Raw genomic sequence first — 1,153,433 nt, forward strand, 5'->3', positions numbered from 1 at the left:
TACAACGTAGAAGGTAAGTTAAACTATGATTTATTAATCACGATTAAATGGAAAGAAAGCTATTATTTATTACTAGGGTATCACTCGTACAACTAAGTATACCTAAATCACTATTAAAAACAATGTTTAATGAAAGACGTATGAATCACTTCCAAACAATCAAAAAGTCCGTCTGACGTTTTGAATTATTTTACATGTTTGACGGTTGGTTGGAGTGTGTCATACTAAGAAAAAAAGTACGGTTGCAGTAAAAAAATTTAATTATATTTTTAACACTACTGTTTCTCTCCCATTTTTATCTTAAACAAATTAATGTTTTTAATCAAGGGTTATAATGAATTTAATACGTTATAGAAAATTCCTCTTTATGATTTAATACCATTGTTGGGCAAACAATGGTAAATGGCTCTGGGATTTAGGAACGGTAAGTCATAGTTAAAAACAATGGAGTGTATTGAGTCATATTTTAAGATTATTAACATCTTACATTTGCACAAACATAAACCATTATGTAAACAAATAAACATTTGGAGATCAGCAATGATGACACACTACATACATTTTGGTAACAATAACGAAATGGTACATTATTGAATTAGAATTGCAGGCACATATAATATTTAGGAGATATGTTTAACAACAGACCTGCGGACATAGTAACTACATTATTAAATATTACTACTTTCATGCCAATAATTCTGTTAAGAACAATACAAAAATATGTTATGTCTCCTGTAAAGTATACATGAGAAAATATCGCATTTAAGAAATATATTCGAACACAATCCTGTGTACCTAGGCCTATTTATAAAATTTTGTCAATACCAATACATTACTGTTTGTGGAGCAAAAAAATGTATATTTCTTCTGTAGGGTAAAAATTAGGAAATATTTTATTTCGTGAATACGCACCCAAATAAATAAATAAATAAATAAATATATAATAACGTAGACCTGTATACCTGGTAAAAAATTCTACAGGACTACTATTTCAATGCTTATAACTCTTTGCGGAGTAATCAAACTCTGTATTTTTGTCGTTTTTAAGGTAGCCTATTTTAAGGTTTCCATCACCTTTAACCATTAATGAAATTATATAAATATATAACCCAACACATCATGTAAAAATTGCTCCACTCTATGGTCTCTAAGTTACATTGGACTTTTTTATTTTTCTCTTTTATGCATTGTATCGCTCACTATAGTTGGTCATGTTTTATTCTTTATGACATGACGTATGTATAAAAAACAGTTTATTAAGAAATTTTTACACTGATTGTGATAAACCGATTTGTATTATAAATGTATTATAAATTTTGTACAAATTTCGAGACAAAATCTTGTACAAAGTCCTCTAATCATAATTTAACCAACACTGTAGTAAGGGTGACTTAGAGGTTACCCGCATCTCTCGCCTCACAGCGTAAAGTGACTCTCTTGCTCTCTCGTATATGGAAACTTGAATATCCCTCTCCCCAAACCCCTGTACTCTTTTAAGAAAAAAGGGAGTAGAATAATTAATCAAATCTTAAAATTTTGAATATCCTAATATTTCAAATGTGTAAATAAATTATGTTACATTTTGTTATTTTACAATAACGTAGAACAGTTTATGGATATTTGTCAATATAAAAACTATTACTGTATACCTATACATTTGGATAAAATAATAACACTTGGTTAAAATCATTGTGCGTTTCATAATAATTTTAAGCACTATACAACGTTTTATTTGCTAAATACACGTTTTGGAAATTATAGGAGGTTTCCTTTCCGGTTTTTATATACCTGCCAATAAAACCTTCAATAGGTAAGCAAAATCCGATGTATAACTGTGCTTACGTTTGGGACACTTCATTGATTTTTTGTAATGTGAAATCTATAAACTATATATGGCGAGATATTGGGATAAAGAAGTTGGTCGATAGGTCTATTTTACTGCGGAGAAAACATACTCCATTATGGATCTCCGTAAGAGTTTTTCTACTCTTAAAAATAACTGAGTACTATCACATACTCACTCGCTTTTATTGTGGAGGAATAAAGTTAGTTTCCAATTTCATCCAAGTTGACATGACTGAGACATAGGGCCCGTTTATTGCGGATGTAATATTTGGCTACGATTTTAGGTGACTCCTAGTTCCAACCTTAAACATTTTAAAATAACCTGTAACTCCTAAAGCAGGGCAAAGATATTTATTGTACTAAGAGCAATTAAAGACGTTCTCGGCTTCGTTTTCACTATTGAATAAAAAGTAAAAAGCCCGTTTATGGTGAATGTAGCATTTGGTTAAGATTGGAGGCATCTAGTAGTGCTAACCTTAACCATTTCTAAATGTTTTGTCACTCTAAAATCAGAGCAAAGATACTTATAGTACTAAGAACAATGAAAGACGTCCTCAGCTTCGTTTCCACTATTGAATAAATTGTGTTTAAGAAAATAGTAAAAGTATGTTTTATGAATTTCGATATTGGCTCCAGATCAACTTACTATCATTGCAGGGTTTGAAATCTGTACGTTTAGGTAATGTTTAAGAATATTTTAATGTCTTATTTACAATATTTGTAACTTAGAAATGTAATATAAAACTCAAAATCCATTCAAAATCTTAAATAGTTTTGTTCACCTAAACTGTTTGGCATGTTTTTCTAACATTATGGGAATTTATTAAATTTATTTGGCAATTTTAAGAAACTAATTTACAGTAATACGAAAAATTCTCGTTTAAATAAAAGGAAACGAAACGTGTAATCATGTTCATAAACTGCACTAAAATACAATTAAATATAAAATAATTGTGAAAAATCATTTTGATGGTTTCATTGCGTTTGTAGAGTTTCGTATTAAAAGGTGAAAGGCTGGCCACATTCTATGCATGTCTAGGTATTTAAGAACCTTTATTCTGATACCCTGTGTAAGGCCTAACAAAGAAATCAAGGCATTTTTGACCTAAAGCTCTTAACTGTTCATTCCATTGATGGAAAATGCGCAGAATCCTGTTGCGTCATCAATTTCTGTTGAAATTGACAAAATGTTACATCTGTCTCGTTCGACCTACCAGTAAAATTACACTGCTACCCCATGTGTGATATAAGTATAAATAATTTTTAATATAATAAAAACTTTAGATTTTTGGTATCATAACTTTTTTGTACCATAACATGAATGCTTGGTAATTTTTTATCCATAACATATTTTTTATTGAGCTAGATACTTATAATCATTTAAATTCTTGGATTAGAAACAGCGACCCTTTAGAATTGTATAAATGAGCAACTTTACAAACTTTATGATTTCCCTGGTTTGGATTTTTAATCTGCGACGTTCAGAAATACAATAATATTAATACAATTAATATATTGGTAACTTGTGTCTTTATTAGGTAAAACTAAATAACTGAGCAAATCCACATTAGAAATACGTTAGAAAATGTATAGCTAAGATGAAACTTTGCCATCTCTAACCAACAAAACTACAGAATTTTTAAAGTCAAACAATCACCACAAACAATTTCCGAATTCTCTACATTTGAAAGAAATGAATGAAACCTATTTATACCCAAAAGTAATCATATTGTTTTAAACTAAAACCTTACAAATTAGGACAAGAAATAAATGACAAAGAAAGTAATTTAGTATTGATAAGAATGTATTAATGGAGACTTTGAAATCAATTATAAAAATATATTGCATTAAAATACATATTTTGTACATACAGGCTTAATTTTGTTTTTAAGTTTACTGTTTTGCCCTATATAATATGTTGATATAAACATTTTATGACTAAAGGATTCCTGTTATGATTCCGATATAGCAAAAAATAGTCTTTACTACTTATTGACAAGAGAGAGTGAACTGAAAGTGAATTCTTTGTGTTAATTATTGACAAAAGCGTGCCTAAAGGCACTTCATCAAAAGTAGAAAATGCCGGGTAATGTTTCTCACCTGAGATGGCACTCATCAACAAGTCTGGGATGTTGCCAGATCAACCCTACTGACTACTAAATTTCCCCAAGCATGTAGTGGAACATATTTGTTTCTTGTATAGGGAAAGGTTAATATTTCTCGACATTGTTAAGGCCATAATAAAACTGTATTAGTTACCTATCACCAATTGGGAACAATGTATTGTAACTAGTTAGGTTGAAACATTGTTGCAGTTGTTGCACATGGTCACGTTGAAGTAAAATGTGGTCACACAATGCATTCGTTCCAGTTTCAAACAAAGCGTAAACCAAGCAGTTAACAACGTTACGTCACTAATGGCCTGATTTCATTGTTATCCTTTCCACGGGATACCAATATCAATGTACATAATTAATTAGAATGCACATAGTAGAGACATTCGTTACTACATTTACCTCCATTAAAAGGAAATAAAACTGAAAAACTAATGTATATACTAAACTCTCATATCTATTAGATTTTCATATGAAGTTAAAAACAACGCACTTTACCTACATTATTGACTTTATATATTTAAGTTTCAAGACTTTATATATTTAAGATTATTAATTTAAATTGAACTATATTAAAAATGTGTATTAAAAAAAAGCTACGATGTTAATAAAAACATCAATATGAATTATATCATCCTGGAACGTAAGTTATTAGTAAAGAATTTGTAAATAAAAGATAAATTATAGTAAAAGCGGAAAACTGGGAATAGTTAATAGCGAAATATTGTTGTATATAAAACATAACTCAGAAATATTTCAGATCATAGGGAAGTAGACGCGTGTTACTATAATTAGTTCTTCGAGACCTACATATTATGTAAATATTTTCTGGTTGGGGCTATAACAAAAAATAGAATTTCGAATCATAAATAAATTATACACTAAGTTAGTTTAAAATGTCTCAACATTCATTCTTTAACCGCAGTAACTTTCAGTTGTACCTGAGTATGTATACTGTATTATCTTTATCGTTAAAAAACATAAAGTCAACTATAGCACTTGAAATTCCTTGCACCGGAAGTACATTACAAGAGCCTCAGCAATAAATTTGACAAAAGATGGTTTGGAAAATCAATGTGTGTACATATTTTCTTTGCCAGAGCGTGAAGGCACGTTAATATGGAGCACGGTAAATATAAGTGAAATTGAATTTAAACGGCTTGAATTTTACACGTTTGAGTTTTCCAAAACATTTTAATGCACATATTTTCTTGATCGAGGCATTAAGGTAACCAATCTTAATTGTGTCGTAAAGAATTTAAGTAATTTAAACCAGGAATGCATGCTCCTACACACACAACATCGGAAATAAGTATAAACAAAACTTAATATTACCTATGACGTTCTTGATCATAGACAATTGATATAATAAATTCCAAACATGTTCCTAATTCAGTCTGAAATTTTCATAGCGTCCCATTAAATATGATTTAATATTTTTAACTTCATATGCAAACTCACAGGTATCTGCTAGTTTCAAATAAATACATAGTAACCACTGTTATAAGTAATTAATTACTTAATACTGTGTATGCTAGTAAGGTCCAGTAACTCAGTTTTCTACTATTATAGGGGATATGTTTGTAGAGATGTATGTTAAGTTACACGTTTATAGTATCATAACAGCGTATATAAAATTATATTTTGGTACACACTTAGCTCACAAGTACCGGTCCATGGTCAAGTTTCCAAATATGAGAGAGTCACTTTACACAGTGAGGCGAGAGATGCGGGTAACCCCTCCACTGTGGTTTCTTATGCCGAGCTTACCACAGTGTGGCTTAAATAATGATTAGAATATGGCTTATTTTAGGATGTTACTGCATAGTTTTATCTGGAATTCGTATCAATAATTTGTGTCACATAATCCACACTTAACCAATTTCCAAACGCAAGTTTCACATGTATAAATTGAATACTCAACTTTGAAAAGAAAAAGTAAACCGTAATAAATGTTAAAAACTCCTTAAAGCAATCCCATGTATTTTAGATGTGTTTAGTACATTAATATCCTATAAAGTGTATACATTATTAATATTAAAATTATAAAATACCAAAAACTGACTTTTTCTCAATAACCAATAAAAATAATAAAAAACTAAAAACAACCTGTAGACACGTAATAAAATTAACTTTATAGTGTCTCGCTTAGTAAAACTAGTAAGCGTTTTCTAAATAATATTGTTGTTTAGTGTCTAATGTCCAGCTATCTGGTTTATATAAACAAATTTTTAAATATTTGCATTTGTAATTTATTTTAGGGTAAAGTACTTAACTCTATACGTCCAACAGAATGTCACAATTTATACGTCGTTATACTGTCCATTGAGTCGCCAAGAGTATGGTTGTGGATTTTCTTTAGTATCTCTTTTTGTATGAAACTTATACATTTTAGATTATGGAGAAATTTTAAAATATTTTTGCCTTTATGCCATCATATTTAATAAATCACAACACTTTTGTTATTCCAAGAGTTTTCCATGACACACATTATTAGTTATGTTAATGAATTCCACAGCGTTTTCATAATTTAATTGTAGTACGGAATTTCATGTATCATTTTTCATGTTAGGCCTTACAGCACACAATTTATCCAAACTGAATGCCTTTAGAATGGGAATTGAGTCAAACGAGGTTCATCTGTAACATATTTCTAACCTGTTTGCCAACCTTAATGCAAATAAATACTAATTATATTACACTTGTAATCCATAAAAGTAGATATTCTTACTTCAATTAGTAGTAACATGATACTTAATTACATTTATCTATTTAAATTAATAAATTCGATCCCATAATAGTAATGTTTGTGACATGAGTTTTGATAAAAACGCACCACATTCCCTACTAACAAAAGTTAGCTAAAAGAATGTTATTTATAAGCTGTTCAAAAGGAACTTCATAAAACTGGCGTAGCTTTCTTGGTAAAAGCATTTATAACGGAATTCGATAAAGTATGTTTATGTATTATAAACAGAAGTATAGATATAATATCAGGTACACATTATTTCAGTCTTCATGGTTAAGAGATTAACATTTTAATAAAATTTTATTGTTTATATTTAAGACTTTTTGCGTGTAGAAATCCATTTCTGTTTCGAATCATTACACGATTGGTTTCATGTCCTCTGACGCGTCAAGCGAAAACAAAATAAAAATTTTTAGAAGAGATCTCGAAGATCTACTTTGTCCAAAAAGCGTCTATTTGAATTTAGTTTATTTTTAGAGTACATTCAGTGCCATAATTAGAGTTATCCATTTTTGTTCATATAATTAGGTGCGAATGAAAGGCGACTGTAATTATGAAATTTCATTTCCCCGTGTTTAAATTAAATTCCAGTTTATTTTATTTAAACTTAAAAGATTAAGTTATTTAGAAGAAAATGAATAAATATATCCTAGTTAACAATTTAGGAAGCAAAATTAGGTTGAAAAGCGTTTAATTCTGGTCTACTAAATTGATTTTGTTTCTTCTCTAATCAAGAAAAAACATACACACGTAACTCTAAAATATCCAGGATACATTCGTAATTTTCTCTGGGTAAAAACCTCCCTTGGACGTAAAATATAGATTAAATTTCTTAGATAAACAAAATAGAATTAGCCAAATTGGTTCAGATGTTCTTGAGGTTAATGTTTAGTAACACATTTTGATATTCATTTTGATATTCGTTTATAAAATCAATGAATTATTGGTTGAAATCTTTCGACGCCTTTTACTTGAGTCTCTGAAAAATATCATTACTGTCTGTCTGTAGTTTCTCCCTGACTGTCTATCTGTCTGTCTATTTATATGTCTGTCTGTCTCCAAGATATCTCGAGAAATATTTCATCTTGAGAGTTTAATTCTTTCATCAAACTTTTAACTCCATTTAGAACAGAATGTTATCTAATAGGTGGATGTCTATCCATGGGATTTGGGTTTAGCCACATTTAAGCCTATCGAAATATGCACTTGCAAAAATAGAACATGGCCGAACGTAATTTATGTGAAGGGTATAGTATCTGTCAAATTACTTTCAATATTAGCTCAAATTTAATACCGTATGTAGAAATTTCCTAGCTTGTTTTCAAAATACATTTCTGTATAAATCTCAAATCCGTGTTTTAAACCTTTATCTCTGATCACTATAACAAAATGTTATCATTTAAAAGTTAGTTCTTATCTTATGTAATTGTTCCAACTTCTAGATTGAAACTGCTTTTTAATCTTTAAGTGTAGAAACGTTGTGATATTTTGGCAATGTGAAATAGGACAACTTTAGCTAGTATCATGCTAATTAAAATTCTATTAGCATGTCATCAAAGTATATTGTCATATCCATGTCATGTATTAGACCGGTTTAAGTAAAGAATTTAAAAATCTAATTATAAACTACATTCATCATAACAAATATTGATTAGGCTTACAGTGAAGACTGTTTATTACTATAAGGGATATGAATTATTATATTTAAATCGTGTATTGTAAATCCATTTCGTGTTATTTATTTTAAGATATTAAGAAATATTAAGATATTCATTAATTAGGAAATTTATCTAAATGTACAATCTACTGATGAAACTTCTCGAGATATGTTGAAATCACATCATTATTAAACTACATGTTTTTCTATTGCGTTCGTTTAGTGCCGTATAATTGTACTTAATTTAGGTACAACTTTATTTATTCTGTGATGTTCTAGTTGATATCATGGTTACACGTCACTGTAAAGGATTTCGTTAAGTGTCATCAAAATATCATTGATTGAAATGCAACACCATTGTTTAATATCAGTCCAATAAAACGGCTATTATTAAATACAATATACGAAGAACACTTTATACCAGTGATTTACAGTATTAAAATCAATATATTGGTTTTCGAGTAATTTATTTCGTTGATAATCAACACTATTCATACAGTATGTACAACCATACATATAGTGGTTCCTATATGTATATATGCCTAAAATATTTCTGTGATAAATGGGATTGTTTAAATGAATACTCGTTTACAGTTAGACACGTCCACTATACAAACCCCTGTTGGTAAAACCAATCTCACCCTAAATGAGGTCCTTTTTGGTAACTTCCGGTGCGTAAACTCTCTGCTACATCAAAAGAAACATGTATGAAAGATCCTCGATGTACGTTTTTATACTGTATGCTATGATTATTAAACGGATTATGTTTAAACACAAACGAGTTTTGTGTCAAAATTTAGTTCAACATGGAAATGTGTATCGTTGGATTTAACGTATGTCATTTTAAATAACACTTAAGATTTATTTATTTATTAATTTTAATTTTTAAAAAGGGAAAAGTACACTTTTACCGATTTCCTGCTTTGAAGATACTTTATCTTTTGATTTGTTAAACTTAATTTAAAACTTTTAATTTTCACTAACAATGATATTAGTATAAGAAATTGATATAAAGTTTGAATATGAGGCAAATACCAATCCAGCAATAAGGAAATCTCTCTTGGTTGAATGTTTGCTAGTAAAACAAATTAAAGCAATTTAAATCTCCAAGCTTATAATACCTGACAAGAACTTTAAACTTGACTTCACTATGGACTTTTAACTGTTTTTATTTAAAGTGAGATATAGTAGGCTTCTAATCCACATTAAAAATAAATGAATTAAGACTAGAATAATTTGCGAAAATATTCCTTTAGATTTGATTGACTAATATTTTAAAAGTTTCAGAAGTCCTCCAGTTTTTATTTTTTTTTTATTTTTTACGCTAAATATTTAATTTTACAATTCATTCAAGATTGAACTATAGGTGAATTAACTAAGGAACTGCAAGTCTCAGTCAAGTAATTCTAGGAATTTATAAAAGCGATCAGGCATTTGAACCTTTCAGGCTAAAAACTTAATTTATAATGTATTTTAATTACACCTTATAATGTAGCATGTCTTTGTTTGGATTTAAAGATAAGTTCTATGATAGCATATACATATGCATTATTTTGAAGGTAACTAGATTTTTCAGATATTTTCTATCGTTTAGTGATAAAATAAAATCAGTTATATTACGTTTCGAGATGTGCAATCTGATCTCTTCTTCAATTGAGTGACTAACCTAATACATGAATACAATCTAGGTTAAAGTAAACAAAACATACCTGAACGTTGAGACACGCATAAGTCAAGAACCACAACAGCTATATTGTGTGTCTATTCCTTGCACACTAACTGTAAAATATGCACTGAATAAAAAATAAATACTAATCATTAAAACTTAACTAGGGTTAAAATAGATACGCACTCAACAGCAAATCAAATAGAACTGACCAGATGCTAATAGTAACAATTAAAATATTACTAAACGCAAGTTTTAGAATTAGTGTGCATGGAGTAAACACGCAACATGACTGTCATAGTTCTTGAATTATGCGTGTTACAACTCTATGGAATGTTTTTTTAATTTAACGTAGGTTGAAGTCATTTATTAGTTTAGTGACTCGCTCCACAGAATATATCACATTGCGGATTTTGTAATTTAGTGTTACTAATTGTATTATATCACTGAAAAAATTTACAATGTCTGAAAAAGTCGTGTTTCGTTCACTATCTTTCCATCATCAAAAACAAAATTCTAACAAAAGGTTGCATTATTTTGTTTTATATGAATATACAATTTATATTATTGTAATATACAATATTACAGGGATTAGTCATTTCATAAATTTAAGTACTATCTTCTATACACAAAAATATTTTCCAAGTTCTAAAATAAAAAATGTATAAATCAATTTTTGTAATAGTATGAACTGTTATTAAACTACAGTATTTACGTTTAATAAGACCTATGAGATAATTGCACAATAAATATTAATCTCTGTTATGATTTTAATACAAACAAATGAATATAAATTATTTCTAGATTACAAATAGACTCTCATGAAACGATACAAATTGACAATTTGTGTCGAATGTAACACTCAGTTGGTATGAGTTGTCAACGTCACACCTGATGAGGCACTTGTATGTCGTCACTTTCCGACACTTCGCTACCATTATAGAAATTACCAAATTCAGTATTTCTATACATATTTATGTATTTTAAACGCCATGACTAATACAAATCATTGTATTAATTAAATTTATATTATATGCTTTACGTATGCATAAATGTTACAATTAATTTAAAATATAATTCTTAAAGAATTTCTTATTAATAGTAATATCGTTCTCACTTTTCACATTCAGTTCGTTGTGTTTATTTCATTGGGTTCCGTTTTATGAAATGAAATTACCTCAAGTATATAGAGTAACCTTGTCATGTATATTTATTTAAATAAGAAGTTTCATTGACAGGTTAGTATTAATATTAAACTTCAACTATGTAGCCATGTGGAATTTTTATTTACTGGCCTCAAAATATCTCTAATGCGATTGCTAGTTTAAACTTTAATAAGTCGATAAAAGAAAAAAAATCTAAACATTATTTATTTTCAATTAAAAATTATACACTTAATTTAACTGTTTCTGTTACTGTAATCTCTATTTTCAGTCTATAATGTAGTTAAAATGCAGTATATGATATAGATTGAACTTATTATATAAACAAAAATAAAGTAACACAACACATATGCTTACACATTAATTTTATAATAAATGGAAAAATTTTCAATATATCACTAACATTAGAAATACATTTAATCCATAATCATAATAATATGTTCACGGAATGCAAAGTGCAGAAATTTAAGTACAAAATTAGTACAAAATTTAATTTACAAAGAATTCGTTATGAATTACTGTGTTAGTTCATACGTTATAACTTTCCTATTTTTCACATCCAGTCCGTTGTCTTGATTCGATTGAGTTCCGTTGTATGAAATGGAATTACCTTAAGTATAAGAGTAACCTTGTCTTGTATATTTGACCTACAATATTCATAGACTGGTTAATATAACTATTTGAAATTTGTATTTACTGGCCTCAAAAAACCTCTCTACAATTACTAGTTTCAATGGTACGAAGTCAACAAAAGAAAAAGTTCAAACATTATTTGTGTTCAGTTAATAAACTATACACTTAAATTAAGTGCTTCTGATATTGTAATCTCCATTTTTTGTATATAATATAGCTCTAATGCAGTATATAATATAGACTGAACTTCTTGAATAAACAAAAGTAACGTAAACATTTACACATTTACTTACACGTCAATATTCTGAAGAATTATACAAATATAAGAGTAATTTCAAATTTTCATAACACCATACTTAACACATACGGGCGAGAAAACAAAACAGTACAAATTAATTTAGGTAAGGTATTTTGCTCTATATGGTCATTAAATGTGTAACTTAATATTACATATTCATTTAAGTAAGTAGCCTGCAATATATCAAAACAATATTTTGTTTTTTAAATGTGGTGCCTGCCTTTGCATATAAAAACAGCTAATATTTTATTGCATCTGACATACACATATGTCGTATAAACAGACACACTATTATACCGATACATATATAATAGGCCAACTCCAAACAGGTGACAGGTAGTGTCGAGTGTTGCAGTTTATTTGACAGTTGTGTGACACAGCGCACTAATGGTAAACAGCTATTTCTGGTACTGTTTTACTCAGCACATCAGTACTCAGTACACAGTATAAATAACTCATTTCGGCATTACCTACTAAATTAGAATACACTGGGATTTTCAGCTGATTTAATGTTACATTTGTTTTATTTGCCTGACGTAAGTGTTGTTATCGTACACTAAACGGAATGTATTTTCCTTTTAAATACAGGGTATGCTGGAAATAGCATAAGATTAAGCTTGATAATCCAATTTCATATCTACACAGTCCACGTTGAAAACACTAAAGTGTAGACAATCAAGAGACAATTCCGTAGTAAATCATTTCTCCTAGTACTTACTTCTGTATACAATAAAAAAAAACTTGTATAGTTATAATTAAAAAAACCTAAACAATTTTATCAGACAAATTTAATTTAAAAAAAGGAATCATTTTATTTCCTATTTATGATGTATGTGTGCTTCAGGCAACACGTAACTAAGTACAATAATGCGGAAAACTTGCAATACATCAAAACTGAAATTGAACAAAAAACTAAAACAACAGATTTAAATTATTCCAAAAATGTTCAAAACTTCAAAACCTTAAACATTGGATATATTTTGGAAACTTAATACATTTTTCATACTGGTCAGGTATTGATAAAAATAAAATTTCTAAGTTCTGCTTGCTGTGCATGCATTTTGGGGATCGTTTTTATTACTGTTTTTGTCATATGCCTTGTGAACATTTAACTTATGTACATAATTAAAGGATCAAGATTTTCAACTATACTTTTATTAATAAAAAATTTAAATTTATTTTCACTACCAATATGTCAAATTAAATCTAACACATAGCACTTTAAAGGAATCACAGGATTTTGTTTGGAGCGAAATAAATACAAAACTTTTTAAATGTGAATGAAAACTCTACATATATTTTTTACCCCGGTTGTAATAAAAGATCTATTTTATAACTAGATTTAAAATTTTTTTTTTAGATTTTTTTTTTTTTTTAGAGATTTTCAAAAATATCTCTGGTTGTTCTATTATCTATTATCTATCATTATTCAATGCATATAACAATCTATAACTTCCATGGTCTTTAACATAACTCAAGTTATAATATTGATATAAGTTTTGGTCCGAACACTCTGCCCTACTAAATAGTTAAAAAAAGAAACCACTCTAATTACAATATGTTATTAATAAAATTCATTACATAGTTTTTATATATATAAATATAATTTAATGTTATATGTTACAAACCAGTTACACTGAATTCTCTACACTTCCACATAAGCCCCTCTAAACACAGAAAATGGAAAATGGTAAAATAAATATATTTATGATTAAGTTTGAAATAAATTTAACTAAAATTTAAACGTAATTATAACCCTAAAATATTTATTTTTATTTTTTAGATGCAATTATTAACCAACAAATAAAAAAGGATATTCATTTAGATGTCTATTATTCATTTTGCAGTAAAGAAATGTATAAATTTGCTAATAACAAATTACCCAGTTATTGTGTCACATAATAGTTTGATATATTTACTTTCAAAACTTCCCATCAGGAAATAGGCTTAAACATAAAGAGTTATCTATTATTGTTTAGAAAAAATTGTATACTAATAATATTGTTTCATTATATTTTACAGTTGGTTCAAAAAGGCTAGTAAAAATGAAACATTTGTTGCAACCTGCTAAATTGATGATTAATTTTTAATCTAGTATTTGGATGTTATTAAATTTTTACTATTATAAAGTGAATTTGAGCTAAAAAGCCATATATCCAAATAAAAAATGCAGTATAAAAATAATAGGTTTACAACATATTGTTGTTACATTAAAAAATAAAAAAATATACACGAATTAAAAGTAGCCATTATAAGCGAAATTAAGGCTGACAATTGCCTGTACATGCAAATCTGTAAAATATTCAAAGGGAAAATGCCCAACATAACAATAAACGAGATCAACATTTGTAATAAATATACTCGTATAATGATTTTGTAACAGTAATGATGCCGTAAGGGCACCCAAAATACAGTGGCAACGTGGCTTAAAAGGTACAGTTATTAACTAAAACTTCTGTATTGCACCGTACTCGTTATTTGATCAAGAGGATTTATAATAATGGCACTCATCTATCAGCAAAAAGCACGGTTTGTTTCGGATATAATAAAAATTTAGCTAACTTTAGAATTTATATGTTATCTCTTAAATGTAGCCTTAATAATTTATATACTTTTTATAAGCACATAGAGCACTAAAACTCCATCTTATATTGTACACATTAATATATATATATATATATATATATATATATATATATATATATATATACAATATATGTCAACACCATCATAAGGAAAAAAAGCTTAAGTTGGTTAGTGGATAAGGAACAACTGTCTGATTAATACATTTATATCTTAGCAGTGACAAATAATAACATACAATTAACACTGAAACTCTGGAAGCTCAAGGGTATAGACTCATACGCTAAAGTATTTAAAATACACAAAAGGCATATACTCGTAGATAGATAGATTTACAAGTATACTAAATATTTTTATAGAAGATAACTGTATTTTACTATCTCTGCAAGGAGTAAACGATTGTTAAATGTTCAGAATCTCTGTAAACAGTAAACTATTGTTACATGTTTATCACCCAATGGAAGAAACTGTTAAATTATTAATTCGATGGAAACCAGATACGCCTCTAATTGCGCCATATGAAGCTAAGCGAAATATTTACGACCGCTCAAAGGAAGGGAGTCCTAAAAGGGTGAAATTATCTTTCATGTGACCTCACACAAACGTACTTTTAAAATAATTATCTTTTAAACAGAAGCTGTAATATAATATTATATTTTCTCATTATTTCAACATATTTCTCAATAGCAGTTGTAAATACAATGTCTATTTCACTAGAAAAGAAACTTTGTACCCATTTAATAATTAATAACTTGTTAAATGTGATTAACTGTTCTGTTTTAACATTCTATAATAGCACAACCACATGTTAAATGAATCTAACCATTATTTATAACTTGTTGACATTTAAATTGGTAAAGAATAGAGTGAGCTTGATAATGCCAACATGTATCATTTCAAAAGTTTTTGCAAACGGTGTTGAGCCTCTGGGTTATGAGAAAATTTTAAGGTAAAAAAATGTGAAGTTTTAGTAAAATATGCTTTTGAATGTAAATTTTAACAAATATTAAATACGCAGTGCTTGGTCAGTACTTTAATTCAGATATAAAAAATAAAGATACTATTTAACTTCTACTATAAATTTAAAGACTATTACAACTCTCATCTTAGTTCTTAACACAGTTAAATAACATAAGTAAATGTAGTACACATTGTGAGTTCTTCGAGGTTATTGACTCAGACATTTTATGTTTCAATAAAATAATTCACGAATAAATCACTGTTATGTTTATATTATGTAAGAAACATGTAAATAAGGTTATTATTGCAGTAAATATCTTCAGCAGGTCAGTTATGTTTTGAATTTCAATTCAATCACCTTCGTAAAGCATTAAACCGTCAGTATCATCTACATATGATAAAGTTTAAAATGACTCTTTCAGGTATATGAATTGCAAATGAAGAAAACCCATACATTGAATCTGAATTTATAGTTATGAAAATTTATTTAACGTAGTGTTTTAATAGAATGTAAAACATCGTACACATTTTACCTATTAATGGTCATAATTTAACAATTTTAAATTTTTAAAGGTACTATAAACACTATTGACAGTCATTAAAAATGAGCAATGCGGTTTCCACTATAGAAATTTTATTATGTTCAATATAGATTGTGAGTGCAATCTATACTATAATAATAATATCTTACTACGGTAGCAACAAATATTAATAAGAAAAACCATATCTTGTACATGTGAAGAGAAAAAGTAACTATTCAATTTATTGTAACTGGATAGCTAAAATTCCAGTTAAATGCCAAAGGGATCTTATCAAAAGGAATATTTCTGTAAACTATCTGAACGGATGGTCCCATTGACAAATATCTACGGCAGGTATATTGAAGGTGGCAATTCCGATAATGGAAGCGAAGTGTCGACAGTGACGTCATGCAAGTGCGACATCTGCTGTGACGCTGACACCTCCATATTATGCGAGTTGCGGAGTTTGATCTTGTGGAAATTCATCATCCCAAATACAAATATTGTCATTGTTGAAGAGTTGTATTGTATGTGCCTTTTATTATTAAGAGCACTTAAAGTCATTGTTACATCACTTCCGTTTGTTTTAAAACAGTCACACGATAACCTACTACATCTCTTAAATGATTAACAATAATTAACCTTCTGGGACTGAAAATAATGCGTTGTCAATTACGTGACACATAACCTATAAAACAGCACTCGTTATAATTTGATTAATTTATTTTGTCGTTTTAAACTGACATATTAAAATTACTAAATCAACGGTACTAATAATTAACACTAAAGGTTTGAGTTCATGTATAATTTAACCTATTTTTTTAAAAAACAATGATTGGTAATAAATAAATTAGAGCGATTCCGGAACTTTCCGTGCAAATATAAATTAATTTTTTGGTAAAGAAAACTAATACGTTATCTTTGCTGTATGTGAACATGTTAAGAATCCGGATATAATCAATGATTAATCATAAGAGCAATATTAAACCACATATACCTTTACGTAAAAATTGTTTACCAAAGCGTTATAAAAGATAAATCCTGATATTCTGTATATAAATATATATAGTATATTACATATACATTATGTATGTGTGTGTATATATATATATATATATATATATATATATATATATATAATACACATTCAAATGTTTTTTTACTTGTCAATATTTATTTTTTGAATGTTTAGAACTATAAATATTATATTAGTATTTTTAATACATTGAATAAAGAAAAATCTGCTTTGAGGCCTAGTTATATCTTTAATATGATACATCTATACAATTGTAATCGTTATATGTTACAAAGGGTATAGCACAACGTTTCTTGTATTGGAATCTATCCTATTCGTCATATGGAGGAGGTAGTAATAAAAAATAAAAAAACCGAAAGAAAAAAATAAGGGAAATGAAAGGGTTGAAATATACCAAAAGCTGCTTAGAGTCTATTCCAGGCATTATACTGCAAACGATGCAAGTCCCAAGCACAATTCACGAGTATCTTTCGAAACATTTACCGATGTTGTATATTGATATATCCAAAATCAATATCATACTTTAAAGAATAAATGAGCTATCTCCCTTACTCAACGACTAAAATTAAGGTCCTTATAGTGTATGACGTCATTAAATATGCACGTCTGTTAAATATCCATCTGTTATTGAATATGCATTCTTCATCAGACAAGCGTAATATTGTACATGTTACAAAAATTCAGTATTTATTATTTCATTTTAATTCCTTGAAAGACTGCATTGACTAATCTTCAGTTTGCATAACGAGTATCTGGGAAGATTTGAAATTTATTTATATGTCTGAAGATCAGTTTAAGCGTAACGACCAATGAAAAGTATTATATGAGAAACTAGTTATAATTGCATATCCTTAAACGTTTTCATCTTTTGTAAACCGTGTAATAAATGGAATAGTTAAATATAATGAAATTTAAACTTATATCAATTTTTCATATTTTTAGTTATTAATATCTCGTTTCCATTACAGTTTAATTATTTCAACATATGTTGTGTTGTCTTAAAATAGTAATAACTATTGGTAAATTACGCCTTATTATGATTGTTATAGATGTTTTCAGTGTTTATAATAAAGATAACCACAACTTTGCAGACTTAGTGTCAAGTGCATGTGTTCTAACCCAGAAAATTGTAATACCTTACTAAATACAAACATATATAGCTACGTGGGTATAACCAAAAGCAAAATATATAAATATGAAAAAGAAATAACTGGGCCTGACACAAAATATATATTACCTCTGAATTTATATGACTCCCATACGTTGATATGTGGACAAACTATGTGGCTACATACTACCCGTACTACATATTTTACATGTGGAGGATATGTCAATAACTCGGGTAACTAATTGTGACATACAAATATGTATACTTACGTATTTCATCCTATTACATGTAAAAATTATCAATTTGTGATTAAATAGATTTAACTGTGTATATTTTTAATATCATATCTACACTCATATTATTACCGAATAAAGCTTATTGTAGAATTAGTTATTCAAACATAAGTAGCATTATTAACATTATTAAATTTTTTTATTGCAGTTATACCCACAGATAACCAAATATATGAACAGATATAAAACATTTCCTGCTTCTCGAGATATAGTATTCACTAAGCTCATTAAGCTCATTAGGAATAACCACGGATATGTAGTACTCATTATTTATTATCTATTAGCCTACGTTTTTTTATTTTGTTTCTAAATGGAAGAAAAATAATTCTGGAATATCCAATATTTTATCAGGTCGTTATTTTATCATACATAACTAGAATCTCATTTTTAGAAAATACATAGTGTGCAAACTTTCAAGTAAATACAAATACCACCATTAACAGATAATAATCCACATTGAAATTATTCTGAATAAATTTTATGACTCCAGATTTTGTTTTAAATATCTTAGGGGTGAAATCACGTCACCTAAGGGTAAAGTATATATTTTGTTAATTGACCGGATTCCTAGTATAATTTATATTAAATTTTAGACATGCAATAGTGACTTTATTAGTTATTTATATAGTTATAAAATGTAAAGCAGTGTATGCGAGCGTAATTAAATGCAAAATGAACACAATGTATCACTAAAAATGGGTCCCATTTTAAATGTTAGTATTTTTTTCAAATATCTATGAAAATACTATTACTCATTCTTTTGTACAATCCGAATGTAGTTTTGCATCTGTCTCAATGGATGTAATATTTTAAAATTTTTCGTAAGCATTAAATAGTGTTAAAATAATAGTAAATAGCAAATTAATAATAGTAAATATAATTTTTTTCATATAAATTATGTTGCGTTCTTATTTTTATTGTTGCGTTATAAATGCTTACACTTGTCTAAAAATATACCAAGATAGTTATTTTAAAAAAAATTATTGAAACAAACTCATTAATTGAGTACATTATGAAAATTGTTATTTAATTTGTTATTAGGAAAATGTTAATATCCGAATAGGATTTTATATTTAAAACGTAGTGTACACAATTCATAAATGTATCTTAACACTTGATGTGAATGTTTTGCACACAACTAGACTTAAACTGGAATACGATATTCACTGGTGTCTGTGAAACAATGCAACTGAATAGAAACTAACCAGAGACATACATATCTTTCTTTTTACATAGCAGGTGGTATTACAACTGTTTTGAGTCATGTAAATCGTAGTGCTAGAGGTTATTACACAGCTACAGATATTGGCAACTTTATGGAGTTCATTTCTGATCTAGTAATGTAACTATAGGCATATATGAATTAATGGCGCAATCCTAGACATATACTGTACAAACACTCTTATTGTTACAAGCATGTGAGCGTAAGCTTGGGTGTGTATTTGTGTAAACCTTTGTATATTATTGAATTGGAATCTAGCACTAAGATATATTTATAACTAAATGTTCCCAAAGTTTGCTTCAAACTGATTTGAAAATATATACTTACCAATTATTACAAACTTTTAACAATTGTTTTCATTATCATTCACGCACTGTCGCAATATACGTATATTTGCACTGACTACTGCCAAATATAACTATAGATTGCCTAATTTTTGAAGAGAAATGCTATAAATTTTACTTTTTAATAATCGTTCCACAATAAAACAAAGACAAAATAATTACCCCTAAATACAAACACCAAGATACTAGAAATTACAAATCAAAACCATAAAATACTATACACATTTTAACTATGGGTTCATAAAAACCTATTTTATATTTTTTTATATTTCTTTTTATAATACACAGTTATGCCTTATTTAACAAAAAACTAATTTTCTTTGTAGAATTTAGGAACGAATTGTAAGAAAATGTAAATTTTTTTAGATACTTAAAATATATTAAGATAAACCGATTCATTGAGGACTTGATGAACAAGAAGCGGCGATGTTAATTACAATACGCCTCAGGACGTTCTGCTACAACGTCAGAATCGTTTCCTGCAAGTAAGAGAATGTGTGGAGGAGAAATATACTGCAGGCAGTTTGCCTACGATTATAATTATTAGTTCAGGACCCGTGCTCTACTTTTTACAGAATTTTTTTTATTGTAACATGAAAAGAGTTGGGAGTCAAAAGTTACCTTCACCAAATATAACGTGGCCGACGACCGAAGTATTATTTGATAACATTTTTACTATCCAGTTACAGTATAACAACCATAATACGTGCTTATTCAATGCAAGCGGGTTTTCTGCTTCTGTATCAAAATATAGAATGTCAAATATTTCGAACCATGCAGTTTTTTGCATAGTTTTATGATTTACAATTTTTTTATCAAAGTAGACAAAAATACCATAAATATGACCAGTATGTTTACTCTTTATGCCATAGTAATTGTAATTATGGTAATTTTTACTAGATACAATATCATAAACTATACATTTTTACGTAGATTAAATTGCTTAATCCCTAAAGACACCATGACGCTTCTCTCTCTAGTGACATTTCTGGATATGCAAGGCCCCCAGAGGCGCCTATAGTGGTGGCACATTTATTGTAGTTACCAACGTATGTTTCTCAGCTTAAAACAAAACCAAATAAAACAATTAAAAAGGACTTTACATATTGATACGGAGTTTATCAATAATATAGAACGTTAAACAATTATTTCCACTGCGTCTATTTATTATGTTTAGAATTGACCTGAAGGTTCATAAAAGAGAATTTATTGTAATGTTAATGACTATTACATGTATTTTATGCTTTTTAACTATAATCCTTGGTAAATTATTGGCTTCGACGCTAACTTCTCAGTGACTAATGAACCAAACTTCAGTGAAATTGAAATGTACAATGCCTAGATTTTTCAAAACGTCTTAAGATTTATCTCATAGCCTTAGAGCTACGCTCCACAGCCTTTCAAGGGGTGGGTCAATACATTCTTGTGGAATAATAAAATTCTGTCTTAATTATTGTTTAATTATTTTTCAATGGTCAGCTGGGCAAATAGTTTTATTAATGTTGTAAACGCATTCTCAGTATACGTTATTGTAATCTAAGAGTTTATGTTCATGTCTTACATAAGAAAAACTATGCAACTTGAAAAAAATACCAATATTAGGAGACTTTTTTCATCCAATGTACATATTAGGCATATGTGATAAGAACAACTTTAGTTTGTGTTACTGCTAAAACCATGATTGAATTCCTTTAATGATTATTTAAATATTTTATAATATTTTGGAGTAAAGTTTTCAAAACAGTATTGTAGTGAACTCGTCTAATAATCTTTAGTTGTTAACGTTCTTTATAAACAATGAGGGGGTAGAGGGAAATATATGTTTTTTCTAAGAGGTAAATACAGAGATAAGGTTAGATATTATTCAACAAGCGTACACAATCCAAGGTGAACTGTTGTTATTGAACAAAGTATCGATATTATCCTCTCAAATACTGCACCTCGTATAATATAGTTATATGGCAATACCTATAATAGCTGTGTGTGTGTTGTGTCTCACAACTGTCAAATCAGCTGCTATTCCTGACATTACACGTCTCCTCTATAGGCAGACTTGAATGTGAATAGGTGGATAATAAAGGTTGAAATTTCAAATAATCTTTTTAGGAAGACGATTCAAAAAAGATTGTTTATTGTTTTAAGAGGGTTATTTCCCGAAAAGAACATTATCCTGGGATGAAACCCCAGTCAATAAGATTTGGCAGTAAACCTACAAATTAAATTGTATTAGAAACTAAGCTCAGTTTATGCTCGTATAGTTTAGGCTTCTAATTTTGTTCTAAAATAAATAACTTCCTAATCATTATGTGTTAATTATTTTGAATGTTACTATGGTTACTATGGTTTAAACATAAAAATATGGAAACTGATGACATCATTAATAACACTAAAATAATACCGCCCATCAACTTTGCATAATCTTTATTTACAACCAGTCTCTTGGACAACGTTTAATCATAATATTACTATAGTTTATATTATGTTTAATCTATCCTAGAATGAAGTATAATGTTTTGAGTAAATGAATTTCCTAGAGACTAAAAATAAATTCATCAAAAAAATCTCTAGGTCCAAGCAGGAATATATAAGTGATTGTGGGGCAAAAAGTCAAAATTAATCATTAGAATAAAACTCCTTACATTTTTACATTGGTCTTAGGAGCAACCATTATGAAAACAAAAGAATATAAGCATATATATTTAATTTAGAGACCACCATATTATAATCATATTACATTTTATCGTGTATTTTAATTAACACGTGCAATAAAGTTCATTTGATACTTCATTATAAAAATGTATTTTCATTGTAAAAATAGTTTCATTGTAATGTCATTTTGACATTTGACAGTACGTACGCAATCTTTACAAATGGCACATTTCTTGGTACCCACTTCTTATATGTATGAGGTTATAAAAGGTGTGCTACAACTAATATAATTATTTTCTTTTACAAATTGATTTTTCTTGCTTGGTCTTTAGTTCAAATGTGTAGAATGTGACCGTCATAATTAATGTTATTTTGTCACAATCGTGTTCCAAGTTTAGTCACTCTTATATATAAATCTTATAAGATATTTTACAACATTAGCAGCTTTGCCATATTCGATTTTCTATAGAGATGTAAGTTCAAAATTGTTTTTGATACTAAACGTGTAGAATGTTTTTAATATATACGTATAACTTATAACAATTAAATATTTAGTTTCTAATTATTTAAATATCGGTAGTACTAGATTAATTTGTAATAAATATGAAGTGTAAGCCATAAAAGTTAATAGAGGAAGGACACATTCACACAAGAGCCATTCATGAGCGCGCCTTTGATGTATTTACAGAGGGCATGCAGTATTACTGGGCGATGGAGGACTTCATTTGTTAACTTTACAAGCGATTTTGCACCTTTATTTACAGTTGGATTTAGGGAAATTTCATTGCATGGTTCCTACTGAACTTACTGCTTTAAACTAAAAATTTAGTGAATGTTCATGAAACAGTACAAATAATAAAGTATTTCATGATTATACGTTTTGCTGTTTAATTTTTTTAACTAAGACTAGTAGTCCATTTTATACATTACATAACTTCATTTTGTTCAAGGGGATTGCAGTTTGTCATGAGCTGTCAAAATCTAATATAAGATTGAGTCACGGATTCAGAAGTAAAAACATAATTTCAACATTTTCCATTGTGTTGCAAACTTTTCGTTTGAGAGTCTTTAAATTTGATAATGGTTTCTTTTTTGTACTTTAGGAATATAGAGAGCCTAACATAATAATTTATATCCTCATAAAATAATAATATAGCAGTCCATCAATAAATAATTGTAGTTAAATTACTAGCTGAGTTACAGACTTATTTGACTATTGTAAGTATAAAATTTGTATTAGCATGAATTAAACTCTTACTCTTTCAGTGATATCCTTCCTTTGAAGGCATAAATATTTTAATATGTTTGCCATAGGCCAATTAGAAGGGTTTCTTGTTCCTTATAAAATTTGCAGTCAACCATTTCCTCCAAAGACTCGTGGAAAATAATCAGGTACTTATAAATCCAAGAAAGAATTGTTTATGAATATATGAGTTAAAAAACTATAATATGAGTCAGTTTACCTCTATAATTCAATCAACTCGTGTTTAATATTTGTTGTATAAGCATTTATAATTTAAAACCTCGATAAAAATACTGTTACAATAGAAAATAAGTTAAAATTTAGTTTTTACAGGAAAATAAGTTTTTTCACGTAAACTTACTTTTATTATATTAAAGTAAAATATTTTACCATCAAAGTATAAACACTTATTGTATACAGTTATGCATTATACAGATTCTTGGGCTTCGACACTTTACTTATTGTGGAGCTGTTCCTGTTTGGAGTGACATATAATAGGCAAAAACACATTATCACTCATAGCTACATAGCTACATCATGATCATACTGAGTGATTACATAGATACATGTTGGTTATGATTTTATTTTACTAAAAATATATCTCCTACTATAGACATTAACTATACGAAATTATTCTGTATTAATACTCTAATGCCTGAAATATTTTCTGGTTATGAAACATGTATACTTCACATATAAAGTACAAGTAAGGAAATACATTCTTTATGAAATTAATTCCAACTTATAGCTTTAGACCAGCTCACAAAATGTTTCAAAACTACTACTTCAATGCGTATAATTTTTCGGGTTTTGTCGTATTCCTCCTGTATTCTTTTCTGTATTCAAAGATTCGATAGCGATGGCTATGAAAATAAAATAAAAACAATAATCCAACTATAGACCATAACTATATATTTACGAAATTATTCTGTATTATACCCTAATGCCTGTAACATTTTCTGGTTATGAAACATGTATACTTCACATATAAAGTACAAATGAGGAAATACATTCTTTATGAAATTTATTCTAACTTAGAGCTGTAGACCAGCTCACGAAATGGTACAAAACTACTACTTCAATGCGTATAATTTTTCGTGTTTTATACTATTCCTCCTGTATTCTTATCTGCATAGCGATGTCTTTAAAATAAAATAAAAACAATAATCTAGCAGAACACAAAACGATTTACTCTGAGTTTATAATCCAAGTCTAATTATTTTTCATTTTACGAAACTTTATTGTATTGTTCACTATTGTTATAGTTGATTAAGTTTTATTTTTGAATGACACGTCTTAGCTTATGTATAATGCAGTTTTACTTCTGCTCATGATTAAACCTACTTATATAGGAACCGTTGTGCAAGATTCGTCACTAACCCTTATACAAAGCCTCTAATCATTATTTAAACCACGCTGTAGTAAGGGTAACTTAGAGGTTTCCCGCATCTCTCGCCTCACAGCGTAAAGTGACTCTTGCTCTCTCGTATTTGGAAGCTTGAATATCCCTCCCTCTCTCTCCCAATCTGGTACTCCTTCGAGACCAAAGGGGATTCGTTTAAATATGGGAAACCCCATAGATTTTCAGAAACGCTATATCCCAAACCACACATGACGATATATTGGGGTAAATATTTGATTGATGATACAGTACAGTGAATAACACTTATTCCATAGATATTTGCTAGCATGAACATGAGGGAACACCCTCCCATATTCGATTTCTCTGGAAGAGGCTACATTAGAGCTAGTTTCCCTTTCCTCCTAGATGATACGTCTGAGACATAAAACCCGCTGGTGATGGATGTAATATGGAATGACAACTGGAGGATAAACCTAACCCCATACTAAATATCCTGTTCCTACAAAAGCGGTTTAAAGGTCTTTTAAATACTATACGCAATGAAAGGTGCCCTCAGATTCATTGTTACTATTGAATATATAATGTTTGATAAGATAATATTAGTATATTGTGAAGACGTTATTCACGTTACCCTTAGGGTAGCGTGTGAAATATGCATGTTTTAATGATCTTTAACAGTACTTACATCATTTCCAAGTTCAAATTATAAAGTGCAAAAACTTTATCGTACTTTTTAAAAAATACCAACATCAGGTATATAAACACGAAGTAAAATTAAGTTATGAACACGTAAAAGCACATATTAAAACATAAAATTTAATAAATAAAACAAATAAACAATTGTGCTAAAGACAATTATGTAACTATTTAAATTTAAAAAAAAAATATTTACCTAGAACTATAGTTGAATGGCCATTATAAACATGGATTTACATTTAATGTAAACATCACGTTAAAATATTTAGATTCTATTATATAATATTTCAACTAAACCATTTGGCGTGTCTTTCACTATCAATTTAGGATACAAGACAAATTCTAAGTAAATAATTCAAACTAATATTGAAACGTTTTATGTGTAATCTGTAATAAACTAAATGTTAGTTCGTAATGAGTGAGCAGGTTTTAAACTCTACAAAAATAAAAATAAAACCGTAGTGACAATTTTCTTTTAGTTTTCTTCCTTTAAAAAAGTTGGAGCTAGCAATAAAAAGGAACGGCTGGCAGTATTATACGCACTTTTAAGTGAGTTATGAATCTTTATTATGACACACCGTATAAGAAAACAGGAGTTTTCCGGACATTTGCCATCGTTCAGTGAAACAATAAATCAGTAACACTACGTTTCGAGATCTGCAATCTGATCTCTTCTTTAGGTAATAACTAACCTAATACATAATTACAAACTAGGTTAAGATAAACAAATCATACCAAAGCGTTGAGGCACGCTTAAGTCAGGAATCCCAACCACCATGTTGTTTGTCAACTTCACTAACTCCAAAAACATGCATTTAATAAAAAACTATACACAACAATAATCATTAAAACTGAACTACAGAATACAGGTTACAGTACGTCTGCATTCGTCTAACAATAGCCTACGACTGACCGTATAAAAGTAAACAAGGATATTAAGTGATTGGTGGCATAAGGCTGTCAACTGTTTGTTCTGTGCATTGTTGGAAACTGCACTGAAATACTCTTGCATCGTCACGATTCTGTTCCATTTGACAATATGTCACAGTTTCCTCAGTGAAACTATCAGTAATATAACACTGATAGCTATGTGTACTATAAGTACATTTTATATTTCAATACGAATAAATTTTAAGGTATTCGGTATCATAATATTTCCTAAAAAACATTAATGCTGGATTATATTTTATCTCTAAAAATTGATTCATTGGATTAGTCACTTTTGAATTATGTTACTTCTAAAAAGAGCAACAGCAATCATTTTCCAATAGTACAATACTTGTTTTAAAACTACGCAATGACCACAAAATGAACGGCTCCCTTTTGGATTTTCATGTTGTTATTGTTCATAAAATGTAATAGTATTATTAAAAAGTATGTATTGGTTTATTGCATTTATGTGAAACTAAAAAATTGAGCATACCTAAACTGGAAACAAACTTGAAATGTTTGATGAATATTTTCTTTGAAAAAATTGAAAATATAAGCAAATATTACTTTGAAATACAGTTTTTTTCATAAACGTGTGTACAAACTTAAATTCTCGCATGGCAAAAATACCTTTGAAATACTTGAAATATAAACTTTTTTTACACAAAAAGCATTACAATTTATTTCAGATAATGTTGTTTTACTTTCTAGAAACTATTTGAAATAAAAGGAACATTACTTTATTTTTTACACAAAAGCTTAACTTTATTTTCAAATACTGGCTCGTTTAAGATAATGCTTTTATTCAAATGTTTTATGAGTATAGGATTATGATAAATTTTCAAATTTAGTAAACAGTTTTTCAGGACCACAAAGTGATACGGAAGAGTGTACATAAAGTGAATTATTAAAATCATAATAACCGACATAAGCTTGCGTAATAACATCAAATGGCTAAAATCGATGGTGATCATCCTGAACTAAGAAACATTTTATTAACAAAACTAGGATGGTAACACTGATGAGGATTAGAGTGAGGATAATGGGTTTATATATAGTAACCATCTTTAAATAAGGAATATTTGGAGAAATATCAATAACCGATTGTTTTACTACCTGCTAAAATCACGAGCCTCCATTCTAAAATTACTCATATTTTGGTTACATTCGAATATCCATATAGGGACTGCCTAATAATGCATTTGTGCAAGACAACAGGAATCAGAATTACGTTATATCCCAATGTCATTCACTAACCTCAAGAAAGTTGGGGGGTTTATCTAAATCTAGGTACGACCACGTACTTAAGGTTGCAGTCGTAGAGTTTTAAAGACGGAAATTCGAGTTATTTCTATGCTTAAAACACTTTTATAGTAGAGAAAATCATTCGAAGTTTCACCTTTGTCGCTTTTCTTACTTTTGAAAAAGAATTATATACACTATTTTATTACAATAGGGGATATAGCAGTAGATTTGAACACCACTAGGCTTTATTTAATGACAATATTTTTATGTAAAAAGTGTATTAAGAAAAACTTTAAAACTAAATCAAAAAACTTAAAAAACGAATCCGTTACAATTTAAAACCTTATTTGGGTTTCCTGTGGTGTAGAACTATGTGCATCTTAATAGCAGGGGTACTTATCCTTTAGTCTTAAGATATGTTCCAATTTATATAATTTATCGGCGTTTGATAAAGAATACAACATATTCTCGTCCTGGATTCACGAGAAACTAGATAATTTTGGGGCCCCAATAAGATACTTTGGGCACACTACTAAACAATAAATTTCCTCACAACGTATTGTTTCTAGTACATTGAACAAATTAAATTTTCAAACATTTTTAAGGCCATCTAAAAATAATTAGAAATTTTGCACATAAGGAAAACGATATAATGTAACTAGTTACGTTGAAGCATTGTTGAAGTGAAACGTGGTGACGCAAAGTATTTATTCCAGTTTCGGAACAAAGCTTAAACCAAGCAGTTAACATCGTTACGTCAGTAATGGCCTGATTTAATTGTTAACCTTTCTAAGGGATATCAAAATCAATGTCCATAACTCATTAGCAATGCACAGAGCAGAGCCAATCTGATCATTACTACATTCACTGCCAGCAAAAGCGAATGAAACTGAGAAAATACATTTACATTAACAATAAATATCTTAATAGATATAGATTAATAGATTTATAGACACAGATATAGATATAGATAGATATTAAAAACAGCTATCTAGATAAAACTTTTAAACAAGTATTAGACTTAAATAAACTCCTTACCCACTACTTGTATATTTGTACACATACATGGAAATTTTAAATAAAACAACTATATGAATGATTTATGAAAGCAAGAAAGTAGATAATTTTACTTTGAAAATAAAAATTATAATCAAAACCGGAAAATTATAATACTTAATGGTGAAATAATGCTTTATATGAATAAGAAAAACGGATTTTTAATAGTTTAAAACGCTTATAACTTATGTCGTTCCCGGATCTTCAAGATATTTATGGAAAATCTAGGTATTGCAGGTTCATTCAAGTGTTGCTACGCGCTGATCTCTAAATCAGCAGGACGAATACGATTCATTCATTTTGTAATGTTAGGAGAAGTCCAAGTTAGCTTTTTAAATAAATCGGAAACGTTTCCAAGAATATTTTATAATTTTGGAAAATAATGATAATATTTAGGAAACGTAATCAAAAGTCTAAATTATAAAGACACGGTTTCAATTTAATTTACAGTATATATTGCACATGTGATGGATTTAAACCATTAATGCATTGAAGATACAATTGTATCACTTTTATTAAATCAATTTAAAGAAATAGCTTTGAAGTATATTTTTCCAAAAAAAGGTACTTGATTTTGTGCCAGCTTGATATTGAGTATAGCATTTTTACTTTGCCTTAGGGAAAAACATAGGTGGTCAAATTAAAATGCCTCAAATAGATATTTTTATCAGACTATCTGAAAAAAGAACAAGATTTATATTCAAAAAAAGGTGTAATAAATAATTATTTTTTAATGTTGAAAGAATTTTGTGTTAATGATTTACCTATGATCTCTTTATACCAAAAGCAGTAAAAAAATGAAAGTCGAAGATTTTTGCAGAATTAGTCTTTTAAACTGTTACGTAGGCTAATGTGCATTTTTTATGAGAAAGAAAATCCAAATTAATAAACCACCAGAAACATTTCAGACCGGAAGTAGACGCTTTATCTTAATATAAGCGGTTTTCCCACACCTATATATATATATATATATATATATATATATATATATATATATATATATATATATATATTACGCTTAATGGAACAGCAACACGAACTCATAATTCGGCCTATAAATCAAATAGTCTAAAAGTGAATTTAAACGGCTGGAACATAAACAAATTGGTTGCACTATCTTTTCAGTAGTACACATATTTATATAAGTTTCATCGTTATAAAAGTAAACTCAACTCTGGTACATAAAAATTTATTAAATCAGGAGTATATTACATAAGCCGAAAGTCACTTTTTGACTGAAATAGTTTTTACAAATAGATATATGTACATATTTTATTTATCAGAACAACGAGAAAATTTCAAAAGTGCTACTATAATTTAATTAGACGGAAATTTAATTTACATTATTGAAGTAAACCCATCAAGACCGTGAGTTAAAAAAACGTAGACGTAGGAATCAGCACTGTTATGTATGTACACTGAAAACAAGGAAAACTTTATTTATGGCATTAAGAAATCTTTGAACGGAGATATATTACAATGGTCAAATTTAGACAAATTTTTATTGAAGCTGGTTTATGTTTTTAATCTTGTATCTCTATGATGGAGACTATCGCACTGGAAATACCTAATGAAAGTGAGTGTAAACGGTCTGAAGTTGACTATATAGACTATAAGTAGAAGAATATAGTTTTCTGAGACCTTAACATGAACAAATTTTTATCGGGGGGTTAGGGCAAACTTAAATGTAATGTCAAAAATGTAATTGCTTAAAACCAGTGATGCATGCTCCTACACACGAAAAACCTAAAATAAGTACAAAAAGTTAATATGAGTTTACCTATGCATTTCTTAACCATGAACACTGAAATAACATTCCTAATTCATTTGAAATTTTCATTGTATATCATCATATTATTATACTTTAATATTTTTACAATTGCATTCGTAGCCTCGATTTACTGCTGATTGAGTGATAAAAATAGCCGATAAAACTATGGGTGCTTGTATGTTTCACATTCAACCAGTTAATATTATAATAAATGAAATGGCTACGAAGAAATATCATTAATCAAATTTGTATTCTATGTAACCAATTAGCTCACAAGTACCGTTGGTACTCAAGTTTCCAAATATGAGATAGTCACTTTACGCTGTGAGGCGAGAGATGCGGGTAACCTCCACGTGGTTCCTTACGCATAGCTTACCACAGTGGGGCTTAAATAATGGTTACAGTAGGGCGCATTTTAGGTGGTTAGGAAATAGTATTATCTTTAGATATTTCATAAAATTTTGTTTTATAATTCACACACACACTAGTAAAATAAATAACATTTATCATTTAGTTAAGTTGTTCAAGTATTTTTATATGATTATTTTTATTTTATAATAAGTTTATAAATTGTGATCCATTTGAAACTAAGATGCTATCGTGCTAATCAGTCACAAAAATGCTAGTAACAGTATTTTTTTTTACTAAAAGTTTAATATAATTTCTGTATTTTACTAAAACATCCGATTCCAACCAATATTTGTAGTGAAATATCAGTCAGGTTTACTAACCATCTAGTTAGTAATATTAAAAATTCCATTCAGACAATATTAAAACTGGTTTTTGTGAATTATTTGATGAAAACAAGTGAAACAAAGGTTAACATTTATGGTATTTTTCAAGTTAGGAAAAATTTTACCTGCTTTTGATCGTTTGTAAAGTGGTTCTTGTCATTTAAATAATTGACCTGTTCGTTAAAATATAGAAAATATTATATGCAGAATTCATTCAAAAACAATTTCGTTTTTGTTTTCGTTGACCAACCATGCAATGAGGCACAGCGTCATTGAAGGTATGACTCAGTAGGCTGACACAGCTTCTCTTTGCTTGACAGAGGGGGGATGTAAAGATTTCTTTATTATTGCCATTTCACCAATATATCTGCAGTATATTTAGAAAATGAAATGAACTACAGATTTGAAATTTTGAATGTGAAACCTCAGTAAAACCTGTTAAACGACACATCGTTGGACGTACTTCTATCTTGTTATATAAAAAAAAACAGAAGACATACTTTAATTTAAGAAAACTACTCCGGGAAGAATACGGATCTACTTTTTAACTTTTTTTCTCCTTAACTTTGTATTCCCAGGACAAAGATAAAATTATGCAGTTATCAGTTATAAAGTTATCTGTTAGGCAAAACGTAGTATTACGTACTCCTACTTTGTAATAATAAAAAGAAAACAAACATTGATTTGAAATGACTACTTTGACAAAAACTATATAGTTCCTTCAGTTTAATCTAATCTATTTCCGGTATGCATAATGGTTGAAGAAAATTCAAATTAATAATGTGCCTTTATATTCAAAATATAAACTTTGATGCTAAATCTTTCCGCTGTTGTATGTTCTCGAGTTAAGAGTGGGTATTTCGTAAACTTACGCGTATATGCGTCCACAAAAAAAAAAAAAAACACGGACAAGCATTTTTCGTATTACGCCGATTTAATGACAGATCCTATTAGCCAAGATTACATGATATATAACACGTTAAAACTAGACAAAAGAGTATACAATACTTACAATGTTATTGCTTGAAGGGTTTATAAAATCCTAATCCTAATAATATTATGAATTCCAAAGCGTTTTGTTCATGGTTTTGCTTTCACGTGTAAACTATTCAACTGATTGTACTGAGGAATAACATGGAAATTTTTACTTAAGATACCTGGGATGAATATAAGCCTATTATTATTTCGAAAATCACTCCGGGTTACGCTCCGCTGGTCTCCAAAGCAGCCAAAAAGTTCCTGTTTATTTAGTTTGACCATTATTTCAATGATAATATGTATTTTTCATAATCCCAATTTAACTTAAATTACCTACATTTAACGGTTTGGAATTTTCTTCAATGTTTCAGATGGAGTACATCAAAGAGATTTAAATATTTGTTTTCATTTTAATTTTATAATATAAGTATTTCATTATATACTAAGTATGTATGTGTTCATTGATAGTGCCGGGGGTAAACATAAATGCAAGTTTCATTACTAAAGTCGATCCTGGGGAACTTGAATGTCCATACTTCAAGATAAAAGGTTTGAGGTTTCTTGACGGATTGATAAATTTAATAAATGTCAGAATGCATCGTCTATGTTATTAAATCTAGCCAAAATTCCAAGATTTCTAAGGCATAGGGAGTAAATTAATGTTAAACTAACATATTAATGTCTGCAAAAAGTTTTGATTAATTATTACTGCAATTATTCCTGTACTTCAGCAAAACGTTTAGTTAGTAATAATGATTCCTACATAATTTGTGACATAACATTAACAGAAACATTAACATTATCTATCGACAGCGGCGCGACCTTAGAATTCGTGTTAGAGTATTTGATACTAGTTTTATATAAACATTAATTAAGTAATAAAACTAGACAAAGAAAGCATCATTATTATACAGGAGAAGAGAGCCAAATTGCATTGTACAACTACACAATATCGCTTTTCTTTAACTTGATATGAATATATTTCTTAAGAAATACATGAAACATCAACCTCGCCAGTGAGATAAATCGTAATGAGAGGTTAATGAAAATATAAAAATTCAACAATCTTTTTTTAATATATACATCCCATCTTAAATAACCCAATATTTATAGTGTACTTATATGATTAACTAACGGTGATTTAACATTTATTTATTCGTCCGACAGTTGAATTTAAGTGTGCGAAATTAGGAAAGATATTACTAAACAAATAGAAGTATTTTTTTTAAATTTCTTGATACCTGTTGATTTCGACCTTAACAGTACTAAACAGCTAAGAACGATTTCTATTTTAGAAAAGATTCCTCTATCGAGCTGTAGAAAAAACCAGAATAACACCTTATATAATGTAATTTGACTCAAATGTTTTTAAGTCTGTATTAAGTAGAGAACTACTCCTGAACTAATAACTGTAATCCTAGACAAACTGCCTGCAGGACGTATTTCTACTCTGCACGTTCTCTTGCAGGAAATGAGTCTGACGTTGTAGCAGAACGTCCTGAGGCGTGGTGTAATTAACATCGCCACTTCTTGCTCATTAGGTCAAATGACTCGTTCATTAACTCGATGAATCCAGATTATCTAAATATAGTATATTGCATTAAGAAAATCACTTAACTGTTTTCGTTTACATTATGGTTCTAAATAAAAATTTTGAAACTAAAATCTATTGTTGCTGAGATTTGTCACAATTGCGTATCATAGGAATGCAATTTTTATATAAACCTAAGATGATATGTGTATAATATTTGATGTCAGTGATTGTGATTCGTAGGTGCTTAAAGCTGTGTTTATATTCAATTGATATTTAAACTTTATTTTATCTGACATTTTACTATAAAAGATTACGGTTAAAATAATGTTATTTACAGGTCAGTCTTTGTTTTCTTGCTAAACACAGAAAATATAAAGATATATTAGGTAATAGTCAATGTGTAGAGTGCATAATGACGGGACATGAATTATGAAATAAACGTATACCCCTACTTTTTAAAAGTTTTAAGTAATGTACATATTAGCTTTGAATGTGTGTTAGTGCTTGTTGTTAATGTATTAATATTCGATTATTTATACAGAAACACATGAACGCTCGCGCACCCCATCTTATGTAATGATAAGAGAATCGTATATGTTTCAGTTTGCGTTCTTAACTCATATGTGCCCATAGTTCCATTAAAGCGACAGCTGGAAATCCCAGAGAGATGCCGGCGTCTTGTAAAGTCCTGTAGTTCTTGAGTTAAAACAGTAAGAATACATACATACAAAAAGGACCTTGACTACTGTGGTTCGTAAAAGGATTGTAATTTCCTAAATATCTTCAGCCTAAACAGAATTGCACGAATATTCTGTATTTGCATTTCATTTACGAAGCAAAATAATTTTTAGAAGATCGAAAATATACGATCATACAGTTGTAACTCCTTCTAGACCTTCCACTAAACTCAAACCATAGGATTTGTTTGACTTTTACAAACCTTCTAGATTTTAAAATCTTCCAACGATGTGGAAATCAATGTTTTACGATGCATACTCAATTACATACAAAAATCAATACTCTTACGATGCATTGATATTTTCGAATGAAACATCTTTTTAAGAGCTCCAGATACTAACGATTTCCATAAGTCTTGTACTTCTATAAACACAAAGAATTTAGATGCTCCCAGTTATCACTGTCTCTGAGAGTGATCTACGAAAAATGTGACTTGAAAATGACATCTGAGATTCGTTATTCCGTCAAGCAGATTTTTACTCTATGAATCTTTTACCTTGAGGTTTCTCAAGGATAATTTTTATTCCATCTTCATTCTGATTTAAGGCTTGGGAGAGCTTTCATCCCTTAAAATTAATTATAGGATCTCAAAGCTACCGTATATGGATATTATTCTCATCTATTTTTATGACAAGATTTGCACTTCTGTCAAAAAGGGTGCTATAGTTGAGTTTGTCTTGTTGCCACGATAAACAAAATATACGCATATACTTAAAGTTTACAACATAATATATTATACGTTTTAAGTTATTATATTTTTTGAACTGTCGTCTGGAAAAGAATAGTTCGTTAAAGCACGTTGGAGTAAAAATGGCACATCAAAGTATCAAGGAAGCCAAGCTGTCTTGGGTACCTGGACATTCTTGCACATCGTTCATAGTTTTCCTCATTAAAGTGTGTTTTAAATAGTTTTTTAATATTACAAAAATATTAAATCAATTTTCATCAATTCATTAGATGTATTTAATTCATCACTGGCTACAGGGTATCTTAGTCTTTAGTATTTTCATTTCTACTACTAATAATTAAATACTTATATTATAAAATTAAAATGAAAACAAATATTTAAATCTCTTTGATGTACTCCATCTGAAACATTGAAGAAAATTCCAAACCGTTAAATGTAGGTAATTTAAGTTAAATTTTGGATTATGAAAAATACATATTATCATTGAAATAATGGTCAAACTAAATAAACAGGAACTTTTTAGCTGCTTTGGAGACCAGCGGAGCGTAACCCGGAGTGATTTTCGAAATAATAATAGGCTTATATTCATCCCAGGTATCTTAAGTAAATATTTCCATGTTATTTCTCAGTAACAGTAACAGTTCTCAGTAAGTTAAACACTGCATACTTAGTATGGACTTTATACGTGGATAAAGCTGATTTTTCCGTTAAGTAGTACTGCAATTTACTGTATGGAGATGTGAGTACCCTGGCAAATTGTAATATAATGCTGAAATAAACCTCATTTATTTATTTCTTTTGCATAAGGACGTTTAAGGAGAAACTGTGACTTGATGTTTGCTGCAGACAAAAATATACGATATACACATCTGTGATTATACTAACTATTGTTGTTTTACCGATCTAAATTGTCCTCGACTTTTTAAAGCAATCCAGGTTAAGTTAAGTACAAACAGAAAATTGAAAGGTGGTTAACATTACCTTTTGATACCGGCATAATCTTAGAATTCGTGATAGGGTATTTGATACGGGTTTTAATATTCAGTGATGGTTTGCGTGACAATGCACTGTATGTAGACCTCTACAGTTATTGCCTGAACAATAACGAAGGCTATCACTCGAGTGGCTAGAATATTCATATTTGCCTTGCCTCCTTGTCTATCTATCTATTTGTCTCTTCGAAAAGGTATCTCGAAAATTAACTGAGATGAAGCTCCATTTGTCTATAGAACACCGAGTACCATTATGGTACTTGTCACTCCAAGGGACGCGGCTAAATGTAAGCTTATATTTTATACTGGTCTTATGATTAAACATTATAGCAACGAGAAAATAGAGGAAAAATTAAATTACTAGACAAACTGGATACAAGCATATGAGTGTTTAACATATGATATATTAACATATATAGCCCATATAAACAAATGCATACAACGCCATCTTTTGTTAACTTCATATGTAGAAGTTTACTTTCGAAACATTGCTCCGAAACACCACTTAGTAAACTAAAATGTAAATGCATCATACGGGAAAAAATCATAGAAAATATTTCCTAACGAATAAATTATGCAAGAAACTTTATTTCTAAACAGACAAAAATTAGTTGAATATTGCTGCATGTCTCACCACCTAATTTGATTAAACGTATTCTAGACTATCACCCAGTAGGCTGAAACAGTGTCCTTTTATTGTCTGCCGAACGATGTAATTTGTTTTCTTTATGATTTTACATTTGTATTCTAGAGAAAATACCGTGTAATATATCGAGAAAGCTTTCATCTGAATTTTTTATATTGATTGAAACTTTATTTGTATGGAGACAGGGATGAGTTCTAAGATGTTGCATGAATAACCTAATGTTATTGAAGCTAAATTTGTTGATGCCAATCACCAACACAATATCTGTTTTTTCTTCTATGCGGATGTAAAAATTTCTTTTCTGCATGTGTGTCTGTATATCTATTTATCTGTTGGCAGGAAATCTCTGGATTGGCATGAGGTATAAATTTAAACACTTTAAACTTTATCCTGCTACACCACTGGTACTCCGCAACATGAACCATTTACAAAGTTATTGCTATTAAATTGCTAGTTTAATAAATATACATTATATTTATATTTTTTTTTATATTTATGATTTATATTTCTGTGTACGTATTTATTTTGCTAGTTCATTATTAAGACTAAATGCTAATTTAATATCTAATTAAATTGAATTCTTTGTAACTGAAATGTACAAATGACAAATAAATAATAATAAATTAGTCAAAGGTGGTTTATATTTCTGTATTAATGAATTTATAAGTTTTATACTGCTATTTTATAATTATTGTAAGAGATGAGTTTAAAACTTGTATTATAATTAAAGAATGTTGTGTATTCCAAATCGCTCTAATACTAATTTTTCGTAAAATAATCAAATTGTTCACGTTCTGTTCAAACGATACGGGTATAAAAAAATTGTTTAGCCTACTTAAGAGGAACGCATAGAGATATTGCAGTGTATTATTCAACGGGTGTATGAAATACTACTTGAACTTGAACTGTCTTTATTTAGCAATCGATATTACTCTCTCCCATACTACATCTATTATAATATAGTCACGTGGCAATACCTGTAATAGCTGTTTGTGTCTCACAACTGTCAAATCAGCTGCTACTCCTGACATTTCATGTCTCCTCTCTCACAACATCCTCTTGAATGTGAATATGGGTAGATATTGTATGATTTCAGTTTAAAACATTTTTTTGGGAGAAAGAAAAGTTCGAAAAGCAAAATCCCTTATCGTTTCAAAGAACCTATACAAATAATAATACTCTACTTTAAACTGAGCTGAGTCTATAGCTTTTAGTTTTTCAATAAAGATTTATATGTAATATTTTTATCTAAGATTTTTATTAAATATTACTTGAAAATTTCGAAAAATTATCTGTTTTTACTGAGGTTTAAAATTTAGAAATATGAAAAACTGGGGACAAAATTAATGTACATTACATAACACCCGTTTATTAACTTTGCGTCATCTTTTATATTGACACACTTATGTATAGTAAAAACGTGTGTTTAAATTAAAAATATAGTTCAAAATGAAGAAGGAGCTCTTCTTATTGGAGAAAGTATTTTATATTATTTTTATTATTAGGAAAACTCACAATTATCTAATAATTTTTAATATTTTCACACAAGGACTTTCGACACCAAAGTTTCCATCGTCAAGTGTTAATCAACCATGTAAATAATAAAATTATTGGATATTTGAGAGTTTCTTTTATAAAATAATGAAAAATATATATAGTTCACATGTTTAATATTTCTGGGAATTAGGCATAATAATTTATGTAAATTAATTCACTCATACTATATACGCTTAGTAATGTATGGACATAATTTTCCTGGATTATATTTACAAATTTAGGCGTGCTATTAAATTTCAAAGAGATCCATTCCTTAAACTTTGTCGTTGTCCGTCCATATCTGGTCACTTCCTAGAGAAGTATAATTGGCACGTCGAGTCCTTTGTCGGAACAAGGAAAATTACTATTGATTTTGAGATAAACATTTAGAAGTGCAGAAATATTACCATCAGTAGTGTAACACGTAGAGGATCAAGTTACTCGTTGTGAATGTCTATTTAATAAAAGTCAATAGAAAGGTCATAGAAATTTAAAACTTTAGATATATAATTATCTCTTGGTCCAAGAGATATTTTCATAATTTTGAGGAAAACAATTACAAAGTATACGTTAGACGAAATTCTCAATATTGTTACATTAATGTTAGAAATAACCATGTTGGCAATGCAAACATTTAGTTCAGATTAGATGTTTATATAACGGTTTGTTTATGTTTTGGGCAAAGCTGTCATTCTACTTTGAAATAAAAATGAACTATTAATCAATAAAAAAATCAGGTACAATCATATGACATTTTATCTTTGGCTATAATAAACCATCAAAGTTCCTTCGTTTCTCTATTATATAGGTTGATTACACATGAAAAATAGTCTCATTTTTTATCCTTGACAGTGTGTACGTAATATTTACAAAATACATGTTCATAGATTTTAACAGGTGTGCCAGAAATACTATGATCCTCTTTCTTCAGTAAGTGATTTTTCTAACTGCAATGTCTCGTCATCGGTTTTGATATTTGTAACATCACAGGCCTAAATAAAGTTATGTATTCCTAAGCATGTTTAAAGTTTCTTATATTGTATAAAATATTAACAGCCTTTTCTATCAAGAATATTTTGATAGACATCTAATTTTTTAAGAACACATGTTTATACTTAAATGTTAAATTTGTTTGAGATGACAGACGAGAGAATGAAATGTATCAAATGGACAGAGCCATCGTCGATTCTCGTTTGCATTTTTATAGGCCAAATTTTTTATGAGTTTTTATATTGAGAGTACGTTTTCGAAGACTTTTGAAACATTTCCTCGTATTTCATTAAAGGTGAACTCTTGAAGGAATAAAGTGGTACAGACAACAATATCGCTGCAAAAAGGTCTAGTGTTAAAGTTACATAACGTCAAGGCTTTGTATGAAACCACAAGCAATCCAAAAGGCAAATTAATTAGACAAGTTTATAAATTCCTGTAATATATCATACGATTTTTTTCACATTAGACTCTATGTTTTTCTCATTGCCAACATGGGTTATACATATGACTATGTTACAAGTGTCACATTTTGACAGGCAGAAAAGAAAACTACCAATGGACCAATGATTGCCGTATTCAACAGCGAAGTGAGGACAGTATAGACAAAATTTCACGCCTAATTTCAATTCTCCAGGTGAAAAATTTCAGTAATTATCGTACGTACAGGTAAATACGATATCGTATTGGATTTTAATCATCTGCATCTTGGCGGGAGAAGCTTCGCCAAATGTTAACCCATTAAGTGTTGAATAGAACGAGGCGAAAATAACACTTTTATAATATGTTTTAGGCAACGTTGATAGTCAAAAATGGAAATGTTTTACAGTACAAAATAAGAGGAATTATTTATATTTTGTATCTTGAGGTATTACTTAGTTTTCTGTACTTACACATGGAACATCAGTGCCGAACTTTGTCAAACATTTGAATTTACACGAGAAAAAGGGGCCACCAAAACTGTGTTCACAACAAAGCTTAATGCATCCATCTCTGAACAATGGGAAAAACTCATACAGAACTGCTGATAGAGTGTAAACAAAACGTAATTTAATTTAATTATATTTTGGGTCTATAAAAGACCAGGAAACAATTATATTTTTATACAAAATCCCATATTTTTATAAATTTTCCTACATACAAATAGGTATATATGTTTGTATTTTATACTTTATTAATTATATGATGAGTATAATCAGGAATAATCATGGTTGAATTACGTCAAAAAGAAGGAATCATATATAACTTTAGCAGTGGATTTGTTAACTACATGACATAATATGGGCAAGATATGAATTGCATGAAATGTTATTGCTATATACGTTATGAAAAGTCTATTTAGTGATCTCTTCTCTAATTATCCTAACTACATAAGAAGTAAAGATGGTTTCACCAACAGATTTTGATTATTTGTGTATTCAAATTTAAGTAGACGTGCACCAAATCATTCACAAGTATAATTGGTTTATTGTGCAGTGTTATATATTCGTAGTATATACGAATAATTTATAATTATATAAATTGGCTCAAGTGATTATTATTTAAATACGAGTGTAATTAGATGAAATTTGAACAAATAGGAAGAGGAGACCGTAAAAAGTAAATAGAGGAAGGACACATTCACACAAGAGCCATTCATGAGTGTTCCTTTGATGTATTCACAGAGAGCATGCAGTGAAACTGGCCGATGGAAGACTTCATTTGTTGAATTTACAACCGAATTTGTGCCTTTCTTTGCAATTGGACCTAGGGAAAGTTCATTACATGATTCCTATACAAAATACTGTTTTAAGACAAAAATATGCTAGTTTTAGAATAATTAAGTGGTTTTTCTTAAATGAAATATAGTACTAATATCAAAGTATTTTATAAATGGTGGTTTACTTAACTTAAATTATTTGAATTTGAAGTTTTTGATGCTTTATCTGTTCAACCAAGAGTAGCAATCCATGTACATATATAAAATTTATTATCAATTTATTTTTTAAGGGGAATAAAATATGTTTCATGAGTTTCATTTTCTGAAGCGAATTTTTATTTCATTTAGTAAGACTGTAGTGACTCAGTCAGCAGTGGTTATGTTACTATTCAGTTTTCTTCTTGATGTTAGGTAAAAACTTTATTTTTAAGTGCAATTTACAAATCTTATTAATGAGCTAGAGACTTGAAATTTTAAAAATAGCTCAGGACTGGATGACACGTATATGTCAACTGGAATGAATTTCCCAAAATTCTCAATATTTAACTTTATGATTTGTTTTCTTCCGGCTAGTTGATCTATTCTAGACCTGTTGAAATACACAACAACATTTACAGGTTTTAATTTAACGTTTAATTATAATTGAACTAGGAATCATTATATATATATATATATATATATATATATATATATATATATATATTTATATATATATTTTTTTTTTTAGCCCATTTAAAAAACATTACATTTATAAAATCTCTCGTATATATTACTGTAGGACACCAATAATTTAGTAATCTACTAAAATTGATTTATTTTAACTATTTCAATATTCTGTTATTCTTGGTCGAAAGGTCACTTTTAGAAATATTGTTTCTGCGTTAAATATAAAAACTAGCTGATATCTTCAGTATTAATTACAAATCACTTGTATTGATCTCACCTGAAATACATTATAACTTTTTCAATTATTTCCTTTTTTTTGAGGTCATAAATATTTTTCACTATGTTTTACTTTGATCAATTAGAGTGGTTTCTTGTCCTAAATTAAATTTTTATCCAACAGTTTCCTCCACAGACTCGTAGAGAATAATTAATCACTTGTTAAATTAAGAAGAAAATTGTTTTTGACAATTTAAGTTTTAAAATAACTAAATCTCAATTAATGTATCGGTACAAATAAATGAAATGATATCGCCTCTTCGTATTACAGGCATTATCAGCCAAAACATTCTGATAAATAATAAAAATTCTGTTAAACAAAAAATATTTGTAACAAAGTACAACCCTAATATATATTTTATATTCAATTTGAATCCTTTATCATCAAATTATAATCATAAATTGCTTATTTATGGAATATTTGTGTATTGTGGACCTGTAACACTTTTTACTGTTATATTTAGTGTATTAAATGTATAATATAGTTCTAATAAGTATGATATTTTTTTAGTTTTCAAAAATTCACTTTTTGAAGTGATTAAACTTCACATTTGTATTTAGTTTGTTTTTAGGACCCCATCAGGGTCTTCTTTAAATCGAGATTTTGTCCGTCTGTTTATTAAACTTTTTCTAAACCGTCCTCGCCCCAATCCATTGATGACTTATTATTTATTGTTTTATATTCAATAGAAAATTGATACCATCTTCGGCTAAAATCTAACAATCTAAGACCCCTCTAGAGTAATTTTTTTAATGCTAATGTAAAAAAAGTTTTAATCCTATCCTGCTCCATGCCTTTGTCTAAGAAAGTTACCTGAACCTCATCCTAGATAGAAAGTCCATTCCGTTTATTATGTAATCCTTCCAACCAAAATATGTCTATGCAGGAAAAGGTTTTGACCTAGGGGCTCCAACCTTTTGATCCAATTGGTCCCAAAAACGAACTGGACCTTAGCACTTCAATTGTATAACGTCCATTATAAGTATCATACAGATTTTGAAAGAATTGCGACCGTAATATTGAATTTAAATAGACACGTGGATAGATTTGTATAACTGATACATTACAATAGCTAGATTATAAATGTACCTAAAACTGAAGTTAAGAATTTTAAATAAAAGACACCAAACGGTACTTATTTTACTATACATGCTTTACATTACAAAACGTAATGAGAAAACATGATTAATATTCAAAATGATGACCTAATTTTGTTAAATTGATAGATAAATTTGTTCTAGTTAGCATTTCACTTTTGTATTCATTTATACAACTCGTTAAGTTTTTATATGTTTAGTCATGAAACAAGAACACTTCTAGAAACCATCACCTATCTTGCAATAGTATTCCATCACCTTCATTTCTAATATGTCTGATGGATTACCATCACAGCAAGCAATTCTACAGACGTATTTGCATGACACAATTGCTGTCACTATGAATACTTTGATTTTATATTGACTAATAAAATCTTCAAAACCTAGCAGTAAGTGAGTCATCAAATTTAAATATTTATTTTAGTTTAAAGATTAAATTAGTGTTGATTTTATATTGACTAATAAAATCTTGAAAACCTAGTAGTAAGTGAGTCATCAAATTTAAATATTTATTTCATTTTAATGATTAAATTAGATTTAATCTATTATAATTAGCTACAAATTTAATACGTTTAATCTTATCTCCTTCAATCTTCATCAATACTGTCATTTAATACAATACTATCAAGAACTGTGAACAATGTTTCACATCTTGGTGATTTATGGTTCATCGGTGTATTTAAAAAATATCGTTTTCGAAAAAAACATTTAAAATATTGCCTTTAGAACCGTTTCCAGAAATGTGATTTTCTGTCCTTATTGTAACGTTAGAAAGAAGGCTAACTTCATGAACAACTGGTTTATAGAAAATGGGCTGATGTAATTTACATTAGAAGACGACATACATACTTATAATACTTATTATTATGTTCAAATAGCGTAGGAGAATAACAAAGAGTACCATAATATATCAGTATAAAAATGTCTTATGGTATTGTTAATTTTTATTGTTCTTTCTACACGTCACAAATAAATAAAACATATATTACGTTAATAAGGTAGAAACAAAACTTCTAATACCTTCTAAAAGCTTACACTACAATGTAGACAAGCTGCAACAAAGAACTTTGCAGGACTGTAAGGGCAACTAAGTAAAAGGTTTACTTCCAGACTATAAATAGTGAGTGGGCAATTTCCTTTTCTAGACCGTGTGACTGTCTTTAACAGCTTAACTTTGATGTGAAGTTCAGACTCTAAGCAAACTATCACAATTATCTAAGTCTTTTTATGTAAATGTAAATATTCTACATTGATTAAATTAATTAATTCATGGTAGGATTGCAATATAGCACGCGTCTAGTAACATACTTGCATTCAAGTTTTCATGTGTGTATTACATTAATTTGTGATTGTTATGATAGATTTCTTATGATTTTATATGTTAAAATGCTACACGTTTGTACTCAGTTTCTTGTATCCTGTATTTATTCAGTGGTTTTCTCTTGGGCATAGTGGTTTCTCATAGGACCCATGTAATAATGTTCGTTGACAGTCTTTCAACTCCCATGGAGTGACATACGGGGTATGTAAATTAAGTCAACGTCACGTTTGGTCTGGCAACAATAAATTGGCTGTGGTTGGAGGGGTGGTATAGAAACATGTGATCCACCTTCAGGGCAAGTTTGACCTCGCTCATTTCATATAGTTGTGTGTAGCGATTTTATTTTTGAAACACTTTTCGTGTATTGTTGCACAAATGAGTGACTTTAATTTCGAGCAAGGGTTCTATTAGGATCTGTCCTAGCAGTACCCATACTGAATATCCTGTCGTATTCTACTTATTTATAGTGGTTAATGAACTTAAAATCTAATACTCTGTATAAGGAATAACAATGAAATCAAGTATAATGGTATGTTAAAGCTTTTAACTGTTTGGCCTATGAAACTGCACTGGATGCAGTTGCGTCAATACGTTTCTGTTCCATAAGGCAATGTATTACAGCTGCCAAGTTGAACTTACCAGTAATATTACATTGCTAACTATGTGTAGTGTAATGAATCTCTTAAGAAGAAATCAAATACTATGGGGGTATATCCTCACAGGTCTCACGCACTGCTAACGAACAGGTCGAATCAAAGATATAATTTCAAAAAAGTCTATAATTTCAAAAAATTTCAAAACTGGAATGGGGGGGAGAGTGATTATTAGAGAATACAAATCTGTCCAGGACAAAGGCGAAGTCCCCAAAATCTAACGGGTCCACAAAATTTAAGGAGGGGAAAAGGTTTTTTCCTTCACCTTGAGTTTTAAATTGTTTAATTACACATTAGAAATGAAAGAGTTCCACGAGACAAACGACAGCAAAAGCAACTAGAGAATAGTGAAAGACTGAAAATACAATATTATTAATAAAAATATTAAGTTGGTAGATTGCGTCCTAATTAGGTGGAACAATAATAAGATATTATCCAAACTACAAATAAATTTGAACATATATGACGAGGATGAAGTTTGCAAAAATAAGAAAAAATTTCAAAATTCTAAATTGTTTACATTCTTAAACAAAGTTTAGCTGAATTAATTTATGGTGAAACTTGATATTATATACGAATATTACGTTTATTTGTATATACATATATTGTATAAGCCATTTCAACTACTAAAATACTTTATAATGTTTTCGCTAAAACCATATCAAATCGAAAAGCATAATAATGAAAATCTTAAATCAATATTGGTAAAAAAGTCCTAAGGAAACTTTTAATTAAATTTAAAAAAATATTAGATTAAAATAAATATGTTTTACAGCTAGAGCTTAAGGTTTCTTTTATTTTACTGCTTTATTTAAGATAATGTGTTGATAAATGATTTATAAATAAGAAATTCCGATAAAGTTTCCTTTTAAATAAATTTTTTCAGGAATATTCAGTGACAGGAGAGAGTGTGCTGAAAGTGATTTCGTTAAGTGATAGTTACCAACATAAGCATAGTAAAGCATCAAAGGGATAAAATGGCTGGTGATGTTATATGCTACTTGTCAACAAGTCTGAATGGTATTATTGACGCAGATTCGAGTGAGAGGACTTAGATATTGTAACCATAAATAACACAGAAATGTTTATTAAAATATCGGTGGTGATTTTTTTCTTACAGTTGATAGGCTGCCATTAAAATGCTAACAGTTTCCAAAAATAATGACATCAAACTGGGGTGAGCGAGCAAAAAGTGCCACTTTGTTCATGGGTACACTTGGTTGCCAGTTTAGGGACCGCTTAATAACATATCTTTTCCAGGTCTCAAGATTTAAGACTTCATTTTCACCCAATGTCCATTACTGATCCCAGGATAGTTTAGGAATCTAAGTTGGATCTAAGCAAGGATAACCGATAATGTTTGAATTCAGCAGTAAATCTCAACACCATTAAGGTTTATTAAGTGACTACTTTATTAAACTGAATATTAAACATCTATTTTCATTTCTAATGGGCAGAACCTAGTGTTTTCTTGATGAAAGTAGACATACATTTTTCATAACTTTTACAGATCTTCTCAAATATCACTTAAGTATTTGGTAGGCATTGGCTAAACAAAGCACAACATACCTTGAGTTCACGAGAAACTAGGGAATGTTGTGGCTGTCAAAAGATTCTTTTAGCACACTACTGATGAGTACATTCCCTCCATAAACGTAGAGGAAGAATTTGGTTTCTTGTATAGGGAAATAGTAATATTTTCAGCAATATTTTAGACCTTAATATAAATATAATACTTATTTATTACAAACAGGAAACGATGTAGCTGTACATATTTAGTTAAGCATTACTAATGCTGTAACACATGGTCACGTTGAAGTGAAACGTGCTGACACAATGCATTTATTCCAGTTCCGAACAAAGCGTAAACCTAGCGGTTAACAACGTTACGTCACTAATGGCCTGATTTCATTGTTAAAACCTTTCTACAGGAAACCAAAACCAATTTTCATAACTCATTAGGAATGCATATAGCAGAGCCATTCGTTACCACATTTACTTCCAGCAAAAGCAAATGAAACAAAAAAGTCATATTCCATTTGGCTTACGATGAAGTTAGAAACGTATTAGTTTAATACAGCTCTTCAATCACAAATTTTTATATGCAAACTAAATGGATATTTAATAAAAAACACCAATACATATTTTAGGAAGCAAATCAATTAGTACAGAATTATTAAATTCAAGGTATAAATAATTTATAACAAAAAGAAAAGCATTAACGTTTCATCATGAAATATTGTTTTATATGAGTAAAATAACGTATTTTTGAAATTTTCTATACTGTTTTTAACTTGAAACATTTGCTGGCCTTTAAAATATTTTTAAATTCTCTCAGTATTCAGCGTGTTGCGTTTTTCTATCTTACAAATAAAAAACGAACCGCCTAAATTTGTTGCTAAGGTGTAATTTGAAGCACAGCAGGATACTTCCGCCTATTATTTCAACTGGGTTCGGTGATATTCATTGGTGTGAGGTACATTTTTGGAAAGCGTCATTTGGAATAGTTGGTAGGAGTGGTGTACCTTAACAAGCCTCATCGACACATTGTTAAGGAAACAGGATTTTTTCGGATATTTACCATCGTTCAGTGATACAAAAAAATAATAACACTACTTTTCAAGATCTGCGATCTGATCTATTTTTCTGGTAAATAACTAATCTAACACATAATTACAAACTGGAATAAAAAATACGATTCTTACCAGAGCTTTGTGACACGCGTAAGGTGTCAACTTCAATAACTCTAAAACATGAACTTAATAAAAAAACACTCTAATTTTTAAAACTGAACTACAGAATACAGATTACAATAGGTCTGCATTCGCCAACCAACCACCTACGACTATTTCTCAGACATAGTTTCTGTGAATCAGACAGTCCGACAAATTAAATAGACTCCAATCTCGCTAAACGTAATGTAAAAAGATTTAAAAACGTCGAAAGAACATAGTTTAACGATTTTCGAATATTCTACAAAGTATATATTGACCGAAGTAATCTATTCAAGCATTTGTATGCTTAACGTAAACAAAATATAACTCATTTATAGCACCAGAAATATTGTAGACCGGTACTAGATGCATATACTATAAATGTTTCGAGAACTCATATCAATATATTTCTCTGTTCAGTGTAATAGCACAAACGTAAATTTCAAACGTGTAGGAGCTCTTTGACTGCCAGTAAATTTTTAGTCTTACCTAAATATGCACACAATTTTCATTGTTAATAAGCCAAACTTACGTCCGAAAGAAGAGTACAAGAGCCGAACTAAATGTTCAAAACAAACATATCCATATGTTTTCTTTATTGGAGTACAAGACACACTTAAATATGTCACCGTACATACATTAACTCAGGAATAAATTTATATGGTTGGAAGAGAAATATTGTTCATTGATAAAAAGACCGTAACCCTACGTTTATTCCTCATTATTCCTATATATTTACGTAAATTATCCTAATTTGTAAAACAAGACAACTCAAATTATGGCACTGGAAATATCTTGCATCAGAATTATATTTCACGGGTCCAAAAGTATACTCTCTTTGATCGAAGTTGCTTTACATTTGTATATAATGTTTGTCTAAATGCCAAACTTAAATAAGAACCAAAAAACTTTCATTTTACCTTTTAATATCCAAACCACACACAGATAATGAAATAATAAATGTCAGATAATAAGTGCCTATATTTCAACGTCCTCTATAATATTACATAATAAATTCTTTCAATAAAACTGCTATGCTTTAATATTTTGAAAATTCATGTATTTTGAAACAGTTAGTTTTCTATAAATAAACAATTGGTACGATTTTGTATAAGTAATTTAAACAAATAAAACATGTCTATTATAAAAAAGTATTACTGTGGAAACAAATTTTTGCTTCATGTTCACAGCATTACAAAGCATATTTTATATCTAGAAAATTATTTTTCACCCAATTATCTCACAAGTACCAGTGCTACTCAAGATTCCAAATACAAGTGAGCTAGAGAGGCGAGATATGCGGGTAACCACAATTGTGGTTCCTTACCCCTAGCTTACCACAGTTTGGCTTAAATAATAATTACAGTGTGGTGTACGTTACGAGGTTACTGCATACTTTCTTTTTATAGTTTTATCATGAAATTTTAAGAGATAGGCTTCACTGTAAACAGTTCTAGGCATTCGTTTCATATTTGATGTATTACAGATGTGCTTAATACGCACCCAAATGCTATTATGTTTTCCTAAAAAGAGTATATTTCCAGTACAAATCCCGTGGATGCATTTTTTCATAACTTTAAAATTAGTCATATGCCATAAATCTACGACTACCAATAAAGCCGTAATAATATTTGGAATTAAAATTGTCATTATGGGGCTAAAATGCCAGGTGGCCGCCAGTCTAACCGGTTTTTATTTATACTCTATAATAGTAATTCAACCTGTATTCAATATTTACTTCGGTATTACTTAAATACTTACAAAATATGTGACAGTTTATACATCGATTGTATTGTCTTTCAAGTCGCCATGAGGAATGGCGAGGGTTAACCTAACCACTATCTGTTTCCTGGAGATTTAGTTTAATTTATTCAATATCTCTTTTTCAATTGCCTAATTCACCCTATATATCCGTAATTTAATATTTGTTTTTTCCTCAATTTGTACAATGTATATTCTTAGCAAAAAGTTTTGACGTACCCTCTATTTCAATAAATCAGATAAATTAATCTGATCCTGAAGTAATCTTTTTATTAGTGGTTTCGCCTCTTTTTTGCGACAACATTAACTTAAAATATTACATTTCATAAGGTAGCAAGGCATGTACATTAATTCTTAATTTGTTCTAGTAATTTTACACTGTTTCTCTGCAACGATTCATTTACTCCTAGTTAAAATGGATATCACAATAAATATACTATTTATGAAGATACTTTGGTATTATTCAGTACTACGGAAAATATTTCATTCGCTGTAATTAATATAATTATTATTACCAAGCTTTAGCGAAACTTATCACATGTGGAAAATGGTAGTTTGTATTTTTGTTTCACTGTTTATACGATAAATCGAAGAATAACAGACAAATAGACTTGAAGTTTTCTATGAAGATTCATTTACACGTAAAGTAAAGTAATTGTGGGAAGGGTTAATTCAATAAAAATATTAAGTTTAGCTCCAGTTCACCTTAATTTAGTGCAGCATCAGACATCTTACGCTGTAACAGATTTGACTCCTGGAATCTGGAATCGGTATCTAAAGAGATCCAAAACAGAAGGCGACGAAGAAGCTCAAAACGAACTCTCTACATCGTTCTGACATCATAGACACCTTTTCACAGTTTCTATTTGCCTGCTGGAGAGAATGTAAAACTTTTTACGATTTTCTGTTATCCTATATATACACAGAACATATATGCAAAGAGTTATAAAAAAACATAGTATGCCGTACTCATAACTAAAAAACTAAACATACATTGATTAGAGAACGCTAAATTAGGTGAAAATGAGCTAGTCGTACTTCTAATGCTTTACTATATTCTTAGTGGGCATGCAGGAGTTCAAAATCCAAATTCAAATATTGCCTTACTTTTCATAAGACCAATTTTCATTAAAAATATCTCCGCTGTAAGTTCTCGAGATAATAAGTGTTAAAACCCACGACATAAATTCACCTAGAATACAAAGAAAGAAGCACATAAGAAGTTTTTAGACGGGGAGGATTCACTAATGATAGATTCTACTACGCATGATTACATTACATATTTTTAATGTAATACAAATAAACAAAAGGTAGTATAACGCTTCCAATGATGTTGCTATGTTGTGACTTCAAAAATCTGCATTATGATAAAAGTTATATTACTCTACATTATTAATATTTATCTCTTCGGTTAGTTTTACTTGTCAGAACTGAAAGTCGAATATATATAAAATAATATTACTATAAATAAATGCTGTATAAATATATGTAGGCATCGAACATAAAATCTTACAATTTAACGTAAAGATTAGTAAAGATAGGTTCCTGAAGACAATCGAGAAAGTAGAATAAAATAGCGCACTCATTATTTATAGCCTGGAAGTAAACGTTTTAGTTTTCTGTCTTCAGAGTAAAGTTTTCTTTTATTTCTTTTATGCAACTTTTAACAGGTGCAGTTACAACTTTACAACGTTTTTTCATACTGCACATTTTCTTCTAAACGTTCTAAAAGATATTTTAAAATACCTTCTACAAAAAAACTGTAATCCACAAACGAGGTATTTTACAACACTATATTACTTTAACACTTAAATACTCACTAAAAACACACTTAAATAGACGGCTAACCCAAAGAGATAGTACAGATAGACTTGTATTGCTTTAAAAGCGTCTAGCGGTCAAAGATTCGAGATTTTTGTAATGTTTAAATGGATTTGCAGTTTATTATTATAGATTTGCCACCTTTTAAAGATTATCCTGTCTAACATGTAAAATTCAGATACCAAAGGTATCATGCAAGTTTATTCAAATCAAAGAGATTAAAAAAGTAAAATCCTCTTATGATCAGCTGTGGTCATCTGTACTTTTTAATTTTTGTTCCCTGTAAACCCAAATATTTTATAGTTTGCTTCTTCGTTGTGTAATCAGGGAGTTATTATTTTATCATAAGGCAGGATATAAAACAAGATTATTAATAAATAACAGTAATTTTGTATTGCAATCAATGAATGTAAACTTAAAAATCCGTTTACTAATTTTTTGTTTTTGTTTCAGGTTCTTCAAAAGTTAAAATATTAATTCAAGCATGCAGAGTATTACGTATGTAACGTTATATTACATCTCATGTGAATCTAGTTAAATATTATCCATATTTTACTAGATGTATTTTACAATAATATTAATTTGCATGTTTTTTATTTAGTGCATAAGGATGAAAATTTAAAGGAATACAACGTAAAAATACAATTAACAACATTCGTAATTATTTTGTGATACCTATAATTCCTGATCACGAATTTTTCACATAGTTTAAAATTAATAGGTGAAATACGTGCTTATATTATTTGCTGGAAGAAGTTAGTTTTAGAATTTTAACTGTAATTTTTATGTTACTTTAAAATATAATTTAGGTGTATACGAATTTGAAAAAATTTATTAAAAACAGTCAATTTTAAATACTACTTGGAAACAAATTAAACTTATTTTCAACATTGCCGCGATCACCTCTTTTTATATGAAAGTTACTTACAACTTGTACATATCAGTGTTATAGTTGTGCTCCTAATGAGAACCTCTATTCATCTAGAATTCACTGGATTTGTGCTAGGTAAACCGTACAGAGGGCGTTTGTAGCCTAGATGGCGAAACAATGCGACTAGAAAACAACTAAACACACATCGTGTTGACTTGAGTATATGTTGAATACTGAAAGCATGGCAAGTACTATGTAGTATATTGAAGAGTGTGACTTGAATACCTTCATGAAGAGACGTCGTATATATTCGCGTATAAGCTTCAATGCTGTTCATAATGTATGTATTAAAGAATTATATCATTGCTCCTTTCTCGAAGTATGTCATGCAGACAGTATGTGTGAACCAGGAGCTAAGGCTTGTATCTTTTAAGCAGTAATTTTGCACTTTTATTTCAATATATAAAACTACGAAATTCTTAATAAAAATTTATGGCGTCTGGATCATTCTTAAGTTTCAGGTATGAAAAATCACATAAAATAATATGTTTCGTGTTTAATGTTAAGCCATATATAATTGAAAGGTACTGCATAAACTGAATGGAATAATTACAAGAAACTCTCTGGTTCTCAGTGAGATTTTTATTTTCTATATTTTTTTATTAACTCATTTGCTTATTTGTAACGTGATGAAAGCGATTATTGGTAAAAGTTTGTTTTTTAAAAACATTTAGATCTATGGCAGATTTTGCTCTAATATCTGTTGATCTTAATGTCTATCATGCAAACTATTACTTGTATGTTTATATAAGGTATTTTAATATAAAGGTGTATATTTTATTTAACATAACGAAATACAGTAGAAAAATACAATGTTATGTTTCCTAATTTATGCATAATAAATAGCATTTATTAATATAGTTAGTGCAGTATGAATGAACAAACCCTAATAACTACTATGCTTAAAATAAGTAAAGGTGAGGAACATATATATTATATTACGTATATTTTACAATTAATTTGACCTCGTAATCAGATAAAAATTGTTAACATAATTTTATTATTAATTACATAACCATACACTTTTCAGAACTTTAATTATTTTTAGTTGTATTTAGTTTTCAAAACATAATGTGTGACCATGCTAATCATTTACCCAAAAAATTTAAAGTGAATTGGTATTAAAGTTAACAAACACAAAGTAGTTTCCGTCTCATATCCTCGTTATACATACAAATATGTATTACTATTGTGATTGAAACTCGTAATATCTAATCACTAATGTTCCGAACACATATATTGATATTTATATTAACGTTTCAAAAGACACAAATGACAAACCATTATTGTCCTATTTACTTGTTATACATACATATGTATGTATTACTATTGTGATTGAAAACTCGTAATATCTAATCACTAATGTTCCGAACATATATATCGATATTTATATTAACGTTTCAAAAGACACAAATGACAAACCATTATTGTCCTATTTACTTGTTATACATACAAATATGTATTACTATTGTGATTGAAACTCGTAGTATCTAATCACTAATGTTCCGAACACATATATCGACATTTATATTAACATTTCAAAAGACACAAATGACAAACCATTATTGTCCTATTTACTTGTTATACATTCAAATATGTATTACTATTGTGATTGAAACTCGTAGTATCTAATCACTAATGTTCCGAACACATATATCGACATTTATATTAACATTTCAAAAGACATAAATGACAAACCATTATTGTCCTATTTACTTGTTATACATACAAATATGTATTACTATTGTGATTGAAAACTCGTAGTATCTAATCACTAATGTTCGGAACACATATATTATATTAACGTTTCTCAAACGACATACTGAATTTACTTGTTATACAATTTATTGTATTACTATTGTGAATGAAACTCGTATCGTAGTATCTAATCACTAATGTTCCGAACACATATATCGACATTTATATTAACGTTTCAAAAGACACAAATGGCAAACTGTTATTGTCCTATTTACTTGTTATACATGCCTAAGGGTATTGATTGCGTGATATAACCTAGAGTACATAATTAATAATGTTCTAAACACGTATCTAAACATTCTCAAACAAGCAAATGGTAAACAATTCTTGTCATATTACCTCGTTATACATGGACACATGTACATCTGACGAGATAAAACCCAGAATATCTAAAAAGTAATGCTCCGAGCACATATGTTGAGATTTGTATTAATGTAAACCTGCACGCAAATGACAAACTGTTTTTGTCGTTTCTCCTAGTCTTAAATGCTCGTTTGTATTACTGGTGTTGTGTAGACCCGGAGAAACTAATTTATAAAAGTATGAACACAATTATAGACATTAGTATAAATGGTCCCAAATACACAAATTGCAAACCGTTTTCGTCGTTTCTCTTAGTCATACATTCGCATATGTGTTACTGGAGTTTTTTATACCCAGAGGAACTAATCTATAATATTTTTAGAAAAATATAGAAATTAGTATAAATTGTCCCAAGTACACAAATTGCAAACGGTTTTCGTCGTTTCTCTTAGTCATACATTCGCAAATGTGTTACTGGAGTTGTTTATACCGACAGGAACTAATCTATAATATTTTTATAAAAATATAGAAATTAGTATAAATTGTCCTAAGTACACAAATTGCAAACGGTTTTCGTCATTTCTCCTAGTCATACAAGCACATATGTATTTCTGGTGTTACTGAGATCCAAAGAAACTAACCTATAATGGTATAAACAGAAATATAGAAATTATCAATAATGTTCCCAACACACAAATGAAAACTGCTTTCCTGCCGTTGTTCTACAAAAATGGCATACAAAAAAATTGTGTTAGCCTAGTGATGTATAGGCCAGTCATCAATAACACCCAATCAAACTCTATGGTCGGGCATGTAACATAATATTATTCATTATTATACGTGGATACTAATTGTCATGTAAAATTCAAAGTGAATAAATGAAACTTTTCTCTAGATATATTGATATCTTTACACTTCTGATTTAGTTAGTACAGTAATTTAGTTTTGTATCAGCGTTCATAAAACGTTCCCGTAAGTTATCGAGGGACTGAAACGTAAGTGTGCACTAAAGTCAAATAATGACACCATATTGACTTCTGGAAATTGGTGAAAATTATGCTCAAAGATTCCGTTACATACATAGATACAACTGAAGCTTATAATAGCATGTTAAAAATATTTAAATATTCGTGCTATTTTCCGGGCAGATATACAGATAGACAAACACACAGAAATACTGTTTTACCCCACGAGTGGTAGATTTAGTTAAAGCTGGTGCAATAACATGACATTTTATCATGTAACGTAGTGACACATAAAGACTTCAGAACTTCATTAAAAATAATCTGCAAAACTTTACATTTAGCGTGCAAGCTCAATGAAGCGTGTTACGCGACAGTGATGAGGCGTAAATCTACACTGTATTTCTTAGAATTAAACTGTTAAAGTAATATTCATTGTTCTTTCATGTAGGATTTAAATGTATTTGCAATTTTGCTTTATAAAGTAAAAATTTTTTTCTCTTGTACTCTTGTAACTTAGATTGAAATAAAACTAATTATTTATTTTCGCTGTCGTAAACGTGAGACATTACAAAACTAAAAAGTACCCTATATCTTAACGAAATTTGTGTGGATTTTAAATCAATGTCTAGTAGTCTAGAAACTTTTATTTTATTTATAATGATTTTAGCGAATTAGTTAATATTAAATTCTATTTCTTCTATTATCACACTAAAGTACTTATTTAGGTTAACAGCTATTATATTATTTAATTGAGCCATACGACTTTGCTACGATCTTTTAGACAAAGAGTCTACAAAATCTAAAAAATTTAAAGATTGTAAATTATTTTAGTGAAGGTTTATTTAAATACATTTAATTTTAAATAGATAAGTAAGAACTCTTACCAGTCGAGTGTTTGTGTCGAATGCCACTCAGTTGGCATGAGTTGTCAACGTCATAGCTGATGAGGCACTTGTATGACGTCATTTTTGACACTTCGCTACCATTATCGGAATTACCTCATTCAATATGTTTGCTGAAAAGCTTACATTTTTAACGCCGGGAGTCATAAAGAGACTTTAATGCATTATGTAAATGTAAATACTGTTCGTATGCACCTGATTTACATTTAAATAAAAAGTTATAAACATTTAAGCATTTTTTACTGTTATTTTATGTATACTTTTTGCACTCATTCAATTGAGTTATGTAATGGAATTTCTTCAAATACATTAAATAACCGTGTCTTGTTTATGTTGTTTTTCTCTTAGAGCAAGAAGATTAGAAATTGCACCTAGCATTACCGTTTTCATGCTTCCAGAGTGACAAGATATTCTAGATGGGTAAGGTTGTGAGTAGGGCGCACCTCCTCTCGAGATACACTTGGGAGAATTTATGGTACTAATCTCAAGTCATGCCTCTGAGAAGGAGGGAAATCCAGCTCTAAACCAGTCTCTTCAATCAAAGCGTACAGCAGTGGCAGAACCTTATGTCTAGGCTACCAAATAAATTACACCTGGGAAACGATCTGTACGAACTCCATTTGTCATCTCCCACAGTATACTAGACGTATCGAATTAATTGAGCACCCCAGAATCTCAAAATTTATGGTTAATAATGCACCGCTTCTGGACACCCATAAGGTTGCCCAGATTTATGTGAAATCAGTTTTTGCTGCGCTCAGTGCGGGTTCAACTGAAAAGTATAAATTAGCCAGAAGTGAGCCCAGCTAAGATTCCTTAGCTAGCATTTTACATGTCTATTAACCTGAATTACTTCATTAACTAAATCTTTTCCTTTACTTGTTAATTGTTTTGAGATGAAGAAGAAGCTTTCTGGTATTGATCCAAACAAAAGCCTTATTCCAGATTCAGCACCCCTACGGATGCTACAATATTGTTCAAGCTTTATCACTTCTCATTTAATCATCTTCAAATATCTTGAGTGACGCGAAGACCGGATTTATGATTTCAACAAGTGGGTCTGGAAGCAAGAATGATGTATGCAACTACAGAACTATCCATCCTGGCAATTATCTCTCAAGCAATGGTTTTCCTTACTGAAATTTATCAAACAAATCTTATCATGGAGGAGCAACATGGTTTTACAACATACCGGTCGACCTCTACAAACCTTGTATTTTTTACAACTATATCACAGCATCATTTTCCAATCATCTACAGATCTATGCTATTTATCTAGACTTTTACAATGCATTCTACCGTATGAATCACGCACATCTGGTTACCAAGCTTCGCTCTTATGAGTTTTGCTCTGTTCTTTTGCAGTGGCTTAAGAGTTACCACTCTGGCCGATGTCTGGTGATCAGGTTTGGTAAGGGATTTTCAATGGAGTTTACAACAATTTCTCGAGGTTTTCAGGGTTCCGTTTTGAGGTCTGCGTTTTTAAATATTTTTATTAATGACATCGGCCAGCATGTGAATTCAGAATTCTGCATTTTGGTAATGACGCCAAGACTTGTACTACTATTTCTTCAAGAGATGATTATTTGAGCCTGCAGAGGAGACTATACAGCATTTATGATTAGTGCAACTTCAATGACATGATTTTGAATTTTGACAATTGAGTTCTGATATCTTAACATCGTTCTAAAATGCAGGAATCAATCAGTATGCGATTTGAGGCAATGTGTTGAAGAGAGTTTGTGAAACCAAAGATTTCTCTGTTATATTCCTTTCTGATCTCAACGCCAAAGATCACATTCTTTATGTACGATGAAGGCACGCTGAATTTTGGGATTCTTTATGAGATCTTCTTGTGACCGGTTTTCCAATGATTCTCTCAAGACTTTAGAATTCACTGTGAGATCTCATCTGGAGTATGCGTCTTTCGTGTGTTCTCCGTATCAGGGGAACCGTCATGTTGCTTAAGCTTTAGTTGGGTTAGTCTTGCGGTTATGTGAGTTAGGTGGAGGGTTTCTTGAAATTAACCACTTGAATCAAGAAGGAGACACATGCATATCATTTTCCTTTTCTAGATCATCAATGGACTTATCGAGTGTCCCGAGTTGCTTGCTGATATGAATCTGACTTTCCTCAGAATATCAGATCTTCTGAAATGTTAGTAGGGGAATCTGCTACAGCCTCTGTGGTTTGCATATCGCATCGATTCCAGCGCACTCGAAACCGTGTACCCAGCAGCGTTGACTTCTGCCGCCCTTCCCTCCACTCCTTCAAGAGACATCTGCATATTCTACTACCCACCCGAGTAATCGTTCCTGTGTACAGAAGATTAAATATTACATTCAAAAACACACAAAAACACACACACAATATCAGCAAGCTAATTTGTTTATTCTCTTGAAAAAAAAAACACACACTACATATTATTATATTTAGTTTAATAGCGTATAATATAACAAAATCAATATTTTTTTCTTTTAAATATGGTATCTTTCTTAGCTCTAACTTGGTATCTATAAACAGCTAATATTCTGCTGCATTTGAAATCTACATGTGTCGCATGAACAGACACACTATTATAATATATACCCATACATGTATAATAGGCCAACTCCAAGCAGGAGACAGGTACTGTAGTGTCAGGAGTTGCAGCTGATTTGACAGTTGTGTGACACAGCGCACTAACAGCTATTTCCTGTACTATTATTTATACAGCTGATCGATTTTCTAGTACAATCACCTTTTAAGTTAGAGTATAATTGGATTTACTCTTGACTTAATATTGCGTTGTTTCATGTTTTACCTGACTACAATAAAAAGCGTAAATTCTTCTATTATAGATTAAACGGAAGAAGTTATTCGTGTAAGAAAGGTTGAATATATGTTTACCACAGCTTCATAGTCTCATGCCGTACCTACACAGTCCAGACAAATATATATATATATATATATATATATATATATATATATATATATATATATATAAAGTGAGATGACGCAGTCCCAATTCAGTGATAAATTGCTTCTCCTAACGTTCCGCTTGGATTATGGTGGATTAATTTTAAATTAACTGATATAGGAATAATTAAAAAAACCTAAACAAATATAAGGAAGGACTGTAATTTAAACAGGAAATTTGTGTACCATGTGACCCAAAGCTAAGTTTATTAGGTAAATGGGGATAACTTTCAGTTCATGAAAAGAAAAGTTGAGCAAGAAAATAAAAGAACACATTCAATGTAATAAAAAAATTCCATTATGTCAAAATTTTAAACATCCAAAAAATGGTGAAACATTTTACAACGGCCCAAGAGTATTTTTAAGGTTCCGAGGTATAATACCTGCTTGCTTTACTGTACATTTATTTCGATGATCGTTATTATTATTGTTTTGATAATATACCCTGCGTTAATTTTACATATTTACATGACCGTTAGGTCTATCTATACCTGCGTTAGTCTAAAATTGGAATATATCGATTTTCAGTTAAAATCCAACATGTAGTATCTATTTTATTTATAAAAATTATAGTATTTAATTAAGTCCCTAATAAAAGCTATTTGTATATCGATATATATATTTTGAGCTATAATAAATACTAAAGTTTTTTAACATGATTAAAATTCATTCAGATGTTATCAACCAATTTTAGTTTACAATAATTTTAGATGTATATATAAAGTTGTCAATATCACATTACCTTGTTATTGAAACTAAAATTAAATATGTTTATTTATATTAATAAATACCAAGTAGCAAAAAAGGTTTGCTACATAGTTACATACTATTGCTTAAACATAATTTTGTATTGATAATAAGTTTCTTCTAATATCAAATGAGTTCCAAAAGACTAAGAAAATATACATGAATAATTTGTTATAAATTTAGAAAGTTTTGTACAATAATTTTATCTGTTACTAGCATTTTATTAAATTTGCCAGAATTATCAGCCGAGTTTGAGCTAAAGATCTCATATATCCGGATAAAATTACAGTAGAAAGGTAGTATATTTATAATATATTATTGTTTTATATCTAAAATAAAAGTATTGACGATTACATGTTTCCATTAGAAGAAACATGAAGGTTTGGTTAAGCAGACAAACTAACAATGACTGTTATATGCAAATCTGTAAAATACTCAAAGGGAAGATGACCAACATAACAATAAAAGAGAACAACCTTTGTAATGAATATATAATGGTTGTATGACAGTAAAGATGTCATAAGAGCACCCAATATACATGGTAACGTGGCTTAAAAGGGACAACCCTCAACCAAAATGATTTTACCTTGATGATGATTTCATCGTCGGACTTGCTTAATTTAACTTTCATGATATTATTGTCTTAGAAAAGCAAAATTAATTTCTTTAAAATAATAATATACCAAAAATTGAAATTTATATTTATAATACTTTAATAATCCTTAAAATTTTACATCATATGTATAATTCATAATATATATATATATATTATATATATATATATATATATATATATATGAATAAGAATATATAAGAGTATATTTATAAGAAATAAATATACATACATATATATATATATGTATGTATATTTATTTCTTTATATTATATATAATATATTTATATTTATAAAATTGCAATAAACATTGAATCACAAAAAGTACTTGTTCCGCCAAGACTCGTACCCGTATCTCTAAATATATAAACTAATTTTGATTTGTTTTTCATTTTATATTAATAATCTAACACTGAATCACACAAGTCAGTAATTATAAGAAAGTATAGTTTTATTATGTTGGTTTGTGGCATAAGAATTGATCAACACATTTGTCGTTTGCTAATTACAAAAATACTCTCATAAAATTACTTTGGAGTCTCTAGGGACAGAGAACTATTGAAATATGCATTTTAAATCCGCAAAAGACACATCTAGAGTGTAATAGCTAATGATAGATACAAAATATGTATACTGTATCAATTAATAGTTCTACATCCCTTGTAAACATTAAGAGGTCATGAACTTTTCATAACACTGGAATATACTGTTAAATTATGAATTTGGTGGAAATCAGACACCCCTTTATTGATATAAAATATGTATGACTGGTTGAAAAAGGGGAGTCCTAAATGGGTGAGACTGCCTTTCACGTGAGTCGTTCTTTTAACAGGATTATATTTTTTCTACAAATTTTAATATTTACCTATTTTCTTGATTTGTCAAATTACTTCACAATACTAGGTATAAATGGCATACATATCTTTCAATAGACAAGGAAGTTTTATGTTCGAATAAAATATTCTTAATAGAAACCACTTTTATGTTTCATACAAACATGTAAAAGAAGTTATAATAGTTATTAATCATTTATACCCAGTCAGTGTTGCATCGGTTTTTTTTCGAGTCAATCACCTCCGATAGGTATTAAAATCTCTGTTAAATCTGCATAAGATGAAGTTTATAAGACGAGCCTTTGAGGACTATGCACTGGAAACGAATAAAATATATACCTTTCTATTTGAACTTCTGATTTTAAAAATCCTTGACTTACTTATCTTGCATAAATTCAAAATTCATATACTTGCAATCTACAAGCATAGTGTGCATATTTTTTAACATATAATCATTATTGTTGAACAATGAATATAAATATTCAATTCGGTTACTACTAAAGAAAATGTCTACTAATATACTACTAATATATAATGTTAGTACCGAGACTATACTGAGGAAAATAATCGATACTAAGTTTAATAAGAATAATAAAACAACTTTATAACTTATATTTGTGAAAATAATGGATGCTTAGTTTAATAAGAATAATAATAGAAATGTGTAACTTATATTTCTGGAAAGATTATAAAAAAGAAACTAATGAAGTCGTTGTTGTAACTGTATTTCTAAGGCCTTAGTAAATATTTATTTTATGCACACAGATCTTTTAGTAAACTGTTTTAACGGACGGTCCCATTGACAAATATCTACGGCAGGTATATTGAAGGTGGCAATTTCGATAATGGAAGCGAAGTGTCGACAGTGACGTCATGCAAGTGCGACATCTGCTGTGACGCTGACACCTCCATATTATGCGAATTGCGGAGTTTGATCTTGTGGATCATTATCATCTGTAGTACAAAAGCATTCTCATAATGTATCAAATATTCGTACATATTCATGTTTTAAACAATTACAGTTGTCCTTAAATGTAAACTACTACACTCATAACTAACCAACGTCTTAATGTCGAATCATCTACCCGTTTTCTGAAATAAAAACCAATATCAACCTATATATTTCTGAAAAACTGATTGCTAGTTAATGTACTCCTTGAGAAAATAATAAGTTTTCAAATAATTGCCTAAAACTTGTCTTAACTTAAGATGTACAAGTGTTATAAATTTAGTTATTAATTTGGTCGTGTTAAGCTTACATTTTTCAGACTGTTACATAAAGTGTACAATAATAATAAAGACCGAAAGGTATAACATTTAAAGTACTTATTATATAAATTAATTGACAGTAAATGAATATGAGCTACACCAATATTTTGTGTAAAAATGTAATCTCTTACATTTTTACACTTAATGAAAACATGTTAAGAGCCATAAGTAGTGAGTTCTAGTCCTAAGAACAATTTCCCATATCATAGAGTTTTACGTCCTTATTGTTTAACGAAAATATGTAGGAAAAATCTCGTTATATATTTTTAATTCACACAAATCCGAGAAATTTTTGTATTTTTAACTGTATAATTTTTGAATATTCATACAATGAAAAAAATTAATTTAATATATTTTACCAAATAATAGACCTATATAAAGACATTTGAATTTTCTTAAATTCTTTTCGATGCATACTAGTTTCATCTTTAAAATAAGGCATATATCTAAAATCTGCTATGTTTTGAAAAGTGTATATCATTATTCATATAGAGTTAAAATTAGGGAGACTGCCACTACAGCCGAATCTTATCTCTCATAAATTATTATACGAGCTTAAAAGAAATCATTGAATAGTTTTTGTGGAACTCTTATTTACACAAATTTATTATTTATATGCTTCTGCAGAAAAAGAGTAATATTGCCCATATTGAAAAAACAAGTATTTGATATCCTTCTAAATAAGTGTAATGAAATATAATTCCTATTTGCATAATACTATGGCAAATTTATTATATTATTTGGTAATCAATCTGAATCAGTCGTATAAAGTAAAGACCAATATATTTCAATAAAATCTACCTCACGTTTTACACTAATTGCTCCTGCCATGATTGAACCTATAATAATAACATATGTATATATATATACGTGAAAAAATTAGTTTAAGAACAATAATTTGAATAAACTTAGATTTTTTTTCATTACTTATAGCATTAATTTAATTGTCCAATAAAAATACAGCATATCTTGAAACCCGGGTGCCAAAAAACATAAGTTATAATAATTAAATTGTGGTTTAAGTCATGATCAAGTTAATAGAATAGGAATTTTATACGGGCGTATTTGAGAAATTGAGCTCTTTGAGGAATTCTTAATAGATAAATTAAGGGCCCTATAAGATATTACTATTGCAATTAAAATAGAGTATTCCAGATAAAAAAAAAATCTTTTGGTGTTATGGAATTAGACGTTGGAGAGTTCTCCTTATACGTTAAATATTCTTTTCCATCAAGAATGTTTGAGTACATCACGTTGACAGTGTTCTGTAACAACCTATCACTAATGACATGCTGTCTATTAACGTGCTGTAAGAGTGATCACTAATTTTTACATTTGTAGAGAATGGTAAATTTGTTTGGGCTGGTTTTGAACCTAATTAAAATTTCACCACATAATTATACGCAATTTCAGCTAATAAAAGATACATTTGAAAGTTAAGGTGTTAGTGAATGTCTTTGTTCTACGATTAATCGTCATGCACTTTGCAGCTGAAACATACGGAGATTGAATTTTTATCAACAGAATAACAATTGCATCATATATCGTTGAGAAATTACTTTCATTAAATTAATATCATAGATGCCTACATAGAAAAGACTTAGTAGACTATACGGGATTAAAAACTTATAACTTGATGTAAAGGAGTCAATACAAACTACCACATTCATATTTGCTATTCAAATAAATGATAAAGCGTTTTGTTTATAAATTCAAAGTTATCCCAAAACGATGCTAATTAAAGCTATAAAATGAGTTCCAAGCATTAAATTACACCCTAATTAAAGAAACAAAAAATAGCTCCTTTAATGAATAGTGAATAGGTCAATTACCCCAGATTCATTACGTGTTATTTCTATTTTGTACACAATTTTGTATATGAAGTACCTACTACAATAAAAGTGCTTTCAAAAACGTCTCTAAACTAAAATGTTAACTGCTTTTAAGGAAACGATGCTGATATTGAAAACTTTTACTTCGACATTAGATTATATTTATTTATTTTAACTATGAATTCTCCATTTTAAATTTCAAAATTATAAAGTAATCTTTGCATAAGGTCCTTGGCATAGTTACCAAACTTTATATATAGTTTTATATATATATATATATATATATATATATATATATATATATATATATATATATATATATATATGAAACGTCTCAAAATTCCTTATTTATAAAACCAGATTTATTTTGTTAATAAACAACATTGATACGACATGCAAATTTGATTTGCCATGATTTATCCAGCAGACTTACTTATATGATTGTGTATTGTAAATAAATATTAAATAATTGGAAATATAAGTCTTTTAAGTATATATAAATATAACTACAATTATAAACATTACTGTGCATGCAACAAGTTCTAGTGAGCAACAATCTTGTCAGCTTTCTATACTGATACAAGTAGTAATATTTTCCTGTATACATTTTTTTATTATTGGTATCCAAATTTATCGTATGGTTTCATATTCCCATGTATATCTAAGAGACCTATACTAGACGTGATACAGGTTGTATCAAGAGTTGCCGCTGATTTGACAGTAGTAAGACACAGCATACTACATAGTTACTATCCGTATTGCTGCATTTGTATTTTAAAATACATTTCCTAGCATAAACAAAGCTTTATAAAATATTTAAATCACATAAAATGCCCTGCATTTGTTGATTGCTTGCTTGTGCTTATTTGAACTGCTTGACCAGGAAATGTCTTAATATTACTTAACAAAGTTATTTTTGGCTTAAAAACTAATAAAATAATTAGTTTATAACATTTATTGTGCTAATAAATAACGATTATTTGCCCTTAAAGTTCAAACTTCTGGAAATAAATATCTCTTATTCATCGTAACAAGAAATCATACATTATTTTTTGAAGTTTGTTTGCCATTTACTTTTGGCCTCTGGTCACTTCTGTTTCGTTGGCCGGTGAATACAAACCTATTGTAACCTGTATTCTGTATTTCAGGTTTAATAATTAGGCTTTAGTGTTTATTAAGTGCATGTTTTAGAGTTAGTGTGCATATAAGACACAACAAATTTATTTTGTTATTCTTGACTTATGCATATAAAAACGCTATGTTATTTTTTGTATGCTTTAAACTAGGTTGTAATAATGCATTAATGAAGTCAATTACCTGAGGAACGGATTACATTGCAGATCTCGAAACTTACTGTTGCTGATTGTTTTGTATCACTGAACAATGCCAAATGTCCGGATTAATACTATTTCCTTCAAAATAATTGATGTAGATACATGTTCGCTTTATAACACTTTACTCAATATTTTAACGCCAAATATTAAAATTAATTTTGTTATTAGATGAGTGAGTCAAACAATAAATCCTGTATATGTCAAGTATTTTACAATGTCCTAGTATGAAATCTGTATTTGAATAGATTCTTATCTCATTTGCTTTGCATTAGAAGGATGACGTTATTAGGAATATGATACGACAGATCAGCGGGCGGTAAAAGTAAAAATCCGTTACAAATACTTTTTTAACATTTTTTTTTTATAATAACAAAATTTCTTATTGGTATTACGTAAAATATTTTACTTCATAATAATAGCTAACACTGTAAATGTGTCACTTTCATTACCTTAAATGAGAAACAAAACTGCTTTAAAGGTAAAATTGTCCATTGATGAGTTTCATTTAATGTGTACGAAAATTAAACACTTACACCAAGATATTTTGTATTTTCCGCTCCATTTGATGTGATTAATAAAATAGAAGATATTTATTTAAGAAATACATTTACGAAACAACATATGTAACTGTCGGTTAATATAAATATCTTTGATATAGAAAATAAATTATTGTGGCATTTAATATGAACAAAGGACAAGAAATGCAACATTTTCAAGTAAAAGCGAACACTAAAGTCTGATTTTACTGCTTAACCTTCCGCAGAATGTTAAAGTGAATGTTTAAAACTCATTGGGAATGCATTGGACGGTGCTATTTACTTTTTATTGTTACCTGCAACAAAAGCAACTGTAACCTTAAAGTTTCTTTTTACATTACTTTTTCAGTTGTTTTTCTCTTTACAATGAATTAAGAAGTAATTACGTTTATAAGTTTTACCTTATATAGGTAACAATTGGAAACCATTAAACAAGGAACAGTATTGTCTATTTTATTTTAAATTCTGGCAGTACGGATGCGAATTATACAAACCTACATGAATAAACAAACATTTCGTTAGATTAGTGATTGATTCATTTAGATTGAGTACATTAGATTCGTATATTATTAAGTTTATCGTGTACGAATACCATTATAAAATGGAATAAGAGATTAAATGTGATGTGTTTATTGATAATATTATCTGAAAATATTTTAAATTTAAATACAAATATTAAACTATTCGTATCTTATGAACAGTTCATGATTTTTATGGAGGTAATACAAGAAACAGGCAATAACGATATTTCATTATTCTAAAATGGTCAAGCCTAGAGTATTCTGGTAATAGTTTGACAAAATTACTATACGAGTAAATATTTGCATTGTCTCTAATATTAGCGTGAACTAAAAATATATAGATGTAATTTACGGTAAAAGCATTTTGTTTCAATATATTTTTGCACCTTGTACTGATTTATTAAACTTAATTCGTCCATAGCCTGGCATATCCTTACGTAACTCTATTTTATTTGCGTTGCTTGTAATTATTTATGTGGGATAAATAGGGGAAATAAAGTTAGCCTGTATGCCTCCTATGAGCCGAGAGGAAAGGGATGCGGGTATCTTTAAGAATATATCTTATATTTTAATTATAGTAAAAATTTCAACAACAGAAATTCACTGATGACATTAGTTGGATTGCCAAAGAATAGTAGTAAAAAACGCATGTTTGCATGAGCTGTAGGGTGTTAGATAGTAATATATAAGAACCAATGTGTACTTACATGGTCTAGAAGTATGTTGGAGTACATTGTTTGCTATAAACATACTTATTCTTTTATTGATTTCAGACAATTGGAGAGAAAAGTGCATTTTATTTTGGCGTAGGCCTATCCCCTAATATACATGTTAACTTATGCCAATCGTTGATTTATTGTAATGTATAATTTTTATTAATACGTTTACATATGACACAAATAACTGCTTTTAATGCAGCACTACACAAAATGTTATTGACAAGGTACTTTTTATATAAATGTATTATTTATTTACATAGACAAAATACCATTAAGACGGGCAGGAATGCTCCTTAAAAAGGCAATAATATGCTTATCTCAAACTGTCTGTATCGAGAAACCACCATTATACCTATATTACCAGAATACGCAATTGAAACACCTCTAATGCCCGACTGTACGTAATCTTCAAGCTATGGCTAGCTTAGTTACTTCACTAACAAGGTATAAAAGCACCACACCACATCACGTCTATTATCGGTCAAAAGTTTGCATGCAAAATTTGAAGTTTACCATATTTTGTTCTCAAAATGTCCTAGTGACAAATGGACACAAAGGCAATTACAAAAAATGAAGATACCAAAATATCGCATCAGAGTCGCATGAGTAATCATTGTCGTAAAAGTTATTATACAGGGTGTCCAAAAAGTCCCGGGTCGGTTAAATATTTTCCAAAATATTTAAAATAGAGCTACAAAACCTTACACAAAGTTACTGGACATAAAAATCTATTTTATCACTTATTCAGTGATCTGCTACTTCCTTAGGGGGGCGGCCCGCTAGGATTCAGAAGAAAATCTTAAATGTAAGCATAGGTTGATATGTATATAAAATAAAAGGTCTTTATTAGTAGAGTACATAGCCGTAAACCTGACCTCAAACGGATAACCGAGTCAAAAATGACAGCAGTTCAAAGATGGCTAGAGATTGCAACTTGGGTTAATGTAAAAAAATACACATCTTTGAACGGCTGTAATTTTTGACTCGGTTATTCGTTTGAGGTCGGGTTTGCGGCTCTGTAATCTAATAATAAAGACCTTTTATTTGATATACATATCAACCTATGCTTACATTTAAGATTTTCTTCTGACTCCTAGCGGGCCGCTCCCCTGAGGAGGTAGCGGATCACTGAATATGTGATAAAATAGATTTTTATGTCCAGTAACTTTGTGTAAGGTTTTTTAGCTCTATTTTAAATATTTTGAAAAATATTTAACCGACCCGGGACTTTTTGGACACCCTGTATATATTTCCCTGCAAATTCTAAAGTCTACTCATGGATTTGCTAAAATTTAACCAAATAACGATATGCCGCACCATCATTGAACTAGTGTTCCTCATATAGATATAAGGACTAATAAATAATTTCAAGTAAAAATGTTAATTCAGTTTCCAGAATTATTGTGCGGACAAACAGACAGACAAAAATGCAATCTTTTAGCCCCAAGAGTGATAGCTCGTGCTAAAGCTCTTAAAGACAATTAAATTATAAAACTTGGATTTTCAGTATTAAATTCAACTAGAGCAATACCACTACATAGGATAATGCCTGTGGTATAAAGCCATCATCAAAATCCGAACAGGAATTTTTCAAAAAGGTATTCTAGTTGACTAAAAGAGCAGATTATCCTCCGGTTTAAGTTATACTACTATGGTTATGATGTTAAAATATTGGTTACATACCAAACCCGCAAAGGAACCAACTACAAAATTTAAACCCTGGAAAAGATATTAACACACTATCAGTGTAAAAACAAAATGTTATTGCTACAGATGTCTGCATTTACCTCATCCGAAACCATAGCCGTCATTTTCTATTTAGTTTTAAATCACGTTCCGAATTTCTGAAGGAAGTGCCCATATTGATTTGTCGTTGGTCTCTCACCATCGTTTTTCTTGTATTTTGTGTTTTTTTTTTTTTTTTTTTTTGACGTAGCTGGTTGTAAGTCTAACCACACTGAATCATAAAGTATATGCTTGAGCTTTTGATGAAAATTTTTTTCAGATGCTAAATTTGACTTTCTTGAGTTAATAATCATTTATTGATTAGTTTTTACTTTTTTAGTGTATGTTTATCATTAGGCTAGGGGATTTGTACTCCTGAATAAGAGGATAAACTCCAATTCCAAAAATCTCTAACGAAAGCAAGTATGCGATAACTTTTTATTCTCTGACATAATCAATCACTAATAACTCACTTTCAAGAAATAATTGTTTCATGTTTTAAGGAGACCAATTTAGACCAATATCATTAATACAGTCTAACATTTTAAGTTTATGAGTTACTTTACTTCGTTTATAAAGTATTTTTCTACTTTGTACTTGCAAAAAGCAGTGCCAATAATATTAATAAGACCTTGGAGATTTTATAGAGATAAGTTCTAATAAATTAACAAGTAGAATTATTTATGACACAGAAAGATATAAATATAGCCACAGTTTATAGAGTTTGCAAATTACACCAAATTGTAACTGTAATAAACTATAAAAAACTCGAAAAGATTTAATCAAAATATAAACATGTTAATGACCGTGGATCAATGAACGTATATAAAATAACTTATTTGAAATATCTTGCTAGTGTATATAATAACTTAATTTATCTAGTATTATTATTTCTAAAATGTTTTAAATACTTAATAAAAGCTGATATATTGTTAGAATTTTAAGTGATAATTTTGGGCGAATCAAATCAGCGTGTATTTTGAGACTAGAAATGAAGTAGAGTAGTTGTGAATCAATACATAATATTACTAGTTTACACTTTATAGTGTCATGTCCGATTTAATATGTCTCTATATAACCATGACAACGATATCGGTATTAAAATCAGATAGAACATCACAGAGAACTAGTGGATCAATTACATTAATTTACAACTGTTGGAGTTCATATATAAATTGTATAATTATTCTACTAAATTTAAAAACATGAGCCTTTTTTACAAAGCACCTTTGTCAGTAATTGAAAATTATTATTATTTTCTTAATAAGAATTGCACTTTTAAGCCATGCTCATGTCATAATTGTATTGCTTCTTTTCGTCCAAGAAATGTATATAATGATTTATATAACTATACAGTAATTTAATTATTAATAATTCCGTCATTTTTGTTTGATTTATCAACTATTTATTAAACACACAGCGCTGGATTAGTTGAGTAATGCATATTTCTAAGACGTAATACTATCCTATTTTTATTACAGTTCGCACAAATAACGAATTTAAACCACCTAATTGATTAGAAATGGTATTTAAACGCTGTGCTGTTATAATATATAAAGCTGTGAAGGTTAGCACATGAGGTAGCCAAAAATTATTGTTTCTGTTGGCATTGTGTATGGCATGTAACTGTGGCTTAAGGAACATCAGGGTGTAAACATTGCCTAAATGAGTCATACTTCCCCGAAGTACAGTCTCAGGAACAAAAAAGACTCCTAGAACGCATAACTTATTAAAAAAATTTAATTTAAATTTAGAATTAACTTAGTTTCAACAGTTTTACACTACTTTAGCTATACCGAGTAGAACACAAGCCATGGAATTAGATGATTTTTAACTGAATTAGTCTTTTTAAATACTTCTACATATATACTCATATTTATTCAAAATTTGAAAATTTCATGCGAGGCCGTGGGTAACTGCTAGTAAATTAATACATATTACAGCTTTGTGGATAGTATAGTATCATAGGTTATGCTAACTTTTCTAGTGAGAATACATATACATAAATACAAGATTTGAACGACGATTATGGAAATATGCAGAACGTAAATAATTTTATTAGCTTTATTCATTCTTCATATTTATTCAAGAACCGTGTAATATAGAAACCAGAATGTAAATGTTGGAAACATTTTCATGTGAGTATTCGATGGTACAAGTAATATATGCGCATACATAACAAAGCTAAATTGTTGTTACCTTTATTTTGATTCCCTGATATGAATATTTTGCTGATTTTGCCACATAAAAATGCAGATTATAAGAAGAAAATTAGGTGTTTTATATAGTAAATTGATCTAAATTGCTTTATCACCACAATTTAATTTGTACCAGTCTTGCACACAATATCTCGAGAGTAAACTGACTTATAATAGATGAAATTTCTTAATTTCGAGTTTGATGATAGTACATATCACTACATGGAATTTGGCGTCGCAGTTAACAGTTTTACGTTACAAAAGATGAAAATGAGAAATACGCATAATAATCACATTTCAAAACAATTTCAGTGTAATTAGACGTCATTTTAATATTTGTGTGTGACAAATCTAAAGCAATATATAATTTATGAATTTAACTTTTTAATGCAACATCAGTGAACAATTAGGCGACACGTGATGTAGTGTATTCCTAACTTGTTTAGTGAGGAGAAGAAAACAATTAACTTTTGCCAAGTATTTATTATAGGTAAAATTTTAAAGAGTCATAGCAAAGTAGGTATATAAATACTCAATCTTAAAAATATATTCCAAGGAGGGTTTTATAATTATAAATGGTTTAGGAGTAAAAGACTAGTTTTACGGTAACTACGTTTAAGAAGTGTAATTAAAAAAAGGTTTTTCTAAGTACCACTTTTAAGCTTTTTCTTGTAAAATTTCACTGGTTAACAAAATCATGGCATATATATACAAATTTCACTCATTTAAAATTTTTCCGTTATTCATCGTTACGAGATGAGCGTAGGCGTGTTTAGTTTCTTAGTTACATAAAAAAACATTATTTGATCATATTTTCCTGGTATACTATACAGGTATAATATATGCAAATAATTATAAAAACAATGGTTAGGTTTAGTATTATTTTATAAGTTTTACTCAATAATGCAACCAATTAACCTGTAAAAAGGTTCAAAATTCGTTCTTAGACTTCAAACGGATAAACTAATTACATTACTAATTTTCGACCGATTACATTTTAATTTCTCTAGTGACAACAAGAACTAACCCGATAATACATGACGCGTTTAATCCCAAGTGTACTGTGGACGTTTCGTTGAGCCTATGGCAATAAACAACGCTGCATTAGAGAGATAATTATTCTTGAAGCAGGATTTTCATTGTTAACCAACATTGATCATGGTTAATGATTGTAATGTTTTAAAACAAACCCAGCCTTTTTACCCAACTAAGTAATAGTGTTGTAAGCGATAACAATTTAATGTAGATATTCTATTAAACATTATTGTACTATATATAAAGGATCTAAAGCAATATAAACAAACTGAATATAAATCATTTTAGAATATAAAATGTTGGTATTACATTAATTCTTTAAACAACGTATTAAATTCACCACAACAATATATTGTTTTAATATATTGGATGGTTGGTAAAATATTAACTAATTCTGACCTTAGTGTTTTCCTGTAACGTGCTTTAAGCACTTTAATAAGAGTATATACACTTGTCCGAGAGTACATTGCCACGCGGTTTTTTCGTTGTATTTAAAACGCCCGTGTATCAGGCAATATTTTTGCCAGTTTCATAGAACAATAGGTTCTCTAAGATACTGCACACAATATTCAGGTCCGTATCACCAATAAAAAGTTGTATCACCATCCTACTTCTCGTCAATTCCAAATCACCACTCCTCCATATGAGCTTAAAACAAAAGTCTCCTAAGATGAGATCTTATCAGTAGTTATTTAAATTGTATTTCAACATTGTCAAAAATGCATTCTTATAATAATATTTTTCTCTCTTTCAGAACTAGATGATTTTATCGTATGAGTTTATCGATATCCACAACTTGAATTCGGAGACTGTAACTGCAACCCTCTTTGGAGATTAGAACATATACAGTAGCATCATATATAGTAGTGACAGAATTGTTAACATATAATATATATATAAAATTCTTTTTACTTATAAATTTTACACAAAATACACACACACACACACACACACACACACACACAAACACACAAAATAACGCACATATGCATATAGAAACAGAATTATTGTCTTCAAAAACCAATGTATTAGTGTTTAAAACATTTATAAATTTTCGGGTTTTAGGGTAATATAACTATAATAAGCATACATATTTACAATATCTATGAAAATAAAACAAAGTGAGGACTGAAACAAGAAACATAATTATAAATAACAAATTATTTTAACCCTGTTATAGATTTCCGGGATTAGGTAAGTACTTATGTACTCGTACTTTTAAAAATGCTTTAAAACACAAGTTAGTCCTAATTTTACACCGAATACTCCCTTTGGAACAGTTGGCAAGAACTATGCTAGATGAAAGTTCGCTGCACTGTGCTTTTGAACTAATGTACAAATTTGAATTGTAAAATATTAACAATTTTTGTCAGTATATAAAGAAGCAAACGCGTAGGTTAATGTAATTTTAGTTGTAAATTTTCATTACACATCTAGGTTCAACTAGGTAAGGAAAACACACATTTCATCACTCTTAGGTCACTTTGGACTGAAGTATGCTTATCTGATCGGTGAGATCAGATATATATATATGTATGTATGTATAATTCTGATCGGGACATAAGGCAATATCAAGGATGAAACGAAACATAGTAAAAACAAAGCAAATTACAATAATCAGAAATATAAACATTTTACGTATTTTTCTGATCGTAGCAACAAGGAAAACTGAACATTGCCGTTGGGAAATATAAGTCAATCCGACCAGAAGTTCTCAAACTGGTGCAAACCCTACGAAATGCCTGCGAACCTGCTAGTATAGTTAACATTTGCTATAATAGACACCGTTACACTGATCGTTTTTGAAGAGAAACAGTTGCTATTTCTTATTCCGTATCGTCTAACCAAAAAATTATTTAATTAACAGAGTAAGAAAGGAACAGAATGTGCGTTAAAAAGTTGACAAAAATGTAAAAGAGTACTTTCGATATTGTAAACGATTAAAGGAATATTTATTATATATTATTATTATATATCATTACATGTCCTCAAATAAGGATAAAATATTCACACAAGCAACAACTGCACTCATAATTGTAATATTAGATTATTAAAGTTCCTATTATGTGCAGGAAATATGCAAGACGTTGTAGCGCAATCTAAAATAGAGTATTTATTGAAAATAATCTACAAAACATGTCGATATTATACTTTTTCAATAATAATAACACTGAATTTAATATATATTATTTATAATTGAAGAATACTAAAAAGGCGAAAACGTCATCTACTTTGTTACTATTATGTATCACAAGTGTGGTGTAAATTAATGTAAATTTTCCTTTGAATGGGTATTATAATTTCACATATGCATATTTTGATACCATACTAATCAAAGATACAAATGGGGACAAACGTGTGTAGCTTTTTTTACATTTCAGATTGAACGGTAATGGAATCATCACAAATGTTGCCAAGTGCACAATGGAAAGCAATTTCCCATTACATCTATGCACAAATATGAAATGCGTAATTGAGAGGATTTCTAATAACAATTTTTCTTAGGTTATGTCTCTTAGTAAATAAAAATATTGTTGGCGCTTTATGTATGTGTATATTTTATTTATTCAGCGTTCATACATCAATGCTATGGCGTGGATGTAATTTGTTTTAAGATTTTCTCTTTTCATCATAGATTTTCGTTGGATTTAGGTTCAAGTGACCTGTCATAAAAGATAACTTCTCTTTCAATACTTATGACCTGGAATAGTTTTCTTAAATTATATGGGGTTACGTACCGTACTCCGAAGAAATATTTTTTTTGGAAGAACTATTCGTTCCTCGCAACAGTTTCCCCTATTATTTCTTCCTAATATCCATGACTATTATCTTAAAACCCGCTTAGGATAAGCTGACTTTATACCTGATAATTGGTGACTAATTAATCCCTGGTGACTTACTGAACCGTCTTGAGTTCAATACATAACGTGCCCTTCACATGTAAAAGGTTCATATGGGTCTAGGAATAAGTTTTCTGTCACTGTCATCAATTTATCCTCATATTTTTAACGTGATTATTTAAATTAGCGTTATCATTTGCATTACGATAATTCTATATTTATGACCCCACTATAATGGGTTAAACACTAAAAGTATTCATTCATGCATATACTTTTTGTAATTGTTTTTCTATAACTGTTATTAATTTAATGCTTAATATTTTTTAGATATAATGAAACTAATATATACTGATAAAACTAATAATACTGTGGTTTTTGAAATTACAGTTTCATTTTAAAGCTAAATCATAATTATGACAACATCAATTAAATGTCAGTATGGTCTCTCTAATCAGATGCGATAATTGTTTAATCTAAATTGAAACGTATTAGTTTTATTTACATGCGTAGGCCTTATTTAATATCCTGTACTAATAAAACTAATCACTACCAAAAGCAAACATATAAATAAATTGCAAAATCTCTATATTATACATTATTTTCATAAAACATACAAAACCTCTGACACAATGAAATATTGTTGCTTCTGAAAAGAATATTTAAAGTAATTGTGACAGTTAAAATACATTTAGAAAAATCTTATACGAAATAAAGAATGATTATGTACTTTTTAAGACATTCGAAGATTTAACTCTTATTAAGCCTGCTTGAAATGCATTGCTACCCGTATCCCTCGTTGAGAATTCATAAATATTTTGCAATGTTTGACTTTGGCCAATTAGAAGGGGTTCTGTTTCCAACTAATTTTTAATGTAAGAGTTTCTCAAATTGACTCGTTATAAATAAATGGTCTTTTGCTGTTTATTAGATTTTGGATAAAACAGAAAAAGACAATTTTGAAATGCTTATTTATGATAAATACTTGATGAAAACGTAAATAAAACCCATATTTGTTTGCCATTAAATTCATATTTATAAGTAAAATTAATACTTCACAAAAAATTTAAAAGAACAAAAAGCATGTATTAATTATTTATTATTAATTTTACTATATACAAGTTATAAAGTTTTAGTAACACTTTACCTTGTTATTTTGGCGTATAACTACCCACTACTAAATAAGTTTTAAATATAGTTATATATTATTGAATAAACATATTTTGTATTATTAATACGTTTTTAAAGTGGGTTCAAAATTAAGAGAATACCAAAAATCAGTTTTGCTTCAAAATTGAAATTGATAAAATTTGTAAATTTTTAGTAGAATAATAATTTTTTTATGATGCTATTATGAGTCGAATTTGAGCTCAAAATCACACATTTCCACACTAACTGTACAGTAGAAGAGTATTAGTTATAAAATATATTGTTGTTAATTTTCTAAAATGATTATATTAGGTAAAAACATAAACGAATTACAAGCTTCAATTATAATAAAACAAGGTTTAGTTTGGTAGGGAAGCCTAACAATATCTTTTAAATGCAAATTTTTAAAGTACTGAAAGGGAAAATGACCAACATAACATTAAAAGAGAACAACCTTAGTAATGAATATATAATGGTTGTGTAACAGTGAAGATGCCGTAAGAGCACCCAACGTACAGTGGCAACGTGACTTTAAAGGGTCAGTCCTTAACCTAACCTGTACATTTATTTCATTGAGGAACATGTTACATAGTATATTATGAAAACTAATATCTTAACAAACAGCTTTATTTGGTTTGGTAAAATACTAGTTAGGTTAAAATTTAAATTTAAATTGAATAATTTTTCTTTTAAAAAGACTAATTGTACACTTAAATGAATATCTTGGACACATATCGTGCACACACGTATAGGATTACTACATATATTTTGTACTCATATAATTTTGCAATGATGAACAAATACCTTTTGTGATTCAATATTCAATTTCACTAAATATTAAATAACCAAAAGTATTTAATAACTACATACATAAAACAAAATTCTTCATCTATTTGTCTTCTGTTATTACTATATATAATACAGAAACAAAAGTGTAAACGCACCATAAGGAAATGTAGTAATATTAATTACATAACATTGTTTTGTGGATTAAGAAGAACTGCCTGATCAACACATTCGTATTTTTGTTAACACTATAATACTCTCATTAAAAAAACACTGGATCTCTGGAAGCTCCAGTGGCAGAGAACTAAAGACAGATTTATTTTAAATCCACAAAAGGCCCTTCTGGAATGGATAGCTTAGGATAGATACCAAATATGTATATGAAATAATAATTGAAAATGCCTTTTAAACATCGTGAAATTTTTATCAATTACTGAATTAATTATTAACTAGTTGCAAACCAGATATGCCTGTAATTAGGCGAAATAAGCTAAGCAATATATTTTCTATAACTGTTATTAATTTAATAACAGAGGATTTTAATAAGACTACATGTGGAAGGGAAAACTAAAAGATTGAGATTAAATTTCATTAGAGCTTACTAAACCGTTATATTGTGATATATGTATCCACCTTTCTTGTGAAGTTAACTTAAATTACAATAGTTTTTGTTCATAATTTATCTTTTTTTTATTTATATATTTTTTAATAGACGAGGGAAGTGATATTATGCCCGTGTTGTTTATGCAATACGAAAAGAATTTTGGTAAAAAATAAATAAAATAAAGAGGTCTAGGTTTCCTAAAAGGCCACTTTAAAAACAGTTATAACTATTAACGTGTCTTATATTTGTACATACATACTTGAGTCAGACGATATATAATACATATCATTATAAAACACAACTGACATAAAACACACACACATATTATTATATAGTACATGTTTTTATAGCGTACTTCTTAATATATTGATTGGCGCTATTAAATATCATACATAACTGTACACCTCAGTTGTTTTAACTTCAGTCATTAGTAGCTTATACATGTTATGGCTAAATAAAGTAATTTAGAAATAATTTACTGTTATCTGTCAATAAATTTAAGAAAAATATCAGTCAAATAGTTATTATAGCCAAGTTAAATAATTAGCCATCGTGGCTTGAATCTCTAGACAATCACCTCCGTAAGGTATTAAACTGTCTGTAAAATATGCATAAATAACTTTAAGATAAGTTGAAGTTTATGATATGCAAACGAAGAAATGTTGTACCTATGTATGTTGACTTATAGTTGTAACAAACCTGTGACTTGTTTGACTCTTATAGTTTAATAATATATGCACACGTTACGTGTATATAATCACATTTTATATAGTATAGTATTTTTTAAACATATTCTTTTTGAACGGTAAATATGAATGAGCAATTCATTAACCACATTTATTATATACAACATACATTGAGAGTACCGAGACTATACTGAGGTAAACAATAGCTGTAAATAAAAGTTTAATAAGAATAATAAGAACACTCTATATGTTATATCTGTGGAGAGTTTATAAATAGGAAACTCATTGTAACTGAATAGCTAAGATTTTAGTCCAACTTCATCTTATTCAAATAGATAGTGTAGAAAACTGTTTTAATGGATTTACCCATTGCCAAATATCCACGGCAGGTATATTGTACGTAGCAATTCCGATAATGGAAGCGAAGTGTCGACAGTGCCGTCATGCAAGTGCGACATCTGCTGTGACGCTGACACCTCCATATTATGCGAGTTGCGGAGTTTGATCTTGTGGATAATCATCATCTGCAGTACAAAAACATTTTCATGATTTACAGACTTTTTTACATTTTTATACTTAGAACAGTTACAGTCGCCATTAAATCATCTATCTCGTCACCTATCTCTGTTAAAAGAATAAGAATAAGAAATATTTTATTCCAAACTTTGTACAAATTTACAATAAATGAAATGGTGGAAATACTAGCCATATGAACAAGTAGCGATGGCTAGTGCAAAGAAAACTTAACTAAGTGTTTTACAAAGACAGTCAGTCTACATAGGTATCTTCTTGTGTACCTGGTCGACACCACAGCACTCGCAATCTATGCTTGCTATTGCTAAAATAACTCTTTATACAAAAATAATATAATACTTTAAAAACATAATAAACGTAAAATTAATTAAAGTATTACACCACAGAATTGTTTCATCTAAGTGAAAAAAGATTTTTACATACAAATTAAAGTGTGAAAAATAACTCAATCTAATGATACCTGTTTCTATGTATTCTATATCTATATCAATTCTACCTGTTATTAATTGCAGCTTACGATAAAATCGTAAATAAATAAGTTATGTCATCTTTAGTCAGTAACCATTTTCAAACTTTAGCCAAAAATTGTTTGCAGTTTTTATTGTTTATTTTAACGAAATTTGGCAATTGATTGTAAAAAGATACTATTAACGTACTATTTCTCTGAGACACTCATCTCTAACTAACCTACTCTAAATAACCTACTAACTAATAAAGAAGTATAAAACTGTGATTTCTTTAAAAATATTATAAATAAAAAACAATAATTAATCAGGAATAAAATTCAAGCTGCTATGATGCTTTGTGTGAAGAAATATGTTTTTACTTTTGAATAAAACTAGTAACGTTTTTTATACTGTTTACAAGTAGGATAGAAACAGTGTTTAACATGAATCATTGTCCAATCTCATGAAAAATGCGTCCTTATTTTCTTTGTAATGACTGTGGGAGATGTCTCATTTGATATATCAAATTTTCAGTTTACATAATGTGCATACGCGACAACCTGTTTCGTTATTTGCTGAACAATAGGACACAGTTATGCTATTTACTAAGTTACAATATAAAGTGAAGATACATATAAGATACATCTACTTTAATAAGAACTTATCTCGCGTTTTACAGATATTGGACTTCTTATGGCCCTCATTGACAAAATAAGCACCTTGATGAACTTTTAGTTAACAAATAAATAGTTTTCCAGAATATTACTATTGCCTGTTATAAACTCCAGGAGAATATACAATGATAGTAAAGTGTATTTGGAGATTAAAAATAATTAAAACTGTAATAAATAAACTTCAGCTTAGATATGTCGCCATTTAAAGAAATATTCCTGATAAGGCATCGAATATACTCCTTGGTTATGTAAATGGTCTGCAAATGATAGTTATCCTTATGCATTTCTGTTTCTTCAAGACTGTTTGAGTATATCTACATTAAATGTCACACTCTCGGAAAATACCAAGCGGAAAACGATGCTTTTGAACCTAAATCAAATTTAATCTAACAAAACCATATTTAGTTTAATCACATACCAATATAGATTTGGAAAGTAAGGTGTTAGTGAAAGTCTCTTTTTTGACGCTTAAACATCTAGGCTCTTTGCAGTTAATATCTGCACATGGAATTTTTATTAACAAAATATCACTTTTATAATATATATTTGAGAAACTAGTTTAGTTAGAAACTAGCGAAATTTAGGTTAGTTTAGGTTTTAAAGCTAGCTATGTATATAGAAATGAGTATGAAGTTTGAAATTACAGATAAGGTATACCGATAATAATGAATTTACTAGAAGTAAATAATAAATAGCACGGTAAAACAATCATAATGAAAAGTTTAGTTATTTTTATGTACATGGCTCAGTTCATACCCCACTTCTGGTATAAGGGGTTTGAATTTTGTTTAACGTAAATGTCTGTCCTAACCACTAAAGCGAGATCCGTTGGTTAGTATTTAATTTCGTAACTTAATATATGTAATAAGGCGAAAGTTTTCTGTCAATATTGTAAAATTTTTAAATATTTTATTTCCATAAATAACCTACCTCGTCATTTTACATTGTAATTAGTTTTAATTTGAATTTTTAATACGGGGTGGATACTTAGCATTATTTGTACAATAAGGATGTAGTTTTTCAATTCATAATAAGCTATAAAATCATTGGCTATGTAAATTGAATGACGTTGTTAGCCCATGAACTCTTTTTAATAATTAAGACTAACTAATCTTTTTTAGTTAAAGTTTACCGCCTAGTATATTTGTAAATTGTAAATTTTCATTACAGGAGATTGTAGTTATTCGTCAAGGAGCACCAGCAAAAGGAACATTTTAAGGCTACTTTTGCCTGCCTAAATACTTAATTATACTAACTTAAAACTAAATTCAAATTCGTATTTTAATTTTATGTTTGTTGCTATAAATCATTAAGTATAGTTTTCTAATTTTGTTTCAATACTATGCAGGAACTTTTGAAATAATTAGTTCTCATCTTTCTATTTCTAATGGTTTAATTTGCGAATTTTCACGTTTTTAATCCTTCTGGTAACAAATTTTATATCTTAATACTTCCTGATTTGGCTTTAAACTAATTAGTTTTGGGATTTTTTTCGGAGGACTTTTGGTGGTAACATTTGTGGTGTTAAAATCAAAAACTTTCTGGGTCACCAGCATTTTTGAAGTCATTAAAATAGAGGACGTCCAGTTAAAGGGATGTCTTGTTATTTTGAAAGTTATTGTGGAGGTTTCCGATGTCAGATTGGATCTATGTTAGTCAGCTATATTCATATCAGGAAAGAATATCAGTATCATATATCATGGTTTTACATTAATATTAGGGCAAGTTATTATTATCATTCCTTAAATGTAAAACTAAATAAAAAACATATGTTCCTAAACTCATTATACAACACATTCGTAGGCTTTAGTTAATGAAACAAATTGGTTGCTCATTGAATAATGAACTGTTCAATTCGCTTCTATATTCTAATTCCTATTATAAATTACTTTTGATTTGCAAATTTTACTATCACCAATAAAAATTACATCAGAGTATTACGTTTCGTTTCCTCTTTATACGCCTAATTTGTTTATCTGAAGTAATTAAATACCTTTAATAAATGCACGTAAACTATCACTGAATAAATCAAGATAACGTTTTTAAATTTTCCTTTAAAATTAAAATTTATTTTAGCTGCAAATTCAATCTTTTAAATTGTTTAGCTTTAAGATAAAATATTTGCATAAGTTATATACTATTGGTTACCAAACCATACATTGGTTTTCGTTTTCTCTGATACTGTATAGACGAGTATATTATTATCTTATTGTGTTTCATGTATTTGAAATACAACTTCACAGTTAAACATTTCTAACGCACCATTCAGCAACAAAAAACTGTCAATTTTGTATTGTAAAAACCCAGAGTGATCTTTTTCATTAAATAATATCTTTTTAAATGTGAAAATTAGAACACGAATAATACGACATATATCGATGGTTTATGTTGCCACGTAGGTACATAATTGAATATTTTTCGAAAATAAATATGAAATAAATAGTCTGATTTGGAAATGTTACTAGAATTTTACTGTATTCAATGCAAACATTTTAGTTCTATTGACATAAGAAACATCCATTTGTACTGAAATAAGTAGTAATCTTTTCTTACTTCTTTTGTTAACTACTCTTTGTGTCAAATTTATCGTATGGAGTAATATTCACATACATATCTAACAGACCTACTTTACACGTGAGACAGGTAGTGTCAAGACTTGCAGCTGATTTGACAGTTGTAAGGCACAATATGCTCCGCAGTTATTATCTGTATTGCTATCTACGTATAGCAAAAAAATACTTTATATTCAAAGTTATTTTTAATCAGAATCTAAAATCATAATTTTTTTTAAGAATTAATTCGTTGCACTAATTCATAACGAGCATTCTTCTACAATACTCAAACTTCTTATAATAAATATCTATCATTCCTCGTAACAATAAATCATTGACGTGGCTTTAACTTGATAATGCTACTCAATTCACAAGTAAGCACCCTTTGCTGAATATGTACTGAGGCAATGTTTACTTAACTTTCATATGCAAATTTGAGTAAATATTAAATAGAATTCTGTAGGTTAAATATAAGTAAGAATACCGAGTGCTCTAGTGTGAGCTTCTATTTTTTTCCTAGCAAGAAAGCTTGATTTGAACGGATTCTTCTCTCATTTGGGTCGAAGCTTTCTAATGATATTATCAGCGTGGGTAGTAAGATTTTTAATCATTTATTGCTTGCTACACGGTAGATGAAGCGGTGGTAATAGATAAAGTGCGTTTCAAATACGGAAATCGTTATAAACTGGTAAAATAACGTTATTGGCCTTACGTGGCATTACAATATTTTAATTTATGGTAACCTAGCTCAAACTATAAAGCTCCTATGCATTTCAACCGATTAACTGTTTTAAAACAACAATTTCTCATTGACGATTCTAATTTATTATGTACATAGGTTACATATTTATAGTAAGAGTTATTTATTTTCTCTAAATTTAACCCGGCCAAGACAGTTAAATAAATCAAACATATTACTTTCACAATTTTGGAAATCATTATAAACTTCTTAAAAATAGTGATAAAGTGCATTTTATATGAATAAGGCCAAGTAATGCAAGCAAAAGAGACCATAAATTGGTTATGTCACTGATTAAATTTCCGCAGAATGTTAAAGTAAACGTTTAAAGCTACGTTTTCCTAGCTCCGCGACTGGACTTTTTGCGCTGCGTGCTCCGTGCTCCGTAACTTACGAAACCACCGGTTCTCTGTAAACCAGTGGAGGTGTCTTCCTAGCTACGCGTTGCGTGCTTAAGCCTTAACCGCGCTGCGTGGTCTTTGCTGCGCGACTGGGAGCACTGCCTCGAGAGCAGTCAATCACGCACCGCGCAGCAGGGCTGACGACTGTGTGTATATTATTATATACACTTTCAAGTTAACTTGAACAAATTTAGATGAATCAAATTAATACTTATAGTGAACAGATGAGATAATGTACAAGTTCTACTGATGGTAATACAAATCCTTAAATTTGGCCTTTTTAAACCTGAGGTAGTGAACATTAAAATAAATAAACTCTCTTCCCCTTAATTACTAAGCTACAAAGTTTGCTCACATTACAAAGTTTTTTTTTCTGATACAGAGTTTTTATTTTATTTGAGTAGTAAGCTCCATTAAAGTAATCAGTAAAACTGCTTCTTACTTTAAACCCTTCTGCTTTAGCATAGCCTCCAACATAAGCCAAAGGGATCATGTTTTGTGTAGGAAGTTCGTGCTGCGGATGAGTCACTAGTCCTTTGGGGTTGCGTGCAATAAAGTCATCCCTGATCCAGTTTATGAAGACAGCAACTTACGAATATGACTAAGTCGACTGTTTCTGATTTCAAGTTTATTGGTGTGAAAAGAATTCTGAAAATGTGACACAAAATACCAAATGCATTTTCAGTTATTCTTCCAGCACGACAAGTGGCGTAGTTAAAGTGTCGTTTATGAACATCTGCGATTGCTTGTTTGTGCGTGTAGGGTTTCATGACATGATTGCCCAGCTTAAATGCTTCATCTCCTACTGCAACAAATGGTAGCTTAATTTCAGAAGAAGGTAGGTTTTCAGGAGGTGGGAAAATAGTTCCTTCTTGAATCAATTTCCCCATTTAAGATTCCAGCATCTCCTTCTTTGCCGTATGCTCCGACATTGATCAGTACAAATTTGCAGTTTGTGTCAGCCATAGCATACAATACAATGGAGAAAAAGTTCTTAAAATTGTGAAAAAGGGATCCTGAATGAGCTGGTGCAACTATCCTCACGTGTTTTCCGTCCATTGCAGGTAATTTGGAAAATCTCAGTTGACTCAGAATTCTTCGTCTTTCTATTTCCAATCAATCTCCGATGGTGGTGGCAAATGCAAATGTTCTCTTTTGTCCTTTACAACTGTCAAAACATCTGGGATAAAATTTGATATTGTAGACGCAGAAATTCTGTATTGAAAAGCCAATGATCGGTATGATTCTCCCGTAGCCAGAAACCTGGAAAAATAGAATTGTATAAAATTTTATAAAAAAATAACAGCAATGTCGACATCCTCGTCCATTTCCTCGTCTGCGAAGAGCAATAACTTTGCCAAAACATTCCTTTTCCGGTCCATATCAATGAAAACTGTACATTTCTTCAAAAGATGAAACTGGACGAGGAGAGAGTTTAAGTCGCGCGTTACGCTGCGTAAAATGACAGATCGTAGGAAAACACTTTTGCGCTGCGCAGTATTTAAGTGCGCTTCAACTAAACACGCTGCGCACTTGGCCTTAATTACGTAGCACGGAGCAAGCCCAGTCGCGGAGCTAGGAAACGTAGCTTAAATCTCATTGGGAATGCATTGGACGGCGCTATTTACTTTTTATGCAACAAAAGCAACTGCAACTATAAATTAACTTTTTACATTACTTTTTCAAATGTTTTTCCCTTTGCAATAAATTATGAAGTGACTACTTTTCACAAAGGTCACATTTAACCATTGGAGAAGACACTCGCAAGTTATAATTTTATATCAAACAAGCAACTGCATTTCCTGTTTGATTTTTAATTCTGATACCATGCATACCAGTTTATAAACCTGTAAGAATAAGTTCAAAAATATTACATTATATTAGCGATTTCCCTACTAAATATTTAAAAAAATACAAAGAGATTATATGTGATAGTTATAAGTATTTAAATTTTCTACAATTAATGAGGTCATAGGTACAGATAATAAAATAAAAAAAAAAACACTTCAATTTTACAATCCAAATTAATATAAATTATTTAAAATGTATTGTTATCAATGAATTATTAATAATATATAGGTGTGGGATATCGTGATGCATTTCGTTTATATATTTATAACTATATTTAAAATATCAAAGACGAATTTTAACTGATGACAAGTGAACTAGTTTATCAAAGAATAGTAGTGTAAATAGATTAACAAACACATGCTTACATTGAGCTGTAAGGTGTTTGCTAGTGATACAAAAGAACCACTGATTAACTATACAACCTGGAACCACCTTAGTCTACATTACATGCAATAAAAACATTTATTCATTAATCGATGCCAGACAAAGGTATCATCTTGGCAATCTTGGTGGAGCCCTAGTTGACATACTAATTCTTTATATTATGTATGAAAATCAAATTTTGTACGTATAATACCATATATTTTATACCAACACATTCATAAAGGTAAAATGTTCATGCACAATCTGAAGACAATTTATATCGAAGTTGAAGGCTATCAAGTACGCGATATACAAGGAAATGGCCCACTTACTCTTTATAGCCTGGACGTAAACCTTTTACTTACCTATCGCTATAGTTTCACTGTTAAATATAATTAGTTATAGTTTAGCACTAAATAAAACGCTCATTGACAATGTATTAAAAGCAATTAACTGCAAAATGTGTTACTAAGCGCTAATCTGCAGAAAAGCCGAACCATTAGAATAATTCTTATTATTAGTATTCGTTGGAATTCAAGGAAGGTTACCTACCTTAAATATTTTGTCATACTGAAAAAAATTCATAAAAATTTGTGTAGTATTTATGTTTAAGAATTCAAATTTAAATTACACTAAACATCTTTTAACACTTTCTGATGAAGTTCAACAAACAGCCAGAACCATCAGTTCCTTTTATGAGGGTAAATATCTTTGTAAATACAGATTGCAACAAAAAACTATAATATTTATTCTTTACTCTAAATTTCACCAGTAGGTACTTAAAATTGTCTAATCTTTTTTTAATATTGTTTCAATACTGTTATAAAACTAAGCTTAATAATTAAAGCTGATTTGAACTAAACTGGCGTTTTCATATGGGACTTTAGGATAGGCGGAATATAAAAAAAGCGAACACTACCGTGCCTCAACGATCCAACCTTTGCCAGAATACACTCCAAAAGGCGATCTTGTACGCCATTATTTTGGAAATTTGTATAAATTTAATAAGAATTTCTCACTTTATACCGCAATTATATAGGGAATAGATGGGATTTCCTCCTACACCGTTATAGTTATTTCAGTCCACCGTACGTCCATATTTTATGTATCGGGATAACGAGGTTAACTCAACTATGACACTGGAAATACCTTATATCAAAAGTAGATTGCTACAGCCAGTAGTAGTCGCTTTTTGACCGAAGCACATTTTCAAGTGCTACGTATCTGTATATTTGTTATCGGCCCAATAAATCAAACTAAAATTTGGCTGCTTAATTGTTTTTGAAGGGTCATAAGTAAATATTTTAATCTAAGTAGGCTTCTCAGATCTACGTTTGTACGTATTGTTTCTTCGACAGATTAACAAGGCAAACTCTACACTGCCACTAGATATATCTTATACAAGATTACATTGGATTGAATTAAACCCTTTTTAAATAGGAAACCAAAGTAGATTTTCGAGATCTATATATTTGTATTTTCTTGATTGGGATAACATGGCAAACAAAGTTTGGCAATATTGATAACTCGAACTAGAACCTCCTGCAAAATATCATATAAGAGTCAGGAGGAAACTCAGCGGCTTAACTGTTAATACTGAAATAGTATCTGATGAATTCCTACTTACGTTTTGAAATTCCATATTACGTCATAGACGCTTTTAATGATTACTTTAAGGTATTCAAATTTGAATATAGCGTTAAAACTCATGGATACGAGCTAGTTTTAAGTAAAGATATTCGTTTATATATACATTATAAAATGTTCTATTAGAGAACTAACTTAATATCTGACTACTGAACAAGCTATTACGCTGCTTATAAGGTCAGTAGTCATGGTCATACATATTTGACTGTTACTTGCAACAACCCATTAATCATACCACTAGAAAATTGTAAAACCAATATTGAGGGGTGTACATAGCATCTCCACGCTATTGCCAGTTAAAAGATACATTAGAAAATATTACTATTTACGTTATAAACCTTAGATTTTCAGTAATATATTCGACTATAGCAAGACATATAAAATTAATACATAGGATAATTTTTGAGGGATAGAGCCAAAATGAAAACGCCGTGCAGGGACTTTTTTCAAAGGTAAATTTAAGTACAAGTTGGCACTTTTTACGTAACAGATCAGATAAAAAAGCTTGTAAGTTAAACCACTTAAGCTATTAATATGAAAATAGGATTAAAAATTAAACTTACCATAACAAAATAACTAAATAATCATAATAAACGCAGTCATTAAAAAATATGAATACGAACACTATGAATAAGAGATTAAGAACAAAAATGTATTTGCCACAAACTTCTGCTATTTACTCACTCTCAACCTTAGATATCCTATTATCCTTTGCTTTAAATAACGTAAGGAGTACATATTACACAAGAAGTACCCATATTGATTTGTCTATGGTCTCTCTCCTTTACTTGTCCGGATTACGCCTCTTATATGCTGTGACGTAGCTTTTTTATTCTTGTATACTTGTATTCTTGTAAAAAAGTATTTAAGTAATATCTCATATTAATAATCGTGGCTCAGTAAATTTTATGAACTAAAATACTTAAATGCATTGCTGTTTTATAAATTAACTTAATGTAGTTTTAAATTGTTATACTTCTAGTAAAATTTTACATTGCCATATATAAACTTAATAAATGTATAAAAACGTTTAGATTAATTTACAATTTTATGAAAGTGGTAGATCAAATCAGCGTGTATGAAGTTACTAGATAGAAGCAGGCTAAATGAATAAGTAGTATTATTGGTTTAAACCTTATAGTGCCGTGGCAGATTAATGCGTATGTATAAAATAATGAGAACAATAGACCTTTCAGTGTCAGACTGCAATTTACACGGATCTATAGTATAAGATCTAAACTATAATACTGAAAAATAAAATAATAATTGTACTACTACTAAATTGTTTTACTAAATACCAAAATATATTTAAATAGCCCAACATCTAAGTAGCTTTACGCATTACAAAATGTTAGATTTTCTTTCCTTACAAAATGTGTAAAAAATGTAATTAGTAGTTATTTTAACAGTTTGTTACACTGCATTTGCTTAAATATAATTTTTTTAAATTTATCATAGTATTAATACCTCGTTTGTACATCAGCGAGGTTAATAATAAAATATTATAAACAAGTACAAAATAAACTTCTTTGTACCAAATATTTATTACAGGGAAAATTGAATACATCTGGAAAAGACGCCTAAAAATAATAATATCAATTCTAAATCTCACACATATATTCTAAGGATTTTTAAATTGATTCTGAAATTAAAGTAACTAGATTTACACTAACTACTTATATGACACATAATTTTAAAACATTTTGTTTCCTAAATTATATTTTTAATTATTTGTGAAAAATAACCGTTACAAAAAGAAATCCCCTCTATAATCATGCATTTAACGCATTCACCATATTTACATACAGTTTTTTTCATAAAATATATCTGCATATCTAAATTCTCTATAGACTTAGATAATTCTCTATGCATATCTAAATTCTCTATAGACTTAGATAATTCTCTATGCATATCTAAGTCTCACCGATTCCCTATACTATAACTATATTCCCTATATATTCCCTATAACTATAGATCATGTAGATTTATTCCTGCATTTAATCAAAGAGACCGTGGAATAGTGCGTTATAAATAATTGATTTCAATTGCTTGGAGGACGTCTTCCTAGCATAATGGAGTATTTAAAAATTGGTGTTAAATTAAATTAAAACCTGTGGCCAATTTATATGATGACCTAGGAAGATTTACTGATTACTGAAATCGCCTAGATCTCCTCTGGAGTGTACAGTGCACGGAATGTACTAATTATTAACTATTATGATCAGTCAGATATCACTCCAGCAAACCTAGACCTAAATCTACTCATTCACATTTTAATATCACGCTATTTGTTATAGGATTTTAATATGGAAGCTTTGTCTAAAATAGCTATTTCATCTTATTTGTCTTACTTTTGTTCTCTTGTTACTGTTACATATTAGCCTTAGCTCTATTTCGAATTCAGGCTTTAGGAATATTCTCTAATTTAGCAGATTTGGGCTTAGGACGTTGTTTAACTATGGGGATTCCCCATCAATGTTAGCTTCAGGTTTCTGGAAACTATTTGTTCCCCAGAAAAATCCATTCATAGAATGTTTTATCTTGATAGAATGATCTCACAACCTCTCCTGTCACAATAAACCCTACTTAAATATCCATCTACTACTTTCCTCTCCGTAATCTCCGTATTTTTCTGTATCTATGCTTATTTCTTATATTGTTCTTTTTCTATAAACGCTTTTTATTACTCCCCATATCAAGTAAATCTCCTATTTTAATAAAATCCTCTTAAAAATAATACACCCTCTTTAAGTGTGCAAGCCACTTTAAAGCTGCAGCTTGTATATGCCCAAGGTCATAGATTGTAGGTGTTATTGTAACATTCCAGGACAATTTTCCGGTGGTCTTGCTTAGCACAATGAAACTGCCTGTTCCTGCCACGGGATATCTGTCATACTCCAGTACATTTGTGGTCCATTGAAATCAATTAGGCGTACAGGTCGTTCTTTGCAAATTTGAAGATTGATTATTGACCATCATTTTCATTATTGACCAAAATTGGTCATGGTTAATGATTGTAGTGTTTTAAACCAAAACCAGGCTTTTTCCAAATAAGTAAGTGTAACAATGTTTTTTTAAGTAACACAATTTTTGTTAATATATTCTAATATGTTCTATACTGTACACTATTTACAGAATATAAAGTAATGAATTTTAAAACTTTAATAAAAGTACAAGCCATTGCAGGATATGAAATGCTAGTACTTAGTTAATGTGTTGACAGCTTATAATATTCACCACAAAAATATATTATTTTAACATTGTAGACAGATAAAAAAGTTTATAATTTCACAGTATTTTTTTTTCTTTTAATATCCTTGAAATACTTTAAGAAGAATATATAAACTTTTATAAGAATTCACTTTCACGCAATCTTATATGATTTATTAGAAAAACTTCACTTAAAGGCAATTTAATTTCGTCAGTTTCATCAGGGAATAGGTTCTATAAGGTATTGTACACCAAATTAAGGTCCGTAATACCAAAAACAACAGTTTACTCAGCAGTTATATTTTGACAATCTCAAAGCTCTACCTCTCCATATGAGCTTAAACCTGAAAAACTTATATTGTCAAATCCTATTAGTAGTCGTACAGTATACTTTAGTACTGTTACAAATCCACCCTTACAATAAGATTCTTCTCTCATTCAGAACAGCATAATAAAACATGTCAAGTAAATGTTATCCATAACATACATTTGGAGACTGCAGCTTCAATCCTCTTTAGAGATTGGAAAATACTCATACAATATAAATAGTCATTTGTTTTTTTTGTGTGTATATTAATTAAGTAAGCAAATTAAGTCTTACATTACTAATAGCAATATAATACACCACTTGTTGTAAACTTAAAGGGATCACACCAACAAACGTACGGAATATTATTTACAAATAAATGTGTTAATTTTAAAAATAAATCCGCTTCGTTTAAAATAATAAACATTTCTACTGCCCGAAAACTTACATTGCTGTCCCTAAATTTTTGTTATACGTGAAATAAATAATCACATATATATTGATTAGATTTAGCTCTTACAATTTTATTAATCTGATAATTGTCAAATTTTACATTAACGTCCCGGGAGGGATGAAATATATAATAGTGGTGCATGATTATTTAAAACCTACAGAATTTAATGTTATATATTTAACAGTTAATTATAAATTGAATAGAAACTTTTAATTTATATGTAATAAATATATTGCATGGACATTCTTACGGTCCTTGGGATCAATATACGGCTATTCTTATTTTGAAACTCTCACCGGGCTACGACCCACGGGTCTTTAGAATGGCGGAAATCCCATTTTGGTCTCTAGTTTTGAAAGTTTTGAAATACTAATTAAAAGAGCATGTATAGCGTATTAACCGTTCTGTGCAAAACAATGTTTAAAAATTTCAATTGTATATATTTATAGTAAGTAAATTCTCTAAGGAATAACCATTATATTCCAGCGGTTTTAAATTTTAGCAATTATTTAAGTACTTATATACGTTAGAAAATATCTTCAAACATAAGATCGTAAGAATTTGACAACAATGAGTCCTTTTAATGCAGTCAGCAAGAAGAACTAGGCGAGATGGAAGTTCGCTGGAATGGGCTTTTGAACCAATATAACGATTCCAGCTATAAATGTTCTAAAATATTTACAATAATTCTCATTTTATAAAGAAATAAACGCATAGTGTCATTGTGAATGCAATTTTAACTGTACACTTTTATAGAATATTATTTCAAGTGTTGTATCTAAAAGACAACGTTGTTATCTAACTTTTACTATAAAATTAAAGACTGATATAAAACACATCTTAGTTTAATTTTGACGTAAATAAGTTTCTTTGATCTGTGATATATATTTTCTTGATCGTGGAGCAAAACAAAATCAATTATCAAACAAAATATTTCAAGATCAAAGTAAATTACAATGGCTATAAATATACACTTTGTTACGAATTTTTATGATCATGGCACTAAGGAAAACTAAACATTGGATTTAGAAATATAATTCAATGAAACCAGCAATGATCTTACATGTGCAGAACCTATTAAATTGCGTGCAAAGCACCTAGTAACTGCTGGCAGTCACGATATAATAGACAATATTGTATAACTTTTACTATACACTCAAAGACGGTTATGAAACCTAATTGTATTTCGCAAACTTTTCAGAGATTTGTGTATATATATTTCCTAGAGAGAAAATAAGCTAGGGAAGAAAACATACAAAGATTGGAGTAAATTGCAATAATCATAAATATACAACTTTTAACATATTTTCTCCGTCATGGGAAGAAGGAAAGTTTAACATTCCTGCTCATACAGGTGCAAACCTAATCAATTGTGTGCGAAGCCTCGGGTAACTTATAGTTGCTAATAATTATAAAATTATGGAAGATACTTTAATATTTCAGTTTAAATTAGGTATTTTCTTTCATTCAATACGAAGTTTATTATAGTACCATATAGTACTTAAGTACTATAGTACTTAAGAGACAGCTAATACTGTGGAACATGATGCTTCTTACCGTTCAAGTTGTTTGCAAGCATGACATGTATATATTTATATTTTTTTTTTATAAAACGTCACAGAAATATAGTATATATCTACTATAATTGACACCGTGACAGTGATTTTTTTGAGGTTATTATGGTTTTATTCCAATTCGTTATTGCTGGCCTTAATGAGAAATATAATATATGGAGTAAAAAATTAATACACTGCATTAAAAAATAGACAAATTTCAAAAGGGCTTTAAACAATTTAAGTAGTATTGGATAAGTTCTGTGCCTTTTGTAAGACTGGAATAGTTTTTAATTGACTTCTGTGTTCTCAAATAAGGATTCAATAGTTTAAAAGGAACAACTGCAGTGCTAATTAATTGTTTTCTTAGATTATTATAATTCGTGTTCTCTGCAGGAAATTTGCAAGAAGTTGTAGCATAACTCTAGCTCTAAGGCTAGGTGTAATTAAAATCATATTTTCTTACCTTATTGTAACAGTGGTCGGGTAAATTGTTTAATACGTCAATTGCCAATATTAATTATACGCCGAACTTTGTGTTACTTTTCAACTATTGAATTTGTAAAATGAGAGCTACTATGCTGTTACAGAGCAGTTGTCTTAAGTTTTTTTTTATACCAAACTACAAAAAATATCGATAGGACACCTTGTCATTTTCGGAAAAAAATTAACACATATATTAATAATTGAAGAAGAGTAAATAGGTGAGAACGTTATTATTTTATTATTACTATACATCAAAACTAAAGTGCAATTAATTTGCTTACTTGCCTTTGAACAGGAACTCAAAACTGAATATCAGTATTGGCGATCGCATTCGATCTTAGAAACAAATGGGGACAAACGTAATTCATAATATATGTTGAATACTACGGATTTAACGGTAAAAGAATCAGCAGTAGTGTTTCAAAGTCCACAATGGCAAGCAATTTTCCATCATATATCGTCATTACACTTATGCTTACAAATTAAATGTGTAAATAGATCTGAACTGAAAGTATTCTCTAAAAGCATCTGTTTACGTACGTGGAAAAATAAGTTTTTTTGGAAGAGAAATTTGTTTCTTGAAAATTATTTTCCTTATTAGTTCTTCCTAATATCCATGATGGACATCTCGAAATTCACGTATGACAAAATTATACTGTTCTTGTTGATCAGGGGCTTGTTACTGCAGTTCATTCACTGAGTCTATTTCACATACAATGAAGAACTTCAAATTTTAAAAACACTTTGTGTTAAACTTTATACTTTGTTATTAGCCAATTTTTACAATGAAGTCAGAATGTCATAAATATAATCACTAGAAACAAAAAGGAAGTCGAGTTATGACCTTGCGGTGTTACACTGGCAAAGTAAAATTCACAATGTGTTTTATATATAGATCCATACAGTCGGTTTCATGAAGGATTTTCTTATTTTTGATAACTATGTTTTCTTCGTGGGATTATTTAGGTTTATTCCTACAGCAGACATCTACCAGGGCCAGTGTTTTTCCTGTCTTAAAAAACCTGCTGTTAATGTCTTTATACTGAGTAATTATTATTTATTTCCGACGGCATACCGATTTTACCAATTATGTCTATAAGGGATAAAATACTCATGTAAAAGAGGAGAATTGCTAAATACTCTACTTTATTAAATCAGCATAATAGCAGCCAATAAATCATTTTAAAAGTTGCGTTATGTTAATAAACCAATAAAATGATCTAGATATAACAACTTTCACTTTCAATTTCAGTTTCAGCGTAACTGTCCTCAGAAGACATATAGATGGAACTAAGCGCCTGCAGTACCCAGCATAAAAGATAAGTTAATTGGTTCCTTCTCTACGAAATAACTTCTAAATATATGGAAAACAGTTATAGGAGAAACCTAACTTTGATTTCTTAGTATTTATAACAAAAATGGATATTATATCGCTTTATTATATTAATATTCAAGATACGTGGAGAACTTATAGTGATGATACTATCTAGCAATATGAAATGTACTTTTTCTCTCGATTTTCACAGTTTTTTATTTCAATAAAAAACCAAATAACTAACATGTACATTTTCCCATGAAGTCGATTCATTGTTAAAGCAATAACATTCTTTAAATATTGTGGCTTAGGAAAATATTTATTCACATTAATTGGGTTAAAATAAATAAACCTAGCATAACCATTTACGAAATAAAGAACTAAAAAGCATTTTCAAAGTTATACTATGACTAAAATGTTAATAAGCCTGCTTAAAGTGCATTCGTTCCCTTTTAGCAGTTTCCATCGTTGAGAGGTCGTAAATATTTTGCAATGTTTGACTTTGGCCAATTAGAAGGGGTTCTGGTTTTCAACTAATTTTTAATGTAACAGTTTCTTCAATTGGCTGATGAAATATAAATTGTCTTCTACTGTTTAGAAGATGGGAACTCTTTAGTCGAGATCATTGTGTATTTAGTCATAAATATAGTGTCATACTTGTATTCGCTTATTTCATATTATTAACGTAGCATAACGAAATAAAAATGTACGAGTACACGTACTTATACGTAAACTATAAATAGAAGCTTCAGTGACATAATGTGAAGCGAAATATATTAAATTAATGATTTTAGCTCATTATACCTTAGTCAAAGTCAGAGTAAGAATAATAATTAGATTATTGAAAATTTAAACATTAATTTTGGTGTTATTAAAAAAATAAAATGAGTAATTAAAGTAAACAATAGAATTTTTACATATATATTTGACCTATAATGCAGGATCAACAAAACCGCTCATTGTAGTAACTGTCAAGTTTCTCATTAATAATATATTAGCTTACATTATTCTATCCTTAAGCTGTAAATAGCCCTCTCGGATGGATATAAGCTTAATTTTTTTCTTAAAAATTGATATATTAAAGGCGTGTGTTATTGTAGGTGGAATACCATTTTAAAACTTAAGCTGTTTATAAAAAGATTAATTAATAGAAAGAGATAGGATAAAATGATTAAGAACAAACCCTTGTATCTCATGTAACATTTTTTTTTATCAGAGCTCTAAAATAATTAGGCTACTTTTGAATAAAAATTACTGCATGGTAATGGTGAAGGTAGCGTTTGGGCACCATCCATCCGAAAACGTTCTCTACAGCTGTCACGTCACAGTATCTCACACACATTTCTCAATACCTTTTTTACGTAGGCTTCTCAGACCTAAAGTATATACATTTTTCATCGGTTCAACATAGCAAATTCAACCATGGTTTCAGAAAAAAAAAATATATATATATATATATATATATATTCACCTAACATCAGAAGTCCTTAAACATAAAAACTTAAATAATTCATACCAGAAATATTCCTACTTCCATTTCAAAATTTGTATTACATTGTAAGTGTGTTTACAGAAAAGATCTAGTTAATAAACTGTTGGATCCATTCAATCAAATTTGTAGGATTATTGTGAAAGAATTCAAGATAATTCACAGGTAGTTATAAAAACTATTTCATTCTCTTGCTTCAGGTTTGCAAAGCACTGATTTATAATCATGAATGTATAATAGGTCATGAGATTAGAATATAATTTAGTGACGATCGCTTATTTTAGGAGTGCTTGGAATGATATTTAAATAAGGATGTTCACAGCATTCCTGTTTTACGGCACGTAATCACATAGAATATTACTAATATAAGTAAACGCTTGTATAGTATCCTAAATATAAAATTGCAAATAAAAGTAATTCTGTAAAAAACCAGCCACGTATAAGTGGGTAGCTAATAAATAAAACCTCTTAACGCACAATATTTTATACGGAACTAAAATCCTTTCACTTAGATCCTTAAAATTTTTATGAATTGAATGTTTATTAAATGAAATTTTAAAGGAATATTAATAATAGTAAGGATATTTCCACTACACAATAGAACAAACATTAAACGTATATTAATATTTACGCACGTACTATACTAATAATGTTTTATACTGCAGTAAAGGCACCAAAATTGTAAATACATATTTTATTATATTTAATGATTCATATACCCATTCTTACACTCTGTTGTTCTGAACTAAATCCTTAAAATGTTTAGTTACCCAATTTTTTTAGGTTTATTTCTTTCATTTCCTTAATATTAGTGTTTGAATATTGATTTGGTTGTTAGGTTTCATTAGATTAACAGACAATCATAAAGCGAACAGCCTACAATATATGCTCTAAGCAACAGTATGGAAAGTATAATGTACTGCAGCTGAGGATATTAACCTATAATTCCTTTAAATAAGGGCTGATTTATCCGGTTTAAATGGAAGAGCTATAAATAGCACAACTGAAAAAGTCATCCATTACTATTGTTGTAACCTTCTGTCTTCCTCGCGTTACAAAATATATTGTTATACTAAGCTGATCAGTAAATACAAGTATAAAAGAATTTCGCTCACTATAATCTTCAACAGAAGGCGGATACTCGTTTTTAAATCGCATAGCATAAGTATAATTTTCATAACATTCTTACTTTGAAAAAAGCGCAAAGAAGTGCATAAAGTAATGAAGAAGTATAGTATATTCATACAAAGTATATTCATACAAAAAATGCGAAATAAATTTTAAATACAAATGCTTACCAAAAAGATTTTATTTTTTTGTTTAATGAGAAAATACTTCGATCGTCAGCAACAAAAAAACAAATTTGGCTTGAAGCAAAAATTGATTGGTAGTTTTCGAATGAATAGTAGAGAGCAATGCAGATTAAATTTGCTATAATGCTAGTGTGCTTTAGTATAAGAAACAGCTAATCCTCAAAACCTAACAGAAAGGCAGTAAAAATGTTTATTTATCTTCAAAGATATATTTTGACGTTGGAAGGTTAAATGATGAATGTCGGCTTTAAAACAAAAATGTATTACAATAACTTTCATTACGCACTATAACATTTAATAATCAATCAATTATGTTCGATAATTAACGTAGAGAACCGAACGTGTTGAGAATTATGCATTTCCTTGGTCAAGCAGAATAAACAAGCCTGATTATTAAATTATCCATTCCACGTAAAGAATACCTCCAGTATCACCTGCGAAGTAGTCGTAATTTTTGATACTAGTTTGGCTCATGTGAAAATGTACGACAAATAAGCTTAAAGCACACCAAAAAGTTTCCAATTGAGAGGGCCAAGAGAATCATAATAATCTTGTAATTTTTATGCTATAAGATTGATAAAAGTTATATGAACAATAAAACAAGTTATTATTGGATAGTTGTGAGTTTTCTTTTATAAAATAATAGAACATTTTTTTCAATAAGATGAGCTCCTACTTCAATGAAAGTTATTGCTGTTTAAACATAACTTCTAGATATTTAGAACATTGTGTTAGAAGTAATGGGTTGGAAGGGTCAGTTAATATCTTTACCAATATCCTCGAAATATGTGTATACTTATTTAGAAAAAATCTTGTAAATAGGTTAATGTGAGGGTTTCAAATCTTAAGAATATTGTTTCCCTCACATATCCATGGAGTTGATAGGATGATGTAAATCAATCATAACATAAAGTAACAGTGTAATAATTTTATACTACGTAATACGAAAGGAGTAACGGCATGGGATAAAATTTTCATTTAGCTAATAAATTACAATAATTTAAATATTTACAAATCTTAATTAAACTTCACTTGCACTGTAGTAGAATAATTAATTTTCATTTTATTTCTAATAAATAAAAACCTTGGCTACAACTTGATAGCACGTATTTGAAGCCCAAATTAGTAACACTAATTATTACCTAATAGGCTTGAGTTAATTGCTCCAGGAAATTGCATCCATTATTTGCGGTTATGTTATTTGGCGGGTGATGGCAGTATCTGATCAAACATAATATTCAATTGATTAGTAGGATAACTATGTACCACAGTTTAATATATCTCGCTGTAATACACCTATTTATTGGCAAATGTATCATGTGGCATCTTCATAATAATACTCTAAGTATCTCTGATAATAGGTAAGAAATTTTATGGAATGTTCATGTTTGCAAACCACCAGATGTCATTTTGAAGGAGCTTGGGGACTAAAATAGGGCCGATGATATTGGGGGTCTTAAATCAACTTCTAACTTGTGCTCAACGTTCATTTAGAAAATCTTAACTCTTCATCAAATTTATTGCATTAAGCTCAGGAACAGAATTCGATTCGTTGCTATGAATTTATGTGATATATAAGGAGCACAATTGCAAAATGATATTTTTTATAAATCATAATTGTGAAGTGCAAACTAACACACAACACTAGGAGGCACCAGGGAAATTAATAATCTTTAGTAAGGTTATACAGTGTTTTGTAACTCTCTGGACATTGATACTTCTTTGAAAATCAGCCTAGGTACCATTAAAATTTTAGAAACATTAGGCAGCATTCATTTTATAAATTTTTTAAAGTTTTAAATTTTTTTAAATAAGTACATAAACATTTAAAACTAAGCACCTGTATTTTTTCTGCTCTTAGCAATATATCTTTTTTGTGAGAGTTACGTATACAACGGATACTTAAAATAAGACGTTTCGGTATATTTTTTATCTATCAAAGTTCTTTTAGCAATTGCTCTGAAATATATTGCTGTGATCTACGCTAACAGAACCACAGACAGGTTCTACTAAAAGATACCATTATTTTAATTAAGGCGGTACCTCTAGTTAATTAAACTCAGCAAGTTTGGATCATTCTGGCACTGGAAATCTATACAATGTTACGAGTTAGATGTTACGATTTTCAATATAAATTGAAGTATAGGTTTTAGGTTATTTTAATTACCTGAGGGGCCTAGCCCTAAAGAAATTCTTAATTTTAAAACTTATTCTATCCACCAATGGTTTGTGCAAGGATGTTATAAAACGTAATACGGTGGAAAACCGTTTAGTATCAGGTCGTCAGTTCTGTTAAAAAATTAAAATCAAGATTCAAGACAACATATCATTTTATATGATAACCCGTCCCGTGTCTTCTCATTTCTACACTTTCAAAACAAATTTTGTTAAGGGTAAATTTCTTTCCATAAGGCAATTTATATCTAGAAAATCTTGGTTGTGCTTATACAATGCAAATTGGCATCTGAATTCTATATTATACATGTATAATATTAAAGTATCAAACCTTAATTGCATGTTTGGGAGGACACAAATAAGACAGATATATTTTGCAGGTCGTATAAATTTGAAGATATTTTTACGCTCAACAAATTTATTTTGTTAAGACATTTTATATTTAATTTGTGCCATAAAATAGCATAATAGCAAGCTACAGTCGCAAAATATTTTATAAAGCCTTTTACCTATCATAAAATACATCCCACAAGCCTACAAAAGATTTATAAGAAACTGAAAGTTTCACGCAGAATCTGTACTCAATTCACATCAAAGTTAAGCCGTTAAAGGCAGTCAGGTACGCGGTGTACAAGAGGAAATGGCCCACTCACTCTTTATGGCCTGGAAGTAAACCTTTTACTTAGCTTTCCTTAGTGTTGTACACTCCTGTTGGTTGTAGATTACTTACAGGTCAGAGATATGTTGATAAAACTTTTTATATAGGTCTAATAGTTTTGTCTTAAAGTTTTCTAACCGTTGTTATTAAATATTGATTATATCGTGGCGAATATTTTAATTATCAATGCTAACAGTTCTTTTTTACATAAATCATAAAAATAAAGTCAAATATCTTTGAATAAATGCTTTAAGTAAGGTTTATTTACTGCATTTAATTCGTTGGATGTATATCCAGAATTATAAAAATGTTGTTATTGCTGTGTAAAAGAATTCAATATTAATATTCGACTAAGAAGGCTTTGCTAAACAGGCAAACGGGTCTGGTAGTCTTTGGGTTTTTAAAAGACTACTTATTAGGATTCCATGTCATAAGTTAATATTAAAATATGGTACTTTGATCAAATATACGGCATTCATCCATTAAAATTCTACGAATTCGAAAATTTTTTGTTTGTGCAAAAATTCAGGAAACCCTGCTCTTAATGTCCGACACACAATTTCATTCATGCCAGTACACATTGGGTCACTTCAAGGAAATGCAAGATTGAATCTAATTTTAACCGTTACAATATCGGAACCATTAACCATACACGAGCAGTGTTGACCAAATAAGTGATTACTTATTTTAGCGAGCTATGAATGTATGTTTTGTACGCATCACGCATGTTTGCTATGTAGCCACTAAGGGCCAATTTGATGTCAGTGCGCTTCTACACTAAGTGGCTATCCCTGCGCGTCATTTGAATCTTGGATTTGGAAGTAAATATTTGTTTATTTATTTTTCAGCTATTAATAATATTTTTCTAGACAAATAATTCTGAGCAGAAATTTTTCTTGGGATTTATTGAAAAGTTGCATATTTACTGAAGTTTTGAGACATTCTTCAGAAATGAAATATGTATATACTGTCAATAGCCTGTATGTATTAACCAAAAAATTGCAATTAATCTTATTTGATAATTAAAATTCACGAAACGATGCTGGCGAGTATGCCACTTCTCCCTTTCTACTTCATGTTATTACGATATAAGTAGGTTTAGATTCGGTTATCATAATTAGGTTATTATTAGTATCAAATTTAAAGATAAAGGTACTATCCAGAGGGGTTTTTCTCACCGAGCGCCTACAAAGCCTGCTCTAATGGCCAAGGGCATTTCCGATTGGTACTTTCCCAACCTCAGGTCACATTCCAAATTGCGTAAAATTTCTGCCGTCAGATCACGTTGGAAGATCTGGCACGTGATCTGAGGTTGAGAAAGTACCAATCGGAAATGCTTCTGTTCATCAGGGCGGGTTTCTGTTGATAAAAGAAAAACATCCCTTTTTTTACCTAAATTCAGATCACGTGAGCGCTCGTAAATGTCATGTTTAACTTTTTATACTCTTATTATGTACTTATGTACAGCTTAATAACAAATATTAAATAGCGACAGAGCGGCCTCTATCTCGTCTATCGCTTCTTTTCGGGAGGCAGAAAACAAGAACCGATTGTCATAATAACGCAATTTTCACAGCAGGGCAAATAAAGTCTTTTTAATTACGTAGGTTTTTAGCTCCCCGGTACGAGAAACTGTTAAAAATATAGTGGCCTTTGAATAACTCAAAAGTACCATATCATGATTATATGGAACCTGAACGTTTGATTTTAAAATGCTTGGCAAAATGCAATTATTTAACCACATTTACAGATAGATTTTTCGAAATTAATTCATATTTAGGTGTTACAGAAGATGACTCCTGATCTCTTTGAATACCGGCAAACTCAAGGTGTTAATCTTCACTCTTGAGACTCTCACTATAATCGTGTGCACTAATGTCGCAGACACAATTACTGTCTTAAGTGCCTGCAAAATAAGGTTATACCGGTACAATAAACACAACACACAGTTGCATCGTGTCCTGGGCCAGGGGTCGTCTCATGATTCGCTTACAATATAGAATATTGAGACTTTGATTTTTTTCTGAAAACATGGAGCATGGTGCTATTATTTTATGGAACATGTACAATGACTTACACCAGGCTTACATGTGTATGAACTTTTAGTTTTCTATAATATTTACAAACTATTAATAATTTAATTTTTAGTAGTTGTACTGCATATTTGTAAATTTTTATTTTATCTGTAACGGAATCTTATAAATGAATGTCAAACCAAATTTTTACAGATTTTATTATTTTGAAAGTTTCTATATCCCAAACATAAAATCGGAAAATACTATCCATCCCATTAACCAATACCCACCTATCGTTGAGCTTTTTTTCGGTCTTTGTAATAACGAAATTTAGTTTCTTGTAAGTAATTGAAAGTTCCCTATACGAAAGGGTTAATTGAAATTGTTAATTTATTTAAAGATTTATGACTATACTATGTGAGTCTGCTATAACGTAATTCAGTTAAAATGTTCGAATATGAAATATTATAAATTTATCTCTAAATTCAATATTGAATGCATTTAACCATATTATAGATTTTTAATTTTTATTATAGCTACCTTTGCCTGTACCACCTACATCTTTTACTTAAACAGCTAATATTTAAATAATAAAAGTATGATTGTTTATTGTTCCTTAACAATAAAGGAAATGCACACATATATGCAATATTTCTATATTTGAGATATTCTATATTTTCCGTACTTGTATCACAGACGTAAATTTAAAACTGTGAATGCAAGAATGAACTAATGTAACTTTATTAATAAGATTTAGCTTTCACGGTAAGCATCGTAAGCGTAAGACCAGGAAAGGAAAGTTTTATCAGTGAGCTGTCTCGCGCAATTTCCCAAGACTTTGATAAGGAAATTTATTGCCAGCTTCACGTAGAAGCACGCAATTTAGTGTTTTGCGATTGTTTTTTTTTTGTGAGTTTTCATTTATTTAAGAAGTTTTATATTTGTAATGTAATCATTTGTATTGGTACTGTGTTATTACATTGGTAAAAAAGTGAGATCATTCTATTTTAATATATACCGTTTCTTTGTTCGAGGTGAATGTTAACATTTTATGTGCTAGTCAATCCGATTCGTTTTGAAATTTAATTTAATCATCCGTTTTGGTCATTTAGAGTCAATAAATTTGCTTCATCAATTAAGCCACTGAAAACTCATACATTTATTCCAAAAACAATATACAGTCAGCGAATATTGCTACAGAAATACATAGGTCACACTCCGTATAAATTAAACACCAATAGTTATAAAGTGTTAGAGTAAAAAAATAAACTACATTGAATACAGCTTTTTACTGCCAGACTCTCTGTGAAATTCCACGTTGAATGATCTCTGACCTTGATCGTCTGGAAACCTTCGGTTCATTGATTCAGCCCGTTTAGTCTTTAACTAAATCTATTCATATTGATAAACTAATACATAGTGATAAGTTTACCAAAATAGAAGAAATACAAGGAAAACCAATTAACACACAATGAGAATGCACACATTAACCTACTTCAAAGCATAAATTAGATTAAATTGGTGTTAATAGCTTCGATTACCGACAAATACTTAATTTCCTTGCACAGGTCTCTGATGCTTACATGTTCTACATTTCTTAAACAAGTACTTACAAACACCGCGTTTGGTTTAATCAAGTGACTCAATTTCAGTTGTACGTCAACATCCAGATCCCCAAATACTGGCATCATCGGGAAAATCAAGCTTACCGAATTAAGCTTAAAGAATTAAGTGGGCTTAATTCTTCTAGACATAGTTATATGTTTTTAGTGGAGCTAGCAGTGTTGAATAATATTAAGTAACCACGTTTTTTCCAAGTAACTCTGAGCACAGGGGTGGTTAGTAGGAACAGCCCTACTCTTACCATGACATTATTTCAAGTAGTCCTAAGGACAAATACGTTTATGAAGTGAAAAATTAATATATTATATCAAAATAGGCTGTTAAAAAATTTCATATTTTTTACAGTAGCCTGAAGTTACATTAAAAATTTCTGCAACAAGTAGCTGTGACATTCTATACGGCAGATCATTTCTAAAGGAGTAAATAAAAATTCAGCACTCCAGCTGGTTAAACGTTTTATTGTAATACTGCAATATTCACAAATTATTGGAAATATTACAAATGGACTACGGTTATAAACACGTTAATCAGGAAAAAATATTTTAAATTTTCAAACTCTTATTAAAACAGAAATTTAGTAATACGCGTTAAATATTCCATAATGAACAAATAATACTTATTTAATTTGTTTAGGGATCGTCTTTTACATTCTATGAAGTCTCATAACTTAAATTTATCATGTCCAAAAATGAAATCACTAAGTATAAACTTAGTAATAATACGCATATGATAATATTAAAAAGTTTTCCTTACTACCAGATATAACTTATTTTTATTTTCACGTTACTAATAATTATTATTTCTTACTTGTATGTTACTAAATCCCAAATCTTATAAATCTTATATTTTCATCGCAGAGAAACATTAAAATCTTTCTTACATTTGATGCGAACACGTCCCATGACACGAAGTGTTCATTGCTCAGCCCAATCCGACCCCAAAAATGCTTTGCTGAGAGTAATATTATCAAATGTCAACATTGGTGTTACAAGTTGTTTACGATATAGAAGAACGTTTTAATCAAATATTACCACAATGAGAGAAGCCGTAGGATGTAAGCAGTGAATGCAACGACAGGTTTTGGCTTCGTATTATTAGAAGGACCTTACAAAACTCAGGATCGGTCGTGAACACGTTTGGTTTGATCCCTAGGATAAATCAAATTAATTAGTGGTCTTATTTTGTTAGTGGCTTAAAACATCATTTAGACTACTAGACACACTAATTCGATGGATTAGTTCTAAGGATAGAATATGATTTAATTCTATCTTACTACAAGAGTTAATTACAACCAATTAAGACCTAAAAATTACGTAGCTAAATAAAACCTTCACGAAATACTCAGCACATGTTTTAATCGGAGAATGATATGCAAGGAGTTGGCAAAAGATTGTTTCTAATTTTTCATTTATACGTGTTAAAAGAACATTAAAATTAACAGTTTACTGTAACCTCATGTCGCAATTAATATATACGAGTTGTTTTCTGCTATTTTATAATATGTGTTATGTTAATTTTTCTGATAAGAAACAGATAAAACGCAGATATTGAAACAAAATATTATTATATTTAATTGGACATAGGACGGCAAATGTCTTATAACTCATATTCCTTTCATAAAAAATGAATATCTTTATTTTACCTAACATTACTAAACATGATAATATGTTCAAATTTAGTATTGGCCATTGTTTCATTTCTAATACATCTCTCACAGTTTATAAAAATGTGTTGGTTTTTTCCAACGTACGTGTGCTAAATAATTCAAAGTTATTGGCTTTGCAATTCTCCAACAATCATTAGATAGCTCTCTAAAACTAGATAAGACACTGTTGCTGACTTATGGCCTGGAGTCTAGAGTCCACGTCCACGAAAAGATCACCAAATGAGTTCAGATCGAACTCTTCACATCGTTTCAACATTAGAGACACCTATACTACGAAATATAGTGTAATCTAGTTGAATAGGTATTCTCATAGTCTCGTCAGGTGCACAATTGAGTGCACTAACGATACGATATCACAACATGGTGTAACAACTGAAATTTCTACACATAATGTGACTAATAGAGCTAAACTGAACATTCGATTTTAAAACATTATTCCCATTATCACTACCTAGGTCAGAGTATCTTTTCTAAAGAGTAACATCGATCAACAGTCATGCAAGTTTGTGTGGAGGTTAAATATGATGTATATCGGACGGATTTAAAATATGAGAATGTATTCTCAAATTGTATTTTTCCTGGCTTGACAGATATGTGTCCTCAGATATAATAGATAATAATCCTCAGACATGTAAATAACATTCATCGTCATTCAACAAGATAACTGGCTAGAAGGTCGTTAGTTAAATAAAGGGCCTAAATATAGTTGGATGGCAATAACTCTTTATTTACGTGTCTGCCGATTGTTTAAATTTTAAACATGATATAAATTTACGCTTTGAAAGGTATTTAAACTCAGAATTTCTCAAAAGTTTTTAACTGTACTTTACGTACACGCATAAGTAAACTAGACAGCAAAGGTATCTAGTTTATTAAGAAAGTTATTAGGATGAAGCTAGAGAAGGGAATGTTCGTGCTTGTAAACACTTAGTTAGCCACAGCCAAAGAACGACCCTGCCTTGTTATTACACTGTAATGATCACCTTCTTCTCTCACGCCTAATCACTCTCGGTGAATTATGTCAGAACATCGAAAAAGTACAACACAACAAACAGTCACTGAAGTTTAATCGATAAACATTAAAAAACTACTTTAACGGAATATTGTGTCATGATTATTCAAATATTTGTGAATTTACAATCAAGACCACTAGTACAGACTTTAATTGTCTATAACTGTCAACCTTCCGTTGCTTTATAATAGCAAGAAGATTAATAATAACAGCATAAATTTAGATAGTATTAACTTCTTCTCCTTATTAGGAGTTGCCTATTCCCATGCAATAAAGCCTCGAGGGCATTTTCCGCACCGCACCAAAACAAACTATATCAAAGAGCCAAAGGTGGTATAACTATCCCTTGTCAAAGTAGGGCAGTGCAAGAGGAAATATTCAGTTGTTTCATTCTCCTAATTGCATCATCCTAAGATCTCCGACTCCTTGATGTAATTATTATATGCCCTTATGCAGTAATCAGACCCACATTCTGAGAAGACAACTATCTAATTAAGGAAAGAACATGAGACAGTAAACTGAGGGAAGAGACAGCAGAACCACCCTACTCTTCCTTAGGCCACGATGTAATGCACATTTGTTCAGGTGTTTGATGGTCACTCCGGACCAGCCCTTTCTGTCTTAAAGACCTCTTATACCTAGGAAGGCAATAAAAAGTCCGAATTTTGCAGGAAGGAAATACGTAATAACATTCCTATATAAGTTAAATACATAAGTGTGCAACTCCTACGACGCTTACAGACTATTTGTAAAAATAATGACCGTATGGTTACTTTACAGATGAATATTCTAACAAGCTCACTCCATTATGGATGTGAAACCTGTCTGTGGAATAACCCATAAGCACTATCACTCATTTTGAGACTAACGTTCAGAGTTAAATATTTGAAAATATACTGATTTCAACTTCTATCCTTGCAGAATAAATCTCCAATGGTGGTGTATTAAAACAAGAATACCCTTCATTGTCTACAAAAATTCCTATGTTCATTGAACAATGGTTGAACCTTAATGAAACTTTTTTTCAGAAATTTTGGGAATATTTGTTGTGGTTTGTACAAGTAACTAGTATTGCAGAATCTAATAATTTTGTGAGAACTTAGGTTAAAACATATTTAGACTCTAAGTATTAACTTAGTATTAACTCTAAGTATTTTTAAAGTAAATACGTTAAATACTGTTAATGACTCTAAATTATAACATGCAAATCAATGTTATTGAACAAGAGTCTAAAAATTAGAATGAAATGAAAGCGAGTAAAATGATAGACATCTCCAATAGAAGTGTTGCTAAAACATTTATACCTCTTATAAAAGCGGTGAGAGCCACACTCAAATTTTTGCCCAGAGCTTCTTAGCTACGTCTTTAAATATTTGAAACTGCCTCCTTATTTTCGCGATTTCATATATTTAGCCGACACATTTTCAACATTACTAACGTATATGGTCTTATTAAATCGCAGTTTGGATTCTATAGCTGTACCTCTAGTATGTTTATGAAGGTTTTGTCAGTATATGCAGATTAGTTATTTCTTTGATGGCGTCAAAAGTATCCGGAACGAAAATATACAATATCCCGCAAATAATTCCACAGCTAAGAATAGACGGTTGATGGCTAGTGACTAAACGAGACATTTATCGTCCTATATTTATGCGATATGTTTTGTTTTAAATGATGAATACTATCACCCACAGAAATCTGAGACACCCTTTTGAAAAAATTCTGTATGTATATGAGTTTTATGTTTTTTACTTGATTTGTTCATTAGCTTAATTTTTCAGTTGTTATGTAAACATAAAAATTTATTTAACAAAGTTTTTTATGTTAAATTTTTATGAAATTGCGTATTTCCATAATAATACCTAAACATGAACACGATAAATATTTTCCTGCATCTTTGTGGTAATAGATGGTTTTTGGCCATATAAACCATATCCATGATTCAATACACCTTGTTGCTCCACGTAATACTTCCAAAGATTCTCAATGCATGATTATTTTCTAACATTTTATAAACAAGAAAAAAGGTCAAACAATCCAGGAATAACGTAAATCATCATTCAACCTAGTAAAAATAAATAAATTAAGCTTTACTTAGCTACGAGGAGGTACGGTATTACCTCTAACAAAGAGCGTTCTAGTCCTTCTAGTATAAAGTGATTCGTAAAATGCTACGTTACACATTTTCTGCCGTAATTTTTAAACGAATAAATATAGTTAGATTCCTCCATAGTCTGGTACAGTTTCTCTTTTCCCGCCGGATAATTTATTTATTTATTTTCTGCATGGTTATCTGTGTTCAGGATATTTCAAGAATTAAGTTAAATATAGATTTGAAATTTTCAGTGAAACTACTGATTGAACACGTGGTGTTGTATACGCATATTTTTTTAGTTTTCGTTTATATAATCAATTATGTCGAAATAAATTGGATTGCTTTATTTCATACACACTTATAACTTCAGTCGTTCACTTGTATTTCCTTGGCACATAATCCCGATTGAGCATTTTCCTCGTGTTTTAGTGTTTTCATGTTAACTTCGTTTATAATAAAGTTTAATTCTTAGATATTACCGTTTTTTCCCCACATATTATCACCAGAACCTAATAAACTCTGGTATTTAATGCAACAAATATTCACAGGCACATGTTACTACGGCATATGTTACCATAAGTTATGTGGTTATATTCTGTTTTGATTTCAAACAAATTAAAGTAATACCCAGATTGTTTTGAAAGTGTTACAAATAATAAAATAAAATTAACTTAATTCTCTATGATCTACAGCTTTTTTATGTATGAAACCCCAAGATCTTCTAAATATGCCACCATGGTTATAAGAAGTTAATTTTTGTAAAAGTAATAAAAATAAGAATATAAAAACAATGTATTTTACACTATTTTTTAATATATTAATTGCATCTATCTTAAAAGGCTTAATTATATTAATTCTAATAATTATTGTTCAAATAGATTAGGAATGACAATCTCTATTATAGCAAACATTAGTACTGATTTCGCAATATATGTACATTACATTACCACAATGATTTTCTTCTAGCAAAGTGTTTTACACAACTAATTTCGCGTTTTATGTATTTTTAGCTGCTAATGAACATATTTTGTTGAGCAGATTATCACTCACCTGTTTGTAATTTTTATTAAGTGATGATAAGTAGGAAAAGGAAGGGACATTAGCGCGTAATAGTAGGCCAAGGCGGAGCTTTCTTTGTGTCGTGGTTAAGTGTAAGCTGCACGAAAACTGCCAACCTAAATGCTATCTCTTTGTAACACGCGTGTTATTTATGACGTGTACCTGTACAACTAACTTTATAACCTTAGGGTGTAATTGTACGATAATGGGTTTGAAATTTGTTACAGTTTAGTATTTTTTTAAATTGAAAGCAACTTATGACAATCGTCAGATTATTAAAAACTTTCTCTATAAAATTAAATCAATCTATTCAAAATATAATTAAATGCTGTGTTAAGTAACAATTATATCGATAGATTATATTAAACTGATAAACAATATTTCGATCAAGATTGTACCAGACATATTTTTATTTAAAAAATTATATCGGTTTTGTTTTTATCCTGCTAAGGGGGTTCAAAAAAGGATATTTTTAATACATCATTGCGGTAATTCATTGCTAATTCTAGAGACATTAATTAAATGCAGCGATCAGACCAATAATAAATAAGGGTTTTAGGAGACAGCATGAATTCTGTCCTCAATTTGTGATATTTAATACTAGCCATGCTGGATTTCCCTCATTTACACTGATGCCAACTGAAAGTCTCATCGTTAATTTAAGTGACTTCCAGGTACCGATTAATTTGCCAATATTTAAAATTTGAGGGTACACAATTATTTAGTGTCTGTTTTTCACTTAAATATATATGACAATTAAATCTTTATTCATGTCACAACTGAAAATGGCTAAGGTTTAGTAAGTGTTTTTAATGTATTAATGTTTATTTGTCTATGAATAATTTATTATTTTTTATTGTTCCACCCTTCTCCTATCATTGTATTTAACTCCTCTTTATCCTAAAAAATTAGTCTAATAAACTTTGCGATTTTTTTACCATTTTTAAACCTGCTATATTTTACACCAACCAGCCAATTAGTTTTTTTATTATGATGAAAAAAAAAATTGGCTGGTACACTTATTGGTAAACTTATTGTTGGCAAAACCTACGACTCGATGAAATAAATAAAATTTTACTTCTGTCTGTCCCTATGATACTTTGAAAACGAACTCACCCATATTTGAAGAATGAAGTTACATTAGTATATAGTTTACATCGAAATTTCATGATAGTGTATATCATTCCACAGGATTTTCCTAAGCGTCAGCAAATATTTTTACATTCATGTTATCATCAGTAGACGTGATAAAAATGAGAAAGTCATAGAATCAACAAATATGTAATAAATTGCGTAGTCATTCCTAATTTTAACGTGGTATATTGTACCACATATAGACTATCTGTAGGATATATCAAGAATTATTTCATTTTGAAACTTTAAATTATGCATGAAACTTCGTTTTTATATATTAAAAGTTTGATATCGGTTCATGTATAGTGGACCGATATAAGTTCCGTCTTCAGACGGACATTCACATTACAGGAGTCAAGTCTGTGATTCCACTAAGGAGTGACACTAATTATTCATAACACAACATTAAATCAAATTTTAAATAGTACCTATTTAAATTTGGTTGATTTATGATTTTTACGAGAAGGTGCCGTTTTATGAGGGAGACGTTCCTTTCATGTTTCTTCTGTCCTCTATACTTTAACTGCTAGGGAAATCGATGACGTTCACTGTAAAAATATTTATGATTCATATAAGAACTTATGATTCATTCTTCCTCAATTAGCTATACAAATAGCTGACCCAGGAATAAACTGAATTATTAAAATCAATAACTCATACACACTACGTATGCGTTATATATAAAGTGTGACATCTAAAGTGTGTTATAATTACTAGCGCGCTACAAAATTCAAATAATTATCCCAACCACCTCTAGTGTGAACGCTGAAATCTTATCAGAGTACTGTCTCGCGCAATTTGGCCCTGGCTGCGATAAGGGTATTTACTGCTTAAAGCACACCAAGAGACATGCAATCTGCCTCATAAGAGTTTACCCTTTACAGATATACACCTATTATGAGGCTCATGGTTTAACTATTAGTTATGTTACCTGTATGACATTTATTTTTTTCAATGATTGATATTATGTATATATAATATATATATATATATATATATATATATATATATATATATATATATATATATACATAATATGAAATAAGTTTGCTTATTTAAACGCATATGAGACAGATACGGCCAAATACAAAATAATTGATTCGGAGAAAGTAAGCGCTCTGAGGTGTAATGGTAGCATATATATATATAACCCCTAAATTCCATAAAACCCCAAAATTCTGACAAGGTATTTTTGATTTATTACGATACAGACTTTCTTCGCGAAAGTACTGTTTACCATTTATGGACTCAATAGGACCTTTAAAAATAGTTTTTAGAAAATATTATTATTTAATTTATTCAACGTCATTATAAATAAATTAGTACACAATTTTATAACAACCATATGTTCGCGTACATAAAAGCACGTTTATATGTGCAAAAGTGATAACACTAAGGAAAAAATGGGTTTGCATGGAATCTGACCCTTAAGTGTTGATTTTGGGCAAATGTGAGAAAATAATTTGCTAATATTGCTAAATTTCATAAGACATTCACTATGTTGTTTCTAAACATGTAGAAAACACTAAAATTTTAAATATTTTTTTTACGAAAATCGATGTCATCATTCTCGTTAAAATTGGAAATCGCTTATAATTTAATTTAAATAATATAACTCTTACATTAAGATATTAAATAATAATATTAAATAAATAACACATTTAGTCCTATAGTTAATTGAAAAGTATATAATTGTAGAAATATTTAAGTTTTTACTTCTTTAAGTTTTAAATATAAATTATGTTTAATTATTTCACAGCAACATACTTAATTGGAGACCTTGGCCGTAGATTCTTTTCCATGTAAATTATATCTGCTTTGATAGAAGCCCAATACACGTACACACTATAAATGTATTATTAAATGGTAGTACTTAAGATCTTACAGTAAATTCCTGTAAATAAATAAGTTTTGTAATAAAAAAGCTAATTTTCTATTAATTGCGTGCCATGGCATAACAATGAGTATTATTAACTCTCATAAACATTTTAATACGCTTTTAAAGGGTAGAATCATCTTGGTGACCTGGAATGGCATTATTGTGCCACTTTAATTATGACACTCATAAAATGCCATAACACTTTTATAAGTAGTGATCCAGTAAAAGATCCTAAGTCAGCGATAAAAGCCCGTTATGAGGGGTTTACTGTGTAGACGTGTGCTGAGACTGACACTAACGTGTATTTATAGCAGTGAAGTGACGTCACTGTATATATTTATAGCGTAACTGACACATCAAAGTTGCCTTTTTCTGTTTAAAAATATATTAACATATATCATTTTAAGAAAAAAATGTATTTTAGTGTAGCAATATTTTGTAATTTAGTTGGAAATGGAACATCATTGAACTATTTTATACAGTTGGCTTTGCAAATATTTAGATTAAGTAAAACTATTAGGATAATTTTCACGGCTTTTCCAATAGCAAGCATATACTCGAATAAGGAAAATATACAACAATGTCAGTTTAATCTACATCTTTAGAATTACTTCCAATTATTACTCCTGTCTTACACCGCTTTGACAGTACGACTAGACTTTAATAAAAAAATAATACTTTATTCGTAGGCCAAGTAACATTAATATATATAAAAAAACTTAATCAACTTTAGCCATTTTCAATGAACTTGATCCGTGACAGGAATCAACATTTATTGTCTTCAAGTGTTTAAGTGTAAAACAGACACAAAATAATTTTGAACCCCTAACTTTTTATAAATATTGCCAAATTAATCGTTACCTTGTACTCTCTCAAATTATCGGCGAGACTTCCGGTTGAAATCAATGTAAATTAAGGAAAACTAGCATAGCTCTAGCATCTCATATCACTAATCCAGGACAGAATTCATGCAGTCTCCTAAAAACCTTAATTATTTATTTATTATTAAACCAGCAGTCTAAATCGCTGCATTTATGTAATATCTCTAGAAATAGCAATAAATTAGCGCAATGATATACTAAGAATATTTTTTCAACCCCTTAGGACGATCTGAAAACAAAACTAATATAATTGTTTTAATATAAATATAAAAGACCAGGCTTCACTGGTGTTTAAACATTAGCTAATCGTTTAAGCAAGTTACGGATTGGCTCATGTTTTATGCAATCTTAACCGAAATATTGTTTATCAGTTTAATATAATTTTTCGATCTAACGGTTCTTAAACCTTAGTATTTACATTTATTTGAATAGTTTGAATTCAGTTTATAGAAACAGTTTTTAATAATCCGTTAAATGTCTATTCATAAGTGGCTTACAATTTTAATAAATACAAAAAGTAAAAAATTCAACCCTATTATCGTAAAATTACACCCTAAGGTTATAAAGTTAGTTGTACAGCTATACGTCATAAATAACACGCGTGTTACAAAGAGATAGCATTTAGGTTGGCAGTTTCCGTGCAGCTTACACTTAACCACGACACAAAGAAAGCTGCGCCTTGCCCTATTATTACGCGCTAATGTCCTTTCTTTCTTGTCTTACATCTCATCACTTACTGATAATTACAAGGAGGTGAATGATAATCTGATCAAAAAATACCGTTACCATTAGCTAAAAATACATAAAATCACGAAATTAGTTGGTAAATGCCCTTTGCTAGAAGAAATTCGTTGTGGTAATGGAAATTACATATATTGCGGGATCGATAGAGTGTTTGGCATAATATAAATTGTCATTCCTGAGCTATTTTAACTATATTTATCAGAATAAATGTAATTAATCCTTTAAGGATGCATTTAATTTTAATGTTTGGAAAAAAATATAAAATGAATGGTTTTATATAATATATTCAATATAGTACTTTCATACAAATATTGTGTTTTATACGTGAAGTATTAATAATGTACTACTGACTTTTTTCATACATGTAATAAATGTATTTCTACGACATTAAAAAGATTTCAATTTAAATTGAAATATTCTGATTTTTATTACTTTCACACAAATTTCATTAACTTCTTATAACCATGAAAAGCATATTTAGGATATTCAGGAGCTTTATAAATAAATATAAAGCTGTAGATCATAGAGAACCAATTTAATTTGATTTTATTATTAGTAACACTTTGAAAACGATCCGGGTATTACTTGAATCAAAACGGGAAATAAAAACAGAACTTATGTTAACATATGCCGTAGTTATGCTGTGAACATTTGATGCAATATTTCCAGAGTTTATTAGGCCCTGACGATGAAGATTTAGAGAAGAAACGGTAATGTCTAAGAATTAAACTTGATTGTAAGCAAAATGAACATGAAAACACTAAAAGAACTAAGAAAATGCCTAATCGGGATTATGTGCTAAGGAAATGCAAGTGTACGATCGACGTTATAAGCGTGTTTGAAATAAAGCAACCCTACTTTATTGCCAGATAACAGATTATCTAAAGAAACCTAAAAAAGTACGCGTACACTACACCACGTGTTCCCTCACAGGCTTCGCTGAAAATTTCAAATCAATAGTTTATTTAATTCTTTAGATATCCTGCAAACAGATAACCATGCAGAACATAAATATATAAATTATTGGGCAGGAACAGAGTGATTGTACCTGACTATTAGGTGATATAAATATATGTATTCGTTTAAAAATTACGGCAGAAAATGTGTATCATAAATTTTACGCATCACACTAAACTAGAAGGGCTAGGACGCTCTCAATTAGTGACAATATCATACCTCCTTGTAGCTAAGTAAAGCATCATTTATTTACTTTTCATTACACTGAAAGAGTTTTTAAGTTATTCCTAGATTGCTTGACCTTTTTTAGAAATTGGCTAGTAAGGTTTCCATTATCATAACGATATGTTACCACAAGATATTGTATATTATGAAGAAAATAGCGAGTTTACATATACGGCAGTTGATTAGCTTGCGTTATATGAAACTGTTAAGCCTTCTGGGATCATTTTTCACACCCTAAGTAAGGCAAACTTATTTAATATATGCAGAGAGAACAGTCCAAGCAATATATGACATGCCTTTCACCACCGCGTCACATTCCTTCCAGTCCCATCACATTGTAGTGATATCGACGCGACGTACTGATATTGTTGGCACCAACGGTCTATTCCTAGTTTTACGATTTTTCACAGTGTATTGTTTTATTTTCTGGAAACATTTGACGTTATAAATGGTTTATTCCATATTTGATAGTTCTTATTTAGAACGGTCTATTCCTTGCTGCGTGGTTTTTTGCAGTATAGTGTTTTTTTTAATTTTTGTTTTTTTATACAAATGGAGTTAATGATCCTGTCACACTGACAACATGAATATCACTTACTAGCAAGACAAAATTGTAAACTACGTGCATAATTAATTAGATATTTTAAATTGCCCAGTAATATTCCCATCTCTTAAACTAACGTCATTCTTTTGAAAATTAATATCTTAAATTTGCTTGAACAGTTATATTATTAAAATAAAATAAGGCACTCAGAAGTAAGATAAAAAGCTAAAGAATTCTGTGAGATCATTATAAGACTAGAAATACTTAACTGATTTTTACTAAACAGGGATCTTTTCGATTAAATGTGTTCATTTTTGGCTGAGCGTTAACGGAGTCCATAACTCGAAGGGATGAATTAGTTTTATATCGGTCTGTCTGTATGTTTGTAAGTTAATTTAAGAACAAACTGACCTACTACTTTAATAAATATGCAATGTTTTAATAGTTTATTTGCCATGACGTGATTTATTACACATTTCATAGTTCTCATTTAGAATATAGTGAGAGAAAAATGTATTACATAATAAACAAAAATTAATGCACATCAGCTTATATGTTTGATATGTAATAAAATTGCGGAATAAGTCGATGAAACTTAAATTGGGTATATAATGAATTTAATGTATCTAGTGAAGTATTTCGACATGGTTCAATATAAAGAATGTATAACCAAATGTGTACAGCGGAATTCTGGTTATAATATTTGTATGTATGGGAAAGAAACAACTAAGTCGGTGTGGTTCAGGAAAAAAACCTATTCAGATATATTCGGGCAGAGCTCTGGACTAGCAGCTGTTTTTCTCACAGTTAGTTCCACAGCATTTTGTGTGTTATATATAGTGTTTACTCTTATTTGTTGTGGTTAAAGTAGTTCATGATGATTGATAATGAAGTTTATGAACATAGTAATAGATGTGGTGATGAAAATGTGCCACTTAAATAATTGTTATTCTCCATTATGTCACTTATGTTGCACTCGTAATCTGTCGTATTACTATTTACTTTAGCTTTAGTAACCGTATGGAACTTAGGCGAAAAAATATATTGTTAAATATTATTTGTAAATCATAAAAAGTAATTAATATTATACTAGATCGGATAGTTATGAAAAACTTTAATATACATTTAGTGTTTAATTGGAATGTTCTTGAAACAATGGACGAAGCATGTGAAGTACGTAGAGTTTAATTAGGTTGTTATTGAGTACAAAATTATCAAGCGGAACTAAGGACTCACAGTTCATATGCTGAAGTAAAGTTTCAAATCTATTTCTTGAGTACATTTGCAATGTACAAAGTGCATTTATTGTATCACCATTGTTCGCTTCGTCTCTGCGAGTTGTAATTATATATAAGTATAATGTTGGTAAGAAAGAAACATTATTTTCCATAAGCCTTTGCGCAATAATAATGATTTAACTATACTGCTAAAAACTTCTCTTCGCCGATTGTTAAATTATACCATTATTATGTAACGGATACAACCACTATAGTATGAGTGAAGCTAAACAATAATAAACATCGATTACAAGTTTGTTGGGTACAAACAATTATTAACTGAAAAAGATGCAACATGATTAAATTATTTTATTATAAATATATAAGCAATATGAAATAGCAATTTAATACATTAAACATAACCCATGAATTGCTTTAGTCTAAAAACAAGCTATCATGTACAGCAAAATCTGGCCAATAGTATTAAGGTGATTAATTTCGATTATATTGAAATCAGACTTCAGTTAATTATGTGATATAGACTTCTGGACGGATCAAATGGCCATTTGAAACTCTCCTGTTTACTTTAGGTTTTTAGTAGAATTAAAATAAATATGTAAAACCTAATTACATTTCGAAAGAATTTTAAATACAATTCGCTAAATGTATTAGTAAATTCATATTTATTAGGAGATATGTGACAATATACAAAATTATACTATCATCCACAAATTGGTATTACCGTTGTTAATTTAAAAATTAGTGATTTTATGTCTAAATATATGGACATAGCCATCAATACCTATTAAAACATTAAACGAATGATCTACCTAACCGTTAGCCCTTGTTGATAAAGTACGGTTGTAAATCTGGCACACACCAGACGAATGGACCGCGTTATTTCAAATGAGCGCAAACGCTGATAAAGTCGTCACAGCAACACGCAAACATCCAATAGTCATTTGTTCTGTCCTCGGTTCACACTCTTATCTGCCCACTCTACAGTAATGCCCACTCTTGGTATTTTGCATCCGCGTTGTGCACCTCCAGGACATGAATGACGGGGAATATACAAGTCATAAGTCACAAAAATATTTATTCAGTAATAAACAGGATAATTTAAAATCCCCATGCACCACAAGGGTGCGTGCGGGGAAAAATTAATTACTATTTTTTTAAATATATAATTGCTCAATATCTGGCAGTCTTGTGATAGTTTTTATTTTTACACATTCCATTTGATACTACATTGAAACTCCATTACAACTATTAATAATGTTACATTTTAAGTCAGTAGCGAATCACTTTTTAACTTTTTTTATATTACATATATTTAACTACCCAAACTAAACAAGGAAGACAATATAAAGAGAGTAACATGCGATAAACTATATGAACAAACAAGCAATTAAATTTAAATTGAATAACAAGCAATAACAATCACATATCAATATAACAAGAATCAACAATAAATAGGCTAATGCATAATTTACCAGATACCACTTAACTACAAACAAATAAATATATATAATAAATACTGTACATAAATAAATAAAACACTGAGGTAATATGCACTTCTGCCATTTAAGGTTTGAATCTTCAAAGCCTGTATTGCACTGGGCCATGCATGTAAGGCGGCTCATGGCCCTTGGGTTCCCCCGAGGTTGCCTGATCAGGCACCGTCAAAGCACATGGTGACACACCTAGTCCCTATGGAGTACAGCTAGCACAATACAGTTTCATACGTATATATAATAAATCTTGTTATAAAGCTAACCAAATACAAACACATGGGCTTCGCTTTTATTACTGTATTTTGAATGAATATATAATAAGGAAAAATAATTTAAAAATGTAATAATAGTATATTATAAAAGAGGTGAAATCAGTGATATCTAATATATTTACTATACAATTTTAAAATAGAGAAAAACCAAAACCATAGACCATTTCATGGAAATTTTGAATGAACGTACATTTTTTACCATACAGCAATTTAAATATAATTATTAAATCTATTATTGTACTTATATAAAACAATATAAAAAATATTCTTTAATGTTTAAAATATATTTTCTGTTTTTAATGGTTATTTCACGATAATTTTTGATAGTTCAGAAGTCTGTAAATTTAATTTCAGCTCGGTACGGCTATTTACCGTGCCATAAAAAAGTCTGTAAATAGGAAGATAGAGGTAAATATTTCAACCTTTTAATAAAATCCCACTTATAAATCTTCAGGCTTTAATTCTATTTTTAATTTGTAGGATGTAAAATGAGAAAACATTCATAATAATGATTAAAAGTATAATGTGATGAATAACTGTAAATATTGGAACAAGTATTTTGTAATAAACTAATTATAGAGTTTTGTAACATGCATTTATTGCAGTGGGCATTACAAGTCCCAGGGTACTTGAAATGCTTCAGTCAAGTGTAAAATAAAACATTATGAAGGTATGTATAAATTAAGTATAAATTGCCTTTATGTCCTTTTCATTATTTATACTAGCATTAAACTCCCTGCCACTTTAAAAAGCCTGCTATGGATACGTTACTTAACACAATATAAAATTTAACATCTCAACGTAATTGTTCCAATTTGGTATAATTCGACATATAGAATTTTTATCATTTTCTTAAACGTTTATTATTATCTCATAACAAAAAACAAATATAAATTAAAAATAAAGATGAAACTTAACAGTGTTTTATTGTTTTGTTTTTTCTTTTTAATAAAAATTACACATTTAACTCTGTCTTCTTAGTTACAGGTCTTAGTATCTAACATTGAATAGCTAGGTCATGTTTTTATTCGTTACGAGAAGCCCTTTTCATATTGAAAGATCTTAAAATTGTATTAAATATGTTTTAAACTTGTCTAATATAAGAAAGTTATAGTTCTTAACAATTATATTAAAGTTTTGTATGGCTAATAATGTTTTAAGTTCTATCTCTATTAAATATTAAACCAAGGGGTATTTCATTTTTATTTTAAAACTTCATTATCTTATTTAAGAAGAGAGCTCTGAGTTTTAGTTTGATATTATTTGATTAATATTTTTATTTCTTGCAAAGGAACTTTTAAATATACTAATCCGGTTTGTCAATTCTTTGTGGAAAATAGAGTGATGAAAATTTTGAAACGTTGAACTTATTAATTTAGCCAGTTTAAATTAAATCCATTGTTTTTATTTAGAACTGTGATTTTTATTTTAGACAAACCAGATAATATTTAATAGTTAACAAATTTAGTAATACATTGTACTTAATATTCACTAGGAGCTTACCAATAAAAAAATATTTTATATCGTCTTGGATGTCTCATTGATAATTTAAATATTAATATTCTGGAATATCAATATCTACAATCCAAGTCGTTATAACTTTACATAGTTAAAAATTTAACACTTGTTTTACAGTAAAAAAGTGAGGTATAGTTTAATATCTAATACCTTTATCTCACAATTTTTACAAAATTTCATTTCCAGTATTATCCCTGGCTTTACAAATCTTGTAAAAGTACCTGTTTTCTCATGCTGGTGTAAACGACAATTATTTTGGTGGTTTTTTAGTTTAGGTGTTCTTGGTGCAGGATCAGGGGTCATCCATACAGATGCCAGAGAAAGATACATACATTCTTGAGATGGTTGCAAGAACAACGAGTCAAGTTCTCGCAGGCTTTCTTTTCTTTGCACACTTTTCGCAGGCCAGGTTATTTGCAGACAATACTGGACGTTACTTTTGCAACGGAGGTATTTGCACGTAATATTGTAGGCTGGAGGGTGAGGTTTATACTGGTAGCGATCACCAGTATATCACATTCAGCTTGAGGTTCGGCTGAAACAATGATCTTTTGAGGCCTTCTGTTAGCTCATCACCCGCTGGTTGCTACGTTAGAAAAATGAATGAAAAAGTGCTTTCGGAGGTACTCAAGGCAGGTAAGAATGAGGTACTGGATAGGGCAGGCATAACCAAGAACCTGCTGGAGGCAACCATGGCCATATTACAGAGGGCGGTGACGCCTCCATGCCCAAGAAGTGGGCCGATGCCACTAAGGGAAAAAATCCGCTTACTAGATCTTGACTAGATGAGATTGCTAGTTTAAGGAGACGATGTCTGTATCTGCATAGGGGTGAGAAGGAGAGCAGGTGATGTTGCAGATGATAAGAAATTAAAAAAGATACATTTTACTGTTATCGTTCTTACGCAAATAAAATTTTAAAATAAGGAAAATCCAAGCTTCTGTTTAACCCGACTGGATTTCTTAATTATATTATATCATGATTACCTACTGTGAGATTTCAACATTTTGAATTAATCACATTTATACTACTGCTTTCATGTAGCTCTAGCTTTTAGGTTGCAATACGTTATAGGCTATTTAACCTGTGTTAAATCGCTACTTCATAATACCTATATTCTCATAATATTATTGAAAACCTCATGTTACCTCATATTACATTATCAGTTGTCATAAAAAGTTAAACTACAATAGATTATCAGAATTAAATTAGGCATAAATTTTGTAGGTACTACAATCCTGATTACGTTTTACTGATATTATTTAAAAATCGGTGATAAATAGTTATTAAAAATACAATTCAATTAATATTATTGTGTTAAGTTTTATGCTGAATCGCATTCCGATTTTGTACAAGCTCTACATTATCACATCCCATGGATAATAAGCGAATAATGTCGTTATGTTTAATACATTTTGTACGTTGCAAAGTTGTTCCTCAAGAAGAAGTATATTTAAAACTTTACCTCAGCGCGTGAACTGCGAGCCCTTTGTTCTGCTTGATACTCTTGTACTCGATAAGAACTTAATTTAGCGCTGAGAACTTCACACGCTTACGTTCATTGTTTCAAGAACATTTCATTAGACGGTCTTGTATATTAAATTTTTTTGTCCTCATCCGATCATGTATGTTAATAATTTTTAGTTTAAAACAATTAGTTTTAATGATTAGTCATTACTTTTGCTGCATTTCTTGTAAACATTTTCTAATACTTGACACTTTGTTCAGCATAAAAATGCATGTATGTATTCTACTTTATGCATATGGTGCGTGGATTGCACCTCAATATAAATGTCTTCATTATAATTTGTGACCAATAAGAGATAACATAGCAAAAACAGCTATCAGTATTCCCAGTACTTCCCAATAGGCGTCAGTCCGACGTTTTCTTGGATCTCATAACGTAGATGTTTCTATTAATTAGCTTTTGACTTCCCCCAAAAACTTTTGGAGAGGATTTCAAGTTTTCATAGATAAAAAACTACTCAGTTGGTGACATAAATCATTCCATCTATTTATAACAAAATTTATGGGGGAAGGGGTGGGACTTTTAAGGCAAGTGCTGTATATAATATAATTAAAGGCCAATGAACACTATGTATTTTCAACACACGGATCTCTTGGTTGCTTTAACAATTAACAATTATTTTACATTTGCCTGTTTCTAGTATACACTTGGTCAATTCTTGTAAAGATTGAAACAGAACATATGGAAACATGTAAACAAAAAATGCTTCTTATTACATTTAAATCTTACGAAAATTTAAAATTTCCTATTGTATTCCTTTGTGTATTTTATATATCCTTGATTTCTGAAAATAATGTACTACCTTTCCTAAAATGGGTTATAGTAAGACAATTAGGAATTAAATGTCGGCTAGTCCTTAAAATATTTTCGTGATTTGATTTTTATAATTGATCACTCTCTGGACTGTCCCCTTTCCAATGTTTATATAACCTATAAAATTTAACAGCTTCCTTCAACAATGAAAACCTAGCCGACTTAAAATTAATGAATCATTTTATCTTAATAAACAGTTCCAATTTAGTTCTAACTTAAATTATCGATTTAGATTTACTTCGCAACGTTGAAAAAACTATTTACGATATAAAAAATTTAAGCGGACTAGTAATGTAATAAAACGGTAGTTATAAGGTATAAGGTAAATAAGTTTAGTGTACTGGGCAGTTAAAAAAATTAATTATATAAAGTTAGTTAGTTATTTAAGTTATAGTTAGTTAGTTACGTTTGTTATGTATTTTTTAAAGTGTTCTTATGTAGGTTTAATTTTGTATCTTTGATGTCACACATAATTATTTAAAAACCCTTAATAAATAAAGTGAATGAAGCGAAGTTTGGTTTCACGCTCCTTGATTGAAATGCTAATACTGTAGAAGATGGAGTTTTAAAATAACATATGTTAAATTAGCTTTCCTACTCTCCCAACAAATCAAGGGATGTATAATATATTTAAATAGAATCTTCATATTTATGATTCAATGGAAATCCAACTTACAATACTTTAAGTAATAAATTTTGCTGGGACAATATGAAATAATGCATACATTTTGCTATGATATCGCGCCAGGGGGTCAGCTATGAGTTGTATTTCATTACTAAAAAAACAATGCAAATAGTAAGGAAAATACAACTCGGATGTCGACTATGGGATTTCATTTATCAGCCACGATTCCAGACGATCAAAAGCAGCTATGTTCAACGGTAAGCCTTCAGCGAGTCAAATGGTACTCAGGAGACGAATGAATGGGCTCATCAACAACAGATTGCTTCCTTGTTAATGACCTATCCCTTCCACCCCTCTCCCTTAAATTGCTGTATTGCAAGAGTAGGATGAGCTTTACCTACATACTTACAAATTATATGTAATATAATCATTTTGCGTAATTGAAACCTATAACTTGAGGATCTTAGGAAATTAAAACACAGTTTGATTTTATAATTTTTGGGGAGACATGGCTAGGCGGAACAGGGTTGTGGATTCAGTTAGAGGGATATTATGTTTATTCAAGTTCTAAAGTAAAAAAAAGATGGCGTATTGATGTATGTGATTGAGAGAGTGAGCGTGTCTGTGAGAGAGGTGGAGCTTGGTGATGTGTACGGCATGAGTCTGGACTTTACTTATCAAAACAAACAATGCAATCTACTTGCAGTGTACAGGGCCACGATAGTGACCTTAACAATTTTACTACAGCACTAAACAACTACTATGGGGACATTATTAATAACAAGACATATATACTAGTGGGGGATGTTAATGCTAACTTTATACTTACTGACAACAAGACTGAACGCTACCTGGATGTGTTGTATGACGCTGGGCTTATGTGTGGGATTGACAAACCAACAAGAGTAGTGGGAGATAGTAAAACCTGCATCGACCACGTCTTCATACATCACGATAATTTCACAAATGTACAGACTGGAGTGATCGAAACAGACATAACAGACCATTATGCAGTGTTTTTAGAAGTAAAATTTAATAGAAGCAATGCTAGCAGGACACTTAACAGTAGTACTTATATAGATAAAAAAACAATTAACCGCAGAGATAATTAACAGCAATTGGGCAGGTGTTACGGAAGCTACCGATTTGAATACCGCTACGAATAGATTTTTTGGAATTATAAGTGTTTGTTTAGAAAAATAAAAAAAAAATCCATGAAAGTAAAACCTGCCTTTTTAAGACCTATAAAACCCTGGATTACTGAAGGAATAGTACGATCTATAAGAAGACGAGAAAAACTTAGTAAGTTAGTTAAATCGCAACCCTTTAACAATTAATATAGTAATAAAGTTATTTACTTACGATATAGAAATAGGTTGAATAGTATTATTAAAAATGTTAAATACAATACTATATGGAAAAACCCAACGAAGCAAAGTATGATCCAAACAGCTTTTGGAAAACTGTCAACGAACTTGCTGGTAGAAAAAAAACAAAAAAGACATATTTCCATTGGAACATTTTACAATTAATCAAACAGTAGGATCTGGAGGAAATTAAGTTAAAGGTAGCAGAAGAATTTAATCAGTATTTCTCTCAAGTCGGTTCTAATCTGGCGAATGCGATTGAATTCAAGCGGCCCACCTGTAGTAGACGACACTGACTATGCGACTTACGGGAGCGATGCACTTTTTTTAGCGCAATGCTATTTATATGGGAAATTCAGCATGTAGTTAGGTACCATTATCTTAAAAACTATTCAACATATTGTCCTGAGATTTTTTACCATCTATTATATAGTATATAACACACAAACTGTACTAGTTTTAGAAGAATGTAGTATAAATAAAATAATCGTATCACTTTTAAAAAACTGTAAAAATAAAAAATAATTTTTTAAGTAATTTTATTTTTATTACTCTTTTAATTTTAAGTATATTAAAACTAATGGTTTGTTCATACTTCAATCATGAATTTGCCAGGATTTTGGATCAGTATTTCAGGAGGAAAATGGTACCAAACGTGTTTAAAAACAAGGTTTCGGTAATCAGTGATTAAAGATAATGTTACCTTAAAACTCTCCTTGGTGAGTAGTTTTAATCAGTCTTATCTTCTGCTTGCTCATAAGCAGTCTTTCTTTTTACCCTGCTTTCTTTGGTTTGCTCCTCTGACTCAGTTTTATAATTCTAATTTTATCAATGGTTTGTAAGCCCAAATGAATTTGCAGTTTTAGTTGTATTTGGTACGTTTTAGCCACTGCACCTTCATTAAAACATAAGGCAGATCTGTCACACCAAGCTTTAAAGTTCTAGGCAAACTCAGTTTTAGGAATTCTTTTCAAATGCAATGCATTAAAGCTTTCATTTGGGTTTTGAGTTTGCGTGAAGGCACGATCCAAAAGTTCTGCCTGATCAAATGTTTTATATATGGGTTTTTATTGCTAAAAGAACAGGCTCAGGCAAAGAATTTTATGTCTATATGTGTGTAGAGTATTGCTTAGAACACACATTTATTGTAATAAGTATTAGGGTCTTTAGGGCAAAGGGTATGCTGTGGGTTTTTTCATCGGTAGATAAGCGGTGGAAGTAGGGTGGCCCATATAGGTTTTTTCATGTCTGCTGTACTACCCTAAATTATTCCTGAATAGCTAATCCATAGTACCTCTGAAGCTTATCTATATGTCCATCAGTTAATCTTCCCTTACAACAAGGGCCTTTCCATCGCTAAGCTTATTTCCTTTCATTTTTTATGCGTAGCTTCCGTAGCCTACAACCTAACCGCTTTTGTACATGGCCTACACATTCAAGTTTGGACATTTTACGTCAGGGCCATAAGTTTCACTTTCAAATGCAGCCATGAAAACCCTTGGAGTCCCCATCTCCAAGGTATTTAGTATACCTAACTCCTAACTTTGTCTCAGACCTTGAGTAACACTCAAAATCTAGAATTTTTCCCAGTATCAAAAGAAGTAACACTTAAAACGCCGTTTAGAGAGGTATGGCCGCGTTTTTGCCAGGACCCATCTAAGGCTGCTGCGATATCCTTGCTACCATCGTTTTCCTCAATAGCTTGTATTGCTGCATTTCTCAATGAACCTTCACATACTTCCGTGGCAGCTGACAAGAGCTTTATATTATATTTATAAAACCTTACATTAGGGGGAGCTAAGTTCATCACAGCGGAAAAACATTCTTGCTGCTGATTGGCCTTTACCGATAGATCTCAAAGCATAGGCATATCTTATATTTATGTCATAACAGTTTCTTATAATATCTGAGTTCATGCATGCTTTTTTTCATCACAATTGGAACATTGAATCAAGATTTTATGAGCTAACCATTAGAAAATGTACTGTCAAGATTTATCGAAACAGTTCCTTCTTTGTTACAATGTTTACATTTGGTTAAAAACTATTTAGAAGGTTAGATAGTAAGTCTAAGTTGAAAATTATATTTACATCACTATTTACAAAATTTAGATCCTTAGGAAGCTGATTACTGCTCAGTTTCTTCGAACTAGATGATTTCTTAGGCATAGGCCTACTCTCATTTGTAGTTGTGGAAGAATTATGCCTAGGCTTAGCAGACTCACCAATTGAAGAGTATCTGTTCCCTTTGAATTTATTGGCTGTATTAAACTTCCTAATTCTAGGCATTGTAAGTTGTAAGATCACCAAAGTTTCAAACAAAAACACACATAGTAAGTAAAACAGCAAACTATTTACAAAAATCTGTATCACTTTATGAAAATTGGAAAGAAAACAGCAATAATAACATAACCTAGCAACAGCTGCTAATGTATAAACAACACTACTGTCTGATAAATAACAAAGTGGCTAAAATAACAAGTGGTCAGTAAACTTGGAATTTACCATAGAGTAACCTAAGACTATATAAAAGTATAAAATTAAAAAACCTAACTGAGCAGTGTGCTCGTTTTGTGCATCAAAGTGATACCTTAACAGATGCAAGCATTTACAAAAACGTATTTTTTCTTATAGATAACATTAAGACATACATATAAAAGTATATATCTACTTAATCAGCAATAAAACGGAGATTCTTTTTGTGCAATAAAAAAAATTTGTTTTTTTTAGCTCAAAAAGTGCATCACTCCCCTTACTCGACCTTTACACTTCACACTGTCACGGAGGATGACTTACAACGGCACGTCAACAAACTACGAGGTGGATCAGCTCCGGGCTATGATGGAATGTCTGCTTCTTTTTCTAAAGACAATTTAAGTGTATGGGGGGAAACCGCTGCTACATATTATAAACGAAAGCATCCGCTCTGGAAAATTACCCAACGCGTTCAAAATTGCTAAAGTGATACCAATTTATAAATCAAATGGATTTTCAATCAAATCTAACTACAGGCCTATATCATTATTGAGCGTTTTCACTAAGGTAATTGAGAAGATGGTAAACGAAACAGTTAACTGAGTATTTAAATACCAACAATATTTTTACAGACTCGCAGTAGCAACAGTCATTGTCTGTTGGTGTTTCTGGATCTCGCAAAAGCGTTTTATTCGGTAGATAGGGTCAAACTGCTAAGTAAGTTAGAATTAATTGGCGTTAAAGGAAATTCATTAAATTGGTTTAAATCTGATCTAGAAAATAGGAAGCAGTTTGTTACAAATTAATGGCGTCAATAGCAGGGAAACCACCATAGATTACGGCGTCATTCAAGGGAGTACGCTCGGCCCCACATTATTCCTCATATACGCGAATAACCTTGCTAAAATAAATATAAGGGGTAAGCTTTATCTCTTTGCCGGTGATACAGCGATATTCTTTGATGGTAAGAGTTGGGAGGAAGGCAGGGGCAAGGCCACCAAAGATATTGAGTCTGTTTAGACCACAACCTACTCGCACTTAATGTTCCAAAAAAATTCCTGCCGATATCATTAAGAGACAGAGGAGACATCCCTATCCAAAACATTAAACTGCATAGTTGTGGACATTTCGACAACATAACGTGTAATTGTGAGGATATTGAAAGTGTGACGAGTTATAAATATCTAAGTGTTTTTTTTATCGCAAGCTAAGCTGGACAGAACATATAGATTATTTAAATAAAAAACTTAGAAAGTTTATTTATGCATTTAGACAAATTAGTCACTTTTTAAATTTAGAGGAAATTAGAATGGCTTATTGCGCGTATGCACAGTCTATTTTATAAAATGGACCGATACACAAAACAATCAGTCCATTTGTCAGTCAGTTTGTTTTGTATGGTGGAGCGTACAAAACAATTCTACAACCGTTATTAGTTACACAAAAGGCAATAGTTAAAGCAGCTCTAAGAGTAAATAGGCGATACCCTAAAAATGCCGTTTTTGACAACTTAAAAGTTTTTGACATACGGCAGTTATTTGTTAGGAAATTGTTGATGCATATACACAAGCGATTCGACGAAATAACTCACGACTACAACACTAGAAATGCGGACAATGTTAGAATACGTGTACCAAGACTTTTAAGGACTTACTCGACCACTAATCCGTTCATTATAGCCCACTATTTATACAGAAATATACCTGAAGACCTACAGCACAACAACTTTTATACAAGCACGACATATAAAAAGAAAGTTAATACATGGTTACTGGAAGTTGGAAGGGACAGAACTGAACAAATTATAACATCAATCTATAGATAAAAAAAACAATTATAAACTTAATTTTCGACCTAACGTAGTACAAATGTGTTGTCCTTGTGCGGTAGCGTGTATGAGTGTGTTCGGTGTGTGTGTGTGTGTGTGTGTGTGTGTGTGTGTGTGTGTGTGTGTGTGTGTGTGTGAGCGCGTGTGGGCGTGTGTGTGTGTGCGGTGTTCGAGTAGTGTGTATTGGGTTTATGTGAGTGTGAGTGATTGGGGACGTACGAGTCATTAGGTGGGGGGGGGGTGGGAGGGTTGCAACTGCCATAGTCTTCTCCCATGTAACCATACAAATCTGTAGTATATTCTTTTTAAATTATTAAAAACATAATCAATTAATAATTTTAGTTTTTTAATATTTTTATATTTATTTTTAGAGAAATTTTAATTATTTTGATAGATATTCTTTTTAGTTTGTTTTAATTAAGCTAAAATAAAATATAAGTAACAATGCGGTACATTACAAGACTCATTCTCAAAACACAAGTTCTTACGTAGTTTGGGAATTAATTTCTAAGTTTTACTTTATAGAGTTTTACAGCAACGTAACTAGTAATTATAGTATATTTTATTTCACCTAAGAAAATGTATGTAAACTAGATGTAAATGTTTTTTGATGAAGAAATAATTACTTTTTGACTTGACTTGATCTGTAAAAATTACACATTTATGTTTGTCTGTCTATTTGCACAACATTTTTAAACTAGCTGACACATATAAATCTACAAAACATTTAAATAATTAGTAAGTCAATTATTAAAATATACAATGAGATTCATTTTTAAATAAATACAATACAACTTTAATGGTGGTGTTTGTCACCCCACGGAATTTGGCTGAGGATTAGGGGAAATTTTACAATCTTCATTTTGGAAGCTACAAAGAAAATAAGAAAGTAGCATAACGAATAAATTTAAAAATAACATGAGTTTAAAGTAATATAGTTACAAAAAAATTTATAACTTGTGCTATAGTAACACATGTAGCATAAGCAATATTAAAAAGTCTGTAAAAATATTGCATTATACTTCATTATTCTAAAAAGACATGAAAAAGAACTATGGTTGGGTGTGCCCATCCATGGGATGTAGTTGAGCATTATTAAAGCTGTCACTAGCTACAGTCGAAACACTATACAAGTCTGATCCAGTAGGCTGAAACAAATTCTCTTTTTCCTATCGTAGGAAGGTAAACATTCCTTTCTGTTTGTCTGTCTATTTGTCTGCCAAGACACATATCAACAATAAACTGAGCAATAAATAAATAAAGTTTTAAATAAAATGAGTAACAGCCTATGATATTTTAACACATGACATATGCAGCAATTACGTAGAGTAAGAAAAAGTGTGGAAATTCAACGTTAAACGTCAGTGACAAGATTTTATATAAGTGCACTCTTGCGCTGTAACACCATATGAACCCTGCGTGACCTATTTATTTAAATAATGGTTCGTAAAATAACTGAGCACAAAAAATATTATACTATGTCAGTAGTCTTGAATATATATGAATGGGTTCTGTAATTGTGCAAACTAAACTATGAAATTTAGCTTAGCATTACTGATAACTATTACTAAAAAACATTTTTTACATTTGCTGAGGAGAATGCAAACATTTATTTTAAAATGACATCTATCTGTCCGCAGTGAATCTCGAGAATGAAATTAGCGATAGACTTGAAAGTGTAAATACAACCTTAGCATAGCCTGCTATATAACTATATATTAGTGAATACAGGTTTTGGAATGGTATAGGTTATGTACCTATATAGTACAAATTAAATAATATATATATATATATATATATATATATATATAAAAGTATTATACAAGTGTATGAATATCATGTTATAAGGTTAAAGAAATTTTCAACTACATTTTTATACAAATACAGACCAGGAAATATTCAAACGAATGAAAAGTCAGTACTTAAACATATAATAATTCCTCCTGTGATATTATTAAATAAACTTACTATTTTAGGTCCTCTATTTAATAAAATTGTCTCATAAAATAATCACTTTTACAGCTAAGGCAGGGCTGTTACTAAAATTATTTTGAAAGACCAGAAGTAGGAGATTTTACTGCAAGCGTAAACATTGACAGTAAACGACGGACGAGAAGAGGCGTGCGCTTTCTTGGGAGATAAAACGACACTTCTCGTTACCTAGTGTTAGTAAACATACAGGTGCTAGAATCTGGCGCTGCTAACATTGCTGTCACTAAGTATTCAAAGCTATCTAACACGATGCCGTGAAACAGTAAAGTTAAAATTAGGTTAAGCTGGTGTAATCCCAACACCGTTAAGCCGTTAATAACAAAGATACATAGGGACGTGGAACACAGGTGGTGTTGTTTATGGCCTGTGGTATTGCTTTGATTGCTTGGTTACAGATCCTTCGTTATTTATAAGTATATCTATATGCATATAAACCAATAATCACTAAATGGGTTTTTACTTAACGTATCTACAAAAAAGTGTACTTGGAGTGAGTATACGTTTTGTATACGCTCCTGTCTTAACTAGATAAGACACATAATCCGTACAATTTGTGTGATATTATGAGAAGATGATTCGCATTGGAGATTATAAATTTTAATAATGTTGCTGTTTGAAATTCAGATAATTATGCTTCTCCAAAAACTAACATGCTGAGAACTAGTTTTAAGACGTTTTTAAACGCGATTATGCAGTTCTTGTAATAACGGTAATCGTATAGAGGGTGTTTTCCTGGGTGTTTTTCCCGAAATTTCCTTACAAAGTACAAATTGTAGTTAAATGTAAATAAGGTTTAACAAGAAGAAATAAGCCAAGAATGATATAATATATTTAGTTATCTACCTGTATGTTTGTGTATGTTTTTATCTATATGTAAGTGCTTGGATTTGTCAAAGCAGTTTTTGTATATTTACACACATACATATTACCCAATTCGTAAGACAATAATAGGTTTTTGAAATAAATGTAATTTTCCCTAAATATGACGAAGAAAAATATGTTATACTCTATTTGAAAAGTAATAAAATCTGAATATTTATTGTAATATTTCACAAATACACTACAAATGAAAATTAATATGTGAGGGAACACGTGGTGAAGTATACGTGTACCTTTTTAGTTACCGTTTAGATAATCTGTTCACTGGTAATACATTGTGTAGCTTTATTTCAGGTACTCTTATAACTTATAACTAAGGTCGTTCACTTGCATTCCTTGGCACATAATCCCGATTGAGCATATTCCTAGATTTTTAGTGTATTCATGTTCACTTGACATTACCGTTTCTTCTCCACATCTCCACAACCTGGGCCTAATAGACTCTGGAATTTGTTGCATCAAATGTTCACAGCATAACTACGGCATATGTTGACATAAGTTCTATGTTTATTTTCTGTTTTTATTTAAAAAAACAATTCAAGTAATACCCAGTATCGTTAAAAATGTAACTAATAATAAAATCAAACTAAATTGGATCTCTATGATCTACAGCTTTATATTTATTTATAAAGCTCCAGGATCTTCTAGATATACTTTCATGGTTATAAGAAGTTAATGACACTTTTGAGAAAGTTATAAAAATAAGAATATAAAAACCATTTATTTAAACATTTTTCTAAAAATAATAATTAAATATATCTTAAAAGGTTCAATTACATTCATTCTGATATATACTGTTAAAAATAGATCAGGAATGGCCACTTCCATTATGCCAAACACTCGTATTGATCCTGCAATATAGTATGTACCTTCCATTACCATAACGATTTCCTTCTAGCAAAGGGCAATTAACAACTAATTTCGTGATTTTATGTATTTTTAGCTAATGGTAACGGTATTTTGTTCGGCAGATTATCACTCACCTCTTTGTAATTATCAGTAAGTGATGAGACGTAAGAAAAGGAAGGGACATTAGCGCGTAATAATAGGGCAAGGCGGAGCTTTCTTTGTGCCGTGGTTAAGTGTAAGCTGCACGGAAACTGCCAACCAAAATGCTATCTCTTTGTAACACGCGTGTTTTTACGACGTGTACCTGTACAACTAATTTTATAACCTTAGGGTGTAATTTTACGATAACGGGTTTCCATTTTTTACATTTTAGCATTGATTTAGTATTTATTGAAATTGTAAGTAACTTATGACAATCAACAGATTATTAAAAACATTCTCTATAAAGTGTATTAAATATATTCAAATTAAATTTGAATACTGCGGTTTAATAACCATTATATCGATAAATTATATTTAACTAATAAACAATATTTCGATCAAGATTGCATAAAACATGAGCCAATCCATAACTGTTTAAACGATTAGCTAATGTTTAAACACCAGTGAAATCTATATTTTATTATTACTCTATTAAAACAAATTTATATTATTTTTGTTTCAGATCGTCCTAAGGGATTGAAAAAAAATATTCTTAGTATATTATTACGCTAATTTATTGCTATTTCTAGAGATATTACATAATTGCGTCGATTCAGACCGCGCTGGTTTAATAATAAATTAATAATTAAGGTTTTTAGGAGACTGCATTAATTCTGTCCTGGATTAGTGATATAAAAAGATAGAGCTATGCTAGTTTTCCCTCATTTACACTGATTTCAACCGGAAGTCTCGCCGATAATTTGAGAGAGTACAAGGTAACGATTAATTTGGCAATATTTATAAAAAAAAATAGGGGTTCAAAATTATTTATTGTCTGTTTTACACTTAAACATAGAAGACAATAAATATTAATTCCTGTCGCAGATCAAGTTCATTGAAAATGGCTAAAGTTGATTAATTTTTTTTATATATATTAATGTTACTTGGCCTACGAATAATGTATAATTTTTTATTAAAGTCTAGTCGTACTCTCAAAGCGGTGTAAGACAGGAGTAATTGGAAGTAATTCTAAAGATGTAGATTAAACTGACATTGTTGTATATTTTGCTTATTCGAGTATATGCTTGCTATTGTAAAAGCCGTGAAAAATATCCTAATAATTTTACTTAACCTAAATATTAGCAAAGCCAACTGTATAAAATATTTCAATGATGTTCCACTTTTACTAAATGACAAAATATTGCTACACTAAAATAGATTTTTTTTCTTAAGAATGATATATGTTAAAATATTTTAAAAAGAACAAAGGCAACGTTGATGTGTAATTTACGCTATAAATATATACAGTGACGTCACTTCACTGCTATAAATACACGTTAGTGTCAGTCTCAGCACACGTCTGCGCAGTAAACCCCTCATAACGGGCTTTTATCGCTGACTTAGGATCTTTTACTGGATCACCACTTACAACAGAGTTATGACATTTTATGAGTGTCATAATTAAAGTGCCACAATAATGCCATTCCAGGTCACCAAGATCATTCTGTCCTTTAAAAGCGTAAAAAATTGTTTATGTGAGTTAATAATAGACTACTAATTATTATGCCATGGCATGAATTCATTACCTGGAAATTACCTTTTTTATTACAACAATTATTTATTTACAAGAATTTACTGTAAGAGATAATTATTACCATGTAATAATTCATTTATAATGTGTACATTTATCAAACCAGAAATAATTTACATGGAAAAGAAATGTATCCAACTAGAATATGTTACTATGAAATAATTTAACATAATTTATATTTTCAAACTTAAAGATAATAAATCCTTCTACAATTATATACTTTTTAATTAACTATAGGACTAAATGTACGATTTATTTATTATTATTATTTAATATTTTAATATAAGATGTATATTATTTTAATTGAAATATAAGCTATTTCTATTTTAACATGAGGTATGACATTGATTTTCGTTAGCAAAATAATAATACAAATTGTAGCATTAGTTTTTTCTACATGTTTAGAAATTTAGCAATATTTTGCGAATTATTTTCACACATTTGCCCAAAAATCAACACTTAAGAATCAGATTCCATGCAAACCCATTTTTTACATAATTTTATCGCTTTTGCACATACTATAAACGTGCTTTTATGTACGCGTTAATAACATATGGTTGTTCTAAAATTGTGAACAAATTCATTTATAATAAAGTTGAGTAAATTTAATAGTTATTTTTTGTCAACACTGTTTTAAAATGTCCTGTTGAGTCATAAATGTAAACAGTACTTTCGTAAAGAATGTCTGTATCGTAATAAATCAAAATACCTTGTCAGAATTTAGCGGTTTTAGGGAATTTAGGGGTTTTATAAATATATATATATATATATATATATATATATATCCCCTAAATATATATATATACACCCCCAAAAATATAAAAGGTATCCTTCCAATTTCACATGCTAAGTAATGAGACTTTATGAGCCTTATGAAGTATTGCGGCCCGGAAGCGAAACTTTTCTTCAACAGTTAACCTAATCACTAGAACGATGGTCTGCATTTAGTATAGCCTCCAAAGAGCATTTCCTATAGGCTAAATACGTAAAACACATTGTAAACTATAGTGATGTATTAGTAAGAATATACATAAATAATTTATATAGGTCTAAATAAAGAAATTGTTTTTTTATGACACCTGTCTTTTATTACAGCGGTTTAGGATGACTTGCCAGTTTCTGTTATGGGAAAAGATTACAAATTTTACTCTTCTGCGCAGACAAAATATAATTTAAATTTGCCCAAAAATAATATAACCAATAATTTCAAATAAGCAATAATTAAAACTGTTCTAATGTAGATTGCATGTCTCTCGGTGTGCTTTAAGCAATAAATACCCTTATCGCAGCCAGGGCCAAATTGCGCGAGACAGCTCCCTGATAAGATTTCAGCCTTCACACTAGAGGTGGTTGGGTGAATTATATGAATTTAATAGCACGCTAGGTAATTATAACACACTTTAGATGTCACAGATAATATATAACGCATACATAGTGTGTATGAGTTATTAATATTAATAATTCAATGTATTCCTAGGTCAGCTGTTTTTATAGGTAGTTGAGGAAGAATGAATTATAATCTGTTTCTAGTTGTATGAATCATAAATATTTTTACAGTGAACGTTATCGATTTTCCTAGTAGTTTAAGTATAGAGTACAGAAGAAACGTCTCTCCCTCATAAAACGGCACCTTCTCGTAAAAATCATAAATCAACCACATTTAAACAGGTACTATTGAAAATTTTATTTAATATCATATTGTGAATATTAAGTATCGCTCCTTAGTGGAATCAGAACGCTATCACAGACTTGACTCCTGTAATCTGAATGTCCGTCTGAAGACGGAACTGATATCGGTCCACTATACATAAACCGATATCAACTTTTAATATATATAAAAACGAAGTTTCATGCATAATTTAAAGTTTCAAAATGAAATACTTCTTGACATATCCTACAGATAGTCTACATGTGGTACAATATACATCATTAAAATTATAAAAGACTACGCAATTTATTACATATTTGTTTATTCTATGACTTTCTAATTTTCATAACGGCTACTGATAAGATTTTCTATCCATAACTTGCTTACAATTTCAATGAATACTAAAATGTTAAAAATGCAAACCCATTGTCGTAAAATTACAACCTAAGGTTATAAAGTTAGTTGAACAGGTACACGTCATAAATAACACGCGTGCTACAAAGATATAGCATTTAGGTTGGCAGTTTTCGTGCAGCTTACACTTAACCACGACACAAAGAAAGCTCCGCCTTGGCCTATTATTACGCGCTAATGTCCCTTCCTTTTCTTACATCTCATCACTTACTGATAATTACAAAGGGGTGAGTGATAATCTGCTGAACAAAATACCGTTACCATTAGGTAAAAATACATAAAATCATGAAATTAGTTGTTAATAATAATTGCCCTTTGCTAGAAGAAAATCGTTGCGGTAATCTAAGGTACATATATTGAGAAATCAGTACTAATGTTTGCTATAATAGAGATTGCCATTCCTAAGCTATTTGAACAATAATTATTAGAATTAATGTAATTAAGCCTTTTAAGTAAGATAGATGCAAGTAATATATTTTTTTTTTATTGTAAAATACATGGTTTTTGTATTCTTAATTTTATTACTTTCACAAAAATTTCATTAACTTTTTATAACCACGGAGGCATATTTAGAAGATCTTGGAGTTTCATAAATAAAAAAGCTGTAGATCATAGAGAATTAAGTTAATTTTATTATATTATTTGTAACACTTCCAAAACAATCTGGGTATTACTTTAATTTGTTTGAAATCAAAACAGAATATAACCACATAACTTATGATACCATGTGCCGTAGTATCATGTGCCTGTGAATATTTGTTGCATTAAATACCAAAGTTCATTAGGTCCTGGTGATAAGATGTGGGGAAGAAACGGTAATATCTAAGAATTAAACTTGATTATAAACGAAGATAACATGAAAACACTAAAACACCAGGAAAATGCTCAATCGGGATTATGTACCAAGGAAATACAAGTGAACGACCGAAGGTTATAATGTGTTTGAAATAAAGCAATCCAATTTATTTCCACAGAATAGATTATCTAAACGAAAACAAAAAGTTATGCGTATACAAAACAACGTGTTCCCTCACTGATAGTTTAAAACCTATATTTAATTTAATTCTTGAAATACCCTGAACACAGATAACCATGATAAATAAATAAATTATCCGGCAGGAAAATAGAAACTGTACCAGACTATGGAGGAATCTAACTATATTTATTCGTTTAAAAATTACGGCAGAAAATGTGTAACGTAGAATTTTACGAATCACATTTGTACTAGAAGGACTAGAACGCTCTCTGTTAGAGGTAATATCGTACCTCCTTGTAGCTAAGTAAAGCTTCATTTATTTATTTTTATTAGGTTGAATGATGATTTAAGTTATTCCTGGATTGTTTGACCTTTTTTTCTTGTTTATAAAATGTTAGAAAATGATCATGCATTGAGAATCTTTGGAAGTATTACGTGGAGCAACAAGGTGTATTGAATCATAGATATGGTTTATTTGGCCAAAAACCATCTATTACCACAAAGATGCAGGAAAATATTTATCGTGTTCATGTTTAGGTTAAGTATTATTATGGAAACACGCAAATTCCTAATAATTTTACATAAAATACTTTGTTAAATAAATCATTTTTCTGTTTACATAACAAATGAACAATGAAGCTAATGAACAAATCGAGTAAGAAAATAAAATTCATATATATATATATATACATATATATACAGAATTTTCACAAAACGGTGTTTCTCAGATTTCTGTGGGTGATAGTATTCATCATTTTAAAACCAAAAATATCGCATAAATATAGGTAGAGAAATGTCTCGTTTAGTCATTAGCCATCAACCGTCTATTCTTAGCTGTGGAATTATTTGCGGGATATTGTATATTTTTGTTCCGGATACTTTTGACGCCATCAAAGAAATTACTAATCAGCATATACTGACAAAACATTCATAAACATACTAGAGGTACAGCTATAGAATCCAAACTGCGATTTAATAAGACCATATACGTTAGTAATGTTGAAAATGTGTCGGCTAAATATATGAAATAGCGAAAATAAGGATGCAGTTACAAGTATTTAAAGACGTAACTAAAAAGCTCTGAGCTTAACAAAAATTTTAGTGTGGCTCTGACCGCTTTTATCAGAGGTATAACTGTTTTAGCAAAACTTATATTGGAGATGTCTATCATTTTACTCGCTTTCATTTCACTCTAATTTTTATACTCTTGTTCAATAACATTGATTTGCATGTTAGAATTTAGAGTCATTAACAGTTAAAATTTAACGTATTGACTGTAAAAATACTTAGAGTTAATACTAAGTTAATACTGAATATATTTTAACCTAAGTTCTCACAAAATTGTTAGATTCTGCAATACTAGTTACTTGTAGCAAACCACACCAATATTCCCCAAATCTCTGAAAAAAAAGTTTCATTAAGGTTCAACCAATGTTCAATGAACATAGGAATTCTTGTAGACAATGAAGGATATTCTTGTTTTAATACACCACCATTGGAGATTTATTCTGCAAGGATAGAAGTTGAAATCAGTATATTTTCAAATATTCAACTCTGACGTTAGTCTCAAAATGAGTGATAGTGCTTATGGGTTATTCCACAGACAGGGATCACATCCATAATGGAGTGAGCTTGTTAGAATATTCATCTGTAAAGTAAGAAGACGATCATTATTTTTGCATATAGTCAGTAAGGGTTGTAGGAGTTGCACACCTATGTATTTAACTTATCTTGGTATATTATTAAGTATTTCGCTTCGGCGGAATTCGGACTTTTTATTGCCTTCCTAGCCATAAGAGGTCTTTAAGAAAGAAAGGGCTGATCCAAAGTGACCATCAAACACATGAACAAATGTACATTACATCGTAGATTAAGGAAGAGTAGGGTGATTCTGCTGTCTCTTCCCTCAGTTTAGCGTCTCATGTTCTTTCCTTAAGTAGATAGTTGTCTTCTCAGGATATGGGTCTGATTACTGCATAAGGGCATATGAGATTCATCTTCAAGGAGTAGGAGATCTTAGGATGATGCAATTAGGAGAATGAAACAACTGAATATTTCCTCTTGCACTGCCCTACTTTGACAAGGGATAGTTATACCACCTTTGGCTCTCTGATATAGTTTGTTTTGGTGCGGTACGCAAAATGCCCTCGAGGCTTCATTGCATGGGAATAGGCAGCTCCTAATAAGGAGAAGTTAATACTATCTAAATTTATGCTCGAAGGTTGATACCCTTATTACCCTTATTATAGAGCAACGGAAGGTTGACAGTTATAGACAATTAAAGTCTGTTCTAGTGGTCTTGATTGTAAAGTCACAAATATTTGAATAATTATGACGCAATATTCCGTTAGAGTTGATTTTTTATCTTTATCGATTAAATTTCAGTGACTGTTTGTTGTGTTGTACTTTTTCGATGTTCTGACATAATTCACCCAGAGTGATTAGGCGTGAGAGAAGAAGGTGATCATTACAGTGTAATAACAAGGCAGGGTCGTTCTTTGGCTGTGGCTAAGTGTTTACAAGCACGAACATTCCCTTCTCTAGTTCAAGCCTAATAACTGTCTTAATAAACTAGATACCTTTGCAGTATAATTTAATTAAAGGAATAATTACAATGAGATATATCTATTATTGTATTCAACGCTGTAACCGAATAGGTCTAAAGTAATGACTAATTTGTTATGTAAACAAAAAGTGACTACGAGACTTAATACAAGTGCGTAAAAAATACAGTAAAATATTTGTGAGACATTCTGAGATATGTCTGAATATTATGACAGAATTCAAAAACATTTCAAAGACTGAATGTTTTATCGTGTTAAAATTTTAAACAACTTTCAGACACGTAAGTAAAGGTTACATTTATTGCCATCCAACTATATTTAGGCCCTTTAAGTAACGACTTTCAATCTAGTTATCTTGTTGACTGACGATGCTAAAATATTATTTATATGCCTGACAGGCTGTTTTAAGTGCATTAAGCTATACAAATCTAGTCTGAGAAAATATTGTCATATTTTGAACCCTTCCGATACCCTTACTTTTTATCCTCTACAAACTTTCACTGTTTTCCTGTTGATCCATTTCTTTCTTAAGAAAAAGTACTTTGAACTAGGTACTTATATTGGGAATAATTGATTATATGTTCAGTTTAGCTCTATAAGTTACGTTATGTGGATAAATTTTAGTTGGTCACCCATGCTTTGATATCAGATATACAACATCGTAGTGCACTCACCTGTGCACCTTATAATACCTCTTCATATAGACTACTCTATATTTTGTAGTATAGGTCTCTCTTATTTTAAAACGACGTAAAGAGTTCCATCTAAACCTCTTCGTTAATTGTTTCGGACGGACGTAGACTAAATTCCAAGAATTAAGTCTACAACACTGTCTAAACTAGTTATGAACCTGTTGGAAAATTAAAAAGTCACTCTATTTGAATAATTCATTAAAAATATTGGAACCAAACCAAGAACTGGTACATTTTTATAAACTGAGAGAGATGTATCAGAAACATAAATAATGGCCAATGTTAAATTGGAAAATAGAATGTTTCTTAAGGTTAGATTAAATAAGAATATTCAGTGTTTGTGAAGTGAATAGGATTTGTCAGACATTTTCCATCCTATGTCCAATTAAAAAAAATAAAACTTTCTTTCAATATCTTTGTTCTATCTGTTTATTATCCAAAAACTTAACCTAACACATTTTATAGTAGCAGAAAACAACTCGTATATATGCATTATCATATTAGGTTATAGTAAACAGCTCATACTAATGTTCGTTGACACATATAAATTAGAAAGTAGCACAAATTATGTTCCAGCTCCTTGCACATCCTTCTAGGATTACAACATTTGCTGAGTATTTGGTGAAGGTTTTTTATCCTCATAACATTTAATCCTTAAATGGTTGTAATTACCTCTTGCAGTCAGATAGAATTAAGTCATATTCTATCCTTAGAACTAATCCATTGAAATAGTGTGTCTAAATGTCTAAATGATGTTTTCAGCCACTAACAAAATAAGACCACTACTTGAATTTGATTTATACTTAGGGATCAAACCAAACGTGTTCACGATCCATCCTCAGTTTTGTAAGGTCCTTATAATAATAAGAAGCCCAAACCTGCCGCTGCGTTCACTGCTAAGGTTTCGCTCATTGTGGTAATATTTTATTAAACCGTGCTTCTACATTGGAAACAACCCGTAAGACCAATGTCGATATTAAATAGTATTACCCCCAGCAAAACAATTTTTGGGGTCAGATTGGGCTGAGCAATGAACATTTTGTATCGTGGGACAGTTGGGATTTAGTAACATGTAAGTAAGAACAAATAATAACTGGTAATGCTTAAAGAGCAACTAACAAGTTAGCTGGTAGTAAGGAAAATTTTAAATTATTAACATGTGTATTATTACTAGGTTTATATTTTAGTTATATCATTTTTTAGATATAATAAACTTAAAAATTTGAGACTTTATTGAATGTAAAGAAGCAACCCTTAAAAAATTTAATAAATAAAGAACTATTTTTTAATTATGAACTATTTAACACATATACATTTGTGTTTCAATAAAAGTTTCAAAATTGAAAACATATTTTTCTAGTTTAACGTTTTATAGCTGTAGTCCATTTGTAATATCTCCAATAATTTGTGAATATATCAGTATTAAAATTTCACAGGTGAGTTGGTAAATTTTTTATTTACTTCTTTACAAATGATCTTGGTATATGGAACGTTAGTACTAGCTGTTAAATAAATTTTAAATGTAATTCCATGCTCCTACTATATACATAAGAAAGTTGTTCAACAGTGTATTTAGGTATAATATATTAATTTTTCACTTTAAAAAGTTTTTGTCCTGAGTCTTACTTAAAAATTATATGGTCGTAAAATTAGGGCTTTTCCCTCTAAACTTCACTGAATTTAAAGTTACTTGGGAAAACATAGTTACCTAATATTAATACTATTCGACCCTGCTAGCTCAACCAAAAACGTATAATTATGTCGAGATGCGCGTAAGCTTGCTGTTTCTCCGAGTTTTTGGGGATTTGGGATTTGTATAAAGATCTATCATTGACAAGTGAATCACTTGATTATACCAAACGCGCTGTTTATGTGAATAAGTGTTTATGAAATATAGGATATGTAAGCTTCAGAGACCTGTGCAACGAAATGAAGTATTTGTCGGTAATAGAAGCTATTAACTCTGATTTAATATAATGTATGCTATGAAGTAGGATGAATGTGTGCATTCTCATTGTGTGTTAATTGGTTTTCCCGGTATTTTCTCTATTTTGGTAAACTTATCACTATGTATTAGTTTATCAATATGAAGGCCAAACGGGCTGATTCAATGAACCGAAGGTTTCCAGATGATCAAGGTCAGAGATAATTCAAAGTGGCATTCCACAGAGAGTCTGGCTGTAAAAAGCTATATTCAATGTAGTTTATTTTTTTACTCTAACACTCTATAACTGTTGTTGTTTAATTTATATGGAGTGTAACCTATTTATTTCTGTAGCAATCATCGCTGACTGTATATTGTTTTTTGAATAAATGGATGGGTTTTCAATGGCTTAATTAATGAAGCATGAAGCAAAATTCTTGACTGTAAATGACCAAAATGGATGATTAAAATAAATTTCAAAACGAATCAGATTGACTAGCAGATAAAATGTTAACATTCACCTCGAACAAAGAAACGATATATATTGAAATAGAATGATCTCACTTTTTTACCAATGTAATAACATAGTACCAAATTAAAAATGAGTACGTTACAAATATAAAACATCTTTAATAAAAAATAACAATCCCAAAACACTAAATTGCGTGTTTCTACGTGAAGCTGGCAATAAATTTCCTTATCAAAGTCTTGGGAAATTACGCGAGACAGCTCACTGATAAAACTTTCCTTTCCTGCTCTTACGCTTACGATGCTTACCGTGAAAGCTAAATCTTACTAATAAAGTTACATTAGTTCATTCTTGCATTCAAACTTTTATATTTACGTCTGTGATACAAGTAACGGAAGATATAGAATACTTCATATATAGAAATATTGCATATACCGGGTGAGTTTTTTAAAGTGATCCAATAGCTAACTTTTTAATTACACGACTTAGCACCACACTTTCAATTTGGAACTTGCTCAATTTTAAGTTTCACTCAGGGATACACTTTCAAATTTTTTTGAAAACTTCCAGTCCACGTAGCTCCTGAACCATTAGAGATATTGCAAAACTCTCAAAAGTAAAAATGTCTTATTTTGTAGATTAGAATCTAAAAACAACATAAAATACAGGGTGTTCCATAAACGATTTTAAAGTTGGCCGCCATATTGGAAAATGGCGGCCTTCTTCAAAAAAATTTGAAAGTGTATTCCTGAGTGAAACTTAAAATTGAGCAAGTTCCAAATTTAAAGTGTGGTGCTAAGTTGTGTAATTAAAAAGTTAGCTATTGTATCACTTTAAAAAACTCACCCGGTATATGTGCATTTCCTTCATTGCTAAGGTACAACAAACAATCATATTATTATTATTTAAATATTAGCTGCTTAAGTAAAATATATGGGTGGTACAGGCAAAGGTAGCTATAATAAAAATTAAAAATCTATAATATGGTTAAATACATTCAATATTGAATTTAGAGATAAATTTATAATATTTAATATTTGAACATTTTAACTGAATTATAGCAGACTCACATAGTATAGTAATAAATCTTTAAATAAATTAACAAGCTCAATTGACCCTTTTTGTATAGGGAACTTTCAAACGAAGCGTGTCTGTAACATACATACAAATAGAAGCAGGATATACTCTTGTATAGCAATCGTCTAAAAGAAAAGCTCAGCGTGCAAAGTTCCTAGCGATAAATTAACTTTCTCACTATGTGGAAGAGTATCAAGCGAAACCAAGTTCATTTCGTCTTTGTACTTTCCAGTTATGTAACGGAAATCCAATCATATAACTTTAGCTGCAGTATTTATAAATTAAATTGTACCAAGAAAAGATATTTATAAATAAGTGAAAGGTAAGGTAAAGAGATAGGTTTTGATACTAGTAATGTAAGATTTTTCTAGCAATTGATATTTTACGTAGTTAGGAAGATACGCCTACCAACCCATTTTTTTAAGCTGATTATTTTATTGTTTGAGTAAAATTCATCACTACTAAACTTTCTTTTGTTCATAGTGTAATCTTTAAATCAAAAACTTACTTATATCTACTATGTACAATAAACTGTCGGTAAATGAAAATATATTTTTTAAATATAGAATTGTTATTAAGGTAATATTTAATAATTAAGCACAGGTCTGTAAAAACATTATGGACTGCAACTGTGACAATAACACTGTGCAGTGTGAATTAATAATACAATAAGCTGTGAACTGTAATTGTTTCTAACTTGTGAAAGTAATTAGTTAGCATTACATTGCTGAAAAGTGTACAGCATATCAGTAAACTGATGATACTACAATTTTACTTAGTACAAAACCAAATTTTTCATATGCATCTTATCTTCATTTAATATGCTTTACTAAGGCCTCTACAGGTCCCTCCTTAAATCCTGTCTTTGTACGTCCTTCTATACGTCCGTCCATCTAAGCAACAACTACTGATAGAAAATTCCCAAAAACCTAAAACCTGAAACTTAATGCATACACACCTCCTCGTATAACAAGGTCTATCCGGGTCTCTGAGTGCTATGTAAAAGTTGCAGAAATTTAAAACTTGTATATATGGGTTCCCTCTGATCCAAATAACATCATAAACCTTTTGTTAAACTGAGCTTTACCAGGTTCAAACAATTATATATGTATTTTATAATTTAACCTAATTTTAAAGTTCATAAAACTTCATTATATCTTTACTAGATGAGAGTAATCAATACAATTTAGGACTTGCATTCTGTGCAGTGACAACGCCTGGACTAGACTCCAAGCACATTCGAGTATGTTTGAAACCTTTCACTTATATTCTTCTTTCTTTTCTATATTTTTGTATATATTAATATATTTAATATATTGTATATTCTTGACTGTATATTCACAAAATGTTATTTTGTTTTATTTTAAACTTCCTAATTCATTCCATAGTTTTATCTTGCAGTGATCATATTAGATTTATAATTCTCAAGAAATATTATTAAACAGAAATATTATTACTTTTGCTCTTTAGTAATATTAAATATTTAATTTAAAATGCTTTTTCATATTACCACAAGAAACAAATATTCACAAACATACAACACATTTATTTTTGTATAATAAACTTAACATCTGTTGTAGAACTTATAGATGTAGGTGAAGCATTGATATTCTACTCAAGGGAAAATCATGAGAGCAAAGTTGTGAGATAAGAAGTGCTTTATTATCAGTAGTCAAATAAGGACAAATTTAAGCTATTTCTCTTAAGAAAGTATTATATTTGAGTTATTGCTTTGTAAATACAATGGATAAATATGTATGAACATAAGTGCATTTAGTTATAAAAAACAATCTAGGATTAACATATATAACAATTTATTTTAATAGAAGATTGTCCATTGCGTACGTCGATGTATATCTTCGAGTCTAAGTGATTAGAAGAATGAAAGTTAGAAGGGCCGAGGAGTAATGACAGGGTAGGATAGTGCCTTTCCTACTGTTGTGGATAAGGTGTTATTGGCACGAAGGCTGGCACTAAAATATTCAATCCCATAAGGCGTTTGTTCTACGTTTACCTCGATGCTTTAGAGCTTATTTACACTTATTGGAACATGTAAAGGTTTACTACTGAACTTTATATTACATTTTTATCTGAACATGCTTACCAGAAACTTTAAGTCCAAACAAAGCAGTTTCAGTAAATTTATTTCCACATATTTAAAAAAGCTTACTTAAATGTTTCTACTAGCGATCTCTAATGTTCAGTTTCGTAAATATGAAATTTTATCGGTAGCCATCGCGCTCAATTTAACCAAGCTTAGATAAAAAAAAAATGTTTATTGCTTGTTGCACGCGAATAAACTTCATGGAATCTCACACCAACAGTTACATTGTACTTTAATTCTCTTAAAAATTCAGAAAAAACGAAAATTGTAATCAGTTGAAGCACTCACTATTTTTCATTGCCATAATTTAAAATACACTTGATTAAAACTTGACACAATACACAAATGTTTTAAAGAGATTCCCAACTTAATAGAAATCAACATCACACTATCTCACTGAAACAAACATAATATAGAATACCGTAGCAAACTAGATTATTCCAGCATTTAATTTAGCTTTTATAAAAATTACCTCTCATAGGTTCACTGTCTGATGCTAAAATACAAGCATAAAACACAAAAATCTGTCTTTATAGCATTAAGATCTAAAGGGTTTTCTTAAATGTTATAAAACAAATTAAAATTAAAATTTGGAATGGCCTCACTAAGTAATAATGTTCAACTGTCTATTTAGATCTTTTTAAATTGATTTTGAATGGAACTGAATATTCTAATATTGAAAAGAGAGTGGTTTCAAAAGAGGATTTTTCTTTGAAACTCTCAGAAAAGACAAGAGTTTTCCCAGGTTTTTGGTCTTACCTCAGAGGTAGTTAACATTTAAATTAATGTAGGTAAGTTACACAAATATATTACTTCAAATATGACCATTTACGGAATCAAAGCTTGGTCGAATACAGTTTAAAGCTAGATCAATATTACACAATCATTAGGCTGCTACATATCATAATAAGCCTACTTTTATGAGCCGATAATGTTTATCTCATAGTTGCTACTATCTAGTTATGTTTTACCTAACTCGATGTATGAATTAACTGTACAACATACACCAAACACTAAATTCACAAAAAAGGTTCAGAATAAACAAATAGTACTGTACATAAATATACTTTACAAAAGATAGATGAGTTGAAACATCGTATTATAGTAACATCCCAGTTCTATTTTACTGAGTGCCGCTTAAAAAAAGGATTTTTCTAACTTTCTGGTACCGCAAAGGTTACGGAGGTAAAACAATTAATAATAGATCGGTTTGTAAGAAAATCCGTTATCGGTTAATAAAACTATCCGGTGTATTTGCGTTAGATAGTACGAGGGAATGAAATAAAAAAAATCGAGGTTGGTTAATAAGACAATATAGTGTCAGTTAATGAAACAATCCTTTGTCTGTTATTACAAACCGAGGTTCCTTAATAATTAAATCCAAAGTCGGTTAGTAAAACAACCCCACATCGGTTCATAAAAAAGAGAGGCGGGTTAATAAATTATCTATCTAATATATGTATACACATAGGTATACATAGCTAATATCTTTTAGAAACAGGAACGATAATTATTTTCTACTATCAAATAATTCAATTATTCCTTACCGAATGAGATCCATCACAATCTTAACAATTATTAACACGATAAAGAATTTTATATTGTACTGAAAATACTCGTATAGTGATATACAGGCTGTTTGTGATTCAAAAGCTTATTTGAATGAGCACTTAAACTCACCATCACTCTTCGGACTGAGTAGAGATAAGGCAGGTGATGAATGGATTGATATCAGTTCAGAGTGTTAGGCTCAGGAGTAATGTTTTATCTGATAAGATTCACGACTCACCTACAATAAGTAAACACTCTTGGCAATAAAGGGAGTAATGTAATTAGCAAAAAGGAATGTGCATAACACTGAATAGATTCCTAAGCATCTAGAAACTGGTAAGGAATTAATAAAGGATAATTGTAAATTTAAATAATTGTGGTAAACAGATATAAACTAAAGAAACATTTTATTTGCGTAGGTATATGAACCTATAAAATTAAAAGAGTACTCCGATTTCAATAAGTTTCTAGTTTCTTTTGTTAAAAATAGAGGTTGTATGTAAAGAATGCAAATTTAATGTGGATTTTTCTTATTTATCAGTTTGAATATGTTAAACCAACCATTATAAAAGAATAATTTAAAACTTTGTACCCTTTATTTGAAAGCGTATTACGAATATTGTTATGAAAGTAGAAGGTAAAAGACAGGTACTTACATCTTTACTAATAGAATATGTAGTACTGTGTCCCATAATCCAGATTCGAAATATACTTATATAAAGTATGTTGTTATTCTGTTCCCTGGTTTTAATACCATTTACTTTCTTTTTGAGCTAAATAGTATGGCTCGTCGAAGTAGTAGGGAAATTTCATTTTTTGAAGATTACTGTATACTAATTCCATCATTTTATGTGCCCTCCAAAAAGTGATTCTTTAGTTTCCCATCTTACTAAGGAACCGTTTTTCTTCAAGGTTTTTTACCTGATGCCGGTTAAAGTTTGACATTCTTTAAGATTTATTAGAGGTACTTATATCAAAATGTTATACCTAACATATGACAAGTTTCAGAGTGCACTTTCTTGTTTAGTTGGCAAACGTCTTAAAACTAATTCTCAGCAAGCAATTTCATATTAAATGGTTGTTGAAAAACATAATTTCAGAATTTCAAACAGCACTAGTATAACAATTTATGATTTCTAATGGGGATACATGTCTTCACAATTTAGTGATAATTGGTTTATATGTAAGTAGATAGATTTATATCATCCGAAGGATCTGTAACCAAGCAATCAAAGCAATACCACACACCATAAACAACACCACCTGTGTTCCTCGTCCCTATGTATCTTTGTTATTAACGGCTTAACGGTGTTGGGATTACACCAGCTTAACCTAATTTTAACTTTACTGTTTCACGGCATCGTGTTAGGTAGCTTTGAATACATAGTGACAACAATGTTAGCAGCGCCAGATTCTAGCACCAGTATGTTTACTAACACTAGGTAACGAGAAGTGTCGTTTTATCTCTCAAGAAAGCGAATGCTTCTTCTCGTCCGTCGTTTACTGTCAATGTTTACGCTTGCAGTAAAATCTCCTACTTCTTGTCTTTCAAAATACTTTTATTAACAGCCCTGTCTTAGCTGTAAAAGTGACTATTTTATGAGTCAGTTTTTGTAAATTGAGGACCATAAATAATAAGTTTGTTTAATGGTATCACAGGAGCTATTATTATATTATTAAGTACTGATTTTTCATTCGTTTGAAAATTTCCTGGTCTGTATCTATATCAAAATGTTTTTAAAAAGTTCTTGACCTCTATAATATGTATGACTATACAAATGTTACAAACCATAGTCTTATACTTGTATTATACATTTTTATGTGGACTATATATTTGTACATAATCTATGTGATCCCAAACCTGTATTCCCTAATAAAAAGTTTCAAAACAGGCTATGTTGAGGTTAAATTTAAACTTTCAAATCTTTCGGTAATTTCATCCTCGAGATTCCCTGCGGTAAGACAGGCGTCACTCAAAAATAAATTTTTGCTTTCCCATTAGTAAATATAAAAAAAATGGGTTTGAATAACAGTGATCAGTAATGCTCAGCTAAATACATAGTTTAATTTGCATTATTATAGATTCATATATATTCTTAGGTTAAATATTATTGTTTAAATAATAAGTTCTATATCGCGGTAAGTATATATGATGCTACAGCGCAAGTGTGTAATTATATCTTACATATTGTTGCCCTTTCGCACTATATCACTGTAATTCACTGTTTCAATGTCCCGAATGTCCTTGCACATTCGTTGTTATTTGCACGTGTTCATTACGTTTGTTGCCCTCTCGCACTATATCACTGTAATTCACTGTTTCAATGTTTCGAATTTCCTTGTACATTCGTTCTTATTTGTACGTGTTCATTACGCTTGTTGCCCTCTCGCACTATATCACTGTAATTCACTGTTTCAATGTCCCGAATGCCCTTGCACATTCGTTGTTATTTGCACGTGTTCATTACGTTTGTTGCCCTCTCGCACTATATCACTGTAATTCACTGTTTCAATGTTTCGAATGTCCTTGTACATTCGTTCTTATTTGTACGTGTTCATTACGCTTGTTGCCCTCTCGCACTATATCACTGTAATTCACTGTTTCAATGTCCCGAATGCCCTTGCACATTCGTTGTTATTTGCACGTGTTCATTACGCTTGTTGCCCTCTCGCACTATATCACTGTAATTCACTGTTTCAATGTTTCGAATGTCCTTGTACATTCGTTCTTATTTGTACGTGTTCATTACGCTTGTTGCCCTCTCGCACTATATCAGTGTAATTCACTGTTTCAATGTCCCGAATGTCCTTGCACATTCGTTGTTATTTGCACGTGTTCATTACGCTTGTTGCCCTCTCGCACTATATCACTGTAATTCACTGTTTCAATGTTTCGAATGTCCTTGTACATTCGTTCTTATTTGTACGTGTTCATTACGCTTGTTGCCCTCTCGCACTATATCACTGTAATTCACTGTTTCAATGTCCCGAATGTCCTTGCACATTGGTTGTTATTTGCACGTGTTCATTACGCTTGTTGCCCTTTCACACTAAACATTATGTTCCACTGTTGCAATTAACTGCCATAACGCACTACGCTGTCCATTAGTTGACCGTTGAGTTACACACCCGATGCACGTGAAAATTTAGCGGTTGAAACGAAGATTACGGGAGAAATACGGATTAATGATATTGTTGCCGATTGTTTTCCTCGTCGCCACTATAAGACATGCGGGTCGTCACTGTACACTATATGGGTCGGGATAAATAATAAGACGTTACATTTTAGAGTACCATTGCTCTAAGACGGCTCATAAAGGAACGGACGGAACACGGAGGTTTACATGACGGTGTCTGGTGGTGGACTCCTGGCTAACTAGCTTGGACAGTTGATTGTAGGGCAGTGGCGTGATGTGACGTCACAGGACAGCAGCCTATGAGCATTCTTTATTCGTATCAGACAACATCGTATGATACATCGCCTGACAATACATACTGCCAACATAACTGGTGCAGACATTAAATATTGCTATGGGTACATTACCAACTTAGTATTTATCACACTAAATACACTACAGCTTTTCATCAATAAAAACATGATTTATTTCATGAAATCTTTTACGTTTCATAACATTAGAAAGGGGACAGTCCAGATAATAATCAAGTTTAAATATGAAAACTGCAGACTGTTCTTATGTATAACGTTGTTGACACTCCTAAGATGAGTACCATATGAATGTAAACAAAATATATACTCGTATATTTATTTGTATATTAAAAACAAAACCATCCAGTACTTAAAATTCTTCCAATCGATGTAATAATTAAGTAATAAGAAATCCTTATAGGTAATGTTTGAAAAGTAAACATTATTGGTCCAATAGATGGTACGAGGAAAAATCCTATATACAAGTACCGTCTAATGAAATGTTCTTGAAACAATGGACGTGAGCGTGTGAAGTTCTCAGCGCTAAATTAAGTTCTTATCGAGTACAAGAGTATCAAGCAGAACAAAGGGCTCGCAGTTCACGCGCTGAGGTAAAGTTACAAATATACTTCTTCTTGAGGAACAACTTTGCAACGCACTATATCTATTAAACGTAACGTCATTATTCGCTTATTTTCCATGGGATGTAATAATGTAAAATTTAAAAGCGATCCAGCATATACCTTAGCACAAAATATTAACTTAATTGCTTTTCTAATAACTATTTATTATCAATTGTAAATTATATAACTAAAACTTAATCAGGAATTTAGTAGCTAAATTAATATTTTTGCTCAATTTTAATTCTGATAAATATTGTACTTTCTTTATTTATGATAACGAAGAATGTAAAATTGAGGTTCCAAGAGATTCCAAGAGGTTCCAAAACTATTATGAGTAAATAGGTATTATGAAGTAGCGATTCAACTCAATCAAAACAGCCTATACAGTGTAGCAACCTAAAGGTAATTCGTTATGTAGAGCTGCATGCAAACAGTAGTATAAATGTGAAATTTGTAGTAAGTGTGTGTACGTGCGCGCGCGCGCGCGTGTGTGTGTGTCTGTGTAATTCAAAAATGATGAAATCTCACTTCAGGTAATATTGATATAATATAGTCAAGAAATCCAGTTGGATTAAAAGGAAGCTTCAATTTTCCTTATTTAAAATATATACAAGTTTTATTAGAGTAAGAACGCTACTTTAAAACATATCTTGCCTTATTGCTGTTCTCTCATTTTTATCTACTTGTGCTCTAAAGCATCTTTTGTATAACTTTGCATCAAATATGTTTTAAAAAGATAAATTTAGATATATATTTCAGATAGTCAACAAAATTGACTCAGGGGCGAATTTCTAGGACACCTATGAGCATTTTAATAATTTCGTTTGTTGCAATATATGAAAACTAAGTTTAGACATAAAAAAAAATAACTGACATAAAATAATTAAGGACATTTCAACATTGAAAATGTAAATATGGCCAAAGTAAAATTAATTAAATACTTAAGCCCTAAATTTAGAAACGATTTACATCAAAGCAAAATACTGTTAGATTTTAACTGACTTATTATATCTGATAAAAAATTGGCGATTTGGAAAAGGATTTATATATATTTGGTAGTACTTGTTAGCAAGTATAGTTGAAACTTTACTGTTAGTTACAGTAGTTAATAGTTTCTAATCGTTGTGTGAAAGAAAGACAGTTTAATGTTAATTGGAAAGAAATTGAGATAACATCTGCGAATTGAAATAATTACTTCAAGTTAGTTAAAAAAGTGAAAAAGTAGTTAAAGATAAATGATCAACCACATGAATGTTTATATGTCGCTTATTCAAAGAATAAACATTTTATGTCCAGGGAAATATCTGCCAACAATGAAATATTTACTACAACGTATAATACATTAAATTAATGATTTGTCTAACTGTTACCCCTTGGTGGTAAAATAAAATTGTAAATCTGACAGACAACAGACGAATTGACCACGTTGTTTTGAATGACCGCAAACGCTGATAAAGTTGTCAAAGGAACACGCAAACATCCAATAGTCATTTGTTCTGTCCTCGGGTCATACTCGTATCAAAACACTCCACAGTGTCGCCCTCTTGGTATTTTGCATGCGTTGTGCACTTCGAGGACATGAATTTCGGGATTATAGTTCCATAACGTATATATAATAAATCTAGAAAGCTAACCAGATACGCGTGGATTTCGCTTTTAATACTTTATTTCGAATGAATATAAAAAATTTGAAAATAATTAAAAAAATTTAGTAATAGTATATTATAAAAAAATTTGAAAGCAATGGTATCTGGTACCGTGCAGAAATTAAATTTACAAACTATCAACCGTTATAGTAAAATAACAATTAAAAACGAAAATATATTTTAAACATTAAAGAATACTTTTTTTCTTGTTCAATAAAAGTACAATAATAGATTTAATAATTATATTTAAATTGCAGTATTGTAAAAAATGTACGTTCATTCGAAATTTCCATGAAATGGCCTTTGGTTTTGGGTTTTCTCTATTTTAAAATTTTATAGTATACATATATAGATATCACTGATTTCACCTCTTTTATAATATACTATTATTACATGTTTAAATTATTTGTCACTATTATATATTAATTCACAATGCAGCAATAAAAGCGAAACCAATGTATTTGTATTTGGTTAGCTTTATAACGAGATTTATTATATATACGTATGAAACTGTATTGTGCCAGCTGTGCTCCACAGGGACTAGGTGTGTCACCATGAGCTTTGACAGTGCCTGATCAGGCAACCTCGGGGGAACGCAAGGGCCATGAGCCGTCTGGTGGCCTAGTGCAATGCGCGGTTTGAAGATAGAAACCTTAAATGGCAGAAGTGCATATTACCTCAGTGTTTAATTTATTTATGTACATTATTTAATATTATATTTATTTGTTTGTAGTTATGTGGTATCTGGTAAATTATGCATTATTTATTGTTGATTCCTGTTATATTTATATGTAATCGTTATTGCTTGTTATTTAATATAAATTTTATTGCTTGTTTGTTTATATAGTGTATCGCATGTTACTCTCTTTATATTGTCTTCCTTGTTTAATTTGGATATTGAAATATATGTAATTTAATAAAAGTTAAAAAGTGATTCTCCACTGACGTAAAATGTAACAATATCAATAGTTAAGAGGGAGTTTCAATGTAGTATCAAATGGAATGTGTAAAACTATAACCTATAACAATACTGCCAAATATTGAGGAATTACATATTTTTAATAAAAAATAATTAATTTTCCCCGCACGCACTCTTGTTGTGCATGGGGATTGGAAATTATTCTGTTTATTATTGAATAAAGATTTGTGTGACTTGCATATTCCCGTGTTTTATGTCCTGGAGGTGCACATTGGAGCAAAATACCAAGAGTGGCTATACTGTAGAGTGGGCAGATAAGAGTGTGACCCGAGGACAGAACAAATGACTATTGGATGTTTGCGTGTTGCTGTGACGACTTTATCAGCGTTTGCGCTCATTTGAAACAACGCGGTCCATTCGTCAGGTGTGTGCCAGATTTACAACCGTACTTTATCAACAAGGGCTAACGGTTAAATAGATAATTCATTTAATGTTTTAATAGGTATTGATGCCTATGCGAATATATTTAGACGTAAATTCACCAACCCTTAAGTTAACAACGGTAATACCAATTTGTGGATGATCGTATAATTTTGTATATTGTCACATCTCTCCTAATAAATATGAATTTACTAATACATTTAGCGAATTGTATTTAAATTTCTTTCAAAATGTAATTAGTTTTTAGTTATTTATTTTAAATTACTGATTCTACTAAAAACATAAAGTACTCAATGTACTCAAGAAATAGATTTGAAACTTTACTTCAGCATATGAATTGTGAGTCCTTTGTTCCGCTTGATAATCTTGTACTCAATAACAACCTAATTTAACTCTACAGACTTCACACGCTTACGTCTATTGTTTCAAGAACATTCCAATTAAACGCTACATGTATATTAAAGTTTTTCGTAACTATCTGATCTAGTATAATATTAACGACTTTTTACGATTTTAAAATAATATATAACAATAAATCTTTTTAAGTTCCATACGGTTATTAAAGCTAAATTGAATAGTAATACGACAATTTACGATTGAAACATAAGTGACAAAATGGAGAATAAAAACTATTTAAGTGGCACATTTTCATCACCACATCCATTACTATGTTTCTAAACTTCATTATCAATCATCATAAACTACATTAACTACAACAAATAAGAGTAAAATTAATATATGCATAAAAGACACAAAGCTTTGCAACTAACCGTGAGAAAAACAGCTGCTAGTCGAGCGCTCTGTCTGAATCTACCTGAATAGTTTTTTCCTGAACCACACCGATTTAGTTGTTTTTTTTTTCATATTCATACAAATATTATAGCCAGAATACCGCAGTACACATTTAGTATACTTTCTGTATATTGAACCATGTCGAAATACTTCACTACAGACATTTAATCCATTATATACCCAATTTAAGTTCCATTGACTTATTCCGCAATTTTATTACATATCATACATATAGGCTGATTGTGCATTATTTTTTTATTATGTAATAAATTTTTCTCTCACTATATTCTAAATGAGAACTATGAAATATACAATAAATCACGTCATGGCAAATAAAATATTAAAACATTGCATATTTATTAAGTAGTAGGTCAGTTTGTTTTTAAATTAACTTACAAACATACAGACAGACCGATATAAAACTAATTCATCCCTTCCAGGTATGGACTCCGTTAACGCTCAGCCAATAAATGAAACATTTAATCGAAAAGAATCCTGTTCAGTACAAATCAGTTAAAGATTTCTAGTCCTATATTGATCTCACAGAATTCTTTAGCTTTTTCTGTTACTTCTAAGTGTCTTAGTTTATATTAATAAAAGAACTTTTCAAGCAAATTTAAGATATTCATTTTAAAAATAATGAAGGTAGTTTAAGATATGGGAATATTACTGGGCAATTTTAAATGTCTAATTCATTATGAACGTAGATTACAAATTTGCCTTGTTAGTAAGTGAAATTCATGATGTCAGTGTGACAGGATTATTAACTCCATTAATAACGTATTTCTAATCTTATAATGATCTCACACAATTTTTAGCTATTTCTCTAACTTATGATTGAATTAGGTTTATCTTAATAATATACCTTGTTCAAGCCAATTTAAGATAATCATTTTCAAAAGAATGAAGGTAATTTAAAGGAGGGAAATATTACTACACAATTTGAAATTTCTAATTCATTAATAACGTAGATTACAAATTTGCCTTGCTAGTAAGTGATATTCATGATGTCAGTGTGACAGGATTATTAACTCCATTAATAAAGTAAAATATATCCAGAACAAAAATATGCAATATACTGTGAAAAGTTGCACAGTTAGGAATAGACCGTTGGTGACAACAATATCAGGACGTCGCGTCGATATCACTACAATGTGATGGGACTGGAAGGAATGTGACGCGGTGGTGAAAGGCATGTCATATATTGCTTGTACTGTTCTCTCTGCATATATTAAATAAGTTTCCTTTACTTAGGGTGTGAAAAATGATCCCAGAAGGCTTAATAGTTTCATATAAAGCAAGTTATTCAACTGCCGTATATGTAAACTTGTTATTCTCTTCATAATATACAATATCATGTGGTAACATTTCGTTATGATAATGGAAACCTTACTAGCCAATTTCTACAAAAATGTCATGCAATCCAGGAATAACTTAAATAATCTTTCAGTCTAATGAAAATTAAATAAATGAAGCTTTACTTAGCTACAAGGAGGTATGATATTGTCACTAATTGAGAGCGTCCTAGCCCTTCTAGTTTGGTGTGATGTGTAAAATTCTATCATACACATTTTCCGCCGTAATTTTTAAACAAATACGTATAGTTAGATCACCCAATAGTCAGGTACAATTACTCTGTTCCTGCCCAATAATTTATATATTTATATTCTGCTTGGTTATCTGTTTGCAGGTTATCTGAAGAACTAAATGAACTATAGATTTGAAATTTTCAGCAAAGCCTCTGAGGGAACACGTGTAGTGTACGCGTACTTTTTTAGGTATCGTTTAGATAGTATGTTCTCTGGCAATAAAGTAGGTTGCTTTATTTAAACACCCTTATAACGTCGATCGTACACTTGCATTTCCTTAGCACAGAATCCCGATTAAGCATTTTCTAGTTCTTTTAGTGTTTTCATGTGCATTTTGTTTATAATCAAGTTTAATTCTTAGACATTCCCGTTTTTTTCTCTACATCTCCATCACCAGAGCGTAATAAACTCTGGAAATATTGCACCAAATGTGTACAACATAACTACAGCATATGTTAACATAAGTTCGTTTTGATTTTCTGTTTTGATTTTTTTTATCAAGTAATACCCAGATCGTTTTCAAAGTGTTACTAATAATAAAATCAAAGTAAATTGGTTCTCTACTATCTACAACTTTATATTTATTTATAAAGCTCCAGAATATCATAATTATGCTTTCATGGTTATAAGAAGTTAATTAAATTTGTCTGAAAATAATAAAAACTAAGAATATAGAACCATTCATTTTATACATTTCCTAAACATAATAATTACATGTATCTTAAAAGGATTAATTACATTGATTCTGATAAATATAGTTAAAAATAGCTCAGTAATGACAATTTCCATCATGCCAAACACTTTATCGATCCCGCAATATATGTACTTTCCATTACCACAACGAATTTCTTGTAGGAAAGGGCAAATAACAACTAATTTCATGTTTTATGTATTTTTAGCTGCTGGTGACAGTTTTTTTGTTGAGCAGATTATCAGTCACCTCCTTGTAATTATCAGTAAGTGATGTAAGAAAAGGAAGGGCATTAGCGCGTAATAATAGGGCAAGGCGGAGCTTTCTTTGTGCCGTGGTTAAGTGTAAGGTGCACGGAAACTGCCAACCTAAATGCTATCTCTTTGTAACACGCGTGTTATGTACGACGTGTACATGTACAACTAATTTTATAACCTTAGGGTGTAATTTTACCATAATGGGTTTCCATTTTTTACATTTTATTATTCATGAAAATTGTAAGTAAGTTATGGATGGACAATCAACAGATTATTAAAAAATGTTTCTATAAACTGAATTCAATCTATTCAAAACAAATGTAAATAATACGTTTTAAGATCGATATGTATAGGATCGATAGTAGAGAGAAATTGTATGTTCTAGGACAACCGTTACACGGCCAAGGTCACACAACATCAACACAAAGGTCAATGACCCCTCGCCCCCCTCCACCCCCTCGCCCACAGAGGTCAATGACCCCTCGCCCCCCTCCACCCCCTCGCCCACAGAGGTCAATGACCCCTCGCCCCCCTCCACCCCCTCGCCCACAGAGGTCAATGACCCCTCGCCCCCTCCACCCCCTCGCCCACAGAGGTCAATGACCCCTCGCCCCCCTCCACCTCCAGAGGTCAATGACCTTCAAGGTCATTCGATGACCTTGACTTTGGATTTCAAGGTCACACTATGACCTTGACCTTGGACTTCAAGGCCACCCGATGACCTTGACCTTGGACTTCAAGGTCACCCGATGACCTTGACCTTGGACTTCAAGGTCACTTAATAGCCTTGACCTTCAGTTGTAAGAACGTTTCGTCATAACACTTGAGTCGTCATACAACTGTGACAACACCTGGCTATACGTAGTTTACTTATGATGTAATATTTATGACGTAAATATGAGATCATTGTAATAGTTTGTGGTATTACTGATATTGTATGTTGGCACAAGACATGCGCAGGAAGTAGTTTTCCTTCTGGAGTTTTTGATTCATTAATATTAATAAAGCGGATGACCAGAGTGATTAAGCCACGCGCAGTGCAATTTTGTTGCAACAGTATAATAATAAGTATTTATTCACTATGGTAATGGATTCAACGAAGTGCGTGTAAAGTAAACAAGTGTAGTTATGCAACGTGTGATACAGCCTTGAGGTTTCTTTATAAGCTGAGGAGGAAGTTTTACCCAACAGTGTTCTGTTCATGCTTTCCAAGACACTTCTAATATACAGGTATGTATTTCATACAATTACGTTCCATTATTTTCTACGTTTTTTGAAAAATATGTTGTTTTTCCAAAACTAACTATTGGTAAATTATTTACAAATTGTGTTAAACTAGTATTAATTTGGTTTTATTAAATAGATGAAAACAGTGCATTTTAAATTTTGTAATTTAAAAAATATTAAATTTCTTTTGTATTGATTATTAACGATTTTAATTTTGTGTTTTAGAAATGGATTCTGAAACAGTCGTTGACTTGACACAATCCGAAGAGCATTCTTCAATACTACGTAAGCTTCTAAGTACTCCTCCACCTCCACCACTTAAACAGCAACAGCAACAGCAACAGCAACAGAAACAGCAACAGAAACAGCAACAGCAACAGCAACAGCAGCTGACACAACAACCGTCTACTTCTTCATCTTTCGGTACGTCAGCAATGATGAGTTTCTTAACATTGACACAGATTATAGAAAATTTATGGATGATTGGGTTTCGAAGTTTGGATAGTTGGGAACAATTGGTTAGTCAACTGAAAAAATCAAAAGACATTTGCATGAACCCTATAGCAGTACAACTGCTATTTATTTTTCAAAACTTATGTGATTCTTTGACTAAATATTACCTAGTAGAAAATAATGACTTATCTGCAGATAAACAGGTTTATTATTTATTAGAAGAGCACACGTATGACATGTTATTAAGTATTTTTGATGATGTATTAAAAAATGTTACTAATGTTTCGTTTCCACTAAATATTGTACAAAAGATTCAGGATATCGGAAGAAGTAGATTAATAGAATTAGAAGGTAATACTGAACAAAAAGAGAGTAAAAAATTGAGAAAAGGAGTTAAAAGACCAAAAAGTGATTATTCGTCTGATTCAGATCAACTAAACTTTGATGATGACGATGATGAGGTTGACAAATTTGCTAAATTATTTAACCATAAAAATAATAAATCCTTATTCATATCACAACATTTACAGTACCAGTCTGGCGATCAAAAAAGAAAAATATCAACACCTGGCGAGACTGGTACTCATTTAATTAAAATTGAAATCACCGATGTTAAAGATTTGAAAAAATGTAAAAGTGAAAAACAATACTGGCAAAAAGTATCGAAAAAAGGCTATTTTTTATTAGACGTTAAAAAAAATCCAGAAGACAAAAGAAAGTTTGAAGTAATTAACAATGTGTTAACGTCTGTTGGTCAAAACATGTTAAAAATGGACAGTGTAAAACAAGAAACAGTTACATTTGATAAAAAAGACAAATCGTACTAAATGTTAAGTAGAGTTTGTTAAATATTTTTAGGCTTACTATGTCTTATTGATTTTACAATAATTTTCTATATTAATTAATTAGTTATTATTTTTTTCAGCTAGTAACACTCTAAAATTTATTCGACTGTCGGAAAATGGATTTCCACCCGAACGTTGTTCACCATTAGCTGCGGGCTTTGATTTAAGAAGTGGAGAAAATGTAGTTATAAAAAAATGGGATCGTAAATTAGTAAAAACAAATATTGCGATAGTATTACCAGACGAGTGTTATGGTCGAATAGCGCCGAGATCAGGTCTATCTTTAAAAAACGGTATACATATAGGTGCTGGAGTTATTGATCCAGATTATAGAGGAAACGTAGGAATAGTGCTGTTCAATTTATCAAACGATAATTTCAGTGTAGAAATTGGTGATAGAATAGCTCAATTAATTTGCGAGCGAATAGTTTGGCCTGATATTGAGGAGGTTACTAAAAACAGTGTGTTAGAAAAAACTAGTAGAGATGAAAATGGTTTTGGATCAACAGGATTAAAATAATTATTTTTATTTTTTTTTCAGATCATAAATAATGGAATCTTTTCTACCATTTAAAAAAAGAAAACATACTTTTGTTTCTGAACCAATGAACATTGATAATAATGAAGAAGAAGAGCTCATGGAATTAGAACAGGAAAATAATTATTCTCTATCACCATCTACATCATCATCATTATCTTCTGATGAAAATAAATTATTAGAAGTTCCCAATTTAAAACGAAAAAAACACAGATTAAAATTAGTATGTCCAAATTATAAATTTATAGAAATTGAAAATGCGTTTAAAGGTATTTTAAAAACGTACTATTTGAAAAACCAAGACAAAAATTTAAAAGATATTTGTTTAATTTTACAAGTTTCTAAAGAAGAAATAAAACAGTTGATATTAAATTTACTAAATGAATATGAAGCATTAAAATTTAACATTGTTGTTGAATGTACTTATATGAAACCTTTTACAAAGGAGACTCAAGAAGTGGCTTTTAAAACCTCTAATTTTACAGTGTTTCGTGAAAATTCTTTAAATAATATCTTGAGAAATATGTTTACAAAAATTTGTGGTGAAGAAAATGATTATTTAGGAAAAGGTAGCGGTTGGACATTACATTCTGTAGATGGAATTCTTGTACGATGTAGTAAGTATAGACCATTAGCCGCTCTTCATACATTACTCTTCCAAAGTGTATTCAAAATAAAAAAGCTATTATTAATCCGCAAAATCTAGATGATGATAAATGTTTTCAATGGTCAATTCTAGCTCGTTATGTAGAAGGCGAGCATAGAGAACGTGTAGATGAAAGATATACATCTATAATTAATAACTTCAATTTTAATGATTTAGTTTATCCATGCACTTTAAAACAAATTAAAAAATTCGAAAAAAATAATTTTGGAATAAGTGTAAATGTTTATGGTATAAATAAAACATTCGAAATTTATCCACTCAGAGTATGTGAAGAAGAAGCTGAAAATCATTTTGATTTATTGTTATTGTCCAACGATCAAGGTATTAACCACTATTGTTATATTAATGATTTTTCAAGATTAATTAGAACACAAATTTCACTCAATACGAAAAAAAATGATATTTTGTAAAAGATGTTTTGCTCATTATTCAGGAATTGATAAAAAAGTAAAATTAAATGCTCACAAATTAAACTGTAAAATCAATAAGCCGTTAAAAGCACAAATGCCGGATAATCCATCAATTTTAAAATTTACAAATTTTCATTTTAAGTTTAAGGTTCCAGTTGTTGCTTACTGCGATTTTGAATGTATTTTGAAAAACGTTGATGAACAACAATCAAAGTACACAACCATTAATGAAATACATGAACCAATGAGTTTTTGTGTGTATTTAGTTATTGATAAAGACTTTCCAGAACATATGACATCTCAATTGCCAAATGAACCGTATCTTTATAGAGGTCCTGATGCAGCTTCAAAATTTATGGATTATCTAATTTCAATTGCAAATTTGTTAGCAGAATTAATTGATATTAATAGACCTATGATACCATTGAGTGATTATGAAAGAAATAGAATTAAATCTATTAATAATTGTGAATTGTGTAATTTAGAATTTACCATGATTGAACAACCTGTAAAAGATCATTGTCACTTTACTGGACGTTTTAGAAATTTACTCTGTAACAAATGTAATTTGAAAAGAAAAAATCAAACATGTTTACCAATATTTTTGCATGGAAGTTCTAACTATGACACACATTTTATTGTTAAACAGTTAGGTTGTGACCAACAAAAAATTAATGTTATTCCGAATTCTTCAGAAAAATATGTTAGTTTTTCTAAAAAACACGACTGGTAAAATTAAATTACGTTTTCTTGATAGTTTTAGATTTTTAAATACCAGTCTAGCTCAGTTAGCAAATAATTTACCAAAAGAAAGCTTTTATCATACTAAATTATTTTTTAATAATGAAAATGATTTACCCTTTGTTACTAGAAAAGGTGTGTATCCTTATGAATATACAGATTCGTGGGAAAAATTGGAAGAAACTCAATTACCTGCAAAAGAATGTTTTTTTAACAAAATGTCAGAAGAACATATTTCAAATGAAGAATTTGATCATGCCAAAAAAGTTTGGTCACGATTTAACTGTCAAACATTAGGTGATTATTCTGATTTTTATCTAAAAACTGATGTATTATTATTAGCAGATATATTTGAAAATTTCCGCATTATATGTCTTAATAATTATGAATTAGATCCAGCTAATTACCTAACTCTTCCTAGTTTAACATTTGATGCGATGTTAAAATTTACAGAAGTAGAATTGGAATTATTAAACAATTATGACATGTATATGTTTATTGAAAAAGGAATACGTGGCGGTATTACTAGTTGTATAAAAAGACACGCTATAGCAAACAATAAAGATTTAAATGATACATTATTTGATTGTAATAAACCCTCTAATTATTTGACATATATAGATGCAAATAATTTATATGGCTGGGCCATGATCAAACCTATGCCAAAAGATGGATTTAGATGGTTAACAAATAAAGAAATAAAAAGATTCAATGTACAATCAATAACAAATGATAGTCCTATTGGATATATTATTGAATGTAATATTGGTTATCCATCATATTTACACGATTATCATAATGATTTACCATTTCTACCTGAAAAACAATGTCCGCCAAATTCAAAACAAGTTAAATTACTCAATACTCTTAATGATAAAGAATATTATGTGTGTCATTATGTCAACTTAAAACAGGCACTAGATAATGGATTAGTTTTAAAAAGAATACATCGAATCTTACAATTCAATCAGAGTCCTTGGCTTAAATCATATATTTTATTTAACACTGAAAAGAGGAAACAGTCGAATAATGAATTTGAAAAAGACTTTTATAAATTACTTAATAATGCAATGTTTGGCAAATCAATAGAAAATGTTCGAGACAGACTTAATTTAGAATTAGTAAATACTGAGAAAAGGTTGTCAAAATTGATTTCCAGACCTAATTTTAAAAACCGAATAGTTTATTCAGAAAATTTAAGCGCAGTAGAATGTAGTAAAGATGTTGTATTGTTTAATAAACCTATTTATATTGGATTTACAGTCTTAGAATTAAGCAAATTTCACATGTACGATTTTCATTATAACATAATGAAACCATTTTATCCAAATAAAATAAACTTACTTTATATTGATACTGATTCATTTTTTTATGAGATATTCACTAAAGATTTATATGAAGATTTCAATAATTTAAGTATAAAAAAATATTTTGATATGTCAGATTATCCAAAAAATCATAAATGTTATTTTGTAGAAAATAAAAAAAAATTAGGCTGTTTTAAAGACGAATGTATGGGTATTCCTATAGTAGAATTTATCGGATTAAGGAGCAAACTTTATACCTACAGAACTATGAACGATTTGTATTTAGAAGAAAAAAAGATGAAATTAAAAAAAGCTAAAGGTGTAACAAAATCTGTAATAAAAAATCATATTAATTTTTATGATTATAAAAATTGTTTATTTTCATCATGTAACATTAGAAAAGAAATGAGAATGTTTCAATCAAAAAAACATACTCTAAGAACAGTAACAATAAACAAGTTGGCTCTAAATGGAAATGATGATAAAAGATGTATTCAAAAAGACGGAGTACACACATTAGCGTATGGTCACACAAAATTGAAAATTTAATTTTTACATATCCATTTCTGTATATTATATTATATTTGTTATTATTTTTATTAATATTATACTAATTTTTTGTAAATATTGTACTAATATTATGTATTATTATCAAATATATTTACATACAATTGAATTACCATATACTATTGTACTTATTTTACCTCCTATTTCCTAATTTAAATATAAGGATAAAATAATAACACATCAATATTTACAAAAAAAATCATATTTATTTTTTTATATAATCTTTTTTACAATTCCTGATAATGGTGTGTACTGTACAATTGCATCATTTATAATTAAACAATAAACTGCAGTCCCAGCTGGAAAGTCTTTGTTTGCCTGCAATTCAACTCTTATATCCAATGCTCCGGTTTTTATTGTATCAACTTGCTTTGAACAATCAATAACGAAAAGTGGAAATTTTTGTAGAAACTCATTTTTACTCAGACAAGGTTGGTTATCACTTCCTGCATAATATGAAGACTGGAATCTTGAATACAATTCATACATCAGTGCTGTGCATCCATTGAAATTATCATAAGGATAATATTTACTATTTAAATAAAGTTTTACATTTTCCAAATCACAAAAATCAAAAATGTGATGAATTTTTATCATTTTTATCTTTTCTATTTGTTTGAAAGCCTATTATTACATATCGAGGCTTTTCCACCAAAGATGTAGTTTTAACAGTCCAAGTCTGAGCTTTAGAAACAGGAAGTGAGGGATATTCATGAATTTGCCACCTTCTAAACGCCATTGTTATGGGCTGATCAGAGTCAGTAATCTTTAGTAATGATAATCTTATATTATCATCAACACGAACATAAGGAACTTTCCAAACAATCTTATTTATTTGAAATGAACAATCGTGAAGACTTGGTGTAGCTTGAAAAATTGCATTTTTTTATCAGTTGATGCGCGTATCAGCACTAATTCTTGTTTTACATTCAAAAGTATTTTTTTATAATCTTCTGCAAACCCCAATAACAATTGGAGCGGTACACAAAAATGAAAAATTAGTTTTATCTGCAAGAACGTCCATCGATGGTGGATTCCAGCCTGCATTCTTAATCCAGTTTTCATCTCCCGGTTTCAGTGTAAGTATATTCTTCATAGTACTAGTTATACCAACATTTTTTACACGATCAATTTCCGTTCCACAAATTTCATATCTAATTTCATCAAATAAGAAAGCCATACAGTTATTAATTAGACTTGAAGTAGTATCATCTTTTGAATCAGCAGATTTAATAATTTTCCCTTCAATTAGTAAAAAACTTTTATTAGGACACGTATATGCGTCTTGTTGATGAACAGGAATACGAATTTCATCACTATTTTTAAAAGAATTAGATGTGTATGGATTGTGAGAATGCCATTCCCATTCTATAAGCGATTCATCAATTTCTATATTTTCATTAACATTTAATATATTACTCATTTTTAATTCGTTTAAATTCCGGAAGATTTTGTAGAAAAATTAAATTTTTCAATGTTAACGGTTTCAAAGTTCGACCATGACTAATATCTTTTTTAAATTTATTATTTCTTATACTAGAAACGCTAGTTGTAATACTGTTATTGTTATTTTCTCTAATCGGAAATACAATACCCATTATTATTTATTTCTGTTTTTTTCTTATATCAACTCTTAAATTGATTTCTTCGTTTCTAAAGTTCACTAAGTTCCCTTCTTGATCCTCTAATGTTATATAAAATTCACCTAATGTTGATTGTTTTGTAATTGGTAAGTATTTAACAATGTTTGGTTTTTCAACAATTTTATAACCAGGTGCTACAGCAGGATAAAACTCATGAAGCACATGGCCTTCTATCCCGTTTCTATAAGATCCTTTAACAATATTACAAGTGATTCGAATGATATCCACTTTATTAATGGCGACCTGATTAGTTGATATATGCCATTTATTTGCTTCTAATTTTTGACTATTTGTAAATCCTAATAGATTCGCTATAGAATTTGGAACTGTAAAGTCTACAATTTGATTACATAATATTTCACAATGAAGTGTGTTATTATTTGCAACAAGATTAAAAGTGGTAGAAGATTTTTTTTCTTCTAAATCTTTTATAATATAATTCTTAATATCTTCTATCTCGTATGCACCAGTTGGTAAACTCAGCACGTCTGTACCAATTTTGATTTTATTATTTATATCTTCTTCAACATTTGGAATTGAATTATATGTCATTAAATCTAAAAATCCCATTTCCCACTCATCAGACGAACTCAAATCCAGTGGTGGAAAAAGAGAACATTTTAAATTTGAATGTTTTCCAGTAACACAAATCATCTTCGCACGGCTAGAAAGTCTAAACACAAATGACCACAATTCACTGTGCCAGCTCGTTGTCTAGGAAAATAATTATATTTTATATTCACTTTGTTACCATCAACACTTTTTAAATATTTTTGAATTTCAATTGGTGGACGTAAATTCCCGAAACTGTCGAAATATTCAACATTTAAACCTATTTTGTAAAAACATACCCAGTGTGTACCTTGTCCTGCATAACTGTCTAAATTTATAATTGCAGATTCTTTATTACGTATTCTAATTGGTAGTAAATCACGCATAAAAACCCCTCTGAAATGTGGTAATTTAAGTTTTTTTGCACATTTTATTATATCTTTATTCGTTAATGGTCTATTAGCTAAACGATCGATTATTTTTGACGAGTACATTGTGATTTTTTTTTTGAATGACCAGAACCTTTATACGGTCTTAAATATAGACCTTTACCTTTTTTAACCGTTTTCTTTTTATTAACTTTCTTTTTTATTTTTTTCTTACATTTAAAGCAATTGTTTGACTTTTTCTTTTTTCCACCTCCTCCTCCTCCTCCTCCTCCTCCTCCAAGTTTGGTTTTTGCTTTCATGATATTAGTAACTGCCCATGCGGCTGCTTTTTCACCTAAACTTGAATCAGATGCTTTAACTCTTTCCCAAGCGCCTTCAGCTAATATACGATCCGCAATAGATCTCTGTTTATTATCACTATACTTTGCATACGCTATATCGTGTTGACGGCACAAAGAGTCAAGTTTATTAATTCCTTTTTGACCTAATGCAAGTCTCTTATTCAAATTAGTTCCTGGACCACAAAACTGGTAATTTGGTAAGTGTATTTCCGTTGGTAAAATATCGATTGCTTTATTTAAAACTGAACCTGCTGCATTGGCAAGTGATGTTATCAGTCCCGAGCCTTGATAACTACTAGCACAACTGTTTTTTCTCCTAGCCATAATATATAATTGTATTAAACGTTTTATTTATCGTCTTCCAATTCTTCTAATATTTCTTGAATCGTATCACGAACATGTGATTTTAAAATTTAAATAATCATTTTTTTAAAGTTGTAAAATCGTTTTTAGTAAAATTTTCGAATTCGTTTTTTAAATCTAAAGTGTTTATTTTTATTTCTCTATCGGTTTGCTCTAATTTTTCTCTAGTTGCGTTTAGTTCTTGTCTTATCACAACATCGTTATCATTAATACTGGCACTAACATTGACGATCCTTCTTTTTTTAACCAGCGCGATGTAATAATTTTGTATATTAAAAATCGATTGCTCTCTATTTTTTATTTCATTTTTCAATTTAGTTTCAAGATGATTAATTAAACCGCTAACTTTTCCCTGAAAATCAGTTTTTAATTCTTCAACTTTATCATTTATTACTGTAAGACAATTTTGAATAGCATCGCTGAAAATACTAAAATTTATTGCATCATTAGGTTTTGCCGCGTCACCTAGATTACAAATTCTCTTATTTAATACATCATAGTTTCCATCACCGTCGATATGGAATCCATCACCCTTAGGTCCTCTCAGATTACTACTAGAACTAATACCACTACCATTCGAAAAGTGACCAAACTTATCAACACTCATAGCTACTATCAGATACAAAGGTTGAAATAAAAATGAAAAATACAAGTATTGTAATCATTATTTATTAAAATAATTTATCCCTTAATTCATATAACTCTTCTAATATTGAATTTATTTCATTTGAATGTGCTGTATTGCCTGCCTTTTGAGAAGCCAATAGTATTCTCAACCTATCGACCAGTTCGTTAGGATCATCATAGTAAATTACATCTGGTTTTAAATTAGATAATATTATTCCACTGTCTGCTGCCGTTTCCTGGTGATTAATTTCATCTGTATAAGTGTTCATCATCATCATCGCAGAATTTGCTTTTCTTTTCTTAAATATTGGAAAATTATTATTATTATCTTTGTTTGACTGTGATTTTGTTTTTTTCTAAAGAAGAAAAATTAGACAATACTATTCCACTACCTGAGGCCGCTTGTTGTTGTTGTTGTTGTTGATTACCACTTTCATCGGTATTAGTGGTCTTCGTAGATTTCGGTTTTCTTCTCTTTAATAATCGAGAAATGATATTTTTATACTTGATGCCTCTATTTGATCTTATTTTTCCTGAAGACGAATAATTAGATTTATGTACATTGGTTTGCATTATAATTAAATAATAGTTTTCTAAATCATCTTCAGAATAAATATATGCATTAGGATTATTCATAAATATTAATTCATAAAGTCCTCGTGTTCCTTCATATCGTATTCCATCAATAATTAAATCATCACCGTCAATATCTACAAGTTTATCACCGATTTTCCAAGAATCACCTTCAACATGTAACCCGTAATTATGATCTATATGTTTAGTGCCTGTTATTAATTTAGAAAAATATTCTTTGGCTATTTTACCTGTAAAATTTTTATCAATATAATATTTAGCAAGTTGTTTTCCTTCGGGTGTTTTTAATAATTCCTCACCCGTAGGCCGGGTTTGATATATTTTTTCAAAAACGTCTGATCTTGCTGGAGTAACAGCAGTTGTTGTTGTTGTTGTTGTTTCCATTTCTTCTTCCTCTTCATCAGTTCCAACTGTTTCCATATCACTGTTATCATCATTCGGAATTTGAGTTGCTCCTCTTTTAGATTTTGGAATGTCTAAAGTACCATCATCGTATTCATAATCACTTTCAAAATCATGTTTTGTTGGTAGATTAATTTTCTGTTTTCTTTTTAAACCCTGAGGAGGATTTACAACTCGTAATTTTACAGGAACCGAATCAGATTCAATTTCGTTTTTAAATAATTTTCGTTTCCGTTCAATTCTTTTAGTATTATCTTGTTCTTGTTCTTGTTGTTCTTCTTTTATTAGTTGTTTTAACGGTTCTGATACAGGTTTCAATTGTTTTTCCCACAATTCTTCCGTGTCAAATTGTTCTCGTTCAATCGATCTATGTTTATTTTTTATATTTTTTCTTAATTTATGTATTTCTTTAACCACATCGTCTTTTGTTTTGTTTTGAAACCAAGAATCATCAAATTTCTCCATGATGTTAACTCAACAAAACGTGTGACTACAATAATGAAATTCTTGCTAGTTTGTAGCTTTTATTAAAATCCTGTTATAAAAATATCAAAACCCGAACGATAACGTCCATTATTTAAACTTCTATCTTTGTCAATCACTACAAATTTATTTTTCCCTCGATTCCATACTTTGATACACATTTCTTTGAACTGTTCAAATGACATGTCTATATTTACATGATCATTATATACATGGTGTAAATTTTTATCATCTTGTTTAAATAGTATTATCAAGTTTGCATTATCTCGTACTAATTGTTTTGGTATAAAACTGTATGTTTGACAAATATAAAAAGTGTCAATCTTACAATGACGTCCCATTGCAAAATAATTTTTTATGTTTTTTTTCTGTCCATCGCAAATAACATCGTCAAAAATCATAATTGAATACGGTTTAATTTCACTAGGAAATGGAACCTCATCTTTATCAGAGAAAGAAAAATATCCTACTCCACTTATATTGTCCAATACACATTGTAAAAATTTATACTTTTGTTGAAATAAAGATTTTGAAAAAATATAAACATTAGAAAAAAATAATCCTTTTGACGAAAATAATAAGTTTAAAACTAAATTAGTTTTACCGCAGTTGGAAGGACCGCATATTATACATCTTATTGTATCAGGTAGTAAATCACCGTGTCGTTTACTTTTTTGCATTTCACCAGAATTTCCTTCTACTAACTTATCCAAATTTAATATCGGTAACTGAACAGTTTGTTTAATAAATTTCATTTTACCAGCTCTTCTTTACTAATCCAACTGTCGTGTGATTCATCGAATCCTAGCCAGCGTACTAAAACTTTATCACCTTTACGTCTTATTATCTTTTCTATCAAATAAATATCGTTAAATTTAGTTTTACTTAATTCTTGTTGATAAAATCCACCTTGTACTATTTCTCCTCTATCGTCTTTCAAAATATAAGTAACAGGAAATGTGGATTGTACTTTCCATATTGTATAAATTTCATTGCTCCATTTTGGTAAATAACCTTTTGCAAAAATATTACGAACTCTGCTTATCCTGACTCGATCACCAACCTTAAATGATTGTTTCAGGTAAAATGTTTTTCTTGCATTTATAATTCTAGTTAATACTTTTCTTTCATTTTTACTATTAACTTCAATTGGTCTCATTCCTATTGTACGGTGTACGGTATTATTATATTGTTTTACCAAATTAGGTAAAATATTTAGCCAACAATAGTTACCTTGTACACTAAACGAAATCCACATTTTATTTTTCAATGTGCGATTCCAACGTTTCTACGATGCTTGCTTTTAAATCAGAGAAAGATTTATAATGATTGATATTATATTTATTGAATAAAGATTGAACTTTCACATTAAACCATTCTTTTCCCGCATCAGTTTGAATATGTTTCATTGGAAATTTGGATAAAATCGGGTCTAATGCTAGCGCAACATCAGTAGCGCTTTTTGATTTTAACGGAACAGCTATTGCAAATTTGGAAAAACAATTAATCATTGTCATTATATATTTATAACCTTTATTACATTTAGAATAAGGTATCATTTCAACTAAATCCGCTTGATATAAGTCTTTTAATCCCTTCAATTCTACATATCGTCGAGGAAAATTTTTACGCGCTTGTCTGTGCAGTTCTTTTGCTATTTCCTCTTTTACACTCATAGCTGATATGAAAAAGTAAATAACACTATTTTATATTTATAAAGAATAAGTGCAAGGTAAATAAAAAGAAAACATTTTTTTTTTTTTTTTCAAAAGCACACACACATTTATTTATTTACTATACACAATTTTCACCATAATTACAAAAGTAACAGTCCTTTATTTTCGGTTGTGGACCATCATTTTCACAAAGTCTGGGGAAAAAATGCTCTTGACAACGTAGTGATTTTAATATGTCCTTGTCGTTTTTCAAATAAACTGGTAACTTATCATAAATACAATCAATGTTAACAATGTGATTTAATATATATTCTTTTGGTAGATATTCTAATTGATCTTTTGACAAATTTGTGTAACCAATTGTGGAACAAAGTTTGATTGCTGTATTAATTTTTTCCAAATTTTCCTTAACATATTTTGTATTCTTCCACCAATTTAAAATTGCATGTACATTTATATATGCGCAATTTGATGAATTATGACTAAACACACATGGTTTCAATATATCTACATTCATTTGTTTTCTTAAATTACATAAACTAGGACAATTGAGATTTTCAAGATTAATTACTTCAACATTGAATTCGGATAGCAATTTTTTTGTAAACGTTTCTTTTTCAGTGCCTTTTACATAAATTTTACCTTGTATTTTTATATTTTTAAAAACGTCTTTCAATTCAGAATAGTGTTTAACACCAGAACTCCATTGTAAAACCGTGATGTTGTTTCTCTAACCAGTTGACTTGTTTTTGTAAATGTGTAGGGAGATTGTTAAAATTACACGGTGGTTGAAACAACTGCAGTTGGTACACTTGCTCGTCCGTTGATATTAGAGCAAGCTCTTTTATGACAAAATCGTTGATAATGTTTTTGAATCCTTGAAAGTCCAGTATAAACTCCATCCTATAAAACAAAAAATTAAAATAATATATTTTAAGTACTATATTGGTAATTTAATCTCTTCCAAAATTCACCATCAATAGTATTAATTTGTTTTTTAAATTCAGTCCATTTATCAAGATCCATATAAGCGAAATTATGTTTATTATCTTTATTTACAATACAAATTTGAACTTGGTTTTGCCAGCCGCTAACAACTACTTTCATATCTCCTGTAACAATAAAAGTTTTACTGTAAGAATACTCCATATTACCTGTTCAGTTCAACAAGTAGAATGAATATGAACTGAATATTATCACTCAAGCATATTTAACCAATAACAGTAGCAGTTCATTGAAACTAAAAAACCAACTACATTTTGATTTTCTTTAAGTAACCATATTAAATCGTTAAATTTTTGAAAAGTGATGTTATTTATTGGAAGATTTTTATATATTGATACATAACAATAATCATTGTGTTCTGAAAAATCTATAATTCTAAGATTATCATAAAAATTGACTCTCAAAAAATCTATTGTAACACTTCGTAATATATTAATATCTAATAATCTAGAAAGACTAAATTCAGTATCACCTACAAATATTGCATAATTTGTAATACACCCATCCTCAACATAACAATTTCCTTTTTTATAAAATATATGTAACCATTTATGTAAATGATTACCTACGTAAGCTACAAAATCTGAAGAAATTTGATGTGAATAAATTTGACCCAAATACAATCTAGATGCATAAAAAGAAACTACATGCACACAATCTTTATTTAAAGTTTTATTAAGAATAACATTACTTTTCCAAGAAAATATTGCATGTTTTTTTTCAATACAGTGTTCTTTACAAAATAGATACCAAAAATAATCGTTTTCTATAAAATAAACATCTTCATATGAAAGGTTAAGCAATATTTTAAATTTTAACTCAAGTGGAAGTGAAGAAATATAATGGTTTATTAAATCACTCATTACTGTTCACAAAGTTGGCGACCTTGAGACGGTATAAGTTTCACAACTCGTCTTTCATTAACACACACATGAAAGTTTTCCACTTACGTTGCACTTGGTTTTTTTTCAAAATTGATTTAAACACTTCTTCAAATTCAGCTATTCTTTTTCTAAAACGATCTCTGTCTCTTGCAATTTGTTCCCATTCGGATTTTCTATCTTCATACTCATCTAACATATAACATTTACTGACTACAGGATTGGAAAATGATACTGTTCTATAATCAAGTCAATCAGTTATATCTTCATCATCATCATTGAAATTATTATGTCTCAATCTAAATTCAGTATCAATAACAGAAAAATATTTTTTAAACTTTTTCCAATTATCAATATCTAATATAAAAGTTTGATTGTTTAATTCTAAAAACAACTTTTGTTTTATTTAAATGTTCTCGCACAAAAACTTTAAAAACATTGGTAAGTTGAAATAGCCTTTCTTTAGGAAGTTCCATATTTAATTACCTGTATTAACACACACACACACACAAACTAAATAATCACTTTATGAAATGTTGTTCGTTACTAATGATTTCGTTCACAAATAACTCGGTTTTATAGTAAAATTATGACGTCAATAAAAAAAATATTCTTATGAATCATGATTTATATTAATTTTAACCAATCAAATTAATCCTATCCTTATATAATAACATATTTTTAATCACCTGATATCTCTGGCGGATGTAAAGTACACATGTATTTCATATGGTGATGCAACAAACAAGTTTGCACTGCGCGTGGCTTAATCACACTGGTATTTCCTATGCTGATGCAACAAACAACCTGGCACTGCACGTGGCTGGTATTTCCTAGTCATGCGCGTTTACACTGCGCAATCACCTAAGTATTACATCATTACGCTAACACGTCACAGTTGTATGACGTACATAATAAGTAAACTACGTATAGCCAGGTGTTGTCACAGTTGTATGACGACTCAAGTGTTATGACGAAACGTTCTTACAACTGAAGGTCAAGGCTATTAAGTGACCTTGAAGTCCAAGGTCAAGGTCATCGTGTGACCTTGAAGTCCAAGGTCAAGGTCATCGGGTGACCTTGAAGTCCAAGGTCAAGGTCATCGGGTGACCTTGAAGTCCAAGGTCAAGGTCATAGTGTGACCTTGAAATCCAAAGTCAAGGTCATCGAATGACCTTGAAGGTCATTGACCTCTGGAGGTGGAGGGGGGCGAGGGGTCATTGACCTCTGTGGGCGAGGGGGTGGAGGGGGGGCGAGGGGTCATTGACCTCTGTGGGCGAGGGGGTGGAGGGGGGCGAGGGGTCATTGACCTTTGTGTTGATGTTGTGTGACCTTGGCCGTGTAACGGTTGTCCTAGAACATACAATTTCTCTCTACTATCGATAAATTTTGTATTAAGTATGTATTATGTAATAATGTATTAGATCGATAAATGATATGAACCTGATAAACAATATTTCAATTATGATTGACTTAAACATGAGCCAATCCGTAAATGCTTAAAGAATTAGCTTATATTGAATCACCAATGAAATCATCCTTTTATATTTATATTTAAATAATGTATATTGGTTTTGTTTTTTGATCCTCCTAAGATTTTAAAGAAACATAATTTTGGTATTGTATTGCGCTGATTTATTGCTATTTCTAGAGACATTACTTAAAAGTAACGATAAAGACTGCTAAAAACAAAGTTTTTTACGAGCCCTCATGAATTTTGTCCTGGATTAGTGATATGGAATACCATGTTGGTTATGCCTCATTTACACTGATGCCAACTGGAATTCCGATGTTAAATTGAGTGAGTTCCACATAAAGCTTAATTCGTAAATATTTTTAAAAATGTAGGGATTCAAAATTATTTAGTATCTGCTTTTAACTTAAACATATATGACAATAAAATCTGGATTTCTGTCACAGTCATTGAAAACGTTGAATACGTTTTTTAAATATAATAATGCTATTTTGCCTTTGAATAATGTATTTATTCTTATAATTATTATTTATTCTTCTATCCTTTTCCTATCATTGTCGTGTAACCATTTGTCTCATACAAGGTTAGTCTAATAGACTTATTACGCTATTTAGCATATTGTAACCTGCTAATTTTTTAAATCAACTTATTATTAGCAAAACTTACCGCTCGATGAAATAGAAATGTAATTCTGTCCGTCCGCGTGATGATTTTAAAATAAACTCACCTATATTCTAAGCATGAAGTAACATTAGTCTTTTGTCAATATCAAGTTTGATGATAGTGCACATCATTCCACAGGATTTTCCTAAGCGTCAGGAATTAGTTTTTATTCAACTTATCAGTAGCCGTGATAAAAATGAGAAGGTCATAGAATAACAAATATGTAATAAATTTCGTATATATTTGGGTTGAACATTGTTGAATTCCATCAATTATGTAATTCTACACGAAACAAAGTTACGGTGGAAAGTGTTGATTGAATAGCTATAGACAATGATAATACCTCTTCACATATATGACACAATATTTAGTCTTGGTGTCTCAGATGTCAAAACATGTAAAATAACAGTGTGAGTTCATGTTGAGCTTTTTCGTCACATACTTTTCTGGATCTCTTCAGATGGACATTCAGATTCCAGGAGTCAAGTCTCTGATAGCGTTCTGATTCCAGACGCAGCACTAAGGAGGGATACTTAATTCGTAATATGAAATTAAATCAAATTTTAAATAATTTTTAGTGTAGTTAATTTATGCTTTTTACGAGAAGGTGCCGTTTTATGAGAGAGACGTACCTGACATGTTTCCTCTGTACTCTATAGCTTAAACCACTAGAAAAATTGATAAAGTTTACTGTAAAAATATTTATGATTCATACATGTATATTCTAGAAACAGATTTGATGTATTCATTCTTCTTCAACTACCTACAAAAAGAGCCGACCTATGAATAAAATGAAGTATTAATTGTTCCTTATGAGCATCAGTAATTCATATGCACTATGTATGCGTTATATATATAATCTGTGACTTCTAATGTGTGTTATAATTACCTAGCGCGCTACTAAATTCAAATAATTCACCCAACCACCTCTAGTGTGAAGGCTGAAATCTTATCAGGGAGCTGTCTCGCGCAATTTGGCCCTGGCTGCGATAAGGATATTTATTGCTTAAAGCGCACCGAGGGACATGCAATCTGCTACATAAGAGTTTATTGCTTGCAGATATACACCTATTTGAAGTTGCATGGTTTAACAATAATTAGTTATGTTACCTGTACAACATTTATTTTTTTCAATGATTTATATAAATATGTATGTATGAATATATTATATATACTATGAGTTCGTATTAAACATTATTTTTCAACTCACGAATCTGAACCTTCAAATCTACCTGGGTGCTTGGAAAAATTTAAAGAGCAAAGCGACTGGGAGCCTCCACCTTTATCACCTGATCATCCCGTTGTACAATTTATCAATATTATCCTCTCAAATTTATCAAGCTCATCTTTCCAAAATTCGTTAAAATACAAGAAAAACTTAACAAAAAATGAAATCAAAGCTATTAAATCGCTCAAAAACAATAACGATATTATTATTCTACCAGCAGACAAGGGTAACAAAACTGTAATTCAAAACATTAATGATTACTGTAACGAAGTACAGAGACAACTGGCTGATGTTGAAACTTACCAACTACTGCAAACAGATCCAACCAAAGAATTTAACGAAACCATAAAAACGTTTTTGGAACAACGAGGAAAAGACGAAGATTTATCACAGAGAATTATAAGCATACTAACACCAAAATTCCCCAGAACTCCAACAGTTTATACACTTCCGAAAATTCATAAGAATGTCAGACCACCACCAGGACGTCCAATTTTTGCCAGTTATGGGAGCCCGACTGAAAGAATATCAGGTTACATTGACGACCAACTGCAGCCTTTTGTAAAACTACTTCCATCTTATGTTAAAAATACTAATGATTTTATTGTTAAACTCTCCCAAATTACCCAACCTTTACCAAAGAATTTAATCCTAGCCACAATTGATGTCACATCACTATACACCAACATCCCACATGATGAGGGTATAAACGCAACTAAACATTTCCTTGATACCAGATCCGCACATTCAAAGCCCTCTACTTCTTTCCTTTTAACACTAATAGAGTTTATCCTAACAATGAACTGTTTTAAATTCAAAGATGATTTCTATTTACAAATAAAAGGTACAGCCATGGGAACACGAATGGCACCCTCTTATGCAAATCTTTTTATGGGCATCTTTGAACAAAATTTCTTAAATACCCAAAATAAACTTCCTCTGATCTGGTATCGTTACATAGATGATATTTTCCTGACATGGCAACATGGTGAAGATCTCCTTAAAGATTTTCTATATTCCCTAAACAAATTTTCAACATTAAATTTCACTTGGAAATATTCCCACACAATCATTACCTTCCTAGATGTTGATGTGTTTTTAGAAGAAGGCTTTCTTAAAACAAAAATTCACGTTAAAGATACCATCACTATGAATTACTTAAATTATACTAGTTGCCATCCTACACATGTAAAAAAAAAGTATTCCAAAAAGTTTAGCCATTCGAGCAAAGAATTTATGTGGCAAAGAGTCTGATTTCACAAATTATATTAACAAATTAACAAACACATTCAAAAATTTAAATTATCCCGACAAACTTGTAAAAAATCAAATTAATATGACAAAAAAATTTTAATTACAACAAATCTTTTCCTGTAAATGAACCTAAATTTATTACCAAATTCTACCCCGGACTTAACAAAATAAACCCTATAATTAAAACTGCTTTCCATATTCTACAGTCAGTCATCATCGGAAACTAAAGATATATTTTCAAAACCACCTAGGGTCATCTTTAGAAGGCCGTAAAATCTTAAAAATATGCTAGTCCAAACCAATCTTAAACACAAAAATCGAGGGAAAATTTTTAACGGTTGTAAACCCTGTCAAAAACCACGTTGTGGTACGTGCAAAATTATGTCCTCTAGTCAAAGTTTTTCTAGTAACATAACCAATAAAACGTATCCAATTAAAGGAACAATTGATTGTAATGCAAGTAATATAATATATCAGCTACATTGTAATTTTTGTAATAAACAATATATTGGCCAAAACTCTAACCCTCTCCGTATCAGAATGACAGGTCACCGTTACAGTATTGTTCATGGAGATCACAAAACCATCCAGTACTTAAAATTCTTCCAATCAATGAATTAATTAAGTTATAAGAAATCTTTATAAGTAATGTTTGAAAAGTAAACATTATTGGTCTAATAGATGGCATGAGGAAAAATCCTATATACAAGTACCGTCTAATGAAATGTTCTTGAAACAATGAACGTGAGCGTGTGAAGTTCTCAGAGCTAAATTAAGTTCTTATCGAGTACAAGAGTATCAAGCAGAAACAAAGGGTTCGCAGTTCATGCGCTGGGGTAAAGTTTTCAAATATACTTCTTCTTGAGGAACAACTTTGCAACGTACTATATCTATTTTCCATGGGATGTAATAATGTAAAATTAAAAAGCGATCGAGCATAAACCTTAGCACAAAATATTAACTAATTTGCATTTCTAATGTTACAATGTAAAGTTAATTCGTTATGTAGAGCTACGTGCAAACAGTAGTATAAATGTGAAATTTGTAGTGTGTGTGTGTGTGTGTGTGTGTGTGTGTGTGTGTGGTGTGTGTGTGTGTGGTGTGTGTGTGTGTGTGTGTGTGTGTGTGTGTGTGTGTGTGTGTGTGTGTGTAAACAGAGTATTTGGTGGTTGGGAGAATTATTTGAATTTAGTAGTATTTGAAAATATATATATACATTAAAACTATCGTAATAATTATAACATAACTATTAATTGTAACAAAAGTTTCTTCCAACCAACCAGTTGCTCAAATTTCATTTTGGCTGTTGTTGTTTATTGTCTTGACCTTTTGCGAATTCATTCGTTTGAGGCTATACTACTTGCAGACCAACCCTTCAAGCGATTGGGTTAACTGTTAAAGAAAAGTTTCGCTTCCGGGCCACAGTACTTCATAAGGCTCATATTATCTTATTACTTAGCATGTAAAATTGGAAGGCACCTTTTACAAGGGGTTTAATATATATATATCCCTAAATTCTGACAAGGTATTTTTGATTCATTACGATAGAGACATTCTTCGCAAAATTACTGTTTACCATTTATGGCTCAATAGGACCTTTAAAACTAGTTTTAACTAATTACAACTAATAAATGCACTCAAATTTATTATAGATAAATCTGTTCACAATTTTGAAACAACCATATGTTATTAATACGTACATAAAAAACACGTTCATATGTGCAAACGTGATAATATTATGGACAAGAATATATAAAAATAATTAGCTAATATTGTTAAATTTCATAAGATTTTCACTATATTGTTTCTAAACATAAAGAAAAACTAATGCAAAATTTTAAATTATTTTTATACGAAAATCAATGTCAGATCTCTCGTTAAAAATATATATCGGTTATATTATAATTAAAATAAAAAACATCTTACATTCAAATAATAATAATAAATACATTATACATTTAGTCCTATAGTTTAATCGAACAGTATATCATTCTAGAAAGATTAAGTTTTATAACATAAATTATGTTGAATTATTTCGCAATAACATAGTTGGAGACCTTGGCCGTAATTTCTTTTCCATGTAAATTATTTCAGTTTTTGATAGAACCCAATACGTGTACACATTATAAATGTATCATTACATGGTAATAATTAATAGCTACTTAAACTATTAAAACTAAAAAAGAAGATTCATTTAAATGTACATTCTTGTAAATAAATAACTTTTTTAGTAAAAAAGCTCATTTTCAATTGATGAATTGCATGCCATGGCGTAATAATTAGTGTTATTAACTCTTATAAACAATTTATTTCGCTTTTAAAGGATAGAATGATCTAGTTGACCTGGAATGGCATTATTGTGGCACTTTAATTATGACACTCATAACATGTCATAACTCTGTTATAAGTAGTGATCCAGTAAAAGATCCTAAGTCAGCGATAAAATCCCGTTATGAGGGGTTTACTGTGTAGACGTGTGCTGCGACTGACACTAACGTGTATTTATAACTGTGGGAGTGACGTCACTCTATATATTTTTGACGTAACTGACACAGCAAACGCGTACAACGTTGCATTTGTTCTTTTCAAAATATATCTAACTATATCACTTTAATATTTGAAAAATGTAATTTAGTTAGCAACATTTGATAGTCCAGTTAAAATGGAACGATTCATGTAAGTATTGTGTTCAGTTGGGTTTGCAAACTGTTATGTTGGAACATTACTGTATATATTTTTGACGTAACTGACACAGCAACGTTGCCTTTGTTCTATTAAAAATATATTAACATATATCATTTTAATTAAAAAATGTATTTTAGTGTAGCAATATTTTGTCATATAGTTAAAATGGAACTCCAATGAAATAGTTTACAGTTGCCTTTGCAAATATTTAACTTAAGTACAATTATTAAAATACTTTTCACGGCTTTTAAAATATCAACTATATACTCGAATAAGGAAAATACACAAAAAGGTTAGTTTAATCTACATCTTTAGAATTACTTCCCATTACTCCTGTCTTATAAAGCTTTGGCAGTAAGACTAGACAAATATTTTACCACAGGTTGGATAAGACTTTTAACTTACATTATAAAAACTATAACTTAGTTATAAAAACCTTTATGTAACTAACGCAATCTAAGCTTTTACTGATTATACAAGTGTCGGCTGTAGCCATTTGAACTTTAAATGTGTTTCATATTCAAAATTTGTCTTATAAAGTAAGGCCCAATGTTTCTTACTGTAGTTGAATCTTAATACATTTAATTTTAATACACCTGATTCTTTTATTGTTCAAAGTAACTAATTTTAATTTCAGTCATTCACTGAGAAACATTTTTCATTTAATTATGGACTATATTGAATTGGACAGTAGTATAAATGACGGTTAAGGGATAGTTTCCAAAATTTTAGTCCAAAAATATTTATAACTAAATATAACAACCCTTTATCTTCGTTCAATTAACATTGCCTTCTGATATTAAGTTCAGTTGGGTATTTTTACTCAAAAAGAATACAGAAAAAGGTATTGATTTATGATTTAAATTTTATGAAGTAGTTTTAAACATATTTATGCAACTAAGATGATTGGTTAGCTAAATCGTTAAGTGGTTGAAAAAATTACATTTCAGTCTACAATTCCACAAAGAAATCTCGTGTAGTAACTGGCCTATAGTGTTAAAACTTTGCATAACGTCTTAAATTATATCTGGCTAACACCAAGTTCGATAATTGTGCATATCACTGTTTGGGCTTTGGTTGAAATTTAAAGAATATTTTACATTTTTCTTATTAGTACTCATCATAGCAAAGTGAAAATCTCACAATGAATGAATTTTCTAGGTAACCTGAGTATATACGCCATTTTAATACGTGTCACACAAAGCCTTGACATTGTGCATAAGAGCTCAGCTTTAATTTGGAAACGATGCAAAGAGTTAATTTGAACTTCTTCATCGGCGAATTATTCCGATGAATATGGTTCCCATTTGTAGGAGTCAAGTTTGGGACAATGTCAGATGCCAGACGCTAAAAAAAGAGTGATCTGGAGCTAAACTCAACATTTATCACTTATACTATTTAGCGTGAACAATGATTGCCTTACGTTTATCAGGATAACGACTAGTATCGAGTGCCACGTTTCTCCTAACTGATAAATAGTGATAAGGAACAATAATGGCTTTAGTCATATGACCTTTCTTTCCTTAGGATTTTTTTAAATTTTAATGTATTACTTTTTTTACCTATCTATAACACTAATACTTCCTTACCAAATTTAATGAAATAATCTAGGTAAATAATTACAATGTAATACTAATGAAATATACATTACTATATATATATATATATATATATATATATATATATATATATATATATATGTATATATATATATATGTATATATATATATGTATATATAATATATATATATGTATATATATGTATATATATATGTATATATATATGTATATATATATGTGTGTGTGTGTGTGTGTGTGTGTGTGTGTGTGTGTGTGTGTGTGTTTTGTCTCTTCTTGACTGTTGAGTACTAATATATACATTATATTCATTAAATGATAATTTATTTTACTTTTATTTCCGTAATAAATTAACATATTTTTACCAAACATTGTTAATATTTCATTTATAACTGTCAAGAAACGTTATTAAATCTACAGTTTTCGTTCTTTAAACAATAATTCTAATTTCATTTAAAACATTATTTTATATTACCGTAAGACACAGACATTCTCACACATGCAACATATTTGTATTTTTTTAAATGTAACTTTAAATCTTCTAACTAACTTATAGAAATAGGTTAGCATTGACAGGCTACTCGAGTGAAACTCATGAGAGCAAAGTTGTGAGATAGTTAATTGTACATATACCACTATCCTTCTAGTGCACAATTGTGTTCTGCAAGTAGTTTAGTGTTGATATATATTTCTTTGGTCTCCTAGGTCAATGGTTCATGCATAAGGTGCAAATTAGCATTTAATAAGGAGGTGCAAGAGAACTAATATTAAATAATAGTCTATTAAATGCTGTATAATATAAAAAACCATTCTTACGAGATATTATACGAGCCGACACAACTATAAGATCTTATGATGATATATCATTTGTAAGAATAGTAAGCCTAAAATAATTAGGGTGATATTTTGCAATGTACATTTTTTGCAACAGGTAATTGTGTGGTTCCAGAGCGATAACATCCCAGCGAGCATCACCTAGAAAATGAGCAAAATATTATTAGACTTTCACATGTGTAACACATGGACTATATACTAACTATTCCACGCATAGACATAGTTGATTCTTTTGTAAAAATTCTTTAGTGCTAGGGCAAACAACTCAATAAGGCAAAAAGTAAGTGTAAAAATATTTTTAAAAAATCATTAATCCGTATGTTTAAAACTCTACTTGAAACTGTTATTAGTAGGTGAAAATGAGTTATATACTTGTCCATAAACAAACATGGAATTTTGTTGAGCTCCATTGAGACCTGTTAGCATCATTCTGTAGGCTGACACAGATTCGCTTGCGACACATGGTATGACCTATCTTCTTATATTTTACCTAAACTTTATATTTCGGTATATCACATTGTTTCATTGCAATTTAGTCTAATATGTGCATCTGCAAAAACTGAAGTTCCACACATTGCATAGCAATGACAATTGTTAATTGCATAGTAAGTAATATAATACTAATACTTGCTTGTATCAGATTATAGTTAAAAATAAAAACATTTAAAATGAGACGTGAAGCAACTTGATGAAATAACCTAGAGAGTTATATTTTCCCAATAACTATTATTACTCAATGATGATAGGGTCTAGTTGAATTTTTAAGTTAAGTTTCAGATTGTCTTTTAGGAATCCTTTCAACAGATGATGCGAGTATAAACCGTCTTAAATCAACTGGAGAGGAAAGGGTTACAAAATTGGGATTTATACATCCCACTTAATATTGGAAACATTACGCAATTATTTTAGTTCCAGATGATTCCTACTCTTAGAAGTGACAACTATGTTTTATGGAACGCTACAGTTTGCTGAGATACAATTTTTTCAAATTAAATAAGACTTAAAAAGCTGATAATAATAAGTTTAATGATAAGTATTTATCAGCAGTAAACACAATACCTTACACTTTCGTATCAGTACTCAAGTATAACTTTGAGATTTTGCTTTTAAAGAAGTGTTACATTTGAATTATTTCGTTGTAATTAAAATGGGTAACTATGTATTGTTATAAAAAACAATCGAGTGTTATCATATATTAGGACTCTTTTCAATAGAATATTTTCCTTTGCGTACATCGAAGTATATCTTGGAGCCTAAGTGATTAGAAGTGAGGAAGTAAGAAGGGCCGTGGACTAATGACAGGGTAGGATAGCGCCTTTTACTGTATACTGTTGTGGATAAGGTGTTATTGGCACGAAGGCTGGTACTAAAATATTCAATCCCATAAGGCGTTTGTTCTACGTTTACCTCGTTGCTTTAGAGCTTATTTACACTTATTGGAAACACATAACGGTTAAATACTGAACTTTATATTACATTTTTTTTTGAACGTGCTTACCAGAAAATTCAACTGCAAACTTTTGTTCGTAAAATTTATTTTTATATATTTAAAAAAAGCCTATTTTTTCGACAAGTGATCTCTAATTCAGTTGCGTAAAGATGAAATTTTATCGGCAAGCCATCGCGCTCAATTTCACCAAGCTGAGATAAAGGTATTGCCCTTTGCACGCGAAACTTTATGCAAGCTCACAACCAACAGTTACATTGTACTTTCATTCTCTTAATTAGTAAAATATTTAAATTGTCATGACTTGAACTACTCACTATTTTTCATTGCCATAATTTAAAACTTCACACAATACACCAATGTTTTTTAAGTGAGTTCCAATTTAATATAAAACAACATAGCACTATCTTACAAAAACAAAAATAATATAGAATATACCTGTATTTTACTTAGCTTTTGTTAAGGTTCATCTTACTAGGTTAGCTCTCTAGTGTTAAACAGCACTGCTGTCATCAAACAGCACTGGTATTAAAATTTATGATCTCCAATTCAGAGGGTTTTCTACTATAGTTCAGGGGCGTATAAAAAAAATAAGCTCCCTTTTTTCAGTGAAACAACATTTAGTTAGTATTGGTTTATATGTATATAGATAAATTTATATCTACCGAAGGATCTGTAACCAAGCAATCAAAGCAACACCACACTCCATAAACAACACCACCTGCGTTCCACGTCCCTATGCATCTTTGTTATTAACGGCTTAACGGTGTTGGGATTACACCAGCTTAACCTAATTTTAACTTTACTGTTTCACGGCATCGTGTTAGGTAGCTTTGAATACTTAATGACAACAATGTTAGCAGCGCCAGATTCTAGTACCTGTATGTTTACTAACACTAGGTAACGAGAAGTGTCGTTTATATCTCCCAAGAAAGCGCACGCCTCTTCTCGTCCGTCGTTTACTGTCAATGCTTACGCTTGCAGTAAGATCTCCTACTTCTGGTCCTTCACAATACTTTTAGTAAACAGCCCTGCCTTAGCTGTAAAAGTGATTCTTTTATGAGTCTGTTTTTGTAAATTGAGGACCTTAAGTAGTAAGTTTGTATAATGGTATCAAAGGAGCAAATATTATATTATTAAGTACTGATCTTTCATTCGTTTGAATATTTCCAGGTTAGTATTTATATAAAAAATGTTGTTAAAAATGTCTTCAACTCTATAATATGTCTGATTACATAAATTTTATGACCCATAATCTTATACTTGTACTATACATTTTTATTTGGACTATATGTACATAACCTATGTGATTTCAAAACCTTTATTCACTGATAAAAAGTTACATAACAGGCTATGTTGAGGTTACATTTAAACTTTCAAATCTATCGGTAATTTCATTCTCGAAATTCCCTGCGGTAAGATATGCGTCATTAAAAAATAAATTTTTGCTTTCCCTTTAGCAAATATAAAAATATGTGTTTGAATAACAGTGATCAGTAATGCTCAGCTAAATTCATAGTTTAATTTGCATAATTATAGAACTCATATATATTCAAGACTACAGATGATCTTTATTGAATTATCTTACCACATGATTCGTTTAAATATTTTTTGTGTTCAGTTAGGTTACATACCAGTTTTTAAATAAAAAGGTCGGACACGATACATATGGTGCTACAGCACAAGAGTGCACTTATATCCAATCCTGTCACTGATTTTAACATTGAATTTCTACCCAAATTTTTTACTTTAAAAAATCGCTACATTTGTCGTGCTAAAATGTCATAGGCTGTTACTCAGCTTGTTTGCCAATTTGTTTGTATACAACTCATTTTATTTTTGATATGTGTCCTAGCAGACAGAGAAACAGAGGGAAATATTTATCTTCCTACGACAGGAAAAAGAGAATTTGTTTCAGCCTACTGAGATCAGGTTTATATAGTGCTTCGATTTTAGCTAGTGACAGCTTCAATAACGCTCAACGAAATGCCATGGATGGGCACACCTCATCATAGAACTTTTTCATGCCTTTTTGGAAAGAAGTACAATACAATATTTTTACAGATTTGTAAGTATATTTTATGCTACATGTGTTACTATATCACACGCTAAAAAACTTTACTTTGTTATTATATTACATTAAACTACTTTATAAATACATTCGTTACGCTATTTTCTTATTGTCATCGTGGGTACACAGAAGAAGATTAAAAGATTTACGCTAATTTTCACCTAAGTCCCTTGGGGTGGTAAACACCAACATTGAAGTGAATGGTGATCGTATACAAATGAATCTTAATGTTAAATTTTAATAATTTTTTTCCTTCTCATTTTAATGTATTATAGATTTACTTCTTCAGTGCATAAATGTGTCAGCACGGTTTTTGATATCTTCTGCAAACAGCCAGACCTACATATGTGAGTTATTTAGCAGATCCTCATGTGATAGGTTTCACTTTCGCTTAATGATCGTATTATATACAATTTGTAAGTTTATAAGTAAAGATTATCCTACTCCTGCGATACAGTAAGTTGATGTTGCTCATGCTAAATTTAAGTCTATATATCAGGTTTTCTGGATGTTTTGTGCGAATAGACTAACACATGTGTGAGAAATTTTTCCAGTCACACTCAAGTGATAGGCGTTACTAACGTTCAGCCAATCAAGGAAAGGTTAGATGACTGCATAAGTATAATTTGTAAATAAATATAAGTAAATTTCATCCTATTCCTACGATACAGCAATTTTAAGGAGAGAAGTGGAGGGGATAGGTCATTAACAAGGAAGCAATCTGTTGTTGATGAACCCCTTCATTCGTCTCCTAAGTACCATTTGACTCGCTGAAGACTTACCGTTGACCATCGCCGCTATTGATCGTACAGAATCGAGGTTGATAAATAGACTCCCTGGCTCGAAATCATAGCAAAAATATTGCAGTATTTCATATTGTCCCAGTAAATTTTAGTACTTAAAGTATAGTAAGTTGGTTTCTCATAGAATCATGAATATGAAAGTTCAATGAAATATATCATATTTTTTTAGAGAACTATACTAGCCTAAAATAAAATCAGTTGTTTTAAGGACTCTATAAAAAGGACAATTTTAACTTTATTTAGCATAAATGTAAAACTATTTGAAATTGCTTATTTTTTATGTTGTTTTGATTTAAATTAAACCTTTGCAATTAAAATATCCGTTAATAATTTGAAAATTTACATGCATAAGACATTTTATAATCTACCTAAAGCTAAATATATAAAAAAACATCTTCAAGAGTATTAGTATTTTAACCAAGTAGTGTGAGACCACACATCTATTAATTTATTTCATATATTAAAAAGTTTTAATTTTGTGTGAGATCAATAGTAAAAAATTTAAACCTCCGCAAAAACAGCATAACAACTTTATGATATAACGTTACTTATTCTTCAAACTGCCCAGTACACTAAAATTGTTTAAGTTATAACTTATAATTTCTGTTTGGCTACATTACTAGCTTGCTTGTATTTTCTATATCGTTAATTGCTTTTTAAACTTTCAGAAGTCGATAATTTATTAGTCTGAATTAAACTGCATCCACTTATTAGTATAAAATTATCAATTATTTTTAAGTTTTTAATGAAGGAAACAGGATTTTCCGGACATTTGCATTGTCCAGTGAAACAAAAAAATCAGTAACACCACGTTTCGAGATCTGCAATCTGATCTCTTCTTCAGGCAAATAACTAAAATAATACATAATTACAAACTAGGTTAATATAAACAAATCATACCAAAGCGTTGTAGGACGCCTAAGTCAGGAATCACAACCACTATGTTGTGTGTCAATTTCATTAACTCTAAAACACGCACTTAATAAAAAAACCTATACACAAGACTAATAATTAAGACTGAACTACAGAATACAGGTCACAATACATCTACTAACCACCTACGACTAACCAGAGGCCAATAGCAAATGATAACCGTCATGGCAGAAAGAAAGAAGATAGCAGAAATAAAAAGGAGGTGGGACAGGAATGGGCCTTTTTATTACTATTATTGGTTCATGCTAGATGAACTTCTTCAAACCATGTTGTGACACCGCAATGGCCTAATTTCGAGTTTTTTTATTCTTGAAGAAAACAATTGGCTAAAAGTCGTATCAAAATTACTTTGAAGTTTGTTTAAAAGCAAAATTTGTCGAGTACTAACAAATTCTCCCAATTAATTTTTTAAGTAATAAGAAATCCTTAAAAGTAATGTTTGAGAAACAATCATTTTTGATGTACTAGATGGGATGAGGGAAAAATCTCATATACAAGTACCGTCTAATGAATTGTTCATGAAACAATGAACGTGAACATATGAAGTTCTCAGAGCTAAATTAAGTTCTTATCGAGTACAAGAGTATCAAGCAGAACAAAGGGCTCGCAGTTCACATGCTGAGGTAAAGTTTCAAATATACTTCTTCTTGAGGAACAACTTTGCAACGTACAAAATATATTAAAACGTAACGTCATTATTTGCTTATTTTCCATGGGATGTAATAATGTCAAATCGAAATGTGATCCAGCATAAACCTCAGCACAAAATAATGACTAAATTGTATTTATAATTTCTAGTTAATATCGAATGTAAATGATAACACTAAAAATGTATCAGGAATTTAGTAGCTAAGTTAATATTTTTGCTCAATTTTAATTCTGATAATCTATTATATTTTCATTCTTTATGATAACTTTGAATATAAAATTGAGGTAACAAGATGATGCAAAATTATTATAAGTATATAGGTATTATGAAGTAGCGATTCAACTCAATCAAAACAGCCTATACAGTGTTGCAACTTAAAGGTAATTCAATTCATTATGTAGAGCTGCATGCAAACAGTATTATAAGTGTGTGTGTGTGTGTGTGTGGTGTGTGTGTGTGTGTGTGTGTGTGTGTGTGTGTGTGTGTGTGGTATAATTAAAAAATTATGAAATCTCACTGCAGGTAATATTGATATAATATCGTCAAGAAATCCAGTTGGATTAAAAGGAAGCTTCCATTTTCCTTATTTAAAATATTTAAAAGTTTTATTAGAATTTTTTAGTAAGTTAAATACGATAAGATATTTAATAATTAAATAAGATTTGGAAACGATTTACATCAAAGCAAAATACTGCTAGATTTTGACTGACTTATTATATCTGAAAAAACTATTGGCGATATGGGAAAGGATTTGCGAGCAAGATGTAACTAATCGAAAGTTATAAGGCAGAAGACGGACCATGTAATAAAATAATAAAGGCACTTTTCCAAAATGTAAACCAAGATATATTTCTTAGTACTTATTAGCAAGTATAGTTAAAACTTTACTGTTAGTTACAGTTTTTAATAGTTTCTAATCGTTGTGTGAAAGAAAGAAAGATTAATGTTAATGGGGAATAAATTGAGATCACATCTACGTATTTAACTAATTGCTTCAAGTTAATTAAAAAAGTGAAGAAGTATTTAAAAAATAGATCATCAACCACATGAATGTTTATATATATCGCTAATTAAAGAATAAAGATTAATGTCCAGGGAAATATCTGTCAACAATGAAATATTTACTGAAACGTATATAATTCATTAAATAATTATGTGAATGTTTGCCATTGTTGATAAAATAAATTGTAAATCTGGCAGACAACAGACGAATGGACCACGGTGTTACAAATGAGCGCACACGCTGACAAAGTAGTCACAACAACACGCAAACACGCAATAGTAATTTTTTCTGTCCTCGGGTCCTCTTATCTGGCCACTCTACAGTGTTGTCCCTATTTATATTTTGGCGTTGGTATTTTGTATGATATGTGCAACGCCAAGGATATATTGATTGATATATATTGATACATACAGTTTCATCACAAGCACAAACACACACACACACACACACACACACACACACACACACACACACACACACACACACCTACAATAAATCAAATTATAAAGCTAAACCCTAAAATAATATACATGTTTTACTTTCATCATTTTTAGAATTCAGGTTAAAAGCAATATGATTCAAATTGAGTAATAGTACATTACGAATAAAGCGAACTCTCTGGAATATATAAATTACTGTGTTATTTTAATAATAGAGATCATACAAAAAGTTACTTTTTATAAAGTTTTGAGTTTTGAAGTTCTTTTAGTATGAAAAGTGCTTCTCGTAACGTATAAAAACACTATGACCTAGCCTTACAATGTTAAATTCAATGATCTGTAACAATTAAGACGTAGTTAATTAATTTTTAACAAAGAACTCCTCTTATCAATTTCTTCTTTAATTTGTTTGCCATTTTGTTATTATATAAAAAATATAAACGTACAGTGATAATAATTAAAAACTTAATATGTCCAATTATATCAAAATGGAACAAGTAACTTATTAAATTTTATACAGTGTTTAACTAACATATACATAATATACCAAAAAGGGGAGTGGCTTTTACAAATGACAGAAAGTTTATCACTAGAATAAATAATGAAATATGCTGTTTAGGAAAACAATATACAAAATAATTATACACGTACATTAAATTTTCCATTCGTTTATGTCCTTTTAAAATATTTACTATGGAGATCTCTACCCTGAAACTTGTAATTACCACTGTAATAAATGCATTTTCAACTTTCTTTAATATGCTGAAATATTTACATTAATTCATCACATTATTATTTTAATCATTATTATGATTGTTTTCTGATTTTACATCCCAAAATACAGAATTAAAATAAAATTACAGCCTGAATATTTATAAGTGGTTTTTTATTCAATAGAGAAATATTTACCTCCATTATCCTATTTACAGATTTTTGAAAGGCATAGCAAATAGCCGTACCGTGGAGACATTATATTTACATACTTCTAAGCTATCAACTGTTATCGTGCAATAGCCATTTAAAACAAAAATATAAATAAACTTTAAAGAAATTTTTTATCGTGTTGAAAATAAGTACAATGTTAGTTGTAATAATTATATTATTTAATCGCTGTATGGTAAGAAAAATGTTATGTGCTTTCGACATTTCAATGAAATGTCCTTTTGTTTTTTGTCTGATTCCATTTTAAAATTGCATAGTAGACATATAGATATCATTGTTTTCACATTTAAAAAAATATAATATTACTGAATCTTTTTTCAATTATTTTTTCGTATTATATATTCATTCAAAATAAATTAATAATAGCGAAATGCACGTGTGTCTGTTTACCTTTCTAGTTTTACGTAATATACGTTATGGAACTATATTCCCGTGATTCATGTCCTCGAGGTGCACAACGCATGCAAAATACTAAGAGGGGCAATACTGTAGAGTGGGAAGATAAGAGTGTGACACGAGGACAGAACAAATGACTATTGGATGTTTGCGTGTTGTTGTGACGACTTTATCAGCGTTTGCGCTCATTTGAAACAACGCGGTCCATTCGTCTGGTGTGACGTGTACTTTTCTGTTTTACCTGAGCAATTGTTATGTAGAACTGATCACTCTACATAACGAAATTTTACATCCAAATGAAGAAGCGCGCATTCATTTGTTGCTGCAATAACAGAACGGTCACTGATTAGACGCCAATCAGCTGTTTAAATAAAGGAGTTAGGCTAAGGTGAGCCATTACCATGCCATTGATATTTTGTCGCTTGCGTATGTCAGTTAGTAAAATTTCAGTATAATAATTTTGTCTTTACAGAATTAAATATCTACGGTAAAACTAAGCCTTGGGCCTCGTAGTAAGATTGTCAAGTCCTGTCGATAAACGTAGGAAATTAATACGTTTATCTGTAATAAATTAATACTAATCTAGTCTATTAATAGTTCACGGAGATAAATAGTTGTAAATACGTGTTTATAGTGTCAAAATACTGTAACCACAAATTGTTTCTGTAAATTGTACATAATTAGGCCGAGATATTATCTCGTAACAATTGCATCGTCTCTCATAAATTTCCTTACTAAACTTGTTAATTGTTCTATAAATAAATTGAATCGGTAACTTTATGTCCTAATGTTTGTATATTATTTAGTTTTACTCAGAATAATGTAAAGGCAGTTGTCATGAAATTTATACCTACCATTGCCGTGAAAGTGCATACATTAATGCATTATGTTAATACTTCAATACACTTTACTATAATTATTGTAATTAATTAGTGTAAGTAAGAACAAACGTAATTAATTTTTTCTGTGTCAGAATAATTATGCTTTGTGTTTAAGACCAATATTGTATATCATTGTAATTGGCAGATTCTGCGCTTTTTAATGTACTTATGTGTTTATAACATTAAACGTTTCTTTACATTTTACTGGCCGCTGTAAGCTAAATACGAGTATGTTAGACACACCAACCAATAGTGACAGATGTTGCTGTTTTTAGTCAGCTGGTTTCTTTTAAGTTAAGTTTGACATTGTTTCCATGATTAAAGATGAGTAGTGTTTACTGATTTCAATGAGCCGCAGAAAAATGAATAAAACTGACTTTATGAAATTAAAGTTTCAATATTGGATTGCAACGGAACGATACAAATCGACGGCTCGTGTGTGTGGTTTTTGGGTTCCGCCCAGTTGGTGAGTAGACTAGACTACTTATTCCATCGTGCTCCCCTGGGAGGTCGGACTAACTCCGTCAATGTCATTGTGGAGCCTCTACCTATCGGACTAGGCTGTGAATAACTGCATCAGGGTGGATCCAGTTTCCGACTTTGACAAATGGGGATCAACTTTAATTTAATGTTCTAGCCATTATGTATTCAATGTGAATTATTGTTTTGTAATTTTGTAGTTCAGGAATATGGTCATTATGATTTTGGCCACTGTAATTTTTGTATTAGTAATCGGAGCGCTCCTACCGTAATAATTTTTCGTATTTTTATTTCAATTGGCCAACGAGATAAGTTTAAGTTAAGTTAAATATATATTTGTTTATTTAGTTTAAGACCTTAGCACTGTGAGAGAAATAGGCAATACAGAATGAAATATGTGAAATATTGGTTTTAATTTCTAATTGCCTGATATTTAATTAGAGACCTTGCAACTTACTATTAAGAAAATAATCAACCGAAATCTGTGGCTAATTTAAGTACCTAAGGCTTAGTGTCGTAAACCTAATAGTTCTTGCGTGCATGGTAGTGGTCTCGATTGAGCATACCTGAGGGCAGGAAACTGTTCCTTGTTGGAGACCTGCGACTATCACACCCCATCAACAAGGTTGGCGCCCTTATTACCGAGCAAACCGTAACCATCTGGGTATCCGTCAATCTTAGTAGTCCTCTGTCACTGCGCAAGAACTTGGTTGTCCTGGCGCTCTACCAATACTCACGCCCCTTCTCCACTGAGCGAGGCCTGACAATATTGCTAACCCGCGAGGAGGGGTGGCAAACTGGCGCCCAACGCGGGGCCCCTTGTGTTAGCACCTGACTTTCACAGAATATAAAATTGTATTGAACTTGTAGTGTAAATATTTTTGAAAGATGGTATTTAGTATTTTTGTTGTTTGTTAGTATTGCGAAACACTGGTAATGTCATAATGGTTATGTGTTAAATTTTGCTAGTGTTCATGATCTTAAATTAAATATTGGAAAAATACCTCTTTGCGAAACATAACATAAATTAATTTTGGTTTTGGATTTGAACTTTCCCCGGTATGACAAACTGAGGATGATGATGTGAAACTTTACAATAATCGTTGGTTTGCATTCTAGTGTTGTTATTTGGTTGGAAAGAACTGCATTTTTAGGATTGGCTAAAATTAGTGCGAGGTGATATTTCCTGTGGGCTGTATGAATTATTCTGGTTATCTGGTGAATTTTTAGTATCCTACCTCACGATGAATGCGTATCATCTTCGTAAGACTGAGGTTATCTACGAACTTAAAATTAGGAATGTTTGATACCGATGGCAACGCTAATGAACTGAGGAAGCGTCTGACTCAATGTTTTTCGGCTGATACCCGGTTGATTGAAACCGTTGTAAACTCCTTGGATGCCGATGCGGAATTGGAGGAATGCGAAGGGGAAGTCCAGGACTTATCTTCGCTAGTGAGTGATTACGAAGGCACGAATAATGACAAACGAGTTTCATCGTATTGTGGCTCGTCTTTGGCATTTGTATCTCCGGTGGAGAGAATTCCGATTGGGGCATCTTCCGATAATGAGCAATCGGAAAGTAAGGAAAAGTTGCTGAGTAGAAGTAAGGAGCTATTGGATTCTTTTAGAGGGACTTCTGATTCGAAGAACCAACCGGATCCCGGACATCGGCAGGTGGTTTTCAACAAGCTTCAACTACCAGAGGATGGTGGAGCGCAAGAAACTAATTTTGAAATGCCCAAAACTTTAGAGTTGGCATTTAAACCAAATAAAACCACTGAAGACGACGAGAACCTGGCGACAGAAAGGAAAAAATTAGAGGAATGGCGGAATAGGGAAGAAAGAAAAACTACAACAGGAAAAGGTGTCACCAAGAGGAATGGCTCCAAAAGGAAGAGAGAAAACTACAAGAAGAAAGAAGAAAACAGGAGGCAAGATGGAAACAAGAAGAAGGACGACTGCAAGAAGCCCGAAGACAGCAAGAAGAGAAATGGAAGTTAGAAGAACTGCGACTTCGATGACCTCAGCAGAGAACAGAAGAAAGAATCCCGCACGAGGAATTGAGAGGTCAAAAAGAAGAAGACCTTCAGAGGACGACTACCTTCCCAGAGATTTTCACTAACTCGAAACGACACAGGCGCTAGTTCCCGGCCCAGATATGTCCCAGTCTACAAGTGGGGGCTAAAGTTTGACAACTCCGGACCAAGTATCGCTGCATTTCTTGGAGAGAGTAAAGAACTTCGTCGGGCAAGAGGAGTCACACATCAAGAGCTATATGAGTCTGCGTTTGATTTATTTGCCGGATCAGCGCTTGTCTGGTACCGTGCTGCGTCTATTCGGATTCAGTCATGGCATCAGGTTGACGAGGAAGCTCAAAGAAGTCTTTCAGCCTGCGGATTATGACATAAAGACTTCATCAGGAAATCTTTAATCGGCTGCAGGGAGATAATGAGCCGATAGATCTGTATATAGCCGCTATGGAGGGTTTTATGGAAGATTAGCAGTAGCTGTTCCTGAACCTACTCGCTTAGCACAGATCTATAATAACCTGCACCCTCAGCTGCAAGATCGATTGGGCACTTTGCATCCATTCAAACTCTTGAACAGTTGCGATTCCATGGGACCGTAGAGCCGAAGCGGCCGACTAAGTATGGATAGAATAAGGCCCGCAACTACAAGGGAAAATACCCTTGAACCGGACCTTTGTTATCACGATCAGAACCACCCACGAAAACCTTTATCCGGACGTGTGGCCAGCGTACAGTCTCGCAAATTCAGACCGCCAGGACCCTGTCTGCTGGGAATAATTGTGGAGATAAGGGCCACCGCTTCAGGTTTTGTAGTAAACCAAAAACGAAGGTGTTTTGTTTTGGTTGTGGAAAGGAGGAGTTTAAACGAGACTGTGTAAAATGCAAGCTCAAAAAAACGGGCAAGGGCAAGGCGGGTCAGAAAGGAAGTAGGTGGTTCTGGCTCCTTGGATACTGAGACCATCCCGGCCATAAACTATGTCATTCATAGCCAACAAGAAGACCATAGGCCTTATTTGAAAGTGAGGGTGTTTTGGCCGTGAAGTTACCGCCCTCTTAGACTCGGGAGCTTCCCAAACGTTTTTAGGTGGACATGGAATTGTGGATTTTGAATCAGTTTCCCGCTCCCTTTTCAGAGTTGCCAGTGGACGTTTTGTAGAAACAGCCGACTCAACACGCCATGAGGTTCCAGGGCTTTGTCAATCTACCCATCACTTTACAGGGCCGTACTAAAAGTCTAAATGTTTGCATCTGTACCATCACTGCAGCATACCTTAATTCCTAGGGCATCGACATTCTGGGAAATAATGCACATTTGTGAGGATTATGCGCAATCGGAAGTGGGGACTTTTTTTTTTTGCAACGTAAGAGTGTGGATTTATTTTGTTAGTTATATTGGGAAAATCACATCGGAAGACTCAATCTAACCTTCTAGCAGAGAGAAACACGGCTACAAGATTCTTCTCGAGGAGCATTTGTCGAGGATTACGCCATCAAAATTGGGGTAGAACAGACCGTTTTTTTGTGAATGCACGTCATCGACACTGGGGAGTGTGCCAACCAATCAATAACAGCGGTTACTACAATGTATCCCCTTGCTCGTCAAAAAAACTCATTAATGAAGGAGCTAGACCGCAGTGTTGCAGTTACGGGTTTTGTAGAAGCTTCACAAAAGCGCACAGGTCCTCGCCCAAATAAGTTACTCTGGATAAACCTGAGGCATTAGTAAAAGGTTTGTTGTGGACTTCAGGGCGGTGGTGAATGGCAGGTGAGCCGAAAGGACGCCTTACCCTACTACCACAAAGGTGACCGCTATCCTGGGAGGTTAGACTGAGGAACGCTCAGATTCTTATCTAGCCTGGGACATTAAGAGCGCCTATTGGCAAATTGAAACTAGAGACGAGGCAAGTAAGGAAAAGACCCGCGTATTTGCAATACGGGTCCGTGTGCTTATTCCAGTTCGTCCATGCGAATGCCCCTTTGGTCTGTGCGGAGCTCCCCGCAACAAGGCCAGCGCTTCGTTGACACAGGTCTTGGGACAGAGCTGGACCGAATGTCTTTCGTCATATCTAGAACCGGTCAATTATAGTTTGTGACATCTACCATTTGTGTCCCCAAAATCTGAAAACTTGAAAGAGATATTTAGAAGAGTTCGTGAAAGCAAAGCTCACCCATCAATAGAGACAAAAGTGCAATGTTTTTGCAGGATGAGAAACTGAAGTACCTGGGCTACATTGTCCAGTGGGAGGGTTTGCGAGTCGACCCTGAAAAGGTTAAAGGCGGATTGTGGATATCCCAATCCCCCCGGAAACCAAAAGGAGGATTCGTCAATTTACTTGGAAATAATGGCCTCGTGGATACAGACGCTTCAATTCCCCAACTTGTCGCGTCACGTATATGACTCCTTTGACTTCCTTACTGAAACGGAGAAATCAGTTCGAATGGGACACTCCAGAAGCCAGAGATGTGCCTTCCAGGACGTAAAATCCTGCCTGATATTAAGCGCTCCAATAGTATCCCTGTCCAGACCTTTCCGAAGGCCTTTCACAATCTCCTGTGACGCCTCAGGCGTTGGGATCGGGCGCTGTGTCTTAGCCAACGACAGTGAGCAAGGAGAAAGTAGAAGTTGTTGATTGCCTATGCTGCCAGCCGCACATTAACTCGGCAAGAGCAGAAACTTCTCGGCCCACTAGAAAGGGAGTGCCATTGCGGTTGATCTTTGATGTGGAGAGAAATTCCCGGCCTTACGTGGAAAAGGAACCAGGTTCACGGTGCGTGACATGACCACTATAGTTTGCTTTGGCTAAGTAACATTGAAGGACCCGACAGGACGTCTGGCTCGTTGGGCTTTTGCGATTGCCAAGCCCTATGATTTTCACCTAGTACACCGTAATGGGGCAATAGAGACGTGACGTTGTGCCAGATCTTCGCTCCTCGGACCACTCCACCGATAATCGACTGATCCCTTCTCATCCAGACGTGGATTTCCATTGTGACTTGATTGAGATACCAGCTACAATACAGGACCAAGTGGTACAAAGGAATGTTGGAAAAGGTTAAAAATGGGCCCTCAAAAAATAATTGTCCAGTGGCGAAACTCAGGAGGAGGAGGAAAACTGTGGAAAGAATGAGTGAAACACACTGGAACCCTCGGCTTCACCAATAGCTTACTGGGAGATTAGTACTCCCAAAAAAGACTCTCAGATCCAGGCCTTGTTCGGAATGCTACGGATACTCCAACTTCTGGACATCTAAGGTGTGTCCAAAAGACACTATAAACGTATCCAACAGCTGTACTAATTGAGCCAAAATATGCGGAAAGGATTGTAGCCACTTATGTTTCAAAATGTGCCTGTGTAATGTCAACGAGGACTAAAGTACGGACCAACAAACTCCCTGCGTGGCGTTTATGGGCCAGTCAGATCGTGGCAGCTTTGATTCTCCATGGGCAGATGATCGCTGCAGACTGATTGGCCCTCTGGCGCCACGATCAGTAAGAGGCTTTAAAGTACCCTGTTGGTTATTACTGGGTCACGTTTACGTAAGTACCATAATCAGTTCCTACGACCTCTTTCTCCGAGCTTGCATACGGCAAAGGCTCGTGTACTCATAACAACCTGGAAGAGGGACATATTTTTATGGTTTACGGAGTTACCAACGGGTACTTCTATATGTGATAACGGGTCCTGAGTTCATCGGGAAAACCCAGTGAAGGACCTTGCCCAAACAGTAACAATGTCCAAGCATACTCCTTCTGAACGCAACGTCGACACCCACAGGCGAACCCGGCAGAGTGGGTTAATCGGGATATCGTTGCCTATGTTGCGAGCTTATGTAAACAGACAAAATACCCTCCGGGAAATGGGACAAATTCAATTACCAAAAATAGGATTTTGCACTCCCGCACCGCGCGCCATCATGAGGTGACACAGCATTCACCCCCGCGTTTTTTGAACTGTTTGGGCGGAGAACTCGCTAACGGTCGGGAGACGGATATGAAGTTTCTTAACGAGGTTGGTTCGGGTGTACCCTCTACTGAGGAATTTGTGGTCCCTTTAGTGAGAAGGAAACTAAGAGAGCTTAAGGACATATTCCAAGATGGAGTTCAGAGAGACCTGAAAACAGGCCCATGAAAAAAATGCTAAAACGCTATAACCTGCCGGCCAGACGACCCTGTGACCTTTATAGAGTGGGAGACGTCGTCCTTGAAAAGAAAAAAAACAAGAAACTTTAGTACAGTCTGATGCTACTCAACCTTACTTCTGCAGCCAAACTAGCACCACGCTAAATGTTGGAACCCTACGTAATTAGTTGAAACAGGTATTCTCCTCTGATTCTATAAAGCTGGCGGACCATGGACGGCAAGAAGATAGGCCCAGTGGCATGTGTCGGACTTTAAGGAAATTTCGGCAGGTTGAAAAAATAATTTGGGAAATTTTCTGCCGGATGGGGGGTGTTTGTGAGTGACGTGTACTTGTCTGTTTTTAACCTGAGCAATTGTTATGGTAGAACTGATCCACTCTACATTAACGAAACAACGTTACATCCAAAATGATAGAAGCGGCGCATTCATTGTGTGCCTGCAATAACAGAACGGTCACTGATTTAGACGCCCAAACAGCTGTTTTTAAATAAAGGGAGTTAGGTCTAAGGTGAAAGCCATTAACCATGCCCTTTGATATTTTGTTCGCTTGGCGTATGTCAGTTTAGTAAAAATTTCAGGGTTTATAATAATTTTGTCTTATACAGAATTAAATATCTACGGTAAACTAAGCCTTGGGGCCTCGTATAGTAAGATTGTCAAGTCCTGTCGAATAAACGTAGGAAATTAATACGTTTATCTGATAAATAAATTTAATACTAATCTAGTCTTTTAATAGTTTCACGGAGATAAATAGTTAGTAAATAACGTGTTCATAGTGTCAAATAACGAATGTAACCACAAATTGTTTCTGTAAATTGATACAAAATTAGGCCGAGATATTAATCTCGTAAACAATTGGCATCAGTCCTCTCATAAATTTCCTTATAGCTAAACTTTGTTAATTGTTCTACATAAATTAATTGAATCGGTAAACTTTTACTGTCCTAATGTTTGTATAATTATTTAGTTTTTTACTCAGAATAATGTTAAAGGCAGTTTGTCATGAAATTTAATACCTACCATTGCCGTGAAAGTAGCATTACGATTAAATGCATTATGTTAATAATTCAATACACTTTAACTATAATTTTTGTAATTGGTAAATTATTTAGTGTAAGTTAAGAACAAACGTAATTAATTTTTTCTGTGTCAGAGGAAATAAATTATGGCTTTTGTGTGTTTAAGAACCAATATCTGTATTTATCATTGTGTAATTGGGCAGATTCTGCGCTTTTTAATGTACTTATGTATTTATACATTAAAAACGTTTCTTTAACATTTTACTGGCCGCTGTCAAGCTAAATACGAGTATGTTAGTACCACCACCAAACAATAGATGACAGATGTTTGCTGTTTTAGATCAGCTGGTTTTCTTTTAAGTTAAGTATTGACATTGTTTCCATGATTAAAGTATGAGTAGAGTGTATACTGATTTCAATTCAAAGAGCCCGCAGAAAAAATGAATTAAAACTGACTTTATGAAAATATAAAGTTTCAATATTTGGATTGCAACGGACGATTACAATCGAACGGCTCGTGTCGTGTTTGTTTTGGGGACGCCCCAGTTGGGTGAGTAGACTAGACTACTTATTCCATTCGTGCTCCCCTGGGAGGGTAGGACTAACTTTCCGTCAAATGTCATTGTGGAGCCTCTACCTATCGGACTAGGCGTGAGATAACTGCATCAGGTGTGGATCCCAGTTCCGACCTTTGGCAAATGGGACTCAACTCTTAATGTAATGTCTATGCCATTATGTATTCATGTGAATTATTGTTATTTGTAATTTTGATTGTAGTTCAGGATTATGGTCATTATGATTTTGGCCACAGTAAATTTGTTATTAGTAATCGGAGCGCTCCTACCGTAATATATTTTTCGTATTTTTATTTCAATTGGACCAACGAGATAAGTTTACAGTTAGTTAACGTTAAATATATATTTGTTTATTTAAGTTTTAAGACCTTAGCACTGTGAGAGCAAATAGGCAATACAGAAATGAAAAAATATGTGAAATATTTGGTTTTAATTTCTAATTGGCATGATATTTAAAATTAGAGGACCTTGCAACTTACTATCTAGAAAATAATTCAACCGAAATCTGGTGGCTAATTTAAGTACCTAAGGCTTAGTGTCGTAAAAACCTAATAGTTCCTTGCGTGCATGGGTAGTGGTCTCGATTTGAGCATACCTGAGGGCTGGAAACTGTTCCTTGTTGGGAGACCTGCGACTATTCACACCCCATCAACAATGGGTGGCGCCCTTATTACCGCAAGCCAAACCGTAAACCATCTGGGTATCCCGTCAAATCTTAGTTGTCCTCTCTGTCACTGCGCAAGAGAACTAGAAACTTGGTTTGTTCCTGGGGCTCTACCAATACTCACGCCCCTTTCCACTGAGCGAGGCCGACAATATTGCTAAACCCCCGCGAGGTGGGGTGGCACTGGTGTCTGCCAGATTTACAACCGTACATTATCAGAAAAGGGGTTAACAGTTAGGTAGATCATTTATTTAATGTTTCTAATACGTATTCATAAACTATGCACATGTTTTTTAGACATAAAGTCATAAATCCCTAGAGTTAATGACGGTTAATACTACTTGTGTGGTTGATCGTATACTTTTGAACATTGTTACATAATCTCCTTAATAAATATTAATATTACTTATACATTTAGAAAAAATTATATGTTAATTTCTTCTGAAATGTAATTAGGTCATTAGGTATTTATTTTTAATTACTGATTCTACTAAAAACCTAAAATAACCAGGAGAGTTTCAAGACGACAATTTTTTAAGACGTATTTTGTACCGTGTTGGTAATAGTCTATATTACACAAAGTAAACTGAAAGTCTGATTTCACACATACTCGAAATCAATCAACATTAATACTTATAGTCCAGATTCAAGCTGTACATGATTGCTTATTTTTAGAATAAAAGCAAATTTATAGGTTTTGTTTTAATCATTTATATCGCTTTTTAGTAGTACTTTTAAAACCCATATTTAAATTAATTTAATCACGTTACATCTGTTTCATTCAACAATTTTTCGTAACCAAAAACCACGTTTAATTGGATTTTCAGGTTTTTAAGTTTAGCTTCACTGGTAAAACCATAGGAAAATAAACAATTATAGTCATAACTAAAACAATCGGTTGATTTAAAGTGTTTGAGGAGTATAGGTTTAAATCAATATTATTATTGCGCAAAGGCTTATGGAAGAATGAATGTTTCTTTCTTACTAACATTACACTTATATATAACTAACAACTCGTTAGAGACGAAGGCGAACAATGGTGATAAAATAAGGCCACTTTGTACTTTGCAAAATAGAATTTGAAACTTTTCTTCAGCATTTTGAACGGTGAGTCCTTTGTTCCGCTTGATAATCTTGTACTCCGTATACAGACTTATTTATAACTCTACGGACTTCACACGCTCACCGTCCCATTGTTTCAAGAACATTCCAATTAAACGCTTACATGTCTATTGAAGTTTTTTCGTTCCTATTCGATCTAGTATAATATTAATTACCCTTTTATGATTTTCCAATATAATATTTACACTATATATTTTTTAAGTTCCATACGGCAATTTATGCTAAAAGTGATTAGTAATACGTCATGTGTACGACGTCCAACCTAAGTGACCTTTATGGAGAATATCATGTAATTTAAGAGGCACACATTTTCTCCCTACATTTCCACTACCATGGTTCTTGAACTTCATTATCAATCAGCATGAACTAATTTAACAACAAAAAAAGTAAGTAGACAGTACATGTAACAGACACAATGCTGTGCAACTAACTGTGAGGAAGAACCAGCTGCTAGAATCTACATGAATTGTCTTTCCCCTGAACCACACCAGACTTAACTGTGTTAGATATATACATTAAAAAACAAATTTTTTTTATTTTTTTCCCAAAAATTTACCATAAACCCAATTTAAGTTTCCATTGACTTATTCCGCAATTTTATTTTACATAATCATTCATATACCATTAAAATTTTTTATTTGGTTATGTAATATAAATCTCTCCCCACTATATTCTTACATAAGAAACTATGAAAATATATATAATAAATCGCGTCATAATAAAAAAATATTAAATACATATAACATCACATATTTATTACTTACTAGGTCCAGTTTGTTTTTTAATTATCAAACATAGAAGCATACCGATATAAAATTAATTTATCCATTTCATAGTGATGTGGACACCGTTAAAGCTCAGCCAATAAATAAAGCATTTAATCGCCAAAGATTGGTTGTTTAGTACAAATCAGTTAAATATTTTTAATCTTATAATGATCTCAAAGAATTTCGTTAGCAATTTTCTTTAACGCTACGAGTGTCTTAGTTTTTATAAATAATATAACTGTTCAAGCCAATTTAAGATAAAATTTTTAAAAAGGTAAATGAAGGAAATTTAAGGGTCGGTAATATGACTAGACAATTTAACATTTAACCATACATGTCCGTGGTGTGTGTGTGTGTGTGTGTGTGTGTGGTGTGTGTGTGTGTGTCTGTGTGTGTGTGTGTGTGTGTGTTGTTCACAGTTCACAGTTCACAGTTCACAAAAATCTTTATTTACCAGAAATGTTTACACAAAAAAATACAATTCCATGTTTTGCTACACAAAGGCACGTGTGTGGAAAAGGAAAACAAGTTCTTTTTTAATATATTGGGAATTATATAAAATATACATTTTACTTACAGTTGGGCAAAGTACAATTTAAAGCCTATTTCAGTCTTCTTTTGGTTAGAAAGTGAACGTTAAATTTAAATAATTTGCAATGTTTCAACGTTTTTTTAGATATTATAAGTATATAAAACTATTACACAAATCAAACAAAACCAATAATAGTAAAAACTTAACAAACATAAAGGACTAATTAGGCAGAATTATATACACCATATTCACACATAATATACATATACAGTATATATATATATATTATATACATACCCATAGAACATTATCATACATATTATCACATATCAGTTGTACATGATTAAATACAATAATGAATCAACTCGTTCACAAAATATATTAAGTTATTTAACAATTAATTCCAACTATAACAGGATTTAAAATTTAAAACTATATATACATACAACATACATAACAATAACAAATGCTGCAATATAGATCTACAAACAAATTTTCAACAATAAACAGCTTTAACAACAGACAATTGATAACAAACTTAAAACATAACAATTTTTTTAAACTATGAGTTTAAACTATATTTAATGTGACACAAACAATAAAAATAAAAAATTATTAAGAATTTAGGTTTTTGGAAATATTCCTCTACTTTTCTATCGTTAAATTTTTTTGGTTTTTGGAGTCATACAATAGGAACTGTCACCATAGTTCATTATGAATGCATTGAAAATGTTTTAATGGCTGTATAAGTGAATAGCTTTCTTGGCCAACTCCTTGGTGTAAGTTTTTTGGCATTGAAATTTGCTTTACTTGCGATGATATTGTATTTCACTACATTTTTTGTTTAATGTCGCAACTGTTCTAAGTATTTATAGAATGTAATAATTTAACAATGATAAACATAAAGTTGATTAAAAGTTTAAATGTTGTCGTCCTTAACTAAATGTTGAAAATTCTATCATGATTCTCTTTTAAAAATTATTAAATATATTTCTCACAGCAAATCTTTCGTTTGGTGAATTTTTTATTGGTATTAAATTAGACCTCGTAGGTACCTCCATAGTGGATTATTCCATAGTGCAAAGTGGCTTCAAACCAAGATTGGGGGTTATTATTAGTTTGTCTTAGCAGGAATTGGGTTTCAAAAAACCTCTCATATGATATATAGCATAATTAATTTTTCTTTAAGCTGTAGAGCTTAATGTGTTTATAAAGGAGACATTCCATTTTAGATCTCTATCAATAGTTAGACCTAAGTGTCTTTACATTAATTCCAATATTGTCTATTACTTCACAGTTGCAAACCATAGGATTACATTGGTGGGGGGATTTTATGACAATAAAACTTATTTTCTTTTTGCAGAGATTCACAAGTATATATTTCTATCAAAAAAAGAGGTAGTACATTTTGATTTAACTAACTTTTATTAGGAGCTTATTGTTTATGACAACCATTGCGAAAGCTTTTCAAGATCAATTGATATTAGATGTTTCTTTAAAACCCTACTTTTAATTGTATGCAGAGCATACCACTGCATGTGTCATCTGCACATAAGCAAAAATCTTTGCAGTTTAAATTTAATTTTCAGCAGCCTCATTTATGAATATATTAAACAGTATTGGTCCTTGATCACCGCCCTGCAGCCACTACCGTGCCTCAACTTTAATGTATTGGCTAAACATATTTGTTCACTTTTAACAAGTTGCTTTCCCTTTTCCTGCAAAAAGGAATAGTTAACCAAGGCCAATGCATTTCCTAGCTTTACACATAGGTTTCAAATCTTTTCATGAGTATGTCTATCATCGACCAGGTCAAAAGCACTTCTGGAAAATCAAGGTAGACCAGCCTGCAGTGAATTTATTCCAGTCAACAGATTATTGCTATGCACATGAATGTGGATTATGTTATGGGCCAAGTCAGTCCCCCTATTTGGGAAAGAAATCCAAACTGATATGGGGAAAATATAGACCTAGGACACCAAGTAATCCAAAAGCTGATTCTTAATTAAGGTTTCAAAATATTTTAGCTAGAGTATTAATGAGGGATATAGGGCGATACGATGAAAATTTTTTTTTTTTCGGTTTTGCTTCCATGTTTGAAGATTGGCTATAACCACAAGCTATCTTAAAATGTATCAGGAAAAAACATTTTTGAGCGAGCGACTTAGAAAAAATGTGATGACACGAACTGGTAAAAAAAATATCAATATTGTTCTTTACTTTAACATATCAATGCCAATCAATTACCACAGCTGCTTTTATTTTTCATTTTTATTCTCATCCTCACGAATACTAAGTTTTGTTGTAACAAAAAAATTTTCAAATACAGCCGAACTATTGTGAAAGTTGTTTTCAACATAAAATCATAGCCAAATGCATTCTTGTTTTAGCTTTGATGTTTCATTTTAACAAAAATCATTAAAAACAATTAGCAACCCAAAAAACCTCATTGCTTGCCACCTCTCACATCTTTAACCAATTACACTTTATATCAGTAAATTTTATTGTATTCTTTTTTCACTATATTTTTCACAAAAATTTTCCAGTAATATTTCTAGTGTTTCCATAATTATTTTCTCATTAGCGATGGAGTTTTTAGTTTAGCTTACATTTTTTTTATTCTACTGTTTACTAGTTTGGACATCTCATGATACTGGGATTTTAAATTTTATATTTTCAAATTTTGTTTGGTAATATACAATTTTATACACACAAGTAGTTCTTCCTATTCACTAAGTTAACCTTTTCCTCAGTTAAACCAAGGGGTTTACCCCCCCCCCCCCCCACCCCCCCCCCCCCCCACCCCCCCCCCCCCCCACCCCCCCCCCCCCCCACCCCCCCCCCCCCCCACCCCCCCCCCCCCCCACCATTAATTCAATGTAATATAATATATATATATATATATATATATATATATATATATATATATATTATATATATATATATATATATTACATTGAATTAAAAAACTATATATATATATAAATAAATTTGTTCTTAAATTGAATCGGAAAAAGTAAGCTCTCTGTGGTGTAATGGTAGCACATTCACCCGGCAAGTGAGAGATCCGGGTTCGACTCCCGGCGGAGCAAGTACTTTTTGCGATTCAATGTTTATTGAAATTAAATAAGGCTATTGCCATTTATACAGCTTAATGTAAATAAAAGTCGTTTGACAGGTATTTGGTCTTCCGATCATATGTTAGTTTGCATATTTAAAAAGCATATGTGACAGATACGTCCAAATACAAAATAATTGAATCGGATTGCAATTCAATGTTTATTGAAATTAAATAAGGCTATTGCCATTTATACAGCTTAATTGAAATAAAAGTCGTTTGACAGGTATTTGGTCTTCCGATCATATGTTAGTTTGCTTATTTAAAACGCATATGTGACAGATACGGCCAAATACAAAATAATTGAATCAGAAAAAGTAAGCGCTCTGTGGTGTAATGGTAGCACATTCACCCGGCAAGTGAGAGATCCGGGTTCGACTCCCGGCGGAGCAAGTACTTTTTGCGATTCAATGTTTATTGAAATTAAATAAGGCTATTGCCATTTATACAGCTTAATGTAAATAAAAGTCGTTTGACAGGTATTTGGTCTTCCGATCATATGTTAGTTTGCATATTTAAAAAGCATATGTGACAGATACGGCCAAATACAAAATAATTGAATCTGATTGCAATTCAATGTTTATTGAAATTAAATAAGGCTATTGCCATTTATACAGCTTAATTGAAATAAAAGTCGTTTGACAGGTATTTGGTCTTCCGATCATATGTTAGTTTGCTTATTTAAACGCATATGTGACAGATACGGCCAAATGCAAAATAATTGAATCGGAAAAAGTAAGCGCTCTGTGGTGTAATGGTAGCACATTCACCCGGCAAGTGAGAGAATCGGGTTCGACTCCCGGCGGAGCAAGTACTTTTTGTGATTCAATGTTTATTGAAATTAAATAAGGCTATTGCCATTTATACAGTTTAATGTATATATATATATATATATATATATATATATATATATATATTAGAAATATATATATATATATGTATGTTGCTGTGTTTTACTGCATTAATTACCATTGCCTTAGTATGGTAAAACAATATTTTGCCACTGTTTGGTGTAACAATATGTAAATAAGATACAATATTTACATTATATATTTGTAAGATTTACTTAGTTATGTAGTTTATTTGTCGTATTATATGTTATACAAAAAAATATTTACAGTTTTATATAAAAAAGGAAACTTCATATAAGGTAAATATTTCAATTACAATATTAATTGTTATATCAATTGTTTTTGTTTAAACTTTTTACGTTATTATTTAATTAACGTATATTTTTATCAAATATTGAAACAAATTGGTTAAGAATTTCACCTGGTATAAGGAACTATTGACTAAATTCAATACTAAGGATTATCTCCTAAGTTTCAAAGACATTCAATATTTAATTTATGTTATACTGTTTATTTAGGTTTTTCTGTAAAAATTACGTGTTAGCATAATAAATCTATTCTATTTCGAACAAAAAACAATAATGTGAAGTATAACTAATTTGTTAGATTATAAAATCATTCTCCTATTTTAAATATGACTAAATGACCAACGGTTTCTTTATATATTCGTGCTCGTTACTAATTTAATAAACATACCGGTTAGGTTTAGATCTGTAAAACCATCTAGACAGAATAGATGCAGTAAACTTGTTCCCGGATATCTCAGGTACATTCCCATTACAAGGTGCACATCTAGTTGTGTGAATTTATTTGCAGACTCTAAATCCCACAGGGTCCTCTCAAAATACGACTTCAATTTCGGCTGTCTCAGTTTCTTTGTCTACAGAGAGTTTGTCCTGATAGTTCTAATCCACATGTGCACAATAGAACATTCGTGTATTAGCAACAATGCTATTTCATTGTGGGTTTATGGCTGTGCAATATTTTGATATTTTTGCAAATTAATGATTAATGTGCGTTGAAACTAATTTGACAGAAATCTAAAATAATATTTCTGATTGATGGTTTATTATTATATGCTGATGTTTAGTTTATTTAAAGAATAATCCACAGTAAAGCCATGGTAGAGTCGGTCGTGGGTTCATGGAGACACGTGAACAGGCTCTTGCTATTGTTTCTTGTTATCTGCAAAGTTTTTAATTGTGTCTACCACGATACAATACCATATGCACAGGTGGTGTCCGTGGGCTTTTATTTCAGTGATTGACATCGTATAGGTGGAAACAAATAGTGGAGGTTTAAGCTGCGCGCCCACTGCGTCGTCATGGTCGTCAACGGCGTTCCGCACCTTCGGCATGTTCGATAGAAAGTCTGGAGCTAAGATCTGTAGGACTGTCGGCACGGCATTTTCAGTGGTCTAGGCTGGATTATTTTAACAGTGTCAGAAGAGAAACGTCTAGAAAAAAATCGGAGTTGCGATGAAACCACCAGGTTTGTTTTCATTTTCTTAATACATTATGACGTCAATAAACCGTTCTAAGTTCCATTAGTCTCTTCTCTATATAATTCTGCTTCCAGCATCAGTAATAGTATTTCTTGTCGTGAGTAATCCTGAAATACTAAAAAAACTCAAGGTCATCTTACAATGGTCCGGGAACAAAGTGTGAAAATCACCACAAATTAATCTTTTTCTGTTAGTGTTATGAATCTAAAACCTCATTTTTCTTATTTTAACATTCTCCTCTTCTTGTATCAAAAACGCAGTCACTAACACAATTCCCTCCTCCACATCCATCTTTCAACATATTCTCTCCCAAATCTACTTCTTTTTTGGCGGAAGGCGGATGGAGGACAGTGCGGAATGCTCGATCCAGTACGCGCACCCTTTCTAAAAAATGTGACGGCCGTGACGACCGTACCGAACCAGTGGGCGCGTAGCTATAGGTGTAAAGCATGTGCGATCTCACCGAGTGATGGAATCCCCCAGGAATCCTGGTATCCAGGGACATTGGTCTTGTGTTCTGTTTAATACCCATCAATAACTTAGGCACCCAAAATGAAAATATAATTCAGTACATGAAGGATACGTCACATTAAATAATCTAAATGGAATCATACACGTGGATTCCTCTAAACTGTTCTAAATAAAAACACAAAAACTTCTGCTAAAATATAAGATAGACCTATAGTAATGTTACACGACAGATTACATAGTATACTACTGTATACATAGTACATTAATAATTAGTAATTATCAGATAGTATTGTTAATAGTATATTATTAATTATAGTATTTACTTTTTATATAGTATTTGTATATTATTATTTTTTTATGGTATTTATTATTTGTTATAATTATATTTATTTAGTGATATTTATCTTATTTATTTAGTATGTTAGGTTATTTATTTAATATACTTCATAAAGTTATCTGCAAAGTGATTATTTTCTTAAGTTTAAAAAGTCACTTACTACTATTAAAAATATTGTCTTCAGGCACAATGGACACAGATTGCAATATATGAATGTGATGTGGATATTGCCTCTCCCTTAAGGCAATATTGACGATATAAAATTATGACAATAGTATATACCATCTCACCAAAGATTGATATAACTGATGGGAAGTCATTGCCATTTTTTTTAAACATTTTTATTTATACTTATTTAAAATTATAATTTTTATTTGTTACATTGCTTTAGTCAAATTATTTTATTGTTAATTCTTCATAGTTTATTTATTGTTATAGATCTTTTCTACTCTATAGTTTATCTCTTGTTATAGGCCTTTTCTACTTCATAGCTTATAGAAGTAATGAAATTTGTATTATTATTCCAATGTTATTATTATTTTTATTGTTAATTATTTATAGTTCATTTTATTGTTATAGGCCTTTTCTGCTTAAAAATCTATAACACGATAAATCTGTCATTATAATTATGTTACTGTTATTTTTACTTTTATGAGTATTTTCTTAGTTAATTTACTGCTACAGATCATCCTAGTGCATAGTTTCAGAATTGTTATTAATTAGCATGGCAAACAAAGTTTTTATTTGTTAGTAGCTTATTATTTATTGTCGCTTTCTGCTCACAATTTTTGTGTATAATGATTAAGCTGAAAATAGTGTAATGTTTGATTTGTCTCTTTTTTCTATTGGATGAAAAGTTAATGGTGGTGGAAGATAAAAATGAACTACTGCAACATGTTTCAAAACTTGTAACATGTCAACTGTCAAATTCTTTTCCCGGACGCGAACTGTGAGGCGCATTGGGATCTGTGAGATTTATGTACTAAAAATGTAGACTCATAATTCTAGTACTAATTGCACCTCAGTACATCTTTAAATCCTTACTTATATTTTAACTAAACAATCAAAAATCAAATACACATATAGACAGATAGTCGGTAAAAGGAATGAGATAGACCAGTGATTGCATTTACTCTCTAGCTCTTCCTGATCCATTTAAAAATGTGCTAAAGTTTGTGTGGAGAGTTGTTTACACACTGTATAGTACAGTTGGAGATGTTGTATAGTTACTTACCAGAATAATGTTAAGAATTGTATACTCGACCGGCAAGATAAGTATTGTTCTTCTTACCCGACAGCTCCAGGAAGTTGGACCTCAAAAAAGGTACATTATTAAATAACACATATTGCGTATGTACTACATTAAAGCAAGTGAGGCAGGGTTTTCAATTTAGTAAGTTATATCCGAAGAACTTTTTTTTTATTCGATTGTTTCAGGGATATCTATCTATGGATAAGTGATGAACCTCAGGAGATTGATCTGCATTATATAAGATGGAAGTTTTAGAATGAGATAAAGAGTTTCGAAATTAGAGTAATATTGTATTGATAAGGTGGCCTCAACAAAGTCTCGAGAGGGTGTTTTCTTTAATGAATATATATTACTCATTAGGTAGTTTCTTTATCTCACCGAGTTAGATTGTCATTTCTATTTTGGGCTATTAAAGTCGATTTAAAGTTATCAACTATTGGAAGAAGAATAAAGAATAAACTATTAAACGACATATCGTGCTCGCCCACACTGAAAATAATCAATTATTTAAATGGTAGTAAATAATTAAAGTAAGATAATATTAAACCTTAATAGTAACAGTGAAAACAACCAGGTGAGTTTTTTTGGTACATGATAATAGCATTTCTGTATCATGATTTTAGATTGCATCACTGTCCTAAATAATAATTAAAATTTTAGGATAATATGATTTGTTTTAAGTAACACAGAAAGAACCATATGATGATTCTTGGTACATTATAAAAGCGATTTTTTATTATTTTTTTATTTATTTATTTGTAGATAGCTCTCCCTTCTGAAACATGTTGTTTCGAAAACATGAAGAAGTCTAGTAAATATATCATTTATATGAATGAAATTATAACATTAGATATTTTAGGTTGAGAGTTTAGCAAAGTCTCTTCCGCCAGTCATTGAGGTCAAAATCCGATTTTTTAACGTGACTGTGCGTACATTAATTTTCAAACGAAAGTTGTCATTATTGGATCCATTAGAAGAACATAATTCCGTCTGCCAAATATTTACCTAATTATCTGGTCTTATCGATAATCATGTTATGAACAGAAAAAAACTTTATTTCAAGTACTAATATTAGTAGTCACAATGAAAGACTCAACATTTTAAAATCTTGTTAGTGTTAATCTTGCAAAAAACTAAGATATGGAATTTGAAAACTCATGGAAGAATCTAAATCTTTCACTTGCAGTTCAGCTAACAAATTAAAGGCAATACTAATTGTAACTCAAGCCATGTTATTCACCAGTTGGGATGCAAACATTTCCAAAAAGGTATATTGATAAACAATTCATTGTTCTAGATTAAAGACCGTTAATAGCTTTTACATCTCGCACTATAATTTAAATGCTTTTTTATGTACTTACCATAAACATTCTTGAAATGTTTTCTCAAATTTAAAGTACTTAATAATACTTGGTCATTTTTACACATTTATTTTTTATATTGAACGTTTTATGTTTCAGAGATTAGATACCAAACAAAATTAACTTTAAAAAAATTAGTCAATTTTTCCAATACTTATTTTATTAATTAAAAATAAATGTATGTTTAATGCCCGTACTTTTTCCTCTTCTTCATTGTTTAAATAGTAAAATACATTAAAGTAGTAATATTCTTAGCTAAGATTTCCGATCCTAGTTGCTGTTCTCCACTGACTGTTCTTCGTTCATCATTAGTTAGGATGCAAACATTGCCTAAAGAATGTATTGGTAAATAATTCATTGCTCTAGAATAAAGACCATGCATAGCTTCGACATTTCGTACTATAATTTAAAACTATTTTGTATGTACTTACCATAAAAATTCTTGATATTCTTTCCAGTATTTAAAGGATATAATTAAACTTGGTCATTTTTAAACATTTACTTTTTGTATTCAGAGATTAGAAACCAAACAAAACAACTTCTTAAAAACATAATCAATTTTACTAAATACGTATTCTTCATTAATTAAAAATAAATTTATACTTAATGACCTTAATATTTTTCTCTTCTTCATTGATTAAATAGTAAAATAAATAAAAGTAATAATATTCTTAGCTAAGATTTCCGATCCTAATTGCAATCTAAAAATCCACTGACTGTTTTTCGATCATCCAGGCTTAATCTTCATTTTGTGACCATAAGTAACGTCGTTAGCTAGCGCCACTGGAGTGTTATGGTGTGATATTTTCCCCACCTCCAATTTACAGAACCGTTAACCAGATTGGAACCTGGGATGGAATCGGAATAATTGCCATATTGAACGGTAACGACTTCTGGGAACGTAATGGTATGGTCGTGGAAATGATTAGAGTAAAGCGGTGGGGGTGGAAACGCATTTTTAGACAAAATGTTTGCCAGTGGATCTATTAATAATTGAGGTACGAAACTTGATATTATTTTATCATGTTTAAAATTACTTAAAATTATAGGCAAGTACCATAGTACTTGACTTTTTAAGTACTATGTCAAAAGTTTAATTTATATACGAGCTGAAGAATAATTGAATATAATGCTTCATAAGCATTGTTATATCTCTTAAAATTATTCATTATAAATTACAAAATCTTTGTAAATAATTAATTGTGTCAAATCAGTTAATTTTCTTAATCAAGTCAAATTACTTTCTAGGCTCAGTAGAATATTATTACTTTAGGAGCCAAACAATCTATTACTCAGTTTGCAAATAATCTGAGTTTTTGTGAAATCCGTAAAGGAATTTCCCCTAAGAAATAAATCGAAAGTCAGTTATGCTAGTCTTGATGGAGGTAGAAAGGGTGGGTAATAAAAAGGTGAAAAAATAAAATAACCCTTTTTTGCTTTAATATTTTTATTACATTGACAGATTCATGACCAACCATAATACACGTAAATTAATGGTAAAACAGCGTCAGATAGCCACATACTGACCCTGAAAGTGGCGTTTTAGTCTATTTATCTAGTTGTCTAACGGTGTTATAACTCAACTTTTCTTTCTTAGAAATAAATCCCCGAACGATTTCAAGATAAACCAGGTCAAGAGCTTATACAAAGTAAATTGGCATTAAGCCATTGTACTATACGTCACTATTAGGTCCGATAATATTTTTGAAATCCAAAGAAATAAAGTAGATTTCCCAGGAGGCCTTTATCTTGAAATTTCAAACTGAAGATGCATTTGTACTTGTATTTGTATTACATATTTAATTTGCACAACACTTTTGGCATAATAAATCTCTATGTTGGCATAGTAATGTAATTTCAACACTTTGAAACACTTATAATATTCATAATCTTGAATCTTTATTAGGAAACAAATTTTATAAGCATAGACATATCTTTATGAAACCTTGGACTTGATTTAGTTACAATGAAGCCGAAATCATGTTTCTAAATATATTAACTTTGAAAGTTTCTTTTAAGTATTAATTACAATTATATATCTCTACTATATGGGAACTCCCGGTTTCTCGCTTACTCCTTCTTTCTCAACAATATGAAACTACTTTTTTGACTGTAACCTTCAAGAACCAGAACTAGCATTAGGACTCTAGAACCCTTAAGTGTCATACATTTTCTGGTTATAGACTCACCGGGCACATGTCATGCATTCATAAGTTTTAACGACCAATATTGATGCTCCAACCTCATTACCACTTGACAAATTGAAAATGCGCCAACGTTGGCTTTAAATTCCTGCTTAAAAAGCTCTTTATGTATTCTTACCTGTTCACAATATCAAAAATTATTTAACTTATTTTTTATAAAATCCACTAGTCCACAAGAATAGACTTTTCCTTACGTTTAACTTATTGACTCCTGAGATTTTCAAGGATTATGATTAGTTAAAAGTTCCATATAACGTACAAACCCATTTAGAAACCAAAATCTATGCTATTGTAAGATGTTAAAATCGGTTTAGTCTTGAAGCTTTAAGACTTGACTTACAATGCACAGTGCATTGTTATTGCGTGGAAAAAACATTTATCTTCATTATATGTTTCTAGGATATTCAGTAAAATGTTTTAGAATTAACGTGCTGGTTTGAATTGTGACAAGTTAGAAGTAAGCCACTCTACGTATGCTATATACAGGTTTCACTGAAGGAATCCAAAAGTCTATAGCCTATTTCACTAGACTATATGCATTAATAACACGTGTTTAAAGTCATTTGATTGCACTCAGTTTTTTTTAATTATTTGTTCTGCAATGTTTTGTGGTTATCATGGTTACTCATAAGGCAACGCTCAACAATATTTGTAGCATTGTTTTGTATAAAACAATTTATGCATTAGGTTTTAAGTTTTTAGACGTAATTTTGAAATTTTTTCATTAAAAACTCTATAATAAAAAATGGGAGATCATAAAAGTGTTTATTTGATTATCTATTGTTTCCAGGTTATTATAAATTGTAAGATCAAATTTTAGATACAGAGTTGTGTTTTTATAATGATAGAATGAGTCATACGATGTACAGAAAGGATGAATGATTGAAAAGTAAATCAGATCCATAGAATATGAAATGCTAATTGTAACAAAGTTAAAAAATAATACAACAGTAAAATAATTACTGTTTTCTCTGGTAAAAGATTCAAATTATTTTGTTTCTGGGATACAGATTTTATATTAATGGAAGTAAATTTATAATATTATTGGAAGTAATCAGTTATAATACGTAGGACAATTGCTGCTGTAAACATTTAGTTAATTGGATAACGTAATCAGAAGATCTCAAGTTATCTAAAGCCATTAAGATGGAATTGAACAAGAATACTCTCTGATTCTAAATCCAGTTGAATCGGACGGACTTTGACATAACGATCGATTGAAATATTTCATAGACATTCTGATTTTAATGTTTTATTATTCAACGTATTCTATAATTATTAAAGAGGGTTAGATATGTTTAAGTGCATATATATATATATATATATATATATATATATATATATATATATATATATATATATATATATATATACATTCATGACATTGGTGTACTTTAAGAAATTATTGTATTTAATTTGTACACAAATCAAATAAAACTAAAAATCTAGAACACAGAAAAATAAATCATATTCTTAAATCACTTTCGATAGAGTTTTACACTTCTCCAATGTTTTGACATTCAAAAGCTTGCAATATTTTATAACATAACAGTACTATTTAGTTCAATTCCTATACAGTAATTATAATTTAAATATATTTATCAATCTCTTTTCTTTAATATAAAGGGCATTAAGTCTTAAATTTTTTTATTGTATATTGATTAAATTATGTGTTTTCTATTTAAAAATCCCAAGAGGATTGACCGTTATTGCTTTCCCTTAATTTTCCTCAATAAACATGGATTTTGGTGATTGAGGCCTAGTGACCATTGAGCAAAGTTATAGAGAAAGTTAGGCCAACTGATGGGGAAGCATTAAACAGCAAATTGACTTAAAGAACCATAAACTTCAGAAATATGATTACAAGGATTGTAGAACTCTAGTCCCTTAACAGGTTCATTTATTGAATTATTTTAGATTGGGTCCTTATTCAACCTAATATTACATATCTTATGATTTTAACAACAAAATGTTGAGTAGTACAATTTATTGTAATTTTATAAAAAGTAAATCGATTCAAATAAAATATCTTGTTGTAATTAGATTTTTGTTATATTTGTTAAAAAATTATAAAGCAGAAGGCAGAAGAGGTCAAATTTCTCAATTTGAAAATGATCAATGGTCATTATACACTGATTGAAATTTGAAAATGTAATTGATGTAGCGTAAAGAAATACTGTGTTAAACTATACCAAATTTTGTGGAAGGAGCAGTATTAAATTTTATCGGTTTTACCCTCGTCTTAAACGTCTTCATAAAAGAAAACAAATTTTGGAAAAGTTTACTCTATCCAAAAAAGCGCCCAGTAGACGTCACTAATTTTCGAAAGGCACTCTTTTAGAATAATCAGGATGGGGGGAAACTTGTGAATTATATATATTACACCGTGCGTCATATTATATAAATGTTTGTAGTAAAACATTACAAAATCGACTTCTGGTGGTTTTCTTAAGTATCATTAAATGAAATATTATTCTCAACCACTCAAATTTTGAATAGGGCTTTCAATAAAGGAGACACAATATGATTGCTATACCTGGTACAAGTCAGATTTAAAGTTAAATACACGTTTAATGGTTGAGCGCTTATTGAACGCGGTTAATTAGCCTCTCTTGTCAGTCGCTGATGAATGAAATGTATCTTAATATGTATGCGCAATAAGTTTCGAATGAGCTAAACTATAATTATTTATTAAACACCAAATAACAAACGAACCAACATTACATAGTTAATTTTTATCGCATGACATATATGACGATATGTGATGAAGTTACTACGATGAACTAATAAGTTTCATAGAGCTTTACAATTTTAGCTTAACCTCTATTTTTACTTTCATAGCAAGCAAAAGTTAAAGACTTTGTTACTGTAATGTTCTTTATAACGATTACTAATTACCAATGGGATTAACGGAGCATGAGTTCCCCGTATCTTAGTTTAAAATTAAATACTCAATTTCTTGTTTCTTAAGTTCACGTTACTGTAAATTTGAAAAACACCTAGAATCTTGAAATTTAAGAAATAGTTTATAAATAGACAACGGGTCGATAATATGCAATGTATTGATTTACATTGCAAACATATACTTCTAAAATTGTTTACATATTCCTAGGACAACGCCCTTAAATCTGAGGGGATAATTGTGCCATCTGGAAATCAATACATGTACGAAATAAATAATGCCATTTTAATTTATTAGCATAGTACTGCATATGAAGCGAACTCAGTTTCTTTCTAACTGCATATAGACAATTGATATGAAAATATTACAGTATATTTATTCATTACAAATATAGGTTTGTGTCCTTAAAAACGTATTAAATTTATAAGTTTAAATTTGGCCAATAGAAAGTTTATTTAGCAGGGCATTTAGTGCAGTCCCCTTTTACCAATTAAATGTGAAATCAGATTTCTATGTTTGGGTTTTTTTACGAATTCAGAAACTAATATTTGTTAACTTTAATAGTTGAAATTTAGTTTAAAAACCCTCTCCCGAATATCAATAATATATAATAACCTCTATATTAAACTTCATAAGTATCAGTCTTGTGCTATAAGTACACTTAGTCTTGCAAATGAACGTTTTATATCATGCAGTAGACTTTCATGACTTTCTCAACTGAGATTTAAGGAGAAAGCAGTGAATGACTTACTACATTTTATGTAAAATCTACTACATATTTAGAATGTATTCATTTCCCAAAATATTATAATTATTATGTAACATAAAATCCCATCATGATAAATGTGATTCTAGTAGCTTTACTCTGTGTTGGTATTAAAAAAAAAACTTGTTTTTACTGTATATAGAGCTCAGTGAAAGTTCAATGAATTCATCGATGTTCACATCGATCTAGATTAACCCTGCTTTTCTTCACGGTAAATAAATATTAAAAAACTTGATTACATTTTTAGTGCTTTATAAAATAAGTATATAAAAATACTTATTTCTATAAAATAAGTATATAAAGGTCTAACTGATACTGTAAACTTGAAGTGGCATGATTATATGACGTTATTCAACAATGAGCTGAAGGATATGTTTTGTGAAGTGTTGAGTGCACCAAATATTTTGAAAAGTTGCCAACTCTAAAGTGAGTCAAGCTAAAGTAAGAAGGGAACCCGCTGTCATATAGCGCAGTATCGTTTCTTTTACTCAAAACAAATATTTTCTACAATCTCAAAGAAGATAAACTTTCAGCATTACAAATGTAATCTTGTACAGACAAATTTTAAATTTAAAAACGTTTAAACATTAGTTTTGTGAAGTTTCTAGGTAATATTGCGAGTCGCTGTTAGGAATTTTCAAATACAGATTTTAAAAGTTTCTGAATATTATTGAAACGAAGTGAAGTACATAGGACATGTACAATTAAGTTTATACTTAAACAATTAATCAGCTGTTAAATATCCAGTTAACAGTTGATATATCAAAAAATGAAGAGAATAGAAAAGCGGTGTTAAACACCGTTCTTTGTTTGAAGGTTATTTTTGACGATGGAAGGATTGTGAAGGAAACAGGATTTTTCCGGACATTTGCCATTGTTCAGTGAAACAAGAAATCAGTAACACTACGTTTCGAGATCTGCAATCTGATCTCTTCTTCAGGTAAAGAACTAACCTAATACATAATTACAAACTAGGTTAAAATAAACAAATCTTACCAAAGCGTTGTGGCACGCCTTAGTCAGGAATCACAACCTACATGTTGTTTGTCATATTCACTAACTCTATAAACATGCACTTAATAAAAAACTATACAAAACACTAATCATTAAAACTGAACTACGGAATACAGGTCACAATACGTCTTCACTTGTCTACTAACCACCTACGACTGACCAGAGGGTCTAGCCAATGCATGTTTATAGAGTTAGTGAATATGACAAACAACATGTAGGTTGTGATTCCTGACTAAGGCGTGCCACAACGCTTTGGTAAGATTTGTTTATTTTAACCTAGTTTGTAATTATATATTAGGTTAGTTCTTTACCTGAAGAAGAGATCAGATTGCAGATCTCGAAACGTAGTGTTACTGATTTCTTGCAAACACCGTTGACTTATTATTGGGGGTCTATCAGGAAACTTGTTACTAAAAATGAGCTGTTTCTTCAGAGGGGCGAACGAGATTTCAATACCCACCAATTATACGTAACTATTCTGTCAAACTGACTAAGAGATATTGGATTTCAAATAATAATAAAATCTAAACACTTAAATAAAAAGATATCTGTTACTATTGCAGTACCTGCACGGAAGACTCAACTTCAACTTACATGGACGAAATTAGTAGCTTACACTAAAAACCAAACTGATATCAAAACTACAGAAAGGAAAATAGAAATTCATAGCTAAACTATGCTCGGGTTACCTATTAACAGTTTGTAACTTGTCCGTGATATGAGCAGCAATGGATTCATTAAACATTCTCAGTTATTCGAATACAACCTTTGAATAGCCTTTTTTCCTTACCAAGCAAATTTCAATGTAAAAATTAATAATTAATAACGATAATATTGTGTTATAACCTTACATAATCGATTTTTTTAAATGCCACAAAGGTAAATTTACTTAAAAATTCAAAATTAGAAAACTGTTTCGTCATGTAATTAATGTCCGGTAATCTAAATATATTCAATCTTTTGAGGTCTGGTTTGGAGCAGTTATTTATTAAAGTAACCTTAAATACACCTATCATTTGATACCAAACTCGATCTATGCTTACATTGAAAATTTTCTTCCTACTTCTTGAACCGTCCCCTAGAAAAGATGAAATGTTGTTAATGGCTTCAAAAATTAGGTTTCTAGTACCAATGGCAATGTACAAAAGTTCCCTTGTACAAGTGAATCTATACAAAAGTTGTGAAAGCGGTTCCTCCCTGTATATATGTGGAATAGGTTTTATATTTATTCATGTATTTTAAAAATCTTCAATTAAATGTATCGTTTTGGATTAAAACTTACTATTTCAAATAAATATTAAAATATTAAAACAATACACGAAAGAAAAAAGTATTTTTAGGGAGGGCTTTATATAAAATTAATCAATACTAGGGTGAAAAGTCAGCCATTTGGACGAAAGTGAAGTATTGAGTGTAAACTTGGGCCATTGACAAGTTGAAGCCCTTTCCTGCCTCTCCTTTCTGCTTCCTCCGCAAACAGCAACATTCAAAAGATTCCATCAGGTTCGTGCTCAATCCATTTGTAGTCTCTGCCTTTTTAAACTTTGTAAAGAAATCCTTTTTTATTTATATACGCAAATTTAATTGTATATACTTTGAAATGTTTTCCTATTGCAATTGTGGCCATATAAATGATTACTATACTTACATTTAATAACTTACCAAATAACACGTAAGTTCCAATATATATGACACATTATTGTTAGGTTTGGAGTATCAAAATCAGTTAGTTAAATGTTGTTTGGAGGCCTAATATGGCCATGTTTTCCAAATAAAAATCGATCCGATAGAAGTCGGGAGGGAGATATTTGTGACGTTTCCTAAGAAAAATCTTATCGACCCTTAGATTTATATCATTATGAAATATGCGTCAGAGAGGTTAAATATTTTGAATGGTGAAGGAAACAGGATTTTTCCGGACATTTGCCATCGTTAAGTGAAACAAGAAAACAGTAACACTACGTTTCGAGATCTGCAATCTGATCTCTTCTTCAGGTAAAGAACTAACCTAATACATAATTACAAACTAGGTTAAAATAAAACAAATCTTACTAAAGCGTTGTGGCACGCCTGAGTCAGGAATCACAAACCTACATGTTGTATGTCAACTTCACTAACACTAAAGACATGCACTTAATAAAAAAACTATACAAAACACCAATCATTAAACTAAACTACGGAATACAGGTCACAATATGTCTTCACTCGTCTACTAAACCATTTACGACTGACCAGAGGGGGTAGCCAATGGTAATCGTGACGGCCGGCTAAAACAAGATGGCGGAAATACAAGGGAAGGGGAACAGGAATGGGCCCTTTCGTTATTATTGGTTCATGCGAGATGAACTTCTTAAAACCATATTGTGACTCCGCATTGGTTTATTGCAAATATCCGATCCGTTTGATACTTTTGGTATTCTCTTTAGTTCATTTTTTAGAATTGGCAACCAAAGCGGCCTAATCTCGACTGATGGTTGACTGATTGGTTGGTCTGCCAATTTAATGTATGTTGCCTCAATTAATTTTCCTTTTGAAGAAATGTGGTTCCCGATGTATTATGTGGGCTTCATCCCAATTCATATGATGGTCTTCGGAACCAACAATGGTGTGCAATTTTTGACTTTTCTGTGAAACCCTTTCTCGTGTTTTCTTTGTGTTCTTTTATCCTTATGTTTAGTGGTCTTTTTGTCTCGCCTATGTATTCCCTATTGCAGCTACATTTTATACTGTAAACACAGTTTTTGGAATCCTGTGTGCCATTTTTTGGTTTTGTTTTTACGAGACTTTGTCTAAGAGTGTTGTGTGTTTTAAACGCGGTTCTAATGTTGTACTTTCTACCTACTCTTCTAATTTTCTCCGATAATCCCGGCACATAAGGGGATTGACATAAACGCAAATTTATCACAATTCTGTTTTTCTGACTCAGGAATGATTCTTCTGGTTCGTTTGCACTTATTAATTACTAATTGAGGGTATCCATTGCTTCTGAGATCCGATTCAATTTTCTTAAATTCTTCTTTTAGTCCATCTTTATCTGAGCACACAAGCTCTTTGCTCTATCAAACAACGAGTAGGCTACTCCTTTCTTTGACAGATTTTTGATGGTTGGATTGATAATTTAAATATTTTCCTGTGTGTGTTATTGTGTGTTATCTTTCGAAAAACAGTTGTCTTAAGGACATCCCTATCTCTTAATACACACACATCCAAAAAGGGAAGCTTGTTTTGGACTTCCACTTCCATTGTGAGGCGGATGGAAGGAGAAATACTATTAATGTGATTCAAAAAAATTATTTAATTCAATGTCTCCATGAGAAAAAATAACAAAGGTATCATCCACATACCTCCACCAAATCTTCGGTTTGAACTGAGCTGAAGCCAAAGCTTTTCGCTCGAATTCCTCCATAAAGATATTGGCGAAAATAGGAGACAGTGGAGAACCCATTGCCATCCCCTCATCTTGACGTAAATTTTACCCTCTAACTCAAAATAAAGGCATTGAGTGCATAGTTCTAACAGTTCCATAATTACTGGCACGGGAAGTTTAGTTCTATCCTTTAATGTTTGGTCTTCTTTGAGACGTGATTTAATAATTCCGAGAGTTTCTGGAACTGGTACATTTGTAAATAGACTTTCGACATCAAAACTTACCAGTTTGTCAGTTTCAGTCAACTTTAGGGATTTTGACTTCTCTACGAAATCCCTGGAATTTTTGATGAAAGAGTCAGTTTTTCCTACCAATGGTGTTAAGATGTCCAAGAGGACTTTAGACAATTCCCTGCAAGGTGAATCACGAGAACTAATGATGATGGGCCGGAGAGGGATGGTAGGTTTGTGGATTTTGGGAAGGCCATACATATGGGGGATTTTTGGAGTGGTGAGGAGTTAATTTAGATCTAAATTTATCTGAAAAAAATTCTTTATGTTTTCTTAAGGTGTTTGCTACTTTGCGTTCAAATGAATCAGTCGGGTCTTTATTTAAAAACTGTATATTTGCCAGTATTTAAAGTTTCCGCAATCTTTTCTTTATACGCTACTGAGTCAAGTACCAACAGTAGCGTTGCCTTTGTCGGCAGGTAAGATTTTGACCGTGTCATCTTTCCCAAGGATCGAACCTGGCCTTTTTCTCCTCTATTGTTAAATTGGGTTTTGTGGGAGGAATTTTTCTGAGTAAAAGACTGGCCTCGCAGCGGAAGCGGTCACCCTGTTCCTCAGGTAACTGTGAAACAGCCGACTCAATTCCAGCTACGAAATCCAGTGCCTTTAACCGATTTTTGTGCCACAGAAAAGTTTAAACCCTTGGATAATACTGATATTTCCGCTTCATTCAGGATTTTCGAAGAGAGATTGATTACGTTTTTATTATTTGCATCCGTATTCACGTTGCCATCCTTAGGCAAATCACATTTTTTAGGCCTAATTTTTTCCAGTTTGGAGATTTTCTTTTTCTTATCTGTTTCAGAAACTTTTATACATCTATTTTGGATTTGCTTTCGAGAATGTTGTTGAATTCTGTACCGATCAGTGTTTTTAATTCAGTTTTTTTTACACTCAATACTATTTTGGAGGAGGTTATTTTTTCACGATGATGATATGCAATTCTTTCTTTAAGTAAAGATTTTAGAAGAAAAGATTGCGGAAACTTTTAAATACTGGCAAATATACAGTTTTAAAATAAAGACCCGACTGATTCATTTGAACGCAAAGTAGCAAACACCTTAAGAAAACATAAAGAATTTTTTTCAGATAAATTTAGATCTAAATTAACTCCTCACCACTCCAAAATCCCCCATATGTATGGCCTTCCCAAAATCCACAAACCTTACCATCCCTCTCCGGCCCATCATTAGTTCTCGTGATTCACCTTGCAGGGAATTGTCTAAAGTCCTCTTGGACATCTTAACACCATTGGTAGGAAAAACTGACTCTTTCATCAAAAATTCCAGGGATATCGTAGAGAAGTCAAAATCCCTAAAGTTGACTGAAACTGACAAACTGGTAAGTTTTGATGTCGAAAGTCTATTTACAAATGTACCAGTTCCAGAAACTCTCGGAATTAATTAAATCACGTCTCAAAGAAGACCAAAACATTAAAGGATAGAACTAAACTTCCCGTGCCAGTAATTATGGAACTGTTTAGAACTATGCACTCAATGCCATTATTTTGAGTTAGAGGGTAAAATTTACCGTCAAGATGAGGGGATGGCAATGGGTTCTCCACTGTCTCCTATTTTCGCCAATATCTTTATGGAGGAATTCGAGCGAAAAGCTTTGGCTTCAGCTCAGTTCAAACCGAAGATTTGGTGGAGGTATGTGGATGATACCTTTGTTATTTTTTCTCATGGAGACATTGAATTAAATAATTTTTTGAATCACATTAATAGTATTTCTCCTTCCATCCGCCTCACAATGGAAGTGGAAGTCCAAAACAAGCTTCCCTTTTTGGATGTGTGTGTATTAAGAGATAGGGATGTCCTTAAGACAACTGTTTTTCGAAAGATAACACACACAGGAAAATATTTAAATTATCAATCCAACCATCAAAAATCTGTCAAAGAAGGAGTAGCCTACTCGTTGTTTGATAGAGCAAAGAGCTTGTGCTCAGATAAAGATGGACTAAAAGAAAGAATTTAAGAAAATTGAATCGGATCTCAGAAGCAATGGATACCCCTCAATTAGTAATTAATAAGTGCAAACGAACCAGAAGAATCATTCCTGAGTCAGAAAAAACAGAATTGTGATAAATTTGCGTTTATGTCAATCCCTTATGTGCCGGGATTATCGGAGAAAATTAGAAGAGTAGGTAGAAAGTACAACATTAGAACCGCGTTTAAAACACACAACACTCTTAGACAAAGTCTCGTAAAAACAAAACCAAAAAATGGCACACAGGATTCCAAAAACTGTGTTTACAGTATAAAATATTAGCTGCAATAGGGAATACATAGGCGAGACAAAAAGACCACTAAACATAAGGATAAAAAAGAACACAAAGAAAACACGAGAAAGGGTTTCACAGAAAAAGTCAAAAAATTGCACACCATTGTTGGTCCGAAGACCATCATATGAATTGGGATGAAGCCCACATTAATACATCGGGAACCACATTTCTTCAAAAGGAAATTAATTGAGGCAACAATACATTAAATTGGCAGACCAACCAATCAGTCAACCATCAGTCGAGATTAGGCCGCTTTGGTTGCCAATTCTAAAAAAATGAACTAAGAGAATACCAAAAGTATCAAACGGATCGGATATTTGCAATAAACCAATGCGGAGTCACAATATGGTTTTAAGAAGTTCATCTCGCATGAACCAATAATAACGAAAGGGCCCATTCCTGTTCCCCTTCCCTTGTATTTCCGCCATCTTGTTTTAGCCGGCCGTCACGATTACCATTGGCTACCCCCTCTGGTCAGTCGTAAATGGTTAGTAGACGAGTGAAGACATATTGTGACCTGTATTCCGTAGTTTAGTTTAATGATTGGTGTTTTGTATAGTTTTTTTTTATTAAGTGCATGTCTTTAGTGTTAGTGAAGTTGACATACAACATGTAGGTTGTGATTCCTGACTCAGGCGTGGCCACAACGCTTTAGTAAGATTTGTTTATTTTAACCTAGTTTTGTAATTATGTATTAGGTTAGTTCTTTACCTGAAGAAGAGATCAGATTGCAGATCTCGAAACGTAGTGTTACTGTTTTCTTGTTTCACTTAACGATGGCAAATGTCCGGAAAAAAATCCTGTTTCCTTCACAATCCTTCCATCGTCAAAAATAACCTTCAAACAAAGAATTGATTCTCGGTACGGACCCGGAACCAGTAAACAAATCAAAGACCTTGAGAGCTTGCATCTTAAAATTAACTGAACACATTAATCATTTTAACTTTCTTGCATAAATGTAAGGTTGAAGACCTTATGCCTATAGGGTTAACTCTAAAAACTCCTTTTCATAGTAGGAAAGCCAGTAAAATTTTGTCTTCTGCTTCTAAATCTTTACTTAAAGAAAGAATTGCATATCATCATCGTGAAAAATACCTCCTCCAAAATAGTATTGAGTGTAAAAAAAACTGAATTAAAAACACTGATCGGTACAGAATTCAAACAACATTTCTCGAAAGCATCCAAAATAGATGTATAAAAGTTTCTGAAACAGATAAGAAAAAGAAAATCTCCAAACTGGAAAAATTAGGCCTAAAAAAAATGTGATTTGCCTAAGGATGGCAACGTGAATACGGATGCAAATAATAAAAACGTAATCAATCTCTCTTCGAAATCCTGAATGAAGCGGAAATATCAGTATTATCCAAGGGTTTTTTAAACTTTTCTGTGGCACAAAAATCGGTAAAGGCACTGGATTTCGTAGCTGGAATTGAGTCGGCTGTTTTCACAGTTACCTGAGGAACAGGGTGACCGCTTCCTCTGCGAGGCCAGTCTTTTACTCAGAAAAATTCCTCCCACAAAACCCAATTTAACAATAGAGGAGAAAAAGGCCAGGTCGATCCTTGGGAAAGATGACACGGTCAAAATCTTACCTGCCGACAAAGGCAACGCTACTGTGGTACTTGACTCAGTAGCGTATAAAGAAAAGATTGCGGAAACTTTTAAATACTGGCAAATATACAGTTTTAAATAAAGACCCGACTGATTCATTTGAACGCAAAGTAGCAAACACCTTAAGAAAACATAAAGAATTTTTTTCAGATAAATTTAGATCTAAATTAACTCCTCACCACTCCAAAATTCCCCATATGTATGGCCTTCCCAAAATCCACAAACCTACCATCCCTCTCCGGCCCATCATTAGTTCTCGTGATTCACCTTGCAGGGGAATTGTCTAAAGTCCTCTTGGACATCTTAACACCATTGGTAGGAAAAACTGACTCTTTCATCAAAAATTCCAGGGATTTCGTAGAGAAGGTCAAAATCCCTAAAGTTGACTGAAACTGACAAACTGGTAAGTTTTGATGTCGAAAGTCTATTTACAAATGTACCAGTTCCAGAAACTCTCGGAATTATTAAATCACGTCTCAAAGAAGACCAAAACATTAAAGGATTAGAACTAAACTTCCCGTGCCAGTAATTATGGAACTGTTAGAACTATGCACTCAATGCCCATTATTTTGAGTTAGAGGGTAAAATTTACCGTCAAGATGAGGGGATGGCAATGGGTTCTCCACTGTCTCCTATTTTCGCCAATATCTTTATGGAGGAATTCGAGCGAAAAAGCTTTGGCTTCAGCTCAGTTCAAACCGAAGATTTGGTGGAGGTATGTGGATGATACCTTTGTTATTTTTTTCTCATGGAGACATTGAATTAAATAATTTTTTGAATCACATTAATAGTATTTCTCCTTCCATCCGCCTCACAATGGAAGTGGAAGTCCAAAAAACAAGCTTCCCTTTTTGGATGTGTGTGTATTAAGAGATAGGGATGTCCTTAAGACAACTGTTTTTCGAAAGATAACACACACAGGAAAATATTTAAATTATCAATCCAACCAACCATCAAAAATCTGTCAAAGAAGGAGTAGCCTACTCGTTGTTTGATAGAGCAAAGAGCTTGTGCTCAGATAAAGATGGACTAAAAGAAGAATTTAAGAAAATTGAATCGGATCTCAGAAGCAATGGATACCCTCAATTAGTAATTAATAAGTGCAAACGAACCAGAAGAATCATTCCTGAGTCAGAAAAACAGAATTGTGATAAATTTGCGTTTATGTCAATCCCTTATGTGCCGGGATTATCGGAGAAAATTTAGAAGAGTAGGTAGAAAGTACAACATTAGAACCGCGTTTAAAACACACAACACACTCTTAGACAAAGTCTCGTAAAAACAAAACCAAAAAAATGGCACACAGGATTCCAAAAACTGTGTTTACAGTATAAAATGTAGCTGCAATAGGGAATACATAGGCGAGACAAAAAGACCACTAAACATAAGGATAAAAGAACAAAAAGAAAACACGAGAAAGGGTTTCACAGAAAAGTCAAAAATTGCACACCATTGTTGGTCCGAAGACCATCATATGAATTGGGATGAAGCCCACATAATACATCGGGAACCACATTTTCTTCAAAAGGAAATTAATTGAGGCAACATACATTAAATTGGCAGACCAACCAATCAGTCAACCATCAGTCGAGATTAGGCCGCTTGGTTGCCAATTCTAAAAATGAACTAAAGAGAATACCAAAAGTATCAAACGGATCGGATATTTGCAATAAACCAATGCGGAGTCACAATATGGTTTTAAGAAGTTCATCTCGCATGAACCAATAATAACGAAAGGGCCCATTCCTGTTCCCCTTCCCTTGTATTTCCGCCATCTTGTTTTAGCCGCCCGTCACGATTACCATTGGCTACCCCCTCTGGTCAGTCGTAAATGGTTAGTAGACGAGTGAAGACATATTTGTGACCTGTTTTCCGTAGTTTAGTTTAATGATTGGTGTTTTGTATAGTTTTTTTATTAAGTGCATGTCTTTAGTGTTAGTGAAGTTGACATACAACATGTAGGTTGTGATTCCTGACTCAGGGCGTGCCACAACGCTTTAGTAAGATTTGTTTATTTTAAACCTAGTTTGTAATTATGTATTAGGTTAGTTCTTTACCTGAAGAAGAGATCAGATTGCAGATCTCGAAACGTAGTGTTACTGTTTTCTTGTTTCACTTAACGATGGCAAATGTCCGGAAAAATCCTGTTTCCTTCACAATCCTTCCATCGTCAAAAAATAACCTTCAAACAAAGAATTGATTCTCGGTACGGACCCGGAACCAGTAAACAAATCAAAGACCTTGAGAGCTTGCATCTTAAATTAACTGAACACATTAATCATTTAACTTTCTTGCATAAATGTAAGGTTGAAGACCTTATGCCTATAGGGTTAACTCTAAAAACTCCTTTTCATAGTAGGAAAGCCAGTAAAATTTTGTCTTCTGCTTCTAAATCTTTACTTAAAGAAAGAATTGCATATCATCATCGTGAAAAATACCTCCTCCAAAATAGTATTGAGTGTAAAAAAACTGAATTAAAAACACTGATCGGTACAGAATTCAACAACATTCTCGAAAGCATCCAAAATAGATGTATAAAAGTTTCTGAAACCAGATAAGAAAAAGAAAATCTCCAAACTGGAAAAAATTAGGCCTAAAAAATGTGATTTGCCTAAGGATGGCAACGTGAATACGGATGCAAATAATAAAAACGTAATCAATCTCTCTTCGAAAATCCTGAATGAAGCGGAAATATCAGTATTATCCAAGGGTTTAAACTTTTCTGTGGCACAAAAATCGGTAAAGGCACTGGATTTCGTAGCTGGAATTGAGTCGGCTGTTTCACAGTTACCTGAGGAACAGGGTGACCGCTTCCGCTGCGAGGCCAGTCTTTTACTCAGAAAAATTCCTCCCACAAAACCCAATTTAACAATAGAGGAGAAAAAGGCCAGGTCGATCCTTGGGAAAGATGACACGGTCAAAATCTTACCTGCCGACAAAGGCAACGCTACTGTGGTACTTGACTCAGTAGCGTATAAAGAAAAGATTAAGGAAACTTTAAATACTGGCAAATATACAGTTTTAAATAAAGACCCGACTGATTCATTTGAACGCAAAGTAGCAAACACCTTAAGAAAACATAAAGAATTTTTTTCAGATAAATTTAGATCTAAATTAACTCCTCACCACTCCAAAATCCCCCATATGTATGGCCTTCCCAAAATCCACAAACCTACCATCCCTCTCCGGCCCATCATTAGTTCTCGTGATTCACCTTGCAGGGAATTGTCTAAAGTCCTCTTGGACATCTTAACACCATTGGTAGGAAAAACTGACTCTTTCATCAAAAATTCCAGGGATTTCGTAGAGAAGTCAAAATCCCTAAAGTTGACTGAAACTGACAAACTGGTAAGTTTTGATGTCGAAAGTCTATTTACAAATGTACCAGTTCCAGAAACTCTCGGAATTATTAAATCACGTCTCAAAGAAGACCAAACATTAAAGGATAGAACTAAACTTCCCGTGCCAGTAATTATGGAACTGTTAGAACTATGCACTCAATGCCATTATTTTGAGTTAGAGGGTAAAATTTACCGTCAAGATGAGGGGATGGCAATGGGTTCTCCACTGTCTCCTATTTTCGCCAATATCTTTATGGAGGAATTCGAGCGAAAAGCTTTGGCTTCAGCTCAGTTCAAACCGAAGATTTGGTGGAGGTATGTGGATGATACCTTTGTTATTTTTTCTCATGGAGACATTGAATTAAATAATTTTTTGAATCACATTAATAGTATTTCTCCTTCCATCCGCCTCACAATGGAAGTGGAAGTCCAAAACAAGCTTCCCTTTTTGGATGTGTGTGTATTAAGAGATAGGGATGTCCTTAAGACAACTGTTTTTCGAAAGATAACACACACAGGAAAATATTTAAATTATCAATCCAACCATCAAAAATCTGTCAAAGAAGGAGTAGCCTACTCGTTGTTTGATAGAGCAAAGAGCTTGTGCTCAGATAAAGATGGACTAAAAGAAGAATTTAAGAAAATTGAATCGGATCTCAGAAGCAATGGATACCCTCAATTAGTAATTAATAAGTGCAAACGAACCAGAAGAATCATTCCTGAGTCAGAAAAACAGAATTGTGATAAATTTGCGTTTATGTCAATCCCTTATGTGCCGGGATTATCGGAGAAAATTAGAAGAGTAGGTAGAAAGTACAACATTAGAACCGCGTTTAAAACACACAACACTCTTAGACAAAGTCTCGTAAAAACAAAACCAAAAAATGGCACACAGGATTCCAAAAACTGTGTTTACAGTATAAAATGTAGCTGCAATAGGGAATACATAGGCGAGACAAAAAGACCACTAAACATAAGGATAAAAGAACACAAAGAAAACACGAGAAAGGGTTTCACAGAAAAGTCAAAAATTGCACACCATTGTTGGTCCGAAGACCATCATATGAATTGGGATGAAGCCCACATAATACATCGGGAACCACATTTCTTCAAAAGGAAATTAATTGAGGCAACATACATTAAATTGGCAGACCAACCAATCAGTCAACCATCAGTCGAGATTAGGCCGCTTTGGTTGCCAATTCTAAAAAATGAACTAAAGAGAATACCAAAAGTATCAAACGGATCGGATATTTGCAATAAACCAATGCGGAGTCACAATATGGTTTTAAGAAGTTCATCTCGCATGAACCAATAATAACGAAAGGGCCCATTCCTGTTCCCCTTCCCTTGTATTTCCGCCATCTTGTTTTAGCCGGCCGTCACGATTACCATTGGCTACCCCCTCTGGTCAGTCGTAAATGGTTAGTAGACGAGTGAAGACATATTGTGACCTGTATTCCGTAGTTTAGTTTAATGATTGGTGTTTTGTATAGTTTTTTTATTAAGTGCATGTCTTTAGTGTTAGTGAAGTTGACATACAACATGTAGGTTGTGATTCCTGACTCAGGCGTGCCACAACGCTTTAGTAAGATTTGTTTATTTTAACCTAGTTTGTAATTATGTATTAGGTTAGTTCTTTACCTGAAGAAGAGATCAGATTGCAGATCTCGAAACGTAGTGTTACTGTTTTCTTGTTTCACTTAACGATGGCAAATGTCCGGAAAAATCCTGTTTCCTTCACAATCCTTCCATCGTCAAAAATAACCTTCAAACAAAGAATTGATTCTCGGTACGGACCCGGAACCAGTAAACAAATCAAAGACCTTGAGAGCTTGCATCTTAAATTAACTGAACACATTAATCATTTAACTTTCTTGCATAAATGTAAGGTTGAAGACCTTATGCCTATAGGGTTAACTCTAAAAACTCCTTTTCATAGTAGGAAAGCCAGTAAAATTTTGTCTTCTGCTTCTAAATCTTTACTTAAAGAAAGAATTGCATATCATCATCGTGAAAAATACCTCCTCCAAAATAGTATTGAGTGTAAAAAAACTGAATTAAAAACACTGATCGGTACAGAATTCAACAACATTCTCGAAAGCATCCAAAATAGATGTATAAAAGTTTCTGAAACAGATAAGAAAAAGAAAATCTCCAAACTGGAAAAAAAATTAGGCCTAAAAAATGTGATTTGCCTAAGGATGGCAACGTGAATACGGATGCAAATAATAAAAACGTAATCAATCTCTCTTCGAAAATCCTGAATGAAGCGGAAATATCAGTATTATCCAAGGGTTTAAACTTTGCTGTGGCACAAAAATCGGTAAAGGCACTGGATTTCGTAGCTGGAATTGAGTCGGCTGTTTCACAGTTACCTGAGGAACAGGGTGACCGCTTCCGCTGCGAGGCCAGTCTTTTACTCAGAAAAATTCCTCCCACAAAACCCAATTTAACAATAGAGGAGAAAAAGGCCAGGTCGATCCTTGGGAAAGATGACACGGTCAAAATCTTACCTGCCGACAAAGGCAACGCTACTGTGGTACTTGACTCAGTAGCGTATAAAGAAAAGATTGCGGAAACTTTAAATACTGGCAAATATACAGTTTTAAATAAAGACCCGACTGATTCATTTGAACGCAAAGTAGCAAACACCTTAAGAAAACATAAAGAATTTTTTTCAGATAAATTTAGATCTAAATTAACTCCTCACCACTCCAAAATCCCCCATATGTATGGCCTTCCCAAAATCCACAAACCTACCATCCCTCTCCGGCCCATCATTAGTTCTCGTGATTCACCTTGCAGGGAATTGTCTAAAGTCCTCTTGGACATCTTAACACCATTGGTAGGAAAAACTGACTCTTTCATCAAAAATTCCAGGGATTTCGTAGAGAAGTCAAAATCCCTAAAGTTGACTGAAACTGACAAACTGGTAAGTTTTGATGTCGAAAGTCTATTTACAAATGTACCAGTTCCAGAAACTCTCGGAATTATTAAATCACGTCTCAAAGAAGACCAAACATTAAAGGATAGAACTAAACTTCCCGTGCCAGTAATTATGGAACTGTTAGAACTATGCACTCAATGCCATTATTTTGAGTTAGAGGGTAAAATTTACCGTCAAGATGAGGGGATGGCAATGGGTTCTCCACTGTCTCCTATTTTCGCCAATATCTTTATGGAGGAATTCGAGCGAAAAGCTTTGGCTTCAGCTCAGTTCAAACCGAAGATTTGGTGGAGGTATGTGGATGATACCTTTGTTATTTTTTCTCATGGAGACATTGAATTAAATAATTTTTTGAATCACATTAATAGTATTTCTCCTTCCATCCGCCTCACAATGGAAGTGGAAGTCCAAAACAAGCTTCCCTTTTTGGATGTGTGTGTATTAAGAGATAGGGATGTCCTTAAGACAACTGTTTTTCGAAAGATAACACACACAGGAAAATATTTAAATTATCAATCCAACCATCAAAAATCTGTCAAAGAAGGAGTAGCCTACTCGTTGTTTGATAGAGCAAAGAGCTTGTGCTCAGATAAAGATGGACTAAAAGAAGAATTTAAGAAAATTGAATCGGATCTCAGAAGCAATGGATACCCTCAATTAGTAATTAATAAGTGCAAACGAACCAGAAGAATCATTCCTGAGTCAGAAAAACAGAATTGTGATAAATTTGCGTTTATGTCAATCCCTTATGTGCCGGGATTATCGGAGAAAATTAGAAGAGTAGGTAGAAAGTACAACATTAGAACCGCGTTTAAAACACACAACACTCTTAGACAAAGTCTCGTAAAAACAAAACCAAAAAATGGCACACAGGATTCCAAAAACTGTGTTTACAGTATAAAATGTAGCTGCAATAGGGAATACATAGGCGAGACAAAAAGACCACTAAACATAAGGATAAAAGAACACAAAGAAAACACGAGAAAGGGTTTCACAGAAAAGTCAAAAATTGCACACCATTGTTGGTCCGAAGACCATCATATGAATTGGGATGAAGCCCACATAATACATCGGGAACCACATTTCTTCAAAAGGAAATTAATTGAGGCAACATACATTAAATTGGCAGACCAACCAATCAGTCAACCATCAGTCGAGATTAGGCCGCTTTGGTTGCCAATTCTAAAAAATGAACTAAAGAGAATACCAAAAGTATCAAACGGATCGGATATTTGCAATAAACCAATGCGGAGTCACAATATGGTTTTAAGAAGTTCATCTCGCATGAACCAATAATAACGAAAGGGCCCATTCCTGTTCCCCTTCCCTTGTATTTCCGCCATCTTGTTTTAGCCGGCCGTCACGATTACCATTGGCTACCCCCTCTGGTCAGTCGTAAATGGTTAGTAGACGAGTGAAGACATATTGTGACCTGTATTCCGTAGTTTAGTTTAATGATTGGTGTTTTGTATAGTTTTTTTATTAAGTGCATGTCTTTAGTGTTAGTGAAGTTGACATACAACATGTAGGTTGTGATTCCTGACTCAGGCGTGCCACAACGCTTTAGTAAGATTTGTTTATTTTAACCTAGTTTGTAATTATGTATTAGGTTAGTTCTTTACCTGAAGAAGAGATCAGATTGCAGATCTCGAAACGTAGTGTTACTGTTTTCTTGTTTCACTTAACGATGGCAAATGTCCGGAAAAATCCTGTTTCCTTCACAATCCTTCCATCGTCAAAAATAACCTTCAAACAAAGAATTTTGAATGGAGTGTAAAAAACTTTTACCATCCATTTTGACAATTTTAAATGGGCGTGAAGTTGAAATAAAAACAAAATCTTAGATTGTGAGTGTTGAGTAGAAGTACCTACAATGGTTAATTAGTTTATGACAGGGCATCCCCTCGTATATCGGTACGTATTCAAAAAGTTTGGTGTTGGATCATCCCCTTACACATTGGTATGTATTCAAAACGTTTGGGGCTGGATAATGAATTCTTTAATTTATATTGACTTGTGTGAAATAATTGGTAAAACTTTGGTTCAAGGAATGAAAAAGTTTAAATAAAAAATCATGTGAAATGTGAAGGGAAATAATAGAGATTTAAATTTAAATTTCCATGATCATTGCATGTGGTTTAGTAGAAGAAGGTTTTAACGAAATTATAAACTTTCAAAATTAGTTATTGTCATTGCGTAAGCATTTCAAGATGACCGAGAAGGCCGATTTTCGTTAGTAATGAAAGTTTAGAACTAATGTACAGTATTAGCCATAATAAATCGTACTGAAACTGAATCAGCTGTAGTTGCCTTCTCGATCAGCTGATTCAATTGTCGATTGTAGCCACGGCTTCGTGTTCATTACTTCTTTCTTATTTGAGGTTAGTTTTTGCTAACATGGTGCTAACAACGGCAGTGAAAGTTTTTATCGTAGAGCGTTATTTTCGCTCATTCGGAATTGGATGTGTGGGTGGGCCAAGCTTGTCACACACTGCATTACGTTTTCAGAAACATTTCCACAAAACCCTGGATTTGAACGTCCTGACATTGTTGTAGAGAGGCCACCGCATAGTAAGCGTGTAACCATTTGGTGCGCTGTGTCTGGGAGGAGTATAGTGGAACCATCATTTTTTGAAGGCGACAATGGAGAGACTCTTACTGTAAATCAGTATCGAAATCAGTATCAGCCTTTCTTGATCGTTTTGTGAGACACCTCAGGAGGTTTAACATGCACGAAACCTGCCGTTAAATTTACAGTGGTTCCAGCAAGATGGTACAACCAGTCACACTGCCGTTAACAAAAGTGCTATCCTCCAGCAAACCTTTGGCATCCGTCTCATCTCCCTTACAACAAACTTTCCTTACCCAGCCCACTCCCCCGATCTTACAACACCGGACGCCTACGTCTGGGGAATGTTGAAAGAAAATATTTTTAGCTAGGACCTACCATCTACAATCGTTCCACTCAAAGAAAAAATAACTATGTGTATTAGGAGAATGGAACAACCCCTTTTCATAAAAATGATGCAAAACCTACAAGACCGGTACGAGTATTGTCTTAAACTGAATCGGCGTCGTATTGAACATGTTAATACCCGAGTTTAACCTATTTTGCTTTTTTGACTTGTATTTATTGGTTAAGTCTATATTTAATGTTAATGTGTTTACCATAATAAAATTTACCATTTAAGTACTGTGTATTTTGGCTAATACTGTATATAACAGACAGACTAGATAAAACAAATTCTGCAAAATGTATCTTGTAATCCCCGTGAACAATAGACATTAGGGTTTTTTTATAGGATAAATGAACTTTCTCCTTTATCATAGATTAGGCCTACTTGTAATATATTAATACTTTGCTATTATTTCGGTAATAGTTTTGAGAAAGAACAAAACAAGAAATAATTCTAGTGAATCATAAATAAGAAAGACTATAATGGGTTACCAACACATTCAAACGCGTGGGAAACAAATTTGGGTTTAGGTTCACAAATTAAACTTAACCTGTACAATGATATATTCATTATAAATTATGAAAAAGTGTGAATAAACATTATTATTGATAAAAAAGAGTGAACATTTAATAAAGAAAGTTTATATACATTTTGAGATACATATTTTATTAAGTTTACTTATTATTATAAACGAACGATTTACCTAACTTTTAGTTATTTTAGTTGTTTCCTCATATTCAATTGGTCTTTTTTTATAAAATCACATTGCATAATGTTTTATTTCAACCTTTAAACTCTATATTACATAAGTTTTCCTTTTTTAGTGGTATTTTTATGGAGGTTTATTTCACATTTAAATATTACATATACCTTCTTTTTTGCTAACTTTGTTTCTCATTTTCTGGTAAGTTACGGTTTAATGTTAAATTAACATTCCTCTTGTTTTGACTGAAATTTGTTTTAACTCATATCAAAAATTGAGAAATTAAAAATCTATAATTTATCGTATTTACATATGAATGTTGTTACTTATAATTAACAGGGTTGATTAACTATCTGGCAGCTCTGTGCAGATATACGTAGGGTATAATTAGTATAACTAAGACGGATATTGCTTATGTAATGGTTAGGTTCCGACAAGTGAGGTATGGGAAATGAATTGCTCATATTATATAAATTTGTAACCTAATCAATTTGCCAACAAAAAGCCTTTTCCAAATTAAACGAAAATATTTGCAAAGTCTTAAACATGTTCTGTTAAATAGTATAAAATTTTACCAAAATGTTGTAAATTACTATTTATAAAAATACCTTAGGCTAGAAGTCAACTCCAATAGAATAAGTCATTTTTTGACTTAAGTGGGCTTTTGCGGTAAACGTATTATATATTTGCTTAACCGGAACCACAATAGAAACATTTTTACGGCCCTTGAAGTCCCTATTTTGCCCAAAATAGACTTGCCAGACAAAAGCATAATTTGTTTACTTGACCGAGGAATGAACACCTGACATTATATTAGACCGCACTAAATGTCTGTGCAAAACATAATAATGAAGATTTATATCAGTAATTATTTATAACGTGGATAAACACTAAATGTGGTTACATTTTTTTATTTTAATTTTTCTTTATAATACTTGTTCAAAAAGTGTATAAATATTTACAAGTATAAAAAAATTACATTTAAAAAGAAACATAATTTTAATTGAAAAATAAAAATTTTAAACCATTTCAAATAGAGTAAAAAGTAATTTATTTACGTTTAAAAGAAAAAGAAAATTATGATATTAACGTATTAATATAAAAAAAGTAATTTATTTTTTGGGTAAAAATAAGTTACTAACTAATTTTATGGCACATGCAAATTTTTTTAGTAAAAGTAAACCGTTCAAAAGGGACTCTAGAACTATCCTTTTACAAAACTGTTTAACTCCAAATGCTTATTAAAAACATTAGCAGGAAATATTCCCTAGATTGGCATTTTGGTTTCAAATATTACTATTTGGTGGTAGAGCTTTTGTATTGAGATATGCAAATCTAAACGTTCCTCTTAAGCGAGAAGCAGGACATTTTCGGAAACCATTCTAGTAGAGTAGTAACTACTGTAAATGTCGCGTTTGTAAACCAAAACTTTGATTGAAAGCCGAGGATTACATCGCCCTAATCATCAAAATGCAACAGCTTCAATATCCCATCTGATGGTTTAAATAATCAAGTTGTCACCGATCCTGCCTGAATCCTTACATTCAATTGTACTTCTTCTTCTCCCTTTTCCTTTCACGGAGGTACGTGAACGATATCGACTGATGTAGACCTAAAAATAGCCGACTCAGTACTACCTTGTTAGGCTTTCACCTTATCAACTCACAGACTCGGTTTCGTTTGTCGTATTGAGCACACTGAGAAATCGTAATAGTGTAGAAAAACAATAAACAGTTCTGGGCTTGAGCTTCTAGATCACGAAAAATAAAGCTGGTCGTGTAAAAGCAGACGTGTTGCCAGGGATTTTTATTTTATTTTATACGTTTATTTTTAAGTGAATGACAAGGAATTACTCATTGCATGCACCAATTTCCTGTTACAAAATCTCAACTTTACCGTCTTTAATAACAGCCTACCAAAGTATTGTTGTAAGAAGATTATTAATTCTGTTATTAAATGCTGTTATTAATTCTAAATTAAAAATTGAGAAAGATTTATTAATTTACATGTAAATATTCGAGACGCACAAAACAGTCTAAGTAATAACAAAAAAAGGCCATTACGAGTTTTGTTTGTTAAGCTACTTACCAAACAACGTAATACTTACGTAGCTACTTACTTTTGTAAGCATATAAACGTAACAGTTAAATAAATGTATGAACCATATTTAATATTACTATTTCGTTACGAATTTTAATACGAAATATTGCAAAGTGTGTTCGGGTGTGTGAGATTATCTACATTGTCGGATATACTGACATGTGACAAAGTGACTGATATACTCGTTACTCCAGCTAAGACGAAGTATGTTTTGTATGATCACCTATAAAAATCGCTGATAAAAAAAAAATTGGTGCTCATCTTCACAATGAGTTTAACAATCCATAAATTGTAAAATCATTTGAGTAAAAAAAACATTTTTCTTTGTTAGGCTTACTCTCTTAGTGTCGTAACCGACATCTAATTAGTTTATATGATGTATACTGCATCGAAACTTGTTAAACTATAACATTTTTGAAACATTTCAAATTTTCTGCGAAATGGCATTTTAAATTAATGCATATCACGTAGATATAGTAGGAAGGATTAACTACATTTGAATGTTCAATTTAGCACCAACTCACTCTACTTTTATTGCATCATCTGTTATCTGACGCTCTCTCAGAATTGACTCCTGAAATGTAGAAACATGTTTGTCTGAAGATTTCCAATTAAAGTCGGCAACGAACAAGCTAAGAACGAATGTTTACGTCGTTCCCACATCAGAGGAAACTATTATTAGATAAAGTGGCAGTCATATTGTCTCATAAACAATTTGCATACTGTACAATATGGATATTGAGCACATTGCTTCCTCATACTAGTACGTTATCTAAATGTACTGCGACTAAAATGGGGCTGCGACTAATAAAAAGGCGCGCCCCCAAAAACTCATTCTTCCTACTCTACAGGCTGTCATTGAGTTCTTCAGAAACTTTGATGAAAACGTCCTTCGTGGCATCGATCCCGACTTTGCTGATGTAAGAGTGTCAAGAGATCGTACACCCCGTGAACGTGATCATCTCAACAGCATGAGGGACCAGCTCAAAAGTGCGCTCAGAGAAGGGAGAGAAGAATCTCACTATTAAATACGTGAATGGAACGCCGAATATAGTTGAAGCAGGCTTCAAAAAACTGAGCGGCGTAGTCACCAGTGTCTACTATCAGAATGTTAATGGGTTAAGAACTAAAATTCAAGATATCAAACAGTCCATCCCTGTTTCTGTATACGATATTGTAGTCTTGACTGAGACCAATCTGAGTGATGACATATCCTCAGCCGAGCTTGGCCTTTCTAATTTTCAAAGTATTTCGTTCTGATAGATCTTCTGACACAAGTTCCCAAATCTAGTGGTGGTGGAGTATTGGTGGCTGTGAAGAATTCAATAATGGTTACCGAAACTTAGTCCTTGCATTAGCACAAACTGAATCTGTATTTCTTCAAATTAACAAGACATCGTTGAGGTCTATCCATGTTTATTGCTGGACTTTACATACCACCAAATAAACCTGCTGAACCCTACTCGAACTTCTGCGACATTATTGAAGAGTTTTGAGTAATGGTCCTGATTATGATGTGGTACTGCTGATTGGTGATTTTAATCTCCCTGATGTTAATTGGTCTGACCATGTCTCCACCTGCCAGCAATAAGTCATCTCAGCTATTGCGCGACCTGACGTCCTTGGACCGGACTGTATCAGATTAATGGAGTCCATAATGCTCGAGGGGTTATGCTTGACCTTGTATTCAGCAGTGATGAGAAGTGTGTCGTCTCTCCTGCCTCTGATCCTGTCTTGCCTTCTGAAGCTGCTCATCCTCCTCTTCACATCGAGGTACCCGTACAAACCTGTGGGTCGGGTGTCCAATTTGCAATGAATTATAAACTTTTATGCGATGCAACACTCAAGAAGTTTACAATGAGCTTAGTCTTTGCTGTGGTGAGGTGTTTTTATCATATACCTGATAGTCATGATTTTTTCGATAAGTTTCAAAAGACCATTCATGATATTGTTCTGAAGCATACTCCGTTGAAGAGAGGCGGGGGGTGTGTGTAGATTTCCATCATGGTTTTCTCCTGAGTTGAGGAGTGCTGTCGTGTTGCAAAAAGATCTTGCACAGAAAATACAAGGCTACCGGTAACTATGGGCATTATTTAGAATTCCGGAGGGCCCGACACCATTGTAAGAAGCTGAGTGACCTTTGCCATGCAACATACATGGAGCGAGTTAACAACTCTATTCCCCTAAATATCAAGGCTTTCTGGAGTTTTGTCAGGAACTTGAAATCTGAGTCTACCAGAGCAAACGAATATTTCTCGGATGATCAACGTGAATCTAGTCCTGAGGGTATATGTAACCTATTTGCTGATTATTTTGCATCCGTATATAGACCTTCGGCTGACCTCATCCCTCAGTTTGACTTCTCTACCCAGATAAATATGTCGTCTTGTTCGTTTGGGGTTGAGGATGTGGAGAGAAAACTTTCTTCATTGGACACTTCCAAGGGAACTGGGCCTGACTTGATTCCTCCATCCGTCTTGGGCTTTCTGTGCTCCCATTGTTGCGCCTCCAACTTACAGTCATCTTCAATAGATTACTTGAGGATGGTATATTCCCCTGATGGACTTAAGAGCTGTTTTATTGTGCCAATTCATAAGTCGTCTGATCCTTCTGATGTCCACAATTACCGACCTATTGCTATTCAGCCAGTTCTGGGGAAGATTTTCGAAAGCTTAGTTCTTGACTATGTGAGCTTCCAATTCAAAAATATCATAGCGCCGCAGCAACATGGCTTTGTCCGGGGTAGGTCAACAGTTAGCAACTTGGTTGTTTATGTGGATTACATTTTGTCTGCCTTCTCGAGTGGCGTTCAGGTCGATAGTGTTTTATATTGATTTTAGCAAAGCTTTTGATGCTATCGGCCATGGGCACCTTCTGGCCAAACTTCACGGTTATGGTATATGTGGTAGCCTACTTTCTTGGTTTCACTCCTACTTAAATGATAGAACTTTTCCTAGTTAGTTTCGCTGGCGCCCTGTCAAGACCTTTCACCGCCACTTCTGGTGTCCCTCAGGGGTCACGCCTGGGCCCCTTTCTCTTCAATCTCTATATTAATGACTTGGTCAAGTCATTAAATGTTGACTGCCTAATGTTTGCGGATGATGTCAAGGCCTTCCGTGCTGTTAGGAACCCTTCTGACACTGAGAGACTGCAGATGAACCTATGCTTAATTGAGAACTGGTGCATCACTAACGCTATGAGCATAAATGCCGCCAAATGTTCATTGGTTTTCTTTCACTCGCTCTGCCCAACCTCTTGTCGTATCTGACTACGTGCTCAATGGAACTGTACTATCTCGCAGTACAATCGTCCGTAATCTGGGTGTCGTCTTCTCTGCAGATCTTAGCCCTGATAAGCATATTGACTTCATCTGCGGGAAAGCCCTACGAATGCTCAACTTCATACTAAGAGCTTCAAGGTGGTGGTCTTGGCATTGTGGCGTTGAATATCCTATATAAGTCCTTGGTAAGGAGTATACTTGAATACTGTACTGTTGTCTGGTCGCCATATCAGCACAATCACATTGAACGCTTAGACAGGATCCAGCGACGCTTCGTCCGAGCTGTCGGTGTTAGGCTGGGTCACATCTATTTTGATGTACCCATTGATCTAGTTGAGGCCTCTCTTGGACTTCTCCCTCTGTCTACTAGAAGGCAACAGGCTGATGCTCTTTTCCTATGGGGAGTTCTTCGTGGCACGGTTCGATTGTCCCTGACGTACTCTGTCGTATTGATCTGCGAGCTTCAAGACTAACCCGCTCATGTAACCTGTTTTTGGTCGGTCGCACCCCACCAACTACCATCATGCACGGCCCTCTTCCACGTTTGCATCGACTGGGCAACCAGCTGTGTCGCCAGTTCGACTTCTTTGATGACAGCCAATCTGTGATCAGAGGAGTCTTCCAGAGTCGGGTTCCCCGGTGAATGTTTGTTTTCCGGAATGGAGTTCTCCTATATAAATAAATATATTATATCTCGAGATTACTTATTGTTTTTATGTTTATGTATGTTATCGTTGTTTCTTGTCATTGTTATGTTAGCTATTGATATTATTGTTAAACTGTTATTGTTATTATTTATACTGCTTTCCTCGTGTTACCTCTATTTATTGAATTGTTATTTAGTTTGTTAGTTTGCCTATTGAACTAGCTTATTGTTGGTTGACCAAAACTAAACAACAAAAAAATGATTGGTTATTGAATTGTTGTTTTAGTTTATTAAGTTTGTTTATTGATTTAGCTTGTTGTTGGTTGACGTGCTTGCAATATTTTATTGTTGTGTTATTTATTGATACCTTTGTATTGTTTTTCTACAATTTGTATTGTCATCTTGATATCCCTATCTGTAAAATGGTGTATTACCGTTGATAAATAAATAAATAAATGAGACGGGGACAGCCCATTGGTTCATGTTACTTAGCTGTTCATAGTGTAGTAGTAGCTGTGTTAAGTGGATTCCATTATGAGTAAGTTCGTTAGCATTATACTACTGCTATTACTATTTATTGGCTAATATTAGTTTATTTTGTTGTTATAACAATAATTATTTGTTCTTCCATATCTGTCTTTTAAATTTGTAACTTTAAACTACTAATAATAAACCATTTTTAAATCTGGCCAATTGGTCTCATATATTCACTTTCATTACTTTCAATCTTTGGCGAATAGTGAAGCTGGTTCATACAGACAGTCGAGCAGAAAACAAAAGAAATAAATTTTTCCAGCAGATGGATATCTCTTGTCTATAAAGCAATTTCATGCAAAACTAAGTCTACAGATGCAGACTCATAAAACAATTTACTCTCTGTTCATTTTTTTTGTTTTTATGCGGTCTTTAAATAACAAAATTTCCAGTGATCTAGGAAGGGAAGTACAATTCAAGAGTGCGTTCAAATCGAATCTTGTCACCGATTTTTTACATGGACTTTCCTATATAGTTATCTCCTTTATACTCTACGGATCACAATGTCACGCAATTAAAATATTATATTATTGTTCTCGGTTTGTTTCCGAAGTTCATTTATTTTGTCACCATCATGGTTACCCATACGACCCATATAACAATTTTCACTAAAGCTTAGCCAAATTGCTTTCAAAGGGAATTTTAAATTTATTGTGTTATTTAGTTTTGTATATATTTTGCGGACGGACACACAGATACATGGACAAACAGAAAATAAATTTTCCAGCACCTCTTGTAATAGGCCTAACTATTGATTACTTGAACAGAAAACGTGTATGAATTACGTAATTTTCTTGGAAACAAATCAGTCCAATACTGCTGGTTAGTGATGTAATAGTGGTTTATTTAGTGTAGTGATGATACATTTTAGTACTTTCATGACATATAAACAACAAGATTTTAACTTTGAAATATGAGTAAAATTACAAGTATTTGAGGAATCCTAATTATGAAATAAGAAAATATGTGGCTATTGATTGAATGACGGAAACTATGGAAACCAAACAAAACCTATGTGCTAGTTTTATCAGGGGACTAATCAGCCAGATGGGGGAGATTGTGAGGGCTAGAGGTTATACTCTACAAGAATGTGGTGAGGGAGGATCTTGAATGAAACGTTGAACAGCTCGCCTTCCAACGCCAGGGGTGACAACACCTGCCGTGGAAGTGGTCGTTCACAAAAGGCTCCATTAAGGAGATATTCTTGAGTACGTCTCACCCCCACATTTACTGATTGGCACTCGGGGAGTTGGGTCGAGTGAATAACGTGAAAAGAAGGGAACCTGTATATGCAAATGCTGCTCGGGAAGTTAATGTCGTAATTAATTACAAAGTCCTCATCATTCAACATATAGATAGATATAAGGAATATCCTGTGTAAAGAGTTTTGCTGATGCTGCAAGCAAAAGTTAAAGTCTATAGTTTTATTTTTAACCATATCCTATGTTGAAACGACATATGATTATTAATATGGTTAATATGGTTTGTAAAACTTAGATAGCATACGAATTTATCTGTGATTCTCTGGTTAACATAATTGATTACTATATGACCTATATAAAAATGTTCAACTCAGTCAAATCCCATGCACTTACTGAAATTATACTTTCTGCTGAGTGTTACGATTCGCTATCACTTAGTCAATAAAAATAGGTTAAACAAAATATCCGTTTATTTGGTTTTAAAAATATGTACACGTACTGAAAATTAGAGGAGATGTTGTTTGTTGTTAACTTGTATTAAGTAAGAAACTTCGTTGAGGATTGAATATTGCGTTCTGATCCTTAGCTTCTCAAGATCCTTAGTGGTCTACAACGTCTACCCCTACTTGGTCGCCTTTTCGATCAGTTTTTTACTAATAATATAGAATTAATTACTCATATTATTCAGGATCTTTTTGAAGAGTCAAACCTCTTGAAAAATTACACAGAAAATTTAGTATTTTAGCTTCCAATTTAATGTTAATTATATTATTCTTTCAAATCTTCCATCTTAAATATTAACTTTCATTCAAAGAAATGTTTTTAATGCGAAAAGATTAATGGAATATTAGTTACTAAAATGAATAAATTACAGTTAGTTGCAGTTGTTCCCATGCATTATTTACCTTCTGAGACAACGTCCACAGGGATATTCAATTATCAAGTAGATGAGATGGTGAACGTGTAATGACTTAGATCTAACATGGCCCCAGGTGAATGTCGGGAAATGTAATGACGGAGGAGATTGCTTACATTATACGGTACTTTGTGAATACGATTGTTCCAGCGAACGATGTGTTTTGTATATATTTGCAATATATTTATTTATTTATTTATTTCCAACGGACACACTCCATTTTTACATTCAAGATCCATAATTCAAGATCAATAATTAACTTAACCTAAACAAAAAAGTTTCCTCAACTAAACATGTGAAAGACTGAAAGGAAATATTATACTCTATTGCAAGGCATGATATATGCTAGAATAAATACGTATATAAATGTTTTAAAACTATAACAATACCATAATGAAAGAACGCAACAATAAATAAACTATAACAATAGAGATAACATAATAACAGAAATAACTTAATAACAGTAATAACAGAAAAAACATAATAAACTATAAAATAATATAACAGGGATATTCATAACAGTGTTTCAAAACAGCAGACAGTAAAAATAACAATAGTAAATAGACAAACTATGACATACAATTAACAGAGAAAATGAACAAACATAGACATTAAGTGGAGGCATTTACGTTGGCAGCACTGCACCTTTCACTTTCCGCTTCAATGATCTCACGCCATCATGGAACAGGTCGACAGTTATAGGCAGGTTGTTGCCGGCCCTCTGCAGGCGAGCCACCGTGCTGTTTGCTGCATAGTTTGTGCCATAGTGTTGCCTGATGAAGAGGTCATTGGAACGAGTGCTGGATGGTGTCTTGAAATTGAGGAGTTGAAGGACGTCCGGGCAAACCATCTCACCGTTCACCAACTTATGGAGAACCACTAAGTCGGCTACAGTCCTGCGAGTATCAAGATGTTCCAGTTCAAGTCTGGCGTACATATCATCAATTGGAACTTGTTGGTATTGGTATCCATTTCTGACACCCACCAAACGGATGAAACGGCGCTGAACTCGTTCAAGATCATCACAAAGGTACTTTTGATATTATTTTTTTTGTATATTTAGTTGAGTAGGTTATAGTTTTTTTAATATTTAGCATAAGTCTACTTACTATCTTTGATGTAGTTCACAGTAAAACCAATGCTATTGAGCCCCGTGCCCATTGGACCCATCTTTCGATTTAACGGCTGCCTCTCATTGGTTGAGACATCGCGTGTTTCCGTCTGTATGCCCATCTGCTGTCCAGAATCGACAGTTGGACGCCGAACACTTGTACTGTAGGAGTTGTATTATGGAGATATGTTTCGATCGCGGTTATTCAGGAAGTCTCTTTGTTCCTTCTTGGGCAGGGCGGTGCTGTCTTGTGTCTCTTTGCTCTCTGTATTCGTACTCGTTAGTGAGTGTCTAGTTGGTATAGTCGGAGGTGTCATGGTACGGTCGCTGTCACTCCAAAGTCTTGTACTATGTTCTTGTTGTCTCGTCTTGAAGTTCACCGCGTCTGTCTCTCTTGGGTAAAGTCTTGGGTTTCGATGCCGTCTTTCTCGTACTCGTTAGTGTGAGTACCGTACCTCCCTGGTCCGGCCCCAGTCTCTTACTTCTTTGTTCTCGAGATTGTTCCGCAAATTCTTTCTAGACCGATGCCAGTGACGATTCTCAGTGAAAGTGATTCGTTCTTACGTGGATCCCACTCCAGCCCTGGAAGCCCTGGACGAGCTGGAATCCCCCCACTCCATGGATAAAGCAAGGCAAGTATCGAGATCAACATCGGTGATTTGTCATCTATCCTCAACTTCACACTTTATACCCTATGTCTTACGTGTCCTTCTATCTTCGGATGTAATTGTTTTAATTTTTATTTTATTTTTCTCTTCCTTTATTTAATAAATTGGACTTTCAACCGGATTTTATCTGTAACTTATTCGTTACGTAACATTTGGTCCCCGGAGTCATGACCTCTAGTTGTTTTGTTAAATTTCATATGCCGTTGTGTTGTGTTGTAATACATGGAGAGATCCATGTATTACAAGGCACTATTAATTTAAGACTAAATTATGTAGAAGTTTTCAAACAAATAATATTTTCTAAAATATTAAAAGAAATTTTATTCATTTTCAATTTAAATGCTGCATTGTGTGACAAATGTAAATTCTGATGACCTTTATAGATTATAAAGAATTTATACACAAGTAGTGTTAATTAAACAGGAAGTACAAAGGACATCTTAGCTCTTGTAGGCTTGTGGCCATTTTATGTGTTCTAACTAATTAACTAACTACAGGCTCATTCAGAGTTTTTGCAGGTCTCGTACTCAAGTTAAACTTAATTATTTTAAAAACTCCAATATATATTACAATGGTTTGCAACTACATCGTTAATGAAATATTAAAAACTTTCAGTACTATGTGACCACGAATGTTTCAACTACGAAAAACTAGATTTTTTAAATTTTTGAGCTCAAACAAAACAATATGGGACATTAAAACACGTCATATGTGACAGATACGGCCAAATACTAAATAATTGAATCGTAAAAAGTAAGAGCTCTATGGTGTAATGGTAGCACATTTAGCCGGCAAGTGAGAGATTCGGGTTTGAGTCCCGGCGTGTGTGAGTCTATGTTTCTTGAAAAAAAAAATATATATATATATATAACATTTTAATAGAATTCGACTGGTAAACTTTAAAATATACATTTTAGGTGTATAAATAAATACTTTCCCTAAGTATTATTTTGTATTTACTATGTATTGAGATACAGAGTTACATTATCATGTCGTATTCTCTATAATAAAACAAATAACTGTAAGCAAATTAAAAGTAATTTGATTAGTTTTATACGTAAGAAAGAGGTAATTTAAGCTTTATAAATGCAGTAACAGGTTTAATTTGGAGCAAACAAATATTAAACTCGTATTTATGTGTGTTTAAGATAGTAACAGTGTGTCTGCGCATTGGTATCTGGTATTTATATCCATATAATTTTTCTGTGGAATCCTCCGACCTGCAATACGGTCCGCGGCAACGTATTTTCATTACAACAAGGAATACCTGACACAAGTTTCTTATACGGTGATAAGTATACATGAGGACTGTCATTAAAGACAACTCTCTGTTCATCAATTAGTAGGGTTGTCAGGTTTTAATGTTTAATTTGTCCAACAGGGGTGTCGCATAAATGTCCGAACGATCGCTAAATTTCCTAGTGTGTGGAAGTTGTTCCCTTCTAGAGCTTTAAATATCATATGCCCCTTTAAATCTAGAGCAATCTACTGATCATTTCATGGTTACAAAAGCCATTTGGGCTCCACTACCAAACTTCTCCAGCCTATGGTTCTAAGTAGACTTCATGTAATCTTTTTTCTAAAAATATACTGATTACTGAAAGCCACCTTTGAAAATTTAGATCCTGGATAGCACAAATATTATGGAATTTTACCTATTGCTTAATGTCTCAAATAAGACTGTATGTTCCACATGTCAGTAAGATCTATTAGACAATTCGTGACAGTTGCTGGGTTTTTAGATGACCTGAACTATACTTTATTTTGCAAGTAATAATTTTATTGACATATTTATACTTTGAGTGCTTCGATTCTTGTTGAGATTCTCAACTAATAGAGGTTGGTAGTGGATATTTTTGCATCTAGAATTTTCTTGTCTATTAATAGATTTGGACCTTCGAGAGATACCTACAGATCATTGTAAGGTTTCCCGTGGTTCTCCTGCTAAAAGCTGAGAGTTCTTTCTCTGAGATATCCTGAAGTATGAAAATTTGTAGTCATCTTGTTATTTCAGGTGTTTGAAGTCTCTTTACTCTTTGAAGGCTTAAAACAATTTTGAGTTCAATTAAATGATTAAAAAATATATTGTAAATTTCCTTTTCTTAGAGAGGCAAAGCATATGTTACGATTACAACAAACTTACCTTATTCATTCTTTACTTATATTTATTGTGTTTTTGTTTCATAGTTGCGTTACATATATTTCCTGCAAAAAATTTGAACCGAAATAGAAATTGTTGTTTATGTACATTTCTATTTTGTTGCATAGAAATAGACTTTATAATATAATTTTTATAGCTGTATTCTTAACATCCTGTATATATATATATATATATATATATATATATATATATAATTTCAATAAACACTGAATCGCAAAAAGTACTTGCTCCGCCGGGAGTCGAACCCGGATCTCTCACTTGCCGGGTGAATGTGCTACCATTACACCACAGAGCGCTTACTTTTTCCGATTCAATTATTTTGTATTTGGCCGTATCTGTCACATATGAGTTTAAATAAGCAAACTAACATATGATCGGAAGACCAAATACCTGTCAAACGACTTTTATTTACATTAAATTGTATAAATGGCAATAGCCTTATTTAATTTCAATAAACACTGAATCGCAAAAAGTACTTGCTCCGCCGGGAGTCGAACCCGGATCTCTCACTTGCCGGGTGAATGTGCTACCATTACACCACAGAGCGCTTACTTTTTCCGATTCAATTATTTTGTATTTGGCCGTATCTGTCACATATGAGTTTAAATAAGCAAACTAACATATGATCGGAAGACCAAATACCTGTCAAACGACTTTTATTTACATTAAATTGTATAAATGGCAATAGCCTTATTTAATTTCAATAAACACTGAATCGCAAAAAGTACTTGCTCCGCCGGGAGTCGAACCCGGATCTCTCACTTGCCGGGTGAATGTGCTACCATTACACCACAGAGCGCTTACTTTTTCCGATTCAATTATTTTGTATTTGGCCGTATCTGTCACATATGAGTTTAAATAAGCAAACTAACATATGATCGGAAGACCAAATACCTGTCAAACGACTTTTATTTACATTAAATTGTATAAATGGCAATAGCCTTATTTAATTTCAATAAACACTGAATCGCAAAAAGTACTTGCTCCGCCGGGAGTCGAACCCGGATCTCTCACTTGCCGGGTGAATGTGCTACCATTACACCACAGAGCGCTTACTTTTTCCGATTCAATTATTTTGTATTTGGCCGTATCTGTCACATATGAGTTTAAATAAGCAAACTAACATATGATCGGAAGACCAAATACCTGTCAAACGACTTTTATTTACATTAAATTGTATAAATGGCAATAGCCTTATTTAATTTCAATAAACACTGAATCGCAAAAAGTACTTGCTCCGCCGGGAGTCGAACCCGGATCTCTCACTTGCCGGGTGAATGTGCTACCATTACACCACAGAGCGCTTACTTTTTCCGATTCAATTATTTTGTATTTGGCCGTATCTGTCACATATGAGTTTAAATAAGCAAACTAACATATGATCGGAAGACCAAATACCTGTCAAACGACTTTTATTTACATTAAATTGTATAAATGGCAATAGCCTTATTTAATTTCAATAAACACTGAATCGCAAAAAGTACTTGCTCCGCCGGGAGTCGAACCCGGATCTCTCACTTGCCGGGTGAATGTGCTACCATTACACCACAGAGCGCTTACTTTTTCCGATTCAATTATTTTGTATTTGGCCGTATCTGTCACATATGAGTTTAAATAAGCAAACTAACATATGATCGGAAGACCAAATACCTGTCAAACGACTTTTATTTACATTAAATTGTATAAATGGCAATAGCCTTATTTAATTTCAATAAACACTGAATCGCAAAAAGTACTTGCTCCGCCGGGAGTCGAACCCGGATCTCTCACTTGCCGGGTGAATGTGCTACCATTACACCACAGAGCGCTTACTTTTTCCGATTCAATTATTTTGTATTTGGCCGTATCTGTCACATATGAGTTTAAATAAGCAAACTAACATATGATCGGAAGACCAAATACCTGTCAAACGACTTTTATTTACATTAAATTGTATAAATGGCAATAGCCTTATTTATTTTCAATAAACACTGAATCGCAAAAAGTACTTGCTCCGCCGGGAGTCGAACCCGGATCTCTCACTTGCCGGGTGAATGTGCTACCATTACACCACAGAGCGCTTACTTTTTCCGATTCAATTATTTTGTATTTGGCCGTATCTGTCACATATGAGTTTAAATAAGCAAACTAACATATGATCGGAAGACCAAATACCTGTCAAACGACTTTTATTTACATTAAATTGTATAAATGGCAATAGCCTTATTTAATTTCAATAAACACTGAATCGCAAAAAGTACTTGCTCCGCCGGGAGTCGAACCCGGATCTCTCACTTGCCGGGTGAATGTGCTACCATTACACCACAGAGCGCTTACTTTTTCCGATTCAATTATTTTGTATTTGGCCGTATCTGTCACATATGAGTTTAAATAAGCAAACTAACATATGATCGGAAGACCAAATACCTGTCAAACGACTTTTATTTACATTAAATTGTATAAATGGCAATAGCCTTATTTAATTTCAATAAACACTGAATCGCAAAAAGTACTTGCTCCGCCGGGAGTCGAACCCGGATCTCTCACTTGCCGGGTGAATGTGCTACCATTACACCACAGAGCGCTTACTTTTTCCGATTCAATTATTTTGTATTTGGCCGTATCTGTCACATATGAGTTTAAATAAGCAAACTAACATATGATCGGAAGACCAAATACCTGTCAAACGACTTTTATTTACATTAAATTGTATAAATGGCAATAGCCTTATTTAATTTCAATAAACACTGAATCGCAAAAAGTACTTGCTCCGCCGGGAGTCGAACCCGGATCTCTCACTTGGTGGTGGATTACACAGATATAGATATTAATAAATATAACATATCTAACACAAGTAAGCGCTCTGTGGTGTAATGGTAGCACATTCACCCGGCAAGTGAGAGATCCGGGTTCGACTCCCGGCGGAGCAAGTACTTTTTGCGATTCAGTGTTTATTGAAATTAAATAAGGCTATTGCCATTTATACAATTTAATGTAAATAAAAGTCGTTTGACAGGTATTTGGTCTTCCGATCATATGTTAGTTTGCTTATTTAAACTCATATGTGACAGATACGGCCAAATACAAAATAATTGAATCGGAAAAAGTAAGCGCTCTGTGGTGTAATGGTAGCACATTCACCCGGCAAGTGAGAGATCCGGGTTCGACTCCCGGCGGAGCAAGTACTTTTTGCGATTCAGTGTTTATTGAAATTAAATAAGGCTATTGCCATTTATACAATTTAATGTAAATAAAAGTCGTTTGACAGGTATTTGGTCTTCCGATCATATGTTAGTTTGCTTATTTAAACTCATATGTGACAGATACGGCCAAATACAAAATAATTGAATCGGAAAAAGTAAGCGCTCTGTGGTGTAATGGTAGCACATTCACCCGGCAAGTGAGAGATCCGGGTTCGACTCCCGGCGGAGCAAGTACTTTTTGCGATTCAGTGTTTATTGAAATTAAATAAGGCTATTGCCATTTATACAATTTAATGTAAATAAAAGTCGTTTGACAGGTATTTGGTCTTCCGATCATATGTTAGTTTGCTTATTTAAACTCATATGTGACAGATACGGCCAAATACAAAATAATTGAATCGGAAAAAGTAAGCGCTCTGTGGTGTAATGGTAGCACATTCACCCGGCAAGTGAGAGATCCGGGTTCGACTCCCGGCGGAGCAAGTACTTTTTGCGATTCAGTGTTTATTGAAATTAAATAAGGCTATTGCCATTTATACAATTTAATGTAAATAAAAGTCGTTTGACAGGTATTTGGTCTTCCGATCATATGTTAGTTTGCTTATTTAAACTCATATGTGACAGATACGGCCAAATACAAAATAATTGAATCGGAAAAAGTAAGCGCTCTGTGGTGTAATGGTAGCACATTCACCCGGCAAGTGAGAGATCCGGGTTCGACTCCCGGCGGAGCAAGTACTTTTTGCGATTCAGTGTTTATTGAAATTAAATAAGGCTATTGCCATTTATACAATTTAATGTAAATAAAAGTCGTTTGACAGGTATTTGGTCTTCCGATCATATGTTAGTTTGCTTATTTAAACTCATATGTGACAGATACGGCCAAATACAAAATAATTGAATCGGAAAAAGTAAGCGCTCTGTGGTGTAATGGTAGCACATTCACCCGGCAAGTGAGAGATCCGGGTTCGACTCCCGGCGGAGCAAGTACTTTTTGCGATTCAGTGTTTATTGAAATTAAATAAGGCTATTGCCATTTATACAATTTAATGTAAATAAAAGTCGTTTGACAGGTATTTGGTCTTCCGATCATATGTTAGTTTGCTTATTTAAACTCATATGTGACAGATACGGCCAAATACAAAATAATTGAATCGGAAAAAAGTAAGCGCTCTGTGGTGTAATGGTAGCACATTCACCCGGCAAGTGAGAGATCCGGGTTCGACTCCCGGCGGAGCAAGTACTTTTTGCGATTCAGTGTTTATTGAAATTAAATAAGGCTATTGCCATTTATACAATTTAATGTAAATAAAAGTCGTTTGACAGGTATTTGGTCTTCCGATCATATGTTAGTTTGCTTATTTAAACTCATATGTGACAGATACGGCCAAATACAAAATAATTGAATCGGAAAAAGTAAGCGCTCTGTGGTGTAATGGTAGCACATTCACCCGGCAAGTGAGAGATCCGGGTTCGACTCCCGGCGGAGCAAGTACTTTTTGCGATTCAGTGTTTATTGAAATTATATATATATATATATATATATATATATATATATATATATATATACAGGATGTTAAGAATACAGCTATAAAAATTATATTATAAAGTCTATTTCTATGCAACAAAATAGAAATGTACATAAACAACAATTTCTATTTCGGTTCAAATTTTTTGCAGGAAATATATGTAACGCAACTATGAAACAAAAACACAATAAATATAAGTAAAGAATGAATAAGGTAAGTTTGTTGTAATCGTAACATATGCTTTGCCTCTCTAAGAAAAGGAAATTTACAATATATTTTTTAATCATTTAATTGAACTCAAAATTGTTTTAAGCCTTCAAAGAGTAAAGAGACTTCAAACACCTGAAATAACAAGATGACTACAAATTTTCATACTTCAGGATATCTCAGAGAAAGAACTCTCAGCTTTTAGCAGGAGAACCACGGGAAACCTTACAATGATCTGTAGGTATCTCTCGAAGGTCCAAATCTATTAATAGACAAGAAAATTCTAGATGCAAAAATATCCACTACCAACCTCTATTAGTTGAGAATCTCAACAAGAATCGAAGCACTCAAAGTATAAATATGTCAATAAAATTATTACTTGCAAAATAAAGTATAGTTCAGGTCATCTAAAAACCCAGCAACTGTCACGAATTGTCTAATAGATCTTACTGACATGTGGAACATACAGTCTTATTTGAGACATTAAGCAATAGGTAAAATTCCATAATATTTGTGCTATCCAGGATCTAAATTTTCAAAGGTGGCTTTCAGTAATCAGTATATTTTTAGAAAAAAGATTACATGAAGTCTACTTAGAACCATAGGCTGGAGAAGTTTGGTAGTGGAGCCCAAATGGCTTTTGTAACCATGAAATGATCAGTAGATTGCTCTAGATTTAAAGGGGCATATGATATTTAAAGCTCTAGAAGGGAACAACTTCCACACACTAGGAAATTTAGCGATCGTTCGGACATTTATGCGACACCCCTGTTGGACAAATTAAACATTAAAACCTGACAACCCTACTAATTGATGAACAGAGAGTTGTCTTTAATGACAGTCCTCATGTATACTTATCACCGTATAAGAAACTTGTGTCAGGTATTCCTTGTTGTAATGAAAATACGTTGCCGCGGACCGTATTGCAGGTCGGAGGATTCCACAGAAAAATTATATGGATATAAATACCAGATACCAATGCGCAGACACACTGTTACTATCTTAAACACACATAAATACGAGTTTAATATTTGTTTGCTCCAAATTAAACCTGTTTACTGCATTTATAAAGCTTAAATTACCTCTTTCTTACGTATTATAAAACTAATCAAATTACTTTTAATTTGCTTACAGTTATTTGTTTTATTATAGAGAATACGACATGATAATGTAACTCTGTATCTCAATACATAGTAAATACAAAATAATACTTAGGGAAAGTATTTATTTATACACCTAAAATGTATATTTTAAAGTTTACCAGTCGAATTCTATTAAAATGTTATATATATATATATATATTTTTTTTTTCAAGAAACATAGACTCACACACGCCGGGACTCAAACCCGAATCTCTCACTTGCCGGCTAAATGTGCTACCATTACACCATAGAGCTCTTACTTTTTACGATTCAATTATTTAGTATTTGGCCGTATCTGTCACATATGACGTGTTTTAATGTCCCATATTGTTTTGTTTGAGCTCAAAAATTTAAAAAATCTAGTTTTTCGTAGTTGAAAACATTCGTGGTCACATAGTACTGAAAGTTTTTAATATTTCATTAACGATGTAGTTGCAAACCATTGTAATATATATTGGAGTTTTTAAAATAATTAAGTTTAACTTGAGTACGAGACCTGCAAAAACTCTGAATGAGCCTGTAGTTAGTTAATTAGTTAGAACACATAAAATGGCCACAAGCCTACAAGAGCTAAGATGTCCTTTGTACTTCCTGTTTAATTAACACTACTTGTGTATAAATTCTTTATAATCTATAAAGGTCATCAGAATTTACATTTGTCACACAATGCAGCATTTAAATTGAAAATGAATAAAATTTCTTTTAATATTTTAGAAAATATTATTTGTTTGAAAACTTCTACATAATTTAGTCTTAAATTAATAGTGCCTTGTAATACATGGATCTCTCCATGTATTACAAACACAACACAACGGCATATGAAATTTAACAAAAACAACTAGAGGTCATGACTCCGGGGACCAAATGTTACGTAACGAATAAGTTACAGATAAAATCCGGTTGAAAGTCCAATTTATTAAATAAAGGAAGAGAAAAATAAAATAAAAATTAAAACAATTACATCCGAAGATAGAAGGACACGTAAGACATAGGGTATAAAGTGTGAAGTTGAGGATAGATGACAAATCACCGATGTTGATCTCGATACTTGCCTTGCTTTATCCATGGAGTGGGGGGATTCCAGCTCGTCCAGGGCTTCCAGGGCTGGAGTGGGATCCACGTAAGAACGAATCACTTTCACTGAGAATCGTCACTGGCATCGGTCTAGAAAGAATTTGCGGAACAATCTCGAGAACAAAGAAGTAAGAGACTGGGGCCGGACCAGGGAGGTACGGTACTCACACTAACGAGTACGAGAAAGACGGCATCGAAACCCAAGACTTTACCCAAGAGAGACAGACGCGGTGAACTTCAAGACGAGACAACAAGAACATAGTACAAGACTTTGGAGTGACAGCGACCGTACCATGACACCTCCGACTATACCAACTAGACACTCACTAACGAGTACGAATACAGAGAGCAAAGAGACACAAGACAGCACCGCCCTGCCCAAGAAGGAACAAAGAGACTTCCTGAATAACCGCGATCGAAACATATCTCCATAATACAACTCCTACAGTACAAGTGTTCGGCGTCCAACTGTCGATTCTGGACAGCAGATGGGCATACAGACGGAAACACGCGATGTCTCAACCAATGAGAGGCAGCCGTTAAATCGAAAGATGGGTCCAATGGGCACGGGGCTCAATAGCATTGGTTTTACTGTGAACTACATCAAAGATAGTAAGTAGACTTATGCTAAATATTAAAAAAACTATAACCTACTCAACTAAATATACAAAAAAAATAATATCAAAAGTACCTTTGTGATGATCTTGAACGAGTTCAGCGCCGTTTCATCCGTTTGGTGGGTGTCAGAAATGGATACCAATACCAACAAGTTCCAATTGATGATATGTACGCCAGACTTGAACTGGAACATCTTGATACTCGCAGGACTGTAGCCGACTTAGTGGTTCTCCATAAGTTGGTGAACGGTGAGATGGTTTGCCCGGACGTCCTTCAACTCCTCAATTTCAAGACACCATCCAGCACTCGTTCCAATGACCTCTTCATCAGGCAACACTATGGCACAAACTATGCAGCAAACAGCACGGTGGCTCGCCTGCAGAGGGCCGGCAACAACCTGCCTATAACTGTCGACCTGTTCCATGATGGCGTGAGATCATTGAAGCGGAAAGTGAAAGGTGCAGTGCTGCCAACGTAAATGCCTCCACTTAATGTCTATGTTTGTTCATTTTCTCTGTTAATTGTATGTCATAGTTTGTCTATTTACTATTGTTATTTTTACTGTCTGCTGTTTTGAAACACTGTTATGAATATCCCTGTTATATTATTTTATAGTTTATTATGTTTTTTCTGTTATTACTGTTATTAAGTTATTTCTGTTATTATGTTATCTTGGGAACAAGATCTTCCACATCTTCCCCCTCTCTCAGTCTGTAAGTATATCTGTTTATGTTCGTCCATTCCCCAAACGTAGAAACAAAAATAATAACTAAAACCCAATAATAGGTTATAAAATTATAAAACAATTATATAACAGTTATAAAAGTACATATGTATTTTTTCCAAAGGGATACATCACATATTTAAATGTTTATATTTTATTAGTGTTCATTTTCTAGACTAGCTCGAGGGATACCTGTATTCAATTTCATAATAAATAGGTATTTTATGTAAAACCGTTATTTTAAATAACGACAATAATTGTAACTGTAATTCTACACAATAAATATGTTACTCTCTAATAGGGCTAACACACTATTTAGGTTTTTAAATCTCTAAATTAGATCTACTATGAGTGCTAACTTTTATCATCATAGTTCAAAATACTGATAATTAGTATTACAGATTTATATATTCTGCTATTTCCTCCTTGCCGTCATACAGTTATTGAAATAAAGTATTTGCTAGTGATTTGTTAATGCAATTGAGTGCATGCACCATAATCGAACTCATCTTTCCTTATGAAAATATTAAGCTTTTATAGGTCAGTTTAAAAAAAATGTTTCTAGTACCACAAGTATAATATACGCTTTAAAGAGTATATTTTTTTCAAGCAGAAGTTTTCTCATTAGATCAACTCAAAAAATTTAAAAGGCAAATTAAAAGCTTATTGAAAACTTCTTTTGATTACGTATTTAATGACTTTTGAATGAAAAGGGATTTTTGTATCTTACAGCTTAATGTATAAACCCCTTAATGTTGTTACCACAGCGTTGTCTCAACCTTCAAACATAAAATGTTTCCGGTACGTTCTGATCCAATCAGTGGAAGAGGTTTACAACCTCTTGAAGACACTGTCATAAATCGTAATCCAATTGAGTTATTCAATTGTGTAAGAGGTAGATATCTTTCTTGATCTACTCGCTTCCAATCATATATTTAACTAAAATGAAGAACCTCGTATTTAATTAGACCTCAGCAGATTATAAAAATTTAGTAATTACTTTTTGTAGTGATAACTTTATATATATACAATCAAGAGTGATATATTTCTTCATATTCCTAAAAATAATACTATTTACTTGCATTTCATTACTTTTATATTAATTCAGAAATATGCCATCATATAATAGTGATTATTCTTATTTTCTTAAGTTAATTTACCAAATTTATATATATATATATATATATATATATATATATATATATATATAACATACACAAACAGAAAATCTTACACTAGTTCTTATTTAAGAATAATGCTAATAAATCTTCCTTTTTTTAAAATTAACAAAGCCAATATTTGGAGATTTTCAACAATTTTTTGGCATCACTGGTGTTTCAATATGAAAATTAATCGTGTGATTAATATATGGGTAGAAAACTCCTCCATTACAGTCTTTAAATAGGAGACAATAAAGGCAGAAAAGAGATGAATCAAATTAAATTGTTTTAATTTAAGCAGTTTTAATCATCTCAAAATATAAAAATTTCAAATACATAGCGTTCGTATATAGTAGATATAGATTTCTATAAAACTAAATTTAAAACATGTACGAACTTTAAGATAAAACACGTAAAAATCGAAATACCATACGACTAGCAAAAAAGTAATTCTCTACGATTGTACTGTTCTGTTTGATTCATAAATTTCCATTGAACGTACACTGGTTACAGCAATATTTTTTTTATTACACTTCCGCAGATCCGCTATGGGAAGAATATGAAGACTCAACTCTGACTTAAGTCTGGCGAGCATTTGACATTCAAAAGTTTACTCACCTATATACCTGCATATTGATACTTTGCTGTATTAACTTGTGTGATAATTGCTATTAAATAATCCGATAGAATCGGATATTTAGGCACCAGACAAAACAAAATGACTGTCTTTACAGAACTAGCTGAAAGATGTCCCAGCTAATTCAAGCGACTTCAATTTGGTTCCCGTAACATTCATTATAACTGTACTGCGTTTATTGCATACCGAATCTGCGCATATCTTTGAGTCAGAACTTTTCTGTCCTTAGAATTTTTTACCCTGAACTCAATGCAACTCCTCCTTGGACAATGTAACGGGTTCTAATATTATAAAACCTTTCTATCAAGTGTTGCAGCACTGGTGGTTAGACGGACGGACAGATAGACAAACAACCATATACCCTTTGTAAAAAATACTTTAAGTGAAATTTTAAGTAAGCTACAGGATCAATCGCGCAAGTATCCATTATATAACACAACGAAATGAACTTTATAAACACAATTTAATCTTATTCCATTTACGACTAGTGTATAATAACATGAAAGAAAACATGTATTATTATTATTATTAAAACTGTATGTAAAAGAAATAGTTTTTCTAACTTAAATTGGATAAATTGAGCACTCCAATTCATATTTTATATAACAAAGGCCCCCTAAATAGTGCTATTTCAATTGATTCGTGTAACAAAAAAGAAATGGTAATCGTTTCTGCGTTGAGTTAAACACATAAATTTATAGTCCAATGACGTCTCACTTATTTTAGGAAAGTAAATAACTAATATTCTAAAGTTACTCGATAAGTTTGATAAGTTTAAAAATTGATGAGTAGGCCTAATGTTCACATGTAAAACAATTTCGCTTATCACAATAACTTCTCATTCATATTTAAGATTGATTATCTTCCATCTTCATTTTAAATAAATGAAAAGAATACTTTTTGCATCAAATAAAGAATCGGTTTTCAGTTTTTATAAACAAAGATTTGCAAACATGACAACCCTACAATACGTTCACCAAATATATCCGTTCAACCGAATGACAAGAGTCAACGTTGGAGTTTGTACAGTCCAGTCGTTCCTCTGGTCATATAATTGGTCAACACAGGTTTCCTCCATTCGTAAATCCGGATAACACGATGACGGTACCCTTATGTTGTTAACAGTTCAATATATTATTTTTGTCCTAAAACTAAACAAACCGTGCGTAAAACCATGGCTAAAACTGACTAGCGAGTTTCTGTGGGTATCCAATAAGAAATATTCTACTAATGGAAGACACAATCAAAATTATCCTCTTGTATATCTTTGTCAAGACTTGTTTGAAGGATGCTGTTTTATTGCTATACTTTTTTTTATTTATAGCGGATTTCCAATAGGTTCATTTTAAGATCATGTCAGACATTCATTTTAAAGTTTTCTTAATTACTAATGATGCAGTATATAGTATTATAATATGCGCAATAGTTATGGTCAAATTGATTGTTATGGACTAATATCATTTTTTTAAGTTTATAGACCGCAGAAAAGTAAAATTTATGCGCTGGGAGAAACGTGTTTTTCCTAAATAATTTGTATTCGCCTATAGAGATAGATGGACAGAATCATTTTGATGCTTAAGCTTCAAAATAAATAAAAGTTTTTCTTGGTTAAGAGGAACCTATGTCCTAAATTTCATGTCTTCAGGATCTTTCTTTCAAGTTTTATCACTGACAGACGGATGAAAATGACAAAATCCCAATAAGGCTCTGTCGAGTCCTTAATTATATTTTGTTGTTTATTATTCATCCAAAAGCTAAAAAAACAAGTATATAAGAAACTAGAATGTTAGGATTTAAATAGTATCTATTGAATCAATTCAATATTACTGTATTTATGTATATAATAATACATATTGTATTTATTCAATATAAAAGTAAAGTCAACCTTCAAGCACTTTTTTCACTAAAGGGTTGGAAATTCGACTCTTATTTAGATTTAATTAGCTTACGGAAACAGCAATCTGAACGGAATGCAGCGTCCGATGTTCTATGACGTATTTACGACACATTCAGGACAACTAACTTTTTGGTTTATGTTTTGAAAACTCTTTGTTGAATTCAAAGCCTGTATTTTTTTATTACATTACATTTTCGACAGTTAATAGTAACTACATACATAATATCGTGTGTTTGGTGATGAATAAATGCTATTAGTTATATAATTCTAAAATAAGATTTTAATCAAATAAAACTCTTTCGATAGCTTCAATTAAATATGAACAAGCTGATTCATAAGCTATTTGATATTATAGACAAACGACTAATATAAAGATGTATTATCAAAATTGTGTTTCTCGTAATAATTATGACGTAACATAGCTTAATAAATAAAGTTTAGCAAATATTATTAGAATACGTCTGAAATTGCAGAGAAATTACATTTATTTTAAGTTGCCTAAATGGCTTGTTCAACCGGGAACCGCTTATGAAGTTTCCGATTTTCTGAAGAACAAAAATTAAATAAAAAAAACATGAAAAAATACAATAGAAATTTTCTTGTATTTTGTAAAGATATTTGCTCAATTTTAAGGCTTAACTGGCTGAAAGTCAGCACTTAACCAGTTAACAGTCTGAGAGACGCTTACAATCAGACTTAGCTTGTTATGATAAATGTATGAGTTGTGATAAATATTGCCCATGGATTCGCTAACGTTCGGACTGCCAATTAGCGAATGTTTTTTACATACATAGTATGAGATTATTTTGTGTAATTTTTAAGTTGTTTACAGGAGAATTATATTGTATATGGAGTCTATTAAACTTTTCTTAGCAGTTCTCTCGTACTCGTAGTTCTTTAATGTTCACAAATCTTTCACCAACATTAAAGAAACATAATAAAACTTTTAACGGCAGTGTAAAGAAATGATTATACCATACGAGACATTAGTTAACTATTGATTGAACAGATCGATCGATACCAGTTCTTGTTAATTGGTCCAATAAATAAACTATCACGTTAAAACACGACCACGAAATGTCCGACATCAATTCTTTTAAAGATTAGTTAAAAGTTTGAACTTGAGACACGTGGTGCCGCGTGTTTATACCTTGTATACGTTAGTTTACAAACGTTAGTCTTACAATTTTAAAATATAAATAAAAAGTTAAAATGGTTTACTATAGTCTTTGGTATTTTAGAAACGACCATTTTGATATTACAAATCTTGCTAGTTGAGAAGGAGGACCCTGTTACTCTATTTACTAACTGAAGCTAAAGAGAAATTATGAAAGTAAACATATTTTATAATTTGTCTCTTTCAAAGCTGTCATAAAAACAATGGGATAAAAAGGAATAGGAAAATTGACTGGAACTTCCATACATTTTACCAGCTTTTTCTTATTGTAAACTAAATGCTTCATGAACAGACATTCCAATAATCGAGAAATTTTTATTTTTGTGAGGCGTCTCGTGTTTAATGAACACATAGTCAGACCGACATAATGTATGGAACTTGCATGTTGCCTGTTCTTTACAAAGACCCGTAGTACTTGTCGTTCAATGTGCTTTTAATGTAAGCAACAATACCGAGTTCCCACTGTCCTCTATCCAGGGATTTTGACAATATCCAAGTGGGAGTACGTTAATTGTTTGTTTACAGTTATTGAGTGCGTTTTCTGAGTTTCCGAATAATGTACTGCAAGTGCACTCATCATTTTAACTAATGAACGTCTCTTGTTTATCCCTCTATAGCACAATAATAGTAATTATACTGTGTTTGTAGTACGGTAGACATTGATTTGTAGTTTAAATTAAGGGTAAAGAATATTCATAGAAGTTTGTTGTACTGTTTTAATAAATCAATAAAAGTAATCTTTTTAATTACACTATTTATTATATATTTATATATATATATATATATATATATATATATATATATATATTCAATAAATAAAATTCGAAATAAAGATATGAATAAAGATATATATCAAATTTATATATATATATATACAGGGTTTGTCCGGAAAGTAATAGGACTGAGTCGATAAAAAGAATGTTTTGAGCAAATCGTTACAATTCTTTAAAAACTTTCAAAATAGGATCCTTCTGCATCGATCTAGCGCTGCCAGCGTGATTTCCAAGCATTGAAGGCCTCACAGAAGACATTCCCCGGAATAGCCTTGAGAGCCGCGGTGCATGCTACTTGGATCCCCTGTGTCGTCTCAAAATGCTTGCCTTTCATCGGCCTTCTCAGGTGAGGAAACAAAAAAAAGTCCGAGGGGAGCCACATCTGGGCTGTAGGGCGGCTTTTGCGTATAAAGCATTAAATAAATTAGATAATTTAGAACATGTATTAATATTACACATATTATTTTATATATATATATATATATTTGTGTGTGTGTGTGTGTGTGTGTGTGTGTGTGTGTGTGTGTGTGTGTGTGTGTGTGTGTGTGTGTGTGTGTGTGTGTGTGTGTGTGTGTGTGTGTGTGTGTGTGTGTGTGTGTGTGTGTGTGTGTGTGTGTGTGTGTGTCTGTAACGACAATTTGATAATGTGTAAACATATGTCGATATCACGTAAATAGTTAGTTGTTCACGTCGTTAGAAATTCATTAAATTACATACTAATTTTACAAATCAATAAATACAAATACTATTACTGAAATATCAAGGAATATATTTATAACGCAAACTGCTGTCAAGTAACATAGACCAAACCAATCAGCTTCGCCCTTTTTATGAAGATAGCGTACTAGTGTGCGGAAGCAAATTCTTCAATTTATACGATCGGATTTATAATATTTTAGTAATAGCTTTACTTATTTTTTACTTATATATTTATTACCAGTGAAATAATACACCTATAGTAACTAAGTAAATTAAATATATCACGTTAAAAATGTATGTGAGGAGTAACGTGTGTGTTTTTCCCTGCTCCAGTTAACCGTGAAAGTCGAGAGAATGTAAAAACCTAGTGAAGTTTAGTTTGTTACTATTTGCTTAATTAGTTCAATTCCAGTCTACCAAGTACCAATAATACTTTAATTGCCTCAACACAAACAATAAAAACAAAATAATTATGGTAGAGTATATATCCAATTCTCCTTCCTCTTATTTTAGCGTCTTGCATCTGACGCTGTGACAGTCTTGACTCCAGGAATCTGAAATAATGTCCGTCTGAAGAGATAAAAAATGAACTCTTCACATCGTTTCGACATCAGAGAAATCTATGCCACTTTTTTACATCTTCTTTTAGAAGTACAGATTACCTTCTCTTCAGGTTTCATTGATGACCCACTACAGTTTGTCGTCAAACTATTTCTATCTTGTATAAAAAATACTGATGGCTTTATTATTAAACTCTTCTATATTAATCTACCTCAACTAATAAATTTAATCCTTGTCAAAACTAATCTCACAGCATTGTATACCAACATCCCATATGATGAAGGCATATACGCAACTAAACACTTCCGTGATACCAAAATTGCACATTCAAAGCCCTCTACTACCGATCTTATTACTTATATTCATCCTGTCAATATACTGTTTCAAATTCAAAGATCACCTATATTTACAAACTAAATTTACAACCCTAGTAACGCGAATGGCAATCTGTATGTAAATCTTTTTAAAGGTTTAAAATATAATAATTTGAACGAAATTTCTTCAACTCCAAAAACAAACATCCCCGATCACGTATCGTTATATTAATGATATTTTCTTTATATTACAACATTTTTGGAAATTTTACATGCTTGATAAAATACAATATTTTTAACGAAATATTATGTTTTAAGTAAATTCAATAATTTCGTTTAATTTGGTAAAGGCCTTTTGATGACAAAATCTTCAGGTTACAAAATGACATAATGTAATCAATTCATTTCCATACATCACGTGCCCAGGGCTACGACGGATCCTAGCTATTACATATGCAATATCCGGTCTTAGTTACACTAATTGCAGCCCACGTTTATCTCCAAAGTGTTCGCAGATACTTAATCAACGCTTACTTGTAAATGATCATAAAGGTCCATATATAAATACGCTAAACTACATTTTTTAGTTTATTCGCAGATTGTGATATCAGTTAATAGAGTTTAGTTAATTTAGTTTCACAAGAGAAAAACGTTATTTTTTATATTAAATGTATCCAAAAATGAATATAAAATGACCAAAAAACAGTAACGTTTAACTGCTTAAAAGCTTTCACTCAACTGGTCAAAATTGTGCAACTGAAAGTTATGAAATAAAATATTATCTTTTGGCTTGGCAATTTTATAAAGAAAAACCAATTTAATACGGAAAAAAATCAAAATTAGATGAATCATCCATTCATAATCACAAGTAAAATAATAAATAATGTTTCTAAAAATTAATAAAAAAATTATTTATTACATTAACACGATTTTTATCAATAATACAGTTTCTTTACATTTTGAGAATTTGTATAATGAAGATAACATCGCACAGGTTAAGCTCAATTTTTGAGCCTTTATGTCAAAATAACCTCTTACACATTAGCTTCATTATATGTGTTGGTAACCTTAAAATGTCCTATTATTAGTTATAATTCATACAAAAATTATATTATTTCTTATTTTCTTCGTACTCTATACGGTTACCGAAGTAATAAAAAGTTTTAAAATTTTATTTTAATTGAATCATATAAATAAAAGAATTTTTCTATGATAAAGGAAAACGTCCATTTATCCTGAGAAAAAATGCCTATTTGTTATAGTTCAAGCATATATTTCCGTAGGATTGCAAGATCTAATTTTCATATTTTGTACTTTATTGTTTATATAATCCGTCTGGAATAAATTATTTGTCTAAACATTATTTCTACCCCTTCTTAACTAACACACATCACCCTTCTCGGCCATCTTGAAATGTTTACGCTATTACAAATACATATTTTTAAACTGTCAATCTTTAATCTTTCAATCATTGAAAAGAGTGTTTTACAGTATTTTTATCCATGTCAATATAATGCGAATTAGAATCGGGAATTCGTTATTCAGACCCAATAGTTTTGAATACGTTCCAATACCTAAGGGGCTGTCCTAACAAAAGATTTTCATGGCAGGTACTCACTAATATCTTATAAAGAACACATACAATCAAAGATTGTGTTTTTATTTCAAGTCCACCCTTATTTACAATTGTTAAATGCGTTTTGCAAGTTCTTTATATTTCATTGAAAAAATTAATGTTACTGACGCATATTTTCTAATATCAATTTAAGGCTCGATCTTGGAATTTTTTATAAAACGTTACAAACACCGCCCTCCCATGGATCGATTTGCCTATTAAAAACCTGACCAAGATAATAGGACTAAAAAAAAATTTAATAAACTGGTTTCGATACTCTAAATCGGCGTTCTATATCGCGTTTACAATACAGTGAGTGTCATTTATATTTTAACTAAGGGTATATTTTTTGTTTATTGAGTTCTTAAATGTACAGATATTAAATAGGCAAAAAGTATCAAAGTATATACAATTAAATATGCATATAAAAATAAAAAATAATTATTAAAGTAAAGATTAGCTGATGGAATCTTTTGTATGTTGCTGTTTGTGGAGGAAGCAGAAAGGGGGGACAGGAAAGGGGTTCACTTTGTCAATGGGCCATGTTTACTTCGAGAGTAAACTCAACACTTCACTTTTATCCGAATGGCTGACTTTTCACGCTAATATCGATCAATGATGTATAAAAAATGTAACAGCATTATGCAAAATTAATTGTATTACAAAAGTAAATTATTTAATTTACATAATTTCTATTAATTTTATCCATTCACCCTCTTATTCATGTGCATATACACAGTATAATATGAAATAATAGAAATTTCAGAACAGCAAGTAGCGTTTTAACAGAATATTGTATGTGTTTTTGATCGTATAATGTTTTGATTACGTAGATTATTTTGATTTTGATTGACGTGAGATTAAGGGTGTTCAAATTTGCATATCCTATGCTTCTGGATAGTAAAATAATTTTCGCTTATCGAATTGTATCCATGGATCGATTTGTAAAAAAAATTGGGAGTTATAGTCTCAAGTATGTGCAAACAGACCAAGTACACTGAACCCAACTCCACCCATTTCTCTGACTTTTGGAAGTATTTGATTATCCCCTCCAATCAGAATGAATATGGGTATGTACTAGTTCATAATAGGTCATTTTAATCCACCCGACAAGCAGTACTGGGAAAAATTACACAACACAAAAAAACCAACGCTATCTCGACATGATCGATCCAGGATTCACTTTCAAGTTATACCACAAGAACCTGGTGAAATCAACTTCCTCTAGTACGGTTTCATCTACATTTTCTACATAACTAAATTCGGTATATAATTAAATTAGACATATTTTGTATTTAGATCACTGACAAACTTGTTAGATCTCGGTTTCCAAATCGTTCCTGGTTTTAATTTAACGTTTTAATATTCTATATATATATATATTAAATTATATTTCTATTTTGAATTGGCGTGGTTAAAATATTGATTTATTTTAAAACAATACAGGGCCAAGAATAGATCCTTGGGGGATTCCGTGACTAAGTGAGATGGCTTTTGATTGAATGTCTTCAACCTCTACTTTTTGATTCTACTTAGTTATAATGACGAACAGTGAAGTGGACGACTAAGTACCCCATAAGTGTTCTGTGCATGAAAAGAATCAGTGCATCGTGGTGAACACAATTCAAAGCTTTGGAAAAATCTAAAACATACGCCTGCCCCCATATAATTGCGTCGTTCCATGCCTCCACAACCAACACCACTAAGAATATTATGCTTATACACCACTATAGCATCGATTATGCTTAAGAAACGTTACAAAGCAAGAGCTAATACTCAAACCATGAATTATAAACATTGTTTTAAATTGTTTTGTAAAACTTGTTTCAAGTACATTAATAATTGCCAAATTAATTTTCAAAATATCCCACATGCGTAAAACCCCATTGAAATAGCCTTGTTTCAAAGACACGAATGTTCTATTCTACACGTGTGTGCATCAGGACAAACTCCCCGTGGACAACGAAATTGAGACAGCTGTAATTGAAGCCGTATATTGGGAGGACCCTATGGGGTTTAGAGTCTGTAAATAAATTCAAACAACTAGATATGCACCTTGTAATGGGACTGTACCTGAAGTATTCCGGTACGAATTTACTCCATTTATTCTGGCCACATGTATTTTTACAAATCCTAACTTAACTTGTGTACCCACTAAGTGAATAACTAGTGTAAATATATTGAGCAAAAATTGCTCGTTTAGTTGGCTTTAAAATGGAATAATTTTTTTTAGTCTGGGTGATAAGTCACAGGTTTAATTATTTTTAGAACGGATTTACTACCGTAACATAAAATTATTACGCAGGAGTACACCTAAGGAAATACAATTTCTTGAAACATTTGCATGTCTTATAAATTTAATAAATACTCCTCGGAATTGAATTTACTAAGCGTTTTCTTGTAGTAGGTGAAATTATACCTTCCGTTTAAGAGTGAACGTTTCTGAGGCTCCGCTTTAAAAATTGGACTTAATTTAAAACCTAATTATAAATATAAATAGTCAGTTCACTATGTAAACTTGTTAACTAATTGTAAACATTATGAAGGTTTGTTATTAATACTTTTTTATAACTTATGCTCCTATTAGTGTGGAAATTCGAATAAGAAAATTTATATTGGATATACATTTTATCTGAATTGTAAAGAACAAATATACGTTGTTTGGAGTACCTAGAAGTACTTTAAGTCTTTAAAGCTAGGAGTAAGGCAAGAAGGAGTTCAAAAGTCTCAGTTTTTCCTTCTCACCCTCCATTGAGCCATCATACTAACCTATCAGTGAAACGTCATTCGTTACTAGACCGCTATAATGTCTGAAAATGGAATAAACATGGTACTTAAAGAATTTGTTCCACAAAGTTTTCACCCCACAAGTAAAATAACTAATGCATTGTTTTAAAATAAAACCAATCAAATAAACTGCTAAATATTAATAGTGTAATGAGTTTTGTATAATTTTATACAAAGTTACTAAATACTACTGTTCAAATTAAAAATTTAGTAATTATTGATTATATTAATTTGTGAACTTTGAATGAAGAATTAGGTGGGTTAGTTAAACAATCAATGCTGTGAATTGATTTATATAAATGCTCATGCTATGAGGATACATATATTATATTAAACGTAATAATAAATGCTTCTAATATTAACAGTGCCATACGCAAATATAAACTTTTATGAATACAAAGTTTAGGTCGAAAACGTAAAACTTTGGTCGTGATATATTTCCTGCGAATGTATAAGTCAAGAAAGGGATAAGCAGATGGCGCCAGCACCCTACTTAGAACAATTTATGGTGGGTTTTTAAAGCAAGGGAGGATTCTTTGGAAGTAAATTATAAAGGCAAATAAGCAATGAAACTTCTGGAAGTTTAGAATTTAGGCGCTGTTATTTATGTCGATTTAAGCACATCGTGTAGCCTACTACACCTACGCCCTGTACAAATTACCTTACCTACCTTACTTACATTGACAAACATTATAGTGATTTACATGCCAAATTAAAAAGCCATGTATACTAATTTTATGTCAATAAAGTTGATATTTATATATTTTTACTTGGTATTTGAGATGGCCACTTACTTTAAAAATAACTAATGTTCTCTTTATGTATCAGAATATTACCAGTTATTTTGTTTTAAAAGCACATTAGGAAATGAATTTTTTACTTTTTAATCCTGTACAATTATGTTACAATTATTGTGTATACAGCTCGTATGTTTAAAACACCGAACATTTTCTATCTTGTTAATATCACTAGAAAATCAACTGGTTGGTTCTTCTAAACTTTATTACTGATTTGTTTATATCATTGTTGTATACGTATGCAAAAATATAAGAAGGTGCATGTGAATCATGCAGAGAGTAAAACACTTGTAGAACTCTAAAAACAAAATTGAAAAAAGAATGTGTGAACTATGGAACTAAATAGTTCTAGGATTTATGACATTAAAGCAAAGAAAAGGGTAAATTTAGTTTGGGTTTAATGCGTTTTACTTTTCTTTTGTTAAGTTTCTCTTTCTTTTGTATATTAAGTTATGTTAGTTTTGCGAAACTTGTTTTATTATTATTTCAAATTCTTCAGGTAACTCTTTTTATTCTATCATATATTCATATGTTGCATAATTATGCTTTTACATCATAAAAGAACTTTTGAATTAAAGATTAATAGAAAATAATTATTTCTGCGTTAACAAACTTGTTTATAATTTTTAGTATGTGTCAGATTCTTTAAAACAAATAAATTTCATGTTTCACTTTTCTTTTATATTTCCTCAAGAGGTACCAAGATATAATAGTTAACCAACTGATTACAAGGATTTGTAATAAGGAGGAGCTATGGTTAATGCGATTGCAAACAATATATTTTTGTTGTAAATCTCACAAATTTCGTCTGTAAATCCCGTTTAGCAATTCAAAACTACGCCTTGTAACGCAATAAGAAATACCGTTGGGGTTTAACTGATTTAAATAAAAAATTACAAATTTTACTTGTGTGTAAGAAATGTTGAACATATTATTACAAGGAAACTTTTACGTTTTGACATTCTCTTTGATAATTTCAAATTATGTATGACTATTAAAGAAAGTTGTAAGCACATGCACGGCAGTATCATAGAGATAATGTTACAGTTGTACTTCATGGGTACTATTGCGTGCAAAATCTTCGACGAAAAACTCGCTCTACAAAATTTAACCGCACATACTACGAGAGTACTGGGAACAGCCATTAAGTTTCTTATTCTCAGTATAACTTCTCCTTTTTATTGGTTAAATTACTTTTAAGTTAACGTCTAGCTTTATTCCACACAGTTATCACGTTCATAGCAACTCTGTAGAGTTATCTTAAACTACAAACACCGAGGTCAAACTATGTCATATGCTGCAGTTAACGTGTTAATCTATTTGAAATAAATGTAATAAACTTTATATGAAAGTAAAAATAGTTTACTTTGAATATTTATTTAATAATGGCCTCTTTCCTCAGTAAAAGAAGTTTACACAATTTCTGCATAACACATTTTTAGAATGAGGTTAGTGATAAGTTAATAATACTAATTGCATTTCCTTCATCTATAAAAATTGGAGGGAAATTATCAGAAACCTATCTTTCACATTAATTTTGTATGTGGCCTTGTAATAGTTATATTTACTTAACACTCGTATACTTTTAAAATTATTAATTTACATAAGATATTTTAGATCAGCAAGGAACTCAAATTGGTTATATTCAGTATTAAAGTTTTTTTTTAAATACAATATGTAATATAAGTCAAACTTATATGAACAAACAAATTTAGAGGAAATAAAAATTATTTTTCCGGGCATAATTATGAGTAAATAAGAATTTCTTACTTTTTTTCTAAAGTAAAAAACCATTATTAATAATCAAATGAATAGAAAATTAAATCAAATGAACAGCGCTTCAGGAATAATGAATACTAACTTTACATTTTTATATTTACAACAAAATACTTATATACTTATAACTAAAAATGTTTTCCTCCGTTCAATCAATGCTACATTTTAGAGATAAAATAATTCTTGATATATTATATATATTATATTCATTCAGGAAAATCTCGGCCAAGTGTTCATTAAGTGTAGTACAGACAATTCTGCGTTTCGGTGCAAGATTGTGCTATAAATAACCCAGTCGTGACATGTGGTGGTACCCTAGAGACGGTGACACCGATTCTACTTTAATCTACAGTTTTTCCCTGTCTTGCCGTATATTCAGGTAGCACAGGTAAGAGTCTCGCACTTACCATTATTTGTTTAATAATTTCAAAAATACAAGGCATTTATTATTGTTCATACAATGACTTCTATTAAACATTTTATCATTTAAGGTGTTAAATTCCTTGACATTTCAGATACAAACACAGTAACAATAATATACTATATATGTATATATAAAGGGTGACCATTAAGTCTTAGGACGACTTCATAACTTTTAAACGACAAGAGATATCGCAACCAAATTTGGTATACCGTTACTAGAAATTTTAAGCTACTTTTCTGTGTACATGGTGATCGGATTTCACCTTTTGGGACAGCCTGTCGGGGGTTATAAGAAAATCTTTAATGACAGCCTATGTTGAGTTGTACATCATTTTAAATGCCTACTTGAACTGAAAACAATGCCGTAAACCGGACATCAAAAGGTTGATCCAGTCGGAAGGAATCGCTGTTCAAAGTTTAAAAAATGTTTAATATCATTATTACATAAGAAATAACTAATACTGTAGCTGTTAGAAGTTAAGGGGAATACTTACTGAAAGTCTTTCAAAGTAGGTGTTCAAAATGTTCACCATCGGTCGTCTGGCAATGTGCTAACCGGTTATAAAAGCCGGCCACTGCATTTTGTATGTATTCTCGTGGAATAGCTTGAGCTTCAAGTGATATCCTATGTTTGAGTTCGTTCAGATCTGTAAGCGGAGTTCGATACACTCTGTCCTTGATGTAGCCCCATAGGAAGTAGTCAAGTAGAGTTAGGTCAGGGGAACGAGCCGGCCATTCAATCGCACCACGTCTTCCAATCCACCGGTGTGGGAATACTGCATCTAAGTATTGCCTGACCTGAACACCATAGTGTGCCCCGTCTTGTTGGAAAAAAACATGTTTGGAAGTTAGCGCCCAGAGTACCTTGTAAAGCAGGAACAATCTCATTTTGGAGCGAATCATGATACTTGTTGGCATTTAAATTTCCATCGATGAAAAATGGTCCTATAATTGAATTACGTACGATACCTGCCCATTCGTTTAATTTTTTGCGATGTTGTGTGTGACACTCACTCATCCAGTGTGGGTTAACATTATCCAAATACCGGCAGTTATGCCTGTTAACATGGCCATTCTACATAAAATTTGACTCATCTGAGAATACAATACCGTCTAAGAGTATTTCGTTTTGGTCAATTTTATTCATCATAATTTCACTGAATTCCATCCGGCGATCAAAATCATCTTCGCTTAGTTCCTGAAACAGGGTAACACGGTATGCTTTGAAACCAGACTTCTTTAATAATTTGCGAACTGATTCACGACATATTCCATGAGATTGTGCTGCTGATCTTACTGATTCGTTTGGATTTTCAATGAAAGATTGAAGAATGTATCGTATGAGCCGTCTTCGTCTGTCACAGTACTTGGTCGTCCAGATCTGGCTCGATCCTTAACACCACCAGTGTCTACAAAGCGAGCAACTGTGTACTGTGCTGAGGATTTAGAAATAGGAGCTCTATCAAGAAAAGTAGCATTGAATAAATGTGTTACTTCTGCAAACGGTCTTACCCCAGCCGCGCATCATTAAGAGTGTAATATTATTTCTCGCTCACTAAGCGACATCTCTTAAAACTTATAACTTACAGTAACAGGATATGGCTGGAAAGTACTGTAACTTGAGTTAAACTGATAAGTGAACTGATAGACAGATAACAGCCATTAAGGGGATGTCCAGTGGAATGGAAACGCTGACCTAAAGGCACTGCTTTCACTTTTCATTGTACTTCTTAATGCAGCAGGTTTTTCTGATTACACGTAGCACATTGTCAGACGGCCGAAAGGAAACATTTTGAACATCAACTTTTAAATGAGTTCACTAAGTATTTCCAAATTATTCACAAAGTATGAGTTCAAAGTATAAGTATATATATAGATGATATATACATATATATATATATATATATATATATATATGTATATATATATATACGTATTGTGTGTGTGTGTGTGTGTGTGTGTGTGTGTGTGTGTGTGTGTGTGTGTGTGTGTGTGTGTGTGTGTGTGTGTGTGTGTGTGTGTGTGTGTGTGTGTGTGTGTGTGTGTGTGCGCGCGCGCGCGCGCGCGCATTTATATGCATTTATATAATTTCGACATAATTAATTTATAATTGTTATCTGTAATCTATATTATCATTATTTTACTCTATAAACCAAATTGGACTAATTAGTAATAAATACACATACTTATAATAATAATACTAAATAATAAACAAATATTTTTTTTTCAATTTGTTGAATGTCTGACGACGACAATCCTTCTGTCGAAAGTCATCACAAAATGAATATTTTAAGTATATGTATTTTGTGATTTTTTATTTAGTAATTTTAATACAATGAACCAGATTCGCACCATCTTTAGCACACTTTTCAGTTGTAATGAAATTTATAATGAAATTGATATAACTACTTTATTACCTTAGCGTTCCTGTGAGTACCATCACCGAGCAATCTTAACCACCAATTTTATAATACTCGTGGAGGATTATTGAATTTGTGAATTAAGTGTATACATATTTCTGAAAGACTTACAAATTATAAAACTTTAATTAAAGAAATGAAGTTTAAATAATCTGTTAAAAATAGAAGGCAGTAAGTGATTGTAAAAAATGTGATAGTTATTGGCATTATCCGCTTTAAAAAATATTCAGATTATCTTGGAGATCATGCTTTAGAAGCTCCAATTATTTTTTTATGTTTAGTTTCATTATTATGTAAGATTTATGAAACCAACCATTCTTAAAAAAATGGTGATTTCTGTTTGTCTATCTGTACACACGCTAAAATAAAAAAGAACTGACGAATAGTCTTTAAATGGTGTATGAAGCTTCATATCTTTATGAGGAACAACAAGTTTAATGATAGTGCATGTCGCTCCATAGGGTTTGGTTACAAAAAGATGGAGATTTTTAATGTGAATTGTGAAAAACACAATGCCCTCATTAAAGAGTTACAATAAAAGTTTTATTACATTTAAATACTTCGACAGTTAGCATTCTGGTACTGGGATATAAATGGCCAACTAAACAAATTACACTGCTAAATTAAACAATCAACCATCATTCTGTTGGTTGTACAACAAAAGGCTGCTGCACATTCCTGTGTAATCACATTAACTTTATTGTCCGCTTTGAGAGCCACGTTAGCCAGACTCACTGACTCCATACAACGTGCGGTGTGTTTATTGCTTGTGTACAGCGCAGCGCAACGTTTAGTGCTTTTAAATGTTCTGCAATCGGAGAGCTTTCCAATGTTTGAGTTACTTTTTACTAATGTTATAACTTTAATGGACACGAAATAAATTAAAACAAGCTAGTACGAATATATTTGGACAAGTATATTATATTGTGAATATAATGTAAAACGACTTCTACTAATATTAACCGTAAACTGGCTATTGATACAATGTTTGGAATTATGAAATTCTGATAATATGGAACAAAAATTAATCGAATATTAATTAAACTGTAACATCTTGAAATGGTCAACAGAATTTTATTGTATCAATACTTGACACACCATACCTAAATAAAAGCAATAGTCCATATTTAAAGCAAAAATAAAGTATAGACACGAAACATTGGAAGTAAATTACCTGTAAAGTTTTAGTAGTGTGTGCTAAAGGTCATGATTATGGAAACCTATTATTTGTACTGTGAACACTGTACGTTGGTAATACTTTAGTGATCGTAATCCTCTTTACTTGGTATATGTAAAGCTTTAATAACGTATTATAGGGTCCGTTGAGTAGAATTCAATCATGTATGTGTTTGGCTATATAAATCTAATAATATAGGCCTAATATAATATATATATTATATATATATATATATATATAATATTAATTAGATATTGATTGATAAGGTACGTATCGTGGGAACATATTTTCCACTGAGAAATAAATAAATTAGGAAGTTAAATAAGTTATAATAAATAGTGGTAATAAAACATTGCTAAATACTTTCACTTTGGTAAATCCATTCTGCCTATACTAGTAAATAGCTAAGTGAACCCTGTGCATGCTGAACGCATTATGGTTAGAGATAATATTATTTTATATATATATTATAATTATTTTTTTATATTATAATAATAAAATTTCCCTCAAAAGGTTTCACATGGCAGGGCTTCTAATTAAAAAAATATATGTAAAGACGTCAACTATGTAAAAGATATCAATGTTTGTAGAAAGTAACATTTCAAGGCGAACTAAAACCTACAAGTGAAAGTAGTTATAATATGGTAGGGTACACGTAACAGGTTTCTATGAAATTGTATACGAAATGTGAAGTCTAACACAGTAGACTTCACATTATGTATATAAATGTTTTTATTTAACGATTTTCTCATCGCCATGATGGTTCCCAATAAGAGCAAACTAAAAATGTTTACTGCCACTTAGTTAAATCGTCATCGAAGTTACATTTTTATACAGAAATAATACTTATATCAAATTCTACGAGAATTGATTATTTTGTCCTCGAGATATCGTGCAGGGATACGGCCAAGAATGAAATTTTTCCAGTCCTTCGAGAGTTTCAATTTGTTATTTCCAGAACACATTTTTTAGAAAAAAATATCATGAAACATATATTTCATAACAGTTCTACTACAGTTTGAAACTACCTTCTTTCTGGCTTTTTACAATTAAATTAACAAATACGTTTTTTATAACATTTTCTGGAATATTTTCTTTTAACCAGTTTAGTCAAAACTGGTTTATTAATTTAAATAAGCCTCATTATCACCCGTTAAGCTGGGAAACCGTTTCATGTTTTAATAATATAATTATAACAAATATAGTAAATACTGCATTCTTGAAAAAAATTACTATACTATTGCTTTTAATTAAAACCTCGAATCTAGACTACACATTTTATTTTAGTACAACTTATTCTTTTATTTTTAAATTGAATATTTGATGCCCATGTACGTAAATCAACACACAAAATATCAATATACATAATTTCTAGTTTTTAGTAGCGGAAATTATTTTGCGAATTTAAAACTATTTACAGTAGTTACATAATTTAATAATGATAATCAAAAAATGAAAGTCATTTGCAGCCACCTAACACCTAGTTTCGTTTCTACTTATACTTTTAGAAATTATTCGTTTGAAGTTTATTGATAAAAGTACTTCGCAAAGGACTTAAGTTTCATGAAGTAACTTAAACTTTATGGGCCTATTGTGCTTTGAAACTTTTGTTTGTGCTAAAGGTCTCTGTCCATCCTAAGGTTTAGTGGTCTGACATTTATTGGCTCATTGTTTTTAAATGGAGAATGTCAGACCAATACTTAACCTCACACCGTTTACCCCTTCCTTCATGGATTGACGAATTGCCTCTTTGGAATTCAAATAAATATTTCAAAATAGTATAAATAAATATTTCAAATATCATGTAAATCTTTTACAAACGCTACTGGTTTTTTTTTAAATTTACTTTAAACATTTCTGCAGTCACTATTTTGTTGATATGCAAGCTAATCATACAACTGTTGTTTTCAGTAGTCCTCTTGTTTATCACATCCTATGTGCAAAGATTGGAATCTGTACTACTTAAAATAATTTTATTTTTGTGTAATTATATGAAAAATTGCAGATAGAGGCTAATCGAATAGAATATAGTATCATATTTCTATTGTCAAATGCTCACTGCTCTCGTATTTTTTCTCAAATTGTAGTCAATGAGGGAGTGGTTCGTTTAATATGTAAGTGTCCGATTGCTGCAGTCCCATCGTCAAAAACACGAATTCACAGTACCCTACTTGTACACATTTAAAATGTTCATGTACAATAGAAATGGTCAAAACAGTAAGGTAAAAAACCCGCAGTGGTGAAGAGTCAAAATATTCTATCGAGATATGAGGCTAGAAAGGGACAAAAGCGATAAAAATCTTGGACAGGTACAGGATGATACTTTTGAAATGTTTGTATCATTATCTTCCATCAGTACTATATTTCTTCTAGGAATTTGGAATACCCGCAAAACTCACTAGTCAGTCTTAGCGCGGTTTGTTTAATTTTAGGCGAAACTAATACAATCAATCTTTACATTGTACCTAGACAGCACTAATTTTATACAGTTTTATCATATTTAGACTCTCTTACGGAGTAGTCTTTAAACTTATAATAAAAGTTAGATATTATCTATCTAGGATTCTAGTAACTAAGAAATAAAAATAAGCCTGTATCCTAACCGCTATGAATGTCTATGTAATATTTCATTACAAAGACACTTTTACATTTGTAATATTATAGGGTAGTAATTGACCAGCTTGTTTTATTAAGTTTTATTGAATTGTGATATAAAATTAGAATAAGTAAAGTATACGATGTAAATCTAGTTTTAGAAAAGTAGTCTTGTTGATGATACTATTATTAACAACAGAATGGTCACTTCGTGCTATAAAATGTTATGAATGGATGGAACCTGTGTTGGCCAAAAATATATCACCAGAGGAACGACTGGACCGTACAACTCAAACGTTGACTCTTGTCATTCGGTTGAATTGCTCCATTTAGTGAGCTTATTGTAGGGCTCTCTTGTTTGCAGATTTTGTTTGTTATCATATGAAAACCAATTCTTTCTGTGATAGAAATATACGCTTTTCATTTATAATGAGTGAATATGAAACTAAATAAATCTTAAATATTAATAAGAAATGTATGAGGTACGCAATATAGACATAAGACGTGAATATTCTAACTTATCGAGGATTTCTAATAATTTTTATGTATTTACCCTCCTAAATAGTTTTTATGCAAAATAAATATTAAATAGATTACATCCACCATAGTTTTCATATTGAGTGAAACGTCATAAGCCTACAACTTTGTATGCATTTGAGTCCACACATAAATTATTGCCATTTCTTTTTGGTTACACGAATCCATTGGATGAGGGAACTGTTAATAAATAAAATATGAATTATAGTTGTAAAAACATATAAATTAAGTTGTTAAAACTTAGTTTTACAAGGCCAATTTTAATACCAATAATTGTAAACTAGGCGTGAAAGGAATAAGATTACAATGTGTTTATACATTAGAGATGTATTAATTTCGTTGTGTCACATAATAAATACTTGCGCAATTGAACTCTACTTAGAATAGTAGTTACACCATCTTTATTACTGACATATGATTGTCTATCCGTCAGTCCGCGTCCGTCTAGCCGCATGAAGACAACTCTTGTCATAAAGGTTATATAATCTTAGAACCTGGTATATTGTCCAGAGAACCTGTATTGAGTTTGGGGTCAAAAATCAAGAGAGCAAAAAAGTTTTGACTAATCAATCTCAAAGAGATGTGCCGAGTCGGTATGCAATATACGCAATACAGTTAACATATAATGTTGCAGGCACCAAATTAAAGGCGCTTAAATTAGCCGGAACATATTTCAGTTAAATCTGTAAAGACAGTCATTTTGTTCTGTCTGGTGTTAAAATATGCAATTGTCTAGGATTATCTAATAACAAGTATCACACAAAAAGAAAGAGCAAGGTACCAATATGCAGGTATATAGGTGAGTAAATTTGGTAACCCTCGCCAGACTTCAGTTAGCGTTGAGGCTTTACAAACTCCCCACAGCGGAGCTGCCCAAGTGTATAACAAATAATATTTTTTTGTAACTAGTGTACGTTCAATGGTAAGTTATAAACTATACACAACTGTACACTCCTGGTGCACTATTTCTTCCTACTTGTGTGGTATTTTGTTTTTTACGCGTTTTATTTTACAATTCATACACATTTTAAATTTAGTTTTAAAGAAATACATATCTGCTAGGTACTAATAATGTTAAGTATTTAAAAAATTTTAATATTTTGAGATGATGAAAACTAATTAAATTAAAACAATATAATAATTTGGTTCATTTGTTTTCTTCCCTTTTATTTTCTCATAATTTAATACTGTAGTGGAGGAGCTTTCTCAATATATAATAATCACTTGATTGAATTTTCATACTGAAACTCCAATGATGTCTATAAGATTGTTGAAAATAGTAGGTATATATCTTAAAATGCTAGCTTCTTTAATTTTGAAGAAATGTAAATTTGTTAGCGTTAATCTTAGATGTATATCACTAAAAGGGATAGTGTAAGCTTTTCTGTTTCAATGGTTTATAAAGACGGTTTGCTTTGTACTGCTGGTTCGGGTTAATTATATTTTCAACACTGATTTTCAGTTTGCCTTATTACCGCAATCAATAAAAAACATCAAAAAGTGTTTCATTATGACCATTGCAATTTACTTTTTTCTTAGGATGTATAGTTCAATAGTTGATTTTGTTTTGTTTCCCGATCAAGAAAATATATAATACAGAACAGCGATGCCAACTTCTGTCAAAAGAAATCTAAGAATGGTTTTATATCGGTCTTTAAATTTATGGTAAAAGTTTTTAAATATTTTACAACATTTAGAGTTGGAATTGTTACATTAGTTCAAAAGAACAGTCCAATTCAATTTACTGGAAAAAAATATCATCCAGCATAGTTCTTGTCGACTGCTTCAACGACGGGAGTCTTCGGAGTAAAATTCTGACCTTGTGTTTAGTACATGTTTAAGGTAGATTAGTATATACCTAATCACTGAAATCTGTGGTTAAATCTTTGGTTACTTATAGGAAAACTTACTCACTATATGTGTAAATAACCTAAAACTATTAAACAATGTTTACACATCAGAGTGTATGTATTTACATTTTACATGTGCATTCAATTAATATTAAACAACTTTTAAAGACAAAGATGAGATTTTTTATTATTTTAAAGACCAGTGGGGGGGGCGTAGCCCGGAGGGATTTTTTGAAAAAAATAATAGGCCTAAATTTATCCCAGGAACCGCAAGAATGTCCATGCCCAAACAAAAAAAAAGTACTTTTATGTTTTTAGTATTAGTAGAATATATGAAAGTTATCAATGCACACAAATAATTACTGTACTTTTATGATCTGCTGAGGTCTAATAAATACGATGTTTCTCGTTTTTGCTGATTATATGATTGAACCGCGTAGGTCCAAAAAGATATCAACCTCTCATATAAATTGAATAACTCAATCGGATTACGGTGTCTGACAGTGTCTTCAAGGGGTTGTAAACCTCTTCCACTGATTGGATCAGAACGTACCGGCAATATTTTATGTTTCCTGGTTTGTGATGACGTTGTCTTAACATCATTAAGGTTTTTTGTAGAATTAAGCTGTCAAATAAATAAATCCACTTTGATTCAAAATCCATTAAATATATTTAAAAATAGGTTTTTTATCAAGTTTTTAAATGTCTTTTTAATTTTTTTAGTTGCTCTATCGAGAAAACCTTTTCCTTCAAAATTTATATTTTAATGGCTCGTTACTGAAGCCTGTAAATATTACTTGTGGTACTAGAAAAATTTTAATTTCTTGTGAACTGATCTATAGGAGCTTCATTTATGTATAAGGAACATTGAATTTTTATTAAAATGCATGCACACCATGGGATTTGGCTAAGCACTAGCGAATATTTTTACATATTGTTTTATAGGTAACTATGATGGAAACTAAAAAGAAGCAGAATAAATAAACTGGTAAGCATACCTACAACACTCAAGTGCGCTCATAAATATTGTCGCATCCGACATATTCTCGCATGTGGCCTAATTATCCCAACACATCCAATATTACTTTATGGTGAATTTCTCTGTAGACGTTTTTATTATTTAAAGAACGCGATAAGAAATACAAATAAATGAAAGAAATTTGAATGTATCGTGTAGCAAGACATTTCGAGATTAACATACATTTATATAAATATTTAATCTGCAAACTTTGAAATATGAATTACGTTATCCCTCGAGGTTGTTTAAATAATGAACACTAATAACGATGAAATGTATCCCTTTTACAAATAATACATTCTATACCTATTATTGGGTTTTAGTTATTATTTTTGTTTTCCACTTTTGAGGAAAGGACGAAGAGAAACATACATAAATACAAATTGGAAGAAGAGAAAGATGTGGAAGCCATTGTTCCAAAGTCCGTTCTTCCATGGTACAAATTAGAGACTGCGCCATGTGTGAATTTGAATAAAAGAATTTTTCCTTTATAAATATTGCCTTATCATCGGTGCTTTTTCACGTATTATTTTACCTAACTTTTACACAGCTCTCTAGCCCCCTGACCATACCCGCCGCGCATTAGAAGTTCATAATTCCTCATATGCTTTATTTACTATCACTTATTTATTTAACTATATAGTACTTTTAGTCCGGAGTCAAAAACTATAACATTGTGTGTTTCTCAATTCTTTTCCAGACTGGGCATCCTTGTAATTTTTATATTGTGCCAGTCGCCTGTACGAGCTTCTGTTTTGAGGTTTACAGAAACGTACATCTCTTTCACAATCTTGTTCTTAGGACTCTTTGTATTCGCTCTTACATTCTTTCGCTCAATGAAAGCATTTCGGCTGCGCTCTGCAGAGTTTTTGCAACATGTCTAAAACTCTGCTATTTTGTAAATGTACATATTTTCTCCCATGCAATGTACGTCATCTTTTATCTACACATCTCTGATCTCAATTAAACATCCTTAGAACAAATAAACCATCGATTCGCTTAAATTTAAATTTTATTTACATTATGATTCTCATTATTGATCGATTTCACTTATTTTTAAATTAAAAATACCGTTTAAATAACAAATTTAATACTCAAATTCATTTAAGGTTTGTCCTTGTTTGGTTGTATATTGGATTTATCACTTAAACTTCTAAAAACAACAAATATAATACATATAAAGGATATATTTGCTTAACGTATGAGTTACTCTGCATATTTATATTACCATTAGGTTGTATCTAGATAGTAAATTGGCTCGAGGCAAACCTCTTCTGACATTACTCTCTTGATGGAATAGTATTAACATATAAAACTGAGTTTTTCCACAAGTAATATACAATGCAGTAATTCCATATGTATTAAGTTTATAACATTTATAAATGTATATAATTGAAACGCTGGATATTTCTTCATTGTATTATTATTCTAGGTTCACAATCATTTTTTGTTTTCCTAAAGTAGAGATTTGTGTTAACTGAATTTTAACTTTTTATGGTTTATAATATAAATCATGCCTAAAATATATATGTATGTGGTCCATTTACTATACTAACTTTAGTCACACTATCCCACTACTATTTGTAAGCATTCTTATTGTTAATTTTGCGGCATTCTATTATAAAATATGTGTAGAGTCATCCTTACAGAATATTATTAGTTTTACGTTATTAGGTTTTTAAAAAGCTTCAACCATTCGCCTTTTTGAAACGTGATATGATAATATAAATTTAAAATGTCTCTTGAATTGAGACTGCAAGAAATCAATTATACTACATATTAGTTTTTTTTTTATTTTTACTGTTTTCAGAACAAAGTAAAAAAATACAGTTACTGACAGACAAAAACTTTACTATGTTATAATTTGTTATTTTTATGAAACGTATGTTATTATGTAAAATAAAAATAAGTTAGAAAATTAAATCATTGTGTCATCTACTTTTATAAACATTAATTTAAGATAATTTCAGATCCATTTATTCAAATATCTTTTACAAAACTATTACGTTTTGGCAAAGATCCTTAGCAATTTCATGTATATCTATTGAGTTAAGCATTACGAATTAAGAATAACTCACTTTTATATTACATTCTGTACTTGAAATAATTAAGGTTAATGTTATGAAGTGCAAAATAATAAATTATTTGTTTTAAATTTTAACCCCTTAATCAATTTTAAATTTTTATGATTATATACGTCCCATGAATATCTGTACTTCATACTTTCAAATGTTTATACGTTCAGTCCAAGGTACTCGATTGCATGTGTTGTAAGGGTTAAAACTAAATAGCAACACTCTTATTTTAAGTTTGCTGTTCGAACCGTATGTATTTAACTATTAGTATATTAGGTGAAAGGAAAATATATTATTTTATTCTTCAAGAAGATAGTTTATTTAGAGCTGAAAATATTGGAGGATGTTGTTGACAAGACGGCAGAAGGACTGGAGCAAACAATAAAGTACCCGCGTCAGGACATGTAAGTTCAGCTACACGTCAGTCGCTAGTGAAGGCCGCCGCGTCGCTGCCCTTATCTCGTAGTGGAGGGGTGTGAGAAGGGTGAAGGAAGGGAGGACAGAGCCTGGCTCGCCGGGAGCTAGTGATTCGATAACCGACTAACCAGTCAGTTATTTCTCTCGTTAATCGGTTATTTTAGTCGAATAAATACACGATCATTTTTTTTAATTCAACTCAGATTAACTAGTTCACTTATTTGTGCAGACTTCAGATGAATTAGTTGAATTACCGTGCCCAAATTATTTAGTAATATTATAGGTTTTTATTTTTGATTCAGAGTTTTTTGTTTACATATTACCATTACACATAAATACGTAGGCTACTGTTCCATTTAATTTACTTATAATATAATAAAATTTCTTATTTTGTATTTTAACTAAACCTTATATTGACAATATCAAGTATATAATCTTTTTATTTATGTTGTAATAAATTCATACATTTGATGATTGATGTTGAAGAACTTCGATAATAGAACATAAATAAATTAATATTTTAACTGGTTATCACTTATTATTGTTTTTGACATTTATTTCCTCTAATTTTAACATTTTTTCAAATCAAGTCAAAACTAAGAGTACATTACAAGAAAACAAAATTGGTACGTTATAAATTAAATATAAAGAAAATCTTATTACGATATTACGAAGCTAATATTATACAACAGAAATAATGTAATATACATAAAATTGGTAAGGCTATGTTATAATTTATTAGAGTTGCGAATCAGCAAAGTTAACCGAAAGGTAATCGCTAAAGTACGATACTGGCTTAACTAAAATAGCTTATTAAAATAAACGCCTAATTCAAGTATAAACTAAGTATGTTTAACCAGTTAACTTATACACTTGGAAAGAAAAATAATTGGAAACGAAATACTACAGTTGGAAAGAGCACTTTCGAAAGAAATCAATCATAAATTCGATGCATTTTATGGACGGCGAATTGAGAGGGTATCCAAAAGGTTAAATGAGGCGCATATAAGCAAAGGGGTGTAAGTGAAAAAATATTGATTTTGAGTTATGGAGCTCTAAACTTAAGCTCAATTTGTAAATTCCTGGTTAAAATATTTTGACATGTGTTGATAAAACCTATTTTACGTGTAATTGTATTACTTGTATATATAATTTCATGAACTATAATAAATTGTCTTAGCCAAAGTGGTGTTTTTTGCAAACCCTTACACTCACTTACACCCCTTTTCCTCCAAACTTGTAACTTACACCCCTTTGTTTCTAAATGAATATATAGAAGTAACCATGGAAATAAAAACCAGTGACAAGATAATACACATTTTTGTTAAGTATAAAAGCTGTAACTTGCATAGTTTTGTTGAATAACTCAAATTACAGTAAATGTCAACAACATGAATGTTCTTATTCTGATTCCCACAAGTAGTCGTGTTCAATGTCTGACTCTAACATGGGGATTTCACTCTCTGGTGTCGTTGAGGTTGATGGCTTTGGTTGCTGCTTCTTCTTCTTTTCTTTCTTTCCATGTATTAGATTCTGGTAATAGTTGTGATGGATCGGTGGCACAAATTCCAGTAGTGATTGGAGATCCTTACACTTAGCGGTGTCAATTTCAACAGGTGAACTGTACAGAGGTTTCAGAGTGAAAACACTTGATGGACGTCCGACCTTAGGTTTCCTCATGTAATATGGTTTGAACAGCTCAGTTTCATCTGCAGAGTTCTAGTAGAGGACAACAAAAGGATCATTCTTCAAGTACCTGAGCTATTGAAATTTACTTATTCCTACTACAGAGTCTTTGAGATTCTCACACATCCCTTATACTGTCGGAAAGTCATCTGCTTTCATTTGTACAACTTGAAACTTACGGTGTGCAGACGCAACAGCAGTTACCCAGTCATCTGGCACAAAAACAAACTATTTTCTTTTTGGTTTTTTCGATGTGACCGAAATCTTCATCGTACTCCAAGTACGAGTGGCCAGCGACAAGAAACTTGTGGTCCACTATCTCGATGTGCCTGTTGTTCACTATGTACATCCAAAACCTAGTGATAAACTGTTTACTGAAGGCGATAATGTGCGTGACAGTCCGAGGAAGTTTCGAAACATACTTTAACAAACAGGATCCAATTTCTTGCGATCCCCTTGACGCGTCTGCTTCTGTCCACATAATCATCGTGGCGTGTTTGCTTCCGAGATCATGTATCGCTAAATTGTAGGTTCATAAATGTCTTGGATAGTAAACTCTGTTGCAAGTTAACATCGGCGTAGGCAGGCTTTTCTGGAGATCAAAACATATCGCTACAACAGCCGGATTTGTCTAGATTCTTCTTCAGCACTTCTTTTCGCTGCTCTAGCATTTTCAGCTTCTGTCAAGTAATTGTCTGTCATCCATTCCAATTGCCATGTAGCCTAATTTTATTTTTTTTTCATATATATATATAGTAAAAACATTTGTAGATCATGTATTCAGTTTTGCTAAAATTACTTCTAATAACTAGCCGAATACGACAAATGAACTCAAAGCCTATTAAATCGTCGAATTTCCGTTTTCAGCAATGTTCCAATAAATAAAGTCATTCAACCAAATGACAAGAGTTAACGTTGAGATTTTTCACTCCAGTTATTATTCCAGAACAAATAAACCATTTTAAACTGTTACAGAAACCTGATATATTGTCCTTCCAGTTTAAATACATAACTCTTTACTTTAATACACATTTTGAGAAAATATGTTTATGAATTAGTGTCTACAGCCAAGGCTGCAGAAAAGCAAATCATGTAAGAACTAGTCAAGTCTAATTTCAAGGTGTTTTCAGTCTGGATTGTGAAATTTAATGTATAGTATTGATACCACTCTCGATACCTGATCTGTTTGAGGCAAATAACTGGTAATTTTCAGAAATGTACTAATTCTTATGTTTCAAATTTATCAGATAAATGGATTTTGTTAAATTTAGATGTCAGATTCCGGTAACTTTCTTACAGTATCCGTCCACCTGACGTGTTGATAAAGTTAGAAGTATTGTTCTGGGAGCAATGCTTTAGCAGAAAGTGGTAGGCAATTAGAGACCTTGCCAAGCAGCGTCGAGCCCCTCTGTTTTAAGAAGATAATTTTCTTATAGGCTTTACACTTCGCTGCGACTTCGCTGTTATTCATATTGCAATTGATTTGGTGATATGAGGATGAAGTAAAAACTATAATATTAGCCTCTTATTAACTACTAAAAAATTCTAACTAGTAAAAGTGATTGTTTATTAATTAGACTTAGTGATATTAAGATGTGTTATTGTTATCTTCATTTATGGAATCTTAACTGTTTGGAAAAGGAATGGAAGGATAGGTTACTAAACTTGTACTAACTTAATTGAATTGATAATTTGTGTGGAAATAATACGTTGAGAGGAATAATTCTCTCGTTAGTTTTGTCTTGCAACTAGTCTATAAATAATTAAAATATATTATTTTTAATACATTTTGTGAATATTAAATATTAGATAAATTATATATAAGGTACACTCACTTAATTATGTTGTAAGAATTGTTATGCGCTTGGGATAAAATACATACTATAAATCCTAGTAGAATTAGGTAATATTTTACTAAAAGTCAGTATTCTGACTTCCGTTGCGAATATGCTGCTACTACATATAGAGGGTCGGTAGGGAAAGATTACCTTCATCGCGTCCTAGTCATATATTGTGACAGATATGAAACCAATGGATCCTTATTTATGATGATCCAATCATTTGGATTTGGTTATTTAATTATTGTACGTGTCTTTAAGCAAAAAACTACCTTGATGATCTGAGCAAAAGAAAAAAAACAAAATAGTATGATAGATTACCTGTCAAATTACTTAATACATTAAATATGTATGAACGGAAGTAACTAAATTCTATTTTATAAACTTATTTTGTCATAAAGAATTTTCTCCATAGCGACAAGAAGATGGGCTGAATATAAAGTAAGGAATACACGTAGAGGATTTCTTGTTTTACCATAAGATATTATTGCTGATTAACTCTGTGATAACCTGGGGACCAACCTACCGAACCACCGCCAATGATCGAGGAGGTAGGCTGCTTGAAAGGTCAGGTTCACTCAGCAGTCACCTATCCAAGGAGCAGCCAAGGTCAAAATAACAACTACACCGTTAGAATGTACTACTCGTAATAAAATATAAATAATGAGTTATAAAATACTACTGACACGAGAGAAACAGTTGTAAATAATAAAATAAAATATATATGATTCAAGAAATAATTTATTTCATTAACGATATATAGTGACAAAATAATATGTTACAATTTTGAAATTGACGTAATTTACAAAATAACGTAATGAAAATTCATAATTCCCTTTTTAGTTACTTTGCAAAAATCACGTATTCAGTCTATATTTTTCACTGACTCATAGAAATATATAATCTAAATGTGACACGTAGTTAAGGGTGGTAACATTTATAAAATTCCAATTTAACTACCTCACGGAAAACTTGGCGGTAAGTAGTAGGTCATAATAACTAATTCTAATGAAGAAGAGGGGAAGGAAGTTAACTTGACTATTTAATAAAACTCCATTCCTTCACATTATGACCAGGCTGTGAGATGTCCAATTAATGTTTCAATCATATTTTTATGATTTCCTGTATTAATTTAAGAATGGAAACTCGTGGATAAATGAAAGAGATAATAAGTGTACTGGTTTCAAAAATATAGTTTTCAAGTCTAATTTCAAGGTGTTTTCAGTCTGGATTGTGAAATTTAATGTATAGTATTGATACCACTCTCGATACCTGATCTGTTTAAGGCAAATAACTGGTAATTTTCAGAAATGTACTAATTCTTATGTTTCAAATTTATCAGATAAATGGATTTTGTTAAATTTAGATGTCAGATTCCGGTAACTTTCTTACAGTATCCGTCCACCTGACGTGTTGATATAAAGTTAGAAGTATTGTTCTGGGAGCAATGCTTTAGCAGAAAGTGGCAGGCAATTAGAGCCCTTGCCAAGCAGCGTCGAGCCCCTCTGTTTTACGAAGGTAATTTTCTTATAGGCTTTACACTTCGCTGCGACTTGGCTGTTATTCATTTTGCAATTGAGTTGGTGATATGAGGTTGAAGTAAAACCTATAATATTATTAGCCTCTTATTAACTACTAAAAAATTCTAACTAGTTAGTGATTGTTTATTAATTAGACTTAGTGATATTAAAATGTGTTCTTGTTATCATCATTTATGGAATCTCATCTGTAATGAAAAGGAAGGATAGGTTACTAAATATGTACTACCTTAATTGAATTGATAGTTTGCGTGGTTATAATACGTTGAGAGGAATAATTCTCTCGTTAGTTTTTCCTTGCAACTAGTCTATAAATAATTAATATGTATTATTTTCAATACAGTTCATTTTGTGGATATTAAATATGACATAAATTATAGATTAGGTACACTCACTAAACTATGCTGTAAGAATATTTATGCGCTTGGGATAAAATACATACTATAAATGAATTAGACAATATTTAACAACCAATTTATATTTCAGACCGTGCTGGTCTAATAACATATAATATATTATCACACCAATAGTCAGGTTACCACCAAAAAGGTCTATAAAATTAATATACTATATATGAACCATTAACGTTAAAATATAGAAGGATTATAACAGTTTACACAACGTATGGAAAAAGAATTTATAATTTAAATAAAATAAATCAAGCAGATTTTAATTAATAACTTTTCATCTAACAATGTTATTTCATAAATTCCCACCATGGTTTTTCAAGTAAATTGAATAAATAAATGTTTATGATCAAATGATAATTTAGTTATGCGACCAAATGAGTAACACAAACAGAAAAGTACAAAATGTTTGCTAGGAAAAAATGAAGGACATGTGTATAATTCACACGTATAAATCCCGTAAGCAACTTGTACGATAGCTAGCCGAAAAATCTACTCAAATCTTACTACAGTATTCGTGTATATCATCGGTATTCACCAGAAAATTTTGTTCCGCAATATACTGTTTCCTGCCATTCGTCTTTAAAATTCAAAACTGTATATTTATCAAATAATCAATTATTAATAATCTTTTTACAACTTGGCCACAGTGCACCTAAGTATTAGCCTTTAAATTAAAAAAATTTTAAGCCTGCTTTAAATCTGCTACAATAAAGTTTTTCTTGAGAAGCAACGTTGCTCATTAAATTCAGGTCTATATTTTATGAATGTTAAACTTGGCATTTTTCTTAAATAATTACAGTATTTCATTAACTGCTATAAACGATTTATATATTTGTGTATATCTTCGGTATTCACCAGGAACGTTTGTTTCTCAATATATTGTTTCCTGTCATTTGTAATTAAAATTCAAAACAATATAAATATCAAATATTCAACCCTTTTTACAGCGAGACCACAGTGCTCTCACGCAGTAGCCTTTAAATTAAAATTTTAAGCCTGCTTAACATCTGCTACGTTAAAGTTCTTCTTGAGAAACAACGATACTCATTAAATTCAGGTCTCTACTTTATGAATGTTTAAACTTGGCATGTTTTCTTAAATAATTACAGAATTTCAGTAACTGCTATAAATGATTTAGATAGTTTTCCGCACTTCTTAATGTAGACACTTAGAATCTCATTTTGAAAAGAGTTACCCTGAAAAATCTCAGAATACTTGGAAAATATTAAATAAAATCTTAGCATTGATGTTCTAAGCACTTCATTAATAAACTTAATAAAAAATAATACTTTGTTGTAATTACAACTCATATAAGAAAAAAATGTTGTAATGTATTATTATGTTTCTAAAACCCACGTTCTTAATCATGAAAATGCCTTCATTGTGTATATAGCGTGTAAATAATGGCTGGTTACTTTAAATCAATTTGGGTTCAACCCAACATTGCTATATTCATAGGAATCCTTCTATATATGTATTTTGATCCGAAACGCATTTATAAACGTTTTAATCCCTTTGGCTGGGGGTTACTGTTAAAAATAATGAATAGCACAGTTTAAATAGTTGGGTTTTTATTTATATATACGTTCCATAAATTAAAGTTTGAGGAAATACCTTACTTCAGTAATGAAGCAAGCTCCTTGAAAAGAGGATTCTAATTAGTGCAGCTGCCAGAGAGGGCGCTCCTCCGATGTTAAACGACGTAACAATTTTACTCAGTGACCTGGTTTATTATATTTCAAAACAATGTTGTATTTAAGTATTCCAATTAAAAAAACCTCGTATATTCTATAAGAATTGAAACTCTTGGATGAATGAAATAGTTAATAAGTATACCGGTTTCGTAACAATAATTTTCAATAATGTCATGTAATATATTTCTTATTATAATTATAAATTTTGAATAGTAAAAAAATCACAGGAGAATATTTATTTTTTTTTCTGCATGGGAATTTTTGTATATTGATGAAATTACGTTCTTAGTGTCTTTAATTCCGTTTCGCTAGAGTTGCTTTAACTGTTAGGGATTTTTTATATATATATATTTATACTAAAATATAATCTCCAAATGGAAATATTCCCTTATCACACATAGGGCTGTCACATATGCAGTTTAATTTTGCTTCATTTCAACGCTAATTTTTTGTTACATTTTTATTTATTTACAATAAATATTAATTATTATCTATTAAGAAAATTGAGAGTTACAATTATATTACCAAACTTTTTAAATTTAAGTAGTTCACGCCCTTACAAACTAACATAGTACACATCTGGGGTGAATGGGTGAGCCTGCCAGATAATAAGACAAATCCAAGGCGATAGATTATTTTATCAATAGTTATAATCACTGATGATTGAGAAACAAATAGAAAAATCCTTAAAACTTATTTTCTTTATCACTTGAGTAAAGAAACAAAAACATGGTCTGCTATCTTAGTTTTTATATATCAATATAAGTATCACTTAATCTTGAGATTGAATCTCCCGTTATAACAACTATAACATATTTTATTAAGTTTCCGTTATACATAAATTACTTTAATACTTTTCAATGTAGAATGTGTTCAATTGCACATTATAGAACATAGATAACGTAAGATTCAAAATTGAGAATCAAATCTGTTACCTTTTTATAAAAACATTTTTTACGTAAAACATATGCTCTTTGATTCATAAACAATACAAATAAATATACAAATTACTACTATAAAAATATAATCGTGCTTACAGCGTAAGACATCTTTCAACGGAAATTACTTTTGACATCTCTTAATGAATGTGTTTGTTTTGTGAGGTTTGCTAGTTGGTTGATAATTTGGAGGAAAACAGCCGCCCTGAGGGTTATAAGTAACGAATTGACTCAAGGAAACAGCAAACTTGATGAAAACATGATTAGAGGGAAGGAGTGAGAACTCAGTCCGCTAAATTCCCTCTTGCTAACAGAACTCACAGCAACTTGACTACCATAAATCATTCATTAACAACCATTAATTAATTAATAACATTCATATTTTACACAGAGGATCACTTTAACAATATTAAAACAATATTAAAAATTACAGTATCTTAGAAAACATTCTTAATTTGGGAAACGTATAAACGTTTTGTGGTGTCAGAGACCAGAAAAACTTTGTTGGAATTAGTTTAGAAATAAAAAACACATATATAAAATAAATAATTAGTCAAATACAAACGAAAATTTCATTTCATCAATACGTAAAATATAACAATATTATATATTATTTTTTCACAAAAGGTCTATAAAAAAGAAATCAACTACATACATATATATATATATATATATATATATATATATATATATATATATATAACTATATGTATTTAGTTGATTTCTTTTGTGAAAAAATAATATATAATATTTTTATATTTTACGTATTGATGAAATGAAATTTTCGTTTGTATTTGACTATTAATTTATTTTATATATGTGTTTTTTATTTCTAAACTAATTCCAACAAAGTTTTTCTGGTCTCTGAAACCATATATAATTACAAATATTTATTTTAGAAAATAGAAAGGTAATTATAAACAAAAATGTTTATATTCGGTTCAAACTGTTATCAGTAAATATAGGGAATATATGTAACATAGCTATAAAATGTCAACACAATTACTGTAAGTAAAGACTGAATAAGGTAAATTTGTTGTAATCGTAACATATGCTTTGTCTCTCCTTAAAAAGGATATTTAAAATATATTTTTTTATCATTTAATTGAACTCAAATATGTTGTAAGTCTTCAAGGAGCAAAGAGACTTCAAACGCCTGAAGCAAAAAGATGACTAAAGTTGTCATACTTCAGGATCTCCCAGAGGAAGAACTTAGCTTTTGTCAGGAGAACCAGGAGGCCAAAGTTTTTTACTTACAGAGATTACTCAAAGTTCGATGCTGATAGAGCTGTTAAACACTTTTCTGATTTTGATTAGGGAGTAGCAATTCAAGTCCAAGAGGTTGATAACATTGAGAATTTCATCGCGACCCATATTAGAGAAGTCTTTGATGAGCAAGCCCTAGTTGTTTGCAAACGAATCACAAAGAAGAAAGCCCCTTGGAGAAATGAAAGTATAGATAGATCGATAAAGACAAAAAATAAATTGCGAAGACAATACTAGAAACCAGGGCTAGTACTGATTGGGAGAAATACAAAAGAATACGAAATGAGCTGAACTGTATGGTGTGGAGGGTAAAGAAAGATTTTTTGAATCATAAACTGACTTCTAGTAAAAACCCTAAAGATTTCTGGAACTTTTTGAAGCAGTGTGATATGATTAAGAATAAAGCTAATGACTTCTTACCAAGCCATTTAAATGTAAATGAGATCAATAAATACTTTGTTGAAATGGGTAGTCATAACAAAGCTAGGCAAGCCGCTATATATTCTTTCAAAGAGATCGAAAGAAACCATTCAATAAGTAAGTTCGGTTTCTCAGCTGTAACAACAGAATATGTAAAATCAGCAATGAATGACATCAAGTCTAGAGCAGTAGGCAGTGATCAAATATCAATTCAAATGATAAAAGCCGTGAGTCCGTACGCCCCGGGAGGGTGCGCCTGAATTAGCACCCTCTGTGGACATAGCACCCCCTCGCTACTGACGTCATTTTTGACGTCACGAAAGGGGTGCTAAATCAGGACAGTGGCCGTGTCCAGGCCCTGAATAAGCACCCCCGTCGAATACGGGGGTCCTAATTTAGCGCCTTGACCGTGTTCATGTGCTGATTTAGCACCCCCCTTCGAATAGGGGGGTCCTAATTCAGTGCGTTGACCGTGCCCATGTGCTGATTTAAACACCCCCCTTGAATCTGGGGGGCTGCTAAATCAGCGCCGTATTGATGAGATGAATAATTACCCCAACAGAATGAATAATAAACGTTTAACCATATTGTGATTTATTTCTCAATAAAATAAAAATTATATATATATATATATATAATAATTTAAATATATTGTAATAAGTATATTTACTGCATTGCTGTGGTTTACTTAATATTTCAAAAACAAAACAGTTCATTACCAATTGTAAAAATAGTATGCATCAAATATACTTAAGTAAAAAACTAGGTTCTAGGCATTCAAATACAGTTTGTTTTTAAAGTAAATTTATTTTAAAATTATGGTACGAACAATGCAGAGGAACTGATACTGCGTAAATCCGGCATGTATAATAAATATACATGGTCATAGATTATATCAACTTATTAACCACTTTAAAAAACAATTATTTTATTTATTTTAATTTTTTGAATACCAATCAAAAGCGGGGAAAATTTAGAACGGTGAAATTGTGATTTTGCTACGGATAAGAGCCAATTATTTTTAAAGACGCATCATAAACTGAATTATACTATTTAAACTGAATAGTATAATTCAAACACACTTGACAAACAATTTAAATATTAGTTTATATCTACAAGAATCAATATCATTCAGTTATATCCATATCCAAGTCTTGGTCAAAATTTTATGGCGGCTAAAAATATATTATGATGTTATCTTTAATACTTTCAAAATAGTGGCTATTAAAATATTTTACCTTTTTAACTTCTTAAAATCTGCAGTTATTCTAAAATATTGACAAAGAAAATTAATTTGAGAGGGTTCTATCACAAATCTAATTGACCAAATATATAAAATATAATATGCACAGATTTCCCTGTAGCAAAAACACTGTCGACGACATTGAGGTTCTCAGCGAGTAGGTCACAATACTAAAAAATCGAGTAAACGGCAGCTCCAGAATATCTTATGCAATATTGTGCTCACATCTTAGTCCCTTCATTTCAAGTACAGGAAATACATTAATATTTGTTGCCAAGCAACTTTTTTGTCTAATAAATTAAAAAACTACTAGAGATATTGCAAATGTATCAACAATGAACGCCTTTATGAACAATGAAGGACAAAAACAAACGTCTTAATTAAACAATAATAAAACTGTTGTATTTGTCATAAAGCTTAATGTATTCACAATATATGTTTTAAAAAAATAAATAAAGTGACTTAGGTTATCTGTTATATATATAAGAATAATAAACAACAAGAAAAATCGTACAGTAATATTCAGACAATAATGCTTTTATAGATGACAAAATCAAAGATAAGCGGTTTTATTGGAAAATACATCTGATAGTCGCTTTGACTAAATTTTTCGTAAATAAATATGTCCTAAAACAACAGATATTTAAATAAATTGAGTACACATCTAATATATGATTCTATTCTGCCCTTAGATAGGCCTGAAACATGTATTTTAAATGTTTTGCATAATAAATGACAAAAATAAAAAAATAGGGATAAGATACTCTAAAGCTGATGTTAATTTATTTTCACGAACCATGTTTTTTTACAGTAATATTGCTCTTAATGAGTTATTTATTATTAGTTTGAAATATTATTTGAGTAATTAGATTTATGATACAATCCACGATCAGGATTTATTCTTGTATACCTGCTGGATTTTAAGACATTCAAAGTTAATTAGATTTTAATGGCCGCCATTTCGAAAGTATTAATGAATATTTGTTATAACTGGCCTTATTACCAAAATATTTTATCCAAATTAGGTAGGAATTGTTTATTTGTTTTAAGATATTAAAGCGAATTTGTCTATAAAAACACACAGACTGATGGATAGGAAACTAAGCACCAAAGATCTATTTCCATTTTCTGAAATGCGTTTGCCATGACCTGAGCAGTTCCGGTATATAGACTTGTCCTAAGAATTACAGGACACTCTGTATATAAAATTATTATTAATTACAGAGTGTTCCACAACCTCTACCAATATTTTCAGACATTATTCATGGACCAAAGGCAAAAACAATCATATTTCACATTTCTAAAACTCAATAATTACTCAAATAGCCACAATTTTGTTTTTTTTTTGTCTTTTTTACTTTACTATTTATATTTGATGGATTGTTTAGGTTAAAATTTTTGTATATACCTTTATAACCGGAATAATTACATCAAAAAAATTTAAATTTCTTACAAAGATTTATTTTCAAAATAGTGATTTCTAAAAATCTTTAAGCGTAAATATCTTTAAAAGCGATATATGGTTAAAAAAAGGTACCAATTATTACATAATTTAATTAAACATCCAAACGATACCAAGTTTTAAAAATTGTTTGCTGAACGTTGGTCATAATAACCTTAATTATTTCTGAATATAAGTTTCTTTTGATTAAGACGTCATAAAAAACACTCTAATACATGTTGATTACCTAGATCAAAAATTAAAAATGTCTTTATAGTTATTATATTTCTATTTAATATTTTGTTTTTTAAATGGAAGACCTCAGACCGACTTCTGGTTTGTAAATTTTATACGGAGTTTGTAGATATGCTATTGATGGTATGCGGTGGTAAACGTAGATGCTTAAATGTACCAGTAAAGATTGCTATTTGTTGCGTTGTTAAGTTTGTTCTATAACCGAGGTTTGAAGATTTTGTTCTACCCGGAAAATAAAACATTAAAAAACCATAAAAGTTTACTGTATACAAAATGAAATATTATGTATATTTGTATAGTATTTTTTTATTATTAATGAAGTAATATTTATGCTTCTATACATTCTGTTGACTACCAGTTTTTACAAATCAGTTATAAAAAAATTACAACGAATTGAAAGTTAGAGTGTAACGAACATTCATTACACTTTCCGATATAAATAGCCTTAAAAATAAAAGTACAGCTAAGCTGAAGTGTAATTTTTAAATTTTACCTTTTTATAGACGCTTTATTAAAGACTTCACTGAGATTTTCATTCTTCTTTTTACAATATTGTAAGAATGTCATCCTTACGTTTGACACTTCCAGATACATGGGGTTAGAAGTGCACGTGGACTAATGTAACAACACAATAGTTAAAGATCCTTTAACTGCATACAAAAAGGCGATGATTTTCAGTTTTTGTCCATACATCATTACCGTGTTCTAGTTTATCTTTACTCTTTCCTAGTGTTCATCAAACAAATTCACTATACATAATAAGTTATGTATTAATATAGGAATAACAACTGGGTATAACATCGATATTATTACTCGACCACTCGATACGGCCACATCAGTTCTGAACAGTAGGGTCGGTAGTGCACGGACGGGTTTTCGTCAGCTTCGTCAAAATTATGTGTGGACCTACAGTCCTACAATCGATATTTGCAGGTTGATTTCACTCTGTATATTTCATATTTGGTAGACGGCCGATATATAACGAGCAATGATGTTAAGGCAAAAATAAGGAGTTTCAAGTTTGTATATGTTTATTAGCTGATACCCGCCCCTTCGTACGGAATTTTTGTAGAATAACTGGTACGTCATAGACATCTCCTTGATGTCTTTAAAAAAAATTGCATACTACTGATGAAAAAATTATGTCATTGGAAAATATTCTAAATTTAATTTAAATGCGACATTCCATGATTTTTTTTGAACTGATGTTCTAAAGTAATTACAAATTACGATCCCTCCTTTCCTATAGTACTGTACGTAATTAAAGACTCACGATCCACGTTTGAAAATAGGTTTACTCATAAAAGGAGCAAAGAAACGTATATGTGAGAATATTTTACATGTAATAGTTGAATATCACTTAATATGAAAGTCCCAATATGAATTCTATTATTCATTCTCGTAATATGACACTAATTATCATCGATACCGTTAGAAAAAGTAATATAATCGAGGGTATAATCCTTTTACCAGAGGGATATATCTACTAGAGGTAAGATGGACAGAAGTCGACCAACCCATTTTTTTACATTAACTAGTTAGGAAGAAACCTTGCGGATTAATATTCTTCATCCTTAGCTACCAATGCCTCATCCATAAGTTTTTTATCACAGTGTTAAGTTCATAAACTAATAATGTATCTTCAAGTTGTAGCCTCATGTGAAATATACCTTTCTTCCGACTCAGCTGGAAGGGATATTATGTATTTTGATGTTTCTATATATTCCTTTAATTATGAAAAATAGTTAGGCATGATTCTATAGAGGATATTTTACACGTAAGCAATAGTAATACTTATGGGCGTAACCTTGAGATATTTTTGTAAATACCATTCTACGGATTTTTGTGTAGTGTTAAGTCTATGGAGCTGTTCCATTGTGCAGATGATTCAAGGTACGCCTAATAGTGCATAAGATAAAAAATTATAATCTAGTTTCTTACTGCAGATGGTTACGAGTAATTATTTAAGGGCAGGTACTGAAAAATTATTTCTGTAATAGATGACAAGTCAAAAACTGTAATTTTCATGCTTTATCTGTTTCATTCCATAAAACCTAATTTTGAAATGTAATTAAAATTAAAATATGAAATAAAAATGCCACAAAGAAAAATTCTATACTGTGTGACAGTGAACTATTTTGCCTAAAATACGAGCCTAAAATTGTTTACAAAATTATATTAATTTTTTAAAATTTGAGTAAATTAAAACTAAAAAAAGAACACTCCATTTCCGTTAAGCTATTAAATGAAATCAATAGTTTAATTATGGATTCATATACATTAGCCTTATTAGTCGGAGCATTATTATTGTAATATTAAGTCTATGGTAATTTTGGAAGAGAAAGTAGCCCATATTTGATTATTATATTATTCAATTGTTTATCGGAAATTGCTAAACAATCGTAGATGGTAGCTTATAAGTGGAGCAGCGTCACAAAAATCCAGATAACAACTATTATATTTATGATTAAATTGAATATGTAAAAGATAAATATCCTTTTTCCTGGTTGAATGCTAGGGGGTGATAATTCAGTGACTGAGCCATGTCCATGCGCTGAATAAGCACCCCCTTGGAAACAGGGGGGTGTTAATTCAGGGCCTAGACCATGTTTCATGCGCTGATTTTAGCACCCCTTGTAGTCGGGGGGTGCTAATTCAGTGCCTGGTCCATGTCCGTGCGCTGAATTAGCACCCCCCTGCCGTGACGTCAGAGCCCGAGGGGGTGCTTATTCCAGGGGGTGCTAAAGCAGCGTCCCCCCCGGGAGCTATCACACATCTCATTAGTGAATCTCTTGCCAGCGGAGTATTTCCCCAGGGCTGGAAAATAAGTATAGTTCGCCCTATCCCAAAGGTTGCTGCCCCGAAAAGTGTCCATCATCGTCACACGCCAAATAGAAAATATTCTGAAGGAAGAGAATATTTTGCCTAAAACGCAATTAGGTTTCCGAAAAGGCCATATCACTTGTACTGCCCTGGTAAATCTTTTCAGTAATCTATTAGACGCAAAAGATAAAGGGAACTTCAGCACGCTGGTAATGCTAGACTTCTCCCAAGCATTTGACTCCATTGATTATTCAATGCTGATGGCTAATATGCACTTCTACGGATTCGGCGAAGAGGCAATCAAATGGGTGAGATCGTATCTAGAAGACAGAGATCAGATCACAAGGCTAGCGAGTGAGACATCTACCCCTCTGATCAAAACGCGGGGTGTACCTCAGGGTAGTTGTCTTGGACCTTTGCTGTTCAACCTCTACACATCTGACTTCCCTAGTTGTGTGCAAAGCTGCACAGCTCATTTATACGCTGATGATTGTCAGTTGCATTTGTCATATGAACGTGGCTCTGCTGAAGAGTGCATAGCAAACACCAATTCTGACCTTTCAAACATCCGCATATGGTCAATAAACAATGGTCTCCAGTTGAACACAGGCAAGTGCTCTGTCATTCATGTAGCCCCACACAATGTGGTGCAGGCCCACAGTGACAGAGATGTGGTGGTGATCCACAGAGTTGATCGGTGGTGAGGGCTTGGCTGTGAGCGACAAGGTGAAAACCCTCGGCATCGTTCTTGATAGCGACCTCACATTCTCTGATCATGTCACTGACACTATCCAACGTGCTTTGGGCAGGTTGAGGGGCCTGTATAGATTTAGGAATTTACTGCCGGAGTCTTCGAAGCTACAGCTCATGCGGTCTGTGATTTTCTCTGTTTTTTACTACTGCTATCCTGGCTATGGAAACAGTATCTCGAGGGAGGACATTGGAAGGATTCAAAGATTTCAACATGTGTCCTCTCATCGAGATGCGGCCAATATTTTGTGTATGGAACAGGTATGCAGAATAATTACAGTCTGCATGATCCACAAGGCCCTAACATTCGGGGAACCTCTTTATCTCTGTGAAAAACTTGTGCAAAGACAGGAGGTCTCGTAACGCAGCAGTCGTCAGGACAACCAGCTTCACTTCCCCAGAGTGAGGCTGAAAGGTCGGTAGGAGAAGCTTTTCCTACTTTGGGCCAAAATTGTACAATGACCTACCTGGTAGCTTGAAGAGCACACAGTCACTGTCTAGTTTTAGATCTAAATTAAAGAATTTTATTTTAACTAGTTGTAAGTGACTGTTGCGCATTTTAACCTCACCAATTTATCTTTACATTATTTATAGATTGAATTAGAATAGCCAACCTTAGTATAGGTTCTTAGTGTTAAGTTTGACTTGAGTTGCTCTGTAAAGCAGTTTATGCTAACAGACGCACTAAATAAAAGGCATTTTTATTTATTTTATTTATTTATTTATTTAACCATGGAGAACCTTACAATGATCTGGATCTCTCGCAAGTAAACCTATTTATAGACGAGAAAACCTTAGATACCAAAACGTTTACACTACCAACCTCCATCGTTTGTAATTATCATCAAGAATCGAAACTCTCAAAGTTAAAGATTTTACAGAAAACAGTGAGTTGCAAGGCAAATTTTAATTCAGATTATCTGCGAACCCAGCAGCTGTCACGAATTCGATGGTCTATAAATCTTAACGGACATATGGAACATTTAGAATTTTATGAGGTATGATGCAATAGATAACGTCCCATAGTACTTGAGCCACCCAGGACTTAAAGTTTCAGTCTAAAAGGCTTTCAGTAATCAGGGTAATCAGGATAAATTCAGAAAAACAGGAAGACAGTGATGTCTTGTCATATATAGAATATATGTCATATAGTAGACATGTAGTCTACTTAGTAACATAAGCTAGAGATATTTTGTGGTGGAAGCAAAATGAGTTTGTAACATTGATCTAATTAGTAGATTGCTCTAGATTTAAAGGGGTAGAGATGACATTTAAAGCTCTAGAAGTGAATAACTTTCATACACTAGGAATTTTTAGCGATGGATCGGACATTCTTCCGACGCCCCTATCGGACAAATCCAACATTAAAACCTGACAACCCTACTAAATGATGAACAGAGAGTTGTCTTTAATGACAGTCCTCAGGTATGCTTATCGCCGTATAAGAAACTTGTGTCAGGTATTTCTTGTTGTAATGACACTACGTTGCCGCGGTAACGACCGTATTGGTTGTTGGAGGATATTCCAGAAAAATTAGACGGACATGAATACCAGATAAACATTGCTAAGACACACTGTTACCAACTCAAACACACATACGTAAATTCATTTCAATGCTTGTTTGCTCCAAATGAACAACAAACTTGTTTATGTATTTCTGAAGCTTACATGATCTCTTTCTTATGTATTTAGTATTAAGAAACTAATAAAATTACTTTTAATTTATTTAAGTTTATTTGTTAGATTTTAGAAAATATTACATAATAATCCAAGAAACCATGATAAATACAAAATAATGCTTAAGGAGTGTGTTTCTTCGTGCACCAAAAAATGTACATATTATAGTTTAAAATTTGTATTCTATTCAAATTTTACATATATGTATACATTTATCCTGAAGTTGATATTAGTTATTATAAGTTATTCAAGTGATTGCGTAAACAGGTTAAGTCTTTTAAAGATCTTGTCCCATATTGTTTTTTTGAAGTGAAAAGTTCTTTAGGCGCGTTGAGCGTTTTGGTAGAGGGTAAAATCCTCGGTTCGCGTCACCGACATGCAAGTGGTTTCCATGGAAACGTTAATAATCTTTGGAAAATTTGTTTATTCTATTTTAGTCACTTTGTGCTATTTATGATATATTAAACGCCTAATACTAAATCTACGCAATGTAATATGCTAATGATAATAGTATATCTATAGCTATGGAGAGCCAGACTAGCGCACGCGCAGTAGCCTGTGTACACGTATACACTAATACATCGACTATTTCTGACAGTATTATGTGCGCGTTGGACGCTTTTTGGATAAGTATAATTTTGTGAGTCACGTCAACAATACGTTATAGTAGCAGTACATCTGTAATTGTAAATGTGACGCGTTGTACATTAAGTATTAGAGTGTAGAATACATAAGTAAAGTTAAATTGACCACGTGGGAAGTTCAACTTGTGTGTACTGGATTTTGTTTATTTAAGTGAATTTTTAATTTGACTATTATTGTAATTATTTAATTGAAGGATTACTGTTTATTTATTGAATTTAAATTCATTGACTTCAGTATAAAAGTGAGTATGAAACATATTAATATTTTTATACAGATAAATGAATAATGAAAACAACGAATATATTTTTAAACATTGATATTAAGCGGAGACTTTAATATTAACTTCGCAGATGACAAAAATTTATCATTAATTGAATTTTTTAATGAAACATTAGGTTTGACTATGTCTAATGATCGAAAAGTCAGTACAACAAAGTATAAAACGACTATCGATGCTGTTTTTATACGATATTTAGATAATTTCAATCAAACATTTTTATTTCTTATTTCAGTTACCATAAACCTATTGTATCTTTTTTAGAATACAATGAAATGATTGAACGAACAGATAATCTAAGTATTGTCGAAATTAATGATGGCAATGTTGTAACTAATGAAAATAATGTTCAAACTTGAATTCATTGAAATTCGTGTAAATATAAATACTATGTAAAATTAAGATAATTGTATATTAATTATTTTTTTCAACCACTTTGTATTTATATTTTGTTCATGATTTGATTAACCCATCATATGTAACTAATAAATAAAACATAAAAAATTTTCATATAATTTTTTTTAACTAATAAATAAAACATAAAAAATTTCATATAATTTTTGCATATAGTTTTAATTACTCTCAACTTAATAGTTCCGTTTTCACTTCTATCGGCAGTCCCACGACTGCTATTTTTTTGTTTTTTTTTTTTGTTTTTTGTTTTTCTTTTACCCTAACCAATAAAAATTTTTATTTATTCGTAGTTGAAGCATTCCTGCTCACACAGAACGGCAACTTTATTATTTCTTTAATGATTTTGTTGCAAAACATTATATTATATTATGGAGTTTTTAAAATAATTACGTTTAACTTGAATACGAGACCTACATAAACTCTGAAGAAGCATGATATGAACGGGAGAATTCTGTGGTTAGTTAATTAGTTAGAACAAATGAAGTGGCCACAAGCCTACAAGAGCTAAGATGTCTGTCCTTTGTACTTCCTGTTTAATTAACACTACTTGTGTGTGAATTCTTTATATTTTATACATGTTAAGGTCATCAGAATTTACATTTGTCACACAATACAGCGTTTAAATTGAAAATTATTAAAATTTCTTTTAATATTTTAGAAAATATTAATTGTTTAAATTTTATGTAAATTTCTACATAATTTATTCTTCAAATAATATTGCCTTGTAATACATAGAGAGAAATACAAATGAAATAAAATACAAAATAGGGGTCCTGACTCCGAGCACCAAATTTTACGTGAAGAAAGAGCTACAGAGAGATTCCAGTTCAGAGGCCAATGAGTTAAATGGAAAAATAGACAAATAAAATTAAAACTGTTACATCCGAAGATGGAAGGACGTGAGAGGCGTGAGGTATAAAGTGTGAATTAGAGGGTAGCTGACAAATCCCTGATGTTGATCTAGACTTTTGCCTCGCTTCATCTGAAGGGGAGAGAATTCCAGCTCGTCCACGGCTTCCAGGGCTGCAGTGGGATCCACGGAAGAACGAGTCACTTTCACTGAGAATCGTCACAGTGCCTTCGGTGTAGGAAGTTAGGAAGTTGCGGAACCATCACGAGAACACAGGGTAAGTGACTGGGGCTGGACCAGGTCACATCCGGCGGGAGGTACGATACACACACTAACGAGTACGAGATAGAGAGCATCAAAATCCAAGGCGGCACTTCTTTGCCCAAGAGAGACAGACGCGACGAGCTCCAATACGAGACTACAACAAGAACAAAGTACGTGGCTTTGGAGTGACCGCGACCGTACCATATCTCCACAACGGCTCCTACGGTACAACTAACTATTCAGGCGTCCTAGGGACGCTCCTGGACAGACAGACAGACAGACGGAACCACGCGATGTCTCCACCAATGAGAGGCGGCCGTGAAATCGAACGATGGGTCCAATGGTCACAGGGCAAGCTCAATAGTATTGATTTTACTCTGAACTATTTCAAAGTTAGCAAGGACTCTTATGATAACTGTTAAAACCTAAAATCTACTCTACTAGATATATTGCAAATATACAAAATACACTGTGTACACTGGCACGATCGTATTCACAAAGTACCGTATAATGTAAGCAATCTCCTCCGTCATTACATTTCCCGACATTCACCTGGGGCCATGTTAGATCTAAGTCATTACACGTTCACCATCTCATCTACTTGATAATTGAATATCCCTGTGGACGTTATTGAATAGGTAAGTAAGACAGAGGAATATCTGCAACTAAATGTAATTCGTTACTTTTAGTAATTAATATTCCATTGTTCTTTTCCTATGTAAAATAAGACTTTGTCTAAAGTTTAATTTTGACGATGGAAGATTTGAAAGAATGATATGACTTCGGACATTTGCATCTTTATGTCTAAAAAGATTTATAGCACAACGTTTCAGGAATTTTAATTTATATTCTTTGTCACGCGAGTAGCCAATTACTACATAAAAATTAGAAAATTAGTAAACATGCAGCAACGACTGCCACTAAACATGAAAGAAAAGGAAGAAGAAAAAGAAAAACAGTATAAAGTATACTCAAATTAACTAACGTGTTTCTCCTGCACAGGATGCACAAGACTTCAACACGAGAAGTCAAAGTCACGAGCACACGCCTCAATAGAGCAGGCAATACCGGCCTATTTACTTTCCATTCTTTTCTTTTGGTGGGATTCCATTGCTGCACTTCTATGTACCAATTGTCCCATCGCCTGACGAAGAGGATATACTTCGACGCTTGAAACGTTGTTTCATACATTGTGGAATATATAACAATATAAAACAACTATCAAATGGAGAGCAATGTGATAATATATTGATCCAATGGAGTATCGAAGGGCCTGACGAAACCTAACAAGAGTTTAATTAATCGTAATATATTATTTTCATGGATCACTTCCTTTTGTCATGCTTTTTAATTGTCAAAGGTTTCAGATTGTGCCCATGAGTGGGATACAAAAAGTATTTGATAATAGTGGTTGCATGTCCTGACCAATTTAACCTGACTGTAAATTTGCAGCCCTATGACCTTACAACTCCAAAATTAATTAATTTCTTCCTTGGACTAAGAAAATAATATGTATATATTTCAATTTATTCTCTAGCGTATTTCTACCACAATGTATCATACAGGCCTTACGAAATAAGTATTTGATTGAGAAATAACATTGGGTCCTTAAAACCAGTAAGCTAAATACTAAATTATCTGTTTAATTTTGCAATATATTTGACTGTTTAAAAAACCCTCCTCTGTTATCATAGTATGTTTATTGTGTGAATAATTTATTCTGCATTATAAGTCAAATACTGATCGAAAATGAGACCAAGTTAGTGTTGGCGAATCCTAAGACTAAACTGAAAAATTTCATGTCTATCTGTATATATATATCTTTATGTGTAACTGTCTGCCTTTTCAAACGATATCTATAGAACGAACTGGTCTAGAAACTACAAAAATTTATTAAGTTTAATTTTTATTTATGCTGCATAGAATTTTGCAAATGGGATTTGACTGTACTTTAAAGTACATTTTGATGTAGGTCATGTACGTAACCATAATTTTAACGAGAGAATCACAGATAAATTCGAATACTATCTCACATGTGATCGGATACTATCAATCATATGTAATTTCAACATGATCCATGGGTTACACGTGAAGCTATAGACTTTAATTTTGCCTGCAGCATTAGCGACTTGTTACACAGGATATTCCGAATTTCTACTTTGTTTTAAATTTTAAATGATAGGGACTTTGTAATTATGACATTAAGTTCCCGAGCAGCATTTGCATTGTTACCTCCCCTTCTTTTCCCCATACCCTCTCGACCCAACTCCCAGAGTGCCAATCAGTAAATGTGGGGGCGATACGTACTCAAGACTATCTCCTTAATTGAGCCTTTTGTGAACGATCACTTCCACGGCAGGTGTTGTCACCCCTGGCGATGGAAGGCGAGCTGTTCGACGCTTCATTCAAGATCCTCCCGCACCACATTCTCGTAGAGTAACCTCTAGCCCTTACAATCTCCCCCATCTGGCTGATTAGTCCGCTGAGAAAACTAGCACATAGGGTTGGTTTGGTTCTAATAGTTTCCGTCATTCATTCAGTAGTCATCCATTTTCCTTTTTCATAATTAAGGTTACCCAAATACTTCTAATTTGACTCATATTTCGAAGATTAAATCTTATAGTTTATATTTCATGAAAGTGTTAAGGTGTAACGTCACTACACCAAATAAATCACCATTACACCACTAACTAGCAGTATTTTACTGAGTTGTTTCCAACAAAATTACGTAATTCTTACAACACATTTTCTTGTCAAGTAAAATATAGTTAAGCCTATCACAAGGGGTGCTGGAACATTTATTTTCTGTCTATCCATCTATCTGTCTGTCCGTCCGCACAATATATACAAAATGAACTAACCTATTAAATGTATCATTTCCTTTGAATTTTAATTTCTCAGTCTTTCCATGGAATTTGGCTGAGCTTTAGGAATGTATTTTTATATTTGTCTTATGGGTAACCATGATGGTAAAAAAGAAACGAACTTCTAAGCAAACCGAGAACAATAATATGATATTTTAATGCGTGAAATTGTGATCCGTAGAGTAGAAAGAAAATATCTATATAGGAAAATCAATGTAAAAATCGGTGACAAGATTTGATTTCAACGCACTCTTGAGTTGTACTTTCCTCCATAGATCACTGAAAATTTTGCTATTTGAAGCCTGCAAATAAATCCAACTTAATATGAATTGTTTTATGAGGCGGCATATCTGTAGACTTTAATTTTGCATGAAGTTTCATTATTTTATTCATAAGAGATCTTATATCCATTTTCTGGGGAAGTGTATTCATTTTGTTTTCTGCTTCATTGTGTGTATGTCTATCGTTCTGCAAGTTATCTTCGGAAAAAATGTGCTAAAGGCCTAAAGGTACAATTTTACATACAACAGTGAGGCATATTGTATATTGTACTCTTTCAATATGATCAATAGTATTAGATACTTTCAATAATTAGTTTTATGTTAACTTTTTTAACAATTCCAGGCGTACATGAACCAACATCCCTTATTCGCCAAAGATTGATAGTAATTAATGTAACTATACAAAACCATATTTAAAATGGTTTATTATTAGAATTTTAAAGTTACAAGTTTAAAAGACAGAAAGTAATGGACCAATAACTGTTATTATAACAACAAAATAAACTAATATTAGCTAATAAATAAAAATAGCAGTAGTATACTGCTAAGAAACTTATTCATAGTGCAATCCACTTAACATAGCTTCCACTGCAAATACGTTAACAAAGTAACATGAACCAATCGGCTGCCCCCGTTTTATGTATATAACGTACTAGCGTGCGGAAGCAATTTGTTCAATATCCATATTGTACAATATACAAATTGTCTATGAGACAATAGGACTGCCACTTTATATAATAATAGTTGCCTCCGATATCGGAATGATGTAACGATTAGTTTTGAGCTTGTTCGTTGCCGACTTTCATTGCAACTCGTCAGACAAACATGTCTCCAGATTTCAGGAGTCATGTCTGAGACAGCGTCAGATAGTACCTGTAGACGCTGCAATAAAAGTAGGGTGAGTTGGAGCTTAATTGGACATTCAAATGGATTTAATCCTTTTTACCATAGCTACGTTATATGTATTAATTTAATTCGCAGCAAATTTGAAATGTTTCAAAAATGTTATATTTTAACAATGCTCGATGCATTGTACATCAAATAAACTAATTATATGTCGGTTACGACATTGGGAGCGTAAGCCTAACAATAAAAATGTGTTTGTACTCACACGTTTTTAAAATTTATGGATTGTTGTACTCATCGTCAAGATGAGCACCAAATTCTTTGTATCAGCGATTTGTATACGTGAACATACAAAGCAAACTTTGTCACAGTTGGAGGTACGAGTATATTAGTCGCTTTGACACATGTCAGTATATCCGACAATATAGATAATCTCGCACACCCGAACACACTGCAATATTAAGTATTTCAATTAATAACGAAAAAGTAATATTTAATAAGGTTCATAAAGTTATTTAACTGTTACGTTTATACGCTTACAAAAGTAAGTAGCTACGTAAGTGTTACGTTGTTTGGTAAGTAGCTTAACAATAAAAACTCGTAATGGCCTTTTTTGTTATTACTTAGACTGTATATTTACTTTAATGTGAAATTAATGTTATGAAGTGTAATAAATCTTTCTCAGATTTCTTCTTTTTAACAGAGCATTTAATAACAAAATTAATAAGCTTCTCACAACAATAATTTAGTAGGCTTTTATTAAAGACGATAACGTTGACATATTGTAACGGGAAATTGGTCTACGCAGTGAATAATTACTTTAGTCATTGGGTAATTCACAGACAATCGAAACCGTATGTGTGTTGATAAGGCAAAACAAGGTAACTGGGACTGTTAATGTGTTGAAGGAAAAGAGGGAAGTGGAAATACAGCTGAGTGTAAAGAGGGGGAATATTAAAACTACTGCATTTTCAGGATAAGGACAATATAAACTTTCAATCAAAGTTTTGGTCTTAAACGGCCACATTTGTAGTAGAGTTACAGATCTACTAGAATGTTCCGCTTAAGAGGAACGTTTAGATTTGCATATCTCCATACAAAAGCTCTACTAACATCGTTAATGGTATTTTAAACCGAAATTCCAATCTCAGAGAGAAATTTCTTGCTATTTTTTATAGTACAAATCTAAAAATTTGAGATGAATAGTGTTGAAATAACGCAGATTTAGAATCCCTTTTGAGCGGTTTTCTTTCACTGACCAAAATATGGTATATGCCTATCATGAAATTACTTACTGTTACCCAACATATTACAACTGTTTTATTAATGCTTTAAAATCACAATTTCCTTTTGGTTTTAGACTAAAGTTAATGTTTTTTTCTATTAGAAATTTGTAATTTACTTTTTATTATTTAATGAAAACTATGTTTCTTTGTTACTTTATTATTTTTATATCTGTAAATATTTTTTACACTTTCTGATGAATTATTATTAAGAGAGAAATGAAAAGTTTTATCAGATCTGGTGTTTATTTTTGTTTGAAGAGAACTAATTACAGATAAACATTAGACGTATAATGTTTTGTCACAGATATTTTATCCGGTCTAACATAATTCTGGGTGTTCATCCTTCGGTCAAGATAACAAATTATGCGTTTGTCGTGTAAGTCTACTTTTGGTATGTCGTCCATAAATAAACTTCTAATAAGTCCATTGTTGCTCCGGTTAAGAAAATCTATAGTGCATTTACCGAAAAAAACCCCACTTAATTCTTAAAGTGCAATTAACTTCCAGTGTTATGTATTTTTGTAAATAATAATTTACAACATTTTGGTGACATTTCATACTATTTGACAGAACATAAAACATTATAACCAAAAATCGTGTTTTAAAACTATGAAATAATTTCTTTTAAATTGGTAAAGGCTTTTCTATAGCAAAATGATTAGGTTACAAAATTATATAATGTAAGCAATTCATTTCCATACCTCACCTGCCCAAGGCTATGTCGGATCCTAGCCATTACATATGCAATATCCGGTCTTAGTTATACTAATTGTACCCCAAGTATATCTGCACGGTGCTGCCAGATAGTTAATCAACCCTGTTAAGCGATCTTAACATTCATATGTAAATACGATAAATTATATATTTTTACTTCTCAGCTTGTTATATCAGTCAAAATATTGTTAGAAAAAACCAAAGGAACGTTAATTTAACATTAACTAAAACCACAATAACTAAAAGTTAGATACATCTTTCATTCATAAGCAGAAGTAAAACTAATAAATTATGTCTCGCAAAATGTATGAAATATTTCTTTATTCAGTTTACACGCTTTTTAGCATCTAATAAAGTTTGTTCACAATTTGTCATTTGTTTAAACGAAGATTACATTGTACAGGCTAAGCTCAATTAGTGAACCTAAACCCAAATTTGTGTCCCACGCGTTAGCATCATAACGTGTGGTGGTAACCTATTAAAGTCCTTCTATTATGAATAAATAATAAATTCGTACACTAGTATTATTTCTTGTTTATTATTTCTCAATACTGTTACCGAAATAATAACAAAGTAGTAACATTTAAAATTAACCATATCTTACAAATAAAACCTTTTCTATGATTAATGATGACGTTCATTTATCCTCAGAAAAATACCTAATTTTAATTGTTCTTGGAAATAATTATGCTGGATTGCAAAATACTTTTTGCAGAATTTGTTATTTATCTTTATATTATGTGTATGTTATATACATAATTTGTATATTTTTTAACTAACAAAAATCACCTGTCTCGGTATTCTTGAAATGCTTACGCAACGACGATAAGTAATTTTGAAAGTTTTGAATTTCGTTAAATACTTTTTCTACAAAACCTGGTGCAATGATTGTGGAAATGTCAGTTTCTATCTCTATTATATCCGTTCATCTTCCATTGGATTCTGTATTACAATTGTTTCTTTCTTTGAAGAAAACTTTTAAAAACATTTGCCACACAATTAAATATAAATTAAAGACTCACAAATTCATTATCTACCCCCATCCTTTTGAATACGTACTATTACGTAAGGGACTGCCTTGTCATAAACTAATTAATCATTGTAGGTACTCACTAAAATCTTCTCCTCAATACTCAAAATCTAAGATTTTGTTTTTATTTCAACTTCACGCTCATCTAAAATTGTCAAAATGGATGGTGCAAGTTTTTTACACTCCATGCATAATATTTAATGTCACTGACGCATATTTCCTAATGATATCAATTTAAGGGCCTATAAAACTTTTATTATAAAACGTTTCAAGTATCTTTCACCCGACTACTAATTCACTTCTCTTGAATCGATTTGAATTTGAAAAAACATGGCCAAGATATTAGCCTCCAAACAAAATTTATTAAACTGATTTTATACTCCAAATCTAATAATAAAGTATCAAACATATGAGAACTGAAGTGGTTTTCGGTTTAGTAAGTTACTAAATTTAAATAAATTAAACATTTCCATGGGCACAATTGCAATAGGTAACAGTTTTCATACTGTACACGTATGCATATATAAATAAAAAAGGATTACTAAAATAAACATGACAGAGTTTAAAAAGTCAGAGACTACAAATGTAATGGGTACAAACCTGATGGAATCTTTTGTGTGTTGCTGTTTGCGGAGGCTGCAGAAAGGAAGGGCAGGAAAGGGCTTCAGTTTGTCAATGGCCCAAGTTTACACTCAACACTTCACTTTCATCCAAATGGCTGACTTTTCACGCCAGTATTGATCAAAGATAGATAAAACTCACTTCAAGTCACGTTATGTTTCATTTAGAGTTAGTTTTTGATATTTTTAAATCTATTTGACATATAACTAAAAATTTAAAAAATAACTAACTATATATGAAAATGTTCAAAATTTCATGTATAAATATAAAACCTATTCAACATATATACAAGGTAGGAAAACTGTAGAAACGCTTTCAAAACTTTTGTATGGATTCACTTGTACAATTGAAATTCTCTATATCACCATTTGTAGTAAGAACCTACTTTTTGAGACCATAGCGACATTTCATCTTTTCAAGAGGACGGTCTGACGGTTCGAAGCATAGGACGAAAATCTTCAATGTAAGCAAAGATCGAGTTTGGTATAAAGTGAAAGGTTTATTTAAAATGTAAAACAACGCTCATGCGTTTCTTTCCTTCAGACCAATATTTAAAATTACTGCCGCAAACCGGACCTAGAAATGTTGAATCAAATTTTAGATTAGCAGCCGTTTAATTTCACGAGAAAAAATTTATAATTTTGTATTTTTAATAAATTTACCTTTTTGGCATTTTTAAAAATCAATTATGTAAGGTTGCAACACAATATTTGCGATAGAAAATGTTTTTTTTTTTAATTTTAACATTAGCTTGATCTAATAAAATAGGCTATTCCAAGCTTTCCTTCAAATAACTGAGAGTGTTCAATTATTCAATTTTTGCTACTATCAACAGGTCAAGTTTTTTTTTTTTGTCACAGACAAGTAAGAAACTGGTATCGGCAATCCAAACATACTTTCACTGAGAAATTTTATATTCAGCTCTGAATTTTTAATATCAGTTTGGTCCATGTAAGGTAAAAGGCTTCCGCAGAAGGTACTGCGATGGTTTTTGGTATTTTTTATATAAGTATTTAGATTTTATTATAGTTTAAAAAGCCTCATAGTCAACTTTATACAATAAAGCTATATATAATTCGTGGGTATGGAAATCTAGTTTGCCCCTACGAATAAGAAGCTCATTTAATTAGTGACATTAACATTTACGTATCTTTCCCTGATAGACCCCCAATTAGTAAGGCAACAGTGTATAAGCTCGTAAAAAGATTTGAGGAACCTAAAACAATTAATTATAAAAATTCTATCCGCACCAAAACTTATCTAGAAGCGCTATAGTCGTATCTACATTACAAAAGGTTACTGACTCCTAGATGGTAATTGGTAATTGTAATATTGCATTCAATATTCGTAAAATGGTTATGAACTTCTTTTCATTAACGACTTAGAGCAAAATAGGAAGTTGTGCCAGTCTAATAGTCATACTTATTAGCCGTAACAAAGTTTACTCGGCTATTACTTTTACTACCACATATTTTTTCTATGTGAATATCCTTGCTAAAATGACGCGTTGAAATGATCAAGAACATATTTTAACACCAATCCGCTCTATCAATAATACAGTTGTGGAAATTAGTGACTTCTACTTAACGTTTCGTTGGATAGAATCAACTTTTCAACCATTTGTTTTCTTTCATGAAGAATTTTAAAACAAGGAGACAAACCATGAGTTTTCATATTGCACCTTCTAATAAAATAAAATTTTTATACTTCAGCGCAGTTTTTCATTACGCTAAATCAATTAAATTAAACAAAAAATGTTAATCATTGTAAAACGACCATTGCTCATTTTCAGAGTGACCTCTTCTGCCTTCTGTTTTATAACTTTTTTCAACCAATTAATAAAAATATCAATTACAACAAGACATTTTAATGGATTTCATCAAATGTTTACACGATTCCAAAAAATTGTACATCTCAACATTTTGTAGTTAAAATCATGATGTACTTGTAAGTAATATTAGGTTGGATAAGGCCCAAATCTAGAATAATTCAATAAATGAAGTAATTAGGGGCCTATACACCACCAATCCTAGTAATCATATTTCTCAGGTTTATGGTTTTCTAAGTCAATTTTCTGTTTGATGCATCCCCATCAGAGGGCCTAACTCTCTCTGGAAACTTTGCTCGATGGACACTAGACCTCAATCAGCATAATCCATGTTTATTAAGGCAAAATCAAGTAAAAGTAATTTACAAGTTACAGCAATAACGGCCTATCCTCTTGGGATTTTAACATTGAAAAACACATGTTTTTACTTATTACACAATTAAAACTTTTAACCCTTAATATTCTCTATATTAAAAACATTAATTAAGTAGTATTGTCATAAAAGAGTGCAAACTTAAATTTAAAACCATTAGAAAAATGTAAAATTCTATCGAAAGGGTTTATATATATATGCACTTAAACATATCTAACCCTCTATAATAATTATTCAATACTTAGAATAATAAAACATTAGAAACAGAATGTCTGTCAAATGGTTCAAGCCATGCGATCATCATTTTAAAGTTAGTTCCATTCAACTGAAATTGGAAACAGATACTATTCTTGTTCAATTCCATCTGAATGCCTTTCGATAGCTTGAGATTTCTGATTACGTTGTCCTATCAAATAAATGTTCACAGCAGCAATGTTCCTACGTATATTTTAATAATATTAAAAGTTTACATCCATTAATACAAAACCAGTAACCCAGAAACATAATTACTTTACTGTTTTACCATAGGAAGCAGTAATGATCTTTCAGTTGTATTAATGTTTTACTTTGTTACAGGTTTGTATTTCATATTCCATGGATCTGGTGTACTATTCAATCATTCTTTCTTTCTATACATCGTGTGAATCATTCAATGAATCTAAAAAAGTTTAACTCTTTATGCACCCTGTGATTGTACAGTTTATCAAATCCTGAAAACAAAAGATAACTAAATAAACAATTTTTTTAATTCCTTTGCTTATAGAGTTTCGAAAGAACAAACTTTAGAACTATATCTAGACAGTTTAAGCTGTGGCAAAAATGCCAAAACTCCGTTTTACCATAAGAAGGCTCTTTTTACTTACGCGTTTTAACCATCGTTTGAATAATCAAATTTATTTTAATATTATAGATTTTTGATATTAGGGCTCAGTGTCTGATAGCTTCTTGATACAGGAGGCTCCCAGAGACTAAGAGCTCTGACACCGATAGCTTTTAGAGGATTTTTCCGGACATTTGCCATCGTTCAGTGAAACAAGAAATCAGTAACACTACGTTTCGAGATCTGAAATATGATCTCTTCTTCAGGTAAAGAACTAACCTAATACATAATTACAAACTAGGTTAAAATAAACAAATCTCGTAAAAACTAAACTAAAAAATGGCACACAGGATTCCAAAAACTGTGTTTACGGTATAAAATGTAGTTGCAATAGGGAATACATAGGCGAGGCAAAAAGACCAACTAAACGTAAGGATAAAAGAGCACAAAGAAAACACGAGAAAGGGTCTCACAGAAAAGTCAAAAATTGCACACCATTGTTGGTCCGAAGACCATCATATGAATTGGGATGAAGCCAACATAATACATCGGGAACCACATTTCTTCAAAAGGAAATTAATTGAGGCAACATACATTAAATTGGCAGACCAACCAATCAGTCAACCATCAGTCGAGATTAGGCCGCTTTGGTTGCCAATTCTAAAAAATGAACTAAAGAGAAAAACCAAAAGTATCAAACGGATCAGATATTTGCAATAAACCAATGCGGAGTCACACAATATGGTGGTTTTAAGAAGTTCATCTCGCATGAACCAATAATAACGAAAGGGCCCATTCCTGTCCACCTTCCCTTTTATTTCCGTCCGCCATCTTGTTTTAGCCAGCCGTTACGATCACCATTGGCTAGACCTTCTGGTCAGTCGTAGGTGGTTAGTAGACGAGTGAAGACGTATTGTGACCTGTATTCCGTAGTACAGTTTTAATGATTAGTGTTTTGTATAGTTTTTTATTAAGTGCATGTTTATGGAGTTAGTGAATATGACAAACAACATGTAGGTTGTGAGTCCTGACTAAGGCGTGCCACAACGCTTTGGTAAGATTTGTTTATTTTAACCTAGTTTGTAATTATGTATTAGGTTAGATCTTTACCTGAAGAAGAGATCAGATTGCAGATCTCGAAACGTAGTGTTACTGATTTCTTGTTTCACTGAACGATGGCAAATGTCCGGAAAAATCCTGTTTCCTTCACAATCCTTCCATCGTCAAAAAAAAAAAAAACTTCAAACAAAGAGCTTTTAGAGACTGAACATTTCTATGGACCTAATGTTGAGAGTAGACTAGAAACTATAGTCTGGGAGCTCCTAAGAACTAATATTCTAGGAAAGAAATTTAAGAAGAACTAATTTAAAAAAATAAAACTTTTGTGTTGGCTGCGTTAAAAATCTTGCATTAGTTGGTGAGACAAAATCTGATTTTACTGCAAGCAAGTTCAATGTAATTTATATGCAAGTTTGCTAATTATTTCTTTTCTATAAACGATAATCAGTATCATGATACATTTCATCATAACAATATTACCCTCGTGTACAAAATGATATAAAAAAATTGTAATACACTTTCTACGGGTATACAGCTATTTATATAAGTTCTATCAATCGAGAAACATCTAATGCAAAACTTTTCGTAGAGAAATAAATTATATAACCTGTAGATTACAAATTAGTCAAGTTATATTATTTATAAACAAAACTACGTCGATTTCGATGCGTTATTCCATGGAATTTGGCTGAGCATTAGCCATATATCACAAGTAGCTTTATGGGTAACCATGATAACTACAATAATTGAGGATAAATTAATTTGTAAAAAAAAAACTGAGTACAATCATAGTGCTCAGTTTTTTACAAATTAATTAACTGATTAATAACTAATTAATTTACAAATTATCTGAATTTAAACGTGTGACATAGTAATGTATGTAGTCTAATGAAATGGGTTATAGACTTAATGATTTCCATTTAACTTCAGCGAAACCTATTTATATTAGGTATACTTAGTGTGGCGTATTTTCAAATACAAGTCTAAAACATTTTACTGAATGTCTTATAAATATATAATGAAGAAAGACATTCTTTTTCACTCAGGTAAAAGAACAATGTGCTGTGTATTGTAAATCAAGTCTTGAAGCTGCAAGACTAAACTGTTTTGAATACCTTACAAAAACATATTTTTGGATCACAATGGCATGGCGGTTCTATAGAAATATTAACCAACGGTAGTCCTTGAAGAGAACGGTAGAATCTGAAGAGGCAAATAAGATAAAACGTAAGGAATTGTCCAGTCTTATGGATTAGTGGAATTTATCAAATTTTAACAGGTGAGAAAATATAATGAGCTGTTTTACCAGAGCTGGAAGGCCAGGATTGGTGCAGTTTTGTTTTAAAATGGGAATGAGGTTAGAGCGTAAATAATGTTTATTAAAACTTTAAAATGCTTGAATGACACGTGCCTAAATAGTTTATAACCAGCAAATCGTGGAATCTATGGATTCCTTGATTCCTAATGTACCTTAGCGGGGTATCTTACACTTAATGGGGGTTTAAGATACCTAATCCTGGTTCTATTTATTCAATATGTCAAGCAAGCAAGTGGTGTTTTATTCTATTTCCTTAAAAAATGAGAGAGCGAGAAGTAGGGAGGCCCCATATAGCAAGCATACAATATAATTGTAATTAGTATTTTAAACTCAAGCAACATTATTTCTTATTATTGATAACTCAAGGATTCAAGATAGTGGCCGTTTAAGATTCATGATAGAAACTTTAAATAAATATATTTATAAAAACTATTTCGGTTTAGTTGTAAATAAATCTAGTCCAAAGTTTTACAAAGAAATATGTATGGTTATAACAATTATTCAAAATTGTAAATATTCTAAAAGTTTGAATGTGTTGGAATTATATTGCTCATTCCAACATTGATATTTATTTTTCCATCAGTGTTCTGCAAATGAGACATGCAATCTATAAATCTCTTCAGTTTGACATTTCGAGATGACAGCCTCCATGGAAATCTACCTTTCTTCTTGAGATATTTAAAAACATTATCAAACTTAATAATAAAATACAGTACAGGATCCGAAAGCCAATTTCCTTTGTACAAGTACATGATCTGGTTCTTCTTTAATCGTTTAGGGATTTATTAAAAGAAAGAAAAGTTGAGTTATAACACCGTTAGACAACTAGATAAAGAGACTAAAACGCCACTTTCAGGGTCAGTATTTGGCTATCTGACGCTCGTTTTACATTAATTTACCTGTATTGTGGTTGGTCATGAATCTGTCAATGTAAAAAAAATATTCAAGCAAAAGTGGTTATTTTATTTTTTCACCCCCTTTTGACCTCCATCAAGACTAGTACAGCTGACGGGCGATTTATTTCTTATGGAAAATTCCTTTATGGATTTAAAGAAAACTCATATTTTTTGCAAATTGCTTCTCGGCTCCAGAGTTAATACTATTCTACTGAGCCTTGAAATTAATTAAGAAATCTGATTAGACGCAATGAATTATTTACAAAGATTTTGTTATTTACAATGAATAATTCTCACACAAAACAATGCTTATGATCAACAAGGTCATATTCGCTTATTTTTCAGTTCTTATATAAGTTCAGTTTAACTTTTGACTTAAAGAAAGGTATTATGTTACTTGCCTATAATTTCAAGTAATTTTAAAGACATAATAAAATAATATCGAGTTTTGTACCTCATATATTAACAGATCCACTGTCACAAATTTTGTCTAAAAATGCGTTTCCACCCCCATCGCTTTACTCTAATCATTCCCACGACCATACCATTACGTTAATAGAAGTCATTACCGTTCAATATGGCAATTATTCCGATTCCACCCCAGGTTCCAATCTGGTTAACTGTTCTGTAAATTGGAGATGGGGAAAATATCACACCAAAACACTCCAGTGGCGCTAGCTAATGACGTCACTTATGGTCACGAAATGAAGATTAAGCCTGGATGAACGAAAAACAGTCAGTGGTTTTTAGAATGCAAGTGGGATCGGAAATCTTAGCTAAGAATATTATTACTTTAATTTATTTTACTATGTAATCAATGATGAAGAGGAAAATATTAATGGCATTAAGTATAAATATATTTTTAGTTAATGAAGAATACGTATTTACTAAAATTGAGTAATTTTTTTAAGAAGTTGTTTTGTTTGGTTTTTAATCTCTGAATAAAAAAATTAAATGTGTAAAAATTACTAAGTTTAATTATTTCCTTTAAATACTAGAAAGAATTTCAAGAATGTTAATGGTAAGTATATACAAAAGCGTTTTAAATTATAGTGCGAAATGTCGAAGCTATGCATGGTCTTTATTCTAGAGCAATGAATTATTTACAATACACCATTTTGGCAATGTTTGCATCCCAACTAATGAATAACATTGCTTGAGTACAATTAGTATTGCCTTTAATTTGTTAGTTGAACTGCTAGTGAAAGATTTAGATTCTTCCATGAATTTTTTAAATTCCACATCTTGGTTTTTAGCAAGATTAGCACTAACAGGATTCACAAATGTTTAGACGTTGTTTAGGACTACTAATATTCGTACGTGAAATAAAGTTGTTTAAAGCTTATAAAATATATATCCATAAGACTAGATAATGAATTTTTACAGACGGAAATCTATTCTTCTAATGGATCCAATATAGATCAATTTCGTTTTAAAGTTATTGTGCGTATATTCACACAAAATCAGATTTTGACATAACTCAAAACTACAAATATCCAATATTAAAATTTCATCTAATACATGACATATTTACTAATTTTTGCATGATTTTAAAACAACACATTGTAGTGCAATATAGTACGCAGAACTACTTAACGTGTAGCCAAGAAACCTCACCTGGTTTTTTTCTGTGTTGCTTATAAAAAGTCAGATATTATTCTACTTTAAGTATTTGCTAACATTGAAATGACTCATTATTTTAGTGAGGGTAGGCACGAGATGTCGTTTGAAAATTTACAATAACTTTAGATTGACTTTAATAGCCTAAAAATAGGCATGAAAAACTAACTCAGTGATACAAAGAAACTAAATAATGAGTACTACATAGTGATTATAATAAAAATCCTCTTGAAGATTTTTTGAGCCCACCCTATCAATACAATATTACTCTAATTTGGATACTTTAAATCCCATTCTAAAGTTACTATCTACTACAATGAAGATCAACCACCTGAAATTCATCACAGAACCTAGACCGGTACTCTGAAAAATTTAATCAAAATTTTAATAAGTTCTGCTGACATAACTTACCTAATTGACATAACCCTGCCTCATTTGTTTTAATTTAGTACATATAAATGGCAACTCACTCAAATATGTATTATTTTAAACTTTTCCTCTGTTAAGTTAAAAGACATTTCTAAATTCCGGGACGTTTTAAGGTAAGAAAAACAATACTTATCTTGCCATTCAATTAAAAAACGCTTACAATTCTTCTGGTAAAAAACTATACTGTCTCAAACAGTACTATACAGTGTATAATAGTACTGTCCACACAAACTTTAGCATATTTTTCCATACACAAATAAGAGCTAGAAACAAAATGCAACCCCTGGTCTATCTCATTCCGTTTACCGTCAGTCTGTCTATAAGTGTTTTTTTTTAGTTTTAGTTTTTTACAAAAAATATACCAGTAAAAATGTAAAATGTATATTTGGCACAATTAGTACTAAAATTATAAAAAAAATTTATAATATAATATCATATTAAATTGCAAGATGGAGGACGGTTGAATGTTTTTAAGTTTAATACCGTAAAAACTAGAAATACTGTAACAATTTCAAAAGAATAATAAAAGTTTATAAATCTAATTAAAACCATTTTGAAACCTAGATCTTAAAACTCAGTAAGTAAATAACATGGATAAAAATTTTAGCATGTGTAAAGCATGGTAACCACAAATGACGAGATTCTGGGGTTCATGGGCAATTTTGAGCCTCAACAAGGCTGGTTTAGCTGGCCTCCCCTTCTTCCGGGGAGACATGACTTTGAGAAGTAATGCCCTAATTCTTCATCATTTTTTGTACGAGGCGGCTATATTCCCTAACCTTACCCATCCTGAATATCCTGTCACACCGGAAGGCAGCGCAAAGGTTCTTAACAGGCTAAAAACAATTTAAATATAGCTTCTTGCAATTCATTGTAAAAGCAATAAAATGTAAGTATACTTAATTGCAAACCTTATTGTAAATCTCTCGCTTATTTATCAGTTGAAAATGTATTACTAATTACAAATTCTTAAAGCAAACTTTGTGGATATGATCGTTACAGATTAAACCCCTGTTAAATTTAATTATATTCTGTAATAAAACTTCTTAATATTGTACTTTTATACTTCTTTTTTTTTAATATAATTCATTAAATTTTTTTATTTGATTAGAACAATTAATATATTGAATAAAAGTATATACGTGTTTGAGTTATATTTACGGTTCCATTTTAATCGTTTCCAGTTTTTAATTTCGGAGAGTCGTAATTTTGTTGTATTGAATTACATTTTAATTTTGAAAGCTTAAGTTATCGATGGGAGTTAAACACAATACAGAACCAAGATCCAACAATCCCTGGGGGATTCTATCACTCGGTGAGTTGGCACATGGTTGTACGCCTGTACCTCCACTCTTTGTTTCCACGTATTTAGGTAAGATATCAGTCACTGAAATGAAAGCACACCGAAACCACCTGTACATGTAGTAGTAGTGGCTCGTGGTAGACACAATTAAAAACTTTGGAGAAAACCAGAAACAATAGCGAGGGTCTGTTCACGTGTATCCGTAACACCATAATCGACTCCAACTATTGCGTCATCTATGCTACAAATAAACTACATAGCAGCAGATAATAAAAAACCATAAATTAGAAATATTATTTTAGAGATTGAGTAAAATTTGATTCCACGCACACTATTCATTAATTTGAAAAATATAAAAATATTGCACAGGCATAAACACACTGAAATAGGCTTGTTGCAAACACACCAATGTTTTATTCTGGACATGTGGATTAGAACTATCAGGACAAAATCCCTGTGGACAAAGAAACTGAGACAGCCGAAATTGAAGTCGTATATTGAGAGGACCGTGTGGGATTCAGAGTCTGTAAATAAATTCACACAAAAAGATGTGCACCTTGTAATGGGAATGTACCTTGAAGTAACCCAGAACAAATTTACTACATCTATTCTGATCAGATGAATTTTACAAATCCAAACTTAACTTGTATATCCATTCAAGGAGTAACTTATATTGAACAACCATTGATCGTTTAATTGGCTTTACAATAGGAGAACTTTTATAACCTAATAGATTCGTTTATCTTTGAAATGGAACTGATATATTAAGTAACACGAAATTATTACGGAACAGACCTAAGCGAATAACATAACATTGAGAAAATATGTTATGTCTTAAAAACTTAGGAGGTCATCCTTATTATTGTATTTTGTATATTTTTTCTTGTACCAGGTGAAATTATTAACCAATTTTCTCATTTTTGGTCTTTCGAGATTTTTTCAAGAGTCACTTCAATGATCACATTTAAAAATTTAAACTAAAACATGAAATATACATAAAAACTACTAGAAAATCCTGCACTGCCAACACAAGCGGGCCAAGGAACATTTCATAAAAGGATTCTGTTTTTATATTTACAGCACCTGAATTGAAATGAAGGAGAGTGGCAGTATGGTTATAGAAGGAAAGAATATTATAGGCATACAAGACAACAATTCTGTCCTCCGTTAGAGACCGAACGCATCTGAGGCTCCGTTTTTAACAAAGCGTTCAAGTTTAAATCTATCTTATAAATACTAATAGTTCAAATCCATTAATTTTTCACAATAAAAACTTATAATTAATTTTAAATACGAATATTTAATAATGATAGTAGCTTTTTATTTTTACTCAGTAGAGGGTTTCGCATAAGAAACACTATACTGAATATAAACTTTGTATGAAGCGTAAAAAACAACTATATGTTGTTTGAGGTACCTAGAGATATAACATATTTTCAGTCCTTATTGCTATGAGTGACGCGAGAAGGAGTCCAAAAGACTCGGTATTTTGTATACTTCACGTTATAAATATAGCAATTATTGAATATATTTGTTACATTTGAATGAAGAAGGAAGTATATTAGTTAAAAATCAATGCTGTGAATTCATTAAACTAAATTTACAAGAATATGTGTACATTTAGTCATATTAAATATAGTAATACGTCTTTATACTAATAACATCGATCTACATAAAAATAATTTTTTATGAACACAAAGTTTAGGTTGAAAACGTAAACTTTACCCGTGATATATTTCCTGTGAATGTATAACTCAAGGAAGGGATAAGCAGATGGCGCCAGCACCCTACTTAAAACAATTTATGGTGGGTTTTTAAAGCCAAGGGAGGATTCTTTGGAAGCAAATTATAAAGGCAAATAAGCAATGAAACTTCTGGAAGTTTAAAATTTAGGCGATGTTATTTATGTCGGGTTGTGCATCCTACTATACGGACGCACTTTACAAAATAGCCTATCTTACTTACAATATGAAATAGTACAGTGATATTTGTGGCAAATAAAAAGAAGTGTATTCTGTTTCAGTTTAAATTTACATGGATTGGAGTAGATGACTATATTAATGATTTAAAATGGCAATTTACCTTTAAAATGGCAAAAAGTATTTTGGGTGCAGTACGTATGTATAAAACATCGATGGTTCAATAAAAGTATATTTTTTATCTTCCTATTATAATAATTGTTTTGCAGGGATTATGTATATACCATACATAGATGGCTCAATAAAAGTGTATACTATTACACAGTTCGCAGCATTCATTTCCTAAAACAACAACAGATTATTTCTTCTTAATGTTATGTACAGTTTTCTTCTTTTGTTTATGTTCTTACTGTGTACAGAGAACTTACAGTTTCATTGTGTGTGTGTGTTTGTGTGTTTTATGTTTTAGATTTGTAAGCTTCAGTGAATTTTAATAGATAATAATTGTGGCAATCAAAAAAGAAACCTTGTATGTTAAAAGTTTAATTTAATTTGATTACATTCATACATGTTTATACATATAAAAATAACAAAATTTTATTGGGCATAGTTCTTAGTTTATAACTGAGATAATAAAAGTTAAAGATAGTAAATACTTAAATATAAGGGGTTCATTTTACCAAGCTTATTATTGTTCTAGTCAGTTTTAACAATGCGTAGAAAGTGTGAAACAAAATATACTCGTACTAAACTTACTTAATTTCTACATATCAAAGTGCGTTTATTTTACTCTCTTAGGGAGATTTCAATAACTGAAAAAAACATGTGTTTACTATGTGAAGAAATTTCATCTTAAACAACACGTATTAAAATAGGAAAGATAATATTTTAAAGTACTACAGATGGCTCAATAAGAAGCCAATATGGTGTTTATATTTCTGGACTAACAATGAAAAAGCAAGTTTTTATAGAAAAAAAATTACTTTATAATACAAAATGCACTCCTCCATCAAATCTATCTCGAATGCCGCAGTTTAAAGATAAAGTCCATATATATGGTACAAATTCATTTGTGAAATCTCTGTTGAAAGTTGACGGCCAAGTGTTGATTAAATGTAGTACAGGCTATTCTGTGTTGTGGTGCTAGATTGTGTTATAAATAACCCAGTCGCGACAAGGGGTGTTCCCTGGGAGAGGGTTACAGCGATTCTACTTAAATTTACAGTCTTTCCCTGTCTTGCTGTAGATTCAGGTGGCACATGTAACTAAATACTACTTACTTTTATTTGCCTAATCTCTTTAATTACTAATTTACAATATACATAAAATAGTGCGAATTAATATTGAAACCACATACATATAATACTTATTAAACGTAATAAAAACATTCCTTGTGTAATGTCTGACGAAGACAAACTTACAGTCGAAAGGCCTCGCATGATAAACCATTTATTTATTGGTTTGATGTGATTTTTAAATTTAATGATTTCAATCTAAGATATCAAGATACGCACCCGATTCAACATATTTAACAAAGTTCAATAAAATATTAAAGATGTCCGCTTAAGTCCTATTACATTAACATTTCTGTAAGAAGCTCTATCAAGAAATCTACACCACATATTTGACGACTTAGTGTAAAGTAAAACTTTTCATATCAATCGAGTGAGATCTGCTATATACCAATGTATGTATAAAGTATTTACAACAACAGAAGGTTATTACAGTTATCAGTGAAACTAATAAATATTTCTAAAACACTAAAGAACTATAAAAAAAGAATAGAGTAAATGTCGTTTTAATTAAATTTTAAGGCATGGAAGGCAGTATGTGACAATTAAAATTTAGAAATTTTTAACATAATTCGGTTTAAAACATTTTCATATTATCTTGGTGGTCAAACTTTAAAGCTTCCAATTAGTGTTATTTATGTTTTGATCAATTAGGCTATATTATTAAAAGGATCGTAAAAATCTGAAATTTTTAAATAGTTATTAGTAAAATAATGGAAGTAAATAGATCGTCTTTATTGCATTCGTTTAAATTAATATTGTTATTCAAGAGCCAAGTTAAGTTGCATGACCTTGAGTTTCATGTCGTTTTTGTCATTGTAGCGTTGTGGGGGATGTCATTTTCAAAATCTCATTAATATGCATCCAAACGCATTTTAGTCTTTCTTGTTATGTTCATATCTTTTAGCATTTAAATAACGAATTTACAAAATTATAGCCTAACCCTTCTTCTTAATAGCCAAGAAAAATGTGTTTGAATGAATATTAATTATACACCAATATTCTTCGATATAAGTATAAAATAAGACCTTAAATATGCATTAAATTTATCATTGTTTTTATGTGGAAAAACTCAATGTCATTATACAACGGCTGGTTCATAAAGGCAAGATTTAATATGAGTTAAACATCACAATCTTATTAGAAAGTTTGACACTATTAATTATTACTACACATAAATGCTCCAACAATTAGCATTCTGTTACTGGGATATAAATGGCCATACTAAACAAATTACAGTGCTAATTTGAACAATCGGCCATCATTCTGTTGGTTGTACAACAAAAGGCTGCTGCACATTCCTGTGTAATCACATAATGTCTTCCGCTCTAAATGTTAACAAAGGTCTAAATAGTAGTGTCCTAAAGTTTGATGATGATAGCTTTAAAGGTTTCTGAGAAAAAGGTACATAAAATTAACATGGGAAGGATAGGGCATACCGAACCCCCTAACTTTATTGTCCGCTTTGAGAGCCGCGTTAGCCAGACTCACTGACTCCATACAACGTGCGGTGTGTTTATTGCTTGTGTACAGCGCAGCGCAACGTTTGTGTGCTTTTTAAATGTTCTACAGTAGGAGAGCTTTGCAATGTTCGAGTTACTTTTAAAATTTTACAGTTTCAGTGGACACGAAATAAACTAAAACAAGTTAATACTAATATATCTGTACAAATACATTATATTAGGAATATAAACTGGTCTTTTGTGGTCAATTAAAAGAAATTCTATAAAATAGGTAGAGTTCTACCAATACCACAAATCGGCTATTCATACATATTATTTTTAACTATAAAATAAATAGAAAATTAGTTTCAACTGCAACGTTTAAAAAAAGACTAAAACATTTTTGTATAATTGTATATAAAGTGAAATAGTTATATAAAGTTATGCATTTTTTCACTACGTCAATACCCCAAGAAATCAATATACTAAAAGAAAAATTTAAATATTAAAACATGTTACGACATCAATATATTCAAACTAATTGGGGTTCATATTATGTAGCTAAAATAATCATCCTCATAGTAATCTTTTACCAACCATTTCAGTGCAAAAATTCATTCAGGAATGTTTGGTGACTGTTAGTAGTCCGAAATTACTACTATACAGGATTACCTTGAAACAAATTAAATGAAAGGGTTGCCAATTTTGAATCAAGTTCGATAACTCAAACGAATTTTAAGGAAAAATTGAAATGATGGAATATTGCTAGTTTTATATGTCTGGATCCCCTTATAATAGTATACAAATTTATTGTACTTGTTTTGTACCAAGTGCAATGCAGATTTATGTTGTAATTTGTAATATTTACACTATATGATATGGTTTACGCGATATTATCTAACTACTGTTAAAACCTACCCACTTTTCACTTAATCCTTAAAAAACTCAAAATTCAACTTAAATCACTTAATACCAAAAACAAGCAAAGAAAGACAATGCACATATAAAGAAATTTCTAAAGATATAACTGGCTTTGGATGTTACTAAGATTACATTCTAATATTAATAGCCTGCAACTGCTTCTAATCCTTGAACTATCTCAACTAAGTTATCCTAGGAGATATTAAGTCACTTCTAGGGTGTAATAGAAGGGGTTTCACTGCAAGCAAGATGCTTTCTACGTTTAAAAGATGGAAGAGAAATTCATGAACTTTAAAAATTGTAGACGCTTAATTTAATTAAATTCCACGCTATTTGGTAAATAAATGCTAATAGCAAATATGTAAACACAAGCTATGTTGATTATTTTCACAAACTACAATAAGAGTTTATTCTGCCTTTAGGCAAAACATTATTTGTTCTAACAGTATTTAGGTCAGAAATCTTTGGAGGTATTAAAACAATGAAGAATCATTATTAGTTAACTAGTTTTTTCGGTTTGCTATTTTCTCTAGACTAAGTTACAATGTTACTTTAAACATAAAATTAACGAAAACGTAACACTTTATTTTCATTGATTCTATAAAGGACTATAAAGGAGAAATAAATACGTTAAGCAATGTTCTTTAAACTATCCAAGTGAAGAGAGACTGTGTATATTACATCTCGACTCCATAAGAGTTCTGATTTACTTTGTAATGGGACACTTATTGCCCTAAACAGTGCGTTAAGGACGGGATATTAAATAATTCCATTCTCAACTTTAAAGTTGTGGGAAATATAAAATAGATGAAACGTATAAATTAATAAAATCTGTTCAGTAAGAAAGTAAAAGACTTTCAAGCTGTACGTACGTTTGCTCATTACAAAATAACAAATTTTGTTATTCTTAATGTGATTTCAGAACAGGATTTCTGAAAGTGCTTAACTGTGGGAAGCTGAATAACATAACTGCATGTGCATATTGTAATAGCTATTGTTTTGTAATTTCAAAAGTATTTCATCAATTAATTCATATAATAAAGTTTAAATAACACTTTTAAAATCATATTTATACACACTATGTACGATTCAGTATAATAAAGTAGCCATCGTCATGTACTGCTATAAATTACAGTAAACGTATGTAATTAACTTTATTGAATATACCTGTAATTAAATTTAGTGTTTCTCGCTTGATAAAACATTATTAGTTTGCGTGACCAGTGATTCAGTCGTTTGACTCAAACAAACAAAATACCGTTGTACTTTGTACTTTTGGAAATGGTGAAATCTAATTACACATGTATTTATCAAGGTATAGACAATTAATTAACTATTAATAGTGGAAGCAATCAACTATAACATTCCCAATACCAATAATGGTACCTCGTATTCGTCAACATTATCCACTGAATTCAATTGCCCGGTTACAACCTCCGTAAATGGCCGCAAGAGCCAATAATTGCTACATTCGAGGTCTTTCACATACACAAAGATAAATCATAAAACAAATATGCATGCAGCATTTCAAAGTCTATAACTCATTCATTACACTAAGATTTCTTGCGGACAGATAAATAATCATAAAAGTTTTACAACCTCAAGGCCGGCAGAAGAGCAAATATTTTAACCTACTGATAGATAGGCTTTAATAACGCACAGTCGAAAATCCATGCCTAGAAAAGCACCATTATATAACACACTTTAGATGAAGTAAAAGCTACGTTTCATGCACAATACAATCTAAGGTTACAGGTTAAATCTCGAGATATCTTGTCGTGTGATACATTCATATATTTCTTAATTGAGTTAGATCTTATAGCAGTGTTTAAATAATACAAGTTCCGGTGTGCTAGAAAGGGATCCTACATTACAAGAGTGCGCTGAAATCACGCCTTTCCACCGACTTTTAACATTGACCTGTCCCTCTAATATTTTAACTGCATAGATACAAGTGCACACACAAAGTCACTAAAAAATGCGTTGTATGGTTTTTGTATACACATGTTACATTTTCATATTATTGTAATCAGCTAGTATACAAATTTATTTATTTTAATATTTTCTCGCTGCCATGTTTATCCGTGGGACAAATACGGACTTTTCTGACGCTCAGGAACTCCCATTGAGTGAAATTCAACATTATTGTACTTAGTGTCTATAGATATGAAGTTTTCATGCAAAATGTCAACTCCACAGTCAGTTCGCTTTCAAGATATCGTGCGGACAAACAGACAGAAGGGAAATTTTTCCAGCCAATAGTACTAATATAAAAATATTCGCTAACGCTTAGGCAATTTCGCTAGTTTTTGCTATAACTGTAAGTAGTAAGAATATCATTTTAAAGTACTTTTTCCATAAATTTTGTTTAGTTTTCGTTCTTAAGGAAACCTGAAATATGTGTTTTTGTAATGGTATCACGTTACTAGAGCTATAGATGATAGTATTCACGAAGAAAGTGTGCAGTAACAGACTAGCAGTAACCGAGTAGCACTAACCGAGTAGCAGTAACCGACTCGCAGTAGCGAACTAGCAGTGACCGAATAGCAGTAACCGAATAGCTATAACCGACTAGCAGTAACCGAGTAGCATGAACCGACTATCAGTAATCGAGTAGCAGTAACCGACTAGCAGTAACCGAGTAGCAGGAACCGACTACCAGTAATCGAGTAGCAGTAACCGAGTTGCAGTAACCGACTAGCAGTAACAGAGTAGCAGAAACCCACTAGCTGGCATAATGATGAAGGCACAGGCACTGCGCCCTGAACTCACAGTTCGCCCACGGGGCTGCTTGTTGCAGTATGTTCTGGAGTTGCTGCGGACTAAATTTTGACCTCGTTGTGATTTACGGCATTTTAATTAAATACTGATAAACATTAGGCTCAACATGTTTTAAGAAGTCTTTTTCGGTTGCTGGTTGTACTAACCATTCAAACGACGAGGAAAATTCAAGTAGACCAAAGGTTTTTTCAAATATTTCTACAAATATACTTTTAAGTAAAATGGCAGCAGATTTTTGAGCGTAGGTTCACATTTAATATTGAAACACGTACGTCTTCTGACAGTGTTTGCCAAGTCATTTTGAACAGGAATTAAAAGCAGAGCTTTTGGATCTTCCATATAAAAACGTACGTTCAGTAAATAAAAGGTTCCGATCATCCTTAAAATGAAATATAAATGTTAATAGGTACTTATTCCTTGTTTTTCTTCGACTTATTTTCGTCAATTATTTCATATTGAAATAAACCGAATTAAGAAGTACAATTCTATCAACCGTGAAATAACAAAATTTTCAACAGGAACATCCGAAATAAATTTACCTGCTGAAAACTTGTCTGTAAAATGGTTGACATTTTTCAAACAAAATTTCACGCTGAAGAATTTACCTGACTAAAAAATTCACTTAGTAATATTTTTAATCTTTTATTATTTTTCACCTACTTTAAGGAGGGATATAGGTCAAAATTACTCGTAGGGCTACTTTGTTGCCGGATCTGAACAAATACACAGGAAAAAATAGATTAAAAATAATTCGATCGGAAGCTATTCGATCTCCTTTTAACAAAACTATTATTCGTAGACAGTGAATAAAACTGAAGTGAGTGAAACGTGTATGTAGCTTGTGAGTGGAAATCGCTTCCTACCGCGTCGTATAGGTAGCGGAATGTTGGGCCGACTCCTTTAAATGATAGCATGTTCTGTCACGGCTCTGATAAAACAGTAAAACCAATGTTAGTTATAAAAAATTATAAAACCCATGAGAAGTTATGCGCAAAAATGTATAAGCCATAATTTATATATTTCGTTTCATACAATTTAATTTCCTATCTCTAATGCAGACTTGTTTCATTATACAGTAAATTTTATTTATTTATGAAAACAAATTAGTATTTTTAATTGAATTAAAATTTGTTTTATTTAAGATCTGCTCCTCGGTAGTTCAGTTTGGAACCACTTCCTATCCTTACGTTATATTAGCTGAATTCTTTTCAGTGAAAATCTCACAAATCCTAAAGTTTAACTGATTAATATAATTTGGGTAACATTTATATCACCGGTTATGAAAGAACTAAAACTAATGTTACCATTCATACATTCAGCCTGGGGCTGAAAGTGTTATTACACCGTTTCAAAAGTATTTTAAGGCTAAGTTTGAGGACTTGACGCCTGCAATATCTGTGTAGCTGATTGACTGATATGCATTTAATTGCTTTGCAAAAATACTAAGCTAAGATTTATCATAGGCCTATAGCAATATCATTCAGCTTCATATTTCAATATATCTTACAAAAAATAAAATAAGTTAAATCTCTATGTATAAAAGGCAAAGCTCCAACTCACTTATCTAATCCAACAACTTTTTGATATTCTAAAAAGCTTAAATTTGGTATAGGTGTGTTTCATGCTCCTAATAGATGAATAACCGATTTTTTTTTGAAAATCAACCATTCATAGAGATTAAAATAGCGTTGTAATAATTATAAGAATTATTTATTTTTCATGCTTACCAACGTCTTAGAAACATGACATTTTATGCACACTTTCCTCATGACTTACATAGAAAAACTAAAGTATTTTTCCATGAAGATCTACTAGCAATAAGGGTTTCAGTAGGGTTGCAACCCTATAATACTATTCCACAATACCAGCTGGACTGTAAAAATAGAAAACAGTGATCTGATCCACTTCATTGACGCGGTACGGAGGAATCAAACACGGTGTAGCAGAAAAGGTATGATTGAATTTGAGTTACCTAGAAATCCTAATGACTAACTTGAATCCAGGCCAACAAGTATTCCATTAATTTCAGTTTCAATGGCAGGTTGTGTGACCAAAATCGATTATCTCCTGTTTACCGAAAACCATACTTAACTGCCACCTATTATACAGCGCAGTTGCTGGAAGATATACCCCTTTGCTCAATAAAAAATTGGACTTTTTCCAATAGTATAGGTCATGTGTGTCTAACAGAATTGTGATTAGCAGTGAGCTATTAGTAAAGAAAGAATCAATATATGCAGTCGATCAAATTGGTTTATTCTTTAATATTGAAGGGAACTTTCTTAAGATAAGAGACAATATTTTATCAGAAATTTTACCCGTATAGTTCAACCTGACTACCCGGGTCAGGTCAACCCCGTATAAAAAAAACGGGGGTGATTGTATCTGAAAGCTAATTTTCCCTATACAAGCGGATTTTGTGGAAATAAATAAAGACATTTTTCCTGAAAAAGAAATTTATTGTCAGCCACGGTAATTTTGGTGGAAGTTAAGTATTTTACGGTTGTCTTGAAAAGTAAGTAAAATATAATCTGGACAAATATGATATTTTTAATGGTTTTATATCCTAACATTTCGACCTCTACCAAAACTAGCTTGACTGACGATAAATTTCTTTTCATGCGAAATTTCCTCTCTGCTTATAAGGTAAACTTAGGTTGTGTGCTTATAGAATGCAAAATGGTTTCGGATCCTGGTCCTGTAGCCGTTTAGCGACCCACATATAATTAAAACCCAAACTATACCAATGCCACAAATATAAATAAAAGAAACTATTGACGCAACATTCTTTCCAAAATAGCCTCTGACACCCAACGTATATTTAGATATGTAAAAAAGCCAATCATGGGCTTATGAGCTAACTCAACAACGTTGCTTATATGTTTTCCTTTTATTACATTGCTGATTTAGCTGTAAAAGGGCAGGCGAGAGGCCAAATTCACAATGAGGTGGTTCCAAAACGGAAATGAAGGAAGTTAACGTGGGGAGCCCCGGGCTGTGTTTTGCATTTCTGTCACCCCCAAGTACAACTTCCCCGTCACAGAGAGGCTGTTTGATCTGTGTGTTGACGATTGACGAGAGGTTCATTGGCCTGACTTACGTGACTATTTCTAGGTCTGACTTATTTTTAAATGTGGCAGATATGGTCTCCAAATTATTTTTATAAATTTCCACCTTCTCTTTTTGTAATATAGTATTTTCTAATTATCAAAGGAATGTAAAGAAAAATATTACACCAGTTTTACAAATATTCTAACAATTAGTTGAGATAAATATTCTAGAAGCAATTAAATCAGCTTTGCCGTCAATTATGTTAAATGGGAAGAAACAATTACTATACAGTCGACGGTAATTAATTGATCTAAAATGTTCCCATATGAGAACAATGTTCAACCTCATACACTTTTACAACCTTTTTGTTAATCGTAGCTTTATGAGAGGTACCTAATTATATCTATATTTTTTCTAAATAGCATATAAAAATATCAATAAAAAATGAGAGTTTAGATGCCTATTATTTTTTTGAAATAAGATATCATAATTCCACGACTAAAATTAAGGTCGTGAATGTGCATGACATTTACCATTGTTCTCATGGAGCTAAAATTAAGATGGCCGCCACAATCTTATTTTTACTCTTATGATAATGTTTTAATTCTAAATTAATACAGCTTATGCCTTCGAAATACTATTGAAATAACAGATTGATGTATATTAGAATAATCAAACTTCAGTTTGAATTATTAACTAATTAGCTACATGTCTAAAAATCTTTTAAATTGTAAAATTAGATTGCGCTGTTGATTTTTTATGAGTCTGGACAATCGGAATGGTTTTCGTACTCATGGAAATCCCAACACACATTTCACATAAAGTGTTCACACTGCGATAAAAGGGGATGATATTCAGTTGGCGAGGGTGGAGATTTGTGGCGGGTGGCGTGGTGATTCTCCCGGAGATTATTGCGTCAATTCATCAGGTTAAGGCTACCCTTGGTCATCCCTCCCACGTGTTATCGCCTGCTTCTCCTGCTTAGAGCTTCGTCACTACCTAAGTTCCCTGTGGCGAAATATTTACACACGTTTTAAGTCTCATTTTGAAAGTTTTTGAAATAAGTCATACTTTTTTATCCTTAAAGTTTGTTTTTGTGTGTGTATTAATAATATATATATATATATATAATAAGCCCCCATTTCTTTCCCTTTCCATGTTATATTCTCCTCTTTCTTTATTGCAGACGTTAAATTTATTTAGAATAACATGAGAGTTCAAACAATTTTGCACTGTAAATGTTACATTGTATTTTTAGAGAGATCCATAAAACAAACAAAAACTCTTTACATATTTTTTTGATTAGTTTATCTGCGCTTTTGTTTCCAGGTTTAAAAATATCTTACGATGCTTAATTTTGTTTAAACACAAAATAATGACTTTCTCGAATTAGTTTTTAAAATTGTTTATTACATATCAGTTCATTACATATTCAAAATTGGCATTCAATTAAAAAAATCTATATAACGAAGATCACTCATATATAATCACCTATTGGTTATCAGGACCATTTGTCTTGTAAATGTTTTCTCAAGAAAAGATTTTTTAATAAAATAAATTAAATCAAAGTTAACTTCTTGACTCGAAATTAAATTCGAACTAAAAATTTTAATTTCTTACAAAATTCAAAATAAAATTTACTTTTTCTCTAATATAGCAGAACTAAATAAAATTGAAGTGAAACTTTGCTGAAAAAATCTTCGTACCACGTGTGTCACTTCCTGTTACTGTTGGCACAAATTCAAAGTGAAAACTATAATTCAACTATAATACTCCAAAATATTAATTACTACAGACTTTAATTCTTTAAGTATTCAATTTATTCTTACTGTTAAATATTAAATTAATATAGCAAGTAACCTTTAACTAATATAAAATTTGACTAATTTACTTGAACAAATCTTGCTACAATTTGTACTCTCTTGCAAAGTTGCGTTAAATATTAAGCCCTAATCTTCTTAATTCCCTTTGTATAAAAATAACACAATATTCCCAGCCAAAGAGAACTAACATTAGTTGATATCATATATCCCATATCATAATTCGACTATAATATTTCTACTTACGCAAATTCCTCAAAGAATTCGTAAGGAAAAGAACGACTGGGAGCACTACTATTATAATTCACACAACAATAAAAAATATGCTGAGATTCATGGCTTGGGGTTTTTATACAGGCCCTTTACCTAAACAAAACTATCTTATCACCGAAGCCATTGATTGGCCTCAGACTATCCAATCAAAAGGCTAGAGAAATTAAATGCCATCTGTTCAAACCCATTTATCAAAGTCGAATTCCAGATAAACCGCTGTCTTTCCTACCTCTGCGGACTCTTTCTTCACGAATAAAATTTTTAATTTGTACCAATTTTTTGATAAATTTAATCATATTCTAAGATATTTTTGTATATATTTCTTCCTAGAATTGATTGTTAATTAAATTTTAACTTGACCATGAAGCAAACTCTAATGTTTACCCTTTAAGATACAATCATTCTGCAAATTATGTTGATATTTATATGACAAAATATTAAAAGAGATAAGCTACCACAAATAAATCGTAAGATATAGTGGAAAATGCGATTATCAATGTTTGCAATACATTTTTTATATACGTATATATAAATTTAAATTAGTTTTACTATGCAGTCTCCACTGATGGAACTGATAAAAAAACCTATGACGGAGTTAAGATAATACTAGGTGTGCGCTCTTTCTTTGTGCGGCGTTAACTTATGGACACCTTATGGGTAGCCCATACCATGCCATCGCGCTGTTTGAGAGGTAGTGGATGGTTGACTCCAATAAGGATATAATACTAAATGTATTGATATAAACAAAAAAATGCATTTCTCAGGGTTTCGTGTTTTGTATTAAATATTCTCGAGAGCTTAGTGTTAGCATTAGTCTAAAGAGACTCTAACCTTGCACCAAATTCTGAACGAAATAATTCCCTGAGTAATTACTTAATGTTATTAATTTACGGCAATATTTTTCATACATTGTTACACCATGACCGCTCCAAAAGGGATTATATTCGTATAAGCCCACTCCACAGATTGAAAAACACATTTAAATGTTTTAAATTATCATATCTAAAATCTAAAATATGGAATTACGTAATTTATTAAGTAATTTCTTAAATTTTAAATAATTGTTCTTGATTTTACCTAGTTTTATGAACCAAAGTAAGTATTTGCTTATGGAATCACTGCTTACGTTTTTAGTAATTAGCAACTTAAAATTATCTATAATTTTATCTATTTTATGTATCCGTTTCCTATATAATTTTAAAAGCAATTCAAGTGTTTTTATTACTTTCTGACTGGTTATATCTCAAGTCATTTTCGTTCGATCAAAGTTCGTTTTTTGTTCCAATAAAATATTCAAATATAAGTAAATGCTTGAATCAAATAGTATTCAACTACACAAAACAAGCTCTGTATTTATTTGATAAGCCGTTCTTAAGCACAAAATAATAGTAAACGAACAAATTTTTATCTTGATTCTTGTGTGGACACATAAAAGTGAAATAAAACCGAGCAGGATCATGGAATTGGAACAATTATGTATAAATATTTATTACATCTACATTTATAATTTGTTTCTAAATATGGTATTATTATTATTATTATTATACGGAATATTCCGATATATTAAAAGACTTTATATAGAAAGAGGTTCATTTTACGTATATGGTTTTTAATCTGTAGCATAATGTGGTATAACAATAGGTATAAAAACGTAAGGTAATTAAAATTAAAAACACGAACTTAATGTTTAGTAAACACGTACTCCTTAACAGCTAACATGCACTGCACATGTTATTGTGGGTGTTTGTTCACATAATCAGCAACGAAACGAGAGTAATGAAGGAACACGAAGGGTGGTTGTGCCCCGGGCGCTGCACGCTCGGAAATGTAAAACATCCCCTCACGCCACCCCACAAGGTTTGGGCTTCCGCCGCTTGGGGCGCTCACACCTGTACCGTCAATTCTCAGTGTTAAGACTTGGAAGTTGTCTAGCGGACGTGTGTTCTCCCTAAAATATTTATCTACATCTCTGCTTCTTTAATATGATGTTTAGTTTATTTTTACGTGCCATAGATAAAGACAAGTATTGTTTCTGTATAAAGTCTCGTATTTTTATGAGTATTAAATAAAATCAACTGAATAAAATACGCTCCAATTAATTATTCTCAGTCTTCAAATACTAAGAATGTTGGATTTATTGTATGATTAAGTGAAAAGTATTAAACCTTCCTTCAAACACTACGAAGGAGTAGAGCATAAATACAAGAACAAGAGGTTCTCTTTTAAAGCTAATAAATTGTAAAACCTACCATAAGTATGGAAAATATACATTTTATTTTAAGGGAAAACTTTTCAATGAGAATAATTTGAGATTCTTAAAGTGTATTGATTCAAATTATTATGTATGTTATTTAAATTGACTTATTACAGTACACTTTTTAAGATACAAATACATGGAATACTTAAACACCTACATTAAACCTTTTGAGAGCGTATATTCATTAAAAACACTCTTTCATAAAATTTTAATATAAATTTAATAATACTTCCAAAATAAAAGTTTATCAACACTGGAAACCTAATACGCGAAAATTTTAGGTTTGTCTAAACAGACAATCATTATGCTATAAATATTTTACCCACAACCAGAATTAAGAGCATTTTACCAGAGATCGCATAGGTTTACTATTACAACGATATTTATTTTAACCCAGGGACGTAAGATAAAATATATTAACTTAAAACAATTATAATATTTACGAATTAGGTTAATATGCACTGCATTAGATTTTTTTAACATAAAAAGAAAATAATAATGGTAATACGTGCTTTATATAATTATGTTTAATATATTAAAATAGGACAGTTTAATAAAATATTTGAAAATAAATGTAATAATATATTAAAAAAGTACGTCAGTCAGCCTTTCTTATCAAGCAGTATGAAGATATGGCTTTTTTCGATTTTCTCTTAGCTACTGCGTAGTAAACACCAATCAATAGCTGACTGTTGTTAACTATACAAAATTAGGAAAAATAATATATCTACACACTCTGTATATATCTTAACATTTTATCTATTACATTTATATTTTATTGTCAAAAGAGTTCATCAAATAGTTTTCAGCATTGAGAAATAAATTGAAAAAGGGTTTAAGGGGGTTCGGTATGTCCTACCCTTCCCATGTTAATTTGGCCAATTTTATGTACCTTTTTCTCAGAAACCTTTAAAGCTATCATCATCAAACTTTAGGACACTACTATTTAGACCTTTGTTAACATTTAGAGCGGAAGACATTATAAAAATCTATTTTAAATTTTTATTAAAAAAATTATAATTATAAATTATTTTACAAAAAATTAATAAATTTTTTATTTACAACAAATTAAATAAAAACTTCTTTTTTTTAATTTGTTCCGCTCTAAATGTTAACAAAGGTCTAAATAGTAGTGTCCTAAAGTTTGATGATGATAACTTTAAAGGTTTCTGAGAAAAAGGTACATAAAATTGGCCAAATTAACATGGGAAGGATAGGGCATACCGAACCCCCACTCTATAGCAAAAACTGTTGTATATTTTAGATTTTTCGATACATTGGTGATACCAAACTGTGGATCAATATAGGTTGTAGTTTAGACGACTACTACTAATATAATTTCAAACCTGAAACTATTTTATTCAATTTGTTATGAACGAAATGATAATCAATTTACATTTCGTTCAATATGAGTAGATTATTCATTGTAATTACTAATTGTCTATTAGCAATTACCCGCGGCTTCACAACAATTTTCAAAATCTAAGGTTTTAGCTTACGTAGTGAAATCGCTTATGATGTATTATATGATGGAGCTCTACAATTGTTTTAAACATAAGTAGAAATATCAGATACATAGTATTTCAGTATCCATGGTTAAGCGATTCAAAACTTAAATAAAATGTTTACTGGTTCTATTTTAGGCTTTGCTGTATAATAAATATATACATATCACTCAAAAATCTAATTTGGTCAAAAATTTCAACTTCTGACTGTTTAGATCAATTTTATACCTAAGGTATTTTGCACCCCGGAAGCAGCGCAAAGGTTCTTAATGGACTAAGTGAACTTTATAAGCTTCTTGTCCTAAGAGAACGATAAAGTTGTTATAAGTGCCATAATTGAGTTTGACTTGTGCTTCTATCCAAAATTATATATACCAACAAAAACCAACTTTAATTACAAAGCGTTTACTCTCGGCTCTTTTTAATTTACTATTTAAGAACTTTTATGTTGCACGGAGATAGTTTGTTTTATCACCCGATAACTAAAGATATAACTTAAGTACGACTGAATAGTTGTTGCGGTCTAAAAGAGTGAAATACGACTGATCAAATTTACTTTCAATCTAATTTATATGCCATTTCACAGTTGGGTTTATGTTGTTACACTGCACAAGAAAATAAACACATGTGGTTTTTGGAATCTAACTTAGGTTTAAAAGCGTTTATTTGCGGTTTACGGTAAGTAATATTTATTTTACCCCAATCAAGAAAATATGTGCATTAGTTGGTTAAAAATACTACTTTAGTCACTGCATACGTTGCTTGTATTCTGTTTCTGTTTCTGACATAAGGGGAAGATTGTGCTATTCCCTTGCTTTTCCTGTAACTACAGTAAAATTGTTAAGGGAGATAAACAGTTTTGATAACCTTTTGTGCAAAGCATTCACAGATTTGTTCATCAAGTTGAGATTTGGAACAGAGTTTAAATTGTATTTTCTATGGATAATATAATTTATTTACTAGTGCAATCTAAAACAAACATAAAATAGTAAGTAGTGGCTTTGCAATCTGCATTACACTACTGATTTGAATTCAAATGTAAGCAAATGTTTCTGCCACTTTGGTGAGTCATTAAGCATTGTATTATGTGTCTTAAAAACCGCAATTATTCTTTAGAACTATTACATATTCTAAGAAACTTTTCATATGTTTGACACCTTTTAAACTTTACTTGAATTTCTACAAATATTTGAAAACCAAAATTATCCAAAACAGTCCAGCCGTTCATAAGTTTTAGTGAGACTGAAAACGTCATTTTATTTGTATATATAAACATAATGTGTGTTTACATATATACAACTGTAACCAATTAGGTACTTGTAATATTTGAAGATGGTTTGATTTCCAGTTTATAAAATTACAGTATTAAATTCTAACAAACTATTGTTTGACACTATTAATCTATGTTTAATTCAATATTTTATTATTAACTTATAACCAAACGTAAGATCAACCTTTCTTGTGATTGTCAGAAGAGACACTCAACAATGTTCTAATGAAAAAAATTGTAAAACAAGTATGTTTTTCTACATTTAAATAATCTTAAACCTAAGGATATATATACAGCTAGTGATTAAGTTATAATTTAAAATCTCTACTTATTATTCAACCTCCCTTAGAAAACATGAGAACAAAGAAAATTATGATGCGTATACCTGTTTCCTTCATATTTCAAATTTATCCAAACACTTGAACATTAAAAAATGGCAATAACATTACAAAATGTCAATAACATTTGTTTATGAACTGTCTTGATGCTAAAGTTTAAATATATTTCAAAACTAGAATTTTGAACTGTTATAAAAACATTTGATACCACGTTTGTGATAACAACATTAAAAGTCACAAATGTCTCAAAATTAACATGTTTTCATTTAAATAGTATAACGACTTGAATTGTAGATATTAATATTCCAGAATATTAATATTTAAATTATCAATGAGACATCCAAGACGATATAAAATATTTTTTGATTAGTAAGCTCCGAGTGAATATTCAGTACAATTTATTACTTAATTGTCAACTATTAAATATTATCTGTTTTGTCTAAAATAAAAATCACAGATCTAAATAAAAATAATGGACTTATTTTACACTGGCAAATTAATAAGTTCAATATTTCAGAATTTTAATCATTCTATTTTCATTCTATAATCACAAAGAATTGACAAACCGTTTAGTAATTTTAAAAGGTCCCTTGGCAAGATATAAAAATACTAATCAAATATATCAAACTAAAAATCAGAGCTCTCTTCTAAAATAAAATAATAAAGTTTTAAAATAAAAATCAAATCCCGCTTGGAAATAACTAAAATAAAATGTTCACTTCTTTGTTCACTCAAAATTCAAAAATGAAAATCTAAACTTCTCTTTCCACTAGTTGAACCTTAACTTTGAAGTCTCTGCAATTCAGATTATAACTCTCTCAAACAATTATTATTGTTCAATTAATTACCAATTAACAATTCACAATAAAACAGTTCCAATTAAATATTAAGAAATTACTAAATTTCCAAATATCAATTAAATTTATTGACAATTCAATAAGTTCAGTTCAATTTTAATTCACTTTTCTTGCAAGTTTGAACCAAATGTAATTTGTATGATTCTATTATGCTCTATTGTTCATCGAGAATTAATTATGCAGATTGCTCTGTAGTTTCTATGAATTTAATTTTTCCTATAAAAAAATCAAAATTAATTTAATATCAGATCTGGGACACTATTTCAATAAAACGTACAATAAATTTGGTGCTTACCTCAAAATCCATCGCGGAAAAAAATTTAGAAACACGGCGCATTGTAATCAACTTAATTCACGAAAATTACTCAAAGAAGGGCGAAAATTAGGAGATGGCGCTTATATACTTCCCCTTCCAAGCAAATATGATGGCCATCCGCGGTGTTCTCTCTTTGGTCCAGCTGTATCAAACAAGGAGAACAATAGCCGTAACAAGACAAGTTCTGATCAATTCAAGGCAGTGAACCGCCTTCCAAACAATTCAAAACTATCAGTAGTAACTTGCCAAAGGATTACATATTCGTTTTTACCCTAACTTCTCACAATCTAATTTAAAATTTAAATCCCAATATTTCGTTCCCCAAAATTTTCATTTAATTTAAGTATTAATTAAGAAAATTAAACAAATGTAGCTTTTAAAACGCTACAAATAGTTAATTAATGCAAAAAGGAGGAATTAAGAAAACGTATTCAAGGTTTGTAGAAGGTGGAGAAGACGATTTATAGGTGCATGTTAAGACAGGGGACGATGCCTAGCCGTAAATTACGAGGTTACGGAACAGAGCGCGGGCCTAACAAGTGTCTTGGGGGCGAGACTTGGGGTCGCAACTTGTTCTGAGTTCCGCGCTCATACAAATAAATTAGTAATATATTTGTGTGTTCTCGTCTTTATTGATCCGGAAAGTTTTAAGTAACGTAAATAATAAATAAAAATTAGATGTAATATTTAGACTACATTTGTAATGGTGAAATACGTAAATAAGTTATAAGTACGTCACTACACTTGTGAATTAACCGTCTTCAATGAGATTGCATGCAATATTTCCAGTTCATTGCTAATTTATTTAGGCCAAATGAATGTGTTTCATTTCAATGGTACATGTTAATATGCAATTTTCTCGTTAGTTACTCATAAAACCAATGTCGAAATGTTTGGATGCCAACACACACTAAATCCTACGGAATGAAACCAACCACCATGAATCTCTACGCTGCTTATATAAAAATGAAGGTTCTTTAAAGTTTCAAGTCTATTGATCAGTTTCCTTTTGAGATAGTGCCGACGGACAGGGGTCCAAACAGAAATTGAATTTGTCCAATTATCTCTCAAGGGTATGGTTTGGTATAAATGTTCCATTTTTAACAGTAGCAGCAGTCAAATAATAGTAATAACATAAGTTCCTTTACCGTAGAGTAATGATTACTGTCTCCCTTCTCAAACTTAGATATCACAGGACCAAATCTCGTGGTTCTAACTTGAATAAAAATTATGAGAACGCCACAAAACGTGTGGTAGCATGCAAAACTTCAGATCTATACCTTTTTTCATCCTCGAGATGTCCTGCAGACAGACAGACAGACAGACAGAAATACTATCAGACAAGGTACGAAAATGACACATCATCTCATTTTTGTATAAATGAAGTTTCGTGCAAAATGTAAAGTCTGTTTCAGAAAATATTTTGCTATAATATATATTCAGATTTTTTTAAATTAAATTCGGTTTCATAACAGTGTTTGATATTAAAAGTGTAAACGCCATGTAGCTATAAAACTGTATTGTAGGTAGGCTAGGTCACAGGTTTTAATTTTTTACGGATGTATTTATTTGTTTCAAAATTGATTTATTCCCATATTTTCTCGTTGCCATCATGGTTACTCATAAGACTAATGTAAAATATTCGCTCAACCCAAATTCCCTGAAGTGACATACACCGTCATCCTACTAGGGGTTCCTCTTATAGAAATATAGTTTCATTCACAATTTCGAGTATATAGGTCATTAAGGTTTCTTTCTAGATATCGTGGGTAAAAAGAGATAGAAATGAAATTTTGCAGCCCCTTGAGATATAGGCTTCTTTAAAGCTCAACTAACAAGATATGTAGCGCATTTCGAAGCATGTATAGGCAAACGCTGTTTCTTGAAATATACAGAGAAAAAAAGAACAGCAAAAAATGTATGTCATTGCAGTTGTATTTATGCGTTATAGACAATTGTTTTCAAATTTTAGGTACACCTGTTTCCGCATTTGAATGTAGCAACGGAAACTAAATTTCGTTAAATACGCATCACGTACAAGATTACAGTTCTGAACCTACTCTGATATACAGATATCATAACAATTTGCAATATTCTAGTTGCGACAACTGTAGACGCTATAGTTCATTTAAATTTAAACATCTATAACAAATATCTATCGTCCAATTTAATTAATTATAAACTGTGTATCTATACATTTAATATAAAACTGAATAATATATTTCAATTAAGATGGATCTCTAAACGTGAAACAGTTACACAAGGTTTTGTAGTTTAATTACGACTTATTACTATGATAGGTGAAAAACACATTGCTGTAATGACAATTACTATAATGGATCAGTTACAAAATATTCGCTATTATATACTGTATTTTCAATTAACCAAAATTATTAGAAACAATGCATATAACAAATATATATATATATATATATATATATATATATATATATGTTTGTTATATGCATTTTATATTTTATATACTTTATATATATACATATATATTTTATAATATATATATATATATATTATATTATAAAATATATATATATATATATATTTAATAAGGATTATTTAATATATAAATTAAATTTGTGTAAATTTAGGCTTGATACGCATGAATATATTCCAAACAGATTGACATATCAATGTATAGTCATCACCATACTAATTAAAACACATTTTTTGGACGATAAACAAATTTCATCCCCCACCCTTTTCAAAGTGGGTTAGAAAAAGCAAAATTTGATTTTAAAGTTGTAACCACTATCTTTTATCATTATGTCTTTTTATCATTTTATCTTATATATATATATAATATGTATACATCATTTTAATAAAGAAGAAATCACAAAAGAGACTTGCTCCGCCGGGAGATGTGTAAAACACATATGCACACACACACACACACACACACACACACACACAATTACATAAAATTAAAAAATACACAATACAAATCTAGTTTGGTGCATAGTATATTTATTCTAGGATTATATAAATGCATCCCCTAAATACTTACATTCATATTTCTGTAAATATACCCATACACTTCCGTCGATAGGTGGTGCTATATGATTATTGGAGGAAAGTCTCTCGGGATTTTTGTCAATGACGAGGTTTCACATCAGAATGTTATTGCTTCTTTTCACCAAGTGACCCCTGGCAATCCCTATTACAAACAACATAAGAACTCGTATATATTATCTGTCGGTATAAAAGTACAAAATATGTAACTGAAGAGGAAAGAAACATTTTAATGTTAGAAGGTGTAGTTATTGGAAAACGTAAACTAAATTCGAGTCTAAGCAATCACAATGACATGTCGTAATGAAACAAGAAAATTAATTTATTCTTGTATGAAAGTATTAGGTTTAAACTCATTCCAATTGGTTAAGTAAACAAAACCCATATAGTAACACTTTTTCGCTATAATTCCGTCTCCAGTGCCTCAAGTCTTCATTATATGATATTTCCAATCAAATTTACTTCAACATGAGTTTTTGTTTCATAATTGTATATAAATTTCATTAAAAGTTAGAGGATTTTTAATTTTTTTTGCATGATCCCATAAGGTGTTTTTCAAAGAGGACTTATAAATCATTAACGTTAATAGGTAGCAAGCAAACCATAAGAACATAAGGTGTAGAAAATGTTTCCCATTTGTGTTCAGAGTTGCACAGTTCATTTATATGCTGATGGGTGTTAGTTGCAATGTTTTAATAAAAATAACTCGGGTAAAGAGTCCGTTGCCAAGATTAACTATGGCTCTGTCATTCATCTAGCTCTACTCAATATGGTGCAGGCCCTCAATGACAGAGATTTGATGCTCAGAATCGATAGCGAGGGCTTGGCTGTATGCTACAAAGTAAAGACCCTCAGCGTCGTGCTTGATAGAACTTACATTCTCTGATGCATCCAACGTGCTTTAAGGAGGTTGAGGAGCCTGTATGAATTTGGAAATGTAGTGCCAAAATTCGCAAATATACAGCTCCTGCAGTCTTTAATTTTCTCTGTTTTCTACTGTTGCTATCCCACTTATGGAAACAGCGTCTCGAGGGAGGGCTTTGGAAGGATTCAAAGAATAAAATACTCAGCTGTCCGATTTGTATTCTGTCTGAGACGGTTTTACCATGTGTCCTCTCATCGAGATGCGACCAAAGTTTTTGTGTATGGAACAGGTATGAAGAGCGATTACAGTTTCCATGTTCCACAAGGCCTAACGGCAACGTTCGGAGAAAGTCTTCATCTTTTTGCAATGTAGCAGCCGCCAGGACAGCTAGCGTAACTTTCACAGAGTGAGGCTGGAAGTTAGTAGAAGAAGCTTTTCCTGATTTGACCCAAAAATGTGCAACTTCCTAACTGGTAGCAAAAGCTCATAAAATAATTGTATGGTTTTAGATCTAAAATTAAGGATTTTATGATACCTAGTTCTAAGATTTTGTTTATTTATATGTTTGACATAAGCCAATAAACCTGTCATAGAGTAAGTTTCTGAAATTAAAACAATTGAGTTGCTCTGAAATTGAGAAAGGCTCTAAATGAAAAGGCATATTTATTTATTTGTTACAAAGGCAAAAAACACAAATTGATCTTTGAACTTCTTTCTCTTCTTCCGTCATATCAAGAGTTGAAGACTTTTAGTATGTTATACTATCAGGTGCTCCGGCGATGTCCTATATTTAATTTTCTCGCTTATTCACTTTCCACCTCTCATTTAGTCATTCGTTGACTAGACTTAAAAGATATTTAGTTTTTGTACTAACACACATACTGAGCACTTGAGAAGACGCGAGAACACGCTGAGGCTAAAGATCAGGCGGACTCGGTAATGCTCAGCCGTCAATAGAAGCTAACATCACTTTATAGTTTCTTCAAGTAGTTTCCCCATAGTCTACACAAGACCAATAGATGAACTATATCGTTTTGAACTTTTGCATGAATAAAGGTGATAAGTCATGGATACTAATGGTGTCATTAAAAAGGCAAAGAATAGTTATTTATATTTGTATATAGTAAAATAAGTTAAAAAGTTATATGTCCATTTTTAAACGTGTTATGAAAATTTTGATCACCTAGTAATTTTTTTGGTATTAGAAAGGTGTTTTTAATAACGGTGGAATATATAGACTCAGAGAGCATATATGCTGACTGACATATCTTTCAAAAGTTTGCTGCCGTAGTTTGTTAAATGCATTAAGTTGTATGAGATATTTTACGATATAACGGTAACCTACAGTTCACGTAGAAAATTTCAATACATGCAACTTTCTTAGCTCGACAGTTCATAGGCCTAGTTGACATCACACCCACGATGGAAATTGAAAGACAATCGAAATAATTTCAAAATAAAATTTTATGGTAAAACCGATTGTCTTTTATGGTAAAGTTAAATGCAATCCACAATTACATTCCGGTTTGATGTAATTTGAAAGATAAAATACCTCCAAAGATACTCTTTAAAGACAACACATCGATGAAAGTAATTTAAAACCATGTCTCCCATTACCCATACACAAACTCTCATTGGCCCATGAATGTTATATATAATTTCTAAATTTTTTTTTTCAAGGTTTAATTTACTGTTTTGGAATAGTGCTTAAGTCCAACTATGAAATATTCCCTACTTTTATTAGAAAAATGGCGTTTTGTAGGTAGGAAGTAGGCATTATTTGATTAAACTTTTAAGATTATGATCAATAACATTAACGTATGGTCCGTGGAGTATGTACATAGATTGCACGTGATTTATGAGTTCGGGATGTGCACTTGCTAACATGATGTGTCATCATAATAACGCTTGCTATTATAATGACTCAACCAATAATTATAAATTTGAGCGTACTAATAATGTCTCCTACATAATGCCACATAGAAGAAATAGATGTTTACGAATACACAATAATATTGCAAACAAAGAGCGAATGCTAAGAAAGCTCTATATATTTCCACGGTCTGTGCACCCAGGCCTCAGTTACAGTATCCTCTGTGCCAAGGGGCGGGTCCGACAAGCTCCGTTTATTTCACTTCCGGTAATGTACAGATTGTAGCGCCTGTTTGGGCTGGCTGTCGCAGTCGTATATAACTTTACAGCGCGTGTTAACTGCTCTCATTTTATTGCGCACCATTCTTAGTGCATGCTTGCTCAATGCTCACAGTGCAATAAAACAGTTAGAATTATAAACTTATTTTAAATAAAACGAACTTTCGCCATTCTTTATTAACAACAATTTACTTTGAAATACAATTATATACAAATTTTTGTAATTGAAAAATGTGTAATATTTGTAATTGTTCATTTCAAACATTGTACATTTTTATATCTGCTACTTATTTAGAATTCCGTTTTTTCTTTATTCAACAAATTGATTATCGATTCGCTTTTTTTCTAAAGAAACATTTTATACGCTGAAATAGGAAAATTGAAAGATAAAACATTTTATGTAAACTGTAATCATAAAGGTGATACTTGATTTTAATATTTTCAAAAACAGCCTGAAGGTTACAAAATAGCGAAAGTCAAAAATGTTTTCCATGAAGAAGATGCCTTCATTTTACAAAAATCCAAGGACCTAAAATATCTTTTACACTTTTCACAAAAATTCTTTCAAATGTGTCAAATGTGTTGTATACATTGTGTGTTGCATTTATGAAATAAATAGTAGTGGTATAAGTTCCTTCTTCCAAAAACAGTATAAAGTCTAGCAACTTTTAGGTCGAAGGGTAAATTCTATATGATGGACTTGAATTTCCTTGATGCTACCAGAGGCCTCAACAAGAGTAATGATTAGAGATTAGATGTTAGAGATCGATAAGAGGCAAACTGTACGTGAAATATGTGAAAAACACAATTTGTTTCAGTTTTACATCTAACACGGGCAGCATTTAACCAGAGTTATTGAGCTGTCTGTGTGTGAATATACGGTTTTAAGGTATTATAATTCATTTGATTGATATCTTTAATATATCAAACCTCAAATTTGTAATTTCAGTTTTCTGCCAAAATTATTCCAGGGTTATTTAAGTAGTAATATTTTACGTAGCACCCTTTTTCTTACAAATAAAATAATGCAGTAATTAATTTAAATAATTCATTTAAACTCATTCAAAATCGAAAAACGTATTCCATTTTTATCAGAAGGAATTACAAACTTCAGATTACAGTTTTTGAGCATACTAATATCCTTTACCTTTAATCGATTAATATTATAAGTTTTAATACTAAAACAAACTGTTTATACAAGAGTATTCAAAATAATTTACAAATTTTAGATTTTTATACTTATAACTAAGTATATTCTACCAAATTATATGTACGTAGATAATACAAATCCTTTAAAGGAGACATTAATATTTATTTAAAAGTACAAATCTCTATAAATTCTCTGATAAAAGTATTTATTGAAGTACTTTGACGGTATACATGACTGCGGTCATATGGATCTTCGAAATAACGTTATACAATACATGTTTAAAGGAACATTTCGTACACAGAACGAGATTGGTGGAAACTATTTTGAGGGCTCCAGTTAATTTGATATAAGATTTAAACCCCACTATTATATACTTAATATGATCCAGTGTAAACGCACAAACGTTACTGATACTCTGAACCATTACAGTTACCGAGGGAGTCAGCTGATAAATTCCCGCTATAATCTGTTTAGCGTCGCAGTTAATCTTTCCCCACAAGAATCCCTCCTCTCGCCACAGGAAAGCCGTTTGCTTTGCTTAAAGGTGGTTGTGGTTTCTCAGATTAATGAGAAGACTTTGTTCTACCCATTACTTAAGATCTTGGGGTTTGGAGGTCGTTCCAGATCCTGCAGAGTAATAATTACTGTGCAGCTATAGCTCTTACTGATATATAACAAAGAGCTCTTGCTCATTGTTGATGTACAAACAGATTAATTTGCAAAGTAGTATTCCCACTACTAGTAAGAGACAACCAAATTTGATTGTATCAAATTTGTTACGATACCTAATTGGGAAGAAGGATATTTTACCAAAGCAAGGCAAGTTCATGAATGTTCATCGACTTGGCAATCTAGTTATTGTAGTGGTATTCCTTTCCACTGATCAAGTACAAATTGATTTATTTTAGGCCGCTCAACTTCCAAACGCTACCGCTCCCCAGCACTTATGACAATTCATCAAGAATATTAAAGAGTTATAGATCCATACAGACTTTTTGGATATAGAAACGTCTAATAGTTCTGATGTATTATACAATTTTAGAAAAACATTCAAACTACCGATATACCTAATTAGCAATAAAATCTAATATACATGTATAGCATTTGCAGAGATGGTATTCTTTCCCATATTTACAAACTTGGAACACTGTTAATATTTGGACAGTGCTATTTATTTTATAACATTTGTTATTGATCACTTAAACCAGAAATTAAATCAATCTTTTTTTTCATGTAGCTCATGGCTTGCAGCAATATAAATGTTCACATCCAGTATTTATGTTTCGCGCTGAATACGACCAGTGACATTCAAGACGCTTCCAACACATAAGAATCTAAACGTACTGCAATGTGAGCATGGGTTTATTTTTACATAATATAACAGTCTTAATTTAACATACATGAACATTGGTAAAATGTAATTAACAGGCACCCATTTACCATTTTCCACGTCGGACGGATGCTACACACTTGGACAGTCTTTTCGCGGGAAAGTGGATCGCTTAAGTAATGATAGAGCATGTGGGGATTTCCGTCCATCGTCTGAAGTACCGGACGTTTCCACAATATCTTACAGAGAAGTTATACATATCATGCTTGGAACGATTTACAAGAATAATAAAAAAGTCTTTCTGAAGGTGGGGGGGGGAGAAACACAATACGTAGTATAAAACGACTCCACAGATGTACGATTAAACCACTGTTGGTTCTAGTTTATATTAATTATAATGTTTGTACAGCTCCAATATTATCACAGTCTACAAACTTCTGTATACGGTGATGACAAATCAAAGATAACATAAATCAGATATGTTTGTACCTTTGCGTCACATATCAGAGATTTGTTTTCAATAATAGGATGGTTAACAACAAATTTGATATCTGGTTTAAAGACATAAATCTCATAAATAATGTCAACCCACAGTACCTGAAGGTCATTCTAGACCGTAGCTCATGAGCTATGTTGCTACACAAGCCAACAGGCAATCTAAAGACATTGAGATCTCTAACTACCAATATTGAGCAGGATCCATTGAAGGGGCGCATCTGAAAATTATCAGCTCAGCCCCTACTCATTTTGCATAGAAGACGTTGCTCAGTTTGCAGAGTTTGATGTTACACTTAAGTGGCAATGAGGATGACGACTAGTATCATTATGCTCTGGAATCATTTAGATTAAGTATACTAAGTAATCTAGACGCTTCGGTACCATAGAGTCTGTTGGGTCTGTTATGTCCGGCTGATCTCTTGACTATCTCTTAGTACATCACCTCCTCAGTTGCATACTGACGGACTTTTTATAATTTCTTGCGAGATGACAACTCTGAAAGCAAAAGTTTTGATCTTGATATTTCGCTCAAACACGATTAAAGAATCCTTCTCTGGAGTGAATAACCCTATTTATTGCTTAAAAAACTGGTGTTGGACAATGTAGTTTCTGTACTTTCAACTAAAACGCTCCGACACGTTCTCCCTTGAGATTGGTCTGGACAGATGTAAAGGATGGTTTCTCGCTAGTGTGTGACTTGTAATGATTGTGTAATGAGCAGAGTCAGAGCTGGAGTGACAAGCCAAGGACCAACTACTCAGCTAACAGCTCTGAACTATTGGAAATTAAAATGGAAACATGCTGAAGATCGCCTTAATTGTAGAGAGGTCATAAGATGACAATCGAGACAGTCACATGGCCCAATATCGTGAACAATATTTTTCTACCCTTTTGTAAAGAAATAACAAAACTAAAATTGTCTCCTTTTTGTTTATATGAGACATTCAAATATTAAAATTGTGGTACGTTTTTTTATCCTTGAGACATATCCTAGAGTCTTATGCATCAAATATACTTCTTGGTGAATGCTCATTCCAAATTATAAATTTGAAAAGGAATTTCTCACTTTGAAAACAACACGATAAAACGATGTATTTAACTACACTTTTGATATACATTTTTAATGTATTATAATTTCACTTTGTTGTGATCTAATATTTGCGGTGAATGAATGAGTGTCTTAAGGTTTATTAGGTAAACTGATGATTAAACAACGGATTCTCTTGTTAGGATCCTCTATACCCTTTATTAATTAAAAAATATGAGAACAGTTTTTTACCGATTATAAAGTATGTAACACGTAACTTAAAACTCCTTTATCATTCTATTGTAATCAATACAATGCAGTTGAAACTAGGAAAGTGCTAAAAGGTACTGAAGGAAACTTAAAATATGATTTAACAATATTATACGAGAATACACATTTAATTAATTACACTTTGCCCAGAATTAAATTTCATGGAAAAATAATCAACCTGCATGCATAAAATAATGTGCCTCTATTGAAATTCAAGGTAAATAATTCAGTTTAAAACTATTTACAATTGGTGACCGAAGACTTTTAAAACGTTTGATTCAACGTGGAATCACTAATTTAGTTTGCACTCTTGCACTAGACAACAAACTGGCCTCAACAGTGACCCTACGTTCTCTTGATGAATTGGTGCAATAATCTGTTAAAGGGCGGAATCTGTTCGCCGTAAATCTGTTCCCTTAAGTACATTCCACAATCACTCCTGTCCAATAAAAGGGCTCTGTAGTGATTAAGGATTTGAGAATTAAGTGAATGAAATCCAGCATACGGGTATTATATAATATTTTTAATAAATTGGATGAATGAAACCAAAGAATAAATTGTTACTTTTGAGAGGTACCTTTTGTTTAATGTAAATATATATTACAACTGAAGTAAATAGATAAAGTTTATACATTTTTTGAATTATTTTATAGATAATTTTCTAAATTAAAACTTTCATACCGTCATACTATCAATCGTCCAATAATCTATATCGTCAACATAAAGGAATAATTACGCAATTATAAGAAAATTAAAACACTAAAATGAATCTTTACTGCTAGAGTTAGGTATAGACAGGAGGGGTAGGTGCAACTTACACAACATTTTTTATGTTGGATTTAATTCATAGTAAATGATCAGTGAACACAACAATTCTTAAATTATATCATATCAATCACGGATTGTGAAAAGTAGGTCTGTGAATTTTGCAACATCTTGAATCATACTACTATAACAATCTTGATCAAAAATGTGCAGTGGATGCCACTACAAAACAATATTCAATATACAATAGTAAACATATTCCTCTTCATTTATAATTCTAACTTTATAATACTATTTAAATATTTTATAAATATACTTGTATAATGACTTCAACATTTTCGGAAGAGAAATTATGCTGTTTGATTCAACCTAAGCATATCTTGAATTTAGGAACAGGAAGCATTTTATTTTTCACTTTTCTATTGCACATTTAATCATCCTTAAAGGTACAAGTTTAAAGCTTCCGAGCAGTCGCTAAAAAAACAAGGTTGGTACTTAAATAAAGTTCAAACGTAAAATTTGGCGAACCCTTTTTTAAAATTTATACATGATCAAATATAATGCTTTGTAATAAATGATGTAACCAAAGTTATTGAATACTTTTTAAGGCAATATAAGAATAATATTCTGGTTCATATCTCTTAAATTTCTTAAATAAATTGAAATATTTTTAAATAATTATATTAATATTAATCCAAGTAAAAACTTAGAGTAAAGGAGAGATGTGCCATTCTTCGTGACTTAACAATATATCTTGAATATCTATGCACTATTAAAATTATACAGCCCCTATTAAAAAAATATTAGTAGGACTATTTAATGGGAGTGCCGATGGCCGAGCGGTCTAAGATGTTGGACTTTGGTTTGAGTTATAAAGATAGCGCAGGTTCGAATCCAGTCCGTGACCGCTGCACTTTTTATCAGTACCATGAACTCTGTACTGACTCTCCCCTTTATTCTGTTTGATAAGATCTTCGCACAGGCCAGTGGTTCGTGAGGACGGCCAGAGTAAAGCTTAAATGTTGATCGGCTTCTCCGTCTTAAAAAAAAAACAAAATATTTCTTTAACTTCAGTTTCTTTCGTAGCTGCAACTACGATATGGTTCAAATGCTCCAATCCTGTAACTTATTTAATTATACAACGCTTTTTACTAGGTAAAATTATTATTTCTAAAAAAAATTTTTTATTCTGCGATTTTCTCGTCGTCATCATAGTTACTCATAAAACCAATGTTTACTAACACAGAAATTCCATAGATGGAATTCGAGGTGGTTATATTTAGAAATGAAGCTTTATGTATAATATCAAGTACATAATTTAGTTAGTTTCGTTTGGTTATCTATATCATGCTGACAGTACGGCAAAAATAAAAGTCCCTCACGAGTAATACACTTCGCTAATGCTTACTAAATAAGCAGACAATACTTTTGTAAACTTATATATTTAAATATTTATTTTTATATTGTTATTCACCGTATTACTGATTGATTCTAAGAATGTTTTACAATTCTAAATATATCTCCCCATCTTGTTCTCAAAATAAAAAAGGTTGACTGTTTAATGGACCATTATATAATATCGAGATTGGTGCAAAAAAATCAAATTTTTAACTATGGCTATGAGTATAATACTTAAGAGGTAATTTTTTTTATTTATTACATTCAATATGTTTATTCATTACGTTTCATCTTTATGTTTAGCTTTTATCACTTGAAGACGGGGGAAATAAATGTACACTTAGTAATTCTACAAAATTTATAAAAACTGTAATAAACTATAAATTTTTCTTAAAAACGACAACAGTCGTACTTTTTCTTGTAATTTGGCAAAGTATACATAAGAAGATAGCATGTATCTCATCTCTTTGTTGACTTCTCCTCTCCGCGTTTGTTGATGCGTATCGTCGTTGTCTGCGTATCTCTGGGCGGTGGCCAAGAGGCGACTTTCCTACATATTTACTTGTTTGTTTTTCTTCAAATAAAAATTCGGGTCTTGTACTTATCTATACTGATACTGACGTCTACAGTCTTATAGACGTCTCTTATACAGCTATACTATTTCGATACGTTTAATTTTGAAACAAAAAATATTAATGTCCTAAAAATTCCAACTCGAGTCTACGCACAGGCCATTATTTAAATTTTAATTTCTACCTTTATTTAAATATATGGATTTATTTCTTTGTGATAAAAGATTTTTTTTATATTATTTTGCGTATTGACTTATATATATATATAATATATATATTATATATATATATATATATATATATATATATATATATATATGTGTGTGTGTGTGTGTGTGTGTGTATGTATATATATAATATATATATATATATATAATACATATATATATATATATATGTATAACTTTTTTGAGTTGTAGTGCTTGAATATTATTGTGTATTTTATTACTATTAGATATGCAAATGCTACATTTGTTTTCATTTTTAATAGAAAATATTTATTTCTGTTTTTCGGTATTTCGTGTAAATAAATGTGACTTCATTTGATTTTACATCTTCAGATAATTCACATATAGTCAAGTTTTGAAATTAATAATTCTATTTTCTTATGATATAAGTCTTCTTCTCTTTTTAATTCGTGTACATATCGTTCAATGTTACCTTTTTCACCCATGCCACGCCATTTCCGCTTTCGTAGATTTTTTACTGAATAAATTAATTCTCATAGTACACATTTTCTTGTGTTAGGCATTTACTGTAACATATTCTAAACAGTATTTCATATATTTAAAAATCTAAGATCTTATCATTGTAAAAGTTTTTTATTTAAATACTAACACGCACAATACAAGCAGTTATCAACGGCTTCACAAGCAATTTCTGGCTAAATAACGGGGACGCCATGGAAACATCTTTTTAAATAGTGGTATAGCACAGATTAGATGAGTGATGGCCATAGGACCGACAAAAACCTCAATATCGTTACGTCATGAGTGCATATTAACACTTTAATCGTTAATTGAATTTGTTAGTAACTTTCATAATTATAATAAATTATAAAAAAATGTCTAGCGTGATACCCTCTTGTGCATGTAGGTGATGTTAGCCAACCGCACGGGACTATATCAAAGTCAAACATTTTATTATCGGTATAATTTTACATTATATAGCAAAAGTCATTGTGTAGGGTAAGAATTTTGTCTCTCATAACACAATAACACATGGAAACATGCAATTTTCCATTCGTACAACCCGCGCTTATGCCAATTTTTCCACCTCCAACACCAACGTCAGTTTTCAATAATGGTGGTCCCCTAATTATCCGCAAAATCCGTCCTCATTATATAATGCCTTTGATGTAAAAATACGTTTTAGACGAATTTTTAATACCGTTCACGTAGATACTCTCACGTACATTTTGGGATTACTCTTATTTTAATCACAATGTTTATTATATTTGAATGTAAACCAAATTTACTTTCATAAATATTTCCCAGGTTTGCAGTAAATACTTATAATAATTTATACTATTATACAAAAGTAACTGATTTAAGATATTACAGTATGAAGATTTACTCAAGTAATGAATATAGACTTGTCACAGACATTATTAGACAAATGATAAGAGTTTGTTCAATAATTTTAAGTATAAAAGTTTTAGTCAATGCAACACAGGTTTTTAAAGTAATCATCTATAAATGTCAGGACTTTAAACTGACGCAACACCAAACATCTGCCAAGTACTGACAGAAAGCAGTGTATTTTGGCTTAGCAGCAGTTACACCAAGTTAAGAAACAAAATACAATCAAGCTTATGATACTTTTTTTCAAATTTAATGAAACAGTCTTTATGGAAATACAGAAGTGTTTGATTATGCCAATGCAGAGCCTAATAAATTCATCCACATAAAACTTATTGGTTTTGGTATTAAAAATTTAAATCCTACATAAATATAACGCAAGTTTAAGTTTTATACTTAAAAAGGCTTCTATAAACTAATGGTAACATTTAAATGTTATCAGAACTAAAAACAAAATTTGATGTTTATAATCTGGTTAATATATTGACTATAAAGTGTTGTTTCCGAGTGAAATAAAGTAGAGAATGATTTAAAAAATAAAACTAATGAATAAAAAGCATTTGTTGTGCATTAGCACTACGTAATGCAAGATCAAAAGCCTATCTTTATTGAGAAAATAACAGGAAGCATACTCTGCGACGTTTAAAATGCACAATAATTGCATAAATTCAAAAAAAATATAATATAATTGGCTTATTGTTAGCAAGTCTATATCTTCAAAGGGCAGGAAAAATTTCATTTGCATCAGTATGTCTGTACAAGATGTCTCTAAAATTGATCTACAGGCTTGAAATGTTGCATGGAGCTTCATTTCTATATAGGCAATACCGAGTTCGACGATGTTGCAAGTTACTCTATCAGATTTGGCTAAGCGTGAGAAAATATTTGTATAATGGACTTAAAGATAACCATGGTGACAACGATAAAATGGTCAAATGAATAAATATTTTAGGGAAATTAGTGTAATGATGTGAAATTTAATCAATATTGTGATATTTTTATTCAATGGATAAAGAAAATCGACGTCAATTTTAAAAGTGAGTGACGAGATTTTATGTTAGTGAACTATTACGTGTGGTGGTACTCTCCCTTCCTTACTGGAACTTATATTTCTTGCACGCTGCTATTAAAACCTAACTTAATGAACAATAACATGATTGAAGCTTTTCTGTTGAGTTTATTTGTTTGTTTTTTTTACCAATGTAATGACGATATCGGAATCAAATGAAAATTGCCATGATATCGAGAATAATAATAAAATTTAATAATGTTTTCGTTGTAAACCGAATCTTTAAGTCAATTTAAAAGTATTGTCAATTTTAATTGATTTTTTAATCCACAAGTGACTTTGAATAAGCGCTACTGTTATTGATTAGTATTTTCATTGTATACAAATCCCATCACTCAATCCATCTTCCCTTATCATTTCAACATTTTTCAAAACAAAGAGACACACACACTCTCAGGAAAAAAGTCCTATGCAATGTAATTATTTCATAGATTTCCTATGTTATACTGAGGAATTATTATTCTTTTTAACTTGAGAAACGTGTAAACGTACATTTAATATATCTCACTTTCCTATTCAAATAGAAGGTACCCTTAAAGATATTACGATTCGTATTTTAAATGGTTAAGCAAACACAAAAGATTAAGGTAAAACATTATACAGACTTTTAGTTAAAAAACATTTGCAAGCAATCCAGTTAATATCAAAGATGGTACAAATAAACCAAATAACGAGAATTCTAACAAATTTAATATTGGAAGGGAAATATCGCTCTAGATAGTGATAATAGCTCCAGGTAGTCTATAACTTTATGGGTTGTTGAGCTGTAATTAAATCTTCGATTCCAAATTCTTACAAATTGAGATATTCACATACATGGAAGGGAAGATAAAATATACATAATGTGTAAATTCTGAGTGTATACAGGAGTGTTTAAAAACGTACAGACAAAGCTTTGTACAGGGACATAGGACATATAATTAAACTCTTTGATGTAATTAGTATCACTCTTCACTACCTCAAGGAGATGACCCCTAGGGATTCTGTGGAAAATCTTAATAATCCAGAGTCGGAGATTCAGTTAATATTTAATAGCATAAGGCACAAGTTTAGTAACCAAAACCACAGGTTTACTAGAATAATTTTAAACCGCTACCTTAAATGGTTGGTAAATTCTACGACCAACAATTAATTTTGTATTAAATATTGGAAATGCTCAGAATCGGAGAAGACAATCACTCGAAGGACTGGGCACATTTCATTTCGAAAATAAACCGACCTATTGATTTGAAATTTTGCATGAAGCTTCATTTCTATATAAGCAACATCAAGGTCGATGGTAGTGCGTCACTTCATAGGATTTAGCTGAGCATTAGTGAAAATGTTTACATTAGTCTTAAAGGTAAGCATGATTATGTTAATTAAACAAGAAACTATGGATGTGCATGTCCATCTACGGCATTTAGCTGAGCGCCATTTATACCTATTACTCAGTATGCTGGCACATTTTCTATAATTTGACGAAGTTCAATGTAAAGAAAATAAATAATTTTTATTTCAAATAAACATTAGAAACTGTTATAAAACTGATCTAGTAATTAAATTAGTCTTTCTAAAAAACTAGAGACTTGCAATTTTGCAAAGTCTATTCTAATGAAGGTTTTTTGAGATATTGTAATAATGAAGGTAGTTAAAAGGTGTGTTTTTCTTAAGCTTAAAGTTCCATAAAACAAAGAATAACAATAACTGGTTTTAAAGGAGCAAATCCCACTTTATAGGTCTTGCAACTCAATACAATACCCCAAGGCATTTTTCTTGATAATTTGCAATTGTTTATAATGTTAAAACACACATCACTATATCTTTAAGTGATTGTTTCTGGAACAAATTTCCAAGGAAAATACTTCTGTTTTTAATAATTTTTATATGGGAAACACAGGTACATTTAAACATAAGTAAAATTTAGTTAATAATTGTATAGTTAGAAAAGGTACGTAAAGTTATACATATGATAGCGATGAGAATTAATACTAGATTTATTTGAAAAAGTTAAGAAATGTCCAAACGTTTTGTCAACACTAGATGAGGAAAATACATTTCCCTTATACATGAAAGATGCATGATTTACGAAACGTCACAAGAAATGATTGAAAGTGTCGCTAGTGTTGAAAAAATTAGTAGTGTGATAATAACGAACGAGCAATGGCGTTCATTTATGTATGCTATTATGAAATCATGTATCAAAAAAAGAATTTTGAGCGTAATGCTTGACGAACAAATCGTTTGGTTTTCGCTTGGGAGTAAGTTGTTCATGGTTTTTGTAGAATATCAACTTAAAAACAATTAAAAACTTACTTTTGAGAACATTACTACAGAGATAACCCCATCAGTCTAGGAATTATATGTTTACGGAAATAACTAAGTAAAAACTATTACGTACTATTATTCTAGTATCCTACTGGAATATCCACTAAAGGAATAGGAAAACTTATGAAAAGGTTAGGAAGGGCGATAAAAAACACAAGAATTCTTTCAATTATTTATTCCAACAGTGAAAACGTTCTCTAGGACGTATCCACACATTATCCACCTGGACACGAACTTTTTACAGCCACCCTATTCCAAATGTACACATCCAGTATAACAACATCCGACCACAAAGAAACATCCCTTCTGTATGACCCTAACAATCGTCTCTTCATTATGTACAAAATACATCACTATATTTTATATTTTTTTAAAAAACATTCTCATCATCATATAACACACTGTACAATTATACACACATTGGACTTATTAGTATGGACTAATTACAAACAGAGTTATTTGTTCCGGGACAATAGAAAAATCAGTTCAGTTCAGTTCGAAGTAGAGTTTGCACCAAGAGCACCTCGCGACGCAAGCGCACAACGGGTTAGAAGTTTCTGTCTGTTGCACCACTGTATGTACAGAGAAGGCGGGGCTTAGCACACGATTGTGAGTCCACATACTCGATAGAGAGAGAAAGAGAGACATTAGAAACTTAGATAGTGGGGAACGACACTCTACAGCCGACCAGCACGACATATGAGTATTTCAGCACTCCATATGAAAAACAGAACATTCTTTGTACAAGGGAAAACTTAAACATGAGAAGATAAATTAAAGCTACACTACATTTTCAAGGCTGTACCTTTTAAGTCGTCGTACTACACCTAAATCTTCTAAGACTACTTTGGTTGTCTATTTGTTAATCTTTACACGGTCTGTTTGTCAGTCAAATAAAAATAATATAAAACTGTATATAGAAAAGCAGAAACGCAACAAACATACTGTTACATCGATATACAGTAAATACTCAGAGCATTAATACACACCAAACAGTATTAAAACGTACGAAATATAATACGTAAACGAGTTAGTCCAGTTAATATCACTAACGATCTGTGACGTATATAAAGATAATTTTAAATGACTAGAAATCAGTTACGAGTAAAATGCACGTTCACTGATGAACCCAGAACTACAACACCAAGTGAAACTAAGTATTGTGGAGTTTTTACAAAAAACGCGAAACCACTGTAACAAATCTACACCGAATCTGACCTAACGCGATGTATTTCTGACCTAAACAAATAATCCATTACGAAGGCACATGGCTTGATTTAATAAAACTAACGAAATGCTTTGGAGAACATAACGACGTGCCTTGACGCAAACAAAGGTGGCGACGACGGTGGATGCACGATAAATGCGAAGTCGGATCACAGGAGCTCCTCGTCATCATCGGGCTGATGTCCCCGTTGGGCAGCATAGATAGATGCCGCCTTGTAGTTAATGGGACCGTACGATCGGTAGTCCACATCGGCGTAGTCCAGGTCCGAAAACTCGGGACGGAACGGCTGGAAATAAAAGAAAACTTTAATTCGTTTTCAAATTACTGATTAACTTACCAATATTTTATCGTAAATATTGCTTCATTTTAACATCAGTGTGCATCATTTATCTTTTATTATTATACAACTCAATATTTCAGTGCTTTTCGAATCTTTATATTTCTTACCTCACAACCTACACAAGCAAGAAACCCAGATATCCGGTACTAATTTGTAAATATAAATTATTAATTGTGTTACTTCAGAATGGTTCAGGTTTAACTTGTAAAATGTAATTAATATTAAAGCCCGCAAATAAAGTTTATATTTACAAATTACACTTCTTTTTTAATGATTGTTTTTGACGACAGAAAGTTTGAAAGGATAATTTCGGAAAATTGCCATAGTTGCTTGTTACAAAGTGTATAACACTACGTTTCGAGGATTGAAGTCACAAAGATAACAAAGTACTTAAAACCAAACAACGTACAAGAATGGGCTGCCACTAGATGAGTATGTAGAAAATAAATTATTAAACCGCTTTAAGAACAAAATCCACTCTTAGGCAAAGTCTTGTATAAACCAGGGTGAAGCCAACATAATACACCTCAAAGAGACTCATCGAGGCTCTATACATAAAATAACCAGACCTACTGCTGAACCTTCAGTTGAGATTAGGCCACTTAGGGTAACAATGATTAAAAAAAGCAACTAACAAATTTCGTAAACACACCATGAAATTAAAGTATACGACCAAATCATATGGCCAGAGACGACTTTTTTCCTCTTTCCTTCCTCTTTCCCGACCAATGTCATATTCCTTTTTTTCAGATGACAAGGGGAACCGCCGGAAATGCCGACATTGATTTTCTTACTAGTATCCCACTTTTGCCTGTGCTGGTGTGACGTGCTCTTGTCTCACATGCCCGTGACTTCACAGACTCGCCTGGGTTATTTTTTCCCCGTCTGAACTCAAAGTAGTTGACAGTCCATTGTCCCACATTGTAGGTTTAATTAATTTTCATGCATTAAATTTCTTACGACTCATGAAGAGGATAAATTGTCATTGGATAGAAAACAATGTGTTTAACATAATTTATAGCTAATTTTTACTGGATAAAGATTACATCGGTATGCTTTGAAATAAATTACACAGCATTTTCTGTTTAAACTAATAAGTTTACAATGTTATAAATTTTACTATCCTATGTATATAGGTGGCTATAAAGATGAATCACACTCTTAAAACAACTTTAGTGTATATTTGTACATAATTCTTATCCCACTATCTTACACAGAGAATTAAAATTAATAATGAATGGTTTAAGTCCATCCAATTTAAGTAATTTATTTTTATTTGCTTTTATTTTTGTTTTTGTGTAAAAATGACTGTTTAATCAAAATCAAAGCAATACGATGATATTTTTGCGCGTACATTAAAACTTCCTACAATCTCGCAAGTTAGTTATATCCGCTATTTTAAAACACATTCAGTACTATTCACTCCTGTTTTCCTGTAAGACATACTTTTTCATTTTCGAAACGGAAGGATACTCACATTCTGCAGAATTTATGACATTATTCTTTAAAATCCTTACGTTTTTCGACACTATTTGATACTATATAAAAATGTAATGTGGGGAAACCATGAAAAATATACAATAAAATATATACAGTTACAAATGTAATGTAAAGGTCATTGCGTTTTACGTGCTGTTAGGAAAATATCACTGATAATGGATGTTAAATGAGAACATGGTATCATGCTTTAATTTTACAAGGGGGAGTTTATACAACAGGTTGAACAATAATAGCCAGGTAACGTTTTATCTAACGAGCATTAACGTGTTTGTTCCTTTTGTTCTTGATTTCTTAAAATATAATTATCGCTTCCATTTTACTGGCCCTGTTTAAAAAACCTCTCGTTTAACGGTATATTCAAAGTGTACACTAAAAGTAGTTTTTCCTAAGAATCGACGTGGGTGCAGTTACAAGGCGAAGCGAGAAAAAAATGCAGTTAGTAGTATTTATAAACTATAATTCTTTGTTTAGCCAACGATAAAAGAAACAAAGGATATTTTAAAAGCTTAGTCTACCATTTACATCAATCAACTCGTAATATTGAAATTTTTATTATTTTCTTGATAGAAAATTTTAATACCAAAACCGTTAACGTAAACATACACACCTTCGCTCTTAATACTGTGTTGTTAGTTTGCATATCTAGGATTGATATCCAAATTTCTGGTATAATACGTAGGCTCCACTATAGTAGATTTTCTTACTAATTATATAAGTAGTTAAGCATGTTGTCTATTTTTGGCGAACATTGAAGCTCAAAAACCTGCATACCAAACTTTAAAAACATTTACCAAGACAAGTAATTTATCCTTACGATTTAACTTACACAACCAACCGAAAGACAATGGTTTTAACTTACAAAATCTCACGAGAGAGTCATTTGTCTAAATAACAAGCAATGACAATAATTTCAATACGTATTTTGAATATCATGACGTCTTTACCGATATCAATGGCGATGGTACCTAACTGAAAGAAATAGTATTTCTCTTCTCAAACCTCTATAAATACTTTCCGAGAGTGATTTACAGGTTTGTTGAGACACGAAAACAACCCATGGAAATTTGTGCTTTGCGTAAATGTATTTTCTTTTCATTTAATGGCTCTTTGTTTTACTCATACGTTTGTTTATTGATCCGATTATGTAGGTCAGAGAAAATTTTAAAACAATTAACATAAGTGTATGTTGTTTAAATCAGAAATTTAAACTTATAATATTTGTATACCTGTTTTAAACCATATTTTAATTTCATCTTTCCAACAAAATGACAATTTTCGTAGGTTGAAGATAGTTTTTCATAGTCATAAATGAAAAATGTATAGGATAATACAAATATAATAGATTTCAAAGTCACAATTTTTAATAATCCACATCTAATTTTCAAATATTTTTATAAAATGGATTTCATAATTTTTTATGCATTTTACCTAAATATCTATGTTTCGTGGGAATTTTTGTTTCGTGGGAAGATGACGTTACTCGGCAATTCAGGACCTTTTTAAAACTCTATCTACTAAATCACTATACTGCGATTTCTAGTTCTCTGCACTATCTCCTTCTGTACTATCAGGCGATAGGCTGTTCTTACTTCCTATATGAAACGATAGCACTTGCATGCTTTAACATATGTCTCTAAATCTTTACTATTAATTTTCTGCTCTTTCTACTGTTCAAAATCAAGTTCCTAATCATCATTTTCCTTCAACCACAAATATATACTCTCATTACTACCGAAGTCATATCACTTCTACCCGTATTCCTAACCAAACAGGTGTCTCTAGAGATGTTCCACCCCGCTACTCTCTACAACCAGACAGACCACTGGTCTCCGACCCACCTCAGACGTCAATCTCCTGGCCCACGTCGTGGAACTTGATGACAGCGTACTCAGTGTGTGCTCGCGAGTGGTACATTGGTAGAGGTACGTGTTGTGGCAGGTAGGGGCGCGTCCTCTGATGGTTCAGAGTCAGGTCAGCGTACACGACCGCTCCGTTGTTCAGCATGTACCCGCCGCCCTGACTCTGGTAATACTCTTCCGCGCCCGGCCCCGGCGGCAGGCGCGGTTGGTGCGTTCTCTGTTTCTTCAGTGATTGTCTTCCGTTTATAGGGTTCAACAGCAGCCTCTGACGGTCCATGGGGGAGGTGGTTAGTTGGCAGTGGGGGTTCTAATACAACACACGGATGTTAGTATACACACAGGCACAAACATTCCACTTGGCATTACTGATGAATGTAATAGACTTAGTGGTTAAAAAGTATGAAATTATTCTTGAAATCTATTTCTTTATAGATAGATTCTATTCATCAAAAACCGTCACTGAGATAGTAAAGGCACTCAATTGAGTTAACAGAATATTTGTCTTTGTTAATTGATTACGATATTACAATTCAGCAAATTGGTATTACTCACAATATATTTAATAGTTTATTTTCTTTTTAGATAATATACTCAGATCAACAAAAAAATCCACCAGTAATGCCCATAGTTCATTATAAAATTACAAACGTGTCTTAACAGAGACCAAAACTACAAAATAAGCGTACATTTAAAATTAAGAATCAGTTATGTAGGATGATTAATATATTAGAATATTTTGTATTTTGTAAAACCGAAATTGGGTTCAGTCCAGTATTTTGTAATACAGCACAATGTTAAATATATGCAAACACTTAAAACTATGGCAAAAGAAAAGCTTATAAAAATATCAACTCAAACACAACTTAAAAACTAAAAAAAACTCAAGAAACGCAGAAATTTACTACGGTTGTATAATGTATGGGTTCAAACTTTAATGGACAAAAATTGTAAGAAGGGGAAGAGAGAAACAAATGTGAAAACACTCACGCGGCATATACGCAAGTACAGTAGCGACGAAAATCTGGTGTGCAGCAGTTAGTAACAAAAACACAACACTCATAAGAAATCAAGTACGTGTTCAAAAAGAACAAAGATCTACAAAAAAATTGTAAAAAATAAATGGAAACTGTGATTAGGTTAGAGAATGTAAAAATAAGCTGTAAAAATGGTTTACGTGCGAGGAAAAACCGTAAATAATGCTCTAATTTGATTTATAAAAGCCAAACTTGATGCATTTAGTGTGTAGGAGTTATTATATCACAACTATTGTACTCACGATTCTCAACTCTTGGTTATCATTGGCAATTAACTCGGAACATGGAAGATTTAATTTTTCCGATCCTTTTGTTTTAATGTCCATCATTAATGTGCTGATATCGTAGTAATATTTTCGACGTTACCGGCTGGTCAAATATTTATAAATTCAAGGTTGAGGAAATGTTTCTGGATGAAAGTTCTTTTTTATCATAGTTCTTCCTAACCCTAACGTTTTTATTAAATTACCCATCACCAAAACTAACCTCCTCGTTCGTACTGTTGACCGAGTCTGTATTAGAGCTGTTGTTGGGAGTGATGGGAATAGGAACGTTCTGGTACGTGTGCTTGGGAGTTGTGGAAGGTTTTGAAGTGGGGCTTGTAATTTTCCTGGGAGCCGGGGTGGGTGGAATGGGCGTAGACGTGGCAAGGGCAGTCACAGGGGGAGAATTCGGTGATTTCTTTCCGTTGCTCGTAATCGCTTTTGGTTTCGGTTCTTTGGTTTCGTTCGTTTTCAGTTCAGGCGAGCTCTCCTTGATCGGCACCATCCTCCGCCGGTTGGGGGTCCTCAGCGAGCGAAACTGAGGCCACTGGGAACGGTTCCTTTTGCTGTTCCGAAGGGAACCGAACTTTTTTTGCTCCTCATTCTCTGTCAGCTGAGGACCAACATGGCTTCTCGTGGATCCGTACCCCGAGGATCCCCCGAACTGACTCAGGGCGCTTGCGGGCCTTGAGGGTGACGTGGGTTCAGAGGATTCTAAATCAGACTGCACAGGGACACACAAACTTAAAAACCAAACAAATAAAGCACTACAAAGTAAAAAAAACCATGCAAACTAAAAAAACTTGGAAATCATTCAATGGCAATCATTGTTGAATCTAAACTACGTTGATGCAAAGTTTGTGCATTAGTGGTGTAAAACGTATTATTCCCATAACACATTAAACAAATTAAAAGAATGTCATACATAAATTAATTAATTCACTTATTATACATTGGCATTTGTTAAATATTGTATTTTCTAATAATATACATATTTTAATAAAGTATTTGTTTATTACAAGATGAAAGTAAAATAAATTTGTTCAATACTATTCCCATGTTTATTTATTTAATTAGTACAGAAAACCATTTTGAGTATATTTATTTGCTGGTATGTTGTTTAGTAATTTTGTGTCATACAAAGCAATCAGTTCGTGGCATCGACTCTCAGATGCTTTACAGCACAAGACGACCACACATAAACTTACAGCGATAGACAGACAGCTGTTTTATATATATGTTTCATACACAACGTTCAGTAAACGAACCTAAAACGGAAATACCAGCAAGTAAGTGAATGACATGCAAAAGTAAATTAGTATCAAAATTATTAAGATGTATAAAATATCTTCGTTATTGGCAAAAATGTCAGTTCAAAATAAAATTACTAATCATCAAGGGTTTAATTTATAAATACGGTATTATCTTTCTGCTACAGTTTGAAATTAGAATTTTTGAAACAGAAATATTTTAATTTTCATATATTTTTAATAATAAAAAATAAATGAACAAAAAACAAAACAAAATATTTAATCAATCATTATTTATAATTATTATTTTTTTTATAAATAATATAAATAATTTTTGACGAACTATATCTTGGAAAAGCTTCACGAGTAATTATAATTTAAAATAAAATTGCAATAAATAAATATTTATAAATTTTAATAACATACTTAGGCACAGGAATGTTTCTATACAGTTAAAGGAATTTAAATCTATTCAAAAAAAGCGATATAGCAATGGCATTCTTCAACAGGAAAGGTAATAATTTATTGACTAAAGGCCAAAGAAAATTAATTTTTTTAAATAATTTTCCCATATGCACTTAGTTTACACAACACAATAAAACATTTATTGTACTAAGAAATGTGGCATAAATATATTAGTTCATACTCAACCCGTGAAATTTATCATATAGTACTAAACAGAAATGTAATCATTTATTGGCTATCTCTCATACACCATCAATCTTAGACAAATTAAAATAATTACTGGGTGCAGTAAAATTGAAAAATAACTATAATGTTATTTTTGTATACTTATTTATGTTTTAAAGTTAGTAAGATTAACTGTTGTTAAACTTTAAATGCCTAACTACTAATTTAAATACTAGTTTAGGTAAACACACATATCAATAGAAACTCTCGTACAAGCAGTTTATGATGTCAAGAATAAATTGTATGTTTCAAATAATAAAACACTAAAAGAGCAGGTCTCAAGATAAAAATTCCACCACTTCTTTCTTCAAAATCTCTTACTTTTATTTACACATATTTTGTACGTTATTAGTAGGATAGTTGGAGAAAATCGTAGAATAGGGAAAATGAGAGAACAGGAATTATAAGTGTGCCGGTGAGCGCATTGCTGACCGCCATGATTTCTCAAATAGTACAAACGTGATTGCAGCTTTTCTCATCGGTACGGATGAACTAACTGTTCCAGTCCAGAAACATCGCAGAAGGCCTACCAACCACGTCATGTACAGCGTCACAAATACTACTACTACCATTACAAATTCTGTGTTGTGCCAATGAATGAATGACAAGTCTCCGGTAAATAGTCGTATATATGAGGCTTGATATGTAAATATCGCCTTCCAGATGTAGATACTATTATTTTCTTTTAAGAAAAAGAATACTAGACTTTAAGAACTGACATTTGGATCTTTATTTATTAGAATATAAGTCGTCTGAAGAGCTGTGATGTATTCTGGTCTACTCATTCTACACGGCACTTAGAACAACAGTTGTTCCTCCCCGCTATGTACAGATTTCAAAAGTGTTGGGTAAATTCTCTTCCAGTATTTCAGTTACAGTTGTTATAGGTTGTATAGTCCAAGTAAGGATTTTCCTAAACCAGACAGTTCAGTTATCAATATACTTAAAACGGAACACTGTTGTACCATCCGGGATGACGATTTAAAATATTTTGTAGCTCGACAAGTGAAAATTAATGATGGTAAATGAGTTATATAGAGGACTACTAAAACCACAAACGTGCTAATAGAATCAGCCAATCCATTAATGAATCAGAGTGTGAATAAAGATATCTAGTTCGCATTTTTTTAGAGAGCATTTAATTGTAAACATAAATAAAGATGACTAAGTAAACGATCATAAGGACACATTCTTCGTCTACAGTATCAAACACATGACATCGGCAATTTATAGAGGAATTTTTTTCAAAAGACCTGCGCTTTTTATATTTCTTTATTCTTGACGTCCTCACCTTGTTAGGAGGGTTTTGCATGCCATGGAACGGGAGGTTCTCGTAGAAGGCTTTGTTGTCGGGGTCGGTTTGTAGGAGGGCATCGCTGGGGGACGAGTTTAAGTCTGACTTATCTTTGGTAGCCGATGGATTTGGGCCTGAAACAGAATACATATAATAAATCACAGGGTGAAAATACATTCAAGATGTAAATAAAGCATGGTATTTGATGTAAAAGTCTTGAGGAACGTATACAATTTCGGTAGATAAACTTTTGGATGTAATATAATAAATTTTTTACTGCACGTGATAATAATTATAATTATGGTCATAAAAAAATATTTTGTGTAAAAACATTGTTTGTGCAAATGAATTTGTTTAAACCAAAAATGTGCATCTATCTACATAAGAAACAAACAATTCTTTTCATGGAATAATAATTGAAGTGAAGTAGATATATTCAGTAAAAAACTGTTTTAAATATTAGACACCTTTTCCTTACTTTTGTGGAGTTATCAATGCGGATAAAAATAAGGTTTAAGGATTCGCTAATTTATTATGTAATGATGTTTTTTAGAACCGCGCTTATCCAACACCTAGGTTTGCAAATGAACAAGATAAACATATTATATCCGACCAGTAGAACGATGATTTAAGTGTTGATACAATCGAAAATAACACACAAATAGTTTACCATTTATCTCATGACAAATTAACTACAGGTAGGTCTGGACATTGCAATGGGATCGGAATCTGCTGTATATAAACAGAGCGAAGTGAAATATTAGCGAAACAAGCACGATATGTGTAGAACCTATTTGAAAATTAAAGATTTTTCAGACACATTTTGATTTTACGATAGTATTATTTATTTGATATTGAGAAAACAAAACTGCAAACGACCTTCTCATAAGAACATAACACGTTGTAACGCAACGTTGTAATGTTATTTGAACACAACACTCTTGTCTGAATAATGCCAAAACCAAAAGTTTAACTTTACAATGGTAGCATAGTTTTTTTAATATGACATAAATGCATAAAAATGTTGATTATTAACCGGCGTACAGTTTATCCCAAAGATTACGATATGCAATGCTATAAAATTTGAGTACATCTTTTAGACGTGTAGATTTTTCTGCGGTCCATGACAAGGTCACCTGGTTGAAATGATTTAATTATATATATTTATTTCTAATTAATTATTTAATTTTAATAATTTTAAAATAAATATCTACAAGTTAGATAAATTTTCACATTTAGATTTTGTATGGTGAGGAGGTGGTAAAAATAGTGATAATGACACAAAACAAGACTTACCTGTACCCGGTTTCTTGCGCTTTCTGTTGGCACCTTGGGGCATCGAGGGGTCAACTTTCTTGAAGGTGATCACTATCAAATAAAGCATACACACATGCGACATTACACAAAATTACAAAGGGTATTAGTAACTAAGGCGTAGCATTCAAAACACACAAAAATGTAAAGAAAAACTGGAAAAAATATTATAAATACTTAAAAAACATTTACTTACGTGTCATGGAATAATTATTTAAATAACTGATTTAATATTTCTAATTCGTAAGAATTCTTCAGCCTACACAATTGTGTTCCTGTATTTGATTTTATTACTTTCATCAGTATGAAAATAATTATTTAACAAGTAGCTAAACTTACGTTGATAAAATTAAAAGTAGGTTTGGAATATTTTTTATAACTTTATTTTTAGAGTTGATGCCTCCCCACCCTTACCTCCTGACTTGCCGTGGTAGATTCCCGGGATGGTGTCGTTGTCAAACTTCCTGTGATCACTGAACATATTTCTTATTCGATGGGCCCTGGAGTGTTGGTTTTCCGTGATCATGGAGGCAAGACTGGTCGACCTCCGCTGCTTCCGGTCCGTTGGTTCCGCTGGCGGAAGTCGCCCCAAGCTTAGGCTGTGGTTGGTATTGACGTGTACTAACACGCCGGGTCGTAGGGGCCATTTTGGGGTCACCTGCGGCACTGGGGCCACTGTGCCTTCCGGACTATCGATCACGATATTATTTTATTAACTCATGCAGTTTTCCGTTTAAATTTTGAAATAAAAGAACATTCTTGAATAAAAGTAATGATTACATCTTATTTAATTTTGAAAATGGCTGTTTGTATGTTTAATATTATTAAATTGATTAAGAAACATATCAGTTTACACTAATCCTACATGCACTACATAAGGAAAGATTTGACTGTTGGAAAAAATAGAATTTTAGCGTGCACTTTAGCGACACAAGCTATACAAAATTGTGAGCACCGTTTAACCAGCATGCAAAAAATTATTATGAAAACTACTAATATGTACAAAAAATAAATATTGCCTTTAATAAATACGAGTATATAGGACCTAACTTTGTTGTGGATATTGTTGAAATAATAGTATCAATTATGCGTTTTTGTACAGGATATGTAAACCAATTAACTATTTAGATCAGATAGAAATAATTTACTGTATAAAACAGATTTCAGTATTCGAATATTAACAGAGGACTAAACCAAGGAGTTTTTATCCATATTTGATCATTTGACAGATATCTGTTCCCATAAGGCCTATGGTCTGTAAGCTGCATTACAGTTTGATTAAATTCTAAAAGTAACGTTTTCGATAATAGAAACATCCCACCACACCGACCAGCCTGTCAATTAAGACACGATCCATTGTTAAACTACAAGTTGCTTTGGCGTTCGGTCCGAACATATTTCCGAGAAATATAATACGCACAAATAACAAGGTTAACTGAGTGAAAAAAAAACAACGATTTACAATTATTTGTAACAAGTCCTGCCAATCACCATTACAATTCCTATCATATGGTAAACTCCTTCCTTAAAAAAAAACAAAAAATCAATGTTATGGTTTTATTTTAATACAATAAAGAATAAAATATTCCTGTACATAGGCACTTCTCATAAAAATAAAATCCTAATCAGAAAACATCTCTAGACGAAAAGAAACGATTGAATGCATAACATTTGATTTACTTAGAACCGAAAGCACGTTCATTAAAAATTACTAGACATTTAATAACTACAAATATTATATGATAACTTTTCCCTTCAAGGCATAATAAGATTACAAGTAAAAAAAATAATCGAAGTGGTCAAGATTAGTTAATTAATTTTTTATACTTTGGAATCTTTATAGAGGATCACACCGTTTACTGAGATCTTAAGATACAAATTATAATTATTGAACTACAAGATAACAGGGATGGAGTTTAGTACGGGCAAAGCACAGCTTGTGCTTAAGCCTTTCGGAAATAGCGCAAGCTGAGAAATTCTCTCAGTAGCAAATGGAAAATCATTATTAAAGAACGGATAAAGGTTTAAATGTTTTCGTGACACATGGGCTCTGAATAAGTAAATTCAAGACAGGGCCTTAAAACAATGGCGGTAATTTAAAAATGTTAGTTTTGGGTTAATATTATAAAATACCAGTTTTTATTTGGGAATGTCGAGAAGAAACGGAAACGAAACTAATCATACAGCGTGCTGATTGTCAAGTTTTGTATGAACCATGATTTTTAAACATTTACATTACAGCTCATTTTGTTTCCAAATATTTGGTGTCCTTTGTTTTATGAACACAGTACATATACTGTATAGTGATATATACTGTTTAGTATTTAATAATACCTAGTATAAAATGCCTTATTATTGCAGCATCACGGGCCTATCTTACATTCAACCTCAATACATAAGTACTCTTAGGATATTGAACTTTTCCAAAAGTAACAATTTTGGTATAACATATTCTATCTCATCGATATATTTAAAATTACGCAAATTGATCTATGCTTTACTTTAATATTATCCAAAACTTGTAGTGCGAATTTTAACTGTTGAAATTAAGAGCTGTAACCGATTAAGAGTTGGCTAAGAGGGTAACTTTATTGTTATATATTATTATGCTAAATATTTATTTTAATTTACGCCATTACGCAATAACGTAGGAAAGTGTTATTTTTAATAGAAAGATTTAAACATCCTGTTAGCTTCACATCTGAATCAAAGTTAAATTAACGCTTAATTGAATTGATAACGGAATGTACAGAGTTTATAAACCTATTAGTCCTAATTCAGATGTAACTTTCACCATATAATTTTCCAGATAATTACGTTTTACGTTCCTAATTAATTGCACAATTACGTTGGTAAGTAATAGCATGCAATATACCAAGTGGCAAATGCATTAACGCTTCTTTAAATACAGAAACGGAATATAACATGTCGGTGTTCACTAAACCTCATTCGCTAAAAAATGGACTTAACATGAGACCGTTGAAATAATCGGTTAAGTGAATTGTTTGCGACAGACAACCTGTTATTCATAGCAATTCATGACCAGTTCTAATATAGATGTTGACCCTTTCCAGGTGAATGTTGTAAATGTTACACGCCCATTTTTGGAGAATCTGTCAGAAATGTATGAATGTGTGTTTGATAATAAAAAACGTTTTATTATTCAGAAAAGCAAACGTGGCTGTAGCACCGCATGAGTATCGATGATCAGCAGACTCTGGTAAATCATAGACACCACACCGCGGCGAGAGGGAAGTGTGGCAATCTACACTGCTGACTCTTCAGTACGTATGATTCTGACCTTTAAATATAAGTACAAAACTCCACTACTTTCACTATGCGCTACTTGGGGATTAAGCGATATTGGCATGCGATGAGAAAAGCTACTACATGTTATTAGTACTCACTGCAGTTCGTAGAGGTTCATAACGAACCTGCCTTGGCTGCTGCAACAATGTACCAATCAGCGCTAGCGACTCAAGCCTCTACCTTACAGTTTGCTGCACAGACTTTGGATCACGCCCGGAGTACTCTCAAAGTTTGGAGAAAGCGTTAAGATAGTTTAGAAGTACAGTACTCGAACAGTGAACAATGTTTAACCTCAAACACCTTAGGACACTTTCGTTTAGACATAGAATTATGGGAGATACGTAATTTTAAAGGTGTAATTATTATACATCCAAAAGTCTGTTTATTTTAATATTGCAACGATTTATTTAGCATATAATTCAACCTTTATTTGTTTAATTGTTTAAGAGATTTAAGATTCAAACGTATATCCAGTCTTTTGAAGAAAAACCAAACATTATTTGGATACTTAATAGAGGAACCCTCACAAAAATTGTCTGATTGAGGCCGGATTGTTTCAATACCCTTTATACAATCCGCGCCCGTCACTGCTGCCAGTTTTAAGCGTATGAAATATTTCTGATATGTCTCAAAAATCTGATCCATTGCAATAAACAATTATCAATAAATGTTTCTTTGAACCAATACACGTACGTTTGGTTTTAATTGTTTTTTTAAGGCAACGTTGCCATAAAACAGACAGTAGTAACCTCAGCCACATCATAGCGGAAATAGCTGGTGGACAGCAGCGATATGGCAACACCGTCTCATATGTGATCGGACTATTTTTTTGCGGGGCTCTCTAGTCATACCTTTAAAATTGAATATCTCTCATAATCCTAGGACCTAAAAAATTGAGTAAAATTGAGGCATATAAAAAGTTCAAATTAATTCAACATCGATTGATTACATCCAGCTGTAAAACAACGCTTATGGTTTTTTTTCATTTAAATCAATAGTTTGTACATACTCCTATTGATTGAATTAGTATCACAGGATATAAATCGTTCGTACGGACGAAGTCTACTGAGGTCCGGGGGATGATTAAAGTTAGTGATTAGGTTCGAAGCTAAGGTACCTTTGATTATTACGGTTCAAATATTTACCACCTCTTACTCCACAGAGGGGAGTCCGAGCGATTACTAATTCCGTGCCTGAATTTACAGAATGGAATGAGTTATCTCTTGTGTAACTAATACAATCAACGATGATACCATTTACTACCATCACTTCGAGAGTACTGGGCATAATCCAACAGTCTGCGTTCTACAAATAGACGCTAAGCATCCCCCCTCCAGCCAATACTGACAAAGATATATCTATATAGCTATATACAGTAAACTATCACTATATACACTATACAAACTACGAAACACTAGAGCGAAGAGAAAGAATAGTTGATAATAGTTGTAACGAGGCGATGGGCATTCTTTTTAATTTGTTTTTGGATTCATTATAAATTAATAAATTTCACTTTTATGTGTCTTAAAAAAACATCTTGACAGGCTTAAGCAAAGAATCGAAGTAAATAATTTAATAGTAAATAGAAAACAATGCCTCTGTTTTAAGAAACACATATTGGTAGAGTCGGTTTATTTATGATTTATAATTGATTTTTCTTCTAGAATATTTCACATTAATTAAAGGAATCATGAAAAGTTATATTTCATTTATGATATAAATGAAATAAACATTAAATCAACATGAATCGTATTGTGGAAAGGAATACATAAACAAATAAAGGTAACTTTAAATCAAACTTCGCTTTTGAAGATGTTAGTTTTTGGATGTTTTCTATTGCTAATTTAGTTTCTCGGACTTTCTACATGCCTGGCGAAAGCTGAATTGTTAGTTATACTATACTATTTTATAATCATAACTACACTTTTGTGAGGCTTTTCTGTAAATACTGTTTATTACCCTTTTAAGCTTGTAAAATATATTAAAGTTTGAACCCCAGTTACAGATAACATATAAATATTATGTGACTTTTGGACTAAAACCATATAATTCATAAACCCACTGCAGATATACTTGTATCAATCAAAGTTGTTCCCATATGACAAGTATAAGTGATATATTTTATCATGTATCGACTATAAAGGGCCACGTTGATGATACGCTACTGAAAAAAATAAACAATGCTGTACATTTGCAATGTTTATTTAAATAATAGGAATTATAATGCAATTAGTAATCATTCTTTAGTAATAAATATGTACGAATTAAAGTATTGAAAATAGATTTTCAATAGTATAAATAATGTAAATATAATACCTTTCATTATTAACTAAAATATTTATATTGTATAATGTAAATTTTAATTATTTTTATCCCTTAACTTCAAAATTAAATATACAAAATACATTTTTGTTAAACAAAAAAATATTTTTAGGATATTTTACTTTAAATGTATATATTTACAATTAACTTCCAATTTAAACAATTGTTTAAACTAACTAAATATACAATTTAAAATGACATTAACTTCGTTAAAATAAAATCAATAATTTTAAATTATAATTGGTATTAATTTTTTATTTACTGCAACTAAGCTTCAAATTTTGTACATGGAAAAAACGAAGTAAACCAATATTATAAAAAATACTGGTTGTGAATAATTAACTGTTTATATAACAATATTTAAAATACTTCTGATATTATAAAAGTATATTCGTGTAAACGTACCTTAAAATAGAATTAATGTCACAAGCCCGTGACTTACAGGTGCATTAAATTCAATAATAAATATAAATTATAAGTATTTATATAGAGTGCGTGATTTTACAAAGTTTCAAATTTGTTACTTTTCATAAAGTTTGCGTGTGTACTCCAACTTGTACATTACATTATTAACCAAAATACATTTTAATAAAGTTTTGTTTTATAATTTCTCACCAAGAATGGGAAAACGTCACTTTAATTAAAGTATAATCTATACAACTACATACTGCAGCGTTATATCCACAGATACACAACAGTTATAGCAATGAAAATTCAATATCAAAAAGCGTTTGCAACAATAAAAGCTCCTTAATAATAACTTAGCATTTTAGAATTTAAATACATTTTAATACTCAAAACAAGACTACTGAGCGCAACAAAGCAACTGAAAGAAGTGAAACAAGATCAGAACAGATAAAACAAAGAGATAAGGCTGAAAGAAATTTGATTTCCATGCTAAATAAGGCCAAATCTGTCATGCAGTTGGAGCTGGAGTACTGTGTAGAAATTCAGAAATAACAGCCTTCAATGATGTAGTCTAATTGACCAATATAAACGGATTAGACTATATAATTGTTGTTTTCTTTAATATTTTTCAAATGATAAAAAATTAAATTAGTTAATAAAGAAATTATATAATTTTTAAGGCATATTTAATAATATTTATGAACACCCGCCACCAAGGTCATAACCCATTTACTACCATTTAAGATTAAGTACTAATGGCAAGAATTACACTTACTTTTGTCTATCCTCCAACTCCACAGGGTTATTATCTATAAACGGAACGGGAACGACAAACAATATGTTAGTACCACAGTTGGAGATATAGCAGCAAATTAGGATGAACAGCAATACCATGTTAAAGTGGTAAGTTAATAAAGAAGCAGGTAGCGTAAAACATTGCTTCCATGAGATAGAAAAAAAACAGAAGACCCCCGATTATCCGGTTCTAAAGGTTACCCGCCTACGTTTGCAGGGCCTTGTCTTACCGAGATCTCATTTACTCATCCTAACACTAATTTTTTGACCTTCATTATGAACTATAAAACCAATTTCCTTGTTTCAGAAAAATTAGTTCTTTACGATCTGCCACCTTTTGTGCAGTAGGCTTCCTCTCAACCGTCTTTGGATCAACCACTGAACGGATTAACCGACCTTTTCCAAGAAAACACAATTAGACTTCCGCCGTGGCAACGACTACAAGACAGTGGCTACAAGAAATTACTCACTCCGCTAGTATTCATCGTCCATATTTATGGTTACACACTTGAAGATGTCGATGAGACTTCGATTACTTTACAGTAAGGCAATAATTTGCAAGACATTTATTAAAAAACCAGTACGAACGGAAGAAGTAGAGTAACAAGGTAAACACGAATACTTAGGGACACAATTCTTTGATCATGTGCTAGATTTCTATAACCACCCACTAATGGCACTGCACATAGTTCATTTCGTGGTGACGTTGACAATGTAATTATTGATAGCAAAATTTCACGTTTCATTTCTTCTTGTAATTAGGGTTGATATATTTTCAAACAGTTAGATGCTGTAATAGATAACTTCACGGCTTTGTTCTTATGCACATATGTTTGACCTTTTCACTTGACCGTTAAACAAAAATGACGATCATATCAAGCCACCAAGTAAAATTTTGCAAATTTAAGTTTGTACATATCTAGATTTACAAAGGTAAACACCGAAATCGTTAACTGTAAAAAGGCGAACTGTTAACGAAAGTTATATACCTCATTTTTACAACTCCGGTTATTAACCCTGATGATACTAATTTGTCACCAGTGGCGTGAGCAGGCTAAAATTTTAAGGTGAATACATCTCTCCCCTTGGCACCCCAATGTCCACGACTTCTGACAAAATTACTTCGATCTCCCCTCGATATAAACTAGATAACCAGGGGTCACTAATTGACGATTATGTTTCGTAGTTAAAGTGATCGTAAAATTAAAAAAAACATTACAAGTAGCCTATTAACAAAAGTATGGTTTTGGTAAATAATTCTCCCTTATTAATGATAGACCATAAAATTAAATATAAATGGCACATTAGCACCTCAAAAAGTAAATAACACAAAGTAAACAAAACCCTAGAAAATTTAAAAAATTACTTACTCCAAATGAAGCAACGTACGTTAGCAAGTAAACATTAATTTTCGAACAATCATGTAAGAATAAACAAAACAAATCAGTGTGTACAACACATAAAAAGCTCGATGAAGCAATCATGCCAATACAATTATATACTCTATTACCTTAGTTGGAAAAACAATATCACTACTCTTAAACAAAACACGACAAATTTTAAATCTATTAATATACGAACTAGTTGCCAATTTTCAATTCCAAACTTACAAATTACCACACAAACTTCTAAATAAGACTACATAAAACTAAAAGTCTTTTGTCAAACCTGATATCGTTTTGTGGGCGTTTTGTTCTAAGTATTACAACTGTGCACTCGTTGGAAGTTAAGTTTTACTTGCAATTCATTGAGACGCTATTACTCGTACCTTTAGTTATGTCGGTGTTAATGAAATTGGCAAACAATGTTCAAACAAGCAAACATACCTGAAGCAAACATTGTCTTGAGCTATGTTAAAAGTTCAAGATTGAAAATATAGATAGCAAAACGAATAACAACACAAAGTCACTTTATTAGAGAAAATTACATTTAGTAGTGAGAGACAGTTAGTCGCAAGTGTACAGTGTTTCCACGAGTGAAATCTCCGTGCAAGTTCCGCTGTACTTACATTTATCAGCAGCCCTTTTCCTGCGGCACACTATGATGATTATGATGCATATTATGATGACCATCAGAATGGTCCCTGCTATCACAGCCAGTAGTATCATCAGGTTTTCGTTCTCGAACCGATGCCACCAACCGATATTGCCTGCAACAGAAGAATAGATGTTGTGTAGATCTGTAATCAGAAAAAAAACACTGAAGTTTAATTTCTAAGAGGAATGTGGGCAGAAAAGTATAGATATTGAAGTTGAATTTGTGAATGTCTACTTAAATAAAAACTATAAAAGCAACATCGTAACATATTCCTAAACGTATCTCAATTCTTTCAACTTCACTACCTAGTTGAAACGTGAATATAAATTTTAGATAAATAAACAAACATTGTTGACAGTACAATTTTAGCAGGAACACGACACACACGCACATTCCCTTTGGTGTAATACAGAGATACATTTATGTAAACAAAATCAAGTTAAAGAGATATTAACAACAAAATTAAATTAAACATTTATTGAAAGCTTCTGCTTACTCGAGATATGCCAAATGATCATGAATTTCTTTCTCGTTTCTATGTATACTATCATTTTCTGAAACTGTTGTAAACCATTGCAAAAACCCCTGTTTATTAATTATCCACTAAACAATTAAAATTACTTTTCTAAAATACAACCTAGAATAAATCAAATTAAGAGATAACTCAGCAAGGTAGTATCTAAATACATGTACTGGAGCAATACTGTTTTCAAACAGTACTGTGTCATAATGGACCTAATAACTAATAAATTACATCTTGTTAAAGAATCTCGATACGCCAACCATAAAAATATAATCTGAAATTCCACTCATTACATTAATAAGGCCCTTCACCTCCACTTAAATAAAATTACGTTTGTAATTCCCTAACGGAAAATCTACATATGAAAGTACTAATTGAAGTATATAAATTACTTTCACTTCTTGAAATACTAACACTATGTCTGGGATTTAAAATATTCGTTATATTAATTTATTTCTGTAATATTTCTTCTTCTATATAATTATATTCAACATAGTTTCAATGAAAATAACTGACTTTTCAGGATTATATAAAATAATAATAGTTATATTCATATGTAGACTAAGAATAAACTATTAGTCTAAAGTGCTAAAATTAAAATTGATAAAATAGTCTTACAAGTAATTACATTAGTTCCAGAAATACACGTACTTTTTGTTCAATTTAGTTGGTACATTTATTTTTATAAATATTGAAAACAATTTATTTTTTCAATCTTGGCTGCATTTTGATGTACAATTATAAATGCGTATTGCGAATGTTTTCTTTAAGATAATTGCACTAGATTCTAAACACTAGTAGTGGCTTACCAGATGCAAGTGTCACGTGCAGTGAAACTCGCGAAACTGAGGCCAACGATACCTCAAAGTTATTTTTGACAGAGAACGACGTCATACTTGCGTACCTGTCATACTGTGTGTCGCCATGTTTAATTACTTCCGTTTCATTAGGAAAAACCGATACCTCACGACCCATCATATTTTTTAAGATTTTAACATACTTATATTAAACTGAATTGGAATAGTATGAGAATTACAGAACGTAATTGGCTGAGCGTTAGCGATGCGTATTATTCAAGGTTCTGGAAAATACCATTTATGTCCGTTTTATTATGTACCTCACAGAACAGACTGAACTATAGCAACATTAAGTTCGACTATGGCTTTTTTATTATGACTAAAGTAAGAATTACTAAACTATTTTACCTTAGTCTTATACGTTATTGTTACGAGAAAACGCAGAATAGACTTGGTAACAAACTGAGAACAATAATTATGATATTTTAAAATGTTACATTCTACTATAGTACCACAAGTACTATAACGAAATATTTCATGTGAACTAAGCGAAGCCTCTTACGAGACGCATGGAGTCGTGGAATTCTATCTTATTTCACATTTGATATATGTATATAGTATCTTAAAAAGTTATACCAATTAGATGAGTGAGCAAATATTTTTGTACATATTTAGAACATTACTAGAATGGTTTTGGTACGGTAAAAACTATGGAATTACCCCCAAGAAGGTTCACTAGTGCCGTTTATTCTATTCAGTTAAGCCTACATTGGAAAATCTATGTGCGTCAGTTATATTTTGGCAACCCTATGGATGTACTGGAGCGGCACACCATTAACCGCAAATGTAGAGATATTGGGTAGGAAGGATCGATCGATTAGTATCCACTGCGATTAGTATCCACTGCGATTAGTATCCACTGCGATTAGTATTCTACTGCGGACGATGACGATGTTGGAGTGGGTGGAGCACCCCTAGTGTTAAAGGCTGTTCCTAGTCTGGATATAAGGGACTGCTGACCCATGTCTTTCTGGTGAGGCTGGAACAGTACTGGCCTTCACCTTTTCGAAGTTAACATGATTGGTGTTCAGCCTGCTACTCCTCCTCATGTGATCTCAACGTGAACCCTCTACTTCCAACCTTACCCATCCTTAATATCCTGCCACTTTAGAAGCAAGCGAGAAAGTCCCTTTTAGGACTAAGTGCAATTTGAGGTTGCGCAACTTCTTGTTATAAGTGAACGGAAAAAGAAGAGGAATTCGTGCGTAAATTTTTAGCATGCAGTCACCGCTGAAGTGGAAAACCCTAGTTGCATAGAAAACTGTGTTCAAGACTATTTGAAACAGTTTCATAACGAAAACAATATTACGTTAGAAATGACAGTATTAAGTACTCGTTAGGGTCGAAGGTTTCAATATAGGAGATTTAGACATTAACAGTGAACTGAGACTATTTATTACTACCCCGTAGTTCTTAAACTTTTAACAGCTTGCATCAAGATATAATTTTCAAATCTTTCTTTACCCCACAACTGTGAGTTTAAAATTTTAATTAATACCTTATGAAACTATCAATAAATTATTTAATATACGTAGTAGGAACACTAAGTATTGAAATGTCAACGAAACCTTACAGCTTTTTTATATTAAGAATCAACCTGAAGTCTTTTAGTTCCCATCAAGTTTCTTATGAAATAAATGTTACATATTTAGTTTCAAATATTATTAAACTATGACAAGAATTACTTATACAACTTATAATATTCAGTTTAAAACTAAAATTACTTTGATTTATTGCGATGTTTCAACAATATTGGGAATAATAAATCATTTAGCTGAGTACACAATGTCGAAAAGATAGGAATTCGCTGACAGATTCATTGAACAATAAACATTTCTCACCCCCCCCCATCCTACTCACAAAGTTAAACGTTACATTACGTTATAAATAATGTTTATCTTATTATAGTTAAACATCTATAGGCTATAACTACTACACTAATAACGATTGTAATAAAATAAGCCATACAAAAAGGCGGACAACCAAAGTCTGATTAACATCTATTTAAATATAAAAAGCAAGTGTAAAATTCACCATGCGCTGATGAATGAAATTGATCATACTTAAGTGTATTGCATGCAATATAGAATATAATGAAAATAGAATAATTTGGATGAGCGAAAATCCGTAATAAATACCTACAATATATATTCTATAAATTTTTATATTCTATAAAACCTGTTGTGCTCTATACCAGTGATGGTGGTATTACTTACGTTGATGGAATATGCAACAATTTATTTTTTCGTTTTTATTCGTTTAATCCCAAAACCAAATCCAGTATCCGATGTGCATAATATGACAAATTTATGTAAAAATGGAAAAGCTATTTATGCCAGAATCATGCACAAATATGAATAAATAACTCTCTCCATCTTCCATCTTAAAATAGAAATTGATCACGAACAAAACGTTCTAAAAACTAAAATAAAAAGAATATTTAAAGTAAAAAAGACGCAATATTTTAAAATGGAAGCCAGAGTGAGGCGGAAGATCGAAAATATGCATACCTGCAGCTCTGAACTTACTACTTTTCTCCTGGTATGCTAGAACCATTAATTTCACGTGAATAATTAAGGAAAAACTAGTTTCTTTTCTTTTCTATAAGGAAATATTGGTAAGTTTTTCATTAAGTCAGCCAAAATTTAGAATTTAGTAGTTCGATTTCATTCAACAGCCATGGCGTTTGCAATATTTATTCATGCACTCAGGCTTAGAGTAGTTTTATTAGTTTAATTTTGTCTATGTCACTAACAAGAATTTATTTTTTACAATAAAATATTTATGCTGAGCAATATTTATAGGGAACTTGCATACATTTTAAGTGGTCATTCCAGAGAATTTGTTTACATAATTCAAGAACGAAATTTTCATATTTCAAGAAGAAGCCGATCCGTTTTTAAACCTTATTCTGGCCGCCCTCAAGAACCAATGGCCATTGCGAAGATTTTGTCAAACATAATAAGGAGGGGAGTCGATACAGTACAAGGTTAATGGCATTGATGAAAAGTGCTACGTTACAGACAGGACTTGAACCTGCACGATCTCTAACTCAGATCCAAAGTCCTAGGTAGACCGCTAGGCAATAGGCATACCTATATACAAAGAGTGAAACTTCGAAAGTTTGAGCTATCAGAGTTTGAATCTCCTACCTTTAAAGTACTACATCCAGGTGGTGCGATCGATTTTAACTTTAGAAATTATTTTTTTATGTTTTTTAGAAATTATTTTTTTATGTTAAGTTCAGAACTCTTCAAGATAACTTACCTGAATGCATAAAATATTTTTACAACTCCTGTGAAGTTACAGGTATTTAAAGTAGGCATTTAAGGCCATTTTATAATCAGACACAAATAAAAATTACTGAAATTAATAATTTAAAATATTTACAGTATTAACACTTACGTTATAGCTACAGAGAGTATCACATTTTCCAATAATGTGTGAATTAAAAAACTTTATTTTTAATAAAATATTTTGTAAAAATATATAATTTTTTAATATGATTCTACTTAACGAAATAGGTTTTTGTAAACAAAATAAACGTCATTTCCAAAAGCTGTGTTATGCTCGTATTGTACAATTTTCACACTGTTATCTTCATATGTGTGGTCCTGTTTACAAATTGGGCGGTAAATTACTATAACTTTTCAAAGTATTTGGTACTTTTTCGGTAATGAAAGTTGAGCTATGAATTAACACCAAAATATTTTCCAAATTCTTAATCGATTGAACCACCTTAGAAAGTTAGATTGGGGTTTAGGAAAAGCATACTCACTGCGTAAGATAACGTTTATGTAATATCTCCTAATGATAATATTTTAAACCGTTGTGTGATGATGGAATAACGGTGTTTATAATGGTTACTAGCGATTATAAATATTTATGTTGATGTATTACTAATGGAGATTGATTTAAAAACAATGAAAGCTCCCACGCAGTAGGTTATAAAACCAAAACATATTTTACATATATACACTTTTACATACATTTTTTAACATTATACAAGGAAACATAATAGCTGCATCATTTTATCATCCAGTAGCCAATAAGAACCGCTTATAATACTTATTATTCATCAGTTTCAACCTGAAAAAGCAAAGCAGACGGAAGCTGAAGATTACGCACCTGTAACATCCCTCTCACACGGGATAGAAGATCCCACGGAGTTGTTAGCGTAGCACAAGTAAGTTCTGACATTCTCCACTCTAGTTTCCAGTGTCAAAAAACTTTGAAGACCAACTTTGTTCACATTCTCCTCTATTGTTTCGTTTTCGTTTTTCACTTTCCAAGTAAAATCGACCTCTGCCGGGTTCGCCGTCGCTGTGCAGATCAATACGACCTTACCGCCCATCTCGCTCTGGGTTATGCCGCATTCTGGCTTGTCTGAAAAAAAAACATAGAACACGTAATTTACTATTCAATGTTGTACGTAGTAGAAGTGAAAACTCTAATCTACTCTAAGTCAAACTCACACGTATTGGAAATCAAAGCTATTGAACAACTTATTGATTAGAAGGCAATTAACTAGTGAAGAAACGATTAAGTTTATACTAGAGCTAAATAAACAAAATTATTTCCGGACAGTTTTACGTGAGTTACCTTTCTCTAACTTTCCAATTTGCCTAGCTTAAAACACGCTTGGCAAATATCTCTAGTCATCGAGAAAACCCTTAATAACATGTTAAATAGATAAATGCAACCAAATTTTGAAGCATATTTGATTGGTAAACCAATAAAGGGTAATAATACACCCTTAACTATACAGGTGACTGAGGTTATACAATTATTTTTTATTACACCTTCATAGAAAGACAAGTAAATCCTGAGGAAAGAAGTAGCAACATGAATACTCTTTTTATATTTATTACTTATCAAAGTTAAAAACAAAGCAACCATTTCATAAACATTTTGTCTTACACAGTTACACCTAAAATAAATATGTGTTTCTTATGATTTAATACTGAGAAGTATTTTAAAACTATTTAATTTGAATATGTTATATATTTTACTTCAATCAAATCAAATGATTACAATTTGTTTGAGAAAACAACGTGTAAAATGCTTGCGATCCCACATTAAGTTGCATTATGTTTGGCATGAAAGGATAGGTATCAAGTATTAATATATTATTCTAGACAAAGCAAGACTCACAAAGCACGTTAAAGAACGTCGTCTGCGTGTTGCTGCCGTGCTTGTTGTACGCAGTGCAAACGTAGTTTCCACCCTTGTGTCGCTGCAGGGGGAAGTTCAGTATGAGAGCGTTCCCCCTGATCACCTCAGGATCCCCCTCCCTGGACCAGTTATAGGAGGCCTCCGGGAACGCCTTGGCACTGCACAACACACGTGGCGGGATATTGTTCTCGGTCACGTTCACGACCTTGTTGGTCACAGTCACGTTCTCGGGCGGATCTGGTAACAAGAACAACTTTGTTTAAGTCACAGTACATATTTACTCGTATACTAAAAGTATCCACTACAATCATCCTATTTGGATTGATAGAAAAAACTGTGACTCACATTCCACCCCAAACGTGGTGGTGCTGTTGACGCCAGAGCCCACGATGTTGCCTGAGCTGTGGCACGAATAGTTGGCGTTGTCCGACATCCTGTCGAGCTGGTTGCCCGGCCAAGCCGCCATGTTCCAGATCAGCGTGGAGCGCACGGACTCGAAGATGTTGGCCGTGGGGTTGGCACGCTCCACAACCTCGCGGATGTCATAGCGGTTATTCATCGCCTTGTCTATCGGCCGGCCGTTCTTGCTCCAACTGATGGTGCACAGTGGGCTGCACTCTACTCGGCAGGTGAGGTTGATGTACTGGTCGTTCCAGCGGGCTCCGAAATACGGGTGTGGCCTATCGATGAAGTTCGGCGGCGCTGCAGAAGCAAAAGGTTGGTGAGTATTAGTTGGGATCCAAGCACACTCTTCTACATAAGTTATAGAAAATTTGTCTAATTATTAATAGGTCATATTTTATCTGAGGGTCTGCTATTAACATAGGGTTAAAGTTTAAACTGCGTTACCAAGAGGAGTACGTCTCAAATCCACAAATATTACACTATATGAGCTTAACGATTTCTCAATAAGACATCGATTATTTAACATTATGGCCAAACAGAAAAAATTCTAATAAATACATTTTATTTTTTATATCAATAAGACGAAAGAAAACTTCAGCATATATTTTGTTTATCTAAGCTGTAGCTTAGTATTTAATGACAGGTGCATATATGCAAACACCACAAACAATCAAACATACTGTTAGAAATAGTGTCTAACTACCAAACATGATTAACAATATAATCATGAAAACTGAAATAAAAGAGTACCGCATTTAATATAGCCAACTTAGATAACCTGTTGCAAGATAAGCTTCCAGAGTAATTAATTTTATACTATTTTTGAGCATGATAAATCCGAATAAGTGACAGTATTAGCTAATCCACTCAGTAAAGCCATAATCATGGATTTCTTCTACAAGGGAACATTAAATTAAGGTGGATAATGAACATGCTTTCTCTAAGTTAAAAAGTCAAGTATATTTAAACTTTGACTATGTTGTGTTTGATCAATTTTGTGTTTTTTTTTTTTGTGTTTGACTATGTTGATGTCAATTTTTAATAAGCAGCATTTTTAATGTCTCGATCATAATAACTGTTATAATAGCACCTGTGTGAATGCAACATTATCTGGAAGATGCAAAATAGGTGAAAACAAATTATTGGTAAAACTAAATTAATATAGTGAGAAGCTTACACGTATAGTTAATGGTTCTCTTATTCAATTAACGTTAAGTAATATTTTGTCATGAATAACGAGCAATAGCTGCAAACAACACACGTAAACCACGCATTTATGACTTGAATTAGCAACACTAAATGTTATATATTTTTAGGTGTCAATATATTCTTGAAATTTGCATAAAATAATAAACAAAAAGAAGATAAAGACAACATTAACACTTACCTAGCACTTTGAAGGCAACGGTGGCTGGGACGCTTTGTCCACCAGCGTTCTCAGCGACGCAAGTAAAGTTAGATTCAGTCTCTAGGGTGACAGGATCTATTGTCCAATTGGCCGACGTCACATCCTGTATAAGGTGACCTCCCCGCGTCCATCGATAGATCGGCCCGGGGGGTCTTCCTTCGTCCTTCACGCTGCACATCAGAGTCACCGATCCTTTCTTCCTCACCTGGTTGGGCCAGTACACTAGAGAAGCCTCTCCGGGCGGATCTGCAAGAGGATGATGAAAATCAGGTACGGTACTGTATAAAAGAACTGGTTACTGGGTGATAAGTAGTTTTGTTCTTGTGATTGTCTTGAGAGAAGTGCTTCGCTTGGAATTAGTTCAACTTACAGTAGACGATGACCGGAGTGGCCGGGGAGATCGGTCCCCAGCCCGCCTCGTTCATTCCAGCGCACGAGTAGTTGCCGTGAAACCTGCGCTCCACCTCCTCCAGCAGCAGCTTGCTAGGATCGATGTCGCAGAGAGTCGTGTTGGACAAGCCGCACTCCGGGAGTTCCTTCAACATCTCGCCGTCCAGGTACCAGCGGACCGCCAACAACGTGTCTGGGTAGCCCGAACTCACCTGTGGGCAGAGATAAATTTTTGTAGAATTGCTATTTCATACATATGAAAATATAAACAAACATGCAATTCATTGCAAGTAATCTGCAGCTTTTATTACGACACCCTTGGGACAGAATTATGTTTTGATGTTATACTCTACATTAACAAAAAAAACCTTTGAGACTATATACTGAATTTTTAACCACATACTAGATTTGTATAAAGACAATAAGAAATATACCTTTAGTTAAATTAAAGTTGTTAGTTCTTAGTATCCCTTCCAATAAATTATTAAATAATCAATAATTATTATTGTTTTTGAAACTAAAAAACGTCAAGTATTATTTGGACAAAGAGAGAGATCTAATATTATTTCACGTAAAAATTGAGTAATATTGGATTTTTAATGGCCACTTTATCAGCAAACAATAACCTTAAAAGATTTATGCATAATAAATCGTGCTCATGAATATATTGAACACTTAGTCATATTCATGTTAGCAATTACAATACATATTGATTAAAATTCGTGATAAGTTATTCTCGCTGTTAAAACACACAAATAGACGCATGTAGTTAGTAATCGTAAGTAATAGAAGAGAACCACTGAGCGCTAATACAATTAATTAACCTCTTTTATATATTCTTCCCAAAATAATACTCAACTTGACTTTCATTGCAGTTTGCTTTTAATAAGAGTTTCATTAAGAGTGGCAGGTATGGAACGCTTGAACATTTGTACAACGCCCCGGTAAGTATTGTAAAAGAAAGTGTAATTTCCAAACTATCCTAAATATGTATGAATCCACAATGGAAATCTCGTAATTAAAACACAAAAGTACACTTGAACTACAGTAAAGTTGGAACAGAGCTGCAGTTAATGAGTATGAGTATACGGAGCCGACTGTTCTTGTGTGTGTGTTTGCAGCGGCCGCCGCTGGTAGTGACACTGACTAGGCTCACAGTCGAAGTTAACCTGGACTCGTGTTCAGCGCTCTGTCTTCAGTTGTTTTACTTCGCAAAGTGTTGTTTCATATCAATCAATAATACCTTAAATTAACGAATTATTGAGATAGTTCAGTTCTATTTTGAGTGATTATTTAGATATCAGAACGAAGTACAGCATCATTTCATGATGATTCTGTTTAGTAAAAATCGATTTCCATCCAATAGACTAACTACCACCAAGAGAGTCATAGGTTTTACATAAAATACTGCCACCTGCACCCCCCCCCCCCCCCCAATGAGGAGTGAAGAGTTTGCTAATTTGACAAGTTTCCGAAATAAAATTTCTAACTCGTTGTATCATCAATGGGATTGTATGAAAAATACTTTGCCTGCCACAATGGAATAAAACCGCAGTTCCATTAAACTTTCACTAAAACGTTACGATACTGCTGCGGCTCTCTTGCCCAGAGGTTGCGGGTTCGATTCCCGAGGAGGTCAACCGGATTTTGAAATTGGGTTTGGGCAGTTTTTTGCTTGAAAACGTATCTATAATCAATTAAAATTCCCTTGACGTTAAAAAGAAATTAAAAATCACCTTACTATTTATCCGGTGCTACACGTTAAAGTTTATAGGTTTGAAGAGCGCATTTATTCATAGAGCTGAGTTACATTCCACAACGTAATGTTTATCTTAAACCACAGTGTCTGGCAAAAATGGTTTAGTAAAGAGGAGTAAACTCACCTCACAAAGCAGTGTGATGTTCTGGTGCTCTAACTCGCTGACAGCTCGAGGAGGATTTATTGTTAAGTTCACTATTGGTTTATCTGAAAATAAGATGATCAAAGTTAATAATATACTATTCTAGAAGATAGAAATCGTTGCAAATACACTCTCTTACAAACTACGAGCTATTTTGGAATATAAATATTTTGAAGCAGGACATGTCTAAAAAATTATTACATAGAAATGCAACCCGTAGTAATGGGCAGATTAATAATACAATGACAATAATCACCCCACAATTCCCTTTATAATACGACTAAAACTATAATGGCTAATTTCTTATTTACGAACTGTGTTTAACTGATATTTTATTGTGGAGGTATTTGTAGATAAATCCACAATGCCTAGATTTTACAAACAGATCTTATGCGCAGAACATATGACGTTATGAATAAAAGAATAAACTGGTGTGTTTCATTTCCGCTTTTATGACATGTTACATACAAGGGAAAGAATACCCTTTATATTCTTATATATGTGGAAAGTAATTAAAAAAGCATAATAAATATATGTATACTGTTTTTTTACAACCTTTTATGAGTAGCATGAATTATACATTTATGTCTTTCCTTTAATAGAGATTAAATGAACCACACTGTGATCACCGCAATTAATACAGGTTTTTTTTTAATGCATCAATAACATAGCTATTTTTGTGCAATACGAATATTAAGTTTACGTCCATTTAACCCTTTACGTGAAAGGAAGCTTCAGGGTCTGAAATGGGACCTAAATATTCTAATTGTATCAACCCTAAGTGTTGTTTTATTTATTGACCAAATACCAATTATCTGTCGCATACTCACAATAAACGGAGACGTTAGCCTCGTTGGAAGAGGTCGAGAGACCCACTTCGTTCTCCAGCATGCAGGTGTAGATGCCGTGGTGGTGCCTCGTGGCGTTTTTGACAGTGAACACCGTGCCGTCAAGTCCATCAACATCCTCCGGATTCCCAGCACTAGTGGCCGGGTTTTTCACCACATTTCCGTTCCTCAACCTGCAGACAATACATGTTAGTTACTGTTCCTCAGAGACGAGTTCATACAGCGGTATAAAGTGTATAAGAAATTTTAACATGTTATGCTTAAGACAAGACCAGTATGGTAAAATAGGTAACAAGTTGTTGTAATATATAATAATTATTTAACAAGGTTTCAATGGAGATTTATTTAGACAAAAGTATTCAAGTGTGATACACCACGGAATTAATGTGTAATTCATCGTTTACACAACGCAATATAAGTATAATTCGTCTTTTGTGCGACACAAGATACATCAAGTTTTCGTCGTTTGATTTCACAACATAAGTATGATTCCCTTATGAAGTATCGGAACACTGATATGTTATATAAATACTTACAACAGCAGATAAAATCCTAATTTGTTTAGATAAAAGAAAGGAAATAAGAAATAAACATAATGGATCAATTCATACAAGACCGTTTATGACAACAATTAACGTTACTACCACATGTATATATTATTGACAGAAGGTCTCCAGAAATGAGATAGATTGACTTACAATGGAGTGTTTTAGGTATAATCGTAATTAAGCGGACACCCTCAGGCGCACAATCAGGAAGTGACTTCCACGTATAGAGTTTAGTAGTGAAAACCCGGCTAGAGTGCCTTATGTAAATCAGAATAGTGAATGCTTGGTACTAACAGAAATAATATTCGTTATGCAGGAGTAGTAATCGTAATAAAAATTTCTATTGAACTAAAATAATGTTTTGCTTCCACCCATAAAGTCTACAAACAAAAACAGTTCAGGAATTTAAGAGACGTTGTGCCAAAAAGCGTTGATAACGTCTAATGTTTTTGCGACTCCGCCTCGGCCGAACTCGAGGGGCCATAAGTAATGCCGACTACGACGTTGGGACCGGGAGCGGACGGGGCAAGGAGAGGCGAGGCGTTGAGTGGTTGGTCATTAGGAGCCCGGGAGGGTGACTGCCATTGTGAGCGCCAATTGATAAAGGGCTGATAAAGCTCTCACGCCGCCAAATTAGATCTGTAAATTTATTTGGTTGCTCCCTTAACTCGCTGCGAGCCACCTGAAAATACGACTCCAATCTCTCCCCACCTGAATCAGGGCGTTCCACTAATTCATTCCTTTTGTTGGAAAATTACATTGCTTGATTAAAGTTTTCGCGGAGTAAATCAGGAAATTGAGAATTCAAAATCGGAGCAATGTGGAAGAAAATATTTGTAACCGACCATATATTAATTTTTATTTTTTAAATTACGTAAAAATCAAATATATGAAACATGTCCAACACAGATGTTTTACAATTTTGAATTGAATGAAGTAGATACAAATAAAAAATATCTAGCATAGTTAATGTAGAGTAATTTTACTAAAATAAAATGTAAATAACATTAATAACCAGTACGTATATTTATTAAATTTTCCCTAGTAATGTTTTTACAAACAGGATAAAATCGATAAAGTAACATCACTGACTCTAAACGAAAGTTGCAAAGTCGGTAAATGAATTCACCGCACAATTTGCTCATTTAATTTATTCTGAACTTAAGTCGGTGCGAGCATTAGGAACCTTGGTGTGAAACAATCAAGTTGCAGCCACAACGTTCACACCCTCATTGACTATGCATTGGAAAAACAATTCGAGAAACCTCTCTTTACACCGTTGTTACCGACTGAATAAGAGCAAAGGTTACATTTCGTTACAACGTTTTATAAATTGATCTCTGCTATACAACCAATCGTTCTAAGGCTGTTTAAGGCAAATATGTGAGGCACTAAACATATCATAAGGTGAATATATAATTTATAATTATAATATCAAGTACACAAATGCAGGATCAAACACTTTCCTCGCTGTATTGAAAGTGATAATTCTTAAGTTCTACGGCTCGTACATCCCATTTACATACACATACAGACTGGAAGGGATGTTTACGTGAGAAATACCATTATTACAAAATCTCGATCTTTCCCGTCAATCCCTCTGGGAACCTTTTGATTCTTGAGCCCATTCTTACACACAAGACTAGAGGGGATGATTACCTAGGAGTATTAAGGAATCTCCATCATACCCGTCAATCCCTCTGGGAACCTTTTGATTTTTGAGCCCATTCTTACACACAAGACTAGAGGGGATGATTAACTAGGAGTATTAAGGAATCTCCATCATACCCGTCTATCCATATGGGAGTTATTGATCCTTGAGTCCATTCTTATACAACAGACTGCAAAGGGATGTTTACCTGAGATTATAAATAACTCTCCATAAGGCCCGTCTATTCTTATGGGAGTTATTGATCCTTGAGCCCATTCTTATAAAAAAGAATGCAAGGGTTGTTTACCTGAGGTTATAAATAACTCTTCCATAAGGCCCGTCTATTCTTATGGAGAGGATGTTTACTTGAGATTATAAATAAATCTCCATCAAGCCTGTCTATTCCAATGGGAGCTATTAATCCTTGAGCCCGTTCTTATACACAAGACTGAAAGGGATGTTTGCCTGAGATTATAAATAAATCTCCATGAAGTTACCTGAGATTATAAATAAATTTCCATAAAGCCCGTCTATTCTTATGGGAACTATTGATCTTTGAGCTCTGTTCCTACACACAAGACTGGAGAGGATGTTGTGAGATACCTGAGATTATAAATAAATTTCCATAAAGCCCGTCTATTCTTATGGGAACTATTGATCCTTGAGCCCCGTTCCTACACACAAGAATGGAGAGGATGTTTACCTGAGATTATACATAAATCTCCATCAAGCCCGTATATTTTAATCGGAACTATTGATCCTTGAGCCCCGTTCATACACACAAGAATGGAGAGGATGTTTACCTGAGATTATAAATAAATCTCCATCAAGCCCGTCTATTCTTATGGCGACTATTGATCCTTGAGCCTGTTCTTACACACAGAACTGGAGAGGATGTTTACCTGAGATTATAAATAATTATCCATACAGCCCGTCTATCCCCATGGGAACTATTAATCCTCGACTCAATTCTTACACATAAGACTGGATGGGATATTTACCTGAGAGTATTAATAAATCTCATCATGCTCGACTTTATATCCCCATGTGAACGATTGATCCTTGAGCCAATTTACAAAAAAACTGGAGGGGATGTTTAGCTGTGAGTATTAGGAATTTCCGTCTTACCCGTCTGCCCCCATGGGAGCTATTGATTCCCATTAACGCAGAGAGAGACTGGAGGAGATGTCTAGCCAGGATCAAAAGCAATCCCTACCAGCATTTAACTTAAGGCTATGCACACTTGAGTACAGCCACACATAGACAGACTGGAGGGAATGTTAACCAAGGGGCTCTTTGTAAGTCGGACAATCCCTGTAGGGGCGATGGGTATTTCTACCAATTTATACACAGATAGGACTATGAAATCCCTGTACAATCTTTTTGTCTATTCAGATCCCATTCAAGAGCACGTAGACTGAAAGTACTGTATATCTTCAAAAGCACTTTCCTAATGCTGACCCACTTAAATGGACGCAATTTATCTGTCATCAAACACTTTTAACATACACAAAGTGTAGAAACACTTTGATAGACTTATAGTGAATCATTCTCTTGAAATTAGCATCAAAATGGCTTCCTATATTTTGATCTAGTTTCTAAATACTTTAGTAGAGTTCAGATACATCTGTGTTACCCACAAAGATATTCTAATTCGATATACTTGATTGTAAAACCATTGTAGAACGTCTCTAATGCACGCGCTCTAAACCATTCTCTATGGCTAAAGATTTAAACGAGCAAAGTTTATTGTCGAAACGCGTGCAGTCTGCAACAGAAACTTCATAAAGACAAAGTCTCATCATATTTGTTTATCTTTCTTGAGTTAATGGGAGAATTTCATTTTAGTTAAAGATAATTGTAACATTATCTTATAAGTGATGAAAACAAGTTTTACGAAAACAGCGATATTCGTTGTAGTAACTAAGCTTTTCCAAAAACATTTTGTAATGTTATATATAATATAATAACGAGAATTCCTTATTTTTCGTATGTTTCGTGTATTTTTATTCAAAATGGTGTATACGATTTTATCAAACAATATCTTGAGATTTATATCTGAATATTACGACAATGATATACAAAGACACTGACTGAAATTAAGGCAAGAGTCCTTATTGCAGTAAACAACGTAGATTACAAATTTATATCTAGCACAAACTCTATATTGTTTATATTGAGTTGTTTTGGAAATAACCAAACAAGTCTAATATATGAAGAGAAATTTAATATTCATAATTAAACGTCATTATTATATTCATAGTTATATTAATGCAAGTATATGTCGACGTAGCTGCAGAAATGGTATTTCATGATCACAATGTTCTCTTTCTCGTGAGAAAATAGAAGCAATAATGAAGTTAATTGCTGTTCTCCAAATTCATTACTGTTTTGTTTCTTCACTTAAATGCTCCTGCATTATTTGCTAAATGTTTTTCAACCAACTATACAAACAAATGCAAAGAAATAGCAAATTAGTACTGTATCGTGTAACAAATTTTAATTGCTTTAACTGATTAGTACAAATTTGATTCACTAAACATCCTTCATTGATTGTGTGACTGAGCTAAGTGTATCACTCGAGAGGCATGAAAATTTCCTTTGGCTGCCGTCTATGTGTCTTACTGTACGCACGATGTCTCGAGAACGCACTGACCCATAGGATTGGGATTTGTCATAAAGCTTCATTTCTAAATAAGCGACATCGACTTCGTTAATAGTGAATATCAATCCATGGTATTTGGGTGAAAGTGTTTTACATATGTTTGGTGAGTAATCATGATGGTAAAGAGAATATCGCTTAAGATACACTCGCGTTTTTTATTTATTGCTTAACATGCAATAAATCCGTAAGATATGTCGAGAAAGAGTTTATATGGTGAGCATTCATTTATGAGTTCTATTGTGGTTCATGTAAAAACCTAGAGTTAGGCTGAGCAGTATTGTCTATCAAAAACTAGGCTGATAGAATTTCTGCCTGTAAATAGTTCTTTACGCTCCGATATTCCATTTGTAAGCAGGACATCTCGAGAAGGAAATGTTCTATAGACATGCGATTTTACATGGCACTTCAGCGGAGCAAAACGTACAATGGCGTACGCACGCCTTGGATAGTTTGGAATGATAATTAATCTTATTATTTTTTTCTTATTCCTGGGGCTAAAATAAAATAGTTTCTGCTAGAGTAGAAGTAAAAACGAACAGAAAACAAAAAGGACTTAGAATGAAAATTAATGTTGCATCAAACCGTACGAACAAAAACAGTATTATCTCTACAAACAAAAACATTATTTCAACATTGAATAATGAATAATTTTATCGTGCAATATTCCTATGGATGATCAACCGTTTATTATACAACAAGCATGAACTAGTTTCGTCAAACTTGATGGAATAATTATTTCTCGAACGTTTCCCTGTCCTATATCCTGTCGCCTGAAGCGTCGAAGAATGTTATTGCATGTACTTGGAAGCTTCTTGCTAGTCGTAAATAGTTTAATAAACCGCTGAGAGTTGTTTTTCGCGAGCAGCATTGACTATGCAATGAGGCGAAGACTGACAAACAACCTGTGGCAAATTAGATTCCTTCACTCCTGAACTTCACCGTCGCCTCCGGCTGTATCGACTTCTCAGAAACCCCTCACTTCGATCAGAAACAATATTACTTTTACCAATAACATTAACAAAACCCAATCAAGATCTCTTCAGAGGCTGCGTTTCGGAGGCGGCACGAAGTTGTGTGTTTCCCGAGATTTTCCGCCTGGAAATTGTTACCGAATTGTTTATATTATTATAGAACAAAACAGCAAAAATGATTACTAAATGTTGGAATTGTTTATGTATTGTTAAGTCTGAAATTGTAACACAGATTAATGGTTCCACACTTAATTTTGTTCATTTAAATTAATTAGTATAACAAATTTAAAATAAAACTTATGTGATTCATGAATATAAACGTTGATACTCGCAATTTAACAGAGTTGATTTCGGAACTCCTTAATTGTAAAAGTAATATTTTACGAACAATATTTTGTCTAAACACCTTAATGATAGATTTAAAAAACGAAATTATTGTTTTAAATATTATTTATTATTAGACGCTGATTTGAACTATAAACAAATACAATCAGTTTTTAATGCTGAAAGGCAAACCCAATGACCGCGAATTTGTATGGGTGTTATTGATACTCTTTTTAAAATACTTTAGTACTTATGGCTTGCAATGAAAATGTAATTCTCTATATGTTTGGGTACAGAAAACTGTGATATTGATCGATATGTCAATTTAGAGGTCATCAATCAAGTGAATATTGCTTAGACGATATACATTCTTTGATTTCACAAATAAAAATACAATTATACAGGATGTAAAAAGGTCCAGCACGGGCTTGATAATTCCCGAACGATTACAGGAAATCAATAATACCTGGTACATCATTATTGCACCTATAAGTCTAATTTTTGATGTAACTAAAAACTGTTCGTGTCAGGGGGATAGCCCGCAAGGAATCAGAAAACAATCTTAAATTAAAGCACCGGTCGAGTATTACATCAAATTAAAGGTCTCTATTAGTAAAGTACAATGCCGCAAATCCGACCAGAAAAGGTCCACTCTTTAGGAAATTACGCTGGTATGAAATACTGGACTTAAGAAATAGTTTTTAAGGTAGTTATTGACGTTCATATCATATATTGTTCGTTGAAAATAATGTAGATATTGGGCTATTCTTACCTAAAACTTATTGCAGAACTCCTTGTAGACCAACCTCCATTGGATGTGAAGAGTATTGTATTGTATTTTTCTAGTATTGTATACATACATATTTATATACACTTGCAATACTAGAAAGATCACAAAGGATAAAATTATACTGGTCAATAATATAACATAATACATACATATTATCTCAATTAGTTTCGATGCAATATCATGAAAAAGACTTATTATTTAAATTTGGTAAGATTTGTACGTGAAAGCTTAAAAAGTATTATACTTCAAAGGCGATTGTAATTAAATTAAAACAAGTTTACAAACAAACGTAAAACTTTTAATTGGATTCCAATGAAATAACTCTACTAAAAGTTACTTTACGAGATAACAGAGCGTCATTGATAATTATTTTTCCTCCTGACATTAATTAATAAATACTCGTTCAGGAAGATTCAAGAACAAGTTGCAGCCTCTCAAGTCTCGTTCCCAAGACGCTTGTTAAGGCCGGGTACTGTTCCGTAACCTTGTAATTTACAGCCCAAGTATTGTCCCCTGTCTTAACACCCCGCCATAAATTGTCCTCTCAGCCTCTCCCAGAAACCTGCTCCCGAGTTTCAGCCTCTTGGAAGTCTTGTTGGACATTTTAATAAATAGCCGTATTTAAAACAAAGGGTGCACTTAGCAAAATCCTACGGTACACAAGGAATTAGCTTCGTTTATATATTTACGTACACAATAGTGTACTTTTTCCTGACTTTATTTACGTGTCACTTTAAAATTAAATGTGTTATTAATCCCCCTAATATATTACCACTTCCTGTCCGTCTACTCTAATAAAACCTTAAGCAAGTCAAATAAAGTGGTGGCACAATATACGAAATAACTATTAAATAATAAAAACACTACCAAAATATAAAGTGACACATCTTCAAAGGTTTGCCAAAACGTTCAGCTTCTAAAATTCGTTTTAAATAAACTAGAAATTGGAATATGATTATTTATGATTCATTGTTTCTATTTAATATTTTTTTTTAATGGAATTTTTTTAACGAGATAGTAATTAAGTAGCCTGTTACAAACTATTACAGTAGAAACATATAAACAGGTATTTCCGACGTGAAATTAAATATTATTCAATGTAACAGGTGCTGGAACATTGGAATTTGTTACATTTATTACTGTTTTGTACATTAAGTTAGTCCTTGAATCACTCAGAATTTGGTAAAGGAGTGAAAAGAAGAAAATAAATAGTTTTATATTTATTTAGGCTTGTCAAAGATCATAATCACATTAGGAAAATAATATATGGAGAGTCTTTCTTAGGTGAAATAAAATTTTTCTAGGTATATAGTGCACTTGCTGTCTTATAAGGATTCTAATTATCACTCAGTATAGACCAGCAATGAAGGCTTTAACGATAGCTTGACATATATTGTACAGTAGACTAAATCTAATTCTCACTGTAAAATTCCTTACCTTCAAGGAAAGGAGTTTACGCCACCCAATAGGTTAATTAGGAAAACATAGTAAAACAAAAAGACCGATTTCAAAAATCCAATGCTAAAAATCTAAATCCAAAGTAATTGGAATTGAATTATAATACCTAGTCCCATTAAATGTAGATTTTAGTTACAATACTGTCTTATTACATCATGTATGAGAAGGTGAATGTTGTATTCACGGTCATTTAATTGACAAACTCGTCCTCCTTTTAGGTGAGTTTCAGCTAGATCACGCAGCAGAACGGAATAAAACAACGTCCCTGCCAAAAGACGAAACTGTTCAAATAGTTGAGGCGGCTTCCGCCAGAGCGTGCTGAGAGCTCCGTTTCACACGCTGCCCAGGGATCCATAACGCGCCGAGTGCCGAGCTAGCTCGTTACCCGTTTCTGAAAACCGGAATAAATGTTCCTGTTCGCGAGCAGGGACTTTGCATTCAGCACACGTTTGATAAAACGTTGTTGTGACATGTGACGTCGAGTGTCATCTCGCGCGGAAATCGTCTATATCTCGTCCTAAACACAATGAATATTCATCCGGCCTTCGGGAAATGTAATTGTGTTGTCGCCGTGATAAATTCACCTTAATAACTTCTTCCTCGGCCGGCTCTTAAATTATGGAGGAGGAAAATAACGAGATTCGGGATCGTTCTGAGAATTACTTTTTAAACATTCATAGAAAAAAGTAAACCATTTGCCTAATGAAGTAAATATGTCGAAAGCAAAGACTGTGGGCATATCAAATCCTTTTGAAAGTGGAAGGTGTTCATCCTTATTAACTCATGCACTTGCTTTAAAAATATCAGTTTCAGTATGATTTGTTTAGCCGCATAACGAAAGTATTAAATTAATTATCAGAAAAAAGTCATAATGAAACACTAACGTGAATATGTACACAATTATTGGGTCAAATAAGACCTAATTTAAAAAAATTTTTTTTGCGTACATGTGTATCATACTTTTCTAATAAATGTACTAAAGATACTATTTTTAAAAATATGTTGTTGTATATTACAGTAAAAATAATGGTATATATATATATATATATATATATATATATATATATATATATATATATATATATATATATATATATATATATATTTGGTATACTAATCTAATGCTTCTTCTTTTGCTTCAATTGCTATATGCTTTAACCATTAAATTGCAACAAAGTGAGTAACTTATTAATGTTGTTAGTTTTGTGGATGTCCACACTGAAGCCAGTTTCTGCCAGAATCACGTATGCCATTGGCAATCAGATTACGCAAACACTTGCGCATTAGTCAGAGCTGGCTTAGCCTCGGAACACTCTCCATCTCTAATATGGAGCCTTGTCGTACAACCTTACAGCGTAAGATCAATAAGCAGCTGGGTAAATTAATAATGCTTAGAGTGGGTGGGCTATTATGGCATAACCGAGTTTATTCAAGAATTCCCAAAGTAGGTGCATAGAGATTAGTCCGTATCACAATTAAAATTAGTGAGGTTCAATGATACTCATATCATGTATCTAAAACACATTAGGTGTTCGGGAGATATCAAATAATTTAAAAGTTTGCACAACCGATGCAACATTAATTAATGTATAGTAGGTGACGAAATACTGGAGGCAACTCAGATTACAAAATTCTTATCGCCAGTAAGTAGCCGGAGAGTTACCTCTTCTTTAAGAGGTTAAGAACATGATAGTAAGTGTTTCAGAAACTCAGAACACAAGTTGATGGCTATAATAAACCGATATAACGGAGTATTGAAGGACTCAGCAGAAAGTAACGAAATAGTTATCACGTATATGGCGAGACAGATGGACAGACTGCCATTTGACCTGTTGAATCCGATATCAATATGAATTGTATTGGTTCACGAAGAACTTGTGTACCAAGATTTAAGTGTCTAAAACCTTTCCAGAGTTGCCCATCGTACTTCCGGGTAGTTGCACTGACGGCCATGTCAGGTCCTTAAACAATAAACATAAGCTTGTCCACATTGCTGTTGAAACGGTATCAAGTTACGTCAGAATCTTTATTCCAAATTTGGATACAATTCCACCCCAATTAAAGAGATCCGATAAATATTGCTTGACAGAATGCCTGTTTCCCGAAGCCCAATGAGAGCAGAGCTACAACTACATTAGGCATAAATCCTATTTCGATATTTACAGTAACAATGACTACCATTCATTGACAAAGTACAGTTCACATCGGTCTGTACTGATTTTATATTAATTTTTGGGATCGTAAAGAATATTACTACCATAGATAGGATAGAAACGAACAGAATATTAAAAAGTGGGAGTCACGACTTTTGTTGGATGATAGAACCGCATGCCTAACTTACATGTGTTCATTATTAGCTTAGTTAATGCATTACTATGTTTGCAAAGAATTTAACCGTATATAATGGATTAAATTGTATAACCACTCCATTACAATCCATAAAATCTACTAATCTCCAAATGCATTCACGTAATAATGTAACATTATTATACTGAACCTTTTACATCTGCGCTGGCACCTTCCGCACTCCAGGAAAACAATGGTTGTATTATGTTTTCCTTAAATCCAACATTAATATAATTAACAAAAATTTCAATTTTCAAACCTTGAATCGTTAAATGTGTTCTTATAATATGTTATGTTATGCAACAATGCAAGAATTTATTATTTATTTAGCATTACATTTCGAAAAATATTCAAAGATTCATCCAGCTAAAGGGAGACAAACTTTGCGACAAATATACTACTACAATTTATTCCATAATCCTCAACAGTTAAGATTCTTAAATGGACACTCAGGTCCGTATAAACTACGCCAATCACGGACAGGCTGAGGTAGAGCCGCGGTATCAGTATCAGTAAAAGTTAGCAGTTTACGAGAGACGTGACTATACCGCACGTGCTACTCTGGTCTCCTCATTGCTAATCCGCGCACGGTCTAACTTCCTAAACTTTTGATACATCTGTTTTCTTTTATTCGATTTGTTGCCCGAGGGGTTACACAAATCATTCAGCGACGGCTCTCGGCCCGGATAAACGGTGCATTACGCCTGTGTATCAACCGTTTGCGAGCGCTACGAGAGCTGTAATATCTTACAACAAGGTGAGTTCGGTTGTTAATTTTTGCTTTAATTGTACTCCATGTAAAAGTTTTAGTGATAAACAAGTACATTCGTCGAAACTTAGTTTACTGGTTGGAAGTAAAGAGTTGTTACACTTAGTTACCCAGAATGTGTTGATAAACATTAAAATTAACTTGAATGATGCCTATTTAAAATTTGAAAGACCTTGTAGAAATTTATAAAACATACATTTTCATTAAGTTAATTAAATTGAATTCCAAATTCTCTAGGAATCATTAAACTCAGTAAAATAATATATAAATTCACTACGAACAATTTTTAACTGGAACATTTTTTAAAGCACATAAGAGCTTCGTTGCTTTACACAATTCGTAAGCTTCGTTGAAATATGCATGAATGGTAATGATAAGTGTTTGAATTTGCAATTTTGAGATATTTGAACAATTTTGCTGTAATAAAGATGTACTCTGCCGTAACGTTAGAACATATTGATTTAAAATTCACAAAATTTAATTAATTAATCATCTTTTCTATTTATTATTAATTGGACGATGAATTAATAACACACAGCATGCCATTTATGTATATGAATATTAAATAAAGAACCATGAGATGATGAAGCGTTCAACAATAGAAACACCCTTGTACCATGAGGGATAGCCGGGAAACATACACAGCCAGCTGTGCAGAGAATGGCAGAGAGAAGTCGTGCCTCAGCCAGCTCGAGTGTGTAGGCGGTCCCATGTGAACAGAACGCCTAACTAACTCAAGAGAAGACTGAGGCCCACACTTGTTAGGTATTCCCTTTACAGGTACGTGTGAAGTCCTCGTGAGACGCAACCTACGCTTGGCACCTCGCTTTGGCTTAGCGCGGCATTTCTAAATGATTCTCGAAGTTTCAAGAGAATCGCTGATCACGTGTTTCATGGCGTAAAATTACAAAAAAATTAGGGTTAGCCTCATATTATAGTAAATAAGTCGTAAAATGCTACAGGTCACGTTCAAAGAAGAAATTCGTAAAAAGTTTTATAGTCTACAAGAGGAGAGCTAATTGGTATTGTTTAAGTACATCAGGACCTGAATATAGAAATAAATAGAGGAATTTCTGCTAAGAAAATACATTGATCGTCAGCTATACTAAGTTAGATGAAAATTAAAGTGTTTAAATAGTGGAACTTATTAAATTATATTTTTCTTATATTCACATGTTTTCACACGTTTCTTAGCATCACATACTTCATGCGTCAGATACATAATAGTCAGATTACCGATAGACAACTAAATATAAAGTGACTGAAAGAAGGCAAATATTGTGAAAGAAGGCAGATCTACATATATTTAGGTGACACTGACATAATGTTCCTTTGCGCGCCTAACGGTTGGTTCGAAGTATCTCAAGTATATAAAGCTTCATATTATTAACTTGTTAACTCATCTTATTCCAATGAAGACTGTGTGCGAATACTTTCATTCTTAGAGGAATATTCTGTATAAGTTTCAACTAAAACCTGGTTGAGTCCATATGAAAGTGGCTCTCAGCTCCTGGACTATTGTGAATATCAAAATGTAACATACAAATTACTCACCAAACTAACGTGGACTACGAACTCGTACTTTACGCTCTTTCCTGAATTCAATATTTTAAACATTTATCCTTATAAAAGAAATCGAGCCGGGTATCCCTTGCAGATTCGGCCGGTTCAGCCGCTTTATACGCTGCATTATGTCGGCCCTAAAATAATATTGGAACGAAGAGTGCTCTTTTATATGCAAATGGGCCAACATCGGAGCTGAAGAGCTTTTCCTAAATGAGTCCCTTATTGACGCTCCCTTTCAGGGCTAATACGCACATGCAATTTCGCACAGCTTGTAATACGTTCATCGTACAACTTTCCGAAAGAGTCGATTGAATGTAAAATACAACTCTGATCTACAACCTTTCATCGACGTTGTTACGCCGTTCAGAGAACCCGCTTCGGTGCTTCAATGAAAGATTTTAAGCTTGTAATCTTTCTTTATGAGACCTTTTAGTTTGGTTTCATTGCGTGATGTGTGTTTGGTACAGTATTTTATTATGTCAGCCATAGTCTAAAATCACAAAAATAAAAACATACTCTGTGTTTAGAGTGTATCCTGTTAAATATTATTGCAACAACACCACTCTTTTTACAATGTAGGCCAGTTCCTGCCGCTCGAAAGTTTTCTTATAGCTAAGAAACAGATATTGGCCAAGTGAATACTATTGTGACAGTTAATTTAAAATGTCTTTGGAAAATGTCTTTCACCGCATCACATTTTCATTATATGTCCAACCAAATGTTGTTTTATCTATAGCCAATAAATTATCCAAGCTCCTTACATTTTCTAACAAAATTAATGTGCCTTATATTTTTGATGAGCATAATATTCAGATTTAACGTAATGTACCACAATGAAATTTAAATTTAAAATGCCACCATTGCAAAGGAGGAAATGTTAAAAGTATAAATTGAATGCTTCAGAAGGTGGGGTTTAGTATTCCCGTAGAAAGTATGTTGCAATAAACGAATCTAGTATGGACTGATGCACCTGTTAGTTCGGCCAAGTGGAACCTTGATAACTACGGACAATGTACATTTCCGGTCCGTTTGGTCTAGTCGCATCAACGTTGGATTATCGTAACTGTTAAACCCTTGACCTGGAGTACGCGACAAAGCTGTCATTGGGGCGGGGGAAGGACGAGATGCACGTGTTATTTGAAGGTGCAGTATAACCGAAGGAACATACTGCATAGAAAAATTCGAAAGTATTACTAACTCATGGTATTAATAGTTTTAAGCAACTTCAAAATGTCATCCTAAAAACAGCTGTATATCAACATAGCCCTACTGAATATTCTAGATCCAATGTTTTACGTAGACGACTCAGTTACTCGAATCTTGTCCAATGATTTAGAACGGAAATTGTGCTAAGAGCCATTTTGTGATTCTGCCGTATTTCTTTTAAACGTAAGTAGTCCTTCCGGCTTGTCTGGAAGAAGTCTGTACATTTTGTGAATCCAAAAATATGAATATTTTTCATGTGGTTTACATGTAATCAGTATGCCGTAAACAGTTCGATAGACAACAATTTGTTTATGAAAAAGTTTAGAGATGCAATTATCGTTACAGATAACTATTTCTTATTTTATATGTCCTTAAATAGCTGGGTTTGTGCAAAAACACTTAGCCGAGATATGTATTAGTTAAATTTTTGTACGATATATTAAGTTAAATTAGTTTGTACTCTTTTGGGACAGTATATTTTAAGTCAATCTAAATTAATAATAGTCTAATTATAAAAGCATCATATTTATAATCGACAAACATCATGCAGTGTCCTTTGTTAATTAATTATAACGACAACAAAGAACATGTGGTGGGATAAATTTAAATATAAACTTTCAAACATAGTTGAAACACGTTTACACAGCTATACATATTAAGTTGGACCAAACAATACTTTTAATAAGATGTTATAAAAATCGGTTGAGTGGTTTCAGAAATTACGTAAACATACAACAAACACGTAAATATACGTATACACTTTGGAATGAGGGGTTGTTTACGGTCTGGGAAGCATGTTTGGTAAAGTCATGTCAACATTTTCAATAAATTTTGCCATGAGACCAATCGCAATAGGTTGATTTTGTATGGGAATATGCGTAAAAGTGTAATTCAGCAAATAACAAACTAACAACTGAAATACGAATATTATGGAAACGTTTACATTCTGTTTATATTAAGATAAAACTGAGGAAGAGAGAAGCTATCCAAGTTGACATGGAATGGGGCTGAGACAAACCTTAGTTTGAGTACTCTGGTTAGCGATACCTTTGTAGGATTACCTTTAGACAGGCACGCGTGACGCGAGGGATTATATTGTTAATATTGTATGAGCTGTCACAAGCATCTCCGACACATTATTTCCATTGTCCTCTTGAAAAATACTTATGATTTGTCGGCAATGTTCAAGTAATTCAATTACCTTCGTACTCGGAGCTGAACGGCGTAGTTCAATAAATGTACGATTTACTAAGATCACTTCAGAATTTTTCAAAATCATGCGCTATAATCTTCATAACAGAAATTGTTCTGATCTTTCCAGGTAACTTAAAAACCACTTTTAAATGCACTGTCCACAGACCTTAAAGAAAACTCCTTTTGTTGCATTTAGCTGGCCAAGTTGTACGCAAGGCATAGATACTTTTCATGTTCTTCTGATGTGCCGAGTAGCAGAGTGGTTAGCATCTCTACTTGTCATCCCAGGTACCCGGGTTTGAATTCTTGGATCGGGCATTGTGTTTATAAACGATAACGAAAAATTTTCTAAGCCTAGCTTTAATGATTTTGGGCTACAATTTTAGATAATGTATAAAAATATAATTTTGGTCAAAATGTAAATCAAGCGATTGAGGTGTAGCATTCGTTTTTGAAATACAGTGACTTTTCATCAATTTCCGAAGACAATTCTTCACTGTGCATAAGATAACATTTTTTTAAATGAAAAATTGAAAACTATATTTGTTACAGGCAATGGCAGGAATGTGAAGCAAAATGTAGGGTCATATTTTAACCAGGCCCAAAGAAAAATTGTTAAATATAAGGATATGAACTTTTTATGGTATGTAAATGAAAGAAGACTGAATAAATAACAGTTTTTTTTTCATAAAAATTTATGTTATGAATAAAATAATTTTTTATATTTCATGAATATACTATACAAATGTAATATTTTTTTATCATTAGCAGTTTTATTTGAACCTGCCAAAAACATTTTCTAAATTTCCTGATTCAAATACCTGTAATTACTTTTGGAGTAATTAAAAAATTATAACCTACCTTTTATTTTATTTTCGGAAAGTTACCGAGGTGTGAATCTAAAATTTCTCGACTAAAGATCAATTACACCACCCTATTGTGGAAAACTGTAGTCGATTGAATTTTTAGTTTCCTAGCCACAGGTCATATTCCTATACGATGCATATGTTTTGCTTGGAATATACATACACAAATATATGACATAATTCAGCTATCAATCGTTATGAAGTTTCCACTTTTTTTTAATTTATATAAAACATCTTGTTCGTTTTGTGGTCCATTTTGTTGAAGGTCAAATTGCCATTAACTATGGATTTAAAATAGATGTATTTCCTCCTTTCAATTTGTTCCTTATTCATTGATACGTTTTTATGATCATACTATGTAACCTGCATACACTAGGTCTAGTGTTGAAGGTTTTGTCTGAAACTCTCGTAATAAGATTGTAATATTATTAAATTAAATAAGTTATTACTACACTCAAAATTGTTATTGTAAACAAAACTAACACAACAAATTGAACAGGATTTAATTAAATAGTACCGTAGGCCTATTGGCCCATGTGGTCTAGGATTTAAAATGCACTCCTGAATGACATATTTAGTGACGTTTGGGGAGAACAAGGAAGTTTCAGAGCGCTTCCACACATAATTTATAAAAGATTTTTTTAGAGAGTATACAAAAATCGTTACTTAAATAGCACAATATAGTGTGACATTCCTTCTTTTCTAAAGCTACGAGAACCTTTTCAATAATGGACGCCTCAGCAGTGACAGTTGAGTGTTGTATTCAGAAACCTTGCCGTGCCGTGTGTCCGGAAAGAGCTTGAAACTTTCCCATTCACGTTACACTTATCTATTATAACACATAGTAATGGTTACAATACCGTTGGGAGAAGATATTTGTTTTCTAAAATAATCCTTCAAGTAATGACTAAGTATTAAAATGACCCATCAGTTTCTTGAATAAAAATTGAAAAATATGTTTTGGAATCGGTTTCACATTACATTACAAATGCACTATACATATATCAAGACAGTAATTATAGATATTTATCTCAAACCGTACATCGCTGGTTGTAAACATAAACGCTTAATAGCAATTACCAAAGTGATTTATAACGTTTAGGCCATAACCGTTTTAATGGCTCGTAAAGAAAGTTAGATTGTTACACGCTTCTTAAATATCAATACAATGTGTACGTACCAATAAAACCCTGTCACTTAGATTGTGACACGTTTCTGAAATGTCAATACAATGTGTACGTACCAATAAAAACCATGTCATTTAGATTGCGACACGTTTCTGAAATGTCAATACAATGTGTACGTACCAATAAAATCATGTCACTTAGATTGTGACACGTTTCTGAAATGTTAATACAATCTGCATGTACCAATTAAAATACTCTCCATAGTTACACGCTTCTTAAATGTCAATACAATGTGTACGTACCAATAAAACCCTGTCAATGACATTTCAAAAGTGGTTTTCTTCCAAGGCGTTTATTTCGCAGAAGGCACAAGCAGTACTATTCTGGGGACACGACAGCAAAGCACGTGCTCCCCTTTTTCCCCTCATTGCCAACCGAACCACGCGCTAACTTCTCTAAACTTTTGATACATCTGTTTTCTTTTATTCGATTTCTCCCCGACCCACATCATAAATCACTGTTCACCACTTCGCAGGGGCGGAGGCGACACCACTATAAGTATGAAGTGGAGGGTCGAAAGAGGTACAGAGGGGAAGTGAGGATTTCGAAAAGGCCATCTCCTGTTGTTCGCCAAGAAAACAACAGTCTAGGGAGACATTTTTCTCCTGAGAATAATCCTGAGTCGGAGTAAAAAAGCGCTCTAGAACTATCCAAAGAGACAAAGCGTGTAATGGGAAAAACGTGCATGGATAGAAAACGATCTCTTCCTTTTTGCTAAAGACACAAGACGAACGTGACCTAGCCCTTAAAAGTAGTTCCATTTTAAATCGGTACAGCCAAGGAACCTTTAAACGACAACAGCAGACGTGCCCGCGGCCGCTTTGTTGGAACCCTTTGTTTTGATAAAAATCAAATTGCGTTAACTCGGCCTCAAATAATATCAGGCAAAGGGCGCCCTTTTATATGCAAATGACCTTGGTATTGAAGTGGCAGGCCCGTTTATCGAGCCCGGGACACGCATAAGGGCGCAATCCGCCGCCAGACAAAAATGGGTCCCGCCCTAAACTTTTTCTACTGTCTTGTACATTCCAGTTATTTTGCGTAATTTTATGAACTCAATTTAACTTTTAATTAAGGTCTTACCACTTTTTCATTATTTCCACCATTTTGTTTTAACTTTTGTAGTCCTTGTTTTAATATTCGAAGATATTAATTGCATATTACCTGCTTGAAAAATATAACAATATTAGCAGAAAACGTTCCATAAAAGATTGAATAGAACTACGAAATAATCTAATGTTCAATAGAAAGATCCCTTACATAGAGAGTGGTACAATTTTACTGTTTGAGATGCTTAATTGATGGTTAATTTTATAATGTATCTTACATGATAAATTTGTAAACGTAAGGTTAACTTGAAATCTTAGGATTTAAAATTAATTGAAATATATTTACAAAATGCGTGCATTACTCTAAAACTGCGTGGGTAAGTAAACTTTGCAAAACGTCGAAGACGTTAACGAAAATTCAATAAAATTGGCTTCAAAAACATTGACACCAAAATAAAAATATCAATCATAACACTGATAAAAGATTGACTAATTGGTTTTTAAAAAGTTGATGTTCGTCTCGCACTTGCACCACTCACTTACATTAGATTCTTGGTGACTGCTAAACATCGTAAACTGCTTCAGCAATACTGAGGATATCCTTAGTGAGGTGTTACATTCTGCACATTTAGCATTTATTACACACAGTTTCGGAGACAATTATAACACGCACAACCTCCTGGGAGAGGGAAACAATTGCTCTGGAGAAGTTGAAGCCGTAACAATACAGTTAGGCTGGGACGGGGCGGACTAGAAGTAGTGACTTACCATTTGATTACGCGTAGGGACGAGGGGTTGGCCTCGTAGTGACACAGGATTGTTATGTTCATGGACTCGTTCACAGTTATGTTCTCGGGATACACGGTCACTATCGGCGGATCTGTGAACATGAGACAAGTCGTTACATATCGAGGTCCCCTTCGATCGTAATGGGAACATACATATTCCTCAAGAACGTATTGTACATTACACACGACTTAAAATTACACATGATAAAATAGTCGTAAATAGAAAACACTGGTACCACACTCATAATTTAGCTGTTGACACGTTCACGACGATATGTTCCCCATCGGGTACACGTGTCATTTCACAATTGCCGCGGTGTACCCGACCTGCAGACTTCCCACAACGAGCATTAACAATATGCAATACGTACGTTCCTATTGTCAGGATAAAAGTGTCCTTATAATAAAATAAGTGCCCAATTATGATCACTTTTCAAGTATACAAATACTAAGCTTGCACCCAAAACGATTCATTAAAAGTAAAAGACGTTACATCAAACCGTACTTTCCATAGTGCGTTAAGTTTTCCTTTATGTTTCCAACTCTAACAAATTTGAGTGTACTTTCAGTAATTAGTCAAAAAAATAAACACGAGACTGTTAGAGACTGTCAGGTATTGTATTAAAATGCATATATGAGTTTAATTTTAGACAATTAATAAACAATTTAGTGTTAATCACCACAAATAAACCCGACATTCAGTTGGTTATTGGACCAACTATCTGATCAACACGTGGGATTAACATACTCTTATAGATTAACATTAGAAGTCCGTGGGACAGAGCTCTGTCCTATAGTATTATAGTTTTAGATTTATGTTTAATCTATAAAAGACACATCAAACGTTTTCTATTGATATTATGTAATATGTATTAAAAATATTGTTAGATATTAATAATCCCTGTACAAAATTCCATACATTCTTTCAATAATATATATGTACAATCATTATTAAAACGTATAATCATCTCGTATAGTTAATTATACATTTTTACTATCCACAATTTAAATAAACATGATAAATTAATTTCACCATTTTATTATTTGTGGAAGCGCCCAATACGCGCAAACCACAGAAGCAATTAAGAATGTAATTTTTACTTTGTTAATCAACAAATGCATTCCACAGAATTTAATTACGTTTATATCAGTGCTTTTTACGGCTCATTAATTAACACGGGAGAGCATTCAGAGAGAAAAGAATGAATGTAATTATTTGAATAGTGTAGTAATACCAATATAGCGGTGTTGATTTAAAGTTTTATTTGCTCTGAATGCATATTTGCAATGTTTGAACATTTCTGCGAGCAGACATAAAATAATATCGATGTAAAAATGAAATATTTCCAGGTGATGTAATAGAAATTGTTATAGCTTTTTCTCTTGGCTAACATATTAATAAAAAGTGAAACATAACCTCCATTCAAATTTGTTGGTAATGGTTAGACTTCCAGTACGAGTACTTCTGCTAACACAGCTATGCACTAATGGTTTTGGACTGGTCTAACATAATATCTCCACATTAGTAAATGAGTTTTGTTGTTTGCTAACTTACTCAAACTTTTGGGCTATATGCCCAAACCTCTAAATAGAGTTAACACCCAAAACGTTTTTTACAATTACATAAGATTGATCACGGTGACGTTTATATTAATCATGCACATATTCATAAGGATAAATATGAAGAATAGTAAAGTTAGTATAATAAATGTTATGACTTTAATGGATTGTTAAGGAGAAACTACTCTCTGATCCTGTCACTCGGCGAAATCTGAAATCTTATTGCACGCAACACCATATTTTTGTGTTATGAGTTTTAAACGTGTTTTTAACGTATACTGTAAAATTACATAATCATTGTAATTGTTAATAAATTAGTAGCACTGTTCCTAAATATATAATAATCTTTTATCCACAACTATGATAACTACAGTTAAACAATACTGGAATGGGATTAACTGAGAAAATAGATATTTAGTTCACATATCTTGTCGATCAACGTAGGAATGAGAAATACTAAGCTGAATATTTGTTTATACTTTCATGTACGCATGAAAAAGTTTCAATTAAAATGTTTCCCAAATGTTATGCTCTACACTGTTTATAACATATAATATAACATCATTGAAGCAATATAAGCCGAGATAATCGCGAAAACTATTTATATTTACTTTGAATAACTTTAGAAGCAAACACGAGATTACATGAGACTTTTGAGACTTTTATAACTCTAAAATAAAGTTATATACAAATTTTCAACTTATTATATCTCATTCCGAAATAGTTCGCTGAAATATACTGACTATATATCTAATTCCTGAGTTAACTGAGGTTTGGACTTACACCATCGCTCTAATCTTATCTTCAGATAACAGTAGTCTATACTTACATAATACTTCGACCTTGATATTGTCTCTCATGGGTGCTTCGCTGCGGCTCATCATTACGTCATTCGTGACCTCACACGTCAACGATCCGCCGTTCTCGAACCTGGTCGCTGTGAACGATAGCGTACTCGTCGTGTCGAATGTACCATCAGACTGAAACACATGAGGCTCGTTATTAGGCGTGATCTCACAGGTCAACGATTAGCCATCTCAATTCTGGTCGCTGTGAACGGTAGGTAACGTACTCGTCGTGTCGTATGTACCATCACACTGAAACAAATGAGACTCGTTAGTACTCGTAATCTCACGAGTCAACTATCAGCCACTCTCAATTCTGGTCGCTGTGAACGATAACGTACTCGTCGTGTCGTACGTACCATCAGACTGAAACAAATGAGACTCGTTATCAGGCGTATCTCACAGGTTAACGATCAGCCACTCTCGAACCTGGTCTCTGTGGAGTTTTGCAATTTACTGCTATTACAAGCTCCGCGTTTAATGTTTAATGACCAATACGGTAAAAGTCACATAAAAGTACATATCATGCAAGTACATAGGGATCGATAAATAGTCCCTCTAGAGTTACTTCCATTACTTAAAGTGTATATGATATGCGATGTAAAAAAATATTAAAACTCTATTTTAACAGTATATAAGAAGAATCTATGTTGATGATCTAATCTATGGAGAGAAAATGTTAACAGATTTCATACATGTAGACTATTACCAATGTATAAAATTAATATTTTTATGCCAAGGATATTCATAGATTAAAAATTTAGTTTCAAAACCTATTCAAACAGTAGTAACATGGTTAGGCTTACCGCATTGTACACTTTTGTCTGGGGGAGCCTCCGCTATTCCAATGCAAGCATAAAAAAAGAGATTTATTACTTACATGAACACTATAGTTATGAAAATACTAACTTTATCATTAAAAACGATGCTTTCTCTTTTATTTGGGAAAGGAGGATTGTTCAGGTTCACTTGGGATCACGTTGTCGATAATGAGCATTATATATCGTTTATTCTCGATCCTGCACTATGGCATGATCTCAGGATCACGACTCGTTTTATAAAAGAGAACAACTACTAAACGACACAAGTGTGAAAACGACCAGAAGCAGTTTTACTTCTGCACCGGGGCACAACAAGTGAGACAAAGCAGTAATCCTCTTAGCTTGTGGATCAATAAAATAAATTACCATTGATGGTAAGTGGCTGGCGACAATAATGAGCGCAGCCCCGCGGCACGGAGAGCCCCGTTGGGTAGTGGGAAATGAACGGAAAAGACTTCCGTCTTAGCGCTCTAACGAACACACCCGCCGGGGGTGATGGAGTCCCACTTGATTAAATAGAGTGTTATACAATAAAATGGATTTACGGTATTAAGAAACCCACCAGTATTCTATGTAGTTTCAATTACATTCAGAATCATTTAGGAATTTGTAAAGTGTCTTCACGATTGCTTTGCGCTTACCAAACGGATAGGAATTGAATTTATTTTCAATAATAGTTTAAATACCTAGTAGATGATTGAAATACAAATAGAGTAAAATTATATTCATTTTAAAACCTTCCAAATAACATTACTTAGTTTGACATTTACATTTAACAGTCATTACTCATATCTAAACTCTAAGATGAATTATTGGATAGTTATTTAAGATTTTACATAATATTAAAAGGATTTTCAAAATATTAACGCAAACGACTGTTATAACTAGTATCCGGTTATAAAATTATTACAAATTAATAAACTGATTTTATATCTAATAAGAATCAGCTAAAAAAGTTTGTTTTCAGCATATACTAGTTTGACAAAACAAAAGAAATTGATTCAATGTTGAATATTATATTAAAACAATCAATGTGTGTGTATAAAAACAATTATATCTATAGCGAAATGTTCCCTTTGTGTACTAGTTTAGCGGTAGTTGTAATTCTTTTTTTATTAAAAACAATTATAATTATTTCAAAAGGATGCACAAACTCTTTTTATGTCTTCAAAAGTCCAATTATGGCTATTTTGTAAAGAGTGTAATTGAAAAACGCTTAGGCTTTCATAGCGTTGGCATTGAATGGAAGACAATACTGATGCAAATAGTATTTATATGCTTTATATATACACCCATTTTAATTGAAAACCTGAGATAAATAATGTATTATTTGTTCGCGAACTGTATGAAATAATAGCTACGTGCAATTTCACCTCGTAATTGCAACGAATACACCAACAAAAGCAACTAATGGTAATGGATTTAAAGCACACGCTGGCTGTAATTTTTCAAATAGTAATTGGAAACTGAGGAAAATCCCCATTAAATTATACTTCATTTTATTACCGTATTACGGGACTGAATGTTTTTACTATCGGGAGGAATATTTCTGTACGGTATCGGCACCAATTGCAGCTTGCTGCACGACATTGAAACAGGTACCCGCGCGTGAACTCTAATTACGTATCTGTCACCGGTAGTATGTGAGGACCGATATTATTGGAACTGGCGCGATAATGTTGGACGTGACAAGCCTATAACATTACCCGCCCCCTCACCCCCCACCCTACCACAACCATCTGAATAACCAACGCTTGAGCGACCTGTATTATAAGCCCAATTAAGCTCAACACACGTATCCAAGGTCCTTAGGTGCACCGTGCATTCACTAAGTGACTACACCCCGCTCTTCAACCATATATTTGCGCTTTCAATTGCCATATCAGCACTCTAATTGGGCATTGAATTCACCTGGCGGTACATCACGTACTGTGCAGTTTAATATATTATAGCTGCTTGGTTATTTCATACGGAGTAGAACTGATTACTTTTCACGTGAATCCATTATCTATTAGCAAATAAATTTAACGAAATGAATATTTCATTGTATATTTCTCCTTTTATGAGAAGTCAAAATCAATATTTGAAAAAAATATATTTTTAGTTATGCTTTGAAATCTCCTCTTTTTAATGGTATATTACTTTTTGTTCTATTTAATTTGAATTTATACTAACTGTTTTGTTTTAGAACCTTTCAGTGTTTTTGTTTGTTTTTTTTGTTCTGGACAACTGTACCTGGTGCAAATATAACCAATCTATATTAGACCAAACACATTTTGTCTGTCGCTTGAAACACTACTATTTTCTACGTTATAACATTAATAATGCTGTTCATTCCACTAATTACAGTATCAATAAAACCCGACCCCACTATTTTCAAAATGGAACGACATTCATCTCTCTTTAACCAAAGAACCCATAAAGTAATCCTTTTATTCCGTTCGGATATCGTTTGCAATAATCCGGCACATTGGCGCCCTCTATTGCAGAGGATCGACGGTTAATTGTGTAACCATCAGGACTAACTGGACTGTACCCGATTATTTAGCGGTAATAGAGACAAGCACGGGGCCAATTACATGTAAACTGGTGCAGTTTAGCTGGCCGCCATTTTGTTCACCACACCGGCGGCAATGGATCGCGACCCCAACGTACCGGAAGGTAAAGGGCTTCACGGGCCAGCAATCCCCATTACTCTCATATAAATTGAATTATTTTACTCTTCCGCACAGCATTATCGGCGTGAAAACCTGTTAAACATCGCTATTTATTTTTACCGCCGAACATTTATACCCAATTACCCCCGGCGCGGATTAAGTGTCGCGCGATTAACCCGGGTCGGATATTTTCGTTACATGTGGTTTCGAACTCGGAATATTTTATGTACGGCTAATTAGATTACGTACTCGTTCGAGCCGCTTAATAAAATACGCACAAGTTTCACATACGTTTTCATTGGCTGCAGTTAAAACGTGTATGTACTGGCTCCGAGTATTAATTTTTATATGATTTAATAATTCATATAATTTCGCTTGAAATTCCAGCTTACTTGTTGTGCATGGTTCATTGAAAATCACTCACTAACTAATGCTGTGTATCAAATTAAATATTGCACTGATTTTGACTTACCGTGTATTAATTAGTATTACATAATGATAAAATACAATTTAGTTTTCAACCTATATAACAATAATGTGTAGATGTCACAGATGCCTGTATATAGAAACAAATGTAAAAATGTAATAGTTATTTTTTTCAGAACAAGGTTGGATAAAGGCCATGTCACACTGACGTGGCGTCGCATCCGTCCATCTGCAGATGGATTTTTAAATAATCGCTAACCATGTTATCAAATAGGACAACTCACACTGACATAACCGACCTGGCGCAACGTTCGTCGCGTCGGCCGCCGTCTGCTGGGATATGCGGCTGGAGCGGCTTTGCGGATACGCGACGTCGGCAAAGCTACGATGGTTCGCGCATGCGCATTTAGCACCTTGGTCAATTAAATCTAAAACTTCGTCAAACTGTCCCTTGTTTAGCCTAAAATAAATACGAAATTTGTCATCATCGGCTTCAAGGTCATGTATTAAATGATGGTACTCGCCAAACATCCTTCGTTTTTTATTGACAGGATGTACCCAGTGATTGTGCCACTGAATATAATAACACCAAATCGTCATCACTGCTGCTACTATCGCTGCTGGAATCACCCAGCCAAGGAATAGCTGAACGTAAGGTAGGATCTCCTGGTTCACTACAAAACACCGGCACAGACGACATTTTATTGTGTACTGAGCTTCCACCCTCCTAGAAAGACGTGGCGTTGGCCGCGGACGCGGATACGTGTCTGGTAAGTTTGACGGGATTCGAGACCGTCGCGGCATACGCGGACGTTCATACTATGGATGGACGGACGCGACGCCACGGCAGTGTGACATGGCCTTAACTATGCCAAGTATTTCATATTCTACATATGCGCGTTTATGGGCGTTTTCTTAAAAAAAATCATAATTATACAGGAAACCACGAACATCGTGGCATCCTAGGATATCGATGAGGGATTGACCCCTGGAATCCAGAGGATTAATATCCCAACTAAAACTATTACAAACTACCTTCTGTGTCTAGCCATACATGTTTTCTATGTATCAAATCTTTTCGAGTGGGTCACTAAACTTTTATCCTAGGGTTGAACAATAATCTTGTAGAATAATCTTGGTTCAATTGCTTGTAGAGATATCATGCCAGATCGAGCTTAGTTCGTTCACAAGGCGAGGTATCCGTGATTTGAAATTGTCAATGGATGATCTATTGTAAGTACTTTTATTAAATGTACAATTATTAAGGATTTTACTAATAAGAATGGTGTTTAGAAATGTATTCGTAGCTTTAAAAAAGGTACAAACTTCCAATACTCTCCGATTCGTATTCGCAGTAATAACTACAATGAGTTTATAGTAAATAAGGTAATTACAGATACTTTCCAAGTTGACGCAAGTTTTGCTAGTGGTAAAGCAGCGTAAAATAGAGATAATTTGGTACAAAAAAAGTACAAACTTAGACGTCTCAGTAAGATTAGTATAAAAAGACAAATCAACAGAATTAGCTTGTGATGCGCTAGAGTCCGTTAGTTACGAAAGCGGTTGTTCCTATGCGTCTCCAGAGTTTTATGTTTTTTATATCGTTATAACTCTTGCAGGCACTAAGAATAACCTTACTGCACATTAAAAGTGTGCTGTACTGGTAACTTTACGTTACTAATACTGTTACTAATATACAGTGTATAATTACCTTATGTACTGTAGGAAGTAGAACATATCTATTTATATACAATTATACTCTGCATCTATTTATGAGTACGATTAACTGAGTATATTTTGGACTAGGTTTCTGAGAATACCGGTTAATAAACCAAATTACGTCTCGTCTCCTTCATGCAAACTCCTTTGCAAACTCAGTCAAAATAGGTTCATTTTGTAGATTCAACTATATATACTTCTACGAAGTTCTTTATTTGTAATCACTCTTTATATTACATCAGTTTAAAGGAATATTTTCTGTGTTCCTGATTTCAATGACATGATTTTATGTAAAAATTTGTTATATAATATTATTTATTATAACCAATTATTTCGCTGTTCCTGTATTACAAACAATAATGGTTCATCAATGATATTTTGTTCACTTTATTATTTTCCGAGTGCCCAGCACTTGGATAAGGCTTAAAAAAATACTCGTGAGAACTTTGTAACAGGTTTGGTATTGTTTATTTGTAACCGTTACTGAAGTATCTCTGCAACTGTTATTTCAGCACACATCTAACGTAGAACTCACCTGGTTTTCGCGGATGGGGCTGTTGGCGGCGATGGGCTGTGTGCCGTTGTACCACGTGACGTTAGCGGCCGGCCGGGCTCCAACGACGTGACAGTGCAGCAGCACGTTGTCACCCTGCTTGACCTGGTTACCGCGGTGGGACGGGTCATCCTTCAGCGTCAGATTCAGGGAGAGAGACAGTGGTCTTACTGTGAACAATATTCCAGACATGATAAATTACTTATCTTTGCTGAGTGTAGATTGTGAGGGATTAAAAGAAAGTCTCTCCGGAACAATAAAGACAAAGCGATACGCTGACAATTTCAGTACGGACAATGGTGAGAACAAGAGGTCTAATGAATCTAGCCGAGGAAAGCGCATCCAAGCAACACTAATTCTCAGAGATTTAAGCCGAAGGAGGTATCAGTAACTGTGTGCACCAAATGGAGTCCAACGGGTCTCTACAGATTCTGAAACTCAATGAATAACTCCACCACCTCAAGACTACATCCCCCCCCACATGTATCTAAAAACTATTAAAAGACTCCATAGAATCCAAGAACTAGTTTTGAGATTTAGAAGACACGAAAAATGACACCAGTTCCAGTGAAAACCGTACCGTCACTGAAGAAAGGGTATTTATACAAAAAACATTGCGTCAATGTAAGGCAGCTAGCAAATAGACAAAACATAATAAAATAAGACACTCTCACTTTAATGGTTACCTAACAATGACTTCTACACCAGTTAACTTGACGATGTGTCGTCTATTCATAAAACATAACTATAATAAACAATTTATCTAGGCAGATGTAAATTTATAACACAACTTTGACGATTTATGAAATTGAAAATTTGGTGCAAACCGATCTAATTATACAATAATTCATATGTAAATTTGTTATAGTATTTATAATTATTATTAAAACAAGATAAACTATTTATAAGTTCATAGAGTGCAATATGAAACAGTAAGATGCTCTATTTTTTACTGCTATTTCTAACCACGATGTGGATACCTTTCAACCAAAGTTCGCTGTATCAACAAAACTTTTAAACTTAGAGTGGAAAACTAACTTTGGAGTGTACTCAAGGATAGTGCTGTGTCAAGAGTGGAAGGCGAGCTAAGGGTCTCGAAAAATTTCTTTGTTTCATTTTTTACCCTGAAATGGAAGAAAGAAAAGTCACGGAAGATCTGCTTCAAATAAAAGACCGCAGTTTATAAGGCGTTAAACGCTTTGGGGAAGGTTTCTCGGATTTAATGAGTCAGATTATTTAAAGAGATATTCGAGAAGAAAAATTACGGCTTATAGGCGTTTTGGAAATAGCGCCGCCTTCTTGATTCCGACTCGCTGCTAATTAGTAAGAAATTACGCCTTTACTCTTAAGACCCGCGAAACGGGGTAAATTAATCCTTTACAAAATAGCACTCCTTTTCAGATCCGTTGAAGCGGAGGGCTTAAGTCTCGAAAGAAAATCAAATTACACGCTCTATTTAACATTTTCTCATTCACCCCCGGCCACGAGAACCGTCTGATAAATGGGAGGATCTTCGTTACATTCGACATATTACGTCGTTAGCCTCAGGGCCGCATTGTGCAATGGGCTCGTTATCCTCGTTAGCCACGGCTACAGATTACACTGAAGGACCCTTCAACGAGTCGGTGTCCTGTGCTGAATGCGAGCAAGAAACGGCACGATGTGACGTGGCGGCGGGGGAGGGCGCGGGGTTGTGAGGAGGTGTTTTGTCGTGAGAGGGCGTTCCGGGCTTCACTCTCGTAGTGAATAATTGATTACAACCTAAACCGTTCGTAATGAACAAGTTCTTACTACCGTCATAATCGCATCGGCGCGCATAATTGATAAGTGCGAAACCGTAGCGCCGGGGAGGGAAGGAATCCGGGATTGATTAAACAGGTAAGGGTTTCTCTTCAAACAGCCGTTGCGCTGAGGATCGGTTGAGAATTTTAATGACTTGCATTACACGGTATTGGGAAGTAATGATAATCTCGGTTTCTCATCCTAACACACGATAAAGTGTTGCTATTATTATCTTCATCCTGCAGACAGTCCTGCGCGATTGACATGCTCACTAACGTAATAAAACAACCATGATAAGGTTCTATATTTAAAAATCAAAACAAATGTCATAAGAATCTCAAATAAATGTTTGATTACAATTTGTATAACGATAAACAAATTAAAGCAATACATTTTGTATATTTTGACACATAAGTCACAAGGTAAAAAAGTCTTAATTCCATACATTCCATTGCGTTACGACGTTTTTGAAATGTTTGCACTTTCAAAAATATTTCATAAAATACTTTTATTTTTTTGGTAAGCTTTACTCTAACACGTATTTGGTAAATTATTGAATTCAGTAAGTGTCAGGTATTGCTTAAACAATCAGTATATGGGAGTGTAAATTATATTTTATTATCTACAAATACGCTTTTGAGATATTTTCTTTAAGACAATATTTTTTCAGCTCTGGACCAGATTTCTACTACTTACCCTATTATTCCAATACTGAAATTTTGCACAGAACCTTTGAATTGAATTTGTAACACAAAACTAAATAATTTAAAATAAAACAAACTTTATGCCCAGTTGTTATACTCTTATTGCAACCCATAATACTCGAGTTGTAACACAAATAGAATAATTCCACATTCAGCTCACCTTTAAACTTTGCATGTAACAAGCTCGACTAGATAAAACATTATGCTATTCAAATGTTAATGGGGATGATCCCTAACGGCTGCATGTAATTAGAGATTTACAACTCACATAACACGATGTTGTATACACAACGACCGCTACATTATTGTGCTTAATCTTGTGACTAATTAAATAAAACGACTACTGTAAACAGACGCATTTAATTTTTGTTCGTGATCACATCCTACCTGAACAGTAACTAATTTAGTGCTGTAGAAATCACTATAATGCAATTACATAAACCAATTATATAGTGGCCACGTATCTCCCTCAAGGGTGTTTATGTAATGAGGCTTAAGCACGGTATTCTGAAATACAATGAAACATCGTTAATTTCTGAATTACCACAGAGATCTAGAGTCTAGGGACTACGGATTGACTTTGCATTCAGGCGTTAATGACATTTACTGTTAATTAGTCAATTCTGTCGTGCCAAAACTCGTATATTTTTTATCTAACGATTTACAATACAGTGTGTCCAAAGTCATGTGATCATTATTCAAAAAGCGATTCAGGGTCGCAAGAAAACGGAACATTACGTCTAATAACTCATTTTTTCCGTAGTATTTTTTATACAAATAACTAACAAGACTAATGTTTTAATTTAAAAGAATGTGTAACCATTGCTACGTTAATTAGTTTAATTAGAAACAAAGTCACAATTCAATACGTGAAAACTCTTGAACGTGTTTATAGTTCTTACGATTGCATTACACGAACATTCAAAAGGTACAATACCGATTGTTGACCATTTTACACGATCACCATCAAAGACTCTCACTGCTGTAGTTTGGACGGTTATAAATATATTTTCCTGTAAAACACAAAGACAGATGGTCGAAAAGCAGAGTATATTTTATATTTATTCCATTGGATTGTTTAATTTAGGTCCTGCACCAATTTCTCAAATATCAATCACATTTACGTACAGTATATTAAAGTTTGTTTTCCCGTTACTAAATTACTAAACTTTTACGTTTCAGTAATTCGAAAACTGTAGCTAGATTATACAAAACATTTTATGCATATAACTTTTTAAATAAAGAAACTGACTATAAAGAAATTGTACAACATAATAAATAGGTAAACTTAGGCTAAGCTGAGACGAGTCTAAATGGTACTTACCGTAAACGTCAAGGTCAACATAAGACACGAAGGGCGTCTCAAGGGCATCGTTCTGAACTCTGCACTCGTACCTCGCCCCGAGGTCCCCTCTGCTAATCGTGATCCTTATCTTCTTCCTCGCCACAGTCTGTCCGTTCTGAACTTCTACTTCCGTGTCGCCTGCAGCAAACAAATACACTAATCTATAGATTTCAATTACAGTAGATAATCTACTAGATTGACTACCGCCATCTAATCTAGTTTATTCACGATAATTCTTTTCTTATAAGTAATGCATTACCACATGGTTCTCAATTGGATAACGAACGCCCTTTGTTCATTATAGAACACTTACCGTACAGCTGACTATTCTTGCCATGTATCTGGCTACTTTTACCATGTGTTTGGTTATTCTTAACGAAAAACTGACAACTATTACCGTGTATTTGTGACCTCTTACCATATATTTGGTTACTATTAACGTGTGTATCCTACTAGTCTTATTATTGTTTATAATGCCACATTTGCCTTTACTGTTAATTTTTTTACTGTAATTGTTTAATAAAATTAGGAATTAGGCTATTTTTATGATTTGGTGACAAATCACATATACCGTAATAAATAAAATTCGAACATCGTTAATTTACACTATTGAAATAAGTTCTAAACAATATAGTGTTCCATAAATGTTTATTTCCAATTTCTCATTATTTATTATAGAATAAACTAAAACGCTCATTCTTTTTTCAATTATGGATAAGTTAAAAGGATGGATTACTTTAAAGTTAGGCAGCTGGTTACAAATGGCAATGCACTGGTAACTAGAAGGATGTATTGTGCGTTTTCTCAATTTTATCAGGATTTCTATTCCTCTTACTACCAATCAATCAGCTTTAACCCAAGAAAAGTGGTTCACAAAAGGGGTTGAATTATAGGTTAAAACTGTAAGCATCAAACTTTGGCAAAGTGTTTGAAAAAATACCACAACAATATTATCGTTTAAACATTGTTATTTTACAGGAGATGTTCCCAAAAGACGTCAGCTGAAGGCTTCATGCAAATATCCGCAGATCGGAGGTCGGGTATTTTAGTTGGATAAAGACGTTTCCGAGAGAGCCCACTGCTTGGCAAAAAAATACCAGAGCTTTCTTTGTTGCCGGCATCAAAAAGCCAATTCCTCGGTCAAATACAAAGTCCACATCAAAGGGCGACGTAAGCTTCTGGCTTTCCCAATGGTCCGTCAATAAAACAAAATTAGATAAAGGAACATTGCAGCGTAGCTTCTTTACGGTTATAGCGCAGTTATCAACAAAGAGTGAAGGTTGGCTACTCGGTTCTCTAAGGGCCGGCTTTACGGACGGCCGGCCTTATTGGGGATAAGTTGTATGGATTGGCTCACTTGTTCTGAGCTCAACTGTGTACTTCTTCCACCTTTCAATGTCGTGCAGCTACAGATGTAACTCTCTAAAGGGAATCTACAAAGATTTTACTCTTTTCACTACTGTTCTTACAGTTTCGTATGTTGTGCTGTTCGGCTAATAGTGATTTATCACGTCAGTTGTGGTGTACGATCAAAATGAGTAACTATCCCATACAAAAAAATACCTACGACATACTTAATTTATAAACAAACACTCAAATAATTATGAAATTTTATTTTTGTGAGGCTTTTCGTGTTCAAGGAACACATCATCAGACCCAAATATAGTGGACTTTATTTCACTTTTATTTCAACTTGTGGGGTCTGATAAAATCTCATAATTGTTGGAGTTTTTGTTTATAAATTAAGTACTTTATTCCAATAAGAAGAAGGTGGTAGAACGAATTCACCTACGACATAATCAAGGAAATGGTAAGTTTTATTTTTTAGACTGAAAAATACAAACTATCGTACAGAATGGGGTTCCAAAAATGATTGCACGCTCAGAATAAGACAGTGCAATCAACACAGTTACAAACTTCATAACCAGGTTTATTTTTTAAACTAGTGAAACACTTTTGCACACGTTTGCATTAAACAGATTTCTGAAACTGCAAATGAAATCTTCATATGATCTGAACATCAAATCTAACATAAAACCAAATGCTATAAAGGCAAACTAGCACTATACAGCATCTAAATAAATCTTAATGTCTATTTAATCGGAATTGTGTACCAAATGTTTCTAGATTTTACCAACTACACGTGGGATGAGGATGATTAACGGATTAACTAAATAAATTTCAAAATAGTACATGTTTTGCCGAGACAATTCATTTCCCCATAGGGGGGCATTAAACACTTTATAATAGCGTATTCCTAAAGACCAGGAATTAATTTTAATTTCTTATACCCTTGTTTGATATTTACTTACCCTTTTTATTAGGATTTATATATGAATTTCACCTAAAAAAAGAAATCGCTCGTCTACCGTTGTATAGAAGTGAGATGGGACGGAAACTGCTACTCATATTAAACGATATATTGTACAGGAAATCTTCATATGATCTGAACATCAAATCTAACATAAAACCAAATGCTATAAAGGCAAACTAGCACTATACAGCATCTAAATAAATCTTAATGTCTATTTAATCGGAATTGTGTAACAAATGTTTCTAGAGGATGATTAACGGATTAACTAAATAAATTTCAAAATAGTACATGTTTTGCCGAGACAATTCATTTCCCCATAGGGGGGCATTAAACACTTTATAATAGCGTATTCCTAAAGACCAGGAATTAATTTTAATTTCTTATACCCTTGTTTGATATTTACTTACCCTTTTTATTAGGATTTATATATGAATTTCACCTAAAAAAAGAAATCGCTCGTCTACCGTTGTATAGAAGTGAGATGGGACGGAAACTGCTACTCATATTAAACGATATATTGTACAGGAAATCTTCATATGATCTGAACATCAAATCTAACATAAAACCAAATGCTATAAAGGCAAACTAGCACTATACAGCATCTAAATAAATCTTAATGTCTATTTAATCGGAATTGTGTAACAAATGTTTCTAGAGGATGATTAACGGATTAACTAAATAAATTTCAAAATAGTACATGTTTTGCCGAGACAATTCATTTCCCCATAGGGGGGCATTAAACACTTTATAATAGCGTATTCCTAAAGACCAGGAATTAATTTTAATTTCTTATACCCTTGTTTGATATTTACTTACCCTTTTTATTAGGATTTATATATGAATTTCACCTAAAAAAAGAAATCGCTCGTCTACCGTTGTATAGAAGTGAGATGGGACGGAAACTGCTACTCATATTAAACGATATATTGTACAGGCGATATTATTTAATTTAAAATCACAACTAATCATCAGACAGATAAATCACAATTAAATTAGCTTCAGGCAGCGAGATTAAGACCTTATAAATATTCTCTCTTCATCTTGTGGTCTGGTGTTCATATGACTGCTATTTAGGATTCCCACCTGTGTCTATACGTGTATAAGGCAAAAGAAATCTAAGAAATAATGTACTATTTGGTAGAAGTAGTTTTTTGGCACCTCTCGTTAAGACTTAAACCAAAACTATATAGGCCGATCCTATTCATTCCTTTGAGCCTTTCAACTAACGAAAGCTAGGCTGCGTTCTTATAAAATACAATTAGACTTTCAAATCCATGACAGCTTTGTGGAAACCTCGTCAAAAGTTTACATCACCGGTAAAAGAAGAATACCACACAATTTAACGTCTGAAAATTATTTACCAGTAAACTCTCTTAAGGCGCTAAGTACAAAGACAGTTAATATTGTAAATAAACTTCGTCAAATCGCTTTAACAGCACACAATTGCTGAAGTACCAGTTCTTACCGTACATGTGACTCCTTTTACCAACCGTGTGTCCGACTATTCTAACCATGAATACGGCTACTCTTATTATTAATATGGATACTCTTACCGTGTATCTGGCTACTGCCGTTCCACCACTGCACTGTTGGGGTGGGTTTCCCACCCTCAGTCTCGCAGATGAGAAGCATCTCGTCATCCTCGCTGAGCGGGCCCACCTTACTTGCGTTCTTCAGCTGGTTCTCCGTTGCCAGGCTGGTACGGAACAGCGACACTGAGTTGGGCTTGACTGGAAACACGACAAATTGCACTTTTATACTGATATAATTATAATAGTATTGGCCACTTGTATAATCAAACTGAAGCTACCAAAGAATATTTTTATTTATTGTATAAGCAAATTTATTTATAAACAATTTATCAGAAAATACTGGCAACGGTGCTATATGTATTATTCTATAAACTCAAACATCTGTAACCGACTGAGAAGCTGGTAAATAATGCGCTTAACACTAAACGGTTTAGAATAATTGAAAAGCCGCCTCCCCCCCGGACTTTGAAACAGTCGGATGGTTTGGTTAGGCCTTATCAAATAGACTCCGGCTAGAGGTGGGGATTGGAGATCAAAAGATAATTCACCAAACTGAGGATTTATCAAAAGTGAATCAATTCTCAACTGGGGAGGGGAGATGTGCTCGCACTCCTCCCTCGTGTGGGAGTCCTTCCTCGCGCGTATGCTCCTCTGGGAACCCGAAGGCGAGAGGGAGCGCGAGGGGTTTAACCGCTGACTGTTCGTTAGTGAGTGTGTTTACTAGCAGTTCTCTCCGGAAAGTAATTCGCTTGCAGGTTATTTCGGGACACAGTATTATAGAACTGGTATTTGACAAAAACTCAGGTTTTTAACTCATTAATTTGAAGGAGCTACACAATCATTTGTTGAACGGTAATATATGCGAATACAATTTAGTTCCTCTGTTTATAGTCAACTAGTATTTCCTCTGTTCGGAGAATTCTATGTTTCTATTAATTATTATTAGAATTGTAATTTTCTTTGTTATGGAGAAGACGGGCAAACTAATTAATAATTTCTATAAAAAAACAACTGTTCAACTAAATAAAAAAAAATGTATCCACATTTACCTTGGAGGAGAGAATACATATTAAACACTATATATATTTACATTTCAATAAACATTAAATCACAAAAAGTACTTAATACGCCGGAACTCGATCCTGGATCTCACACTTGCCGAATGTAAACAAAAGTCATTTTACAGGTATTTGGTCTTCCGATCATATGTTAGTTTGGTTATTTAAACGCATATGGGATAGATACGGCCAAATACAATATAACTGAATAGTAAAGTAAGGGCTCTGTGGTGTAGCGGTAGCACACTCATCCGGCAAGTGAGAAATCCGGGTTCGAGTCTCGGCGAAGCAAGTAGACTACTTTTTGCGATTCAATGTTTATTGAAATTAAATTCGGCTATTGACATTTATACAAATTTTATACACACACACACACACACACACACACAAATATATATATATATATATATATATATATATATATATATATATATATATATATATAATTTGTGTAATATTAATACATGTTCTAAATGATCTAATTTATTTAATGCTTTATACGCAAAACAATGTAGGTAATAAATTAGTATCTGTCCAACTATAAAAGTTTACCAGATAAACTTTCTGTTTCCGGATTAAAATAGAAATAAATTTGACTTCTGTAAAAGTCTCAATTTTGAAAACCAAGTATCGGAAACATAAAACATGAGAGTAACGCACAATTATTTAAGAGAAACAAAGCGCTATACATTGTAACAAAAGTTTAATAGTGCACGTGTACCCTTGCATCATACTTAACAGTGAAAGGTCCTTGTAAATTTTCATCTCAAAAATCCAGCAGGCACTGAAACGTACGTTAAAATTCAAACTCTTCCATATTACCCTTTCTTTGTCATTATATTTTGGAAAATAATAAGCGATACGCTGTTTAAACTATGTATTATTATTTACTAATAAAAATAATTAAAATTTAAAGATATATTTTGTATTCATAGTATAGACGATATAATAAGTATAACCCCTAATCATTACTTAATGGGGGTAACATTTCGAGGGAAACGTCCAGTGTGCCAAACAAGTGTAATAAGAACTGTAGTGGATAACAATTGTGTGTTACGACTGCGACGGTATATTGCAGAGTAAAGCTAAAATAAACAAAGTGCGCGGCGAGAAGTTGAACACAGTCAGCGGAGCTGCTCCAAGTGGCATCGTTCTTTCCATCCACGTTGGCGAAGGATATAAATGGTTTGTCAGGAGAAGTGTATGTCTCGTCAGAAATAAAGGATTGCAACAGGAGAGAGGGCAGCTCGGATGTGAGGCGAGATGGAGCACGTCCCTGCAGAAGCGCCGAGTTTTCAAAATCACGTTCGACAAACAGACGGCGCTTGGCGCGGCGAGTTGCCACTTAGAGGGACGCTTTTTATTGACAAACCCGGGGGAAACAATGCTCGGTGATAAACACATCGCCTCAGCTGGCCGTGTTTTTACCCGAACAGCTGATTTATGACCTAAAATTGTTTGCGGATTTTCGGCCCCCGCCGGAGTCAATGGGTGTCGTCTCTTATATCGGGAAATTCATTCGTGTTTCTGCTAGCGTTTAACAAGCACACTATTATATAACTTTTACTAAAAATTATGCAAGTACAATTTTTAAAATATTTTTTTATACCTTCTTAACAAATTAAGTAATATGTATATAATTTTAGTGATTACTTATTTTACCTCTCTCTCCTATATAACTGACCAACGCATACATTAATTTATATAATATTTATATACAGCAAATCATTATAAATTCACTTCATATAAATACTATTATTAAATATAAATATAAAATAAATTAATTTAAGTAGTATTTAAAATACGAAACAGTCAAATCGTATGTAATTTAATATGTTATAAATATAAAAATGATATATTTTGTTATCAAATTAAGACTTTATTCTTCTAGCAATTACAATATAATGATAATGTAATAATAATAATGTATACAATAAAATTGTGTGGACGTATTTTTTTAAAGAAGCGAAATTTAGGTAGTATTATATTTATTTTCATAAATTACATACCACAACATGCATTGCAAAGTCAGACAAACTAAATTTGCAAGTACCAGAAAACGTTTAACGGGTTGTCATGAAAGAAGTGCAGTTTTTAAATACAAAACATATTCTTTCGATGATTTTCAGCATACTAAAATCTTAAACACGAAAATAATTTGATTTAGAATATTCAAACATAACTAACTAATCTTATAGTGTTATCGGTTTAGGAATAAATGTTCATTCGGTTGTCTTCCTATGTTTTCCAAATATACGCAATAAATCTCATTCTATCCCGGACCACTCAAGAAGTTAAAGACACCGAAACGCCACTTCCTCACAAACATGTCTTACAAAAGGAAAGGCTGTAAGGTTTTCCAAATTAATCCGCGTACTTAACCGACATCAAAGACGCGTTGTCACCCTTCGTTTATCCGCCCAGAAAGATTATCCATTTCATCCCGAGGCGGAAGAGTCTGGCAAATAAAGGCGGATTAGGGAGGGCCGGAATTGAAACACAACATTGTTTCCGGGAGGAACAACATTTCGGGAGATTTCCAACCTAGCCTTTACCCCTCCGAGACAACTTGTTTGCAAACATCGCCTACTAATCACGCCACCGACAGTCACAGGCAGTCCCACCCCCACCCCTCACCCCAGGGAGATGCTAATACAATCAATGTCCAATTAAATCTCGACCTGAGCTCGTCACGGAGAGGCGCGGCGACTCGGGTGACTGCTACACGAGACCAGTTGTCCCAAGCGGCTTGTTTGTTCGCAAACAAAATATCTCCACGAAATATTGACGTTCACTTTACCTTTCAATATTGTTTACTACAGTTTGAAGGCCACATCTTAAGGTGGAGTAGTAGAATAAACATTCTCGCCAAGACCGTACAATCTATCGGGTAAAGTAAACGTAGTTTGGAAAAAATTTTGTTAGTTTTACGATTTTCCTACAATACGTAGGCTAATAGGAAAATCGTATCACTATGTGCAAATAAAGTACAAAATGGATTTTACAATAAAATCTGAAAAGTCTTTAATACTAATACAAGTCTGGTAACCAGTTTAAAGCTTCTGTTCACCGCTTTTTGTTGCATGGTCCGAGTGACTTTTTTCGTTCTTAGCATGTGTTATATCTTTTTGATAATAATACTGTGTCATTGCTCGTTATTTTTTTGCTTATTTGTTATTCCTTTTTTCATTTTGTCATTGATTCTTGCGTTCCTTTATGCAGGTTGGATTGTTGTTGACATTATTAGTCGTTGTTATTTTTATGCACGTTATTTCTATAGCTGTATTATGGTTCTCATGTTGTTTTTTCTGTTATTTGCTTCATGTATTGTTTTTGTATTTTTAACTTTTTATATAGTTTTATTATTCATTCCCTACATAGTTAGTTTGTTGTTATATATCTTTATAAGCCATATTTATCCTTATTGTGGTGGCTTATCCTTATTATTTGTTATTGTGTTTATACTGATGTTTATTTTGTATTTTTATTATCTTTTAAGTCTGCCATTTATATTGTAAAAGTTTTAAATTGGAATGTCCCTTGGAAACAAAAAAATAAGATATACAATGTACAATGTCTTTTAATACCAATGTCTACACGGTAATGCGATAAAAAGACCAATAATTCCCTAAATTTAAATAAAAACACTATAAGTTATTAATTTTTACTAAAAAATACAGACATATTGTGATTACGAGTTATTTGAAATAAACTCTTGTCATAAAGAATGTATAGGGTGTACTCAAGAGTTAGATCAAAGAAAATTGTATAAATGTATTCAGGTTTATTTAATCTAATGTGGCAATGTAGAAAAGCAGATTCGGATATGGACTACAAAGCAACGAGTACGTAAAGTCAAGGACCCTAAAAGCACCTTGACTTAGGAAAACCCAATTGCGGCAAGGTGGGCCCACCTGATTAGTTTCCGGCACTGAAAGGTAGATGTCGTGGTTGTTGGAAGGCAAATTTTCTTGAGGGGAAGATTAAAATATTTGGCGTTCTAATATACTCTAGATCTCACCCTGCCCGGTGCCACCCCTACCGGTAAATGAGATTCCAGTGCCATCACCGCCGTGCCGTGACGCACCGGATGGCGCGGGGTAGCAGAAGCGCCCGAGGCAGTCAGACCACAAACCTGATTACCAACTCAGCCACTAGGAGCGCTGCCTGCTTAGCCAATCAGCGTCGACCGTCACGTCCGTCCCCCATTGCAATTTAGTTTGTCGATTTGGCGGTCTTATAAAACGAATTAAACACTTCCGAGCTGTGTAATTTGTTAATTATGTATTATATAGTTGTTGGTAAGACGAAGTGATTATCTGTTTCACAATTTGATTTACAATACATATTTTTACTTGAATCACACATTTAATACAATGTGGTAAGTTGTACTGCATTTGTTGTAGGTATTAAAATAAGAATAATCCTAATTATATTCTCACTGTTATATATTCGTGAGATAATTATACAGTACTATTTATGAATGCCATTGTTGTTATTGCTAATCAATATTGTTATTTAATCGTGTTAGTAGATCATTCTTTACTGTTCAGTTCCTATCATGTGTATTGTTAGGTTTTTTGCATTAATTCAAATGTTAAATATTATATTTTGTCACTTGCCTACTTGTATATTATACTATTTAAATGTTTTATTGTTTTTGTACATTTTGACGTAGTATTATATTTTAAGTCCAGTGTTTATATTTTTGTGATTATATTGTCGCATTTTAAAATACTAATCATACTTGTTTTAAAATAATTTCACTTTTTATTGTAACCCATTGTAACAAATACATTGTAAATGGCTTCCCCGCTGGCTTGTAATATATTAAGTAAATGAACATAACATACAAATACACATATGTACACACAATCAAGAATATAAGAAGATAACAGTGAAAAAGATTCTGATATACAAGCAATATTAGGAAAATTATGTTAAATAAGGCTCCAACTTACAAACACCATCACCAGATAATATTGTATAGAAATAGCCAACAAAATCTAATTGCAACAGGCTAAGTAGAAAAGTGCAACTCATATAAATATAGGTAAACAGTTTTCAACACATAAATGGGAACTTCCAGAACACAACACTTCGGTAATGGGAAATACAGATGCAAAATGTATGGAGTAACGATGCTTTACGTAGGGTAATTCACAGGCAGTGTAATTAACATGAAGTAATAAGTGTAGTCCAACACCATCTCGAGAGTAACTGATGAGTATCCCATTATTCAGGAAGGAACTATTGCATGAGATGGAGCCGTGGAAGCCAAATTAGCCGGGTGGAAGCGATCACAGAGGCGGTGTACTTCAATCAGCCCATCACGTACTCACGTAGCCGCAAGACAGATAGCATATGTGACTAGCAAAACGGAGAACGCAATCACGCGTCCGGCGGAGAATTAGTGGGAAGCAATAAGAATGCAAATGTGGGGCGAACGATGCCTCTACCCGGCCAGATTTACGCGGCGTCCGAGAGATATTTCCGCTCCGAGTTATGGACCCATTGGCATTCCTACTTTGCTAATATTGAGCACATTTTATCTGAATATATTGCCTTTAACCAGGATGCATTTCCCTTTCCATTTATAGATTTGGTGAAATACGACAGCGGTCGCACATACAGTCAATAATCATACGGCCCTTCCAACCCGGCAATTTATTTTTAATATGGGCCTGAGTTATATTCTCGAAGGGTCCTTCTTGGAGTATATTATAAATATTGAAGTTTCGGATACCAGTTCACACTATGCTTTTAGGAACCACCTGAGCTATGATTAATATATTTTATATGACTTTATTAACTACATAAATTCATATTTTCCGTTTCACCATTTAATGAGAATATGAACTACATATACAAATTAAGGAAGAGTAAGCGATACAAAAATGTATAGATACTTAATATAAAATATTATAACACTTTTGTATTCGTGTATATGTTAATTGGTTGTTTCTGTAGTATTACATTAATTTGTATTTAACTTTTATAATGGAGTTAAAATTTTTGAAGGGGTACTCAAATAAACGTCACAAAAACAATTTGATGACGTTTAGCAACAGCCATGTAAATTAGATTTTTTTTTTTTAAATTGGGGAAAACCCAATTTAATGAAATAGCATATTTAGTTGTTTCACACCATTTATGCAAAAGGATATAACAAAAAAAAAACTATACCGAATACATAGTTTATAAAATGGGTTTAATTAAAGGGAGGTTTAATTAATGGGTTTCATTCCTGTTGCTTCTTACACTCAATGGGAATATACGTTGCATCCCATAAGTGATATATTTACCTAACGCACAAGCACAAAGCGTACAGACAGCTGTTTTATCTCGAGAAAAGCACACCAACGGAAAAGCCTATGAAAAACAACAAGGTGTATTTTCCGCGAGAGAAATATGCAAAGGAAAACAAGTAACGCTGGGAGAATGGATTGCTGAGCTCACACGCTGAAATACGCGGGTCAAAGTGGTCGAGGCAACCCTGCTCAAGAGTCAAGAAAAGGAGTTGTAACAAATACGGGACATCAAGGAGCATCAGTCAGTCGGAAATCTCGCCGTCCATTTTGGCCGCGATATATCCTTCGTTATTGCCGTATCCTTTGTCACATAAACGTGCACCCACTGTCTGTATATACGTTCGTTATATGACTACGTGAATATTATGAGGTTTTAATCTGAAATATTAGTGTTCTTTCTTTTTTCTTCGATAAGACGAGAAAGAAAACCCTGTTATCTATCCACCATAATCATGTGTAACATATAGGACAAAGAGAACAATTATAAAAATCTAAACCATTTTTAATAACTAAAGTATATGAAGCAAGATGGCATATTTTGAGAGCCGCTGACCGAGAGGCATCCGATTTTGAATGTGCGTTAAATAGAGTTCAAATTGAAGTCCTGTACGTGGCGTGCAAAGTATAAGGTTTACAGTACTGTACACCTTATACTGTACCGAATCTTCTCTTTGTTCTATTTGATAAGATCCTCGCACAGGACAGTGCCACATGTGGAAAGGCAGAATAAGATTAAAAAGGAGTTCAGAATATTGTTTACATTTCCTAGAAAAAGATAAGTCTAAGAGAAATAATAATTGTTTTCCTTTATTTTTGAGTACCAGGAGGATTCAGTTATTTTTCTACGCATCCTTTTTTTGGATTCACAATAATTATTGAATATCCAGATTTTTATCTCAATGCAGTCTACAACATAAACTCTTGTCTAATTTCAAAACAGGTGCGTTCGTTGATTTACGTGATTGAAACCATACATTTTTATGGTTAGGAGATTATCCAGTAATAGTCATTACAATATTTACCTAGGCACTGTAATATAAACTTACAAAGTTGACATCCAACAACGTCTAATTGGCTCAAATACAAATGCTTTTACTACGATGATTAAAGTATTAAAAACTGTTATTACATTTAACTCCTAAAATATATCCCGACAATACTGAAAGCCATGGTATGTTACAAAGTTATGTTAACATCTAGTAATGCAAACAATGATATGTCAAAAATCAGAAGGAATGCTCTACACGTTACAATAATATCAATATATTTTTAACGCATCCGGAATGTTTTTCTAGGTTTTGTGTACACATAGGAAATTTAAAGCAAGAATTTTTGCGATGGGGAAGAAACCAAATATTATGTAGTTTTAAACATCCATTATCTAATAATTTACAACACTAAGTGAAATTTGCGAAGAATCTGGACACCTTTCCAAACATCACTATTTCCTTTATTAAATATGTCTTAAAACTGCATAGTAGCAATAATTTTCAAACCTCGGAAGCGGCAAACGAATATTACTAGTCGTTTTTAGACTCTTCCTTCTGAAGTTTCTATCTTAAACAAACTTAGAAAAAGTCATATTATGTTAGATTATTTGGGATATTTCCAGTTTAATTTGATCAATAACGCTTAATAATACGCTGAAAATGTAAAACATTGTCACAAAACCTCTGCTATGACACTTCTGCTGGCCCCCGCGTTTGTAATACATAAATACACACATAAAATAAAATAAGTTTTGTAATAGTTATTATTTTATCGTTTTCCTTAGCGTATTTATCTTTTTATTAATCATTTACATTTAAATGTTAGTTGCAATGTACTGATAAAAATTATTTAATAGTATACACCCTATCTCGATGATTACTATTCCACAGATTTTAAAATGAAATGCACAGCTCGCAAAAAGGTCCCTGCCACAACATGTATACAACTGCCACTTTAAGGCTTAAATCACACGTACACCTGTATTATTCTGGGTCAGGCAACCACGTTAGTACGACATACACGGCATAGTCACTGTCAAAGGCACAGCCATTACCTGCAACATTATCATTACTGTGGATAAGCATGGTAGGTCTTGCATGACCCAACCCGTTTTACATGCTCCATATCAATAATTAAGATACATTCCAGGTAAAACCACCAAATTATTTCAAATACTTTTCAGACATATTTATCATCCCAGGAACAGGACATAATAAACATGTTTGTTTCTGAGATTAATCGAACAAAAATCGAACAGGTGTTTTTATCGTGTAAAGTATTCGCGTCGCTTTGTGGTTCACTCAGTTTACTGTATTTTTAATCCCGTCCTTGTAATTATATACAAGGCTCCTATTCCACATATACATCTATTGTATTGAAGAACGTAAGGTAAAGACATAGTAGTGATTTTCAATAGTACCGGATAGGCACTTCGCAAATAAAACAGACGCAATAATAACTTGGGTAAAAGTTAGTTTGAACTAAGATAAATACTTACACAAACAATGTGTTTGACTTTTATGAAATTTTGCATTAAGAAGTTCATATAGTGAATAAACCCAGGCATTGCTTAAAAATCTTAAGTTGTTAAAACCAAAAAGAAAACAGGCAAGTTGCTCGTACAAGAAGTAACATGTTTTTGAGCGTATCTGCAACTTGTATTTGGATCGATCGGATTTCATAAAAAAATACAATAATATATCCATTACTTATGCATAAAAACAAATTTTGTAAAAATTTTACTTAACAGACCAATGAATGTGAAAGCGTAATAACGCAACTGACATGACTACTCAGACACCTCCTTACAGAAAAATATTCTATTACACAGATAAAATTTGTCAATTTGCAGAAAAACGAAAAAAAAATAAGTAACCACAAAGGTAAAGGTTTTAAATGTATTTCAGTAAGTGAGTGTAAATCATAACATGGTGTAAACCGTGATATTAAACCCACACTACTAGTACTGTAGCACATGATTTTTCCTGCTTAAAAGTAATGTATTGAAATCTTAACAGAAATAAGTATTGAAACAATATAATTACCCCACGTAACAAAGACCAAATTCAAAGCGACACCAATTATTTATTCAAACGTTATTAGAGAAACAAGTATTTAATTCAACAAACGTTGAAATCTGAAACATCTTAAATATCGAGATTAAAGAGCTCTAGCTCCAGAACAACTTAAGTTATTCAGAGATGTCATCAGAAACTGTTCCAACCAGAGGTCAAAGGGTGGAACTTGTTCTAAAGTGTAAAGTTTAGAAATGGAAGTTTTGCTGGCGGACATATTACTTTGGCCTGGACACGACTGGAAATTACCTTGGCAAGTTTTAAAAGCGTGCACAAGTTTGAAAGAAAACTAATGGTAACATGATTGAAAAACTAAGTATTTATAACATTTTTAGGAGACCATTCTAAAAATGTTCTTAAAATGATTCTTTAAATCATTATAATTATATATTTTACAATATTATTACTTGCAACGTGAAGCAACTTATTTGTGGTAATACATCTACTAACAAATCCAGCAAACAGCGGATTAATCATACATTAGCTTGATTTTTTAAGTGTAATCACACGCTCAATCATACCTACGTAATTGATTATTGGCCTTCTGAATCCCAACAAATTTGCGCTATTGACGTCATACACTATCATATTATTAAAATACGTAGAAATACGCCACACTAAGTATCGAGTAAAAGTCTCCGATTGAATCGCACGCAAAATTTATAATAACTTAATTCATTTATTTCTTGAAATATCCTGCAAAAAACCACGTAGCATAAAAACTTTAAACTGTGTTTTTTGGAAATTCCTATTGAAAAACGTGTTAATTAACGAACTTCTTAAAAAAAAGATATATGTTTGTTTCGAATTTCAGCAAAAATTGTTCGAGAAGGACAGCAAGCTGTTAATACCAATTGCTGTATTAAATTACCAAAATACTAAAATTACTACATCGATTGATATGGTAGAAGATGTACCAAGAATCCGCTCAATTTATAGTATTGCTTTAAATTAATTAAAATAAACTGGCTATAAGAAAGTTCTTGAAATGTAACAGTATGCTATGTATTAAATATTTATAATATACATTACTCACTGAGGGTGATGAGGTTGATGAACTGGACGACTTGGCAGCCCTCCCGGACCTCCAGATATGTGATTTCACACTTGTATACCGCTTCGTCGGCCACTTCAAGCTCCTTGACCCGTAAGTGTGACACCGTGCTGTTGGGCGTGTACTGTAGTTCGGCCCTGCACAAATAATCATGGTTAATTCAATAATGCGGTTAATTCATTGTAACTTACATTATTCGGAACGGTCTTTCATTTACACACCCACTTCATTCTCTGGGATACTGTATTGTTAGGAGAATATTGTAGGTGGCGCAGCACAAATATCGTAGACCACAACGCGTGTCACGTCACTAGCTTCGCCGAGGTTGAATGCAAAGTTTGAAGTCTATAGCTCATTTCATTAGATTAAACGTGCTACTATGTCACAAATTAAAATGTCATATGATTGTACTCGTCCGTTAACATCATGGTTACTTTAAAGACAAGTGCAGAAATGTTCACTAACGCTTATCAAAATCGCACAGATTACATACACCATCATGGTACACAATGTCGACTTTATGGAAACGAAGCGTTATACAGAATTTTAAGTTCGTTCTCTAGATATCGTTCGGGCAGACATACAGACAGACAGACGGGCAGACCATGGAAGATTCATTTACACTCTTCTTCTACTTTGCTTTTCTCAGTTCAGCACAAATATGATGAATACGATCACCGATAACTTATATTCTCCGTACTTGGTATATACAGGGGTGCTGAAAAGTCACGGGACGGTCTAATAACTTTTGAACTAATTATACAATCGATTGGGATATTGTCAGCAAACTGAAGGCAAACACTTTGAACATTTGTTATAACTGTTTTGGTAAGTGATTTGAAGTAAAATAAAAGATTAAGTGTCTCAGTTTTCTCTAACAACCAGAATGTTTGCATTTGAAAAATTCTGTATTTTATAATCTTTGAGTGTCCGCCATTTTGTAATGCGTCAACTGTTTTACGTCAGATTTTCGCCAAAATGTTTCTAATTAAAAGAGATTTAATTTGATGTACGACTCGACCTATGTTTCTATTTAAGAATTTTCACCAACCCTAGCGGGACGTCCCCCATAAGCAGGATATCATGGTGAAATACATAAAATAATAGTTTTATATGAGCAAAAGCTTGATGTAAATTTTGGTTCTTATATTGTAATTAGTTCAAAAGTTATTAGACCGTCCCGGGACTTTTCAGCAGTGTGTGTGTGTGTGTGTGTGTGTGTGTGTGTGTGTGTGTGTGTGTGTGTGTGTGTGTGTGTGTGTGTGTGTGTGTGTGTGTGTGTGTGTGTGTGTGTGTGTGTGTGTGTGTGTGTGTGTGTGTGTGTGTGTGTGTGTGTGTGTGTGTGTGTGTGTGTGTGTGTGTGTGTGTGTGTGTGTGTGTGTTATATACCAATTCTACGTTGCCTTGAGGCCGTGGATACAGTGCTATTCGATAGACATTGCAGCTCGGAACAGCATAAACTAGATATATCATGGAATAAAAGTTAAATAACTATATCTGGTGGTAAAAAAAACTAAGAAAAAGTAAGTTAGGTCATTGCTAGATATATGTATACTTGAGCATACGTAACCAAGTATCACGATACTGTCTTTTAAAGACACGTTAGAAAGTACGTTTGTTAGTAACATGCAGTGAACTTCAGTATAAGTTACTAGGAAACGTAATCACGAGTTTAAATTGGCATCAAAATGTAAGTTTATTGGTAACAAGCAGTATACTTAAGTATACATTACTGAGTAAATAGATCATTTGCTTAAAGTGACATCAGATAGAACGTTTGTTAGTAAAATGCAGTGTACATAAGTATACGTTACTGACTAACGTAATCACATGTGCAATATTGCATCAGAAAATAATTTTGTTTTTAACCCCTATACCTGAGTATAAGAACTGCGTTTAAAATTGCATCAGAAAGTACGATTATTAGTAAGAAACCGTACACATCAGTTTAAGTAATGTGATCATATCTTTAAAATAGAGTAAGAAAGAATTGTAGTTGTAATGCGATATATCTAAGTATAAACTTTGTTCTTTATACCATTTAACGGAAACTTTACGTCAAAAACATTATTATTTAAATAATAATTTCAATTTGGTTTAGTTTAAAATACAGCATTCCTACATTTTTGTGGTCACGTACTTTATAAGTAAACGCTTCAAATGGTTGTAAACAGTATTAAAAAGAACCAGGGTGCTACGAATATCGGAGTTAGAACGACATGAAATTGTACAGTCTACTTGATCTTTTCATATTGCTACCAATACAAAAAGTTTTGTACTCTGATCAATACGATAGTGTTGTGAGACAATGTCACCCATGAACTAGTAGGAGCAGATGATGAGTGTGTTCCGTAGAACTTGTGGGGGGGGACTACCAACATTAGAAAATGATTACTCATCTCAGTTACGGAACTGCTGATGGCTTTGGGATTGGATAGGATTTAGTGTACGGAGATTGGTTATTTATGGAACGGAGCTCTAGTAACCACTAACATTGTTCATGGAGATTACAAAACAAAGTACAGTGTTTTTATATAAAGTAATAATTAAATCTCTTAATATTTTTTTAGTTATTTTTTTTTTTAATGTATGTAATAGCAATTGGCTTTAACTTCATAAAAACATAACATCCCCGACGTACGTTCATCTACTTTGATAGAAATCAAGCGGGTGAACAAATTAAAAAAAAAAACGTCATCCCAAGTTATGACATGACTTTATAGCTACTACAATATGTATAAGGGAATAATAAAAAATCCAACTGATATGACAAAAAATATATCTTTTATGTACAAACAATATAGTTTTTTATCAGTTTTACTTAATGGATCGTTAAGTCAAATGTAAAGAAACCTACATTATGACCATAAATATACTTTCAAGTATATAAGTGTTACTATATCATCACTAACTGTACATATCAGAAACCTTATTTCCTTATGTATCAACTCCACTTTCATGGAAAGAATTCACATTGTTAATGTGACGTGTTCGAAAAATTGTTTATAACTTGAGTCAACAGATTTTTAAAACTGTAAAATGGCTATAATAATGATAATACTAAAATATATATTTAGCATAAAATGACATTTCGACACTAATGAGAGAACTCCATATGAGATAACAACTTAAGTACCCATTGACAGAAAATATAAAAAGCGAGTTTAAAACCTAATCAATAAAAAATATTGTTCAAATACAATTTTGTGCTGTAACAGAAAGAAAAGAGATAAAATGTCTATAAAAAGTGCAATGATGTTACTCTTGAAAAATTACAATTTACCGTACATGGGTGCGAACGGATGTGATTGAATAAGAAATCAACTACCATAAAATAGGAGCCATTAACAGAAACATAGGAAAACTATAATTTACATATGATATGTGCTTAATCGTGAACCGTGTTGGTAGGATATCAAACTTAGCCTCGGGAAACGATACTACTCAACTCAAAGTCAAAGTAAACTAACATCAGTATTGAGTGGGAAAATAGTAATTCAAGTAGCGAGTAGTGGGCGGGCTGTAGTTTGCTAACAGAGAAGTTAGTAACAGCGCTAGAGTTGGGCGGCGCAGCGGAATGCCGCCTGTATCGCCGGCACAATCTGCTAGAGTGGGTAAGACAAACATAAACTCGCTGCGGTATTTGACTGGCGAACTGAATCAACCGTAAGTTTATATCAGATCAAAGGTGTGCAGATCCCGTGGGACTCTCTCCTGGGGATATTGCGGGACCCTTTGCCTGGGTCAAGTCGGTCTCGGGCGTATATTGGACCTTTCCTGCATCTTGCGTCTCCATTACTTTTCAGAGAAGATGCTTAACAGAGCGAGTGTTTTCTTGTACGTCAAAAATTTCTTTCAAATAAAAGGCACTAAGAAAAGGCCCTATAAGAGCCTTCTTAGGCTCCTTATGAGGGAGGAGTGTGAATTTACGATTATTAAGAGCATTTTTCATAATGAGTTTATATTTCCAGATTCAATAAAAATTCGTCATGACTTTAATTGTAAAAAAACCAAATTGTGTATTATCTACACTGGAGAAGAAAATACACATAAAAAATGGATGATGAACAGTAGTAGCGAATGTGAACATCTGTTCAAAATTGAACGAAACAACATCAGAGTAAGTGATGAGCCAGGTGACATATTTTATTAAAACAAAACTACGTGTTCTATAATACGAGGCATATCAATGCAAAGCCTCGGTTGTGGCGCGCGGTTGCCAGCTTTACAGGAATAAGAACTAATGATGGGATAATCGATCGAATTTAATAACCGAGCGATCGTTATTGCTGATCTTTACTTCGTATCTACCGTCCTGAATCCTTTACCTTCACGATTTCAATTAATATTTGATAACACTACGACACAGTACATGAGCAAAACATAATAGTAAAATAAAAACATGCAGAATAATCTAACGCTGAAGAAAAAAAATTATGTAAACAACTGGACCGAAGGGAGACGTCGTCGTTGAGTCGCCCCATACTGAGAATCAGCTGATATGATAATGTGGCAACGTCGCACAGTGAGGGGGGAAGTGGGGAGCGCGGACTACCCATACAGCCAGGCGAACAACCGTGCGAAAATAGTCCTATGACATTGGAGACAGTGTTGCCATATCGCTGTTGACCACCGGCTATGACCGCTTTGTCGTGGCTACTGCACATACTTTCTGCTTGATTTACATATTTGTAAACCATATGGACGAAATCAAACGGAAAAAAATCTATGTGATTTGTTTACGGTTACAACTGATGATGTTTGTTTATTGCAGTTTAGACAAGTAAGTAATTTGTCATATACAGTACGTAAATCTGGGAACCGTGATGGGTGCGAGGTACAGAGCTTGGGATTCAGACGCACAGAGTACTATTGGTCTATTTTTGTGCGCGTTGTAGTCGTGAAGTAATTACTAATAATAGCTTTTTTCAATATTTTAGGCACTTTAAAAAAGGCTAATTATAATCACCACGTAAAATAATACTCGAATTATAATGGTCTTTTGCTAAATTTCATTACCGCCAATGTTTGGTCTATGACAGTTGACGAACATTATTATTCACTGCAAAAGTGTATATTAACTCAATGTGCAACAAAAACCTATAATTGAGTATTAAACAATTTGCATAAGTTCACAACACGACAGACCTAATTTTACTTTATCTTTACTTTATAACTTTACTTACTTATTGGCTGACCGATATCGAAGCACTCATTGGGTCTGGCAAAATTTCTATTATGTCTGTCCGTACGATATCTAGAGAACAAACTGACTTGTAGACTTGAAATGTTGCATCAAGATTCTTTTCTAATTTATATTCTATAATAGGTAACAACGGGTTTAACCAGACACATATCAGAAATACATATATTTGATTTATTGTTTCTAGATCAAGGCAAACCTAATCCTAACCTTGGCATCCGAGAGACCATTAATTCGAACCAGAAGTGGAATTAAGCGCGTACGGCTTGAAATAAAGTCATACAAAATTCGTTTACCATCTGAAACTCTTTACCATGAACACTGTAATAATGTGTACCTAACACAGACCTAATTGTTCCAAAGTTACATAACCCCCTACCATTTATTGAATCATATGTACTTTAACTGAAAAGCGCAGGACTTCGATTATAGAATCCCTTGAACACTCAGCTAAACTCGTTTAGTTCTTAATGTAATTAATAACACTATTCAACATAAAATCATAGATTATTGGAGAGAAATTTGAGTTATTTCACAGGTACCGTACCTATAAAAAAGATTTTAATCTCCGAACTCAGAGTCAAAAATTTAAATTTAAATGTTAAATGGATCAGAAGGTTACAATATCTGTCAGTGACTATCACTTATTTGAGTAGAGTTAAGAATGTCATTTCAAAAAATATGCCCACAACTTCCTGTTTTTTAGCAGGAAATTGTCTTCGAAATCTCGGGTAATTGCAGGAATGGTATAAAGTGGAACATCGAGTTCGATGATGCTGAATATTACTCCATGCGGTTTTTACCGAGAATTAAAGAACATTTTTTACATTATTCTTATGTGTAACTATGATGGAATTAAGAAAATCACGTAAGAATTTTTTAAACAAACTGAGTATTCATATGATAGGAGTGCGTACTCCTACCTTTTAAAAAAGGCTAAGTCTTTGAGTCCATGGATTAATCAACAAATTTTGAATAAATTCAAAAAGAGAAAGAAAAACTATTCAAAATTTGTAAAAGAAGACCTTATGACAACGTTTTAAAAAATTACTTTAACAAATTTTTTGTTCAGACCTAAGCACTCAGGTTTCCTTCACAAAAAAATAAATTTTATGCAAGAAAAATTGAAAGTTGCAGTGGAAATGTATCACAACAGTGGAAAGTAATTAATAGTCTGACAGGAGTGACCTCCAACAAAAAATGTAGAGCGCATTGAATTGCCCAGACGGAACATTCACGGCAGAACCAAGCGTCATCGCAGACGAGATAAACAAATACCTTATCTCTGTCCAGTCTGACCGACCTTGTACAGTTCCCACAGTTACTCTTCCACTTGTCCCGTTCGTATCTGCAATCATTTTTTATAGAACCAACTGATCTAAATGAAAATAATACATGCAGTGAAAAAATTTAAAGAATAAAAAATCAACAGGTTTTGATAAGATTAGTGTTGAGTTGTTAAAATTCATTATAGATGAAATCGCTCCAATACTGGTTTATTTAATCAACATTAGTTTTAGCACGGGCATTTTCCCTGAAATGTTGAAGTTAAGTTCAGTTGTTCCAATTTTAAAGAAAAATAATTCTTTTCAATTGGACAATTATAAGACCCATTAGTTTGCTTTCTGTTTTCTCTAAGCTCTTTGAAAAAAATAATGGTCAAAAGACTGCTAAAATATTTAGACAATTTGAATTTTTTTTAGTAAACGACAATTTGGTTTCGTAAAAGGAAAATCTACAGAAGACGCTTTAACTTACATAACAGAAAACATTTATAGCAGTTTGAATTCCCAGATTAAATGTGTACAGGACTTTTTATAGATTTCAAGAAAGCATTTGATTTGGTTGACCACGAAATTCTATTAAACAAGTTTAGAAATATGCAGGAATTAGAGGTATTGCTTGGAGTTGGTTTAGGGACTCTCATTACAAATAGAAAACAACAAGTAAAGATTCAAAATACCTTCAGCTCAACTAGAATGGTTGAATCTGGGGTTTTCCGCAGGGATCGGTGATATCTGCTGTCTTATTTTTTAATATTTATAAATGATTTGTTAAACATTGAATTTTAACGGGAAAATTACAGCTTTTTGCGGATGATATAGCCATTTTTTACTCACATGAGAATGAAATAACTATTAGCGAACAAATAAATAGTGACCTATTTTTATTACGTAAATGGTGCCTCATAAACAAAAATGCAAGTTAATGTAAACAAATCTAAATTTTTAAATTTTCAGTTTTCAAAATTTTGAATTGCCAGTTCCTGTAAAATTCCATTCTGCATCTTGCAAACATGATTCTTTTGTAATTGCCAACCATTAGAAAAAGTAAAACACCTTCAAATATTTAGGAATTACATTGGATAAAAAATTTACTTTTGAAGAACATATTTCCATTCTACATAAGAAAATTACATCTACTATTAGAAAGTTTTATTTTTTAAGAAATTGTTTGTAGCAGTGAATTGTTTAAGATCTCTTTATTTTGCACTAATTAATTCCAGATTACAGTATGGCATATTGTGTTGGGGTGGAACTTATAACTTTTTAATAAACAGATTAAGAAACAACACAAAACTATTTCTTAAGGATAATTTTTAAAGAAGGCAAAGAGAGAAAGCTCTTTTCCTCTTTATAGCCAATTAAAGATTTTGCCTATTCAGCATCTATTCATTTTTAAAGTATTAAGATTGTTTTTTGTCAGAAGTGGTAACTTAGGTACCAAATAATTTATATTACGCAACAAGATTCGCACATAACAGAAATTACAGACTACCAAAAGTGAACAAAACCATTTTTAACATTCAATTACTTATTTAGGTCCGAAAATATTTTAATTTTCTTCCACTTGATATAAAAAAATGCAGCTAATTTAAAAACTTTTTGTAAAAAAATCAATTACTTGGCTTTCAATGCAACAAGACATAGGTTATCTTAACGTTAATGTAATATGAAATAATTTGCTGGTTTTGTTTTTTTCTTATTTGTTTTTTTCTTTTTTGCTTCTCCTGTTTGTTTTATAATACACGTCTAAAGGAATTATGTTTGTAAAGTTTAAGTTTTATTTTGTATACTTCCATAAAATTTAATTTTAGATATGTAAACACTGCAGAGGTGGCGATTGTTTTTTTTTTTTTTTTAAGTACATGCTAGACTCATTTTATTTTATATGTTTCTAAAATATTTTTTTTCTTTCAAAACTGGTCACATAACTTGATACAGTGGCCAGTTAATTTCCAAACAATGTATATGTATTTTTATATTGTTGTTACTAATTGGAAATAAATTCATTTATTCATTTATTCATTTATTCATTTATTTCATTTATTCATTTATTCATTTATTCATTTTATTCATTTATTCATTTATTCATTTATTCATTTATTCATTTATTCATTTATTCATTATTCAATTGTGTAACCGACACGTAAAGCATTAAAAATTGGTATTACAATATTTAAATATACCCCTTCATATAAATATGACAGTTGCCGAAGAAGATTATTTAACTTTATTATTTACTTTAAATTATATCAGGGAAAATATGTATAAACAATATTTACAATAACATATTACTATGAAATGATATTACCAGTACGTAAACACTGGCAAATAATGAAGAGATCATTTCGTTTTTTTATAAACTAAACTAAATAGGAATTTCGCTTGGAGGTAAGTAAAAAAATGCTGAGGTATAGCAGTTGGAAACTTCATGTTTGAATCCGTAGCCCAGAGCTATTCATTTACTTAATGACTATTTTCTACTAGTTAATATTTTTTTCTGCATAGAGAATATAGTTTCTATAAATTCTTCTTTTTGAAACAACATTTTTATAAATGTAACTCTTGATATATATATATAGATATATATAAAAATAAATATATATATATAAAAAAATAACATAGTTTGCTGTGCTATTTTTTATTATACCTTTTTTAAAACGGTAAAGCCGAAATATTAAAGGAAATTATATACCAAGAAGTCCAATAATTGTTATAATAGAGCATTTCTGCATTTACACACCCGAAGAGAATAATTTTATATATATTACAGACACACACACACACATGTAAAAGCTGTGCGTTCGTGGGCGCAAGTATGAAAGCTTGTATAAACATAAATATAGTACTTTTATTTGCGATATACGAATGAGGAAATGAGCACCCAACAGTGAACTGGAGTGAATCATCCAGAAGTTTACGTGGCGGTTCAAAGGCATCTGTCTCCCACGGGACAACTCCCACGTCACCAGGTTATCCCATGGGAACGTGTGTCCGGGTCAACCGAGCCATTACGCTTCACGGCGGCGGCCACTTCAAGGGCATTTGTCTGTTCACCTATATGAACTGTGTTGTTTTATATCCAACACAGTTTTTCTAATCTTCGTTTACACAACATACGATAAAAAATAAGATGTTTTATTTAGGTTGACCTAATATTTGAACTGGTATATTTCTATATATCTAGAAATATCACCGAGTAGAAGTTTCAAATTCGATCAGATCCGAAAGACAACCTCCACTCAGAAAAGTTTGCATGATAGTAGGGCAATTAAATTAGTAGCAATTGAAAAAAGGTTAACATTTACCAGTTTCAATTTAATGCAAAAATAGTTTATAAACCCTTTTAAAAGATCAAGTGAACTTATTTCGTTGGCTAAACGGCACATCGTCTATTTATCTTTGAACAGCCAACTAAGAATTTCCTACACCATGAGTTTCATTATTGCTTTCATTATTTTAAATTAATAGTTTGTCGTTCGTATAGTCTCAACAACATAACCATTTACAGTATTTTATATTATTTTCTGTTGCTGTTCCTCATTGTAAATATATACTTATAACTTATATAACTTTGGATCACACATATTGTTGTTATATTTAGTCTATTATTAAATCTAAATTTAATTTAAAATTGTTTTTTTCCAGTATCAACAAAGTATATAATATATATTCACCTACTTGATAATCAATAACTGCTTCTATTGTATATTATTTTTATTACTTTGTTAATAATATAATTATCTTTACTCCTGCAGTTACTTATGATCGCTTACATATTTACAAGTAGTACACCACAACCGGTGTCGAGATGCCTACGCTGGGTTGCATGCAAAATTTCAAACCTATAGCTTCTCTCATTATCTAAACTTGTGGATAGATAGGCAGACATATAGGCATACAGAAATACATGTTTACATCCATTAGGCAGAAAAAAAAAACGGTAATTGTGTCAGCCTATTGAGTGTACGCTTCAATGACGTTCAGCCAAATATCGCCAAAAAGACCATCATAAAACTCATTCTTATCTATGTAGAAAGGAAGTTTCATAAAAAATGTAAAGCCTTTGGATGAAATATTCCTCAAGCATATCTTGCTATGTGATATATTCACAATGGTTTCATTATTTCCTTGGACGTGTTCAAATAATTAAAGTTCTGGCGAGCAACAATTCAACAACACTATAAATGTTAGAGCGATATATATTTACTGTGTTACATTGGGGTTTTTTTAGCGATTGGTAATAAAATATTTCATTATTAATTCATGTAATATTCGAATACAACATAGGGTATAATGTGACTAATGTAATAGTCTTCTCTTTATAAATTTACTTATTTATTGGTCCTGATACTATAGCCAATAGTTTCGATTTTCTTGAATTCTGAAATAATGCATTGCTTTGGATGAAGAAGTTCATTAGTTAAAAAGAAAATCAATTGGTTAGCCGTGATTGATGTGAAGTGTGGAGCGTAATCTTTAAGTTCCATTCCGAACTTTTTCCTGCGAGACAAAACATATAAAAAATTTAGTAAGTAAAAATTTACTCTAAACTGATAAGGAAACGCGTTTACAATTTTTATAAGTAAATTACTCTAGCTAGTAGGATCGCAAGAATAAATGTACCGATTGAAAACTATTCGTGAACACTTCTAGTAAATAGTTCGATTTATAGCTTTGGAAACGTCAAAAGACTATTTATTTTGGCTTACATCTATGATCTCACAGACTCGGAAAAGAACACCAGAAGCTGAGAACACGACATTAAGGAGTTCAAGGCGTTCGTAAGTAATACACTTCGCAGCCTTCTCACGCTGTACATGCGAGAGACAATGGTTGGGAAGGCCGTGACCTTCGTTGCTTTATTAGTGCCCAATGTGTCTGGTTCCTGCCTTGTCTCCCATGGAGGCCTTGGTGCAATGAGTATATAAACAAATTGCTAGAAAGCTGCAGTTTAGAATTTAAGGTTTTCATAGGATTATTACAATAAAAATAAATTGACCGTTCTACCACGTTCCCTACGAAGAAAGAAGTAATCATGTATTAACAACCCAGTTTAACTATATGTGCACATTTATTTCTTCGACACGGGGTTAGCATTGGAATTATGAATGGCCGGTTTTGTTTAGGGTCAGGAAAATTTCGAAATTGGAGTTTAAAAATGAAATAGTGATCCAGAATTGCTGGGAGTTTATAAATAATTATATTGACCTACAGTTCGAGAGCTTTTAATTTTAATTTAGGTATATGGCGTTTAGTTTAGAATGTTATCAAAAAACAACAACCCACGGCAAGGTTTACTCAAAGTAAAATTTTTAATAATTCGTTTTCCAGTATTACTACCCTTATATTACCATGAAATAAGTGTGTTCAAATAAAGGAAACATGAGTTTTCCGGACATTTCCATCATTCAGTTATACAACAAATCACTAACAATACGTTTCAAGATCTGCACATGAGTTGCCACACAATATGGTGATTGTGATTCGTGACTTACACGTGTCCCAACCCTCTGGCATTATTTCTTTATTTTAACCTAGTTTCTAATTAATTGTGTTAGGTTAGTTATTAACTGAAGAAGAGATCAGATTGCAGATCTCGAAACGTAGTGTTACTGATTTTTTTTTTTGTATCAGTTTTGTATGATCGATGGTAAATGTCCGGAAAATCCTGTTTCCTTCATAACCCTTCCATCTTCAAAAACAAAATTTAATAAACGAATGTGATAGAACACTCAAATTAACAGTTTTAATCGCAGTCATTTCTGTATTATTCAGAATAAATTATTCAGTATACGGTTCATTAGTATCCAATTTCTAATTACACATATCCATTTTCTTGAAGAATTTATGTTTACTATAAATAGTATTATCCACCTCAACGTATAGTGGGAGTCAGTGCCAGACAGGTTACATGTAACAGGCGGGGCGAGCCGCTGCGTTGTCAACCCGAAGAGGAAAGGTATAGCACAGATGTACTGTAGTTTCGCCAGAGACTGGTAAATTTTAATAAATTATAAAAAAATTAGTATAACTCAACATATAATATTGTGAGGTTAGATAGGTAATGAGATGTCCCCATTTGTATTTTTCAAAACAAAAACTGACAAGGGCTGGCAAAAAGTCGCCACGACATATCAGGTGTTCTGCAAACAAAGCCACACGTAAAGAAAGGAAACAAATAACTGTTACAGAGCGGGGTCGGTTGCAGCGGAAAGCATTTCATTGCGATAAATGTGGCGGGAACGAGCGGCCCAAGTGTCGCACTTCAGTTAATGGTGAGGCCGGCTCGTCGGTTATAGCACCATAATACCTGGCCTGGCCAGCCTTCAATATTGTTTCCGTAGGAACACATCACACACAACCGCTTCTGTCGGTGCCCCCACGCCTCGCCTTCAGAAGGCTCATTTCAGTCTTTTATTAAATCTTAATCAATCTAATACTAATTCCTCAAAGTCCGACTGTGTGTTAAAATAATAAGGATTTGCCTCTTAATATGAATACAATTGTAACCACTGAATATTAAGAAATCAAAGTTTACCTGTGTAACAAACATGTATAAGGAAATCCAAAGAAACGGACAATTTTGAAAATCATATAATAAACAAAATTGGTTTTAAAAGTATTTATGCCAAGTGATGGTAACAATAATTCAAATTAAGGGAACTAAGTGTAATGCTATTAAGGTAAAATTTATTTTTTTAAATTTGAAATCTTTTAGGAGCGCTCCATTCTTATGCAGACATTCCTGCAGTCTATCCATTTATATTGTGTTCATGGTTCGACGCCATATCTGAACTGGAATATTGGTAATCAATTTTGATCTCGGCTTTTAATTCTACGCTCGAATCTAAAGAGTATTTCCCAAAATTTATGAACAACATTTATTTCTAAATACTTAAATGTACCCCGAGGTTAGGTTTACAAATTATCATCTTCAACCAGATAATGGTATAACTTCCTATAAATCCGTAACAAACATATGTTGTCATTATTTAAGAGATTATAATGAAACACTCAAATACTGCACACCATAATAAACCAGATTTTTTTTCAGAGAAAAATTTATAAATGCGTTTGGGAAATAAAATTGATTTCAATCAACCATACTCAATAAACTGGGACTAATACGTCATGGTTCTCAGTGCTTCGCTCCAACATATTACACAAAACAAAATCTGAACCCACACACGGGTCTGAACATGTTAATTAACGCTTAAACCGCTTTCGACCCAAATCTGTGTTCATCGAAATACGCTGCCGCGCACGTTGGGCGTAATCCGACAAGAGTTCAGCGAGTTCGATCACGGGGAACAAAAAGAAACTGAACATCAGACTCGGTCTGTTTGGAGGGCTCTATTGTTCTTTACAATTAAATATATGTCGGCCGCTGTTGTGAAATCGGCTCTGCAGCGCCGTAAGCTCGTAATCGGATTCGCTTGGGTCGGAGCTTTCGAAAGTTAAACGAGACTGCAGTTGTTCCGCGCTTAATAATATTAATAAATCACAACTCGCATATGGAGTTTACACTGTGAACTACGTACCGACATCCATGGTGGATATCGACATCGAGTAAATAATACTGTGGAATTGCAATATTTCCTGTTGTAATAGGTGTGATTTTATTTATTGATTCATAGAGCTATTTTTATAATCAAGATAGGTGAGGAAAACAGATGGAAAAGAGGCTGATGTGAGGCAATATCAGTTACGCACTTTTTGGTGGTATTTAATTTGTGAAAATGTTATCAAATAAGAAGAATTAATTGGACAATACACCTCTTGCAGAATGAGAGGATTTTACCAAGTGACTAATTTTTAAACAGTAATCATTGCTTGTTAACAGTTATACTTCAATGGTCTATTATTTATTTTATTTGTAATACATAATGTAAAAATATTTAAGTTTTTAATACTTGTATTATGTATACTAGTAAGGAAGCAAAGGATTTTTAATGAAATATCACACACAAATTCTGATACACAAGCCAACAAAATAATGATAATGGTGAGTAAAGATCACACTTCCAATAGATCAAATTATTATTTCAATACATGACACTGTTAGTTTAGTATTGAAACACTGCTTAGTTCATTATTAGCTGAGCGTTACTGAAACACTTGAGGCGCTGGATAAATAAAATCTATTTGTTGATCCACACAAATCTCGAAAGCGAACTGACTTGAGAAATTTAAATGGTGCAATTTCACACGAAGCTTCATTTCTACATAGGCTGAATTGTGGGACCAGTTGTGTTATGGAGAATGGATTGTCATATTGTAACGGATGTACAGGTTGGTAAGAGAATTATAGCACTAGTTGTGTTATGGAGAATGGATTGTCATATCGTAACGGATGTACAGGTTGGTAAGAGAATTATAGCACCAGTTGTGTTATGGAGAATGGAATGTCATATTGTAACGGATGTACAGGTTGGTAAGAGAGTTACGGCACTGGTTGTGGAACCAGGGAGAGGCATCAGTAATGAAAAGGAAATCGACCGTCTGTTGAAGAACTGGCACAGACGTGAGAGGCACGATGGCCACCGTGTGCGAGAGGGAGGGTTTGCACCGAAATCCCGACACAATCACGCGAGCCCGCGCAGAGTTGTCGAACATCAGAATTAGTTGAAAGGGGTACAATTCCTACAGGGAAATCCGATTATTACGAGCAGCCTTTCATGCACTGGGGTCGCTCACATTCATATGTTAAAGCGGCACTCGGCTCGGCGAGCGCCCCGCTCCACTCACAACTTGGCTTTCCCGGTCCTCTCCCTCTCCGCCGGAATGAAATCGCTAATTTCATTCGAGTGTCTGTTTCCTAGCTGTGTAGAACAAGTTGTTGTGCTGGAGTGGCTGTTTGCTGTTACCCTTTAATTGCGCCGGTACAGTCGCTATTAAAAGTTTATCACTGCCGCTGAGCAACATCGAACAATGATGAAGGGCAGGGGGCAGTTCACTTGCAGGCTAGGTAATTGCCTTTGTTTATGGGTATAACACTGAAATTGCCCTTTTGGTACGGCTAATTGTACGGGCTAGGGCGGGATAAAATATTTATATCGCTATAAAGTTTTAATAACCACCGGCTCGAACGAGCATGATATATTCGTATTTTCCGTTTCAATTGAGATTAAATTGCAATGAAAACGTTAATAAATATTAGGCTTAAAACAAAACCTTTTCAGTTAGTTTGGTTTTTTTTAAATCAGTAATTGGTAACTTTCATTAATATCATTGAGAATAAATATTGTCTAAAAATTTATTTTCATTTAATACTGTGACGATAAAAAATAACGTAGCGTCAATAAAGGACTAGGTTCAACATATAATTACATATAAATAACAACTAATAAACACAAAATACATTTATAAATAAAAGTAAAAGTAACGTAAAACCTTTTAAAATAGATTCCAGCTAAAATACCTTATAATAATTATTAAATATAATAGTATTAAATGAACAATAATAACTAGATTTACCTAATAAGCTCTTCACTGGCCTCTGTTAGAACACGACATGAGTGTTTTCCACGAGCTAAGTTTTAGACATAAGTACTTAAGTATTGGACATAAAAGACTTATACACATAAGTATACAATGCTTCTAGATCCCTAGAATGCTCTCAATATAAAAGTTTATGCTTGTATTATAATTAAGCATATAAATAAATATATAAATATAAAAGTAATTTAAGTATTACTTTTCATTATATTATATTGTATAGGATCTTAGTTTAAAGTGACAATGCATGTACTTTGATTATCGAGCGATTATCAAACGGTTACTATAACTATTATTTTAATATCAAAATTATATGAATTCATTCCGTTGTTTTCATTGAATCTTCTACAAGTTTACACATAGTAGTGTCCTACTTGTTATTTTTGGTAGTGTAAGGGTTTTCTATTTTAGCTTATCACCATAAGGACCAGGGTTTGTGCATGGAGTTTATCGCGCACTAAATAATAAAAATATGAGTTAAAGTTACCAACGATTCCGGGGGTTAGTGCTGTAGATCACACCCTTCATCACCCGAAAAAGGCGCCACTTCCTCAAATATAAACACACTACAAAATAAACTACTACACTATGATTTTAAATGTTTACGGGTTAAACATTTTGAGGTGAAATCACTTTCAGAGATCGAAGAAAACCTGTGGTACAATGTAGTTTTTTGCACCATAGTCATTATGCTTATTCATATAAATGCACTATTTAAAACTTATTCAGTCACCATAGCTTGATGTGTACGACATTTTGTCACTTCTATGCTATTTAAAATTAGTTAGAACGAAATAATTTGACACCAACATTTATTTTTAAAAGTTCCTAGCCAGTCACGGAGGACGAGAGAATTTATAAACAATAAACTAATCACGCTATCCATCAAAATCAAGGTAATATTAACGTAATGGAAAAGGTGTTAACTGCTATCCTCATTTAATTACGAAGCTGTCCAAACAAAAACAATGCGGGTCGAAATTTTAATTAAGTTGAGAGGAGTGTTGTATTATGGGAAAATGATCAAATAGCGGTTTTTGCGGTCTCCACTGTTTTTCTGTCGGGGGGTTAAAACGGCTATTCGTATTTTAATTAACTTCAGGAGAGCTGTTGGTCAAGTGGATTAAGACGACGGGCACTGAATCTGGGTTTGGTTTTTGTAGTGACGTAACCAATAGTGTATATGCATTAAGTGCATTCGTCCTTTTCTGATTGTGAAGAAAATCATACGAATGTTTTTATCTTATTTCGCAGAAATACGGGTAATTTTGGATTATAAGAAGCATGGAATTATATTGTTTGTTGATAGTATGGGTCATATATTTACCTAAATCATTGGGTCACATTGATTAACCGATTACGAACTATCTGTCGGGTGCTGATATAAGATTTAACTTAAATGAGATACATTTAGTAGTAAGCCTATTGATAATAGCTGTAGTTGAAGTACAGAAATAGTCCTTAATAGTACAGAAAATATGTTACATACATAAATTTATTCAAAAAATAGTTTAAACCTGCCATAAGGAACATAATAAACAATGCCTTAGGCTATTAAATGCGTAACTCTAGTCTCATAGAACGAATATTATTGAACGATTGTTTAATATGTGTGTAGTTTGTGATTTAGAAAAGTACATTTAGTTAATATTACACTTATATAATTTAAAGTATAAGTACATTTTGTTAGGTTTTATACACAATTTATTGTCTACAAGTATGGAATCATCTTCGTTGGGTACAATCATGGTATCATAATTCTTAAGCAGGACTAAAGGATCACCCTGTTTGGCCAAAAGCAATGGGTCACCATGGTTAATCAGAATAATGGTGTACTCTTGTTTCTGATTGAGAAGTAATCAGATATCAATGTTGACAAAGACAGACTTGCACGTTCGAGGAGACTACTTAAGATAGACCAAAGGTGATTTCCCTTTTAAAGGATGCTAGATATTAACCTAACAGGTTCTCACCTTTCACTGTAGTCGCCCTCGGCCCTGGCGATGCCCGCCATCTCGCTGAACACATATATCCTCGAGGAACCTCGATACCACTTGATGCTGTGTAGATCCCCGCAGGTCTCTGTGTTCACGGAACACGGCAGTTGTATCGTCTCCCCTACCAGCCCTTTCATGTCGCGTTGCTTCACCCCTGCAACAGGCGTCAAAGTGGTAAGTGACATTGGCATCGGTAATCGGCAATGCCCTTGGCAAACAGTATAGGAAACAAACACAACAATTCGTATATCATTTGGTTAGTAAAAACGTGCAAATTACGTATTCAACAGTATAAGAGACAAAATATAGATGGCATAGAGTATCGAAATATTTTTACGAAACGTCTCTTGACATCGATATAAGGTACTGTATTATATTTCTATTTTATAAGTATCATCGGTGATGAAGGATTTAGTTGGCTTGAATATCAATACATTCTTATTGCAAGAGCTTATATAAATACATTCTTATTACAAGAATTTGTAAAAATACAGTCTTATAACAAGAGCTTATTAAACAGTCCATGGTGTAAAACAAACAACACAAAAGCAATAATAACGCCACTCTATTGTTAAGGATTTTGTTGTATATGTTGCATTTAATACTTACTTAGTGATATACAAGAGTATATGTATTTCATCCACCAACCTATATAATTACTAAGAATAAGAAATAAGAACAAGATAGCACAGTTTGTTTCATACAATCGACGTGAGTGGTTTCATTTTGTATGTTTTTCGGGAACAGGTGTCTACTTTTAAAATAATGCATGGTGTACATATTTGTATCCATGTCGCATCTTGGCTTCGGTGTATAGCAGATTTCTATTCCATATTATTTGGCTATTGGATATATTTGAAAATTTGGGAATGTTTTGTATATATCGTGGACTGTGGTTTGGGGTATATATGAAAAATTTCTCTACAAAGTATCAATATTGTTTGCACACTGGTAACCTGTATCCAGTAAATTGTTTATAATGTAATCCGCTGAATCGCTTCGTGTATAATAAGTAGCCTACATATATCCCTGAAACAGTCGAAAGAATGTTTTAAAGAAGTTTCATTTACATTTTTAACTAAAATACACTTTTTAACTGCAAAACACTCCAAACCCAATTTAAAATATTTATTGACCTCCGCAAGAATCGAACCAGTAACATCTCGGTTACAGAGCCAAAGCCTTACCCCTACCGTACGGTGAAAGTCAATGTTTGACGTAATATTCCTCTGTAGACGATAGTCGATTCATACGAGAGACCCGGTACTGTCTCACATCCACGTACGGAAACAGAGTGACTGATTGACGCCCGTCGAGGGGTCTTAATGAGGGCTGCCCGGGGCGAAGGGCGGAGGTCGAGAGATACGATGGGGGTGGCACTGATACGGCAGGGAGGGGAGGGAAACGCCGATTTATGAGTGAGTGTTCTTCTAGGGGAACTATTGACTGAACCGTGCATATTTATCCTCTAAGAGCGATCCCTACGGGTTCAGTGCAGGCCGGCACGCTACAGCCCAACTCATGGGCACAGGGGGGAATAAAACAGCGTACAATATTTAAATGGGAAATGTTGAAAAGTAGTACCGAGGGAAGTTGATTCTACAGAACGAAACGGTTGAAAATAATCCTCCACTTTACCTTGTGAAATAAATCTGTCAGGCAATGCAGCAATGTTTCTGTATTTCAGCTTGAAACGTTACTTCGTCTAAGTGGCAATCGCGATTTTTAAATCTGGGTCACACAGAAACGAATTCAGGGCACGGTTTGCTTTGAGCATGTCACTTTTATCGGTAAATATAAACTACTGAGACATATAAAGGGAAATGCTCTAAAAAAATATAAATAACTCCAAATATGCTATGGATAATCAAATGATAATGGTGATTAATTTACCATATCGAACTTAAGACTACAGGTGAAGTATATATATTCGTAGAAGTCTAAAAGAGAAAAACACGTTCATGGTCGAGATAGAATAATACTAATAAAATAATAATAACGGTATGGTGAATATACACCAAATAGGAACACACAGTGTTACGTGTCGTGCATCAGGCTTCAATGAAGTTGTATAACAAGAGTTAGATTTGTCACGTGTTTTCATGTTACATGTAACATGTCATACAGTAGTTTCCATTTTAGTTAAAAATTTAGTTATTCTGTTTTGTCTCGACACTAGCTTCGCTACCCATAATACCACTTTTAAAATGTTCACTTCCACTTACGTCAAACTAGTTGACTATTTACCACTAAACAGTACATAAATGTGCTGATATGAATAGTTAATAATTAAAATTTTAATTATTATTCAAATAAGCTCAGTATTACAGATGATGTAGGGACTATTGTTATTTTTGTGTGATCAATTATTAAAAATCGTGACCCACCTTGACGTTTTTTGATCGACCTTTTGACTTATACCTTATGAGGGTAAAATCACAAACGTAACGGATAGGAAGAAACAAAAGGATTGTGAAACTGGGGGGGTTTCGCACGTTGAATGTCCAAGGGGGTCAAAGTAATGAGGGGCAGAGTGGATGAAGGTAATGTCAACAACCATTTGTCTTCTTCCCCTTACAGCGAGCGCTTCGCCTCCATCAGTTAAAATAACCACATCACCGGCGGCCAGGTCGTGGCGAGGGGTGAGGGGGTATGGGGAGCGTGAGGCCTTGTTTAGTGTCATTATTTATACATCACTCTCTCCCATTAGTAGCCAGGGAAACATACCCAACCAACACCCTCTGCCACTCTTATATTAGTTTAACACGTTAAACACCGTGTTGGCGCGTAGAAGCGGATTTCACTGTTGCATTTGTTTCTTACAAACGCGTCGGAAGAGCATATATTGCGGGAGACTGTACTTTGAGGGATAAACTTTTGGTGCGTGTTAGTAAAACTCCATCCATTAACCTTTTCAATGCCATAGCCAGTAATATTAACGAGTGATTAATGCATTATACTATAACCTTTGCGATCGCACAGCAAGGGTTAAAATCGTATATTAGAGCTAAAGTCATGTGACCTATTAAATCGTATTGAAGTGCGGGTTAAATATTGTCACAAACGCTTCCAATACTGTTTAAGACAGTTTTGGGATCAACACTAATCTCTCACCTGCCCGTCAGGTGTCGTATATTATAAATAACACGATATGTTATAGATATAGTATGGTAGTGTGTTACTTATCATTGTACAATGAAAATAATGAGCTAGTATCATTTTAACAGCATATAAAACATTTAGAGAGATGCTGTAATGTAATAATTTAAATGCATCTTCTGGCAGTAGAAGAAAGTAATTTATGTTATTAGATTTTCACACCGAACACTTGTGAGAAGCTATTGAAGTTTTATCATTACACGTCGTATACTAGAGCAAAGTAGGTCTTATAATTAAACGTCGTATAATAGAGCAAAGTTGGTCTTACAGTTAAACACCATATACTGCGGCTAGTGAGGTATTATCATTAAACATCGTATGTTAGAACTAGTCGGTTATCATTAATCGTTGTATATTACAGCTAGTAGTTGCTATCATTAAACGTCGTATAATACAGCTAGTGAGTTGTTATCAATAAACGTCGTATACTACAGTCAATGTGTTATCACTCCACATCGTACACTACCGCCTGTCAGGTATTATAAAACGTCACATATAAGAACTAATGCGTACTTGTTATTACGCATCGTATAATATAGCTAGTGAGGTGATATTTAACTCGCATACTGGATCCATTCAGGTGTTATCACTTAAAGTCGCTTACTGTGCTAGTGAAATTTTTACTAATATAGTATACTAGAGGGAAGAGGCTCATAGACGAGGCAAAGAATCGACTGAGATTTGTTACGCCCCGGCAGTAAGTAAGTAAGTAGTATACTAGAGAATAGTGATGTAATTTCCATTACACATAGTGAGGTGTTATCATTAACCATGGTATACTAGAGCTAATAACTTATTAAACACAACAACTTTGGCTGATTATTAAAACCTAAGCTGGCCTTTCTCCAAAAATAAGAAAACGCAATAAGAATAAACGCACATGACAGCAAAATATCTAAAAATACTGTTAAAATAGTGTTTGCTATTGTCTGTAAAGACTACACCCCTTTACTGTAAAATTTGTAAAAAATATAAGGATCAACAAATTTTCAAATTAATTAGTACGTCTTATTTTGGACCGTCACCCACATTCGAAAGATTTTCATAAAAAATAAGAAACATAAACGCATCTTTTGCTCTAGCATCATTTAATGCAGACGATGACAGTACAATAAATAGTCATGGCATTTACAGCTTTATCTTTTGCTGACAAATATATCATTAAAAGAATCCCAAAACACGATATACCAGAAAAAAATACCGAGCAAAGCTCAAATTCCTGATGTTAGAATGAAAAATATAACCACAATATAAAATATACATTTCAGATCATTGAGCTATAACAGCTGTAAAAACAAATGGAATCTTTACGGATATTAACAACTACGAGAGTATCTCCAGTATACTACCGTAGTATTATCGCAGTTTGCTTCTTCAAAGGAGATATCAAAGAACACTTAAGTCAGCACGGCAAGATGGGTTACAAAGAACGGTGTATCTCGCTAATTCAAGTACCAGTTCTCCAGTTCTTCGTAGCCGCACGGAACGAATCCAACTTTTATGTCCTTCTAAATCTAAATCTAAACCTAACTAACTAACTAATAGACATAATCTGAGTTACATTCCCCAACCTCATTCAAACCTAATGCATCTGTAATTGCGATTGGATATTCATATTGCTTATGCATTACTGTACTGTTACAAATTTTACCGGTTTTCCTAAGTAAGAACATGAGTAATGTAACAGGTTCTATATCAAATCCTCTTCTATCACATCACTAAACCGGGAAAACATTTAATTAACGAATCAGTGTACACCACTAATGTCCGTAATCCTTGTTGAACCGAGAGTAATTCTCAGTTTAAAGCCTGGTACGGGTCAGGAATTTAAATAGATTCCCACATAATAGGTATCCTGCGGGCAGAAAGTAATTAATTGTGGATTATATTGGATAATTACGCATAACATCTGGATATAGTATATTTCGGCGTGAGATTGGTATAACATGACTTCAGTTTGTGTTTAATTTGAGAAATAAACATACAACACGTGACATTTCCCTTTTAAATCAACTCTTTTTAAAATGAAAAATAGTTTGATAAAGCGTGGTAAAAATGGAAAGTCAAGATGTAGGCTTATATCAATTCGACTCGGCAATTCATGAATATGTCACTGCCAAATCGAAGACCGTTTGATTGCCCGATACATTTAAAAGCAATTTCGCTGCAACACTACCAAAGTATTCAAGTGCACGCCGCCTTAGAGGAAACGTTTGCTTTTAACACTCCATTGAACAATTCCGAGTCAAAGAAGGCGGGTCTGTGCCAATATACCGTATATTGCAAGGGCTTATTGTATTTTCAAAGGCAGTCTTAAATCCGACTCGGAGCCTTTTGTTGTTTAACGTGGTGCACTACATATATCACACACTTAGAATAAATATAATTCTCCCAGTGTTGCCACAAAGTACGTATATATTTGATTTACAGCTTCCTGGACGAAATTCAAATGTAAATATTCCGTGCACCTCAAGTGGGGTGTCAAAAAATGGAAAACAAACTATATTTTAGGAAATGACATCATCACTAGTATGTGTTAAAAGGAACACTAACGAAAAGCGAGGTTACACTTACCCGTACTGTTGTTGTAACAATAAATCTTGAAAGAGAACATAAAATAAACTATGACGATTGCAACTGTTAGATTTCTAACGATCATTTGTCTCAAGTTCGGTGGCACAAACTAAGAGAGAACGTTTAATAAAGTGTTCAATAAAATGTTAAAACGTTTTACTCACATCTACGTTACAGCTAAAACGGACTGTTTCACACAACTTGTTTATAAGTAACAGCTGATAAGTTAATGTCCCATGGTTATAATTCGGCTAATGCTACAATACAAAGAATAATAAAAAAGTAGCAAGTCTATGTAAAAATTTCGCACGGCAGTGATTATTATATTACGTGCCGCTTATTTAAAATTCATTATTACAGTGAAGACTCAACGAAACCCAATTTTTATGTTGGCTTTAGTTTGCTACAATTATTTTCCATTTCCATTAATTTCCTTTCAAAGAATAGGAATTATGATAATAAGGAAAAGGACTTTGACACGTGATAATTAGGTAACAGCAAAATAAATAAAACATTATAAATGTACCTATGTGGATAAATAGCGGTAACTTCTTAAACAAAAGAACATATAGTATACAAAAAAACTAATTATTTTTTTAGGATCAGGCAATTATAGTTATACATTAGTCTATCAGTCACATATGAGTGGGTTGCAACTACACCTAGCAATGAATTCGGCGTGGTCGTTTTTCAGTGTTTTTAGAGCCGGTAAAATAGTTAAATTTTAGGCCTCACGACGCACTGACGCCTTTGAAACCTCGATGTTAGGTAATATGTCGGGGGCTGGATGGGAAAATAAACTTTGGCACACTCATTGCAACTAAATTTCTACCTTACAATGCAACCACTACTTCAACACTCGTTACGCTTATTGTATGCAACGTCGATCTTGTGCTATAATTTAATTTTTTTTTAATTGTTTTCATCAAGCTACTTAATTTTCTATAATCTAATCAAAGAATATAAAGAGTGTCTCGAGCTCTCTGTACAAAGGTATACCACGTTATTGCTCAGTTCAAGACACACATACTACACCATATTAAAATGGGTCTCCGATGTTTAGTTTCCCATCTGTCTGTCTGCATGTGTTTTTTTATAAAAAAATAATATCTAAAAAAGTATTACATTAAATTATACCAAATTTAACTAAAATGTTTATATTAACTTTTACTTTAACTATTATAAGTCAATTTCTGAAAAAATGCAATGAAATTATATTTAGTATCTTAAAAATAGCATTTAAAAACTTTTAAACTTTAAATATAAAAACAAATTCTAAAAAAATTGCAAGAATAATAGTTTTAGAGGATTTTATTACAAATCTAACTACACAAAATTATTTAAATCGAAAAATAAATACCTGATTTAGAGCAGATTTACTGTGACAAGGCATGACCCACATTGAGGTTCTCAGTGAATGGCAAACAATACAAAAACTGAATAAACGGCAGCTCTCAATGTGGGCCATGTCTTGTCACGGTAAATCTGGTCTAAATCAGATATTTATCATTTGATTAAAATAATGTTTGTGCCATTTTATATGTAAAAACATGCCCTCTAAAACTGTTATTCTTGCAATTCTTGAGAAAAAATCCTAGTTTTTAATATATTCAAAGTTTAGAAGTTTAAATGGCCGCCACTTTTTAAATACTAGAGATATTGCATTATATTCTTTCAGTAACTGGCCTTGTTTTATATAATTGAATTTATGATTTTTGAAGATATAATGTTTTTATAACACATAAACAGACAAAAGATGGGAAACTAAGTATTGGAGACCAATATTAACAGGTGAAATATGTTTGCCATGACCTTAGCAATAAAACGATATAACTTTGTACAGAGAGTTACGGGACACCCTGTATAGAAATGAGAATATGAATTATATTAGTTGCATGATAAAGGATTTTATACAAAATTAATACAGATTTGAAATTCTGGTGCTGTTACATTCAAAACGCGCGCGCGCGCGTGCGCGTTTGTGTGTGTGTGTGTGTGTGTGTTCGTTTAAATCAGTATTATTTACCAAATTAAAAATGTATTTAAAAAATGTCAACAAAAAATGTATTCTACGGCCTTCATTCCAGCCCGTCAGCTTTAGGCACGTGAACTGTACTATGTCATAAGAGAAACCATTTGGTTATTTGCATTGCTCGACGGCGCATGAAACTGCTGCACACAGTGCATTTGAATGTAGTAGACATTCCACCATTATACCGGCTCTGCGGACAATGAAGGCTGCTGATCTATTATCCTAGACGACTATAGGGTTAACAATTTCCTTTCAAACTGATAATTTATTCTATAAATTCAAATATATATTTTATTTATGTTACAGAAATAAGTTTTATGTGGTTTGATTTTGTAATATGTGTTTGGTTTGTTTCACTTTACACAATGTAAAAAAGGCAATCAAATTTCAATAATCAATATTTTTTTCATTTATTAAAATAAATTATTATTCATCTCGTGTTCAATCAACAGCTGATTTCAATATAAATACTAATGGATATTACTCGTTGAAAAATTGGCAAACAATAAACGTATTAATTCTTGCATCGGTTAGGGCTGGACTGTATTTTTGTTTCGTTTTCTATTATCAACTCAAACATGAACAGTGAAGTAAGAAGTATGCGATGCGGACACTGAGACTAATATCTCCATCTGATATTAGTGTAATTTTCAAATTTGTAATTAAAAAAAAAGTTGGAATTTCGGCCAAAAAAAATTTGTTTTAAGTATTTTCCAACTCTTCTTCAATCAGATGTATGACAATTACTGCGTGCCCACTAAATTATCTATGGTTATAAGAAAGTGCCGAATTAGATTGTTCCTAATTATTTATTACTCTGAGCGGAACATACGTAAAATATATAAGGGAGTTACATTACAGGAGTTGGGACGTTTGCCATCGTTAAAGTTTATAAAAGTTATAGCAAAACGTTTCGAAGATTGAAATCTATCCTCTTCGTCAGGTGAGGGAGGTAATATGAGTAATACATCCAAAGTCCCCCTTCCCACATGACGAAGTTGTGTTATACATTTTATAACCAATAACGATCGCAAATTGACCGAAATCCTGTTATCCTTTCATACTTCCCACTGTCAATTACAAACTTTAAACAAAAAACTACATTACAGTTTGTTAAATAAACGTTAAAAATTTGGTATTATAAGTTTTCAGGTAGTTAGGAAAAGTGGCTTTAGGAAACCTTTTAAATGTCTCATATTATAACATTCTAAGTATAGTTATTATGAACGTGAGGCTTGTATGAATGTATCACGAACAGTAACTACTCGTACTATAGATATCGCTCTAGCAACCTTTCCCAACAAATAAATTTCAAAATTTCTTTATGTAATTTAAAGTATATAATAATATAAACCTACATACTTTAATAATCATTCATAACTTTCAATAGTATTTTTTTGAAAAATACTGAATTCTTTTCGTCGAGAAAAATTCGAGTACATACGATCAGGAAAGGCATTTAGAAACACATAAATCCTTTGATCACCGTCGAGAACACAACTTTATGTGGCACTGGGGTAGGTTTTATGTACGTTACATTCGGGACAGGAACCGCCTCTAATGTAGCGTGTATCCTGTGCGCCTGTCTGTCTGTCTGTCTGTCTCCCTGCAAGGACCTACTGTATCTGACTCACCCACAGTTGCTAATCCAGGCTTTAGTGACTCACATGCGGGGAGTCTGGACGGCGAATCGGGCACTTTTTAGGAGAGGAGTCTGATCCGATGTGACGATTACATAACATATAATAGGCTGGAAATATTTATAGACCTATATCTTCAGCAAGGACTATTTTTCAATCTTGCATATAGTATAAGGAAAAATGTAGATGTAAACTGTAAGTCTTGGGTAAAACATTGCAAACAGGTACTTTACTGTATGAAGACTGAGGATTTACTCTCAGGTGCATACTTTATTTTATAAGTATTACAAGTAAAATGGTGTTAATTCTTTATTTAATATACTAAGACACTTTAGTTCTTAAATATTGTTCCTTGCTAAAAATGAAATGACCTTTGTATTATAAAGTTCACAACAAAAACACCGTTAAAATTAAGTAAGTTAAAAAAGAGTATAAACGAATTATAACACTAATAATATTCACGTATGTAAATAAATAAAAACCGTGTTAAAAATAAATAATCAACAAAACAATTAATAAGTAAGAAATATAAATAATTACAAACAAGTAGAAGTAGTAATAGTTCGTAGTTAAGTAGAAACTTGCAATTTAGGTCCCATTTGACGTCCACATTAAGTAAGTAATCTGTAATATAATAATCTAGTATTATTCAGGACCTTAAGGTAGAAAGTCTTTGCTGCATTTTTTAACAAAGCTACTTCCTATTTTTAGGCCATTTGATTATTTATCCCAATTCAACGAGGATCTTCCATATACCTGTAGTAACAGAGATATAGTATGTTCCCAAGTTTAAAGTCTGCAAGACTTTCAAAAAAGATCACTTGCACAAGATGGTCAGATAAACAACGATGCGATTTTAAGCAGGACCAGTCCGACACCTCATTTTAGTATTATATTCGGTACAATATGTATGTTTAACTACGTAGGTAGATCTTTCGGAAAAGTAAGTTACAAGTGTGGTTTTATTCTTATGCTGTTTTAGGAGGGAACTATTGCTAAATACTTGACCATAAAGTCACTTATTTTATTTGCTTAAAATATCATCAATAATCATTACGTGCTCTAGAATTATAGAATGAACCCTTAGGAGCTTACTGTTTCAGCAGCCTTTAAGGAGCTGAAAATCACCGATTGGGTCCTCTTGAGGAAACTAACATCCTTATCTGAATTGCGAAAGACTCCAACACAATTCATTATGTTTTTGTGTTCTACATTCAAACGGCAAGTGTTCCGCTGTGTAATCTTGCTCATTGGATAGCATACAGAAAAGTTGTGTACAGAGTTCCTCACTTTTTGAAGATGTATCCTCATATGTCCATACCACTGTCGGGAATTATAAACATTTAGTCATGCAGAGAAGGTCTTATGCCAAATTGTAGGAAGTCTATTCATTCTTATGCACCCTTAAATGCTCAATTGTCTAGTACGATCAGAGTATATCCAGTTCGATAAAGTTCTAAAGCTTCCACAGTATTGGGGATTTCAAAGAATTCACTCGTGCCATTTTTTCTCAGAGTCATTAGAAAGCTTCTAAACCTAAATTGGTGGAAGGTATTAATTCCCTCCCTGGGAGGAATTTCTACGCTGAAATGTCGGGCAAAAGTGAAATCTTTGAGGAATATAATCAGAGATCATGCAAAAGACAACATCTTGCTAGATTACAAAGATAACTTGTCAGTTTCTACTGCTGCGGCCATAGGACGGCTGATACTCTTTCTCAAAAAATAGATACTCAGTCTGGATCACGATATTATCCAAAGGGTTCATTTTAGGAAAAAGTAGTGGGTTGGAATAAGTAAGGTTACAAACCATGTAGCTTAACCTGCCTACCTAATGTGAGTAATGAATGCTATAAATATCACGGCCATAACCAAATACCAATGAAAAAATTATTTAAATTTTCTAGATAGTAAATATAGGAATCATTAATATAAACCATGTATCCCTAAATATTTGGACTCTTGAGTAGTTACCATGTGTTATTTAAACCGCTCATTAAAATAATATTTCAAACAGTGAGAGTTCCTCCTCTTTCAAACACTTCTTTATACTTTTAATTCATTGACAAATTCTTCAGCCAATCTCGTCAAAAAGGAATCACTGTAGATAATGACGTTATTAGTGGAGCTAGGATTCTATTCAGGACTTATATGTTATTGCACGTTCAGGACTGTATAACTTATTGGTTGTCTATAACACCCTGATACCAGTTGTATTTAGACTCAACAATCTTACCATAGATAAAGAATAGGAATATCTCTTCGATAAAATTTCAAACCTATCTTACACTCATACCTATATAACTTTGTTTAGGACTTAAGGCACGAGCAGATGGAGCATTAAAAATATCGCGTACCTTGAATAGATATCTCTAAATTCGTGAGGTTCATAATAAGAGTGCTTTTTCTGTTGGTTAAATAATTACCCAAACAATTATGTAAAATCTCTATGAAATATGCTCCGGAAAGAGCGTGGTAATGCCTTTGACTTATGAATGAAGTATATCTATGGTAAGTTCAGTTGTAGATACACAGTTCTCGTTACAACTTAAATTATAATTAATCAGCGAGGAAAACAATCGTGAAAATGCAGGGTTATAAAAATCTCTGTAAAACACATAACAATAAATTGCAGGAAGAAAAACAACAACTAAACGTAACATCTTACAGTCGATATAGCAAGACCAGTATATATCCAATGTTTGGTTGTATATAAAGTTTAATTACGTGAACCTTAATCGTGTTTTATCTTTCATACTCTGTCGGCTAGCACGTTATCCAGTGTTTAACTCTCTCGCTACATTGTAAGTAATTAAGAATTAGGCTTTTCGCACACTTATCTGGGTTAAATTGAAAAAAAAAAACATTAAAATCACACACTAGTCTGTCACTTTATTTGTACTTTACTCCATATCTGAGTAGGCCGATTGGCATTCTTAAATTTTAGAGACTGTCTATAACGGATTAAATTGGTTCAGGAGACGAAAAAATAAACCGAAAATATTTCTTCAAATTCCTCATTGTCTGTCTGTATACAGGTGTATTACTTTTCTTTCTGAATCATTTATTACTGAATGACTATATGTTTAATAGGGAAATGTTTTAATTTTAAACGGTTTAAACTACAGAAATGTAATTTTGTGCACACATTGCGACTGCCTTAGTACACAGTAATAGTAAACAAATATAGATATTACGCAATGTACAAAATGCCAAGGGTGCAATAATATGTCCTCCTGAAATTCTTTAGTTAAAAAAGGACGTATAAAAAGGAATTGCTGGAATAAACATATCCTGATCAAAGGACGGGGTTTTTGCAATCGGATTATATTTTGTTAACATTTTGAAAGAATTGAAATCTATTCCTCTTTTAATATAGTAATACGATTATTTAGTAAACTTTTTCAGCCCTTGACAAATGTGGTATCATTGATTTTAAACTTACTTTAACTTTGCAACTCTGTAAAGAACAACAACAAATGAAACAAACAAAAACAAAAAGTTAACATAAAATCATTAACAAAATAATTGCGTTTCTGTAAATTGTTAAGTGTATTAAATTTTACTTTTGAGCTTTATGTTTCTTTGTAAATTAATATATAGATTGACGATTGTAATACTGGGAATGTTGAGTTTAGCTCCAGTTCACCTTCCTCTTACGTGCAAAATCTGAAATCTGATGCCGTTGTAGACTTGACTTCTGAAATCTAGAGTCATGATCGTCTGAAGAGATCCGAAAACAATAGGTGACGAAGAACGAAGAAGTTGAAAACGGACCCCTCGCATCGTTTCGACATCCAGATTACAAAAAGTATTGCAATTTAGTTGAAGAGGTATTCTCAATTTCTTATCAGGTGCACAACTGAGCGCACTACGATGTTATATGACACGAATCCAAAGCAACCGAGTATTCTACACATAACGCAGCTGATCAGCCTTTCCCACCATAGCTGCGTTATGTACTGTATAGATTGCAATGCTATTGATAAATTGTTTCATGCTTTAAAAGCTTATGGATTCTTGTTGCATGTAGGTAAATCTGTTCAGTGGCTATAAAATGTGGTAATAAAAGTAAAAAAAAAAAACTATCTCAATATCTGAACTGTAAAAGGCGTTATGTTTGTATGTTTTTATACTTCAGAACACTAACTACAACTTTACCAGAGTAAGCACCACAGTAACGTTACAGAAATACAAATATTTCTCTGTTATATACACATAGAGACAGACAGAATGAAACAAGGCGTGTTCGAAAACTCTACCTAAACAGCTATTTCAACATTCGTTTTCCATTTGGGATCCCATGGTAGTAAAACATTAGGTTCTGTGCAAAGTATATAACGTAAAAACACAAATGTACTACATTTTGCTGTCTTATTGGAAAACATTCTGTTGTCATGCCTGCATAATTACCGACAAATACATGGATATCTTAGAACTTCCAAACTAATATTGTTAACGGTATGTCTAAGAAAACCATTTTAGCGACACAAATGTCACCAAAGTTAAAATGTTCTTGCGTCTGTTTGGTATTCTACTAAGTGTTCCACATAAAGCAGATTTGTTATAACGTATAACTTAACAAAACGGTTGTTCATGTATACATTTTTAAGTAATAAAACAACTATTTTGTAATCGGTATTAGAATAACGAGTTTAAGATTTTAGCAAATAATTATTTTACTATATTATTAATGAAACTTTTATTAAATTTGTATAAGTGGCAATAGCCTAATTTAATTTCAATAAACACTGAATCACAAAAAAGTACTTGCTCCGCCGGGACTCGAACCCGGATCTCTCACTTGCCAGGTGAATATGCTACCATTACACCACAGAGCCCTCACTTTTTACGATTCAATTATTTTTTTATTTGGCCGTTTCTTTCACATATGTGTTTAAATAACCAAACTAACATACGATCGGAAAACCAAATACCTGACAAATGACTTGTTTACATTCATTAAATTTGTATAACTGGCAATAGCCTAATTTAATTTCAATTAGGGTTCGAGTCCCGGCGGAGCAAGTAATTTTTGTGATTCAATGTTTAATGAAACTTTTAGTTATTGATACATTTCACAAAGCTGGTTAAAATAGTGCAAAGATTAACATTATTGATTTGATTTACTTTAGTCTATGTAAGTGCGAATGTAAATTATGAAATTTGATTAAGTTTAATAAATATAAAATACTCTTCGTTGCCAACAGCCAAAGACAGTGTCGAGGGCAGCAACGCGGAGCGCTGGATAACATCTACCGGCTATAGATGTCATTGAACGGAGAATGTGGTCTACAAATGTTGTCTCAGCAGAACTTGTCTCAGGATTCTATACATGTAATTACTTAAAAAAAAATAAAACTTGGCCCTAACCGATTCAGAGGGGGGGGGGTCATTCATTTGTTTTGAATCTGTACTTCTGTTGTAATTTGTGAAAATTATTGAATATTGTATTCCTTGAGTGTTATGAAGCAATATTGGGAATTTAAATAATGAAAGTAATTTCAACAAAAACGTGTTGAAAAAAAAGGATGACTTCATACCTTACAGATATCTTAAACTACAGAAACCAATAATGGAAAATATCAAGGTCCCGCGTTGGCCTTTCCTAAGTGAATTGTAAGGAGCATTCTTCGGATAGTCTGCTGTCGGAATCCGCGACGAACGCTGAGAGGCCGATGGAATTTCAAGGGCAATAAACACTCGAAGCACGACTTCCTGGAGGGGAGCGGACCCGTCAATCCCATTTCGTGGATTACTTTATGGTAAAGTGCCATTTCACGCTCTACGGGCGGGAAATAATAAAATCTTTCCATCTGCTTCTTCTCCTTCCCGACATTAGCAAGTGGAAAGGTTGCGGAGGCCTCACTTCAGGATTTGGCTGATTCAATGTGACAGTCGTTGGGCGGATGTTTCTTTCATTGGCTCGATTTATATAGTAAGCAGGGCAATCTTACTGTTACTGTATTTTTTATTGTGTTCATCTCTACCATTTCTAAGTCAGTGTTATAAATTTGAGCAAAGAAAGTAATAGAATTCTGGTGGAATATTGATTATTATATTGCCCTTTCCTAGCGAGAGTCTACCAAGGTAACTACGTATTTCAATAGGCTGAACACATTAAATCCCAAAGATGACAGCCTGTACAGGAATGGTTTGATATATTCTTAAACTTGTCGGAAAAATGGTTGATTTTGGGTGAAATTTCATTTTATGAGGTATAAAATAAGGGTTTGAAATTTTTATTTAAACCCGGCAGTTCTAATACAGAATCAGTGAACAAATCAGAAGCAGGAGATAGACTAAAGGCCTGATAAGTTTATATAATTGTTTTAATTTCCAAGCGTAATATTATTTATAAATTTAAACAATTATCAATTTTATCAATGAATGTCAAACATGCTGTACAATTATTTTGTGACTAATTCATTAATTAATGTTAGGGTTGAGTTAGCCTTACACAGAGAGGATTTAAATAATATTGAAAATGAATGTATAAATACAAATACCAATAAATTTAAAACTTATAATTAAACCCTATGAGTTTTAACGATTATATTGTAAGAGAAAACAGAGGAACATAAAAGAAGCGCTAATATACATGGAATATTACAGTGTTTTAACAATAAATTGTGTATTAATTTTACAATTTACAGTAATGGTTTATTGACAAGTTAAATAGATTTTTCTTTAAAGTTACATGCAGGTTATTAATTTAGAAATAAAATACAACGTTCATCCACAATTTTCTTTTATTATTCGGATACTTGGCAAAATTATCAGCATAGAAGGAGCTTACTTCATGTTAAATATGAATATGTGTGAACAATATATTTTTAAATTTTAATATTATCTGATTACTCACATAAACAGAGAAATAAAACATGTACTAACATTAATGTATTAAAACATAAAATGTTATCATTGGAATACAAAATAAACGACATATTCTGTGGAAATTTGCAACGAAGCGGCGACGCAGCTTGGTTAATTACCGGGCGATTGTGGCACTTGGCAAAACGGATGGGCCACATAACTAAATATGTCATAACGCTGTATGTGTTGATTACCCCGAAACACGGGGAGAATGTGTTGGTGTGTCTCACCAGCAATTAGAGTGAAATAACACCTCCCCTTCTCCACCAACCCCTGCACAACCACCTCTAACACACCCATCTCATGAACTATCACAGCCCCCGAGACTGTGCTCTTTCCTTAATTAACTGCCCCAACAGTTAATTAGATAAATAACAGATGGATTGTAGATACAGCAAGATTACTCATAAAAATTTGTTTAAAATTTTTGTCTGCTTCAAAATTATTATTATACACCTTATGTCCAAAAATATATAATAAATGCAGCAAAACCGCTGCATTTTAATAAATCAGTCTGTCAGTCGGCATTTTACTTATAAGCAACAACTCATACGTTATTTCTTATATTTTTCCAGAAATTGGCTAGTTCATTTAAAACAGTAATCTTTTTAAGAAAACCTTTTTTAAACGAGAACATTTAAAACATATATCCATAATTTGTTTTGTATGCGTTACTTATACAATCATACTGTAAATATATAAAGCTTGCGCTAACAACTTCTCTACGAGAATAGGGAATACGTAATTCAAACTATTATGGGTGCGTATATTATCTGCGAGCGGACTAAATTCCTAGAGATTTTTATAATTTACGTCTTTTAGTACACTACACAATTTTATAAGTAATCATACGTAAAAGTCTTGTACAATTTTAAAACCTTGAAACTCAAGTTGGAAATATAACGTCCTTTAATAACAATAATTAAAGGAACTAAATTACTAAATTAGTTAAATTTGGGATATGAAAAATCTGTATGTAATTGAAAATTACAGAATAAAAAAAATCGAACAAGTATTTGAAACGGATCATTGATATAGGATTGATTATGGCATGGATATAGGATTGATGCAATTGCAAACTCTCGCTCAGCATGAAAATCAAATATGATAGAACCTGAAGGATTTCTTAGAATCCCAACATGTGTATGGCCTAAACAGCCATTGCAAAATGGATACGATGAACACATGTGAAGAAGGTTAAGATGAATCCCCTTGTTCTTTCCATATAGTGGCATCTGATCTCTTAGTGTGCAGATACGAGTTTATCTTCTTGGATAGTGGGCCTAAAAACAGGCATTGATATATAAGGACAAATTTTATAAAAATGGTAATTTATTTTGCTCTATTATATATGCTATGCAACGAACAAGAAACACTGCTGGGTACTTACTTTTCACTGTCCTTTTAACTACATATCGCTTTACCATCTATGGCATTTTGGACAAGGCAAAATTCCTTAGGAAGTCATAATTTGTTCTTTTTCTACTAGAAGTTTTGTCATAATGCTGAAACTGTTAAGTTCAAAAGTTATATTTTGTACTTCCAAGAAACGCAATAGGCAGTTCAGTTCTATACTTTGATCTTTAGAAGAAGGGGAGAAGTATAAATTACGTATTTTCCACGTAACAGAATTGGATACACTTCATTTGTACTTTCAATCCGGATTTAACCAACACCTGCTACCACGCAATGGGAAAATGGCTATGTAATATCAAGGGAAATCAATGCTCAGAGGCCTCAACAAACCTAGAAAACCGTTAAACCCCGACTGGGTGGGTGGTCAATGGGTATTCCATTGATTATGGTACCGCTCAATACGTAATCAATGGATCATTTATCGATTTGCACTGTACGAAGTTGTGACAATTTACAGTACATACGAGTAAATAACTGCTCGGTTCATATATCATTGGAAACGTAATGAAATGATGAATATCACAGAGTTTCAGTATTTCTAAACAAACTGTTACAACAGTCACATACACCAAAGCAGTGACGAACGTATTTACTCTCCTAGTAACTAACTCGCTATTTTATCCTAACAAAATAAACACCTCTAATTAAAACGCTCATATACGTGGATTAGTTTTACGTATATCACCGTATTAAGTGGTTTATTTATATTTACGTAGTTATTGTGCTGTTATATTGACACATTGCTTTTTAGTACCAGAAATTGTTTTGTTAGTAATTGCAGTTTATATTGTATGAGATACGTATTTGTCAAATAACACATACACATATTTTAAAGTTTCACGGTGAAAGGTTTGACAGGATAACAGAATTACGGGTATTTGCTATCGTTATATGTTACAACATGTATAACACCACGGTTATATTGTAAACATTGACCGAATTTAGGACATTACGTCTATGTTGGACATCGTATTTATCAAACAAGAAAGTCTTCTAAGTAAAATATACAGCACTCCAGTTTTTACAATATTCTCTTAAAAGAGTTGTGACCTATAACACATTTAAACATTTATATTACAACGAAATAAAATTTTCCCGTAGTATGAAAATGATCTTTTACATATTTTATAATTCGCATATTACCAAAAATAGCATGGTGAGGGAAGGAAACACTGTCCTATCAAGAGTTAAAATTCGTCTTTTCACATGCTTCCAGGATTTAGTAATAAAAAACTCAATTTCAGGCTATATTCATATGTGTACATTCGGCATAGGATTTTAAACTAAGAACTAGACCAATAATCCATAATATTTTGTTGTAACAATTACTAATCTTCTGGACCCTGAATTTATTATTTATTTTACACCTATGTCAAGATACCAAACGTTTTGCTAAATAAAAAGTATGTTTGTGGAACATGTAAATTTATTCTAGTATTTTAAAAACATTTGTTTCAATAAGGTTTTCACAACCACAAGAACTCGGAACTAAAATCGTCCAAAGTTGTTCGTTGTAATAATTATAATGTTAATTAATTCTTGCTACAGGAACGAGACGGACTTATTACGCCAAGAGAAATCTATTCAAATGAGTGACAATTTCTCCATTTACATTTATAATTTTCCATCACTTGTTACAAAGTTTATACTTGTTAAAAGTTCTTTTTGCACCTCTTCTCCGCATCTTTGGAACATCTTCCTGATTAAAAATCAACGCTAATTCTACTCGTTACTTTACATTGAATATACATTTGATAAGAAATCGACCAGTTTGCATTAAACTAGTGACAAAATTATATTAGTCGATAGGTGTACTTATTTTTACTAACATTAAGACGTGTCACTGTATATCATACAGCTCTTTAAAATTATTCTGAATATTCTACAGTTTTCCACATAACATTTGACAGTCCCGCATCGAAAAGTTATAAAGTCGTTGAGTTCATCATAATGGTATTGTAATACAACATCTACTACTACTAGGCGTTAGAGAATTGGTATTATGGGTAACACGATTCATCTACCTATCCCAACACATACCAAATTTTATAGTGACTTATTTTGTGAATATTTATTATTTAAACACATATGAAACGGAATTTAACGAGAATAATTTAAAAGCATGGTGTGGCAAGATATGTCGAGACAACTTTTATATGTAGACTTTAAATTTTGCAAGAATATCCATTCCTATAAGAACGAATTCTATGATGTGTCATATTCATGTCAACTTCTTTTTTTATGATTGCCTGGGTATTTACCTGTCCACAGGGCATCTTGAGAATAAAATGAGATATAGGTTAAATTTTTTCGTTCAAGCTCAACGAAGCCTGTTACGACGCGTGGTGTGGTGTACTTTTACCGTGTTGATAAAATCGATAGAGATAAATATAAATAAAAATTAGACCAGAAGGTAAAGAAACTATTTCTACTGTATCAAAACAACTATTTTTCTTCAAAACACTATTCAAAATATCGAAAGATGTCGTCGATAATAAGAAATAGATTGCAAATTTAACAAATGTTGATGAGGGTGAAATTGACAAAGGGGGAAGAAGATAGTTCAAAGGTTAATATCACACAACTAATATGTCAAAGGTAATATTTTTAAGTTCGACACATTTAAAACCCACAGCCAGAAATTTTTGTAATAGATATATCAGTGTCAGTCAAGAAGATAACGGATTGGAAGTGTCGTGACAGTCATATTGAATCTCTATATATGACCTGTGACAAATATATTGTTGGATATATTTTTTATCCCGTCGCTATTCTCACACTACCAATACTAGCGTAACTGGTGATATATATATATATATATATATATATATATATATATATATATATATATACATTAAACTGTATAAATGGCAATAGCCTTATTTAATTTCAATAAACATTGAATCACAAAAAGTACTTGCTCCGCCGGGAGTCGAACCCGGATCTCTCACTTGCCGGGTGAATGTGCTTATAAGTTGTGGTCTTATACAACGCAAAATGGCATACGCCCGTACCACGATGGACATGTTTACAATATTTGTTTATTGAGTACAAAGACCACGATACCACCTTTATATATAAATCAGTTTTCAGTCTGATTTAATTATTTATTTTGAAAGACAATGTTTGTGTTTTATCCTATTTTTTATACAGGAAAGCAATTTTGAGGGTATTGCCAACATTAATTAGAACGATAATATAGAGAAGCGTTTTAACCAAACTAAATAAAAAAATATTACAACTAAAAATTAATTAATGTATTGAGAAAGCCTAAAAGACTGCAGCAATCTGAGTTCAGAAGTTATCATGCCTCCCTGTAGTCACTCACTTGAGGGAATAATTTATTACCATAACATTTCTTGGAAGGATGTTTCAGGATTACGCTCATTCATTATTTATAAGAGCTTCCGTCACTGTGATATCAATATAATAATATTAAATAATTATATGAATACGAATGACAGTTATAAGTACAATTACAAACTACATAAACCAACCATAAAATACCACAAAAATATATAATATTTGAACATACTGGTAGAACACATATTGTATCATAATTGTTTTTAATAAAACTATATTTTAATCTATTTCAAGCAAGGGTTTTTACCACTAATCCCTTTTACTTTTGCTATTTATATTTAGATTCTCTCTTCCTCCCAAAAGACTACTCGATTTTTTTATCTCCTTCTCCTATAAAATACGCCCACCTTTCTTAATGGGTGGACTTATGCAATAAAGCCTTGTTTATATATTTTGTGTTCTTCCCCGATTAGCCTTGAAATTCTGGAGGATGTTCATTTAGTCAAATGAAATGGGTTCAACAAATTTCACTAGGATATCTCCAATGTTTTTAAGATATTTTTGGGATACTTGAAGATACATCAGCATTCAGGGAGGAAAAGGCTTAAATTTCGCTATGGATCATATTATAAATGTTTACAGGAAAAATTAAAATACTCATTTTTACGACTTTTTCCACCAGCATACATTGATAGTAGTAAAAGATGACATTATTATTATAGGAATACGAAATTTTTAGGATTATCTAAGTTGATTAAACTGTTTGATAAACTGATCTGAAAAATATCACGTCACAATAAATTTAACTAAATAAATTAAAATGTAAGAAGTTTTATAAAACTTTATAGAACCGTTGTGGTTTATAAAACTTATATATTTATACATTAATTATAATGAGTGCCTTGAATGAAACAGAACTTAACTTGAAATGCCGTACATACCACACAGAATACCGACAAATCGTGCAATAAACCGGAAGCGTCGTAAACATGTCTGTGCCTTTACGTTCACATGATAAACGAGTCACGTTTGAGTCGTAAATTATCATGCATACGCCACTCGTACAAAACACGCATGGCACGCCTACTACGCTGCAGATATGGCGTAATTACTAACGTCATTAGAGAGTATTGAATAAAAAAATTGCTAGTAATAGAGTTCTTTGCTATAAAAGTTCTTTGATTAAAACTCATACATAAAACCATCATAAATTTCATACAAATAAATGTATATGCTGCCGTTGCTAAATGATACTTTCACATTTATCGTCTGAGATAGTTTATCAGTATGCAGAATAGTAAAATGAGTTAATTTTACCAGTGAGGTTCTGTGCAGATGTTACTTTCCAGGGGTCGTTTCTAAACCAATATTAATGTTTGACATGTCATTTAAACGATAAATGTTTGGGTTCATAGATGTTTTTAACCTAATATACAAAGAAAATTAAACAATAAAAGTTTTATTACCTAGTAACATTTATAACAAAATACAAGTATTTGTAAAACTAGCTAAGCTACAAAATATAGTGTTTATAAGCTTACATGAGAAATTACAGTCATACTCTGTGATGTGTAGTGGCGCTTGGGATCAGGCTCGAAATCGAATGCAAGTCCATATAAAATTTTTGTAACTTACAATAATAAGATATGTGCTTAAAAGTATATGTTCTTAATCAGCGTAATACGAGAAATATTTCTAAAGTGACGAAAAATCTACGTTTTTACTCCAAAAATGCATCTCTTCCTTTTGGAGCAGTATATTGAAAGTAAAGACACCAAAGACAAAATAAAATTATTAAGAATACTATTTAAATATTAGCATTACATAAAATTTTGCCAAACGACTGTGCACTTACAACTGGCTTTTCTGATTTAATGAAAAATGTTACTAGTTGTGGTTATTACTTTATTTTCCATATAGATTGGATTATTTATTTATATATACTATAATATTGTGATACTATTAAGTTATTTAGCATATTTCTATTATTTAAGAGTATGTTGAAAAGTAGGTATTTGGGGGGACACTATTTTCTGATTTAGTTAATGTTCACCTAAATATAAAATTTGTTTTGAAAGTGCTCGATTTCGTAACGGTACACTAGTTATTATGTTTAACAGTACCCCTACTTAACATTATGGTGGATTAACAACCATCTATAGTAAAAATCACCGGTTCTCGCCCTACAGTTCTCTCTAAATCTTACTCCATGATTAGGAATCTTGGGTAATTTATTATCTTGATTGGAGATGCCTTAGGGTTTAAATTTGACGAGATGACGGTGCCCTACAATTGGCAAGGAAGTGAATTAGCCAGTCCAGATTGGAGGGATTCATCATGGCATAGAAAATTACTGATGAATTTCTTTTGAGGAATATGTTTGCAAGCATAGCTTGAGATGAGGACATCGTCTCTGACTCTCTGACCTTACTATTTTCCATCTGTCTCTAATGGTAGTGATAGTATTTAGTATTGGTCTGGTATGTGTAACTCCAAACCTTTCTCGACTTTTTTAAAATAGTTTTTGCTACGGCAAAATCAACGGCAATGTCCATGGATTCCTGATCAAGGGGAGTCTGGGGACGAAAGACCTGGTATATGTTGTAGACCTTTTAAGTATGAGTAAGCGGGTTCTGTCCACCTTCCCGGAAGATAGCATATCTAATCTTCTCTCATTAAGAATATTCCTTTCTTCTCAGGTTGCGGTTCTTCTGATCACGGTCTTGCGTAAGTAAAAATAAAATCTATAAAGTCACCATTTTTGTGACGATCCGTCCATAAATTAAGAGTAAGAGGAAACCGATGAACACGTTCTTTTTGATTGCACTAAGGAAACTTTGCGACATATTTGGCATTCTACACAAGGGTGGTGAATTTCCTCAGGAGGACCAGATCGGTTGTTTCCCTTATTTTGTGGGTCTGCTGATATTTTAACCTGATGGCCACACTACCTTGAATTTTGAGTGCTTGGTAATAGGCCGCCTCTTGCACGAACAAACAAGAACAACAATTGATTATGTAAAACTTGGGACTCAACATCCTATTCTATATCTTCATAATGTCAAACTGTAGAGACATTTTTGTAAAGTTCTATTCACCTAACTTCATTAGTTTCTGCACGCTTTCGCACCTGGGTAACATGTAATTGTGCATACTCGAAGATGCGATTTGTAAGGGGCTTCCTCAACCATTTGAAGCAGTATTAAACGATTAGGGAAGTATTAGCTATGAATGAGCATTGTGTGTACAAACAATCATGTCACATCACTAAATATTGAGTATTTAGTAATGCATTGTTAGGAATCTCTAAGTGCGCGCATGGTGTATCTGGTGCGCCTGTTTAATAGTGTATACACCACGCTATTACCGCGCCACGCCACCAAAGTGCATACATGTTGTTATTAAACATTTAACTGCGAGAAGGCTGCAGATATCAACCGGGGCTCTAATGCAGCCAAGAATATTAAACTGGGCAATATACTAGAGCCATCAATGTACGCTGCTGCTAAATTAAACAGGCGCACTTTACGTCTTCATTGTGACTCCAGTTGTAAAATAAATTGAATTACAGTGCAGTAAAGTGAAACAGTTTTGAAGGAAGTTAATGAAAACTACTAGTGCAGTATAAACAATTTATTTCCGTAACGAATAATGCAGTAATGCACGTGAAATAGAACTTTTGAGTTTTCAGAGCAATGGCCATTAATGTGTTAAAACACTTTTTGTGAGTGATGAATATAACACGTGATCAACATTGAAATTCGAGTAGCCGTCTGTTTTATACGTTTTTAAGCCATTTTTAGAACACAGTACAAGTACAGGATGTCTATACTTAAATACCAGAACTACACTTTTACAGTTAAATGTTTCAAATCACGTATTTATAACTCGTATTGGTACAAATACAACAATTTATACACGTATCTGCAAAGAGAACATTGACAATAAAATGATCAATGTCGATATAATTGATCGTGACGGGATATATTTTTTTTATTGGCTATAAATATACTTCACTTATTAGCAAAAATGAATAGATTAACAGCTTGAAATACACTGACTGTTACAGCATTAGGCATGTTGAATGATTAATTAACTCACTCAGGTAACTCATGAAAATGTGTAAAGCATAAACAAAAAGGGTTATCTATTTAATAAAAAAAAGCAACATACCTCGCCAATCAAATAGACTTAGATCAAATATATATAGATAATAAACATAATAGGGTAACAAGTTTTTTTTATACAGTGGAGTAAAAGTAACTGTTATTAGATACATTAAATGCAAAACTTCTTCATCTTTGATAGCCCATTTTGAAAATTATATATGAATCACCACAAATCACGCAAATGGTCTGTTACTGTTTTACCCAGTTCAACATTGAATTTAAATTTTGCGTATTTTCCAAACGTACTTAAAAGAGCGTATTTATAGAAAATATAAAACAATTTAAGTAAATAAGAGTCATAAAAAGCCATTTCACATAGCCTGGTTTCAGGCTGTTATTGGGCTATTTCAAAATTGTTCCATTTCAATTTTGCATATTTTTTGCATTTTCCAAAAGTACTTAAAAGTAGTGTATTTATATAAAATAAAAACAATTTAAGCAAATAAGAGACCTAAAAATCTATTTTACATAGCCTGGTTTCAGGTTTTAGAATTGGCTAATTCTAAATTATTATTTAAACTTTATACCAAATTATAAGAATAGTTATAAGCAAACATAACAGTTTTTAATAAGTAATTAAAACGTGATCTAGAGGGTAGAGTCCGTGCATATTTAATATTCTTAGTCATAGATGATACTTTAAATACACAAATCCATTAAAATAGTTGTTCAGTTAAAAAGAGGTTATTTACTTACAGCCTTTCAGTAATAACTCTTTGAACGAATCGTAAATTTACGCAACAAAAGAATAGAACACGTGAAAACGTGTAACATTCATGGTTTAATTTTCCAAAAGTGACAATCTAGTTGTGTTTATTCCACAAACGAACCGATCTGTAGCTTTGTTTAGGCGCTGCTGCGACTTGGTGCACCCTCAATAGTACAACATTTATTACCCTCGGGGTTCGTTATTGAAAATGTAACCACAACAATGGGATAAACGCCTCCATTACTTTTAAACAGATGCCATTCCCCTTGTGTATTCCTGAAACAAACGCTTTTCATGATTTACTTTCCTTAATTCACTCGTCAACGATTCGCTTCTGTAATGAATCGACTTGATACCGAGTATTATGTATCAATAGTCATTAATTATACATCTAAGTATAGTAAAACCCACGATGAACTATAAATTTAATGACAATATTACGGTATTCCTTTAATTTGTTACATAACATCTTGGTAATTTCATGGATAAGCAGGCACCACACCTAAATCTTTGCAAATGGTGAAAAAACAAAATGTCTACTAAGTAGAAAAGTTTAACCTGTCTTAAAAAGCTTACGAATGATTATAAAACAAAAACGGAGTAAACGTTCAAGAAGGGAACCACTTTCAAAAATTGGTAAAACGGTTTGGTATCATACTAAATTCTCGCATCAATTGCAATAGCTAATGTTATTTAAAACTTTTATTGCATAATGTATAATAACTTATCGAAACTTTATATTTACAAGGCGTAAACCTTACCACGTTTCGTAATAGGCTTCGCTGAGTTTTCACAAAAATTTCGAATCAATAGCTCTTTTCATATTTTACTGATAGACAGACATACAATCATACTGAGAGGAAATGTTTACATCCCTCCGTCACGCAAAATAAAAATTGTGTTAGCCTACTGAGTGATTATCATCAATAAAGCTTAGCCAAATTATACTTTATACGAGTTCGGAATAGGGGGTTCCAAACACATAATTAGCAGAAGTTAACATTATAAGTATTGCGAACACCTTGAATAATCGGTATGGGTCACATATTTTAAATTATTTATCACGTGTATTCAACCTTTATCTCCAAGGTGTAGATAAAGAGAAACATTAAAAGTTAAAAAGTTAAGTAAAGAATGTTTTATTTATCAGCGAATGAAGGGCTCAGAAGCCCTCTATGATAACCTGAGGACGAACGTCTTAAAGGTTACTTCCGATCCACTAGCAATGGTCGAGCAGGCGGGCTGCTTGAAAGGACAGGATCTCTCAGCGGTTACCCATCCTAGGAGCAGCCGCGCTTAACGTTGCTTGATTCGGTTATATGCGAATGCGCCAAACCAGCTAAACTGCGCCACTCAACTATGATCAGTGAGTGATTGAACTAATTAGAAAATCTAAGAAAGTTCTTTGTTTAAAGTTTGTTTTTGTGCAGACCGGTGTTCTGTAATGCAGTTATAATAGTTAAGTGTTTTGTTATTATTAAGTGCATGTTTTAGAATTAGTCTACATGCATTTGACATATTTGGTTGTTGTGATTCCTGACAGATGCGTGTCAAAACGCTTTGGTATGATTTATTTATTCAACCTAGATTGTAGTTATGTGTTAGGTTGCCATTCACCTGAGGAAGAAATCAGATTTAAGATATTGAAACGTAATGTTACTGATGATATTTGCTGAACGATAGCAAATATCCGGCGAAAAACCTGTTCCATTTCAGTTTTTTTTTTTTTTAAATTTGTATCACAATTTTGGAAGTCACAATAATAGGAAAACTTATTTAGTCATCGAAGCTATGAAAATGCACTCAATGTAAATATATTGTAAATGAAATATAAAAATTTAGCTACAAATGATAGCAAATTCTTGAGGCATTATTTCAATTTAATTTCTATAGTTCAATGGTGTTGTTCCAGCCAATGAAAGAATTCAATTCAGTATTAACTAACGAAAAATGAAACGCAGAAATTTGACGTAACTAGTGACTTTGAATTTAAGACACCTACTTGTTAAATAATTCCAGAACTGTTACACCAATTCAGTGTTTCACAAATATTTTGGACCCAAGGCTCCCTTTAGGTCTGTACTATTTTCCGCGGCGCCCCACCCCCTCAGCTTATGTTAATAAAGTCGATGAAGAATAGCAATAAAGTATGTGACTTTATAATTAACATAATAATTCAATCACATTAATAACATATCTCCCTTTATGCCTATTATATATTAGGCATCATAAAAATATGAAGTAAAAACAGATTTTCTTTTTAACTATGTAAAATCATGTATTGCTCATTATTATTGATTTTTACGTGCAGTTCCCTATTGAGATTATCAGCGGCTAATGTTTCTTTATGAATGATACAATGGGTACAAATCGCAATGGTCGCATTCGTTGGAACGGAGCTACAAGCCCCCTTTTTGACCCATTTTGCAGACAACATTTATTACAACATAGTTTTGCCAGTCAACGTCATTGGCTTGTGTGAGTGGAGAGATTAGTAGCGATAAGGCAACAAGTTCCAAGAAATAGTGGTGAGTGCGTTTCTCACCATAACTCCTGCGATGACGTAGCAATCTCTTTTGTTTATGCTTAATTGTTTTTATATAAAAGTAACTTTAATTAACTTGCGGGAACTTTAGGTATATTATTAATAATTAAATAATTTGATACAACATTATAAATCTAGTCTAGCGTGAAGGTAATGATAAATGTTTACTTTTAATTTATTCATAAGATATGATATTTATTAAAATATTTTCGCTCAACCGCCGCGCCCCAGGCTGGGCTTCGAAGGCGCTCCTGGGCGCCGCGACGCACATTTTGGAAATCTCTACACCAATTACTAAGAATATTTCCCCTAAGTAAACTAATGTTGTAATGTGCAAGGCGTTACGAAGACAAAGTAAATTGAAAAAGAACATCTGCGAAAGCAAGAGTATAAAGTACAGTGAAAGCTGACTAAATTATAATGAGCATGTCAACAAAGGTACAGGTGTTTAGCCTTGAGTCGCACATTCTTCCAAAGTACCGCCTCGGGAAGGCGCTAATGAACCCACAACTTGCCGCCCGTCTAAGAAGTCCTCTTGAGTGGAACACGTTTTGTGTGCCAAATAAGAAAATCGTTCAGTTTAAAGACATCATATTCATAAATTTACTTATAAATCAAAATCTTCTTATAAACAGTAAATAAGGAACTAATAAATGTGTACAGAATACATTACTACACAATATTATTTAAAGCTTATTCATAGCAGCTATTAATAAAAACAACAACTCTTAAAATAAAAGTAAAATAAATATGAACATAATTTGTTCCAAAATTTACATGTAGTTTTATGCTTATACATATAAATCCACTTTATTTACATTTTTTTACATATTTTATATTAATAATATTACTTAAATCCCAATAACTCACTACAGGCATTTTTTTGTATTTGGACGTTCCATCTAAAAGTAAAAATTATATTTTAAAATAATCAAAATACTTTCCACTCTTGAACACCAGAAAAATAAATGTGAAAATATTAAATAATCACAAATTACTAAAACGTACTGTATAAAGGGCAGAGATTTAGTTCAACCAAAGAGCTTTGGATAGATTTTCTAGAAATATTTAAACTTACATTTTGAAAAGTATCTTCCTTTCATTTGTAATAACTTTGTAATAGTTATTAGTTACTGACACTGGATGTTATATAAATGCAAATAACTGTACCCACTAGACAGAACAGTTGGAGAGGGCTCTAACCTGTAGTATATGTGACATGTGAGTATATGCATAACAAGGATATCATATACAGTACTACGATACGACCACCATCAAGAGATGCCATGTAGGATATGTGGATGGGCAAGTTTATGAACCATATCTGCCGGCCGTAACAGATGTCCGCTCGATTTCTCTTGGGTCTGCTTCACCGTAATTGGTCCCCGATACATAAATTTATGCAATTAAATATCCGGCAAAGAAACCCTTAGTACTAAAATATGGGGAAAGAATTAGAAAGTGAATTATTTAGGGGGGGGGGGGGGAAACCAGACATTTTATTCGATAGGAAAACATGCACATAAATTTATAGAGGGAGATTTAATATAACATTGTTGTAGTATAATTTTTAGTCGTTAATGGAATCAGGAAATCATTATTTAAATGTGGTTAGTTATGGGAATTACAGCAAATAACAGAAAAACATAGATAAACAAATATTTATTTAACCTACTGAAGGTTAATTCGATCTAATAAGCACTACTACGTGGAAGCTCTTTTGATCATTTATTCATTGCAATCATTTTAATTATTTAACAATATAAATAGAACATAGATTGAAACTGACCTGTAATTCATTTCACATGTGTACTTTTTTATCCGTATAAAAGCTACAATAACATTAATATATGAATATTTATTCAATACGTGCAAACTAATTCAAGTATGAATAATATAACAGGGTAAACTATATCTCCCTTATCCCATAAGGCATAATTTCTTATCTGAAACATAATTAATTCCATTTTTAAATTAATATATAGTTTTAGGAGTTCAAATAAAAAAAACACTAAAATTGAAATTTTATATAGCATTTTTTAAATTATTAAATGATGGATACAATCAATAAATATGATTCGCTTATTACATTTAAAATTATTTCCAGAATAATGATTGCATAATTATGTTATACAATTGAAATTTCCCTTTCACTTCATTTAAATTTTGTAATAAGGTAATGTTGAATGTATATCTATATTTCAATTGTGTTTAATAAATAACCTAATAGGAACAACGTAACAGCTTAAAATAGATTTTCCTTATCCTAACATCTATAACGCCTCATATATAATATAAATAATTATATTTAACAGTTAAGGTCAAGTTTAAAAGTGTCAAATTATAATAAAATCATTTCCAATTACTGATTTCAATTAGTAAAAACAAGACAATAATATAGTACCAGTTATTTCAAATGTTAAAGAAGATAATTTTTATCCCAGTAAGTGATAACCGGAAGCTGATAACGATAAATCAAAAACGCAATTTGTAGAATTTCCACACTTCGTAATATTTACGCCCTTCTACTATGAAATATAACGCGCGTAAATATTGTGTTCGGTCCAAGCGCTGCATTTCACACATGCATAGTATTGGTGGAACATACACAATTCATTTTGCTGTTTCCACCCAGTTCTTGTAGGGCAAACCACACACAGCCCTAGCTACCTACTTGTTCAATAATCTGATACAGTATGTCAAAACTAGACAGTAGTGTGTTATAGTTTGTTTCATCATAAACAGCGTTTAAACACACCCCTCTCACATTTTCATGTCTCGAAACAGAAATGAGGAATCTCAACAAATTGAGGTTCATCGAAAATAAACTTTATATATATATATATATATATCTTTTAGTTCAATCTATAATTCATTTTATATTCCTTTAATTTTATTTTGCTTCTTAACCTAAACTCTTTCCCTTATCCACAGTAAAATGTTACTTTAAAATATCCTAATTTGTGTTAAACACGAATAAATGAACTATGATGATGGAAAGGCCATATGTACTCCAACGTTATTTCAAAGCAAACAGTTAATTTATGTACTGTAAATAAGGATAAAGCATTTTACTTACATTTTCTTGTTTTTTCCATAACAGAAAGGTAAGATGATCGTATTACGTCTAAATTTCTATTAAAATGTAAAATCATAACAATAAAATATAAGAATTTAAAATGATGCACCCATCAAAATCCCCGTTGTATATTAGCAAGAAATCACATTCAAGCAACATTCGAAATCCTAATAGCTGTGCGAAAAATTATCCTTATACTTGATATACTTAAGAAGACACGATGTCCTTCAAAGACAATTGTCTTAGAAACGTCCTCTCAGGGGAAAGCCACACTTTGAGCATCTAACTAATAATAATAATTATCTAATAATAATAATTATTATTATTATTATCTCTCACAATCCTAAAATTGTTCACAAGGAAGCTTCGAAACCTTTAGTATGGTAACACATGATAATAATAGGAATCCCAAATCTTTCACGTTCAATGCAATGACAGTTAGGAGGGGATCATAAACACGACGCACAATTATGAAAGTGAGAGTAAAACCATTCTTTTAATTATTAACTAAATACGTCAAAGAGATAGTTGGTTATGATCCCTTCTAAAGGCAATCCATGGAAATGGGAAGAGGAAACTTTAAAAGTTCGAATGGTACCAACAGTTACCATAAATACTTAAAAGTCAAGTGTATGCATACCAAAAACCCATCTACGATCCTAGAACAATAGTATAATCACTTTTATAAACCATAGTGCGTCAAAAAGGATATAAGTAGGTCTTCTTGCCTTGGAAAGATAATTTGTAAGAAGTTAGGAAGAGAAAACATTAATAGTTCTGATGTACCAATATGTATCCAAAATATATTTTTAAATTCCAGGGGTGTTAGCAAAAGGTCAAGCTTAAGATTCACCCCATACACTTAAAATGGAAACTAGTTTTCTGCCTATAATAGACTAACCTCAAAGAGGATACCTTTACATATCATACTTTTTACTAGATTAGAGGATATGACTATAATGTTCCATCCCTAACCTTAAACAGCGATGGAAAAACGTCCTTATTTTGGAAGAAATTAGTCAAAGGAGTATATCACCACGTACCAAGTACCCTTCAAAGTTGATTCAACTGAATGTGTAGACATATACTACGTCTCTAAGTTCACGTTAACTCTACAATCGGCATCAAACAGCCCACCCGACGGCCGCCTAGCTCCCTTGCGGTCACGTTCTGTGACACGGCCATTGATCACACAGTGCATTAAAGTGGAACAGTAGATCGCCAAAGTAACCGAGATCGTTTATAGCTCATAACTCATCGACAAATGTGCAACAGCCGGACATGGTCTGCGGGTCTATGTGGTCACGTGCAACTAATATACTAACCTTACAATGGCACTGGTTCATACAATGTTTTCTTATAAGCACCTCTGTTATGGTCATGATTTAATTCGTCTTTTCTTACTAGTCGCATTATATACAGGCTAAGACTCAAAACTGAATGAACCGATATAATAGAGTATCTAAGGCTCTGATATAACGTGTCTACACCGAACTGACTTAATGCCTTTGCTATTACGAGCGCCTTCTAAACAGTGCACGCAATATAACCTATCCGCTTTACAGCATGCATCCAATCCTTTGTTGACCTTTATAGTGAAAATGTTTGGTGCCACTTGACCTTTCCATCTCAGAATAAATATCGGCCTTCCTAAGATAAAAAGGAACTTATGTACCAAATTTCAAGTCTCTAGGAAACTTCTTTCACGAGTTATGCACAGACGGACAGACAGGTAACGGCAAGATTTTTAAAAGGACCTGTCCACCCTGTAATAAATAATTGAAACAAAGTTCGGAAGTGTGTTAGTTTCTCTGCTAATCTACCATTTTTTAACCTAATCGATGACATTATTTGCTTTAGCAACAAAAGAACAGAAAAACAGCAAGGAAATAAAAGATAAAAATGTATTGGTGATAGAAAACTCATAGGGAAAAATCATTCCTTCAGGAATTTGGATATCCTTTTATAAATATAATAAATCAAATTCTCCTGATCTGTGGTGGCACGTACAGGCATTTATAGAACGATATCAAGTGCTGCCATACAAGGAAACTTAGCGAAAGAATGCCGACAATGCTGTAAACGTTTGGAAACAAAACTGAATAGTGAGCTCCCTATAGAATCCGCGACTGGCATTGTGAAAGCATTAGCATTGTTAGTTATCAAGTCTTTTTATACCCGCCAACGGTGGAAATGCTTAGCATATTTTTGAACAGAAAGAATTGTCCTGTGCAAACGAGGCCGGGAACACAAGGCACTCTTGCACGCGTGTTAGCGCACGAACCAAGCCAAGAGAATATCCCGCCCACAATTACATAATGAACGCCGCAACGTCGCGGTCTGAGGAGGGCGTATCATTTCCAACTCACATTTAACTCAAGTGGCTCGGCTCCAGGGGCGCATAATGAACCAAACTTTTCATAGCGAACTACGTAATGTTAAAGTAATTTCAACAATTACTTACAGAAAAATTCTAACTTCAGTCGTTTGAAAAGTTTACACAAAGCGAGATCCGAGTAGAATTACAACATTAATATACGAAGGAGTGTAGATTATTCTCTTGCATAATATTTGCGTTCGTTTTAAAAAGTAAACCAGATAAAAGACAAGCTTTCCACGTAGCTAGGAGGCTCCAACGTGTGTTCATCTCGGGTTTCTAGTGTTTTGTCTGCGTTTATTAAACACTAAGGGTTTCTTTCATAATTAAAGACCATAGTTATCATAGATCACGAACCTGGCTGAAAAAAAATATTCCACCTAAGGTTGGAATTTTAAAATTATATTTTTTTATTATTAAAAGTAGTGAACCTAGCCTTTTTTATATTAAATATTCCATATATTTAAACCTGGCAAGTATACTCAAAATGTTGGCTTAAGTTTAGCAGACACTGAATTAGGTTTAGAAAAAATTACGGCATGATTTTGAGTTATAATAACTTCTTCTTTACAAATGTACCTACAGTATATTCCAAAAATTTAATATACATCTTGTTTGATTCTTGAAATGTTAAGTATAAAGAAACTTTAGTCAAACAATTTTCTAAACGTCACTAAAGGTTCCTAATATACATTTAATACTAACAGGTATTATGAAGGAAAAAACTTTCACTCATAAACGAATCGGATTTCAGCCAAGCATCAAAATCAGAAATCGACTACAACATTTTAACATAACCACCTTTTTTTGTAACAGCATAAAACTTTCTTGGAAATTCCAAAACTGACCACAAGAGCCTATTATCTGTCATATTTACCAAGTAAAATAAAAGCTTCATTTCTATGTTTAGACATTCAAAATATAAAAATATTTGACAAGATTGTAATGTTAGGGGAAAAAATAACAAACAACGTAGGGTGACAAACACGATGTTGTGATTCCATCCCATTTCAGTGGTGCTTTAGTCCTATACAAGCTTTTTCTGCCCTATAGGTACACAATAGTATACGGCGTAACCAATTGATAAAATTGATTGTTTCTTATTTTAGCAGTACAAGCATAATTTTAAAATTATATCCCTAATTTTCTATTATAAGACAATGAAAAATATAATGTGTGGAAGAGCTAGTAACCAACACACTGTGGAAAGCTTATCTGAGTTAGACCTACCCCAGGTACAAATCCTGTCTGTGACCGAAGCACTGTTCATCAATACTGTTGACATTGTAGTGTACCGTCTGTACCCCCTTTCAGTTTGATAAGATCGCTGCATAGACCAACGACGCATGAGAATGTGCAGGATAAGGCAAAAGGGGATCGGCCTCTCCTCAAAAGAACCTGTTTAAACCCATGAACGGATCTAAAATTTTATTAAGATTCTAAATTTCCCGGCTACTGTTTGTTATTTTAAACCAATACAACTGAGTCTCCAAGGACCCATAACGAAAGTTCAATCAAGCAAACAAGGTAACTTCATTACATATGTCACTTTGTTGTATGATGTCATGATCGTACTCAGTTTGTTTAAAGATATATCCGCTGTTTTTCTCCACGCCATCACGATATTTATGATAAACCTATGTAAATATATTTGAGTTTTATTGTGCCTTCATTTCAACCTTTTCACCAACAAATCAATAACAATCAAGCTCTTCCATGGATTTAGAGCAAGTTTAAAGTCTGCAGGGTACTTGTATCGAGTCACCTTACGTACAGAGAGACAACTACTTGATTTTAAAGAAATCGTATCTGGTCCTTAATAAACCAATGTCACATTGGTCAATTTATTTCCAGTTTGCGATAGCTTTACAACCAGAAGTTTGAGTAGGAGTGATCAGAATAAATGGTTAGTAATGCAGGCAAGAAATTATTCACATACGGTAACACTTTTGACAGTGAAACATGCCGTTCAGTTAATTATTGAAGTGCGCCATAGTACAGGTTACACAGGTTTGTACCGTAGTACAGGTTTGCTCTCCTTGTACAGGTACAAACAATTATAATTGTTCTATACATATAAATTAGAATTCCAATATCCTGGTTTAGAACTGCTGTTTAGAACAACCAACGTATATTTAGAACTTAAACGGTGCGCTTGTTCGTCTAATACGTGTTTGTATTAGTTAGTCGAACTTTGGCTAAATACACTATATCAATAGCCATACACTAGACCGGATGAACCAAGTTTGCCTTACCGGTTTTAGCCATACCCATCATCTCCGGTCTAATTCAGTCTACCTCGAACCTCCTAGTAGACCGTACTACCCTGTAATAGCTTAATTTAGTCTCGCTATTACTTGCCGCATTATCTTGTGTTAAATAATACCAACTTCTAGAAGCCAACAAAAATTGTAAATCAGGTCGTCATGTTTTATGTTTCTTCTACTCAATGAAAAATGAATAAAGTATAATACGTAGTAATGATATGTTCTAAACGTGGCATTTTTATCCAAGCCCTATTGAGTCATAGAGTACAAAGGACAAACAATAAATTTAAAACCGAATGTTAGCTTTTATTAAATTATTTATTTAGCAACGTATTACATTTTCGGAATATTATATAGGTACTTGTAACTTGTGCACTAATGGCTTTATTCCTGTTAGGTTAATTTAAAGTAGTTTCACTTCGTTGTTCCTGCTCTTTTCTTATTGAATGTAATTCTTCCATAGTAATGTGTTAGCAAACAATGTTATGGTTTTTCTATTTTAAAATTTATATAATAAAAAACAGAATTATACACCAGATGTGTGTTGTTTTGATGGTGTTTTCTTTGGAAATAAAAGTTCAGGCATATGAAAACAAAAAAAAATCATTACATTTGTAAATTTCAAAGAAATAGCGAAGAAAGTGTGGATCTCCATTTCAATTCAAATGGTAAATTTACTACTAAAAAGGTACATAAAATAAGTTTAACATAAAAAACCGGTTATCATACGCAATAGCACAAAACACGTCAATTACAAATATAAATATTTTAGTATACTTAGAAACATTGTATTTCAAATGAATTATATCTAAACATGTTCAACATATTGAAAAGCTCCATATTTAAAACTCTCCCAATTTCTTTGTTTGTGTTACTTGTGGTTTTGAGAATTGAATAATAATTTATTAATTTTGAATAATACTCGACATTTATTTGTTATTTGTCTATGTGTTACACACATTGAACTTATGGTGGAGCTTAGAAAATAGGTTATTATTTATTTAATTCTTTTTATCTTTTCCCTGGTTTAATAATAATGATATTTCTGACTGGACAAACGAAAATTACTAGCATACCTAAATTTAGGATTTATTATTGAAATAATAAGGAAGGTATCACAAACATCGGTATTGAGTTGAGATTCACTTGAACTAAATAGGGAACGATTTTATGGCATATGTTAGGTCTATTAAATATCCGTTTTAAAATTCTCAACTTTTAAACTATATGCAATGTGACTGATATTACTAGTACGCGATCAATATTACGTCAACATTAACAGAAAATCGTTTATCTGAACCTTCATATAGGGATTTTCGAGGAAATATCAAAATGTTCGTTGTGCCGCATTGTTACTTCCATTACACCCTGCAATTGCAGTTTGTAGCGGTTTTGCATTATCTCCGCAATACAAATAATTATTAGAGCGCCCACGTTTAAAGTTGGCACAAGTGGCTCCAACCGACGTGTTTTCAACCACTCGTACGTAAAATTATTCAGTGTTTACACTTAACAAGGCAATATTGCTGTGTAATACCGGGCTTAACTGAGTAATCTGGCTTGAGTGGGATAAACGCAAAAACAAGTCCGTTCCTCGCACGCAACCAAATAATCCACCCCCCCAACCCCTCGCGTCCGTGTCACCCACTTCAACCGTACTCTTGTATTGTATTATATCCTAAATACATTTCACAAATTCACAATTGGAATTTATCTATTTTCTGATTCAAAATAAATTCTGAAATATATACCTGCGTTGGAAGATGCAAGGGTTATAGAAAAGAGAGGTATAATTACTACGCAAGCAAGTTTATTTATATAGCCGGTTGGTTCATACCAAAGGCAACAAACAAACTCAGGTTACAAATTAACATAACACAACAAACCCTGTCGGGTCTCACAAACAGATTGTTTTAACGCGGAAAGTAGAATATACTTGTTATTGTTGCATTACGACTGGCAAACCATTATGCTGTTAGCGGTGTAAATATAAAGCAAAGCTGCCCAGCGCCGACACGGGCTCGAATGACGAGTGTATTTCATTTCGCTGCGGCCTGTGGAAACCGCGGGCTAAATTAATGCTCACTACTAAAACGGAATGTAATATTTGCGGTACCTACATGGCAGTTACGTAATGTAAACCTGCCGTGGACTGATACCGCTACTGTTTCGGCTTTATTGCGCGTCCGATTTAGTATTCTATTTGTGTATAGGCCTCTAATGATTGTGTAATGTTGACCTATTTAGGTGGCTGTGTAATCGATCAATAGCTACGGAATTCCTGATTACTTCCGAATTGCTTGATCGACTTTATAGAGAATTGCGTTTTCTTTCAGTTCGTGGTGTTTCGTACACAACTAATACTCGATATTATTAAGATTTACTATCTAAAAATTCGCCTCTAAATTAAAATAATCATTATTTATACAGGGTTTCCCAAAGACTCCTCCCCTCATAACAGGACAATCGCTCATACTATTTTTGTGGTGTGTAGGTAATTTTGAAATAAATTAAACCAGCCATTAAACGATAATATTACAAAGATGATTTGAACATTCTCAATCGTTATTATGTTAGTAAGGATTTGCAAGAAAATCTGTGTTCAAAGTCGTGATACAAGGTACCTAATTAATTCAACCAGACTGGCATATTGTACGTATGCAGATTTAGTCAATCACACTGTACATGTAGATTCATTTCCATTTACCTATCGATATATGCACAAGGTTTTATCGTTATCTGATCCGTTTTATTATTGTACTCGTAATAATATCACAATAATAAGTAATTCCACGATATTTAAAGTAATATTACTACTGATTTATGATAAATACTGTTTTTATAATTGTCGTATAATGAATAAGTAAGAGTAAAAAGAGTTTTGTTTTTACAAAATTACTACAACATTCATATATTTTTAAAAACAAGAAAACTAAATTACTGTGTCTTAGTGTAATTTATCATTCTGTCAAGACAGACAGCACTAAAGACATGTTTATATCAAAATAGACTAAATTAATTTAGGAAAATATATACCTATCTTTAACCAACATGAAAAATTTAAACAAAATTACGCACTATAATAATGTTCAATGTAATAACAAGATCAGCACAATTTCAATATGTAGAAAAAACAATAAACAAAAAACTTATTACTTATTATTATTATTATATTACTACTAAGTTAGGAATACGCCTCACCAACATGATTTGCTACGTTTCTTGCAAAATGTCCAGTCTATTACCCATTCTATAAGGGTACTTGTGTTATTATATCACATTTTAAAATTATATATAGTTGCACTCAGTTTGTTTATACACTTATTATTTAATTTTATTATTGCCATTTCATTTCCGATAAAACCAATATAAAAAATGTCTGTAACGCTCAGTTAAATTCCAAGGAGAGACAAACACTAATCTCAAATTCGATATTGCTTATATAGAAATGAAACTCCATTTAACATTCCTAGTCTGTATGTTTCTTCGTTTTCAAAATATAGTGCCGAAAGACAGTGTTAAACAGGCGGAAAATATTATTTTTCCGGGCCTTAAGAGTGATATGATTCACCAAAGCTTAGCTAACTAAACTTTATAAATGATTAATACTTTTAAGAAGCACTATTTTATAGGCTTTTGTAACGAGGGATTGGCCTAGAACTCTGATATTTCAAATTATATTTTAATTAAGTTCCATTTAATTGTATATTTAATATTATTTATTAATTAAATCCACGATTTTTAATATAAAGTTAATTAATGACTAAAAACTTAATGTCCGCCTAATAGTTATTTTAACTCACTGCAATTATAATAAAAGGTATGAAATATACATTTCCGGACTCACGGTATAAAGATGGCAGCCACATATGAAATTATATACCATTTTCTATTTTTTATGGATTTGTAACAAACGCAGTTTTTATCATTTCAGAACACATGCAACTAACTTTCTATGTAATAATTGCTTAGTAATAATTCAATAAAAGTGCAAACAGCAATGGTCCTAATATTTTCGCATTTTATTTCAGTAAATGTCGTCATGAAATAAAAGATAGCAACAGAATGTAATGGTCGTAAGCTAAGTGAAACAGCTTAAACGTTTCCGCCGAGGAACATCTTGGCGGTTGAGGGCCGTAACCTTTAAGTTATGCGCGATTTATCATGCTGAAGACGACTTAAGGAGACTCACTGTAATACTCGCGTCTCTACACCCACGCAGCGAGTGCGGTATCCCTAACAATTCTGAATTACATTGGTCGTTCTTGAGTGGAAGTAATTCTCTCCGTGAAATTTCATTTTCCTTGCTCTCAAAGTTGTATTGAGACTTACACAGTAGCCTAAGCGTGATCAATGGTGAGTCGACTGTTAAAAATGTTAATAATAACAACCAATTAAAATTATATTTCAAAATAATTAAACCAATAGTAGTTCAAATGTAAAGAATATTTATTTAGTCTTGTTTCTTATAAACCTACCACTTTAAATGAGCATGAAAACATATGTGTCTTGTATTTCATAAGAATATTACAGTTCTTTCGATTAGTTCCTCAAGCACCAAAAATAGTATAGCAAATAAGGATTTGTAAGTACGACTTTGTAACAATCCTTGTATTTCCTGATATGTTGTCAAGATAACAGATGCCAGTCTTGCTACGATAAGAACTCCATAAAATAAACATCACTAAATCGAGAGTGTACAGGAACATTCTCCCACATAAGTGGACGATTAGTTTCTGATGGAAGCCTCTTGTTTTGAGAAATTTGGGTTGCTTTGAGACGGCGTACACTGCAAAGATTTCAAATGATCAAATCCTATCACTAGATTGTTAAAATGCCATCACTAATTCAGCGATTCTAAGATCATCTTGGTACTCAGATAAACGTATACAGTGATTTCACCATTGGAGTATACGTGTATGACCCAGTGAGACCGATAACGCCCAGAATTGGTGATCTTTCCCAATGGGCGCAACTTAGTAATACTTTAGATCATATCAGTATCCAACTTAAGATTCTTGAACATTTCCAGGTTCCATTGAGACCGATTTAGTGGTGATTATCACTCCTAATAAATATTCTTAATTTATAGAAGTTTTTGTATCTCATCATTCAGGTGATTTACCTAGATAAATCAGTTAAGTTCTTCGGGAAGGGTCTCTTTGGGACAGTTGTTATTTATAGTCTAGAGCTAACACTGATTTAACAATTATTTACGTGTCCGATGGTTAGGTTTAAGTGTTTTAAGCTGAGAATAGTACGACATGAAAAAATCAGTTGGTATTTGGTATATCCTTCCTTTCGATAAACTGTAATTTGGATCTCCATCAAAACTAGCACGGATGACGATAGATTAGAAGAAAATCTTTTACCAATTTCAATAAAATACAGGTTGTGTACTTGTACAATCAATATTGGCTGTTGACACTAAGATCTAAAAAAATATTCCCTTATTGAAAAAACTATACAACCGATCCACCTACGCTATAAAGTATCGATCAGACGATCCAATAATGGCAAATATCGATATATTTGTCAATGTTTTAGGTATCCAGCTTAAAAATATGATGTTACGTTTGAAATGTGAACTACACAATATTCTAGTTTTGTACAATCGAGTATTATATCAATGTCTGTTGCGAACATTGGTGTAGTATAGATTGCACGTAGATATAACTTGGTGGGTGGTGGGGGAAGGGTGGGCTGTTTTATGTTGCCTAACGTCAATAGAAAGAGCAGCAGTAGTACATATCTATGTCTAGACAAGGAAACAGTAAATTATGCAATAAAACACTAACATATTTCATGCTGATTAATTAAACTCTTTTGGTGACAACTGAATATTATTTATATTGATAATAAAAAACATTAATATAACAGTGCAGGTAATCGTTGAACATATCAGTAATCAATTGTAACTTTGCATGTTCAATTAAACACTACTGGTTTATAAAACTAGTATAATATTAATTACCTATGACTGGATTCCTAACTCGTTCTCGTTTATTTTTGTCATCTTTTATTTTAATTTTAATTCATTAATCCATTTTACCAAACTATGATATTAGTTTATAATAATATATTCATTATACTATTAATTTCATCACATTACTGTGAATGTTTATATATAAACAGATACTTTTTGCGATTCAATGTTTATTGAAATTAAATAAGGCTATTGCCATTTATACAATTTAATGTAAATAAAAGTCGTTTGACAGGTATTTGGTCTTCCGATCATATGTTAGTTTGCTTATTTAAACACATATGTGACAGATACGGCCAAATACAAAATAATTGAATCGGAAAAAGTAAGCGCTCTGTGGTGTAATGGTAGCACATTCACCCGGCAAGTGAGAGATCCGGGTTCGACTCCCGGCGGAGCAAGTACTTTTTGCGATTCAATGTTTATTGAAATTAAATAAGGCTATTGCCATTTATACAATTTAATGTATATAAACAGATAAAAATAGATTCTCTAAAACACAACGTTTATACCGGGTCCACTACATAGTTGAGGAATTTTTGAACGAATGAGAACAATGTAATTTAAAGTTTCTTTTATTCTTAGCTATATACATGTTTAATTAATATAGTGTTCTAGTTTTCTCTTTCAAATTCTAGTGACTCCTTACTATTGATGCAACGTAGCATAACAATTTTTTACGTTTCATATGATAGTTTGGTATAGCTCAGTTGTGATCAAAAACTAAATACAGATTTTTTGATCAAAATTTAAAAAAAAAATGTTGCTTTGCGCTCATATTGGAAAATTACAGTTTCCAACTGTAAGATATTGCGTTTCAGCGCTCGGTAATACAATGGACGAAAAAGGAAACATTCCGTATGAATAAAGATTGTTAATTCTATAAAGACGTAAAAGACGTAGTAGTAATCTTAAAGACGTAAAAAGGTACGGAAAAGTACGTTGTAGATTTTAACAGCTCAGCCGCAATGCACTTAGCTTAGTCTATTATAATAATTTCTAGCTAGAAATATCTTCTATAAAAAAAATTTAGTTTAATATTATAGCAACAATTTATATTAACAGTTTCAAAATCAGCGCAATTTGAATAAAATAATAAGGTAGGTCGAATTTAAAGTTGTTATGAGTTATTTATATTGGCCAGTATATATATTTCTTATCCAGACACAGGCTAGTATAACCATTCGTTGACACCGTATAGCTCTCTTTCTTAGCAATCTGCAATATTACTGGTTTAAAATATATATTTTGAAACATTTAGGTAATAAACAAAAATACTCAAAATTTTTAATTATTTAACTGCAACTTTTAAATATGCTGATACTCATTGATAACCTCATCCTCGAGTCTTTCTTTTTAAAGGAAAAACTATACAATAACAGGGAAACTAAAACATACTAACAAAAGGTAAACTTAAAACGAAGGGAAACGGGTTGGTTTTGTAAACCAAACAATGACTTTGGAAGCTGAATAAAAGATGAAGAACACGACTTGCGAGAAAATAAACAATCAGCGATTCAATAGAAGCGTACATTGGAAAATGTAAATTTTAAGAAAACATGTACCACATACATAACAAGGTGAACTTTTATGTTTGGCATATATGCTTGTTTTTATTACATCATTTAACATATTATTAGCTTAATAATGTATAATCTTATTAAATTGTACCAGCCTAGTGTAGCCATGTAGGAATATAGTGCGAGTTTACACTATTTATATCAAATGTGGGTTTTTTTACTAAGTTGAGCAGTAAAGGATACAAATAGCTAGTACAAAAATCGATTAGAATTGCTAGTGTATTAATATTTAAGCTAGTGCCAAATTAGCAAGTTTGTGAAACTATGTAACACATTTTACAAAATAATCAACTATTAATGGCTTGCGGGCACATCGGTCTAATTACATCGTTAATAGATTGTATGATTGCAATTTAGGTGGCTGATTATTGATCATGATCAGTACTGAGTGGTTCATATAGACTACAGTTACAGGTAATTTAGAAGAATACTGTGTTGTGATTGTTTTGTATAAAGTGAATATAACTTATTATTGAGATAACTGTTATGTTGCTTGGTCAATAAAGAGTGAAAGTAGCTGATTATTTAGATGACTGTTTTTTAGTGATTTCTAGATAGCTGATTATTGAGATGACTGTGGTAGAGTGGTTTGTAGAGAGGGTATATAGCTGATTATTGAGATGACTGTGGTAGAGTGGTTTGTAGAGAGGGTAGATAGGTGATTATTGAGATTACTGTGGTAGAGTGGTTTGTACAGAGTGTAGATACCTTATTATTGAGATGACTGTGGTTGAGTGGTTTGTAGATAGGGTAGATAGCTGATTATTGAGATGACTGTGGTAGAGTGGTTTGTACAGAGTGTAGATACCTTATTATTGAGATAACTGTGGTTGAGTGGTTTGTAGAGAGGGTAGATAGCTGATTATTGAGATGACTGTGGTTGAGTGGTTTGTACAGAGTGTAGATAGCTGATTATTGAGATGACTGTGGTTGAGCGGTTTTTACAGAGTGTAGATAGCTGATTATTGAGATGACTGTGGTTGAGTGGTTTGTAGAGAGGATTGATAACTGATTAATAAGATGACTGTGTTGAGCTGAGCATACGCATTATGTTAGTTAGTAGAGAGTGAAGTATCTGATTATTAAGATGACTACAGTGAGGAGTGGTTGCGAAGTGTCCATGTATATGATTATTGAGATTACTGTGTTGAGCGTTTGTAGAGAGGTAATATGGCTGATTATTGAGATTACCACAACGTTGAATGAGTTGCAAAAAGTAAAGTAACTTATTATTGAGATGAGTACTTCGTTGATTGGTTGCGATAAAGAAAGGTAGTTGATTATTTAGTAAACTACTGTGTTGAGTGGTTTACAAAGATGGAATCTAGCTGATTATTGAGATAACTACTGTATGACAAGTAAATAAAGGTTTGAGTTACTTGTTTACTGACATAACTACAGTGTAGATTAGTTTAGTTTTTGCGGAATACTGAGATGATTACTGTGTTAAATACTTCTCAAAAATGGAAGCTAGATTATTATTTATGTCTATTGTGTTAAATTGTCTACAAACAGAATAGGTAGCTGGTTATTGAGACTACTACGGAGTTGAGTGGTTTCCAAAAGATATAAACTGCCAATTATTGAATACTCACTGTGCTGAGTATTTGATTGCAGTTGAATGGGGCCAATTGTTGAGTGTATACTTTGATTAGGGGATAAGGGGGATAAAGAATGGAAGTATGTCATTACTGGACTTCAAACGTGAGAGTGTCTAATTATAGAGTGAATTTATTGTTTTCAATCAGTAAACGCTGAGAAATCATGTATGGAATGAACATTCCTATAATGATATTTTAGTTGTACGAGTATTACCACTTTAACTAAATGTATCCATATAATACTGTAGAAAAGCAGACATCATATCCACTCCGCTAGTCAATTTCACTTTGTTACACTCGCATGAAGCCCTGCCTTTGTCCCAGCCCGGGTCGTCACATTCAGACCGAATGGTACACAGTTTATATTTGGTATCACACAGGTATAATTATATGTTAAATTACTAACTATTATATTTTATTTCAAGTGCAACCAAAGGAATATTAAGCTGCTTATAGTGGTTTTAAATATAAAACTGAATTATAAGGCTTAAGTTTTATAGAATTATTTAAGGAAAAGCAAAATTATTGATTAACTTGCTTTTGGAATACCATAAAATAGTTGTTGTACACGGATTTAAAAACAAATTTTATAAGTACAATTCTAATCCTGCCTCGATTTCTCTTTTTTAAAGAAATAGCTATTTAAATAATAACCGCATTGAACTTATTTAATTATAGGTCTACAATAAATGATATAGCAGTAATAGTTTTAAAATATTAATTTTGAAAATGTTAAATCTATTTCAAAACTAATAGGTATATACAATATGAATGCGCCTATATGTAATATATTAATAATGATACGTACTGATCGGCTCATGCATACTTTCAAAATGTATAGGTCACGTCAAATGGAATGTTTATAATTATATATTCAATTAATTATAAATATATATATATATATATATATAAATATATATAAATGGCAATATTTAATTTATCAATAAACATTGAATCGCAAAAAGTACTTGCTCCGCCGGGACTCGAACCCGGATCTCTCTGACAGGTATTTTTGTTGATATATTTAGTTATTTACCTTCTGTATATCTCTTGAAAATGAGGGCTCTGTGGTGACGGAAATATAGAGAATTTTTATGTTCTTTTCTTCTATTCTTTTCTATTCTTATTGAAGATATATAATAGAATATGATCAATTATTATGATATATATATATATATATATATATATATATATATATATTCCATTTGATATATATATATATTCCATTTGACGTGACCTATTAATTTTGAAAGTATGCATGAGCCAATATAAAAAAATATACAAATAAAAAACCTCTGAATGAATCCAGATCCATCTGTTAACTATTTAACCGTTACAAACCATAAACATGTTATGAAACTGTTAAAGAATAATAACTAGAATTATACAAATGTTCTGAACAAATTACTAAGGACAAGGTACTCATAATTATAAATACAAAACGCTATTTAGATATAAAACCGCTAAGAAAACAAACAATGCGGTTTCAAGAGGCTCAACATGGTGTGCCAGAAGTTCAAGATAACACCGAGAGATTCACGCTTGTTAACCGACAATGTCGCGGTTCTACTTCCATCTGCTCATTATTCTCAGATTTCTTCATTAAAATTTAATTTTGCAACATTTTAAAGTACAATTAAATTATAAACAGAAAACAACTTAAACTACATCTCAAAATATGTATCAATCAGTAATAATAAATTGAATGAATACACTAATATATTTTTGAAATATTAAATATAATTTTATTTTTTATTTTATGGTTTGAATAGATATTTGATTATATGCATGTTCTCTAAAGAAATTCGAAGACATAGAAACCACAGTATTATTACCGTATGTTAAATTCAAAATACAAATCAATTAGTTACTCATAGGCCCGTAACAGCAACATTATATTTGTTTCTTTTGCAGAAACTCTATACAAGATAATCTTAACATTCATTATGAAAACCCATGTAATAACAACAAATTTCGACGATTATCTTGTAATAACAACAAATAAACGTTAAATAGTAAATTGTAAAACTAAATAGTAACTTGACTAACTATTACTGTTATATGTGTAACAAATAAATTCCTTATCATCTGTAATATATTGTGAATAGAATAACAATTTCTACTATTCGGATTTTTGTCAATCCAGATCACTTCCGGACACAATTAGTCCGAATTAACGAGGTTGAGATGTATTTCAAACTGCTATATGACCCACACAAACAATTACACTTATGTAGAAAACCCATATCATATTCACATGTTTGTTATTACATTAATTATGTTAGCTTAAGTTAAAGTATGATCAGAGCAATCTCGAATATATTGGTCCAATGTAATCTGATAATTCTGCTCGATATATTTCATTAAAAGCGTTAATCATCCAGTTTGGAAACAAATAACTTTGACTAGCAACACAAAACCGACCACAACACAAATTTTCGATGAACAAGTTTTAACAGATTTGTGGACTGGTCGCCTCCCAGAAGCATAAATTCGACAAGTTTGCTTGCGTAACGGCTTACAACCGGATTAAATTGTTCCCCTTTGTTTCGAGGGTTAGCAGCCAATATTAGTTTTGGACATAATCCGAATCGTGATTGAGTTTTGGTCGTACACAACATTGAATCCGTACCCTCCAAGATGATTACTTGTTGCATGGTCTCTCGTGCTACCTGAAGCTACAACAACCATGCCCTGATATTCTGGCTATATTCTAACAAACAATACTCTGTTAACCTGTAATAACTTTGAAATAAGAATTGGGTAATAACTCTAACAGACTTGCATCTAAACATTACAGCTGGGTAAACCAAATCTCTTAGTTAAATAAACAAAACCAAATAATATGTTTTGAAACCAAACTATACGGAAATGAAGCTTCATAAAAATTTCGAATCTATAGGTCATCTAGTTCTCACGAAACCGCGCGGGCAGACAGACATAAAATTTATCTTAAGACCTGCAGTGATATACTTCGTTAACGCCCGTACATATAAGGGATTTATAAGGGGTTCTAAGGTCTTTTTTCAGTTATTGACAATTTTAACAACATTAGGTAAGCAAAAGCATCCATAGAAACATTCAAAAGACATTTAAAATGTTAATGCTATACACACGTATGGGTTTTGATCATTTTAAATTAAACCTGATTTTTCTGGCAGTTTTTCTCCTTTAGTAACAATAAACATACAGTTCAGTTCGTTTCATGTCCGAAAAAACTATGTAAACTTCGCCATCCATTCACCATCAAAAACAATCTCCAGGACATAACTGATAAAATAAAACTGAAATAATATTAATTACAAAGTAAAATCTTTTTTTATTAATTTTGTTAATTACATTATAATCATACTTTATATTACAATAAAGAGAGTGAGATTACATAACGACCACAATTATTATGATCACCTAATTGCTCTATTTTCGTTTAATATGCTTTGTATAACGTTATAGGCACTGTTATGTTTTTCAATCATTAGTTTATAGTCCTTAATATATTAACTTCTAAGCATTATATCTTTATCAGAATTTCCTTGTAGACTATTTTTTCTATTCCTATGTAGAATTTTCTAATGACTATAAGCGAATGTTGTTATCTAGTCAGATACTGCCGACGAATTGATGATCAATTTCTGATATTATTGATAAAAGTCCAGTAAGTTATGTCACGTACTTTGACTCATAGATAGTAAACAAAGGTTTAATAAAAATTACTTAACATGTTTTTCAAACAAAAAAGACCCATAGTATATAAAAAATTACTGTAGTTAAAAAATTATAACTGTTGTAGTAGAAATGCTGGTGTGTAAACTAATCCTGTTCAATTCACATAAATGCTATAGCAAAAATTGGTATTGAATTAAGTAAATCATAAGTAAATTTTAATTTAAAACACCCACAACTTTAAAACAATTGGTAATAAGTCTAGTAAAAACGCATTTTTTACCAATATGACTGAGTTGTTACATTAATTCAATGTTTCTTTCGAATATTATTATTTTTGTTTTTTTGGTTTAATATTATACTACTGAACATTACCATAGTTATAAGAATCATAAATGTAAAGCGCTGAAAAAGCGTAGGAAAACTGCACTGTCCTATTTATACATAACAAGTGTAATAACTTTAAAATGTAGAGTGATTTTACTAACAGATTTTGTTTACGACAGAAGATTTCTAGCAAACAATGGTATCATTACCTAACGTAAAAAGGACAATGACAAAAACCAAGCAAACAAATCATAATTGTAAATGGCTGTTAACATTAAACAAGAATGTTTGACCTTAGCAACGATGTCTGGCGAGTTCATATATCAACGTCCTACATTTCCGATAAATTCAACATTACTCTTAATGGTTTTGTGCTATTCTTCTCTCTGTTAACATTCTGCTTTGCCCGGGCTCATGTTTTAAATATTGACTTTTTATACGCAGACAGGAAAACAATGTACATATTTTTACCAAATAAATTTTAAAGTACATCAAGATCACATTAGGTTATAATTTTATTTGCGAGTTATATAATTTATATAAGTTACACAAACATAAGTCGTGTGTATTTCGAGTTGAACATTCCTCTAAATAAACCAAAATTTTACAAATTATTTGTATTACATTTTTATAAATTTTTTTAATCATTCCATCATTTGTTATCAGATTTGTTAGTTTCGGCTGTATGTAAGAGATAATTATTAAATACAACACCTTTGTTTGCTTACAAAAGCGTGACATAAAGGAATCAGATGTAAAAAGAACTACTACATGTACGGCAAGGATTTATATTACGATTACAGACTTTTGCATTATGTTACAAAATTTTAATTTTATCTTTCGTGTAAAACAACTTAAAAAATCAATTGGTATCCTAAAAATGTAGAGAACAATAATAGTCCACCAACTTTAGCCGTGTCAGAAAAGGAACATTGATCTCAGGTATCTAAATTTTACTTTTGTTTTAACATTTTATACTTTTCATGATCTTAAGGAAAAGCAAAGAAGGTAAGATATTTACATATAAAAGGCGGTTTCTGTCTGTAACCTGGGATGTAAGTACCACTTTACATTGTATAAGAACGTAACCTAGTTTCTCAATGAAATCTACTGTCTCTCAGAAATAAAATATCGTCGACTGCTCTTGCTATGTTGGGATTGACTTGGGAGAATATATGATTAAAACCAATATTAAAGTTTCACAGGTTTGAAAATATTATTATGATGTCGTGTTCTCAGCATGTCACCTTTCGAACTAGTATGTAAGGTTTAATAATTTCATTAGGAACACCCAACAAGATAAAATATAAAATAATAAAATAAAAAAATAAAAAAGAATAACAATAGTGCCCTTTAAATAATTTTCAATTATTTTAGAAATAAGCATGTAGGTGGAATAAAAGAAGGCCTACTTTACAGCTCCTTTTTGCTGTCGTAGAGTTTAGCTCATGCAGATATAAATGTGAAAAAAATTAAAAACTAGCTATATTTATTCACCAATAAGCAATACAAATATGTTTAAATGCTTAAATATGTTTTTATTCAAGATACTAAGATATAATTATATCATATTATAAATCACAAAAATAATGTTTTGTAAACATTAAAATTGTACAAGTATAACTATTTCTGAACTGATATCGTGTCTTAAAATTTGAGCTCCTTTTTGCTGTCGTAGAGTTTAGCTCATGCAGATATAAATGTGAAAAAAATTAAAAACTAGCTATATTTATTCAACAATAAGCAATACAAATATGTTTAAATGCTTAAATATGTTTTTATTCAAGATACTAAGATATAATTATATCATATTATAAATCACAAAAACAATTTTTTGTAAACATTAAAATTGTACAAGTATAACTATTTCTGAACTGATATCGTGTCTTAAAATTTGAGCTCCTTTTTGCTGTCGTAGAGTTTAGCTCACGTAGATATAAATGTGAAAAAAATTAAAAACTAGCTATATTTATTCACCAATAAGCAATAGAAATATGTTTAAATGCTTAAATATGTTTTTATTCAAGATACTAAGATATAATTATATCATATTATAAATCACAAAAACAATTTTTTGTAAACATTAAAATTGTACTAGTATAACTATTTCTGAACTGATATCGTGTCTTAAAATTTGTATTTTAAATTTCTTTTAATTTATTTAAATTTGTATACTACACTATTTTCTGAGTATTAATACAATGGTTTTATTGCCATTGTGAACACTGAATGCTCTAGTACCTTCCAGGTAGTATTCAGTTCCTTGAAGTACCTAACTCCCCTGGGTAATCCAGAATTACGAGAGCTAAAAATCTTCATCTTATGGGATTATTTTGAATTTGAAGGCTAACAGGTTGTCCCGGATATTTGGGACCAGCTGGCTTATTGGAACTTCTAGCATATATGACCTTCCTTTTAGGAGATTCCATTATCTGGAACAACTTACTTGAAATCACGTTGCTTCTAGAAGACCACTCGTCTCCTAAAATCTCAATATCACAGTCATCTCCTAACTTCTGAGGACTACCGAGCTTTCTTGGAGTACTCGGCATGTCAAAGGTTCTGCCTCTGAATTGAAAATAATAATTTACTCGCATATTGGGCCACCTAAAGTCTCTAAATTCCATCCGCCCACTGGTTAGTTCCTTCTTTGTATTTTGCCTTCCCTGGAAATAACATAAATTTTATTATAAAATAGAGAAGATTTAAATTGATTACGATACTATGTATTCGGTAATATTACGAATAGAACAGACTATTTTTTTATATTATTGATTTTCTATGCCACTTTTGATATGCAACAGTAATACGTCTAAAATTTTCAAAATAATGATATCGAGATACACATAAACACTCAAAATTCCAAAAAATGGCTAAAATCTAGTTTGGTTTAAAGCGAAAATATGTTATATAATATTTGAAAGTTTGCTTTGTATACATTTAAAATTTTGGGTAAAATACGTTTACCCAAAAAATATCTTATATATTTCATAACTTTGGGTCAAATACTTATTTTCCTAAACAAATCCACGCCATCACGCTTAAAACAGGTCAATAACTATATTTTTTTGTAGACTCTCGGAGCATTGGAAAATTCTTTAAATATTACTATATGTTAATAAAAACACAACTTTTTCCAAATTGTTTACTTTTTGGGCGAGGCCTTTCAAAACCAAAGGTTTCATCTTCAGGCAACTCCACAAAAAAAAAAACTATATTTTTGTTTCCATTCTTGCCACAGAAAGTTGGTAAATATGTTTCAGACTTTAGCATACACATGTTGAAAACCATTTAGGTCCATGGAGTCAATCCACCACAGACCAAAGGCACGTATATTACGGGTTCTTGGTTATAATTGACTAGACAGAATATTGTAGCGAGCCAAATTAATGAACAATTTAAATTAAATTGATTTATTCTTAGGCACATTCGAAGAAAGTTGTTTGTACAATGATTCATGCTACATCACAATGTCTACTTTATGGACGTCAGCCTTAAACGATTAAATAATGATTTCAGATTTACATATGGCCAACTGATAAAATGTGCAATGCAAATGGGAAAACACCCTGGACGTCCCCAATATAACCAAAGTGTTCATAATATTTTCTTCAGTAATATTTATTCCAATGAATGTAAATGAAAACTTTGGGTAAAATGTATGCATTCATAAGACTTGCATTGTAATAATAAGAGAAGCGGTTTTGGCACTGGAACTCAGCTATCTTGGATTGACCACTTAGTACAACTAACTTGATAAATCCATTTACTTGTAAAAAATCTCTACCAGATTTTACCAAAACAACTTGTGTTCGCCCAAACTCAGCACATTAAAAAGATTTAGACTAAAGAGAGCTAATTAAATGCAATTATAATTTTTCTGAAAATATTCCGCATTGCGAAAATTACAATGCTGTCAGGGGCTGCAGTCATGTGTGGCTGGGCTACGTCATCCGTGGAAAAATCAGCGCAGTAGGGTTTTTGTGCCTTTAGTATTGTTCTATCGATATTACATTTCTTTTCAGCAGCGATGTTCTTACTGTTTGCATCGAAACTTTATTGCTCTAGTCAATTACAACCATGTTAACTCTGAAGTGATTTACTTTCTTGGTATTTTGTAATTTTATGATCAGAAAAATTAAAAATACAAACCTGGAAACTCTGTGCTTAATAAAATAATATAATTGAAAATGAATTACATTAAAAATAATTTTAACATAATAAGTGTAAATTTAAATTAAAATGCAACTCTTCAAGGTTGAAGTTAAATATTTAGTGATATTATATCCTATTGTAAGTATCGGTAAGTCTTGACAGTATACTCATGTTTATGGCCAACAATCTGGTTGGCAGATTACAACGTTAAGCCTTGCGTTACATTGTGTAATCAGACCCCAGATGTAAGCGCTCGACTAAGTACACAATAAATCCAAGTTGAGCAAAACACGGCCAAATGTAACTCCGACTCTGTCCTCTAAATCATGATAAAATAAGGCTCTTTTTTGAATCTTTTATATAACATATTTAACAAAGAAGCTTAATTTTGGAATGCTTACTGTAAAACCATTAACTAACTAAATACAAATTGTTCATTCTCATATCCCAAAAATTTGATTTGTGTAATTGAACCACGCACAAATTTCTACATCAAATGAATGCTAAGCGTACAAAATTTATATTTCAATAAAATGCATGATAAGGCTTAATTTCCGGAAACTGAAGTAAAAGATCAATAACCTAATGCGACAGTTAGCCTACGAATATTAGGTAGAATATTATGTGCACAGATTTAAAGTGTGGTAAAATTGAATAAACACGTTTTAAAGATCGTTAAAAATGAAAACAAATGGAAATGTTTCACAAAATAGTGCGTATGATTTAGTTTTAATGACTATGTGAATATTATAATGATTAATCATTTTAATGCAGGTCACAAACACTTTGAGGCTCCTTTCTCACAAAAATACAGTAATATACTTCAAATTCGTAAAAAATGACTGAGGTTAGTATGATGCATAATGATGATAGGTCTTGAGTAAATTTTGAGGTTAAACTCCATTTCTCTAACTCTATTCCGAAGTTGACAATGGTAAATATAGGTGTATTGAGAATCGCCTTTCGGGCTAGGATATGATCAACTGTTCTGAACGTGAAGTCTCCCACACTGAGCGGTGAGCCTCGTAACAACTTATAAAAATACATTTTAGTTTTAATTTATAAACTAACATTAAATGTCGGATTGTTAGACAGTAATCATATAAAATTTTGTACGGAAACGCAATGAAATAATGTTATGCATTATTATGAAATTGGTTTGCGTCATACGATATACGAGAGAACATTACGATCAAACGTATTGTTAATAATTCGTCCCATTATTTTAGCTTGGTACAGTACTGACTGAATATAAAAGGCTTTTGAATATAGAAAGATTGAATATTGCTATTTTTGTTCTGATAATTATATAATATCCTTTTCAAACAAAACCCTAAGCCTGTTGTAGAATAAACTGTTCAACATGTTGTATTTTTTGAAGTCACTGTTTATTGTGTTTTTTCCTATTACTGTAGTAGTGTTAAGTGTTTTCGTATAAATTATTTCCGGTTACGTTACATTACATGAGAGTAACCATGATTTTACAGGAAGAGGTTATTCAGGTTTACAGGTTGTAATTAATTACAACCCCATTAGTAAATACAACAACGATTATAGTTAATTTTTTCACGAATATCGGTTCAATCCTAGGACTTTTCATAATGACCGACGTATTCATAATTTTTTAAACAAGTTAGTTGAGCAAAAGTCTGGAATTAAAAAACTAAGTGCTGAAAATATTTCGTTAAGTAAATATCTTGTTATATACTTATATATTAAGGTAAGTAGCTTAGTTATATGCAACATTAACGATCCAGAAAGTAAAGCGATAAGACCGCAGTAAGCCGGTAGTCTGCGCCACCATACATTTGCCCGGTAGTAATGTTAGTTATGGGTCTATAAAGAAGGGGATTTCAATGTACCTCAGGAAACCGGGACTTTACGGTCAAGCTGAGAGTTCCGGAAAGTACACATATTAAAGTGAGATTGTGCACTTTTTTACAGCCCGGTTATATCTTTTAAAATAAGAGCTGCAGTTAACCTAACAAATCTCTGAAGCTGTATTGTAGAAACAAACATATAATCTTCTAAAAAAGTAAAAAACTTAAAATTCTCTTCATAATCTAAATATAAGATTATTTATTTAATTAAAGAAGGGTAGCAAATTTAATTTAATGTAATACTTCTCTAATTGTGGAACATCCCATATAAAAATAACACAAAATTGGCAATATTAACTTGAAATACTAAACTGATAACAAATTTAAGTATTTTATTGTAATTATAAGGAAATTACCTAGTACATTACGTTTTTTTGTTCATCTTCAGCAGATATTTTACGAAATTAAGCGGACATACGTAGCTATGGTTAGAAGAGTTGATTCAATGCGAATGTTGAATTCAGCCATTTCACCTTCTGCTTGGTACACTGTGACGTGGCCAATTCAATTGTGCGTATCATGAGAAAATGAAAACACATCTTCATGTAGATTACACTTGATTTTGTAATCTAGGTTGTCTCTGATGTTGCAACTCTTTACGAGTTCGTTTGAGCTATTTTGTTTTGGTTTCTTCATACGGACGTGGACTCTAGATCCTAGGAGTTAAGTCCGTGACAGTGTCATATTTTGGACGCAGCAGTAGCGGAAAGTCAAATAAAGCCAATCTCAACAGTAGTATTATTTTCTGTGTTGACTTTCAGCTGTGAATTTTTTGTGTAAGACACAGTTTAAAGGTATTTATTTATTGTACTTATAGCACTAAAACAATAACACACAACAGTATTAAAAATGGAAAAAACTAAACCTAACTAAAACGTTTACATATAAAAAAATACTTACCTATCGGCTACTTGGGTGCATTACCTGTAAAAAATCTATGAACAGGCAGAATACAATAAATGTAAGAAGTGTGAGATAAAATTGAAATGCGTGTTGATAAATTGACTTGTAAAAGTGAGAATGATTTTAAAACATTTAGATCAGGGAAGGAAAATATAAGCAAAAATTCAACCAGCACATGACAGAACGTTGTTTTACTACATCGAGATTACCGAGTAGGAAATTAGAAAAAAAAACATGACTGAAGCGAATATTGTTAGAAAGTGAATATTAATGAATGCAACATTACGAATACCATTATATACAATAAGCGAAAAGCGAAAAACAACACTAAGACTATTGAAACTTACCAATGTTAAAAACTTCAAAAATTTGCATATTAAAAATGTTAGGAAAAACACATTATGGAAAGTGAAATAAGCCTGGACGTGAAAGCAACATTAATGTTTTTGGCGGGGATTACGGCCATAAAGGTTTGAAAGTAAAAGCCGTTACACACTTCTTACCTTCGAAAATCTCTATCTCGTCTCCTGTAAACATAAAAAAATATGTGAATATTAAAACTGCATTTTATCCTAAGGAACCGGAAAACAGGAATATAGTTGCTAAGAATTTAAAAGAAAATGTTAGTTTGTTTTATTCTTAAATTTTACTTGTTATCAAAACCAGCTGTTGTTTATTCGTACAGAAATGTTAACCAAGTTTGAGGTTAGCGCACTTAAAACTCTCAAAACAGCTTGATGATTTTCACTTTTTTGTTATAAGGTAATGACAATAATAATTGTTCACCTCCTAAAGAATGAAACGTATTATTTGCGCAGTATTATATGAGGTTTACAGACACAAAAATAGTAGTATCGATTGTTTCGGCATTTTTTTTTTTTTATTTTTTATTTTTTTATATATATATAGAGAGATTATATTATTACAGAACTTTATTATCGTCCGGGTAATAAAAAGTGATTTAGTTTAAATTATTAACTAATTTACTAAACACTAATTTAAACTAATTTATTAAACATTTTGTAAAAATATATTGCAGCAATCAGAATGTAGATTTGAAAATTTTGGATACAATCAAAATATTGACATCTAATACAACAAAGTTATTTAAAATACAGAATTTGATATTCTTTCATCTTTATATAATAACTATATTTTTTAAATCGCACACTTAAATAATCGTAATAATTACGTTTGAATGTATACTAAAAAATTACAATATTTTATAGTCAAATTTGAAAATGACAATTCTACGTTACATAAGTTTTGTTTACAAATAGGTATATTATAGGATTTGGTAAAAGAATTTGACAACTTGGTGTACCTTTTACCTTAAATTAAGTATAAAATATTGAAGGGTTTTTATTTTGCGCTCTTTTCTCATTATATAAGACGGTTAATGATGTGTGTTGGCAAGCATTTCACATCAGCGGTGCACGGGGAAAGCGGTCTGTTGACAAAGGAAGTTCTAGCAGTCGACACCACATACACCTTTCTAAGTGCATGTTGTACCACTTCCTCATTGCCGTCCGGTGTTGGGCGTTTCTCGCTGACCTGCATAGGCGATCCGTTATAAAAAGATATGCATAGTCGCATGAGAAACACCAATTTAATATAAATTATAAACCATTAACATTAGATAGTTGTATTTTTTACAATCCATTAGTACTGGCATGCTAAAATCTATGTTTGTATAGTGAAATATTTGAGACAAACTCCTGTCTATAACTAAGTTATAAAATATATGTTTAAATCGTATCCTCAGACTAGCGTGCTATCGAGCCTGGTGTACTGGCGGCCATCTCGATTTTACTCCCATAAGAACAATGTTAATCTGTGTTTTTTTTTTTACAATCTAATTTTTAGTCGTAGAATTAAGGAAGATATATGGAACAGCATTAACTCACATCCAAATATTTCTTGTTTTTTCGATATTTTCAAAGGTTATTAAGAAAAAGATACCAATTTTATTGTAATTCGTCGTATAACAAAGAATACACTTTACACAAACTTATAAAAAAGTTTGGATGCGTACTAAAATAAGACGTACTCTTCCATAACGTTGTGATAATAAATAACGACGTAAAAGTCCATGAGGTTTAAAGAGGAGAAGCCTTAAGTTATTTCACTATATCCGGAACTTAAGATGGAACCACAAAAAATTGTATTAGGACTGTCAGTTATAAGTTGTTATCAGGTGTTCCACCATCTTGCTATGTGAACAATATAATACTATTATTTCTCTAAATATACTTGGTTTCTCAAATATCCCTAACAGCTCCCAACCATAATCTCAACACAGTTGCATTTTAAACTGCATTTAAGAACAATAACCCTATTTTTTCTTGCATGTTACCTTTCATTTTCACAAAATGGAGTTTAGGAGAACTTTAAAATGGAATGTCTGATCGATTCACACCTCTATTAAAGGTCTTGTTGATATAAACCAATTATGCAAACAAAATCGTTATATGGCCACTCTATCTAAAATGAGTACCATTTTATAACAATAAAACACTTGTCTGGATGTGGTTAAATTAGTATCAATTTTCAAAATTAAACATCACACAGTACGGTTATTGTTAAAATTCTTTTACTAACCCATGCGATCCAGAATCTTGCATGAGGGGACCTTTCAGTAGTTACATACTTGTGTGACACTCATATCAAATGTGTTGATAAAATAAAATGATAAGTAACAATTACATAAGTTCGAATTTCGCCTTTTTGAATGATAATCATTTTTAAAGAGTGATCATAAACCTATTTTTGTGTTGTTGGATTTCTACAAACATAATAATCTATTTGAGATATTACTCGATGGGTCATACTAATTAAAATGTTTGAATCGATCTTTGGTAAAATTAGAGTAGACTTTAAAATTTATTAATAACTCAATGTAAGTTTTTGCAATATTAACACAATTTGCCAATTTTTACCGATTTTAACGTTGAATATTAAAGACTCCCAGTACTATTAAAGATACAGAAATATTACATAAATATTACATAAATATTCAATTTCTTACCATAAATTACATGAATATTGATTGAAATATTTTAACTATAGAGAAAAATATTTTACCAATCAATTGTGTTCAAGCTAAAAACGGAATCAATAAAATAAAATAAATCATAATACATTCCCATGTTATAAATTGAAATAGCACATTGGTAACTATGAAAAGCACTAAGCCGATCAGAGGATATGCCTCTCTAAAATTGTTTATCCGAATTTTACATTAAGAGCATTGTACTGTATACACAATACATGTATACACTAGTTCGATCCGCTGTGGTTTTAACTCAAATACACGTAATGAACCAATGCAACTAGTGTCCCAATCAGCAAAGTGCACTGATTATCCTTTGATAAATTTTGATCCCTTGTTGTGGAAGATGGTGGTTTAGGATAGGAGTTTCCCATATCAGGGAACAATACGGAGTGCATTAACTGAATTAAATGAATAACGTAAAAGGTCAAAAGAATCTCTCTATTAATTCAATTAGATAAAATGTAAAATACATTAAACATATTTTATTTATAACTATTTTAATGCTACTAGTTCCGAGAATTATTGGTATAGGTGACGTGGCCAAAACCACACATATAATTAGTTTATGTTATGGATTCGATGTTATTAATATATCTGAAAAATAATAATCTTAATTTAATGTTAATAAAATATGCTGAATTAAGTTAATTAGGTTCTCGATATGCTATTAAAAATAAAGTTACATAACTGAGTAAAAGTCCGCAAAAAGTGTTTCGTAATAGTGACTTTAAAGAATACTATAATATGAGACATATATTTGTAAGTCTGCACTGTGCCAAGTGGACTGTTTTAATACACTTAGACCTTGTATACATATAGAAAAATTATATTATGACTATACAAGATTAGTTTCTTGCGATAAATCTATTATTAAAACTATTATTGCCTTATTTCTATACCGAATATGTAAACGTGAAGTTGTTTATGTACACTACATTATTTTTTTATGTATTTTTTTAAGTTATCCTTTTACGCTAGAGACTTTTAATATACTTGTCAATGAACCATATTATTCCATTATTGCCTAAGATAATGTAATATACACTACCCAAGTTACAGGTTTAAAATTTAATGTCAACTGTTTACTATTCTTTTATTTGCACTACAGTATATAATTAGCAGAATATAATTGACCAATCATTTCTAAAATTGATACATTATTTATCCTCTTGCTAATTGTTACTAAGATACTTAATTACAATAAGATACAAAATTTTATTTGCTGATATATTTATTTATTCAATTTTCGTTTTCCTGCTTCATTTTATTTTTGTTTTTTTTTATTGGTATAACAATCTAAATTAAGTACCGTAATAAATTGTTTAATAAATCTATTATCTGTATAAATAATGGAGCAGTTGTTTTCAATAACTCATTACGTAAGTTGAAGAAACGCCATTGGAAAATCGACAGACGTCGGCATGCTGTAAGTAAGGATGCGATAGCGTTTCTCTGGGGAACAACAACTTTCTATAGTCAAGGATAACAGCGCACATTCCGGCATATACTCCTGCACACAGAACAGCGGCCAAATAACCCAATCCCGAACATCTTTATGAGTTCTTTGCAAGAGTTACTTTTATATTATGTATAGGATTTTGATAATCACACTTTCTCTTTTTACTTCGCAATTGCTTTGAACATACTGCAAACTACGAGGCATTTTGTCGCTTTTGTATCGTAGTAAATAAAAATTATATTATTTCGTTGCAGTAAAACAAATTAATAATTCTATAAGAGTGCTTTAACAGTTACTTTCTATTTTTAATTATAAAACAAAGTAGATGTACCGCACACATTGGCTTCGTCGAGGTTGCATGCAACATTTGAAGTATATACCATTAGGCTACGAGTATTGCTATTTCACATGTTGAATTTTCATATGATTGTACTGTTTACAATTACGTTTATTGCGGGGTTTTTCGTTGCTATCATAGTAACACGTAAGATTAATGTTCACTAACGCTCAGCCATATCCTATTGAGTGAAATTTACTATCATCGAACTCAAATTTGCTTCAATGTAAATAACAATTTTAAAAAAATCAAGTCTATTGATAAGTTTTTTAAACATCGCCTAAAAAACGAAATAAATTTTTCCAACCACTCGAGATATAGCTTTACTAACTGAGTGTAAACAACTTAAGCACTGCCATAAAAATATTCTATATTGTACCGCATATTCATAATATGAATAAATAATAACATAAGACCGCTATAAAGAAGTGTTTCAGTTTTTTTTAGAATTATTGTTAGAAAATATTGTAATAGCATATTTAAATATTCGGAATCAATGTACTGTGAATATTTTTTCAAAATACGGGTCTGTAAAAAATATATATGAACGAACCAACATATTAAATAAGTGAAAATTAAAAGCTACAATAATCTTAATAACTTTGTAAAAGTCATGTACAATACATGAAAAATTACACATTTTTTCTACAATGTTCCAGTTGACGTATCGATTAAAATTCAAATACTTATTGTTATCTTATAAAAATGGGTGAGAAAGCAATGCAAAAGTACAAAAAATATGAAATATTATATGATGCTTAAAATATTAATATTGTCTTATATTCATTATATGGCGTACCATTTATTATACATAGTTCAGAAATGTACGGTACTTTAATGTTCGTTAAGTTGGTGTCACGCATAGTGCTTACGCCATAGTAGCAATATTTTTCCGCACAGTGATACAAAATATACGATCGTACTCGAAGTCTATAACAGAGCAATGGCAGGTGTCCGGAAAAATCATGTTTTATCATGACCCTCAACAGCCAAAAACAAAATTTAAAAAATAGCTGTATGCTTCACTACGAGAATAAACTTAACAAACAATACAATTTGTCATTTTTTCTTAATTTCTCTTCACGCTGTGATTCATCGGCAAAAATTTTATTTGTAAAACCAACATAAAGTTCCATTAAACGGTTAGACCCACAAAGATACCAATACGATATTTTATTTAAAAATTGTATTTTTTCCTTTTAAAGCGATTCATTCATATTTTAGGACTCGTCAGCAGGCAATACGCGCCGTCACCAATATGTATCCCCGGTGTTCGCCCCATAAAACCATTGTCAGCACCCCTGTTTATTGACTGTAACAGTGTTTCCGCGCGATTGCAATATTTTTATACGCTTCTCGCCGGGCGACAACGGGCTCGCCGCTAGCCATTCGTCAAACCTAATGTTTCTGGCGGAATACGTTACGGAGGTTTTATTGTTACAGTGGAGGGTAACATATCAGCTTTCAAGATAACTTTTGTTATTTAGTTATTGTAACAGCGGGCAGTAAATCAAGTTCATAAACGGAAATGCGCAAGTGATTGTTGTAATACAGTAAAACCATTCGTGTCTAGATTACAAATTTTATTGGGGGATATATTAATCACGAATTTTACAAAAAAGATAAAAACATATTACACGTTTTATTTCATGCAGAGGACCGGTCAGTGAAAACAAAGTTGCTAGAGATTGTAAGTATAAATCCAACATAGACAATGATAGTTCCGTTGACCTGATTCACTTGATGGTATTACCGTCATAAGTTCATTATTGAGATGAAATAATTGAAGTGCTGTCCTCCCCCTTCCCCCAACGATATATCTCTAGTGTATCTATAGGTGGAGTTAGAACATGAAGTGCTTCCCACAGAATGTTACGACTTCTTACATTATTGCACTCGCTCTCCTTCCTCTTTACTGCACCTTCGGTTGAATTTAATACCGAATTCTTGTTTCAATCTAGATACATTTTATTTTACAGAATAATTATCAAAATTAATAAAATAAGACTTTTTGTAGTTGAGGATGGTTCTTAAAGATAATGTGTAAAGAGTGAATTAGATAATGTCATGTTCAAACAGCTCAAACATATTTTTAATCATTGAGAAAATTACTTGAATGTACTTTGATTGTACTTACAAATATACTTTGAGATAGACAACTAAAACCTTCGTACTATACTCATAAATGTATTTCTATACGAACTTAAAATAGACACTTATTTGGAGTAGATCAGGTTTATTTTGATTTAATAATTCAAACATAAATGTGTTGTAATAATCAATTACATGACACTCAAATGAAAAGTACAACTAAATTCAGCCTCGGATCGCCAAGCTGTAATAGCAAGCTACTTTGGCCAGGTTAGGTTAGGTAAGCTAATGCAACTCCCATGTATCTTCTAACAGAGGGGTGTACACTCTTCTGTTACAACCACGTCGTAAAAGAGAGACTACCGGAATAAAGCAAAAATACTAATCTGTCATTTTAATTGAGACAAACATGTGTTGCGTCCAATTACAAAGTAACGAACTTAAAATTTATAAACACCTACTTGTGGGAATTCCTATTTGATGAATTTTGAGATATTCTGAAAAAAATCAATGCCATGTGTATGCCATGTCTTTGTGGGTCAGTTATGATAAATAGAGGATTTGGATCAGGGACCGAAGTAAAATTTTTAGTTTTTACTATGAGGGACCAAGTGCATTTTAAGTTCAATAGGACTTAAGGAATTGGGATTGAAATCGGGCTAAAAGTATTGGCAATAAGTCAATTTTCCGTACAAGTGCAACACTTATACACGTGGTACAGTGTATCAATTAAGAAACTTTTGAAAGTAGGGAGCATATGTATCATTTTTGCACTGATGATGGATAAAACAGTTTTAGCATGTGGTTTTCTAGAATTTCAAAATTTTAAAATTCTCAGGCGTGGTGATTACCTAAGGGAAACAAGTATTTGAAAATATGTTTAGTTAACCCTGTGTTGATATACAGTGTCTGTATTTTATTACAACCTGTAATCAGGTCTAAACAGTAATCAGGCATATTGGCCGGGACTGACTGGATTCTGTGGTAACCTTGGGCCATAAGATTTAAGTTATAGTATTTAAGTTCTGTACAAGAGCTCAGTTTTTAAACAAATGGCTGTAACTAGAAATTGACGGTGAATCAGAAGTCATAAACACAATCCAGTTGCTAACAATTGGTGTGTACAATTTAAGATATACAAGGCTCTTAACGTCTATACAAAAATATTTAATGGCCTAAGGAGAGTAGATTGCGTCACTGTAACAAACAAGACGTGTGTAACAATATAATATCAAACATAGAACATGCTCAATGAAATAATTTTAAAAAGTTGTAATTAAAAACACGGATATTGTAAGTGAAATTCGGAAACATTTCATCCTTGACTGCGGCATTATGCGAACAATCGCCGCTTGGACTCGTCTCTGATGCGACACTGCGGTATTGTTGCATATTCTTCGTCCTTTCATTTTCTACTTCTCAGGACTCTACATTCCTTCTTCGGACGCTTTCGAATCACTATTCTTATGGGAAGTATTCTTTAAAATTTACTTCACAAGATTGGTAATTAGTTTTTATTAAATATTTCTGAATTTTTGAGAACTCGTTTAAGATACTTAACACACGTGAACTTAAAAATTAAATTTGAACACATTTTATCAAAACGTAATATGAGAGGGTACGCTTTTATTGGCATGGGTAGGTTAACACATATCTCACATGTAATAATGTTTCAATACTTCATTGTTTAAGTTAATATTTTAATTAGTAATAAAGATATAAAACCCGTTATACTAATCTACATTTGGATTTGTCAGAATCTTGATAAAAGGCAAAACGATGAAATTAAATAAACGAAAGAAACTCTCAAAATTAAAAATAAAAGTGTAAAACTAATAGTACGCAAATTACATAAACTATTGGAATTGTAACAAATTTAATCGACCTGAATTTCGAAATTCCACTTTTTGAATTTCGATAATATAGTGGAATATTGCAATATAGTGGATTATTTTATATCCTGTAGTGTTTTTAATTACTACTGAAAAGGAGCATTAAACTATACTGAAATTTTTATATTCAACATCGTACGTTTACATTTTTATTAATTAAATAAAAATCGAAAACCTATATTTAGTTAAAACTAATTTGCTGAACATATAACTATCTGTCTGTCTGTCTGTATCTATAATATCTTGAGAACGAACTACCCTACCCGATATACTTTTAGCATGAAGCTAAACAATTTTAAGGAACATCTAGTTCGATGGCGGTGCATGTCACTACATGAGATTTGGCTGAATGTTAGCATGCATTTCTACTTTTGCCTTGTGATAGCAAAGTTCTAGAAAATTGCAGAATACATAAATTTTTAAACAAACTGAGTACAATCACATGATATTATAACATGTTACATGGGACAGTAACACGTGTAGCCTAATAAAATTAGATACAGACTTGACATGTTGCATACAACCTCAGCGAAGCTAGTTATGGAATATCTGGTGTGATGTACTCGTACCTTATATATAAAGACCTGCATACTACTGTGATAAATTCATAGTCAAAAGCAGCATTTAGGTTATGACTAAATATGGCACATCTATTTACAGCAAGACATTCTAAGGTTTGGTAAATTACAATGCACTTTTTTCATGTAATTTGTTGAGATCATGTTACTAAAACATTGGTTTTTGTGATATTGTGTCACGTATGATACAAAGAAAAATTCAACTAGTATTCTTTATCTACACTACAAAAAGTTTTCCAAAGTTCCTCATTCGCTAAGTGTGGTATTATGCTGTTTAGCCCATTTACTTTAATGGCGGTAAATAAGACGCGGTACTATAACACTGTTGACGACCTCGTATGGTAATCTCATATGAAACAATAACAAACTTGAAATACAGCACACCAGAGAAAATAGGATGCGAAAGATACATCCTAGAGGTGTACCTCTAAGGAGCAATCTTTAACAATACATTGCACTCATTCTCTAGTAGTAGAAATGCTAATCTTTAATTTATGAATAGTCCAAAGAATTATGTACATAGGGAATTTAAATGTTTAAAAACAAATTATAATTTCTGAAATACAGCACACAAGAGAAAATAGGATGAGAAAGATATATCCTAGAGGAGTACAAATTACAAACATTTAACAACCTCTAAGGAGCAATGTTTAACAATATATTGCACTTATTCAATTGTGGTAGAAATATTAATCTTCAATTTATAAATAGTACAAAGTATGACATATCGTATGTCAAATTTAAAGCATAAAATAAATTGACAGAAGTATTACAAGCAGTTTGTACTATTTTTACAAATTACAATTTTAAAAATCAAACTAGTTAATCCTACTAACCTCATACATAGGGAACTTAAATTCTTTTTAACAAAATTTAAATTATGAAATGTTATTTTTTGTCATAAAACATATTAAATTCATTCAATACCATTATTGTTTTCTAATACTTTGGATAGACTCACTGTTATTTCAAAACGAAAAAGGTTAAACTTCAAATCACTTAAGAACTAAAGGGTAGATCAGTTCCTATCGTTTATATGCGTTAAAACCTAGCCAATTAGGTTACATTTCTGTCTACTTTTAATTACATTTTAAATTTCTATATTTCTGCAGCAAAAACTACTTTAGATGAAGTAATATACTTCATGGGTTCCCAGATTTGTCTAGGAAACCTAAACATTTGCAAGTATGCAATCACGATTGCTGCAAACAATGTTACAAAGTGCCCACCAATCCCAGACACATACTGCGCATATATGATATCGGTATTCTCGTGGGCCGGTCCCAGAGGAGGTCGTGCATTCACATCGGCCCGATATCGGTACATTACTGTAGATTACTCTCCACATTTCCAGGAGACTTTCTTCTTCTATGTCTTACAATAACGGTATATAGTGCTTTATCGACAAAAACCTTCAGTTGCATTGCTGTACATACAGATATGTCTGGGAAGGAACTTTAATGATTTTTGTAGAAAGACGACACCAAAATAAATTACATGCATTAAACAAATTTAAAAAAATGTACTGGAAAATTTTCTATTTTTTAAAAATAATTTGATAATTTTTTTCATAAAAATTTCGAGAATTTACCTGTATTTCCAATATTTACGGTAGGAACCGTAAAAATTAAATGACAGTTCAAATGTAAGAGAATTAATGACACAAAGGATCTGGTACAAATTATAATAATATCTTTAATTGGTGTCTCCTTGATTTAAACGTATCATATTGTCGTTGTAAAAGCACCCCCAGGTACATTTAAAGTACTCGAATTGTTAATAATGTAAGGTTTTGCAAACTAATTCGAGTATGCTAGGAGATATCTCGATCAGTGTTTTCCTAACCAAATGGTGGTAATCATTAGAAACGCACTCAAATTAAAAATCTCATACTTAAGCACGCCTTGGAGATATACCAAAAATAAAACCATCTTACTGAATTTTGTGAAACAATTTCCTTAAAAAGAAATTTGAATTACAAAAAGTTGTATTTAAAACAATTAATGAAAATTACTTAAACAATCAAAAATCTAATTTTGTATTACATCTAGGCACGTCGTATTATGAAAAGAACAAATGAATGAATTTAAAAGTTTGCAATTTAGCAGATAAAGGTAGTTACTGCAACGAATAAATCCCTAAAAAAACTGCAAGTTTATCTGGACGGAAAGTAATGGCCCAGGGAGGGGGAGGAACTATGCCACTAAGCCTTGTGACAATGTCCTATAAACACACCCCCGTCACCCCATCAGGTCCTTATCATCAACCTCTATGGGACCGCCACGGCACAATCGCCGGGTAGTCACGTGATATTAGCTGAAGGGCCGGTTTTTAGAATCGGTTGTACTTGCCCATGTATATTTAAGTATAAAAAGGCTGCCATAAACTTATTTTAAATAGTTAACGTAACAATCTTACTAGAACTTCGTTGGTGGAGACAGTTTAAATATTTAATTCTATTGGCTAAAAAGGATTTATTTCAAAAGGGTTCACTATTCTGGGTACATAGACGGTACATAGAGTTTTCCATTACAATAAATATTTAACGTAAATAAGAGGTCAGATTAATCTCAAGCAAATAAAGTATCATGATTGTTTCCTTCTTTATATTTTCGAGGAAAAGGCAAAAACTTTTCATTTCTATCATCGCCCTACCCATGCAAAGATCTGTGTGTGAGATGATGTAACAAAAAGAGAGGAATTCGGAAAGGACCTGCTGGGATCAATTATTAAATGGCCGTATGACGATCATTTTAATAACATGCTATCATGATGATATTGACATTCAATTTGGTTTAACAGCATATAAACTATTCAATAAGTCAAAATTTTGAAATTTGAATTTTAAATTGCAAATAGGGCCAACATTTTTACTTACGACTGATTAGATAAAGTCCAATTAACATACCGTTGTAATACAACAAAACTAAATCCATTTTTGAAAATCATCATTAGCACAACTGTAGTAATATTGTAAAATACTGAACGTAAAAATACCACACTCAACTATCGTGGTACATAATGCAACATCATAGCTGCGTCGTTTATTGTAATTTCTTTTTACATTTACTATATTTTTTATATTTAAATTTCTATATTATTTTTAACATTTTCATTCCAGCTGCATATGTAGGAAAAACTTTATTTAACCAAGTCCAACATTTTTGTAACTTCATGACAATTTATTCTCAACATATAGTAAGATAAAACACGAAATAGGCATATGATATTATTCCCAAAAGGGAAATATTCGGGTATAGAGGTTTAAAAATATGCAGTGGCTTCAGCCAAATGTACGTGTCTCTGAACGACAGTAAAGTTATAAGGTCCGGTCGGAATATTTCCAATGGGAGATAAGAAAAGTAGCAACTTTCATATGTCGATGTGTAACTTACAATCCTGTACCCAATATGTATTACATCCAGTTCCTTACACTTATGCAAATTTGAACATTTGTATGTCGATGAACTTGTAATATACTACAATATAAACTTTTAAATATAATTGTGGCATTTTATTTGATTGATTTTTACTTTGGGACTGCAGCAAATACGAATTTGTGTGCAATTTTATTAACCCGAGCAAGCTGCAATGGGGCTATTGACGAGCACTGAAGCATGTAGCGACAAACATACGACGGACTTTTATATCCCGTTTTATACCTTGTTCCATTGCAAAGCTGTAAAACTAATGCCTTGTCTGCGATACCTTGTTGTGCTCTACAATAGAAACCGTTCCCTTTATCGGCTCGCCATCTAGATTAGTTTTTGTGATCCAATACAACCGAAGTGTATACTTTATGGTGGCTTTCACGGATATTTGTTATCGGCAGTTAGGTAATTGTTTTATTTTTTTTAAATTTGTTTGTTTTTCTTCTAATCTTTCCTTTAAATTACCATAAAAAACAACACAATAATTTGTTTGTTTCTTCAGAATGAATGAGCTAATCCGTTGAAACAACAAATTTCAATACGTAAATGTAACAATTTAATCGTACAAAATTTGAATCAAGAACTTTGTTTATTGTAACATTGCCCAGAATAATATTTAAAAAAACTAAAGAGGTTTTAAATTTTCATCACTCACATAATTTTAAACCATAGTAAAAAGTTAAGAAAACTACACTGTATATCGTTTTACCAAGCAAATTTTCACATAAGGAGTATAATTAACGGTTAGGAGACAACTGTACATAGATGACCTTGAAGATTACCTCACAAGAATAATGTTAAACTTCAAATACCTTTAAGTCCTTGTTTTTGGTCGCAGAAATATAAGTCATTGTAAATGTTTAGTGAATATGCATTCAAAATACCTTAGGTATTTTAAAGAGTGTATTTCTGTGTACTTAAACAATGGCGCAATAAATAGTTTTTAGGTATAAAAATAACTAATGTAAACATCGAACAACTATTAAAAACGCTTATGTAGTATAATTGAATCCTTACAGCGAGGCATTTGCATGTTTTTTTTTTATAAAAAACTAGTTTTAAGGCTAAAAGTGTAAAATTTTCTAAAATCAAGATATCCGCCAGTTAATCTTAAACATGAATACCCAACCATTACTAATCAATGGCCTTTGGTATGCTGGCTTGTTCCAAGGACAGGTTCGCTCTGCAGTCACCCATCCAAGCAGCAGCCAAGCTCGACGTTGCTTGACTGGATCATCTACCAGTAACCGTCTTACCCACTAGACTGCGCCACTGACACCAAACTAGAGCTAGTGATTGCAGTAATTAGGAATATATATATATATATATATATATATATATATATATATATATATATATATATATATACTTCAATAAATTTCGGCTAGAGAACTGTAATATATTGAGTAATTAATTTTGTTTTTGACTTAAAAAAGACGTTACAAGACAGTAATTTGTAATACAAATTTTTAAATTATATTATTGCCATATTTACCCAGTTATTAACGAGTGTGATAGAACCAGTGGTACAGACAAATGGAACGTTTATTCAAACACTACATCGGATAGAAGGAAATACAATAACGATAATGTCGTCTGATAACGTCACACTTATGTCATATACACTATGTTCCCGATTTCCTCCTTCATCTCCGGAACGTCATGTTGGGCGGAACATGATATCGATGACGTCATTCCGACCCATCGACCGCGTCAGGTGAAATATTGGTTCATAGGGTTGTGGTACGTCCAATTCTGTGGTATATCCTGTGTAATACCACAGTAATCGCGACCTTTTGTATATACTGTACTGTGCTGTTATGTTTCCAATACTGCTAGCATGTCGATATTATATTGTGGAGTATTTTCAAGAGTCATTTCATACCAAACTGATCTATACGCTATCGTAATTGAAATTTTACTAAATAGGTACAGATAACAAAATAACTGTTTTATAAAAGAAAACTTTTATTATTACCAAGTTCCAATTTCATTAATTAATATTGATAATTTATATATGCTAACATATTTTTAATTTTACTATTAAAATTTAATGTATAAATAGCTATTGTTTTTGCACCTTAAACAGCAAACTACTAAAAAGACAAATAGAATAAAAAGATAAAACCAAAAAGTGGTAAGTAATTTTTCTCCGACAATCATGAAATCCGTTAGGTATTTAGGAACCTTTCGGGTTATGCAATCATACAACATGTGTTAATTTTAAATTATTTACTTTGACTACAGGAAAAACTAGTTTGATCTAATAATACAAAAGATACTTCTGTATATTTTGTTTATCCTTCTGCCAATGACGCAGAGGTCGGGTACAACGGTTATCGCAAAATAACCGAATCAAGCAACGTCCAGCGTGGCTGCTGCTTGGATGGGTGACCGCTGAGCGATCCTGTCTTTGTAAGCGTTCCGCCTGCCCGGCCGTTGATGGTGGTTTGTAAGTCACTTATAATACGTTGATCCCTAGGTTAAGTGTTAGAGAGGGCTTCTTAGCCATAACTTCGCCTAGCAAAATAAATCACAATTACTTTTCTTTAAATTGTGTTTAATACAACTTTTATTCATTCTACATTCATTATTCATTTAAAACATTCCTACTAAACAAATTAAAAAACCTTATTTGTACAAAAATACTGTTTTACATTTAACAATAATATATATATATATATATATATATATATATATATATATATATATATATATATATATATATATATATATAAAAGTTCCATATTACATTTATTTTCCGATAGGTATCACTTAATTAGAATTAAAGAGAGCACATTGGCTGTCTGTCGTCACTTGAACAAGTTTGAAACGAGCGCTGACGGGACCATGTCGCTGACATTATGATAAATGTTGGGGTCTCTGCAACTAATGACTTTGGTAATTTCAAGTGTTAACGCTCCTACTCCTTGACGAACTTTGAAACTTTTGCCAAATTAACTTAGATCCACTGTAATCAATAAAGGGGTTAATTAATTAAAACTATGTCAGAAGCAACTTACTCGAAAGACGATGTACGTCTAAAACTCATCAAAAAGAGTCCTAAAATAGTATGATCCTATTTAATAAATTATTTTTCTTCTTTTATGTTCAAAAAGGTTTAGCTTTAAGGTAAGTAATGAAGCAATAGCTCATGTAATGGATAGGAGGAACACGTTTAAATTTTATGTTAATCATCACGATCATTTTCGAATTTGTAGACCCAATGACCCTCCTTATATTACATTTTACATTTTTTTTTTTTTCCTTAAACTAAGTACTATTAGAGAAAATTCAGAGTATGTTACGTCAAAACTACTGCATTTTTAGATTCCACCCCTCATAAATTTAAGACATAGCCTTACTTATAGCAGAGCACCAATTTCGTTAGAATTTGACAGTTTACTCAGTTTCTATTACAATGCATATCCTTATATAATTATGTCTGATTTACATATAAAAATAAGCACTATTAAAAAAAATTTAAAAATATAGTAATGCCAGTGACAACCGTTAGATTTTATATATACGTTTAACACCTAAAGATTAAAGGAGAATAATATTTAAAGGGAACCGTTTAACAAAGTGGTTAAGACCACTAAAGAAAGTTTTAAAGTCGTCAACTTGAAGGGACCAAAGTTATCCTTGATGAATCTCTATACTTAACTTTAATCTTGGGCAGTTTTCTTTAACTTAAAAACGTTCACGGAGGTTTCTTATAGAAACTTTCAATAAGGTCAGATAGTTTTCACCAAATTTATTACATATTTATAAATATAAGTTTTTCTCTTTCCATTAATCTATATATTCGTACTTTACTTTTACAAATAGAACAAAATTACTGTATAACACCCCAATAAATATATATTTTATGATTAATATGTGTTTGGATTAATTTAAAGAACTTTACATTGTTAAATAAGCTAAATTGTTTACAACTATACATACAATCTTTATATCAAATCCACTACTTTCAATATAATAAATATTTTTATTTTAAAAGTATGTGAAACATAGTATTTATATCCAACATATATGCATGATTAACATAGCAAACGTGTAAAGTGTACATTTTGTAAAACGATCTGCTTAAGTATACCGGAGAAGCAGGACTTTCTGAAAATCTGTCTTTATAACTTATGATCTACTCTGCCACTCTTTACATATTTAAGAACTTCTAATCGGTAGCTGTCAGGAAAAATATAAGATGACGATGAGATAATTTAATATCAAAGAAGATAGCAGATATTTGGTTTGCATAGGTTACAACTTATTTTGGATTCTTGCAGTCAATTTAACCTCCCTGCAGTAGATTTATAAACTCGTGACACGTGGCATAGTTGTGCAGCCATTTCTGACAGCATTTTGCCGCGGGGTGCGATCATCACTAGAGAGAAAAATGAGTCAAGAGGCATAGCTATATATCCAGCCTTATGCTCCTGCAAAGATCATTAAAGGGTCACATGTGTTAAAGAGGAATGACACAAAATCCCATCCAATTGCTCCCGGAAAAATCACTAGAGGGGAAAATGTGTCAAGATGCATAAAATAGACACATGTGTCATTAAGCCTATAAACTGAAAAACTAATTCAATTATACAAACGTACCAGTTTTGTGAGTAACCCTAATCTTTCTTACAAATCATGGCTAAAAAATTTTCAATGTGAGCTTCGATGTTTCTAAGTATCGAATCACTTATCTTGCAATTAAAACAAGCCAACTGCAAAGCAAAAGGGAAGAAGTCACGTGAAATATCAATAAACATGATTTTCCCAAAGACACAATTCATAGATATTTTTTCACTAACATAAAACTTCACTGATAACATGAATAATTCGATCCAATAAAATTGTTAACCTTGTTTGAAACTGTGTATTTTCAGTTTGGTGTTCCACAGTAAAAATGCTATTATAACAATATTTTTGGCCGTTTAATGAATATAGGAATATTACTAAAATTGCTGTTTAGTTTATAATTTTGTCATAAATCCCTCTCCTTGTTTTACTTACTTAGATTTCTAAACGGCTGTCAGTTATACTCAGGACATAATACTCCCCTCATTATAAGTTTACCCGGAGTGTCCTACGAAATAATCTGTGTCCTAGATCTTCAAAGCTTTTGTCCTCGTTCTAGAGAAGCTATTCTCTTATTGCTTCACATAGAGATCTCTCTCCCAACCAATAACGCTGGAGCATTGGGCTTTAGTCTGGAATATTTGCAAATTGGTTTGGCAAATATGCAGATATTGTTTCATTCTGAGTGTAGTATTTTTTGTCGTGTTTTAGGGTAATTTTGAATAGTTTTCATCCTTTCAGAGCTTTTAACAATATTGTATTATTAGTAAAAATGTTGCTCATATAAAATATGATCAAAAAATGTGAATATAATATGTGTATTAACGATTATGAGAGTATAACTATAATTTTACTTACAACATGGAATATAATACACAATTCAGGGCAGATAGTGAAGGTTAATGCAGTAACTATTACATTATAACTTTTCATGTGTTCGCATAATTCATGGCCATTTTATGTTAAAATAGGACATACTTAGTATTTTTAACACATATCAAAAAGCTTTCTGTAAATAATAATAATGTAATACTTTTAATACATACAATTTTTGTGCTACATATATTATAGTAATACTTTCATTAGGAGGTAATTACGCTTGGTTTTAAAAAATATGTTACATTTGGTACTAAGATAATACTTGTTATAAATAATTAGGCATATAAATTAAATTAGCAAATAATATCAATAATATTTTTACATAATAATAAATAACAGTACAAACAGGAAAATAAAATTATTAATACGTGTGTTTTGATTTCATTAAATGACATATATAATATATGAATATTTTATCTAATAAACAATGTAGCTAAAGTTAGCTGTTAAACAGTAATCATTGGACAAAAATATGGTCACTAAGGTAGGGTATTTAATGAATAAGGCATTTGTAAAAAGTAGTAGAAGACATATGAAGTGGGTACTTTCAGAATAAAATACTTATTACTGCTTTATTATCAGCCATACGGTAAATTGTTCTGTAACTGAAATGGATTTTAAATTGAAATGACAACAACATGCAAAATTAATGTTATACAACATGATTTGTACATTTACAAGTTTGTATTCCACTTTATTAATTATCATGCAAAGGAATACTATATTGATAGATATAATTAAAACTACATGTGTTGCATGTCCAGCAAACAATATGAGGTTCCACCCAGTTTTATATAAAACAAAGCGGCGGCGATGCGGACATGTCGTCGAAGATAAACGAAACAATGGCAAACTATACATTCATCACACATAACTGTTGTTCAGTTACTCATACAAGTTGTGTCGTGACACAATTTTTGTTGGCCGCATTGTTTTGTTGAACGTTTTCGATATCTAACAATACGACTAACTGTTTTATATAAAAACTATGACGTGGTTTCCAAAATAAGTAAATTTATTTCTTTTATAAATAAAAACATGTCATTCCCTCACTCATCTTTTATTATGTAGGCATTGTAATAAATTCATAACATAATCTTAAAAATGTTTTGCACCTGAATTAGAGACGCCCCTAAAACCCTTAAACGCCTAAGACTTTATGGAATTATTTAAACAAAAATTCTGCTGTTACTATCTGCAGAAAAGACATAAGTGCTGTGACCAAAATCGTGCTTAACTTTAAAAAATATTAATTCCAAACAAAAATCCGATTGAAGCAACTAAAGCAATACCAAATAAGTTAAACAGTAAAAATGATAAAATAAATAGTGCAATCAAGAGGATATGTTTGTATTTATCACCAGATTCAGTAAACAAATTAATTGAATGGCACACCATGAGTCTATAAAGGTTAAAGAACGGAATAGGTAGATATTCTTGATATTATTTTTGATTACTGTATACACGAATACTACCTGTTTTGCAGTCATTCCATGTATCCCCTTATTGTGTAACTGGGGCGCCTATTTTCGAATACACATGAAAATGAAAGAGAGAAATTGAATATTATTTTGAAATATATGGAAGACTTAACATTTCCAACATTCTTGATACCAAGATGGTCGCCGCTGGAGCCAAATTAGAATTTAACCAAGAATACATAATTCCTGGTCATTTTTCTATACGAACCTGTTATTACATTACCTAACTTTACTAGCGTTTCCAAAACCGTCTCAATTATAAATAACCCGTCAAAAATTTAGGAAAAAGTACCATTATCAACATAAATATCAATTTAGTTATTAGTTTTGTAATTTTTTCCATTTTTCTATTTCCAAAACCAGCTCTTTACATAAAATATGATCATTAATAGCACATCCAATAATGGATATTTCGGCCATGCAGGCGTAGTCAGCCTTAAGAATATCAGTCAGTCTTCCACCTGGATTTACCCAGAGGTGTACTATTTTCCAAACCATTAGTTAAATGACTTTTCATTATTGAATTTCAACTTCTTGATTACACTAAAACGCGGACAGAGTGACAAGGCAGTGAAATGTAGCAACAACTTCAACTCCCGTCCAAGGCATTCCGCGAACAATGGCTCTCTGTCTCATCTGTTCTCTGTATTGTTGCATATTCTACTTTCATTTTCTTCCTCTCAAGACCACGTATTACTTTCCCAGTTGAAGTTGAACACTTTGAGACTAGAAGTAGGAAAATAAATAACGTTCAATAGCACAGCGATCTTGTCGTGCTGTAGAGGAAGTGAAATGTTCAACATTTTCGGGATGGAGAATATCAATTCCATACACGGACTATATGTAGGGATACATTATCGATAGCGATTTGGGTAGGCTACTCTCCAGGCTTCCCTGGGGAGATGGGTCTCTCGCCGTCCCGATAACAATAATACATCATGGTACTCTTCCTATCGCAGGGCACTCTCCCTCCCCCTCTCACAGTATCACTTTCTTTCCGAGGTTGTACATTAATACTTATTTGCAGTTGCATAAAATCTGTGAATAATGAATATGCAGTAATCAACCGAACCTGGATCAAACAGCATTGCTTGTTATTACAGGCCGTTTATAACAAATATAGAGTCCCATTCAAAGGGTAATTATAATATTACAATCATTTACGAAGAGCTTTGTTTGTAAAATAGTTCAAATACAAATAAGCTATGTACTAAAAAAACTAGTTTATTTAGTAAATTTAGTTTGTGAGTGTTTGTTATATTTTTTTGCCATTTGCTTCTGTTCATTAGAGTAAGTAGGTCCGATTATAATTTTATTAGTCATTACACTTTCCTATTCAAAGACCGTGCGAATATGTTGGATATAATGATGACGATGTAACAAACACATAGTTTCTGCACTGTGCGACTAAACACTGTTATTTAAGGAGGTAAACCATACTGTCAGCAAGTCTGGCCACAATGTTCCATATACAAACCTCGACCCCCCCCCTCCACAAAGGGTCCTTCTCTCCAGACTTTACCTACTCCTTCAGGATTACCCAAACCAAGGAAAACAGAACCTTAGAAGAAGTTTATTGGACAAAGTTGTATATTCAAATAAATTGTAAATAGTGGGTTTTATATCATAAAACGTCCATGTTTATAAACTAAATTCAATTTATGGGAGTAATTAGTACTTTATTTTATTAATGGGTTGACCAAAATATAGACTCGTGCAGAATTCGTTATACCATACTCATTTTCCAAACTTAGGGACTCTATCCTAGCGTTTTGTGCACTTATGTGCTGTGTATAGTTTATAGTATGGGTAATTATTGATCATACTTTACAATTAAATGTCAGTTATTGCAACGTAGGATTTGTTATTACAGTTTATTGTGCTTTAACTAACATAAAAACTGTCGGTCCCAAAATGTGTTTTAATTTAGCCATACGAGTGATAAAATCTGCTATCAATGCTATCTATAATCAATGATCCATCTAGCAGAAAACACAATATACAAGCATACGTTCATATCCTGTTTTATATCTTGTCCCATTACGTAACTGCGACGCTAATGGCTTGTATGTGTTGTACTATAAAACTCGTATTTTACGTCATACGTAATAGTCCTCGACGTTCTCTAAAAAATTAAAAAAATAATAGTAGAAAAACCTATAAGAGAATTATAATTATTATCAAAAATACATAGACGTCTCAGTATAATACTGCACTGAGTTATTGATTTTATACCATACTTAAATAATAAATATTATATTCCCTGCTTCGAGATTTTAATATTTAATTTTATTAAAGTTTACACAAGTTCAACATATACATCTATCATTTATTTCAAGATTGATTAAGAATAAAAATCACTCCAAGATTCACAGCAGGAACTCTGACAGAATATATCATATACACCATACTTTATGTTAAAAGACACTACTATACTCAAGATAGATGTATAAGAAATAGTTAAATATTGATAAAGTAAATCACCGTAAATATATAAAATATATAGATTCGAATCGTGTACTCAAATTGACTACTACAAATTTATATTTAGTGTTTTACGTCTGTTTAGTATTAGATTATTACACTTTTCGTAATGATTTATGTTCAAAACCTTTCACAATAAATGGTGTTTTATGTTGTCAGACATTGCTGAATAAGTTAAATGATAACAATACATCGGCCATATAGATTCTTGTTGAACAAAAATGTTAAACTGCAGCCCTTGGAGAATACCAGGTTGACATTATGGTGACATTTATAGAGTGACAAAAGACGAACTGTGACGCAATAGTGGGTTAAGGCATTAGTCTACTGGACGCAAAACAACATTGTATAGTGGTGCTGATGTGGTTACATCTAAACATGGTGTGTTTGTGTATTATACAATAGCTTCTCACTTATTGTAATTATGGAAATAATTTCTTTATGACAATAATAATTACAGTGAAATTAAACAAAAATAAACCAATTAGTCAACTATATGATTATTATGTAAAATTGAAAAATCACGAAACATTCCATTTAATACAGTAGCTGCGTTTACTTACGGACGAAACGTCTATTACCAACCAATAACCTTCATACCTGAAACAAAAAGTAGAATTAATACGGTATTTATGAGTGAAAGCTTTTACGTTATCTAATCAATGTAATAAAATAGACCATGACAACTTATAGACCAAGCACAAATTGACGCTCAACCAGAAAATATGAACACACAAACCCATAAGACCAACAGGGAAAATAAACATTAACGAGTATAGCATACGAGCTTGTTCGCTAGCGACCGAATGATCCATGTTCCTGACGTTTATGATTAATGGCAAGGCCACCAAAACGAACGACAGTGGTGATTCTAGCCTGCAGAAATTATTTGAAAATTCATTGCATATATATATATATATATATCCGGTTTTTATTAGTATTTTATATCTAAAATTATATAAACCAATGTATTACTCACTCTCACACACACACGCGCGCGCGCGCGCGCGCGAGCACGCGCGTATATATGTATTTATTTAATGTAACGGCCCTGTTTTGACTTAATCAAAAGAAAGTAGATTTTTTCCAATTTATAAAAAACCGTACATTTTATATGGTAAAAACCCCCACTGTCCTTATGGGGGTTTTGTGAAACAGTATATAAAACCCCGTCTTTCGTATGGTTGTTTGAAGAGAATACATATGTTCCACAAATTATTGGTAAAAATCGGCAACTTTTAAAATGTGATGTCTTCCTAACTACCCCAACCCACACCACAAGGATGGATTTATGTATTGAAATGTACATCGTGTATTTGCTATTGGGCATAGGGACACACTGTAAGATAGACACAAATGAAAATTTTACAGCCCCACGAGTGATAAGTTGCGCTAAAGCTCTGTCAAAATAAACTTAAAATATGTAATTGACGCATAGCAATGTTACAATGAGTTATTAAGAGAAAATACAGCATCTGCAGTTGTAGTTGTACAGTCTGTGCCGAGCACCGTGTGGCCGATGTCGCGATGTTCCCTGTCGTACAGTTAACAATCCTGAACTGACTGTACAGCTGCGATGTGGCTGAGTCTGTTCAATGTACTTCTACCTTTATGAAAATAACGTTATAGAAACTATACATTTTTATTACAACTAACATAATGTTACTTGTAGAGTTCATATTATATGCAGTTCTGCGACTTAATGCAGCTATGCAACATCTTCCAAAAAGTAATATATGTACTTAAGTAAATTAATACAAAATATGTATGCATCCATATTTAATCAAAAACTTTTTATATCAATATACTAATCGTTTACCACTAATTTGTTATCATTTCTTCTAATCTTCAAAAACTAGCAGCTGCTTTCACTTTTTGCTCTCCTTATTATAATTCACGGCTAGGATTATTATTGATTAATTGTCATTAATTAACGTTAATTGGCTGCGAAGACTTCACTGCAGAATATTGTCGGTCTCATTCATCTAGACAATTAAAATATTGTAGTGTAGTATCCACTTGATACATTACACCAACATCGCAAACTTTCCTGCAACAGGATTGTTATCCAAAGCTAAAAAATCCCAGCACCAAACTTGGAAGGCGGTGTCCTTCAACGAGAAGGACTTTGCATTTTACGGGAAGCCACGAGATGAACAATGGTATGAACACACATTCTTACACTCAAACTCATCCTGTCTCGTTGAAATATAACATACATATGCAAAAATAGTCATTGCTATCGATAGGTTTTACCCTTTTTTAAGAGTGCGTGTTTTGGACGTAACGTTTATCAATATAATCACCGACGTGATAAAAATAAATACAGAATAAATTTCGGCCAAGGTTTTTGGATTCACCAAGGCGTGATGCACCGTGTGGTGAGAATTATCTAGGGTATGTATTCTAATATGTAATAAAACTGCCTTAGAGTTCATGAAAAATCTCTATTCCCATAAATATTCAATTCTCGCTGGGCAAGGAAAAGTATAAATGAGATCCTGTTAATGCTTTACAAGAATTGTATCTTCAATAACTCTTTCATAGATTGCAATAAGTTATCATGGAATGTATTGGAGTTAACAAATATATCATATAGTTTATTAAATCGTGATTACACCTTCATGACTTCCAACAAATCATACTACGTTACAAAGTCTATAACCATTTCCCAAAGTATGAAAACAGTTATATACACATTATCACAGTTAGAAGTTCCTATTGGTGCAAACATCCAATTCCGATGCACTAGGTAGCGCTTTTAAGTATTAAGCGCTTTTAATATTTTAAGCTCCAATCGGATTCCAAAGATCCATAGCACCGGATGGTTCTATCCTCCAACAGGAGTCCAAACAACTACAGATCTGGACACTATGGACGTCCAACAGCAGTATAACCACTCATATATTCTAAGCTTATGGCGTCAAAGCTAAGACTAGTTCTGGGGCGTTAATATGAACCAATAGTATTCCCGAACTCACTTCTGGTCAAATGCAGAAAAATTAATTTAGTGTTCAAACGCGTTCGGTATTACATACATAACACAGAAAGAGGATATTTCCCCAAAATACGCAGAATTCGACGCCTAAACAAAATATATGAATGCCTGATATGGCTTATTTTATATATGTTTATTATATTTGCGCAAATTAATTATTGTATCTGTAGAGGAAAGATGAACAGCTAGACTTCGTAATCATTGGAATATTTAGAAACGAACTTTAAACGTAATATTTAGAAACAATGTTACATGGATTTATTTTATTTTAATCCATTAAAAATGTAAGATACATTCTATAATATTCTTTAAATGTTTGTTCATAAATAAATTACGTCAAACACAAATTTATCGTTCAAGTTTAATTGCGCAATAAATTACGTTACAATCTAATTGAAAACTAAAACTATCATTAATGCTCTTGAGACGTTGATGATGGATATGAATTATCTGATGATTCAAAAAATAACACTTAAGGTCTTCCCAAACTTTAGCCATTTGCTCAGTTATAACCTTAACGATCGTAATAATCGTTGGTGCCATATTGAGGAAAAGTATGTAACTTAAGTTACTCCATAACTTTTCTCCTCCCTAATAAGAAGCAGTATGTATGGCTATAGGTCATAAACTTACAATGTAAGCTTGCTAATCATTACACCACAGAGGCTCTTCTTTGTTACCTTATTATTCTACAAAGGAGCCCCACCACGTTCCGGAGAAGAGAATTTAAAGTCTATAACTCATTTTATTTTAGAGTACATATAAACAGGCAATCGTACATAAAATAATCTTTACCTCTATCTAGCACACAAAACAAAATTTGTGACAGTCTACTGAGTGAAAGGCTTCGACGACGCTCTGGAAATCCCATACGTGGAAATGCTACATCATAAGATTCATTCTTGCTCATATGGGAATTAATTAATAACTCTAACCATTTAATCTTTCTCGATCATACATCGAGCGTAGTTTGGCTACATTTGTTACAATGTTACATGTTATAATGTTATAGAATCATACCAATTCTATATTATTTCTTTACAAACTTATTTATTATTTGATTGTGTCACGTTGCCATCATGGTCACTCATAATACCATGTAAATTGTTTAACGAAGACAAATCTTTTAGAACTGCCTGCACCACCATCGAATTCGATTTTTATTTAGAAATGAAGTTTCAGGCCAAACCTTAAACTCCATGGGTCACTTTATTCTCGACATATCGTGCTGACAGACATACAAACAGAAATAAAACTTATGAAGACCCTCAAGTGATATGCTTTACTAATGCTCAGACAATAACACGTATTTGTTACGTTTAATAGCTGATTCTACATTTAAGGGTAGTCTCTATGCATATTAAACGTTCAAATACATTTATACGAAAGGTAAACCTATAAGCGAATGTACTACACAAAACATATCTCTACATACATCACACAATAGTACATTAAACTGTTTCATATGACCTAGTTTTGCTGCGGAATAACGTTTGCTGACAGCATCATTTCTGTTCAGCATTGAGATATCAGACTCGAGCACAATGTATTCCATAAAATAATTCTCAGAAGATAATATGATGATGATCGAATAAAAGTTTAAAAGGCGTAAAACTGATTGGTTTGGATTATCTAATATTATAATAGTTTGTTTTTACTAATGGATATAACATTTTTCTTCCTGTTGTATTTGGGAAAGAACTTATGTTTTAAATTGTATTTACCTGGATTTTATGACCATCTATCTGGTCACAAGACATCTAGATAATGAAATGAGATAAATAAATTTTAAAGTTTGCATACAAGCTTAGCGAAGCTTCTTACGCGACACGTGGGGTGGTGTAATTTAATCAGTTGTTTACTAAATAATATCTTTATTCCTTCAATTAATTATGCAATTTATTTCAAAATAAAAATGTGATCCTTTAAATATTGTAATATGATACATCACATACTAGAGGTCTTCAACCTTCAATCATTCTTATTTTTAAATTGTCTAAGGAAAGAATATATATCAAATTCTCCTGCATGAATAAATGAATGATTTGGCTACACGGTTGATCCAACTTAATCACCTTTTGATTACACAAACTATGTTTGTGTAGACAAGTTACACAGGCAGATAAGTTATCGATCGGGCAAAGTTTCACAACTGGAGTAGCTCAAATATGATATCTGGTTGGCAAACTTGGCGAGAATCACGCCACGGTAACCCAGGCTCGGCTGGTGTCGACATAATCAGTTATGGGTAACTTCCATACTCGAGGCAAAGAAGTTTGTTTGTCAGCAGCTTGACACAGTGTTAAAATACTTCAATTTGTACAGCTGCCATCCGAGGTACAAGTCTCATTAGTGCTGAAACCTCTCATTACTCATTATGTCAACGACATGGATCGTTCCTGGAACTTAAGATCAACACTTCAGAACTTGTCGCGAAGTTATACTTTGCGGTTTATTGTGAGGGCTGCGAGGTCGTGCAGGTATATTCGAAACAGTAATCAGCAGCAAAATTATTAACTAACTTTACACGGGTTGTGGAGAGTGTTATCCCCCTGGCTATTCATTTCTTAAGATATCTTTCCTAAGTTATATTTAGTAATATTTCAAAAATCGCTACGTATATTAAACAAAACTAAGAACTGGAGTATTTAGCTAAGTGTATACAACGGATATTACAATTCTGTAGCAAACGTTATGGTGAAAAAAGATAGTATCTGATGATAACTTAATATTCTGTAATACTGCCACTAGCTAATTAAACAAAACTAAGAACTGAAGTATTTAGCTAAGTGTATACAACGGATATTACAATTCTGTAGCAAACGTTATGGTGAAAAAAGATAGTATCTGATGATAACTTAATATTCTGTAATACTGCCACTAGCTAATTAAACAAAACTAAGAACTGAAGTATTTAGCTAAGTGTATACAACGGATATTACAATTCTGTAGCAAACGTTATGGTGAAAAAAGATAGTATCTGATGATAACTTAATATTCTGTAATACTGCCACTAGCTAATTAAACAAAACTAAGAACTGAAGTATTTAGCTAAGTGTATACAACGGATATTACAATTCTGTAGCAAACGTTATGGTGAAAAAAGATAGTATCTGATGATAACTTAATATTCTGTAATACTGCCACTAGCTAATTAAACAAAACTAAGAACTGAAGTATTTAGCTAAGTGTATACAACGGATATTACAATTCTGTAGCAAACGTTATGGTGAAAAAAGATAGTATCTGATGATAACTTAATATTCTGTAATACTGCCACTGCCACTAAGTGTATACAACGGATATTACAATTCTAGCAAACTAGTATCTGATGATAACTTAATATTCTGTAATACTGAAGACAAGCTAAGTATAGCTAAGTGTATAACAACGGATATTACAATTCTGTAGCAAACAGCAAACGTTATGGTGAAAAAAGATAGTATCTGATGATAACTTAATATTCTGTAATACTGCCACTAGCTAATTAAACAAAACTAAGAACTGAAGTATTTAGCTAAGTGTATACAACGGATATTACAATTCTGTAGCAAACGTTATGGTGAAAAAAGATAGTATCTGATGATAACTTAATATTCTGTAATACTGCCACTAGCTAATTAAATAAACTAAGAAATAACTTATACAAAATAACAAAAATGACGATGTAACAGTGAATTTTTTAATCACTGGTATTTGGGTATGCAAAGAATTTAATACCATTATAGTAGTCAACTCGTTAAATTGCAACTTTGTGTTAATTTAAATCACCTAATGTTTTCGAAAATTTAACTATAATTTTCTTATTACATTTGTAACTATTTCCTATATTCTAAAATGAATGATTTGTTTACTTTTAATTGATTTAAAAACTAATTAGCCTACTATTAACTGGTAACAAAATATGACTGAAGAATACTAACAATTGAAACGATTCCCTAAAATATGTCAGAAATTTGCAAAGTTTTTAACGTAAATTTTGTGGCAAGATATCGTTTGCATCCATTCAACAAAGCAGTTAAGGCTATTGAGCGAAGTTTCAGCTCGTCAACTTAAAGAAGCAAAGTTACTCTTGATGAATCTACGTCGTTAGGTTTAATCTCGGCCATTTGTCTCTGACCTTAACACGTTTAAGGTTCTTTCTTCCTTAGTTATTCTACTACAGGTTAGTTTAAAAGTCTTCGATCTGACAAAGAAAAGGTTTTAGTTTTCTAGTTTGGAAAAGTGTGCTTTGTTTATTTTGAAGTAATGTTCCACGATTTCCTTAACAAATCTCTAAGCAGATTGTATTTTTATAGTGATTAACAACGCTTATCAAATAACTTTGCATTAAGATGTTTCCAGAGGTTGTAGATTAGTTATTACTCGTAATATATTAAATAATTTTTAATATTAGTAAAATGCTTAATACGGAACATGTTTTTGTACACTTTTCTAATTTTTATCAACTTATGGTAATTTTTGTGTCCTGGAGTACATTTCTTGGCGTATTTGGAAGATAAAAGCTATTTCCGATGCATGAGTTTGTTTCTTTGCGGTCGACACAGCTTGACTGTAGTACACACAAGGCTATCTACAAGGCCTGAGCTATTAGTTATTATTATTGAGCAATGGATGAGGCAGGTTAGTGGTTTTACACTCTATTACCAGCCGAGTCACGGTACTGCAATATCCTATTCATCGAATGGACGATTTTGACAAAGAAGCGCACTGCTCTAAATTGAGAATGGTCATAAAAGCTTGTTCACAAACTTAAGATTAAAATTAAAAATTCAAATGGTGTTGACTAAGACACCATTTCTTGGGTCGGATATACTATGCGGGAGCAGATTTCTTCAAGGTTATGACTGAATAAGGTCAGCTGATTTAACCAAAAGCCAAAATGACTAAAAAGATAGCTTAGAGAGAATTGCTAAATAAAAATCTATACTGTTAACCAGAGAATCTATGAACGACCATATAACATTTAAATATAATCGGATCTGTGGTTTTACTTGATTGAGTAACACACATGAACACAAAAGCCCACCACTAGAATTTTATATAATACTATAGATAATAATGTGTATACAATTAAACAGCGAATACAATTATGTTATTCATCTCTGAAATTCAATTACATTTCACAAATGTCATGTTATGTACAAAAGCTTTTCTATGTCTGGGTTTGTTTTCATTGCGATTTAAATCAACGAATACAATGCCATAAATTATTATGGTTCAAAAATAGATCTTAATATTTTTTTCGGACGAACGGTTTACATACTTCATAAGCTTTGAAAGTCTCTCTTATAATTATTATATTCCACATTGTTCTTTTGAGTTACACAAATTAAAGTATTAATATCAGTAGAGATGGAGAGACGGAGATAATACGTGGAAGACAGAGGGAAAAATAAATAAATATATATAAATAATATATATATACAGAGAGAGTGTAGAGAGGGAGGGAGGAGAGTGGAAGGGAGTGAGAGGGGGAGGGAAGGAGGGAGAGATGGGGAGAGAGAGAGCGAGAGAGAGAGAGATTTAAAAAGAGTTAACAGAAAGTATTGTGACAGTGACAGGTAGAAACTGCTTGAAAATATTGTAGGCAATAAACGAGTATAAGAATAGAATGACTGCTTGTATCAATAATGTTTAACAAATTTACATCACTTGCATTTTTTTACAATTATTCATTTTAAACTTTCACATTTTAAATGTCGTTTTTATTATTGCTGTTGATATTAAAAAGAATATCTGATTGCGTATCACAATCACATAACAACATCTATATCATGTGCTATTTCTGATACGAGACCCATGCCCTAGATTTTGGGATTTTGTTCGTCTTTCAACAATAGAAGCTATTCTCTTTATTGCCCCAAGAGTTCCATTTCAAGTCCGACCAATAACACTGGAGTATTGTGCTTTAGCTGGAGTATCTGCACAAATTGGTCTACCGAATATTCACATACCGTTCCATACCCTGCCGTTTACTTCCTCATAAACAAATTATATTCCAGGAAAAAAATGGAAATATGTGCAATAAAAGTGTATATTTTAACGTTAATTTATCTTTCATGAGTAAATGTTTCTTATATGAGTTTTACATACACTCTTCTTATTTTTCCCTGTATAAAAGTTCAAAAGTGATTAAAAAATATCCTTTTCTTTATTTTCAAACATAATTGTTATGTTGCGAGTTTTCCCCAAAAAAGACTAGTGATTCTTCAAAAGTTACATATTCGGTTTATGTATTTTTTTATATTTACCAGCTTATTCAAATATTTATCTAATTGAAATTTAAAAGATCAAATATGTTTACATAACTCCCAATCTATGGCATTCAGAATACAATGTACCATTATTTAAATTGTATACGATTTTCGGAATAGTGTAATTTTTATAAAGACAATTCATTGTTTTTGAGTTGTCAAATTTTACGATTAAAACACACATTGATACTAATAGAAGTAGTAAAAAGTACTTTTTTCACACTTAATCGTATAAAATTAATCATAACGCTGTACGTGTTAATTGGTTAGTTCAGTTTTAAATTCTAAATTTACGGAATAGCATTAGCGACATGCTCATAATAAATGCCTATTTAAGGATTTCCCAAAAACAGTTTCGTCGATCGATAGAGTGGTCATCAGATAGTGGATTAGTCAAATTAAATATTTTCAAGAAATAGCCTACCTACAGATAAGGTGTACGCGACAAAACGTCTCAAAAAAGATGTTTGCTACATTTAATTCAATCGTTCATATTTTTAGGCTATTGTATGTTACTATACCAAATATAAAACATAGAACAGCCCTTAGTTTGTGAAGCCTTTCATTATTTAGTGATTTTCACAATGCTGTCATATTTTCAATAAGACCAATGTAAAATTTTTCGCTACAGTTCAGAAAAACGTTATGGCGTGACATGAGCCATCATAAAACTCGATGTTTTTTATAGAAATGAAACTTCAGGCCAAATTTCAATTCTACACGTTACTTGGACACACATATAGACAGAAAGATAGAAAATAAATATTTCCAGTCTCTGGAGTGATACGTTTTGCTTACTAAGCCAATTAATTACCTATAAGCTGACTTGTAAGTATTTAACGTTAAAAAATTAAGAAAGAGCGTGGGTTAACCTTTATAATTTCTAAATTTGAAAACAAGAGTAACACCTAAAAAAGTTTTACGAACATTTTAACATGTACTACACAATTTACACAGTAGAGACAAGATTTATTGAAAAACACAGGAACAAGGAATGACAAAGAGCAATATATGGTGATGAGGATAGGTACAATGCTAGCTATAGGTATCGATTTATCTGCAATGCTTCACAGCCTATCAGAGAATAATGCAATCTCATACACCCGAGATCTCAATCACATCTGAAGTTATCATATAATTTATTTTAGTAGCCTATTCCTTATTAACACTTTCACGCGCGTTTTTGCAGACTAAAAACAATCCTAACTATGGATTACATCTTATAATTAAATTATTGAAATTTTAAATCTCGGCAACTGTAAGAATTGTCACGATAAAAAAAGCACCTATATACCATTGAATTCACAATAAAAATACCTACATTTTGATATTTGATTTTTTAAGAAAAATAATGATGGGAGAATTTTTACACCCATTAACCCGTTCACACCTAGTTGCCAGGTATTATTTCCAGAAAAAAGGTAGGAAACGGTGTTGTAGTATATTGTATATGTACTGAACTTTCCATTCGTACTAAATTTAAAATTAAAAAGAATGATGGTGTTCACGTAAAAAATATTAATTTGATATTTTTTTATAAACAATAGCCTTGCCAGGATATGATATGGCAACTGATCGGGTTTGTGATTATTTATTAATTTTAAAATCAAATAAAAGTATTTCATCCGGTAAAAGAATGAGTGGTCCATGTATGCAGCGGGATCTTGTACTAATATAATTTCTATAGGAAAATAGAGTTTTAATTATTTAACTTTTGAAGAGAAAAATATGAACTTTTATTCATAACGTACCTATAGCAGGACAGGTTGATTTAAAGCGAATGTTGAGTTTAGTTCCACTTTACCTTCCACTTATTATAAGGAAAATGTCACGAACATTTTCATTGGTTCAATCCTACCAAACGTAGCTATGTTATGTGTATAGATATCGGTTCTTCCACACGGCTCATTAGACACATCAATTGTGCACCTGATGAGACAATGAGAACATCTCATCACCTGGAACTCACTGGAAAGCTGCTGTGTAAACCAGAGACCTGTTTTACAGTCTAGATGCTTCTGATATCGAGCCGATGCAGAGTCTATTCCGTACGTCTTCAGCGCTGATTTTTAATCTCTTATAAGACTCTTAAGAGACAGACGTGAACTACAGGTACTAAGAGTCTAGTATGTGACACTATCATACAAGTTTCACACGCTGTATTAAGCGGAAATTGAAAAAACCTAAACTTGACACTCCTAATTTTTTTTCTATACATATATATGACTAGAGGGAGTTATATATTTATTATTTATAAAAGAACTCCTTAGCAAAATAATTATTACAAACGTGTCATTTAATAACTAAATAAGACTATAATTCCATATTTCTGAAATGAATGAAAAACTAATTTCATAATCTGATTGTATAGCTCAAGCACATACAAAAATTCATGTGTATCTTCAGCTTGTTCACATATTTGGAACTTATTGTAAAACTGCCTAGCGTATTTTTGACACCTGCTTATTATTTTGGAATATTTAAATAATAATTTCTACATTTTACGTCTTTAGAGAAGTTTAGTAAAGTCTATCAACTCAAAAGCAAAAAAAACAATAACTTTCCAAAAATCATATGTATCACCAAATTTAGATATTTATACGTTTCATTGATCATTCACACAGAAAATTTTAAATAAACCCTTAGCGACAACTGTTACCTTGTTAGTTTAAACTAAATTTGGGTAATTACTTTCCTCTGGTAAAATAAAGTTACGTTGAATAAGCTTTCTGTATAAGCACCACTGTAGGCTGTAAGAAATAAAGTGAAACTCTACGATATAAACGACTGTAACAAACGCGCTTGCACCCTTGAGACTCAAATGATCCGTGTTTCTGACATTTATGATTAATGTAAAGGGCCGCCACAACTAATGACAGTGGTGATTCAATGTTTGGAGACTGGAGAACTGTCTGTCACAAACAATTTGGTTGAATACGACATTATAGAGCTCAATTTGTACTTACGCTCTAAAACATGTTTTGTAACAAGCATTATCGTTTTTATTCATTTATGATTACTTCGTTAGATATAAACAGGAGTTTTAATCATTCACATCACCATTTCTCTAAAATTTTAATTGTCCCATGGAAATTCTAAGTTTGTCCTGTTTACATTGTGTTTCAGTATTGCTAAGAATATCATGAACGCCAATTTTATTCTTTGTACCAGTAAACTAAATGAACGTTATTTATTTATGTGTTAGTTTGTCAGTATTAACCTAGGATATCTTACTGACCAAACATAAGAGACACTTGAAATTTTAAGTGACAAAAACTGAAGAATTCCAAATAACTGAAATCTTTATTAAATGTAAAACCATAGAATTCATAAAGGAAGCTATGAGCACTAGTAGGACATTTCCTTAATACTCCAAGACATTTATTGAAACTAAGTTATGGAAAATAGTGTGAACAACCCGAAAACATCAAGGTTTATTCCGAAAAGAAATAGATTGGCTCTTTCAGATAGATGTTTAATGTTTTATGCAAAATAAAAATTTATTAATGGGAATTGATAGTTATATATTAACTTTGTTTTTATATAATGGTTTTAAAATATAATTATTCGTATTTAAAAAGGAGTAGTTGATGTAATATTAATAATTATTTATAGTTAGAATAAGTAATCAGCGTTCTGTACAGCATTCCTCAGTTTACATGAAGCATTTATTAATTGAAATTTGGACTGAAATATAAACTCAAGTATGACATTTTATACTTAATAGTTTAGCTTAAGGTTATTTTAAGATTTTCTACCTAATTATGTTATTACATTAATTTATCTTAGATTGGCTAGAAAGGCTACAATATCATAAACGTGCGGATTTAATTTTAAATATATTTCGGATGAATTCAATGGATATAGAACAGTACAGTATTAAGAATAAAAATTGAAAGGTATGAGTAGGCCACACCACGTGTCGGAAACCAGAAATTCTAAGGTTGTAAGGCGAATTTCAATTTGGAACTATTTCATTCAAGAGAAGTCCTGAAGATAGGGTATCCTGCAGAAAAGATTTATTACATTCCCTCTGATGTATTAAAATGAAATTCTGTCATCTACTAAGTTATAGGCTTCAGTGACACTCAGAGAAACCCTATCGATAAGCACCCACTACCACAGAACTTACTTTGTCTATGTAGAACTCCAACAAACACATGGTCTGACTATCCCAATACATACAATGTCAATTTATAGTAACTTGGTAGGTTGAAATTTATTATTAAACACTGATATAAAACCCAATTTTATGAAAAAAAAATATTTATGTATCGTATGGTAGGATAGGCTAATACAGATATGAGTATTAATGAGTTATAAATTACGACATTTTCATGTCAAATCCTGGTTTGTACGATTGTCTGACTGCTTATCTATCCGTAACACAACCTCAGTACATCTCAAGAATAAAATGAGCTACGAATTCGAAAGATCTAGCGAGCAACGTCACCTCAACCTGTAACGACACGTGTGCGTATTTCTACCTTGTATTATGTATGATCAGCATAAAGGATAAAAATGTACCACAGAATAATACATAATTTATCTCCTTTTTTAATAATACAACTATAAAAGTTATCAAATGTGATCTAGATGATTCTGAAACTGTTATAACGTTCAAACAATACTCCACACAAAGTAAATATATATTCATTTTATGTTGATGTATCAAGGGTAAAATCCGATAGCCTACAATGGACGGTGACAGGCCTCTCTGAGGCAGGAAATCCGAACCCCATGTCCGGTCGGAATATTGATGGTAGGATACATTGACATACGGTGGAATACACTCCCGCCTCCTCTGTCCGTGTGTATCAACTATACAGTAGATCAATTCCATTTTATGTGTCCGTGAAAATGGATTTACGATGCATCGTAATAGTCATTGATTACAAGACATCACTTACGTGGAAACGGTAACCGATGTTTCAATCTATTGACATGAAATGGACCCATTTAATATCAATTAGCCCAGTGATATTTAAGTCATTTTTTTGTGATCACGTGATGTACATTTCAATATGTATCAATCTCGAATAATCCCGGAAGGTTCACTGTGCATTCTTTCCAGTACAGTAACATTAAAAGAAATAAATATTGCCAAAGCTGCCACTACTCTAAACTCTCATGACGTCGCAACGGTTGGACGGCGGCGGTCGATAGCCTCAGCTTGGGACGGTAAAGCTGAGCCGTACCGTGCTCCCCGATCCAGTCCATTTTAAGGTAAAAAAACTGAAATTATCGGAAAAAATTAAAGACTTACTGAATATCTACCCTATTATAGGAATTTTTCCTTAAAAAACTCCGTCGTTTCCATGTTTCTCACCCCTACCATTCTTTTTCCGCGAGTAGGTAGTATGTGATGGCATGAATGTAATTTATAAAATTTTAAATAAAATTCGTAAACACAAAATTGTACTTCATAGCTGCGGGTAATGACAGTCCAGGATACAGCGGGTTTAAAAACTAAAACATACAGCAAATATGTTACAGAGGCTATCGTAATCAAGATCTGTTGATACACCCAGACGTAGAATATACAGTATTAGAAATTAGGGATTGCGGATGAAGGGCCAGGTAGACTTCGCACGCACGCACAAGCGCAGAGGTTTGGGGCCAGCCCAATACCTGACGTTTTCCGTCCCGGATTATTCGGTGACATCTTAGATTCAAAACGAAGCAATAATCTGTGACAATTTCAGTGCATTATACTTCGTTTGGTAAAACTTTTTTATGGTGTTTACAATCTATATATATTTAGTGGTAAATACTCATCACTTAACGATAAAATTACAAATAAATATCAAGTTTGACTGGAGAGGTGCCCTAGATAACTAATATAATTTGACCTATTCTAATAATCCCTGTACCAGTGTGGGGTCTGAGGGTATGTTGGTGTACCTCCTAGGACTCCAATGATAATAGCAATTTGCCAGAAATATAGTTACTATCTATTTTGCAAAACTCTAGAGTTTGCAAAACGTATGTGAAAGATAGTTAGGGGGAGCAAAAGATGTAAGAATAGAAATTTTTGAGAAAATACTCTTCTAATTGATTAGGAAAAGGTAAAAATCCTGCTTTTCTTAAAGTTTTTACTTAAAACAACTTCATTGGTGGGCTACTATATCATGCCCACTGTACCATCAAGTTATAGGTTTGATCACAAAATATATATTTCAAAACCAGTCTATTATGACGATGTTTTATGCTTGTTTAGATACATTGTAACAGTATTCAGTAATTGAACAGTCGGTATTAAGTACAGATTTGTATCCTGCGATCTTTTTCCAATGTTTTCTATATATACTTTAAACTGTTCTTGGAAAGCGTGATCGCTCATACATGTTACTTACATAAAATGTTATCAAATATTTTTTAAATATTCATTATACTTTTGAAGATTGCCATAAACAGTTGTTTTAATTTGTATGATACTTCACTTGATACTTACATTTTCTTACGTATTGAGGACCTGAAACTTCTTGATAAACTGGAACTTCTCAAGAATTATACGAGAAGTTACACTTTCATTATCAAATTCTATGATTAAAATCTATTTTATATATACCAAATGACAGGTGACAAACACATAATAGTATACTATGTAATTTGAAAAATCGTTTATATACTATTTACTATCTCAGTGTTAAAACTACAATGAGTGTTCCTAACCTTATTAAAGAACGAATCCCGTGCCGGTAATAATTCTGGAAATGTAATGGCACGATTAATCATTTTCTCCGAACTTTTAACATAATCATTAAGCTATTATGTAGCACACGCAAGGTATTCCTAAAACACTACTTCAACATTTCTTTGCAATTTGTAATAGATTATATGCCATAATATTGTAAAATCACAGAACTGATTAGTACAAGTATAAATATTATTCAATATACTTATTGAGTCATAATTTGAGATAATCGCGAGCATTCCACCTGATGCAAAGACGGAATTATATATAACACGATGCATTTGTAAAGGAAAGATTATGGTTTTCTCAAAAAGATTAGTATTCTAAAAAGCATGTAGTGAATAGGATAACATTTATATAAACAATGTAAAGCTTAAACAAATGGTATATTTGGTACTATTAGAATTGCTCAATTAAAAAATTTGGAACTTAACAAACAATAAGTTACAATAGACAGCATGGAAGGTGACAATAAACTGCCAACATTTGGTAATATCCGATAACATTGTCTATTTGTGAGATATATGTCTATTTGTAGTCACAAACAATGTTGACATATACACTGTACTTGATATTGGCTCATCTAAAGTGGCTGGAAAAATTGTCATACATTCAATATTTCACACCCGTATTGGGTGATTATTACGATAGCTCAAAATTCTCATATAATTTATAAAAGTATGCCTACAAATATCATAATTAAAACCTGAAGCAAATTTTAATTAAAAATCAAAATTACTATATAATGTTTCAAATTATGCCTAAATTATAATCGGATAAATAAATCAGTTAAAAATCAAGTTTTTTTATTTTATATGTTTAGGTAATAAAATAAAAAAAGGATACAGAATATCGATAAAACACGTCTAGTAAAACACAAGACTTTACCAAACAACAGTATGCAGATATTGGATATTGTTCAATACAAGGATAGCTTTGGCAAAAAGGGCTCTATGTGGTACAACAAACAGAGCTTCTATTGTAGAACCTTATGTAACAAAGAATGTTTCATACAGTAATTTTACATCAAGTATTCTGTCCTAGTGATTTTAAATAAATAAAAAATAAAAAAGCCTAAAATATGCATTGCAGAGGCTACAGATAGAAAAGTGAATACTTACAAAATAAGAAGATAATTTTTACTTTATTGTAATGAGTTATAAAGTTTATTTTGGAATAGAGGGTTGTAATTTTAATATTTAACTAGATATTGTTTATTCTCCATAACACAACAAATTATAGCAGTGTTCATAGTTTAAAAGATGCCCAGAAATTTTCTTTGTAATTTAGAAGGTAAAGAAAACAACCGATGCTATTCAGGCCAATATTACAACTAGCGGGATAAAGACAATCCAGTTCTGTTGTCCAGGGACTAGGTGTGTTCAAGAAAAGTTACTCACGTACATGCTTTTGTCTGGGACACGTTTTGTTTTGGTAACAGGAGCTCCGAACGTGTTTTGCTTGCCTAAGTGAAGAAATATGGCACATCTTTGCAACAATCCACCAAGCTGAGAAATTGGCGTGAACTTGAAAACATAACGGCACCGGTAGCAACAATTGTTTTAAGGTTGGAATGTTATAACTTTTAAATATTATTTATGTTTCGAAATGACCTACAGACATGGCTTTAGTTTAGCATTAGCCATATTGTTACGTTAGCCTTATGGGTAATTATTATAGTAACGAGAACATCGCTTAATAAATAAATTTATAAAATAACGGATTTATACAGTACAAATGATACTATAAGTATCATAGTAGCTTCCAAGGTATTTTTTTTGGTAGTGAGATTGAGTATACCGTCAACAGGTTATTTATTGAATGAGAGTTAGCTAAGCACATCAGTTGAGGGACAGAAAAAAATCGTCAGTTCTGTTTTACCATACGATATCTTGAAAACGATCTGAACTTGATAGCCAAGTTTAACATATGACATAGGAACAGATGGAATTCAACTTTCATTTTTTTAATGTTATTATTGAAGTGTTGAACACAATAGAGAAATCGTTCATGATTTTGCAAGGAAAATCGATGAGAGCGGCGGAATGTTTCACAAATTACAACAGCTCTCAGTAATATTTTACCAAGGATAACAACGCGGAACTACGCTTTAGGGATGCCAATGATTCAGTTATGACCAATTTTGTATCCTAAAACTAATAGGTTTGGTAGGTAAGAGTTTTTCCTTCTACTACTCCATCATAAAAAAGAGTGTTATTGTTTAAGATATAAACAACAAATTTTATCATTAGTCTGTAAAACACATTAGGAAAATCGGAAATCACTGTGACAGGAAAATCGTTGAGAGAAGCGGAATGTTTTCCAAATAACAATAGGTACCATTAATATTTTACTAAGGAGAAGAAACGCAGAACTACACTCTAGGGATGCCAATGATTCGTGTCTCTGACAGTTATGACGAATGTTGTGTATCCTGCAACTAATGGGTTTGGTAGCTATGTGTTGTTCGTTTTACTACTCCATCATAAACAAGGAGTGTTATTGCTCCAAATATATACACAACAAATGCTATCATTGATTTATTGAACAAATAGGAAATTCGGTCACAGTGTTGAAAGGAAAAGCGATGAGAGCGGCGGAATGTTTTCCAAATTACAATGGCTCACAGTAATATTTTACTAAGGAAAAGCAACGCGGAACTACACTCTAGGGATGCCAATGATTCGTGTCTCTGACAGTTATGACGAATGTTGTGTATCCTGCAACTAATGGTTTTGGTAGCTAAGTGTTGTTGCTTTTACTACTCCATCATAAACAAGGAATGTTATTGCTCAAAATATACACACGCAAAAGTATAAAACTAATGATCGTACTAATTTTTCAAGGACAATAAAACATAATAATTTGTAATATTTAGACTTTCTTTTCATATTTACAGAGGAATCAACAATGCTGTTATTAAAATTGTGATTTACAAAAATTTCAAATTTCGGGAATTACTGTGTATAAAAATCGTATTATAAGAAAGAGATATACACAAATATAACAACTGAGTTTTTTTAAATTCCAATAAGTTATCCGAAAATGTTTCAATTAATCATACGGTTCTTATAAATGGGACAAGGGAAGGTGATAAATACAATACTAGTACCTCTAATAAATAAAAACACAATAAAAAATCATGCATACTATCAAATTCCTAAGATAGCAAGTAATAAACCAAAATTTTAGTTTTACATGCCTGTTTTTAGGCCTTTAACATGAAAGTTGTCAACTTCACGAAAACTATAATAAGTCATATCCAAGAACCCTAACACAAAGTAACCAAATTAAAATCCCCCAGACTTAAATGTTAACAATATTCCTCCGTTGTTGGATAGGATAGTATGATATTATTAAAATCATAAAACTAATTATACGAAATGGAATAATATTATAAAAGACAAAACATTTAATTATTAAATAATATTAAATTATCCTACCAATTTAATATTATTAAAATCTTAAAATTTAGTTTTTTAAATAGTTTTCTATTTTATAATATTAAACCATTTCGTTATTTGTCTCCGATTTTTAGATACTTCACACATATTTTATTGAAGATGAGAAACTCTCGATATACGGTAGTAAATGTTTCTAAAAATATAATTAAATCTATTGATCAAGAAATGTTTTACAAAATATTGTGAAGATTAAAAAAGAATTTTGTCGTTTTACGTTCTTAAAATTAAACTGATCATTTTTTAGTGGCTTCAGTGGCTATGAACAAATGTACACCAAATACATTTACTGATGTTTTCAGTACACTTCTAAAATGCTCTATCTTAAGTAGCCTGATAAATATTTTACCCAAATATAATTAGAATTTATAATTCAACTTCCATTTTTATTGCAACAAAATACTAGAAACCATCTGGTTCCAAAACTAGACGTTTTAAGATCTTTCACTCATTCTTTAAGAGAAACTTGAAGCCCTGAAGTCGCAATAGATCTTCAATCACTAGAATCGATTTTTTTTTATTTAAAGAGCTGTATTGGAAAGTTTCAGATTGTAAATACATTTTTTGACCGTTACTTCTGGAAAAAATAAATCCGATGCTAACTCATCCTACCCATATGCAAAAGTAACTGCACTGTAGTTTATCTAAGTAAAACTAAAGTTAACATCCATGCTCAGTGTACTTATCAATTCTATATAACCGGTTATAAATTAACAAATAACGTTTCACAAAGGATTAATGACAATGAAATGTATGTATGACGTCTCATATGATTCACTGTTGTTCTTGACACTCCAAAGGAGAAAACACACTCGCGGCTAATGTCCCAGGCTCTTATGGACGACATTGACAAAGCGTAGACGGTGTGCCGGACCACTTTAGCAGTTTTCAACTTTTGTTTAATGTCCCAAACTTCAACCATTCCCGGGTCCTGAAACGTAACGACCTCAATAATCACCTGTCATGGCGACGGAGAGGATAATAAAGAGTATCTACTTTGATAACTTATTTTCTGCTTTTTGTCACTATCTCACTCGCTGAACTGTTTATAATGACTGTGACTATGTGTGGAGGGTCTGCAACAATGGAAAAAGTTTAAATTGTACCCCATTGATGCAGACGTTACGTAAAGTTAATTAATTGGAGCTTGAACTAGTAAACTTACATGTTGTTTCATATCATCAAGAGCAACTTTGTGTGTGTTTCAAACGGTAATCAGATACTTTACAAAACTAGAAACAGTCATATTTAAAAGTCATATGGTTAAAGGAAGGCCTTTCCCAAAATGTTCTAAATGACAAATTTTAGGTCATACATAAAATATAAAAGTCACTACAGCTGTAGTTTATTTTAGAATTCGCCCAAGCACACAAGCATTACTAATCTAGTAATTGAATCATTTCGATTAGACAGAAATTAATTAAATATTCCAAACAATTAATTTCGATTTCATTTTTAACCTCTTTTTCAAAACACTTTTAATTAGTGGCTTTTGCAATAAATGTTAATATCACTTATCAGTTACTACAAAAACTAAAGGACATTAACTGAAGTTATATATAAATAAGAAAATAAATTCAATTCAATTTATATAACCTCATAATTTCCGATGTCATTTTCGCATAGCATTTTAACAATTGTACAAACGATGTTAGAGTAAGATAAATCTTCTAAGTCTAGCACGAACTTAAAACAGTTCTCGTGTTCCTTATACTTGTGATAAGATCAAATAATTTACCATTCAATATTACTTTGTATAAGGTGGTTTTTATTTTACCTGAATGTTGCCATCCCTATATCATGTTAGTTTCCTCTTACAATCTGTGTATGTGTGTAGAAAGGTTTAAAAAAGATGTGACATGAAAAGATGGTATTTTTCCTATTATACTTAAACCGACCATCATACACTTAAATAATAGTTATACCATCGAGAAACATAGATGTAAAACTCAATACTTTTAGGATTTTATATAGTTAGCTATCACTTATTTAATATTCATGTATGTTTCTGGTTTAATATCTTTTAAGAAAAAAATTTATCACTAAATGTTACCATTCGATACCCTTCTATATGGACATCAAACAAATGTAGTGCGGCTGACGATCAACTCTTATCTTTGTCACGGAATTTCTCTATCGATGGCAAGAAAAACAGTAAAATTGTCTATCCGCTCGTGAAAAAATGTTGCTTAGAAAAAATCTTATTTTATTTCAGTGCTATTTTTAATCCATGTTCCCGTTCTAAAGTGAACAAAACATAACCTAAGATATTTGTCTTTATAGGAAAAATTATGAAATGTATTATTTAAAGTTTTCAAGAACATTTACAACTTGCCAAGCACAGGCAACAATATTGGCAAGCAAAACCTGAAACTGAGATCCAGTCATCTCAAGACATCGGGCCTACCAACTAATGGAACTTGAATTCCCGAAACTCTTGGGTAAGTGAGGAGCATTGTTCCCGCGCTCCACTCGATGACAATAATGGTTCCCACAACTATGTGCACCATTGCTCACACGACAATAGAGTTCACGCTCACACACGTCTACAACACTCGGGGGAGGATGGGGAGGATGTAGTGGTGCTCACTGCCTTGGAGATGCCAATTATTGTCCTTGGGTGAATGAGACGACTACAAACAGTTTTCAACACTTTACCAGAGAAATTTATTATTTTAATTTAGTAAACGTGTAAACGTTCATACATGTAGAACAAGGGCAGCTTCTTGTCTTAGCGTAAGGGAAGCCACTTAAAATCAAAATGATAAAATATAGTAGAAAGGGTGTGTATATAACAGAATATGTACACACATAGTAAATACCAATGCATATATGGTAAGTGTGAACATACATTCAGTTTAATATGACAACCCCAGTAGTTAGTACTGAAAGCTAATTTAACTGTATACTTGCAGTATATATTTAATGTCACACCACTGAGAGGAGACAGACAGTCAGGATATAACTAAATGAGCATATGCTTCATAAAGGGTTTGAGCGAGAAAACATGTGTGGGGAAAATATAATTATTCTAAAAGTTAAAAAATGGCTCCGAAATAAAGTTATTTAAGTATACCAATGTTTTATTCTGATTTAGTAAATAATCTGGTACATCATCTGGCGTCCATCGTCTCTATAACACAGTATTAACCATGGAAGGAACAAACACAGATGATCTAATGGAACAAATGGATACAGCTCGATCTGATGGCAAAGCCTGGTATAATAATGATGGAACCAAGCACAATACCTGAAAATTCTACTTCGTTACAAACCACAGCGATACGTCTAAATATGTAATACCCCAGTTGCTGATAGATGCCAGTTACTTCAAATGTGTTCGCCAAGCATTGAGAAAAACAAACATAAATAATATAACATATCCGAGAATAAGACCACCGTTAAAGGTTATGGTATAATGTAATTAATTAGTAAGTAACTGAACAAAGGTAGTATGAAAAAATGAATCCTCAATTGACTAAAGATAGTAGAATTTGAGATAAAACTTTTTTAAATGAAATGATGAAAAACTCTAATTAGTACATAAAATTTACAAACGTAAGTGTTTTGTAGTATTTAACAGAAATTCGTCTGAGACAACTGAAACGTACGTATTAATCATAAAAATAATGAAATACATTTGCTAAAAGGCATTTAAATTTAATAGGACAGTAAATATATATATATATATATATATATATATATATATATATATATATACGTATATATAATTTGCATTGTAATAAATTATATTCAAAAAGAACATTTAACTAAACGTTATATGGCGAAGGTTAAAAAACAAGTGTATGTAAACGTTATATAATGTTGTATTAATCTATGCACACTTTCATATTAGTCAAAGTTGACACCATTTTACGGAAAGGAATGAGAGAAAGTATAGTAAAGATGAAATAGTAAAGTAGAAAATACATGTCTTTAGGACAGCTACATACCATGTTGTATGTTCATAATGTTGTATGTTGATATTTTATAAATACATATCAAATATCATATCATACAATACACATACTTGTAACAGATCAGTTTCATTTTGATGAAAAAGGGTTGTCTAGTAAAATAGCCTTCTCATTTTCTCCTGCATAGTGATATTTTCGTTTAAATCACCGAAAGACAAACGAGAGTGTATTGATGGATGTAGTTTATGAAGAGTCGATCACTTCCTTTCCACTCGATTGGCAGGACAAATCGCATTGTTTATCTTGTAACTGTATTGTAAATTACCCATACACGCCGTCTTGGGTAACGAGATCGTATTTCACGTTCATATTAGATATTAGGTTTTCGCGAGAACCCATTAATTCTGACTGCCGAGAGCACGGATCATTTGAACAAAAACATTTCATCCACGCTCTTTGCATTTATCCTGGCAAGTAATCTACAAGAACATTATGAACCCCATTACAACAAATGCTTCATATTAATGGCACTGTTTCCCTCTCTTTATAACACCATATTCTTCTCTTTGAGCCCTTATTAATTTTTGTTTTCAACACTTTGCAACTTATTACGCTGTTCCAAACGAAATAAAGAAAGAACAATCATAAAATACACATACAACCCAATAAATTGCTTATATTCTGGAATATGAATGATTGTTTAATATAAACCAACATTTTCAGTTACCTAAAAATAGTGTATTCAGTAGGGACGCGGGAAGTTGAGCCCTTCTTTCTCTCGTATTGTTGGTAACAATAATAACGTACAGTTTATACCTGCAGTATAGTTTTACAAAAGGTTTTTTTAAACTCCACATATGATGATATACGGATCATATAATTCGATATCAAAGCGTTGAGGCAAAGTGGGATTGACATACTTAAATCATACACCTTGATTGCAATTTAACGACTTTAAATCATCTCTATATAAATAATATTACTAATGTAATTTATTTTATCTGATATATATTTTAGTCTACTGCCGGCTTAAACTAAAAACAAATATATGAAGCTAGATATTTAACTCTCTCAACAATTATATTGTTACCTTTTATGTCACTATTACAAATCAATATAACTACTTAAAAACTAATTTTGTGTAAGTTAAAGCATGAAAGAAGAATTACAAAAAAGAAACATAATGCATATTCCTATAAGAAAGAAATTTACGGAATTTTATAGAAACATAACACAACTATCCTGTAATTTTTAATGATTTATCAGATAGTTCTTAAGATAATTTTTGCTCCTTCACAGTCTAAGTATTCGAATTAGACATTTTCCTTTGGTACTGCTATCTTTAAAAGTTAACAAATAATCTTTGGAAGGAAAAAGTGGTTCAGGTTTATTTTCAAAATAGACAGACATGTTTGAAAAACACGTAGTACTATCATTATTTCACTTTGAAGTTATTGAAGTTATTCCATGCCGTAACATACATGCATAGTGAACTGCATGCAGTGTTGCAGCTGTAACAACTTTCTACGTATCTTACGGGCTGCCCGGCGGATACCCAAGCAACTACGCAAACAATCACTGTAGTTTCATCACCTCTAGCAGCCAACAACCATCACATGGGTAAACTTTAATAGGAATGGTTTAATACAAGTAATATAGTATTTAGTCCTTGATATACATAGAACATACATGTTGCTTAACTCATAAAGTCCTATCGTATAAACACTATTTATATTTCTTTCTGGGAAAATGTTTCTACATCCTATCTCGCCTTACGAGCAAAACATTTTATACTACATTATTATAATAGTTGCTACAACATTTTGTACACGCAATATCTTATTACTCAACTAATAAAACACGCGTAAACTCATCAAATGAAAACAAACTATTTTATACACTTTTAAATGCGAATAATAATACTCGTAATAATAATAAATGTTCAATCAGTTCATGGACAACACAATAGACAGAAAAAGGTCATTTAGGACATGTTAGGACGCAAGAGCTAGTTTTCATTGTATTAGCAAGCACACAATCTATTTTTTATTTAATCGATAGAGGAATTTTCCTTAAGACTGAAATTTATACTCATGTAGTTTTTGTGTAGGAGCGGGGTCGAACTGAGGTTGAGACCCAAAATAAATTTGTTCTCCGAATCTTATTTTTCTTAGCTTGACTTCTAAACAATAAATACAATTTTTACTGCCAAAGAGCTACTAAGGAAAAAAATACTTAAAGTCTACACTATTAAGTGTTTTGTTTTCAATGTTTCTCAAGCTAAAAAAAGTTAAATGTGTTAAAAAATATTATCGTTTGCTATTATAGCCATTATATACACTTCCATTTCAACCCCTACTGGACTATTTAGTATTTCTCCTTCTGAGTTCTTAAACAAAGCAAATTAGCTCTCGGATCGTAGACTATAAACAGATAAAAAAATAATGCATCAAATACAAGAATGTTAGAAATACCTCTTATACAGATCTTTACGATATTTTACATGTTATCATAAACATTTATTTGTAATTGTGTTGTACCCCTAAAAGAATGGAATATTTTGATTCGAGGAAAATCTTATTTTTTATACTTATTTGTAAAATAAAATACAGTCCACCTAAGTTATCGATGAGTTCTAGTGATAATCTACTCTCCCATCGGATTACGTCGGCGTACTACATTTCTCCAGGAACAACCGAACATATCTCACTGTGAGACCAGGCATGGTTAAGCTTATCTCACGAAAGACCGGGTTCAGGAACGCAACACAGGTCCTCTGACTGCTCGCCAGGTACTAATGGCCTTGTAGATTCAGTCGGCTCTGGGGGGACATAACTTGCCACTCTAATCTGGCTCGGGCTCGGCTCGCCGGTGTTCAGCTCAGGAAATCGATATTCACTTGCAGTTCTGTAACTTCTCCTCACTTTTGTGTGGTCGGTCTGCGGCGTGACATGACACTGAGCATAAAAGCATGCTCACACATAAGAGCATAAAAAGTGAAAGGGGAATTGTATTATATCGGGCATATCAATTGTTCTAAAATCACATTACATTGGATTTAGACATGTTTACAATTATTCCGAACCTGAAGAACGTGTTTATTGGCTGAGCGTTAGTAAAGTCTATTACTCGAGGGGCGGAAAAATATAATTCTCTCTCTCTCTCCGTTAGTAAGCGCGATATCTCGAAAAAGAACAGATCTGTAGAAACGATTTCGATGATGGGTTATTTCTCTACGTCGTATTAGTGACCATTTAAACATTGTTTATAGAACGATGGGAAAATCGCTTGATAAATAAATTTGTTAACAAACTTAGTACAATTATATGGCATTTGACTGTGTTATATAGAAACACATGCAGCCTAAATATCAGAATTAAATAAGGTATAGACTTGAAATTGTGAATGCAATCTCAACAAAGGTTGCTATGTGATGTGTGGGTTGTCGTACGCCTAACTTGTATATTCAAGATGTGTCGCAAGAATTTCATGCCTGTCTCCATATTTCATCTGTTTGTCCATACTTTTCTTATTTTCTAAAAAATATGTTCATACTAATAAATTGAAATTTGGTATTTATATTAAATTAATTAAAGGAATATTTACAAAAACCATAGTAAATGACAGTAAATTGAGTTTAAAATTGCGGAATTGTAATGTTTGAAAACTAAATAACTCCAAAACTGTTAATACAACAACAAAATTGCAAGTACAGTGTGTTATTTCAAATATAATTACAAACCCAAGTAAGTTTTATAGTAGGTTTTGGGTGTATGGAAACAGAATTTCCCTGTAGATATAAATGATCTATTTAACCGGTTAATAATTTTAAAAGAAATTTAAAAGAACTCTACACTTGGATCTGAAATTAGATTTCGAAGAAAGATTGAAACCTAACCACTAAAATGCCACAAATGTTTTTATTTTGTAATTGTCGAAACAAGTACGATACCATTAGATTTTTAAACATAAATTTATAATAAAAAACAATATTTTTAAAAGTTGTAGTGGGAATAACGTTATTAAAGTTATTTAATTTTGACGATCAATTTTAAAGAGCGATTGATTGTGGATTTTGTAAAATATACAATATGGAAATTTGAAAGTTATCCGCAAATAAATGTTATTAAGATGTGATTTTTTTATTTTATTAACGACTATTTTTTGTTTCTACAATCATATTCTGAAGGTATGCCAATCGTTTCATCATACTCTGCCAGCTTTGTAATGTGTAACGTGAGAGATTGTAACGAACATTGTAGCAGACTAAATGGAAACAGAGTGGCGCACGTTCTTGTAAGTGTTTTCTGCGATTGTAGTGACGCCAGTGCATAGTTGCGGAAGCTATTATCAGCTGAGAGAGCCCGAACAATGGGCGCAGATCATCGACGGGCATGGCCGCTTTACAACCGCATAACACCGCAGATATACCTTAAATTTACATACGTTGGGACGTATCATTGAGCGATGTTTGTTTTCTAGAATTAAAGCTGTTTATATTGTTATTCTATTACCTGTGAATTTAAACAATCGGTACCTACATTTATATTCAGTAATGATTTTTTCTGTGTAATAAAACTGGAGTCTACACGAAAAAATTATCCTAACACAGTGATTTAGACAGCCGGAAGTAGCAAATAATTCAATAACCCTAACTTCCAGAAATAACTGGATTATATTATTTCTATTACCTTCTAATGATGAACTGTGTCAGCAATTTTAAGTTGGTAAAAATGGATTGTTTTCATTGCAGTGAGTTAATCATTGCTTGGTTTATATAATTGTATTGTTTGACCGGAAAACTGAAAACTATAAATATAAGGCATAAGAATAACCATTGTATGAATTTTAGTTGTATATCAAATTATGAATTACAAGTCTATTACGCAGTGGAAGCAGCAAATTATAGAACAAGAAACAAGGACAATTGAATAAAAGTGCTGTAATTGCTAATGATTTAAGCATAATTCGATCATGAGTGATCAATGATTCCTAAAAAGCGTTTTGTTCATCTTATCTTTAAGATGGGAACTTCTTGAATGCTATTATCCTGATTTCAGTTATATGAATGACACATAGCACGATTTTTGGGTTTGTTCGGAGTATTTTGTGAATTTACGTCAAACCTGATATGTCAAACATAACCTATAAGGGAGGGGGGTAGGCTGTTATATATCAAACATGCTAAATTGAAGAAAATGAACATGCGAGCTACAGGGGCTGCGCGTCGTCCGGCAAATTGATTAACTCTCCGAACAGAAACCGATTACTTTAAACACAAAAGACTGTTGTGTTCAACAAGCGTACATCATTACTAAACCTTTCATATTAATATAATAACCTAAATTCATTTTTGATCATTCACAATTTTACATCGTAATATTAACTTTAGCGACCACAGATTTATCGAATATGCTCCGCTACTAGTACGACACAATAAAAGCAGTTTACGGTTCACAATGTAAGTCTGCCGTAACGGCCATGTAAGCGTAAAAGTGGGTGCCGAACTGTTTATAGCCACATCAAACACGTAACGGGGATGTCGTGATGCTTGGTTATAGGTTAACCATTATTAGCATTTTTATGAGCTACCCCGCTGCAATATAAACAAGTCAAGCTATTAGTTCAACAAGGTCTTTAGTGTGACCTGCGAATTCCCGTCAGTCTGGATATACTACAGGTATTTCTGTATTACAACATGTTCTGTGATTTATTGTTAGTTATAAAAGAGTATTTAGGGCACACTCAATAGTAAATAAGCCACATATAAAAACAATTGGACAGTAACATTGAACACAGTAATATTGAATGTGAAAATTATTTATTTCCAGTACGAATTCCTGGGGTTTCTTAAATTCGATACTGGAACTTCCCTAAAAAATAAATCGATCTTTAGCAGCGCTAGTTTTGGTTGAGGTGTACGTACGAGGGTATACAAAGGGATCAAATTATTAAACAATATTTTGTTCATGTCATATTTTTATTAGTTAAACAAACAAAAAATTAATCATAAGACACGAAAACTACAATAATATTAGCATCGTCATAGTCTATAAGTACGGATTTTTTGACTGAAAATAGAGAATTTTATTCTCTTTATCTGTAATGTAAATTTTCTATCAGTTCTTTGTGTTAGACGGAAAAATGTTAAATCAGTGTCTGCTAACCATATAATAAATCAGAATTTTGCTAAATGTACTCTTTTTTAATGTCTCAAGCCATGAAAAATATAAGAAAAATGCTATTTTTAACCCTTTTGATATTCTCTCATTTAGATCTTCACCAAAACTAGGATGGTGGACGATCGATTATTTTGCCCAAAGTTATCCCTCCACCGATTTTAAGAAAAAATCTGTTGTGTGGTGAACATTGCGAATTAGCTCTCAGATACGAGACCATTCAGTCAACAACAGAAGTATAAATTTCAACAAGACTGGCAAAATCATCATCAATCAATTCACACAGTCAGATTAAGTTTAGCATTTTGTCAAAGTCAATTTTTCTATTACAACCATGCAGAGAGCTATTTTTACCAAGGACACAAGTAACGTTAAAACCAATAACGTTATTTCTACTTATATTCATATTTATATAAAATTGCTTTTGGAAGGAGATATTAAACGAGTTTTAATGGTCGCATTTAGTACCGGATCTTGGCGTAAACTTATAAAAAAATACGTCCCACATTTTAATTTTTTTCATCCCATTCCCTTTACCACCTAAGCCATATCTACATTTGTGTGGCGGAGCTGGACAAACTCGTTATTTCTGGAAGTGTTACAAGCCATTCCGATGGTGTTGTGCATTCCATTGATGCTTTGTTATGCCGTTCCAGCTGAAAATGATCAGCGTTCTTGCTCATGGCTCTCCAGCTAGCCGGCTTTACAGCTTTGTAAATGCGCTATTCGACTTTTATTGGTATTATCTGTTCATAGTGGGATAACAATGTGTATCGTATTGATTAGGGTAGAGAATTTCTAGACTATTAACAGCTGATTTAACTGTATGTGCTAACCCAATTATAAAATATAAAAATAATCTATTTGTTTCAGAATTTATGTTGGTGCCTGTTATTTTATGAACAATAAAATTAAGTACTGATTAAGTTTAAAAGATTGATCAGTGTTTGATCAGTTGATGGTTTTTACTTTCGTTTTAGCGTAGGTTAAATCAATTACCACGCGGCACACATCCAAACAGTAACTTAAACAACAAATGTAGCATTACTTGAATTACTGAGCCCATTTGAATAGGTTGAGTAGTAGAGCTATTACCTTTCAAGTAATGTTTCCTTTGCATTTAAATACTAAAATTAAAACCTCATCCGTGTCGTATAAGTTTTATTTATTGTTATTTTTGTAAGTTCATATTTAGTGAACGTTTACTACCATATTAATATGAAACAACAATGAAACAATGCTTTACTCTATACTTGATTACAAGAGTAGTATATATCAAATACATGAAATATCACTACCATAATATTCCGGTTCTGATGGCTAGGCAATAATTTTATTATACATATTTTTTGTTTTATGAGAAAATACAGTAAGTACTATTCTATATTTTAAAATATTGCATAGTTTAACATTTTCTTTTTTATCATATACTCATAATATTTATAAATAATAGTAACATTTATTTGTACGACCCTTTACGTGGAATTTTTAACATTATAAATAGTCCTAATATCATGTATTTTAAATTCTAAATATGTTTTGGTTTTTATATTAATTAATTATACTTCATATTGGCGCAAAATAAAGCAAATTGGTACTTACGCCGTAAACAACGTATTGGTATTTTAGGATTCAGATCTTTTAACATATAACTTTTTATATATTATAGTAAAAATATAAATATATTTGTATTTTAATTTAAGCATAGCTGAACACTACAATGCATCACTGAAATAAATATAATAAAGAAATCAATTTTACCAATTAATTAATAAATTGAAACGATAAATAAAAACATAATTAGGTCTCTTGTATTATTTTGAATCGGAAATCATAGAAACTAACCTGCGAATAATTTTGTCGAGATTACTCACGTGGTCCATTATTCCAAAGCCCACAATAGAAGGAACGAAGGCAATTTGAAAAGTGGGCGCTTCGTATTCACCGAAGAAAAATAATTGACGCCATTCTTCACATCGTGATCGGTTAATGGCCCGGCTCTTGGACGGATGAATGATATATTTAAGCGCAATTAAATCGATTCAGGGTGGCGCGAAACAATGAGAGCAGCTCGCGTGGCTTCGGTTCTGGTCACGTGTACGGGGAAAGAGGGGAGGGGGAGATTTTTAAATGGTGTTTTTAGAGCGGAGGGCAGAGCTGTCGCCTCCCCAGTTTCAATTGTGAGCCAAGAATTGATAGGGTATTGTTGTGAGGTACGCCACCACGTCGCGTCAGCCTACTCGCATGATGCCCTCTCCCTTCACCTCTTCTTTCAACCGTGGCGTCGTAATCGATTGTGGATACCTTGAAAAGGTGTAAAGTGAGAGACGTCATGTTGTTTCGAATGTTATTTATTATTGAACTGTTAACTATTGAACAAAGCTACTATATTTGTAAAAAGTCCATTACTACCCCATCTATTATTAATACACCATTAAGAACATTATAAATGAAGATTTTACCACAAATTTTTGATTAAATGTAATTCAATTTGGAAATATCGTTTCCAGTAACCATAACCATCACGATATATTACGTCTGTTCTTACATTAGAATAATGGTTGCGAATAATACTTGTTATTATATGCAATAAAGTACATAAACGTGTACTTTACTAGCTTCCATATATTTATGGTGATTGGTTCTTGCACGTATCTAAATAAATTTTGTTCGCTAATGTGAATATTAAGGGTGATTATAAATAATCAATGTTTTTAAATTTAAAATTTTGCGCCTTTGAAATTATCTTTAAATAATAGCAGCATGATAGAAATAAACCAATCCATTAGAAATCTGTCATTTACTTAGCTGTTTTGGGTGGTTTTATAGAAAATTTTCAATTAATAAATGATGAGAATAAAAATATTTATTATTAAAAGTAACACATGAAACCTAATATAACGTCTTTAATAAGGATATATTATGAGATCAGATAATTGAAGAAACACGTCACACGAAAATGTGACGTGTTTTCAGATAAGATATAATACAAAGAAAAATATTAAGGTTACGAATAAAACTTGAAATTGCCTTTGATCATATTTCATTTACGTGTTCTAACGTTTAGCCAATTTTTCGTTACGCCAATTACAAAAGACCCAAAAAAATCCTTTATGTAAACAGGTGTAAGTGACTGAGAACATTAGCATACTGAGAACATCATAAAAAAACGAAAAAACACGTACACATGACATCCTCCCTCCAAGTGTCCAATGGCATTCTCTAATGCTCAATCCCTCGGAAAAAAATATCTCTAATTTTTCTGTTTAGCAGTTTATGTACAGAACAGCTACTAAATCAAATGGAAATACAAAAGTGTAATAAATAGACGTAATACGCATTTTCAATCTACGGTTCTTATGCAGGAAATGCATACCAAATACAAGTTAAAAGTATTAAAACTGTACATGTATAACCCCAAGAGTTTATTTGATATAGTCAGGCAGGTTATTTAGTTATAAGTAAACTCATCTGGACAACTTACCTAGATAGATTATAAAACTCGAGTTCAAGTTTATAGGCATCAGGTGGGATATAACGTAGCTTTGAGAGACTTACAACTTTACCAAGTTTCACAAAGTGATTTAGTAAAGGAAGCAAATCTTTGTAAGTATTTTCAAAGTTGGAAATTATTAATCCTCAAGTTACAAAACCCTTCATCATTCCTGCATATAAAATCTATCGTAATTGATTATGTATTAAAACTGTGTCAACATTTGTTACGTAAGAGAACGTGGTATTTTGGTAACACATGGAGATTTTGTACTATTGTTATTGTAATAATCAGATTCATGATCCTTTTGCATGACGTACTCTTTAGAACCAACTTTTATAATCTACTTTACAATTATATTTTAACGGATATTTGCAATATATTTACATAATTTAGAAACTAAACTAGCAACGTGCTAAAATTTTTTCGCCACAAATTCAAAATATAATGTGTGTATTATATTAGTGTTATATCGCTGAAGGTAAATTTATTACTGTCAAACTGAATATGGTACATATTGTTAAAGTATAATATAATAATATTCCAGCAACTGCAAGAACACGTTTAAATTAATTATATTATAATTTTTGTACACTGGAAGAGCAAAAATAAAATTTTTCAAATAAAGCACTATTTATTGATGGATGAAACTGGTTGTATGTTATTTGCAGATCCACACCATCAGTAAATAAGCATAAGATATATTCATTCATTGGCAATTTGTAACTTTGGACAATTAAATGTTACAAACAAATGTTTTAATAATGTTTAAACTGCATTATTAGACATTAATCAGATCTAGAAAAAGTGAGACGAAAGTTGGTCGTTACCCAAAGCACAAGAAACGTCAAGAGACAAACAAATCAACGCTTAGATTCCAATGAAGAAATTTGTCACTTTTGTAAAAGCCTCCTTTCTTTCCCATTAAAGTTATAAGATTTCAACTGAAGGAAGCCACACTTGTAAGACTAAAATGACTAATTTGAACGCAACTTGAAATATTTAAGGAGAGTGTAAACCAAACGATGTTAGTTATTGCGTGCATTTAAAGTACCAGATTTTAAAAAGCAATTAGATGCATGATCCTCTCACAAATACCAGTGTTGTAATAAACTCGATATATACTGCCAAGTATAGTTTTGAAACATTAAAATGTGTATTGAATAAAAACATTTACTTCTTTCAAACATCATATTTAATAATCAATAAGTTTTCCTTGTATTAAAACGAACCGTAATTTCACAAAGTGGAAAATTGTGAATAAAAACTGTGCGTTGGAGAGGAGAAAATTATTCATTATGGAAATTAAAGAAACGTTGACAACAAACAATCAACCGTTCATTTCGAAATGGCGTCGACTTCCTTTTATGAAAGCTACACAACGTACCCGCTGACGATGCAACTCAATCAAACACAGTGGGCCTGATGAAAAGTTGTTGCGGGAGATTGTGCTGTCAAACAAAACTACTGAATTGCATTTAATGATTTATGGCTATACAGCAGTCGTTAAACAATCAAGTGTTGTTAAAAGTTTATAAACAGCCGTCATTTTACATAATCTATTTACTCTTAAGATTATTATTATGCTATTACAAAAGGTAGGTTTCTCATAACTCCTCCAGTATGCATGCTCTATCGCGTTTTTAAATAGATAGTTTAAGACCCAGCCGTAATAGAGACAAGTTGACTGTAGTCTCGTAAGAACGGTGTAAACCTCATCCGGTTTTACAATCTTACGTTTAGGCGTAGAATTAGAGCTGTTACATAATTTTAAATATATTACTAATACGCTTTTAAACGATACACACTTTTTCGAGTGTATTATACGTTGTTCCGAAATATTCTCAAACAATCAAACTTTCAAAATCAAAATTAGCGGCGTAAAACTGCACGATGTTTAACATTGTTCTTATTGGAAAAAACACAAGGTAATTTAAAACACCCGGCGTCTAGGATGCGACGTAAAGGATACTGGTAAAAATTACTGTTAATTAAATTAACGAAGGACAATCAATCCATGCTGATGGTCAGTAATCTGTTGTCCCAGTTTAAAATGCAACAAAGTATGATGAGGAGTGTGGCAAAACCAAGTGTGCCCACGGGAATTTACATCATTAAATAAATAAATAAATAAAATAAATAAGGACTTTATTTTGGAGCGGTTTTTCAACAATAATTGCTGGTTTACAAAACGACTCATGTCTTATTATAGTTCTTAAAAAATCAAAAGCTTATTTTATAATTATTAATAAATAAAACATAATATTAGACATACAGTTATATATGGCTATATCACCTTGTATTGTACATTAAATACTTGTATATATTTTCTTTGTATGTCGTTTCAGATACAACCTGGCCTGTTACGCTGGAGGACAGTTTCATTATATAATTTGGGAGCAAAGTACCGCAAATCGCTTTCTTTCAAATTCACGGCGAACGCGAGGCATCTCCAACACTTGATCCTGTCTAGTACTGCGAGATCGGACTTGAGACCTGCTTTTTTAGTTTTTCTCTCAGATATCCCGGCCTGCCAGTGGTCAGGATTCTGTAAACCAGGCATGAGGAGCGCAGGGTACAAGTATCAGCTACAGTCAACAAACCCAGCGATCGTCGAGCCTCCGAAACATGGTCAAATCTTCTTAAACCACATACATACCTTACACACATATTTTGGACCCTCTGTAATTTTTCTAAATCTCCTTTAGACACAATGTTTGCCATAGACAGGGAGGCAATAATCGATCACAGAGAGCACAAGAGCCTGGACAAGGCGAAGCCTGGTCTCTCTAGGAAACATGTGCCTATGCTTTTATAGAATTCTCAGTCGACCAAGTGTTTCGCCGACAAACAGCACTTACATGACCAGATAGTGTGAGGCCACTATCAAGCATTAGGCCCAAGAGCTTTGAGGATTCACACTCCTTCAGTCTGACACTGCCCAAGCAACACCTCGCCCACTGTCTCCGAACCCACATTGGAAGGAATCGACAACACACTACCCTTTTGCTTGTTCAGTTTAATCCCATGCCTCTCAGACCAATCATGGACAATGCTTAAGTCAGCATTCAAAATGGAAACCGCTGAGTCAGCTCTTCCGGCTTCATATGAAACACATAGTTGAGCATCATCGGCGTATGAATACAAGCGACTATGTTTGCAAGTTTTGAACCCATAGTGGCGGGAAAACAGGGTGAATAGAATGGGCCCAAGCAACTTCCCTGTTGAACACCAGCAACTCTACTTAAAGATGAGGAGAAATCCATCCCAATTTTAACCTTTTGTCTCCTATTCACCAAATAGGAATCAAACCAAGAAACCACCTCTGGTCGAAAAACCATGAAAATGCATGACAGCCAACAAACATCCTGTGGCCTAATGAGTCGAATGCATGTGAAAAGTCCAGCATTGCAAGAAGAGATGCTTTCTTATCCGCCCTTGCGTGAAGCAACTCGTCACAAACGAGCAAAAGCGCAGTTGCAGTACTATGGTCCTTCCTGGACCCAGACTGTAAGGCTGGAAGGATATTCTCCGACTCCAGAAATTGTACCATTTGTGAAACAACCAGCTTCTCCCATTATCTTCGACAGGGCAGGCAATACCGAAATTGACGCAGCTCGGATACAGATGAAGGTGCTTTGACTTTGGGAAGAGGCAGTACAATTGCCTCCTTCCATGCATCCGGAAAAGTGGAAGTGGCCAATGACTGGTTAGCTAAATGTGTTATGGCATCAATACAACACGGACTTATCATTTTAATCATTTTTATTGATATGCCATCAGATCCAACTGCCTCTGATGTGATGCTATTCAAAGCCTCCTGCACTGCTCTCCTTGTAACACTCCTGAAATAGAAATCACAAGTGACACTCCCTGATTTGTTTCTTTCATAGAACTGTACGCAATCATCATTTTGCCATGATACCTAAGCCCATACTAACGAAAATACTTATTGATTTCTTCCAAATCTTTTACAAAGTTGGGTATGGCTGGATCGAATGGAATCAGTGACACCACTTGTCCTTATTTTAGTCCAAAAGTCTCTATATGAGCTTTATATTTCTCCATTTCAGTTCTAAAATAATTTTGTTTTGATCGTCTTATTTCATTGTTGAGCATATTTCTAACCTTACAATATGTTTTTTTACAAGTTTCATTTCCTGTAGATAGCATTTTCTTCTTATAATAATCTTTTTCTATGGTTAGTTGAATGATTTGTTTATTTCTCCATGGAGATTTCAGCTTATGATGTTTGTTTTTTTTTTATTCTTTGAAATATTACAGGTGAGAGATTTATGTTCGTTTATCTAAAAGAAATCTCGCATGCTTAGATTAAAGAGACGGCAAAAGTAGAATTAAAATCATGATTGAGTGAAAACCCCAATTTCTTGTTATTGCGATTATAGAGGAAATAAGTAAGAAAGGATTTGGAGAGTGACGCAGATCAGTATTAAACAATAAAAGCACAATGAATTTAGATTTTTAATTGTTTGTTGTGTTTTAAGTACTATATCGGTCTTTGTGAGATTTTCAGTGAGTCCACGATTTTATTAAAGTGTGCATAGTGTTGATCGTTTTGAGGTGCGAAGTAAATTGTACGCTATAGTACAATGTGCGAAAATTACTCTGAAGGACCGAAATAACGTTATCGACTCACCTTTAAATATAAGGATGCTGCACTTTTTATTACCTTTAAAAAGCAGTAATGTAATAGACCAAACAATTATACACGCTTATTAGCGACAACCATTCCGTCAGTTTGCATCCACGTTTCGTAATTCAATCTTAGAAAGTGGTGCCATGGTGACATTTTAGGGTGACCTTTTCAGCAAAAGCATATTACGAAAAGAGTTTTAAAAAAAGCAAGAAATGATATTACTTGCAAATTTAACAAATATAGAGCACTCTTTGTTATGTTATATGACAGTAGCTGCTGGAACCTCAAAAATGTGTGTTTGTAAGTACCAAATTAGCTTCGACCTTATTTCCCAGGTCAGACTTGGTGTGAATAGCAGTTTGTAAAAGTTGTTATGAATGCAGATAACCTTTCACAGATTGATAATAATTGTTTTATTTCCCGTATTAGATTGCAGTTAATCAACAGAATAAACTAATATACAGTGGAGGCTCAAGTTGAGCCTGATATAAAAATGTTCAATATTTAAAGCGAAACACATTTTAGCATATAAAGTATACTAAATTATAAATTACAGTCCTAATTAAATTGATAAAATATTTTAGTAACAGTGAATAGAACAGAACAATATGAACATTTTACGTATATAGTTTGATAAAGACTGATAAAATATTTAAAGAATAAAATAAAACATCAAGATTTAATTCATTTGTCTGTTTTTGATTAAATGTAAATTGAACTATTTTAATGTACATTGGATGAAATAATTTGTACATATAAATGAATAACGAGACAGATATTGAGTGAATTAGGTATACAATAAAGTTCAATAACCAATAGTATTTTAGACACGTGACCGTAATTGTCCTAAAATAATTTTATTTTATATACCGCTATTTCATTATGAAAGCAACACATTTGAGATAGGCTGAGTGTCAAGTTTTAGAAATAAAGGTCAGTAAATATACCGGTACGTATGAGTGTCAGTTGAGAGGTTTTGTAAACACGCAGTAATCTGAGTTCATCGTGGTGAAATGCAAAGTTTAATCAAAATTTCAGAGGGTTAGGAGGACGTTGACTTTGAAATGAGTTGATATTGACGTGGGTCTCACGAAGTGTGTATCAGAATAACTGAAACTATTAGGAAGCGGCTATACTGTTAGAAGCTGGAGGGAAATTAAACATCCCGGCAGTCAAGCAATTACACAAAAACCCCAACAACAAAATAAATATGAGGAGCTAACAAGTGATTCCATCGAGGATCAGGCTATGGTTCTTTATATTCCGACGTTTTGAAGGAACAAATGTGAAGAATGGGAGAACAGCAAAGCAGAGGCTTGTCAAAGTGGAGTATATACCAATCAACGTCTTCCAAGCACAGTGTGATTAAATAGTGGTTGAGAAGAGATCGGTGACTGAGGTGTTGGGGACTGGAGAGCCATTGCGAATGAGATACAAAAATAGGTATGGCATAAAAGATAGATTGTTTGATATTTACAGAGGGAAACACCAATAAACCGCTAAGAGAATGTGGATGTATATTTAAAATTGCATAGTGATCAAAGCATCTGCAAAGAGTGGACAACAAAGATATACTGGCTGGCTGGGGGATTGTGAGCGTTTCTAAAGTAGAAAAAAGAGGAACTATCAAGAGAAATAATATTAAATTTAGTATCTGTTTGATACGTAACGGTGAATGGCTTATTTGGGAGTGCCGATGGCCGAGTGATCTAAGACGTTGGAGTCTGATTCAGAGATAGCGCAGGTTCAAATCCTGTCTGTGACCGTTGCACTTTTTATCAGTACTGTATCGACTCTCCCCCTTATTCTGTTTGATAAGATCCTCGCACAAGCCAGTGGCCCATGAGGACGGGCAGAATAAGGCATAAAAGGAGATCGGCTTCTCCTGAAAAAAAAAAACTCTTCACGAGTAAACCCTATTAGTTAGAAGGGGTTGTGTTTTTGGGGCTGACCTTTATATAATGGAAATCAATGATATCTCAAATTCTTTGATTGAAGTATATCAAACGCAATAATCTTTGGAGTAGTACCAAATTAGATCTTCTTCAGAAGGGTCTTAGATGTTTTGTTAGTAATTTTTTTTTACAAATTGTATGACAAAAGCAAATGATGTACCAGTTTAATGAAATTTAGAATTCCTTTGTTCCTACAGAAGTTATCCTTTCAATATGTTTAAATTGCAGTCTATATTTCTGTATATTTAGTCTAGTAGGAACACTTATAGTACATGTGTTTGACTTATTGTACAATATTTGCATTGAAATTACAACCAAGAGGAACAGATATTTTAAAAAGCACTTAGTTTTACGAGGAATTACGAAGCAAAGGACTTACTCTGAAAATTCTGCACATTATATTGTTATCAGAATATCAGTTAACTTTAAATTAATATAGTGTAAATAAATATTCAAAACTTCCAAAATTTATCGAACGTAATAAAGCTGTAATTATCTTTATTTTTTGATTCAGTACTTGAATTTATTATATCACTATTATTTCTTATATAAAGAATTCTTTAACTAGAAATTAAAGAACGAATCAAATATTAACTTGTATCAAATTATAATTATATTGTGGAAGATGTTTACTCAATGAAGGAGATCAACTTTAATATATGTTTTAAATTAATGCTTGCCGGAATATCTTATTCAAAAGGATAACACCGTTACACAATTTCCCTTCAGCGATTTTGTATAAAAGAGGGAAATTTTCTCTACTGAGAAACTTTACATCGACATTAATTAAAGAAAGAACTGCGTCTCTTAACAATTTCCACGTAGTTAACACGGTTAAAAGGTAGGTAGAATCTTCACCCACACAGCCTACATGATTACAACGTTCTGCCAGAATTAACAAAGAGTTTGAAAGAAACTGAAAACACTAATAAACAGTTTTACATTAATTTAAAGCTAAATAATATAAACCTTAAAACTTTTTCAAGATGAATAAATCAAAATAAGAGAACGCCATACTAAGTGTCGTAACATGATTCGTTGAGGACACGTGCAAAATTTCGAATATATACCCTCATTACGTTCTCGATATGTCCTTCAGACATTTCATACACACAGACAGACATAATCGTAAAAAAAGAAATTTACAAAAAATGGCGAATCATACAAATCATTCTTGTACATATAAATTTCACCCAAAATTTGAACTATTTTTGAAAAGTCTTCATTTGAACTATTTTTGAAACTAGCTTACTAAATGATACATTCATACGTTTTGTCTATAAAATTTGTTTTCATATAAGTTTTTAGGTCTTCATGCAAAATCTTAAGTCTATAGGTCAGTTTTTTTTCGAGGATATCGTACTGACAGACGGACAGATAAACAGACAGAAATGTAAATGTTCCATCTCCATGAGTGACAGCCTTCGTTAATGCACAGACACTTAATATTACCAACATGATATGTATCAGGCAAACTATTCAATAACAACTTTACACAACTCTACAATAGACGAAATCAATCTTGGTTCATTAGTAACGATTTATTGCTCATTTTTGGCAAAACATCCATTCTTCACTTTTGATATCAGAAAGTTTCTAAGGGCGTTGTTGGTCTGGAAGAGGTCGACGTCACTGAGGTTTATTCTGTTTTTTTTTTTTTTTTTTTTTTTTATTTTTTTTTTTTTTTAACGAAACAATTCATACAATTTAGTAAACAATTTTCAAATAAAATTGGTACTTTATAACCGTTAGTAGAGAAGAATACTACCTGCAAAACCAATTACACTTAAACACAGCTCAAATAGCAAATATTTGTAGAGATAAAACTTTACAAACATCGAAACCTGTTTGATGTTGGTAGAATGTTTTATTTTCAATTTAGGATTAAGTTTAATATAAAAATTAAAAGATGATGTTATGCATTATAAAACAGTAATTTCTTTATTTTTTAAGGTTACTGCGATCACGTGTTTTCAATATCATACGAAAATAAAATATTCCTAATTTATTTTTGTATTACTTTCCTATACAGTATCACAAATTTTCGTGCAGTAACTCAACCACCCTCTTTAGGATACCGAATACAAAATGTTTACTATTAAACATTTCTATATTTATTTATTAATACATTATTATATATAGAATTGTATATAAGTTCTAGTGCGGCCGTGTTTTTGCGTATATAAGTATAAACGAACCGCAAATTACACAACCATGCAAAGCTATGCTAATTAAACACATACTAGTCATAATATTGATTGAATATAGAGAAATATACACACTTCCCTAACGAATTTCTAACAGTCTCAGGGGTACTTGAACTATTTATTAGAATAGGACACGACTTACAAATTTCGACACACCACATTTCTCGTACCTGAAACAAAAATTTCAAATCAGTTCTACTAATATTCTAACTATTAGATTGATTGGCTACATTTATAAAAAGTTAACTATTGTTTAAAATGCAATCTTTGTTAGCCTCTATAAAGCTGATTTACTAAACGGTTTATCGGTATAATGAAACTCCGGCTTGTGGTTATAGCGACATTCCGGGACCTCAGGACTCTCGATTCTTCTGGTTACATAAGCCTCTGTCCCTCCAGTTTGTTTAATGATATAACGAAAATAGCAAAAGTGTACATCTCATATATAACAACTTTGAAAACTTTTACTTTTAAGTAATACATATTAGAATGCAAGACAACGAAAAGCTAGGTTTTCCTGGAGTTACTGATTCAACATGGAGGATGCTTTAAAACATAGGGTGATCAAAACATTATTAAGATTCTTGAATGTGACAGTTTAATTTTTGCTATGAATAATTACTTGTCAATTAAGAAATAAATACAGATATTTGATTCAAAAGTGATAATTTACTGAAAAACTGTATAACTAGTATTGATAAGTGAAACAAGGTGTGGCTATGCATTGTATGCTAGTCGCCCGGTCTGGGAAATAATAAGGGATTACATATATTTCTTTTCCTTTTGTTGTTCCGTAATTCATATATGCTAACCTTTCGTTTGCCAGCAAGGTAATCTCAAAATTTACTTCCTTTCAAGACACAGATTTAATTATTTTCCCATTGAAGTTGTTCAATAAGAGATTAATACACCATATACACAAATACCACACTGTAACCGATTACAAAAGTATATTCTACGCTTTTCCTTTTTAATTTTAAGTTACATTTCAACAAAACAAGTATTTTCGAATGGTAAAACGTAAACATGAAATAGCTCTACTAGACAAATAATATATTGTTCCAAACTTGTGAGACATCACTATTAAATGTACTGTAAAAGAAACCTTCTACAAGTGTTTTGTGTTTAGTGTTCAGAAATACTTTATGAGATTTAAATGTGTAAGTCGGTTAGGGATTTTTATAAATACCGTTTGTAATAACTTAAGTACTAATGTAAAGGTGAATTTGTGAAATAAAAACCACTGAACAGCGTATTTTGGCTGCTACCGGTTAAGGTGTGAGAGACTCGACACTAGGTGTGGGATCAATACATCCAGCTTCAGTTGCTCGGTCCAGGACCTGTTGTCTGTCACCGATTGGTTTATAGCAACTTAGAGTGCTTCACAGAAACGGAAAATATAATATATTACTTATTTGTTAGTAAACCACTTTAGTTCACACAAGTTGCTAATACACTATTAGACAAATATTTTATGTTTCTTAATCAAATTAAAATTATTTTACAGTTTCCTACGGCTTTATAATTATAAATATCACGACTTATATATTCAAAAATATGGTTTACACAAGCTGCTAAGACAATAATGAACACAATTATTTGAATAACAATGTTGAAATTTGTGTCAAATCACAGGTATTTACAGTTTCTTATATTCTTTATATTCATAACTATTACGACTTCTGTCTTTAGGGCTATTCACGTTAACTAACTTGCCCTGAAATCTATTTTCTCCGTGAATACATTTTCCATTAAGCGAATACGAATTAAAAGCAATGCTTCTGGGCTTCCATTATATAAACAAATATTAAAATTGTTATTATATATAGGATCACTCTCTGAATGTTGAAAGTAAATACAGTTTTGTAGTAAGTTTTACATACTTAACGGTAATAAAGTAACTGATTTATTACTAATAGACAATTTTAAACTACTGTATTAAGTACATTAAATTCAAAATTGTCCTAATTTCCGGTTTAAATTAAGGATAAGATAAACAGCCATGTTCTATTATCATATCGAGTGCAGGCTTACTACCAAGTACATATGCTACCAAGGTTAAGTTAATGCGATCGGTGTTTGCTCCCCATTTCCAAGTACTAAGTTATTGTTGGTGGTTATAACATTTAATTTTACAGGTTTCTCAGTAGCGCAAGCTTTAAAGTCAATATAAAACCTGAAAAAATAAACATATTGGCAAAACTTCGAACTGCATAAGTCAGCAATGGAGACATTAAAAATTTCTTTTTTAAGAAATTCATTTGTTTGGATCCCATGATCCTATATCAGTTATGTAAGTGTTTGATAATGTTTTCGCAATAGTAATACCTGATTCGGAATTTTCCATAATGTTTTCGATGTACATTAATCGATTCCTTATTGTAATTTCTGCGTAAATAAGAATTTTGAGGTATATTCTTATTATTTGTCAACGTGAGAGACAATATAAATATAGAAGTCCCAAAAATGTTCACATCACTATCCAACGGTCAGATCTACAAACTACGATGCAAAAGACATAGCGCGATGTAAATACCTTGGTCAATTCATTTCAATTTCATACAATTAGCATTACATAATTTAGGGGCGTTTAGTGATATTTCAGCATACACATACGTCCATTACTTGGTTCTGGGCCTATTATATTGAAACCAAGTATTTTCCAGAAAGTGGATTTTTCCATCTAGGTATCTCTTACAATTTTATCAGTTTGTGAAAAATCTCTTCGCGTTTTTCGCGTTTTCTAGTGTTTACTCTAGAAGTGGGAGTAGGATCGGCACGGAATGTGGCAACAAAGAGCTACTAGCCTGTTTCTCTACTTTCGGTCAGTAGGTTATTACATGTCCTTGTCACTGTGCGCTGTTTTCGGAACGGCAAGTACCGGTCTGCTAGCTGAGATTTGTACGACCAACTACGATAGAAGATAGACCTGTCAACTGCCGGCGCATACGCACAGCAACTCTGTACACAGCGCATTCACTCAGCAATCTTTTTTGCACTTTATTTGGTTGAACAGACATTTGAAACATCTCTGAAAGCTGGAAAATACTACAGAATACTACAGTTCAAGTTCAAAAATGCTTTATTAAAAAAAAATACATTGTTTACAATACTACACATATCCCATGCGCATTAGCGCGTGCGGGATACAATATATTTTTATTTAATACAAATTAAATCTCATATTCGGCCAGTCCATTTTGGTTGTACTTGCAGATTTTATACATACACATATTACAGTTAAACACACACAATATACCCACTAAGCTTTACTACACTAATACATTTATATAAACATTCTAACTCCACACAACACACACATAACACACACACACAGTTAACGTCATATTGAAGCTCTAGTTGGCAAAATTACACTAGTTCATATATAACAGGCAGAAGTCACACAAATATAACAACAATTCAGAATAATCACGCTACTTCCAGAACAAATATAATCAATTAAGTCAATTGCTCTGTTTCAAATCATCACCCTAATATTTTTGTTAAATTGCTGTAAAACTTATTCCAACGGTTGTTATTTTAGCCAGTATTGCCACAAAGGTTTTGGCTTGTTTAAAATACTATTACTCACTACTCTCCCATATTTTGCAAATGAATGTTTACAATAATCGCCAACAAGGGGATGAAATTATAATGTTTACGCTAACAGGTTTTTAAAACAGGCAATTCTTATACAAATTTTAATAATACTTAAGAAGTTGGCTTGCACGATTTGGTGTGTACTCCGTACAGTGAGAACGAACCCGAGAGAACAAACGATCGATGAAACCAGCTGTCTTCATCACGAGTGCAACCGCCCCGCCGCGCCGTTTTGCTTCGCTCAAACTCACCTACTTAGGCACAAGAGACAGGATGTATAATAAACAGGGGCAATAAATCAGTAATAAATCTGCGCAAGAAGTGTAAGGGCGTTGAATTCAAAGCCAACAAGAGTTATTATAATTTTATTCACCCCCTGTTGTCGCCGTCAAGTACTCCTTGTTTATGCAGCGCCATGTATCAGCAGCATTTCCTCAGCGTCAGTCAGCACTCGGTTCTCTTGTTGTGTGCCTCAGCACAGACACATCACATAACTTTCCCGGGATTAATCTTAAACCGTAATACGTAGCGTAGGCGGGTCTGCGCGTTCCATCCTGACTCTTAATACAACTTACTGGTAACATTGTTGAACTTATGTGGCGTTCAAAACGAAGTATTAATTCATAAATTGTACATTTTGTAATTCTACCTTGTTATGTCAACGATATAAATAGAATCAATAAATAAAACTGTGGTAATTTTAAAGCTAAAACTTATCCTGCCAGTTTTTTTCGTTTATAATTATCGTTAGAAGTGGGAATTAAACGCTGATTGATATAATTGATTGTAAGCAAATACAGGAACACAATTGATTACGCCTGCGGGTTGATATCCCCAGAGTAATCAACATGGAATATATCATATTAACGGTATTGTCTGTATTTGAAATTCGAGTCAATAAAGCAATGTCCATTGTTCGAAAAACTCACAATCTTTCTCGTCATACATTGAAAGAAACACTTTATCCTGAGAAGTACTGTAGGACGGCAAGGTAAGTTTCGACGACGCCCAATTCCAGCCATTAACAACTTTGTATTATTTATCACCCCTCTAGAATCTTTTGTCTTACTCTCCCCCACTTATCATCAGCTGATGATAACGTATCTTTTCCTCCCCCGCGAACATTTACAAAGGATAAAACTTATCGTTTCAACACCAGCACTGTTGTAGGGTGTTGTCCGCGACAGGTATATATTAGCCTTGGGGGTGGTGCAAGGGTAAATAATGTTGAATCATTTCTTTCTCGTTACACACAGTGATTCAACAGAAGGGAGGACCCCCCAACCGCACCCTCGGGGCCACTTGCACCCCTGACCTTACTGCTCTTGTCTGAAGGGACCTACACAAAAGGTTCAATCAATATTTCACTAGTCCCAGTTTCATCTGTGAGGCAGTGTTTTCTAACTATGAACCGTCATACGAACGTTATCAAATTAATACTCTAAACAACGAGAAGTTGCAGGTAACTATTATTCTTTTATTCTTTCACGAATCTTATATTTTATCCATCAAAGTTATTCTTCCTAATTTTTTCTAACAGTATAAGAATAATATTTTTAATAAGATTTGAAAATTGTGCGAGATATTTATTTTATATTTTCCTTCAGAAGTAGGTTTAATTTCCATGTAATTTTATTCCAATGCCACGAAAAGTAGGTGTTACCACTCGTTAAAAGATGACAAAGATTAAATCTGGTACACAAGTTTTGCCAAAGCCCGGACACATTTTGCTCCCTAATTATGTACACTAGAACAGACTTGTAGCCTATATGTATATATATATATATATATATATATATATATATATATATATATATATATATATAAGTAAGTACATCTTCCAAAACTTTTTCCTAAGTATTTTGATGATTTTGTAGCGTTTCCTTTCATATGTCCCTGTACGTCCTGAACACTCTAAGCCCCAAATGAAGATTCACAGAAAGTATATCTATACTTGTCATAAAGTAACATAGACGACTGGGGCTAAAAATTTTAAGGATTAGAACAGAAAGGGCCATTTTGAATTTTTAACATTTAAAACACTGATTGGATTTGATTATGTACGATTAATAGAGCAATAATTTGTCGAATTTATTTGCCTCAATTCAATACACACGCTATGTTTTATGAACACAGGTAAATCAGCTTTTGTATGTTTGCTATCACAATAGGCTTTGCATCAATGCGTGCTTTGATTAGATCGGACCTATATGATTGAAAGCCAACTCCGCTATGAGTACCACATACAAATATACTGCAGTCAGACCCGCAACAGGATGGGGTTGTCTTCACAACAGCGATTCCCCTTTGTTTGATGAGGTTGTTGAACGACAAAACAACGCATCGACAAGATTTACCCTTAGTGTTGAACAAACAGAGACTTCATGTGGATCCACTAAAACGACGCGTAACAAAATCGCATCGTCAGATGTTCACAGAATATTTTTGATTCCAGTCAGCTGTATTTTACAATAAAATGCTGTCTAGATATTATTGATTGAAAATACAGTGTGCTAAAAAGAAAATAACACGATTTCGGAAGTAGTTAATTACTTCGTCAATTAGTATTTACAATATATCGGAATTGAAATTGAAATACTAAGTGTGTAAGTAGTAAAATTGACAACTAAAATTCCCACCTGTTAGTTAGTACTATATTGAAGTAATTAAAAGATCTAGTTTAATGCGGAGGGCAACTTTTGGAATAGGTGGTGTTAAATACGCTTATTGTTAAATGTTTTTGCAAGCCTAAAATTTGACTATAAAAGACTTGAACACAGTTAGACTCTCCTTCTTCCAACGTGTCATGACTGACATATAGTCTGTTACGCCTCCTCTTGATGGACATAATTAGGGACCTCGACACGGCTCCTACTTTAGCAATCCTGAATGTCGTTACGAACACAACGCAAAGGTCCTTTCAGGAATAGGAGCAACGAGATGTTCCTTGTACTTCTTTTCCTAAATTAGCAAACAGGACACAAGAAGAGAGTATGAGATAAAGTAATGTTTCCTATCGTTCAATGGGTCCATTTCTGGGTAAAAATCAGTACTGAATTAAAAAAAACATTTATTCCAATAAATTACTTACTAATATATTAAGGTTTGTAATCATCACACACTTTTGATCATACATTTTTAAAGCGAAAATGTTGGGTGAAAGTATTGACTAATTTCATGCAAAAGCATTATTTAGTAAGTAAAATCATAGAAATAATACGTTTTGCGCTGTAGACACGGGACTGTTTCGCTATTTACTGTTGTACTTCTATTATCGATGTTTCCGATACGGTTCCTTTTTTGGGTAAAAATCAGTATTAATTTAAAATAAAAATTTATCCCAATAGATTACTTACTATTAAGGTTTATATTAAGCTTTGTATTCAATCTAAAAAACACTTTCGATCATACAATTTATAAGCAAAAGAGTATATGAAAAATACAGTTATTCCTTGCAAAAGCATTGTTTAGTAACAAAAATCATAGAAATAATACGTTTTGCTCTGTAGACACGGGACTGTTTCGCTATTTACTGTTGTACTTCAGTTAACGATGTTTACGATATGGCGATACACATCACATTACTGCCTAGTCCTTGTTTGCTATTCATCGCTTACTCGTTACCGCGTAGCGAGGCACGGCTCGGGACAGTGATCCGTGTAATGACCCATGTGGTGTTGTAGTTTACTGTATATCCATAGGATATCATGTTAACACCTGGTAAACTAAAATATGGAATTGATTTAACACGATTCATTGTAGTTATTTCTCATATCCGGCATATCGCTTTAGTATAGTGCCTGGATACATGCATGTCAAAGTACCATTTACCAAAGCCTGTACTGTTTGATAAAGTGTAAAATAAAAGCCACCAGTATTGGCGGCATTTTTAAACAAAAATGCAACAACAAAAAAACTTTAAAACTTCAACAACAAGCTTTTACAGCCTAGTTTTAAACTGAAGATTTATAGAAAATTCATAATTTTAAAGATAGGATTGATAAACCCAAGTAACGTTGAGCATGGCTACTGCTTGGATGGGTGCCGCTGAGCGATCCTGTCCTTGCAAGCAGTCCGCCTGCACGGCCGTTGGTGGTGTTTCGGAAGTCACCTTTATGCCGTTGGTCCCCAGGTTAAGTATTAGAAATGGCTACTTAGCCCTAACTTCGCCTGGTAAAATAGGTCATATTTCCTTTACTTTACTTTTTAAACATCCACATATTTGTTGGGTTGTTTACTTTTTGGTTGCTTATCCAGAAAAAATTATACATTTTAATACTAAAGAATACAGCATGTATTTATGCAAAATATATAATTATTTATATTATTTTTTATTACTTATTTATATTTTTTTTAAATTTTGAATTTTTATGATTCGTTGCCAAAAAATAGTGTTCTCCAATCATTCTACGGCAAAAAAGGTGCAAATGTATTTGGAAGATGGCATTATTCTTATGGTTTGGAATCTAAGATAGCTTTAATACTTCTGGTTATTCAATCAATGTTCGAGACTAGTGAATAATTTCTATTTAATTCAAGTATTATTTATCAAATTATCTTTTTTGTAGTTTTAAATTGTTTCATACATAATTTTCGTATTAGTACAATGTATCTTCTTACCACTTTTATTTGTTTCTTTCTCAAAGTAGTGTACAAATGTTAAGACATGCTTAAGGGAAAAAAGTCGCCAAAAATCTTAAAATAATTACAATTTGTATGTTTTTATTCGCTCAGAAGCGTATTTACACGAAAACTCTGTGTCAGAAGTAGTAATGATTCATTTGAAACAAATATTCAGAGACAACTTACCATTACAAATGTCTTCTTGGAAACAAAATCTAAATGAACGTCTAAATCATGTAATTCGGTATAACAGAGTATTTGAATGGTAAAGTACTCTGAAATGTGCAGCATTTTATGAAGGAATAACGTTTAATAATGATGCAACGGCCTAACACCTGTTTCTACAAATCTATAAAACCAATCATTTACATTAAGTTAAATTATTAAGTGGCAAAAAGAATTGTGATATGCAAATAAAGCAAAACTAGTCTAGAACATGAAATTATCCAAACTGTTACCGTGAAGACTAAAAACATCAAGGAAGTATGAAGCGAGTTCTTAGTCAGAAAAACTCACAGAGCGTAGCACTGTCACTTCGTCTGCTCATCAACCACAGAATTAAGTAATTATCTGAACAGACTCTCTCTCCTCGGACTGAACAAATTTGTACTAGTTGTAAATTCATGTTAAATATCCCTCTTAGCCATAATTGTAAGGGATATTTCATTTCCTTCGATATTTCAAGTTTGCACACTACCTTCTTGAATACAATCAAGAATCAAGAATAATTTATTTTTCTCAAACGTAGATATAAACAATGCATAGCTTAAATTAATTCCATTCTATGCTACAAATTAACCCACACAAAGGGAAAACAATAAGGCCTCAAAGGCCTGGTATGAGGTTCCTTCATATTTAATAACATAACCTGCTGTCACCAGAATTAAATAATGGTACTATACTTTTTAGATATACAGTAATCAGTGTAGTCTTAAACAACGATTTGTCTTTATAAAACTCTAACTAGACACAAAAAATAAATACAATTTACAACACAATACAATACAAACAATTAATATAACAGATAAAATGACCAAAAAACGGTAAATAATACTTTCATCACCCAAGAAGTTATATTTAATTCAGCATATCTTCTATGTTGCTTGTGGTAAACAGCCAATTTAAAGTGCCCTTCTTAAATTTATTAAAACTGCTTACATCTTTTAAAATATGGTAGCAAGTTGTACATTTTCGGTGCAATAGACTTGTGATTTTTTTTAAAGGTTATGAATGGTCCAGGGACATAAAAATAATAATAATAAAATAAATAAAATAATTAATAGAATGGGGAATATTTAGAATGTTTGGTATATAAATTCAGTACTTGTGAGTTTGACATTGAAAACTCAGCCCAAACGGACATAATTGCAATTTATTAATTTGGCATAATGTGGGGTATTATGTGATTTTCTTGAACTTAAAATTAGGAGAAATACTTAATTCAGTAAAACCTATTCCGGTACATGAGTAAATGACATTCGTACTATCCTTACTTTATTTATCCAGTCCAGTGAAATTGGTATTTGAGTGACACTACTTGAGTGAATTAAGTTTCTTTCTATCAAGTAATAGAAAATTACAAAACTTTTTTTTTCTTTACAAATTCTATGATTGGGTCCTGTGACTAATGAATTATTGATTTTGAAAATCAAACTGATAAGGTTTAGTAAAAGCATTCATTAAATTTTGTAATCCATGAACAGTGCCATCCACTGTTTCCTTTAAAAAGTATTCTTAGAAACCGATCTTTCCACACACCTACTTTCCATAAGAGTACTGACGGAAAGTTGGAAAGCTCCTAAGGGTGTTACTGAGGCGGTCGTTGAACCAAACACAACCACCAAGCAATGAATAATAAACTAAGTAGTTCATACCGACCCGTTGCCTTTGCTAGGTCAATCTTTCTACTCGGCTCAAGTTTACATTCTTAGAAAATTAAACTCTTAGCTAATTATCCACATAAATACATCTTTAATGCTTCAATGTGCTTGGAACATTGTTATTTCGTACTATTTTTCTATTTGAATCGGATCAATAATTATATTATGTTGATAATTTATTATATTTATTAGCAAGTGCGTGACATAGATCTTTTATTAACTTTGTTGTTTCAGTGTAACAAAGCACTAGGCGCCCGAGTGATCAGTACTTGTACTCCTATAAAATGTGGGAGCTTGCCAACCTATTCCAATCCAGCAAAATAGGTTCAAAATTTATAATCTCCTGCAAGGTTTTGTGTTAAAATTAATTCTATTTAGATCTTTTTAGAAAATATAAAAGGTCAAATGGCTAGATTTTAATATTTATACAAATAGTAACACACGCATAGTCATTTTCTGTGTCCAGAAGGATTGAAGATTGTTAGTTTCTGCCTGCGAGTAGAACCAACGTTTGGTAATGCAAAACCAATGTTTTTACTTATATCTGGGCAACAGAATTGAACGTATACTATATCGCGGAGGCTGTAGAAAGAAATATATAAGGCTCTCTTGATTTTAAGGGCTTTAGTAAGTCCTAACATGACGAAGATTATTCATTTGCTCCTCCATCTTAAATAGTACCATGGGATCTCTTCACAATACAACTACAAACTCATATCATTACCAATCCGCGATATAATTTAACTCTAGAAGCTGCGCAAAATATCTTTCAGTAAGGTTATTGAAATTACTGGTCCTAAATAACAAAATACGTTTTAAATACTTTTGGGAAATCTGAGGTTTAAGTGCAAAATATGACGTACATAGAACTCAGGTAATTCCAATATATTCCATGGTTGTAGAAATTTCATGATTAATACGAATGAGTTTGATGTATTACATGGATTGAAACTAATAATGCTATGTTTTTATATTGATGTGTATATTTTATGCCTGATTCTTTACGTATTTTCAGCTCGAGTCTTCTTTGACATAGACACTACTCTGAAATTATACATGTGCACGATAGCAAAAAAAGATATCCTAATTAAATTGGTTGCTCTATAAACATACATCATTTAAGATTTAAAGTTTAGAATTTAAGGAGTTTAACACTTTGAACCTTATAACCTGTGCAGACTAATGTTAGCTTTGATGAGAATACGGCTTTGTGTAGAAGGTAATACTATCACACGAGTATCGCGTACAAATATTCAGCAGTCAGATCCGCGGCCAGATTTGATCGTGTCTTCGACAACAGCGATTCCCCTTTGTTTAATGACGTTGTTGAACAATCAAACAATGATTCGACAAGATTTACCCTCTCTGTAAAACAAACTCGGTGTTGATCCCTCTGAAACATTGTATAACAAAACTGCCTCGTCAGACGCCCATTGTTTTTTTCACTCACATTTCTGGTAAAAGGTTAAAGAAATCCTTTTACAGACTCCCTGTTCTCAACACGTAATATCGTACGTTTTACAGTTTATATATTAGACAAAAGTAATGTTAGATTGAACGTATTATGTGAACGTATTATGAAGAGTATACGTAATTTTTACAATATATACTAATAGCTTTAACAAGATAGCAATTAACTACTTGATAAAATCTATCATGAAACACGAAATATAAATTATTACAGCTTAATATGATAATATTATAACATGAATATTAATGTAACAATGTGATATAATATTATGTTGCTTATAACATAAAAGCTTGATTAATTAGATACAAGGTGCAAGTAATGCACACTACGCGTTTCGTTGAGGTTACATGCAAAATGTCCAATATATAGCATATTTCTTACTAGATATGTTCTGCGGGTAGATTGTCCATCTAAGAAAAGAATCATACAAAAAAGAAGCTGATACGAAAACTCTTATCTTTGATAAGATTTTTCATTTTATAGAAATTAAGTTTTATGCAAACTTTAAAGTCTACACATGAATAATCTTTCTCGACATACCTTACAATATGTGGTTAAATATGTGTGGTTAAATATGTGTTCAAGTAATAGCGAGCTACACATCAAGCTAGTATAATATTATGTTGTTCATGTTGGGATAGTTACTTAGTTAAGATACATTTGTTAATATTTGAATCCGACATGGATGTATTGAGTTTGTTTACATATGAATTTAATTTATTTACTCGTTGAAATCACGGTTCTCTATAAAACTAATGTAAAAATATACTCCAACACTCAGCCAATTCCCATGGAATGACCAGCACCATCATCGAACTCAGTGTTCCTCGTACGGAAATGAAGCCATATGCAAAATTTAAGTTCAAAGATCAGTTCATTTTAGAAATATCATGCGTACAGATGGAGAAGGCAGAAATGAAAATTCTCCAGAGCAATGAGTGACACGCTTCGCTAAAGCCCACTTAACAAGGTATATACTAATTTAAATTACATTTTCATTTACATTCATTTTTTTACGATTAGCACAAAGGAATTGTGGAAAAATGTTTAATAGAGCATAAATTTATTTGTTTGAATGTCATTGGTGTTTTGAACACAAATGTTAACAATTATACCTAAATGTTTAAGTTTTAGGCATAGTGAAAGAAATCATTTCTTCCCAAACTACTGAAACAGACGACATATTCATCCAAGACAAAATCATTTTTGTAACTTTAAACGGCAAACAATATTATATAAAATGGTACAGAAGGTATAGGAAAAAAGTATATGTTGATCTAATGTCCAAATATTATTGTTTCTCATTTCAATGACATATATAATATGAGAATTCTGATTTAAAACTGAAAATACAAAACATTCTAAGTCAAACAGTTATTAAGGTCAGAAAACAAATTGTTATGCATAATCATTAAGAATAATGTTGTAGTAATAATCGTTATACAGCGAATTTAATATAGGAAATAATAAAGCAGGTTTCTGTAGATAGTTTCACATAAAGATGAAAATTCCGGAAAAAAGTTCTACAAGAAAATCTTATTTCCTCCAATTATCGTAATAAATATAATGAGAAGTATATAATATCTGACTAGTAGCTTTTTCATTAGAAAAACTAGAGCGCAGCCCTGTCTGCCGTGCCTCTCATCACCCACAGAATTGCGTAATTAGCCCGACAGACTCCCCCGCCGCATCTTGGCTCGGACTGAGCAAATTCTAAGTTGAAATTTCTCTCCCTTTCATAATTGCCAGGGAAATTCAACTCCTTGTGTTTGCACACTGCTTTCTTAAGTCCCAAAGCAATACAATGCCCCTTAGTAAATATCATAAATGAATTCAAGTCTGATTATTTACAAACAATTACAAGTGAACACAGTTACTTACAAAATACGTATTTTATGTAACGCATATATTGGTAAAGAAACAATTACTCATGTTTTTACTTAACTTAACACCAAAAAGTCAGATAGCCTGAACAAGGTGCTACCACTTTTTATAATTTGCTACATATTCTAACAATTCAGTAGTTCTATTTAAAAAAAATTAATAAGTATCACAGACTTCATTAAAATGTAATTATGCAACCAATACTATTACAACAACTATGATTTATGTATATCAATAGATATTTAACATTTAATTTAATTACTTTACTAACCTAAAACACATATTTTAGGATATAAACTAGTTCAGAGTTTTTCGAACAATAAAATATACTCACATTTTCTCATGCTAATACAAGTATGCGACTATAGTTAAGAAATCGTTTCCCAACGCTACCATAGAGTACTTTCCATATGCGATGTTTCATTACTTTCCAAGAGCAGACGGAAAGTTTGAAAGCTCCTTGGGGGTGTTACTGAGATGGTCGTTGAACCAGACACAGCCATCGAGCAATGAATAATAAACTAAGCAGTTCTACCAACCCGCTGTCTTTGCTAGGTCAAACTTTCCACGTGCTCTACTTTCCAAATCTTTCCTTCCCTTTCACATTGAAATTTTACGTTTCGGGTCAGAAGGTCAGATGTGAGTGGAATTTTAAACATATCTGAATTAAACAATGCGATATATTTCTGACTATATAATAAGAGCCTCTATTCTAAATCTAAACTCTAATAAATAAGTAATTATTTTAACAAAAGATATTTTTATTTAAAAATAGATTTGAATAAACGTCTACTAGTGCAATAATTAAAATACTATAGTTTATTTATTTATTTAAATGCAATGTAAATTTTCTCTGAAGACGTTCAAACTTTAGAAGGAACACAAATCATTTAAAATAAAATTTAGTCTAAATTACTGAACAACATTTTTAAAATCCACTTTCTTTAATCACATTAGGTCAATAAAAAATAGTCTGCAATAAGTTATAAAAGATAGGACCTCTATACGAGTGCTGTACATAAACCATTCTACTTCTAGGACAAAAAAGCAAGGCTAATATATCTTATGAGAACTAGTTAAGATCCGGTTGTATCGAAAAAACGTTTCCCCCATAAGAAGAATGTTAAATTTCAAACCGTTTTACAACTTCTGATCGTAAGCTTATGGGAGATACAATGTGTTTCCAAAATTCAAATTTTCCTGCTTAACGCTTGAGACCTTCACGATATCTGCTTGAGCTTTGTTTTGAAGAGACTGAAGGTGTATTAATTTGTCATAATTTATTGATGTATGTCTGTGCTTACACTATAATTGGCTGGACGTTAGCAAATCCTGTCACTGAAAGAGTTGAATTTTCATTTCTGTCTATGGACTATCCGCACAATATCTCAAAAACGAACTTTCATTTCTGTTTGGGCAACACTGAGTTAGATGATGGTGCTTTTAGTGAATAGTGCATTTAGTGGTGCAGAGAATGAGTGAATAGTTTTACATTGGTCTTACGGAAAAGCATAATGGCATGATAATTGCAATATAAGAAAATTTCAAAACAAATTGAGTACGATCACATGAAATTTTAAAATGAGACATATTACCACATGTAGCTTGTCTACCCAACTAATACAACATTATAATTTGGTGACTTGATATGTAAATGTATATTGTTGAGACACTGCTATGAAACCTAACTTAATAAATGTATCTTGTGGAAAAACACTCCAAGAAGTATTTAATCTGTAGACTTTTATTTTTCTATATTAATATATTTCTACGTAGACAAGAATTAGTTTTATGATGGTGAAAGTCCAAGAATAGAGGTTGGCTGTGTGTAATTGAAGCCTAATATGCTGAACATTTTATTTTTTTCTGTTGTATGGATATACAGTAAATATTTCTTTTTTGCACGATCAAAGTCTATGGAAGTGTTCACATAATGTCTCAAGAAAAAAATAACCTATAGACTAGATATTTTGCGTGCAACCTCACCACAAGTGGTGTGGCGTCATAATAACTTGTTGATTTGTTGCGTAGTATGTTTTTTTACTCTTCATTATATATTATGTATAAGTAATCATTTATGGATCAAATTCTTTAATTAATATATACCTTAGAGTTATTACTGTTATATTTAATTCTTGTCTCTTATATTTCAATTATTGGTTAGCAATTGTTATATTAGTTTATTTGTCATAGATATTGGCCATCCTAAACTACTTCAACTGTATGTACCATGCAAAAAAACATGTATTCCCGTAAATTCATAAAATTAGATTTCTTGTACGGTGTACACTCGCTGAATATTTGAATGATGAAGATAACAATTAGATATCATTTATAAATAAGCATCAAAATGTTGAAAAAAATAATTCGGATATGCTTTAATAGCATTTTAAATAAGACATATTCCATGAATGTACGATAAAAATAAAGTAGCAACAATGATTGAAGTTGAACATTGTTCTTATTGGACTCAAATGGTGACCGACAGTACTGCCAAATCCTAATTAGAAAAAACCTGAAATTACTGCAAATTACCCCGAAGTGTGCTAAAATAATGTACGGAACTTTACATACCAGTGAGGATAAACAAATGTCGGAAGTCAATTGTACAATGCCAGTTGCTGCTTTTAAGCAAATTAGTACAAGTCGCCCGGTTTTCCCACCAAGACATCAACGTGCTTTGTAATTGGGTCAGAGCTAATAACTATTTCAGGAATCTAGAACTCAATTACGTTTATATGTCTGTCTGTATGTCCGTTAACATTAGTTTTCCTGTTCTCATTCCACATCTAATTTTACAGATAGAGATTACAATGTGACTTAAACTAATTACTGTCAATTATGAAAATGTTTCAACCCTAACAACTCATCTGATAACCAGAAGTACTCCCAATCTTCTCATAAACGGTTGAGTGTTCTATCTGGAATGTTGTTTCGTGCCCGAAAGTACGTGAAGTGGGCGAGATTTACATAATACGCAGGTTGAATCGGAAACGTCCTTCATGTTGGTAGAATCCTCCCTACCACATTTTCTATACCTAGACGTCTCATTGAGGTTAATACTAGGATCAATCAACAGTATTCTCTGTGTCACGCTAGGTCGTGTCAATAGTAGTACTAGTAATAGCTATCAGATTGTGCTGTGATCAGGTGATCCAGTGAGAGTTGACCAATTGAAAATATTGAAATATACCTATTAAATTAAGGTTTAGGTAAAAACCAAATGATTCCAATATTATTAAAAATGGCTCTTCCAATAATAAACCAATATAACCCTTTGTATTTTTTTTTTTTTTTTTTTTTTTTTTTTTTTTTTTAATATACAAGCGATTCTGGATTCGGAAAATAAAACACTTAGAGTATGTTTAAAAGTATTATTGAACCAACATTTGTCAGTGAAAATCTTGATTATTGGACATATATCACACTTAATGCTCGAGCAAAACATTTCTTGTTAGTCCAACGTATGTAAATAAAACATAAGTATGAAAAGTTAATAATTCAAAAATGTTACAGCACGTTTAAAACTATATTAAATAAAACTAACAATATAGGCCTTCTTAATGCGAAGGTCGTAATGAATATGCAACATAACATGTTAACGCATAAGACACATTGAAATATTTTGACATATTTTTTCGGTTGGAAGTCTGCTAACTAAAGATATTTCTCAATAGCGAGTCAAACATATTTCAAAATTATTTGATGCTAGATTGTTTTGACGCAATATCAACCGAAAAAAAATAATAAGAAGTATAGCTCTTAACGTTGCGTTGTTTAAGTTCCCGTTGAATTCTTGGTCTGCTTAACTTTTCGGCAAACTCCCAGTTGACTTCACATGTGAAATAGCTTAACGAATTATATATAATATATATGTATTTATATCTGCTTGTACAACTTACATCAAAGCTCTCTATACTCGGCCATCAAAAATGTTAGTCCTTAATAAGTCATTCAAAACCTAATGTTAGGAAATAATATAAAAGTGAACTTCAGAATAAACACAGACTAAAAATAAGTCTTAATATACGAAATGACATCTATTACAGATTACAAAGAATCAAATTACCTTTCGAAGCCTAACGTAATTTTTATAAAACTTTAAGATAGCGAATAGTTTTACTAAAAAATAACAAACAACCAGTAATGTTCCATATGAAGGTTTTTTCATTCATAGAGAACTTTTTTCAAATTTTCTGTAATATTACACATGAATACTGCATTTAGTTGTCTAATGTTGACCTAAGCATTGCTTCAAGTTCAGTATTGGTTGAAACTCTATATTCATTTGAGGCTACCCGATAGATCCACGAACCACTGAAGTTCTCTATCGGATTGCACTGAAAGTCTGCAGCGTTTCAGTGATCAACCCTTAAAACCACAATTTTGTTAGACAGTTTGACCTATTATCATTTAAACTTGTTCGTTTTGATTAGATTTGTTTCTCTTTCAATCATTCAACATTGGGCAATAATCGTGATGCTCAAATTGACATTCATGCACCATATTTATGTTTATTTCGAATTGAGGCTGTTTTCTTATTCAAATGGTTGGAATTACTTTTAATATTCGAACCACAATTTAATTAACAGCTTTTTTATTATTTTGATCTCGGCATATCAGAGATTTGAATCACGTGAACCAAAATTAAAAAGAAACATTCGTTTTTATACATATAATAGTAAAACTCAAGAGATAAGAAACCAACGGTTAAGAAAATTTCCGTTCACAGTCTTCCGGCAAGGCAACGCATCAATATGGCGCCATCTTGCTGGTTGGAGTAAATTAGCTCTTACGCTAAATTGGGTCGCACTCAATTACCTAGCACTCGCCCAGTCACTTTAGCCTGTTGTTCATTACTTTCTCTTCATCTGCCTTAGGTTTTGTACGGGAATATTGGCAAGTATATTTTGGAATCTTTAACATAAAGGTATTCTTTTCAGACAATACCATCGTCTAGATGTATAGTGGGTAAATTGTCGATAGTATTATATATTAGCTAAATGAGTGTAGGTTATTGATATAAATAAGGTGGCAAAATTTATCAATGCAATAATCAATTTTCACGGTGGCACAATCGGCGTTCCACCTTGAGACCAATCAGTTTTGTGGAAGAGATAACGACGATCCGTGTGTGATTTACCGACAATGGGAACAAGTAGCTGTGTTTTACTTTATAAAATTATGTGAACCTCAAGACCGCCCTTTAAAACTCATAGCTCTGTATTAAAAGTAAAATATTCAAGACATTCCATCGTCTCAAATAGTTGACTGTTTATATTAGCGTCAAATCTGGAATAATCTGAAAGAGCCTATTTTTGTAGTCAGATAGCTCGAGTTTTGTATTTCATCAACAATTTAAACGAGTTCAGGTACTTATCAACAATAATAAGTATTATAAGAGTTATCCTAGACTGTTGCATAGGTTTTAATATGTGACTTAATTCTTCTACATAAGCTTCTATTGATGTTATGGATATTTTTAAGTCTTCAATACTAAAATATCCTAATGTTGAATTTCCTATTGAATCTATTTAAACAATTTTCAAATATACTTTTAATAAATTTAGATGGTAATAATATATTCTCTCTGTTAGTCATGAATTCCCAATTAGCTTATGTCAATTCCCATTTTCGGCATGTTAGATATTTTTTTTTACTTTTATTTAATTAATTTTGTGTTAAGCAACGTCTGTTTAGGTATTATAATCTACCATATAATAATTCATCTTTTAACCATAATATTTAAACTCAATATTTTAAGCATATACAAAGTACTCTACACCACGTGTGGACTAACGGACTTCGCTGAGCTTCAATGCAATAGTTCAAATCCATAGCTCATTTTATTTAGCCATTTGATTTAATAGAACGACAGAGAATCGCACACGAAAATGTGTTTACATTTCCTGGTATACTAAAGAGAATTTGTGTTAGCCTTATCGATAGACTAACTACGCGGATACAAATTCCAAGGACCTTCTTAGAAGCATCATATCATATACTTTAGTAAAAACTAAAAAAATATATACTAAAGTTGAGCCATCTTAAAAGATTCCGATCTTCTCCTAAGATGTATACTGTAAACATTCATTTCGAGAAACTTCAATTATGATGCATCATTGTTAATCTACTGTACATTAACTGCCTACTGCTCAAGTACATGTAGCTAAAATCAAAACCCCTCAACAAGTATTCAATCTTAACAATATATAGTTGTTTTAATTTTCTCACCTAACTTTCCTTTTCACTCAGATATGAGAAAATGCAGGCCTTCATAGGCACTGAAACATTTAGCAGTTCACTGAAGACAATTCTACACAACTAAGAACGACTTCTAAAAGAGATCAACTCGTTTACGATGCTTAATCCAACACTGCCCTACTTTGTCCCCTAAGTGAATGTCACCCTTGACTCGGGACACTTGATTAGACCTCTTTGATCTAGGTTACAGAGACGCCGCGACAGCGTGTTGCTCTTTGTTGTACGGCAACACCGTACGTGCTCTGTTAAGCGTGCCTTGTTGAATCCTTAACCACTTTATCTGGTGCCAACTGTTGGCTGGAGAAGCTGTTTTACAAATTAAATGAAAGAGTTAATTACAAAAATTTCACTTAATGTTATAAATCAAATAAATTACAACTGTCATTTTCATCTAAAAATAGTCAGAAAGTTCATTTGTTTTGAGAATTACGAACAGAAAATTACAATATCGTAGTCTATTCAATATTCTTTTGATATAAAAACTTTTGAGAAGGAAAAATTATTATTTTTGGGATATTTCCCATTGTAATGTGTAATAATTCTTCGCGTTTTCAAGTGTATTAATAATTTAGTTTTTTTCTTTTTAAGTCTTACGTTGCAGAAATTTTACATTGATTATTTGCCTAAACTAGGCAATTTCATAAACTAGGTACAAACAAAGATCCCCTTGCTTCATAGGTGTACATGAGGTTGAGATTTATAAGATGGTAGGCCTCTGAAGGCATTTGGAGCACGAAGTAAATGGGAATGCTTCAAAATCTTCGAAATGGACTGGCCTATCTAATATGTCTGTGTGTGACTATGTTTAGTGTATGCAACACAATACTCAATTCCGAACTACATACATGCATCTGATTCCGCCCGCGTCTCTGTTGGTGGCATTCTGATGATGTAGATTATGATGATATAGCAAGGCGATCAGATTTCATATATTAACGCTTTTCATCATATCCATTGTTGATCATAAAGATGGTTGTAGACATGTCCCAAACCCTAGTAGTATTGTGCTCCGTTCATCATGTTAGTGGACGGAGACGAAATTCCACGAAGAGATAGGAGCTCTGTCCAATGTACTAAACTGGCCTCTTTGAACCTTGGACGTATTCCAAATTAAGATGTTAGAGAAGTGATTACGCCCATGATGGCATTCATCCACTTGTGTACAGGGCACATTAGAAGGAGAAGGTGCATAGGCAAACGAACTACAAATAATAATTTAAAATTATTACTTTCATTGTAAGCAACGATACAGGATTTGTTCACAATAGAGGTTTACTATGACATCCCTCTGATATTAATATCATTAATTGTTGCATTGTATCTTTGAACATTTATTTTAATGACATCAAATGTAGAAATAATACCACGGCGTATAGGGGAAATCCAATGGCTGTTCTTTGGAGCTCACGTATGTATTTGGCTTGTAATGCAAGATTGAGAAGTATGCTTCAATTTGCACTAGAAACGAAATTACAATTATCCATTACTTGAGAATAATATAAAATATTCTGGAAGTAACTGAAATAACGATATGCGTGTTTATTAAAAAAGTGGGAGCAGCTGAAAGTTAAATCTCAGGCATAATTTTAAATAAACATTTAATAACATCCAGCATATTCCATTTGATGTAAAAGCCTTAACAGCAATTTCATCATGTAACCTCCGCTTCAGATTAAATACATTTGAGGATGTAGCTTACCCTAATAAAACTCACAGATACATCTCCTGTTTACTTTATAACAGTGTAAAGTTGTTTTACCAACAAAGCATTAAATTGTTGAAAAATATTTTAAAAATAAAAATTATCAGTAATAATTCAAAATCATTAATATACGAGAACAGAATTTCAGTCTCCCAGTATACCTACGACAGGGCAGACATTAGTAAAGGGTAATAAATAAACCAGTTATTGCAGCTAGCAATAAACATGAAAACACTTCCCTTGCTGAATTGCACATAAAGAGCGGAAATTACAAGAAGTAATAAACTGAATTCTCGTCCTCATATTTCTCACGGCAGTTTAATAATGGTATAAATGTTACCTCACCATTTCCTTAACAAAGACAATGGCCCACTCAGCGCCGCGCCGCTTTATTTGTTACAGTTACGAGTGACGGAAGGTGGAATTGCAATGTATACCGTGCATGGGGGAAACATTTTGAATTGTGGTATATATGGGGCACTGCATTTAGCTTACATTAGTATCAGTTTTTTGTTAAATTATCCTCCAATAAGTTTCTAATAATTATTAGGGACCCAACATGACTTTTTCAAATCACGCAGTTTTCAGCTTGTATGATCGTCCATCTCTGCAAAAATTCTTGATAGAAAGGTCTTAGGGTCTTGAAACTTAGAAAATCTATTACCCTTGGTCCAAGGAATAACACTATTGTTTTTTGGTGTCACAACGTCGGAGAATAGTTAGTCTGTATGTATGTATATCGGATTGCCCATCAGTGCGGTAATTCTGGATGGAAATATTTCCTAAAGGTTTGAAGTTTGGTTCATAGGTTCCTTTCCGTTTAAAAAAATCCCCTATTGATTTTGAGGTCAAATTGCAGTCCATCTGCCTGCCTGTCTGATTGTTCATTTAGAGTGCGATAATTATTGCTATATCTTAGAGTTTAATTATTTAAGGAGATTAAAAAGTCTTAGGGTTTTAATATTACACACTTTAACTTGGCTATTATACAATTAAACCAACAAAAACATATTATAACTAGCAGTTCTAAATAAAATTACACATAGTTCTGATATGTCAAAGATAAAAGATAGTAACCGTTAAAATGTTCATAGTTAATTGTCATACTGAATGGTAATTACAAAATAGTCATATTTCAGTTATCATGCACTGTAGAGCAAAACGGAAGTTGGTTTTAGAATTATCAGACAATTGAAGATAATGAGTTTCGAGAATTTCCTAAATAATTTTCGAACGCAATTTTGAGAAAAGAAGCTTGGATACGAAATAACGATGAACAATCTAATTGCAACATACCTAATTTATTCATAAATAAATTTGGTTGCACATTTATAGCGGCCAGTTTTAATCAATTAAGACTTTCAAGACGGCCTTTCCATATGTGCAAAATGTTTGTTACAATCAGATACAGAATCGGTCAAGTGTTTATACTTCTTTTATATATTTTTTTTTATTTTATTCAATTTCAAAGTTTCCAAAGGAAGTACATATATCTGAAATGTTTCTAATGCTTAAAAAGAGGAAAAAAAAAAACTATTTTGTCAAAACAACACTTTTTATGATTTTTAGATGGTTGTCGTACAACGATCTTGGAAAAAGTTAACATAAGTGTTATGTTAACTCCAAATTAACATAAGTAAATATTTATTTAAAACCAATCACTAATTGAATTTGTTTCCTTATTAAATATTCAGCTTTATCTATTCTAACTACTCGTATATATGCAGGACTGAATTTTAAAATTTGGCTTATAAATAAATAAGGTATACAATGACCTAGGCATTTTCGTAATACATAAACGGAATTCTAATAAACGATCGATCTAAACCACATTCCACAATAACGCGTTTTCCAGGACTACCAACCCCTTCTATAAAATTCCCCACTTTCTTTATTGATGTAGGTATATTCCACATGCATGTGGGCATTTCATGTTTATATGCATTGGTTCCCGGCAAAAACCCCTTCTGATATGTGACTGCTTTGTCCCGTGGATATGTGAAACTGCTATTATTCGTTGAATTGAGACAACGTAAATGTGCTAAATGTAGAAAAAATATTTTTATACATCAATACAAACGTTCAAATAAATTATTGTTTTACTGAGTTAACAAACACATTTCTAACTCGTTCTGTTATTAATATAATAAACTCTGTGATTTATTTCCCTATTAGTACTTTAAACGAGTAATAATTCTTAACGGATAATAATTACATAGGGAGGAAGTGTTAGAGGGATGATTCTATTGATTTGTTTTACGTAGGTAAGTATTATTATCGGTTTCTTAAATAATTATTAGAATTAAAAATGAAACCCCATTTTGCAAGAAATTTACTTGGAATTAAGAAAGTACTGTAACTATATTTTTTAATTCGTATTCTTTCAACTAATGTTATGTTTAGATATTTTATCTTCAAGATTAGATAAAGTACACGCTAAGTTATAGTTTAGAAAGATTGGACAGTAAAAAAATGTATTTGGACAAACCCTTTCACGCATATATATATTATATATATATATATATATATATATATATATATATATATATAAAATATCTTATTCTTAATAAAGAATAAGCGAAATTAAACTTAATACTAGGAGTTACAACCACATTTAAACCCGTATAGATGTTAGATCTTTATACAAATATTTCACGTTTATCAATTTAAATTACGATGCGTACGTGTTCTCAATTTCATCTTTCTCAGATTAGAGAAGTTAGAGAATTACTGATGAGTGAGTGAGTGAGGGCTTGGCCTTTGTCAGTCTAAATATCATGCATTGAAAAAGAGTAACTATTATCCAGATATAAAATGTTTATAATATTTCAAACACAATTTAAAGAATTAATATTATTTGTGTACAGTATTATTTAGATATAAAACAACAGTCATACAATCAAATCAATATAATAATTTATGAATTTCTGAAATGATTCAGCTTCTTTTCATAAATCTATTGTACTTAGCTTTACGTTGGGGTGGTTATAAATATATATAAAACTACTAACGTTTTAGTATTCATTCAATATTACCTTACATATTTTAAGCGTTACAGAAAAAGTTGGAATTATACAATAAAAATAAAAAAACTCGTGAAATGCCGCAGGTAACTGCTATTTACAAATAAATGGTAAGAGTTATAAATACTGCAGGATAGTATTGTACAAAAAAGTCTTCAAAGTTAAAGTCCGTGTAATTTTGTGAAATGGTATATTGTTAATTGAGAATATGGAAGTACGTAGTTACAGTCTCCCTCGGGAAATGTAGTGTTAAATTTACACCATTAGTGAGTCTAGCAGTCGAGAGAAAAGAGAGGATTAGGTTCGTTCATTACTTTGTTTGTGCAGATTTTGAAACTCTATCTTGATAATACATTCTTCAAACATGCATGTGTAACAAACACCCAGCTACCGATGGCAACACTTCATCGTTTATATATGAATCATCCTCTTATCTTAAGTATCATCACATGAAATAAAACCCATTTTTTAATATTTTACACACATATCTTTCATACGAATAATATTAATAGTACTGTATTGATAGTTTGGAACACAAAAGACATTTTTCAATGAGCTAAAACCATTAATCTTTTCTTAAGATTAAAAAAAGATAAAAAAATACAATCAATGATTTAACTAACACCATAGTACATGTAGTACAATTCACAGTCTTCCAGTTTAAATTAACCCTGATTAGTGCTATGTCATATCAAGTAACTTACAACAATGTTAGTTTTTGTTGCACATATTCATTATTAAGGGAAGTCTCATTATTTCACCCGATGCAATAAAGAAAGTACATCTTGCACATATCCTTGAATATTTACAAAGTATTTTTAATTAAGAAAGTAGCTAAAATCTCAAAAACTACCAGGTTTAGTTCTACTGTATAATCATCTCAAACACGTTCGTAGAAACCATAAAATTACTTGTTCATTCTGAAAGCTAGGAGCTTTGTTAAATTACCGTGATATAAATTTAGTATGCTTCCAACAAACATGCTTTTATACAAATGTATGGATACTCCAAACATGAAGGCCTCATACCGTGATATAAATTTAGTATGCTTCCAACAAACATGCTTTTATACAAATGTATGGATACTCCAAACATGAAGGCCTCATACCGTGATATAAATTTAGTATGCTTCCAACAAACATGCTTTTATACAAATGTATGGATACTCCAAACATGAAGGCCTCATGTTATTGGTACAAGGTAAAAAGTTGACAGCACCCAATTGACGAATGACAAGCACTAAGGGGGTGAATAAAATTACAATACATTTTGTCGTTTCCTAAAGCAGGTCTTCCTGCACGTGCATATTTGATGTTTTCGATCAGTGTGTGACAATTCGGAATAAAGTGTGGGCTGACGGAGTTTCGTTTAGTACAATAAATAGTTCATTCAAGAAAAAAAGATTTGGTTAATATTTATTTGATGTTAATATATTTTGAGGTTAATATTTATTTTCTATTAATGTTTAATAATTCATACTGTACTTACACTTATTACTTACTATAATAGCATTCTACATAACTAATTACTATTTGTTGTTCTGTTCGCAGTCTTTTAAAAACATGAATCTTGCCACAGTAAGAACAACTGGACATCGCTCGAGTGCATCGATGTCCCTTATCCGATTATTTGGCACCTGTCACAACCACTCGCTAGATCTATTTTCTGCTCGAATTTTCAATTTTGATACAATTTTCATGTAGAGCTATTCATTCGCACATTCCTCGTTCCTTGAGGATCAAACCGCAACTAGACATATCTTTTGCCCAGTAGGATGGAGAGAGTAGTAAGATGGGGAGAGCTGTAGTAGGATGGTGTAAAGTCTAGTAGGAACATTAGGAGGAGGAGAGACAGAGCTCCAGTAGAACAGGGAGAATTTCAGAAGGAGGGAGAAGAATTTCAGTGATAGGGCGAAAGCTCCAGTGGAGGGAGAGAACTGCAACAAGAGGAAGAGAGCTTCAGTAGGAGGTAGAGAATTCCAGCAGAAGGTAGAAAGCTTCAAGAGGAGGGAAAGAGCTACGGTAGGATGAAGAGGGCTACAGCAGGAGGGAGATAACTCCTGTAGGACGGAGAGATTGTGATTATCTGTATTAGTGGAAAAGGACTGAGATACGTAAATTCAGAAAATGGAGAGCAAAAACCAATCAATTTTGTGATACTCAGTTTTACGTTGATGTAGATAACAATTATGATTTTTAATAAATAAGTAAGCATGTCGGGCTACCGATCTTAACAAATGTAGTACATCGCCTAAGATTATATTATAAATACGATTATCACTGTCAAAGATTTTCTTATGTAAAAATTATGAATTTCAATGTTCTTTAATTTCAAGACAAAGCTCTTAAAAATAATGACCTACAAATATAAAAAATAAAGGAGACGTCTCATGCATTACATAAAACCATGTAATACATCTGTGACAATAAGACATAAAGGTGGTATTGAGGAAATGATGAATAACGACAGATTTTCAAAGCAACGGATCACTTGGTTTCCCTGTATAACGCTGATGAATGTTATTTTCCATCCGAGGACGGCACAACACCCACCCATCAAGCGAGTAGTTTTATTAAACCCGTTGAGTTATTGCTACCCTATTCGCTGCAGGCGTCACCCGCCAGACGTGTTTAACATGTCGTATTTGAATATTAATGTCATAACTTATGGAAAACAAATAGAATTTTCCCGCTTGGGCACATTTTATGACGTAGTTCGTGCGTGTTTACTGTTTAACGTTAAATAGTTATGGCTGAGAGTAAAAAACAATTGTTTTTATAATTAACAAGTTTTGAACTCACGACTTTCATTAAGCTTGAATATATTGTCCTAATTATAAAGGTTTACTGATGAAGTTTAAATGACTAAATGTTTATTACCCTATACATTATCTCTCATTCCTTAAGACATATATTTATTTCCTATTACAATTAGCAATTTATAAGTAAAAAATAGCTAAGCAAAGAAATTAATACCAAAAATTGTAATCAGATGTACTGATCAATAGATACATATGTTGTAAGACGCCAAAATTGGTTGAAATAAAATTTAATCTAAGGATGCCAAAAAATACTTAACAAAATAAAACATATGGTAAATTTGCCTGTAAGAATAAAAAAAAAAAAATTAACTGAGTAGTAACTTTTATATTTATTAACTTTAGCTTAATTGCAGAAAAGAAATGTACATTGCATTTGTTTAATATGATAAGGGATATAATGAAGTCTTAGTATTTTTACCATGATTTAGAATTGTAATCACAAAATTAAGGGCGCTGTCAAAAGAACAGGTCTTCGTATTGAAGCGCTGAAAATATTGTTTCTCGTTATTTTTGTCTTCAGAGTGAGACTGATGTGCACTCATAATCAGCATACTTACATTGATTCCGCTCATATTCATCATACGCGCACTTAAGATTCTCATGCTCATTAAACGCAAATTGGACACACAAAATTAGTTCATCAAAAAGTTCCTCTAGTGAAGCGTTAAAGGTATTGTGTTCATTTCCCAATAATGTCTGTCTTAACCTTTCCTTGCTCAAATTCAAGCTACAAAAATATTTAGCATACTCACATTGATGGCTTTTATACTCAGTATATGCTATTTCATACCACAAAGAATGAAAGATGTTCAGTTCCAAACATGAAAATAAAACATATGGCACTTGAAGAAATTTTGATATTTTGAGGTATTATTTAGAATGGTGTGATGAAGAAAAAGTACAACGCAAAAACTAACCATTACCCATAATTAAGGGATTATTAAAATGCAAAAACATATATAATTCATTTTCAATTAACTAATCCATTTGAAATGGAATAAACAGTTACTTGATGATGTAAGCATGTGAGTTGGGTGGAACAGCACGAAGGATAAGCAGTCATAACTGTTAAAGCCAATTAAAATATTATAAATATTCTTTGAATAATCTGTGTTAGTAAACATTTGTCCTGATTTATTAATGTTCCATTTCGAATTCCGCTTAAACCGAAAGATACTTAACACTATTTTCTATCGACTACTGTGTCCGTCTTTCTTTATTATACTTTTGTGTTCCTTTCTCTGTTAATTCGTTACTGAGTAACGAATTCGTATTAATGAGTGCCTTAAATAAAAGTATAATTTTTGTGTAAAACGTTACAAAAACGACCAAATAGGATTTTATAATATTAGTGTGGCATTAAACAGTTAAAGTAAAAAAGCCCAAAAGTAATTGGGCTACATAAAGTTATTACCCAGCAGCGTCAGGTTTAACCATAAGAAACTTACAACGAAGAAGATAGCTAAAGGAAAGTAACGGTTTTAAGTTCTGGCCCCCAGCGATATCAACTTACTTTCTCCGTCCAAAGGTAAATTACGTGAATATTCCTATTTTATTTACTTAAAGTGTAGCTTTCTAAAAGGTAAGTACTTTGAAAGTTACTAGGGTATAAATCCAGATCATACGTTTCCAACGTACGTGTTGTAGCTTGTCTCAAATCACTCCAATTGTTAATGTACCTATGTACGTACATTCCAGAAAGAAACACTACGTTACATTACGTTTACATACATAGGTTTTTCGTTAACAGTTTTATTACATTTAAACTTGTTCGATTATGGAAATATGTGTATGTAACTAACATTATAAACAAAAATAAGACATTTCGAAATGCTAAACAAGATATAAATAAAACTTTCTTCTTGATCCACAGATTTAAAAAAAATAATAATAAAAATTAATGATGGTGTATATTACAGTTCACAGAAGAAATAGTCTTAGAACAATTCAGGTTTAGGCAAATCCACTAATAAATAAGATTAATGTTATGAAGAAACAGTTAGAATTCACATTTCTAAGTAAAAATGTGTAATAATGATATAATTAGCTATTATGTACACAGTATTATGGTTTTAATATTTATCTTCATGTATATTTATTTACATGTTGTTTGATGTAAGAAGAAAGTTATTTATATTATTTTAAGAAAAAGGCCTTTTAAAATGTCCTATACATTTTGTATTATTATAACATTAGTTTGAAAAATTAAATCACTTTTAAGTATTTAGCGTGGCTTAATATGAAACATTATCACACTATCTATCAACACAGTATTCCTAATACCTCTTTCGAGTGCTATGCTCGAACTGTTGCACCACCTCTATTTGCACTATCCAATTACTATGGACCTTTAAAATTCGTTGTACCGTGTAAATTATTTCAATGATTTATTCAACTTTTGTTAAAACAGGTAAATACTTTATCTTAATGAAATTTTATTAACATTCCTTCCATTTTGTATACCAAATGAGAGTTTGTTCTATACTTAGGTATCGATTAAACAAATGTAGCTGATCCGTCACCATCTTAGAAAGTAATTGTTCAATTTTGTATACCAAATGAGAGTTTGTTCTATACTTAGGTATCGATTAAACAAATGTAGCTGATCCGTCACCATCTTAGAAAGTAATTGTTCAATTTTTGTATACCAAATGAGAGTTTGTTCTATACTTAGGTATCGATTAAACAAATGTAGCTGATCCGTCACCATCTTAGAAAGTAATTGTTCAATTTTGCGTTTTTTTTGTGAGCAAAAATAAGAATACAAATCTGTCAAGGGCAATGCTTCGAGATTCCGATCTTGTTTCAGTGACGCAAGATGGCCGTGAACTTTCTAAGAAACTATACAACTCATATCTGATTCTAAGAATACTTAGTTTATGCCGTATTTACTGCAGGATATCACGACTTGGTCCGTCGTACTACAACGAGTATAAATGGCAGTCTGAAAGCAATGGATAATTTGTTCCAATGGTTACAGCCAATAACAGGCCTTTTACGACTTATTTCATCGTTCAGGATAGGCATTTGATGGTTTCCTTAACGGAAGAAATACCGTGATCTGGAATTGTTGAATTAGGAGATAAAAAAAGGTCTAGAGATAAGGATGAGCAGCATGGATATTACAATCAGTTGTTACTAGTCCACCTACAGACCACGAATAGTGATCGGTTGAAATTTAAAAGGTTTGGTTTCTTTTCAAGTACACCACCGAAAGGAAAAGAAAGGATTACAAGAACAGTTATTTCGCATCTAAAAATTTCATAGCGTACCTTGACGTTAAGGTTTTTCCCTGGATGACGTGATTTTTGAAACACTAGGTACGAAAATATAAGAGTAGGCGATTGACACAACTGACAGTTTTGTTATTCCAACTTAACTTCAAAACGTGAACCAACATATTTACTGTATTCCGTCTAATAGAAACAACTATACTTGAAATATACATTGAGTTATAGTTATAATTTCATTTCATTTTATTTCAATTTTTCTCTATGGCATTTGGCTGAGTGTTTGGCGAACATTTTTACATTGGTATTACGGATAGCCATTATATCACAAGAACATTACGGAACACGTAAATTTATTTTATTATGGTACGAAATGTTTTTTTCAAGGATGTATGAAATATAATTCAAAAGGACATTTTTATATAAATTATTATTTTGTGAAATTGATAGTTGAAATAAATTATATGGTCGATACTGACAATATTTTAGAGCAATTACAAAAGAACCATAATAAATAACAATCAATCATTCAGCATGCTACAGTAAGCTAATAACTAAGTGCTGTTTAGACAATGTGTCGTAAAATAACATTAATCATATCTCGGGTCAGGTATATAATTAAATATTAAAAATAACATAAAATCTAAAATATATTAGTAGAAGTATATATATTATGTACTCTAGTGTTCCACCAACAAAATACGCAACAACTTCACAACACTTAAAAAAAATAACAATCTAAGTGCAATAATTGACAGAAATGCATGTAGCGTAATAAATGTGATATACACATGAATTTTCTCACGTAACCTCTACATACAGTAATACATACACATATAAAGTCTATTTAATCAAATCTAATGTTATACAAATAAAAATATATAAAATAATATTATTCATGTAGATGGATGATTTTATAAAAAGAAATAAACTTAATTGTTACTTTTTCTCAAATGAAGATCTTATCTAAGAAAGGGTCTTGAAGAAATGGGAACAACGGAGCCAAGGACTGTAAACGCTTACAGACAGAAAAAGTTGGCTGAACGTAATTGTGAATCCTTTGTACTGCAGTTTTCTTTTAAGACAGTTAAGGAGAAAATCTGTTCCTCTTTAAAGATATTCTGCTCGATAACGATACGATTACAGTCTTTTAACAATCCTAATCGAACTCTAATCCGATGGTAAATATTTCCTTAGCATTTCTTATAGAGAACTGATTGAATAGAAAAAAATCCTTTATGTTTTTGTGAAATTCGAAAACGTCTGTCAAGGTAAGGCGATCTTACAGTTATCATTACTCTGTCCTCTCTGCTAAATCTAAAATAATTAACAAAATAGAATTGCAATAATTAAGGTTGACGTGACAAACCATAACTTTATTAGCGATTGGACGTTAAATCAACCTTAAGAAGAGGAAATAAATTTATAAATAAACCAAATAAACTGATTTCTAATACAATATATATATTTATATATATATATATATAAATAGAATTTTCCATATATAAATTGATGATTTCATAAAAAGAAATAAACTTAATTGTTACTTTTTCTCAAATGAAGATCTTATCTAAGAAAGGGTCTTGAAGAAATGGGAACAACGGAGCCAAGGACTGTAAACGCTTACAGACAGAAAAAGTTGGCTGAACGTAATTGTGAATCCTTTGTACTGCAGTTTTCTTTTAAGACAGTTAAGGAGAAAATCTGTTTCTCTTTAAAGATATTCTGCTCGATAACGATACGATTACAGTCTTTTAACAATCCTAATCGAACTCTAATCCGATGGTAAATATTTCCTTAGCATTTCTTATAGAGAACTGATTGAATAGAAAAAAATCCTTTATGTTTTTGTGAAATTCGAAAACGTCTGTCAAGGTAAGGCGATCTTACAGTTATCATTACTCTGTCCTCTCTGCTAAATCTAAAAGAATTAACAAAACAGAATTGCAATAATTAAGGCTGACGTGACAAACCATAACTGTATTAGCGATTGGACGTTAAATCAACCTTAAGAAGAGGAAATAAATTTATAAATAAACCAAATAAACTGATTTCTAATACAATATATATATATATATATATATATATATATATATATATATATATATCCTTTGTATTAGACATAGACATAATACGAAGTAATAGGCTTAAGTTTCATGTCCATTTGCAAGTCTAACTCGTTTAATTATTAGGATGTCCTGTCGTCAGACAGAAAAGAGAAATTGTAGTACACTATTGAATGATAAGCTTAAATAACGTTCAGCCAAATCCGTTAGAAGAACATGCACTATTACAGATTTCATTTATGTGTAATTTATATAGAAATGCTTACGCTCAGCCAAACTCCATGGAGCGCAGTGCACTATCATCGAACTTGGTGGTGGTTATTTAGAAATAAGTATCACGAAAAGTTATGTCAGTTAATTCTCTAGATATCGCGCGAAAAGACACAGGGACAGAAATAAAATTTCTTCAGCACCTGGATTAAATACAACACTACTTTAATAATTACTTTCGTAACAGCAGACAGGTCGCAAAGGGGCAAAAATTTAATTTTTGTATGTCTGTCTATATATATATATATGAACGATATCCCGAAAACAAACAACTATATGACTTGAGTTCTACGATGTAATTCTATAGGAATTGACTGATATTTAGCTCATATCTATATAATAATCTTATGGATAACCATATCGGCAACGAGACAGTAGCTGAATTATTATAATCAAACTGATAGCTACACTCTTGATTGTTATGAACACAATGATATTAAGTAACACAATAATAACACATCTAGTTTAATTATACAGTCAAAACAAACAAAAAATAGAACGTATATTTAAATGTTAAAATTCGATAACAAGATTTAATTTCAACACACTATTGCGTTGTAGTACCCTTCCTATCTCTCCGTAACTTTTATTATATAAACATTGCTACAAAATCTAACTCGTTGAATAAAATTGTGCTTATACCATGTAGTAAAATATCTTAATTCATAGTTTTTCATTTTTCATGCAGACAAGAATGAGTTCTATAAAGGTGCATTTCCAACTATGGAATTTTACTGAGCGTCATTGACGCTTATCACAATTGGTTTGTCCGCCAGAAAATGTAAAAATTTATCTTCCGTATTATTGTCTGTCTTTGTTCCGTACCTATCTACCCGCAGGAAATCTTAGAAATGAAATCAGGTAGAGACGTGTGTTGCACACAATCTCAGCTAAATCTATTACACTACACTTCGTGTGGCGTAATTGTACTTTGTATTGGTTAAATCATCCTCTCTTACTTGAAACGATAATAAAAGATAACGATCAAAATTCTCAGGATTATTTTATGGAGATGTATTTATTTATACATTCATAATTGACATGGCGATAAACTATGGTTTGTATATTGAATTTAAATGTATTCCATTTATTAAAGATAAATAAATATGTTTGCAATTAAACAGGCTAAACTAGGAAGAGTCCTACACACTGAATTGAATTATTATAAGTAGTCCTTAAAAAGGTAAAATAAAAATGCATGAATTATTGAAGAAAAGTTCCCCAGTCATAAGAAAAATATTAATCCGAGAATTCCCTACCTTGTGCCTGTCTTGGCAACCCTTCCCTCCCCAAGCTATCAACCCCAAGTGTGCTGCCACTTAAGACCCCCCAACCCTCCTCCCACCCTCACCATTCACTCGCCCTCACAATTGATTAATTATTCAAGTCGACTCTAACCAGGTTTCGTTTGGTATACAGCAGCATATCTACAGCACGCACATTCCGTGTCATCACCCTGGTATTAGAATGTAAACTATTTGTTTTCACACGTTTTCTTTTAATTTATAAAATATTGATTTAAAATTGGAATATGACTGTAATCTATTTACACGTGGAAAGGCGTTTGAAAGTCGAATTCAATTCTTCTGAACTGTCTCGGCATTTGAAAAATTCACAGACATATCACTCTTTAAAGCCATTTCCATCCCCTTCTGGGAAATTAATTTTGCATCAAGTTATGACACATGTCAGTGTTTAAATCCCAGTAAAGGGTCTCTCCCCTATCTTCATATGCACCACCCCTAATACCTCGTCCCCCACTACAGTTGAGGATCCCACTACCACACAAAAAATGTGAGTTAATTCAATATTATCCATCTCTTCGCAGTGGAATGGGTTACCAACGATAAATGCACACACTATGTACCGTATATATAAATATGGCTAACTCCTACATTACTACATTGGCAACAGACATATACATACATTTGCGAAACTAATCGGACATTCAATAATGTTAACTTTTGGAAACAGAAGTCAATAACAATATATATGGACAGGAATTACTATTAGAATGTTTCAAGACCTATTACAACGTCATCACTATTCTTCAATAAGTGAGGTAGTGCAAGTGGAGTCGGTGATAACATTTATTGTTGCCAACAATGTTTCACAGCACCAACGCCACAAATTGTGAACAAGGACATCAACGGCCCTTACACCAGACCAACAAGTGGCGTACTCCCACGACATCGTCTAAACGACAACTCTGAGAGAGACATCAAAGCGAGCTTGAAGGGCCTAAATCAATATTGCATCAGGTCTTGACACTCCCTTTGAGGGTTAATTAGTCCTTGTACTTAATCACAGTCAATTACGTAGCCTTTGAAACGGAAAAACAGACGACGCTACAGGTCTTGTTCGTAAACCTTGTAATTTCCACCTCCGCAATTTAAATCTTATTTTATTTTCCCACAGAATAAGGTTGTAGCAATAAAACGCCGAGATGAGAAAACAACCGTAAGACAGTAAATACATTCAAATCAGTTTCAAACCATTTTCTGTAACATTTCGTCGTGCACTAGAGTTGTAATGGTCTGAAAGTATAACTTGTGGATTATTGTGCTAGTTTCTCTAAACGCATGTATCTCAAAAAAGATACTGAGTTTTTATCTTCATTCATAACTTTAATCCAATAAAGAATATTTTAAATAATAAGGCAAATATTTCTTTAACAAAACTGTGTAACAAAACTTTAACAATATCTTGTAATTTCCAAACATTTAATTATACATATGTGAGAATTGACTACGAGTAGAAATAAATTTCCTAACAGAAGATTAAAACAAGTTAATGTTAATAGTGCTTATTACTATTCTACAAAGCATTCAATGTTCATTTGCTATTTAATTTCTAGATCCCATAAAAAGTGTTATGTTAAAATATGCTCTTTGGTCAGGTAAGCTTAAGTATAACTTTGATTTCCACAGCTTCTTTTCCTCTCTTATTGGCTGAGCGCCAGCAAGGCCATTACTTAAGAGGTTGGAAAAAGGTCTGTCTTTCTATAAATATTTCTACGTTCCTACGATATCTCTAGAACAAACACGTTCATGAAGTTTTGTATGAAGCTTCATTTGTACTAGACTCTAGACGGTTCGATGATGGCGCATGTCACTCAAAACCTCAATCTTTATGTTATTGGCCGAGCGTTCGCGAAGCCCAACATATTGCTAACTTAAAATTAGTGAAGGGTTGGAAAAACATTTCTTTCTATCTTCGTATCTATCTGTTTGTCTGCACCATACCTCAATAACAAACTGAAATCGAGTTCCAAGGAAGTTTTTTGTTGGTAGCCATAATGGCAACGAAAAAACACTAAGAATCAATACATTTTTAAGCAACCTGTATACAATCTTATTCCATTGTAATATGTCGCATAATGTAAAATGTTACCACTTTGTTTTCATTTTTGGTCTGATGATGATTACAATAAAAACGAAAGGCCTCACAGAAATATAAATTGTATTATTATTACATGTTTTAAATTAATTAAAGAATCTAATAATAATTAAGCTTCCCCAATTCAACATATGTAGGCTTAATAAGTGAGCAACAGACTAGAAATTGCATATGAAACTCCAGTGTAGTATGATATGTGACTTCGGAAGCGGCCTTCTCCTACTCTGTAATTGAAATAAATTCAGAACAGCATTACACTTTTAATTCTCTATTGTAAAAGGTAAGTTTAAAACTAAGAACAACGTTCTAGCGTTGTATATTTCCAAAAAGAATTAACCGAATATAAAAAACATGCTTGAAATTTTATCTACTTTTAACTTTGCGAGACATAATGTATGTTCAAAGGTTATGTCTGAAGCCAAAGAGAGAGAGAGCTCTTCGACGTCATCAATCAGCTTGTCAGGACACACGGATTTGTATGTTGACCGGGCTTTACATCTACATTCAGTCTGACTGACTGCCATAGAACATTTCTGATCGATCGAACAAGAGGAAAAAAGTGGCGTTAAAGAATTAGATTCTTTAGAGTGTGTGATAATCTTGAGTCAGAATTATCGATGGTGTATATTTCCAGTCCGTAAGTGTTTTCCAAAGGAGGTGAATAAAAAAATCAGCGCTTGAATATATGTACAGTTCATTGACATCTAAATTATTTATAGAATGAAATTCTGAATTGTGCTTTAGTATTAAGGGGTAAATTTTTAATAAACTTAATCAAATATAAATCGGTAAAAACTGTTTTGAGTGTATTGACATAATTAACGATAAAATACCTTCAATATTGACTAATGGTTTTATATTCAATTCAAAACATTATTTAAATTTAACTTTTTAATAAATGAATTACAAGAATTTTGTAGATTGGCCTTTAAATTTTATGTAACATATTAAAAACGAAAGTGTTATAACATTATATTAAAATTACAAAACTGATTTTAAATATTCATATTCCATAATTACTTCAAAATATAATTATTCTAAGATCTTTTACAAAACGTCTTATAAACCTATAAAAATATAAACCAAATTAAGAACCAAGGATTGTCCGGGAAGGGTATAAAAGTAGTTCCTGGTATAAGTTTTATTAAAATTTGGTTCCCTCACAAAAAGTTTTTCCTTGAGACTTACATTGTACAGAACTAAAAACAATAAAACATACATAAAGTTTCCTGTTATAAATATGATTGTGCTTACACATAACTTTTAAACATTTTTTGGTTTTTTTTTTTTTTGTAATAAGATGGCCTAAATATACTGTAAGCAGGTATAATGATATTTATTAGATTTAAAAAGTATATCTGGTTAAATAATTCTATTGTATTTTATTGTTTTCTCTACCGGTGCAGGTGTCCTTAGAATTTTCCAAAATAAATATTTGTTGCAATAATGTTATAATAGTTTATTGATTGGTGTATCATATAAAGACTATTATTCATATTTGCTAAAATTGTAAACATATAAAATTACCATTACCTCTATTTTTGGAGTAAAACACTCCTACATTACTTCAATTCTGACAGTGGAAACGAGAGACTGTGCAGCTAACTGTGTTATTCAAGTACTAGCTTAAAAATTAAAATACACAAATAATATTTACATATCTAGACTTCTTATCTTGTGAAGCAGTTTTTGGATGGATGTTAAATTGCTAACAGATTGTATGATTAACCACGATTAAGACTAAAGTAGACTTATTTTCACGGCAAGATTATTGTTGGGCATTACAATGCAGCTGTATAGGATCCCTAATGCACACATGAGCCGGTCAGCAGTAATCCTGCCTATCAGCTGAAATACACAGGATGTGGGATATGGGCGTTATGTCACGGCAAGACTATTGTTGGGCATTACAATGCGGCTGTATAGGATCCCTAATGCACACCTGAGCCGGTCAGCAGTAATCTTGCTGATCAGCTGAAATACACAGGATGTGGGAATATTGGGCCTTATGTCACGGCAAGACTATTGTCGGGCATTACAATGCACCTGTATAGGATCCCTAATGCACACATGAGCCGGCCAGCAGTAATCTTGCCTGATCAGATGAAATACACAGGATGTTGGAATATGGGCGTTATGTCACGGCAAGACTATTGTCGGGCATTACAATGCAGCTGTATAGGATCCCTAATGCACACATGAGCCGGCCAGCAGTAATCTTGCTGATCAGCTGAAATACACAGGATGTGGGAATATTGGCGTTATGTCACGGCAAGACTATTGTTGGGCATTACAATGTGGCTGTATAGGATCCCTAATGCACAACTGAGCCGGTCAGCAGTAATCTTGCTGATCAGCTGAAATACACAGGATGTGGGAATATTGGCGTTATGTCACGGCAAGACTATTGTTGGGCATTACAATGCGGCTGTATAGGATCCCTAATGCACACATGAGCCGGTCAGCAGTAATCCTGCTGATCAGCTGAAATACACAGGATGTGGGGAATATGGGCGTTATGTCACGGCAAGACTATTGTTGGGCATTACAATGTGGCTGTATAGGATCCCTAATGCACACATGAGCCGGCCAGCAGTAATCTTGCTGATCAGCTGAAATACACAGATGTGGGAATATTGGCGTTATGTCACGGCAAGACTATTGTTGGGCATTACAATGCGGCTGTATAGGATCCCTAATGCACAACCTGAGCCGGTCAGCAGTAATCCTGCCGATCAGCGGAAATACACAGATGTGGGGATATGGGCGTTATGTCACGGCAAGACTATTGTTGGGCATTACAATGCGGCTGTATAGGATCCCTAATGCACACTGAGCCGGTCAGCAGTAATCTTGCTGATCAGCTGAAATACACAGGATGTGGGGAATATTGGCGTTATGTCACGGCAAGACTATTGTTGGGCATTACAATGCAGCTGTATAGGATCCCTAATGCACACATGAGCCGGTCAGCAGTAATCCTGCCGATCAGCTGAAATACACAGGATGTGGGGATATGGGCGTTATGTCACGGCAAGACTATTGTCGGGCATTACAATGCGGCTGTATAGGATCCCTAATGCACACCTGAGCCGGTCAGCAGTAATCCTGCCGATCAGCGGAAATACATAAGATGTGGGGATATGGGCGTTATGTCACGGCAAGACTATTGTCGGGCATTACAATGCGGCTGTATAGGATCCCTAATGCACACCTGAGCCGGTCAGCTGTAATCCTGCCTATCCGTTGAAATACACAGGATGTGGGGATATGGGCGTTATGTCACGGCGAGGTGTTGGGGGAGCTATTATAGGAATGGCTCGGAGCATGTACAACTAAGTACGTGGGTTTAGAAGCGATGTTGTTGTGTTAGTCTAAACCAGAGACTATTATACTACATTACCACATTGTCCTACGTTGGTTTCCTGATTAATCTTATACTCGTCCCTGATTACCGGTATTACACGGCAATTCGTAAATTTCTGTGTATTATTTCATAGTGTAATGTAGTTGATATCCCTAATATTGAATAAATTTACTTTTGGGTTTCAACTAAGTAAAATTTCTGAACACAACAACAGCCATAACTAATATTTAAGTACACACAAGTATTTGTTGCAGCATCATATATGGTTTACAGTTTTCCACCGTGTAAAAATAATTTAATATTGGGCAATAAGTTAATGTCCGAAGCAATAAATCTGTATTTTTATAACCCATTTTGTAACAAGGTTTACGAAATATTTCGAATATAAGCTTTTTCGTCAAAACATTACTGTCATTGGTTAAGATGAATTTTTTTTACCGAAGTTAATTTATAGTTTTACTTTCTTAGTTATTTTTTAAACATAGTTTGCTACTGGTTAAATATGAAAAAATCATTTTGAAGTATACACTTATAAGAAGTTAGGAGTATAAATAACTAGTGTCCATTAATAACCCTAGCATAGAAAATTTAATATACCGCGTTGTAAGCATTAGTAATTACTTTAACAATGTTCATGAATGAAAGTATGTTCCTATTCTTGTAAAAAGGGTCATCTATTGTGTTATTAGATTTTCTTTAGATTTGCTGGATCTAAATTTATACAAACGATTAAAGTACAATACTCTAGATAATGAATACAAACCCTACATCATATTCTTTCTCAAAAAAGATAAATTCACTAGCGGACTCTAGGCAAAGTTACTTGTAAACCAAAGTTCATTTCTATGATCACTTATGAACGGACTCTAGCATGGTCTATGTACAATAAATGAATGCCCAATTGGTTGAGCGTCAGCGAAACCTAGCATTCGTGGTGCGGGGGAGGTGAAAATCCCGCTCGATGTCTCGAGAACTTATGTACTTGAAATTTTGGACCTTCACTTCTATGTTAGCAACACTGAGTGCACCAATGACATTTGACTAATATATAACAAACATTTCCGCATTAGTCTTTTGATTAACCATGTTGATAACGAAAGAATCGCAGGATAACTATTGTTTTTTTTTTTTTTTTTTTTAATTTGTACAATCACGTGTGACAACTAAAACATGACGTCTAGCTACCCAACACATACGAGATCATCAATTGCAGACTAAATGTGTAAACTTTATTATTCACTGTAATGAAAACTTACGTAATAAACAAAAATTAAGGAAAACATTTACAGAATTTTAACATGTGAGATAATCACATACGTATTTATAAACAGAATTTACACAACCTGAGAAAAGCCAATTACACGAAACAGTGTAGCGTCCTTCTACGTTATATTTTCTGTACGAGGATATTTTATACGCATCTCTGGCATAAATATGAAATTCAACAGACCATCGAGTGGTAGGCTACGCTGACGATCAGCCAACTATACTGTACAATATTGTGCTCCCTAATATCGCAATATGCTACTATTTACATGATTACACCAGATGTTATAAAGTATGGAACTATCTCTTCCCTTCGTATACACAGCCAAGCCCCATGTACTTGGTGGGTGATTGATTATTCAATAACAATATGGAACAGGAGTGGGTGAGGGATGGTGTGGGGAGGGGGTGTCTAAGTGCAGCACATAGGACATCAGCTTGTTGCACACTACTGCTTGTATGTGCTCTAACATCAAGTGGTACACATAACATTAGTTATGGGGTTTATTGAAGTTGTCGTCTTACAGGAAAACGTTGTTTTACGAGCATATAAGAATTAATAAAACCTGCAATAAAATTCTTTAGATATTGTATTATTAGCAGGTATTTACGATTTAATTATTCAACCCAATTATTACTTTTAGGATGCAACTGGTGAATTAATAAGCTATTTTTAACTGAGCGTTAGCGAAGCCTATAACCCGATGAGTTGGATTTTGGCCTATGTGTCAATCTGCCTGTCTGCCTACCTGCATGTTTGTCTAACGGCACAATATGTCTCGTAAACGATCTTACATATAAACTTAAAATTGTGCATAAACCTTCTCTCTCTCCTATGGGTAACCATAAAGACAACAAGGAGATGCCAAAATAAATAAATTGGTAAACAAGCTAAACATAATTAAGTAATTTCGACATTTCACATAACATGACACGTGTATTTTCATCATTACAGTAAATTAAAAATAATAGAGTGTAAAGTCAATGTTAAATTCTGTGACAAAATTTTATTTCTGTGCATTCTTCCGTTGAAGTATCTTCCTTAACACACCGGAACTCTGTCACTGTTATGAACCCTAACATAATGGACAATAACATAATTGAGAAGTTATCTCGAAAAATAATTCATCTAAAGAGGTCACATGAAATGTAAAATTTATTTCTACACTGACAAACAATGAGTTCTATGATGGTGATTTATGACTGTAACCAGGGATCTTCAACCAGAGATCTCCAACCAGAGGTCTCTAACACAGAAAAATTCCATAATACATAACAATAATCATAACTTTAAGGTGAATAATGTAAACTTAATGTAGTGAAAATTCCAAAATCAACTCAATATTTCATATATGTTTTGGCCTTATTAATGAGTACTAGTGATAAATTTTACTTCAAAATTTCACTAGGACTAGTTTTTAAAACGAATACTCAAGAGTAAAAATGAAATTTCATTAATCATATAGATAATAAAAGAATTTTTAAATTCTGTTAAGAGATTTTTGGTAAGCAAACGTTTTGAGAGAGTGATAATATAACACAAGAGGGTATGTTAGTAACCCCAAGTACCAATATTCTTCGATAGTTTTAATTAAATTCAAATAAACTTAATGCTTGTTTACGTATTATTTATACTAAGTCGTACTCGAACTCACTTGACAATGAGGTTTAATGTAGGGGCTATGCAGTTTACCTGCGTAAGTTACTGGTTATGATTAAAAATATTTTCACAAATTACAGAGCAAAAGTGTGTTTTTATCGATATATTTATTTCTAGTGTAAATAATATTTTTAATACATATAAATTAAAATTCATTTTCCCTCATTACTTGTTAGTACTACTTGCCTATGTTCATTATAATTAAATAGTCACTGGATTAAATTTATGTTGTAATCAGATTCAATATTATTTTAAATGAATGTAAACGGTTTAATTTACAACATATATCGATGTACAATAATTTAGATATTGCCTTCATTGTCAAACTATTCTGTACATTAATTACTATTTGACATACTTCAACGATTTGTTATGTTTGACAAATAATACCTTAATTAAAGTTAAATGAAGTATTCAAAGGTTCTGATCACGGTGAAAAGTCGATGTAAACTGAATATCTGCACGTGTTATCGTAACGAAGCTGCGACAGACTCCGTGGAAAGCCGGGTAGAAATGTCGACTGCGTGTGAACCCCTTGAGAAGAGTGACGTCAGGCTGTATGCATTTATAATGTCTTCTGGCGACGTGGCTCGCCTACCTTCACTCCACTCTCCCATAAAGTGTTCTTCTTTATAACGCGTCGAGACTAAACCGATCCTCCACCATTGTGAGATCACACGGCACAGATTATCATACTCGAATAATCACAGAGAATTACGACTTTTTTAAATATTTAAGTACCGTACGAAAAGGTATAAAAAGCGTCCAAGACTTTGCCGAGTTAATGAGTAACCTCCTTGTTCTAATCTATACAGTCATTGCCTCTTTAAAAATATGAATAATAAAATATACCCATCATGATTTCCTGTTGGAAGGGAGTATACTAGAGTAAATATTTTATTTTATAACACAAAGGTGCAGATATTTTCTCAGCAACCATGTCTTTACTCGAAAATGATTGTTCAGATCCATAGTCACTTTTCAGTAAAAATTAGAATCAGAGGTAATTTATACCGGTAATAATGCAACGTTACATGAAATAGGTCATATAGAGTAAAGAACACCCAATTAAATTTGGTTAAGACTATGTAATATGCTTCACATATCCATATGTATCTGAGATGAATTTTTGGATGAATGTCTGAAAATATTTCATGCTAAATGGTTTTAACTTTCATACTAATTAATTTGACCTTTTTAGAACATGCTTTGAGCCGGATTTATTTTTTTCAGATGCCAAGTTAGTGCGGTAGAGCAGAATAGACCATACACTTTCGAATAAGTGTCAATCTATGGATGGAGTTTATCATGTTACCCTTGTGGTGAGAATTATAATGATATTTAAAGATTTTCTATAAAAAAGGGGGTTATTACTTTTTAATATAGTTAACATTACAAGTACGAAAAAATTTGGAAGAATGAGTTCCAGTAACTGAATAAAGGCCTATAGCATGATAACCAGCTTTGAGGAAGAGAGGCCTCTTAACTTCGCCTCTATAAATAAAGAAATGTTTTATTTCATTTCATCTCTACAAGTTTAAAGAAAATGCAAACTGTTTGGAGTTTTAATGCTCTTAAAATGTACCTCGAAGACCTCCAGAATCCAATAGTGTATAACCATAGTAAATATTTTGTTCACAAACTAATGCCATTAATATTAAAAAGCGGAGGTAATTGAAAATAACTTTTTGACAGGGAATAATAGCACATATACAATTGTACAATAGTTAGGTATTGCAGTACAAATATGCTTGTAGTACAATCTCTAACAAACTCTAAAGAACGTCATAGAATGTTATCGTTAATACAGAGAAACGCGATAAAGATGAGGCATTATGATTGGTTTTAATAACTAGCTCTAAACCCACATATTCTTATAGCTATCACTATATAATAGCGTTTAGAGATGTTAGCCATACTGTGGCACCGTTACCTAGGTACCATGTAATGGGGGGATTTCAATGAAGTGGATTTCATAAAATGGCCATTGCTGGTATTCCGTCTAAAATGGGCTCATTCATGGATTGATCTTACACTAAAGAAGAATATGAGCTAAGATTATGGTAAACATTGTTTATCTAATTAATTTATTCCATTTATTGGTGAAAGTTATGCAAGTATTATTATCATTTGATATTGTGTACATTACCCATTGTCAGTAGATACCTGATTTTTCTTGCTGCTTAAAAGATGTCTGGAATCTCACCTGCACATAAAAAAGTCACCATTAGTAATACAATTTTAACAGCTGAGTTCTATCACATGCATTTTCTAAGTGACGTTCAATGTCACGCTCAACTTTATTATCATTAACACCATTAAAAAGTAAGTGATAAAAGTTTTTCACTTAGTTTTGAGGACCTTACAGGGTGTTCACCGTTCGTAGATCTGTAAAATATCTTATAACTCAACACAATATTAGTTTGGTTTTCCTTGAAAGCTTTTCATTCACGAGGAATTATAATCTAATGTAGTATTTAATCACAAGTAAAGAAAAATACATAATATAATCACAGACAAACGAACCTCGCTTGTCTGTGATATAATAAATTAGAATGCTAATACACTACAGCGAGATTTATATATTCAACCAATGATTGACAATATGCATAGCCAATTGATGCACACTAATAAATAATTTATTTTATTTTCTGAAATGCCTCCGACATAAATACTGAATTAATATTATTATACACATCCACAAATTCTACATTACGCAAATGTTTAAAATAACGAATCATTATAAACTGCAGGGTTTTATTACTCTGCAAAGTTAAATAAATCTCTATATTTACCTAATACGTCACACAATGATATAAGCATATTTGTATTAGAAACGCTCAATGGTAGGAGGCTCAATAGTTATTATATATATATATATATATATATATATATATATATATATATTCATCTTGTTACTTATTATGTTCATTAGTATCATTTCCACACTCTATAAGAGTTTTTGATGACCAATCTACAAAGTACTTCATACACTAAATGTTGGAGGGAAGTTATTTTAAATATGCACAGTATCAACTATTGATTGAAAAAGTTCTCTACTTTTTCTTTTAACGTGCTTTCGGTGTACCTACCAGAAACACGAAAGGAAAAATGATTGGTAAAAAATGTATGATGATTATTATAAAGAAAATTATTGTTTCAATCACAATGAAAAATCGCTTGTCAGCATATTTGTTCCTTGTAAATTAATTAAACTTTTATAGTTAGGAATTTTACTAAAAGTAAAATTTAAAAGGTTCACAGACATCGTAATAATAAATAACATCCTATCAAATGTAAACGATTAAACGGTACTTAACATTAATACGTTTCCTTATAAACAGCTCTATATGCAATTATGTATTTGTTGTGAGAATAAAACGGCGCTATTACTCTAAACATTATTGACTAAGCAATACAATTATGCCATTTTGCACTTTGTAACCACGCACATGTTTATTCAACCCCGTAAAATGTATTTCTCTATCCGATATGCTGTGCCTGAGTTGTTCTGTATAGTTTAATATAAATTAATAATTTGTTTAGGTCGTATTTAATGATTTTGTCTCCGAACGTTGTAATCATGAAATATACAAAACAAACTCAAATGTTAATTTACTTAAAAGATTTATATTTCTAAAAACAAAAGTATACTCGAATTTTAAACTCCAGAGGTGTTAAAAGTTGGCTTGCATGTTGAGATTCCATTCCTCGCTTCCTTGCCACACAATGCGTTGTCAGACATGGCGGCTACATAATTTGTCTTACAATATTAATACAGGGGTGAGCTGTTATGACTTTAGCTGATTAATCGACATGTCAGAGGTTATGTTGATACAAAGCAGGGAGGGGTGCCGTGATGGCTAGAGGGGGGGGGATCGCTTTGTCATCTTCAACCTAAAACAACGCGCCAGACGAATTACTTTGAATGATTGGATTAAAGGAATTAGAGTCAACTTACAATAAAAAACTTACTCAGGATTGTTAGTATTTGTGAACTACAACCATTGGAAATTTAAAATACATGACACATGTTTCAACTTTAAGTAAAATAAAAAGTGTATACATAAATTCTAACATACCAAAAAGTTTACTGATATATCAATATTTACATATAAACTTTCAAACGTATGTAAATTAATATTGTAGTGACATTGTTGAAATTTTTTTATTTTATGTTTAAATATTTGGAAAATTGAGGTTATCTAGATTTATAAAGTTATTTTCAAACTGTTTTGAGGAATCTAATGTATTTCTTTCAATGTTTACTTTTTTCATACTATTTATATTTTTTTTATAATGCTTAATTTTAAATAAATTTGTTTATTTAAGATATTTAAAAGAAAGCTATTAACAAACTAACAATAAAATTAAAGCTCTTTTTTGTAAGAGTTTAAAATGAATACTCTATTACAATCCTAACAGAAACAAGTACGATTGGAGGGAATAAATAATAAATTTATGTTTTATTACAAAACTTAAAATACAAAATGTTTTGACTTTATCAATGTAAAAACTATCAGTATATGCTAATGGAAACTTAAGCGTAAAAATGAAGAAATCGGGCGATTTTCATGCGAAATAGCTCCCCTCCAGACACTTTTCGCCCAATTAGTTACATTTTCCGCAGTACAGGGGTGTCCGTGTCACTTCCTACACCACCATGACCTTTATATTCCCCAACCCTCTTCTGTTACGCAGGGTGCGTAACAAAGCTGGCTTTTTATAAATCTTGATGATCCCAACCACCTTGGGATTATGGTACAATTGTTTTCAAACTCATTAAGGATAAGTATTCTCTTCTTTTTTGCACTTTTAACAAGCTCAGAGCATGTAAATTAAAGAAATTAATAGCTTCGAAATTGCACAAAATAAAATATATACATATACAGGCATTCATTTTCATTTCTTTTATACTTGAGAAATTTGTAAAACATATTAAACAATACAAGTTAGAATAATTGTGGTAATTTAAATCTATATTATTAAGTGCATAATTTAACATTAATGCATTTTATACAGGATAAAATTACTCTGATCGTGTCCGAAATAGAAAACAGGCCTCATTAAGAAAGGTATCTATTCTTGTACTGATACGTAATTTTAGTTTTAATTTAACGATTAATTCAAACACTAATATTAATTTTTGTAACATTAATTGTTATACAGTAATTATGTGTCCTAACTAAAACAATACAAAATAGGAGAACGAAAATATTTGAATAGAAAATGTTACCCCATCATCAAGGCTTTGATGCCAACTCATACGAACTAATACACCCCCAATCTGTCTTTTCCTGTTGGTGAATGATTTTTTAAATTCAAGAATAATTTTTTATATTTATATTTTTATCTAACGTAAGAATACAATTATATACAGTGTCATGGATTTTTTACACGTCTAAAGCGATTTAAGTAATACAGAGAACAGACAGCATACGTTGTAAGAAGGTTTGTGCAGTGATTCTGTAAACGTCCCAGATTCAGTGAAACATGTTCATTTGAAGCTGATAAAGCGTACAGTGAATCAGATTATCTCGTCACACGACTGTACGTAGCAGCATTACATGAGATGCACTATAAACAGGCTTGTTACATAGGGATAATCAGCAGTTCAATATTAATCAACAGGTATTCAGTATATCTGTTCAGTGCTGAGTGTGGGCAAATCAAGGACGTATCTACGTTGTCACATATTAATATTTACATGTTGAATGAAATCATTGCGTAAGCACGATTCAAGTGTATGAATAATGTATTTTCACATGGACATCGACTCGAACTACGGAGAATTCCTAAATTTATAATTAACTGGTTGGTTGTGAGTTTCCCTATAATTCAAGAAAAATGAAATCACAGTCTGTTTATAACAGCTAGTTTGTTAGAGTAACTCTATTCTTAAACAAGTTTAAAAAACGTGTTAAATACATATTAAATAAAATAATAATGTTAAAGGGCGGGACGATGCATTTACAATTTAATCTCCAATTCGCAACATACTTTGCTGGGGTTCAATGCAAAATGTAAAATCTATAGCTCATTTCATTATTTAAAGATAAAACTGCAGACGATCTTAGGGAGTATATACATGTTTACTTCCTGGGAAACCGAAAGAGAAATTGTGACAGCCTACCTATAGCTATAGGCTTTAACTAAGCTCAGCCAAATTAATTCCATGGTTAGATATCATAAAACTTATTCTTGTACAGAAATCAAGTTTCATGCAAAATTTTAACATTAAATATTTCTTCAGATACCTTACCACATGATACATTCACATTTGTATTTCATATAGTAAGATTCATATCAGTGTTTAAATAATAAAAATCTAAAAACCAAGTAACCTTAATTATATCGTTGTATGTATTAGGATGTTTAGGCAGCATGTGTGAATATGACACATGTTAAAATAGCATGATAATATGCTTCACTACAACTTTTTTTTATTCTGCCACTTTCACGTTGCAAGGTTGCCCATATAAAATCATGGCATTACAGCGACATTTCGTTGCATGACATATTCCATCATTAAAATCAGTATCCCTCAGATACCTACCATTAATTAATTATTTTAATTGTTGCTTGATGCACAATTTCAAGTCTATAGGTCAGTCCAAATTTTGAATGGATTTCTTCAAACTATGCCCTATTTCACAAGCATATATATCCTGTGGAACTATTTTCTGTGTAAACCAGTAGAGTGACTTCACTTTTTTACACACTTTTGAACTCCAAACACTGCTTTAGCTTTAGCAGTTTTTTGGTCAGACCTGAATAATTAGCCAAATTGATTAGACCTTGTTTTCTCGCCTCCACAAAATAAATCTTTAATGCTAAACTGAGCTTTTACATATATCGGTGTGCCGACATTTATTTATTAAAACTGCATTCTAAAAAAGACGCAAATAGTCATAAGTTGAAGAGTTTGTAAAGGTAACAATTTCTGCGAGAATGTGCTTTTGCACAAACGCACGTACTCGGCGACAGCTACGCTAATTACAGAGTCTGAAGGATAGGAAGCAGCTTACTGATGACGTCACGTCTTCTCGTCACGTGATACACACATCATAACTTGGAGACAGTCTCGTCTTTGAGAGCACTTTGTGCAGCCCCATGAACTTAAAGCAATATTCTTTATAAACCTATAATTTAAATTATTTTATCTTCAAATGAAATGTTGGCTATTAGTTCTATCGTAAAAGCATTTTTTTAGTGCTCTTGTATTTACATGACTTGGAATGAGAAGATTTTAACCGTAAACGTATGTGCATATTCAAAATTTTTATGTAAATTTAACAATAATGTACAACCAACTCAATAATAGAAATGATCTAATTAATATTTTACGTACACTTAATATTTTCACATTTGGTAGATAGAACATTCATAACATTGCTGTTTTCGCGTAATAGGTCATGGTTATGTGAAAGAAGGAATATTAATATTGCAAAGACAACCAATAAATGGTGGAAATAGGCCTAACTGTTTACTACTACGGTAATCTAATCGAAACTACTATATTTTCACTTTTCAAACTTATAAATATTCATGTTCTCTCATAATTAATACAATTCCCGGAGACAGTATTTTTACGATTTAATAACAAAACGAAAGTTAAAAAGGGGGAATTCGTTTTAATTGCAGCTTTAAAGCGAGGCAAAGCCTTTCATTTCGCTGTAAACAAAGAAATATTATAATTTCATTCATCTGTCGAGCTCCAGGACAAGCTGTCGCGGCTGTTTTTCACTTTTTGTGTTTAGAACCCCACATCACTTTCACCATCATGATAGACAGTAAAAATAAAAGCATAACTTAGGACACAATTTTAGCTATATTTTAAAAACTGTAACGTTCTGTCACTATAGTAAAAAATGTGACTTTGCCAGCTACTAGTGTGTTTTTTATTTTTTGTATTTAGCAACACAAAAAATAATATAAACGCTGAGAAGCTTTATCCTAATATTAGCGTATTAAATTGATGGAGACATTTGAAGAACGTATAGAATTTAGTTTTTATGGGGATATTACGTATAAAAGTCTAAGATTAAATATTTTCTCCTTCTGCAATTACGCATTCTGTTACCGGTTTATTATACAACTTTAATGGAGATATTTACTATTTTTAATGTTCAAGTCTATCATTTATTAAGTTAATATTATTATGTGGCAACCCCATATATCAGTGGTTAATATTAGGAACCACACGGTATATTTCCCAAAAATACTTAACTAATATTTAACTAATCTCAAACTATGCAGTATTAAACGTACTTAGAGTACAAATTTTACAACATTTACGTTTAAATATGGGTTTTATTTACTATTAAGAATATTAAAGTATATAAATAAGGAGTAAAATAAATAAAGACCTGTACTCAGTGCCCTTCAAATCTAGAAGCCGATGGAAAGTTCTCACAGGTATTTCCTAGAAACTGCACGAAAAGAGGAGTAACATCCCCTTTGACCTTTTTGGAGTCCGGGCAGACATAATTAAACAGATAGTATTTGCATATACTATTATTTATATTTGAAAGTATATGTAATCGAGTTGGTGTTGTTTTATGCTTGTTACGAACCAAGTTAAAATTGCTTCAACTTGACAAACCAGATCGTACTTCAATACCATTTTGCTCTACCACGCTGTTTCAGCTCTTCTACCAATTCTATGATAGCTGCAATCAACCCAACCTGGGGCAAAGTAGACTTTTATCCGATAACGAAGCTAGATTCCGAGACATTCGGTTGCATTCCTCTACTTAATAATGTAAACGCACACGTTAAACATGCCATTACAGTATGAGACGTATGATTGCTAGCCTGACCGTTTGGCTTTATTATTTAAAAGGTAGGAGTACGCTACAACACGTGTAACGTGTAACATGCTTCGCTGCGCTTCAGTGCAAAAGTTTGTAATCATTTCAATATCAACTAATAAAACAACAGACAATTATACGGCAATACAGTTTTTACACCTACAGACAAACAAAGAGAAATTGTGTTAGCATGCCGAATTTGAAGGTTTGATATGCATCATCATAAATTTATTCTTGCCTATGTACAAATTCATTTTCATGCAAAATTCCAAGTCTTGAGATGAAATCTTTCTCAAAACATTTTGCTACATGACACCTTACTATGTTTGTTCATTGAGTTTCAAATCAGTGCCTAAATAATAATAATAATGTACACAGCAAGTTACCAACAAATGATATTGGACGTGTTGGGAAATTTAGGTTACGTTTTATTAACACGTGACAAATCTCCTTTGATTATACTGTTTCTTAACCAATTTATTTGGTCTGCTATTTTATCGTTTTAAATATGTTTACCCATAAGATTAATGCAAAGATATTTGCTAAAGCCCAGGAAATTTCGTGGAGAGACATGCGATATTATCACAGTCAGTATTCCTCATAGAGGAATAAAGATTCGTGCACAATTTCCAGTCTATACAACAGTTTGATTTCGAGATATCGTGCGAACAGAAAACATATAAACAGTCAAGACAGCCAGACATAACAGACATAACATCTACCTACTAGTGATAGAATTTGCTAATGCTCAGCCAATTATAATGTAAAGATGTATTGATTAAAATTGTAATACTAGTGTTATCGTTAGTACTCCTACAGTTATCAGCGACATAATAAAAGTTATCGTGTAGGTTATTCAGGTTCATTTGATTCAATAATACTGTTACACGTTAGACTTTTATTTTTAATTTATAATTTTGTGAACGCAGTTTTTTTTTTTTTTTTTTTTAGCAAACTCGTTATTTTTTAGTTTTATTAACATTTACTTAGAAATATTATTAGCGACTATATAATGCTGAAAACAGAACTGCAGTATGCACGATAGGGATTCCTGTCTTTGTACAAGGTCAACTATTTATTAATTGTAAATTTTAACAAATCTTAGTAAATGTATCACAAGTAATATTCCACCCTTACTTTTAATAAACTACATACAGTTGCAATGTCAACTTAGTATGGGTAAAGCATACACAACACAAATAATGTTGACTCGGCGGCTGTGAGGTTGCTTATATGTGAAAGGGTGGAGGAAATTATGGAGGGTTAGAATCCATTTTAATTGCTTCGCGACAGAAAGTCGGGCCATTCAAGTTCATTGTAAACAAAAAGATATTATAATTTTGTTCATCTCCCCTTTCAAACCCTTCCCAGCCCTTGATTGTGTGACAGATGCCGGGAACGACTATATATGGACTCTATGTTGAACATGCAGTTGTATGTTTACTGCATAAAACATTACATGGCAAATATTAATGGCTGAACATAATTCTAGTAGTGTCCTTCATTATAAAGAAGGATAAATAGATAATTTAAAAAAGAGTCACAACAAAACGTCAGTGTCTCATACGGTTGTTGTAACAAAATTGTAGGTGCTTTGAAACAAAACTTCAAACATGTCCCAAACACGTTTGCTATGTACTTATATGCTTCATTGGTACTATATAAAATTTAGGTATCTAAATAGAAACTCATTATGTATGAAGAATACGGTGCGTTATAAGGAATCAAAATATGCTATCATCTAAGTTTTTTGGTTCAGGTTTGAGTAGAATTTACAATGTTTAAGCGTGGTTTGAAACGGAAAACTTTCAAAATAAGACTTTGGCTTTCTTAACTACGTATTATAAAATACGTTTCTAGATCCTAAAAAAGTATACGATATATTACAGGAACGTGATGGTTAGGATGGCAAAGATGGTTAAGGTTTTCATAATTACAGTCATTTTGAAATAATAAAACCAATACCGAAATTGAGCTTTTTTGAATACTTGCTATCGTTCAGTGATATAAGAAATAGGTATCACTCTAATTGCCCATTTCATATATCATTGAACGATCGCAAAATTCTCTTCGCAATCATCGTTAAAAACAAAACTTCATTACATCTTGTAACTGGTTAAGATAACGGGAACTATTTCAAATAAGTTACTTCTCGTTTCCTTCATAAATACTAATTTAAATTAATAACTGTTGTTTTTGTAAAGAAGGATAGTAGTTATTTCAAATTTATAATAAAAACTTATTATTGACAGCGCAATGGAGATTTAATTTTTTTTTTTTTTCAAGAGAGGTAAATAACTTAAATAGAAAGGCATGGAGGGATATAAAGAGAGCAATTAGGATGTACAAAGAATTACCGTTACAACTCAAAAGTACTATGGCTACAAGTACGCCCAGAAAATTTAGCCTTGTTCCTCTGAAGTAATTTGCACAGCAGGTACGTAATCAGTCCCGTTGATATGCGCCCCCACCATCCCCACCACCCCCCCATGCACGTCTATCCACCGCCCCCAACCACCCAATGACTGACGTGTTGTCTGGGATTAGTGACGGTTGGTAATTAGTTCCAGTCGTGTAATTGCATTTTGCTGCCTACTTTCTTGTCGTGATGGGGCGGGGGTGGGATTAGGAGCGGTAAGTGGGGGGGGGGTAAACTCTGCTAATCACGCTTAATAAAATAACTTGATTATACTGCTTGTCAACATTTCGCCTCCGCATTTTCTTCCGAGATTTTTGGAGCCTAATAACGTTTTTAACGGCACTAAATGAATTACTCTTGATGTTTTAAGAATCGGCAATTACAAGATTCCACCTGTTATGAGTTTTACTCGTCGTTATATTCGCTAATAGGTTACAAGAAATTTAATACAAACACATTTAATAAGAAATTTAATTTTTATATAAAGAAAAATATAACTTCCTTTGATAATTGTTCTCGTAATGTTGGAAACACAGATTTTAAATACACCTTAAAATTACCTCATATTATCAAAGATATAATTATACTAATGAACATCTCTAGTTTATTTATGCAACAAGGCAAGAAAATACATTTTCCCGTCATACAATATTATGTATCCACCGTAATCATTTTATGAAATAAATACATGAATTTAAATGTTTACATTGTAATAACGTTTTAAACGTGGATTAAATAGTTGCACTTACCTGAAATCAATCGGAGGATACAGTTTTATTAAGAGCTTGTATCTTCTATTCAATTTTATGTTAAGCAGTTGATGTTTAATCATATATGTTAATGGAAATCATCTTTTGGTCCTGGAGTAGATAATTTATAATTTTTAATATGGCTTACCTTGCCAAACCAGTTATAATTTAGGACAGCGATCTATCTCACTCACCCTTTAGTGCATCCAAATATTATAGCTTTTATTATGTTAATACTATGATAAAATTATACAATATTCTTAAAATACTCGCCATGTAGATGAAAATTTACAAATACAATTCACATTTTACTAGTCGTAACAATCTTTACCTGTACGAAGAGTGTTTTAAGGGTATGATTAACATTAACATATACATATATATATTTCGTCAAGCAGTTCAAACAGTAGTCATATCGCTCATATGACTACTACTACTACTACTTCTACTTCTAGTAAGACATCTGGCGTCAATAAGGAGTAAAAGCTAGATCATGTTGAATATTCGTGTGTGATAGGAGTATCATATGGTATGTGGTCCGTTATTTAATTATTTATTACTTGTCTTCTATACTGTGTTCTTGAATTCGAAACTAAGACGATTCGAGATTAATAATCTTCGCTTTTAATACTTTCTGGCGCCAGAAGATGTTTCACTAGAAGTCGAAACTACAATAGCGTTGTGACTGAACACTTTGACTAAGGTATAGGTTTGACGTTAATACTCAATTCACAACTCAGAGCCATAATTATATGGAAATCAAGAATGTCATATAATTTCTTGTTAGTGTTGACGAAATATCAACACCAACTCTTACGGACTCTAGATATCTTTTGATTACACATTGATACAGCTTCTTTTACTTTTACAAAGCAAAGAGAATAAGCAAATATTAATGTAGTTTCTTGTTGCTCACTTTTTTAAATTAAGTTTAATAGAAACCACATTGGAGACCACAACCATTTTACAGGAAAATAAGAAACTTTGAAGAATAGCACGGTATTTTATTTAACAATTTATATTGAAATATAAAAGACAGAAACGGAATCTATAAGTGGTAAATCAAAAGTTTCTTAGATAGAGAAAAACAAAAATACCGTATAACGTGAATGGTTAAGCAAAATGTTATGGTATTTTCATGAATATGTTTATTTCTTGCTGTTCAAACACAATTCCAATGATGGAGAACCTGCTACTTAGTTATCGTTTGAATTAGTATTGAATGTATCTCGAACATTATATGCAAAATGTATTTATATTCTGAGACTTCTATTGTTAGTACAATTAGGATCCAATAAGCAAAACCCTAACGAGTTTTTCTAAAATTTCAAGATATTTGAGTTTGTAGTTTCTGAGATATTAGTGTTTAGGACACTTCGTGCTCTCAAGGAGGGGGGGGGGGTAATAATAAAGGTAAGGAATTTGTTTACGTATGTTACGATACTTAAATATATTTTGTTATTTTCATATTGGATAAAGAGAAACCCTTATTATGGGTGTACCTAGTGTCTACAGTTATATTTGCAATTATAATTAACTACCTTCCAATGTTGTACTGCATTACTTGTTATGAATATTTATTGACAAAACGTAATAATTTATTGTTTTGTCTATGTGCTACAAAGGGTACAACATTTTTTATTGAATCCTCGAAGGCCAGTAATTATGCTATGTAGTTATTTCTAAAATTCAATTTAGTTTTTCATTTGCTTATGGTCTTAGTAAACATAATTAAACAATTATACTTGTTTACATAATTTGGGAAGTAGAAAGAGTACAACTTTAGTCTAAAGAATATAAGAACGATTCAATTAAAAGTATCCGATGACATGATGCCTTGTAAATAATAGTGGTCCCTCAGGAGGACGAGACTGTACGGTGTGACAGTCGACGGCAAAACACTGGGGATTGCGGTTACCCCATCCCTTACCTCCTACCCCACCTTCCGTCCATCAACCACCCGCCCTACATTGCCGGGGCTTAGCTCGGGCTGGCATATATTACCGGCCCTTTTGTGGAAACGTCATCAAACTCTGATTTACCACAGGTAAAACCCACCGGACAGTGGAGGGGGGCGTAGCTTGCATTAATTGAAGGAGCGAGCAAACATTTACAAACGTGACAATGCCTTTTGTCAATACAATGAGGGTTTCAAAGGTTTATAAAACTACACAACCACGTCAGGTAAGGCAAAACTGAATTTTATAGTAAAATTCGACTATAAGAGATTATATTTTAGTACTGAAAATGCATGTACCTCAAAAATTAAGAGTTATAATAAACAATAAACACAGTTTTTCAATTATAGTAAATTTTAAGAATATACCTCATTGTATTAATAAATGATAAAACAACAGACAATCACACAGAAATGAAATGTTTATTCTCCGGCAAACAAAATAGAAATTGTGTTACCCTACTGACTGATGGGGTTCGTCAGACGAATTCCATGGTTGGTCATGCAACTTCATCTTCTCTATTTAATAATTCATTTTTGTACAAAATTTCAGTTTACAGGTGAAATAGTTCTCAGAACACCATGCTACATGATGCTGTTAAATTTTCTTCAATTAAATCGGTTTCATATCAATTTTTAAGTGATAAGAGTACATACCGTCACCTTAAAATATTGTTGTATATGTTAGGATAGTTAGGCTATACGTGATATTATATTATAGATTTAAGTTTTTTATGAGGGCGGTAAGTGTATTTACAAATGTATTTATTCTGCTATTTTCTCGTGTTACCATGGTTACCCATGGTAAAATATTCGCTAACGCTCAGCTACATTTCCTGGATTGACATGTACCATCATCGAACTGTGTTCCTCATAAAAATGAAACTTCATCCAAAATGTGAAATCTATAGGCAAGTCGGTTTTCGAGATATCGTGCAGGCAGTTAGACGACAGGCAGAAACGGAAATGTTTCAACCCTTTTAGTAATAGGCTTCGCTAACGCTCAGCCTACGACGTATATTTAAATTCAATATGATAAATAACATTATTCATACTTAAACAGAGTTTTAAGCGTATACTATTTTTTTAAGACTTTACGGGGTCAAAACTTTACACAACACAAAGTTTTCTAATCAGTATAAAAATGTAAAAGAGGCAGATATGTGGGACGCTCATCCTCGTAGCAAAGCACTAGACCAGCTAGCTGCAACACGTTTTACTCTGCCAAACCGGGGGAAAAGTCGAGTGGGTAGTACAGTAACAATGGAGATCCAAAAGTGAGCTGATAAGGGTTGCTTGCGCGCATGGGGTGAATATAATTACCATATCTTACCTCTTGTACTGGCAGGCTGCTCCGACCGAGTGACCGTTATTGGAGAGAGCTGACACTAACTAAAGGCTGCTGGTTCATGCAAAACACTTTGTGAATAGCAATACTCATTTATTCATTGTCCGAGCATTCTTTCCAACCATTATTGTGTTTTGGTTTTAGTACTTAAAGGGAGTAGAGGGTTATTCCTTTTCAAATCGACCAATATTTTCACAAAAATAATATTGGTCCTCGACCTCTGAAATGTGGATGATTATTTTTGTATGGAGTAGTATTAACAGTAGTAAAACTTCAAAAAATACATATTTCTGCCCTGTGGTTTTTGAGTCGTAGGATTTTAAAATATTCAAAATTTTAGTTTTTGTTCATGTATAAGTATTTTCTACACAACGTAGTTAAAGCACTAATAGAGCTAAGGAGATAACGATTGCGGCATTTGTCCCATTAATTACGCACCAACTTCATATATCTTGACAATTTTGCGTATATTATTAATATTTTCAATCCTCAAAAAAACTGTTTTTGAAAGACCCAAAATACATCTCCTTGATTTTTATAATACATTATATTTACACTATAACTGACTACATATATGCAAAAGGAATGTGGTAGAAGATGAAACATCATAACTTTTAGTAAAATATTAAATATCATTACATTATATTATTATGTAACATTATTTTATTACAATATTTTATATGAGAGGTGACAGCCAATTTTCATTACATAAGCATATAATCTGCTTTCAAGAAAGTTTTCTCCTATGAACGAAATCTATCGCCAACCGCCTAAGTTTTAACTGAGTTAAAAATATTTAAAAAATATATAAAAGTGTTAACAATGTTGAATGATAATTTTGTTCTCATATTGTATAGTTGTAGGAAAAATACTTAAAATCACTTAGAAGACACGTAAGCAATAGTTATATTGCAACCACATGATTAGATAAAGAGTCTGAAAGTCGTCACTGTTCGCCAAAGAGTCTGACTGTATATGAATATTTAGCAGACGCTGATTTAACTTTTACTTACGTGACATATATTACCAACCGCCAGGATACGGGGACAGTATACAGGGGAGATGAGAAGAGAATTTCAATTAAACAAATTTATAAGAAAGCAATGTAATTGCTGATGCAACACCCTGTTTACTGCAATTTAAAAACAAATTTGCTTATAATAAAATTAACAAATTGAATTAGCGTGGTTAAAACAAAGCTATTAACTATGTATTTAAAATAATTAAACATGCACTTAATATATGAATTATTCTTGCTAGGATATTTACTATTAATCTTTTTGGGGTAAATTTATTAAATGAAACATGCAGTTTTTGCAATTATCTCAACACGTGTAGAACTTTCTAGTAAATAAGTTTTTTCTTCTTGGAAATTCCTTAACGTCGAATATCTAGGGCTAATGTTGTTTGCTAATGATACGGTGCATATTACTGAAGCGATTCTAAAAGTTTAATATTCTATGCTAAATAGAATAAACATTTTTATAACAAACTTACGACGGATTTCAAGCAGTAGTCTCTGACGCTGACTACATACTAACTTAATTTGCGTAACTGGGCCTAGATACAACTTCTTCCGCCAGGTTGTACCTCAGGTAAGGACATTTTTATGTTGACAATATTTCAATTTAATTACTAATAATACTACGTACGGTATACGTTTATATTATTTACATTGAGATTAATTATATACTCAAACTATTTCGTATTGGATTTTTGAAGAGGTTCAAATACGTTTTTGGGAACCAACGTTAAAAATTCGTTTCTCTTGAAACACGAATTATTAGAAAGCTGTTCTTTTGGATCATTACCTATTTTATAATCTCAACATTGTAGACTATCTCGTAACAGATTTCAATCGCTTTCGATGAAAAGATTATTGTACGAGTAGCAAAACAGTTATAAAATACGTTTATACATAGATAGATAATTACTTTTAATAGCGTATCGAAACGAACCGAAATACAGAATTTTGGTCAATCCGACAGAGGCAGGAACCGATGATTAAGGGCCTAATACATCAGGACAAATAATAGGGAGTATAACAGCCGTGTGCGGGTATGATTGCCAGCAGGGTGCAGATGGTGTACAGATCGCGGGCTTATCGTTGACATGCACCCTCGCTCCACCACTTCCATGGTACACCACTCTATCAGCTCTTTCAATTGACAATTTAAACGATACTGATATATCATCCACTAAAATAAATTCAACATTTCACAATAGAACGATTGATTTGTTTCTAATTACATTCTCATTCATCCCATTAGGGGGGATCTCTTACTACACTTATTGGCTACTGTTAGTTACGTGTTGATTAACATCCTACACAATTGAGTAGTTCTTTTAAAAGAACACAGGTCATGAAACTATTAAAGTATGTTTCCATACGATTAAATAATTGGAATTCCAACAGCTGAAAATGCCATATATCCACCTAGTGATATTATTATTCCTCACATAGGCAATCAGAGATCTCTACTATAGATTGTATTTATATTATAGATTGCAGACAGTATTATTGAGGTAGTTAAACCTAAGTAGATAATAATTGGCATTGTTGTTATTTTTGATATGGCAAGTGATTAGTTATCGGAGTTAAACAACATATCAGAATAAATAAGGCATTGTTTTTTAATTTTAGTATACCTGTTCCTAAAAATATTTAAGTCGATTTAGCTGGGTATTTATCCAAGCTCATATGAAGCAGGAATAACACTCGAATTAGTAGCAATCAGTATTATTATTTGAATTCCACACACTTTCTGTTCTACAATGAAAAACTACTTATGAATTTTCGAAAGAATAGGAGTTTATTCAATATTTGAAAATTCTTCGGTGCACGAAAAGAAATTTTGCTATTATATATTATTTTTTATATTGCAAATTATTTGCTTGAATACATTTACAAGGTCATACGTTTATTTTTCACATAACATGACGTCAATATATTTTCTAGAGTACGAGATGAGATGAATAATTAGAATCCTTACCGCTCAAGTATCATACATTCACGTGACTATACGTTTATTTTTCATTTAATATAATTTCAATTGATCTTACAGAGAATGCCCAAGAAAATATAAATAACTGAAATCATTGCAGCTTAAAAAAGCCATACATCCACAGGATAATGTTTATTCCCCACACAATTAAACACCACGAACGAGTAATTGTAATTCTTACATATCAAAATCTCGTATATTCCCATTATATTTATTTCTTCTTTACATCTAGAATGAGTTCACAATAAAAAGAATTATTAAGAATTCTAATATTTTTTTTTTAATTTTACGTTTTGAGGTGGTAATAGGTAATTCTAACAACGCTTTTAAATATAAGTTATCATTTAGAAAGTGTTGGCGATTAGAAAGGTGCTAAAAATGCTTTTGTTTGAAAATTTAATTTTTCACTTAGTATTTTTATTCCTTACTCAACAAACGTACTCTCTAAATATTTCTTTTTTTTTGTACGGTCAGAAATTTGATATTCAAAATGTTTAAATAAACATTAAAAATCAGATTTAATCCTAAACATACAACCATCTAGTCGTACAATTTTTGTATTTCGATGAGTTAAACCATCGATTTTACTAACATAACAAGACATCAAAATATTAATTACGTTGCTTACAATTAAAGGAGTTAAGGGCCTTACAACTCGCTTTGAAAAATATGTGTTAGACGTTTATGCAAAATAAAAACGAACACGCCTCATAAATAGTGAAATAGAACTGTTTTTAGGTCATAATCCTACGAGGGCTATAATTTAATGGATATCTATAATTAATTACCAGTAGATTTACTTAGTACCGTAAGTGAGTTGTAGTGGATGGATGATTTAAGATCTTGTGAAGGGTAAGAGGTGGTAAATGTTTATCAGAGATCAAGCGTGCATCAAGTGGCACCGGTCAATACCTCCTGCAAGATTCTACACCTTCCCGAGCAAGATATGATAATGATATTCACCCTTCCACCACGGCCCGCTCCGTTATCAGCTGGTTTATACGCTCTCCTGGGAGGCTAATTGAAAATTTCTTTATGACCGCTTGAGCCGCCCTTCAGCCAGCCAAGTGATAATCCATTGTTATCACAAAACCCTTCCCAAACAGTTTTGACGGTAAGAAATAATAGTTATTGAATTATATTATTCATTTAGTCGTACGTTACACCACGTTTTATGTAACATAATTCTCTGAGCACTCAAATATTCAAGTCTATAGCCAATTTCATTACTCTATCACATGTTATAATGTCTTACGATTGAATTAAGTTGACTTTAAAATCCATTTATTCTGCTATTTTCTAGTTGCCATCCAGTTTTAATACTAATGTAAAGATTTTCACTAAACCTCAGACAAACCCCACGGTGTTACATGCATCATCACCACACTCGATGTTGCTCATATAGAAACAAAGCATCGTGCTAAACTTCAAGACAATAGGTTACTTCGTTCTCGAGATATCTTGCGGACAAACGCCGATAGACAGAAATGTACCTTTTCCAGTCCCTCTAGTAATTGGACTTCGCTAACGCTCAGCCTAAAACCCAGTTAAATTGATTCCCATTGTGTTACAATATTTTCCTTGAAAATAGATTTATTGATTGCGGGCTATTTCTAGAACAATTGTTTCATACTACGAATCTCTCAAATCTAACAAGCTTTCAGTTTATTTAAAGGTTAGATCCGTTAACTCACGGAAGCGACCTGTGGTATTTGTTTTTACTAGCATACGTGGGTTAATCAACGAACAAAGCTAATAATTAAAGATTTATTACTAAACAAACTTTTTTAAATATATTGTATACATAAATACGCTTAAATGCGTACTGAGTAATTGGAATTTTCTATTTATAACAGTATTTTCATGGGTGTAAACGTGTATTCTCGTAACTGCCTTCTAAAACATAAATGTGGATCATGGAAAAAATAAATGAGCTTGCTAAATACCCCAAAGAACCGAAGTAAGCTGATATTGAGGGGATAAAATTTGAGCACCATATGGCAAATCTGATGCCACTAATTCGAGAAATGTCACCACGATGGGGGAGGGGACTTAACTTGATAAGTGGGGAAATATATCTCTAGGGGGCGAACCGACTGGGAAGTGGAGGAAAGAACTTGCCGGTTTTGTCTCAATCATCCAGAATGGGAAAGCCCAAAATCGAACAGCTTTATATAAACCCTTTGTAGTAAACCCTAACTCAGGAAACATAATTAAATTTTTAATACATCACGACCATTTTAATATTCGTAACAAGACTAAAACGCAAAACAGTGGCTATACAACTAAATATTTGTATTGAAGTACATTTTGTACATATTAAAAATTATGCATTTTATATAATTTGTTTATATTTGTATAATTTACACAAGTAAATTAATCTAATAAAACATCAATTCCTTACAGTATAATATTAACACCACGAGGAGGTTTTTGGAATAATAAGAAGGTGACAGATCAAAATTATTTCTCACATCGCCTATACAAACACCAATAATGTGTGTTTTATATATTCGATATTGATATAAATATATGCATTGTATACAATAGGTAAACGTAATTATACAAACATATACAATGGAATAAGAAGATGTAATAAGATGTAATTTAATGTGTAGCTGGTAAACTTTTCCTGTAGGGAGTAAAATACCTTACCCGGGTGATTATAATCTTGAATTACTTCAACGTTAACATTGACATTCTTCAGCGATAACGTTAAATTGCCTTCACTATTTGGAAATTTGGAATCACTTAACTATAGTTTATATAGCCATTACTATATCCTTGAAATTCTTCAACTATAGCCTTGAAAACTCCAACTCTAACCTTGAAATATATCAGCGAAAGATAGCCTTGCACCCGGCTACATATATAAGCATCAGCTCTGGGTGTAACAAGGATTTTATTAGTATTAGTCGTTGTTTTATACTGGCTGAAAATTTCGAATGGCTTAGTGATATACAAATACATTTAAATTATTAAAGGTATCTTAAGACATGCTCTATTATAATCAGATTCTTCTTCCTATATCAACATTTCTAATTTGGAATAGTTGTGAATAACCAATATTACACTGTAACTATTTAATGTAACCTTGGAAATACTTCCATAGTATACAACTTGGTTTGTAACGTGGGTGTTTTTTTATCAGGTGCATTATTTCGGTAGGCTGAACAGATACCAGCCTAACTGTTGCTCGTGGCAGGTTTTAACGCCATTGTAAGGTGTGGTAATGTTATTCACCCCAAGCGAAGACGGAGCTTATCAGTTGAACGCCTGCCCTTGCCGCGTTTAGATTACCCTATTTTGTTGTATAAGTGGAAACAGAATTACGAAAAGTGATCTTAATTAAGTACGCTTTCCCTTCAGTTCTTGAAGTATTTATTTTGTTCATACAGTAACATCAAGTAAAAAAGGAGTTAGATTATAATTTATTGCAAGTAATATCATTGTAGGAAAAGCTCTGTCTCAGCAGACATTTCTGTTTTTCAAAAGACCGCATGTAACGTAAAATGAACACAACACAAGTACATTTATGACAAACCAAGGAGAACGACAAATATACAAAATATGACCACTAATTAGTAGCGTTGTATATTATATATACAATGAAATGCTGAAGTACATTTAATATAAAGGGACACGTCACAATCAAGTGGTAACCACACTCTTCTGTGAACAATCCACTGTAATTGTAACTGTAGGAAGAGGGATGACGCTGTCCCCCTAGGTGTCTCAAACGTGGCCAATAAGCTGCCCGTAATGGAGGTCCCAATCTTACTAAGTGTTGAGTAAATACCCTCAACTTCAAACAACCGAGGGGAGTAATGTCGGCTTCCCGTTATTGGTGGTTCCGGGGTCGCATCTACATCCCGACCGCGTGACCAAACTTATTGTCAATTGTTCAAAGTTCGCTGTTCAACAATTCAACCTCATCTCGGACCTTTATGTAATGCCTTTGTGTTTCAGCTGCTTTATATATAGTTACTTCAAATACATGCAATATGATCATGTACTTTAACCTTTGACAAGAGTGCGATATACTCGTAACAGAGTTTTATATAGAAATTGGTTTTAGATTTTGTTTTTTTCTCCTTTTTTATGGGGGGGGGGCAAGACCAGATAAGGTCTAACATTAAAATGTATATACTGCCATAGAACGTTCTCCTCTTTAATAAAAAAAGGAAAGATTTTAAAATCTAAATATATATTTATGTGTTTTAATTGTCAACTCCTTAATGTGTCTGTACTAATAAATAAGTTAACAGAAGAAGGTTATTGATGTTCACCATATAAACTAAACTGTCTATTTTTACAGATGCTGAATTTGAATAGGTTATCATGGAAAACTGGTTAATTCAAATGAGACAATTTGTTTAACTTCTCGTCACTTATGATTAATTTAACTCATTTAATGTCGAACCTTTACGTTGCTATTGGTCCCACAGCCCTTAATTCAGTACTTGTTTCCTACAACTCACATTAAGGATGAGAAGATCCTTCTTTGATTACTACGTGGATTTGTTTATAAAAACTATAACATTCACGAAGAATCTGAACGTACAGATCTTTCAATACATGTTCAGAAATAGAATTATATATTTGAATACGTCACATAACATTTTCATAAATATATTTTCTTATATCTGAATCCAGTTATGAAAACTAGTGTTCAGCGAATATTGGCTTTGTAGTTGTTAAAACCGTATCTGCGTAAAAATATATCGAGAGTGTAGAGTACAATGTGTGGGATATAATTTCAACTATTTGTCTTTATAGGTAGTATAAAGTGTAGCTGTATTCTTACTTAGGAATGAAAGCAGGATTTATGCAAGTTATAAGGAGGAATAGTCCACTAGATTAATAACCACTTGGATATAATATTAAATCCAAATATTGCTACTGTAATAACTCATGGACTAGACGAAGATATGAAAAATCAACATAATCAGGAATGATGAAGGAAACAAGCTGCTATGATGACATTGCATATTATGCAATCTCAATTCCAATTGCAATAAAAGCTTGTACTGAATAAACATCCTCACAACGGAAGAATCTTGGAGAGCGAAGATTGTTGTTTTTAAGAAGGGAGTAATCTCATTCCCTTTATTGAAATTAAATCTTGCTTTTGCTGATAAGATTAAATAAACCTAGTTACTGACTCAAGTGAACTTAATTTTCTACTTCTGATTTTTTTATGGTAAACACTTATAGTTAGTGCAAATTAATGTTACTAATGTGATACTCCACCCCTTTCTGTCTGTCTGTAAGTATGTTTTGTTTTATTGTTTTTTTTGTCAACAGACACAGCACTCAAATTCGGTACATGCGTCTTTGAATTAGTTAGCTCACCTGCGACACTAGTGGCGTGTAGATCACATATTGGGATAAGCTAAAGTGTGTGGGAATCTAAAATCGAAAACGAGATATATCTCAAAGAAAGAGTAATAAAATAAGGAATAGTACCATATTATGTGATAATACATTTACTCAGAGGTCTAGCTGTAACAATTAGTATTTAGATTCCACAACACGGTCATCGCTTATGTCAGATTGTTGTTTATTGCATTCCACCGAAAATACCATCACATTTGGCACTACTCCAGTATTAGGCCACAAGGAGTATGTTGTCTACATGTGGGCATGTATATTGATTCTACAAAAATTCCAATCGTCTTTTCCAACTCAGATCTATCATATCTAGTTGGAATTCTCGCTTAGATGAATAGTAACATAGAAATAGTCTTTAAGTTCACTTCCGGTTTTAAACGGAAGTGACTACAGTAGAAGAAAGGTTTTCCGGGTTTGAATCTAACTGGTTTGAAAACATCAGTCACAGGAATGGTGATATAGTCTGCACTGAGAGTGCACGTCCGTTTTGATGAATAAAGAAAGTAAGAGATAAACTGCTTTCCAATATGGAATTGGAAGTTTAATAAGCTACATATTACCGGAAGTGCATTCCATGTGATGATTGGCTTAATCGATGCAGTCGCAAAACTTGTCAGTTTAGGCTATTTAGATTGTTAATAGATCAAAAACACTTTACTGTACAAATTATTTGAAACAATATTCGTGTAGGCTATTTGGCACACATATTTTGGTAGTAAACCACATGATTATACGTAATAAAGTTATGCACTTGCACATTAGTTACGATTTATTCATGTACAAAAATGTAGATTATATATTTTACGCTATCATCGCATGTATAATTTAAATGAATATTTCTAAAACACAAATGCAATGTGTTTCTTCAAATGGCGTAAATATTTAAAAAATATTACTACGAGAAATCCATCAGTTGCATTATATTTCAGTTTAATCAACTGGTGCCCCGGGCACTAACCATCTAGATACAGCCCTTGATGTCATGGACTAGCGTAGCGTGTCATTGCGCTCTGATTGTGCCAGTTAAGTGGACAATTGATGTCATTATGTCGTTGCCTGTCTGCATCAATCCCCATGGAGGTGATAGGGCAACACGTAGATCCTTCTTTATGATCTCCTTGAAAATATTTCAAAAATGAAAAAGTAACAGTGTTTTTTCCGTGAATTGTGGCTTGCTTTTTTAGTTATTTTTCAGTTTCTAGACAAATTACTGAAATGATGTTTTATAGTGAGTATGGAAACGTATATAACTTGCTAGATGTATGATCCACGTCTTTCTGTTAAGTGATCCCTAAAATATTTAAATTATTATTTTATGAACCCCACATTATAGTGTTATCTTTGTTAGAATAATAAATCGTAAACTAAAGAATATTTGAAATGGTTTTAGTTTACGATTTATTATTCTATTTAAACTAAATTTAAAATAATTTTCGTCTTAGAAACAATATTTAAGTCATAAATAGATGTCTTTGATAGTCTTCAGTCTTAAGTCATAAATAGAAGACATTTATTTATGTTACTCCCCTTAAAATTTTCAATATATATATATATATACTGCCCTTATATATATATATATATATATATATATATATATATATATATATATACTGTATATATTTTGAAAATTTTAAGGACAGTAACAGTTTTAAAGATAAAAAATAAAAAATTCTTCAGGTATACTCCACCACGTTCTGTCTTAAAAGGTAATAAACGTTAAGCTTAAACACCATGACGGGTTGTAAAACAGGATTAATACATAAGACCAAATCTTACAAGAGCATTGTTTTTTAACTTGAATTTTCTTTTTAAACAAACTAGTTAAGTAATATGTTAGTAATCCATCTAAGGAAGGGATCAAATTGCATATCTCTAAAAGTAAAGTTCTTCTACCACAAATAACGAAAAATGCCCGAAAATCCTATTGACTTGAGTTAACTTGTAGAATATTCAGACAGTTTTATACACAATTAAATTAGACAGTCGTCTCAATGGCGGTGATATTCTTCAATACTTTCCGCCTCGACTCTTGAAACGGCGAACGTTTTCTGGTTTACTTAGCAATATGTGTACCATTGTTACATTATACCATATTGAGGCGGTCACAGCTACCTTTCCTTTTTCTCCTTTCCCATCGATTTCCCTTCTTGACCAATACAAAATTTACGACTATCACATTTTCCCTATTTAGAAATTCTCATTATTCGACTTTATTCGCGTATTTATAAATACAACCAAAGTCAGGTTTGACTTATAAGTGAAATATAACCATCAACAAGTACAGGAAGACACCGTGTACAGGAATAGTGGCGTGACTACTAGAGGTGCTCGGCTCGCGTGCAGGGATCATCTCCATCTCTGTGTCAATGTTCTGCCGACATGTGCTCGCCGTGTTTCCGCTACACTGGAGTATACGTGATGTGTGGCCCACTTCACGGCTTTATTGGGTTTTTGTAACACGCCATGCATCACATAAGCCGTTCTGTTTTAAAGCTGATTCTTGCCGATGGACGATTTCAAAGAGCGAGAGGGTTTTGATACTTTCTATCAGTTAAGTTACAAAGACAATTCTGAAACTTTAAATAGGTCTTTACGTCAGAATTCCAAGACTGGGGGAAAAGGGTATGCAGATACAGAATTGAAGTATTAACAAACATGAGATTAATACTCTAAACAACAGAAAATTTTTAAGTAAAATTCAAAAATAACTAAACTGAGCACTATAGTCAGGGAAAGCGCATAAAATACAGGCCAACACGTGATGCACAGCTAAGTGGAAACTAAGCAGGAAATTCCATTACGGCACATTCCGCGTCATCAAGGCCCAATTAACGACAGTACGTACTTTGGAAGACAAAAGACAAGAAAGTGAATTTTGTGAGGACGGGGAATGGATAAAAATCATCAAATAAGTCGAAACAGGATTATGAAGTAAATTAGCCTAATATATATATATATATATATATATATATATATATATATATATATAAATATATATATATATATATATATACAGGGTGTATATTATGTCTGGAAACACCCAAATATATCCTTTAATAATTTAAATATAAATTTTGAAAACCTCTTACAATCGTGATAGAGATTGGGCATCTACTTTTTGGAACAATGTTTTGTTATGTCACACACCAACGGGGGACGTCCTGCCGAGGGTATCGTGAATATATTCTTAATGGAAGCCTATACCTTGTGATACATAATTTTAAAGGTAATAGCTTACTGAATTGAATGCCACAAACCGCATCTCCAAAGGAATTATTCTATCAGAAAATAGAGCATTTTTAGTATTGAAAATTTACTGATGTTTCAACAATGTAATTTTAACATGGTTCATTGCCACAAAATGTGTTACACTAATTTTTTTAGCATTTTTTAAATGTTCAATTAAAATAAAATATAAACAATTTATTTTTAAGCTGGTTTCATTAGTACAAATTTACCAGTTTTTTATTACAATGAATAAAACTTATGAGTCACTTTCTCTGATTATTACTTATGAATCTGTACTTGGTGTTTTCCAGTCAGCAGGAAGGTTTAAAGAGACAAAGGTCACTAGCCTATGAGAAACATTATTGTGTTATTAATCATCTGGTCTACAGGTTTTCAGTTTGTTGAGCATGGAGCTTTCACTAGACAGGTCTAAGCTTGGGAATTACAAATGGACAAAGGTCATATCATTCCTGTCGAGTTAATCAGTGTCTCTGAAGCATTGCTGTCAACAAGTTATCTAATTACAGTAGTTCAGTTTTTTATTTGGCATTTTAATGGAATTGTCTGAAAGAGAACGAATTACTCTGTTGATGATGCGAGGATATGGCGATCGTCAAAGATCTTATCGGGAAGTTTGTAAATTTGTTTAATGACACTTTCCCAGAAAGGAATCCCATAAGTGTTTTCAACAATATCAAAAACTATTGAGCGTTTTTGAAATGACAGGGAGTGTACGTAATCGGCCAAAGTCGGGTAGGATACAATCTGCATCAGATGAAGAACATGCACTAGATGTTTTGCAAACATTTATTGAATACCCACGTACATCGCTCAGAAAAGCTGCACAGCAACATGATATGCACCCTATGTCTGTGAGTAAGATTTTGAAAATTAATAAATACAAACCATTTAAAGTTCATTTAGTCCAACAGTAAAGTGAGGATGATTACGACAGAAGAGTTGAGTTTTGTGAACTTTGTGATGCGCAAATGTGAATGACAATAGAGATGTCAGAAGACCAACATACTATTTTCTGATGAGGCAACTTTTTTTCCTAAATGGCAATGTTAACAGGCACAATTGCCGTTACTGGGCTAGTGAAAACCCACATTGGATTAACTGAGTCCCATTCACAGCAACCACAAAAACTGAACGTATGGTGTGGAATTTTAGGTAACAAAATTGTTGGACCCTTTTTCATCAATGGAAATTTAAATGCCGAACTTTACTACAATATGCACCAAAATGAAATAATCCCAGCTATTCAAATTGCATCAGGAGAATACTTTGATAATGTATGGTTTCAGCAGGATGGTGCTCCACCCCATTATGGGAGACAGGTAAGAGAGTATTTGGATTTAAGGTTTCCTCATAAATGGATTGGCCGAAGAGGAGAAATCGAATGGCCTCCAAGATCTCCGGATTTGTCACCAATCGATTATTTCCTATGGGGTCATTTAAAATCCAATGTTTATAGAAGAAAGCCTCATAATTTGGAAGACCTAAGAAACAGGATTATAGAGGAGATTGCTTTGATAACTGAAGAAATGTTAGGCAACTCTGTCGAATCATTTTACACAAGATTGGCTCATTGTCAAACCGTAGAAGGAACACAGTTCGAACAATTGCTTTGACACCAAAATGCAGGTAAAACGTTTGTTGTAAGACTTTTCTAACAGCATACATTATTTTTTTATTTGTAATAAGAAATCAATAATATAAGTATTCCATAATTGTACTGTAATAAAAACTGGCAAATTTGTGCTAATAGAACCAGCTTAAAATGAAAATTTTTGTTTTATTTAATTGAACATTTAAAAAAATGCTAAAAAATTAGTGTAACACATTTTGTGGCAAGAACTATGTTTAAAATTACATTGTTGAACATCAGTAAATTTTTCAATACTAAAAATGCTCTATTTTCTGATAGAATAATTCCTTTGAGATGCGGTTTGTGGCATTCAATTCAGTAAGCTATTACCTTTAAAATTATGTATCACAAAGGTATAGGCTTCCATTAAGGAATATTCACGATACCCTCGGCAGGACGTCCCCCGTTGGTGTGACATAACAAAACATTGTTCCAAAAAGTAGATGCCCAATCTCTATCACGATTGTAAGAGGTTTCAAATTTATATTTAAATTATTGTATATATAATATAATAAAAAATTAAAATTTGTTTCTTATTCACAATAGGATAAGTACATCAAAATGTTCACATACACGTACAAACAATCTTGCAGGGTTAATGCTACGAGATATCTGCAATGTGCATGCAATTCATTCTTCTTATGAGGGTGTTTAAAACGTTTCTTCATAATTGTTGACGTATGAGTATTACAGTACAGTATTGCATAGATTTCAAGAATAAAGTCTTAAATTGCCGTGTCTTGTAGTTGACCTTAATACTAGCCTAAAAGTGTAAAGGATAAAGACAAACAGTACGTTGAAGGCAATTTTCTAAAACTACATCTCAATTTCTTCTTGCCCGATTTAAAATTCATTAGAATACTAAATTGATTACACCCAGGACAATGTGCAGGCCAACTGTTTAGCAGTTGCATCGGGAATGGTTCACATTGGTAAATGTGGAATGGGTAAAATGGAACAACGGAAAAAGAGCGTAAATAGGGAGGGTGGGAGAAATACTCCTTGTACACTCGTAGAATATCTCTAGATTGTCTCAAAGGAACATTTCGCTGTAGTCGTGCCAGATTACAGAAAGGTAAACTCCACTTGACTTTTAAAAATAATACTAACTATGATTATTTTTTCACCGTTGACGTGTAAAACAATTATCTGGAGAGATTTATATTTAAATAGACGACATTATTTAAAGTTCTCAATAAACAAACTGTGAGAGATTATTACATTTTTATATATTACTCAAGAACAAAACAATAATAAAAGTTTATCAAAACTCATGGTCTATAGCAACCGACCAGTTACAAATATTGTAAATGTCCAATATATACAACATGTTTCAGAACAAGAGTTCCATTATTACGTGGTTAAAATAAAAATCTAATGAAGAGGAAAACGAACTCCGAAAATTACAAATAAGATTAAAGAAGTAAAGTCACATATGTCCGAACCAACACAATTCAACTAAATCGTTTCTGTAGGCAATTTCATCGATGAAAATGTGACAAATTTTAAAGTTATCCATAGTTTAAGGATATATATTATATAATGAAAAATTGTATAATCATAATCTAAACACTTGTATTTCATACGAAAACCTAACTGGTTAGAGTATAATAACTTCAGTACTAAAGCAATAAATCTATCCTCACAACGGATTTAGCACACTATTTAGAAATCACTTCGGTTGACAAGAGACCCAATTCAATTTCACCGATGGAATCAACATTGACGTCAGTCTCCAGCCCGTGTCCAGGTTAATGCACAAACGTAGTTGACACAGAGACAATTGCCTCGCGTTCTGGCAGTCAGATGACAGGACGCTGGTAGCTGGTAGGAAAGTGCTTGCTCGGCACGGCTACTGTGGCTGCCTTTGTACCCCCTTGCAGTTTACCGGCAACAATCATGTCCTGTGGATCCTGCCATGAATATTCAACAGACATCTGAACTCCCCTGAGCAGAGGCAGATCAGCAAGTGAGATAGCACTGCACTGTCCAGCTCACTCATGAAATGTTGACCTAGGCGGTTTGGTATATTGACAGCACACACAGCGACATAGTGTTACTAATAATTGTAGCGTTTTGAACCCCTTGCCAAAGCACCATGGTAAAACATGGTAAAAATGTGGTTTACACTAAAAGTAAAACGTTACAAAAAACTCATACAGAAATTTTCTTTTTAAAAGAGATGTTAAAAAGTTCGAGATGTTTCTTTAATTCATTAACAAAATTAGAAAACCATTTAACAGCTTTATAATACAAGTAGTAGTAATCGAGTTTCGTTAGTTTTTAATCATTATTATGAACAGTATGTTTTCTCGTGCTGTAGTAGAAACAGTTAATTTTATTCAGCCAAATATTGATTTTGACATTGTGTCTTTTCGTATACGTATATTATATTGTTATTTATTATAAATAACTTGTATTGTCAATGTAGCTGTTTTAGGATAATAATCCTGTAGCTATTGAAAAAATAAATAAATATCTAAAATATAAAGTTTCTGAAGTTAATATTGAATTTGAACAAACCACATAATTTCTACACCACACAACATGTTAGGATCTCTTTAAGAAATATTTTGCTTGAAATATTTAGAGTGAAGCTTTAATCGAATATATTGAGTTTTTATTAATACCTTCTAGTTTTGTTTGGTTAGGTTGAAATTGTGAACTACAATCTGTATTATATAGGAGGAAATGTTTTTGTCATATATTGATACATTGACAATTGTACAATCTTGTACTAAGTTTGTTAATGTGATATCATATTTCAATGTTTGAAAGTTACTCACAACATATCATTATCGGGAAATGTGATATTAATGAGTTGTACATTATGAGTCGCCACATGCATCACTAAGAACTAAGTAAACCCAACGCTTTCGGCAACGGGGTCATTTATCATTTCGGAAAAACCATCCATTCAGAATTCCCTCCGCGTTTTATAAACCTGTCGGCATTATGACAAGTCCATTAGCGCTTTATCAGAACGTATGAATATGGAACACGCTGGAGCGGCCGAAATTAATTTAAAATTTGCATCGATAAGCAGTGATTGATACATCGGGGTGATGGTAGGGACGGGGGGGTGTCACTGGCCCCGGCAGCTATATATAACTGTGTCCATGTTTTGCGACAGCCCGGATTACAACACAAATCATCTCGGTGGCATGTGGTTTACGCGTTGCAACCACCATCATTCCTAAACTGGGATCTTGGTCCATTTCACAAATCTGCCGCTGAATGAAACAGCTGCCCCCGGCCACCCTACTTTTCTCCCCCCCCCCCACCACATCCCTTATAAGTCCGCAACAATATTGCGTGTCTGTGAATATTTATGTTCCACTACCAATCTGCCGATAGTTTTCACGAATCCTCTATTTGACATTTATGAATAATTCATTTGTATCAAAAGTACAATACAAATAAACATATATTTTTGCAGAGCAAAATTGAGTCGAATGTTAAGCATAACCGTTAAGCAACTGATTTATGTCGATTTTCATAATGTGTCATTGTGGTCACAGTACCATACAACTATGTAACACATGAAGCCTGCGGCTTGTCTAGATAGTTTTGTAAAATTGCCACACACCGTAAAAGCAAGCACGGTCTGCAACAAGGAGCGGGTTTGTATGATTGGGATTCCTTGCATTGGGTGCTCTGTTCGTCATGAATATTATGTGGCAACAACCTGTTCAAGCTAGTTAACATATAGGATACTTCACCGGATAATCACACTAAAGGTGTACATAAGAACTTCAGTTAAATCATGATGACAACTAGAGCGCAGGGGCTGTGCGGAATATCACCTGTCTTTCTATTATACGGGTTGGAATCAAATGCATAAAATATGCCTATTTTGAGATTTTAATCCTATTCTGCACCATTACGTTTTTCTCATTAAAAGTTTTCCAACATTTGTCCTGTTAGTTTAAATATTAACGTTGCTAAAATTTTGAAATAAAAGACTGAAAATATATTTTTTCATAAGCTTTTGCATCACACCTTTACTGGCCACTAGGGAGAGCAATCTTTTAGGCTTAAGCCTAAGTATTTGAAGATTTATAATTACGTAAAGGTTCATTAGGATTTACGTTGTTTTCTGTGATAATGAACCTTAGGTGTTATATTAAAATTTCATATAAATTAGTTATTCGTAACCATCCTCAAAACTGAATTTACGGAAATATTTTTACAAATCTTTGCCAGATATGGACACCTGAACCCATACCATCTTTTCATGAAAATATATTTTTTGTAAATCAACATGACATCACAAAAGCAGAGTAGTATTGCTTTTGATAGATGATATTGCGTCTCGTGAAACTTACATTTTATCAGACCTTGCCGATAGGGATGTTTTACATTTATTTCAACATAATTCCAACGATAAAGGGAAACTGTAAGAAATATTCTTTATCAAATAACACAATTAATTTTACGTACCAGATCCATGGTATTACAAAATTAGTAATAAATTAACAATGAATGGATTTTAACTCCTATTTCATACATAAATGTTTAATATGTACGTAATGAAATAAAATAATGAATAGGTTATAAATAATAACGAATTTTATATATTCAATATAATAAAATTATATAAATAAGTTACAGGTCATAACCTAGTGGGTAAGAAATTTTGTCTTTCTCAGGCTCGAAGAAGTTACGTTTGGGCCATTGTATGGGATATTTACGAAAAGTCGAAATACACAAGACTGAAGCAAAAACTAACACATTTTCCCTTACTTTTCAATTTGTACATATCGATCCTTTAAATAATTGAATACTACAGTTAGTATTGTCGTTTATATCGAATAAAAAAAATTAAATTATTTAAAGTGAAACATTTTTTATGATAAATTTATGTTTAAAAATTATTTATAGATCGTTTACACGGATCTCTCTTACTGTGTCACATGGCCATTGGACCATGATGGCACAGAAACACTTTACCATTTACAGACTGTGACACACAGTTATGTCGAACACCATAGGACCGCTTGGGGTGCCAATTAGGCACGGTTGGTGGCCGAGGTGTAATCTTAGCCGTTGTGCCTCCGGGATCCAGCTCAATCGACATTGAATCGAGCTGACATTGAGTAGAACACCGAAATGCCATATTGCCATAAAATTTTATTATTATCACTACAACTGCAAAACCAACTACCAATTAAACTTCCAATAATATTATACTTTTTCCAATATCTAGGACTTCTTTTTGGCGTTAATAGAATACAAATAAATTTTCTTCGCAAAAACAAATTTTACAGAAGAAACTTAGAATAATAAAAGGACGAGAATTTATGTCGAGCGTAGATTACCATAAGACAGTTGATGGGCTGCAAAGTATCCTGTCCGTCTATATACATATATATATATATATATATATATATATATATATATATATATATATATATATATCAAATAAAAGTCATTTGACAAGTATTTGGTCTTCTGATCATATGTTAGTTTGGTTATTTAAACACACATGTTAGAGAAACGCCAAATACAAAATAATTGAATTGAATTATAAAAAGTCAGGGCTCTGTGGTGTAATGGAAGCACATTCACCCGGCACGTGAGAGAACCGGGTTCGAGTCCCGGCGGAGCAAGTACTTTTTGTGAGTCAATCTTTATTTAAATTAAATTAGGCTAATGCCACTTATACAAATTTAATTTATATATATATATATATATATATATATATATATATATATATATATATAGCAAAAACGACTCCGATGATGGTAAAAATCATCATTCCATTGTATATCGATGAGCATTAGTGAACATTCGTACATTATACGCGTAACCACGATGCCAACGGAAAAGTGTGTGCAATCTCAACGAAGACTAACGGGACACGTGGTAGAATATAGTTAAATCAATTTATAAACCACACGCTTGGTTTCATACTAATCGTGGGGGAGGTTTCACGCTCATTGTTACTTAGACTGAATAAATCTGGGAAATAGCATCCACCCACGTAGTGTTCTATACACCGTGGATCCAACTAGCCGTGGATGGTTCTGTTTGATAGCCTCTTCCAAGTATAGGAATGAAATATGTGCTGTTTAAATATTTGCTTGAAAATGGAAAACTATATTTTTTATTCTAACATCAGTTATATATGTAGCAAGAATAAAGATATAAAGAAAAAACAATAGTCAGATATAATTGTTCACAGGCAATACTCCAGGTAAACTAACTAACATAGTTTGCACTGATAATTTTAAAATCCGCACGAAAACTGTTTGATGACAACTGAGGCATTGTTGCTATATCGCTGTTGACCACCTGCTGTTCCCGCCATGACGTGGCTACGGTCACATACTGCCTGCTTGATTTACATGTTGTCTGCAAAATAGACGGATGAAATGAAACATACGTATATCAATTCACGGTAACAACTAATTAATGGTTTTTATTGCTACAGAATCTGTTGAGACCAGTAATTTTCAACACAATTCCAACATATAATTGGCAAAAGTGTTGGAGGAGGGGTAAAGAGAACAAATTCAAACTCAACAGCCATCATCGTGCTATTTTTCTTGCGGGCTGCCCTAGCAAGCAGTTCTTTAATTTATAATATCTGCAATCATTTTACTAATCTGTAATACTATAGTATTCCCTAAGTACCAGTGATGATCTCAATGACTAACTAAACTTAGCAGTTCTCAATTCATATTCTAGCCAAATATTGCTTTATCACTACTTATTGTTAATCTCACAAACTTATCCTTAAGTATGAGTACTAGACATTTTTATGGACACCAAAAATATGTCTAATCCCCAACACTTTTACTTCAGGTTTTTAATTTATTTTCTATGAGAAAAGGATAACCAGAACCGAAATATCAAAAAACATGAGATTAATACGCTGAATAACATATTTTACAACAGAAAAATTGTGAGTAAAAGATAACAGGAACTCAGCTCTAAGTCAGGAAAAGCTCAAAAATAAAGGCCAACTGGTACAACACGTAATGGGAACAACTAAAATATAGTCCCCTGGGAATATTGGTTTCCCTGTAGATCTACAATGAACCAAAAACTATTCATAATTACCTTATATCTAGTTACATTCCAAATTTCAAGATTACGTCTCAATTCCATAGTTCTTTATTGTACAAACTACATGTCAATACTCACAAACAACCGACAACAACAGAGGCTCATGTTTTTACTACCAAGCGGAATTTCATTTAACACACTCTGTCTGTCATTTGTAGAAGATATTCTTGTGCCATATTATGAAATTCAATATTTATTTTGTGTCTTCAGCTCAGATCAAAATATCCGAAAGAAGTCTGGGAATAATTAAACGTTCTGGAAAGTATCTTCTAAATAATCCTCTCGCTTCATTTTAAATTGTCCCTTTGGAAGTTAAGCCTTCCCAACGACGCGTCGCTCTAAAACAACGCCTCACGAAGTAATTAGCTATATTTTATTTTAATTGGATCATAAGCCCCGATAAATCTCCGCTTCTTGTAAACATCTCTGCTGAGAAACAAAATCCCTTTCGCGTAAACATGATAATCTCTTTAGTGAAAAACACCCTTGGACCTTTCCGTTGTTCTTGGTGTTTTGCGACTTTAATTAACTGCACTCCTTACTTTACATAATAGAAAAACAAGATGGAAAAATCTGTTTGCAAAAAATATCATCCTGACTACAACGCCGTATAATGGAAAAATAGGTACAGAGTGTGTTTATCCACAGACTTTAGTGTAAGCAGCCTTTATGTTTCTAAGCACTTAAAATATTAAAATAACAAGTAAAAGTAAGCCTTGTTTTTTTAAATAACTTTCTATGGTGTTATCATAAAAGGTTGTGAAGATAAACAGACAAATGGGTTTAAAATACTGAAGCTACAGATGATCGCATTAATTCAGCGAAACAATTTAGCCACTATATAAATTTTTAGTAAATATGCTAATGTTAAGTGGCCAGTTGGTTAGTGTTTCCTAAGCTTGGGTGGGCTTCTTACAAAGACATGTAATTTTTGAAACACTATTACATTCATCTTGTCATTTGTTAAGCCAATTCATTTGCAAACTCTGTTAAAATTCTGTGGCAGTTTAACAAATAGTAAAAGCACCGCCAAACAGCGAAAGTTGAAAGGTAAATTTATTACTGTGCCTCAATGTAGGAAAAAATAAAACAAAACTAATTATATAACTTATATAAGAAATATGATTAGTTCTAAGATAACTTTCATTATTACATTGTATGTTAAGTACCAAGTATTAAGAACAAAACAACACATTATAAAAGGAAAAGTTCAATATTAGGGACGCCATTGAGGTAGACCCCAACGTCTTGAGGACTGTATGTTGTATGGATATTCTCTTACTTATACTTATAAACCATATTTGTGAGTTTTAAACATTTTAGCAACCAATTCATTACTTAATTTGTGGAGCAAAGACAGTAACTTTATCCACGTAAGCACTAAAGGCACGATTTTCTCCCTTGCTATATGTGAATTAGGATTGATAACGAAAGAGACCAAGAATTTAGTAACAGGGACAGATAATGTTAAGAATAAAGAGAAAAAATCCTCAGCATTTTTCTTGAAGAGGTATAGCACTATCACACATTTTAATGGTTCTTTAAAAATTGGATATAAAATACCATCTTAATTATTTAACTGAATTTAAATTACAACCCTAACCACTATATGAAGTTACTATAATATTTACATCCATATAAATCTAAATTTTATAATTTTTATGCAAAATGTAGTAGTACTTGTAAATACAAAATTATGTGAACCAACCAATGATGTTCTGAACTGATATTTATAAAAATAGTGCTCATGACATACACAAAGCAAATTTTCGATAAGGAAGCCACGTCACCATCGTATATTTTCAGACCGGATGACTGCAGCCCCTTCGGTAGTAGAGAGCAAAGTCTATTTGCTCAGCGGTTGGCAAAATTGAAACACCCTTGACTCCCCGTATATTGCCTTCCACAGAGACCAAGGGGCTCAGTGAATGACAGGCTATTCTAAGTGAATGATTAACTCATTCATTAAACTGGAATGATTGATTACACTAGTCCCACTAAATAGAATACGCTCAAATTATGTACTTACTAAAATGCTTTACTTTGGGAAAGTTACGTGTACTATGTAACTTTTAGTTTCATATTATTTCCTCACTTTCTCAAAAGTATAATATATATTTCCTTTCTCGTTATCGGAAGAAAGTTATGTTTCAATAAGAGCCATCATCTAAGAATTAGATTTACTTAAAATTGTTATAAACAGTTTGAATTAGGAACTTCTTCCAATCGGCAATGGCACAGCTGAAGAGCTTTGAAAGACTTGAAACAAACAGTTATATAATATACGAACAATGTGAAATGCAACCATGGTTGCATGGATAAAAAACTGTGAACAACTATAGTTTAAATAAACTCATGAACAGTCATAACATTTTCACGTGTTACATATTAATACATGTAACCTAACTATTCACAAGATATCACGAGAAAAATTTCGTCTATCAACTTTCAATGTTGTATATACTTCATTTCTACGTATACTAATCTATCCGTCAGCTGACGAAAGTTCTCACAATAGTAAAACAAGCATTTATTTGACATTTTGAAGGTGAATATACTTGCTTGTGTAGATTATCAATTTTTACCGCATTTACTAAAATTACTAGAGAATATTTCATTTGCTTACTTACTGACTTACTTTTATTCTCTTCTTATTGAAAAACAGACCTAAAAAGTTGATAGTTATTCACAACATTTTCTAATTTTTTTAAAACTTACCAGTAGTGTACTTTCTTTATACGTTACTTATTCAATTGCATATAGATATGGCCATTTTTTAAAGAAATGTGAGAAACACCATAACTATATGACCATTTTAGAGCAGCTTACAAAATAGTAATCGAAATTCTTTTTTGTTTCAGAGAAAATTATAGTTTCAAACTTAAACATTGCTGTATGGAGATATTAAAATAACAATAAAAATTCCACGAAAATGAAGTAAATAAATACATTTAAAATAACATATTTATGTTTTGCTGTATTGTTATCAGTAAGTGAACAAAATACAACGAACGATACACGAGCCGATGTATTAACGAGTGAAGGGTGGCGATACGGTTGATATATGCGACGTACAGATGGCGGCATGATCAGCCAACAGCGCATCCTCAACAGGAGAATATACCGAGTACAATAAATAACGTACGGCCTAACGAGCTACATTTGTTTCCAGAGACAACTCATCGTTGGCTAAATTACATAAACAAATTTTGCCATCAGTCAAAACTCGTGAAATGTGTTCTGTGTTACAAACACACATAGTTCTCGGCGATGTGTCACATAAACTGTTAGATTGTGTCGTTATCGAACAAACTGACATCATTTATTAAATAGTTTGTAGTAGAGCTATTCATATTTTCATTACTTTTAGATACTTCACGAGTTCAAAATAGAAGCATAAATGTTGTAAACGCATGTTCAACTATAAATAGGCTATATTTATTTCTACCTTTAATAATAGTAGCTCCTTAGTTTAAAGTTTATATTACACGACGATGGATAATTTAGAGGAATTATTACGGTTACGGAAATTTGGCATCATTAAGTGTTGCACAGAAGAAATAAATTTTGAGGATTTGGATTGCACAAGAAGTATAAAAACAGATTCCAGTAATTAAAAGTAGTGTTTATTTTATTGCAACACCTGGCGAGGCAAATGTCCTTAATAAATGATCCCTTGAATAAAAAATAACTGACCTTAAATTATGGGTCAGTTAAATTCCCATTTAAGAGTTTACTTTATCAGTTTGGGTATTTTGGATTTTTTCAGAAAGGTTGTTATTTCTATGACAACCATAGTGACTATATCCAATAATTTCCTCCAAAATTAGGGGTTTTAGGTAAATGTTGTATACAAAATCAGCCTATTGCAGTCACCCTCATCGTAGGACTTGGAAAATTTCTGCACAACGTCACCGAACCTGACCCCCAGAACCTAAAACCTCCTCACATTCACGGTTTGTGGAAACTATAATTGTCCCCATAAAAGCCTAAAGAAGTTAAAACTTGGTTGAAACATTTGTCCTATTATAAGGATATGGTCGTTGGCCTGCTTGGTACGCAATTTCGTTTCAATTTGGCGGGCGGCCTTCTAATCATTTTTCACGAAAATTTTAAACTCAGTTATTTGTGTATATAAAACAAATTCAAACTTTGTACAAAAATTTACCTGTGAAATGTCTCGACTAAGTTTTTTGGACAGCTTTGTATGCCATTTCTTTTCGTCATCGCAGCCGTTTAACTTTTTATCAATTCAAAACTCCAATACTCATGAACCTACAGAAAAAACTAAAACTATTTTGTAATACTTGTAATATTTCCTAAGTTTTTGTTTTGAACACTTTTTTATGCCAATAACAGTTTTTAAGATATTAAGTACATGTCAATCCCATAAAAACAATTTAACATCCATTGAGCTGTTGTAAAATCTACTTACTTCTTCCGACTGTCCTGGAAAGACTATTTGGGTGGTAAACGTTTTGCACCAATGTAATTAAACACGGGTTAGGTCAAAGTTGCAAACAAGATTATCACAAAATAGGAGGTGAGTAAAAGTCAACAAGGACTCGACACGATCAACGGTTCCGAACCAATTATTTGGTTTGGATAACTAATATAATAGCGAGTAATCACGTGTGTGTATCCATGTTTACCATAGCTCCAGGTGAATGGTTCATCAAACACCTATTGGTCGAAATTTGCACTGGAGGATCAATATTATCTCTGACATTGAATTAGGGTTTATGATAATTTGTTTAGTTTAAAACCAATATTTACAATTTATTTATAAAGATAAACTACTTACGTCATGTAAACGGTTTGGAACGATTTCTATGGCCAATTTAGATTTTAAAATATCATATTCAATACAAAAACTAATAAAAAAGTTTAAATGTTTTAACAAATTATATGCAAAATAGAAAATTATAAAAAACCTATTTGATTTATATTATTAATGATAATTTTAATCGAATATCAAAACACTTCACTCGCATTTAAATAAGATATATGTAGTCTACAATATAACATATTGCTAACGGTATGAATATATTCATAATTCTCGTTCTTATCTATTTATAGATAATCCCGAGCTATACAGTATACGAACAGATGTATACCCTAACGAAGTATGAATAGTTAAATTGAATTTTATACAACAAAACGACTCCTGCTATAAATCAGCACTCTGCTAGTTCTGCCGGGTCAACGTTGAATCAACATTGTGTTGTAGCTTCTATCGTATTCATAATTAATTGATAAACCAATATTCAGTTTTATTGACCTACCTGTATCACTCCAACGCAACAATACGTACATTATTCAATGTGGATACTGTTGAGGTTTGCTTTTTAAATTGTAGTCGTTTGTAGATTGAATTGAATTGTAGATATTCAATAAACTTAAAGGACGTTTCATTGTTTTTGCTTGTTTTATTTTAAAACGCATTGATACGGACTAGGTATTTCCATAAACATGTACATTTTCGCTAGAGGAATACGAAAGTTCTTTCCAAATAATTTAAAAGAATTTGCATGCAACTATCCTAATAAAGGTTTATTATTGAATATTGTTTAACTCTTACTGGAATCTTCTACCGCGGAATGTTTACTTATAGCCTATATATTTTTATGTATTTTGATATATTGGGAGTTTTGATGGCTGAGTGGTCTAAGACTTTTATACGTTTGGACGTTGGTCTAAGTTAGAGATAGCGCAGGTTTAAAACCGATAGTACTGTGAATGTATTTTAATTCGACTGTCCCCCTTATTCTGTTTAATAAAATCCTCACAAGTTGAAAATATTTATTTTTTATGATAAGGTAACTTGTATGAAACTGCCTGGTAAATAGCACTAAAATATCCCTTTTCAATAGCCTAACTTGTAGTAAGCCCAGTAAGCTTATCTCTTTTTATTTGTCCTTAAAGGGGAACTACTTGTAACAAATTATTCATTTAAGAGTCTCTATTGCCAGCAGTTAAGGGAAATATGCATAATTCTAACTACATTAACTTGTTTACGAGATAGTCTGAGGAGTTTTTATGTGAGAAAATACGAGAGTTTAATTTAAATATTATTTTCTTTTACGAGACACTAGAAACAACTGGCTCAAGAACAAATAATTTCCTTTCCTACGTTCAAAGTTTCTTTTTTTATCAAGTCCAATATGGCACTCTCATCCAAAAGATTACTAAAAGTGGAATTAACTAAATTTAAATACAAGCTGTTGAAATTTTTCTTACCTGTGTTTTTATAATTTACATACAATAGACGATTCAATAGAAAGCGATAGAGATAAAAAAAAACAAAATTGCTCAAGCTTGTGCTGGTTTAAAATTTGCAACGGTTTATAATTCTAATTCCCGTGAAAGTGAAAGGCTCCAGTTTTGTAAAATGTACAATATTAGATTATTTAACTTCAAATGAATGAAGAATTTATAAATTAGAGTATCTACAATTTGTAGCTACAAAAAGTCACTCTCGTCTAGAAATCCATGAGAACAATTTCACCAACGCGTTTCAGAGCCGACAATAAAAGCAGATTGACACAAGAACCTGCCTTATATCCGCTTATCTTACTTCTCTTTAAGTGATACGCTGTGAGAAACTGTCTCTGAGAACAACCGGGCAATTTTAGTTTAATAATATAAATATTGGTAATAACCATTTTCATTTATATTGGTGTTTTTATCGTACATTCTTCATTGGTTAGTAGGTGAGATATAAATTTTTTGCACGTTCGGATGTATCATATTTTAAAACTTTCTTGATATAAAAAATCTTTTAGGAAAGAAAGTAGTTTGAAAATACTATTTCTTTTAATCTAACTAATTCCTCAAAGAATATAGCTAAAATGTTGTATACAATCTAGTATTGTGTTATAGAATTGTAGTTCATTTCACTACCTGCGTTAAATTATGTTCTAAACGAAATGAATAACTTTGTGATAGTCCACTTGCATAAATATTTTATTCCGGTAAATAATCCGTTGCATATAAATCAAACAGATGGTCCATAGAATTCTTTAAATAGCTCAATTTTGAGCTGATATAATACTACATGTCTACCGACATATACTGTACAGTATACAGGTCAAACATGTTACGGACAGTTCCACAGGACAGACGTGTCTATGCACATCCATAATGCATGAGTTCTCATGTAATCCATGCATTAAGTCCTGCTATCAAAGGGGAGGACACGAGGTACGTAATTATTAATATACACTTCACTTCACGCATTGTCCTTACTAGATGCTGTTAATAATGGGACGTAAATTGTTATAACATGGCTATGTATATTAATCATATCAAGCTTGGGGCCAATTGAAATAGACCTTGGGGTAAAAAATTAAAACAGATGTGTTCATCACAAAGGCACATTTGAACACATTTTATTGTAACTATTTGGTGAGAAATCTTAGATAATCATAACGGCGAGTATGTAATATAATCAATCAAAAATATCCATACTTGACAAATGTATTTATTCTTATTACAGGCTTGTTCTATATTATGACATGGTCAATATTTAAATACACAGAATTATATTTCCCACTTAAAACGCCTTAATTATATCCAATTACCAGTGCATGAATACAAGAGTGGTTAATAAACATTGCAATATGCTTTGTAAATACCGTGTTGTTGCGGCATGTTGTGATTATTTATCGCAATCATTATGTTGTGCTCTTTCCTGTTGGGTTATTATTGAATTATGATATTTTATTCATGTTTAATGTATCAGCCTTGCGAAATTCACTGTCAGAAAAATATTTTATTATTTACTCGACACAAACAACGAGACACGTTTTTTTAATAAGGATTTCAACTTAGAGCCATTACGATCATAGTAAAATTAACCAAATTGTAGTAATCCATTTCTATTTTATGAAACAAATATTCAATTATTACCTTACGTAAACCAAAATTGTTTTGTCACCTTGATACAAACTAGAGAAATTGATAATGTTTAGAAATAACCTCAAAATAACCACAAAACCCTTTAAACCCACTATTTTAATAACTGCCATGCCTACATTTTCTCTTGACTCGTTTTTCCAAGAAATATATTGCATATTGTTATTGAGACTTTACTCCAATATCTCTCTTCGTTAAGACGAAAGGATTCTTCTACTTGGCCTTTACAGGGTATTCCGGGAACATAAAATGAAAAGTACTTTGCATTCGATACATTATTATCATTGGAAGAATACTTTATTACTGCTGATTATTCCACCTTGTTGCTTCACGACATGCCCCTAATTATTTTCAATGAATTATTACCTGGAATCCCTATTAAGGTTGGTAATTGTGATTTCTCTAAGAGCACGATAACAAAAGCATAATTCCTCCAATTTATTCTACCCCGATGTTATAGGACATTAAATATATGGACTTTAACTGAAGCACCTTCCTAAAATCAAACGCGTAATTTTTTTATTAAAAAAATTCGAGGAAGTTGTGGTAATTTGAAAAAATCTGACCTCTATAATATATTCTGTGTGGCATTTGCACAACGCGTTAAGATCCACTTCCAAATTCTGGCATAATTATAAACTAAACCAGCCGATTAACCATAAAATGTAATCAGTCATGGGCAAAGGTATATATATATATATATATATATATATATATATATATATATATATATATATATACGAAAAACAAGTATATAAGGGAAATACCGTATTCCATACCAGAGAGTTAAGTACTTGGTTGGAAAGAAAATATTTTCTCAATCAGGTTGATCTTCTTTTATATTTTCCAATACGTAACAAGTTTAAATGATCCATAACTCAAATGAAAGCATTTAACCTAATTAATTTATACCAAAATAACATATCAGAAACAGTAAAAAAACAATAGATATTAGAATCTGATTATAAAAACTCATAAATTTCCAAGAGAATCTATATCACCATAATGAACCAATGGGCTTAGCTGGTATTATATACAACATTTTAAAGTTTGTAGCTAATATAATTATGCTACATGTTAACAGGTTAAGTGTAAGAAAGGGCCATGCGGCCCTAACTTTGCCTGTAAAAATAAAGAATTTTTCATTTCATTTTTCATTTACATGTGTTAGTATGCTCTACGATTGACCTTTGATTGTTTCCACATTTATTTAGTCTAAAATTATCCAGTTCCTATCGTGGTTGGCTGTAACAACGTTGTAAAAATATCCGCTAATACACAGCCTAATCCTATGGACGTAACATGTACGATAATCGAAATCAGTGTTACAAATACAGAAATGAAGTTTTTTTTTTTCAGATATCGTGCAAACAGACAGACAAACAGAAAAAAATGTAGTTTTTTCAACCTCACATGAGAGAGATTTAGAGATAGAGATTGCATAAAAGAGATAGACATTTCAATACATACAGTAGACTTGTTAAGTTTCTAAAATGTAAATCAAATTAGAAAAATCATTAGCATGATGAATCCACCATAAGTTCGTATATTCGTATTTTATATGCGGGTCCAACGCCTTTAAAAGTTGTAAAATACCCGTTCTTGTAGTTATACAAAATTAATATTTATACAGAACTACTAATCACTTTTTGTGTAGGTAAAATCTAAACAAAGAGCACTAGATCTCCCTGCACCTCATGACGCTGTGTAAGACACGTCGCCCAAACAATATGCAGTCTGGCTGAAGTCAGACACCTCTGCCCCGAGGGAAATGTGCTAAAGTGACGGCTCAAACTCCACCTCAAGCCGTCTTTTGCCATTGAATAAGATTTTCATTCACTGTAAAATGGGGACGGATACATTCACTTAGCTGTTAAAATATGTAGTTAATGTAATATTGTTTACGTATAACATTATTATATAATAGGTTAAGATACTTTGAATATTAAGAGATTCGACTATTTTTATAATGCCTGAAAATACACTTTTAGTTGTAAATTTACTTTTTTTCTTGAGTTTATTGGTAAACTTGTTCCTGAAAATATTTACTGTTATTGCACTGGAAGTCTTAAATGTTTATAAATATGTATATGTATATGTTTGCAATTTAAACATTCCAGGTAAGTCAATTCCATCTTCCGCTTATAGGAGGGTCTGAAAACTGACTCTGGGTAGATTGACTCCTGGATTCTGGAGTTCATGCCTGTCTGAAGAGATCCATAACATTCTCTGACGAAGACGTTAAAATGAACTCCTTGTATCATTCCGACATCAGACACCTAGGCAATAAAGGACATCAGCTGGTTATCCAGCATCCATCTAATGTAAATCCAGATGAAGAGGTCTTCTCATTGGCTCAAGAGGTGTACCATTTGAATGTATAAACCTTTTACAATAACACAAAACATAGTCAATGAAATTTCCAGGACTAATGCACAAACTCCTTAATCTTCCCGGTTTCTGGGGTTTTCACACAAAATATTGTTCTTGTTGAACCTTGCTGAAATGTGTTGAATAATACGTAACAACTCACTCCTTAAATTAAACAATAAGTAGCTATTAATTTACCTGAATAAATAAAGAGATTTCTTGTTAAAGATTTCTTATATTTATACAAGAAAATCCAACAACATGTTTCCAGTAAGCAGACCAAGTACAGTAAGAGAGGAAATGCACATTTGGCGTACTGATATAGCCTATGTTTCTGAGGCGGTTAAATGATGCATCTCTCCCCCGAGGCACTTTGCGGTGATAAGATACTGGAGAAAGGAAACTATTTGGAAAAGACGACAATATAATTCATTCATGTGAATAGGTTTTGATCATGTTCATTCACGTGCGACTGGGTTTCCTACATATCTTCTTGTTGATTTTTTGATATGTTTGAGTGTAAATAGTTATTAAATGTCATGATTCAATGGAAATTAACTATCAAAAAGTGCTTTAAGTTACCCTTAAAACATAGTTGATACGTGAGTTTAATGTTTTGCTTAACACATTTCAAATTCTTAATTTATGTTTTCCACTTTTGTATACAGAGTGTGTATATACAATCTTTTTAGAATTATGCTTCTACTCGGATTTCTAACCGAATTCGCCAAATTCATCTGTCCTAAGCCATTTCGTTGGATTTTTAAAGACTAATCCAGATGATATGGTTTTACGTTAGATTGCATATAATTTAAAAAATCATATACCATAACTTGTTTAGGACTTGAAAACCTATTGTATGTTTTCAAACCGCTACTTTATAAATCAGTTTTTACACAGACATGCTTTATTTTTATTTTTTTTAGTCACAAATCTACACACGAAATAGTATATCACACAAAATGATAGGATTGTATTTTATTAATGAGTTAAGTTATTCTTTTATTATATGAGGATGTATTCTACTATCTAGAACGAGTAAGCAAATTGCTCAGTATATAAAGAAAGACATTACCTACCCTTTACGTTTTCGAAAACTAAAATTTGGCTTCAAAGGGCAAGAATTCTAATTTTGAATGCTTAATACTAGCTTATTATGAGTTTAGGACGTACCAAGGGCGTGGGCTGACAGTGTTGGAAGTGTACCTAAAGGTTAGAAGATCCCATTACTTGAATTACAAAGCTTTCATTATGTCTTCATGAATACCTGTATCCATTACCAACTCAGTTTTGAAGCGAGATGTGTAAAACGATTGCATATTCAAGGGTAAAAAACTAATAAAGGTGTGGTTTATTAGGTCGAGGGTGGTATTCAATTACAAACTAGTGCTAAGTTAACTAACTGTAATTTTCAATCGGTTTTCGTCATTATGGGCTCCAAACAAACGTTACTGAAAAAAATACCAAAACAGCAATTGCATGTCATTAAAGCACTTTGACATTATACACATAAACTAAACTAACTGTACATCTTAAAACACTGAACTATAATTTTTCTTAATTTGTTGTATGTGTTATTTTATTTATCCACACAAACTCCAAATTTAATTTCAATGTACGATATAAATTTAATCCAAGTTAAATATAAAACCCTATAAACAAAAGGAACCTTATAACGTTTTGTGTAAGTGTTAACTGGAATACTGTTTTTATACTCGTACATTATATACTAACTAATTCATATATCGTATGTAACTTTTAGATTTGTTACTTTCATTTGTATCGAATCATAGAGTGCAATACAACAGCATAGTGTTGATTGAAATTTATTTCAATGAGTTAAATTAGAAATGCACATTGACTTGTAAAGTGGTATATAATTTAAGTTAAAGTAACGATGAATTTATTTAAAATAGCTATTTAAAGTATCTTATTTACAATAGTCGTATTATTAATTTTTAAAACAAATTATTTATTAAAGAAAATAATATAATTTGTATAACTCCTTTTACGAAATAAAATTTATCTATTATAACCAATAGCAATTTCCTAAATTTAATGCACCTGAATCTGGTTAATACATTTAGAATTAAGAAATGAATATTTTTACTTACGTATTTACAGGTTCAAAGAGGAAACTTACCTGAAAGAGAAAAATAAACTTAGATCGTTCATTATAAACAATACAATAATAAGATCATTTTTGTAATGATTTATTTAAACATGATAATGTAGACATATTTAAATATCTTGTTTAATGTGCATGAACAGCATTACTATAAAATGTTTTTTTTTTTAATTTTCAAATAAGAAATTCAAAGAAACTTTAATTTTAGTATTGAAAATTAAAACGTTTTTGGAAATTTAAAGTCACAATACGTCCACGCTTGATTTAAATAATTTTTCATAACTTGTAACAAACATAATGACGTTTTATTCCACAAATGGTAACAATAATCAAGTATAATATATGACTGAATGAATCTAAATATAGTAAACTTACAAATGTAAAGCGTACTTTAAATAAGAGTAAACAAATTCAATTTAAGAAATTCTAGGGTTGATGCTCCAAGGTGCACCAAACTTCCCAAATCAAATCAATTTTGACGTCGGTGTTGTTTATAAGCAAATTAGGCTACGGTAGTGCAAACTTGATTGCAGATTTGCATAGTTTGGCACGACAAACCTTACCTCTATTTGCATGAACCTATTCCAGAAATAAAGACCAACATCGATCCATTCACCCATATATTACCACCTGGCATTGGTAATGATAAGATTTAATTTTTATGTAAAATGAACCGTATAAAGTGTTTAAAAATATCGTCAAGAATTTACGTAAGAAATTTAATTTATGTTTTACATAAATTTTAGTGTCTTTATGTATTCATACTACTCGTATGTGTTAAATAAAAATTCAATAAATTGTTTACTTATATAGCACTAATATTTAAGTGTTTTAAAATAGTTATATAATATTATTAGTAGTCACCTGCGACTTCACACGCAATATCGTAATGTATTGACTTCTTTATGGTTAGATCTCGATATCTGACGATATTTATTTCGTATTTATTATATTATTATATTTGTATTTAGAATATTTATTGAAAAAAGAGTTAAAACATTTTCGAAGTTTGTTTCGAAAAATCAGCTACAATTGAAAATTTAATATTCTATGGTTCCCAGCCATATATTACATAATATAGCCAGCATATATAATATAGCCATAGATTCGAATACAAGCGTAAACAAAAATATAACGCCCTGACTACTGATTGCTTCAAGAAAAAATATTTTGTCAAACTTATTCGGCAAGTCCATCAATATAAAAACACGACTCCTTACATTTTTAGTACTATAGTGCATTACACATGTTATATAATTATTGCACATGGAGATTGTAAGACCAAAATATGAGATTCTAAATTATTTTCTACATATAAATTTATAATTTTATATACGTGCAAAACAAGGAATATTCCACTCTCAGTACATAAACCTTATTTATTTAATAAGCTCACATACCTATATAACTGACCTGAACACTAATTCAGACACTACCGTCATGAATTCACGGGAAGTGTACTATTACTACACAGCCAACCATTGCTATTTGTCCAGTCTGATTAGTAGCGGTTTGTGGTTCTACCCCAACACAACTGTCTTTGTGTACATTCTTGGCCCTTGTATTTATTCAGACACTACCTGTATGAATTCACGGGCAGTGTACTATTACTACACTGCCAACCATTGCTATTTGTCCAGTCTGATTAGTAGCGGTTTGTGGTTCTACCCCAACACAACTGTCTTTGTGTACATTCTTGGCCCTTATATTTATTCAGACACTACTGTTATGAATTCACTGGCAGTATACTATGACTACACAGGCAGCCATTGATATTTGTCTAATCTGATTAATAGCGGTTTGTGGTTCCACCCTAACAAAACTGTCTTTGTGTACCTTCCTGGCCCTTATATTTATTAAGAAGCTACCGTCTAGAATTAACTGGCAGTATATTGATTACACTGCCAGCCATTGCTAATTGTCCAGTCTGATTAGTAGCGGTTTGTGGTTCCACCCCAACACAACAGTCTTTGTGTACATTCTTGGACCTTGTACAATACCGTCACAAACTAACTGGCAGTATACTATGTTTACTTAGCCAGCCATTACTATTTGTTAGTATGATTAGTAGCTACCCCAGTCTTTGTGCACATTCTTGGCTTTTATTTATTCAGACAATGCCTGGCCATGTTTACTTAGCCAGCCATTACATTAGTAGCGGTTTGTGGTTAGTCTTTTTGTACATTCTTGGCCCTTTTATTTATTAAGACAATACCGTCACAAACTAACTGGCAGTATACTATGTTTACTTAGCCAGCCATTACTATTTGTTAGTATGATTAGTAGCGGTTTGTGGTTCTACCCCAACACAACAGTCTTTGTGTACATTCTTGGACCTTTTATTTATTCAGACAATACCGTCACAAACTAACTGGCAGTATACTATGTTTACTTAGCCAGCCATTACTATTTGTTTAGTCTGATTAGTAGCGGTTTGTGGTTGCACCCCAACACAACAGTCTTTGTGTACATTCTTGGACCTTTTATTTATTCAGACAATACCGTCACAAACTAATTAGCAGTACACTATGTTTACTTAGCCAGCCATTGTTATTTGTTTAGTCTGATTAGTAGCGGTTTTGTGGTTGCACCCCAACACAACAGTCTCTGTGTACATTCTTCCCGGACCTTGTATTTATTCAGGTACTACCTGACTTGAATTAACTAGCAGTGTACTATGACTACACAGCCAGCTATTGTTATTGGTCTAGTCTGATTAGTAGCGGTTTGTGGTTGCACCCCAACACAACTGTCTCTGTGTATGTTCCCGGACCTTGTATTTATTCAGGCACTACTGACTTGAATTAACTAGCAGTGTACTATGACTACACAGCCAGCTATTGTTATTGGTCTAGTCTGATTAGTAGCGGTTTGTGGTTCCACCCCAACACAACTGTCTCTGTGTATGTTCCCGAACCTTGTATTTATTCAGGCACTACTGACTTGAATTAACTAGCAGTGTACTATGACTACACAGCCAGCTATTGTTATTGGTCTAGTCTGATTAGTAGCGGTTTGTGGTTGCACCCCAACACAACTGTCTCTGTGTATGTTCCCGGACCTTGTATTTATTCAGGCACTACTGACTTGAATTAACTAGCAGTGTACTATGACTACACAGCCAGCTATTGTTATTGGTCTAGTCTGATTAGTAGCGGATTGTGGTTCCACCCTAACAGAACTGTCTTTGTGTACGTTCTTGGCCCTTTTATTTATTTAAGGTAATCACGTATCATTAAAATTGAACTTTGTTAATAACTTTAAATGAGATTTAGAAAAGTAGTAATTTATTAATATTTAACTGGAACTGTTTTATTGTGAATTATTAATTGAAAATTAATTGAACTTTAATAATTGTTAGAGAGAGTGGTAATCTGAATTGCAGAGACTTGAAAGTTAAGGTTGAAAAATAGTGGAAAGAGAAGTTTAAATTTTTATTGTGAATTTTGGGTAAACTTAGAAAAGTGAACATTTTTATTTTAGTTATTTCCAAGTGGTATTTCATTTTTATTTTAAAACTATTATTTTAATTTAGAAGAGAGCTCTAAAGAAGAGAGAGATTTTTAGTTTAATATATTTGATTAATATTTTTATTCCTTGCCAAAGGAATTTTTTAAATTTACTAAAAGGTTTGTCAATTCATTGTGGAAAATAGAGTGATAAAAATTCTGAAACGTTGAACTTATTAATTTGCCAGTTTAAAATAAATCCATTGTTTTTATTTAGAACTTTGATTTTTATTTTAGACAAACCAGATAATATTTAATAGTTAACAAATTTAGTAATACATTGTACTTAATATTCACTAGGAGCTTACTAATCAAAAAATATTTTGTATCGTCTTGGATGTATTATTGATAATTAAAATATTAATACTCTGGAATATTAATATCTACAATCCAAGTCGTTATAAACAATAAGCTGCATTTATCAACATTTAACGACATACAATAAATATAAATAAAAAAAATCTGTTCAAATCAAATTTCCTGCCTCCGTCCTCGTAAAAATGGTCTTAAATTTAATTTAAAGTAAGAGACAGAACCATATCCCCATTGAGGAATTAACTTTATCAAGGCACGTCGTGACCTATTTCATTTTTGTGATAACTTTATAGATTACTAATAAAACATAATGAGTATTAAACTTAGAAGCCGTGTATACCACATTTTTGTTTGCAACTTACAATATACTAAGTTAAATCTAATTTGGATAAGGCCAATTACATGATATTATATTTAATTATTAATTATTATTATATTTTTCATTTGATCATAGTAAATAAATCAAACTTAAAGATAACACATTTATAGCTATTTAAATATACAAAATACCTAAGGTTTCAGACTCACTAGTCTTGGAAAATATCACACATAAGTTCAAACATTGAGGTCACAGATGTAAGGGGGAAACACAAAGTGGTAAAACACACCGCTATATGTGACACTAATGGACATATGTTGTCTTCTTCGACTGTGGAAGTTCTTTAGCTCCTCCATTATATTTCTAAACATATGGCGTTCACCTTGTACTGGAGTTTCGAGTAACATCAAGATTCGATCATGTAAAATAATATTAAATTATTAGTTATTAAATTTTTTATGTATAAGTTTTAAAGTTGAATAAAAACATTGTACAAAAAAGTTTATATTTCAGGAACTTCAATTAATTTTACTGAATATTACATGCATGAATATATTGGGAAAATAATTTTCTAAACGGCATAGACAAAAATGCTATAAATAATTGAGAATTAATTAAAAACTCTACGCTTTAAGAACTATCCTTGACAAATTAATTCCTTTCAAAATATATGTATGTTCTGCAACATTTTCAAATTAAATACACATAATATGTGTTAAAACCCATATCTATATTCATCAAATGACCTTTAAAGAAAAAATATCGCATACAATACCTGGTAAATGACAATGTATATGTTTAATATGCTGCCATAAATTTTCTTGTTTCTTAATACATTTTAAAATATCTAAATTTCAATTGTAAAATTATTGAATTAGTCCCTATAAATTAAGTTTAGTTTCTTTTTTTATTTGGTGGTATATTTAAAACGCATGAATTGTGTTTAATTTTTTTTTTACAATTTTTATGGATGTATACGTAATCTTATATATTGATGACACCTACACATGCTGGACAAACTGCACACATAAAATTTATATATAAAAAATACCCCTCGGTCCCACTCTATGTCCGCCCAGTAAACCGCTAATGTACGTCAGTGTATTGAATCTGAAGCCGTTAAAAAAAAATAAATAAAAAAAAACATAAACGACACATAATTTCATCATATTACGGAATAGAACATTAAACTATGTTTATTAAATTACCCACATTAATAAATAGAATCAAAGGTTTCGTGTTTTTTACCTCTTCACAGATATATATATATATATATATATATATATATTCCTAACTTAATAATAATACTAATTTATTGTAACTCAATTTAGAACCCATAACAATAATTATAACTTTTAAAACATTCAACAATAACGACAAATTAAATTACAGCTGATAAATTAAAACTAATATATCTACACATTTCATATTTCCTTCTCATGATGGTTTGTTGAAAAATATCTCTCAAAAACTTATTTGTTCTTTAGAACATAATTCTTAAAATGGTTTTATCACTTCGTAAAATTCTAAATCTGTATCATCTTAAAAGCCAAAACCATTGCAGGTATATACGACGTCTGGAGCTAAGAATGCAATTTAAACCAATTCAGATGTTTCTTGTAGTCTCTATGCCACAAAATACCATTTCAACTGCTCTATGATTCCTTTCTTTCTATGATACATTCCCGATTAAAAACAGTGACACTTGCAGGTTGTTTTACACGAGTTCCTGTACCTTATAGAGGTTACCTAACCTTTATGCTTTCTTTTTCAAATAGTGATGTATCAGAAGATTAAAGAAATCTATTATTGTTTCTTTCAGATCGTAATTTTTCGGGTCGCAGTATTATCAGTGTTAAATAATACAATATATCATTAACCATACACACTAGGCAATTAATATATATTTATAGTATCTCACTCATAAACCAACAATCACAACTTAATGTAAATATGTCAATAATTAGAACTGATAAATTAATAGTATTGTATAATGAATCTATCTTTAAACCCAAAACTGAAAGTAATGACGAATAAAAATGCATTACATAAGCAAATCTTTTTTATTTTTTTAAGGAGACATAAATTAAAAGACGCAAATTTAAGTCCGCAAAAATGGTAACCTTTTACGAAATTTTTAACGTTAACGATATTACTAATTGCGTAAAATTGAATTCTAATTCACAAGTATAGGCAGCGTGGTTTTAACGCCATCTTACTCTATATCTCTTTAATGTGTGAAATAAAGATAAATGTAAATAAATCGTATCAATCAAACTCGCATACCTTAAAAACATTGTTGGTTATTAGCTCTTGAATAACACGTGACTAAACTCTTTTTGTTCAACAGCGGACCAATGCTAAATCCTAACAGAAATTTTCATTTATACCCGTATTTTAAGAACGATAGGACCACTACATGTACAACAAAACACGATACATCCTTACATTTCAATTTATGTCAATGCTCGAGATTAAGCACCTATAAATCGAGAAGACGGAGTCAGACAACTACTGCAACTATTCACAAGCAATCACAAAGATTGTAGGTAGAACTATTTTACTAAGTTAAAATTTGAAAGATTCCAATTAGTGAATTCTGCAGAAACTACCAGCATGAATTTGATATGATCAACACACGAAAGTAACATTAACTATGTCATGTAGTTTGTTGAGAACAAACAGTAGCAACAAGAACAACACAGTCCAACAATACTGGACTAACGTTGTGTAAGCAGAAGCCACCAACGATCCAATTAATCAGTAACAAAGCCGGCAATGTCGCCATTGATTATATGTCTTCTAGTTTCCGCTAATGTATTATCCAATCTACTGAGTGAATTTACATAGCAAGATCTTATCGGCGATGTTTGGTTAGTTTATCTTCATCGCGATAAGACTGCAATGCACCGCGTTCGGAGATTAAATTCATCCAATATCAACTGTTTGGGGTAAAATAAATTTCAGTACATTGCATGGAGTATCAAGTCACCACATGGGCATACAACGTACAGCTTTGAACTTTATATTAGATTACTTTTAAAATCATTCATTTTGCTACTACTTTAGTGATCCTGATAAACTTTGTAATGAACACTAAACGAACAAACTGTTTTTACGTAATAAAATGCAAAATAATAAATATTTATTCATGAATTTGTTCAAACTTTTGAATGTTGAATTCAGCTCGTTTACCTTCCTTTCACTACAGCGTCTGGAATATGACGCTGTCTCAGACTTGTCTCTTGGATTCTGGAGTCATGTTCGTCTGACGAGATCCGAAGAAGCTCAAAACAAACCTTTACATCGTTTCAACATCAGAGACACCTATAAATAGGTGAAGTGGCAGTCTCGTTATCTCACCAGGTGCACAATTGGTTGCAACCAGATGTGTCAGATTCCAGACGCTGTAATAAAATGAAGGTGGATTGGAGCTAAATTCAACATTCAAATTGAATCAACCGTTCCTTTCATAACTACATTTCTGTAATATGTTAAAAATTACAAAGCATACATTATAAATTCTTCCAATTCCGTGTATATATTTTGAGTTCAATCGAAAAATTGATTTAATATAAAATACATTTTAGAACAGCATTTCGACAATTTTATTTCTCATCAGTTATTAGATATTTTCATTTTTTTCTTGTAATAGACAGCATTTATTTTATTTTAGACTCAAGAAGAGAACCTATAATTGCACAAACAATAACGTTAATTGGTTAATATTTTTTAACAAAAATTATATAAAAACTCTGAACAAAAAGCTGCAACTTTGAATTGGTAGGAGCTACGGGTAACCTGTACAATATTTTTGGATGTTACTAAAATTAAAATACAAACTGTGTAAAACTGTTAAACTATTTATAAAAATTTGTATTTTCCTGTTATTTAAGCTAAGATAAACTTTGTATAGTAAATATTAGTCTATTAATTATCTTATTGTTTCTTTGACAAAAAGCAAATTAAGATACATAAAAATATAAAAAAATATTTCAACAAATTGCTAGTTATGTAGACCTACTATCTGACTCGTAATGAAAGTATATTTTAGTAATCTCAAAACTAAGACGAAAATTTGGTATGCAATATTCAACAAACACATATTATATTAATAAAAGAAGAATTACCGGAGATTTTGAAAATCTCAAATTTCTTAATTGACACAATTGGCGTGTACACGTTCCTTTACTACACTTTTTAGTGTTACTTCAATTTACATACGTTGCATAAAATTAATAATGTCTCTGAAGTTGATTTGGTTTACTGAAAACGTTCCGGCAGGTCAATTACATAATTACTAATGTATGAACTACTGAAAAAGAAAGATTAAAGAAACATTACATGAAAACTCTACAATTAATTATTAATCATATTTGAAATGTTTATTTACACGTTTTGAGCATAGAAAAGTAAGGAAGCGAGTTTAAATCTGCTATGGTAGTGTTAGTCGCAGGTTTTCCAAGTGAAAGACAAATTTACATGAAGGCCCAGTCACCCGTTCAGCGGAAGAATTCGTCTGAGCCATGAAAGTTCACTTGAGATATCGCTTTCAGAGCTTTTACAGCGACGACAAGACACTGTCATCTACAACCGTCAACTGGAATCTGTGATTTTGTTTTCTCTAACATTACCAGCAATATAAAAAACAAAAGTAACAATTATTCGTAGTAAAAAATGAATTAACCTGGTTTACATGATTTAGTCCAGGAGGCGATAATCAAGTTGCGTCGCATAAGCACACAACGTAATTTGTCATGAAATTAATAGAATCGTCAGCCACGTTTGTTTTGGTAGTGGTCTAAATGGATGGGTATCAAAAGGTTACAGATATTAAAATGATAATGTTTTCTCCTGATCATATTTTTCTTAGCTTGACTCACTAATATCCCACAGTCAGACGCATAAATAAATATTACATCGTGTGACGTAACCATGGATTGATCCTTAAATTGGTAACTTTTAATCTATATATTTAGTTATCTAACGATGATATGACTATTATTTATGAGTCTGACGGTCGGTTTAACAGCATCTACCTATGAAAAATATTGGTTTATATTTTAACCCTTTTGATACCATCCCATTATAGAAGATCAGAATCGATTGCTTTTTTTTGGAAAGATTCATCCATCCATCGTGTGTAAGAGAACAATTGGATTTGGCTTTAGAAATAGTGCTTTCGTGCAGTAAGGAGCACTTCAGTTTGATTGGGTTTTAAAATGGTAAATAAATGTATAAATTAGGCTGACAGAAATAATATTATATTTACACAGGTATTGGGCAAAAATGGGGTAATGTAGGAAATGTTAAAGTATAGAACTTTTGAATAAAATATTGATTCGAATGACATCAATATTCACTAACGAAATATTTTTCTCACACGGGAGACGATCCAGCATCATTTAGTATGTGTAAGAGTGGAAGGAACAGGATTTTTCCGGACATTTGCTATTGTTCAGTGATACAAAAAATCAGAAACACTACGTTTCGATACCTGTAATCTGATCTCTTCTTCTGGTAAATAACCAACCTAACACATAATTTACAAGTGCTGGCTCAGAGAATCTTCAGCTTAATCTCCTATCAATCTACTTGTATAATACACACATACCTTAATATTTAAAAAAAATTCTGTACAAGTGTAAAGCGTTTCGCATGAAGAAATCATGAATTACGAACAGTCTTACGCCTCGATATCATTTCTTTTGTCCAACCCTAATTTTGTGCATAATATCACAAAATAAAGATATTTATCAAATATCGATATTTGAGGTTCCCATCGATACGTTCAATCGATATTGTCTTAAATAAGGAACCAAACGTAAGGCATCCTTCAATACCACATTACGTCGAATATCCTATCAATGTTTTTTCCGAAAGAAGCAATTATCCAGGCATAATGTGGTGTGTAATACCAAAAATTTGAGGAAGGCCGACCATTTTCCACTGTTTTACGTTGTGTGATACAACAATCGACTTAATATTATACATAAATTCCTAGTCCAAATCCAGGTCAGTCTATAGCAATTCTAGATACGAAACAGATCAATTCCTAGCGATATTCTAGCAGATATTCATTGTTGTTTTATATTACCTTACATTTTGGACATTAAATTTACATTCATCAGTTTATTACAACGATTCTTGTGTCAACCAATTGAAAATTCTGTGAATGGTGAGTTCTACCTTGTACATACCTGATAGTAAAAAATAAGTTTTTTGGCATTGTTGATAATGAGGATAGAGAGATCTAGTAGGAGAGTATAATGAGGATAGCAGTCTAAATCAACTGGTCGAAATAACTGTTCCACTATAACATTTTTAAAGTTTTATTTACAATTTTGTTATTTGTATTCTTAAAAAAATTCCAAACTAATTGAACTCTCCGCATATGCTGCAAAAAACTAACCAGTCGCAGTAAACTACAAACAGTGTTGTACAACGTTTGGAAACTTCTAAGGGATTAAACAAAATTTTTAAATATATTAACATATTAATATATATTTATTTATTTTTTATATATTATTATGTTTTTATTTTATTTATATATTAACTTTTAATTATATTGATTGAAAACTTCATTTTTTTCGAGTTCAAATACAAAACCAATGGTAACTGAAACTGCAACGCAGACTGTAAAACCTTTGTTCAGTTGTAGATAAAAGCAGTACTTATAATGGATATGATGTAACTCTCTGTCTCTGGGGAAATCCGGCCGATAATCCAAAGCAATCGGATACATTCTGAGATATCGTATTGTGCAAGCGACATCCATTCTTTGTTCAACTCAATGTTGCTTGATTAGGTGGCTTTAAACACAATGCGTAAGGTTTGTGATATTTTTTACAATAAAATTGTGTCATTCACGAAATCTATTAAAATATTATATAATTATATTAATAAACCTTTTACATAAAATTGAGTAATTTAAAGTCACATGTCATACAAACACAATTTTGAATTAAATCTTAACTTCTCACTTTATACATTTTATGAGGTTTTTCGATTAATCATTATATTACATATAAAAGATACTATATTTTGTACAATTTTAGATCACAGACAACGTTGAGAAGCGTAAACTGCCTCTCCCTTATATTTCTCTTACACGACCCAATAATTTTTCCCTACATCCCGTATGCACCGTGAAAATGTCTACATTAACACTGTGAAATAAAAATTTAAGAGCAAGTACCAACAGATATCATCCTCACGTAAAAACTTTAAATGTCCGGTTAAAAGATATAGATTGTAAAATATTAATAAAGTTAACAATTACCATGAGAATATTGGGATAAAGGACGCAACATTAAACACCGTAGTCAAATTGTACCTTAGGGTTTTAATGCGTCAATATAGCAATAACGCCATAAATCGAACTTGCAAACAAAAAAGCTGAAAACGTTTTTTAGTAATACTTAACTTACTTAATATCTCCAATCATTGTTTCATTTGTACTTTTGTAAATTTTCTATAATCATAAATTACCTAAACGGATGTTGAACTAAATTAAATTGACAATTCATCCATAACTAAAGTTACACTCAACAATATTGAAGCTAATTCAAACTTTGACTGCGTGTAAAAGAAAATGAGTGGCTTATTTGACACGGAAAAAAGATGTTGAATTAATCTCTTTGTGTACGCTGTGACACAAAATTGACACAGTCACGGATTGTGACATTGAAAAAGATCCGCTATCAGGGCTGTTTTAAATTTTCTCATTGAAATGTAAATCCCTTTTGACAACATTTTATTTGTTTGGATGAAATACTTTAAAGGAATCCTATTCACTACAAGTGTCGCATTTTCCGTGTTTACTTTTTTTTAATATACTGAAGAATACTCGAATTAATTCACTCCGCTATATTGCCAACGCTTTACTACAGTACAAACAATACAATATATAGAAATATACTGGTACATATTGGTTAGCAAATAATTAGTATAGACTATTTTGCTTAATAAGTTTTGATTTTAAACATTGCCTGTTTTATAATTGTTTTATGACAGTAGCATTAAACTATTATATTATTAAAAGCTCTCAAAATAAGAAGAACTATGAGTGTGATTTTTTATGTTATGTAATTCAATATTAATTAACATAACACATTTACGAAATATAAAAATGTACTGACAATCTATGTACTTATATTTTAAATACAACAATGTCATTCTTATTATTTCCTTTTTGAAAAATTAATTTACATGATTAATAACATGCATTGTAACAAATAAATAAAAAAAACCGGTAAAAAGTTGCTTATAAATGATGGCTTAGTTACAGTAAAATATAGTAGTAACCATCTGTTCTTATTTTCATACAATAAATGCATTAAATAATACTCATATAAAATTAAAAGAAATATTAACAAAAACAACCATTATTTCAGTACCGTACAAACAATTATTATACTGTCTTTAATAATCTGTTCCATACTAAATTTAATTGAACAGAGATGAAATCCACAATAATGTCGTTAGTCTAATAGCTTCACAGAATAAATCGACTTACGAACTGTTGTTTCTGAGACATTATTTTAAAGTAATGACTCCTTTGGAATAGTTATACCGCAATTAATTATTTCCTATCTAGGTTTTAAATTACTGTAACAATATAAAAGTATCCATCATTATTGTTTTACTGGTATAATCATAATTTAAATCTATCTTTTCTATTCATTCTACCTCTGAATTAACAAATTGTGTACAGGCATATTCTCATAGCTATTTTGACCATAGTTCAGACAATTAATAGGATCTATTGTAAACTATTGCTATGGTTAGAATACTGGCGCAATGTTAAAGTAGCCAACCCCCATTGCAGTGTTAAGAAATAGTAAATATAATGCTTTTAATACAAATTAGAGAGGAGTTCATTTATAATGAACATGATTTATAATATTGTAAATTACAAGGTGAATCGTATCTGAAGTTTTTAGGATATGAGTACGCTACACCAAGGGTTGCATCAGAACTCAAGTCTATTGTTCATTTCATTTAGCTCAAATCACAAGTCATAATGTCATATGATTGTTCTCGGTTTATTTTTATATTTTTCTTATTTTTTTAATGTTCGTGATTCTGCGACTTTCTCGTAGGTATCTTAGTTACATATACGACTAATATCAAAATGTTTACTAACACTCAGCAAGCCCATTGCGGTTAACGGATGATCTATTAAATCGATGGTGCTAATATGAAAAATGAAGTATGTGAGATTCGGATAGTTATCGAAATATCGTGTAGGCACACATACAAATAAATTTTCAAACTCCTTCTACATATAAACTTTGCTATCACTCAGTCAATTATGGCCACAGTTGTGGTTGTACCGACATAAAACCTATTGTAAGTTTATATTTGGAAACAACAATCCTATTAGAATTCTTTATAGAAAAACTTAAAAAAAAAACATTGAAAGACTAAGGGAAAGAGAATGGTGACAATTAGGTGATGTTTCACCCGTGATTTTAACCCTGCCAGTCACTCCTGCCTTCTGGCGAACGTTGCCAATTTGTCAAGTGTCACCGTAGTTTCGTCCCCAGTGCCGTAGCCATTGGTTGGAGAGCCCCAGGGCAGAATATCATTTTGCTATATCCCTTAGACTCAAGTTTCTCAGGTATGCATGTCTCACATCTCCAAGAGCACTGAGAACAGTGGATGGAGTGAATTCTACAAACTGTTACTCTTGGGTTGAGATGAAATATTTCATTTTCATTAGAACCCACAAAAATATGTTATTGAACAATTTAGTTAAGAAGCAAATGAGAAAAAACACATTTTCTTCTAACTATGCATTTACGTCAATGAATCTACGTATTACATTCATTCGTACCTTTTGCTTACTAAGTTAGATAGTGCTTTCTTAATTTATTATATTTTATTCAATATTCTTGCTTAAATATAGCGGTTATATATTAGTAACTTTAAATTTTATTTGCTTGAATAACGTTTATCGTTGATACTATAAATGAGTAATACACTATTATTTCTGTCAGTTTTGCTCGTAAATGTTATCAATTGATTATTTTATTACAACCAACTGTAATATTATCAGCATTCTAAGCATTTCATAGTTTATTAATTCAGTAATATTTTTTCAAGCTGCATTTACGCTATCCGATTCATAAGTAATTATTATTTCAATTAACACCCAATTATCCTAAAGCTTCTCTGGTATCATTCATTTAAAAAATGATATATATATATATATATATATATATATACTTTATTTTTGTTACTTCATACTTTACGTTTTTTCATTCCCGATATTACTTAAAGTTAAATATAAATACAAAAATCTGTGAAATTTATTTTACGTAATTGTAGACACACCACGTAGCCTATTGCGTAACAGGCTTAGCCGACCACGCGTCGTTGCATGCAATACACCAATCAGAGGTAATATTGATAAACTATACCTAATGTCGATAGACTACATGTGTGTCAACAGGTAAAGTGTTAAAATTTCATGTGATTGTACTTTGTTTTTTACTAATTTATGTATTATGGTAATTTTTCGTTCCTTTAATCGTTCCCTCAAGACCAATGAAAACATTGTTAACGCTTAGTTGTTCGTTATCGACACAATGTGTAGAAGACACGTATTAAAAAAAAATCCAGCCTCAACTGATAGGCTTTGTTAACGCCATAAGACAATGTTTAAGTTTTCACAGTATTTTAGTGGGCTTTACATATTTTACATGAAACTTGATCAAATTAATGTGCTAGCCAAACAGTAACAATAATATATATATATATATATATATATATATATATATATATATATATATATATATATATATATATAGGTACTAATATATAATCCTTCCGGCAACAGTTCTATTTTTTATTGACTTGAAACGGAAATTGATAGCTAGCTAATTATTTCAGTTTAAGCATGCGCATACAAAGTAATAAGTATTGAACTTATAAAGTAATACTTAATAAAACACCCGCACACTATTAATTTGATTAGTTTGATAGCTAAATTTGAAACGAATAAAATAAAGCCTATAATTCTTTTGTCATTGCCCCTCGCACGCTGATTAAAGATATATCCATCGATTGAATCAGAGAACTATTTTTGTAAACAAAATATTTTGAATTTTTCAATCACTACGATAATTTGTCTCATTATCGATTTTTATAGCGATTCATCAAAGAAACTAAACAATAAATACATAATTTGAAACAATAACAATAGTGGTTTATATAATAGAATAATATATCTATAAGTTTAGTTATATTAAAGTGAAAAAACACCTTTATATATTGAAAGCCCCTCACTCAATTCCCGACGGAAACAAGGATCTCCAATTTAATTATCCTTTCAGGACCTTCTCTGAAGACTGAATGAGCTAACACTATCTGGTATTTTTCTTTTTTTACTAGGAGACCTAACATTGATCTATATTGATCATATTGTATAATATTAAACTTTCATTTACCATAAACATAGATAGTATATTTTATATAAGGATATTTATAACTATTAAAAAATAAATAATATAATAAAATAAATATTTGCTTTATTATCAAATTTTGAAAAATTCATCTAATGTACTTTCTATATTAACATGTATTAATATTACTATTATTATAGCAAATAAATATTTAATAAACAAATATTTTTCAGGTGGCTCTTGGGTAAAAATCTTGATGTATAAATACATACTAATAAGTATTAGGTTTGATTTTTATACAGTGTAAGAGTACGCCACTCCCCGTCTAATGTTGCAAGCGTCGCTGAGGTTTAAGCTACGTTTTCCTAGACGCACATTATACAACGCTGCGTATTTTCCTGCGCCGCGCATCTAAATGCGTTGTCCACATTCTGTGATTGTGGGAATTAAGTGTCTTCCTAGACGCGCAATATCGGGGCGCAGTGCAGCAGTCTGGTCCCAACCTCAAGTCATGTCGGACTATACATGTATATACATGTGCGTGCCGCAGCTTTACTTCTTCTTCAAGAAGCCACTATAGACCAGATTCACAGAGTATTTCAATTCTCAGTTCTATAAACAAAGATTAAGTAACTGTCTGCCAAGAAGAAAAGAAAAACAAAATAACTAATGTTTAAGAAAGGTGCAACTTGGGTGTTTAAAACGAAAAATTGCAATTGCACCCATGATAAGTACAATGTTAAACTCGAATTATTTAATGCGGGCCCATTTGTTGAGATTTATTTTGTTTAAACGAACTTGGAAGTTTGAAAACATTGTTCTTATGATGAGAATTGCATTTCTACACAACTCGACAGTTCCGGGTAATGAATTCTTAAAATTATGCCAAGTTTTTAGAATCTATATGTGTGCATTAGTTTGTAATTTATAACAATTATTAATACAGTAACTGTACGTAGAACTTATAATCAAATATTTCTTAGATAGTTTCTTCCCTATACTAACTCCCACTCCTTGTCCTTCTTCAACACACTCTTGTATTCTTTTTGTTGTAAACTCACAATATAGGTCTTTCTTGAACTTCAAACACTAAAAGTTCGTCTTCCTCGGAAAACTTAGCCGATTTAGCACTGAACGTGATGGTCTCCATGGTGTTGCGCGGCGCAATGAAGGTGACTGACTGCTCTCGGAGCAGTGGTGTGGCGTCGTAGCGCGGCGCCGTATATCGCGCCGACGCAGTGACGCGCCTAGGAAAACAATTCCACTTGATTCTGTACCGATAAACCAGTGCTTGGTTACGCAACGCAGTTAGATGCGCGGCGCAGGATAATACGCGGCGCTGTATAATGCGCGTCTAGGAAAACGTAGCTTGAATGCGCATTCTGTAGTTCATTTCATCCTCGAGATGTTCAGCAGACAGATATACAAACAGACAGTCATGCACAAAAGGAATTTTTTCCATTCCCCGGCAGACAAAAGATAAATTTTATTCAGTTTACCGAGTGGTATGCTTCAATGAAGCGTAGCTCAATTCCATGGTTGGACACTGCTGCATCATAGATCTCATTTTAGTATAAATGAAGTTTCGTGCAAAATTTAAAGTCCACAGATAAATCCTTTTCGTTATATCATCGTACATATTTGATAGTGAAGATAAATTTCGCACCTGTTGTTAAATATTAACAGTCTACAAACCAAGTCACGTACAGATGTAATTGTATGTATTGAGGAATTATGTTTTTGAAATTATTTTTACTTAAGTTGTACTACATGTGTTAATATGTCACACGTGTTCAAACATGTTATATATGTTTATTTATTGCGCGATCGGTTGTTGTCATCATGGTTATCCTAAGTCAATATAAGAATGTCCGCTAACACTCACCCAAAATCCATAGACCGACTTGCACCATCATGTGAATGGAAAGATTCCATGAACTCATTGTTGCCGATATAGAAATGATGATGCTTCATGCACAATTTTAAGTCAATATGTCAGTTGGTTTTCGAGATATCATGCGAACAGACGGACTGACTGACGTAGATGAATTTTTTGTAGCTCCTCGAGTCTTTGCTAACGCTTAGTCAATTAATAATAATTTTATTAAGTCTTATAGTACAATATATCATGATAGACGACACAATACTTTAATAACTTTAAAAACCATGTAAAATAAAGTTTTATAAAATTAATAAATCAAAGTTGCTGATTTAAATTTATGATATTAGCTTATTTTGAGTTAGTTAGATAGAATATTAATTTTTAATTAATCTTTTGAAGGTTTTCGTTGATCTAATAATTAGTTTAAAGTTAATGAGTAATCAGAATGTCACAGCTTGCAGTAATAATATATGTAAATACAATTTTAAAAACACATGGTAATATTGAATTATGATTGTATGTTAATATTAATATAACTTTAGAGTTGCAAATAAGAACAATGAAAAGAAAGACGTAAACTACTGAAATAGTGAACGTAACAAACTTTTATTTTAACTTTCCATTGTCATAAATTTTAAGGGAACAAGAGTTATAATTTCCTTCCTATACAGCAAGTAAATGTTTTGCAAAGACGTCTGAAAGTGCAAATTAAACTTCTTTCTGAACTCTTTAAACGTTTTCTATTGTGTACAAAATCTTCTCTGCGAAGTCTGAATTTGAATAAATACACAACAAATCTTTACAAAATGTTTACTTGTTCTAAAAATGTATCTTGGGATGAATTTTATTTAACGGAGGAACTAATAAAAATGCAATGATTACTACTGATAAAATGGCCGCTGTACAAATTATGCATGCTTCTGACTTTTAATTGTGGCTTTAGATAATTAGTTATTTAGGTGATAAATGTAATTGTTTAGACCAAAGAGCTTAAATAATACATGAGATTGTATTACCCAATATATACAAGAGATATATTCATCTTTGGTAAATTGTATTATTCCTTAAAATACTTGTATAACTTTAACGCGAATAAAACAACTGTTCCCAAGTTACCTGTAGGCTATGTTTATACAGAGTTAAAAACCGAGGAATAGTTATGAGGTAATTTATTTCTTCCAAAAATAAAAACCACACCAAATGAATGTGTCGAGAACATTTCAGTTAACATCGAACGGAAGAAAAGTCTCCGAGGATCTCTCTGTACACAGCGGATACATCACTTACTGCCGCCGAACATTTCAGTTAACATCGAACGGAAGAAAATTCTTCCGAGGATCTCTCTGTACACAGCGGATACATCACTTACTGCCGCCGAACCATTTCAGTTAACATCGAACGGAAGAAAAGTCTCCGAGGATCTCTCTGTACACAGCGGATACATCACTTACTGCCGCCGAACATTTCAGTTAACATCGAACGGAAGAAAAGTCTCCGAGGATCTCTCTGTACACAGCGGATACATCACTTACTGCCGCCGAACATTTCAGTTAACATCGAACGGAAGAAAAGCCTCCGAGGATCTCTCTGTACACAGCGGATACATCACTTACTGCCGCCGAACATTTCAGTTAACATCGAACGGAAGAAAATTCTTCCGAGGATCTCTCTGTACACAGCGGATACATCACTTACTGCCGCCGAACATTTCAGTTAACATCGAACGGAAGAAAAGTCTCCGAGGATCTCTCTGTACACAGCGGATACATCACTTACTGCCGCCGAACATTTCAGTTAACATCGAACGGAAGAAAAGTCTCCGAGGATCTCTCTGTACACAGCGGATACATCACTTACTGCCGCCGAACATTTCAGTTAACATCGAACGGAAGAAAAGTCTCCAAGGATCTCTCTGTACACAGCGGATACATCACTTACTGCCGCCGAACATTTCAGTTAACATCGAACGGAAGAAAAGTCTCCGAGGATCTCTCTGTACACAGCGGATACATCACTTACTGCCGCCGCCGAAGAGAGACTTCTCGCTCTCCAGGGACTCCCCAAACTGAGCCAACTTTATACAAACAATATATACTGGAACTCCAATCAAATAAGAATCACTCTTCGACAAATTATTGGGAGTTAACTTAAATAAACCACTAATTTCAACAAACATTCTCTCTGTATGACCTTGTAAATTAGTTTTTAATCCAAATTATTACCACAAGCGTAAAAATATTTTCATGTTTTAATTGACTAATGTGTGTAACATTCATCAAAATTAAAACAAAATATAGGAAAACTATAAACTATTGAAATTTGCCATTCATTCCAGGATTTTTCAGGAAAAGGGAAATGTTTCAGCACTCCAGTGCTGAATGTTTTGTTAGTTCGTGCAGAAACGTCTTAATAAGTACTAATCTTTAAAACACTAACACATTTATCGATTAAAAACACTGATTAAGTATTTAAATATTTTTAAGAGGAACTCAAATAAATTAAGGTTTGATCAACCAGCACATCTGTATTAATAAATTGAAGAGTGAAAGGAGTTGAAGGTTCATTTACGATTAATCCAATAGACGTAATTAAATTGAATTTTCAAAGACTTTATTTTGAAGTAATTTGATAATTTCATAGTAAAAGGAAAAGATTAAACTTTAATTATACTTGAAAATTTCGTTCGCGTCTGTCACACGAGTTAATTATTTTCGAGAAAGTTTTTATTATTTTCGAGAAAGGTCAATTATTTTAGATTGACGAATCTAAGGTTGCAAAATTGTGATTAATTCCGAGATTTAATATTTTATTTATAAGGTTATTATGGATATACAAAAAAAGTTTATAAGTTTGAAGTTTACTTAGTTTTTTGTAGGTATATAGATCATTATTAGCTGAAGGAGATTGATTTTATTCGCTGTAATAATTAACGTTTGCTACTTTGGTGTGAATTAATAATTTAGAACTTACGTTATTGAATTTTGTTTTTAACTTTGTAACTAGCGTTAAGTTTATGTAAAAACACTAATATAACTATAAATGGTTTATACATGTATAGTTCTATTTAACTGCCACTGACAATAAAATTAAAAATAAACTGTTACTTTTTAAACATTATTTACTAACCTAGATATAATAAAAATAACGAGTGTGTATATAGCGATATATATGTTTACGTAATTAGAAGAGGTAAAAATCATACAGTATAATACTATCCTCGTTATAGGCATCGCTTTGTATAAGGAAATTATTGCTACAGTTACAGAATACACATTAATGGTTCACTAATTTATTTTACGATCAAAACGTGGTTTCTTATTCATGAAGTCGTGTATAATTACTAGAGAGGAAGAAGAGCAATTTCAGTAGATATATAGACGAACATGAAACAAAAGACGGTGATCGTATCTTTGTGAGCATGTAAAATTGATTTATTTCAAAAGATTATACACTCAGGCACTTTAATGAAGCTACTACCGTAAGCAGTATATTGCCTACATAAGCAGGCTATTGTAAGTAGGCTACCTAACCATTGGATGAAGGGATCTTGAATATAAGGACGTGTCCGTATACTCAATGCAACCAAATGATTTGCATCTTTTAACATACTAAAGCTACAGACTTAATTTACACCGACGGTGGACTTCTATATAGGTCCAGTATTACCTGTCTTCCCAAGGACCGTCGAAAGTCAAATTATTATTAGTACAATCTTACCTAATATATACTTTATAGAGTATATCTTTATTTGTGACAGATGTAAACAAATTAAGTATACTATTCATTAACTATGAAGTTATAAAACTACTTATAATTTTTTTATTAGTTCGTTGCATGAGTTGAAATTCCTCAATCAATGTGAAATTGAGAAACAATTCTGAGAGGAGTCCAAAATCATACGTAACATAATATTAAATGTATGGAATGTTTTCACATGAATAAAATAAGCTAGAGCTGAAATGTTTTTATGAATAGCACTATTTTACCTAGTACAATGTATGAGTATAAAAAAGTAACAAATTTTCCTATCATTATTATTTTAATTCGATATTCAACCCGAGCTATAGAGACATTTTTATTATCTTAAAATACATAAAATTCAAAATCCTCATCTAGGGGACACTAACTAGGCAGAGGTAAACGTTTGGTATATCTAGATCTAGTTACTGAGGGATTTACAGAAATGTGTGAGAAAAATTGTTTTTAGTTCATTATAGTTAAAGTGTTTAACATAACCTTAGGCTGCTTAAACAATAATTGTGTTTTTTCGTAGTTTTGAACTAGATGTTTTGATTGGGCTTCAAAATCATGATAATAATTACGACATGATTACAATATTATTATATTCTTTTATGAAACAATGCACTTCTTTATAATGTGAATGTGTATATATTAACATTTGTTACTTCAGTAGCGTTTAAAACGAAAAGTAACGAACAGTATAATGAAGAATAGAAAATCATTAATGATTTTAGAAATTATATAATATCAGTCTTTAAACATTAATTAGATTCAGTATCGTTTTACGTAAAAATGAAACGAATTTAACTTGGCTTAGCTATTATTATACATATATAATCAATGTTACAAAAATGTTTAAATAAAACCATGAGTAAGAAAAATATTCAAGAGTTAAGCGCAGGAAAACTGCTAGAAGAACGTCTGCCTTAGTTAATAAAATCCAAAAATGGTATACGCATTGCTTGAAGACATTACACTCATCAGCTTACAGCCTTGGCGGCAAAACATACACGTTGCTTGCATCTCGGTATAGGCACCGAGCAAATCCACTTACAGAATTGGATAACATATTACATTTCACTAGTAGACAAACATTATCTGGTGTAAGCACATCACATAATTTCTGGCTTAGTGATGTGTTTACATTCATGTAAAGTCAAGTTAAAAATATTCTTTCTTTACACATTCAAAGAGATTGGTCTTGGCAACAAAAAGCCAATAAAAATATACAGATAGTATGAATTTACAATTGACACAACAAAATAAAACATGATGTGCTTAAATACTGTTCCGACTAATTTCTATATACCACGAATCTTTTTCTAAGTCAAATGGCTGGTATTTAAAGCATTTCAATAATTACTTTTTAAAGTGTTTTTAGTACAATCTACAATATGTAACTTATTATAGTAGCCTGCTCCCTTGTAAGGGTACCTTCTTTTCAGAAAGATTGGTGTATAGGAAATGAGTAGTATGAGGCGTTTCTACTGTTGTGCTGGGGACAGTCTCTAAGATTTGGATTTTTCACAATACCATTAGCAGAAATACTTCAAAAATATATACAGTGCTGACATTTTAAATACTGTGCGTTCTACACGGGCATGAATAAGATCGAGCTTCCATGCTTCTTCTGTTAAGAAGTTTTGAGTCTCTGGAATAAACTCGTATCGATTATTTTGTAAAGAGTCGCTTTTACTGATATGGGACGATAACTGCTCATTTATATGGACGAGCCATTGTTATATTTACTTTAGAAATTTACAATTTGCATTGAAAAACACCTGCGAGGATTAAAAAACGTATGTTGCTTTCTGTGTTTTTATGCGCGCAATTTTTGTACGTACATGCATATTCTGCCTTAGAGCTAGAAGTGTTTTACAAAGTAACAATAAAACAACTAAATGCTTGTACATTATATGGAAGCAGTATGAATAAGTTTCGCTGTAAGAGTATGTCCTTAAATGTTATTTGCATCCGGACAAAAAAATAAGTTGTTTCAAAGCATCATCAGATTTCCATACTTTATAAACAACCAGCAGAAACAATATTATCGATTTTAACCGTATAATGTTTATACAAACCAACTTTAACAGTTAAATATCCCCTAACCGTAACGTGTTTTAAAACAGTTATGTTGCTGAAATCAACTTATCATTTACGTGTTTGGTAAAATTTACCAGAGGCATGATTGCTTCAAGATTGTAAACAATCTTCGGTAAAATTACATTTTATCACAAAAATTCTTTATAAGTTAATGTTTGGTGATAAAAATTTAACCTTAAATATTTCATCCAATATAATCTCGAAGCACCTTTTAAAAGTGTTTTGGGATTGTAATCTAACAGTTATGAAACAGTTTATTTAAACTGTAGAGTCTCAATACTTGAATAAGAAATGCACGTGAAAATAAATAAACTGAAGTAGAAAATAAGTATTATAAAAATACTAAATTATAAAAGTTATTAAATAAGATTTTACAGAAATTATGCAAAAATACATTTTTATATCGAAACGAATTAGTTTTTGAACAGTTCCTAAATAAATGTCTACATTACTTATATTTGTCCTTTTAACCGTGTATTTTCAAGTATATTTCATATATAAATAATAAAACTACTAAATAATATATTTTGTTACTGCAAGAATATTGCTGATATTTATGTATGTCAGGGGTTTTGTACATCTAATTAATCTTGCGTAGTAACTTTAATGTATAATATGACCGTCCATCTATAATAACTCGTAGATTGTTAATTCACTACCTCTTTCACTAGAAGCATTGGCACCTGCAGCAAGTTTTAATTATATTTTGTTAGTGAACACCCACCATATCTTAGGGGAGACCGGGGCAAGTTGACGACCGGGGCAAGACGACGAATGGTTAGTTTCTCAAAATTAGTTGCTAGGTAGTAGCACCGGTCGAATGTCAGTAGCGCTCCACACGGATGGCCTCTGAAATAACTGGCAGTGAAGACAAGTTCGCCATTGTGTGTGTTGTTACAGCGGCTTGTTGTTTTTGGAGTGCGTTTTTGTAACTTTCGGCCTTTGCATCGTAAGGTTTATTGAATACGCAGGTAAGATATGTTAAATTTTCAATATTACCTATATTTACCTTATGTATTAGGCTACTCATAAATACCATGTTTGTTTATATTTTATCTTAAACTTAATGCCAATAAAATTTACCTACTCTATTACGGCCGCTCGGGGCAAGATGACGTGGGGCAAGATGGCGTGTTCGTCATCTTGCCCCGGTTAATTTTTACTGGTGCAAAGCTGAAACTTTTTAAGAAGTATGGTTATGCATACAATTTTGATTTAAGTAAACTAATAACTGACGACACTGTGAGACTTAACCACTTATTTAAAAAAAATTTAATCTACACTTTTGTTTAACAATTTTACTTTAGAATTGAATTTTTATTAATTTAATATGCGGAGTTACAGATTTTTAGTTTTACTTTGGTTCCAGAGATGGTGAGAAACTACAAAAAGACTTCCTCTAGAGGAGAGTGGGAAAAAAACCAACATGGATACTGCTTTCACAGAGGTCAAGGAGGGAAGAATGACTTGCTTGGGAGCAGCGAGAACTTACAATGTTCCAGAGGCAACACTTCGACGCCGACTGAAAAAGAACGTTTCGGTAACTATTTTCACCTACACCTTGCACCACGTTTATATTTACAACTTGTTTTAAGTTAAATTATTACCACCTTGTTTTTGATATTAAAACAAAATTTACTTTGGTATAACAACTTCTCACGTTACAAAGACAAGACTATAATCCGTACCCCCAGCTTTTTACGCAAATACACATAACATTTTCATTTACTTCATCACAACATTTCTAAGCAACCTACAACGATTATTATTTACATTTTCCAAACCTTAAAAAGTACCAAACTTTAAAATAATGAAATAAAATAAATATAAATTTTTTACCTTTCCTGCTCCCCTTAAACAAGTTTTTTTTTTTAGGATATGCCTGTCCATGGAGGAAGATATAGAGAAGTATTCAATGAAGAGCAGCTCCAAGATTTACACAACTATTTGACGGTAAATGGACCAAATGTTTTTTGGAATGACCAAGTTGCAGTGCAGAAAACTCGTTTTTGAAATACGCAGAACACTTAGGGATTTCTCATCCGTTTAATAAAGAAACTAAAATGGCTGGTGAGGATTGGCTGGCTACCTTTATGAAAAAAAACACAACTTTAGTATGCGTAAGCCAGAAGCAACATCTGTTGCAAGAGCAATGGGTTTCAACAAAACCTAGTGTTGATAAATTTTTCTCCATTTTGAAGGAAGTGCGAGAAAAACACAATTTTCCCGCTGCTAATATCTACACAATGCAGATGAATCAGGACTATCTACTGTGCCCAATAAATTACCTAAGGTAATTTCACCAAAAGGAAGTAGAAGAGTTTCTAAAGTTGTGTCTGGGGAGAGAGGCAGGAACGTCACTATTATTTGTTGCATCAATGCTACGGGAACTTACCTACCCCCTCTTTTTTGGTATTTGCCAGAAAGCGAATGCGACCTGAACTCATGGAAAGAGCTCCACCAGGTAGTGTGGGCCACTGCAGCGATAATGGCTGGAGCAACGGAGAGTTGTTCGTAAAGTTTTTGAACCACTTTATCCTCAATGCAAAACCCACAGTTGATTCTCCTATCCTGCTACTTGTCGATAATCACAGAACCCACATAACCCTAGAAGGCAAATCAACTTATGCAGAGATAACCATTATTGTTATGGTTGGATTTCCTCCTCATACAACACACCGTCTTCAGCCCTTGGACGTTTCATTCTTTGGTTCGCTGAAAACCTTTTACAGTCAAGCTTGTTGACAACTTCATGGTCAATAATCCAGGACAGACCATCAGTGACTTTAAAATTGGTGAGCTTTTGACCATTGCTTATTTCAAGGCTGCAACTGTTGGCAATGCCGTTAGTGGGTTCAGGTCCACAGGAATAGAACCTTATAATCCACTTGTATTCGACGAACATGACTTTGCTGCATCACAAACAACTGATCAGAACCTGGATGTAGGCCTAGACCCTAGCTATAATGAAGATGAAAATCCTACTATCCAATCAACAACATCAAATACAACAGAAACTCCAGGTGAACCTGAAGAAGAAACCATTGAGCTGAGTGAACGCCAAGAAACAGTAGGCCTAGTAGACTGTGCCCCAATCCCGGTAAAGAAGAATACAAGTGTCTTCGACTTTAAGCCTTTACCTAAAGGTAAACCAAAGGATAAGAAAAGAAAAGTTCAGAAGTTTAAGTTCTAGTATTATAACAAGCACGCCAGTAAAAATGTGTTTGGAAGTAAAGCAAGAAATGAAGGATGAAAAAAGAGCGCTTAAAAAAGAAAAGAGAAGAGCTTCGAGCTTCAAAGGTTTCAAAGAAACTCAAGTTTGGACCCTACAAAAAACGTCCTAGGTGTATGAACACAGCTTCTACTTCAAAAGGCAGTGAAAGTTAGATGTCCTGGGTGTGAAGAAAAATACTCCGATCCTCCAGTTGAAGAGTGGATCCAGTGTTCCAAGTGCAGTGAATGGTGGCACGAGAATTGTACAAGCTACGAAGGTGGGGAATTTGTTTGTGACTACTGCTAGTTTGTCAGTTTTTGTACATAAATAAAAATGACTAGCAGCCTTTTCTAAACAAAAAATATAGATTACAAAGAGTTAAAAATAGGTCGTTCAATTTATGATTCTAAATTTAATTTTAATTCTGGAGTAATAGAATAGTAAATGGAATAATTAGAGAATTCTGTGGCAGATATTTCCAATGTAAAATACTGGATGTGAGTTCATATTTTTTAACACTTAAAACAGGGATGTGAAAGAGATGACAAAACCGCGTGTCACGTGACAGTAATTGTATTGTGGTTTCATTACTGTATAACTAAAATAAAAAACCTCATCAAAAATATTATATTAAAATATATATTCACGCTTTTATTATATTACAATGTACTGTGATATAATTATGACAACAGTATATTTCGGTTTGCAAATGTTGATAAATATTAAACAATGCTTTTGAGTTTAAACTCTAGCTTTTGAAGATATTGACAGCAAATAATTTTCACATTTATGCTTGCTGAGTTAAATATAAATTTCGAGCAATAATTTCAGTACTTTTATTGTTACTAGCAGATAGGATTTAATAATGTCTGAACGTGTATAGACACGTAATTTGTTTCTTTATTAATTTTTAAAACATTACAATTTCACTACATCAATGTTTACTAGATTCAATCACTCTAAAGTACACTGATGTTACGTTCATCAGGTTTTAAAAATTCACCCTCTGCCCGGAAGCTTCGGTGACAATTTCCGGAACGTGCTCGAGTGTCAACAATAAAAGAAGATTGACACAAGGTTCCGCCTTCCATCCGCTTATCTTACTTCTCGCCGGGTGCCACGCTTCAAGGCAATCTCTATGCTTTGGATTTGATAAGAAATTCAAGTGATAATTTCAGTTATCAAATATTTGTATATCAAAGGGCTAAAACATAAATAATAACAGTACAATAACGAGTTACTTGATTATTTGATTTGGAGTTATTGTATGATAAAGTAAATGCCACTTTTCAAACGGAAAACATATTGAAAATTGGATTTGAAAGAAAACGTATTACAACTTTATGTATAAAACTGTTTCTAATAAGCATACGAAAATAGGCGTAAGTTAAATAAACGTTATCCTACTAGAGTTTTGGAAGAGAACACATTAAAATTAACATGAAAAATTTAAAATATATTCATCTTAGACAAGCCACAAAACTACCTTTATGGATATCTTAAAAAACAAACCAAGAATCTATACTTTGGTTTGGAATATAAGGGTCAGATTGCCTTATATTCTTTATTTTCGAAGTCGTGCATATCATATCATATATGTTATAATTGGTATCACAGGGACATTTTCTTCTCATATATGTTAACATTAGTATCGCAGGAACATTATCTTCTTCTTGATTTTTATCACAAGGACTGAGGAGCGCTCTCGTACGTACCAGCAATGGCAAAACAGCTGTCAACAAGACGCCCGCGGACGTTGGACTGCCAGACTTATAAAACAAATCCAACCGTGGGTAGAACAGCGGCATGGCGAGGTGGATTACTACCTCACAATGTTTTTGAGTGGTCACGGCTACTTCCGGTCGTACCTACACCGAATGGGCAAGGCCGTTTCGCCGGACTGTATTTATTGCTCAGGCGTTCCCGACGACGCGGAACACACTTTCTTCCGCTGCCCGTGTTGGGAAAGGCCCCGCCTTGAAGTGACTCAAACGTTCGGTATAATTTCGGTGGACACGGTCTGTGACCGGATGTCGGAGGGCGAGGATAGGCCTAGCCCGAAGTTTAAAGCTATAAGCGGTTTCCAGGCTAAAATGCTAAGAGTAGAGGAGGTTTTTAGTGGGTATTCTACGTAAGTAGGAGTCCCACACTAAAGGCTGGCCACCTGTGTGGGCAAAAGCATTTTCCTGCCTCTCGCTAAAATTAAAAAAAAAAAAAAAAAACTCGATTAATAAAACTCTGTAATATCATTAAAGTTCCTTTTAATATAACCTCAATAAGACTAATAGTGTAAAGAGTGCATCTAATTCACAGTTTATCCACACGCAGTTCTTATCTAGTAAATACGCACAAACGCGTCGATAGATCGCCGCAGCATTAAAATCCTCAATCAGCTGGCTAAATCAGCTGATTGTGTAAGGGCATGGATCAGGGTTAGAGGTTGTGGTCACCCACATGTCGTGTAGAGAGAGGCATATCAAGCGAAGTGCACGGTGGTATTTGCCTCGTGGCCTACAGGAAGCAGCGGCGAGAATTCATATAATTTTCCTCATTCAGTTGTATGACTGGTTATGGTTTACTAAATTAAGGATATGGCAGTATGTTGTTTGCGAGGCTTATGTTTATTTTTTAAGACTCGTTTACTATTGCGACCTTTCTGTTCGTTGACATTTTGGGAGATGTCTTCTTTGAAAGATACAATTAAAAAGCGTCCAAACGCGTGTTTTTATTTTTTTAATATTTTTTAGTTTATAACAAAATCCCAAACTTGTTGGTACTTTGTTGTTTAAATATTCAAAGAGTGTACAACTTTAAAACATTAAAGCTATTTGGATGAGTATTAATTATATGTTTAAAATGAGAAATATCCCATTATGTTATGAACAAGAATACGAGAGAGAAGTTTAACCTTATTGTTATTGGTCAAAGGTCGTTTCAATACAGCTGGTTCTTTGGTTGTAAATTATCTCTGTAATTTTTAGGCCAAGGGACGACAAGTCCAAACCTATAGAGGAAGGTCACGCTCAGGAAACAAATTCGGTACTGATTGGCCAGGTGATTGTATCTTTAAAAAAATTAACGAAGTAGAATTCAGCTGTGAACTGTGGACCACCCCCAGTCCGTAAGACGGGCGGGAAGCGCCGGGGACGTCTGACAAATTGATGTCACCCGCCCGTAAACGCAAGGGACGACAACGATAAAATCACGCTGCAACTTTACCTCTCGCCTTGATTCTTGGAACTTTTACTGCGAGCTAAACCTCTTATAATCGCACCAGAAACATAAACTTAGGTAACATAAAACATGTTCTTAACAATTTAACAAATTATGATTTATTTCACCACTGACGGGTGAAGAAGAATCATTCAAAACTTTTTTTTCAAAAACTGATGACAGAGGCCAACTCTGAGTTTTGCTTATAAGACATAACCAGCTTTCAAGAAAGGAACAGGAAAAGAAGAGACGTGACGATTTACCTTTCCTTTAACTTAAAGAAATAATTCCCGTTGTTCAAAACCAACAGTACTCCCTCCTCGACCTCAAGTGTTGACAATAAAAGAGCCTGAACTTAAGCTGCATTGCTTATTTGAAGTAAAATTTCAGAGATACAACTATTTATAATATTATTTATAATAACGTCGTTCATACATTCAGAATTGTTTAATATCAATTTATTCTATTGTTATACTAAGTTTCTACTGTACAATAGAATATATTTACCAGTTGCATCTGTAATGTTCAATGGCTAAATAGTTTTGTACGTGTTCTATTAAGTAAGGTCACCTAAATTTATTACTTTCCCTAAAATCGAAGAAGAATAAGGTATTTTTAATACAAGAATAGATATTGGTCAAATATATAGATTTTGTCATAGATATTATCTTAAAACCTATTATGAAACAACTACAAAGCAACTCGTATAACTGCTGATTTTGTATCATATATTTGCAAAGATATTTATTTATTATGAAATGAAAATCAGGGAAAGCTTATATTTATAAATAAAAGGTGATACTTGCAATAAATTTAAACGTTATTTTCGGAACAGTTTTCAAAGAGCTACGTTATATCACAACTATTTGTCATAACTGACGTTCTGTTATGGTCGAGACATCATATTGTAGATACATTAAAGGTTCCAAGAATTTGAGCCCACTACTATTTATTTTAAGGTTGGTAAGTTTTTTTATTACTACTGTACTTAAATAAAAAGCTCCTCCATCTCCAGATAATTAATAGTTACATAAATGGGCTTTGTAAAAGTAGCGTTTAAACAATTTATTTTTGTTTAACATGGATCCATAACGTAAATAAAAATACTAATGTAAACAGCCTTCATTATGGATATTTTTATTAAATATTTCTTTTTTTAATAAATACACATACATATTTTGCAAATAATAAAATAAGTTAAGTAGTCAATTTAAGCAAGGATGAATATCATTATTATTAGCAAAATATTCTGAGGAAGTGAGTAACCTAAATTTAAATCTGATTTTGACTACCTTAGGCCAAATTCGAGAAAGCCTAGTTTTAAACGTAAAAACCTCTAAAGCTAAATTGCATCAGCATATAATATGGAACTATAAATAAATCAAATCTTACTAAACTACTCTCTAGGAATTGTATAACCTCCTACAATAAATTCCAACCTCAATGCCTTTACATCTATCGTACAAGAATTGAGACCATTATCAACGATGTTCGTCTTGGAGTGAGACATTCACAGTTTAGTAGAAAATGTGCTTTTCACTCTCTCTTCTCAACTGCTTTATTGAATGAAAACATTTCATAATCATGCATGACAAGAGAAAGCCATAATTATGCAGTCACTGATAAATATACTTCTTAACAAATAATAGTTTTGTTTGAAGATAAGATCTATGATTTATTGGTGTAATAGAGTATCATAAAACTGGTACAATATGTTCTCATATAATTTTAATTAAAACTGCACAGTAAAAATATGCTAATAAAGTGCCTTTTCAAACCTCAATATATAATTGAGCTATGATAGAGAAGGATGACGCAGAACCTACTAACGTGTATTGTAAAGTAACGCAATATCGTTAAGCAATATAAGCCATAAGATTATTAAAGTGATGAATCGATTATTAGTTGAAGTTTTTTGTTTCAACAAAATTTAGGCCACTCCTTCCAAATATCTTTTTAAAAGAGAGAAAAATATCAAAAATGAATCACGAAGAGAGATTAGTTTGAAGTCGAGTTTAGGGGTATTTATAACCTTACAACAAACCTTATACCTTATAACAAACAAGACCCTTCCTTCTCTCCCCCCTCCCCAAAAAACGATTAAAGATTAAAATATAATTTGTACATTACACAGATGTAAGTAATAAATCGTTAGAAAACATGTTGATACCTGAAGATGACTCATGTTAACACTAAAAAATACTCAAATTTTTATATTTTTGGGTCTCGTTACAAAATTGGGTTTTAGGGTGACCACGGAAGATCTTCACGATAATTAAAACTATGACTTAACTCATCCTTAGCCTTATCCTCATGATCTAAAGGACAACAATATATCAACCAGAAACCAATTACAAAACCTCGAATCCATAACATGGTTAATAATAAAAAGCTTAAATTTGAAATGTGTAGAAAGTTACATTTATAAACTGTGGATGGTCAAATACACCGTACTGATTACATTACTAAAATAACTGTTGCTGAAAAATAATAAAATAATCAAAACATTTTCTTACGGAACTGAATGTTCTTTCTACTTTCATTTCGAGATAGGACGCATCCCGAGCTCCCAGCAAGTGTGCAGGGGTTGACTTTTTAATCAATTCCGTCACACTGCAAGCTTTGTTTTCGTTTAATTGAACTGAATGCCACCCTCCCTCTATGCTTCTACCAAAACGAATATTTTTACGCACTGGATCTCCCTAAAAATAAATACCATCAGGGTTTTGCTGCGTTTATTTTTTTAGAGAGCGAAACGTTTCATATATTATGTTTGTTAAACGATATTTCATAACCAAGCCAGCTAGAGAAATATAAATTATGAAATAGAGACTATCTCTCCATGTCACTCTCTGTACTGGAACATGTTAACTTTACTGGTTACTGAACACATAAAGAATATTCATTAAGTTTTTTTGCTCTACATTAAATGTGCTATTCAGTGCGTACTCGGCTGCTAGTCAAAGTATAAATAAGCGAAACACAAGGTTGAGGTTTGTTTAGATTATGTTCGTCGGTGCAGAATACAGCGAGAGCTTAGCGTGGAAGCAAACATTATGTTACAGTTACCACAGGTAATTACAGTTAACAAAGTTGATATCATGTTTCTTTATGTTTATTAAATATACGTTGTTTATTATATTAAAGGAGGTACAACCAGCATATTTTTAATTATTATTAAACCTTTCTTCGGATCCACCAGAACTGAGTTACAATTTATAGGTTTGGTTTAGATCATAAAACGCAAGTTATTTAAAATACTGGTTGTTATTAACACTTTTTGTGTACAGAGATTATTTCAAAAACTCTATGTCTTAAAATAGCTGTCTTAGGAACATAGAAGTGTTATCAATCTAAATTATATGACGAAAACAACACAATACAAGTAAACCGATATTCGTTTTACTTTTCATAAAAAAAAACAAAATTAAAGGCTTTCAAACACATATAATCATAATTCTATAATAATAGTTACAATACTATTTGTAAAATCGAAATTTGTTGACTAATTTATGCTTAATGACGTCACAAAAAACCACAGACTAACTATATTTCTTAAACCATAATAAAACAAGTATTTAATAAATACATTGTTTCCTTAAACTGCCTGTTTTATATAATATTATCATTGAATTTAAATATTAGAAAAATAAATCTATTGAATAACCAACTGTATTGCGTGAATTTTTACATTTTTAACATTTCTTGAAAATTTTTATTAAAAATCGACACTACAAGACAAACTTACTCCCTTATTGGATAAGATAACTAGAGAAACAGCCGTCAAAGTTAGAAAAAATTTTCTACGATAAGATGAACTAGGGTAATCTTGAACAATTGTACAGATCTTCTTTGATTTTTTTCTGGATTGCTAAAGGCAAGTCTTCATACATACCCCAGATCAACACGAACGAAAAGTAACGAATAGACTCTTGCCTTCATGTATTTATATCGTATAGTTCACAAAAAAACTAATCAAAGTAGCTATTCGGCCCTTTTTAGTCAGAAAAGGTGTAGGCGATAAGCTTGTTATGAAGAGTAAAAAGGTATTATTTTTGACCGGATTCAACTTTAATGCGTCAATTCAAGTGCTGCTCAAAATGGTTTCCGAATCGTAGACTCCAAAATCTTAAAGAAGATTCCAAAAGTGAAATCAAAGTTCAAAGGGAAAAACTTGAGAAAGACGAAGTGGATAGAAGAAGAAGAAATAAGGCAGGGTGGCGTAACTGAAATGTTGGATTAGCAAGAGGCTTTCACTTTCCTTATTTCAGTTAAAGTTTGTACACTTTTTCTTCCATTTTTTATAGTGCAATTTCTTCCCCCATAACTTGTTATATGAAATTTCACATCTGATCCAGAAAAGCACCATCATTTCAAAACGGTATCCAATATTACCTGTTATAGTTAACTGTCAACATGTTTTTTAAACTTTAGATATCGTTTCACCTTTTTAGAATTTATAAAAACCGTATGGAAATTAAATAAAGTTCTGTATAAAATTTTGTATTTAGTAACTAATGTATTTTCCCTTGTATAAAGATTAATATTCCTTTTTAATAATGACCACTATACTAAAATAAGTAATCAAATACAGCCTACATTAAATGTCACTTGCACTATTATTGAAACAACAGTGAAAGAATGTTTACTATTTGAAACAAAATAGAAATCAAGTAGGTGATGTGATTTCAGTGAAAAGCCTTTTTATATGGAAAGGCTGCCAACTCAATTCCCCCAGGAAACAAGGATTCTACCATTTAATTATCCCTTTCCGGACCATTCCAACGAGTTCCCACATCATCTTCAGTCCGTATCAGCCAATAAATTGGATTAAATAAACGTATGTTATATACTATATTGTATGTGAAGAAATACACATTCGCATTCTGTAACGATATATTGTGTTCCCAATGCGTTACTCGTATTACAAAAACAAGTATATTACAGATCAAAATACCAATGAATGTTTGACTCCTAACAGCAGTATAACAACCGTATGGTACATCTGAAGTAATTGCTAGGTATTTAATAGAAAATAAATGTAGAAATATTTGTGTTTTGCAAAGCAGTCGTGCACAATGAGAATGAAACACAGAAACATATATGTATATAGAAATTCAAACATGTGCAGACAATTCGTAATACAATAATACTATAAACAAGACCGGCTTTAAATATGTTAAAAGCATGTTAGCAGTTTAGTATATTATTTATTTATTTATTTATAACAATTCATTGCTACATAACTTACGTGTTTCTAAGTACGGTATTGAAAATTATTTTAGACAAGGTATTAATAATATTTTACTTGATTATATCATTTACTCAAAAGTTATATTCTTTGTACTTGCAAGACTGTTAATTCGGGTAAAAAAAAAATTACGCCGATCGTATCACTAGCAGTCTACTGGAATATTTGACGGCAAAACTTACGTAAAAATTTAGAACGTTCAACAAGATTCATAAGAAATATCTGAACCTTAACGATTCACTGAGGTAGTATATCTTATATTCTCGAACATGACCCTCCTTCAGGATACTCTAGATACAGTAGTAATCAATGAGATTTATTCAGGTGATACTACACACTTGAGTATAGTCTATTTTATTACATGCTGCATTAAATTATCTTTGCCACAAATTAGTTTGACCCCTTTATAATCACTATTATTATATTCACTTTATATTCATTATTAAAATAGGAGTATACACAATCAGTTACTTCAAACGAAACTTGGTTAAATTAAACAGTATTTATACAAAAAATATATTGAACTAAAATATAAAAATATAAATACTTTTAAATGATAACATGGTAAGTGTTAATAACATATTATAAAAGAATAACTCATTCAATAAACAATATTAATCAAGCCATAAGTCAGATACGTGTTGTTACGAAAGGAAGAGAAGGTAATTGTAATGATATGACTTACTCTATCATGAGAGAAGTAGGTCATGTAGGTCTGTTTTTTTGCAAGATAACAAAACAGATAACTTTTTATTCTTTAATTAATGTTTATAGCTATTAAATTAATAAAAATAATTATTATATTAATAATTTCCAAATTAGGAATATAATAAAGCAACTTTAAGACTTCACAAGAAAGACAAGATTTTTTTATTGTTAGTTTATAGCAGTGTTGTTATGCTCATAAGAATGTTTTTATAGTAATGTAGTGAATTACATGTTAGATAATATCATGAAGATTGTGGAGTACTGTTTTTTTTTTTTTTTTTTTTTTGTTAGCGTTAATCTAATTACACAATCAAGTTAGTCCTATTTAGCGAATTACTAATTTTTATACAGGCACGCCCAAAAGCATACAACATCAAATCTTTAAGTCTTATATTCCGTTCCGGAGAAACCCAAAGATCTTTCCATCAAAGTATATGAATGTATTTATAAGTGTCACTATGGAACTAACCGAAATAGCTATTTTATCAATAACACTAACCTGATAATAACAATTTGGAAATTCATGGTTTTCGTTATTTATCAATGAACTCAACTTAGATTCAAGATGAAAAACTAGATCAAAATTATTAATATTCAGTGACATCTAATGAACAAATGGTCATGGACACAGTTGTATAAGGATGCAAAATAAATAGTATCGGATGGGTGTTGGGAGTTTATATCTTTTTCAATCTAGTTTTAAAGTATTGTATTAAATATGTTATCTTCATTGATAATACGTGTATTATGAACAATTCCCGTATCCTATTCATAAAATTTATGAAATACTGGTAATATTATTATTATTAGACATTAATTAATATGTGCACTTATTTTTGCGATAGCCGCTAAAAATTAATTTAACTATTGGGTTTACCAAATTATAGCTCTAGAAGAATATTGGCTTCTACATTTTTTAAGTTGCATAAAAAAATGGTGGAACAATTAATTACAATACAATTAGTGTGATTTATAATTAATATAAAATATTATGGTTTCACTTACAATTACGTAGGCTCCAGTCAGTATTACTAACCTGAAACCACAATTAATCTTATTTAGCAAGTCGTATTAAATATACTCATATTTGCTAAATGTAACTGAGTTTCAAACTAGTCACATAATACATGGTGTAAATGGTGAAATAGCCAACTAATCGATGCAAATCGCTACTAATGGACGTTAAATACGAGGCTATCTAGGGATACCGGGTGAGCCCGGTGGGTGGGGGGGGATAATGGGGTGACAGATATACTGCAATAGACAAATAAACACAAAAATCTGCGCTATACTATTTTCAAAATGTTTGTTATTGAAGAAACTTAACATAACAACTAAATGTTTATAACGGCAAGTTGACATCCATCAGATGTTCTCTCCAATTGTAACCTTATATTTCGGGTCGCTGCAGGCGGAAACAGTGTTTCATTTCATTACAATCCAATCCCTGTGTTTTCGCCTCCCCCTCCCCCTCTATCATTCCATTCCAAGTTTGCGCATATTAGCTAAAAAAATAATTCGTGATTGTTTAACGTACGACATGTATTTTCGAAGTATAGCTGCTTTTATATGGCTTTACGCTATATGATTGAACTTTTTATTATTATAATTATGATGTTTTTTAAAATTTTAATACATAAATTGCGAATGTCAAACAACCTTAGATATATAATGGAGATAGAATATACATTTCCAGGTCTGATATTAAACATATTAACGTCTACATCGTTAAAATTATCGTTAATACATACAAATGTTTAAACCTTTACTGATAAGTTATCGGGACTCTCATAAAAGTGGCCGTCTTTAAGTTAGCCATTCACAAATATTTAAATCATTAATACACAATAAAGTAGAGTTCACACTATGTAATATGCATTACTAATCTTAACAAGCGACTACAACTCTTCATTCATACGGATTAGTTTATACTGTCACGCAAAACCATTTTTACACTTATTTTCCACAACAGCTAAAGATTATTAAGGAATAAATCAAAACACGTTGGATGTAAACGTTTATATATTAAAAAAATAACACTATACAAGAAAACGAGTTAAAATTTGCCAAAATCTTATTTTTAAAACAAACCTCTCGTAACTTAACAATCCAAAATAGGCTTAAAATTGTATAAGGTTTAACATTCTTAGGTGATTTTTAACATTCTGATCATTTTAACAACCTGATCGATACTTACATTTAAATGACTACACTGCATGTTTATCCGGTCTGATTATTTTCGTTTTGCTCAGTGTATATATCTATATAGGTTCGGATTGTCTGTTTTGATGTGCTCGAGCGTGGAAATCTTACACATAAATGACTCCACGGTATATTTATATGGTTTGGTTATTGTCGTGTCGCTCAGTGTATATATCTATAGAGGTTCGGGTTGCCTATTCTGGTGTGCTCAACCGTGTAAAACTTACACATAAATGACTACCCGGCATATTTATATGGTTTTATTATTGTCGTGTCGCTCAGTGTATATATCTATATAGGTTCGAGTTGCTATCTAGGTGGGCTCGGTTATGTAAAACTTACACATAAATGACTACACTGCATGTTTATACTGTCTGATAATTGTCGCATCGCTCAGTTTTACATACCAATATATGTCGGGTGTTCGGAATTTTCCATTGTGATACATATATACAAATACAATGACTAATGTGCATTGTTTGTCCAGTCTGATAAGCGTTGTGTCGTTCGGTTTGACACATCAACATAAGTTCCTGTGTTCGGTATGTTAGACTGTGTTACATCTACAAATACATGACTAATCGTGCGTGTTTGTCCAGTCTGATATAGCATTGTGTCGTTCGGTTTGACACATCAACATAAGTTCCTGTGTTAGGTATGTTAGACTGTGTTACATCTACAAAATACATGACTAATCGTGCGTGTTTGTCCAGTCTGATTATGCATTGTGTTGTTCGGTTTGACACATCAACATAAGTTCCTGTGTATGGTATGTTAGACTGTGTTACATCTACAAATACATGACTAATCTGCGTGTTTGTCCAGTCTGATTAGCATTGTGTCGTTCGATTTGACACATCAACATAAGTTCCTGTGCTCGGTATGTTAGACTGTTACATCTACAAATACATGACTAATCTGCGTGTTTGTCCAGTCTGATTAGCATTGTGTCGTTCGGTTTGACACATCAACATAAGTTCCTGTGCTCGGTATGTTAGACTGTTACATCTACAAATACATGACTAATCTGCGTGTTTGTCCAGTCTGATTAGCATTGTGTCGATTTGTGGTCTCTATGGTGCATTTCTCTTCTTGTGTACATTAGGCATACCTGACCGTTACGGGACTAATCATTCAGACGATCTCTTACTGGCCCGAGTCATTTTGCTTATCTATAGTATTAGAAACATAATTATATGCTTCGATAAGTAATCTATAATGTAATATTCATTTAAGATTCTTATCGGATTGTAGTTATCTGCGTACAGACTTCTTGGATTAAATTATATCGATAAAAACCTATGATTGTGCTTTGTTTCCATGTAACATTAAACAGTTTAGACTTGAGCTAACTGGGTTAAATAATATGAACATTTGAAGGCAATTTTAAAATATTATGTTTCTTAATTTAAGTTTAATTCTCGTGCCGAAAAAGGGGAGATGACAAACAAAACAAATTCTAATAATGCTAAATCAGCTTGAACACTAGCTCAGTTAAAGTTTACAACTAAAAAAGTTAAATGTGTTAAATTATTAATAAGATATTATAAGTTGTTTACTAAATAACTAATCTAAAAAAAACTTACTTTTAGCCCAATGTATACTTAGTTATATTATGCCAGTGTGTATAAAAAAAAAAAATTAAACCCAACAAACGAAAATCACTCCAATTATATTTTATAGCCTTGCCACTAAGGTAAACATGATGTATCCCTACACACTCTGCAATTTTACTACCAGAGCCACCGAGACCAACTCGGGTTTATGCTCTGCAATTCAAACTTGTTTAATGAGTACACCACCACGGCTGTCGCGACGACAAGACACTTAAACGCTAGAGACTGCACCGGGAAATCCAGAGCTGATTGTTGGTAGCTTGCGAAGCACCTAAAAACTAAATTAGCACGTTATTTAGTTTTTGTTAACTGGTACGAAGCTTTAAATATCTAACTTAACAAAAAATGCGTAATTTCAAAGGATTAATACGATACGTCATAATTGGTGTGCTTTTCTTATTTTCTAAATCCTAAGTTATTGAAGGTGAAAATTATGGTAAATTTGTCGGAATGAATATAGTTTCGATTTTCCGTGGTAATGTGTTCGAGAAATTATGAGATTTAAGTATCTTAAGACGTATAGAATTATATAAAACCGCCTTTGAGTTCGACGCCCACACTAAACGTGATAAAATATGAACTTATTACCCAAATGGAACACTAAACTTCTTCAAAATAATAAGTACTACTTTTTTTTAAAGCCTGAAATTGTTTTGTCCAATATAAAAGTGTTTATGTTTATTACGTTTGAGTAAAACGCTAATCATAGCGTTTGAAGGAATACAATAATATACAAAAAGCCATACATTACTACAATACGAATCTTTTAAAAACATTTCGTTTAATTTAAAATTAAATTGTAGATATTAAAACTTTGGTAAAAACAGTTCATTCATTCAAATTCCTGTCATTAACATACATATAGTCATAATATTCATTTAATGATACAGATTCTCGGATCAGTTGAACATTTTCGTCCATACTTACTACTAACCTATGAGCCTTAAGGTAGTAAACATACAAAATAATGCTCAATGTTAGGGTTGTCCTAGTTTCAATTTCATTAAAACAATACAAACTTAAAAATATATAAATGAATTGATTAATTCCCCAACAGATTTTTACTTCCCTTCTGAGTATTTGGAAGTACGTTGCGTCAAAAAATATGTTAATGTCTCACTGTCCATGTTCATTATTTCAAAAAGTAACATAAAAATCAATTTAAACCAAAATTTATATTTTAACTCAAAGGTATTCGTAAGTCAGCAGAGGGATTCATAGTATCTATCAATGTATGATAATTCAAGACACAGAGAATCAACATATGAATGAAGCATATCAAATTCGCTGATTTTTTTTTATTTGGCATTCCTAATAACACAACTGTTTGTCTAAGTTAAATTTTGTTTCTTACCGTAACCAAAATTACAAGCAACTCAGTACTCTATACAAAATTATTATGTCACTGAAGACGTTCATCGGCTTGACTGAATTCATAGAGCCGCATCTTGACAACGAGAAGCAGCCATATGAATGAAGGCCGAGGTTTTACAGACGAGACACGAATGTAGATGAGCTCCAAGAGGAATCAAGAACTCTTATGTGGAATGGGAAAATTATACTTTACGTTAAGGAACGTTTGTACAAATTTACGATGAACCTTCTGTATTTTAACAAGGACTTTTAAGGCCAGCATCCTTAATGTAATTTATGTTTGGAATATAGGCTTTGGGCAAAGGAATATTTCAAATCCAATTTACAGTGTTTCATATTCAATGAGATTTTTATTGTTTAGTGTTCTTATCTTTTCATTAATTCTAATGAATAAATGAGATGCAATATTTTAATTTACAGGGGGAATTTTATTGAGGATGTTTAAATACTTTGGAACCTAGACAGTGTTAAATTAGTGTGATCTTAAACTTATTATTGCTATCATAAAACACAACGATTGAACTAATGTCATCCATTTCCGTATTTGTTTTGCGTTAAACGTACTATGATTAAATAATGGAAAAAAACTTTCTATCCCATGCTAATTTATAAATTTCCATAATGAAATCTTAGCTCATTTAGGTTAACTCAGTACAAACCGATATACGACGTAAATTCATCATGATTTGGCGGGCCAATATTGGTTATTACATGTATTATCAATTCCATCTTACATAATCTGAAGAAAATACAATTTATATTCAAAAATGTTTCGCGTTATACCTTAAGTTACATTGATATTATGGTAGGTATAAAAAGGAAAATATTATTTTTATCGAGGTGTTTTACATCCACAGATATATAAAAGAGGACAGAAAAGTTTATCAAAACATGTTATCTCCAACTTTTACGGCATCTACCTTTAAGATGTTGTTTGCGAAAACATTAATCAGACTTTTGTGCCGACATATAGTTCTTTGTCCGTTCAAAAATATTACTTACTTTTAGATCCTGTAATGACACAATGAAAACCTATAAGCACACTTTAGTGAACTTTTGATAAAAGTATTTAATGCATTTGTTTCTTTTGTAAAGGAACAGAAAGGAATTGTGATTTTGCCTTTGGTTTTATTGTAGTGAAAGGGGGTAGGTTTTTGTCCTTTCTTGTATGAAAGGAAACTGATGTTTTATAATTCTTATTTGCAAAAGCAAGGAAATTGAGTAGAATGTTTACTACCCATAAATAATAATTATTGATTCTTAAGGATGTGGGAGATGTATATAAGATATTTTAATATAATATATTTTAATATGCAATATTTTAATTTACAGGGGGAATTTTATTGAGGAATGTTTAAATACTTTGGAACCTAGACAGTGTTAAATTAGTGTGATCTTAAACTTATTATTGCTATCATAAAACACAACGATTGAACTAATTTCATCCATTTCCGTATTTGTTTTGCGTTAAACGTACTATGATTAAATAATGGAAAAAAAAAACTTTCTATCCCATGCTAATTTATAAATTTCCATAATGAAATCTTAGCTCATTTAGGTTAACTCAGTACAAACCGATATAAGGCGTAAATTCATCATGATTTGGCGGGCCAATATTGGTTATTACATGTATCATTAATTCCATCTTACATAATCTGAAGAAAATACAATTTATATTCAAAAATGTTTCGCGTTATACCTTAAGTTACACTGATATTATGGTAGGTATAAAGGAAAATATTATTTTTATCGAGGTGTTTTACATCCACAGATATATAAAAGAGGACAGAAAAGTTTATCAAAACATGTTATCTCCAACTTTTACGGCATCTACCTTTAAGATGTTGTTTGCGAAAACATTAATCAGACTTTTGTGCCGACATATAGTTCTTTGTCCGTTCAAAAATATTACTTACTTTTAGATCCTGTAATGACACAATGAAAACCTATAAGCACACTTTAGTGAACTTCTGATAAAAGTATTTAATGCATTTGTTTCTTTTGTAAAGGAACAGAAAGGAATTGTGAATTTGCCTTTGGTTTTATTGTAGTGAAAGGGGGTAGGTTTTTGTCCTTTCTTGTATGAAAGGAAACTGATGTTTTATAATTCTTATTTGCAAAAGCAAGGAAATTGAGTAGAAAGTTTACTACCCATAAATAATAATTATTGATTCTTAAGGATGTGGGAGATGTATATAAGATAAGTTTAGTTGTGGAATTCTGTTAAACCATAGCAGACCATAAGACAATATACCAAAAACAATTGATAGCTCTCAACTGTAACATGTTTGGCGCTCCCGGCCTAAGTAACCATAAATTTAATGTGGTCGTGATCACTTATGTGTTGACGGGTTTTGTAAAAAAAGTACCGTTGGAATTTTCATAAGAATTGAAACATAGTTGGTATCTTGTATAATCTTAATAACCTGTGTAAAACAGCTGATGCATAAAAAAGGCAAAATGTTTGCTGCTTCCGTATTGTGCAAGAGTACCTTTAAAGTGATAGTCCTCGCCTAATCATTGATGGATTTCGTTGTTACAAACACCGTTGGAATTTCAATTATATTGTTAAAATACTTAGTGCCTAATACATTTTTTATAACTAAACTGGTTTTTTTATACTTAACTGTAAACATTTTGTTCAGACGCCATTATGTTAATAGTAAAGGAATTAACACAATTATTTTTAACTCTACTCCTATCTATTTAAACCTATATGCCAAGTTTTGTTTCTTTATTTTAACTAGGTTTGGAGATAATAATTTTTTTAACAAATTACAAAGTGGCGGCTAACGAATAAATTCATTTCTCAACATATATGTTTATATGACATTCCTTGTTGGTAATGATGAGTTCTATCAGCCACAACAGTTTATGACACCCTTTTGCGAACAGTCTACATATTTATATCTCATTTTTTATTGCCTAAAATGTACTATGTGTGAATATTTAAATTAGTATTTATATAAAAGTATTAATAATATCGTTAGAAATCTATAAAAAACAATAACAAGTCATAATGTCATAATTGAAATAATAAGTATTGAAAACATATGAAATATTAATACCAACAGATAAGGTAATAAGAAGGCGCTATGGTCGACCAACTGAAATAGACAATCTGGAAAAGACAAGAAGCAACAACGAAGCGAGCCACTCCCACGAGACGTAAGGTCGGATATCCATTACAGTTTAATGGGTTCATCGGCTTTACTGAATTTATCGGGTGAAGGAGTAAATAATACTTTTTCCACACTAGTAAAAATATCCACATCGGACAAACTCAGAGGGGCTGGATAACTAATGATTATGGGTTCAGTTTTAGCTTTTGTGGTAAATGGGTTTCTTTATATTTTGATTGTTTCTTATTAGTGTTAAATATTGTCGGGCTTTAATTTATATGTGGTAATTAATCATTCATTCCATTTATTACAAAACTTCAGACAGTCCTGAACAATTTAAATGACATGATTTTATCTCTGACATCTTCATTCGTTCGAATCGCCCAGCATGTCGCTTGTGAAGTTCAATAAAGGAAATGGTTAATGAGGATTCTATTGCTGACAGCGTCAAATTCTAATTAAGTATGCATTAAAGTTCAGTCGATTCCTTATGGGCCATCCATTACTTTAAATATACAAATACATCTTTGATGACAATTACCACACTATTTTATTTTATTTCCTTCCAACGGTCAAATACCACTTTATAACTATAAACATACTGCGGTGTGCTTGTATGTATGTATGTATGCGGTATGTACTATTAACTGGTGTAGGCTTACATGTGTAATACCCGTAATCAATAAAACTTTATTGTTTTATAGTATTTTACCATAAAAATTCTATAATGTAATTTTTTCCATTCATGATATTATTGGTTGTTTTCCAAGTATGACAAATACAAACTACTGTATATAATAAATTCAAACTAGTATTAAAATGTTCCTTTAAAAGCTGGTTGTGGTGAAGAAACCTTGAGTTTCAATAGATAAGAAAAATGATAGATAAGAAATACTTGTCTGCCGTTGTTTTAGGACATAGAGTTATGCGAGATTATTTATTGCTGATTTTTGTTTTTATTGTGAAGAATTTAATTATTTAAGAAAAACATATATTATATTTAACCATCCCAATAAACTAGTGCAGCCTTAGATCAATTTCGTTCGTAGGGAAAATTCCTATACCTAAAAACAGAAATCTAGGTTATGTGCTTATCTAATACAAATGTGATCACATAGATTTTGGACTATTATTTCTTTTGGAAAAGTCAAATCATACGTTTAATATGTGTTGTCACAAACGATAAAATTATTTAAAGGTGTGGCCATGGCCTTAATTAGCTGAGTGATCACAAGCTTAGTAAGGAATTTGCTATATTATAATCATTTATTTATTTAAAAATATTGTTTTAATTATACAAGGCGGGGTTTTGAAGATATAAGTCAAGGGATTTTTTGGTGATATGGAGTTTACAATGTTTTCAACATTTCAGGTTCACCATTTTATAAAAAGTAATGATGAGGTGATTATTATATCTTTATTATCTATGATTATTAACCATATGATAATAATCTATGTAAAAAAATTATTATACTACAATTTCTGACATTACCGACCATTAGTTTGCTACATAATGCAGTCATTAATAGTTCAAACGTTATCTTGATTGAAAATTAATATTTAAGATTATTATGATAATATTCATTATCATAATTAAATATATTTCACAATCAATGCATTGATAATTCAGTACTTTTGTCGATATTAGGGTCACTGTCTACACTACTAACCTCGAATTCATTAAATATATATTACATTTTTTCACCTAAAATCGGTGTGTCACGAAACAGATTCAAGCAATTTTTTATAGAAACTGAAAAAATGATGGAAAATTAATAATGACACAGATATATTTTAATTGGTAGCTATGATTAAGTAATAAATTGTTAATTTGTTGAATAAAATTATTGAACAATTGGTGGCTGCAACTCTATTCTCTAACCATTATTTTCTGCTTACTAGCAAGGTAGAATTACGCCAGACCACCTGTCGTAAATGGCTTCGCTGATTTTAAATGCAAAAATTCTAACTTATAGGTCATTCAATTCTCGGGATGTCCTGCAGACAGATAGTCGGAAAGACAATAACACAATATATATGTTGACACTAAAATTAATTATCATAGAACTCATTTTAGTGAAAATGGAGCTCCGTGCCAAATTTAAAGTCTACATATTGTGCCCATGATACATTTAGATTTTTGTCTATTAAATTAGGATTCATATCATAGTTTAAATAATAAAAGTCTACTTACCAAATAAATATAAAATGATGATGAATGTGTATTGGATCAGTTAATATGTCACATGTTCAATTCTCTTACGGGTGTTTTGAGTTTGTTTATAAATTTATTTATTCTTCTATTTATTCGTTGCCGTTATGGCCACACACAAAAAATGTAAAAATACTCGCTAATCCCAGCTAAATTCTATGGAGTGACGTTCATCATTGAACTCAATGTCCCTCATATAGAAATAAAGCTTCATACACAATTTTAATTTACAAAAGTCTATAGGTAAATTATTTTCCGAGATATCGTGCGGGCAGACTGACAAAAATGAAAATTGTCCAGAACAACGAGTGATAGACTTCGCTAAAGCTCAGCTAATTATTCTACAGCTACATTTAGTGTCAAAAATATTTGTCTGTATTTTAGTCGGCTCAATCGTGGGAAAAAGTCTTTGGAATCTAGATTTCCGTAATATATAATATTAAATGTGGTATTGTACATTACACTATTTAAACTGCACCGTTTCTCCAGGCTATCTCAATTTCGTCATTATGTATGCTCTACATATATCAAAGATCTATAAAGAAGTAACAACTATTTAAGTAATAAATAAATAGTTTACAATAGAATAACAAGTCATTTACAAATTGGAGTCGTAATAATTGGATGGGACTCTCTATTAGTAGTGATGTAAATAATTACTTCTTTACAATGCTTTGACAAAAGTCGAACTTACAAGAAAATAGCATACATTGAACCTATCGCTGTAGTGTTTACTCACCAATACGATACATCCATGTTAAAAAAAGTATGTGAAATACTTATTGAACATTAAAATGTATTGAATAATAAAATCTGGCCCATATTACATTATTTAGATAAATTGGCAATCATGCTCTAAGCAGCCTGCATAGTTCACTCGTGACATTATGAACGGTTCATTTAGGTGGCTGTTCACGTTCTCATACATGTAAAGAGTGCTCTTAAATTAAAGTGCTGAAATGTTTTAACATATATCCCTTTGCATAGCTGTACTATTCTACTTAAAATATGACATTTCTATCAATAATAAAATCTAAAAACTAAAATAGCAGTAACCTTATATTTTTTATGTTAGGATAAATTCACTCTATATAAACGTAAACTACATGTGTTTACAACACAAGGAAAGTTACACGTAATAAATCCTTGCATTAAAGTAATATTACAATAGTATACGGTTCAACTGTTTAGTTTTTTAAATATAAATAAAAATCACTTATTTCAATATTTTTGTGGAGGACGCATCTAAATTGTTTATGAAGGACTGTAATTGCAATATAGTTGGAAGACAATGTGACCATTAGCCACGACATTAAGTAATGCAATAATATTTTGGAAATCCTACTTTCATCTTCTACGACACTACTTTCAACAGTTATAGAATAGAATTATAGAACACATATAGAAAAAATGTCTCTTATAAAAAGAACATATTTCAGTGCACCACATGGAGTATCGATGAAATCCAATCAACGAAGCCATCCAATTCATTGAAGAAGAGGGGTATCTTATTTCTCTATAATGGCTTCCTGGATTTATTAGAAGGTTTGTAACTTACGCAAGTTTGTTCATCATGTAAGATTTGTTTTATTGAACCATAATAAAATGCTTAATATTATTAGGAACCAGACAACCAATTTACATTGTATTAGCATACCTAGTTTTTCTTGAAATTGATCAAACATTTTCCCGTCAGAAAGATAACCATCTCCAGATGAACGTGTTTTGGTAGAAGTCAAATAGGAGGGTATAAAGAGAGGTAAAAATGTAAAACAATAAGTTTTTCCCCTAATCACATTTTATATTAGCTTAAAATACATAAAGGCTCTTCGAGTCATACACGTTAATAAATGTTAAATCAGCCTCATGTTACCCATATACCGACACTTAAAGTGGAAAATTTCTGTCCCTCTAACTAGTTTTCTGACAATGACAAAACTATTTAAGTCTGATGGGCGGGTTTATGTGTATTTCAATTAGGAAAAATATGATAAGTGAGAACACTTTTGTTTCATATTTTTAACCCTTAAAATATTCCACGATAAGACGATTTAGAAGAAACGAGTCAGAATTGTCAAAGTTCAATGGGAAAATAATTATTACCAGCGACTTTACATCCCAGGTAACGTTGTCTCTTCTTTTATTGAGGTCAATAATTACAATAATGTTGAATATTCACTGTCTCAGTCAATGCCATATCCTACTATATCATGTGTTGTTCAGAACGTACTTGAACAATATATACCGGTATTCAAGTTGTTCATTTTAATCCCATTAACCTGGAAGATCACGGGAAACATTTCTGATGAATATAATATAAATAAAAACGACTCGACTACACTAGAGTTGTTTTTAATTTTAAAGATAATAAAGATCAAAGGATTAATATGATAAAAGAAATCCTTTTGTTTCGGGAAACAATCTAAACCTGAAAAGAAACCCCTTTCACGTCCAATCGATGCGAGCGATGAAGCGAACGATATGTGAGGTTAACCATAAATGAACCGTCAAAGCCATTAGTGACGTCAACCGTAATGACGTCACAAGACACAATGACGTCATCCCTGTTTATACACTCTACAGTAATGCACGCTCTTGTAATAGTCCCATTTTCTAATACAGGCTTCAGGCCCGAATACACTTCAGCTGGTTCATTATTGTTGTGTATATTTAATGTTTATAGATTAAGCAAAAAATATGATTTACATATTATTTACTTTACAAGAAATTTTTACTTGGAAAGTCATTTGCAATATAAAAAATAGTAAGTAGCAATTTCCTTTCAACTTGATTATTTCAGTATGTTATGATTGGTGCATTCAATAACTTATAATGCGTTATTTGAAGAAAATCATGAGTATAATACTGATTAGTAATCACAACCATTACACACTAACATTAAAATTAACCGTACCGTAATACTAGAGTAAAGTATGGCAATCGTCGTTTCTGCTTCAAAGCCTTTAGAGAAAAATAAAGTGTTCAACCTATTTCAACTGGTTATTTTAAGAGTAAAACATAATGAGTATAATACTGAGTGTATTACTTCTAACCATTACAGTCATTAACCTTAAAACAGTACTATAGTAAAATATATGAACCCCTGCATCAATGACCACTGCGAAAAGGGAAGTATTAAATACCTATAATGGGTTATTTTTGGAGTAAAATAATGAGGGTAAAAATAATTAATACTTATAATCAGTGCAGTAAAAATACCTTATCATTGCACTTGAGTAAATTGTGGAAATTTTCGTAACTGCTTTAATGTTTTTAGTAAAAGGAGATATATTGAATTACTTATAATGGGTTATTTTAAAATTAAAACATAAGTGTAATTCTGATTAGTACTCAGAATTATTAATTTACATTTGCCAACAAATATTACTGGAACAAAGTACGCCAATCATCACTATTGCTTCAAGGGCTTTAGAGATAAGTGAAAGTATTCGAACAATTATTATGGTTTATGTTAGGAGTAAAACCTAATGAGAACAATATTGAGTGAAGTATTTACAAACATTACAGTACATTAATCTTGCGAAAGTACTGGAGTAAATTACGGCAATCATCGTTATTGATTAAATGGCTTCGGAGGGAAAGTATATTTATCATCAAATTATAGTACGTTACTTTAGAAGTAAAACATAATATATTATATTGAATGTATTATTTACAACCATTACAGTGCATTAACATTGTAAAAGTACTGGAGTAAAGTACGGCAATCATCATTATTGATTAAATGGCTTTGGAGAGAAAGTAAATTTATCATCCAATTATAGTACGATATTTTAGGAATAAAACATAATGTATATAAATTGAATATAATTATTTACAACCATTACAGTGCATTAACACTGGTAAAAGTACTGGAGTAAATTACGGCATTCATCATTATTGATTAAATGGCTTTGGAGAGAAAGTAAATTTATCATCAAATTATAGTACGATATTTTAGGAGTAAAACATAATATAATATTGAATGTTATTATTTACAACCATTACAGTAAATCATTACATTGGAAAAGTACTGGAGTAAATTACGGAAATCATCATTATTGATTACGTGGCTTTGGAGAGACAGTAAACTTGACGCCCAATTAAAGTACGTTATTTTACGAGTAAAACATAATATATAATGTTGAATGTATTATTTAAAACCATTACAGTATATTAACATTTTAAAAGACTGGAGTAAATTACGTCAATCATCATTATTGATTAAACGGTTTTGGAGAGAAAGTAAATTTATCATCCAATTATAGTACGTTATTTTAGCATTAAAACATAATGTATTATATTGAATGTATTATTTAAAACCATTATAGTGCATTAACATTATAAAAGTACTGGAGTAAAGTACAGCAATTATCATTATTGATTAAATAGCTTTGCAGAAAAATAAATTTGTCATCTAATTATAGTACGTTATTTTAGGAGTAAAACATAATATATAATATTGAATGTATTATTTACAACCATTACTGTGCATTAACATTGTAAAAGTACTGGAGTAAAGTACGGCAATCATCGTTATCTATTCAGTGGCTTTAGTGAAAATGTAAGCAATCAGCAGCTTATAGTGCGTTGGAGAGTAAACCAACCGTCGTTCAGTATAAATGGTTGAATTATACTTCTGGTTAGCAAAATGATATACGCAGCGTAGGTGAACCACCGTACGGCAAAGCACTTGCATGCAATGACTTAGACTTGATAGTGTACTGTTTGCTGATATAGTCGTTACAAAGAAAATACACAGGTTTTTGTATACCAAATGATATTAGTACGCTAAGTAATTATTTTTAAATAATGAATACAATTTTATTTTTGTTATTAATATAAGTTTTGATTTTTAGACTTATGACAAAAAAATCATCACGTACTCGTATTTGTAAGATAAAATAGTTAGGACTGCCCAAAATAGTTATGTGCAACATAAAATTAAGTTGTGAAACAAAAACTAGAATTGCAGCCACCATTGAGTTCTTTTGAATTTCCAACGAATTGATAATACAGATGTGTAGATAATGCGTCAGCTTGTTAACGCCAGTAATGATGTTGCCAATAAACAATTTCACACCCGATAACTCTACTCGTATTCCAGAGGAATGTTTATTTTATTTTTTCAACGTTTTCATTTTATTTACATTATCTAATTCATTTTTCAATGCTATATTAAAATAAAATTAGTTGATATGGGTTTTATTTATATTTCCGCAAGATCCTTTACGTTTTGTCAACTACCTCACAGCCAAACATAATACTTAAACAATGAGCTACTTATTGGATCAATAACATTCCAGCAATAATTAGATCAGATGATAATTGTTATCATTAGTAACTAATGTTACTAAATGTAACTAATCGAACTCTTTAACTTCGTATAGTAATTTTTTGTCATATCTAAGAATGTAGTACCTTAACATTTTTTTAATTACATACTACGTAACTTTATCTTTCCAACTGAATGTTTTGATAGAATGAATTGAAAATGGAGAATTTAAAGAGATACGCTCGGCGCACTTTACCGTGTTTGATAAATTTCCAGACCTCTCAACCAAGCACTGGAATACTTATATGGAAGACACCCACTGTAATATTTTACGCATTTTATTTTATTTACAATTTAACACGTGAAGCTTAACCTAAATTTTAAATTAAGTGTTTTCATATTCCATAATTACAAACTTTAAACTAAATTATAGTAATTTTAATAAATAGCAAAAATTAAAAAGGGTATGTTCAATAATTATTTAATTGGGTCCACCACCAAACAGATAGTATTAAAAAACTTACACTCAAAACACAAACAAAATCCAAATCTAAGAATGCTCTTCTAAAACTATTTTACAAGAATTATAAGAAGTAAACACGATAAAACCAATTAAAATATCACTTTAAAATGTATCACATTATACGAGAATTTACTTTATATAAATTAAAGCTCATTATATTGTATTTTACTTGTAAATAGATAACACTAATTAAATCAAACATGTGCCATCAAGCCACCTAATTATCTATCACAAAATAGGATCCATATGAGATAGAATAGATCGGGTATACGTTGGTTGGGCTCAGGGTCTTTTGTCGGGTTCTAATAACCTGTCTAGATCCAATAACTCAATACCTTGTGCAATCTCTCAGACGCAGGATATCATCCTCGTCTCACACAAACCCGGTTATGATCCTGACACACACGTTATCCTTGGCAAGTCGGCTCACCGTACTGCACATAACATTGCTTCTCTTAAATATCCTTGCCATATAAGGATAACGAATGGAATGCTTATTGAATAGCTACGTCAGAATATTAGGCTATTTCTGGTTTTATACATAAAATAAATAGTCACATCTCGTTGCTTATTTACACGCATTTTTTAACTTCAGCAAATTTATATGATGGTTTATAGAAAATATTTTTAAATATAGTTTTTTTTTTATATCGGATAACGATGATTGCATTATAAAATAATGTAATTAAGTTCAAAATGTATTGTCAATTCTCAAATTATTTTACAAATATACATTAATTTCCTTTAAATTTAACCAAACTCACACAGTGGCTGACGATTTGACTAAGCATGGGCCTGCTCATCATGCAGTGGTGTATGTATATACTGTATGTATGTGTATATATATATATATATATATATATTAAGACTGCATTTTAAGAAACAACAATTAACTCTCTTTTGTTTCATGTACTAATTAGCTCTCTATTTATATCAATTTAAATTGTCATTACTGAATATTTTGGTACATCATCACATGCTATTTTGATTTCTTCCTTATAAAACCAGTGACAGGAGATTACAGACTATATTTTTAGCACCATTCGAGTTAAAGCTTAATTGTGATTATCTTTTAGCGATAAAACCGGTCTAATCATATATATATATATATATATATATATATATATATATATATATATATATATATATATATATGTGTGTGTGTGTGTGTGTGTGTGTGTGTGTGTGTGTGTGTGTGTGTGTGTGTTACTTATTCTTTTTTTTAAATATATGTATGTTTTAATTATTAATATGTTTCGTCTTAGATGTATTACAAGTATTATTTAATTAGGTGGGTGTTATTTGTTTGGTTCTCTTGATTAACATGTCAGACCAGGGCACAAACTTCAATACTTCGTTATAACGTGATATTTATACTAATTTAATTCAACAGGCAAACTATATCTTGTTAGTAGTCATTTAACATTGTTGCAGTTCAGCTAAGGGAATATTTCAACACAGAAGTAAGGTTTTTGATGGTGGGTGTCTCTGTTGAAATCGTCATTTCCATGCCTCGAGTAAGGAAACAAACCATGGTCAGAGGAGGAAATTGTTCATATAAACCCAAAACTACTCGTTGTCGTTAGTTACATTTAGTTAATAGATAGAGTTAAATCTACCTATGGTAGTTCTGTTTGTGGGGCTATCGAATCGTGAAGTTCAATTCAATGTTTTTTGTATGTATGTGTTTTGGTATGAGAAAAGTTTTTAATTTATAAATAGTTTCGTTGGAAATTGTTTTCGAGACGATGACATTAGCATATTTGTCATGTTATACATAACTATATTTACATTTAAGATTATGACAAATTTTCATTCTTAATATGCCTTAACTTTATTCTTATTTTATATCCACTGTTCTCCTATAACATTGAATTTACAACATTACCTGTATTATTTTCTAATCCCAACAAAAAAGCCAATAGATGTAATAAAACAGCGAATTAAATTACACGAGAGCTGATTACGTGAGGTGTTTGTTAATTAAAGCTAGCAGCGCCAGCAATATCCTGATAGATTAATGCGATTCACACCATGCCAGATACACGGAAAACGTACAGGTAACTAAGGTTTATCTTCTATTTCTAGCCCTTTTTTAAATTTTGTTATACCAGACATAATTACATTCGTATTTCCTTATATTTTTAATGGACGGTTAAATATTGAACATATATACCGCATTGTAGGAAAGAGTTATTTTTTTCTTGTATTTGTGTAAAATTATTATTGTGTCAAAGCATTTTAAAACATTTAAATAACCATAATTAAATAATCGATTCCTTATTTACTTTGAAACTATTATCCAAATTCGTCTCGGTACCTTTCTTTAGGCTTCTATTATAAATTTTATTGAATTCATGGAGATTCACCCCGTAAAACATGATTTCGAATTTGAAAAAGTAAATTATAGAATAGTTTAATTATTGTATTGTAAAACATAGTTGTCTAGCTTTAAGATCGTTAGAGTCATGACAGCAATTATGTTGTTCATACAAAAACTGTTTGACACTGTGAACAATCCATATGAAGTCAAATGTTTTATATATCCTAATGTAAAAAGTGGTTTCGTCTCTACAACAAGTTAAATATTTTGTATTTACCTACGAATCTTCAACTGTTCCATGCTGTATTTCGATGCTGAGGGACAACATTCTAGAGGGGGGGGTGCACAAAGCGAGTAGTCTACTATTGTTTTATTAAAGCCAATTACCCCCAGTGCATGATGTAGGCTCGGATAGGGTTACCGTGGCACAAGTAGAAACTGGACAGTGGACAGAGTTTGATATTAGGGGAATCATGATATTTTACCTGCAGTTGTAAAAATTTTACATTTTTAACCACAAATAAGAATAATATAATTGGTTAAACAAGAGTATTTCCACTTTTAAATTACAGTTTTTGTTATGATAGTGACAGAAGATATGTATTTCCATATATACACTAACTAAGTAATTTAGGTTTACGTCAGTTATGAAACACAATACTGTAAATGGATGAAATCTAAGTTCTAAATAAAAACACATTCTCTTATTCATTTAAATTATGTAACAGTATTATTTATTGTGTTGGTTTACGAAAAACACTCTAACTGTATTGGTTATTTAATATATTTCACAATTATCTCTTCAAATCCTATGTTTAGAAATATACATTATAACTATGTATTGGTCTTTTTAATTTAAAACTGTTACCCTTAAACGTTTTATTTATTAGATTATGCTTCTCAAAAATGTATATGTAATTATACGTTTTAATTCCGGTAGTTCGTTATATACGGCTAATATTATTAAACGTTTCGTTTATTTAGTTTTAGTAAGCTTATGACCAAACATAAAGTAAGCAGTTCCCTTAAAGACTAAAAGGTTAACAAACAGGTAGAGCAAGAAATCAAACCAATTCCAACCGGATTTTATGATTGCTACTTGTATCTTGGGATGTGGAAAACAATATATTATTAATATACTTAATTACAAATAAGTCCCTTTTTCTCCCCCAAACGTTCCTTCGAACTAAAACTTGACAAACCTTAAAATTTGCCTGTTAATTTCTATTCCAAGTTAATATTCGTTCCTAACTCTTGATATAATGGTACCAAGTACACTAATTACCCATACTAAACAGTATTTTAATAATTAGGTTCATGTTTGAATTCTTCTAGTTTGTTAATAGTCGGATAATACGCTAACGACCTGATGCTCTAACGATGAACCATAACGACGAAGTTATTCTCAGCGGCAAGACACGACCATGTTACACGCTCGTTAGCTTCTCGTCCCTCTGTCGGAACCACGGTCTGTCGATTACCTCGACCTTGCCCTTCACAATAATTGAGTGTAAGGTCGCATAAGCGAGCATGGATGATAGTAATAAGACGGTTCTTCTCATTGTTCAGGTAGTATCTAAACATTTCGGATATTTCGTCATTTATCATGACCCGAGATTGATTGACACGGGGAAGAAGTGTCCCACAGAGGACAAATTGACAGATGAAGTACACAATATACAAATGAATAGAATCAGTTGAATTGTCTGAATATGTAATCAAAGCTAATTGTAAAAATTATAAAATATTTTAGGCTCTTCTAGGTGGACTCATACGCCATAATTACCATTGTGACTGCTGCAATAAAAATATAGTTAGATTTAAAAAAATATAAACTACTATATTAAGAAACAATTATCTGCAATTTGTATCTGTTTTACTATCATAAACCTGTAATTGATATATGCAGACTTATTCTACACTTTCACTAAAGTCGTGTACAGTGTTTAGATACATTAAAATTATCTGCGAGTTGAAGAAAAAAGTAAAATGTAATTTTCAGATGTTACAAGTACTGTAATAGAGCAATTTCTATGGATTAATTACTGTAACATACAGAGATGATAAAGAGGATGTTTAGTACTACTAAGAAGATGTGTGTGATGATACAAATGGACAAGATTTTATAAATTTGATTTACTTTCAAAGTTGAAACTTTGCTCACTTTAGAATTTAGAGCATCATTTTAAATTAACATATAATGTACATACCCAAACGTCATCCTCGTTTCAAATTGTCAACGTAAATTTCCAGCTATCCCAAACTGACTCATACTTGATTCCTTTCTATTGTTATCGGATGGCATTTTTATACCTTGTTGAATTTGCTGTAGAAAGGAAATCTTTTGGACACCGGACTTCAGCTCTGCCAATAACGCCCCTGAAAGACGATACTTTGGCATGCAATCATTAAAACAGCCCAGCAAGAAGAACTACCCCATTACATTCCCAAATTCATTAATAATAAGGACAGCTGGTAAAGCTGGCACCTTGGATGGTAATTAATTGATTCTTTGCATTATCTATCCCGCCTTATCTACTATATAACGCGTTCATGAAATTCTAACAACAACCTCTGATTGTCTGCCAATTGTCATTGAATTCCTTGTACGGTAACTGTACATTACAGACGTGCTTGTAAGATTAAGCTGGGCATAATCCCCAGCAACGTAAAATATCGTATCGGTGTTTAAAGTGGCATTAAATGTTTTAAGTACATAAAGCGCAAATTAAAATGTACTTTTAAGGCTTGGGATTAAGGGTTAAAAAACAATCGTCCTCTTTACGGTATAGCAGAAAAATATTTAAAATATTTTTAATAAATCACTACCAACTCTTAAGACCGATGTGATCCATCAAAAAGACAAACTCGTGGAGTATGATCTTTTGAAATTATTCGCTCGTTGTCTTTCTTTACTGTACTCGTTTCATTATTTTCTGAAATAATATTAAAATTTAATTCAAGGGACAATATTCATAATTTGACATACCCCGATCGAGTATGCTTCAAAATGTTTAGTTTTCGCTGAAAATATAGTGGTAGTGAACCGTTGCGGCTTCTTTAAACATTCAGGTAAAAGCCAACTACAATAACATGCTTACGTTTGATGTTTCTCCGACATTTAGAGATGCCGGACAGGAATAGATAAACGAAAAATTAAGTTATTATGTTACATGTCAACCTAAAACGTTACACTTTTGGAAGACAAGTTACACAAAATCTATTGAGTAGAGACGTTCGCACAGTTTTCCACACTACGTCATCTTCTCGCAGCATATGTTGGGGAAGCCACGAAAGATTACCCACGAGCGTGAGATTGCCCGAGATATTGGGTTATTGGATTCCAGACAGGTTATTAGAGCCTTACAAAGCTCTCAAGCTCAGTTATGATATCCTCATATTTACTGTGCCCCGCCAAAACTTGCCATCTATTTTGAAATGATGTGCGTATACTTACATTACCTATAGACATTGCTTTCCCTATTCTTAAAACCTTAGTCAGTAGCTAAAACACTTTGTGTTCAAGTGCTGTTTTATTTGATAGTATATTAATTTTATTCGCAGTAATTCCGAGGTTTTGCAGGCGATTTCGTATTAAATGATAGGAAACCATTTATTTAGAATACCATTTCTAATATCGTAATAAATATTCCTTAAAATGATTGGTTGTGGTTAGCAGATATTAAAACCTCCTGATCAATTCCAACAATAACTCAAACTTAAGTTAAAGAGCAATATTTTGTGATGAACACGGTAGTCAAACTTCACAGATTATGGCAACTTGCATCGTAGCGTAGAGTTAAGACAGCAGCTTTCTCACCTAGAGATCACGAGTTTGTTTCACGAAGAGTAAATACAATTTTGCTAATGGTTGGGATAAAGGAGTATAATAAAATGAATTCAGAATCTAAATAAATTAGAAACAGTTCTGTAGTAAGAGAAAAAAAAGAAAATCATAAATCTATACATACAAAGTTTTAGAATATATCTCAAAGTCCTGAGGGATCTCGGAAGAGCACAAACCATGCCACAGCACTGTACAGTGTGCTCTGCGCAACATATATTTGCACGCATTACAAACCGTGTATATTTTGTCAAATGTAACGATTTCACCAGTACTAGTCATTATTTATTTTTGCACATACTGTTTACAAATATTTAAATTCTGTGTATTCTTTTACAAACGGTTATTACTAACATTTTTTGTAAAATAGAATCCTATATTTAAAATAAATTCTAGATCAAAATTCATCTTTAAGATTATTTACAGATTTAAAAAAAATGTAAAAGCTCACTATCACGTGGTTTACTTACACTTTAAAAACATACTTTGAAAACCAAATAATGGCAAAGAGTATACCGAATGCTATATTGAATAACTGTTGCTATACGAGCGACATCAAGTTCCATTATAGAGAGTGTCACTACATGTTTCTGAACGTGAGCGAATATTTATACATTTATCATATGTGTAAAAATGGTGTAAACAATAAAATCTCAGAACAAGCAAAGCTGTAAATGAACTGGATACTATTATTTATGGTATTTTAAAATGTGACATAATAACACATGTAACTAACTATCCGCAAATTTCGTACGAACCAGGCAGTCTGTTACGCGATACGTATAGTGGCTTATTATTATCTTGTAATAAACAAAATATTACACATATTGTTTAAGAAGGAAGCACAAAAAACAGCGCTAAAGTAGGAGAACTCAGCAGTGTTTTACTTCCCCGAGAGTAAGTCGTTTATAGTAAAACTACAGCTCCCTTAGGTTTACGGCGAAAGTTTTATATCAATCTTACTTAGGTGGCAACCTAAGTCCAATCTTCTTTCACAAACTTTATATCGCCTCAAGAAACAAAGACGGATCGGGGAATAATCTTCTGGGGAATGAACTTTTGCGCTCCCTCTTGCAGGGCGAAAAGTAATAATTAACAGTGCTGTCGCTTTAGTGTATCAATATTAATACATCTTTTTAAAAAACACTTCGCAATCTGTAATAAAACATTTATTATAACAATCTATAAATAATAATAATATTAAATATTACATATCCAGAAATACTTACTCCGGTATACAAAAAGTAATTAATAATTGTATATGCTAACCAAATATTTTACATCTTTTTATCTTACCCCGCATTTATATTCTCGTATAAATATATAATTTTACCTTAGTGCTTATTTGGAAATTAAGTAACACGTTGGAATGATTTATTATCACTAGTAAATGAATACAACATTTTTCAATGTTAATTTTTTTATATAAAAAGTGATAATAAATATACTTCTTTCCAATGCTCCAAGATTCTTCGTGTTGGAATTAGTTCATTTAACATTGTTAATCGGCTAAATGAATAACAGTTTACAATGCAACTAAAGTTCAGTAAATTTTTCAATGTAATATTTTTTATATTTTTTTGTAATTACTTTAGTTCTTCTTGACATTTGATGCGAATTTTTTTTCTAGTTGGTCAACTACCAAACATAAAGTATTTAAATTGAAAAGTCATAAATAATTTTCTAGAAATAATAACGTACTATTAATTAGTCGCCATTATTTAGATATGTTCTTATTGCCATTGAAAATATGGATAATGTTCTAAAACATCTAACATATTTCATTGACTGAATTATTTACCACGTTTATTATCCAAATTTGAAGCATGGTAAAATTTTAGTATTAACATGAATTATCTAAGAACTTTATGGGTTTTAACATCACAAATTAATTACAATAAGTATTGTTATAAATACGTACAGAGGTTTTAGGCTCATGACATCGATTTGGATTGGCATGTTAAAGATATTGCGATAAAAATACGCAAAATAAATATCGCAATTTATGAGACAGTTCTGCGCGATAAATCTAGCAGAGATGACAGGCGGTGATAGTGGAATCACATGTGGAAGACATCCACCAGCGAACACACTGCTCATGATATTGAGTCACTGTGCTGGATACAAGACAGGTTATTAGATCCGCACAAAGACATGCAATCTGTGAAAACGATACCATCTCAAGTACTTCTGCTGTCACTTACCACGACATATGTGATATTGACAGAATACAGTGTGCGTTGGCAAACGTATGCCGTCGCATACTACAAATAGTAGTATTACTGTTGTAATGAAATATGATTGTATAATATCATATAGTAAGTAAAATAACTACCACTGCGCACAAGCATTTTGTGATGACATATTCTGTTTATTCTTTTTATTTCATTTACAGAAGATAAGATAAGAAACCCAGTCTTATCTCCACCCTATTCAGGATAGGTAAGGTTGGGAGTAGGAGCCGCGTCTTGTTGAGACCCCATGAGGAGGAACGCTCTATCTTAACCATGTCACATTTGAAGAAGAGTAAGCCAGTTCTGTTTCGAACTCTTCCAGTCAAAGCGAACAGAGAAGACCTAGGGAGACTATATATGAAAAACCCTTTATATTTATTAGAGCTCCACCCACTGCAATAGTAATTCGCCATAGTAAAATAGATTAATTCAACAGCTATTTTTACCCTAATATCTCGTCACCTTCTGTTAGTAAAATGTCACTGGTTCATGCTGTATACGTTCCCCTCCTGAATCGGTGACCAAGTATGGGCTATACTGGCCAAGTATAAACCGACCAGAATTAAAATTCCTACATGCGTAATTTACGTTGATACAAAGCTTATCATTAACCATTGAATTTAAACCATAATATTTAGAAAAAAAGGAAGGGAAAAGGTAATCCTTTATATAGTTGTATCCTTGAAATATGAGTTTTGCCACCAGCATTGCGAAGAAATAATGCACTCCACCTAAAGATAAAATCATTACTTTTAATTTTCGGCTTTCAAAGTAAAGGCACATCTTTTATCTCTTCTCAAAACTGCATAGACTTTGATCTAGTATTAGAACACCATGGACATGGATCACGGCTAGGTTCATGTGAATCGATACTGGAAACATTTACGTTATTAAATCCTCGAAACGCAGAGTTCATAATCTTTTTACTCTTCCAACTTATCCATCGTCAATAATCTTAAACAAAGAATCTTAATAATTACGCGAGCGAACACGCGCGCTCGCGCGCACACATACACACGTTTTATAAACAAATTAGAAAATCTCAAAAACTAATATTTTTACACTCAAAATGTAGTTTTTATACCATCACGATACGTATTACTAAGTAATACTGGCACAAATTTAATACTGTGTATAGTGATCTGACACAAACCATGTTAATTGTAAATTACAAATTGAAACAAACTCATTCCAGAATTTTATAACCGCTATACTAGAGAACGTAATATAAAGCTGGTTTATGTATTCATAATTCACAATACTGGCGGCGTGGACGTCATAAACTATTCAAGAGGGCTAGTGTGACTATGACCGGATTATCTGAGTGGCCTCTACCCTACCCTCGCCACCATTCATGGCCCAATGTATAACCAAGGATATGTATTCTGGGCTGCGGATGTTGCTAATACGCATTCTGTCCGTTTTCCGCAACGTTTACCTACAATATTACCGGCTAACCTGGGCCTTGTTGGATATGTACGTACACACCACACGTCACTTTTCATAATTGATGCTCGATTCTCCACGCTCGTGCATGACTAATCTGTTCTCTGAATTTCATGCTTACAGATTTGCCTCCTACTATCCCGGACACATCGTCCGAGCGTGGATTATGCTGACAAATATTTTAGTTCTAAAACCGAAATCAGATATATTTATTAATCATGCTGGTAAAATGTAGTACACATTTAATTCCTATGTGGTTAAAAAAAATGTGTAATGGAAGTGATCGTAATTGCCATGTTTATTTATGAAAAACGTTGTTAAAAACTACATTCTAACTGGTTGACTTTTCATCATGTTTCTTTTTTTTTACAAAATCAATAATATTTCTAATGAAGATCATAATAGGCAGCGGCAACACAGTATTTCCCCCTCCATTTTCAACCTTTAAATTAGTATAGACTAACAAATTTATCATCCGTCCTTTTAAGGAATGTCCTAATTGTGAAAACTGCTAGATTGTAAATCTTATATAAGTACGAAATGTGAGATTTCCAGATTACTTTAAGAGTAAAATTTCAGAGATGGCCATATCCTTTCAATTGAATTGAATGTATTTATGAAAATCGGGCATAGTTTCGAATTAACTTGACTGCTTATAAACTGAGACAATGTTTCAAAGACGAAATAAAAGTCAATTCAAGCCCTTCCACTTGATTGTTTCTTACACGGTTAATACAAAAATGTGCGCTTATTGCTGTTTAAAATAATTTGAAGAAAATTCGATCTCAGTTTTCAAAGTTGACTATAAGTATAATAAGGAATAGGCATATGTTATTTGGAGTTTGAATAATTTTGAAACAATAAACAATTGTTGGTTTTCTTAATAGCCTATCTGTGAATTTTTGAATTTGTTCCTTAAATAATAACCTGCTGGTGCAACAAAAGTAAAAAAATTTAACAAGTAACATTCTTGAGCTACTTGCTGTTATATTAATATTCCTCAGAGACATCCATCGGCCTTAGAATTTTTATATTAAAACACTTCTGAATTATAAAATTAGGCCTTATACCATTGGACGTAATTACTGAATGAAAGCCACAATCCATTCCGATGTAAGGAGTATATCGTATATCATTTAAACCCATATTTTTCAGATTTCTCAATGATTGACATAAGATGGGAAACATAACAATAAACATGCCTTTATTGCTTAAGATAACAAGAGTTAAAAAAATTGGTAATACAAGAATACAATAGGCGATGTTTTAAGTGCCATCGTCTGGCTTTTGTTCAGCGTTAATAACCTGTCAGGATCTCTATGACGTCATGACTCCACCAATTGCCGCTGTCTGGATAAAATCCTTCTCCTGTGGATAATATATCATATCCCTTTTGCTTTAATCAACACTAAATTTGTTTTAATCTTATACTGCAAAACGAGTATAGATTAGAAGCAAAACTAAAAGAGTTCTACTTAAAATTGAACATTCACTAACTGTTGGATTTTTATCCGTTAAAGGAAAATATGCGATAAATGTTATCATACCCTTAATGATAGATATCGTTACCTCTAAGTCAGGCGTAACACATGAATGGTGTATTGCTAATAAGCTCAGCTTAAATGGGGAGAAGGTTCAGGACATACAACGATGCCTTCGTTCTGTTCGGAGAGCAAAATGACTTCATTAAAATCCTTGGGCTTTCATCTTCAGTCCAACCTCAAATGGCATTCGCACATTAAAAAATCTGGCCGCAAAAGGGTATATTTATGATTATATTATTGAAGAGGAGTGTGTCTACTGAAGTTCTCCTTTGCATCTACTACGACCATGTACATAGCCACTTGTCTTATCGAACTTAACTTTTGGCGAATCTTATGCTCACAAATTATTTGTTTTAAAGAGTTATCCATCTTATCTTGGGTGCTGACTGGCAGGCTCACTACAAACCACTTTTTACTAGACTAGGTATGCTTAATCTACCGTCTATGTATGATATTTTCTAGTTCTTATGTATGTAAAGGAAAACTTGAAAAGAACAACTAAAGTTAGTGACATACATAACTTTATAAGATGCATGTTTTCAGTGACTCAACAAAGCTTCATTTATCAAGGACTTAAAATATACAATGCTTAACCTGGGAAATTAAAAACTCTGACACCTAAGTGTTAAGACAGCACTTAAGGAAATTCTGCTGAATAAACTACTGAATTTATGGTGTAATAGCTGCACTATTTCCTTAAATTTATATTTAAGTTGTGAATTGACTGCTGTCATGAGTTTTGTAAAATGTGAACGTTATTAAAAGTTTCTCATTTCTGATCATATATAGTCACCCCTGACGCTTGCAATATAAATTAATTCCTTTACAGAGATCAAATATTTGAAAGACTCAGTGAATGTTATCTACACCCATCTTTATCATGTGAGCGCGATCTTGAATTTTTACTAAGTCCAAGTTAAGTTTCATAACGTAATGGTAAAGTGATATTTATTATATATTATCTTTTTTATTTGCTAATGATATTGAGCATATGCTAGTGAAATTCACCTCAAATCTATAGTATGGCATTTGTTATAGTACATTAAAATTACGTTGCGTCTGTCGTTCCATGATTTTACCAATACTCCATAGTTTAAGTAGGTGCTTGTCGCAAAAGCCTAAATTAGCTTAATTGTATTTGTTGGTACTTATCCATAGGGATAAATATGTAATATTCAAGAATTGTATTATTACAAAAACAATGTATGCCAATTGCAAGTCGAATGTTAGAGAGAACACATTAGTGCTTGCATGTACATCCCCTTCCGCCGTTCGCTTAACAACTAAACTATACAAAACACAAAGTATCAAAAGGAATTTCAAGTTGGCTGTTAAATTTAATCAGATAGCAAAAAATATCGAGTAATACTTCGGAAAGAAAATGAAATAGTACATGGCATGTTAACGAGCTGATTAGTGGTACAAAAGGTCTTTACAACAAAGGTCTTCCAAGCCGCTGTGTTTAAGTAACTTTGTTCTGTGAGTCCCACTTAAACATTCCCTCTGGCAAGCAAGAGTTGCAGCTGACAACATTGTTTGCGAGGCAAATAAGATTCCACGGTAAAGAATCACAAACCAAAGCGGCTATTTCGGTGTCCTCCCGCGATTGTTAATGAGGCTCATTGCCGTACTTAGTCGATTTACTATTTGCTGTAACTGTTACGTACAAACAAGATAGTCAACGTTGCACACAGTCTATACGCAAAAAAATAGGGTGTTCACATGTTTATGATCGTGGTTAAAAATTTCAAACACATTCAAGAATAGTTTTAATGTAGAATAGATCGCCTATTACTCTAATAATTTAAAATATTTTTAGAAACTCATTTGAAATTATGCAAATGCGATAATAAACTAAAATTTCCATTTGAAATTTGCGTTTCTATTCAAAATTACAAATCAAGAAGGGCTATAGGTGGATATGTTTTTACATCAGTTTAGTTTTGATCTTTAAAATGAATTTCTAATAATAAATATCCCTGGCTAGTGTAATACCAGCATATATAAACATTTATTTATTAAAAATTCATTTGGAAGATCTTAAGTGATACACACACACATAGATTATTAAGAATTATTATACATAGATATATATATATATATATATATATATTAAATTGTATAAGTGGCAATAGCCTTATTTAATTTCAATAAACATTGAATCACAAAAAGTACTTTAATAAAAAGTATATATATACATACATATACTCACATTAAATTAACTTTTAATTTAAAACACTATTAATGACTTTTATTATTATTTAATAGATTTATGTTTAATGAGATTTAACAAATAAAAATAAATATATACGTAATTGAAAGCATTCTTAATATTTAAAACCTAATCCGCGTTTAAATCTCAAATATGTATTTAGATAAATATAGTATTTTTTCAATGTAATATTGTCGCAATAAATATGTATGTTGCAATTTATGGTGATAAGGTAGTGACAACCATTGCTGAGAATTGAAAATGATATTTAAAAATAATAATCGTGTTACGTTTCTTTTTGTTCCGAAGCAAATTAAAAGAAGCCTAACGTGAAGTCTAAGAGTAGCCTTCCCGCAGCCGATACCGTTCTGTTCGCATGACAAGAGAAGATGTAACACGTGGTAGAATACCAGCCAATGCTTTTTCTTTTCATGCTTGTCCAAAAACAATAGAGCACCATTCACCTACTGTTTATGAAACAGGCTTCATATTTACTCTGGACCATTGCCTTTGGTATTACTGTCCTGTAAAAAATCTTTTTTTGGCTCAGACATTTCGTTTCAACGAATTATAAACACATTTTTTAACTGCATTCAATTGTATTCCCAACATTTGGAAATGTGAACTGAGGCTTAGCTATTTGATTTAAAAACTTTTTACTTTACTAAAAGATTATTGAGAACGGTTTAGATTTTACATTTCTTTTATTTTGTTTGGATAACAATGAACTGTATGTATCAATAGTCTGCTATTTTTCCACGGGAAATTTTACTGTAAATTACTTATATTTTGTATAATCATTAATAATATTTTTAAGAATAACAGTTGAGCAAAACAAACATAAAACGCAGGAACGCTGGGAGTTTATTTAATTATTGCTTAAGCAATTATTTATACAACCACTCTATTATTGCACAGTGCGTTAGAGTTTGCTTGTCATTAATTAATAATTAGGTGACACCCCGCCAATTTCCAGGCTGATGCTGGCTCGCTAACCATTCAATTTCGGTCTTCAGTCGCTTGTAGTCAGTTTGGCTCTTTTTTACAGTAAATAAAAAAACCAGTGAAGTATGTATCGCTCGGCACACATTAACATGATTGTAACTTTTCAATTATTTACATAGATTTATTGTAATGTAAATCTTTCCTCTGCTTTGCATAATTCATTTTTAGCCTTTTTTTAAAATTTTCTGAGACCCGTATAACGATTCATTAAAGGGTTTTTATTAGAATGAATTATTGTAAAAGGGGATGGGTTTTAATTCATACAAATACAGTAGTCAAGTTTAAAGTTCTTGTTAAAGGGAAAATATTTTTTAGAATTGCGATTGGTCCTTAAGAATAGCAAATCACCCTATAATTTTTATATTTTATAAAATATAATAATACAATGTTAACTTTATGTATACTAAAATAAATTATAGAAGTAAAAAACAATGGTTATAACATTTTAATGTAACAAAACCACAGATGAACCCTAATGTTAATACCATTAATACGTCAAAAATAGGTTTTAATGAATTTTTTATTATTATGTATGTATTTAAAAATTGTCGTTTTAATTTACAGATATAATAAACATTTAATTTACCACGGTATTGAAGATCACACAAGAATCGGCAAGAGTAAAATATAAAATGTCTGGCAATAAGTACTGAAGTATATCGGGTTTCACGTGAGGTGAAACATATTTCAGTAAAGTACTTCAATACATGACACATGGGGGAAGAGAAAGGGGACATTATAACTTAGCAAGAACATACACAGAAAACTCATTTCCTCACTTCAAACGAAACAGTTTTACTCTTTCTTTCTCAACCGCCGTTTCCTGTTTTCCAAATGTACTCAAACTCTAACAGAATTTGAATTTCAAAGAAGTAAAAATCTTCGTTTTATATCGATTCTCGATGAGAGGTGGAGCTTGGGAAAATTTGTCGTTTTGAAAATCATTATGATTGCAATTTATATTCCATTAACGTGAGTATTAAAAACGGAAAACGAAATATATTCTCAGTTGGTTTATTTTTTATTTTAGTACTTTATATTTATAATACAAAAGTACTATTACCCATATGTATGTGTGTGTTATTGTTTCTTTGTGCTTTTCTAACCTATATAACGCTGCCTGTAGAAACGATAACCGCTACAAGAAAACTAACTCAAGTTACAAAAAATTTGATTAATATCTTATAATTATATCAGCCAAGTTCATTGGCTACCTTGGTTCGAAATTTCTTCCATTATGGCAGCATATTATAATTTTAAACATCTGTTTTCTGGAATGCTTATTAAATCTTTAGAACGGTTTGTTACTCTAAATCTATTTGTATCTGGAATGTTTTTAATATATCAGTTGTATGTAAATACCATAAGAAATAAATTATTAATGTTTTGACAGTCACAAAGTTTACCTACTTCTTAAGAATGAGCCGAAAAAACTATATTATATTATTAATTAAAAAATACGTAGTCTTAAATCATTATAACATCGTTTATTACCATAAAATATTCAAAAACTTGTATAAAAAATCGGTTAACGAGCATTAAAGAATGTCATTAAGACGTGTATTGAATTATAATCCATATGCTAATATAATGCACCACCATATTACTACCATTTAATATTATATAGTTTAACTACATTTCCAATATATGTCCAGCAATAACGTGCAATAAATTTATAAAGAGTTACAGACTGTGGCTTTAGGTTCTCTAAATTTCATTTTGAGATAGTGACACCTGCAATGGAATGCATATTCTTTTAGATGGCATTCTAAAAAATCCTGAGATAATAGTCACTGAAATATATTTCAGTCTCTTGAGCCATATTAGATCTAAATAGATGGAGCATGAAGTCGGAGAGTGAAGCTGTCTTTTGTAACTACTATCCGAAATATCTCGAATTTCTCTCCGAAATTTCATATTAATAATAAGGTCCAAATTTCCTATTCAATAAGGTCCAACGATAACACATACGACTGCACTATTTTAGGCCAGTTTTCAAGAGCAGAGGGAGTAGCCTGGTGGGTTTTTTCAAAATAGGCTACATGTTAACCTCCTGGACACTAAGCATATCCACGTAAAATTTCAGTCCAATTAGTACAGAATTTCCTAGGTGATTCAGTAAGGCAAACACAAACACACAGGCAGATACAATTAGATATTTATATGCTAGTATAAATTAACTGAAGATTGCCCCAATTTTTATTTATTATTCTGTATACATAGCTGGTGATAAAGTTACAGTAAATCATATAGTGCTTCGTCACAGGCGGCAATGCGACGTGCAGACATCACTGAGAAGTGAGATTGCCAGAGATATTGAATTATTGCTCCAACACCAGATATTAAATTCCTCAAAGCAACAACTAAATCTTGACTTACACTTGACAGTTGCATATCAATGTTTAGGCGAATTACAGTTATACTTGTAATATGTTAGTGCTTTAAAATACATCGTAGTTTAATATGTATATTACAAAAACTGCTTAGCTACTTCTACTTTAAAACAACAAAATCCTGAAGACTGAAGTTGGTCGGGGAAGGAAACTCGCTGTAATTGTCACGTGACTTTAAAATTAAATTGTCGTTCTCTGATCCCTGCAATCCGATTTGACAAAGTGTTTTGTTTGAATAAAACTTGTCAACAGCTGTCTCGTCTTTACACAAGGCTTCAACAAACATTCAGTCGTTGTTGGGCCGGTTTAATTGAAAATATTTGTGTATCTCAGCACACCGCCAGAGACAAGCAATTTGGCCGGAAACTTGATATGCTCTTTAAACACTTTATAATTTTTCTTTGTATAAATAACATTTTTCAGAGAATGTTAGGTACAAGAAGTTATAAGTTCATTGTCTTTAAGAAACATACCAAGAATATGGTATACGTATAAAATATATAGTACCGAGAAATTTATGAGATAAATATTCAAGCTAGTTTAGTTAAAACATTATAATAGTTAAAGTTTACTTAAACTTTTATGTGAACTTACTGAAGCATACGTAACTATTTGTTACAGTCCTAAAAATTACAAATTTACAAAATACTAAAAGCTTAATAATAATGATAGGTAGAACGATAGTATGTTGTGTGTAAAACATATATTTAACTACATAGAAAAGTTAAAGCATGAATTGCATATCATCAAATTAATACGAAATCTGCGAAATTAATTACTGTTACATTCGTTGTAGCCTCGAGATATCATTTCCAAATATTACTTAATGAATATTCCGCTTATTATACTAATGAAGTGTATTTAATTATGTGTATGATGCTGAACTGTATTGTATTGATATAAAATGATATTGTAACCATTGAAACTACTGCTATCTGAGCAACCTTGTGATTTATTATCGATAATATGACAAAAATGCAACCATTACTCTCGTTATTGGCTGAGCTTTAGCGAAACCACAACTCATGGGGTTAGAAAATTTACAATTCAGCCTCTCTGTCTGCTATCTGTACGAACGATATCTCGAAAAAAAACCGGACTATAGACTTCAAATTAATCATAAAGTTTTGTTTCTATGTAAGGGAACTCTTAAGTTCGATCATATTGCACATCAATGCACTGGAATTGTATAAGCATTAGCGAATATTTTTACATTGGTCTTATGGGTGACCATGGTGGCAACGAGAAGATGGCAGAACAAATAAATTTGTAAAGAAACTCTATACACCCAAATTCAATCATGTGCCATAGTTTGCCACTAAGTACACTTACCGGAAGCCACATCTTACTTTGTCTTTGGGAGCGCCTTCATTACACCGACAAATGGTTTGATGCAATCAACATTGCATGAATTGGAAGTTCGTTGTATCCGCAGTGACAGGAAAATACGTACCGTTGAATATAGCAATGTTTACGACTAATATTTAAACTATAAACGTCCAATTTGCATTCTTCAAAGATCACTGATCTTGTAGTGTGAAAATAAACAAAAATAACCATTTTACCTTTTGTAAAAAAAATTATTCAACAAGTTTTATATCTTATTACTTAATTTTCCAATTACAATAGTAGTTTTCATTACTTCGAGTAAAAGAGGTTCTTCTCGGTTTGCAATTGTGTTTTACGATTGAGTTGCACCCTATGATTAAAATACGATTAATCGTATAAAGAAAATTATTACGCAGTGTGTGTTTACTCGTATATAACAGGGGTAACCAAACTAGAACTAACACGCTTTATGTAATGTTTATTACATAATATTTCAACATTGTAATACAGTAGAGTTTTTCCTTTAATTCCAATGGAACTATAACATAGTTTGAGACAGGCATACTGAAAAATATTGAATAGTGCACCAGATTAATTTTTAGATCTATGTTATAAGGTAACGAAAAAGACCCAATTTATGGATTAACTCCAGTATTAAAAACAGCTGTTGTCTGTGCACTATGATAAAAGTGTAATTTTAGAATGCATAAACACACATCTTCCCCCTAAATTATTATAGAATGTTGTACAATAGTGTATAAATATAAAGCTTAGACATGCATTATTGTTAAGTTAATTTGAAAATGTGGGTTGTGGAGTTGTACTATATACTTTTCTGAACTAGGACAAATATTTTTTTATACTCTTTTTTTACTACCACATCTGGAAGTTATATACTGTTTGAACATCCAAAAAACAATACAACTGGATTTCTGTGAATGTTAAATAAGGGATTAACGTTTTAGATTACATATTTCAGGGTTTTTACTTAAGGTAAGCCAGTTGTGAAGAGTTAATATTGGAACTTGTTACAGTTTAAATTTAGCGCTTCTCTTTGCACGTATGCCACAAGTACGTTCCGCGTCCTGAGACAACGTTATACATGCATCGTCGCTCAGGATGGAGTGAACTTCGTTCCAGGAATGATGTAAAATGTAAACAGGTAAAGAGCTCTGTTAAAGTACAAGCAAGACAAGATAGAACTTGAAGAGAGTTGGGAACAAGTGGTGGTTCCCAGGCACCGTATTAAATAAACCAGCAGGAGAGAATTGCCGCTATTGCAAAAACTAACTAAAGAACAAACAATGTTTACCGTATGCTATCACTCACGCATCGTATGAGAAATTCAGGTTTATTGAAAATAGTATTTAAAACGAATACAGTAAAGTATAGCTTAAAAGTACATTTTAATCTGTATAAGAACAGCTTTATTTCATCAATTTTAACATAGGCTAGTAAAAAACACAAAAGGACAAAAAATATAGTCAAGTTAAATTAAAACTATTATAAAATAAACGTTACTCGGTGAAAATATAAAACCGAAAAAATACCATATTCTTTCACTTTCCTGGTGCCTCTTTAAGTTCTGTGGATTTCCATGGTGATGGGTATATCCATTAGATTCATTGTCACCAGTGTACTCTTACGATCATTTTTGCCGTACGACTTTTCCGTCGTCAAATATTGACTTTGATAAGTCTATTGTTTCCTCTCTTTCACATCTCGTTTTAAAGTTTTTTGATGATGATAAATCTGAAACCTGCAAACGTAGTGCGTGAGGTTTTTTTTTTGTATCACATAACGACCGAAATTATGTTATATTTTCAAATTATCCAGCGACAATACGAAACTTAAAGACAGAACAAATGAAAGCTCTTGTTCAAAATTTATATTAAATGTTTAAATTGTTTTTATCCAGTATTTTTTATTAATTTTGTATTCCAGGTGGCAATTACTTCGAAGATATAATCAAATACTGTAATTTTCTATGCTTTCTGAAGTGAATATCTCATAACATCTTTTACGAAGTTCTTGAGTGTATGTAATGAATTATGTATGACGTGATTACATCAACAAGTGACACAATCTAATACACGCAAAGACAATGAATTGTGAAATATTTCAGTGGCAATACCAAAATACAGATCGGGTATAAAAATTTGCAATATTCCAAAGCTGAAATCGATCTACAGTGAATGCATGTTGAAGATAATGAATGTTTATGAATTATTTGAAGTAGCTTCGACTGGGATATTGTGAAAATATGAAATTATTCGCTCCGCATTCAATGGCAATATAAACAGTTCATTTATATTCAATTCGGTGCCAGAATGAAAGGAGGGTGGCAGTGCGAACTTGTTTATTGACAACATCATTACTGAACCAATTACTCCCTTGTTATTATCAATCTGTTACCAATTAATCCCAAATTAAAAGCATAAGTAGACGATCCGATTTAACTGTTTTCAATAATATATACTTTTGTAATCTGAGTTATTAAATGAAGCATACAGATTCGTTATTAGAATTTTAACACCTCACTAAACAAACATATTGTTTTTTGGCTTTATACAGTTTACTGACAAAATATGTTAAAATATGAAAAAAACAATGGATAAGGAACAATTGTAGATTTAAATACATATATATGATTTGTAGTATATTATATTTTTCTTTCTTAAGTTGCTTGTGCTTGCATGCAACCTCAACGAGACTTGTAATAAATTATTAATAAAGTTTAATTTATATATAACAATTATTATATTTAATAAATATTAATAAAACTAATTCTAGAAGAAAACACACAACTGTATTAATTTAAGATTAAGTTTAATTTATTTAAGACACTGTTATTTATTTGACAATATTCCACATCCTCAAGATTACAAATGTTAATCCATACTTATTTATTTCTCTTAGTTGATGCTTTATAAACTAATATTTAATATAGGAAGTTATTGATATATTGACAATGTGTTATAAGTTATGACATTACGTTACTGTGAACCCTTCTGCATCACTAAGCTTATTCAAGATAAAATAGTAAAAAATGTTTATGTTTTACGCACCCATTCAAAAATTAATATTATGAAACATATATATGTTTATCAATATTATCTTATCTCTTCTAAGATTTAAAGTATTTAAGTTTTTCTAAATTTTTTAATGGTAGCATTATTACAAATAATAAATTAGGCAAAGAAACATAAGAAAACTAAACACTTTAAACAGCCCCTATTAATTAAAAGTATGACCTGAAGTGCCGTTATTTATTTTCTTAGAATAAATTAGATTCACTTTAAATGAGCCCGTGATTAATTAACTTATCATATTTTTATTACAAATTATTCGAAAATAGTGCAAACATAAAGCAGCGATACTAAGTGCCTATTAAGAACTTTAAATTAGTAAAAATTGTCTATTGCGTGGAAAAAAGTTCAGCTCCCGGTGGAAGCCCAGGCTTAGCCTGTCAATATAACCGGTGGCCGGTGGACTTCATTGTAATTGAATTTCAACTGACTGATCCCAATTGACCAGCGAACTAATTCAATTTGTTGAGTCGTTGTTAAACAACGGCTGTCAATATCGCTCACACTCGATTGCTGGTGACGGATTGAGAATTGATTGATTACGATATAAGAAATGTTGTTAAAACTTTCTTGCGTACCAAGGATATCTAAGTTTAAACTTGAACAAAATATCACAGAAAAACATGAGACGGTAGATAAATACTATGTGATAGTATTATGTCATGATAGTTGTAAAGTTATACTTTTTATTTTGCGCTTGGAAATAAAGGCATAGTAATCTAAAACCACACGAATTAAAAAAAGACATTAAAAAAAGGTTTATTACAACCATAAAATTGTAATCGCACAATGCTATTAACACCCTTTAGTCACTTGTTTAAAGCCATTTGAAACTCGATTCTAGTGTAAAAGTAACCTCTTCAATGGCGGAGTACATAACTTGTATTCTAGTTCATAATACGAATTTCGTAATAAGATTCGCTGACGTTACATGTAAAATTTCATTTCTATAGCTTATATGATTTTCAACATATCCTGGGGACAGACAGGCAGACAAAATTCATACAAAGAACAAATTGTTCACAATCAAAAAAAGAGAAATTGTGTCAGCTTAACGAGTGATAGGCTTCAATGACACTCATAAAAATTCAATGGACATGCACCATCAACATAGGCAGGTATGCGCTGCCTATATAGAAATGCAAGTTCATGCAACATTTTAAGTCTATTGATCGTACGGAGAGAAATGAAATATGTGTGATTCGTGTTTTGAAGTCTGTAAGAAATTAAAGTTCGCTGCGAAAATAGACGTCTCTACAAATTATTATCTTGATGAATAATAGTCTTATTCAGTTTAGTCTTTTTAATTGATCACAACTAATAATGTTTTTCATCATTCACATAATAGGACGGTGAAATGTTGTGTATTATGTTCTATCTATTGTGGAATCATACAGGAGGTTGATGCTGTTCTGCATTCACTTTTAAAGTTGGCTAGTTTCATCACAGCTAGGAAACAGTGAAGATGCCAGTGTTTGGTTCCACCTTGGCACACTGGCGAGCATGGAAGTGCCAAGTGCCAAGGCTACTTCTGTTCGTCTGTTTACCCACCACGTGCGGAAATCTTGATCAGCACTGGCCAATAACCTTTCGTTATAGTCCGGTTTACTCTTGTTGTGATTTATACTGGCTGAATTAAGATATCAGGATCAACTCTTTATTAAGTTTTGTGTGGATTTTAAATTGGCGTTCGTAAATAAACATATATTTTTAATAATATTAAAAGGGACAAAATTGAAGGAGTAATAATGGCCATTTATGTTTCACGGATAATTATAACGAGATTGTTTCGACTTTTCTTCTAAATATGACACGACAGTAGATAAAAACCTTTTTTTACCTCCAAACACTTACGCACACTTGGTTTTGTCTCATTAAAAATGCAATTAACGTCCAAAATCTTCCTAGTTTTTGTATACTTTCAAATATTTTAAGGAATGAGCGCTTTATAGGCTAGCGAGTTCTCCAGATATCGTGCAGACAGAAATTGAATTTTTCCAGTCTCTCGATTAATAGTCATCGCTTACGCGTTATAGGCCAGTACGTTCTTAAGATATCGTGCGAACAGACAGAAATGATATTTTTCAGCTCGTCGAGAAATAGTGTTTCCTAACGCTGTATACGTCTCGCGCTTGAGATATCGTGAGAACATACAGAAATGATATTTTTCAGCTCGTCGAGAAATAGGGTTTCCTAACGCTGTACACGTCTCGCGCTTGAGATATCGTGAGAACATACAGAAATGATATTTTTCAGCTCGTCGAGAAATAAGGTTTCCTAACGCTGTACACGTCTCGCGCTTGAGATATCGTGAGAACATACAGAAATGATATTTTTCAGCTCGTCGAGAAATAAGGTTTCCTAACGCTGTACACGTCTCGCGCTTGAGATATCGTGAGAACATACAGAAATGATATTTTTCAGCTCGTCGAGAAATAGTGTTTCCTAACGCTGTATACGTCTCGCGCTTGAGATATCGTGAGAACATACAGAAATGATATCCTTCAGCTCGTCGAGAAATAGGGTTTCCTAACGCTGTATACGTCTCGCGCTTGAGATATCGTGAGAACATACAGAAATGATATTCTTCAGCTCGTCGAGAAATAGGGTTTCCTAACGCTGTATACGTCTCGCGCTTGAGATATCGTGAGAACATACAGATAGAAATTAAATCTGCCTAGCCCGTCGATTAATAAGGCTTCTCTAACGCTCTATAAGTTAGTTTTTCTCGTGATTTCGTCCAGACAGACAGCCAGAAATGAAGTTTTCTAGCCTCTAAAATAATCGCCTTCGCTGACGCTCAGCAAAAACAATATTTTGACGGAAATGAATACTGTGTAGATATAATTGTTATCAAAACTAGTTTCAAGCAAACTCCCCTCTATATAGAACCAGATCCCACGAAGCTTCAGTGTTGCTGGCGGGGTGGTAATCCTGGGTAAATCCAGGACTGATTCATAGCTTGAACGTCTGCCACTGCATTAGCATGTCTTGCCAATCGTACGGGCGACTGAGATTGTTCCTCAGCCAATCTCTTTGATTGATATTGTGTTTCAATAGTTTGTGTAGTTTAATTGGGTACAAATCCATTCAGATATACTGTAAAGTACATTTCTTTAATCCCACAGGTATTCTGGGTTTCTACTATAGAGGCAAAGTAATATGACCATATTATGTGCTTTTATTAATTAGCACGGACTGGGTGCCAACTACAATATTCCTAAGGAATACCCTTGCTGTATATTTCTGATTTAAAATAAAGATTAAACTTTTCCACTAACCCACACTTGTTTACTGACAGTGGCTGAATTATATCAACTTTGTTGACAAATTACCTTCTAAATGAGCAGCTGTTATAGAACAACGAGTTATTATCTAGCCATTATAATTGCATCATGTTGTTGTTTATATAAAGTGTATACATGAGAATATTGTGGGTGGGACGACAATTTTGTGTGGACTACTGCAATAAATTTTTGTGTCGCCTTTGGCACCCTAATGTAATTTAAGGTTACTAAAGCGGGCGATATTTTCTCGGTGCTCAAATTACTACTATCCCAATTAAACTAACACTAATGTTTTCATAATATAATTGCATCTATTTATATAATCATGCCACGTTGTGTTTCGTTTTCCGACATGCAATAGAAACCGCTACTGGATAAATATTTCGTTTGTTAAAATATCAAAAGCAACTGTTTTAGATTGAAATTACATCAAATTAATTAATAAATTACCAAGCTATTTCCCAGGTATTATTGCTGCTACAAGCGATGTATATCAGAACTTAGAACGAGGATCGAAAGCTACAGAATGAACTTACACAAACATAGAAATAAAACAAACAATAAGTTTTTGACAACCTTATTGCCACTTAAAAACTGTTTTAACACTGCTATAGTAGTCGTTAAACCATAATTTAGTTTATATTACACTATTAATCTTAATTCTAAATATAATTTACATTTTGATATTCTCTGCTATAAGAATGTGCAACAATATGTAAAATCTTGCGTAGTTGTTAAACATTTTAAACTTATTTGCAGGATGAATAAAATAGTTAGTGTAAGCAGATCATAAAAACTGGATGGATTTCACAGAGGGCACAGGTTTGATATATAATAAACAGAAATCTTAATATCACTTAGACATCATGCAACATCACCACACGACTGGCAGCTGGCAGAAGAATCAAGAACGGCTGCCAAGTGTGCAATACTCACTACAGGTCTAAAAATAGCCCGTGGGTGTTTTTATGATTATTGTAGCTTGTCTGGTAATATTTCACACTGGATGGACTTCCTTAGTGTAAGGAGTTGTGTAATGCAACTTGTAATTTTATGTTCAGTAAGCTTTCTAGAATTAAACCTATATTGGGAATTCATGTATTATACTTGTATACCTCAGTGCTGATACTACTACATTTATACAATTACTAGTCAATATCGTTTATTCACATAAAGCATAAGTTTATTTCTATAGTATTAAAAATGAACCTTATTATTTAAGTTATTTGAAGTTATTATTTAGGACATTAAAAAATACGAAATAAAATTTCTGATTGAAATGTTTATGCTTTATATTTCACAATATACAAAAGCCTTATATTTATTGAGCGAAAACTATATTAACCTGTAAGTTTGCATATTACTTTAAGCCGTATACTCAACAGAAGACGATAACGTATATACTGAAGGCAGTTTATAGTCTCATATATAAGTTATTCAGTGAACAGCTAGGCGACGCTACGTAGGTGGCGAGTTATGGGATAATAAACCCAATCTGGTGCACAGTAACGGCGGATTAGTTCTAGCCGGTTGAGTGCAAGTTATGCATCATGCAATCCACACAAGTCCCGGGTATTACAAGTGGGATAGCAGTAAATTACATGGCAGCGCGGCGTCACTGTAATATGACATAAATATTTGTCTCAAGACACCAAAACTTGTAGGTAACTGTACGTAGGAAACGAGTTATGGGGCAATAAACCCAATCTGGTACACATTAACGGCGGACTAATTCTAACCGGTTGAGTGCAAGTTTGCATCATGCAATCCACTCAAGTCCCGGGTATTACAGTAAAGTAGGATAGCAGTAGATTACATAGCGGCGCGGCGTCACTGTAATACGACACAAATATTTAGTCTCAAGACAACAAAAACTTGTGGTAACTCTACGTAGGAGGCGGGTTATATTATAATAATTTTAATCTGGTGCACAGTAACGGCGGATTAGTTCTTGCCGGTTGAGTGCAAGTTATGCATCATGCAATCCACCCAAGTCCATTGTATTACAAGTGGGGATAGCAGTAAATTACATGGCAGCGCGGCGTCACTGTAATATGACATAAATATTTGTCTCAAGACACCAAAACTTGTAGGTAACTGTACGTAGGAAACGAGTTATGGGGCAATAAACCCAATCTGGTACACATTAACGGCGGACTAATTCTAACCGGTTGAGTGCAAGTTTGCATCATGCAATCCACTCAAGTCCCGGGTATTACAGTAAAGTAGGATAGCAGTAGATTACATAGCGGCGCGGCGTCACTGTAATACGACACAAATATTAGTCTCAAGACAACAAAACTTGTTGGTAACTCTACGTAGGAGGCGGGTTATATTATAATAATTTCAATCTGGTGCACAGTAACGGCGGATTAGTTCTTGCCGGTTGAGTGCAAGTTATGCATCATGCAATCCACCCAAGTCCATTGTATTACAAGTGGGATAGCAGTAGATTACTTGGCGGCGCGGCGTCACTGTAATATGACATAAATATTTGTCTCAAGACAACAAAACTTGTTGGTAACTCTACGTAGAAGACGAGGTATGGGATAGTAAACCCAATCTGGTGCACAGTAACGGCGGATTAGTTCTCGCCAGATTGAATGCAAGCTATGCAATCCACCCAAGTTCCGGGTATTACAGCAAGTGCGGTAGCAGTAGATTACATGGCGTCGCAGCGCCTCTTTAATATTACAATAATATTTGTTAATACAAAAAAAACATGAGGTTAACTAGGTGCAAATCACTTTATTTATATAAAATAAACAGATATAAAAGAACCCAGACAATTCTTTCAACGGTTTACATAGAAATATGATCAATCATATCCGATTTTTGAAACAGTAAATTTCAAAGAATTCGTAATACAATACAATTTGGTGAAGTAAGTAGTTGTGTAACGAGTCCGAAAGAGGATATTTTTAAATATGGTAGATACCTCTGCCACCACCGAATGATTGTGGAGTGATTTTTGATACCAAAATTTAAACTTAAAAAATCACTGTTTATTCTATTGATTGGTTTAAAACCTGCTACGATTATGAATGGTTTGAATAGGTAAACACTTCTGATTCAAAAGATGATATTGAAATGCAATGCTTAAAGAATTTAGAAAATTCTTTGTAATAATAGCTCTACAGAATAATAGCTTTGTAATAATAGAGCTACAGAAAATCATATGTTACTGAGTCTACAGCCTGATCTAGACTGCCTTCCTGCACACGCAGGTGCTGGCTCAGCATTGTCAGCAGTCTTGCTGCTGTCCTACTCACTTACTTTCAACACTACTTTACATTTAATAATTATTATTTCTTTAGTTAAATATTATGACTTTTAAAAAGGATGATAAAATATTTATAAAACAAATAAAAACATAATTACTGAATAAATTCACACATAATTTAATCTAATGACCATATTATTTAAAGTATAATTCATTTAGGTTACGGATGGTTACAGTTCCAAAACTACGGCGTACATTTCATTGTAATTTAGAAATTGTAACCATCCTCAAGAGAAAATTCCCATCAGTTTAGGATTTCAACCCATAAACTACAAAACCAGCAGCTATCGTAAATAATTCATGGTCTATATAGTTTTGAAAACCACTAAATTGTATTTCTATCATACTGCATTCTATATAAGAACAGTTTTTTATACCTAACTTGGTCTATGATATATTTATATTTTATCATATTGCCAAAAAACAGCTATTTTTATTCAAGTTGGCCCAAGAAGTTGTAGGTTTTTTATACTAACTTAAGTATTAATGTTATACTTATTTTTGATAAAAACCATCTTAGACACACGGAACACATGTTACCTTCGTTCAAGTGTTCGCCTACCAACAAAGAACTATTTTTGCTGCTATTGATGAAAACCTAATATTTTAATAGTTACATATTATGTTAGTAAATTAATAATATTAATTTATAGGTCATTACGTAGAGCACTGTCCAGTCTTATAAGGGCACTGTTATGGTGAAATAATGTATACCAATTATATGATATGGGATTTACTAAGGTGGTGAAAACTTTTATTTTGTAATAAGTAAAATAAATAATTTTACTACCATAATATTTAATTACAGTTACGACTGCAACGAGGGTACATTATTTTTATGTAATAGTATCCCATATTGCTATAATCCCGAAATACACTACACGTGGATAAATGTAAGCTATATTTAGATATTTAAGAATAAAGTATAGACATTTAAAGAAGGAAGAAAGGATGTGTTAAATAAAAGGGACAAAGGAGAGGTGCATATGCAGAGAGTAAAGCCGCTGCAATAACTGTCACCTGGCGTTGTAAAGTTGAACTTTTAATTAAACTGTCGAGCTCTGATCCTGCGTTCGCCCGGCAATCGGATTGGCGAAGTATTTTGTTTAAACAACCCTTGTCAACATCTGTCATGTCTTGTTCGCCCAGTCACGTGATCGCTCCATCACTTCGGCGTGGTTATTACCAACGGTTCGGTTTTAGCGGTTGTGGTTCATTTCTAACGGATTAATTGGTTTTGTGTCGGGTAACTGATTTGTAATTACCCAAATCCGGTTAAGCACATAATAGACTTTGATACAGTTCAGGAAAAAAGAAATCTATCTGTTACCCAAACTCTATTTGTTCCCCAAAGTCACCGTTGTTGCCTAAACTACAATTTTAACATTGATAGACGGGTAGATAACTTTAGCTTGTGCATATTTTATGTAGTGTAGCAAAGTTCAGTTAACCGGGAAAAGGTAGCAACAAAGTCTTATCCCACTGTTCTATTCTCTCTTCCTCCATGACTTCCTTCATCACCGTACGAGCTAGTTAACAATTTTCCATCTCATACAATAAGTTCGAATCCAATTTCCTGTAGAGTCGTTTCAAAGCTTCATTGCTCTTTGAACTGCATCGTCCTATCGATTGCTCTTTAGAAGTATTGATGTACTTTTTGAAATGGGGGTTTCATGATTCTGTAGCCCAGTTTAAAATTGGATCGTACCATTCTACAGCACGAGTTATTACGACTATTAAACATGACTTCAACTTTCATATATACTTTAACTTTGCACCATATAATATACCGAGTAGCTGTTTTGTTGAAGTGTCCTATTTAAGTTAGTGTCAGCATGTCCTCTTTTTCGTGTGCTTGATATACTGCAATGTAGTTGAATGTAACCTAATAGTATTTGTTCCGCTTTCCCCAACTTAATAGGGTTCAGTGCTAAGATTTAACATTACAATTCCAGAAGATGGAGATGTATTGGCGTTTTAATAAAGCAAAAACATACGGGATAGTGAAATACTCGAATCGATAGTCATGTCGGCGATATCGATTGACCTAAGATCAATCATTATTAGTTAATAACAGATAATACTTTTTAATTGTTTTACTAACAAATGCAGTAGCGTTAAAAGAAAAAGGCAGCAGTTTACCATATGAGATCACTAAATTCTTTAATTATTTTTTTCCATTTTATAGTTCTATTATTTTATTACGTTATCGTAAAAAGAGAACTACAATGTTATGCCCTATAATGATAGGTATCAAACAACCGAATGAGAATTATTTATAATAACATGTGATATGGCATATATGGAACATATTACAGTTCTTTTAGTTTAAATAAGGAGAAATAGTTGTTTTTGCGCCGAGAAATTATGGTGCGCATTGGTCACCTTTTATGACTCTTTGGTGCACAAAGCTTTATTACCGTAGTCCATACGCAATATTCGACCCACTCACAGTTCTGATAAATACACTTCATACAAACAACAACATGATACAATTATAATGGCTAAATAGACAGAGCAGCTGCCCGTTTTGCAGCTGTAGATCCTTTGTCATTATTGTTTGTATAACATCAGTCAGTATCATGTGATGGGCGATGACAACATTCCATTTATCTATTTTAAAAGCAAACATATACATGGGTATCCTATAAGAATATTGTATTAATACTCATTTTATTCTTATTGGTAGAGAACGACAACAGTTATCAATAATAAAGCTTTACTAGTTTAATTTGTATTAGTCGAACTAGTAGTTATGGAAAATCCTTATCAATTTATGATTGTTAACATTTTATATTAAATTGAGAGATTTAATAAATTGTATAATAAAGATAAAAATTGTACATTTTAAAGATACAGATCTCGCGACATATGTTAGAAAACATATTAAACCATTTTATTATTAACTAATTTTAGTATTAAATTATTATTGTACTCTATTGCAATATTTTATAATTATTTTAATACTCAACACAAAAATAACAAATAATAGACTCATAAATGAGTTATCTGTCACATAATTTATTTAACTCTTAAGTATTAATTTAAAGGTCCGGTTTATCAGTGGCTTTGTGCAGCACACAAAATCTTTAGAGAAGTGTGGAGAGGGGTAGTTGTAAGCTTTTGATCAAAGAGCTCATAAAGGGCGGAAGGGAGGGGTGGACATCTAGGGCATTGGGATTTGCAGTAGAAAGCAACAAGGGTCTCTTTTGTGCTGATGGTTACTTGGATCACTTATCCCACATTAGATCACTGAATAAACAGCTCATTAACAGCGATTCCCTTTAAATTTTAGTCGCTTCCATTTAAGTTCAATACTTAATGAAAAATAAATTAACACAAGCGCAACCATTTTATACTTGTTAGTCTATCGTTTCATTTTCTGTATACAATTAAGTGGAACAAGGGCGAGCCAATGGCCGAGTGATCTAGGGTGCCTGACTGAGTCTGAGTTAGTGACAGCTCAGGTTCAAAACCTGTCTGAGACAGTTACACTTTTTACCAGTACTAACAGCCTTGTGATGTACCGACCCTCCTCGTTGTGCTATTTAGTAAGATCCTTTTACAGGCCAAAAGCCCATTACGACTGGTGAATGAGGATAAAAAGGAATAATCCTTTTTTTATAAAAGTAAAAAGTTTTCCCTCAATGTTATGCATTTTTTTAAACCATAATAATGATCATTTTCAGACTACCTATTAATTTTTCACCATGCTGAGAAAACGTTTTATGATACGTATAATACTATAAAGGTATATTAGAGGAAAAATCATAATGATATTTTTTTTAAATACCAACATTTTACGGCGTTATAGAATGTTTTCTATTTTACTAACCACAGTATTATAAATAAGCCAAGCAATATTTCTTCTTGCAGTTATACAATGTGGGCACCATTCCTTTCAGTCAAAATGTTCTCGCTATACCTTGATCAGTATTTTGTAGTAACTGTGGCAGCGACTTCAACGATCCTATTTCTTAAGTTGGGTAGACCATCTGGTAAGGAACAATGGACTGATCTTTTACGGATTCCCAAATGTAAAAAATGTATCGCGTCAGACTTTTAAACGTAAAACTCATTGAAACATAATGTCTCATCCGGTCATAAAGTATCAAGAGGTTGGGTACAACGTACATACCCAACCATTTGGTTTTGCCAGTACGGTAGCGGCTATCTTACTTATATAAAACGTTAGGTCTATATTTAAAAAAAAATATTTTTGTGGGGTAACATTTCACACCTGTCTGTCTGTATGTCCACACAATATCTCAAGAACAAAGAGCACAATATCTCAATTTTGTACGGCACAACTATACGACATTGTAGCATGTGACGTGGTAACAAATGTAGCCTAACTGTCTGTAGAATATCTCTATAGAGATTTCAACTGTAGACTCCATTTCTATATATACATAATGAGATATCTGATATTACCCAAATATGGAGTTTGGCTTATGTAGTTTTGCACTTAGTCGGCCGTTAAAATTTTTAATTTGTACTGCACAGAGATATAAATATTTATTTTCTGAATAAATTAATAGAGCTACAAATTTGAAATTTTGTATGTGACCTCAGCGATGCCTGTTAGCCGACACATGGTGTGGTTTAATCTTGTTTTCATATGGACAAGTACACTAGTTTATATATCATGTACGCCTAAGTTATAATTCCCAGTACAAAAACCCACTTCGCATCAGAAATCTTGTTTTATTTGAAAAATGGTATCGCCATTATATAAAAGGAATAAAAAGAATCTCAAAAAATTTATAAATAACGACAGATATATCTAGAGCTTCAGAACCATTTTCACGGTCGTCGTACATCAGTCGCACATATTAGTCATAATTTTTATATAAAAAATCAGGTTTGTTATTCCTATCAAAGCCCCTTTACCATATCAAGCTCATATAAATATCTACAAATGCGGAGAGCGAGAGAAATTTATTATTGTGTCACATCGCTGAAAGCTAAAATCATAGGCTTATCATTCGCTAATAACGGTCAAGTCAACTTAAGCACGATTTAATTTCAATTACGAGCTGATCCCGATTGACAAGTACGCTAATCCAATTGCCCAGTTATTGCATTAATCAGCATGGCTGTCATTTAAGATTTTCGGTTTAATTAATAATCGCAGCTTTCCGTTCAGAAACCAACGGTGAAAATGTTTTGATCCTTTTTAATTTCAGGTAACACCGGCGTTTATGTTTTGCTGGCTTATTGTACACATGGTTGTCGTCTTTCTTCGCACACTCTTTTCAAGGACTATAAACAGAAGAAAATCAATGCTACTTTCAAACGATCATCATCCTTTAGTATGTTTTTCACATCACAGACTGTCACAGGTGAATAAACTAAAGTTCCAATGTTATAATTAAAACATGAATATGTTTTACTTAATGAAGTTACCGTTGAGCCTAAAACTATTTTAATCATAACAAATAGCTCCCACACAATATTTAAACTCACATCTGTATATAGATTATTGAGACTATCATGAATAAATTCGTCTTACACACGACACCAGGGGTACTATATATGTATTAGTAGGATAATGGGTTAATATAATTAAAACCGATTTTTATTGGCTTCCCACGGAATAGAACTAGAGACAGAGTCCCAGCTTTACTCCATAATACGGGAAATTCCTGTGATTACAGACAGTATTTTCTAGCACGACATTAAACTGGCGCATTAAATTACATATATGTGTTACATTTTTATTACGTTCTAAGACATACAAAGTTGGAAACACTCAGGCATGGATCTGGTTACTAATAATCACACATACCTGATTTATGAGGAACAGCCTCCTCATGTGGCCACCAGAGGTACTAGAGGAAAGTGCTGGCTGTGACTTTAACTGGCTCTTTCATTGTTACTTAGAATAAAAACATACTATGATACAAAAATATATGAATTAAAGTTAATCTGGTCATTTTAAAGAATCATTTATGCCAGTGAATTAAGAAGAATTAACATATGTCACAAAACTTATTTTACTTTCCTATACGTAAAAAATAAATGTCGTCCAAATATTCACGTCCCCCCTCCTCACATTGTAACAATTCCTATAGTACTCAATAAAATCGTCTTAAATTTACATGAAAACAAAAACTACTATTTCAATTATTTGCTATTATGTTAAAAAAAGGTCACTTTGATAAATTTTGTTCACAACCTGATAAAAAACTTAAAAGGTATATCGGAAAACAACCATGGTTAATGAAGAAATTCTATACCTCATGCTAATTTTAACATAATTATATGTGTTCAAGAATTTTTATATCTTACGTTAGTGATTATCACCTTAATCCAAGTGCCAATATCCTTTACTTGTACGTCTAGAGTTATAATTTATTCATTACACGCAGTGCTGTGTATTAAGATTTTACATGTACCAAATTTAATCCTTTTCTTTGTTTACCAAACATCCAAAAAATCATTCAAATCATTCTAAAAATCGTCTAATAATAAAATATTTTCATAATATCGCAAATAACTTTATTTATATGTAACACAAGTTATGACATTAACGGTCGAATTGTATGAGTTCTAATCGTCACTGACTGCAAGATTCATAATTACTTTTCCGTATCTAAGCTCATAATTTACATTATTCAAACAAATTAGAAACCCTATTGCTCTCACATAACGTAAATAACAAAGAATAACTCAAAACAATATTAGTGCATGTCCCATAAATCAGCAATTGAACCAGCTTTGAGAACTGATTTAATAGTGCAACTAATAATTGAACTGTACACCCCGGGGCGATTCGAGTAAAAATGCAGATTGCCATTTTAAAACGAGGTCTAATGGAGTGTTTTATTTAAGATACACAGCGTCATGTTTGTCACAAGCATTTGTATTGTTTAAAGCAGATTTGCACGAAGCCTGGGGCTGCAGGGTACAATTTCCACACATCAAAGGGATACCCAGTACAGACTGACGCCGCACCACCGTTGTCTGTACCGTTGTAGTGTCGCTGTTGGTTAGAGGGCTCGATATATCGAATCCGCTACAGGCCTAGTTCTGATACCGGGCTTAACATGTATGTGGTGAGTTATGAAATTGTATAAAACAAATTTGTAAACTCTGGATGGCACCAAAAATATTTTATGTTGTAAAACGCCCTAATATTCCACAACTGTAAACAATAAAAAGTTTGTATTTGTTCGTTCTAAATTTAGCTAATTACAAAATAAGTTATTCTCAGATAAATTTAGGACTTTTTCAATCTAAATCTACATGCAGTATGAATAAAACACAAGCGCAAATTGACAATGAAAATTGATTCAACGGGACTTTAATTGAAATAATACATGTGCGCTTTAACTTTGGTATGGATACTATTATCCGTTTGGGTTACTTACTAACACACTCAAAGATAATTTTCCATTATACAAATTTAGTTGGAAATTCTTTTAAAGTCTATTTTATAGCCTTGATATCAATATGGAGTCTTGAGAAGGTTGAGCAGGGGCTATAAACCTGTCATGAACACGTTGGCTGCGACAGACGATCAATTGCGTATTGGAAGGTAAAGATAGACCTGTACTGAAGGTGTTCACTACATTTATTACAGCTAGCCAGCTATTGTACAGTAGTACCAGGTTTTTCCACAACAATGGATGCACCGCATTGTATTTTATTTTCAAGCATCAGTTGTTATTAGATATCTTTAACAATATTAATAGTTTACCTCGTAAGAATATACACACATGTTTTCTGTTTATGGATTGTACAACAACAATGCTTCAGCATATGCCATGAGCAGACAAATGTATTATTGTGGACAAACATGTGATAATTACAGATTTACCTAATTTGAAATGTCGCTCTCTGTAGCAATACAATGGTTGAACATTAGAATCGATATCGTATAACGTGATAGAATAACACCCTGATACGTGGAGTAAATCAAATCGGGTTCAAAAAATTTTATTTCGATTCATTTTAGTGAAATCTTGCATCTTTTAATAATATAGAATAATAGACTAAGTTATAGTTTAGATGCAGCTAAGAATTTCAACGAGCCCGCCACTATTTTTAACATTGCATAACATACAACTTTTATATAATTCTAAGTAATGATATGCCAAACGCTCTCTCAAACCGTTAACGAATAACAAATATGTTCATAAATATACATAAGAAATAGCATACATAAAATTCAATAAGCACACTCGGAAATAAGTTATATCAGTTGGTTTTTTTTACCCCAAACCGATCTATGAAATATTTCTTCTCTTTATGAAAAACCCTGCATTATACTCGTGGAATCATTACAGTAAGCATTGTTTTAATGTACTAACAGTAAAGAACAGATTCATAACTTTAATATAAAATCGAAGAAATTTTTAGTTGGTTGTATTTCCAAAGCTGTTGGGTTATAATTTACTATAGTGTAATATTTCCTTTAAATAATCCTTTTTTTTTGAAAAAATGTCATTCCGAAAAAATTTCTTAGACACCTCTAGTTCAAGGTATAGGTACTGTTACAAGATGTTGTCCCTATAACTACAATGTGTGTAGAGCTATAGTTCAATAACTGTGGAGGCCAATAAGTATAGGAGATCCGCAGCGAAGAACTTTTACTACGAAATATATGCTGGTTGATGCTATACACAACGTTATCGAGAGTTTGAACTATCAAGTTAGATCGATCAACCACAAAGAATCTAGAGTACAAAACAAGCTTGAACTATTGTGGAACCACGGGAAACTAAAAGTAATACCACACAATCCGTCATATATTGCTGAAAATTTTTAGTTTTGTTTAATACGTTCCCCACTGATTTGAATTTTGAATTTAGAAAATTTGTAAACCACCATTACACGTTATTTTGACTACAACATAATTGTTTGTTTATACGAGTATTTTCATACAAGAAATGTTACTTAAACATTATGCACTAATAATAATTGCGTACATAAGTTATTACAATTATAGAGTAAAAATTTTCTTTTGGAAACCAAGCAAAGAGTAATAATTATGTATGAATATATCGTAAATAGAATTTAATCAACGTACACCTAATATACAGATATTAGTTTAAATTATTACACTATGGTACGATAATCATCTACAGATTATACTACTTTAAGTAGTACATATTTCTTAAAACTGTCTCACAACATTTAATTTCTTCATTTAATATTATTATATTGTTATCTTGGATAAACCCGCGTCAGAAAGACGTAATTAAACGTGTGAAGTTGTTTGTATTGTTTCATTACAAAGCTATCTTTGTGAAAGCATCAGTCTTCGGGCTGTCGTGTATTCCTATAACTTGACTATATTGTTTATAATTTTGTATCTTGTACACTTCGTCAAGGATTTATTTAGTTAATGTTTAAAGAAATTACCTTCAGGGTACAAATTAATTTTTACATAAGTTATTGCAAAGGGTTACGAACTAAAAAAGAAAAAAACTTTATCAACCGTTAAACTATTACGTTAACGTTAACCGTTACGCTCTAGCACGTTACATACCAATCAAAACGTATGAATGAAAAATATACCGTTTTTAAGATTGTTCGTCTGACTCCTAAAGACCATAAATTACAAATCTATTAACATTTTGAACCGTGCATCAAAAGTTGAATGACCAATTCCGTATTAGTTCATTTAATATTAACTTCTGTAATATAAATTTATCTATTGGCGATTTGGTCGTGTACATCGTGTTCGATTATATTCTTACGAGTTAGTAAAAAATCTTAAAAAATCAAAGATTAAAAATAAATTTGCTTCAAATTGTGTAAGTTGAATAAATTGATCATTTAATTACATTTTGTTTTTAAAAATTGGCTATATTAATGCCTTAACTTTGATGAATTTCTATGCTCAGGATCTTTGAAATCATGTAAAACGTTTTAAGAGTCTTTGCTTGAACTAAATGACTATAATACAGAATAGTATCCAAAATAAATTTGAGTATTGTATCTCAAAGTGTTATTGACAGACGTTAACGGAATCGAAGATCACTTAACAAAAGGTCATGCTAAGCGATACGTAATACGTATTTCCCTGCTTTAAATATGATACACCTCGTATAAGCACACATCGATTACTACGTGTGCTTCTCATTCAATTTAAATAGTGTACGTATAAAACAGTTATAATGCAGTGCTCAAAATTGATAGTAATAAAAAGCAAAATTCCGAGGTGAATGTTTGACTCAAGTATATTGTACTTCATAAGTTTTCAAGTGGACCACCCACTGGTGGACGCTACCCTTGCGGCCAGCCTAACCACATTTCCGGCCGACGAAAAATCCGATAACCTACAAGCCAATCCTCTTTGTGGCCATCTCTGTGATCTTCCCGGGACAAACGTTGCTATTAAATTTTTCAAACGGAGTTTCACAAGCGCATTTTTTACCCACACCCTTTCCAACCTGTGTGCGTTAAAAATTAGTTTTCAAAGCAATTCTTGTCCTTTCATGTCTCAGTATACTGTCATATTCAATACACATTTCAACTGCGTATAAAGATACACAATGCTTGAGACTGAGTATTCATAATAGGGTATTTATATTTCACCTAGAATTCGTATTAATGCTTTGGTTAATATAGGTCCTTGAAAAGGCATCCAGGTCGATGGAAACTATTACATGCTATTAAGACTAGATAGTAAGCAGAACAAAATTAGAAAGATCAGAATGTTTCTCTGACAAGGACTCGTAACGTCATGTCGCTGTCTTGTCAATGTGTCCGACTGCTCAATAGCCCTTGATAGACTCAATTCCTAGACGTGAAACTTGGTACAAAGATTCCTCTTGGTCCAAGGATGACCTTTATTGATTTGGGTCTTTAGATCAAAGGGCAGAGAGTCTGTTAGATAACTCTTGATAGAAAGGTTCTAGAGTCTTAGATTTTAGTGCAGACGCTTCTCTGTTCGTGTGCCTGCCTTTATGTCTGATAACTTTGTCACCATGTTTTGTTCTATGATACTCAGCTTATTAAGTTGCAATCAATTTTTTTTCCAAGCGACAATCTATATCAAAATTGTAACACAATTAGACAATCACTATAACCAAATTGAAAGCAGTATTTACCACAAATGTACTAGCAATATGGTACGTCCAATGAATATGGATACTAATGTGTAATAGAAAATCACCTTTATAAAACAACTGCCAAAAGACTAATTCAGCAAATGAAGATTAATAGCGAAAGTAACTTTTATAAGGTTTAATTCTATTCATAAGGAAAAGGATACAGTATTGAGTTAAACTGGATTTAACTAAATAATCCAAAAGAAAGGATCACAAACAGTTTACCGTCTTTGAATTTCATTATACTGATATTACTGCTATTTATGGAAAGGTGGAATAAATTTTCTTGTACCTGTATTCACAGAAATGACTCTTTCTTATAAATTAGCTCTTCTCTCAAAGGAGTCTTTTAAGAACACTACTAAACTGAAGTCACGTTTAATTCTATGAGGCGTCCAACAAGTGCGCATTTACAAACCTTTTAAACGTGACTACGGAATTTTTATTTTCATATGAAAAACTCATAGTACTACAAAATTTTTAATTTTATTAGAATCCTACAACAAATAACAAAGTAAATTAGTTTTAAAATTTCCCTAGTGTTACCAAAAACTAAAGAGGAGCCCATTTTAGAGGGACAGCTTAAAAACTGGGATTATGATAATAGTTTACAGGTCAACAAGAAAAATATAGACGAGTGTAGTTCATGAAGATTTTATTGTTCAATAAGCAACTTCTAATGGGTAACGATAAATTTTTATAAATATGAACATAGGTCTTTAATTGCAATAAACATAATTTGTGTAGCCTGAAGACAACAGTTTATTTGGCAACAACAAAAATAAATAAACTCTCTTTCAGAATCATGTAACTGACGATACAATAGAAGATAATACAAACGTTATTTTTGTTTCTGCTTTATAAATAAATACAGTTACATGTTAAATATAAACAAATATCTCGCTTATGTATAATAAGTTATTGAAGTTGACAATGTTTTCATTAAGTTGTTATGTATTATTAAAGCGCGCCACACAATTGTAGTTACAAAAAACGAGTTTTACAAAGCAATTTCAGGGCGAAAACCATTACAATACAACATTTAATATAATTACAACAGACGACAACAAAAATCGCCCAAAGCGATAACGTTACTTTGAGTAAGTAAAACGAACATAATTAAATTTATCCTGGAGCGTTCTAACTATTTCGTAAAGCACTAATATTTTTATCAAAGACTAAAGGCTTTGTCATTCTTTTAACCTAGTGCTCGTTTAATTTTGTTAAAACATTATCAGTAACATCTTAAAAATATGATTGATATGAAACATAATAGTTATTAGGAACTAATAAATTTCACTTGTGATTGATAAAAGTTGTCAGGCAAGCTTATTCTTTGTAGTGTGCCGCAGGGGCAAAGAAGTGGGCTTAATTCCCACAGCAGCTCTAGTTCTCAAGGGATCAAATACCTACCGCTATACGATATCCTGCCACCTCGTCGGCTTCTCTAATACCAGACGTGCCAACTCCACAATTCTAAAATACAACACCGCACCAAATATGTCCCTCTCCCATTCACACTACACAATTAAGATTTTTCTTTCAACGAAATGTTTTAAATTCCAGTTACCTATAGGTTTAAGGGCCGACTGTGCAGAAAAAATTCGAGTTTCCCCATAAAAATAGAGTAAACCCTCGCGAACTGCTACGCCCTTATTTTTTATCGTAGCGTTATGAAATACGACCCATCTAAAATGCATAACTAATAAGCATCCAAGTGTTTTTTACTTTTCTTAAATATATACTTTTAGAATATTTTAACAATGAAGTAAAAAAAAGTTATTATAGCGTTACAAGCAAAATGGCTGCCAGGACACTCAGCTCTTAAATCGAAGAATATGAACTCAAAAAACACTAAAAGAACTGATGATAGATGGAAATCCATTTTCAACAACACAACAAAATTGTATCTCTTTTGCTTCACACATTTTTGCTACGCTTCCTGCATTAACTATTGACATTTCTAGATGGGTTTCTCGTAAATAGAGACCTTGGTGTAATTGATCATAAGTTAAAAGCACCAACAGTTTTTATCCAATTCATACAATGGATTTACAATCAATTAGTAGATTTCTTAAATTAAACCTCCTTTATTATCGTCCTCAACTTTTTTAGTAAAATGTCAAAAGCCCTCAGCTGATACGACGTGCCGAAGTGTATAAGACATCATATGTCGCTAACATTTTCTTTGTGTTAAAATATAAATTTTCCATCTTTTAATGTAAATTTTATTAATAAAAAACTATTTATAATGATAATAAAACTTAACATGTCTCTAGAGGGACTAAGACACAATTTTAGGAAAGATTTATAAAATTATCTGTTTAAAACTACTTTGAAAAATAATTAACTGTAGGAAATTCACAACTCGTTTCATTAATCCTTTCAGGTTTCTGAATTTTCTGGTGTGAAATTGATTATAAATTTGCGCATTGCCAGCAGATCACTTCACATTTCATTCCCCAGTTCCCGGATCATTTCAAGGCAGAGGAGAGCCATCTAGAACAGGAGGGAAAAACAAGTCATTAATCGCTTAATGGCTCGTTTCCCAGGAACTAATCCGGGCTTTACGAGTTCCACCTTGCGGAAACCTCTTGTAACTACGTTTCCGTAGAAATGACGGGCGAGATGGTCTGCCAAAATTGGTTCACGCAGTACATTGTAATCAACTGTTATAAAAGTTAGATAGGTTAAAACGGTTAAATCTGATACTAAAAGTAAGTTAGTACATTTTCTTCCTTGAAGTTAATTGTGTGTAGGTGCTTTAATTATGAACTACATTTATAAAATGTTTAACTCTAAAATACAGTACTATAATTCCTATAGAATAATTACTATTCAATATCATTCACCTTTGATACACTTACAGCAAAAGTAATAAGCCTTGTTGCCAAACTCTAAAAGTTGGAAAGCTAAGAAACTAAATAGCCAAGGTTTCGATAATAGTTTAAGTTTAATATTTGACATCTTATGTGCTCTTAGTGCTCGCACGAAGTTACATACAACATTAAATTGTACACTATCAATAAAAGGAAAGCGATGACCTTTCCTTGTGTCATTTTTAGTTTAATTCAGCTTTTACAATATCCATCATTTATATTGGAATAGTAAACATATGGAAATCGTCTTCACAAAGTTGACTTGCAAAATATAACTTGTATATTTTAAGTTTATTTCAGTGTATTACTTTTTCACTTATCGCTACTTTTTTGTAAACATCCAAGAAAGACATTACTGACAACGTAATATCGAAGGACTCGACTTGCATTTGTTAAAAACTAGTTCTTATTGGAACAAACGGAATATATTTACCAAATCTTGACAGTAGTTGCTCAAGAGGGACTGACTTCCCATTTAATCCCTAAAATCAATCAGTATAATCAATCAGTGTTTAGAGTCTCTCCGATCTATCTATCCATTAAGAGCTATCACACTGACGGACAGACGGACGACCAGACAATGACACGATTTAAGAAAGACCTGTCAGGTCCTTTATAAAAATAACAATATGTGTAAATAATTATCAACAAATTTTGAATCACCATGCTACCTGCTGTATCAAAAAAATATTTAAATGTATAATAAAACAGACGAAACCTTACACGCAATGAACAATTAAATTGTTATTCTCATACTTATGTGCAGCCTAAATTAATGAACGATTAATCATTAATCGCAGGCGCTTCGCTAAAATGCTCTTGTTTCACCGTTCCTTGAGACAAAGATGTAAAGAGACGTTCCCAGCACCCTTGAGGGGAGCGTAGCAATGGAACAATGGAACGCGAGCTCTCACGTCCGACTGTCCGTCCGTCTGACGTTGTAGTGAGGCGTAGTTCCGCTCTTGTTATCGCCGCACGTAGCGTACCTCTGTCACGATGCTACTGCCTTAGGTCTCACTTATTGCAGGACTGCCCTGGACTGTGACTGTAGAACTGGTATATCACATATATTCGCTCATTGGTAAAGAAATTGTACTTCACGAGTATAATTACACTGTGTTAAATATTGTGGCTGACATATTTTACACAGGGAGACATTACTAGATCCTTTCTTGCAAACCTACGATAGTGCAGTTTGAAAAACAAAACACTGATATTTTAAGATGACCATGTTTGTCACATGGTAATAAAATTTTAAGGCTATTATGTAGACATTGAATTGTGAGTAACGGTCCTATAAAATTTAGTCTATGTACTTTTAATTAGCGTTTCTTTGATGGGTTTGTCTCCTGTCACGTCGACACCTACATGGGTACATTTATCTGACCTAAAACCCCAGATTGATAGGCATTTGAAGTACACTGTTTTCCACCCTCGCACTATCAAGCATGGATAGCGAATGTCGTCTATCAGAGACATAATCAGAGAACACGTTCACTTGAATTACAAAACGCCCGGGTATCACAAATTAATCGGTGACGGTCATTAGGAGAAGTGCCAACCATACTTATCCTCGTCTCACTACAACCAGACTTAGAATCAAGGCCTATATTACAGTTATTCTAATCTTATTTTGAAAATATAGAATGTTAAATTGCATTACTATTACACATCGACATGCTAATGAGTCTCAGTTAAATAGGTCCGGGAACTTATAGGTTACAAAAGGCACGTCAATCAGCGTTTGTTTATTGGACTGTCTTTGTAATCATTCTTTCTCAAATATTGTCACGGAAGCTGGGGGAACTATAAGGTTGTAAAAAAGTTTTTTTATACGTTAGACATGTAAAACATGAGTTGGGAGAATAGCTTCCATTTTTTTTTGGGGGGGGGGGTTCTAATATAGACAGGGAACTTATCTCACTGCGAGCGAATTTCTTTCTTTGCAAAGTTTTACAATTTTTTTTTAATTGTTTTGTGTGATTGCAGCGTTTTATCAAGGTTTACACGTGTAGTTTTACATCAGAACATTTTAGATTTCCCGTCAACTGGGAAAAGTTAAATATATAGCACTTTTCTCATATGTTATCAGTTGGAATACAATATCGTACAAATGTATACAGCATAAACACTCGAAACCAAAATTTTAAATTTCTAAGAAACCCGAGTGTATTTACTATTTATACTAATATATACTAGTAGGAGAGTGAGACATGACATTGGTACGCGTTGTACGCATAACGTAATCTTTGCAAAGAGAGTAGGTAATACCGTTGAATATTAACAGTGTTGCTATTACTATGGAATTTGCCTACCGACGTATTACGATACTGCACTAGAATATTAAGAATCTAATTATTTTTGAACAACTCGACAGCATACTCCATAAAAACGCTCTTTAGATAAATAGATAATGTGATAACGTACAAAAGAGACGAATGAGGCAGTATGATTGAGGCAGTAGACGGAACTAATGTGCACCCTGTACATGTTCGTGACCGTTACGTTTAAAGTTCTAATTACAGTCCATCCCGTATTATCTGGTCCCTTTGTTGTCACATGACCCAGTTTATTTTGTAACCGGGTGACAGCTCCGCAATAAAAAGTTGTTTCGAAAACCTTCGGGATTCAATGTTTTTAGAATACATACAATATATGTATAAATCATACAATAGCTGGATTTCTTTATATTAGTGTAAAGTGCCTTTTAAAACTAATTAAAAAATAAATGAATAACAATTTAATTCGATAATTAATCATATAGGTTAGGTTTTTAAAATGTTTTCTTTTTAACAAATATAATTTAAAAATAAAAATAATTCAGTTGTTATCTTTGATTTATTTGGGAGGAAAAAATAAACGTCAATCGTAATTAATTTTATATTATATGATATCAAGCATTAAAATTTGCTGCCGTAGGTAATACTTCTCCCAAAATGTAAATCATTCTACAACTAAAAACTGTCATTTGTCCAATTCCTAAAGTGTCCCCATTTAAATCATTTTACTATCTATCACAATGCTGGTAAAAATATGACATTTAATAAATAGATACATAGTCCCTTCATATTTAAAAAAAAAACATTATTAAAAAGTACACTGATATATGAAACATCCACACATAAAATATATTGTTCGCAAATTATGGATATTTACATTAAAAAACATACAGGTAATATAAACAATCTATTACCAATATTCAATCGACAATCGAACAAATATTAACTGCAGAGATAGCGCGCTATCATTGATTAATAATCCCGTCATAATTAGCCTTGTTAAATTTTAATTAATAGCTTTGGTATATTCAGTCTTCAAATGTGTCAGTATCCAAAGCTTGGTTAATTAGGTATTGACAATGCGAGATTTATCCATGTGTTCTCCATTTAATACAAAAATGCTCAAATTGAAATTCTTTACCCAATTGTTATACAGTTTCCCAGATGAAAATATGAATTAGAATTACGTTAAATAAACATTTATTAGAAATTATAATGAAAGTGGAAACATGAATATTAATAGAGAACATTAATAATAGGAAAGCCCATGTTACCCAGTATAGTAGTCCCTCTAAATTTACTCAAATCCCATGGAGTAGATAGATCCCGAGCAATTTCCACAGTGCTTGTATTGTTATAATGTCCTAGAACTGAAGTCCCCTTCCCTGAGGTGAATCCTTGAAGGTGTTATAATCGGTATTCTGTTGTGTTATTTTTTTATCTATTTTTACAGGCCTTCCCAATACCATTTTTAAAAGTGTGTTTTTAAGTGTGGGGGTGTAGGCATTTCAAGTATAATAAAGGACATATTATAATCATTATTAGTTATAGCATTGCTACAAGTTTCACTTATCGATTCTAATATTGATGGAAGATGATTTATTATTGACATTTCATTTACTAATAGTAAATGTAAAATGAAATAAGGAACGTGAAATTAACTGTATTCTATTTTGATCTTTACAACTTTGATAGTTTAATGGGATCGGCTGGAACCCAATATTTCATGCTCGTACACCATCAACGATAAGACAATATCACCATCAACCCGTTCATCGTGATTGAATAATCATCCAAACGACGGACGATCATCCAATCTCGTTAATTCATACCTTTATTAGCCATCTAATGCGTTGTTAATTCCTAGGTTTAATTCTTACCAATCTCTTACATACCCATGCAATTCGAAGCCATCATATGGGATAAGTCAATGTTGACATTTAATGCTGAGTGTAGTTCAACGCTTTAGTCCGAACAAAGTTTTAAAGAGCTTCATATCTGCAAGAAGTTTGTTATTAACGCCCACTCTATTCCGCATTACAGCCTCCTAGACATCGTGACAGTGTCCGTAAGGATCAAGTCATGGCGCGACACTGTGCAAAGTGAAGTAGAATCCTTCCGCGCCGGGGCGGACTCAAGTGGCGGAGCAATTACAATCTTAGTCGGGGCCTACCTCTTCAACAAACATAACGAGTTGAAAGAAATGTTTCCACTTGTAAAACGGCGTTTGATACTTTCGCGAAAGGAACGAAATTTCGTTATCGCTTTGTATTTATTGTAAATTGACACCCTTACTTTTGCAAAGTACTTGCTATAAATAATGAATGATGAGAGCACCCTCTGAGATTTATTTTTAAAATACTTCTAATTCGCAGACTGCCACTTAACGCCCCTTGATACTATACAACATCACATGTATCATTCTGTTTGCGTTACAGTTAATGTGTTAAGATTACTGAATAAAGGTGTTATAGTTAACAGACGATAATCTCTTTTTAAAGGAGTAAAACTTCTTATTGGACTAAATTTTCACATAGATTTTGCTAATAAGATGAATATCTCTTTCTAAATTGAAATAAAACGTGATATTAAATTCATTCTGGATATACGTAGTCATGATATTTAACTTAAATCCACAATGAAAAATTATAAATAAATGACCACAAGGAATTGTACTGCTCAGGAAATTAACTATTTTTTAAAATATCCACTACTATTCACATTGAATGAAAACCGGCAACAATGGAAGGTCCCGATAAGGTAACATGTCGGTCGCCACTATAGGTATGATTAGCGACGTGTATGTAACGATCACTACAATGTTGCCAATTTCGACGCTTCACAATTTCCCTACTTTATCTTCCTTCTCTTTCAACGGCGTGACTTGGCAACAGTGCCGGATACTTGACAAAGCCAATGTGTTTCCACCACTCACGTAATTAAGGTAGTAAACCTAACGACCGCTGGTTGCCATGTTGCCAAATTGTGCGACGTGCTTTAGGGGCTTTCATTAGTTCCACCTTACGAGTCTTACATCCAGTCTTGCTATTATTTGACCCGCAACCTAATTTACTTTATGTTATACCTTCACTGTATCTTTTTCTTACATTTTTGTGGAAATTGTGGTGTACATTTACTTCTCTATTATGGTGTATATTTTATTTACTGACTGCGTGTTTTGATAATATTTCTTAGCATAAAACACATCAAATTGACGTAATTTTAACGGATGGGAGGTAAAATAAAAATAATATTTTATAGAAAATATAAATGGTTTGTACATAGCTGGATTTGAATCAATGAACTGATTATGCCACACTCCATTTTTTTTTTTTTTGAGGTGAGCGCTACGCCAAATCTACATATTTGTATAGACTTTATCGGGTAAGCATACGAATAACTAATTAGAATGAATGTCACAAAATTGTCTCACCTAACGTCTCACTATTTGCATAATCACCTACTCACTCTGCATTTCCCTCTCTTCCCTGAGCTAACCATAAATTTACTGATTGGTATCTCCAATAATTATAACATGTTTCTCGGCATCAAAAGTTGCCTCCGTTATATGAAGGTGTGCAAGCACACATAAAATACGTGAAATGTTAACGATGGAAACTTAAGCAAGAAAACGTCGGTAGCTCTACAGGGGTTATCGTTAGAACCTGATTAGAGTGTTTACGATTCAGTGACTGACGAGAGCGATTTAGAAGAGCTGTTAGAAAAGCCCGTCGCAGCAGGCACCGCGGGGAGAGGGTGTCGACTGCAATTAAAACCTAGACTGCTGCATAGACCCTGCATAACATGTTACTCTCTTGAATATAGAATCCGACCTAAAAAATAATTTTAAGGGCTTTTACACCCCTTCACTCTACAGTGCTCATAGATATTCTCCCAGAAAGAGACCGGGATGGAAGATTAAACAAGCTTTCGTTATAACTTAAATACATCGATAAGCGAAAAGAGGTTTCTTGAAATTTCACCATTATCATAACTGTAATATTTTCTTTAAATTATTTTAACCAAAGGAGATTCCGATCACCTTTTTAGATTAATACGCCCATCCTTATAGCTCACTGGCCTCTGCGAGGATTTCATCAAACAAAATAAAGAGAAGAGTCGATACAGTACAAAGTCGATGATACTGATAAAAAACGCAACGATCAAAGACATGAATTCAACCTGCGCTATGCCTGACTCACATCCTAAGTCGAACGTCCTAGGCAAGGGCCTTCTTCAAAATAACTTAAGTATAAAATTAAGCATCGGTTTAGTAAATTTTAACATCGTAGTGGGATATACCTTCGTCAGTTATTATAGCACAATCATAAATAATTACGTAAAATGAACATACTCAATTAAGAACACAAATAACTTATATGATAGTTCGTTTTCAACTAGGTAATAAAATATATCAAATATTTTTTAAGACAATAATGGTTTCATTTACCGTAATAGGATATTACTATTTAACAGAAGATATGCATAAAGGTTTTATAACAGAGCTTGAAGAGTAAATAATTTTCATTCAGATAAAATAAGAAAGGTCCATTGGACATTTTATCTACCAAATTGAACTCTAAAATCTTGTACTTACAAACTTAATTAAAACAATTAATCAAATGTAGTAGCCTTTGATAACTACATATTTCTATATTCATCAGAATATGATGAATATAGAAAAGCAAACAAAAACAAACAATAAGACCCATTTTCGAAAACTTTTTTCTAGGAAGACGGTATTTTAAGAAGTCTGGAGTTATTTTAAGCTAACTTCACAAGTATACGACTGAATAGATACTTTAATAGATTTCTCAATAACCTGAACAGAGGATTCTAATTTTTTTATAGTACCGACCAAGAAAGGTGTATCTTTCTCGAATCAATGAAGACTGCATTTTATTTCTAGAACTCTTATGTAAGCATATTATTTATATATTGTGTAATGTGTACATATTATGTATATAATATGAAACGAAAATAATACAACTTTAATGTGTAAATAAAAAAAAATTTTTTTTTTCAATTATTCCTATCTGATGTTACGAAGTAAGCAAATATACTTAAAAAGTTGTTACTCTGACAAAACAGTCATAAGAGTACCGGCTATTTTGAAACAATCAACGGTTCAAAAATTCAATCTTCAAATAAGAAAGAGAACCTATTATTCACATCTATATTGGCTGCAAACAAGTATTGGTGATCGAAAAACCACCTGTGATGTTATAAAGGTGTTTCACTCACTTTGTTATAAATCTATTCAGCGACAGCCGGGAGAGCAACAGGGTCGCCACTTCTTCCTGGGAGGAAGCCTTTGTAAAAGTCTGACAAACTCGATTGCTTCAGTGACGCAGTGATACTTGGAGTCGACAACTTGGTTGGGATCATTTAATAACATTTCGGTACCTAACAATCGTTTACACAAAGGCGTTTCCTTACAAAGAGACTGTTCTATAAACGACTTTAACATGTTTCATAACCAATGCTTTTTATTAACGCACCCTGTTTGTGGAATACTAGTTATCAAAACATATTCATAACAAAATGCACACAAAATCATTTTTGTGTAAACTTATCTATACAAAGAGAGCAGAAAAGGTTGTTTTATTTGTGCCAGCTCACTGATGAGTTTAGGAATTGTGTCCTTTGTGTCCTTGTCCACTATGTCACCACATTCCAGCAAACAGGTTCTTTGTTTGTTTAGTCAAAATATAACATTATGTGGAACCATCAAGTAGTTTTTAACAGACAGTGTGTAACTACAAATTGAGTATTGCAATTCAAATTGCCATAATATGAGGCAGTTTTGACCAGCAGAAACCAAGTTTTGGCAGAATCTCCTGGGGAACAAAGAATATCAAGTTTCAATTATCGTAAAGCAGAATTAAGGTGAAACGAAGAAAAACTTTTCCTGAGTTTGATGAGCAAAGACAATTTTTAACGATATTTTACACGAATTTGAACAAAAGTGAACCGGTATTAGAGTATTAACGAATATTTAATTTTTACCAACTATTATAACACTGTTGATAAAAAACACATTATTGCAATATGCCATACGTACGTTTTACGTACTTTTTAACATAAACATTTCTTCTGTTATCTATGCGGATACCGATCTATACTGGACATTCAAATAGAATAATATTAAACAAATTAACTAAAATATCAAATCTATATAAAATATAAACCAAATCGTTATTTGGAATGCCATAACTCGCACCATGCGAAAGAACGGACTTGTCAGCAAATGTAATACATTTACATTAATCCAACTGAGAGTGGTTTGCGTCATAGTTTTGTCGGCGTTACTGTTAATTATGTACTAATGCAGGTCACAGATGCCACGTGTGATCAGACACAATGAGGAGTTTTCCCGTGCACAAACTTTTTTCCCTGACACTCTTTACAGCGATATCAAAGTGTAAACCAGAATAATTGACTCTGCTTCAACATATAATGAAATAAGTTTCCGAAATATTGTTTTTCCCTTATGGAAATACTGTAACTGTAGTAGATTCATGGAAGTACCAATAAAATTGTGTTTTTTAAGTATATACTAGTTCTTCATATTGTTGGATACGGCGGGAACAATGCTTAGGTTTAGCTTGCTACTATGACTAAACCCGTGTTGGAGAGCAGAAGCTTACGACAACAAGAAAAATAACTAAACAGAACATGGAAAATGACAAGAATACGACAAATGGGAGTGACCTTTTTAACTAGAGACAAAACTTCTAACTATAGAATATAACTTTGTTACAGTAATGTACTACGTAACTTTCTAAATGTTTGTCCTACTTTCATTTTGTTTTTCTACAACATAGTAATATTTTATTTACGTTTACTTTGTCGAATCGTCGTATGACATTTTTCGATATTTGATATAACAATTCCAATGCATCTTTTAGGTTTAGTTTTATGGAAAAAATTTGTTTTTATTAATTATCAACTCTTAAAATGCATTAATTAAAAATCGCAAAGTGAGATTGAATGATTCCAATAAAGTAATAAGCTTAAAATGTTACATGAGCTGAATGTAATAAAAAATATGTTGTAAAATTGGAACGATACATATCTCATTAACAGGCCAAAGTTTTCCGGTAAAATTCTCATTTTCCCGCAGGACGATGTCGTCAGAAGGCAGCCACGCACGAAATGAGATGGCGACCGAATTCCGCTGCCCATTTCTCGCCCATTAAATTTCTAGTTCTCCAGCAAGTTGCAACTCTGAGCGTGAATCACGGAAACGACATTCCGTCATCTCGTCTAGAGGATGTCGTGAGTCCTCCATCTCACTTCAGCTAAAAGCTAACTTATCGAAACATGATAATTGTAAGTGCACTAAAACAAACTGTTACATTATAATTGGGAAATGTTGCAGAGGTTGACCCGTGAACTTTTTAATTACATCGAAGTAAGAGGAAATCGTTGACATTTCAATCGGCGCTGATTTTAAGAGAACTCAATTCGGCAACTTCGTTTTGGAGAGGGAAATGTCTCGCTTTTCAATGAAACAACTTTATGAAATACTTGTCTGAAGGGAAAGTATTTGCTGATTAAAATTTATTCACTGAGTATGGAAATAAAGCAAATATTTATACAGAATATTTGGCCAAGGTAAAGATACAACCTGACTGTATATTGGGCTGAGTCGAACAGGCCATTTGAATATTTAGTATTTTACTTAGAAAGACTTTAAATGTCAAGCAATGCCTTAATATTTCTAATAGTGATAGTTTATTAGTTTTAAAGTTAAAATAAAAGGCCTCTGACTTTAATATGTTATATTTAACACGAAGAGAACAAAAATGTCAACTCCGCTTATTACATTTTCATTTATGTGCCTATTATATATGAATGATTACCTAAAAAAAACACCATTGCCCATGCTTTTAAACACGTTTTTCTTATGTACCCAGACACTATAAATACAATAAATACGTACCACAACTTATGGTTACGGAATTTGTCCGTAATTATATCATTAGTAAAAGTTGTATAAAATAAATAATTTCAATCTAATATTGAATATTCATTAATAGTTTTTACCACTTCGTAATACTCTACATGGAATAGAGTAAACTGGTAAGTTTTAAGTTCTATAAAAAATAAAAAAAATTATAAAATAGGTAATGTTTGTCACATGAACCAGATAATATATAATAGAGTTAATACAGACATTTTACATTTTTATTAACAGACACTAAAAACTTTTTTCCGACCGTTATCAATGTCTGAATTTAATGCCTGAAGCAGAAAACTATCTCCTGTTTGTAAAAATCTATGGTTTTCAGAAACTTCACTTACCCATGCATTGAAACTCGTGCAATTTCTGATTAGCAACAAAGAAACAGTTTTGTCGCATATCACAATGGTCATATGTGTAACAAGCAAATTTATTATCGCTGTACAGCGCTAGTACCTTTGGATGAGGTGTGGATGAGACTTTGATACACTTAAGAGGAAAACTACACACGTGAGACTATAACACCTAATCCACTTGTATTTCAGTAGAAAGTAGGAGTGTTTCTCACCGTGAACAGGCTTCGTGTAACAAGCCTAGCTCGAGTCTGAGCTCATTCCATTTTTGAGATATCCTTGCGGACAGACAGACACGCAGAAGGAAAATCTGTCAGCCAGCTGAATCCAACAAGCTTAGTCAAAATTCCAGGGATATGCATGTATCATCTTTGAAATAATTCTTGTCTACGATATGGAGTTTCATGTCAAATTTAAAGTATATTGAAAAAGCGTTCTCAAGATACTCTGAGAAAAGCTAGACTACGTAAAGGCTCAACCACACGCCTATCATAAAACACGCCGTTGCCTATGTAGACATTTAAAGTTTATAGCTCAATGGTGATCAGTTATCACGATGAAGTTATATACTTAGCTAACTCTGAACCATATCTCATGGAGGGACATGCACTATCATCGAACTCTAACTTGTCTATATACAAATAAACTGATACTGCGTAATATTAAAGAAGCCCAATATAATGTAATAAAGTCTTATCATTAAATCTACCAAATATATCACATGCTAAAGTGTCATATGGATAAGTATTTCCAAATTTGTTTACAACATGAGTTTCTAGACGCTATCATGGTTACCCATAAAAGCAAAGTAGAAATCTTCGCTAACCTCAGCCAAATCCCATGAAGTGACATAACCATCATCAAACTCGATGTACCTGATTCAGAAATGAAGCTTCATGCAAATTTTCAAATCTGCAGGTATTTTAGTTGTTCAGATCAGTTTTTTAGACACACTGAGAAAAATTTATCATGTTAGACTTCACTAACGTTCAGCAAATAGGCCTAATGGTGCACAATAACAATTTCAAATCGAAATCGGAAATTAATCAAACTTAATGTGTTACAAAATTATATATTTGGTTTATTTAAAGTATTTATTAGTTAATAAAAAGGCAGCCTGACGCATGACAAGAGTTTATAAAATGATGATGAACTGCACGAATGCAACAACGCGGGGCATGATCGAGTCGAGTAACAAATGGCAGCTCATAACCGGCGGCCAATATGACAATATGTCAGAGTCAGCTGCTGTCTGGATACCGCAGATACAGGGTGTCCGATAACATGGCTAATTATCACAGTTGTTCATCGCGCCTGGTCATTATTTGGTCACGTTGTCTCCACTACGGCCAGTAATTGATTGGATTACTGCTTTAAATAGTGCTCAATTAACGATCCACACCCAATTATACTTTTAGGAGTTGCTAAACATGCAATGAAATTTATTTGGTATTCAGTTAATTGTTCTAAACTGATGTTTTTTATTACTCTAAAACCTCATTAAATTAATAAGTTTTATATTTCCTGTTATATGATATATTTATATAAAAATACATATATATATTTTATTCCTTGTTTTGTTTTCTAGCTGTTAAACGCGGCTTCGACGTTGTAGTATAATTTGTGGTTTAATGGTATTCACTATTATTGAATAGGCCACTACTGGTTTATTACTGATAAGAAATACTGACCTTCAAACGAAATACTATTGGTTCCAGACCTCTTTTTTTTAAATACCACAAAAAGTTACACACAACTTTTTTTGCGCTATGGTCTCTTGCCTCAGAACAGTATTTAACTTTGCGGCCCTGGAGTAATCTTATATGATTTATGTGGATGTCCCTACAAAGTCCTGAAGACAACTGTAATCATTGGGATACATTATAATTACGACACTATATCATGTCTCGCTGCCCAGACCTGGATCCCTGTGGCTTTCAAAGGATTGAGTAAGATTCATAACAAACATAAGAGTACGTTAATATTGACAATAAGTTGAAACTTGCACTAACCACTTATCTGGAAGAGAATGTATGGAAATTATTTGACAACTGGGAACGTTAAAATCCTTAATTTAAATTAACGGTTTTTAACGTTACGATATAACTGTATAATTTATAACGATGTTATAATGCCTCCGTTGCACAGGTACGTAACATTTTTACTTTATCAGTAATAAATAGTCAATATTTTAGATATTTTCTGTTTAAATCCGTTTACTTAATTATATTTTCTTGTATTTGTTTCGTCTATACATGTATCTATATAGCACTCACTTAAGATAAATCTCATTATGTGTATGTGACACTATGATAGTTGAACATTTTGTAAGTATTGAATGCCTCATATTCTGGCACACATTGATAGCAATGTCTGTGACCGTTGCTCCTATTAACAGAATTGTCGATCATATACTGTATCGCCTCTTGCCATGCGTAACACAATTAAGTGCGATGTTATACATACACTGTTTTATTTCCTCTTAATTGAGTGTTTTATTTTTTAAATTTTATTTACTATCTGCTACAGTAAAAGTGAAATGACTTATGGTTCATTTTGAAGGCTCGGAAAAGAAGTTAAGAATCTTGCTACTATTCTAAACTTCTTATTTCTTTTAAACTCATAGAAACGTAAGTTTTTGACATCTTATTTCCTAATTTCCACAAATGCTCCACTTATCCACCCATTAGTTATATCAACTGTTTCACCTTTAGTAACAGTTAACTGTAAAAGTCACGCCAGCGGTATGGATTGAAAAGTGACCCAGTGACAAAGCGGAACTGTTGCGATCACTATGGCCAGTAACTAACTATGTTCTCAGTACGGTCGTCCCGCAGTGAGACGGGAAGAGTAGCTAGCTCTAAAGGCCGACAGAGAACAGTTTCCACCATTATACCACTTCGCTAATAACAGCTGTCGGGCCGAGGATCTCACCATTGTCAGAAGTTCTCACCGAGGTCGTGACCCGCACACTGCCAGTCTCTCTTACCTGCAATAGAATAAACGAGCTTTAAAATAAGACTTAGACAAGCAGATATACTTATATTCCACTAAAACTAGGAAGACATCTTTCATCAAAAACGATTTATTTTGCAAATATTTCACATTTTTTCACTCTAAATTTTATTCTCATTACACAATCAATTTCAGAACAATCTTGAAATATCTTTTGTTCCGGAGATCTGAAAAAAGTTTTACAATAGTGAAATCATCCAAAAGGAACTACCCATTTTATTAATTTGAGAAGCTTTGCTTACAAAATTAAAAAAAGTTCATATGGAACTTTTTAATAAGCACAGTTTTTATTTACGATATCAGAGACCATAAGATTTTAGCTAAATTCGATCAAGAGTTGTACGGACAGTCAGACAAATAAAAACCCTGTTTGGTATTTAATCAAACCATTCTTATTAAATTGAATAATTTACACCACAACCAGGAATTCTTTGTTAGAAGTTTATTTTGACGATGGAAGGATTGTGAAGGAAACAGGATTTTTTCCGGACATTTGCCATCGTTCAGTGAAAAAAATCGTGTGTTACTGACTTTTTGTCTCACTGAACGATGGCAAATGTCCGGAAAAATCTTTTTTCTTTCGCAACCAGGAATACAGTTCTACTTTCTTTTCACATTCTTTTAAAATTGTTAATTAGAACTGGTTGTTTTAAAATATAAAATATTCTATCGTTTGGAATAGATATAAGTACCCAAAAAGCATCAGTACTGATGGATCGTAAACGATTTTTAAAACTAATGCAACATCAACTGACAGTTACAATGGCTCTTCTTTGATTGATGAATATTTTAAAATTCACCAACACAATATGTTTGCAGTGAAACCAGCGAAAGAAACATTTAATGCCAACCTTGAATAAGTACTTAAGAAGTTAAGATCTGAAACAACTCAGCGTTGGCTTCTAAAGTTGCCCCAATATTGATTCAATAGTCCTGACCAGACGGCCGAGCAAGGGCTCAAAGGGCGATATTCCGTTTGATCCGAGAGTGTTTCTTGGTACGTCCAATCTGGCGTTTATTTCTTGCGGCGTTTGGATTTCGATCTCAGGCGAACGCAATATCTGAGAGTGGACAGTTTTTGTGGTCGCTTAGTCATATTGGTCCGGGTTTACTGGACTATACACAAGATGAAGGAAAAGTTACGTACATAAAAATATGAAAAAGCGTATGTATATGTGCAAATTGTATTTTCAGTAATATATATATATATATATATGTAGCAAATTGATTCTTCTCAAGTTACGTTATATCATTTTAGTGCATGTACGGCTGCCAAGTTGCATACACACGATATGATCAATAATCATACTGTCCTAGGTTAAGTAATATTTTACCTTTCCAATAGAGTTATTTAATAAGGTTTCTTGCTGATAACCACTTTCAAAATCGTTTGATTTTTGTATTCAGATTTCCAACTAAATTGTCATCCATGGAGTGCTTAAGGTATTTTGAAACCACTTTTTAATTTCTTATACTAATACAACAAAAATAAATTCGAAAATTATACGGACACTACTTTAGGTTCTCGGGAGAAGTAGGCTACTTATTGAATGGTGGTTTTAAAAATACGTGACTTTATTTTCTTACTTAGTGACTTTAAGATGAGTTTTGAAATCACTCGAACCGGTACTAAAATAGCAAAGCATAAATAGTGTGAAATACGAAATTAGGAAAAATTGTGTTTTTAATCTGTTCATAAAGTCCTCCTCTGTAGACTAGTGAATACAGTCACAGCTCTCTGAGAGATTACGGTTTCAAATCCCGGGGAGGTCCAATCATGATAGGAATAACAGCCACAGTGACCAAAAACAAGCCAGCATAGCCAAGAGCTAAGGCTTAAAAGAGAATAGTTATAAAAAAATGTAAAAAATATCTGTTCAGAAATTTACCAAATACTACGTCAAGTGGAGTTCTTTTGTTAGGAAAGAGGCAGCGAAGTGGTCAGACAGTGCACTATAACGATGGCAGTCTACCGCAAAACCGTTGTTCTGTCTAATCCGTCATCCTTGGTTCCACCATCGCCTTCACGCTCTGAAGATTCGGAATCATTGAACATCTGTTCTTTATCAGAAGTCTTTGTACCAAGAAAGAAAGCGGACTCCGTTTGGGATCCCGTGCCTAATAGAGTATCTGAAGACTTCCGGTAAAGTGGGTTCGATTTCCTTATAGCTTCTTAATGGATTTAACCGTTCGTTTTAAAACAGCCTATTACTATTAAATACTGAGATATCCATATCCATAATAACCATAAATGTGGGTCTTTAGAAACATCAGATGCTACAAACGTGAGTGAACTGTATTCATCTGAAAGAAGTCCAGGGGCAACCTCGTATTTGGCACATACTAGTCCTGGCAGTGTTGCGGTGTCAAAAACAACTCAATGCCTCCTTAGGACAATAACACATAACGTACATACAGTGGCAAGAATGTTGAGTTTAGCTACATTTCACCTTCCTCTTAGTGCAGCGTCTGAACTCTGACACTGTCACAGATTAAATTCCTAGAATTCTGGAAGTTGCTAACATTTTTTTTATCTCTACAGATGGACTCCAGATTCCAGGAGTCAATATTTACCAGTGCCTATGACAGTGTCATGTTTTAGACTCTGGGTTGAAAGGAAGGTGAAATAGAGCCTATCCCAAATTAGAGATGAAAGAGTTTTTATAAGCTGACAGGAAACACGATACCAACCGCATGAGAGGGTGGGAGGGGGTTGTCTAGCTCGTTGTTATAAAATATCTATTTTCTTTCCGGATATTTGATCTGAAGGTTTTCCCTGAAAGCATCTGGTTCAAGATTCGCATGTATGGAGGCAAGACGTTTTGTTTTCAAGGGATAACTTGTATCCTTCAGTCCATCTAGATGTCCATGATAAGAAATTTGTTTCTTAGAAAGCTTTATATTTTTGGGGTTCCTCCTGACCTCATTTATAAAATTCTGCCTTAAAATAAAAAGAGAATGTGACTAGGTGAGTAATAAGCGTATAAAGGTACGCACTTTTTACTCATAGGGGTTTTGATTACTTAACAATGTATATTCTTAGCAGTTCCATCGATTTTTACGTTGATATATCAAAATCTCTCCATCGATCACAGAGTGGAACACCAATTACACTACAATTAATCATTTAAAGGACAGGCATCTTATTAAAGAGACTAATTACATGGTATTTGACAATATTAGATTTTGAGATAGCCCTAGTAATTGTGAATCATGACTAGTTTGAGAACCGATAAGATGCTAAAATGAGCGGAAATTCCTCTTTTTAATGAAAAATAATATTTATCATGAATAATTTGTAATAATTTTAAATGCTGTTTCATAATGTTTCAATAAATGCTAAGCAAATTTTAATGGTTCGAAAGTAATTTAATGGGAGAAAGGTAATGTTAAAGATACAACTCGACAATTTTAATATGAAAATGAGGTGTTTTACGGGAGTTGAAGCAAAACCAGCCGTTATTTCACTAAGGGAATATTAAAAGGTTTTATCAGCAGGTGTCTCTGTTTCACTCCCAGATTAGAAGTACCAAAAGAAACCCATTAATGGATTAAGGACTCGCCCTTAATAGCATTTTCCAGATCCAACTGCCCTTCTACACGCATTTACCAGGAAATTATGTGGTACTTTTGAGCTACACTATAGCTTACTATACGATATCATACGTTTGGTACACCATTAATAGTACTTAAAGTTTATTTATATCAGTCACAATTTTCCTTAAAACAATCGCCCATCTGAATTTGGTATTATATAAAACAAAATGAATTATTAATAATCTACCAGACAGTTACTGTTTCTTAATTATTGTAGCATGCTTCAAATAGTTTATCATAGGTACATTTATGTAGCCTAAAAGAAGTTTAACAATTTACCTCAATATATCAAAATGGATTTCGATGTACATATCATTTTATCCTTAGAATACAGCCCAAATATTATCAAAATAGTACGTGTTACGCAACCAAAGAGAATGTGTAACAAATTTCCACGTTCAAGTCGTTACTCTTTAAATAGTGATGCGTGGATGAGTTTAGGTTAATTTCCCCTTTCAAATTAAATCAACCTTCCCACCATAGCTGTCTATGTGTAGAAAATATTATATAGCTCCACCATCCTTTGTGTTCGGGTATAAGACATCACACTCAATTTTATGAAGAATAAGAACACCTCTTCATTTAGATTACACTGGTTTTCTGCTTGGTAAAACAGACGGATCTCTTTTGTAATAGACGAATCCTTGATGTCGATATCGTGCAACACGAAAACAATCAGCATTGTTTTGCATCATGTTGCCAAAAGTACGTTTTGAATACTGAAATCATGGCAAGTACTATCTATTATTTCACTGTTACGGTCTTATTGGACCCTGGATTATATGGGTCTGTAACAGTGTCACTAAGACGCTTCACTAAGCAGAAGGTGAAATGGAGCTAACTTAATATTAGCACTGGGTTAATCCTTCCCACCATAGCTCTATAAAAGTAGCTAGCCAGACACAAAAACAATCATTTATTAGTTTATTTGAATGCATATCAACACCTATAAAAAAAGGTTTGATAACTTTACATCGGAAAGCATGATGATTCTACATAATTGATTCTTTTTGACTCAACAAATACCTAACTATAATAATAAAATGCATTAATTAAGCGTAAGAATATATGTTCATCACGACGTATATTTCGTCACATGTTATTTTTAATCCTATCATGTTGCAGTAACTGAATTACACAGAGCCTGGTGTAACTGAAATTGACGCCCGACCTAAAACCTTCTTTGACAGATCTCTTCAATTCCGGGGATTTGGGACGGTCGAAATACTCAAATACGCGAATGCCAATAACACCAATAACGCCAATACCGTGCGAGTGGATCAGTCGTTCTAGTGGAAGTAGAACCGGATCTTTACCCGGCCAATATTGGATTAATACGACCGACGGTTGACTGCACATCAGTCCTCGGTCTCCTAAAGCCTCGCAACAGACACTCTCCGTTCATCCGATATTTGCAACGTTTATTTTTCATTCATCTCTTCATCTGCTCGCTGTAATGAAAAGTAGCGTAAAAAATATCTGCACGATAAATAATTATGGTCACTATTCGATTATATTAGTTACAAATGAGATAAACCATTCATACGGATACGGTGTGTTGAAGGATTATTTTAGTTAGTGTTGAGGTCCAGCGCTAGAGCTGCGCCACGGAACTTTATTACTGTTCAAATATTTGTTACCTGACCACTTACTGAACAGACGGCACTCCGAGCGCACAATTTATACCATTGGATGAGTTATCTCTTGTGTAACTAGTACAACCATAATATTCACATTCGGGCTTGAAGCTACGTTGTCCGTGTTGTCACAAACAGGTGTTCTATTTTACAATCAATCACTACAGCGTGAACCAAAATTACATACATATTTCATTTCATATAGTACTACAATTTATTATTAGACTTACTTTTGGAACTTAATCTCCAAAATTTATGTTTTATGCATATAGATGTAATGTAAAGATGTAAATCATTGATTATAATTTTATAAAAGTATAATATATATATATATATATATATATATATATATATATATATATATATATTAATGCTAGTTGTAGTATTGTTATTCATATTCTGTCATTACAATATTTTTGCTCTAAACTTTCCTTTTATTTCATTCGAACTTTTGGTTCAAGGTCTTTTATTATAATAGGTAAATGCCAGGTTTGTATGTACTTGTACTTTCAGGCGGTGTGAATATTTTCTGAGAAAATGTTTTATTATTATAAATTGATAGCTCTTTTAAATATTCTCCCGTAGTCGGAAAAAAGACAAATATGTTTTTGATCGTCCTACGAGGATTTATAAAGATTTAAAGGACGAAATTTAGGCAATTTTGTTATTAGGTGCAAACAAAACTGCTGAATAAAAAACCGCTATTTGTAATGTATGTACATGATTTATTGATTCATGGGGGGGGATATTTGTAATTCATTAATTTAAGGAAATTATAATCTTTAATTAAATATAATTATTTAAGAAACTAACGTATTTGTTTAAATAAGTCAATCCCTCCTGTTATATATATGGTAAGCCGCCTCTACAGTTTTGGAGCTTGGTTTAAGACGTCGCTGAATTATGGTTCAAATACCCTATTACTCTTTTAGATTGATAAAAATATTATATTTCCTATCTTCAGAAATGGTACCTTATAGGACTCTCCCAAAATATTTAAAAATGTATTAGAGTCAAACACCAATTGTGTGTACGGTACCTAAATCAAATATGGGCCTTCGGTGAAAAGTTAAATGGAAATGTTTATTGAGGGAAACTTATTAAATAAGGACACGAAATGTATTATTAGAGATGTATTCCAATAATGAGTGTCGGGGAAATACGGAAACGACGCGCGATTAAGACCGTATCGAATGTCTCCGTTTCCGTTGACAAGTAAGAGGGGGTGGCCCGGTTGGAAACTCGGGACAAATTATCAAATCTCGTTATATCTGTTCAAGAGGCCGACCCGCCAGAGTAATTGCTCCGGCACTCGAGTGTCCTGAAGGGGTTCTGTTACAAGAGTGCCCGCGCCACTCGCCGAGGCGACAGACGCTGTAATCAAGACGATCTTAATAATAAAGTAAGGCGGCCCTGATAAACATCCCCGTGCGACTTCTTCATATTACACAGCTGACACGTTTACACTTCTCTCGTGAAACACGGAAATACCTGTAAATTGAATTTTAATAATTAATTTTAGTGTATACGTATTGAATAAATACAAACTTGTAGTGAATATGCTTGTATAAACAGCAGTAGTGTACATCTCGGTTTTACTACCGTACATAAACATGTATTTTACCGGCAGGATTTTGAGCATGAATTGTTTTAACATTTACAACCATCTTAGGATCGGATTACAAACATAAGTTTAAAGTAATATAACTTTCTTGGGCGTTTATTTCAAATATGTTATAACATGACACTATATTAATAAAGACTGAAAATAATTTAACTCTTTTTTGTTAGTAAAATCAACTTCTAAAATGCTTAGACAAGACTTGCAAATAATTTATCTTTATAGAGATTACAATCTTTACTTTTTTATTTTTGTATTACTTATTTATTGTATGATTACATAAAATTTAACAAATCTTTAATATCATACCACTTAAAAAACACAACTAATAACAACGAAATACATTTAAAAAACAATTCGACTGAAGACTAAAATATGATTGATTCAAACATAAATATATATATATAATAAAACAGTTTCATGATGCCAAAAACGTGCATAAGTTAGAAATTTAAAGCAATTTACTTGTAAGGTGTTGCATGGCAACTGATAAAATTGAGACTTATTTTTTAGACTGGGGTGTATGTGAGGAGAGAGGAAGAGACAATTTGTTTCATTGTAATATGAATAGTTATCAACACAACTCAACGTCAATAGTTCTATTTAATTAGTTAAACCGGTAAGGCTCATCATTTTAGCAAAATATTCTTTCTATATTAAAAATGGAAAAACAAAATGTTCTATAGGAAGAGTTTAGAGCCGGTTTACTTTTTTAACGTCTGCTTCAAAATTTCCTTTCAATATCTCAACTGATTACAACTAATTTTCTCTAAATAAATTATACGAATCTGCACTTGTCACGATATTTTTTCATTTGAAAATGTAGGTCTTTAAGAGTTTTGGATTAAGTTTGAGCTGCTGAATGGAATTACGGCTTGGTTACTACAATGTGGCTAAGTTAAATTCACTAGATGCAATTGAATTATACCCCAGAACTGCTGGAGATGCACGAAGTCAGTTTGTTGTGGTTCTTGAGCTTTTCCATGTGCTAGGCTTAGTGATGAGTACTAATTCTCTTCTTTATAATTTTATCGTTATTTCTTTTTTCCATACATCCCAACTTTCTGTTTGGGTTTTCACTTACGAAAGAAAGCTTGAAGAATCTTTCACTGCAATTTCCTAGAAGAATCTTTTCCCTTGCTTCTGAGTGACAGGATGAGCACGGTAAGGGGCGGGGGAGGCCCTCTTCTGTCAAGCTCCCACGTTTTATCCACTATAAAAAAGGATGGTGGTCACTATTAGCCATGACACATTGTAAGAAGGGGTTACTAGGCCTGTTACTGTTTCATATAGTCAAAGAGGAGGGAATAATACTTCCTCGTGTTTAAGTTTAAATAATAAATAAAAATTCATTTTTATTTATAGTCTCTCAGTATAGTACACTATTTACAGAACATCTGAAGTTACTCTTAATTCTTAACAAATTTGTGCTCCTTAAGCCACCGTGTAGGTCGTTGTACATTTCAGGGCTAAAGTATGAAAAGCTTCTCTTCCCGACTTTCAGTCTCAATATGGGGAATTGAGGCTGGCTGTCCTGGCACTTGCTACGTAGCCAGACCTCCTGTCTTCTCATTAAGTTTCTCACAAAGATAATGAGGTTCTCTGAATTTAAGGACCTTGTGGATCATGCAGGCTGTAATAACTCTGCATACTTGCTCCATGGTACATTGCCGCATCTCGATCCGAGGATATATGGCCAATCCGTCACAGAAAGAATATAGAACTGTTTGCTGAGTTTTACATGTGTTCAAACTTCCCGATGTCCTCCATCGATACTCTGCTTCGATAAGTAGGATAACAATAGCAAAACTCAGACAAAATTTAAAACAGCATGAGCTCTAAGCTTTGCGGACTATGGCAGTAAATTTGTAATTAAATAAGTGGTTTAGTTTGTAACCATTTTTAACACTGAAGCAGCCCGACTCACTCCAATAACCAGCACTCACAGTAAACTAGATCTATCGTCCAGTCCTTTTACCCCAATATCTCAAGATTTGTTTGCTTTTATGGATGTTTACTTCTGGACATCCATGGAGTTCCCTGGTTATAGTGACCATCGGTCTTTGCTATACATAATGTAAGTTCAACTAGAGGGTGTGGGAAAACAGAAGTGGTTTTCTTTAGAGTAGCCTACACGAAGATATAAAAACACATAAACATTTGACAAATTTAAATAAATTATTATTGCCACAGAAGACAACACAGCGAAATAGATATATATATATATGAGTTATAATATAACCAAATACTTGTTTTTAATACGTTGCTTTATATATATGCAAAATCTGTTTATCGGTGTAGTATTGACAAACACGCAAGTAACAACGTTGTGAATAAAAACATTTGTATCAGTTTTAGGCTCGTAATCACTACACAATAATCTGTATGGAAACATTTGGCGGGACCCGCATTCAATCGACCAACATGTTTGGAATTACATTGGTTTAGCTAGAGGTTGACCACTATATTTACCTCCGTACACAGTTGTTCCGGCACAACTAACTCTTCGTCGTCTCTCAACGAGCATGAAATCGTTTTATTACTTGGAATAGGCTTACTTGAAAGTGTGTTGTGTTAAATAGGATTTCGTGTAATACTATATATTATAAATACGAAGTTTGTGAAGATGTGGATATGTAAATTACTTATATATACAATCAAACGTAGGGATATTTTTATTTTAAAAAACCAATCACAAATATTTTTAAAAGTAATTTGAAGAAAATTTATTGACCGGAAAGATATGCAATTATTTTGTACAGCTGGTGAGAATCACAGACGCGCAGGATCACGTTACTTTGAGTTTGCATAAATAAATATCAGCTGTTGTTTCGTAATGCAGATAGTACTGATATTTTCTAACTTTTATTATAGATTCAGCAGTGTCACATTCAAACCAATTAGCTCATTCTGGTTACCATTTGGTAGTTTGTATAAGTATCAGCAACATTGTACTTTATTCCCTCACCTTTTTAATCTGTTTGATAGGGTCCCCGCAAAATCCAGAGGTCCATGAGGATAAACAGAATACAGTTAAACGGACTACTCTTAAAACAAGTTTAAAATAATTATACTATTTAAATCGTTTGATTATTACAAATTCATATTTTAAACGTGTTCTATTTAATAAATCAGGTAATTAAAAAAGTATATATATGTATATATAAAATAAATGAAATTGATTTATGATTTTCGTCACCCTTACATTACCAGATTGATTCTCAAAACCATCACTTGGAGATTAAATTTAAACATTCAGTTATTAGTAATTTATTAGTAATTTGTTTTGTACATGGGTACCTTCCAATAAAATTTACTTATCTCGCGAATTATTGGCATTACATTTAAAAATAGGTGAAAATTTAAAGTGGGAACTATTTACCAAATCATAATTTAAATATATTGGGATGCTGTCGACAAAAAGAAAAGTTGTATTCAAACAATTTGCTGATAATGATAATAAGTATAGTAAGGACAATGTGCTTACAAAGATTCAACTCGCTTTACTAAAACTTTCCACCACTGAACATATAGCTACGGCATATTTAATCAATGCAAATGCAAAGACTTTTAGACAGCTTTACAGAACTTACACAGTACGTCATAAATATTTGAGAACCCACTTCAAAGTGGAGACAATTTAAATGCTAGTAATTTTTAATTAGGTCAAATAAGAAAGTACAAAGGACGTCATTCATTTATTTTTAATTCAGAGGCATGACATTTAGTCGAATTCTTTTATCACAAAAACCGTTTAGTTTTGTCAAAGCGATATTGAAACCATTTCCAGTGACGAAATCAAATAAATGTGTTTACTTATGGAAATAAAAGCCATTTTATGATTACATCTGACTTTGTGTTTACCGCCCCGGATTTCCAAGGCAGTTAATAATTCAGTAAAGCGCTCAATGCGCTTAGTATTTCACAATGAAATCATCAAATCTAGTGGGTAAATAAATCATAAAACATGTAGTTACCAATTCCGTTTAAAAGATTATGTCAATAGTTCACTGCAAACTGTAATATATGATTGAAGTACTCGACAGAGATTTAATTAATCAAATACCATACTTTGTTTATTCCAGGAACGGAAATTTTATTCAGCCCTCTTGATAAGTCTGAACATAAAATATAAGCGCCATTCAAAAGTCCACTGATCAAGTACAGTTGCAGTATCCCTCTTACAACAGCGGGTGATGCTATCTAACTAATGTATGTATTACAATATTTAACAAACTTGCTTAAGAATATATGACAGTAAAATAAAGTATAGCATCGTACTTTACACGTTGCGTCAGTCAGTACAACACTACGAGGCGGCAAACGTAACATTGGTGCTGTCGACACTATCAAGTCTGGTCGTAAGATGATAGGCTTACAAAGTTTACAAAACAAACTCGAAGTTGAAAGTTTGAAATTACAATATAGACATGTGAGGAGGTGGGCACAATAGTGATTGGTCGCGTAAGTTTTATCTTACAGTGCAGCCGATTTTCCAAATGGATGATTTAAGGGATAAACTAAGGTGCTCAATTATTGTCTATACTTATTTTATTCGGTGACTAAAGTATTAGACCTTAAGTTCAATCATCTATTGGTCACGTGTATCAATCAGTTTTATCAATTGTAGAAAAATATTAAAAATATTATGCACATTTTAAATATTACAAATTAATATCTTTAATTTTCATGTTTTTACTTATCATTTCCACGATATAAAGCCATATCATGGTGTCCAGGAAACCTTAAGATGGCAAAGAGCCAGCATTTGGAATTTTACAGTTATATGAAAACTGGAAACCCTATGAGAGGAAAACGATGTAAAATTATGACTATCTTTGTTGTTAATAAATTGTCAATATTAAAAAAATAGGTGTAGTAACATCCTATTAATTAAAATTTTTAGTGCAATTTAGTATTTAACCTAGAACACATAATTCACTTCGTTCTTTAATTTTAAACAAATAAAAACCAAAGTTAGATATGCATCCCTTGAAACAGAAACTATTGACTTTTAAGAAATTATTTTTTTATCAATATTAGTAAATAGGTGTAGTAACATCCTATAATTTAACACTTTTAGATCCAATTTAGTATTTAACCTAAAAATATAATTCAGTAATTCGTTCCTTGATAATCATTTTAAACAGAGAAATAGCAAGGGTAGATATGCATACCTTGAAACAGAAAATATTAACTTTTATGAAAGTACATTGATAGTTATTTAATTAAGTTACTATTTTTAAAATCTTTAACTTCTTTATATTTTATTAAGGGTCCAAGCTTGGATTATGTTTATGTCAATATAAAGGAAAACTATAATGCACAATCTAACAAGTGTGCATGCCCGCTTATTTAGTACGGTACACAAACACAACTGTGTTTTTTATCATTTAATAATTATATTGAGGTATTGCAGAGACGCTGTCACAGTCGACTAAAATGATGCATATGTTGTAGAACAACAGTTTATCAATTGGAGAAAAATCTCTACAATATTATGCACATTTTTTAATATTACAGATTATTATTTTTATCTAAAGATTCAAACAATTATGCTCGTATGCATTACTTCATTGATGGGTGTCTCTATACGTTTCGCACTTCAATATATAATCTTCCTCCACTTCATAGCACAACACGCGAATCAATACGCGATGAAGCGTGGACGCAGTGCTATAACGAAGTGTAAATGGTCGACAGAACTTCTAAGGGGAAACTGTGCTTATAGCGCGCGACGGGAGAGTAATCCATTAATGGTTTCTTTAGGTGGTTCTAATCTGGCGCTGGAACAGGAACACCTGCTGATAAAAACCTTTTAATATTCCCTCGGCAAAATTACGCCACGGAATGGGTCAAGCTTTGCTCGCAGTTTTGCATAAATTCTCTCGCGCTTAATGATGTCTTCCCGGAGCGTCACGTCTCTAAAGGAATGTTTCAAGAAACGTTTCCTTGATTGAGCTCACAGCTTATTAGTGTTTTTCTTAATGCGATGTTTTAAGCCTACTTTAGAAAATTAATTGATGGCGATAATATTTTGCGAGTAATCGCTGTCGAGTAATAAACATAAACACGATGTAACTATGTAACTAATATACTTTCTCCTTTCAATCTTTTTATTATATCTTTTAGTGACAACATTTTAAAAGGGTTATTTTTAATATATTGTAGTCCCTTAATATGTAATGAATTAATACAACTTATAGTGCACGATACCACAAATCTAACTCTTCTCAAATTTTAGTTGTACACAACAGAATTTATCTAGTCAAATCATTCAAGAAGTAGGATAACATTTTGCTACATTCAAAGTAAAGCCGTTGCCCAATTTCGTACCAAGATACTCCACTAATTTATCATTTTTTATGTTCTGAAGTGAATCCAGTTAAGTTGAGAGCTATTCATCTTCTTCGACATTGCCAAAACATTGTGCGTGATAGGTCAGTCTGGAACTAGGAAATGTGCACGAATCTTACGTGCATAGACTGACGGCCAGACTAGCACAGCGACTGACTAAATGGGATCGTGAGGGAGGGCGGCGGGGGAGCTCTTGCTGGTTGAAACCAGGGGACGGTTGGTAGCGCTGTGCCACAGTTAAGCGTGTAGTAATGCATGTAGTAATTTTATACATTTCAAACTACTCATCGTTTACTCGTGGTTAGAAATAAATTACAACTTATGGGCGGTCTTTCGGTGTCATGTCAAGTTATACTAATCATATTAAAGAAATTCGCCTTTAGGCCTTATATCCACCACATGTTGCAAGCCTCCACATATATTACAAATAATATGGATTCTACAACATATATAGAGGAGGAGTTTTTTGTCTTGTTTTGAATAAAACTGACATCCAGTCCGACAAAAGAATGCGGAAAGTTTAATTAAGTAAAATTATTTTATAAATACACTTAGCGCTAGACGGAAAAATACCGTTTACCCTTCTTAGTTTATAAATAAGAAAAAGATTGCTTTATGTAGTTATAAGGAAAAATCGTGTTTATTAAAAACTCAGCTACATGGATTACTTTTCTCCGGTAAAAGAGCGCTTATTAACTTCATTTATAACCAATAATTATATTACCTTTAGTTTTACAACCTCCTGTCTCTACATATGCTGTACAGCGAAATTACATCTTCAAGGTATGATACGGCACAGTAATAATGTCGAATAAGAGAGATTTAGAGGTTCCGATTTAGAGAGAGACAAAAGATTTGCCACCAAGTCAATTATGTTCGTCACAGTATTTTGAGACAGTGTAAACATGAAGAACCCGAAATGAGTTATGGCACTGGCCGCTTAAGACTAATAATTAACATAATGTGTAAGTTCCATTACAGAAATACTCAAGGTATGTCTAGGCAATTGTAAGTCATCGTTTTAAGGCATCAAGAACGAAAGGACTAGGATCCATGAATTAAACTGGAATTATTTCAGACAAATAACAATAGGATTTCATTTTTCTAATCGATTTTCAAATTCTATCCGGGCTAATTTTATTATACCTTAGCCAAACAGAGATTTAACCCGGATCCTCATAGTGGCAAGCTGAGACGTCATTCACTTGGAACGGATACTTTATCATAGGTTTTATTTCAATTCATTACCTGGTATTAGCCACCTGCAGGCTGTAGTCATACTAGTAGCTATTTTGACTATTCCCATAAGAGCAATTTTAAATTAACTCTTTTCCTAATTTTTTTGTGATCTTAAAATTACAAGAGATAGGTCATGGAAGAGACACAAATAAACACCCAAAAGCTTTTAGCTCTTCGATATTTTTATTAGTTACTCAAAATGTTACTCCACAACTATTGTATAGAGTGCACACTTTAAAAGAGAATTAAAAACCGTCTGAATTAGCATTACATCCCGTGCACCAATCAGGATCAATCAGTATAGAACCGCAGCGAAGGTGTTAACATAAGACATATCCCATAATCTCCAGCCAACAATGACATAAACATGTTCAAAGTAAAACACTGTACGTTATTATGGCGTAAATTTCAAGGTCATTTTACCACAGCCGGCTCCTGACCAGACTGAACCCGACGTTGTTAACAAGCCCGGATTTTTCAATTAACCTAGGTGTGTTTAAATTGAGTGAGGTTTGTGAGGATTAAAGCATATCAAAATTATCGTGATCAAACGTCGTCTGAAAAATGTAGAAAACCTGCATTATGGATAAAAGCTGTGTAATAACACGGCGCTACGCTGTAAGAACCACCAGTCATTACTAACGTCAAAAACATTAATTTGTGAGAGGAGTTCTATAAGCTCTTCAGAATATTACGTTTACTTCATTTTCATCAGCACGCCAAATTGAGGGAGGCCCTAAATTAATTCCGTCCTAAGTACATTTCGTTAAGGCAATATTTTGGAAACGAGGGAGAGGTAACTTTTAAACACCTCTGCAATATCCGCGCCTCAATTTCACAGAGAGGATATTGAAAGGGTTTTATCACTAGATGTCTTTCACGCTGTTTCATTCGGATTAGTACGGCAGAAACAGACCCATTAATGGATTAAAGGCTCAACGGCCAGCAATAGACACTGCCGTCCCGTTGTGCAGACGTACTTCACCAAAACTCATTCGAATTAGTACGGCTGAACAAAACCCATTAATAGATTAAAGGCTCAACGGCCAGCAATAGACACTCTCGTCCTGTTGTGCAGACTTACTTTCACCAATATACATTCGGATTAGTGTGGCAGAACAGAACCAATAATATATTACAGGATCCCCGGCCAGCAATAGACACTCTCGTCCTGTTGTGCAAACTTACTTCACTAATACAAATTCGGATTAGTACGGCTGAACAAAACCCATTAATAGACTAAAGGCTCAACGGCCAGCAATAGACACTCTCGTCCTGTTGTGCAATCTTACTTCACTAATACTCATTCGAATTAGTAAGGCTGAACAGAACCAATAATACATTAAAGGACTACAGGCCAGTAATAGACACTCTCGTCCTGTTGTGCAAACTTACTTCAATAATACACTTTCGGAGTAGTAAGGCCGAACAGACCCAATAATATATTAAAGGATCACAGGCCAGTAATAGACACTCTCGTCCCGTTGTGCAAACTTACTTCAATAATACACTTTCGGATTAGTAAGGCCGAACAGACCCAATAATACATTAAAGGACTACAGGCCAGCAATAAGACACTCTCGTCCGTTGTGCAAACTTACTTCCATAATACACTTTCGGATTAGTAAGGCCGAACAGAACCCAATAATTATTAAAGGATCACAGGCCAGTAATAAGACACTCTCGTCCCGTTGTGCAAACTTACTTCCATAATACACTTTCGGATTAGTAAGGCCGAACAGACCCAATAATACATTAAAGGACCACAGGCCAGTAATAGACACTCTCGTCCCGTTGTGCAAACTTACTTCAATAATACACTTTCGGATTAGTAAGGCCGAACAGACCCAATAATTATTAAAGGATCACAGGCCAGTAATAGACACTCTCGTCCCGTTGTGCAAACTTACTTCCATAATACACTTTCGGATTAGTAAGGCCGAACAGACCCAATAATTATTAAAGGATCACAGGCCAGTAATAGACACTCTCGTCCCGTTGTGCAAACTTACTTCAATAATACACTTTCGGATTAGTAAGGCCGAACAGACCCAATAATTATTAAAGGACCACAGGCCAGTAATAGACACTCTCGTCCCGTTGTGCAAACTTACTTCATTAATACACTTTCGGATTAGTAAGGCCGAACAGACCCAATAATTATTAAAGGATCACAGGCCAGTAATAAGACACTCTCGTCCCGTTGTGCAAACTTACTTCCATAATACACTTTCGGATTAGTAAGGCCGAACAGACCCAATAATTATTAAAGGACCACAGGCCAGTAATAGACACTCTCGTCCCGTTGTGCAAACTTACTTCCATAATACACTTTCGGATTAGTAAGGCCGAACAGACCCAATAATTATTAAAGGACCACAGGCCAGTAATAGACACTCTCGACCCGTTGTGCAAACTAACTTTAATAATACACTTTCGGAGTAGTAAATCCGAACAGACCCGTTATTTTATAAATGGATCACCGCCAGCATTAGACACTCCCGTCCCGTTGTGCAGTCCTACTCCAATAATACTGCAACTGTCTATTATTACTGACTCGGATGAGTTTCTCTAAAACTACTGAAAAATGTAAGTAGGAGACTATAATGTATCATTATATATATTATGACTTTAATTTTTTTTTCTTTCAGATAGAAGTAAAGAAGTGTAAATCCACGCATGGTTCAATTCAGTTAAAAAAAAAAAAAACATACTTGATCAGATAAGCGCAGCTGCTTTAAATCGGTTGCGTGGATGTGGTTAAAATAGGCTCCTCCTTTTAGTAACTGAGTGAATGGGATTAAAGTATATTTTTCTTTATTTTATAATACATAATATTATCATGCAAAGTAATATTCCATTTAGTATTATTTTAATTTTTAAATTATTTAAAAGCGGCAGCCAGATTTTGGTCAGTTTGTTTTTGACTGGTGTTATATATTTAGCAGTTAGTTCCTTGAGGTTAAAAGTACAAAAGGCCATGTAGTATTAAGTATAACTATGCAAAAGTCTTCTTTTATTTGAAAGTCAAATTTGATTTTAGTTCTCGGTAATCATTATTTTCTGTCATCGAAAAACAAAGGTATGTTTGAATAAACTCAATATCCAAATTTTAAAGATAATGATACATTTTCTTTACATGGAAACATAGTAGAGGTCTAATTTCTATCAGTGAAAGTACGATACCCCATTAATGGTCCAGTGTTATTTTAATGTAAGATGTTTAGTAACAGTCTACCGAGTAGCTGTTACAATGTGATAGTATTTCTTGTCACTACTTAAATACTTTCGTGATTCTTGTGAGATGCCTCTAATATCCAAAAGGTGCTAGATTCAAAATTATGTACTTTCTATAGCGGCCATGACAATTAAAAACCAATGGATGTTATTCATTTCTTGCTTATGCTAATTTGATTTATAACGTAGATAGAACTTACAAAAACGTATTAAAAAGAACATATTTCACGATTGTGAAGTACGTTGTTGAAATGTTACAATGCCGAATAAGAAAGGAAAATTATAGTATGTAATAATAGTAACGTGGGAAAGTGAACGATTTGATCGATTTTAAGGCTTTCCTATACTCATCATAAACCTAAGAGATGAACGAGAGCACTCGCCTGTGAATAAAAGATATGTCTCAAGGCAGGCACCAACACGTTTCCTGACGAGCAGTGCTGCCGCTTCGGATTTCTATAGAAATTCTCTCAATTTCGACGGTTCCTTAGATAGCTTTCAAGTTGATAAATCTGTTAAAGCAGCTATTTTCAGGGCATTAGATTCTGTGCAGTTGTCTGATCTAATCAGTATCGTAGAATATTTCTACGATTAATGTTTTCAAAGCAACATTTCGGAATTCATCGCACCTTAAATAATTACTTCAATAGTGTTTGGGAGCAATTAATTTTTGTAAATGTATTGTGATTAAATTAGGATATACAAATTAAATATAGAAAATTACGACACATTTTACAACAAATTGGATCTAAATATTACAAACTAGAAATAAAATATAACTTTTCCTTTAAACACAGACCTCTATATGTAAATGGGTAATAAAACAATACAACATAATATTAAAAGATTACAGAGATCTATAATAAATGATTATGAAGTCAAGCATAGAAATAATTACAATATTAAAACGAAATAAATTAAAAACAAATATTTTGCATAGCATATCCATTCCTTAGTATACATTCCTTAGCGGCAGGAATAGGCAGGCCTACATTAGCGTACTTAGGCGGCGCCCGTACGTAAGCCTGACTTTATCGAGATCTGCCTGGACTAATAACCGAACAAAATTTTTGGCCAGGTCTAAACTAAAATCATAGATGAGTGTATGTAGTTTAATTTTGGAAAAAATAAGGATAATTGATGCTGTAAATCTATACTGTTTGCAATATAAGAGATGTTAAGTTGGAGATATCTCGCCATCTACGAGTGAGTGTCCGTTGATAATCTTTTTGGAGATTCAGAGCTTCATGGGCTGGAAAGAGATGCGACGTTACCATTACTCACTTCAGATATGTCTACGAAGGTGCACGATCTATATGAACGCAACTGCTACAGATGGTATGAATTCGAGTGAGAGAATAAGTTGTAGGGATTGTAATTCGAATAAATAATGACCTGCTATAAAATGCCATAAGACATTCCGCGTCAAAGTGAGGATGTTGGATGTTTTTCTGACATGAAGACTTGAGATGTGTTGCGGAAATATGGATAAGTCTGAATAACCGTTACTGGCCTAATATATGGTAACAAAATAGAGTAAAAGTGCTTGATAAAAGATCCGGTGATCGAATATAAAAGGTTTCGGTAAAACACAACTTGAAGGTATAGAGTGAATATTGTTTTCTGGTCCTATATTTATTGACCCAAGGGATAATTATTGTCAATATAATCGTCAGTAACCAAAGATAAATCGGTATGGTTTCCATAAAATGTCGAGTGTGAATAGCAAAACACTAAAGTTAGGGAATTAATACATTTCTCATAAACTACTGTAACAATATTTACACCGTCGTTACACCTTATAGAAGTTTAATCGTATTTTTGGTCATAGTTATTTATTTCAAAAAAGAAATGAAAGGTCCTATAAAATTTTTCATCTTATCGCAGGACTAACTAAACTCACTATGTAAGAACGTACCGCAGCCTAATATGGATAAAAGTTCTTTCAGCACACAACTTAATTTTTCAACTCGAAAACAAACTGAATGATAAAGATTTATTAAAAAGAAAGATAAATATGTAAACAAAATGTTAGTGTAGTTCCCACAAGCACAAGCAACCCTGCCAGGATATGGCAGCAGTTGGCCTAGGACAGCATTGGACATGCTCGACGGACCGCGGACCTGGGAAAGACTGCAATCTACTCCTACGCGCAGGTTGGAAGGTGCTTTTCATGCTTGCAAATGTTTGCTAACACTGTTAAAAGCGAACAAATTTCTTACCGGCAATACAACATTTTTTCAAGAATGTTTTAATTACGTTCCTTAGGATTAAAAACTATTAATACATCCCAGGAGATACATCCACCTAAGCATCATGCATATTACATTTTGTGCATATATATTGTGTGTAAAAAATAACGAGGTATGAGTAAACCTCATATGTCCCCTAACAGGTCGCATACAAAACTTTAAGTACATAACTTAGTTCATGCTGATAGTTAGGATACATGGGTTAGTAGTTTAAGTTTAAAATTTTACATGTTTATAATCATTTTTAAAACAAAATTATTTATTGTGCGATTTTCTCGTTGCTCATAAGACCAATTCTAAAATTTTCACTAACACTCAGTCAAATATCAACGAATGAAAATCACCATTACGGTATGTAATTTTCATAGCTCAGTTTCTTTTCGATATATATGTTGCGAACATGCAGACAGGACTGCCATTACTAAAATTTACTAAACTGTCGAGTGATAGGTTAAGAGATTTCATTATGGTTTGATAGATTTATTCACAAAAAGTACTTTCTCTCTTCGGACTAGAACCCAGATCTCTCTGTTACCAAACGAGTAAGGGATCCGAGTTCGAATCATAGCAGTGCAAGTGCTTTTATTGAATCGATCCTTTTTGTAATTTAATCATATTAGTTAATATAAATGTAATATAACTAAATTTAAACATGAGTAAGCTGCTTATATGACGGTTAACTATAATTAACCAGCAATACAATATATATTTTCTTTTTGCAATATAAGGAGTCCAATTTTTTTAATATCATCTCATTACAAAGAAGAACTATTAAGGTAAAAGCGTTTCTAAACAATATACCTACGCATCTTGTATTGTTTAGGTACATTTTATTTATACTTCGTCTGGATCAACACTATTTATATTTGATTCTATATTTTGTAATACAATGCCCATTACTAATGCCCAGCCAGTGCCGGCGTTCCAGTCGTTATACTCGCTGTTAGGCAGGGTAGCGGTTGTGTAAGAGTTAACAAGCAAAATACCCTTTATCCAGTTTTTTGTAAAACATTCGTGGAGAACATTGTGAACCTCAACAAACAACCGGGATGGTAAGTAGATTAAATAAACTTGATTCAAATCAAAAGAAATACCGGCGCTGGGGAGGAGTGGGAGGCGGTGGCTCCCTATTAGTTCCTCGTCAATATTGGCTGAATAAATATACAGTCCTCCCGGGCAGACCCAATTCCACGCGTCATGCTGCCAAATATGTATTTATAGGGCACATATATCTGACCCTACTTACAAAGATGAAATATTGTAAGCCATTCTGGTTTTTTTTAAGACGAAAATTAAGCACTATTTGGAGTTCAACGACTATAGTTCGTTTAAAAGCCTGCTAAGAACGTTTTAAGGTTTTTTTTAATATCCTAAAATAACTAAACGTATACTAACGGTATTAACAGATATTTTTGTTTCTCATATCATATTTTTCCTTGCTTAACGCACCTAAAACCGATTTTTAACACATAAATAATTATTATATCACCGTCATACAACAAGATAAAATGACTTCAAGTTGGCATGTTCGTGGTCTGAATACGATTAACTGACGCTGGTATAACAGCTATATACGTACCTAAGGATTAATTTTAAGTGCGTCAAAGGAAGTAAAATTAATCCTCATTTCGTTCAAAAGTAAAATTGTAGTTTCACATTTTTAACCCTTTTTTATGGACGGTTATAAGGAAAGAATGGAACATTTTAACTTAAAATCTTTACCTCACAACTTTTTCACAGCAAAGCAAACGGTAAAGGCGGTTCGTATTATTTTACTACAGACTTTTGCTGAGTTCTCTTTAGTTACATAATATTCCGTTGTATCGAATAATTACCAAAATTAACTATATTGGTCTGTTAAAAAATATATATTATATGTTCACAACGTGTCATTAACATGTATCAGAACTCTAGATTTAAGTATTTAAAGTGCAATGAATTCAGACAGGATGTTGAAATTGAATTTATCATAAGAATAACTGCACGAAATCTAATCTCTTATAATTCGCTACTGTTAAAAGATTTATCAACTTGAAAGCTATCTAAGGAACTGTCGAAATTGAGAGAATTTCTATAGAAATTCGAAGCGGCAGCACTTGCTCTTCAGGAAACGTGTTGGTGCCTGCCTTGAGACATATCTTTTATTCACAGGTGAGTGCTCTCCTTCATCACTTAGGTTTATGATGAGTGTAGGAAAGCCTGACATCGATCAAATCGTCCACTTTCTCAAATTGTACGATGATTGCATGCCATCGAGTTTCTCGTAAGTTAAAACACAAACTTAAATACTTTCATTTATAGCCATTTTTATAATGGCTGTCAAAAACATAAATTACATTAACACAGGTCAGAAATCTGAATCGTTTTCGTTTTTAAAATATTAAGAACCATTTGGAAAGTACAGCCTGCTTATTAACAGGCTAATACGCCTCTACCTAGTATTTAAGGAAAAGAAAATATAGCACAATCATTTAAAGTTGGTTCGAGGCCCATCAAGCTTACTTTTTGTGCACACACAAATATGATTTTACGAGTGTCAAAACCATCAGTGGGGTTTAAATTATATAAAGATTTAGAATTACGTCCATTTTATCGCTCATCAACATTACCTGACGATTGATTTGTTTCTAATGTTACTTATCTCTTAGGGCTTCAAACTAATAAATTGTAAATTGGCCTTCGGCTTCTGGACTAATACTTTTAGTTGAAATACCGCCTCCTACAGTCACCAAGCGATGTTAATGAATAGTAAGCTGTTTTTTTGTAGTTGAATTTACCAACGTAATAAATACATATTCATGAGATTATACAAGGGCTGCCCATAAAATAATAGACGATGTGACACCAAGATGGTGGCTCTAGCCTTTCCCTCCGTCACGATAGCCTAAATCGTCCATTACTTTTGGACAGGCGTTGTTCCATCGTGTCCAGTTATACATCTAAACAGAGATAACCTACTCTAACTAAATAATTTATAATTGTAATTTTAGGAGTTATAGTCATGTGTATAACTAAAGAGAATCCAGCTATACCGGATGTCTTATATAATAAGTTTCAGAAAGTATATGGTAAATACCTTAGAGCAATCTTTCAGAGTAACAACGCAGGAGATACAGGTCGGGGTAGCTGCATCAGGCAGAAGTTACTGGAGCGTGATAAAGCTTCTTAAATATAAGCTGTTCCCTACTAGAACAAAGATATAAGTTGATGAACCAGCCTGTTGTACTATATGGATCTGAATTGTGGGCTCTTACAAAGAAATCGCAGAGAAATTAAAATCTTTTACGCCGAAATAGCGAAATAAAATTGAGAATTAAGAAAAATAGGGAACTAAGAAACTTGCTTCATGTAGGAAATGAGGTTACAAAAACATGAAGTGAGGATTAAGATAGCTAGAGATTGGTCACTCGAAGAATGTGGGAAACCCGAGCGCACATCGTGAAGAGAAAAACCAAGAATATGATCGGTAGATCAGACTACAGCAGACCTGAGGAAGATAGAAAAAATATCTTGTGAATAAATAAAGATAACTGAGGCCAAAAAACCGAATCGGGTGTCAATTGGCCACAGGAGCAAGTAAGTAAATCTTGTTTAAATATCTTACAAGGTTTTGAGTGAGAGGGAGTAAATTAAACCATGAATGATTTTTTATAAGACATTTACTTAACAATGGAACTACAATCCATGAACTTCGTATAAGAAACTGTTATTTATTACATACACAAAATTATATAAAACTGTATTTAAATACTAAATTTGATTCGGTAGCTTGCTTCTTCAAGTCCCTTTGAAGAATCATAAAAGACAGTCTATTCTTTAAACCTGCAACGCTGTATTAATAAGTATTGTACGATAATTGAAAGTAAGCCACATTTTTAATTTACTTACAAAGTCTAAAAGATTGTTGCATCTCTTTGTACGTTTTGTAGTAATCAGTACAGTACAAAACATTTACTACGTACTGTATAGCATGCGGTAAAAATAGACGAGGGAATAAAACGTGAAAAGCACGACCCAATTATTTGACAATTAATAATTTAATCGAAACAGCATATAATAATATGACATTAGTCTAAAATAAGTCACCCCGTCTCTTACAAAAATACTTGAAAGAATAAATTGAACCGAGCGATAGAACGACGATTGAGATTATGGCGTTGGATAACTCATTCAGCTGTGTTTCGGTCTCGCCTCATAAAGAACTATTTGTTTTACTGTGGTTATTCGCGGTTATATACTGATCGCGAGAGAAAAGAAGAGACCTGGATTATGGCCTATCTGAAATTTGCAGGCGCTACTACTAGTATGTTGCCGCGCCTTGTTTCGTAATTCCATTATTGTTTCACTGTTCCATTGCTATGATAATCAATTCGCAGGGTTGGCTGTGGGGCGAAGCGCCTGAAATTACCGCGCGGCAACACACTAGTACACAGCTGTGCGCCGGTACGGGCCAGGTCTCTTCTTTTCTCTCGCCATCAGTAATAGAAGGCAAAGTTTATATCACTTATTTAGAAAAAAATACATGTCTCGTAAGCTTATGCATTATTATAGGATATAAGATTAAATATATTTAGTAAACATTAAATGCATCTTAAGTTACAATACTGTGTGTAAACATTTGTTATACAATCGTTACAGTAGTGGAATTTTTACCTTCGTAAACACTCGTTAAAACATCTATTACTATTTACCAAACAATAAATATGTTACTTACAGCCTATTTACAAGTTATACATTTTTAACACGCCTGACGGAACTCGCTCGATACTGCAGATAGCAGACAACAAAACTTAAATATTTACAACCTTTTTGTCGATGTCACGTCAAACGAGTACACAGCAGCAGTTTTGTTTTTCCAGACGGCATAAATGTTTACGTTATATCGGAACAGCTGGACCGGAATCTTATTACAAAAACACTGTCATGTGAATATTTAGCTGTAAACACGGGAAACTTCATTCATCGTAGAGTGATCCATGTAAAGATCGTTTATCTACAATAGTGACACGGTTTCGTTGCGCATTGCGCTTTGGAAGGAACCGTAAAATTAACGGACTGAAAACGTAATGGAAATTTGAGCAAAGCTGGGATTTAAATATTTAACAAATAATTTAATTCAAATTGTACTTTATGTCTGTATCCAGTGTAATTTAGGAAGTGTATTAGTTAATCCAGCAATTCACTAAATCAATTAAATCAATTATGTAAATATGAGTATTATTGGAAATATTGGGTGAATAGTAATTAAATAAATTTCAAATCTAATTTTGTTGCATTATATATGTTAAATTACAGTCTGTTTAAATTTAACACACCATACTGGACTTTGTTAATATGACATCGAGATTTTTAGATTGAATCCTACTCTTGCAGCAGCGCGCAATTTAACCTTGTATAAAAAAAGTATATGTAAGCCTTAAAAATAACATCAATTTATTATGGACCTGAGTCTGATCTTTGGAAGACAACGAACGACATCTCCAAAATTAATAATCTCCAAATATTTAAATGTACTGGCTAAAGGAACTTAGAGCTGGAGTTTGAGGACAAACCAGTGTCTTGTTAGATGCAACAAAGAGGTCATACGATTACACATGCAACAATACAAGGCACGACTCATGATTTTTGCAATTCCAGTAACATGCTATTCTAAAAAAAGGAGGGGACTTTTTGATTTCTTGACTTTAAGTGTAATAGCAGTAAAGAAATTCCATCTAATAGCCTTTATTATTCTGACTATGTAAGCTTAAACTTTTGGTAATGATTGCTTTATTATGTAAATTGTAAAATGTGTATTGCCGTAAGAATGAAAGAAACAGAAATTACAAACCTGGGTTCACTGTTTCCCACCCTTAAATTCTGAATATTTTTTAATTAACGAAATATATATTTTTATTATAACCCTATCATTTAGAGGATAATGGGGTTAGGAATAAATTAATCCCATCATATTGTTTTGAACTGTATATCGTAAATTTGAATCTATAAAAATAAACTACGATTATATCAATAAGCTACTAAATATAAAAAGGATACAGTTTCACATAAATTAAGTAGCTATGAGTAATGCACTTGTTTTGAACTTGTACGAGTGATATACCTTGGGGTCAGGTCTTAAAACAGTTTCCATGTAGCTGGCATTGTAGAATGAATGTTTTTGTCAATTTCGCGCATACAGATAGAGATAATTTCGTTTGTAGAAGCTTGAAATGAGATTTAGTTTATATTTCAATATAAAATAAAAGCTATGGACTTTGCAGGTCTAGCGGTTAACATGAGTGACAAAGGATATTCTAATTAGTACGTACACTATGTACCGCAGTTCCCAGAACAGAAAGAGGTATATTTACGTTAAATTCCAAGGGAAGCACTTGGTTCGCGTTTGCAGGAAGGACCAAGACCTGTGAGGCAGGTAAACCGGGCACTTTGTCAGCCAAACTTTATAATTAAATTGTCTCCAGGTCAGCCAGTCCGTAACATTCCAACCTACACTCTTTGTTAGCACGGCGCCGTCAACCCACACTCACTAAAAATACTAGTAAAATAAAGTAATAGTAATTGTAAGATAAGTAACACAGTGAAATATCTGACAATAAACCCAATCATATATTATAGGATGAGACGTATTGCATCGTACAATCACTAAATATGTGAAAAAATTATAAATATGATATAAAGAAAATGAATAAAATAAACTAATATTTCTAAATGTGTGTACTTTAATGTCTACATATATTTTTTGGGATTATATAACGAGTATTACATTTATAGTTATGCATTCCATAAATACACATTTTAACGTTATTACGAGAGAAATACAGTACATTATATATTCCTATTGCAACCTATATTATTATATCTTTATATTATTATTATTATACTATATCTTTATTTTCCAAAAACTTTCAGAGGAAAAAAGTCTCCATAATTTGGAGTTTGAAGTTAATTTATAATGTCGACTTGAAATTATACCAAAATTATGAATCACTCTTATTCTTGTTGAAAAACATGTCAAATTAACCAATTCAAACAATTGGTCTCTTTTTTTATTATATCTTTACTGACAACGGCAAGGGTAATATTTGCATACGATATAGTTATGAGGTTAGTAAGTAATTAATTATTACTTACTAATAAATATAGTGTAAAGTAACATCATTTCGAGTAAACATCAACGTGGTAATGAGTCCTTCAAGTAAAACTTTCATATTTTAGGATTCTAATTGGGATTTCGTAAATTATATATATTTTTTTTTTATAAAATTTTACGACATTTAATAAATTAAATTTACTTTTAACACCTTTACTTCTTATAAAATTCAGTATATCTGATTTTAAACCGTAGTTATTTTTTTATTTTGTGATTTTTATGAGTATGGAAAATTATCCAAATCACGCTCAAAACTTTTTGCCTCAAATAGTTAAACATTAAGGAAATATTTAAAAACACACGATTATTCACACAGCAAACTAAAGTGTTCAAATTTATTTCATTTAGTCACTCCTTTTTGTATCCTGAACCAATTTATGAAATATCTGTAGTCCGTTATGAAATGCCCTGTTTATGAGTGAGACATTTCTAGGTTATTCATTTTATTTATAATTAACAATACACACCAATATATAATGTTACGAATTAAATTGAAGGGTGTTAAAATTATTTTAAATAACAATTTAATAAGTTTAATATAAATATAAATCCACTAACCAGACTAACCCTTTCCTTAATACCCTAACGGGGATTGTGAGCAAAACCCAATATTTACAGATGTGAATGAGAAGACCCTAGTAATAAGGTTGGCAATTTAAAACCGTAATTTTGAAATAAATTCGGTGTCACCAGTGTTTTCAAAACGATAATTTTAAGTGAAACTAAATCGATTTTTTAATCGCAGTGTATACCTTCACTGATAATTATTACGTTTTACTCTGTAAAGAGACTTTTAGAGATTAGTTAGTTTTGGATAGACTTATAATGTTATAAACCTTAAATACAGGAAATGACGGTTTACGTAAAAAAGTTTTATTTTAAATGGCAAAATAGATAACAAAATAGGGACTTACTTGGAACCTTATTGTAATATGCGTGAGTAAAGTGTAAGTAACTTTTAAATTTATTCTTTTTCATTATGGACTGCAATTAACAAATACTGCTTAAAGCTGATTTTCGAACCACCCTTACCACCCGCTACATTGCGCCATTGCATTTTCACTCTGTTCTATGAAGATTGAAGTGGCTCGGATAACATCCCAATCTTAGTGTTATAATGTGTATTTCAGTAACCCCTGTTCTACAACGAATCGAGATAGATATATAAATAGCTGAGCACTGTTGGACAGCTGAGAATTTGTTGCGATTGCATGTTTTGTTTCGAATTGGTATTAAATCAATGTCGCTCCCATTTCATACTTTGGTTTGTTGAAATCTTTGGTTTAGGAACGACGATAAGTTGCATGCCTGTGAGAATTAGCGGATAAATGCATTTTTCAACTTATTTGCATGCAGCATTCTACACCAGTTTTGTGTTATGTTTGTGCTACCAAAAAATAATTAAGTGAAAAATTATAGTGTAGTAATTAAGTCTTGCAATGATTTTAATCACAGTAGCTAGAATTTCCTACTAAAATTTCACTGGCATTAGGGAATTTAATATATGTAGCTACGATTTTACTATCAATAAACAGCTACCTCACTTGTCAAAGCAGTTCTAAATGACCTTAAAATACACGAGTGACATGCATAGACGGTCTCCGGAGTTATTATCAATTAACAATATCGCACAGCTGAAATGAGGACGTCATCAACGCCTCTGATACTCATTAGTGCGCTGCATTCGCCAGCAAACGTTCAGCGTCCAACGCGGAGTCCTCATCACGCCCGATATATTATTGACTGTTGTAGTTAGCGATATGATAACGGTGAATGCAATGATTACATTTTGATTGAAAATGTTTAATGATTCGTCCACTGGAATAGAGGTTGATTACTGGTTATTGGACCGCCGTACCATTGTAATTGGTTATTGGAATGGTGCGTATTGAAATTGATTTATTCAACACTATGCTAGATAAACATTATCACCCACAAAATTAAGTTTTTGGGTAGCAATAAAAAATTCTCTTTTATTATGTTTGGCACCAATGTTGCTATACATGATCTATGATTGTATTTATTGCTGCATTTATGATTTAAACCCCACAAGTATTGTTATTTAAGTGAGAAGTGAAAGACAATAATTATTCAACTGTTCAACATTTTTCAACTACAGAAAAAACACAAAAGGTGTTAAACTGTCAATACAACATTTCCTTTTCTTATTTTGATATAATTTACTATCTTCATTAACATGCAGATGAAACCTTACTTACTAAGTACGCTAGGTAGTCTTGTAAATTTCTGTGTACACTTAAAGGCTAGTAAAATAGCCTTGTTCTAGCGTGTTATAAACATTAAGACAAAGGGATTCAAGTTCAAAATATATGTTTTATTTCTACATTAGGAGTACCACAAGGACCATGCATTGCTCAGTTAACAGCTGATATAAATTTTAAATCATCAATATATATATATATATATATATATATATATATATATATATATATATATATAGTTTTATTTACGAAAATACCTAATTAATTGATGAAGCAAAATACAACGATTCACTGATTTTCCCTACTTATTAACATTTAAAAAGTGGAACGGTTTTATCTTATTACGCACGAATAAGTTTCCATTAGTGTTTCTTTTTTTGATTGCACGCCTGGCATAGCCAGTCTTTCAATATAGGTGTTACAGAAGTAATCTAAAACTATATTTTAGATTATACCTACTCGTAAGGTCTCAGGAATATGAAGGTATAGTTATAGTGAGCATACATTTTCAATAGAAATGCTTTAAAATATTTTCCCTACTTACATTATTACCAATAATAAATGTTTGTCCTTTTTTATTTACTAAGAACTATGTGTCATGTAATTTCTCCACAGCGCCAAAACATATACGTTTCATAACACTTTTTGTGTTCAATATTGGAGGCGCTTCATTAAATATTACGAAACAAATTTATGTTGTTAACAGTAAATATTATACATCTTCATTATTTTCTAAGGATTGAATGACTTTATTAGAAACTAAACTAAACGAAAGATTTTCCCCTCGACAGGCAATCAACATTATTATGTGGATCTAAATCGCTTTTCAAGTAACAATCGGATATTTAAATTGTTGATACTGACACGCACGTGTTTTGACAGTTCATATAGTAAAGAATTGCTGATTTCATTGGTGAAATTGAACAGCTGTTTTGGGTAACAGTGATGTTACAGTGAGGTCATGAATCTTGTCACAAAAATCGTCTTCATCTAGCAGATTTTAAAATTAGTAATATATCATGGGATATGGTTTATAATGTTGTTTTATAGCTTGTTACAGCTTTGTTTTAGGGCATAGTATGTTAAATTGTAGGTATATTTTTAAAATATTTAGTGTAAAGATTATATTGTTGTTCATTGTTTTAATAATAGTATCCATAGTAACAAATTTAGATAAGCCCCACCACTTTTAAAAAAATTAAATTGGCTATAAATGTATTTATTGTTATTTAGTGCACATACTTCTCAACATTTTTGAATATTTTGAAAACATTTAGTGTACATTTTTTTAATTTTTAAAGCATAGTTGTAGTCATAGTAACAAATTAAGCCTTTTGAGTTATACTATTTGTGGTTTTTACAATATACATAATGTTTCTTCAAGAGGACCAGGATACCACTATATATTAAAAAAAAAAAAATACAGAAATATCTTTTTATGGCTATCTCGGATTATAAGATTTATAATATTATCACACTTTACCAGAGACAGTCCCACCACTTGATGTGGTATTTTTTTGTAGTTTATGCATAATATGTTTATACCATAATTTATTATCTCCACAATTTCCTGAAAAAATAATGGATTACACGTTTTATAGTAAAAATATATTTATTTTTTATGTTTAAATTAAATACACAAAACACTGAAAAATGGCCAGCCAACTGAGGAAAAGATTACTGCCAATTCCAGGATTGCAAACGGAAAATCAAGGTACCTAAATTGACAACATCTAAACTTGAAAAACAGGCGGGAGCAAAAAGTAATGATTGATGTTCTCTATAAAAACGAGTTTTTTCCTTCGCCTCGTTGTTTTCAGTAACTGAAAGTGAATTTTATCGGTGGAAGAGTTAGTTACAGGGTGTTCCGTGTATCCTTGCATACTTATGCATTCAGCCATTAAATTGGATTCCTCAAACGAGTTTAACACGTCGAGTCGAGTTACACCCCGCGAAAAGCTTGCACCAGTCGTACGCGATGGGAACTCATCACACCGAACGCTCCAGTGACAACACGCGTGCGACTTTAATTATAAAGTTTGGATCTGTGTTGTGCTACTCTTGTAACTGTTCTCGTAACACCGACGCTCGCGGTATAGACATAAATTACATTACACATGTGTTGACTACGTCATTTCACTTAGGGGCTTACAACTCCAAAATATTTAATACGTCTCTCAAGGTATCGCGGAACACGTTTCGCTGAAGTCTACATCTTATTTTATTAGACTGTGTATGTTACTATGTAACTTTTTTAAATATCACATTATTGTAAACACTTTAAAAATTTATTGCCTAAGTGTTATTAAAGCCTCACTCAAGTGGGGAGATAAATTCATTTCTGTCTGTCCGCACGATGTCTCGAAAAAGAACTTAACTTTTTTAAATGGAGATTCCACAGGAAAACCCAAGAATGGATTTTACTATGGATTTACATATTGGCAATTAACATCAGAAAAGCCTGTTACAGGGCACACGGTGTGGCGTAATCCCACCTTGTTTATTCTAGTGTTTTCTCGTTGATATCATGACCACCTACAAAGCCAATTTTAAAATGTTCGCCAACGCTCAACCAAATTTCATGGAGACTTGCACCATAATCGAACTCGATGTTTCATGTACGATTATAGTAAAAATATATTTTTTTTATGTTTAAATTACAGGTACAAAACACTGAAAAATGTTATATAAAGCTTCATGCAAAATTACAATCCTGTATGTCAGACTATTTACGAGATATGGTGTGGATAAGTAGACAGATATGAAACTCCCTAGAAAAGATATTGTCTGTATCATTTCACATAAGCAGTAAATTCGAATACGTTTGTTTATTCTTTACTGTGAAGAGATCGTACGTAGTTCATAAACTCACGCGGTCAGTGTTTTGATTATCTCTTTCATCGGAAGAATTTTTTTCTTCATATAAAAAGTTTCAACCTTGTAACAGTTATATCAATAATGCGATGTGAACGGGGAAACTTTGAAAATAGTCAAGTAAGGGATCCGGATTCGAATTTCGGTGGGAAATCAATTTTTTATGAATTAATCTCTATTAAAATTAATAAAATAGTTTATTACAGTAATTAACTTTTTATAAACAAATTTTTCAGTTAAACCAACATCAAGGGCAATATTTTAATTTTTATATAAAAGATCATTTACCTGTCTGCATTACTCACAAAATTTTGTATGTTTCATGACAATAAAACAATGTATCATTAGGTTAAGAACTTACACAGAAGTGCTACAGTAAGTAAACTAGTCTTACACTTTGGCAAGTTGTCATCTATGTTAGAAAAAACATTTCGAATCTCGAATTTTTGCCATGTGTTTACAGTTTTAAGAATCGTTTAAATATGGCGTTATTAAAGGAGATTTAAGTTGTACCTTTTGAAATACTTCAAATAATAATGTGATTTACAGTGATATTTCTCGTTGTGATACATATCATTTAGTAAAGTACGGTAAATTTAAATGGAAGGAAAAGGAGTTTGCAATTTATAATAAATAATGTATAGGTATCAAAGAAAAAAATGATAACTCAATTAACGTAAAGTTACATAGCCATAGAAGACCTTTAGTTTGCTCGGCCGCATAGCGAAAATCAACTAACCACGTAAACTATCAAAGTAAGTATCAATAATGGAAAATAATTCAGATTAATTGTTTAACTGCTCTGATTCCAATACGCTCATCTGTGACCAATCTACACGCAATTTATTAAAACGTCATCAACACACATAGGTTGCAATTTGTTCAACAGATTGAATTGATTTGAATATGAGGATGTGTTTATTGTACATTTAATATTGTGTTATGTACAATGTCACCACTTACATATGAATTAATGTCATCTAATATAGACCACTCACATAATTGCACAATTTGCATGTAAATTATATCAATACACTGACTGTTGTTCTCTGGCAATCATTAGTTTTCTAATACAGTTTACAATCGAGTTTAAAATCAAGTAAACAATGATATTAAGCTGTTCTAAGAATTATTATACTAATTGTATGTCCGTAATTTTTGGTGCAATCCTCTTTACACTGTTAAATATAAAACAAATTATTAAATATTACATATATAGGACATTGTTGAAACTACTCTATGAGCTCCGAAGGACATAGTAAATATTTTGAACTTTAATGGAGATAGAAAGATGTCAGTTTTTAAACATATTTTTGGTTATATAAGTACACAAATACACAGACAGCGACGCAATGCTATGGGAAACGACGCAAAGTTATCAAACGGGCGTTTACATATGGAATAACTGGCTTGGAATCTGTACCTTAAACTAGATATGATTATGCAATGCATTAAACAACCAGAAAAATATGAAATTTTATTACTTTCAAAAGAAACTTTTTATTACCAACTCTGTAAAACATGCAATACAAATCCCAAAATATTGAATAATTCAAAACGGATTGCGATTCATAAGGAATATATTCCATAGGATATAGGCTACTCTATAATATAAGATAAATGTTACCGAAGCTTATCACTCAGGGAGCTGAAAGAAAAATTTCTAATTTTTTGTAAGTTTGGCTGCACGATATATTGAGAAAAAATTGACCTATGCACTTGGAATTTTGCATTACGCTGTATTTCTATATAAAGAATACTGAGTTAGATGACAATGAACGTCACTTCGTGGAGTTTGGCCAAATATTACCGAAAATTGTTTACATTGTTAATAACCATCAAAACAATTAAAGAATAAACAAAGTTTACATTAACTACATTACCGTACTACAAGATTAGTCCGCCGCAGAAAATGTTTTAGTAAGAAAATGATAGTCCTTTCCCTTATTACAATGACGTGATAAAAAGATATCACTCAAACTAGCACAAATATCGCTATTAAAATTTAAAAATTACATTTTTATATGAGTTATGATGCAGAGTTGATAATTATATTCTCTCAGTTATGTACGCAAGTTAATGTGAAAAACTCAAGACATGAATAAATATTTACCCTCGCTAATCGCCCAATGGACGATGTTTTCTAAGCTCTTACTGACAGTGTTTGCCACTCATATAACTCGATGTAGAGGATATTATTGGTAAATAATCGCATTATTAAATAGGTTTTCCCGCCTAAGTTAAGTGGTTTAAATGCATTAATCAAGTACAACTAACTTGTTGACAAGCGCTCAGCTCATGTTTTCAGTCAAATATCGTTTTAATTTTGGATTAATTGCCATTCATTACGTTCGCATACAGTTGTTCCTGATATTTTGTGATACTGTTATGCAATATCACTGATATTTTGTGCGCGTATGAGATGACTGTTTCACAAGAAGGTTACGGTTTCATATCTCAGTTGCTTGGGTCCGGTTCACATGGAGTCTCTACGTATGGCTTGTATAGAGAGGTTCCTATCACTACTCCTTGTTTATTTTTGTGGAAATACGAATAGTTTTTCAAAATACTTTTACTCGTAAGTAGCGTTTTTTATGTAAGAATCGATATCATTTTAAATTACTGTAAGGTGACAAAATATTTTTCTTTACTCTGGAAAGAATGGAAAGCAATGTTGATGTACATAGTGAATATTTCATAACAGGTAATGAATATTTCAGCAATTTAATACTTACATATGGCTATATACACAAGAAAAAAATATTAAGAGTTAGTTGTTATTAAAATCTGTTACTTTTTTATAGTGACCTTCATGACTTTTTATTACGATATCTTTCGTAATACAATTGTGGCACATCAAATGATTATTTAACGTCCCTAAGTCGACAAAAACCTAACTACATAATCATTTAAGTAATTAAGTAGAGTAAAACAGAATAAGATTTTTTGTTTATAGTTGTAGCAGTAGAAACCAATAAAGCATACTTCTATTCCTACTTATTGTTAGTTTTAAAATCAAACTGTCACAACAAAGTAATGTCCTATATCCCCATTGACACACAGCTGTTTCAACACTGGATGAGATTTACTTCATATAGTTACATTGCGAGGGTGGCAAACATGAATAGTATTGCAATATTTGTGTCCTATAGCTAAGGTCTTGAGGAGCCAAGGGCATTTTTTTTTTAGTAGCGTTTTTCTGTAACGTTACTGAATTTTGAAAATAAAGGATGTATTATTTCACCAGGCAAAATCAGGGCTAAGACATAGATAAAAACAATCTTCTATTATGAATCTGGTTTTATCAATGGCTAAGGTAACCATTCTAACACTTAAAAACTGTTTAATGGTGGCTTCCGAACCACCACCAATGGCTGGGTAGGCAGGCTGCTTGCAAGGACATGATATCTCAGGGTTGCTTCACTCTGTTTCTTGCGATAATATTCAACTGTGCCATTGGGGGGAAATAATAATATGTGAACTCGTAATTGGTGAACTATGGTTCCCTGATAAAGCTCCATGAAGAAACTAATTTCAAAGAAATCTAAAACTTTTCCTACTGTTTCTTTATAATTAAGTTGCGAAAGCTTAAAGCAAGTGTTGCTCAGACGCTAGTACTACGTTTACCAAAAATAATGTTCATGGTAACAGAGTAGAGATTGTGGATGTTCTAAATTTAGAGTTTCAATCTAGACAATATTAAATAAACCAGGGTATTTCTTCATTGTCCGCTTTTCGTTCTTTTCCAAATAAAAATTCTCTTTACTCCGACCGGGTCGGTCACTGCTTCTGCATTATCAGTACGGCAACTTTTTCGTTACAAAAAATAACATAGAGAGTAATAAATGTTCATATGTTGCGATTAACATAATACGGTAAATACTCGGTTGTCAATTTGTTCATTAGAAATCCAATAGCACTAATAATTTAGGAGTGTATTTACATATTAAATTTAACATTTTCAGATCTAAATTACCTATTTATTATTAATCTCTACTACAAAAACAACAAGGGCGGTAATGATAAACACTTTATATAAAAATATAAACTACAATCTAGAGAAGCCACAGAAAAATTGCCTATTTTTCTCCAAATACGGTGATTAATCTCATACTTTTGGTATAACGATGGGTAGATTTAATAGCATTACACATTACGTACAACTAAACAATATAAACTGATAACTTATCTTTCAACTTGCTTAGACTGAACTACACCTACAAACCTTAATTTTCACATTATTTTATTTATAAAGGTGTTCCACGTAAGTTTTAATATGTCATACATGTTCAAGATGGAAGTTTTAAAGGAAGCTTCTTAGGGCCTAGAAAAAAACTAATGTCTACGTTTTGAAAATTCAATTTAATTAAATATAAGTAAATAGGATCCAAAATTAATGTTATATTTTTGCTGAGCCCAAATACATTATTGGCGATCTACAAGGTTTTAAAAAGTTATAATCAGTGAAGTTCACGAAAAGAATGAAGAAACACAGTGAGGTGAAAAATCCCCAAAGAGAAATATGGCATTTTGGTTGGGTCAGCCTTATGTTCTGGCGTCTTAGGCATGCCTTAGGATACACTATTTTTATCTCCCCAGGTATAGAGTAGAAAGAGATTTTATTTAAATAAATAACCCCATTTTAAATATATTTGAATGAACAAGTCCTTCATTGGTTAGTTTAGTCCCTTAGGTCTTCATTTAAAGTGTCATATGAAAAGGGATTTCATTAAATCGTCTTGAGTTTAACTCCACGTTTCATTATATTATCACATAATACAAATAGTCAAGTTGGATAGGTATTTTTTTAGGCCCAGTATAACATTTTAATATTTAATATTAAACGTTTATGATATTAAACATTACGCTGAAGTTTTCTTATATTAATTTGTTCGGTTTCTTTCACTTTCGAACCTTGAAGAGAGGAAAGGTTTTAATATCTGATCCGAAACAATCCTCGTCTAGAAGCTAAGAGAAGAAATAAATGTCAACCTTTCATTGTAATCGATGAATTGATGACATTCAAAGAGTAGGAAATCAAATCAGTATGATTGCAACATGTAACAACACGGTACGCATGACAGTGACTGTCGCATTTAAGTTAGATCGGAGGTAAAAACTCTAACCACATTCAGTCGGGAAGAATGCCCAATGTCCAGACGTGACCCTGACCAAAACGGAATGTACTGCAGCAGTGATCCCGCTAATCCAACAAAGGACCTGATCCTTCTACTCAGACTTCCTGCGTGACAATAACGGTCTTCAGACTGGTAGATCTTCAAGCAGTTGTGGGTCCAGCAACCTTTGTCCATTTATTATTAAGGTAGCATTTTCATGATTAGTAAAATTAATTACTTACATTAAAGACGTCTATGAAAGTCTATGGTAGTCTGCTTGAAAAGAATTTATGTAGGATAATTTAATCTATATCTAGCGTCTGAAATGCAATTATTAGTGACACCCAAGATTAGATCCAACAGTAGATGATTCTATAACGACCACACCAAAGTCATTGGGAGTTGAGTTATTGTCAGAGACTATTGTTTAAATTATTGAAAGGTATGAGAATGTTGTTTATTAGCATTAAAATATTTTTACTCCAAGATCTAAGTAGCAATTTAACTGTGAGGATTTCCTGAAGAACGCGTATTAATCTATTTTCTGAATAATTTTCATCACTTCAAAATGTGAATGACCTATAGAATTGTAATTTATTTTAAGACAACTGCTGATGCTATTTAGATATTGGTGTTCATCAATTATCATTTAGAATTAGCATAAATGTGATATCATTACGTAGAAAGTTATTCTATCTTCAACCAAATAATGAATCAGTTTATTTATCCTGAGGATTACAATTAATGCCAAGACGCCATCTTGTTAAAACTAGTCCGTCTACTTACGCAATTTTTACCATGTTTACGCTTGTTCATAAATTTATGCAGGTACATGTTGTAATAATTAATGTTTAAAATAATTGGCATTTATTGTGTTTGTTTGGTTTTATCTACACTCAGAAGGACTCAACAACATTTTGAAATGTAAGTTAGTTTCAAAACTTTAAATATTATATTATTATATTTAGTTTGCTGTGAACTTAATTAAATTAAACAATTTCAATTAAGTTAAATTAATAGATGTGTTGACTTGAATAACTATTTATAATATTGTAATAACAGTAATATAAGCATCACAAAACAGTAAGGTATAGATATTAACAAAATTTTATTAAATATGCTGCATTTACTTCTTAATAAATTAGAGACGATATCAGAATAACAGAGTAAGTGCCTTTGAAGCGATCGAGTTAGGGATGATTTAAGCTATCCTCGCCTTAACAAGCTTAGACGTTAAAATCAGCTTTTAAAGTTTATTCGATGCCGTCAATCCTTTAACAGGTTTGAATTGTAAATGATTTTCTTCCCTTCAATTAGACAATCGAGTTTAAATAAACAAGAAAACGGAAATTTTTCATTCATCAAGTAAATATTTGTTTATATGTACGGCACATTAAAGTTGAAATACATCATTCAGTTATATTTTAAGTGATATTGTTTTTACGGAAAATATAATTTTGTTACTTCAACTCAAAATATTAGTACGGTAAACAAAACCTCTCGAAATCTTTCTCCCAACCCTGTCTTTTGGAATGTTTAGTTCTTTCTTCGGAAATTAGGATCAAAATAAAGAAACGCTTTCTCCAATTCTAAGGCACAAGTGTGAAGTAACAGTAATTGGACGTGCTTCAATAAATAAACACTATTTTACAGAGTAAACTCTCATTTACGAATACTAAAAACGTATTTACTAAAATAAGAATTACGATTTCCTCTGGGCATCCATTACTAGGTAGGAGTACACTATACCACTTGTGTAACAGGTTTCGTTGAGGTCGCATGCAAATTTATAGTTTATAGTTCATTTCATCCTAAAGCGTCCTGCGTACACGGAGACAGACCGGCATTATACAGGAAAGAAATATTTACTCTTATGAAGCAGAGAAAATATAAATTATTTCAACCTACAGAGTGATAGGGTCCAACGATGCTCTGCCAAATTCCATATATGGATATGAACCATCATTTTTGTTTATTACGTTAGATTTCATAACAATTGTTAAATAATAACATGTCTGGTGAACTATGGATGGTCCTAAGATGTAACTGGTAAGTTAACTGGAATAATAAAACCTTGTTACCTACTTTTAACACTGACTCATTGATTTTTTTCTTTACTTTATGAATACAAATATCACATGTTAAAATCTAATGTGAGTGTACTCAGTTTGTATAAGAACTTATTTATTATGTTAGTTTATCTTTTTCCTCATGATTAACCGATAAGAGATGCGCAAAAAATTCGGTAACATAAGCAAAATTCCATGGAGTGACATTACCGATTCAGTCTTGCCAGTATACAAACTAGGCTTAAGCACAAGTGTATAGGTCCGACCGATTCAATCTTGCCAGTATACAAACTAGGCTTAAGCACAAGTGTATAGGTCCGACCGATTCAATCTTGCCAGTATACAAACTAGGCTTAAGCACAAGTGTATAGGTCCGACCGATTCAGTCTTGCCAGTATACAAACTAGGCTTAAGCACAAGTGTATAGGTCCGACGAGCGACATTACCGATTCAATCTTGCCAGTATACAAACTAGGCTTAAGCACAAGTGTATAGGTCCGACGAGCGACATTACCGATTCAGTCTTGCCTGTGTACAAACTAGGCTTAAGCACAAGTGTATAGGTCCGACGAGCGACATTACCGATTCAATCTTGCCAGTATACAAACTAGGCTTAAGCACAAGTGTATAGGTCCGACGAGCGACATTACCGATTCAGTCTTGCCAGTATACAAACTAGGCTTAAGCACAAGTGTATAGGTCCGACGACCGACATTACCGATTCAGTCTTGCCTGTGTACAAACTAGGCTTAAGCACAAGTGTATAGGTCCGACCGTTGTTTGTATATCGTGCAGAGAGATAAATAGACATAAATGAAAATTTTCCATCTCTTCGAGTGATAGGGGCAAAAAAGAATGTTTAATGTCCAGGGGAAAGAGAATAAATTTATATTCTAATACGAATTGGAAATTAAACACTTCGATTGGAATAAAGTGTGACATTTGTGTATTAGTTAAAAAAAAATAGGTATGTCAAACAGATACCTGTTACCGTATATATCAGTAAAGTTCCATTTTCCCGAGAACAAAGTGAGCCAAATGTTGAAGCAATCAATACCGACACTCTGTTGTATAAATTAATTTGTTATAATTAAACTAAACAACTCTGCGCAATTGTAGACACCAGCTTCCTACTTTTATTGGTTAATTTGTTGATTACTTGTGTACACCACAAGGGAAATTACGTTTGCTATGAATAAGTAATACTGCAATAACGAGATCATTTTTACAAATTGAATATATTTATGTACACTCAATAGTGTTTCCTTAGCTTAAAAAAAAATTCAAGTTTAAGTGTGACAATTTTCATTGTTTGTTTAAATGTTATTTACTTTCTTTTATTTTAAACGTAAGTAACACAATTAGAACTCTACATAAACAAGAATTGAAATTAAAGAGAATTATATGTTTGTTTTCCCTGGGTAAAGCGACGACTATAACACGACTATTAAATAAACAAGAGCTTATTCAATAAACAAACTAATCCCGGGAGCGTTTGTATGATTTATTTTTGCAGACTATATTTATTTTCACGACACCATCGTAAATAATGCACTGCTGGATGTAATAATATTTTATGATGCACAGTTTATTACGTATGTGTAGTTATAACTTGTTATTCTATGCGTAATAACATTATTGTACGCTGTATAATTATCATTGCATGTACCAATGGATATGTGTTATGCATATGAGTTGGGTATGTTAATGACGTCAAGGATATTATTAGTCAGTTCATTTTTATGATTACTTAAAAAAAGGCATATCGTCAAGAATTGTTAGCGAAACTAAAAGTGCATGTTTACTGTTTGTATTGTTCGCAAAATAAACGGAGAAATACATAAATGTTGTAGATAAATTATAGAAAGGTTAACCTTTAAATTCACCCTCATCCAAGGGTGGATTATAAGGATGTACTATTTGACCCCGAGACGCTTCTGCAGCTCTCATAAACTTCTAGTTCTATCTTTAATAAATGATATACTTTTAATCAGTGTCGAACATCTGCTCTTTAGACCTAAAACACAAGGAAACGTTTTTCAAGCAGCATTACAATAATTATATCCATTTTATACATATATATATATATATATATATATATATATATATATATATATATATATAATCCCGGCTGTGTCTATTCTAAGTCGAGTGGCACACTCGTTATGTACTGCCATGGAAAGTGTTAAGATGAATTCGTTACCCTTCGTTACGTCTTAAATTTATCTCGTTTCAACCATAAGTATCAGTAAAGTAAAGTAAAGTAATACTTAAAAATTGTTTGACGTTGAGAGAAATATTCCAAGTTACAACATTTCGTTAAATAATCTGCAGTTTTAAGCCACTGAGGGTACAAATATAACGATAATTTAAGGCATATTCCTACTATTATATGGAAAAAAGGCTATGATAAGAGGATAAAATAATAATTCCAATGCGAAATTTATCCTTATTTTTGGCACCTTCCTATCCTGGATAGTTCAGAAAAATAAATTTGAAAACACAGAACAAAAGCTTGTAGTAAGTATGTATTTATATCTGGAAGTATTGTATTTTAACTTTAAATGTATCAATTGACAGAAGTTAGCGATGAATTATGTTATTTTACAGAACTAAAATATCAAAAGTAAGCTAAGTATGAAAAGAAGAATTATATACGAAGTTTCAGTAACACCCCCTCCCCACCATCGTTCATGTTAATTTGGCGTCAAAGAGATATCATACGAAGTCGACTTGCAACTCGGTAAAGTTTGGAGAACTAGTCATTTCACATGGTACTGCAAACTTTTGTAAAATTTAATCAAAAAGTAACTCATTCCTTTGTTACGTTTTCGTTACAAAGCATCTCGGCCCGCTTTTAGATGAGAACAGTGACTACAAAGACGATATCTCGACAAGTCCACGGTTTGAAGGATTAAAACCTCTAAATGAATAAGCTCTGTGGTCGAAGGTAATTAGTACTTTAGAAATATTAAACAACTTTTCTACTTTTTACCTGATTATAACTTGAAGCATCCTCTTTTGTATGGCCAATTTTATCTCACCTGAAACAGAATAAAATAACTTTATTAACTATGGCTTCATAATTACTTTAAGTAAATATTTAATATGGTATCCTAATACTATTTTGAATAAAATAAAAACACCACAGTTCTTTGAATATTCCACTAAATTAAACAGGTTGTGGAATATTCTAAATATATTTAATTTGTTTTAATGAAGGGAAGCAAAAGATTTGAATCCGATCTTTTCCTTGAATTGAATAATTTAAGATTCTTATTCAGGAAATTCTCTTGTACAGTATCCATCGTTAAAGAAATTCCATTTTTCCACGGAAACCCACATATAATGTTATATGTATACATAATGTTACCATGTTGATCATTTATGAATCAAAATTACCAAATAATAGCTACAGGATCATAGTATATTTTTTCCGCATTTGCCCCTGTTTATTGACTCATGTGCACCTTTCAGTTTTTCATTTCTTTGTTCGGTAAAAGACAGTAATCTTATAATCCCTTCCTAACCCTTGGTATGTAATACCATAAGCAAGATCCACGATTACCTAATGGCTTCTGGATTGATGACGCAACTAAGATCCTGTGCTAACAAACTTAACCAAGACAGTTTTTGTTTAATACACTTAGCCTAATATTTACTGTTCAGATTAACCTTTACATAAGGCCTATTATCATTTTAATAATTTAATCAGACTATTCCAGGTAACATTGCTGCAGTGGAAAAGAAATATTTACCTCTTTTACCTCAGAGAGAAATAGCGAAATGTATTGTTCCTAAGTTTTCATAGTTTATGATTTTGTAAGAAATCTGACTACTACTCGTATCCTTTAATGCTAATCATAAAAACAACAATAAAACTTTACGTCATCACAATTTTAATAAGGAAAATTTTAAAAGTATTTTGCTAGAGACAATTCATAAAGTTTGGTAGGCACCTGACTGTCTCAGATTTGTGTTATAAAAACATAGATTATTGACCGAAGTTACGCAAGACGAAAGCTTCCTCGGTCCACTCCAGGGGGTGGGATTGTTGAAATAGTCTATCGATTGGAATATTAGTTATCTAGATATGAATAATATTTAAAATTCTAGATTCAAAAACCCAAATGCAATTGTCAGACGACACACACATTGCCACAAAATTGTGTCTTGCAACAAATATATTTAGAAAACTTTATTTTGAATATTTGAGAAGTAAAAAATATAAAAAATAAGTCTTCCTGTATGTCGAATACAATAGCACTTTTTTGTTTAAAATTCTGATCTTTGTTAGGTAAATTTTATAGCCTGATCTGGCCATGATCAGTCATAAGAGTCATAATATTTCTTGACAAATAGGCTAGTAGATAACTCTTATTTGTCATGCTATAGTGAATTACGTTGCGTCTACTACGGTATTCTCTGTTTTTTAATATTAACTTACAACACACATATTAAGTGAATATTGCGTATTAAATTACATCCTTCACAAAAGTACAATCTCAATAATAAGACATTCCTAGCGTGCACATGTAATTATCAAGAACTGGCGGGAAAACTAAGTTATAAACCTTAAAATCAATGGTTGCAAGTAACAATAATAGGCTATGTAACTAACTTTAAACTAACTTTAAAAGCTAAGTAGATAAACAAGGTAGGAGTAAATAAATATTTGCATAAACAATCAACAGAATAAAGATCTGGAGTTTTTATTTTTTATTTCTTTTTTGTCTTGATACTTTGTCTGCAAAAAAACTTTATGCTACACAAGTACTAGATTATTTTTTACAAATAATTTAAACGTGGACGTTTGCAAATAACCGTCGATATTGTAGTTTTAAATAGAAGTGTTAAGTGTTTCCACTAAATATGTATCCATTGTATATTAAGGTTAATTAAAAATATTTATGTTTAGTTATACATGTATATGTATGTTAGTTTAATTTTTTGAGGTTAAGTGGTAGAGAGGACTTTATAGTCCTAACTTCGCCTCCAATAAAGACATTTTTCATTTCATTTCATTGAACTGAAATGTAAAGGATACTACACTTTTTATTTGATATGAAATAAAGTTTGAAAGCATAGATCCAAAATGCCCATTTATCATCCGAGGGATTTTTCTAAATATAATCATGGAGAAATTTTAGAATAAAAACAAACTTGTATTAAAACTTACTAAGGACGAAATGATGAAGAATATAATAAATTTCCTACTTTATTTAATCATTAACGCATACAAGTGATATTACATGTTACTTTATGTTTCGATATAGTAATGTCTAACATTTTATGTACAGAATACGTTGTCAACACGGCCCGAGGTATGAAGACGCTTAAACAAACACTGCTGTCATATGTTAGTATTGCGATGTTTTCCAAGCAAACGGTTAATTTCTGCACCACATCCGTTGGACATAACATAAACAAAGGACCACTGTGTGGATACAACAGAGTCTATATTGGGAACAAACAATAGGTGCTGAGGACATGGGTTAGTTTGCAGTTCATTATTTCATGAGGCGATTACGTAATGCTTGACCATACCAGCGAGAACGCATAAACAATAGACGGCCACATGGGTCTATTTCAGTTGTATGAATCAAGCGATTAACGTGATTTATAGATATACGCTTCGAATCAAGAGAATTACCTAATTTCAAATTCACATTCATTCAATTCACATAACGAGAAAAGATTGGACTTAATATTACTACTTTAAGATATTAAGTGTACTGTTCTTCTTCATGTTCATAACATAGTTTACTACTTACTTTTTTCACTAATTTTACATTAAAATACATTTATAATGGTAAAAGAAGAAAATAAAATTAACTGCAACTAACATATTCCATGATTTCCTGTTCCCACTGAACGATTACATTTTTATTATAACTGATATAAATTTAAAACTGAATATAACATAAAACTTAACTATGGAGTTTAAGAAATATTTTATAATCATATAGCCAAAGGCAATAGCTTAAACTTTTATTAAATGGGATAATTTATTATGTTTAAATATTTCATCTCTATTTCCGATGAAACGTTAACACAATGTCCTTAGTTCTTTCCTTTCCGCAAAATTTTTTATATACTTAATCATGGTACAATTTTAAGAAAATATTAAGTACGAGTATACATATTGGTTCACATTAAATAAAGTTAATCTACTTCCCTGCATAACCTTAAAATGTATATTACAGACTCCGTCTCAGTACTTATATAACAGAAATGGGTCAAATTAAACTTTATTCAAATTACTTCTTTGCATAACATAATATCTGCTTCATAACGACATCATTAGATGAAGTAACATGTTTTCATATCTTGCGGTGATGTTAGTAAATCTAGGATTACATTTTAGTTAGTGGAGATATTTGAATTATTAACCAAGAAGTTTATTTATTTGACCTTTAAAGCAGCCCGTCTCTTAGTTTCATTCCAGGTTTGTCTAAAAGTTTAATGATCATTCCTTTTAGAATAATATTTACAGTGGTATAAAGTTAATCTAATAAGTAACAAATAATTACATTCAGAACATATTTTTGTTAACTTACACGATCTGATACAAATACAATTAGATTTTAAAATATTTATTACTAACATGTTCAAAGTCACCAAACCAACCAAGTTAAGGGTTTGCGAAATTGTAAAATTTGCAAAACCTATTTCCTTTGCTTAAAAAAGTTTACTTTCAAAGTTAATGTTTTCTTTCTTTAACATCCCTGCTTGCCCACGAAACTTGGGTGCCCAACTTTGATATTAACTTTCGAGATTCCGTTTCATTTACTCTCACAACGTACACTTGTACGAGTACAATTTCAATATTCAAGATATGATCTTAGATCTAACATGTAATTTTAAGCAATGTCAAGATCGTAGATTCCCTATTCCATACTTTCTTACATCGATGAAAATTGGATCTTTGTTATATTTGTTTCGCAAAAATTACACTGTGGAAAAATTGGAAGAGGTATATATTCCAATGATTTCAACCTTAAAGGCATGACGATAAAGATTCAAGACTGCAATTAGGAAGTATATTGCGATATATTTACGTCGTCTCAACTTTTGAAACCTATTATTGAGTCAATGCCACTTTTTCCAGGGAGCTTCCCCTTAATGGCCTTCAACGGCATCTCTATTTCGCTTTTTTAGCATATATGAAGTTTTGTGTGGGATTTCGCTACCAAGATTTGAAGATTCGCTACACGAGATTTGATACCACCACTTTCTCCGAGATAGGTAAGTTAGAATTTAGTACACCCCAGCGTTTCCTGCAGTCCTCTTTTAGGTTATGTTATGTCACAGTTAGTAGTTTACATATGAATAAAAATAGTTCAGTTTTTGAATGAAGGACATTCATTTTTCGTCTGTACTAACATTAACAAAAACAATAGAATGCTAACCTTGTTTTTTCCGGAAAGCCTGTAAAGAAATTTTACGTCACTCACGAACAATGTTGTGTTGAAAAAAAAAAAAAACAATCATTACTTTAAATAACAAATTACTGCTGTTGCATCTTGTATGGTGTTAAGATATTCGCCTTATTTGTTAAGTAAATATATGGTTTAAGACCACTAATTCAAAACCGCCCTCGCCAGGTTCATTAATAACGGTATACCACATCGAAAGAACGACCATGTGGCTTACATGGTATTGGAGTTTGCTAAGTTGGCTTAACAGTCTATAGAAGCAAAGGACTGATCAAAGGAAGCCCCATTGTGCTGTGAGGTGCAGAGAGAAGTCAGACGACACAGCGGACGTAGACTACTCTGCATTTTAAGAAGCTTTTCTGAAAATCATGCAGTCTGGTATTGCCTTTGTTCGAGAAGTACCTTGTAACAATTACGAATTTACAATACAATTCACAAGGTAATAATATTTGTATACATTTTTATAAATTGATTGTAATTGAATAGGTACTTAACACGTAGATCTATGTTTGGTAACTAATTAAAAAAATATGCTAATTGGCTGAATAAAGTTTAAAGACGTTAAATTACTTAAGATTAGTTAGTTTTTAATATCACTACATGCTCATTATATCCACAACTCAAATTGTACAAAATTAATCACACCTATTGGACATGTACATTAACAACTGGTGTGTACCGTATTTTCACGTTAATGTTAATGGATAAGTTTAAAAGTTTTTCAACAAAAAATACTTTATCTTTGCATATACATGAAAATGTAACTAAAAGAGGCAAGTAACAAAGTTCGATCTTTAATAAAAAATGTTAGGCAATACTATTTTAATATATATATAGATATATATTTGTTTTTTAAGTAATCAAATTAACCTTATCGGTTGTTAATTATAGCACAATTGTGAACTATTAATTTTTAAGAACATTAAATTTAGATGTATTTCGGTAAAAATGAAAAAAATAACAACAAATGGTTTCAAAGGGGAAAAGGTTTTCAATGTTTCAACATCGTATCCTTGAAATAGCGATTTAAAAGTTAGACACGTTCTCTCGCAATGTCGGATATGAGAAAGGTGTGCGGGCGGAGATTGGGATTTCTCCCAAATTGCCATTGTTGTCCCCAAGGACGGCTATGGACCTAAGACAATTCTGTCGGTGTGAAAATTATGCAGGAACGGGTATTTCTCCCAATTTGGCATTACTGGCCTCAAGTATAGAGGCTTTTAAGGAACTGCCCAGACAAGGTTTCAATGTGGGGTTTATAAATAAAGCTTTTTCGGAAACAATACGCTCCAAGGTGTCCAAGGTGTAATTAATAGGAGGGGGAATAAGTAGATATTGATCGAAACATTGTGAAAAATTAGGTAATAAAAATCAAACAACTTTTGTCGACATTTGGATTCACAAATTGAGTTAACTTAAAAAAATGTTGTATTTATTTACACAACTTTAGTTCTACAAGACTTTTTTTAATTTCGAGATGAAAAAGGATACGTATATTAAGATCTTTTGCAAAATTTCAGTTTTCCAACCACCGGCAACCATGTTTGAGGCTCAGAGTTCCCGGCAGCAAAATAATTCGTGGTTTAAATGTAATACTGCAACACTGTTGAATCGTGATTTTATTTTTTTATTGAATCATAAATCGATGAGAGAAATTGTTTTATTTATTGATTAATATCCCAAAAATTATTGTTTCTCTGTGTATTTCCTCAATGAAGTATATAGCGGTTTAAAGTATTAAATTTAATACCAACCAAGGCATCGACAAACTACGCTTTCAGTTCAATAACGTTTTCAGTAATAACTCGACATCACGACTCCCCACCGGCGTAATCGGCTTATTCGACTTCTAAGATGAGTTCAAACGATGTTCTGTTATAAACAGCATGGAGAAGTAGACAGACGTGTTGTGTGTTCCCAAAGCTGCTTAGCGCGGCCCGCCTGAACGGCTCTGATTACTAAAACATGGCGTATAAATAATTACACCTCTACTCTATGCGTGGTTAATATTAAATGACTCGATTCGGCGTTTGAAATGACACAGTGAACCCTCGCTAAGTCACTAAGAATGGTTTATTTATGGCAAGTAAAACTTCCAGAACACTACAAGCCTTTTTATTACTAATGTAATCTTTCAAAATAAACGCGTAATTCGATACAACACCTAACTCAACCAATAACAACCCACGATACAACAAAAAATCTATAAATCAAAAGAAGCTGAAAGCAAATAAATTAAAATGGTTCAGTCTCGAAAACAATTAAAATGACACTATTAAACAGTTGAATCCAATTGTTCTGCCTACCTCAGCTATAACAAATCCAATATCCCATGCCGTGTTTGTATTCAGAAGTGGGCACCAATAACAAAGTTGGAACGCGGAAAAACTACTGAATGTCCTAGTGTGGGCTTCCCAGGGGATTGGTCCGTGATTGCTTCCGTTCCACAGATATCCCATTTTTGTCCTGTTATCCCAAATTAGTATACAATACACATTTTTTTCGCTGTATCGCAGTATGAGGATTTAAAGCATAGCGTAATCCAAAAACGAGCAGGAGCTACTGTGCTCTGTTGGTTCAACTTTCAACAACAGGCGTAATATATCTCTAGCTAGGTAGAACAAATACTACCATTACTCCAGTTCTATGCTTAGCTAGAATGGAGTCACAGAACAACTTTTTTAGATTTAAGAGTAAGATTACTACCTTAATCCGGCAATAGGAAACAAAACGAAAAGCTTTGAGATGTGTATAATCTCCTTGATACGAGTAATGTTTAGGAAAATAAATTTTATTAAAATACGGACCAGGACAGCCTAACAAGTAGAAATATTTTTACTGTACCAGCCGTATTCCCTCCCCCCCCCCAAAATTTTTCAATTATCAGTACCATCAAAATGCAACAACTCCTTAATATTAATATAATAATAGTAGAACGAAAACATTTATGTAATCACGATCTTGCCAGGTCATTTCTCAGAAATTATAAAGGTTAATCACTTGGGGAACATCTAAATTCTTGGAAAAACTATGGAAAGTGACAATTTCAATGCCATAGTATTTGAGTGTCGTAGCAACATTAAATTTATTATTTAACATAAATGTACATTCAAATATAAATATATATTTTACATCTTTATCCATCTTGAAAATGTGGTATTTATACGACATATAGAGAATGTTTATGTTTAATTTTTCTGTTTTCATTGAAGTTTTATATATATATATATATATATATATATATATATATATATATATATATATATATATACGTATGTATACTTAATAAAACCATGTTGATTAGAGAAAGGTTAGTTTAAAGTGGTTTCTTCTATTACCGCTCCATGTGGCGCTTTATTAAACTAAATAAATGTTACGCTAAAATAAAAAAAGTTTAAAGCTTTTCATAACGAATAAAATGCAAATGGCACGCTCTGTTATAAGTTGAAATAATAACTCGACCCTCATATTCCAACACCACTCCATATGGACGGCAATAAACGCTCTGTTTTAGGGCAAATCATGTACGTGTACTGATAATTGTGTTCTTTTATACTACATTTTGATTAAAAACATAAATAAACACAATTAATATTTGAATACTAATTAATGTTCAGGTATGCTATTTTGATTACTTAGTAGGCGTATGTTGCACAACGTGTTGCGTAATAGGATTCACTGAGGTTGCATGCTAAATTTTATGTTTATACCGTTCGTTCGGGAGATATCATAAGGTTGAAAAGACAGCCAGACAGATTCGTAAATTGTTACAGCACCTCAAATCAAGGTCATGCGTTTTTTTATAGTTCATGCAATATACAACATAAATTATATAAGCCGAACATATAGATTCATAGTCCAAGAAATGTTTTAGAGGCGGCAAACCTAAACAAGATTCTTGGATTTTTATCGAACTAAAATGTTACTATACACAAATATCTTAATAAGATTAAGATAATAAGTAGACTAATGTTTTATCAGAGGATAAGGGAATGCAAGACTAATATACGTGTGACTTAAATTATGTGATAACACTCTCATAACTCTATCTCATGCGTCAGTTACAACGTCTCGAGATTGCATGGCTGGTTAGAAATGTAGAACAGTGCAAGGATAGTCAACTCTTGTATAGAGATAAACCTTTGTAATGCTCACACCCATGCTCCACAAAGGGTGGCGTGGAATGTTCTTTACAAAAAGTTAATTAACAGCTGGTAAAAGAAAAACTTAAGGGTGCCACTTACTGTTGTATTTACTTAAACTACGAGTACGAAGCAGTACCTACACCGTTGTTACGCAACCGAATTTTTGAAGAATTTACCTATGCAATCAGTATAGTCTATTCATTTATTTCAAGATTGAAAATGGAAGGTTTGAGAGGATAATATGATTTCGGACATTTCCCCTCTTTATACCCCTCTTTATATCCCCTCTTTTTGTGATATAATGTATAACACAACGTTACTAGAACTGAAATATATCCCCTTCATCAGGTAAGAAAATAGTTAGTCTATTCATTTATTTCTATTTTATCACCAAATAGAACTCATCAAACAAAAATGATATGGCTATTGCCTAAACGTAACAAAATAGTGTAAATTATGTGTTTTTAAAAGGACTATCTTTATTATAAAATAATTTTTAATGATAAAACTACAGGTTTAATGATACATCGGTTCAAAACCACTTTTGTGATCTCCCCTGAACTTGAACCGTGACCTCTCGGTTAAAGAGTGGTAGCATAATTACGCTACGGAGGTCTTAAATAGGACAATATTTTTATTTAATAGATACCGAAGCAGAATTTTCAGTCATAAACGCAGAAAATATACTGTTTCAAGACATCATTAAGAGCATAAATAGTAAGCCTAGATAGTAGATTAGAACCGCTGCCTTAACCATAAGTTACGTTAAATAGACTGTTAATTTAAAATTATAGTAATAGCTGAGAGCTTTCCGATGGATTATATAAAATTTAACTGTTAGGTGTTACTGTTGTCATATTTAAAAAAATTACAATAACGCCATATTGAATTACAAATAAGAATTCAGTTTCTAATAATTACATGTTTTAATTTTCTAATATAATCAAATACAGTGTTGACAATAAATGTTCGTATATAAACTTTGCTTTAGTCTTAAGCCCATTATATAATTAAAATACAGTAAGGCAATATATTGTTGATGCGCATTTCAGATTGAAGAATATGGCACATTGCCCATCCCGATTCTAACAAATACTTCCGACCTTTTACAGACTATTTGTAATGCATAAAGACTATTCTTGTCAACAACCAAGACCAAAATGTTTTAAAAGTCACAGAATTGTTCATTCCATTGCATCTGTTTATGGCATTTTATTCCATAACATGTGTTCAATAACTATAATAATTAATGTTGATGACTGAGAAATTATGTTAATTCAGTGATATCACTCGTGTAAAGTACCAGATAAACTTACGCAAGAAATTTACTGTTAACATTTTATTATTATTAATTGAAAATTAAAATGTAATAATCTATAATGTAATGCGATTTACATGTCAAGGGAGACCAACTAGTTATTTAAAACATTACACACGATACCGCTTTCACAATAACATGTATTACATTTATTTTCTCATTTCATAATGTTTCACAAAAGGTATTTAGTATCATAATTATATTAATTAAAATTTGAACGTTATTCTTAAAGTTTTCTCGGAGTACATGAAGCATTCATATAAAATTTACTGCTTGAAATAAAGTTTTATTTCCAAAATTTGGCTTAGCTTCACGCAAGGATCGCAAGAGTCTTCAGCGACAGACGTAGATCACTCACATTTGGAGCATTTTTCTTTTAGGACGTCTTTTACTTGACATTTCCAGAACATAACAAACTTCTAAATATTTAATTTAAAGAGTTTAATATTATTTATCACTTCTTTATGTTCGAGTGGAGCGATTCACATGTTTAGGTAACAGTAGCTTATATCAATTATATTTAGCCAACCATGATATATTTAATTTTTTATTCTTGCGCGCTTCACTTAACAAAACACGATAACATAGCAAGACAAGAGGTAAATTGCGCAATCCAGAGATCACCGCTAAACGGCGTAGAAGAAGAGCAGCTTTCAAAATTATTGCAAATAATAACTTATCTGTATACATCTATCAACTCTTGAAAGGATGAAAGGAATCCTCAGGACCCCGGACATCGTTTTTTTTTATATTTTAAAAACAAACTGTTTTTGCTTTTAATTTTAGGGTATAACATTTAATAGACCAACATGGTTATTAGAACATAATGAGATTTCAGAAACTAAAAAATGAAATTCAACATAAACAGTTATGCTGCATTAGAAGTCATTCAAAATAAATCTGTTTAGTCCCCGAATCCAATTCTAAGTCCCATATTGAACTTAGACGTTAAAGATCTAATGAAACGTTTAGATATCTAAACAAAGGTAAAAATTAAAGGCAATCTGGTATACATATTTATGCAAAATACCTCAGTTTCCTGTTCAAAAAGTCGGATATTTTACCCTATGGCCTTTTATGATTCTGACACATGAAAGATTTTATGATATTTGCAGAATGTGTGTTTAAGTAAATAGTAAACTCATTTACCTCCTAATATGTAATATTCTATCTGTACAACACGAAACTTTTTTTATTTTTACAGCCTTTATCTAAACTATACATTACTTTAGAATAATCGCCTATTTGCTTTTGTTAACGTATACAAAAGTAGAGAATAACACAGGAATCCACGGGCTCTAGAAGCATTGTTATCGTAGTACAGTATCGGTCCAGAGGACAATGGAGGTATAAAAGCACTGATGTTGTGTACAAACAATAGGTGCAAGGAACAAGTGTTAGTTTAGTATATATGAAGGACCACGGTTATTATGTTACGCATGCCGTCGGAACTGGGTAAACAACTAAACTGCGATGCGTTCAACAATGATATCTAGGCGCATGAACGACGATTCATTAGGCCAACACGTAGTAGGAAAAAGAGCTGTATTTATAATTCATTTATTCCGTAATGGTATATTAATACGATTCAGCAAAAAGTTGACTACGATTTTGGTGTAATCGTGTAGCATAAACTGTGACTCCGATACCTTTCAAGTCTTGTACGATGCATAACTAAAAGTTACTTCAATAATGTAAGAATATACGATACTTTAATTTGATTAGTTTAATTAGGTATGATACGTTCAACTATAAATTAATAAAAAAATGTAGGTTATGATTGATATTTATCGAAACCGCAATGTATTTCTTGTTTCTTTGCTTTTATCCTTGTTGGCGTACTGGGTATGATAATGTTTGTGGTTACAACTTCGTTGTTATTACCTTTTATTTTTATTCGTCGACAAGTGTGGAATTTATTAAGCATAAACGCATGGGCTTAATATGAAAATGTTAGTATTTTACACCGGAAGAAGAGGTACGATACCAGTCTTCAACATGCTCTGTTTCCATTGCAAATTTGCAAATGTTAGTGTTGTTCTTCCTCAAAATTGTCTATAGTCAATACCATTTTTTTTTCTCTCTCTCTTAGGACAAGAAGCTTATAAATTGCACTTTGTCCTGCAAGAACCTTTGCGCTACTTCCGGAGTGACAGGATATTCAGGATGGGTAAGGTTAGGGAGTAGGGGCCGCCTCCTATCGAGATCCATGAGGAAGAATTAGGGCACTACATTTCAAAGTCATGTCTCCCCGGAAGAAGGGGAGTTGAGGTTAACAAGAATCTCTGAAGTTAGGGAACGAACCCCACCAACTCCAACACTCATCTCCCACTAGTCAATACGGTACCATAATTTAAAACAAAAGGCTGTGTGGTGTTAATACAATATTTTCAGTATAAACATATAAATCTTAAAGAATACTTGAAGGTTTTTAAGTGCACGCCTCTTAAATGTGATAAAAACTTTGCTTAGAGTCGGTCAAAACTGTTCTCTATTAATAGAAGTAGGCTATTCGGAAAAATGGAAATGTGACATGTCTATTATTTTGCCCTTGTATACATTAATTATACGTAAACAGTGTAAATAAAATAACAATTCAATTTTTTCTAAATAACTTTTATAATGTTTAAGACATTTAGCAATGTCATCTATGTATTACAAAAATCAATCTTATTTTAAATCAAATATACGTATTCAATACTTGGAAACAACTGAACTTGGAGTATAATTACCAAATAGACAGTGCCTTTAGTTTCCTAATGGAAATAGACTTATCTATACCTATATATTTTATGAATTTATAATTTAAACTTTAATAAACAGCTTAAAAATAAACATTGACTACATTATCGGTTAAATTTTCAACTATTTGTGTAATAATTTCAATAAATATATCTTAATATTCTTTATACGCGTAAAGTAAATCTAAAATCAGGTAAGAACTTACCTTATACTGTTCCCTACTATTATTCTTAACTTTACAAAATCCTGAACAATTACAAAAAGGTGTACCAACGCTCTACAAAAGCATTTACCTTAAGTATACTAAACAAGTAGGCTTCGAAACTAAACTTGGTAATGAAAAATAAACTAAGCTCATAGTTTTCAGAGGAAACATATTAAGTTGCTTAACTAGAAAATGAAGGTTGGGAAAGTAAATAGAAGAAACTCCTAAAGTTAATATAAAAGTTTAGGGTTTAAGTTCTAGGGGCAAGCAGAGATTCAAAAGAGAAAATAACAAATTAACTTTGAAAGTAAACTTTTCAGCCAACGGTCTTCCAGTGAAGGAAACACGGTGAATTCATAAATAATTCTTTTAAACAAAACTTACTAGACGTACGCCTGTATCCCTAAAGGAAAGAGCAGCGTAGATCCCTTGTAGTTAACATGACTGTTATCTCTTGTCAAATGTATATAGTTACGTAAATCCCTCAATTTTACAAAGATTTTCAAATCAAATTTATGTAACGTACGAAAATGCGTTAAATTTTGCTTTTTTTTCTAAATAACTTTTATAATGTTTAAGACATTTAGCAATGTCATCTATGTATTACAAAAATCAATCTTATTTTAAATCAAATATACGTATTCAATACTTGGAAACAACTGAACTTGGAGTATAATTACGAAATAGACAGTGCCTTTAGTTTCCTAATGGAAATAGACTTATCTATACAAAAGTCTAATCATAAATAATTGAGTGCTAACATTAATTTTATTTATTTCGCACATTTACAGGCGTTTGGAAACATCTTGATGATTCTACTGCATACATAAACTAATTACTGTATTAAAAGAAACTAGCTTCAATATATTATCATTGTGTAATATATGGTTCCAGACGACTACCGTTGATCAACCATCCAAGTAGCAGCCCCGATCAACATTGCTTGACTGGTTATCATGCAAAACCTCCATACATGCTAGACTGCACGATTGGATTCTGAGGATCGTGATCAGACAAAATGCAAAAAAATCTCCCGAAATTCTACTATGAGGGCGACTGCTATAGATAGACTTCTTGCAGTCTACCAAAAATGATGTGTGAATGGTAATATTTTAATATACATACACATATATTTATTAATTTATATGTTTGTACGCTATGTAAATGTGTATGGGCTTATATAATATAAAGCGAGCTTGAGGACACGATAACTGTTGTGTTTTTTAAATATATACATGCTTAACTTGGTACAAAGGTAGTATTTGCAAATAGCTTCGAGGAGTTTTCGTTAGCTAGTATCCGCTAAGAAAAGGTTCCGAAATGGCGGACATTCTCATTCGAGAATGGTATATGTAAACTTCAGTTTTAAATTTATACATGACGGCCAAATGTGAAATCTTCTGTTCACAAGTAATTATTTTCATTCACAAAAGTTAAGAGTATTATTTCCATCCACATGCCTATTTAGTAGATAGCGATGGTGAATTTTCAGTTGTGATAATGGTAGAAAGTACCGTCTCTGGATTCCATCAAGAGCATGAGGCAGATAGTAGACGTATGCCAGGATAGCAGAAACATGAAAGCTCCAGCAAAAATAGACTGTGACGCGACAGATACGCGAGTCTGTCGCAGCGTCTGGAGTTGCTCTGAATAGTCGGTTTACAACGAGCCAAAGAGTTATGAGTGACCCAGTCCCGCAAGTGTTGGCAACATCTATTTTTATAGCATGAGATCGTGGTAAAACCCGAATCGCGGGTCAACAAATAATAGAGTGAACCACGCATTACTGGATTGCCGAGTTAAAAGCTTATTCATGGTTTGAAAATGTTGGATTGCACCACGCTCTTTATGGATTTTTTATTTCGAATTTCACTCAGTTTGAAAATTGTTGGAAAAGCGGATTCTTGGGGTTACAAATGTTAGATTAAACTACACCTATTTTGTATTTTTGAGGCATAAGCTCATTTATTGCTTTAAAAATGTTGATAAATACCACGCATTTTTGGCAAAAAAACAGGTTTGGATTAACAAAGTCGATAGTTCCTAAAAAAAAAAAATATATAAATATAGCTTTTTCGCTGACAATAAGTAGGTTAATCTGAGGCGGCCTTTTCACCTTAGTAAACACGGAAATAAAATTATTGTAACACTTTATGGCGACATTTGATGTCAGTTCAAAAAATAATAAAATTATGCAAAAGATTTGGGCATACAAACAATTGCTAAAAAACGTAAACGAATATCCATAACTATATATTGTTGGCCTAAATATATAAGTAGCTTTTAAAACAAAAATATTTCAAAAATAGTAAATGTCGCGAGAATATAGGAGAATGTAAGTTAGCATAGTGTAATAAGTAATAATTCCGTTAATAAATGTTTGTTATTAACTTTATAAAATATTCAGACTTAAATAAGTAAGAGTTTGTTAATTTACTATTCTTCTATGATGGTTACACGTCAATTGTGTGCTGTGTAAGCTAATGAATAATATTTATAAAAAACAATTAAAAGGTAAGAATGAGGTATCACCTGCGATGTATATTGTCAAATTATTAAAACAATATTTTATTTTGACCCTTCTATAGATTTAAATAATGTTTAAATTCTTCATAGTTCGTCGGAGTTATAATTTTAATGCATAAATTTACTTTTGATATGACAGTTTCTCAGTTCATGCCTTTAATATAATTAATTATCCTGTTTTTTATTGAGAAACAATAAAAAATCAGATTTGTATCAACAATCTTAGTTAAGATGCTCCTTCAAGAACCAACCATTAAACGGGTTATGTAATATAATAAGGATAACATTGGTTAGACATCGTCATAATGCTGTTGCCATATACGCTTTGATAATTTTATTTTAACTTACATTCAACAAAGTTTACTAAGTTGGCTTAAGAGACTGAGGAAGCGGAAGGGATGATCAAAGGAAGCTCCGTTGTGCCATAAGTGTGGCGTGTGCAGAGAGAAGTCAGACGAAGGGAAGTGACTCGAGCCCGAAGTATAAAAGACTAACCGTGTAAACCTTTGTATTGCTGTGTACAATTTTTATTTTGGTTACAACGGAAGCAGAGAAATAATAATAAATAATAAAATATCTTGTTAATAAATCTAATTGTGTACGTACAATGTTTTAGGACCTTTAACAAAGTATTATACCGGAAAGTCTGTGTCAAAAATAATAATTCTATCAATTTGTAAATGTGTACTTGTGTTACGTAATGAATCTTTAGGTAAAATAGCAGTAGATAATAATATATACGCTGAAATAACATTTATAATTTGACGTGAAGGAACCTAATGAAATTTTAGAAAATGGTGAAGTAAACTTGTGTAACCATTTCAATAATGTATCGCATATAATAGGTACCACTAGTGAATTATAACATATATTCTAATATTAATTTAGTTTAGCGAGGACTTTCAGAATCGAGTATTCCATTTTCAGGCAACTTCACAAATGAGTCAAAAAATGTACAAAATATGGTTGCAAATCGAAACAAAATTCTTAAAAATAAAAAAGTGTAGAAATGTTACACACATAAGTTAAGTAGGGTATATACAAAAATTTTATTTTTATTTTCAAAAATTGGTAATTTACGTATTTTCTAATTGGTATTTATTAGGCAAAATTTAGTTAGATGTAATGTTCAATGTTGTTGTTATTTCTATAACAATATTTATTTCCTTCAGTCAATTACGTAATAAAGAAATAAAAAAAACTGTTGTAAGTTACAACTGACAAAACATTAACATTTAAATTAAACATTACACTCCAGCATTTATATTAGAAGAAAAAGACATGTTTAACTTACTACTGTCATCTCTGCCTACCTTTCCTATTGGAAATCCAATATTGTCATATTTGTATTCAGAAGTGGGCGCCAATAATCGAGTCCGGGCGCAGGAAAAGTACTGAATGGCCTGTAGGAGGTCTCTCACGGGATTGGGCCGTGATTGCTTCCGCTCTACAGGCAACTTCTGTTGTCCGGTTTTGCAAAATTTATGTACGCTTAGTCTATATTCTCCCAGTGCCAGCTTAAAATCTTATGAAATGCATAGCACATTATATTCTAACGATTCAGTTTTACACACCACGTACCATTATTTAACTATATGTATATGTGGGTCCTATGTCACAAATATTTATGAATGTATACATATGTATATTTATATACAAACTTCAAATTAAATTATTCTTAATAATTAGGAGCTTCACATGTTGTACTAGATACTAACAATTCATATAAAAATATATAAGTAAATTCATATGTATTAACACATACACTATGAATTTACTCTTACATTGTTATATGTATTGCTATTATTTAGTACTCAATGTCACTCTTTTGGCTCCACATATACTTAAATGTTTATTATTGTTGTTTTGCTATGATTTATAATGCATCATGAATTGTAACTGTTGCTAAATTTTTTGACATTGAGTCTAAAAATGTATACAATGTATGTAGCAGTTCCATATTAACTAAACTTACAAGTCAAAAATAAATCTAAAGAGACAGTGAGTGTAAAATTAAAAACATTGAAAGAATAATGACAACACAAGTTTGAAAAAATATCTCAAAGGCAATAACGTGCTATTTTTCGATTTTTAAGTAACAATATTTTCCAATATTTATGTGTATACTGAGGGATAATAATATTCAGATAAATATAAGTTTAACCATTTTTTATCCAAGGAATAAGAATTATCATTATAACCTTATGATTTATGGTTCCTTCAAATTACACTTACTGGTATATCCCTAAGACATAATTAACATTAAGATTATTGAGGGAAGTAGAAAATATTTCAGCTACTTTCAGATTACAGTACAAAATGATGCAAAGACTCCATACAAAAATGACCTGGGTTATAAAAAGGGGTAGTTTTTCGTTTTTACGATTTCTCCACTTAACGATTTTATACTTTAAAAAATTAAACATTGTTTATATTTATTTACACACCGGTATATTAAAAGAAATTAACTTTAGAAAGAATGTAAAAAATTAAAAGCTTTAAATAAAATGTTTTATCTGGAAACATCGTAAATATGGGACACTTAAAAACCATCTTGTTTATTTAAATTATTTTCTACGGCGATTACGGAAAGATTTAAATTTAAAAGTAGAATAACATGCAGTACGCATTTGTATTTTCTCTGTTCATTCGATAGTTGATTAAACGTTTTCATAGGATTATCTGTCTAAATGTAAACAAGATTTTACAAGATCCCTCTCACGTACATATATGTGATCGTCTTTGGCCCACTTTCAATAACATTCACGTATTTATTTTTTCTAAAATATTATAATTGTTTCATGTACTTTAGGAATGTTTGATGGTTTAGAGAAAGGTGATGTGTTATTGTTTGCCTTAAGTAAAGTAGAACTCATTACAGCAGTGTTAGTGACGTAATACTACTGATGCAACCGTTTCCTCTAAACACTGAAATGGCTTCTCTACCAAAACATTCGCGTCCGTATTCAAACAGGAAATAACAGGTTTTCAGTGAGAGGGCGCTTCGCTGTGTGCATCTACGCAATAATTAATGGAAAGTCAATATTTTTCTACTGCTGTTTGTAAGTCAGAAGTATCATTCAACACCAGTTCTAAAAATTGTACACAGTGTAAAAATGTAAATATTTGGCTCGGAGGAACTGTGAAATAGGAATTGGGTCAAGTGTTACAGCTCAAAAACATCTATAAAATCGGAAATATCAGTGACGAAGCAACAATAGTATTTAATTTTTCCGATACTCAATATTGTAGGTACGTTAAACTACACCAATAAATCTGTTTGGTAACCTTCGATAATTAAATTCAACTTTGATTCAGTTACACCGATTCTTGTTTATATTCCATTCTCCGTTTCCAAGAGTGCCAATTTATATCAAATCTAGTTCTGATTGAATGTGTACCATTTCATGACCCCTCGCTGTTCCGTGGGAATTCCATTTCATTACTTTTGCACACGTAAACTGATCGAACATATTTGCGAATAAATTGCTTTTAACATGAAATCGGCAATATTGCTATTGCATTTGAAACACACAAATGTCATGTAATTTGTTAGGATATTAAAAAATTCATATATTGTAGTTTATATTTTATTAGTGTGCTCCCATAAGTGTGATACGATTTCCACGTGTGAGATTGCATCCCTAAAATCAATGACGAATTGCAATATTGCAGCCACATTTTACAAGAATTTGTATTGTACTTTTATTCAAAGTCCATGAAATCCCATAAATTTAGTTTGAGTAAGTGTAGAGTTAAAAATATTATACAAAAAACTATAGGATGTAAAATGGCGCTTCTTATAGTAATTAAATACTCCAAACACAATACGAAAGAATTTAAACTCTTCAAATTCCTGTTTAATATGATGTTTATTGTTCAAAACTATAGGATTTGTGAATAACATTCAAAAAGGCTTCCTGTTTAATGAAATCTTTAAAGGAAAATAATGCCTTATTAGTGGTATGAAAACGTTTTAAGTAATTAGGCATACGTACGAGGAATACTAGTCGTACCCTCTTAGGTGACGCATCGTGTCAAATTTGAACAGGTTTAAATACAAATACTTACTCTAATATATTTATGAATGAATCGTCAATTCTTTGAATCAAGGAACATGGTCATGAAATCTTTCATAAGGATTAACATTAACACTCTAAAGCATGAAGAATTAGAATGTACCTGTTAAGAATGTTATCCTACAATTAATATCGTTTAAGATTTGAAGTTAATATTAACAAGCGGGTTTTGTTCCTGGTGAATAATACCCTTTTCAAAATATATTAACGCCTTCATCTGTTATTAAAGAAGTTATCATAATTGCTGATTTATATTTTTAAAAGTTTTAATTACACCTCTTCCTCTACATTTAGAATTCCAAGTAAAGAAAAAAATGTCCGATCCGTAACAATCATAATGTTAGTATTTATTATTATTGAGATGAAAAATTTCCAGTTTCACTCACTGAAAAGTTCAAAAATGTAAATTGGGAAAGGGATTTTATTAATATCTTGTAGTTTGTTATAGTAATACTAGAAGCTACGAGTATATTCTACTGTTTAATTTACACATTGACGGATAAAATGTAGGTACCGTATTTGTATTAGCAGAGATGAAGGCCTTATTAGTTAGATACAATCTATTGAAATAACATTAACTGAACTAAACTAACATTATTTATCTTCAATGGATTACGGTAGCTATAGTCTACAATGCTAAATGCATTGATTACTATCCTTTTCATTAATAATAACATGTAATGTAATTTATTTTATAATTTAGGCTATTTATTGCATCACTTATAATAATTAGTTGTATATATCGTTGTTGTTTTTCATGTCTTTCTTTTGATGTGGATTACGTTACATGCATTATTACATGGAAGTAATAAATAAACAATTAAATAAATTATTAATATCCCATGTTCACTTCAGGCTTAAAGCCAAATGCATGCACAGCATTAACACCTTTGTCAGCGTTTCCTTTCTGGGCCGGAGGGTTCTCAGCAGATGGCCTCTTGTGATTGGTCAACTGTTCAACCAATCCGAGCGTGAAATGTCTCTCTACCTTCCCTCCTCCACCCTATCACTCCATCTCTCTCGTTCCAGGACCACTTCAAAGTGTACACAACTGGATTAGGCCCACTACAGCTCAATTCTCCTGCCACTGGTCTTTCTGTTGTAAATATTACTGAAAACTGCCAGCCAGTGTCGGTTAGCTGAAAACGGTCTATAAATATAGTAAAACACCACTACAAAGTAACCATCCCTTTGTCAACACAACAACATATAGAGTTTGATAAAAAAAATATGCATAAAAAGTGTTTCTGCCTCCATGGTCCCGAATACGCAGTCTACTCGTGGGTGTGTGGTAATTGTACTAAGAATAAAATGCTGCTACATTTACGTGTGTGTGTGCGCGTGTGTGCGCGCGCAACTTTATGATTTACTTTGACAGTTGACCATGTTCCTAGATTATAAAAGTAGCTGTTAGTAATATCTCTTAAGTCTAAGTTAAAGCGTGGAATTTAATGGAATTTTGTTACAGAATTACAGTTTCCGACACAAAAATTACATTTATCATTATATGATAGAAGATATCAGATATTAAACTGACATTAAAGTCATTACTTCGGGCTTTGAAATTACATTACTGAAATAAGAACAACTCTGAAATATATAATTTTTGCTTCCAAGTAAGAATCCTTTTTGGCGAAAGACTTCAAATATTTATAACTCCGAAGTGCTCCTCATTTAGTGCTCATTAAACGTTTTTGAATGCTCCAGGGTTTTCTGCCGAGCTTGCTAAATTACCAAAGTATAATAGGTCTTGATTGTGGAAGAGAGTTCTCCGTAATCATGAACTCCACTTTTTCCACTGGCTTGCTCAGGTCATCCGTAATTTACCCTCTTGTTGAAGATTTATCTGTCCTTTTTATTCAGGCGAAACAATTGAATCATTTCCCTTTAGACAGCACCTTAATCAAACTGTATGAATAACTCGGAAGGGATTTCGGACTAGTTTGTCCCTCCGCCCTTGTAAATTATTACGTTTTAATGCAAAGCGTCCCATTTAAATACAGAGTAATTTTCATTACAATATATAATAGACTACAGCTTTCATCGAAAGTAACTTTTAAAAAAAAGTTAGATTTTTGACTGTAATATCCCATTATAAAAGGAAAGTTATTTTTCGTAAGAAAATTCGTTTAGTTTGTATGAAATAAAATATTTATGATTTATTTATATATTTTAAAAGACACAGAACTGTTTAACACAGTTTTAAATCAAATTAATTCTATATAAACAAAATCGCTCACTATGAATCAGTAGTCAATAAATCCTTTACAAAACGTGAATAACACAACGTGTCGTAATCGACTTGTCCCTTACCATTACTGCTTAACAAACAAGCAAATGAACACCATTTAGATTGAACATGTTAAAACGCTTTGCCCTAATCTCCTCCTTTATTATTTACCAGTCGCTAGTAAAGCGATGTTCTAGGAGAATGCAGATGCCATTATTTATGCATCAGATTTCGTAATCGCATCAGCTCGGGTGGGCCCCGCTAAGCAGCTTAGTCTTACACAACATGTCTTCTCTTAGTTCCCTTACACTGAGACTTCAGAGAGAGAGTGATAGAGATAGAACTCCCCTCAGATGATGTCAACCATCTCTTGAGTCAAGATCGATTTGTTTTAAAATAAAATTGAATGCGACATTATGGTTTGTATGGTTGCAATTTTTTTCCACATTCATGAAGTGTTGTATACAATTCGAAACAAACAAAAGTAATAATTAGATATAAAAAAATTATGGTTGCTTGTAAAGTCGGTTTTACGGGCGAAGATTTTACGTGACAACGTCTTTTTCTCGGTAGAATATTTATTGATATGAATATTATTAAATTGCACAATAGGAACAAGGAATTGAATGAAAATAAGAATTGCACAAATTTTAACTATAGAAATATATTTTGTTTACTAAAACATTGTACATAATTTGAAATTAATTAAAATTTGTTATTGTAAATGGTAAAGTTGAATAAAACATTTACTAAAATTGGAATTTGAAATTCTTGCTAAACACAGTTAAATTCTAATTCCGCGCGTGGTGATTGGTCGGTTTAGTTCGTTTGTTTGGTCGCACTGTTATGACAGGTTAGAGATTATAATTTGTTATTTTAAATTGTGTGACTAGCAATACGCGCTGTTTCTTCTCAATCGACTGAATTACGATTGATTGCAGAGTGATTTAAACTAATAATTTACTTAACACTATCAACATTTGTCAATAGTATGACATAACCTATAAACTCAGTTTCTCAACTTTTGTGTCAATCTAACAATTAATCAATCAATCATAGTTTACGATAATGAAATATCAGTGTACAATTATTTACCTTTATTGTTGTAGTTGTTGTAAATGACGAATCTAAGCACTCCACATTTTCACGAATAAACATAGTTATCTGCTTTATCCCGTGCGGCGGACCCACAGTTATCTGCTTTATCCCGTGCGGATCCCGTGCGGCGGACCCACTGGACGGGCATCGTAACGTTACCGGGCGTTACACTTTTTCATGAGTGACTCCGAGCCGCAACCTAATTTAAGACGTTGTCACGTCAAAAATTCATATTTCATTTCAAACCGAGTATCATGAAAGTTCCAGACTCAGAAACGCTATGTAACATTTTTACTGTGTGTCAGGGCTTCACCCAAATGGCTTGAAAAGAATCCATAAGAAGTAAATGGTGGTACTAAAGTGCTCAAATAACTTTCATACGCTTCCAAAAATTACCAATTACCAATTTTTGACATTATGTTTACTGAAAATGGATAGATCTACACAAGGGGGCCACGATATTTCGAACGATTAATTCTTAAAGTAATTTTTTACATAGTAAGAATCGGAAAGCTTGCATAAACGTTATAATTTAGTGTAAGGCATTAATAAATTGTTTTAACGAAAAAAATCGACTTATACTAAATTACTTGAGCGACCATTAGGTATCACGTGTAATAAATAAAATCTACAAACTTCCTCAAGCCGTGTTTAATTGTTAAACATAATACACTATAAACATCAAATTAAAATTTAAAATATCTTAAATAAAAAATAGCTACCAAAATTTTATTGAAAGTGCTTATTAACTAATTTGTAGATATATTTTTAAAAAAACATACAGTTTATTTTAAAGATACTATTTAAATCATTTTAATAAAAAAATAGGTTATCCTGTTGTTTTTATTCTTTCCAAGGTAAAACATTTCCAACGGAGCACTCCAGATGAATTTTTACAGCTTTTGGCCCAAGGGTGAAAATGAATCGATGGATGCCACTCACTAACTTTATCGTTGCTCTCGCCCCTGGCTATGACGTCGCGAGGTTGACCCAATTCGTTCATTGCTGATTTATATTCAATTGACACCTCATCCTCTAACACAGTCCATTTAACATTTTCAATATAAAGTACTTAGTTCCTGAATCGAGCTACTTTACAATGCATTCATAGCACAATATGTGATTAAGTGTCAATGAAAAATGTAATCAATAGTGTGTTACAGAATCGTCAGCACCATCGACAGTGTTATCGACTCTCAATTGATTGCACTATATGATCTTTAAATCGATATTGTCAGTTTCATATAAAAATAAAATCAGATTTAGATCTTGTCAACACTACCAACATGTTTATCTCGATATTCTTCGAACCAGATTGATCTCGTCACTGTTCTCGATAAAATATCCTTTACCAATATCTACTACTAAATCATGCTAAAGTGCATTTTCCTGAATATTGATCTCGTTTTTTTAGATATTACATTTCATACAAACCTCAAACAAAGAAAGCCATAGTTCTGAGTACTTATGTACCGTTTCGCATTAAGTAATAGTCTCTTTATTTGATATATTTAAGGTATACGATAATTATCAAGAAACGTTCTTAAACCTGATGTAGGCCTACGCAATTAAAAAAAGAGCCATTGCCATTAATATGAGCATTCGGATTATTTTTTTCTTAAACTAGACCAATCTGAACCATTATAGTAGTACTTGCTATTGAATTAAAATGACACGACACTATACCTAATTGCATGATTAAGTAAAATAAATATCTTGGTAGGCTTCATTAGTAACCAAATTAAAATAGAATCTTATCTACATACTTTCAATGCTTCCAGGATTGTACACATAATTTTATTTTTGGGGCAGTAAAAAAATACTAAGATTTAATAAACCAAACTGACCCGCGATAGGAATGATCCCTCATTTTAACCCACTTAAGTACGTCCCTGGCAACTTCTCTTCGATATGTTGATACCACCGATCAAATATGACCAAGATCAGATATGGAGAGGGTGGAATGACGGTTTTGATGGATTCTCCTTTATCCTTCGGCCCATAACACAATAGTGGCGGGCTGATGCGTTGGTCCTCACCTGCCGGAACTGATTGATTCCATCTGCTTTCCAATCCCTTTTAGTGACGACAACCAAGGCTGAGAAAATTTGGTTGATTCTGAAAGGAAAACTCCCATTGAATTGGTTCTCAAAATGTCCATTTCCGTTAATCTAATACAAATTATTTACCAGTGCGGTAGGTAATTACGTACATTTTGCAGTAACTCACGTTACATTTTATGTAAGAGCCGGCAGGAGTAAAACGGCTTTCTCCCATAAGATCAATGTAAAATCTCATTCACTATTTTTTTTTATTTTTGTATCGTAGTGTAATTGGAGATTGTCCAATTTAAAGATAAAATAAAAAAAGTACCAACACTGTTATTAGTTATGTAATATTTTATTAACATTTGGAATATTTCAACGATAAAATACAAAAATATTTTAAAACATTTACAGAGAAACTAATACTGTAAAAAAGGTTTTTGGATACGTATTGATAATATCTTTAAAACGATACATCAGTCTTAATACAATAACGAAAAATATAAGCGTAACAGTTTATGAGGTTTTACATTCTTGTTGTGGAGCTAAAATAATAGTGGTAGCCAGCTCATCAGCACTTGAGTAAGAATTATTTAATATTTCGATTTTAAAAACATAGGGCGTAAGTGTGATTGTAAACAAATTGAAAATTTTCTCAAATATTTATTTATTTATTCATTTATACACGGTTGTCACCATTTTTACAAGTAATATAATAATAGATCATGTTCCACAAGATGGCAATATATACAATCAAAACAAAACAAAACTTCATCTTAAGTGAATCATACTCATGCAACAGGAGAGAAGCCAAGAAAATTATGTAGGCTACATGCAAACAATACAATATGCCAAATACAATATGCTAAACACAATAAGCTACTAGGCATAAATAAACAACTGACAGACATGCAATACATTTGATTCATTATGACTAGTTCATACACGAGCAGTCTGTATAGATTCATATACCATAAAACAAATTAATACAACAACATGCAACCAGTACATGCCATTAATATCTAAAATATACAGTTTATATACAAAATAAATATATTAAGTAATAAATAACAATAATATCTACATAGAAAAACACATTGAAAATAACTGCAATATCGGCAAGGTGCAATAACTATTTACGAAATATAGTAGGGCAATAATCAACAAATACAGTAACTAGTACAATTCAACAATAAAATACAAAAGAGCTATAAAACGAACTGGTATAACAATGCTCTAACTATCCAGTATCAGATAATGCTTACGTAGTGTAGCCCAATAATAAAAATATCCTTTTCAGCGATGACACACTATTGCAAAAAAAAAAGTCGTGGTGATGGCATTCTATTCAAAGTATTGGATCTATTCGAGACTTTTGAGAAGGAAATAAACCAAATCCTAAGATAATTCTGTTATAAAGATTCCAGTTTGTGTTCCAATTAATTGTTACGAACCACTAAGTGGCCTACATCTATATTTACTAAACATGTTGTACGTTTGTGTCTCTTATTTTAATTGCAATAGAAATTTCCAACATTATGAAGCAAGGAGAACAATAAGAAACGTCGAGCAGAAGACAGAATCGACATAAAATACTTAATTAGTTAGGTATTAAAGAACAGATTTAGCCTTTTTATTCACGGAAGGTTGTAGTGCTCTTAACATTTAGCCAAGCCATTGAAGACTCATTCAATTAGCAAACAAGCATTTAATTCACACAATGCGCCCTTTGTGCCACGTTTCTTTACCAACTCTTGTTTATTCTTCATACTGTAGTCATTAATTAATGGAGAACAATTATTTCCGTATCTTTACTATAGACAAATGTGGGAGACTTGCACAGCGACCTACTATCCCAAGATTGTCCTGGGTTAATGGAATGGAAACGTCTGCTGGAATTGGTTATTTATTCAAGAAATCTTGGTTGTAAAGTTCGCTGTGATCAGAACGAATAGTTTCCATTGTTGAGCCCTAAGTACTAAAATAATTATACTTCAATATCAATAGAAAATTAAATTCTTCCTTGAAAGTAGAAGGTATCCTCCTTTTCAGAATCGATTACGAAGTCTTCCTTTGCTTAGTACTCAATAAAAATTCCATTCAAACTTATTTAGCCAAATTAAATTACCTATCCTTCGCAAAGCATACGTACCATGAAAAATATCAAACAGTGAACAACACGTTGAAAGCTTACTCCAACCGCACCTGCACTTGTAATTTTATTTCCTACCGATACAACTGATCTAAATAATTAAAAAAGTAATGGAAAGTTCAGAAAAAAATCAAAAGGTGGGAAATTTGTTAACAGTAAAAGTCAAGGTTAAAGCCAGCTGTGATGGGAGCCATCTTAATTTTTCCCTTGCAAAAGAATTCAAAATTATAGTTCATATTATACCGTTAATATTAATGACTGTTGTGAATCGTTTATGGTTAAAAAAATGTAAAAAAATAGAAATTTGGATCAGTACACATTAATTATTCATTACATTACAATAATATATAACCAAGAGATAGGAGTAAACCTTTTGTAATTCTACATCAGATCTTATGAGAGAAAATGCAAGGTTACACAAGTAGAGATTTTAATTGGCTGAATGTTAGCAAAGCGTATCACTTGATGGGCTGGAAGAATTTCATTTATGTCTATCTGTCCATCTGTCTGTCTGTTTATATACCTTTCTGTCAAAAAGATATCTCGAAAACTAACTGAGCCAAAGATTTTATATTTTGCTTGCAATTTCGCTTCTATATTTGCAACTGATTTCGATGATGGTACCTGTAAAGGGATTCGGCTGAGTCTTAGCAAATGTTGTTATCTTGTTCTTATGGGTAACTTTAATGGAAAGGAAAAGATTGCAGAGTAAACAAAGTTTCGAACAAACTGTCAACAGCCACATGAGATTTTAACGAATAACACTTTAATTCATAAAGAGAAAAAACTGTATAATAGACTGCGTTTTAATACCCTCCCAGGTTACCAGAATTTTCATTATTTTAACACTACAACAAAACTTAACTTACTGAACATAAAATGTGAATGTGTTATGTAGCAGGATATTTCGAGAAAGATATTTTCAATTTTGCATGATACTTCATTTCTACATAGCACAGAAGGAGTTGCGATAATGGTGATGCCAATCCGTTTAACGTGGAATCCGGGGGCGATGCGACGTTTTTTTTTATCTGTCAATGCGCGCCATGCATTGTTGCCAAGATGCTCCCTAGCTCTGACAGCACTTGGCTAAACCTTCTAAAAAGTTGTATTGTGAACATTTATCATGAAATGCAATATTTATATATACTTCATAGAATACAAATGGAGCAATATATTTTTTATTATTAGGACAATACATATAGTTTAATAGAAAGAAATGGAGAATGCCACATGTCTTAATTCTTAAGGAATAATGAAGTGCCTTTTGCTATAAATAATATTGAAACCGTGTTAAAATTCTGTTTTTAACAATTATTTACAGTAATCACCAGCTTTTAGATATAGCAACCTGGTTGTACTCTTCTGATAAGAAATGGTATTCTTTTTCATGCCACTCAATACACCATTAAGTACGAGTGTGTTATCATTTTACTGTATAATGCTGTTCATCTTATCATGTTTTATTTCTATTACCTACCTCAATGATTTAACTCAAAGATTACAGCGTAATATCAGTTTGTTTACATATCACTATTGTCTGAGACAATAATTGTTTCTTAAACAGTGTGTATGAGCTATAAAAATATAGCTAAAATATAAATATAGCAATATTTATATTTTCATTGCTGCAAATTTAACTACATATTTCTTTTAAGACGTAAAAAGTAGATAACTACATTTCACTTGTACAAGAAGAAAAACAACTATATTTATATAGAACGAACTGTAAATGTAGCTAATCTCTAACCATATAATTAAAAAAAATAATGAACCTATTTCAAATTTAATATTATTCACTCATTTCATAGTAGTTAATAAAACATTTCATACATTATTATGATATATAAAATTGCTCACTAACCACTTAATGAATCACAAAGAAAATAGTTCATAGCCTAGATATATAACAAAATGTTTAAATTAAAGTACAACACAAAAACGCTCAAAATAATCTACATAACCCAAACCAACTATGATTTTTTTTTCTGGCTTTACTTTATTGCTACATAATTTAAAATATGTATAGTCTGTATAATGAGTTTCTCCAAATTATAAATAAAACCATATTGGTTCAAAAAAATTGCCGTTAGGCTACTCATTTTCGTGAAATGTGTTTTATGCTTTTAAAATAAACTTATGTAAAGATAATAATTTGCTAACTGCTCACTTCTCTAAATTCTCTCGAGGTAACCAGGCAAGATCACCTGAAACTTGTAATCAACTTTCACGAACATCCCACGTCTAGTTTGCAAACTCCATTGTTTTCCCATCTGTGGGTCTTCTCATACAGCGTCAGAGACTTGTGGGATTGTTGTTTACTGGACATAAAGGTCAGGAAAGTCATTGTTGGTACGCTTCACAGAAATAATAAAACCCAATCATCTGTTATCTCCAACTGGAGCCAAACTCCTTTCACAATCTTTTACTATTCATAAATTCAGGCAAACTGAGATTATAAAATATAATGGGTATTGTTCTGATTTCGTTAAATGATAAACGTAGGGCACTTCTAGGAAATATAATATTTTGACACGCAAAAGTAAAAAGTTTAGTAAAGATGTCTTATTTACCAGGCGAAGTTAGGGCTAAGAAGCCGTCTCTAGCACTTAACCTGGGGACTAACGGCTTAAAGGTGACTTTCGAAAGACCACCAACGGCCGTCCAGGTTGCAAGGACAGGATCGCACAGCGGTCACCCATTTAAGCAGCAGTAACGCTCGACGTTGCTTGAATCTGTTATCTTGCTATAACTAATCTACCGCGCCACTAACAATTTATGCTTGTGGTGTGCTCAAAATATTCTTATATAGTCTGAAAACTTAGTTTGGAACTAGAGAAAAATTAGCATTTTTAATAAATTCAAAACCATTATGATTTCTAAAAGGATTAGGCCTAATGTGAGAAATAAATGTTCTTGTCGGATCGCAAAAGTTTCAAAAATAAATCGAAATTATTTTGACGTCATTTAGTAGAACGGTATTACTGATTTCCATTTAATTAGTTGAATGGGGTCACAATACATGACGTCATGGTGATAACGAATGGCTTAAATGTGAAATATAAACTCATTCATTATGCGATTTGAGTTTCAGCCAAGACTGAACTTTGGCTGAACACTCTAAGCCACTAGCAGCTCTGGACTTAGCAGTAAAACTGTGCGGCGCGGTAATGCGATACTCATTGAGAACCGCGCCCACCGCGACAGTCCGCGCCCGTCGGTCCCTTTGATGTCGTAAGGTGGCTACTTACCCAAACTTCCGTCTCTGAGTAGCGGGAGACTGCAACTGAATGCAGTGCACAACTCGACAATACCTGGCATATTTATTTCTGTCGAGTCAGGAAGTTTCTTAATTGGACATTTCATACACGGCTTTAGAGGCAGTTTCCGTTTCAAGCGTTCGCATTTAATGGTTCGTTTAAGTTCTGTAAAGCTGGCTCGATTAATTAATGTTTCAATACGGTTGTCAGCAAAGAATTTCCAGCAATGCCAACAGTACTAGAAAAGAAGAGGTGTAATTTTCTACCGGCTTTGCGGAGGAACGCTTTGTATATTTTGTTATTCAGTGCATGTTTAAATACCCAAGTAATAATTACAATTAGCTGAGTAAAATTTTGATGTAAAGGACGTATATGCGTTTGCAATCACAGAGTTGCAATAATGTTGCAACATTTATTAATTTTTCCAAACTATACTTTATGATTTGTTTTACTTTTAAGACTTTCAGCACCTATATTATTCAGAATGTTTGGATGTAAATAGAATAATGTGAAAGACAAGTTCAATATACAATGCAGACATTGGCAATATCGTTCTTCACTATAACCAGTATACGACAACTTGTAAGAACCATCAAGAATTCCACCGGTCAATCAAAAGTTAGCCCTACTACATTTTGGACAGGTTTATTAATTATTCTAACTCAGTTAACCAGAAAATTTAACGTAGCTGTAATTTTAAAGAGACAACTTCTTTCATTACTAGTTATCAGGTTAACGATTCGTTTCGCACTTCCCTAAACGATTGATCATTTAAAATACAATGGCACTGAACACTAGGGTTGGAACGATGGCGTACGGTCAGGTACAGTCTGTTATACTGTATAATTGACCGCGCAATAATGACTCCGTGTCTCCAGCCAGGTGATGGCCCGGTCCGCGTGAGAAACTCGGTTCTGTTCCGCTAGCTCGCGCCCCACGCCGAGCCTCCGTGGCCACGTCCCTACCTGACGCTCTGCTAGACATAGCAGGTGTCTGTAACGCTCCAAGAGCTACCTCCAACCGCCTCGCCATGTAATTGCTTTCATTTCCTCATCAGACGGAGACGCTACACTCAACTATGTCTGAGCACCTTACGTGCAACTTGTAGGTCATCATCTGGTAATTGACTACTTTATTATCAATGGAATTTTTGTATTCCAGAATCGTTGTGCTAGATGACTTATGTGTCAATAGTGTTAGTTACTTGTTTAGTCTTAAAGTCGATTGAGTATTGAATTGTTATTTGTTGCATCTTGTATCAAGAAAATCAATAAATTTAAGTAAATATGCGTACACCTAGACCTTTTTAGCGATGGTCTAGAATTTAAAATAACAAGATTTACCGGTAAGTCTTATTTAGAGAGCAATAAAATAAAATTGTATTGCACCCTGAAGGTTGTTCTAACGTTCCAGCACACGTGTGCTGTAATCTAAGCATAATGACCCTAACCGATTGCTTATGCGATTATATGAGCTTATGAGCGATTCTTTATGATATTTTAGACAGTTTAAATTACAGTTCATACTGATCTGTTGTTTTAGCTGGAATAAGCTAAAATGGTCTAGTCACTATAGGTGTGAATTAAAAGATGGTTGCGGTGAAAGTCCTTGATTTTTCGTTCTCTTGGAAAATATACACTTTTTGAGTATTTATAGAGTATTATATATATATATAAACTTTTTGAATATATATATATATATATATATATATATATATATATATATATATCTAATAAAAGACAGTATTTATATGACAAAATTTTAAATGGGTTTCTTACAAAACCAATAAGTATTTAGAATAATCTAGAAAAAAGGCGTTTGGAGGTGTATTATGATAGCTTTAAAATGAGACATCTATAATTCATCATCAAAAATGAGGGCGTAATAGTGTTAGAGGATTAACATTGGTCTTGAGGACTAAAATCAAGATAGCCTCCTGTAAAGTCAGCGCAAATCCAAGATCGATACACGGATACCTGATCTATAAAACGCCTTAAGCCCCCCACACACCTTCGAACATTTCACCCAACCTGACCTGGCGTCGTACCCAACGCCCAACCTGTCAAGTTAGACGTTTACCCCCACACTGTCGAACGTGCGATCGAGCAGGTTGGGTGTCTTGTCAGTTGTATTATGGATTTCGAGACAAAAGTGTAGCTGTTTGTGCTGGCGCTTTTTGTCTGAAAACGACAAAAGAAGAAAAAAGATCGACGCTTGTGGTCTAAAAAATGGTTTTTGGACCGGAGTAAGTTTAGCCATATGTCGGCTTCTTGCTGAACTTGCCATTAGTGAGCCTCAAGACTTCAAAAATTATCTAAGGATGAGCGAGGAAAGCTTTGAATATCTATTCGGAAGACTGTGTGAGCACATAGAAAAAGAAGATAGCCTTTTGAGAACCTCAATTCCTGCAAAAGAACGTCTTGCAGCCACTCTCCAGTTCTAGCCAGTGGTAGGAGCTACGAGAATCTGAAGTTTAGTTGTGCAATATCTCCGCAAGCACTAGGAAAAATCATACCAGAAACTTGTGCAGCTATTTTTGATGTTCTAAAGGAGATTTCTTAAAGGTAAGTACAAATATTTGTTAATTAGTTTTAACTCACTCTTTTCTTCTTACATTATTATAATCCATAATTTACACAATTGTTTTTTTGAGCGCAAAATTGGTTATTGTCGCGCGAGAAATAAAGCAGGAGGGTACGAAATGAGTATAACCATCTTCCGAGAGCGACAATAACCTATTTTGCTTCAAATTTATCCTATTACGTTATTACTTATTTTTTAGGTCTAAAAAAAACACATAATTTCAGAAAAAAATTTTTTTCAAATCTATCTTTTATAAAACTTTTCAAAAACATCAAATTTAAAGTCATCAAATAACAAAAAAAAAGCTGTAACAGAAGATGCTGTTGTCAATGTAATAGCCTATTATAAAACAAAACGAACAAACAAAGATGAAAAAAGCAACTTATTATACATTGTCCTCGCTGACACCGGGTAGATTCAAATACTGTTTGAGTTCATTCCGAACTTCTTGTTGAGCAGTTTTTTCTTGAATCGCTAGTGCTTGACCTGCGGTAGGTTTAGTTGCTGCCGTTTGACTTTGAGCAGGTTCTGGTAAAGAAAAATTCTTAGGACAACGTACAGTTTGAGGTGAAATATCTACTTTTTGTTGCTGTACATGTTTTGCTGTTTACTTGTTGTTGTAGATGTTGTCGTTGTACCTGATGTTGAGTAGGGTTGATTTGGCTTTGCACATAATATGGGTCAAAACTGAATGTCTGATGTTGATAATTTTGATCTTGTAAGAAAATATTCAGCGTCAGCCGGCCTATACGGATATGGATTGTTGTTTTGATTAGTGTCCATTAAAATGGTTAAGTGATGGTATATTCCGTTGGGTTGGCTGTTGTTCTGTCAATATGGCCGCAGATGCTTTCAAACTGCCTAACTTACACCGTGGAACAAAACATCAGATATAAGCTTTTCTGCAATTACTTGTTGTTGACGTCCATATCTTCCAGTTGGAAGCCCACGTTGTTTCCAAAAGCCCGGAACTTATTCTGATTACATAGGACAGACGTAGCTGTATCCAAAAATCGTTTCTTGTTTCTTTTCAAAATCAGATATCTTTTTTCGGTTTGTTCGAGTAGTTGATCCTGGGTTAGACCTACTTGATACTGATGGGCGACTTACTGGTGTACTTGATGGTGATGGGCGTATATCAGCGTGTATCCCTGTAGATGCGTCCATCTTGAGCCTGTAAAAAACACAAAAAACTGGGTTTAAAACAGTTATATATAACAGCACGTCAATCAATATTACCTCAATATAACATTGTTAATTTTAATATATTATAATTTTTAACTTTTATGTTTACTTTTTTTGCAGTTTCCTTGCAATGAATCGGACTGGATGAACATAGCTGTGGACTTCAAAAAGTACTGGCAAGTTGAAAACTGTGTCGGCGCTATAGACGGAAAACACATAGCGATTCGTCAACCTCCGAAAAGTGGGTCATCTACTACAACTACAAAGGGTTCCACAGCATTGTTCTTTTTGCTGTGGTCAATGCTAATTATGAATTCATCTATGTAAATTGTGGTACTAATGGAAGAGTATCCGATGGTGGCGTACTTATGGAAACTGATTTTGGAGAGTTGCTGGAAAATAAGGAATTGCACTTGCCGTCACCAACAAGCTTCGATGACAGGAGAGACGTTTGCCTCCCTTTTACATTCCTTGGAGATGAAGCTTTTCCTCTGAAGGAAAATCTTATGAAGCCCTATCCAAACAAAGGAATCACCCCACGACGAAAAGATTTTCAACTATCGGATGTGCCGTGCTAGCGAGAGTGGTGGAGAATGCGTTTGGCATCTTAGCGACTCGATTTAGAGTCCTTCTTTCGACAATGAATGTTAGTGTAGAGAGAGGGCAGAAATCATTGTTTTTGGCGTGTTGTACTTTACATAATTTTCTACGCCAGAAAAGTCCAACCTACCTAACTCAAAGTAGTGTGGATTGGGAGGGACACTTCAGCAGGCCAGTTAAATGAGGGTGAGTGGAGGCAGAACACGCAAGAACTTCTTGGGTTTAAAAAGAATGAGGCGGGATGGCAGAGAACAATCAATTGCCAATGCAGTTCGAGGTTGGTATAAAAGTTTCTATAACAACGAAGGAAGTGTTGATTTCCAAGAAAAAATGATTAATAAGCGTTGACAGTTCGGTATTGAGTGTAAACAAGTGCGATGATATAGTTAACAACAACAAAAATTATAAAATATGTTGATTTTGCTATGTAGTCCTATCTTTTTCAATTTGATAACTAAATATTGGTGAACTTTGTACATTTTTTTCTAATTCGTTTAGATACCATAACTGTGTCTTATTTATATTTTAATTCGCTAACTTTGGAAAAAAGCAATGTTGTAGTTTATTTAATTATATTGAACTTAGAAAAAAAAACTAAAGTGTATTTGTTTTCCTTTAACGTATGCCTAAATATTACTGTATTGCAATTATATATTGCAATTTTGATTAATATATTCATTCTTGAAATTTAAACTTTTATTATGTAAACTTATTAGATAAAAAATTAACTTATAATTACCCTTCAAACATGTGCCAAAGCGCTTTTTGTCACCCACGATATTTTTAATATTGAGGTATGTTACTCTGAAGACAGTTCTAAGTAAAAATAAATAGGAAGGTAGATAGAAGTAAAAACCAAAACAGATGAAATTCCTAGGAAATATACGCGGTTTATTCATCACCTTGAGCAATGTCAAGGCTACACCTCTGTGGGGTTAAGTTAAATGACTGAATATCTATAAATGTTAGAAAACTTGCACAACATTAACACGCAAAGGATATGAGTTTTTTATCCTAATTATTTATTATTATTTTATTTATCATAATTATTAAATAGTTTTTATCTTGGGGGCAAAATTATAGTCTATTGCAACGTACTACGAAATTAAGGCAATAAAAGTTGATTTTTTTCAAACATCATTGACATAATGTTATACTGTTTTATATATATAAATTAGTTTTTGTGCTGTTTTTAACTTTAATATAATTTATTGTAATCTAACTTAACCGTACGAGTGTTGTCCAAATAATGACCTAGCGCTCAATCCTAAGTAAAAATAAGGAAAGTAATAAACAGTAAATTGGTAACAATTAAACTGACACTTACTTTGGTTATTTCGTCCTGCGTTTCCGCTTCCACGTCGTCCACTCCTTCTTCATCTTCTTCAAGGGACGCAATACTTCTGGATCTTTTGCCGATCGAAGATACACCTTTCCTGACTACCTCTATGGTCTGTTATGAAAAGCAGTAAATCAAAATACCAAAGAGATGGTTTCATAACACATCATCCTGACCACTTCCGGTAATCTTTGATTTTTCAACCTTTTTCAGCTCTCTTCGGAACGATGCCCTCAAGGTTTCGATTTTGGATTTGACAAATTTCTCGTCGCAATCCGGATTAACTTCCTTGCATTTTTCAACGAGAACGGAATATCCTTCTTTTCTGATATTTTTGTTGGAATAATTTTTACTTTTTTATGTCCCATAAAGCTCGTTGCTCCCTATAAAGTTCAATAAACTCACACCAAAATGGTTTATTATCGTTAAACGACATTATGAAACTGGCCTCGCTCCGAAAAAAACAAATAACAAATCTAGTATACGCCACTGCACTAGGGAAACTGAGGTCTAGCCAGTCGAGCCGCTCGACAGTTCCCCCCACACACACAGCCCAACATGACAGGCGCGCGGTTGGAGTTGGGTGGTGCTGTCGTACCCAGCATCCAACCCAACAAAACCATCGCGCATGTTGGGTTGGAGCCCACACACTCTCGAATATGTTCGACAAGACGTTGGGTTCCCAACTGCTCGACCAACATGTTCGATAGTGTGTGGGGGGCTTTAGACACAAGCACCGTTATATACAGACCCACAGTAACGATATTACAAATTGAAATAGTAGTACTTATGTTTTGGAACGCGTACATCCATACAATGTCGACTAGTTTTGGTCACTATATAATTATGCCACTGTTATATCAATGAGTATATATTTAACAATTGTCTCGTTTTTAATAGTTCTATATCAATTAAAAATTTGTAAATAAGTCTATCTTTAAAATGAAGTTTATTTCTGTAGTAGTCGTGAAAATGCTTCTCCTACAAAAATAAACGTTTTCCCACGGTAAAATTTTTGTTTTACTCATGAAAACTATTCTCAATTTTTCTAAAGAATTTACACCTGCCAAATGGTACTCACCAGATTTTAATCATGTAATTCATTCAAATCAATCACAAACAATAAGTGGTTTGTGAGATTTTGATAAGTGATGTGACATTGCCGTTAAGAGAGAATCATTTGAACAACTTGACATATTATAATAATGGTGACATAAAAACTTTACAACACCTTAATGGATCGTAAACAGTCTTGTGGCTCCTTATTGCATATTTACGACATTGCTGGTTTCCCTTTAGTTTTATTCACAGAAAACTCTTCATTAATCTTTCATAGATCTGAGTAATGTTGGGTTAATCATTTGTCATACTGGAATCTTTAATTCTTTAGAAACTAGAGTTGAAAGTTTTATGTTAACAAAATAGCTAGCGAGTAGTGGCATTATAGAAAATTATTTCGTTGGAGAGAGCCACCCTCTTTTATACACTTTTATACACGCCTATCTAGTTTTGTGTTAACATATAACTAGCTTTATAATAAATTAAACCCTTGAATAGGTTTAAAAGTTTCAAGTGATTAAAATGTATGATAGAAATGTAGGATATGGAAGAATATTTTTTAGCGAAATGTCACTGAGCTGCACCAGTAAATAGCTCTAACTGTTACATGTGTTAGATTGTATTCAATGTTTGTTATGAATACTCCTCTAGGTTATATGATATTCACTAATTTTACATTCTGTTACATTCGGACATAAGTTAGGATAAATTATTCATAAAATATGTGTTTTAACTTAAATTACGATATTTATTATTAATGAGGCATGAGCTTGATTATCGGTATATTATTGAGATTTGTTGAATTACCTAACATATATTTGCTAAAATCTATTTGGGGGTATTTTCACACTAATTATTTATCGTTTTTGCACTATACGCCAAGCTATTTACTTTTGTAAAGGTTGTTTTTGTTAATAATTTATTAAATGAAAGTTATCGTACCAGTGACTTCTAGATTATAGCTAGAATTGTAAACAAGGTTGCACGTTACAATAATTAAATAAAATAAAATAAAAACCAATAACTACATAGTTCAAATTTACTTTGTTGTACATTTTGAATAAGTTAACTTGCTTTTAAATAATTTTTAAATCATAATAACTAAGTCATTTTAATTAAATAACTGAAGCATACCTTCACAACATCGGAACACACTGTTACACACATTTCTACAACTTCCTGCGATCTGTTCCCATTCATCAATTTCAAGAGGGAGAGTTTTCATTCATTACCGCAAGAATGGAATTCTTCCCCAAGGACAAGTACGGGTGTCCACACGCATCCGCCAGAATGGCACCTGATCTGATACGACTTGATACGGATCGCTGGAGTCTGGCTGGCCGGACGTGATGAGGGCAGGTGCAACCGCAGGCAACCCTATCTTCCCCCACCCTGGCCCTTTGTGCAAGAGCGTGCCTACCTGTACTGTACCAAAACACCGAGGCCTTTCTCCCATATGTATGGAACTAATTTGCTCAGACACAATATTGTACAAACTTGATATTTGAGTAATGATAAATCCATAAAAATTCCTGGAATGCCACAGAAAAATTTAAAAAAATTAAGAAATAACTTCTTATAATAGAGTATTGCAAAACCATATATATTTCCAACTATATTTTCATGCTGATCATCGTCGCAAGGACAATTAAGAGAACTTAAATAATAAGCGACAATATTATGAACAACATTATTACTGGAACCTTTACTTTCCTCATCCTGCCAAGATGCCTTAGAAAACAAACGTTTAATTAAAGTGTTGTATAAGTGTATATGTATCTTGATGTTAGCGATTGACATATTATATGGGATAGCTATGGAACAAACTTCCAGTAAATTTGAAATCGTTAAATTACATACAATTCTGTGTAAAACGTTATTCTAGTTTTGGGTGATGTTAGTTTTAATTATAGTATTAGTATTTTACATCGTACAAAACACCAGTTTGTTTTACACTGCTTGTAAATCTGACAGGTGCTTGTGTAATAAATATCTTTTTTAGAAAGTTCGAAAGCTATCTCACTTTCAATGTGTGACTATTACACATTGAATCTACACAAACACTTATTTTCTCTTCTGACGTTTACGTTTTTTTAAATTATGAATTAAAAAAGATTGAGTGTGTTTTTAATAACCCATGCATAATTGTGTGGAAAGAACTAAGAGATTCGGGTGTGTATTGATTGTGTGGTTAAAATAGGACATCTCCCTAAGGGCTGTACAAAATAAGGACGCTAGAAGTTTTTAGATTTACGTTGCTCTTTTAGGATTATAATCAGAGGGGCGCAATGCAGCCTGTTCTTAAGCAAAGTGAAACTTCAGGGGGAAGCACACTATGGGTGTAACACAAAAGAACTAAATTGCCTTTCAGTGGTTTTTAGCATGAAAAACCGCAAATGCTGTATTCGACCGTTAAACATACTCAGATCCTCGCTTGCCATCTGTTCGTTACTTGCCCGTTTCCCGCCACTGACTCAACTAGAGTAATTAACTCCTTTATATTACAATCTAAACAATCTTTAACTTGGAATAGGTTCAGCTCAGTTGAATAAAATATTTAACAAAATTTCAGAAAGTCTACCAAAATACTTGACAGAACTTACTATCAAATTGTGTTGATCCCAAAAACATCAGAACTCTAGGCATAAGAATTTCATTGTTTTGTTAGTGAATGGAAAAAATGGAAAATATATAACACTACGGCCTATACGACATATTTCGTATTACAGTATATCAACGATTTTAAGTCACAAAGTGAACTAGTGGATTTATGTTTAAAACTCCATAGTAATTTTGATATGAAATTTATTTTATAAACTGCTCAAATTCCATTATAACCTTGTTGATGAAAATAATTCTCTTTATATTTTAAATTATGACTTTTCATTTTGTTCCTAACGCGCATATATTCGTATGCATACTATTTCAGAAATGGTAAAGTACTAATAACGAAACAGTTCAGCTTTTCATAAATACCGTGAAGGTTATCTAAACATAGTCCTTCAATCAAGTTACAAATATTATTTATTGTACGCTTATTTTGCAATTTAGAGCCTGGGAATTACCTACATGTAATGCCCTGAGTGTATCCTTTAAGAAACTTTCTTGTTGGACAAAAATGTGCACGTAGTCAATTTTCTGTTACTTGACGTAATGCATGACCAAAAGTTACTTATTTTATTTGGACTCAAGAGCATTTTTGGTTACTAGATAATTTGATTTCCCAATGTTACGAGTCTTGGGACGAGACGGTCATGCCTATACGTATGTCAGCTAGGTCACGTGTGTTCCTTATTGTAATTTGAAACTGAATACACATCGACAAAAGTAATGGAATTGTAATTACAAGGCGGATTTGGGAACCAGTTCGAGGTTAAACGTTGACGAAACAGAAAGCTAATGGGACAAAAAGACGTTGACAGGGAAACTAGACGCCCGAGGCGATGCAGGTCGGTCGGTATGAAGTGGACTTGATACGGGTCACAGATTTGGTGCACCGGAAGGAAGACAGGTGTTGCCGCGACCGGCGTCCGTCCATCGACCTGGGAGCGAGCCGAGCGACCCCAATAGTCCTTGGCCACGGACCGTGGCTGGCCGCTAGATAAATGAAGCTCCGAGCTCAGTTATATATTATCCATTTTTAAATAGTTTTATATTTTCATAGAGGAAGACGTGGAACGGGGAAAACAGACTGACAAACAGAAAGGAATCACATTTTTTTCAGTCCTTCGAGTGATAGGCTTCGATAAGGATCAGCCAAGAGCCTAAATTACAAACCTTCGACATTGCCTTTGATTTAGAAGCAAACAGGATTCTTCCTGACATTTTTCATCGTTCAGTGACCCAAATCAGTAACGCTTCAAGATCGGTAATCTGATCTCTGCTTCAGGTAAATATCCAACCTACCACATTATTACAAACTAGGTTAAAATGAACAATTATGTGTTAGGTTAGATTTTTCCCTGAAGAAGAGATCAGATTGCAGATCTCGAAACGTGGTGTTACTGATTTTTTGTTTCACCGAACGATGGCTAATGTCCGGGAAAATCCTGTTTCCTTCACAATCCTTCCATCATCGAAAATAAACTTCAAACTTTGACTTTAATTAGAAGATTATTTTCACACTACACGAATTATATGTGTATAAGAACACACAAATTTCTCTACATGCCATTGTATGAAATGAGAAAAACAGAAGCATCCGTCCATAAAAAACACTTCTTACAGTGAACCACTTGCGAGAGCTGAATTTAAAATTTAAAGCACCTACGAGTATATTGGTTGTGGAAATGATGCAGAAATCTCTTTGAAGACGCCAGACAGTCTAACATGTATCGTTCCAATACAGAGTGATATTTTCACGATATTGTGTTACAAAGAAGAATGCAACGCTTACCAAGTATTGTTGTTCAAGTGATCCGTTACAGAGATGTAAGTATTAAGTGCTGTGCTGGCAATTTAATATTCCCCCAACAGACAACAGTAATATTTTAGTACAAATCTCTGAAGATAGTAAAAAATCATTAAAAAAATTAGGGATAAACTGTGAAGATACTATTGAATAATTTTTGGGTAAACTGTACTATTACTGTTTTTCAATAATGTCAAATACAATATATACTTATTAAAATAAATTAAATAGAACAAAACCATTGTAAATCCATTTTAATAATACTTTCAAAAAGCTTTCAAAGCTACACTGCTTTCAGAAAAGATTTCCAGGTTGTAAAGAGCTAGTGGTGAAACACAAATCCAGAGCCGGTATTCAGAAGTGAATGCTAATTAATGAATAAACCCATCTCCCAGTCGATTCCAGGGGGACCGCAGAGCTTTTACATCATGAATCAAATAAACAGGCGTTAGAGTGGAACAAAAAATATGCCCGCAATTGACATCCACTCTGGGAAAGAAATCGAATTGTCGTGAATTTGCATTCCATTTTCTATTTTGCAACGAATCCGCGTGTTTTTTGCGGATAATTTTTGTAACCGAAACGAAGTGCTGAAGGTAATAGCGTGATGAATCATGAATTTTAAATTACAGAATTATAGCAAAAATTGTTGGACATAGAGATGTAGAGAGACGGTCATTCCAATTAAAAAAATCCCAGTTGAAAATTAAATTTTGATGATGTTTCTAGTTCACATGAATTAGATTCGGCTCATAAAATGTTGTCGAGTTTCGAAACACTACGTTTGATTGTTACTAAAATATGAAAAGAGCAATAATATCAAATTTGACAACATAGTTGAAATGGATATTAATAAAAATGTTAAGTCTCCTGAACTCTCTAAACACAAAAGCATGGAATTACTCAAATCTTCAAATTGCATTAACAATGATTCTTCTAAAAAAAAGAAGAAACCGTTTTTAAAGATACATCATAACGCTGAAATAACTTGTATTAAAAATGTTAAAATGTTATCAAAGTCAAATGAAAAAAATGTTTTTTCTTTCAAAAAGGTGCATAGTTACACGGTTTGTAAATATATTATTAAAATGTGAAAATAGGTTCCGCATAAGGTTTTAAGATTTATCATCACTTTCTGGACCCACACTTGAAATTGTCAAAAAGTGATCATGTAAACCTAGAGTCTCCAATTATGACGTTACATGTACTTATAATAAAATAATTAACAATAATTGAGATTAACCTGATCTTACCTTTGATCCACAACAGGATAAAAATAAAATAACATGGGTTATATGACAAAAATTAATTATTGAATATAAATGTCTTCAAAATAGTTTTCTACTTATTCTTATATTAAGAAGGATTTGCTTGAAGTAGTACCTATCTTTGGACGTTTTAGAGGTGGATTACAACATTTTCCAAAACGACAAATTAAAATGCCTATAATTCCGGGTAAGGTGAAAAAATACATTTCTATTATCTTTTTCCCGCAGAGAAACGTATTATATCAAAGAGCTGTGTTAATGGGAAAATTTAAAATACCCAAACAATAACCCCCTTGTAGTATGTCCTAGACCAGGCGCGCGAATCGGTATGTCGCTAAAGAGTTTGTATGATCTTAGAATCTTACGTTTTGCTTCCACTGGGATTGCACTAGCTTCACCATCAAATCGAAATCTCTACCCTTTTGATTTCCCCAGGTATAAAATTTCATTCCATTTACAAAATAGATTTTCCTGTCTCATAAATAAATATAATCTTAAATCTAAACTCAGATATCAATCTGATCTTGCATAGTGTACTCGTCATGCATTTAGTTGTGCCACTATTTTTTGATGCTCTTAATATGTATTTCTCAAAAATACAAACCATAGCGGTAAAAATATTTACAATGAATTTTAAATTTATGACCATGGTATGTTATGTAACAAATATGCAATGATTATGGTTGTTTTCAGCATATTTTTTTCTTAACAATAAAAACAATAATTTACATGGATGAAATTTTGTATGTATGTATGTAGAAATTTTTGATACAATTGTAAAAGTAATTGTAATTTCTGCCAATTTCAACATCATTGAAAGGCTCAAATTTTGCCATCGACCTTTTAACAAAGTTGTAAATTGTAAAAAAACTTTTAAAATCTTTAGGAATCGGTTTTTAAATATGTTTTCGAACAAACATTTTTTTGTGAAATTATACGTTTTAAAATATTTTAGAGTTATGTATTTGTAGTATATAATATTTAAAATATTGACTGAGAACTGATGGCTCTTTCCCAAAATCCACTCTGCCAGACTTCAAGGACGTGGACATGGATTTACGCCAACACAGTAACTTGGAAAGATATGAAAAATTACTATGCTACTATGATTTTCAGTTAAAGGTCTAAGTAAAACATAAGTGGGCAGGATCTGCAAGAGTGGTGGGTGACGGTATGAACCCAAATAACCCGGATAGAGCGCCATATGTTACGTGATCTGTGGCCAAGGGTATAAATAGCACAGCGGCGCGAGGCATGGCGAGCAGCTAGACCACTGTTGAACGGCTCAACTAGTAGTCTGGTATAAACCACCGGCCTCCCAGCTCGTCTACAACTTAAAGGCCTACTTTGAAAAAAAGTTAAACTATGTAGAAAGGGCTGTGAAGGAATGATACACGCATAAAATAATTTTTTTTTATTATCTAGATATTACAAACCAATTTGAGTTCTCCATCGTTAGGAAATATGCTACAATAATGGAACACCCAGTATTGAGTATTTAAATTACCCTCTTCGTTAGATGTCAACAAACCCTAAGACATTAGGCCAACCACTACAGTTGTACGGCTTAACTAGTTGTCTGGTATAAACCACCAGCCTCCCAGCTTGTCTAAAACTTGAAGACCTACTTTGAAAAAAAGTTAAACTATGTAGAAAGGGCTGTGAAGGAATGAAAACACGCATAAAACAATTTTTTTTATTATCTAGATATTACAAACCAATTTGAGTTCTCCGTCGTTAGGAAATATGCTACAATAATGGAACACCCAGTATTGAGTATTTAAATTACCCTCTTCGTTAGATGTCAACAAACCCTAAGACATTAGGCCAACCACTACAGTTGTACGGCTTAACTAGTTGTCTGGTATAAACCACCGGCCTCCCAGCTTGTCTACAACTTGAAGACCTACAGGTACTTTGAAAAAAAGGTAACGATATGAAAAAGACTGTAAAGGGATGAAACACGCATAACATAAAGTAACTTAAGAAAATCTTTCGTTTTAAAACCATGCTCAATATTTCTTATTTTCTTTGTGCTTACCCAATTGGAATTTTTCTATCGTTAGGAAATATGCTACAATAATTTAACACCAAGTATTGATTATTTCTATCTACCCTCTTCATTAGATGTGGACAAGTCAACCAAAAACTACGAACAAAGTGGCCGATTACTCACGAAATTTAACAATAACCTCCTATGTCGAAAACCCCAACCGAATACTTGACTCGTACAACAAATAGTCTTGAGTGGCGAGAATGAAGCCAAATGCCGTCATTTTACAGAAGCCAGAGCATTGCATAATACAAGTCCCACGCACCAGGAAAGATGGAAGATGTTATAACTACGACAAAAATTCAATTATACTTTAAGCAAACAACTTTAGTTATTATAACTTTTCCTTGCCTCCTTTATTCATTGTACAAGGACGTATTTTTAATCAATCGTAAGAAAATTCGACACGTCATGAAAATTTCACGTCAATGGTCTGCCTTTTCCTGCCCTTTACTCCATCTTCTTCCAACTTTCGCTTCACATAGTTATACTTTTATTTGGTGGTAGGTATTACTTTATTAAGTATTTCCAAATATATATTACATTTCTAGGTGAATATTAAAACAAGGCTTTCAATACAATTACTAAAGGTCTGTCCTTTACAAACATAAAATTTAATTATCAAATAAGGACATGTAATGTGTTTATATTAAACCAAATCGGTTATAAGAGATGGAGATTTACAAAGTAAAATCGAGCTTGCATAAATAAATTGAAAATTGGAATTTAAATATTTACAAAAGAAGACGCATTTGTAAACTACCAATTAGCTGTCATTTCAAGGAGGAAATCGGTCTTGTCTGATGAATAATTTATATGGCGGAAACTTTCAATGTAAACCAGTAACCAAAGATTGTGTAAATAATTTTCTTCTGAGTTTACTTTTCCGGAACGTATCTCGAGGCTCTATTTAACTGTGCTTTCGTTTGAAATAGCTTACATTTCCTTTAATAACATTAGACAAATACGCACTTTCTAAGACACATCCCTCCAAACTAAAACTAAGACATTAATGCGCACATTAAGGAGTACTTAAGATTATACGTAAGATTAGTTCGAAACCCTTATAAATATTTATTGTTTTGATCGTTACAGAAACTAACCCAATAAAAACTGTTTGTGTTGGATCAAATAAGGGTCTGGCCTTGAATAGGTTATGTCAATATTTAGGAAAAGTTCAGGAGATTTAAGAAGGATAAAAGGATGAAAGGCTTTTCGAAAACTTCTCTCTGTGCTCTTCTTTAAGTATAAAAACCTGATATGTTATAAGGACATAAATATGAAGGAAAATAGGATAAAACATAGAGATTAACACGTACATTCAATTATTTTATGGATTAATTCAGATATTCTTATAGTCTATGCCATACCCGGATAATCCAAGGCAAACTAATCCAAATAGACAACAGAAAAATCTGTCATTGATTGGCTTTCTTTACGAACCCTATCTATCGCGGGGTTGGAAGGTTTTCATTTCTGTCTGTACTTGTCTTTTTTATAGAACATATCTCGAAAACGCACTAACCTATACACTTGATGGGTAGTTTTAAACTGAATGTCTATATAGATGTCTATATGTCTAATGTCTATATGTTGCCTATACAGGCAACATCGAGTTCGACGATGGCGTGTCACTTCGTGGTATTTGGTTCAGCGTTATAGAACATTATTACATTGTAGGATAAACACGTAAGTAAACGTAAGATGTGGCGTGTCACATAGTAACATAATATGTAGCTATAAACTTGACATTTTGCATAAGACTTCAGCTAATCCTGTTATGAGATGCGTGGTGTGGCGTGCTGCTATTTTGTTTTAATAATTGTTATAAATTACATTTCAACACTACATTACTCAATTTAACACAAATTATACTAATTGGTTTAATATAGTGTCTTTGATATATCTGAAGTAAGCAAATTTTCCTTTCGTGGTTGTTTTAGTTTGACAATTAATAGTAACGAAACTCAAAAAAGGTCTTCTAAGGAAGCATGAGCTACTTCTGTCTGGTCTAAAATTTTTTGAAAAAATATATGTTGTTCATTGTGACGTAACTAATGTAAACCTAGATTTACTAGCACCAACTTAATCAACCTTACTGCTAATCAACCTAACTCAAATAACGTTCCAATTAAACCGATTGAAATCAACCTGTTCCAGACCAATGAAAGATTAATCACTTATCTAAACTAAAACCAACGTCATACGTGACTGAAAATCACATATTTTTCAATAATTACAATTCTAGACCACACACAACAAATTTTGTCTCATTGCAAATAATCGGCATCTTTGCGAGCATTTTTACCTGTTTGAAAAACGAAGCCAATGTTTGAAATTTTTAGGATGGTTATTCATAAACTACCACTATGAACGTTTTATGACCCAAATCAACTTAATGTTGTATGTTGATGGAAGCTCTTATTCCGTCGTAAACTGCAGCTAATAAATAAACAACTCTAGTTTATGCCCCAATGCCACTAAATAAAACAGTACCAAACAAATGAATGCCCTTCACTCTATATACGAGTACATTCTTAAGTTTAGCATATTAAATAAACTCGACAATATATTATGAGTTTACCACAACTTCCACTACTGTTCTTTTAGTCAATGAATTATTAATATTGATAAAAGCGGAAAAATTATGTATAGCAGTCTATTTTTACAACGTAAAATTACATTTCAACGTTGGTACATAAAATCGTTCATAGAATAAAATGTTACTGTTGGCTTTGATAAAAACGTAGTGTATGCGTTGAACTAAAAACTTGTTACCTTATTGATGGTGTACTGCAACTGAGTTTATGGTTATGTTATGTATTTTTTATCGCACACGTAGTCTTTAGCATGAATACCAGTAAAGAAAAGAGGAATGTACTTACTAAAGAGATACTTTGAAAATATTAAAAATAGAAAACATAATTCTACTAGATTGTACTATTTTTAACAAGAAAATTAAACATTACAAGGCTCAATAAATGTGTAAAGCACTCTATTATTAGTATTTTATTCATCGAATCTGGGAAAAAACCAATAAAAACGATACTTTTTATATGACAAGTTAGCCTCGAACAGTGTTTGATGTAAGTAAAGAGAATAAACCTTTGAACACTTTCGTAGTTTTTATTTCTACAATCTATATTTTAGATTCGAAGAATCCATCTACAGATACTTGTAGATTTATTTACCTTAACCTACAAGTACCTGAAGATGGATTCTTCGAATCTGAAATGTACTCGTATATTGTACAAATAACAACTACAAAAGTGTTCAAAGGTTTATGCTTGTCCCTTAATACTTCTTATATTGATTAAAAACTTGAATTGAACTATTGCTTATTATTCTGCTACGTAACGAAATCATGTAAAAAAACTGTATAAATGTGTCTAGAGTATTGTGTTTTCCATCCAATATTTTTGAATGAGAATGCCGTTAACGTTCAATCGTTCTCTTAAAAACAAATTCTACACAAGTGAAATGAAACATTTTCACATGCGTTGCATTTATGTTCTTAAAAAATTATACTCGTTTTATTTAGTAATCAAGTTACCGTACAAAAGCCAATAAGTGTGTTTAAATACTCGTAGCTCACCTGTATTAAAACTCGATTTATTGAGATCTTGTAAATGTTTATTAATAGTAATTTTGTAAATCGCCCTGGACACTACACTGGTGCGGATAAGCGGGGCACCCGGCACTAGCCTAATCGGATTATCCGGCTGCAACGTCCCAGCTGTGCATGACGTAATCCGGCAAATATGTAAACAATATATAAAACAGTATTTGTGCATCGGCTCGTGCGTTGAGCGCACTTGCGCAAACACGTACAGGGATCCGTTTACCGGATAAATCCGGCGTGATAGCCCTGAAAACCCATAATGCGGAGTGATATTGCAGCACATAGAACTCGTTAGTGATGTATTTGTTACATTTCAAAAGATTGAACCACTCGTCACAATTTAGGGCTGTTGTTTTTATACGCGGTAATCCCCAATACCAACCGATATAATGCTACAATACATCAATTTTACAAAAGTATACTTCTAAAAACAACCTAAAAATAAATAAACTGCATTAAAACATAATTATAATCACTTGTCTATAAGTATTTAATTTATATGTCCATTCCGAAACGTAAAAAACTAAGACTTTTTTTGTCTTATATCTTTTGGGGAATAATCATAATAATATATTTTCTTGCAGTTAAACTGATGAGGTTTATTGCGTGAGTCGTATATTTCTCAATAATTAAATATGACTTTCATACTAGTATTCAAAAGTACAGTTTTATACTCAATTATATGTCTTATTCAAATTGATTGGTTGGAATGGCCGCTCTAATCATCCTACTAATCTCTCAGCGATTTGCCGAGACCTACCAACACTACACATCGTTTGAGAAGCTAAAAATAGTTGTAGGCGGGAATTGAATACCCAGGGCACTTGAGCACTTGTAAAAAATATTTGAAGAGAATTTATACATAGTACGTCTCCCTGAGAAGGCAAAGTTGCGTATACTACCGTCCTATGTTACCAGTACGTTAGAGGTTCCTGCCGCTGGTTGCATATCGATGCATGTTTTGACCTCGATATAGAAATAAGCCAAATTTAAAAATTGGAGATTTGGAAAACAGGTTTGCACATCTTTATTCTAGATTTCCCACTATTCGAGCATACGCCTCAAGATGTTAATTCCATATTAACTCTCAGTCGAAGTGAATTCTAATAAATTTATTGGAGCCAACTTCTCCATCTAAGGCTTAAGGAATTTTCAAATGCTCTGATAGATACCGCATTAATGTTCTCATATGATGAAATGATAAGGTCTTTTAGTAGATGATAACCTTCAGTCCATGACTCCTACACATATAATGTATTTACTGATATTTCGTTATCACTGATGAGCAATTAATATATTTATTGTGACCGAATTTAAATGTCTACAGTTGAAACAAACACATTAATAAAAAAGATATCATAATTCCTTTCCTGCAACATGTCCAGTAATCTACGTAATTTAACAAACTACATTTCGTAATATGTAATTTAATTGATAATAGTTAATCGTTAATAGTTAATTTTAATTATTAAGGATAGGCAATTTATGGACTCAAATGATGGTAAAATGCAGTTTTGTGAACAAAAATACAAAACATGTAATTTTCCCTATATTAAAAATGCCTGAAACTTGCTCGTCTATTACAAAATAATATTTTAAAATTTACACCCCAAGGTTACAGTTTCATATTTTAATAGTTTAATACAGTAATGGTTCAAATAAATTTCACTTATGAAAGATCATATTACACATCCTGTCACAAGGAATAACGGTCCTTTACAAGAACAATCATGCAAAACTATCGCTAAACAGGCCTTCTTGCAATTGGCCTAACTAAACAATTCCACTGCGTCGGAAAACAATGACATGCAAAAAACTCTTACATAAAATATGCAGAAAATAAGTTTAGTAATTGGGCCTCAGTTTATGGCCGACGATGGGAACAATTGGGATTGGGGGCCGGTTGCAGGTTGCATGTAGGGTGCTACTCAGCAAATTGTTTTCTGCGATGCCATCTCGTATTCCACGCGAGGGCTCCACACAACTACCACTTGCCTCCATTACATAACCCGTCCGTGTCGAATTGCCCTTGTGTTGTTGACGAGGACGACGCCTGAGGAGGTTTAAAAGTCGTAAAATATCTGTTTTACTTGCTGGGCAGAAACAGTAAAGAGCTGACTTAACATTCATCATTTTGTTTTACTCATTTCAGTATTATTATTTGTTGTAATACATTTTTTTACAATAAGTTACAGTAGTTGATTTTTGATATTTTTAAAAGACGATTATTTTGTCTATGAAATCATGTACAAAGTTTATTAACTATATGTTGTCTTGAAAACCGAGCATTATTGTATACATAAGGAATCTAATTTAAATTCTAAAATACAATGTGATTTTGAAAAAAAAAATACGATAGTTGCAGATATTATAAAAAGTGAATTACTGTGTTTCATAAATTGACAAATGTTCTCTGCTTCAGTGGTCAATACCATACATAAGATTATAGGCTACATACAAAGAGTATTAACAAATTACCTAAATTCCAGCTTGTAAACAACTTTTTGTGGTCAGGATTAGCGTTTTACTCGACATAATGTTGATAAATTTCTAATTGGTTAGTAGAAACTATGCCTTAGTCTTTAACGCCTGAAGAAAAAAATTGACATCAATTTTAGAAACGTAGGATTTCAATTTTTGTGAATTACAACACTGGCAAATGACCAAAATCCTGATTTCCTTTTAAATATAACACAACGAATAATGAATTTTTAAAACGCTAATTTCTGTTGTATGAAACCTATTTAACCAAACTCGTTCAAACATTTTAACTGGTGTAGGCCCTACTGTAGACACAAAGGACTTTATTTGAAACACAGAAGATATATAATTTAAAACATAAGTAACAACGAAATATAATTTAATTTATTTCCTCTGTGAACGTAAACGAAAGATAAACTGATTTCACGATATTGATAATGAAGTAAAACTTCTGAACTCTCAAGTACACACATGGAGCTCGTGGAGAGTCAGTTCCGATACTGATATAATTTCAAGATAGCACTTTGGAGGCTCAAGAGCAATATGGGGTTAGTATTTTTATTAATCGAATCAACTTTAAAACATTTCTGGTCTTCATCTATACCATATATCATTGATAGACGCATTATAATAATGAATCCATTTTGTAATTTAGTATAAACTGTTTTAGTGGGGTAAATCAGGTTGAAATAAAAACGCTACAATACCCTATAGTATATCAATAACCCTTCTTAATTGCTATCTTACACCTAAACAAACCTGACAAAACAATATAACTTCGTGGAAAAAACAAGAAATTTGTGAATAATCTCGTACTCTTTATTCACGAATGCCTCTTTTCTCGAGAGACAAGTTATATACGATCACTGTAACATCCCATCCCTGGAGGGCAAAATGTTAACTGACCAAAGTCGCTAGAACAAAGTTGCAGTAACATTTCAAAGCTGACATACATAATAGTTAGTAGGCGTTAGTGTGTTCTCGTGTTTGTAGACAAGTCATTAGAAACTCCACAAGTAATTATTACATTTCAATAGGCTTTGTTATAAATCAGCAAACAAGTTAATTTTTAAATACCTTGAAAAAAAGTGTATCTGTATGACCCGTCTGGGAAAAGTTGATTTTGAAGTATATGTATACAAAAATGTATATGTAACATTTCAACAACTGATTCCTTAATTGCCCAATTTTTAATCGACAGTTCTGTTTTGCTAATTAGCGTAGTCTACGTGTATGGAAATTTGAATTTCTAAGCAAAAGGCATCTTGTAGATAAACAATTAATTTCATTTAAAGATGCATTTAGGCGGATAAGAGGGTCTAACCTGTGTGTGGCTTTTGTGCACTTTTGAATAATTATCTGAAGCTCCAGTCTGGAAAGTTTTTTGACGTTACTTTAGCTAGATTCAGATGATTGAATGCCGTGCACGATACGAGTACATGCATGGGCGTATATAAAGGGGATTATCTCCGATATTTTGAAAGACAGTCATTAAAATTTCAGTCAGTAGTTTGTTTTAAGCTAGAACACATTTATGAGATCTTAAAGCTAAAAAGTTTCTCGGGGAAAGCTTCCTGAGCCACTACTTTCGACAATATTTTATACTTCCTAAATCCCAGTGTTTCCCCTCGATATAACGTTCTATATAGGCTACGACATTGAATGAGTGAATTTTTATAATTACAAATATGTCAAAGTAACGTATGTTATTGTATTTAACGTTACAGTAAAAGTATATGGCACTATTTTGTGAAAGCTTTAAAACGTACTTTGAAGTATGCCTACATGTAACAAAGTGTAGTGTGCATAATTCAAAGATCACTTTGTATCACGTTCACTATTGACTCGGTGTACTTAATGAGTCCAAAAAAGATAGCCACATTGTGCACCTGTACCCATCATTACTTTCCACACATTAAAGGCGGAGGGCAGATCCGCACTGACAGGTCGGTGTCGATATCATGCAGCTGCACCCATACCCTGTACCCGCGAACAATACAGCGGAAACGTACCCCACCAGCAGTCAGTAATTGGATACTTTAGTCCCCACCATCGATATTGGACTCGCACAACAATCGATTGTGGCTCTGCCGCTCACGTTATTTTCCCCTATAATATCAGTCGACCCGTCATCATAAAATAGGGAGTAGCCACAAATATTTCCATTAGCGAAAAGCCTACAACCGATTGGGAATAACGTGCCATAATTATTTTACACATTATATAAACATTCCTAATTCTTAATGTAGTGTTTTGTATAAACACAAATCTGGTGCAGCATTTAAAACATTTTTTTCCGTTAGAAAACAAGAAATTGTTCAGCTTATTCGTAACTATTTTTTTTCTTGAAGGAAAATATTGTCAGTCAACTAGGTTTAACGTGGTTTGTGCCTTTTTCAATCATATTTACTGTTGACAGTAAATTTTCAATCTTAAGATTTACTTATTTCAGCTTTTTTACTTTAATAGATATGTTATTTTGTCATTGGAATTTTTTCAGTAGACCTACCATTTCTAAGAATATGCAGCAATATCTTAGCTGAAATAGTAATGCCTGTAGATAATAAATCGTAGAGTACTGAGGAACCAGTTCCTAGTCCAATATTAAATAATTTTAACGTCTATAATGCATAATTAACAAAAATATAATAATTTTAACAAAAATATAATGCATTTTTATCTTTATGTTCAATGTTTAGCCTAATTACAATTTTACTTTAAGGACTAATGTAAATCACGCGTAGGTTTTTCAGTTCTCACTATAACATACACCATTTTTCCATTGAGGTTCCTTCCTTCTTTGTGAAGGATAAAACACAGAGGTTGCACAGTCAATGTATTTAGTACCTGAGAAATTAAACAATTATAAGAAGAATTTCTTTGGTACAAAGACGAATTTAGAACTTAAAAGTCCTCTCTGTCTTTTTATAATCTCTTCTGACAAATTTAGAAATAATTCCAACTTAAAAATTAACTGGCATGTAGAACTAAAATCACATCCAATGGGTTTGTTACATTTGCATTTTAAATATTCTATTGAATAAAGTATATAACATTAAAATTTAACATTTTTTACTACAAATTGACAGTTAATAACACTATCCTACCCCTATGACCTTTAATTCGCCACTCACTCAACATACTCGCGGTCACCCCAAATGCAACCACAAGAACCACCAACCGTCACTCCCGCCAAGCAAGCACCAGAAAGCCCCTGACTTCAACCTCAAAGCAATCGCTCTTATCAATATTTCTGAGTAATATGCGAGAGAGAGAGTTCTACAAAAGACGTGCGGAAAGAGTCGCATTACAATGTTTTATACAATTTTGCAATGAGTATGCATATTTTATAACGAAATTCAAAAACAGCTAAAAATCATAAATACTAATTATAAATTCGCTTATAATTCATTATTTTATATTTATGCCTATGCATTTTTCAAACAATACTATGAATTGATTATATTTACGTACATTGTCTTAAATATAACAAGACTAAAAAACATTAACACATTCTTTATTTTATTCTTACTCACACATACACTATTTTCTCTACTTTAATCCCACAACATTAAAAAGTATAGCTTTAACGTTCTTTTGAATAAATATGGGAGGGGTATTTAGTATTTAGGAATGTTGAAAATAAACTGAGTTAATATTTACTATGAATAGTCCATGCGAATTTTAATAAACAATTGAGTAATATGTACAGAACTTACTTACGTACTTCACCTGTATTCACAGAAATTTTCACACCAGACAACTTACACAACTTATTATTTTTCTCGGGCACAATTAGGCATTCAGCGAAATGCCAATAACTCGAGCCATAATTAGCAAGGTGCGCTCTAATTGGCTTATCAAACTTGAAAAGCTTTTCAAATCTTACGGTAAGATAAAACGCATTTAATTACCGCTATTCAGGAGCGACCGCGTTTACATCATGTGCGTTTGGTGGGGTGAAAGAAATGGAAAACATTAATGTTTCCAAATACAACTCACCCTAATTGGGTCGACTCAATCGGTGTTTTAATTAACTTATGTCGTTAAAGGTAAAGTTGCCTTTTCCACCTATGTAAACAAATTACAAGTGGAGTGCGACTAACATTTCTGTGCAATACGCAATAGAACGTCACCAATGTCGTGTGGAGCTCTCTTTTAACCGGAGTTTTATCCTAATTACCTCTCTTTATTTATCACTAACTCTCTTTATTTATCCGAATATTTGTATGTTTATTTGACTATAAGGTGTGTATACAGGCTATTAAATCTGTGTATTTGTGTAATTAATGGATCACAGCTATTTATCCGAACATTTGTATGTTTATTTGACTATAAGGTGTGTTACAGGCTATTAAATCTGTGTATTTGTGTAATTAATGGATCACAGCTATTTATCCGAACATTTGTATGTTTTTTTGACTATACGGTGTTTATACAGGCTATTAAATATGTGTATTTGTGTAATTAATGGATCACAGCGAATTAGAAATAAAAGATGGTGCGTAGTTTGTAAATTTGCACGACTTTAACTATGTATCATTAAGGCATAGTGTATTTTTCTAAACTTTCGCAGTGGTTCTAGCAAATTATTGTAAATAACGTATACAAAATTATCTGAGAAGTAAATGAAAAGAATCTTAATTTACAAGTATATGGTATTCAACAATGGTATTTACAATGCTTCTACAAATACAAATCCAAAATAGAATGTAAACGCACGGCTTGTTTTTGTATTACGTCAAATTATAAGCTAATACAAATGTTTCTCGCAGGATGAAATCTTGTACATAATTTGTTGACACAATGTTTGTACACAGTTGCGTAGTTATTTCTTTTAAACTATATTGATTGCAATCTAATATACATGTTTATAAATTTATATCTACAAACCTATAGTTCCAAACATAAACTATCTTTAAGCCTAATTTTTGATAATTATTTCAATTTTGTGACTTTTATCAAATGTAATTCGTTAGTGTACGTTTTAAAATAACAGTTTAATTTTGTAAATAGCTTTTACTTTTGGTAATGCACAAAGGCTAAACAATGAGAATATATTTAATATGATAATCTTTAAAATTTAAATTTATTTACATTTCTATACTATGCATGTATACAGTGTCCATCTACTCGAATATAACATATTGTATATTTGTAAGTATCATAATATAGCCAATCTCGTCAAATGTAATCATAGAAAAGTGTCTCCTTAGTAGAAAGCCTACTTTAAGGACTTTCTAAACATAATATGGGCTACTACAAGTATTGCTACTATAAATGATCTAAAATAAATTATATATTTCCCTTTTTTTCAATTGTATGATTTCATCCCATACGTTAATTGTATTATTTCAAGTGTACTTTGTGGCAAAACACGGAAATCTAAATATGGTATTTTATACTAGTCTCGTACGAAAACAACAGACTCCTAAGTAGTGGTAATAGTAGGTCTACTTATAATACTAGTCCGTAATATTAATGTATTTAGAGATAATGCCATACGCTTAGGATGTTTTGTTTATTTTTTACCAACGGCATTCCACAATTCATTTATATAATTAACATTAAGATTTGTTTTACAGATATTTCTGAAGAAGAAAACAAAAATTGAGAGCAGCTTAAGCACAATAACGTACAAAATAAACACAGAACAAAATAAAACTTACAGAACAAGATAGTGAGTTGATAGTGATGTTCGTAAACTTAGAAATAGCATCATTTCGTTTCATAGTTTGAGACAGTTTCCTCAAAGCTCGACAGCGACCATTATACGGAGATTCTAAAAATATTTCAAAGCATCAAACAAAAACAAACAGTTCCAATTAGTGATGGAGTAATCTACGTCGATTTAAAAAAGAGGCCTACTTTGTTAGAAAATATAAATTTTATGAGTTATTAACTAAGATTAGTTCGTTATTTATTGTATTGCCCGCCTTCGCTTGCCACATGACATTAAATAATCTTTGTTCAAATGGCTTTTACATAAGAAGAGTAGGACTATTATCCGGAATATTCAAATGACATTCGTAAATCATATTTTAGCTATTTAATAACTAACAAAGATTTTTTTAAAATTAAAAAATATCTATCTTTTAATAAACAAGCCATTTAAATTATGTTTAGTTTATGTGAAATCGTTTAATTGATTTAGAAATTACACTTTGTAAGCAAAACAAGCAACAGGTGGTCTCAATTTGGTTCTGATCACCTAATAATGGTAGCCTTCCATTTTCCATACGGTTTTAAATTAAGATTTGAAAAGGTTTTTGAATTAAGAAACCTTAAGACCTTACTGCGGGAGTGTATACATCGACAAATTGTAAACTCAATTGAAACTTTTGTGTATGTCCTGTGTACAGATTTGAAATGAAAACCGTCTCAATAAAAATAACTTTATACTAATTATCATAGTTGTTAGGCCTAAAACAAACAAAACATGTACAAACTGTATAGGCTACTTGGCTGAGCTTCAACAACGTAACTTACAAATACGGCCGTAAACATCTGTTTAAAACTGTTGATAAGTTGTTTCGTACAATATATAATGTCCAGGTCTAGTAAACATCTATGCCTATACTGCACAATTGTAAAGTGAATGGCTTAGGATTTAATACTGAATTTAAAGGGAGAAATATCACTTTTAACGTGATAAAGGTACAACAATATTGTTGTTTGAAAATTAACATTTTAAAGATTTTCAAAAGTTTAAAAATCGATTAAAAGATCGCCAACAAATGTAAGACTATTGCTTAGACAGTTAAAAGTTTTTAGCTTTAGATATTTTAATGTCAAACAAGAATAAAATCAGGCATGTGGAATTAATTAATAACCCAAGATCTGAATTGCTGGTGAAGAAAATGTTAGCCCAGATTTTAATAAATGATACAAACATGGATAGCTCCGATTTTCTGAAAGGTGTAATAAGAAGAAACGAAAACTATCAATTTTTGTTGGGCAAGATATTAATGCATATTAGCTAAAATTAAATCTAAAATTACAAATATTTCAAAATTTGAATGTTGCAGCAGTTGGAAATCAAATTCGAAAATAAGCTTAGGTCAGGTTATACAATGATGCGTGTATATTGTGAAAACCGCAGCGATTATTCTACAGTATGCAGTAGAAGACACAACGTCTAACCTTTACAGAAGAAATCATATAATATAGCACAACGTAAACTGGCAAGGTTAATAGTTATTGTATTGTATATAAGCAGCAAACACAAAGCCCAACCTTTTACAGAAGAAATCATATAGCTAGCACAAAATTAATTTGTAAAATAATCAATTATGTATAACCTTTCTTTCATAAAAAATAATGACCACACAAAAAATGCTGTAAACGAAATGTGTTATGATGATGAAGATATAAATATGTGTTAGTAAACGAGGCGTTATTTTCTAAACTTGCGAGTACTTTATGCCGGCCAGGAAGCAGTCCAAATTTCAAGGGAGTTAAATCAATCAGCATGCCTCATAAGAAGCGTCAATAATGTATATTTAGGCTCAGCAAGGGAGCAGATGGAGAGAAGCCAGGGCGAAAATAAGCTGTCCACAAGTCATGCTAGTGTCACAGCTACTACATTTCTGCTTTAGCGCTTGAATGTTGGAGTTAGTCATCGACTGAATGGAAGTTTGGGACATCTCTGATACTACAAGAAGCGTACATCGGGAAACACGAGCTTTAAATAAGGGATGAGGCAAGAGTTGTAAAATTAGAGCGGCAATCTGCATCGGGCGCGTCCAACCACGCTATATTTACACACTTAAACCGTGTTAACCCAATTAAAATCACAATATCCTCGTGAAACATTTTTGCACGATTTACAAATAAAATAAGTGGATTTCCACGTCATTCAGTGATGGAACTCTAAACATTTGAAAGCCATATTTGAAGATTTTATTTCCGTAGCCAATTTGAAATGAACGAACAAACGCGTATTGATTAACATTTCACGTGCATTAACACTTCTTTATGGTCACATCATTTAGTAGGAATAGACTATTATTATGAATTAAATTCTTTGTAGGATGGGTAATCTATTTTAGCCAGACCTCAAAAAAGGCCTTGGGTTGGTAATAATATATTCTAAATATTCCCACAAATATCTTACTTGGCCATTGTTACTGCTCGATGAATTGTAACAAAAACCGTGATAAATTGTCTGCACAATACCATTCCAGTACTTTTTAAGCTATTTAATGTAATATAATATTTTTTTTACAATAATGAAGAACCGAAAATTGAGTCCACAATTACTAATACGAAATTCTACAAAAACATAATAAATGGCTGGCCACTGAATTAACACCTTAATTGGGGAGTATAGGCCTAAGTGCGGTTACAACTGATTAAGAGTTAGAAAAAAAAAGTATAGGGGTACGACACTGATGGGTGAAATAAATGGTAACACCTTCATACCTTGGTTCTGATAAGGGAGTAGTTGGTCGGGCGATATGACATAACGGTTGTGGTTGAAGAAGTCCTCCCGGGAAGCCAACACAGACGAGACACTTAGTATCCTAAGTAAGCACAGAGTGAGCACCACAGATACCACACACTGACACATGTTACTGCGCGGTGACGGACGAGTGACGGGACGCGGGGTAATGACGTCTACTCGCGGCAGCGACGTTCACATGACTGACCGAAGTGCGGGAACGGACTGGTGGCGCGGCGGGTGTCTGCGGCGCGCGCTTCGCCCTCCGAGCCCTGCGTACATCAACCCTTCTGTCGCCACTGCTGCCCGCCACAACGGCAGCCGCTAGCGGGTCACTACACGATGCTTGTACAGTGTACAGTGGTTACTTCAGTATCCGGATATTTATTTTCTGTCTGTTGAAGCCAACCATACACAATCTCCTTAACTTATTATATTTATTTTACAGGGTTTTATAGTATACCCTACATTCAATGTTTTCTAGGGTACAGTCATTCACTGAAAAGGCCGCGTGTCATATGGTGAAGCTTTAAAGTACTTAATTAAGACAGGTTTTGTTTTGACTGACAAAAGTCATAGGTGATGTATAATAAAATGAAGTAATACATTAAAAACCACATGAAATTCTAAATATGTGATGTGTTACAGTACTTTCTCATATGGCTTCCCATGCAGACACAAGCACTCTAAGTGTTGTGTACATACATTCTCCACGTGGCAGTGGCAATGTATAATTGATTACATAATGTATTGAAAGGTTGGGCTCTTAACTTAATCAAACACTAGGGGTCACACTTGTTCGTTAACGTGTCCTTTTGTTTTGTAAAGCTGGTTACATTGGAAAATTTGGGTATTATTTTACATCATAGAAAACTAGTATACAGACACATTTTATCTAACTTCTAGAGTTTTACTAAGCTGCAAAAATATGAAGCTGTTTGTTTGAAAAATAAATAGATAAATAAGATCTAGATAAATGAAGTAATTTATAACGCAGTAAATGATCATTAAAATAAGTATTTGAATCGTTTAAGAAGTGAATTACATGTGAATTAGTGGGGTTTTGTTACTACTGGAAGTAAATATTTGTCATTATCTGAATAAAACTAATTTCACAGATAGAGTTAACACAGTGATAGCGCGTTCTTTAGCGCGTATATTAAACTGATGCTTTGAATTTATGTACTCGTAATACATCTCTGATACCACTATTTGTTTGTGCATGTTTGTTCATGCAGCATGAGTAAAAATAGTTTTCCATTAAAGGTATTTAAATGTTACAAAAAACTATACTCATTATGAAATAAATAACTTAGGAATGTAAATACTTAAGGAATGTATATACTTAGGAATGCACAAGTGCTGAATTGAGAACTTTCATCCATATACTTTACAGACAAGACAAATAAATATATGTTTGTGTTCCACTACTTGACGAGAATTTAATGTCCACAATATTTCATTATCTATTGATCTGGCGTAATACATACACATAAGTTCTGTAATTTACTTGCCTATAAGTTATATTAAGCAAAATTTACTGGCTTTGCAAATATTTTGTTTGGAGACTGAAGGTGACATAATTCGAACAACAAAACGTTAACATGTTGATATTCAAAAGACTGTTGAAAGATTTGCGTACATTGACGTATTTCAAATTATCGCATTCCGATTAATGATAATTAATTGTACAAAATTAGATCTTTATTTCCTATCTAAAATGTGTTAGATGGGAGTTTTTGTTTTTCAGATTATATATTTTTTATTTTAAAGAAGGCTAAGTAGTAAGCTATTGAAAGCAATTAAAAGTCACACCAGTTGCAGGATTACTTCCTGTCAAGCTTTTGAGAAGTATGGAAGAACTGCTTTATCCATTGCTTGTACGACTAAACAATCTTGTCTAATCTAATTTTCAAAGATTATAAAAAATAAAAATTGTTATGAATGAATTACCTCGAATTGTACTGGCAACCTTAATGAATAATTGGTTTAACCTTTAAATAGTCGAGGGGCTAAGAACCAATTTGCATTGTAAAAGCACAAAACCTGGCAATTCTTTAAATTGGTAGAAGAATTTCTTCTAGAAAAGAAATCGATCGTCAGCCTCTCTAATTTTCGTAATAGTCAAAATGAGAGTGTATCAAAAAGGTTATAAATATAAAATGAAATCTTTTTCAAATACTACATTTTTTTGACTAATATACTTAATATCAACCGCTAGACCTGGCACTGATTTAAACATTTTTAACGTTTCAGATAGTTGATTTTAAGTGTTTCAAGCTAATAAATAGTTATCCCTTCATAACTTAACTCTTTCGATACCCTATAATGAACTCCACCAAAACTAGTGCAGCTAACGACCTATTTCATTCTTAGGAGACATTCCTGTATCAATTACAATTTCAATATTTCAAGAATAACCAGTTTGTGTGCTGATTCTATGTAAGTTGGCTCTGGGCTTATGAACTAAAAGGTTCGTACACAGCTCTAGGTGCTTTAAGCGTACACGTAAGCAAACGTAATTTATGGTAGAAAGTCCATTAAAATCAATAGTGCGCAATAATCTACCACTTATAGTTAATTCATTGCACGTTAAATGAGTTATTATTATAACATTGGGCAATTTGTAAATAGCATCACTCGACTAATAATTAGCCTACTCATGAGACATTTTCCTTACAAATAACAATAACAATAAAAGGATACAACGAACAAGGACTTACCCAGCGGGGAGTTCAAGGGGCCAGACCTCCAAAATTTAAAATAATTTTTTTATAAAATGATTATTATTATTTGAATTATTATTATTACTGAAATTTACAGCGGAAAGATCGTCCTCAACAAAAAAAAAATGCGTCAAGAACTTTTTAAAAGAACGAAATGGGGCCTTACTCTCTGTCCATGACGGGAAAATATCAGTTGTCTGGACCCCCCCCCCAAATTGTTTCCTGGCTGCGTTCTTGAAAACAGAGTATCGAAGGACCTGACATGACGTAACAAAAGAGGTAGCGCACAGGCGGACAGTAATTATAAAGCTGTATTTTGCTTACAGAGTTAGTTTAATTTGCTATGTACAGTTTAATACATATATCATATTGAGTGCACAGTAACGTACAAATAAAACCTTTTTTCAGATAAGCTCGAATTTCACAGAAAAATCTTCAGAGCAACTTAACTTGTCTGTAACTTTAATCAATTATTTGTTGGTGAAGGAGAGTTGTCAGTTAACTATTAATTATAGAAGGAAACCGACGGCCGGACTGGGTGAATAATGGACGTTGCCGACTTGGAGATGTCTCTGGGCTAATTGTTTACTAACTTGAAATGCCGTCTAGAGCCATTCAAGTATTCATGTCTGTTATCGATCATGAGTACGACTAGTGACAGAGATGGTCAATAGAAGATTTCCAGGATTAAAGAGGAAACAGTGCTTGATACAGTCAGCATTGAACCGTTTCCCCAGTTTATGGTACTTAAAACATATTGGCACAAAGTAGAAGAACAAGTTATCTATTTTTTTTTGAAGTTTCATTATTTAAGAAGTCTTTTTTCGCGATCAAAGAGCCAGAACCAGATCTATGAATCAAGAAGGGAGGATATCAAATTCAAGACGTTGTGTGATACATTTCATGATGCTCTCTCTTATTATTAAAGTTTTCTCCAAAACCACATCAAGTTTTTTTCTGTGGACTTGTTGGTCATTGCTGATTTCTCTTTTAAAACAGATTCGTTTTAGTTGATTACCTATATTCAACTGTCAGGAGTGGACATTTTTTCAATAATGGGTAATAAATAATTAGCACTACGTATTGTGGTTCGCAGTGAATAATTAATTAATTCGTTTCCCCAATTCGCTCTCTTCCTCAGTTGGAGAATCAACAATCTCATAACAACAATCTAGGTTAAAATAATTCTTATATGTTAGGTTAGTTAGCCACTTGAGGAAAAGGTCGGATTTCAGATCTCGAAATGAATAAATGATTTTATACCTTCCAAAAAGAACAAAGTTAATATGAAAAAAATGAACATCTTGGAATTAACTGGCCACTTTTACAAGTATTGTGGCCAGTTTAAACATAGCAAAATAAAATACACTGTTTTTGTCAGTTGAAATTTAGTGGTACTGATTTTTCGTATTACTGATCGATCAATACCCTAAAAATTATGTTACCTTCAATAACTTTTCGTCTAAATGAAACTCTAAATAATATTAAATGTACTTTTATATGATTAGGATTCCGGTAAATATGAGAAATTAAGCGTTGGCACCTTCATGTGAATCTTAGGACTACAATACAATATGTAATATTGAAATTATTAATTAATGTATGGGTTTTAAGTTTTATAAAAATTATAATATATAAAAATTAAATTTAATCATTTATGTATGGTAAAGAAATTACATTTCTTTCGTTTAAATTTGAAATTAAAACTGTCAGTACCTTAATCATTCGTGACCAAATTCTCTGAAATTTTACATCATATACACTATCTCGAGGGATGTTACTTCATTAATCACAAGCAGTGCAAAGCAGTACCTAATATTAAGACAGTTTTAATTACGGCTGGGGGTATTCGTGATCAGATTATAGTCATAACGTAACTGTGGTGGGAATGTTTGATTCAATGCGAATATTGAGGTTCTATTTCACCTTCAGCTTGGTACAGTGTCTGAAATATAACACTGGTACCGATTGCCTCCTGGAATCTTGAGTCCACGTTTGTCTGAAGAGATTCATAAAAGATCGGTGACGATGACGTTCAAACCGAATCCTTTTGTGCACCTGATAAGATAACTGTGGCAACTGAGCTTAAATATAGCCTAGTTGTCTCTGATAAACTGCAAGGAGTTCGCTTTGAATATCTTCTACACTGACTTTCTATGGATCTCTTCAGACAAACTTGGACTCCAGATTCCAGGAGTCAAACTGTACCAGTGTTATATTTCAGACGCTGTATTAAGTTGAAAGTGAAATGGTGCTTAACTCAATATTCGCACAAACTCAGGCATTTCGTGGTATTGCCAGGCACTTTAAATTAGTTTCTGCCATAATTGACAAGGTACTAATTAAAGTTTATTAGATCGTTATCGGTGATATATAATATTGAAAAATAAGCACTTTGCAATATTGATTTCTTGAAATATCTAAATATGAAAACGAGCTCTCCATTAATATTTAATAATCGATTCTCTCAAAGTACAACTTTGTGCTGATGGAAATTTGCCATGAAAACTTATTAAACATGTGTAAACTGTAGTCTTAATTTATACTATCTTCTCTATTTTAAGATGGTTAGAACAGTTTTAGAGAACTTTAAGTGAGGGTTTTATAGTCTTTACTTACACTTTGTAACGATGGAAACAAATTGTCCTTAATTAACTAATGGGATTACACTCTATAACTTGAACTCCGTGTATCTATAATACACGGAGATAATTTTTTATCTGTAATATTCATCCTGTTCGACCCATTCGACATGTTTTACTTATCTGTATGATAAACAAACCCTTTCGTAATAATGTTATTACAGTGTGAGAGAATGCAGTCGACTAGAAGAAATAATAACCCTATATTCACAAAAACATGAAAACCACATAAGAAAAGAAAAGAGTACAAATGAACACAACCGCAGTTAAAAAGATTTACAATCAAACTTGTCGCATATGTGTCACTAAAGGGTAAAAAGTACTACATGTACGTTAGTTATACCCGAGAATAAATATTCATCCACTGTACAATGCACAGAAAAGACATAACACAGTCGTAGTTTTTGTGCATGACGTTTATATGTGGGACACATGAGCACGTGACCATGTTACATTACATGAACAATGTCAGACATTATAAAATATTTTAGTGGGGACCAATAATATTCATTATTCCTCAGTGACGTTGAACTCCTGAGTGAGCTATGAAGATGTTTCAAATTGTATACTTTAGTTTCTTTACATTGAGAAACTAAGTGACTGTTTATATATTCCCATGTATTGTATTAGGGTAGCAAATAATTAATTAACTATATGCTGCGAATATTGAATAACTTTGATTGTATTAGTAGCACTAATTAATTATAAATCATACTTCGGATTATAGCTCAGGTCTGCGGTGGTCCGGGGGATTATTTCAAATAGTTTTGAGGTCTGACGTTAGGGCTGCGGCTCGCAACTTAGATTGTTGCTGTTAATATATTTGGTACAGTAGCTTCTAACGCCATAGAACAGTCCATAAATGGACACGTTTTCCGGGACTCAATTTATAGCAATGGATGTGTTATCTATTTTGTAACTAATACAATCAAATGCCTTGTATATGCTTCATAGTATAATGCACAAGGTCTAGTTTTCAAGCAGATCTACCCTAACTTAATAATAAGCGTGTGAACATGACAATTGAAAAAGGAAATGATAAAGACAAGGTAGAAGTGCGCTATACCACGTGTTGCGTAACAGGTTTCGCTTAGGTTGCACGCAAAATTATACGTTTTTAGCTTATTTCAGTCTTGATGTACTCTGTGGAGAGACATGCAAACTGGAAAATCGTACAGAAAAGATATGTCACATCCTCTGTCGGACAAATAAGATTTATTTCAGCCCACTGAGTGGTGGGCTTCAATAACGCTCCGCCAAATCCTACCAAGTGGCATGTTTCATAACCATACTCGATGTTGCCTACACACACATATACTGTATATATAGCCTATAATTAGAGGAACAATTTTAAATCTATAGGTCAATTTCTTATCTTAGACGTGCGGACTGTTTGATAAACAAGCAGAGGATCATATAGAAATGAAACTTTTCACCCCCTCGAGTGATAGATAGGCTTCGGGGACGCTCAGCCAATTAGTGTATAGAAGTAACATGGGATGGTATCCCATAACACAGACTTAAAATCAAACTTTATACACACCTACGTCACACCTAACAGAGCAATAGTGTCGCCAAAGGAGAGTTCTAGGAGTTAATAATGTATTCATCAAAGAGGTCTCATATAGAGTTGCAGTTTCCGTTAAGTGTTTAGTGCAACATTAAAGGAACAATTTATCATGTGTTAGTTTCTCCAAGACAATAAATTCCGTAATATGAAATACCAAAACATTTTAAATAGTCGCTGTTAAATTGCACTGTTTCATTAATCTGCAATAAAGCGGCCGGTGTGTCTATTAACACACGTATAAAAGTACGTTTTTGTTATCAAAGACCGTTTTAACGAGATGAAGTTTCTAATATTTAAAAATTAAGATTAAAACTGTCTCTGTGTCTCTAGCCATGTAGAGACTATAGGATATTTTGTCAGAGTTTGACATAATGAATTATTTTGTCATATTAAATCAAGTAGCTATTTCAATAATTCTATACATAAACAAATCTTCAATTCTGTGAACACCGACTGGTTGCTAATACTGTTCATTAATGATCAACCAGATTCTAGAGAGACAAAGGGCAATGCAGAGACAACCAAAGGTTTCCAAACAAGACGCCCTTTGTAGTGTTCAAATACCCTTGAGCCTACAGATCTACCGATGAGTGGCGGGTCCTTATTGGTCTGATCAAAGCCCAAGTCTTGTCGTTTGCTCTAATAGGATTGAAATTACACATCGAGTAAAAACTTTATAGTAAAGCATTATATCAAGAATAAAGACCGTATCAGTTGATATACAAGTAAAGTATTACTTTTATTTATTATGTCTATTAAAAGTTAGTGTTGTATGTTGATGAAAAATTATAAGGGGAGTTTAAATCATTCTAGAATTCTTATACTTTACATAAATATAAATTCGAAACTATAAGGTAATTACTATTTTACTCTTGTGAAACATACCTTCCATAGAAAAATCACCTTGATGTAATAATTAGTAGTCTAATTTTGAATACAAGACGAGCTAAGAAGTTCGTGAAACTTAAAACTATAACCAGCACAACTCAAGCCAGTGCGTCGCGGTGTATGAATACTTTCGCCTTATAAAATTAAATGTGTAGTCTAAATTTGCAAAACGTAAAACTCTCTTCAAGGGAGTTTATTATTTCTATATAACTAGCTTGGGACGCTTCGGTTTGTTTACGTGTGAGATCCTATGCTATACTGAGTGGAATCTCACATTGTATATCATATTTGATTATATTCATTAAACAATACTTTCCATTGTCCATTGTCGCGGAAGCGCGAGCGGTCATATTACCGCGGTGGTGTGCCTTACGGGAAATAAATCGTCTTTAAACTGAAACAAACTGGAGTCTAGTGCAAGAGTGGGATTTAGAAGCTTCCTATAATCCACTCTGAAGCTTTAAGAGTTGGGAGGTTTCTATTAACGAATATCCGAACTCTTACTGAAGTTCGAATCAAATCAAATATATTTCATTGCAAATGGAAAAAGACCACATTGTTCATGACCAGTATTCTAGTAACATCCACTTTTCTCGGTGGTAATATGGGGAGATATCACTCACAAAACTAGATATAAGTTACTGCTTCATTCATACAACACCCATACACAAATTTGCATTTACTTCTTTAACACTTATCAAACCAAGCAATATTTATTTATGTTACCGAGTGGCTAGCCATGAACTCAAGGGAATAAAGGAGTTTAACACCAAGAAGGGTTTTAATAAAGATTGTTGATGATTTTCTTTGTGCAGTTGCTTAATATCCCCAGGGAGGCTACTGATTAATAAGAAACCAACCTGCAAAGCAAGGAACTGGAATTAGGAAATTATACCTAATAATTTAGGATAACGAAATTAATAAAATTAGGAATTAGGAACGTCTTGACGTTCCTAATTGCATACATGTATCCGTGGGTGTCCCTGCAAGATGACATCTGAATGTTCCATACATAGACACCTCAAGGATGTAGAGGCAAGGTGAAGTCAGCAATCCCAAGCTGATAAATACATCTCTACAAAACTCTTAAAAATTGTTGTTTGAACTAATGTGTTTTTTATAAAAAAAATTGTATTGTTATTTTTTTTAAGACCTTCACTTTTAAATTTTTGTTTGAGAAGCCGGTCCTAATCGAATTCCATAGGAAACATATGGATGGACAAGACAAAATAGGGTAAAATAGGCTAAATCTAGAGATCAACATTTTGCCAAATTTCGCAGAAGATTTGAACCTTTTTGAACAAATCCTTTCCACGTGTTTATCCTAGGTAAGCCCTCTGTCCAGTTGCATCAGCACTTCTCATTCATAGGAAGGTGGTGGGATGGACAGCGCAGGGCCTAGGTAACGCGGGTAAGTGGAATAGAGTCGACAGGTTCTGACGCGCTCCCTGTGCACGGCCTTGAAAGCTTGACAGGTGGCGGTAGCAAAGTGTTCACTGATGTGGAAACATGAATGACTCACCACTGACAAAAACAAAGTGAGCATTATTCCCCCTGTGCAAAATTTCAACGTTAGTACAGATGTTAAACCAAATTCCTCTAGCGAATTACATTTAACACTTTCATACCAATGAATTATAATTACACTATAACTGATATTATATTAATTTTATCAACAATTCTTAACACAATAATACTAAACAACACAACTTGGATACCATTAAAATTTATATCTAAAGGAATCAAATTGTTACTGTAGAAAGGATTTGTACTATAACAATTTCTGTTCTACTATAATTCTACTATTTCTTTTTTATAAATGTCATTTCAACACATTGACAATAATAAACGTTATTTAATCCGCAGATTACTATGTTGACCCTTGCAAATGACAGGTTAGAGCTGTCACCTCAAGGACCCGGGTATGACATAATTTCACTCCATATTTTAAACATTTAGTGTGACCTTTAACATAAATATAAGTTATTAAAATCTAGTAATGGAATTTAATCTTTATTTATATGTTCACAAACTTAAAAAAATTTAATTTAAAAAGATTAACTTTTGCTAATCGATAAACTCTAATAAGAGAAGAAAGACTAATTTTTAAAACGTATACAACTTATTAAGGAATTACAATTTTAAGTAAGAATGGATTATTCTTCCTCAATTATATATAATCCCATGTTTGTTTAAGCTATGCTTTGGACGAAATTTACCAAAGATGGCCCATGACATACTTCCTCCTTTCCACCAAGACCTAAATCAGAAATAAATTATTTGAGCTGAGGTAAAAGCGTTCAGAGCAAATAAAGTACAAGTTGTAATATTGCTAATGCACAATTTCTATTTGAGAAGAGACCATTCAGACATAACTGTAGGAGAATTGGAAGCAAACTGTAATAACGTTTTAAAGATTTATAAATAATATGAGTATCGGGATACAAATATTAAAATATAGGGTAATATTTATCATTTTCTCAAAAAGTAATACTGACAAAAGCAGCCTGGTTTATTTTTGGAGGATTACAAATAAATGGATACGCGGGAATGGGAGGATTAATTATCAATTTTATTACCTAATTTATATAAAAAAGTTAAAAAATAAAAAAATAAAGATAAACATTTGTTTTAGCAATAACAATTTTGTTTGACAGAGAATATTAGACATTACAATGTTGACTTGAGGTGTATTATCATTGCTAACCACTTATTTTAAGTTGCGCTTCGTTCTAAATGATTACGATTCTCTAGAATCAACAACACTAAGAACAACACACTTTTTTGTATTAGTGAACGGTTCGCTTTTCTATGTTACCGTATAATTATTACAGTGCGAAATGCCTCAATTTTAATAGAGAGAATGTTGACGCAAATTGCTTTGCAAGGTGTAATATTTGGAGCAATATGTCTCCAAAGAATCATATCTATCCAACACCCAATCTACATGGTGATTAAATTAGAAATTGTTAATTATATCACTTTCACTGCAAACTTTAAAGATAAAACTTGACCTTATTATATGTTTTTTTACGATTACGCAATTACGCAATCGTTCGCCATTTTCCAGTATGTTTGTTAACTTTGAAATTTAAAATGGACCCTAATTTTTGACGGAATTTAGCTTATCAAGAACTTCTGACATTTTTAGTTTTGGTATTTTTTAGTTTGAGTAATTCTACGATCTGCTCGGCTTTTTTATTCTCATGCTTCTCATGCATGTCTCTAGAACAACTCTCGGCAACGAATGGTTCTAATAGTTATCATGGTTCTGTTTTTGAGATAACTATTTAGTTATGTTAAATATAGAAACATGTATACAGTAAATCAAACATTATAAAAGAAATGATCTCCTACGATGATAATAATAATAATAAATATTTCGGGTCTTTTTCGTTTAAGATCTAGTACAAAAGACCCTAGCTTGCCTATTCAAAACTCAGTCCACGCGATGCTTACCCGCTGCGCAGCGCTTTGCGCTGCTTGCTCTTTTAGAAAAAAAAATTAACTTGAGCTTGCAAAGTCCAAGCCCAGATCAACTCACCACGCTTTATTGAACAAGAAAAACTAAGTATAACTCACTCATGAGAAAATGGAAGTAATCAAGAGCAAAACTTATAGTTCTGGAGGCCAATACCGCAGACAGAAGTAACGCAGGTTTCATTACAGGCAAAAGATAAGCGGCGCGCGTTTATCACTGATAAGATAAAACGAGTTTATACTAGAAGTAGTACGTGGACTACTGCCCTACGAACTAATAATAGGTATAGTATGTTTGTAAGGTGCTGGCCCTTAAACGAAAAAGGCCCAATATTTCTTAGACAAAATAGAACACTTTTTGCGGGAACTGTGTCAATGGATTGCCGACGTGATGATACCAGAACCCGATCCCGAGGCTCTAGTTTCACCTGTCATCCCCCTTCACCGGCTTTGCGTGCGGCCTCACAACGTGCACCCACTCCTCAACAGTTTGGATTTGTCCGTAGAGCCTCTGTTATATTATAGGAACAGGGACCAAGCGCGCTTGACGTTCGTAAGAGCGAAATTTGTATATGTATTTATAATTATTATTATTTTTTCTTAGAGAAACATCAATTTTTAACTACAGTACTTTTTAAGTAAATGTATGATAATCAGGGTTTAATTGTCTAATTTCAATATGTACCCAGCCCAAATGTTTTTTTAATTAAATTATTTTTAATACAAAAGCGTAAAAAAGACAAAAAATATATCAAATTTAAATAATGTTAATCCACATTAGTGGGCTCATATTTTTAAGGTTAATTAATATACTTAATTCTTATATATACAACCAGATGTTTAATTGTAAACTGACATGACTTTTTGAACTTTCTGCACATCGCTTAGGTTTCGAATCTTAGAACCTCAGAATGTTACAAATCTTGACAATAATGTAAGTTATAGCTTAATAAAATAAAGCATGTCTTCAAGTTATTTAATATGACGTCAAAGTAATACACTCTACAAATCCAAATGTGGTCTTGCAACACTCCAAACTTCAAAATTGTCTACAAAATGTTTGACCCTAACACCTTCACTTGGACTGTCATATCGACGGCACGATTATATAGAAGAACTTTATATTAAACATGTTTTATTCTCTATATTGTTATATAAGTAGAAACATATACATTCTGTATTATAATTATACGCTATAATTGTTTATTTCTAAACAAAATGCATATTTATGTTAGCCCTAAGAAAGATTTGGAGAGAAAATAAATAACGTCTTAAGAAGTCGCAGAGGGCCTAACCGCATAAAATAAGATGAGTATGTTATCATATTTCTATTAATATTTGTCATCATGTCCAAGTTTACAAATGTTTACTACGGGAAAAAAATACTATGGGATAGTAAACACATTTTCAGAGTTTGTATATCTTTTCCATTAAACGTTTCGTTTTTTATAAAATGTTTTTATATTTATGACGTGTAAATGTGTTAGCAGCGTATTAGTGTCTATGAATGGAAAACAGGGAAGAAATTATCCTCTTCCTAGTGAAAAAAACTGTACAGAAGAAGCACGACGCGACAGGAGCGTCGGCGGATGGGTTCACTTCAACTCAGAGGTGGAACTCAAGGTCAGTATGGAACAGCCGGCGGCGCGGCGATAGGCCCCGTCCTAGCTGGACGGCAAGAGCGACGAGATCGACGAGCGCGACAGATACAAACACACAGTATAGGTCGCCATTCACGTACCGGCAAGCCGGACGGTTCTGCCTCTGCCTGAACAGTCCGCCGCGCCGGAGACCGGCGGACGGAGCGTGTATGGGCTCCGGTTGGCCTGTCAGTTTGGACTGTTCAGGCGGCCGGTGATGGAACGAAAATCTATCCGGCCATCCGGCTGGCCGGAGTGATTTAAGCGAGCCGGTCCGTGCGTGGAGATTTCCGGCCACCTGACTACGAGCCAGCGTAGTTGACACAGTTCTTGTGGGTTGTCCAGACAATAGGAAACAGAAAATCAGTGTTTCGAGGAATTTATTAGTGTTCATGAAAGTGAATCGTGTTTATGGAAAATAAAATCATCCAAGTATCACGATAGGACGAAGAGAGAAGCGGCTTACGTGGAAGCGGCTTACGTGGAAGCGGCTTGCTGAAGTGTGGATACATGCAGATCACAACTGTACAAAATCTACTCTTAAAAAACTTAACAATTTGAGGAGCAGCTACAGAAAAGAACTATAGAAGGTAAGTGATTCTTCGAGGTCCGGTTCTACTCGAGACGAGATATATATACCAAAGCAACCACTGTTTACACCACAACTCGCGTTTATTTCGCCGTTTCCTGTTACCATTTAAGACTACCAATAAAGCCAAAATGGGATTCGCAACTTCATCACTGGAGAACATTTCAGTTACATAGCACGCATTGCAAGTAATTCACTACACATAAAAATACCGCTTGCCGGACTGTATTCAACTGAAGGTGTATGGTGTGATCAGTCCACCGGTATCCGGCGCTACACCGACGACACAACAGAGCACCATCATCTGCCTCGGTCTTCGTCACGTGATCTTTGGTTTGATTCGGTTTGTGACTGTTCTGATGATGTCTAGTGAATTATTCATATCAGAGGTGCTAAACCATCCCAGTTTATGGAATTAGAACAACATAAAATATCACAAATGGCTGATGAACTATTTATTGTGGGTCTCAATGAGAGAGGTAATTAATTTACCGAGTAAGATATTTAATTTTATTGCAAATAAAAGAAAGTGGTATAGTTTGATGCACGAATATCCGAGGTAGTTACGACCACCTCGTATATACAAAAAACTCGAATAGTAATGAAGCTATGGAAGTAAAAATAACAAAACGCTCTTATGGAGTAAATAAAATTGATCCAGGGTGAACAATTAATTTAACTAAAAATTGAAATTAGTAAGAAACTATTTAATTTGCAAAAAAAAAAAAATAAATATTAGTAGACCTACATACCGGATGTAGGAGTTTATAGTCAGGGTATTATTCATTTTGAAATTTTTCACTTTAATTATACTACACATTGTTCTTAATGTTTACTGTAATTATAGCATTTGTAAAAAACAACGTTGAGGAACGTTTATTTGTAATAAACTAATTGAAAATGAACAATAACCGATTTTTTTTAGTAACATGGTAATAAAGAGGGATTGAATAACGAAGGCCGATTATAAAAAACGTCTTTGATTTTTTGTATACACACTTCAAACATAACGTATTTACCGAAAAAATTATAAATTCAAAGGAAGTCAAACTATGCTTAATGTATAATGTTTAAATAAACACGCTTTTCTAATGTCTATAATACAAGCTCATGGTGCTGCATTATACCTTCCCGGCGCACAAAGTACGAGGAAAACATTTTGCCAATAACCGTGCTATATGACGTGCCGCCTTGTCGCGCAGCGCCGCCCGGTGTGGACATACACTTTGCCGCCGCCAGCAGCGTCCGCCGCCCTTGTCGGTCGCGTCGCTCTTGCCAGCCACGACTCGCCAAGCTCTTGCCGCCCTCTTATTCAGGTGCCGTAATATTTTTGTAACATCGAGCCTCGCATATAATCAGATAATTGTTTACCAATATCATATTACTACTGTTGAACGAGTATTTTAAAATGTAACCTTTCTCACACATTAAACTACAGAAGTGTTACGGCAAGGAGTTCATATAAAATAAAATGTTAATTGTAAAAGCGAAATAACGCTAGCACAAAATTCACTTCTATGGTGCTCTGTAGATTATATTTTTTTAGGTAATGTTACATTTATTTGTAGTAAGAGTGGCTAATTAACTTAGAATAATACTAGCCACAATAATATTATTTTATAGTATTTTAATGTATTAGTATGTATTATCAAAAATAATTTAGTCATGAGCAAGAATACACTTTAAAGGCGTCAAGGATAAGAACTAATAGTATAGCTTGTCCATCCACATCCTTTAAGGTATTGCAATCGATTTTGAGTTTCAACAATACATTCATATTTAATTCATAGCCCTTTAAGAGAACTTCCTGATTAGAGATAAGTAAATAGACATTTCTTATCTCTCCATGTACAATTAAACGCACAACGAAATGTAGGCAATTTTGTTGTTAGACGAAATAAACACTGTTAGAGATAAAAACGTGAAACTAGTACAGATTGTACAAGAGTTGTAGCTTCACGAGTGACATGTATATTTATTAATGTAACTAATAATGTCTAAAAATGTTTTGCTTTAATATAATAAATATAATAAAATATAATTTAAGAAAATTCCCTGTTTTAAATTTTTTCTCAACAAATCATAATTAATTACTTACTTGTGCTGTAGAGTTTGTCCTTTAAACACACAATCAGTTATATAACGTATGCGTCTCGTTTAATGCTATTGACAAAACGGGGTAGAACGTTTTAATTTAAGGGATGGCGAAAAATAATGCTCTTAAAAAATTACTTCTCAGTGAAATCATTTTCCACTTTGATTATCTTCATTTCCCTTTGCCAGAGTCCAGGGATACACTTCGGAGTTAAAAGTATGCACAACGCGATACAATAAATATTCATCACGGCCGTTGTGGGAATATGTCCCCTTAAAATGTCGCCACGTCTCCTTTATTCCCGGGACGCGAAGCGAAGCCCCTCCCTACGTCACCGCTGATGAGAAATTATTGTGATTACAGGCGGCGCAAAAACTCTATTGAGACACAGCGTCGTGCGTGGACTCACACTCAGTCCGTACATCACCGTACGAGTAATTCTACATGTGATTTAACTCCATTTCCCATCCGCGGTAATTGTGAGTGGTCTTGCTTCTCGCGAAACTATCGTTCCTTTAGAAATGTTACTTGCCTGAGACGCAACCACTTAGAGAATTGCACTTCTACCAAAATGAATGTTACATTTTTAATTCAGTTGTGTTCTTACAGTGTAAAATAATGTGTTCTACATACAATCTCCATTATTTTGTGTTTTGCTGCAGAGCTGCCATTATGATTTTGAACAGAATTGTTTCTGGCTTAAGTAATAACATTTGGAATACCGAAAGTGTTTTTGGACTTAATTTAATTTCATGCTTTTCGGATACATTCTATAATAGTGACTGGACATCCCAGAACATTTCCAAGTCAATGCTAACTAAGAGCAAACTCGGAGAGTTTCTGTGTTCCAAATTGTGAGTGATTTTCTAAAACATCACCTAGCAGGCATTTCTGACACGCATAGTCCTCTGACAGAATATTAAACATTTTATTAACATTACATTGCGAAACCAACAGAGAGTAACACGATAGGAGTATCTCACACCCACTGAAGCGTAACAGGCTGCAATAAAGTAGCATGCAAGTTTTTAAGTCCAGAGCTCATTTTATTAAGATACACGTGTGTATATACCTCATGTTCAAATGTTACATGACTGAACTCAGTTTTTTCATAAATTTATATATGCAGTTATGTTTTATGGTTACCAATAAGCTCTAAGTAAAAATGTTTGCTAACTCACAGCTAAATCCCATGGAGCTACCTGAAACTTCATCGACCTCGATGTTGCTCAAGTTTAATTGAAACGTTAGTACTAATGAAATCTATAGCTCATTCCGTTTTTAACGAGGACGTACAGAGAGACTCCTCAAGTAGTAGACTTCGCTAACGCTAAGTTACTACTAATTTTCTTAAACACACATGATTTTGTAGAAGTTGTGCTACGTTTATTACTTGTGAATTGGGGCTTAGTAGGGATCTTGACAGTTTTATAATAATAGTTTGCTTTTCTATTCTGAAAAAAGAAACAATGAGCATGTAAAATATGCTTTTTAGCATATAAAACACAAAGAAGAAAGAACCCTGTGTCTACTCCTGTAGGTATAGTCACCTAATTCAGCATTCAAAAGTTGAAACGGCAGCTTTGAGAAATTCATACTATTATTTCTTCTTTCTCTCTCCATACATTATGTGTTTTGAACAAGACACAGCACGAGGTGATCTTTCTCTGTGGGACAAGAAAACACTCATGGTCCTCTAAGTAGTTTACATTTGAGAAGCGGAGCCAATTTCAATTACATGGTCTTTCTAGTACACTTAATAAATTAACCATTCAAAAAAAAATATTTCTAACTATCCGCGTGTGTCAACGATAAACACATTGTCTCCAGCTTCTAAGGCTTACCATTTTAGAGTCCTAAAGTTATTCGTCACTTCCAAATGATTATTTACTACAATATAACCAACGTGTTATGATGCAAAAGTTGAAGGCTCTGCGGCACTTTACGCATATGAAGTGTATACTGTCAGTCCTATACCATGCCCCACATCTGATACACATGGAATAAATACATTTTTTCCACAAATATGCCTACAATTAATAGTAGTGTAATAGCATTGGCCTTTATAACTTTTCCGTCATAGAAAAACAAAACACGACATTTCACCGAATATAAGGAGGGCCTTTTTCATAAAGTACAGAGTTATCAAAAGATCCCTTTTTTAATCAGCAAACAATGTCATATATGTATCAAAAGATAAAAAATATAGTTGATTCCTAATCTCTTAAAACAATATATGCAACATTGTATAACAAAATTAACGACAAAGGATCGCGCTGCTTTAAGGCAAGGTCAAAATATTATTAGTCCTAACGTTTTGCCTGCCAGTTCAAATACCTTCTTTATTTTAAAGGCATCACCATTGTGGGCACTATTAAATGTATGATCACGTTAAACGTAAGTGTAAGATTATTAAACTTTATTCCTTATAACATGAAAGTGCTGTATTTTTAACTCTTCTGACAAGATAACATTTAAGAGAATTATGTTCCTTATTTTAAGTAATAATTGAAAAGATAACAAAAACATCAAAATACAAAATGAAAGCAAAAAAGATCATTGGTATATGGTTTGTCCAAAAACCTATAACTGTTCTAAGTATACTATCGTAAAAAAATAACGGAACACATTTATTATGCTAGCACGCTGATTACGGTTAGTCAAAATCTTACGAACGTGATGGTAAATTGTCATCCTTCACAAAATGAATAGATGCCAGTATTTTTATTAGAAAACTGACAGCAAAGCAGGACTATTAGATTAAAATCTATCCAGGTAAAGTTGATGGGAGATGAAGTTTGTGGGTGACTTATGCAATTCACTGGATGAAGGCGGTGAGAAGTTTATCCAGAAGTTTCCAGATCTGGGCTAGGGTTCTATGCCAAGCCAAACGTTCCAAAAGAGAACGGCTAGGAAACATGCCAATTCGATGTTGATTTAGAAATCGATCATCACCATCAAGAATAATACCTCACATACTTTGACACTTCCTCGGTTTGTTGGCAAGATGTTGACACATTCTACAGCTGTGTCATTGTTCGCGTGTAACATGTTCAATTTCCTCTAAAATACAAGATCGCCTCACCTCTCTAGATCAGCAACTGAGAAGATTGGTAGTGGATGTTTACTTGTCTATTAACACATTCTTTATGCTGTTTTCACGCTAATAATTTAAACTTAAACCTTATTAATAACGGCTGCCATTTTGTATAGCATGAACGTTAAGGGAATCACTAAAAAAGAACAATTATTTATAATAATATATTGAATACAATGGTATGACGTTAAATGGTACAATACACGGGGTGCAACAAAAATATAAAAAAGCAAGTTTTATATTTCAAATCATGTATTTAATATGAGCAGTGTATATAGAGAGTTTAGTTACGATTACAGAACATTTAAGATCCCAAGTACATTCTTGTCGATCTTTTCTGTTCTACAGAATTATGTGTATATATTACTGGTACGAAGATTTAAAAATCACACTAAAACTATAAAATATGCAACAATTATAACTAAATCCAGTCATATTTGGAGTTGGCCTTTTGGACAAGTGCAAGAATTCAAGTTTTACAGAGAGCGATCGCTTTACAACATTAGTATATTATCGTCTACACTCGGGGTTAACCTGATTGTTTTCATAATCACTGCGAGTTTAACACTGAGTAACTCTAATCTTTGAACTTAATACAGCGTAACTATTGGTATTTTGGTAGAGTGCAAATCTTCATTCGCTTTCCAATCCCCGCGAATAGCTGCAGTTAGCTTGTAATATTCAAATATTCACAGTTCTTAAAGCAGATTCGAATTCTGATCTATAAATGTTGACTCAGAAAATGTTTAAATATGTTTAAGTCGTTTTACTCGGAATAGTCGGTTACAATACAATCAGACTGGGTTCAATTCTCTGCATCTTTAGTATAACCAAAACGCCTCCTATCCTCATCACCAATATTTATGGGTGAAACATCAAGTATTTCCTCGAGAATCGTGTATATGTTCCCTTTATTTGTCGGTGCTTTAACTAAAAAAGTACCTTTAATCATCCCGTTTGCTCGTCTGTGAGGGAGTGAAATTAACGAAAGACTTTCTTTGAAGTTTTAATATAATGATATATATCAGGTATCATTTGGGCTATATGCATGGGGGATATCGATGTCACGATATTGTTCTATATTAGTTTGCAAGAGACTAAACACATTACGTATTAAGGGTTAATAATAAGACCCTGTTTTTATTTAACTTGTGCGAGGCAGGCAGGAGTCATTCATTATAAGTGAATCAGCTAAATAGCGCTTCCGCCTGTCGCCACCATCCTCTTCGACGCTAGCGTCGTCACCGACGAAGAGAGGTGGTGTAACGCGGAGCAGGAGCCGGGAACCAGTTGCTCTAAGAGCCGCCAGCCGATGATTAAGCAGCACCATGCAGTCCGGCTCGAGACACCACCTGGGTATCGCAGGCCACGCTCGTCTCCCCAAAAGCTATTTCGATCTCTTAAAAACATGTACTTTCTTGTTTTAGCGATGACGATTTATTTCGAACAGCCATACTGATTTCTTAATTTAAAACGTAGTAAACGATATTGAAATTTGTCTGATAAAAAGTTGCCTTTTACGTAGCCTTAAATAGGCTATTCATTTTTGACATAAATTCTAAAGTCTCCAGCAAAATTCTCTAAATACTTAAGAGTACAGCAACAATGAACTAACGGTTGTAGAGAAATTAATAATTATATATAGATATAAAACCTGTGCTTACAAGTTTAAAAACGAATTGATTCTGTATAGTTACTTCAAGTTTAAAGTTAGCTAAACAAACAGTTGAAATCACGTATACAGGGTGTACTATTCTCCCAGTAAAAGTGACATTTTCGCCTCTGTGCGTGTTGTGTAAAATTTGAGATATGATGGGATTGAGATTGCTCCGCGATAATTGCAGGATAAATAACTGAAAAAATGTACTTAAAAATATTTTTGGATTGTACAGTATTTATGCTTTATAAACACTCAGTAAACTCTTTTTTTAACCCGAAGGCTTAATCTATAGTATCAAATTTGTGATTGTGTTAACTACATTATCTTTCCAGGTAATATTAAACAAAATTAACGCAAGTATCTCATTATTCAAGTTGCTATAACCAATGAAGTTTAAAAAAATAGTTTTGATTTAAATACTAAAAATCGCAATAACTCGAAACAATTGATAAGCTTATTACATGTTTTAGGCTAATAAGCTACTTCTAGGAGTGCTAATTAATTAAACCTTAGATTGACACTTTTTTGGGGACAACCGGTGTAAAAAAGGGTGTATAAAACCCGAGTATAACCGACTCTAATAGTTTTATTTTATGGAGATCTATTCCACCATTTTTAGTTCAATAAAAGCAAAGTACTTCTCTATCAGTGCGTATTACTTTTTGTTTAATTAATGGAACACTGTTCCTCTAATTCAGTAATATGATTAGCAGAGTAATGATCTGCCACAGCGTATTATTTTTAGTTGTATGGAACTCTATTCCATCAATTCGGTTATAAAACAAGCATAGTAATTTTTTGCCAGAGTGTAATATTTTTAGTGTTGTGAAGCATAACTCCTCCTGTTGAAACATCAATTAGCTGAGTAACTCTATCACTCAGTGTCTCATTATTTGTTTTTGAGTAGCACTACTCCGCCAATATGATTTACAACTGTAAATGTGATTTTCCAAATTCTTGTAATGTATAAGGTAGGAGTACGCCACACCACGTGTCGTGTAACAGGTTGAGGTTCATAAAAATCTATATAATATAGCTCATTTCATTCTTGGGATGCCCTGGAGACGAACAACTATAAAGAAATGTTTACATTCTCTCTGGCAAACAAAAGATAAACTGTGTCAGTTTGCTGAGTTATTAACACCATAACCGGCCAAATTTCATGGTTGGACATTTTCTACCTTAGAATTAATTGTTGTCTACAATATGCACAAAAGCAAGCAAGTAAATAGATGAAATGTTTCTCAAGATATATTGCCACATAATGCATTCCAATTTTCTCCATTAAATGCGGTTTATAGTAGCGTTCAAATAATAACAGTTTCTGTGAGCTAGGGAGGGTACTACAATGCAAGAGTGTGCTGAAATTAAATATTGTAACCGAGTTTTAACAATGACTTTCCATTCTTCTTTTTAGTCTATAACTGAAAGGTGCATGTTTCAATATCAAATTATTAGATTCCGTTTGTTTACTAATTTATTTATTAATTATTGCCCTTGCAATCATGGTTATCAATAAGACCAATGTAAAAAAGTTCGCTAATGCTTAACCAAATCTCATAGAATGAACACGCACCATCATTGAACTCAGTGTTGCTAATATATAAATTCAGCTTCAAGCAAATTTTCAAGTCTAAAGGTCAGTTAGTTTTCGAGATATCGTGTGGACAGACAGCCAGATTTACACAGAAAGAAAATTTTAGCAGCCCCACGAATGATATGGTTTGCTAAAGCTCATTTAATTAAAATCTTATTACAATAATTTGTAGAGAGAAAAATATAAAACATTGTAATAGAGGTGTGGTAGGTTGCTTCGACGAAATACGTGATAACTTTTTGCAAGAACTATATAGATGTATTTCCCAAAACTATAACCTCAATTTGAAACCAATACAAATTCACTGCTTGCTTAAGCAAACCACTCTAATGTGCGGAACGTGTAACAGGAGAACACAAAACTCCGAATGAACAACGCAAAGGACCGTGTGCTTGTGTGGCATTGTGTAGCAAAGCTTGTGTTAAGGGTCAGTTAATCTATTGCTCTTTGTCTCACCGACTAAACACAGACCATTGTACTGTACAGGTACAGCTCCTCTGCTTGTAGTCTACTCTACTGACCCAATAACGCCGACCTATGTGCTGTGTGTCAACTACACTAGTGTTTGTGACCAGTGATTGATGTCACGTGATTCTAGCAAGTAAACTTCACCCAATAACAACAACAATATCTGTGCTGTGTGTCAACGACACTAGTGTTTGTGACCAGTGGTTAATGTCACGTTTTTCTGGAACCCAGCTTAATGTTTACTGTTGTATTATTTTATACCTATATGTTTAAAAATTATTAAAAATTATATATTTGTAACTGGTAATTTTAGCAAATATTAATTATGCAGTATTAGGTAGCACTGTAATGCAAACATAATAGACGAATTTAGTATCTGAATTTTACAATAAATTTAAAAACTGTTAGCAAAATGTTGTATGGAACAGAAATATTAAGAACGGAATATATTATATAGGGCATAAATATAATCTTTTTGACAGAATTTCTTGATCGTGGCAACAAGGTAAACTGCTAGTAATGTTTTCTAGAGATAGGAATCATACATAGGCATATTTATATTCCAAAAATACCACCTACAAGTGATTTAACTATTAATTTAAAGAAATTGGATTTACTGTAAATATATGAATTATTTTTGAAATCTGATATAGTTAAAGTCACGCTGTTGTATTTTATGAGTGACAAGTAAGAAAATGTAGTAAGTTGTAAAATGTGTTAGTACTATTAATGTTGATCTATATCCATACAATTTAGAAAACTATACCTTTTTTAAATCAAACCTCTTTACAAAATTATATTTGAGTACATAGTATAAATTAAAGATCTTTTTCTGTTAGTCTGTTTGTGCATCGATATTTTCTAAACTACTCAACAGATCTTTGTACGTTTTTCACTGTTGGCTTCATGATCAACTAGGACAGTTTCCAAGGTATGCATACATGTATACATGTTAGGTATATATATATATATATATATATATATATATATATATATATATATATATATATATATGTATAGATATACATATATCTGAATTATTTACATTAAACGTTGCACACGTTTGTTTTTAGGTGGTTGCCAAGAAATGATATTGAAATGTGTCGCGGACTAACCATGGAAACCCGAGATACTCGTTGTTTTATATTCATAATTTATTGTTAAGGCATTAGGATATATTCACCATGGGAGTATCATATGAGTCCTATGAACACGCATAAAACGAATTTATTATATTTTTACAACAAACCTCTTGAACTCACAGAAGTAGCGATATCACTCACTTGACCCAAATACTCCAAGATACTCCAAGAATATTGGTTACTGAAACTTTTAAAAATATCTATAAAAATTTCAATATTTGCTTGCATTGGTGAATGTAATAGTGGTCGATAATATCCATATTCGAAACCATGAGAATACATGCCTCGTTTATTGAGAAACTTGGGGAACGAAAACGGTGACTTATTCTTGTAACTGTTGTAGGTTTAAGCCATATTTGGGAACAGCTCAACACAAAGAGGGCTTGTATCAACCATACAGTTGCAACTAGAATGAGCGAAGTCACTACGGGCTTATACGATATTATAAAATTAATGTAAAATCGATCTATCATTACCTCGAAGAAAATGGGACAGCGTGCCTTTGGAAGCGACGACGGAAGACAGCTAAGAGGCCCAGTTCTCTACCTGCCGGCTCGGCAAGAAGGTCGCTGCCCCAGCAAAAGGCCTTTCTAAAGGCCACAACGTCGCCCCAACAGCCGGACATCTGACCTGACTTCTACCCCAATCTCAACGCCCAGAATTCTCTTGCTGTTCCTGGATAGTGTTCCGGACTGGCCCACCCACGCCAATAAGCTGGAGGAGTTGGCGCAGGACGGCCTAAGGACAACTTTCCGCGGTGCTCGATATCGTCTGAAAGTGACCACTGTGGAAGATTTCAGGGCAGTCCTGCGATATTTATGTGTCAAAAAGCTGCCCTTCTACTCTGACAACTTGGGACGTGAAAAAACCCTCAAGGTTGTGATTAGCGACCTTCCCGACACCGATGACGTGGAACTCTTCGATGTCTTGACTGACGACGGCCTCGCCGTCGACGAGGTTTGCGAGACTACGGACATTCAGAGGACCTGGTGGTACCAGGAGCTGGCTGATCACTATAACCAGGGACAGTGAGCGTGAGAACCCGGACACGAAACGGGCTTGTCAAATCTACAACGTGAGAAGCCTGTTCCATGTTAGGGTCTCTATCATGCCATACAAGAAGCCGGCCGGCCCACCGTAGTGCTACAGGTGCCAAAGATTTTGGCCACTGCTCAAGTCCCGGGATGTCTCACCAGCGGACTCCATACAGGAGAGTGTAGCCGAGGATGACATGCCGCAGAAGAAAAGGCGCCGGAGGAAACCTCGGAACCCAGAAAACCGATTGCCTCGCTCGCCGGCACCTGTGGCAGACCTCCCGGTCACACAGAGGTCCAGAGCATCGCCTAGGCAGAAAATAGAGTGGCCAAACATCCCAGCTACTCCGTCACAACACGCGGATATGACGGCAGCCGATGTGGAAGCAGAGCAGCCGCCCCCGCCCAGCGTAGCTTACAAACCGTCTTGACCGAGACAGCCGCACAGCTGACCGCCCTCACCCTGCTCTTCAGTTAAGCAGTGGCCCTCAGTGGAACGTCAACCAGCTCCTAGACAGCTCTAGGACCAATGTGTTCCCAAAGTATCAACTGGGCCCTCGTAACTCTCAAGTATCCGAACCCATATACGGCAGATGCTGAGGAATGTAGTGGATCAACGTTGCGGCCAGCAAAGAGTATGCACGTATAGCAGTCAAACTTGTAGTAGACCTAATTAATCTGTAAGCAAGATATTTGGCACGGACCTCTCATTTGTTTGTTGTATTGGCTACTATTTAACTTTTTAATTATTTCTATTATATCCAAGTGCTATCTCTATTATTTTTATCTTCAATTCAAAAAGACTTCAGTATAAGGCAAAATACAGTCACAGATGGTCTAATAAACACTTTTATAAAATCATATATTTCAGAAGGTTGCTAAAATAAAATATACTGTCTGTCCAAGTATGGAAAGAATTTGTGTACTGGAATGTAACCGGTATAAGGATTTATAACAATATTTATTATATTTTTGATCAATTAAAGGTTTCAAACCTCACTCAGTTTTAAAATCATTTGGAACGTAAGCTCTCTTTATGAAAAACTAGAATAAATAAAAAATCTCAGAGCCCATGGTCTTTAAATTAACTAAATAGGGATCTTTAATGGATTTTAATGTACACCTAATTTTAGAATAACATATTGTACATACCTATAGTGCTAAGAAACTTAATTTGCACATAAATGATAATTTTGCTCAATAAATTGAGGAAATCCACTTGTTTATTACCCAATATTTTAATTTTAATAATAAATGTTTTACTAAAAGTGGATAGCAAAAAATGAATGTACGTTCTGATTCTTATGGATATTTGACATTGTTATTTAGTGAAATGGAATAATATATTTATACACATCGTTCCATATTAACAGCAGTGCTTACTCCTGCTTTCAAAAATGTATTTTGTAATACTGTATCAGTATTGTACTAAGAATCAAGAAAGGCAATAGTGCGTTATATAGATTTCAGATAGATGAAACCGCACATCCCCGTTCGCACACACAAAGTAAACAATTAGGAAACGAGCATCTATGGTGGCGAACGGGATGGCGGATCAGAACTAAACCTAGAAGGGAAAAAAGAAACACCGTGTCTAGCGTACTCAGATTCATTCACTAATTTGAAAGTCACCAAAAACACACAGAGTTGAAAAAAAATCAAAGACATCTGCAACCAGGTATTCCTGTCAATTTAACAACTAGTGGCCTGACAAATTAAAAAAAAAAATCATCACTACAGTTAACCCAAAATTTCTGTCATGTGTCTCAGGTGAAAATACAAGAATTTCAGAAGTTCCTTGCCACTCTGAAAAGGACGTGCAGAGCGCTCTGAACCAGTACAGTCAGTGCCTTCTGCAGCCACAACGAACAACATTTACATGTATTATTTAAAGACACTCATACATGAGCCGGGGAGATAACTGGGCTCAAGAATTTGAACCGGCTCAGCATATTAACTTCAGATATTCAGTCCATTGATTCGTTATGTGTAAATATTTTCTTATTTTAACCAGATAAGATATCATCCATGACTTTGAATAAATCTTCATAAAGCTTTGGAATATTATGCCACTTACAATTTAAATTTAAATTTAAATATTTTGCTCTTTAGAGTATTTAAAAAGACTGCATACCTCCTGTTTACTATAAAATAGCGTAGTTACTTGATTTACATAAAATTTTACAAAATTTATTGAAACCATTTGTCCCTCCACTTTTTTTCATACATCTTTTTGTAGAAAAGCGGTTGTTTGAGAACCAAAATATAACGAATACGGACAATTTCAAATTTTCTTACAATTTATCGAATACACCATGGTTATACATTGGTAATGAAGTTCATTATAGAAAGTTAGTGCTAGTATTTATGTATGGTACTTTTGGACGGTTGCGATTGGTATTTTTAGGTCTCTTTTACAAATTCTTATCTCGAGATAAAGTAGTTTCAGTAAACTAATTTTTTTAAAGAGAGGAATTCTCATTAAGATACACAAATCTAACAAATATTTTAGAACAGTGTATTCGGTGACAACTATCTTTTATATTCCTTTCCAAATTGTAGGGCGCCATTTTATACATAATTCGACGTAAAGATCTTTTCTTCGAATTGTCATCGCTAACCTAAAGAGAGCTTGGAATGTAGTCCAAAAACACGATGCCTTGATATTCCTGTTGTGCTGGTGGTGAAGACTTTCCATAATAAGGTTAGTTTACCAGGTTTCTAGCTTTTGAATCATAAATTAATCTAACAGAGACTGTAATTGATTAATTATTCCTTTTAAAATTTCATTTAATATTTCCAATTTTTATGACTTGACTGACTTAGTTTCTAAAGTTATGGATTCCATGACAAAAAACACAATTGTAAAAATTATTGAACCAAAATTGCTGCTTAGGTAGCCATTTACAACAATCAATATCTTAAATTAATGTTTAATTTAATTTTAAAACATTATTATAGAGACTAATATATTCGATTTCTGACTTGTGAGTATTAGGGCAAATACAATTAGAACTTATAAATAAAAAATGTCAGGTTTACATTAATACTCTTATTTACATATGCAGTGCAATACCTCATACTAAATAATTGATTGCATACTTGTTTAATTAAAACTAGTACAAATATCTAAATTTTTATCAGAATATATATTAGCAGTTATTTATAAACATAACAGTTTAGGGGAACACAACTACATGATAATATGAGTAGGTTTATATTTTGTAGAATTGAAGACCTTATTCTACAGTTAATAATACGAGAACTATTAGACCTAACGCTATGTTTAAATAGATATTCTGTTAAAATTAAATTATTTTAATATTTGTACATCTTTAAATAAAATAAGCTTTAGTGGATTTCAATAGGTTTTATTGACCTTCAATTTTCAAACATTCCTCACTTTAAAACCTTTAAAATGGATATTGCAAGGGGTTTAAAGTGGTATTCAAATTTTTAGTCGACTACCACCTTTCAATTCAATTGGAAGTGGAAGAGGAATAGCCATACCAAAATTCATAATTATTCTTATAGATCTTCACGCACAGGCTTTTACTGATCTTTACTGAAATGCACGCTTCTGTTTACTTTCATTTGATGCTGATTGCTGATTGGGGGGGGGGCAGTGTTTAATGAAAACTCAACATTTTACATCATAACCTTCGGTATTAAACTGTTTATCTTTACAAAAAACATGAGAGCTTTGGTAAAGAGCTGTACGAATATATTAAATGACAGAAAATTAGAACCCTCCGACATTACTCAGTAAAACGCTAAAGCATTCATTCTGTGTACTCAAAAGGCATTCATTTTTTTCCAGCGTTTGAACAAAAACAGATACTGTAATACAATTAAAAGCTAATTTGAATCAACATAGGGAGTAAGGGGAACGTTATACAACGTGCTGTGTTTAGTCATCAAGACAAAGCGTAATGGACATTCAATTAAACGGTCCTCAAACACGAGTGGCCCTTTTGTGTCAACGTATCGTCCGCAAATAATCGCCCTTTCCACCCGTCTACCCTTTCCCTAAACCGACCCACGCACACTGACACAGTTCTGTGTGTTAGCTCGCCTTGTCGACAGATCATTTACTGTTCTTTATCATCCCCCGGCAGAATGAATACCCGAAACCTAATTATCTTTGTTACTCTGGACACAAGACATTTAATGGATTTTATTTCACAAGCTTTAACGCGGTAATTATTTTGTAAAATTGTACTACATTGTTTGTAGTAGTTGCTTACTTGTTGGTGAATAAACATGTTTGCTGAATGTTTAGGGTGTTACATTATAAATGTAATTTTTGGTACATTCGAGGTGATATTACTTAATCATAGGTCAATTGACGGGTTCGATTCCCGAGGAGATCGGTAAAAATTTGCAAATGAGTTTGGACCGTTTTTTTATAAATACTTTCCGTATACTTAATTAAAATTGTCATTGGGCTTGATTGAACTAAGGACAATATTGTAGGTTTTTAGGTAGCAGTCACCTTAGAACATAGAGCTTTATTATTAATTTTACGGAAGATTTACAAAAGATTGATTCGATGGTGGTTCTGTAAGAGTTAGTATGTTTATACATTATTTTCAAAAAGTTGGACGATGTACAATCTTTAAATCATAATGAAACTTATAGATACAATTAAAATATACAGGGTATCCCAGAACTCTCTACCAATATCTTCAGGTATTATTCAGGTTTGGATATATTTCAGGTTTGGACCAAAGACAAACTATAATTTAAAATAACAAATTCTAAAACTCAATAATTACCGGAATAGCAACCGATTCAATTGTTTACCTACATATTTTTAATCTGAGAACCGCTTGTTTAAATGAGTTAAAATTTAGTATATAGCTTTATATTCTAAAGCTGTAATTGAAAAAATAATTAAAATTTTTAGAAGCTTTACTTTCCAAATTGCGGCTTTTTCAAAACCTTAAATATCTTAAAAATGACATATCGTACAATGTTTAAATTATTATGTTTTATAAATATAAAACTGTGTCACTAATAATAATTGTGGTCATAATATCCTTACCTATTGCAGGATTTTGGTAAAGAAATAAGAAAAAATCTATTACCTACAAAACGACATCTTTATTTGAATGAGGCTGCCAATATATACTTTTTTATAAGTTTTTTCTTAATTAAAATAATACAAAATAAAATAGGCCCCGATTGGCCTAAAACCGTTCATTCAGTAACATAAATTGGTTTTATAATTCAAAACTATTTTGTACTCTGATATAATGTAAACAATTTTGTAAATTCATTAGAAGTCTTATTTAAATAAAGTTATTATTTATGTAGATTATATGTTTTAAATTGTTTTGATAGCTAACCATAACGGCAACGAGAAAGTCACTGAATTTATAAACAGAATAAAATCATATGACATTTTAATATATAAAATAGTAACACACGTAGCCTATCTAACAGCTAGATGTTTCGAGAAGGTTTGTATCAGTGCAGTTTAAATATTGCACGAAACTTCATTTCTACGTAGCAAAGATGTTCTATTATATGTATTCCTATTTGATTGGGTTACATTAATTTTGTTCAGTTGATTGATACAATTTCTTTTTTGTCTGCTGTGGGAGTATAATCATTTCTTTTTTTATGCCTTTGTCTGTCTTTCTGTCTGCTCCCAGGACATGTCAAGAATGAAATAAGCTATAAACTTGAAATATTGATTGCAACATCAGCAAATATACTTATGCAACATGTGGTGTGTCGTATCCTACCTTCTGATTATAAAAAAACGACATTATTATCATCTTTATTTGTTGCTCATAAGGAAATAACAAAGCAGTCATTTTTAATCCTTTGATTTTTTTCATATTAAGTAGGATTTAGGGGCTAAAACGAGAGTTAAAAATTAAATAGAAATAAAAAAAAAAACGAATAACTAAGTGTAAAAATATTTAATGATATATGCTGATACCCACACTACCCGAATCCCACACGTGGGAGTGGTGGAAAATTTCTTGGCTCCACGCAGCTCCTGCAGCTCTGCTGGCTGATTATTTTCACTTACCTGTCGTATGATTACCTGAGAGGTCAGTAGTCGTAATTTTCTACTGAATCACAGGTTAGTTAAATCTGAAAGGTTAAATGTCACTAAAATTGTCAGTTTCTCAGAAAAAAAATATGACGAAACCCATCATTGCATTTAGTCCTAAAAATACCTTTTGTGATTGTTTCCTGAGTGATATAGTTTTAAGGATGTTCGGTAGGGGCCATCTTATACCGAGATACCGGTATGTAGAGATATAGACCAATGGTTACGGTATCTACTTCTGAGACAAAGTCAATCTGAATATTTGGCCCATTTACTCTATTTGGGGTATACGCTCTATTAATATCGTAATAGGATGGGGAAAGGATATGTTCCATTTCAGCCTTGAATTAAACTTATAAAATCAATACGTGCATTTTTAAAAGTGATTTTCCCCCTGTTTGTATGCAATTATGAGAGGTCCTGATCAGAATTCGTTGCTTCCATTCTAGAGATTCACCCCTAAGGCTGAGTGTAATTGGACCTTGACATTGGGACCTACTATGAAATCAGTAGGTTTGATTTTTATGAAGGACATTTTCCCAAAAAGCTCCAAAAAGTGTTTATGAACTCAGTGTTCAAACTGGAGCAGTGCGTCTTTACTCCGAACGTATTTGGTGGCTATCCTGAGTGAAGAAATAAACCATAGTGTATCCATTACGAATCTGAATAGGAATCTTCAAATAAAAGAAATTCCCTCTATTTACATAATTCACTGATTCTATCTTAGCTTCACTCTAGACATTTGGTTAATTCATTAGTTGTCCTTGGGATGAATCTTTAAATTCATATCGTCATGTTCCTAAGATCGCATTAATCTTATTCTCACTGTTAACGAAAATTACTGTAAGAATGGATCTCTACTTTGTGGGAATGGAATGGTTTGAATGAAAAAAGAAATAGTCGTATTTACAAGAGTAATATAAGTGTTAAAATTTGGATAGTTATACGGCCTACTTAGTGTTTGTAGACAGAGAGAAAAAAACAACCTCTAATTTTTTCTTTGTAAGTTAATTGTTAGGCTTTTCTACAATCAGTAAATATATGAAGCTTAAATCACACTTATGGCTTTATTTACTTAAATTTGCCACACCGAAGCAAAATTTGTACATGAAGAGGGCTGAACTACTGCGGTAAGCACTTGGCATGGTCGATATGTCTAAGGAGATTATCAAGGGGCCACCAGCCCTAGACATTCAAGTGTCTTCCCTCATGTATGCGGTGGTAGTGATAATGTTATATTACACTACACATGTCATGAAGGCAATACTGACGCAGGGTAAAACGTCTTATAATATACATTAATTAATAAAGTTGAATGCCTAAAACAACCTAACGACAATGAGAAATTGTTGTTCCTTTGCTAAACAGTTAGTGAAGACTTAAAAGTGCATATTAATGAATATCGTTATTGTTATCACCCATAACACAATATAAATGCATGAATGCAATAATAACTTTATCTCATGAGTAATAATATCAATAAATTATCCGTACTTCATTATTTTATCGTAATTGTCATTTTCAATCTCCTTCTCTCGTCTGCCAACTCGATATAACTCTTGTTGCCGTGTCAGACGATTGGTATATTATGAATTGTTATAAAATGTGCCATGAGGTATTTTTACCTTTCCGCTTCACTCTCATTGCAAATCCTACGAAAGCTAACTTCACTGACAATAGATTTCTTGTGTAAAGGAATATCCTCTATTAATTGCACAAACATTGTATGTCGCCATGTAAAATACCAATTTGCTCTCATCTATCGACTGTTGTACATTGTAGGACTACATACTGTACATTATAGAGTACTTAAAGCAGGTAAACCGCCTTAGGCGAATATTATTTTGGACTTGCAATAGTCTTTAAGGATTGAAAACGCTCTGTTCGAAGAAAAATTTAAATTTGTATATTAATACAAAATTTAAATGAATTAACTTATTGAAATTGCATTACAATGCGTAAATACATAAATATTAAAAAAGTAAGAATTGAAATATCAGCTTTAGTTTATAGCAAATACAACGCGTATGACCTGTCAGTCATAGTTTTCTTACCCCCACCACTGCCATCAGTTTTGAATGAGGGCTGAGAGAAATAATACTTTAGTAAATATTGTTATAGTATAACTGTAAGTTTTTGGCGGTACTTGCAATAGTCTTTAAGGATTTAAAATGCACTATTTGTAAGAAAAAATTTGTATAATTAAAAACATTAAAAAATAAACAATTTGAAAAATAAATACTCAGAACATGATTTTATGATTCTGCTTCACACTTTGCTAACTCGTTCGTATATTAATAATTAAACAATTAATAAGCTTATTTCAAATGCTTTTAGCGTGTTTCACCATCTGGTGATTTAAAATATCGTATATACATTTACAAGTAGAAAACGGTGGGAGTACGCCACACCACGTGTCGATTATAAGGTTTCGCTGAATTTGAATGCAATATTTAAAGATGAAGGCTTATTTCATTATTAAAAAAATAACACAAAATCTTATGGGGAAAAAGTTTGTACATTCCTCTACCAACAAAGAAGAAATTATGCCATTCTACTGAGTTATACCATGTTTGGACATGCACCAGCATAGAACTCTTTATTGTCTATGGAGAAATGAAGTTTCATGAGAAATTTTCGGTATGCAGATTAAATATATTTCAAAATATCTTTCTACACAATAAATTAAAATTTTGCTTATTAGTTTAGGTTTCATATAAGTACCTAAATAATAAATAACTATAGATAAAGTACCATAAAATTAAGTTGTATGTGTAGGGAAAGTTAGTTTCAATGTGTTAGTTAATAATATGTATAAGTTACAATCCATTATTGAGTTTGTTTACAAATTTATTTATTCTGCTAATTTATCATTGCTACGTGATTACCCTTAATACCAATGTAAAAATATTCTTCATCAATGTAAACATTTAAAAAGTCATGAAGTGACGTGCAACACAGTCAAGTTCAGTGTTTTTATTATAGAAATAAAGATTCATGGACAATTTAAGTTTCTTTCTGGATATCGTGCGGACAGACAGATAGATGGGCAGGCAAACAGACAGTCGGACAGAATGAAATCTTCCCAGCTCCTCACTGAGTGATAGCTTCGATAAAGCTCAGATAATAAGTTCAAGAATGAACAAATTACTGTGTTTAGAATCAAGAATTAAGGAAGCAATTAACGCTGGTCGTTTAAATAAAAACCGTTATTACTGACCCAAGTAATTTTGATATGCCACAATATAGAGTACTGTGAAATTACGAATATGTAGCTGCTGTGTAGAAATAATTCTTAACGGTAGAAATACTAGAACCTTTACAATGGGTTATAACACGAAAATGGTATCAATAAAAAAAAATTGGGTTCCTCAACCCAAAAATTACCAAACCATCACAAAAAAATTTTATGCATTTAAGCGTTAACTGATTTTACAATTTTCTTTGTTAATACATGTAGAGGCTAGAAGGAGAAACCCTTATTAATCCCCCGATATAATTAAAGGATAAATTTCATACACAAAAGTTTGTTGTATAAAGTTTAAAATGAATAATTAGAAGTTAACATAGTGACAAAATCATTATTGATCAAATAATTGGACAGCTTTTCAGTAATTTATGTTAATGAAGCCTGTAATTATTGTGTACGCATTATCTTGGCATGGTTTACGTAAAACTGAATGGAAAAAATTTAAGGCGCTTCCTTTCACAACCTATACAAGCTGTTGTAAATATAAATTAACTGAAAGACGGTTTCGGATAGGCTAAAGTTTATTCGTGCAAAAATTAAAAATATTTTACTAAATTCCAAGGTTACTACCTACACTATGAAAATGTTATGTGACTAAAGCAAAATAATAATTAGGAAACCCCATTAAACTTTATACTACATTTTCACGAATAATTATTAATAGAAATATACCTCTATTGCAGAAAATCCTAAGTTTTGATAGATTTCAATACAATATAAGGTTTTCTTTTTCATAACATTTGTACTCATTTTAAAATAAAATTGTTTCAGGATTGATAAAAAATGTCATAAATATATTAATAAAGAAAAATAATAATAAAAAAACTATATAATTTTGAGTAACAGGCAAAAACAAAAACAAATATTATTCTAATCTTCTTACCATTATATCCATGGTAACAACACATTTCATAAACATAAAAATTATATTTTAATTTTATTTTGTCAAATAATATAAATTAGATTTTCCAATAAGAAGTGTAACGTTACTAGTACTGTATTTCTCCATCTTATCCTTATAAGAGTTTAGTAGACATTCCATTGTAATTTTATAATTTTTATAATAGTATAAAACCGACTTCAAAACGCTAAAATATAAGCAAGGAATTAGGCAGTAAAAAAATGACGAGGTTTAGTACTTTAAATCATAACAATAACGAATTCAAAACATAAATATTAATAGGGACACTGTATTAGACATTATGTACAGTTAAAGTATATAGTTATATTCAGTATTAAACTATGGTTTAAGAGGTTGTGCCCTCAATAACAATTTGAACTATAATTACAGTTGCTTAATCTGTTTCAAGAGAAAAATAATGCAATGACAGAATTTAATTCATAACACCTTGTTGTAAGAAAAATATGCAATTTGTTATAGTTTTACATAACCACGTTTTATAATAAATTGTATCTAATTTCTTTTGTATCGCATCCTTACTTTATAGTCATCTAAAATTTGTCGCCAACTTCAAAAATCGTGTGGTATAGAATTTGAGTTTCTTTCGGTTTATAACAAAAATATTTTTAACTCTTTAGTTCCTTGATTTAATTTGAACGTTTGAATGTTAGTTTATTTACATAACAACAAATATATTGATCTAAACAATATAATTATAATTATATTACTGGAAAGTTTGTTTAAATTAATATATATAATTTCCAATAAGAAAGAACTTCAAGAATGTATAACAACAAATATTTTACATTTTAGTGACCAATCTTCGGTATTCAGCCTTAATTATTAATGCAGATTAAGATATTCAGGAACTAATGTATTGAACCTATTTAGTAGTTTACATGTAGTTTGTTTTAGTAGTTTTGTAGTAGTATTGAACACTATGTCGTTTTATACGAGAACGTGTCAATTCTTAGTGAGGCATTCTTCTAATTTAGCCCTCTAGGCTGATTATACTGTAGACTGGGAAGCTTTCTACAACATTGTTGAGGTAACTTAATGATATATTAAAATATTCAATTAAAGTACATAATTGCATCTCATTCTATTTCTGGAGCCCTGGTGGAGACTAGAAAACTTCCCCCACCAACTTTGAGGTACTATACAGTGATAAGGAAAATTCAAGCCTACGTACTCAGTCTTGTCTCATTGCTTTGTAACGGATTTTTATGTTTCCTCCAATATGGACGTCAGTCCGAAGCAAAAAACCAAAGTGTTTTCCTGGCATTTCTGAAGAAAGTTGTAAGAATGGTAAGTATACAGCATCTCCGCAACTTGCTTTTCCTGGCTTATCCATATGGTTTTATACATAAAAGTTTTAAAGTATTTTCTGGTCAGATTATTGTCCAATCCTTAAAACATATGTGGGATCACCATAGGACAGCCTTATTTCGTTAAAAAGGATACATTAAAATAAGTTCAGTACTCTTGGAAAACATCGATAATTTTTCTTACATTTCCTTACATTTTGTAGAATTTAAATGTTATTTTCTACAAAACTTTACATCCGGTTTCTTTAATTGGGGGCCGAAATAAAATTTTCTAGGAAGCAGAAATCGGCGTCCACACGGAATTAAGTAAAACATGTAAATTCTCAAAAACGAGTTTTCTTATGAATATTATTTTGAAACTGAGTGCAAGAAGTATCTCGTAATATGTGACATTTTAAAATCAATTATGCAGAATAAATCGAACCTGGATGTATCGCCGTTTAAAAAACACAAGTAAATAAGAGTAGAGTTTTCGAAAGTAAATATGTAAAAGGCAAAGCCAATTTCAACAAGTTTACTTAAAGATATCATTTATTTAACGATCAATATTTTTATTGTTTACTGTCTGAACTAAGTCTTGTAATTCTATTAACTTTTCTGTTTTTCTCTTGAATTCTTTATATTTTATTTCATATTAATTCTGATGGAGAATAAATCAATTATAAAATACAGAACATGGCATTCTAGTCTTCATTTATTAGTATGATAATTAAATTCTATGAATATGTAGTACTTATATGTTTAGGAATCAAATATAAAGTATAACAATGTATGATGAGAATTTTTATCGAGTATGTGCATGATTGAACTGAACAGGGATAAACTTGCATTTCCATATCCACAGAAAGAACAACAATAATTATGATAACATTTTCCTTACTTATTCCAGGAAATTGTTATTACATCACAAGGCACTCATGCTAACAGACTTTTAATCAATATAATATTCACTAAATCAATATTTGCATAATCTTTATTGTACTATAATAACTCGAATATTAATTTTGTGTTGATATATCATTTACATAATTCACATTCAATGATACCTAAAATATAAACTTGTATAATAAATCAGTTTTATTTGATAAGATAATCCTATTCACTTACATCACACTTATATGAACTTATATACAAACTTACTTACTTACATCACAAACTTTGTATGAAGATTATCATTTCATCATCCAATTGTTATATTAGGTAAACATTATAATTAAAATATATGATGTTGTTCTTTGTAATCATTTTGAGAAGGAATTTGTCAAGAATCACATTATCAGGTGAGGAATTATTCAGAATTCTATTTCGAGAGAATGTAACGGCCAATGTGTGTCAGAATCCTAGAACTAATTCTATGTTGGGAAAAACTGTATCCATGTGTTACAGTAAGAAAGCCGAAGGAAAAACTTCCTCTGTTAAGTTTATTTTAGGAATGCGTTTTTTTGATTGTGTGTACATTTATTAATCTATACCAAAATGATTAACGTCCTTAGAGGACTACTTGTGTTGACTCTAGTCTCTGTCCCTCTGTTAACATTTCTGGCTCGAAACTTTTAGGATCTTTCTGTTCGTGTGAACACGTCTCGAGTTTGACTAACCTATGGGCTGGAACTTCTGTTGCATTATGCTTCTTTTCTAAAGGGTGTCGCAGAACCCTCTACCAACCTTCAGGTTTTATTACTCCTCCAGATACAAATCGTAATATAACATTCAAACTTTCAAAAGCCTAATTATTTTTGAAATATGCGCTATTTTGTAATTTTCACTTATTTATTTTTATTTGAGAACGGCTTGCCGTAATGAGTGGAGATTTTGGTATATAGATTTAAAATTCAAATACCTAATTACAGTAAAACAATACTTCATTAAAAGCTTTATTATCAAAGTGGTGGCTTCTTAACATATTTAGGCGTAAATACCGTAAAAACTACATACAGGTATAGTAAAAAGTCACTATTATTGCACTTAATTTACACAATTCCATTAAAAATACAACGGTACCAAGTTTTTAAAAATTAGTCGAGAAATAAGGGCGATTTTTTGATTTTTAAAATTTACGGACAAAACATTATCATCTGTCAATTTACTACAGCAGTTGAATCAGCTTAATATAATATTTCATTGTTGTGTGATCGTGACCAACTGAATTATTTAGATTTCATGATAAAAATTGCAGTAAAAATATGTATGAAATACAAGAAACTGGTTTTATATTGGACGTAAGTTGTACATTAGATTAGGGTACAAAATAACTTTAAATTAACAGAGAAATTTTCGATACTGAACATTTTCATTACAGTGTTGATCATGAGTGATGATCAATTTGTCCACCTCCAGTTTGATTGCATGTTTTAAACCGTGCCAGCAGAGTTAGCCAGACATTTCCAAATTCGATCTTTTACACTTTGTTATAAAAAACTTTATATTAAAAAAATTATAGATCTATTACTTTATTGAACATTATATTGTTGTAAATTTATAATACATAACCGTTTCATTGTATATTATAAACATTTTATTCTCGTATTTTTCAATCAAAAGAAACGTAAATCCTACATTAGATAAAGATATTGTTAACATAGTTCAACAATGTAACGTTATAGCAGCCAAACATTAAAACAGCTGAATGTTGTGGCTCACAAGCAGTGCTGTTACATAATGATAGTTAATATAAACAATACTGTTTAGTACATGGTTTTTTAAACTCGAATTATCTCACTCATTTATTAACAGATTTTGTAAAGCTTGATATCGTTCGATTTTTTATTCAGTTGTTTAACTAAAACATAACTAATGAGACCTTTTTCATCACATTACACTTAAATATTTGAACAAGCCGTCATTTTGCATACAAACCGTTTAACAAATCAATAATTCTACTGTAATTAGGCATGTACGTTTATTTTGTAGCCTTTTGGCTATGTACCAAATTTAAAATTATTATGAGAAGCCGTCCTCAAGTTTGAAAAAAAGCGACAAATATAAAATGGCGGATTTTTGGGTAAATATTGGATTTAAAAAAGTTTGAATGTGATATTTTTGTTTGTCTTTTATCCAGGAATAATACCTGAAAAAGTTAGTAGATAGTTCTGGTTCACCCTATATACCGACAACATAGACTCGATGAATAAAGAGTTCAATGATGGTGCATGTTACTTCACAGAATTTGGCTGAGCGTTAGTGAACACTTTTAGATTTGTGTTTTGGTCATCATCTAAGATACACGAGAAACGAACAAGCTCGCGCATGACGTCATGTGAGACTCAGACTGCTGCCTGGCAAATTGCCGCTCATTTCTGGCAGGCGCGTCATATTGCATTGGCTATGTTGGTTCTTAGTTACATCACTTCTATAAGTAACTTCATGCACTTGTGTAAAAGAATATTTAATTTTAACTGTTGTAATATTCAGTTTTCAAAGTGGACTCCTCATTACGCTGCCGTAAAAATAAAAAACTGTACTTAAATATCCAACCCAAATTCTTTGACAAATGAATTCATTCATATTTAATTGAGTTGTGGAATTTCATAACTATGTTTATATAAAATAAAGCAAAATATAATTAAAATTCAAGTGTACAAATATTATCAGGCAACACAGTTAACATACATATTTATTTGTTATAAATAAATAAAAGAAATTTGAATTCAGTTTAAATATTTAAAAAAATGTATAGTGTGAAATAAAATATTAAAACGTAACATTAAAAAGAGATTATATAAACTTTATATATACAATTTATATATAATGGTTAATCGGGAACAATATTGTTATTTTCTCCCTCGACAAGAGACTTTTAAATGACACCATTTTCACCACATAGTTTATGTAAATTATGTAAAATGTTAATACACTATTTTAGCATACTCCCAAAGGATTCCACTCTGTACTCTGTTCGGTGTCTTCTCCGCTTTGGACACCGTTTTATCCATGGATACTCCTGAGAATACTCAACTACAGTTCTATTCACTTCCAGTACATTTTATCTGTAGAATGCAGATGAAAGTTCACATAGTCAGATGTCTAACACAGACATACGACCTTGATAATGTATGTGGTAACAAAATTTGGCGTTTATGTATATTTAGTATCGAAAACATACTTTTGTGTTTTATTATCTTAATATATAGCTTACATTTTTTCTATATAAATATATAGCTTGTTATAAGAGGCCAAAAGGACGCAGTTAGCTGTATGATCATATTGTTTGATTTATTTGCCAAATTGTTGTTAATACGTGTTTGCCCATACTTTTTTGTAACCGCAAAGCATCTTTTTTTTAAAGGAGAGACTGATCCCCTTTTAAGCCTTATTCTGTCCGTCCTCATGGGCCACTGGTCTGTGCGAGGATCTTATCAAACAGAGTAAGGGGGAGAGTCGATACAGTACAAGGTTGATGGTACTGATAAAAAGTGCAACGGACACAGACAGGATTTGAACCTGCCTGCGCTATCTCTAACTCAGTCCCAAAGTCCAACGATTTAGACCGCTCGGCCGTCGGCACTCGCGACTCTTGGCAAGACCTAGCTTATAATAGGTGAAATATTATTTCTGAAAGACTCGGTTAAATTTAGCTGTTTCAATATGTTTTACATTGTATGTTTGCTACAAACATCTATTAACATAATTTAGACATTTACAGATTATAACTTGTTGAGAAGGCAACATGTCTTGAATCTTCGGGATAAATGATCATATTTTGTAAAATTTTCATCCACATATTCCTAATCCACATTCTTCTTTAAGAGTAGTACTTGGTACGCTTGAATAATAAATTACAAAATAATTTCTGAACAATTGAAAAATGTCTGCACAAGAGAAACAGCAGGAAAAGTCTACTCAAACAAGAATTTATTATTATATTTCAATCAAATCAACCTAAATATTTCAATTTGATGTTCGGACATAGTATGTATAGTTCCTAACTACATCTTTGATATCAAAGTGGTAATCCCATAGAGGAAATAGAACACAGACATTTCATTGGAAGACACCATTGTTCAGAGCGCCAAGCTTAAGCAGTTGGAGAAACTACCATTACATTGTGAATGACTAGAGCAGTCCACACCAAGATTGGAGGTAGTGTTGCCATGTTGTTGCTAACCACAAGCTGTCTCTGCTACGGCCTGGCTATATACGAGGTCATAAACTTTCTGTTTGATATAAATATTGTCTCAAAAAAAAGATGAGAACAATAAAATATATCTATATTTGTTTACTGTAACAGCTGATGTTAATTGTTTATTGCAATATATCTTTAGAAGGATCAGTAATTTTCCATACAGTAACATGGCTACAATGTTTGGCCGAGCTGTGAGGGGTTTCAGAAGCAGTATGTGACTATTTTCGTGGGAGCTTCTCTGGTTATTCTGTTGCTGGTCCTAGGGTACTAGCCACAGTAAGCGTATGTTTCGTGGGAGCTTCTCTGGTTATTCTGTTGCTGGTCCTAGGGTACTAGCCACAGTAAGCGTATGTTTCGTGGGAGCTTCTCTGGTTATTCTGTTGCCGGTCCTAGGGTACTAGCCACAGTAAGCGTATGTTTCGGATTATCTTTGGTTTAGCCGTTAGTACATATTGTTTTATCTTACATTGAATCTTGTCTATATTGTAAGATACGAGTACGTCACACCACGGGACGTAACAGGCTTTGCTGAGGATGTATGTAAAATTTCAAATCTATTGCTCATTTCATTCTTGAGATAGGACGACAGACAAATCATAAAAAAAGAAATTAACACAAAAATGACGCATCATAGAACTCATTCTTGTGGATATTTAGATTGATGCAAAATTATATAAATGAAATATTTATCGAAAAATTTTGCTAAATAATAAAATTGCAGCACCACGAACTCAAAATTTTCATGGCTATAGGTCTCTTAATTTTAGAGGTATGGTGCGGACAGAGGGATAGACCGAAATTACATTTTTCCTACCCAACGAGTGATAGGTTTCACTACAGCTAAGCCAATTGTTAACGAAGAACATATCTTTGATTTTTTAAATATTTTTACTGTGTACTTTAATTTAATCTTAGTTTACTCTTTATTTTGCTTAGTTTTATATTTCCTGTGTAACTTATTACGTAAAATTCAAGAATCAAAGTTCGAAATTATCTATTAGTGGAAATAAAAAAAACCTACGTTAGTATAATTAATACAGTAAATACAATATCCTGAAATTTGAAAAATTAATAAATAAAGTTACTTCTTAGGGTTTAAGGTTCTGTATGCAATGAAACATACCCTTAGATGCAAAGTTTACATATACGAGTATACCAGATTACGTACAACTTGATTCAATTTGAATTCATAATGAGACTTTCACTCAAGCAGACTAAGCCCTGACGCGTTGGAGACTTCTTGGAGCCTTTTCATCTTAACATCAGCGATCACTTATTAAACTATTTTAGACCGCATTTTTATATAAAATATTTTTGTTTTTTTTTTAACGTTTTTATTAGACTTTATTGTTGGAAAACAATATCAAAATATAAATAACTATTAGTAGTATGCAATTACAAAATGATAGAAAAACAGTAAATAGTTGTAAATCTTGTAAAGTTAGAAATCCCATAATTCACCAAGTTAATCACAAAAAGCTATAGTCAACCAATATTCAAACACATTTTGTTTTGGTGTATGTATATAATATTCTTTATAATATGCTACTTAAATAATCGCATTTCAACCGTATAAAATTATTTCAATTGGTAAAAGCAATATACACAATGACTGCTTTCTTAGACAATTTTGTGTTGGATATTCACAACATTTTCTTAGTTTTTCGTATTTCCAAATTTGGAAATACTTTTTGAATATTTCCAATCAAAATTAAATCAATAAACTTTCACTGTCTTAGGGAAAAAATTCTCAAAAATGTAACGTTTATCCATCTATGATAAACTAGCAGGTTTTAAATATAAGCGTTAATAATTAATTACTACAAATTTAATTTTCAGTTCCTTATTAAGAAATATATGATACGTTTCTTTATGTAACTTTACATTCTTTGAATAACCGCATATTTTATATAAATAATTTATCGACTTTCATATAATTATTTACATCTCAAACTTTGTTAATAAAAATCTTTTAATAACTCAATCTACCTTTACGTTAAACTTTTTTCAATTTTTCTAATTAGCTCTTTCTTCAAGGTAGTGGAGAATTGGTTATGTCATAACAACATTGTTTTATCTACTTATATTTTCCTGAAATCGAGGAAAAAAACATTTTCAAACTCGTATGTATTTGTATATGTTATATGTAATAATTATATACTATTTAACTTTCTTTTCAGCTTGTTCTTTTAAAGAAATGAAGTATAGAATAGTATGACCAAGACAGATGTGTGATATGCACAAATTCGGTGCAATCTGTTGCTCGGAAGGGCTCTGGCGAGGGCTCACATCTCATTTCAAGCCTCAGGGAGCGAGGAAGTGTCCACGTTGAGGGCGAAGCTTTTTCAATGACACAGAGAAAACGTTTATCGCCTCAATGACCTCCCTTTCATTTTCCCGAGGTCATACGAGGGATCCTCCCTAAGATTCCCCTTGCAAGTTCTTCGTCTCCCTTCCCTCCTTATATTATACAAACGCGTGACATCTGTTTGTTAAAATAACACATGTTCATTTTATTTTTAGAAATTGTAGGGGCAAAAAGAAAACCTGAAATACCGCACGTAGCAAAAATGTATTTAAAAACTGCTTGAAACTAGGCAAAGATGTTATTGTGAAAAATCGAATAACGTAGGGGTGGTTGGATAAGTAACTTGGATGCAATAGGAAATATTTTCAAGAATAGTTTGTACTGCCTCGGAATTAGTGAGGATTTGAACACTCGGGGGTTTAAGAAATATAATTTTTATTTTTTTTTATATTCAATTCCAAATACTGTATCGATTATTCACAAAATATTTTGAGAAAACCTGACCTTTTTTATATACATGACAAAATTCAATGATGGCGCATATCATGCCATTGGATTTAGCTGAGCTTTATTATAAAGTTTTATATTGGTATTACGAGTATCATGGAAACTCAACATTCCAGGATAATACAATTTTAATCAAAATAATTACATTAATTTGAGATTTTAACATGTGACCGTGTAACACATATCGTTACTCGGTAATTTCACTACTGTGAAACAAAAAAAAAAACAAAAAAAAACAAAAAAATGAAAATATCTATGTATCGCATGGCAAGGTATCACGAGAAAGATTAATCTATAGACTGAATTTTGCATGCTACATGAAAGAGAATTTATTCTATGATGGATGAGACACGTCTATCCATGGGATTTGGCAGAGCGCCATTGAAGCATATATATTAATCGGTAGGCTTGCAGAACTCTCCTTTAGTCTGCTGCGGGCTTGTGAAATTTTCTTTTATGTATGGTTGTTTCTTTCCTGACTGCCTGTACGCATAACATCTCAGCAATAAAATGAGGTATAGACTTGCATCGATACATTTTTTATGTTACTTTATCTTACCCTGTAAGGTGACAAGTGGTGATGAATACTCTTACTTTGTTTTGAGTAACAAAACAAATTATCTTACATAATTTGAATAACAAATTATGTAATGATAAAAAATAGACGAAAATAAAAGAGTTGAAGTATTCTTTTAAGAGATCACTCTCAATAGTGTAACTTATATATATCGTAACTTTTATATATATATATATATATATATATATATATATATATATATATATATATATATATATCGCAGTAGCCTGAAGACAGTAGAGGGCAGAAAGAGATATATAATTGTATAGTGCATTTAATTAATTAATTTATTCATCCGTTCATTGAAAAGTAAGATTAATTTATAATGTAACAAATATTTGTATACTTATACGCAACAAGTAACATGGTGTAATAACAAAATGCGTAGCTACGAAAGATTAAACCTTTCACTAATGTTCACAATTCACTAAAATAATTTTCTTTGCGATATAAAATGTTTTCAAATTTATATTGTTTTATGCCATGTTTAATATACAATATTTTTAGGTAATAACGTTTTCAAAAGTAGTTTTAAAGTATATGGAAGGTAAACTATATGCGTAGTTGAATTATTATAAGAGTAATCAGTAGACCATATTGAAAAACTTTGCACTAGCGAATGGAGTATTAGAGCCTCTGAACAATACGAATACTTCTAAGCTTTCCCATTAGATGAAGGCTGCATTTGTTAGTACAATAGACTACTAAGTGATATATTTACACAAATACGCAACCCCAGTAGCGATTACGTCAGCCTGTCTGTAAGGGAAGACTGCTACGTCGGGTGCAGTAAGACGATATGAGTTGCAAGAAGAAGAATCCTCAAGAGTCAATAACCACAAGTATTTTAGACAATATATAACGCAAGAAAAAACCAGACAAAATGCTTATAGCCTTGTGTGGAGACCTCTACTACTCAATATATTTGAATTTCACGTATGTTCAGAAGCAATTTAAATTTATAATTAGACCTTTACTGAAGCAGACTAAGACGCGCTTCAGACTTCTGAGCTCATCAACTTTCACATCAGTGGAGGAGTAGACATTCATCAGAATTTTGGGTTAATTAATTTCCTTTTAACATGAGTGAATGCGGGTAGGTAGATAAAAAGCTATCGTTACAATAAATGTTGTTTATTGTAAAAAAAAACAACCTTCCTTCCTTATTTGGTTTAGTAAGACAATTTCGGTCTAAACAAGCGAATATCCTACAGAAAATTATGTTTCTATCTACATAAAAAAGGTATCGTAGTGCAATGCTTTAATAGATGAGAGTTGTACGTCTCAAAAGTTAATAGTACAGAAGATTTCAATTCGAAAATTGCTAAAGTTCAAAAGAAAGTTCTGAACATTTAGGTTTTAACGAATAGAAAGATTTGATATAAAGTATCTACATAATTAACATTGTATAGAGAGACAATACAAATGTAAGTTTTCAAGTTTTAATACAATTAAAACTTTCCGCTCTTTATAGGTGTTAAAGTAAATTATTTTGCTACAATCTTTTTTATCAGTACATAACTTTAATTCGTAATATTGTTTACTAGCTATATATATATATCATACGGTAAGGTAATGAAATAATTATATCATTTAGACATTCATGCCTAACTACTCAAAAATGGTGTAGTGCAAATGAAGAAAAAATTAAACACTTACAAAACTCTGCATACTTTTTCGATTCACTATTCTATGCCAGCCCCCTTAAGAACGTATACATTTATAATCTGCACCCAGTCTTTAAACTTAATTTCTGCATGTAGTTTTATGTTGAAATTTGAAATTTTGAACTTAAAAGAATTGCATATACGTTATCTAATAACAGACGTATATATAAAACTGTTTTTGTATCCTATTATCCGGAGTAATAGGATAAACTATTTGTTCATGTATAGAGTTATCTCGGATGCAAAAAACAAATAAATATTTATGCTTGATAAATTGGCACTGTGTAGTGTGATACGACATTAAAATGCTCTGCGGCTCCAGTAGGCAGACAAGACGGAGCTTTATGGCTCTCTACAGTAAAGTTATCTTCACGCCCTCATTCACTACATAACCTACATAAGCAACCAGCATCACATACATGCATCTTTCAAGCTGTGTGTCTGTTTATTGCACTGAGTTATTGGACCACGAAGTTCTAAATTATGCCAATTTTTAGCGTTCGTTGCATTGTTAGCTAGGCTTTTTGTTTGAATATTATAAAAATGGAAAAGCATAACTCACTAGAAGAAATTAATTTAGTTTTAATTTACTAATTTTTGTGTTTTTGAACGGTAATGTTGTAATTTGTACTATTAACACTATATAATTTCAAAATCAATTTGTATTAAGGCTGCTCCACCAAAACGCCCAATTCGCAACGAATAAATTGGAAGAAATCCAGCTCATGTGTGAAGATCTAAAGACAGATCTACTTGTTGTAACCGAAAACGGTTTTAACAATAAAAACATTGAGCTATGCAAAATTCAAAATTTTAAATTGGCCAACTCATATTGCCGTCATTATTCTAAAGGTGGGGGTGTGTGTTGCAATTTTATTTGAAACAAAGTTTCACTTCAGTTACCTATACGATAAGAGAAATGGACGATAAACATTTTGAAGCAGCCGGGATTAAACTTCAAACCCAAAATTCAAAATTGGTCGTCATCGGCATCTATAGGTCTCCCAGTGGAAACGAAGACATATTTTTTTCAAAATTAGAATCCTTGTTGATGGACCTGACTCACCATGACCTTGACTTCGTCCTGATGGGCGATTTCAATATTAACGCTTTGGACAACAACCACCAATCCACCAAACGTCTAGCCGATTTGCTAAGGTCTTTTGACCTTGAATTATTAATAAAAACCCCCACAAGAATAACAGCAACGTCACAATCGGCTATCGAGAATATCATTTCCAACCTTCCCAATGTCGCAGTGTCAGTGGTTAATACAGCGATTTCAGACCACTATAGTCAAGAAGCTGTAATCAGCGGGAAGAAATTCAAACGCGAGCCCAAAATTGTTAAAACAGTAAGAGACACAAGGCCAGAAAATATCGCCATCCTCAATGCTTCACTTGCAAAAGAAAAGTGGGAATTTTAAAATTCTTATCAATCTGTAGAGCAGCTATTCAAAATTTTCGACAATTGTCTTAATTTTCATCTTAATTTCTGCTGCCCTACAAAAACTGCCAAAGTTTGTCATAAAAACATGAAAAATAATTGGATTACCAAAGGCATCCTGATTTCGAGAGAAAAACTTAAATTTTTCTCCGAAATTAACAGAAACACAAAAGACAATAACTTTAAAGTTTTTTTCCGGAACTATAAGAAGATTTATAGAAGAGTTATTCAAGCTGCAAAATCATATGATACATTAAATTCGATAAAGTCTTCCAAAAACATTTCAAAAACCATTTGGGGCATTATTAACAATAAAGTCAAAGATTCGAAAAAAGTCCAAATTAAAATTGGGGATCGAATTGTGGATGATGAGATTGAGGTGGCAAATGAATTTAACAAATTTTTTGCAAATGTAGCCTGTGAGCAGGGCCCTCGTCCGTCATCAAATCAAGTAAAACCCATTCAAAGACAAAGTCCAGTAACCTCAATGGTCTTGACACCTGTCGTTGAGGAAGAGGTGGATAGAATTATTCAGCAGCTTCCATCGAAAAAGTCCAATGATACTAATTTAATGTCAATGTGGCTCATCAAGCAATGCTCTAAGCATATTGTGAGGCCTTTGACTGTATTAGTTAATCTGTCATTTCGCACAGGAGTTTTCCCCTCGCTCCTAAAAATCTCAAAAGTAATCCCTATTTTCAAAAAAGACGATCCCACACTCATCAATAGTTATCGGCCTGTCTCGATTTTGCCTGTAATAAGCAAAATATTCGAAAAGCTTTTTTTATTACGAATGCTTCAGTTTCTTAACAAATACAATCAGCTCTCAAATGAACAATTTGGATTCAGAAAGGGCAAATCAACGATAGACGCAATTGTGAGTCTTGTTGAGACGATTGTAGAGGGGCTAGAGAGTCGAAATCACGTGTTTCTCGATCTATCTAAAGCGTTCGATTGTGTTGACCATCTTACGCTGCTTGACAAATTGGGGTCCCATGGCATTCGAGGCGTGCCTCTCTTGTGGCTTAGTTCATTTTTAAGCCACAGATCTCAAGTTGTCCAAATTTCAAACCATGTTTCTAATTCAATGAAAATTATTTATGGAGTCCCTCAAGGATCAATTCTCAGCCCTATTCTGTTCCTGCTCTATGTCAATGACATAGAATCATCACTACCACACGGAAGAATCGTGCAGTATGCGGATGATACGACTCTCTGTTTTAATGAAACAACAAAATCAGTTTTAGAACAAAACACCTTTGTTGCAGTAAACAGTTGTGTGCAACATTTTCATAGCCTCAACCTAAAAACAAATTCTTCAAAATCCAATGTTATAAATTTTTCTTTGCGCTCGACAGACTGCGAATATGGCCCGGCCATCGTGTTGGATGAGGCCATATTAGAAGAGGTCTGTTCCTCGAAATTCCTTGGAATTTACCTTGATCAAGGTTTGACATGGAATTTTCATATCGATTACGCTTGCTCCAAATTAGCCTCAGGCATTTATGTGCTGAGGTCTCTAGCTAAATACTGCCCTATTCAGGTCATGATGACGGCTTATTATGGCTTGATATATCCACATCTCACCTATGGACTAGTGCTGTGGGGTGCATGTGCAAGTAACCAATTTTTAAGAGCGTTTAAGCTTCAAAAACGAGCGATACGCATCATTGCAAAATTAAAATTAAGAGAGTCGTGCAGGCCAGTTTTCAAAAGCTTGCAACTGTTGACTCTGCCAAGTCTCAACATTTTAGAAACAACGTCATATTGTATGCTCAAATGCACCTTGACCAACGGACGGGATGTTCACTCGTACGAGACAAGAGGCAGAGAAAACTACCGAACCAGGAGACACAGGACGGTAGTTCATGAACGTTTGCCCTCACAGGCAGGAGTTCATCTCATCAACAGCTTGCCAGATGAAATTAAAAATTCACCTACGCATAAAAAATTTAAAACTCGTTTGAAACGCTGTTTAGCGTCCAACGCTTTTTATAGCGTGAACGAGTTTATGGCATATAACTGGGAGACCGCACAATCAGAAGACTTGCTCTCGAATTGAGGTGGGTAAAAAATTGGCGATGAATGGAGCAGAGTGAGTGTCAAAATGTATGTATGAATGAGAGTTCGATGTAGCATGTGTGTCAAAGTTATTAGATACTTGACGTTTGCTATACAAATGTAGGCTACTATTTGTCTCCGCAATAAATACTTGACTATTGACTATAATAACTGAAAAAAGAATATCTTCCTTCCAATTATTGGATGCACAGACAGATTTGTAATTTTACTAGCTTTTCTTTTCGCATGACAGTGGTCTACTAATTATTGGAGCATTCGTGTGCTTACTAGCAATGATAGATGAGCAATAGCTCTAAAAAGATGACATGGTTGAATTGGAATTCAAGATTTAATCGTAAATATGTACATATTGTTCATGTTGTAATTGGTGCATAATACATAAATCCTTTAGAAGTGGCATTCTAAACGTTTTGAAGTAAATGTTGTAAGAATAGTTACTAATTAAGAAATCTATTATATGGAAGTGCTTTTTTGGATCATAAATTACAACTCGAATCTCAACGTAAAGTTTGTTTATATTCCTTATCAAACGTGGAAATGTTTGTTAGGCTATGTTTAATCTTCATAAATAACGTCAGGGATGATTAAAACTCGCATTAAATTGTACACTAGATTCTTTCCGAAATTCCTATAGCTTAAGAAACAATGACTAATACATTTCAAACTAAATACATAATCTACGTCATCTGATATCAGTCGCTAAAAACTTTTTATGGTCTGTAATTGTAAGACGCTCCTGCTTCTCTGGAACAATATTCAATAAAGATCTATTAAATTTTAAACAATTTTACATGTATACCTGCCATCTTATAGTCGCTAACTAAGAAAAGAATACAACGTGTGAATATTGAGCTTATCTTCCACTTATTGCAGCGTCTGAAATCTGACAATGTCACAGACATGGCTCAAATTGTCTACTGAACGTAATTCCTGTAATTCAAGAGGAGTTGTGAAAAAATGTTTTCAGTTCTATTATACAGGACAGTTATCATAAGGAGTGGTAAATGTAATATTACAAAATATTTTCAAAACCCGAAATCGATTGCACCAATTTAGGTACAGAGATTCACAAATTGGAAGTGGTTCTAGAATTGTTTCCGGTGACAATTATTTCTTTAGAAATTATTAGAGATTGCTTTTGCAAGGGGTTGCGCATTACGTTCTTTTCATACGAACGATAACTGCAAGCCGTAACAAAAATAGACTTTACATGTATAATAAAAGTTGTGATTTACGAGTGGAGAGCAATTCTACATTGTGTCACTTGTTAATAACCAAGTCAAATAACCTAAATAAACATCATACAAAAAAACTGAGCCGTAACAAAAATAGACTTTACATGTATAATAAAAGTTGTGATTTACGAGTGGAGAGCAATTCTACATTGTGTCACTTGTTAATAACCAAGTCAAATAACCTAAATAAACATCATACAAAAAACTGAGCCGTAACAAAAATAGACTTTACATGTATAATAAAAGTTGTGATTTACGAGTGGAGAGCAATTCTACAATTGTGTCACTTGTTAATAACCAAGTCAAATAACCTAAATAAACATCATACAAAAAACTGAGCCGTAACAAAAATAGACTTTACATGTATAATAAAAGTTGTGATTTACGAGTGGAGAGCAATTCTACATTGTGTCACTTGTTAATAACCAAGTCAAATAACCTAAATAAACATCATACAAAAAACTGAGCCGTCACAAAAATAGACTTTACATGTATAATAAAAGTTGTGATTTTACGAGTGGAGAGCAATTCCACTTTGTGTCACTTGTTAATAACCAAGTCAAATAACATAAATAAACATCATACAAAAAAACTGAGCCGTAACAAAAATAGACTTTACATGTATAATAAAAGTTGTGATTTACGAGTGGAGAGCAATTCTACATTGCGTCACTTGTTAATAACCAAGTCAAATAACCTAAATAAACATCATACAAAAAACTGAGTGAGCCGTAACAAAAATAGACTTTACATGTATAATAAAAGTTGTGATTTACGAGTGGAGAGCAATTCTACATTGTGTCACTTGTTAATAACCAAGTCAAATAACCTAAATAAACATCATACAAAAAAACTGAGCCGTAACAAAAATAGACTTTACATGTATAATAAAAGTTGTGATTTACGAGTGGAGAGCAATTCTACATTGTGTCACTTGTTAATAACCAAGTCAAATAACCTAAATAAACATCATACAAAAAAACTGAGCCGTAACAAAAATAGACTTTACATGTATAATAAAAGTTGTGATTTACGAGTGGAGAGCAATTCTACATTGTGTCACTTGTTAATAACCAAGCTAAATAAACATCATACAAAAAACTGAGCCGTAACATTTGTGTCACTAATAAAAGTTGTTACAGTGAGAGCAATCTACATACTTGTTAATAACCAAGTCAAATAACCTAAATAAACATCATACAAAAAACTGTCATTTTCAACCTTATAGTCAGTCAGGTTTTATATATATATATATAAAACCTGAGAAAAATATTATTGCGATTTATTGCACAGACTGGCTTTTAAGTTCTGAATTTCTAAAACTTCAGCTCTTCTGAGCAAAAATAAAATACTTTTAAGAAAAACGAACCCCAGAACAAGTCTGCACATCTTGTAATGATAATGATAATGATTTTATTCCTCCATTCTATCTATATTCCATTCATTGAAGATAGATACTGAAGATTAATATAATTAAAGATATTCTACATGCTTTTATTTTACCTCATAAGTGCTGTTTCTGACGAAATATTCCATCTTACTTGAAATTCCATATAAGCATTTAAATCTCAAAAGTTTTACAGTTAAATATCATTTATCTTTGTACAATATTAATGTCACCTCATACAGCAAATTTCATAACCATTGTGCTGTTTAATATCTAAACTGCAATTCATTATCCATTAGATTGGAGTTCGATAGTTACAACAAGAATCCTTGCCTATATTAAGTAGATATTCATATTATTTCGTAGCTGTACGAATATTATTCAATTTTGATCATATTTTGCCTTGCGCTGTCAGAGGATTGCTATTGATTTAGAGGCTATTGAGTTGGCTGCGGAAATATAACAAACAAATAGTCATACAGGATAGCCTACCTTTTGCAGGAAGAATGAGGATATGCCTGGTAACTACTAATAAGCAGGATTGAATAATGAGATTAAGACTAAGAAAGAAACCTACTCCTACCTTTGACAATATAATAAAGGAGAACCACGTTTTAGCTTTTTCTCTCCGTTTTCAGGCGCCATGATTGTACATAGAGAGAACATTTAGCCGACTCACGTAATGCAGACGAGATCCAATCATCCCTCGTAAAACACGCTACTCTGGGATTGTACATACGTGGTTTGAACTCACATTTTAGTGTCTTATAACGTGCTTTTTAGCTATTGTGATATTTCTAACAATATACTGCCCTATATTACAAACTATTCAACGTGCAAAATCTATTGTAACTCACTGTTGAATAACAAATAGTTATATATTACGTTTTATCTGTGCCATCACTGATATATAAAAAACGAGTAAATTCACCAGAAGCTTTAAATAATAGAGTTCATCAAAATTACTGATAGTTAAAAAAAAATATTAATTTACATTGTTATAGATCTTCCATTTTCAAATATACATTTCTTATGAAAAAATCTTACACTTGCATGAAATTTTAAATATAAAACATCATTTTCATTCTTGACGATCCTCAGCCTAATAATTTTAAGAAATTACACTTTTTTAGATGATGAACAACCATTGTGTAAGTAATTTCTTTTAAAACAAAAAAGTGAGTGACGTTATTCTCAAATGGATTATTAGTATCGTTTCCAGTTTCAGTAAACAACTTTCAATTATATGTTGAATATATTAGTTTAAAAATTGAATACCGTGCAATGAATATAATGAGCGCCATAGCCGACAATTGAACAGATCATATGGGGAAGCAATATTTTCTCAGCCATTGCAGATAAATCATTAAAATTGAGTACTATATATAATTATCTTATTTTCATTTCATTAGGGGACGGCCCACAAAAACTTAAAAAATTAATTTAAAAGATAGGATAGGTTAAATATTACATAAAATTAAAGTCTCTATTTTGAGAACCAGACCTCGTACCGTCCGGTTTGTACAAAATTGTGGTTTATACTTTTCCTTATATCCAGTCTCAACTATCAGGTTTTAATTAATAAATATTAATGTTGTATGGTGTGTAAAAAGTAAAACTATGTTAAGTATTGAAGAAAATAAATTCATAAATTAAGTTTATATGACATTTTATATTGTTACTAAAAGTGCGAGCGTCATTACTTAATGACATTGTGAGTAATGAATGAAGACAGGCGTATTACGTTGTACCTTAATTACTACGCAATAAGTGTCAGCCAGTAACGCAAACCGCACTTATACACTGTGAAACCCTGTCCTCCTTGCAGTTTCATTAGCCCAATATTAGCATTGTCAAACTTCACGTACTTAATTTTTATCTTTTTACATATAATTTTACATATAGAGATTATAATTCAACAAAATTACCACTAATGGTAGTGAAGTAGTTTAAACAACCTATATAATAACAGTGTATAGATTAAAGAGGTAAATATTAAAAAGTAATCAGTCAAATATGAAGTAAAGTTAAAAAACATGTTACTCTCGTAAACATAAAATTCGTAGAACTTTAGTTCTTAGTGCATTCAAAGAAAATGTTTCTTTCAACATATATTGGAAATAATTCTTTGAAGCCCACCCTCCAGGGATTTTTTTATTAAAGTTATATATAAATATTATTGTTTGGATAGGTGCAGAAAGCTAATTGTAAGTTTATTGGCAATTGAGTGTCAATGCACTATATATTTAGTTAATATTTTGGCTGGTCAGTTAAAAATATGGTTCCCAGAATTTGAATACTTTTCAAAATAATACCAGTGAATAAAACCATCAATTGTGAGATGTATTTGAACCGTAAAGTAAATAATTTTTTTTTATCAAGTGTGTTCACCTCATTTAATTTAGAATAGCTTTCAGCTATTATTAAGCATCTTGATCTACAGAATATGATAAATTACGTAAATGAGGAAGCAAAATCTCGCTCATACATTAATTTTTCATTAGCAAGGAAATGTCCAATGAGTAATGGCTTCCAAACTAGCTTACTATAAAATCTCATAGCTTCATAGTATAGATCTGTTATTCTATACAAACATATATTAAAAATCATAAATATTTTTCTTCCGTTTGAAATGTTGAACGTAATCTCGCACACATTCCATATGTAAATGTAATGTAGACATTTATATTTTTCTAATATTAATATAAATTGTTTTATTCATGATATGCGTATATAAAACTTTCTTGGTGCAAATGAATTTTTTCTCCATTATCCTTGATTCGTATTTTATTACGTTATTATAAATTTATTGTAATATGTGTATTAGTCATCAAGAATTATCTTAAACATGAAATTTGTAAGCTATTGTTTGGAGTTTTACAATATATAGCAACACTGCTATATCTAGAGAAAAATTTCATTTGTAGACTTCAAAATTTTACATGAAACATAATTTCGGCTTAGAAAAGAATGACTTTAATTATAGTCTATGTCCAACCATAGAATTGGATTGAGCGACACAACTATCATGAGATCACAACTATTATGAAACATTTAGTATCTATCTTTGTTACGGGTTGGGTTACAATTCTCGTCCGCAAGAACGTCCTGCGCAACCCAGTTTGTAAAAGCAATTCCTAATATTTCTAACGAAATAATGGTATCAGATACAACTGTAGAACCACTTCTAATTTGTTGAATCTCTGTACCTAAGGTAGTGCAATCGATTTATGGTTTTTAAAATATTTGTCAATATTAATACACTACTCTTTCTGATAACTGTGATAAACAATAACATTGAAAATATTTTGCACAATTCCTCTTGAAATTACAGGAATTCTATATGTGCAATTTAAGCCATTTTTCAAATAACTTTTATACTCAGTTTCTAATATTATTTAAATTAATTCTTATTCTAGGTTTTACAAGTTGATGCACATATGAAACAAATGTAAGCTTTTAGTAAGAAACTAAATATATATTTTAATTACAAAAGTTCTACATATAGTTATGTAGACCTCTATTCTTATTGAAATCTACGTAATTTACTAAATAAACTGATCAAGATCCATCCACTCTAATCAATTGTCGAGACACAATTGTGTCTACATTAGATGTTGAAATCTGATGTTTTAACCTAACAAATAAATTGGAAATAAAGTTACATAAAAATGTTAATGTTACGTCATTGGTACAGTTACAAAATTTTTTAAATAAAAACAGAAATTAATTTTAAGATTGAATGCTTTATTTGATAGGTAATACAGCATCTACAAGCATCTAAAATTTTTATTTTGTAAAACAACTACAAAAAAAATACAAAACATCTTCTTAGTTAAAACTAAATTCTCTGAGCTATATGTTTTTTATTTTACATAATACTTATTGCAGTATTATGTTATTGGAAATTTTGAATTAGGTTAACAAATTTCACTAACCTGCTAGAAAGTATTTCTAGCTTGAATAATCTTTTTAGCATCAATCTATATTAAATGCAATGATACTATTTATTTCAAATGTTTGATTATAATTTTAATAAGAATAAATTGTGTTTAGAAAAGGAATAAGTTGTTATTTTAAAGGTTGCTGTTATCGTTTTTATGAAGAAATATATAACTGTCTCAAAGTTATTTTCCTAAACAACCACAGTTATATGTAAATTACTTGTGAGCTTTTAAATTAAAAAGTTTAACTGCAAAAATGTTATAAACTATTCAAACGAACGTAGACTATTCATATGGCTTGCACAATCATAGGAATTGAATTTTAATTACAATACAGTTTGCTTTTTCACATGCATATTCGAAATAATAAAGAAATAATTTTACATATTTAGTTTCCTTCGCTGTAATAGCAGCCGTCCTAATTTTAACCAGATTAGAAGAACGTTAAACAATTAATTAATTTGACACCCTTAGTCAGAATGGTTTTGTGGGGGAAGATATATAATTTTAATTATATAATAATATGCTTTTAAATATCATTTATATAAGGAAGTCAGACATTTTACCCATTGCTTTATTATTCAAAAAGTATTAAATCTTTAAGAAAAACATTGTATTAATAATAAATACAATATGAGGAATCTGCCATAAGTATACGACCAATAGTAAGGTCATGAATGTAATTTTTGGAAAAACTCAAGGGAGTTTCAATTCAGCTGGCTCATAATATGTATTGCCAATATGTTTATATTGTTTTGCTAATTTGTATTAGTCATGAATGATTTTTTGCTTGAGAAATTGGCACTGTGTAGTGTTACGACATTAAAATGCTCTGCGGCTCCAGTAGGCAGACAAGACGGAGCTTTATGGCTCTCTACAGTAAAGTTATCTTCACGCCCTCATTCACTGCATAACCTACATAAGCAACCAGCATCCCATACATGCATATTTCAAGCTATGTCTCTGTTTATTGCATTGAGTTATTGGACCACGAAGGTCTACATTAATCTAATTTTTATTTGGCATATCTAGCTTAATGTGTTAATATTAAATGCAAGTATAGTATTATTTTACTATGTTATGTTAAAACACTAAAAGCAGTATCAAATTTATACTACTATATCATTAAATAATTAGAAAATTTTCTTTTTTTTTAAACAAGTTTCATCAAAAGGACGATTAAATAACATTAAAAGTTGTTGATTTCTTCGGAATAAAAGTGTCAACCCTGTAATTCATGTACATACTAGATTTACTGAAACCACGATAATTGTTCGTTAATCTATTTACAAAATTTGTAACTCATCTTCAGAATCCTATCATAGTATCTCATAAAACGTGATAAAATGACACAAAAATACCACCACATGTAGATATATGCGTATTTTGTATGTAATATACTTTAGGGAACATTGACATCTCTTTTGTAACCCAAAAAATATTTAGATAAATGATAATTTAGGTACCAGATGTTATATATAGCAGCAATTCATTGCTCCACCAATTTTGGAATTTCAACTATTCCTTGCTAACTATTCTATAACTTTACAATTTTCCACGTTTAGTTTGTACGTCACGTTCACACTTTCTAATTTGTGAGATGCTCTTCTCTTAATCTCCTAATAGTATATAGTGAGCTGACAATATTGTAGCATTCATTTAAAAGTCTAAAGGTAGTTTTTTAATGTTTTGAGTGTTTAAAAATAAAAAAGAGATATTATTTCAGAAATACACATCGCTTCGTATTTTTATTCACTATAAATTCATATTGTATTCCATCCTATGTGACCTCCACGTAAATTTACGCATGATGGTTTATTTGAAAGTAACATTTACTGAAATCTAAAAAACCAGTTACAATTGGCTACCTAAGGCTGCATGAATCGTTACTGTTCAAAACACAGGATTCGGATCAGAACTTTGAAATGCTAGTTGTTACATAACAAAATTTACAAAAACATAAAAAGTAGTCATATAGACAAATATGACATAAATAAATATAATGCTATTATATTTTGGTTATTATAATAATGGTTGATTTTCAAAAAAATCTCAGTAGGTAATATATACGGTTTATCATTACAAGAATAGTTTATGTTCCACAAACCTATTCATCCTGTTTAATAGCCGTCACCACTACTTTTATGGCTCTATTACTATTAACACAATAAAAGTTTACTACAGATTATTTACAGTTTGGCCGTAAAGTTTTCTCCCTGAATATAAGTATGCAAACTAGCTGAGCTTTGTTTATGACGATCAGTCATGCGAAGGGAGTTGTTTTCTGAAACGGTGTGTATGATTACAGCTGTAAAATTTTGAAATGCCATAACTAAATAACTAATATTCAGTCCATGTTTCGGATTTCTTTAAATTTATTATTATATATATATTTTTAAAATAGTAATAATAATAATAAAATTTATATATATGTTATTAATAATAAAATTATTAAGTCATTAATATTTTTTATACCACTGGGCAACAAAATATATTGTTATTAACAAAACGTTTCCAAACATACTAAAAATAAAGTATAGTAAAAAAATATGTGAATAATATATTAGGTTACCCAAAAGTAAAAAACATATATGAATAATATATATATATATATATATATATTTATATATATATTATATATTATTAATATTTTATTTTTGGGTAAACTTTGTGCTCAGTTCGACTAAATATGCAAAGTCAACTAAAATAGAACGCATTTAATTCACAAATAAAAAGATAAAACAAAAAACTGAAAAATACCGCTTTGGGTAATTACACAGTGGCGGATATTTGGCAGCGTTTGTACTGTCGTCATTGAGAAATCATTAAATGTCCACGTAAAACATTGGTTTTATTTTTCCATCTTTATGACTAGTGTTTTAATTAGAGCTAACCGTATAAATACGGTTTGTGTAAATTACTAAGTCCTTTTTTAATATTGTTCAAAAGCATGTGTATCACATGCTTTTATTAGGAGATTGTTAAATTAGAACCGTTGTAACGCGAGTCTTATATCGCCAGAGAATGTATGATTCAGACCACACATTATTTTATTCTTTAATCTCCTCGTAGATGCTTATTGAAAAAAAATTCACATTTCATTGTATAGCTCCATCCATCCGGGCTTCATAATCTCAAGAAAGTTGAATTTTAGAAAACACCTAATAAAAAAATGTCATATTATGCACATAGCTAGTACTATGTTTTCCTTAGGGTCATGTATCCCTAAGTGAGTATGAGTTGAAAACTTTTAAGTTGTGCAAGTGTAAAAACGTATTGAAAAAGTGTGTGTTTTGAAAAAGAATCGCAATCTCGTAAAGTGTAAAAAACGGTATTTTGCATGCCCCCTACGAAACTGCTCTATAGTGAGTGATCCATCTCTGTAGTAAGGAAAACATATAAAAATTCTTGATTGCATGAAAGATATCGCTTACGAATGATGTAAGTAAGCAGATAGGGAACTCAACATCAATATTGAGCATCAACTTTCATTTTACCAACAAACCTAGTAGCCGTGACTTGCAGAATCACCTAAAACCGAGCGACTTGTATTGTAATGTGAGGTAGTTCAGACACTCACGTAGAAACCAAATGAGCATTGAAGTTCACAAGGAAAAGTATTATTCTACAGCACCGGTTATTAAAGGTGCTGTATTATAAAGTAATGCAATATAGTTTTGTGTTGTAACTTAAGATACTACGTTGGTAATATCTGCGGATCTTGCAATATTATTTTCTGAATGTATAGTTAAAATGTGGTTTGAATATGAATAAAGTTAGTAGAATGTTCTCAAATATTAGTACTTTTACTACTGTTAGCAAGGTATTCCCTTGTGAAAATTGTGGTGCTGGGTATATATATGTGCTTTTTTTACAGCGCAACTATTTAAGATCAGTAGCTTTGTTTGATACTTATGTTATTTGTCTCTACTCATATAATATAGGATCCGATTATTAACTTCAAACTTAAAAGCATCAGTATAGAGGGTTATACTTATAATTCATAATAAATATGTAGCAATATGGTTCATTTAGTATTGGTTAAATGTAAAAACCTTTCATTATACGAGTATAAGGCAGATGGATGTCATACTGTGTAGTGTCCCAGTTTTTTTTACGAATTAAATTAATTTTAATATGGAATAAGACAACTGTTATGCACATACAAATTCAGTTTGAGATGATAATGAGATGCGTTCAAGTAGAATAAGACTCTACACGCCTAAGATTCTAACTCCATCAACTTTCACAACATCCAGGGAGCGTTAACTTGCCTTTACATTGAATTTATACGTATAATTCCTCTCATGTAGAAATTAAGGGTTTGAGTGAACTCTCAAGGGAAATGAGTTTATGCTTTTACTCTCGTGAATATATTTGCTAACACTGTTTGGATATTTTTAAGAAGTCAGTAGATAATAAGGTACATAGAAGTTGATGTTTGAACTGGAAAAACGAAATATATGGTTTTAATCTGTGGAAAAATCAGGAGTTAGTCACTGGAATTGATGAGAAATTTACTAACAATGGGTTTAGAGTATTAGATATAAGACACGGACTTTAATATTTATTGCAAATCTGAATAGTTACGGCAAGCTGTTCAATAAAATTTAGGACGATATATTTGAGAATTTTGTATTTCATAATTAACTCCAAATAGTATGTCAAAGCTTCTGAAAAAATTGTATGTGCTATCGTCAAAATACCTTATGGAAAAACATTGGGACATATTATTTTTGTCCATACTGGCAATTTATATATAAAAACAACCATGGATGCAATTTAAAATGCTTTCAAATATTTCTATATATATATATAAATATACTATTAAAGATACTATTGGTTGCCCTTATCTGAACGGCAAATCTTCACGTATTGCAGTAATTACAATCCACATCAGCCCTACGCTGGATAGAACAGTAGGACCGTAAGTGTAATCTCTTGTTGAAAGTTCAATAACAAATGTGGAATTTGTCTATCTAAATTTCAAAGGTTCGTAGGTTAGGTATTGATTTGATAAACATCTTTAATTTCTAACATAGGCATTGGTTTTTACTCTATTTAACTATTTAAACAGTTTTAAATTTGGTTGATATTGTTCAATATGCAAAACAAGAGATGAAAATTTGCAAAAGTGTTAAAAGGTTTCCATACTGAAAATATAGGCGTTTATTGGTTCAGGTTACAAAACCCTATTAATGTACATTTAGATTCACGTTTGTTCTAAGTACATCAATTACTTAGTAGTCTACTGTGGTGATCGTGATTGATTGTATAATGATGTTTGCAATAAAAACACAATAATTGTAGCCTTAAAACAATAATTAAGGCAACAATTATTGTTTTTTTATTGCACACATCATTGCCGTGATAAAATCCTTTTAGGAAGAAAACTTATTGGAAAGACACAAAAATTATCATCCTTATTTAGTTTTGCTCCAGCATATCGATTGGGAGTAAGATCGGAATTTACATATCAGAGCCATACGTTCAGCATACCTGCTACGAACTTTAATTGTTAAGATGACTAACATTTTGTAAATATAAAAACAGTTTTCAATATTTGAATGTTCTAAAGAATAGATCTGTACTGTACAATAATAACATTTTTAACAAATTGACTAAGCAAGTGTTGATACAAGAGCGGTCATCTTCAGCAAATATATTTAAATGCTTTATAAAACTTTTAAAAATTCTAGCATTACAATACGATTTACCTTAGAGACAATTGAGCTGTACTTAAAATACACAATATATATATATATATATATATATATATATATATATATATATGAATCTTGATTTTACGATCATGGATGCTACTTGAATTAAAATGAATACTACTGATCATGGTTTTACACTGAAGAAACTGTTAAAGAAACACCAGTCACTTGAATGAAGTTTCAGGGAAACTCACTTTACAAATGTCAAAGCTCCGGGGAGAGAGAGAGAGGAGGAAGTGTCCATGTGGAGGGCGAAACCTCTTTCATTGACATAGAGAAAACGTTTATCGCTTCAACGATCTCCCTCTCATTTCCAGAGGTCATACAACCGACTTCTTCTTTAATATCCCCTCTTGGCTCTCCTTCATTTCGTGATAGGCACGGACTCATATGTGGGACTTCCATTTGATTTAAGGTTTATGCTAAAGTAAAACCTAACTTGTTTGAACCCATATTTCTAGAAGTTGGTAAAAGCTTTACTGTAAAACAATTGTAACGTTTACAATGTAATATACTATAAAATAAATATTTATTTGTTTTCAATCTGTAAAAATAAAACCTTAAAAAACCCCTGATGGATTTTAGAAATAGTAAACCAAACTTTACTTATCTACTTGGTTACAATTGAAAAAGTAGTCTAATACAACTAGAGGAGGCCTTTGCCCGTTTTACAGGCAGATTTTGGTTAACGGTTTTGGAATCTTGCATAATACATAAAATGTTTGGTTATAGATCGTCATAGTTTATAATATTTACTGCCTCTGCCTATTAACTAAGAATATTAAATTTAAGCCATTTGCTTGTCAGTCCTGGTTTTAATAAAAATTCGTTTTAGCAAATAACCCTGTTTCTGCAATTATGCTCCTTGTATGTCATTCTCGTTCTTACATAACGCTCTTTGTGAGTGATGTTATCTCTTTGCGCGTCAACAATTCATTTTAAGTTATGAATCCGAATTAAATAAAAAAAACCAAGTATAGGAAACCGGCTCATTTTGCAAATGAAATCACCAAATGAAAACAATTAATTAAACATAGTAGACATAGGCTCTAATTTCCGTAATAATCCACTATTAAGTATCTTCTCTTTTGTATTTAACGAAATTCCAAAAACGTCAGCTTAAATAAGCACCTATAGATTTAATCAAAATTTGTCAAAGTTAGCATTAAAATTTTTAATGTTTCAAGGTTATAGAAATGTAGTTTATTACATTAGCTTTGAAAATTTTGTATGGGCATATAACATGGGTGAACATAAAGGCAGATAAGATAAGTACTAATGAAATTTCAATACAAATGTTTGTATATTTACCTACAAGCTACTTATTCACTTGCTAGAGGGTGCATGCGTGAATTCATACCACTTAGTATATGGAAAATACGCATTTCACTACCTACTTATAAACATTATAAAATACTATAATAAGTATTATAAACAGGAAGATCTTTCGTTTGTTTTGATAAACGTAATGTTAAACAATGTATCAAGATGATATGTGGATTACATAGAGACGTGTGCGGGTGCTGTGAGAGAGACATTATCGTGATATGTATTCCGGTAATGGAGGGAAATTACGACGGGGCAAGTTGGCACTCTGTCTAGCCGAGTATTGCATTACCTGCTGACATCTTAAACGGCAAGTAATTAAGGGACGATTTAATATTGCTGCAGGCGTGTTGCTTGGAGACATAATTGGAGCTCCTGGCTCTGTAAGAGGATCCACAAAATGTTCTTGGTACATTGCAAACACAAATAAATTTAAACATATCTTCAGTGTGGTATAACACACCATACCATAATATAACCACATTATTAAAATCACGATTATTCAGAAATTACAGAACATGTGTTATTTTAATTCAACATTTTTTGTTTATTTGATGAAATTGTATAAGATCTCATATCAATTACATACAATTGACTTTATCAGTGTTACATGACGAAAGGAATCAACCAGTTTTACGCCTTAGATATTATAGTGAGTCTCTATAATAAAAAGAAGTTCTTCATTAAGCCCATGATTGTATTTTAAAAGTTTTATTTAATTTAAAATACACCTTGGGATACTTTGTTTCCCCACAAAAATAAGTGATAAAAATGGCACATAGTAGTTTTACTATTATTAGATTATTTATATAATCACGTTTATTATTTACAAAGCTGAGGGTCAGCTAACACTAAAAGCAATAAAATATTATTTAGATTAGAAGTTTTTAAAATTTAAAATTATTGAACGATTTTAAAAGAATCTATTTTGTAGATAAATCTTTGGAGAGGTTTAACGGATTTCTGCAGTAAAGACATAATCTAATGCCTTTGTTAGCTACAAAAAATGTATATTTTACAACTATACTATTTCTACCACTATAGTAACATAATTTATTACACCATTAGATTTCCTATATGTATTAAATGAGTAAGTATTGTTTTAAAAAATACTTATGCAGTCCTTAATTTCTTTGCACAATTGCAAAGAGAATACAATTCTATTTGTTTTTACAGTAAAAATGTATTGGTATCCTAAAAAAGTATCTGTGCTATGTAACGAAATCAAATCCTATCCACCTTTGCTATAGGTTCAACTAATAATTAGATCCGATCTTGACCTAAAGTTTCTCGACAACTTAGTTCTCGATAGCTAAATTATACAATTATCGTTAGCCCAACCCCACTAAGCTGGTATTACTTTATAGTGAGATAAAACAGTATAAACACATACTAATTTTAAACGATTTAACGTTTGAAACGTAAAATATTAGGCTGAGCGTCAGTGAAGCCTATTACTTGTGGACCTGGAGATAGTAATTTTTCCATATGCCTGTCTAAATGTCCTCATATTATCACGAAAGTAAATTGGCCTAAAGACGAGTTCCGTGTTGGTGCATTTTACTCCATAGAGTTTGGCTGAGCACTAGCAACAATTTTTACGTTGGTCTGAAGGGCAAGCGAGTAAAATCCTATGCAATTTTAGTATGCAACATTGTAGCCTTAAACGTGTAACATAACAACCCGTAAAATATCTTAAGTAAGATTTGATATGTAAACTTCCCATTTAGCATGAAATATTTCTATGTATAAAGGATTAGTTTTATAATTGTCTATCGTACATGTATTTCACTGGTGGTCATTAACTACTATTACTCAGTTGAGTGGCACCATTTGTCTGTATGACAATATTTCTGTCTGCATGTTAAAATAAGGTATAGACTTGAAATCTGGAATTTTGCTTGATATCTTACCCTGATATTGCACATTGCGTTAAAATTCTAGTTTCAAATAATGCGTAAAATATTCACCACTAACTCTAATTCTTTTGATGTCAGTATATAGAATATTTTACTAAAAAAACCCATAAATACACGTTCATTCCTATTACACCAAAATACATACTTTCGAACCCCGCAAAAAATAGCAGCAATTAACTTGCAATAAACTGACGTTTTAAAAATAATCTTAAAATGTTTTTTCTCCATTTCATATGGTTCCAGTAAAACCTTTTTTAAAGTAAAGTAAAGTAAAGGAGACTTATTTTACCAGGCGAAGTAAGAGCTAAAAGGTCCTCTTTAACACTACACGTACACGTTTTTGTACACGTTATTATACATAAATCGGGTTTGTTGAGACACTAACCTGTTTTATAATAAACAGAGTTGAAATGCAACGTAAAGGACAACGAATTTTGCACCAAGCACCTCCAAGTCAAGCAATATTGCTCAAAATTAAACCTACTACTCTTGCACAGGTGCGATGCGTCATCTCATTAGACTTCCTCAGTTCTCATTATCCTGAAGGATGCATTCTGAGGTACATTTCCCGAATACAGCTTCCTTCAATGTGTTCCATTATGTCACCACAATCTAATAAGTAATTCTTTGAATAAAATATAGACTTCTCTGTTAGTATTACATGCGATATAGTCTTATGAGTACATTTATAAAATGTTCAAGATATTATATTTTGTCATTTTATATATTCTTAAGACACAAATTGCAAATTAAATTACTTAATAAGTATTTCATAATAATAAACAAATAAATACCTGTAAATTAATAATTTTTTTTCATTAATAGCTATGAAAAAATAAAAGCAATAGCTATGAATTTGAAATTTTCCTTTACTTTTACATTCCGTTCCTTTGACATCAAACAAAATTAAAAATGTCACCTTTTATTTATTTAAAATACTGTAAACTCTATCACAATACTATGAGAGTAAAACCTATTAGCGCCCACTAAGTATAATTTTAATGACTATTTGGTTGTCATACATAAGGTATATTAATTTAGACGATTTTGGTTAATTTTAGACAAACTTATAAGTCTAAAATTTGAGAGCATATTTGCATTGTATAAGCACGTAGCCTAGTTTTTATTCAAACCGATAGAGGATATACTTCCTTAAGAAAAAACTACGTTATGGCGGAAGTCAAAATGAGAAGGTATCAAAAAGGCTAAAAATAAAAATTGTTAAATCTATCTATATCCATATTTTCTTAATTTGTCAATCTCAGTTACGTCAGAGACGCCAAAAAAATTGTCCGAAAACCGTGTATAACGTGAATGTTACAACTTTCAACTTTTTATCTCATTGCCTGAGAATAATATAACGAGTACTTATGTGCTTGACGTTTCGGTAAATTTATCAAGGTTGAAAAAATATAATTTTAGAAAAAATAATCGTTAAGTATTTCTGAGTGATTTAATATTCCTCTATTTCGAGTTTGATGAAACTAATGCGGCCGATGATCCAATTCTTTCTTTGGAACAATTCCTCAAGTATTATATCGAATATAAACCAGACTGTGTACCTAACCGGTGCAAATATGCCCTTAAATTCTAAGGTATATGAATTGGTAACAATAAATAAAATAAAAAAATAAACCGGGTAGGTTACAAGGGGTTCCCTATCTCAGTCAAACTAAATTGCGTAATAATTATGTTCCGTTTAAGGTGACAGCAGATAGTGCAATACTCCATTAATTAAAGTGCAATTTTGCCCTCCTTTAATTTACCTTCATTAACAAAACTGTAAAAGTGATGAATGCTTTTAACATCATACACGTTAGTACATGCATTTGACAGTGGTGATGTCACGATGAGGCGTTTAGTACTTTTGATTATTCTTCCTACTTCTTTTGTAAAGTTAATTTTTGTAGAAAATGCACAATAAATATTTATAAAAAGCACTACATCATGAATGTTTAAATAAAGTTATAAATTATCAGTTCCTCTGTCCTTAAATCTTCTCTGCTCTTAGATCTGCTCTGTCCTTAGATCTTTTCTTTGCAGGTGCAATTTTATTATTGGACTAAATAGCGTATGGATTTACCATTTATAAAGCAAGTCGATAATTGTATGGAAGAAGTTCAGGCTTAATTGCAGCTTCTAGCACTCAGTTGGAAGACATGAAGAATGGATTCTTCCTCATATTTATAATTACTAAAATGTTTACCCATCAAGTAAATCTTATCCACTCTAACAATCAGTTTTTTCAGTGAACTAACATATGGATCAAATGAACCTTTCACCCCAATATCTAGTCAGGTATGGTTAAACAATGTGTTACTTTAGAAAACCAATTAGGTTCACCAGCTAAGAAATATTTGGTATGATGAAGGAGATATCGCTTCACATTTTTAATTCTTTCATTTCCCTACCATCTTCCTTGAACTAGTGCGTATGATGATCTATTTATTTATGAGAGAAGTTTTTTCTATTGCTTATTAGAAATACCAAGTTGTGTCCCTATTCAATACAGATTGGTCCTGGACATGGTTTCTTTTTAACAGACTTTGAATGTAACAATACTGCAGCATTTAGTTAACACCATAAAGTGTTCTACAGAACATTTACATCCTGCCATAAAGTTTTCTCCCTAAATACTTATGTATGCAAACTAGCTAAGAGCATTGTTTATGTCGATCAGTCAGGCGACGGGGCTTGTTTTCAGAAACAGTCTTTATGATTTACTGAAGTAAACAATTTAAAACACGACATTTGAATAATGTAGGATCAGTCCAGGATCCGATTTTCTTTTTATAGTAAAAGCATTTTATAATAATGTTGACCTTACCTCTTAGTAAAATTGGGTTCAGTAACCTGCTAAAAGTATATATTTTACCTTACTTTTTTTGTAGTTTTTTTGGTCGGTTTTGTTGATAAGATCATCTTTCGTTGCCATATAGTGTAGAAAATATGAATGACTAATACTGGTTAATTGTTAGTAGTTATTGTAGAATTTTTTATGATTTAATTCAATTTTATTAAAAATTAATTTTAATTTTTTTTTTAATTAATTCTCTAAGATATTTGTTAAAAATGAAAATGTGAATAATGAGATATTTTTTTAAAATATATAGATGTATATTAGATATAAAAGATATATATATTGAAATATATAGATTTTTTACCATTAAACTCACCTTGACTGATCATTTAAAGTAAAATGAAATATAATTTATTTATTTATAATTAAGTCAGAAATACTGAATTATAATTAAAAATACAATAAATAAACCTCAGATTAGTAACAGTTTAGTGTGGAATATTTCGCAGAGTTTGAATAATTGGAATTAAGAATTAGTAAATTTATACCTATCACTTTGTTGTTTACTCCATCTTTATAACTAGTTTTTTTATCTGGAACAGATCGAATGTACTGTGTTAATGTGAAACAAAATACTTTAATATTTTTCGAAATAAATATATAATGTGTTTTACATTAAACTATTTTACAATAAGAACTGTTACATAGCTAGTTTTAATTTACCACCACAGGTGGTAAAAGTGCTTCACACTTCTATTTATTTAAAATTTCCAATAACTGTGAACCTTTATGTTCTTAAAAATGAAAATTTTACATACACACATGGGTTAATGTTTTGGTGATCATGAAGATCATTTACTCCATTTATCTCTACTTTATAAATTCAAGAACACTGAATTTTGAAAACCACGAAACGAAATAAACTGAAACTCAATAAAATAAATAATCTTTTATGTTACATTATGCCCAACGCTATTACCATGTTTTTTGAGTTCGTCATACATATGAGAACATTTGTATATTTTATGAAGTGGAAACAACGGATTTTTGTAACACTGTACTCTGGGAATACTGTGTAAGAAACTAGTATATAAGGAGTGATTTATCTGATTAAGAAAACATAAAATTTTTGAATGCATGACAGAGGTTACTTACGAATTATGTGAATAACTTGTTAGGGAACCAAACATCTCACTATTTAGCATAACTTAGTATTTCACCATCAAACTTAATACTTCCATAGAATATATTCATATATGACCAATTAGCTACAAATTGAAGAATTAAGTGAAACCGGGCGAACTTATTGTAATGTAAGTTAGTTTCGATACTCACTTAAAAAACACATGAACATTGGTTGTTCAAAAGGGATGAATTTTGTTATTGTAGCACGGGTTATCATAGGTGCTGTATTATAACGTAGTGCAATAAGGCTTTGTTCTGTAACTTAAGAAACTATGTTGGTAATCGGGTATTGCCGTATTATTTTTTGAATGAATAGTTGAAATCTGGTATGATAAAAACAGTAGTAGTTAAAGAGTCAATACTTTTGATGTGTGTTTAGGTTAAACCATTGAAAGATTTTTCAGGTGTAGACATTTGTAAAACCTGCGTTTAGGGGCTGTAAAGTCAGTGGGTTATTCTCAAAGATTCGTATGTACTTTTACTATTGTTAGCAAGGTAATATATTGTAACAATTGTGGTGCTGGGTAACAATGTGTTTTTTATACTTCACATATTCAAGACCAGTAGCATTATTTTATTAATAGTTATTTCATATATTCTTCTGCTTTCATATAATATAAGTTTCCATTATAAACTGTTTATTCAAGGGCAACATTATTGTCGCATCCTGAGGGTTATACTTAGAATTCACAACAAATATGTTGCAATAAGGTAAATTTAAAGTGGGTTAAAAGAGTGACACTTCGATATATAAGGGAGGGAGATTGATGTACATACTGTGGAATGTCATTCACCTCAATATAATTCAACGAACTAGATTAATTTTAATATGGATTAAGACAACTGCTTACGCATTTACGGATCCAATTTGTGTTGATAATGAGACATTCGCTCAAGGAGAATAAGACTTTTCACGCCTCAGACTTCTAACCTCATCAACCTTCACATCATCCAGGGAACGCAACTTGTCTTTTACGTTGAGTTTATACGTATAATCCCTTTCATGTAGAAATTAAGGGTTTAATTATGAGTGAAGTCCCAAGGGAAATGGGTTTATGCTCACAGTATATGTTTTCCTTGACTCTATTTTGGTTTCTTTAAACATTCACTAAAATATACAATAAAAGTCTATTACTGAACTGGTATAACCAATTATTGGTTCTAAACTGTGGTGTGCCAGGAGTTGTTTTGCCAAAACTCAAGCAATTGTAAATAATTTTAGAATTTTGAATGTCATGAACTGATTTAATTAAAACATTGGTTATCTGAAGTTTTTAATTGTTTAACACAAGCTAAGAGGATATATTTGAGACGTATATATTTTAGAATCAATCATTTAAGTGCCTCAAGGCATCTGAATATAGGATAGTGCATAATATTTTTATAAACATGTTACTGATCTTTAATCTTCAACAATTTCTAACACGAAAAGAATTTAAAACTAGAAATGAAATAAAAGGAGTTTTTCCAAAATTTAGTAGGAAGAGCTATAAAAAGTAAAACTTTCTGGCTAAACATAGAAAATTTTTTTACTTTTTTATATAAGGCAATGTTCCTCCTAATATCTATACGTAAAAACGTAATTGAATAATTTAAGTTTTTTATTGTGCCCAGTAGTATGTTTATGGATTTGTGATGTATGATTTTTCATATTTATTGTAATGTACATTTAAACATGTCATTATTTATAGAAATTTAAACAGAATAAAAATAAAACATAAATTGTATCAACACATTTTTAAAAGGACGTTTGCTAAATAGTAAAACATTAATGGATTACTGTTTATAACATAGACTATTGTCTCCTATTAGTTTAATATACAAATTTATATCTTACTCAGACGTAAGCTTAATCATTCGAAAATTACATGCTTTGATGTAATCACGCTTTACAAATTGTTTATATGCTATCAATATAATAAATAGTGGAGATGAAATTGTGTCTCTCAAAATTAACTATGTTTAACTGAAAACTCAGAGATTACTATAGGTATTTGTTTCTTCTTTAAATATAAACTCATTGGATAAAACATTTGGTCTTTAAAGACGGTACAGTTCCTAACAGCCCTACGCTGGAAAGGTCCTAAACGCGGTTTCTTGTTTAATTTTAGGAAACTTGTATTTTTGTCGATCTAAACTTAAAGATTGATTATGAAAACCTTAATTTTAAGCGTAAAGTTTTGGATTTAAAAATGTTTATTGTGTAACATTAAAATATCTATGGTAGTGAAAAAGGCATAGTTACAGTGATATGCATTTTGAGTTGTGTAACCAGTTTAAAAAGTTTTATATTTTGTTCATACTATGTAATATACGAGACATCCGATAAAATTTTGCTTTTTTTTATTAAAAGTATTAAGGTTTTTATCTTAAAAATTAAGTTACTAATAAAATCTGGTTATAAAAACCTATTAAAGGCGATCTGGATACACTTTTAGTTGAAGTCACTTAAACTGTAGGCTACTGTAATGGTTGTGCTTAGATGCTTCATTATTTATTTTATACACAATGCTATGACAAAATTCCTACGAAAATACTTTATTAGAACGGCACAAATATATAAAATCTTACGTAGTTTATGCTCAAGCACGTTAGTTATTAGTAAGATAACATTTTTAAAATAGTTACAAATCTTTAGGGAAGGCATTTGCGAGCTTTAAAAACATTTTCACAACATGATACAATGAAATACAGAATATAATTAAGAGGAAATTGATTGGTACTTTAAATACATAAAATATATATGAAACTTTCTCTTACAAACGTGGATGCTACTCGTATGAAAAGCAAAAGTAGTTATCATGTTTTCCAGTAAAGAAACTGTTAAAAAAACATCAGTCATTTGAAAGAAGTTTCAAGGAAACTCACTTTACAAATGTCAAAGCTCCGGGGAGAGAGGAGTGTCCATGTGGAGGGTGAACCTCTTTCATTGACGTAGCGAAAACGTTTATCGCTTTAACGATCTCCCTCTCATTTCCAGAGGTCATAGGAACGACTCCTACTTGACTGCTCCCTTGTATCTCCACTTCATGTGTAGAGGCTCCGCTCATTGTATAGGCACGGACTCATGTGATAGGCAGGGGTCTTTAATTTGGTTTGAAGTTTGTAGCAAGTAAGTAAAACTTGTCATATAAAAATGTTTTTCTAGAAGTAAAAAAAATTGTTTTAAGTACTAATAATGACAAATAATTATTTCATTAGAAACTTATATAACATAATTTCAACTAAGGAATTATTTAATTATCACTCTGTATAACTTTTACCTAGTTATCTACTATGTCAAAATTAAAAAAAAAAAACGTATTACGTGTTAGCAAACGCATTTCAAAAGTTACTAGTTTCTAAAAAGTCGAGTATTTTACATATATTTTGAAAATATGGTATGGTTGTTTAAACGTGGTAAGTTCTATTAAAGGCATTTTTATAGAACAAATATCAACAGAGATAGCAAAAATACCAAAGATCTTACGATTCACTTGATTGTATATTTGACTTACAAGTTACTTTTTCATCTGCTAGAAGTTGTTAGTGTTTGTTTTTTTTTCTTACGACAAGAAGCCTATAAATTGCACTTAGTCCTATAAGAACCTTGGCGCTGCTTCCGGAGTGAAAGGATATTCAGGATGAGTAAGGTTAGGGGGTAGACGCCTCCTATGAAGATCCATGAGGAAGAATTAGGGCACTAATCTCAAATTCATGTCCCCCCGGAAGACGGGGAGGTCAACTCTGAACCAGCCTCTCCAGTCAAAGCAGGCAGGTGGTGGCACACCATTCATTGTTGAGGCTAGCAAGAACCTCTGATACTTAGGGAACGAACCCCACCAACTCCAACAGTTATCTCCTTCAGTAAACTATCAAATTACCCTTAAACCCCAGAATCTCGATATTTGCGGTTAGTTATGTGCCGCTCCTGGACATTCATAAGGTTGCCCAGATTTAAGAGTCACATCAGTTTTTGCTGTGCCCAGTGGTAGGTTCAACTGGAAGGTATAAACCAGCCAGAAGTGATCCCTGCTTGGCATGGTTGAGTGTTGAATCTTAAAATTTTGTATACAGAAAATGCGAATTTTACTATATATTTACATCACAAAGTACATTAATAAGACAAAGAACTTTCGTTTTTTGTACACGGAAAAACAATGCCATGCAGATAAAAGGCATAGTTATTAAGAAATTTTGTTTTTAAATTGATAACAATGTAAAATGTGTTTCTTACAAAATTTTCAATGTCTCCTACTTCTAAAAAAGTAAAGTTTTTGACATATTCTTTGAACATTAGGTAATGGGTTTTTAAAACAAAACGGGGTATTTTCTGCAACAGGCAAGTTATGCATAGAAAATAAAGAGAGACGAAGAATATCTAAAGATACAATACATGTTTTTTTATATTTAACCAACAAGATCTGCTAAATGTTCGTGTTGAATATAAAAACTGTTTATAAAGAAAAACCACGTTTTACTACATATTAACAACACAGAGTGCTTTTCTAATTATTATAAAACAGTTATTTCACTTGTTTAGTTAAATGAAATGTTGAACAATGTTTCAAGATGATATGTGGATTACATAGAGACGTGTGCGGGTGCTGTGAGAAAGACATTATCGTGATATGTATCCCGGTAATGGAGGGAAATTACGACGGGGCAAGTTGGCACTCTGTCTAGCCGAGTATTGCATTACCTGCTGACATCTTAAACGGCAAGTAATTAAGGGACAATTTAATATTGCTGCAGGCGCGTTGCTTGGAGACATAATTGAAGCAGTTAGTTCTGTACGAGGATCCACAAAATGTTATTAGAATGTTGCAAACACAAATAATTTAATAATAATCTAAATTGAATAAGGACTATGTAGTAGGGTTTAGCCATAATACGAGTAACTCCTCGTCTAGCATAGCTACATTACTTAAAGTACGATTATTTAGGTACTAGAAAATATGCGTTATTATTAATGAACATTTATTATTTATATGCTTAGCTTATATAGGATTTTATATCATATACAACTGATTTTATCAGTTGTACTTTATGAGATATTCGTTAAATACATTATAGTTACTTAAGCTAATTACAACGTCCAGAAAGTTATTCTAGGACAGTTGACACTGTTAATGTCATAAATTGAGAAAAATTCTTAAATATAAAGTAGAAGAAAACAGGATGTATAAATATATAGTGATAAGTACATATTCTTTATGATATGTTCAAATTAAAATATTATCAATCATTTTCATCATACATTTATATTAATACCTCATGAAACAGTGCGTATTTTTATTAAAATCCTAATTATTTAATTTATTTGTAATGCAACGTTGAAAACAGTTCTAAATAATACTAGTAATCCGCTGTGCTATTTTTTAGACCCTCTGTTAAACACATTAAATTTCTTGTGGGGATGATAGGGCAAGTTATTATATACAACACACACACACACACACACACACACACACACACACACACACACACACACACACACACACACACACACACACACACACATATATATAATACACATTGCAACATTACTAATCCAAATACTTGGATGCAGAGATTTGGATGCTTGCTACCAGAACACATGGACTTTTTCTGCGCTTCCTTGGCTTCCTTCAAGAGAGCTCTATGTGCTTCTCACTGCTTGACCACTCAACTATGAACTTCAAAACACACGCGCACAAACGCGGACGCGTACGCACACCTGTGCTCGTGTTTAGTTTTTGATGGTGCCTTTAGGGGGCCATACCCATAAGTGCCTTATTGTTTGGATTTAGTTTTTTAGTTTTGTGTTAGTCATTGTTGCTAACTTATTACTATAACTATAAATTATTATGCTCGCTTTTGTAATGGTTGATCCGTTGAAAATAAAATAAAATAAAAATATGCTACGTCTACGCCATTAACCTTAAAATTATATGAAGGACTTGCATTGACTTATGCTAAACAATCGATTATATTATTATAATAGTGTGATTAGTAGGTTCTGCTAATACAACTAGATAAAGTTAGGCATAATGATCTATAGTCGGCTCCCGTTGCACATTATGTTAAAACATTCTTAGGAGTAAAAAATATAGTGGCTGTTTTATAACCTGTAAATTATTAATTTAATCTTAAAAAAGTGATAAAGTACAAATATTGTATTACATTAAAATACTGCTTTGGAAACTTTTTTCACCATTCAAACACATGATCTAAACAGACACGTAACATATTTTATTTGTTTGTTTTTTTCAATTGTTATTTGTTTAGTTAGGAAGGTAATTTAACACTGAAAAAAATTACATATACATTTATTTAGGTAAAACGAGTTAAAATCGTTAATTTACTTTTTTAAGTAACATTTTGTTTTTTGAGATAAAAATTTGGCAATGTTCGACGGAGGTCTGCAGTAATATAAATGTTTCCATACGATTTATAGTACTATAATATTAAAACGTTATAAATTAAATAAGTCTAGTGTGCACCATTAGTTTTCCTGTATGTATTATATTACTAAATATGTGTTTAGATACATAATAGTTTATAATAAAATTATTTATTTGTACAATAAAAGTCTATTCGTATCCTTACAAACAAACCATCTATGTTAGCAAGAAAATAAAATTCTATTCACCTGCAGTATAGGTTATCAGAGGTTTGGCAAAGTTCCTATTACTGTTATCAACTAATAATTAGATCTGATCTTGACCCAGAGTTTCCCAACAACTTAGTTCTGAATGGCTAAATTATACAACTATCGTTAGCCCAATCCCACTAACTAAGCTGGTATTGCTTTATAGTGCGGTTGCATTGTATAAACGCATACTATTTAAAAAAGGTTTAACGCTTGAAACGTAAAATATAGTTGTATTAGCTGAGCGTAAGCGAAGCCTTTCCCTCGTGTTGGTGGAGAAATTACAATTTTGTCCTTTAATCTGTCTGTTTATATGTCCTCACAATATCACGATAATAAACTGACCTATATAATAGGAGTTCAATGATGGCGTTCACGCCATGGGATTTGGGTGAGCATTAGTGAACATTTTTTATTGTAGTGTTATAGTCTTATACTATTAATAGTCTTGTAGTCTTAATACTACAAATTATGTCAACGAGAAAGTAACAAAATTAAAAGAGTTAAAACACTTGTGAACTAATTGCGCGAAATAATAAAAAAAATCAATATATGAAATAATAGCTTAACAAATTCTAATTTTGTATGAAACAGTTCCATAATAGATAAGGATGAATTATATGGTGAAACATGGCTATCATAGTGGTATTTGGCTGATAGCCATTTTATCCTATTACTCAGTATAGTGGCAAAATTTATTGTTTGTCTGCTGGGGTTATGTAAATCAATTTTATGTACAAGTATTTTCACAGGACATATCAAGAAAAATATGATCTATAGGCTTGAAATCTGTTACTTTGCTTGAAATCACAGCCTCTTAAGGCACATGTCGCATGGCGTACCAAAGCTTGTTTCAAATTGTGCGTAACAGGTCGCAAATAATGATTAGTTAAAATTAATTAATTAACATATTTTATATTTTTTGGACTTGGATATATATATATATAAATATATATATATATATATATTAATAAATAATAATATATATATATATATATATTTATAATAAAAAATAATATACATCAATAAAGATTACGTCAAAATAAATATTTCAATGACGAAAAACGTGTTAAAATGTAGGAATTCGTAACATAGTTAACGTTAAATGTTTAATTTTCTTATTTACCATTTATTACTGTTCCGCTAATGAATTTTGGAAACAATTCTATCAGAAAAAAAACTTTTAGAGATGACCTGTTATAATAAGGAGGAACTATAACGTAACGGCTATGAACATAAACTGCGTACCTCCAAACCAAGCAATATCGCAGAAAATGAGACCTACTAGTAGGACAAGAGGCTTTCACACAGGTGCGACGCGTCATCTCATTAGACTTCCTCAGTTCTCATTATCCTGCAGGATGCATCCTGAGGAACATTTCCCGGTTCCTTCGCTGTTGTTCCATTATGTCAAAATTTAATAATTACTTTCAATTAATCATATCTAATGGAGTATAGTAATATGAATACATTTATAACATTTTCAGGATGTCATAATTTATTTTATACTTTCTTAAAAGTAAAATAAAATATTATCAAAGCATTTCATCGTAACATTGTATTAATACCATATGGAACATTGAGTATTTTTAAAATTAAATACAAACTCCTTGATTAGTGAAGTAGCGTTGAGAACAAAGCCGAAATAATACTAAATATCATCTATGTTATTTTGTAGATCATCTGTAAGTTTAAGCACATAATATTTTATTTGTAACTAATAGGCATATTGATTTTATTCGCATTTCATCATCGCATTACATGAATGGGCTAGTTCTACGTTGTTAACTTTAAAATTATGTAAATAAAACAACTTGTATTTTATTTTAATAAATACTAAAGTATATTATTACAGTAGTGCGATAAGTACGTTCACCTAAGATATTATACACAATAAGCATTTTGAAGGTTTTGCCACCTCCTGATTCTTGAGAGAAAGAAGTATGAGCAATTAGTAAATGAGATATAAGAAATAGTGCCTCTTTTATAACATGTAAAATATTAATATTATATTAATAAGAAATGCAGCTTTGAATACATTGCTTTACTATTAAAACAGTTTATCTAAAAGACACTTAACAGTTTTATTGTTATTGGTTTAATTATAAAATTGCATTAATTCTTAATGGAGACAAACAAGATATATCTATTATATAACGAAACCAAATTCTATCCACCTTTGGTATAGGTTAACAGAGGGTTGAAAAAGTTTCTGTTACTTTTTCAACTAATAATTAGATCTGATCTTGACCCAAAGTTTCCCAAACACTGAATGGCTAAATTATACAAGACTATCGTTAGTCCAATCGCACTAACTACGCTGGTATTGCTTTATAATGCGGAGACGTTGTGAAAAGCATACTATTAAAATGGTTTGATGTGTGAAACGCAATGTATTTTGGCTGCCCGTCAGCGAAGCCTACTACTTTTCGGCCTGGAGAAAGTTAATTTTGTCCATCTGTCTGTATACAGGGTGTTTGAAAAGTATGGGTACGGCTTAATATTTTAAAAACCATAGGAGATAACATCTATAAACTTTGCACAGTGTCATATGGCTATGTAAACTATTTTTCCTTGCTATTACCATGACATGCAACCATGGGGGGACGGCCCACAGAGGAAAACATGGAAATCTTAAATTGAAGCATGCTTGTTTGTATTTAATTTTAAAAATACTCAATGTTCCATATGGTATTAATACAATGTTACGATGAAATGCTTTGATAATATTTCATTTTATTAAGTTACTGTGGAATTTTTATAGTTTATATCAACAAAGTATAATATGTCTCAAACATTTTTTCTGAAATCTATAACACGTATCAACGGCTAATTCCTTTTAACAAGTAAGGTAGACGATGGCAACTGTATAAAATATAAAGTCTTATATAAAGTCAGCAAATAGATAATGTATGTTCATTTTAATTAACTCATATTTTGTAACGGTCAATTTATTAATCATATAGTTACGTTAAATGGTATATTGTGTTTATGGCTGACATACTCCTTATTTATTTTAAGTAACAATGTAATTTGTTGTGTTTCCTAGGTTCCAAGAACATTTTGTGTATCCTCGTACAGAGCTTGTAGCTCCAATTATGTCTCCAAGCAACGCGCCTGCAGCAATATTAAATTGTCCCTTAATTACTTGCCGTTTAAGATGTCAGCAGGTAATGCAATACTCGGCTAGACAGAGTGCCAACTTGCCCCGTCGTAATTTCCCTCCATTACCGGGATACATATCACGATAATGTCTCTCTCACAGCACCCGCACACGTCTCTATGTAATCCACATATCATCTTGATACATTGTTTAACATTACGTTTATCAAAACAAACGAAAGATCTTCCTGTTTTATAAAACTTATTAAAGTATTTTATGATGTATATAAAAACTAAAATGTGTATTTTCTATCTACTAAATGTTAAGAATCAACTTAACCAACATCTAGCAGATAATAAGTAGCTTATAGGTGAAATATACATACAAAGTTTTTTTTTGTATTTCCCCTTTCTGTTTTTTTCGTTATATTAAAATGTATGTGGTGGAAATTAACACGATTTGTTTACAAACAACTAATACAGATTTTCAAAAAGTGAAAGAAACTTTCTTAGATATTAACTTTGGAAATTATATTAATAACTTTGAAAAACGTTTATTAAACTTAAATAGTATATAATTATGTAAAGTTTGATTCCTGTACAGGACTATTCTATAATTTTATTTTTGGAGTCGCCTGATGATAAAACCTTTGGTTTCGAAAGGCCTTGTCTATAAAATTAACTAAATTGGAAAAGTATTGTTTTAATAACATTTAATACTATGTAGGATATTAGTTAGTTCAAAATTTGCTATTAAAGTTTCAAATTCAATACTTTTTGGTCACAACAAAAATGTTTTCTAACTTATAGAAAAAAGGGTTTATAATAAGTAAAGTTTTTACTTTTCAATAAACTTCAACCAAAGTGATGACCCAAATATGAGTCCTCGTCCATCACGAAATGAAATGGATCCACAAGGGAGTAGTCAAGTATGAGTCGTTCCAATGACCTCTGGAAATGAGAGGGAGATCGTTGAAGCGATAGACGTTTTCTGTATGTCAATGAAAGAGGTTCGCCCTCCACATGGACACTTCCTCTGTCCCCGGAGCTTTGACATTTGTAAAGTGAGTTTCCTTGAAACATCATACTTTTCAAACACCCTGTATATGTCTTTACAATATCACTATAATAAGCAGACCATAGACCAGTTAAATGATGGTGCATTTTACTCCATGGGATTTGGCTTAGTGTTAGAGAATACCTTTACTTTGTTCCGATGTGTAATCATAGTAGAATAAATAAATTTGTAGCCAATATGAGAATAATCATATGATATTTTAATATATCGCACAGTAGTAAAAACATGTACCTTATCTTTCCGTAAGAAATCTTGACGGAGATTTTATCTATAGATTTTAAATGTTGCATGAAACAGGCATGCATTGGCTCTTTGATATCATCAGAGCTTATTATATTGTGTAGAATGCCACAATTTATCTTTGTTTTCAAGGCGAATGTAAATATTTATTTTCTGTACGATTGTATGTCTGTCTCTCTGCGGGATACCTCGAAAATAAAATATACTACTTTACTTGAAATCTCTGATTGATAAGATACGTTTCGAATATAATACCACACCTTGTTTCCAATTTTGAGCGAAAATGTCAGCTAGTATTATTACTGGTAGTTAGATAGTGTGCATTTCTATGATTATAGAGAAATTAAAAAAAAAATAAGGTACATTGATTCATTTTAAGTCTTTAAAATACAAAATAATGTTTAGAAAATGTAGGCATTTATTACAAAAAATTTACGTTGACTTTTAAATTGTTTTGTGCATCCTTGCCTACGGTTGCACTAATAACTTTTAGAAACGATTTTATTACAATAATAGGTTAAAAAAAGACCAGTTTTATCACAATATTAATATATTATTGTTATATTGTTTAGTATTATATCATTAAATTTTCTATTGAGAAGGATTAAATATACCTTATCAGCTAAGAACAACGCTCTGTTCAGTAATTACCTACAAGGCAAGTATTATCGCTCAAAATGAAAACTATTGGTAGGCTCTTGCACAGGTGCAGGGTATCATCTTATTAGACATCCTCATTTCTCATTAGCCTGCAGAATGCATTCTGAGGAACATTTACGAACACGGTTTCCTTCGCTGTCATTCTATTATTTCGCTACAAATTAATATGTACATTGAATAAAATATTCAATATCTTGTTATAATTATCGACTACAATATACTGTAGTAATACGAATACGTGTATAAATTGTTCAGGGAGTTATGTTTTGTTATACAATTAGTTTATACTCTCTTAAGACTTAAATTGCAAATAAAATAATATTTGTATAGTAACATACTAGTACGCATCTGAAAATTACTTATGTTTTCTACTTACAACTAAAAAATTTAAATTCATAACTTTATTCAAAAAACTTAACTAGCAAATTATATTTTTGAGTAAGCTCAATATGGTTTAAAACAAATATTGCACCATTGTGTTCCGTAGAAAGCCATATAAATTTAAGGTATTCAATTGGGTGACTAAGAGGTATTGAAATGTTGGCTTATTAACAACTTTTAAATTATACAACATTAATAAACAACCTTTACGCTAAAATTCCACTTTATTGAGCTAATATAAAATAAATATATCAGTGAAAATCAACTCTAATTACGTGACTTATAATGTATTTACGTCTTCTTACTTTACTTTTTATATCATGCTCGTTCGAAAATAAAACAATATTAGGCATTCTCATTTTTCTTTATGTAAAATACTTTTATAAATTTATAATGATACTAGGAGAGTAAAACCTCGGTGCACTCCCTACGTGAATTATAAATAAATTATATAATTCTATGATAGGTCCTACAATAGGGCTATATGTTAGTTTACACTGATTATACAAAATTGTGGAAAAAGTATACATTTAAGGTCGAGGAGCCAAGAGCCGATATGAAATGCGGCTTGCATGCAACTTAGTTTTTCCTACAGGCATTTTCCATAAGAACAAAAAGTTGTCAGCTATTTTAGTTTTGACGAAATGAGTAGGTATCAAAAGATTTTAAAATATAAAGTGATAACTTATTGTATGATCATATTCTTGAGTAAATTTAGTCAAGCGCCAGTAACCATACACAGGCCCTGAAAGTTATGAAGCCTCTTTATCTAGTATTCTGACAGTGATATAACGAGCATTTTATGTGACTGGAGTTGGGTTTTAAAATTGTTCATATTAGACAAAATTTAACTTTTGGCAAACTGATTTCCAGATTTTAAACTGTTTTGATAACCTCCTGTTTCGAATTTCATCAAAACTAGAGTGGCTGATGATCCAATTCTCTCTTATGAAATAATCCTCCACTGAATTTAAGAAAATTCATGCTGTGTGGCTATACAGTAAGTTTTCTCTTGATTACTCTCCTAGGAAATTAAGGCTTATGTTTTGATAAATATAAAAAACTAAATTAAATAACAAATAAATAATCTACGTTAAAAACGGTTCCCTATCTAAAGATGCTTTCTTCATATTACACTGCGTAATAATTATGTGCCATTCAAGGTGACAGCAGTTAATGTAATACTCCGTTAATTTGAGTGCCATTTTGCCCTCTCGCAATTTACCTTTATTGTCAAAACAAGTCCAAACGTAATGAATGCTTTTACTATCATACATGTTAGTTCAGGCATACTGGCGATGCCACGATCAAGTGTTTGCTACTTTGAAAGTTTTCAAAAAAATATCTAATTATTTCGACAGGTTTAAAGAATTTACTGGCATCTTTGACTCTAGCCACCTCACACTAAGTGGAATTTCAGTGGTAATGCAATAGCGTACATGTAAATAATTTTCAAAAGTAAGTCAATTATTTTTATAGTAATAATTGAATGGAATATGCTCAGGCTTCTAGCAAGGTTCTAGCAAACTGTTCTAAGACAAAAATGGTGGGTCCCCCCTCAATTTTAATATTAATAAAAATATTACTATTAAGAGAATCTTGTAAACTCCAACAATAATTTTTCCCAGTGAACTAGACCTATAAATTAGTTTAATCCTTTTCCCAAATATATCGTAAATTGATGTTAGCTACTTATAAGCATCAATTCTCAGAAGATGTGAGTGAAATCTGCCTTATTTGTTCCCATAGTAGGTTCTACCGGCTTATATTAGTATAAATTTTATATTTTCTAACTTATGTCTAAACTAGAGTTGATACTTTCAACACATTGAACTCTCTATAGTAAGTATGATTAACGTATTTTGACATTACAATTTTATAGGTTATTATAGTGTATTGATTATTTTTAAGAGCTCAAAAGTCATTTTGTTCTTCAATCAGCCTATTACATGATGAAAATCGCACATACTTAGTAATTGTGACGAATTATTAATGATTATATAATTGAGCAGAGCTTTAAAATCCAAGGCAACAAGAACAAAATTATGTTCTATCTATAAAGACCATTATTAAGCCTAAAATAAGTAATAACAACAATTACTTTACTGAAATTTGGGTGAATAGTTTCGGAAGTTATTCTTAAGTTATATGTACACCTATGAATTAAATATAATATAGCTTACAAAATTTATGGAGTACAATGGCATATAATTTAAAAACGCAATAAAGTATATACATTTTAATGATATCAGAGATGTATGCGTCGGATATAATATGGAAAATAATAAAATAAAACAATAAATTATTTCATTATTGGTATAATATGAGTTCTATACGAGCAATAACTTTTGTCAGTTATCGTTCCGTTAACTCTTTGGTAACCTGGAGTATAAATTTAAAATATGTTTGGTTTAAAAATATCATATACACGATAATAATCTTCGGATTTTAAGAAAACAGTTAATGGTTATTCTTACTGTTACAAATATTTAGTTTAAGCTTTTTAATATGAAAGAAAATATGAAATTGAGGATGTGAATATTAACGCATGATTAGCTACTAACAATCTAAAATAGTATCGTTGATAGAAAAAACAGATAACAAGATACAAAACTTAAACGCGCTAAGTTGTAACTCATGACCATAAAAATATTCTTAATTAGTAATTGTTAAATTAAATTAATATGCAGACTGTATTTACGTTGGGTAGCAACAGTAATCTTACAACTAGATAGAGTTACCTCCTGAAGGAGGCGAGGACGTGACACACTGCCTTAGTGTTTCTAATTAAAATTCTTCTGCACTCATTATCTCAAGTACTGCATCTTTACAAAGTGGAAAACTAATGCAAGGACACGAAATTGTCTCCATAATTTGCCCAAAAATCTACATCTTAAATAATAATGATATAAACATACTAAATAAGTTTTATAAATTTATATTTATAATTAACATATGAGTAATTTATTTACTATACAAAATAGAACTTATTTATGAAATACATTATATTTATCCACTTAGTGCAGTTATTCACTTTGGCTTCATAGAAAGCGATTGATCACTAATATTCAAAGGTTCTGTAACGTTAAGAAATATGCTGTCTGACTTTCTCCACAACAAATTAAACCAGTATGATAAACATATGACAATATAATGTGATTCATACATTTAGATTAACAACTTAAAAATGATGATTATTGCTCAAAAAATATCCAAAAAAATCTTTCCTTTTTTATTCATAAAGTTTTCATTGCGGTTTTTTACAAATATAATTGTTCTCCGATTTTATCGCAATCATAGTTATCTATAAGACTATAATAATATAAAAATATTCCCCAACGTACTGTTAAATCTGATAGAAATACATACACAATTGTTGAAGTTGGTACATAAATGAATCTTCACGAAAAATTTCAAGTTATATCTGTTTGTATTTTAAGATATGCGGACAGTTGGACATACAGGCAGAAATAAAAATGTCCCGCAACACAAAGTAACAATCTTCATTATTATTAGCCAATTATAAATAGTTAATTTAAATGAAATGTGTTAATTTAAATCTTTAAAGACTCTTTCTTCGTATATAAGAGTTATTAAAACACACCTTGGAATTTTGATAATAAAACTTAAAACACTAGGGTATCCTACTGAAAAAATTGAAATACACCGTAATGGTCAAACTCAGTATTTTATTAGGAAGCAGTTTTATTAATTTTACAACTTGTATCAATACTAAAGTGGTTTATAGAGTAAATATACCATATTTGTTTGCATTTTATCCCACCCGTGTTTAATGTACGTGTTTTTCAAAAATACTCAACGTACGGTTTTATAAAACAATCCCTCAATTAAAACCAATTTAAACTTAAAAATTTTTAATATTATAACTAATGTATTGTCACCTTACTGTATAATTTAATGTAATATTTTTAATAACTAATTAAATAACTGACTCAAAAGATGAAATCCATTCTTAAAAAGTTATAACATAACGTATTTCAATAATTAACAAATCAAGGTTTCTTTAATTTATACTTATCAATTGGATAAATTAATATTGCGGGGTGTAATGATTTTTGCTTCGTCTTCTTCATTATATTATTTTTTTTGTTTTATATTTCATCTACAGCACACATTCAATAGCCTGAAATGGTAATAATTTGTCTAAGGTACATTTGCGTAACCTGACATAAATAGACAATCATTTAGTCAGATACAACAATACTCTGTATTTTAACACATTTATTAGATATTTATTTTAACATATAAATATCACGCCATAATAGTGATTATTAAAAGGTAGCGTATATGCATATCTCATCTATAAATTCTTAAAGGTAAACATACTAGTAAGAAATTACGACTTTAGAAATACACGTAATATTACATATAATAAGACAATTTTCGTATGTCCAAGGAGACTGCAATTATTGATCTTTGTACAATTATTCGATATCATGTCGTGATGTAAATCTATCAACTATAAATGTTCTTAAAATATTGTATGTATAAGGTTTGCTGTGTGTTGAACAATGCAAATTTAATAATAGCAAACTTGGAAGGAAATACCCAGGGAAATTTTTGATTACCATCTTATTATGGCTGTAAAGAGAGAATGGCGAGGAAACCGTGCCTAGGAAATGTTTATGAGAATGTATCATTCAGGATAATGAGCTTTGGGGAATTTTAACGAGTCGATTCACAGCACCTGTACAGGGTGCCTTTATTAGAAGCTTCTTCTTATTCCTCATTTGGAGAAAATTTATGGAAACCTAGAGATGGCCTCGTAAATGATTGATGCCATTTAAGTTTGTACTCTCCTTCCATCTTGATAAAGAATCAATAGTTCACACAACTCATAAAAACTCAATTGACATTTTTTGTTCAACATAGGATTGGATAAAAAGCCTTTTTAGTCATATATTTCGATATGCAGCTATTCAAACGCTTTATATGAATAGATAACGAAGGAGGATTAAAAATAGATGCATTATGAAATAAATACGCGCGGGTAATTGTTTACGCAGAGTTTTAAATATGGAAATAGTAGAATAGCTACACCATTTGTGTTTGACCTATTATTATGACGAATTAGTTTTTCTTTTATATTTTGTAAATGATTCCATATAATAATGGTTCCTATGATATGGTCGTAAAATTAGATGAACACTAAATGATTCCGTATTGCCTATATTGGAAATAATAAAACCAATTATAGATAACTGGAAGCCTTATATTACAAAACAACAGCGTCAGGGTTTCTTTTTATTGGGATTTTACCTACAGTAAATTGCAATAATCTATTACACCATAATAGTGTTAGCTATATATCTAAGGATTTTGAATTTAGTCTCCTTTTAGATTTATAATCTAACCTGGAAAGAGTTGAATTTGAAAGAAATCGTTAAAAATATTCATTAAGTATCATGAAATATTGGGAAGAAATTCGATAATATTCAAACGAACCAGTAAAAACAAGTTCCCTCTCCAAATTTAGGGTCCAATCTTTAAACTGATACCTACAATGGATTGAGAAATTGGAATACTTTTCCGTGACTATTACTTACTTTAGGATAATTTATAATAGTTATTTAAAAAGAATACGCTCATTGAGTCCCTCTTTTTCAGAATGAAATTGCTTGCAATGCTGTGGGTTTTGCTTGTCTCTTATAAAACCGATTTGTCCAATTATATCCGGCGAAAGTTGCTCTTTCTATGTATTGAGTTTTAAAATCCGTGTTCATATATATGGTTTGAGTTGACACTGTTACAATTCTGAGTATGACTGTTGACTTGGTATTGTAATTCATTGACATATAGGTACAATGTTAATATATTTTAGTTGTGTTGATATTGAATCTTGGATGGCGTGAAGATTAATAATTATGAAATTATATGATAAATTTGTAAAAAGCTAATTAAAATCATTTGAGATTAAAATATCTGATAGTAAATTGATTCATGTAGCTATAGTAACCTTAACGAAATCAGATACTTGACACTTTGTGTAACGTACTTCTACCTTCGTTATACTTTAAAATTAAAATTTCACTCCACTGTTATTGCCAAACAAAGAAGAACCTAATGCCATCAGCTTGTATATAAAAGAAAACACCTTGTTTTTCTAAACCATTCTAAAGACTGCAGATTCCTAAGCAGATGATCTTAATTTACTCGAAAGCTCTTTGCCACTACACTCATTACGACAGTAATAGGTTTGTTTAAGCCTGGTGGAGGCATCAGGTTACAAAATGTTTCCTCGGTATTACAGTCCCGTGTGTGTTTTATCCCATACAATATTCTCAGATTACACTGCATCAGTCGCAGAGTTACGGATAAATTAGAGGAATCGTTATTACAAAACTAATATGTAATCAGTTATAATATACTATATATCTATAATTATTTCAATATTCCCAAACATATTTACGCACTATATTTATCATTATCTCAACGGTTGTTACTTAAAAGCTTTTAAAAAACCTAAATCTCGAGATTTCTATAATTTACATAAAATAAATATGTACTACACAAAGTGAGTTTTGTTTCAATGCTTAATATGATAGTATAACAATGCTTTACTAACACTATACTGTTCTCCAAACCAGCAAGATGTTATGTGACATGGAGATACAATAATATTTAAAGATTTATCACTTAAACCAGCACCATTCATTCTTTCTAAATATTTTATTAATACCGAAGTATAAGAACTTGAAAGGTGTATCTTAGTAAACTAATAACATTCCAGGTGACACACTAATACAATCCTTCTTTAAACTGTAAAATTTCAATACTATTTTTCTTATTAGTTGTTTGAGTATGGTTGTGTTTATCAATTTTCAGAATGCTTTTTCATGCAAAGTTATACCTGAATAAGAAAGCATCTGCTATTATAACACCGAAACTTGGATTTGGTATAACAGAGCAATAAATACTCGTATACATAATAATATATGTATATATAGTATTCTTTTAGTTAATAATATTCTTTAAATAAATTATAAGATTTGTTATTAAGTTATTTGCATATTTTAAAGATGAATTCGTCTTCATTTCTACCACTTCACTCACCACCTTCATTTTTTTAAATTTTATGATAATAGGCCAAAAGTTACAGAACGTTTGGACATTAATTTGTGGTAAATGTATAACTTTGTGTACTACACACAGGTTGTATACTGCATGTTTTATGCAGTGCACCTGTATTAGATAATCATGCAGTTGTGCTTACGACCGCCCTAAACTATACTATATACGCTTGAATTTTTGACGTACAACTGTTTCTGCTGTTCATTTTTACAGCACTATCATAATTTATTAGTTAACCTTAAGTATATAGTTGCTTTTATAACTGTAAAAGAGAAATTGACTCCAATAAATAAAAAGTAGTTTTTCTATTTTTGTGACATATAACGATGGCAAAAGTATACAATTATGTTATTATTTCAATAAATCCATATTCAAACAAACAGTTAAACAAATTAGATATGCTGTGCAAAGATGTAGATTTAATAAATTTATCGTAAAAGTAATATTTATTAACTTTTCAATTATATTGCGAGGAAGATGAAACTCTACTGCTGAAATAGATGTGCATACATAAACATAGATCAGGATATAAATAGATATTTTTCAGACATATAAATTGAAATGCTATGAAAAAGCCCTGTTTTAGTTGTACTTAAGATATACATTACAAGCTCTTACCTGGTTTGACGGTAAACCTCCAGAGTCCTGAAACAGGTTTCATTATTATTAACAAACGGGGAACCTTATAAACTTATTTATTATGAAACCCTTGAAAAGTATATAAAAGCGTATTTTCTAAGCTTAGCTCCTTATTAGAAAAATGTGGAAGTTAATGGACTTAATATTTATTTTTCATTTCAATTGTAAAAAACTTTGTATAGGAATTTATAAAATGTTGTTTGTAAAATTATGTATATACAATATACACTTGGATTTAGAGACATTATATTACAGAAATATTGAAACTTTTACAAATTATATATAGGGTTCTAAAAGTGTTATATAACAAATAGTAAAACATATATTAATATACCTTTGATATCCTCGTCCTTTTCAGTATTACTGTCTTTATTGTCCTTTTTATCCTGATTTGTACATTTTTAATAATATTGTATTATTATTTTTATATTGTCTTATACGTTTTCGGTTTATGAGAAAAATTAAACATATATGAATGGTTTAAATGATGTTTTGGAATGAAAAATGATTCTATGTATACCATAGCACGTTTATTATTCTTTTATATTTTTTAAGTTTCCTAATTAAATGTTTTACTTCTGTTGTGTGACATTATGTGCATCAAATTTAGGTTTCTAATATAAAATTGTACATAATTACATTTTAGAGAGGTATTGTTCTATCCTTGTTATTCTGGAGAGACACAGCTTTTATACGTCAGGATTATGACGTCAACTGCTACTATAATAACTAATATATGCCTTAGAGACTTTCTTTCAGGTTATAAGTTATAAAAAATTGTATTTATCAATGTATGCCTACGAATCGTAAGTATTCGCTCACGCTTTTATACGATAGCAAAAAGAAATAAAACCAAATAGCGTCAATCATATTTATTACATTTTCAGGTGGAATTGTGCATATGTTTATGATCTATAGATTGTTTTAAATGAAACAAATGGAATATATCGTTCAGTATCAAAGATACGACAAACACGACCGTGTATGAAGAAATCGGTTTACTGACGATACGAGACGAGTATACGTACGATATATCGTTCAGTATCAAAGATACGACAAACACGACCGTGTATGAAGAAATCGGTTTACTGACGATACGAGACGAGTATACGTACGATATATCGTTCAGTATCAAAGGTACGACAAACACGACCGTGTATGAAGAAATCGGTTTACTGACGATACGAGACGAGTATACGTACTATATATCGTTCAGTATCAAAGATACGACAAACACGACCGTGTATGAAGAAATTGGTTTACTGACAATACGAGACGAGTATACGTACGATATATCGTTCAGTATCAAAGATACGACGAACACGACCGTGTATGAAGAAATCGGTTTACTGACGATACGAGACGAGTATACGTACGATATATCTTTATTATTAAGTTACATGGATTTTCCATTAAGGAAACTTTGTATTATAACTGATCAAGAGAAGCTCATGACGTGGAATTCTGCAGCTGGGATTTGTGTTAATGTTCAGTTAGTATCATTCCCATGTGACAGAAAAACAGAGACGAGGTGGAAAATCCACAATACTAACTCTAACAACAGTTTTTTTATATATCATTGAGTTAACCACTGCTAAGACTAAGAAGTCTTACCTTACAACATATCCTGAATCCATTAGATAGACCTACTTTTCAAACCACTACGTTGAGTATTTAAGTACTAAAGTATTTTCCAGCATGATCCTACATGCTAGCGAAGACATTCTGTCTGTCTTGCTTCGGAAAGGTTTATTTAACATACATAATGACATACACCATCAACGATATATATATATATATATATATATATATATATATATATATATATAGTAACATTTTATAATTAACATCTAAATAGTTGATGGTGTTATGTCATTTCATAGTATTTGTCTGAGCGTTAGTGAATAATTCTAACTGGCCTTATGGGTAATCACGATGACAATAAGAAAACAAATGTGTAAAATAATGAATACAATCATGTACGAGAATTTTAACACATTATATGGTATCATATGTAGCCCTAGATATAAAAAAAGTATGGAAAAGTCATCCTCCAACCTTTTAATAAATATTTTGAAACTTAAACACTATAAATGGTTTAAATATACTACTCTAAAGGTCTGAGAATCCTTTGACTTGTATGGGAACCAGCCCAGACCTGGAAAAGTTTAACATGTAATACACAATGGGCCAATAGGTTGCGAATATACTTCAGTTTTCTGAATTCGTCAGCAATTCGGTTTGTCAACCCGTGGAACATACGAGCAGTGTGAGTGGAAGTCAGCACGATACATAGCTGTCAACAATACTAATATTTTAACCGGCCACAATCACAAGCCCTCGAGGGCTGGAAGTGATCTAGACACGTGAAGGCAGTATATCAAACAACCCCTGTGGCATATTAATTGCAGGGGAGATAGCAGTGGTGGATGCGGTAGGAAGGGGGTGGGGTTGTGGTGGTTCGCCACATTCGATAACATGCTCATCATAAGTGACAGGTACCGCTTATCCCATGAAGATATGGGGTACTAGGGCAAGGTGGAACGTTAGGGTATCGAAATCGGTACTTTAATAATAATTTATATTAAACGTGTTATTAATTTTTAGTATACGAATATGTAAAATAATACTTAAGTAAGTAAAGTAATACTAAGATAACATTTTAATGGCATGCAGGTGCTACATCTCTGTTATATTACAAGTATGAGTACACAACAGCACAACAGGCTTCACTAAAGTTGCATGCTAAATTTCCAGTATATATCTCAGTTTATTGTGTCAGTTAAGAGTTTATTTTAAGAAATTCGCAAATACAAAGTAAAATCTCGTGGAGTGATATGCATCATCATCAAACTTGTTATATATTTGTAATATCGAAGATTGACAGATGGAAATGAATATGTTTTACCAATAGCTCTAAACTTCTCTAACGCTCAGCCCATTAAGAAAGCCACATATGTTTATCAAATAAAGAATTTCTTTGGATTTGGGAGTCAAAATTCGCCAGTTTCAACAAAAGTCCAAGTAATATATTTTTGAATCGAATCGGTATGTCAAACTTTCATAATATCCTATTATCCGTGTCACGTACCTACCGCAAACTAGTATTCTAATGAGGTCATAGATAACGCTTATACTGCATATACTTATGATTGTGTGTCTCTAGAGTAAGGCTGTTTGTAAGACAAAGTTATACACTTATTGAGGTGTTACATCAAGAAATCTATGAAATAACAATTAAGTTATACATCCTTTTAGGAATTTATCCTTTTTGAGGATAAATGCATAAATCATCTTTAATATTAATTTATAAAAGCATGAGTCGAAGCTCATAGGATCAAAGTTATTTGACTTCCTTGGAAATAAGTACTTGAAACCAATTGTTTAGCCTAAAGGCTACGTTTACGTGCCTTATTAAGGCTCAAATATAAGTTTCATTTATATTTTCAAACTGATTTAAAGCGATGCTTAGTGGATAAATAAACAGTAGTTTTTGAGTACCCTGTAAATATAATGTTGCGCCTACTACAGAAATTTTTAGATAACGTATCAAATATATTTATTATAACATAATACGGTTATACGAACTAATAAAAATGTGTAGACCAAGATGGAGGGTTGAATTGAAATGTTTAGGAATTCTAAATGTCCTGACCTAAAACAGACTTCAGTTACACTAAATCTTGCTATTCAGATAAGAATGCGTGATACCGTCCCTATTGTCGGTCAGAGCTACTGGGTCTGTTAATCGAGATTAGATGGAGGTTTGAATTTAAATGTTGAGGAATCCTCAATGTCCTGACGTAAAACAGACTTAAGTTACACTGAATCTTGCTATTCAGATAAGAATGCGTGATATCGTTTCTATTGTAGGTCAGAGTTTCCGGGTCTGTAAATCAAGATTATATGGAGAGCGCGAATTTCCCCGAAGTGTTAATAAAAAAACCAACCAATGTAGCTTTAAAAACGCTACAGTCCCGTAAATGATAGTACTATGTCTGGCCCTTGGACCGTAATGTGCACAGTTCTTTTGGTTAGACAACTTTATTTTATTTATTGTTTACCTACCCGACTTTCCGTGTTTTATTATGAAAACATAAAAGTGCAACTTACAATACACAATTGTATACTATTCAAAAAGAGATTTATTATAAAAAAACGTCATTGCAGCAAGTTTTTGTGTATAAATTAATTTATAAAAATATGCAATATTCACAACTATCCAGTATTAATACGTACTGAACGTTGGCAAAGCCAATATTGGAGGAGCTGGACAAATTTTATTTCTGACTCTCTGCACGACATCTTGAGAAAAACGCTATAAAGCTTCATTATGATATACGAAATATAGATCTATGATGGATCATGTCACTCCTTGGTATTAGTTTCTGCGTTAGTGAAAAGTTTTACACTGGTCTAATGGATAAGCACGATGTTAACGAGATAATCGGAAAGTAAATATCCTTGTAATCAAATTGAGTATAGTCACATTAAATTTTAACATGTGACATAGTAACATACTTAGCCTACATATTTCCAAAATGTTGGTACACGTTCATCAATGCGATGTGGTTGAAGATTCTGAACCCTTTGTAGACCGACATAATTTATCTTTTTTATGGTCGATATAAAGTAATATAAAGGTGACTCTTCTCTGTAATAGTCGCTTTGGTTGTTCACATGAAATTTTGCATACAACCTCAACGAAGGCTGTGATACAATTTGAGGTTTGGCATACTCTTAAATTATAAATATATGGATTTAAATCACTTTGCTGTAGAATTGAAACCACAAACCAAACTATCCTTACTAACAGAAAATGATGCGTGAACGCTTAACATGCCGAGTTCGCAGCAAATTAGTATGACTTAAATTTTAAATAAGTGCGTATTTAATTGACACTTCATTAAATTTAATTATATGCATGCCTTTGTGATTTAGAAACTGCTCTATCGAACAGAGTATCGTCTATTATATAATTTATCCACTAGAGTGATATGTAAGAATAAAAGCACAACATTATTATATTAGACAAACTTCTGAAGCACACTTTCCCACTTATCTGTAAGAAAATACCCAGAAAGAGAAGATTTTCCTTTGAAGTATTAATGGCAACAATAACAAAGTTGGTGATTAAGAGAGCTTGAAATCTGTAAAGAACGAACTCGAGCGGAACGAGCCATTCTCAGTTTTAATAGCCTTTGTTTTTTCCATCCATAAAATTTTAATTGGGTGATTCGATTGTGATTTGCGGAAACGATAAATTTGCACGGCGTTCTTTTACAGCAATCCATAAAACTTCAACAATCGGAATACAATGCATTTGTACATTTAACAGAATTTAATCCCTTCCAGTAAGATTGGAGGGTAGAAGGTTTGTAATGCTTTTTATAAGAGAAAAGGAAAATAACAATGGTTTTATTTATAAATTTGAAAAGCAAATTTCGTGGACATTTTGTAAGATTTCATGGCTAAACATTTGCATCTCCAGCACCAAGTTTCTTAGACTCGTTTTCTTTATTCGTGTTAGACTTTAATGGCGTATTTTATGGATTTGAAACTGAAGAAAATATTATACCAGTTTTAAATATATATACCAGTTAAAGTGATTATATTAAAAATACAGTGTGAAATGTGAATTATCGTTTTAGTTATGTTTATAATCGTATGTTTTCGATGCCAAAACATTCAAATTATCAATATAAAATTTTAGTCCACGAATTTACTGTAAGCTATGTGGAAGACGAAAATGGGTTTTGCTTTTTATTGGATCAGGTGAGGTAGATAGTGATAATGAAAGGTAGTTCTAGTTTCCATAAAAGATATAAAAGTATTTAATGCACAAAAAACCTAGTAAAAAATTAAATTTAAATAAGGTTCTGTTTATAATTGTGAATATTTATTTTCCCAATAAAAATTTTTATAGAGCTTTAATATATATTTGAGCTGATACATCAAATTGATTTGGTATTAACATCACAGAAAATAAAAGTTGCAAAAACAACAGCTTTTCGACGTAAAAACGTTAAATATTTTTAAACTGTGAAAAGAGGTAAAGCTTTAAAAATTTGAAACCAATTTACCTCATTTTGTGAATAAATTATTCTATATTTCTGGATTGACCCGTAAAGAAATCAAACACACAATTCAACTGAGGAAAGAATGAAATGTGTTCTTAAATATCGACTTAGTGCAAGCGAACCAATAAGATTTTAACTGATAATATCATCTTTTGAAATCTCTCTCTATATAATACATAATACAAAACACAACCAAGAACACAAGTTACTCATTATTTTTACTTGTTTCAGTATTGGATTTTCAGTTAAATGCTGTTTCTATAATTAAATAATGACCATATTAACTACTTTATGCTTGTTTTGTAAATACAACATTTTGCCATATAGTAAGTGAGTGACATTCCTGGCGCGGATATCTGCGTCACAGGACATGAGCTGCTGAATGATTTATGAAGCTCTCCTCCCACAAATTAATTTGCCTCAAGGGTAGTTTGATGTATGAAACCCCGTACACAGATAGCCGCTCCCCTGTTGTGACAATGATTGCCAGAGAGTGTTAATTATTATAGGTGGTGATGACGTAATACTTGGGATAATTTATAACCTATTATAACTCTTAAACTCGAAAATTAATAAAAAAATTAATTGTGTTACGGTACAGGGAGTTGTAAACTAATGTGAGAAAATCTTAGTATTTTAGAGCATTTAATAAGAATGATTAATTACACTGAAATAATTCTATTACCTTCAATGAATTTTTACTGAATTGATCATTCTAATTTCAGCCCTGAAAGATGACCCCAACCCTAGTTTATTCTTAACTCTTAACACTTCCGTTTAAATTTCGGTAAGTTCTCAAATATTTTCAAAAGTAAAACATCTTTTTTTGGATTATTCCTATTTTTACCAATTTTATCTCCACGGAGAGACCACAAAATTATTGACTCAATGAGCTCTACTAAAACTCTGAAATAATTAGCTATAAGCTAAGACTTCAAGTCATATTAAGTATAACAGCTTTTCTGCCTGGAGGATTAATTACGTGCACATATATATCTATTAAAAGCCAGATACAAGGAAAAATACAATTTTCAAACAGATACTGATTTTACCAAGAACACAAAGTTCTAGATAATTATTTTAATACACAAACTTAAACACTTAGTGATCGAAGGATTTTACTTTATGGTTAAGACATGTACATTTGTAGCCTAATGAAATTTGCCACTTTTATACAGTGGATGTCTAAACTCATTACTAAAATGTATTTTAGCCGTTAACTGCCGTTTTCACAACGTTTACTGATAAGAAGATAGTTCAAGGCTCAAAACTAAACTAAGGTTTTATAATTGGGAAAATAAAAGTAAGTTAAGATTTTTTACTATAGTGGAAACACATTACAAACTATTTATTTCAGAAACAGATTGGACGCTTTCCTCAAAACGTAGCAAATTATTTTTGTAAAAATTAATCTAATATTAAAACTGATACTTTTATCAAGAAGCATGTATATGAACAAATCTAGAAATCATAAATTTAGTAATATTATCAAAATTCCATTTGTTTGTTTTTTATTTATATAATAGATTATATCTTGGTTTAAAAAACAGGGTAAATAAAAAGATTTGCGCGTAACACATTCTCTTCGACGTTTAGACTAAAATTACCACATGACTTCATAAGGATACATAGTTTTCCGTAGGATCTATCAAATTTAAATGTCAGATTACTTTTCTGTGAACAGCTCATATATTTAGTTACGCAGATGGAAAAACAGAGTATACAGTTTAAAGTATTTTAAATTTTATAAATTTCTATTTCTAAAACCTATTTAATATTAATATTCACACTTTTAATATGATAGAAACTGTTCATGATTATAACGTGCAGTATAAAAATATCCAGGCAACAGCAACGATGATCATGTCGAGCTTTACGGGTTTTAGCCTCAATTTATTTCCACCACCGATGCCGGACTCTCTCCAAATTAATATTCCACAGGGGTTGCTTGATATACGGCTCTCGCGCGCACTGATCGTCAAACCCTGGGGCGTTATGATTGTACCACAGAGTAAAAAATATTAATATTGATGGAAACAGTTACTTCATCGTGGATCTCAATTAATCATGGATATTTCATACCAGCACTCATAGGAAATAACTTACTTTTTAGAATAGTGGCTCTGTTGGCTTATTGATCATGTGTCATTGTTAAAAGACACATTGATTAATAGTAGGTTTACGGAAAATTTTTAAAGGTTAGGTCAATTTCCCTCTTGATATTATATTTATCCACTTAGGGTTAACTCAATTAGGGCGTGTTAGATTTATTTTTAGTAATTCCAATTGAATAACATTTCATTCGATTGTTCGGAGTAAATTACTTGGTTATATAGGCCATTAAAACCAACTACAGCCCAGGGCACTCAGATGACGTTTTCTATTAGTAGTACCGATTCAGACACTCTTCCATGAAAACGGGCTAAATATTTGTAATATTATAACCAATTCAAATAAATTGTTTAAACATTATCCGTAAATCTTCCTATTTTATAAGTTTCGGGTAATACCGCAATTACATTTACTGATGAACCAAAATAATTATGTTAATGCAAAATCCTTCAAATTCTTTTAAGTCATATACCAATATTGAAATTCTATACTCTATTTAAAGAGCAGAAGCGGGGACACTCCAGTTCCTGTCCCAAATCCTCTTTTCATCGTCTAATCCACAAAGCATTTTCCCCTGACTAACTCCCCAGATTTCCAGTGGAAAGAATAGCTTAGCCAAGTGGAAAATTGCTAGCAACTGACCCACACGAGTAACATAGCTGCTGGTTTCCCTGGCAATTACTATATTCACCGTCTTAATTTCGGTGAATAAGAAAACCAAGATTTAATTATATAGTTTGTTCATGTCCCACATATTGAATTTGAATGGCAATGATCTACTGCAAAACACTAAATATTTAACTAACGGCACGAGCTGAGTGGTAACATGACATTTGGAAAGTTTTGTTTTCGATTGTAAATAACCAAATGCTTTTGCCTTCTGAGTTCACAAACACGTAAAATGGTGAAAATCAGCTGTGAAGGTGTCATTTTAATTACAATTTCTAAATAAGAATATATGAGGAAACACGAATGTATAAGTAGTGTCATATTGCTTGTTTTGTTTAAAAAAAATAGTTATTGATAATTCATGATTAGTTCTTTACAGTATTCATTTATGAGCAAACCCGTTTCTGAGTATACAGCACTCACGTAAAACTTTATTTGTTAATTATGTAAATTACGGGTTTAAGTATACTTAACAACACGATAACATGTAGTGTTAATAGCTAACACTAAAAGTACTTATTATTAAAGTTGAATAATATATAATTAATTTTAAAATATAAGTTCTGCTTCTGTAAATATTCCGTAAAATATTTTTTTAAATAATAGCAAACAAACTTAAAACCCATCAATTATATATATATCTATATATCATGTTTAAAAAGCTTAAAAATCCTGCTTATAATGTATTTGGTTACAATATTAATAGTTTATTGTAAATAAGAACTAATTAATTAAATCAAGCGATATTTACACATATATAGTAAAATTGATAGAAAAATAAATAGACTTGTTTGAAACTATTGTATGATTTATAAAGTATAAATAGCTATTAGAAGTTGGTCATGACCTAGAGATAAGTTTGGAAACAACGTTAGTATACATTTTTAATAAGGAACTATGAATTTAAGTATAAAGTCTTATAGTAATAAGAGTTTCAAATGAAAAGAAAATATTAGTACGGTATTTGTAAATATGTTTTGATTAAAACTATCTTTTGATTAAAACGAAAACCTACATTCAGAATATTGTGACATTTATTTAATAACGTTATTCCAGGCACGTAAACTTGGCTTTAGGGCACAGTCAATGAAGGTTTCATGTAGTCGACTGGGTGAATGATATTGTATATTTACTGGAAAACTAATAAATATTTAATTTAATGACATTTAAGCAACAAAAGCTAGATTATATTAAAGATGTTCTTTGTCTTTATTTACTGAAACAAAAACGTTGATCATGTTAAAATCATAAAGTTGTACCAATTTATGACCTATATAATCAAGTATATTTAATTATTTAACTAATTAGGCAAATAAAAACTTTATTTCTGAATATGTGAGTTAAATTCTTTGGTAAATCCTACAAGCCCTGTATAAAATAACTATTTCTAAAACATACGTGTGTAAGTAAGAATAATATAATATAAATTTAGTGTTTGCATATTTTTAAAACAAGATACTGTCAAAATATTCCAGTAACCAATAGATGCATTTCTGTGAGCATTTATAGAGGAAGTAAATCAAGTCGAGATAAGGTTTCGTTCGGTCACTGGCAATTTTCCATGCGACTTAGCGATTCCGTTGCCATTGGCAACTAAAAGATAAGCAGCAAGATCGCACCACAAAACGGGTGGAATTCATACTGATAAACGTTGGTTAAGAGCATCCGTTCAGATTTATTTTCAAAGAAGATTTAAACATTAAATTTAAAATCTTGAAATTAAAACTTGTATAGTTCACTTCATCTCACAATCATCGTAAAGTTAAACACAATGTCAACCCTGTTACAAGTTCGATGTTTAAAATATATATTGGCGAGTGATGGTTTGAAAGGATATTGTAACATATAACGAGAGCACATTTCCGGTTAATAAATTGAACTATTTATAAAAATGATAAATTAATTTCATAATGATTCACCATATAATGATATTATGAAAACAAAATCTGTAACAAACAAATTTTATATAAAAATGACAAAACCGTGAATATGTACACGCAAACACTTGTAATAATTGATCTCGCTGAAATTGTGGCATTACATATTTATCGCTACTGAAAGAAAAAAAAAACAGAGGATCCGAATCGTCAATGTGTGAAGAGCAAAGAGCACTAACAGCTGTGTCCGGAACAAGGAGCTATTTCCTCCTAGACTGTAGCGAATGCAGATGGCTCGTGCTCTCACAAAGAGCATATAAAATAATGCATCTCAAATTAAAATTTTGTAAAGGACAAAGGAAGCCATCGAATGCATCGACGCGACGTATGGATTGATTGATTGGATACGACTGTATTGAGATAAAAGTTGTTGCAATATCTAGTATGAAGACCAATGTAATAGTAGAATCCACCGAATATTAATCGAAAATCATAAAGTAAGATTTAAAAATGAGCAATACCATATTAATCAAATTCGAAGTATAAATCATTATAGTCGTAACAAAACCATTTCAATTTTTAGGTTCTGGCAATTAAAATACAGTAAAATCGTGAAAAATCTTGCAATACTAATTTATCAAATTCATATAGTTTAAAAAATAATTAGTAGTGCTAGTGATGATTTTGGTAATACTTAAAACTATCGTTGCTGTAACTTAAGAGGTAAAGTAAGTGATCCAACTGCGGAAAGTGTTGTCAAACAACGCACGTCCCGCCAAAGGAACTGTCCTAGGTTGGCTGCAGTGTCTAACAAAGTTTCATTCTGTCATAACAAGGTTTCATTCAACTAAAGACTCCTCTACCTCTTAACGACAGACCTGGTGACTCTTTAGGTAATGACATTTGATTTATTCGATACCCATGTCCTCAGCCAATTTATAAACGCAGACCTCCACGTAATTCTTTATAGAGTATTATACGAGTATAATATATAATCAAATTAAGTAATAAAAAACCCGTTTCATTCATATTGAAATTAATGTTATGTTTCTTTTATAATAAGAAAAATTTAATCAAAACTATGTACTTGTAAAAGTTATCAAAGTAAATTGAACGAACTTCAAGAAAATAATGCAATTTATTTTAAACAAAGCCATTAAACTAACCTTTGTTTTACAATAGTCTTTGGCATGGCTTGTTTTATAATTTAAAGTTTGCTACCTCTTCAAAGCAAATGTTGGGGATTAACTTGTCTTTGCTAAATATATATAAGTATGTTTGTTTATAAAACCATCTATAATAACTTAATTATAGTATTAGTAGGAAAGTTAATTATTTATTTCAAGATGTAAAACAGATATATACGGTACGTTTCGCATTAAAAGAATACAAATTTAAATAAATTATAAAGTTATGTTTTCAATATTCTCGTGCTTATAGTTATAAATATTTAAATAAATATGAGAATTATAAACTTTTCCTTTACAGGCCTGAATTGAAAAGCAAAATTTTTACTTATCACTAATTAATTTTATTTCAAAATATTATCTTCTTACTAATTTATCAATAAAGACAACTATCTATTACTGAAATTTCAAACTGTTTATTTAAAATAAAGATTGACGGTGGCACTAAAAACAAACCGGTTAAAGTATAATCCGAGAATTAGTTTTATTAAGGAATAATTAAGAAAAAAGGAATATTAAGAAAACAAAAATAGGAATAAATCCAATTTATATACTTAAAAATGCTTTTAGGTTTATTGAATAATGTCAATGTTTAACTGTTGAGAATACTAAGTAAATTAGATAAGTCTTATCTTATGGTATATGTGTATATGTAGGCTATATATAAAACATCATTCTTATGCTCACTCTTCTGTAAAAGACTGAGTGCTTTCGTATTCTTAAATATCTGCAATTTCGTATACAAATAGTCTGGTTCACGTAGAACTAAAAAGACTAATTTATCTTTTAGCTATCCCAAATGATTTACTGAGTTATAACTACTATTTGTATAAAAACCATTAGAATGATATACTAAGTGGACTACATTTACCTTCTAGTTATGTTAAATTCCTCGTATTTATTCCCGTTGAACTATTTACAGACGTTATAATACAGACGTGTATTATAGGTAAATAAAAGGCTTACGACACTGCTTCTATTACAATCTAACTCTTACAGTGTTATTAATTCTAAAAATAGACAAACGAAATGTACGTAAACCACGAGTTGTATTACAGGCTTCAATTGGGTTACATGCGAAATTTAAATTGACAATTTTGGTTATCAAGATGACCTTGTAAAAGATAGACGGATAAACCATGTTATCGAAAAGACATTTTTATACCCTCCTGGCAAGCGAAGAGAAACGTGTCAGCCAATCGTGTCATAAGTTTTAAATACACGTTCAGCTAAATGACGTGGTTGTACGTGATAAGTCACATAACTCATTCTTGTCTTTGTAGAAATCAAGCTTCATGCATAATAAAAGTATTCAGATTACAAAGTAATTGAGGTTTTTTCCACAGTGTACGTTTAAAAAAATTATTTATTAAATAGGGTTTTAAATCAGTGTTTAAATAGTTAATGCCTGCTAATAAAGCAATAAGATAACATAACAGAACATAAGGTAATGTTCTTTGCATTGGTTAAGTTACGCTACATTTGTTAAAATATAAAATTTTAATATCTTTTACGCTTATATTCAGTTTGTTTAAAAATGTATTTATTCCGATATTTTATCATTGTTAACTGTTACCTATAAGACTAATTAAGTTCTATCGTCGGTATATTAAAGGAGCGGTTCTTGACGTGTTTTGATATAGCAAAATATTAAGAAAGCAACATTTAAAATCAAATTATTTTTCTCAATTTAAGAGTTACATTTGTATAATTATTTGAGGTAACGATGAGTTGGAAAATCCCGTATTGTATACTGCGTATTATACCCGGTATATGGGAATATCGTAGTTTTATCCTACGGTATTCATACACCTGCAGTTTCATAAATCCCAAGCATCTATAACTCTGCCTCTGCTGACCTACTTCGATAGGAAACACGTGTTGTGTTGTACAAGTTTTATTTAATAATGTTAAAATTATATTAGTATAACGGTGTTAAAAATACAGTAGATAAAGATTGTTAAATAACTTAAACAAACATTAGTATTAAAATAGTGAAATCCATATAAATATAAAGAAATATTTGTCAGTGTATATAATACAGTTATAAAAAAAAAAACATATACAAGATTTAATCAGAACACTAAAACGAATTTTTTTTATATGACTTACTATTGTCCCACAAGCAGTTTTAATTTATTTATTTGATTAGTGAAATATTAAAAAATGCTAATTAAGTCATCGTGACTTTAAAGATATCCTGCTTCTGATTGGTCTTTGAATTTAAAAAATGTGGTTCAGAGGATGGCTTCAATAACCATGTATTAAAATGCATGTATCTCAATAGCTTCAAGTATGTTTCAGTTAATGAACTTGACCATTTCATTACAAAGCCCTCATGGAATATCACTATATTAATATTTTCGTGTAAAAATATTTTTTATTCCTACGGACCTAGAACCTGAAACCTTGCTCATGTTGATCTCTGCGCGTCTTCCGGAGGGACAGGATACTCTTAGTTTTTAAGGTTAGTGGATGGGACCACCTCCAAGATCCATGAAGGAGGATTTTCGGGCAACAATCTGAGTCATGGCTTCTTGAAAGAAGCGAAAGTCAGCTCTTCTTTCAAGGAATTGTTATGAGTAATATAATCAATAATTATTACTTTGAAAGCCATGTCAATGAAACATTACATCACAAGACTGAATTAAACGTATGTTTTTTTTAACTTACATGTTTTGCATAAACTTATGAAGCGTTTCTGTCATAGATATAAATAATTTTTATGTTAGACTAGTCTTCATTAAATTACACAAAAAACTACACAACAGTGAAAGATTACTCCAATACAGTTTAGCCTTAAACAATCATTTTATTCGAACGACCAACTGAAGTCTCATTTTTATTAAAAAACCTGGAATAATTTTTCAGCTGGGTCCTACAAATTCTTGTAGTACTATCTTAACTCGGAATAGATTCATCATTCTTCCATCTCATTATATAAATAAAAATAACAATGAAACAAGGTAATATAAAAGAATATTATAAGTAGAATAAGTAAAAGATATAGGGATATGTAGAACTTTACATACACTATCTAAGATACATATAAATCATTATGTAATTCATAAATTACTCTCTATAAACAAGCAAATTGTTACGGAGCGTAGTAATATGCTTTTTATTAAGATAAAATTTATTAAACAGATCAAGTGATCTAAAAAGTATTACCTTCTTAACCCTGCTTATCACTATAGAATTTACACATATCCTAATATTTTTTGTTTTATAATTTTGTATAAAAAACCCCACTGTTTCAATTGTTATCTAGAAAATCTTTACAGAATCTAATAAAATATTATGCTATACAACGAAGCTAGTGGAAACAATAAATGTTCCACAATCAAGAAATATACGTTGAAACTTTGTAAAAACTATATATCATCTTTACCAAGCTCGTTGGTCAGCGTTGGTATGCTAATTTCAACCATTTCACTTTTAAGAATCACAATTATCTTATCTTATGAAGCCAAGGAAAATGTTTTTGTAGTTAAACTTTAGTATTTTTGACACATGTTATTTATATTTAGGTTGTCACAAAATCCACTTACGCCCTCGTACCAAAAGGAATGTTTTTAATTCGTTTAGAGTATACAAATGCACTTTATATAATAGTGCAAAAAATGTTCAAACTTTTACATAAAATGTAATAATACTTTGATATTTCGCCTACTACAATATAATTATACTTTTAAGACATACGACAGTGGGTTGGATAGAAATATTGCATACAGGAACTATAAACAATAACTAGTGTGTAATACGCAGTTTAAAAAAGTATTCGATATATTTACAGTGGTTAACTCTACTAATTACATCATTAATATTAGTGCGTAGCATTAAATGGTTTGAATGGGCTCATAAATTATATATGCAAAATAATAAGAAGTACAATAGGTAATTGAAAACAAAATAAAATATATTTTTGTAGTTATATCTTTACGGCAAATAACGATTAAATAAATAGAAGTGTATAGAATGAAGTAGAAATAAACAAGTAATTTGCAAATTTTCACGCTTCGGGTGATATTTACTGAGGATTATTTTATTCATTACATCATTTAGATTAGTAGATTATGTGGTTAAAAATTAAACGGTGTGAATAGGTTCATATATTTAAAACAATAAGAAGTGCAAAAGGTACGTTAAAACATAATATATATTGGAATACACAGTGCAAACAAAAACGTACAAGAACCACAGAGAGGTATTGAAGCCACTGCCTAGAAATGATAAACTGCGGTGTGATAAACGATTCACAGCTAATGCATACCGACCTAGCACTCTCGGTTGTATCTAATGCGGCTGGGAGAATGCTGTACATACGAGATGAACCGGGACATCAGTAGTTAGAATAAACTTAGGAGGTGTTTAATAGGTTTTCAGTAAGCACTACGCTCTCAACATATTATCAAAAGCTATACTGTACAGCACTCAAAGATAAGTTGAATAAAAAAAATTAGATGATAAAGCTATATTGCTACCAGGTAAAATACCAAAACATGCGGCGTTGCTATATTTAGAACATCTAAAGCTGGGGAATTGCAACTTATCTATACAAACCTCAAACATTCCAGAATTTGATAGTAAAAATCTGTGAAGCAAGAGTACTTGACATAATGATACAGTGCTAATAAGCACAAGTAAACATAAATAGTGGTTATCAAGTTATATTTCAAAGACCATCATTGATATGGTAAGATCGAGTCTGTCTATATGGAAGTGAATTGTAATCTGCACAACAAACCTCTTCAATATTTTTTCATAGTACTTCAAGTATTCAGTGTCATTACTGTAAAACTCACATAAGCAAATAATCTTGTGCCAATGTTGCAGCAGCATCATGCCACTGAATGCGACAATTTTTAGTTCCTCCAAAACGTAAATATCCACGTGAATGCGTTAATAAAGCTGAATAAAAGAGATATAAAAAGCTAATAATGCTAAACTGGAAGGACGAGCAGAGAGACAAAATGGTAAATTTATTTAATAACGAAAAAATAAAAAAAATTCCAAATCCATGTTCTTTGAAACCAATTTGACCTTTAACTGGCTGTACGATGAAACGCTATTTTGAGACTTGGATACCTAGGGAATAAACGCAATATATCTTAGTGTAAATGCAGGAGCTGTAGCTTCATTGGGTTGTAGAGCTCAAATTAAACATAATATATTTACTACTTAGTCTATAACTCCAGGATTGTATAAAAACCTATTTTTATTGTTTAGTACCAGTATTAACAATATAATTTACCCAGTTAGCTTTGCCTGCGTAATATTTTACTGAATCTTATATTCAATAGTTCATTAATCCTGTTCCATTAATTCTTTTACTTACTGGCAACAGTATTTTAGAGTTTCGATTCAAATAAAGTTAATATTAACGTGTCACTTTTCTGGGCGTTAGCGAAATTTACTGCAAGTGTTGAAATAACTTTCTATACACCTGTCTGCCTGTTCGCACAGTTCTCGGAAATAAAATGAACTACAACTCTTAAACTGTTAATTGATTCTTTACTTCTACAGAGGCATTATCGAGTTAGACGGTGGTGCATTTCACTTTAGGGAATTTGGCTGAGCGTTAGAAACCATTTTTACATTGGTCTTATACATTATTATGGCAACGATACAATTGTGGATTTAAAAAATGCACAATTTAAACATAAATTTTACATAAGCTGAGCCAAGCCTATTACGTGACACATAATGTTGCCTAATCCTATATTTTATAAACGTTTTTTTTTTCAACGTCAACGTAAAGTGAAATTTCAAAGTTATGTATAATCTACTGAACTATCAGCTAGGAAGTTTGATAAGGGAGGAAATAAAAAAGTATAAACTATGTCTATCAACTTTATCTTTGTATACTGCTGTGATGTATTTACCTGTAAACTGAGGCCTAATATAAGTTAAGTAGGCCTTATCTTCAAGTAGGACTTAATTTTGAAGAATGATTTTAAGTAACGAATATCTCAAACTTGGAATATTCAGTGTGTTAATAACATACATTTAGATGTCAAATGGCATTTTAAAAGCATAAAAAAAATCAAATTAACTTTTAGGGCCTATTAGGCAACTCATATACTCACTGATTAAGTTTACTTTCCGTCTGTCACCTTGATAGAGCCACAGGCCATGGACGTAGCATATTGATTAATTGAAATGACAATACATTTGAAATAGTAATACTTTTGTAAGTCTGTCCACACGAAATCCCGTGAACGGACTGGACTATCAGACCATGTATCAGGTGTACTCACCTTAAATAAGAAAAGAGCCATGCCTGTTCATTCAGTAGTTACTCTTATTAGGAGGGTCTACGTCTTTGGTACAGTGTTGGCAACATTACTAAAGATTACGGATAAATGTGACAGGAATGAACAGAAACCCTTAAGCAAACTTGGAGCAAATTATTTGGACATAAATACAGTTAAAATAATTACCCCTGGAACCTAAGTGACGTGTTTTCACGCAAATCAGAAGCGAATACCCATAACTTAGATCAAACAGGCAAAATGTAAATACCGATTCGAATAATCGAAACCCATAAGGGGTTTTAATGGAAAAGACATTTTTTAGATACTTTCACATTAGATTTATTTTAATGTGGAAGTATATAAAAATGTCTTTTCCATTAACACCTACCTACTTCCACCAAGGATACAAAGCAGAAAATGAAAAAACCCATAAGGGGATCAATATTTTGAAATCTACTAAAAAAATAAAAACAATCCTTTTTCAATACCATGCGTATCCAATGCTCTTTTATAAGTTTGTATTAGTTACGTAATTACATTGAACGATAAAGTCTAAAAATTGTGTTTATGCCTAATAGACTTCGAGTTTAATAAAGTCACTTAAAAATCTTGAGAAGTTCTTTTTTTTAATTAAGCGGTGACACTCTAGTTCTTGTCCCAAATCGTCTTTTCATCGTATAATCCACAAAGCATTTTCCGCTGACTAACTCTCCAGATTTCCAGTGGAAAGAATAGTTTGGCCAAGTGGAAAATTGCTTGCAAGTAACCCACACGAGTAACATAGCTGTTGGTTTCCGTCGCAATTACTACATTCACCGTCTTACATTCGATTTTACAAATGCACACATTATCTCAGTGAGTTGTGCCAAACTAGAGGAAAAATAAAACTATTATAGTCTTTAGCAAATAATCATACAAACAACGTTTTAGATTTTTTGATTGGTGAAATATAAGCTTCGCTTGCAAGAAAAGTCTTAAGTTTCTTACATTTTGATTAGGGTACATATTCATATTTGTTACGACGCAAAAAATATAAACGAATGAATCTTTTACTAGTTGGTATTAGTATAAACGAAACAATATTTAATCAACGTGATACGAGTAGTCAAAAATTATTATTGTTAGATATTATAACAGTAAAATAATTTACATTAATTTGCAGAAATAAAAGCAGAATAGTATTCTGAAAAAAAGTTTTGGAAGAAATTAATTCAAGTTGCGATGAGGTTGCTTTCAATCACCAGCATTTTCCATGCGACTTACCGATTCCGTTGCAATTAGCAACTATAAAAATAAGCGGCAAAATCGCACTGCAAGAAATGTATTGCTATTCTTCACTGCAATAAATCACGCATAAACTTGCTTTCGCTGAATAAGTTCTAGCAGTTGATTAATAATGTCGTTCTCTCACATATTTTATAGTCATATCCATTGTATAATATTAACTTTATATTTTTTATAGACTGTAATATGTGACATATGGTCTTTTATATGATTTTTGTAAGCAGTTTACCAACTTATGTGATAAAAAGTATAAAATAAAGGACATTTGAAGATTTGATTTATACTATCTGAAGTAGATTAATAGTAATACCGGGTGATTCAAAAAGAGCGCCGGTTTTGAAAAGACCGGTAAATTTTATTTGATCGGTTGGCAAAAATGTTTGACCTTGATTCTATTTCTGACTACATCCCGATTGTTGACGCAGCTAATATTTCTCTTATTAGTGCATTCTGTGTCTACCATGGAGAAATTTACTTGTGCGCAACGAGTGTTAATAGTGAAAACATTTTATCAGAGTGGAGAGAGTTATGCGGCTACTGTTAGGCGACTTCGCGGTACTCTAGGACGTAATGAAGCACCGAATGAATCAACAGTTCGCAGACTCATGAAAAAGTTTCAAGAAACGGGTTCAACAGTCGTCCTCAAAAGTTCTGGACGTCTTCGTTGTGCCCGAACTGAACAGAACATTGAGGTGGTTCGTGACAGTGTGGCTGTTAGCCCAGCGAAATCAATACGTCGTCGTTCACACACAATTGTGTTTAAGATGTTCTCCTGTACGGAGAATTCTTCGGTACGATCTCAAATATCACCCCTATAAAATTCAGCTGACGCAACAATTGAAAGTGGCAGATCACCAGAACAGTCGGCAGTTTGTTGATTGGGTATTGAGAAATTCGCAGGAGGAAGAAGACTTCGCAATAAATATAATCTTAGTGATGAAGCGCTCTTCCAATTAAATGGATTTGTTAATAAACAGAACTGCCGTATCTGGGGCTCAGAAAACCCTCGCATGATTAACGAAAGGGAAATGTATCCACAACGAGTGACAGTTTGGTGCGGCTTTTGGTCGGGCGGCGTCATCGGCCCTTATTTTTTTGAAGATCAGGAAGGGCAAGCTGTGACAGTGAATGGAGACCGATACCGTAAGATGATTAGGGAGTTTTTGTAGCCTCATTTGGATAACATAGACATTGACCAGTTGTGGTTTCAGCAGGATGGTGCCACTTGTCACGCTGCCCGTGAAGGAATTGTGTTGCTCCGTGACCGCTTTCAGGATCGCGTCATTTCTCGTAATTCCGACCATCAATGGCCACCAAGGTCGTGTGACTTAACACCTTGTGACTTTCATCTTTGGGTTTATCTAAAATAATTAGTTTATGCCAATAAACCCCGAACCATCAATGAGTACAAGGAGGAAATTCGACGGGTTGTCGGTCAAATTGAAGTGGAAACTTGTCGTGCAGTCATGGGTAATTTCATGGACAGAGTTGTTGCGTGCCAGCGTAGCAGAGGAGGACACATGCATGACATTATTTTTCACACATGAAATTGGAAGGTTAGATGAACATATTTATGTATTTGATTTCAGATTTTCATTAAAATAAATCTCTTAATTTGATATATCAAAAGCGGCGCTCTTTTTTAATCACCCATTACTAATGGAAACCGACTATTAATATTTATTACTATTTATTATATAACACAGGCCAACGAAAAATTTTTTTTGTGAAAACTTTTTTTACTTTAATAGCTGATTTTTATAGATTGTATATGTGCTGAATCCAAATCTGGCCTTAGTTTTTTTGTATCACCCATAGTTTTTTCTGCAATTTGGGTTTTTATGTAGTATACCATTTTTATGTAGTTTCTTATGTAGTATAAAATACGGTATATGGTGAAATTAATGAAACACTATGTTACATCATAATTATGAATATATTAATACAATAGGTTACTTGAAAGAGTTATACATGTGGTATAATACAGGTTCCATTAGTCATCTGGGATTGGTTTGTATTTTCTTTCCCTCTTTTCTTTGAAACTTCTTGTGTAGCTTTTTCTACGATGAGTCGCCTGCTGAACTTCTCTGTGAAGTGACCAATAGTAGTCCCCCATCATGTTAGTGTTCCAGCGGCCCTGATAGCGTTTTTTCCATCAGTTTAATGTCCTGGTGAAAACGCTCTCCTTGCTCCTCACTTACATCGCCCAAGTTTTCCGGGAAGTAATCAAGATGACTGTTCAGGAAATGAAATTTCAGGCTCATCAAACATCCTAACTTTTTAAAGTTCTTTTAACATGTTAGCAACAATAGCAACATATTCTGGATCTTTTTTATTCCCCAAGAACTTGGTAACCACCTTGCTTGAATGACACCCATGCTTCTTTCTCATTTGAGGTCATTGTCGATTCAAAGTTAAGGTCTAACATCATTTTTCTAATGTCTGGTCCGACAAAGACGCCTTCTTTCAGTTTAGCTTCTGAAAGGTGTGGAAACTTTAGGCAGAGATACATAAAACATGGCCCATCTTTAGGCAAAGCCTTGACAAACTGTTTCATGAGGCCTAACTTTATGTGAAGAGGTGGTAGGAGCACTTTTTTTTTTGGATCTACGAGGTTTTTGCGAAGAATGTTCTTTTCACCTGGTTTTAAAGATTCCCTAGCAGGCCAGTTCTTTTTGCACCAATGTTGATCTCTAGCCCTACTGTCCCCATTCCACACAAGAAACATGGAAACTTGGTAAAACCACCTTGTTGACCAAGTAGCATACATGTTACTTTTAAATCACCACATATCATCCAACCATGATCACAATAGCCTATTTTATTCAGCACTATTTCTAGGTTTTCATAGCTTTCTTTCATGTGTACAGAATGACCAACAGGTATAGATGCGTACTGGTTTCCATTGTGTAATAAAACAGCCTTTAAACTTCTTTTGGATGAGTCAATGAACAGCCTCCAGTCTTCCTTTTTGTACTCAACACCAAATTCATTCATCAGACCTGGAATGTCTGTACAGTACACCAAATCACCATCTACTTGTTCAAAAAACTTTGAAAATTGTTGCTCTCTCTTGTCTATACACATAAATGCTGGTTCCAGCACCCCAACAAGTTCTTTTCTTTTAGTCTAGAGCCAAGCAATTCAGCTTTTTTTCTTTAGTTAAGCCTAGATCCCTAACCAAGTCATTAAGTTCAATCTGAGTAAACAATTTAGGCTCTACATTTTTCTGTAATACATCGAAATTCTTCATCATCTTGTTCATCTAACTCAGATTCTGCATCATAAGATGGTTTCAGTTTGAATGGGAATCCAAATCATCTGGAGGTTCAGGGACCGGCAAATCTTGACCGTGTTTCACTGGTCGGATGGCAGACAGACATAAGGTTAGGGTAGCTTATTACCTTCTTATTTTTTTGAGTTGTGACCAGTTACATCAACACTGCAAAAGTAACAATCATCAGAATGATTTCTTGGCTCTCTCCATTATCATAGGAACAGCAAATTTGAAGGATTTTTTTCTCCTTTTTTGACCATTTTCTTAGATCTTCAACACATACATAACATACCTTATGCGGGCGCCCAATATTTATCCTGATCTCCAAGTAAAGTTCCAAAGTATGATCGATAAACCTTTTTCACAAAGTCCGTAATGTTTCTTTGGTGTTTTTTAAGCACAAACTCACCACAAATATAACAAAAACAGAGTTTTTTACAACCGCGATTAGACATTGTGTTGAGCACGTGTACAAAAACCGTGAAAGTGAGGTTAGATTGACAGTAAACAAACATCAGCTGTTAACGTTCAAATGGAATCTACCTTTTTTGATCTTTTAGTGTGTTTCAGCAGTGCTACCAACACAATTTAAGTCCATTACCTCTACTTTTTTGATTATATTTAAACTCTGTAGAAATCGCTTTAGTTAAAAAAATGTTTACTTCAAAATGTGAAGAAATTGTGGGTGATACAGCTTTTTTAAAGCATCATATTTGGATTCAGCGACCTAAAAAACATTAGAACAAGGTATTTTTAGTAAAAAAGTTTTTTCATCGTTGGCCTGTGATAATCAATTAATAATATTTAAAAATGAATAGAAAGAACATAGTGGTTTCTCAAGAGATTCATAGATTTATTAAAATAGTTATAGGTTTAAAAATTAAAACTTGATATATTAATAAATATAAATAAAAATACTCAATAAATATAAAATATTTTTAATAAAAGAACTAATCATGTATGTATTCTTTTATAATGTTTTTTGTTACTTATATACTCATATAAGTATATTTATATAAATGTCGAGTATATCATATATAACTCATGTTTCAAACATGTTAAAATTCTGCTTGTAATATGTTTTAGCTATAATATTATTAGTTTATTTTCATTAAAATATATGAATAAAATCAAGTTATGTTTATAAAAATTACAATAGAAATATATTATACTTCTTTACAGACTAGCCAAACGGATAAAATGTTTTGAAACTATAATTAAAATGTATAAATCCTGAGTAGCTATGAGGTCAGGAGCTGGAAAGGATTTTAGAAAGGTCGAAGTTAATTTTTAAAAGCATAAGAAGGAAGTATGGATTTATGCATTCAATTGTACAGTAATACTAATTGCAAATTACCTACAATATCAATACAGGTATCGGTATTATTTTATGAAATTATTATGATTAAATATCACAAAATACAAAAGTATACTTTCAGAAACCTATTAAAAATAAATTATTAAGAAGATATTTGGCTTTCTCTATGTAAACTCATAAAAATGTACCTATTTTGTTCTGTTCATTGAAGAATGTTTGAGTATTTAAAAACTTTAGAAAATAACATACCTTATTTTTAATTAAGTGAGTTAAATTTATTGGTAATCGCTACAGGATATTTAAAGTAATGGACAAACATACAAAACCATGTGTTTACAAGAATAAAATGTAACTTTTTCCCACAAAAGCAAGGCACTCTGAAAATATTCCAATAACACACAAATGCATTTCTGCGAGCTTTTGCAGAGGAAGTAAATCAAGTCAAGATAAGGTTTCGTTCGGTCACTGGCAATTTTCCATGCGACTTAGCGATTCCGTTGCCATTGGCAACTAAAAGATAGCAGCAAGATCGCACCACAAAAACGGATGTAACTCATACTGATATACGTTGGCTAAGCGCATCTGTTAAGTTTAGTTTATAAAGAAGAGTTAATATTATTGTTTTTATTGTCTACGATACAACACGTATTGGTGTATTTCGGATGGTTATTTTTAAATACCAAGGACTCAATAAACAATATTTTCTTATTGTTATACATTTTTTAAATGTATTGTTTCGTAGGCTAGAGGTTAGTAAATTGCGAAAAATAAATGTTCTTCATCTGCGCAAAAACTATTAAACCGATTCGGTTGAAATCTTGTTTGAACTTAGCTTAAACGCTAGAATAAAATATAGGCGTATTTATGTTCTGATATTACTATAGCACTCCACCTTGTTGGCTCTAATTATCCCAGGAAATGTGGGCTGAAAGACATGTTTTTATTTAAAATCTTGAAATCAAGACTTCTTAGTCCAAAATTCATCCCGTAATTATTGTTCAGTTAAACACAATGTTTATCTGGTTGAAAATTATTCAAGTTTGATACTGACGTTGAATGAATAATAATATTTTGGAAATTTCCCATCGATTAAACTGTTTCCCCATATTGTAACATTTAATAACCAAAACTTTCTTGTCATAAAATCAAAGAATGGATTAAAATGTAATAAAACAAGTTTTGAAGAGAATGTTCGTCACATTACGATATGTGTAGTTAATTCGGTAAAAAAAGAGTTTTGCGTATAAATATGAAAATATCGAAAATTATAAAGATGCAAATTTATCACATTTAATAGATAAGGGGATGTTGCACAGCAACGAAATAAAACCTAACATAATAAAAAAAGTGAATATGTACACGTAAACACTTGTAACTAACCTCGCTGAAATTGTGGCATTGTTAGTTATCGCCTCTGAAAGGAAAAACAGAAGATCGGAATTGTCAACGTGTGAAGTACTAAGGGCATTAAAATCATAGTACCAAAACAACAATCTATTTTCCCTTGGGCTGAAGCGAATGCAGGGAGCCTGTGTCTTTCAAAGAGAATACAAGATAATGCATCACAAAATTGAAATTTTGTCAAGGAGAAAGGAAGGTCTCAAATGCAGTGATATATTGGTGTGATGGGATACGATTGTACTGATATAAAGATTAGTGGATTATCTAGCATGAAGAGCAGTGTGTAAATAGAATTTAGTGAATATTATTCTAAAATCAGTAATTTTAATTTACATTATTAATTTTACAGGTGATGTATGTATACTTTCTTTAAACGAAAACAAAAAGTTCTTAAGAGCTAAAAATCCTAACAGATCGTAATAAAACTACAGGTACCATTGACTGTGTTCTAGCGCATCCTGGCTACAGGTGTAGATAACTATTCCCATTATTTGTGACGTCTACATATAGATATAATATACATTAAATATACTCCACAGATTTAAATATTTAGAAATAAGATTCCGAAAAATAACAATAGAATATAAATCAAATGTGAAGTAAAAATCATCACAGTCTAAACATGTTTTAGATTTTTGAGGTTCCGGCAATAAAAATATTCCACGTGCAAATTGTGAGATGTATTAACTAATATAACTTAAAAAGTTATAAGTAATACCTATTACGAAGTAATCGTACCTAAAACTCTCGTTTCCATTCTTAAAAGATAAGCAAGTGGTCCAACTGCGGCAAGTGTTGTCAATCAACGCACGTCCTGCCAAAGGGACTGTACTAGGCTGTCTGCAGTGTCTAACAAAATTTCATTCTGTTATAACCAGGTTTCATTCAACTAAAGACTCCTCTAGCTCTTAACGACAGACTCGGTGAATCTTTGAATAATGACATTTGCTTTAATAGATACTTCATTCCACAGCCAATTTATAAAGGCAGACCTTATAGTAATTTAATACAATAATATTTAACAAATTTAAGTTGCTAGAAATATATGTAACAAATTATTCAATACCTCTCGAAATAAATTTGTATAGTAAAAATTCAATAAATTAAATATATATTCATTTAAATGTGATCAAAGCAACTTGAAGAAACTACAGCGTATAATGCAATTTATGTTATTCAGAGCCATTAAACTGAGCTTTGTTTTACAAAAATCTTTGGTAACTTTGGTTTCTTTAATATTTTTAATTTTGCCACCTCTTCAAAACATCTGTCGGTGTTTTACTTATTTTGTATTGTTTTAGAAGTATGTTTATTTATTTAAACATCTATAAAAAACCAGGAGTGTTTTTATTAGGTTCAAAATCGTAAAGAAAAGAGTTTAATTGTACTACCTATAATTGTTATTGCTACTATTAATAAGAAAAAAAACATTAAATTAAATCCTGATATTAATTCTTTACACTTTTCTATTTTTACCTATAAAATTCGAAATTATTAACCTTCACTTGTTAATCATGAATTAAGAAGATTTCACTATTTTATCTTCTTTTTTTGTAACAGAGGGCCAGGTTTCCTAGGCCTGGTAGTTGCCTCTCAGCCATCCGGCTTATTGTGCACCCTCTCCCAGGTTTAAGCTGTATCAAATCCTAGGCCTTTACAAAACCATGAGATCTTCTGAACAATGCTTTCCTGTTCCAACACCTCTTCCGTATGCATAAGAGCACACCTAGGGATCTTGAGCGTTTGCTCTGTAATGCCGGGCATTCAAATATGACGTGCTTGGCTGTTTCGTCAGCCTCGCCACATTTCCTGCACAGTGTTTCCTGAACTGGAATACCTATTCTGTTCAGGTGGCTTCGGAATATCCAATGACCTGTAATAAAACCAGTCACCTTTCGGATCTCCGTTCTACTCATTCTAAGGGCATCTGCTGCAATGTTCCTTGATGGTCCCTTGAGCATCCGCTTTGCTTGTACATTCCCCTCAGTATTTCTCCAATGTTGTAGGTGTTTGTTAACCATCCACTTGGTAACTGATCTACGTGCTAAGTTATATGAGACCCCACACGTTAATTCAGGACCGGTAAGAGGACAGTTGGCTCCCAAGTTAGCGTAACTGTCTGCCCCTTCATTACCTGTGATTCCTCTATGACCAGGCACCCAAGTTAGAATAAATTTATTGGTTTTCGCCAGCAATTTCATGACCTTATGGCATTCCGAGACTGTCTTCGAATTACAGTCATGGTTGGCCAAGGCCTGCAGGGCAGCCCTGCTGACCGAGTTAATGTAGATGGTTTTATATTTGTAGCCCCTTTCCACATTAACTCTTGCACATTCTGCAAGGGCTGTAACTTCAGCCTGAAAGACAGTTGCCAGTTTACCTAGGCTAAAGCTTAAGTTAACCACTAGGTCTGACTCCCCAGACCCCTGCCCCAGTACCCTTCAGAGTCTTTGACCCGTCAGTGTACCAGGTTAGAGCCTTCTTCATGTAGTCAGGCTCACTTTTATCTTCTTACTATATAGACATATTGTCTATAGAAATAACTATATTTTCCTGACTTTTAAATTTTGTACATCAATGCTTGATGATGTACCTTGAAAAAAACTTGTTAAAATGTACTCGGAAAAATTTTGATTTTACATAAGTACAAAAAATTGCTTAAATTAAAGAATATTCAAAATTGAAAATGATATTAGCTTTACTGAACAATATTCATGTTTAAGATATTAGAATAGCTGTCTTATGGTATGTATAAATTATATTTTTCCATTACGCTCACACTCCTGTAACGGCTGAACATTTTCTCATTATTAAATGCCGTTAATTTCATACACAAATAGTCAAATTTTCACAAAAACTAAAAAATTTCATAAATTATCCTATAGTTATTCAAAACGACTAACTGAATTATGATTACTTTGCTCATAAAGACCATTAAGATGTTATAGTACTTGAACTACCTTTAACTTTGGGTTATATTCTAATCCAATGTAAATTCAGAAAAACAGTTTTCGTCACACAACTCTTGTTTTATTAGTACTGAAGATATTACTGGTAACAGTACACCAGACTATATGATGTGTCATAGACTTCGGTAAGGTTACATGAAAAATTTTAATTCTATAGTTATCTGATTATCGAGATAACTTGCGCATAGATTGACATATAGAAATTCATACTGGAAATGTATTTTTATACCTCCCTTGGAAGATAAAAGAGAAATTATGTCTTCCAATTGAGTAATAGTACAGGATTCATAGAGATTTAGATACATTTGTGTAGATTTAGTACATTTCCGTAGTTGGACGTACACATTCACAGAACTCGTTCTTGTCTATTTAGGAATGAAGTTTTATACATAACTTCAGTCCACAGATGAAAAACGTATAGAGAGATTTTTTTACACGATGGATTACAATTTTGTTCCTTAGGTTGGGTTTTATACAATATTTGAATAATATACCAGTCAGAATTTGAACGTTACCAAAAGATGATGTTGTATTCATTAGTTAATGCAAGCTGCATGTGTTAATACGTCAAATGTTAAAACCACTTATGCATCTATTTCATTTGGCCAAAATCGTATTTATTTTGCTATTTTCTCGTTGCTGTCATGGTTACCCATAATGCTGATTTAATATCATAACATTTTAGGTGCTATTCTTGGCGTTTCTTCATAAAATAGTTAACTAAGCTATGATAACATTATTTGGACAGTTTTGTTACTAAAATATTAAAATAATTTTTTTCCTATTTTAAGCTTAATTAATTCCTGTTTGAATCATATATAATCCATTTGAGGTAACTATCACTTGTAAAATCCCTAATATATTGTAAAGTATATTGATGAATGTGTGAATACCGTAGTTTTGTCTTACGGTATTATATTACCTGCATTTGTATAAATCCCAAGCATCTATATACAACTCTATCTTTGCTGACCTACTTCGATAGTGTATATATTAGTTGTGTTGTACAGATTATTGTTATTTAAATTACTATTGTATTGGTATAACTATGTTAAAATATTGTTGAATAAAATTACTTCAAAATTAAACATACATTAATATTTAAATAGTTGCCCTATAATTTCATTTCATACCGAAACTAACAATATCGCACAAAATTGAAAGAAGGAAGGGAGACATTACTAAAAAAATATGATGACTTTAGAATTAATAGAAAATTTCTTAATCTATTTTCTTTGAGAAATATTCGACCTAAAGGTTCATTACCATATAACACCATTCCATTTTAAGACTCAGATACCTGGTTTGTACATGCAATATCTCTTAGTATAAATGTAGGAGCTGTGATATCTTTTGCGTATAGAACTTGGATTAAGCATAGTACTTGTGTCTTAATCAATATAATCCAGGTTTTTATAAAGATAAATTTTTCTCAATAAAAGCGTAGAATGTTGTCAACGGAAGCCATAGAATCTTTCATATTCTTTCAAAGCAAAATATTTTTTTGTATAAGGTATTGAATAAAAAAATCTCAATTACGTTTTTCAAAACCTTTAAATATTCTAAAGTATAGGAAATCCGACATTTAAGAACGGTTCTTTACATTTCATTATTGACGACGGATGGTTGAAAGGATGTTATTTTTTGAAACCTTCTATTGTATTTCATGATATGGTTGATACTAGTTCTAACCCCTTTGGTTACTTTCGTGTATGATTGGATGGTTTTGAAGTACAGCTTGATTGTCAATTCTGGCTTCTCATAGTTTCAAATAGTTTTTGTATATGGTTAGTTATGCATCTATATAGCTTAAAAAGATTATGTATTCCAATAATTCTATTTATGACGATAGAAAATGCCCGTAACCAATTGCACTATGATATGGGTGTCGTAATCTGTGGAGCATAATGGTAGGATACGTTTACCAAGCACTGATCGGGTTATAGCACTGGCGCAGTCGTATACAAGGATAAGTGCTGGAACGGTTCTCATAGCCGTAATTAAACCAAATTAGATACCAGGAAATTATTTATTGCTGTCATAGTTTAATTCCATACCTAGTTCAGAATCTAAGCCCATTACTGGTATATTTAGTATATCTATATCAATCACGATTCTAATTAAATGACAAAAGTTACTGGGACTATAGGACAAACAATATAATTTAACCACTTAGCTAGACAGCTGTGGATAATGTATTACTGAATCTGATGTTGAATAAACATTGAAATGTCTCCCAATAACGACTGTTGCAACTAAATTTTTCATTTATAAGACACAGTGTTCTAGAATTCAGACACAATTAAATTTAATCATGAACTATTAATTTATAGAGGGTTAGCGAAACTTACAACTCGAGGGACTAGTAAATACTTAATTTTATGCCTTTTTACCGTAATATCTTATTTCTAAGGGTTCATTTCTCTAGAGGCTAAAATAAGTTATACCGATTACAGATGATACGTGTCCATTCATGGGATTTGTGTAAGCATTAGAAAACATTTTAACAATGGTTTTATGGATTATCACGATGGCAGTGATAAAGTTATGAATCAATTAGATGTAACTTTAATTTTTGCATAACCGCTTTGATGTTTACATGACATCTGGTGTGCATGGTCGTTCCTTATATTAATATTTGTCAATATGGAAGTAATAAAATTTAAACGGAGGCCCAATGTTACTGTAAAGGAGTTAAGGAGGTCAAATCTACATAAAGGACAATGTTTATATACTTATATTAATGAAAGTATACCTTAAAACTTTAAATTTTAGTTATTAGTATGACAATGAAGTTCATTAGTGTCAAATCTCCTTTGACACGCCAAAGGACAAAAAACTAATTCATTAAATAATATTTAGGCGATTTCCATACTCATAGTTTACTTATACTTTACTTATGTCTGCATGAAAAAAGTATTAATTATTAGTATATTGTTTAATTGAAAGTACAGTGAATACGAACTAGTAATACTCTTGTATGTCTCCCCGCACAATATCTTGAGAAGAAACTAACCTAACAGATCATACATATTTTTCTGATTTAAGAAAACGTAAGAAAGAAGGGCTTCTTCCCTTTGACACACTGCCGGCAGCATAACTAAAATCACGGGTAAATGGAAAGGACACGTATCTCTAAGAGAACTCGGAACAAATGACTTAGAAATGTAGGGCCATTAAAATCAGTTACTCCTGGCACGGAGAAGACATTTTGACTCAAGTCTGTGTCCACTTAAAAAACCAAGTAATCTTTTGAAGAATTATCCGCAACACATCCTAATAAGGTTGGAGTAAATATCGTAAATACAATGATTGATTAAGTCCAAACGATCTGTGATCTATTACAACACACTAAATATTTAAATAATGGGAAAGAGATGTGGGGACATGACATTTGGAAACGTTTGTAATATTAATTGATAATTCTCCAAGCGGAATTGCCTGCTTGTTTCTTAAAAACGTAAACTGGCAAAATTCAGCTGTGAAGGTGCCATTTTAGTACAACTCTTTAGTAGGAAAGTATGAGATAGCATACATGCCTAGAGAAAGTCTGATATTACTAGTACAAGGTTTTTATAAATACTTATTTATAACTCGCAAACACCCGCGGCTTCACTTGCAAAATTGCAACATTTCGTGTATTTGATTAAATAGCTCCCATGTTTTCAGCAACACGTGAACTATTTCAGATCAATCTAGAAGAACTCCAAAGTCGAAGTTCATAGCTTTCTTAGTGAAAGCACTTGTGGTGTAAATCGATATGGCCTATGATATATTTTAAATGGACTTAATTATATATCATGCATTAGATACCCATCCATGAGTGTTTATTATCAAGAAGACCAGAAGTTAAGCAATATTGTGAGTAATTCTTATTTAAGTTTTTAAATTCTACTTCAAATTAGTTCTAACGAAAAATTGGAGTTTTAGACCTAGATAGATATTTTTAATATTTTGTAATGGGGTTGGATTGAAAACAGTATAATTTTCCAAGTTGTATGGATATAGATATTATTATTGAGAACTAAAAACTTGAATCAAATTCAATAATACTACCACATTTCAAAACTTGCATTATAACAGTAAGTTGTCCTCCATATGTAGATATGATACATGATTCAGTAAAGTACATGTTGCTGCTTCTTAATACTTGTTCGAACTGTCATACTATTTTCTTCGGTGCAGTCTAGAAATTAAATCAGTATTTATATTAAACATAATTTGTATCATATACCTCATCATTGAGAAATTGATTTTATGTCCCTTCGACCTTTTTCTATAATTAAAATTGCATTTAGACTGTCGTGTATTTTTTGGGATTCCACTTATTTCCACAGTGTCTAAGAAAACCAAATTTAATACTTTCAGTATACACATTTCCAATTTAGTTGGCCTACATCCAGAATAGGTAACATTCAGAATATATATATATATATATATATATATATATATATATATATATATATATACATATATAAAGTTATGTAATTAACTTTTGTTAAAAAAAAAAACTTATTTCAGAATATCTACAGTAAGTAATGGTATTGGTGATTCTTAAAGGTAATTGTTATGATTTAAAGTACTGTATAAAGGCACATACTTTAACATATAAATTTACAAGAATAAAATATAACTTTTGTATACCCGCAAAGCCACGGAACTGTTAAAATATTCCAATAACCCATAGATGCATTTCTGCGAGCTTTTGCAGAGGAAGTAAATCAAGTCAAGATAAGGTTGTGTTCGGTCACTGGCAATTTTCCATGCGACTTAGCGATTCCGTTGCCATTGGCAACTAAAAGATAAGCACCAAGATCGCACCACAAAAACGGGTATAATTCATACTAATATACGTTGGCTAAGCGCAACCATTTAGGTTTATTTTCAATGAAGATTTAAACATTACTGTTTTAAACTTTCATATTACAAAACGTAATTATGTATTTCACATAGTTACTATTTAATTACAAAGGAGTTGGACTTTGGAGTTATTGCCCGTAAACAATTTATTACATTTAACATACATCCGACGATGTTATTAAAACAATGCTATAAAACCTTTCCTAATTCTAATGCTGAATATGTAAACGTAAACACATGTAATTTACTAGACTGTAATAATTGTAGTTTTGTGTGCTTATCGGCACTAAAAGTAAAAAGATACAGAGGAGTATAATTGTAAACTTTACAGCGCAAAGGGCACTAACAACATTGTTCCAGAACAACGTGCTATTTTCGCATAGACTGAACTGAATTGAGGGAGTTTGTTTCCTTTACAAAGAACATACAATAATGCATAAGAAATTATTTCAAAGACAAAGGAAACCATCAATATATTGAAGTGATGGAATATGACAACATTGAGATAAAAGCTCTGAGAATAGTAATCGAAAATCAAGAATAACAATTTGTAATAAACATTTTGAGACAGTTGAAGCATATTTTATAAGAATGAAAACAAAATTTCGTATGGAAAAGTTGTGGTTTTCGCTAAGTAAAATCCTAACGTATCGCATCAGCACTACCAGTGTATCAACGAATTCCGGCGACAGGCCCAGACTACTAACCTCTGTACGACGTCCCCATATATCGTCTTAAGTTAAAAATAAGATTTAGAAAACGCAAAATAAAATGTAAATGAATTTACGAGTAACAATCATTATAGCCCTAGCGAAACATTGTATTAATTTTCGATTTTCCGCCAATTTAAATATATTTATTGTATACCTGTATAGTATTAAATATAAATCCAATTTTGAGTTACTTACTTTTAAATTCATATAACTTAAAAAGTAATATGATCTTATCTATAACGAATTGATTCCACATGAAATCATCGTTGCCATACTTAAGAGATGAAGCAAGTGATCGGACTGCGGCAAGTGTTGTCAATCAACGCACGTCCTGCCAAAGAGACTGTACTAGGCTGTCTGCAGTGTCTAACAAAGTTTCATTCTGTTATAACAAGGTTTCATTGATCTAAAGACTCCTCTAGCTCTTAACGACGGACCTGGTGATTCTTTAGGTAATGAAGTTTGCTTGTAGTCAATACCTAGTTCCACAACCAATATTTATAAGGGCATACCCTGGAGTTGTATTTTACAAAGTATAACGTAAAATAGCTATGACAGTAATTGATTCCTCTTAACATTTTTTTTAGATAAGAACATATTTTTGAGTGTCCTTATTTAAAAATGATCAAAGCAACTTGAATTAACCTTCATTTATTAAACCAACCTTTATTTTAATATAGTATTTGGAATAGTTTCTTTTATAATTTAAAATGTGGTGCCTCTTCAAAGGAACAGTTTGAACATGCAGGTTTTATTTGGTTTGTTAAATTTTCGAAGCATGTTTATTTATAAACCCATCTAGAACAAATCATGAATTTGATTTTTTTATGAATTTTGAAATGTCAATAAGCATACAAAATGCAAATAAATCGTAATACTAGTCTATTATTTTAACTCCTACTACAATTCATATCATATAATAATTCATATATTTTTATTTCACTAATTTACCCTTTAACCAGTTTCTCAATAAAGAAAACTATATTTTCCTGACATTTTAAATGACTGTACACGAATTATAGCTTGAAGGATGCACCATGCAAAAAGCGATTAAGATATACTAAGGAAATCTTTTAAATTTTATATTTAGTATACAACATATTGTTTTAATTAAATACTATTTTCACTTGAGAATAGGCTTAGCTTTATTGAACAATGTCCATGTTTAAGTGAGAAAAGATGTTGTCCTATTATATAAGAGTGTTGCACATAATCCTCCAGTAGCTATTGCTGTAAAAAGTTGAATGTATTTCCATCAAAAGCCTGTAAGATTACAGATACAAGAGTCAGGATTACATAAACCTAAAAAAGCATCCTTTATATTGTACTCATCCCACGTGACTTCCTAAATTATGACCACTATATTAAAAAAAACCTTTACAAATATATATTCCTTGAATTACATTATTTTTTAGATATACTACAATCATACGTGAATGCAGGCTTTGTAGCTGTTTTAACACAATGTTCTTTTTCCATTAGTACGTAAATTATACAAAGTAGGATTACGCCACAACATACGTTACGTAACGGTCTTTTGCAAAATACAGTTACATGCAAAATGTAAAGTCTTTAGATTATTTGATTTTCGATATTTCAGATAGACAGACAGACAAACAGGAAAGTAATTTTTACATCCCCCAGACAGATAAGCGATAAAATGTGTCAGCCAACTGAGTGATAATATTCAAGGACGATTAACAAAATTCCCTGGTTCACATAATAATATATTCTTGTCTAGGGAGGGATAAAAATTCGTACATAATTAAGCCTACAGATGAAAAATGTTTAGTGAGATTTTGCCACGTGAAACATTACAATTTTTTCATTAACTTGGATTTCTTCAAAATGAAGATATAGATAACAATGAAGTCACCAAAATATGATATTGTAGTTAAGATAGGCTGCATTTGATAATATATTAAATGTAAAGTGTTTTATGCTTGTATTTAGTTTGTTTATACATTTATTTATTCGGCTATTTTATCGTTCTTCTTGTTTACGTAATAACCAATAAGGTTATATCATAGATATTTTCAAGGTGCGTATCTTTATATAGCCAAATATTAACTAGGTTATATTTATATTCTAATCATGGCTGTCTTTGCATTAAGTATTTAAACTAAATGGTTATAAATTTAAGCTTAAAAAGTTCTTTTTTGCATTGTGCTTTATGTGAGGTAAATATGAGCTAAAAATTATTCTTATTCATTTAATTCTGGTTTTATAAGAAACCTGTAGCCTTTATCTTGCAGTATTCATTACTCTTGCAGCTGCATAGATCCCAAGCATCTATAACTCTACCTTAGCTGACCTACTTCGATAGGAAACACATGTATTGTATAATGCAACATATTAAACAACACTCTTGTCGAAGTTTATTGTATATTTAAACAAGTATGGGTATGTATATAATTGCCGTACAATCTTATATATCCATGTAAATATGGAATAATGTTTATTTTTAGTATATATGCAATCAATAAATAAATCATATGCAAGGTTTAATCAGAATACTAAAATTAATATATTTTTTACAAGCATATTTATTACAGAAACAGTATAATACTTCAATTAGTGAAATAAAACAAGATGCACAAGAAAAAAGTTGCAATCTAGTACTAGCATATATGTTATAAATAAATATGTTAGCTATTAAATTCGTTGGTCAGCTTAGTACGTTATACATTTAATATGGCTGCAGTTCGAACTTAAAAAAATCACAACTCAGATATTTATGAACTTAAAGTAAAATTTTTTTATTTGTAAAAAAATATATTTCAGTTATCACAAAATCTGCTTATTCTTTCTATTGCACCAGAATGTCTATTTTAGCTTGGGGTTTGTATTAAAGTGTATGATTTAAATTAGTGTATTAGAAATCTTCTTTCTTTCAACAAAATAATATTACTTGTTTGATACTTTAAAACAAACCTATTAAAATATGACTATATAATTATACCTTTACGACAAATAACAATTAAATAAATATAAGTGTAAAGAATTAAGTGAAATAAGCAGTTTATTCACGTTTCGGTTAATATTTACTGTGGTTTATAACATTAATTACACTATTAAGATTAGTAGATCGTGTGGTTAAAACATTCCATAGTGTGAATAAGGTATATAAACCATAAATTTACAATAGAAAGTGCAATAGGTAATCTAAAATATAATAAGTATCGGAATATACAGTGGTATTGAGCCGCAGAGCGGTATTAAACCCACTGCCTAGAGATGATAAACTGCGGTGTGTGATAAACGATTCACAGCTAATGCATACCGACCTAGCACTCTGGGTTGTATCTAATGCGGCTGGGAGAATGCTGTACATACGAGATGAACCGGGACATCAGTAGTAGAATAAACTTAGGAGGTATTTGGTTTTTTGTAAGCAGCACGGCCTTGGTCTATATTTAAATTTTTGGAAAAAAAACATATATTTATTATTCGAGGTAGATATTTCAGATAACACTTTGTTTCAGTCATACTTTGTCGTATAACGTACAGCATCAAAAAATCTCACCAGGTACAAAATGCAGCAGAAACATTTCAAAATTCCAGAGCTTGATCATACAAAACTGTGTTGAAAATGTATTACGTAAAATAATGAAGTTTAATGCCCGTGCTACGGAGTAAAAGTAGAGAAATAATAAAAACTACAAACTTTTATTACTAAGACTATCATTCATATTCCGATACTCAATATGTCCACAGGGATGTGAATTGTAAAGTCTACATCATATTTTCAGCATCTCTCAACACCATTAAACTCATAAACAAATTATCTTGTAGCAATATCGCTACAGCATTTTGTGACTAACTGCAACGACTGCAACGATCATTATACCAATAAATAAAAAAGCTATGAAAAACAAATATTACTGAAATGAAAAATCAGAGAGAGAACAAATGGACAACAACTTAACAACGAAACAAAACATAACGCATAAAATAGCGAAAGGAAGCTATGCTAAAGTAAACGAATATGATAATTCGATTAGGATATGAGGAAATGTTCTAATCTCTTTTCTCTCAGACTTATTTGACATTAGGGTCAAATACGTACCTCAAATTTGGATACTTGGCGAATAAATGCCGTATCTCTAATTAAAATGTAGAGGTTCTAATATCTTTGGGGTTGTAGAACTTGGACTAACCATAATATATGTGTAGCCTAGTTCCTATAATCCAGGATTGTATAAAGAACCATTTTTCTTTACAAAACATACAATATGTCAATGGAAGCTACAATAATCTTCGCTCTGGTACACAATATCAAATGAATCATTTTAAACAAATACATATTTTTTTATTTAAGGTCTTGATTAACAAAATTTTCATTTCTAACTGCGTTCTCTAAGCCCTTTGCCCTTTCTGGACTGATTAAAAAGTGCTTAACTTCTCTATGTGATTGTATTTTTAATGTTCAATTAACCCTTTGACGTGGTACTTGTAGTGTATAAGTAGCATAAATGGTTTTTAACTATTAAAAGCTATTATTGTCGTCATGATTCAATAATAGATGCCTCGTAGAGCATAAAATAAACATAAGTGAAGTGATTGTATTAGTAAAGACAAAAAATGGAAAACGGGTGTTTTATGTCTAGTACGCTTCCAAAAATATCACTGATCCTGTCAACCAAGCCAACCACCATTAATTCAAGGTGGGCCATCCCTCAGGCTTTACCAAAGACCAGTGACTCTCATAAGTGTACACCATATATACAAGCGTAATATCTGAAATTATAGAGCAAATAAAGGAAAAGAAATTAGCTGTTTTTATAAAAGAAAAAAAAAGGAATAGTGTGTGGTTTTGGGGAATTATAATAACCTATATCCAGGATCATAACTACATAATGGGGGTTAATTCTGTACAGCGGTATAGCTAAACAATTTAAGCTACAAACTTGAAATAATTGGGGTTTTTTCAAACACAAAGTTCACATAAAGCATGCACATAAAGTTGTATGAATACAATTAAAATTAAAAATTGTGTTAGTATTTTAGCCTCAAAAAGAGTTTAAAATTTTAAACCACAATTTTCTACTTAAAGTGTTATAGAAGGTTCATGTTTTTTATTTATGGAAAAAGGGGTTGTTATATACAAAGGTTTTGTTGTTTTCAGTGCACATTAACGAACAGTATACTAGGTTATAAAAAAATGTATAAAAATGCTAACTACTATGTAATAGTTTATCCTTCAATCCCCTTGGAAATTAAAACGTTCTTGATCCAGGGCACAATTATACATTAAAAATGTATGGCCTCTTATATTCGATACCTTTTTTGTTTTCTCCAATAGTTTTCCTAAATGGTAAAAAATAACGAATGAACAATTTTAAAACTAAAAAAAACATATAAAATAAAAACAGAATTTATATAACATGATATTACAGTATAAATTAGCTACAGTATTCAAACTAATAAACGTGAATTTTGTTTTAAAATGTAACAATTATAATATACAATAATAATACTGGATACTTTTAATTCACAACATCAAATATTATTTAGTTCTCACTTAAAAAAAAAAAAAAAAAAAAAAAAAAAAAAAAAAAAAAAAAAATGGTAAAGATTGAACCATCGTTTAATTGTGAAATCCATTTATTTTCCAAAGAAGCTTAAAATGGGATACAACATCACGTGTCCTTCTATTTATAGTTTGAAACTTATGGATATTTTAATTTTCGGGATCATATATAATAAATTTTAATTTTAATTTCTTCCAAATTATTTAATATTTTATATTTTAAATTTGTTGAAAATACTGAGCACTGTTTAAAACCACTACTTTTTTATATTTTTGTCCAAATGATTGATTAATTTTGAAAACTTAACCAACATCTTTCTGTAAGCTAGTTTTAAAAATATGGCGTATGTATTCATGTGTGCATTTGAAATTTCGATAATAATATTTCGAATAGATTCCCTGTATGTGATTAAGGGGTTTAATTGTTGTTGTTGTAGCTCTAGGCGTTCTACTAACATACATTTAGGGAACTGTAACTGACCCACCATGTAAATTTCCATGACTATTGTGTATTTTTCCATGAAGTTATATACACAATTATTGTACACCTTCTACGATGATCTTCACTAGTAGAAATGGAACGTAAGTAGGTCAACATTCGAACGGTATTAATCTGACCGTGTTTGAAGTGAACTCTAGTGGAATGAATACATTGTTAATATCCGCACGTAGGCTATAACCTGGAAGCCGGCTGCCGAACATATTAGATTTATAGTCTCAGGGGTCGGATTCCATACATTAGGACGTGACCTGACCCCTTAAACCTGGCCGCTTGACATCACTGATATTAGAATTGAGTTAAACTTATCAAATACTGTATACTCCAGAAATGTATTGATTTAAGTTAGTTTCAGTTTTAAACATTCGTTAAAATGTTTTTATTACGATTACTTCAACTTACGTACTACTCTGTATTGTTCAACGAACCGCAACAGAAAGACATAAGACACAAAAAGTGGATACATAAATATAGCAGTACACAAGGTCCATTGAATTTATAGTTTTTTTTTAAATATGCGTTATTAAAATAAAAGTACTAATCACCTTCTTTTGTAAGTTACTTCAGAAGTGGGCAAAATAATTTAAATTTTTATTTACAATCCCTCCGTAATTGTTTTTATCACATAAGCAATTATAGTCGAGGCCGACTATATTTTATAAATGTTATAAAATAATATTTAGACAGATTTAATTTATTGGTTATGTTATAAGTGTAAATATAAGTATTTACACTTTTTTTAGTATTGATTTAAAGTATTTAGACACTTTTTGAAGTATTTGTAAGTATTGATCAGGAAGGTGATCCAATTTTTATTAATAAAATTATTAAATATTTATATCTATTGTTGTTAATCACCGCTCCTTGTTAAACAACACAAAGAACTATGTCGATGGAACGTATGTATTACTGCATTGTTATTAATTGAAAAGCCAGTTTCAAGCTATAATATAACTCCAATTAATTCAAAATACCTGTGTAATTCCCAAAATATTTTCTCTAACTATTTTAGTAGCGGAGACTAATTATTAAATAATTCTTTAGTCTTTCTTAAAAGAAAAAAATTCTAATTAATCTTTCATGTATATTGAGTTTTTCGATGAAGCCTAATAAGTCATTCTGAATACCGTAAAAATCTCTACTATAAAAATAAATTGGCAAGAATTTGGCAATCAACAACACTGGAGACATGTTTTCTGCTTATCCCATTTCAAGTATAAAGTGTATCAATAAAAGTAACCAGTGCTTGTGTAACCTCGTATATACCACATTCATAATAATGAAAAAATACACGTAATGTATTCTAATTGGTTTAAGACGTAAGTTATCTACGTATAGTACGCTATAACGAAATATATGGCCTTGCCTGGCCAATTTTGAATAGCCCGGAGCCGTGGCCACGGTCTGCGCTTAACATCTGTCAGGAGCATTAGTCACCGGAAATGGCCAACTGTAGGTTGAAATCTAAAGTTCAAGGTCATTTGTGAGAACGCTGCGCCAAGCATCGCCCCGTGAGATCCAATTATGTAATTATCTTAGATTAGAGACCGGGAGACTGATTGTATCACCTCTTTTGAACTTTGATTAGATGGACTTTCACATCCATCAGTTAACTAGTCACGTTTCAATTTTACTACTATTGACCCATTTCTAGTAGTTTTATTTCAGTATTTAAATAAAATAGAAGAACTTTTGTGGAATTTTCAGTAGTGTTACGGATGTTCTATAATTAATTTACTAAGGTATATTAAAACACTATAAACCTCTACATTCATAACACACGAATAAAAATTTGTTTAATATTAGTTGGAATGGGCTCATAGATTAAACTAATATAATCAAAGAAAATTATGAAATCATGTACATCAATAGAGTGTTCATTTAGAGAAATATACTTTAATATAAGCATTGCAGAGGCGTTTTATTATTTTTTTTTGTAGCTGCATAAAGAAGTGAGTTATGAATCTGTTAAAATTTAAATGGCCTCTATATTGGAATGAAATCGTGTACCATGCTCGCCAAATTATCCGAGATATACATAAAATCATATTTCACAAAGTCTTTTAAGACAGATCTGGTTCAAAATCAGCATGTTTTTGTATAAAACGTTATATAATCTTTAGAACTGGCTGTGGTTTTGACCTCTGGTATCGTGTTAGTTATGTTGAAATTTTATTAATTAAGATACCATGGTAATAATGCTACCAAAGAGAACAATTGTAACATAAATGTAACTAAATGGTTTTAACTGTTGTATAAAATTTTAAAATATAATTTTCCTTAAATATCTTACTAAGACGAATAACGTAAACTTTTAAGGTTATTTTAACGTTTAAACGAATATTCCAAAACTGGAAGATATGTAGATGATAAAGAGGGAACACTAACTCATACAAGCCGGTCACGTGTTAAAATATGGAATCCGCCCAGTGAGACTGTAAATCTAATATGTTCGACAGCGAGCTTTCCCTGGACTCTCCTAGCTTATCGAATCCGTGACTATATTAGTAATAAGAACAGTCACCATTTGTATCTTTTTAAGTTTTTATCGTTACTACAATCGTAGAAATACAAAAATAACATTGATTAGTGATTAATTATGAATCATATTTGTATTGTACAGTATCTGTGTTCTAAAATAATTTGGTCTTGATAATAAACTATTCATATAAAATTCGTGACGAGGTAATATGATGTTGAACATAAGCTCAATTATGTAGAAGAGATTTATGGAAGTATGCAGTAAATCACGTGTAAACATGTGTTCGCGAATAGACCAATTGTAATATTTTTATGATGCAAAACAATTACTATAAACTGTGTGCAGTATAAACTGTGATCAACCCATTACAGCTGTTGAATATATATATATATATATATATATATATATATATATATATATATATATATATATATATATATATATATATATATATAAGTAGATAGTAATATGGGGTTCCTGGCGCACTTTCGGAGCCAACCGAAAAGCAATGTAAAATACTGTTCAATGTACCATAAAGGAAGCTGAGAAATAACACAGCAAATCTCAATGAAAAATTAACCGAATCTACAGTCGTTCGTCTCCAAAAGCGATCGGTACATTACTATCTACTCTGTGGAATGAAAAATTAACCGAATCTGAGCTTCTACTTTCTTAAGCTGTGCTTTGTAAAATGTTGTCAAATCTGCTACGAATAAAAGGATTTATCTTAATAAAATTTAATCAATTTAAAACATTTTTTACTAAAAAACATACTGTACTTTAATAAAAAACTTTTCTACTAAATAAACAACATGAACTCACCCAAAAAAGCTCTCTTCAGTTTCTAGCATTTCAAAAACTCTCTCTCTCTCTCTCTCTCTCTCTCTCTCTCCCTCTCTCCCTCTCTCTCTCCCTCTCTCTCCCCCCCCCTCTCTCTCTCTCTCTCTCTCTCTCTCTCTCTCCTCTCTCTCCCTCTCGCAGAAATTGAAAATAAAAAACCTGAAGAACGGTGAAACATCAGCTAATGAGGTAACTTATCGGTAACTGATATCGTTAAACAGATTTCCACACAAAATCAAACCTAAAGAATGTGTGATTAATTACAACCGAGAAAAGATTGTTCCAAAACAGAGGGTCCCGTGTTCGAAAACTCAAAAATCATTTTTATGGTCACTGTTAGTCCTAAAGCTTGTTATAAAGAAGGCGTGGCATTGCTTCTTGTTAAACGAGAGCGAGGGATGGTTAGCGATAAAATTATTCACTAATTACATAAAATATAATTATGCCCAATGGCGCGTTTATTATTCTTCTTTTCGCTAGTAATATATACCACGTACATGTATGAAAAATATATATAAAACAGATATACAGCGAACACATCAAGCCGTGGAAGCGAGCAGGTATGTTCCCTAGTTTGGAGTAATTACGAAATAGTCATGTTTAAAGCACAGTAATGTATACAAGCAGAACACATCAGCTAATTGAGGTAACTTATCGTGACACGACTGGCGTTGTCAAACCAGCTCGTTCATCACTGATCAACTCCTTTAGTAAATATAACACTACACAATACTGACGTGTAACACTGAAAGCAAATAAAAAAACAACTTTTAGTTAGATGTTTGTATACTTTACTCTATATTAAAATCAAACAAGTCAAATTTTACGAGGGAGACGTAAAGTACAAAACAAGAAGAATGCTGTTAGTATTCAGCAACATGCAAACGTGCACAAGACACATCAACTAATAAGGTAACTTATCCTGTTACGACTGGAGTTATCAACCGACTCGCTCTTCACTGATCTACTCCGTTTAATGGATTGACACTGACAACACGACACTACCGTGTCACATTGAGAAAAGATACATGCACGTATGTTTCTACACCTTTCTTAACTCAGAGTTCTTTATTTATAATACAAACAACTGGAATCTTTAACCTTAGTAAATGAATAAATCATACTTATATATGCTTAATTTATGAACAAACACTCCATTCATTGAGAAATTGTTATTTTTGTGAGGCCATGTGGGTCTGACGATGTGTTCATTGAAAACGAAAGGCCTCACAAAAATAAAATTTTTCAATTATTGGAGTGTTTGTTCATAAACTAAGCATTTAGTTTCCAGTAAGAAGAAGCGGGTAAAACGAATACTTATATAACCAAATTCAGTAAAATAAAGGCTTTGTACGTTCATATTAATATATAAATCCATAACAATAACTAATAGATTCTTTGGACAAAGTGTTTTATTGACGATGGAAGGATTGAATTGATAATAGGTTTTCGGAAGTTTGCCATCGTTAGGGTGTTATATATGTTACAACATGTATAACACAACATTTTTTATAATAAAAAAGTATCTTCTTCGTCAGTTGAAAATGAAATCTGTATCTTCCTTTGTTACTTTTTTAATGCAATAATTTATTTCATTCATTTAAACTGAAACAATAATTAACGTTTAATTTCGTTAGAGGGAACACTTTATAAGGAATAAAAGATGAGTTATATGTATATAACTATATGTTGAATATATATATATATATATAAGTAGATAGTAATATGGGGTTCCTTTCGCACTTTCGGAGCCAACCGAAAAGCAATGTAAAAATACTGTTCAATGTTACCATAAAGGAAGCTGAGAAATAACACAGCAAATCTCAATGAAAAATTAACCGAATCTACAGTCGTTCGTCTCCAAAAGCGATCGGTACATTACTATCTACTCTGTGGAATGAAAAATTAACCGAATCTGAGCTTCTACTTTCTTAAGCTGTGCTTTGTAAAATGTTGTCAAATCTGCTACGAATAAAGGATTTATCTTAATAAAATTTAATCAATTTAAAACATTTTTACTAAAAACATACTGTACTTCAATAAAAAACTTTTTCTACTAAATAAACAACATGAACTCACCAAGCTCTCTTCAGTTTCTAGCATTTCAAAAACTCTCTCTCTCTCTCTCTCTCTCTCTCTCTCTCTCTCTCCCTCTCCCTCTCTCTCTCCCTCTCTCTCCCCCCCCCCCCTCTCTCTCTCTCTCTCTCTCTCTCTCTCTCTCTCTCCCTCTCGCAGAAATTGAAAATAAAAAACCTGAAGAACGGTGTGAAACATCAGCTAATGAGGTAACTTATCGGTAACTGATATCGTTTAAACAGATTTCCACACAAAAATCAAACCTAAAGAATGTGTGATTAATTACAACCGAGAAAAGATTGTTCCAAAACAGAGGGTCCCGTGTTCGAAAACTCAAAAAATTCATTTTTATGGTCACTGTTAGTCCTAAAGCTTGTTATAAAGAAGGCGTGGCATTGCTTCTTGTTAAACGAGAGCGAGGGATGGGTTAGCGATAAAATTATTCACTAATTACATAAAATATAATTATGCCCAATGGCGCGTTTATTATTCCTTCTTTTCGCTAGTAATATATACCACGTACATGTATGAAAAATATATATAAAACAGATATACAGCGAACACATCAAGCCGTGGAAGCGAGCAGGTATGTTCCCTAGTTTGGAGTAAATTACGAAAATAGTCATGTTTTAAAGCACAGTAATGTATACAAGCAGAACACATCAGCTAATGAGGTAACTTAATACGTGACACGACTGGCGTTGTCAACCAGCTCGTTCATCAACTGATCAACTCCTTTAGTAAATATAACACTACACAATAACTGACGTGTAAACACTGAAAGCCAAATAAAAAACAACTTTTAGTTAGATGTTTGTATACTTTACTCTATATTAAAAATCAAACAAGTCAAATTTTTACGAGGGAGACGATAAAGTACAAAACAAGAAGAATGCTGTTAGTATTCAGCAACATGCAAACGTGCACAAGACACACATCAACTAATAAGGTAACTATATCCTGTTACGACTGGAGTTATCAACCGACTCGTTCGCTCTTCACTGATCTACTCCGTTTAATGGATATTGACACTGACAACACGACACTACCGTGTCACATTGAGAAAAGATACATGCACGTATGTTTCTACACCTTTCTTAACTCAGAGTTCTTTATTTTATAATACAAACAACTGGAATCTTTAACCTTAGTAAATGAATAAATTCATACTTATATATGCTTAATTTATGAACAAACACTCCATTCATTGAGAAATTGTTATTTTTGTGAGGCCATGTGGGTCTGACGATGTGTTCATTGAAAACGAAAGGCCTCACAAAAATAAAATTTTTTCAATTTATTGGAGTGTTTGTTTCATAAACTAAGCATTTAGTTTCCAGTAAGAAGAAGCGGGTAAAACGAATACTTATATAACCAAATTCAGTAAAATAAAGGCTTTGTACGTTCATATTAATATATAAATCCATAACAATAACTAATAGATTCTTTGGACAAAGTGTTTTATTGACGATGGAAGGATTGAATTGATAATAGGTTTTCGGAAGTTTGCCATCGTTAGGGTGTTATATATGTTACAACATGTATAACACAACATTTTTTATAATAAAAAAGTATCTTCTTCGTCAGTTGAAAATGAAATCTGTATCTTCCTTTGTTACTTTTTTAATGCAATAATTTATTTTCATTCATTTAAACTGAAACAATAATTAACGTTTAATTTCGTTAGAGGGAACACTTTATAAGGAATAAAAGATGAGTTATATGTATATAACTATATGTTGAATATATATATATATATAAGTAGATAGTAATATGGGGTTCCTGGCGCACTTTCGGAGCCAACCGAAAAGCAATGTAAAATACTGTTCAATGTACCATAAAGGAAGCTGAGAAATAACACAGCAAATCTCAATGAAAAATTAACCGAATCTACAGTCGTTCGTCTCCAAAAGCGATCGGTACATTACTATCTACTCTGGGGAATGAAAAATTAAACCGGAATCTGAGCTTCTACTTTCTTAAGCTGTGCTTTGTAAAATGTTGTCAAATCTGCTACGAATAAAGGATTTATCTTAATAAAATTTAATCAATTTAAAACATTTTTACTAAAAACATACTGTACTTCAATAAAAAAACTTTTCTACTAAATAAAAACAACATGAACTCACCGCAAGCTCTCTTTTCAGTTTCTAGGCATTTCATCAAAAACTTACAAAGAAAGACAATTTTAAATAACGAGTTCAAACGAATTACCAAAACATTTTAAAGAACAGTTGATACTTTCCTTAAATGATACAGAATTCAAAGAACTTGTAAAGTCTTTTGCAGAAAAAAACGTCTAATGGAGTTGTTTTACTATCGGCAAAAAACTAAAAAAGTAAGGGATTACATATTTAATATAATTACGAAAGATATTGAAAAGAAAGTAAAAAATAAACAAACAGAGAGTTTTCATCGTTTTTTTTATGGACATTTTTCCCATATTATACGTTTTTTTTTCAAGATAATCAAGACTTAATTGATGAATTTCTTAGGAATTTTTTGTGAGTATCAAGATTTATCAACACAATTCATTAAAGAGCATTATAGAATTTTTCTTATAGAATATAGCCACATTTTGTGTGTGAAACAAAAGGTATTACTGTAGATAATATTTCCATGTGATTCCTATGAAGAAAGACACCAACTATGGTTATCAAAACAGTACTATGACGTGGGGAGGGACTGCAAGTTTTTAGAGTTAAGACTTTATTCTACAAAGTTAATTGTTATAATTTCTTTATCTTTTATAGTCTTCTTTCCAGTAACAATCAAGTGTAATTTTTCATTTTTGTTTAATTCTTTAATCTTTTTCTCATCCAAAACAGTCAAAAATCTGTTCGGCAAGTGTACTTTACAATCTTCCAACTCGGCAATTATTGTAAACCCGAATTTATCTTTCATTTTTCTCCAAATTCAAGATTCTATGTTTCTTCCTTTCTTCCAATTCATTTAACTTCTTATACTCTTTAAACTTACATTCTCCAATATCATTTAACTCTTTCAAGAACTCCATTTAAATAGAAAAAATTTAAAGACGGAAAAAATGAAATTTGCTAACAATCACTCGAGAAGTCGGGGAGAATGTGAGTAAAACCGCATTCTTTTCACGAGGTTTCTTCGTTTAATTTCTCCAAATGTACTATAAAAATCATCAAAGATTTCACGGCTTAAAATCGTAATCAAATTCAATATCCAAATAGTGGAAAGATTATAGGTAAAATCTTTTCATAATAAACGTGTGTATCGATACCTAACAAACCTAATGTATTCTTTGAAAAGGAAAATAATTTTGTCAATGGTTCCAAGAGATAAGTAAAAATTTTTATTCTGTTTTCTAAATTCTGTAACAAATTTTGTTTGCTTCTTGTCTCCGTATTGTAATTTCATAAGCAGATTATTCAAATGTGTTAGTTTATTTCGAAATTTCTTAGGTTTAGGTCTTTCGTACAAAATTAAATTACAACCTCTACAAACTAAATATCTTTTATCGATAATTTCTCCTCTATTAGAACACTTGTAACAGTTGGCATTATACTCTTCCATTTAAACAGAAAGATTTTTTTGTTTAAATGGAGATTATGGAACTAAGTCTGCCGAGATATAAATTTTTCAGCGCAAATGTTTGTGTTTACATTTCTACAACAGAGATAAATAGAAATAATTTCATTCTATTGTACAACTATTTAGGATATTATGTGTACGACTATAAAGATTATTACGGGAGAAATCGGGATTTTTCAGTGGCGAAAGAGTATATTTTTGAAATATTAGAAGGAATGAAAGAGAATAATATGAACATCATTAACTACTGAATTTCTCTAATATCGTTTCTTAATCACATCATAGGCTAAAAATTTCTCAGAGACAACAACAACATAACAAATCGCGTTTGTAACAGCTTTTGAAAAATCCATATTAATAATTATATCGTTCTTTGAACCAGAAATATTTGTCAAACTCTTTGTTGTATCAATGACATAAATAGGTCTATTCGCTTAAAAATTCTTTAGGATTGTAATACATTTCCTTATTATTACAGTAAACTTTCTTAAAATCTTGATACATCTGATACATGATTCTGAAATAGACCTCCGGAAATGTTTAAATTTTGTAATTCATCTGGATAATAAGAACCGTTCAATTTTACTCTGATATTTTTTACATCCAAACTATCAAACTTTGAAGGATTTTTTTCTTGATTATTCTGTCTATCTGTTTGAAAACCTATGATAACGAACTTGGGATTGAAGATATTTCTATAAATATTTGTGATATCGAACGAATAAGTTGTTCCGGAAATACCTTTTTGTTCAATACATTGCCAATCTAGAAAATTAAACATTAATGTTTTGACTTTTTGTAATTTCATCAATCAAACCTTTTTTACTCGTGATTTTATAATCAATCATTGGAACTCTAATAAAAAAATCTGTAATTGTTAATTTTCCATCAACAGGCATAACATTTCCAGTTGCAGTCTTCAGAATCACATCATCGTCTTCTGCTCTTATAAAACTTAGATAAAATCCCTCCTTTATTTAGATCGGAATAGTAACATTTTCAAAAAATCCTAATCCAAAATGAGATAAATTTCCAGCTGCTTCAAAAACACCAAATTTAAAATCTGATTCAAAGCCATTAGAAGTTTGAGAAATAACATCACTTTTTGAATACGAAATAGTTTCCTTTAATTGTGCTTAATTGGCCACAGTTTTCGACTTATTCTATCAATTTATTGTGTTTTCTTACTTCAATCTTAGAAAATAAAAACGGTATAAAATTATCGATTAATCTAACATTATCAGTTCCAAGATATGCTTGACCATCTTGTTTTGTTAAAGTTCCAGAAATATAAAACTGGAAGTTAGACGAGCAAAAGTTATCTCCAAAATCAATATTAAACTCAGTTCTTTTATTCGGTTCATTCAAATGTTGTTTACTAATTGGATAGAAATTTATTAAACTCCCGCCCTTTCAATATCACTAGCATATTTTCTGTAGTCCGCCATTTAATAAGAGAAAATTTAGAAATTTTAAACATCGTGTATAATTTTTTCATCGATCTAATGTACGTTTTTTATAAGAAAAAGATATAAATTTTAGTAAATAATTAAAAAGATTAGAGTCATTTTTAATGATTCTACTTCGTCCATATTCAGGATTCTCTTCCTTAAATTTTGCGATCTCGGTCACATATTTCAATAAAATCTGCACAGGATAGTAACCGCTATCTATAATATTGTTCCAATCAACTGTATCTTTATTTTCATCCAAAAACTTTATACTCAATGTGTTGATAGAGACAAAGAACAGACATATGATCTTTTAATTGATAATGTAATATTTTCTTGAATGAACTCTGATGATTAAAGTTTGATATTTAGCAATGTTATACCAATTCAATTTGTTTACGTATAATCTCATCATATCTTCGGATAATTTCATATTTTTGAGAAATGTCATCCCAATGTTCTTTTTTCAAATCTCTTTCGTGTTGCATTATAAAAAGATCGAAAGCACTGTAATGTCCCGCCATCTCTATTTATTAAGAAAAAATTTCAAAATCAAGTTTTTATAAATTGGCTCTTTTTTGCGTTACATTCAGCACATTTTCCAGAAATTCTCTTAACTTCCATTGATGTTTGCATAGTATTTTATATCATTTGTTGCAGTTTTTTCTTTACATCTCACACAATATATGAGCGCCATTTATATAAGGAAAATTAGTCATCATAGCCGCCTAATCCATTAAATCTGTTATCAATATTTTCAAAAGTTTTATTAACATCTTCTTTAAATTTATTTAAAGTTTTCTTCTAGTTTATTTACTTTATCGAGATATAAAGAGTATCGATCATCTATTCTTTTAAGTAATTCATTATTATGTGTTACTTTCTCATTGAAACGTGTAACAAAATTTTCAAAAAAAGTTTACTTTCTCATTGAAACGTGTATCAAAATTTTCCAGAATTTTTGTAAACTGTTTCATTAACATTATTTTTATATGTATTAAAGTTTTCTTCTAGTTTATTTTACTTTATCAAGTAATTCACCAACATCGTCTACTGATCTTTTACTTCTTTCATCAAGTTTTTCATAGACTTCTGTTGTAAAATCTTTAACATGCTGTTTATGATTCTCATAATTTTGTTTTAGTTCATTAAACATTTTAATAGGATCTTCTAATTGAATCATTACAACAACATCAAATGGATTAATTCCTTTACTAAACACCGCTAATTCTTTTTCCTTTAAAATCTAAGGCATTTTTAAACATTCGGATCATGTAAATCAACAATATCGATGTTTTTCTGATAATTTTAGAGGTTTTAAAATTTGTTCTTTAACAACAACATCATGTTTGTCAATACCAGGTCGAACACCGACAATTCTTTTTTTATTAGCCAAACTAACATAATTCTTTTCAACTTTGATCGCTTCAGTAATTTTATCAGCTTTTTCGATATGAGACATTAAATTGGTAAATAATTTTTATTACACCATCATCAACTTCTTTTTCCAATGTTTTTATTTTATCAGCAACTTCATTTGAACTCATGAAATTTGCAAGTTTGTTATCATATTCTGCTTTAAAAATCTTCAATCTCGACAGCAAAACGTATCTGAATCTGGAAGGTTTTTGTAATAAATTTTCTAACTTGTTATCAAACTCATTTCTCAAACTATCAAAATTCAAACTATTATCTAACATTTTTGAATAATTTGTGTTCCAAATACGTCAAAAATATTTTGTGAATCCATATTTATTAAGCAATAATTTGTTAACAACTTCTTTAAAATCTTTACCAGTACTCAGTTCATTCAAAACAAAAACACATAAATGACCACAAATTGGGGGATCTTTATAGTCTTGAATCTGAGAATCATTGTAGTAGACGCTTGATTTTTTCAAATATTTAATCAATTCTATAGGTGGTTTGTCCTCAATTCTTCCATACGAATCAAAATAACATGCATTCTTATCATTTTTATAATAACAAAATCCCAATGCGTTCCACTTCCCATAATCGAGTCTAAATTCACAATTCCACATTCAAAATTTCTTAACTTTTTCAGGTAATGTATCTCTCATGAAGATTCCTCTAAAATGTTTAATATTTTTGCAGATTTCTTCCAATTCCCCGAATGTTAAAGGTTTAAAATTTTTTTTTCAATGTTTGATTTCACGTAATTCAAAGTTTTTTCATCTAATCCAGATCCTGTAACATCTTCCAACTCTTTATCTAACCAATTTAAAATGTTTCGAACAATAGGAAATCACATCCTTTTTATACGATTGGAGCAGCTTTACGAAACATAAGGAACAACATTTTTAACAACTGGAATATTTTCTCCAAAATCTAATAAATCTTTCAAAAGTCCACCATTTTTGAGTTCTTTCAACTGATTATAAGAAAATTCTATTCTGGTTCCTTTATTGTTTTTTCTTATGTTTTTCGAGTTTATTGTATTTGTCTATTTGTTAAAAAATATCTTATCTTCGCCATTTTTTAGTTGATCTATTTTAAATTGAATACTAACGGGTATTTTCTTCTTAAAAGCGGATTTTATTTTTTCTTTCTGATTTTTGCTGAAATTTACATTCACCTCCATTTATATAGTTAAAATTTCAAGTTTCTCTTCGATTCCCATTCCTAGTTTTCTCTTCAAAAACATTGCTTTCCCAGCTGTTGGAAGCGCAACAAATCTTTCACCTAAACTAGCATCTTTTGATAAAAATCTATCCATTGCCTTATCTTGCAAAAACTTTATCTGCGATATGTCTGGAATTTGTGTCTCTATGTTTTGCATAAAAAATATCGTGTTCCATAGCAGCTTGATCTAATTTATTTATACCAGTATCTCCTCTTTTTAGTCTTTTTTCGAGTTTTGTGCCAGGCCCCAGATACTGATAAGTTGGTACGTGTAAATTCAAAAGGTAAATTGTTGATAAAAATCATTCAAAAGTCCGCTACCTTCAATCATAGATGAACTTATTGCCGGCAAAACTCGTTTTAAAATATTTAATTCCATCAGGTTTTTCAATCATTTCATCAAGTTTGTTCGAAATAAAATCTTTAATCGCTTTCTTTTCGTTCAAAAAAATTGTTGTTTCCAGCCTTTTCTTGAGCATAAATATAATTAATTAATTCCATCGAGTTTTGTCAAATCGTCGATATATCTGTATTCAATCTTATTATCACTGTATTTTCTCACACCTGATCCTTCGATTCTTTTTTCCCAAATTGGTTTAATCAAATTGAGATATTTTTTACCTTTACTTGACTTTGGTTTCTTAGTTGATGGATCATTATTTTTGTAAATTGAATCAGATTTCCATAAAATTTCAGTATACTTTTTCAAGTCTTCTTCAGAATATAAAACCGTCTTTTGGAACATCAGTGCCTGTTAATAATCTCCCATAAACCTTGAGTTTCCTTCATATGTTTTTTCATTAATAATGATATCATTATGCTCAAAATTAACGGGCAAATTTCCAATCATAAAACTTTTCTTTTTTCTGTCCCAATACAAACCAAATTTATCATCCTTTGCTCTAGGAAGAAATTTTTTACCAATTTCACCAATTATTATATCCGTTGTTCCAGGACTTATTGGTTCAACTATGGTAGAGTCTTCAATGATTCGAGGTCTAAATGGTGTTGAAGATGGTAATTTTGGCAATTCAAACTCAGATTCTGGAATCGAAATATCAGCAAATTGTCGTACAACTGGAAACCAAATTCATTAAGTTTTGATTATCGCTTAAAACATTTTCAATTTTGCCCTCAACATTTTTAATTGCAGATGTTACAGGTTGATTAATTTTTTGAATAAATTCTTGTTCTTTTTCATCAATTCGAATCTGTTCTTTAAAATTTCTTTGATTAATTTTCTTTTCTATTTGATCAAGTTTTTTTGCTTCTTCTGAAGTTACGTTCGCCATTTATTTAGGAAAATTTTGAAACGTAAACGTGGAACGTGGAAACGTGAACACGAAAACGTGAACACGGAACGTAAAACGTGAACGTGGAACGTGAAACACGAACGTGAAACACGAACGTGTGAAACGTAAACACGAACGTAAAACATGAACGTGAAACGTAAACACGAACGTGAAACATGAACGTGAAACATGAACGTTGAACGTGAAACATGAACGTGAAACATGAACGTGGAACGTGGAACGTGAAACAGATTTACCGTTTTTCTGTTATTTTCATAATGTAAATAAAAAGTAAAGATAATATAAAAATAATTGTAACAAATATTTTATCGAGACACTGAGCAGCATTTATATTAGAAAATTTATTCAGATATTTACCATTTTTAGGCTTCAAAGTTAGATTAATAGTTAAAAATCCGTAGTCTTCCTTCCAAATTCCCCCCCCCCCCCACCCCCCCCCCCCCCCACCCCCCCCCCCCCCCACCCCCCCCCCCCCCCACCCCCCCCCCCCCCCACCCCCCCCCCCCCCCACCCCCAAACCACAATACTCTATACAATGACAATGGTAGTGGTCCAGACTGGATTACCCGTATTGTATAGTGGTGGGGTCCGTGGTCTGAGAGACACATACAGCTTTCCTCTCGCTTGTGCCATTGCGAGGACTGTAGGTATCAGTGATATGCCTGTGTGTGTGTGTGTGTGTGTGTGTGTGTGTGTGTGTGTGTGTGTGTGTGTGTGTGTGTGTGCGTGCGTGCGCGTGTGTGTGTTTATTTATTTAGATTTTGTTTGTTTATTTTATGTTATTCTGTGTATGTTTTACAAGTGTACTTGACAAAGTTGTAATACAAACGAAATACTGTACAGTAAAACAATTGTATTTTTCTTTAAAAACTGCTCTAAGAGATGATATATATCTCTTATTAATATATAATATATTTCAGACCAATATTGTGAGGTAGAAGAAGAGAATATTGATATTGAGCGAAATATGGCTTCTGTGTTTGTGTTTTATTTTAAAAGAAGTTTAAAGTCAATAGCTTTACTAAGATGTTTTGTTTATATCAAATGGTTGCTGATTATAACTAATAATAAGGAGTTTTTACTTGTATTTCACTCTTATTTTGTCTATGAAAATTTAAAAGTGGGTTTCTTCGGGAAAATAATGTGTAAACTAAATGTTTGTGTGTTTAAGACACAAATATGTATTACAGATATATTTCTGCATTATAATTTTTTTTTTTTTGAGTAGCCTAACTCCATAAATATGTGTACAATAAAATGATCGATTATTTTTGAAACAAGGTTTATGAATTTTTTTAATTATAATATTGTATATCCCGACAACACATTATGGTTGGCTCTATCCTACCCCGAGCACTTGAATTATGGTCCGATACTTAAAGACCAACAATTCCCGAAGATATTATGCAACGAGTCCGGAATGCTATACACTCATTTAAGTGAGCAGAAGTGAGTTGATATCTTCCAAATATAACTTTTCATCAAATAACAGATTACACTAAAAATTTAGCACAAGTAAATACAGTAGGTTATGGCTAGCTTAGATAAAATTCACATATATGAATCAAAATAAACGTTACGGAAAATGGTTTTATTTATTTTAAAATTCAAACTACTTTTTAAATTCATTAGACTGAAATGAGTAACTAATTGTTTTAGGTGATATTTTAAAATGGTAATCAATAGATTAAAGGTTAAACACAAGCAAATTTTCTTTTCAAAATTCCTTATTATTTGGAACAAAATTTATTTTAATTGGCTATTTAATAATTTTGAGTTCTTCGATGTTTCTATTCTTTAAAGCGTATTCTTAAGCTTTTTTTTACATTTCATACATGCTATGAAAAATGTCCCTACTACAGTTAAGCTAATAACCCTATAGTAAGATTTGTGCTGTTCCATATTTATTTAGTTAATAGCAAATATTTAATTCTAATGGACTATATTTAAACGTTTTGGGCACAACCTGAAAACTGTCAGAAAATCACACCTGGCCTCAAATTGGACCCATTTATAGGGCATTTCGCAAAGTTTGGATTATATTTCGTCACATTAGGACGAAGCAAACAACTAAATATACAAACCGCACTATACAAAGTGTGTCTTGCCTCATCCTGTATATTTCAAATTATTTTCATACATCGTACATATACAGGGTGTAAATTAAAATCCTGATACGCTTGTATATATTTCCTAACGGATTGAGATGTCGATTTATAATCTTCACGATACCTATTGCTATATTTTATGGGCTTTGTTAAGGATAAGATTCCCCCCACCTTCAAAGGAGGTAGAGCGGGTCACTTTACACTTTCAATTTGCAAACCTCTATATTGTAGCATATAAAACTAGGCACACCAGAAACATTACTTTCAAATAAAATGTCACAAGATAGGGTTTGCTATTTAAAAATTTACAGTACCTTCCTCTACACCCCTTTGAAAAAGGAAGAAGGATAATTTTCCTTGAAAATCCCAAAAATGTATTTTAATACATATGGTGAAGATTTTATATTAATATCAGTTTGAAATGCATCCAGGCGTATCAGGCCTTAATTTACACCCTGTGTATAAGTTTAGTACTTTGTGGAATTGAATAATAAAATACTAATAAAGGGTTTAATTTTTATTTTAAATTTTAATTTAACTAGCAATAAGTAAGAAAACTTTAAATAAAGTACAGTAACCAAAATAAAACAAAATGCAGATGTGAACTGAAGTAAATAAATGTAAACCGATATTTTTTTAGTATTTTTAAAGAGGAGCCTAGTAAAAAGGTAGAATAAATTTACTTTCAGTTTTATAATTAAATAATTTGGAAACTTTTTCTGCAAAGCTCAACGAAATAAGTTCTATGAATCGTAAGAGGTGTTTTCAGTATAGTTGACAACTTTCGGCAATATCCAGAACTTATCCAGGGGCTTCTCATCTGATGAAAGTTGGAGGAATGAGTGAACGTGAATGGCAGGATTTGGCAGCTACATATATATATTGACATGGCTAATGTCTCCTTTCATATGCTATGATGGAACATTCTTTTAACTAATAGTTAATATCCATGTTAAATCTGTAAAAATATCAAGAAAGTAAAGATTTAAACTATTTTAAATTAGTTAAAATTAATATGATGAATCTGTTTATATTTTATACTTTATATTTTAAGCGTAAACATTTTAATTATTTGGGATGTAAAATAAATATAGAGATATATTTCAATGCTTTCAAATGTTACATTAAATGTAATTTACTACGCTAAGATTGAAAGTGCCTTTTTGTATCTCCGAACGAAACTAATAAGCTTAAAATCAAAAGAGTGGTTTGCATATTACCAAACATTAATGGGAAATAATTTATTAATTTAATTTGAATATATTTACGGTGCAATAATATATGTCTACAAATTAAATCTAAAAAGTATATTGTTACCTCCGTAATAATTTGCCGGTAAATAACAAACTTAATATGTAAATAATCCGTATTTATTTGTGAGGAAATTGTGATTTGTATCGAAAAAGTGTCATCATGTGTCGCATAACCGACCTTGGTCATCTTTGAGCCCATTGGGGTGTCCTAACGACTTCCTGGTGGGAAATGGTTTGCTGAAAAGATGCCGTGACTAAGGTACCTTTTTAATATGTCTCAGAGGGAATTTAATATTTAAAATAAAGTGCTACAGAATAATCTGTATTTACTGGAAATGCTTTACTCGAGGGACAGAAAATATTAAAATTGTTTCTTTGCCCATTTTTATAAAGGTAATATTGAGTTCGATGATAGTGCATGTCACTCCATCTCTAAATAAATATTAAATGTTAGACAAGAAAACGTTACATGATGTTGAATGTCCAAACATGGATTTAGGCCTATCGTTATTGCAGCCTATTCAGAATTTTAAATCATTGTCTTTTATCAGCCGCGAGTAAAAATTTCTCCTCTGTATGATTGTTTCTTTGTCTACCTATCCGCCTTTTGAAAATAAAATGAGATTTAAATTTTAAAAATGCATGCTAGTTAAGAGAAGATTTGTAGGCAAAACGTGATATGGCGTACTTCTACTTTGTAACTACATCCCTACATTTTAATAAATTATAAATATTACAAGAGTATTACGCATTACTTTAAATATTAATAAATAATAAAAAAACATACTTTATTTAGAGGCTAGCACATTGAAAGGGGCTTCCCTATACAACATACAATGTCATGGCTGATAAAAAACAAAATTACAATGTTCTTGCAATCTTTGCAATCTTCACTTTTACAGTGTTGATGTTTCGTTAACATCAGAAAATGTGTATTAAAACGCTGTTATTAAAAACTTAAACGATATTTTTATTCTATAGAAGTATGCCAGTGATATTGAGAAAAAACAATAAACGTTTCTAGGCCATTCATTAGTGGTGTACCAGGACAGGGTAAAAAGCACATAAAACACACACAGACCCAAACATAACCAAGCCAAACTATTAAACTGGTCAAACAGAATAAGACAATTAATTTCATAAAAAGGTAGATATTGTGTCAGTTAAAACTTTGAAAATTTCTTTAATATGGAGTTTAAATGTGCTCAATATCTAGAAAATACAAAAACTTTCAAAAAATTAAGGAAAGGTTGAAAGCATTTCGGACAGCTTTAGATTATTTCACTTGTGATTAGCATATACAAGTTGAAACAAAAAGATTTCGCTCCCTATGAATTTTCAGTTTCTTTGCGTGATTCTAAACTCAAAATAAAGAATCACTTTTTTATATATTATAGTTTCATTAATGTTGTTATTAGTATTCTAGATGTTTTTTAAACTATAAATCACCAAGAAAAGCGGACAAAGAATGTAAAAAATGAACCTGGCCAGGGCAGACATTATACCAGAGATGATGGATTGTACAGATGTTACCCTCTCTGTCTCTCTGTATGTCCTTCCAATTCTTACCATTGTTTTCTAAGAATAATAATACACCATAGATTGTATTTGTTTTGACTGAATTTGTAACAAAGAAGAAATCTTTTGTTTTTAATTAAAACGAATAAATTATAATTTTCACCATTTTCAACGTTCTAAACTGTTTGCCAAAAGGAATTTTGTTGGTTGTGTATGTTATAAATTTCTTCAGTAATCATTTAAACTTAGTTTAATATAAAAAAGAAAACAGTTTAACAAAAATGCCTCCACCTAGAGTTCCTCAAAATGTATGCTTCTAAAGTAAAATACTGATCAAGCTCATTTAATTCATAATGAAACTGCAATGTACATCTTTACCGTAATTATTTCAGTATTGGGAGTTCCTCTGAACAGTTGAATTCATTTTAACTCATGACAGCCATATTACTTATTTTACAAAGCAGAATTTAAGTATTTCAGCCATTTTCTTCTGTCTAACCTAAGAGAAGAAAACAATGGTGTCTAAAAGCACAGCTAGACGCAGTTGCATCATTAGCACTTTGTGCCGACGCTATGTACAACAGTAATTCTGAGGACACATCCTGTCTAATTCTGTGCTCTTAGTACTAAAAAATCCACGTGGCAGTATTTCTTAAAAAAGTTATCAAGCTGTATATCCTGTTATCTTACGTTACAAACATCCTAGAGATTCCTGACTACTATGCCACGAAAGTCGAATTTACTGTGGTTTACCTAAAGATGATAGTACAATTCAAGATGAGGGAATAGATTTAAGTTGAAACTTAAATTTGGAAATATGGCAGGTAATCTGCTTAAAATATTTGTTAAAACTAAATATTTTTGTTACAAATATATTGGCGGATAAAAGGCTATAAGTTTAGTTGTAATTTCCGCAGAAAGGGGCACACTAATATACACAGAGATTAAAGAAATTAATACATTATTTTCACTTGTAAAATGTAAGTTGTGGAAAAGCATCAGCTGGTTAAAACTTTTAATTTAAAGATATCATATTACATTAATGATGTGCAATCTTGAAGTGTACATATAAAAGTATAAATAGTAACAATTATCTTCTATATTTTTTTAATAAATATGATATATATTAGAATCAATACACAATAAATCATCACATATTCATTTATACCAAGAGTTAAAGTATAATAAGAAATTAAAACTATAATATAAGGTCTCAAAGTATAAAATTGGCGAAAAACATTGCACAATATCATCCATTTTGTATTATATAATAATAAATCTAATACTTCTATTATACATGATACATCCTCATCCTCTTTAAGAATAATATATTATTTGTGACGTAATTTATTTAAAATGAATGATTATGTTAGATATAGTGAAAATGTCCAAGTTTATTATTGTGTTTCTGTTTTATTAATGTACATGTTAAAAATTGCTTTTTTGAAATTAGTATTTGCTGTGAAAGTTATATTTCCTATTAAGTTTTTAACGATATACGCCACGTTATTTTAAAAATAATATGCAGTTCTAAAAAGTAATGGTTAAGATGACTATTATTAAAACCAATCCGAGCTTTATTACACGATTCTTTAAGGCCTTCAAGGTATATTTTAGGTTGTTTTATTGTGAACTCTTAAGTATTTTGCTTCTCTCATTTTGTGATATGTTTGAACATATTATTGCTACACATATGTTTACCAATATTTTTTGTTAAATCAACAAGAACTAACTACAAGGCATGAAAAATCATACACATTTAGTAGGTTTATTATTATTCTCAGAAAGTTCCAAAACTTTAGTCCTCAGACTACCTAGGTAATGAATATGAGTCGTCTTAATACATATCTAACCAATATTATGGAATATTTCATTTATAAATAAGTAAATTTTGCACACATGTATTACAAGAATTATAGATACATAATAATCATTGCAAGAGACTGTTACGAATAATTAAAGTACAGTATTATTCGAAGGAAAAAATTATGGAACAAATTAAATCACCGACTTATTTAATTACCTAGGAAGTTTAGATAAATCCTTCAAGTAACACTGTAGCAAAAGTTGTTTGAGCTGAATACTAAATGAGATATAATTCGACGCATCTGGAAATCGTTGCAAAGTTTCGTTGATCTTCATTTAATGTAAATTATCCTTGGATCAAATGGTAGGAGGTGATTGTAAAGCTATGGTTCTACCCACATACAGAAATAAACTGTTATAATTAGCTATTACACTAAAAAGAATTAAGATATATTTAAAAATGTGTTTTTCACATTTAAAAGCTGATACTAAAATTTTCCTCAAAAAATATAATAATACAGATAAAATCACCTGGCATCTATTCGTCATAAAACCTTTCATAAATAATGCAGTGATATAAGTTATTTGTAATTGTTATTTATCTATTTAATTATTACAATATTACAAGACGAAACAAGCTTAACAGTTTTTACACGATCACTGATGTAACATATCAAAATAAGCGTGTAAATGCTAATGTGTGAATGATAATGAATGTTTTTAATGTCTCGCGTAAAAACGAAACCAATATAATTAAATTTCATATGGATATTCTTAGGGTCCCTAGAATGATTATACGCTTATTATTATTTCGAAAATCCCTTATGTCTACGCTCACTGGGCTCTAAAATGTCTAAAATTGGCTGAAAATTTCACTTCGGTTTCTAAAATTGAGAAATAGTAATTGAAAGAGCCTGTTAGATCTAATGAATTGTTTTGTGTAAAATTATTTATTGATAAAAAACCATATGTTTAATTAATTTAACCACTTTTTTCAATATGTTTTAAATTTCAAGTCTTGAAAGCATATAGTAAGTTAGCATGATAATAAAAACATTTCTTATTTCAACTTTTCTTATAAGCGCTGTTGAGCACAGAGTAAAATTTGATCAAAAAAAGATAAAAAGTTCAAGTAAAATATAGTTTTAGCTGTACATTTTAACAAGTTTATGTATGATATACTTTGAAATAAGTATAATATACATAATAATGCAGTTATAAAAAACAAAGTTAACATCATTCTAACTTTTATTATAATTTTAAAGTCTGTTATAAAACCCATCGTAGAAGTCTTTCAACAGAAGCAGGTTTCTCATAACTGTGTATATATGTTATTTTCGGGAAACAAGGCGAAGGAAACTATGGAACAAAGAAAAAAAAACTAAACAAAAACTAAAGCCGTAGTGAATTACAATGTCTATAAATTGCATATACATTTTGGACTTTGTTGATCGTGATAACAAGGCAACTTTCCCATTGGCATCATTGAAGAATAAATTCCCTTTATAGAATTCAAGTAATCGTGTGAACTAATATTACTAATTAACCGTGCTTAGCATATGTGACTGTAAATTATCTAGAAATCCTTTTGACGTAAGTGAAGAGATTTAACTTCAATTCATACCTATTAAAGATTAAAGCACAGCGGGATGTTACGACTTTTCATTCTAATTTTTTTCCCGAAGTGGAATACAAGCGCAGAAGTACACTAATTTAAACTGCAGTAGCTTTCGCATTCCAAAGTATGTACCTTATATTTATTTATAAATTGTTGCAAAAAGGTATGTTGAGAAAACAGTAACCTTTTTAAGAGTAACAACAAATAATCATTTATTCATCGTTCATTACCATTCATCTTTCACTATTCCATCAGCACAAGTAATTCAACATAACCAAAATCATTTCGAAATTCCCTCAAAAATGGAATTTATCTTTTATAACACGGATAAATCTGTGTTCTACTTATATAAATTTTATTTCTTCATTGTAACTTTAAAATATCTTATATAACAGCTAAATAAGAAACCGCTTTTTACACTTATTAATGATTCGTAAATAAGTACAGATTATTAGAACTAAAAATAAGATTAAACTAAACAACAAAAGGGCTGGTTTTTAAAATTAAATGCTTTAATTTTTGACCTCCAAAAAATGTGTGCTCAAAAGCAAACAAAAAACACTATTCACTCAAATAATAGTTACATTCATAGAGCCCTATTCCATAGAATTGACTTTGTAGTTGAAAATAAACAAACAATTGAAACGTGTTCACAGAAAAGGAAACTATAACCTTATTTCACAACAATATGTGAAGGTATGAATCCTTACTGAAACACAAAGAACCCTAGCACTAGAAGTTTAGTTCCTTTGATATTCTACTAGTTCAATTGGTGCAGACACTGAAAAGAAGTACAAAGAGCACTCAATTACGTCTTACTGTTGCCAAAGACGGTTAATAGTTTTTTTGATTCTGTAATATTTGAAACTGTAACGTTTTGTGTATTTTCATAGTATAATGGTTAGTTAAATTTTTGACGTGACAACGTCTTAAATTAGGTTGCGGCTCGGAGTCACTCATGAAAAAGTGTAACGCCCGGTAACGTTACGATGCCCGTCCAGTGGGTCCGCCGCACGGGATCCGCACGGGATAAAGCAGATAACTGTGGGTCCGCCGCACGGGATAAAGCAGATTACTATGTTTATTCGTGAAAATGTGGAGTTCTTAGATTCGTCATTTACATCAACTACAACAATAAAGGTAAATAATTGTACACTGATATTTCATTATCTTAAACTATGATTGATTGATTAATTGTTAGATTGACACAAAAGTTGAGAAACTGAGTTTATAGGTTATGTCATACTATTGACAAATGTTGATAGTGTTAAGTAAAATTATTAGTTTAAATCACTCTGCAATCAATCGTAATTCAGTCGATTGAGAAGAAACAGCGCGTATTGCTAGTCAAAACATTTAAAATAACAAATTATAACCTCTAACCTGTCATAACAGTGCGACCAAACAAACGAACTAAAACCGACCAATCACCACGCGCGAAGTTAGAATTTAACTGTGTTTAGCAAGAATTTCAAATTCCAATTTTAGTAAATGTTTTATTCAACTTTACCATTTACAATAACAAATTTTAATTAATTTCAAATTATGTACAATGTTTTAGTAAACAAAATATATTTCTATAGTTAAAATTTGTGCAATTCTTATTTTCATTCAATTCCTTGTTCGTATTGTGCAATTTAATAATATTCATATCAATAAATATTCTACCGAGAAAAAGTTGTCACGTAAAACCTTAGCCCGTAAAACCGACTTTACAGGCAACGATAATTTTTTTTAAAAATAATTTGAGGTTTGGTTTAGCTATACATGCTAAATACTTGTATAGCTTTTTTTGTTCATGTCAGTCATAAATTATAATATATCGATGTCCTTCAATTACCAAATGTTTAGTAAGTCTTTCTACGTAACAGTGCACTGGTGAATGTGGTATTAATTTTATTACTTTTTATATGAATAGAAAATAATTTTATACTATAAATAGCCAATAACCGATCTGGAAATACGTGAGGACATTTTGCCATACAGATAAAGGTTTTTAATGTTTTACCGTCAATTAAAAGAAACGAAGAAACCCTCTATTTACACGATCCTCTAAGAATACATCAGTATTGCTTAGCACAGCCACTTTCAGAATGCACAGCGATTGCTTAGCTATTTTAGCCATGCTACCAACAAGGGTGGGAATGAAATTCTATGAATAAGAATATATTATTGTAAATAGCCATCCTAGGGTTGTTAACTGTCAATAGAACCAAATGGCACTAAATGCTTTCATAGCAGCCTAAATTATATCCTGAAGTTTCTCTGTGATGAAAGTTAGTGGGAAGCCAAAGCGAACGTGAAAGGCAGGATTTGTCAGTGATGGACATGAGTAACGAATCTTTTCATACGACAAAATGAAAGTGTCTCCTTCAGTACTCTTACAAGTCCTTACAAGTTACTGTCAACTTTTTCATATTTGTTCACAAATTATCTTTGCGGCTAATACAACTTATATTACGTTTGTACATTTAACACATAAACTAAGTCTATTAAAATTAATTAATTACAGACACTGAGTACAAGACCAATTAGCCCATGATTGGTTTTAATGGATTTAATTTTGATGTAAATAAATGTAAAATTTGTATCATAAATATTTTAAATATACATCATAATTGAAGGGGTGAGCTTATGAAGGAGTAAGGGAAATTCTCTAATAATATAAGTTATCAACATCTATTAAGTAGTAAATGCCAAATTATATGTTCCACCTACTACCAACATTATGTGAGCCAAACAGCTAAGATAGCTCGTGTATAAAACGTAGGTTATTCACCATGTTATATACTTCCTTCATGTATTTGTCAGCATCTAGACATCAAATGAGAAGAAGCTGTGTACAAATGTTGGGTTATTAGTTTATGTAATGCCCAAATAAGTAATAATACAATGAATTCCAGAGGAAGGCTTGTAGCAGACTTGGCTTTAAATGTTAATATTAATTTTGAAAATATTGAAAAAACAGCGACTGAACCAAAAGAAGTAAATGATAATGACACTAACATAAAAAGTGAAGTTGAGGTTGATGGAACGACCATCAACGAGGAGATAATAGACGAAACCAAGATAAAAAGTAAATATTAATCTAATTATCTCCAATTATTTTCCTACGATATATCATTTTATTAATTTATTACTTTTATATTTTAAATAACAGGACCAGAGCTGTTTTTAGTCTAGCCTACAAACTCGGCCTATGTGTCTATTAAATTGCTAGGCTAATTTTATCAAACAAAAATAATATTTATTTTATGGTACTTAGGCTTAACTTAATAAAACATTAATAATCTATACGAAGAAATACTAAAATAATGTCTTCATGAATCGTAAAATTTAAAACAGAACTTCATGAGCAAAAGATAGACTTTAGATAGGTAGGTATTAAAATAGTCTACGTAAGATTTGAAATTACCAATTCAGGTCCCAGAACTTAAAATCATATAAAATGATTCAATCGCTTCCATTAAATTTTGTAGATAAAATGGTCAAAATCATAATGGTGAAATAGGATTAGGGAACACAAACGTACAAGGTCATCCAAAAAAACCAAAAATAAAACATGAAAAACGTTGCGTAAAGTATATTACTGATATGGTATCTATGTGAAATAATAAATATAATGAAATACTATTGTAAGATTGATTTTTATAACCAAAAAAATATACAGCCACGTTAGTAAACATTAAACTTATTAACCGACATAATTATAGTTTTTCACACGAAATTAGGGAATCAAAGTTATAAAAAGCCTTTGCTCCAATAGAAACATGTATATACTAGTTAGCAGTGTAAATAAAAAATCAATCAAAAATCCCTTATGCACTCAATTCTTTAATTTTTAGTAGTTATAGAAAAGTTTATAAACATATTTGTAAGTGTTTGAAATAAAAATATGTTATAATAAAAAACAAATACATAAAGACAGCTTACAAAAACGTCCAACATCCAACTATAGCTAAAATTTAGTTTTAACCCACCACTAAGAAGTCCTTTTTAGAGGGTTTATTACTAAAACATTTTAAATTATATATGATGTAATGATAGATTATACCTTTAGTTACAAATAGTTATAACAATATGATGTGTTTTAGGTAATTTTTATTTCACTTTAGATTTTTACTTAATAAAAATCAAAAAGGACTATCGGAATGCGTTATAGCTGAACTGAACAAAATGAAAATGAATTGAATAGTTAAGGGAAGTATAGAAAATTGGTGAAGAGTAAGGGAAGTATAGAAAATTGGTGAAGAGTACCAATCAGTGCGGTATTGCCATGTGGACTATGAGTACGTAATTATTGTGAAATTGTGACGTAATTTTGTACCTGGAGTGGTTACATTATCATTCTCTAATGACATTAAATATTGGAACGCAAATAGAGTTCATACATACAATGATGCGGAATAGGGAAATTGGGAAAGGAAATTTATTGAATCAATAGTAAGTTTTGATCTATTGTATTATGAACTTGATATATATTTTAAATTTAAAATATTCTCAAAAATATTTAATTCATTGATACTTAATTGTATTAAATAACACAACATGTTTTTGCAGAAGAATCATAATAACATTTCAATTTAATCCAAATTACTTAACTATAGTTGTTTATCCCTAAACACAAAGCTTGAAATTACATGATTTATTTAACCCGTATTAGCCAAATGTGGCTATATGGACACTTCCATAAGTACAGTCCTTACATAACGTTCAATTTTCATTTATTATTTAGTCTGATAGGGTTTTTACTATTTAATATTTCAATTGTTTACACTAGTTAGTATATCAATTGTTTAAACCGTAATACCTGAGTAGAACCGTATGGAAAAGGTACTACTATCAAGTGTCACTCTTAACTTTTCGTTGCTCAATACTTTATTTAGCATGATACGGGTTACACTAGTAAGTATGTGAATTTTTAACCCGTAATATCTTAGCGTAACCATATGGATATTGGACAAGGTACTATTATCAAGTCTCACTTATAACTTTCATGGCTCACTACTTTATTTGGCCAGATACGGGTTACACTAGCTAGTATATCAACTGTTTAACACGTAATCGCTTATTGTAGCCATGTAGACACACTGTACTATGAAAAATCATGAAGTGATGATTTTCACTTCATCAATTCTGCTAATTCTGGGTACATCAACTCTTATTTATGGATACAAATGATAAATATTCATAAATTATGACATAGTTGGTCTGGACTATTGTTTATTGGCTGGACATTTAGCGGATTTTAAAACATAGTTGACAACAAAACTACCATCAATGAACGAAAGTAGAATGAAAATCCATGATGATATAAAAATATTAAATAGAAATTGATAAATCAGAAAATGTTCAGTCTTTCAGAATCAGAATCAGAATGGCTTTATTTGTTAATCAATCACACATTACAAAATGAATAAAGAGCCACATGGGACGAATCCTGTGCGTGGCTCTGAGTTCCATTAAAAAAACTGTGCGCTTATTACATAATATATAAAAAGACAGAAAGAAAGATAAAAAAGAAACACATTACACTAAAGAACTAAATAAATTTAGAAATATATGTACAGTATACGTTAATAAAAATAAGTGCAAACTAAGACTGCTACAGAATAGTTGTAACTACACTTAATGCATCAACCACCGTATTTGACTAGCACTACAGAAATACTTTTCTTCCTCATGTAGGTTCAAAGATGTTTTTAACCATTTACTTTATGAAAAATATTTACGAAAAAAGTAATCATTAAAAACAATTAATGAATTAAAACATAAAAACAAAGTATGAACTAATAATAAAACAACGGACTTAAATTAATTTAAAATAGGATAAAAAGTTCAATTTAAAATAAATTCAATTAAAAATTGAGGGCTTTGCAAAAAATTTAGAACTTTAATATTTCAATACACGCATGGACGAGGGAAGACCAGCTCAGACACAGTGCTTGTGTAGATGGTGTCAGTCAGCAATTTGACATATTCATGTATACTCAGGGCAGATTAGCAGCTCCGCGTAGTCAGCCCCCACCTCCACCAGCCAGGCGGTGATAAGTTTTTTGTATAAACTAAGTGAAACCTGCAGATCCCTTACATGGGCAGGTATTGTTCTGTAGAGAAAATTCGCGACATAGAAAGAATTTGTGCAATTAGCAGATGTTACTACTCTGGGGACCTGCATGCATACCAACATGTTGTGCATGTCTGGTGAAATGTTGGTGTGTAACCTCAGTTATCACTGAGTCACGATGCGTGAAGGTGTAGAGCAAAACCGATTTTATATACAAGACACAAGAACAAAGAAGATCTTGATAGTAAGTTTCAAGCTTTGAACTTACTGTGACAACACTGAAGTCCCACCTAAGGAAGACCCTCTATACTGTTGGCCAGTCTCGGACCCCTTAACATCACAATGACTCTCACGGGAGTAATGGGAACACTCATAGTTTATATTGCAGCTAATGTGTTTGTAAAGCAATCCATAAATGCACAGTTATCGTTATAAAAGTAATAAATAATAAGGTTCTTCTTCTTAATGCAATTTACCTAAGTTTTTGCAATGTTTCCTAAAGCACTCTAACACTTAGAAGAAGATAGACAATGTAAGGCTAACCATGTGAAAAAAGGAGTATGCATAAATATGTGTTTTGGATAGATCTAATAGAGATCCACTTATAGGAATTAGAGACTCCTTAAAACTATCTCATAATCATACGTGATAATATATTATACAATCTCCAATATATTATTACAATAATCCAATACCTCCTTCTTATAGTGCCATTAACAATACCTATATAATTATACATTTAACTGATAAAATTTGATATGTTTCGAACAATAAATTTAAAGTTGTAATAATGTAGTGTCTCACGTATGCCGTGTGTTTGAAATAAGAACGTTTAGGACATTAATTTATTTTTATGATTACTCATAAAATAAATTAATCCTTACTAGATTACTATCTAGAAACCACAATACTCTTTACAGTGTCTGTGGTAGTGGTTCAGACTGCATTACCCGTATTGAATGGTGGTGGGGTCTGTGGTCTGAGTGACATAGGCAACTTTCCTCTCGCTTGCGCTATTGCAAGAACTGTACGTATCAGTGATATCCCTTGTGTGTGTGTGTGTGTGTGTGTGTGTGTGTGTGTGTGTGTGTGTGTGTGTGTGTGTATATATATATATATATATATATATATATATATATATATATGAAACATAAAGTATAATTCTTTTTGTAATTTTCTGCTTGGTGCAGAGAACTTGACTCTTGACCGTCACGTTGTCACTGTTACTAATCTAAAACACACACACACGCGCGCGCGCACACACTTATACGCGCGCGCGCGCAAACACACACAAAATCTCTCTCATATCTTACTCCATATAAATCTATTATTTAGTTTAGCCACACTTTACCATTTTTATTTAATTAGTTTTGCCAGCCAAACCCCATTGAGTCACTTGCACCACCATGACAATCTGATTTGGACAGATAGACAAGATGGCAAAAACGGAACGAGTGATAGGCTTCACTGTGGTTCACCCAAACATTATTATTCATAAATAGTTATTAATATTTCCAATAATTAATACAAGGTAGGAAATCATTCCATCACGGTTTACGTAACGGGCTTCGCTGAGATGTAGTGTAAAGTTTCAAATCGATAGGTCTTTTCAACATTGACAGATTGAAAGACAAGCAATACTAGCTCGATAATAAGATTTGAAAAAAATGGTCTACTCCATATTTATTTAGCTAATCACAGTAATTAATTCTAAAGGACAATATTTAAACGTTTTGCTACAGCCAAAAATCACACCTAGTCCCAAATTGAGCCCTTTTGGGGCATTTCGAAAAGTTTAATATAATTTCATTGGATTATCTTAGGTGACTTTAGGGCGAAAAACAACTATACAAACCGCACGTGTGTTCTCACCCTGTGTATTTCCAATTATTTTCATACACCTTATATGTACATTGTGTAAGTTAAGTCCTGATACGCCTGGATACAAGTTACATCCTGCGTATACGTTTGGTGTTTTATAGCATTAAATAATAAAATAATAATAAAGTTTATAATCTTAATTAAACATTTTAATTAAACTAGAAATAAGTAAGACACACAAAATACAGATGTGAACTGAAGTAAATAAATTTAAACCGACATTTTATTTATTTTAGTCTTGTTAAAGAGGAGCCTATTCCAAAAACGGTAGAAAATTTTACTTTCACTTTTACTTAAATAGTTTAAAATATTTTCCTTCACCCCTTACGAAATAAGTTCTATGAATCGTAAGAGGTGTTTTCAGTATGGTTGACAACTTTCGGCAATATCCAGAACTTATCCAGGAGTTTCTCATGTGATGAAAGTGGGAGGAATGAACGAACGTGAATGGCAGGATTTGGCAGCTATACTTAATATATATATTGACATGGGTAATGTCTCCTTTCATATGTTATGAAGGAAAATATTTTTAACTAACAAGTAATAACCACGTTCAATAATCATGTAGAAGTATCAAGAAAATAAAAATTAAAACAAAGTTACAATAATAAGATTGTTAGACGCTAAATATTTTATTAATGTATTGTTTAAAACGTAAAAGTTTTAATTATTTTGAATGTAAAATAAATATAGTGCTATATTTGTTAGTAGCCACTGTTAAATTAAATTAAATTTACTACGCTAAGAATGTAAATGCTTTTTTATATTTTTCAACCAAACTAATAAGTTTTACCTATTACTAAACTTAAAACAAAAATTGGAAATAATTTATTCATTTAATTTTAATATAGGTATTTATAGTTCAGTAACATATGCCCACAAATTGAATGTAAAAGACATATTTCTAAGCCGTGAGTAAATATTTCTTCTCTGTATGACTGTATGTCTGCATTTATAGAATAAAATGTGCTATACATTTAAAATGTTAAAATGCATGCAACCTCAGAGAAGATTGTTAAGCAACACGTGGTATGACGCACTTATACTTTTAGCTACATCACTACCTTGTAATACATTGTAAATCTTCAAGAATATTACCGATTATGTAACATATTGGGAAATTTAAAAGGAAACATACTTTAGATCCCGTTAGAGGGGGCTTTAGTATACAACATACACCGACATGGCAGATAAATCAAAAATTACAATGTTCATGCAATCTTCACCTTTACAGTGTTGCTGTTTTTGTTAACAAGTGTAAAGGTGAAGTATCAGTAAAAAAATAATTTAAACGCCGTAATTAAAAATTAAAAGATATTTCTGATTCTATTACAGTATGACAGTGATATTGAGAAAACACAATAAACTTTTCTAGGGCATTAGTGGTGTATCGGGACTGTGCATTAATAAGCACATAAAACACAGACAGACCCAAACACAATCAAACCAAACTATTAAACTGGTAAAACAGAATAAGACAATTCATTTCATAAGAAGGTAGATATTGTGGCAGCTGAAATTTTGATAATTTGTTTTTTATTTAATATTTAAATGTGCACAATATCTCTAAAAACTAAAACATAAAATATTAATTTCAAAAAGTTAAGGAAAAGTTAAAAGCATCTCAGAAAACTTTAGATTATTTCTCAAGGTATGTATAAGATTAATATTTGTACAAAATCCTCATGTTGCTTCAGCAATCTTGGTGATCACAGAGTTCTCATTAATTTCACATGTAATCGATATCTCGAAAAGCATTTGAAAAATATGTGTTTTTACCATAGGTTTGGAAAATGTTATATGTATTCCAGTAAACTTATTTTGTTCTCCATAGATAAATAAACAATCAAGCTATAAATATTAAAATCTTACACTTCTACTACATTGTTACTAAATTACGTATCATGCTGGCAAACGTACATATCCGATGTATTTGCAAGATATTTTCATACCAATTTTAAGTTGTTTGGGCAATGTTTTGGACAGAAGCGGTTTTTTATAGCAAATACAAGCTGTAACAAAAAAATTTTGCTCCCCATAGGGAAATGCATACATTTTCAATTTGTGTGATTCTAAGCACAAAATAAAGAATCACTTTTTAAAATACATTATAGTTTCATTAATGTTGTTATTAGTAGTCTAGAATTTTTTTTTAACTGTAGGTTACCAAGAAAAGTGGACAAAGAATGTAAAAATGAACCTGGCCAGGGCAGACATTATGCCACAGATGATGGATTGTACAGATGTTACCCTCTCTGTCTCTTTGTATGTCCTTCCAATTCTTACCATTGTATTCTAAGAATAATAATACACCATAGATTGTATTTGTTTTTAACTAAATTTGTAACAAACAACAAATTTTTTATTGTTGTTCTTAATTAAAAAGAATAAATTATCATTTTCACTATCTTCAACGTTCTAAACTGTTTGCAAAAATGTTTTTTGTTGGCTGCGTATGTCATAGATTTCTTCAGTAATAATATAAACTTAATTTAATATAAAAAGCAAAACAGTTCAACAAAAATGCCTCTAACTCGACTTCTTCAAAATATATGCTTGTAAAGTAAAATACTGATCAAGCTCATTTCATTCATAATCAAACTGCAATGTACATCTTTACCGTATTAATTGGGGGTAATACCGTAAAAGGGTATTGGGAGTTCCTCTGAACAGTTGAATTCATTTTAACCCATGACAGCCATATTACTTATTTTACAAAGCAGAACTTAAGTAAACTAATGGTTTCAGCCATTTTCTTCCGTCTAACCTAAGAGAAGAAAACAAGACCACGTGTCTAAAAGCACAGCTAGACGCAGTTGCATCATTAGCACTTTGTGCCGACGCTATGTACAACGGTAATTCTGAGGACACATCCTGTATAATCCTGTGCTCTTAGTACCTACTAAAAACTCCACATGGAAGTATTTCTGAAAAAAGTCATTAAGCTTTAAATCCTGTTATCTTACGTTACAAACATCCTAGAGATACCTGACTAATATGCCACGAAAGTCGTATTTACTGTGATTTATCTAAAGATAATAGTACAATTAAAGATGAGTAAACTGATTTAAGTTCAAACTTTAATTTGAAAATATGACAGGTAATCTGCTTAAAATATTTTGATAAAAACTACACATTTTTGTTACAAATATATTGCCGGATAAAAGGCTATGAGTTTAGTTACAATTTTCGCAGAAAGGGGTGCACTGATATACACAGAGATTAAAGAAATTAAAACATTATTTTCACTTGTAAAATGTAAGATTGTGGATAAGACTCAGCTAGTTAAATCTTTTAATTTAAAGATATCTTATTACGTTACTGATGTGCAATGCTTGAAGTGTACCTAAATATATAAATAGTAACAAGTTGTACATTTTTAAATACTATCTCTATCTCTTTTTATAAATTTGGTGTATATTAGAATAAATACACAATAAATCACCATATATTAATTTCTACCAAGAGTTAAAGAATAATAAGAGTTAAAAACTATAATATAAGGTCTTAAAGTATAATATTGGCGAAACAAATTGCACCATATCATCCATTTTGTATTGTATAATCATATATCTAATACTAGTATTATACATGAAACATCCTATTCCTCTTTAAGAATAACATATTTTGTGACATAAGTTATTTAAAATGATATGGATTAATACATAATTTTGTTTATTAATTTGTTTTTGACGAAGTGAGGGTATTGTTTTTGAATGATAATATGATTTATAGTCCCTCAAAGTCCAACCCCTCGTACTCGTCGTGAGGGACGGGCAACGGCTCAAAGAGACGGCTAACGGGGCTCTGGTGAAGCTACGTCAGGTCTAGCAAGCCGGGAGTGGATAAAAACTTGCTTTCAAGAATAAGAACAGCCTCGGAAAGGATGGAAATTTACGGCAACGACCCGGCAATTGTTTAAGGTTAAGATTTGGTACAATAAATGTTGTGACGCTTAGGAACAAGTTAGAAGAGGTAGTAGAGATGATGAAGAGAAGAAGAATAAACATAATGGGAATCAGTGAAACAAAGTGGAAAGGTAGTGGAAGTAGAGAAGTGGGACAAGGATACTGGATTTGGTGGTCGGGAGGAGAAAATGGAAGAAGAAATGGAGTAGCTGTAGTCATGGACAAAAAGATGACAAGCAGAGTGATGGAAATGGATGTGGTAAGTGAGAGAATTATTAAGGCTACGGTCAGAGTGGAGGGGAAGATAATGGACATAATACAGGTATACGCACCACAAACAGGATGCACGGACGATGAGAAGAGAGAGTTTGAAGAGGATCTGGAAAGACATGTAAAAGAAGAGAGAACAATAATAATTGGGGATTTTAACACACAAGTGAGTAAGTTTAGGTAATGATATGAAGAGGTAATGGGATGTTATGGAGTAGGAACAAGGAATTTAGAAGGAGAAAATTTACTGGATTTTTGTCTAAGGAATGATATATAGTGATAGGGAACACCTGGAACAAGAAAAGGGAGAGCCACAAATACACAAGATACAGTTGGAATGGTGAACAGCCAAGTTTAATAGATTATATATTAGTGAGGAAATGCCTGCAGCCATACATGGCAGATGTAAAAGTTATACCCAGTGAAAGTATGGGAAGAGATCACAGGCTGGTGGTAGCTGATTTTCAAAGAATGAGGTTTGGAAAGGATACATGCAAAAGATTAACAAGAATCAAGACATGGAAGTTAAAAGATACGAACGTTAGAGAGGAGTTTGTAAATAACATTAGAGGAACAATACCCAAGGGGGAGGTCAAAACAGGAGAGGAGGAATGGACAAATTTCAAGAATGCTATAGTCAAAGCTGCAGAAGAAACGTGTGGACGAACTTCAGGTAAAAGAAGGGATAAAGAGACCCCTTGGTGGAATGAAAGAATTGCTGAAGCAGTTAAAAACAAAAATAGAGCTTGGCGAGAATGGTTTAAGGATAGGTCAAACGAAAAGAGGGACAAATGGAAGAGACTTGCAAGGGCATCAGCAAAGATGATGAAGGAGGCAAAGGAGAGGACATGGAAGGATTTTGAAGAAAAACTGAAATAAAACTTCCAAGGAAATAAGAAGATTTTTTATGGGGTGATAAGGAACAAGACGAAACCTAAAGAAATGTTGACTAAGGTGGTGGATGTTTCAGGGGAAATCAAATGGGAGGAGAAAGAGGTTTTGAAGACATGGAAAAAGTATTTTAAGGAACTACTGGAAGGAACAGAAAATGAAGAGGAAAGAGGAGATATGAAAGAGGAGACAGACGATGAAGAGGATTTTAGTATGTGCGAATTGGAGAAAGCGGTTAAAGAGATGAAAGAGGGGAAATCTGCGGGAATAGACGAGCTGACGGCTGAGATGGCAAAGGCGGCGGGACCATTAGGAATGCAATGGTTGTACAGAGTGATGAGAGTGATTTGGAAGGAAAAGAAGATACCAGAAGACTGGAAAATGGCAATAATAGTGCCGATTTTTAAGAAAGGCAATAAGCAAAAATGCGAGAATTATAGGGGAATAACTTTGTTGTGCATACACAAAAAATTTATGAAAAAATACTGTTGCAGAAAATTAGACCAGTACTAGAAGAGACAGGAAGAGAGGAGCAATGTGGTTTTAGGAAAGGTAGGTCAACGGTGGATGCTATTTTTGTGATGAGTGTTAGAAAAGAGGTGGGAATACGGAAAAGATACAATGGTAGCTTTTATAGACCTACATAAGGCATATGATAAGGTACTGAGAGAAAGGATATGGGAGAGTATGAGAAAGAGAGGATTGCGTGAGGGAATAGTAGTAAGAATAAAGAACCTGCACGGCATATGTAAAAACAGGGTGAGAATTGAAGAAAAATATACGGAAACTTTTAAAACAGAGAGAGGAGTAAGGCAGGGAAGCATATTGTCACCTTTCCTTTTCAATATTATAATGGATGAAATTATTCTAGAAGTACAAAGAAACAGAGGAGCAGAAGAACTTAAGACGATAGCATATGCGGATGACATAATGATATGGGAAAATAGGGAAGAAGAGTTAGAACGAGAGTTGAACAAATGGGCAAAAGTGGCGAAGAAATATGGTTTAGAGATGAACATACAAAAATGTAAAGTAATGAAAGTAGAGAGAAGGGAAGGAAATAACAAAGACGTGTTAGTTGAAGGAAAAAGACTTAAAAAGGTGAAGAATTTCTGTTATTTAGGAAGTATCATAACAGATAGGGGCACAATAAGAGAAGAGATAGGAAACAGAATATGGAAGAGTGGAAAGTTTTTCAATATGGTGAAGAAGATTGTGTGGAGTTGGAACATTGGGAAAGAATCAAAAGTATTGATGTATAAATCTTATTTCCAACCAATTTTATTATATGGAGCAGAGACGTGGACGTGGACTAAAAATGATTTAAGCAGATTGCAAGCTGCAGAAATGAGATTTTTAAGAGGGATAGAGAAGACTAGAAGAAGAGATAGAATAAGGAACGAAATAACCAGAGAAAGATTGAAGGTAGTTTCACTGCAAGAGACAATGGAAAGAAGAAGAATACAGTGGATGGGGCATGTGAAGAGGATGGGAGATAATAGAATCCCTAGAATAGCACTGGAGAAGGAGGAAAGAGGAAGAAGACCAAGAGGAAGACCGAGAGGAAGATGGGAGGATCAAGTGTGGAAAGACATAGAGAGAAGGGGACTACAGAAAATGCAGGTGGAGGAAGAGGAGACCTGGAATGACAGACAAAAGTGGAGGAGGCTGTGTACGACGACCCGTGATTGATGATGATGAATGAAACGTCAGATGATGATAATATGATGATGAATATGATTTCTAGTAGTTTTAATAATTTTTATATAGTTGAAATTGAGAAATATTGGGAAAAATTGTTATTATTGTCAATCTGATTTAGTTCTATATATAATAAATTCGTTTATATTTTATTTAAACTAAATGAATTTATTGTTTTACCTACTAAAAAATTCGTTCTTTATAACAGAGTAACAGTACATTAGTTTCTATAAATTACATCGATACTGTAATTTAAATAATAAAATCATTAGTACATGTGCAGAAAATAACTAAACTGGAAGATATTGTAGAAAACAATTTACAAATAATTCTGCTCAATAAGCAGTCAAATACAAAATCAAGTTTCTTTTATAGAAGAATTAAAGTAAAACGTATACTTTTTATTACCATTAAATTAATGGCTAACCAGTCAATTTAATCAACCTAAACCGAGAAAATTATTTGCTACTTTTTGCGATCTTTCTATCTGTCATAGAAATATATTCAATAAAATTGAATTAATTATAATACTATCCCTCTTTGTTAATTACATTAAAATTAAGTATACGTTAGTTTAAATAGCAGTAAACAACTTTTTAATTAATATTTTATTGAATAATAATTTTAAATTGGTTGCGAATATTAAGTATGTGAATATTTGTGATATAATCAGTCATATATTATAAATAATATAATGAAAAAGAGTTACGTTAAATATACATTCGAGTTAAAATATCAAGTGAGGATAAATTAGTTTAGTTAAGTTATGAACAAAAGCAAGCTTGTTGAAAACAATTACAAACACAACTTGCAATTGTTGAAATGTAGAACTTTTCAACAATGCATCGTCAAACAGTTATCGGAAGAGTTTAGTTTATTCATACAGTGAAAGTTCGTAAAGACCTCAAGCGAATGTGAAAGGCAAGATTTTGCGGTAATAGATGGACATGAGTAATGTATCTTTTCAGTTGAGATGATAGAGAGTGTCGCTTTGGAAACTTTGAGTGTATAATAAATCTTAACCCTGATATGGGTTTCAAATTTGACAATTTTTAAATACACCATCATCACTTTTAATAAATTAATACTATATATCAGCAGAGATTATGATTGCAGGAACTTAAATTTGTTGAAACAAAAAGTATAATGAATAAATGTGAACAAACGATACTTTCATTGTTGGATGAGCGTTAGCGAACGTGACAGTCACGATTCAGGATACTTTATGAGTAATGTTTGACTTTCGGTTCTTGTGCTGTTTAAACTAAAGCATTGAATGGTTGACAAACGATCAAAGATAAAAAATTATGTATATTACAAATGTTTATATCTGTAATTTTTTACAAACATTTAATTTATTGAAGAAGGAGCCCTTCTTATTGGTAAAACTATTTCCTATTATTTTCTATGAAATAAAACTAACAAATGTCCAATAATTTTCTCACACGAAACCTTTTGACATATAAGATGCTATCTATCGTCGTGTGTGAATCAACAATTTGAAATAGTAGTAATATTTTATAATTTAAAGCAATTATCCGATGAATAAAGCTTACTACAAGATTTGTATAGTTAAAAGTAAAATAAAATAAATATTAATATACGTATAAAAGTTTTTGGATTAAAAAGAATTTAGTTATATTTTAAAGGTGGGGGATTTTGAAACGGTCCAAAACCATTGTTCAATATTTTAGTTTTATGTTTTTGATGTATAAAGTTTGTTAAGCGTCGTTTTCTTCCTGTTTTTTAAGGTGTGATTTATTTCTAATGCATTTTTGGCAATAGCAGATTTTTGGGATTTTTCGTATTTTTAATATCTTCCATGTTCTTTAAATCTTTTATTAATATTTTTCTTTCTGGCAAATGTAAATATTATCACAATCGTCACAGTTAATTTTGAAAATTCCACTTTTATTTTCATTTAAAAATTTTATCTTCTTGATTGGATTATTTATTTTATTCGTTGTGGAAAAAGTTAGTATAGGCCAAAACATTTTTTCTAAATATTTTTTATTTCTGTTTAAAAAGCACTTTTATTTCATTGTTAATGTCGTAAAGTTTAATATAACTGGTAGAGTTGTCATTTACTTTAAATAATCTAAGAGCATATTTAATACATTTATTTTATTTAAATTTGAGCTCACTTAATAAACGTATTTAATCATTCCTTTATATAAAATTTTACATGCAATACAAGGGGAATATTACTAAACCATGCTATTTATATCAAAATAGAGCTATTGACATATCTGTTAGGCTGTAATGTACCGCAAGCGGCTTAGGTGCCATCGATTCTCAGATTATATCTGACACTGTCCGGTGATAATAGGACTATCATTATCATCGGATGAATTTGTTTACCGCTTGTGTACTAATTAAAAGAACAGGAAAGGTGACTTTTTCAATTGCCACTTTTAAAATAAGATATAATATACAAGATATAGTAAACAATGATTTTATTTTGATTTATAACTCAAAGTATTTTTTCTTAATTTTAAAATGTAATTTGTATACGTTAAATAACAATTGGATATGCATGAAAGGCCCTTCTTTTAATCGTGTCATTGCTCATCCGTATATCTGCCTGTCCATTGAAATATATCTTGATAGAAAACGTGATTCATAGATTCTATTTGATCCTATGATATAAAATCCAATGGTTTCGTGTCTAAGGTCAAAATTAAAGGAAACAATAAAAGTCCTACATTTGCATATTAGTATTATTAATAGGTAACCGATAATTTCGCGCAAGTGAAAATTTTTCAATAAACACATCGGAATTATATTATAAATACGAAAGTGACTTTATTTACATCGGTTTAGAAATTTTTTTGCACGATGAATGGAATTGAATTCAACATTTGGTTCTTAAAAGATAGTAGTTATATATTTCAAAAGTATTAGACATTTTTAAGAAAAATAATTATTTGAATTTTAACTCTTCGTTTATTTACCAGCTAATAATCACGTTTTAGACCTTTATATTTCTTTTAAATGAGCATATTTGGAGTAATACTTATGACAAAACTTCATTAGTATAAAATTCTGCTGTAACGTATTAATTATTTTATATCAATGTAAAATAACGGATCACATAATTATTTATATACTGATTATTTAATCTTTGAAACTAATGATTGCATCATTTCCCATGCATACTCTAATGCATACTCATAAACACATGTGTGTTTATTCCTGGTATCTTTTATTTATTACACGACACAACGGTAAGATTTGAGTTAACTGAACTCAAAATTTGTGGAAAATGCATTCTCTATCGGATCAAAATCTGCCAGTAAAAATAAAAAAATTACTAATTATCGGCAACATTCGTATTATTATACGTGCCTTAAAATATTTATGTAATTTGATTGAGTCGCCAAAATTGACCGGTGACTTTAACAAGGTCAGATACCATCTCGTAGGTAAATATCTTCAATCAATATAGTATAAACATATTATTATTATAAACATAAATATAATTTTAGACCAACTGGAACAGATGGAGATGTTTTTTTTATGGGAAGAATAACTGTAATACTTCAGTAACAGGTAACCTCAATACTCAATATAGCGACAGTGGTAGTGGTCCAGACACTATTACACATTATTGAGTGGCGGCTGTGTATGTGGTGTAACGTGCGGTACGTGCCGTACTGATGGACCAATACTCAATATAGCGACAGTGGTAGTGGTCCAGACACTATTACACATTATTGAGTGGCGGCTGTGTATGTGGTGTACGTGCCGTACTGTTGGACCTACACTTTCTATCCAAAGCTATTTTACAAGAGACAGACTATGTGATTAAAAATATAATTTTGAAGAAATAGAACATATTTTGTATTTTGTTTCTTTTTAACCATAAAATAACACTAAAAATCAATTATATAATAAAATAAAATAGCTGCAATAATGTGATGGTCTGAATTTTCTGTGAAAAAAAATCCAAAGAAAAGGGTAAAACCACAAGGCCTGATGAGGATTTTTAGTTTTATCACTTTTATAACTTTATGATGTGGTGTGGATAACTGTTAGAAGAAGGTAAAACTGTCAGAGTATTTAATAGGGAAGATTAGGAAATTCTTTTTTAGAATAATGAATTATACTCTTCCTATTTTCCTATATAATTGTGGTAAATGTAAATTCTTTTTCTATAAACTATGCTCATAAATTATAGACATATGAGACTATAAGGATTATAAGGGCCACGGCAGTAAAAACAAGTTAAGCTACGGAGTTTCCTCACGACCTATTAGTTCAAAGGTAAAAGAAATATCAATATTTTGAACTTATTGACTTTTTATACCTAGTATATTCTCTTCTTTACAAATTATAGGGATATTATATGGATTTGGTAATCGATGTGCTAGATACAAGTCGCTCTACTCTATGGACACCAACACGTATAAATAGATTGAATATAATTACTAATGCATGTGAAATGCTGTTTTATATCTCTTTTTAAGTTAAAATCTTTTTGTACACAGAAAAGATAAGAAAATTATTTATACTTGTTTGGAGTCTTTTAGACTCTTCTTTTAGAACATTTCCCTTCAAATATTAAAATTTAACAAACAGATGTAAACGAGTAGGGTTACACAAGAATATAGTTTTAGTTATCTTGTATATAATTGCATATTAATATGTAATTATATATCATTATAAAACAGTCTGTATTTAGAATATTTAAAAATTGTTAAAATAATTTGTATTGCCACTTACGGTACTATTAAAATACTAAATAGTAGAACTGGTACTCACATGATTTTATTTTAAATTGATACAGGTCACCCGTTTTCAATTTACCTGAAACAGACGTTGCAATATATAAAAACAAATATTTTATTGAAAACTACGAAATAAATACAGTGTACAAGTTGCAGTGCACAACTTTAAAATGCAAATAAGACTTTTGGATTACTGACCACAGTATTTAGGTAGGAATCTTGCAGTTCATAAGACTGGTTTATTGAAAGATACGATTACTAAATCTTTTTGTTCCCGAAAGCTTCTAGGCCTCTGGCTACTCCCTATTTCAGCGCACTCACGAAAGAAAATTTTTATATTGAAAACATAATTACCGTAAAACAACCTACTCATTAGTATGAATAAATGTCTATTTTCTTATAATTTACAATTTAAAATACAATTTTAATGGTTTTCTCTGAGATGTACCACATCGTTTTCCTTAGCATCTTTAGAGAATATTATATATGGTAGTTGCTTAAAAGTATTTTTCTTACCCATTTCCATAAGTTGGATACAAATATCTCTTTTCGTAATTTTACACACATGAACTAAACAAATAACTAAGTACCGTTTATTTTATTTATTGTTTTCTTAGAAAATACAGATAAAGGTATTTAAACCCTTGAATATTCTGCTGTTACATATGACTCGTACCATTTAATTTCTTTTACCCAATATATTGAATTTTTGAACTGCTCGACGCTATAGTTTCAAAATTTCCAGTCTTAGTACCAAAGACTATATGAATGCTCATAAGAAGCAAGATATAAGGTGGAAGCTGTAGAGGTCAAAAGTTCCAGAGACCGGTGGCTGAAACAGGAGTTAGACTCATTACTAAAACTTAGATCACCACTTGTTTCTAGATTAATTTTGCTCCCCTTTAGGCCTATCTCAATACATTTGAACATTTAATACCTTTAACATTTATTACTAATAATTAATAGTAAACTATTATAGTGTGCATTAAAACCTTTTATTTTAATCGTTTTATATTATAGCCAAGTACATCTTAGTTAATTGGCGTTAGCGAGATCTATCATCCGTGAGGCTGGCGAAATTTCTTTCTTTCTGTCTGTATGTCCACAAGATATCCAGAAAACGATCTGAATTGACGAAAATTAACGGAATGAAATTTTTCACGAATATTTATTTCTATATAGGAAACTATTCATATAGGAATTTTGTATATACAGTTTTCAGTGCACTCTAGTATGATCGTACCCTCAGAACCTCACCGGTAATATTATTCTAACACTGCTATGAAAACACTGCAATTCTAACTCAATTGACAAGATGGGAATACTTCATTTGAAAGGATATCTCGATAAAGGTTAAATATTAACACACTTTAGAGTTTTTAATTTTGCATGAAAATTCATTTGTATACAAAACAATAAAAAGAGCTCTACTATGGCCCATTCCAACAAGTCAATTAGCTGACTATCATTTAAATTAATCAATCACATTTCGATGACATAATGTCTCATATCTCTGCCAGAAGATATTTAAAAATTTTGATTCAGTATTATATCTGACTGTATATCTGACCTGAGGAAATTTCGACAATGATATGAGCTATACATTGAAATTTTCCTCGCGACCTCAGCGAAGCTTTTCAACCGACAGTTGTGCGGCATAGTCCTATCGGAGCTATCCTATACACAGACAAGTGCAGTTTTTACCTAAATTTCATTCCGTGCTGCCTATGATTTAGAACTTTTAATGCTTTATGTCTATTATACATAGCAATGAATACTGGTATTGAATCTATAAATTAATCTATATATTAATAGGCCAATTACACTATAGTTTACTACTTACTTGTAAATTATTTACAATATTATTACTGAACCGATATTAACATTCGCTAAGATAGTAACTTAGCGATTAAAAAAACTATTATTTTTTTTTAAATGTATTGTTTTGTTTCTATTTACTGTTAATAATTTTTAACCGTTTATTGTTATGGATAGGTTCAAATAATTATTGGAATAAAATAAAAAATGGCGATATAACAAAGATTAAATCTCTTGTTACCCAGGGATATAAGCCGAAACACTGTAACTATTCAGTTATCTGAAAATAACAACAGACCAAAAACTATCATATTAATTATATACGTTTAAACACTGTTTTATAAAAACATCAGAAGTTATTTTATGGAGCTAAATGTAATTACACATATAAGTGAAGATTTTATAAAATTGTAAATTCTTTTTAACCGTACGAAATTTCACACCCAAATATTTTTATTTTAAATACAGAACCTTGTTTTTAAGTCTACTCAAGCCAACTTCTTTCTCATCAAATATCATAATTAAAACTGTGTACTATAAGTAAATCACTGTTAAACGTAACTACTGTTTCTATATAAAAGTATAAAATTTATGAACTCTCGAGGACTTCAAATTAAAAATGCAGTTGTAGAGCAGCATCCAAAGCAGACAAAGGACGTGTAAATGAACCTGGCCAGGGCAGATATTATGCCGCAGATGATGGATTGTAGAAGCGGTGCCCTCTCTTTCTGTCTGTCTGTTTCTCCTTTTCTCGCCATTGTCCCTTACGAATAATGATTCTAGTAGCCATTTACGTAATAATGTTTTTCAAATCTGAAGTGGTACACAAACTTGTATTACTAAATGTAAAATTTTGACTCGTGAATAAAGTTTCAGTTGTTCTTAACGAGTTGAATAACTAAAATTAGGAAAAAATAAATTTGTTGATATGTTCAAAACCTATTCCAGAAAAAAACCAATTCTTGTGTATATATCATAGTTTCAAATTTAGAAAATCGTCTTGTAGTCTATTACTCATTTACAAAACAAATCTAAAAAGTACGTTATTGGAATATACCGCAAAAATATAGTATTTCTTGTGAAAGCCTTAATTCTGTAAATAGGTTTGGAATTTAGGTTAACGTATTACAATTAAAATCAATAAAACATTGATCCACTAAAACGGGGTTTCATTCTACTGTAAGTACTCTATAAAATCATAATTTTCTAGGACATCTAAACAACGAATGTATTTGACCTATGAAGTGACAAAATTGATTTTTAAGCACACAGCCTACAAATGTACAATCTTTGCGTCGTTAAAGACGATATTCCTTCTAAAGTTATTTATGATGACAAAAAAGCCGGTCTGTTAAAGCCTAAGAATCTAGGAAGTAAGTTTCTGCATGATAACATACACAAATTACACTAAAAACATTTTTCTCTTAAAATAATAACCATTACAATAAAAAGAGCATTGTCTAAAACAATTCTGCTTAACATTTGTTTATAAATACATAGAAAAGTCTACAAATAAAACTTGTTTACTGATGGAATAGTTTCTGACTAATGATATTAATTTATAATATAAGATAGAGAATGTGTGGTAGTCTAACTTTAATTAAATGGCGCCTTAAAAGGAGTGCTTCTCCGGGAATATGATGCAATGTCGGAAATTGCTCCTGTGATGAAACACGTCCTGTCTTGAATTGGTCACTAAGGCACCTAGTAGAGTTATACTTTATCTGTTCAGGATTATGGGGAATCGCAGTACCTCTGTCTGTCTTTTATATACGACTTGAAGCAACTGAGGGTCTATAGGAATAATGTTATCTTGACCTAATCATTGTTTAGGGAATAATATCAAAATTTTAGAAATCCTTAACAATTTCTACATATTTATTTTTTTAAAGCTTAGGATGCGCCTTTAATAAAGATGAGTGTAACGTAACCTGTCTTCTTGGTTTCGATATGTGATTACCTTATTGTATATTTCTGTAAGTGTTACATATGTGTAACTAACATGAACGATGGACAGTGTAATACTTGATCGTTGACATTTTACTTAATTTTTTTTATTACGTCTGGGTTAGATGGTGGATATTTACCAGATAATTCGTCTTCATGTGGTCGAACCGAATTTCACCGTGATTCATTAGATGACTAGTGAAATAAATACCTATGCGACTAGTCATGAACTGGTCGACCGTCAAGTGGTTTGGATTTGGGATAAGTTCACTTGTAACAGTAAAGTACAATACTCCTAAACCTAACGTGTTTGCTTAAGCGTCCGTAGCGTTTTGACCTACACTGGGTTTCATTTGTAAAATTTTGTGGATTAATTTTGAAAGAAAATAAAAAGTGTTTTTAATATTAAGTAGTCAGTCAGATGGCAGGTAATGATATTGAAATATACTCCTTTGGAATGCCTGCTCATCTTACTTGAGGATAGTAGTTCGATTCTGAGTTGAGACTTTGCTGAACGGTTCTTTTGTCCAACTGTTACTGGTTTTGGTTGGTTCAGATTCAGGAATGTTATAAGCTTGGTAAGACTGGGTCAATGATTAAGCTCGGGGATGTCATAAATTATTGTAGGGGGAGGGGGCGAATATAAATTTAAACCAGCGCATCTAGACTTGACTTTGTTGTTATAAGAGAATGCGCGAATCTATGTCAGTCCGTTCCGTGAGTCATAATTTCCGCGGTTGATTTTAGGTGAGTACAAAATTTCTTTCAGAATTACGTTAAATATTTTTTCTAGCGTGTACCCAATTTAGTGGGTATCTTGTTTCATGCAGTTACGCGCGAGTAGATTGTAGATTTATAAATGTAATCGAGTAAAAAGGAAAGCCTTTAGAAGAAAGAAAATTTTCGTGTAGAATATTTGATTTTCCCTGTTTGAACAGGATTAATTTCGACTGTATATTAGTTAAAACTTTGACATTTGGTTATTATATGTGGTAATTTTGAACATTAAGAAAAATTCCAAATATAACAAGTTGAATTTGAATTTAAAGAAAAACTTAAATATAAGGAGAACTACGCAAATTTCCACAGTTTGAGTGAGAACAGGGTCCAAAATAGAAAATTGAGAAGTAGTTTAAATTTATTTGATTTATTATTAAAATTTAAAAATAGAAAGGCTTTAATTTCAGTGAATAATTATTTTTGATAATTATCTTGGCTGAGAATATCTTTAGAATTAGTTTTTAAGCTTATTTGAACATAATACTGTTTTAAAATACGCTTTTCGTTTAAAAATATTTATGTTCTAAACGTTCAAAATCTCCATGTTGAGACATTATCCTTACGTAGAGAATATAACCTGTATAATTGGTTTACTAGCAACTGTCTACCTCAGACCATGACAAGTATATTGGTTAAGCGATTAAGTAAAAACTAATAATAAGTGTTCAACAATTAAACAATAAGGAACGGTTTAAAGGCCATATTTCTACACTGTAGACCACTACCTTCAAGAACAGGTTTTATTATCCATTCACAAAATGATTAAAACTTTCATGAGCTGCAACAGATCCTTTAAATTATTAGCTTCAATGAAACAAAATGTAAACACTGTTTTCTTACAAAAACAATTTGTATTCGGCTTGATATATTTTTAACACTTTTATTGCATATAATGGCCTAATACTTTTATAATTCAGTTAACAATAAAAACATATATTTTTTTATTTTAAAATTGAAATAATTTAATTATTAAATATAACGCTAAATTAGAGAGAAAAAAGAGAATAGTTCGCATTTGGAATTTCTCACCATTCTATTTTTACAGCAATTCTGAAGATAACATGTTTTTAACTGAGAGTTTTAAAGCAGAAATTTCGTCATGACGTATGAAAAGACGCATTACTCATGTCCACACATCGCGGCCAAATCCTGGCTTTTAGGTTCACTTGAGTTTTCCTCAAACTTTCCCTAAACGAAAAACTCCTGGACAAGTTCTTGATATTACTGAACGGTTTCAACAATACAAAAAATACTTAAAGCAATTTATTTAACTTATATTGAATATTTCCGTGACATTTTCTAAGATTATTAGTAAAATGCAAATACATGGATTAAATCAAATGCTTTTCACAATAAATAAATACCTTTTCACAATACTTAAATGTAATGAAAGTGTCTCTTCCATTAATATTGTAACCATACGAGTTTATTCAAACAAGATATATTTAAATTGCAGTATATTCAAACAAGATATTTTCAATTTGCAGTATATTTAATTATATTGCTATAAATAATACATAGAAAGCGTAATAATTTGATCATGAATGAAAACTATTGTAGTATCGTTGGACTATAAAATTTAAAAGCTCTAAATTTAAATATCTAATAAAATATTATATGTATATATAATATATATATATATATTAAATATAATAAAAATACAATAAATAATATATATTTATTTTATTTAAAAAGAGATATATATATATATATATATATATATATATATATATATATATATATATATATATATATATATACTAGCTGTTTCCCGCGGCTTCGCACGCGTCTCTTAAGCTTTGCCCGTATATTTCTTTGCCTTCAAATAGCGTTTGGATATTTTAATATACGTAACTACTGTGTTGTAATTGCAGTTTATAATGTGCAGGCGCTTTGATAACTTTTATATCTTGCAGTACAGCCTGGTGGTTAGTTACATCAATGGGCATTGCGTATAAACCTTCTACATAGAAAAATACAAATTTTCATAGTGATCGGTCCAATAGTTTCTGAGTCTATAAAGGACAAACACACAAACATTCATTTTTATATATTATGATTGCAGAAACAGTTTTAAACAAAATTTGTCGTTTCTCTTAAGCTTACTCTATGCTTTAAAACTATAAGTGTAAAGAAATTTATATATAAATATATTTTTTGTCGCATTATATATGTTTACAAAGAACAGCTGATTAAAAATTTGAAAAGACTCTTTCACTTAATAACATATGTTTGCTGCAATGCATTTCTTACGGGTATTTCTGTAACCAGTGGGGGCGGAATCCTGAATCGGGAAAGGGATAAAAAGTATCCTATAACCTTCTACAGATCAAGACGAACAAATTAAAAAAAAAAATTAGGCGAATCCGTCCAGCCGTTTGTGAGTGATGCTGTTACACACGAACAGTTTCATTTTTATATATATAGATATATATATATCTATTTTATAACCATTTTGATGACATTTTTTTCACCACAAATCCTTATTAATCATAATTCGAATACTTTGCTAAATGATCTCGTCAATAAATAAACATCTCTGTGACAGGCGTTTATTGGAAATATAAAACAAAGCAATTATCGTGTTTTAAATTATTTTGTAACATACAGCTCAAAGACTCATATTAATTTTATAATAACATATTTTTAACGATAAGTATACAGCTATAAATGATAAAGATATGTGTTATATTAGTTATTTGGTGTAATATTTAAACTAGAAACATAAACACAAATTTTTAGCCTAAATTAGAAAATTTATAAATAAGTAAACTTAGCTTACTAAGGATACTTTCCGTTAAAATGCATCTATTTCCGTCACTTTTGTTCTTCTTCCGGCATAAAGGGAAGAGGGAAAACATACTACATTTAACATTCTAAAATAAACGTTTATAAAGTTTTATATTACAGGAAAATTTCACTATAGTCTTGAAAAGAATGGCTCATGGAGACTTGTTTGTGTCCATCCCCCTAATTTTGCTTAGAAGGTCTAAATTCAAAACTGGCATAATTTGAAAAATTAGGAAAAATTAGACAGTAATTTTGTAATTTCAATTTGGATTACACTAATGATCAATCCCTGTAAGCTGAATAATTTTTAAAACCTAAATGCAAACAAATGGTTGTACCCCCTTGGCGATCTTCAGCTAAAATTCTTAACAGATGTTTATTGTAAGTTAAGCTTGGATTATGTTGTGTGAATATTATCCCTATTTTGCCGGTTTGTAAAATATGTCGGAAAAAAATTTGTTTACATCAATGCAATACAGTTGCTGTGTTTATCTTAGAAGCCTTCCCCGGACTTCAAAGAATATTTAAAATCTCAACCAAATTGGTTCAGCCGTTCTAGAGATAAGTGGTAACCAAAATATGTAGCAATATACTTTTATTTATATTTGAATATTGAATTTTCATAATTACTTATTCATGAAGGAAACAGGATTTTTCCGGACATTTGCCATCGTTAAGTGAAACAAGAAAACAGTAACACTACGTTTCGAGATCTGCAATCTGATCTCTTCTTCAGGTAAAGAACTAACCTAATACATAATTACATAAATACATACATAATACATAAATACATAATACAAAAAATACATAATTGGATATTTGCAATAAACCAATGCGGAGTCACAATATGGTTTTAAGAAGTTCATCTCGCATGAACCAATAATAACGAAAGGGCCCATTCCTGTTCCCCTTCCCTTGTATTTCCGCCATCTTGTTTTAGCCGGCCGTCACGATTACCATTGGCTACCCCCTCTGGTCAGTCGTAAATGGTTAGTAGACGAGTGAAGACATATTGTGACCTGTATTCCGTAGTTTAGTTTAATGATTGGTGTTTTGTATAGTTTTTTTTATTAAGTGCATGTCTTTAGTGTTAGTGAAGTTGACATACAACATGTAGGTTGTGATTCCTGACTCAGGCGTGCCACAACGCTTTAGTAAGATTTGTTTATTTTAACCTAGTTTGTAATTATGTATTAGGTTAGTTCTTTACCTGAAGAAGAGATCAGATTGCAGATCTCGAAACGTAGTGTTACTGTTTTCTTGTTTCACTTAACGATGGCAAATGTCCGGAAAAATCCTGTTTCCTTCACAATCCTTCCATCGTCAAAAATAACCTTCAAACAAAGTACTTATTCATATCTTATATCTATATCTTATTCATAAAAAAATCATGTTTGCCATCTCTCATTCAACACTCAACCATATGTGGTAAAACCACAACTCTGTTAATTTCATTAACTTGCAGTGTATCATAATTTTTATTAATTGTAATAATTATTAAATAATGAAATTTAAACAAGAAAATAGTGCTATAGGCTTACAAATTTACGTTATACAAAGGTTTTACCACTTTTAAAGGGTTTTAGAGAAATTGGCGTCGAAATGTTTCTAATTTGTATTAGTTGCCAACGTTATTCACTTTCTTCCCAGTGTAAACATATATAGATGTATGTTAATATGTTAGGTTGTAATACTAAAAAAAAGAAAGTAAAGATTGTCTTATTTTATCAGGCGTTTTTTAACACTTAACCTGGGTATGTAATACTATGAACATAGATAGATAGAATAGTTGTAGAATATCCTGAATAACCAGAGGAGATGGAAAGGTTTTTTTATGGGAAGAATACGGTTAATATTTCAATAACAGGAAACCTCAATACTCAATAGCGACAGTGGTAGTGGTTCAGCCTGCACCACACATGATTGAGTGGCGGCTGTGTATGTGGTGTAACACACGGTACGTGCCGTACTGATGGACCAATACTCAATATAGCGACAGTGGTAGTGGTTCAGCCTGCACCACACATGATTGAGTGGCGGCTGTGTATGTGGTGTAACACACGGTACGTACCGTACTGATGGACCAATACTCAATATAGCGACAGTGGTAGTGGTTCAGCCTGCACCACACATGATTGAGTGGCGGCTGTGTATGTGGTGTAACACACGGTACGTACCGTACTGATGGACCAATACTCAATATAGCGACAGTGGTAGTGGTTCAGCCTGCACCACACATGATTGAGTGGCGGCTGTGTATGTGGTGTAACACACGGTACGTGCCTACTGATGGACCAATACTCAATATAGCGACAGTGGTAGTGGTTCGGACTGCATTACACATGATTGAGTGGCGGCTGTGTATGTGGTGTAACACACGGTACGTGCCGTACTGATGGACCAATACTCAATATAGCGACAGTGGTAGTGGTTCAGCCTGCACCACACATGATTGAGTGGCGGCTGTGTATGTGGTGTAACACACGGTACGTACCGTACTGATGGACCAATACTCAATATCCAAGTATCTTATGAGAAATAACTTGGTAGAATTTATCATACCTATGTGATAAAAATAGGGTATGAAATCAAAGAAATTTTAAAAGTATTCTATTAAAGGATAAAAATTACAAAAAGAATATGAAAATTATAATTTAACATGATAGACATTAGGCACAGTAGTACGTAAAAGTACTATATCTAAGAAATGTGTAGTCTCAACACCTTGTGTGGTAAGAACAATGAATATTCCATCAAAAGCCTTGAATATTAATGAATGTGTTTATTTATCATACCTTTACAGTCTGTTGACCTATTGTTAAGATGTAAAAGTTCCCAAAAATAATTCTTCTAGGCTACTTATGAAACAAAACAACAATATTTTTTTTAATAATCCTCTACTCTTATAACAATAAAGATTGAAATCGCCTGGTTATAGAATGTTACATCAAAAGAGAATAATGACATTAATTTATTTTTTACACTTTCTCTTGTAATAGCGTCTTGATTAAAAGCTGTTATAATTTAAAGCACAACTTAATGGCTTAAAATCTGATTATCTGCGCTAAAAAAATTTTGGTGGTAAAACGACACTATGACAAAAATATTACCTTTATATATTTTTACCGAGATATGACAACGTAAAATCATCGCCAGATAGGAACCGCAATGCAAGATTTTCAGATTTATGGATCATTTCATTCGGTTAGTTTTGCCAAATGCCTTACTACGTCTTAAGGTAAAATGGCATACATTTTATTGAGTTTGTATATATATATATATATATATATATATATATATATATATATATATATAATATATATTTCTATTTTATCGTTGCCATCGTGGTTTCCTATAGCAAAAATGTTTACATACTTGCTAATGTTCAGTTTAATCTCGAAAAGTGACATGTAACATCATAAAACACAATATTTCTCGTAAATGAAGCAGCATGATAAATTCTAAGTCTTTAGGTCAGTTTGTTCAGGCAAAAGAGACAATTAACAACAAATGTTTTCGCAGCATCTCAAAGAGTAGGTTTTGCTAAAGTTCATACTATTTTGAGTTCTGGGCTTTATGTAATAAACGTAGAAGTCAAATTTAAAATAAAATGTTCTTACGGAATAATTAAATAGATAATCTTATGTTAAATGCAGTTGCACTATATGAACTTGAACACAACATAGTATAAACAATATAATTATTTTTGGGAGTAAACTTCTGATTTATATGTTTTTAAAAGTAATATTTTCAGCATTAAAATATTTTATAGGCTTATACAAGCTAATAAATGTTACCCATTTGTGTAGTTAAATTTACATATAATTGAGTTATTACATAGTCAAACTGTGTTATAACAGATGTATGTACACGTATTATTTAAAATTAGTATTTTCTTCTTACAATGTAACATTTGCTGCAGATAAAATATATTTTAAACGATAACTTCAAAAGCTAACTTTCCTTGCAATATATGAAATGCACGTTACTCATATCTGCATTTCGCCAAACCCTGTCTTTTACGTTGACTTGATGTTTGCCCTACTTCTCCAACATGAACAACTTTGAATCAGTTCTGGATATTGCCCAAACTTTTTCAGCTACACCGATTACAACTCTTATAGTTATTTAACTGATGGGTGATTGAGTATGCAAAAAGATTTTACTAAATACTTCAGTAACACTTAAAAAACCACTTAAAACATCGAATAGTTAATATATAAATATTAAAAAAACTAAAAATATAAATGGTTCGAGTTTATTTAATTTAGTTTATTTTTGAGATTTTATTTAAATTAATGAGCTGAATCAACTGCAATAATTTCTATTATAATAAGTGTTGAAACAGTTTTAGATATTAGGATAAACATACTCTTATTACTGTATATCCAAAGTAAGCCAATCTAACAATTACTTATACTATTGTATTAGACTTTTCATTTTACAGTTAATGTATACCTTTTGTGGAAAATTTTTATTGATGGGAATCTGTATGTATTAATAGAGAACTTTATTTCAAAATTTTACAAGAGTAGATTTTTTTCCCGCAATAATTATTAGGGAAAATGAACATAAATTTGGCGAAGACCTCATTCAATTCTAGCAGGATGGTTCCCCTGCACTTTTTCAATGGTTTTGAGTTTTAAGGCCTGCTACCTAATGCCACTTCAGACCTTTCAAAGCGCAAGAGAGGAGTTTACCTTACGCTTGCCTTGCATTTAAATAGTAGGAGAACTTCTGTTCGAACAATTTATTTTACTTGGCAACGTAGTGAGTTATTAAACATATTTTTCTGGTAACTCTAGCTAGCTATTATTTCGAATGGGAGAGTGATAGGGCCAGTATTGTACACTGCCATAGTAATCCTGCCATTACAGCGCTGGTCTGTCATTACAAATCCATCAATACTACGTATTCATACGGCAACTCGTATATTTGCGTGTCGACTCGGAGCTTGATACTGTGCGCAATAAACAAAATTTTGTATTTAATCCTTACCGTATCATTTTATCAGTCTTATATATCGTATCCCTAATAATATGCTACGTGATATTATCAATACAAATTTTATAATGCTTCATGAAAACTTTAAAATATAATGGTAAAGAAGAAGTACCTACTGGTAATGGTAAAAATATGTATAACAGTTTACGTTGAAATTGTAGTTTTGGTCCACATTATAATTTTCAGGAAATTCTAAAAGGTCTCCTGAATCAAACAGTTATTTCATTCTTAATGATATGCTGTTTTTCTGACAATGTCAGAAAGTATTTAGTGGACCTTTATATTAGTTGCAGGAGAAGGCATGTGGATCTACAAAAGCTTAGAATAAAAGGATCCAAATTTTAAATGAATTAGTTTATAACTAATTTAAACTAAGCCTTTTTCTTGTTTTACAAATTTAAATAAAGGTTTTTGTAAAAGCATTTCGCATGCGATTACATAACATTACTTTACGATGTTGCTATTTCAGATTTAATGTGGGAAATTATAATCACCATATAATTCCTATTTTATTCTTGAAACGATAGCAATGGAATACTTACGGTTTTCTGTTCTCTTAGAAGGAGATTTAGTATAAATTATAAGAAAAAAAACCTGTATCGTGATATTGGCATTTTTTAAAGTAATGAGTGAGTTTTAAAGTAAAGTGAAATTTAGCGTCTTACTGTTTAGTACGTTCATAGTTATATTTATAGTAAAATGAAATATTACAACTGTTTAAAAATGTAAATTATCAATACCAATTTACAAAATAAAGAAAGTTACCACAAGTTTTAAACCTTCTGATCCAAAGTCGGATTTGTATTTAAACGTATTATATACGATTATGTGAATTTAAAGCAAGATTTTGTAATATAATATTAATTTTGAAGTTCATGAAAAAGAACTTCAAATTAAATACGTTACAGAATTATACGTATTACTTCAAATTTTAACTGAATTTAAACACTACTCCATTCGTTTTTACTTACAAACTAAAATTTATACAACATTTATTAACATGGAATGTTAAACTTTTATTCCTGTTGTGTGGGCAGGTATGAAACAAAAGTTACTGAGAACAAAGGATTCTGGCAGGAGCTGTTCAGGTCCTTTGATCATCCAGCACTTTCTTTATTGTAGATATTGAAAGGAAAGAATGCAACAAATAAGTAACGGTTGTGTTACACCACTGCCACAAAAGACCAAAATCATACTGCGTCAAAGATACATATATTTAGATGAATTCCAATAACCTTTTCCAAACATACCAAACAGACACAATTTTATAATATAATATTGTCCTATCTTTATTTTTTAGGGCAGCTGTATGTCATATTATGTTTTCTTTCGTAAATTTACCAGTGTGTAAAAGACAGTTTTTGTGTTGTGTTACGTATTGTTATATTTTGTTATATTCAAAATCAGCTTCTTTCCATCAATTACTCTTATAGTAACACTTGGATAACTTCATTACATATGATCCCCACAGTCGAAACATATCCCCAGCTACAAAGTTTGATATTTAGAGTGTATAAAATATCTGGCAATACGTTAATATTTTCTATACCTCAGCAAATAAACTTTGCATAATTTTATAAGGTTGTCGTAACTAGTTTTATGCCATAACCATAACGTCTGTATTGATAATACGTCTGTGGAGATTGTCAAAGAAATATTAAATTGCAACCTAGGTCAATATGCATGTAAATTTATAGGAATTTATTATTAGAACTTGATATATGAAATTTAACTTTAAAACTTTAAAAAATAGAACACTTACGTAAGTATCTAAAAGGCACTAATTTCTAACTGAGAGATTCCTAAATCCATTGTACTGTACAAAAAGCATCCATTGTCTATTTAACATTGATTTTATTCCAAGCGCTACTCGCGCAACTTTTATATTTCGTAGACTTTACAAGTGACATTTGAGATATCAGGTTAAAATAACATCACCTGTGGTATTTTATCCTCACAGGCTGTGTTTATTTTCACGTCATTTTTGATTGGCCAGCTAATATTTAACATATTGCATTGTTATTACGACCTAAATTTTCTGCATAAATAAAAAATTGTTTACGAATGCTGTATTTTAAACTTGCCTTACAACACATATTGTTAACATGAAATCACACATAATGATCAAATATTCGTAACATGCGTACTATACTTGTATTAGCTGTTGTATTAGTTTCCAAGACATAATTTAGTTGATAATGCCTTAAGTAGAACAAAATACTGGTTATACACCAACCATAATTAAACCTGCCTTTCCGAGATAAATAATATAAGTTATAACTTAAAGCTAATAGTAGGGAAACTTTAAAAATAATTTTCGTGAAAACTTACGACAAGTAATAAAAATATAATTGAGGTAAAATAATTTGAGACGTGAGATTTTACAAGTTTGGCTGGTATAAAGTGTTTGAAAGAATTCAGTTATGTTAAAACAGTGTTAAGGAAAATATGCTACTCTATATTTTAAGCTATTGTTTAAAATAAAAATAGAGGAACCTATAGAATATGAAGTTATATGAAGTTAAATACCAAATATTTTTTTGTTTAATGATAATTATAGTTAAATATTAGATTTACAAGAATTTTTATTACTGACAAAACTAAGGCAAAAACGGGAGACACAATCATGCCATTGATTGAAAAATAACAATAAATAACTTTGTTTTCCATCAGTTTTATATTTATTATAGAAATATATTATATTTGTTTTAAAAGGGGACCGGGTAGGTCCTATGCTGCGTATTTTAAATTTGCATATTTGGTGCACACTTTTCTCAGAAAGTACTAAAGCTAAATACATGAGATTTATACCACATGTTATATGCATATTGAACTACACAGGGATTTATGCATATTTAAAGCAGGGATTTATCTTTTTCATTTTTATTTTTCAAGTTATGATTTTTTTCGAAAGTGCCTTTTTTGTGATTTTTTTTCAAAGAAACTTGAAACATAGAAAATGAAAAAATAAATCCCTGCTTTAAAGTGTAGTTCCATATGCATATAACATGTGGTAAAAATTTCATCTATGTAGCTGTAATACTTTCTGAGAAAAGTGTGCACCAAGTTTTCAAAAATTGTGTTTTCGAGAATCGCAAATCAAAGTAGGCCTACTTTTAAAAACACATGTAATCATACCTTTATTGATTTAAAACAGACCAGCTCCATAACTTGGGTCATCTGGGTCTTCTTCTTTGTCTTCCAGCTTTCTTTTACTCGATCTTTTCTTCTGTCTTGCTTGTTTACTAATTTCAGATGCTGCTCGAAGCGAATCAAATAGCCTAAACTGATCGACTAGTTTCATTGCTGCTACTGTATTTTTCCCCACACTGATTCCACACTTTGCAAGCACTTGACACTTGGTTATCTGTCCAGAGTTGAAGGTAGCAACAGCATCATAAACCCCAAAGTGAAGAGTTTTCAAAACCCACAAACCCGGTTTTAGGGGTCTTGACCAAATGACGTTGGTTGACGCTTTCATTAGGATTTTGAGTATGCCCATGAAGGCACCTTCCAGTAGTGTAGGATCTGATAAGCTCTTGAAAACAGGCTTTATAAACTCCATAATAGGCCTTAGGGATACTGGATCTATGAGTGTAATGTTCTCCAGTTGCAATGGACTTATTAGATTTACACCAACTATCCGTGCCTGCCGGACATAACCCGTGATTAGGATTTTCATCTGTGGATACCTTATGATAATACAGTGCCCAAATAGATTGCTTCATATCCTGCACACTATGGCTGTTTTTCCTGATTGCTTGCCCATATTATGTCTGCAACTGGTCTATGACAGTAGAAGATAAACGGTTTCTACCTCCTAAAGCCTTTGCCGTCAGAGAGCTTTACGGATTTGTTTTCAGCTTTCAGTCTTCATAACCGCGTGCCCATGCGTTTTCTGGATATGGCCTATGCAATTCTAATTTTTTTAATTTTACAGTCAGGACCCATAGGGACATATTTCCTCAACAGCTCCAAATCCCTTTGAATCACCGTCACCAAGGTACCGTGTGTACCGCACATTATATGATCCCACGGATCTACTAAATATTTGTCTTGCCCCTTCAACCTCCATGCCTCCACTTACTCCCTTGTAATTGGCTATACATGTTAGTTCATGTGCCCCAGACAGCTTATTTGGGCATATACAATGCTTAGAAAATATAGCTAGGTCAATAACAAGGCCAGAATCAAAAACTAGTAGCGGTGATAACACCATTTAGAGACGTATAGCCCCTTTTTTGCCATGTTCCATCGATGGCTACAGGGATGTCACGTACTCCGTCATTTAGGTCGACTGCTTGTTCAACAGCTTCTTTTATACCTTTGAAGCATACAAGTCCTACGTTCAATGGGTTTTTCTCAGTACATAGTTTTGTTCAGATCACATGAAGAACATTTTAAAAATTTACATAAAGCACTTGACAACAAACCTAAATCTGTAATAATATTTAAATTCTCTCTTTATTGTATAAATCATATTTGTCATCCAAATTCGCTAGTTTCTTTTTTAGAAGCACTTTCCAACTCTGATAATACAGTCCTATTACTTACAGGTATAGGCCTAGGCCTAGAAATGTTGTTCCTTGAGGGTAATTCATTTTCCTTTCTAAACAAAGGTTTACATACATTCCTTCGCTTCTTCTTGAATACCCTAACTGTTTTTCTGGGACTCCTTGGCATTGTATAATCATAATAAATCACTTCACTATTGTATAAGTTTCATTTAGCCGTCAAGAATGAAAGTAAAAATATGAAACCATAACAACAACAAATAATAACACAAGAATAGTGTCAGCTGAACTGTTTACTTACAGCTGACATCAAATTGCTCAGAATATACAGGTTAGCCAACCTGACAAAGTATAATGTCCCACATGTCTGAAGTACATACTACAACTAAACCTTCTGCTGTGTTTTGAGTTGACGCAAACACATCACTGAATTTACAGGTATGGATAGACTAAACAATTTTTTTTTGTTTATTTTCTAGTAGCCAAATAATCATGTGTTATATATCAAAATGTGCGTAAAGAACCAAGCTACAAGAAAAAAATATAAACAGAAAATTGATAATTTTTTTTTTATTTCACCTACCCGGTCCCCTTCTTCTGATAAAAACTACATCACTGAAATATGGTAGACATATTTGCAGTATAATTTCGCATAGTTTGCAAAGAAACTAAACTATGCTCTTTTTAGTTACAAATGAAGACATTGCTGAGTAGGAGATAGCACATTACGTGAGTGCTCATACGTTGCAGGATTCTACAAACTGGAACCTTGTAGTAACCAGAATTTTGAGAGACCGTAGCCATAAAAATAAATGGATAAAATAATAGACATAAAACTGAAGAGGCTGCGTTTTCCAGTAGGAGTTTTTCAGATGCCGGGCGTTACAAGTTTTAAAGAAATTTTATAAATATATAAGCAATCAGGTGTTCGATGATAGTGTACGTTACTCCATGGGATAATAACGTTAACGAATATTTTTACAGAGATATTATTATCAAATGTAATAGCAACCAGAAGATAGCACAAAAAATTAAGTTGTTAACAAACAGAGTGCAAGCATATGCTTTGTGATACATGTATTCACAGGCTAAAAAGATAAATAATAGAGTGGAAAGGCACTTTTTTAAATCGGTGATAAAATAATTATTTCCATTGCACTCTTGCGTTGCAGTAGCCACCCTATCTCACAAGAAATATTACTATTCCAACACAGCTATGAAACGTAAGTTAATGAACAAAAATGTGAATGTATTTTGTGGCAAGATATCTTAAAACTGATTGAATTTGTTTTAGTAAGACTTTTTATTTCGGCATACATTAGATACGAATGAGTTCTAATATGGTTCATGTCCAACTAAAGTATTCGGCTGAACGCCATTGATACCTAACAGGTTCGCGTAACTATTTGTTATCAAATACAAATGGCGGATAACCTGGATTAAAACTCGGGTGTACCTGTGATGATAAGCCGAAACCATAATTATAATCAGTAGACCTGAAAATAGCAACTGATAAGAAACTAATCATGTTGAAAAAACACATTCAAACTGTTTTTTCATAACACCTGAATGGATAAGTATGTATGGCATAGGTTAAGCGTATTTAAAGCTAAAAATAACCTACACACGCAAGAGTAAATATTATAAAATAATGAAAAGTGTATATGAAAACAATCAATAAAACACAAAAAATTTATTTTGTATCCAAAAACTTGTTTTTTAGTCTAATCAAAACAACTTCTTTGCCATCTAATTATATGTAAAAAGTTAGGGTTGTTTCTACTTAAAAGTATGAAGATTCTTTTGGATTAAAATAGTTCAGTTGTAGAGCAGCATCATAAGCAGACAAAGGACCTGTAAATGAACCTGGCCAGGGCAGATATTATGCCGCAGATGATGGATTGTACAGGCGGCGCCCTCTCTTTCTGTCTGTCTGTTTCTCCATTTCTCGCCATTGTCCTTTAAGAATGATGAGTCTAGTAGCCCAATGCGCTGTACACTTTTAAAAATCTGATTTGGCAGATAAAAATATTAATAATAAAATTCAAACTTTCGTTTGTGGAAATTGTTCACTTGTTCTTGTATGAGGTTAATAAATAAAATAGTTAAAACGCCTAAAACGTATTGTATACGGTAATACGTTTTATATATATATAACTATATATATATATGTATACATATGGTTTTCAATCATGTAACCTATTATATAGTAGAGTCTTCATTCAAAGTACAAATCATAAGGGTGCTTCATAGAATAAAGCATATTTAGATATGACAAATTTAGATTGTTAATAATAACTTCATTTAGAAATATTTTGTAAATGACAAATACATGTTAAAAAATATAATCAAACTTAACCTAAATTCCACACTTATTAATTTTAGTAGTATGGGGTTTAAAAAACCCTTATACAATGTTTTTTACTCTGTACAGTCATTTTACTTTTCTACGAAATCAATCAATGAATTTATTTGTTCCTATAAAGTTACAGATATTTATTTATAGCAATACATCCGGCCTGATAATAGTTATGAACTTTATAGGAGAGGATCTACATACTTACAAGAATTCAACTGAGGAATAATTTTCCTCAATAATAATACCTAACATATATGATTTAAATCGAAATATTAAAAAATCATTTCAACAGAAATAAAAATATAAAAGTGTCAACGAATAAAAATGTGTTAGCTGTGTAACAGTTTTACAATAATTAAACAAATCACTGGAGTGATATGTTCATATGAATGGTTTAGTGTTCATAATATTTCCAAACTGTAGGCCACCCCTTTTACATGTTGGTTTAATTCTCAAATCTAAAAATTATTAAAATGTCACATAAGATAAAATAAACTCCAGAAAATAGTAAATTAAATTTCATAGACTGTAAATACTGTTTTTAATTGTTTTAAATTTGCTTTTGTGCAGCGAGCTATATATTTTCAACACTATAGTCACTTTAACTATTATAGTCTAATACTATTACTCATGCAACAGTAAGCAGTTATAAATTAATCTCTTTACGCAATTAATATTAAAATCGTCCACTCCAGTTACAAAATTAAATACAAATGTTTATATATTAATTGATCGAAGTCCACGTGGCAATAAAACATAAAGTCTTTTACAGCTCTTGTTTTATAATTTCGATAATACGAGTAGCTTGTTCCATTGAGATAGTTGATACAATGATAGGACCATTTAGTAAAATATTTGGGTTATCATTAATTTGTTCTTTAAGAGAACATTTTGGCGTTGCGTAAAAAAGAATTTATATAATGTACGGATTGGATAAATGATCAATACATACATCTTGAATGAAATATACTTTATTACATATAATACCTGTAGTAGTTTAAATAGTTTTAAAGGTTTATAATTTGGTTAACAAAGTATAGTATCCATTAAAATTATCTCATTAAAACACACTTTGCATGAATTATTTGCAGTACGATTAATATAATCTATTTTATTTTACTTTTTCAGATTAGAATAAAACCATGTAGTTAAAAAATAAATAAAAGGAACACTTCTTTTTTATTTGAGTCCTGTGGACAATTAAGTTCTTCTCAAGCAGAGTTAATCAATCATCTTTCTTGTTATGTTACGTAATTAATCTTTTTGCAAATAATTACGTAATTAATTTTGATAATCTTGGAAAGAATTACGGAATTATTAAACATAAGTTTTATAAATCATGTGAGGTGTTTTCGTTATGGTAGCAACTATCAGTAATATCCAGAACTTATCCAGGGGTTTTTTCATGTGAGGAAAGTTAGAGGAAAGCTCAAGCGAACCTGAAAGCCAGGATTTGGCAGCGGTGTATAGACTTGAGTCATGTGTCTTTTCATACATCATGATGAAAGTTCTGCTCTAAACCTCTCAGTTTAAAACAGATGTTATTTCCAGTATGGCTGAAAAAGTAACAAAAGGTAAACAAAATCAATATATATATATATATTGATTATAACTAAGTAACTCTATATTATAACCGATATATATACATACTATATCGGTTATAATATAGAGTTACTCGTATACTTAAATAATTAAACTATGTCAATATTAAGTGCATAAAGAGCTTAATGCATACCTGTTTAATGAGGCCTGAGTAACAGTCGTAGACTATAATATTTGAAGTTAATATATTGCTGAAAAAATATCACGCTACACAAAAACAATGATAATAAAAAACCCGTATTAACAATCTATTGAATTTAAGCCAATAATTTCTTGGATGAGTTTAACGTCATTTCAAAGTGTAATAATTTTTAAAATTAACAGTTAAAACAAAATTTTAAGGTGGTGGCCTACAGTGTGGAAATAATTTGTACATTAAATCAATTAAATCATTCATTTGAAAATATCACTCTAGTGATTTGTTTAGTTATTGCATATCATCCATTACTAGCATGACATACAACTACTTAACCGCTATATTTGTAATGAGAAGAAGTGGAACAGTGAAGTAGAAATTTATGATAAAATTGGTTCTTTAATTTGTCTCAGACAGTGTCTTAACATGAAGTTAAATGAGTGTTTCTAATAACAACAATTGCAAAAGAAATCACGAAGATAACATAAGGCAAGCCAAGTCCAAACAAATAATAACTCTATCGTATTTCTATTAAGAAAGAGCATACCTAAGCAGTACTTTATATAGCTTACTAAATACTTAAGCTCCTTAGGCGAAGATATATAAGTTATAAATAGATGATTACTCCTCTTGCTTGTTTATGTTATGGAATAGCGTAGGAGTAAATCAAAACGACATGATGATTAAGTTAATGATTAGTAGACTATTAGTATTTAATTTACTGGAACATTTTGTAAATCGTGGTAAAATTCAGTTTATAATCAACTGAAGTTGAATTATCTCGCACATAAACGACATGAAATATACTGGAATGCAACGATCATGTCATGACAACTTTCCAGCACGTTACTTAAATATCTGTACTACAAATTAAATAGTCAAAGATTTAAATAAGTAATCACGCATACAAATCTATATTTATGAAAACGTACTAATCTAAAAATAAATATTAATGTGCAGAAAGTGTTAAATACATATTTCTGTGATTTCAACAGCAATCTCTAACATGACTAGGTCAAGATAAAAATGGTCATCTCAAAAAATTCTTAATGGTTGCAAGTAATATATAAAATTCGTAGAGAGTTAATGAGTATCATCATAATCCTGAACAGAATAAGTCTGACATAAACCCTACTAGGTGCAGCAATTCTACCTGTTCAAAACAGCACATGTTTCATCTCAGAAGCAATTTCCGACCTGGAATCATAGTCCCGGAGAACCAAAATAATTAAGGCGCCGTAATATTTAACTATAAATTTTAATTAAGATTCCCTACCTTATATACAAATAAACACCAAAAATTCAGAAACTGATTAATTGACTTTTATTCGTTGACCCTCATATATTGTTATTTCTACTACTGTTACATTGATTTATCTTAAAAACAATACTCTTTGTATGATATGTGGCACTTTTGATTATTTAGAGAAAATTTCTTCAGTTGAATTCTTGTAAGCATGTATATTCTCTCCTCCTAAGGCCATTGGAAGATCTGATGTATTGATAAATAATCATTCATGAGTTGATTTTCCAAAAAACTAAAATGGCTGTACAGAATAAAAAAACTTTGTATATGGGTTTATTTAAAACACTCTAATACTATAAATAATACCAAAAGATTCTTAGCTGAGTTTTATTTTAGTGCTTTTACCTAGATTTCTTATTGTAAATTTATTTGATGAATTAACATTTCCATTATGTCTATTTCATTGTTGTGGTTTATTCTCTAAAGCAGTATTTAGATTTTTACTTTAAATGTAGACTCTACTATGTGATAGGTTAAATGATTGAGAAAGGATTTATACGAGAGTTTTTTTTTCCGAATAGGTTTTGAACAGTTTAAGTTTTTTTATACCTGCTTTATTTTATTTACTAACCTCATTGAACAAGAATTAAACCAATTACAAAAGTAAAACTTTAACTTTTAGTAATAATATTGTATCTACCGAATTAGATTTGAAAAACAGTATAGAGTAAAGGGCTACTATACTCATCATTCTTAAAGGACAATGGCGAGAAATGGAGAAAACAGACAGACAGAAAGAGAGGGCGCCGCTTGTACATGTACAATCCATCATCTGCGGCATAATATCTGCCCTGGCCAGGTTCATTTACACGTCCTATGTCTGCTTTGGATGCTGCTCTACAACTGCATTTTTCTTTTTAAATCCTCGAGAATGAATAATCTTTATACTTTTACGTAACCATACGTGGTTTACTACAGCACTCAATTTGTATATACAGGGTGATTCATGAAGTTTCTCCCCCCACTTCTACGCTACAGCACATTGTACTAGTAAAAAATAATGAAAAAAAATGTTATATAAACATAGGTCCGAAAACGCTTCGTTAGCGAGTTTACAGCTAGCGAAAGATTTCGCCTGAATTCCTGGGTAAAGAGTAAAATAAAGCCATACTGAACTTTTGGAAAGGTTAATTAAGTAAGAAATATCGTGGATTCTTATGTATTTTTTACCTGATAAAGCTTAATAAAATAGGTTTCAGAACTGTAACCTGTAGTAGTTTTTGAGGGATTCAGGGTTAAATGCAAAAAAATTGGGGCACGGAAACAATGTTTTTTTTAAGTTTGATGTACAATAACTTTGTTAAATTGGTAATAAATACATACAATCAACAAACATTAATTGTAGAGAATTTAATTCTGAGAAAATTGATATAATCAAAAGTCTAAAATAAAACAGAAATAAGTACCAAAAAATCGATTTTATTCAGTATAATACATTACTCAGCTGTAAAGAATATACCGTACGGTATTTAGTGAAAATAAAACAAAAACAAAATGTTTGTTCCTTAATGATGAGATAAATTTAAGAAAACAAGATTAAACTGTTAAATAAATTTGTTTGCAAATAAAAATATCATGTTTTATTTACGTTGTATTTTTTTTTTAAATAAAAATTTACATCAAATGTTCGAAAAATAAATGAAGCTAAACATTTTCCCATTATTGTTTACTAATCATCGAAATGCAGTTTTTTTGTTTTAATTAATTTTCTAAGTTGGTAACGCACGAATAACAGCTGATCAACAATGGTATTCTGTACTGTTTTACGTTAGAACTGTGTATTAGTGGTGTTTTGCAAGCTACAGCAGGAGATCGGGTTCTGTGAATCGGGTTATTAAATGCAATTTTTTCTGTGAGTTATAATTCGATTGTTTATTCAGCGAAAAAAATGCCTTTACTTATTTACATCAGAGGGAATACACTGATATGGTTTTTGTTTTGGGTTACTGTAATGGTAATGCTAGAGCTGCCTGTAGAAGAATATGAACTACGGTACCCTAATAGGAGGATTCCAGATACCAAAACAATTTCAGGAACTTTTTCGTACTCTTCGGGAGACAGGAATTCACTACCAAGTACTAGAACCAATTATGAACGAGCTGTCCAACTTGATGATGATATTGTTATTAATGCTGTTTCATCGCAGTCCAGGTGTAAGTACAGGACGTATTTTAGGTGGATAGGAGTTTCGCAGTCAACGGTGTGGAGGTCACTTTAATCGAAACAAATTTTATCCGTTTCATAAACAAAAGGTTCAACATCTACAGCTAGGGGATGGTCCTGCTTCGCTTGGAGTTTTGCAACTTTTTGAATATTAATAATCAACTCTACAAGCGTATTTTGTTTACGGATGAGGCACAATTCACTCGGATGGGTGTCAATAACTTGCACAATGAACACTCATGGGCGCAGAAGAAAATCCACATGAGGTAGTGGAACAGAACTTTCAACACCGATTTTAGCGTCAATGTCTGGTGTGGCCTTTTGCACAATCGGCAGATTGGACCTTTCATATTACCTGGACGCCCTAAATGCTGAGTTCTATTTGCATTTCCTTCAAGAAGAGTTGCCGCAGCTGTTAGAGAATGTTCCTTTACATCTCAGACAAAATTTGTACTTCCAGCATGACGGAGCACCTCCCCACTTTTCACGTGCCGTTTCTGCTTACTTAAATCATCAATTTCCTGGACACTGGATTGGTCGTGGAGGGGCCTTCACCCTTGGCCACCAAGATCCACCAGATCTATCTCCATTGGATTATTGCATCTGGGGATGGATGAAAGACATTGTATACAAGACAAAAGTGAATTCCTCGTGATGAATTAATTGCCCGTATTATGGATTCGGCTGTGCAGATACAGAGGAAGTCCTGAAAAATTAAGAAACACAACAAAAGCAATACACAAACGTGCTGCAAAATGTATTGATAATGATGGCCTCATTTTCGAACATCTATTATAAAAAGGTGCGTACGGTTGGCCCAACCTGATTAATTTTGCCTTAAAACTAGTAATGTATTATACTGAATAAAATCGATTTTTTGGTACTTTATTTCTGTTTTATTTTAGACTTTGATTATATCAAATTTTCTCAGAATTAAATTCTCTACAATTAATGTTTGTTGATTGTATGTATTTATTACCAATTTAACAAAGTTATTGTACATCAAACTTAAAAAAAAAAACATTGTTTCGTGCCCCAATTTTTTTGCATTTAACCCTGAATCCCTCACAAAAACTACTACAGGTACAGTTCTGAAACCTATTTTATTAGCTTTATCAGAGTAAAAATACATAAGAATCCACGATATTTCTTACTTAATTAACCTTTCCAAAAGTTTCAGTATGCTTTATTTTACTCTTTACCCAGGAAAAATTCAGGCGAAATCTTTCGCTAGCTGTAACTCGCTAACGAAGGCGTTTTTCGGACCTATGTTTATATATAACATTTTTTCATTATTTTTATTTAGTACAATGTGCTGTAGAAGTGGGGGGAGAACTTCATGAATCACCCTGTAGAATTAGATGACTAAGAATCTGTCTTGATTAGACCTATAAGTCAAAAGTTTGCATACAATATATAAAACGTTTTGGAAGTTTATCATGTTTTAAAAATAAAGAGTTTATTATTTTTTAAATCTCCTTCTGTGTGTTTAACGTTTTTTAGCTCTAAATCCGCTTAAACGTATTACCGATTAAAATTAGTATTTCCTCTTATCGTTTCTGAGATAACCGAGATTTAATTCAGCTTGTGTCGTCGTTTTTTTTTGATAACTAATAGTTATGCCAACCTAGTCAGAGTACAAAACAGTCACAATTGATTTATAACAAATATAGAAATTTAATAATACATTTTAAATAAATAATAAGTTTTTTATTCATTTAGTGACTGTCGGTTTAATAATAATATTGTAAAATATTGTAAATATAATCCAAGCGACTTGTAAAGTGTAGAGTAATTGGCCTTTTAAAATTAATGTAAGGATTGAAAACCAGTATTGGTTACTGTATGTAATAGACATTTGGGATACAAAGTATTAAATTATATGTAGTACAATTTAAACTGTTCTTATGTGTGTGTTTATACAATAGACCAGGTATGAGTTACCACGTGTCGGGTAATAGGCTTTGTTGAGGTTGGGAGGAAAAAAATTACAAGCTTATACTTTATTTCATTGCCGAAATGTCCTGATTACAGATGAGATACCACACTGTAGAGTAATGTCTTAATACTTCCCCGGCAGAGATAAAAGTAATTCAGTCATCTTCATGAGTGATAATTTTCAATGATGGTCAGGTAAATGACATGATTAAAATGCACAATTATTTAACTATGTCTTGTTTATGTAGGAATTAATGTCCATGCAAAATGAATCCTCCAAAATTAGTTAAGAAATACCCTATCTCGAGTTATCTTGCATATACTCACATTTTAGTTCATAGTTAGGTTTGAACATTAAAAGTTTCCGGTGAGATACGGAGGGTACTATTATGCTATTTCTAGTTACCATAAAAACCAATGTACAATATTTTACTAATGCTCAGCCTAATACATGGGGTGACATACACTAATATCGAACTAATAATATCTTATACAGAGATAATGCTCCTATCACAATTTCAATGCTACATGGCAGTTTGTTTTAGCGATTTGTTGTGGACGTGCAGACAGATAGACTGAAAGACCGAATTTAATTTTAAAATATAATCGGATATATTATATAAAACATTTAACTTAAATAAATGTCCTACATTTTAGCAATACTTCACTTGTCAATCCTAGAGAAGAAGTGGAGGTATATGAATTTAAAATATATATACCTAGGTAAACCACAATGAGAGGAAATGAGTCTAGAATAAAGCAATGGTAATATACGTTTTAATAATGAATATGCTTTGACAGTTTATAGACAAAGCTGTATAGACCAATGTCTTATATTACAGTATAAGTAAATTAGACAGGCATTATACTGCTTGAAAGTCAAGTGATTATAAATACCCTAACAGTCTCACGTGTACTTAAAGGAATACTTCAATAGTTGGCAACTTTGTAGTGGGCGAACTTTTAAAATTGCTCTCTTTAAAAGAAACCCAATTAATTATACAATTTAGGAGTACGTCAAAACACAATTAACTTTACTTAATTGAATTGTAAGTAATTCAAAATCAATAGCTTATTTCATTTTGAGAAATTTTTACATCTCCTAGTCAAAAAAATATTATGTCTCAACATACGATGTGGTAGTCATCAATGAAGCTCAGCCAAATACCAAGGTTGAACATGAATTATAGTATAAGTCATTATTATTTACTCTATGTAGGAATGAAGTCATATGAATTTTCATTCTACAAATGAAATAATTTTAAAAATGTACTACAACATATTACTTTCTAAATGTTTTCCATTAACTCAGGTTTCATAATGAAATAGTAAAATTCCTGATGAGATAGGGTAGGAGAGCGATGAAGTTATATCTTGTCACTGATTTAAAAAAGGTAAATTTTTCACTCTACTATGTTTTATTTTAAGTTGTGAATAAAAATTTCAAATCTCACGATTGTACTTTGTTTGTTTATAACATTTACTTTTATGTACTATCTTCTGGTTAATATAACAAAACTGTAAAAATGTTTGTTAAACGGTTTCCCGAAATCCCATAGATTGACGAACACCTTCACAGAACACAATGTGGCTTGCATGTTTATGGAGATTCATGCTAACTTTTTTATCCATAGGTCACTTCGTTTTCGAGATACGTTCGGATAGTCATACAAACAGAATGAAATCGTTCCAGCTCTTGGAGTGATACGCTTCCCTAAAGTTCAGCTAATAAACTATAATAACACGTTATTATCAGTTGCAGGTCAACTAGTAACGAACCGCATATAAAAGCTTCCAACCTACTAAAAAATGCAGCTTCTTCAGTTTTATGATGCCTACTTTTAGACATGTATTTTATGGCTACTGCACCCTCAACGTTCCGGCCTCTACGAGCTTTCTAGTTATATAATCTTGCAACCTATGAGCACGCATATACGCGTAGTCTCTGATGCTATCACCTACTGTACAATGTCTCCAATGTGAAACTAAAAATAAAAAAGTTTTGTTTTTTTGCATTAATATTACTAAAAATATGTGCACTACATTGCAGTGATGTAGCTTTTAACAGAAGAAATTTAAAACAAATATAATAATTTATGTAAAGCAAGTAAAACCGACAAAAAAATTAGTTATTAATTTTCATTTCTCAATAAATATCATAATAATAGACTCTTTATTCTCGTTTTGTCTTACAATAAAAATTCTTGCAAATATAATATTTAAATGTAATTTTCGTTAAAAAATAAACCTACCCGGAGTTCCTAGTATATGAGGAAAACTATTGCGTACCTATTGGTAGCACTTTGCCTAATCAACTGTAACTGGAACTGCAGTTCACCCTACTTAATTTCATAATTTATACCTGTTTTAATCAAAATAATAGCGTAAATATATAAATTTGCAGCTCACTTTCATTTTAATATGTAATATAATTAAATTAATTCCATACTTCAGACCAGTCATGCTTTTAGTCCTACATCTCAAATTATTTTAACTCCAAATTATTTTTATTACTTTATCACTCATCTAAAGTTTTTCCGAAACTGATTTGCAGTGCTATGGTTTTTACTTAGGTGGTTGAAATTTCTCTTCTTTACCTCGAGAAGGAAGGTTTAAATATGCATGGTTTATACTTAGTATTTTGTCCTAGATACATCATTAATAACAAAAATTATAGAACTTGGATTCAACTGCAACAATTGATACGAGTATAAGACGCAGTAAAACTACGCGTAAAGCGTCCTTAGTTTGATTATTTATGGTTTAGTGTTTTCATATGTGTTAAAAGGCAGAATTAAAAATAAAGAATTCATTGACAAAAAGTTTAGAAAATGTATAAAAATAGATACTATATGTAATATCACCTGGCCAGTCACAAATAATGTGAAAATGAACCTGACCAATGACGATATTATACCGCGAATGATGGATTGTACTAGCAGTGGTGCCCGCTCTTGTCCGTCTATCCATCCTTCTCCTTCCATTGTTATTTATAATTTATAACAATAGGCATTAATATAGAAATATATTTTCTTTATTTAAGTTTTGTAAGCACAAAAGTCTGGTACAAATAAAACGGACTTAGTGAACGATAAATTTAACTAAATAATAAGGCATAGTAACTAAATAAATGTCGTAATAATAGAGGTAGAACACTTATCAATGATTTAATTAGCGGCCGAAGGGTTAGTCTCTAAATAAAAAATTACTAAAAGAATGATTACTAAGATTATAAAGCTTCACTTACAAACAGATTATTGATTTCACACAAGTCGTCCTATCTTTTACAGACTATACTGGGAATAAACACAGAATCATCAGCTAGCTCATCAAGTATCCACAAATTAAACTGTATTCAACTCTATACAATATAAATATTGATATTGCAACAATAGATATGTCTCAACCTTTTGAAGTATTTTTTACGTATTCATATGTGACCCTTTTTAATTACTTTTATGGATTGAATGAATTGTTTTGATACCCTACGTGAGAAATTTTCCATTGAACTTTATATTAGGCTAGAGTGAAATTATAAACATTTTAGTGGCACTCACGTTGAAATATTGCAGACGTGCAATCATATGTGATTGAAATTGTAGAGGTCTGTTCACAGTGGCATTAATTCTCAGCTTTAAGACAGATAATATATTAAACTAATCGGGAAAAATATCCATCCCTACTATAAAGACAAATGGACTACGGCGCTGAGTAAATATTGACCATTGCATATCGGTAATATGTTACAGGAGTACAGTGTTCAAGATTAAACAGTATACCATATGATAGTTTGCTATAAAAGCAGCACTCTACATTTTAAAAATGCTCGCATTTACAAAGGTGATATGATTTAATATGCGAGCCGATACTTCAAGAGAATTGATGGGAATGTAATGACAGCAAAGCTGCATTAGTTCATCACTATAGTCGTTTATACAATAGCACTTGAAAGCGATTCTATTGTTGTACACGGGGAGAAAATTACCATATCTCGATTTACCGTTAATAACAGCGGTGATAGCTCTCTAATAGGTTTCAAGAGATTATGTGTTGTTGATGTGAATAACTCCTACATAGTCAGCGATTTACTTAGAGGTTTTATTGTTGAATTGGGTTGGGTCCATTATTTGAAGTTACAAACAACTTGTCTCCACTTAAATCTAACAAATACAGTTTAATATTTTATAGGGAGTAAAGAAAATAATTTTGGAATATAGGATTATGGACATGGCACATATTTTGGACGATTGGAATCCCTCTTCTTCATTAGTTCTAAAAAACACCTTAAAGGTTGATTAACAAAACATAGGAAGCATGTGGCTATGAACTCGACGATAATTTTTATAACAACTGAAAAGAGATAAGAAGTTTTAAGAGTTAATATGTTAACATTATAAAATTTCTCATCAAAATATTTACACACAATATATTTATTTATATATTTAATAAAAATTTAATTTATTTTGTTAGAATGGGAAGATGGTTCCTGTATTGAATGCTGACAACTACGTATGGCGAGTTACAGGCGGTCTGTTAACCACCTACCTGACTCTGTACAGCTCCTAAAACTATTGATATTTTTATTTGAAATATTAAAGGTAATAGGGTTACCAAGTAGCATTTATCAATGATTTGCTGAGTGGCTAAAGTGTTACTCTCTAATTCAAAAGTGACTAAAACACGTTTACTTTACACCATACAGCTCCAATTATCAACAAATTATTAATTGTATCAAAGACGTCTTATCTTTTACAGACGTATACTGGACATATACATTAATGTTCACTGTAAACTGTTCCTAAAGCCACCCGGTGGCTAGACATAGGTATTATCGCTACCTACCACTACCTGCCACAGTGGGACAAGTGGAACACGAGTGAATTATGTTGATAGGTCTTAATTACTAACCTCAGTGGACACATCTGCGTTTGTATTGTCCTCTGTATTGTTATTTCCGTGTCCTTGCTGTAAGACCAACTGCTCTATTTGCAAAGTCATATTCAACAATATTATATATTTATTTAACGCCGTCAGCATTATTTAGTTTGTAGATCGCCTTGAAGTTATAAGTATTCGTGGATCAAAAGTGAATTTACCTATGGAAAATAACTATTATTAAAATCATTCAAAAATAAATAAGACTCTTATTAATAATACTTTAAAATAATTTATTAATACAAAATTAAGCATCTGTTTTGAAACTTTTTTTATTTATGACAAGAATCGGTTTGTGTCTCAAATTTCTACAACAACCATTGTCCTTGAATCCAGAATAACAGGATATTCGGGATTTCACATAGGGTTATTTTATTTTTGTATAATATATAAGTAGCTTTCTGAACGCGTTTATGTATGCAGGTAACTCCCCTTTTAATAAACACTATCCTACGAACTTTTCTGGTGAAGAATACACTAGAAAACCATATGTTGTTAAAGTAATTTTATTGAATAATTCCAACGAAAAATTAAAAAAAACTAATACAGCCTTGTTATGTAATTCCTAAAACGGTAATTTGGATATTTCCTTGCGTGTGCCTATGTTTTTGCGTGAGTGAGTGTTACCTCATGAAAACAAACCAATTGGATCAAAAGTTTTAATGAATACAAACTTTCAGTATTAAATATATTTATTTTTGTTATTTAAAAAATTATTTTCAAACTGAGATAAAATTGAAAATGATTCATTTTAATAAAAATCGCCGTTATGTGTTTAGATAAACATTAAGAAATAACAAGAAGATATTTTTTAAATTTTGAATTAAATATCCGCAAGTATTCATAAAAATTTTGTTAAATTTGCTTCACTAATATTGCAATGAAATACAAAATAAAGTTCCTTAATTAGCGGTTTATAAATAAGTAAAATTTAACTTTTTTTTCTGACGTTGCGGCGAAGTATAAAACCCTACTAAACACAAAGGTGCCTAGCAGGAACAGGGACAGGTCCTTTGATCATCTACCAGCTCATTTGTTGCAGATATTGAAGAGAAGGAGTGCAAAAAATACAAAACGGGTGTGTATCACTGCTTGTAAAAGAGACCGATAATTTATTCTATTAGTTATATATATATATATATATATATCAGTATTTCGTTTACTTTCCAATTTTCAAGATTTGAAACTACAATGTCGAATGATTGGACTCGTTTCATATGAAATTAGCATTATGAGAACTAAAGGATATTTGGACATATTTGTTTTTGTTAAAAGGTCAAATTATAGGAGGCACAATAAAACGTAAATTATTTTAGTTTCATTTTGGTACGTTTGTTTCATTCTGATACCAACTCCGATGCCTATCGCTTCTATGAACTGACTGTTATTCTATTGGACACGTTATTAACAATATTTATACCTACTTCTGGAAGTTTGTTTTCATCAAAAGTCGTATTGCTAATTGAAACATTTTCCGCTGTGTGACGAGAGAAGGCATCGGCTACTTGTTTAAAGCACCCTTTATGTAACGAACCTTAAGTAATGTTGTTGCATGTGTAATACTCAAAGTCTGAGGCTACCGGACGGTTTTCCGGAGTTTCTGAGCCATTTCATGACTTGATGAACAGTCACCGCTAAGAAGTGATAGCCTTCCAATACGGCCTGAATTTCTGTTTTGCCCATACCATTGCTAAGCATTCTTTCCCAGTTGTGGAAAAAATTTTCTTTCACTACCTGGAAGAATTCGACTAGCATAGGCAATGACTACTTCTTTCTATTCTGAATTATTATCAATGAAGCACCCAGTCCCTTATTGGATGCATCATCATGAACGTCAAAGGGGATATAAAGAGGTCTAGGTATACTAGTGTAGGTGCACAAGTAAGTTCATCCCAATTTTTTTTAATTAATTGTAAATTAATTAACAAAAAATGCTGTAGTCGTTTTCTGGCTTACTCAATAACTTGGTTAAAGGGACCGATAGTTCGGCAAAAGAATTTAAAAATCGCATAAAGTATTTAAACTCAGATTTATAAATTTCACACTTATCAGGAATTATTTTTTAGACCGTCTGCTCCCAACCCCCTTCAATATGGCGACCATTCAATTGTAATATGGCCAACAAAATTCTTCAAATAATGAAAAAGGTTTTTGTCACTGAAAAAGATCATCTAAGTAGGCGAAGACCAATTGTGGTGTAATCACTCTTACTAGTAGTCGCTGAAAATGTAGCGGGTGCTGAATAGAGCCCAAATGGTATTACCTTAAAATTGTAATAAACCGCACCGTGAATGCGGTAAAAGGACAGTTGATAATAGCCATTTTTAAAATCCATTCTTGAGATATAGTTGGCGTGTCGTAATAAATCTAACATTCTATTTGTTTTAGCAGAGATTAAGCGTCTTTCTCACTAGCTGCATTTACTTTTCTTGTTTTAAAACTAAAAGTTTATTTCTTTTTAAGAAGTACTGGTGAGCTCCCGGACTCTGTGAAGGTTTAATAACATCCTTTCTAAGTAGTGAATTTATTTCTTCATCCATTATTTCTTGCATCGCTGGATTCAAAGAGTAATTTTCTATGTTTAAACGGAATATCGCTTTTTTAATTCATAATATGTTATAATGAGATCGACCATTAACTTAAAAAAAAATCAATTAATAATTCCTCATGTAGAAACATCTCTAACAGTTTATGTTCATCTACTCTAAAGTTTGAAATTGAATTTATACTAATATTATTGACCATTTTGCGTTTCAAGTTTTTTTTGAAAATGTTTTGTTCAGAACTAAATATAGAAATCCCTTTATTATATCCTCCTCTTAAACTAAGGACGTAGTAAGGTTTTGAACATACAAGGGTTGTGCCTGAATAGGGACTCCTTCGTGTGACATTAAACCAAGTCAACCAAATAAAACTGTTCTACATAGAGTTTTAAGGCCATTGGCCATTTTCAAAAGGTATATTTGAAGTATTTTGAATTTTTTTTTAATTTGATTATATATTAAATAATATTCTAAGTATTCGCCCACTATTCTTGATTGAAACTGGTGCTATACACCAGTTTTCAATCAGACCTCAAATTATTTTAAATAATTTTAACAGAAGAGTTTTATATATGGTCCACTGTTATGTACGAAACTACCAAATTAGTGTCTTAATTCTTCGGCGTAGGAGTGTTTCCCGTTGGGGGTCGTTTTGGAAAATGATATCGAGATCTCAGCTGACCTCCTAGGTCTGGGATCCCCAAAGCGCTTCCCCGAATCACACACCGGCAATCCGTTGTTTTGATACCTTCCGTTTTGCAGATATAGAAGCAGAGCGTCTTAGGTTTGGCGGCAGTCAATGAACCTGTGCCCAATCTCTTTGCAGTTTCAGCAATTTAGGACAGTCTTTCTTCGGATATCCCTGATACAATGGCATAAAATAGGTCTTGAACCTGAGTGTGTCTTTACCTCGCCGAGTTTGTAATGTTTATGATCATTTTGTAAAGTAGCCGCTTGTGGATATTGAACGGTTTGAACCAAATTCGGTCTAACCGACTGCCTTAATATTTGGGTCCCCAGGTTTCTATTATATCTCCATGCCCTGTGGTTGTACTAACGATAACTCACTCCATGCATTCTCTCCTGTTTATTTTTGGAATTGTAGGAGGTTTCTGAGACCAGGGTTTTGTGTCGGGTTAAGTGGAGATTACGCTCTGTACAGATTACGCTCTCTTTCGTAATATTCAGCTTCATTTATCATATCCTATACAGGGTGTAAATTGCGTCCTGATACGCCTGGATAATCTTTAAAATGGATTAATATATCGATATACAACCATCACAATAATCATTAAAATAGTGTTTTTTGTATTTTTTGAATTGTAATAAATTTTCTCCCCACCCCTTTTCAAATAGTGTCACGGGGAGAGATAACTTTAATTTTTCAAATTGCGATCCCTATCCTGTGACATATAATTTTAATGCCTTATTTAAGAGAAACACCAACGACATGAGTAAATTAATCCTTACGAAGGAGTTAAGGTTTTAGTATCAAATCTATTTTCATTAAATAACTTTTCTGTAAATAGTATTTTCACGGAAACAAAGTGAGCAAAGTAACCGTATTCCCTGGATTTAGTGTCTTAGTGAGAACATCAGCGTTTTTAGGCTGAGATAAAGTTGATTGTGCAAAAATACTTTACTATTTTGTTGCCTCCTATTTCAAACAGCATTTAACTTACTACATGATAATCAAATATAAATGCCCATTTGTGTAATAAATCTACCCAATTTGTTTACACCAATTATTTATAATTAAATAATTAATAATAGTCATTATAATTTTTATTAGTCATGTTGTTAAATATCTATGGATTTCCATGTTATGGGTTAAACCGTTGCACCTCAGTAGTAGAGCTAAAGAGGTACAAAGTGAAGATCGATTGACTGGTTCTAGGAAATCGCGAATGTCAGTCTAGAGCACCAATCAGTGATTCATGTTATGTGAACTATGAGCAATTATTGTGGAATTAGGATAGAAAGTTGTACTTGGAGTTGAAAGTTATATCGTCCTCTAATTACACAATCGGTTCCTGGAACGTGAGTTTATAATGAATAGCAGTAATAGAAGTTGAAATAAATTATGGTCTATGTATAGGGAATATAGAAATAGATTTAGATTAAAATAAAAAATAATCTTATGATTAATTAAAACAATTGGTTTTATTAGCAATTTAAAATATAATTCCATATAAGCATGTGTATAAGCATTACGAAATTTATTTTTAAGAAAAAAATATAGTGTTTTATGTAAATTATTTCATTTTATTGGTAATTGTTTATAATAGTTTAAAGTACAAAATTCTGTTTTGTGAGGTCTATTCTGAGACATCAGGACTTTTTGTAATATCTCTCATTAATATTTTTTTAAACAGTTTATATGCACAAATTCAAAACTGTTAATATATATTATAAGCATGCTATGAATTATTTGACATATAAATACACAAAAGATGTTCTTACTATCTGATTATTAAGAGCGTAGCAGAAACACATGAAAATAAAAACATTAAACGTAGGTTTACATTATAACTTAGAGGCACAAACAAGAAATAAATTGTAAAATATTGTCCAACTTGTTTGAAGAACCACTTATTTTGTTAAAGATTTCTCAAGGAAACTGTTTTTCAAAATTTTAAACGATTTTAAAAAACCCCCCCCACCCCCCCCCCCCCCCACCCCCCCCCCCCCCCACCCCCCCCCCCCCCCACCCCCCCCCCCCCCCACCCCCCCCCCCCCCCACCCCCCCCCCCATTTATGAGCTGGAATGTTTGGGCTGTCGTGTTTGGGATTAACAAGTTCAGGCGTTACCTAGAACATAAAGAATTTTTGTTGGAAACCGACAACCAGGCACTTTCTTGGCTCCTTGCCCACCCCCGTCACTCGGGAAGATTGGTCGCTGGGTAGTCCAAATTTCTGCCCTTAAGTTCACAGTGCAAGCACGTGCGAGGCACTCAAAATATCATAGCGGACACTCTGTCACGCATGTATCACTTACCCAACGACCACCAGAATTTATCAGAGCCGCCATGTTGTGGCGTGCTCCTAGACTTTCCCTCTGGCATTTTCGGACATTGTTCCACACCAACTTAAGGATCCCGAGCTGACTGCTATCATCAATGAGCTTAAAAACGGAGGTGCCCACCCTCCTTATTTTCTGTACCGAGGTGCTCTATGCTGCCGTGACAAGCAGCGGAGAAAACCTAAGTTAGTGCTGCCAAGCTTTCTTGTACCGATGGTCTTTCAGTATTTTCATTCTTTCTCCTGTGGGCGGACATCTAGGAATTCATAAGACCATCGCGAAGATTAGGATCAGTTCATCTGGAAAGGTATGGACCGGGATATTGCAGCTCGAGTACGTTCTTGTGAACTGTGCTCGCTAAGCAAACCCGCTCAAAATACCAAGTTGAGGTCTTTTGTCATCTGAGGTGGCGGAAAAACCTTTGGAGAAGGTTTTTCATTGACTATGTTGGGCCTCTCCCGCGTAGCAAGTCCGGAAATAAGTTCCTACTTGTTTGTGTGGATGCCTTCTCCAAGTTTGTTTTGGTTGTTCCCATTGCGGAGTGCTTACCGCGCAGCTCACGGTGCACAGCAACTTCGTAACCATTTCTTTCAACACTTTGGAATCCCCGCCACCTTAGTTTCCGATAATGGTTCACAGTTTGTCTCCAATATCTTTAAAAGAATGTGCTTTGGGCACGGAATCCGCCATGTGACTACTTCCCCTTTCTATCCTCAGCCTTCTCACGCCGAACGGTTTAATCGCAATCTTCGATCTGCTCTTCATTGCCTTTCATGCGGAAAATCAGACCACCTGGGATCAACAACTACCTTGGATCCAATTTGCCTTTAATACGGCCCAGCATGAAAGTCACAAGGCGGTACCTTTCGAGTTATTATTTGGCTTTCCGCCAAACAACCCTTTGGCGAACCTTTGGAAAATTAGCGATCTTCTGCCACCTCCTGGTACTCCCAATGTGAAAGCCACTTGGGAGGCAGCCAGGCGGAATCTCATTCGGGCTAGGGAGTTAGTAAGGAGGAAGTACAACCGAGGTCGTATTGCCAATCCCTTCCAGGTGGGGGATCTAGTTTACTGCAAGGCTCACCCAGTCCAGTTCGGCTGTGGATAAAAGAGCTGCTAAACTTTGCTACAGGTGGACTGGTCCCCACCGCATCTTGAAGTTTCTGACTCTCGGTGACTGCCCGACTGGGAGATCCTCAGTCCGGGAAGATATTCAGGAAGGCGCACATATCCCATCTGAAGCCTTGCCGGAGTCATCCGTGATTTCTCTTTAGTCTGTGCGGGAGGGTTTTAGGTCCAGAGGCCTGATCACCTCTGCTCTTTCTTCCTGATCAAGGTTCCTGTGTTCTTCTTTGTACCCACGCTATTCTTGGAGGGTTTTCTTGCCTCCAACTGGATTTTCTTGGTTTTCCCTTCTGCAGACTTAAGGGTTTCCGGTTTATAATTCTTCAATTCATTGGGGGGGAGAGGCATTTCGTTCGATTTTTCTTTTTGAAGAAATTTTAACAGAGGGGAGTTCCTCCTTTTGGGGGGGAGTCTGAGCCGGTTCAATACCTATATCTCACCGGCTCATGTGTGTTTTATATAGTGTGTGTGTGGTTTATTGGCTGCAGAGGCGACTGACCTTTTGAAGGCGTTTGGAGGCGTTTGGCCTTTCCGGTAGAGTGGGTAGAGACTCTGAGCCGTGGTGTACTGGTTAGAAGTAGCTCCAGATTTAATATTTTGTTTAATTAAGTGTTTTGGAATTTTGCTGAGCTGTTTTCCTTCTAACATGTGCGGCTAGGTTTACGGCCCCTCACTGATGAGTAAGTTTTGCTTTCTTTTAAAGTTTAGTGATTATTTTCTTTTTTCAAACTGTGAAGGTTAAGAGCACATGGTTTTCCAAATTGTAGTTTTGCTTTTTATTAAATTTTAGTACTTCTGGCTGTTAACTAAATTTTAAATTGGCTTTCAAATTATTTCTCTTACACTTTTATTAGTTTTCACCCTTTCCTCTTCAGCTTTAAATTATTTTTCTGTCTCTCAGTGAGGACCAGTCCTAGGCTTATGTTACAGTTCTTTTTATTCTGCAGCCAATATTGTTTGTAATGTGTCACTTGTTATGTAGTTTTTGTAAACAAACCCAGAGAGAACTGCTGAAGGTTCATTTTGCTAAATTTAAGCCTTTCTGAGAGATGTAACGTTCTTCGGGTCCTTTTAGCCCATAACTCCCCCTTATAGCCTACTTGGTTAATTTAAGGCCTTCTGCCATCAAATTTTAAATTTTAGATTCCTGTTATTAGGCTGCTACTTTTTGGCCATCAGTTTTTTTTTCCTAATCATTAAAATTTTTTTTCACCAAGAGTAAAACGCTTAATTTTGTTCTGTGACAGAGGGGATTTTCATACTAACTTTCTTTGGGGTTGTTGTTTTGAGTTGGGAATTTTATTTTAAGTGCAGGATGCCCTTTCCCCTGCTTTTCACCAATTTTGAGCCTATTCTGTCAATAAATGCCTGTTTTAAAAATGTTTTAAACCAAATTGTTACGTATGGTAGGCTACTGCGTATACCTCGAATAAATTTCTTTATAACTTATTGTTTTAGTCTTTTAAATGGAATATCTTGTTTATTTATTGTTTTCTAATGTTACCAGCTTCTATATTAAGGTTTAATTTTAATTTTTATCAGTAATTGATTGGTCTGTGATATTTTGAAATTTTGGTAATTTAACTTAACTTAAAATTCTTGATAGATAACTTTTGGCAACTTTACTTTTATTAAAATCTATATTGTTTGGCAACTATGTATTAATTTTTATTAACTTTAAAAGGGTACTAGGCTGAAACCTGGTTTCAGGGTCCAAGGGATGAATTGTTTTCTCCTGTCATCTCTCCATCATGCGTGGTCGCAGAGAACCTTCGCCTTTGCGCTCTGCTGAAGGATGGCCACCATGATGGACATACCTACCAGTCAACATCTGTGATACCCTGTGATATTGTTATTGTTGCCATTTATATAGTTTATATTTTGTTATTTAATTTTTAAGTTAGTTTTAGATATTATTTAGTTATTTCTTGGATTTCATTAGGAGCCCGCCCTTAGCCGAAGGATACCGGTGGAATTGGCATTTCTTGTTTCAAATTATGGCGTTTCTAATTTTTGGTATGCAGGTGCACCTGACAAGAATTGTTTGAGGTATACTACTGTGGGCACTTTTTAATTTTTTTTTATAGTATATATATACATATTTATATTGACTGGATAGGCCCATGTTATTGTCTTAGTAAATGAACCTGAGTATACTGACCCACGGTGTTCTTTTTTTTTTACCTAGTTTAGTTTTGATTCCGGCATCCCGTTCGCCACCATGGGCACGCGCTTCCCTGTTGGTCTGCTGTGGGTGTGCGAGCGGCGATGTGCGGTTTCAGGTGGAAAAAAGTCAATAATAATCATTTATAGACTAGCCCTATATCATCTCGTTGCCAATGGGTTCCAAACTGAAGCACTATTTATTACAAAAAGATTCCAACAATAAATATACTCGTATATTAAATTTGGATTTATTTTAATATTTTTTTATATTACTTCACTCTACCTTCCCACTTGTAATAGCTGCAGCCATAATTTCACGTTTGTAAACTCTTATCAAAAATTTATTGTTACAATATACTTAAACAGTTTATTTAATTCCTCGAAACTTTGTAATAATTATCATGAAATTTGATTCTTTAATCTCACAACCTAAAACACCAAATAAATATAAAAATTAATTTTCATTTTTAATAATTAATGACTTATTTAACTCTAACTTTTTAGTTGCTCGTCTTTTGATGCAATATTTTATGGCGTAGTAATTAGCTGCTTCGTGCGAAATTTATATTTAAAGTTTTATAAGTTTAAAAAAATCGTCATAAAATTCCCCATTAAAAATTTAAAAAAATTAACATTTATCTAATATTTTGAATTTATGTAATAATAAGTACGACAAAATTTTTAAATAATTATATTTAACTGATTTATCACGGTTGTCCAAATTACATAGTAAGATATATATCACTGCGTTCACCTTTATTGTAATGGACTATTTCTTAACTTTTAGTATATTTTTTTATTATTTATTTTGAAACCTGCATTACAAATGATACAATCAAAAACGTGTAGTTATTAAGGTTTGCTTTATAAATACATTTATTATATAATATGTTACATATTACGTGTGTATTGGAACTCCCGTTGATTCATATTCTCGGTGTTGCACAAAAACACATAGTAAATACCAAGAGGGCGTCACTGTAGAGTGGGCAGATAAGAGTGTGACCCGAGGACAGAACAAATGACAATTGGATGTTTGCGTGTTGCTGTGACGACTTTATCAGCGTTTGCGCTCAGTTGAAACACCGCGGTCAAATTCGTCTGGAGTTGCCAGATTTACAACCGCACTTTATTTCAAAATGGCTGTCAGTTAGATATATCATTAAATATAATGGGTTAAGAGTAGTTGATAATCTGATTACTGTGCACAGATATTGTCTGATCATCAAACCTTAAGTCGTTTAATTAACGACTTCATAAACATTTATTTAGTTCCCGTAAAATTTTTGAGCATTGTAATATTTTCTGAAATAAACATGAATATATATATATATATATATATATATATTAATTTTGAAAATTGTATTGCATTGTCTTCTAATATTTAAATACCTTAATTTATAATATTTTAAACTACTAAAAGCTGTAACTAACCTCAGAGTTTAGGCGACTCTTTTTAATAATTAATAACAAATATATGTTGGTTACTATTTTGGAAATTAGCTTTCAAATTTGTTCTAGTAATTCAGAGAGTCAAGTTCCAAATGGTGCCCACTACATTCTTGCTCGCATTAATTTTTATTATGTTGTAAATTGCATTCTTAGATTTAGGATGTCGGTTGAAATCATGTTACTTTTTTACTCTAAAGTAAATCACTTCCAATTTTAGGGTTAAGTGTTTTTACTTTGCAAATTATTTCGTTGTTAAAGGTGTTGTAAAAAGCGTTAAAATATTAAACATTTTAGTTTTTTAAAGCGTTTTGTTATTTTGCATCAGAAAACATTATTTAAATGCTCGTTATAGTTTAGAGTATTACGTCTTTTATTTTGAAACTTAGTTTACGCGAAGTTTATCTGAAGTATTTTTGAAGCTCTAGAATGTAAAAATAAAAAACAAAGTAATACAACCAAAACATTTACAATATAGAACTGAAATATAATTTAAAAGTGGAAAATAGAATTCTCACAATTTAAATTTTAATTTAAAATGAAAAATAAATTAATTCTCTAGCGTTTAACCCGTCTCGTTGTTTTGATTATTTAGCTGAGGAGCGATTCCAACGTTTCTTAAATTATTCACATTAGAACTAAGGTTAGGGTTTGGCTTTACACGATAGATTACTTTTAGATTGAAGTAAGTTATAAGTTATTATAACTGTATTAAATCGGTACCTCTTAGTCCTTATATACTAGTAAATGTAATATACTCATACTACATAATATTACCATTCATTATTTTGATAAATAAAATAAAGAACGATGGATAATCATGATTAAATTTAACATCAACATTACCCTGGCTGGTACAGTCCATATTACATAGCAATGGTAAACTTTAACAATCCGTAATACATAGGGGTACAATTTAATTAATATTGTTTACAATAAGGATTACGCAGATACATGTTACAAAATTAACTACACCATATAATGATATAACCCGTAAAGAATAAACAAACAATGTTGGTACATTAAATTCATGTTTTACGTCTCAAGTTGTTCCTGAAGATATATATTTGAAACTTTACCTCAGCGTGTGCTGTGAGTCCTTTGTTCAACTTTATACTATTTTACTCGATAAGAACTTAATTTAGCGCTAAGAAGTTCACACGCTCACGTTCATTGTTTCGAAAAGTTTTCATTAGACTCTAAAGGAATAAAAAAGATTACTTTTACCCAATTTCGAACAATACTTAACGATTTGTATTATTTCCAATTCCATGTGGTGAGTGAGGATAATATAAGAAGTAAAACACTATTGAAAGAGCATCTTGTAACTGACGGTGAGAGATACAAAACTAATGGGAGAGTATGGAAAAGTGTTATACAATGGGTAGGGTTATGAAGGAAAAAAAAATTGTGTTAAAACAAGATTAGAAACAATCATTTGGAAGAGGCTTAAAAAAATTATTCTCAATAAGATATATTAAAAGTAAAAGGGATTGATATTTTTTAAAGGTTATAATTTTTATTACGCAAACAATTTCAAATAGCAGTAACGAATATAATATTGTATCGGTATAAATATTTAAAAATAATATTAAGATTACAAAAAAAAATATTTGTTATAAAATAAACAAATAAAATGTGTTAGCTAACCAGTTTTAACTTATATTTTTTTATTAAGAAACAACTAAAGATTATGTAACAGTAGAGTGAATTCTAAGAACTGCATAAACCACATGGGGATCCTCGTTTTTCCATTTCAATCATCAGGAAGTTGTATATTCTCAAAAAGAGTCGTAGTTATAATTCTAAATATGGACTGTCTGATATCTCATAACCCTCTGAAAGTTTTAACAAAAATTATTATAGCTGGACAGCATAAATTGGCATATTAACATTTATAGAAAAGTATTTGGAAATCCTTTCTCTGTTAACTAGGGATAAACATTAACATTGTAATGAGTTAGTGACTACTATTTACTACAGATCACAGCAATGAAACATTGTCAAACAGAGCTAAAATCTTGTAAAGATTCAATAGTAGTATTATCAAAAATAAATTGCGGGTAGGTTTAAATTACTACACTTTGATTGATGTTTAATGTTACTAACGTAAAAAAAACTATTTTACGTTTGAAAGAAACAGAAGCAGTATTCAAAAATTATATTCATGACCAAATAAAGTTTACCTGACAGTTTAATTAAGTATCGGATAATTTATGTGCAAATAAATGGCTGTGCACAGTTTATCAGATTATCACAAAGAACAATGCATAAAATGAATGATCTATTTAACAGTTAGCGCTTGTTGATAAAGTGCGGTTGTAAATCTGACAGACACCAGACGAATTGGCTGCGGTGTTTAAAAATGAGCGCAAACGCTGATAAAGTCGTCACAAACACGCAAACATCCAATAGTCATTTGTTCTATCCTCGGGTCACACTCTTATCTATCCACTCTACAGAGTCGCCCCTCTTAGTATTTTGTGTAATATTGGTACTGAGATGTGTAACGCCGAGGGTATGTATCAGGTGAATTTTATTAGTATCATGTCATATATGTAATAAATCTGTTTATAACGCTCACTACACAGAACAACAAGTGTATTAATTGTATTATTTAGAACATAGAGTAATTTAGTTTTACAAAAACATTTATTAAAGTGAAATATATAAGTACTCGACAAGGCACGGCACTTTGCTTCATATTCCCTCACACCGTTTGTCCCTGCACGAGACAAGGGTGATTTATTTATAATGCTCTCTCTCAAAATGTAAAAGATGTTTGGGAGATTAAAAATTTTAGAAGGAACCTGAGGAGATACTTAATAGTAAATAAATTGTAGAGTGCAAATAAATTCCTCTCTGACAGAGGCTTTTAAATTTTAATGTAAATGATTGTTTTTGTGTGCTTATTTCTTTCTTATGACTACTACCAAATTTTATTTTGTTGATGGCACTTTTATATTTATATTTTATTCTATATTAAAGATTGCAATGTATCTTTGTTTACCTTCTGCAATAAAAAGAATTGAATAGAACTAAATTGAATACTAATTCATTATTACACTCCTTGCTAAAAAAAATCCGTGACGCCATAATTTAAATACTCTTAATATCTTAAGGTATGGGATAACGCTTTTATATTAGTAGATATCTGTCACAATACTAAAAAAATAAAAATATTTCATTATATAAGCCAGTTTAAGAAATGGAATCAGAGAGGATAAAATAACGGTTTACTCTTGAATATTACTTGTCCTTGATATACTCTTGTATTACGATCTTCTAAAAGGAAAGCTATTGAGACAAACGATGTGAGCGTGCAAAGTTCCTAGCGGTAAATTAACTTTCCCACGATGTGGAAGAGTATCAAGCGAAATCAACTTCATTTCGTCTTTGTGCTTTACGGTCTCGTGACGAAGATCTAATCAAATAACTTTAGCCGCGGTATTTATCAATGACTTTAAACCATGAAAAAATTCTTTGTAAAGAGATGGAAGGTAAAATGTTTTGTTACATTTAATGTAATACTTCCTAACATATTCCCTTTAAGCTAATTAATAAAATACACGTACCAACCATACATCCAAATCGATGTATCTCATTGTTCGAGGAAAAAACACCACGAAAATTTATTTTATCATAATTTAGTAACAAAATTAATAATTTTCTTTATTTAGATTACACTATATTTTGTAGTATGGTCGTCTCTGATATCGGAACGATGTAGAGTTCATTATGAACCTGTTCGTCGTTGGCTTTTCTTGGATCATACCAGACAAGGATTTATCCAGTTTCCAGATAAGACACTGCAGTACGAGGAAGTTAAACCTTCCCACGATTCAACCCTTCCCACCATAGATACGTTATGTATAATATTGTGTAGCTTTTGAATATATATCGAAAAACATTGATGAACTGTAGCCTGTATGTTACTTACTTTAAAACGTTGTGAAATATTATCTACATTCTTAACTTATATTTATGTAACAGAGCATTCACGTAATGAATTGGTGATTGCACATAATTTCATATAGTTTAAATTATAATTAATATTAGGTTAAAATTTAAAAATAATGTTTTAATGAAGGAATACAACGTCGATGTGTCACAACTGTAACGTAACATTATGTCTCTGAAGCATCTAACCTTCCACAGATTAAACTTATAAGCAAGGTACTAGAGTGCAACAAGTACATTTTGTATATAAATTATACTGCTCTCTAGCTCAGCGTAATAAAAAACTAAACAACAAACTTTCGTCATTGTCTGGCTGATATTTTATTTAGTTTTTTTGGGCAAATCAAAGCATCAGGTGGATTACGATTATGTGTATCAAGACACCACTGAAGTAACCTACATTGAACTTTATATATAAGACAAATTTTGAATTTAAAAACCTTATATACTTAGAGTTAAGATAGCTACAGGCACAGTTGGTCTTTTATCCGCAGTAAAAGCTTTGATTGTATTGGTTACACAATAGTTTTTATAACTAATATAATGAAATGTAAAAGTGGTATTCAACCTGTAGTAAAATACCATTCTAGTCATACTTCCAAAACATGCAGCTAAAACTTAACTTTTTATGAGTTTTGACTCTCAAAGGACTTTATTGAGATAGTTAGGAACATTATTTAATGTATGTATCCAACTTAAACGTTTTAAAAAGCTAACTGTGAACAAAATGCGTAAATTAATGAAGTTATTTATCAGACATAAATAATATGCATGACGTAATATACATAAATAATATACATAACGTAATATACGTAAATAGTGTTTTAGACTTGTAAGGTCCGTATCCCATATTCATTAACCTGCGTGGGAAAAGTGCACATGAAACTTATAACTAAAAAAAAGCATTTTTTTTGGGTTAAACAAACTAATAGTTTACCAAATTAGATAAAAAATTAATGTAATTTAAGCGTATAACAAGTTTCAGAAACTTAATAACCTTATTGAATCGTTTTATAATAAATTCAATCGCTAAATTTTGATATTTTCCATTTTTTTAACATTAACTTGATACTCGTATAACATAATTTTTAGGTAAACAACAAAAAACATAGGCAACGTTGCTGTGTCAGTTAAGTCATAAATATATACAGTAACGTCACTTCACTGCTATAAATATACGTTAATGTCAGTCTCAGCACACGTCTACACAGTAAACCCCTCATAACGGGCTTTTATCGCTGACTTAGGATCTTTTACTGTTTTATTACTTATAACAGAGATATGAAATTTTTATGAGTGTCTAAACTAAAGTACTATAATAAAGCCATACTAGGTCAAAAATCGCTATACATTTCTAGGGCATTTTGAAATACTCGTAGTAGTTAAAGTGCCACATCATGCTATTAATTGAAATTTTAAAAATTTATAAAAAAAAACAAACTGCTAACATTTAATTATACATCTATAATATGTACAGCGGGCTTAAAATAAAACAAAAATAATAGATTTACAACGGCTCTACATATAAATGTTACTGTGAATTACTTGAAATTAATTAACTTTCTTCGCCTCTTAAAACTTAACGATAATGTGTTTTTTCTATACTTATATACTTAACTATAGAATTATATTATAATTATTACTGTTTAAATTCAAATTATATGCGATTATATTTTTATATTTTTTGTAAATATTTTTACAGCGATTTTCAGTTAAGAGGAGTCTTAACATTAATTTTTAGTCTTAACTTGCTAAATGGTTAGAAAACAATATACTGCAAAAATTACTACAATTAAAATTATTAGTATATTATATCGGCATATTTACCCAAAATCACATCTTGAGAGACCTATTCTCATAATGTGCTATATAATGATATCAATTTTGTTAATGTAAATCTGCTTGTATTACTAATTTTATTTAATTTGTACAATATTTAAATATATTACTGGGCCAAAATTGCTGAAAAATAATTTCACTTAAGAATCACAAACCAAATTTAGAAGAAATACAAAAAAATTATTTACAAATTCATAAAATTTAAAAAGTTACATTGTCACCCTCTGAAAAACATTACCAAGTCTGCTGGATCAAAACCTATTAATTATACCTTACTTGTATATGGCATTTTTACTTACAATCCGATACGGCATATTTATAATTGTCTTAAAATTATGTATTATTTAAATTCATAAAATTAAATGTTCACATTGTCTGTAAAGCTAAAGCTAATATTAATAAGCGATTATTCCATCGTGATATAAGTGAGGGGATGGAGAAATAAAAGAAAACTAGTTGCAATAAATAATACATATATATTAAATATGTATTTGCTAGCGGTTAATATTTGAAGACTCAAATGACAGTATGGTGAACAAAGAGGAATTAACTAGTGTCAATAAGTACAATATTTTTGGTATTCTTTGTTTGTAGAACTGTGTTGAATTTCCAATGGGAATATGAAGATAAATTGATTGACGATTGGATGAGTTTTATGCATTTTACGGGACAGTGAACTAATGGGTTGTTATTTAAAATTATTATACAAGGATGTAGTGCTGAAATAAGTCTGGCTGGTGACTACTGACAGGAGTAGTGTCACACAAAACACACACACACACACACACACACACACACACACATTTATATACAGGGTGTCCCATGAAGAAACGGAGAAACTGTCAGGACTTGTTCTTACGGTGAAAATAATGAAAAAAGTTCATATACACATAGGTCCAGAAACGCTTAGTTAGCGAGCTATACAGGGTGAAAGATTTCGCCCAGATTTCAATGCCACCGTTAAAAGGGAGCCCTATTAAATTATTTTGGGCGTTATCCAGGACGTAAAATGTAATGTATATTATGCAAATTGAACTGAAAAATTAAATAAAATTGGTACCAGACCTCTAGCTGCAGTAATGTTTAAGATATCTGAAGAAATACGCAAACTTCGGTGTCCAAAAACAAGTTTCATTTAGGTTTCAAGTAGATTAACTTTGTTTAAATGTGTAACAAACACGTAAAATTCTTTAAAAAAACTTGTAAAGAATTAATTTCTTAAGATAATGATGTAAAATAAGCCGATACAAATTATACGTAAACTTTAATAAAATCAATTTTTAATTAAATAAATAACGTACGAAGAATAGACAAAATCGGTTACACTCTTTTTCTTACTTAACGCACGTGTTTTTATAAACTTTTATTTTCACTTACTATTGCAAAAAAAATAAATGCTAACAAAATAACTAACCTTAGTTTAGTAACTGTTCGAAATTCCCTCCTTCACAATGCACACAGCACTCTGCTCGACGATAAAATATTTGTGGTGGCTCTGCGAATTATGTCTGGATTGTTTCTGATCTAAAAACGTTATATAATTGCAATAGTCCATGTGATCATGGTTAGCAACATATATTAAAAATCATGTACACCTTAAGGTGGGAAGAAAGTCAATAATAATCATTTTATAGACTAGCCCTATATCATCTCATTGCCAATGGGTTCCAAACTGAAGCACTATTTATTACAAAAAGATTCCAACAATAAATATACACGTATATTAATTTGGATTTATTTTAATATTTTTTTATATTACTTCACTCTACCTTCCCACTTGTAATAGCTGCAGCCATAATTTCACGTTTGTAAACTCTTATCAAAATTTATTGTTACAATATACTTAAACAGTTTATTTAATTCCTCTAAAAATTTTAATAATTATTAATTTTGATTCTTTAATCTCACAACCTAAAACACAAATGAAAATAAAGTTAATTTGTATTTGTAATAGTTAATTACTACTTAGTTATATTTTGTGTAATATTGGTACTGAGATGTGTAACGCCGAGGGTATGTATCAGGTGAATTTTATAGTTTCATGTCATATATGTAATAAATCTGTTTATAACGCTCACTACACAGAACAACAAGTGTATTAATTGTATTATTTAGAATTAAGAGTAATTTAGTTTTAAAAAAACATTTATTAATGTGAAATATATAAGTACTCGACAAAGCACGGCACTTTGCTTCATATTCCCTCACACCGTTTGTCCCTGCACGAGAAAAGGGTGATTTATTTATAATGCTCTCTCTCAAAATGTAAAAGATGTGTTGGAGGTTACAAATTTTAGAAGGAACCTGAGGAGATACTTATTAGTAAATAAATTGTAGAGTGCAAATAAATTCCTCTCTGACAGTGGCTTTTAAATTTTAATGTAAATGATTGTTTTTGTGTGCTTATTTCTTTCTTATGACTACTACCAAATTTGATTTTGTTGATGGCACTTTTATGTTTATATTTATTCTATATTAACGATTGCAATGTATCTTTGTTTACCTTATGCAATAAAAGGAATTGAATAGAATTAAATTGAATACTACTTCATTATTATACTCCTTGCTAAAATAAATCCGTGACGCCATAATTTAAATGCTTTTAATATCCTAAGGTATGGGATAAATCTGTTATAGTAGATTTCTGTCACAATACTAAAATGATAAAAATATTTCATTATATAAGCCAGTTTAAGAAATGGAATCAGAGAGGATAAAATAACGGTTTACTCTTGAATATTACTTGTCCTTGATATACTCTTGTATTACGATCTTCTAAAAGGAAAGCTATTGAGACAAACGATGTGAGCGTGCAAAGTTCCTAGCGATAAATTAACTTTCCCACAATGTGGAAGAGTATCAAGCGAAACCAACTTCATTTTCGTCTTTGTACTTTACGGTTTTGTGACGGAAATCTAATCACATAACTTTAGCGTTGGTATTTATAAATTACTTTAAACGATGAAAATTGTTTATAAAGAGATGAAAGGTACAGTGGTTTGATACATTTAATGTAATATTTCCTAACATATTGCCTTTAAGTTAATTAAGACAATACGCGTACTAACCCAATATTCAAACTGATGTATCTTATTGTTAGAGAAAAATACCGCGAATATTTCTTTTGTTCATAAATTAGTAGAGAAATTGAGAATATTTCCTCACTTAGATTACATTATATTTTGTAGTACTGTCGTTTCAGATGTCGGAAAGATGTAGAGTTCATTTTGAGCTTATTCGTCGTTGACTTTTGTTGGATCTTACCAGACGAAGATTCCAGATAAGACTCTGCCGTACGATGAAGTTGAACTGCAGTTAACTGAAACTTCCCATTTATTGAACCCTTTCCACCATAGCTACATTATGTTTAATATTGTGTTGTTTCTAAATACATATCGAAAAAGTAAAACCTTGATGAACTGCAACCTGTATGTTACTTACACTTAACTACTTACTACTTAACTAAACTTGATAAAATTATGTCTAAACTCACTTAACGTATATTTAATTTAACTAAGCATTCACGTATTGAAGTGGTGTTTACACATAATTTCATAGTTTAAATTATAATTGATATTTGGTTAAAATTTAATAATAATGTTTTTAATGAAGGAATACAACGTCAATGTGTCACGACTGTAACGTAACATTATGTCTCTGAAGAATCTAACCATCCACAGATTAAAACTTGTGGACAAGGTACAAGAGTGCAACCTTGTATACTGCTCTCTACCTCAGGTTAACATAAGATTAACTAACAAAGTATCGTCAATGCATAGCTGATATTTTATTTAGTTCTGCTTTTTGGAAATGAAAGCATCAGGTGGATGAATGTTATACGTATCAAGACACCACTGAAGTAACCAACATTGCACTTTACTTCATTAGACAAGTTTTGGACTTAAAAACCTTATATATCTAGAGTTAAGATAGCCACAAGTACGGTTGGCTTTTTTTATCCGCAGTAAAGTCTTTTATTGTATTGGTTACGCAATCGTTTTTATAACTGACATAATGAAATGTAAAAGTGGTATGCAATCTGTGGTAAAATACCATTCCAGTTATCCATCCAAAACATCAACTAAAACTGACCGTTTCATGAATTTTCATTATGAAAGGGTTTTATTGAGATAGTCAGGAACATTATTTTAATTTATGTATCCAACGTATACGTTGAAGTGCGAAGTGTGTACAATATGAGTAAACGAATGAAATTATTTATTAGACGTAAATAATATGCATGACGTAATATACATAAATAATATACATGACGTAAAATACATAAATAGTGTTGTAGACTTATAAGGTCCACATCCCAAATTTATAAACCTGTGTGGAAAAGTGCACATGAAACTTAAAACTTAAAATAGAATTTCTTGGGGTTAAACAAAACTAATAATTGACAAATTAGATACACAATTAATGTAATTTAAGGGTATAAAAAAGTTTCAGAAACTTAATAACTTTATGAATCGTTTCATAATAGTTCCATCGCTAAATGTTGCTATGTTGCATTTTTCATTAACATTAACATGATACTCCTATAACATAAGTTTTAGAAAAACAGAGGCAACGTTGCTGTGTCAGTTACGTCATAAATATATACAGTGACGTCACTTCACTGCTATAAATACACGTTAATGTCAGTCTCAGCACACGTCTACACAGTAAACCCCTCATAACGGGCTTTTATCGCTGACTTAGGATCTTTTACTGGATCACTACTTATTACAGAGTTATGACATTTTTATGAGTGTCATAATTAAAATACTATAATAAAGCCTTACTAGGTCACGAAGATCATTATGACATTAATTAATTAACATTATGAAATGTTTCCGATAGTTAATAACACTCGTAGTAATAAAAGTGCCACATAATGCTATTAATTGAAAACTTGAAAATTAAAAAAAAGCAAACCGCTAACATTTAACCATACATTTATAATGTGTACAGTGGGCTTAAAATAAAGCAAAAATAATAGATTTAAAACGGCTCTACATATAAATGTTACTGTGAATTACTTGAAATGAATTAACTTTCTTCGCCTCTTAAAACTTAACGATAATGTGTTTTTCTATACTTATATACTTAACTATAGGATTATATTATAATTATTACTGTTTGAATTCAAATTATATGCGATTAAATTTTTATTTTTTTTGTAAATATTTTTACAGCGATTTTCAGTTAAGAGGAGTCTTAACATTAATTTTCAAGAAAACATTTTAGATATTTTGTTTGCTAAATGTTTAGAAAGAATATACTGCAAAAATTACTACAATTAAAATTATTAGTATAATATATCGGCATATTTACCGAAAATCACATCTTGAGAGATCTACTCTCATAATGATATATAATGATATTAATTTTGATAATGTAAATCTCCTTGTATCACTAAGTTTATTTAATTTGTACAATATTTAAATATATTGCTGGGCCAAAATTGCTGAAAAATAATTTCACTTAAGAATCACAAACCAAATTTAGAAGAAATACAAAAGGAATTACTTACACATTCATAAAATTTAAAACGTTACATTGTCACCCTCTGGAAAACATTAACAAGTCTGCTGGATCAAAACCTATTAATCAGAAGTTACTTGTATATGGAATTTTTACATACAATCCGATAGGGCATATTTATAATTGTCTTAAAATTACAAGACAATTATAAATATGAATTATTTAAATTCATTACATTAAATTTTTACATTGTCTGTAAAGCTAAAGCTAATATTAATAAGCGATTATTCCATCGTGATATAAGTGAGGGGATGGAGAAATAAAAGAAAACTAGTTGCAATAAATAATACATATATATTAAATATGTATTTGCTAGCGGTTAATATTTGAAGACTCAAATGACAGTATGGTTAACAAAGAGGAATTAACTAGTGTCAATCAGTACAACATTTTTGGCATTCTTTGTTTGTAGAACTGTGTTGAATTTACAATGGGAATATGAAGATAAATTGATTAACGATTGGATGAGTTTTATGCATTTTACGTGACAGTGAACTGATGGGTTTTTATTTAAAATTGTTATACAAGGATGTAGTGCTGAAATAGGTCTGATGACTACTGACAGGAGTAGTGTCACACAAAACACACACACACACATTCATATATAAATATATATATATATATATATATATATATTATATATATTTAGAGCAGAACAAAGTTTTGCCCGCTTGCTTTTGGATCTTCTTGCTTTAGTTTTATATATGTAAAAATATTTAGATTCTAAGCGATATTTTCATTCACTGATTGTAACATTCATTTGGTGAAAACCGGAAAACAGCAGTCATAAAATCTACTACTACCATAATAGATTCATTATTAATTATAATTTGGTAATTAAAATATTATCATTATTATTAAAATTATATCTGGCTTGTTTAATACTATACGTATTGGTATATAATGTTTTAGGATTATAGGTTACCCATAATCCAAAGATGATGATTTCATATACAACCAAACTTCAATCTCAGTGTTCCGTCATATTGCTTCAACTGGGACGCTTATGGTTCCCAAGAGGGGCATTTTTTGGAATTCTAAATATGAACTGTATGATACTTCCAATCTCTATGATATAGTTGACGGCTTGGCTGTCAGACTCGTGAGCTTAAAGTTTCCAGAAGATAATTTGTTAAATTCCTCCTATCCCGAGATCTAAAAACGTTTATACAATTGCAATAGTCCATGTGATCATGGTTAGCAACATACATTGAAAATCATGTACACCTTAAGGTGGGAAGAAAGTCAATAATAATCATTTATAGACTAGCCCTATATCATCTCATTGCCAATGGGTTCCAAACTGAAGCACTATTTATTACAAGAAGATTCCAACAATAAATATACTCGTATATTAATTTGAATTTATTTTAATATTTTTTTATATTATTTTCTCTACCTTTCCACTTGTAATAGCTGCAGCTATAATTTCACGTTTGTAAACTCTTATCAAAAATTTATTGTTACAATATAATTAAAAAGTTTATTTAATTCCTCAAAACTTTGTAATAATTATCATGAATTTTGATTCTTTAATCTCACAACCTAAAACACAAATAAATATAAAATTAATTTGCATTTTTAATAATTAATGACTTATTTAACTCTGACTTTTTAGTTGCTCGTCTTTTGATGTAATATTTTATGGCGTAGTAATTAGCTGCTTCGTGCGAAATTTATATTTAAAGTTTTATAAGTTTAAAAAAATCGCCATAAAATTCCCATTAAAAATTTAAAAAATTTAACATTTATATAATATTTTGAATTTATTTAATATAAGTACGACAAAAGTTTTAAATAATTATATTTAACTGATCCATAAAGGTTGTCCAAATTACATAGTAAGATATATGTCACTGTGTTCACCTTTATTGTAATGTACTATTTCTTAACTTTTAGTATATTTTTTATTATTTATTTTGAAAACCTGCATTACAAATGATACAATCAAAAACGTATAGTTATTTAAGTTTGCTTTATAAATACATTTATTATATAATATGTTACATATTACGTGTGTATTGAACTCCCGTGATTCATATTCTCGGTGTTGTACAACTCATAGTAAATACCAAGAGGGCGTCACTGTAGAGTGTCCAGATAGAGTATGACCCGAGGACAAAAAATGACAATTGGATGTTTGCGTGTTGCTGTGACGACTTTATCAGCGTTTGCGCTCAGTTGAAACACCGCGGTCAATTCGTCTGGAGTTGCCAGATTTACAACCGCACTTTATTCAAAATGGCTATCAGTTAGATAGATGATTAATATAATGTGTTAGGAGTAGTGATAATCTGATTACTGTGCAAAGATATTGTCTGACCATCAAACCTTAAGTCGTTTAATTAACGACTTCATAAACATTTCTTTAGTTCCCGTATAATTTTTGAGCATTGTAATATTTTCTGAAATAAACATGAATATATATATATATATATATGTATTAATTTTGAAAATTGTATTGCATTGTCTTCTAATATGTAAATACCTTTATTTATAATATTTTAAACTACTAAAAGCTGTAACTAATATTAGAGTTTAGACGACTTTTTAATAATTAATAAAAAATATATGTTGGTTACTATTTTGGAAATAAGCTTTCAAATTTGTTCTATTAATTCAGACAGTCAAGTTCCAAATGGTGCCCACTACATTCTTGCTCGCATTAATTTTTATTATGTTATAAATTGCATTCTTAGATTTAGGATGTCGGTTGAAATCATGTTACTTTTTTACTTTAAAGTAAATCACTTCCAATTTTAGGGTTTAAGTGTTTCGTTTATTTTACTTTGCAAATTATTTCGTTGTTAAAGGTGTAAAAAGCATTAAATATCAAACAATCGTTTTAGTTTTTAAAGCGTTTTGTTATTTTGCATCAGAAAACATTATTTAAATGCTCGTTGTAGTTTAGAGTATTACGTCTTTTATTTTGAAACTTAGTTTACGCGAAGTTTATCTGAAGTATAAGCTCTAGAATATAAAAATAAAAACAAAGTAATACAACCAAAACATTTACAGTATAGAACTGAAATATAATTTAAAAGTGGAAAATAGAATTCTTACAATTTAAATTTTAATTTAAAAGTGTAAAATAAATTAATTGTCTAGCGTTTAACCCGTCTCGTTGTTTTGATTATTTAGCTGAAGAGCGATTCCAACGTTTCTTAAATTATTCACATTAGTACTACGGTTAGGATTTGGCTCTACACGATAGATTACTTTTACTTTAAAGGAAGTTATAAGTTATTATAACTGTATCAAATCGGTACCTCTTAGTCCTTATATACTAGTAAATGTAATATACTCATACTACATAATAGTACCATTAATTATTTTGATAAATAAAATAAAGAACGATGGATAATCAAGATTAAATTTAACATCAACATTACCCTGGCTGTTACAGTCCATATTACATAGCAATGGTAAACTTTAACAACCCGTAATACATAGGGGTACAATTTAATTAATATTATTATAATAAGGATTACGCAGATACATGTTACAAAATTAACTACATCATATAATGATATAACCCGTAAAGAATAAGCAACAGTGTAGTACATTAAATTAATTTTTTACGTCTCAAGTTGTTCCTCATGAAAGATATTTGAAACTTTACCTCAGCGTGTGCTGTGAGTCCTTTGTTCAACTTTATACTATTTTACTCGATAAGAACTTAATTTAGCGCTAAGAAGTTCACACGCTCACGTTCAATGTTTCGAAAAGTTTTCATTACACTCCAAAGGAATATAAAAGATAACTTTTACCCAATTTCGAACAATACTTAACGATTTGTATTATTTCCATTTCTATGTGGTGAGTGAGGATAATATAAGAAGTAAAACACTTGAAAGAGCATCTTGTAACTGACGGTGAGAGATACAAAACTAATGGTAGAGTATGGAAAAGTGTTATACAATGGGTAGGGTTACGAAGAAAAAACAATAGTGTTCAAAGAAGATTAGAAACAAACATTTGGAAGAGGCTTCAAAAAATTATTATCAACAAGATATATTCAAAATATAAGGGATTGATATTTTTTTAAGGTTATAATTTTTATTACGCAAAAAATTCAAATACAATAAAGAATATAATATTGTATCAGTATAAATATTTTAAAATAATATTAAGATTACAAAAAAAATATTTGTTATTAATTATAAATTAACAAATAAAATGTGTTAGCTAACCCGTTTCAACTTATATTTTTTTATTAAGCAAGAACTAAAGATTATGTAACAGTAGAGTGAATTCGAAGAACTACATAAACCACATGGGAATCCTCGTTTTTTCCTTTTCAATCATCAGGAAGTGTATATTCTCAAAAAGAGTCGTAGTTATAATTCTAAATATGGACTGTCTGATATCTCATAACCCTCTGACAAAAGTGATTGTCTGGCACATGTGCAAGTTTTAACAAAAATTCTTATAGCTGGACAGCATAAATTGGCATATTAACATTTATAGAAAAGTTATTAGAAATCCTTTCTCTGTTAACTCGGGATAAACATTAACATTGTAATGAGTTAGTGACTACTATTTACTACAGATCACAGCAATGAAATGAAACATTGTCAAACAGACCTAAAATCTTATAAAGATTAATTAGTAGTATATCAAAAATAAATTGCGGGTAGGTTAAATTACTACACTTTGATTGATGTTTAATGTTACTAACGTAAAAGACTATTTTACATTTGAAGAAACAGAAACAGTATTCAAAAATTATATTCATAACCAAATAATGTTTACCTGGCAGATTACTTAAGTTTCGGAGAATGTATGTGCAAATAAATGGCTGTGCACAGTTATCAGATTATCACAAAGTACAATGTATAAAATTAATGATCTATTTAACAGTTAGCGCTTGTTGATAAAGTGCGCTTGTAAATCTCACAGACACCAGACGAATTGACTGCGGTGTTTTAAATGAGCGCAAACGCTGATAAAGTCGTCACAACACGCAAACATCCAATAGTCATTTGTTCTATCCTCGGGTCACACTCTTATCTATCCACTCTACAGAGTCGCCCCTCTTAGTATTTTGTGTAATATTGGTACTGAGATGTGTAACGCCGAGGGTATGTATCAGGTGAATTTTATAGTTTCATGTCATATATGTAATAAATCTGTTTATAACGCTCACTACACAGAACAACAAGTGTATTAATTGTATTATTTAGAATTAAGAGTAATTTAGTTTTTCAAAAAATTTGTTAATTTGAAATATATAAGTACAAGACACGGCACTTTGCTTCATATTCCCTCACACCGTTTGTCCCTGCACGAGAAAAGGGTGATTTATTTATAATGCTCTCTCTCAAAATGTAAAAGATGTTTGGGAGGTTACAACTTAATCGTTATTATCTTACTTTTTAAAGCTATTTTATTTTGCATAAGGAAATGGTATTTAAATAATCGTCGGAGTTTTGAATCTCGCGCCTATTCTTTGTCAAACATATTTTATGCAAAGTTTTACTGAAATATTTTTGAAGGTCTAGAATATTTTACCTTTTAATAAAATATAAAAAAATGTACGACTAAAATCTTTACAGTAGTGTTTTAACTTAATTAAAATTTAATTTAAAAATAGAATCCTGCATCGTTAACCCGTCTGTTTGCTTTTATTAATTTTCTAAAGAACAATTCTTAAATTAATCATATTAGTACTAAGGTTAAAATTCAGCTCGATAGGATGGATTTTTTTAAGTTGGAAGTAAGTTACAGGTTATTATAACTGTATTGAGTCGCTACCTCACAGTACTTATATTCTAGTAATAATAATATATACATACTTCACCATTTTAACATTCGTTATTTTCGTAAAGAAAAGACAGGACAATGGGTATTCAGGATTAAATTTAGCATCAGTTTTGCCATATATGTTACAAATCCATATGACGTAATAATGGTATAATTTAAACAATCCGTAATGCATAGGGGTGCAATTTAGTTAACATTATTATTATAAGGCTTATGCAGAAATATGTTACAAACGTAACTACTCCATATAATGATATAGCTCGCAGAGAGTAAGCGAACAATTTTGTTACATTAAATTAATGTTTTATGTCTCAAGTTGTTCCTCGTGATATATATTTGAAACTTTACCTCTGCGTGTGCTGTGAGTCCTTTGTTCTGCTTGATACTCTTGTACCCGATAAGAACTTAATTTAGCGCTAAGAAGTCCACACGCTCACGTTCATTGTTTCACGAAGTTTTCATTACACTCCAAAGGAATATAAAAGATTACCTTTTACGCACTTTCGAACAATGCTTAACGATTTGTATTATTTCCAGTTTCCGTGTGGTCAATAAGGATAATGTAAGTAGTAAAAAAAACTTTTGGAAAAGCATTTTATATGTGACTGTGAGAGAAACAAAACTAATAGGAGACTCTGAAAAGGTGTTATGCAATGGTGGGGTAATTAATAAAAACCAATAGTGTTAAATATTTGGAAGAGCACATTCTTGAGGATCTTTTCTTATTAGAAATTAGATATTAATTTAAAACAAACACTCCAATAATATAGGTTAAAAAAATTATTCTCAAAAAGATATATTTAAAATTTTAGTATTGATATTTTTTGCTATTTATTTTCCATTTCGCAAACAACAGAAATATAAAAAACAAAACATATATCATATAAATAAAAATATTTTAAAAATAATATTAAAATTACTAAAAAAATATTTATATCATTACAAATAAAATATATTAGCTAACCAGTTTTAAATTATATTATTTTGTTTAAACAAGGACTTAAGATTATGTAAGAGTAGAGTGAATTCGACGAATTACATAAAACCATATGGGAATCCCCGTGTTTTCTTCTAGCTCATCAGGAAGTGTATATTCTCAGAAATAGTCGTATAATTCTAAATATGGTCTGTCTAAAATCCCATAACCCTCTGACAAAAGTGATTGCCTGGCTATATTAAGCTCATATGCAAGTTTCACCAAAGATCCTTATAGCTGAACAGCATAAATTGGCATATTAGTTTAACATTTATAGAAACGTTTTTAGAAATCTTAACTCGAGATAAACATTTACATAGTAATGAGTTAAAGGTTACTATTTAAAGATCACAGCAGTGAAACATTGTCAAAAACAGACCCAAAATCTTGTAAAGATTCAATATAAGTATTATTAAATATAAATTGCGGTTCGGTTAAATTACTACGCTTTTATTTATGTTTCATTTTACTAACGTCAAAAAACTGTTTCACGTTTGAAGAAAGAGAAGCAGTATTCGAAAATTATATTCGCAACCAATAAATGTTTATATGACAGTTTATCTAAGGATCGGAGAATTTATGTGCAAATAAATGTCTATGCACAGTGATCACATTATCACAAAGTACAATGCATAAAATGAAAGAGCTATCTAACCTGTACCCCTTTTTTATAAAGTGCGGTAGTAAATCTGACAGACAACCAGACGAATTGACCGCGATGGGTGAAATAACCGCAAACGCTGATAAATTCGACACGCAAACATCCAATAGTCATTTGTTCTGTCCACGGGTCACACTCTTATCTATCCGCTCTACAGGATCGCCCCTTACGGTATCATGTATGAGATGTGTAACGCCGAAGATATGTCTTAGGTGAATTTTATAGTTTCATATCATATATGTAATAAATCTATTTACAAAGCTCACCACACAGAACTACACGTGTAATAATGTTATTATATTGTAAGTAATCTTATATTATACAACATTTAACGATGTGGAATATTACAGATAATATGAAATTGTAGATATAGATGGGAACAAAAACAAATGGTCATTTAAGAGAAGTTTCGAATGCACATTACAGATTTTTAACCATACAGATATTTAACATAATCTTGCTAAACTGTAAATTTGCTAATATTCTAAGAGTTAGAAAATTATTTAAAAATATTAAATGTAATTTAACTTCAAATAGGCATCTTATGATACTTTTTTGAACCCACGAAATGTGTAAATGTTTGTCCTGCACAACGTATAACTTTTACTGTGCCATACGATGTTAAGTTACAAGATCTTTAAATAAAAAGGTGGAGCGTGTGAAGTTCTTATCGAGTATGAAAGTATCAAGCAGAACACAAGACTTACAGTTCACGTGCTGAGTTAAAGTTTAAAATCTAATCCTTGTGGAACAATTCGTACAAAATGTATTTAATCGAGAATAGTTTTACTTTCTTCTCAGTGACATGTAATTATTTACATCTTGTGTGAAAACGAAACATGATCTGTTTATATCCGTCGCACAATATAATAAATAAATTTGAACTTCGAAGAACATTTTTTTATATATTTTTAGATTATGTCACTAATGTATAAAACTGATTATCCATTGTACTTTTTCTTTTATAAAAGATAATAATGAAAAACTAGGTAATATAAGTACTGTATTTTATAGTTATGATTGTAGAAGTATTATGAGTGTGCATTCAACATAATTAAAAGAACCTTAAAAAACTGCTTTAACGTTATTTCAGAATAATGTGATCTCATGCAAATACGAAAATAGTTAAAAGAAAATTCAAAAAATCTTACAACCTAAGCTTTAAAATTTTAAGGCTGTTTCCTTTAACAATAGAAACTTATCAAATTAAAATTCATGAAACATTTAACTATTAAATGAGTAGGAGCAATTTAATTTAACTGAAACATATTTATATTTTGATTGAAAGCTAAATAAGCAGTTAATAGTTTATAAAAAAGCAAATAAAAATAAAATAAAAATAAATAATCGGATTTATAAGTCAGAATCTTATCCAGGTAATTGAAGTTACTGCACGGGGCCGTAATAAACATTATGAGAATTACGCATCATTTATATCGCTTTTGTACTCTTTCCGAGAATGTTATATTTTGCCTTTGATGTGACACAAAACCACAATAGCCCTTAATAAATAAAGAAAAGTTTTTTCACACACTCCTTACATTAAATAGTAGTACCAAAGGAAATGAGTTTTAATATAGTCGATTTGGAATTTTTTATACACACCTAATGTTTAAAGCAACATTTTTTAAACATATTATTTATTATTAGAAATAAAAATTTCATCTGGCACGCAATTTTAAGATATGAATAACATAAAATGAACAAATATAATGTACCGCAAATAGTTTGAGAGGTATTAAATATTTAGTTAACGTCATATTTTTGTTGCGTTTACACGCCAACTAAAACGACTGTCGCATTTTGAATCTTCTTGTTTTACCAAATATCAAGAGAAAAGATTTACAACTTTAACTATACTTATGACTTTATGAAAAAACTTATTACAAATCATGTACTAATATTTACAGGAACGTATATTAAAACTACAATATTTTTGCTCTGATGCCAGGTTTTCCACGAATATCGTTCTATCATTACTATGATCAACCAAACAAGTAATAGGCGATTAGATCCCTATTGTGTTATTTTATTTATCAAACGATTCCGTACGATCAATAGCGGCGATGGTCAACGGTAAAAGCCTTCAGCGAGTCAAATGATACTCAGGAGACGAATGAATGGGCTCATCAACAACAGATTGCTTCCTTGTTAATGACCTATCCCCTCCACCCCTCTTCCTTAAATTGCTGTATTGCAAGAGTAGGATGATCGTTATTTTTAGATTAATTATTTTAGATAAATTACATGTAATATGATAATGTATGAATAGTAAAACCTATCACTTGATAATCTCTAAAACATTAACTTATGTCTGTATGTCAATTAAAAAAAAATAACAACAACGAAAAGACACATTTATCAGTGAAGAAAAATTTTTAAATACATTTAATCGATTGCTAAATTTCGAATACAGATTATTTTCTGTATTCGATATTACTATACGGGTAATATCAACTTCGATAGTACGGCTTGTCACTCCATGGGATGTGTCTAAGCGTTAGCGGATATTTTGCACTTGTCTTATGGAAAACTATGATGAAAACGAGAAAAAAGAAAAAAAAAGAAATAATAAGCAAACTTAGTGTAATGTGACAGAGTAACAAAGGTTACATTGTATCGTGTGCTTTAGTATGGCATGTATATACAAATTATGCAAACGTGTGTATTTACAAATTCTTTGATATGATGGAGTATGTCTATTCATTCGATTTGGTTGAGCGTTATTAAAGCTATCACTAACAACAACAGTGTCACTATAGAAGCGTTGTCTCAGTAGGCTGAAACAAATTCTTTTTTTCTGTCTTAGAAATGTACAAATTTCTTTCTGTTTTTCCGTCTGTTTTCAAGGACACATATCAGTAATAAACAGAGCTATAAATAAAACCGTTTGTAAACAAGCTTGAATTTTAAACAAATAGAGAATGATATTTTAACATGAATTTTGAAAATATACTGCGTATTTATACAGTAAAAAAATAGAATGAAAATTCAATGTTAAAGTCAGTGACAAGAATTGATAAAGTGTACTCTTACGCTATAGTACCATTTCTACCACACAGGAAATTCTTATATGAACAATGCTATAAATCCTAACTCAATGGAAGTATACCTCAATGTATAATATCTTAAGAAACGTATCTCGATAAAGATTATCAGCAGTATTGACCAGACATAAATGAGTTCTATGATTGTGTATATCCAACGATAGTATTAGGCTCTCATTGAAGGCTTCTACTCAAATATAAAATATCAGTACTTACTCTTATATTAATTACTCCTATAATAGCATTAAAAACTTACCATTTTAGGCTCCCAATCAACGAGAACTTACTCGCAAAAGAATCACTTTTACAGGTGAAGTAGGTTAGTAACTAAAAGCATGTTTGGAAGACGAGAATTGGGAGGTTTTACGGCTAGCGTAAACATTGGTCGTAAACGACAGATAGACAAGAAGAGACGTGCGCTTTCTTGAGAGATAAAACGACACTTCTTGTTACCTACTGTAAGTAAACATTCTGGTACTAGAATCTGACAATGCTAACATTGTTGTCACTAAATATTAAACGCTACGTAACACGATGCTTTGAAACAGAGAAGTTATAATTTTGTTAAGCTGGTTTAATCTCAGCACCGTTAAGACGTTAATAACCAAGATACATAGGGACGTGGAACACAGGTGGTGTTGTTTATGGCGTGTGGTAATGCCTTGATTGCTAAGTTACAAATAATTATGTGTGTGTGTGTGTGTGTGTGTGTGTGTGTGTGTGTGTGTGTGTGTGTGTGTGTGGTGTGTGTGTGTGTGTGTGTGTGTGTGTGTGTGTGTGTGTGTGTGTGTGTGTGTGTGTGTGTGTGTGTGTGTGTGTGTGTGTGTGTGTGTGTGTGTGTGTGATTTTTCATTGACCGTATCGAAAAACCTTTCCGGTATTTAGAGTGAGTATATACTTTGTCTTAACTAGAAAAGACACAAATCTGTACAAATTCTTTGCGCAGAATATCCGCATTGAAGAATATAAATTTTACTAAAAATGCTATTTGAAATGCTGATGGTACTCAAAACTATTTCTTCAGAAAGTGCTTGCCTAGAAATAGTTTTGAGACGTTTGCCAAACTAAACGCAGAAATGCACTTTGAAAGTTTTCAGACTTAAGCTATAATATTTTGGGGTTACAATTGAAACTTTGTTTCTGGGTCACTTCCATTAGAACAAGTTCTTGAAAATTGACAAGGTTTTGAAGAATGTTGAATTCTGACCTGCATCAGTTAAAAATCTTGAAGAAACAAACCGTTCCTTACTAAGATGGGATCACAGAGACTAAAGACTCCTTTCTTTGCAGAGCACATGCATTAAATTTACCTTTGTAGTGATCTTAAAAATTTTCATTTACCCCACTTCTTGGAAGATCCAAACAGTTGGATCTAAAACAAAATAAATAGTAAGAAAAGCAATAAAATTGATATCAAAATACTTTATATATTTTAGCCAAATACCAGAATTTTAGGACATACTATATAGGTTATATTAGTAAATAATTACTGTAGAACAAAGGATCGCAACATTTCTGTAAGTACACTAATGTTACTTAAATGGTTCCCAATAATTTCTTGAAAATAGCAAAATTAGATTTTTTACACTAGGCATGGACCCAATCTATAATGTTTCCAAAATTACCTTACAAATTTCAAGGTAAAATCTTTTCATATAAAAAAATAAATAAACCTGTATGGTATATTGTATTTAGTTCTCTATCTTTATGTTTGTTTTTGTTTTTGCGTAATCGTTAATTGTTACATTTGCACAAGTAGTTTGTGTATATTCAAATGCATACATATTAACTCGTAAGAATGCAAAACATTTCAGAAATAAATGTAATTTTCCTTAAATATCATGAAGATATATATGTTAAACTCTTTTTTTAAAGTAATAAAAACCTAATATGTGTTTAAATATTTCTAAAAATTATTGTACATAGATATGATAAAGAAGCAATTAAGATATTAGTACTAAAAGAACAGGTACTTGTCGTTGAAAACAAATAAAATTGAATAATAAACTTACGCAGTGCTGGAAAACATGCCGATTTATGTCTTCAAATATTAAATCTATATTATGTAATCTTAAAACGTAATTACATAGCTTTCATAGACCCTGAATTAGAAAAAATTACATTTCTATGATTAAAATATACATTTTTCATTTTAAAATTACGACATAATATACTAAATATTTATAATACTATATATAAATAAAGCACGCTGTTATACTTACATTTTTTGTATTCATTAAATACTAGTTGCTGCATAGTTGGGAATCCAAAATAATGCGCATGCAATTTGTGCTAGTAACATTAGTCGTTGTACTGCCGAGATTATTTACTTATTGTGAGTCTTTTATCTTATCAGATAAAACATTACTCCCGAGTTTACAATTCTGAACTGATATCAATCCATTCATCACCTGCCTTATCTCTACTCAGTCAGAAGAGTGATGGTGAGTTTTAAAATACGATTCCACCTTAAAAATGGTCTTTTTATTTTTTGTAGGAGCATTTTCAATAAAATGTTGGATTTTTATCGTGTGTTATATTTGTAAGAATTTGGATTTTCTATCTTATTCAGAAAGGAATAATTGAACAATACTATACAAGTAAATAGTTATAGCTATTTTTTGTAAAATTAGCCGGAACTACAACATATGTCCTCCTATAAACCGACCTCAGATTATCCTATTAGGTTATTTATGATTGTCTTATCAACGAATTTGGATTGTTTGATTAACCGAAATCGGATTGACTTATTAACCAACATTGCTTTGTCTTATCAACTTGACCAAAATGTTAGGTCTACGGCCATGTTATTCTTAAATTGTCCTGACACAGACAGACAAGACATTATAAATAACGCTCATGTAAATTGCATAGTAGGACATAGATAAACAAATAGCTCATTTTTATCTAGGAATGAATAAAGGTTTAAGCCAAATAGAAGTATACAAAATTGTATTTTTATATTGTTTTTATAGCAGTAAACAATTTAAATTCTATACGCGAAATCTCCGAGTGATAATAGTCATGTGTAAAAATAAAATATCATATGGTTTTGATCCACTTCTTCACAAATTTTATTAATTCTACTGTTTTCTCATTATTATAGTTTCCTATGAAAATAATGTAAACTTGTTTTGTTGACGATCATATAAATTCATGAATTAATAGGCATTATTATCGAACTCAATGGTCCCAAGGATGAAGCTCATTCCAAAATCTATAAATAGCATGTGTGTGTGTGTGTGTGTGTATTTATTTGTAATTTTCTAGCCTCTTCAATAGCACTTAGTGAATAAATCGCACGCTGATATTTCGCGATTTGTTTTAGTTCTCTGCTTAGAGGGTGTATCGTTGTAATACAGCATCTTGCCACCAGGTGGTGGGGAGATGCTCGGGCGAGATCATCTCCATCTAACTACTCAATCTTATTCGGTAAATATTTTACACTCCAAAATAATATCCTAAGTTCTTAGGCCTAGTTACTTAGTTATAACTGCGACAAACTAAATATAATATCAAAATATAGATTAAATACATTCCCACCTTTACAGCAATATAATGCCATAATGCTCAGTTATTATTAATTCCACCATATATATGCTTCCAGAATTTATATTTACATCTGTAGTACAATTTACTGCTAGTTTGTTTTAGTGTTTAAAACTAAAAGTTCCCGTTAGTAAGTTAACGTAAAAGTTGCGTATATGCAGAATAACGTAACCTTTATTGGCATTATATTTAACTTGATCAATTCATCTCAAAATAAATTACTGTATCAGTGAAAGTTTAAAGTTTTTCAATTTAGAATGAATAGATGATGGTTATTCTAGCAGTTTTAAAAGTAATCTTTGAAATAAGCTATTCATAACTTCTCGGATATATACCAGTAATATATACCAATTATGGATGAAAATAAGATAAAAAACAATATACTATATTATAATACAATACTTAAAGGCTTAGATGGTCTGGTCTGCGTAGGCCTTCACGTATCTTGGCGATTTTCGTTAAAATTGCAGAAAACTGGAGAAATTTTGAAAAAAGGATAAAAAATAATAAAAACAGCTCCGTTTATTGCCTTTTATAATGCGCAGTATAAACAGTGATTTAGTTTGAAGCTGTGGTAACAACAAAGTTTGTAACTAGAATAGTATGGTTTCAGTATAGTTCAATATATTACAAAATTATAAAATATAACAGAGCAGAAGCCAGGAAAAACAGCCAGAAATATTTCTGAGCATTATATTTGATATATAATGGGAAATCGTGAATAAGCATATACAAAGTTGTAAAGTTGCTATTCCTGTGTCGTGGACCTTTATCTCATTAAATATAAATAGATAAATAAAATAATCCTTTTAAATAACTGACGTAGGAACAAATAGTTCATTAAATAAATAGTCAGTAGGGTAACAACGAATTTTGTAGAAACCAATACTTTGTAACTGTTTTAGGTAAAAAAATAAGGCTTAAGTATTTGTGTTAGTGTCTACAATATTATTGATTTATCCCGCCATCCGCATCGTCGTGTCCCATCAAGTTGACCATCATCCCAGTTTCTACATTAATAAATTATTTACAACGTGTCTCCTGTCTTTAACGGTTCATCCATTTCATTGAACCCACGTGCCTTCATAGGGATACGATGTCTATTTTTCAATTTTGGGTAAACATAAACTGGCTTATTAAGATTTACTTTCATCTCGATTATATTTCATTAAAATTACCGACAGTTTAAAGTAAATACCTATCTCCATTTGTGCCAAGTCTAGAAAATGTACATTTGTACAACTAAGTTCACATTACGAGATTTGTTTTCTTCAATTGCTTATCACTCAGCGGTAATACCGTACTTTTATTTTTTTTGTATTCCGTACTTGTTGGAGTGTTAAGTCAAGAGTGTGTATCTTTTTAAGACGGTAAACCTTGTACTTTCATTGTAAGGTGTAATAAGTAAGAGTAATATCTAGATATTTCCCTAGATCTCTAACTAAATAAATCAAACATCACTCGGAAAACGTAGTAACACAGGGCTTACTTATTAATAATACGTATATGTTACCAATAGACTCGGGAACTGATAACTGATTTACTGTTTTAATATTGGAGGCAACAGATGAAAAGAGTTATAGTAAATGTATCTAAAATTAATAGTTTTCAATTCAATTACAAATTGAAATGCTTAATTATAAATCCGACGAAACATGTCATTTAAGTAGTATTGTTTAATAAACATGAAATTTGTTTTCTACAACATATATTTAAGATTCTTTTTGTAATTAATGGTTTGTTTAAATGGGTTACTGAGGCTTTTACTAAAGTTATGGAGGTAGATATTGTAGTAGAAGCTCCATGCTAAAATCAGTCCGAGACGTGATCATTTATATCCTATTTATATTGTTTTGATTTTTTTAATACGTACATTTCTGTTAAAATACTAAAAATATTGAAATACTACATTCCATAATTCAGTTTAATAGAAATTTGAATAAGAGAGGGTAATATTATCGTTAAAACTTGTATGTTACTCTCTCACAATATATTCTTGTATCACGATCGTCTAAAAGGAAAGCTATTGAGACAAACGACGTAAGCGTGCAAAGTTCCTAGCGATAAATTAACTTTCCCACTATGTGGAAGAGTATCAAGCGAAACAAACTTCATTTCGTCTTTGTACTTTACAGTTTTGTGACGGAAATCTAATCACATAACTTTAGCTGTGGCATCATTAAGATACTCAAAACAATAAAACATTCTTTGTAACCAGATGAAAATTAGGTTTTGATAATTGTAATGTAAAACTTCCTAGCATTTTTCCTTTGATCTAATTAAAGCAATACGCGTATCGACTGATTTCATCAATTTTTGTCTTAAAACTCGTCAGTACGAAAGTTTCTGTTGATAATAATGTGACGTATAAAATTAGAATATTTCTTCACTTTGCTTACACTATATTTTATTCTAGTTGTCTCTGGTTTAAAACGACAAAAATAGTTCCTCTTGAGCTTGTTCGTCGCTGAATTTTGTCGGATCCTATCAGAAGATCGTTTATTCATATTTCAGTATCAGTCTGTGACAGCGTCAGATTAAAGACGCTGCACTAAAAGGAAGGTTAACTGGAGTTAACACATATTATATATATATTATATATATATATATATATATATATATATATGTGTGTGTGTGTGTGTGTGTGTGTGTGTGTGTGTGTGTGTGTGTGTGTGTGTGTGTGTGTGTGTGTGTATACAGGATGTTAACTATACTTTAAACTAGATGAACTTATATCTAGTCATCACTCTACATTTATTTATGTGACTCAGAACTCACGTGATTTATCGATGTTTTGACGCCATTTTATATGGTTCAAAGTATAATTAATATTATATTATAGTTTAACAATATTTTTACCTATCGGAGACTACATGGATGTGCCATGAAAGTAACGTATCATTGTGACTCAGAAGCCTGTAACCTTCATCAAATAAAGCTTACAATCAAGGTACAAGTATATCACAGGTACGTCTTAATCAGGATTTGCTGAGTCTGCATGCAAAATTCCCTTATTGCATTCAAAAAATTATGCAGCTCATTTCTTTGAGGCAGGCACTAAATTGAACAAAACTTTGCCAATTGATTTAACTAGATGAAGAGTGTTAGCTATTAACTATAGTTATTATGATTTATGCATTAAAAAAATTATGCATCTCATTTCTTTGAGGCAGGCACTAAATTGAACAAAACTTTGCCAATTGATTTAACTAGATGAAGAGTGTTAGCTATTAACTATAGTTATTATGATATCTGGTTATACATATTTTTCGATTTTAATATTTTAAATATAGAAATTAAAGTGTAATACAGAATCAAATATTAAAGGTTCGTCATAGGCTGGCTGAAACTAAGTTTGGTTTTTCGGTGAATCAAAGGATCAAGTGTTGAACTTTACTGTCTCAGAAAAATTTTAAACTTATAGCATTTGATATATCCAAGATTAATATTTCTACAAGCATAATAGACTCTTTTATCCGCTGCATAAAGTTTTTCTTGTATTAGTTACAAACTAGTTTTTATAACAAATATAATGAAAGATAAAAGTCATATCCAACCTGTGGTAAAATATTTTTCCAGTCGTACAGCCACATTTGTATGAAACACGGTAACTGAAAGTCAGATTTATTGCAAACATGCAGCTATAACTATCTTTTTAAATATCTTCATTATATAAGGATGTATTGCGATAGTTGGGAACTCTATTGTTATTGATGTATCCAACTTGAAAGTTTTTAAAACTAACTTTGTAAAATATGAATGAACGAATAATATTCTTTATTGGTCATAGACAATATACATAAATTGTGTTGCCAATACTATTAAAGACTGAACCCCGAATATTTTAAACCCGTGGGGGATAGTGCATATGAAAGTTAAACTTAAAAAAAACTCTTGGGACTGAGGGCAAGTCAAAGTAATTAAATTACCAAGGATGGATAGCTGTAATGTAATCATAACCTATGACTAAGTTACAGAAACTTAATAAGTATTTGAATAGTTCTATAACAACTCAATCAAACACCACTGCTACACTATGTTGCATTTTTCAACCATTAAAGTGATATATGTTAATATATTTTAAAAAGAACAAAGGCACTGTTGCTGTGTCAGTTACGTCATAAATATATACAGTGACGTCACTTCACTGCTATAAATACACGTTAGTGTCAGTCTCAGTACACGTCTGCGCAGTAAAACCCTCATAACGGGCTTTTATCGCTGACTTAGGATCTTTTACTGGATCACTTCTTATGACAGATTTACGCCTTTTAAGAGTGTCATAATTAAAGTGCAACAATAAAGCTATTTCAGGTCTCTAAGATCACTCTACCTCGTAAAAGTATTATGATTTGTTTAATACATTTATTATAATAATTTTAAAAACATGTAATTTAATTATTGTTGCTGTTTTATTTGAAGACATGCTATTTTTTACCATAAGAATTTACTACAAAATCTAAATTATTACAACTATAATACATTTAAAGTGTTTAACAGTTATTAGACTTAAATGAAAGGAGAAATAATTATGTAACAAATAAAACTAAGGTTAATCTGTTCATTTAGATGTTACTGGGAATTCAATGAATTGAATTCACTCTTTTCACCTCTTAAAAAATTTAACAATAATGAATCTTGCTATACTGATATAAATTAACTATACTACTATATGTTATTCTTTTAAAATTTTAATACAAATGATATAAAAGTGTATGTGTAATATAAGTAATTTATAGTTTGAACAATAGTCATAACTTTGACTTCTGTAAAACATTTTAATTTTTTACATTTAGTGTTTCTGCTGTATTTATAAACAATGTACTGCAAATTTAACAAATAAATATTTTTATTATGATATTATATCGGTATATTTACCCATAATCACTGCTTGATGGATCTAGAAGTCACGCCCGTCCAGTGTGCCTAATAATAGTCACGATTGTGCATGTGACTCAGCTCATGTTTCTAAGTTTATTTTGTTTTAACAAAACAGTATTTACAATTCCTGCTGAGCCCGAATTTCTGCAACGTACTTTCACGGCAAAAAGACACAATTAAAATTAATTTACAACAATATATTTATACGTTTATATTATTGAAAACGGTCACTTAGGAGTCTGTGAGAAACTGAAACAAGTTTATTGGTTCAAGAACTATTTATTGGGCGGTACTTTTATATCGCATTTTTTTATTATCATATACGATATATTAATATTTATATGGTGAACAAAGAGGACTATAAAATCACTAGTGCCTATCAATACTGCACTTTTAGTATTATTTTCGTGTGGAACTGTGTTTTACAGACGAAGGGACGGTGCAAAGGAATATTGATTAAAGATTGAATGAGTTTTATAAGGTGTTGCGGGAAGGTGAACTAATGGGTTAAGTTATTCAATATATGATGAATTTATATATAAATGACGTAGTGCTTATAAAAATCTAGTCACTATCGGCTCAAATAGTTTTATACGAACGACGTTATGGCACAAAAAAGAGCTAGTGGTTAATAATAGTAAGAGTGTTGCACAAGTGGGGAGTGAACTGAACAAAAACAAATGGAAACAAAATATGAAAATAAAACTGTTTTTCCAGCATGCATCACGATTTTTCTTGCTGTAGTTTTCTACATATGTATAAAATATTTAAATTTTGAGTGATAGTTTTTTTCTATGATTGTTATTTTTATTTGGCGGAAAACGGAAATAGTAATAATAATGATTATTACTATCATATAATACTTATTATTGCTTAACATTAGGGAAATTACGATATTAATATACTCATTATATATATATATATATATATATATATATATTATATATATATATATATATATGCATGTATTTTTATTTATTTATTTTATAGAGAAGTCTTTAGGATTATAGGGAACCCATAAACCAAATTTAAAGACTTCATTAATCATACAAATTTAAATTCCAATGTTTCCGTCTTTTTTAACTGGAAGTTTATGGTTCGCAAGAGGGTTGTATTTGAAATGCTAAATATGGACTGCCTGATATCTTAAAACTCTCTGAGATACTAGATGGTTTGACTGTCAGACTCGTAAGCTGTGTCCAGAATAAATTTAGATACAATTCTTCTATCCTGCTAGCTAAAAAAGGTCATATAATTGCAACATCTACATATCATCATTGTTTACAACATTCAATGTCAATCCTTTCTTTTTTATGCCGAGATACTCGTTAAGGTGCTAATATAAGTGATAGTAATTTATACACTGCCTCTATATCAACCAGTTTCAATATAGGATTTATCCGTGGAGTTATTTATTTGAAGAAAATTACACCAATATTTATACACACGCACATTTTTATTGCTTTTATGTCCTTGTAAAATATATGTATTAGTGATATCTACATTCCTACTTTTAATAGATACAGCCATATTTTCGTATAAGTGAACACTTTACAAAAATGAGTATTACAACATACTTCTATAAATTTTTTTGTAACGTAAATTTTTTTAGTAATTATATTGAATGTTAATTTTTAATCTTACAACCTACAACAAATAAAATTGACAAGTACACTTTTTTTATAATGATTGAATATGATATTGTATGGCATGGTAAATAGCTGTGTTGTGCAAAGCTTACATTTACAGATTCCTGTGCTTTCAAAAATCGTCATTAAACGCGCATAAAAAGAGGAATTTAAAGTTTAAATGATTAATTTTTATTTATCTAATGTAAGTAAGATAGTATTTTTTAATAATATTACTTAATCCATCTGTTTCTATTAATAAAATTTAATAGTAACATATATAGATACAACTTGTTTTGCAATATAAAATTTCAAAATTTGTAATATATAATAATTAATTTTTAAATTTTAAACCTGAATTGCAGCTAATTAAAGCTAAACGTGTCGTTTGATTAAAAAAAAACTGTTTAGTATGTAATAATTACGCGTACATATTTGAATAGTATGGAATTTCCGTAATAAATAAGGTCGGTGTTGCAAAGCTTATAGTAAATACCAACAGGGTAGTTGCTGCAGAATTTCCAAATTATGTAGATAAGAGTGTGACCCGAGGACAGAACAAGTATATACAGAATATAGTACTGTACTTTTGCGTGTTGTGACGACGTTATCAGCGTTTGCGCTCATTTGAAATGCCGCGACCATCCGTCTGTTGTCTGCCAGATTTACAAGCACAGTTTATCAGCAAGGGTTAAAAGTTAGTTAGATCACTCATTTAATGCGTTATACGTACTGACAATCTTATCATATATTTTCTGAACATAAAGTATAAGTAGTTTGTAATATTTTATTCTAACTACTGGAAACTATGTACAATCGTAACAACAGTAGAGTTTCACCAAGATTTATAACAAGCAATAATATATTTATGTTGGTTACTATATTCTAAAACGTCTAAAATTTTTTTAACTTTTCTATGAAGTCGGTAGAAATGTAGATGTTTTTTACTTTGAAGTAAATCGCTTCATATTTTAGGGCCTACGTGTTTCATTATTTGTACTTTGGGAATGATTAAATTTGAAAAGTTCAAAAAGCCTCTCAAAAAAATGTTTATACTTTATAAAGTATAATATTTATAACTGTAATACTAGTAGTTTTGGGTGATTCCCTTATTCTTTATCAAGCATATTTTATGCAAAGTAATACTGAAGTGGTTTTTTAAATTCTAGAATGTAAAATTAAAAAGAATGTAAAATACAACAAAAAGTTTCCTATCTTAGTAATCATAGAATTAAAATTAAATTTGAATGAGTAAAATAGAATCGTCTTCCGTTTAAACTGTCTAGTTGTTTTCATTACTTGTGTGAAGAGCGATTTCAGCATTTCTTAAATTAGTCACATTAGTAGTAAGGTTCAGATTTGGCTCCACATGATAGATTAGTTTTGTATGACGGAAGGTATAAGCAATTTTAATTGTATTGAATTGCTACCTCATAGTAATTATATACTAATAATAATAATTTACTCATCAAGCATAATTTCAAAATTCGTTATTTTTATTTAAAAAAACAATGGTTAATAAGGATTAAATTTAGAATTAATATTAACATGGCTGTTACAATCCATATTACAATACAGTGATTTAACAATCTGTAATAAATATGGTTGTGATTGAACTAATATTATTGTGCTAAGGCTTATGCAGATTCATGTTTCATTCTTAGTTACATTCTATAATATTACAACTCATAGCGAAGAAGCGAACAATGATATTAGGTTAAATGCATTTGTACGTCTCAAAGTTATTCCTCAAGAATTATATTTTAAACTTTACCTCAGCGTGTGCTGTGAGTCCTTTGTTTTGCTTGGTACTCGATAAGAACTTAATTTAGCGCTAAGAAGTTCACACGCTCAAGTCCATTGTTTCAAGAACTTTTATAACTCTGCTTTTATATCACCATTTTTCTTCCTCATCCGATGTGGTATATTGATAATTAATTTTACGCAATAAATAGCTAATTATTTATATTATGTCACGTACTATACAGTCAGTACAGCTAATATGAATAGTAATAATCGACTGGAAGCGTATGAATTAAGGTAAAGAGAAAAAAGTGACTATTTTTAATACTGGGAATGTGTTATACTACGAATTTGGAGGCGAACAAAAAAAATAGTGCTATCAATAGGAAAAGGTTTATTAAAATAACATAATCTTAGCAAAATATATTCATATTATAAAGAATTTGTATTTATTGTTAGTTGCATTTTGTATTAAACGGTGATAATAATGAATACTAGCCTATAATATTTATTATTCGTTATAATTCTGTAAATAAAATATAATGAAAATTAAATATACTAGCTGATATTTAACACTTATATTTGATATAAATATAAATACTTATATAAATATAGATATTTCATTTATATATCATTTATAATTATATCATGTATATTTATTTGATAACAAGCCTTGAGGATTATAGTTAAATCTTAAACTAAATTTGAGGGCTTTACTCACAACTAAAAGGAAATACTTGGGTTTCCACCGCGTTCATCAGGAAGTTTGTAGTATCAAAGAGGGTTATAGTCGTAATTTCAAATCTGGACTGTCTGATATCACACAACGCCCTGACGAAAGCGATGACTTGGCTATATCGGGCTCATACGCAAGTGTTGGCACGAATCCTTATGTCTGGACAGCAAAAGTGACATATTAGTTCACAATAGTTTGGAAATGCTTATCTCTTTTACATCAATATAGGTCTTAAGATGGTAATCTCTGTGTTAATGACAACTACTTATAAATCACTGCTATCAATAACTTTGTTGAAACAAATAAAAATCTAGTAGAAACTTTATATAAAAATTATTAGTTTTGAACTGGTATCAGGTTACTTTACAGCACTTTCATTAATGTTCAACTTTTACAACGTAAATCTTTTTTTATTTTTATACTATTGTTCTTTCATCATTGTAAAAACATATATTCTATTCAGTTATACTATTAAATTATACCAGTATTCTATTGCTATTATATGCTTTTCAAATGTTTATATTAATGGCCTTTTCACGTGAATTTTCCGCTATTGCAATTTCATAGTATACTCGTATAATACTCTACGAAATATAATAGCATTTATACTACTGCTAGGATTTATCAAAGTGAAGTTCATTATACGTTTTCAATAATTTCCACGATGTTTTCTGTTTTTGTAATTTTACATCCAACAACACAAAGAGGAGAGAACCTTAAAAAATGTATATTTTGAAATAAAATCATAGAATTTTATATAATTTTTAATTTGTTTCAGTAAGAATTAAATAATTCCACAATGTCTTATAATATTTATATTTTTTATCAAAATAAATCAATTGAATGAAATATTAGGCATCTTTCTGAGGAGCAAAAATAGTGTTGAACAAATAAAAACAAAATTGTATACATCTCCCTCCTCTTGCTTGCTCATTCATCCGTACTATCAATTCAACTGTTACGTTGTTTGCATTCCAGATTACAATCTGTGACTTTGGGTGTAGAACTTTCAAAGTTTACTTTTCTATGAATTAAAATACTTTGTATTCAAATTTATAATTTTTTTATATTCTTGTTGTTTTATATTGGTTTACATGTTTTCGCACATTCCACACCTTCATTAATACAGAAATAGACATAATTTTCTTAATATACTCACTTTTTAATAGTGATTATTTAATTAAAATATATTTATAGTATATTATTGCATGGATTTGAAGGTAAAATGTTCGAAATTTAATTGTCTGCTTTCTTTTGTGTAGTAATTTGTTATGCCTTATTACTTATTTAAGATAAGGTGTTCATTTTTAGTGAAACTATACTTGATTTGTGATAATACATAATACATTATACGAGGCCTGTGTGTACATACGAGGCCTCGTATACTGTAGGCTTATACGCTATGAAAACATGACACGTATATGAAAGTGTGATATTCCGGTAATACATATACTTGGTGTTTTACAACTCATACAAAATGCCAAAATGAGCGACAAAATGCAGATAAGAGTGTGACCCGAGGACAGAACAAATGACTATTTGATGTTTGCGTGTTTTTGTGACGACTTTATCAGCGTTTGCACTCATTTTAAACACCGCGGTCAATTGATCTAGTATCTGTCAGATTTAAATCTACCGTACTTTATGAACAAGGGCTGACAATTAGATAACCCAGTCATTTAAATCGTTGTACATACTGATAATAATCTGATCACATATATTTTCCTGAAAATAAATTTTATAGTCTTGGAATAACGCCTCTGTAAACATTTATGTGGTTACCGTTACAATTTCAGAAATAAATTTGAAACTGTTAATTCATGTTGCAGATTTTATTCTAAATTTCCTGCATAATATATAACTATTATTATTATTTATTTATTACTGTATATCTATAATTGACGGACTCTACTGACAATTGTAGGTTGCAGAAGATATTCAACAAGTTATTTTAACAGGAATCAAAACTTTTATGTTGGTGATTATTTTGTGTTTTTTAATAAAAATTATTTTCGCAGTCGTAAAACAGACTTTCGTGTTCAAGTATCAAGCCCTTAACTATTTTTTATGGTTCCAATTAATATTTTAATATATATTATCTTTATCATTGACTGGCCAGTTTAATAGGCACATGTATTATGTATTACAGAATATAGAAATAAGGTACATTGACCAGATAAGATATATTTTATGATATGTATATTGTACAAATGAACTAAAACTCATGTGTTTCTTCTCTTTTGGAATAAAAGTTGGATTCACTGGACGCAATGATAAATAAATAATCAAGTGTGTACGCAATCTTTTACAAATATTAAAAATGTTATTATGTAAATAAAATGTTTTTTCAATTGTTTTGTTAATCCTGTGGTAATGAATCCTACTGCCTGTGAATAGTTTCAATATTGTGTAACAAATTTGGATATATACGATATAGTTTTTGCAAAGGCATAAATTTAAATGTTTAAAAATGTTCGTTCTTTCTTTTAATACGCGATGAATAGGTCAAGGCATCCTATTAGCAGATGTTAATATTAAAATTCAGATGACTTTAATTAGCAAATTAATGTGGTTCTGCGAATACCAAATATTGTATTTTTATAATCAATAAATCTATTGTTACAAACGTGGTTTCTTATAATACTCCTTATATTAATCATTTCGGACGAAGGGTACTAACTTTTAGTGTTATTAATCTCTAGGATCGGTCCATCTGTAGAACTTTTCTAACTTAATAGCCTATTATTGTTAGTAAACAAAAGAAATACATATTATTATCATGAAAGTCATGAATAATTTAAAAATTCCCCCTAGTTCTTATGCTAAATGGCAATTGCATTCAGGCGTATAAATTGGAAAAGTACGTACTTCTTTCCTCAAATCCCGAATATAATAGACTCCATGTACAATGTTAATAAAAGTTTTTTGACAAATATTATAAGAGTAAGTATTTACACAATGCGTAATGTAAAGTATAAAAACCTAACTAGTGTTCCACGAACATCTGCACAGCTTAAAACTCCTCTTCAGAAATACTAGTTTACGGGCGGCTTATACACATAATCAGTGTTTTCCTAGTTACTCGCAACAACCTCAAGCCCTCTAATTGTGACTTATGAAAGGTTTACGCAAACAAAACGAATTAAAGCCATAAATATGTATTAAGCTTCAACTGTAGTGGCCGCAGCCTGATTAAACACTGAGAATTATATCCTCCGAGTTCGTTCAACAATGTTACAATCAAACACAAATATTTGTACTACTGCTTAAGTTGATGATTATGTTTAAATGATATTAAAAATGAATTCGACTAAACGGTGAGTATACACAATTTTCGTATATAATCCATTAGTTGCGATTTACCTGAATTTATTATTACATAGTATATTAATATTCGTGTAACTGTCATAGATAAATGCATACAAATGCATTTATATTGTATATTGTTAGGCAACTTTGTTAAATCTGCAAATCAAATATCGACACATATTGTTATTTATGTTACAAACTATTACTCATGTAATATTAATATATATAATTTTAATTAACGTACTTTAATTAAATATAACACCTGAGCAACCTCACAGGAGTAAAACCACTTTCTTTTGGTATACTATATTGACGTGCCCTTCTCTTCTACTCTTACTCATCAACTGATACTAACGATTTAACTTTTACTTTGTTGAAACTCTATATAAATACAATTTTTTATTTCTTTGATATCATGTAATTTCTATTGCCTTCATAATTGACGTTACATTACTTGATAGCATATTAGGTTGTGGGTATTTTCCATCGTAAATGTAAAAAACAACATTTTGAGGATTTGAACTTATTTGCTGTAAAAAAGCCGTAAGGCTTAAGTTTAAGCATACAAATATATGTAAAATGTAGTAAACATACAAGTATGAACCCGCCAGAGACACAGAAAAAGTTTATGTCAAAAACTGATAAAACATACCGTATTTTGTATAGGGTCCAAAGTAAATCTTAGCAAGTTCAAATCTCATATAACTGAACAAAACAAGTGTACTAAATAACTCATACGCAACCCACCCGTGTCGTTGAAATACCGATAATGATTAAAAATTATAGAAAGAAACGTTAATTGTCGTTTTAAATTCACTATATAAACTCTACAAAGGGGAAGAAATGTTGTGGAACAGCGTCCGTGTATTAGCTGGAATAGACATGTAGTAATGCTACATAATAATATCACTAACAAGAAAAAGAAAACAAGAAATTACAAACGAATTATACTACGTAGTATAATTTTTTGAAATTATAAAGGTTCCAAACCGAATAATTTTGACCTTACAGACAATAATTTTGTAATCATATAATAAAAGCATATAAAAGCTACAGATCTCACAATTAAATTATAAAAGTATCCCAAAAGAAACAAAATGCTAACAATCACGTACAGAATTTTAAAAGTGGTTTTTAAATCGTGTAAAAATGTATTTACTCATGAAAATAAAGTAGATGCAAGTAGCTCGTAGGACATGTCAAAAGTTTACTCATACCTGCTACGAATCGAGGGCGTAGCAAGGTAACTCCAGAGATATTTATTTTTCTATCTTTTTTTTAGAAAATAAATCTTAAAATATAAAGTTAATTAGTTATTAAATATTTTATCCAGTTTCAAGTGATTACAAAAGACTATAAACAAGGAGTAGTACAAATAATAGGGAAATATAAGGATATGGCTGGAAAACGGAGAGACACAAAGCTGCGCGTTACACAGTTGTTTAACACACAACTTTGCTTTTACAAGTTTGCTACGAGTGAACTGACAACTATCAACTCGGTACTATTTCCATCTAACGAATATCCAATTTGTTTTTATTGAGAAATAATAGATTTTTATTATAACAATTTTCAGTTGAGTAGTGCATTTTTATATAACTAGCGTTGAAAACGAGGGTACATAACCAGAATTACACGATTTAAAAGTCAGAACGATTAATGTTTTTAAATTTCAATACATCATATAAATTACTCTTTGAGAAATATTAAAGAAACACAAAAATAGTAACTTATACATTTTACATGCCCAGGGTAATATAAATAATCTTTTCAAAATAAATATTAAAACAAGTTTAAATTTCAAAATATGAACTGATGAATGATTTTCAGTATTTCAGTATATTCAGGTAAAGTAAAAAACAGTGTTTTATAGTACTTTCAAACAATACCATGTTTTTAAGATTATGTTAAGAAATTACATAATACGAAACAACAAGAATAAATCTCGGTCAATATAAGTAAACTTTATAGTTCTACCCTATAAACATGTTATCTAGATCAGCCTACTCTGACTAATATTCCAAGCATTCTTTATACATATAAAGGAAGGAAATTGGAAGATATCATTTTATTAAGGGCCATTTTCAAGTTGTGAATTGTATAAGTTGAAATGGTTATGTTGCATCCCAAAACGATGGCAAACTTTTGAACCATTCTACCAATATTCTGGTTAGAGTAGAACTTGTGTATGGACCATGCAAAAATATGCATTGACTACAGAAAATGAAATTGTATCTTATCATATTTGTAAATGCACCATAGAAATTCCAGTATTTGGTCATGTAACATATTCCAGTAGGGTCAAGGCGCAGTCTCTTTAATACGACGTAATTGTGATTCGCTCCATAGTATATGACGATATATCAAAATCATTAAATTAAGTAACTAAATAATAAATGCAGCCCAATATAATAATACTTTATTAAGCAGATCCGAAACTCGATTAAGAGCCTAAAGAAAAATACACGGCGTGTTAAATAATGGCTTTTATCACACTGAATACAAAATTAAGGGGATTCAGCACCCAAAAACCTAATTTTTTTACAAAATATTTTTTTTCTTTCATGTTATAGAAAATTTAATTCTAAACAATAAAACACCCTAATAATGCCAAATAAATGCATATTTGGGTGTTTAATCTGTATTTTTCTAAAGCGCTGCAAGCGTTGAATTGACATTATTGTGTGAGGGAAGCTCGTCTGTCTTGTTTGCAAAAAAGGCTGTAGGCTTTGTATTTTTCATTTGTACGTTATATAGTGCTACATTAATTCTAAAAAAATTCTGTCTTTACTTTTAGAGGTCTATGACAGACCAATAGCAACAATGTTCTTTGTTTTCTCCATCTGTCAAAAATATAAACATTAGTCTGCTGTCTGCTTTGTAATATTGTTTCATTATGTTGTTCAACGGTGCTTCTATAAGTATAAATAATAGTTTTTATTTGCTTTTACTTAGTGAAATGGGTAGGAACATCATATGAAGCAGGAGAGGTTTAAAAGTAAGTAAAATTTATATTTTGTCGTTGCGATAGGCTATGTAAAGATTTGTTTAAAAAACACACTAAAAATTAAAAATGCATAAAATATACGAACATTGATATAGGGAAGTGCCTAATAGGTACTAATTCACTGTTCAGTATCATTGTGCTTCATAAGTTTATTGTAAAAGCCAGAATCATGAAGTAAACATGTTATTATACTTTGACTGCGATTATCCGTGAATTGAATTTTCCGTTGTTTTTAGGAAGAAAAACTGGATATTACAAGAGAACAGTTGGAGATAAATGGATGAAATTTTTTCTGCACCACTACAGTAGCATTAGGCTCAATTTCATGTATTTTGAACCATATTGGGTAGATAATTATCTGTAAAGAAAAATTGTAAATATAGTTAGTATAATTTATTTTTGGAAAAGACATTTTCCTAATTTATAAATATTTCTCAATATAATAAAGTTATGAAAATACATAAATATTGTGTACTCGTTATTACCTATAATTTGAAACCAAAATCATTAAAATTGGTTGAGTATTTCTGTAGTTATATCAATTTTTAAAAGATACCATTTTTACTAAAAAACTGGTTTTTAGGTAATGTATAAGAGAACAAAAATCCCAAAGACATTTTTTTTTGTCATTATTTAATAACTAAGAAATAAAGAAAAAAAATTTTTGGTGCTGAATCCCCTTAAATCCTACATTTATTATTTAGGTTTTATTAACAAACCAGTTTTTAAACGTGTACTACTAATAAAAGCATTTTAACCAATACAAAGGTGATGATATATTGCAGTTTCCACTTCTATCTTAGACAAATAGTAGAAAAAATTAAATAAGAAATTAACAATCCTTTTAAACTAAGCATAGCGAATTAATGAAGGATCTTAAAGCCGTATAAAAATTTTATTTTGACTGATATTGTTTATGAAATATAGAACATTCTATTCTATTCTAACAAGTTGAAAGCAAACTATACGACGTGTCGCGTAACAGGCTACACTGACGTTTAATGGACAATTTCCAGTATATAGCTGTTTGCATTAATGATCTGTAGAACGACAGACAGACATTTTTATATTCCCAGCAAAACAATAGAATTGAGTTAGCCTACTGAGCGATAGGCTTCATCGACACTCAGTTATACTTCATTTTGGGAATTACTCTCTCATAGAACCCAATCTTGTCTATGTATAAATTTAGTTTCATGAACATTTCAAATTTTCAAGTATATCTTTATATATCTCACCACGTAATACATCCAAGTGTTTGATCACTTGCTTGGGTTTCATGTCATTGTTTAAATAATAAACGCCTACCCACGTACCAAAAGTCAATATAACGGAATCTTGTATGTGTTGAGATAGTTAGACTATATGTATTAAATTATTTTTTGAATGTAATGCATTTACTTATAAATTTATTTATTCTGACATTATATTGTTGCCAACACGGTTAGCTATAATACCAATATTAAAGTATTCACTAAAGCACAGATATATCCATGCATCCCCTATTATCGAAGCTAGTGTCCCTTATATACAAATCAAGTTTCAAAAAAATTCTTTACCTTACTCTCCATTTTTTCTAGTTATCTTATGGATAGATGGCTAGACAGACAGACAGCAGAAACATTAAATGTTTAAGCCTCTCTAGTGATATTGCAGTCTCCAGTGATAGGCTTTGCTGACGCTCAGTTAATAATCTTTTAAACATTATTTTTATTCACTTTCAGAAATAAAGGCCTCTTAAATAAAAAAACTTATATTTTTAATTTCCAGCATTTGTAACTAAAACTTAGCAGAAATGTAATTATTTATTAAGAAGTACTGGCCGGTCATCTTTATTACAGTCACCACCTAATCGTTTGCCTCAAAATTATCACCAGCCGCATTTTAAATGTACCACTATTACATATCCAAACGCTGTTTAGTATTTTCTGTATTTGTTTGGGTTACCGGGAAAATCTGGAACTTCTTCGTCCGGCAACGTTTAACAATTCAAAGAAAATAAAAATCGATTGGAAACTTATTGGGCTTACATTTAAAATTAAGAATTTTCTACACAACCATACGATTATTAAAATGCGTTGTATAAAAAGTTTATTCCAAAACAGTTTATGAGGTCTGACATTGTTCCCATGGGAAAAAATAAAAGTTCGTTTCACTATAGCCGGGTATTAAATAGTTTAATCACTTTTATAGTGTCATTTAACTCTTTAAAATATATTCAAACCCACCTATTGAAGATTTTTACAGGATTATGTACATTTCTCATTAACATTCGTCTCTTGGAAGTTCACCTACGTACAAAAATATTCACTTTATTTTATTAAACTAAATACTACACTGTATATCTAGGGTGTGTATCATTTTAACTCTAAGTAAATTGTATTAAAACCTTTAAAAGTAAATTCGGAACTCGATAGTTAAGTGGTTATGTTTTATTCACGTCTGCATAAGGATACAATTTCTCGTAAATAAACACGAGAAATGTAAAGACTGTTGATATATTTCGACAATGAGCCAAGAAGGCAGCCCCGCTTACCTACTCACTCTGATTGCTACTCTTCACGGAGCTGTCATGGCAGGCTAATGTTGATGTGCAGATGCGTGAATATTGTGCCGTTGCGTCTTTATGCTGGTATTCGTTATGTACTAAGATATCTTTTGTAAATTGGTTCAATGTTAGAAACGTATAGTGGAATCATCATAAGAACTATTTGGGTTAAACATTACTAACAGTTTTTAAAAGTATATAAGTAGAGTTTTGTTTACCAAAGTTGTAGTATTTGTAACGGCATGTAGGCATTTTATCTCAAATATGCTAACTTGAATAACATTTCCTTCGGTATACTACTCGTATTTGAATTCAACTATCAAATGCATATGTTAGTAAAATGTTTTTAAATTGTAAAAACATTGATGAAAAATGTCTTTATTGAAAAGGCGGAGTTAGAGATGATAGGCCCTCTCTACCCTCAATTGTGCATGTTTGAATCGAGATCATGTGAATTTACATTGTATATGTTGTACATCTTTTGTGGAGATGTTTGTTTCGTTTAGTACTATGTCTCTTCTTTTGTTAATTACTTATATTTGTTCACTACTGTACCAATGGCATTTTGTTTTATTCCCGTATTAAAAAAGCAATATTTCAACTATTTTGTAGTCATCACTAAACTAGAAAAAATAATCTTCAGAAAATAGACTGAGTTTTTTTTACATTCTTTGCATTATGAACCCTTACTTTCACTTATGTCGAGAAATTTCAAAAAGAAGCTAAAGTTTCGTTTCATTGTACTTAAAATGTATCAGTTTCATTTATTATATATCACAGTTGTCTATGCTTTGGACATGTTTTCGTTCTTGGTATCTAAAAAAATCCCATTAAAATAGGGTTTTCTATATAAATTCATATATGTAACAAAATTTAACACAATGTCTACATAATAATATAAAGTTTTAAGTAGCACTTATGAACTTGTAAAGTAATCTACAAAGAGCGTTTGCACATTTTAACTTGAGGACTCAATTATTAAGCTTTCCTATCGGAGACTAAGACTTTCCTGCTTTGTTGATTTGTGACTAACTACATGCTTAGGATAATCTTAATTCTACATAATACACGAAACACATGCATGGAGGTGTATATGCAAAAAGTGGTAATAAATATAGGTTAAATATTTACAAATTTACACACATCGTATAAAGACTAAAAGTATATCTAAGGAGCTAAGGTGCATACCGTTTACAAGAAAGCCCCATATATTTTGCATAAATCCAAATATTAATTTTTAACATTAATTCGACTTACAAACGCTTTCAATATAAAATTTCAAAACTTTATTTTACCATATAGACAATATGTAGAAAAATATTTTCATGTTTGTTTCTTTTAAAAAGCATGCAAGACATTATTTTGTTTCCTTACACAAACTCTATTTACAAAACCGTTTCATTATTTTATTCCTTGTTATTCAATTGTTTAGTTTTATCTAAATCTTAAAATTGTGGGGCTTATTTTTTTATTTTTCAGCAAGGGGTTTGCTTAATTACAAATTCTACCATTTATTTCTCAGCAATACACCTATTTTAATTTCAGGTCAACAACATGCACCTTTTTCATATCTAAAACATTCAGAATATGTTGCCCAATACAGGTTACGGGACATAAAAAGTATAAAACTCTATAAAATATTTTATATTTAGGCATTAAATGTATTTACTTTAATGCTTAACCAGTATGATCTTATCCGTACATAAGAGTGTGACTTGTAGAATGTTTAAAATGTTCTTAATAATATTTTTCTGAAAGAAACTTTGCCATTTATTCATTAAAACCTAATTTTCTTTATTAAATGAATTAAGAGGGTACATAACCCAGGAAGGTTTTAATTAATTTTAGGAAAAAATGTGTCTTATCTGACAACAATTCAAACGGTTTTGAGTTTTTATGAAGCATAAAGTTTCTTATAATCCTAATCCACTAGGGGTCGATGTAACAGTATTTTTTATAAAGAAAACTTCTTCCAAACAAAACTCGAGCTTTCTTAGGGTTTGCCATCAGGCTAGATTTGTTTACTCTATTTACCACATCTCTTACATGAATGAAATGGCACTTCCGGTCTTTACTGTATACCAATATTCCAACATAAACATTATTCATATAATAAAATTTTTATATTATACAGTACTTGCTCCAACACGATATATCAATACTAACATGTACACCAAAAGGGACTCGTTTGAATTTATACCTGTAAAATATACGAGTACTCTCGTACTGCTAAATGACATTCGGTATTGACTACCAGTTAATAATAAATGTGCATAATAATCCTTTTTTTATAAAACCTATCATTAAAAATATTTTGCGACAAAAAAATTTAAATAATAATTCTTAAATGAACCTGCAGGAAAACAGATTTTTGCTGAAACTGAATAGAATATTTATTTTTTTCCTCATTTCCACCCATTATGGAGGAATATTTGGTGTAGTTTGTGTTTTTTACAGTATCTTTTCCCTAGAAACTACGTTTTGGCTTCCTAAACCAAACGTTAGCAATGTGGCCTGGCCTATTGTAGTTAAAACATAACAATGCCCTGTACATTATCTGTCTTAGGCTGATCATGCGGTAGATACATGTTGTGTCCATATATATGCCTAAAGTATCATTAAGCACTCATTAAATTTTGACTCCCTACATATAGTTCTTAAATATCATTATAAAAATAGTATTGTATTCAAAAACCATACTAATACTATTTGAAACATTATCCTGTGGACATACAGACTTAAAGAAATTATTATTTCCAGAATCACGTTTTGGTAACTTTCCGACAATAAAGGGAAACCACATTGGAATATGCACTATACTGTAATTTTAAATTGATGTATTGATGCAAAATATATGGCATCAACATTAATTTTATAATCTTACATCCTGTAAACAGGGCTATGGGTTAAATCCTTGAATATTGTGGAATTTGAATGTAGCCATCCGGCCTCTGCTTACAATACGTTAAGGAATTGGAATATACTGACAAAGCAGTTGTAGATCATGCAAACCATTTACTTTAACAAGGTGATTTTTGTTACACGCTCGGCTCCAGACCTATTCCTTATTTTCCTAGTTTGCTTGATTTCAAGTGTTGCTCTAAAATTCCCTTCGGTCACTTTTAATTACCCACTTCACACATTAGAGTAAGAATATTTTTCCGAAAATATGAAGTGCTTTGTACTCATCGACTATCTTATGTATCAAAAACATACTAACAAATTATTCCTATTCAGCTTCAATTTGAGATTTAATATAAAAGCCCACTATATTCCCCTAGAAATATACGTCATTAAATGCGTGCTTCTGATATGTTTTATTACTAAATCGGGCTAGTTGGAAGAATATTTGTCTGTTTTTTTGGTGCGTATGTCTATCCACAGGTTTATTCACAAAATATCTTAAGTACCAAATTAGGTTTAATGAATAGCAAGACATTGTTGGAAATTGGTAATTTTTAAATCCAACCGTAATATACTTACTAAATTATAAATGCCAGAAAAATGCTTTTTTATCGAAGTAGGCTTCTTAGACATACATATTTATTCTTTATTGCTGGAGGCAACTGGAGAAACCCAACTTCGCTTGCCAGGAAAAAGCCGTAACTCTATTGATCATATACGTAATAATTCACAGGTATTTAACATTTTCGTGTTTCAGTTTTATAAATTATTTATCTACTATTTGTTATTTAAGTATATTAAGCATATTTAAGTACGTATTGATAAGGTATTTATTTGAACATGAAATGTAACATAAAATTATTAAATATCGTAACTTTTTGCCTAGGCTATTTATATTTGTATGTTCTCTTATCTGTTGCAAATTGTACATCTTATTCTCACTAATTTTTTTCTGTAGTTTTTTAATTAACTTAATATAATTAAAGGAATACTAATGACAATTCATAACTTGTTGCAGGTAAGCCAAGGAACAGACCAAAAAGGTAATATTCAACTATTCATTTTACCTACAAATAAACTGAAATGTGTGCACGAAATATTATTGCTACAGTACTACAACGAACTGTAATTAGCATTGAATAATAATAGGTAATAAAACATAATTATTCATACAGGGTTTATGTTGAGTATCTGCAATAAAAAGTATATACCCGACCGATAAACAACGGTCGGTTTTGATGTATGTATTTAAAAGATTAACCGATGTTAGTAAGTTTATTAAAAATAAATTATACATCACTAATGCAAGGAACAATACGACAGAATGTAGATATAGACTTTACATGACTTAGTTTAATATATTTAATTTATACATATGTAAGATTTTGCATAGCAATCTCTAAGATTGCACTTGGGATATGAACATTCTATCGTTAGCCTGGAACGCGATATATTGTCTAATGTATTTCTACCTCGCTTTATGTACAGATTTTCTTTATTTCAGTCCATTGAATTTCTAACTCTGATGAATAAAACGAAACATACTTTTTTTTGTATAAAATTTGAATAAAACGAAAGATTCATTGTATTTCACAATATCATTAACCATGATAAAATAAATATATTTGTAAAATATAATCTTAAAACTCTTATCACATTAAAATATCATTGTTTGCGTCCATAAAGGCTACGCTAGATCCGAATCAAACAAATAAGGGCGCATCTAGTCTGTAATAATATTATCCAAGCCAGATCACAAACGAGATTGGTTGATTTAGAGCCATTACACGAACAGCGGGCGTCTAACTACCCCTATCGCTTCCGAGCAATCATTATGGCAACGTTACCCCACACGTGTAACTAATGAAGCAAGCAATTTGAAACCTTCGTTTCTGCTTGGAATCAAACTTCATCAGGCGTACCATTGACTTAATGTCTAGATAGATGGTTTGTATTATATACAAGGCTAAATATTTGCTGAATCAGTGTAAGATATTTGAAGTTATTAAAAATAACATACCTGAATTGAAATGAATTGAGATGTCTAGTAATGAATATAAGCTTCTCGTTACAAACAGCTAGCAGGCCTAAGGTTGAAAACGTTCGATGATATATGAAAATAATGGTTGAGTTGGAAAAACTATTTTGACAAAATAATAAAATACTACGGAGTGACCAAATAATATATGTTCAATATATGTTTGTTGTAAAAAATATTCATAAGCTATAAGTTGTGAGAGGCTGATATGATTCCCAGAACGTTTAAGGGTAGGGCGTTTAGAGTTATAATGAAATGAAACGCCACAAATTAAAAACAGAGTATCTAGTTGTGAAACATTTCCAACAGTGCATGCCAAAAGTTTTCTAATGCAAGTTTGTTACACAATAGTTAATATATTGCTATGAGAAACATTTTAGTTCCAAATTACCCTACCTTTTTAATAAAGCTATCCAAAATATAAATACAATTTTAGTTTTACAAATATCAATGATTTTACACACACAAAATACAAAAGCTATGGTGTGAAGTGTTAATTCCATATGAATATTGTGTTAAACTCCAATCCACCTTCATCTTAGTGCAGCGGCTGGGAATTAAAACGATTAAATTAAATGATGGAACAGTATTGTTTTCTACACAAAAGTAAAACTTTGTGGTAATGCAGTTTACAGATTGAGTCTATCACATGTTAGTGTAATGCATGAGACAACGACAGAACCTATGCAACTTGCAATTTTATGTTAAAAACTTTAGACTGAAAGAGTACGATTTTTCTTTCAAACCAACGCCAAATATTGAAGGCTGATGGTAAGGAATAATCTTGTTGGGTTTTTTAAATGAGTTAAACTTAAACGAATAGACATTTTTCATCTGTAAACAATATTAAATAATTTAATTTAAATATTTACATGTTTCTAAATCAAATTACACTAAGGAAAATTAAATTAAATTAAAGAGACCCTACTTAGTGCTTGTAAACTACCATTAAATATTACTTTATGTCACTAAATTTTCATAAGGAATGATCAAGGAAACTATTTAAATATTTCATGTGAAGAAAATATATTTTTAAAGGATGTTAATAAATATTTTTATTTGCTTAATCCACCAGTTTTGAATATGGAGAACTGATGTTTGTAGGAGAATAGTACCTCTATTTGGACTACGCAGTTTTAGATATTCTTTTCACTAATACCTATGAGAGTCATGTTATCTGAAAATTTCAGTCTTGATGATTTCAAACCTTTTCTTATTCTTTCCCCAAATAAAACGAACTGAAGCACCTATGAGGAACCAATCAGGAAAACTGATAATTATCTGCATTTTATTAAGTACTATTGTAAATATTATATCATATAATGTAAAACATAAATTTAACGCACCAGAACTTAATTATATATTGTAGCATAAGTGTCTTCAAGATTGTCGTCAACGACATTGATTAGCCATCTAGACTATAGTTGAAACAATAACCGACCACAATTTTACAGTAAGTTAATTTATATGATCTATTACTTAGAGTATATTCATATTATTTTATTCAAATTGTTTAATAGTTTTAAACTGTAATTATTATTGGTAATAATAAAGCTAATTATGTTGTTAGTAATCAACGTTTTTACATTTATTTTTAATAAATAGATAAATTGACGTATTAGCTATAGCTTATTTTAGTGCACCAAAATGTTCTATTGAAGTGGATGGAAACAGTCATTATGAAACAGTAGGTGATATTACAAATCCGAAAAAAATATTCATGGATTATTTGCTTTAAGTGTTCAATATTTTTTAAGTCGACTATAATTATTACTTTGGACAAAGGTCCGTACGTAAAAATATAAAGAGGTAACTGTGAGGTCAGGTGAGCGTGATGGCCAAGTCTTCCACCTCCATCGACTTCTCCTCCTTACAGATAATTTCACTTTCAGGAATTTTTATGAAATATTGGCGAGCTACTCTATCGTATTGCAGAATAACGTTATTATTTTGAATTTATGGAAGAGTATAGTGTTTTAGCATATTAACATGTATACATCTGTTGAAGAAAAAAATGTCATATGAATTTTTGTATTCTATTTAGTACTTACGTTATTTTTTTATAATTTAGTAGTTACATAATGATATTAATTGTGTCAAAACGATGAAGATTTCGTTATGAAGCCACGTGGATTACCAATGTTGCTACGGGATGAGGTTAGAGGGGTGGATTCGGCAGCAATCCGAGTCGCAGCGGGCGCTAGATTGGCTCTATCGCAGCACGCAGTCAGCCCTCCCGCTATCCAACCCCCGCAACGGCCCGACCATTTGAATCTCGAGCTAAATTGTTACAATTGTATCATTCTGCTACCTAATCTCTACTTCTCCCCAACCCACGATTCGTTTGTCAATAATGTAGGAGCTAGACGCTATACGATATGGGTCAACTCTACAATAAATGAGTGCCGCTTTCAATCACATTTAGTTATCATCAGGATATCGTCACTGAAGATTTTAATTGGTTCAAAGGAAATGAATAGTTTATATAAATTTGTGTTACGCAACAAAAATACACAAAGAATCATTTTGGCTTTTTAAATACAGGCTCGATCTCCTTGGTTTTAAAAATAGACATTCCTTTATTTTGGAAATAAATCCCTTCTAATTGAAATCACTTATAAAGTACTACAGGTACTAAATGAAAAGTAGGTGTTTCATTTTTCTTATATGATAATTTACGCAAAGCCATTTGCATTATCTTTGTGTAAATTAGAAATAGAGTGACATAAATGGTGGGTAGTTGATTTTTATTGGGTATATGTTGTTCGTCTTAACACGTAATAAGGTTATGCGTATAATACGACATGCTCCAACCAAAACTGCTTCTTCAGTTTCTGAATAGTCTTGAATTCGAGCTATATAAGATATGGGTTCTGGATCCATCTATATAATTTATATATTTATAAAAAGGTCCCAAAGTTGATCTATTTCGCTAAAGAATTCGAGAACACCGAAGAAACGCGTGGGTTTTCTCAAACAAAATTAATATTAATGGAGGAGAGATTATAGATTTAGGGAACATCGCTGATCTAAAATAGGAACCACCACCTGTGTTCAAATAACTGGGTATTCCACTGCTTGTAAACTAATTATGTATGAAAACGTAAATAACAATTATTTAAGGCAATTTATTTTCTAAACAAAAATCCAGATAATTCTTTTTAAAACTAACCTTTTTAATTACACATCAAACTACAGCTGACAAAATAGTATTTTCGAATTAGGTTTATTTAAGTTAATTCATTTTATAAACTAACATCACATTCCATCTTTTTAAAACTTAATAATAATATTTAATTAGAATACTGTTTATAAAATAAAGTTTTTGAATCAGGATTAGTTAAGATAACTCATTTTATTAATACACTTGCATATCATGCTGTTAAAATTATTAATAATAATAAATTAAATTACAGCTGATAAAATATATTTATATTACAATATACCGGCGTAAACGTTCCTTGTTTAAAGTTGATCTTATGAGAATTGATTGCACATAAACCAAGAGTTTATTCAGTATCGAAATAGTAGTAACAAAGGAATTAAGCCAAAATAATAAAGTTTAAACCTGCACCCAGTTCTTATATTATTCGACTCTATGATGGTTTAGAGGTTTAAGTAGTAACCGGATAGTTTCACAACACATTATAACTCATTTGACAGCTATTGTGTGTACAGACAGCCAAATCTAAATCGGGATAACCAGAAACGTAAAATCAGGCCAAACGCATATGTACCTCTGAAACGCACCACCAGAGCTGTCAAGGTGAAATTGAATATAAAATCTCTCGTCATCACAACGATCTGGTGGGAAAATAAAACCTGGATCATATTTTTTATGGATCAATACATACTGATTTTTAATACATTTCCTAGCGATACACTCTGTTACTTATTTTTAAGATTCTGCATATTTTTTACTTACGTATCTCACACCACAAAACATTATGAATACAACTTAAAAATTACAAATTGTTTTTATAGTAACAACAGTTATTATATTTTTCAAATATGAACTTTTGTCATAGAACGAAGTGGAGGTTCTCCTTGCGTATGAGTTAAAAAAGTTTAAAAGGATATTGGAAATTTATAGAAAAGTTTTAGGAAATTTACACTTTAGTAGATTGTATTAATTAGACTTCCGTAATGTATGGACTTAGTTTTTTCATGACTATGTTTGTTTGGATGAAACGTAAAATGTTTTAAAATTGAAAGGTGGTATATCGCTTATCGCTATAATAAAAATGTTAAATAGTTTCTAAAATTAGATTTTTTCCATGGCTATGGCATTTTAATTTATTACACTAAACGTTTTTAAAGGACAAGCGGTTCATTTTTGTTTGTTAGTTTTTATTAACCTCCACTGATTTGTCAAATTGAGAGCATTTAATTACTCCTACATTATGATGAATTCTATACTTGAAGGGCTAAAACAATATCACGGTTTGTCTGCATGATATTTTTAGAACATATATTTGCCTGAAACTTCATTCCTGCATAGACAATAATGAATTATATGATAATGTTTGTCAATCGATGAGACTTGGCTGATTGACATTCAAGCCTTTACCTCAATAGATTGGCATAATTTCTCTGATGTATTCCGGCGAGATGTAAAATTTGGTGTTCATGTATTTTTCTGTCTCTCTGTCCGTAGTGTATAAGGATTATCTGGAATCAAATAATCTTAAGGCTTCAAATTTTACATATAACGTAAACGAAACCTGTTTTACGGTAGTGGTGGGAACTTTAACTCCATTGTAATGAACTAGCAACATTCATGATACTTTAATTACTTTAAATGACATAGGTGCCCCTGAAACTTCGACAACCCTGTATAAATTAAAATAAAGGGATTTGGAGAATTCTTATGTTTAAAAATGATAATTTTAACATTCGGGTTTTCTCAAATCTTCGAGGTATTCAAATCAAGAAATTAAGTCATTTCTTATATGTATTGGTACAATTATTCTATTCCATTTAACCCAAAATCATGCTCATGATACTAAGTTGAAGCTTGTATTAAAACAACATTGAGGTATTTCATTCCAAAACTAAATAGTTTGTGAGGAAACCTGTAGAGGTGCCTATTGCCGTTGCACAATACCAGACAGCCAGACAAAGAACGTGTAAATGAGCCTGGCCGGGGCAGATATTATACAGCAGATGATGGATTACATAGGCGGCGCCCTCTTTGTCTGTATGTCTGTCCATCCGTCTTTCACTGTTGTCCTCAAAGAATAATGGCACGTTTCATACATGTAGTTTTACAATATTCTATAGAGCACTTTATAGAACAAACATAATTTTGGACTGGGATAAATGTGTGCCTCTTGTCCTTGTTTCCGGACAATTTAAAATCGCAAACTATTTAGACAATAAAAAATAAACATCACATAAAAATCTCACAAATATATGAGGGACATGAGTATAAAATGCTGGTCTGGGTATGCACAAATTCGTCTAAAGTGTTATATTAACAAACAAAAGGCTAAATTACTAACTAAGTAATACATATTTAAAATTAATAATAAATGTCTAAAAAAAGTTTTAATAAACGCAACGGTGTAAAAACGCGTTAAACTAATTTTTTTTTACTTGCAATTTAGAAACAGATTTAAAAACTTATATATACGGGGTACCAAAAAACCGGAATTATTTTATAAAAATTATATATTATCAAATTTTTTACAATACGACCTTATCTCCTTCAAAATAATCTCCATTACAACTAATACACTTGTCCCAACGGTATTTCCATTGATCAAAACATTTTTTGTAGTCATCTTTAGAAATGGCTGCAAGCTCGAGCTTCGTTTTTTTCTTAACCTCTTCAACGCTGTCAAATCGTTGACCTTTCAAGCCTCTTTTCATGTGTGGAAATAAAAAAAAGTCGCATGGAGCGAGGTCAGGCGAGTAAGGTGCGTGGGACAGCGGAGCCATGCCGTTTTTGGCTAAAAACTGCCTAACTGAGATGGCTGTGTGTGCCGGTGCGTTGTCGTAGTGGAAGAACCAGTCTCCAGTCTGCCACAAATCGGGTCTTTTCTGGCGAACACTGTTGCGCAATCTTCTTAAAATCTTCAAATAAAATGTTTGGTTGACAGTCTGACCTTGAGGAACAAACTCAGAATGAACAATGCCTTTAGCATCAAAAAAGCAAATCAACATGGTTTTGACGTTTGATTTGACTTGCCGACATTTTTTTGGACGAGGTGAAGATGGTGACTTCCATTGGCTTGACTGTTGCTTCGTTTCTGGGTCATAACCATAGCACCATGACTCATCACCAGTAGTTACCTTTTCCAGAAAATCGGGTTCATTTTCGAGATGTTCTTTCAGAAGGCGGAAAGTTTCAACTCGATGTGCCTTTTGATGGTCAGTCAGAAGTCGAGGAACAAATTTGGCAGCAAACCCTTTTCAGTCCTAAATCTCCTGTTAAAATTCGCTGAACCGAGCTCCAAGTTAACCCACTACTCTCTGATAGTTCCTCAATTGTATGTCGACGGTCGGTGAGCACAAGTTCACGAATTTTCTCAACATTTTCGTCCGTTCGAGAGGTTGATGGACGTCCAGAACGAGGTTTGTCTTCAATCGACATGTCGCCATTTTTAAATCAAGCGAACCATTCGTAGACCTGAGTTTTCCCCATAGCATCATCTTTGTAAGCTGTATTCAACATTAAAATAGTTTCTGCAGCATTTTTACCAAGTAAAAAACAAAATTTCACTTAAACTTGCCATGACAAAAAACGAAACAAGAACAAAACAGGGTTAGCGAAAACAGTCACTACGAACGAACAGAATGCACTAGGACGACGGAACTGGGGTCACTGAGCTCGCAATGGGTTGCGCGACACACGCCTAGCGGCAGGAATGTGTACTACACGCTGCCGGCTGCCAGCAATACAATTCCGGTTACTTTTGCGTACCCCCTCGTGTATATATATATATATATATATATATATATATATATATATATATATATATATATATATACATATATATATAGCGTCACTAAGAAATTCCAATAGCTGGTAAATTGGACTGTACCTCCAACAATGCTATTTACCAGCTAACCTGTAAGTTTTGTCCTAAGGACTATACTGGGTAAACCTCAAATTTTTTCCGGGTAACCGGTCAACGTTTTTGTATTAATCACAAAGACAAAATAACCAGTAGCTTTACACGCTATTCACCATAACATAAGCTTTGAGGATTGATACAAACTCAAAGCTATAAGCAAAATGAAACCTAGTGAATATTGCTCTCGAAATGATTTCAATCTAATTAATTCATAATGAATTGGCATACCAACTTATATTAAAATGGAAACAACCATATAGACTTATCATTTGCTAAATTATTGTTTTCCGCTTGAATTCTTATATATTATGTTTTTTTTTAATCAGCAATCAATCAAAACTTGTTAGAATGTCAAACTTTTTATTTAAATTTGGAAAGTTTGTTATCATGTGTTTTTCTTTTCTATGTTTATTTCATTCAGTGTATGTTTTATACAGTGTACTTAAAAAAGTTTGTAATTACAACGAAATATTTTACAGTAAATAATTATAGTTTTCTTTTAAAAGTACTTAAAAGAAAATATACACATACATTAATTCGAACCCCAAATGCTCAAACATGAACAAAACCTAACAACTAAAACCAATTGACATGTCACCTATCATTAACCATAAGTACTCATATACAATATGTAGCTGAAATATGCTTATTTCGTTTAATAATTACAAAAACCCTTATCATGTATTGGTGTATAAGTACGTTAACTGAAAAGTTAGAAATACGCCAATATGATTTTTCTATTTTGTCACTGTTACTATAATATCTGGAGCTAATCAACAATATACTATCAAATATTGGAGATATGTTCAAGCTTTTACAAAGGTACTTACACAAAATTCAGAAAAACTGCTATTTAAACGTAAATCTAAAATGGATCAGAAGATAGGAATATCTTTCACAGACACACTTGCACCCTAGTGCTTAGAATGTATTTTTTAAACAATATAACCTTTTTTAGAAAGGAATTCCTGTGGAGCCTCGAGTGACTGCTGACTCTTTATACGAATTGTTGAAACTATCTGCTTTTATACTGAAAAAGCATACAATTAATGTTGCATTAAAAAGATACAACTAACCGTAAAATGTGGTATTAAACTTACACGTTTTATTTTTTTTTATTGATTTTCAATTTTATTTTAAACACCTGTTAAAATAATAATTCATTTTTCTGTTATAATAAGGGAAACATTTAATTAAAAGGTTTGATTGGTTTAAAAAACAAACCAATGTAAAACATTTTTAATATATAAAGTTTTTGATTTTTTTGTATACGGTAAGAAGAATATTTTAAGAAAAAGATTATGTCGTTTACCAAAATCAATACCCGAGTTTATTTTTAAGGTAAACAAAAAAGTATATTGTCCATGTGTGCTAATACGAAGACTCACTACTTTACAGTTTTTCGGATTCCACTCAATAGAAAATCGTTTGAAATTTATTTTCGTCAAAGAATTTTGCTTACAAAGACCTGGTCATTCATAAGAGTATGTATGTTTACTTTTGAAAAGTTTGAAAATTGAACTTCATGCGTAGGGATTCCGGCAGTTTCATACAAAATTGTGTAAAACTCCTACTTTGTCATTTATTAAAATATTTGAAAGAGTTCGCAAAGATATTTTTTGGGACTACTGTTTACTTTACAAAGACAATCTGTTCTCTCTCTGTAGATTTTTGATACTACATACTAAATACCCTGTATATAGAAAGCTATGAAGTGCACTGATTCTGCAATTAAATATAAGATTATCAATTATCTCATATGAAGCATGATAATGAATAGTCAAATGCATCTAATATACGAGTAATGTTTTAAGGAGTTGTTTAGAAATTCAAGGTTTGCTTACTACAGAGTAAGCAAACCTTTAGAGAAAGTTATTTCTCTGAATAAACTGTAAGACATTCCTTGTCGGTAATAAATTGGATCAGTAGCACGGTTACTATTTTTGTGAATACAATACAAAACACACACACCAGTGCAAATACAGAAATGTGTTACCCGAATCAGAAGCATTCTTAAACTCTCACGGGAACAGCAGTTGGTCCAGCGGTTAAGTTTTAATGATTATTTCTTAGCCCTAACATTTAATTTTATGAGTCTGTTATTCGTACACCTAAAATTTCCCTTAAAAATAGTTTACATGTAAAAATCTATTACGGATTAAGTAAAAAGTACTGTAATACTGTAAAAAGTATTACAGTATAGTATTGTTTTATAATGATCGGTCAAATACGTTTTAGCTAAGTGTAAGTATATTGTGATATATTTATATATAAATATATAAAGTATCATAGAGGAAAGCTTCCCCGTAAAGACAATAAGAAGAAATACAACACAAGCTTATTAAAAAAATAGATGTCTTATAAGCGAACAATATATACAAGACCTTAATGGGTCATTACCCGTTATTTCAAAAGGGACTGTGACTCCATGACCAAGGTGTAGGTAATTATGTGGTTGTTTCAACGTACCAGATTAAGTAAATATGATGGCATACACGTCATTTCTATAACTCTTTAAAATACAGGAAACTGTTTATGATACAACTATTAGAAATATAGTGTTTTTCATAGTGCAAGTCACTTGTAAAAAACTACTTTAAAAAGACAAACCCTAAAAAGATATATACTTCTTACGAATTGAACACTATTTAATTAAATAAGCACTATTATTCCTAATATTGCATAATTTATTTAAAAATACAATACGACTCTAAGCCATGTACTTCCTATTGAGATTGCAAAGTTTAATTGAACATTCTTCGTCAGTGACTATAAAACTTGGCCAATTTTACTTTTAGGAAATCACTGTTGCTTTTACACTATCTTCACGTATATTTCAGAGTTAATTTTTTTTACATTACTTTGTATGGCAAATATTCCCAGTAAGCAGAGGTTGTTTTGACAGTTTCGTCTTTGGACCCCAAGCGGTCGATTTTTGGAAGTTTGATAAGTATGCTAAAAAGACCAAACGGTCGATTTCTAGACGCCGGAATTTCGGTATTTTTATAAGTAGTATAATTATGTCGGAATTTAAAATATAATTTTATTTTATACTTTATACCATACACAGTTTGTTAAAAGTATTATCGATATTAAAAATATTGTTTTGAATGAACTACAAAATATTACACAGCAGCAATACAATAGCGCTGTCAGCTGATCGCTGCGTACTGCGTAGTGGCTCGCCTCGCCGCCGGGCGCCAGCTGTCTACATGTTTACGTTCTGTCTGTTGTTCTATGTTTTCGAGTAGTAATGTTTGCTTTCGTACCAATAATTTTTGAGTAAATTGTGATGAAAATGGCTTATGAGAACTTGAGAACAAGTGAACTTGATAGGAAAATAGATAGGGTGCTAGATTCGTGTGATTTTTCAATTCCATTTGATGACGACTCGGACGCAGATCCCACCCATAACCCTATTATAGAACCTTCAAGATTTGGTAAAAACTACACGCAATCAAGAAAACATAATCTAGATTTGCATTTGGTGCAAAGAGGGCTGCCATTCTCTTTGCTTTGGCAAACGTGTGTAAATAGTGCACCGAGTGAAAATTGTTTGTACGTAGTGTATATACTCGTATTTTTTTACTTTATGCCATAGTAAACAGTACATGTGACTTATGTCTATTTTGATCTTCACTATATTGTAAAATAAAATAAGAATTTGTATAAATCCAATTATTTGTATATTTTCGATGCTGTACAGATATTTCCGAACAACAACTTTTTTATTGCTTTTCTAGCAACATGATCCATTTCGTGTAATTTTATTATTTGTATTTCCAATAAGTTAAAATTTGGTACACATGTACAAAAAAATATTCACTGTAAAATAAACTGGTTTCCCACGGTTACGAGTTTGGTTTTATCAGTAAAACATAATAAACTAAAAAATTATTAAATAATTATATTTTTATTTTTTATAATTCAAAAAAGGACGGTCACATAAGACAATTTGGAGTTTTACCTAGTTAGGCTGATTTACAATGTACATTTTGACACTAAATACATAATCATATGCCAATAAATACATTTTTAAGATTTTTCTCTTGAACCACTTCAAAACAGCATGACTGACAACTGAACAGTTTTGGGAGCTAGTCCACACAGCAGGTATTACAGTACTGGGCAACATCCATTTTAGGGTCCGGTCATTAAAGGGTTTTAAACAACGATGAACACCAAAATGAAATATAATATAGTGTTACGATTCCATCTGGAAGAATAATTTGTAGACTATACAATGTTCGATGATCTTTGAAAAGGCTTCGTGCGTTTTTTTTTGCATTGTGATGAAAATTATCGTTTAGTAATCGTTTAATAAACCATTTTTAATATTCCTCAATGCAATCTCGCTCTGCAATGCTTCAATTTCGAGGCTAATAATGGAACGTAGTATTTTTTTACAAGTGGCAATACAATTTCTTGTTAGTATCGTTAAAATATATTTATTTAAAATGTGTGCGATTATTCAACCATCACTTATGAATTATTTTTGGCAACCTAATGATCATTATGTTACAAAAAAACACATAAACTCTACGAGTAAAATGTACACTACATTTGCTCAAACGTACATAACCGAAACACAAACTTGTATATAGCAAACAAAGGCATACTAGTGAGAATGGTTCTCTCGGGAATTTGATTCCAGGACGGAAATTGTAGGATGATGAAACACCTCCTGTATTGCTGTATTGAGTGTTGAACTGCCGTAAGCTGAATACATTCAGCTGACTCAGTATTTAAGGTATAGAAGTAACTCCTCGTGTAAATATAAATTGTAAGTACGATAATTATCATTGTAATAAACTAAAATATATAACTTTTTTTAATTGTATTTATTTTAATTATTCTTGTATTGTTTTATACATATATCAGGAAGTATGCATAATGAATTGTTGTAAAACATTATTATTAATCTATATTAAATTTTACTTTTTTTGTGTCATTATGGAACAAAATAATCTTTTAATATCTTGAAATTTATTCTCTACTTCTGAAAATATGCATAAAAACGGGTTATTAAACGATTTTATGCTATATGCTTGAAACTATTAAAATCTACGAAAGGAGTGACCTTATGATATATTTTTAATCTAAGTTTTAGAGATTTCATATAATTTAGTATATAATTTTTGCATTACTAAAATTGAGAGGGCAGATTGTAGTAGTATGGCAAACAGTTTTCTTTGAAACCAATCTCATTTTTATAATTTTTTTTCCATATTCTAACATTAACATGCATTATTTATAAACATGCATTTAATATGTTTATAAAATTGCAAATGGATTAAAATCAAAATAAAAGTTGTGTAAAATTAAAAACACATTTTACCGTTAGTTTTATTTTCCCGAAATATTACTTTTGTGATTTTTGAGTATAAGTGAATAGATTATTTCCACAATATGCACATATGGTAACATTTTTTTTCTAAATCAGAGCATATTATTTTAAAAATATATTCAAAACACTCCTGTGATAAGTGTGTCATTGACAGATATTAATATCTTCTGAACCATTTTTAGATTTAAGGTTGAACAGAAGTTTTTTTGAGTTTTTATAGGTACCTGTGAAGCAACTGGGATTTATCTCCAATATTTGATAATATCTGGTTGATTAGCCCCAACGATTAAAAGAACAATTATGTTCGGCCAGTATGGTAAAATCCTAATATTGTACTTATAATTTTTCAGTTAACGTACGTATACATCAATAACTAATAGGGGCTTTGTAATTCAGAATAGGAAATAAGCATATTTCAGGTACAAATTTTTTTCTGTACTTATTGTTAATGATAGGTAAATATAATATGGCTCTAATTTTAGGTTTTTTATTTAATTCATATATATATATATATATTAGTATATATATATATATATATACTAATCACTGTGTTGAATAGAAGAAAACAAAAGAACCATTTTTTACTTATATATTTCGAGGGATTTAATACCCCAGTCTTCAGGAAATTTTAAACAAAAATTAATACAAACTGTAACACGTAAACAAGAATTAAGAAAACATAAATGTAAATACATTGCATAACATTTGATAAAGTCCAGCTGACGTTAAATTTTTCTAATTCAATC

General features: G+C 31.7%; 3 protein-coding genes across 12 annotated transcripts; 2 read left to right on the forward strand and 1 right to left on the reverse strand.

Annotated features, from left to right (window-relative positions):
• Nucleotides 1-160,367: 160,367 nt before the first annotated feature.
• LOC124364417 (putative mediator of RNA polymerase II transcription subunit 21) lies at nucleotides 160,368-162,995 on the forward strand. Its single transcript, XM_046819896.1, has 2 exons — nucleotides 160,368-161,294; nucleotides 162,711-162,995. The coding sequence occupies exons 1-2, from the start codon at nucleotides 161,099-161,101 to the stop codon at nucleotides 162,719-162,721; spliced, it is 207 nt and encodes a 68-aa protein (XP_046675852.1). The 5' UTR covers nucleotides 160,368-161,098; the 3' UTR covers nucleotides 162,722-162,995.
• A 199,984-nt stretch (nucleotides 162,996-362,979) lies between these two features.
• Nucleotides 362,980-879,395, reverse strand: LOC124364418 (hemicentin-2-like). 10 transcript variants are annotated; one of them, XM_046819898.1, is made up of 26 exons: nucleotides 879,156-879,395; nucleotides 515,821-515,844; nucleotides 459,054-459,231; nucleotides 441,076-441,230; nucleotides 429,627-429,803; nucleotides 425,739-425,897; nucleotides 421,911-422,098; nucleotides 416,559-416,591; nucleotides 415,737-415,887; nucleotides 413,328-413,439; nucleotides 393,952-394,142; nucleotides 393,104-393,186; nucleotides 391,201-391,432; nucleotides 390,810-391,076; nucleotides 389,363-389,719; nucleotides 388,997-389,254; nucleotides 387,971-388,228; nucleotides 382,434-382,574; nucleotides 380,406-380,439; nucleotides 376,999-377,034; nucleotides 374,006-374,280; nucleotides 373,574-373,645; nucleotides 372,275-372,411; nucleotides 369,267-369,767; nucleotides 367,726-368,053; nucleotides 364,195-364,333 (listed from the first exon to the last, which is right to left on the reverse strand). In XM_046819898.1, exons 1-25 carry the CDS (start codon nucleotides 879,301-879,303, stop codon nucleotides 367,727-367,729), a joined length of 4,494 nt encoding a protein of 1,497 aa, XP_046675854.1. In that variant the 5' UTR covers nucleotides 879,304-879,395; the 3' UTR covers nucleotides 364,195-364,333; nucleotide 367,726. The 10 variants fall into 10 exon arrangements, with proteins under 10 accessions (XP_046675862.1, XP_046675863.1, XP_046675854.1 ...); XM_046819897.1 differs by having other exon boundaries at nucleotides 376,999-377,037; XM_046819907.1 differs by lacking the exons at nucleotides 367,726-368,053; nucleotides 369,267-369,767 and adding an exon at nucleotides 370,252-370,311 and having other exon boundaries at nucleotides 364,194-364,333; nucleotides 376,999-377,037.
• A 163,629-nt stretch (nucleotides 879,396-1,043,024) lies between these two features.
• On the forward strand, nucleotides 1,043,025-1,043,402 carry LOC124365419 (craniofacial development protein 2-like). Its single transcript, XM_046821399.1, has one exon. It carries the CDS (start codon nucleotides 1,043,025-1,043,027, stop codon nucleotides 1,043,400-1,043,402), a length of 378 nt encoding a protein of 125 aa, XP_046677355.1.
• The last annotated feature ends 110,031 nt before the right edge of the window (nucleotides 1,043,403-1,153,433 follow it).

The sequence above is a fragment of the Homalodisca vitripennis genome, chromosome 6 (genome assembly GCF_021130785.1).
Source record: "Homalodisca vitripennis isolate AUS2020 chromosome 6, UT_GWSS_2.1, whole genome shotgun sequence".
NCBI classification, from domain to species: Eukaryota; Metazoa; Arthropoda; class Insecta; order Hemiptera; family Cicadellidae; genus Homalodisca; species Homalodisca vitripennis.

Bases quoted from the DNA above. Each gene is read 5' to 3' on its own strand.
- LOC124364417 (XM_046819896.1), top strand. From the start codon at position 161,099: ATGGATTCTGAAACAGTCGTTGACTTGACACAATCCGAAGAGCATTCT.
- LOC124364418 (XM_046819897.1), bottom strand. From the start codon at position 879,303: ATGTGTCAGTGTGTGGTATCTGTGGTGCTCACTCTGTGCTTACTTAGG. The intron at 391,077-391,200 runs GTAAGTTGAACT...ATCCTCTTGCAG, and splicing joins CACTCCGGTCATCGTCTACT to ATCCGCCCGGAGAGGCTTCT. The intron at 369,768-372,274 runs GTGAGGACGTCA...GTCCCTGTGCAG, and splicing joins TGCAAAACCCTCCTAACAAG to TCTGATTTAGAATCCTCTGA.
- LOC124365419 (XM_046821399.1), top strand. From the start codon at position 1,043,025: ATGATGAAGAGAAGAAGAATAAACATAATGGGAATCAGTGAAACAAAG.